This window comes from Rissa tridactyla, chromosome 20 (genome assembly GCF_028500815.1).
Source record: "Rissa tridactyla isolate bRisTri1 chromosome 20, bRisTri1.patW.cur.20221130, whole genome shotgun sequence".
In the NCBI taxonomy this organism is placed as follows: Eukaryota; Metazoa; Chordata; class Aves; order Charadriiformes; family Laridae; genus Rissa; species Rissa tridactyla.
In genome coordinates, this window is record NC_071485.1 from 6,875,933 (window position 1) to 8,029,365 (window position 1,153,433).

Consider the following 1,153,433-nt stretch of genomic DNA (forward strand, 5'->3'; position numbering starts at 1 on the left):
CCTCCGAAGGGCGGCTGCAGCCCGCCATGCCCCGGCCCGGCCCGGCGGGGGGCGGCGAGGGCCCCGCCTCTCGGTAGCGCCGCCCCGCCGGGTGACGTCACCCCCAGCTCGGCCGGCGCCATTTTGAAAGTGGAGCCTTTCGGGGGGGGCCGGAGCCAGGCGCGGAGCGGGGGCAGCCCCAGCAGCGGAGCCGGCCGCACCCCCGCCGCCATCCGCCGCCATCCGCCCCCCGCCGCCGCCCCCCGCCCGGCCCCGCCGGCCCCGCCGCGCAGCGCCCGGACCGCCCGACCCGCCGCGGCCGCTATCGCCAGCCCAACATGGCAGGTAAGGGGAGGCTGCCCCCGCGGGGCACCGGCCCCTGCCGCCGCCGGGCGGGGGGCGCCGCTGAGGCTGCGGCAGCGGCCTGCGGGGCGGCCGGCCGGGGGCAGCGGGCAGCGCCGCCTCCCTCCCTCCTTCCCTCCCTCCGCCGCTCGCCGGGGTCTGCTCCCCGGCCCGCTCCCTCCCGCCTCGCCTGGCCTTCCCCAGCCATTTATTCCCCCCCCCACTTCTGGGAAATCGTGCTTTCCTCCCTCCCACCCCTTCTTCCCTCCCTCTCTCCCTCCCTTCTTCCCTTCCCGAAAAAAAATAATAAATAAAGGCATGAAGGAAGCAAGGTGGAGGGGCTTCCATGGGGGAAGCGGTGTATTTGGAAGTTCAGCGTGCAGGAGGTTTGCAGACAGGGTGGGTCTCCTGCCTTTTTTCCTTTTTTTTTTTTTGTTGTTGTTATTCCCCCCCTGCCCCCCGCCCCCCCCCCCCCCCCCCCCACCGGCTTTTTGACTCCGCCAAGGCGCTTGTGTGTTGCATTTCTCTCTCGGGCGGAGTTGGGGCTGTGCAGAGGTGCTGCTGGGCACGGAGAGGTGTTCCAGACGTGCTTGTGTCAAAAGTACAATTGCACCCCTCTGTAGGGTGCACCTTTCAAGCATCTGCAAATGAGAGTAAAATTGGGCGCAGGATGTAATTAAATAATACAGGTCTTTCTGTGTTCTCTTTCTCATTCCTTCCTGTGCTTGCTCCCCATTTTGCATCCTAAAGTGCTCTTGGTCGGCTAGAAGTGTGTATGCATAAGGTATCTCTTCTTTCTTATTTTTTTCCTTGCGATTTCTTAATTTGGAAATACACTCATCCCCCTCCTCTGCAAATGAATTGTCTTTTCAGCGCTTTGCGTTTGGAGGAGCAAGCGTGAGAGGCTGAATTAGGTTTGTGCTTTGCTGCTTCCCCCTACACCATCCGCCCATGCTCCACCCTCCTCTTTTTGTTTTAGTCGGGGGTGGGGGGAAAATGCAAACTTGGTTCAAGTAAACTGTATGAAAAATAGAATTTTAGCCTTACATAGAAAGAGCAGTGATTTTTCTTACAAGCTGTCTCCTTTAAATGCTTCCATGATGCCAGCTGCTAAATGACAAATGAGGAGGTTGGAGAGAGGGAAGAAAATGGGTTGTTCGGGTTTTAGGGAATGGTGGAGACGTGTGTGGCAAACCTTTCCAGCCTGTCTGCAGAAAGCGTTTTGACATCTCTTGTGTCGATGGATTCTTGTGCTCGCCTTCACCTTGTCAGGTTCTGTAGCCTTCATGTCTGTAATCCTTCAGAAAAGAAATTAAGGCAAGGGAAAAAATGCAGACTGGGCCCTGACTGTAGACCAGCACTTCTCTTAACATTCTGAGACATTTGGTCTTTTTTGGAAAGATTATTTTGGGGCTTCTGATTTCTATGGCTTTTTTACTTTTTTCCCCCCCTTAGCGGAGAAGAGGGAAGAAGTCCCTTCTGTATTCTTTGTTATTCCAAAAGCGATACCAGACCTCTGGATTAATGTGTAAATGCCATCTGTTGCTCAGCCTGTTTGAATTGTGTTGAGGAAAAGTTCCATTTTGACAGTGGCTTTAAAAAAAAAAAAAAAAAAAAAAGGCAAGAGGCAAGCCCATTTCAGTCTCTTCCTGTATGTACTCAGCCCTGCAGTGATTTGCTCAGAACGAAATGCAAAAGAAATGGGTGGTGATTTTTTTGTGTGTTTTGGTGGCAGGGTTCAAATGAATCACTGCCTTCCGCCGAGGCAGTAATGTTCCTGAAGTTTTCTCTTCGATCCGTTTTCTATGGTAGTAGAACTTGTTAACATCAGATTGCTTGTTTGCTTTTCTGCTCGGATTTGCTGCTTTTTTTTTTTTTTTTAAAGGCTGATAATTGCTTTCATTACTTCTGCGAAGAGACTCTAAAATTGTGGTAAAATTTTTTTTCTTTAGCCTTTAGTATGTAGGTTGAGTTCGATGTTTTTTTGTGAAAGAAGGAAATGAAGAGCATGCTGGGTTTATATTGATCGAGAGATTGAAAATTTCCAAAAATGTACAGCTTTACTGTTTAAGTTGTGTGTGTGTGTGTGTGTGTGTGTGTGTTTGAGGGTTCTGGCTTCTAAAGTAGGAGGAAACTTTGTGTGAAATAAGATGTTGGCTCACTCTCATTTGAAATGCGCAGTTAAAGTTGGCACTGGCGATGTTACTTAGTCCAGTGAGCTTTTGGTGATAGAGGCTTTTATCGCTCTTCCTCTTTAGGCTTACGCTGTTTTTTGACAAATGTTGGGTTGAAACGCTGGCAAAAACCCGCTCCTGAGAAAAACAATATCTGTAAAGGAAAAAGGTGGGGAGGGGCAATGTGTAATTGTGCGCCAGCCTGGCTGAGGAAGTAGGCGTGTGCCGTGTTGTCTGAAATTTTCAATCGGTCACTATTGTCCGTGCTTTGTGTTGCTGTGGGGGGGGATGTCTCATTATTTTTTTCTTTTGCTTGTGTTTTTTAGGAGCTGGAGGAGGAAATGACATTCAGTGGTGTTTTTCTCAGGTGAAAGGCGCTGTAGACGATGATGTAGCAGAAGGTAAGAGCAGTTTTCTGACTTTTTTGCTGCTCCTTAGGTGGGGACATGTGAATGCCATCTTACTAAAATAGCTCAGTGCTGCTGTATGAACTTGAGCAAAGCAAATAACCATTTAATGTGCATTTAGGTACCCGGATTCAGCATTAAGCTATGGTTTGAGAGTACTGTTCTGCACATGGTTAAGAAGGGCTGAATTCAGGCTTCTTTAACTATTTTGCTGGAATTGTTTTCCAAGATTGTTAAGATTTTCCTATCGCTCGGCTTCTCATTTGTGTTTTTTTCCTAATCTGCAAAATGGGGAATGTGATACTTGCATTCCACAGGGAGGTGTTGTGAGAATTAATTAATGTTTGTACTCTTTGAAGATCTAAGTACTAGATAAAGATCAAGAGTTTTCCCAACCTTTCTAGCTTCTATTAACCAGAAGAGGAAGAAATGTGAAGATTTTTGCGTGCGCGCTTATTAAGTAAAGAGGGGGGGAGTGTTTGAAATAATACTGGAAATGGCCTAAAACTTGTCTAAGCTGGCAGTGACAAATGTCACCTTACACTAAGATGGCTTCCTCTGAGTATGACTGCAAAAAATGTACTTTGAAAACAAAAAATGTTTTCTTTGACTTGGATTGGGGCTCATTAGAGGAATCGCACTTTGTGCCTCTCCATTGCTGTGCTAGAGAGTAAAACTTTTGCTGTCATCTTTTTTGTCACAGTCCTGCTGACTTCTGCCTTTCTTTGGGGCCATGGAGTCCTGTTTGCACAACACAGTCTGTAAGATCATGAGTTAAAATTTTTCTTCTGCAAGCAGTTGGCCTTGTCACTTTTGTAATTCCTAGGGTTTTTTTCTCTTTTTACATATCTTGACTGCTCTTACTTACAAGTGAGATTAATGTTGTATTTAGAAGAGCAGTAACTACAGTTCCCGTTATTTTCCCATTTGACGTGTGGTTCAAATTAACTTCCAAGGGCCAAAAAAAAAATCAGTATAAACATAAGTGACTTGTTTTTATTTATTAGCTGCAACTTGTGCACTTTCAAAGACTCCTGTCATTTACAAGCTGAAAGATGACTCTTGGAAACAAGAAAGCTGGAAAAAATTTTTTAAAGTTTAATTTTAAATTCTTCAGGAAGTGTATTTTGAAGCTTGAACTCAGAACTACTGTTAAATGTAGTATAATTTATTCCCTGGCAGGCTTTAAATTCTGTAACCTTTATTTTAATTACATATCAAACTAAATCCTTAATTAAGTACAAAAACTGAAGAAGTTGCGGTTGTGTGGCAGGTGCTTGTAAATAATTCTCCATCAAAATAGACGTGTTGACGTGCACGTAAGGGTAATGAACTTTATATGTGTACGGTAAGGCGGCTTTTGCAGGGATCCGGAAATGCAGAAGTCAGGAAATAGTCGGTCCTTAACTTCCTTAGCTGTTCTGAAGTATTGTGCTTCGCGTTGCAAAAGACGGCTTGCCAGCCTTACGCTTCCTGACAGGTTCGCAGCTGTACTGGGTGTTGCTGGAGTCGCAGTGGGTGGAGTTCAGGGAAGTCTTCACTGCAAGTGAATTAAATAGCTTCAGTGGCAGCAAGCCAGTTTCCAAAAATTGTAAGAATGTCCATTTCTGATTTTACAGAGGATGGAGCCTTCCGATTTTGTGAGCCAAAGAGCAAAGGGGAGTTTGGTGTCATTGTCAGCTATAACTGGCTTAGGATGAGTCTTAAGGTGCAACCCCCTGCGCCTGGATATACTGCGAGACATCCTGAAATTTCAATGCCTAGATGCTGGAGTAACTTCCCAACGTTGGTGTTATACTTGGTTGTAATGAATGTGCTGAGCTGAAATTCTCTCCTTTTCCTGTATATTCTGTTCCCACAATTCAGGCTGGCAATCCTTGAAAGCCAGCTGGCTAATCAAAGGGCAAGTTTAGCTTCCGTGTGATGCTGCGGGTTCTTCTTGTGATTCGTAATGTCTCCCTGCAATAGTGTTGGAAGGGTTAATAATGTACCAAGCTGGTCACATTTTTTTTCTTTTATTAGCTATATTTCTGGCTTTAAGGTTCACTTTAATGAAACGGAGCCTTGTGTGGTTCTGGCAAAAATTGGAACAGCAGCTTTGCATGCTTCTGGTCCTCCCTCAAATACCCAAGGACAAGTTGGCAGTGGCTCTGCGTCTAGTCTGAGGACCTTTTCTACCTCCCTGCCTTTTTGTCTGCTTTCTTGTGGCAGGCACCATGGTGAAAGCTAAAGAAAACCTTGCTGTCTGAGACTTAAATGATTGTTTAACCGCTGTGGTCTGCAAGCTAACAAGTATGGGCTCTAATCACGGCTGTGACTGAGGACAGTGCCAATTCGTCCGCGGTGGTAACTAGGGTGTGGATTTCTGGGGTTTTTTTTCAATGGTTTTAGCTCAAATTTTTAAAACTTAACTTTTGTCGTGGAATGCCGAAACTTCACTAAAAACAAAGTGAAGGAAAGAAACCTGAAAGAAATGGGAGGTTTCACTTTCTGTTTTCTTCCTGTTCGTAATACAATGTTGCAATGTTTATATTGGGAAGCTTAAACTGAACTAATAAGAAGTGTTAACCAAGCAAACTGCAGCCATCTGATTGCAGTCATCAGTAGAACGCAACACCAGTGGTGTCTCTACAAGGCTGCCTATAGAACAGGCCAATGGAGAATAACATGGTTAATACAGGAAGGTGGCAGCAGCTTTAAAAAGCTTGCTAAGGCTAGTGTGTAGCTTCCAGTGTATTTGAGGTCAGATCTGACCTTGTAACCTTAACATAATATATATAATCTATCATTCTTTAGATACTTAGTCTAGAATGGCTGTCTATTACAAAGTCAATATTTGGTGGCTTTGATGGCTGAAACATGAACTCTGATACATAGAGTTTTTAATTTTCTGGCTTTGTAAGCGCTGTGTGATAGATGGATGTGACAGTGGTTCTTTTAGAGCTAATGAGGGTGGAAGGGAAAGACAGGGGAAAGCTGTTCCTAAAGCTTAAGGAAAGAAGGTGGCAGCGCATTTAATCTGGGGGCTGCCTGTGTCGTTTAATCTGGGGGCTGCCTGTGTCGTTCCGCTGTGGCAGGGCTTTTCCAACTGGAGCAATATGGATGTGTGAGGAGCAGAGCACTGGCCTCTCTTCTCTTGCTATGTATGGAATTTATCCTTGGTTGTAAGCTCTGGCCCTGGCTCTATCAGGTCACAAAGTTAAGCGTGGAAATCAGGTTATAAATTGAAATCTGAGTGTCAACTTCATTATAATTGGGGTCTTTAACAAAAGTTTGCCGTTTTGTGATTTAGCAGTTCATGGCATAAGGGCAAGGGTGTTGTAGCTTGTGCTGCCTCTGTTTCTGAAATAGCTGATTCTTTGCTCAACAGAAGTTTTCCTCCCTCCTTAGCTTTATATTTGTCTTGCTGGAGCCCAACCCTACAACATATCTGTCTTCAACTTGATCTGTGTACCCCGGAGAATCCAGAGCCAGAACACTTGATTAGACAGGACTTCTCCAGTGGAGAACACGGAGTTGTTGTCCTTGATAAGTTCAATGATCAGGTTATCAAAAGCATCTGTAATGCATGGGGTGGTTTGTTTTTTTTTTTTTTCTTTTGTGTCAGCACTGTTTCAGTGCAGGTAGGACTTCACTGTCCAGAAATACTTGAGAGCAGACATTACTGTGTCGTCTTAGTGGAAGTGGGAATGATTCTAGAAAAGGATTACAAAGATTTTCTGCAGCAGTTTCATTGTTTTGGGACTTGTTTTTACTCTTCTGTTGTTACAGTCTCCAAGATGTGGCATAATGGCAACTCCAGTTGGAAACAACTAAGAATTGTGAGTTTAAACTGTCTCTGAAAACTAGACGCTTGCTTAATGGAATGAGTTCGTACTTCAGAACAAATTAAGTCAAATTTGTTTAATTACTTGGCAGAAGGAAAAGAGTGAAGCTGCTGTATCTAAATGTTCTTTCAAGTGTAATCCAAAGATATGTAAAAGTCTGATAGTCTGGGTCCAAGGCTGAGCGCCAGGAACTTAAGTCCTAAGCTTTAACCCTGAGTGATTACTGTTCATCTTTGACAGTTTAACTGTTTCATGCCCGAATTGTCTCTGAAAGAAGTACTGGAATATCTGCTGTGGGTGCTGATTACTCACTTAGATTTGAAGTCTGATGCTTAACCATTCTGTGCTGCTTTGTTAATAATCTTTGACTTGTTTCATGTTTCCTCTTTTATAGCCACAATATTGCTGTAGTCTGTTTCAGTTTGTGCAGATGATGAACGGATCCCGAGCCAGTCCATATACGTGGTCAGAGATATAAACAAGATTTGGTGTTCTCTTGTTCAGGAATGCTCTCTGTATTTGATTCTAGGTGTGTTATATTTTTCAAGTGTAGTTTCATGTTTATTTTTGGCAGACTTAAAAATTGCAGGGCAGCAACGGGAACTGTTGTTGCTTCAGTAATGGTAGTTTGTCTTCAATGCATGAAAATAGTTATTTCAGAGTAAGGAACACTGGAGCTGGGAATGAGGACTGCTGTAAAAAGCAGTTTACCACCATCTGGATTTCACCATCTTCTCTTGCCTTACTAGAAATGTTTCTCTTTGTAGAGTAATATGTGTTTGTAATATTGTGTTAGAGCTGCTGAGCCTTCTTCAGAAAGCTGGTTAGCGTTGTCCTACCAAACTGTCACTGCTGGTGGCACCTCAGTTCTGTAGGCTCACCAACAACTGACTATAATAAAGGGCTGTACCTTGTAGATGGAAGGATGTTGCTGGGATCGGCTGGGAAGAGGGTTTCTACCAAGCTGTGTTTGCAGGCAGAGAAACAGTGGCATTACTATAGATGTCAGGGATGGTCTTCTTCAATGGAAATTGATGGAACAGGAGGGGAGGGAAAATTCTCAAGAGAAAAGTAGCAAAGGTGTGAGAAGCCGGGACGATAACGCTGAAGAAAGAGTGGGGCATAGTTGTGGGAGGGAGCTTAATTTGGGTTTTTGAGGGCTGTGGTTATGTTCTGTATGCTCATCAGGTAATATCAGTTAGAAGGAGCAAGGACTAGTAATAGATTTGTTTTTAAGGGGTAGCTTGAAATACGCTGCAGATAAATAAAAAGACTCATGGTTATAGTCCTATTCTGTATTCCTAAGTCTGCTTCTGCATTGTAGCTCTTTTATCTTCAGCCATTTGTAGAATGACTGTCTGTATCTAGAGAGAGAAATAGGCTACTGTCTTCTAGGAACTGCTGCTGGTCTAGATTGACTAAAGTGTGCATTTAAAGTGTGAAGTCCCCCAAAACAAAGAGCATTTAGCAAACAGCTAAATAGTGAGTGGCTGTTGAGCTCCCTAGAAGTTATTCAGTGCTCTGTTCACGTGCCTTTGGGAGCTGGGGCACTTCAGCCTGTCAGTCATGCTCACCAGTGTTGTTCTGTTACTTCTCTGCTCTTGGAATCTTTTTAGCCTAAATTAAAAATTAGTTCGAAAAAGGAGTGTTGTTTTCATGTCATAAATACGGCAGTTACAGCGATCAAGCCATTGGACTCCAGCAGTACAAACGAATGCAACCTGGCTATCAGTGGCCATCCTGGTGGATTACAGATCTTGAGCAGCTTTGTGAAACTTCATAGCTTTTGGTTTTAAAAGTGCTACCTAAATGATTCTGCTTTGGGTATTTCTACCCAAGAAATGGGTTTCTGTGGTAGCTGTAGCTTCATAGAACGTGCTGTGGGAGAACTAAAAAGAAGAATAAAACTCCTAGTGGATGCAATGCTGAAGTAAGAGTTAAGAGCTGGGTGTTCCTAGCTGTACTGTCTGCCTTTTTTTCTTTCTTTTTTTTTTTTTTTTCTTTCTGTTCTCTTCTGACTTGCCTATTTAGGCCATGGCTACATGTTTGGCAGCCTTTCTGCTTAAAGAGGCGCTCCTTCCCACTCTGCTGGCACAAGGGTTCATGTAACTGCACAATGAACTTGTTTGGGAAGCTGATCCAGCCGAAAAATCCTTCAAATAGTGGTTTTGACTGGATTATTTTTCAGCAGAATTGAACCTTGATCTGGTTCTCAGCGCTCTGCTTGTGCCAGCACAGAGTGGAGAGTGCTCGAGGAGCTCAAAGGAACCCAAGGAACTCTGGAAGAGGGTGGGTCGCTGTATAGGACTTTATGTACAGTCAACACAAGGTCCTGATCTCCAAGTGCTATGCTACTACAAATGGTAAAATCAGCTGATAAAAAGGACTTTAAACCTTTGCTGTTCAAGATATGTACTTTGAATGTGTGCTATCTGAAGGCCAGCAATAGAATATATCTAATACCAATACTGTAACAGTGACCTTAAGAGACTGAATAAAATACTGGCCCAGTAAAACTGTTGCAGCTTTGCTGTGGTGCACTAACGCTTGACAGAGATCCTGCATCACCCTTTTAAAGCCTGAAGTTGGCCCAGGTCTCTGCTGCTATTGAAAACAGATGGACCTGTAGATTTTTACTGGGCTGCACGGCAGTCGATCAGATCCCTGGACTGAAGGCTGTGTGGACCTGCAGACACCAGAGGTGTAAAGAAGGGGGGGTGCAAACACGTGCCTGAGGGCGGGTGGAGGATGCAGAACTACCTCGACTGGTAGCAGCACGGATTTAGGTGGGTATAAGGCAGTTGTCAAACTGCTGTGCAGTGTCACAGTTCTAGATTTTTTTAAATTAGGTATCATGTACACGTGTGCAAACACACACGCAGGGACACACACAGAGTGTCATTTATCACTGTGTTGTACGTAATCTTTTTGATGCTGTTCTGCAGCAAAACTAGTGCACGCGGGATAGGTTTTCTTCCTTCAAGCAGTATGTGGAAGTGGGCTTTGTTTAGCATTGTTACCAGCTCTGTTAGTAAAAAGAGCAGTGTTCGTATCAGTACAGTTTAGTTTCTTGGAAGTTGTTGTAGAAAAGAATACCAGTTAATTGGGAGATGGATTACCTACTGATTGCTTTACTGTAAAGCACTTTAAAAAGATAATCTGACAAACGATAATCTTCTCTTATCGTGTCTTATCACACTTAATATGATTTGGCCCAAACTAATATGTTGTCTTGCATTTAGATGCTGTAGAATTAGGCCTTCTTTGTTTTAGATGCTGTTTTAAGTGTGCATACGATTAAATCTGTGATGTGCTGTACCTCCTGTAGTAAAAACCTCAATTACTGATGGTACCAAATGAAGGCTACTATTCGTTCTTTCCTCTTCAGGAAACACTGTGCTCCCGAAAAGATTTCATTAGTACAAGATGCTTTCATAACTGCCTTAAGGGTATTTTCCAGACCTCTTTTCATATTTTTTCAGTGCTCTATAATATGCAGTACCATAACTATTGTCTACAATATTTTTAGTATGGAGCGAAAAGTTTTGCAGAGTGTCAGTGTTTGGTAATCATGCAAAACCGCGGTTTACCCTTTTAAAGAAATGGTTGAAATTAAAATGATTGAAATAAATGAAAAGCCCTGGCATAGGTAGGCCCTTATGTTGTGAATGACCATAGAAACAAGAGTTACCATGTTTCTATGATTGCAAAAGGAGAGAAATACAGGAAGTATGATACTTGATCTGAACTTATTTAGAATAATCTCTTTCAAGGAGCAGCAGTAGGTCTTATAGTCAAAATAACTCCATCTAGACAGTTTTCTAGATTTTTAAACTTGAGTGGGATATGTGTAGTTACAGCTTTGTTTATATTGCTTTATAGCTCACTTGTGCTCTTAAAGCATGCACTAGCTAAATGTGAGTTTTGTAGGGTTAGGATGCAAGTTAGCTGGAAATAGAAAGGATGTTGTTGTTCTTTTATGAGCCTTTGTGAAAATGGGGGAAGCCTAAAAAGATGCCTTGACCTGTAGGTAAAGTATTGATACTTTGTGTGTGTGTGCAGTCATTAATGATTTTCATCTAGCAGGACTTCCTTTATTGAGTACACTGTTGTACACTGTTGCTCGCTTTCTGGCTGCCCAGACAGAACCGCTTTCGGCCGTTGCTCTGGGCAGCAGGTCGTGATACCTAATGGTGCTCTTGCCTTTTTCTTTGCTGAAACTGGAAGGTTTTGGGTTGTGACATTTGTCTTTAAAATGAAGATGCTGGCTAACAAGATATCAGGTAGGCTGTTACTACGGTGAGTTGCTAATATTACGGAAAATAATTGTTTGAGGCTTCTGCGCATGACTGTAATTCAGTTACAGAGACAAAAGTGGCTGCAAGCTTCTCTCTTCTAACTTAGGCTTTTGTTAAGCACTGGAGGAGAAATTATTAATTTGGTCAGCCATTCTTTATAAAAATGTATTTTACTCTTGGCGATCCACAAGTGATAGCACCATTAAGAAAACCAGCATATTTAGGTCACATGTTAAACCCCTCAGGCAGTTACGCTTGCATCTAATTTTGGAAGAGAATTTTAGGCCCAGGAAAAGAGGGCTTAAAAGAGTTGTATTGTAAGAAAAATTGATTTCCCAGGTATATAGAACACATTTTGTGTGGAAATGTTTCTCTTTGCGTTTTCAATTGCAGTTCTTAAATTAGTGCTCCAAACTAACACAGTTGGCACTCTGTTTTTGAGAAGTTGAGAAGACATAATTGCATATATTCGGGAACAGTTAAGGTAATTGTGACTTCAGACTATAGCTACTTATTTAAAATTTGGAATAAAATCTAATATGTTCTTGTCTGTTAAAAGCTAATAGCTGTATTTTCGTTTTTCCCTGATGAATATGAAAAGTATGCCAGGGATCATTCTTTGATCCTTAAAAGTAGTGATTCCAGCTGGCCTTTCCCCTGTTGGTAGAAGGTTAGAAGCTGATGTGCAGAAATGATGACCTACGTGTGTTTGTGTATAGTGCTTATAAACGTAGTCTGAAAGACTTACTTTTTTTTCAAAGAGCTGAAATAAATCTGAAGCTTCAACTCTCACAAGTACATAATGACTCTCAAAGACACTTGTTGGAGATACAGCAATGGTTTTAAGGCGACATGTGTAACTATGGCGCTGTGAGCACTTCTCAGCATCTTCCTCAGCCTTTTTGTGCTTACAGTTGTGTGCATCTTCACAGACTGCCTTTCATAAGGGAAACCTTAACTTGCGGTGAATCGAGATTCGTGTTCCAAGACATCTCTTCTAAAAGATCAGTATGAACAAACAGCAACTGAAGGTGAAGCCCACAAACTTTTTCATTATATAGTCTAGCAGTGAGAAAATGGCATTGCTTTATAGAGGTAATAGCGAAACATTCATAAGCTATTTTTGTGGAATGCGGAACTGGAAGGAATGGCTTTGTGACCAAAATCATAAAACTTTCTCTAGAACTTAGTCCTTCTGCCTTTTCTCAGGCTGTTCTTACCACAGCTTCATGTTTTGTGTTTTGTTGTGTGTGGGTTTTTTTGTTATTTTGGGGTTTGGTTGTTGTTTTGTGTGTGTGTTGTAATTTTTTTTTTTTTTTTAGCTGAATCTTTCTTTCTTTTTGTTTTCAAGAAATATCTAGGATCTTTTATTTTACTCCAGACCCTTTTGGAAGTGATAACCCACTCTTGAAAGTGGTGGGAGCTGGTGACACATCAGTTGTGTTACTGGAACAGAACGCGTGCTGCGCTTAACCCAGCAATTCTGTCTCTGACAATATTTAGATGCCTCAGAGGAAAGTGCAGCAGGAAGACAGAGCATTTAAAACAAAACAAAACTGCTGGGGGGTTATGCACATCAGCTCGTTGGCTCCCTGGAGCTTGTGGGTTCCTTTCCTTGATTTGACCTGAAGCAGCTCATACCAAACCTGTGAATAACAGACATCTGCTTGTTTCCGTAGCGTTCGCATCTTCCTGCCGCTTCTGAAAATCAGGGGAGTATGTTCTGAATTGTCATCTACAACTGTGCTACTGGGTCAGCTGGCTGCTCTGTTGCTCAGTGCTCCTGCGCGAGGGTCATTAAGCATGTATGTTGTTAGAGGAAATGTCATGCCCGAGTTGATTGCATCCTGTGCAGGAGCACTTCTGGCTTAATCTTTCCTTCTTGCTGGTTGCTATCATTTTGAAGAAGTCATTGTGTACACAGCCGTCTTCGGTCTTGTAAGCTCATTTATATCCACACTGAAATTCTTTTTCTGGAAGTTTTAGAGTTATTCAACATTCAGCTGGAAGTTGTTTAGCACCTTCCAGTATTCTTTCTAACCAGTGTCTTCTGACTGAGGCCCAAGTTTTACTCTTTTACTTTTTACCAAGTTTAAAGTTTAGATTTAAACTTAATTATCAGGGGGAGAGATTGACAAAAAGGAAGACTACAAATGGAGATAACTGGAAGTGATCGTACAGAGTGGCTTCATCTGAAAGGTGACTAAGTCATTTGAACCCCGCCATGCTTTGTTTTCCCCATCTGTAAGACTGGTGTGCCTGTTTTCCGAAATGAAGATCCAGAACTTCCAAGCTGCTGCAAGGAATTCTGAGATTCTTGCAGGACAGTGATACTACTAAATGTCCTCTATCTTCTTCTTCCTGCCCAGGGCAGGGAGGTTGGAACTAGATGATCTTTAAGGTCCCTTCTAACCCGAACCGTTCTATGATTCTTTTCAGCTGTTGTACAACTCTTCCAAAATCCAAAGAAAAGGTCCTAATCTATAGATAGAGAAGATGACAGATGTAAAATAATTAACTTAAAAATAAAGGTCAGTATTTTGCTTAGATTAGTAGACTATATATATTTTTAAGATGTTGTAAATGTAAGTGGCTGCCTTACAGACTTGTCAAGATTTGTAGATTCCATTTTGCATCATTCCAAGAAGTGTGTTAAGAATCTCTGAAAGTCCAGGCCAGAAACTCGTATTGGCCTCTGTTTAATAATTTATTTTTTTTTTAAAGAAGCTGAGGTGTGTATGCTTGGGCCAGAATAGAAACACAGGAAAATACTTGCCAAGTGGGAAGGGGGGGGGGGGGGAAAGGAGGCAACTGGTAAAGGGAAGACTATTTTTTCAGGTTCCAAGTGCCACTAAAAATGCATTAAATATTAAAATGAACTGATAAAGCAGTGAATGCTCACAGTGAGTGAAGTTATCAGAAATTTTTATTCCGTGGTCACTTAATAGTCAGAACTGTGTATTCATCTCTGCTGGAAACTTCAGTCGTACTTGTGACCTTCAGAGGCGGCAAGCTGCCTGACGGGCATCCGGGAGCCGGCCTCCCTCCTCCTCTCCCTCCCTCCCTTATGGCAGGTACCAGTCATTTTTGCTTTCATTTTCCTGCCTTAGAAGGAGCCAATTTACACGTTGTCTGAGGTACAGCAGTCTCTTGCGTTCTACATATGAAGATTAAAAGCCTCAGAAATTTTTTGCCTTATTTTTTGTGCCCGACATAAAAGCTTTGGTCAAAGAATGTATGAGAAGAGGCTCAAACAGCATGATAGTTTCTGCGAGTTGTTTTTTATATCTACAACAGAAATGCACACAAGTCACAGAATTCTAGCAGCTGATTTTGAAAGGCATTGCCAAACTACGATATTTTTCTAAAATACTGCCACTAATTTTTAACTTGCAGTTAAAACATGGATAATGAGGAATCAACGACGTACACTTGCAATGTATGTTTTGGAATGGCTTCAGCAAAAAGAGAAAAATCAAGCTATTTCTGTGCTCTTGGTCTGTAGCATTCTCAGTGACAAGAAAGGCATTGCCTAAAGGCTGTTGTTATGTACAGGCAAAACAATAGCACAGTATGTTATTTCCAAATATATTGTTATTTGCAAACAGAAAACTAACCACTGGCTTTTCTGTGCTGTGCAGCCTATTGAAATTCTGGCTGTGATTCCAGCAGAGATTTTTCCATAAATAGCTCTGTACTACTTTGGAACACAAACAAGCCCTGGAAAGATCTAAAGTAAGATCTTCTGAAGGGACTGTTTAGCCTCTGTTATTAGCGTGCACTTTGTAGGTGCTGTGGTGGATGTGAGGAATGTTTCCATCGGTTGAGGTGGGGGGGCTGTCAGCAGGAATTGAGAAGTAAATAGTTGCTGATTCAAATTAATTTCAAGGAGTCATGAATCACCTGGCTTCAGCATGGGGTGAGGGGGGAAGGGATAATAAAAATGAACAAATCTAAGCAGAAGCAGGTATGTTTTCCTTTTAGTATTAAAATTTGGTTTTGCTTTTTTTAATAAAAACCATTAGGTAGTGACTTTAGGCATTAGGTAATGGTTCACTTAAATAGAATTTGAAATAGAAATGATTTATTCTTTCAATGAACAGACGTCCCAATTAAAGTATTCTTTTAACATTTTTACCGATTGGATGTTTGATGTGAATTAATACACAGCTAATTTTGTAGTGCAGGTTTTTCAGTGCTATGTAGCTGAACATCCTCTTGAGTAAGTAATACAGGGGCAACTTTTGTGTAGATACGTAGATAATTGGTGTAAGCTGTCTTCAGTAAGGTAATTTGTAGTCTTGAGAAGCTTGTAAACATTCTGTGAATTAGAAAAAGTAGTGAGTAAATGCTTCTGTGAATTGCTTAGTTCATAGGCGTGATTTTTCTGCTCGTGCTGATGCTATTAAATATTTTTTTTTAACAAAGCAGGAATCCCCTTTCAAAGGGAATCGAAGAGCATGAAAATAACTTTGGCATTTGTGAAATCCGTGCCCGGAGTGGCAGACTCTTCAGTGTCCTTCTCGGCCCCTGGTTATCAAGCAAACGTGTTTATCGGCTGTCACAACAGAAGGAGGGTGTATCACAGAGAATAGGGCTGACAGGACCTTGGGAGCTTGTTCGTGTCTTCTCCAAATGCAAATCTTTCAACTATACCTATTATTCCTGTTAGAAGTTTATTAAAGAAACCTTCATCTGTGGCGCTTGTACGTTCTCAGAAGCAGATACTGGAGAGCTGAGCTACCCATAGCCTTGAATGACTTCTTAATGTCTAAAATCACCTTTGGTGAAGGAGCACCTAGAATTTCTGTGTGGGGGTTGCACCCTGGTCTTGAATGGAAGTCAGCCCCCATACCCGTTCGAGGCAGTGACTGTGCTATTAACTGGATCTAACTTAGTGGGGAAAAACAGCTTAAGTGATGACACTTTTTTCTTTTTTAAGGTCTAGATGGTATTTCTGAACTTGTTAAGATTATTTTTTTTTTTTCCCCAAGAATAATCTTTTTCATTCCTCCTAGGCATATTGAGAAGAGTTTCCTGAGAAAATGAAGTATAAATAAACCAGCTAGGCTATACAGCAAAGCACTTCTGCTACCAAGGGGTAATTAGCCTGTTTTTGGAAAATAGATACATTACTAACGTGTTTATCACAGTGATAAGAAGTAAAGCTTGAATAAGACTTAGTCCAATTCTTTTAATGTGGTTTGGGGAATCCTCATACTGTGCATTAGCGGCATTTCATACCGTGTCTTAGGAGAATTATGGGGCGCTTCTGTAAGTATTACGTATAAATCGTGAAGGAGCCTGGTGAGCCTGGAGTTCTGAGGACACAGGGTTTGCGGAGAGCCATGGCTGGAGATGGAGTTCTGGGCTCCCGAAACGGGGTGTCCTTTACCCGCAGGTCAGCGGGAGGGTTTACAGAGGTCAGAAATGGCAGCGCTGTTCTCCTCTCAATACAGGCTGTTTAATTTCTCTGTTCCAGCAAAAAGTTTATTCTGGAAAATGAGTAAACTCGAGTTTTTATCCTCAGGAGTGCTAAAATTGAGATGTTACTTTCTTGGAAATTAAATATGCAGAAACGGTTTTGCTGTAGCTTTATTAATGATGCGTTGTAAAATAAAGTTCTGCAGGCAGAAAAATATGTTGGAAGAAGTCGTGTACCAGAGTACTAAGGCTAGACAAATGCTGCCGGGTTGGAGCAGAAATAATTAAATCTGTTATTTATAAGCCTTTTTGTCTCAGTTCTCCTTGTATTGCTCGGTAAGTCCCTCAGTTTTGTGAGTGATAGTGACAGAACATTCAGGCACCTAAGGGGGACCTTACATGAAGCAGTTGTGGGCATGAGGTTAGTTCCTGCTCGAGTTAATTTTGTTCCCCTATAATTAGATATTTATGATCTGTATGTGATTGTACAAAGGACAAAAATGATGAGTAACTCCCAACTAAATTCTGCACAATACAAATATAACTTAACCCTTCTGTCATCTTTGTGCAGGGAGCGCTCTCATAAATCAGCGCAGGTTTTGCTGGCTGAACAGCATTTCTGTGAGGGAAATATAACTCGGGTGGATTGTGTGTCGTGCTGCTTAGTACAGTTGCTTTATTTAAAGGGATAATGTATGGTTGAAAGGCACAATCCCTGTGACAGTGGACGTCTGAAGCAGGAAAATTCAAAGTGGAGGCAACTTGCTCTTTCTTGTGTCATTTAGTCAAGTTATCACTATGCAGTAATACTTGAAATACTTCCTCTACAGTATAAACTATAGAAGCAGAGAACACTGACGCTGCCAGATTCCCCCTTCAAGCCAGCCATAAACTTCATATTCTACAGGGCTTACATTTCAGCTAAGATTTCATTTGGGGTTAAAGAAAGTAAATTTGTTTTTAGAGAGTTTTATTGCTGCAGCACCAAAGAACATGTTTTGTTTTCAATTTTTTAGCGTATTTAAGCCACTCAAGGAAGGCTTGGTTATGCGACTGTTCTGGGCAGTTATAAACTACTTTGGTTGCCAGAATTCTGTGCACTTGATTGAAGCCTAAGGTTTTGGGCTTTTTTTATTTGAATCTAAACAGGAACACTTAATTTTACAGGTTAAGTGTAACTGATGCATGCTGTGACAAGAGTGGGGCACAAACGTTGGCCAGGTATCTAAAATGTCAGATGGCTTTTAATTTAGTAGATGAAGCTTTCAAAAGGACTAAATTAAGAATATTTTCTCTACCTCATGTTTCTATTCTTTTTGTTTATATTTCACATCAAAACCATCCTTTCTGATGGAGTGATAGATAGCGACTTAATTTAGGGGTGCGCAGCCTCTGAAGGCGATGTTATCCAGAGGGTGCAAACTACCGCTCACAATCTTGTTCTGATAATCCTGACCATGAGTGAAGAGGAGTTTTGGTTGCAATCGAAAGGGGATTGATGCAAAACTAGGTGTGACACATCCTCAGTAGGAAGGCTCTTCTCTTGCCTTTTCCCCCACCTGAAAATAGATTTAAACCTCACAGGCTGGAAGCTCTCAGCAGCTGAATGTTGTGATGTGCAGAAAACTGAACCCCGTGATAGCTTTCACATCGAACAGCTGGCCGGTATTTAAAAATCCCGAAATGTTGGATTTGCTGTTGATTACTTTTTTGTTTAAAAGTAGAGCAGTTCTGCTGGTTGGAGGGAGGAAAGCTTGTGGACACACTTGAGCTATTTTTTAATGTGGTTTTTTTTTTTTTTTATTCCATAGTATTGCAATGGCTGCAAAGAGCAGGCTGAAGGAGAAGCTGTGACCTTTAACTGCTTGTTCCTAGTTGTGAATAAATGTTGTAGTTCCACAACCTGTGAGATTATTCACCCGCCTTTCAAAGGTTATTTAAGATGGGTACCAGGAGTGGGTCTGGATTTCTGCCACTTATGCCTCTTATGTTTATGATATTAATAAACTGGTGTCAAATGTCCTGGGAACGGGTGATGCAGGTTGAAAGACCTTTGTTTCGGCCAACAATAGACCTGAATTAGTGTGAATAGGAAAAGCAAATAGGCACTTCCTGTCATATTTTAAGGGATACTTGAGTTTGGGGAAGCATGTGTATTAAGAGATTTAAACTAAATGCCCATCATTTGCTTTTTTTCCCTAGTAAAATGTTCCCTGTGTATTTATGGATATCTATTAATCTTTCTAAATACGCTTCCAGTACTAGTAAAATAAGGTAGAAACCTATTTGTTTGAATAGATGCTGTCGGGTATTCTTCAGGGAATAAACTCTAAACCTTCATAATGAAGATCTAGAGAAGGGCATTGTCTCAGTTGTTGCTTTCCTGCCCAGGTTTGTTCCTTGAGTTAAAACTTAGAGGCCTCTTGCAAAGACAAACTATTTGAATTACAAATATCTGGGTGGTGCTTGAGACCACCTTGAGGTTCAGTTGCCTCAGGGTATTGTAAAAGTGCAGAACAATATTTGCAGTTTCGAGGCAGAGGATGCCTTTAAGAGACTCAAGGGAATTCTTATCAGGTATTAAATAACCCCTTATTATCAAGTTGGAGGTGTTTTTCAGGCTGGTCTAGCTTGTGTTGAGTTGAAAAATGGCTCTGTCTTGAACTGGTAATGTCTCCACTCTGTGGTAACTTGCAGATTGAGTTATTGGGATAGTGATATTATTCCAGAGTTGTGGAGGACTCTTAAGAAGCTTCACCCGATTCCTCTGCCTCAATTCCAGGATGGGAAAGAACCTAGGATAGATCAGCTTAGGTGTATGTGTAAAATGTACCCTCGGAGACCCTAGTAACACGTGGGTGACGGCAGCCAGGTGGTGGGGGCAAGACAAGGTACTGGGAACTCTGGTTCGCAGCTTCTTGGGAACTGAAGATACTGCTGTGGTCGATTTGTTCTTTCACCTGCTGAAGAAGGGATTTGTCTTTTGGTTTCCCGTGCACGTGATCTGAAAGGAACTGCAGTAGTGTCTTGTCTTAATGTTTAAAAATAGAAAGTAATTAATCAGGATGATGGGCGTTAATGGTTTTCATGCAGAGACCAAACAGCTTTGTATTTGTTCATATGGGGAGAACATTCTTCTCTCTGCTGTTGTCATGAGTTTAATCTGAGAGGATTTTTTTTGTAGTAACTTTTGAAATGCTTATTAATAACAAAATTGTGATTTTAAAAAAAAAAACAAACCCAAAACTATCCTCTCATCAGATGAAGTGGCTTCAAGGCACCAGTTCAAAGTTGTTTCCAGCTAACGTGTACTACCTCTATAGTGGTTTTTTTTTTTCTCTGTAGGTTTACAATGAAGTTTGCATAAATGGAGTTATAGAATGCGGTGCCAGATTTGGTGAGCAGAAATAAAGCCTCTACAGTCAGGTATAGCCCGGTGGTTGCAGTAATTGGTACAGGTGTCATTTCCAGTTCCACGGTGGATCACAGTTTTAAATCGATTTAAGGTGTAAAAGTTCTTTCTCCAAGTTCATACTAATTTTTAATCGGAGTGCTTTAACTTCTTTCACAAAGATGAAACTTAAAAGCAATTTTATGTCATTTTAAGTGGTAGGAAGCATCAGTTCCCATTAGTGTATGGCACATCTGTTTTCAGAGTGCTTTGGCTTGCTGCTGTTTGTGGTCTCTGTTTTCTCTGTGCCACCACAGGTGTCTTGGAGTCCTGTATACTGGAGCCTTTGAATTTCCTACTATAGATGGCGACAGGAAGCCAGTGGTCTGAGGTTTAAATCAATTTCCTTTCTCTTCTAGCAGTGCCAAACTCTGACCTTGTTTGGGGAGCCGGTGTAAGTGTAAGCCTGTGGAGGCTGTGTACCTATAGACAGGAACGCACTTAATTGGCATTTTGGTCGTGGGCTCAGCAGCCTTTTGCAAACACGACCGTGCTGTCTGGAGATGGCACTGCTCCTGAGCATGTCCCTTGCCCCGCACCCCCTGGCAAATTGGCTGATATAATGCCTTCGGCTCAGTCCTGATGAACTCCGTTAGCGTAGCAAAAACCAAACCGCTTAATGTGACTGAATGGTGTTAGGGATCATTCACAAAGGTTGGAGGTGGTGGTAATGCCTATGGAAGGTGGTGATAGTAGTGTTCCCTGGGGTGATTTCTGCTACTTCTGAAAGTTGCTGCTGCTTTAGCACGCTGCTTCGTTGGCCCCTTGCCTTGGTCCAAAAATGGACCACGGGGGAAACTGGTGATAAATATGATGGTGGAAACTTGACCTGACTGGAGATGTTGAAGCTTACTAAGGTTGGCCCACGAACAGCGGTTGCCCAGTGAGGCACAGCAATTGTTTACCAAACACAAGAATGAAAACGTTTAGTGTGTTGTTCTCTATACAACCTAATTTGTAGTATTGAACACAGAGCGTGATTTCTTTGAATTCTGTTTAAATGAGGAACTTGCTTTGATATCACGGTTAAGATCGCTTAAAGATTTCTCAATGTCTGAGGAGCCACTTTTCCAGGTGAGCTGCACCGTATTTTGGGAGATGGTGATTCTGTTCCCTGCTGTATTGTTACCTTGCTAAATTACTTCATCTGCATATTCATTATTATTCCAACTTGTAAAGGGTTCTGAGAGTCACTCCTATTCCAGTTCTGGTCTCTGCACTTCTAATGCCATCTTCTCAGCATTGCTCTGCAGACAGCAGCAGCTTCTGTGGTGTAGGGCGGGTGGATTTGGAGTGTATTCTGCTCTGAGCACTGAGCCTAGTAAAGCTATTTAGGAGAATTATTAGCCTTACATAAAACCAGTGGCGGCAAGATTAAGGCTGGTGTCACTGTATTATTTCAGTGGGAGGGAATGGAAGTTTGCTGCTCAGGAACTCTTGGTTTTCTAAGAAGTCTCGAGGCTTAACAAAAATAGTTGCTTGCATAAATTTACAAAACCACAGAATAACATCGTTTTGAGCTTAGTACTTAAGTTGCATTATCTCTAGACTATCTAAGAACATGTTATAAACGCATCTGTAAATTCTAAGCCATCCTAATACGCATATATCCTATGAGATGGTTGTCTTACAGTACTGGTTCCTTCCCTTAGCTAATATTGTTCCTGCTTCCATTAAAAAAAGTGACTGAATTCCAGTTCCTATTACTGAAGGCTGGTGATAACAGAGTTCTTGCTGTCACACAGATGTAGATTTGACAGCATAACAAGCAATCTCAGAAGGACGAGTAATCTCAGAAGGACGTGGCGTACTTAAGGACTGAATGTGAGCCATGCTTTGCCACTGAAGAGTAGAGCCCTGCTTATTTATCAGCCCCCAGTGAACTGAATCAGAGTTGCAAGGTAGGCATCGGTCGTGTTAATGTAACTTAGGAAGCGACAGGAAAAAGCTTTATCAAGAGAGGTCCAAACTTTATTTTTAGGGAACTGAATAGGAAGTTAAAAATAAGATGTGTAATAATAATAATGAGTAAGTCACTCAGGCTTTCCAATCTAAAGTTGAACTAGTTGAACTAGGACTTGCCTGTTCTAGAAAGTGATACTTTTCCTCAAAAATTGGCAAAGTTGGGGGGGGGGGGGGGGGGGGGGGAGAGAGTGAATAAAAGAAAAGAAATGGGAATATAGGAAAGCCCAAGAAACTGAGGGAAAGTATGGGGTTTTAAGACTGCTTGGCAAGCTTTACATTTGGTTATTTTACTCGGGGTGAGTAGTTTATGCGGTGAACTACTGGTGTGAAGTACTAAATGTATCCAAATAAATATATTTGGAAGCTGGTATCTTGTGTGTGTATATTACACATAGATACATATGTAAATAGGACTGGGAGAGTCTCAACACTTAAATCCATCTTTATCAAACAGGAACGAATGCTCTCGGAATCAGTGGGGAAAATGACGAGATCACGATGATGGCATGTATTCTATTTTCAGCATCACAGGGCCTGGAGCACTCAGAATGAACGTGGATGCTAGAGAACACGCTGTAAATCTTTCCCCCTGTGTGTAGGCTTCCCACATTTGCCCAAGCCAACAAAACCAGCTTAATTACTGTCTGCTGCTTGAACTGCGTCTTGGGCTCCCGCATGTTTGTGTTCTAAGGCTGGCAGGGCCAGCAGCAGCGTGAAGCTAGCTGGCCATCACACAAATTCCACTCCCCTCCTGCTCGGGAGGAGAGCCGTGCCCGCTCTTTGTGTGCAGCGGTATTGCAGGGCTGGTACTTGGGAGAGAACGAGGAACCAGCCTGGCTCTTGCAGTGCTTTCCAGCACAGGAGAGAGAATTTTTGCCACAAGGGTAACCCCTTTCTTTACTTCTGTGTTGCATGTATTTCATCCCGTCCCCATATTTCTGAGGAATTAATATATTTTTAATGCCCTCTCCTGGTACAGAAGAGATCTATTTAAAGGATTACTGGAATGACTCTTAAGAAGTAAATTGAACAGTAGGAATGCCTTATCCAGCTGCCTTTGGTTTTGTTGCCTAGTCACTTCTGAGAGACGGAATGAATGCAGGGAATCACTCTTGAAAGTGAATGAAGAAAAGGGAAATGAAGTCAATAGTAAAACCGGTCATGGTAACTTTAAAGTATACAATCCTTGTGTTCCCTTCCCCCTCTCTACATACATAAATTAAGGACGAGGCTGGAATGCAGAAGGCATTTTCTTTTCCACCCTCAGTACTAAAGAGCGCTTGCAGTTTTGCACCCTTATTCTTTCCGCGGTGTGTGTAGTTGTGGTGTCCTCTGTTGGGAGCTCTCTTCTCTGCAAACACAAACGTATACTCACTCTGCCTTAATCTTATTTAAACAGTCCTCCTGTTCCCTTTGAGATTAACGCTTTGCTATCTGGCTTCAGAGACTAAATACACAATATATTAGGTCTCTTGATGAGTGTGGTAGATCAAAATCGTGCAAAGAGTGGGGTGATGTGGGGATGGCTCAGGCATTTGGAGTGCATCATGTAGCTTCTTAAAATATTTGAAGCCTTGGAGGAGCTTTTGTTTTCTCCCTTGTGTTTTTGCTTATTTTTTCCCTCCAACAATGAAGTACATAACTCCAAAACAAAAACATTACTGGAAACAAGAAAGTCACAATTTTCTGTCGCTAGCTGTGATGGGAGCTTGAGTTTGTGGAAGTTGCAGCTGTTTAGTAATCTGAAGCAGGAAGGTTTTGCTTCACCCTGGGTTAGAAAGGACCAAACAATTCACAAGTGATTTCCAGACGCTTAAGGTCTGCAAGTTCTCCTGGACAGATATTCTTGCTCAGTTGTGAGCGTGTTGACTTTATCTCTTGAGCTAATTGAGGAAGAATGGCTCAGGTATGCACAGTAATCGTGTGCTGAATTCAAATATTTCAGTCTTTATGCCTCATTATGTTTATCCATTCCTGTGCTGCTTCCTCAATTTTGAGGCTTTTTGAGCTTCCTTGGATTTCAGTAATAATCCTAAAAGTTGGTTTCCTGATGTTTCCTGTTCCAGACGGTGTCTGAAGTAGTGTTGGAATGATCAATTGATACTTAGTTTGATGAAAAAAGCTTCCTCTATACTTAACGCTGGCAAACTGAGGAAGCGGGTTCCACATTTGGTCATTGAACTGTCTTTTTACTCCTTAGGACAGAATTACCAAGCTGTAAGTAATCTGCTCGACATTATGGACGAGATTTGTTTGAGTTGCTCCTTTGGAAAATTCCAGAAATGGTATTTTGAGCCACTGGGAAGGTGTATAAACAATGAAGAAGTACCAAAATGCTTTTTAAATACTACAATTCTTTGTTCAGTCCTTGGAAACATCAGGAGATTGCTCCACTTGTGTAAACATACTGATTTACTTGCTCTCTGCTTAGGCAGCAGATCAACGTGATTCCAAAAACTTGCACAGAAACCTTTTAGGTCTGGTGAAATAAAGAATCTCTTTGTTCGCTGCCATGATTGACTTGCTGCTGTAGAGTAGGTGACATGTTTTGCCTACCAAGCATGTTTTATAAGCAGAGTTTATATAAAGTTCATGGTACATTAAAATAGATAGCCTCTTCTGTACTAATAAAATACCTTTTATTCTATTATTGGAAACAAACTTAATACAGAATTGCTTTTCAGGTTCATAATGGGCCTTCTGGAACTAAGTCATTGGATTACAGCTTTTTTTTTTTTGCTTGTTTGGACTGATAAAGCTTGCTTTATTCCCTTATTCCATAGACTTGTTGACAGTGGTAAGACTTCAGCATGACCCTTTCTCTAATATTTCAGAAAGCTTGCTGGTGATAATGCATGCGTGGTTCTTGTTCAGCGTTCACTGGGAAATGTGGAAGGCCCCCAAAGTGTGAAAATGATTTTGTTTTTTCAATATCAGTCATTGAGGTTTTCTTATTTCAAACATTTATTTCTTTTAAAAGGGGAAAAGGCATTTGAGATGTTGGATTCCTTTATTCATCTGTTTTTGAAAAGTCTAGCCTGCCTATTTTCATTTGAACTGCTCATCTTTCATAAATGCACTGGCCCAGAGCCTCAGTTTTTCAAACTGTCTGAATCCTGTCTGACATAACAGGTCAATTACTCAAAACAGCAAAAGTTGGTGTAATAAATACTGAGGAAAAATTCTGAAATCGTGATTATTATCTTCAGAAGCCCACTAGGAAGCAAGTTAAGTTTGCATTGAGTGGCTGTTCTGGTTAACAAGTGGCCACTGGTTAAGAATTGCTTGGGAGCTTCTGGTGTGTCTCCCTTTCACATGGTGAACTGTGAACACGTTACTTGAAGCATCATCAAAACTTGGTGATAAATGTCTTTCCCCCCCGTCTCGTTCCCTGTCCAAGCTGGACACCTTCTTTTGATTCCTTTGGTTCTTCAGATTCCTGTCTCTGTCTACCCTGGGAAAAGGTAGTCTTACTTGAACGTAGTGAAGATAAGCGTCCAGCCCTTGGGTGGCTTTGATTTCTATTGGAGCACTTAAAGTGAAGATGTATCATTAAAGCAATACGTAAAAAGCTTAAAGCAGGTTCTGAAAAATAAAGATCATGCGCAGAAGAAAAAGCAGTCTTGACAACAGCTGCAAGAAACTGGATTGTAGCTGCTGATGTGGGAGGACTGTCTGGAGGTTTTGAGGACTCCTGGGACAGCAGACTCTGCCCTGGTGGCCTGTGCTGATAGCCCAGGGACCAGAAGCTTCTCCTGACAGTTTGGTGGGATTTTTCAGATCCTTGGCTTGGTTTGGCTTTTGCGTGTTTTGTTTCTTTGAGGTAGGGATACAACTGTACAGTAGTTCTGTCTTTGACTCACAACATTTCACTCAACCTGCGGCAAAACACTTTCCCTTGGTGATGGCCGTGTGCAGTGACAGTAAGTGGACTTCAGGTTGTGGAGGTAACTTTCTAGGTTTGGGGTTTTTTCTGGTTGATCCCCCGACCCCTTTGCTTTCTGATCACTGAAAAACATTACTTGGAAGTATTCAGTGGTCTCAGAAGTGTTTCTACAGTGTTAACAATAACTATATATGAAGGGACATTGAAGTGGAACTAAAGGACAATCGTATATGGTAACCCTGAGCTGCCTATTGCAAGTTATGCAAGAGGGAGAAACTTAGTACAGGTATTGCAGGTACACTACAGGAATGCAGATACACGTTTCTGTCCTATTTTTTGCCTTTGTGAGAACGATGTCTTCATCTTGTGTGTTTGATGTTGCCCTGTAGCGTTTTAAAATCTCAGCACTTGAAATGTCACGTTTCATTTTGGTGTCAAAGACGTCTCAAAATGCTCAGGGTGAAGAGAGAGACAAATGTGGTCTCTCAAGGCACGGGTAACTTTGTGGCGGTGTATTATCAGATAATGCTATCTAACTGCATCCTGGGAGGGGTGTGGTTAGCAGATAAGGGTTTGGTGGTTATTTATCTCTGATACTGGTGCTTGAAGAGGAGGGCATTGAAGTGAGTTCAGTGGTAAACAACAGAACGCATCCTATTTCCAAAAGCTGTTGGTGACAATAGAGCACCTGTACATCTGCTTCTCCCGCAGGAATTCCTCGCTAGTGCCCTTTGCAGATAGACGGAATCATTTACAAGCTCCTGGGCAGTGAGAGCAGCCCTCCGTGTTTGCAAGACTCCCACCTAGAGACTCTAGCAAAAATAGCATGCAAAAAAGGGAGGAGGCAGGGAGAAGGCAGCGCCTTCTGTAGATGCTCTTTTGCTCGTTGCAGCGCTGAAGGACTAAAATAACCCTACGTGTAACTCTCACAGGAATTAGAGTTACCGTCTGAAAAGGAAAGGATAACACTGATTTTTATTTGGCAACGAGGGTGTTAATACAGATGAAAATACACAAGCGAATCAGTGCACTGCGGAAGATGAAATGCTTCCCCTGTCAATTCTCAAACACTATTAAATCCGCCCAGTTCAACACCAGTGCCTTCATGTCTGTCTCTTTCTTTGACCAAGGTATGGGAATACAGTATTCGTAACGGTGAGTTACTGGATTTAAAATGTGTGATTGGTTGCTTTGGTCTCCAGTACTGATTTTTGTATAAAATATGCCTCTCAGCCCTATTTTGGGACTAGTTAAGCAGAAATCATTTTTCCGCCTACTTTTTTAGCACGTTTGTTTTGTCCTTGGAAAGGGAACAGTCCAAGATTACAGTGTAGAAGGCACATCAGATTCTATAGACGTATCTCGAGTTGAGAAACTAATTAATAATTTTCTGTTGTGATTGCTGCTAAGGAATGTGTTTTGTTTCTAATTTAAAATTGATCCAAGTACCTGAAAAGATCTTCTGCATAGTGTTGATCAGGCGCTGGAGGGTTTGGAGTCCCTTGTCACCGCTGATGGGGCTGCAGGACTTTGTGGAGGTGTGGGGATGGTCGTGCTGAGAGTTCCTTCACCCGGTTGAGCCTAGAGACAAAGCAGGGCTCGCGTCAGCTTGGGGATCACTCATGTCAAGCTGGGATGATCCTGCAAGTTAAAATAAATCGCAAAAAGCGAGAATGTCAAGAACTGTTACAGAAAAGTGCTTAGCTTTCTGCTATACGTGAGACGTGTATAATTAATAAATACAATATATGCTACATCAGCAGACCTAAGAAAATGGAGGGTTTATCCCTGAATTTATGGCTTTTCTGGCTGTTGTTACTGCTTGTTCTAATCGTAAGGCTTCGAGTCTAAGGCTTTTGACCTTGTAAAACTTTTAAGTGACTTTCACCAAGTAACTACTGTGATGAATTTATCCATCTGTTCTTAGATGGATATATAAGATTTTTGAGGCAAATTTTTCTTTGCTGTTCTGCTTCCGCATATGTGCACACATTTAGATCTGCTGATAACTTGCTGTATCATCTTCTCTGGTTTAAGACTGGCTTAGCTTGCAGTGTTAAATCTCTCAATGTTTTTCAAAATAGTAATTATTCTGTATACCTCTCACTACTGAGAGGTGAGTTTACCTTGTTTTTCTTCAATTAATTGATGACTTTCTTAAGCTCTCCTCCTTTTAGAGGATTACAGCAACGTGGTTTGCATTGTATGGGATAACAACGTGATTTGCATTGTATAGAACAGTCAAAATTAGATTGCTTGGTTTGCACTTCACTCTTTCTGCATACTGGATTTGATTAATTGTATGTTACCTTTATGCCCTGTTCACCTGTGAAGAATATGGCATTCAATGTGTACCCTTATCTGAATGATATGCAGTGTTAAGTCTTGCAGACGTGAGATAAATCACTTCGTCTTGTTCACAAATATGCTAATGGATGGCTAAAGTAACCGTTACCTTCCAGGAAAAAAAAAAAAAATATAAAAATGACGTGCACTGAAATGAAGGTTTTTCTATGTGTGGTCTGGATCCTGGTTTATCTACATACCAGCTTACATCATATTTACGTCCTTAACGCTGTGTTCTTGAGACGTTTCAGCCTGTTTGTGTTTCGGCAGTGCCAGATAATCACGGCAGGGGAGGTCGATGGAGATAGGATAATCTTGCGTTTATCCTTTGTCATACGGCTGTTCGTGCTGCATATTAGAAAACACAGCTGGGCTGTACACACTTGTTCGTGCCAAGAGTCTGACTCGGCATCTTTTGCCTCTGGATGAGGATTTTGCAGCGGAGTTTGGCCTGTTTGTCAGGGCTGTCTCTGCACTGTGCAGGTTTCAGGCAGATGTTGCTGCATCTTGTAGCTGCTGTGTAATGCAGTTATTGGAGAACAGCTTGCCGATGTCCTCGGGGCCACCGCCCATGGGTTTGGGACAACCCGAGCATGATGTAAGTTTCATTTTGGCATTAAAATGAATAAGAGGAAAATCCTGCATGTTTCACTTCTTCAAAATGAAATACCCCTTGTGCTGTCTATGATAAGATAGCTTCCGTGATAGGCTGTACAATAGTGTCTGCTGAAATTTGGACCGAGTAGCTATTGTTTAGCGGTTGCTTTCAGTCTGTAAAGCAGGTACCAGACATTTTTTAACTCTAAAACAGAGGAAGAAGAAACCATCCAATAGAAAAGGAGGGTCCATTGTTTATCTGCATTAGACTGATGGGAAAGTGAACAGCCTAAAGACTTGCAAATGTAAAAAACTGTAGGTACTTCTGCAGAAAATTACGTTTATGTAGTGATATTTCAATTTGAAGTTGGCATTCAAAGAATTGTTTGGCTTCTGATTCTGCTATTTGAAAGTATGAGGGGCATGTGTGTGTTTGAAGTGAATTGGTGTGCTTGAGCTTAGGTCGGAATTTGTCATTTTTCTTTTTGCTGTGTAAACACATCAAGTTGATACAAGGTACGACAGGGTTTTTGTCAGTGTATGTTCACAACTTAATGTTAGCACTCCATATAAAAAATACTTGTGTTAATATAAACCTTCCTCAGCCAGAAGAGACACTCAGTTTTTTTAGAAACAGTCTGTAGAATTTATTTCCTATTTTCTGTAGCTGTTTTTGTTCCACATCCTTGCATTCCTTAGACACTGATGTCTGAACATCTCCACCCTAATACGTTTTGCCCTTAAGTTGTCAAATGTGTATGGAGTCCTTAATAAATAATATTAAAAAAAAGGCCTTGAGATCGTATAGGTAATGACTGTCTCTAAACCTTCTATCAGAAAGAACGGGGAAAATAAAGGTAGGAATATGCATGTACTTGGTCTCTGCTGTTAAGAGTACATACTGAAAATCCATTTCTATACTGACTAGAGTAGCACTCGTAACAGAAAGACACTTCTAAGAAGTGATGATATATAACCTTTAAAAACAATTTAGTGCACAACACTGAATTTGTAACTCTGGCACGGTGAACTAGTAACTGCTTTTCAATTGTATAGCTTCAAAAAAATACTTTTGTATTTTTAAGAAAATTCCTATTTGTATTTTATAACATAAATAAACTGAATGGAAGTACGATTTTCTTTTTTACTTACAATCATAGCTTTCTTGGTCGCTTAGTATTTAGAAGAATTATTAACTGGTGGGGTTTATTTTTGTTCCTATGCAGCGGATATAATTTCTACAGTAGAATTTAACCATTCTGGAGAGTTGTTAGCGACAGGAGACAAAGGAGGTAGAGTTGTCATCTTTCAACAGGAGCAGGAGGTGAGTGCGAACTACTACAAGTGTATTTCACGTTCTCTCTTCCTATTTGTTCTCTTCTTAAAGAAAAGGAGCATGCTTTCATAAAAACTTCACACAAAGTGCATGCCTGTGTAATAAGTGATTAAAATAATGACATTTAAGAGTGAAGAAATTATTGAGACCTTTGTGACACTGAAATTAATTTATCTTTAAAAGCTCTTTAGCTGTGGTCTAAAGAGTGTTTAAATGAAAATAAAAAAGTGGGGTAGGACACAAAAAGACAGTGGGGAAGCTGAAGTTGGTTGTTTTACAGTTACTCTGCTTGGCTATGATTATTATTTTAGATTTCACTGTAGTTTGGGAAATAAAAGTTTTCCCTTAAGTGAGTATGTAACTGTGACCTAAGATGTCCTTTTCCATCCTGATACCAATCAGGTAAAATCATAGAATCATAGCAGCAAAGGTATCTCTTAATTTTATACTTGTTCTTTTGGTCTTTTCAGAATTCTATAGCCAAATCTTCCAATGTCAGGCAAGTGCTCCTACTCCCACGTTCAAGGTGGGAAAGCTGAGATGCAGCGCTTGATTTTTAACTAAGGCCGCAGTTAGGAGTTAACTTGGTTAGAATTTATTTCAGGCGTTTCTGTCATCTCACTGCCTAGAAAAGTCACGCTGCTGCTTCTTTCCTTAGCCTTTCGTTCAATTGCAATTCTAAAACTCCTAAACCCTTAGAATTCCACAGTTCCCCTGAAGAAGTTGCTTTCTGCTGGTAGGCAGGCAATTTTGGTGCGGTACCTTCCCTTTATGAATAAATCACTGTGGTCAGTTGGTGCCATCTAGTGGGATATTCCCGACTGACTGGCCTCTTCCCAAGTTTCTTTGCCCAGAGTCTGACATGAACATAGCGTGTAGAGTATCCTCACTGTAATATTCCTGCAGTTTTGGGTGAGGTTTTTTGGTGTTCTTTTTTTCTTTAAAGTCTTTTTTTAGCTTGCATCCTTTAAGGATCCTTTACTTTAATGTAGCTTAAAGCTTAAATGGCTAATTGCCTGTTCTCAAGTGAGTTGTCCTTAAATGGCTACTTATGGTTTTCATGCATAACTCATGGCTCATATCCGTCCGATCCGTGAGTCTAACTACGGTGAGAATCACCTGGGTCATCAAATTAAATTGCACGGAATTATTTTTGGATAATTTGACTCCTTGGTGTTTCGGGAATGAACAATGGAGACTTGATTCCCTAATGCATTAGTAGTTAGTTACGCCATACGCACTACTGTCTAGAGCAAGCGTTATATGTAAGGGTATCTAAAAGACAGTTAAGTGTTTTAGTTGGGTTTATGTACCACCTTCTATCGCACTGCGTTCCGGAGTGTTTTACAGACTGTACGTACGGGAAGACAAACACTAAAACACAAGCGCCCTGTATGGAGCTACATGCGCTCCCGTAGCTTTTCCCACTGCCAGAAGGCTGCCGCCTCTGGGTGGGAACGCGCAGCCCTTCTGCAACCGGAGCAAGTGCCATTGCATAAGTACCAGGCAGGAAATGAGTACTGTGTCTAATTGAAACTGGAGGAGGAATTTGCGTAGGCAGCCTGTAATTACCTAAATTGGAATTTAACATAAGGCACTTGGGCCAACACCTCTTCTTGTTCTGATTTTTTTTTTTTTTTTTTTGCATGCCATGAGATGGTCTCATGGTTTAAATTTTGCTTTTATCCCAAGGATGGATTTCACATGTAATTGCTTTTATATATTATCCTTGTCCTGTAGAGTTTTACTAGAATACACAAGTATATTTAAGACTCAAACATTATGGAACTGAAGGAAAGTTCCCCGAATCATGACCAGCATTTCCTAAAGCACAATAGATTTACTTTAGCAGTCGCCTGTTGTATGGAGTGACCCTGCTTAACTTGTTAGACCTAAGTGAAACTTAGAACAAAGTTCCTTCCGTTCTGTAGGGTGGGGAAGCCAGTATAATTGAGAGGTGTGGTGCGATATTCTAGTGCCAAATTTTATTTCTAAGCATTTTTTCCACTTTTCCCTCCCTCCCAGCTTATTGTAAAATGTAAGAATTCCTGCCAGCTATTAATATAAGGGGGTGAAGCAAGAGAAAATGATGCAAGGAATGTGACAAATGTGGGCTAGCAAGGATCATATCAAGCAGCATGTTTTAGTGAGGTATTAAGGGATGAGATGAATGGATGGACGTGAGACACACAAGAGAAGGAAGGAGCAAAGTCCCTAGTCAAGAACGTATCACAGGAAAGGCATCTAATGGTGCAACCTCTTGAAATGGGTGCAACAGGAATATATCACAAAATTAAGCTTGAATTAATTTCAGGTACCACCTAGTGAGCACTGTTTTCTGCCACTGTACCTACTGGAGGGAATTTAAGGTTCAGCACATGCAGTGCAATGTTAGCGCTAGGAAGCCACTGCCTAAAACAGCTTGTAGAAAGTGGAATTATGCAAGTTTGGAGGTTTTTCGGTTCTCCAAACAGTTCCATCCTGAACAGGCTAACCGCAGGTGTGACTTTTGATGTCAAAGATGTATTCAGCAGAGGTGTCCAGAGTGAGGAAGAAAAAGCTGCTTAAGCAGTTTAGAAGGTCTCAGAGAATGTGAAGGTTATAAAGCAGAATAGCGGAGCTGCTTGTATAAATGTAGAGGCGATGTGGGATTCCCACGGTGTGCCTGGCAATCAGAATTTACCCACAGAGTAGATTTGCCGTCTGTGTGGCTCTGTATTTCTCTTGGGGAATACTCTCCTTATAAAATAAAGATGGAAAAACTAAAGATGAGGGAATGATGAAGCCTTTTGATTTTAAAACAAAACAAAAAAACCCCCAAAACTTAACACACCTAGGATGATTAGACAAAATGTTAGTTTTTAAGTTCAACTGCTCAGAATTAACCTGAGAACTTGCTGAAGGTATTATTCACGTGGCTGAGGGGAGTTTCTGGAGACTTCAGGAATCAAAAGCTGCTGCAATAACTGTCTCTTCTCTGATCCTTTCTTAGCCAAAATAGTAGAAATTCTAATAAAGTTGTTGCAAAAGAGATAATCCTCATTTTGTCCTACAGGCTCATTAAAATAAGGCGCGTTGTACACGAAAGGATACTCATGGCAAATCTGGCATAGGCAACAATAGAGTGTAGAAGTCTTAACCTATTCTTATGCTAATTAGCAGTTTGACTGTATATCTTGCTGCGTAAATACCTAGTTCTGGCTTCTGCCTGCAGCTTTGAAAAGCATTCTGTACACTGCATATGTATCTTGATCATTTAATTCTCTTTCTAGAACAAAACCCAGTCTCACAGTAGGGGAGAATACAATGTTTACAGTACCTTTCAAAGCCATGAACCAGAGTTTGACTACTTGAAAAGTTTAGAAATTGAAGAGAAGATCAACAAAATTAGGTGGTTACCCCAGAAAAATGCTGCTCAGTTTTTATTGTCTACAAATGGTAAGTTATGACTTAATATGACTTAATAGTTAATTCTGCATGGCGACTGATTGTTACATAGGTTTATTATTAGGAGTTTGTCTAATCCTCTCCACTTTGAAAAGGCTGGAAGCAAGTTGGCTTAAAATGCAAGTATCTAGGGATGTGGCTACGCAAGAGTTAAGCCGTTTAGCTGTGCTGGCTTGCCTGGATGCAGAGCCCCACAACATGGGCAGGTATATTAGTTGTTTCGGATTTGGTTGCTTTATAGCAAAGGGGCTTAGCTAAGCTGTCATTCACTACCTTCGTATGCGTGTAACTAACCGTGTGAGAGCTTATATTAGTCATTCATAACAATCCTGATTCTAACTGAAACTTGCTATAACTTTTATAAAAAGAACAAATTGTGGAGGAGGTATTTTTAATGCTTTTTATCTTGTCTTGTTTTCTCCAAGCAGTATTTTTGTCTTTTTTGGTACACGTAGGTGATCTTGTCTTGTTTGAAGGCTTCACATTAAAGTGCATCAACTGTGACGACTAGTATCTTTGCTAGAGCTTTGATTTTTAACTGTGGCTGCGTTATTTCAGATAAAACAATAAAATTATGGAAAATCAGTGAAAGGGACAAAAGACCAGAGGGCTATAATTTAAAGGAAGAAGATGGACGGTATAGGGATCCTACTACAGTTACAACACTACGGGTGAGTAGTTCCATCGCTGTGAATTAGCCACATTCAGGTGATTTCTCCTCTCCCTCCCCACCTGGAATACAGATTAGCCTGTGGCTCAGTAGCTGCCCCGTCAGATTATGAACTTTACATTTTCTGTGATGCCGCTTGGCAGATACATTTACTTCTGAGGTGTGATTTTTGAGATATTTTAATCAGCTTGGTGTACCGAAGGGCTGTGATTATGGCTGCCAGTGCATTTGTAGTACACGTGTGTCTCAAACCTCCATTGCTTTGTATTTTGCAGGTGCCAGTATTCAGGCCCATGGACCTCATGGTTGAAGCTAGTCCGCGAAGAATATTTGCCAATGCTCACACGTATCACATCAATTCCATCTCCATTAATAGCGATTATGAAACGTACTTATCTGCAGATGACTTGCGGATTAACCTGTGGCACCTAGAAATTACGGACAGAAGTTTTAGTATCTTTTTTTGCATGGTTTTGTATGATGGGAACAGTTAGGTTGTAACAAAACTGTTGGGTTTTATTTCCTTTCATGGGAAACGTTTTGTATAGGATGTTTCTCCCTATCCTGGTTATTTCTCCCTGGTGGTTGTAAAGGCTTTTACTTCTGGAGAGGTAGCTCAGCATGAGCAATATATGAGAAGCAGTCATTTGCCTGGTGAAAACCAAAAAAGCTTAAGGTTTCAAGCGAGATGAGCAATCGTGGAAGGCAGCATTACAGTAAACTACCTTGTGAAAATTTTTTTGACTTGCGGTAAGAAGCAAGTCAGAAGTACCATCCTTATCTCAACAGTGTTCATTTTTTTTTTTTTTACCTTCTAACCCAACCATCTGCCCCTCTCGCATGTGCACCTACAAATGTCGCAGGCAGCAGGATCCCAGAAATATGCATTCAGTCCTATTGTTGGGAGCACAGATTTGTGGGCAAATGAGCAGGATCCTGAGCAGAAATCACACATAAAGAAATCGCCTTCTTTATAGTGTAGCAGTGTAATTAGTATTTAAGCAAAATAAAGTTCTATGTGAAAAAACTTGGGTGACATCTATGTAGTGTCAAATTAATTACCGCTGAAGTGGAGCAAAAAATTAAGCAGGCTTGTGCTGTTACAAGAATTAACTTCAAACTCATAGAGAATGCAGTGTTACGGTCTTGCTTTCTAGACAAACTGTGGAACTTAAAATTAACCTTCATCCATTTTTTGACTGGTTTCCACAGTCTGGCGTGGAAGTCTAGCCCTGCTTCCAAATGTCAAGCATTATTTTGCTTTTATGGGCTTGTTTTAATTCTGTTTGGCTATTTCAGATGTACTTTGGTCAATGGAAGAAGCGTTGCTGAATACATTCAAAGCTGAAAAATATGTAATGAAAACTGGAGAAAATTTCTTAACAAAATGCTGTAGATATTGTAGATATTAAGCCTGCCAACATGGAAGAGCTCACAGAGGTGATAACAGCGGCAGAGTTCCACCCAAACAGCTGTAATACATTTGTGTACAGCAGCAGTAAAGGAACGATTCGTCTCTGTGATATGAGAGCATCAGCGCTCTGTGACAGACACTCAAAGTGTAAGTTCTGTCCTGCATTTATTGTCTCTTTGTGGAATATGGTGTCTTGCTGTTAGATGAAACCAAGCACTCAATAAGAATCTATTAAACACCAAAGCGTGCGTGTAGACGTTTGTATTGGATTTCTGTAGTATATAGAATAGATCTAAAACCTAAAATCTAAATGAATCTTAAGATTAGTAGTAAAAGTAGTGAATAAAATTATTAGCAACTTAAGCTGGGGAGCCTGCCTGGACAACAGGACTCGGAATGGCTTTCTGCAGACTTCAGGAGGTCAAACGCGAGTTGAGTTTGGTCTGTAATTGGTGCTTGATATCTTACGTGTGTGAATGAAGACTCTGAATATTAGCGAGTAGTTCTCTTATTTAGAAGCTGACCTTGACTTGCTATGGAAATAAAATATTTCAGAGTATGGCAATTGTGTTATAAGGCTTTCTTGCTGAAAGTCATTGTATAGAGTGTAGGCAGACTAGCCCGATGTGGCAAGTTTATTGAGAAAATGTTAACCTAATTTGGGTGTATCTTGTATTGGAAGAGGCATAAACTTACAGCTTGAAATGCCTGTCTTCTTTTTATACAGTGTTTGAAGAACCAGAAGACCCTAGCAACAGATCATTTTTCTCTGAAATCATCTCTTCCATATCTGATGTCAAATTTAGCCATAGTGGTCGATATATGATGACTAGAGATTACCTGTCAGTGAAGATCTGGGATTTAAATATGGAAAACAGACCTGTGGAAACATACCAGGTAAATAGTCTTGATGTGGCAGTTAAATTTTTGTCTATAGATCACTATGTCCAAAGCAAAGCATCAATGAGATTTGTGGGTTCCACACAAGTGCTAAAGGATCTTGCTGTTTGCAGAACCCAAAACCACATTTGGGTATGAAAAAGCCTCCCCCTTACACAATGGAAGTGTGGAAAGGTAATCTTCAGCCATGAGATAGCACATCTCTCTCTGAGTCTTCAGTTGGCTTTATATTCTCCTGTTTTCTCCTGGAGAGAATAGGAGGTAAAATATTTCCTTTGCAGAAAATGGTTTTAGCTGGCCCTGAAAATTGCTGTGGTGTTTTCTTCCTAAGAAAACTTGCAAAGGGATCCTCTTCATCATACGCAAGAGGAAGATCAGCCACAAAGGCATGATTTTTAGCAATAAGCAAAGTCTGATAAGTCTTTTCAGATATCTAAAAGGGTAGTGAGGGTATGACAACTGCTCAGAGAGAGCAAGCGTTCTGAAGAATGGCTGAGTTTGGGGAGATGTCTCTCTCCCCACCCCAAGTGACTTGCTGCTATTTGCATTCATTTGAAATCTCTGTAGAGCGGAATACGTTAATTTATGCATCTATTAATTTTGTTCTTTATCCATGCAGTCAGAGGAGGGAGCTGTGTGTGCTCCTGTGGGTAGGGTGTAAGCACTGTCACACACTTAATTACTTCAGGAACAGAATCTATGAAGGTTATTTTTCAGGTATGCGAATTCATTCAGTTTATCTAACTTATTTTTTTCCAGGTGCATGAATACCTCAGAAGTAAACTTTGCTCACTGTATGAGAACGATTGCATTTTTGACAAATTTGAATGCTGTTGGAATGGATCAGACAGGCAAGTTTAATTCTTCTCCTATATACACACTTAAGACCTTTTCCAAATTATTCTTAAAATGGGCAACTTGAAGCATGACCTCAAGTATCTGTCTGGTTTTATTCAGGGACTGGCTTGGGTAATATTTTAGTACTTCAGTAGACTTTAGCATATGTGTATTAGCTCTTAACCCTTGAAGTTGCAGCATAGGATCATAGAGAACTGCCTTAGGGTACCAAAGTGATGTAGAATTTGACTAGAAATTGACTTTTGTCACTTTGCCAGAGTGAAATATTAATGGAGAGATGGGCAAAGCAGTAAGATTAGAGATGGTTGTCTGCAAACTTTAACTGGTGAAATACTAGCAATACCTTAATCCACTACTAGGTTTATTATTCCCAGTGTTTATCTTTTTGGGTTTGTTCCCCCCCACACCCCGTGTCACCTGTGATGATCCAACTTTGGCATGATTCGTATGGGAATAATACCCGTGTACTCAAACCCTGTTGTCTGATGGATACTGTACCTGTAAGAAACCACACCAGGGCTGTTGGGGAGCCTCTGCGTGTGTTTTCTGTTTAAGTTGCTTTGTCACAAGGTAGAACACTTGGGGAAAAACCTTCTAGGGATTTTCTTTCTTACAATGAGTTGTCAAGTTTGCCTCAGTCGGGCATGGTTGACTAGCCAATAATACCGCTTAAGACAGCTACTGCTTTTGTGTTAATCATGTCATTAACTGCTTATTTGAGAGATCTAAATCAGCTCATTGTATCCCTATTAGCATTGTCAGGCATAGTTTTGGTTGTTTTGGTGGTTGGTTTTTTTTTTTTAACTCTGTATCTGTCTGCTCAAATTTTTTTTTTTTTGAGACGAAGTAAGGACAGGGAAACTTCTAAATGTACTTGTCTTACTGAAAAACTAATATAAGATAAGGACCTCCTATAAGGTATTATCACAAATGTTAGTTAGTACCTAAATTCATGCAGCCTGTGTGTAACTAAAATTACATGGCTAAAAATCCGATCTATTTGGCTTTCGGTAGATCACTTCCTCATGCGTGCACAAGCAAATTTGAATGATGACACTCGAATTGCTTAGGTAACAAAGTGTGTACCTTAAAAGGTCCAGTTAAGGAAAAAGATACTTTTTTTTTAATTGAATCTTTAAAACATTCGAATGCCGTAGTCTCGCTTTAGATTGTAGATGGCATGGGCGAGGCTGCCTGCTTTCTGCTTATATAATAAGGCATGATCTTAGTTGGGACCCTGAAGAGGGTCAAAAAAAGAGGTTATTTTCAACAGAACTGTTACTTTCTTCCTCCCCCCTCTCTGCAGCATTGTCATGACAGGATCTTACAACAACTTCTTCAGAATGTTTGACAGAAACACAAAGCGAGACATCACCTTAGAGGCGTCCCGGGAAAACAATAAACCCCGTACCGTTTTGAAGCCACGTAAAGTATGCGCAAGTGGTAAGCGAAAGAAGGATGAAATCAGTGTTGACAGCCTAGACTTCAACAAGAAGATTCTACACACAGCCTGGCATCCCAAGGAAAACATCATTGCTGTAGCTACTACAAACAACTTGTATATATTTCAAGACAAAATGAATTAGGGTTGGCATTCCTAACTGAAGAGTCCACTTCCTGCATAGTTGAAATAGTTGAATCTAGCATTTGTACCTGTAAACGAAAGAGAATGAGAGGTCCATTATGGCACCCCTTTCCAGTGTTTAAAAATGTGCCATATGACAACACACTTTTATAGCTACATGGAGAAAGCTCTGTTGATCTGTCACTGCGTTCTTCTCCATGTCTGCTAGCCATTTAGGTGAGGATAGGGCACTTTTTAATTTAAATGACTACTTGCACCATCTTGCCTAATGGACTAGATTGGACTGTATCAACATCGGTTTACTCCACTTTTTATGCCTTCCATTGTGATGACGTCAAACACAGGGAAAGCCTTCAATCATGCTATGGGATTTAATTGTGTAACTCATTACTGTATCATTCGTGGCCCCCTTTTTTTATTAAATACAGCTCATTCTTGCTGTGGCTTGTAGCATTCCTCCTCCTTCTGGCCTCCTGGACTCCCCCTTTCCCTTTCATCCCCCTCCACCTAGCCTTGGTGGTGGTGTATAGGAAAAAAAAAAACCAACAAAAAAACAAAAACAAAATAAAGCACATGAAATGGGTCCGTTTGGGGTCAGTGGTAAAGGGGGTCTGTGTTGCAACAAATGTTTTAATAAACAGTTGACTGTAATCACTCCTTGCCATGTCTGGCACCAAAAAGAGAAAATAAGGAAAAAAAACAAACAAACTACTGAATAAAAGTGACAAAGAATGGAGAATCTGTTTTCTTTTTTTTAATCTACCTCTTTATACAAATACTCTGTGTTTTACCTTAGATGCATGAAAATAAAATGATGTTTTTTGTAATGATTTTAACCAGTATTAATTATTTTTCACGGGAATGAAGAGAGGGAGGGATTTCACAAGTATCTGCATTCATTCATGAATGATGAGAATACCAGCCGTAGTATGCGCTGACCACTTCCACGTCAAAACCATGAACTGCTGTCAGATTTTGCCGTGATCTGAACAGGTCAGTTACTGTTCCAGTATCCTTGAAGGCTCTTTTTTAAAAACTATTGCTTAAATTGGAACGGGAATAGAATTTTCAGGTTTTAAAATCCATTTTACAGGACTACCGTCTTAATGTTTAGTTTTGTCCTGGTTTCTTTATTGCCTTGTTTTAGGATACAATACCTTTAATGCCTTGTTTAGAGTACGAAGTCCCCTGTGGCTTTTTAAAAAGTTGTCTGAATTCTTGTCTGGCAGTGTGATGTTATGTAGTACAAACTACCAAGTGATTACACAGATAATTACTACACTGCATTCTGAGATGCTCTATTTTCTGTATTTTATTGCTATCAGTAACTGAGTGGAAATGTAGTTTTACCATGCAAGTGTTTCTGGCTTTTGGCTTTGCAAAATTATTGCACTTACAGAAATGTTAAATGGTGCAACGATCAGAAAAATACGTGGAGTACAGAAGCTGCATGAAATAAGTGTTCATAGATATTTGAGAGATTTAAACTCTTCAGCAAATAAGGCTTATCCAAAGATGAACTAGATACTGATGCTTTATAAGGCTCATGAGTTTTTACCTCCGGATACTTTTGCTGATTGTGCATTTAGGTTTACTCTTCCTTCATGGAAATGTTCAGAATGAAGTTTAAAGTTGTAGTGAACTTACCTTGACTGGGAGAATTTTCACTTTTTTGGTTACCTATATTTAAATTACTTCTGTGGCTTAGTTATAGGTAGTTATTATAATGCCTCTATTATTTGATCAACTAAGATACTGTTTCTGCTGTAAAGTTATGGCTGGTTAGAGGTTGTTAACAAGACTACTATTGCAATCATACTTTAATTTCTTTAAGTCCTTGTGCAGTGGTTTGAAAATGTAAAAATTCTAATATTTATTAGATCTGGTTCTCTTAAATACAGTATTTGTCTTGTAACATGCATGCCTGACCATGAGCCTTTGTAAGGATTTTACTTTTTTTTCACCTGTTAGCCTTGTAAAAAAAAATTTAACTGCCCCAGGGACAGCAGCTGTTCTCCAATGGGTGAATAAACTAATAGGCCCTACTCCTCCTTACATAGCATGTGACTAATTTTACTCAAATGACTACACTTGCTAATAGTTAAGGAAACAGCGTGTTGAGTAACATTAATCATGTGTATAGGTGTTTACAGGATCAGGGCCAAAAGGTTTATTCTTTACCTTATCGCAAGGGCACAGAGGTAATTGGACGCTTCTTTTGCATCAGAGCTGGTACAATTCATCTCCATTTTGTGAAGAACGGAGTAGGTTTAATGACTGCTGTTTGGGGAAGACTGGGGGTCCTGGTGTCAAGACTGCTGCTCTTGTGTGTATCCGTATATCCCGAATGATGCACTGAATACCTGAGAAGTTGCTTAGCACAGACACAAAAGGAAGTGAGGATGTGAAGACGACACAGAACTGGACAGGTAGATTTCACATACAACAAAGCGCAGCCTTCTAGCAATACTACATTCAAGCGAAACTGCCTCTCGGACCTCAGCTGTGCATGTTGGGATGGAATCGGGGGTTTTGAAGATAGTTCGGGGGAAGATTTTTGGTTTTATCAGTAGTGGTGATCCCTAGCATGTCATCTGAGGTTTGATTTTTATCCTCACCAAAACCAGCTACTGACTTTGGTGTCATACTATTCAACTAGATAATTCTCTAAGCACACTGTCCATTGACATATGCTGTAAATCTTATATTTTATTAATAAAAGTATGCATAGAATATATTTTGTCAGGTTGCTTTTTATCCTCTTTCCTGTCCATCTCTCTTTCTCTATTTATGGCAATTTTTGCAATTACTGATCTCTTCCCCTGCTGCTTGTTGAACGGAAGCCCATTCTGCTAGCTTCTGCGTTGCTATTTCTGGGCCTTATCCTGGACAGCCTGCCAGGTGCTGGGGTAATGCTGCCCTCCACCAACACGCACAGTTACCGAAAAGCAGCCACTCCATTCTAGTGGTCTCTTCCGGTGCCCAGTGAAACCAATGCAAATTCTCAATTCTCAGTCCTTGAATACCAGATGACATACAGAAAAGGAGTTCTGTTCCCTTGTGTCTTACCTTGAAGCCAGTGATGCTACCTAAATGCCAACCACTACCGCTTCAGTGGTCAGTATCCGCAAAACTACAACCACGCTCTGAACCACAGTGACACTGTTGCTGACAACACTCAGCGTAAGTTGGTTATCGGGCTGGTACAATGCTGAGGTGTAGGCAAGTTCTCTGGCTGGAGTTCCTTCACTGTTTTCCCGCTGAGAAGCGTCTGCTGCCTTGAAAACATGTTGAATATGCAGCAACATTCTGCTTGCCCTTACTGTTGAGGCAGGGCTGTAACTTCCACTCCAGCATTTATTATTTGAATACGTATTCTTTTATTCTCAGACTGATTGGCAAAAGCTCAGTTAGTGCTGATAAGCAGAAAGCTGTACTTTTTCCCCCTCTTGCAGAGGGGCTGCTGGATGATGGAATACTAATATTTTGACTACTTTTTACTGGCAGCTCTGGAATTGGTTGTTCTTGGGCATGACATAGCTAGGAAGTGATTTCCTGCGCACTGGTCTTTAGCTCTTCATCTCGGGCTGTAGAAAGCAGTATGGCCTCCCCATTCACAATGTACACTTCTGACTAATCAAAAAAAAGATGTTTCCTTTTGCCCTTTCCCATGTAATCTGCTGTAAACCAAAGGATTGGTGTATGAAATTGGGGTGGGGAGAGGTGTGCTGGAAGTGAGGTGCTGTGTAATGGCTGTCGGTGTCTTGAGTGATTTGTATGTTTGCTAAGAGCAAACATCTTATTTCACCTGGTATAGAAAGGTTTGGGCATGTAAAAAAAAGCAGTGGAAAAAAGCGATAGCAGTGGCTGGAATAAAAACAGGAAGTGTTTCTTCCTACTGTGATACAGCTTGAGAGACTAAGAAACAGCGTGAATTCCCTTTCTCTACACAATTTACCCTTGAATTTTAATAATCCCAACCTTTTGCAAATAATTAATCTATTGTTTCTCTTTTACAAGAAAACAGCACTCAGTTATTTCTGATGCGGGTTTTTGTGTGTCTCTGTTCGCCACTAGGAGGCAAAATGTCACCAACGAGAGGTGGGTGCTTCAAAAATGCAAGGGCTCAAGGTTAGATGTTGGGACTATCCCTCGAACCCATCTTTGGAATGGCCAGTCGCCTACACGGACTGTATGTTTGATCAGTTGCTGCTAAATATAAAATACAAGAAAAGCATTTCCAGTACACATCATCACTGTCTCCAGCATAAAGAAACCAGCTAAGGTGTCCAGGGAAAAGACTGGCATCCATCGTGGCAACAGGTTAGCATTTTTTTAAAAATTTGGAGCACAGAAGTACTAAATGAAGAAATAAAAGTAAGCATAGCATGTTTAACACTTTAGATCATTCTTTAGTTAAACTGCTTCAAACTTTGACGCCACCTTGGAACCATGAGAATAAAACAATGGGGTTTGGCTCAGCTCTTTGAGATCCATCAGGTGTGTTGTTACTTCTTCAATTTCAGTCACCTTAAAGGCTTTCTATAACTTTCTAGAAGAAAAACCTTTTTATTGTACTTCAGTACAAAAGGCGTTTCCCAGAAGCTTATGGCCATTGTTTCTCTTCTATTAACGTGTGGTTTTTCTGTCCCTCCAACCTTGCTATTGTCATAGCCTTTTCCATCCAAGGATTCAAATTACTTTACAAACATTAATTACATCATTCAACTGCCTTAAGGAACCTGTGTAGTGGTTAGAGCACAGGGCTGAAAGTCAGGACTTGTGAATGCTATTTCTGGCTCTGCGTTGACTCACTCTATAATCTTGATCAATTTATTTCTGACTCAGAAGTTTTAATAGTCCCACTTTACTGATAAATATTCATGCCACAAGTATTATGGCAGATGCTTCCTGAATGATGGAGATGACAAATACTCATGATGCTAGCCTGTGATTGTTAGGGTTCCAAAGTAGGATAGGGCTACTTTTCTATTCAAAATCAGAAATAGCTCATTGTTCTGACTCCAGTCTAGAATGTATCTGCGGCCCTTCTACCTGTAAACAGCTGTTTTATTGAATTATTTAAATTACTGCTTTCTTTCTACTACATGTAGCTAATTCTGTTCCAGTGATATCCCTGGGACATCCAGATTTTCTACAAGATTAGACATTGGATAGTCACACAGGCTACGTAGTCAATTTGGTAAGAAAGGTCAGCGTTACAAAAGGTGGATTTCAAATGTCCACACTTCAGTATTTGGACACTTGTCAAAATAGCATAGATGAATAGAGGATGAAAAACATTTGAAACCGGTATTCTAGTATGGGACAATTGTGACAGTTGTACATACAGGCTTTTCTCTAGCTTGAAATAGTTCTGACACAAACAGAAAAAAAAAATGTTATTTCTTTGCATATGTAATGAGGAGATAACAAATAAAGAACACTACTGGAAATGTATCCGTGTGACTTCAGTCTCTGATGGTATTAGTTACTGAACTCCTACTGTGGGTACAGTAATATAAAAAGAAATAATTATATTCTCGTGGCTGCTGATGGGAGAGGTTTATGATGTAAAAGGCTCCTTTACTGCTGTTGGGAAGCAAAATGCTCATATATATATATATATATGTGTGTGTGTGAGATGGGACTTACATTATAAAGTTCCACCATAAAGACTAGGCCTCAAAATAAACCTTGAAGTTTAAGTGTTGTCAAATAGAATGAAGTTAGTAAAGATGATTTCTCAAGCTGTGAAGGTGAATTAAACAACCATCTGTGAGAAAGTTAGTCTCACTGGTTCTTTTTATTAGAGAATGTGAGTGAAAAATTAGATTAGTAACAGAAGAATCCTAGTAAAGGCTCTGCTAACCACCATACCAAACATCTATGAAAAGTCGCTCTGCCTTGAGGAACAGATTTACTTGATTTTCAAGATAAAACTGACTCTTATCTTGAAATTAATAATTTAATAGAACCTTATTTTCTATATATGTTCATTTCATGCAAGCAACTTAGAATAGATAATTGGTGCAGAAGCTACTCATGTTACGACTGAAGAAAACTCAGCAGGGTAATGCTGATGTTTGTATCTCTGCATTTGAAAGTCTCTCCCATGGAAATTGAGAGTTACTCCCATTCTCAGCACAGCAGTATGTGCATAAATAGCCTGAGGTTGCATCTTCATTTTCATACTGAAAGGCAACTCTGGCGCACACTAATAATTTCACTTTTTACAGCTATACTTTTGCGTACCAGTTAAGAACAAGTCCCATTTTGTTACACAGATGCCATCTTCTCTATCTTAACTGTCTGCCAGTAATTAAAAAAAACCTGCCATGCACGAGCTCGGTTTGTCTGCTAAACACTATAATTTCAGATGGGTATTACTTTTAATCTTAAAACCACTGGTTCTTTTAGGGTGTCTTAACTATATTTCACAGACCTACTACTTGGCTTAAAATTACCTAAGGCCAAAACAAGGCTGATGAGTGGGGAAAGAAGTGTTGGGAGCCTCATACCATTGCGGCGTGCAGGTCAGACAGGTTACCTCACGCCCGTTGCGCTCAGGAAGGACGATTTGCTCCAATCCCTCATGAGGAAACCTCTGAGCTGGAGGCCCAATGGGTATGGTGATACAGGTTGACAGCACAGAGCTGCGAAGGCTGATCCTGTCCTCTCTGGAAGCAGGACAGGATAGGTGATGTCCGATGAGATGCAAAGACCCGTGTGGGGAGGGCCAGGTGCCCTCTAGATGCCATCCAGAGGGACCTGGGCAGGCTTGAGTGGTGGGCCCATGCCAACCTCATGAAGTTCAACCGGGCCAAGTGCAAGGTCCTTCACATGGGTCGGGGCAATCCCAAGCACCAAGCCAGGTGGGGTGGAGAATGGACTGAGAGCAGCCCTGAGGAGAAGGACTTGGGGGTGTTGGTGGATGAGAAACTCAACATGCCTCAGCAACATGCACTGGCAGCCCAGAACCCCCCCTCAGCCTGGGCTGCATCCCCAGCAGTGTGGGCAGCAGGGCGAGGGGGGGATTCTGCCCCTCTGCTCTACTCTGTGAGACCCCCCTGCAGCACTGCCTCCAGCGCTGGGGCACCAACAGCAGAAGGACACGGAGCTGTTGGAGCGGGGCCAGGTGAGGCCCCGGAGATGCTGGGAGGGCTGGAGCCCCTCTGCTGTGGGGACAGGCTGAGAGAGTTGGGAGGGTTCAGCCTGGAGGAGAGAAGGCTCCAAGGAGGCCTCAGAGGCCCTTCCAGTCCCTAAAGGGGCTCCAGGAGATCATGGGGAGGGACTCTGGATCAGGGCGTGGAGTGACAGGATGAGGAAGAATGGTTCTAAATTGAAAGAGGGGAGCTTTAGAGTAGATATTATGAAGAAATTCTTTACCGTGTGGGTGGTGAGCCCCTGGCCCAGGCTGCCCAGAGAAGCTGTGGCTGCCCCATCCCTGGAGGTGTTGAAGCCAGGCTGGATGGGGCTTGGAGCAACCTGGTCTGGTGGGAGGTGTCTCTGCCCCAGCGCAGGGGGTGGCACTGGATAGGCTTTAAGGTCCCTTCCAACCCGAACCATTCTACGAGTCGATGCGGGGCCTCCGAAGCGCGTCCCGCCCCTGTCCCCTCACAGCCCCGCGCACGCGCGGCGGCAGCGGCGGGACGTGCTCCGGCACGGTGCGCTCCATGGTGCGCGGCACGCGCGGCGGGGTGGGCGGCGCATGCGCAGCCCCGCGAGGGCGGGAGCGGCGCGGCCCCGGCGCCTGCGCGCTGTGAGGAGAGGCGGGGTGGCCGGGCCCGGAGCGGAGTCCAGGTTTGTTGTTGTTGTCCCAAGCCCAGCGGCTCCTCAGTTGCCGCTCCTCGCCGCCGCCATGTCCAGCCCTCAGGAGCCGCCGCAGCAGCACAACAACAACAACAACCCGCCGGCTGAGGGGACGCACATCGAGCCGGGCCTCAACAGTGAGTGCGGCCGCTGTGGAGACGAGCGCGAATGGGGCTGGGGGGCCGTGAGGGCCGCGACCCCCTTCCCCCCTTTTCCGGGCCGCCATTGGCGGAGGACGGGGCCGCGCGAGCCGCCGGGGGCCAATCGGCGGCGTCTGGTGGGGGGGGATTTGTGAGGGAAGTGGGGGAGGCAGCGCTTCGGCGGGGGCCGCCTGAGGGGGAGAGGGGCGGGAAGATGGCGGGGGGTCCCCGGGGCAGGGAGAGCCCAGGGGGCTGTGGGGAAATGGCTGGGGGCTGCCCGCCCAAAGTGGCATGAGGGGCTGTGGTGAGGGGCAGGCCCTGGCCGGTGGGTTTCGGGGCCTCGCAGGAGGGCTGAGGCGGGTCGGCCTCGGCGGGCGCAGACGGAGGAACGAGGTAGCGCCGTGGAGCAGGAGCAGGTTTGTTCCGTGGTTACACGGAGTTTATTCGACGGCTGGTGTTACCAGCTAAGATGGGGATACAGCAGGGTAGGGGGAGGAGCGTGACTGTGGGAATGAGTTTATTCAGTGGCTGAGTCAATAGCACTGACGTGAGCTATTTTCCTCTATATCCGGCATCTCTGTCAGCTGCTCTGCTGCATCCTTTTGTTCCTAGGATAACACTAGTAAGACACGTCGGTGGGTTTTATGTAGGCTCTCATACTTGGCAGATGCTTTTCCTTCGTTTTAACTGGCTACTTCAATGTGTCCTTTTATTTGCTTGTAATTATTAAGGATACAGTAGTCGAAGAGGTGAATAAATGGCATTAATGATTAACTGTTACCTTCGTGGTTTACAATGAAGTTAACCTGACCACGAAATATAGTGGTTGGTTGATCTCCTGTAACTCAATGGGAATTGTATTAAAGAAGAATAAACTATGCCCATTTCATAACACTGCTATTGTGTTATGGTAACACTGCATCTTGTGATAACGATGGCAGTTTACAACAATGTTCACCTGCATCAAATAGGTGTTTTAGCAAATTATTCAGGGCTGTTAGCATACTTAAATAACAATTATACTGTCTTAAAGTTGCTACATACCTACCGCCTAACTCGATGCCTACTTCAGAAGTGGACATCTTTGATGCTTCTCTATGTTAATATTTCCTTTTTGTTTTCTGTTAGTATGGTAACTTTGTGGGACACGTTAATCTGCTGTAAGATAGGAGCAACAGGAGTTGAGCACGCTGTAAGCCTGTGCTGGATCTGCCCGTGTAGATCTTATTGCTGGATCAGCACATAAAGGCTTAGCAAAATCAATGTGATTACTGAAGGTGGTGAGCACAAGGTATGAGAGGAAATGTTTGATAGTCTGTGCTGCGTGAACAAAACAAATGCAACCAATCAGTTCCATGTAGGCTTAGTGCTGCTTTCAGATGTTCAGCCGCTCCACAATGCTTTGGTGTTGTAGGTACGTTTTCTGCCATTATATAAGCTTTTCAGTGAACCTTTTCAGACTAATGAGCTTAGACACTTATTCATTTTGTTCTGTATGTCATTTGTGCAGGTTTAGGGCCTTTCATTCAAAGATCCCTTAGCCCTTGAATCGAAGGTCAGAAGACCTGGGAATAAAACTGGTAACTGAACCAATGCTTTGTTGGGTTAAAAAAAAAAAAGCTTGCTTGCTCTGGGAATTCTAGATGCTTCCTATATTTTAATTATTATAAAGGTCTGTTACATATTGACAAAAAGAAATCCCCCACCTTAGGGAGGAGCCCATCTATCTCTGTCATGGAAAATCTGCTTAATAATTACCATTATGGGAATCTGAACAGCTTTCTTCACTCTCTTTTGATTTTTTTTTTTTTAATTGGTTAATGGTGTACTTCATTGTAAAAGTGATATTTCTTAGTTTATTCAAGTAGGCCATGGCTGGCTTCTTGGGAGCTGCTAGTTTGGTTTACTTTTATATACAAAAAATGTATATTTGTATATAACATATATTGTCCTTGGTACCTCCACTCCACACACCCAAGTGAAAATCACAGCGTGAATAAACAAAATGAGACCCCTCTTCCCCAACACATTTAGCTCATCTTGTTCCATAACTTCACCAGTTACGGAAAAACATGTAATTAAAGTATATCAGTTCATAGAGAAATAATTAGCCTTAGAGCATGGCCAAAATTCAAACAATTTCGGAGAAAAATACCATTCCTATAAACAGTTGTGGGTTGTTGGGTTTTTTTTTCCCCAAAGTGTGAGTTGCGTGATTTGTGAAGGGAGGAAAGTTCTATGGCATTTCTTGATTCTACCACTCTTAATTTTACCATATTTCTACTTGAGAGTAAAATGGGATGTAGAGATATGGTAAAATTAAGAGTTCTCATGTGGGTGATTAATGTAACTTCCTTAGTTTTGAAGGAAGCTTGGGGCAAAAACCACTCTCTGTTACTTGAGCAGTTTATTGTCAAAGATATTCCTGTGCATCTTTTAAAAGCAGAGAAGCAGAGATTTATGTTCCCTTTAATCAGAGTCTTCGAAACTACTGGGGCTTTATGGCTCCCTCTCCCAAACCGGTTGTGACTGCCAGTGGGAGTATGTAGCATGTTTTAGCTTGATGTCAGATTACGCTTCCTTGAATGTATTTTGACTCATTAAAAGTGAGGTCAGATGGAGAACGTGCTGCTTGTCATGTAAACTACTGCTCGACTCGCTGGGACTCTTTACTCACAGTTTAATTTGAGTGTTCTTGCTAGTATGGCCACAACACGTTTTAGATAAACGGCAAGTTTTGTCAGTCCCGGATAAACGTTAATAAGGATTTTGTTTGTGCATAATCTTAAGTGCTGCGGAGGTGTGTTTAGTAGCTGCATACTTGAGCAACCAGTTCTGATCATCTTCCGCTGGGCTTTTCTCTGCCTGCGCGTGGTGTCAGAGGAAGACCTCTCCTTGCATCTTTGCCTTCTGTTCTTTTCACATTGTTCGTCACTCACTGCTGATTTTTTAGTAATACATGTCTTTGCAGATCCTGACTATTATAATTCTCCCAATAGATGCTCTCTACTCCAGAATGGTTATTGGGGACCATACGGCTTTCTGGTCTGTCTTCTAATTGCATTTGCCACATGCCTTTTCTGCAGGCGTGGCCTCTTGCTGTAAAGGTGTTGCTACAAGGCAAGTCTACCTTCCTGATGTAGTTCTTACAATGTGGCCTTTTTATTTTGAAATTTAGACTTCAGCAATCATCATAAATCCGAAATAATACAGTCTCTGTGTCTCATGCTGACTAGTCTGAGCAAAGGCTGCCTTTTCCCAGTTAACTCTTCATTACCCGAGAAACCCAGTATGTAGTACAGAGTTGGTATACATTGTGTGATTGTGCACAAGAGCTCTGTGTACACCCTAAATTCCTTGTTTGTGAACACAGCTTGGGGAAACCAGACTGTAAACCACCAGGACTCTAACGAGTATGATGCTTCCATGGTCATCCGTGTAATGGCGTAGTTAATAATTGGTCCTGAGGATAAACCCCGTTTCAGCTTCACAAAATCAAGTTGAAAATAGGTGAACTCGTTATGACGTGTGTCCCTTCCTGTGTCGCTGATGCAGTTCACAGAGCCAAAACTTTGCTATAGAAATAAGTGCAGGCACACTAAGGTGCTTTTCAGAAATCAAGAAGTCAGTGTTAAAATTTAGAACCTGTACAAATAATGTTTAAAAAGTAGTTTCAGCTGTTGAATCTTTAGGCTCTTTTTTTTTCTTGACTATTTTTACCTCAGTGGTGAAGATGTCAACACCTTAAAAAGTGAACAATGAACCAAACGCAAAAAATCTGAAAGCGCTCACCTTCAAGTGCCATAAATTGAATTATGCATGAGCTGCGATGCTATAATATACATGTGTGAAATAGCTGTCTGACCGATAATGGGAAATTGCGTTGCATTGAAAACAGTATGCTTTTGAGAAACGGGAGATCTTTCCCTCCATAATCGTGGCTAATAAAGCGGCTGTATGGGTAAATGATTCTAGTTACATATCTTAATGAGAAGGCTGGAATTGCAGTTGGATAGGGAAAGTATTTAAATATTTGGAACAGATAAAACAGTAGAAGTCTGCTCTGTCTTAACCTGTCAGGACATTAGGTGGTATGTTTATGAATTAAGAATAATTCCCAAACCTATGAATTGAAACATGTCACTAATGAACAGTAAATACTGTTTTGTATTCTGTTACTTTGCATATTAAATGCATGTGAAGACATTTAAAAACAAAAATAAAAATACTCAGCCTAACTACAGAGTATATGAACTTTTTAGCAGATGCTTTTACCATTCGCGATACACTTTTGCACTTTTGTCAAATCTCAGTGCACCCATGGATATCCCAAAGCTAGAACTACAAAAAAAAAAAAAAAGGGAAAACCCAGTAAATCTCACCTTGTAGTCTGTACAGCATTCCCTGGCTAAGAAAAGAAAAAAAGGGAAGAAAGAAAAAGAAAAAAAGAGCCTGAAGGGATGGCATTGAAATTTTTAACTGTTATTACATGTGAGAATTCTGTATTTCTCATGCTACTCAGTTCCTTATTTTGTCTTCCTGGCAGTGAAATCTTTTAATCTACCTGCAATGACATGTATGTTAGTATGGTATTTTAGCTGTGTAAGGAAGCATAATGCCTACCTCAAACTTCCGATGGTTTGAATTGTGGTGTGACCCATTTATTAAGGTTATGGTAGGATCGGAGAGGTGGCAGATGGCATTGAATGGGAGATGTTTGTTAGAGGACGAGGGCAAAGGAAGCTGGATGAGGCCCGAAAATGGCAGTCTGCCTGATGTATGTAAAAATCAGGGTTTGATTCAGGGCCTTTGGAAGTAGAGGGAAGAAGGAAAATATAAAATTGCAGCTGGGGGAATGGTATAGAAGGGGGCTAGGGGATGAAAATTTTGTTTCAAAATGGAATGTAGAGGTAGAATAGGGAAGCGGGGTGGTTAGTGTAATTGAGTGATACGTAGAAAATTGAAGCTTCAGACTGCAGAGAGAAACATGAGCTATTAAAGTATTAATAGTTGAGGAGAGGGGGGACATTTTATTTGACTAGTTCCAGAGGTAGGCAGCAACAAAACATAACTTTTTAGGGTGGTGGTGTTGATGAAAGAGGAAGAAACATGTCACTCCTGCCTCCCGTACATGTTTATGAGCTTTTTCCCAGCAGCAGTGTATGTTATCTGAATTCGCCATGTTCGTGTTTTTTTCTGCGTGTAATTGATAAACTTGAGGTGGGTTTTAGTTCCACTGCTTTTAATGAAATGATGTCTGTCTGGCCCAACAGGTTCCTGGGTGGAGTTACAGATGAACGGCAATGGCAATAGCAACGACAATGGCAATGGGAAAAATGGAGGTCTGGAACATGTCCCTTCATCATCCTCCATCCACAACGGAGACATGGAAAAAATTCTCCTGGACGCCCAGCATGAATCAGGACAGAGCAGTTCAAGAGGTAGCTCCCACTGTGACAGGTAAAGAAGTGTTTGCTGTCCTGCATGCAGTTTATTGCAGTTTTTATCCTGTAGATGTTAATGGAGGGGTAAAGCTTTTTCTCAGGCTTAAGTTTGTCATGCTCCAGTGTTTGTAGTACTTGCTAGCTCCTGATAACGCTGTCAAATAAGACATCTGACTTGAAAAACGCATTGTTGCTACAGAAAGCTAAGGAATCCAGGAGCAGGAAAGGCGCATCAAGACCACAGTTAAATTTCACATTGTCATAAATCACATATGGTTTAAAAAATATCTAATTTTACTGGCTTTTTTTTACTAATTTTATTTAGCAAAGCATAATAAAATGTATCACCGGACTTAACAGAAAAAAAAATTCTAGAATTTGTACTCCGTGCTTTCAATATTCCACTTTTTTATCCTGTGAAGGCAAAATGTTTCCTACCTAACAATATAATCCTTTGAGACACATGTGAGCATTATGATATTCTTCTAGAAAGTTTTGGGGCAGTTTTGGAAATCCTTGAGTGGTCCCGTTATATAATTTTAGCTGTTCTTCTGCTCCTGCCTCCTTTGGTTTTGCTGGATGAAAGCTGTCTAACTGTCACATCTACTGTGTAGCTTATATAAAGTGGTTGATCAGATATAAAAGCTATTTAAAATTAGTTAGGCCTGATTTAATTACTGAATGTAGTAGACAGTTTTGAAAATAATCCATATGAGTATTTCAAGTAGAATGGTTACATTTATAGAAAATAAAGTTTGTTACATCTGTGGTGCTAAGAAACTAGCTATAAGTGGTTTAGTACTTTCCAGTCCAACCAGGAATGTTTGCTAGGTGATGGTTGTATAGTTTCTTTTACTAGCATAGCATTTTTTTCAATCATTGCCTGCATTTTCAGTGAATGAAGACAGAGCCCTTTCCCCCCCGCCCCATCTTAATTTTCCACTTGCTAACTTTTTGGTAATTCCTTTCCTGTTTTGACAGTTGAACTAACATACAAGAAAGGGGAGGTACTTTGACATTTTGCGTTGTTTTTTAAAAGTTCTAAACAGTAAGTTGCTCTTTAAGTGTGGTGTTTTGGGGTCTCTTTGAATATTTCTAAATGCGCCTTTTTCATGAAAGCTTAAGTCAGGTTAAAAAGCTACCTGTAGCATTTTAATGACAGAGACCTGCATTGGTGTATCACACAGTATTTCGTATTGTTCTTGGCTTAAATTCTCTAGCGTTTCCTTGGTTGAGGTGTAATAGGTGAGATTCATTTCTTGAGTAGATTACCAAATTTTTAATACTCAACCTGAGGCTAACAAGGGGAATACGTGTTCTTGCCAAACATTAAAAGGTGTTTTGATGTGTGGTGTTTCTGCATGTGATGATACAAAAAGAGGTATAATTCACAATACTGGCAGTGTCATCTAAAAGAAGGAAGGGATCTTCATCTTTTGTGTAGCAGTTGAAGTTTTGGGCAATGCTTCCTTTTCTTCGGTTGAGGGACGGTCAACCCTGTTGTGAAAGGTAGGATTATAAATGAAAAAAAAAATTAAAAGATGAGTGGTGTTGGAAGACTTTCTAATACTGATATATGTGATCTGAAGGGTAGCATAGTCTGTAACTCGTCCGAACAGTGTGCAGAAGTGGAAATGATTCGACTGAGATGCTATTTACAGTAGTGATTCTTTAGGTGACAGAATGTAGTATGACAAAATGACATAATGAAATCAATTTCTCTTTAGCCCTTCACCTCAAGAAGATGGACAGATAACTTTTGATGTGGAAATGCACACAAGTAAAGACAGTAGTTCTCAGGTATTGTCTTCATTAACTTTTAAAATACATTAACTTTTAAAAAATATTTTAAAGTTGTGGATATTGTATATATGTCATATATTTATATAGATCGGTATTGGAAGTACTTGAGGGGTAGAGCAAGCTCTCTGTCATGTTAAAAGGTCTAAAACATTACATATTTTACGTGTCAAAAGAAAGCATTAAGCTACTGCTTTATAGGATTTATTTTTTTTAAACTGTGAGGCCCTAAACTGGGCTGTTACCTGCAGTACACGCAAATGAATTAATAAACCTGATGTATTCAAAATTTGGAGGTGTCCCTTAGTCATTTAGGTAAGACAGTTTACTTGTCTCATACTTTGTTCTTGCAGGTTTTTATTCTTTTTTTTTAATTTTTATTAGAACTTTATATAGTACCTCTCTGTAAATAGATACAGTAAATACTTTTTGTGTACTCAAGCTTATGTCAGTTTAACTAAATTATCTTTTCTTTTAAGGGGCTGTTTTCGGAATAAAGTTTTATCAAATTAAAACACATTCCAGAACAATTATTTTTAACAACAAGGCAGGGTTAGTAACGTTTGGTTAGGCCTACGTTCTGTATTAATTGAAATTTGACTTGTAGAGATTAATAGCTTTGGAGTGAAGGGAAAAATGAGGCTCCTTCTCTAAAGCTGAGGAGTGCCCTGTTTAGTAGCAGTCATATTATTGATTAACACTCTGCTTAAACTGTGTGTGTCAAACCTGTTTTGTTTTTGAAATGTTTGTATTTCTGCACAAGATTGCAGGATGTTGCGTTTATTGCTCTACAGATAGTCAGCTCACATGATAGTGAGTAATCTCCACAGTACAAACTGAGAGGAGACTAATGCTGAACTCTTAGTTTGATCATTTAATAGAATTTGCTGTCTTCAGCAGTATAAATAAAAAACATTCCTGGAAGAATGAAACCTTGCATTTAATTTTGTGAAAGAGCTGGCGGAACAGTAGGACTGTTGCACTTCTGCCCTGTGGAGCCAGAACGATGTGAATGAAGTTGGTGGTTAGGTCTGCCATCTGACTTCTGTGACTCTCATATTTGATTGCTTCTGGTTTTGGTGTGGTTCCCACTTCGATGTTGTAAGTGGTTTGTCTTATTTTACTAAGGGTCACTCAGGAAATTGTTTTAGTACTAAAAGTTTGTGCCAAAGTCAGTGGTGTTCTCTAGTCTTTCTAATCTGTTTTTTTCCTGTATGGTAATGTTTGCATGTAATGGTGTAATGTTGAGTGTTAGGATCAAGGCAGTTGTACCGAGTGCTTGCTGCATCTGGGACGCACCCAGTAGAAGCTGCTAGTTGCAAGTAATATAAAATTTAAATGATTAATAACACCTTTAAAAAAGTAAAAATACTGTTTTTGAAACCTTTTTATGTAGCTGTGTTTCTGTGCTGTATCCGAGTTCTGTGCATTTGATTTAAATCAAATGCCATCAGCTTAAAGTTTTTGCCGTTTTTTGTTTAATAATTTTTGCATTATGCTGGTTTATTAAATTTAGGATTAAAATAATCCTTTTTAGTTAGTTTAAAAAACCAACCAACCAACTTGTTATGATGTTGAAATCCTGGATATGGTAATTAAATTTGTGGCGTGCTGATTTCTGCAGATCCTCCCCTTAGCATAATGAAATCTCTTCTGAATAATCAGTAGTCCAAGAACACTTGCTCGTTTATCAGGTGCCACCATTTGGTGCTTATCACTTTACCACTGTTGTTGTTGCTCTCAGTGTAACACCGAAAGGAGGAGCTAATTGAGTGTTAATAAGGCTTGTCCCATGTCTATTTTCAGTCTGAAGAAGAAGCCGTAGAAGGAGAGAAAGAGTTGGAAGTTTTGAAGAAGAGTGCAGACTGGGTGTCAGACTGGTCGAGTAGGCCTGAAAACATTCCTCCCAAGTGAGTTAAACTCTTTTTTTAATGAATATTCTTTTATATGAAGGAGAAAAGAATCATAGGTCACAATTGTATGGAATTACTCTGGCTCTCCAAATAAGATCATCTTTGAAAAAGATGGATTTCTCTTTGGTGAGGCTAGAAAAAAATCAAAACAATGAAGTATAAAAATCTTAATAGCAACAGAATTATCTTTTTATTGAAAGTAATATAGATCGACAGCAAGCTGATTACGAGGTTTCTTGACAAAATTATAATTATTGGGAGAGCTGAGTACTTGGAGCTGGGATTCATGGGATTTAGTTTTGGCTTATCGACTGGAATAGTGTTGAGCAAGTCTCCTAAATTCTCTGTACCTTTTTTTCGTTCTATGTAAAATATGTAATGTTCATCCACGGAAGGGGAAACGTTGAGATCCTTGAATGCAAAGCATTTTTATTCAAATAGAGGATGCTGTCTAAATCTGTCAGACTTCTGTATCTCTGTTTGGAACAAAAAATGAGGCTCTTGCTAACAAATCACATCCTGAAATTCCCTCTCTCCGACCTACCTCTCTCTTCAGCTTCTGCTCCCTTTGTCTCTGTACTGTCTGTGTAAGTGGTCTCTCCACAGTACCTCCTATTATTCTCTTTGATTCCTTACTCTGCGTAAGGGATCTCTTGCTTTGATCTCTAGCTCTTTGTACTCTTTAAAAAAATGTTCCTACAGAGATCTGTGCATTTGTGTGCAAAGAAAGAAAAAAAGGAAAAAAAAGGAAGGAAACAAAAAAATCTTGTTGAATTTTTTCCCCCCTCCCCCTCTTCTTTCAGGGAATTTCATTTCAGACATCCTAAACGTTCAGTGTCTTTAAGTATGAGAAAAAGTGGAGCAATGAAAAAAGGTGGCATTTTCTCTGCAGAATTTCTTAAGGTTTTCATTCCATCTCTGTTCATATCTCATGTTTTGGCTTTGGGACTAGGGTAAGTATTAACCTAATTCTCACTTCAACTTTTGCATCTGGCTTTGCTTTTTCACTTTACTTGTATGTCAGGTGCCTGCTGAAAAGGGCTTTATCTAGAATAACTATAGAGTATTGTTGCACCTTGCTCAAGGTAGGTTTGGTGCATTTTTTTGAAATGCAGGAAAACTTTGCAGCTGTTCCAATTTTACAGACATTAATATGTTTCATTTCTAGAGTAGATCAAGTTTCTTCTACTGAAAATGCATGGATTATCATGAATTTGCAAATAACCTTTGCAATTATAATCTGCCATTTGATTACCCACACCTTCCACTTATATGATTCAGGTTATGTAGGGAAAGTAAGAATAGAATAGGTGGAAAACTGCAGTAACTTTTACTAACCCTTACAAGAACAAATAACGATGCTGAAGTTCCGTGTGTATGGCACGTACTCTGTAATTTTCAATGTCTAATGCTGCAGTTGTGTGATGTTACTGAAAGTCAAGGTTTGGATATTTAAAGAAAGATACATGAAGTGTATCTACACTGGATGTGTCCTGCAAGATCAGCTATGACTCTGCTCAGCAATGTTTTCATTGCCTGCGTAATCCGACATAATCTCTGAGCTTCCTTAAATCCTTATGTTATGTTTATCCATTTTATGTTCTTTGTGATGGGGGCAAAGACATGTACTCAAAATATGTTTTTATTTAGCTTCATATTTATTTTTGGGGGTGTAGTTCAAGCATCATTTTAAATTCTTGTGCACTAACAAATAAGGAGGATAGAATACGTGGGAATATATTGTATGATATTTGTATGATAGAAAAATTGTATATTTCTGTGACGAATTAAATCTTGCCTGGATTTATTTGTTAGAGGTCAGCGTTTGCGTAGATCCTCAATGCTCAGTGTTTTAAACCTCACCCCCTCCCTTTATAGGCACTACTTTGTCTGTTTTACCGTAATAATCTGGGAGCGTGGCTCGGCTGTGCAAGAGCCCCCATGTCAGGTACTGGACAAACAACGCCAAAGCTATTGGACTGGGGTTTTCAAATGAGCTTGAGACTGGAAAAAATCCACTTTTACTGAATGTTGGTGGCATCGGTCCTTCTAGGCTCATCTGAAAATCTCACTCTTTAAGTAATTTTATAAAAGAGAAGTGAAGTCCTTGGAAGAATCTCATCAGACTTACTTGAAAGACAGACTAGAATAGCTGAGTGCGCGAGGACTGTTTGGAAAACAGGGAGTATTTCAGTGAAATACGATATGCCTTATACTTTTTATTTCAGCATCTACATTGGAAAACGACTGACCACACCTTCAGCCAGCACTTACTGAAAGATGGAGTGCAAAACCTGGAAATCCACGTGACCTGTGAAGGTGTTACTGTCTCATTTAGTACATTTGACTTGAGACCATTTTAAGCATGACCCTGACTTCACCCTTTCCTTACATATCCAGGTTTTCGCTAACTCTGGAATTCAGTATTGTGTTGGAACTCTGTTGAGGTGTTTCGCTATCCACATTCTTTCCCTCTCTCCTCCCATTCCCCTGCCTCTTGGCCTGCAAGACACGTCAGAGTTGCTGAACGGAGTTTACAACTGTCTATATGTTGCAAGGGCTTCTCTCAATGCAAAATGCCACCAGCAAGTTTTAATTTTATCAGTGATGCTGTTGCCTCCTTAGTGCAACCTGACTTAAATTGCAGTTGTGCATGGTATAAATGTTGGCTGTATTATGGTGATAAAATTAACAGTCTCTTTGGAAGAAAATTACTGATTGGAGTGAAAATGAATTTTTCTTTTGAAAAAACAAGCTGTTTGTGAAATAAATTAAGAAATCACTGGCAATAAAAAAACAGTTTAAATCGGCTTTGGGGGGGAATTTACTTGGCCCCTTGTATTGGCTAACGCCGTTTGATTTGCAGGAGGCAAAGACTGCATAAATTTTAAAGTAGGATAACTAAATCCATCAGCGTATTTTATTAATAGGTAATTGTTGTAATCTTGTCTTTTCTATGAAGTCATCTCCTTATTCCTTGTAGGAAAACCTGTCTGATGCCTAGAAAATGTTAGAAAAATTGCATTGTTTGCATGTGAAGAAGCTTTTCTTTTCCTTACCTGTTTTCTTAAGGGAAAATTTTAAATGTGAAATTTTCCTTTTAAAAGTAGTTTTAAATTAAGGAAAAACCCAACAGCTGTAGGTGTAGTTAGACTTTGTATAAAAGAATATGATTCTGTTTGTTGTGGAACCATTTACAATTATGATGATATGGCAGTTTCAGAAGGTAAAGCGTTTGACCTATCGTTAAGGGGGACAATCTTGCAGGTGCGTAGAGATTCAGAAGTTGTAAAGCTCTGAAATGTCTTCTGCAAATGAGTTTTCAATATTCCTATCTCACTGTTTACTGTACAATCTCCTCTGGGGATCCATGGAATCCGAAAGTCGTTCGTGATGTCTCATGTTAGCTAGACTTCTCACTAATGTTGTTGAACTTTTATCTTAGGGAACATTAAGCCTTGTCCTCCTTCAGTGACACTTCTTTTCAAAATGTGAAGCTTTAGTACCAAATTGTTACAAAGCGTTGGGACAGTCTTGTCCTTAAATAGATTTTATTGGATTTCAGAACATGTAGCATGACTCTGAAGGATAGAATACTCTTTTTTTATATATATATGAATATATAAAAAAAAATATGATATAGACTTTAATACTAAGTATTTAGGGAACCAATGCTAATTTTAAGACTAGCAAAAGTCTCATTTAAATAAAAACTTTAGTAGGCTGACCTGTAGAAAATGGTAAGAAAATATAGTCAGCCAGTTTGGAGAGAACAGCTACCTATAATTGTTTGCTTGCATCAGACTTTTTAAAGTTGATTATTTGGTATAGCAGTGATCGCTTGAAACAGTTGATGCAGAGAAGCTGAATCCCAATTGAAGTTTGATTTAAAAGAACTTACTTAGCTCCCGGGAAGTAAAAAAGTTAAGTATAAATCCACCGCTAAACTGTATTTATTTTTATTCTCTACTTCCGAATGCCGTTAGAGAATGCTTTCAGGGTGAAAGGGCAGTCTAACAAAAAGTTCTGTTGAAGACATCTGCTTTATTTTCTTTTAGTTGTGAATACTTGAGTTGCCTACAACTGCGTATTTGTTTGAAGCGTGGACATTGGGTTTCACCCAAAGGTGGGGGAGGGAAGGGGGAAGTGGTGAAGGGTGTTTTAGATGGTATCAAGTACATCATTTTACAGTCCTAAAAACTGAGGGGACAGGGGAAAGGCTGAAACACTTTCAGTTCTAATTACAGCACCTTGTTTTGTATGGAAATTGGAATAGTGGAAAAATAGATCTTTACTAAGTAGGGAGTACTTTTTTTCAAAAAAAGTAATAAAAATTACCCCTTTCTAAATTAAAAGGTAATTCTTCTTCAGAAGATCTGATAAATAATATTTCAAGCTTGTGGCTAGAGTATCAACACAGCTTATAATATTTGAAAGAGCTGTGAAGTAAAAATTGTGAAAACTAGAGATGAGGAATGGATACGTGATCACTGTAACACTTGGTAGGATACAATGCAGTATTTATTGATACCCTGCTATAAGCTTTGGATGAAAGTCTACAACTTCTTGTTTTACAATGAACAGAAACAGATTGTTGTATAATTTGAAAAGGGGTTTCAACTATTGATAGTTGAAGTTTTGTTAAGATAAATGTTGTTTAAAAAGCTTTATACCTGTTTACAGTTTTGGAAAAAAAAATGCAGGCTTCATTTTTCTCACATTCAGTGAAAACTGGCCTAGAATATTTGTAAATAGGATCAAGAAAAAAAAAATGCATAAACTCGCACATTAAAAATGCAGCAGGCTAACTTAACTGCAGCAAATGCATATTTACTTACTGTTTTAAAAAGTGAAAGCTGAAGATTGTTAGAAATTCAAATTTTTTAATTGACATTTGCTGAAATATTGGAGTTAACTGAGCCAAAGTGATTATGCATTCTTCATAAATTAGTTAGCACTTTGTAACGTTATATACAGTTTACAGTACATGTATAAGTTGTAGCTTATAAACATTTTGTGCCATTAAAGCTCTCACAAAACTGGTTGTCTGAAATTACTTCATGTTGCGTCTTTTTTCTCTTTCCTTCTTTTATTTTCTTTTTTTTTTTTTACAGGACTGCTTTGTATAATGTTTTATGAAACTATTGTGTTCTGAGTTATATGAACATTGAAGCTGCTGTTTATAGACTGGAATGATCTTTTTTTGAAAGATTGCTTGGGGTTTGTTTTGGGGTTTTTTTTTTTAGTGACTTGAGATCATCCGCTTCTTTTCCTGAAGCACTTAATAAAAATATTCCCATTTTCAGCGATGTATACCTGCGCTAAGTCCTCCAGGACCTTGTCAAGGAAAACTTTTAAAGCAAAATAATGTAGTGGCATATGAAATGTAAAGTAGAATTGATGAGATTTTGTATAATTGGTCAACTCTGTTGTACTCCTTGTATTTATCTTCTGTTTCCTAATTCTGTTAAATTTGCAGATTAAAGAATAAGGGACATAAACCCTAGTTGTTAATCTGCCTCCATATTCTTGGTTCAAGAGCACTGGTTATTTCTGGGAGTATCGTGTGAAGAGTTGTTCATTCTAAGTGTGAAATGTCATCCTTCTGATACTGTTCCTGCCCATTTTAGTTACCTGGTGATTGTTTTACATGTTTTTAATGTAAAAATCCAGAACTTTGTGAAAGCGGGATTTATTTATTTTTTTCTGAGGAATAAGATAAAATTATAAATCCAACTTGCAGAAAGTTTAGACGTCTGGGAATTACAGTGAAATTTGGACTTGAAGTTGTGAATTACTACTACTTTGAAACAGCTTTGGAGAGCAGGGTTGTAGGGCTTTTGAGCAGATTGTTTCTCTGCAGCCAACTGAGATAAACACATTTACTTAGTAGGTGTTGCAGGGAAAATAATTTCATTGTGTGTTTCGAAACCTTTTTAGTTGTATTGCAATGTTTTGCAAAGGAATAATAAGATAATATTGCATAAAGCAGCAGTATCTTTGCACTAATATTATTCTGGTATAAATCACATTTTGATAAGAGTTTGAGGACTGTCTTTTAAGTTGTTGGTTTTTGTTTTTTTTTTTTAATTCTAGTTCAAGAGTGTTTGAAGAGAAGGGATTTATTTGCATAGTTATTTTAGAGCAGCATAGTGATATTACTTATCTGTTCAACTAAACGCAATGTAGCTAGAGAAGTGAGCTGCATAGTGTCTGCTTTTCTCTGTAATCAGCACCAAAAAAGTGTGTTTTGTGTTAAATTCTAGGAAAGTTACCTTCTACCTTTAGTTAACTACAATGCACCTAGAGATTCAGCTAAGTTAGCTATTCACGTGAGACCAACACGGGATATTAAGTTCTACTTGGACTCTGTTTTCAAACTTAACTGTATATATATGAAAAGATGAGAATTTACTTTGAATTCTGTCTTTTATGAAAAAGTTCTATATAAAAATGTTACTTACACATTTGTGTGTGTGCATACATGTAAAAATCCTATCTAAAAAATGAAATCCTGATTCTGTGCAAGCGTCTGTACGATCTTTGCCTGGTAATTGGTTATATATGAGGACTCCGTTGTCTTTTGGGTCTTGAAAACCAAATAAAATGTTAGGACTCTTGAACTATGCTGCATAGTTCAATCATCACTTTAAAAATGAAACTAAAACCTTAAGATACTCCTGGAAGAATCTTGTGCTGCATACGGCATCCACATGAAAAAGAAAAAGCTAAATTAATTTCTGCTTCATTAAATCACTCTGTGTCCTGCACTGCATGTCAGCTTGGCGAAGCGCAGCTGACTCAGCCAAACTTCTGCTTGCAGCACTTAAAGCGTGATTCGCCTTGACATTAGGGGGAGAGCGAGTGGTGGTTTTGCATTAAGGAAAGTAAACATGACTTAACTTTTTGAGCTGCTGCCAGAAAATTGAGAGTATGGAAACCAGCATTGTCTATTTTCAACTGTTTCCTAATGCTTTTCTGATAAGATTGTGGAGTTTGTTTAGAGAGACTTTTTTTTTTTTCATTGGTACATTTTGTTTAACTTGCAGCTTGTTGTCTAAAGATGAATGAATTTTAATGCTTATTCTAGAGTATATAATGAAAGGGAAGAATAGTGAGTCCTACAACTGTTTACAAGTTGTTACAGTTAAGGTATATAATTTAGGTCACAGAAGGACACGTATATCCTTGCAGAGATTTGGGTGTATGGAGTTGTTCTGGACCTCCCACTTGATTCAGCTGTTACAGCCTTTAACTTACATCTTTCTTTGGACCAAAGTTTAAATTTCAGCCGCTGGATCCCAGAATGCCTTTCTGTGGTAGATGAAGGAGCCTTTGACCCTCAGGTGCATATTCTTTATAGACTGTGTCTCCTAAATTAATGTTTTAATGAAAATCTCTGTATTTTAAGACAAATCTTCTCTGGGAATTTTCCAACCTTTTACTACTGATGTGTAACATGCATCTAAATACGTGGTGGGAGACAGTCATTTATCTGTGACCAATAGAAGAATTATGTGTGCAAAATCTTCAGTGAAAGATACTTCTTACCCCTCCTTTCCTAAAAAAACCCAATAAATATTCGTCATTTACTTTAAAAATGTTACATGAGTTTTTGATCGTACAAAATGTAAAAGGTGCGTGTGTGGCACTTCAAATGGAAGCTACGCTCATCGTTCTTCCAGATTGTTTTGTGAACAGGAGCAAGTGATTTGCTTGTCCTTCAGGTACTGTGGAGAGCTTTTGTGGAACCTCTCTGACAGATCTGCAGCTGGAACAACATGCCTCCTCTGCAGCTTACTATTGGTTGAAAACCTCTTGCTTCTGCTTTTCTATTGTTAACTGTAAAGTTCATTGCTTGGATGCTTCTCATCTTGCTTCATTGCACTCCTCTGGTCTACCCAGTCTTCTCTGAGCGCTCCTTCCGTTTCCTTCGTTTGCTTGTATTTTCATGCTGCTTCTCATTTCTGCTCAAATAACACGAGTGAGCACAGTCTGAGAACCCACCTATTTCATGAAGAGTTTCAGTTATTGAGGCAAAATATTGCCTTGTTTTGTTGTGTATTTCCTGGTTCCATGAGCTCTGCAATTTCTTCAGGTAGGTATGTGGCCACTTACGCAGCTTCAGATCTCGCGCTCGTTAGAGTCTGAGGTTGATCTGTGTAATTGGATCTGGTGAAGCCCAGGAGGGTGTGTGTTCAAGAGTGTCTGTTTTGCTTTCACCTCAAAGGAAGTAGGTTATAAAGTAGTCTGTCGTCTTTCTAGGTAAAGAGGGTAATGCAGGCTTAATAAGTAAGCTAAATTGGGATTCGACTCCAAACTTGGCATCCTCTTCTGGATTTTTCTGTCTGAGAAGTCCCCTTGAAGGCCTGGAGGATGTGTTGTGACCAGTGTTCATTTCCAGTGGTGCTGGATAAAACCTAATTGCTACAGCTCTGAATTTCGTACAGAATGGAGCTTGCAGAAATTAATTGCTATTTCTGCCAGTGTTTTGCTTGTGGTTGGAGATGAGGTGAAGAAGAAGCTATAGCTGCCAATATTTGAGCTTCAGAAAGAGTAGCGAGGTGCTGGTGAGAAGGTAGTGAATCAAGCAGGCCCTGACAAAAGTCCTGGTTGTCTGCCTGGTACTCCAGTCTGGCTCAGATGGTTAGAAATCCATAATAATAGATTATTACCAGGGGAACAGCCAAGGTCTGAATGAAGTGGGGAGACTGGCCTGGGACAGCGGGGCAGGTTTGGCCTGGCGGTGCAGCCCCAGCACTGCGAAAGAACAGAGCGCTCCTTTTCCTGGGGTTATCTAGGCGGCTCCAGTTGCAGGATTCTGCTTTGTAAAAATACCGGTATTTTTGAAAGTACTGATAAGGTAGGAACAAATGTTCGTATCGGAGTCAATAAGAGCGGGATGGATACCAGAGTTAGATTTTTTTTTTTATTAGCCTGAACTTTGCAAACCCAGAAGTAAACCCTTGTAGTGCGTATGACTGTGCTGTTGGGAGTTGGAGCAGTGCTCAGATAATTTTGCAATGAGTGTGACATAAAAATCTATTTGTATTTATAGGCTTTTTAGGTGCTGCTGAGTTAGCTGGGTGTGAAGCTGTGTGCCTAGAGTGCAGCCTACAGTCTCCCTTGGAGGTTTTTTTTCCTCTCCCATCCTAGGCTGTACCAGTACCAGAAGACTACAGACTTGCTTACCTGATGGACCTGTTGTCATTTTATTTTTGAGTGAGAAGCAATTGACAATTACAGCTGCTTCTTTAAGAGCGCTGTCTGACAGACAGAATTGATCTCTGGGGTTCCTACCAATGATCTGAATAGCTTGCTTCATCCCGTGACAATATTATGTGCCCATTTCCTATTTCTCCTCCTAGACGGCAGCTGCAGTGAAGTACCTGGTGTAATCACAGCATGCGCTTGCAGGCCTCGGTTTGCAGCACTGCAGCTTCCCCTGGGCTGATGTTGGGCTTTGCTTCCGTGTGCGAAGAATTGGGTCTTGTTTAGTTTAAATTAACAGAGATAGCTGGGGAAAGTCAGAACAGAGTCCTAGCTTTAAACTCTCTGCTGTCTTTTCCCGGGGTTACAGGCATGATTGGGCTATCTGCGTGGAGGTGAATTGCCTTTAATATATTTGGGATAGAAATACAAAGACTGTTAGCTGCACAGTGTCATAACAATGAGTTAAAATTATCAGTGACAGAGGAAGCTTATTCCTCCTGCTGAAACTGCTGAAGAAAAATACGAATCTCCAGAACGAGCAGGAAGTTCTTGTGTGAATCGCTGCCAAAAGCCTAACACTCGGAAATGGATTTTTGCTATGCATGGTTGTTTTGCCTGCGCTGTGTTCTCTGTGCAAGTGCATGTGTGTGTGTGTATGCACGCTGGAGTGGGAAAAGGGAAGGAGAGGAGGAGTGGCAAGATAAGCATCAACAATAAGAGTGAGTCCTTTCCCAGTGCTGTAACATTTTCCTATAGGCTTCCCTGCTAGGTGAGAGATAGCGGCTGCAGGAGAAGCCTCCCCAATTGGCTGCTAAGGCAGTGGTATGATATGTGATGTCACCCCGGCAGCCCTATTCACAAGATTGTGTTCTGGCACTTTTCAGGCTTCGGTTTTTATTTCTCAGCAGAAATGTATGTGTGTGTGAGAGAGAGGATGGTGCTGGAAGATGCTGTGTTCCATTTCCTTCTGCAGAAGTGAGAGTCGCTTCTAAATCCTTAGTCTTCCACTTAGAAATGCAGTCAGAGCAAAGTTAATGTAAAATTAGTTGGGAGGGGGAATTAGATTTCAGTAGTTCTGCACAAGAGTTACGGGTTTCTGAAGAGTAGGCAAAGAGCTTCTGGAAATACTTAACGCTGCTGAATGCACGAGGAAGACAAATGCAGTGGCGCTTATTAACATAAGTATTATGTTAGTTGTGAGCATTTATGAATAGGTAATTGGATGAGTGTAACAAAAAAGAAGGAGAAAAGGCATACCAGAAGAGATTTTCTTCCCGCCTGTGTCTCTCTCAGCCCTCTGACTCAGGTTTTGTGATACTGAATTCTACAAACATGGGAAGATGTCTTCTTTTGCCCCAAAGCGCTTGTATGCTGTTCTTGATGTACACACCTAGTTGAGCATGCAAATTTGCATGCATAATTGACACACCCACTGAAAGCCAAATCAGCACAAGCTACACAACTTCACCGTTTATGCCTTTTTCTTACCAGTTTATTTTATAATTTACTCCTTCTGGTGAATTTGAGTTTGGTTTTGTTTCTAATATGTGCTTTACTTTGAATTTGTTCTCCAAGTGTTAAGGATTTTTTTGGTTTTTAATTCAGCTAGAAATGTGAATTGTGGCCTTGTTTTCCAGGATGAGTAAAGCAGCAGCCTTCTTTATGCCACTGACTTAATATTGACTCTAGGAAGCTCTTGGGGACTCGGTCCTCATCTGTAAAATGGAAATATTAACCTACCGTAGAAAGGTGTTAATGATGTCATTTAAAAGCAAAGGGTTTCTATAACGATCTCAAACACCAATGATGTTTTTTCCAGATTCTCAGCCAGTGTAGGTAATTTTAGTGTCAGCAAATTGTATCCTGGTATGTGCTCTTCTGACCTGTTCTGGTTTGATTAGTTTTTGAAGTAGATTATATGGTATGTCTGTCTCTGCTTAAAAGGCCAGATTTGATGACCCATGAAGCAATTACTAAATTTATATTCCTATAAAAGAATATTCCTATGAGACTCAAATTTGTGTGGAACTCAATTTTTGGTGAGGTGTTTTTGTGGGCCATATCTTAGTGAAGTAATGAGATGGTGGTCTTTAATCTTAAATTACTGAACTGGACTCGCATGTTAGCATGCTGAGTCAGTAATGGTATTTTTAATCTCTATTTTTGATAGATAAAGTGTAATGTGAATATTTCACATTCATATACAGTACAACATTGTATTTGTTCAGCGTGATCAGGCAATGTGATTGCTGTATGAACTGTACCATGAGGGTCAGGATCTGAAAACCTATTGCCTTGTTTCTGCAGTTAATTAATACCTGTGGAGCCTCACTGGAGAGCAGTGGGTCTGTGTTCGATGTCTGTGGGTATCGATTTATTTGTGTGAACCAAGCTGTGGGATTATGGCAGAATTCTGTCGTGCAGCATAGCTGAAGCCTATAGACATACTCGTGCATTAGAATGTAGATGATACAAAGTGGGATGACTGATGCTGTCATGTTAAGGTCCTTTCTCTTTCAGTGCATCCACAGAGCCTGTTATTTAATCTATTCCCTACCGTTTCTATCAGCAAGGAAATCTGCATTGTTCTCCAGGCAGAATCCAGCGGCCTTCCCAGACCTCCTATGGAGAGTGATGAAAACCTCATTGGTAAGCCTGAAATGCTTTTATCGCATGCAGTGGGGCGGTGAGCCAGAAACCTAATGATGATCTCTAGAGGTTAGGCACAGCGATTAGAATATTGGTTGGACAGAATAATTTAAACCTCCTGAAGGCTTTTCTCCAATGCACTACTAAAGATCTTCTTTTGACTTTAAGAGAAACGAGGCTTGATTAATGTTCAAATGTACTCTGCTGGCACCACTGGTTTCTTCCCTAGAACTGTGGTTGTATTCAATCATCAATCAGCTGCTTTTTCCTTTTCCTGAAGTTTCTATGTCTTTTTCGTCAAGCTTCTAAAAGCTGGCTTAAAAATATTTGATTTTTATCATCTCTGCCTGGAATAACAGCTTTCGGGTGGATGAACTGTCCCATGCAGGACTGCGTTGGCTGTAAGACCTTCTCTCTAGATTCTGAGACACCGTCATGGTGTCAGAGGGCTCTGTATGACAGATAGTGTGCTAGAGCTGGGTGACACCCCTGGGCTGCTGGGAGAAAGCTGTGGCAAGGAGAGTCAGGGTGGGGAAAGTTCCTGCGAGGGTCCTGGAGGAGCAATGGATGCTGTCCAGTGTCCACGCATCTGTCAAAAGAGGACTGGTCTACAGTGTCGGGAAGAGAGGGCAAAGCTGCTTGGCAAGTGGGCGCCGGATTAGAGTTACAGTAACCTAAGTTTGTGCTATGCCTCATCCTTCATTGGGAGTTGTAGGTTTCAGCAGGGTCAAGCAAAGGCTTATTTTCTGAAGAATGACTGTATGAAATACAAGCAGCTCTAACTCATCAGCTGTACTGATAAGAGACGTGGGTCAAGTTTCCCGTGTACAGGCCTTCTTTTGTGGGACATAAGTGCTGCCCAGGCCTTATGCCAGCTCTCTGCTCAGAAGCAAGCCTCACTCGGACCTCTTGTAAAGCAAATGCAAAGCTCTTCTGCAGCGTTGTGACCTCCCAAGCGATTCTGGGTTGCCATGGCCACGCAGCATATTAGTGGCAGAGAGCCTGATTTAAAGCCAGGGTGAGTCTGCCCACCGGCTTCTGCAGGCTTCAGAGTGAGGGACAGAGCACAGGGTTCTCAACTGACGGCTGTTCCTTCCATCGTCTTGTTAGTGATCTGCATTCCCCAGACCGAAGCAGAGATTTAGTTGTGGTCTGGCACTTGGGAGCCAGCGTGCTAACACAGCTTCTTCCTGTGAGCTCTTACGCTGTGTTGAGTTCAGATCTGTCTCCAGATGCTCCCCGCACAGCACTCGAACACGCTGTGCTGCAATTAGTCCAGCAGGTGCCCAGCACTGCGGTTTATTATTAGCCACCCCTAATGCCGTGCTGCAGATGCACATGGTGCTTTGCAAAGAGAGGGATGGAGATTCCTTGCCCCGAGCACCCGTTTGCCTTTTGTTCCCAAAACCTCTATCCCTGGCAACTCGGGTGCCTCACAATGATTTCTTCCGCACCCCATGTGTATTCTGAGAGATAATTAACCTTTCAGCAGCTCGATTAAACAAGAACTTCTGCAACCTACCCTTCCTGGTAATGCAGCAACTTCCCTAGAAAACCACGCTTTTCTTTCATCCCAGCTTGAATTTTTTTTGAAAAAATTAAATCAATGGCCATTGATGCTTTGTGAGGTGACCTTTGTGTGTGTTGGTTGTCTGTAACACATGAAGGAAACCCAACATCAGGCTTTTGACTGGAGCAGGTTATAATTTTGAAAAGTTTTTTTTTTTAAAAAAGTCACCTATAACCTAGGTAAAACTGACACTGTATTTTCTCACAACTGTGGAGTTATTTTACTATTTTGAATGTTTAAAAGGAAGTCTGCAGTCTTTTGTTTTGTTTTTTCCTCTTCAGTGGGCGGATGCTTCTTTGAGATAAAAGAAAAAGTTTCACTCAATGCATAGATTGTGTTTTGCTTTGAGCATTAAGTACAAGGAGATTTGGCCCAAGATGAAGGGGAATCAAGTGAGTAAAATCTTTATCTATTTGAGTGGTCATATGAGCAAAGAAGAAGGTGTGATGTACATCTGTAGTATTAGGATCAGCCAGGGAAATAAGGAATAGGATTTAGCCTAAAGATGCTTCTGTAAAGTGTTCAGTCACAGCAACCTGGATAGCCTTATGTTTTACTTATTATGTTGTATTTTTTGCCCTCTGTGCATATTTTTCCTTTCTAAACATATCAGAGTGGGATAATGCAAATTTTTATAAGGCCCTTTATACATAAGTTGAGTATAAAGCTTAACAGCTGTCTCTGCTGAGCTGTAGTCTCCGGTAGCTTACTGATAGATGCATAATTTTGGATTAATCTGATCAGAAAGCAATGGCCAGCCTAATTGCAGGCAGAAGCGAAGGTAGACTTTCTGTAGACGTCTGGATTGTGAGACGAATGGGATCCAGGCAGGTACCCAAAGCAGTCTGCAGAGGGAGGGTGAGCAGCTAGGAAGCGGCTGGTCTCTGGGTGCAGGTAATGGCTGGAAAAACCACAGTACAAATGCAGCTGAGCTTCCGTCGTGCTTGTCGGTCCACAGGGGAGCCTTTGTTTTCTTCCCTTCAGCCAGTTTCTTGGTAACCACTTAAGTACAGTGACATGTATTGCCACTGCCCTCCCTTTATTTTTCCTTGGCCAGGTAGCAATCAAGCAATGTGTTTGTATTGCAAAAGAAATCCCTGTTGTCTTCCCTGAGTTGCAGCTGTATTTATCCTCCCGCCCCCGTCACTCCAAGCACCTGCATTGTTCTGTCCCTTCCAGAGTTCCCCAGATTTAAGCAATGAGCAGCTTTTCATTTATGTGCTTTCACAGATGCTTGCAAACAACTCCAGACTGAGAGCATCTTGTAGCCATTCTGTGTCAATGAATGCCCTGGTCTTGCTGCAGGCGGTTCTTTTGCTGTCTGGTTGACTACTAAAATATCTCTGATTCAGAAAAGTAATGTTCCAAGAACTTTATAGGAAAATTCATAGATAGATTCCTATAGATTAGAACCTGCTATGCCCTAGCTAGTAATTTTAGGGCATGCTGGGATGACTGAAGAAGCTAAACTCTTTTAGAGTACTGTTGCAAAACTAAGCCATGTGCACTGCTACCACACTTGCTTCTCTCTGCTTTCTGTACCGGCAAGGCAATACAGACTCTCGCCACCATTTAAGGTTGTCTCCAGGGCTTTAAAGCTCCCTGCAGCTGAGGCCCCTGTTTAGTGGCTGCCTCCTAGCTCTTTTCAGGGTCTCTGTCTGACAAATGAGGAGGTTGGGGAAATAAATAAGTAAAAATGAAAAAGCAGTACCTTCTTCCTTGCCTGATTCTCATCTCCGTTTCCTTGTCATGGAACGGAGAGATGAGAACATCTCTCTGTTCCCCTGTGCCAGGAAATGTGATGCACAGTTTGCTGGAGGCAGGCACACTAATAGTCTAGGCCTCTGTAAGACGTCTCAAGTTGGGAATCTTAATTGCTAAGCACTTTTGAAATCCTTGCTGTAAACACTTCAGGGTTTTTCCTGTCAGGATGGGCGTCTGGCCAGTGGATTTCTATTCTGCACCCTCCCTTCAGCATCAGGATCTTCAGAAGAGCTGTTCATGTCAATGGTGTTGAGTGTTGGGCTGCTCCCAGCTGTTATTTCTGGGATCAGCTGCCTGACTTTCCTGATCCAGAAACTGTAAGAAAAACAAATGCCATGGGGGGAAGTTGCTGCCCTCCAGCGCTGCAGCCTGGCTGTCAGACCCAATATTTTGAGGTGTCGCAGTAGATCCACCCATGCTGGTATGTGGGTCTGTTTGCACTGGCTTGCTCGTTCTGCTGTGCACTCCTTGACCAGACTTGTGTCTGGTGCTGTGTCTGGTACTGTGCTCTTGTTGCATTTATTTGTGCTTATGTGTTAATTCAAGGGTAAAGGATTTTTTTTGTTGTTGTTCAGCTCTACACAGAACTCTATGGAATTATTAAGAACTGTAGGTTTCAGTGCCTCCCCATCTCATATGACAGGGATGAGCTGACAGAAGGATTGTCCAACTGAGAGCCTCTCCTTTGCCCGTGTCTGAGCGAGGGAAGGGAAGGAGGGCAGTACAGAATGAGTCATAGACTGGATGAATTGTTCTGGCAGGGCCTGACCCTGATGTATTCAGATGTATCCAGGCATAGCTGAATGAAATGTAATGGTCTGAAGTTCTGTGATGATCTTTGCCTAAATTAGGGTGCTTTTTTTTTTTTTCAGTGATGGTCTGATATTTAAGTCCCTTCTGTTTCTTTATCCAAGGTTTACTGCCCTCCTGCCCCCTGAGCTTTAAGGTTTGATGACCTTGCAGGTGGTGTATTGTCCTCCTGCAAAAAAAAGAAACCTGCATGTTTGCTAATCTTACCTTTTGTTTAGATCTCCCTGCTTACATCTAGAAAGACACCAGGCAAATCAGATGTACCCCGGAGCTATTCACTGTGGGAGTTCAGTAAAGGATTGCAACCCCAGAGTGTTTTGGAAATGTGTTGAGAGGAGTGTAGAGGCCTTAGGTGTTTTCAAAGGTTTGCTTTGGATTTCTTTTTAGGATTTCTTTTTTTTGTCTTCCCCCCCCGCCCCCTCCCCCCAACAAGTGAAACAACGTTTGTCACTATGGTGGAAGAAATCCTTTTTTCCCTCACAGATAGAGACTCCTGCAGGAGCACTAGTTCATTTTGTTAGTTCTAACATAAAGGAAGACACTTCTTTTTCTCAGCTCTGGGGCCATTTACAGTAGTTCCTCTTTCAGGATGACTTCCAAGTGTTTTGCTGATGCGATGCCATGGGGGCATCTTGAGTCAAAAAGGGAATGTGTAAGAAGGTCGGAAGCTTCAATGGGCTAAAGTAGGAGGGAGAGACTTGGCATCCATCAAGGTTGGCACAGCAGTAGGAGATAGTCTGAAGAAAGAGCCAAGAAGAAACAGCAAAAACATTGTGGAGCTCTGTCAGCAATGGCAATTTTATGTATTGAAACAACTGATAAGTTTTAGGCAGTGAGGAGTTTGGAGCAGGCTCAGTCTGACTGTCTAGCCACTCTGTGCAATAGGTTTGCACTTCACAACTGGAATACAAACAACTGCCATGGGAACCTTAATATCAAACTGGTAGTAGCACGGACAGCTCGGCAGAGTTCAGTTTTGGTACAGAAGATCTAGCCTTGATCACGGAGCGTAGATGTACAACTGCTTTCTCCAGCGTGGTCCTGGCTGGGACTTCTGAGCAGCAGTGCCCGCTTGAGAGCAGCATGGCAAGGGACAAGTGGCAGCACGGTCAAGTGTTTGTCCACACGACAGGAACAAAGCGTGGCCAGCAGCCATGTTGTGCCACCGGGCTGCAACTATCCCAGAGAAGAGAGGTCCCTCGTTGTGTCTAGGGGCCCGTCGTCAAAAGGGTGATTTGTGATGCTGGGGAGAGCGGGAGAAAGGAGTGTGATAAGTGCATAAGAACGATCATAAGCTCGGCCCTTTAGGATAATTGATTAATTACTCTCATTTTATTAAGCAATGTATTAAGTAAGGTTCAGTGCACTAAAAACTCATTAACTAGGGCAGTCAGGGACAAGCACAACAGGCACATGCAATTTGATTTTCACAAGGGTTGCAAAACACCCTCATGTCTACACAAAACCCCTTTGAAGTCCCAAGTCATCACATCCTGCACCTGGAAGAGCAACACAGCTAAACTGCTCCATGTAGGACTGTTTATCTTCCAGAAGGCCTTTGCTGTCAGGAGCCTGTCTTTGGAAGTTAGTGGGACTTTTGCTTTGACGTCTCTGTGGTCAAAACTAGAAGCCTCTTTTAAATGACTTTAAAACTGTAGTGAAAGGAAGGCGGCTCTGTATGTGAGGAGAGCTGTGGGAAGAGCCGAGAGGCCTCGGCAGCTGAGTGATGTAGCCTGCATCCTCCGTGTGAAGGAGCAGGTTGGTTGTTGGGGTGGATGTTGCAAATGGGTGTGAGTCCGTCGTGCCTGCCTGGCTTGGAATATAGTGCTGCCAAACTGAATTTGGGTTGGAGGTTCTGACAGGGTCCGGGCAATGGGTAACACTGGAGTCAGAATCACAGAATGGTTTGGGTTGGAAGGGACCTTAAAGATCATCTCGTTCCACCCCCCTGCCCTGTGCAGGGAATCCTTCCACTAGACCAGGTTGCTCCAAGCCCCATCCAGCCTGGCCTTGAACCCCTCCAGGGATGGGGCAGCCACGGCTTCTCTGGGCGAATAACTGAGTCTAACTCCCAAGAAAGCCACACCAACGCACTTCCTCCCAGCTCTTTAGTGTCCAGCAGAGCACTGCCTGATGCACCCGCCAGCCAAAGTGGGAGCTGGATCTTAAGTCCTCCTGGCAAATCTTTGGCTGTGTTGTCAGTAACTGGGTTGGCAGTCTGTTGTCAACCTTGAATATTTTGTGGAGATTGGGACCGCTTTTGTTATCATAATGGAAGTCATAATGAAAATGTAGCTTGCTTTAGTGTGTGGTATGGCTCAGTGAACCATTTACCATGGCCTCATAGACATAGCGCTTTGTAGTTGGAGAACCATTGACTTAATGCAGTGCTGAAAGGTAATTTTGCTGTTACAGTGATGGATACAGCACCATAACAAGGGTAGAAAATAGTGTCTATTTATAGGCCTCTCATCGAGATACATGAACTGTAGAATGAAGCATTTTCTCAGCGACAATCTGAAGAATCGTGTGAGAACTGCTGACAGCTTGGACTCCGGCCTGTGGTGGTGAGGCACAGAGAAGCAGGAAAGATGGATACAGTAATTACGATGAAGGCAAAGTCAGCTGACAAATTGGCTGTTTCCTTTTTTCCATACAGTTAGGAGTGACAAATGATTTAATTTATATTACTTCCTTACATTAAACTTCAGCATGGCCAACTGCCTGGAGATTAATACAGTCTATGGATCTTGCAGATCACATTTATTTTAATGTGTTTTCTTTTTAAAGGTTCATAATGAATTTTGCTTTTGGTTCTAGTCTGTTAGGTCCCTGAAATGTAGTGTTTGCAAGAAACCTAGCTGAAAGGATTACAGTGCAATTAAAATTCCTTGTCCTTTTTCTTTCTCCTTTCTGGCACTCCTGTGCGTAGAGTGGATTGTTTCTGTCTGGAAGATCTAATTAAGCTTGCAACGCTGAAAGAGACGGTAAAGAGTTAGAGGTGGCTTTTTCAATTCAATATAGGTGGGGCATGAGAGCCACACATCTTGCTTATTTCACATTCTTATATAATTTGTACATGACATAACAATAAACGTAGATGGGGATGATTGTTTAACGGAGTCACATTGATTTACAGTGCTGAGAATGTGGCCCGTACTTTCCAAAAATGGGATTAACCGGATCTAGCTTGCTCTCTATGCAAAAGAATGCAGAGGCCTTTCTCAGTGTGTATTAACATTTTAGCAGGCTCTGAATCAGTTCTCGCAGCCAGTGCTAAAAAATAAAATCTGATGTTATTTTTAACTCTGTAATAGTGGATATGGAAATAGCTAGCTTCCAGGAACAGGAGAATAGTTAACAGAAACAGTAAGCATTTTCATTGGATTTGGCTTCAGTTTCTTCTTGAAATTTATGCACTGACACATCAAAGTTTTTCCTCAACATGTTTATCAAGAGCAGCCACTGATTAATCTCTCTGTGTAAATTTTGGTTGTGCTGTGTTGATGGGTGTTCAGCGCTCTTAAGCTTCTGATCTTGTTTGAGTAGGTTGAAATAAGGCATAGGCCTAAAGTCAGCACCTCTTGAGGAAGAGGAGGCTCTTCACGGGGGGAGGCTGATCGTGCGGATCCGGTGCCGGGTGAGGACTGCGCAGATGCGGTTTCCAAAGGGGCTCAGGCTGCATGAAGTGACCAGGCGTGTGTCCCCGCTGAGGATCTCTAGTGGCGGCTGCAACCTTGTCACTTCCTGCCTTTGTCCTTGCCTTTGCAGACCCATCTGCTGCGCTCTTTAGAAAAACCTGCCTCTGAGCTTCCATTCTGCCTCTGTAAAATGGGTATAATGGGATTTCTTACCTCCCTTGCCCTCACTGCAGTAGGAAGGCTTGGGCTTTGTGCGGCGGGGACCGTGGAGGACTTGAGGCACACACGGCACCAGTGTTGCCCCAGTTTCAGTTCTGCCTGCTAACTGGCAGCAGAGTGAGTGCCAGTTCCTCAGGATGTAGGCTGAGCAATTTTTGCTGTAAAAGCTACTTGCATAGTCTCTGTGGCTAAATTAATCCAGCGGTGTGTCCTCTGCTGCCGTTTTTGTGATTTCTCACTGACCTCGTGATTTATACAAGACCTCACGAGTGATGCCCATCTGAGGGCATTTCCCTCAGGTTTCTTATTTAATTTATTCATTTAAGTCCAGCTTTCTGCTGCACTGTCCGAGAGCAGAAATCTCTCAGTAGCATGGAAAAAGGCACAAAACCAAGGCGAAGGTAGATCTCAACAAGAGCTTGCAAAGGCCTAGGCTTGATGATTGGTAACCAAGGCAACGAGGCCTCTTTTGAAAGAAGTGCTTGCTGTGGCCCCCCATTTTGTGCAGAGAACTGGTCAGCATTAAAAATTAGAGAAGGCAAGGTAAGATCTATTAGGCAAAGGCGTCAGACAGGCAATCAGAAGTGCGTGCCGTCTTGCTGACTGAATTAAAGCAGGCGCCACGTGGGGACGAATGTTCACTGCTGGTTTGATTATTGCCTTGCAAATGGCCGAAGGGGCTGTTACTGCTAAAGAAGAAATGAAAATATAGATAGCAAGGAAAAGTTTTTATCTAAGTGGCCACAGTCTCCTCTTTTTTTACACTGTAAATCTGTGGCAGAACTCAGACAGCAGCTATTGTAACAGAAGGTGCAAGTGTAGCCCAAAGCCTCCCTGAATGGGAAAATTCCTACAGGTCTGATTTTAATTGCTTGATTTGGCATGGGGATAAAGTGGAGGGAGACACAAGTGACTGTTTTAAACCACTTTTGTCTTCCCGTCATCTGTTAAAAGACCCGGGGGTTAACAGGTATTATGGCTGTTTTAATTTACATTCATAATGTAATGTTCTTCGGCTGACAGTCTCTTTCTTTTCGCTTAATAGCCCTTGAACGTGCCCTGCATCTCTCCTGGTCAATATTTAAGTTCTGATTTTAGTCTTTTAGAAAACGATCTGTGGTGTAGGGAGAGGATCTTGTGTGGATGCATCTGAACCAGACCTCTGTTGTGGGGCTGCATGCGGTTGCAGGGGGCTGCTCTCTCTCCCGGTCAGTCCTTCTGCTCCGCTATTCCCCAGGGCTTTTCCATATTTGTGTCTGGACAATTGGATCTGCTAGGAGATGAGCTTAGTTTTGCCTCAGCACGTATGGAAACTTCGATCCCTGGAGCTGAACCAACAGTATTGTATTCATTTCAGATGAGCCACATCCAGGGCTCGTTTGCTGCTTAAACCTTGGTTGTGTCGAATCCTGTTGTAGGGGTTAAGTCAGTCGCTGCGTCCAGCTCTGCAGGTAATCCTCTGGCAAGGTTCAAATCTGGTCCTGAACATCTGTGCTGCAAAATCCCTCGCAATGCACTTCTCGCACCGCTGGCCAGCGCGATCACATCCATCTACCAGGAAAACTTCAATGGGTTGGAAGTGGACAAATCCGTTCCAAAGCTAAATGTGTGATAAACAGTCTGAACAAAGGCATCAGTGGAGGGGTCTGTAGCCACAGATGTTTTTACTGCCCAGTGCTTTTGGTCATATAAAGTGGGCCCAGCATTTTTATTGTGCAGCCGTGGGTTACTTTTTGGCTGCTTCAGGGTAAGCGGAGGATGGTTGTCTTTTGTCTTCAGCTGGGCCTCATTTCAGTGTTGTTTAAGCTGTTGAAGCTAAAATTCAGTGATCTACAATAAGCATTATATAGAGAGGGGGGTGTATTGGCGAACTGGAGCTGATCTGTGTTTGGCAGCTCCAAAGGATGAAGAGAAACAGACCCCTGCGTTTCTCTGAGAGCTCTTCCTGCCCTCTGAAGAGCACCCGTTCTGCATTCTGCTGCCATTGCTATAGTAACTTTCTGCCTCCTGGTTTTGTTATGAATGGCAATGGGAAAAGCCTCCATGCAGGCTCCAGCTGATACCCTGCTGTTTCAGACATCCTCAAGGCTTGCTTTCATTTTTAACCCATGAATGGATGGTGCTTTTTAGCCAGGGGTTCCTTTGTGAGCCTGTGTTTTCTTCCTTTTGTCTCTGTGCATTCAACAGCGTGCCATATGTCCAGTGTACACAAAGAGGAGAAATTTGGAGCAAGCAGCTTTATACAGGCAGAGGTCTGGATCTTTGGAGGAGGGAGTGCTGGGTGTTTTTGGGAGATGGCGGTTTATAGTGGTGTTTTTGCGAGATGAACGGGAGCCAGTGGGGTTCAGCAGCTACCAGTGCTGTGCTCTGAAGGCTGACTTTGTCTTCCTTTATCACAATCCAGGCATCCCCTCTCCAGACACAATGCAGCTCTTTTCCTTCTGCCAGCACGCTCTCCCTCTGAGACCTGCTGCTGCCATGGAAAACAGCATAAAGCACGGGTGAATCTATTCTTTAACCAGTTGTGAGCAGCAGGTCAATGTTAGTGCTGCCATTTAACAAATATGTGGATGGATCCCACGAAAGGCAAGTGGCTTGCTCAAGTCAAGAGAATGAACACCAGATGTGGGAAAAGAGCTCAGGAATTTGAGGATGCTGTCACACTAACAATTTTTGTTTAGAAGAGCACTGAAATGATGTGACCTTGCAAATGACCTAGTGCTAGAGGCTATCCACATACAGGTAGCTACCAAAAAAAGGATGGTGGCGGAAACAGTCACAGGTGAGAGAGAGAGACACAATTATTTTCTCCAGTGAGGAGACAAGTTTCCAGAGACAGAGTTGCTTGTGTTCTCAAAGAGGAATCAAACCCAGCTTTCCAACTTTATTATTATTCTTAGAGATAGTGGTAACCTTTTCCTCGCAGCACCCTGTGATTTATCCTCAGTTAGAGCATCTTTTCGGCATGACCAGAAAAATTTATCTCCCTATGCTGCCCAAGGTGCTGTTGAAACATTTTTTCAAGATGTGCCTTAACTTGAATTTTGCTGCTGTTTGTTAAAGTTCTCGGGCATGAATATATTTTAGGCTCACAGAATCCTACCTTGAATTGAAAGAGAGATCGTTTGAAAAATGATGTGCTTTAAAATCCTGCTTCTCCCAACTGACTGGACGATTACAGATTTTCAGATGATGGGTATACTGTTTGTGCTAAGTCATGCACACGTTCTTATTAGAAAATAACTGCTTACCTTAACACTAACACTTCTCAAACCTGATTTTTGAGATGCGAATTAGTGTATAATGCTGTAGACCTGTTAAGTAGTTTCATTTTGTTACTGTGGTTTTTTGTTCTCTTATCTCCACATCTGAAATGATTTTGTGTTCGCTAAAGAATTAATGAATTTATCATCTTTGCAGACAATTAGTCGTATTGCCACTTAATAGACACAGGTGAGTGCAGTGACATACCGATGGTCACAAAGCGAGTCAGTGGCAGAGCCAGGCGGGGAGCCTGCGCTTTCATTCCCCCTCCGGTATTGCGAAATGATAATGCTGCTTCTCTTGACAGGTTTTGGTACGCGGTGTAGAACAGAGAAGTAAGCGTGCTAAAGTAGGCTGGTTTGCTTTTAAAGCCGCACTGAAGTATGTATATTTATTTCACTGCATACCTGCCAAAGAAGCTTGGCAGATTAGAGTCCGCTGCCTAACTCTTGCATTTGCACACATTAGCAAAGCAAAGGGAGAAACTGTAGAACAGCCAGTGCATATTTCCCACTGTGATGCTAATTTGTTGGCTTCTGTTTGGGAAAGAAAATGGTGAGTAATTTGAGGGAGGTTGTTTGTTTGTTTTTCCTCTGTAAGACTGGAAAAACTGATCCAGATTAAAAATTAATTGGGTGCTACTCGGCCTGGGGAGAATTCTGCCATATTCTGGGGCTCAGCCTTCAAAGTGTGGAGCACTGAATTCTGCAGGACAGAACACCTGAATGGTAGCTTAAATCTCAATGAGAGGGTTTATTTACCAATACTGCTGAGGCCATCATATATTTCTGAATCTGGTGCAAGGAGATGCACAGATCAGTCAGGAGATGTAAGTGCGATCCATTTTCTTTTGCGTATCAGTATTGCAGCTGCTGAAGAGGAGCGTGTGTCTTCCTTAGAGCTCTGTTGTCAGAGTTGGATACTGAAGCCAGGCTCATTGTTTGGAAATGTTCTTACACTTGCAGCGGGGCAGTGCTGGCAATGCTGGGATCCCTGGGGCGTTCCCTGACTCTGTGTGTCTTCCAAATGTCAGCTCAGCTCAACTGGCTTGGGCCTGGGCATCGTCCGTGCGAGGATTTTGTAGTGGTTACAGGGTGAGGCTTTTGTGAATATTCTGTATCTAAATATGTGAAGTGAATATTAAATCTGTCTATTGAGCCATGCTTAAAATGGATTTGAACACGTTGTCAAATGGTTTGCGAGAGAATTTCTTTCCTTTCTCTTTTCTTTTTAAAGGGTTAAAATGGTTGTTGGAAAACTGCAGTTCTTCATTTTGAAGTCAGAATGTCTTTCTATGCAAACGTTTCCTGTGATCCTACGAAAAGTACAACTCAACCTTAAAAAAAACAAACCCCAACTGTTTAGCCCCTAAATGAGATGTTTTGTATCAGATGGAAGGCAGGTCAGTCTGAAATTTTGCGTTTTGATTCACTGAAGTTTGTTTAACAAATTGTTTCATGTTGACCTCAGATCACTACAGCAAAATCCCAGCATAGGAGGGGGAGGAAAGGCTGTTTTACACAGAATGGAACACAGAGCCTGACCTCTTGGTACTGCTCTTCTGGAAGAGGTAGTAATACCCTGCATTTTCACTGAATTACAACAGGCTCTTTGGATGATTTTAAACAAATGTTTCCGCCCGTAGTGGAGGGTATGCAATTTGTACTCTTTTTGAAACACCAGTACCAAATTTATGGGGATGTTAAAAGAGTGTGTATTTCACTGGTGGGGGAAACAGTCGCCCTGTGTGTCACTCCTCACCCTGCTCAGGGAAAGAGGGCTGTGACACTGGCATATGTCTCTGGCTGTGCAGGGATACCCTGGCAGAGGAGGACGGGGGGTCTCCATGTGCTGGTGACACATTACTGTTCCTTTCAAAAGCAGCAGCTGGCAGCCCTCTGATTAGCATGCTACAGATGGCAGCGAGATGCAAAGGGCCTCTCCCGTCCCCTCACTGGAGCACCCTCCGTGCTGTCACCTCCCTCCCTGATTCAAGGGAACCCGTTGCTGCTTGCTGGGGTTTCCCATCCTGACAGTCGCAGCTGCAAAGCAACGAGCTGTGTGTAGGGCTTTGGCCTGGAACACATGCAAAGCGCTCCCAGCCTGCTCTGGTCCTCGGGAGTGATGCGACCGGCAGGGATGATGGTTTTGTCAGGAGTGCCTTCTGCAAGCTGAGGGGACGAAAGGCATAGTCCACTCAGGAGTTAATTCTCTGGCTGATGTGGGAGGCACACAAATTTATTAAATAAAAGCTTGTAATGCAGTTTAATAAGATTAGATTTATTTAATAAGTGCAACATGAGGACGTTGGTTCATGTTAGCAGCAACTGCAGTGCCCCCAGACTTAATGGGTTCTACAGAGCAGCACAAAGAGGTCTGGTTTTTGCATTGCTGTTACTGTTTTTAGTCCTTTTTTCTTACTACTACTGTTATTCCTGGGTTTTGCCTGCTTCTGCCCCTGCCTAGAAAGAAGGACTGAAAACTACGGAGGGCAGCGTGAGCAGAACAGTGGTGGTGGCTAGGAGGATCCCCAAATAGGGCTGACTTCAGACAAACAAGAGCCTGGACCAGTGTCTTGCTGTTGCTCCATGTGACAGGCTGCTTCTGCGGTTTTAGGTGGGTCATTTGAATTTCTATGCCTCATTTCCCATGTGTACAGTGAGGCTAATAATGCTGCCTTTGTCTGTCCTGTCTATTTAAAATGTAATGAGATGAGATTTTCAAAAATGACAAATGATTTTCAGTGCCTCGTGTGAGTGCTTAGCTGAAGGCGTCTTCAGAAGTGACTGAACTCTCTCCTGCTGGGCAGTATGGCCTGGTGAGGTTTTCAAGCTGTGTCAGCAAACTGAAGAAACTGAGCGGCACAGAGAGTGCAGGTTCCTGACTGAAGCTTTTTCTTCTTAGCTTAACTTTTAAACTCAGTAACACCCATGTGTCTTACCAGTTAGCATTGGTTCTCCCGGACATCACGCTTGGAGAGAAGGGAAACCTTTATAAAAACAAGGGAAAAAAGCGAAGTTTTTCTTTCTCTTGCATTCCGCATTGTGAGGTTTGATGACTTGACTTGATTTTTGCTTTGAAATTTCCAGCATGAAACTTTCACTTAACTATTTGTGCTTCGCATTCTTCTTTCTGCTATTGAACCAAATCCCAGTTCAGCATGTCCCTTGAAACACTGGTCATCGAGAAAATCTTAGCTTGACACTTTTTGAAAAGATTGCTTCTTTTGTGTATGTTTTTAACATTACAGAGCACATGACATGCTGCAATAGTAATATGGAGCATACTGGGAAGCTTTAGTTCTATCTGTTTCACTTGAAAGTGGAATTCTGTTTGCTTTAGTAGGGTTATTCCCTGGTGTTGCAGTTGGAAATGGTATCAACCTGGCACGATGGGCCAGCTTAGCCATAATGTTCATTAGCTTTCCATTGTAGTGATTCTCTCTTCTGTGTTATTGTCTCTGCTTGGCATTTTTATTGCAGAATAAAGCATGACAGTCCATTTCCCTTTATCAATGAACTCAAGATACTTTCCCTTTCTCTCCTCTTGGGTTCACCAAGTCAGTCATTGCGTGTGTGTCAACACGATTAACAGTGTATTCAGAGCTGTTTTCTAAATACCTACCTGTGCAGACTGGTGCAACGTGTTTAAAATAGGCTCTAAAGCCACTACCAAACACAGAGTCCGTGAGGTGAAGCTGCTTAATGCAGCTTAAGGGTAAGATGCTTTTGTGCTATGAGCCAGTAGAACTTTCATCCAGGGAAGCTGATAAACAGAACCATCAGCATACGTAACATCATCTTCTGAACCCACCTGGGCGCTTTCATCCATCATCCCTTCTTTACGTGGATGTGCCCTTCCTCTCTTTTCTTTTAATTTGTGTAGCTCAGATCTCTGCAGTGAAAAGTCTTGAGTGCCTGGTGAGGGATAGGGGAGATGTTTCTGTGCCCATGGATGCGTTTGTGTGCACGCATGTGTGATGAATATTCTAAGCACAGTTCTGATCCAAGTGCTGAGTACATTGCTGCCTGTGAGTGCAGAAAACTGGTTTCAGGGCCCAAGGAAGTCTTCTCTGAGACCGTCATCCTATATTATGGCCTGTCATCCTATAGTATGAGTGCAACATAGCAGACGACGTCCCAGGATATTCTGTAGAGTTAAGTATTTCCATTCCAATAAGTGGGGAGACAGTTCCACTTAGTGGGAAGTGCTGCAGGAGTTGCCATGAAATAGCAGGGACAGGAGAGCGCAATTCTAGAGTTGTTGAAAGGGAGGGTGAAGCTGGGCTGCATCTTCGATATGATAGCAGCATCTTAAGCCAAGTAGTATTTTTTTATCATGAGTCTGAGACACTTGTCAAGTTTACTGCTGGCTTATTTTTAGTGCTGTTGTGTCCTGTCTTGAAGGAAACCGGAGAGCTATAACACTCAAAGTCAAATGAGTGAATCATTCATAGAGCATGATATGCTTTATGACCCTTACTATTATTGTTGTCATCATTATTTATTAACATAGTGCTTAGAAGGTGTGTGAAGCCATGTGGATCACAGCTCTGGCACGCTCGCAATGGGAAGATCTTATCTGGGGAGATGGAGAGCGGTCAAGAGATCCCAGTGACAGGACATAAACAATAATATTCACCCATCCTTCTCCTTCACTTCTTGACCGGAGCTCCCTGACTTGGAGCTCCCTGACTTGGAAGGTCTTTATTTTAATCCATCTTGTGATAGTAAAGATTATCATTGTCCATTTTGGGTCCTTTTGGGAAAATGCTGGCAAAATTTTAAATATTTTCCAGTCCACAAATCAATAGCTATTTCCTGTTGAGTCCCAGTTCCATACAGATTTTAATGGTGGTAAGCCAGTAGCCGACATATTCTTAGAGAGGTGTTCAGAGGAAATGTTAATATTTAATGATGCCTTTTTGTGGTTAGACGGGTGAGTTCTCTTAATGATGCTGTCTGGAAGAAGCATACCTCAATCCTCAGCAGTAATCAATCCACAAGCCTTTTCCAAGGCTTCAAAATGTTGCAGGACATTTATGGACCTTAAGGAAATCAGCAGGTTTCCTGGAACTTTTGCCTTAAATGCTGAACACTTCAGAGAGATTCCTATTGCTTCTATCCATGATTATCATCCTGGGAATAGCTGAAAAGTGTCTGATTTCAGAGCAGGTGTTTCACATGCATTTATTTTATAAAGACTGAATTAGTAAGGGCAGATTTTGAAGGCAGTGAGGCTCTCCACTTCCCCTGGAAGTCAATGGGAGTTGTGTGCCTAATTTCCATTTGTGCCTTTGGAAAATCCCTTTCTAATTGACTAAATATTTGTACTATTGGCTGTGGGCACAATGTGGCTTTCAAACCATCTGTTTTCATGGACTAAAACCCACTGGCAACAAACCTTGATTGGCAGAAATTTGCCAGGGCTGGTTTACATTAGTTGAGGTTGCTGAGGACAAAACCATAAAGGAAAAGAGAGGCATAGGATAAGCAGAAATAAAAAGGACCATGGAAATAAGTGAGCTTTGTTTCAGCATTTGAATGGACTTTACTCATTTATCAAAAGACTTTCTTCTGGTCTTTAATGTTTCTGAAATAATGTGTCTCATCTTCGAGTGCTCACCGCCAAGAAAAGCTGTCAACCACTCCAGCAATTATCATATCCCGAAGGGAAGTTGGTTAATGATTTCTCTGTAGACAACTTGGTCTTTCAGTTTTTGTGCTATGCCAGAACAATTCCAACTCAGTGAAGCATTTTAGGATTTGGTTTGATTCTTAATGTTCGAGGAATATTCTGGAAACACAGTTGTTCACTGCCACCTCTTGATACTGAGCCTGCGCCTTAGAAAAATGAAAATCACAGGATCAGATGCAGGGCTCAGCCACAGGTAAGGCGAGAACCAGAGAGAGGGAAGATAGATTTCCCAGCTCCTGGTCAGGCAGGGAAATTCACAGGCTATTGCAGTGGCACATGCAACAAGTTGGTATTTTTAAGGGCTGCATAATTTTGTAAGCAGTGGTGGTTGCAGAGGTCAGCACAGGCTATCCCAAGCCCTTCCTCTGAGCATCCTTGAAATTTGGTTGTGGATTTATAGTCAAGCTTTGTTCAGCTTCTCTTTGAAACTCACTTGCTAGCGCGTGTAAGAGTGGTCATTGGATCTCTGCTTTTACCCCCATGCTCCCAGGCATCATGAAGATTTTCCTCTATGCTCAGTAAAAGGAATTAGCAAGCTTCACTGTGGAGTCTCCTCTCAGTGGACCCAGCTGAAAACACGGTATCAACTTGATTTAATTCTGAGGACGAAACTGTGTTCTTAAATTGTGACCCAATGAAACTTAATTGAAGGACTGTCATTAACTTAAAACTGTCTGGTATTTCACTTGAATTTGCTCCCAAGTGTGAACGTCACCTGTGCTTCAGCTAGCGTAAGCCCACGTTTTGGCACATACACCTGCTTCATTCGTATGGATTGCTGCAGCTTTCCCTGGTAAGGTTTTCACCTGGGCTCCTTAGGGCTGGTGTTCGGATGTTGGAGGCGTTGAGCACAGTACCTGTGCAGCCAGGGACAGGTAGATCTCCCCTGTGCGGAGGGGCCTGTTATGTTCACGATAATCTGCTAGAAATCTCTATGAATATCTGGTGGCCATGAAAACCCCGGCCCTGGCTAGGTCTTAGGGGCGCTGTCAGGGAGGGTCCAGGCTAGAGTTCCCTAAGCCATGCCTCAAGATGGCATGGTGGCTCACACCAGTCTCTTTCTTTGCTCATTTTCACTGAAGAATCTAGGTTTTGTGGAGTTCTGCTTTTGCAAATATCCAAATTTCAGTGGTATCCTGCCTTGCATGATAGATTTTGCACCCACTGGAAGTATTAATAATTAATTATTTGCAATAGGAAGAGCCCCAGATATGGAACTAGTTGCTGTCACTTATTTTAATAATGGCAATTTAATGGCAGAATATACTGCTGTAATTTCTCGCTGGGTTCTTAATCTTTAAATAATGAAGAAAATTCTGGATTTGCAGTGATTGTCTCACCTAAGGATGAGTAGGCAAATAAAGCACCACAGAACTTATGTCGCGTTGTTTCTAATTCAAATCAAGTTTGATTGTTCAGCCTTACCTTGCATGTGTAGGTAACTATTGCGATGAAATGAAATAAAGAATAATTTTCATTTTATGCATGAGAAGTAAGTTGGCACATCTCGGCCAGATGGAATAGGAAACCAGGAATCACTAGAACGACTGATGCAATGGAGGTTAGTGAAGGAGTCATTGAATCATAGAATTGTCTAGGTTGGAAGGGACCTTTCAGATTCCGTCCTGAGTTTTTCTAGGCAGGCCACAGATGCCAGAGCACCGTAGCACAGAGGCAGTGTTAGTATGTAAGTAGAGAGACCTAATTTTTCACTCGTTTGATGAGGAACCTGCCTATTTCATATCTTTGTGCTCACATTCCCCCCTCTATATCAATGTAAAACTTTTTTGCAAAAGGATCCTTGTGAAATCCTCGTGCTCTTCATGCTGTCCTTTTTTTCTTGTCTTTGCCAGGGCAAATCCGCAGGCAGGGGTTGTCTTTTGTGCTGTGGAACTGCAGTGCTTCAGGTACTGAGTACTTATGTCACTTAGGACTTTTGTGCACTGGCATAAAAGAATCTTAAATTAAGCCAGTTCTGCCATCGCTTTCCTCCGCAGTTTCAGGCAGGCTGTGCAAGCTCTCTGTTCATCACTGTCCTTATTTGTAGTGTTGAGTTGTAGTCACTTGCCCAGAAGTGTCCAGAGTGTTTTGATGTTAAGAAAACCCGTGATTCCGCTCAGTTTCCCTCTTTCATTCCTTTATTATATGGTATGTGGATAACATTAACTGATAAAATTAACTACTTTTTTGTGTATTACTAAATAGTTCATCTGCAAGTAAGTGTTCAAGTTAGTTACTCTGCTCTGCATACCTGTATCACTGCGTTATTTCAAGGACTAATTAATACTCATTATAGGATTGGAATATGAAACCTGCTGCATGGAGGCTGAAGGCTACCAGTGTGACTCCAGCTGGCCTGATGGGTTTCTCAGGTCCTGTTTATGCATCTTCAGTGTTTTTCCACCTTTGTTGTCAGTAGGGCTGAGTATGATCTGTTATCTGAGGAATTTTTCTTATTGATGCTGGATTTATGAAATTCAGATGAGGGTCAGTGTTATTTTCAAAGTAATTTATGTGGTTCAGAGTGAAAATAGATGCCCTATGGGATTACTAAGCACACGTGGATTATCAGCATCTGGTGACTTTTCAGCAAAAGTTGCTTATTTCCATGCTTAGAGCATGGGCATCTCCAGTTGCTGGTTTAGTATATTACCACTCAGGAGTTGTTCTATGCTAATTAGCTGTAAACAAACTCAAACTGAAATGTTAGTTGCATCAGCCTGTACTCTTTTTATGGTAACAAAGTTCATAAGGAATCTCCTATCTCTGGCTGGGAATTCTGGGATCAACAGAACCCATTGTCGAACATTATAGAGGCTCGACTGGACTCATGTAGACAGTTTCTATGGCGGGTCACAAAGTCAGAGTGATTTGGCGGGTCTAAGTTCCCAGTGCACTGGCTAGTTGAGCTTTACTCATGATAGAACTCTTCCTGTAGGAAAAATAATATCCTAGGAATAAAGCTGTGGAGTCATGTAGGTGTATCAAAACGTTTCAGTTCAAGTATAACTAAAAGAATGAGTAGAATTTGCTACAGCGTGGCCATTTCTCAGGATCTGATACCTGAGTTTCACAGGTGGGAATAAAATCTTTTGAAATTACCCCATTTTTTTTCCAGTGTCCATAAAAGGACCATAAATACATAGAGTACTGTACAAACACCCTGTGAAATACCCAAAAAGGAGAATACAGTCAAAGGAGGGTTCCTTTTAGTAGTTCAGTGGTTCTTTTGGAGCGCCTGAGTTTCCACATGGGTAATGGAAGTTGTCTTTGGCTTGATATGTGAGATCAGTCAGAGACTCAACACATCAGCCTGTGGTAAGGTGTCTTCGATAGACTTCCTGTGAGCCTACCTGGAAATACAAACACGAAATAACTGAAGACACTGCTAAATGTGTGCTCAAGTGCATGTGGAAAGGGGAAATACTTGGAGATGGCCGTTCAATACGTGATCATTGTCCCTGTTTTGAGGGTTTATTGGAAAAGAGTCAGATCTGTATGGTAGGAAACCTCATCTTTTGGGAGCGACCTTTATGAGGTCTGAAACATTGGAAGCTGCAGTCTTGTCTGCAGGATTTCGTTCTTGTCTCAGACACTTCACAGCCTCTAGGCTAGCGTGTACTGGCAGACCATTCTCTTCCCGTCCCTCCACAGAGGCCTGTGTCTGTGGCCATCTGAGCATCTTCCAAGGATGTGCCAAGTGATGAATGAGCTTTATTTAAGGCTATCCCTGAAAGCCACTGCGTGCATTTCAGCAAGCTGCAGAACGTGTCAACACAATCGCTTCAAGGCTTTTAGCTTGTTGGAGCCTCTGTCAGCACTCTCCACAGCTTCTGTGGACTGCCTGATCAGCAATGCTCTGACTATTAATATTTATAAACCTTAAATAATACAGGACTTCAGTGTACCTGAGAGGCCATATGTTGGCCTCCAATCCCCAGCAAAGCACCTGAGATCAGTGTGGCTACAGCCCTGGCTGATCAGCTCTTAACGGTCCCAGAAGGGGAAGGAGATGGAGCTTTTTCCCTGGAGGGCCTCTCTCTTTGGATGTCTCCCTCCTTCATTAGTTACCAGAGCACATCATCTTCATCCTTCAGGGCCAAGCTGCAGGCTTATTCCTTTCCTTTTAGTCTGGAGTCTTTTATCACTGTGCTGTGCATTTATTACAGGGCTTCACTTGGTTGTGACCTTGGTTTTGGCTTTTTTCCACCTTTTGGTACAAATGCATTGATTTGGGTGTGGTTTGCAGGCAGAGAGGGCTCTGAGATTTTTATTATTATTTATTTAATTTTTGCTTTGGTTTTTTTTGGCCTGAGTCTTATGAAGGTGCTTGGTAACCATTTGGTCACAGATGCCTCTAAATTAACATTTAATGTATGCATGTGCAAAGATGCATATCAATGAATAATGCATCGTAATAAACAGCTTGGTGATTGGGTTTGGTTCAGAGTGATATTGCATATGGATTAGCCTTAAGGACCCAGATCAGCGGTGTTAATGACATGTTATCAGGTGGAGACAGCCAAGCTAAACCTATTGTGTGCTGCACCACTTACCTTTGTGATAAAAATGTCTCTCCTCCCACATGCACAGCCTCAGCCGGACTTGCAGAGCCATTCCCTGTACTCTGCTGAAACAAGCCCTTGGGAAATGACTAAGGCAACCCTCCCTCCGCATTGCCAGCTGCCGGAGCCGTTTATTTAGGTACAAACCTCAGAGAATAAGTTTAAAAAAAAAAAAAAAAAAATCAAATCCTTGATACATGCAGCTGTACCAGCCACGAGGAGCAGGAGGGTGTGTTAGCCCAGCAGCTCATGCAGGGTGGAAATGGGGCTAGGGGTGGGGTGCGAGTGTCTGGACGTGGCTTTGAAACCCCCCCTCCGGGGCTGCGGCTTGCTGTGACCCCCTCGGGGCTGTCTGTAAGCCCCCCCGGGCTGGGGGTGGCCCTGACCCCCGGCTGGGTCTGGCCCTGACCCCCCCGCGCCCGGGCCGGCCGTCGGTGCCGGGCGGGCGGCGGGTGGTGCTGAAGGGACAGCGCCGGCGGCTCGCCCGGCCCGGGGGGGTGGCTCGCCCGGCGCCGGCTCCTCGCCCCCCTCGCTTTCTCGTTCTCTGCCGCCGTCTCCGAGCGCAGGGACGCTGTCGGCATGGGCAAGAGCCGGGAGGCGAGGGGCTGCTGCTCTGTCTCCTCCTCTAGAAACCTGCATTCAGCCGGAGCCGCCTTTGGCTGCCTCCCCTGATCCCCCGCAGGGAGGGACTGGGGGCTTCTGGCATTGCAGAGGCTTAATTGACTAGCAAGGTCACTAATTTCGGCTCCTGGAGGTAAGTCCTGGTTGACGGCTCATTTTCCTCTCTCCCTCGGTTCTCACACCCCTCTCCCATCTGTCTCCCTCTCTCATTCTCTCTCCAGTGCCATTAATCAGCCCTTTCGCCCCCCCTCCCCGAAGAGGGTCTACCCGAGTCACGGCACCAGCGATGCCCCAAACCCTAGAAAGCTGAGTCAGCACGTTGCCCCCCACTAACCCACCCGCGATCTCCTCTGCTCCCCTCCCTCCGGCGCCGCGGCGTTGGGAAAAGTGAGGAACAATAGGATTCCCGGAGCACTCCCCGACTCCATCATTGCGGGGCCAGGGGAGGAAGGGGAGAGGGTGGTGGGAGGAAGGAAGGAAGGGATCCTTTCTCCCCTGCCCTGGGAACACGCCTCCCGAGCCGCCGGGGGTGAGAGGTGTGCTCGGTCCCCATTAGTGACATGCAGCAATAGCAGCACTATAGCTGGGGAAGGGGAGGGGGGAGAGGGTGTGTGTGATGGGGGCTGTTGCTCCAACCTGATCGAGTCCATTTGCCAATTCACCGCTCGCATCACTTCCGGATCAGTCCTCAGTTTCTGCTGCAGAGTGAGGATTTTTTTTTATTTTTTTTTTTTTCCTCCTTTTCCCTCCCTCCCCATCTGGATGCTGGGAACTTGAAACCTCCTCCCTTGATTGCAGCAGGATCTGCCCCAACCTTCCCTCAACTTTGCACTGCATCAAAGAAAACAGAGCGAGCTACAGGCTATATTGTACCGATGGGGGCAGGGGATCTGCCAGGCACAGCCCTTTGCAATTGATGTTGCCGTATCTCTAGGACCCAGAGCGATCTCGCTCTTCTTTTTTTCTCTCCTCTTTTCGTGTGTGTGTGTGAGTGTGTGAAGGATCCTCCTGGTTACCGCTGTTACTATTTTCCCTTAGCAGGGAGACCACACAAGCCATGGCTGAGAAGAAGCAGTCTGGTCGGCAGGGCGAGGAAGAAGAAGTGCCAGCCTTCTTCAAAAACCTGGGCTCGGGCAGTCCCAAGCCCCGGCAGAAATTCTGTGGCATGTTCTGCCCGGTGGAAGGCTCCCTGGAGAACAAGACCATCGACTTCGACTCCCTCTCGGTGGGCCGCGGATCTAACAAAGTCGTGGCAAAGCAGAAGGATGTTGCCCACCTGGGTCCGGATGCTCCGTCCGTCTATTCCAGGCAAAGCGGGAAGGGAGGGGAACCATCTGTTGATTTCGGGAGAAAGGTGGAGATCAGGAGTGCCACTGGGAAGGAGGCGCTGCAGAACCTGAATGACAAGGTTGGTGCATATATATGTGTGTGTGTCAGTGTGAGAGATGCAACTTGAACCCACGATAGGCTGCAGAAGGGATGTATCCTTTCCACCCTGCAGTTTCTTGCTTTTATGTCACTTGCATGTATGTGGCAGTCGATGTTTTCCTCTAAGCAGCATCTCTACTAGAGCCTTCTTGCCAGATCTCTAATGTTATCCGTATGCTCTCTGCAGGTGTGTGTGTATGTGCACAGGGAGGAGGGCAGAAGAAGAAATGAGTCCCCTCGCACCCACAGACACCCTCCCTTTCCCCATTCTGCCTTCCTATTTGGTGGTATTTGATCCTATTTTTGTTTGTTAGGCGAATTCCCCCCAGCATAATGGTAGCAAAATGCCCCACCCAGCTAGTGAATGCAGCTCACGGGAACAGAAATGCAATTGTTAGCAAAAGAGCATCAATGAGCCTCCACCTACAGGGATGAAATCCCTGCAGGCTTCTTCCAGGGGAGACTCCTACCCGCTCCTCCCAGGGGACGACAGACCGGAGTGACCCCTGGGAGCTGTATTTCAATACCAATTTTGATCAAGGCCGCTGGCTACAGTGGGAGTTTTTGCCTTGGGAAGATCTGGGACTTTTGCAGGAATGTGGCGTTCTCTTAGAAACCCACTGAACTCCTCCCAGTCTGTTAAGTCTCCTGAAGCTCTTTTATCAGCCTATGTCATGGTGCAATACAGCCTGTCTTCTTCCTGAGGCAAAACCCATTCAACGCATAGGTCTAGCTGACCACGCACATTTGCTTTTCTCAATAAATAGATTTAAGCAAGCTTTATTCAGATCTGAGCCATGAAATGCTCTGTGTGTTCCTCTGACAATACTGGCTGCTGTGCATAGGCTGGAAGAGCAGAAATGAATGAAATGCCAACCAGCAAATTGATAAACTTCTAGCATACTGGGAGAGAGTTTCTGTGAGTAGTCCTCCAGTGAGTTTCCAGAGCACTCCTTCCTTCTGGAAGCTGTTTCTAGGATGCGCCTCTGGATTTTTGGTAGTGGTATGGATTGCATATATAGGGCAGAAGTCTGCCTGGAATTTATAATATGGGCTTGTTCGTCACTGTCTTCAACTTTCAGAAATGTGAAGTGTTACTAGGATTGTTACTGGGGGCTCATCCTCCCCAAATCCGACCCTACTCTGCTTCTTCCTACCACAGTAACCTAAGGGCTCCATCCAGCCATATTTGCATGCGTGAACGACTGTTGTTTACCGTGAGATCTCAAAGGTAGGCCCTGATTTTCAGAAGTGCTACACACCAGCCTTTGATTAGGAGTGGGACATGTCTCATGCTGCTTCAAACCTGATTTGCCAAACCCAAACAGAAGTTTGCCACTACAAATGCCTATGGTTTGATTTGACCGTGTTGAAGTGCCTACTAATTGAGTAAGTTTCCATGATTAATTAGTCTCGTTGGACTAAGCAAAGTGCATCTCAGGAGTAAAGGGTATGCACCTTTTCAGCTTTGTGAGTCAAAGGTTTTGCAGTTCGGGACATTTTCAGAACTAATTTCCGACAATTTGATTCAGTGATGTCCTGCAGAACATAAGCATAAGCAGGTGATTTATTAATTCTGAAAAGATTAATTATCTTGTGATTCAAGGGTACCAGTATAATAAAAAACCTAAGCACAATATGGTGAAAAATCAGAAGTTCACACAAAATATTAACCACATTTTTTTTAAAACGTGTGTTTTGGTTCTATTTTTAAAGATTGTTGTATTAATGTTAACTGAGGGTATGAAATAATGGGATAGTGTGAAACATTTGAGTTGTTTCTCATTAGCTTTACATAACACTGATGCCAGTGGATTGTGTTGTGAGGGGTTGTGAGCATTTGGGTAAGTGCGGCCTTTTCTTATAAATGTCTTGCTATGGATTGGCACTTTACTGCTTTTAGCTTTGATGGTTTTCCAGCTGACTGCATCTATAGCCTGAATCATTGGTTAGATCCTCACCAGGTAAAACTGGCCTTACTTCAGAGCAGTTAATAGAAATGTGTTTATGATGACGATCAAAGCTCAATGTATTAAAAAAAAGGTAAAGAAAAATAATGTTGCAGGAAGCGGCATTAAAGGAAACAGCGCATTGAAGTAATTTGAGATAGGAGTTAAAAGGCTTCTGAAGGTTTGCAACTGAATTTGGCCCATTATTTTCAAACCTCTGTCTTAAGCATTTAATAACACATCTGAAGCAGGTTCTCCCTGGATAGACTGTATACTATTTCCACGTGGTGGGAATCTAAATTATGGTGGAAAGGAAAAATATGCTAATTTATAGGCTCTTGAATTTATAACTTGCATAAATTATTTCACAGTAGGCTAGCAATCTTACTGCATCTTTTTCTTTAGCGTGAGATTGGCAATAGTTGCAATTTTTATCAATTCATGTGACAGTCAACATACAGGACGGTCCACGCTCTGTTTCAGCAATCAAAGAACCATATTGTGAGCTGATGGGAATGGGTGCCAATCAACTGGAGGCAATGGAGATAGGTGGAAGTATGTTAGCTAGTGACTGGATCCAAACTGGGTTTAAAACAGTCATCCTCTCTGTCACTGTATAGAAAGATCTTGTATTAATCTCCACTGAAATAATTAACAAAGCAAGATGTACAAGCTATTTCTTATTTTTCTGAGGTCTTAAGTGCCTAGAGGGTAAGAAAAGGAACGTAATTATTCTACATTAAATTGCAATATATTGTTCTGCAGGCAAAGATAAGGGTAATCAGATCTCTTTGTGTCTATCCTGTCTAGGGTATTCTATAGGCATCTATCACAGCCTTGCTTTATTGCCTCTGGGCCGTGCTGCCTCATAATTCAGGGTTAAGATCATCTCCAGAGGCCCCAGGAAGGCTCTCTGTCTTAGTTTAAGCAGCTCTTTACCGTGAGGCCTCTGGAGGCAGTGTGACCTATTCAACAGGTCTGCAACTCGGCACATCTGAGGCAAGCTCTGCTACTCGCCAGATGTCAGGCCGTGGAGAATTCACTGGGCTTCTATTTCCCATCTTAAACTTTGTCGTCTTCCCCGTTTAGACCGTTAATGCCCGGTCCTGCAGTTCCTAGTTCAACCTCTGGGCACTGCTTAGTGCTTTGAGGCCCTGACCTCAGCTGGGCCATCGCTGTGGTCTAACAAGAATGTCATGTTCAAACCCAGGACTTCTTGAATGAGACAATAAACACTTGGCCTGGCTTTCAGGAATTGCCGTGCACCTGCAAGCCCATTTTCTACAGTGGGATTTGGTGTTCAGATAGCATCAGGGCAGGGACCTGTGGAACTTACTCAGAACAAGGCTTTGTAGCAGTCAGTGCAGAAGCTCCAGGCTGCCTTGTCTCGGAGCAGGGGGACTGACGAAATGGCGCTATTCCTTTGTTCCTTAGATGAACAGTCTTGAGACACATGTGTTCCTCTGGGTTTTGAAAAACCTTAGCCATTGCTTGCTTGACCTGGGTCCTTCCTCTGTATGTATTTCCCAGATTTCCCATGTGTATAATTGGTATTCCTTCTATCTTGCTCATCTGTTGAGATTCTTCAGGGCAGAGATGGTCTTTTAGGGAACATAGAATCGTTTTGGTTGGAAGAGACCTTTAAGATCATCGAGTCCAACCATTAACTCCGCACTGCCAAGTTACCACTCAACCATATCCCTCAGCACCACACGTACCGTCTTTTAAATACCTCCAGGGCTGGTGACTCCGCCACTTCCCTGGGCCACATCTATAGGGAAAAGCAAGGTTTGATTGCAAGAGGGATCAGCAAGCCTGGGGCTTGCTTGAATCTAGTTTGCATAGGGAGCCTGAGTAGGTGCTAAGACACTTCAACACAAGAACAAGCCTGGGGACCACAGATCTTTTCTGAAGGTGCTAAAGCTCCCATTGCCATCCTGTCATTACTCCCGTGATTCAGGTGGTTCCCCTGTGCAACAAACAGTCACCCTTATATACCTTTTTTGTGTCCCTTAGAAACAGTTCATGGACGTTTGGGAAGTGCAGAGCACTGGGTGTAAACGACTGGGCCAAACCACCAAAGCTATGTCCTATTGTAATAAGATAAGTGTCAATAATGCATAAACAGAGACCAGGAAAAAACTTCTATTTTAGAATTGACAGGAGAGGAATTGCTTCCAAAACACAGTTTCACAGAGCTTTTGACACGACTGGACTTTTTTGCTAAAGTCTCAAAGCTCTCAGGATCATGGTTGTTCATTGCTGGAGAGAAATAACGAATAACAGGACGTTGTTGAGAGCTCAAATAATCATAGACTCTGGAACGTTAATGGAACTGTTGTGTAAAACAAAGAAGCTGTTCCAGACAGCTGGAAAGGCACTTCTGAGTTTAATTTGTTTTGATGCCTGTAATTTTTCTAGCCTTGTTTCGACAATCATTGCTTGCAAAATAATCATACAGGAGGATGACTTGCACGTTCTTCCAGTGGATCTTAATAGTTTGTCTGGCTACTGAAAAAAAGAAACCAACAATGGTGAGCACAAATGCCAAATTCCTCTTAACTTCTTAGATTCCTCTCAAAGCCATCAATGTGCAGAGCTGGCACGTGCCATACATGCAATGGGTGTCTTGTGGAGGGGTCTGTTGGTGTTACGTCAGGAATTCACCAATACCACACGCCCCCATGCAGAAACGAGCTAGAGGCTTTGATACAAAGCCAACTTAGTACTTGGGCTAAAGCTGGAGGGAAAACTTAAAACGCCTGGGGCCGTATTTCCCCACCCGGTTTGGAGCTGGGCCAATTCAGAGGTCTGGTCTTTCAGCAGCATCTTGCAATGCAGGCTTTATCTCGGGGGATAGATACGGTACCCGGCATGGTGAGACTGCCAGCTTTGCATTGCCACCCTTAGGCCCACGCTATGGCCGTCATTTGACATGAGCCATCAGTTTTTAGCAGGTGCTGAGCAGTCTTTTAGGTCTGCCTGAAATTTTGTACCTCCAGGACCATGTCTGACTCCCCATATTACTTGTCTGACTTGTGGCACATGAAATCTGAGTCTGTCTTCTGTGGTGGTGTTTAAAAGCTGGGAAATGGTGTGCAAAGCTCGCGTGAAGTTGATGTGTGTGTTCTGCCTGATCTCCCTTACCCTAGAAAGGGGCAGCATCTGGGAGCAGAGCTGTAGGAAATCTACCTAAACCAAACCTCTTTACTGTAAGATTCACACAGAAGCGCAATGTCCTGTTCTTTGGTCACCTCCCAGAGTCCTGGGATGAATCTCAGGGTGGGAGAATAGAGGTCAGAATTTCATTTTCTCATCGTCTGGAGTAATGGTTTTCCTGTACATCAGAGGTAGGCAAAGCTGGCTGACACAAACAATGACAGCGATTGCTGCGAGCCTGATGCTTTGCCCTGTAGGTTTTGGGGAAGGAGAAGTGATTATAATAATAATGACAACAGTGTAAGCTCTTTGGAGAGAAGAGCATATTTTCGCTAGGTATTGTACTAGCCATGACAGAGCGATCCCTCTCTAGAACCCTGAAGAGGGCTGTCTCTTTCCTGACAACATGACCTCATAGGAAATTAACTGTGGAGCACCGGCTCGGGCTTGTTTAAGGACAATTAAGATCGTAGTGCACCTGAAATGCTTGGGACATTTCCTCTAAGAAACGCACTATAACAGTAACAGTCGTCTTAAGGTTATTTCTGAACCTTCTCAAGGTTTCCTGGGATTTTAAATGAAACAAAATCAATTGGAAGGTTAATTTTAATTTGCAGATCAAACGTACATTTTTATCGACCTGTTTGTGCAGCTAGAAATTGAATCTCCCCCTCATAACCTAAGATAGTCTGTGTTCAAAAAAGAGTAGGCTGTTTCTCTGAGAAGTTGTATGATTTTTACCTCTTCATAGTAGCATGTTTGACCTCTATGGTCATTTCCTTATCCTGACACTCAATTTTAATTTTCTCCTGCAAGATAATAAAACAAACGAAAGATGCCCATTGGCAAGTAATTCCCCTCTACAATTTAATTTGTAGTGATTAATAATGGATGGTTCCTTCCTCACCTTTTGGGAAGGACAGGTGTACTCCTTCCGCCATGGATCAGCCTGTATTTAATCCTCCCAACGCTTCGTAAGATGCAGGGGGTTGCTGGATCCGTGGGAAACTTCTTTTCAAGTCATTGAGATTTGGAGCTGTGCAGCAATTGGCATGTGCAGAATCATAGCAGAAAATGAGGGTCTGATCGTTGAACCCATGAAAGCTCTTTTGGCCCAATCCAGCTGCAATAAGAAGAGCCTTGCTGACTTTGGCGGGGGGGCTGGGGGTGGGGGGGGTGTTCCCCATTAGGGAGTGGGGATTATGGGCATCTGACAAGCCTAAAGGGAAATGGAGAGCTTGCTGATGGTATACCACTGGAATTTCAGATACTTCCAGGAATGCTTTAACTCCATCTCTGATCCCTCTTTTCATTACGCTTTAAAATGTAGATTTCCATTTGCAGGTTTTAGAATTTCATAGCAAGATATCCTTGTGGATAAAGCTTTAAGAATTCAGTTGGAGTAAAAGCAATAGGGTGTTGCAGAAATTCTGTGGGGCTTATTGCAATTACACTAAAAATCCACAGAGAAAGAGACTGTTTTAATAGTTTTTTCCCCAACCATCCAGTACCTCCACAGTGGGAATAAAATTCCTTGCTAAGTGCCTTATGGTACTCCACGGAATCTGTAAAGTGAAGGTTCGGAGCTCATGTAAATGGATTCCCACTGATGCCTGTGATGGTTTATTTCAGCTGTACAGAGATTTTCATATTCTTGTGCTGTTTTCCCTCTAGACCTTTCCAGAAGACAAATTCAGATGGAGAGGTTCCTTTAACATGAAATGTGTTTCTGCTGCAAAGAGATGTCCTACTCCAGGTGACACCTGTGCGGAAATGGCTGGCAGTGATCGCGTGTATCCGCTGGCCAATACACCCCTAATATATGCCCCAGTATAAACCACAGTATACCCCTAATACACCTGCTATACCCAATATACGGCTAAGGATGGGTCAGAGACATTCACCCGGTGCAGAGCACAGCTCTGTTTGTGGCTGGGGTGAAGGCTGGCAGTGCAAACGTGGGCATAACGCTCAATTTTGTGCATTTCCTCCCCTGTTCTGCTCTTTGGTGAACATTGTTACAGCCCTCAGAAGTGCTGAGGTAGCGTAATTGAAGATATTTATGTGCACTTGCTGTTCCGCCACTGCTGATGTGACTTGGCTGCGGCAACCTTGCTGGTCCTGTTGCGGTGGCTGCAGTGGGGGCGCTGGGGTGGGCTGGCCAGCCATCCTTCATCGCTTTCCTTCATTAACCTTTGGCAAGGAAGATTTGGCAGTGCTGGTTCTCCGTAGCGTCTTCTAATTTTAGCCTGCCCAGCCTGTCGCGTGCATTAACAGACCTATGGAAGACAAAGTTCATCAACATTGTCTAGAAATCCCATCACTTCCCGCAATGCCTTGGCAGGTGACAGCACGGCTGTAAGACAGCTGGACTGGATACAAACCTGTGGGCATTTGAGAAGCGGGTTCCACTCTCCTCTTTTAACCGTGTCTCCTGCCCCTGACACTTCCTAAGTAGTTATCTATCTTCATTTAACTTAGAGGGAGAATTCATACATAACCTATAGGTTTACCAGGGGAATGAATCAGCTTTTGTTAAAAAAAAAATTACATTTATATATATAAAAAAAAAATGCAGGTATACATCTCAGTATTTTCTGACTCTGTTCCCGACTTCTTCTCATCCCAACCTTGTCCTTTAGCTGTAGCTCTTCTCCTTCCCTCCTGATCACCTCCCCTCGCGCGTGTTTATACAACAGATAATATCCATTCCTTGCCTTTGTTGAGCAAGGCTAAATAAGCCAGTTTGCAACTACATGAATAATTTTAAAATTATTTATTTTGACAACCTTTTCAGCTCATCGCTAAAAGGAAAGGAAATTGGGCCATGTCAGCAATTGGTATAACGGAGCTAGAAGATACACCTGGGAGCTCAGTTCTGGTTCTTTGGGTACACGCTGAATCATAGGGAAGTTCTTAAAATTTGGCACGGTGTAGGTGTTGAATATTGAACGAGCATGTTTTTCAGCCCTTTAATCTCTTCATTTATTTTATTCTGTACTACTTAGGTTCTTGCAACATGGTGATGGGGAAGGAAAAGCTGAGTGTCATCTGAAGATTCATTATTACTTTCTGAACCTAGTCACTGCTGGATTCAAGTTACGGAACGTATCCAAAGTTCAAGAACTGCCGTTCTGAATTAGGCCCATGTGCAGTAAGGATTGCCTTTTTAAAAAAAGTATTTTAAATAGCTATCTTTGAGCAGATGAGAACAGCTTTAGAAATATTCATGGGCTGATGACATTGTCGCCTTAAAGGTGCTTCTAATTTCTTCTGCCAGGGCGGCTGTTCCACAGCTTTTAGCGTAATGTGGAGAAACGGCCTGGCCAAGGTCAGGGAGGCGTGTTGGTGCTGGCGATGTGCGGTTTCCTGCGCCTGTGTTTGTGGCTGTTCCTCCGCGATCACCTTGCTGCTGCCAGGGCAGGATCTTGAAATGGTACCTGGACTTGGCATGTCTCAGATCAGCTGCCCAAGGGCCTTGATGCCATCTCCCAAACAGGGAGCCTCTTCGGTAGCTGAAGACACTCTTTTTCCTGGCAAGTAAAGGCAAGAAACCATTCAGATATAAAGTCGAGGCAGAAAGCTAGAATTAAAGAGAAAAAAGGAACAGTTGCGCTGTCTAATTTTAGAAAACCCCATGTAGATGCTTTCTTCCATGTTCTGAGCAAAAATATGCTGAGGTTTACAAACTTCTTCCAGCACAGATCAGAGAGGGGCAGGATAACTCATTTAATATTGTCTATTCTAATCATTAAATCAAAATAAAACCCTACAGGCTAACAAATTAATCATTTTGCTACTGTCATAATGAGCCACTTTTTCATTTGCTACTAATTGGGTATTAACTGATTGGCATATTATCTACTTAAAGGTTGCCTGATGCCCTACCTATACCCAGGAAAAGCTCTTTTACTCATTTCCTTATAGTCTCCTGTGAACTAATGGACATAAACGGTCCTGATATTCATCTGTTTGAGCAGATGTTGCCTTTATAATGATTTACTGCAGTAATATACTGAAGGTTTTAATTTCTTATGGGCTGTGCATGGTGTGTTTAATGGAACTATTTGGGTATGTAAAGATCACTACGTTTTGTGACAGGAGAAGCTTGGTGTGACGTGCAATTCACCTGTGATCGAGGAAGAAGGTAAGTCTTTGTCAGTCATTAATTGTCTGTTATAACCTTCAAGCAGAAGTGGATTTGTGCTATTTGTGAGTCTTCCAAAAAGTGTCTTTTACCTTCCCCCAGAGCAACTGATATAAGAGGAACTGGTGTAAAGAGATGTCTTTTGAATGGTTACCCCACACTCTGGCCATGAATCCCGTGTCTTGGGTCGAGTGCACAGCAAATAACAAGTAAATGTTTGTGCCATTTAACGCGTTTCTTTCCTTGAAGTACCAGCTTATGGAGCTCAGGGACTGAGGAAATCTAAGACTCTGAGTGTGAGTGAAGTGAGCAGGGAGTCTGCAGCACAGGAGCGGTGAGGAATAGCCAGAGTGATGGGGACCCCCCCTCGGGTGTGCTCTGACCCCAGACCCCAGCCACTGAAGCTCCAGGTCAGTGACTGCAGGAGGGGGGACTGCATTTTCTGGACGAGGAGGCAAATACGCTGGAAATCAAACGACCGGCAGTGCTTCCAAACCTTTTTTTTTTTTTTTTTTTTATTATTTTTCGCCCCCAATTTTTTACCGCACCCCACCGGCGTTCTGCTCCGGTAGCGCCGGGAAGGGCGGGGCGGGACAAAGAAGATGGAGGGCAGCGCCTTTTCCCAGCGCAGCCGGGCAGCTCGCAGCCCCGCCGGGGCGCGGGGGTGTGAAGGCGGAGGTCCGCAGCCTGCCCCCCCCGCCCCCCCCAGCCGCGCCTCCATCCGCGGCTGCCGCGTCCCCGCCTCCCGCCGTCCGTTAACCCGTCGGTTTGCGGTAGCCTGGGCGGGGGAACGGGCGGCGGCGGAGCGGCTGGGGGACGGGGCGGGGGGGTACCGCGGGAACCGGAGGAACCTCGGGGGGGATCCGGGGTACCGGGAGCGGCCCGGGGGCGGCGCCCGCTCCCCCCTTCCCGCGCTGCAGGACCCGCCGCACTGACGTCTCCACTGCGCCACTTTGCATATCACCCCTTTCTCCTCTCCCCATTGGGCGGCTGCCGCCTCTCGTTTGCATCCCCCCCGCCGCTCAGCCAATGGCGCCCCGAGCTGCGCCCCCCCCTCCCACCCTCTGGCTGGCCGCGGAAAGGGCGCGGCTGGGCTGGCGCATGCGCAGCTGCCCCCCGCTCCGGCGCCGCTGTTGTTGGTGGCGGCGCTCGCCCCCTCCCTGCGCGGCCGGGCCGGGCTGGGCTGGGCTGGGCTAGCGAAGCTGGGTTGGGCTAGCGGGGCTGGGCTAGGCTGGGCTGTGCCGGGCTGGGCTGGGCTCCGGGCAGAGGGAAGAAAGGGAGACGCTGAGGGTTGGCTGCTTCTCCCCTTCCTGCCATTGCGGAGAGCAGGGATCGCCCTCCCCGGCGGACCCGTCGCTCCCCTCCCTTGTGATCGCATTGATTTGGGCTTGAGGGATTTGTTTTTATTCTATTTTGTTAATTTTTTTTTATTTTTCTTTTTTTCCGGTGGAGGGGAGTTTGGGGAGCGGTTGCTGTACGGGAGACAATAGCGATACAGCAGCCACCCCTCTTCTCCAAAAAAAAAAAATCCTTTTATATATATATATATATATATACACACACACGTATAATATTAAATCAATAAATTGGGGAGCGATTTCCCAAGATGTCGTATCAGGGGAAGAAAAATATTCCGCGGATCACGGTGAGTTGGGGGCGCGGGGCTGGGGGCGGGGGAGGGGCGCGGGGATTAAGCCCTTTGTGTGCGCGGGGGGTTGTGGCAGGATAATGGGATCAGGGGCTAATGGCGCCGGGGGGTGTGTTTGTGCGTGTGTGGGGTGTGTGTGTGCCACCCCAATGGGAGCGCCCCGGGAGGGATGGAGACCCCCAGCCCGGCAAAGGGCGGCTCCGGGGCGAGGGGGGGGCGCTGGGAGCCGGGATGGGGATGGAGCCGGGGATGGAGCGGGATTTGCTTTTCTTCCCCAAGAAGCTTCTCGCAACGCGCAGGTTTGGGTCGGCTCCGCGGTGCGATCCCGGGGGGGAAAAAGGGAAGGAGCCGTTATACAACCCCCCCTCTCCCCCCCCCCACCCCCCCAGATTTCCTGAGGGTGGGAGCGATGTAGGGCAGGTATGGCGGGGCCGCGGATGGCAGCTCCCCGTTACGCAAGGCGAGGCAGCCGCCGCTAACGGACCGGTAACGGCCATTGCTGCGGGGGGGTTTGACACCGAGTTCTTCATCGCTGGCCCCCCCGACACACCCAGCCCGGGAGGGAGCCGGGCAGGGTGACGGTCACCTCCTGAACCATGGTTAGGAAATGCAGGGGATGCGCAGCACCGGTATGTGATAACCGCAGCGTCCTCTTTGAGGTTTTTATCTTTTTTTTTTTTTTTTGGGGGGGGGGGGGGGGATGGGGTGGGGTGGTGGGGTTAGGGGGTGTAGTTTACCTCCAAGAGTCCGCAGGCAGAGAGTTTAAAAAAAAAAAGATGCCAACGTTCAAATAGAATAACAACGAAGGTTACCGCTGAATCGCTGTCACGGGCCAAAAGTAGCGTGACGCATTTTCCTTCTGACTGAATGCTCTGATTTGTGGTGCGTGTGCCCGATGCAAGTCTCTTGTGAAGATAAGGGATAGAAAAAATACAATAATCAGATTCTGGTCGTCTTTGCTGTTACATAAACCCGGCATTGATCTACTGAGGGTGATGCTTGAAGAAAGAAGATAATGAATATCTAGCTGTCCCGTTTTGACTGCATCAGTGGGGTAAATACATACAGAGTATAAACAGGGGTAAATAGATCCAGAGTTAGTGGCAGGCCCTGGCAGGGCTGCAGACTGCCTGCGCTTTTGTCTCCAAGGTGGATTTGTGCTGATTTCCGAGCACCGTTCAGCTGCAGCAGGAGACCTGTTTATTAGCAGAAGCATTCACAGCATCATTAAAATGGTCCAGGCTGCGTTTTTATTGCTCACTATATATATATGTGTGTCTTATTTTTCTTCTTTCCTAATTGCTGCCCAGTGCATTAGAACTTGGGCTGCCGGTGACATCGATGGCCAAACTAACCTATTTCGATGGCCTTTTTAATTGCACAAGGCGTCTGCACTAGAGGTGGGCATAAATACCGCAGTGTTTCTGGAATCGGTAAACACGTAGGACAGTTTGCTGTAGAGGCTGGCATGGAAAGACAAGTGGGTTTTTCACGCCCCGCGTTAATTCATTCAGGCTTATTGGCATTCACAGCAGGTCCTAAATTTAAATCTTGGGGTTTTCTTTCTTTGTTGTTTTTAAATTGGTGGCGTTATTCAGGGAAACTCTCTATTGCAGGAAGGAGAAGGAAAAAAAAAAAAAAAAAGGGGAGGGGGAAGGAGGGGCGCTTCACGTCTCGTAGGTGTTTTAGCAGTTATACAATATAATGGTGCAAATCAGTAGCTGATGGAATTCACGTAGCCCTTTTGGCGTTGAAAGCGCCATGTCAGCTCGTGTCAGTTGAGAATCGGGTGTGCCAACTCTTCAGTTTTATTATACGCTTTTTGGGAAAATGCCTGATCCTTCTGGTGGAGCAGCGGAGTCCCAGCTCAAAGTGAGGGCCCTGAGCAGCGCTGTCGCTCTCCTGGAGGTGTTTGCTGGAAGTTCAAGGCCCCACCGAGTTAAAGTCCTGCTTTCTACCCCTTTCTACCCCTTCTTGAATTCCGTGTGTGGCTTCACCAGCCTGGCTCTGCTCTGCTGGTATGAGCTTTGTTCTCATACAAAGACCTTTTTGGGAGGAGAAAAGGGCGTCAGAGTAAGTACAAGATAAAAGGGCCAAGGTGTAGTTCAGATTCAACGCCACATAACGTCTGCGTGCTTTGCTTTAAATATATGTACATCTGTAACGTAGGGAATGAAGGAACCAGAGGAGCAGAGCGGTCGCTTGTAACTCTCCTCCCCATCTGCAGCTCTGCGGGCTGTGGTTCGCTCTTGCTTATTATGACTGCTGCAAACAAACAAACAAAAAAAAGATAAATTTCGTTTTGACCTAAAATCTCGCAAAAGCGAGGTGTAACCTGGGCTGCGATAAAAGCACATCACCTGATAGCTGCCGTGTTATAATTACCTTCCTCTTCCTGCCAAACTGTCTTCTAATGGGAGGGAATTTGAATAACTGTGTTTTAAATCCTTCCCTTAAGTGCGTATTAGCAAATTAAGGTTTTTTTCCATCTGATTATGCAGTAGTGCTCTGCAAAGGCAGTTGAAGTATCCGCTGCATCGAAACATCACGAAGTTGGACAAAATGAGTTTGTTTGTGTTGTGTAACCCCCGGCAACAGACTTTTGGTCCATTTCCCTGACAGCAGTTGACTCACAGTTGGCCAAGTTGTGACTCCGGTCTGTGGGTGAATATAGGAAATTTTGCATACGACCAAAAAATAGAGATGCGGCGATTACACATCCTTCAAAGTACTATTTAACGCTTTTGCTGTAGGTGATGGTGGCAGGCTGCAGGTGGGAGTGAAGCTGCCAAATAGACAAGCCCACTGGAACCCAAATCCTTTCCCATTCTGCCTTTTTTGGGGGGGGGGATCATTAGTGTGATGAAAGGACTTGCAGATGAAATAAAATATTTTATCTTTCCAGTTGAAAGTGCGGCGGTTGACTTGTGTTTTGACATGCGCTTCTGAATAATGCAGAGGTTGTTTCCGTCTCTTTTTATCTCTGAAGTGACACCGCAGACTGTCAGCTTTCTCACAGAATAATTATGTTCTGTTGTATGCTTCTTTGTTGCAGAGTGATCGTCTTTTGATCAAAGGTGGTAAAATAGTTAATGACGACCAGTCTTTCTATGCAGACATTTACATGGAAGATGGGTTGATAAAGTAAGTGAAGTTTGATACTGTTTTATGATTGGAAATGTACAGAAATGTACTGCAGACTTGCAAGGAATAACTTAGTCTCAGTGAGCTATATTAGATTGCAGCGAAAAATGAATATTTCACATATATCTTGGTGTTCGATGGAGGAACTTTCAAAACCAGGTGTGGAATTAAATAAACAAATGGCCCCAAACCCCACTCTTATTAAAGCGTGTGTCAAAGGAGGTACTTCCATGTGCTTAATTTTAGCCACGTGAATAGCCCCATGCTGAGATGACACATATGTTTGAAGTTATCCCTGTCGTAACATTTTCCTGAGTTATGACTTAAGGTATTATGAACCCAGAGTTCAGCATGCTAATGCAGTTAATTCTGCTTTAGGGTAGGAGGCTGGACTTAGGTGACCTCTCGAGGTCTCTTGCAGCGCTGTCTTCTGTGATTCCGTGATGCAGGGATCAGTCCAAACCCCCTTAAAGTTAAAAATGATCCTGCAGCTCAAGGACTGAGGTTCAGACCTCTTTCTGTGTTTTCAGACGTGAAACATGCATTTCTGGCACGTTAAATATATTACAGATTTCTTTGGAAAATGACTCTTAGGAAAAAATGGACGAGCCAGAGGTTACAAACAAGGAATTTTCCTGTTCTGGCTAAACGGTCAGCACATGTGCTTTGTTAATCAAGGTTAAAAGTTAAAGGAGCCAGCCAAAGAGAGCTAATTAATTGCAATATGTCATCCACTGTTGCACTTCTAAAAATACATCTATGAAGAGCTAGACTGGAGAGACCTTTGAGGGTCTCATCAGGAATTTGGTAACTGGTATCTGGAGGGGTTTCTATTTATGCAGGGGCTACATAGTATTTATGCGTGAGAGAGAAACAGACAATGTAGAGGCAAAAATTCCGCCAGTGCTCCCAAAACAATGCTAACGTCCCAGTTGCTGTTAGATAGCTGGAGTCAAGAGGGGAACTGCCACTTGGCAACCCCAGTCCTGTCCCAACAGAGCTGCTGTGTTTGCAGCAGCGATCATCTGATTATCCGCATGGTCCCTTCCCCAGCTGCCTGCTGGTGCGGCTCCCTCTTTTCCTCCCTCTTCGGTCTAATATTGCCCCGAGGTCCTGAAGTAATTGCGCACTTTGCTCTCAATTATGCAGCTGCTTCAGGGGGAGGAATCAAATATTACCAGCTACGTACGCTCATCCCGTACATGGCTTTATATGGCAAAAGAAAACACCAGCCAGGTTAAACAGCAGGAGGGTGTATGTTTACAGGCTGTTTGCCTTCTGTGTGTCTGACCTGCTGCTTGAAACCTGTTTTCCCAGGCAAATAGGAGAGAATCTCATTGTGCCCGGGGGAGTGAAAACTATTGAAGCCCATGGCAGGATGGTGATTCCTGGAGGGATTGACGTTCACACCCGCTTCCAGATGCCGGAACAGGGGATGACATCTGCTGATGACTTCTTCCAAGGGACCAAGGCTGCGCTGGCTGGGGGCACCACCATGATCAGTAAGCTGGCTGGTTTTTCTCTTCTGAGAAGGCTTTACTTTTCTCTTTCTCGGCTAAGTACAGAAACTGCGGGATGTATACCTCACGTGGTATTTTGGACCAGGTACCAGCAGTGGGGCACTTCCGATGTCTGTCCAGGCTGCTGAGAAAAGCCTGTGTAGGGGTGGGAAAAGGGGTGGAAAAGCAAGACACGAGGATTTCTGCATCTTGCGGCTGTCAGTCTTTTCACTCTTGTCTCCTCTGTTGTCAGGGTTTACCTTGCTGCTTGTGTGACTTTGCCAGATTTTTGGGTCTGCTCCTGCTGAAACCAGTGTCACTTTGACCTCTGGCTCCAGTATGCCTAGCAGATTCTCCACATTCCTGTGCCTCAGTTCCTTTCTCCGTGATAATCTGTGGATGGATGTCCATCATATGGTTCACACCCAGAAGCTTGGTGCCAGTGTAATATGTGTCTTTGAAAACTGGGCCACTTACTTATTTAAGGATCTGCACATGCCCACTTAAGTACGCGGCTTTAGCACCAGGAGTTTTGTTAGCGTTGTTCCTTTTTTGTTCATACCCTCTTTTGGAGGAAGAGAGAAATCGGGAAATGAAAGTATCTCAAAACAAGAGGACAGACAGACTGACTGTTGTGCAGACACCAGGGTGAGACACTCATGGTGTTCCCCCTCGGGCTCTAAAATGCCTCATGAGTGACTTTCAGGCTCTCTGTCCCCGCTTGCGTTGGCTACAGATGCTGGGCTTGTCAGAGCCAGGACCTTAAAACTCCGTAAGTGAGTCATTGCTGTTAACCTTGTTTGAGCTAGAGAAAAAAATGAAAACCTCTGTTGCAGTGCAGCCCATCACGTGTAAACTGTAACGTGGCGCCCTGGAGTCTGTTGCCACATATAGGATAAAAGATAAAGGTGTAAAGTGATACAATATCTGAGCATCTTGCATTCTTCCATGTTCTGTGAGGAGCTGCCATTTCACAGGAGGGGAGTTAAGGTACAGAGAAATAAAAGCGCGTGGTTCAGAACAGGTACTAGTGTCTATTGTCAGAGATAAAGAGATCTTAGGCACAGCCAGGAATCTGCCTAACCCTCCTCAGTTCAAACCTGGCTCCTTGCGGACTAGAACATCCTCATCTCTCAGAGGATGGTTGTGAGCCATCTTTGATGCCTGGCCTGGTGGGCAGGCTGGGATTGCTTGTCCTGGAGGTTGGGAGTGGGAGCCAGTGGTCCAAACACAGCTGGAATGTCTGTGTTTCATCCTCTGGGTCTGGACCTTGCAAAGAGGTAGCGTCTGGCCTATGAACTTGGTCTAATGCTTCAAATAAGTAACCTTAAAATAACCCGGGAAATTATTTTTCATAATGTTATCACTTTAGAGTATGAACTTTGTGTATGAAGATAACCTCACACATGCAGAGAATGTAAAGTGGGAGGGAGCGTAGCTGTGGATGGTCTCATTCTGCATGCTAACATCCAGTTTTTCTTCAAATCTTTGCTGTCAATTTAAATTAATAACACCAAAATGGTATTTTCTTTTCAGCTTCAGTTCATTGACTTTGTTTCATTGGCTGTTCCTTTGTTGCTAGTACACCTGGTTTACACTTGAATTATCATTTTGTTCTTCCTTGTTAAGTTGAATTAGATCAAAATAACGTTCTCTGTCATCTGCATCTGAGCTTTTAGCAGCATTATTTCCCCCTGTGGTACTTTTTAAAACACTTTAAGCAGAAATTGCTTCGGCAAAATTTTCTGAAGTAGCCCTTTTCTTTGGTTGCCCAATTTTACCTATGCAAAGCCTCAAACTTGAGAAATGTTTGGATCTTTCCGTATGTGTGTACGTGTATATTGCCTTTATGACTGTGGTATCTGAATATCTCACTAATGGTGTTTGTAACACATCCCTGAGTTAGGGAGGGTGGAGGAGAGTCCTCCATTTTACAGCTTCTCATTTTACAGCTGTGAAAAATTAGCACAATGTAGATTATGGCCATGGGCAAACCGTGTAGAGGAGGCTGGTGGCAGCCTTGACCTTACTGCCTTCCTGAGTGTCTCGGATTAGGGTACCAAAATCTAACCGTCATCTCTGAACGAAACCCCTCTTCCTGCAGCGTAGCGTCAAGGACTGCGTAGGATGATGGAGAGACCTTTCCGATGGGCAGGTATCAGCTGAAGAGTGGAAAAGAGGAGAAATAATCCAACTAGACTTCAAAGCTTTGGAGACTCTGCTCTGTGTCAGCTCAGCTCTTCTCTTCTCAGCAAAACTATACCATTTGCAGAAATGTTTTTCCCCAAGGAAGCAGGCAGGGCTGCCCTCCTCGGCGTGCTCTCGGTGGGTGGCCTCTGGTTTTTGCCAAAGCAGGTGGGAGTCGCGGTTGATGGCAGCATTTTTTCTTCTATGATGAATAGGGCAACGTTTAGTGAACTCGATTCCTCATATCGCGAACAAATTGCAGCCTGAAAATGACACGCTAATGTTTATGTCACTGTATATTTAAAATATCGTGCCTGGGGCTTTTCAAAAGAGAATGTGCTCCTCTCGTGGAAGTGTGTCCAGATGTGCGCCTCCGTTCTTCGGGCTTTTTTGGAAAAGCCTCATGGATGTGAGCTTTGTTGCAAAAAACACCCATCTTTCTTCATTTGCGGTTTAAGCAAACTTTGTATTATTTATTTACAAATACCTTTACTCCATCTGTTTTCCTCTTTTATACATAGCCCTCATTTTGTGCAAGAAAACAGGTTCGTCTGCTTCATGCTTCAGTTTGTTTCACATTTTCATGCAGGACGGCGCTTTAAGGCTGTTTAGTTTACAATCATTGTAGGGAAATGTTTTCTGGACATTTTTCAGTGAAATTAAAACAAGAAATCTTGGATAGGTTTCTACTGATTGTTGGTTTTATAAAAACTGCGGGTGAAATCCCGCCTTCGGCGAGGTAACGGAGAACTTTGGCCTCAGCAGTGCCAGGAATTCACCCCGAATGTCTGGGTTGGTTTCAGTGAACTTCATTTTCGGCTCGGATCAAATTCAGTGTTGTTCCCTTTAATTCCCTTGGCAAACACGTCCAAGGGTAGCACACAGGAGTTCAAGAATGTAACCTATTGTTTCCAAGCCCTGTTCTCATTGACTTCCGTTCCCCTTTAAAGTAAATTCATTACTGCAGCGTCAGAGATAGGAGAATCCGACTCTCAAATGGAGCAGCCCCGTTTTCTGTGGGGGATCGGTGGAGATTTATCCCGGTGGGAAGCAGATCTGGCTCCAACCTGGCGCTTCCCAACTCATCCCCTGGTCAGCTGGAATGAGGGAGAGTGGCTGGTGGTGATGATCCGAATTGGTGATGTGAATTAACCCTGTCTGCTCTCATCTCCTGCGTTCCTGCAGGGCTCCCCAGTCCGTGCTTTCACAGACTCCCAGAGTGGCCGGGGTGGGAAGGGACCTCTGGAGATCACCCAGTCCAACCCCCGGCCAGAGCAGGGTCACCCAGAGCAGGTGGCACAGGGACGCCTCCAGGCGGGTTTGGGATGTCTCCAGAGACGGAGACATTCCTGAGCCCTGCTCCAGGTTGCTTCACACAGGAGTTAGGGCCGATTTCTTTCTCTAGCCGCTCGTTCCGCGCAGCCCATCTGAGCAGGAATTCCAGCTATGATCCTTCTGTCTCTACCCTCTCCAGTGCCAAAGGCAAGGCTCCAGCTGACTTTGCTAACATACGGGAAAACATAGTTGGTTTTGCTGTGCAGAGCTGCTCAGAGGTGAAATGACCTATTGTGATACGATTTTCTGAAACGGCAATTTGCATGATCCTTTCACTGTCCCGGCCTTAAAACAGTATCAGTGTGGGTATGTATGTCAGCCAAGGGCGAGCAGCACTGCGCGTGTTCTAGGATAACGTTGCTCTGGAAAAAGCTTGGATTATCGCCCTTTTAAAATGTCAGAATGCAGTGTTTGGGTATTAAGTTGAAGGGAGGATTCCAGGATGATCCGTGGAAGACTTTGCTAGGAGAGAGGAGTATTAGGCTCCAGCTCGTTCAGGGTAGCTTCCCTAAGCTCCCTCATATTCCATGGAAAGAGAAGAGTCCTTCCAGAGGACTCATTTTGAAGTTGCCCTTTACAAGAGGCTCGCTCTTGTCCATCCGGCCACGGTTTTGTTGAGCTAAAGGTGCTGGTTTTGAGCCCTTATTGCCCCAATTTGAGATAGGCTGGTGCCCTGCGATATGAAACAGTGCCTGGAGCTATTAGGGCAAGAGGATATCGCTGCTCAGAACAGGGTGGCCTCTCCAAGTCTTGTGATGGTTTGGTCGCTTATTAATTGTGATGGGTGAAATCCCCGTCAAAATCGGTGGTAAAACTCCCCCTGATTTCAGTGGAGGCAGGATTGCCTTTCTCTGCGCCTAACCCTTCAGGAAGGATGAAGCTAAGCTGTGTATATTTACCGGCTCTCTGATCCTCTGGCCTGTTTAATGTCCTAATGAGAACGGCATCTATCCAGGGCAGCTCCCACACGCATTTCAGCCCCCCCTCCCGAAGACTCTGCATCTTCCCGGGTATCTGCTGCCCTTGAGTGAAATTGCTTGCTGACATCGCCTGTGTTGACTCAGTCAACCACTGTTATAATCATAGAGAGAAATTACAGTGAGAGAAATTATAGCTCTTTCTGGCTCGGTGACTTGGAAGCCAGCTGCCTTTTGAACTTGACTAGCAGTTATCCTAATGACATGGAGAACGTTCGCTGGGGATGTGAGCGTTTGTATCTTGGGAGGTTCAGAAAATGAAGGGGAACTTCACGTGGGCTGCAGGCTGCTTCCTAATGCTTTTACCCCGCTATTAAAGAGTGCTCGTGTGCAGGATGGCAGAGGGTTTCAGGAGTGTGTTGGCTGCTCAGCTACAATCAGATTTGTACTGAGTTGACACCAGGTCTCCTGGGTCATCCTGAAGATCACCGCCTTGCTGAAGGACATGCCTAGCATATCTTCCGCGCCTCTTGGTTTTTGAACTGAGCGTGACTTGAGAGAATGGAGCTGCCCCAAAGGTGGTCAGAGTCTAAATTGCAGCAGTGTCAGCTTAAAGTAAGGTTTAGTGTTGTGGGGCAAGGGCAACTTGGCGTGGGATGGGATTTAGACCCACCAGCAAAGACTAGATCATGTTCTGCCCTACTGTGTGCTGCTGGCTTCTATTGTCAGCATTACTCCTGTCCTGGAAGAGAGCAAGAGTCTAAATGGTGGGCAAAGGCGAGGGATGGAAACGGAGACGCAGGAGGAGGTGGCACAGCGGTGGTTGTGCAGTAACTTGTGGCTGAGCTGGAAGTATAAAACCAAGCGTTTCGAGTCCAAGGGCGGTGACCGCAGAGCTGCAGTGTCTCACCACGTCTCTGTGGCTGTGTGTACACAGCGCTGCATTGTTCCGCAGGCACCAGCCTGAACTCTGTTTCTTTTTGCACCCAGTAGCAGAGATAAAAGAGGAACTGTGCGACTGGGGAGTAGCGCTGGACGGGCTGCCTTGGGCTCGTTTCACTTTCCAGCAGCTGGCAGGCGTTCTTCTGCAGCAAAGAAATCTTTAATTCTCTAGAAATGCAGTGAAAATGTCCACTTGCTTGTATAAAAGATTATTGGTGATGTATATGGGCAGAGGCTTCCTTGAACTCTGTTGTTAAGATAACGACAGGAGCGCAGAGTCCCTCCAGCCCTTTCTCTCCTCTCCCCAGCTCCCCTCGGTGCTTTTTATCCCCCCAGACCCTCTGGCCTCCGCACTCATTCACGCTAAACCTCGTTCGCTTCGCTGACTCCCAGCCTCCCGCTGATGCGTGCGTGGCTTTCATTCAGAGCGGGCTTAAAACCGTTACTGAGAAAGTCGGTCCATACAGAGGGACGGGCACTCCCCCGTCGCGAGCTACTCTTCTCAAGCTTTTAAACCCCTCTAAGTCCATTAGGCGTCTCTGCCGGCAGCGGCGTGTGCGGCAGGGACGACGGCCTGCCCTGCCGGGGCTCCGCTTCCAGCCCTCCCAGCTGCGCTGCTTCTGCTGGATGGGATCCCCTCTATTGTCCTGGTGGGGCTTCCAAAGGGGTCTCGTTGGAAGCCAGTCTGCCAAGCCCTTGATGTCTCTTGCCAGTTAGCACAGAAGGAAACAGCTGTTCCGTCCTCAGCATGAATTGTGTGTTACTGTCTGCGTCTTATTTTTTATTTTTTTTCCCCTTTGGGCTGCAGCTATTGTTTGTCGTCTCTTTGCCCCTGAGACAATGGGCTCCTGTGAGGAACAAATGAGGGCTTTAGGAGCTGTGGAGCTTTGCCTGAGGTTATGCAGGAGGCTCGTGGTGTGGTAGTGCCTTTAACCCTGGCTGTTTTTATTCAGGCTGGTGGCTCTGGGTCCAGAGGAGGCCACGAAAATGATCAAAGGGCTGGAGCCCCTCTCCTATGAGGACAGGCTCAGAGAGTTGGGGGGGTTCAGCCCAGAGAAGGGAAGGCTCCGGGGAGACCTTGGAGTCCCTTCCAGTCCCTAAAGGGGGCCTACAAGAAAGCTGGGGAGGGGCTGTTGGCAAGGGCATGTAGCAACAGGACACGAGGGGCAATGGTTTAAACTAGAGCAGGGCAGGTTTAGATGAGCCATTGGGAAGAAGTTCTTTCCACTGAGGGTGGTGAGACACTGGCCCAGGTTGCCCAGAGAGGGGGTGGAGGCCCCATCCCTGGAGACATTCCAGGCCAGGCTGGATGAGGCTCTGAGCGACCTGATCGAGTTGTGGATGTCCCTGCTGACTGCAGGGGGGTTGGACTAGATGGCCTTTGGAGGTCCCTTCCAACCCAACACATCGTATGATTCCCTGCCTGCCAGCCGGGCCATCTTTCCTCCTTATTGCTGAAAGGTGAGATCAGCAGGGTCTGGTTTGGGGCTGGAGTCCTGTGGAACCACCACAGCCCAGCATGGCTGGTGTTGAAGTCAATCAGTAGACGTCAATCAGCTAGTGAGGGGTCTGGAGCACAAGTCTTGTGCTCAGGAGCGGCTGAGGGAGCTGGGGGTGTTCAGCCTGGAGAAGAGGAGGCTGAGGGGAGACCTTCTCGCTCTCTACAGCTCCCTGAAAGGAGGGGGTAGCCAGGGGGGGTCGGTCTCTTCTCCCAAGGAACAGGCGATGGGACAAGAGGAAAAGGCCTCAAGTTGCGCCAGGGGAGGTTTAGGATGGGTATTAGGAAAAATTTTTACACCGAAAGGGTTGTCAAGCATCCAGGGAGTCGCCATCCCTGGAGCAATTTAAAAGTCGGGTAGACATAGTGCTTAGAGATATGGTTTAGATTAGTGGTGGTTTTTGTCAGAGTTAAGTTGATGGTTGGACTCGATCTGAAAGGTCCCTTCCAACCTAGGCCATTCTATGATTCTATGTTTTCCCTATTTTTCCCCATCAGAATTCTGCCTTCCCCAGAGCTGCTCTGGATCCTGTCCCTCGCTCCTCTGCCCAGCCTTCTGCCTCTTTGGCAACACTGATTATTATTTTTAAAGAGCAGGTGAGCAGGGCTCTTGCTCCGCTCCTGTTTTGCTCCGTTCTGCTCTGGACCTGCTCCACCCCCTGGCTGCAGAGGAAGGAGTGGATGGAGACTGTCCCACACGTGCTGGAGCCTGGAGACTCTTGATGTAGTTATAAACAAATGAATGATGAAACGGCAACGCCGCTGTCAGTGCAGCCGTTTTCCTGCAGATGTGACTGACCTAGATTTTTCCATGCATCCAAACAGAGGGATTTGGCACTCGCTCGGGAGAAATAACCAGTGTTGTCTGTTTATGCAATAGTACTAATCCCTCTTATTCCATATAATGGTTGGGATCAGTAGAGCTGCTTTCCCACTGCATGGAGAAGAGTTCATGTTCTTTTGTTTGAAGAGCTGCTTTTAAATGCTTTTCATGCTTTCACGTGTCCCATATTCTCATGCCCGAGTCCCGTGCCTTATGGATGACACGCAGGAGAAGTAAAGAGCTAACGGGTATCACCAACGTTTCGTCTCTTACGCAGCTCTTTACATCGATGGAAGATGCATGTGAGACTGTGAAGGGTGCAGGCGTTAAAGTTGGGTCCCCCAGCTAAAACCTGTCTAGATGAAAAAACAATCTTAAAATAAAAAACAATTATCTGCCTCCATTAATGTAACGTCATTAGCTGTCTGTGATAGGTTTTCAAAGCGCGTGTGTTAAATCTTCCTAGATAACCTGTCTTAATCACCTTCAAGTTGAGACAAGGTCTTGAAAGAAACGGCAGGAAATGGCGCCTCCAGCTCTTTTCTTGGCACGTTTTTCTGGGCACGGATTTTTGTCTTCCTACCAGTGTTCAATCCCTTGGCTTTTACCTTCCCGTGGGCTTGACTCAGCAGAAACCATCCTTGTCAGACAGGAACTTTTAAACTTTCTGCATTGGGAATTAGCTTTGCGTGTCAGGGGAAGGAAGCAAGTGATGCTTGAAAGAAGCGATGGCTAGAACTAAATGCAGTGTTTCTCACTTGGGCTGGCTTCGGGCGAGTGCCGTCTGTAGAGTGGAATTTGACGTCTTGGGTCAGCGGAGTCTTTTTCCATTTTTCCTTCAGCCTCTGTGCCTTCCGTTCATAGATCCCATCTGTTTCTTAGAAACTGGATTTTTTTTTTTTTTAATCATTCTGGTGAGAGGGAGAAATGTTTAAGGAATACAAATTAGCTCCTCCTGTCTAGCATACTTTAATCATGTTTATAAATTGCCAGTTGTTGCGAAGTTGGTGCTGTGCCTGCATCTTTGCACAACCCTAACTCCCATGGAAGCCATGCGTGTTTAAAAGGAATGGGCACTGAAGAGTTACACCTTCTGGGAAAACTCTTTTCTTCCCTTGATACACTGTGGTTAGTGTTAGGATTACTTCTGTGACAATGGGTTTGTCATTTAATTTCTCCATGCTAGTTGCTAGCTGCCCATAACAGGAGGTGGCTTTGTTGCATAGGGGTTGTAAGCTTTAATTTAAATTAATTAAGTTCACCCAGACCCTCATGTTATAAGTACAAAGTGATTATTTTTATAGTAGAGCTGCTTGAGAGCCTGGCACGTGAAACACTGTATGCCACCTGGCAATGCCCCTGTCCCTCCCAGCTGAGATCCCTGAGATGGAGACACCGGGTCCCGCAGCTCGGGGTGCTCGGCTCTGGTTCCTGTCTGGATGTGAATAAAGGGAAAAACCCTGGGTGAGGGAGAGACGAGGTGAGCCCTCTGTGCGTAAAGTGCTTTTGGCTTCCTGCATCCTGAAAGCTTATTTTAAGTAGTAGGAGGAACCATTAGACTTTAACGTGCAAAAGTTAACTGGGAAATCTCTTGGGGAATTCTCAAAGCCCATCAAAAAGGGCTGTGCTTTTGGAAGTTCCTCTTCCTGACCACTTCTAGGGCATATTTTCACCAGATTGCTTTGTTCCTGAAAGCAGTTACATATGTGCAGCGTGTATATTTTTGGAATCTGGGGGACTCTGTGGTGTTTTACATATGAATGAAATTCTCTGGCACAGCCTACAGGCAACGTGAGCTGGTAAAGGAGCTCCTTGAGAACCATCCCGTCTTATTACACAGTGCTGCTTTTGTGCAAAGGAGGAGAAGGGGGGAAGTTCCCAAAGCACAGCAAGAGATAGAGTAACCCAATATTGCTTCCAAAATCTCATTCCAGAAACGCGTGGCAGTTAATGATACTTCCCACCAGACTTTTCTTTATTTCCGACACGATTTCTCAGGATTTGTATCCGTGTCCAACAAGAAGAGTTCAGCTACTGATGGGGCACGAAGTACTTTTCAGGCTGTTGTGCAGAGACTTTATCCACTGTGAACTGAAAAAGTTTTGTAAAGTCTTTGTAGCACAACGGTAGCTGGAGAAAAATGTAGATCATAGAATCATAGAATGTGTTGGGTTGGAAGGGACCTCTAAAGGCCATCTAGTCCAACCCCCCTGCAGTCAGCAGGGACATCCACAGCTAGATCAGGTTGCTCATCCAGCCTGGCCTTGAATGTCTCCAGGGATGGGGCCTCCACCCCCTCTCTGGGCAGCCTGGGCCAGTGTCTCACCACCCTCAGTGGAAAGAACTTCTTCCCAATGGCTCATCTAAACCTGCCCTGCTCTAGTTTAAACCGTTGCCCCTCATCCTATGGCTCCATGCCCTTGCCAACAGCCCCTCCCCAGCTTTCTTGTAGGCCCCCTTTAGGGACTGGAAGGGGCTCCAAGTTCTCCCCGGAGCCTTCTCTTCTCCAGGCTGAACCCCCCCAGCTCTCTTAGCCTGTCCTCACAGCAGAGGGGCTCCAGCCCTCTGATCATTTTTGTGGCCCTCCTCTGGACCTGCTCCAGCAGGTCCGTGTCCTCCTTGTGCTGAGGGTTCCAGAGCCATACACAGTACTGCAGATGTGCAGGATGTTCTTAGGTGAAGTAGAATTAGGCCACAGTACCAAGACCAGAGTTCGCTTCTGCTGCTTTGTGAAGCAATCAGTTCTTTTGCTGTGTGAGCACTCTAGAAAAGGGGGAAATGGCAGCTGTATAGAAACGGCTCCCACCGAGCTGTGCCGCAGCGTGGATCCAGGGGAATTCAGGCTATTGATCAGTCTGGCTCCCGTGTTTGAGACAGGAACTGAAGCTGAGGTCTAGAACGTGCGAGTTGCCTGTAAAAGCTTAGTGCATGGAAAAAATAAAAGGCAATGTCTTAGAATCATAGAATTGTCTAGGTTGGAAGGGACCTTTAAGATGATCAAGTCCAGCCATCAACGATGGTTCTTGTATGTGTGAGTTTTCCCAACCAGTTTGCTTTAGGGGTCCTGGGTTGGAAGAGCTGCAGGCTTAGTGTCCATCTTTGGGTTGGCCAGATCAGGTGATGCCCAGGAGCGCATCTTCTTCTACCTCAAAGATGGTGCTTTGTGCTCCTAAACCTGGGTGGTCTCCATGGACCTGGGAAGATAGCAGAGTGCTTCAGGGGCCAGACAGGGCTATTTCAGACCCGGAGGAAGGAAGTTCAGTTGGGGACTGTGTCACAGAATTCCTATTTAAACTAAGGATGGTCTAGTTAGTCCTACTCCTACGGGTTATTGTTACAGCGATCTCAGTAGCTGTTTTTGCAGGCAATGTTGTCCTTGCAGGGTTGACAGAAAACTAGCAGATGTCCAGGTGTGCTCAGAACATTGGCGTGTGCAGTGTGAATGTGCTGCTTCGTCTCTGTCCTACCATAGGATGGTTAGAAAATGGGTTCTGTTGCACCTCCACATCAGATCCCACCACAGTTTTCTCTGTGGGCACGTGGACATTGGGCTCTGCTTCAGTCCTCGCTTCCTTCTCTGTAGCTCCGTTTGACAGTCGTCAAAGTCAGTGGTTTAACCGAGGACAGGACAGGGACTGTTCGTGTCTTACAGTAGTGGAATTGGTATGATGGTGATTAAGGAAGAGGTTTTCATCAAAGTTCGATGTCATTTCATCACAGCCACGAGAAGTGTCTGGTCCTTGTCCAGCCAGGGGAGATGTTTATATGGCAAACACACAGAGGGAAAGGACAGGTTCACCAAGCAGATCCTTTTTTGTCCATTTCCCTCACAAGCTGTTTAAAAACAAAAAACAAAAAGTAATTCTGCAGAATCAGAACTCTTTGCATTTAATTTATTTCCTATTCCGGAAAACGTAAAGCCTCCCCAGAACCGTCACGAATTTCCATAGTGAAAATTCCGGTTCTGCGCCTGCGTTCCTCTTCGTCTCCGCCGTCCCCCTGAGACAACCACGGGCAACGAAATGAAGCTGAGAAGCCAAAATCTGATCTTGGCCACAATGATGCAAATCCAGAATTGTTCCAGCTTCCCGGCTAGTGGAAAAAGCCTGACGGGCAGGGTATATCTCCGCTGACCTGAGAGGGACAGGACTGGCTTACGGCACTCGATCTTTTGTCCTCTTGTTTCTGACCAAACACTTGCCCCTTGGATGTGTTGTGATGGCTGTGTTTTGCCTTGACTTGAAATCCATGGCTGCAAACAGAGGTTTTCTCCGTCCCGTTCCCTCAAGGTTTACTGACCAATTTATATGGAAGTCTTTGAAGTCCTCTGTGCTTGCTTTTTTTTTCATGGATTTCAAGTGTGGAGTTATGCCTAAAAGAAAGAATAAATCTTGGAGTGACTTAAATCTCTCTTTTGAACTTGGCTCCCTGCCTCCTCTCTCATGGTGACCTCCTGAGATAGAAGCGTGGCTTGGATGTGCAGTAAACCTGTGCTGTAAAGGGATGGAGCCTTTTTTGACCTGATCTAAATAGGTAGTCATTGCAGCTGTTGAAGGGGGTTATTAATTATTGTTTGGACACACAGCCCCCTATTCTTTACATTTGTGTCCAGCTGGCATTAAATTATTAATCATATTTTGGAACTAATCAGCTAAAAAGACAAGTGAAATATCTGTATGACATCAGTGAGGGAATAACAGAACATTGCAGGCTGAAAATGTAATCAGTGTAGCACAGATATGTCTTGAATTCTTCTGAGCCTGGTCCAGCTTCTGATTTCTCTGCACGGAGTCTAATAAAGTGGATCTGAACTGACAGAAAACAACATGCAATGTCATGTAGCCTGCCTGTTCTTCGGTTAGTTTGGCAGACACGTAGAAGCCAACAGCCCTGGAGTAGTTGCGTTAGCACAGTAAATGCCGTTCGGTGCAGAGCATCGTTACTCCTCACAGCAATCTCTTTATTTCAGCATCTTTTCCTGGGCGAACAAGCCCAACAACAAAATAATGTGGGAATAAAACTCCTCAAATACGCAAAGCTAAAGTCTGATCGCTGGATCCGGGATGTTGAGAAAAATTCTTCATTTGACTTCTCCTTGCCGTTCTGTGGTCAGGTGTGTCAGCTTAGGATACGTGGAATGGTAACCGTAAAAGCGATCTTCTTGCTATCCTTTCTTGTCCTAGATCAAAAACACGACCCAGAGCGTGGTTTGGAGGAAGAACTGGATGTGAAATCAGAACACAGGCGATGTGAGGCTCTTTTAGGTTACTCGTTTTGGGATTTTTGAGCTCAGAAGAAATGCTGAGGTGTCTCTAGCCTAAATTGGTGCAGAGGCTGGTGGTCGTGTTTCCGTATGTCAAGCAGAAGTCTTGCTGCTGGGAAGCTTGGCTTGTGAACAACTTTGTTTCTGGACAAGGCAGCTTTTGGTAGCTCCATTTCTTGACATGTAAAAGGGTCATAATGATACGTAACTAATAGCAGAAGGGATTGTGGTATTTTACTAGCTGAGAGTTTGAAGTCTCTGGATGAAATAAGGTCTGTGATTATGGGATAATCTTCTGTGAAGCTTCTCGGGTCAGACAAGGGCCTGACTTTCGGTTCGCAAGTGTTGATTTTATTCCACTCGCTTTCATAGCGTTAACTCCCAGTTCACACCAGTGCCGGGAGGAAAATACTGCAGCCATAGACTAGCAACAACTCCAGACTTCCAAGTAGGAAGCTGTGCAATTACCAGGGCTGAATTTAATTACAACCTCTCAATAAAATGGCTTGTGACAGAATGTACAACTCAATAAATTTCACCAGATTTCATCACATGCAGTTGCTGTGAAGATTAAGTAGTATTAAAAAGGCAGATGTGTTTATAGTGATCAAGCTGCTATTTAAAGTTTTGGGTAGGGGAAATCTGCCTGCTAACAGTTAAGCTTAAACGTTAAGGATTTTCACCTTATAAACTCCTCTTTAACAATAGGCACGTTTAATGCTAGTAGGAGCAGGAAATAATGTGTAAAACTGTAGTTTATAATAGCAACTGGGACCCTGCGTACACGGTTTTATTGCATACACAATTTTTGTAACATCTGACCCTAATTCACGTTTATATTGTCCGTATCAGATAGTTTTTCTTTTTCCTGGTGGTGGTGTTCATTAGCGGAAGATCGAGAAAAATTTCATGCATGCTTTAGATGACACATAATTAAACCAGTTGAAAAAAAAAAACCAAACCTTTACAGGGGAAAGCTGGAAGCGGCGGCTATTAATAGAAACTCCAGGAAAGGGCTGTTAGCAAGCCAAGGCCTGCTCCAATGAGGCAGGATGCAAAAAAAAGAAAAAAAATTGAACATGCCACAATACCAGGAAGCTATAAAACCCATTAATCCCCACCCATGAGGACATCCATCCAAAAAGTAAAGTTTTGTTTTCAAGGCAAGGCTGATCGCGGAGTTCAGCTCTCCCGCTGAAGCAATAATTTCTCTTGAGCTTTGCGAGGGGTCAAAAATATAAAGGCATGGCTCTTAAACTGCTTTTTTTATTATTATTATTATTTTTTGAGAGCTTCAAAGTGCCCGAGAGAGATTATATGGGATTTTTTATGGATTCAGCCTCAAAGCGTCCCTCCCGCAGGCTGTTGGTGATGTTCCCCAGTCGTGTGTGTGTGATCCCTGCAGAATAAGCCCGTGCAGGATGAGCAGGAGAACTCAATTCTCCCACTGGCCGCTTGTTTGGGGCCTGATCGGGAGCCGCAGTCATCCATCCCCCTGCCTCAGAAAAGCTCTTAAGCACCAGAAAGCCACGGTGTACCCGAGTTTGTAAGAGGAAGCCGAGAGGTGATGCAGCCCTTCACAAAGCCGCAGTCTGTAGCTGAGGTGGGCACCAGTTTCAGTGTGCCACGCGCGCTGGTGGGTTTTAAAGTCAGTGAGACGAATGAATGAAGAAGGAAGGTTTGCTTAAAGCCAACCCTTAATACCTGTGCTGAGCAGTGATGGGATTAGTAAATCCTAGTGCTTTATAAACTGATGCTCTCACTCCTGCCCTACTTAGATTTCATGCTTATGTTAAAACAATACTACTTTATCTTCCCCCATGCTTGTAAAGTTCCCTGTAAATCAATTCCTCTAAGTTTTTGCCTTCCCCTTTCTTTTAACACCGCATGCCCCATGCACTGGTGGTTGTTATCTCTCCCCCGCAGCGTCGAACCATTTCGGCTCATTGGACACGCAACATTTCAGCGCGGCTGAGGACCAGCTCTGCTATGTTAAAGCCCCGCAGATAAGCTAACAGCGGTTAGTGGTGTTGTCTCACTTCAGCTTATTGTCTGCCTTTAATCTTGAGCCGATTAATGTGTCCAAGGAGGAGCGAAGAAGGATGACGAGCGAGGCAGGCAGAAAACCAGCCATGGACGATGGGTGGGTGGGAGCTGAAATACTTGGAAGTAAGAGCAGATGCACCTTGTAAGCAGGGTGGAACTGTGTGTAACGACGGGAGAGCAAAACCAGGCCCATCGGAGAGGTTATTAAGAGTCTTAGTGATTGTGGCTGGAACAATTGTGGCATGTTGGGCACGCAGGTGCTCAGATCCCGCTGCCTTCTGAAGGGAGGTGAACACTTGGTTTGTCTGGGAAAAAGATAAACAGCCTATCCAGTAATTTTGGAATCTCATCAGTATTTTACCAAGGGAAAAATTAGATGATTTATAAAATACAAAATTCTTTTTTTTTTTTTTTTTTTTTTAAAGCTGTTACTTCGGTGATGTAAACCAGCTTGCTTGCTTCTAAGCCATAGGCTGTTGCATTTTGGATTCTGCATCTCGGAAGGTTAAAGGATAAATCTACAGAATGTTTTCTGTTCGTAGCTGAGAAACCACTGTCATCCTAACCTTGGCTTTGCCATTTAACTTGCAGAGAGAGTGTGTTAAAGAAAGAGAAATATTAGGATTAGATCTGAATTTCACTCTGGTTCAGGGAGCCACCACAAGCTATTTAATTCCTCCTTTGAAGGTTTCGGTACTGATGAAGTTACACTTAAATTATCTTTTCTCTTTTTTTCTTCCTTTTGTTTCTGCTTTTGGAGCAAGCTTTGAGTTTAAATTGAGCTGGCAACTTCCTTTTCAGACCTCAGCAGCTGACATCATTCGTACGGCAGTAATCAACAACAGGAAGAAAACATCTGGGTTTGGAAGCATGAAGAGATCAAGGCTGTAGTGGTCTAGAGAATAAAGGGGTGACAACAGTCTGCGTTGCCACAGTTTGTCTTGAGCGCGTCCTGCAGACGCGAGGCCACTCCAGCAGCTGCGGGAATTGAACATTCCCGGTTTCCGAGGTGAAGGAATGAAAGATGGGGCAGCGAGCTGTTGGGTTCCCTGGAGAGAAGTGGTTTGGTGAGGTCAGGACAGCACACTGCTTTTCTCATGGGAAGCCTCCAGGGTAATCTCCACGGCTGGGTCAGAAGACCTTGTGTCCGCGGTCCTGTGGCGGATCTTACCCAAGGGTCATCTTGGGAACCTGGGGCTGTGGGAACGCAGTGGATGGAGCTCTCATCAGCTGCTCTGTACTGTGCTGAAGCACAGGGGCCTTAAAGAAAAAGTGTTTTGTTTTACTCTGAGCTCTTGAGCTCTGCCTGAGGGCTGGAAGGAGAACTTCCTCTGAGCTGCGTGTGGGCGATCCCTAGCCATAGCGATAGGCAGAAGTAGCTGCAGTGCTCAGTTCTTTTAACAGCAGGCAAAGAATCAATGTTGGCTCTTCTTCTTTGAAGGATCCAGGCTCGTTCTTACTTATTTGGGCTCTAGCTGTTACGTTTTTACTTAAAAAACACCCGGTAACAACAAAAACCTCCCCCAAACCCCAGCTCTTTCACGAGCTCTAGCACATAGGGATGTTGGCCATGATCGTGCAATGTCGTTGGCCCCTTGCATTGTAACAAGGGATGATAAAATTGTGGAGACATTTGGATTTGTGTCTGAATTAGCTCTAGACTATCACTTAAGCTTACATCCACCTTCATGTCTTACGTTCAGCGTCTGCTGCTTCTGCTGCCTCACCTGCTCCAGGATGCTGTGTGTCAGACAGCCCATGGTATGCTCTGCCATGGTTGCTGAGTCTCTGTGGACTAGTTAAATCACAGGTTTTTGAAGACTCTTGGCTCACCTTGCACATTCAGGCTGTCTTCTTGCTGACTTCTTCCACGTGGATATAAGGAAGTGGTTGATCAGTGGTGTTTGCCTGGCAGAGAGCTGCTATGGAAACAAACTGTGTTCTGTTTCGATGGGGATGATGGGCGATTTGGCTATCGGTGAGCTCAGGGGAGCTGCTATGAGATGTGTCGGCAGCGCAGCTTCCATATGAGATATCCCTAATCCCCGGAGCTGGCTTTCATGCACACATGCACCACTACCTCCATCCCTTATCCTTATTGCAACCAGCTGTGGTTTGACTCTGTCAGAGATCTGATAGAGCTCCCTTACCCCCTCTCCCACTCCCTCCACACACTCCCATTAGTCATACTTGGGCAGTGCATGAAATAAGATGGTGATAAAGCTCTGATCCTAGACACCAGAGTCATTCCTAGGGGCTCCATGCTGGGCTGTGAAGACTCCGCTGTGTTAACCCCTTGGTGCCTCCCGGCAGAATTTCCTAATGCCCATAAGCCATGTATCATCTCGGGATTGATGGAGCTCTTAGGGCACCTCTCGTCTAAGTAGAGATGGATTTATTACTGTGGTGTGTTAGAGATTAAATGGGCTTTTTTGGCTTTTTGATTAGTCAGTGGGCTGAGGAAGACAGCTCTTGTGTTAAGGCACTGGCCATTTGTTAAAACTGGGGTTTTCTCTGTGTCCCACCGGTAATGCAGAGAGAATGTTATTTTCCTCCTTGTTGTTCATACTACTTAAGCTAAAGATTAACTTTGGCAGAGTGACAAGGGGCTACATACTGTCCAAGAAACAATTCAGTCTGGAAATTAGTGGAAGGTTTCTGACCATGGGGGAGGAGCAGCTTGTGGAACAGAAATTGCATTATTTTTTTTAAAAAAACAGGACAGTTTATCGGCTCATAATTATTTGGGTTGCGTTTCCTAAGGGTGGCAAAAAGCACATCCTTGGTCTGATGCCAGCCACCGGGCGAATTTCGGAGCTTTCACTCATAGCATAGATTTCTCTAATGGGTGCGATGCTGCTGTCTGAGCAGGCGAAGGCCACCAGCTGCACTGCCGAGGTACCAGCAAAGAACTCTGCATCGCATCCTTCCCTTTGCAGGCTAGCATGGTGCTTCAAGGGGCAAGCACAAGCCTTTTGGAAAAGCAGAAGTATTTTCACTGCCGTTTTGCTATCTGTCACGTAGCCACCTTTGCAGAACGGAGAGAGGGTGGGCAGAGCTTGGCGGGAAGGAGGGTTCTTTTGGGTCATCCTCTCGACTTTCTACAGTGGTTGCTCATCTCAGACGTTGGAGATGTCATTACCAACGTGGCCGAAGCTCCTGGGTTGTTCAGGAGTATTGCTTTTTCAGTGGGTCAAGAGCTCCCAGTGTAAATCCAGTTGTAAAGGCAGTGCAGGAGCAGTAAATCCAGGCTGACGTGTCTGCATGGGGGCGAAGCAGAGCTTTGTAGGGCCCAAGGACTTCGTCTCTTTGTTTCTTATCCTAGTTGTGATTTAGAGCTAACTGCAGAGCTGACGGCAGCCCAGATACTCGCCAGTAAAGTTAAAAATAAACTCCTTGAGGTTCTCTGCTTGATAATTGAAGCAACTTTTTATTTTTTTGTGTGATTCGTTGTGAAATCAAGCTGGGGATCTCTCCTCCCCCCCAACAGTGCCTGCCCAGTTTGTGACCCCTGAAGTCCCACTGGCTTTTCCTGCTCTCTCAGCAGCAGCGCAGTTTCTGAGATGCTGGCTTGCTTCTTCTATTTCACTGTGTCCAGAGAAGATCTTAGAGATCCCCTGAATGCTGTTCAAATTACTGGGAGGAACATTAAACCTTCAGATCCAAATCTCTCATGTTACCCTTTGAGGCTGCTCTGCGTCTGTAGCGCTGGTGGAGCGTCCTGTAGCTGCCTACAAACCCCGTTGCGGGTGGACCTGATGTGTTGGGCTAGAAGGAGGATCAGGCTGAGCAGATGGCCAGAGACAAGCAGGACCATCTTGTTGTCAGGAGGTGTCTCTCCAGCCGTGACAAACTGTTGGTCCCGCTTCTTGCAGTCCTCACTTGTATGCCGTCTCTGGAAGATGCTCTCATTTGGGATGTGGAGCACAAAGCAACGCTGGCCCATGCGTGGAGTCCTTGGTTGTCACTGCATACGTGCCAGCAGTAATAGGTCTTTGCGCTCTTTGGATGCCTCTTCTAGCGTGTCCAGAGGCACAAAGTCCCTGCTTGAACATGAGGTGCTGGGTACTGAAAGCTGCTGACTGATGCTCACGGGGGACCTTGCCCGTGTTGTTGTTTATTTGTCACCGAACGGGAGCAGTGTTTATAGAGCTCTCTGCAGCGGTTTGTGTTTGCTGCCCTAGAAATTCCATTTGCTCCATCCGCAAACAATGGCAGCAAGCAGGCTGTAGGAATTGAACTATTTCCTTCTGTTTTGGCTCCGTTATCAGCTTCCTGGCTGCATTCTCAGATGCTTTAGAAACCAGGTCTTTCAAACTCAAACATTTTAAGGCAAAGGGGATGTCTTGTTTTTGCAGCAGCCTCTGCAAACCATGCTTTTACTCTTGGACATCCAGGAAAGCTATCGCACCAGCCATTTACCAGTGCTTTGGTTGTCTTTCCCAGTCGATCACGTGGTTCCTGAGCCCGGGACCAGTTTGCTGACAGCCTTCGACCAGTGGCGAGAATGGGCAGACAGCAAATCCTGCTGCGACTACTCTCTGCACGTGGATATCACCGAGTGGCATAAAGGTGTCCAGGAGGAAATGGAAGCTCTGGTTAAAGATCACGGTAAGTTCAGTTGCTGAAAGCTCAGAGAAGCCTTTCCCTTCTTTATTTTTTAGGACTGGCTCTTGTGAAATATTTTACATCTTAGTAAAGCTGTTCTGGGCGCTGCCGTTAACTCGGCCCATTCTGGCTTCCTTTGGAGGTTTGAGCGGTCACTGTTGTAGAGGGGCACTGATTTTTGGAGAGGTCAATCTCTTGCTGCTGCCTTGCAGAGGAGCACCTTCGTTCAGGGGAGGTCCTTTGATATTTGTTAGTGCGGGTAGATGATAGGTTCGGCCATTAAACTGTTGTAAACAAGGGAAGAATCAGGCCCAGAAGGAACAATCCAGCACTGCTTGCTAAACATGGAGAAGAGCTGAATAAAGTGACCTCATAGGTTTTTCCCCTCCTTAATTTCCTTGACGTTTCATCCTTAGGCTAGAGTATTTTTCCATCCTGTTCGTAGTTTAAAAAAAACAACCTTTTACATCCTAATGAGTGCTTTCCCACACGTGTTGGGTAGAAGCTTTTCCTGGTGGAGAAGGCAGGAGAGGGGAAGCCGATGGAGCATTCCCCGTGTCTCGGTCAGGACAAACACGGTGGAGGGGAGCATCCTGATGGACGCACATTTCCCGTCGTTCTCGCAGGAGGGAGCGGGGGATCCGCCAGCCAGACCCAGTCTCCGCTTTTGTGTGTGATGCATTTTGCTTACGTTCTTACTCGGCCTCCTACGGTGCCGAATCCACAGAATTTTTCTTATTTCAATGTTAAGTGGAAGCCGAGGTGTTTAGCTGTCCCCGCGGCTGGAGCACGGGCTCCTCTGCTCCCACTAGTTGCTAATAGATGCCACGTGGCTGGGGAGATGCTGGGATGTGCTGGGAGCGCGTGTGCCTGTGCACACGCACACATCCGTATGCGTTTCACAGCAGATTAAAGCAATTTATTTGTCTGCCCGTCGTTACTGCTTGCGGGGGGGTGGACTGAGGGGGACGTCTCCTCTCTTACGAGGGACGGTGTGTTTCGTAGCTTTGTCTGCGCCTGCAATTTGTATGTCAAAGAGAATTCCTCTCCTTTCTCTCTACCAGGTGTGAACTCCTTCTTGGTTTACATGGCTTTCAAAGATCGCTTCCAGCTAACCGATTCTCAGGTAGGAAGGCTTAACGTTCACCTGCTTCAAGCTGTGCATTAATCTCTTATGAAGGTTTATTTTCAATACACTTGGATCTCACATTCTCTTTTGGTCTCGGTCTCTGTATGCTAACAGTACCTAAGATTTGCAACAGTACCCAAAGGTCTGGTTTGAAGATTATTTTTTTTTAATTAAAAAAAAAACACGACACATCAACAACAAACCCTGAAAGGCTTGGCTTGGGAAAGCAATGGCAAAACCCTCATTTTGAGAGATCTGAGGTTTTATTCCAGCTCCTTTGGTGTGGAAGCAGTGGCAGTTTTATAAATTGCTGCTTTATGGCCAGGCGCAGGGCAGGACAGTGAGATCTCTGGCGTAACTATCCTATGGGTTTAGAAGCCGAAACCGATCCTGGTCCAGAAGTGGGTTTCTGGCTTTAGCATTAGAATTGCTGGGACCTTAAAGAGGAATTGCCCTCCTGTTTGCCGTTCTAGTGGGTACGTTTGGGTACATTTAATTGTTGAGATGGGCAGTTTGTATTTCTGAATGTGGTGGGAGGAGAGGAATGCCTGGGAGTCATTTGGAACGGCGTAGGAGGCAGTGGTGTATGACAGTTATCTCTAATGACTCTGGTAAGCGTTTTAATGAGTGACCGTTGACGGAGCCGGCGTCAGTTGTGGGTTACTCAACCTGAGCGCTCTCAGGCCGTTGCAGGAGTGGGAAATCACAGTGCTGCAGTCCCAGGCGGGGAGAGGGCTGGGTGCAGGTTCTCCATGAAAATTAAGTGTAAGGGGTTTTTTTTCCATGCCACGCACCAGTAAACAAAGGCATGAAACAGGTACAACTCTGAGAGCTTTTTAGAATCACTCCAGGTAAAGCCCTGTACACTTCCTGTTTGTTCCTCCAGCATGGTAAATATACCCAAACCCGGCTTTTGAATAGTGCTGCTTTGCCACGTCAATAGCGTCTGACTGTACAGATTGGGAAATTTACTTGTAGGCAGGAAAATGGATCGATCTATCTATCTATCCAGCAAACCACATCTTGTATTTCTTAATGGTTCTCTTTCTCCTTTCCATTCTGCAAAATGCTCTATACTGAAGGAGTCTGGAGCATATACTATGTAATAGGTATATAGTAGTGTATACTCAGGGTGTATTGTACTGTATGTTTTCTCTCTTCCAGATATACGAAGTCCTGAGTGTAATCCGGGACATCGGTGCGACAGCTCAAGTGCACGCTGAGAATGGTGACATCATTGCTGAGGTATGTTGTGTTTATTTTGTGGATTATTAACTTCAAAATGCTGGGAGGGATTTAAATTCTAAAGCCGCCTTTGCAAACAGAAAATCACCAAGACTTTTAAAAGCACGGCGTAGCTGTATCAAGGGTGCAAGCAGAGCTGTGCATCAAATCTCATCCCCTTCGTTGTCACTGATAAAGCAGGTTTTCACGGCAACTTCCAGTTTTGTGGCTATCGGGCATTTCTGCCTTTCTCCCCATAAGTGAAAGACTGTGTCTGGGTGTGACTGTCACAGTGTACAACAAAATGCTCTGCGGTAACTGAGACTGGGGGAGTGGGAAGGGAAATGGCTTCATACAGTGCCTGGGATGCTGATGTCTGGGATCTCTTCGTCCTTTAAAGAACAACAAAGAAGAAATGTTAATAATGTGTTTGGATTTAATCTGATCTCCAGCTCATTTTATACATTATGTCTCAATGCAAAACTTGGTGTTGCAGAGGATTTCTGCGTTGACTGACTAGGGAAGAGCCCACCTGAGTCTTTGAGCCCAGTCACCCGCAGTTGCAGGATGATTTTTTGATAAGATACTGTTTTGCCACATCTGGGAGATTGTTTTATAGAGGCAAATGAGTAGTGAAAGTTGAGGGGCTATGAACCCAGGCTGAAGCAAATCAAAATAAAAGGTTTCCCTGACCTCCTCTGAACAAATCAGCAAGGGTTTTGCGAGCTCTGGTTATTCTCAGCAAGGGAAGTTGGCCAGGACTCTGGTTGTAAGGCCCTTATGTAAAGCCCCATGTGATTATTAGTTAGCACAGATGCCTAGGATCTCGCTTGTACCTCTTTCAGACAGCTGTGTTTGCTGCAAGAAAAAATACGTCTTGCTTTAAATCTTTTTCCTGCCCTTTTTTCTCTCTGCCTTAGGAGCAGCAAAGGATCCTGGAACTGGGGATCACAGGCCCTGAAGGGCATGTGTTGAGCAGACCTGAAGAGGTGAGGACTTTACTGCCTTTGCATTTATTCTCACAATTTATAACTCTTCTGCATTGCCATCAAGTACTTCATATTGGGATGAATGTGGCCGGAAACATGATTTCATCCTGGCTGTAAACATAATTGCTGCATGGCGTAAGGGAAGAGGCTAAAACACCTCTAGGGACTAAACTGGTAACGAGTCCCTTCTAGAAACTAACTACTACGGGTCCTTAGGAGGAATTGAGGAGCCTTCTCCTGTACTGGAGAAGGGGACATCTCCAGGGAGTAATTCGTCCAGCCTAAGATTTGGTTCACACTCAGGAAAAGCTCATCTCTTCCTGTTGATTATCGGAGATAGTCTGTAAAGGCTCTGCTCACCCATGACCTGTCTAAAGCGAGGTGAGATGTGTTTGAACCGCAGAGCCCGTCATAAGCACTGAAGACACAGAGCTGTTGGTAGTTGGCACATCTCCATTTCAGCCCTTTGATAGCCCGAACTGGAATCCTACGTTAAGAGGTGTAGAAAATGTTGAACCTGAAGCACAGGTAGAGCACAGTCCACCGGAGTCACCCACTCCTTGATCCAGCTGCTGCACAGCAACACTTAAGGATGGAGTCCCTGAAGAATTACATCTTCTATTGATGTTGGTCTTTACGGAGCTAGACCCTGAAGTTCTTGTAGTTTCCCATCGCTTTAAGTCGAGTTTTGCATGAGTAAAGACTTCAGAATTTGGGTGTATGTAGGCAGGACTCTGCCACTCTCTTTTCTAGATCCTCTTTCTTGCGCTTCTTTCTCAGTCCTTGTTTTATCAAGACTTCTCTGAATAAGCAGAAATTTTTAATATATGCCCAAATCCTGACATTCTGTTTTAGGCACTTGCAGACCTTCCATTACTGAAATATTTGATCGTTTGATGAACATTTAACTGGTGGTGGATTTTTACTGAAGGGGACTAAGTGGTTTGCTGAAGGCACAGAAAGTATGTACCAGGGAGGGGAGCTAGTTCTCAGATCCTAGTTTAATATAGTTATCCTCCATACTTCCCACTAGATTTCTCTAGAGTCAAGCACCCCAATCCCTCTCACTCCCTCTCAGTCTTTAAAATAAATCTCAAGAGTAAGAAAAAACCTTAAAACTTTGCTTTTCAGGTTGGTTCCCACTGTGTTCTTCTTTTCCAGTCTTTCGGTATCCCTAAGCCAGGCATCTCACCGTGGCGTTCTGGGTTTGTGAAGTCCATCCGTTACGTACAAGCCGTTCTTTTTGCTCCTCCAAGACACTGGGGCTTTGCTGCCTGCCAGATGTGGCAGCTGGAGGCTGGGTGTGTGAGATCATCCACACGTGCCCCTCAGGCTCCCCCTTTATTTCCTCCCCTTGGTTCAGACAAGCAGCATCCAGAGACGTTTCAGTAGGAATATAAATCATTCAGTTGCTTCACGCAGAAGGGGAAGAAAAAATGCTTGACTTGGGCAGTATGTGAACGCTCACGGAACTTGTCTTTGGCTGCGGGAGCTGGGATTTTTTTGCTTCCTGTAAGTTGTGAGCAAACACTTGCACTGAGCCTCCCACCCACCCACCCTTGCATTTTTATTTTTATTTTAACATATTTTTCGGCTTGCATCAGGAGAGCAGGAACAGATGCTGACGTGACACTTGGGGCTCATGTGTGGAGCACCCCTAAACTTTTATTGACTTCAAAGGAAGGAAGGCTGCTCCTTAACCCTAAAGGATCTGGACGTCAAACTGGCCGAGTTTTGTCTGGCTACTTTAAAGCTCATCCTTAGCGGAGCAGGGGCTTTAAAGCGTGAACCGTGCGGCTCCCTGGCTTGGTTGGTTTGTTACATCTGTCTCCTGCGCTTTGCCGCAGTGCGTTCTTTCTCAGTTTAGCCAGGAGGGCTGCCCGAGGACACGTGGCTGCCTCAAACGAGGGTCACTGCAGCCTCTGTCACCGGGCAGCCTCCGTGCAGCTGGAATCAGCTGTGCTGGCTGCCCGGTGTGGAAGCATTTGGTACAAAATTCTCCTCCTTGAAAGTCATAGGAAACAGAGCAGGAAACGATGTCATCTGGTTCCATCCCCGCCTTTTCTCCAACGCGGGAGTCGCTTTGTGTTTTTAAAAACATACAGCTCCCTTTAAGCTGGCTGATGACAAGGGCCAGATTCTGAGGACGGCAGCGGATCCGTAATTCCTGTTGACTTCAGTAGGAGCGGATGTTTCTTGGTACCTCGCTGGGGTGCTGTTAACGCTGGATTTGGCTTTTAACGCTGCCCCATATGGAGTGCAAGGTCTGCCCTAAGGACTTGATGGTGGTTGTCATCTTACTGAAGAGCTGCTTAATTCAGACCTCCATCTACAGCAACCTGGCAGGAGTTGTTGAACGAGTCTAAAATACATATTTAATCAAAACTCCCACTCGGTTCAGCGAGACTTAGGTCAGTGTGAAGCTTTCAAGGTCTGGCCATGTGCGTTTGTGTCTTACTTGGAGCGTATGCATCTTTTGAATGCCCAGGTTGAGCAGAAGGCATGAATTAAGGCTTAAATTTCGCTGCTGACTCAGGGGTTTAGCTTGCTCACCTCAGTAACCTGGGTTGAGCCAAGGTGATGGTATCCAGCACGTTGTTCCAGCCAGCAAAGGGAGCCTTAATTAGGGCATCACCATCCCAAGTCAGCATCGCCCATCGCTTTCTGCAGAACTCTCCCCCTCATAGCTCACATCATTCTGTGATGACTTTTCGGAGCGAGCCATCATTTTTTGTTTTTATTTCAGCCACAAAAACGCTGAAAGCACAAGCAGTCCAAGTGCTCCAGGAAATGTCTGTCTGTTTTTTTTCTTTTTTTTTTTTTTTTTTCCAAGCGAATTGCTGTGCTAGGGCTTCTAATGCATACTGGTAATTGCAAACATTCCCCTTTGGACTAGTCGTTGGGTTATTGTTATGTGCCTGTCACCATAGCATCTGGGCACAAGGCATGAATTTAGCAGCCCTGTTTCTCTTCTGTGCAGAAAATATTCTCCTCCTGTTTAGTGGTTGCTCAAGTGCCTTTTTGGTCAAAAAGTCTGGAGGTGCGCGTTGTTTTATCCGTGCTTTGCAAGTGGGGAAACTAAGGCACAGCGTGGAAACGTGATTTCTGCAGGGATGGAGTTGTGTGCGGGCAGTTTGCAAACTGATGCCATTGCCTGGAAGCACTGGCCCCTCTGGGTTCTCTCCTTGTCTCTCAAGAGGGACAAAGATGCTTTTCTTGGCTCTTCCATTCAGCCTCCGTCTTCCCTGCGAGTGCTGCTGGCTGTGGCACACTCGAGTCAAATGTCCTGAAATAAACACCCTTCCTTGCAGCCTTTTGCATTTGCGTGGGGCAGCCGGGCCAGAAAATGTCCCCTTCTGTCCATCACCCTGCCTGGGGAGGGTTGGTCACGGTCCTGGCATGGTGACAGGCCAGGGCTTTAACACTTTTGGCACTAGAGACCGACCTGCTGGTGCAGCGGGGCTGGATTTCTTTTAAAAACTGCTGGCTGTTGCTGTGTTGTGTTTCTTGAGCAGTCCAGCTGCAAACAGGGCAGTGTTAGAGGGGGTGGCTCCATCAGCATGAGCAGAGCTCTCCTGGGCGCTCAGATGTCAGTGTGGCAAGTACACCGTTCCCTAAGCTGATGGGTCCTTATTTCAGGTACTCCTTTCAGTCACGGTGCTGGGAGCCAGGAGTCGATGCATTCCGATTGCGGGACTGATGACAGTTCACAGCGCTCGGCCTGCAATAAATCACTGTGGAGCGGATTTTCAAAAGTGCTGAGCGTAGTTGGACTAATGGTTGGACCATCAGTTGGACCATTAGCCCAACTAATGGGTTGGACTCGATGATCAGGTTGCCCAGAGAAGCTGTGGCTGCCCCATCCCTGGAGGGGTTCAAGGCCAGGTTGGCCGGGGCTTGGAGCGACCTGGGCTGGTGGGAGGTGTCCCTGCCCAGGGCAGGGGGTGGCACTGGGTGGGCTTTAAGGTCCCTTCCAACCCAAACCATCTATGTTTCTATGATCTTAAATGTCTCTTCCAACCTAGATGATTCTATGATTCTATTCCATGTACCAGTCCCATGGGAGGTGCTGGTGGTGCCTCTTGCATTTGGGATTCAGGTGGCCGATTGCTCTGAGTTTCAGTTTCCTCTGTCTGTTCGCTTGGAAAATGTGGTGTTGCAGGCTGAGTTCTCTGTGGTAGTAGGCAGTACGAGCATTACCCTGTTGTTAAATCTGTCATCTGGGCTGCTTTGATTAGGATGTGTGATCTGTAAAATTCTGCAGAGTGATGACGTTCATTCTAAGGCTGTAGTTACAGAGTGACCCTCAGTCTCACTGAGGTTATCTCTCTACACATGCAAGAAAAAGTCGTTGATTTATGGGGTGGTTCACACTGTGTCAGATCCCAAGCCAGATATTGTAGTGGAGGGTGCAATTTAAGAGGCTTGTTTGCAAACGTGGCTTACCAGGGTATGTGGCTACAGCATCTCTCTTCCGCGTGGGCTGGAACATGAATAGTTCTGTTGAGTCAACACTTAGTTGCTTATTTTTGTCTAGGTTAAAGAAGGGGCTTAATCATTCTGACCTTGAGCACCTGGAGTGTTGTTTTAGGACTTAGTCTGCTTGCTGAGAAACTTTGAAGCAGCCTGGGAGAAAAGGTAGTAATGAGAGGGAACTACAGCTTGATGTCACTTTAATTATCGTGGTTACGCTGTAAATATTTCTGGCTCAGAATTGGAGAGGTGGAAAGTCTCTCATCTCGGTGCTGGGTACCCTGTTTTCCCGTGAAAGCAAGGCTGTGGGCCTCTGAAGGTGAAGGGGATGTGCTGCCGTGGGGGGATGCCTCTAACTTGCTGCTGCCTTTGGTTCTCAGGTGGAGGCGGAGGCTGTGAACCGGGCAATAACCATCGCCAACCAAACCAACTGCCCCCTTTATATCACCAAGGTGATGAGCAAAAGTGCCGCTGATGTCATTGCTCAAGCCAGGAAAAAGGGTAAGTTATTTCCCTTGGATGGAAGCACCCTATTAGGTCATGCAGTTCAACTCCTTGCCAATGTAAGCTTCATCCCTACAGGAGAGGTTACTTTTTCCAGTGTTACTGTCCAGGCTCTTTTTTAAAAGGTCCCAAGCAACTGCTTCTGTCTCATCTCCCATGACAAGTATTCAGTGGTGGTGTCAGCACCAGGAGCCGTTCCTTCTGTTCAGCCTAGAGCCTCTCCCTTCACACTCGTCCTATTGAGCCATGTGCCTTCATGTTATTGCAGAGTAATTCCATGCTGTCTCCATTTAGTGAATCCCCCTGGAGATTGCGAGCTGTGTCCTCCTTCCAGCTTCTGTGATCTTTCCTTGGTGCTTTCTGCTGAGCTGCTTCCTGGGGTCAGCAGTGATTCCAAGAGTCCTGGCAGAGGTCTCTGACTCACAAGCCCTGTTGGATTTAGTTGGAGTAGCCAAAGAGGTTACCGATTCCAGCGATCCGCTCTCCTCCTTGCTTGTGAAATAGATACTCCTCATGTGCCGGAACTCACGGCCTGGCATCCGAACAGGAATTGGGATCAGTAGCCTGGGTTGGGCTGGGAATTGCAATTGCCTCTGCCTGAGGATGCTGCGGGAACCAAGGCTCAGACCTGCGGTGGGGGCTGCTGCCTTGTGTCTCCTCTCTCCAGCCGAGGTCCGTGAGGGAGCTGTGCTGCTCCGAGTGATGCGGTAGCTTCTCCCAAGTCCTGACCCTGCTGTCTTGCCCCCAAAAGCAAGGGTTACAAAGCACAGTGAGTGCCTGTCTCCCCGCTTGATTCTGTGACTAAACCCTTCATGTCTATTTAAAGTGGCTCTGGGTGGGTGAGTAAGCAGGAGGGATGATTTTCCCCCTTCTTTCCTCAGAAGGGTTGGATTTAATTTTATGCAGTCTAAATAAGCCTGAATGGATATACAAATGACATCACTTTCCATCTGGGTGTTTGGTGCGAGAAGAGCTAATTTCCTACCGCAGCAAACAGATTTGTGTTTGTGTATTGGCTCAGAAGTATTTTGGTCCCATGATTCCTGTTAAATGAGTTCAGAGTTGGTGAGGAGGACTGATTTCCAAGGCATCTCTTTCTGTTGGTGGCGTGGAAGCAGCTGAAGCTGTTTGGGATAAACCACCCTGTCCTAGCTCCATTAGTGGAGATCACGCTGAAATGAGAAGATGTGTTGACATGCAAAAGTGGCTGCGTGTTGCATTACCCCAGAAAACAACTTGCCATCGTTGTGCAGCTCAGTCCTGTGAGCCAGGGAAGCATCCCTTCCTTTTTCTAGGTAAAGTGCTGGGGACGTAATGCATCACAGAGATGGGGCATCAATAAAAACACCTTCTTGCTACGCTTGCTGTCCCCTGTGACCACTGATGGGCAAGTAGAGGGATGAGGGACTATACGCTTGTATTGCAGAAGCCATAATACACAACCTGGCTTGGCTGGATGTTACCCTGCCTGTAAAAGGTGTTGGGATTGTCCCAGCTGAATGATCCACAGAACTCACTTCACTCAGCCTCCTCAGTGAACTAGCATACACAGTTCTCATTCAGATTGCGTTTTCTCCTTATAAGGAGAATTTGGGGTATAAATGGCACACCATTCTCTGCTCCTTTATTTAAATAATTCAATTTAAATGCTGCGCAGTTACCCAACTGGGTAACCCAGGAGGGCCACACACACTCGCCTTGCTCTCCCAAGCAACAGAGGAACCATAACTGAAGACAATCCAAGGCGAAAACAAAACAGAATTGATTTGCTAAATGGAAAAGAACGAATGTTATTTAAAGCCAGATGTTCCCAGTGGCATTTGTATGGAGGAGATTCCCTGCAGACTCTTGTCGTTGGCAGATCTGGGAGCTCAAAACATCGCTCCCTGCAGAACAATCCTCCCAATGTATTGGCCCACAACAGGCTCCCCATTAATAGCCAGCGTGTGTTTCGCCTTGTTCTGATTTTGTAACCCTATTTGTGGCAAGTGATGTCAGGCGGCCTCTTCCTCTGCTGGTGGATCCCCTCTGACAAAGGCTGTTCCTACACCTCCTCTTTCAGTGTGGTCCTGGAAGCAGCGTGAAGCCGGTTCACGCATTCTTCTGCCACAGCTAACGCGCTCTCTCCCAGCGAGCCTGAGAGCCCATAATGGTAGCTCAGGCAATATGGTTAAAGAAAGATCGTGGTTTTTTTAATCTGCATGGTGAGGTGTGTAAGACCCCGCTGACCACTTCTGTCGTTGCCTTTGCCAGTCTTTTCCAACTGACGTATTTAGGGTTAGGTGTATTAACTACTCGCATCTTTTGTAGGCAGATACAAACGCGTGAAGTGTCTGGGCTCAGAAGCCAGATGGATACAGAGATTTCAGGGAAGGTTGCGTTTGGTGAGCAGATCTGCGGGGCTACCGGCCTGCAGTGCTTTTGAAGTTGCAGCGTCTTGCATCTGCTTGGCGTGCAGATGTTACTGCTGCGTTCCAGCTCGCAAAGCGTCATGGCCTTAAGGACCCGCTGTTCCTTCATGTGGTTCCAAAAATGTTAATGAAGAGGAAGGATGCACTGGTGGTTAGTGCACTGGACAGAGAGTCGGAAGATCCAATTTAATTTCCTAGTTCTGCCACAGATTTACTGTGTACCCTTGGGGGAATCGCTCGGTTTCCCCGAGCTGCGTTTGTGAAGCAGAAACAGCGATATTTCCTCTGCGATGGGCTTTCTCTATAGGAGAAACTCTCTATAGGAGAGTTTTCTCTTATCTGATCTATGCTCAGAGCCTGCTCCGATAAACCCAACCTTGTTAGCTCTTTAATACCTCCACACTTACAAAAATATTGCAGGCACTATTTTTGTTCATTCTTTTTCTTCCGTGGATCAGACCTGGATCTCCTCATGTTCTTACAGTTCTTCTCAGGCTCTTCCGTAAGATTCTTGGCCCAGGATATAATACCATGGATCTTTACGGTAACCCGTTCAAGCACAATTAATCAACACTGACCTCAGTATTTGAGGGCATTGTGCACATTTTGCTGCTCCATGCTCTTATCAGTAACAGTATCTTTATTATTAACTCAGGTATTTATCTGTTTGGGTACTTATTCTGAGGGACCGATTTTTGGACAATGCTCAGTATTTCTTTAGAGACCTCAAGAGAGGCATATAAAATTAAGAGCTTGCTTGTGAAAAAAATGCCCTTAGTAAGATCACGTAGTTTCAGAGGGGCATTGAACAGGAGTTGAACGATGTCTGATTATCTGCTTGTGCAGGGCAGTGAATTCAATCCCGTGTTGTGTCTCTCTGATCCCATAACGAAAAGAAATACCAAGAAGTGCTGCAGCGTGTGATGCCGGCATAACTTACCCAGTTTGTCCTATTTCAGAAGGATGCTTTATGCCTGGAAGCCAGGCTGGAGATGCACGTTTGCTTGGTGCTCACAGTGGATTTGCCTGTATTCCTGTCCTGCAGGGACTGTGGTGTATGGAGAGCCCATCACAGCCAGCTTGGGTACCGATGGGTCTCATTACTGGAGCAAGAATTGGGCTAAGGCGGCAGCTTTTGTTACTTCCCCACCACTGAGTCCTGACCCAACCACTCCTGATTTTCTCAACTCGCTACTGTCCTGGTGAGTAGATCTCTTTGTGTTCCTACAGCATGTGCTCCATCGTCAGGCAACGACAGCTGTTGTTGCCAGCAAGCAAAAGGCTGGTTTACCTTTAGGAGTAAACCTGTGACAATTAAAATATCTTAAATATTTATCATTGTCTTTTCCAGTGGAGACCTCCAAGTTACTGGCAGCGCCCACTGCACCTTCAACACTGCTCAGAAAGCTGTTGGGAAGGACAACTTCACCCTGATCCCTGAAGGAACCAACGGGACTGAAGAGAGGATGTCCATCATCTGGGATAAGGCTGTGGTATGTCACACGTGTCATAGGCTTAGGCTACAACTAGACATTCCGAGCTGAAAGAGCTGCAGCGGTGTGTTATTATCTCCCCCCAGGCACTTGTTTTGGTCCTTCCGCTTGAGTTTTTTGCCCCTGTGGAGATCTTGGGGAACCTGCTGTGCTGTCTGCTGTTTGCTTTTTGGAGCGGTCCCCACCTGGCTAATGCAGTGACTCCTTTTGTCTTTCCCTAGGTGACTGGCAAGATGGATGAGAACCAGTTTGTTGCTGTGACCAGCACAAATGCAGCTAAAATCTTCAACCTGTACCCGCGGAAGGGCCGTATCGCAGTGGGCTCGGATGCTGACCTGGTTATCTGGGATCCTGACAGTGTCAAGACAATCTCCGCCAAGACTCACAACATAGTAAGGCTGTTTTCTACGATGTGAGCTCTGCTGCTCATTTCCTCCTCTCTTCCTTCAGAGCCAGACTGTGCTGCCAAGAACCAGAGCTCATGGCAACTCTAGGGCTTTGTTTTCTCGATGCCCCAAGCCCTCTCTGGTCTTAAACCCAGTAGAGCTCAGTTGTGCGAGCAGAAGGGAAATACGATTTTGAGTCCAAATCTGAAATCACATGAATGCTCAGAGATTCCCCTTGGAGCAAAGAGATTGTTTGCTCTTTCTGAGTGTTGGGTGCTTGGATCTGAGCACACAGAAAGCTCTTTAAATCTGCTAAATTATCAAAAGGCCTCTTATCACAATGTGTCATTTATGACCTTCTGGCTCACTACCGGTGGGAATGTTGGGGCTGGTGAAGCTTGTCAGCTCATGGACACCTTTGCTGGACATCTGATCCAGATCACTGAGTCTGAGTGGATTTACACCACATACTGGTCTGGCACCTGTATGTGGAGTCATACCTAGACGTGATTTTACTGGCAATCACCCCAAGGTTTGTAGGCACGGGGAGGCACGAGGCAGCACCCAGGGGGTAACCAGACCTTCCCCTTGTTTCTTGTGCGGCACTGTTAGAGGCGCTGGTTGCTTGTGTCCCACACTTGTGTCCCGTATCTTATACCTGGCTCCTGCAGAGAAAAGGCTGGCCCACCCCGTGGGAAACTGCAGGACAGCCCCAGTGCAAAGGGCTGGTTGGAGTCTCCCTGTGACATTGGAGCACTGTCTCGGAGAAAGCAACCACTGTTTGCATTTGTTGACGACTTGTTTCACTGCTGGCGATGAACCTATGGAATGTTTCCCTGGAAAAAAACTCCTTGTTCTTTTTTCCGTGAATGCTTTCATTCACTCTGGAGCTGAAGGAGCAAAATTTTCTTCCACACTTGGATCCCTGGGCATGTTCACAAAGAAACTTTTTTTTAAAGGTTTGGTTCACTTCCCTGTGACTTAACTCTGTGTCAGAATTGGTCACAGATGGCCTGGATTCATCCCGCCTGTGCTCAGACTTCTAACGGAGGCATCCAGACTCAGAAGTCTGGTCATTTCGGTCACCTTAGAGGTGCTTCCAGACTCATCACACCTCCGGTCTGGAGCAGAAAGACTTAGAGGAGGGAGCCCAGGGACAGACCACTATTAGGTGCCAAATTTAGTGGTCTGAACCCGGGTTTGTGCTTACGGGTGGCTCAGAGAGCTGGAAGTAGCTTGCTGGATGAAGCGTTCGAAAGTCATTGCTGTTTAATGGCTGTGGTCTTCAAGAAATGAATTAGACTCTTTAAATTTCCTAGCACAAAACTCAGAGACTTTATCTTTTGTGGATGTGGTCCAGTAGGTCGAGTGTTCCCCAGGGAAGAGGTTGAGGCACCACCCCTGGAGTGTTTTAAAAGATGGGTAGACAGAGTGCTTAGAGACATGGTTTAGTGATGGTTTCTGTCAGAGTCACGTTGATGGTTGGACTCGATGATCTAAAAGGTCCCTTCCAACCCAGGCCATTCTATGATTCCATGATTCCAGTACAATCAGGATTAGCTCCATGATCTTGCCATAGGTCTGGGCTAGGCTGAAGGAGACCCAGATCCGCCATGGGGTGACCAAGGCTTTATAGGCTAAGGACTGCGGATCCCCCTGAAACCCCTGCACCTCAGCACTCAATGACCAGCTGTTGCTGAAAGCTGCATCTCTACGTTCAAACTGGGTGCCGAGACTATGGAGGGTGAAGGGCGCTCATTTTGGAGTGGCTTGTTTAAAGCTTGAAGGGCTGTCTAAGAAATAGCAGGGTTTTTTTTTTCTTACAAGACCCGCTCTAACCTCCTCCCCTCTCCCGTTACATCCCCTGTTATACCTGGCATTACACCTGCTGGGGTTTTTTGTGTCTCACACCGCGTGCGTGCCTTGTGTTAGAGGAGAAATCGATACCGGCGATGCCTTTAGAGGCAAGGTGTCCTAGTTTGGTCAAGTATAAAACAAAAGCCTCTTTGAAAGGCAGGCAGAGCGGTTGCTGCGACACAAGGAGACGTAGTGATTATGTGGCATCAGATGATTGTTACTTTTTTAAATGCTAGAGCAACATACGGATATTTTCCAAGAATTCACACCGCTCTTGCCACCGCCTGGCAAGGAAACGAGGAGCCGGAGAGGGAGATAGTGTTGTTCTTGGACAGCCTAATTCATAAGCTTCTAACCAAGCCTCCTCCTTTGCCACCACAACTTTTTTTCAGCCTGGGCCTGGTTCAGTGTCGGTTTAACCGCCGTTCTGGCTAATTGTAAATCTGCAGTCAAGCCTACCCATACTTATAACACACTTCAAGAGCAAACTCCATTATTAACTCCGTAAAAAAGACCTGGGTTTGTCTCAGAGATGGTCACTGGAGTAACAGTCCCCAAATAACATGGTTGGAGCATCTCGTTCCAGGATGGTCCATGGGTGGGACGTTTACCAGGGATTCCTTCAAAACTTGTCTTTTTTCCGTGGTGTGATGTTTCCAATCCTGTTAATTGAGGATGAGGAATCCCATTAAGAGTAAAACAAGATTGTCCTGGTCCCTGACCCACAACCAAAACACTGGTTTGAAATACAGCTGTTCAAAATATCATCGTTTTTAGTATGAAACTCGGATAAAACTTTATTGGGCTCCTAAATCCCGTGCAGTTCAGAAGAGATAGGCGCTAAATGCATTTAAACAGGTGGGCTTTGAGACATTCTTACTTGTATTTCCTCTGTGTGAATCTTGTTGCAATGGAAATTTTGCATGAGTAAATCCTTGATAAATTTAGACTGATAATAAAGACCAGCCTTTCTGTTAAACCGCACTCAGGTAAATGCTGTTGAGTTCGCTTCCGTCTGTCCTTAAAATGCTGGCAATTAGCATGACTGGTGATTGCTAATTAAAGCACAGCAGGCTTTGCTGGGAAGAATACGCTTGACTCGTGTTCTCTTTTTGTTTGTTTTTTAGTCTCTGGAGTACAATATCTTTGAGGGCATGGAGTGCCGTGGGTCTCCCCTGGTGGTTATCAGCCAGGGGAAGATCGTGCTGGAGGATGGGAATCTCCATGTCACCGAGGGATCCGGACGGTATATCCCCAGGAAACCCTTCCCCGACTTCGTTTACAAGCGCATCAAAGCAAGGAGCAGGGTGAGTCTCAGGGGCTGGATGCGCATTTCTTCTCTCACTGGAACCCCTAAGTTAAAGTGGGTGGAAAACAGATGCTGTCCCCTGGCTCGCAGACACACACTTCTGCAACCCAAAATGTTCGCTGGACAGGAGCCATATTTATCTCATTCCTCTTTCATTTTTGCTATTCGCTTGAGTCATTACAGGAATATGCTTTGGCTTGAGCTTGGGTTTTCTGCAAATTTTATTTTTCCGCTCTTTAGTTCTCCTCTGTCTTGGGACACCTAGGCAGAGCATGCGGCCAGGAACCGTCCGGTTTGGACACGAGTCAATCTGCAAATAACCCGTCCGGCTTCTCCCGTCTCAGAAGTACCAAGAGAAGTTTATTGACAGCATTTATATATCAAACCTTTCAGCAACAATTTGGAATTCTAATTTATTGTTATAAATACGTTATGCTGCTTTCCCTTCTGTCAGATACGATCAGATGCTCGTGTCTGGTGACTGGTGAGTCACAGGCACAGCCTACTGACTGCTTAAAAGTGAGAATTTTCTATTTTTAAGAGGCTGAAATGGTTGGAAAAGTGTTTTTTGTAAAATACCCCCATTCAAAACAGAAGCTGCCTTTTGATATGCCTTTAGTTGGTAAAAACTGACAGAGGAGATGACACTGCGCTCAGCTGCAACTTAGTCGCTGAGAATTTAAGAAGTTTATTTCTGGATGAAGTCAGATTTCTGAGGAGAAAAGTCTTTTGATGTTCGAAGTGTTGCCCTCTCCTGGACAAAACTGGAGCTGTGTTAGTTCTGCTGACCCTGGGTAATTTTCACATTCCTTGCAAATGAGCTTTCCTTAATTGTTCTTTTGAAGAAGTTGCAAGTTATCAAAATTACAACCTCAAATAATGTAGCACCGCAGAGAACAGATCCGTGGTTTCTGGTGTGTGCTGCTCTCCCACAGAAATACGTGTCTGACCTATAAATCCAATTGCGCAGCATCTCAACTGGAATAATTGCATTTAACCCAATCTAAAGCTCCCAAGCCGGCTATGCGGAGGTGGCCTGGCTCCTCTTTATGCAGACCTGCCTCTGCCTCGGCAATGTTTTGCTTTTTGGGGATGAGTAACAAGGTTCATTTGAGAGTTGTCAGGAGCCTTTAATACAACAGTGGTTGGGTTGAGATCATTAAAGGGCAGAACTTGGCGGTGCAGGGGACGGGCTGGCTGGAAAGACAAATCTCAGAAGCGTGTGTCTTTGGCTTTGCAACATCTGGCCAGCTGTTCAGTTCCCTTTTGAAGGCTGTTTTGACCCTGAAGGCTGCCTGCCCCCGTGTTTTGCAGCTGGCGGAGCTGCGGGGTGTGCCCCGAGGCCTCTACGACGGACCCGTCTGCGAAGTGTCGGTGACGCCGAAGACGGTCACGCCAGCCTCCTCGGCTAAGACGTCTCCTGCCAAACAGCAGGCCCCACCCGTGAGGAACCTGCACCAGTCTGGATTCAGCTTGTCTGGTACATACTTTTACGGGGCTAAATTGCTTTGAAATCACGGCTTGTTTATACTCCCATCCTCTAAATTAATTCTGCTGAAATTGGAAGGCAATGAGAGAGGATGCGATGTGTTTTTTAGCTTGGAGGTTATCCCTTTAGGAAGGAAAAGATCAGTATAGGAGCTATCGTAAAGTCCCGCTTTATTTTCATGCCGTGGCATGAATGCTGAGCACCCCACGGCGCTCTGGGCTCGGTCCTCAGCCGGGTGTCTGAAGGGAGCAGATGGCACCAACTTCAGCGGAGCTTTGCCAGCTGAGACCAGCTGTGGCTCTGGCGTGCGGCAGATCTGATTTCTCAGTGTGAAATATTTCCCAGTAAGTGCAAAGTATAAAAAGGCTCGCTGAGGGGAAAACCATGTGGCCAATTCTTATTTGCGCAGGGCTGGGGGGCTCAGGTGTTCGGTGCGGAGATATTGGTGCAGAGCAAGGCGGGTTGGACTAGATGATCTCCGAAGGTCCCATCCAACCTCGACCATTCCGGGATTCATCAGAATTAAGGCACTGGAGGCCACTAAGGGCTTTTCCTCCAAAGATGATGCGTTTTGCTGTGTGTCATTGGAGCCCAAGAGGGCTTGACGGGTTTGAGTGTGGCTGCGCTCTCCCGACTCCCGATGATGAGGGGACTGGAACACCCCTCTGATGGGGAAAGGCTGAGGAATTTGGGTCTCTTCAGTCTGGAAAAGAGACGACTGAGGGGGGATCTTATCAACGCTGATCAATACTTCAAGGGGGGTGTCAGGAGGACGGGGCCAGGCTCTTCTCAGTGGTGCCCGGGGACAGGACAAGGGGCAACGGGCACAAACTTGACCGTGGGAAGTTCCATCTCAAGACGAGGAGGAGCTTCTCTGCTGTGAGGGTGGCAGAGCCCTGGCACAGGCTGCCCAGAGAGGTGGGGGAGTCTCCATCTCTGGAGACATCCCAACCCCGCCTGGAGGCGTCCCTGTGCCACCTGCTCTGGGTGACCCTGCTCTGGCCGGGGGTTGGACGGGGTGATCTCCAGAGGTCCCTTCCCACCCCGGCCACTCTGGGATTCTGTAACTCCCTCCTCCTGCAGCTCAGTCCCCTCCAGCCCTGGGCGAGGACCTGACGTGGCTTCTCTTCTCTCTCCCGCAGGGGCACAGATCGATGACAACATCCCCCGCCGCACGACTCAGCGCATCGTGGCACCGCCCGGCGGACGTGCCAACATCACCAGCTTGGGCTAAGGACCAACCCCTCGTGTGCCCCCCTGGGGGACCGGGGGATGGGGGCACCTGGGGACCCTTTTTTGATTCTTTTAGAGCCTGTGACAGTTACTGCGGGCAACCAGTGAGGGGGGGGCTGAAGTAAGGCGCCTCTTTCAGTCCCCTCAGATTCCCTCCTCATCTTCACCAACCCCTCTCACTTCCCCCCCCACCCCCCCCTCAGCTCCTACACATTTAAAGAAATAAACCCTGTTTTGACACCTCTGACATGCAAAAGTAAATGTAAAGAGGATGTTTGAGATATGTGGCCTCTGTCCCATTCAGCATCTTTCTTTTAATAAAGGAAGGATAAAGTGAATTTCCCGGGAGCTGCCTTTAAGACACACACAAAAAAGGAATAAATAAATAATAAATGTAAAAAATAGCTTTTTTTTTTTTTTTTTTTAAATGTCAAGCAGAAGAGTAGTTCAAGGGTTTTAAACTGGATATTCTGTAGGGTTCTGTGTTCCAGCAGAGTAGCTAGGCAAGCGCGGAGGGACGTGGATCCCAGCCTGTCTGTAACCGTTCCCCACCGCTGCCCGGGAGGTCGCTGAGTAACTGGCTGCTGCCAGGAGCGAGAGACGGGACCCAGCACTAGGAATTGACAAAGCGCATCGCACCCCGCCACTGGGTGAGCTAGAACCATTTGGGGACTTTGGTTCTGTCAGTTTGTTTTTTCATTATTTTTTTTTTTTTCCTTCTGGATTTTGCTGCAAATTAGGTCCTTGAGGAAACTTTTTTTTTATGTTTGTGTGTGTGTTTTTAATATGTTTGTATCATTGTGTTTACGAAGCCTTATCTGAGAACTGGGGTTCTCCCTGTTCTTCCCGGTCCTTCCCGAACCTCATTCAAGTTACAGACTCCCGCCGGTGTCACTGCCACTGCCACCCTGGTACTTCAGGAATTCCTAGGTTGCATCATTCCAGCCAATGCTTGCCACTTAGCTGCAGTAGGAGGTCGCAGAGCAGGTTCATAAGCTATAATCTTCACTTTGGTGTACTAGGTCTTGAGCTGATGCAGACAAAGGGGCTGAGCTGAGGAGCTCCAACGGAGCCTGTTGAGAAGTTGTTAGCAGTTAGTTGGTCTTCTGTTCCTGGAGGTGGAAATCGATAAGCCCTGGGCAAAGAGCAACATGTTGCTTGAAAGATTTCTGTAGCAGCCCCCTTCCCCCTTCCTGGGCACCGATGGGTGATTATTTAAAACTTTATGAGAGCTTATCTTTAGCTCTCATTGAAAGGCCGGCCAGTTGAGTGTGTGCCTGAGCATCTGTGGCAATTCCAGTTGGAGTCCAGATGCCCAGCTGTTGTAACTGGGAGCCTCAGAGCAGCTCGATGGGTCAACAGCAGCTGAGAATCTCTCACACGGGCTGCGAATTTCATCAGGAATCTGCCTTCGTGCAAATACTCACGAGAAAGCCTGGTGGCTCCCCACCCTTCCTCAGATGCCTGCTGCCTCAGATTTGAGAAACCAGAGGCCATCACTGGTCCTTGAATGAATTTAAGAGCCCCAGCTCCTAAATGGCAGCGGGATCTGGACATTTAACTTCGGGGATTGAAGGTCTTTTAGCCCTGGTATTGGAGGCTTATTATTTTCGGGACATGGAGAATAAATCTGTTAGATTCTCACTGTAACTTAGCTGGAGGGCTCGGCGGTCCCCAGGACTCGGCCTGTCTCTGGGCACGGGGAGCTCTTCTGCCCGCAGTTAGCCCCGCGGTACCTCCACCCTCTGTATGCCCTGGCTCCTGGCTGCGTCTTCTGCTTTGTCTTCTATTTGTACTTTGCCACGTACATAGATCTCGTTTTTTCCATCTTTGTGAGTATTTTCTTAAACGGTGTTTACAGGTTCTTTTAAGGAAAAAACTATATATATGAAGGCTTTCAAGAAACAAGCACCAAATTTAGTGTTGTTAAATATCAACGCTGGGATTTGCAAAGGATCTGGAAGCTGTGTAGGTCCCCAAACCCTCCCAGCTTCAGCACCTGATTCCTTTAGGCCCCTTTGAACACAAAAGTTAAGAAGAACCATTGCCATATTCATCCATGCATTTCGCATTTAGGTTTAACTCTTGGGTCTTTTAGTTTTGCATAAAAGAGTTTGCACTTTGTTTGTTAAGTAATCCGTGAACTTAATATATATTGCAGCTATTTTCATATTTTTTTTCACCTGTATGTTAAAATCAATTTGAACGAGTTGGGGAGAAAAAAAAAAAAGAATTGCAGATCCGTTTCAATTCTCCGAAACACTTGCGGCTCTTCAGTATTCACTTAAGTCTTCCTTTTTTTTTTCCTTCACTGACTCATGATGACTTTTTAGTTTTAATTTGTTCTTCAAAAGGAAAAAAAAAAATCACAAAAAAAGATTTTTGCAGGCTATGTAAGCATGTTTTTTCCTGTGAGAGCTCGTCCGCTTTGTGTCTGTTTAATGAATGTCATATGTAAATGCTTAAAGAAAAAAAAAAAGACGATGACTTAATTAATTAATTAACCGCAGTGACTTGAAGCTCTAAAAATAATAAAAAAAAAAAGTAGGATTTAATACTAGCTGGATTTAACCCTTGGATTTGTGATTGTGAACCATGAGTGGAGGAGCTGTAAGTGCTAAAGCTGACCATGTGTGTAGACAAAAAGAAGTACTGATATTTGACCATTGTCTCAATGGCAAAAAAAACCCCACCCCGACCCCAAGTCTTGTGTTTTATTCCTTAAGAACTCTGTGTTATATTACCATGGGAACTCCTAATAAAGACAAAATGTTGTTGTTTCACTAGGTGCATCTGTGTCTCAAGGCGATACGTGTTCTACGCAACCGCGTACCTTCAACAGATAAAAACGGACTGGGCTCCGAACTCAGTGCTAATGTAGGCTGATGTGTAGGAGTGCGATGCACAGTAGCAGAACTGGAGATAAGGTCCCGTGGTTCCTTGGAGATGGTGATGGTAAAGAGGAATCAATGGTCCATGGTGTAATTTCCTTGAGAGAAAAGCAGTATTTGGCAAAGCAGACATTTTTTGCCTGAAAACTGGCTCTGCGTTGCAGGGATCACTGCCGAAATGCGAGCAAAAGAAGCTGAAACTTGGCATAGCCCTCCAGTGTGTTTCTACTTGGACCCTCCTAACAGCGATGGAGGAGGGGAGAGAAAGTAGGGCCGTAAATAGAAGCCACACACAGATATAACTGAATGGGGAGTGTTAGAGCCGGCTGGAAAAATGCCAGCGGAACTTTCGGTGGTGGTGGTTGGGTTTTGCTGTCGCAGGGATGCTGTGAGTGGGATCACACCGGGCGGGGGGAAGGGCTCCGAAAGAGCCAGCGTCGCCGTCAGCCGCTCGGACCCGTGGCTGCTGCATCCCTACATCCACCAGAGCGACCCCCTCGGTGGTCTGTCCCCGAAGCCCAGCACAGCTGGAGTTTGCAGCTGGCTTTGCGATGATGTTTTGGTTTGGTTACGATGAGGAACAAGAGCTAATGTTGAAGCGCTCTGTGAAATGCAATTAGCTTTCTCCACACAGCTTTAAACCTGGCGCGCCTATCTAGTGGGGAGTTTTAGGAGGGTTTCCTTTCTAGCTGTTGAGAAGGGGCAATGGTCATCCACTAGTAAAATGACTTCTGGTTAATGTGGGGATCCTGGCTCTGCCACCAACGACGTGCAGTTATTTGGCTACTGGCAGCTGAAATTAGATATTAGCATACGTGCCATCAAATCCCATAGAACAGCGTTGGTGGGTAGCTGTGTATAAGATTTATTAGCTTGTCCCAACAATAATATCCCAGTGAAAGACACATTCAGCCTGAAGCACTGCTGTTGGGTTAACACACATCTGCACAGCCTCCCATTTGTTTTTATTCTATCATTATTTCTTCCTCCAGCGCCTAAATTAGACAGAAAGAAACCTCTTCCCCAGGAAATCAATTCCAGGGACTCGGTGAACCTGGTGCATGTTGGAACAGGCCAAAAGATACCAACTGCAGCGTACAGAAGTTTTTGAGGTCAGGAAGATCAACAGCCAGATCTAAACCTGACGTGTGTGAGCAACCAAGCTAGTGAGAAATCCCAGGAAGGTGTTCAGGTCGGTGGTGCAGGGCTGGTTTGCTGCTACAGAAGAGTATAAGAATAGTTGTATTTTGTCAACTCATTAATCCAGGTAATTCGAGGAGGCCCAGCTCATGGCTCGTTACGTGTGCGCTGATTTGGTTCTCTGCAGGCCTCCCATTGACCAGTCTCCGGCCACGCGTCTGAGCTTAACATTCATACAGAATTAGTGGCTAAAAGGAGGAGAAAGAAAGCAGATGATGAATTTGACTCGGTGACCTGGAACGCTGGCTGTGGGCTGGTGAGGAGATGGGGGCTGTCAGAGCTGAGGACAACGTGGCGTGATCTGTTCCTTAGTGGCAGGGTGTTGGGAGCAATAACTGTCACTGGCCCTTGGCTCTCAGCTGTCCTGCTTCAGCGTGGGCCGAGACCCAGCACAGGATTTTCAAAGCCAAGGCTTCTGTGACCTACGACTTATTTGTATACCCAGCTATATGCATAGTCTATATACAGAAGCATGTATATGTACCTCTCTCCAACCCAACCAGTTTTGCAGCAAAGTTAATTTGCGCGATTTTGCATTTCCCGCAGGCTAAAAGCAGTGTTGCTGCAGCTTAATACCTTCCCCCCAGAGTAATTTGGGGGTGTCTGAGTGCATCGGCCCCCAAGGCTCCTTGGCGATGTGGACCTCGGTCCTTTGCACTTCAAAAGAACCCGCTGTTGGGCAACCCTTCGTGTGGGCTACCACCATGGGCACCTTCCCATGGGCTGGGGACACGGTATCACGCCCCTAACTAAGGCACTATATATGTCCGGATAGCTTGTGCAGGACCAAAAAATCCTATTAATTAATACTAAGTTTAGTTAAATTTCCCAAGATTTTTAGGACTCTAAAAATTAAAGCACTTTAGCACTTTTAGCTGCTTGCTCTACAGAGCTTCTGGAAGCTTCAGGAGAGGGTTTCTCCCCCTTTTTTTTTTAGCACTAGAGGTGAAGGTTGAGCTCGCTGCCGTTAGGTGGCAGCAGGACACGCAAAAATCACGGTGACAAACTCCCTTGAGGCACACGGATCAACTGGAGAATGATATAGGATGTAATAAATGTAGATCACGCCCAGGACTTACGATTACTGCGACAGAAGGATGACATACACATATATCCTCTCTTTTATATTAATATATTGGGTAGTATTTCAGTGTTAAAAAGATATGAATCATCTGAGTGTATTCTGTTATAGTTTAAGCCTAACAAGACGCCCTCCTGTAATAGAATACAGAGAAAGCCATAAACTTTATCTATCAATGTAGTTACAGGAAAAAAACCCCAAACATTATTTTTAAAAAAAAAAACAAAACCGGTTTTGGCTTTTCTCCACAGAAGCATGATGTCCAAAACCAGAGGTAAAGGCAGATTTGAAGAAATAGCAGGGTTTTTCTTCCTCCGAACCGGTACTGGTTTTTTCCCTGCCTTTTCCTGCACCTCTTCTGTCATTAACAATTTTTTTGGCTTGGCCTTTGTGTGTAAGAAGCTACTGGGGTGGGGAGGGGGATAAGAGTGAAGCATTGTTTAGTTTATTGTATTAGTTGTTCCACTCATTTCTCATTAAGAAAATGGTAAAAAATAGAAGTACAAAAGAATCTCCTTTTCTCTCTAAACTGGAAAATACGCAGATTTTTTTCTCTGTTTTGTTTTTGCCAGTAGCAGGAAAAGTTCTCCCTTAAAAAAAACCAAACCAAAACACTCAGAGAAAACCAAATGATTTTCTTTCTTGAAAATAATAAAAACTAATTCTGCTCAGTACTAAGCTGTGGCACCATCTCTTTCCAAGAGCTAGGTGCTGGCTCCTATCTGCAGGGCATCGCTGCTGCTCCTCCTATTCCTCTTTCTTCTTGTAAAACTGCAAACTTTGACAACTGAGTGCTCTACAATTAGAGGATATTATCTATCTTTTTCTCCCATAAAACACAGGCCAGAGAAGTTGCCCTCTGCTCGCTCCGGTAAGTTGGGATCGACTTACAGCCTTGGCACGCTCACTGCGGATTTACCACTGTGGGCTTCGGCGTGGTGGCCTTTCCATGGGCGTTTTCTTCAGCCGTTGACCACTGGAGCTTGGCGGATGCGTTATAGCGAGCCTTGCAGCGCTGACTTGTGAAGCCTCAAATGGCAGAAAATCCCTCGGTTATTTATTCTATGGATTAATCATCTTCATGGTTAATTTTTTCCCCCCCCCCTGATGTGAATTGGCCTGCCTTTCATTTCTCGCCAGTAGTTTTCGTTATGCCTCCCCACAGTACAGGAAACATCCCTCCAAGCCCTCTGTGGGGCTCTTCTCTGGGGTGGTAGCGCTCTCTGAAACCCAACGGCGGGGCTCTGGCCGTCTTCCACCCCACATCCCACCACCTCCTGCTGCAGAGACGCAGCGTGTCCCACCGCTCGACGGCAGCAACAGATGTGCAGCCAGCATCACGCTCAATATTTATCAGCTCACGCAGCTCACGTGTGCTGATGGAGGCTGCCGTGCCTTCCCCTCGCTCAGCCTTTGCTATTTTATTCATCTGACTTACAGTCCGGGTAAGCCCAAATTGATGAAAGAGTGCGTTACTCCAGAGGATTCCTAACACCATCTAAAGCTGTGGGAAGATCTGACCCCAGGAGTCTGCATTCTTCAGGTTTTGGGTATGGATGCGGATCCCTGTTGCTGGTATATGTAAGTGCATATAGCAAATGAAGACCTTTTTTTTTTTTTTTTTTTTTTTACAGCTTCAGTCCTTTTTAAAAGTTGCCCCTTTTTTTTTTTTTACAGCAGTCCTTTTTAAAAGTTGCGAACAAGGCCAATATTTGCTCCCCCTAAGTGCAGTTTAAAAAGCAGTAACGCTTACTGGTCAAAAAAGTTTTAAATGGCTCATTTTCCCATTGGAAACTGTGAGTATAAGAGCGATCGCGTTTACCCAATTGTTAGGATTGGAATTAGAGGATGACAAGAAATTGATGCTTCGGTGGGCAAGACAGACACCCCCCCCCAGCAGTTGAGGGCGTTTATATTTAATGTCTGTCGTGCAAACCATTCCTCAGATATAAAGTAGTGCAAATGTGAGGATAAATAAAGTAGACCCCAAATCAGTGTTACCTGGACAGCTTTGTTGGATGATCGCTTGTTCTTCTTTCTGAATTTCTGTTCCAAAACTTGTTGATTACTACCCTTTTTTTCTGCGTTGGTTCATTCAGGTTGCAGAGGCATGTGTTCGGAAGCGTTACTTAAGCTCAGCACACTTAAATTTCAGTTTCGTTTGTGGAACAGCCCCATCTGCCAGTCCCTAAAATAGGAGCAGACAAAGCACAGCGTTCCAATACAAACTGTTTGCTAACGGTTAGGTGATACGGGGACGGGGTGGGATTATTACAGCTACCCAAAGAACGTGTAAAACTATCCCATTTGTTAGCCCAGAAAAATCTCACGGTAGTTTTTTTTGGAAAACAATTAGTTAAATTGCGAACTGAGCTCTGGTTTCTACCAGTCTTATTCTAAGTCCAAAAAATTAATCCCTACCCCAGAAATCTTTTCTGCTCATTAAAACGGCTGGGTGTTTGCTCCTTTCCTCCGAAGCGGCTCCTTTCCACAGGAGGGCACCAGATATACGCGGTGAAGCTGCTTTTCTGTTCCGTTTTTGAGGCTATTTCTCCCTGTTGGCATCATTTCCTCCGCAAACAGATAACACAAAGTACACAGGCCTCGGCATCTGTATATCTATTACGCTTTTCAACACCAAAACCTGCCAGATTTTACTTCGTCCTAGATCAGATAGATGGTGGTTCATACACAACCGAAATAATCTCTCTTTTTTTTTTTTCCAAGCCAAATTGGCTGTAAGTATAATAGGGAATCATCTGGGTTTGTTTCACTGCATTTTTTAATTCACACACAAAATTCTGCAGCAAAGCTGTAGTTTTACCAGTGATTTTCTAAGAGCCCCATCAGAGACACCCCATAGGGTTTTCCTACAGATTCTTGCAAGATTTTTGTTACGCGACACTCGCAGCGTGATGAAAACCGCTGCATCTCTCTCCCTTAGTGACATCAACTAAGCAGGAAAACGTCCTGTTTTATTTATGCATCTCTTTGGAGCTTTTCCCTCCCGTAGGACAAAGACAAACGTAGCACGGGAGAGGTTTGGAGGTGGATGTCACCTTGGTGGCACGATGCGTTTCTGGGACAGCGAAGGGGAAGCCAGTTGCCAAGTCAAACGGCAGCTGGGGGCTGGACTGGGACTAGATGACATTCAGATGTCACAGCTCGTCAGCGACACTCGGGCTTCTGGCTCCAAATGCTAGATAGTTCCCGGGAACGGCTTGCTTTGTGCGATACTTGACGGAGCAGGCACATCATGGGATTTAGTGTGGCCTTCCTTTCTGGGCCATTGCATGTCACCTCATGGTCAGAGAGAAACGTGAAGTCCCAGAGGACTCAGCCCAACTGGACATTTCAAGGCTGAGACCCAAATTCTCTGCGGATTGACCAAAGCTCTCCAGGAAACCCTGTGGTTTGCTCCCCTTTGCTCTCCTACCCTCTCTAAAGCTTGTCTGGTGATAGGACCGAACTTTCCCAGGCTCTGGGCCAATTCTGTAATGAACCACCATCCCACATTTTTGCTTTCTTTTGTCCTTTCCTCTAACAAACCTGCAGCAGCCGCGCTGCTGAGTGCAGGAAAGACCCTACAGAGTCTAAGGGAGCTTCTTTGTGACCGGGGCTTAGCAGTGGGTTTGAAGTCTCCTGAGACCTTACATTTTAAGAAACACAGTGAAAAAAACTCTCCCTCGCGTAGGATTTCAGGGTAGGCACAGAAACGAGCCCTTCCTGACTCTGCTAGCATGGAGGTTTGGAGGAACCAGCATCAATTTTCCAGCCTCCTGCAAACCTCACTCCTATAATTAGATCCACATATTGTGCCCACGTAGAGACGTAACTGGGACTGGAAGGTTTCTTTTGCCTCGTCTCCAGATGCGTCTCCTGCCTCAGCCGAGGTAAATGCTGGGATTTACAGCTCCTAACAGGCAAGGTCATTCGAAACAGCCGCTGCCCTGAACACCCACAGCAAAGGGCCACCAAGATGCTGAGGGGACTGGAACATCTCTCTGATGGGGAAAGGCTGAGGGATTTGGGGCTCTTCAGCCTGGAAAAGAGACGACTGAGGGGGGATCTTATCAACGCTGATCAATACTTCAAGGGGGGTGTCAGGAGGACGGGGCCAGGCTCTTCTCAGTGGTGCCCAGGGACAGGACAAGGGGTAACGGGCACAAACTTGACCGTGGGAAGTTCCATCTCAAGACGAGGAGGAACTTCTTTGCTGTGAGGGTGGCAGAGCCCTGGCCCAGGCTGCCCAGAGAGGTGGGGGAGTCTCCGTCTCTGGAGACATCCCAACCCCGCCTGGAGGCGTCCCTGTGCCACCTGCTCTGGGTGACCCTGCTCTGGCCGGGGGTTGGACAGGGTGATCTCCAGAGGTCCCTTCCCACCCCGGCCACTCTGGGATTCTGTAACTGCTTTGCCTCACTGGTGGGTGTCACTGAGGTTGTGTTCATGCAGACGATATTCCTTGTCCTTCCAGTATGCTAAGGAGGAATTTTTTGTTTGCAGTGGACTATTTTTACTGCACCTGAATTCATTAATCTCTCCAAAAATAACGCTGGAGGCACGTGCACAAAAGAGCATGCTTTCAGCTTGCCATGGACGGCACTAAGCACCCCCAGCGAGTGCTTTACTGACGGCGTTGATTTAGTATTTCTGCACGCATGCAAAGTCAACCACCAGAAAAGCACAAGCGAGTAAACTTTCCCTGGAAAGGGGGAGGGAAAGGACCTCTTTTCCCTGAGCTACCATTGATTTACTGTGATGAGAGTTTTAATCAAGCCCTTGTACCTTTAAGCCATAACTTATTAGAGGAGAGCAGGGACAGTCTTTCTGAGGACTTGCTGACACTCGGAGCTTTCAAGATTATTAATCAAAAATGTGGTATTGGAGGAGGGTTTTTTTCTTTGGGTTTGGGTTTGTTTTTTTTTTTTTTGCAGGCACCACTAAACTGCCAAATAATGTCAGATGGTGGGGAACAATGTGAATCCCCCATAGAGATCTATAAATAACAGCTGTAAATGTGCCTCATAAATTACTCAAAGGGTTATTTTCTCCTGCCTGCATTCCCTCCCTCACGTTCAAATTCAATTTTATTCATCCGGTTCCTCACCCTGCGCTGCCGTGTGGGAACCTTGGGTAGAAACCTCTACATGGACAAGGCTGGAGCTCTGCTGGGGAGATTTCCACCGTATCAGGCACAAACCAATGCTGCAGAGAGACTCCCAACCTAATGCCAGGGCTGGTCCCCTTGTCATATGTCCCCCAGAGATGCCCCACAGCCTCCCGGTTCACCCATGACTAGGTTTTGTACCTGAAATGAAACACAAACCATAATGGGCCTGAGTTGCGCTCCATGGAGAAAACCCATGGCGTGACAAGGTGGTTTTATCCCCCTCGACAACGTGTTGGTTTTGTGAACGTGCTGGAGGGAGGGAATAGTTCTGGTTCAGGCTTCTGAGAAGGACAGACAGGAGGTTTAAGACAAGCACAACACAAGCTAAACAGTGACAATGGAGGGGAAGGTCCTACCCAGCATCCCAAAATAACTCAGTGGGACAGCCAGAAATAGGGAGAGGCTGCCTTTGTTAAGCAGTGTTGTTTCAAGAGGCACAAACCGGTCCAATGGGAGGAGCAAGACACAGATGGTAGACGCTGCGTACGTCTGTGTGCAATTGTGTATGCATAAAACCTCAGAAAGGGCAATTATTGTCCACCCGTGCCTAAGTCAAGGTAACCACTGGCGTAGCCGACCGTGGTTCAAAGTGGTCTCTGCTTATATGTAAACATTGCCATGTATAAAAATGATTAATTGGCAGATTAGAAATGTGACCCCAAAAGGTATTGTTCTCCGTGATGAAAGACGAGCCTGGCCAAGGATTTACAGCCCAAGCGCCTTATTGCCATAGTAGGGCTGTGCTCGCAGGCGAGGTTATTATGGTGAATGCTAATGATGACTGCATCTGGGTAAAAGCCTCTCCATCACCTCTCGCTGTCGATGCCTCTTCCGTAGCTATGGAAATGGCACCTTCTGTTCAGCTGCTGCTTCTGATTAAAATTCAAGTGGAGAGGGACGGGGACAGAAAAGCCAGGGGACAAACACAGCTGATGGAGAAGAGGGAGGCTGCAATGTACCTGTTCCGCTCCTCAGAGAGAGAGAGAGGGAGGGTGCTGGGCTTAGTTGCTCTGATGGCAGCAATTTAGGATGAGAGCCACTGTCCCATTTTCCCATCGTGAAGTCGAGATTAGGGAAGAGTCCCTGCCATGAGGAACTTGCACTTGGAGTACCCATAGGAATGGCAAACACAAAGGAAAGATGCTTTGCCCCAGACAGCACCAACCCTCTCCCTGGCAGAGCCAGGCAAAGAGAGGGGGTTTCCTGGCTGCTGCGTCGCTTCCCATGGTTTTGGCTGCTGATGAAAACCCTTCAGTATTTTTTTTTTGTCTCTTTAAGTCTGTAAACACATTTGCAAGAACAAGAGCAGCTTAATGGCAGATTTCAAAGGTCTGTCGTACATCATCTTCTAATGCAGATTTTGTGCAACTGCCTCTGGCTTCAAAAATTGGAATAAAGAAAGACACTCCTGCAGTATGTGTAGGAAAAGAACCACAACTTGGTTATTATAAATTCATGCTATTATGACTGTGACATGGTGGTTAGTAGAGGAGCATCCAGCCAAAACTGGGGCTCTGCATTGTCTGAGGCAAACACGACCGTGTGGAGCATTAATAGGAAAGATGGCTAAAGGAGGTGTGCTATTGCCTATGATTTTTGCCTATTCTATTTTTAAGCTGAAGAACAGGGGCCCAGCGAGATAGAATCATAGAATGTGTTGGGTTGGAAGGGACCTCCAAAGGCCATCTAGTCCAACCCCCCTGCAGTCAGCAGGGACATCCACAACTAGATCAGGTTGCTCATCCAGCCTGGCCTTGAATGTCTCCAGGGATGGGGCCTCCACCCCCTCTCTGGGCAACCTGGGCCAGTGTCTCACCCCCCTCAGTGGAAAGAACTTCTTCCCAATGGCTCATCTAAACCTGCCCTGCTCTAGTTTAAACCCTTCCTCCTCGTCCCATGGCTCCCCTCCCTGCTCCAGAGTCCCTCCCCAGCTTTCTTGTAGGCGCCCTTTAGGGACTGGAAGGGGCTCCAAGGTCTCCCCGGAGCCTTCTCTTCTCCAGGCTGAACCCCCCCAGCTCTCTCAGCCTGTCCTCACAGCAGAGGGGCTCCAGCCCTCGGATCATCTTCGTGGCCTTCTCTGGCCCTGCTGCAACAGCTCCGTGTCCTTCCTGTGCTGAGGGCTCGAGAGCTGGACACAGGACTGCAGGTGGGGTCTCATGAGAGCAGAGTAGAGGGGCAGAATCACCTCTCTGGATCTGCTGGCCACAGTTCTTTTGATGCAGCCCGGGATGTGATTGGCCTTCTGAGATGAAGAGGGTCATCCCAGGTTATGCAGGAATCCTGTGGTCGAACCAGGAGATGAGTCAATCTGCTGATGCCAGCCCAGCGCTGGGCTGCGGAGCACAGGGGAAGTGGCTGTACAGCGTCTCGGGCTGAGTCCTCAGCCTGGCCCGGGCTCCTTTGCCCCATCCCCTGGAGCCTTCCTGAGCCACAAGGTCACAGGCACACTCGGCAGCCTGAGGTTGGAGCGCTACTGGGAGCTTTGGCATTATGAATGGGGCAGCATCTGCTCGCCGGGCGATTTACAGAGTCAACACCTCATTTTGACAAATTCGCCACAAAGAAATAGAATTTGGAGCTGTTCCATGGCCCTGCTGTGCCACCTTGGATCTCATCCCCCAAAAGCTTTTAAGGCCTAACAACATTCTTTTACTGTTGAAATCCTGTGTAAATATTGAATTATCTGCCTGCTCTCGGCACACGCCGGTTCCCTGCGTTTGAAAGCAGGATGCTGTCAGCGTTGTGCTGCCCTTGCCCTCCTCCAGCAGAGCACAGCCGCCGGGGGTCAAGAGTGCCGTCCCTGGAGGGCTGCTTTGCTGGCTTCCTTCTCATCTTATTGCTCGGGCACAGGTCTGGAGCAGGGTTTGAGCTCAGAGACACCTGGATCAACACACGCATTCAAAATCCGACCCTGTTAATTTGCAGATAATGGGATATGGCCTTGGCCTTAGCCACTGCAGGGCAACCGCGGCTCCCGGTGGACTAACTCAGGTTGGCGTGAATGATATTGCGGAAGCTCAGGGGCTCGTTCCCATTCGGTGAAAGCGGTAGGTAGAGGTGACGGAGCATCGGCGTTTTCTAGGAGACACCCCGCCGAGGCTGCGTACTGGGACTAGAAAAACATCTGTGCAGGAAACTGTCCTTTATAACTAATTAAAAGCATAACCTGTGTTCTGACCTGCCCCTTGCCAGCGTGATGCTGTGACACTTGTGGCTTGGTAACGCTGGGGGGGGCTGAGCTTACTGGAGAAGCCTCACCCACCTCCATCAGGCGTCTTCAGAGAAAGGTCAGGTTTGACTCTAGACGGACAGGATTTATCACTTCACTGTTCCCCAGAGTGCTATAATCAATGTTTCAGGGCGCACCCTTGCTGGCCAACCCCAAGCAGGCTTATCTTCCCTTTTTTTGGTGTGAATGCAGTACCGGGAACAGTTACTGGTATCGCATTCTGCAGTCCTTGGGGTGTCATGAGGGCATTTGTTTACCATCACTATATTGTAGACTCTGTGATCTGTGGATTTGACGAACTGTTTAGATGTGTAAGATTTTGTGTTGTAAGAAACTTTGGCCCGAAAGGCATACGTTCAGATCTACTTAATTTGTATAAATCTTTCTATTTTTTTTTTAGCAGAGCTGCTGTGGAGTCATAACAGACTTTGATCCCAGTTTTACAGTTGTGACTCTTACTGTTTTCACACCGTTCCTGCATATCCAGCCCGGGTTTGGGCCTGAGGTTAGAAGGTACAAATCATCCTTGGCATGGAAAGAGTTACGATGAGCTTCATAGGCTGGTAATTGAGATCAGATTCTGGCTTCTAGCATCTCCTACCTCCCTCCCTCCCTCCAGCTCTGGCTAAACAATTGTGCTGGGAACTTCAGCTAGAACAAATCAGCTCAAAATAATTCCGAACAGTTTGTTTTTTCAGTTAGACAGTGCAGACAGAGAGAGAGAGAGAGAGATCCCTGTGAATAATTGTGGATCTTTTCCCTGCTAAAATCATCACTTTCCCTCCTCCAGATTTCACTCATCTCCACATTAGCGCCCAGAACATCACCTGCTTTAGTGGACAGCAATGACTCACCCAGGCAAGGGAGTACGCGTTCCTGCCAGCCCCGCGGGTCGGAAGGCAAAGCAGGAGTTGATACAGAGGGAACATTGTGCCTTCCTGAGGACTGGATCCAGATGGGAGGTGAGGTATTATTAGCATCAGCGTAGGTGCTTTTAGAAACATGCCCGGCTGTGGCTACAAAATCAGGAGGGGAAACAACGTGCCACAGCGGTGGTGGCTCTGGTGGCTCTTGCAGGAGATGCTTTTCAGTTCATCCCACGTTGCAGCCCCTCATCTGGCTTGGGACCATTCCTCTGTTGTGCCTTGCTTTACATGCACTGGCTTTACCGTGCCCATAGGACCACTTCAGGTTCCATTTGTAGGAGTGGAAAGGATATATTCTGGCGTTCGCGTTATTGTACAAACAACTTACCCAGCATCTTGCCTTAATAGAAAGAATAAGGAAAACAGCCCCGAAGGTGCTACTTAGAGCTCAAATACAACCCTAGTGCCAGTTTGTGATTCCGCATGTTCAACCATCATTTAAAGCTTTTTTCCCCACCAAGGAAAAGCTTCTCTCCTGCAACATGCCTGAGAGTGCTGCTTTCCCTGTGCTGAGTAGCAAGAGCCTCTGCTCATCCAGCTCAGCTGGGGATGCCTGCACTGAAGATGCTTGAAATTGGTGCCATGCTTACGTCTGTTTCTGGTTTTGGGGCTGGCTTCGTGCCTCAGTTTACCGTCTGTAAAATAGAAATACAATTCTGACCACCTTTGGAAGCATCTTGGAATTCTCCTGATGAAAACTGATGGCATATTCTTATGCTAGAGCAATAAATCAGATTCTCAGAAGCAAAAAAACCAAACCCCTTGGGCTCAAATATTTTCAGCTCAGGTCCATGTTCCTCTCTCTTCTCACAGTCCTGTGTTGATTTCAACAGCAACGACTGTGTCCTTTGTGACCGAAGTGCTCTGCCTTTCACCACAATTAAAAAAAAATCAATGAGCCGAGCGATTTCCTGAGCCCTGACAAGGTCCAGCAAACGCTCAGAGCATCCCTGCCCAAACCCCAGGGCTGCAGCGGGAGGAACTCGGCTCCAACAGGGGCCTCGTGCTCTTTTGGGCAACCATCTTCGTGGTTTACTGGCAATTGGCCTTTGTTAAAGGCCTGCGGACGGACGGTGCTGAGTTTTATTGGGCAGCGCCTCCTGATCTGATGAACAACGGAGACCTCATTAGCACAGCTCTGAAAAATCCCCCTCCAGCCCCGCTCCGCGCGGCTGAACCGACCAAAATCTGGAAACGTCAGAGGGGAGAAAAAATAGAAAAAAAATCAGTTCTTCCCCTTTTTGCTCTTGTGGGGCTGCTCTGGTGTTAACAGGCAGTCATTCCCCGTTACTGCAGACTTCACCCTTCCCGGCACGGCGAGGGTTTTTTCCTAATTCCATTCTAAAGCAGTTTTTCCTTATAGTTTATTTCTAGTGTGAGCAACAGCCAGCAGAGGGCAAGAGTCCCCCATCCTGGGCTGGAGAAACCGCTCCCCTGCAGCCATCCCATAATAAAAACAGTCTGATCCAAACTCACTTAAATCAATGGGAGTATTCACATCCACTTCAGTGGTCTTTGGATTGGGTCCTAGAGTTCTTTTAATATTAAAAAAACCCCAACAAAGCCAGCAAGATGTTTTATATAAACTTAGAAACAAGGTTTTATAAACTGAAAAAAGCCCCTGGCATTTATACACTTTGAGTTTCGCTGTAACTTGTCACTTGGATGTTAAATGGTCCTTTTTATTTATAAGAAGTTTATTTTTTAAATACCCATGTTATGAACAAGCCACAGCGACAGAGGGGATGTAATCCAAAACCCTGCAAGTTTTCAGTCTTCTTTGAAAAGCTGTGTCTGCCTGGTGCTGTAATGGGGCTGGCGGTGCTCATTAACACTCATGTTCAAAGGTAAGTGCCTCTACGACAGTTTTAGGCCATAATTTAGCAGAGGGTGTTGGTGTGGGCTCGGCTACAGGCGTGGTACCAGCTCATCGACTGCAAGGGGAATTGGTGAAGCCTGAGGTTTGAAATCCTACTTTGCCTCCCAGAGGTGGGCAGGGACTCTGGATCAGGGAGGGGAGCCATGGGACAAGGGGGAATGGGTTTAAACCAAAAGAGAGGAGATTGAGATGAGATCTGGGGAAGAAATTGTTTGCTGTGAGGGTGGTGAGCCCCTGGCCCAGGTTGCCCAGAGAAGCTGTGGCTGCCCCATCCCTGGAGGGGTTCAAGGCCAGGTTGGCCGGGGCTTGGAGCAACCTGGGCTGGTGGGAGGTGTCCCTGCCCAGGCAGGGGGTGGAACGGGATGGTTTTTAAGTTCCCTTCCAGCCCAAACCATTCCATGATTCTATAACTCTACAAAATCCCCAGCCCCTAGCCCCAGTGCTCTCTGCAGATCTCCCGTAACCCCGCACAAAGACATGGAGACGGGAGCGATGGACATAACCCCAGCCAAAAATTCGCAGTTGGGGGGCAACGTGAGGAGAACTGGATTAAATTTTCTCTCTTCTGTCTGAGCACAGCTGAACCTATATCTTCCAGAAGTGTGAATATAAAGAGCTCCTGGGTACGACACACTAAATCCCTTGCTGACCCATTGTATGATTCAGGGCAAAGCCACATTTTCTAATTTTACAGCTGAAGAAATGGACATTAAAAACCTTTAATAAGACTTAGACAGCATCTCAGAAGCTGCCTAGCTCCTCAGGCTGCCCCAGGGAGGCACAGCAAGAATTGTATAGTGCCTTCAGCAGGAGAAGAGCTTTGGCCAATGCAAAATACTTGGAAAAAAAAATATCTCCCCAACAATGTTTATAAAAGCCCTGTCACGTTCTCTGATGAAAGATGCTATTGAGGTGCACAGTGTTTGCTGGAAGTTTTCCCTCCCACCTACTGCACTGTTTCTAGGCAAATATCTTGCCCTTTTGAATAATACGGTGTGGAGTGAAAAGATAAACTCCTGTAATTATCCCTTCCCTCAGTGTGGCTGTGCTGAAAAGACAAACTGCCTCCTTCAGCATTACTGCTCACTGAAAAATGGGACCTGAAGCGTACGTGGGAAGATTAGACTGGCTTTAAAACATTTTTTCCTCACACCCTGGTTCTTGAGGATGCTACGGCAGGGTGCAAAAATGGTTCAAAAAAGCCCTGGGGACCACCAAGACCTCATTTCCATGGGAAAGTCATCATCTCCGAGCTGTAGCAGAGGTGAGGAGGAGGCCGGGGATGGAGTCTGCTGCCAGTTTATCAAGAAAGCAGGAATGAGGAATGTGCCCAAACTGTAACACAAAGATCTGTGTTGAAGCCATTGCTTGAACAAGGTCCTCCTGAGGGCCCAGATGACCTCCCCGCTGCCTGATGCCCCTGGCCAACAAGCTATGGTGGTCACCAAAGGGAAAGGGTCGTAAACACGCTGGTTACCCCGGTCACCCTCTGTTTTGTGCTGAGATTATTTCAGTCTTCAGGGCTGCCAAAACTTACACTAGCGCTAAAACCACTTCATTTGAGCACCCAAAGAGCTTAGGAGAAAGCTCAGGAACATCTGAGAAGATAATATTAGCACGTCTCCCAGTTTGGAAGTGCAGTTTGCTACCCCATATCAGGGGAGAGTGGAAACTCCTATTTTGAGAAAAACCTCTTGGCATCAGGCCTGCCCTATGAGTTGGATTTAGAAATAAGGCGAACTGCAGATGCCATGGACATAGATCTGCGTTTGCTCCGGGCCAGAAATTATTCACCCACTGGCTTTGCGTTGCATGAAAGTATTCCCAGTGACAAGCACTCAGGATGGAAGGATGCAAGAATGATTTCAGCCTGACATCCAAAAGGAAGAGAAAATAGCCTAAAGCCCAGAGAGAGGAAGGCAAGTGCTTCCTTACTGGCTCGAACATGGGAGTTAATGAGCCAACGTGATATAGACCAAGGACATTTCACTGGAGAACCCTCACTAGAGACAGCGAGGACACAAGTGTCGGTCTGAAAGCATAAGGAGATCCTAGAAGGAAAGTGCCCTTCTTGTGCTGCCTTCCTTCTCCAGAGAGATTTAATTCGTTAGGTACAAGTAATGAGTTGTCAGGCTACGTCCAGTCCTGTGTATGCAGTTCTCTTGGTAACAATCTGCGCTTTAAGAATAAAGAGAAAAAATAAAATGCTTCTTCTCATTAGAAGAGAAAGTCTGGAATGATGAAATATCTGCCAGAAAAATGATCTGTGCCTCTGTGCACTTCAAAAGAAGACAAGCATTTGCAGTTTTGTAGCTGTCAAAGACGCTTAGATTCCTAAATATTAAGTTGTTTTTTAAACTACGGTTCTTTGGTTAATTCCCTGATTTGTTCCAAGCCCAAGCCCAAGAGTTTGAGGCTGAACTATCACATTCTTTAGACACTCATTTAGACTTATTGAAAGTCTTTCAGAGAGGGAGAATTTATCATGTTGCTTAGTAATGTCTTGATGGTGATTTGCTCTCACCAATTAAAAAAAAAAATGCACACAATTTCTAATTTTTCTCCCAGACACCAACTTTTCTAAATGAAGCAAAAAGAGAAAAATAGTCTCAGTTTCTTCAAAGAAATCTTAGTGTTCCCAAAGAGAATGGAAATCCCATTGCTGCATCATTCTGCTTATACTGAGCTCTTCTCAAGCTGCAGGGTTGGAAGCTGCTGGATCATATTACCAATACGGATCTGAAAGAGGCAGATTCCTTTTTCTTTGGTTGTCTTAAAAAATGACTTCTGATTTTTTGAAAATGTTAATTTTTGTCTGTTGCTTGATTCTTTTGTCTTTGAATAAGTCCAGCCTTGCCATTTACTGAGAAGTTCTCTCTTCTAAATTTAGATTAGAGTCTTATTCACTTTCATAAGAAGTGCTAATATCCCTTAGGTTAAGAATAATTAGATGTTAATTTTCAAAACCTGAAAGGAAATTATACCTCTAATTCATCATTTAGAGTAAAACAGCTGGTTTAAAAGGCATACATAGGTATATTAAACAAAGGTCTAGCCATTTTTTTCCTAAACAAAAATTAACCTCAATACAAATTAAGATGATGTGATTCCAGTTAGATTAATGACACCAATTAGGCTAACACATTTCTGAGGCCCCCCGAGTTCATGGGAGGAGAAGGCAGAAGATCAGCAACGGCAAACCAGCGTGACTCCTCCGGCTGCGTACTGCGTTACCGGGTCTCACATCTCCAGCGTTAACCCGTTTCCAGCAGCTGAACCCCACCGACAAGTTGCTCTTCCCCAAAAAAACCTTAGGAGATGGGTTTGCACTGTTGGAGTAGCAAAATTTATCCATAAGGAACTGCGGAACCTTGGCTGTATAAAACAAAGGTAAGACGACTACACTGTGAGCTCACTGCGGTGGTCACAACGTTTCATGTGAAGGGTTAATTTTGCCACATCACTCTTAACATTTCCTTGGCCTTCTCAGTTATTTGCAAGCATTTTCTGCAGATGTTTCTGAGGCTGAAGTTCTCCAAACCTGCCTCCCTGCTGACATCTGCCTGGCTTGCTCTGGATCTGGACAGGCTGGATCGATGGGCCGAGGCCAATGATATGAAATTCAGCAAGGCCAAGCGCTGGGTCCAGCACTTGGGTCACACCAACCCCATGAATGCTACAAGCTTGGGAAAGAGTGGCTGGAGAGCTGCCCGGCAGAAAAGGACCTGGGGGTGTTGGTCGACAGCCAGCTGAGTACGAGCCAGCAGTGTGCCCAGGTGGCCAAGAAGGCCACCAGCATCCTGGCCTGTATCAGGAGCAGTGTGGTGAGTAGGACTGGGGCAGCGATTGTCCCTCGTACTGGGCACTGGTGAGGCCCCACCTCAAGTGCTGTGTCCAGTTTTGGGCCTCTCACTACAAGAAGGACATTGAGGTGCTGGAGCGTGTCCAGAGAAGGGCAACGGAGCTGGTGAGGGGTCTGGAGCACGAGTCTGGTGAGGAGCGGCTGAGGGAGCTGGGGGTGTTCAGCCTGGAGAAGAGGAGGCTGAGGGGAGACCTTCTTGCTCTCTACAGCTCCCTGAAAGGAGGGGGTAGCCAGGGAGGGTCGGTCTCTTCTCCCAAGGAACAGGCGATGGGACAAGAGGAAACGGCCTCAAGTTACGCCAGGGGAGGTTTAGATTAGATATTAGGAATTTTTTTTCACACTGAAAGGGTTGTCAAGCATTGGAACAGGCTGCCCAGGGCAGTGGTTGAGTCACCATCCCTGGAGGGATTTAAAAGATGGGTAGATGTGGTGCTTAGAGAGATAGTTTAGATTAGTGATGGTTTTTGTCAGAGTTAGGTTGACGGTTGGACTCGATGATCTGAAAGGTCCCTTTCAACTCAGGCAATCCTATGATTCTATGGCTCTATCTCCCCAGCCTGCTGCGGACATTTGCAGAGTCACCCATCGCATATACCAGTGCAGGATGAGCCTATGGATGCCCAGATTAGCCTACACATGCCTCAAGCAGTAGGAAGGTGGATTTTCCTCCCTGTATGTTGCCATTGCTGCTAGTGGGATTAGAAATTAAACCTGGCAGCCAAGGTCATGGCTCTGAACTGCCAGAGTAAATCAGTTGTCCTAGTGCAGACATACATATATATATTTTTTTTTTTTTTTTAATATATATATATATTTTCATATATACTGATGTAAATTGGCAGGCAAACAGATTGGGGGCGATTCCCTGTCTCCCCTGACTTTTCCCCCACCTTCATGGGTTAGTGTAGCGTTGCCTTCTCTTCCCAACTGTGCCGTCAGATCCTCGTCTCGCCCCAACTTCGCTGTCAAACTTGCAGCCCCGAGCAGACCACAAGATGGCAAGGCTGCACAGAACATGCCCAAATCAGCTCCTGCGGATGCAGCAGGTGGTTATTGGCCAATTTGCTGTTTGCCACCTGCTTCCATAGATACTGAATTATATTTTTATACGTAGCTTCCAGCAAAACAAATGTCCCCAGTGATGTGAACGCTGGGTTCTGGACTATTTAGGCATGATCCCTTTGCAGCACCAGGAAGGGGAATATGATTCTTATGGGTCCTCTGGAGCCCTTCAATATGCATGGATCCATATGTAAATATAGCTTGAGATGAGATTTATATTCAGATATTTCCTGGTGAAGCCAGCAGACACTCCAGGCATGTTACAAATGAAACAACAACCCAACTAAGCCTTGTAATTTAATTTAACTGCCTCTTTTTGGGTATGTGTCATGCATTCAGAATTAGACAACTGAATTCCCAATCAAATGTTCTTTGGATATAACAACATGGTGAAAGGCATAAAAGTGCCTTAAAATAGCTCGCTAACAACCCCGTGGAACCTATTCTTTTGGCAAAAGGAGGCGGCAATTTTTGGGTCTGGATTCAGTGCTCATAAATAAATACATGTTCCTTTTTCTTTGCATTGGCACGTTTTTGGCTTTTCAGATTTGCCACGCACTTTATAAATTCTCATATAACTATTCAGTCAGTAGATGGGAATAAATAGGCTTTTTCTGGGGGGGACATGAATTTATCCCATTTTGAAATGTCTGACACGAGTTCTCTGCTAACCTTGCAAGGAAATTCCTTCTGGGCTGCTTATTTGAAATTTTCCTGCAAATCCTATTCTGCTTTAGCACCCTGAGACCAGACAAGCTGCTTGTTTTACTGAACCTGTTCTGAATATTCTTTTTCCTTCATGGCAGCAGCAGCGAGTTAAAGCAAACAGTAATTTCAGTTTGTTGCCTCCACGTTTTGGGATATTTGGTAGCAGCAAAATGCCTTTCTTGCAGGTAAGTAATAACTTTGAGCCTGGAGCGACGGAAAGCGGGGGCAGAACAGCAGGAACACAGAGTCTGGGGATTAAATGCAACCGTCTCAGCACAGGCCACCATGCAGTAGGGACTGAATTACGTACACAAAATATCCATACTGAAGGCATCTTTTTCACTGTGATTATGCTCCAAGCAGATTCTATATGGGAAATATAGAAACTGGAAAAGAGAGCCAGTTTTCTAAGAGTGTAGAGAAGTGCGAGGCAAATGGAATAGGAATAATAATAATAATAATAATAATAATAATAATAATAGTAATAATAATAATACCCAAAGTTAAACCCCATCCATCTCTGAAATGGATCTCTCTCTCTCAGGGTTTTTGAAAAAGCCTTATTTCTTCAGTTAACACACTAGGTAACATCGTATGTGATGAAAAGGCTGGTTTCTGTAGAAAATCCACAATGTGTTAAAAACTCCACGATGGGTGTGAGGACTTAAAAGCTTGAATACAAGCAAAAAGCTGTAGGTTTGATGCGTGTTTTGGGAAAGAGGTTGCTCTTTATAGTGGCGGCTCTCTCCTCCCCGTGTGCCAGAACATCTCTTTCAGAAATACCATTTTTCCGGAGGGGAAGCAGCTCTCCGTGAGGTCACCTTTGCATTAGCCCTTTGGAGCTCAGGGATGGGACATTGCTGGTCCAGGTGCCCTCTAAGTGGAAAAGCCACTGAAAGAAGTTCTTCCCTTTTCCAAAATAGGAGATTTTTCTCCAATTCTTCGGATTAAAGCTAAATAAATAAAATGTTAGGAGGGGTTTGGTGTCTCTAACTGTTGGGGGGGTAATTAGTGAGCCCTGGGTTTAACAATACTGCCTGTAACCACCAGATTTGGTTTGTTCTCCCTTTTACAAGTGCTCAAGGAAAGAAATGCCTTTAAAAGCTAAGACTCCCTGTAATGCCCCCTCCTCCACCGCATCTCTGGATATAGCACCATTAGTTTGAGATTTTTATGACTCTCAAGGGAAAGGCAGAACATTCCTGAACCTGAAGTAGCATTTTGGAGTCCCTGAGCCGGAGTTCAGATAGCATAGGCTCTCTCAAGGATAAATCATGGGAGCTGCCAACAGAGGGGATATTTGCTTTAAGAGACGCGGGGCCAATAAACATCGATACTGTGCTTGATTCACTAATAAACGGTAAATGCTTCATCTCGAAGTAGCCCCGTGCGATTTCCAGCAGCGGCTTGATGATAAAGAAGCCTCACGACTGAAGGCAGGTAGCGTTAGAGAACAGCTAACTTGTCACGAAGGCTTCGTTTGCTGCCAGCTGCCTCCGTCTCGGCAGCTAGAAGGAGGAAAAAAAGACCAGTAAAGGAACGGGCAGCAGCTCTTCAGCTTTGCGTCAGCACCCAACAACACAATGCGATTGTGAATGTTAATAAAAAAGATGATTTAATGGTAAAAAAACCCCAACCAGTGAAACAAAAAACTCTTGTGTAACAGAGCCTCAGGTGGGCTGAAATGCTGCTGTGGGTTTCACTGAGCGCAAGAGGAATTTCTCCAGTTCACCCCCGAGGAATTGGTGTGTTGTAGTTAAAAACTGGAGTATTTGAGACATTAGAGGGGGGGAGAAATACTGTGCTAGCCAGAGAACGCGTTGCTGTGTTCATCTACGCTTCGCTCCTCTAAATTAACGTTCCTGGGGAGGTTAACATGAAAACTGGACAGAAGCTGGGCTCAGCACTATCAAGACGGGCTTTTACTGCCCGGCTGTCAGCTCCCCTTTCCACCATATGTGTTGGGACCAATACTCTGTACGTTACATACAGCCAAACCTGCCCTCGGTGCTCTCCTGGCAAACCTCGTTTGCTCTGAGCTTAAGCATGTGTAACCGAGGAAGAAAAATGCCATGTGTAACTGCTGTCTCCTCCACGTTAGTCAGTAGAGGGCTTGTCGCTTGGTAAAGAAACGGGATGCAGCTGCAAAAAGCCCCTTTTTCCAAAGCCTTGGCCAGCTCCATCGGTAGCCATCAGCCGCTGAAAGGAAAATCAGGTGTGTGTTGGGGGAGGGAGGGAAAAATGCAGAGCCATGTGCTAATAGGAGTGTTTGGCTGCCCATAGTGAGGAAACAAGCAACAAATGAGCTATTTAATGAAGCCTCTGACACCATCTTCCATTTGCTTTGCAGTAGATACATGAAGGAGCGAAGAAACAAGGTTGGAATCTGCAAAATCAGGTATGTGCACTTACTCCTGGTCAACAAGTTCAGAGCAGGATTTTCTATTTGAAAATAAATCTCATGCAGAGCTCAAGTTTCTAAAATAAATCTTTAGATCAGCTGATAGATTTCTGCTCCCTGCAGACCGTATTTCTTCCCCCAGCATTTTCTATCGGGCTCAACTGTGAAAATGCCTACAGACATTGGATAGGGTGCTCTGGGCTAAGGTTAGACAGGACCTGCATGTGTATATGTATTAACACAAAGACATAGAAGCACATATATGTTAATGTGATACGGAGTTGGTCTCAGTCCGTCCACTATACCACTGAAATGGTGTGGTTTTCTTCTCTCTGGAGGCGCAGTCTGGAAAGCCAGGCTGAAAAGGGGGTGTGCTCCCTGTAGTCAGCATATCTGTGAATGGGAACTTCACTGTTATCCCAACATATTACCACGCAAAGGGAACTTAAATGCTGTCCTGCCACTACAGGTAACATCACAGACCTTTATTTCTGTGTTGCACATCAGCTGAGTGGAGAATCCCAGAGTGGCCGGGGTGGGGAGGGACCTCTGGAGATCCCCTCATCCAACCCCTCGCCAGAGCAGGGTCACCCAGAGCAGGTGGCACAGGGACGCCTCCAGGCGGGGTTGGGATGTCTCCAGAGATGGAGACTCCCCCACCTCTCTGGGCAGCCTGGGCCAGGGCTCTGCCACCCTCACAGCAAAGAAGTTCCTCCTCGTCTTGAGATGGAACTTCCCACGGTCAAGTTTGTGCCTGTTACCCCTTGTCCTGTCCCTGGGCACCACCGAAAAAGGACCGACCCCATTGAAAAAGGACTGGCCCTGTTCCATGAATAAAACATGTAGGTCTGGAGAATCATTTGCTTGTGCTAATTTAATTACTTGGCACGTCATCTAATTACGTGGTGGTGTCCCAGTGTTGCCAGAAGTCCCAAAAGTTAAGTGTTCCTGAGGTCTCAGGGCTTTGGTTAGATGTTACACCCCATATGAAGGGGGGAGTTTATACTGATAAATAACAGATAAGTAACAAAAGAGCTTTTCCCCCTCATGTTGCTGGGTGTGAAGACTGTCGGTTTGACTCTCTCAGCACTCTTGGAGCTGCAAGCATTTCTTGCTCATCCTTCTAACAACTAGTGTTGCTACTCCTTTGCCTACAGAGAGCAAATGAACAACTTTCAGCCTGTGACGTTAACAGCTGGTAATCGCTGGGGTGAGACTGGGTCAGCGTTAACCAGGCACCCTTCTGCTGAAGGTCCAGGAGCCAAAGGCAACCCACCGGTGAGCTGCCCTGCCTGGGCTTCCTTGGTGACAAGACTGCTCAATATGGGTAAGGAATTCTGGATCTGCTCCAATATATGTTTTTAATTGGGTTGAGAGGAAACAGGATCAGCTCTTCATTTTTGGGGGGTATGGGAGTATGGGAGGCATTAATTTTTGTCTGTGTGTTTTGTTTATTTTTTTTTCCTCTTTTCTGCCAAAATATGTCAGGAAGAAAATGCAAAAGAAAAAGAAAACATATCCAGAAAGCTTCTATCCATCACGCGCTGTTTTTGCTTGAAAACAAAACAGAGCACTTCAATTATAACAAACTGTAAAAGCTAAAAGATGTGCTCTGGTGTGGAAGCGTGTGTGGGTACGATCCTCAGCTGAAATCCTATCCTACTCCCCATTTGTTACATCCCTTCTCTTGTGTACACGCCCAAGCCGTGATTTCAGTTAAACTCTTAGAAATAATTATGCAGAGTTTATTACCCATCTCTCTGACTCATTTTGTGCAGGTTCTCCTTGCTTTGTGAGATAAACTGTTACATTAACAGGACCACTTCTAATTATATCTGGGAATCTGTCCCATCACAGTGATAAGCTAAGCCAGCAGCGACAGATCACTGGTAGCCTCTCCATATACCTGCTCCGAACCCCTTTGCTTCGTACAGAAGATAACGTCAACTGCACGCCTGGACTGACTCTGGAGAAAGGTCTTAAGTTTTTGAGGAGAAAAAAAGCCATTTCCCCAAAGTCTTTCAGTCAATTCTGCTGCTTTCGGATGAAGATCGGCATCTGGTAATTGCATTACGTGATCTAGTGGGTTTAAACAAGTATCTGTTGGGCTCACTGACCGCTTTAATGACCAGCAGAAGTTTACTGTAAGAATTACGATAGCGTTAGGCCAATAACAAGCTGGAAGAAAAACTGGATGTTTTCTGGCTCTCGCTTCTCCTGTAATTGCCAGCACAGTGTCACTTTTCGTTGTGAAAGTGTTTGAACCTCAATAAAGCTCCTGACTGCTTTGACCTTTGCCTGCGGCTCGATTACCAAAACAAAAGCCGCAGCACTAAGATTTTTCTCCTGTAGGGGACCGTGATTAAAACTGTCATAAAATTTCTTGCGGGGCCTGAATCTTCACGAAAAAAAAGCCAACCCCAATAGTTCTTGAGAGCACTAGCGGAATTTCTCAGGGAGATGAAGCAGTCCCATTAGCATCACCCGTCCCTGGGTTATTAAATATTGCATTCAGACAGAAAAATGCAGTTGTGTTGACTGCGTTGCTTTGGCCAAAGTCACCTTTAGGCAGTAACATTCTGCTACTTGCATTTCTCTTGAAGTTCTCCCTGGTGAAAGAAACGGCTGTTTCCTTATCAAAGCTTTAGAGTGATGTTAACGTAGATTAAATGTTAGAGTGATGTTAATGTAGACTAAACCAGATGCTTCCTTTCACACCAGAGTGGAGGGTGACTTTACATTTTCATCTAGTTAATTTAAAGCTACATTAAGTTAAAGTTTATGAAACGGGTTGGAAACCTTTAAGGGGATATGTATAATGGAGTTTCTGTATTGGGAAGGCTTAATTAAGAAGTGTTTCTAAAAGCCCTTGGAGATAATTGGCTGAAGTGTGCTGCATGAATTGTATTTAGGGTATTTTAACTACTGTGGCATCTATAACACCGTACCTTGTAAAGGCAAGAAAATCCAGAGCAACTCTGGGATTTGTTGGTGGATCACATATAAAACCGAGACTTGTTTTCTGTTATTTGTTTAAACCTTATTTGTAATGCTGAGCACAGACATTATTGTTGAAATTAAAGCGTGGAACAGCAGTAGGGAAAATGGAAATGTTGCTTTTTCTCTTGATTATGTAATTTTGGGGGAAATCAAGGACCTCCCGGAGCCTCCTGCATGTGTTATTTCACCCGGAGGGCTCAAGACAGAGAAATAATCCCTCGTAGCCTCAGAAGTGGCCCTGAGCAGAGCTTGGCAGTGAAACATTTAGCTATGGTGGCTCACGGTCAGGGTGTGCATGAAAACTGTACCTTTCGCCGTCACATTTAAGACAGGCAGAGGGAGCACCTTGTGGATCTTCTTCTCTGTGCCATTAGCATAGCAGCAGGAGCTCTGTCCTACCTTGGCCGTTAAAAAAACGATGCAAATAAAAAAAAGGATGCAAAAGGGCCAGTTTATTGGTGAAACTACGTGGACAGAAGCTGCTGAGAAACCAGCAAAGGCATCTGAGGGACCTGCAAAGGGGTAGGAAGTTTATCCCCAAAAAAGCACAGGCAGAATTTGCCGAATTCATGTATCTGTAACGAAATGAAACAAACGCACCAGTAGGTTTTCTTTTTTTTCCTATCATATGTCAGCTTTTCAAAATCATTGATGGTATTTTACGCGGCTCGGCATTCCTGGGGCAGTTGGGATATAGCACGCCCATTGCGCAGAGGGGAGTCGAGACACGGTGTAAACGCGTTGACTTGCCTAAGGTCAGAAAGCCATGACCCAGTTAGGAAAACAAAATTCTCATCCAATATGTCAGAAAAGGCAACTCCTTCCTCGCCTCACCTGGCAGGCTCACCGCAAGGGACTGTGTCCTGTAAGAGGGGAAGGACCTAGAGCCACTTCACTAAGTCAGACTGGCGTTGTCCTACGTAATCTTAACAGGATTTATTTCATAAAACCAAGCAAAAATGCACATTTTTCTGCACTATTTTCCTACCATTGATTAAAAATAACTCTACTTCTTCTATCTGGCAGTAAATGTAGTGATCACAAAAGGCATTCTGAGGCTCTAAGTTATTGCTTATAATTGCAACATTTTTCCTGCCCATCTGTAGGTTTAGAGGTTATTCTTTAGAGCAAGGTCTGTACCAGTTAAGGACCAAATCTTGGTCCTTAGCTGAAGGTCCTGGGCTCTACCGCAATACAAAACAATCCAGCACTTTGTAAGCCGCAGGAAGAACAGACCTGTAGAAGAAGCAGGAGGGCAACCGTTCTGTTGTGGGTTTTTTTGTTTGTTTGTTTGTTTTTTTGTTTAATTACAGTTTTTCTCCAGAATTTCCCTGGGAACTAGGATGACGTTTTCAAGGGTTTCACTGGTCACAGCTACAGCCAGGGCTCTCTAGGTTCCTCGTGCATCAGCTGGTTTGGAAATCTATCTTTCCTTCTCCGTGTCTCTTCTCTCCCTTTATAAATCATGGAAAGTAATAATTCAGCACACTTTCCCAAAGAGGATTTACATTCTTGGGTTGACAGGGAATTGTTCTCTTAGTGTCTGTTTACAAGGAATGTAGCAAAATGGGCTGGATTTCATCTGGGACACGATGTTTTACTGTAAGCAAACCGAACGCACATGGTAAGGATCTGAGGCCCAAACAAACTTTTCAATCTCCTTTCAAAATTTTTTAAGAACTTAACTGTAACTTTTTATAGGAGAAATACAAGTTTGATTCCTTTATTGTCCTTGTACCTCACTCCCACTAAAACCCACCGAGATCAGCACTACTGGGAGGAATCTCTGTCCGATCCTCTGCCTGAAATGTTTATTGAAAGGGAGAAGTCACATTGGTATAAACACTTTTTTTTTGGGGGGGAGGGGAACCAACCAAGCAAACAGACTCGTAGCTCACATGTCACAAAGTGCACATTCCCCCCAATAATTTATTTGTTCACCTAGCAATATTTCATATACATTCAGTTTTGTTCAAGAAAATGACCAGCATGACTGTTCGGACACGTCGCATGGTTAACAATGGGCCTTTAAAAACAGCACGTAGAAAATTCAATGACACGGGAATATCGTGTCCAGAAGACGCAGTGCCCATCTCAAGACACATCTTTGAAAACCACTGGCAGCCAAACTTGCACAACATGCAGGCAAAATGCTGCAGCAGGCAGAAGAAAAAATAAAACAGTTTTGCAACCGAAGACCGGCAAAGCGAAAAAAGCCCAAACCTTTGCATACGATTCCCGCAGTCGTAAGGCCAGTAAGGAGAACTGAGCGCTCAGTGGCATTCAGCCAAGGCTTTGTATCACTAGACAATGATGCTGTGACCATTAGCCGAGTGGAATTGCTTTTGAAGTGGAAACCGGCTGAAATGCTGGCTAGATTTGTGTTTTCTTACTTCAAGAAATGGTTTTCAAGGACTGAGCTTTTGCAGATCATAGAAGAAATTTGGATCGATGCAAGAAGGTCTTGTTATTCAGTCCGAGACAATGAGTACTGGAAAATCATTTTTGCTTTTCAGTATTAACGCTTGGACGTTTTTGACTCTGAAAAAGATCTTAATGTTATCGTGATGATGAAGGAGAGGATATTTCTCGGCCTGGGTTTGAGCTCCGTATACCAGACTGTAATCTGCATTAACCAGACCTTTGAATGTGTTGTGGAACTAAAAAAAAAACAACTTTATTTCTTATGTGATTGTTGCTTGCAATACATACCTCTCCTCTTTGGAAATTCATTTCCCCTTAGCGCACTCTTGCTGTTTTTCTCCTTCTCTGTCAGTATGAGAAATATGCAGCACGCTCTGTGGAGAAGGCATGACATTTTACTCGAATCCCCAATACAAATGCTTAATCTCCTCCTGGGAAATAAGTGATTCAATTACATTTATCACGCCGGGTGGGAGATCTTTATTTTAATGCACCACAAGCTACCTCCGTAGCGCCTTGGATTTTCATAATACTGTCATATATTAAACAATCTGCTTGGGAATACCTTCAAAAAGTAGTTGATTATGTTTACGGATTAGCTCCCTTTTGCAGGTGGAGAAGGCTTAGTTTACTTATGTGCACTGATAGGAAAAGACAGGATTAGTCTGGCCAGACAGTCTAACCTTCTCCCTGTGAGTCTCATTATAATTAGGCAAGAAACAGAATAAATATCGGACAGATTCATTCATAGAAAGCACTGGTTGGCTCTTGGGCTTCTTGGGAAACAATTTAAAGGCTGATACGGTGAGACTCAAAGGCTCTGGGCAGAAGGGGACTGGAGCAGGGATGAGGAACGCAGAAGCGGGTAGAGAGCAGGTAGACGAAGCTGTCTCGTTACGACGTCTCTCCTGTGAGCTATTAGATACCTTCTCCTTCTGGCAAATGATGACACTGCATGATGCAAGTCCCAAATATGCCTTGAGCTTAGGGCAACATCGTGAAGACGCACCGGCTTTTCTCCTTGGCTCTGTTGTTGGAAGCAATCATCCAGAAATAATTGGTGTCAGGAGCCTGTCCTATGGAGCTGCTTGTCAGCATTGTCTTGCTTATCCAAACATTAAGATGGGAAAGAGGATAAAGGTGTCTCTGAGTAGGATACGGAGTTAATTACCAAGCATGGATTCAACATGGGACAGCTGAAATCTTCCTTGAGCGAATCACTCTGCACCTCAGCAGCTTTATCTTAAAATGGAGCTCCTGATGAAAACCCATTCAAACATGAGCGTCAGTTAATGTGAGGCCAACAGGCATACCTAGAACTAAGCAATTCCCACTTCAGGAAAACAGTAAGAGCTTTTCTAACCAGCTTCAGTCGGTCTACTACACTCCAGTCTGTAACTGTTACCTTTCAGAAAATTGAAAAAGTCAGGCAGGGAAATTTTGCAAGTAAGACTGAAGAAGCTTTGTGAAATCCATTTGCTGACTCTGATGAGTAGAAAGGCAAGAAATACTCCTACCTTAATCTTTCCTCTTTTCAATGCCATGGATTTTTTAAGACATTAAAGCCCGGCAAAGGAAAACATGCTTTTACACAGTACATAATTTATCCTTGGATTTGGCAGAGCAATATTCCAAAAAAAAAAAAAAAAAAAAGAGGAGACATTTATTTGGATAATGAGCAGATCTTAAGTATTTGGGATTTGAATAATTCTACAGAGTACATGAAGCCTTAAAAACATAAGACAGTAAATCTCAATGAACATTGACAGTGGAAACTGGAATACTGAACTTTCCCTGCCCTGTGAGGAAAAGAGATTGGTGGTCTGCTTAGCCTCAACCCGTGTAAATTAAAAGTCATCTCTACGATGCTGGCAGCTCTCAACCCTTTGCAGCAGAGACTATCTGCTCTGCTTAAGATGGAAATCTTGGCTGTCTCTCTCAACTGAGAAGAGTTAAGGAGGGATGGTGGGATGTCATACCCAAACTTTGAGGTGTCCCTCAAAGGTGTCATTCAGGACACACCAATTGGCAGGTCAGCGTGGTCCACTGGACGTGGCTTTGAGGGGAAAAATCACGGCACTCCACTGTGTTCTTACTTCCCATCTGACCACCTTCTGCTCTCTGTTCTGAGCTCCTACAGCATTTCACACGATGGAATCCCGACTGTAGAATGATTTCACATGTGATGATAGATGGTAAGCCACTGGGAAATCTCGTGTACTGCTAGTGCTTTTTAGGTAGACAGATACATTTAGCCTCTGTGGCTGTAGCTCTTTCACCAGTGTCAAGTTCACTTTAAATAACAGAAAAATATGGGCTGCTTAAATCTGCACTCCCCCTTTTTTCTTTTTCTTTTTTTTTTCTTTTTTTTTTCCCCCCTAGAGCTCCTTCTATGGTTTTGAGACTTGTCAGTCCAAACGTCTATCAGGATGACAAGTGCCTATGACCCTGCTTGCAACAAGGGAACAGGGCGGTTTTCATGCAGAAATTCTCCGAGTGAGCCAAACAAATTGTGTGTTTGTTTTTGCTGGCAAACGTGAGAGCAGCAGAGGTGTGGCTGGGACCCGGCTCGCCTGACGCAGAGGTCTCAGTGCTTTTCAGAGTCACTGGACAGAGAGGTCCTTTAGCATCTGTTTGACGACTGGAAAAAAAAGGGCGCAGATGAGACCGGGACTTGATTATTCTAAGCTGTGTCTCTTACTGGCAGGAGCGCTGCGACACAAAGGCGACTATCCAGGCACTGCCACCAGCATGCTGACTTATTTATCGTCTTCTTACAGATTCAGATTATATTGCAGCTTCAGAATTGCTCTGGAATGAAATGACTAATCCCTTTGTGTCAGCCTTTGTGTAGCTCCACAACAACCCTTTGCCTGACACCGGGAAACCTCAACAAATCTAAAATTGCTGGAGAGGCCCTTTGTAGATCTCCCGGCTCCAAAGGGGAGATGGCACAAATGACCTTATTGGTTCAAGTTATCAAATAAGTATATGGAGAGGGTTGGGCAGCAAGTGTGTGCAGTGAAGATTTTAAATCTTGCTAGTCTCGCTCAATTTAATGGGTGTTTTTCAAGATGTTTCAGAGTTCAGGTTTTCTTCAAATAAACGTCCCACGTATTTGAACCCCGTGAGACTGAAAACCTCGGCCACGAGCCCCACGTGACTTTCTTATGAGATTTCCAGCTTTTCTGCTTCTGGTCTTGGCTTGAAGTACCATGAGAATATTATTTTTTTTCATGGTATTTCAACACTTCTTGTTTCAAATTCTAGACTATATTGAAAAACCCTAAGAAAAGTTTTAAGGGTGGGGTGGACTTCTTATTTAAAATAAACATGGGATAATGCTACAGATTTGCTGTCTGCGAGCATGTGCTTTTGGAAATAAATAAAGGTTTGGGTCCAGGGATCTGATTTGAATTCTCCTCCACTTTTAACCTGTTTGGGACATTCTGTATCTTTCTTATGCAGCATTCATGTGGGAGAACAAATAACTATTTGCTTCAGCTAATCAGCTAAGCTAGATATTTCGTTTTCCGAGTATAAGAGGTAGCCAGTGCCATTCACTGGCCCACCAAACACAATAAAAGCTTGATGGTCTTCCGAATTCAAGTGTCTTCTCAATGTCTTCAGGACCACTGCAGGCTGAGCTGAGAACTGTTGCCTTCGTTTTTTCCTATCCCTGCACCCTCATTTATTTGAAGGCTGGGAGAAGCAAGTCCTCTGCTTGAGGTGACATGTTAGCAGCTGAAAACATCTACAGGACATACATATCTGAGTCAGCAAGCGCTGCAAGGAAAATTTACCATCGCATACGGGACCCAAAATCTTCTTGGTTACGACACCAGAAAAAAGGTGCCAACTTTACCCGGTCTTTTACACCTTTCTTGTTCTCTGACACAGCTCCATCAGGCTGGCATTGTCTGAGTAAATACTGGCGAATCAGCCCAAAGACATGACTCTTGTTTGCACAGATTTTACTTTTGGTCCTGCAAGACTGGCAAGACCTGGGCACTTTGTAATAGATTTCCTGGGTGTGCTGATATTACGCAATAATTTTAATGCATTGAGAAAGGGGCCAAATGTAGGGGGAAAATTACCTGGCTTGTTCTGCCTCTGTGAACTGTCTATGCAAAACCCAATCTTAGGTCCTTCTACTCTCTTCTTTCGCTTTGAGCTGAACATTTATTTAGAGTGGCAGTGCTTTGATTCGCATCCTGGCCATCTAGTTACACTCTGAGGTTGCTTTCTCCTTCCAGGACTGTGCAAAACAAGAACCCCGAGGATGAGACTTTACTTTTGCAAATTGTCCAATAATGTTCTGTCTGCAAATATGTGTTCACAGGAGGAAAGAAATCTCATTCATGCATAAATAAAAGACGCAGAAGACTGAAATTCTCTTTACACTGGGGACTTAATACTGAATGAGAGATGAATAAACAATGATTCCTCATCAATAATGTCAAGGTGTCCTTTCAAGGCTATATCTTGTAAATGCTAACTTTATCTTAAGCTTTCCCTTTTCAAGCCAGTAGATATTCAGCACAGGAACTGACATTGAGACATGAGTAAAGGCTTATGTGTTGTTTCAAGAAGCCGCATTCTTACTTGGCAGGCTCAGGAGGAGTTATGTCAAGAGCTGCTTATTTCTAATATTGTACAGAGAATTCCTCCCACTATTTATTCCAGATGCTGAACAGCTCATTTATTTATTTATTTGGATTAGCTATATTAAAATATAACATGCTTCCACATGCTTTTCTCCCAAATTCCCAAAGGATGGCCCTTTCTCATGGGGATGTATGTCCTTAAGTCGTTTAACGTGCTTAACTCCCACTGCTCAGAACCAGGGTAAAGTTCCTGGCTCCAGGGTACCCGGGACCTCACGGAAAGCTTAGAGCGCTTGGTATTGAAGGAGCCAGAAGAGGAATGTGGCATAAGACGGCAGGGAGACAGCAAAATGTCTGCAGCTTTTCCAGTGACTGTGGCACTGATCTGACAAGCAAGCACCTGAGCAAGGAATTACTGAGTCTTTAAGCAGGTCCCTGCTGGACTCAGAACAAGAAAAACAAATGGATGAGTGAAAGCGATGTCTTTGAGCCTTATCTGATGATGACTTACCGAGCTTCGAATTTGATTAGACCTGCATCGAAGCGCAGAGAGCTTCCAAACAAGCCTAGGATGCATGCACATTTTCATTTGGTTTTGTTTGGAGATTTGGGAGGTTGGTTGTACGAAAAAGAAAAGTTCGGGTTGGTCTCTGGAGCTAGATGGAGTGCAGCCACTGGCACCATATTTCCCTTGGCCATGGAGTTTACCGAAATCCACAACACAAAGGGGAATTTAGAGTGACTCTAAGCAAGGCAAGAGCCAGGATTGTGTTTTTGCCGTGCCTTGCGAGCTGAAGTGACCGCTTTTCCAGACAGGTTGGGGACAAGCAGCCTTGTGGGCACTGCAGAAGACCAAATCCCCACCTGGGGCAGCCCAGGAACGAGGATGCCCAGCTGAAGATGCAAACCCAAAGAGCTGCCTGTTCTCCTCAAGGTGTGCAGGACCTCACCAAGCCAGGACCTGGACACGAACAAAAGAGGCAAAACACAGTAGGAAAAACATTCTTGTCCACAGTCCTGTAATGAAAAGTAAGCAGAGATCTGTAAACACTGTCCCAAGACCTGAGCCTCCCAACCTCAGTTCTGGCTGTTGAATCGAGGTTTAGCTTTGGAGCGGGGGGAAGGCAGAATCACAAAATGGGTCTAAATGTGGTGCTGTCTGAAAGTATCCATGCTGAAATCAGTGTGGGGTCTTTGGAGTTTGCTCTTTGTCCTCCATTGCACTTACATCAGAGCACCAGGAACTTTGAAACAGGGGAATACAGTGAAAAATAAAGCCTTTGAACGCCAGGCAAATGACTTGCAGAGGCCAGTCTCTCGGAAGACCGTAGGGTGCTCACCATCCGCTGAAGCCATTCACCGCCTTTAAGGGGTTTCGTTCTGGCTACCGACACTCAAAGACATCACGTCTCAAAGGCTTTCACCCTGTTTTACAGTATGGTATTTGTTTCACCCAGATCCCTTCAACTGTTGTAGCATCTACTTCTACTTCCCAATAAGAGCAACGTCCCACGAGCAGAGCCACGCGTTTGCCAGCCTGTGCTGCTTCCGTCCCTTAGACGTCCTCCCCGTTTTCACTGAGGGAGATGGTGTGTATTTTAATGGTTGGCACTTTGCAGTTTTCATGGACAAGGTTCCGTGAAGTGCCCGCACAGCAGCATTCCTGGAGGAAACCTTTACTTTTCACTTTGGCAGCAGTACAGTCTTTAGAAACGGCATGTTTTGCAGGCATGCTTTGCACCGCGGAGAATATCTTCCATTCGCAGACCCCATCCGACTTGGAAATCTTATAGAAGGTTTCTCCCGAGCCGACGGGGATACGGACCACGCCTTTGCCGCTCTCCATGCTTTGTCTAGTGGGATGGTTGAGGTTGAAACTTGGGGATTGCTTCTTTGCCGCTTGCTTCCTTGGGAGGCACTGTGCTCTCAGGACATTTTGGAACGCTTTCTTAAACTCTTGACTTGAGCACGGATAGATTATGGGGTTGATGCAGCTGTTTAAATATCCAAGCCAAAATGTTATTTTAAAAAGTGTGTCCGGGGGTTTGATTGCAGGAAAGAAAGAACCTAAAATGGAAAATACACAGAGTGTTAAGGCAGAGGCAGTGAGAAATTGCAGGTAACCAAAGAAACTTAAACACTGGAAAAAATAAATAAGATTCTGTTCTTTCTTGGAAAATCTATGACTCAAAGCCTAATACCTGCAGAAAAACATCTTTCAGAAGGTATGGTGTTGTAAAATTACATGCATCTTCTATCAGAGATCAATTCAAGACATCTACTTTATTATACAAGCATTGCATTCCCATTTGCAGACAGAGAGACAAGCAAGAGGCCTGGTATCAAGTGATAGAGGAAAATTGCTTCCTCAGGGACTTCTAATTCAAGATTAGTTAGCCAAATAACAGTCATATCCAGGAGGTCATCAGAAGGGGTTTCAAATGGCAAGAAAATCACACCATTTCAGAAGCCAGAGTAAGTAGGATTACTGAGTTGGCTGCATTCCAGCTAAAAGTCTTACAAATGATAACTACTGAGTGCTCATTTTCCCTTGAAACCTTTAGAAAATCTAACTATCCGCATTTTTCTGTCTCATACAATGCATTTAAAATTCAGAGAAGCTAAAGGAAAGGTTCCTTCTTAAGTCAATGAGCACTAGAGAGGGTCTCATGGGCAGCCAGGATATATATACTGATATATACTTGCAAGGTTACCTCCCACGGACGACTCAAAGAGCAAGAACTTGGACGGCTCCTTAGTAAGGAAAGTACTATGGGACATTTGATTCTATAGAAGGCAGGACAATATTCAAAAAATTTGAAATCTTCATGAAGCTTATTCAGCATTATCAGTGACAGAGCCCTAAATTGTGCACTCATGAGTCCTCACGGCCTTGGCACAACAGTCAGCTACAAGTGACCATGCAAATTGAAAAGTAAACGGCATTACTTTTTAAAAAATAGATAATGACATATGCTAACATAGGATTTACCTCTGAGTTATCTGCTGATTTAAAATCTCAGGAACATTTCTCCTAATGCCAAACCTTTGGTTTTTGTTTAAGTACAACTCGAGCTCCTTACCAAGTTGCATAAGCAAGTTTTTAACTTTAAGCAATTTGAACAAGGTGTCGGTAAATGCTTAAGAGATTTGCTCACGGAGAGGTGTTATTATAAAGCTCCAGAGCCATATTTAAGACATCAAAGAGTCAACACCGGGGCTTATGGAGAATTGTTTAGAAATTTGTTGCTTTTCTTGAATGAGGCTGGAAAGTGGCCGTTGGAACAAGATCCTGTAATTCTCTTATTTGGTACTTCTCTTTGCTTAGAGATAAAAACAATATTGTCTGAATGTGAATGAACCAGAAAACTAAACTCAGTGTGATGCTGGGGTGGGAGTAAGTGATAACAGCTCTTCTAAAACCAGTTTTGCAAAATGAATCTAGAACCAGAGAAAGTGAAAAATATTTGCCATATGCTGTCAAGGGGAAAGGCTGTTTCTTACTTGCCTCCTTTAAAAGAAAAAAAAGAAAAAAAAAGGAAGATGTTCTGTCTTACAAACGTCAGTAATTAGTTTGGGCACAGGAAGAAAAATAGTTTCCCAGAAAACATAATTGGCTTGTTTTGGACTTTATAGTCAAGTTTATAATAAACAGAACTTTTAGCGCTGACACATGCTTGTCTTCCTGCTTGCCCCTGGAAAAATTGTAAGCATGTGCATGTTGAAAGAAATACTGTGGAAGATTTAGGCATCAATACATTTGTCATCCTCTGCAGTTCAACTACGTCTGTGAGCAGCTCCGCAGATTTGCGGGGATCGATCTGTTCGTTGGACCACCCCTGCCTAAGGAAAAGCTAATAATGCACTTAGAGGGTGTTCTAATTTAGTTCTGAGAGCTGCTGAACTTCGGTTTGAACCTTTTTCTCCCCATCTTCGCCAAACAAAGCTTACAGCAAGCACGGCAAATGCTTTCAAGCAGCAAGAGCCCGAGAGGAATTCTCAGGGTGTTTTTTGCCTGTGTGAGAACGTATCAAAATATTGCCTGAACCAGGGACACAAATAGTGCAGGGTGATTAATGACTTGCTCCTTCTTGCTGAACGCGGCCTCCGCTGCGAAACGCAACGCGAGGTCTTCTTGCCGTGGCACCAGCTCCTCTGGTGGGCCCAGAGGACACGCTGCTGGCGGGGAAGGAGGAGGAGGAGGAGAGCAGCCCTCCAGTTATCCCTGGCCTGGGGGAGGTCCCCTGAGCCCCAGTCCTTCTGCTGTGTGGTGGAGCAGCAGAACACCCAAAGGCAGTGCAGAACATGCCGCAGGAGCTCGCTCCTCCTACCTTGAACCTCTGATTCCAACCCCAGTCACAACCCGGCCACCAAGCCCCAGTCTCGCTGGTGATGGCTCCCGCGTTGCTCCAAGCTAGCCAGGTAGAGAAGTTTCACTATCAGTTTCAATACAACCAGTTTTTAAGACCAAAAACGTTGTGCTAAAGAAAACAAACTCTTTTTAAAAAAAAAAAAAATTCAGCACGAGTGAGCAGGCATATCCATAGCCCAGAATTTTTCTCAGCAAATTAATGCCACTTTCCTTTAGTGAAAAAACAACTAAATAACATTCTCACAGAACGTTCTGGCTGAAGTCCTTGGGAGATGAAAAATAATGAAAGGCTTCTAAATGCTCAAATCATGCTCAATTTTTTCTTTATTTCCTCATTTAATTGCGGCATATCTACTGCTTTCCCATTTTGCGTTCGGACAAAAGGTGAAACAAATCTCGGTTTAGGAAATCCGCTGTGCGAGGCTGAGTGTAAAAATGGGTAAACAATAACAATTCCTGTTTGCTGCAACTTCTGGCTCACTCTAAATGGAATGCTAGTGCTTTGCCAAAGTCTGTTAAAAATAGAAAATAGCCAGTGTCAGAGTCTGTCTCTTGCTCTTTTTTTGGGGTTGGGATCTGCATGCTAATTTATTAATGTAACCTTTTTTGGTTCATCGGTGTAGAGACTTGTTGCCTTGGAACAACACACAGTGAAAAGAAAGCGAAGTAGTTTTAAAAGCATACAATTTTTGCTATCTGTAGACCCCAGCACATGCTGTCTTTAACTCTTTCTTTCCCGTGGTGGGTACAACCTGGTCTTGAGGACAGTGGCTTTGCTCCGCTGTGCGTTTGGTTGTGCTGGTCAGTGAAGGTTGATACAGAATCACAGAATGGTTCGGGCTGGAAGGGACCTTAAGGCCCACCCAGTGCCACCCCCTGCCCTGGGCAGGGACACCTCCCACCAGCCCAGGTCACTCCAAGCCCCGTCCAACCTGGCCTTGAACCCCTCCAGGGATGGGGCAGCCACAGCTTCTCTGGGCAATGTTTAGACCATGTTTATGTTTAGACCAGCTAAAGCTCTGCTGCGGGCTTCGTTATAACTGTGTATTGTCCTGTGAATGAAACAGGACAAACACCAACAGGAAGAAACCTCGTTAGTAGCATCTGGAAAGGGCTGAGGCTGGAATTGATAGTCAATGGACCCAATAAGTAACAGAGCTAGATGTAAAACCAAGGTAGAAATAATTTGGACCTTTTTCTTACTCATGCTGACAGCTTATTCAACTTCCAGAGCAAGATGAATCAAGATCAGCCTGTCTAAACCCCGAGCCACTGAATTATTGTGCAGGATGCAAAAAAATATTCCACCTCCTGTACCTTCTCTGTCTAATGAGCAAAATCCCGCTGTGTGTTGCAGACTGCTGTGAGGAAGTATTGACATTGCTCGCATTTGCTTAGTGCCTCTATAGAAGTGTGGTGTCCTATTCGAAAGGCCACAGAAAGCAATGCCCTTCTGTTGCGGGCACCTGGTTACCTCTGTACTTCAGAAACTTGCCCTAATCTTTTCTCTTGGCTACCTGCCTATCTGGCAAAAGGGGACAAATATCATCTTCTCCAAGCCGTTGGGCAACCACGTCCCTCCCCACAGAATACTAAGAATGTATTCTTTTCTTCCAGGCCTTTAATATTCAGTGATGTTGCTGTCATGATTAATACCAGTGGTTGATATATCTGGTAGCAAGCGGGAGTCATTTTCAAACAGTGCTGCTAATTCTGGTGATAAAGTGTCCAGTGGCCTGAAACATCGAACCGGGCAGTGGCTGGCAGCTCGAGTTGGCTGAGTTCAGACTAGAAATAAAACTTAGGCTTTGTGTTTTGGGTTGGGTTGTTTGTTTTGTGTTTTTTTTAAAGACAATGACCGTCATTAACCATGATTTTAAATGTGGTACAGAGAAACCACGTGGAGCTGGGGTGAGCAGTTCAGAGTCCATGCCCAGTCAATCCTTGACCATTTGGCGGCTGTCAGTTAGTGTCAGCTGGGGTTTGGACACTTGCCTACTATCAGCCAGGACTGAGAAAACAGAATTATTATTATAGCACTTAATTCTCCAGAGCAAGCTTTCCCAATTCTCTCACTCCAGGCCAGGTGTAATCAGAGATTAATCAAGTGCTGCCATCCAGGTATCCTCTAATAGAACTGGATAGTGTGCAGCCGCTGAGAAGTGAAAAGTTTTCTTTCTTAAAACTTATTCTCTATCCTATTTACATGCCTTAATGTCTTCCCTGATACACTGGCAGGAATAAAATGGTAAATAGTGGCAAAACTGATTACAGTTTAGAGGCTTCATCTTCCACTGTCTCCCTGCAGTCTGTGCTGGAAGAACAGTGAAGAAAACTTCAACTGATCTTTTACCGCCTTTGAATTGTGGATTGACTAAATGATGCTTGAATTCCTGCTCTGTTTTCAAAAGGTTGAGGGCTCTCGAGTGTCGGTAGCACAATTCAATTGCTTGTTGTCTGAAAATTAAATAAAATAAAATGTACTATTAGCCTCCTGAGATCCTTTCCCATTAAGCATTTCATCACTCACCCCTGAAAATGTCAGGATTGCATTCCCTTCCCTTGTCGTTTATTTTCCTGTTTGTCAACTCGAAGTTTCTTCAGATCTGAGAGAGAAGTTTTCCGTGTACCTCCTGGTGAGTAAGTGCCAATTCAGTCACAGAGATGTAATTTGTCAGAAGTTGCGGAGCTGCTTGATTATAGGTTGTTTAAGACGCGGTACTGATGTCGTGCTGTCGTTTCACTGATGGACAGCACAGAGGGATTGAGAAGCTACCAGACGACAGGAATTTGTGTTATTTGTTCACTCTGTATCATCTCTGTCAGCACCATGGGAATGAGATTCCACGTATTTTCATGACCCACAGACCCATAGTGGTGTTAAAATCCATCTCCGCTACTAAATCTTGCAGCTCTGTTTAGGTTCACTACATTTTCCCCCCTTTTGTGTTGTATGTTACAGATTCCACTCAGAAGATGACAGCAGTGCCCGTGCACCTTGTGAGCAGAGAAACCAAGCGGTATTTTTTAGCGTTATGTTATCATAGCTTGCAGTGTCCTAGGGAACCAGGAGAAGTACCTACGTAAACCTTGCAGAGAAATCAAACAAAAATCCTGGCACCTCTTGCCTCTGACGAATACGAAATACGCCTCTGGAACCACAGCGAACTGGAGACGGGGATAGTGGGAGGCAAAACTTAAAACTCAGGTCCTGGGATCTGCCCTAAGGGGGTCAAGCCAGAGGGCAGCAGCCATTCCAGAGCAATTGCCCTTAAAACCCAGAGGATGAAGCACGGAGGAGCACTGACGGCCCCACACAGATTAACTCTGTACCAGGGGCAGCCTAGGTCTCTCCGGAGGCAGCCTGCTCTACTAACACTGATAAATGCGTTCCATCTTGTGTTCCCAAGCTCCATGTTAGCACTGAACTTTATTCCATAAAGATGGCATTCTATACTGCATCTGGGGTCAAGACACAAACCACACTCTGGAAAGTATCTTTATATATATATGTTCTGCCGCGGACACGCAACAGCTGCGCTCTGTACATATATACTCTCCCAGCACGTCTCATCCTGCTGCTCCCTTATGGAAAGTATTTTCTGTGGGAACAAAACATGGGACCAAAGAACCCTTGAACAGTGGGAAACGCTTCTGGGGTTTGTACAATCAAATTAACACGACAAATGCAGAACAGAGGTTCATAGAGATGAGGAAGGGTAAGAGCCTGCACCTGGCAAGTCTTGCACCTTTACAGCTGTGCCTGTCCCGGGGTCTGGAGTTTTGTGGCTGATTCAGGTGGAAAATGAGGGTGACTTTGTGCCTAGATATCCCTGACCCATAATAAACAGATGTAGAAGGAGAAGCGAGAGTTTGTTTCTCTTCACAAGGGGCCGAATCCAGATCTCTGGGGCACCAGGAGGGTGCGGGAGTTTGGACACAGGTGAGGGGTGGGAAGGACAAGCAACGGGAATGGGTCAGTCTGGGAACGGTGCTCTGATTATTTGGATTTTTTCAGGCCTAATTTATGCTCTGTTTCATATTGTACCCACTTACGATGGATGATATTTCTGGCAAAGCGCAAACATCCCAGCAAGCAACTATTTCCAGATTCACTGTGGGCTGTTGCAGATTTAGAAAGCTGATAAAAAACCATGGGAAGGTAAACTGAGGTTTTGTTACCCGTGTAAACCCAAATAATCACATTGTTTTACAAATCAATTTCATTGTCGTTGGAATTCCAGCTCCCGTGCCGTTACTGCGGTGGAATGATTCTGGATCTTGTTGCTCACATTTTTAAGATATTTGATATTCGTCCCGAAGCCCTTGCTCTCAGAGACATGGACTTACAACAAAATCTTAGCTTTCCTTTAAAAATTAAAAGAACCCAAGCGGGTGGTTCAGAGAATAGTTCGAGAAGATGAGTCTATCTCAGCCTGTCTCAGGAGTTTGTCATTCTGTGGTTGTTGGTCGTGATTTTGGAATCCTTGGGGTTAGCAATACAGGAATAATTATCTTCAGCAGGAGCTGAGTGTCTCTCCCTTACGTATCCAAATTGCAAACAAATCCTGACATTTGCCGGGTGGGGTGGGAGAATCACTCATCGCCTTTCAATCACTAACAAATCCTAAATTGTGCCGTGACGTTTGAGAGTGAGGGAAAAATTACGTTCTTGGTTCATTTGCTCCAGGGACCTGAAAGTGGTGACTACACAAAGCAGGGACGTTTTGAAGGCAAGGAGAAGCCTTCTCTGACAGGTAGTGCGTGCAGGAGGGCCAGAGATGTGAATCACGAAACAGCACAACTGATTCCACTTTGTCTCTCTCGTTTTCAGCGTAAATGGCTATTAATATCACCAATTCCTTCCGCTGCTTTGCTGTTCTATGAGTCAGTGGGACACAACGTTTCAGGACTCGGTAACGGTGGAGAAATGTTGGCCACAGGGATGTCAGTGGGATCTTTGCCATAGGCTTCAGTGCAGCTGAGTTATCAGCCTGGACCAACAAAGCCTTTCCAGTCTGTGTTTATGAAAAATACCTTTTGTGATTAACAAAAAAAAACCAACTTGCCAAGGAAATTTCTTGGCTGTTTATCTTCATGGCTTATTTTCTCCCCATTCAGTGGCTTAACAGACACTCACGTTTGTGCTCCCTGACTCACGGACCGTAAACACCTTTCTTCTCCCTGACCTGTGCTCCGGAGAATGAGCTGGAGCTTTGTTTTGGGGCTTTTTCCCCTTAATTTCTTTTTTTTCTTTTTGCCGCTGAGGGAATGCACCGAAGTGCTAGTGTGGGGAACCTAGCGCGAATATTTCTTCCATGGCTGGAGTTCACTGTTTTCTGATATGAAAACTATATTGAGGGTTCAGTTGTCCCAGCTTTTATTCATTTTATTTTATTATATTATTATCAGCTGAACAACGAAAAGAAAGGGGGTTCAGATCCTCGTTTCTCTGAATACCTGGACAACCCAGCCATGATGATGACGAGGGAGTGTGTGGGCTGTTTGCCTTACTCTCTGCCCTCCAAGTAAAGCAGTAGAAGAGACAGGAGGATCCCATGCTTGTATTTACTGCTATGACACTATCTATCCAATTCTAAAGAAGAAAAGAGGTGATTCATGAAAAGGAGTTAAGCAGTTTACCTTCTGTATGGGGAAATGCCAGGATAGCGATTCCCTGGAAGGCTGGTGCAATTCTACACAGTTCTGCTTCCCAGGAAAACTTTTGATTTCTCTTCCTTGTTTTCCTCATCAGCAAACTTACTCACCCTCCCGTCATGTAAACACCTTCCCTTTAACACTGCCTTCACAGGATAAGACAATACAACCCATTCCTTCAGTATCATCAATCGAAATTGTCTCGATTCTACAGGAAATTGGTGACTTTCTGTCCAGCCCCCACAGTGAAGCTGTTCCCGAGGGATCCCAGCTCGCTGCTGCATCTTACACCCTGGTAGTTCCCATTATACCTCTGCGTAAACTATGGGGGACGGATGAATCACAAGCGCTGCGTTTTTGTGCCCCAAAAAGACCCTAAAACCCATGTTTAAATTGCTCTCAGTATCTCACACTGATGGATCCTGTATGTTACTTGGATTTTGCTCATTAAAACATTGCAGTCGGCAGGAGTCTGTAGGTAGGGAATAGAGTGAATTGCAGTGTATAACCTCCAGGACAGTAGCAGGTATTTGAACTCCTGCTGTGATAAGACATGGGTGAAGCAGAGACCCCGGCTTTGCTTCCCTGACCCATCCCTGTCATATTCTGGTTCACGTTGACAAAGGAACGTGGTCCGAAGCCCCGTTACTTTGACAGTAAGTGGGCAGGATGCAGGACGGCTTATCCAGAAACCGTGGGAGTTGATCTGAACATGTTCTGGCAGAAGAACACATTGAATCAAGACTCAGATGGTCTTGAAAAGAGCAAGAGCACAAGAAGGACATGGACCTGTTGGAGTGGGTCCAGAGGAGGCCACGAAGATGATCTGAGGGCTGGAGCCCCTCTGCTGTGAGGACAGGCTGAGAGAGTTGGGGCGGTTCAGCCTGGAGAAGAGAAGGCTCCGGGGAGACCTTATAGTGGCCTTCCAGTACCTGAAGCTGGGGAGGGGCTGTTGGCAAGGACATGTAGCCATGGGACGAGGAGGAAGGGTTTAAACTAGAGCAGGGCAGGTTTAGATGAGACATTAGGAAGTTCTTTCCACTGAGGGTGGTGAGACACTGACCCAGGTTGCCCAGAGACGGGGTGGAGGCCCCATCCCTGGAGACATTCAAGGCCAGGCTGGATGAGGCTCTGAGCAACCTGATCTAGTTGTGGATGTCCCTGCTGACTGCAGGGGGGTTGGACTAGATGGCCTTTGGAGGTCCCTTCCAACCCAACCCAACACATTCTAAGATTCTAAGCTACATCTGCTATGTTTTTCACTGGTACCAAAAATCAGATGGGTCCTTGAAGCACAGCCTTTTGGGAAATACTGTACCCCAACACACACAAAAAGTGCTTTGTGTTGTCTCAGCATTGCAACATAGAGGAGGACAAGTCAAGCGTGCCTTAGTGGCATGATTAAGGTAAATTCTGTATCTGATAACATACAAAGAACTGCAGCTTTTCTGTCATGTCCAGCCACCTTTGACTTCCAAAAATAAGTTTCCCATTTACAGCTGAGTGGACTGGCTATGAACTCAAGCCTCTGGCGCCTAAGCAAGGTGCCGTAGTTAAATCAGCCACCTTACTAAAACATGTAACAAGTGATCATATACACAACAAACGCAAACCTCACGGGAAAACACAGGCATGCGTGCACCGACCTCCAGACATTGGTGCGTGCTCCTACTCCTCACCTTCTGACCTCCTGAGATATTGCATCAACGGCAGAGCTAGAAAAATGCATTTTATTTTTCTGGTTTACCTCTAGCGAAAGTAAGGAGTCATTCTCTTTGACTCCATTTAAAACAACAACAACAAAATAGTAATTAGAAACCAGCTGCAGACAGGCACGTAGACAGGATTAGAGGATTCCCTTGACAGTGTTTGTGTCAGCTCACAAGACTAATTTACTACTCTACTACAAATATAAATACCCTCCAGCATATCCTCTTTTCTGCTCTCTTCATCATGAGAATGATTGACAAACGCTAAAAGCTTTCCTCTCCCTTGCCTGGTTTAGTAGTCTGGGTTGTTTTTTCCCCTGTGACATCCTGGCTCAGACTTTCCCTTTTTGCTTCTTTCTGCTTCTGAACTCAACATCTGGGACCAGATAGGTTTAAGCTAGCTTGCCACAGAAAGTGGACAACTAAGCCCTGTGAGTTTGTTTGCTTCTAAGGGTTTGTTAAGATGAACCATCAATCCCAACTTGGGACCATTTTTGTAATATCCCAGCCCCTTTTCTTTTTTCCATCAGTTCTGTGCATGTTTCACCTCAAAACAATCTGCAATCATTGTCATCTGTGTTGTTGAAAATGCACCTTTTGCAAAATTCCCAGAGCAACCCATAAGCGTCTTCCAGCTACAGGAAAAAGTCTGCTCTGTCAGCTGACACCACTTTGGTGCGATGTTGAGCATGAGGTTACATCACTATGGGCAAGCACTGAATTTCTGGACTCTTCTAGCTCTTGAGTATTTCTTTCTATATTTGTCCGTAGCCCTTTCTAGCAATTGCAAGGAGAAAAGAAAAAACAGAAATGGAAGAAAACATGCTGTTATTGTGGAATGCCAAAGTCCAACAAGCCTTAATTGGCCAGATGAGCCTCATCTGTGGGCTCTACCTACAGACCCTCTGCCCATTGGCCTTGGAGCTGCATATAAGGTCAGGCTCTTTTCTTTAACCCTCTTTGAGTGATGTAAGTAAGCTCAGGCTTGTTCTTTCCTGGCTCTGTTTTGTTGGTGTGTGTTTGTTGGGTGATTACTGGACCGTCAGCTGAACCTGTTATGGATGCCACCTCTGCCTTCTTCTGCTCAGGTATGGTGAGTACACGCTTTTGGGGAGGGCACAGGTCCCACCTGCCCTGTTGTCACCCTCTGCTCCTGGGTTGTTCTCCCTCATGGAGCAGCCCTGCTCTTGCTGCTCCTTTACATTCAGGATCCTCTAGGAGCCTGTTCTCAGGTTTCCAGTTCACCTTCAAGTCATCCCTATTTCCTGTTGCCTAGGAGAATATGGTTTCTCCAATAAGCAATTTTGCTTACTTTAGGGCACTTGGTTTCCCCCAAGATCTTAAAGAAATTTGGCAACATGTCAAACAAGATCTTAAAGAACTCTGGGAAGAGAAGTATGGTTTCAATTTATAGCTTATAGGAAAATAGAAACTTGGTGGTAAGAATGCTTTGGCTAATGTAGAATACAAAAATGCAGCTCTATCACCTGCTAGTCCTCCTAGCTTCAGTAAAGCAGTGTATTCTCGTTCGTGTAAGGAATGCATGGGCTGTAATCCTCGGCTTGCACTCCTCCTAGCTATTCAAATGGAGCGCTTCAGAGCAGTCACGTTTTGAGAAAGGAGCCAAGCATGGCGTAACCAAAGTGTAAGGTCAGCTCTAAAAGGTTTTTAAAGCTATTCTCGCTATGTAAATTAATACGAGGGCATGTTAGATGGGGAAGCTCAAGTCACTCATAAGTGGCTAGCGGTTGCGAATATGGTGATTAAGTGTTGCAGAAGAGAAATAAGAAATTAAGAAAATGATGCAACAGGTGTAGAAGATGATATGTGAGAGCAATAGCCCTAAAGTGGACAGGGAGACAGCTACCTCCTCTGAAGGGCTGAATAATAGACTACCTATGGGGTAGGATGCTCTCGCAGTCTGCTTGGAGCAAACATCAGCCTGTACTAATCAAGTGGCAGTCAGTGAAATTATTTAGAGCTCCGAACCAGGCAAGGAATCTATTCAGAAGACAAACGTTTCCTTCTGTCGAATATATCCCTTGTATACTTATAGAAAGGCGGATGCTTAGTGTAGGATGAGGAAAGTTTGATGGACATATCTGAAAATCTTCTGCTTGGGAAGCAATTGCAGAGAGCTGTAGGTGTACGTGGACATCAGTCTTTCTTCACAACCTATTACTAGGGCAAAAGTTGGACGTGATTGCTCTTAGGCAATGACACTTAAAGGAAGAGTCTGTGCAGAATTCCCCCAATAAAGTTAATTCAGCAATGGGTTTACAGTTCATTTTGTGTAATACCAGTTCAAAGGAAGGTCTGCAGACTAAAAAGCACTTTACACTGTCAGGGTTTCACTGCTGTGGAGCAGAGATGGAATTTGAGCTCACTAAGAGCAGGTGTTGTATAGAGGCCAATGGACATAGTCGAAGGACCTCACAGCTCCTGCTGGCTCTGTTTGAACTCCTGTTTAGGTGCTGATTGCTGCCTCTTACCCCGCATTTCAGTTGGTCTAAGCCTTCCCCAAACTATCATGGAAAAGGACCTCTCATTGCACTAGGAAAGCTGTGTGTCTACAGGGGAACCGAGATTTAATTAGGGGAACACAAACACTGCAGATCTAGTTGGATAGCACTTGAGCTGTGACTTGGAAGGTTTTGTTAAACAATATGTGAAGATATGTTGAGTTCGAGGAAGCTTTTACAGGAAATCTTTGAGACTAGAAGTGGATCCACTGGTGACCTCTAGAGAGGGAGAAAAGGAAGCCTGACTTCTTCCAGGGGAAATTAGCTGTTTCGGCACTCTTATTTCTACAGAAGTGTTGTGAAGGGTGGGTTTGCACTCCAGCATGCAGAGAAAGAACAAATTGTAGCCTCAGTTCTTTTCATGCCACAGGATGATTCCTTGGCTTATTCCACACACCTCAAAGCCAAATGAGAGGAAGGTGTTGGTCTGAAAGCTTTTGCACAGACCCTTTGCCTGGCATGAAACTCCGTCCATCTAAGAAGTTAAGAAAGACATTACTTGCACAGATTGCAACTGGCAGCTTTACATGCTGATTTCAATTAAGATATTGTCTTGTGGCGGGGACACTCAAGTTATTTTTCCAGTTATTTTCAGAAGCACTTGCTGATACGGATACCATGCCTTTATTCCCCTCTTCCCCTCTTGATCTCCTTCTATCGCTCTCGCCCTTTCCTGTACCTGCACTTCAAAAGTTTCTACCCCCATTTGTTAACCACTTTAACGAGCCTGGTGTTTCTTGTTTTAAAGTGGTTCTTGGTTGGTCGAGTTGATGTTAATAGATGGGGGGGATCTCGAAGATGCTGCAGATCACAGTAAAATAACCTGGTGTTTTGGGAACTTCTGCTGTATAGAGTGGTAAGAACCTGCCAGTTGTCTGAAGTGGTTTGTGTAGCACAGTTTAAGAATGTCCGTCTCATGGACAACCTTCACTGAGGGTAGCCTGCTTTTGAAAGGCTCTGACTTCTGCAAATGCCTGAAGTGACATGCAGCAGCCGATGGGACCGTTGATAGGTCTGTCCTGTGGCCACAAAGCTGCAGAGCTGGTCTTCTGCACAACAAAGCTGTTGTTGCCCAGCCAGCTGTGTTGTGGCCTCCCCAACTGCCAATGGTTTTGGCAAGGGAGTATTCTGCGTATCTGAAAAGTCTGACCACTGTCACTCATCTGCTGCATGGTCCTGGCCAAATCACTTCTCCTCCCTCTGCCTGCTTTCACCTGTCTGCACTGTAGGTCTGGAAAAGGTTACCATCTTTTCGAAAGGGTTCTGTGTGGGATAGGTGTCGAGCGCCATATGCAGTCGCCTCTGGGCGAGTCTCTGGCACAGTCTCAGGCTGGTGGGACAGTCTGCCTCAGACGCGTTTCCTTGGTATTTTTGAAGACGTGTTATTTTGTGCATTTTTGTCTGTATAATAGTGTTTTTTGTCTTTAAACAAAAGTAGCAAATAGGTTTTGAAAGACTTATTATATGCTTTAAAAATAACATAGTAACCCCACAAAGATAGCAAAGCTAACCTCAAGAAAGTTTCCTTATAAGGGATCAAAGTAAGATGCAAAGCCAGTCTTGAATCCATAAAATTTCTTAAATCCAAAGCAAATTAATTGACAACAGCTCTGTATGGGCAACCATGTTTACACATGAAAAGAAGTGTGTTTAATGTGTTCTTGCAAACCCTTTTTGGGTATGTTTCAGACATCTTGGCAACCAGCATTCCAAGGTGCTGACACCCCGGACAGCATGAGCCAGGTCTTTCGGGGCTCTTCCCCATGAAACATCTACATCTCGTACTCCAGCACTTCCCGGTAGTGACCAACAGAAAAGATTCTCTAGTTTTGGCTTTTTCACATGGCAACGTTAGCGCCAAGTTTTCATGAAACAACCTGGTAATCTTAGTAAATCCCATAGAGGTTAATTGAAAACGAACAGCTTTTTATAAGCTTTATAAAAAAAAAAAAATTAAAAAGAAAATCCTCAAATCTTCCTTCTCATGTTTAGGTAAGGCTGGTTTTTCTTTTCCTTAATTACACACATTGTTCTGTTACTAGCTGGAACTTCCACACAATCTTACTTTATTTTTCCTGTACAGCATAAGCCCTTTCCATAAGAAAAGCTACCGAAATTGAGCAACTCACAGATTTAAGGTTCAAAAACTAATATTTAGTACAGCTGCTGAAAAGCAAACTTCAGTGTGATGTGCCACATACGTTGCACTCAGATATAGGTGTGGGATTAGTATTCTGCTTTTAAATCCTGAAATCACATCAAAGGTGACAGAGCAAGGTTTAATTAAAATTCTAATTACTACTTTATATTTCAGTGATAGTAAAGCAGAACAAATCCCTGACTTTCCTCCCCTGCAGAATTACAACTGGGGAATAAATGTTCATGTTCAGCATGATGGTCGAAGCCGGTGTTTGGCCAGTGGGCTCAGTGGGTTTCCACAATAGATGCAAGCCAGAGAAGTATAAAATCAGTTTGAAGGATCCTCACTGCTGTCTTCTGACTGGTCATATGATAAATTAAGAATTACATTAATTTCATCTGGAGTATGATATCTCATAGTTTGAATTTCCTGATAGGAAGCTGATTTTTTTTCCTTACAGTGGGAAGCGTTAGGTGCTGAGCGCTCCAGGAGGTCTGGCCCCAAGGCTGTGAACAGTTACTTTGACCCTGAATGCATTTATAGCTTGACCTTTTACGTATTTATTTACACATCACCTGAAGAACTGGTTGCAAACTTAGATATAAACCCACACCCCTTTAAAGATATTGTTCCTGTGGCAGAGCTGGTCGGAAGTAACAGTCCTGGTTCTGAAAGAGTATTTTTCTGTACGGAAAAAGAATGCTAAATCCTTTCCATTATTTTCAGAATTTTATGCTTCTCTTTGAACCAGAGATGGTTTGTTTCATTTGAGACTCTCATTTTTTACATTCACTGCTTTCTGACGGTGAATGTTTTGGTTTTTGACAGCTTTCCAATAGAAAATTATTCCCTCAGAGATTTTCTGATCAACATTATTGGACACAGGCACAAACACAGCCCTCCCTCCAGGGAAGGTGCTGTAAAAGGGAGAGGGTTTTGCTTTACTTACCGAGAGGCATTACTACAAAAAATGGAAGCCAGCACAGAACGAAGCATCCCACAACTATTCCCAGGGTCTTGGCAGCTTTCTTTTCCCTGGAGAACTTGAGGAGACGCACTGAGAAATGATGCTTGCTCTTGGGGTTGGATGCTGAGCCGCTCGCTTCAGGAGCGTTTTTGCGATGGATCCGTAGGGTCACTTCTTCGGAACGAGATCTCTCGGTCTTCAGACCAGAGGTCAGACCTTTGTTTTCCCTTTTGGCCACTACATAGACTCGGCAATACATCACCAAGATAATAGTCAGGGGGAGGTAGAAGGAGCCTAGAGCGGAGAACAACACGTAGCCAGGCTCCTCGGTGATTTGGCAGATGGTCTCATCTTCTGGTGCTGGTTCCTTCCAGCCAAAAAGAGGTCCAATGGATATCACCAGAGACAATGCCCACACGCACAGTAGTGCCAGGAGACCTCTCTTCTCTGTCACTATGCTTGGGTATCTCAGTGGGTAACTCACCCCGATGTATCTGTCTATCGAGATGATGCAGAGGCTCATAATGGAAGCAGTGCAGCAAAGGACATCAACAGCTGCCCAGATGTTGCAGAAGATTCTCCCAAAGACCCAGTAGCCCAAAATCTCCATAGTGGCTGAGAAGGGCAGGACAGTGGAAGTCAAGAGGAGGTCGGCTACAGCCAGGTTAATTATATAGTAGTGGGTAACACTCTGAAGATGTCTGTGGCAGGCTACGGAGAGGATAACCAGAATGTTACCCAAAACCCCAAAAACTATCAGTCCCCCTAGAATAACACCTAGTAAAATGGCCTTTGAAATGTTCACAGGCCCCACAGAGTGGGTGCAGTTGGAGCAGTCGGAGGAGTTTCCAGGAAGGAAAGCCATGGTGAGGGTCTGATACTGTTCATGTGAGGCTGTTGTACTTCACTCCCTTTTCAGGTAGAAAGAGTGATGAGATCAATTCTCAGAAGGTCTTATAGGCCACATTTGCCTGGCTTTGCTGGGGAAAAGAGTTTTTAAGAACGTCTTAGAAGTGCAGCACCAGGAACAATGAGAAGGATCCAGAAACATATTAGAAAATCTACCTTTCTCCCCAAGTTTTTACCAGTATAGTACAGTTAATAGCTGCTATTTTCAAGCCAAATTTAACTCCTTTTGCATTTTTCTTGGGGTGCAGAAGTGAGGCTACACAAAGCAGAGGCTATTTGTCCTACTTTCCGGGAATACATGCTGAGAAATTTTGGAATTGCAGGTTAGAACCATTTCGGCCTTTTGGGGAAGATTCAATATTTAGGTAACATAAGTATTCCGATTTTAGGTTTCCCCCAAGAGGAAATCACTGATGCTTTTAATTACGTTGTGTTAGTCCTGATTCTGCCTTACAACTGGCTTAGAAACCTGACAAAGTGGAGGCTGCTGCCGTGTCTGCTCAACAGTGTCATTTGAGATATTTGCCACTACCCATCTTCAGGGTCTGAAGCATCAATCACAGCTTCTCCATGCTGTGGAGCTGTTGTCACTTGAGCTCCTGGACTGCAAATTAAAGTTCATCTACAGCGGCTTCTGGCTTGCTCTGAAGGGGAAAGTGAAGTTTGCTGTGTCAACGATGTACGCTGTTGTGCTCTTTGCAGATCGTCACCCCCCTGAAGGAGACAAAGACACAAACAATGTGATTCCAAAAGCAACGTTCACTTACTGCTGCGGTTCCCATATAAGAATAGAGCAGGAGGCTATTTTAGGGAGCCTTCCTCAGGCTGGCTCCGGTCAGTGGAACCAACCTTTTTTCAGCCCAGTATTGTTTCACAGCAACCAAGAGACCAACGTGGATTTTGTTGCCTGAATTTTTCTGACCACGTTCTCAGCAGCGGTTGGTTCGCCTTTAGGGATAACAATCAATCCTAATTATCGCTTCACCCGCAGAGACCAGTTCTAGGAGAGACAGAAACCTGTGGGACACAATTCAGGACTACAAACTGTGAAGTAGATTTGTAAGTCCAGAATTTAGTCTAAGAGTTATGAAGTGAGTCCTTTACCCACTGAACTGCTCGTTAGCCCAACTAAACCGCCCATTTTAGAAATCTATAGGAAAAAGCAATTCCTGCCAAGCAGATGATGTTGCAAGGAACAAGTTTCCTACTGAGTGACAAAATGTTTCAGAGTATCTGGAAGCCAAGCTCAGCCTTAGCTGACTAAATATGGAGAAAAGGTACATCAGATGGGAAAGTGAGGATAAGCCTGGGAACTGAGACCCGGGGGGCACGGAGGGGAAAGCTACAAGTGTGGGCTGGAAAGCCTTTCACAGCACCTAGATGTGGATATCGTGTTCCCACCCAAAATATTGATCAGACGTGAAAAACCACCACTAAGACTACTCCTGTTAAATCCGAGATAAGGTAAGACTCTGTAAGCGTCCTAAATTGGGTCTCAGATGAGTCCCTCGGATCACACTTTACGCAAACACTGAGCAGCAACAACTGTCACAGACCTGAATCTCAAAACTGAATTTTCCTGTAGGCAAAGGCATTAAAAACCCTGAACCCCCGAAATTCCCAGTTGTGACAAGCAGAGGGGAGGGGAGATGAAAAGGTATTGCACTGTGGGAATTTGCCTTCCGTGCACCAAAATGAAATTCAATCTTTGTATTTTCTTTCCTACAAGAGGGAACTAGTTGAGGTATAATTCCAAGAAAGAAAGGGACAGTTTTCACAAACCACATCAATAAAAAGTGTCTGTAGCGTCAAGCACCTCTAACCATCCTGACTGTGGTCGTTATAAGGTTGATGGTGGACTAGAAAATTAAGAAATGATCAGACTTGATTTATTTTTTTTTTAAAGCACATGAAGCAAAACTTCCCAGTAAGTCAAGGAGGCGCAGCAGAAAGGACTGACAGATATTCATGCTCAAACCCAACCAGATAACGCCCAACCTGGGGAGAGAGAAGGTTTTGGGGAGAGCATACCCTGGACCCTTGTGCCTGCCCCGACCCACACTCACCTCGTTGGTCTCTAGAAGGCAGCACAGCTCCTCTGAGCATCCGGAAAGGAGATTCACAGCACAACACAGCAGGCTCCTCTCTTCATGCCCGGGTGGGACTCTGTGCCTGAAAATCCATTGCTTTTCTCCCTTTATTTCCCCACTGGTAGTTTGAGGGCTGCCGGCTGCGCTGATTCCCTGTGTCCCAAGGCTTGCGAGGGGCTTGGCTCCAGCATCCCTGGAGGGATCCCTCCCCAGTTGCAGTGCTCAGCTCCACACTGTCAAGGAGCAGCAGTAACTTTACTGCTCTGCTGATGTAGCAGGCAGTATCCTTGCCATTACCGTAATCCCCTGCCATTCCCGTATTGCTCAGAAAGAAAGAGCACTTAATCTGATGACAAATGGTGTTTAAAATATCTTTCTTTTCTTCCCCCCCCATGCAAACTACCAGCTCCTGCAGAGATCAGAAAGTGGAAGCCTGCTAACAAGCCCCTGTTTATAGGCTAACGAGTAATCCCTGTGATGTAGAAAGAGAATTGCCTGCCAGGCAAACTGAGCATGAAGAAAATAACAAGGAGAGACAGACACACTGACCATGCGATCTTCATCCTGGGACAAATTACTGGGCTAGGCAGCACAGCTCACTGGAGATGGGGGGGGGGTTGAGTATGAAATGCCTTGAGCAGAACGCGCTGTTGAGGTGAGGTTGCTCTTTCACGTAGCTCTTTTAACCGCTTTTTGTTTTTTGAAGTGCTCTGGGTCAATGCTGATGAACAGATAGATATAGAAATGGTGTCCTGAAGTGAAAGGAAAGGAGCGGAGCAGAGAGTGGGATTTTACAGCCAAAGGAAAGCAATTCCTATAGCCCAGGGAAGCGGATGAACCATGTGCCTGTTCTTGCAGGACAGTCTCTCCACCTCCTGTTCCAACAACTTTCCAAGGGGCGGGAGGGTGGGGAGGATGGAATTCAAAGTAATTTTGAGAACCTTGCAAACCGCAAAACCAAGAGGCCGTTTGTAAATGCTCAGCTGCCATTTCTCCATAGTTTTCCACCTCCTGCTCCTGGGCAGTAACTTTGAGGGGGAAAGTTTGTTTGTTGGATTCACGCGTTTCCTGAACTGAGGCAAGTTTAAAAGTGATGCTCAGGTTGCCCCAGGAGAGCATCGACCGCAGAGCTGGGCTTCTCAGCAGCCTTAGTCGCTGTTCCAACAACTCTGCAAGGGGAGGGGGGCTGGAATTCAAAGTAATTTTGAGAACCTTGCAAACTGCAAAACCAGGAGGTGATTTGTAAACGCTCAGCTACCATTTCTCCGTAGTTTTCTTGGCACCCGTGCTGCTTGCTCTGTAGATGTAACGTTTGTTTTTGAAGGCTGTTGAGAAGCCTTAGGCTAAGACGGAGCCCCTGCACAGCTGTGAGTGTCAGGCTGCACCGCCGTCCTTCCCTGGGTAACAAGGGATGTTGGGAGAGAGTGAAGTCTAAACGAATAAAGACCCTCCAAGACCATGATTCAGCAGACCGACTTTAGATGCCTATTTTAGGATGAGGCAACTCTATTTCAATCAATCAATTGGCAAATGAGTCTAAATGACTCAGGGGAGGGAAGAGAGAGGAACCCCACCCAGGGGTTTTTTTCTACTGATACATACGACCTCTTCATACTGGTGGCTTATTCCAAGCTCTTAAACGCACAATGGAAATAAATTTATATTCACAGCTTCAATCATTAACGCTGTACTCAAAGTATCAGCTCATCTATGAGTAATACCCTTGTTAGAGGACATCTTTCTGAAGTGGAGGGAAGCAGCAAGAAGTGCCAGGCAGGAGGTTTTTCTTTCCTAGAATCCTCAGAGAAAAATTAAAGCATTGCAGTGAAGAACTCCTACACCCGGAGACCGCTAACAGTCCAAGGTCAGAAGGGTCACTGAACAAAGTACAGTGTGCTCTCAGGGAGAGATGGACAGGGCAGGAGTACTGTCACATCGAAGTTTTATGAAGCAATCTTTGTACCTATATGCAGTACTCTGTACTCTGGTAAGACATGCTGGAGTTGTACGTGTCCAGTTTAAGTCTTGGACTAATCAGGAAGTTCAGGAGAAAGCAGTGGGAATGATACAAGTCTGGAAAATGTGACCTGTGGAGCTGGGGAAGGGGGAGCTGGTTAATTTCAAACTTTGTGTCTCCAAAGACAGGTGAAAGTCTCCCTGTAGAGGTTATGAATATCCATCACTGGAAGCTTTTAGGAACAGATTAGGCAGAGATCCATCACGGTGCTTTACTTAGCTTTCATTCTCTACTGAGAGAGGATTAAATAACCTACAGGGTCCCGCCCAACATGGCTTTCTACAATTAAGATCTGTAGAGAAAGGCAGAGTTCATGCAGTGGAAGGAACAAAAGTCCTGGACCTGGTCCTTGTTTCTATTGCAACCTTCTTTGGTGATCTTTGGCGAGTCTATTTCCAAGTGTACCTTCCCTACCTGTGAAGTAGAGGAAATAATGTTTCTCTCTCCCTTCTCTTATTCGTGTGGACTGTAATCCTTCTGGAGCAGAGGTTTTATCTACTCTGTCTAGATTGGACACAAACAAGATCCTATGCTTTCTGCCTTGTAAATGATGCTCATTAGTGTGAGAGGGTTCCCAAGGGAGGGCTCCAGGCAACGCAGCTGTTCAGCCCTTTCTAAGCCTCTGGCCATTTCTTATCAGCTGGCTTTGTTAAAATCAGAGCCTTAAATCCTGGCTTTTGGCCAGCATTGTCTTTTCTTTACAAGTATGTCATACAAAGGCCCAGCATCCCATTGCTTGTGTGTCTGATGCCATTTAATAAAGTACCGTTGTTTATCTGCTTAGCTCAGAGTCCAGACCATGTAGGCAACCTGTGTCCGGGACCAGGAGCAGAATAACTTCTCTGAGGTGCTGTAGGCTTTGACGTGATTAGAGTTATTCACCTATTCAGCAAGTAGTGGAAAGTACTGCTTTGAGAAGTCAGCCCTCAGGGTTTAGTAAGGGTTTAGCTTCTGCTCGGGTAAGAAAGAAAACCCACCCAAAGGCAAGAGAGATTAAATGTTGTCTATTAAACTTGAAGCTGGAAGTAGACTCATTCCTCTGTCTTTTAAGATTTGGACAGCCTGAAGCTTATAGCACAGCTGAGTTGAAGATAAATTACAAACTTCTGAGTATTTAAAAAGGAAAAAAAAAAAAAAAGAGAAAATCAACCAGCATGTTTGCTGTTGGGCTGCAGCTGCTTATACATTGAAGACAATCAGCGTGCATTGAGAATAGGGACCTTGGAGGACACTGCTCCCTGTGGTCTGAGGCTTGGAAGAGAGCAGTGTGTATTCCGTGCTGGTGCTTGTGCTTGCTTCACCTGAACAGCCGCATTTGCAAATGCAAAGATGTCTAAATCTAGGGGTGACGTATTGATGGGAAGATCTTACCCCCTCCCCCCCCGTACAAGATAAATGAAGTAAAGATGAAAATTACCCGAGACATTTGGAGAACTCAAAGTGAGCATTCAAACCGTGAGTTAATAGAAGTGTTGGGCAAATAGGGCTGAAATCTTCAAATGAGATAGGTCTGCCTGGTGATTTCATACTCCCTTTACCAGTGAGAAGTCCAGGTTTTAGAAGTGCCTAAAATTTTCTATCTTGGTATTCACAGGGACTCTTTCACCGTGTTCCGAAATCACTGAAGCGTAGGCTAATGCTTGGTAAACAAGATCCGTGCTTTCGCATAAATCAAGACAGCTTCATTAAAGCTAAGGGTACTTTCTTAATTCACAACAGATGAAGATTTGGGCCACTGGATTTTGTGCGCAGCTGTGGGTCTGAAGGCTGCCTAATTACATAGAGAGGCTGTTAAAGGTTTATTTCGATGTAACTCATGAAGAATTTCCTGGTTTGATTTATTACCTGGCTGATTTGATAAAGTCTAACCACATACAGAGGACAGTGCTATTTTGTAGCCTCGGGAAGATTGATTTTTACCTACTGCTGAAACAAATCTATCCAGAGAGGAGTGCCTACTTCAGTTTTTGTCCCTCCTGTGTCTTTCTTGTTTACCTCCTGGGTCGGGCTGGGTCATTTCCCATGATGTTACTGCTGCTTCCCTCTAGTGAGAGTTTATGCTGCTTTTCTCTGCTTTAGCTTGACATTAATCTTTAATATGTGAAATAGTTTGGGGGAATTGAAGGTGTGTCTAAAACATACCTATCTTGGACTGTCTTGTTTAAATGCTTCATTCAGTTTTTACCTGCTGCCTGCCCACACGTGAGAAGCAACGAGATCCAACACACTGAAACACCTGCCTTCATGACACTGACTTAATTTTTCTCCCCGAAGCATCTCACTTCATCTCCTTTTCTCCTTCTGACTTTTGCCTGGCAAGACAGGACTCTCCTCGGGGCCAGGGCCCTGCACCTCCAGTGTGGTCCATCCAGCTTGTTGTACAACAGTCCTGATTGCAATCCGTATAACATCACCGTGACAGAAATAAAACCAGTGTGCTGCTTTATCTTGCCCAGATCTGAGCTAGATTTAGGTCCGGTCTTGTGCCTCAGCATTCACTACAGGCCTGCGAGCTTTCTTTTCCATCCAAAGCACGCTGTGCAGCAAATTCCTTGACTGCTTTAGAGAAGCACGGCTCTGAAAAATCCTGGGGAAGAAATTCTGTCTTTATTCAGAAATGTTCTCTTATTCCAGGGGGGGCTGGAAGTCACTGTGAGCTTTATTTGTCCCCTTGTTTTGCTGTGAGTGGTGGCTGATTGCCCAAGGTATCTTGCACGGCCATGCTAGATCCCTCTTCCTTTGTGATGTTGTACACAATTCTGTCACCTCTGCTAAGCCTCCACCTCCCTTATTGTGCTCGAACAGCAGCTTTGGTCCCGGTAACTTTCTGAGCAGCTCAGAGCACAGCGACGAGTTACATTTGATATATGGAGCCTCTCATCTACAAGGAGCCTGTGGTACTTTGGGACAGCAAATGCAAAGCTTGTGTCACCCACTGCCATGTCCATGCAGCAACTGTTTGCTGGAGAAAATTGCTTAGGGAAAGGATGGGAAAGGATATACTATGTTAGTGATGTGTTGGTATTTCCATAGGCATATGTTTACCATTGCATCTTGTCTGGGAACCCCTTGAAATGGAAGGGGCCCAAGCTGATGACAGCAGAAGTCAGCAGCTTTGAAAGAAATGTGTCAGCAGCGAGTGGTTTCGGCAGCGCGTTGCAGGGAGCAGCTTTCCGGTGGTAGCACCGGCACAGACAGGGGTGAGATCCGAAGCCCCCTGAATTCAAAATCAACAGCTGGAGCTCCAGAAACCTGTCTGCTGAGGTTACTGGGCCCTTTCTCTTAGGGATAGAAAGTACCACGCAAGAACAAACCAGCGCTCCATCTAATCTAGGAGCCTGTCATCCAGTGGCCAGCACAGGATGTTCCAGAGGAAGAGACGTTTGTAGTGTAAGTCTGCACATCTGCAGATGATCAGGCAATCAGTGTCATACCTATGCATGATCACTGCAGCCACTACTTTAACCTTTTCCAAGGCAACCTGTTGCCCTGCCAGCCTTCCTCCTCAGCCGATGGTGTTGGCCAGGCAGAGGGTGAGCCACGTCGTCTTTTGCCTGCGCCAAGCTCAGTCCCTGCTCCTGATGCACCCCTTGCTCCTTTACCCATCTGCTGCGTTGTGTCTTAAGCACCGTGGCGTTGGAGCTGCCTTTTCGTTCAGACCTGAACAGAACAGAGCACGCTGTGTTCCGAATTAAGATATCCAGGTATTGCTGTAAGGCCAACAACAAAGAACCGTGCTTTATTTTTTCTCTCCTGATGGGTCTTTCTCTTAAGAACCTCAAATCACAGGAGGAGTTAACAGCTTCCATGCGCCTAGTACTACAACAAAAAAATCACTGCCCGTTTCTTCTCTTATTTCCATTAATTGCCTCAAATTAATTCTGTCTGTAGAAATGTATACAGTTTATATCTTGATGGCGTGCCGATAAATAGGTGTTTGAGAGATACTAGACAGATTTTTAGTCCCTTAAAGCAACAAGCTGTGGCTTTCTTCCTAAGTACGTGAGCGTTTTAGTAATATGTTCTTTCTCCTGTCTCTCTTTTTTTTTTTTTTTACTGGCTCTCTAATTGTTATTACTAAAATACACACACCAATAATTCCCTTCCTCTGAGCCAGGCTCTTAACGACTGCATAACACAATTACCACAAATTAGCATCTCATGAAAAATAAAGAAACAACACAAAGCCCAAAAACCCAAACAAACCCTCCCAACTGCCTGACATTTTAAAACTCTACTTAAAACACCAACAGGCAAGAATGGTAATTAGATTTGCAAAGCAAAATGTTTTTATATATTAAGGACTTTAATTCATCAGTACTGTACACTTTATTTGTGCTTGGAGCCTGTCCCTGGAAGACTTGTATGGGAAGTAGAAATGCCTTTGCTATCATATGGCCTAAGCCTGTAGGGGAAGGAAAGGTGGACTGTGAGATTTATTGCTCTCCAGCCCCCTGGAGATGAGGCAGGTGAGGAATGAGGACTTGGCCTTAACTTTGAGGGCAGCCACAGAAAGCTGTGGTGGTGGAACATCGGCTTGGAGGTGGCTGTGGCGGTGGAACGTCAGCTTGGAGGTGGCTGCCCCTGCTCACTGGAAGATCAAAAGCATCCTGAATCCCCTTCCATGAATCTGCAACCCTCCTGACGGCAGAGCACGGATACTGTTCCTGTGCCTTGGGCCCTTTAAAAGAGAAAACTCTCAAAATAGTTAGAGGACAAAGGAGCATCTTAGTGTCCAGAAGTCTAATTTTCTATTAGACTTCCCCCACTTCTCTAAAAGTGAGTTCAAATCAAACCTCTTGTGCCCAGATATAAAGCTGCTAGCATAAATTCTCCATCTTAACATTGGAGAGAGCAAGAACTCTAGCTGTCGATGCGGCTGAACTTTTGCTCAAACCCAGCTTTGCTTACTGTTTGTTAAAATACTCCTGGGTCAACAATGGGGAAGAAAAAATGAAAACCCATAAATGAAAATATTTATATTCTAAAAATGCTTTTTTTCCCCTACAATTCAATGTTCATTTTAATGTGGGAGGATAGCAGGAAAATTGTCCTAGGCTCATTTAGCAGAAATCTGAGCTTTTAGTGAGAATTTCTGGATGGTACGTGATCAGCAATTGTGTAACAAAACATGAACCCAAATGCATGATTTGCAAGGTTCTCTACATCTGTTTTTAACATCATATGGGTTAGAAAGGGAGTTAGAAACACACAGGACCAATTACTGAATTAGTCTCAGAAGCTCTTCAATGTTCATGCAAGGAATATTCTTACATGGAGGAGGTGATGGAGCAGGAATTAAAGAACTTGCTCCTAATTTGTTACACACTGTTTGAGCCTTCCGGAGTACAAGTTCGTAAAGCCGGCTATGGCAAAAGTCCCCCAACTATTTTTTCTGTACTGAAGAATTAAAGTTCAAAAGAGGAGATACTTATTTCTGGCTTTGTTCACTGTAGTGGAAGTTACTAAATAACTTAAATGTGAAACGACAAAGTATTTTGGTGAAAGCAGAATAAAAAGAAATGGGTTGTTTATTACACTGTAAAGACATTTTACAGAGAAGAAATGATGTCTTGCGCGGTTCATTGTTCTCCAGACCCAAGCATAACTGCACGCAGTAGGTTTTCTAAGAAACTAAGAGTTTAACTACAAGAAAATGTGGTTTTTTTTCTTGCTGTCGCTTACCAGGGAATAATCTGGCTACATATTAAACACCAATTAAGAATGTGAAAGGAATCGGAGACTATTCCACTTGTATGGACGGGTTGTTATCTAGAGGTACGGAGTGTTTTGTGGTTAGGGCGGCAGAATAGGATCTGATTTGCTTTGTGCGCTTGTGCCTACTGGTGTCGTGGAAATGGTGTGAAAGGAGCAGTGCTGCTCCCGCAAGGATGCTCTATAATCGCATTCAGATGCCTGGCAATGCAGAGTCAGGAGTTGGCTTCTGGATTATGTTCTTAATTCTTCTTCAACTTATTATGTTCTTAGTTCTTCTTCAGCTGACACGTTGCCTGCATAGTCAAAAGTAATCGTTACCAAAACCACAGTTTTTTAGCGTTACACGGTTGTTATCACCTAATAATTGCCGTCTTATTTCAGAGACGTAAGACACTAGCAATTCCGTTATATCTTTTACCCTCTCCCTGTGACATATTGAATTTATCATAGCCCTTAGGTTTTCATTATTTTTTCTTTTTAATAAAGTAGCCTCTGAGTTTTAGTGCAGCGCGTGGAATTGGTTTTGGCCTGTGGCAAAGTGATGTGTAGAGATGTTCTGTGGTCCTTTCTGAGCTGACACGGGGTTCTTGGTGTTCACACAGGACTGGGCTTTGGCTTAGGGAATGGCTCTTGGTCGCTCTTGGGAAGATGACCAAAATATCGATGGCTTTTGTACTTTCTCAGTTGTAGCAGTTGCCCTAATCTACATTGGTCACGAGGGAGGACCAGTTCAAAGGCAGGCATGTTCCTAATCATATCCATGTGTTAGAAAATCCTCATTCCCTAAAGCTTCGGAACTCAAGTGTGTGAAGATGTGAATATCTCGGGCTGCTGTCTTACCTTGAACCCAGGCCCCAGTGAACGCGCACAGATTTTCCCAGGCTGGCTGGCGTCAGAGAGCCGGTGCACGCTGCTTTTTGGCAGAAAGATGGGGCACAATGTTCTTTATATACCGAAGAATGGACCCAAACCAAAGCGATTTTCCCTTCCAACATTTTCCATACACAAACAATACACAGAATTCCTGGGACTCAACGTCAGAGAAGCCAGTCTCGAGTGCTGGATTTTGCAATGAAACTTTGTCCTAAATTTAATAGGGTGTGGGGAGGTGGAGGAAGTAGTTGCATCACTTATTTTTAGGTGCCGAACTCTGTTTCTAGGCAATAGAGACAAGTGCTTCATAGTCCTAAGCACCTAGAGTGAGAGACTAACTGCTGACTGATTTCAGTTCTCATCCCATAGTCTGGAAAATCCCATGCAAAGAACAACGATCCAGGAGAGATTTGAGTTTAGAAAGTATATGTGTGGTTTTGTGAGTGTGTATAGGGAGTGTTGCTCCTTTCGTTGCTTATTTGGCTGTTAGTTTAGCAGACTCTGGGGCAGGGGAGGGGGAATGTCCCTCTTACCTAATGCCTAATACTTGAGCCTGGTTTGCTCAGGAGAATAATAATAATAATAGACTTCCCAGTATCTGGGGGCACACTGTTGTTGAACCTTATCTTCACCGCATGCTGGGGCTCAAACAGTGACTCATTTTAGCAAAGAGATGAAGGTGAGAGAGGAGGAGCAGTTAAACAGAAGAAAAAAAAAAAAATCTGTTCATTAATTCAGCTAATCAGATAAAGAATCAGTAATATCTCATCATGTGCTTTTCTGCAGATGAACTTCCTTACAAAACCAATACTCAGGATAATAAAAGACGACCACGCTGATTCCCCAGTGTTAACACTAACCAAGTGGTATTACCTTGGAATACGTAAAGAATCATGTTAAATAATCCACCTCTCGAGGCTGGAGCAGTGCTCCTTTGCTCGTATCAGCTGAGGTTGATTGCTTCCTGCAGGAGGTTCTTATTCTACCACAGTAAAAATGCACCTTAAAAATTAGTTGTGAAAGCTGCATTTTCTTTTAAATGAAAAGAGCTGTATAACTGGATTTTTCCTCCTTTTGTTCAGCATGATGTGGGAGACTGTCTTAGTGAACTGAGCTACAAACGTTTTGGTGATGGAGAACCCAGAAGTGAATTGTTGTTCCTTGCAATTTTTTCCTCCCACTCTCTCCGGCACACCAGAACACAAAACTCTCGAGTCATCAGAATTGGCCAGAAAAGCAGCAGTTCTCTCAGAAATTGAGTGTCTGGAGTGATGCACGGTCTTTTAAAGAAAAAGAAAATATAAAAAAATTGAATACTAGGCGGCAAATACAAGTTTTTTTGCACGATGCCAGTTCCAAACCCGTATAAGGGCTATTTTAAGATGCTTCACAGACAAGCAGGAGAAGCAGGAAGCCCTTAAGGATAGGAACTGGTCAATGAACTGGAAAGATGTGCAGCATCCATAAGTTACACCAAGGGAGATTCAGGCAGAAAGGCTCTCGCTAGAGCGAGTTAATGCTTCAGTGAGTCAGTATCAGAGAAACCTCAGTAACTCCAGGGCCATTTGTGCAGTGACCTCTCGCGCAGGAGGAAAGCTATCGACTACCTCTGCTAACTTCCAGCAGCTTCTTTTGTCCAAAAAGTATGTTCTGAATTATTGAAGGCTTTGCGTTGGGACCTGGCAGTCCCTAACGAATAGCAGAAGAAGCAGGAATCCTCTCTTTAAAGATTTCAAATGGACCTGTGGGCATATGTAATCCCCTTCCTGACCTCCGTCCAAAAATAGCCTTATTAGAGCCAAGTCGGGGAGGATAAATCCACTTTGTTATAATCACTGAACTTTCATATTTCCTTGTCATCCCATATTAGAACAGAAGCAAAATCTCTCTCCAGAAAAGAAGGACATCAGTCCGTCTGCTTCGGGCTTACAAAACACGAGTGTTTTCACTCGGTCTGTCCTTGCTCTTCCCCTTTGATGCGGGTCCATCAGCTTGCTCGGAAATAGCAAACAACCAAAAAGCTCTGGAGAAAAGCTTCTGCTTGACAAAAACTGTTTAAAACTAGCGCATTGCTGCAGGAGAATTCACTTTCAAAATTTCATTGAGCTGAGAATGTTGGGATCAGCTGTAATTCACACCCCCCGCTCTCATTCTTTTGTGCATTACTGCTGCGCAGCGGATTGCATAAACTCAGAAGCTAATTCTAAGCAGATGGACCTGATTTGAGTTGCTTTTTTTTGCCAGCCCCTCCATTTCTGTGCCAGCAAGAAATCCAGCCACATTGGGAAACATCCTCTTTTTACTTCTATACAAGGCAAACCAAAGCGCTTCTGCTGTAGCATTTACTTTTTGGCCCCTGCGAGCTAAATGGATGCTTTCAACCAAGAGCCACAGCTTTCACTTTAGGTCAGTGTTCAAACGGTTCCCAAGCTTTTATGCCTTCTCTCATTGAGCAAACAGTGGATTCCTATTTTCATGCTGTAAAACTTTTCCTGTTTACTGGCACTCAATACGCCCGTAGTATTGAGCTCTTAAGGGCAGACCAGTCTGTACTGGTCGGCTGGGAAGTACCTAATGGATTGAGCTGCGAGGTTGAAGTACAGACAGCACGGACCCAAACGTTTGTGCTGGAAAGGACGTTTTCTATGGAAATGGCCAGGTTTGACACATTAAAATAAGAATAACGTTAGCAAAATGAATAGAATATAATTTCAAAATGGAGGAAAACCTGGTTATTTCAAACTACTTGGACGCAGAATTTATTTAAAATGCTGAAGTAGTTAATATCGTTTAAAAAAACAAAACAAAACTTTATGGGATAATGAAGGAAATGTTTCAGCTTATACCAAGTGGTTATTTTCCTCCACAATTGATTCCCCAAAGCTCTTGAAATTTGGTCTTTTTGTCCATCTAGTTCTGGGATTTGAGCACATTTCTGTGGCCTATAAGATGTCCAAATTTCACATACTGTAAGACCAAATATCTCCTACCGTTCTCTCCGTTGAAGCTCGAAGGCCGTACCTGCACTTGTTACCAAAGCATCACTCTTCACATTTCTCTTTGCTCCCTGAGATTTCTGTAATACGCTGCAGTGAGGGCATGTCTGCTGTGTCATTGTTTTAATGAAACATAGAAATCAGCTCCTTTAGCCCAGCAAAGTATGTTCTGTTGTTGGATCTGTGACCTTCCAGTTGTGCTCTAGCACCAGGACAGGAGTTAACTTCATCGCGTAATTACCGGCCATTCACTGCTTGCATACTTATACTCAGATACTCTTGACAGTTCTTTGTTCTTCTCCTTTAAAGTAATGGCAATCTGGAATAAAATCTTGGAAGCCACCGGCTTACGAGCAGGGGTCCAACTTAAGGGGTTAAAAGATAGAGGGAACTGGTGCTGCAATACATGGCCATCCACAGCTGCCTTCATTCCCGTTCACGTTTCGAAAGAGTAAGTGTCACCCCCATCATTCAGCTGCGCGGTGCCTTGCAGGGAAGTAAAATATGTCATCACAACACTCGAGGCAGCTCCAACGTTGCAATATTAGAGACCCTCCCGAGTATTAAGCAAAACAGCCCCCGTGAAATAGGAGGGTGTTATTTTACCGGGGAGGGGGGAACCTGAGACAGAGATTAAATCACGTCTTCTGGGAGCATGGAATTGATCCCAGGCATCCCAAATAACCTTCTGCTCTACCCTTGTGGCTTTTTCTTTCTTCTTGGTGCCGCATGTCTGCGGCCATCTATAAAACTGCCTTGGGTTCTCGGCAAGACTTACGGCAGCCGGTCCCGGCAGACTGATGACCCTGTCACAGTCAAGCGTAGCGTCTTTAAATTCAGTGCCAAGGTACAAGGGACACTTGCTGCCAGACTTATTCTTTGGATATGTACTTGTATTTATTTCTCCCCATATGCTATAACATATTTCAACAAACATGGCATTTATTAGACATCAAGATGAAAAATAGTATAGCAGCATAGGAAGAAGAAGATTTATGGTTTAGGTACAGGGCTGGGGGTGGGGAGAGCAAAGCTCTCTATTTTGAGTAAGTTCTTTACTTTGGCTGTAAAATGGAGATAAAATTATCTTTCTTTAGGGCTATTCTTAAACCAGACTAAGTATCGGTGTGGCATTATTATCATAATAAAGCTGACAATGTAATACTCTGAACTACTTGGTTATTTTTATTTATATCACCCATTTCTTGTTGCCGCCTTCATCCCCGCATCCCAGCAGCCGCTGTTATAGCTCCTGCCACAGAGGAGGGGCTGCTGCCCGGATCCGCGCTCAGGAGGTCAGACAGGCCGTTTCTCGAAGCTCGCGCAGGCTGAGGTTTGGGACTCGCTTACGGTGCAGAGAGCAGGAGCAAGGGATAAAGGAGCTGTAATTCTGAAATGTCTGTGTTTTTAGGAAGCTGACTTGGTATATGCAAAGCGAAGTGTTGGGAATCTCTTTGCTTTAAACAAAGTTAGGTTCTCTTGCCTTTAGCTGGCAGGCCATTCCAAGGATTTAATATTAAAAAAGCTGGTCATTTGCGGTTAGATAAAATTTCACTGTAACTCCATTAAGAAAAGAACAAAATGGAAAAGGAGAAATAATTAAAATACTTCTAACGTGTTGAAGGCGAAGGGGGTGTGTGTGTGTGTGTGGAAATACCAATGAAAGCTCTTTCAGGTTTACAGATTCACTTCAGTTTTTATTATTTGATACAAATGAGGATAAGTCTGTCTTGAAAAAAATTCGTTAGGTGGTTCCTGAATTCTCTCATGCGGCGTTCGTGTGACCAGATGACCGTGGTGCCCGGCTGTGGGCAGCAGGGAGGTGTCTGACCCCGCAGGCGTTCCCCACTGGCTGCAAACCATCAAACACCTGCTGAAAATGGCAATCGGTCCTTTTGCCCAAAGAGCAATCCTGGCGGCTACATCATCAAAAAGATTACAGCCGCTGGTTTGTTCACGAAAAAGCACAGATGGAGAACACCAACACCATCTCCCAGCTCTGCTTGCAGCATTATTCCCTCCGGTTTATTCTCTATTTTGTTGATGTTTGAAAAGCATCACAAGAGGCGGGGGTTCAATGACTCCCAGGGGGAGTCCAAATCTCACCATCTAAAATAGGACATTTCTCTTTATTCTCAACTAGGACGTTAGCCATCCCGGGCATGCAGCCTGCCACAACAAGGTAGTGTGTCTGACTACAAATCTCCTTCTTAGGAAGTCTGCCTCCTTCCCTGGTGCTCCAGAAGATTGCATTTCATCTGTAGGGATGTTCCTTGTCTGCTTCGAAACAGTATTTGGATATTAGAGTAAATGTCTCTTTAGGTGAAAAACAATCAAAGCAGGGAGCTGAGCAAAATTATTAACGCTCTGCAGTCAAGCGGGGGCTGGATCCATTCATTTACTTTGAATTCCTCCGGTTCAGTAATGCAGGTTGCACTGTAGGAAATGGATTAAACGATATCCATGAGGCATATAAGAGAGAAAAGCAATGCGTCCATTTTCATGAATTTATTGCTACTTTAAAGATGCGCTCAGGGCACTGGTATATTTGGGAATGATGGTTTTGTTGGTTAGCAGCCAGACGCAGCAGTAAACTCGGATCAGCCTGGCTTACCAGAAAAGCGGTGGTGTAGAGGTATCCCAATTTTTTGTTCTACATTCAAAGATATTTCCCGACATTGACTCATCTGCCTCGGAGTCTGCCCGTGATTCAAAACATCAAGGTCAGGAAAGCACATGATGAAGATGCTTATCAAGACCTCCTGCCTGGGCTGAATTTGGCCAGAACCCCCGTGAAGCAAGCAACGAGATCGCTTGTGAAACGAGGGTAATTCCTACCAGCTTAGGACTGGCTCACACATTGGGTGATCCATGCCTTGGAGGCAAAATGGGGTTTTGAAGTCAAAACGGGGAGGGTGGAGAGTCAAAGCAAAATGCAGTCAACTGTGGTTATCTATTTTTAGACCTGAGGGAAAATAACTGGTTTCAGAGTTTAGCTGAGACATACGTTACTGGCCTGACTTTCATTTACCCTGCAGACTCCCACCTTGGATGGAGCAGGGAGTGCTTTGGCTTTTATTAACTGCGGGACGGTGACAAAGGATAATAAGTCACAGGATCAGCAAGGGCGGTTTAGTTGCCAACTAGAAGAGTTTTGAAAAGCCTGTGGCTTAACTCTGGGTGAATTAAGTTTTTCTGCGTATTCTTCAAAAGCAAACCTCCTTGCGAAGCAGCAGCGGTGCTCGCAAATCCCGTGCTCACCCGCCAGATTCCTATCAGTGACTGCTGACCAGCTGTGCCTCCAGCCACATCCTACCAGCCTACCCCAAGGCAAGGAGGAGAGCCTTTGTTTTCTTTAAGCAAACGTGAAAATCCAGTCTTATAAATGCTGGGGGGGAAAGCGTCAGGCTTTATTGCAAAGAAAGAGGAAATTTACAAAAAAAAAAAAAAGAAAGAAAAATCAATTTCTAAAGCAGCACTACTCATCACTCGATTGTTTCTCTGGTTCAAATTCATGTTTTTAGAAGTTTTTCTTAAGGGGATTAGGGTTGTGAAAACCTGAAGCTTTTCTGCCTACGGTGTGATTTGTAGCAAATTTGTGTAGTAGGTACGTTATATCTAAGGATCCTTTCTTTAGTCCGTTTGTTGGCAAAGTACGCAAACGCAGCTTCAGCAGCGCTGGGCTTTTGTCCTCTGTAAAATAACTTGGCTAGTGTGTCAACCTGTCGCCCCGTGAAAGCGTTCCTGCCATCCCCCGAAGTATTAGAAACAGGAGGATATTGGATTGTGCTGCTAGAGCGGGGTCCAACAAAAAGCTCCAAACCCGAGTAATATTTATCTGAGCTCTCAAGTGAAAGTCTGGCTGGGTCATGTCTCGGATCTTTAAATCTTCCTGGGACTGATCGGATTTTTTCCCTGGCGTTCTAGGCGCTCTGAGCGCCACGCGCACATGCTGCTGACCACGTTTCAGTGCGTGGCGCTGCATTATCGGTTCTAGACCCCTGGTGAGGGGAGGTTTTACTGTAAGGCCAAACACACCCCCCATTTTTTTTTTTTTTACACAATTTTCCCTTGGGAAGAAAAAAGCTTCCTCTATGAGGTTTGGGAAATGGCCATTCAATAAGGCAGACCAAGCCCGAGCTCTCAAAATAACAAAACCATGCTGCGTTAGCATGAATTGTCAGTATTTTTAAGAGGAGGGCAGGAAAGATATGCTGAATTATTTATGTTGATGGACAGTGGATAAAAATACTTTCAGAAAGGGGGAAAGTGTTTAATTCTATGTGTAATGTGTGTAACTGGGTATGACATCAGAAATATGGTGGAGAAACTGTACATACTTGAAATTTGTATGAATCTCGCTGTTACATCTTCCCTGATCCACTGAAAAACAGAGAGGAGGGGGTACTCGGAGAGGCGCAGAAGAGAGCAATGCCCACTAAAGGTCTCCATTACTGGTTTCCTACATGCTCTGAAACGCATTAACGGATCAACTGGGCCTTCATTCAGAAAAGGGCTTGAACTGATAGTGATGGAAAACAAACCCAGTGATTTTTGTATTTTCCTCAATGACAGGATTTCTGGAATGGGCATCCTTGGAAGGGGGTGGGGGTTAGGAACCTGCTCCCACGTAATTAAGTTGCAAAACATCGCTTTGTGGAGGACTGAAGGGACATCCCTTTTGAATCCTCTCGCACTAAGCTGCAGTAAGATCTTCCGTAGCCCATTCCTGCTCTCGGCATCCCTCCCTTTCCTATTCTGTTGTGATCGGATTCCAGATTCCTATTTGCTGGTGGTGCTTCCTTTGCATCCTAATTGCTGCGCTGCCAAACAAGCATATTAATTAGTGTTCTTCACCGTTCTACCCCTGTGTGTCTGGCAGATTTCCACAGATACTTTTAGCCTGGTCTCCCTTTTTTCTTTAGCTCATTGCGTAGCTAAGTAAAAAATGCGGCTTTGAGATAGAGAACAAGTTCTGTGGTGCGCATAATTATAATTATGGCAGCTTTTTCTTTCCCGAGGTGTCAGATATCAGCAGTCTGCTCATATTCTGGTTCTAATTAACGGTACAGCTTAGAAGAGGTCTTTAAATGGCTGTGTGGTGATTTCAGCCAATCTATCTGTTTAAGGTTGGATTCAGACTCCTAGGAGGTACAGCAGGGGCAAATTGGCCCACGTTCCTAATAACTTCTAATAACTTTTTCCTTTGTGAAAGCAAAGAGAACTATTTTTCTTCTAGGCTCTTTCCATCAATAGATATTGATCACTTAACAAAGCCAGTCTTTCAGCTAGGAAAGGCCTTTGATTAAAATTTCCCTTGGCAGCCTCTTGGATTAGATATTTTATCATCGTTGCGAACACCAGAGCCCCATAATATGAAAAAGGAAATGAAATGAGGAGGCAGTAACCTGAAGTAAGAAGTAATTATGTATTAAATGCCAGACACATACTCACAGCTACTACTGCGCCGCTTTACATATCGTACAGCCAATTAGGTTCCATAGGGACGGGGGTAATCACTGCAGAAGAATCTCAGGGGCTAAAAAGATTCTATTTAATGTAAGCATTCTGAATAGCACCTATACATCTAACTGGTTTTGGTAAGAGGCTGTAGATTTTCTGCTAGGTTCTTTTGGTAATCGGAATTTTCTCTGTCTTAGAAAACTGAGTTTGTTTTGAATGGGAAACAAACTGTCCACTACAAAATCTGCTCTGATCTAGCTGAAGTTTCAGCTTTCTCTTTGTTTTTTTTTTTTTTTTTTTACCAGAAAACTCCATACCGCATAGGGAGATAGCTGGCAGTGTGAATAAATGCTACTGGGGATGAGTCAGCTGCAGAGGAGGAGAGGACTGTTCAAGTAACTTTCTGTAGAAAGAAAAATATCTTTCAAGATTCAATAAAAAGGAAGACGACAGCACTTTATTTAGCAGCAGTGATGATCAGAGTTGACAAAGGAAGATTATTTTTTTCAAATGCAAGAACCAGGAAAAAATGAATCTATTGCAAATGGTCCATTCTTGTGCTTAGAGGCTACTGATAATGTCTAGGTGGGTGCTTTAACCCTTTCTTAGGTGGTTTTTAAGTTATTTCAGCGAGGAACTGTTTAGGGGACAAAAGAGCTAATGTCGCATTGAGCTGAACAATGAATTTGGTTAAGCGTGTTTATCCAATACAACATCCGTTTTTAAGTGCATAGTAAATAGTTGCCAGCACAGTTATTCAGAGAGAATGAAATCTTAAAATCAGGCGATAGAAGACTTACAGGCCTTCTGCCTTTTCCTGCGGGCATAGCACTGATTTGGGGACCTCCAATGTCAAAGCTCTACAGGCTTGAAAGTTACTCCGGAGAGATGCGATCTCTCACGACACAACCAAGCTGGTGTTGAGGAGGACACGAAAGAAAGCAGACGCACTATAGAATGTACGTGAAGTTGTTATTATTAACTGTAAATTATTTGGTTTCCCATGCCACTTCCAAGTGCTAACACATTAAGTCAGCAAACCCACGGGAAAGTCCTGGTTCAACGAAAGGTAATAAGTGCCACTCTTTAGTTATTCTTTCCCAGGCAGGTAAATGCTAATTAGTATATTAATCTAAGCCACTGTGCCTATCTCTGACCTAGTTACTTTAGTAGCCTTTATAATCAACAGACAAAGATACACACATACACAGACAAAAAGTGAAGAACTCTAATTTTTATCAACAAATCACAGGTCCTACAGCTTATATTGTCTCTTCCGCTCTGTGGGAAGATAATAAAGCAAAAACAACAGTTTCCTGACAGGGGAATCTCTTATGGCCTCAATTAGAGCATGGGAAAGTCGGAAACATTTTTGTTCTATTTTAACCTGGTTGTCTCACCAGGTCTCTTCTTCAAAGGCCACAGATCAATTTTTATTTTTTCGCTTTGAATGGTTATTAGATCTTTATCTGTGAGTAAGAAAAATAGCAGAGCATCTGCAAAGGTTAATGCTGACTTGACCAGTCCCCCCTTTTAAAAGGCAAAGCTGTATTTCTGTGACCTGGAGCTGCCAGTACGGCAGATACGGTGCAGTTACAGGACACAGAAACCATCTCACAGAGGCAGGATTCTGGGGAGAGAACCACCAGGACAGGAGAGCAAATGGTGTTAAGGGGAGGAGAAGCTCTCACAAGTCACAGTTCTCGCATTTGAGGTTTTGTGGCTGCTGAAACTGAATTTAAATTGGTCTTTAAAACCTCTGCGGCCACCCTAACACCCCTTAGGTAACAGAATTAGATAAAAGGGAAACACATTTGCTGATCCCTTGAAATGTATAAATAACAGAGAGTTCTCGTAATCCAGGCAAGAAAGTGCCAAGTGGTGTATCACCTTCTTCTTTGTCTTATGATGTTATAAAATCCAGATGTCTCTAGGACCAGAAAAAGACAGCTTCAAAGATCACCATTACCAAATATATTGCAATATAGGTTTTCTGTTTGAAGCCTTTTACGGCACAGTGCTGAGGATCCGATCTCAGCCTTTCTGCGACCTGGATGTGGTGGGCTGGAATATTTTCTTCCCGAATTTTCTCATCCAGCCACCATTTGCAATCAGTTCCTGTAAATGACATTTTTTCTTGCTCAGCAGTACTAGAAGCTAATAAGTTCGAGGAAAACTTTTTGATAAAAACAAATCAACGCTCATTGATTTTAGTTTTTCACCTCGAGTCTTTTGTCTGTCATTCTGCTATATTAATGAGCTCATTAGTAGTTCTGGAGAAGACTAAAAGTTATGGCCACTCAACTCAATCCATCACTCACAAACCTGCTGCTATCAACGTAAAATGGTAATATACCACCAGAATAGGGTATTAAACTATTGCTGTAATGGAGAGAGCAGCGTGGGTCAGTCTGCTATTCGCACTGAAATATATTTAGGTCTTAATAGCTGTACTCTGCATTGATTCATGGCTGCATGATATACATATTAATGAGTTACACTTCACTAACAACACAAGTATGACGTTTTTCAGGCAACTGCGTCTTTACAAGTATTTCTGGTGGATGTGTCACTGTTCCATGTCATCAGCCTATATCAGCCTAACAAATCATGACACATCAGCCTTATCGTGGCAGCCTATCATGCACGCTTACCTAAACGCAAGATATTTGCTATTGTGGTTTAGAACAAATAAGTTGCATTGCCTTGATGCTGTTGTGACAACAGGAATCCTCCTTTGTTCTTCTTTGCTATTGCTGCACATAAGCCAGAAAATGTTTTTTTTATATATATACATATATATACACACCCTGGGCATATGTACAGGCATGAAGTACTTCTGCACCTTGGGGTGATGTCTCTAACCTCAGCTGTCTGAATTAGGAGCACTGCCACCCCAGAGTCCCTCTGCAGGCACTGGGGACACGGCCATCTCCAGATTTGGTGGGATGTCTCTGCCCGGAAGCAGCCAGCTCTCCATTGCCCGAGAAGGAAGCCTTTGGTTGACTGCTTCCAGCCTGAGTGACTTCAGGAGGTGACATGAATCTGTGATCTTGTAATTAGATCATAAGCCTCAGACTCCTCTGTTCTCTAAGTTAATTCTACTAATCAAGGCGAATGGTTTTATGGCTAGAAGGCAGATTACGCTACATATGTAACTAAGTCGGAAATCACACAAAATAGCTCATAAACCAGACAGGCTTAAGGCCTTCTGTATCACTAAGGTGTTTTTTTTTTTCTATCAGATAGGAATGAAATTAATTTCTTTTACCAGCATAAAACCCAAGGCTCTGGTAGAGGGCTACAGCGACTATGTTTGGACTAATGGCCGAAATGCATCTATTCCAGCCCTCTGCACTCATTCACCGAGGCTGTCACAGGCACTGTGTTTTATAGCCTTGCTTCCAGTCTCTTCCTGCCATGGCATGGTCCCAATCATCCAATTATCCCCAATGCCAATCTCTCTGATAGCCTCTGCTAATAACCTTCGGCATCAATAGATGTAGTGGCACTCGAGTATGAGTGTGCTGGTATTCTTCCTGCATAAAATCGTCTTGACAAACTCAAGATTATCAAGGTTTAATAATCAAAGGTTTCAGGTTGGACTACCTCAAAATATGTATTAATAATATGTATTAAAGTAGGCCACCTACTTTGGCAGAATAGACTGTAGGTGGGTCGTATTTGATTTACAAAGGCCAGAGGACAATATTAACTCAGTGTATCACACCTTCTTATCAGCTTTAAATTCCCTTGTATTAGGCATACCCCTTTTGGGTTTTAGCACTCCAGAATAAATCATCCCATTTTCGTTGCTACTCCCAAATTCCAGTCTAAAGTAAACCTCAGTGAAGAACCTCAAGCAGCCAAGCAAGAAGGAAGATATTGGATAAGGGACAAAAGTCTAGACTCACCAAGGCTAACAAGTAATAAATAACAATTCAGATTCTTAAACCTGGATCCCAAAGCTGATTGTTTGTATTCAGCCCCAAACCATAACAGATTGAAATGAATTTAGTCTATAATATTTTTCCCTTTGTTGCCTTATTAGTTTGGAAACAAGGATATTACTGTTGGATGGCTACTCAAAACCCTGAACAGTTCTCCCTCTGGGCTTTAATAATTAAACTCGTTCAATGAAGTGAATTCATTGCAGTGCTAAGACAAGGTGGCTTCAAAACCACCAGATTTAATGTTGATTAAAATATTTCCCTAGGCGGTTATAAACAGCCAACAGCTGGCTCAGAGTTTCTTGTTCAATAGGATTTGAGTGTTTAATTCTCCTATCTGTGGAAAAACCCATTGTCATAAAGGAAGAGGTCAAAGGACCCACAAGCCAGAATCCACTATTTAATTCCACCTTAAGGCGAGCTTTAATTATAGTTGTGTCTGCAAAATGGTTATAGTTAGGGGCAGGATATTTTTGAAACCCAAAGTGCCCACTCTTAGCAAAATCACTCTCATTGAGTTTTGAAGACAGGTGGATGAAGAAATAGGCTGACAGAATTATACCCCCGAAAGGTCAAACCTGTCAGAAACCGACCTGAAACACTCTGCATTAACTTTGCCCTTTATTGAGGCAAATATTTATTGGCCACTGAAACAGAAACGTGCGCATTCATTGCAAGGTACTCCCAAATTCATGCAAAAGACTCTGGAAGAAGCAACACGTACAGAAGCAGAAGCTGCCCAAACTTTCATTTGTTTCTCTCCCCATTTCGATTCACAGCTTACAAAGTCTTTATGATAGCACAGCTACAAATAAGTTGGCTGTTCATCCACCGTGAAATGATTTTTTAAATTTGTATATCCATTATCTGAGTAGGAAGAGGCACTGATCCTCTTGTTTATTTTGCTCGCAAAAGAGCTACCGGTAACAGAAAGATTATTGAAAAGGATAGCTGGATGTCTTCTTGTTTTGCTAACTCTGTTGAGTTAGTTTGCAACATCAGTGCCAACTTCTTAAGGAAGTTTTTTGGCCTCATCTTCTTTCGGCTAATTAGTTGGATATAATGGTCTTGCCCAAAGCATCAGATAAGAGGGTATAGACTTTGTTAACGACTGGCATTCAATTTGATTCTGATTCCCTAGCAAGAAAACTTGAGATGCTATAGGAAACCAACTAGAATTTTCTTCCGTGCTTTCCAAACTTTTGCTTCAATATTTTATGAGACAGCACATGATACAATTCCTCCAGCCCCGTTCAAACTGATGTCAAAACTGGCAGATCCTCGCATGTTTTACCAAGCTTGTGTCTCCAGTGTATCTTCTGTGTGTCACAGGACGGAGCCTGGGCGATGAAGTCATGCCAGTGGTGTTCATCCAGTAAAAAGGAGTTATTTCTTAGCCTGTCCTACTCACACGAGTAGTTCCAATCTATGCTTGTAATAAAGGCAGCTCTTCTATTTCCGACTGCCGCTCATGGAAAGTATTTAGAAAGTTTTTAGTGCCTGTCACAGCATCTTTACAATATCCGAGTGTGAATTTCCAGTCCTATCTATAAATCTGGTATATGTGAGTAAGTTATAAATTTAGCTTCCAGTAAAAACATGCTTTACCAAATAATATAGTTAGTTAAATAAAAATATGCTTTTAAATGCCAACAATACTGTATAGTATCACGCAGTGCTGCACTATTTCTTAGTAACTGGAAAGTAAGCATATCTGGAAGCAGATGTAAATTGTTCAGCCTACCGCAATTATTTGCACCCAGTGAAAGGTTGGAAGTAAAGATCATAAAGCGAACATTTAAATTCTTTCAAATTTAATCATAAAAGAAGTCTTTAGCAAATGATTTGACCTTTAACAAAAGTTTTTTCAGTATTTCTGAAAAATGTAATGGTATTCTCTTCCATTTAATTGCTACTTGCACATAGATGAGCCTTTGCTTTATTCTTAGGACTTGAATAACTGTCCTCCATTGGTGTGTGCATGTAGACATTGAAGTTAAAGCAAATCAGTTAGGCAACTATAATTCTACATTAGTGGTCATTTCAAAGTGCAAAAAAAAACCCCCTCTCCTTGATAATTTCCTTAATTGCAAGCTGTACACTCACTCATATACGATGTAAATAAAAATAACAAAAGTCTGATTTCATTCACTGAAAAATATTGTTCTAAAAATTGCATTTTAACCTCATTTTAAAATATGTGCCTTGATCCCGCAATGAATTCCTCTTACCAACTTGAGAAGAAGTAGATATGTTAGTGTTGATTTGTTATAGGCGGGTAAACACCGGGCAGTGCAAGACGTTTGTGAAGCTGCAAGCATAAGAAAGGATTATCAGCCGTTAATAACAGAAATGAGAGAGGCTGATGGTTGAGCGATGAAACCGATGGCTTTCTGAAAATGGGGAAATAGCTCAGAAACTTGTGTACAACCACAGGCCTTCTGCAGCAAAGCAGGAAGGAAATTCAACTTCCACCCCCAGTGCCACGTTTTAATTTCCGCACTCTGTCGTTCCCCAGGATCCTCCGGAGTACTTTGGGACCTCCCAGTTCTCCTGATGCTAAAACCCAGATGGAGCTGTTCATTTATTTCGCTGCCGCTAACGAGATTTAACAATGCTTGTCTACATTATTTATAGGCAGAGCTTTCACAACGGTGCGTATGGGACCAGCAGACGCTTCCACCCAGTGCGTAAAGAGCTGAATGCCCACAGCTCTCCTGGGTCGCTCGATATTGATCAGCTAATGCCACGCTGCGAACAGCTGGTTGTGCTAGATTAGAAGTGTGACCTGCGAGGGTTAGATTCTAATAAACTAGCGGAGCCACAAGCTGTAGAGGCCAAATGATTCATATCCTCTGAGCTTTCACAGAACAAACACTGTCAGCCTTAAGAGCACGCAAAACCAACAAAGAGGTTTTCTTTGGAGGCAAAGAGGCATCTGCTGTAATTAGAGTGGGACACAGATGGGATGCATTATATCCAGGTTGACTGTCCCTTATTGCAATATACGTTGTTCTCTTTAAATCTAGGTAGGCTGTCTTTTGGTGCTAAATATTCAAGGCCTCATCCAAAGCGTCCACTCTCTTACATGGTCCCACGAGCATGCAGTGCGAAAATAAGCAGTACTCACCCTTCCAGTGTGTGGCCAGAGAGGCTATAGTTGTCTTGTGGTGTGAGATGAAGCAGTGAAAGACGTTTCGGAGAGAGCCAGTCTTGACAGCACAGTGACCAATAGAGACTGGCAATATACCGTTATTTGAGAGGTACTGTCTCTGCGTTAGGTATTTCAAGAACAAATGATAAAGACCTAAACCAGACAAGACAGTAGAAGAGAGACATTAATGCAGATTCCCATTGTATTGACAAGTCTTCTGGACAGTCTGCACTGCTGGGAGTTACACCCTCTTTTTTTTTTTTTTCCCCTATGTGTTTTTAGCAATATCTGTAAATGTGGGAAAAACTGTCGATGTAACTCACTTAACCATTTCCATCTGTATCTCTACACAGCTCTTTAAGAATATGTAAACTAACTATTCCATCCCCCCCGGGGCATATGCAATGTTTCTTCTACAAATTATTTGGCAAGGCTGAATGTAAACATATGAAGATGCTTTAATCATCTTCTCTGAGACATCCTACAGTTTGTCCTATTCTAGAGAGATGTAGGAAGCCCATTTCAAGAACCATAATAGAACCAATTAATTCACATTTTTTCCTGTTGATCTTTGGGAACTGCAGTGTCTGGAAAATGCACTGCCTCATACAGAAAACTGGCAGGGAAATTTGTCTGGTTATTTAGAAGAAATTGTCAACAGATGCATCTGAAGGCTTGAGAAATCCACTAAAAGGTTCAAACCTAGTTGGTTTTCTCACTTCATTCTTCTACCTCTGCACTTTGGCATGAGACTAAGAGATTTCTGTCATCTTTTAAGAGTCGGGGCTTAAACGGAGGAAGACTGAACTTGAAAATGGAACCATGTATCTCCAGATTGAAATTTAACAATGTTGAGAAATCCCTCTAGTTGCAAAGGAAAAAAATGGAAGCTCTTCTCTCTGCAAAAAATGCAAACTTTACAGACATTAGTAGAGAGGCAGCAGTAATATATTCCAATAGTATTTGAGGAAGCATACGTTTATGAAAAAGTAGCTTCAAGGCATCACAAAAGATAATCACAGGAGCTATTCTAGTCTCTAATATTTCACAATCTACATCACAGCATGACCCATTAATATATCTAAGTTGTAAACTGTTCTTGGAGTTCCTCGCACTCCGTTTCTCTCAACTCCCTGAGCAGAACGGCTTTAATGAAATAGAGTTAGGAGTCTACTGTTGGGGACTGAATGAGATGAAAGAATGGAATAGATCTTTATTTGAAAGAGCTATTGAAGAGATGTTTGTGTTATGCTAAAGCTTTTTAAGTAGGAAGAAGTTTAAGTAAACATAAATGCACTTTGTGGTTCTTTAATACTGCCAGCATGAGAACCAGATCCTCTTCATTGTACAGTGGCTTAAAAAGTTGTAATGTAAGAATTGGAAGAGCTGCATGGAGAGATGGGGCACATTTGAACAGATAGAAAAATAAGCCAACTCCTTTTTTCCCTACTCCTTCAAACAAAGGTCGCTTATCCATTCTTATCTAATTTCCCATTTTGTTCTGCCTCAGACTGCAGCGTATTGCTTCTCCAGCCATCTCCAACCCCCCTTCCAGGCAGGCCTAATTTGCTTTTTTTGAGTCTGACCTGAAACATGCCAAAGCTAACAAACATCTTTTCCCATTGACTTCAGCAACTGCTATGTGAGATCCTTAAAATACAGTTCTGAGCTCAGTTCTGCCGGCGTTGCACTGATGTAAATTCATTGACTGCCGTAGAGTTTTGATAATTACGCTGTTGTAGAATAAGAACTAAATCAAGGCAGCAGTGACAAATGATGGAACTGGAAAAATAAACTTTGGTGTCAAAGTCCACTTCAGCTGGGGGCTGTGCAAATATTCTCACAAAAAGCAAAGCATAAAGGGAACAAGGAAAATAAACTATCTCGCGGTTGTCCCAGTGCTTTCGGGCACCAGTTCCTGTGAATCCATGAACAGCAGAGAAATGAAAACGTTTATTAATCCTTTTTTGAATTATTTAACCACAGTCATCTGTGATTCTTAAGGAGAATACTCACTGTCATGTAATTTCTCATGTGGAGGAAATCTACTCTCTGTGTCACCAACAGGTATTTTATTTTACTTCCACGAGCTCTGTGTCAGCAGCATGAAGGCATTTCTTATCTGTAGAAATTCCCAGGAGAAGTTAGTGACACAAACAGCGGGGGTTTGAGCAGCAGCAAGAGCAGGGGAGCGGCGTGCTCTTCCCATGTTCTCTTGGTGGTTCTGATGACAAGTCTTTGGCATCATAGGATGCTGGCTGGAGCCAAGAGACCATGGGCAAACTTCGCTGTTTCTATTTTTGTGATTTGTAAGGTTTTTTAACAATTTCATGCTCCCTTTTCTGATAGAGCAAAGCTGCGGCGCCTTTGTAGTCAGACCTTTCCTTGGCTTTCCAGAATACTGCATTACTTGGCCAGATCTATCTAAGTGCTTGCAAGGATGTGAGCTACATTATTTACCATAAAACAAGGTGCAAAGTATACCTAACACCCCCATTCCCCTGGCTGTTTTGGCATCAAGGGAACCGTGGATTAATTATGAGTCCTGCTGGCTGCTTGACAGTAAAATCCTCAAGAATTAACAACTTCAATAAATTACTGAAATGTGAAAATAATTCGGTACAATCTAGGAATGCCTTGGCGTTGGAATATAAGATTTAATAGTAATTCCTTGCACTTTCTGTTCTCTGGATGAGAGGTGCTTTATAAATATAAGAGGACGTTTATTTCAAAAGAGCTCAACTTAATGGGTGCAAAGCACCTCTAAGACTGGCTGCACGTTTCTTTTCCTTCTGTGGCAAATACGTTTTCAGAGATTCCCCTGTTCCCGCTTGCATGATTATTGCTATTTCCATAAAGCTCTTTAGGTTGCCTTGATTCATCCGATTGTATAGCCACGCTCTAAACCTGATTTTGCGAGCGGCTCTGTTTTAAATATTCAGATCCACTTCACAGTGGGGGCACCACATAGCTGGAGCAGCGTCGCTGTGGGAAGAGCATTTTGTCTCCAAGGGGAGGGGATGGCAGGCAGGAGAGAGAGTGGAAAGCAGATCTCCTTCCCGAGGAGACGCGGGATGCAAAAACAGCCAAGGAGGGCAACCAGGTGCGCTGTGTGCTCAGTCCAGCTTGTGTTTAGACACTTCACTGGCAATAAAGAGACGGAGGCTTTTGAAGATGTGGATCAGCATCTCAGGGATTTTGCCGAGCATCTTGGCACGTGGGGTGCCGAATTCCTGCTCCTCTCAAGGCATTAAACACCCCTGATGACCCTTCTCTTTTGCAAGTACACACCCCCAGGTTCCAAATGTATCCCCCCACTCTATTTGCCTTATTAGTTTTAGTGATTTTTTTTTTTTTCCCCCTGTATATTCCTACCACCTCTGTCTCAACCTGTGGTACCTAGGTGCGTGCTGTTTTGGGGGAGCCTAGTTGTGACATGAATGCTTAGCAACATGAATGCTAAAGAAAATTAATGCATTAACAACAACTGACAGAGAAAAATACCGGAATGCTGGATGGCACGGGTAGTAGCTTTTGTTTGCTTTCCAAACATATTCGCACCAAAGTGTTTTGCCAATAAAAACGGTAAAAAGGAAAAAGAAAGAGAGGCTGTTAAATATAGAATGTATTTCTACAGTGTGCTATTGTCATCATGAGGACGTGGGTCATCCAGGCAACAGAAAGAATCCGTGAAGATCTCTGAGCTGAAGCACGTGATAGGAATAGCGAGGCCTTAAAGCGATGGCTGCCGTAAATGGATTGCGACCGGCCAATTGCCAGGGCTGACGTATTCAAGGAATGGGTTATGAATATATAATTGCAAAGCGGCTACATTCCTGAAAATCAAAACCTGTACGTGGCCGTTGAAAAAGAGATCAGGGAGCTACATTGACCCACTTGTCCCGCACAAGCAGCTCGCTCAGTGCTCGAGGTGTGTAGCCCTCTCCATGTTGTACAGCTGGACAAAGGCAGAGCGTGGTGATTAAAGGATTTGTCCTTGTTATGTATGCAGAGGACTGAGAAAAGCACACCAAGGACATGTTAAAGCAACGTGTCCGTCTACCAATGTAGAATTTTGTCCCTGTGATAGATTTCCCCATTCAATTCCAGGTAATTTGAGCAATAGGACACTTGAATCCCTTAGGAATGGTGAATACAAGGCGCCTTACAACCGCACTATTTACTTATGCTGGAAGAGATCTGCTGTTCTTTTAATACATGTAACATTTCCTATGAGTCTGTGCAGCAGGTTTTTTTTGTGTCGGGGATTTAACCTTGGGTGTTTTAATTTAAAGAACAAGGTTTTGTCTACAGTAAAAGATTGAGCTGTTAGTTTATAGCATCTCAAAGATTTCAGTCACTAGAGGGTGACAGAATTGTGTGAGGGAAGCACAGGCTGCCCACTTAACAGCACTCTTTGTCCTAACTCATAGCTATTGAGTTAGCAGTAGGTTGTGAAAAATTTTCGCATCATTGCATTAACGAAACAATTTCGTTGACAGTGATTGAGCCAATCTGTTCAGCCCTGACAGTGAGAAATCTCTCCTCTGCCTGCAAGAGCAATTTCTGTAATTATATACGTGTCAGTGTAATGAGGTAAGGAATAAATCAGTGTCAGTGTACTAAACCACGGCCTGTTTCTTCCATCAACATGAAGCGAAGTATCTTCCTGTATCAACATGCTTTACATTTATTCAGCTTGATATCTTTTAGTCCTCAAATCTCCTGCCTTGTCCATAGAGGGTTAAAATTCTCGGTTTTCTAAAACCCCCCCATTTTTCCATCTGTTACAGAAAAATAACCCCTCTGTCCCGTCTGAGAATATCATTGCCTAATGCAGCGTTGCCAGGCTCCAGGACAGCAGTAGGATGGAGAGATGAGAACCGTTGCAGCACCCTTAACCCCCTTCTACCAAAGCACGTGATAGCGGTCGGCTGTTTGTGTGCTCAAACATCCTTATTGTTCTTATTTCTGCAGGCAAAGAGCCAGTGGCCCCAAGACAATTGTTATTCTTAAACTTAACCAGTGTGCAAGGTTTAAAGTACTTGGAATAAGCGAATACTGTAAAACGCGGGTTTATTGAGACTGCATCTTAGAGAAACCTTTGTAAATAGCCATCTTCTACTCACCTTCCTCTAGATATCTCTGCCATACTGATAATGTGGATTGCCAAGACTGAAAAGCCCTTTTAGGTACAAACTCTTGGGCAGGATTCTTGTGTTTTTCTTTTAAGACCTAGCAACGGACCCTGATTTAATTTGGTGGCTGTGGTTTATAGTATAACGAAAATAACTGCTTAACCACCATAACAATTGCAATAGCAATGCTCCAGTTACTGTAGAGCTCTAAACAATCATCACTGCAGGGTTTTAGAAGCAGATCTGGTACAGTCAATAATAATTTTTAAGACATAGTCTTTGATTCTCTGCATACAATAGTCAATGGAAAGCTTCCCAAGTGTTTTCATGAGGTCTGATCAAGTCTTTTTCCATCACCATTTGAACACTGCTTTTAAAAATATATTGAGGAAACACTGCAGTTTACACCTTGTGCTTAGTTCCAGGCAAGTGCAGGGTTTCACATCTATCTAACTTGCCTGCAATTAAAATTGCTGGTGCGATTCTTCTACATATCACCACAAATTAAGTGCTTCTCTAAAACTGACTTTGCACAGGAGAATATTTTATTTTTAGCAAGGTCGGGATAAGTCCAAAGTGCAAATAAATCCAATTTCTCTAGCTCTGATAAATGAAATAGGTATCTTGCAAAGGCCAGTGCCTTCTTTCCATGAACCAAGTGATAGTGGCTGAAGACAAGGTGCTCTCATCCATCTTTGATTAAAACATTAACCCACGGGCTGCTTCCTATGCAGCTTTAGATGGAGGACGCATAATTTCCCCCGCTGGCTAATAAAGATATTGGTTGCTCCTGGAAACTTCATCACTATTTGTGGGAAAAGGTAAAACATTATTAGCAGAATTAGGGGAAGTAGAAGAACGTAAAAAACAGAAAAAGGGATAGCCAGTATTAAAAACTAAAATAAAACTAGGTTGGATGGTTTAAATCATTTAACTTGGTGATTCAGCAGCAGATGTAGAAGAGGAGAGGAAAATCCAGTCTACAAAACTGGTGAGGAGTGACATTGAAATGCAGCTGAGAATTTTCTACCATTCCCTTTCCTGTACTCTCACATGGGAGGGCAGCGCACGCATGGTAATGGCCCGCTTTTTGCAGTGCTAGAGCTCCAACAGCTGAATAATCAAGCAAGCCATCTAAGAAGTGGCATGTAAGAGAATGATAAGAATGCAGTAGCTATTTCTAGTCTAGGAAGGAGAAAAAAGTATTCGTGACCTATTGCGGGACTTCAGAGGACAGTTTTATGCCTCATCAGAAAAGATCACCAAGGCCATTTCGGGGGATTGAGGGAAAAGAAGCAAGCATTTTGAGAAAAAACATTCTGTATTATAATCATGATAGTTTGTTTGTTTGGGCTTTTTTTTCCCCAAATAAACAAAACAATCAATTGAAGTTCAAACCTCGAGAGCTTAGGAAAAGACTTGTTCCATAACTGATGGCTGCTGCTCCTTTGCCTTTCCCCGTGGTACACGTTTTAGCTGCGGCAGGTTTGGGCAGTGTTCTGACTTGCTGACATGGCATTTTGTAAGATCCTCATTACTTGCTGGACATTAAATTCGCCACTAAAGACCAGCAAAAGTGCCCTGTGCTTTACTCTTCCAAGTCAGTCCTTGGACTTGCCTTTACCGCTGCGTAGTCTGTCGGCATCAAGGGTAAATTCTACCCTGAGGAGACAGCGCACAAAGGGTGGGCAACGAATTCCTCTGGGTTTCAATTTTAACGTATTCATACCTAGAAACAGGATTTGTGCAGCTTTTGTTGGATCTGTTCCTGATCAGCTGCTGTGAGAGCTTGTGCGTGGCCTGACCAGATGCCACCTCATGCCAGAAAACAACTCAGAAACACCAAACACAGTGTCCTCCAAGGTTTCCTAGTATCCTCCTAACAACTGTGTCCTAAACTAGGGTGTTTAATGTTTGTAGTGAAAACATTTTCAAACAAATCTATGATTTCCTCATTTATCTCTTATTCTGTTTGTACTGTTGTAATATGTGTGAAGAAGAGCTGTGTTGGCAGAATTTTGAGACTGGAAATGCTCTGGTTGTCTATGAATGAGGTACAGTGTGGCACTCGCAAGACTTAAATAAAATTCTTTGATAGCGACACGGGGAGCATTTGACCAACAGTCAGAAATAGCTCAAAAGCCTCCAAGGAGTCAAGCGTTGGTATTTGTACCTCAAAATCTACCCAAATTCAGGAACCTAACTCTTTTAATGAGTGGTGCCCAAGTGTGTAGCGTATTCCACCCCTTTCAACGTCTGCATCTCTCCTTAGCAAGTTCAAAATGGGTGAAATAAAACTCTATTCTGGCTGGTACATTATGGAAACCCCTTAGATCTGACATAGAAAAGTAACCCCATCCGGCTTTACTAAATGTAGCCTCAGACTTTTGCAGCTGATGTGATGAAACTTGCTAAAAGAAAGCAGAAATCTTTGGAATTGCTGGAAAGGCAACCTTGCTTAATGAAACAAAAGAAATATAGAGGTTAGCAAACAAAAGAAATATAGAATTTGGCCTTAAAGGAGGCCAAATTCTCAAGAACCTGAATTTATCGAAATGTATGCGATTGATTTCAGTGGGAGCAGAAGTTGGCTCAAAACAGACTTGATTAATTAACAATAATGATATTTTGGCAGACTCCTCCTAAGCCACAGAGGAGCAATCTGTGCAATTACCGTTACAACATCATCATAAATATTTGGCTGCATTTGCTATATTAAATAAAAAGTCTATAGAAAGCTAATGGATTGAGTGAACTCTCTATGCAGAAGAGAGCCCGTGATTAAGCACCAGAGTGCCACGGAGAAGAAACATGACTTCACAGAAGTCCATGGCAAAATTCCCACAGGCTTCAGTGGGATGGGATTTCAGTTAGCGTGACTGTCTGTGAAGGTGGGAACATTCGCCTAACGCGAGCTTTGTGCCAGCTCTGTGAACAAACTGGCATCTCTTCCAGCTTGCCCAGACCTTTAGCTGAAAGCATCTGCTACCTTACGAACTGAATTCCCAAATCCCTCCTGTCCCGGGTCTGATTGAAATTCTGTGAGTGCCTGACCCAGAGCTTTAACTTGCAGCCTGGGGAAACAACAAAATACAAGAGAAAACAAAACGGAGTACTGGATTTGAGGCGAGGGAAGAGGGCAAAATTTCTGGATACTCTACGGAAGTTTTTGGTTTCCTTTGTTCAACAGCTTGCTAAGTTGTTGATCACTCAAGACTATTAACTGCAGGTGGGAAGAAAAGGGCTTGAGGAGCAGCTGAGGAAGCTGAGGGTGTTCAGCCTGGAGAAGAGGAGGCTGAGGGGAGACCTTCTCGCTCTCCACAGCTCCCTGAAAGGAGGGGGTAGCCAGGGGGGGTTGGTCTCTTCTCCCAAGGAACAGGCGATGGGACAAGAGCAAACGGCCTCAAGTTGCGCCAGGGAAGGCTTGGATTGGATATTAGGAAAAATTTCTACACTGAAAGGGTTATCAAGCGTTGGAACAGGCTGCCCAGGGCAGTGGTGGAGTGGCCATCCCTGGAGGGATTTAAAAGCCGGGCAGACGTGGTTCTGAGGGACGTGGGTTAGTGGTGGTTTGGGCAGTGTTGGGTTGATGGTTGGACTCGATGATCTAAAACGTCCCTTCCAACCTGGATGATTCTACGATTCTTTGATTCTTAACAATATAAACCATTTCTAGGCTTAGAATCAAACACATATTTACGACTAGTTAATTAGGTGTGTATCCTGTGATCTCCTGTGCTTCCTAGAATGAACATACTGATGTTGTTTCATTGAATGGGTCAAGATCGATATTTTTTAACCTGGATAAAGCAGAACTTCTCACCTTACTGCCCTTAACCCAGCTAAATCTGGGAGAATGAGAGCCCAAACATCCTAGACGCATGTAGTAGTTACAGAGGAATGGCCAGGAACACCTCACTCTGCTGTTTCCCGAAATCCAGGTTAGGTCCCCTGCCAGAGTCTTGTACCGTTCAGCGTCTGGCTCATCTTTTGCAGCATTAATTTCAGTGGGATGGATGATGCTGTTACTCTGCATCGCTAAAAGAAAGTCTCATTTATTTCCTATCTCATTGGCACGGAGGGATAATTGAAACACAGTCTTACAGTTTGGCTCTTTATAAATAACAGTCAGTAAAGAGTGGAGAATTTTGTCTTTTGAATTATAATTGTGCTCATCTCTGAACTGTATTTTATTAACCACATTTTATTATCCTCCCAGCGTATTGTAACTGCACTAGCGGGGAACTGCCAACTGTATTGTTTGCTGATTGACATGTGATTTTCTACTGTGTGATTAAATCAGGGAAAACGAGAGCGAGTCCAATATTCCCAAGACTGGCACCTTCAAAATGCTCCTGGAGTTCCTTTCAGCTAACCATAACCTGCTGACCGCTGTGTTTCTCGCTGATATTTTATCTGACTTTCAGGAACAATGCAATATTAATTAATATTTTCTCTAAAGCATTTGCAGATGCGATGGCATGACTTGCTTGCTGCTAGATCACGGCAAAAAGTAAGGAAAAGAACCCCGTGACAAGACAAAATTCCTCATCATACCACTCAGGGGGGTAAGAAAAAAGCAAGGGGTTAAGAAATCAAAGAAATTTAGGGGCTGCTAATGAAGAAAACCATGCAGCCTTTTTGGAGACTGTAAAGAGAAGGAAAGATATTGGAGGCTGCCTAAGAGAAGGAAGGATATTGGTGTGGTGGCCATTGATATTATTTTCAGTCGGCATTTGGAGACAGCAATGCCTTGATCCCGGTTGTTGCTGTGCTGTGTAATAAAAGAACTCTTCGTATCATCCTTCAGCACAGGTTTACTGTCCGATACAATGCTGAGACAGACAGCAGAGGAGAAGGAGGGAAAGAATATTATAAAATATTATAAAAAAGCTGTTTGTTAGAAGTGGTATTGATTCTCTCTCTCTCAATTTCTACACATAACTTGCTCAAACTCCCACTGAAATTGTTTATCCCATTAATATATCTTCCTGTAATATATATTACCAGTTTATGACAGCTTGAGACAATGAAAATCTATGAACAAAGTAGCGTGGGCTGAGACATTACAGCAAACTAATCAGTTGTGACTGCAGCGCACGCAGTGGTGTCAACTACCTCCAGCATTCTTTTTTTGACCTCTGTTGTCTGGAAGATTGCAATAAGCCCCGTTCTGACCTTGCTGTCTTTGACTGAAGAGGAAAGGCTTTTTGAGACTCAATTCTTCAGCAGCAGACAAAACTCTTTGAGTGCCTCATGCGTTGAAACGCCCTCGCTCATATGCACTGAACTAAAGGACATCTCACCCAACTGGCCTCTGGCTGTTAGGAATGAAGAGTGGGGTAGGCCACGCTTTTCAGTAGTTTTGGGGGAATTTCCAGGACTGCACAAGGAAGCGCAGCTCCAAAGGCAGAAATGCTGCACTCTGAAATCTTCTAACGAGATTCTCAGACGTGACCACATACGAGGTGCATGGAGCCAAGCTGCTCAGAAGCGTATGACAACTGCGTGGCTTTACTCACTGCCATTAATGGATGTTCTCCCTCGCTGCCAGATCCCTCAAGAAGCCATGAAAGCACGAGCAGACAGCAATGAGGTTACAAAACCAGTCCGTAAGTTTATGAACCCCTCATGTACTACTCCAACGGGCTCTATGAAAGTAAGCCCATAGTTTAGAAGGAAGAATTGATTAAATCTTGCTAACAGTACTCTGAGATTTCACAAAAATGCATGTTGAGGAGGATAACATCGTCAAGTCTTGGTTGCTACCGTCATTCTGTTATGTCTGTCTAAGGATGATGAAGAATTCCTAGCAAGTGCTGCTGGGATGGTAAGGGCTTGATCTGGCATTTATATAGCTAAGCCATTCTCTCAGCATTTAGACCTATGTGTGTGTGCTCGTCTTGGTGATATGTCTTGCTTTTGGATTCTAAAAAGGGTGAGATCCTATTAGCAGTGGGAACTGAGTGTGATTGGCTAGAGAATTGGAGATGTTCCAGTTGTGCTAATAATACTTTTTGCTTGGAGACAATAACAATCCAGTTTTGTTAAATTTTTGCCTGGCACATACAGTGTGTGATGTACAATAACGTCCATAAGCCATAAGTGTTTTTATGAGTGCTTAACGCACACACTTAAATTTTGCAAAGCAGCTGTCAGAATTAAATGCCTAACAAATCAGATGGTTAATCAGCAAGTGAATACGTAAGGAAATGTGCCTGCGAATGAGGCATGCTATTTTTAAAACCCTGGGGAGCTCTGCCACCAGATGGCCTTTTTTGAGCTATGAGTATTCCTCAAAATACTTTGGTTTTGGTGTTATACAGTATCTAGTAACTTTTAAATACCTTTCTGAAATTGCTCGTTCTGTCTCCTGGATGCAGCTGACATGGGCATCCTCACCTCCCTAAGAGGGGCCCTTGTTTCAGGCAATTTAAGCCTTGTTGTCCTGTGAAATTAATGGCTGACGGTGATTACGTGTGGATGTTCTTGTATATATACCCGTGTTCTTTTCATTCCTATTCCACATTGCATGTGTTGTAATCAAGTCACCTAATATTTTAGGTAAGGATTAATCGAGACTAAGGAAGCTAAGTCCAAACCTGTGAGTATTTAAAGATACAAAGTCTACTGATTTTAGGAGTTAAACACCAGGATAGCAATTGAGTTCCTACATACCTTTGTGGCCCTGGGCATTTAGCATCCAGTTAATTCATGGAAGCCAGCGTAAATAAACCACTTCACCTCCTCAGGCCATTTGGAATACCCTAAGTGGGGTTTTGTCACATATAATCCAAACTTGATCAAACCATGTCCAGACTCGAGAGCTAGGATTTTACAAGAAAGTCGAAGTGCTGTAGATGGTAGCAGTTGTTATTTAGTTTGGGGTATTTTCTATGTCACTAATGTGTTAATTCTCCTTCCAGCTCCTAAATAAGCAGGGGAGCCAGATTTCAGTAGAAGAGGCGTGAAGTGGATGAGCGAGAACACAGAGGGTTTTCTGCTCTTAAAAGTTCTTTAGTCTCCGAGATCACCGTCGTGGTGCTCAGTTGTATCACGTTCCACCTTCATGACAGCATTATCTGCTAAAACTCATGTCTGCAATGACTTTGCTTTTAATGGGCAACAACACGATATGCCTCTAGAAACCTTACCCTGCATTTCAGGCTCTAGTATGAACAAGACTATAATATTTACTCTTACTAAAACAATCTTGTCAGGAATTTTGAAGTTTATTATGACCATTAATTAAGCTTCACAAATACATCCTGGTACTACTATTACCACCTCATGCCTGGCTAAAACCATGCAGAAAGAGGTGAAGGGAGCAGACTGATATGCTTGGGGAAAAAAAAGTGCAACGCGCCGGGAGGGAAAACCGTGGCTTGTTGTCACACTCTCTGGGAACTGCTTTCATCACCCCACAAGCCCTGGGGCGCTGGGCTTTCCTACCCACATCAGCCTCAAACCCACCACGTCCGTTAGCCGCAGGCTGGGCACAAAAATGGCAAACGTCCGGGGATTGCTCCCACAGCGAAGGTGCGAGGAGGGAAAACCCTGGCTTGTTCTCAGGCTCTCTGGGAACCGCTTTCATTGCCCCACAAGCCTTGGGGCACCGGGCTTTCCTACCCACATCAGCCTCTCAACCGTTTGGAACACCACATGTTGTGCACTATGTATATTTACCCATTAAAAATGTCTGTAGATTCCTTTTTTTCTCTGACATGAAAAATGTTGATGGAAGCACTAAAGGATTAGAGTGTCTCTGTGATGTGCTTGCTAAAGCAAACATGAGCCAATACAGTAACCAGATCACATATTTATGGTGAAGTGACTAATTTAATTTTCGGCCACACTGAGAAGCAGCAGAAAGTGCAGCAGGAAATGGACTGAGCTTTCTTCAGCGTGGGAATGAAAACACACGTGGGACAAAGGGGCCTGGTGGGGATTTTTTGGCCTCAGTTTACCTGTCTTGGGCCTTGAAACACATCACGAAGAATAGTTCAGAATGAGACACTAAGGATTCTGCAGACAAGTAATAAAATGGATTTCTATTTCTTCCTCGTAGAGCAGCACAAGGAAAGTCAAGTCACCAAATAACTGTAGGAGTGTTACACTGGGGGTGGGTTTGGTTCAGTTTCCAGGCTTTCCCTGTAGTCACTGTGGTTGATTCGATTCTCTACTCTCAGACTCTGATTTCAACAAAGAAAGGGAATGAATCATTGAACTGCAGTGCTATTGAGAGGCTGGCTCCAGCCTCCCAACTAATCTACCCAGGGAATCAATTATTTATCAGCTGTGACTTACCCATCTCCTCTTCTGTTTGCAGCAAGGCGTATAGGATTTTCTGGGCTTGCTCTTATCATCAATCCAATGTTGGGATCTAGCTTTGACTCAGCTGCCAGGGATGGGAGAAAGGTGATGAGTCAGGAGGCTTCCAAGTCATCCTACATCATATTCGTACCGGGCTCCAGTAACAGGACAATCCGGTGCCGGGACAGGCTGGAGCAGGAGGGTCCCACAGCCTTTCCACACAAGAAGTGCCATTTCAGAGCACAATCCCATTCCAATAAATGATTCACAGCATTTTAGCAAAATACGCAGTAACTTTGATCCTGCTGACCGGAGAAGCGACAAGTAGTCTTGAAAGACATCACTTGCTTAACATGATTAGAAGTCAGCAGTAAACACTAATGCTGTGCTTTAAGTCCTGTTTTACAATGCAAATGGCTTCTTCATGGGTCTGTGAGCAGCAAATTGGATTTTGAGGGGTGTTTTTTTGGCAAGGTTGTGGTCCGATTTTACAAACTAATCTCCAATAATTTCCATTTAAAATGACTGTCGCTATCTATTTTTTTGCTATAGTCGCATCTGGGCAACCAAAATAGCCCCCCACCCTGCCATCGCATGAAGCACTGAGCAAAAATCACTATATGTACTAGAAGAGCACGACCTGCATTTAGTTTAGGAAAGGATGTTTCGATGCCAAAGCATTGTGCCGTGGTCACACAAAAAAATCCTTTCTGTCCTTGGATCCAGTTGTGCCATACAGCAAGGGTCTGGGGGAATGGATAGCGTTTATCTGGGAAGACTCCTTAGAGTGGATATTGTAAAACAATTGGAGACGCTCTTACCAACCTGAAATATTCGTGCTACTCACGGAGTTTGTTGCAGCCTGAGGCCAGGTTTGGGGGGAATGCAATCTGTCTGTTTACCAGTCCTGAAATTCGGCCCGTTGCCGTCAGGAGGATGCTTCAGAAGGAATTTTTTTCTAAAAAAAAAAAATATTTCAGGCACTCAACATAAAGACATTTGACAACAAAGACCTCAGTTTTCATCTCCCGGCTATAAGCAGGAAAAGAGAACCTTGTGCCTAAAGAGAAGTCATGTTTTCTGGGTGCAGCTAGATGCAATGCATATAGGTGAGTTGAAGAAAAAGAGCAGCACTGTCCTGCAGCGACAATCGATCTTTGCAACCCTCTCTTTGCTAAGAATGTGTATTGTGGCACTGCCGGGCAGGACCGGGGCCCCGCTGCTGTGCAAACACACGGCAGGAGACCCCGCCACTCCAAAAAACCTTCAACAGTTCAAGTGCAGGAAGGGAGAAGGACGGTTCTGTCAGTCCCGTTGCACTGGCTGAAGTGTGAAGAGCAGAAATGTCACATATCTTGGCTAAGGTCATCCAGGCAGCTTTCAGCAGACCCGTCCCTTGAGTCCAAGCATTTTTCCTTCGAAGTCACAGGAGTTCAAGTTATAAAACATGTTCTTTTCCTCACCAGCAGTCCATTCCTTCCTTCAAGCATGTTTCAGTGCATACGCTAAAGTGGATTTAACTGTAAAAGGCAGAAAAGTTCAACAGGCATGAGAAATGCAAGCTGAAAATGGCACTTACGAGCTTAACCTGTGTAAAGACAAGCATAACCACGAGTAAATGGGCTAAAAAATAAATGCTCAGAGCACACAACGGATTTAAGGCAGGCAGAAGATGAAGTAGTCTTCTTTTTAAAGGAATAAAAATAACACGTTAATGAACACTTCCTGCCCTCCCACGGGGACATGTTTTGCTGCCTACTTTACTTTGTTCTCCCTCCGTCACAGAGATGGCACAGGGAGGTCAGATATCTTTCCTGAAGAGAATCAACAAGAGAATCCAAACTCAGTCTGGCAACCTTTATTATATGACTCAGACCAGCAAAATACTAGCTAGGAAAATAAGGAACTTGAAAACATATACACACAGTTCAAGTCTTATTTGCTGGCTAGTAAGCGAGATGGGACCTTCCACACTGGGAAAGTTCTGATTTGATCTTTTCTTTGGAAGGTCGGGGGAAACACCCAAACCTTCTCACTGCAACTTCTTTTTTGCAGCTTCTCTTTTTATAGTAACTGACGACAAAACCAATCGAAAGTTCCAAAATACTTTGGATCGAAAATATAATAATGGGATGCTGCTGCTTCATCGGAACTCCCCCCCACACCAAGTGACGTTCTACCGAAATCAGTTCGTTGTTCTGCCATGTTGTGATGAAGAAAGTACTGTCGCGGGCGGAGTGAATAACTTCACTTGTAAGAGAGCAGTGAAATGTTTATTAACATAAAACAGTGATTTAACAAAGTTAGTAGTGAATGCGACAGTGTTTTACGAGGTTCGATGCCAGGGTACACTTGATTATTTACTGCATAGAGGCCGGGGTCAGACAAGCTCTCAGGGAGACCCTCCCGTTGAGTCACGAGGTTCAGAAAGGACACCCAGCTTTCTAAACTCCTTCTCAGAGAGGAGTCTGGCTGCGGCTGGATCCAATCCTAGTCCCAGACTTGGTCAACGGTTTATGTCTAAAGGATTCTATATGCGCAATCAATCCTTAGATCCCTTAGCTAAGATTTCAAAGTTTAGCATGCTATTAGTCACTTACCGAGAATCTGTTGCGGCAAGGAATCTCTCAACCTCGAGGAGGAGAAACTTAAGCCAGCGTCCCCACTCAAGAGGAGATCCTGTCGTGCATCCCCCTGCCGTGCAGGAGAGCTCAAAGGGCTCTTGGGCTGTCCACTATTTAAGGAGTAAGAGAATTGACCTATCGTCATATTCTCATGGGAACAAGATACCCAGGTTCCCACTCCAGACAGGGTTTTGGTTATGTTGCCAGCCATCTCCCACAGTTCAAGTGCAACTCATAACAGCTCCCGCTGATGGCCATGGCTTGAGCAGGAGCCAGGGGGGGAAAAAGGGAAGAGCACACCGCCACAAGTACATAGTGGAAAGTACAATGGAAGATGGTTCCACCTGTGTTTCTCCAAGAAGCCGTACTAGTCACTTTTGAACATCCTACTGTTTTTACAGTGTAAAATTCTACAGACACTGCGTGGCCACTAAATGAGTCACCCCATTTTTGCCGCAATTTTAGTACCCTGTTATTTTAATGTCCAAGCCTACTGACAAATTAGAAGAGCCTTCAAATCACAGGTGCTCTTCTGGAGCAATGCTTACAAAACAACTCCGCTGAACAAACAGAAAGTTGGGGTGCGGAGCTACTTTATTTGACTGCCTGTGCAGAGCCAGCATTGTGCTGTATCCAGACGGTGACAGGAGAGAAGGAACCAAATTAATCTGGCTTGTATGGGTCCCTGGATTTTTTTTTTATGTGAATTTCTATTTTAATGTATTGCTTAACAGCAGTGTCTTTTTGGGGAAATGTTCTGCTTTCCAAATAAGCAAGCTTTAATATAAATAATAATAAAGATAATAAAATCACGCAGTTTGCACTGATGTCTTATCGTTTTCCCACAGGGCTTCCAAAGAAGCCGAACAGAAGATATTCTCTAGAAGAAAAACAGCTTCTACCCAGCCAAGCAGATCCCCCCTGCTGCAAAAAGGTGTAACTCCACCGACTTCAGCATAGCTCCATGACTTAGAGAAAGCAGTCAGAATTGATGCTAGAGAGGAAGGCACATTACTCTGGCTTATATAAAGAAACAGCACATTCTGTACCAGAACAGGTTATGTGCCCCAGCCGAGCTGAATTTCCCCTGGATAATTTCTTTACGTCTTGGAATTCAACCTCTGGAGATAAAGCCAGCCCAAGGCTTTACGTGCTGCTTAAATTCAATGGAAACATTGGTTTGGGGGCTCTGGTAATGCGCTGTGCTGCGTGCTTGTCTACGTGCACACACAAAAATAAATTTATACTACAAGCTCAGCGTTTTGATTTTATTTTTTGAAAGTTCTTAAGGCTTACTCGAGTTTTGGGTCACGTTAGAGAGACTGAAGAGGCGGCGCACGTATTTGCTGCTCCAGCAGTCATAAACGACTACATACATTTATATTTATTATTATTTAGCATACAGCTCCTGTGCACCATCTAGTAATCAGTTGTGTGCCCCTCTCCCCACCTGCCTTCATACCAGTTGCCTCTACTCTGGTCAGAGCACGGGGATTTGTAGTTTCTCCCTCTATGTTTGTGACCCATCTACCCCATGCAGAGAGAGGGCTTTTGCACCATATTTTGAGCGGCTTTTATTACTACTTTTCTTTTTCTTTGCTGCTAACAATTTCTTCGGTGCGTCTTTGGCTCAGTTTTGTTACCCGTGTTTTGCACTAATACAACTTTATTTCTGGTATAAAGGAGTTCTTGATTTTCGATACATCTCGTGTTCCTTTGTCACATTATTAAAGAAAGTTTGTTTCGCTGAGTTGCCTCGATAATTCAGCTCTTGACAGCTGATAATTTACATTTTTGCTTAAGAAACTGAAACTTATAATGGCAGTTTGAAGTAAAACCAGACTGTCTGTGATCTGAAACGAGCCAGGGCTAAATTTAGATTTCTGGATAAATTAAAGTTAAAGCTTGTCCACCGAGCCCTTGAGTTTGAGATGCCAATGTGTGGGAGGGTTTGTGCTCAACCAGTTGGGTAAGGATGGGTTTGGACTTAAGCAGTAGTTAAATGCAGGAGAGATGTTCTCTGTGGTTACTTGCTGGCTGTAGTCCCCATCACTTTCAATTAAGTTTTAAGAGACCTTGGCTCTCATTCTTGAGATGTATCTGGGCACCTAATTTCTGTTGATTTTGAGCGTCCGAGTGTTAGCCCCTTTCGGAACCATCATAAATTCTCATTATATCTTGCATTAATACATAATGAAGCCCTTTATTGTAGAGTATTTAAATGTCAAGTGGCAAAGTATGAGCCACACAAGAAACTGGACAGTCTGCTCTAAGCACCAAGTGAAAAATTCCTTCCAGTAATGGCATACTGGGCTCTGCATACTATATTCCTTGTTTGTTTTACGATGAATAAAACAATCCAGAATCTCCGGTGCCTTTTCTCAGACAAGGAGACTGCTCTCTGTGCTCCTTTAATGACTTCCCAGGGGTGGCGTCAGCCGTTACGTTCTGATCTCCTAAAGCATAGAGGCTTCCCTCTGAAAGAATTATCTAGTTTAATTGGCTTTAAATTAATGAAAGGAAAGCTTGCTTATTGCAGTCACATCAACTTAAGACTTGGAAGAAATTAACTGCAGAAGTGGGAAACAAAGCAAAAGAAAAACTAATATTCTTCCTGTGAAAACATCAGTTTGTGTTTCCAAATGTAAGCTGGATTTTCAAAAGGATGCTTTTCTGTTCCAAGCGAAGGAAAAGCTGGATGGTGTAAATCAAATTTTCATCATGAGTGGCAAGCTGACATACATCAAGGAAGGGCAGGACCTCTGATCTCAGGGACTTTAGACACAGTCAGCAACGTTAGGTGTGAGAGTTTGAGTTTTCTCAAAAAAAAAAAAAAAAAAAAAAAAACATTGCAAGTGCAGGTTATTTATTTGTGTCTGATCTGAATTGCCTTTGTTTCATTTCTACTGGCCTTTAAAATAAAATGGGGAAAACAGGAGTATATTTTAGAAAAGGAATATATTTTAGAAAAGAAGAATGATGCATAAAAAAAATGAGGTGCAAACCATGGGCCAAATCCCATGGAAACTCACCAAGTCTAACATGAGCTGCAAATGATGAGCATGTCTGTACCTTAAACCATTTTTGTTTAGCTGTCTAAGAACACAAACAAAAGACATCCACGGATTTAAGTTGAATCCTGCAACGTCTGTCCTCCCATAACCAGGGGGGAGCTGTCTGACACTACCCAGGATCCAATAAAATGCCTCAAGCCTCCAACATATGGAGATCTCTGCACGTTTTATGGAGTCCTCCCCTTGGTAGCTGATAGAGATCCCTTCACTGATGGATTTTATGGAGTCCTCCCCTGATTACCCACCACAGCAAATTTATCCTTGCTGGAAGATAGCACAGAACCAACGCCTTCATTACACAGTCAGGGAGTTGTGCGCTGGGAGGCGAAGTGGCACGCGCAAGTTCCCTTCATCACAAAACTAGACATTTTGGGACCTGTTAGAAAAGGTGAATCAACTCCCAGGTTCACTGAGAAGCACCAATTTATAGAGCAAGCCATCCGGAGCGCATATTCAAGCTGCTAGAGAAAATGACTTTAGAGGCACACAGATGTAAATCATTTTAACAAAAAGGGCTATGGCTTGTTGAACTCCAAAGAGAAGGATGGCTTTTGGCAGGACACGTGGATTTGGAACCATAATATCCAAACTCACATGGCGCCTGCCTACTTGGGAGATTGAACTGTTTTTTCACAGCCGGAATTTTAAATGCAGTCTGGACAACAGTCAGAAGCTTCCAGGAAACATCATGTGAATTCTGAAAAAATTTAAGTTTTAGATATCTATCAGCTCAGTTATTCTTTAGTAAAGGTGATGAGTTATGCAGAGGCCCTTGCTGTCAACTAGAAGGTTTTGTGACAAGACAGAGAAGTGACTCATGAGCCTATGAGTCAAAAGGGCAAAAAATACTGTGTTCTGAGGCTGCTCACTTCCCCAGTGTCTCCAAATTGTTTTCCCAGGTGGCTTGCCTGAGACTTAATTCTGTCTTTCTCCTACCAGAGCCCTCCTTGCTAAATTATTGTCAGCTTTTCATGATTTACGACAAATGACAGGAAGCGCTCTGCCAAGTCACAGTAAAATGACTTGGTGAGTAAGGAGCCTGCTTCTGACATTGCTGATAGCAGGTGTTTTAGGAGACGGAATGTGAAATTCAGAGTGTGGGTAATCAAAGATGTGGGAGATGAGGAAGAGGATTTTTTCCCCTTTACCTCTCACACTAACAAGGTAAAAATAACTGGAAGGGCTTAATCAGGTATGTGGGTATGAAATTGCCTGCAGGTCAAAACTTCGGAGCTGCTGAGTGTTCGGTTCATCCCAGGGGCCGCCCTGGGCCCATCCCGGGGAGTCTGCCACTGATGTGGGAAGGGTTAGGATTCTGCCTTCCCGGAGAAAAGAGGTAATCCTGTGACAGTGCCAGGGATTTCCCTCGTGGACTGGAATCCCACTGTGGTAGGGCTCTACAAACACTGAACAAAAAGCGAACTAGACTGAACCACTGAGATTTAAAGATAAAAGTGTTCTTCAGGGTGCAGGGAATCTTGTTTTTTCAGTCAAACGTTTTAAAAAACAGACCATATATTTATTTTCAGAACTGGAAGGTATTGCAGGCAGTCTTTGACTGAACGCTCATTTGGCTGGTTTTAATGCTGTGTTAACGAAGCTTTGCAGTTGAGGATGGGAACTCTTCCGTGTCTGGCCAGCTCAGAGCTTGGGTTTCTCCTCAGCTACCCGTGATCCAACTTCTCTCTTTCTCTGTGCGCCTCTGCCTCCCTCGTGTCCGGCTCACAAGGTGGAAAGGAGGGATTCTAGACAGATCTAATTGTGAAGTTTAGAGATTCTTAGGTTTAAAAACTTGTTTTCTCCTAGCTAAATCTGCTAAGACGCCGACTGCAAGGCATTAACGGCGAACAAATTTGCCCAGTCATCAGACCAGGAGTTTCTATTTCTACTCTTAACTGCATAAACTGCTATTTGTTACAGGTTTGAAGTAATGCTGAGCAGCTTCACATCTGATTTGACTTGAAAATGCTATTAGCTATTCTGAAAGCAAAATCAACCACTCTCCTGAGAGCTGTATGACTATAAATCAAAGCCTGTGGATGCTGTTGCAGCAACAGTGACAGAAACAAAATAGACATCTGGTGTGTTTCACCATCATAACTTCCAAATTCAGGAGAACTTTGAAGTGCTTCAAGAACTCCTACCCGTAGTTGCCTCACAACAGGTAAGAATTAGCTTTTTAGAACTAACATTTTTCCACCTGGCATAAATTTGAAAAGTACTGCTGAGTTCTAGAAGGGTTGCATTTTTGTTTGGCTGTTTCGGCTGTTAAATCACAACAAGTTGCAGAAAATTGGATTAAATTAAAAGGAAAACTATGTCCCTATAATTGGGAAATTAGCATCAGTCAGAGTCTTATTTGAACTGCAAATGCATGAGTCAGGAATAACACCACTGAAACTAATGACATTTTGGAGGCAAGAGATTTTTTTCTATCTAAAACTTTTTTAAAAAGTAAAAAAATAATCTCCCAAACCAAGCCTAAAAGAAAATCCGAATGACGAAAACACTCAGATGGTTCTAGGATAACTGAGAAACTAGAAAGTGAACAGAGGAAAACTAGCGTCAAACTGAAAAACAAAGCAGCATCCCTCTTTCCACCCCCACCAGCACACAAAACCACAGCCCTGAGAAAAACGTGGATAAACAACCCCGGGTTTATTGATTCCCACAGCGGGCATGGCGAAGGGAAGCCTCAGTCCATTCTGCGCGTCCAACACCAAGCGTTATTATTACACTAGACCTGGTCTTTCTGGCTGTTATCTCTCTCTCTCTTTTTTTTTTTTCTTTTTTTTTTTTTTTTTTTTTTTTGGTGGAAAATGTAGCATCTTTACGAGACTGAAGGGGCTGTAATATAAAATGGTCGATATTACGTGTTTTCTGACTATTATTAATAAAGTATATTATAAAATTATATATAATATAAAACTCTAAATATATTTATAGATATAAGTACGTTTATAAATTATCTCTATAACGTACGACCCCGAGCGGTGAGCGAGCCCGGCGGGAGCTGCGGGTTCGATCCCGGGCGCTGACAGCAGTTTCGGGGCTCCCTCTTGTGGCTCTGCCTTTCCATCGCCCTTTCAGGTTCCTGCTTTGCTCCTTCGCGGCTTTTCTGGCTCATCTGCGGGCCCTGGTCCCCGCAGGGTGTAATTCCCCACCACCCTGGCAGAGCTACATTCAAATACTGCTCCCCTGCAGCCGGCGGCTTTGTGAGAGCGGAGCCACGGCCCCGCCGCCCGCTTTGCTGCAGGCTGGCTGCGGCCGCGCGCCCTCAAACCCACGAAATTCCCACCCCCCGCCCCGATATTCCTTACCTATTCTATTTATTTTTTTAAATTTTTTTTTTTTTTTTTTTTTAAGATCTCTGTGCTTTATAAAGGGGCAGTAAAGAGAAACCAGAAGCTTTTTAGCTTCTAAAGCAGCTCTCAAAACTCTTGATTCTGACTTGGAAGAAGTCATCTAGAAGGAGAAGTTGACTGTCCCAGGTTTCCACCATTACTGACCTGCTGGAACTGCCTCACCCTCTCACTACGCTCTTTGGTTGCACAGCACTTAACCCCAAGAAGTCCATAACTGTGATACCTGCTACCTTTTTTCTAGCTGTGTGGAGTATAAACCACTTCTTCACATTCTATGTCGTCTTCACAAAGGCACCCTGATTACACAAAAATACTGGAGGGTGAAAAAAGTCAGGCGTTAAACACTTGGTGTTTTCTCTGTTTCATTTTCGATAAGAAATCTTCCCCCAAAGGTACAAGGCAATACCTGAAATGCTCTGTAGTTTTTCTCTTAGCATCTGAATTTAAAAAGTCCCCATAAACACAACATATTCTGGCCTAAAAAAAAAAAGAAAAGGGACATTCCTATTTGCAAGCAGTATGTAGTGCTCCCCTCCGCACCCTGAACTAATTAATTGGCGTATGTTTTACTGTCCTGAGGTTTTATTAATGAACAATATTTCATTCAAAGCTAATTAAAATCCCTAGGCAGGCCACGCTTAGCAATAAAGATGCCAAATAGGAAAGCAGAGAACAGGTGAGCAGCCAGCCTAATAACTGTAATTGTTTTGTTGGGAAGGAGGAAGACGGGGCAATAAAGCCCACACATTAGAGACTCATAAATACAAACCACTTAAGAAAGTTGTCAGGCATGTTGGGCCACCGTAAGGAATTCACTCACGCTGCTTTAAAAACCTTGTTTTGAAGATGTTATTCTGCAAAAGACATTTAGATTCCGTTCTTGGGATGTTTCTACTCTGCAGAGGCAGAAGAATCTTACACCAGGAGCCTTCTGCTGGGATGAAAAGTCCCTCGCAGAGAGGGCACTCTTTGGAGAATGAGGGGCATGACACGCATTTTTGCTATCTGTCAGTTAGAATATGCTGCTGAGGAGCAGAAGGCACGGACCAAAAACCTGCTGTTTAGCCATTCCTGAGCATTCTTGGTGGCTGTAAGAGCTCATAGGGATTTACAGCAGCTCTGGAACTTCTTAGAGTTTTTCTTTGACTGCATAGGGAAAGGGGAAATATAAAATGCATCGTAACATCTGGCATGGGTCATCTCACCCCGGAGGAAGGCGGTGAGGTGTCTAAGAAGCCAGGAGGGCTGGGGTGGGAGCACCGTCTGCGCTCTGCCTTTGACAGAGGGCACCAGCCTACTTTGTGGCCTCCGCACTTCCCCGGCCTCAGCTTGGAAACCACGTTTTGCTTTATTGATTTATTTCTCAGCTTTCTTGCGAGAGGTTCCTCCTCTCTCATTTCCCCTCGGGCGTTTCTATCATGTGGAATTTGATTTCCTCCGAGCTGCTCCTTACCTGCTGCTGGATTCAACCCCTGCCTTACTGCCTGGCGTTTGTAAAGCCCATCTCAATCACATCTACAACAAATCAAATCCCAACTGTTCCTCCAGCTTGGTGCATTTCATGGCTCTAACTACCTTCCTCAGACACATGAGAACTCTTACACCTATAGCAGCTCATGAGGAACGGGGCAAAAAAAATAAAATCTTTCTTCTTTACTTCTACAACAAGAAGAAAAACTGGAGAAATGTGGATTTTTGGAGTCCAGCCTGTGAAAAAGTTTCAGGTAGTGTTGACTGGGACATCTGAAGCGCCTTATCTGCAGTCAGGCACTCAGAGCAGCGGGAAGTCACCTGAACCTGCAACCCGGAGACGAGAACGCAGTCCAACTCAAAATATTCAGAGAACTTTGTCCTCTGTTGTAGTCCAAAACTACCTACTCTTGCTGCCCTGAAACCAGAGCGGTGTTATTCCATGAGCTAGAGAGATCAAGAGATGTCTGCTTCCTGAAGAGCATAAATATAAGAGGGAAAAGACAAGAAAGAAAACAAAATAACAGACAAAACAATGAAATGTCTGAATACCTTTAAGGATCTGAAGCTAACTGTTCACCAAGGAACCACGAAGGAAATTTCCATGTCGTCTCCCCAATATATCTCTTTTTCCCCAATATATTTCTTTCTGAGGTCCCCTGTGCTGGGCGTATTCCATATGGGCAGGCTCTGGGCACCAGCCTGAGGAAGGATGCTGAGCTTGAATATCCACCGTGCCGGCTGAGCAAAGGAGGACGTCCGCTGCCTTCCGCTGCTACATTTTCTGACACATCCTTGTTTGAACTTCAGATAAAAGAGGACAGGGATAGAAAGGGAAATGTACTGAGACTTGAGCAAAGATTTCTCCATTTCGCTTTTGCCATTGTAAAATCTTGCATTAGCAGCTGTAATTAGTCGGTACCAGACCATCAACCGCTGTTGAAGTGTCTGCGACTGATTTGACACAAGGTTTTTATAGGAATGAGCCCATTAACCTAAGAATTTACGCTGACTGTTCTTCTGAAATGACGAGCACGCTGCTCATTGCACTGGCATTTCTGCTCTCAGAAATGGTTTTAACACCAGCCATAGCCATCAGTGTTAGAATAATTTCTTGTGCTTTTTTTTTTTTTTTTTTAACCAGTGAGAGACAGGAATCCGTGATAGCAGGTCAGTTTATGAAGATCTCTCTGAACCCATCACTGGAATTTGGGAAAGGAATCTGAATTTGCCCTTAAATCCCACCTCTTACGTTTATCTTTACCCACTGCAAGTAAAGGCAGATACACCGAGTATATTGTGCTGAGTATTCTCTATACACACCGACATTGCGTACAGGCGATGGAAAGCTAGAGCTCAGCCTGCTTTGACAGACACATCTGCCCTTTTTAGGGCTTATTTCCAGAAGCAATATTGCTCTTTCATTGCCAAATGAAACTTGAGGGCCTGCTCTGTCAAGCAGCTGGCAGATGTTTAGTATTACACAGGACTGAATTGCACTGTCCGTGGGCTAGGATTTCGCGTGCTCTGTCTGCATATATTTTCATCATTTAACATGTGTAAGGACCAAACCTCTCAATGTTAGGCAGTAGTTATATTCTCAAACCAGGCAGGAAGGTTATAATAATAGATAAATCCGTTTAGAAAGAAAATGCCAATCCTGGTCAAAATCTTGGCTGTTTGCAAAACTGATCCTTTTTGGAAAGCACTTGAATTTTCACTCCTACCATATCTTAGTGTTTGAGTGTCCAGTCAAAACACCAGGAAACCTCCAGAACGCTCTTGACACCCACTAGAATACAAGATGAATCCACTAATCAGCAGACGCTCTGTCACGACAGTCCCCAAAACTCGTGATGAGGATATGAGAGATGGAGCCTTCTGTGTCCCCAGGGAGCTGGCTTGCCCCATAGCTCGGGGGTTGGCAGGTCCCTGGCATCCCTAGCCTTAAGGTCTCCGTCCAGTGGGCTGAGCCCTATCTAGAGCAGGGCGAAGGGTCTCTGGCCATGGCCTTTAATGCCCACCAAAATGTGCCCAATATGTCTTTTTTTTTTCTTCTCAAACCCCTGTTTCATCTTGGATGATTTCTCTGCGCTACAGTCTGGTTAGCTATGAAAGCAAGGAGGCATCCTGAATTAGAATAAAAGCGACATTTTGGTGCCTGAAGCTGTAGGAACACACCTTCTGGTACTTAAAGTCCACATGTGTAGACACACGACTATTTCTGTGTTTGGTAAATTCCACTCGGTACCAACTGCATTTTAAATACCTATATAACTTTAAGTAATGTTTTCTGGGCACCTCTGGGATGAATTAATGTATGACGCTTGTCACAGCAATGAGCTGGTTGTCCTGCGATAGTAGTAAATAAACCCCAGCATGCACCTAACTGCAGGTAAAGGCATTGGTTTGTCTTGGTCTCACTCATACTACGTCCCTATTTATGCTGTTTGCAAGGGCATGGAGCGATAGGGGTAATGGTTTAAACTAGAGCAGGGCAGGTTTAGATGAGCCATTGGGAAGAAGTTCTTTCCACTGAGGGTGGTGAGACACTGGCCCAGGTTGCCCAGAGAGGGGGTGGAGGCCCCATCCCTGGAGACATTCAAGGCCAGGCTGGATGAGGCTCTGAGCGACCTGATCTAGTTGTGGATGTCCCTGCTGACTGCAGGGGGGTTGCACTAGATGGCCTTTGGAGGTCCCTTCCAACCCAACGCATCCTGTGATGCTATCATTCTATGTATAGGCCTCGTTTGTGTTTTGAACTTTTTGAAAGTGGGGAATTGCTTGCTTTCCACATTGCGCAGCCTGAGATAATAAAGTTTCTGAGACGCCTTGCTCCGTGCTGGCTGTTTGCCTCAAGAAGCTTGCCATCAGGGATTCCGTCTGTGCAACGCAGTCCCAGTGACAACGGAGGATCTGGAGGATCGGAGACGAGGATGATGGGCAAGCATCTGAACAGCCAGGTGGATGGAAGGGGAAATGAGTGCTAGTTACCGTGGGGTTTCTTCCGATTCTATTTAAAGAACCAACGCTTATTGACATTTGTGCCAATGTATTACAAAATTGTTGGTATTTTTTTTTCTTGACCAGTTTGTGAGGGTTTGTCCAAATGCAATTGAATTTTACTGAAAGAAAACAAGACAGCTTTAGCAATTAACTTTCTCCATGTTGATTGACTTCCAATTAACCTGCCGGAAATGTCTTTAATGTCAGTGTCATGTATAAAAATACAGCTTGTTGCTTTAATCGATTGTGTAATCACAGTCTTCATAATCAGCTTTACCTTTGTGCTTATTACACTAAGACCCAAATTGTCGCCCAGAATTATTAAATATAAAAACTTCTCCCTTTAACGGTAATTAACATTTAACCAATTCATTTTAAATATGTGCACTGAGATATGATTAAAATGCTATTAACTCTTGCTTTTGTAATGCAAAATGCATAAAAAAAAATTAAAGCCTTGTTTTTCAGATGGAAGGCGTTCCCACCAGGAAATGGGTTGCCTTAGAGCCATGCCTTTGGTTTGTTCTCGGTGCATGGGGACATTTCACAGCTCTAGTGGCCCAGGGGAGGCCCCGGAGATGCTGGGAGGGCTGGAGCCCCTCTGCTGTGAGGACAGGCTGAGAGAGCTGGGGAGGTTCAGCCTGGAGAAGAGAAGGCTCCAGAGAGACCTTGGTGCCCCTTCCAGTCCCTAAAGGGGCTCCAGGAAAGCTGGGGAGGGACTCTGGAGCAGGGAGGGGAGCCATGGGACAAGGGGGAATGGGTTTACACTGAAAGAGGGGAGATTGAGATGAAATACGGGGAAGAAATTGTTTGCTGTGAGGGTGGTGAGCCCCTGGCCCAGGTTGCCCAGAGAAGCTGTGGCTGCCCCATCCCTGGAGGGGTTCAAGGCCAGGTTGGTCGGGGCTTGGAGCAACCTGGGCTGGTGGGAGGTGTCCCTGCCCAGGGCAGGGGGTGGCACTGGCTGGGCTTTAAGGTCCCTTCCAACCCAAACCATTCTGTGATTTTTGTGGGTGCCACAGTCTCACAGAGCAGTGGTATTGGCAGGAGACAACGTACACATGCGTGGGACTCCAGTGCTCACAGCTGCCAAAATGTGTGCGGCCATGGATGTCATCCCTCTGACAAATGGTGGTGGCTGTCTGCTCTGTTCTTCAGGAAAGCAGCTTATTCATGGAACAGAAAAGCCAGGTTTTGCGGATTTGCCTCCACTGTTTATGTAGGCGTCTTAATCTTTGGGAGAGAGAGTAATTTTTGTTGACAGATCTTTGAAATGTGTCTCGGGACGAAGACTTTCGGGGTGTGAATTGCATTAACTTGTTTGTGCTAGCTAGCGTAGAGTTGGTGTAGGACTAAATGCTATGGTAGCTGACTATCTATATATGTAGATTTCTTTTAATAAGATGTTAGTGGCAGAAGTATTACAATTATCCAGGGGACCATATTTAAAATATGTAGATGCCTAACTCTGATGGTCTAGTGCGCTAAATTGTAGCTTGTATAGATCTTCAGATGCCTAAGCACAGAGCCTTCAGTGGCCTGCAGCTGATCGTTTCATCCCTGATTTAAGTCTTATCCCCATGTCACAGATAAGGTTAAGTCCGCCTCCTTTAAAGGGTATATCATCTTTTCACAAGCAGGTATGGAGAACACATATGTGAGCGACTGTAGGTACTAAAGAACTGGAGGATGACACGGTGAAGAGATGTGGACGTCAAGCCTGCCAATCTCTGGAGAGGGCCTTCCTCCTGCAGCTTACAGATAACTGTCTATTTGCAGTTTTACTCTTTTTTTTTTTTTTTTTTGTGGTAAATATTTGCATAGCTTATACTGTGGTATTAAAGTTTATCACCTTGGATTTTTACATTCAAATTTTGGAAAGTAGTCTCGGAATCACTCTAGCTGTGTTATCTGAATGTCAGGTGACAAAAAATGGGCAAAAAAAATCTGTTTGCCTTTTAAAACTGAGGTTTATAGCCAGATTTGCCCCTATGGGTGTGTATATATATATCTAAACGTATGCGTGTGTGTATGTGTGTGTACATATATGTATAAAAGTCCAGGTATAAGCAGACTTGTTCAAAGACAATTGTGAGAAATCCCAGACCATTTTATATCGAGGGAAAACTTTAATCAAAATGCCCCAAACTCAGTTTCTTTTGCCACGGTGGGACTTTTTGGCACCCGTTGTGGTGGACGGCTGTGACACACAGGGTGGTCAGGACGGGTAAGTATAGGGCAGTCAGAGAGAGACCACTGCTGGGGTGTCTCAGTCCTGTATGGAGCCCACCATAAAGACATCTGGAAGCGGTTTGGCGATGCGATGCGGGTTTCATTACCAGGTCCCTACACACGCCAAGCTTAGACCTACCTCGGGCAGAGGTGACGCCATCCCTGCCTCCATGGCCTGTTCCCACCAAGGCCCTCACTTCTAAGGGTGAGGCAACGTTTGCTTTCCAAAGGTGACCTTGGAAACGCACCTTCTGGAATGTGCTCCTGGAATTTCCATCATTCTTCACAGAAGTAGTAAAACAAAGCAGCATTCCAGCTGTTCCTGTATTTCTGCAGATTACAGATATTATTCTATTATGCTTATTTGAACATTGACTTGATTTTTAATTAGGCTCCTGTGCCTAATTGCCCGGGAAATACACCTCCCGGTAAAAAATGTTGTTCCTTGCTACTTATAAGCAGCTAAATACCTCATCACAAAAACACGTTGCATTCTGTAAATGTCTATGTTATAGCTCATTAGGCTGATATTTTTAAGTCATTTTAAATAATGTGGTTTTCTCTTTAAAGCTGAACAGAATAAAGTATTTGCTTTAAAAGGGAAAATTAAATCATGGAAACTAATAATTTATTACTCTTTCTCTGACAGGCTAGACATCAATTTGATGTTGTTCAGCTAGTGCCACGATGGCGTTAAAAGTTGCCTTTCCGTCCCAAAACAACAAATGAGTTTTGATTTCTCTTCATTAAATGCATCATTAATTCCTCCTCCTAGTTTCTGTTTGTTTTCCCTTCCATACTCTCTTGTTCCTGTAAATTTAATTCAGGCAGCGCATTCATCACATTCTTGTAATTAGCGCTTGGAAATATGAAGTCTTCCAGGCATTATCACTCCTGCACGAGTGCTGAGAGATGGACAGGTCTATTTGCCTCGGAACTTTGCACTGATTCTCAAAGAGCCGTAATAATTTGGAGCTTGAATTTGGACTGAGCAGGAAGGCCATGGGTGCTTTCTTCAAGTTCTAGCCACAAACCAGGCGTTTCCCACTTTTATCACTTGAAGTTTCCGTTTTGCTTCTCTTTTCAGCGATGGAAATAAATGCAGCATTACAAGGACTTGTCTTAGAAGAGCTATTGCTTTGTTGGGATTGCTGGGATTAAGTGGGACCCAGGACCGAACCGGGTTTAGCTCTTTGGAATTTCAGCCTTTGAAGAAATGAATGGAATTTCAGCCTGTCCCTCTGCTGGTGGTGGAGCAGCCAACTTGTGCCTGGGTTAGAGGACGCAAGGCTTTCTCCCTATGGCTTTGCAACTTCAGAGAATCTCTATTCAAAGTACAATATTGTACCCTGATTCCTGTTGACGAGGGTGTGCCCAGCCGTAAATTAGTTTCTGTGGAAACAAACACTTGTTGAATGCAATGCCGGTTGAATTGTGGCCCTTATCTGTAAGGACATTACTGCTGAAGACCTTTGACTAATTTTTTTACTGTAAAGATAAATAAATAATCAAGTTCAAAACAGCATACTTGGTGTTTGTTGTTGTTGGTTTTTTTTACTCTCCTTGGTCTGTCATATTTGGAAGGAGTCACAGTTTCTTTTAACCCAAGAATATGTTGTGATTGAACTGGACATTATCACAAGGCGTCATGTTTGTACATCGTATTTGGGCCATCCAAGGTGGCACTTTACTGAGGAGGAAACTAAAAGGCTGATGAGGGTCAAATGGGACAGACCCTGCACAGGCAAAACCCTTATTGTTTTAAATGGGAACTTGCCTGATGCAGGACCCTGTGAGCTTGTGTAGGCTTTCATTACTCTTTCACATATTTTGCTTTTTCTCCCAGCTCTGAAGATGGCTTTCTGTCTCAGGGCACGAGCACTAAATACCCTCCCGGATGTAATTGTTTCTAAAGGTGAATAAATAAATAAATGGCAGCGTATTGAGGACTATGGTACGGAGTAATGAGGCCATTGTCTGCCTCCATTTATTCCTAGGAGCTTGGGTGAATTTAGGTTCTTGATTTAAGAAGCTGCGTCCTGTGGCTACATCTGGGTATTGCTGGATAAATAACAAACAACTGCTCTTCGCCAAGCCACAGTTTATCTGTCCAGCTGGGGTAATGATGCTTATCTCCTTTAGAAAATCCTTTGAGACGTACATTTGTGAAGCTTTATGTAATAAGTGGGTTTGATAAATTATATCACTATTTTATACTTGGGACTGAGATTCTATCCGACCGCATCACGCAAGGTCAAACAGCGTGTTTGGTGGTTGCAGCAGAGTCCTTAGCTGTCACCTTAGCCATGGGGATTTTTCTTTATGTACTCTGTACTCCGCTGTCTGTGCTGACCGTGGAACAAGCCTTTTCTTCTGCTTCCCTCTCAGATTGCTTTAATGGTTGCCCTCATTCTCTTTAATGATTTTAAATCACCGCTTTTGATGTCCAGTTTATCTTCCCCAAAGGTAGCGCCCCTGACTGCATCAGATTCACTCCTTAATCCCCTTAGCCTCCTCTGATCACTCAGGACCAGAGTTAGATAAACTATCTCAGGTAGCCTTTGACGTCTTTCAAGAAGCAGCTGAATGCCATAAAAGATCCATCATGCTTTCCTTGGTGTCAAAAAGGTTTTGCTATTAAAGATTAGGGAGGCTGGAGGTCACTCCAAATCACAATATTGTTCACTTTATAAGCCCATTTTATCCTGTCATCTGGTATTACGCTTTCAAGTTGTTTCTGAGGAGTCCGTGGCATATATCAATTTCTTGCCCTTCAGTCCTTTTAAACACTAGGGTTTAAGCACTGATTGATTCATTAAATGTCTCCAAAGTCAAGCGATTTATCTTTTCCACTGTATTTTATTGTCTCTACTTCCCTGACTTAGAAACCTCCAGCACAACGTTGAGTTATTCTGTTCACTTTGAGAATCTTTGTAAATACAGGGTATTTTTACATACATGAAAAGAGGCACCTGCGCGTGCTTTTATCCAGTATTCAGAATTGCAGTGTGCCTTACGGGAATTCTACTGGCTTTTCGCTTTGCTTTTGTAGTATAATTTATCTCCAGTTCAGCTCTTTTCACCCCTGTTCTTTTATTCAGCCCTACTTTCATTGTTTCGCTTCAGGTTTTTAACTCAGTTAAAATATGGGATATGTCTGTGTGTATTTAGGTAGTCAATGTGCTAGAAACAAGAATATAAGAATACACGGTTCTGTCTACATGTGAGTAAGAATCGGCAAAGTTGCTCAATGCTTTGAAAATTGGCTTTAGTGCACAGCTCTTGTCATTGCCTACCCACCGTCTGACCCTTTCTGCATCCACTCAGAGAGACCGCCCCAGGCTTGTGAACGTCATAAATACCAATACACAGAATAGGTTGAATTTATATGGTTTGTGAATGGCATCAACACCAATTTACAGCACAGGTTGGATTTACATGGGGCATGAGCCTTTCCTGTGGGTTTGAATTCAGTCTTTGAGCTTTCTTTTTGCAGATAGTTGATGTCCTTCGAGCGGGCATTCGGGTATTATGAGACGTGAAGGTGGTGCCGCAGCCTGCAACGGGAAAACAGGTTGCCTGGTGTCCTGAAAAAGAAAAAGCCTTGGTTGAAGGTTTTCTCTGCTGTTCTTGATGCTGACTTCAACAACTGCTTAAAACAGCATTTTTATTACCCTTAGGAAGCTTGCTTACCTTGATGTCCTTTTTCTTGACATACTCTGGCACTTACTCACACGTACGCTCGTCTCCTTTCCTGCTAACAGCTATTACCATTTTTAAGCTTCGCTGTGGAAACGCTGGTTCTCTTTGTTGAAAACTTCACTGTCAGATTTAACATATTAGCTCACTATAACAGAGACCATAGAAGTTGATTTTGCATTAAGTATTATTAAATATTAACATGTTTACACTACAAAGTTAGCCTACAGTTATACGCAACCCTGGAGTATTCCTTAACTGTCGTCTGTTGTTTCTAAGCAGGTTCCCAGCCTGGGTTAATCGGGTTTCTTATGGCTTCTCCCAGCACAGAGGCATTTTTTGACTGGAAATGCTCCTGGTCCGTTCCAGCGCTCTGTCAAACACGTTCTTTCAAGCCATACTGCAGATGCTTTGAGTAATTTTGTGCTGAAACAATGCCACAGCCCTCCCATGGGCAGCAGCCCTGTCTTGGTGGAGCGCTGAAGATCCACTACAGATGCTGCCAGGTGTTGCACAGCGCGGCTGCCAAGATGTGCCTGGGTTTTAGAACAAAAATCTGCGAGTAGGTAACTACTCCTGGCTGGGGTCTACTCTGGGGAAAATTTGGGCAAACAAAGCTGAATGCAAACTTGACCATGGGAAGTTCCATCTCAAGACGAGGAGGAACTTCTTTGCTGTGAGGGTGGCAGAGCCCTGGCACAGGCTGCCCAGAGAGGTGGGGGAGTCTCCGTCTCTGGAGACATCCCAAACCCCCCCCGGAGGCGTCCCTGTGCCACCTGCTCTGGGTGACCCTGCTCTGGCCAGGGGTTGGACGGGGTGATCTCCAGAGGTCCCTTCCCACCCCGGCCACTCTGGGATTCTGTGTGAATAGAATTTGGCTGGTTTCACATTAATCCTTAAATCTGTATGTGTTCACGTGGTAAATCTCAAGCTCTGTTTTGGAGTGAACGCTGTGGCAGTGCCAGCTTTTGTGGGCCACGGATCCGCGTACAAGGCTTGATCAGACATGTTGTGATTACACCCCTAAACTTGTGGCAAACATAAGCTGGAAAGTACCAAAAAATGAAGCTTCAGCTTGCCCAGTAACCATGTTTTTTTTTTCCACAGGGCAGTTCTCAAAATGAATCTTATGTCTTATTTACTGTAAGCAGAGTGATAAATGCCAAACTGATCATCTAAACTACTGGCAGATTTTCTCCATGGCGCTCTGCACAAAGAATCTTGTCAGCCCCAAACCCATTTGGGTCAGAATCACCTACATTAGCATAAGGAGTTAATGAATTAATCTGACTCTGCCTGGAGAAGATTAGGAGCAATCACACCAGTCATTCTACTGGCGGCAGGGGGGTGGTGATAGCTTTTAAATAGAGGGTGTGGAGGGGAAGCTTGATCTTTTAGCGGCTTGGCCTGCCAGGATCCAAAGGTTGTACTGTGACTCCAGTAGAAAGGTAGGGGTTTAATCATAAGAAAATACTCTTTATGCAATTTACGTTTGGTCTAATCTAATTTTCCAGTAGTGTTGCCCTTGATCGTCTTCTCTGAACCTTTCTTTCTGAGTTCAGCATTATATTAATGATAGTTGTGGGCAGCACGCTACCGAGTATCTGTCCTTCCTTCTCGTGTTTATCTGCCCTTGATCAGTTTGAAAGGATTCATTCGTTCAGTTAGAAAATGAACGAATTCATCTGATAAAATTCAAGTTGTTTTAGGTGTACTTACTCCCTGGGCAGCGTGGTCCTTTCTCTTGTGTTGAATAAGGTAATACACAATATTGTACCGCTATCATGTTCCTAAGTGAGCGTGTGGTGAAGTGCCTGTTCTTAGGGGATGCTTCTTGCACTGGGTAAATATTTAAGAATCACGATAAAAATCCATTTTGTTTAATTAATGCTTGAATTACTCTGGGAGTTATCCAGTGCGTTTGTTTCCACAGTGAGTAATTGCAAGTCAGTGTGGATATGAAGACTCTGGTGTAATAACGGAGTAAGATGCCCAAAGGTCTGTAAGGCTCAAAGTACAGTTTATTTAGAGTGTAAATGCCAAGTAAGGACCCCCCCCAACTCCCCAGATGAAAAGCCCGAATTCACGTGTTGGGAATGTAAATCACAGAGGACTTTTTCCTGCGTTCCCTTGCCTGCTTTGCTGCAGCGGATATTTGCTACAGAAGACTTGACAAATCTGTGTAGCCGCAGAGGTTGATAATAGATGACCTAATCTAGCGCTCATGGCAGGAAAATAAAAATCAGGGCTGTTGTAAGGTCGAAAGCAAGCCTTTCTCTTCTTGCGCTACTCATTGCTCAGTAGCATTTTAGCAAATGTTAGAAAATAAATTTAGTTTTTGATCCCAGCTTAATACAATTTAAATGCAATGTATCCATCCTCTTGATCTTTCTTTATTAGCGTTTAAGGAAAAGCGATGGGAAAGAGAACAGAAGCTCTGACTTCTAAAAAGCATTATTTTTCAAATTTTCCATTGAGAAAATAACATTTCCACCAAAAGAGACTTTTACTAGGGGTGGCAGGGGAAGGGGTGGTGGGAGAGAGCACAGGTTTTTCCTCCACCACAATTATCAGTGGAGACTTGAAAAATGCAATACTTCCAGGAAATGTGTTTAAGCGTTCAAGGACATCTTATATGTTGTAAGTTTTGGAGAAGGCAGAATTAGGCACGTGTTTATGTAGGATTGCCAGATAGTGTTTACTAAACCCGTTTGCCACTAGAAAATAGCTCAGGAAACTCTAAGAAAAGCTATTCATTGTGAAGTATAGTTTCAAACGCTTCTTTAAAAATCATATGTTTCAGAGAGGATCTCCAGGGCGGTTTTGAGACAGAAATGTTTGGAAATGTTGAAATCGCTGTCAAAAGGGAATAATGAATTTTGATCGTATCTTGGTATAATAGCTTTAAAAGCCCAAGGTAGTACCCTCTGCTTATCCCACTGAAAATCGAGCACAGAAAAAGAAGGCAAGCTACAAGAATCAGGCTTTTGTTATGGGAAATATTTTCACCTCATTACGGTTTGTCCTTCCACAATGTGGGTATTGTTCAAAGACTGGCTTTCTAAATCTTCCTGCCTGGACGACACCTGATAATGGTGTTTTGTCTAACACAAGGCTGCAAAACCTTTTTGGCTGGGGCGTTGGTGTAACAGAAATCCCTCTGCAGAGACACAGGAGTCACAGAATTCATCCTGAAGCAAAGGAGGCGTGCTCTGGTTTGGACTTCGAAGACTAGTTTTAGGCTGATGAAAGAAAAAGGCTTTTTATTTCGCTTTGGCACTAGATGGGGCTAAGGGACTAAAGAAGTGAAAAAGCAATGTCAGAGCCCCGGAATGTGAAAACGTCCAGGAAAACAAGAGGGCAACGCCTGCAGAGGCAGTCGATGCTGTTGAAGTCGGCTCACTCGTTCAGCTTTGTGATAGACAAGAAGAGAAAACGGAGTCTGACTCTTAAGGTATTGGTTTGTCAGCACTTCTGAAAGGGCAGTGACATGTTTGAAGATGGGGTGAGGTGCGGACGATGTGCTGGATGCGTTGGGCAGTGGCACTCAGGCGCGTAACTCGCTTTCCCACAACTCTTTGGACAAGGAGCAACATCCAACGCAACGCTCCTCAACCAACGCAATGCTCCTCAACCTCCAGCATAGGAATGGCACCAAGACACAGCAGTGGAGTTAATTATTATAGACTGTGAAAGAGATTGCTGGGCCCTATGATTTCAGTGTTTTACTGGGTGCCTTTTTTTTAAATGTTGTTGCTTATATCTATAAGAGAAAACTGGCTTTTAAAATACACAAGAAATCTTCTCCTATTTAGATTGTTATTCACTGGACATTCACTTAATGTCCAGGTAAAAGACCTGTTGGTTATCAGATAAAACGGGGAAATAGCATACTTTATTCTGAAACACAATATCCCCTGACTGTCACAGTTAAGGATCTTAACTATTCTTATCAATCGTATTGTAAAGATCTGCTGTTGTACCAGCTTTTGCCCATATTAACGTGGGTGTCAGGAACTTTTTCTGTGTGCAAGCAGAGATTTCAGTAAAACTGAGCAACCAGCTGTTTTCTCATTTGCTCTACAAGTGTAGAAACACTTAATGAAATTGCTTAAGGTCTAATGATTTGTATGACACAAAGGATATTTTCCTGCTGTCAGTCCTGGGCCAATCTCAAATCGCTTGAGGATGTAAACAGGAGGAAACACACCCAAACAATTTAATTTGAAATGCCTAATGTACCTGGTGAGAGATTATCTGCTCCGGTTGCATCATTTTTTGTATTTTAAATCTTCTAGCAGCAGGAGTTCCTGTTTGTTGCTCACTTGTTTATTGCACAAATGCTGAAGTGTCAAATAATAGCACAGGGGTGAGGGAATGTTTTTGGTTTTTTTGGAAGCAGGTTGGAACAAGCTTTGAGAGAGAAGGCAGCACTGTGGGACATGGGCAACAACCAGCAAGGACAGACTTGCTCTACAACCGCAACTTTGGGGCAAGGAACTCTATTTAGTACACAATCATAATTTCATTCAGGGTGGTGCTGAGGCAGTTCAGCTTCTATGTTCTTGACTTTGCAGCTTTGATCTAGGGGTCGTTTTTGGCATGTGGTTTTTTTTTTTTTACCTTCCTACTTTTGTCCGTTTTGAGTGTAAACGGGATTGAGCTGTTTGTGTGGATCAGGAACTGCCTTTCTCTCGTTTGTGCAAAAGCTCCAGCCTTTACTTCTCTTTATCCCTTTATTTGCAGACTTTAAGGACTTGAAACCTTTATAAATGGGTAGCAAGCGTTGATTCTTTGCATCCAGAAAAAAAAGAAAGGAGGAAACTTGGGATGCTGTCAACCATACCGAATCCTGAAACTCCCTGCTTCGTTGCAAATGAAGCACGTGGTAGCAAGGCGTCCAACCATTCCCTCTGGGTGTGCAAATCTGACCTGTCAGATTTATAGCGTAAACACCATTTTGGCTATCATTAGGGTAGTAATCAAATTTCCGCTTGGTACATGCGATTTTGAGGAAGGAGGTTGATCCCCAATTTAAAAGGCGAGGGGTGGGCAGGCGAAGGAGCACGCTGTTGGAGCCGCACACCGGCTTTGCCATTAGCCAGGCAGGAGTGATGTATTAAAGCGAGCGGCAGGAAGTCTGATGCCACCCACCTTCCTTCCATGCAAGCTTTAATTATAGCTTTGGACTTGGCTGAGATGTGTCATTGGGCCTTGCATTAAGACAGCTTCTTTATAACTAAAATTGGCTTCCAAGGAAGAAGCATGTGGAGCAAGACGTTAGAACTCAAATATATTTTGTCGAAGTAGTTCTGGGTAGAGTAAGCTAGACCTCATAGCGGGGCAAAGAAATTAAGCCAACTAGCAATGTTGTTTTATGTATTTCTCTAGTTTTTCCTGGCTTCTGAGGAAAGCTGGGAGGCAACTCAATTCCTGCAATGAACTTGTGACTGCGAGAGCTTTATGGTTTTCACCAAGAGATGGGCTGGACTTGATTTCCCTGCACTGGGAAAAGTTATGTTTTGGAGACAGTGCGTTACTTGCTGCTGATGTAAAGGAAATTTTAAACTGGAGGCCTTTGGCATTGGTGGAAAGTTATAATTTGATCAAGCAAGGGGTGAGACTTTGCAGTGCTCCACCTGGATGTGGCTGTACAAAGGCTTTCTTGGTCTTAAGGCATTCACATGGAAGAAGTGTGTAAGAACAATTTTTCTATCTTTTTTTAGATGTGAAACTTACCTTAGCCCTTCCGTTCTCTCATGACAAGTCACTGCTTGAGCCCACTGGGTGACTAGAGATGATGTGGCTAGTGACAGAGCTGGAAATAGAGCCTGGGAGTCCCTAGTATCTTATTCCCCTTCTTTCCTAAGCCTTGTTGTGATGAAGCATAGACACACAGCTGGAATGGAAACAGAAAACTGCAGCTGCAGTTAAACCTCTCTTGCCAAAAACTTTGCAGGTTATATTTTTACTGTCCCAGGATGATGTCTTTTAGTCTGGGGAGGCCAAAAGAGTGGAGATGCACAAGCTTTATTTTAAAGACATTGTGGTTTTTGCTTGAAACATCAGCTTTAAAAATCGTCTGTTTTCAAACTTCTGAAACTTTCTCTCTGTTGGGCCTAAATTCTCTGTCATCCTAAATCCCTTTCCATGTGTTCTTGTAAAATAAAGCTGCTCCAATATGGGCAGAAACGGCCACGCTGAAAGCTGTATGAAAGCTGTACGCTGGCACAGCTCCCAGCATTAAGATGTTTTAGAGGCAATGTCAGAGTATGCTTTGCAGTACTTATTTCTGGGGATCATGTAAGGAAATGGGAAGCAGAGTGTAAAACCGAGCTGCCTGAAGAGTTAGGTCATAGCCTGGATCAGTTCTTGGAACGAGATGTGTGGATAAAGCCTGCAGAGAAGTCTCATATCTTTTTCAACCTTCTTTTCCACAGTGGATAGTTTTAGCTCTTTGCCCTTCTCCTACTTTCCTGTGCTACTTCAGGAATAAACTTTTTCTATTAACTTTTGATGGAAAAAATAGAGCTTGAACAACTCCTGAAAGGTTGTTTTGAGGTCTAATCTGTCCTTTGAAACTTCTGAATAGCCCCCCAGGTCTCGGAGGCAGACCTTTGTTGTTGCTTTACACCTACTGAAACTCCAGTCTTTCTGTCTGTGTCCACCTGAAGTCTGTCTTGGTTTGGTTTTCAGCTCCGGGTGGTTGAACTGGTGTTAAAGCACAGAAGGCTTTGTTTCTGCCTTGAGTCGGAGCGATCCCATGTAGGGATATAAGAAAAACTGCCTCTATGAAACATAACCTGTGGGAGGATAGAAATGCCATCAATTGATTGACTCTGCCAACATCACCCTCTAGTCCAAGAGTAGTTGAATACAGTATGTTGAGTGTTTTGGTAATTTCCCATTAAGCAAGTCTTATTTTGTCATTTTTTTTTTACAATTTTTTTGTTTTACCATGTGCTTGGAGACAAAGTGTCTTGCTCAAGGTGACACAAATGCCGTGGCAAAGAGGGAAACTAAACACTGCCAGCGAAGGGCTTCCAATTAATGGAGCACCTTTTTCTCTGAAAAAAACCCAAACCCATTCCTAGATGACTTACTGATACCCACCTGGGTGCCATTAAGATTGCTGGATGTGAGTGTCAGTTCACGTTGTGGGTATGGAAGTAGATGTGAATTTGGCTGTCAAAGCAGAGTATATATTTGTGTAGCCTTAATGCAAGACCAGTTTTAAAAGACAGAGGTTTTCTAAAAGAAATGAGTCTTGACGTCTAAGTGTTGCTGGGTAACTAACCCAAATAACACGTTACACTATTTAGGTTGTATGCAATAAAAAATATTCTTGCTCACAATGGAAAGATTTCTCCATATATACTTGTTTCCACTGTAAGGTTGATAGATCTGTAATGTACTGCATAATTAAACATCGCAGAGGTATTACTTTGGAGGGAAAGCAAGTAATGAAGGGGATATAGTAAATTTTGGTGATTACAGATACAATTGTTTAGCCCAAGTATAGGATGGTCTGCTTTGCTGACTAAAAAAAGTCATCCGAAAGAACACAATTTTGATTAAGCTCTGCATTGCTCTGCTAGCAATGGATTGGATTATTAAGCTATATTTTTCCATTAATAAAACAAACGTTAATGCACTGTTTGATGCTAATAATGAAACCTTTGTCAGTAGCACAGCTACTTCCATTAACATTTATCACCTCTTTCACTACACTTTGTCAAGGCTAGGGATGCATTTAATACTTTTTTTTTTTTAATATAAAGGTGAATTAGGAAGGTACAGCACCGCAGGAGCTGTGCTGCCTGCTTGGTCTGCTTCGTGTTTGCTGTGTTCTCATGGAGAAAGCTGAACCAAGGGCTGAACTTTAAATACAACCCATTGAACCGTCTGCTACACCACATCACTGGCTTCATTAAATTGTATTAATTCATAGTAGAGCGAGTCAAGGAAAAAAAAAAACAAAACAACAAACCTGCTAACCTCTTCCTGTTTCTAGAATCTGTTAGCAGGCTGTAAAATGCTCCACCGGCTATCGTGTTGCTGCACAGATGAAGATCTGCTTGTGCCTACAATTTTTGCAGTGCAGCTTCTATTCAGCACCGCAATAAACCTTGCTTTTGAATTGACCCTCTCCAGCATGGTTAGATCGGCTGGTCTTGCACGTGCCGCAAGGTAGGCATCTATGCGTTGATCCAGGGATGGAGATTTTTAATACTCTGTCCGGTTTAATAGCTTGGTTTTTAATACCTTGCCCAGGTACTCAGGAGAAAGTCCTCCGAGCTCAGGAGGAAGACTTCTGGTGTCTTCAGTGGACCTCAAATGGGGTATTGCTCACTGCAGTAGAGGACCTGAGTCTTTTTCCCATCTCTTTACGTCAGAGGTAGTTGTGGATTAATCCTTTTATCCTTGGCAGTATTGTCAGATAGCTGGGGAGAGAACAGGAGATAAAGCACCTGCATGCCGTTTATTCTCGCTGTTGTAAAGCTTTGTGTGGATACTTAAATGGTAGATGTTATAATGCAAACAACTATAGCTGCAGATAAAATCTGAAAATGTCAGCTTAAGAGAATGGCTGGAGTCTCCCCCTCGGTGATTTTTGGTAATGCTGCACATGAAATTTCCTCTACAAGTGAGTTGCAGAGGGCACGAACAGCTTTCTGAAGCTGTTAGCGCTGGTGTTCACTGCGAGATACTTTCAAGGTCTGCTGGAGCTTTTAGACCTGGGACACACTATACACAGGTGTCTGCCACAAATAGGATGTCAGCAGCTTCAATCAGAAATAAATGAAGTTGAAGTCAAAATATGTTCCAAGGTATCTGAGGGCTGCAGCCCACAGCTGTGCCCTCTTTATCCAGAGCAGCAATTTAATTTATTTTAAAGGACTGTAAGGGAAGCGCAGTCGGTGAGTCAAAGGCATAAATACCCGTAACCAAGCAAGTTCAAAGAAATGCTGCTGTGCTATTAAGGAGAATATTTCTGAATTCTCTAGCAGCATGACTGTATCAATTCTAAAATACAGCCGTTTACAAACGTGGCTCAAAAAGTAAACGGAGTCATTTACTGTGATGCTTCAGAAGTCTGTACAGACCGTAATTTGTCTTATCAAAGAATAATCTGTTGTGTCAAGACTTGGAAGAAGACTTGATTAAAAAAGCAATTGAAGTGTGAACGTTGCCATCTGATAATGTGCAAGAAGGATTTATTTAAATAATGAGTGAATTTGGTAATGTGGCCCATGTTTAGAGTTGCATCAATGACTCTTCTTTCAGCTGGCATAGACACAAGTTGTTGCTGGTTATCTTTTCCTCCCAAGATGATTTCTCTGCTTTAGGGCAATCTCCAGGCTCATGGTGCTGGATGTTGGACAAAACCAATAGTTTCAGCACCCTGAGGCTTTCAGTGAGAGCAGGGAAGAGCAGCAGCCCTGGGGTTTTGGGCTTCGAAGCACTGCTCTACCCTCGTGTGCTCTTGTGGCGTGTCGTTTGGTCTTGCTGTGCCTGGTTGGGCCATCAGCAGGACGTGAGGAACCAGGCTGCCTTGCCTTGTGTCAGCTCCTACCACCCAGGGCACAGTATGGGCGAGTACAGCTTCAATTCTGCCAGTGCTAACGGTTTTTATAGGAAGTATTTCAATTAAAATGACTTGATCTCAAAGCTTTGCTTCAATAACAAACGCAACCTTCTCCAACTCACGTGGAAATAAACTATTTTATATTGGCATGAATAAAACTTTCCATTAGGCTGCAAACAGTTATTCCTAGTGGAAAAGAAAAAAAAAAAACCCATTCCTGTCTAGAGCTCCATTTTTGATACCTTCAATACGTAGTCCTGCCCTTCTGGAGTTACACCATACACAGACATAATGGTTACCCGTTTATACCTGCAAATCTTCTTTATGATCACCCATGGCTGCTATTCATGCAGAGTCATGGTAAAACACCGTTGTCGTTTGGAATAATACCGTAGCAGGGGACTCCTAATCTCTTTTCTCCCGATAACACTGTTTTGTGTGTTGGGCCGCCTTGAAGTTATATAGTATTAAGTGAAGCAAATACAGTGTATTTGAATCTCTACTCTATAATTATGTGCGACACAGTTCAGTAGCTAGAAATAAACTAAGTTTAGACTAAAATATGAGTGTTTCTGCTAACGCTAACTGTAGCGCTTGGGTTTATAATTTCCCTCTTGAGCAGAATCTTTTTCTTGGGTTTATAATTTTCCTGTTGAGCCAAATCTTTATATTTTTTTAAAACACTTAAGTGGTACTGCTTTAGGTTTTATTAGTCTTTTTTGGTTTACCTATATTCTCCAAAGCGTTCAAAGTATCCCCTGTTCAAGCCGTGTAACTTTGATTAAATTCAGTAGAACGTTTCTCCTTTCTGTATTAATAGATCTGTATTGGTTCTTGTAACACTGTCCCAAATATTGTGATTTTTTTTTTAAATTCAGCTCTTTCATAAAATAGAGGAACATAACGAGAATACAGCTGTTGAAACCAACTGTTGGAGCAGCACACTGATGAATATAGCCTCCTGCTCAGGTACAGAGCATAAAATTCTGCTCTACAGGCAATTTCTTTCACGATGAATGAGACCCGAAAGCTAATTAAATGTTGAGGAGATTCCATATTTTTAAAAACACTCTATAGGGGAGGGTTGTGCCTTCCTACGAGGCGCACAGATGAAGTTAGCATTGTCCATGTTACATTGCTGATGGACAAGATGGTAAGACTTGCCAAAGGGCACGTTAAGACCTTGAGCAGCACTTGGTCTATTCAAAATCCACACTGGATCAAGCCTGTAAGAGCAGGTGCTAGAAGTGACAATGGATTTCTCACCCACGCTGACATCTTGTGCTGTAAAAAAAGTCTTGGATTTTCTCTAAATGTGAGTGAATTTCATAGTAGAAAGCATGGGAAAAGCACCTTTTCTGTGGGATCTGGGGTGAATACGTCATTACTTGTGTTACTCTTGGAATGAGGTCCGTGAAATTGGATGTACAAACCACGTGTGGGTGGTGGCGGCATTCATTGTCCTTGAATGTTTGCAGCAGAATTCACAGTGCTGGCTGTGGATACTGTGGGCTAGACAGGTTGCTCTGCCACTTCTCAGTGTTGGTGGAGTTGCTGGTTGGTTGCCTGGGGGAGGGGACGGATGGAGAAGGATGGATCACCAGCTGATGGCTTATGTCAACTCATTAGAGCAGCCTTTCTGCTACTGTAGCCAGAAAAGGGATGACCTTGGTTACTGCTCGTGCGAAAACACCTTTTAAAATAAGACGTTCTTGGTCTGCATACTTCTAGTTGTGGTTGGCTCGTTGGTCCTGAGCTCCCTGGAACTGCATTTCAGCCGTTGCTTCCCATATGCTCGCTTGGCTTGTCCGACTGTTTTATAAAGCTTTTGGAAAGGCTTGATGGGCAGCCATCCAAGAGGAGCCATATCTTTCTTTGGAGATAATGTTGTCTCTGTTAACAGCAGAAAATAATCAAATATTTAAGGAGGGTTGGATAAAGGCCTTGCAAAGAACAATTAATTTGGTGCACTGAGGGTTTGCAGATCGATTTTCAGCCTTGGGCAGCCTTACTTGACAAGCTTAAGTGATTGTCACAAAAAGGCCTGGACTAGGATGTCTGTGTGACATGCAAATCTTCTGATCGTTCCTTGCTTGCTGTCTGTGCACTGGTATGGGAGATTCCTCTATCACCAAACATCCAGATGATCTTTTGAAGCATGCTGATAAACCAACCTGACGCATTCCCCCCAGCATTCGGTTCCCACCTCTTCACCAGTTTGCTTTTTGTGGGGTGTAATATCGACATGTTATCCATCATGCTGTAATTGTTCCTCCGTGCTTGATGCTTCCTATGATTGCTCCAGCCTTTGGCACATCATGGCCTGGATCTTTCTTCTACCTTGACAGCCAGCATTGTTTTTCACTCCCTTTGTCTGGTGAGCACAGACCATTTGATTTTGTTCTCCTGCTCGAATAGCTGTGTTGAGCAGCCTTGTGTGATGGGTGAGGAAATGATGCAGCATCTGAGCTGAGTTTTAATCAGGCCCAAAAGATGTGCTGATTTTTTATTTTTTTTTTTTAAAGAAAAGTAGAACGATTCTTTGCCCCTGTCTGCGTTACCTTCAGCTCTGTAGCGCTCGCTTGGTGGTGAATCAGGAGTGAAATAGTGTTTCTGGTCATAGAATCACAGAATGTGTTGGGTTGGAAGGGACCTCTAAAGGCCACCTAGTCCAACCCCCCTGCAGTCAGCAGGGACATCCACAACTAGATCAGGTTGCTCAGAGCCTCATCAAGGCTGGTCCTTAAATACCGTCTCAGTTGTTATACTCTGCTGGTACCCATGTACTCTCTCCAACAGCTCCTGCAAACCCCGTGCCAAAGGTGGCTGGAAACACGTCTCGTGTATGTACCCAATGTTACCTGGCTACATCTCCACTCTCCTAACTCACATTTTATCATAAAAACCAAGATGAGCCTCAAGATGCACTGTGTAGAATAGAGGAAGCTGCCAATGATTACACCTCCACTGGAAAATAGCAAATACCTTTTAACAAACAAGTACTGAAAATAACGCTAAATCCTTTTAAGAACTGTTTGTTGTTGTTTTTTTTTTAATTCAGTATTCTAAACTGAATTTTTTTGACGCTTAAAAACTTGTAGTCTTATCTTTCTATTCTTTTTGCCTCTAGATAAAACAAATTTGCCTAGGAATGCTCACCATAGCTGTCACGGGGACTTCAATGTGATTGCGAAAGACAAAGTAGTTGTAAACCAGACCTGAACTCTTAGAGATGCCCATGTGACAAGCAAGCTCGTGAAGACTGCAGACAGTGGTTAGGAGTTGCTTCGTGTCGCTAAATAACTGCCTTTTTAGGTCTGTTGAAGTCTTTTAGTCAGTTATGGTGCTTAAGGGTATAATGGTCCCAATTCAGCATTTCAAAAAAATTCTGCTGAATCTGGAGCCTCTATTAACGGAAAACTTTCAAGCTTTGTGTCGTGACAACAAAAAAACCCAAGTCCTCAGGTGTGGTATTTCCATGAAACTTTCGTGCTTGCTCCCTGAAAACCTGGGGAGTACGGTTTTCTTGATCTCTGCTGCTGTTCATGAAATTGTCCGGAATAATGGAATTAAAAACACACAGTGTGGTGCCATAGCATTCCTGGGACATCCTGGTCCTCTCTGCTGTGTTCTTTAGTGCCTAAGCCAGGCCGGCTCTCTTTGAGCAAATATTGTCCCCAGTTTGGTGGTTGAGTTTATGACTTCGTAGTACGAGTAGGGGCTAAAACCAGATGTGGCCATTCTGTGCAGTGGTCCTACAGGCTTCTAAGCCAAGAGCAGATGTTCAAGAGAAAATATTTACTTGCTTTACTGCTGGAAACAGTGTTTTGGGGAGCACGTATCTGGTAGAGCCGGCCACCAAAGCTGCCATGTCTCCTACCTTCCATTCCCTGCCTGTACGACTGGATCATCTTTTCCTGTCCCTCTAATATTCTATTTTGTCTAGCACTGTGGCAAAACCAGCTGGGTTGATATGCGGAGTGGAGCTGTGAACCTAGCAAAAAAGGCATTTGTGGCCCATCCTCTCATCAGTTATTTTTCTTCCAGGCTCCGAAGGCATAGTTAAGCCTGTTCACATAATCGCTGCAGTATTTGCCTTTTATTTTCCGAGTGCTTCTTCACTACAAGTTCCTCTACCCTGTCCAGCAGGACAAAGTCCTAACTTTGCATTGTTTTCACACTTGATAGAGAAAAATGCTCTCATATTCTGCGTGCGCTCACTCCACTTTTCTGTAAGAAACTCGATTTGGGCAGTTTGCATCCAAACAGTGCAGTTGCTGTCTTAGAGGTCACTTTGCCTGTTATTGCAGAAACCTCCAGAACGAAAGTAGAACACAGTGATTTATTTCTTGTAGTTAGGATTGTATATCTATATATAAGTTGATGAAGTTGTTTGCAGCTCGGCTGTTTCCATGTGGTTGCCTTCTGTTTGTTCTTTAAGAGTATATAGGGAAGGAAGATACAATGTCTTTCTTCTCCTTTAAATCTGTATTCCACTGCTGTCTCATCTGTTTAATACATTTCCTTTACAAATCTAGACTTATGTTTTAGCTTAATGCCAGCAAGAGCTCTGGAAGGATTTATTCTTCTGGACCCTAATGTAAAATGAGTAATGCTAGAACTGGCTCCCTTGGTAGCAGCAACACATTTTACTACTGATTGTCAGAAACAATAAAAAAGAGAATATGTTGGTAGTTTCTGTGCTATTTGCTTCCTGGGATTTTTGTCCTGAATTAACCTCCACAAATATATTGCATGAGTAACTTTGGAGAAGTTCTTGGTGCGTCTGTAGGAGAGGAACAGGGAAAAGAACTCAAGCTGTTGCTACTGTTTTCAGTAATAAATAGCGAGAAAATGAGCCATTTGGCCCAAGACTGTATGTGACCCGTTGCCCAGGGAGTGTCAGGCATCCCACTGCATTCTTCAGAGGACAGGAGTCATCTGTTCTGTGGAGCTTAAAGAAGATGTCACCTCAGAATGGAAAGCAACCTTTTTATTAAGAAATGGTTATGTTCTTTCTTTAGAGGTTTGAATGCATTTGGAAACTTGCTGGAGAATAATGGAGGTGTAGATGGTGAAAAAATCAAGCACTGTGGTCATGAAAACTGTTAATAGTTTGAATGATCTTCCTTCTGTTCTCCCTTTTGTTTAATAATTAAAAGAATCAAAAGTTATAACATCTTGCTCAGCTATAAAGGAGATTATCCAATAAAAATTAGAGGTAAATGTCCCGAATCTTTCGAGAAGGAGCCTTAGCAAGGGTCTAGCCCACCCCATTTTGTCGTTATTCAAAATACCTTAATTACCTGTGATTCACTAAAGGAGTAAACTGAAGCCGATGTGAGAAGAGGGTCTAGGAAAGGGCTCTTTCCTCTTCTTTAAGGACGCTAAAATGAGGGAAACATCACTTTTCTCCTTGGCCAAAAGAGATTTTTCCAGACTTTTAAGGTAAGGACCTGTCGCCTTCTGATTGCGGTAGGGTGATGTCTAATTTAATGCTGGTCCATGTTGTCCTTAATGGTCTAATGAGACATCTAAGGTGTACCTTCCTTCTGCCTCCACCTCTCTGCTTCCATTTGGGTCTTGGTGGTGAATATTCTTCTCCCACGGCAACATCTATTGTTTTATCCTTTGCTGTTCCCTGTCTTACGCTATGGCATTTAGTGATAAATGCGTTAAGCTACACAAACGAGTTGGTTTTTTTTTAGAGCAGTTTTTTTTAGCTCATGTTTTACAACAGTGCAAGCAGTCAAGGCTTGGGAAGCAGAATTGAGCTGACCGTGGTGTCATTTCAATGGGTTTTGGACAAAACTGTCCCATTAGAAGTTTTCCTCTTGGCCTTGTGTTTGTGAAGTTGCTCTTCAACACTCTCACTGTGCTGCAAAGGACACGGTAAGGATTTTACATTTGTTTTATGTTTGTTGGACTAAACTTCCAGAGGTTTAAGATCTAATATTCCACCTGTCCTTTCTATCCTTTGCTTGAGAAGGATGAAAGGCAATTAAAATCACCAGCAGTGTCAGGAACATGACAAGAGCTGACGTTTTTAGGTTGTTGAGTGTTCCTTGCGACGGATGGTTCTGCAGTAATTGTCACATCTCATCTTCCTCTCCTGCAATGAAGCTTCTTGAAAATGCTGTTGGGCTTTCCAAATTGTAGTACTTTAGAAACAACTACCTTTTTTTTTTTTTAAATTTTTATTTTCATCTGGGCAGAGGCACAACTGCAGTGCTCATCAAAACAGTTGGCCACCAGTGCAACGCAGGAAGAAGGTAAAGGAGTGTGTGTTTCAGCTCAGAGTCACTGTCAACAGTGATTGTGTGTTTACAGAGTTAGAGCCCAAAAGGAAAAACATGCATTTTCAATTTGCTGTGATTGGAAAGCAAACTTTGTACTGCAATTCAACAACTCGTCCAAGGCAGCCACCACCATGATGAGAAGTTGGCTGTAATGAGACGCACAGGATGAAATGTAATTTTTTTTTCCCTACTACTTAGCCATTTTGCTTTAGTAGAATCCACATGTTTATCACATCTGGGCACAGCTGAATAAATGATTTTAAAAGGCAGGATGGCTTTTGCCTCAGAGTTTAAACCTAAATAAATAGTTCACACCACAGGGAGTTTTGGGTAGAAATGTACAGCTTAAAACTATCCAGGAAACAGTGATGCAGAGATACCTGGGCAAGCTGGGTACCAAAATCAGCCCATTCATAGATGGGAGTTTGTGGCACGGAGTAAATATTAAGTGCAATATGAATGAAGTCCCTTAGGCTTTTTTTCCCTGGCTCACGTTCATTCCTGGCCTACCACTTTAAAACCTTGGTTTTGGAGAACTTTAGTGAGGTCTTGTGATCGGGTTTGCAGCTGTGAGTGTCAGCTCCAAAAAGGAGAAATAAACACTGGGTTTGAACACCTGTGAGTTTGGGATTTGGCTCTAAGCTCTGCGCTGCTTCCTCATCTCTTGTTGGTGTATGTATAACCGTGCTTATGATCTGTAAGAGAAATGTTTAAAATACAATTTAGGAGAAGTGTGACTCTTCATTTGGTAAATAACAGAAGGAAATACAGAGGAGGGAAAGGAAGGCTGAGATTTTTCACTAATACAGATGGGACGTTGGGGCTGGATGTCCAAGTCTAATTTGTTTAAAGCTTTCGTTTATTTTTTTTGAAAAACTGAGCTGCAAACTTTTAAAAAATGACTTCCTAAATTGGACTAATTTTGTGCTCAAGATCAGCTGAAGAATGGAGCTTGTAACAGTAAATGATGCCTCTGGGAAACCTGATATTGCTTTTAGCAAAAGAGATTTATAGAGAGAACAATGAGTGGAGATAGATGCAGTGAACTTAGTCTTTGGGAACTAAGACTGATTTATAAGTTTTGTTTCTGCAGTTTGTGCTACCATCAGTACCCAAAGGTTGATTTATAGTTTCCTATAGTATATTCATCATCATTTAGAAAGAATTTCTTTCTCTTTTTTTGAGGAGGTTTAGATCCCGCTGAAAAATCAAGCAACCTCTTTGACTCGTATTTTTTCCCCCTTAAATAATTGAAACAGAGAAGGGAACCCCACTTATACGTGTTTGCAGGCCAGCATGGTCGACTTGTAGCAAATGACCTCCTCTTGTCGAGGAGTGTTTCTGCTTGAGTGGCTGGGCCAGAAGCCCCAGATGATCCTCTTCACTGGGCAGGGAGACCCCATGTGAATGTCCAGGTCCCAGCGTGACACCCTCAGGCCTGTCCCACTTACCCGTAATTACCAGTGAAGGGTGGAAGTTCAGCCGGTGCAGCAGGAGGAACAAGCTCAGCTCCTCTGAAATCTGATACTTTATGCTGCTCTTCAGCAGTTTTGATAATAATCTTTACCACTGATTTGAACGCTTGCGAAGCAGCTTTCAAATTTATTAATGGGTTTAGACTAGAAGGTGCTGAATGACTGACTTGGATGCTAACAAGAGTAGTGGCGAGAGCTTTTCTGTATGCATCCCTGTGCCATACCTTGACACATGTAAGAGCTCTTGAAATTTTATTTTAGAGAGTAGGAAGTCAAAGGCCTAGTAAAGAATTGATTTCAGATCCAGCTTTTGAAAATTTAAATCCAAGTTGGTCACGGTACAGTCAGAGTTTATATGTTTGACTTTTGGAGCTAAGGTCTAGCTTAGGGGCTTTGAAACCTGTGGCAGATGCGAAGGGATGTAATACTATAGACGAGCCTTAAAGTTGTTTTATTTCGCGTAGTGAGGAAAGTTACATAAAAAACAGAGCATGAATTTTTACTCTTTTATTGGCTTAATGTAATTAGAAATATCTAGGGGAGTTGCTACTAATACAATATTGTACTGCAGGGAATGTGGGTTGATGATTAAACTCCTCACTCTGCCACCCTCGTGCCGAGTACCTTGCCACTCTCTGAGCAGTGCCAGGGAAATCTATTTGCTGTAACTGGCCTGGAGTTTCTCAGTGGCACAATGTTATCCCAAGACAGGCAAACAGAAGTCTGACCTCTCAAACTTTTGTTCACCTTTGTCACGGGTATGAGATGGATCCATCCACGTTGCCATGTCTGAGCTTCTTCCAGCACACAAAGACAAATACCTGCCTGAAGGACCTTTAAGAGCCTTAATGAGCGCATTAAGCACTCTGAATTTCTGCTGCAAGGTGCTACTCAAATGGGCACAATCGTTATCCTCCTCCAGGCGTTATATCGATGGCTCAGAAATTCCAGATGAATTCCAGTTCATACAACTTGTGAAAGCTGCTTCTCGTAGTCAGCTGTCGGTGCAGCCACCTTCCTGCATGGCATTTCTCGCTCGAGCTTGAAGCCCCAGCACAAGTTTTTGTGCACGTGTTGGATGGTGCTGTGTAGTAAGAACCAACTCTTGCCAATTAAACTGGAGGTGAGATGTGAGCCAGCAGCACAAAGATGAAGTAGCTCTCTGAATTTGCCAGTGACAAAGCGACGTGCAGGACTTTATTCCTTGTATAGTGCCCTGCTCGCTGGACTGCTGCTTAGGTCAAACTGGCAGGAGTATGGTAAAGTTCAGCCTGCGTAACTTGCTGTATGCTGCCTGACATGCTTACTGTAAAATAATTGATAGGGTCTGTTACATAAAACCATTAATTTTTATTTTGTTAGCTCATTAATGGGCTTGCTTCATCTTTTGCCTTTGCTGTACAAACCAGCATTACATTTAATTAGCACTGGCGGACCTTCTTTTTTTTTTTATTTAGCTGGTAATAAGGTTATTTAAGTCCTTAAGAAGAATTACTATGTCTATAGCTGACCTGATAATTGGTATATTGTTGCTGGGGTTAATTGTACTGGCTGACATTCAGGCTCGTGAAGTCCATCTGTGTGCGCGTGAACCTTGCATGACGTACAGGTATGTAGGGCACACAGAGAAGTCAGCAGGTATCAACTAGCATCATTCTCGAGCAAGGGTCAAGACATGAAGGAAGGAAATCATAAAAGCGGTGACAAACTACCTAACGGCTGGTAGGTGCTTAGGAGAGAGATGGGCTCCGTTAAAGGCATGTCCTTTGCAACTTCCTCAGCAAACAGTCGGGTTTTTCTTCCAAACACAATTAAGGATGTTGTATAGTGCGTACTCCAGCTTCCTCCTGGTGGTGTCTGGCTAAGTAATTGCAGTGATGAACGGGGAAAATACCAGCAAGCCTGACTGTTTAAAAAAACTGATGTCACTTTGGGTACAATTATTTCCTGTAGAGGTAAAAACAAGAGTCTTTGCAGAAGCTAACGGAGATAGCAGCAGGCAACTGTGTTTTCTCTACCTGTGTCAGTTTAATCATGTCTATTCATTCTTATATGGCAAGTTCGTTTTTTTCTTATCTTCGGTTTGCATCTCTTAAAAACAAATACTGATGTATGCTGCACTTGGAATTGCCTGCGGTCCCCAAAGCCTCGCAGAGCCTGCTCTGAAAAATGGGAATAACAGACATTCATTAAAACTTGATTCAGAGACACGTTCGTACGCTGAGCTTGCGTTTTGCAAGTTTCCTTGTTGAAAGCCAGGGGAAAACACTTGCTTAAAAGGCTTCTTGAATCAAGGGCTTCGATTTCTTATTGTTTTCTTTTGCACCAGCCTACAGGCAATGGAGGTATCTTATTGCTTTGTCCTGTTGAAAAAAACTTTCTGAATTCTTTGGAGGCACGTATAGGCACCGTCCGTTAGCCCGTGTTCTGTAGAGATTCAGCAGGTTGCCTATATGTTACCTTGCTGGACCCCCATATATCTGATAAACTTACCAGAAACTTGAATTGTAATTATGTAAAAACCTCCAATTATAATTATCTGAAACATACCTTCTGAATTACTCTAATAAAGACTAAGTATTATCACTCTGCCCTTTAGGGTTAAGTGTGCTCAGCCTATCAATCCGTTTTACTGATCGCAGCCTTTAACCTGACCAAGCGTCTGTATTTGCAGCGGCATAAATCTGCCAGCGGTTATGTTCAGGTCTCCACCTACGCGGGGAGTTAATAGCCTTTTATGTTAGACATCCTCAAGGATACAGCGATAACGGGGTTCGAGAGAGCCGTTGAGAATCTGTGGAGCAAAATGGATGTGAACCGGCTGCTTCTATGTTGATAAATTTCTCTTCATTATTCCACTCGCTGGTGATAGACTGGCATGGAAAAGGTACATAACCTCCTCAACTTCCTGGAATTAAAAGCAGCTCCCCCAGCCTGGCCCCTGCGCCTTAATGTTCATTAGCTAACGTGTTCGTTAGCTAACACCTTTGCTGAGGTTTGTCTCGGTTGGGAAAATCGAGGTGGGGGGTTAAATCCCCCTCACTTTCTTTCTTCCCTTCTCCTCACGCATCCTCACTGGCCCATTAATTCCCTTGCCATTCCAGAAAGTTACTTCCACTGGGCTTTGACAACAAGGATATAAATGTCACCTTACATATGAGCTGGCCGCAGTTGTGCTACTAAGAGCAGGTGACTTTTATAAATGCTTTCTTTAGCAATTTGAAGGAGGATTTCTGGCAGTGCAGGCAACCAAGGGAGCTCAATTAGTTTGTCTGTTAAACGTAACAAACAAACACTAGGAGTTTATTTAAAACCCAAAACCAAAACAAACCCGAACAGAGGAATTAATGGCTTTTGGTTGATGGTACCCGGGAAATTGTCTGCCATGTACTGACAGCGTTTCTAATTACTGACAATACACTGGCGAGCAGTGGGGGGGTTTCCAGCATCTTCTGAAGTTCCAGTACGGGCTGCTGGCAGAGCGTGGTCTCGGTGCGGGAAGGATGGGTGGCCGCGTAGGTTGGTTTGTGTAGGATGCGTTATGGGGATATTTCCCAGCTCGTTTCCCAGTAAAATTGTGTGGTAGGCGCAGATGATACAAACTTGTCTCATGCTCGTTACGTTCGTTTACATGGCAGAAGCAGCAACAGCTACGGGTGTTGTATTTGTGTTATGGGGTGGGATGGGATATTTAACAGGGCTGCTCATGAAGAAAGCAAGTTGCTTTTTAAATTTTAAAGCAAAGTACTAGGCTGGCTGGAGCGGAAGCTAGCCAGGAAAATTACCATTCCTGTTAACAGATGCTTTCTTTGAATGATCCAGGCATCTGTGAATGTTGAGTGTGCTGCTAATTCAGGGCACTGGCTTTTAGTTTCATTTCAGCTGTTTATGGAGAAACAAAATCTATACACTGTGGATACACCAGCTGAAGGTAACAAAAATCCAGAGGCAGAACTCCCCTAGTTTGCCAAGGCACATGCATATTTGACATCCTTTTTGTCTGAAGATTTAATCTTGAGAAAGAAACTTGGTCCAATCAATTCTTAAAATCTCTGCAAGGCAAAAAATATTGCAATGGAAAATACATTTTCCTGTCCGCGGTGTTTGGTTCAGCATAATTAACATGAATAATGCAAGACAATTTTCTGATAGTTATTATATTAGAGAGCTTAGCTGACTCATAACTGCCCCCATGACATAGCCAGAATGCAAATTACTTGGATAGAAATAGCACAGAGCTCGTTTGATTAAAATGTGATACGTATTTTGAATTAAAAATATTCAAGGTCTTACCAAATGACCTTAATGTCATTTCCCCGCCTCCCTCCAAGCCACCAAGGAAATTTGCATAATCATTTTGAGACAGCTTTCTTTTTTTTTTTTCTTCTCCCTCTGTGAATTGACAGGACCTGCCGTTCATGGCAAAAACAGGGTGTCTTGTTTTATTCCTTTGCTGAGCTCAACTACAGTAGAATAATGATGCAGCATTTTGCCATCATGCTCTTTGAGATTCTGGCTTCTTTATGGTAATTGCAAAGATAATGCGTCTCGGGCAGGAATCTGACAAGAAACCATAGGACTGTAATCCCCGTTAAGAACCAGACCCATCTCCACATCTTTCTCCCTGTAGCCCCTCAAATCTGCATTGAGTCACTCCCAAGTTCCCGCACACGGCTGTGACGAGACGCAGAATGAAAGGTTTGAACTGGTTTCAAAGATTTTGAGTGCTCTTAAATTTGGTTAAAGAGTCTGTAAACTTTGGGCACTTGGGAATCTCTCTGAAAACCCTCTCCTAGGGGTGTTTTCCTTATGCAGCCATCAAACATCGCATGTAACAGAGGAGCGAGCTTGGGAATGAGCAGAGCACTGCACAGAAATGACAGCTGGTAATTAGAGGAGCAGTTATTACACAGACTCGCCCCAATTTACGTGATCTTAAAGTCAGCTTTCACTTGGCATGTCTCTTCAAAAATAAAATGAAATGGTGCCATGAGATTCCATGTTACCCACTGTAGCGCATTTGATCTGGAGGTCAGGCAGGTTTACAGGTAAAAGGATTATTTTGCCCATTAGCTGGCAGCCCTGCAAATTCCTCTCACAGCTCGGAGCGAAGCAGCTGGTTTTGCGTGAATTCTTAGGGGCAGAGTTTAGGTAGGGTACAACCCATGTGTGGTGGGCACCTGAGGCTGTTTCGCGCTTCTATGGCGTAAGTAACAATTTGTATGGATTTAAAGTTGTCTAAACCCCAAAGCCCATTCTGTTTTCAACAAAGCTGGATCCAGGTTGACTCAGATTTCAAACCCAGTTTGAAGGACTTAAGGTCCAACCTTAGCGGACCTCCTAGCAAACTTCTTTAGGGGTTATCTATTTGAAAACACATCAGATGAGATAACTTACCCCTTACATCTGACTTACGCAGCCAGAGCCTATTACAAATTTCTAGCATGGTTTAGCTCCTGCTCCCACACCCTCTTCCTCCGCTGTAAGAGGTTGTTTTGATGCAGTATGGGGAGCAGACACGCGATAGAAGCTCTTCTACCAAGACTTTTTCCATTTTATGGCCCAGAGACTTTTTTGCCTTCCTATTCCCCACCATTCATTCATTACACGCATTTTTCTTTTGACCCTTTTCTTTGTTTCTCCATTTTTGTGATACCTGGAGATGTGTGTGATGAGGGCTTATCAGTTATCACTAATCCACATTTATCTGCAGGTGTGCTGCCTCGCTCGTCTATTAATCTGTGCACCGGAGTCTGACTATTATTCTTTCAGCTGCCACTCTTTGGTATTACTCATCTCTTCTATGGTTTTCTGCAAAAATTAGCTGAAAATTAACATCAATATTTCTTAAAATATTTTTCAGGCTAAGAAGATTAAAATGGGGAAAATTTACAGCTTTGGGCTAAATTAAAAAAATGAAGGGAGGAGGGGGAGGCCTGGCTTTGAATATTTCAACAGCAACATGACTGTTGATGAATAAAGAGGCAGTTTCCCCACAAGATCATCCATGGAGTTGTTAGCAGGACGGGGACTGAGGTGGCCCTTGTGCCCAGGAACTGTGTCCCCTCGGGACGGTGCCACATGCCTTCGGAGCAGTGGCCGTCTGAGAACTGCTCACTCCGGTTCAGTCCTTTTGGTTGTCATTGCTACTGCGCTGCTTGCAGTGAACTCCTTGTTTAGTTTTCTCATGGTTGTAATATGTAACTCCATCTGAATTTCATTATGCGTTGGAATTAATGTCTTCATTTACGTGCCACTGCTGCTGTTCTTTGCGCCTCGGGCACACAGATTTGTTTTCAGTACCAGCAGACACGGTAATTGAGCTGTTCCCTGGCTTTACCACCACTGTTTGTAAAGGTTTGGAGTTTCTCTCGTAGGGAATGAACGACTTCTGAAGACCCTGCTTTTTCCTCTGGTAACCTACCAAAGCTCACTCGCTAGAATATTCAGTATTGGAAATTGCAATCAGTAGCACTGAGGGAGTAGATGATTACACTGAGGGTGGTGAGATACTGGCGCAGGTTGCCCAGAGAGGGGGTGGAGGCCCCATCCCTGGAGACATTCAAGGCCAGGCTGGATGAGGCTCTGAGCAACCTGATCTAGTTGTGGATGTCCCTGCTGACTGCAGGGGGGTTGGACTAGATGGCCTTTAGAGGTCCCTTCCAACCCAACACGTTCTGTGATTCTAGATCACCAATTTGCCTGAAGGTGTCATAGAACCATAGAATGGTTTGGGTGGGAAGGGACCTTAAAGATCACACAGTGCCACCCCCTGCCCTGGGCAGGGACACCTCCCACCAGCCCAGGTTGCTCCAAGCCCCGGCCAACCTGGCCTTGAACCCCTCCAGGGATGGGGCAGCCACAGCTTCTCTGGGCAACCTGGGCCAGGGGCTCACCCCCCTCACAGCAAACAATTTCTTCCCTGGATCTCATCTCAATCTCCCCTCTTTCAGTTTGAGGCCGTTACCCCTCATCCTACTGCCCTGTTCGGCAGTGGGAAGCATGGCCTTCACTCTTGTCAAAATGTTGAATAATTTGTCGATCTTGTTACCATTTTATTAATTAAATTGGTTGAAGACATCTGAGGAAGGACAGTTCGTTTCTGTCTTTAACTTGGGTTACTGCAATCGAGAGTTCCTGTCTATATTGCAGCTTCTGCTTTCTGTATGACTGAAATCACCGAACTTGCCTCAATTTCCTGTATTGTATTTGGCTGCAGACCCTCAAGACGTGAAGAAGTTGCTAACTAAATTCATGATTCTTGTATGATTTTTAACTGTGCAGAATGATTTTTCCACGTCAAGGTTCCCCAAAGCAGTCTTCAGACCATGCAAGGCACTTCCCAGCTGTTTCAAATCATCACACACATAATTATTTGTTCTATTCATGCCCTTTATTTCTTTCCTTGTTTGTCAGTTGATGCGCAATTGCAGTTATTCATAGTTGGGAGAAATCTGTTTGCGAGGTCTCAACAGCCATGATGTCCAGTTACCCCCATACTATACTGTTTTGGTTACTGTCCTGCTGATTTTATAGCACATCGTGTGGTTTGGTTTTTTTTTAACATAAATGCGTTCCAGTGCTTAATACAGGTCGTGCGTTTACAGGTGCTTCAAAGCACCAAAATACTTTCCCTATGGCTTGCTTCAGCCACAAGCAGTGCCAGCTAAATTTGTCGTGACGTTTGCTGTCACGAGGAGGCCAGGTTGGTGTTCCCGCTGACCCGTGCCGCCTCTGACTCGTGTCTGCAGCCGTGGGTGTTAGATCCTGGCTCCTCGGTGTGGTACCGCTGAGCTGTCCATCCCTGCCAGAGCTGCTCCCGACCGGAGGATGTGCCAAACACTCTGCAAGCTCAGGCGAAACATTTTGGCTTGTATAATGAAACCAAAATGTTTAGTTTCCCAGTTACCAATTGATTGGACAGAGTCTAAACCATTGACTGTTTATGTATGCAAGAGCTGCATCTTGAGCTAAATCTACTAAACAAATTACACCAAACAGATAGTGAAAGCCAGAATTTCATGTGTCATAAAACTGTGGGGTTTTTTTTCCCATGGTTTTGTCTGAGGAGATATTTTTTCCTATAATGGATGTTCATTAAAAAAATTTCAGCTCCAGGATTCATAGCGGGTGATTTACTGTAATTGTTAAGATTTCTCATGTAACATTAACAAATACAAGAGTGTAATTGGGTACATGAGGAAGCATTAGCCGGGCGGCATGCTGAGCTAGGGCTGGTACACGCTGTATCAGCCAACCAGTCCTGAAATTGAGAATGCTCATTACGCAGCCTGACCCGCTCTGGAGCGATTCTGCTGAGAGGTGCTTTGGCTGAATTTTTAGTGCTGCTGAAAGGTGGCTGATTGATGGCTATGAATAATAATAATAATATACTTAACACGTTTCACTCGCAGAACTCGGGGCGCTTTTAGGTTCCTCTGTTTTATGAATAGGAGAATTACGACCGATTTTCTGCAAAGTCCTGAAAATGTGGTTCACGGCTCCTTCGCCACCTGTGGTTATCTGACCCATATGCTTTTTCCAAGAGTGAGCCTATTTCTGCTCCAGGATACCACTCCCCCAGTGCATTTCACTTTTTCAGTCTAGTTTAGTTGCAGCCCAGAACATGGGAAGAGGTCCCCTCTGTCCTGATCAGCAGCAATTCGATTGACCCACAGCCTGCCCCACGAGTCATTTTCAAGTTAAAGACTGAGAGAACATATTTTGAGTAGAATCATGGAATCGTTTGGGTTGGAAGGTACCTTAAAGCCCACCCAGTGCCACCCCCTGCCCTGGGCAGGGACACCTCCCACCAGCCCAGGTTGCTCCAAGCCCCGGCCAACCTGGCCTTGAACCCCTCCAGGGATGGGGCAGCCACAGCTTCTCTGGGCAACCTGGGCCAGGGGCTCACCCCCCTCACAGCAAACAATTTCTTCCTAATATCTAATTAAATCTCCCCTCTGTCAGTGTAAAACCCTTCCCCCTCGTCCCATGGCTCCCCTCCCTGCTCCAGAGTCCCTCCCCAGCTTTCCTGGAGCCCCTTTAGGGACTGGAAGGGGCTCCAAGGTCTCCGCGGAGCCTTCTCTTCTCCAGGCTGAACCCCCCCAGCTCTCTCAGCCTGTCCCCCCAGCAGAGGGGCTCCAGCCCTCCCAGCATCTCAGGGGCCTCCTCTGGCCCCGCTCCAACAGCTCCGTGTCCTTCTGATATTGGTGGCCCCAGGGCTGGATGCGGTAATTAAAGTCTTAGGCCAATTTAGAACTTGGTTAATTGTCGCAGAGCATCTGTCAAGGGAAAGTGTTGAAACTGTCTTCTGCCTCTTGCAGGGCAATGAACAGACTTGGTGCAAGTGCCGTTTTTTTTTCAACGTGCGAGGCTGTTTTCTTAGCAATGCGTGTTTTAATTGCTCTCATGCTTAATCTGGGGCTTCTCTACACATCTCTTCTGTGTCAGGACAGATCCGTGTGGTGGAGAAGAACTCATGTTCCACTCACGGTGCAATGGAAGCCAGGAGACACTGACCTTCCTTTTGCCTGTGCTCACTCGGGGGGCACGGGATGGTGCTGTGCAGAGAGATTTTTCTGAGGCCCGAAAGCAACGCAGCGTCCCAGGTTATTAGCTGCAGCAAAACGCTGTGCTGACATAGCTCTGCAATTTGTTTCTGGATCTAAAGTGAGCGAGACAATGGTAATCTGTCTCTTTGCTCATGTATCCTGCTACATCTTCAAAGGTGGTTGATTTCCTTTCTTAATTTCATTGGATTCTTTTTTTTTTTTCCAAGATGGTAAAATTGTTTTAGGAGTTGTCATCCACTCGCAGAAGGGCAGATAAGTTCAAATTAAAATAAATAACTTTGCAGGAAGCAGTGTTATAGCTTGAAATATGAGGTTGTTTGGTGTTTTCTTTTCCTCCGCCACGTTTCAATACCTGGAAGATAGCTGTACGCTTCTTTGTGTCCTCCTCAGCAGAATTAGAATGTCTCCCTGCCCTTTGGGATTTTGCAGATAAATGCCGGAAGGGCTGCAGGGCACTTAAAAACTACATTATTGTTATCAGTATAAATACCGAACTGAGACTGTCAGCCGTCTGAGTCCTGCAGGAGCGGCATGCTTGGCGCGTCTGGAAAAAGATGATGAAAAATGTATTGTTTCAGCCTACGTGACGAGTGTTAGACTTCTTTAAATGTTACAGGAAGACTTCCCTTACCTTGGCTTATTCCTTAGATATTGCGGTGATGAATATTTATGGATAGGTTGGCTCCCTTCATGAGAAGGATCCTCCTGGAAACTGCTACTCTAGGTTCCCTCTGGACCGTTATATTCTTTCCCAAGTGATCCAAAGGGAATTCTTCACATGAAGGCGTAATAAAATTGAGTGAGTGAAAATAGGGGGGAAAAAAAAAGGCATTTATTGAAGCGGAATGGAAAATAAGAGGTCTGGAAAACTGAGCTGCCTCTGAAAGTGATTGAGTCAAATGCCTGCAGATGCAGGCACAATAGATTATGGAAATTAGTCAGAATAAATAGGCCTGGATGGCCTCCGCAGCACTTGTTGTGTCAACGGGTCTCATTGAATATGCTCGGAAGCATGTAACTGTTTGTTTCTCTGCCACATACATTTTTCCACAAGATGAGGAATGAGCTTGAAAATGGTACCTGAATTAATTCGTAGTTTCCCCTAGACTCTTGGTGTCCTGTGGAAACAGAGCATTGGTAAAGCAGATCACATCACCCTGCTGTTCTGCTTTAAATGGCTCCTCGATGGTGAGGCTTTTCTGCTTGTGACCTGTGTTTTACTGATGATTTGCCATTGGACTACAGTAAGAAGTTGGTTTTTTTAAAAAAAAAAAAAAAAGCCAAATGGCAGAAATCTGTCATTTGTAGAGATGCTATCAAAGGTTGGATGTCCGAAATTTGATTAAGGAAATGAAACTCTCAAACTCAGCGTAGGATCAAATGCTACGCCGTTTTGACCTTCATCGTGTTTGCCATCGCTTTGTACTCGTTTTATATTCATGTTTCATGGTTATGAACTTCTTGGTTACAAATGTTTGATAATATTTTCGGCTGTTTGCTTTGGCAGAAAAGTTAGGCTTAATGCGGGAGAGAAAAAAGATGCTTCAGACTGAAAATAAACACTTTAAACTTCCTCCTCTGGTTCCTACACGTGCACTGTAGCTCAGTTACTTTTTGGATTCTCCTCTGATGGCCCAGTTCTCTGGCCAAGCGCTGCAACTCGTGATGTATCACACTGTCCTTCTCGCTGAGCTGCTGTGGTGTAATGCTGTTATATTTTGCCACAGTGAATTGAGAGAGAGTTAATTTGGAAATTTAGTTTAGACATGCCTTAGGGGATAGAAGTCTGGAGATGCCGCAGTGATGCTTTTGAATGTGTGTGTAGACATATGTATCTTCCAACTTCTTTCTTTCTCCCCCAGTGAAAATTTGAATTCCTTTGCCAAATGTAGACTCTGTTTTTTTGGTTTTTGGGGTTTTTTTTTGGGAATAGAAGCCCAATATTTTTGTTGAAAAACAGTGCTTCAACAATAACGCAAATGGACGTGCATGGTGCAGAGCAGAGGAAGGGCCAGGCCCCACGTCTCTTTTGCAGGAACTCTTGTTCTTCGCTGGAATTTACTTGCTGGGAGGGATATAATACAAGAAGACCATGACTAAGGTATTTCTTTAGCTATTGTTCAAGCTAATGTCTTTTAGCTGCTGGCAAATGCGGGTTTTTTTGCATTATTTAAGTTTGCATTCTTTGTGGGAAGAAAAACACTAATAATGGATGTGTGCAGGTTCAATAGCAACAGTCAGTAAATACGGAGCTCTGCTCTTAATCTTAAAGACAAATGCATAACACGGTTAAATGGCGGAAAAGTGAAAGGTAGATAAACTCATATTGAAAATATGATGCAAATCTTGGTAGCCCGTGTATTTAACCTTACCTGAAGAAGAGTGAGCTGCTTAAACCAAGAGTAATTCCCTTCTAATGAACTTGTGCCAATTGAAGAGACAGCCATGGCAGTCAGAAATATGTGTATTTGGGGGTAAATCAGATGTGTCCTTTACCTCCGTGACTTCGATGCCTTGTGTTCCTGTGGCTTGTGAAAATTAGCGTTATATCTGAGGGTTGCATCCAAATGTTGGGCTGGGGCTGGCCTTCTTTTACGCTACGGATGGAGGGGATGGTTCTGATGTAGCTTGTATGTGTGCACGGCCATGTCAGTGGCACGGCAGACTGGCTCTGCTCTTCGTTCAGATCTGATTTATTTGGAAAATTTAAAATTACAGTTAGAACTTAATGATCAATAGACCATGCGTAAGTCTTGAAATGCTGCTTTAGAAGAAAAAATGGTTTCTCTTTTAAAGACTTAGAGCCCGTCGCCTTTGAAAATCCAGGAGTTCTGCAGGGGTAGAAAACAACTCAAAAATTGAATTGCTCTTATTGGGTTGGAAAAAACCAAATGGCCAGCTCTCAGTGGTGTAAATCAGCTTGCCCATGGACTTCAGTGACCTGCTGGAGACTTGCATGGATTCTGGCCTTGTCCCCACAATATTTAAGCTCCCTTTAAAGAGGCTGCAGTCGGGCTGCTGGTTCAGATGACAATTAGCTAAGACAGCTGTAGGAATATATTTAGTTTTTGTCAGAGTGAGCTGTCGGAAACAGGAAGTCTCTTTCTGTGGACACAGTGTGATACGAACCTGTAGATCTGCACACTCCTTTGGAATAGCGTTATATTTCGGGAGGGTGTCTTATTTGGTCTTTTTTGTTAGTTGATTTCTTTGCTTAATCGTAAAGTAACTGCTCAAGTAGGAAGAACAAGGTAGCTCCATGGTTCTCTTGAAAGCACTAGAGCAGGGGCGTAGTAAATTTGCTTAATGAGCACACATTAACACTTAACGCCGCTGTCGATATCATCAACTCATGTCAGGCATGCAGCTGGGGTAATAGGGCAGGGACAGAAATCAGCCTTTTTAAAAAGCAGAGAACTTCTCTGCGGCACCTGGTTGAAGTTATTGCTCACCTCTGGGGAGGAAAATCCCACCGTACTTACAAGGCTCCAAGTCTCCTTTTCAAAAGACCCCTAGTAATTTGGGGTTCTGAAGAGTTCCTACCGTGTTCCACAGGGAATTGGAAAAAAATGAACCGATGGGAACTTCAGAAACATTTACTCGACTTTGAAAGACTCTTTGCCTCCTGCAAGACTGTGTCGTTTAAGATTTTACACGAGGTAACTAGAAGAAATAAGTTCAGAGTGACTTTAAGCAGTTTAGGGGGTTGAGGGGTGGGGAAAGCAGCTGGGGGGGAAAAAAACCTGTTGCATGCGGATAAAAGGATTTAGATCGATGTTGTTTGTATACTGCCCACGGAAACATTATGTAAATCTGGGTTATATAGCTCTTGACTATTTTCCTGGTTCTGCCAGTGGGCAGCTGTTAAAAAAAAAAAAAAGGGGGGGGGGGATGGGGGGAGGTAATATGTAAAATCAATGTTGTTGTACTGTCCTCATTTGTGCAGTATCTTGGAATTTATTACTATTAAAAACTACCTGTGGTTTGTTTGGGGTTTTTTTGCAATTTTACTGCCATTTGCATGGGTAGTAACAGGCAGGCATCCATAAAATGCTTGAGCTGTAGCTTAATCTTCAGACAAGCTTCGGAGGAGAAGAAAACATGTTTCCTTCTATGTTCCTCTGTCTGGTCTTAGGTTTGCTAGCGAGACCAGCTTGAAGTGCGGACATCAGCCATGAACTTCTGCTATATTAAGGAGGCGTCCACTTGGGAACTTACTCTGGTTTTCAGTTACTCTGAATTTTAGCTGATTTTTAAAGTGATTAGGGCAAGGAGTAAGCCTGGGGTCTAGAAACGGAGCTGTACTCAGAAGCTACAACCCACTACGAGGCACTAATAGTGGAACAAATGTGTTGTGGGGAAGTGAAGAGGTAGACTTTCCTATCGGTTTAAATAAAACGATGAAACTCCCGGGATTAGTAGAGGGTTCCATAAAATGCTGTGGAGTAGGCATAGGAAATCGGTGACTGGTTTGAAAACACCGTTGCAAAGGACTTTTTACACTAATGATTTCTAAATTTTGTTCTCTAAATGGCAATCTAAACTCTGAATTTCTCAATCTGTTTCTGACATCTGTAGAGCTATAATAATTTGATAATCCTGGTAAAAAACTCCGTTGTTTGACCTCGGGTTTAATATGCAGAGTCTGACTTGGCTGTGGTAATTTGTCCTCAGGTTTCATAATTTGAAGAACAAAGCAAAATGTTTTGATTTGACATTAAGTAGGTGATGAGCATGTCAGGTGAGATTTGACTGATGTTTCCTCTTGTTCCTCCAATGGAATTTAAATGATTTATTGTTCCGTTACAGTGCAGGCTAAAAACAAAACCCCTCCAAGAATTATTAATTTTTTTTCTTGTTGCTGTGGTTGGATGAGGTTTTATGAAGAACTATGGAGCTGCAGGGCACAATCTCACCAGTGTCAAACAGCAGCGAGTGGAGGTTTACTCTGCACATGAAACTCCTGCTTTGTATTCAGTGTGAATATACAAGTATTTTCAATGGGGATATGATTAATTTTTACTTTTTTGGAACTGAACTAATCGTTCTGGTATTGGCACAGACGTATAAACGGTGTCACCACAAAACCGAGACCCAGAAAATAAGCCTCGTTGAGAAACAAGTTGTTTTACTGCGAAGGTGGATGTTGTCGGTGCAGCTCACTCGCCACCCTGTGCGGGAACAGAGCCAGGTCTGCAAGTCAAACTTTTGCTGAGGGAAGCCATATGTATACAAGGTGCTTGCTATCACGGTAAAAAAAATAATCTTCTAGAATATCTTTGCTCAGAGGAACGCTGAGGTTGGGTTACTCTAGGGGAGCGCGCTGCATCTATACTTGTAAGCGTTGCTAACGTGGTATGATGGCATATGTCACTGCAGCTGCTGAAAGATAAAGGAATCCAGCAACATTTTTTTATGATTTCTCCTCTACCTACAAGAAGCAGTTGAGAAGAAACCGAGCATTGTTGAAAACCGTAGTTTTAATTCCTTTTTGGGTAATGAAGCTTTTCAGTTCTTAAACTACAGATATTTCTTTTTTTCCCCTGTAATGAATCCTCTTTCTTTTCAGTTTCATGTCCTTTGGGTACTGGGACTAAACAATTAATTTTTTACAAACCTCTTCAGAGATCTGTACATCAGAGTATGGTCAGGGCGAACCCTTCTACCTCAGAGAACCTGTAATCCAAAAAAGAAACCTAAAATCTGATAAACTGGGGTTTTTCTCCTGCCAGCCATGAAGTCTTTGGTGGTACCTACCCATCCTTTTTGCCGAGGAACATGCAGTGAAGGGACGGCCCATGCCCTGGTTTTTTTCCCCATTAGACTAAACTGCCACTTTTCCCGTTTAGGTAAGAGCTGCAGCAGTTAAGAGTAAATCTACTGGTATGTCTGTGTCTGCTCTAGAGGCAGGATTTTTTTCTTTCTTGCCTTTATTCTGTTGTTGTAAAACATCAGATGTTTGCTTTTTAGAAAAACTGACTGTTTTTCTGTTTGTATTATTAGTTAGTAGGCTTAGTTTCCTTCGTCAGCCCCTGTAGCGAGATGTTTCTATCAGGAAAGTACATCTCTCTGCCAGTGTTTTTCTCTTCAAGGCCATATTTTCAGTTTCAGAAGTTGAAGCTGAGGATTGTTACGAATTGCAGTCAATGCTGAGCTACCTTCGCCTTTGATGGGAGGGAGTGTGAGATGATGTGGGAATCTCTGTTGCTTCTAGTGAAGATCAGCATCCTCTTGCATCTCACCTGGAGTCTATTATGCACCCATGTATGCCTTTGCAAACCTGGCCCTTCTTCTGTTCTGAGCCATGATAATTCCTGAATTTTTTACTGTAAATAATAGTCTTCATCTGTGTTTAAATGAAAGAGGTTTAGCAATTAGTCTTGCTCCCTTCATTTTAGCGCAAGGAAGTTGCTGAGTGAATAACGCTTCCAAGAAGTTTTACATATGTCATTTCTCATCGTGATACTTGAAGGGTATAGTAATTAGTTGGAACACCTTAATTATCTTGAAAACAGGGCAGCACAGCTACTGTGTGCCTCCTCGCTTCAGTCAAAGCATGTGAGAGGTTGAGAAATCCTTACGGCGGTGCGAGTTGTCCCTTCCTAGCCAAAATTTAAAGCCGGGCGTATTTTTGGTGGTGCTCCTTAGAAATGTGCTGGAAGTCTTAACGTGACAGGATATGTTAAAATCAAGTGTGAGTTGTGTATAGGAAATGACTGACTCTTTGTCCTTGTCAGTCAGAGCTCTTGGAAGGAGCTTGATGGGAGGGTATCGACTTGCTGTCTCGGGGTTTGTCAGTTCAGGAATAATGTTGACCAATGCAGGTCCTGTGTACATTTCGAATCTATTTTAGAACCAAATTGCAGTTTTTGGAGGGCACAGGTTCATAGAGAAGCAGCATTGAGCCGCTGCTCTGGATGCAAATCTGCCCCGGTGCAGCCGCGGCTGTGGAAATACTCCAGAAGTAAAACACCGTGCAAGTGACTGACACCTTCTCATACAGTCCCTGGAAGTGGAGAGTATTCCAAAAGAGTATATATTTTTCTTATTTTTTATTCTACAAGGATACATATATGCGTATGTACTTCTGAAAGAGTTTTTTGTACAGTTCTTTGGCTTGCCTGGAGATGGCAATGTGGCAGTGTAATTGTTACACCACGGCCTCCTCCCAGGAATACATAGAAATTACATTAAATTAATAATAAAAAATAAAGCTTAGCTTGAGCCAGCTCTGCAAAAATATAGGGAATAAATACGTTAGAAACATACAGATAATGTAGCTGAAACACAGCTGATTTAACTAAATGAGAAGCTTTGTGAATGGTAAATTAATTTTTTATTGCACCCGGACACCCAACATACTTTTAATGTCGTGTAACATCCATTTTGGTGAATGACTTACAATAAACATAAGCAATGGCCCTTTGCTGCCGCTCATGGGCTGTGTAACGCGGGCCAGCACCGGCGGCTGCCGCAGCAATAAAGACGGTGAGTTACCTGAGCTCTCAAGGTAGTCGTTGCCTTTCTGCTCCTGTGCCCAAGTCAGGCAACCGACGTTTCTACTTTATCAACATAAGCCTGGAAACTTAAATAAGTTTTTCAGAACATTTTGCTTGCTTGTAGCGGAGAGAATTTTTTTTTTTGTGAAAAGGGGAAATGAAAAGGTCTTGTGCTTAATTACAGCGCTAACTGTAAGAGTAATGCCTGCTCTAGTAGAAAATGTTTCACTTTGACTTGTTTCTAAGAGTTCTGCTATGAGTATTGGGGTTATCCTGGATTCGCAAATGGAGAGACTGATGTGCAGGGAGATGGACTCAGTGGTTAGCCAAATAGACCCATTTGGCTAGTGCCAAATCTGGGGGAGATAACCCAGGTCTATCGAACCCCTGTTTATCGGGCGATGCTCTTGGCAAAAGGAACTCAGACAAGATCTCCCACGTCTGCACCTGAGCAGACTTCGCTGCAGGAAATCCCCTTGGGTTCTTCAGATCATTAAGAATACAAGGGAAACGGCAGATGATATAACTTGGGAACCCACTTTTATATGAAGCTCTAGGGATATTAGAAATCTGCAAAGTTTTTTTTCAGGGCAGACAATGTCTGCAAACTAAACACAGCGGGTTTGTTCAATAAAATGTTCTGGCTCAAAGTATTTCCTTAAATTCCCCCTTGGTGTCAAGACATCTGAGCTTGGTAAACTGTTTTCTTTGCTGTTCCAGGCTGGAGATCTCTTCCCCTGCGTTATTTCTGTTGCTCAAGCGCCCACCGTTGTATTCTAATACCTTTGCTGACTGGAGGTAAATACAGTATAAATTGTCACTTTGACATGTTACACTCTGTAGTGTGTTGAATAATGCATTTAACACGCTGTCATGATGTACCTGCACCTTGCCAAACGTTTGCAATCGTGTCTGCTCGTTTTGTACTTTAAGATGTGGCTATTTGTTTACGAAGCACTTCTTGCTCCAAGAAATCTTGTTTTATGCAGTTGCCACCGCTGCAGATACTCAGGGAGCGGACGGAGGAGACGTCCTAGCAAATGGGTTGAACGGCCCCGCAAAACGAAGGAGGATGGCTTTTCTCTTTTGAGTGTGTTAATTTTTTGTGGCATTCCTCTGGCATGTTATTTTCTTAGCTTGGAAGCCGTTTGGAGAGGGAAGGAAGATTAGCTCTGATCCTCACAAGCTCTGCGCTGTATTTTTCATTCTGTCACAGATGCTTTATGTTACCTGGTGTGCCACCCCGTCACACTCGGTTCCCCAACTCCCCAGAAGGTGGCTCCAATACCTCAAGCCCCTTCCCCATCCAGCTGCACTTTTCCAGACCTAACTGTGTCATTTGAAGACGTTACGGTCCCAGGCTTGCGTGGAATACACCCAATCTCTAGCATTATCTCGCTGATGTGATTTCAGATACAATATGAAAGAAGCAGAGTTTGTTGCATAGAAATGCTTTAAAAAGACTTGATGTCTCATAAAACTTGGCCCCATAAAGTCAGGTTCAGAAGGACCCTTTCCCTTTTCTTTCCCAAATATAAACCGAGCATTTGTGACTAGCATTCATCCACAGGGAGGCAAAAAAAAAATCAAGTTCTTCCAAAATGTGGCTCTGCAGGGCTGTATGGGAAAAGGAAAACTGGTATTCAGTTATCAAGTGTCTCATTTGGACACACTTAGTTAATTTGAAAAGCAAATGAAGGAAGGACCTCAACCATCTGCCTAACACTGTGCTTCTCTTCCGGAGTCTTTTTTTTTTGATTATAATATTCTGGCAGCGCTGTGGCATCCACGGCTACGCTCCAGACAGAGCACAGAATACAGAGAGCGTAGGAGCAATTAAGCTGCTGTCGGAACTGGGCTGCGTGTCGCTGGAGGTGTCGGTAGAATTAACCGTAGTCAGTCATAGGAGAATAAAAGCTGGATAAACTGTTGTTAATCTTTTTACACTTGGATTAATTGCAGCAACTGTAATCTCCCAGTTGACTTCCAAATGCTTAGTTCGGGACGTGAGTCAACTCTTAGCTTGGACAAGTGCTAAACTGAAGGTGCAAATGTGGGTTCCTGGAGCTGTGGCTTGGCCACTTGTGCCATGCTCCGCTTGGTATTCCTTACCCCAGACTATCAAGAAAGCAAGTGCAGGATGAGAAGGATGATCGGAGGCAAGGCTTTCAGTTCAGGCTAAATGATAGAAATTAAAAAAAAAATCAAGATGGATAAGGAGAGGGAACGATTACTGTGGGATGCTGTTTTTCTCAATGGAAGAAGCAGAGAGGCACTAGAAATTAGAAGGCCGTGGGTTTCAAATATAAAATGGAAGTAATGTTTAAGAAAACAAGGGATTAAATTGTGGGGGCCTTGCAGCTGATGTTGCAGCACCATGAAATATAGATTAATTCAAAAAAAGGGGAAAGGGATTTCCTGGAGGATGTATTCCCCAGCGTTCCAGGTGCCACTTTCAGCTCTGAAAAAAACGCACCTCTCTGATGGTTTGGAGGCTGGCGGAGAAACCATTGCACGCTTGCCTTTGATCACGCTGTTCTTTAAGTGTCCGCTACCAGTAAAACTCTGTTAGGCGGACTATTGGATTGACCTTCAGCTGGACTTGCATTTTTATGGGGAGAAGCGGTTGATAACTGTATTGTTCTTGTCTTCTTGGGGAGTTGATAGCTCTATCTGCGTGGAACAGAGAGGTTTTTTTACATCGCCTGTGAAGTTTGAAAAGCTCTTGAATCCTTGCACAGCATTTGATACAAGGGGGCTTTTAAAACGCAGGTCATTATTGTTCTATGTTGGGCTCTGGGTAGTGAATGCGGATGTATTTCCTCTTCAGAAAGTTCTGTTTATGCTGCAATGATGCTGCAGGCCAATTTCTGTATCGTTTCTGTGCATTTATCTCTGTTGATGACGGTTTATTGAAGAGGTCTGTCTTTATGTTGTCAGTGACTTAATGATGAGAATCAGAGCTTTAGGATTTGCAGGGGAAAGGAAGTGCTTGACAGGCACTGCTGAAACGGTTTAGCCAATCTTTCATTTTAACAATAGCGAAATAAAATAACCCAAGTGCAGAAATAGATATTCTTGAAGCCGAACGTAATGCTCATCAGCATAGATAAACACATAAAGGATTGATGCGTTTTAAAACTATGTCAAAGATTCCTGTTCAACAGCCATGTTAAAAACAATTGGAGGGGGCTCGTTCTGCACCTCTTATGTTCCAGAATGGATTAAAAGGGATTTGAGAGGAAAAGGAGTATTGCCTGGAGGTAGGAGTCCAGAATGGCTTCTCACTGCTGCTTCCCTTCTCTGCCAACTGCGTGCTCTGACCCTTTGGTGTTACGACTCCTGTGAATGAAGATGATTTGTTAGTTGCAATAAATTTTGCTTCTAAGGTCTGAAATGGTGGGAGTATCAGGAAACAGGAGTTTCTCTGCCAAATCGGTGCTCCCAGACTCCGGGATAAGTAACGTTGCACTGAACGAAGCCTCGTTTCTCTGGGGCAAACTACAGCTTTAGGGGAAATTCCTGGTGAGGATCACAAAGGTGAAAAGCCTGTCTTTACTTCAGTTTTCCTGGCCGATTACAATGAATATTATGTCATTTCCAGGTGTATTGCTTCATGGACTAACAGGTACATTGCTGCCTTATGAGCTCCTCCAGGAGCACCAGCAAAGGCATAAGAAGGATGTTTAACATCAACCTGTTCAAGTGCCTTAACAAAACGGAGCGTAAAAGCATTGATTTCAATGCGGTGATTCCTTTTTTCCGCCCTCACAACAGAGCAAATATTGCCAGCCTTGCGTGTGAAGGAAGTGTTACTGCCCAACGCTGCCTGCAGCTGCCATTGCTGTACCACGGCGTTGTTTCTTCCTTACGAGCCTTGTGCTGGGGACTCTCACGGAAAGGTGTTGAATTCACATGAATACCCTCTGGAGTCCCAGGCCTGGGCGCGTGTTCTGTGGTGAGGATTTCTAAGGAATTTTCCCTGGTAAACATAGTCCTTTCCTACGTTAATGAGAACCTAGCTGCTGCGGCACCAGCCAAAGTTTTTACAGCTTCAGTAATAGTGTGACGTTCAAATACGTCGAGTCACTAAACAACATCTTGCCCTAAATTAGGCTGTCCCTGTTTGCAGCCAGTAGCAAGAGCCTTTCTAGGGCTGCTCTGCCAGCTTAAATATCCATGGCAAAGTCGTGACTTAACCGTTCGCGACCTTGTGTTAAGCTTTCCAGGATGCTCACGGTGAATTTGGAAACCTCTTCTTCTGCAGGAGAACTGTCCATGTTTAAGCTACGCCTCCTGAGTCAACTTCTAAGTGTTGCTGTCTTGGTCTTGAAGTTCTGATGTTACTTCTGATGGAAGGTCAAGAGTCCCCAAGAGAAAATTCATCATCAAAAAACCAAATGTGACTTTTCTGCCCCCAGATTGCGTTGGAAATGACTGGCCGAGTTCAGCAGGTGAGGTTGTGCGAATGGGCAGTGTTCAAGATCAGCTGCTTCTGTAGGATATTCAACAGGAGTTGGGTTCTCTTATTCTTACAATGTGGACTTGACCAAGATCTCTTTGTAGCCAGGCATTTGAAGGGCTGTTCGGTTGCACTGGTGGAAGAAATTAGGAATTCTATGGTTGCGTTCCACAGCAGCTCTCCTAAAGATAATTAGTTGGTTGCATGATTGCACAATTGTTCCTGTTGGGTTCTGGAGTGTTTTCCTTCCTCCTTTTCTCCCTCTGCGGTTAATTAAACACACAAAATTACAGTTTAAAAAATTAGTTTTAAGGCAAAAGAGACTCAGCCCTGATAAACGTGGGCTTCAACCTCATCTGAGGTCCACAGAAATTAAGCAGATGTTCTGATATGGTTGTGGACAGATATCGCTACAGAGTTTACACGCTACGTCCTATAGGAACCAATGAAACCTTTTTTCTTTTTTTTTTTGGTGAACCTCGGTAGGAAACTATAGAAAATATGGGTGCTTTTGAAAATGAGATTACAGATGGTGTTAACACTGACCTACTCAAAAAGCAGCCTGTCTAGCTCTAAGTATTTCAGGAATATCTGTCATTAAGAGACGCTTTTGGTAATGGTACAGAGCTGTAGCTGAGCGCTTTCTAAGACAGCAGTTTTCCCTTGGAAAATACACATCTACTGAAATATTTCCCATGGTGATTTGCCAGTTCTTTTTTTTAAAATGAGATGTTTTGATAAGGCCAGAAAATGTAATTGAAACTTTTGTTATATAAATTAATGGGGAAGATGTGAGGTTGATTTGCTGTGTCTGAAGTAAAGTACTTCAGGGTTATTTGTTTTGCTTGTCTGGTGGAGAATGTTTTTGTTTGCTTTGTGCTTGGTAAGAGAGAGGATGTTTTGAAGTCTGGATGTTTTGCTGTTTCCAGTGGAATGGCAACTTCTGGTTTTAAAACAAACAAATAAAATGCCTCTGCTTGGAGGAGGTGAGTTTGCTTGTTCTTTGCCTTTGTGCTCCACACTTGCAACAGAAAAAGAAATGAAACGCTGTTATTGTTCATGGGTCCTGTCACGCCACAAAGTCTCAATGTTTTTAGAGGAAGAGCAAGGGAAAATCTTGGCTGGATTTGTCCAGCTTTCAGAAACTGTTCAGAAAACAGCTTTGTGATGTGGTAAACTGAAAGACATGAGTCTGTAGTAATACTTCTTAAAATGAAAGTTTTCTTGAAGAGTGGAAGTTCTCTCAATATAAAATAGCTTTGAGTGATAAAGTCCAGATGATACTTGCCAAGTCTCTCAATAGCTGCGGCAGGAGAAATTAGCCAGAATTTGAAAAGTAGTTATAATGACCAGCGAGAAATTCTTCAAAAAGAAAACTGGCATTTAGGTGTTTGACTTAAAGGGAACTGAAAGGGGACTAAAGGCCATCTGTTCTCCTGCAGATCTCCCAAATAAAAAATGGAAGTCCTGATCTTTCACCGCTTAGATTAAGTTTGTCTGGCAACTTAAATTTGGCATGCTTCAATCAAAGTGCCGTCCCAGTGCAATCAGCCCGGCAGAGAGGATTTTACCTGGCCATATGGGTTAGGTCACGTTCATCTCCACAAAAAAGTGCTGTAAGTAACAGTCTGAAGTGTTTTGTACTAATGCAGTTACACACATGGCCGAAATATACCCCCGGATAATAATTGTAATAGATATTTCCAAGAACTGCCGGTGACTTCTGGAGTCTTGAGCATCGAATCCTGCGAAGATATTTGCAGCTGGGTTCCCCAAATCCCCGGTCATGCAGTTCTGTCACTTCCTAGAGAAATCCATCCTTACATGACGTGCATATTTATGTTCTCTGCCAAGAAAAGTAGCTTCCACAAAGCTCTCTTGGTGTTTAAAAATAAAAAAATCTGCTAAGTTGCTGAAGGTCAATGTGTAATGGCGTGACATCGGATGTGACACCACTGCTAATCTAATAAGAGGAAAACAGATGTGGGAAGCTCCTATGATTTCCTGCTTATTAAGATCAGATTTGTCCTGTGATTATGAGTCTTTTTTGCCTGCTGGAGATGTGGCCGTTTAGACAATGCTCTTAAAGACGCCTAAGAGCTGGTTTGGCATAGCGTCTTCCCTATCTGCTGTTGGCACTAGTTTAGTAATAAGGTAAATGTTATCCCCTTCAGAAGTAATCAGGACAACTGTTTTATGTGTATGCGCATCTCAGACAACTATGAAAATGCTACAGATTTCATAATCTTTGCCATTTTTTCTAAAGACAATTATCTGGGTTAAGCAAACTCTTCCTGGCTCAGTGGCCAGACTTTCGAACAATGCCTGCCTGGTTTTATTCATTATTTACTACTTAGCATCAGTTACGTGTTTCTATTTCCAGTGTCCTATTTTTCACACTTGATTGGATTTTTGTTTGAATATTTACCGGTGCCAAATGCCTACTTATACCTCTTGCAGTTAGGAGAGCTGATATTTCTTGTGGTGTGAGTCTGCAGAGACGGGTTTAATTAGTATTTGTGGGGTGGCTATAAGCCCTAAAACTCAGTTACATGATGGGTGGGAGAATGGACTGTAAATCTCTCTTACTTTTCCTGTAAATTTATGTTACGCAATCATACATTTTTTCCCTAAAGTTACAAGAGGCAGCATGTTTATCCTTTCTTGGTGTCTAATAGCGTTGCCAATTATCATGAACCTGTAAACAAGAAATGCCAAAGGTTCGTTAACTTTAAAACCAAAGAGAAAATGGGGTCTGAGGCAACGCTCTAAAGGATGCCGTAAGGGCGGCCAGGTGAGCGTGAAAGCACATCAGGGGTTATTAGCTGAATCCCCATAACTCCAATCTGCCCAAATGAGTACACCGCAAGCAGATGTTTTACTGCTGCGGTGCAGCTGCCATCCAAGCCTTGGAAATACCGGCTCCTTAGATTAACAAAGAAACCCAAGGTTGAAGGTAATGATGTCTGAAAATAAACTAGAAATGGCAGGCTGGTGAAAATTAGGCAGGGTTGATTAAAGCGAACGCAAGGATCTCTAGCAGAGTTTAAATACACCTGTGGCCGTGAGATCATTTGATACCTGTGTTCGTTTGATCGTGTGCCCGCTTGGACGTGTCCCAGATCCTTCCCTGAGTGACGTGGGGTGGAGCGGGGAGGGATGTAAAGTCATTTGTAAGAATTGGAGCCTAAATCCCCATTGTCTTTGTAGTTCTCTTGTGAACCTGCTCCAATGGTCCACCAAATTGATGAAAAGACTGCTCTTCACGGAGTTGGGGTTGGAACCCCCAAGAACAGAGCTGTTCAAGGTTTGTCTGGACAATCACGAGTCAAGAATCGAAGGATGCTATTGTAGTACCAGAGCTTGCCTTTGGCTGCAGCGTCTCTGTGTTCATGGAAATGGCAGCACAAAGCGCTCCTTCAGGCTTTGACGCTTTTCATGGGAGACTGATGGGGCACAGATGGCGAATACCGCAGTCCTTGCTGGTTCCAGTGGCTGCGGCGAAACTGTTCTTGTGAAGAAGGGCTGCGGGGTCAGACCCATGCACTTGTGTAAGATTGAATCCTCAGCTGGAATTGCATCTGCTGCACTCCATTGGTTTTACTTTTGCTTAACAGACCATAAACAATTTGTTTACATAGACAGCTTTTCATCTTCCACAGTGAATCATAAGTGAGTTCTCCAGGGATCAATCCCTGGTCTGGTTGTTGCTTTTCATTTATATACCAGGCTTGGATGATTTAGATCATCAGTGTTTCCATCTGAATTCAAAGGCAGCTGGTTTATGTCCTTTTCCTTGCACAAAGGATCTTACTAAAAATCTACATTATGGATCTGGCAGATTAAGGTTTGCTTTGAAATACTTTGCTATAAAGCAGAAAAGAGATGTTACGACCCATTTGCCCACAGAGAAGAGGACCCCAGTCCATCAGTGTTAAAAACGCAGGTCCCTCTCTCCAAGTAGTCGTACTGTAATGGTCCTCTGGCAACAATGATGAGCTCTTACTCTGGATGTGCTTTTGAGTAAGGCAAAGAGAACGTGTGTTACAGGGGACGGCGTCTTACAGACAGAGCTAGGAAAGGATCTGAAATGATGAAAAGGGTTGAGGTGATGCCCTAAAGGTGACCAGGTGGGCATGGAAGTATATCCAAGAGTTCTTAGCTAATAGCTGGACCTTTTGTAACCGAGTGAACATCTGTGCTGTGGTGCCACGACTGTACGAGCTACAGTTGTAAGCCTCCTGAGAAGGGCAGCCTGGGGCTTAGGAGTATCTGGAACCACAAAGAATTGAAGAGACTCTCTCTTCTACCCGCAGAGATTCATGTCCAAGGCATGACCCATTTTTAGTCACCTGCATAGTAACCTACAGAGCAAACGTGGCACACGATTCCCATGAGTCAGGTCATTTGCTGGCTGTGTTTTGAAGAGTTTGAATTTAATTTGTGTATATATCTTTTAAACTTTTTTTTTACAATTTTACATATCTGATTCAATGTACTTGTCTTTGTACAGTTATTCCCCAAATGGCTGAAGGTTTCCAAAATGACTACCAGCTGTCTGTGTTTCACATATCATTAGTTATTTAAAAACTAACGTCTTGTGGAGCCCTGATAACATATGAATCTTGATTAAAAACATTTCCCCTGAAATGTCAGTGTTGGGGTGATTTCCCTCGCTCAGTTGCAGAGAGGTAACGCAGATTAATAGACCACCGTGTTAGTATTAACCTTAGAAGAAAACAGATGCCGCAGCTACTGTTGTGAAAATACCAGATAAAATAGTGCGATTATTCTTTGCAACTGCACCCCATGTACTCAATTCAAATTAAGTCTTAGAAGGTACTGCTTTTTCCTGTCAAGTTGTTTATTTAAAAAATTACTCTGGAGCAAATAATTCATTACCTTCAAACCTTGCGTTTGGTGATTGCTTATAATAAGAGTCCACTTTGAGAAGGAGTTGGCTTTTTCCTTCATTACCTATACATAGACCCAAAGAATTTTTTATACTCCAGTAAACATAATTTGTATTTCACGACATGTTATGAGTTTCTGATTGTATGAATGTCTTAAAATGAATTTATAAATAATTTTTATGGTTCAGCGAGAAAAGCCATTAAGGTGTTTAAAATGTTTGGAAGTGCAGGAGTCGAAAGAGTAGTTTGATATATACGCTGCAATGGGAGCTGGGAGCTGTAAAGGCATGTTGTAGTTTAGCAAAGAAATCTAGAGGGCTTCAACTACAAATTACTAAAATTACTAGTTCTAGAAATAGTATAGGAGGGAATTTAAAGATGAAAGAACGTGATCACCGTTTAGTAATAGTAGCACGGTGTTCGGATACTTATTGTAATCTATTTAGATCAAGGTAGTTGTTAAATATGTTTTAAAATGTTTAAATAAATATGTGTAGCTATGCAAATAATCTAGCTGGTAAGGCATTATCAACAACTCCTGCCTTCCCATCCCCGGAAACTCTTTAGTCTAAGAAATGCCACTTGTGGTCCTGCAAAAATCGGATATTGGGACTCCAGGCTGTCCTGGCAACTCTTAATTCCGCTGGACAACACAGCATCGATGAAAACTACTGCATTATATGGATCCTGGAATCTCAGAGAAGAATTTTTCGTCACCCATTACCTTTTTCTCCTCTAACACGAAGAACGTAGTGCTAAATTCATGGGTAATATGTGTAAGTTTAGCGAAGTACTGAGTCTGTGCTGAACCATATAAACTTTCCTCGATGAATTGCTCAATCTCCTTTGTTTGGAAGAAGAACAATTAATATCAGATCTAATTGGCTTACATGTCCCAGGGTAAAGTTTCTTAACTCTCTTTTTTGTATGGCATTTTTAATTATCTTAGAATGAGCATTTGCGCATAGAAATATCAATGCAAACATGTGCAAGCATTTTTATACATGCATCCAGCTGCCACGCTCTTCAGAAAGGGATTTTGTTTCATTCTGGTTGCTCTTGCCAACTTTTCCTGGGGAATGTGCCGGCATCAGCCAACAATCAGGAGAGGGACCAGGGCTGCAGCGCCTACACAAATGCCCAGATTCAAAATGATCCCAACCCATTGAATCCCCCGATAATAGATTATATTTTTAGGTTGGGTTATTTTTTGGTGTGTTTTTTTTTTTTTTAAACTCAGCTCAATCTCCTAACATTATTCTAGCCAATAACTAAATGATTACATTGCTAATTAGCAGCCTCGGAGTATCATCTAGTTTTAAGGCAACTAGTTTTGATAAAGTATGAGCGTTGAGGCTGGCCAGAGAGGTGCTGTCACCAAGCACAATGCTATTTATTCTCAGCAAAGGTGTGTTTCAGCACATGGATTTATACAGTGTATTTATACTGTGTCTAGGTTTGCCTCATGGTCTTGGAAGACAAGACCTTCTGCATTTAAAAAAAGTAAATAAGGCATAAAACCTCGTTATTTATTATTCCAAATGCTGGTTGCGTAGGAAGTCTGTGACGGATAGAAAATAAACTGGATGTTTCTAGGCTACTGCTAATAAACTGATAGGGGAGCTTTAATCCTCTTGGGGATTAAAATGTCAGAGTTGATAAGGAATTTTCTTTATGTGACTGTGTAAGTCAAGCTGTTAATTTAAATAAACAAACAAAACCCCCAAACACACAGAAAACCAATAACCTAAAACCAAAAGCGTTTTCCGCAGAATATTTCTCCACTAGAAAATGATGCAAGAAATACATCAGTTCTGTCGGTTTTGTGGTAAAGCAGAGAATCCAAAAGTGGCTAATGGTTCTGGTCTGGGCTCTTGACCCCCTGCTTTTCAAATCTCAGGTTTTGAGATGACTCGAGCGTGCAGACCTTTAGAAGGACAGGTTAGCTTATGGTCTCTCCTTGGGTGTCTGCGTCAGCTTTTTCTTTAAGGAGACACTTCACTAAAGAATATATCTTACATAGCATGTAGGCATTGCCATGGCAACCGTTCATTTTGAATTACAAAACAATCAGCTATTAAACCCCCACAGAATCTATTGCCATGTAAATTACCACCAAGAGGCAGGTAGTGACTTAAACCTCTTCATTTCAGGGGGTTAAAAAAGAATTAATTGCTTAATCTTGAATCGTTTCTTTCCGGTTTTCTTCTGAAACTGCATCACTTACAGAAGAAGAGGATGGAGCAATGGCTCCAGGAGATGTCTCCTGCCCAGGGAGGAGATATGATGACAAGTACTGGAATGGATATTTGGTTGCTAATCCATCATTATCAACTGGCTGGCTGGATTCAAACCAGGCGACTGCATTTGGATGAGCATAAATTCTTTGTTTCCCTGATGAAATCAGTAACTTGACTTCGTGAGAATGAAGGTTTTTGCCCTTTTCAAGTTAAGGCAACACTTGAGTTCTAGATCCATGTGAATTTTTGAATTTTTTCATCATCTTTGTAGCCCTTTCCCCAAAGAACTGGTTGGTGTCATCTAGGGGAATAAGATTTCTCTTGATTCAATGACACTCCTTAATTTTAATCCCGGGGGGGAGCCTAACGACTTCTGAGACTTAAAGCACATGTTTATCGCTTTATATTTAAATGCTATGTTAAGTAGCCGAAAGAAAGATCGTCTACTAAAAAGACGGGGCTGGCTGCAATGGGTGGCCAGCCATTACGTCTAAAGCCTTAAAATCCTGCAAAAGGTGCCTTGCTCTAAGGTTCTTCTATCGTGCTGCGCTGTAGGCTGAATACAGTCAGTAAATGACTATATTTGGGACTGGAAATAATTGCTTTTGGATTTGCGAGTGGCAACCACAAATTATTTCCTGCACCCCCATTGTCAGAAGAAACTCCGCTCTGGTTTCCAGCTGAGACCCTTTGTGTAGCTGGTGCTGTCTGCCATGATTAGATGGAGTATTGCGCTAAAAAGCTCCTTCAAGTCTTATTTAGGCAGAAATATCCACTTTCCTTTTGATTGAACCAACATTCTGTAATAATAGTGGCTCTATTTTAATTAAACACACACACACACCCCTAACCAATGTATTGTTAGTGACAAACATTTAGTAGGAGACGATCGCTTTGTCTTTCAAAAACTTTCACTTGTCAGCTTCTCAAACATTTTATTTTCATTAATTAAAACACTCTGGTGTTTTCGTGTAGGAAGTCAGTTGGTTTTGCAAATTCCTTGCAGGGGTTGAAAGCTTCTACCTCATTTTCTAGGACATTTGTCCGTGAGCAAGGCTTGAAATTGAGAGGTTTTCTTGATGGCTGGAATTCCACAGTAAATGTCAGTATGAATAGAATTAGAATTTTTATATATCACCACCCCTCTCTTCTGCTGTAGGTAGGCAGCAAAATACATGTGCTGGCCAACGGTAAAATGTCACTGCTCTGTTGTAAGCACTAGTGGGTCTAATCCAGATGTGGGGGTGATATTTTGTCTGCTAGAGGTCAGTTTAGAAAAGGGCATGGAGGAAGGAAGGGGAAAGAAAAGGGCATTCTGTGAGCTGGGAATGACGTTTTGTCGGCACTGGAAAAACAGCTGTTTAAGCAGTGTTGGTGTAATTGAACAGCACCTTTCCACTTCAGAATTAAATAAATTGGTATAGAAATGCTTTTTACACTGGTAGCGTGTCCCTGTGGGAACAGGGGCTGCTGCCTTGGGAGAAGACATCTTCACGACGTGAAGTGCAAGTGCGTCAAAGCTCTGTTTTTACAGATAAAGGTTAATAAAGGTTAATAGTGGCCCGGTTAATAAATAAAAGGTTAATAATGGCACGAACCCAGCATAACAGCACACCCACTTCTGGTTTTTATTAGAAGGCAGCACAGAGGCAATTTACGTATGGAAAATTCTCTCTCCTCCCGTGGCGGGAGGCACTTGCCACCTGTCACTGTCGCATCCTTGAGAGAGGGTCCCTTCTGTTGGGCAGCGGTTGGATCGCAGCGGCACCTCTACTGGCCTTGTTGCAAGGCTGGAGAAGTCGTAACTAAGCTGAAGCTGGTGGTGGTGACATTAAACATGAGGGGGTGTGCTGCTGCCTGTGGTCTGTGTAAAGATCTAAAGATACTCCCACCTCTCCCTCAAAATTCATATCGATAAGTATAATGAAAGGTCATCCATTAAATCTGATGTTCCTTAAACCAAAAGTTTCCATTTGCAGTGAAAAAAACCCCTCGCTAAATGTGTAACTGCTGTATTTTGACTGGTGGTGCTGTGTTTTGTTGTTGGTTTTTTGGTTTGTTTGTGTCTTTTTTTTTTTAAGAGACAAGAAATATGGAAGTAGCATTATTGATTAAGTTTCCTACATCTCTTATTCTCCTCTCTTCTCCTCCACCCAGTGTCTGGTAGCAGTGCTTGCCAAATTAGGTTTCCATCTTAATTATTCCTGACATTTTCTCCAGGATGCTATGATCTACTTCAGGGATTTGCAGTTTAACATGCTAGTCATTTTTATTGCATGGAAATGTGAACTGAATAAATTGAGATGGGCTATTTTTGTTGTGAACTGTTTAATTTTGGATGATTGCATCAAAGTGCAGGAAAGTTTTACCAAGTTAATAAAGTTTAAATTGAATTCTCCTATAAACACTGCACTCGAAGGATGTCAGCAAGCGCGGTAGGCTGACGGTCTGTTTTTCTTAATTGGGATAGCCTGATAAGGAAAAAATTGTATTCCAAGTATTGATTTAAAAAGATACTCTTGGTGAAATGGAGAAACTCAAATTATGTCAGGAGGCAATCCGAAAGAGTACAACAAGATTTTTACCCTCAAGTCAGCCTTTTTTGTTCCAAAGTATAGATAAAAATCTATAAATAATAATACGAGATTAGGTTGCTGGCTAATGCAATTATTATTTTTTTTTTTTTAGGTCGGTTCCTGCACAAATGATGCTTAGGACTGTATTCTGCATTCTTAAAAAATATCTTAAGAATAACGGTATATCCACTTTAAGGAAATTCTGCTATGCAAGACGTATTTGAGTCAGTATTAAACAGTCAAGTTGGATTGGACACTCTACTGTAGTTTTTCAGAAAAATTTAAATGATGCTATTAAATGTTGATGTTCCTACACGTGAAGTTAATAAGTAAATGAATTGAGTTGTTAGGTTTCAAAAGTCTAACGTGTTTGGAATGTAACGAAGCAAAATGTTCCCTTTTCATTTAAAAAAATAAAGCAATGAACAATGGGATGATGGAAACCAAGCTCGTAATCCTGCTTGTGTCATGCTGCCCCGCACTTCAGCTGTGGATTTCTGGGAATATCTGTGCTGCTCGACTGTACGTGAGACAATGTTGGCTGGCCCGGTGATTTAAAAATTCAGGTTTTGGGATTGTTTAAAAACAGGTTTGGTTTTGGTTTTGTGGTTTTTTGTTTGTTTGTTTTTTTGGTTTTGTTTGTTTGGTTTGTTTGGGTTTTTTTGGTTTTTTTATGAGCTGCTAGCATAAATCAATGGCTATAGACGCAATATAATTGGGGAATAGAAATAATATCACTTGCTTGATATAGTGAAGCAACAAAATACACATGTTGAAGAATAGATATAGAAATTTTATAGCGTACTGAAAAAGGGGGGGGGGAGCCTAAAGCCTTCAGGAATATTACAATTGCCTCATGTACAAAGAATGTGCAATTAAATAAGCAATTAGTTATGGATTATTCACTCAGCTTGAGTGTTGGATATTTGAGTAGCACGTTAACCTTGAAATGACTGCTTTTATAGCCCTTATTGTTTGCCAATAAATTAGAGCTCCATTTAAAAAAAACACCCTTCTTGGGCTTGATCTTGCGAAGAAATTAAGATATTTCGCTGCTGCTTATTGTATCGCAGCTGGGAGACTGAGGCAGCACAGTGGTACGGCTGGATGCACATAGGGAAGATGATCTTCCCTGCCTCAAATACTTTTAAATAACCAGGAGGAGGGGAGAAGAGGCAGGGCACTTTTCACACGTTCAGCTTGTGTGGATTTTCGGTGGCACGCTACCCTGGTTGTAGGTCTGTTCCCAAACCAGCACCCTATGGCTGTGTAAATTGGTAAATAACCAGAAGGTATTTTATAAAATGAGTGTAATTAATCAGAATTGAGCTAAGTTTTTTTTCTGAACGGTGTACGTACTCCACCTGCTTTCTGTTGTCCAACAGCAAAAGTGATGTTCAGCTTCAGTGTGTTGGCACCTCATTTTTCTTCCAGTCTTGTCTAATCAGTTAATGCATTTTTTTTTGTTTCTCGTTCTCCACAACCTTTCACTGACTGATACATATCTCCTCGGTCTCCTTTTTCTCTTTTCAAGTGAAATAAATAGGAAAAGAAGGAGATAGTTCAGAGATATTGGTTGCTGTCACGAACGCACACGTGTCTGTGCCCTGTTGCCTAAATCCATTATTGTGTTACCCTGGTAGAGACCAGTATGTTTCTATGTGACTGTACAAGCTAAGCAATCTAACGTGATTGCTATTAAATGCCTCCTTACATTTCTCAATGCAGTCCATTACCAAATAAATTCCAGATGCAGTCAAACAAAATCTCAAGCGAGCACATCTGAAGGCAATGAACTGTGCAAAACTAACTGATACGACACGTACCTAAAAACCCCAGAACCTTCCTTGTGAGACTGGCTCACGACAAGATGTCTGAAGGGAAGCTGATGGAAACGGTGGTGTTTGATGTTGTCACCGTTGGCCTTGGCACCGCCATCCTGTCCTCCTCAGCAGCTGATAGAACTTCTGCGTGTGCTTGTTCTTCTTGTCTTACCAGGTGCGATCCCAGTGGTAGCAGTCGTGTCTCTTTTGCATTATTCGTTGATAGAAAGAAGGAACAAGACAGACCAAAACATCCCTTCTTTGGAAGACTCGTCATTGTTTGAAGTGCTGATGGAACTATATTCTTCATTATTGTATTTGTTACTACATCAAAACAAGACGAGAGAAGAAGCTAAACAAAACCCAGAAGAATGACGATTTTTTTTCCTGGTTTCACCTTCACATTCTTTTTCAGCGTAACGAAACAGAGCTGGTGAGGGGTCTGGAGCATGAGTCTGGTGAGGAGCGGCTGAGGGAGCTGGGGGTGTTCAGCCTGGAGAAGAGGAGGCTGAGGGGAGACCTTCTCGCTCTCCACAGCTCCCTGAAAGGAGGGGGTAGCCAGGGGGGGTTGGTCTCTTCTCCCAAGGAACAGGCGATGGGACAAGAGGAAACGGCCTCAAGTTGTGCCAGGGGAGCTTTAGGATGGATATTAGGAGAAATTTCTACACTGAAAAAGTTATTAAGCATTGAAACAGGCTGCCCAGGGAAGGGGTTGAAGCACCATCCCTGGAGGGATTTAAAAGATAGGTAAATATAGTGCTTAAAGATGTTTTTTGTGAGACTTAGGTTGATGGTTGTACTCGATCTGACTGAAAGGTCCCTTCCAACCCAGGCGATTCTATGATTCTATGACACAGGGTAGTGCACTACATCAAGCAGTAGAAACAGAAGAAGATGGTCACTGAGCAGGCAGAAAAGCTGAAGAAAACCCCAACCTAATTGTGAAAAAGAGTTGGTTTCATCTTCCCATTATCATGCTTATAAAAGCAAGTCGTTTCTCATCAGACACCACGTTCTCTTCAGGGATCTGATACAGGGGCAAACACTTTTCTTGGCAATACTTAAGCCCCAGGACAAGCTCCTGGTCTGTTGCGCATTGGCAAAATGTTTTTTTCTCCTGGGGATTAATGAAGTGATATTAGTTTGTTCAGAGATCGATCCATAGTGACTATGTGGATGTTCAGTTGAAATATACGGTGCATTTCAAGTTTAGGAACATTTAGGGATAGAGGACACATCAGGAATTCTCCTGCTACCTTTTTTTTTTTTTAATGTCATCATAAAAAGAGAGCAGGCCTGTGATTAAATTTAGCAATTTCCATGCTTTAATAAAGAGAAGCAGGGCTAGGCAGACAAATTCCCTGTGTATACCATCAACTGATCCCATTAGAAATGTAGAGTGAAGTTTTCATTGCTTAAAGGGGGAAAGCTGGTATTTGAATTGAAAATAAATCAGAAATATTAATGTATTCAAGAAATGAGTTTAATGATGTATTTAAAAACTATTAAATTAATGTTTCTCATTAGCGGCACAGCCTAATCATTCTTTGCAAGCAAGGGGAAGAAAGTAAAGCAATATCGCAAAAGATCAAACAGTGATTCAAAATTAATTAATCCAGCATTATATAAATCAGGTAGCTTCAATAAAAATACTAGTTCAGTGTTCAGTTCTTATGGGCAAAATTAAAAATAAAAAATGCCTTAATTAGTGCATTTTCATTCAATTCAGCTGACCTATTTATTTTTAATTGAGCTACAGGGTCCTAAACATTCTGTGAAAATGATAATTGCAGCAGTAAACTTTTTAACGTTTCCCTCTGGATTTAATACCTTGTTTTCTGGAGAATCTCTCAGAATAGTAGTGCAAATTGGAACCTTGCTGTGCTGGGAGCTGCTGTTCTGGTTCTTCTCCGGTTGCTGACCTGCTTCACGTTGTGTAAATACCTCCTGGCTCTTCCTACCACATCTTTGCTTTGAATATGCTAACATTTACTTTGCAGGACATGGTAATATGAGCTAGTTAAAAGAATTTTTTTGAATGGACAGCAGTGTAATAGATGGTGTTGGTAACTCGCATAATTTGTAAAATTAAAAACGTGGTATGCTTGACAACTCTTTTAATGTACTATTACTTTTATATTATATTTATACCAATATACCTCTGTGCACTGAAGTTTTCTTGCAATCCTAGAAGTAGACGTGTTGTCCTGAAACAGTTTCATTCGTAATAGATAAATGAGAGAGGAAACCTAGATCAGAGGCAGAGTGAAGAAGGGACCAAGATCTTTTCACGAACCTCAGCATATGTACTGAGTAACGTTATCGTGGCCATTGAAGTGAACTGGAGCTGAACGACCGGTATTGTTGTTAAACTGGTATTGCCCATTGCTGTTTTACTAACCTTTCTTCTGGAGATTCAGATTTGACTGAATTTTCCAAACACTAATCCCCAGAAATGATTTTCAGCTTTGCAGCCTGAAGAATAGCTCCCTCAAAATAGGCTCTTCTCAAGCTTTCCCATGAAGAATTAAAGCTAATCTGAGTGCCCAACGCTGAGGCCTTGAGTATTAGCATCACTTTCGCAGCTCTTAGGTGAGGTTGTGAAAGCAGCTTTGTTACAGACTGTCTGAGAAAATATTAAAAGCCCTGATAAGATTTATGCACAGTGGTTTTTAACGAAGATAATTTAGGCGTCTGAGCCCACGTTGATTCTGATTCTGGGGAAGGCAAGAACATCCTGGGCCTGCCCGACTCCCCCAGTGCTTAAGCATGTGTTTAGCTGCCGGCGCGCAAGAAGTTAGTTTGTATTATTCACTCGATTTAAAGGCTTGGCATCTTACGGAATTGAACCCATAGATCTAGTTCCTTCTGCGACAGATATTTACTGCTGGGTCATAAATGTGATTCCATCTGGCTGACAACATTTGTAGGCTCCCTGAAATGCCTCTATGCTCATACACATGACAAACAACTTCTGCAGGTAGAATGACCTGTAACAGGAAAAATAAAACCAGCAAACAAACGTGAATTGGATTTGGGATTCTGTCTGCTTATTGCCCTTTCTGACTAGGATGGGTTACACCAGCTGATGCGGTGAGGAGAAATGTTATAAAAGGCCAAGGTCTGGAAATCTTCATGTCAGCCTCATGTTAGACTTTCAAATTTGTACCTTGAGCACCTAAATGTCCATTACCAGTCCCCAGTATTCAAAAATCACGACCCAGGAGCTCTCGAAATCATAAGAGAGAAACTATTTATGAAATACGTAAGTAATTGTCTTCTGCTTCATCAGTGTTAAACACACACTGGTGTCATATTTTCAAGTTTTGGCCACTGTCTTAAAATGTCTTTTAATTGAACTAAGCTTATATTCTCACACATTCCAACAGCAATGGCTTGAGGATCACTTTCAAATGGTCTAAATCACAAAAGCTGGCGCTATGAGGGTTGACTTTCCCGAATACACAGAGGAACCCCAATGTGTCTGTCACACATTAAGGCAGATGTAATGCACACACATTTTGTAGACCAAGTGTCCAAAATGAGACCTAGGCTTACATATTACCTAAGTTTCGATAAAAGCAGTGGAAACACGTAGTGAATATAAATCCCCTGGAGACTTAGGATGGAGCTGCTGTTGTCCTGAAATTGTTGTGCACAATCGGTAGGAAGGACACAGCGCGCTGAGTCACTGGTCTCTGAAAAGTAATTTGGTCCCCTGCAGAAGACAACAACTGTTGAACTGTCTCACGGGCATGTGCAGAACAAGTCCTGCTCTCCTCCCGATCATCCTTTTCACCTCTCAGACTGTCCCACAAAGCTGCTGGTTGCCTGTAAAGCAAACTCAGACCGTTGAGCTCTGAAGTCAGCATTCCTTGCCAGTTTTTCTTTATGCAAAGCATCATTAATAAGTTATTCAGACAGCTGCAGTGGAGGTAATTTTCCTGTAGCTGAAGGAGCTATGGACTACCAGAGTGCTCCAAGCTCCACCAGTCTTTAGTTCATAAATGATATACAGTGAGACGGGTTAGATGCATCTAGAACAGCAGTGTACAGTACACTCGGGGATGGAAACAAATGAGTACAAACAAGAAACAGCTTGAATAGAAGAAGTTGCAGATCTCGGTTCTGAGATCTTGGCGAACCCTGCATACTAGAAGATGATCCAATGCTGAAGAAGGTTAAAGCTCAGCACGTCCTCATTCGGCCTTGGCTTGTGCAGAGCATTCAGTTCAGGTTTGTGTGGGATTCCTGGTATTGTCCATGGGCACCTAACAGGGACAACTGGGAAGTTCAAAATTAAGTTCAGCTGCAATCAGAAGTCGGCAGCTATGTTTCAGCCCGACTTGAGAGGAGGCTGTTTAATTCTTGCCATGCCAATTGAATTTGCAATAAAAAAACGTCGTTGTGTAATGATTTTAGAGATGGATGTGGACATAAATACTGCCCTAATTGTTTTAAATTTCCAGAATTGCATCTAAGTTTCAAAAGCAACCCAAGACCTCTGAAAGCCTTATACTCACCACCGTGAACCTGAACATGACTCCAAACTTAACAGCGAGGACCTGTCTCAGTTGGAATGGCCAGGCTTTGCTCTTGAAACCCCTCCACTGCTTGTAATGCTTAATAAGCAGTGGATTAAGTGAACTCACACTAGATATTGAGGAACTGCGATGGAGACAGCTCACATTGTGGGCTGTGTGATCCTCCAGACCTTATTCGGGGTAGCACCTTTGAAGTGGATGGAGACAATCCAGCTCTTCATCAGTGTAACACAGATCAACATGTCTGTCTGTCCATCGTCCAGCACACTATAATCCGAGGTCCTTCTCCTCGGCACCAGTTGCTTCTGGACTAGAGACCTTATAATTTGCTTTACAAAGGTAACATAAAGGAATTTAGATATGGATTCAATTTTCAAATGCTCCCAAGCTTTGAGTGTCCGCTGTAGGATTTTGGCTGGACTTCTTATAGTCTGCCTGAAAAGCCCCATCGAACGTGATTAATTTTTTTCCACCATTTAAAAATGGAAAAGAACAGATAATTGCATCTTCCTTAAAGAAACCTATATGATGAGTTAAATCTGCATGTTTGGCATGATTTCTGTGAAGCCCTGAAAACCCCCCACTAATTCTTTCTCATGGTATAGATGTCTCCTACCGAAGTAGCTGAATATATTTTCAGTGTTGAGGTATTTTCCTTCCCAACGCCCCTGGGAGGTAAGGGCTGAAGGAACCAAGTGGGTCACACGGATTTCTGCTTTTGCTTTTCCAAAAGTGTCCTAAGTCCATGGGAAGCAGATGCCCAAGTGCTTTCAAAAAATCTCTACTCGCTTGGCTTGCCCGGTGACATTTTGGGGCTTTGTGGGAGAGCTGAGAAGGGGGGTCCTGATTCCTTAGGGCCCCCACCCTTAGATACAGGACTGAGCTCCCAGACCTATCAGACTTTGCCATAATGTTATTCATCTTCCAAGACTACTTTAAAAACCATGGGAAGACTTCCCTTCCTGCAGACATGCTTCTAATTTAAATAAAAGGAATAAATCATCCAAGAATGAAATGCTGTGAAAGTTTAAGAGAGTATCGCCTGTCTCCGTTATTTCTCCTGTGTAATTTCTGTATTTCCGGAGTTTCTGTAAATTTCTTTCATTCTTCTCTGCTGAGAGATTTCTTACAAAGCTTCAGTCTTAGCAGTGGGTTATTTATGATGCTCTAAAGGTATTTTTGTTGTGGACAGCTCGTTCTTAAATGATAATGCAAATAAATTGAAATCTCTGGTTGCAAGGGCTCCGTACTGGAGGTTTGCTATAACAGGTCATAAAAACCTAATTTCCAAAGCCCTCCTGAATGTGTAAATAAACAAGGGGACAGTTTAGCCAACAGGTCTGAGAAGTTTGCCCTCTATCCGGAGCGTGTAATTACTAACGAGAGAAAGATGATTTGACGCCGGGACTCGGAGTGTGGCTTCAGGCTGGCACCCGTCAGCCTTCGGCTCGGCTCTGCCAGGCAGAACACCCCTCTCTCACTCTGAGCTTAATTACGGGCTGTGGCCACGCTCGTTATCCAGGGAATTCTAAGAAATGGCTTTTGAAGGGTTCAGATATGGTTTCAGTGTGTTAATAAAGAGCTAATCACCTGTTTAGGATTAGTGATTAAAGAAAGTGTATTAAACTAAATAAAGCTCTTTTATTCTAGAATAGCTGTCTCTGTACGGTTATTAAAGAATATCTATTTCTCTTTAAGTTCATGGCTGGCTGTAACCTTGAATTAACTTTCAAGTGTAGATAAACCCCTAGAATACGGTGTTTTCCACCTGGAAGGGGTGGAGGGAAGAGAACGAGATACACAGATAGGGATGAGGAACTGCCACTAATATAGTCTTCCCCTTATGTTAAACTGGAGGGAGACTGGAGCCTGGCCAGAGGAGTGGGAATACTGGGACAGCTCAGCATCTAGAAACCATGAGCCAGCAATGGGTCCTTGTGGCCAAGAAGGCCAATGGTCTCCTGGGGGGCATCCAGAAGAGCGTGGCCAGCAGGTGGAGGGAGGTCATCCTCCCCCTCTGCTCTGCCCCGGGGAGGCCCCATCTGGAGCACTGGGTCCAGTTCTGGGCTCCCCGGTTCCAGAAGGACGGGGAACTGCTGGAGAGGGGACAGCAAAGGGCCACCAAGAGGACGAGGGGACTGGAACATCTCTCTGATGGGGAAAGGCTGAGGGATTTGGGGCTCTTCAGTCTGGAAAAAAGATGACTGAGGGGTGGACCTTATCAATGCTGATAAATACTTCAAGGGGGGGTGTCAGGAGGATGGGGCCAGGCTCTTCTCAGTGGTGCCCAGGGACAGGACGAGGGGTAATGGGCACAAACTTGACTATGGGAAGTTCCATCTCAACATGAGAAGGAACTTCTCTGCTGTGAGGGTGGCAGAGCCCTGGCACAGGCTGCCCGGAGAGGTGGGGGAGTCTCCGTCTCTGGAGACATCCCAACCCCGCCTGGAGGCGTCCCTGTGCCACCTGCTCTGGGTGACCCTGCTCTGGCCGGGGGTTGGACGAGGGAATCTCCAGAGGTCCCTTCCCACCCCTGCCAGTCTGTGATCCTGTGAAATCCCCCATGACAGTATTGCAGGTACAACAGCTTCCATGGTGGTTTGAAACCAGTTTTGTGTCTCGTGTCACTCTGAAGCTTCAAGGAGCTGCAGATTTGCAGCAGCATGATGCACGACTATATGTTATTATATTAGATAGAGAACTGTACCAATATACAGGCTGTTTGGTCCAGGCACAGTTAAGGATTAATGAGTGGCCAGGCAATCTGTCATTTTGATGAATATCAAAACTGTGTGCCCACAACTAAAGTGGACCCCAAAGGCTGGTGGGAAATGGCTGGTGTCTCCCATAACCCATTACTGGACTTTCTCGCCCCACTCCAAAATAAGAAATGAATTGCATTTCATTTCTAGCACTCACACATCGTTTCACGTCAAACAACGTGCCAGATTTTTAATAACATAATTACGGGGTATGCAAAATATCAATCACTGTCTAAGTCGATTTGATTACACACCTACTGCTTTAAGTGATAGGGCCCAGCCATGGGTGCCCACCTGGAGGCCGTAAAGTGAAAGTCAAGCTTAATTTGATTGCTGTTCAAAATGAATGTAAATCGTAGTAGAAGTAGATATGGGGATTTAGTGTTTTCAGCACTGGAATTTAACCAGAGCCTAGACAGGAATTATCAGGTGTTTGGCTGTGGACATGAGCACAGGCAGAGCAGGAGTAGGCAGAATATAAGATTTAGGACCAGCTGCCGAGGGCAATCTGACCCAGATGACCCCATGAAATTGGTTGATCCCCACCGGTTTCATCCAAAGGTGACTGCGTGGGGTGGGTTTGCTGCTTGGGGGGAACCAGGAGCTGAAGGTCTGTGCAGCTCAGTGGTGCAGCAAGGCTTCAGGATGGATCTGCTATGACAACAAATGGGTGGGGGGGAGCCTTGCCTGATTTTCCTTTATTCCAATTAGCCTTTCCTTTTTTTTTTTTTTCTTTTCTTTTACCCCACCAGCATTGCTCTGAGCAGTTCTGGTGTTGAAACTGATGCTGAAACTCCCTCTTACTCCTTCTTACTCTTACCACGGGCAAATATTTCTGGGGCATCAGCAGCTTTTGCAGAGCCTGCAGCAAAGGGTGAGATGGGACTACATGGGAGAGAGCGTGAGGGTGACCATGGAGGTGATCGGAGCGGATGAAGGCTGATGGATTTAGCTCGGGGTCCTAGTTAATGAGGCAGGGGTGGGAAAATGATGTTCAATTTGCTAGCATAATTCGTTACTCCTAGAGGGTAGAAAGCTTTTCTACACTGACTTCAGGCCTTTGAAATCTCCATGTGAAGGGTCCCAAGAATAAAAGGCCTGTTGTAAATATGTCCCTTTTGATGTTGTGATGAAAGTAAAGCTCTCTGAGGAAAAAAACTGGTTTGGTGCCCTCGTAAACATTCTGGTTTGGTCTTGGGGAGTAAACAAATAGACAAGTTGCAAAGTGTGAAACTGTCATTGAAAAAAAACCCAAAATGCATCTCTGAGTGGGCCATAATCATCTCGGAGGTAACTCTGTGTTAAAAGCTTGCGTCAGGATAAGCCTGGCCTATTATTCTTGCCTTTCTTTGCTTTAATATTTACAGGTCAACAGGTGCCACTTAGGATGTGGCGCTTTCAGGCTCCTGTTTGCTTTTTTTCCCTGTTAAGAGTAGAGCCCAGCCAGCCAGAAACTGCTGGGTAAATAGAGAGAAAAGCAGAGCCACTTGTGAGGTTACAAACTGAACAGTTTACTTGATTTCCATTTGCGCGGGGAACTGCTTCAAGTACAGATCATGTCAAGTAATAATACAGTTTCTGAAGGGGCTCTTTGGTTAATTCTGCTGCTGGCTCTGGCTGTTGTGTTCTGTGCTGACCTGGAGTCAAACACGCTGTAGCAGTATTTGCAAGTGCAGGTTTTAATTTTACCTGCAATTCAGATTTTACGAGGCAGTTACGTGTTAGTTAAAGGGCCCTTTGTAGCAACTAAAAAGATCAGGTGAATTTTAAAATGTTGGACATTTAAACCCTCATTGCTATTTTAATTAAACTGAATTTTTAATATCTGAATGACATTTTTGTTAATACGTTAAAGATGTTTAGTGCTATTAATTGGTATGTAACTGCGTCGCAGTGAATTTATTATGCGGCTTAAAATACTGACTGGTGTGTTAAAGCTATTTCTGCTTTGCAGTTCTATCAAATGCCAACTATAATTTGCTATACAGACTGCTGGAGACCTTAATATTGATTAACTTACCTACCAGTGTGGGCTCAATATCTGTCAGGGAACATTTATTATAAAATGTGTATGGAATACCTTGTTTGGGAGCATCAGCAACGCAAAGGCTCTGAACTGGAATCTGGGAGACAAGTGAGATGAGGAGGAGTATGGTATTGGACACCCAGTTGTCGGTTGTTTGTGCAAGGACAGGGATGCTGGCTCATCAAGTGGCAGTTCGAACACTGATTTGGCTGATATATAAAATAATGTCAGTGATGAAGCTTGAAAAAATAACGCTGCAAGAAGAAAGGGTTGCTGTTAACCTAGTTCTGTTTTTTTAGGTTTTTTAATTTATTTATTTATTTAATTCTGACCACCATACAGCCTCACAAGCAGTTGGGTTCTGCCTGGCTGAAAAGGCTGGGCCAGGAGGTAAGAGGGTTAGTGGAAGTGATGAGGGTTAGATGGAGATCTCAGCTGTGGGCCGTTCTGTAAAATTAAGGGAATTAGCCTTCTCTTGCCTTTCCTTTTGCCTGTCTTGCTTGTTTAAATACAAGCTTTTCAAGGAAAGTTATATAAAAGTCCTGACAGAGCCTTATGGCAGTTCAATGTTACGTGAAGATCAAACATTCTCAAGCTTTTTCCTATTTCCTATGCTGTCTTAAGAGCTGGAGTTTGTATTTCTTCCAGCAAATGATTTGCTTCTCAGGCCTGTGCTATGGAAATGCACTTAGGGTGGTCTAAGCGGCGCGTTTACAGTGAAAAAAAATCTAGTTAGAGTGTGGAAAAATGTGTGAACATTTTCAGAAAGGGTGTTTGCTTGCTTACTTGTATCTCATTAATGTATGGATGTTGCGACAGAGACAAGGGCTCATTCTGCTAATCTGTATTCAGAGGCATATCAAGAAGCAGATTGCACTCCAAAGAACATACAGTCAAGGCAATGAGTGGTAAAATGGAAGTTTTATTTAGTCTTTTTTTTTCTTTTCTTTTTTTTTTTTCCCCTAGGATGGGGGACAAAAAAAAAGGTTTGTTAGAATCACATAGGGAATCTGGGAAAGGTTGAGGAAACAAACTTTTTCTTGTTTAAAAGCATTTATCAAGACAGTACAATCACCTTTCCACCTCTTGAAATCTGGTTTTATTTTGTTCTTATTCAGCTTTGTATCAACTTTGGATGCAAAGACATCGTTTCGATGGGGAACAACATGATGTTAACAATGACTCTCTCAGGAGACGACCTTGCAGCCACCTTCTTTTTGGAGCACTGTAAATGTGTTGGGTTTTTATGATCTCTTGCAATTAACATTTGTAGAAGTGAGCTACGATGCCTTGCTGGGGACAATTAGCCCTCATGGATATGTAGTCTTACAACGTTTTGCTTTGGCTGAAAGTTGTCACTGGTGTAGTTTGTTGGAGTTGGAGGAGAAGCTCGTTAACGTTGGGATTTTAGTTGAGTTTTTGGGGAGGATTTTGAGAAGATTCATAACTCCACACAGCAGAAATGTTCCCTCTCTTTGCCTGTACACTTGTTTAGGCCTTATCCAATTTATGGGCCCCATCATTGTTCTCCTTTCAAGATGCCACAGCCATCAGAAAGGAATGTGAGGAGTTGTTAAAGTTTCGCTAAGTCATCAAACCATTCCCTCAGTGTGGGGCACCTTTGCTGATGTAATGATATTCATGAAAGAGCCAAAGCACAAAGGAAGGGAATCTAATAAATATCTGAACTTCAGAAGGCGTTATATCACCGTAGGTCTTTTTTCTAAATTATTTAAGCACAGTGTTTGCTATGCACTACTACCATTTCTCAGGTGGGGATTTATTACCTTTTAATTCACTTAAATATCTAAAATTTATTCGATTTGGGAGGAGAAAGCAGACAGGAAGGTAAGAAAAACGGCTTTGCTCCCTTTATGGAAAATTTAAGTGATGCTGCTGGTATTCACTTTCAACCAGAGGACTCGAGTAAGATGTATGTAGATCATTTATTGTGTCTTTTACACTACTTTGGCATAACAAAGACTCCTATGTGACAATATTCCATAGTGCAATAGGAATTGGAATAATATCTATGCATTTTGCCCCACAGTAAAAATACTCTGAAGTTTAATATGTATTAATACGGTCCTGTGAGATACATCGACAAAAAACAAGCTTAGAGTACACTATATGCATAAAAGGGTCTTTTTTTTAAATAAACAAAATCAATCATAGATAAAAATTATAAATCTAGGTGTGGCCTGAACCAGAAAATTTCACTTGTGTATTTTTATGACAGAAAATAAGCGAGATGGCTTTTCAATTCTGTGTTTAGAAATATAAATTACTTTTGTGGATTTGATTTATAACTTCATGCCTCTTTAACGATGTTAGTTAGGTTCAAGAGGCAACACTAGGTTCTGTCCAAAACTTGAGGACCCAATTTGCACCAAATTCTGAACCACCTCCAAGACGCAATGGGTTGTCTGATGACAATGTAGAATGAAGTCAGTCTCAAAGTAGATATTCTCAAATATGTAAGGGATTTAGGAGCCAGCTCCCACTGAGTTTCATGACTGCCACATTGCAGACAAACTTCCAAAGTCTTTAAAAAAAATAAATATATATTTTGAATTACCAGAAATTTTTAACCTGGAGTAGTGGATTAATTAGACCACATTTTTAATTCTCATCCAGATTCAGAGTAACCGTAGGTTAATTTATAGTATTCCATTTATGAAGGATATTAAACTGCACTGAACAAATAGTCTTCATGGGGATTTAATACAGTTTAATAAATCCATTTTAGGACTTGATACATATTAGTTTTATTGTGTTCTTTTGTAAAGATAGAGATTTTTAAGCGTGGGGGGAGGAATGTTCAGAAAACTAGTTTCAAGGTTAAAAAAAAAAAAGACTTTTTCGTGTGTGTGTGTGTTAAGGGGGTAGTTTACAACCCTTTACCACCCTAGGAAACAATATATTATGCAGAATTTAACCAGTTAATCTGTCCATTATTTGTCAAGCAGTATGGTAAGGCCGAAATACATTCTGCAGAGGATAACTTATTCAGCAGAGCTTAATCCTCCCCATCTATCACCAAATGACTTTATACTTGCATAAATTTTTCCATTATTTGACCAGCTTTTACGGTGCTGGAAATGTAATGCTTGGGCTGTTAAGCCTCTTTTCCTCTATGCTGCTAGAAACTAGCTTTACTGCTTATAATATTTCGTGCCAAGTGAGGTTTTTCCCAACGATTTAGCCCCTGTTTGCTTCAAAGCACCGTCAGCCTGCCTCATTGATTTGCTGTAAAATTATTTTTTTGGGGGGGGGGGGGGCACAATAGCATTTTCTCGCATTGAAAGTAACTTTGGAGAGTTTGGTTAGGAGCAGGAATTAGGGAAGGAGCTTTCCAGATGAAGTTCGAGGGAATGTGAATTAATCCATGGCTAATAAATTACAACAATAGCAGCAGCATGTTTGTGACTGAAATGAGAAGACAGAAGAGATGTTGTTCCCCAGTCCCATCAGCTGGGAGCTCTTTGCCAGCCCATTTGCATCTCTTCTCCATCCAGGAAATCTGCTGCATGGAACTAATAGGTGCTTGCTGAGCCGAAAGTAGGTAGAGAGAGGAGGTAGCTCTTCATCATCTTACGGCGTCGTTCTGTGACCCTGCCCAACGCCCACAGTGTGATTCACTGGAAGGATGAAAGGACACTTAAAAATTTAGAGGCACACATTCTTGGTTTTTCCTCTCCGCTTCTCTCTTTCATTAAGCTTAGGTAATCGCTCAGGTGAGAGGTGTCTCCTTCCCTAGAGAATTCGGGAGTAAAAATGATGCTAGCTATCTGTAGAGGTCCACTTTGAAATATTTAGTCTGTTAAGCTGTTTCCAGCTACTGGTAATACAGATCTTTGCTCTCTGAACCAAGCACATTTGAGAGCAAGCTAGTGAAGCTTCCATACAAGAGGATTGCTGCCACCTCTTATTGTATCTCCTTTTGATAAAGCCGCCGTGAGGGCAGGCAGGCTTCGGATAAAGACAGTTTCTCATTCACCTGTGAGTTACTCATCAGAGTTTAATGGAGTCACATCAGACTAAAAGGAGAATTGGGCCCACTCAGCTCTTCCCTAAATAATTTCAGTTCAAGCTTTCCCGCTGACTTCACGGGGAGTTAAGACTTTTTTGGTATTGCACTTGGTTTTGAATTGTTTTGAGGTTAATAACATGAACCCTCAAGAAAACGGCCTTGACTTGAACATAAGCTTCCCTGTTGAGGATACCTGGCCACTGTCTTATCTTCTGTCTTGATGGGTAAATTTCCAAAGGCGCTTGGCACAATCAGACATCTCTTCCCCAGAGCTGATGGTATCTGGCTACTCTAGTTGTCTGCCCCTTGCAGAGCAGCGACATTTTCAGCAACCAATTTCTTTGTATTTCTTTCTGAAAACCACAGCCGTGTGCCACGCCAAATAATTCCTCTGCAGGGAGGAGCATTCTCTATTGGTAAAACATTGGCATGTGAATCAGCCTGGAATGTTCTACACGCGGTTTTGTCTCTGATTGTCTGCGTGTGCACAATGATGGGACTCCGTGGGGCGAGGAGGGGAGGACGGGGGATGCCTGGACATGCGGCGGCAGCAGAAGCTCCATTTCCCCCTCTCACTTCTGCAGGGTGCAGCTCAGAAATATGCTGTTCTGGCACAAATGCAACAGGTTTAAAAATTACCTTAGGATGTAAAATAAAAGTTTGGTGCTTCAGTGCTGAGCGTACTTTTCTTGCACTTCTTCCAGGATGGGGGCGTTACTGCTAGGGACTTCAGAGAGGGCAAAAGTGATGGGAGGGTCTTTGAAGGCCGAAATCATCTCTCAAATTTACTGATGCCTTGGGAACTGGAGTGGAGTCAGCTTAGGTACTGCTTCTGTTGTGTTTAAATTAAAGGGCTTTTAATTTAGTGCCTAACAAGCGATGCCAAAATGCATTTAATAGAAAGCAGTGACAATTTCAAAGCTGTGGTTTAGGATCCCAATTAATGGATGAATTTATGCCACCGAATCCCTCCTCCAGGAGAGCATTACAGACACAGTGTTTTATTTCCAGAAAGCAAAGAGCGTCACAGAGCTTTTTTTTTTTTCTTTTCCCCAGGAAAGGGCTGTTTGTTTGACTAAGCTGAGATGATTCAGAACTCTGAATAAATGCTGTGGATTTTGCAGGGGCACACAATATCCTTTGCCCTTGTGGAGAAAGCTTCCATGAATTATATACCTGCTGCTTCTATTTTTTAAATTGCTAGGATTAAAGGCTAAGAGTGATTCCTTTGGTTTCTTATCTGGATGTTTTATATTTGAGTTCACTTCTAATCGGACTCTATTCCACCCAGCCCTCCTGCAAATGCCTAGGACAAATCACATGGCTGATTCTCTAATGGCAGCTCCGATATTATTGAGAGGCAGTTTTTCAAGAAAGCATCAATGGAAAAACAAAGGCAACAGGCAGCAGGAGCAAAGTAACCATTAGTACATATGATGGTGGAGGGGGCCATTTGGTGTCGGCTTGATAAATACCATCACTACAAGGGCATGATAAAATACCCAAAAAAATGAGATGTGTAAGACCCTGCCTAATCTCCAGTTTCATATAATTGTACCGTGACAAATGGAGGCATTAGACCTGATAAGGTTTTAATAAAAATGCAAATACAGAAATCCCGCACTAGAAATGCACAGGCACCGAGTTTGAGCTAGAAGTAAGTCCTTAAAAATAAAATAATCTACTTGTTCTGGCCATGATGATGATGAATATGAATACACTGTTTTGTGGGGCTTTTTGTTCGAAATATTGTGGAAATACGGTCATGGGGGAACTGCGGGTGTGCTCTGAAGGCTGCTATAGTCCAGAGGGGCACCAAGTGAAATGACGACTCCATTATAGAGGTTGCTGTGCGTGCACATTGCTGACCTGGAAAAATGTACAGTCCATGTATTTAATATGTCATAAAGCATGGGAGAGTAAACACTAGCTACAGGGAAATAAAAGGGCTTTCCAAAGTAACAGCAGGACAGTGATTGAACTGAGGTTTCTTGGCTCATGGCCTAGTGTCTTATCTTGCAGTCAACCATTTCCAATGTCTTTTCAATCCCAGCATTTCAGTAATGATTCAAGAGGTATCAGAGTCTACCTGGGGCTTGACCGTAGGATAGAAGTCCAATGTCAACCAATTGCTCACTGGGAAAATAAAAATTCTCCTTTCCTCTGGTGCTACTCAAATCACAGAATCACAGAACGGTTCAGGTTGGAAGGGACCTTAAAGATCATCTAGTTCCAACCCCCCTGCCCTGGGCAGGGACACCTCCCACCAGCCCAGGTTGCTCCAAGCCCCATCCAACCTGGCCTTGAACCCCTCCAGGGATGGGGCAGCCACAGCTTCTCTGGGCAACCTGGGCCAGGGGCTCACCACCCTCACAGCAAACAATTTCTTCCCCAGATCTCATCTCCATCTCCCCTCTTTCAGTTTGAGGCCGTTACCCCATGTCCTATCATTACACTCCCTGATCCAGGGTCCCTCTCCATCCTTCCTGTAGGCCCCCTTTAGGGACTGGAAGGCCGCTATAAGGTCTCCCCGGAGCCTTCTCTTCTCCAGGCTGAACAACCCCAGCTCATAAAGTAAAACTGTGTCACTCAACAGAGAACTGAACCCCTGATTCCTGTTAGCGATGGAGGGAACAAGCCTGGAGTTCCCCAGAGGCACCACGAACAAAGAGTGCTGCAGGGTGCCAAAAGCCAAGGATGCGTTTGCTTTGCCCTCCATCAGGAAAGCCCCCATCAGGGAAAGGCTGGACAAGGGTTCTGTGGGTCGTTTCCTTGCCGTGGGGGTGTGCTCTCCCCTTTTCCCCCTTTCCCCCTCCTCTCACCCCGCTCCCGCCATAACTGTCAGGGAGCTGTTGTGAGTTGCACCTGGACTTTGGGGGCCGGCTGGCAGCACAGTCAAAACACTGTCTGGAGTGGGGACCTAGATGTTTTGTTTCGCATGCGAATGTGATTATAGGTCAATTCTCGTACTTTATAAATAGTGGATAGCCCAGGAGCCCTTGGAGCCCTCCTGCACGGCGGCGGCTGCACCCCAGGGCCTCCCCTTGAGTGGGGACCTCGCTTAAGGTTCTGCTCCTGGAGGCCGAGAGATTCCTTGCCACAACAGCTTCTCGGTAAGTGACTGACAGCATGCTAAACTTCGAAACCTTAGCCAAGTGAGATAAAGGATTGATTGTGCATATATAATCCTTTAGACATAAACCGTTGACCAAGTCTGGGAATAGGATTGGATCCAGCCGCTCCTAGACTCCTCTCTGAGGAGGAGTTTGGAAAGCTGGGTGTCCTTTCTGGGCCTCGGGACTCCCTGACAGCATGTCTGACCCTCTCCTCTATGCAGTAAATAATCAAGTGTGCCCTGGCATCGAATCTCGTAAAACACTGTCGCATTCACTACTAACTTTGTTAAATCACTGGTTTATGTTCATAAATATTTCACTACTTCTCTCTTAGGAGTGAAGTTAATCACTCCGCCCACGACACTTGCGTATGATGGAAGTGATGTCTCTTCAGAACCGAGCAGAGTTTTAAACTCCCTGTGCCAGACACCTATTAGAAAAGCGGCCTAAGGAAAATGAAGTTTGACTGATTTGGAATTAGGTGGGGTGAGATCCAGTAGTGTGGGGAGCTCATGAATGAGACGGTGTGTTTGTACTAAAAGCAAACAAACGCACAGTTGGACTGTCTAAATGCCTGTCCCTGCGGAGCTGGGTTATCCGGCTAATCAAGGTTTCAATTAGTACCTTGTTCAATTAGTAAACTGTCTGATGCTGGACTGTCCTAGCCACCCTTTCACCACTCCCCAGAGCGGAAAACTGTGACTGTTTTCTGTGCTGTCACAGAAATTAGTCTCTGCAGGGTATACCCCTGGAATTATTTGCTTGTTTTTAGAAATGATGGTATATGTAGATGGTATAGATTAGATGATGGTGTATGTATATACATATTTGTGTGTGTGTGTGTATACACATGGATGTACACAGCTCCCGATGTTTTTTTGTCTGGCCCTGATGCTGAACTGTGAGAGCGATAGCTCATCGTTGTGCTTTGCATCACTACTGATTTTTGGTTTTTCCTTTTGGTTCGTGTTGTCGATGGGACTGATGGATAGCTTTGACTGCACCAAATAAGCCTCGTATTCCTGGTAGCCAGGGCAGCTCCGCTGTTCCTGAAGCTGTTTGATCTGAGTGATGTCCCTTGTTAACAAGTTATAGAGGACGAGTGAATCTGCGTACAGAAGAATTTAATAAGAGAGAGTAGCAGTCATTCTGCAAAGCTGTCAATGGATTAGTGCTTGTGTGACCCAGATGAGAACTTGGCAGGCAAAGAAGCCATTTATTTTGATCAGATGAAGATAACATTTCTGCAGCGGTATGAATTTCTGCGCAGGTAATTAATAGATGATCCCTGTCCCGAATAACTTAGTCCTGTTATTGATGAGGGTGCAGCACCCCATTTCCAGGGGTCACAATGCAAGATCCAAGCCCTCTATTAATAGGAAAAATAGATACCTGCTGCTATTGTTTATATCTATTTGTCAAGGGTTATGAAACAGAGACAGGAAAGTGCCTGTCAAATGATCTGAAGTTGTAAATGATCAAGGCGAGTGGTGTAATTAAGGGTCCAGAAGACAGTATGCCTATTAAACAAAATTTTAAAAACTTAGAAAGCCAAAGCAACTACATTAATAAATCATTAAACACTTAAGACTATTTTGTAGGTGCAAAAATCCCATTGTGGAATTCCCCGTGGAGATCATGTTATTATTCTGTTTTGTGTGATTAAAATGAATCCTTTGGCTTCACAATAGATCCCAAACTAGTGCAGTTCAAAAGGCTGATAATTAGCATAGACCGTATGGAGGAAGGGAAAGCTCCTTTTAATAAGAGGCTGAAGCCAATTTTAAAGTAGCAGGATTTTCACCTGAAATAGAGAAATGCTGAAGAAATTGAGTTCATTTGATGACGCAAGCCTTTCCTTAAGTGGGAGTGATCTATGTGCCACCTTGTTGCTCAAGATGAATTTCTAATTGAGTATGCAGTACTCAAAAGCATCTTTCACAACACCAGCCTTTCTTTTGATTGGTTCTTGCATCAGGAGTTGAGACAGATGAAGATACAGAATTAAACCTGCTTTGTAATGGCCCCTGGATTATATATTTCCGTATTCTGTTTAGTTACTGAAAAAGATATGGTTTGTTAGATTTTTATCTGCCTTTGATTATTAAATGTCTTCCATCTCCTCTCTCACCTTCCCCCGCTTAAGGTCATTCCAATGTTATCAACTCCAAAAATTAAAAAATGACACAGTTGGTTTAAGTCATGTGACTGTGTAGTCAAGTAATGTTTAAAAAAATTCTTTTACTTTTCATGTTTAAGGCTTTAGGGTCCACAAGGGCTAATCTTCCCTTACACACTAGAGAAACAAACATCTCATTTTTAAACAAACTTGAGATTTTCATTCTCTTTTACAATTACTGCATGAGCTGGGGTTCGAAAGGAAAAAAAATATAACGCTTATTAAGAAAGTCATTATAAAAATAAATTAATGAGCCATTTTTCTTCCAGGATACAGCTTCTAATGTGCCTAAAAATAAACTATCCTGCCAAAAATTCCAACTTCAATGTTATATGATACCCCTTCAAGCACTCATGACCGCGCTCTGTCCTTCGCATTACGTGCATATAACACAATGCAGGGCCATACTCAAAAAAAAAAAAAAAAAAAAGAAAAAAAAGTGAAAATAATTTTTTAAAAAGTGATTGATTTTGGATGCCCGACCTGAGATTATTAAAAGAGGCCATCTTTTCTGAAAGCTGGCATATGGCTTACGCTTTAGGAAAATCAGGCTCTCTTGCAGCATCTCAAGGTAGGCACCCAAAGCCACTGCACCTTTTTAAAAATCCTATCTCCCTTTTATTATAGGATAACAATCAATCTTTATTGACTTAGGGCTTGAAATGAAAACTACTACTAATATTCACAACACACTTTTGAGAGAGCGAATGAGCAGGGAGACCAGCCTTTTTTGCAAGCAAAGGAGTTGGAGCTATCAAACTTTAATATCTGCAATCTTGCTTTGAGACTATTTTAATAAATTTTGGAAATGAATGTTATATTATTGAGAGGTGAAAGGGGGAAGAAAATGAGGAGCAAAACCACAGTGCCATATGAATCAGTCCTCTGGGGGAACACAGGAATGATTGTGTGTTGTAATTGTTCCTGTAGATGCAAAGTTATAATTACATGTTAACTTGTGTGCATGTACACAGAGACGTGATTGAAACCTATCTGTGGGTCCTTTTAAACTCTATATGTTTATTTTTCTGCTTATGGGTCTATGATCTTAGAAGGCTCCAACTACACTGAAGCTTCCTACAAAAGGCTCTTTTGCTGCCCTGTTTTTATCTTAGTCCAAAGGATGTCCTCTGCCCTTCACAGGGGACACAGAAAGCCACCGCAAGCCGAGGCACAGATAGGGAATGATGTGATTGACTAACAGTTGGATCAGCCCGTTTAATTTGCAAGTTCTAATTAAAGCACGAAGGACAGGATGGAGCCACAATTCAATTTTGATTACGTTTCTACCACTGAGATTTTCTGTCAGCGAGAGAAACCAGCTTTCTGGGTCTCAGTCTTCTATGAACTTTTGTAATTTGCCTACTGAGTCTTTGAGTTTTCTTGATAAATGCACATTCAGTATCCAGCATCTCTGGGATCTAGATGTTCAATTCAGTTCTGAGGTTGGGGGGGAGTAGAAACTTCAGGCTTCAGCCTGGGCAATTCCATAGCTTGATCACATCCCAATCACACCACGAAATAGTAACGCATTATTGAATTTTCCCAATTGTTTTCATTTACATATGCTAAATCGATGGATACCTTTTCTTATTTTCACCTGAAAATACGGACGGTTAACTGTGGGGTTTGGTTTTGTTTTTCATACACTAACAACCGAGATTTTACTCCTGATGTTGACAGAAGAGATTGAGTTATTTTCCTTCTGAATGGATTTTGTTGACAGGATGGATTTAGGCTGTTGACAAAACACATTCTGTTAGCATGGTGGCCTAAAGCTTTGGTGAAATATGTTTTATTGGCAGGATGGATTGAGATTGTGGTGACAAAATGCAAACAGCCTAATCCATTGCGTTGATAAAACACATTTATCTAACTATCAAATCCATCCAGTTGACAAACCCATTTTGCTTTGAAACTGAAAAGCATCTTTTTGAGGGGAAGAAATAAATTCCCACAGAGCTGCAGGAAGCAGCTCAGCTTATTGAGAAGCTGGGCTAGAGCTTCTCTCGCGTGCTGCGGAAAATAGAGATGTGGACCTCTGCAACCACAGTATTAGAAATGGCAGCGAAGACGACTGCAAATGGAAATATCTCCCGTTTCCGCAGCACACTGCAGCCCTGCACTGAGTCGGCTTCATGGACACTTTGCAAGTTCTCTACATCTTACAGCATCCTAATAGATTTTCAAGGGAGATCTACAGGTTGTGTTCGACTTTGACCCCGAAAATCAAAATTAATCTCTTAATACTAAAAGTCATAGTGTTGATAGCTCTGTTGGGGTTTGGTACCTACAGTCTTTCTGCCAGTTGAACCAGCTGGGTTTCGCCAGCAATACCTGACTGTTGTTGGCCTGCTTCCGTCTACCCAAAGGCCGTAAGGACTTGGTTCTCTTCCCTTGTTAACATTTCTGTCCATCTGCGAGGACTAACATTCCTTTCTCTTCGGGTTGTCCCATTGCTTAATCCAATTTAGTTCTGAGTTTGTCCATTCTCTGCTTCAATCTCAATTTCTTTCTCCTGAAGGACTTTTGCTCTGAGTTCAGCCTCATCTCTTAAAGGCTGACAGGCAGCAAAACAAATGACAGCAAAATTCAGAGCTGTCTCTTCTGGCTGTCATGTTTCAGATGTTTTCCTTCAACTGCATGGTCTCAAAAGCAGGTATTCCCCTCCCCTACGTACGTACAATCTGTTTCTGATGCATAGGCAGGGAATATCGTGTCTTTCCTTGATGTGATATCAGCCATAGCATTTTGACCGTATTGACATTTAAAGCAATCAGAAATGTACTTTTCCACTCCATCAATAGAATCGTGTTCTGCATGTGTCAGAGGACATAAGAATCAATATATTAATATCACGAAGCAAACATTTTGACATTTGAAGTTGTTTAGTTTACAGTTTCTATTTAAAAATATTAGATTTGATCAGGCATGTGAGAGATCCAGAAATTAGCATTCCTCCCCCAAACTTTGTCTTATATAAGAAAGAAATTTTTGAAACCTGAAATTTCCATTTCTTTCCCCTCCCCCCCCCGCCCCGGCCCCATACATTGAGAGTGATTTTTCCTTCCCTCTGTGGGGAAAAAAGAAAATAATGTCCATGCTGGGGAGATGGTTTTGGCCCTTGAAATGTAACTGTGTGCTCCTACTGCTGCAAGGTAGAGGGAAATGTGCGTTGCTTATAACCTTCCATTCAAAACCAGTTATTCTTTGGCACCGTATGTTTTGGGCTAATGCACCGAGGCAAAGAGCATCTGTACTGCTGCCAAATTAAAAGCATTTTACATCAGCTGTGCTCAAACATAAATGGTTTCACAAATGGTGAGGAAACACCGAGGTGAGCATGTCTGGAGTGGTGAGGCAGTTTTCCTCGTTAAATGTTTTACTCTTCGTCCCAGCGATTGCCTGTTTTGACACCCAGATCGAGTGAGGCGTGGAGTCCTGGGGAAGATCTGCTTTAATTAAGCTTAACCGTGCAGTAAGGACAAGCTAATGGCGTGGCTGGATAGATGCTGGGAAAGGTTTTTTGTGCAACAACGTGGCTCCAAATCCTCCCATCAGGGCAACTATCTGGCTGCCAGGGTGACTTCTGACTTAGAGGAGCGTTTCCTTGTATTTGGAAGCCCAAAATACAGCAGCGGCAGGTCTCATAGGCACCCATGTTAACTGAGGAGGGATCCTGGCATCTCAGCATGACTAACATCTTGTAAGCAGGGAGAGCGTTTTGCTTCTGTTTGTCAGAACTAATATGCTTTTTGCCCCCGAGGTTGTAGCCTCAGTGGCGTGGTATTAATCCCGGAGGTGGTCGCATGTGTGAGGTCGGGCTTGAGGAGCACAATTGGCTCACTGAAGATGCAAAAGAAATCTGTACTATACTAATAATACTAATCTGTATTATTTCTAATGACCTTTTTGCAATATGGGTGCATGCATATGTGTAAAAGGATGAAGAGAAACAAATTGATTCTTCGCGTTAACTGAGTCCCCAGGAAAGAGTTTGCAGGCAATGGCGTGGTCTAGTTGCAATCAGACCAGTAGGAAAATATTTCAATGCCAATCTTGCTGACAGTCAGCAAGACAGAAGGAAAAGGGAAAATGAGCCGTAAATGCTATCGTACGCTACTCTGTGCTCACATTGTGCCTAAGGGCAAGGTCTAAATCTGTCTATGGAGAGCTTCAAAACTCCAGTGAGTCTGGTTTCCAGCATCTTCCCCGGGAGGTGACTCCACAGTATAATATATTTCCAGCGATAGGCAGGCTGTATTTCTGTCTGTTTCATCCCATTACTTCCATCTGTTATATTTACCGAGTCCTGGCAATGTGTTTAGGTCCTTTGCGTCGTTCTGTCGTGTCTCCTCTTCCTTTGGTGTCAAAATGGGTTTACCTGACCTGTGTGAGATGGTGTTTGTTCTCCCATCCTAATTAATTATGCTGACAGGACTGGTGAAGAGGATGCCAAGCACTGTGGCATTAGCATTCAGCAGCGTTTTCTCGGGATGAAAAAGGGCAGAGCAGAGAAACAAAAGAAAGCGAAGGGATAATGAGGGAGTCTGTGACCTTTCCGAGGTCTCATTCCCAGAGACTCACGCATTATTTCGGTGACTGTGCAATTAACTTGTGTCATTACTGTACCCATGTGCAAACCCTGCCAGGGAGGTCCTGCGGAACCGAAGGGAGAATGACAACTTTTTTGTAGGTTGAAAAAAAGAAAGCTGGGGTTGAATTTTGCACATAACGCTATTTGTCCTGAGGGCTTTGTTGTTCAGATATTAGCACTCAACCATGTGCAACAGCTCATTCCAAGGAAGTGGAAGCAACCTAATAGTTCCCTATGCAATATTTATTGTCATATGCTCTAAGAAAAATTCATTTGCATATGAGAGTCAACGGAGGCCGTAAAATAGCATGCATTGACTGTAACCATCATTGTTGAATAAGTTAAAGTACCAAATGATTTATGAATGTTATTTTCCTTGATTAAAAGAGATGACGTTGCTTCCAGAGGGTGCGGCTGTGCGACAGCTTTCCTTCCTCAAACTTGATGCCACGGTATAAATTTTGCTGAACGAGAGCAGGCATGATTATTAAATGCTTCTAGACTTGCTTCTAGGTCCGATTTGAAAATTTCAAAGAGGACAGCTCTGCCTGTCATCATTCCAGTCTTCCTGCCAATTCACCCCTCTCCCTTTCACCTCTGCCCAGAGCGTACCGAGAAACAATCAATAGTCCTTGGAGAAATGATATTTCTTGATATTTCCTTTAATTTGGAAAGTCTGGGTAAATATTGGCTTCACTGAATGTGACGGAAAACCCCTCAACTCACTTTGATGAGGCCAGGAGTTTGTCCTACCTTGTGTGGTGTTTTGAGACTTGGGAATAAAAATATAGAACAAACGCAAAGCGGAGTATTTTTACATGAAAATGAGCCAGAGAAAATTAATCTGCAGTGGATATACTTTCCTTAGAGCAAGGATATACTTTCCTTAGAGAGGATATGCTTTCCTTAGAGCAAAGTAGTATCAAAAATCATTCAGCTGAGATAGATCACTAATCTGATAGTTTGTGGTTGTGAAATTCTTTGGTTGAAAGAAGTTAGGGTCTCTGAACATCAAAAAATAAGTGATGATTTCAAAAACACAAACAGCAGCTCTTAACACCACCCTAATAAAAATCAAAGGGAAGAGAAGCAGTTGATGCTGGACTGTGAATTGAAAGGCTGAGTTTTAATTTTGGATTTCCAACTGCTAGTGCTGTTGAATTTTAATTAATACATGTTTCTAGCACTGCTTTTTCCTCGTTTAGATAATAAAGAAAACTTGGCTATGGGTTTTACATAGCAATTGCATTTATTCTGTGGTTACCTTTTTTAACTGGTACTGTAGTTACCACAGCAACAGTAAAATGGATTAGTTATAATATGAAAACTTTCTGTACAGAAGCAAATCTGATAAAATGTCACAAACCATCTTGCAGAAATATGTATGTTCCAATAAAAATCACTCAATGTTTCTGGGGTTACTGTAGCAATGCATTAACAATTCTATAGTTAAGATCTCGTCGGTATCTCCTGTATAAATCTGCCGTATTTAGTCCTGAAACCAGCCTGAAATGTTGCGTCGCCAGCTCTGAACTGGGGAATGATTAAAAAACGGCACTCCAAAAAGAATTGATTTGGTTGAATGCAAAAGAAGTAGTTCCTGTTACTTCCCCCCTCAACATATATAGAAACACCTGAGGATCAATGATAAAATGAAGGTTTGAGAAGGGTATTTTGAAAATTCATGTTTCAGAAGCATCATTTAGTCAGCAGTAAAGAAGGCAGCTGGTAAGATAGACCAGGCCAGTGCTGGCCACCCCCTTTGTCCATGAAACCCATCAATAACCATTGACTACCATGGGTATCTATATGGCCCCCATTGCAATGTCTGATACTCTCAAGGCTGTCGGTGTGTTTACCCTTTTAATACTAAACTGCGTAGAGCAGTGGTGCTCCTGTTTCTGTTATACGGATGAGATGTGGGCAAATTACCTGCAGATTTTTTCTTTTTATCTCCCAATAATTGGTTCACACTGTGAATGTGGGGAGTTTATATCCCCCCTAGTTTTCTCAACCCATCACCTTCCCAAAGGAAACAACACACAGTTTTATAGCTAAATCGTCGGTAGGAGAGGGAGGAAGGTTGAGGTTATTCTGCCACTGAGGTATAGTGTTCAGAGTATTATACTGTGCTCGGAAGTTGCTGAGTTTTTCTGCCCCCTGTTCCCAGGAGGTGATTCACAGCTCTGCCATAAGTACAGGAAATTAATCTATATATTTCCATCCAAAGATGAGAACTAGGGAATGAAATTCAATTAAAAATCTGGTTGCTGAGAGCCACGGCAGAGAAGCACAAGAGCTGCCCTGACTGTAAAGAAATCCCTACGGACCCAGCAAAGCCACCTCTGACACCTCTGGATACCAGGTTCATGGAAATAAACACCAAACTCTCGTATTCTGTATTTCCAGGCAGAATTCTCATCACCAGTCTTTTCACTTGATAGTGAGGTGTGTTGGGATTGATTTTTAATAAAGTTCCTAGTTAGCAAGACATGGTTTTACATCAACAGTGTACCGATCAGTAGGACTGGTGCAGAGTTTAACCAAAATTTAAGTTTAATGGGAGTGTTTTTTGAACAAGACCTCTGTGACAACACAACGCACAGCTGCTGCTAAGGTTTTGAAAACCTCCTCAAAAATCTCTTGCCTGTTAGAGTGTAATTAAAAATGTGGAGCATTAAAGCAAGCACTAGGAAGAAATGTAGTTCTAAGGAAAAAATGGAGAAATTCTTATCAAACAGTACACTAGAGCGGCTGGATGTCTTTATATGGGGAAAAAATACAGTCCTCTTAGATAATCAGTTATGTGGAGACCTGAATGTCTCTAAATTCAGGAGCCTAGAATCATAGAATCACAGAATGGTTTGGGTTGGAAGGGACCTTAAAGCCCACCCAGTGCCACCCCCTGCCCTGGGCAGGGACACCTCCCACCAGCTCAGGTTGCTCCAAGCCCCGGCCAACCTGGCCTTGAACCCCTCCAGGGATGGGGCAGCCACAGCTTCTCTGGGCAACCTGGGCCAGGGGCTCACCACCCTCACGGTAAGTGGATAGATGGGAACAGAGAGGCCATTCCACGGGGCATAATCACACATTTTGGCAGATGCAGGAAACTTAAACCATCAAACCCTTTAATCACTGATGGCAGATGCCGTCCCCTGTGTAGCTCAGCCCAGATGAGCGGTAGCGTGAGAGCAGGAGCAGAGTTATTACAGGCTGATCCGACGACAGCCCACGCGGTGATGCCTGCGGACGTAGACTCAAGGAGAGACCCTGCCCAGTGGCAGACGACGAAACACGGATCCGATATATTTGGTGACCCTCGTAAGGTGTTTTTGAGGTCTGAGCTGCGGATAAGGGGTAATTCATCAGAATAGCTGTGCTCCTTGACAGCTACAATAGGGACTCTGTCAAGGTGGATACCTGCTTACAGTATCATATCGATAACATGTATTTATTCAAGGGCACATCAGTTTGGATCTTCTTGTTGCGCTACAGCGTATGATTGCAGAGTTGTGAATGGGTAACCGCACGCGTTATATCAGCCTTTCTATCTAGATATATTTTTCAGTGTCTGGCTAGATTATAACTGATGAATATCTATCTAACCTACAAAAATTATCTATAGTCCAGTCTTTTTACACTAGCTGTTACAATCTAATTTGATCTGGTTACTGGTGAGGGATCTTAATTCAATATGTAATGTATTTTTACTTCTTTTCTGTTTCAAAATGCAAAGCTCAAGATGAACAGTTTGAGATTTTTTTTCACTGTACTTTTCCTTCAGGCATGGACTCGACATTTTTCAAGCAACCTCGGAATAGCTTTTTGTTTAGGGACTTGTTTGAATACTTAAAATGAAAAATGATTTATTTCATTTGGTTAGTGTGAATGGAGTGTACTCTTTCAATGCCAGCTGGCAGAATTAGGTAGCTGGAGAAGAGACTGTGTACTGCAGTGCCTAAAAGGAAGATGAAGATTTCTTTGATTTCTACAGCAGGGATATAATTCAACTATTCAATTTGATCAAAGAAAACTAGATCAACTAAATTTGCTAGGTCTTTTTAGAGTAATTTTTATGAATCTTTGGTTTTACATTTGGTAGGTACATTTTTATTCTTGGGGGATCTGCTTTTGAGACTGAACTTTGGTAGCATCAGTCTGACTAAAATTGGATTTCAAGGCATGCTGCTGTCAAAATGCCCTCTTTCTTTGGTGGACTTACACACAGTGATCAAAAAAAGAAATTTTCAGCGCAGCCTGAATGTGACACCTGAAGTAATTACCAGCTGTGCAGGTCTGAGGTTCAGGATGGTTCATTAGATATGCAGAGCAACGCATACAAGCAGCAAGAAGAATGAAATATCTAAAAAACCCACAGTTCCTGGGCTCTGCTGTATCTTTTAAAATCAACAAGTTCCTATCCTAGTATGTTTTAAAATCAATGAGCTCCTACCCTAGTCTCCCAGTATGGGGGATGTTAAAATAGAGCTATGTATGCAGGTCATTGGAGAAAGGCTTGAGCACCAGATCTGGGCGGTTGGGTTGTACTAACAACTCTTGTTGTGCCCCGATGTGTCAGACACAGGTGGGCGGGTTCCGCCAAGCACCTCCTATGAGTGGTCCTCTTGCGTATTGCTCGCCAAATATCTCCCCCTCCTCCCTCCCACCTTCCGACGTGAACGCAGTTTCATTGTGAACAACATTACACGCGCTGGCGGGTAGACAAAGATCTCGCGAAGGCTGGTTCCCCTGCTGTGGAGCGTGGGCGGCAGCACGCGTCTCCCTCGGCAACTCTCCTGTCCCTGATTATTCCTGAGTTTTGGGGTTACTTTGCTCTTCGCACTTTTCCCGTGTTGCAGTTTTAATAGCCATGTGTGGTACGTTAGTGATGTTGTGCAGACTCTTTGTGTGGTCTTTGCCATCCTTCATCTCCTTGCTGAACAAACCCGGCGCACGTGCTTAAAATTTATTTCCAGTGTTTCGGTGTCATGTCGCGTGCAGGAAAGAAAAGAATTAAAAAATAACATTTCCCCAAGCCTGCAGGTGGTGTGTGAAGATTCGCTCATGAGCAGCCTTGGATAGAAGGATGTATATGAATGTATTTTCATTATCATAGGCATGGCATACGCTAACCTCTTAACAAAAACAAGAGTTAACATCTCTGTCCCTCCAAGGACAATAAAGCTGTGTGCAGTGCAACTGGAAGGCTTTTGGAGGGGACGTCACCAGCTCTCTGTGTAAAGTCCTTTTGCATGAAAGAGAATTTGGAGGGGATGTGAAGGGCAGTTGGTTCCCCATAGAGCAGAGAGTTTATTTTCAGAGGCAGGGCTCAGAAGCGTGGCCCCTCTCAGAGCTCCCTCACCTGCATCTGAGACACTAAACACAAATGTAACGGCCTTTGGAAAAGCAGATTTTCCAAATAAGGGTTTCTCCAGAGATTGTACATTGTCCTCAGCAGCAGGAAAAGCAGCAAACATTCTGAAGAACTAGTAAAATCCTGGGATGGGATTTGAAGGGAAGGATTCTTTTTGTTCTCTTTTTATTTCCTGGGAGAGGCTGACCTCCCTGACTGAACCGCTGATGGCTGCTGTCAGTGCTACCTCTAAGGTTCTTATTCGTTATGAAAGTAGCCCTTGAATTAACTCAGCTCTTTGTGGTGTACATACTAAACCCAGATATTTTCTAAACTTTATCTGGCCCTGTTATTCTTTCTTAATCACATAGCACAGTCACAAATCGCAACTGACTTCAACCTCAGCTGTTTGAAGTCATGTTGATTTTACCTGTAATTCATCTGTGGGCTTTTGTCAATTATCACTTTGTCTTCACTAGCTGCACCTCCCAGAAGGTGTATCAGCACCTTTAAAAGCACCATCGGTGATCACTGCTAGCTCTGTTTGCCATTTCTTATGTATGTGGCTAGTTTGGAGAAAGAAGGATGGGGGAAATACCACTGGAGGAAAAAGTGACCAAGGTGGCTCTTCTTAATTTAGTGTTTTCTGCCATTTGGCAGAAAATAGCAACTTGAATTGCTTAAATGTAGTAAGTTTGCTTGTGGAGCGTGCTAGTGCTGTCTCTGGAGTAATATTACAAGACTGGAAATCCTTTCAGCTTCTCCTGAAGTTGCTGGTCCTCGTGCTCAGAGTCTCAATGGACAAGGTAAGGATTGGGAATAGTGTTGTCCTTGCTGTTTGACGTAAAGAGGAGCATAAAAGGGGATTATGAAACAGTCAGACCGGTGCAGAACTGCTTAAACCCGGCTGTTGCCGCATTTTTTATGTCCTCCCATTATCTCTAAAGCTGATGGAATAAAAGAAATAAAATAATTCCTAAAAGGTAATTGCATCTTACTGAGGTATTCGAAAGGCCACCTAATTCATTAGGCCTTAGACCAAAGCATTTCAAACTGCATTAAAAAAATCCTATCCAGTGTTCTGGCTGAGTAGGATTCACGTGAATGTTTCCGATGTCTCTCATCTGTCCCGAGTGCCTTGGTGATGTGCTGTTTTGCGTCCGTCATTTCTAAGGCAGAGTTGACATAAAACCTTAACCAGTATGTATTTATCCATTTGACAGTAGGCATTGTCTCGCTTAGCCCAACATCCCCTTAAAAAAAAATAATAATAATCTCTATTTTTAATCCAGTTTGGGGAGAAATAATACCTTTCATAGCATTTACTTTTTCACCAGGCAAAACTGTTTTCCCAGCAGCTCTATTCCTGAGGTGCATCTGTAATATCATGTGGAAGCCGTTTAGGCTATGTGAATTGAAAATTCAAGTGTTTAATTATTTTGGTGAAGCATGCTAATTACAGATATTTGTGGTCTGGCCCATTGCGCAGCAGAATTTCTTTTATTAAGAGCAGCTGCAACTTAGAGAAACTCCACTTATTTTCTCTGAGGGCTTAGAGGACATTTTCAAACAGAAATGTAGATAGTAACTGAATGTGTTATAATACAAATGTTTTGAGGTAAATAGCCTGTTTTCTTAAATGTCATCAAAGCATTTGTTGCATCAACAAATCCTCAAGAGTTTTCATTTTTCATATACATTTTAATACATATAAAACAAGCATAAATTCGCAGTTAAGACACACTCCCACAGCACTGGGGCTCTCTGGCTCTGTAATTGTCTCTCCTAAATGACAAGTGTGGAATATGTAACGCTCACCTAAATTATAGTGTGCAGATTATTCTGTCAATTTGCTCACATATTTGTAGTCCTTTTTATTATTATTTTTTTTAAAAAGAGTCTTTTTCCTTCATCTTCACAATCTCTCTGGGTCAAACGCAATGTCTCCCTTTCTAGTGCTCTACATCTGCTTGGAAAAAGCAAGTATCATACCGGGTGAAATAGATCTATTTTAAAGAAAATATTCAATAAGGTAGAAACAAGTTGGACATTATTAGTTATTTTAAGTTGATTTGAATCAATAGTGATTTTTAAGACTAGTGATTTAATTATGTCTAAAACCAGGTTTTTTCAACAACGAAACATAGCCTGTCATCATGGCTTGGCAACCTGCATGTTTAAGCTGGGCCAGAATTTGCTGAATGAAAATAAGCAGTTAATTAATTTAGATTTGTGTCACAGGTGTAGCTGTTTGCTTTGGTAGCTTTTCAGTCAGATTATTTTCATTTCTACAAATAACTCTGTCCTTTTAACCAACATCCCTCTTCTTAGTATTCATTTTCATTCAAACTGTGACAGTGTTGGATTCTTTGATACCTCGGTTAAGACACGCAGATAATATAGATGTTACCATGTCCATCAGTCACTCTCCCTTAAAGGGCTGGGGATATGACGAATTGCACCTTTCCATTGTTGTTTATTGTTCGGCTTCTCGCTTTCTGCCAGCTCCTCTATGCTCTTGATTCATATTCGTTTGGATTTCTGTGTCTTGTGCACCTGCGAGTAATGGCTTCACCAGGCAGTTATCTTCATAAGCCAGGTGACTAAAATCTTAATTTTCATATTTTCAATTTTCTCTGGTCCCTTACGTTTCCTTTCTCTTAGAACTACTTGTACACTTTCACTGGTATAAAGCATGGGCATGAGTGACTGGAGAATGCTCTTTTTGGCTTATATCTTGTTTGGATTGTTGGATTTTTTTGCTTTATTTAATTCTTCTGTCACTTTGGGACCATGGTGGCCCCTAGGGAATACTCTGGACTCCTTAGTGTTGCTTGGCTGATTGCCTTATCTTAAAGGTGGAGTGAGAAACAGTAGAGCATGAGCCCTTTGGGGGATCACTGAATGCCTTCCCACGTGCTAATTTATTGTTAACAGCACATCATTACTCAACTTGGGTATTTGTCTATGCTAATTCTTTTAAATGAAGCATTACTATCATGGTGGTATAGCTAAAAGGAGGCACTAGAGCAATTTTATTCTCCTCATCCTGATTCTTGCCAATTGTGCTAAGATATTGCTTTAGAATTAAGAGAACCCAGTTTCAATACCCAGATGAGAATATGAGACCCAAAGTGCTTTTTTTCTTTAGCACGTATATTCTTGGGACACGCTTCTTTGGTCTCTGCAAGGCCATGAGGCTGCTTGTGTACCCTCATTTGTGGTCAAATACCTAATCTTTCCTGGCTATTCACTCGAAGGTGTCGTAGATCAGAAATCTTTAAAAAGACCCCGCTAAGAGACTTTGCAAGAAAGCTAAAATGCATCGTCTGAGTCTGTTCAAAGGACCGGGTGAAGGTTTTGGGCAAGCATCCTTTGAAAAGAATGAGTGGCCAGAATCTTGAATGTAAGATCAGAGTCTTTCATGACATTAAAAAGGCCACCTGGCTCGTGTATCCAGACAGCTGGGGCTTTAAGTTGTGCTCTTAATTGCCTTTCACTAATATCTGTTTCCCTTCCTTGCAATGACTTCTTGCCTGACCTTGGAGTGGTCCAAAGGGTTAGATCCAAATGAGTTTGTCCAACACGTACCTGGTGGGCTCAGAGTGAAACCCATCACACCATGAACTGATGGAAACACGTTCTGCTTTTGTGAGCTGAGAAGCCTGAGTGGCTGCAATCAGAGACCAAAGCCCTGTTTAGATGTGACACAAGAGAACGCTTAACACGCGCTTCCTGCGGATTGCAAAGATGACTTGAACAGCAGCAATTTTTGCTATTAAAATGAACAGTCTGTAATGGCATTATTACTGTCCAAATAGAGATATGAAAATAATTGCAGGCCAGTTAAAACGACTTTATTTATTGAAAATGAGAAGAAATGGGGAATAGCACTGTGAACACGAGCAAGGGGAGGTGGAATAGATGGCTCTGCAAGAAAGTTCTGTGTTGAGTTTCCTGCCTGTGACAGAATCTCTGTGTGAGCTTGGAGAAGTCACTTCTGCTCCTTATGTCTCTTTTCTTGCTGTAAATCTAAGATGACTCTCATTTAATGGACAGGATAAACTGCAAATTCAGAAATGTTTGAGTGTCAAAGCCAGATTTTTCTTCTCCGTATTTTCAAATAACTGATTGTAACGGTTGCATTTGATTAATAGATTTCCTTTCCCCTCCCTGGCAACAACTTGCATACAAACTTGTCTTTTGCTTTTAGAGAGCTCTGCAGCCTTGGAAATCTTTGTGGCAGGGAAGGTCTTCAGGAAAGTCTCTTCAGGGTAAATAAAAATAAGTGTTGGGCTAGGCATGCAAGCTTAATTAGATTCAGTCACCTTGTAGTGTGTCTTCTCCTCTTCACGCTGCTCTGTATTTAAGATTGATGTATGTTTTGGTAGCATGAACCCAATTACAGCTGCATTTTAAAAAACAGCAACAGTTGACTTTCTCCAGGTGAGCCTTGTGGGGTGGGTTGTTTTTTTTTCTCATCAGGGTCTAATTTCAGCCAAACAGCCCAGAGCAGCTCCACCATAGGCCAAGATGCTCTGCCATTACCTATATTTCATGGTGTCAGTACAGTGACAGCCACAGTCTGCAGAGCTGTCACTCGAGTCAGCACTGTCAGCCTGCATTCTGCAAGGTTATGCTCTGTCTTAAATTAACATTAGTTTCTGTTGGTGCCCAGCACTCAGAAATTCCTTATTATCAAAGCTATCACTGCAAGGGGATTTTTCCTCATCCATCACACTGTCACTACATCACTCTCCCTTTTGCCATAGTTTCCTCTATTCTGATTTTTTTTTTTACATGAAACTTCTTCTGTCAAGTCCATTTTTCTGTAGTAATTTGGTCGCCTCTCCAGATTTATGGTTTATTGGGATCCACAGCTGCTAATAATTTAATTTCTATAAATTGAGGGAGAACAGATTCAGTGGCTGGGTGAAGGTGTGTCAGGTTTTTGGTTCTGTGAAGCACCAGCACCTCCTTTCACAACTCTTCTAATCTCTCACAAAACCTCCATGTGAGCACTGGCAAATTTGTGTGTTTTTTTTTTTCAAAAACAAACAAACAAACCCACCCCCCCCCCCAAACAGTTGAGTTAAGGTATGGATAAACCTGTCAAAAGGCAAGTTTTGCATAAACACTGGCAAATTTGGTTTAAAAAAAAAAAACAAACCAACAACAACAAAACCACAGTTGAGTTAAGGTACAGATAAACCTGTGGGAAGGCAAGTTTTGTGTAAATCTGACTAAACCCGCAGGCTGCATTTCAGCCATCTCTTGGCGCAAGTGAGTTATATAAAGCAAATTGCAACAAATCCTTATTAATAATAGCTGTTCTCCAAAGAAGCAGTTAGCTTTCCACTGATGCACCCTGGTGCTTAGTGCTGAGAAGCCGTCATACTAATCAGGATGAGCTGAGTGTGTATAATGAATGCAGTTTTGTTAAGGACTTGCTGTGAAAGTATGAGAATAAGGACGCGGGGGGGGGAGGCAAGGATGGCAAAACCAGTGAGGATGTGTTTCTTCTGAGGAGAACAACAGGATCATCTTTCAGCTGAGTGTTCAATGCCAAGGGGGAAAATGGAGTAGGGAAAAACAGGTCGCAGTAAAGATACTCTGCCCTGGGGAGGCCGCATCTGGAGCACTGGGTCCAGTTCTGGGCTCCCCGGTTCCAGAAGGACAGGGAACTGCTGGAGAGGGGACAGCAAAGGGCCACCAAGATGCCGAGGGGACTGGAACATCCCTCTGATGGGGAAACGCTGAGGGACTTGGGTCTCTTCAGTCTGGAAAAGAGACGACTGAGGGGGGATCTTATCAATGCTGATAAATACTTCAAGGAGGGGTGTCAGGAGGATGGGGCCAGGCTCTTCTCAGTGGTGCCCAGGGACAGGACAAGGGGTAACGGGCACAAACTTGACCGTGGGAAGTTCCATCTCAAGACGAGGAGGAACTTCTTTGCTGTGAGGGTGGCAGAGCCCTGGCACAGGCTGCCCAGAGAGGCGGGGGAGTCTCCGTCTCTGGAGACATCCCAAACCCGCCTGGACGCGTCCCTGTGCCACCTGCTCTGGGTGACCCTGCTCTGGCGAGGGGTTGGATGAGGGGATCTCCAGAGGTCCCTTCACACCCCCGCCAGTCTGTGATACACTGAATGACATTTTGTGGAGTAAAAGGCGCAGGACTGATTTGTAACTGTTATAGATCAGCTAAAGCTGCATTGGGAACGTGCAGAGTGGCATGTCTCACTCCTGCTGTGGCTTTGATCGTCAACCAGCTTGGGGATGCATGTCCTTCCTTTGGCAAGGGTCACGTAGCTGAGAAGGGAGGCAGAAGGATGTGGCTGGGAAGTTAGAGATCCATAGGTTCAGGTGAGCTGACAAGTGAGGCAGAAAGCCCTGTTGGTGTAGAACTATCTCAAAGTACTCATGAAATCAGACACAGCCATCCATCTGCCTGCGACATCAAGACAGTAGATCTTTCTGAGATCAAGCTGCTCCTGGTGTTACGCTGTGTGACACTGCGGGCAAATATTTCCTCCCTGCGGCAGCGTTTGTTCAGGCCGCAGCTCTGTAAGCACTTGCTTATCGGCTTTGTCTGAGAGCTGGCTGAAATTAAGGGAATTACTCAAAGCAAAACACATATGCAGGAGCCTGATGGTGTAGAAACCTGTAGGTTGGCAATGATGTTTTTCCATTTCCAGTTTGCCAAACCATGTGGTTTATAATCAAAGTGATTAAGAAAATGATAGCTAAATAATGCGCAAGGGTGGCTTTTCCCCTTTTTAGGCTTATTTTAAGAAATACGTATGTGGTGGAGCTGGTGATACTACTTTTTTAACTTCAAAATGCCCCAGGTTTAGCAGTATTATGTTGATTAACCTAGTCATACATGTTCAGCTTCAATTTTACTATTTGCTTCAGAAGTGAAAAGAATTTATCTGCCCCAACCCTTGCTTGCTTTTTTGACCTGGTTCTATGTTGTTAACACTTCCTCTAGTAGACAGAATCTGGTTGTACAGTTACAGACCTAATTTGTGATGGCTTTGTTTATCTACTTGGTCACCCTCTTGATGGGTATGAATTGTTATCGTTCCTTTTTTCCTGAATTTTCTCCTGCTGAGGCTCTGGCCCTGTTGGCTTACTGGGTGTGTTTGCATCGGGCATTTTGGTTTGTACTGGACCCTGGGGAAATGTTCAAGCCAGATATTTCAGCGTGTGGCAAATGTGATGGGACAGACATCACACATGGAAGCTTGAAGTACAAATGTTTAAGGGAAGTCTTATATTCTGGATTCAGCAAGAAATACAAATACGTATTTAATTTCCCACCGAAACTGAGATTGAGTGTTTTGTCCAAATGCCCTGCAGGTAGGAGGCCAGTGGGATGTGGTTGTGCTACCTCTGGGGTTGCACAGTCAGCAGTGGGAGATGTGCCCTTCAGCATCTTCTCCGGTTCCAAGGGCTGCAGCAGAAGACTGGGGTGGGTTTTGGAGATGGCGAGTTCAACATCCTAATAGTGGGGCCTACGAGAAAGCCCGGGAGGGGCTGTTTGCAAGGGCATGTAGCCATAGGATGAGGGCCAATGTTTTAAACTAGAGCAGGGCAGGCTTAGATGAGCCATTGGGAAGAAGTTCTTTCCACTGAGGGTGGTGAGACACTGGCCCAGGTTGCCCAGAGAGGGGGTGGAGGCCCCAGCCCTGGAGACATTCAAGGCCAGGCTGGATGAGGCTCTGAGCGACCTGATCGAGTTGTGGATGTCCCTGCTGACTGCAGGGGGGTTGCACTAGATGGCCTTTAGAGGTCCCTTCCAACCCAACAGAGTCTGAGTCTGTGGGTGAGTCTGTGGGTGAGTCTGTGGGTGAGTCTGTGGGTGAGTCTGTGGGTGAGTCTGTGGGTGAGTCTGTGGGTGAGTCTGTGGGTGAGTCTGTGGGTGAGTCTGTGATTCTCTAGGAGGAAAGAATCAAAGTAGAGTACCACCTAAGAGTTACTCTTGGTGTTGCTGGGGGGGGGGGGAGGGGGGGGAAGCTGTCTTGCAAGTTTATTATTGCTATTGATCACATTTATTAAGATGACATGAAGTTGCAAACTGTTATAATACGAAAAAAAGGCAGTTCCAGCAATGCAAAGTGGTCTATCACATAGTGTGCGTGACAACTTTATTACCGCAATGGTCTAATATTGCAGTAGGGAAATACAATAGCTGTAAGTTATGTTGAAACAAAACACAGTGGCCAATGTGTTACTCTATAAAATTTATTTATTTATGAGCCTCAATAATTACAGTGAGCGGTTACCAAAATGTACAGACCAAAGGGAATAAAGTGAGAATGTCACAGCCAGAGCAGCTCCTCTTTGTTTCATCTCTTACAATAATTTTGTGCATCTGTTAGCACTTGAGTTCATAGGGACTGATCCAGCACCAGCTGATGCTGATGGAAGGAGATCTATTACCTTTAGGGGCTTCTGGATTAACACCAGATTTATTAAAACTTTCAGCCTGGGCCCAGTTGGTAGTTTGGAAGGTGAAAGCATCTTGTTTCCGTGAGTGTCTTAAACATAAATTATCTAGGATGTCTGTCACATATTCAGTATTTCCCCAGGTTTGAGGACTCTGTTAGTGCTTTAGTAGGTAAAAATGCGTATAATATTGAAATGGACTTTCAGACACGTGTGTGTAATGGTCTACTTTGCAACTGAGGAAAATGCTTGATGTATTTTTATTCTCTTATAATGCCTTTATCGGGGGCTTTTAAGCCTAAGTGTGTAGAATAAGAGTTGCTCATATAAAAAGAGAAGAGCTCTGGACACACAGGCTCAGGTCCTGACTCTGGCTTCACTTGACTAAGTCAGAAAATCTAGACTCTATCCTTGTCTATAAAGTTATATTAATACTTATACAGGAGAAAGGTTATAAAACCGTTGACAATTTTGAGATCTTTCTAGTAAATGTGCTATTGAAAGGGTGGGTGGAAAATGGAAATATATCAGACATTCCTTAACTTTTTCAAAACCTGCTTTGCCGAATATAACCTAGAGTTTAACTCACCATGAAATTTATTATTCATTTAAATACCGCATTGCTATATTGTGTTCCAACTGAACAACGTTTCCTACTGCTCGCTATCAGAGGGAACAGTCTGCTGCAACTACTCCGTAATTGTTCTACTAATGTATACTTTATTAAACTCCTGCTGTTCTCTTGACTGGTTTATCTACCAAAAATAGCCTGATTAATAAAATGGATGTCAGATGGATACATCTTTACATATTTTTCCCTTGGAATTAGAGAGTGCTAAACAGGCGTTTGATTTTTTTTTTTTTTCTTTTTCTTTTAGTGTTAAGCAATGGCAGTTATGCTCTGCAGAGGTGCTAGTGGATTGCTGGTAGGATATTATAAATTTGAATTCGATTCAGGTTGACAGTGATGAGAATTCAGGTGTTAACTGGTCTTTTGTGTCATGGCAACCACAGAACAAATTATGATGCCACTAGCTGAAGTGAACTGAGTCTGGATGAAGGCCCTTTTCTTGGAGTTTAAACTTACAAAATCTGATAATAAACATGGTTGGGAAGGCCTCGTTAAAATCACATCTGCATAATTACATGCTATGTATTTGAAATTCCCTCTGTAGTTTCAAATGGATACGGTACAGGTTTGTGAGTCTGTCCTTTGCCTGCTTCTCTCCAAATCATAACAATTGCAATGGCATTTCTCTGGCTATTTTCAGGCTGCACAGACATTTGAACGCAGCTCTGGTGAGTGTTGTTCTGCAGATGTAAAGCAGTATTTCATTCTTCATTTGTGTTGTATATTCAGATGTTAATGATGTATTGTTGGGAAACTACAATTGTCACAGGATATCAGTGAAAGAGGCTCTTTACTAAATAGTTCAGTGACACAATACACCACACGTCACAATATTTGTCCGTGCCATTTGAGACTCTTACATGTTCCCTATAGGGTTTTGGAAGGAGAAGTGGGACATTGCAGAGGGCTTGATTATCCTCTCGCCAGCAGCCGTATCACTTTGTTGATTTGATGGCATCCCCCCAGTCTATAAATAAAAGGAGGATCAAGTATTATGCTTAGAGAAACAATGTGTTAAATTAATGCATTAAAATAATGCTATCAGCTTCACTGGGATTACCCTCCGGGATGAACTTGTTTCTCCAGTGGTATGTGGCAGGCATTCTCTACTCTGAACAATCACAGAGTAGGTGTCACACAATCCCTCTGCATTTCTCATGTGAACAGCAACCTTCTACTTCAAAAAAAACCCCTTAAATGTGAAAACGAAAAGCATGCTTTGTAGACATATGCAGTTTTCTGGGCAGGCTGTGAGGTGCCGCTCTGAAGCGTGGCGTATCTTCCTCTGCTGTCTTCCCGGGCATTTGATGGAGGCCAGCAGAACACTAAAGAGAATAAGGTTTTTCTCTTGAAGCATCCATCACCTGAAATGGGAATGCAAGTCAACATCAATTAGGGTTTGGCATCGCCTTAGCTGTATTCCTGTGCTGTGCAACATAGAGACTGTGAGCATCCTCGCTGTATTCAAACCAGCTTCCTTGCTCAGAAGGACCAACGACTTCAAAGCCAGGCCAATAATTCTTGCAGTGGAAGCCATGCTCTGATATGACCAAGCTTCCCACATCAAGCTAAAATCTCAAAGGTTTTAGAACTTGATACTTCCAGTGGTATCTCTCCCTGCCAAGCCGGAGGGCACATGGATGGTGTATACTCTAAATACTTTAGACTATTTCACTCTTCTAACGCATTTGTCTGCACAGAGCCTTTCTGAGAAAAGGGCAGGCAAAGAAAAGAACCTCCTCTGCCTTGCTTAACTTCAGCGAGTACAGTAGAGGGTTTCACATGAGTCTTGTTGGAACACGCAAAAACCGTGAAAAGTGTTTTCTTTTAATGGGAGTGCATTGATCCTGTGGATCTCTGCCATTCTTTTAATTGTGTTTCCTTTTCAGTGTGACTAATCAATAGCAGTTAAGTGAATTTTTTTTCTCTCCCAAACAACAAAAATCTTCAGCTAGAATTGCAGCTAAATTGTCATGCAGAAAAACACAGCAAATAAAGGGTTTGGAAGCAGTGTATTATACACATGTGACAGACCGCGCATATTGCATTTAAAGTCTGGAGAAATGAGGTTGGTCCATCTTCGTGCAACAAAAAAGGTTGATGAGTGCAGTCAAATAGGAGGCTCAGCAATCGTCCTCTAGCTAGGAGTCGCTTTCTACTCAATAATTTTAATCTTTTCTTCAAATGGAAGGTTGCAGCCCGCTCTTCAGTGGCTGATATGCTTAATTCACTCCAAGTGTCCCCAGGGATATCATATTTCTTACTGGCTTTTGACATTTTATATTTTAATTAAGCTTACCCTCTAGGAAATAAGATGCTAACAACTAGGCTTACCTCCCCGACACAACATGATGCCTGGAATGAAATCTGTTGCCCGTGCCCCTTCCAAAGCCTGCGCTATTGTCGTGTATAACATCTCCAGAGGGACCAGGGAGACTGTGTGCGGCATCCAAGCCTGCCATCATTCAAACAGGCGTGCTTAATTTCTAGCTTGCTATTATTACCCCTTCATCGGGGTGGGAACACTTACCCGGTTATACCATCACATTGTGCCTGGGGAGAGAACAAGAAATGAACATAGATTGTTTATTTTAGAGGTGGTGGTGGTGGGGGGGAACTGAAGGGGGACTTTGGGAATACAAAGAACTTTCTTGCTTTACAGGAAGAGTGCTTTGGAGAGAGCAGGGGTCTCATTTAATTTGACAGCACCACTCAGTTTGGCACCATCCTAGAGTCGAGAATAACATATAGTAAGGTTTTCGCCTACTTTCCCACTTTTAGCACTGGAATCCGCTAAGAGGGAACAGTATTTGGCCACTTGGTGTAGTGGAAGGGGCCTTGAATACCTTTCAGACTGAAAGCACAGGTCAAAATCCCAAAGGGTAAGAACTTACTGTGCATCAACTGGTACGTGGTGTCATGATCCCATTCATGTGGAGTGTAGAGTGATTCGGGTCAATTTAATCTTCTTTCAGTAGTGGTTAAACCAGTTAAAATCACTTCATGTTTGCCGTGGGAAGTGTGTGTTGATGTGGGCTGGAAGAGCATAGTTCATAGCTCTGAAATTACCAAATTTACCAAATACAGTGCTAAATCCCTGCTCCGTGTACAGTACTGCCTTCTGCTGGGTGGGAAGATTTTGATAATTTTCAGACTTGTATACTTCTTTAACTGAAGTACCCAGTCTTTTTTTTTTTTCCTGGGCTAGCCACTGAAAATGCAGAAGAAACAGCTAAAAAATTTCTAGCCTTAAAGAGCTCACAGGCAAGCTGTAAAAACAAAAGATGAGACAGAAGAGAAGCCCAAAGGAACAGTGTGAGAGGGACTCGTTTCAGCCTAGCTTTCTAAAAAAGAAAAGGAGGTGGAAGAGTTTTGCGTTAGACCCTTGTATTTGATCTCCTGCTCGCTGCGGTGACATTGAAATTTGTCCTGTCGTAAGTCCTGGAGCGGGAAAGCTGGTTAAGGAGTAGTTTATCTGCATGTGGTTTGCAATGTTTACCCTCTTTTAATCCAAAGATATTTGTTTCTTTTTCTTTTGAAAAAGTTTTGAAAAAGAAAAAGAATAAAATGTAGTGGCAGTGAGGAATGACTCTAGCGAGGCTTGAATAAAACTGCAGTGTGATTATGTGCTTTTCTTCATTTGCATTACAGCGGAAGAGCAATCTTCTGTTCCAGGAATATAACTAAATCACAGGTGGCCTCAAAACAATTTTCAGCTTTGCCAAATATTTTTATGTATCAGCTACATTGATTTAAATGTTTTTCTTTGCCTCCATTCTCCATTTGCAGTGTATGCAAATACTTCCTTGCAACATATAGATGTTGGAAACATGAATGCATTAATATTTTACAGAAGGGAGTGTTTGGATTTGGTACGAGACCAGGGGAGCAATGCAGATATTTAAGCTACTGAGTGGGCTAAAATGACCTTCAAGATTGGCCAGAAAAGCAGAGCTCTAACAGTTAAGTGCCTCCCAGTGCTGCTATGATCAAGGAAAGAAGGAATGTGACTATTTGGGTGACTGTTGTTTTTTTTTTTCCTGTTTTTACTCAGGCTTGGCTTTAATTGCAAACCGAATTACAGCTCTTTTGCAAACTACTAGTAGAACTAGTGGGGATATACAGGTTTGTGACACCTTTATGTTACTCTGGGCTCGCTTGAACTGACTGTGGTCTCTCGAGATCCTGTGCTTCACGTAGGACATCTGAAAGGATGGCATGGGATGGCCGTTTACAAAAGCTGTTTCTGCCAGTTTGAGTAGTAGCCTCAAAATGATGGCTTTAGTGTGAAGACTGAGTTGCTGAGAGCTGCATCGTTTCCCTGCCCTCTTGAACTTGTTTTTCTGGTGCTGAACTACTTTGTCTTTCATTTCTCTGACCTGAAACGCTCGGGTCACAGATGTTTGGAAAGTGATGAACACGAGTTGCCCAAATGCACAGTCCTATTTCCAGCACCATACAGTGTGACAAGCTGATTTAGATGTCCAGGTCAAACGATTCTTCTCAGTTGACTGCATCAACCTCCTGGGCGCAGTTGTTATCTGCTGTATTAAGGCTTCGTCCTGCGAGGTGCTAGGTGCTTTTTGTTATTTTGACTGGCCTGGAAAATGCAGTTAGGACATGGCTTCACCAGCCCGTGACTAATGCGGGTCACACGTTTGTTGTCAGATTGGGACGCCAAGGCGCCAGCTTCCCTCTGCCTTGCCCAGACCTTTCCAATTCAATGTGTTTAATACAGCCAGATGTGATGTGATGTGCCCTGGAAAAAAGACTGCAGGACAAATCACCCTGTGTAGGTGCTTTGGAAGAAGAGAGACTCAGAAAATGCTTTGAAAGCTTAACAAAAAAAACAACAAAGAAATGAATATAAGTATGTTAACAGGAGAGCAAAGTAAGGGATCTGATCCCTTCTGGGCTTAAAGTGATAGAACTAGTATTTGAACAGCCTGGTATTGACCGAGTACCTGAATGGCAAATATGTATAATACTTGCTTTATTAGTGTGAAAAACAGAAAAAACGGTTACTTTTGTTTCCATAGTACCTCAATATAAATAGCATCCAGTGGTTTCTATGCAACAGCAGTTAGCAAACTTAATGATGTACTTTGTTGTTATTAAAGATGGTGATCCTTGAGCTTTAGCAAGCTGGGCTAAATTCAAACTTCATAAGAAAAACACAGAGGAAGAAAAGCAATGAATCACAATGGTTTTCCTTTTCCTTGATGAAATTTAAAGTCTGCACACAACTGGATCATTACAAGTTTTCTCACTTATGTTGGGACTCACGAAAGGTCCAGGAGGGATGATCTCATTGCCTTTCTCCTGACTGCTGCTGTCTGAAGCCTCAGTTGACTCCCCTGGCGATTAAAAAGGGAATATCTAGATGTTTCTTGTCATGTCGTAGGTTTCTTTTCTATCATAGGTCATTTCTTCTTTTGAATGGATGCAGACAGGCAGTAGGCTGCCTGCAGATCTGGGAATAGATGCTGAGTTTGAATCCCAGGTTAATTCTTTGGCTGCTAGCCTGTACTTGTAATAGATACTTGGAAATTCCTGTGTAGGTCCCATTGTTGCTCTTGAGCCTGCACGGTCTTTTTAACAAACGGAGCAAAGCAGATATGTATGGCAACAGTCTTGCTGGCTGCCTTCCCAAGTGTGTGCTTTGCTGACTTTTTCTGAAAAAATAAGCCAACATCCGAACCTCTTGAATGCTAGCAGAAGCTTGTTTTACAATCCCATTAACAGGTTTGGACTTAATGAAGAGCCAAGGTTTCTGCTGCCTCTCGGTCACAAGTAGACTTGAGTATCCTTCTGGCTTTTCTGATTGATGAAGCAGTCTAATGGGGAGGTGGGTTTTTGTTTGCTTCGTGTGTTTTGTACAGTCTTGCTGGTCATGTTAAGCCTGTGAAGAAGTGGGAAGGTCTTTACGTTGGAGTATTGGCTTTTTCTTTCCTGGCTTAACCCAGTTGTGCCTTGGCCCTGCATTTCCGTAGCTCTACACAGAGGGGACTGAGCCAAGGCTCCCTCCACCTGAATCAGTATGCAAAGTAGTTCTAATATTGGTCTCAATTCTGTAAACGTTTCTGTGTTTACATATTTGTGTCGTTAACTTGAGTGGTCTCCTTTCCTTCAGACATAAAATTAGGCATGTGTGGTGTTGCTGCTTCTGAGCCTCAGCTTTTTATCAGGCCTTGGTTATGAGCACCTCTCATACAAATGGTGTTGAAAAGTTAAATTACAGTTTTCCATGACTGCATTGGCAATTGCTAAATTTAAATCTAGAATAAAGTACTGTTCAATTCCCAAAGCTCTGCACAGTCTGTTGCTCTCTGCTGTGTTAATATTCATTTACTAAATAGCATTTACCAAGAAGGTCATTGGTGATCCATCTCTGTGCCGTTGCACTAGTGGTAAAGTCACCTAGGATGCCGCAAGTTTTCACTAGCGTTCATAAGTTCTCTTCTACTGTATGTACAGTTCTAAGATACAATCCCGAGGACTGTAAACCCTTTGAGTGATGGCCTTGCATTAGAGCATGTTTTATACAGGCATTGCTGAAAGCAATGATGCAGAGTGTTTTGTTGACCCCAAGCATGCCATAAATAACGCAGCGTAATTTTCACAGGGACATGTCTATATATACAGTCCCCGTGCAGATGAACTACATCACTGTACAGATAAGCTATATTACAGTAAGTAATTGCTCCCAAAAGTTTGGAAGCAGCGATATTTTGGGGGCTTCCACGAAACAACAGAATGTGCTCTCTGTTTCCTGCTCAAAGAGCTAGGCTTGGTTAAATGAAAGGACTGCAATCCTGACATGTGAAACCAGCTTGGGAGGACAAGGAGCTTTTTCTAACCTCTGGTGCACCAAAAATCAAGGGTTTAGAGCCTTTGGTTGAATTGGCCAGCTCTTCTTCACTTTGTCTTTGGGGAACTCAGCATCTGTGCAGGTAGTACAGATAGGGAAAATAGGGCAGATGGACACTGAGGACCACATGGACTTGGCCCTGGGTTGTTTTGGGAGGAATGAAGCCACTTGGGTACAGAGAGTGTCTCTGAGAACACATGATTAACTCATTCTTTTGCTTTACACCTGACTCAGTGAAGTTAAAATGTCGTTTTCTGGGTCAATGGCACGAGCTGCAAGGATTTCGGTATCCCAGTGGGTAAGTGGTTGGACATGGGCATGAACTGTGGGAAATGATAACTAACATATCTCTAAATACCTAAATCAGATGTCTACCATGCTAGAAACTGTACAAAACTGGAGAGCGATGTTGTTCCTGTCCCAGATACTGCAGTTTCTAAAAGCGGGAAAAATTGGGCTGTATATGGAAGAAATAAAGTATTACCTTCACCGTTTTAGAAGAGCACGTAGAAAATGGATCTGGGGCCGCCCAGGTGCTCAATACTCAGCAGCTCTCATTAGGAACTTCACATGATGATTTAATCAAACTTGAGATCTAATATAAAATATCTGGCCAATTTCTTTTTAGCTTCTGTATTTGACAAAATTTATGTATGTGAGTAATTTCAACATTCTTCTTGAACATTAATTCCCCAAAAGGAAAAGACCTTTTGCAAGCACACAAAAAAGCAAATTGAATAATAGCTTATAATGAAAGTTTAAAAAGGGGAAGGGAGGAAGAGGGAAAAAAAACTAGGTTACAAAATTGAAAGTGTTTTGTATAAAAATGTATTTAAAAATAATTAGAGTAGACGAAATCGCTTTAGCATTGTGCCTTTATTAAAGCCCGTGAAGTGATTTGCGATTACTTGGGGGATGGAACTCTGCAAGTGAAACTTGTCATTGCATAGTGGAAATAAATCCCCCCTTTTTTTTTTTTTTTTTAAATCTGAAACCAACACGCAATGCTGAGGATTTTTCATCTCAGCTGCTTAAATGCCAGGAATTACTTTTTATCTGAGCGACCTGTTTATCAGAAAAAATCCAGAAGTTCAAAGGAAGATAACGGAAGGCAATGGAAGAGTTGAAACAGGCTCGTAAATACATTTCTGTCATGGCTTTATTCTCTGGAAGTAAGTAGTACTGCTGCTCTTAGCTATGCATGAATAAAAAGTCAGGCATGCCCTGAAGCAAGCAGAAAAAGATCAGTTTAACACTGTCGTTAATACTTTGACCAGCGGCCAGGTGACAGACTCCAAATCTGCATTACAGGTCTGCACAATTCCAGAGCCCACATTCCCAGCCACCCTGTTTTCTGTAACCTTGTTTCTCGGGGGAGCTAAATGGAGACCAAAATTACTGATTTCCACATTAATTTCTTTTCTACTTGTAATACTCTGGGGTTTTTCCCCCAAAAAAACCCTGTGAGCAGAAGTCAGAAAGCCTCAGTTTGCTCTCTAAGTACAGTGTCCTGGATGTTTTATTTTCTCTTCATGTTAGTCATAGACAACTTGAGCCAATCCTGATTATACGTGTTCTGTTCCTCCCCTGGAGTATCGGCAGAAAAGCTAGCTTGGTGAACTCTGACCTTTGTGCTTTCTAAAGGCTGACAGCAGAGCCTCCAAAATTGCACGTTTCAGGGGAAAGTTGAGAGTGAAGTATCAGAGGCCGCCATAGAGAAAGTCACCCAAGAAAACCAGGGCAGCTGGGTGGTCAGGAGCAGAATTGATGCAGCAACAGTAAGAAAACATGAGTGCAGATACCTGATAAAACCATGGGCCTGTGCACGGAGATAATGCTGTTCAGATAGGAAAGAGTAAATACATCATTATAACAGTTAGCAAAAGAATGGAAGTCTGCATGGGAAGGAAAAAAATGCCCGAAATATGGCACTAGAAAAATTAGAAACAAAGCAAGCCCTCTCCCCATGCATGGTGTTTAAAAAGGGCCAGTGAAGGACCTGAATTCATACCCTGTGTGGTGCGAATGGTTGGTTGCCATCTGTAGCGGGCTTAGACGTGATGCCTGCTTGCCTCTGATGTACTCTATTTCTCTACATGATCTCACAGCTATTCTTTAAAGAAAAGACATTTTTAGATACCCGATACTGTTGTAATTTAGTGCTGAAACAATAAGCACGTGTACAGTGGCAGTTCAGTTGTTGTTGAAATTATCAATCCCCCTCCCAACAAATATACAACATAAGAGAAATTAATAGGCAGAAGGCAGCCTTGTGTGCAAGAATGGGGAATTTACATTATACTTCTAAAAAATTTATTTCAATTCTATAGTGGCTCCATGCAGTGTCCAGAGTGGATTTGAGGACATGGGAAGTTTATGGCTGAGCTGTGCCAAGTTGTTTGGTTTTTTTTTTCCAAGAAATATTTTTTTTAACCCAAGACTAAACTGAACTGTAAGGTTGAGAGTGTTAAAAATCAGAAGAAAGATTATTTTTTTTTTAAAGATAAGAATATATAAAAGGCTAACTTTCATTTCTTTGCAATTTTTCCTTCAGTTTACTCAATGCAAGTGGTTTGCAAAATCTGTTTGAGTTTTAAAAACACTTTGGTGTTGCCAATTCTACGGCCATGCTTGCCTGTCTTGCATTTCTTTTTTTTCCAGTGGAGAAAATATTTGAAATGTAAAGTTTCACTGTGCTCTAGTCTAGCATACCAAGGAGGAAATGGGCTTTGCTCACAAAGAAGGATCCTATCCAACATTATAACGATATTTATAGCGTACAGCAATTTTTCCTGAAGAAATGCCTGTTGCTTGAGGGAATGTGAAGGAATCGAACAGGAAAGCCTCAGGGTCTGTGGTGTGCAGGTGGCTGGAAATCCACCAGTTTTCATTACTTTTACTGGGTGTCTCGGTTTATACAACACACACTTTCCTAATTGTGTTGGGATCTGAGGTTCTGAAGCGAGAACGTGGTCATGCGGCGTTGCCACTTAAATGGCAGTGGTTGTGTGGAGGTAGAAGAGGAGTTGAAATCGGTGAATTTTCCTCACTGCAGTATTATAAATGTTATAAATGACAGGATTAATCACGGTCTTAATTACAGTGATGTAATTCTGGAAAAAGAGATTACGGCGTTAAAGTTAGACAAATGTAGCAGCTATTAAATGATTAAGATAAGAATCAGGCTATCATTTTATCTCTCTCTATGTGTGCATGTAATCTGAAGGCTTCTGTAGCTTTAACCAACAGATTTGGATATTAGTTTATTCCAGATATTTTTTAAAAAAACAGACAGAAATAGTAAGCTGATAAACTTCAAGTGGATGTCGCTGGTGAATGAGCAATATTATCTCTTAGCGCCCAGGCACGGAGCAACGGTGATGTATTTTCCAAGCAAACAGACATTGTAATTTTATTACTGCGTTACGTACAGTAATTGTTTGGTGTGCTATAACTACATTCCTTTTCCGCTCTGAGCTTGTTCCCACATCGCAAAATTAATCCTTGTTTTGACCAAAGTGTAACTCCCATGGCCTGTAATATTCCCGCTCTAATAGCGCTGTGGCACTCTGTCATCAGGCTACCGTCATTTGGGTAATCCGTGGCTGTAATACATCATTTATGTGCTATTGTTTTGATGATGTATGAAAGTAATGCATCATTACAGGGTACCAGCAGAAATATCCCACGAGCTGTCATGCTTTGCAAGGGGGGGGGGGGGGGAGGGAATAAATCTTTATAAATGTGAAAAAGAGATTAGTTATTTATGGGAGTTGAAAAGGAGGGAGGTTAAAAGGGAAGTAGAGTTGAGGAGGGAGACTATAATATAGGGATGTTTTGATTTCCAGAGTTACCTAAATCAATGGGAGGTGCAGGTGTTTATTAAACCCTAAAATTAGGAAAGGGAATTTCTGTATTTCCAGTTGCGTGGTTTAAGCGTAGTGCCCTTTCCCCCTCTTTGTAGCTGCTGAAAGAGTGACTAAGGCACTATTTGGAGCCAGGAGACATGAACTCAATGCTGGGCTCTGCTAACGCACGCCTTTCTCGTGTCAGGTCGTACGTATAGAATAGACACGATGTTCTGATCTGTCTGTGCTGCTTTGTGCCCACCACTAATGTCATTGTTAGTTAGATGGGTAATCATTAAAATTACAGTGTTAAGAGAGGCTCCTTTTACTAATACTGTACGTTCACATACTGGAAGGCTACCATAAAGAAATTCAAGGCTAAAGCCCTGATGGAGCTTAAATAACACATCATTCAGGCATTTGGAGTCACTGTCAGGCTCTCCAGGATTAAGGTCCTTATTGGACCTCATCCCGATAAGTGCAGATGACACACTAAAATTATTTTAATAACTTGGCACAAGAGGTGCTTTTTGTTCTACTGTACAAATACAGTGTGTGTAAAGATGGGCTGCCTCTGGGTATCTCAGTGGTTACCCTTTTTCTTAAAGGAAGCTGTGTGCAGAAACCTTTGGTTTTGTACCGTATCTTTCACATTTTAGATTTCTTGTTGCTTTTCAGCTCAAGGCCAGCAATCTGGCTGGTCTGGTGACATCTACTCATTTTGCCTCAGTTTACTGTCCCAAAGCACCCAGGTTTAGGAGCCTTTCTGCAGTCCAAAGTTGTACCTCACTTCTCCTCTTATATCTAACAGGCTGCAGCTTCTTGCCCCTGCTCATCCAAGTGTCTCTCCTCTTCTCACTTTTCATTTCGAACCAGAAAGTGAAAAAACCTTTCACACTGAGTCTGTCTCCATTTCAGGCGATTACAAAGTCGATTGTCCTCAGGTTTCTTTTCAACCTGCCTCAGAAGTCCTGGATTCTATTTCCAGCTTTGATCACTGATTCTTTCTTTGGTGAAATGCCTGTCTGTGGTGCAGCCCCTCTGATTAATATGGTTTGCAGTAACCGTAGAATCATAAAATGGTTCGGGTTGGAAGGGACCTTAAAGATCCTGTCGTTCCAATGCCCCTGCCCTGGGCAGGGACATCACCCACTAGAACCAGTACCTAGGTGACAGGACACAGACATCCTAATGTGATGGGCAATACCTTCAACGCAGGCTTAGGCATCTGGGAGTGGTTTTGTGAGGAGAAAAGCTGGCCAGAAAACTGTCTGGAAAATTATTAGAGCATCTCGAAATTCTGTTCGGGTAGCCCTCTGAGGCTTGATCTTACTTTGGGGGTCAAGAAACATCTCTTTATGGTTAAATAGGTTTTAAGGCTTGGAAGTCAGTTTTTATACTTGTTCCATATAACTTCAACTGATGTGCTGCTCTTACCGAAATTTGCTTCTGACTGATATGAAAAATGTGGGGAAAAAAATGAAAATGAAGAATGAATGTACATTTGGACAAGGTTTCCATAGAGCTCAGCTCTGCTTCAGGATTGGAATAAAAGAGCTGGAGTCTATGGATAACAGGCTGTGAAAAATCTCATCTGTGAGTATGATGCACCAAAAGTTTGGACCAGGATGTTGTTTGTTTGGTTAAGGCTTTTTTTTTAAAAAAAAGAGTAAATTTGGCTTTTTCCTTTTAATTCTCTCATCACCCCATTGACATTGGGTGAATTTTGAGTGCAGGGTTGGGTAGGAAAGACTTGTTAGCAACAAGGAATACCATTTCTCTGAGGAACAGGTTGCCAGTGGTGCGTCTGTGTCTTCTGCTGCCTCGTCCCAACTTTTATTTTTATACAGTGTGAACTAAAATAACCCACCTTGGAGAGGGATGATAGCACTTACAACTTTTCACCCAGAGTGCTATGCATATTTTTATTTCATTGCCACAAACTTGGGGAGCTTTTTATTTTACTGTCAGGAAGCGATACACGGGAGCTGAAGGTATTTGCTGCCCTGGTTTGCACTTTGAGCCACCATCTGTGCGGGGTGTGTGTTCTCCAGCTGCTGTGGAGCGTGGCTGCGTGGTTGGCTTACTTCACTGGCATCAGAATATTCACCCAAAAATCATAGTTATTTCCATTGTAGCTTATGAATGGGCTCTGATAATTGTTAGGGCAAAGATTGTCGTTTAATGCACTTGTGCAATGCCTTCCTTCTCCCCTTGGAGGTCTAAGGGTGCTGCTCTAACAAAAAAAAATATTCTCTCTGATTGTTTCCTCTCTGCCCTCAGCTGCCTTCATCTCCTTGTTGATCTCATCTCACCTGCTGCTTTCCTTTGTCTTCCTTGTTTTCTCTTTTCTCTTCAAACAGTATAAACATGAAAGCAACATAAGCTAATCCTCACCTCGCACGTACACCCTCCAAACAAATCCCATTTGGAACAAGCAAAGCGGTCCCTTCCTGAATGTTATCTCAGGGCTTCAGTCACTCAGTTTGGCTCCTGTACGTGATGCCAGCGCAGGTTTTGGCAGCCCAGCGAGTATAGATTTCTGCTTACGATGATCCCTGCAAGGAAGCAGTGGCTGGCGTATAGACATGCAGAGCAGAAATAACTTCTCTGGCACCCATCTTTCCGATACGTTTGGTGACACCAGGAGCCCTCATGGGTCCTGGAGAGTGTTAGTGCTAGAAGATGCAGGCTTACAGGCATAAGGGCGAATTTTGGATGCTGTTCAATAATTGCGGCTTAATTCTCCTGCGGATATGGAATATGATTGCACAAAATAAACCTAAGGTATGTGGAGTTTGATAAAGGTGATGGCCCAGTGAAACCTTAAACTCTCTGAATGCAGGAACTCGCACCAAGAAGGGAGTGACTAAGCAGGAACTCTCTGAACCTGCCGTACTTAATGTCTCTCTGCATTGTCTACGGAAGAAAATGAATCCATTTGAGTTTGTTTGGATTGTTGTGTTTGTGTTTGTTTGGTTTTTTTTTTAAACAAAACAGTGATGAAAGACTTAAGAAACATCTTTAGATCAAAACATTAAACTGAACTACAATCAAGCTCTTCTAGTTGGATTCATCTGGAATAATATTTACTGCTGCTAATGCGGTACAGTGAAATTGTAGACTCTAAAAGAGCAAATTGTGTTGTGAGGTTTGACCAGGAAAGTGTAGTTTGGGATGATTCAGAGTCAGAAATTCTGCATATGCCCACGAGCTCAGCTGGGCTGACCTGAGCACGTTTCGGGTGTTCCTGCAGCAGCCATCCCTTTTACACCCCGGAGGTGATTGATGCCCAAGTGTCCGGTTTGAGCCATTGGTGAGATAAATACGCAAAGTTGCTTGGGATTGTGCAATAATAAAGCAGTAGATAAACCCCCAACCAGTCCCGTTTCAGGCCCATCTTGAGGTTTTGACGGAATTGAACTGGTTCATAGTATTTGTCCCAACTCACTGCGTTGCACTGCACTGAGTTGCACTGAGAGGTAACAAATATTAAATGCTCAGACTGCAAATAGTCTTCCAGTTACCAACCCGAGACTTAGCACTGAAGAAAAAAGAGGAAATAAGGAAGAGTGGGGAAAAAAATGAATCCATTGTTTTCAGTGAAAAGATATTTAGTAGTTTATCATTTACAGTCTTTTTCTCTCTCAGGATCAAAACTTGATCCCTTGTTCTGTTTTTACAGGGATCTCTAACTTCTGCTTTCCTCTTGATTCAATTTACTAGATGTAAATGATTGCTGGTTGAAATACACGTGTACGGTATTCTGTGTATTAGTTGTCTGAGTGCTGTCTAATAAAGAAAGAAATGCATAAAGAGAGGCTTTAATTCTATATAAAGGTTTATCTGATAGGAGCATACCTTCCTTTTAAAATACTGGATATTTCCAAAGTAATTTTTAGACAAAGTGGCTTAGATTTTTTTACCTTCCTGTCTGTTCAGCAAAGTACAGTTGAAGATTTTAAATGGCATGTAATTTCCACCCCACCACCCCCACCCCCGTTGCACTACTGGGAATGGACACAAGGCTAATTAACACTGCATGAATATGTTTATCCAGAAGAATCACATCATGGAAATGAGGTTAAAACCTGAGAGATTTGCTTTATTTTTAATATTTTACAGAAAGTCATGCTAACTGTTCTAAGTTGTTTCTGACAACTATCATCAGAGAGATTATTTCGCTTAAAAAGATATTTTTATTGGAAGTGGAAAGTTGGAGCTTCCAGGTTATTTAGAATATCTTTAAACTGAGAAGTCAGGTCATATATTTTTAACCCAGGAAGTTATTTTGTGAGCAATTGCCTTAGCACACTCCTGGTCTGTAGGATTTTTTTTTTTTTTTTTTTTTCTATAAATCATCCTATGAAGTGTTTTGGATGGATGAGACAAAGGCAGGTGTGAATACGTGGTGATCCAGGCCAAGCCTGGCTCAGGATGTGCTGAATTTAACTGGGTTCACGTGCAGGTATAGATGGAAAATATGCGGTCGCCGAGTTTTCATATGCTTGACTTCTTTCATTTGTTCTTCAAATGGTTATGTAGGTCCAGCAAGGGAAAATAAGGTACTTCTATAAGCTCTAAGTTCATGGCTATGACCTGTACGTGGTAAATGATGGTTGAAGGGACAGGAGTAGCGAGCGTTGCTCGTGTTTCATGTGTCAGAGGAGCTGTCTGGTTACAGCAGATGGCCAGTGCACCAGTTGGCGTTTCTCCTTCTCCCCCCCTCGGTTTCACCAGAATTTTCATTCTTAACAAAATTGGAGTCTGCTGGTGTGGTTGTCATTTCATGTGCACCGAGATGAACTTTCTCGCAATAGCACTTTCTATTTCAATTTTATGGGAAGTGAGTTGAAGGCTCTACTCATTTGTAGAATATGAACTAAAGTCCATAAAAAGGCTATGTAACAGTTGGACCTCCCACGCGGCACGGGTCAGAAGATTACAGCTATTAACTTCATCCTGCAAGTGTTAATTACCATACACACAATGTGCTTAATTCTCTTTTCATAGATGTTATTGTTTAGTATAATGTACAAGTTTATTTTTGTCACCTAGAGTGGAGTTATTCTTATCTCACTCAAATGCATTTAGGCAAAGATATTGTGGCAAACCATCATTTTTAGATATACTAATAAACTTGCAGATATGTACGGGTGATGGAAACACCAAAGGTGAAGTGAAATGGAGTAATTTACTTTTTTGTGAAGGGAACCTATGGCAGAGAGACATACAATGAAGCTGTCTTTATTCTCTCCCTTTGAGGAAATTCAGATTCTGTCAGAAAACATTATTTTCCTCTAAGTTTGATCGGTTTCTAGTGATACCATTCAAAATCGGAAGCAGTGCAATTTAAATGCGTATGGTTACAGTCCTGTAAAATTGATGAAGCCCACTGGAGGGGGGAGGGGGGTTGTTTGCATCCCCGCAAACGGTCTGGCAGCTACTCTTAAGTGCATTTCATTCTTTGGCAAGTGATAACAGTTTTAATTTTCTGCTACTTTCAAATGACTTTATATTGAGGCTTTATTCAAATTTCAGCTTTTCCACACAAAAAGAGCAAGAGTTTTATCTTCTGTGAAGCAAGCATGGGTGCACACCTCTCACTTTGTAATTAGAAGTAGGAAAAGAGGGATAAATTTCAGGGAGGATGTTGCATGTTTTCTAACAGGAACTAAATATATAAAGTGTTGGATAGCGCAAAAGTTCTAAGAAAGGGAAAAACATTTTCGGCACTTTCAGCACTTTGTGTGATTGTCCCTTTGGCATTTTCTGACAGACTCAGATGGAAATCAAGTCGATGTAGCAAAGGTTCTATCAAAGTGCAATGATTGGAACTTTCCTATAGAAATAAAACATTTTTGCAGGTTTTATGAAAAGTCCGGGTTAGCTCATCTATTAATGCTTGAACTTTATGCTTTGCTGTAAATTCCACATATCAAGAAAATGCAAGGGGTCCTTTTTTGACTTTCTGCACACATTTTATTTCTTCTGGTGGTCCCACTTCATTAAACATACATATCTTCTCATTTCAGCTGGTTTAGCTTGTACTTGAAATGCGGGGCCTCTGTATTCACGATTCACAAAGCATCCTTCCCGGCAGCCTATGCAGAAAACCTCAATTGCCACATGCCATGTTAAGAAGAGCGGAGCTAGGGGAAGAAGGGTTGGGAATCTGCATGTCCTTGGAGTTGAGCATCTCAATCCAACAAAGAAAACTGTTTATGGATTTAAGGCAACCATCAGGAACTTGAGAGCAAAACATTCAGTTCTCGGCTCAGCCACGGTACCCAGCTTCACCCCAGACAAGGCTTTTGCCTTCTGAATTTTGTGGTCAGCAGGTCGAAGGAAGTGATTCTCCCTCTCTGCTCTGCTCTGGTGAGATCCCACCTGGACTATTGTGTCCAGCTCTGGAGTCCCCAGCACAAGAAGGACACGGACCTGTTAGAACGGGTCCAGCAGAGGGCCACGAAGATGATCAGGGGGCTGGAGCTCCTCTGCTGTGGGGACAGGCTGAGAGAGTTTGGGGGGGTTCAGCCTGGAGAAGAGAAGGCTCCGGGGAGACCTTGGAGGCCCTTCCAGTCCCTAAAGGGGCTCCAGGAAAGCTGGGGAGGGACTCTGGAGCAGGGAGGGGAGCCATGGGACGAGGGGGAAGGGTTTTACACTGACAGAGGGGAGATTGAGATGAGATCTGGGGAAGAAATTGTTTGCTGTGAGGGGGGTGAGCCCCTGGCCCAGGTTGCCCAGAGAAGCTGTGGCTGCCCCATCCCTGGAGGGGTTCAAGGCCAGGTTGGCCGGGGCTTGGAGCGACCTGGGCTGGTGGGAGGTGTCCCTGCCCAGGGCAGGGGGTGGCACTGGGTGGGCTTTAAGGTCCCTTCCCACCCAAACCATTCTATGATTTCAGTTCCCTCCATATCGTCATTTTTCCCAGTGCAGCGTTAGTGTCAGGTTAAATTCATTGCCGTCCATGATGTCCTCAGATACTACTCATAGCCTAATGAGTTCCAAGGTGTAGTGGAACAGTGCAGAACAAAAAGCAGATGGTGGCGATGAAGAGAGAAGCTCAGCAGTATTATTGTATTTAATTTCTAAGCAGTTTAATGATATAGGCCAGATACCACTAAGAAATACTCCCAGAAGAAACTGTATGCTACTTTGCAGTGTGTGCATGGAGGACTGGGTTGCTTCGTTTCTAGCTATTTGGTAGGAATTATAATTGCCTTTTTAAGGTAAGCTTTGGGTTCGTAAGTCAGAAGCATATGTCACGGCGAATACTTTTAGGCCTTTCATCAATCGTTCTCCTCTCAAGATAAAGGATTTGCAAGCAAATTGTCGTGTGACTTGTAATTGAATTGCGCTCTTGAATGTTTTGTCAGGGACTAGGAAGGAGAGCTGTCTTCAAAACATTGTTAATTAAATAAATTTAGATGAAGTGTTAAACAATTTTGGTGTTTCTTGACAATTACATTTTTTAAGCAGTTCATTATGTGTTACCCAAAGGTCTTTTAACCAGCACGTTAACTGACCCAGTGCACAGGCTGTGTGAAAGCCGAGGGATCATGTTCGCTGCGTTTACTAAGCCTGAAGTCAGATTGTTTTAGGCAAATACAGCATTTTTTTCAGTTGGGTTTTTGACCCCAAAGTTCATACTGCATAGTGCTAACATGCTGGAATATTCCTATTGCACAAATACTATTAACTTGTTTTGTGTGAGGAGCAACGTGGCGCACGTGATTTACCACTTTTAAGTACTATACTCTTACAAAATCCGGAGTACCTGGATGTACAGTTCTGACTTTGGGGAAAATTGTTCCAAATACGAATATGATCATCGCAGTTTACACGCATCACTTAGTCAGTTGGGAGCACTAGTGCCATGTATGTTATTAGGTGGTGCCTCTCTGGAAAGGACCATCCTCGTTTTGAGAAGCCCTGGATGGCAGATGAATAAACTCAATATCCAGTTGTGAGCTGCCTGATGGAGGTATGCACTGACCCCTCATCCAGGCAAGCACGCCTCCGCGCACGTTTGCCATGCTGTGTGAAGGATGAGGTGTTCAATTAAAGGGACCAGAGATGTATAGGACAGAAAGGGGTATATTGTCACTGGTTCCAAGTGATGGATTGAATACTTAGCTTCAGTTTTTCTGAATTTTTAATAGGTACCTGGCAGAATATTGGCTAGGCTCCGCTGAAAAGCAGAATCTTGCTGAATGCATCTCTCCAGACTCCTGTGCTGCGTGTCTGTCAGGTTTTGAACACTCTCCCGCGTTGTTTTGCAGAGAACGGAACGCTTGGGGCAGCTGCCTGAGCTGGTATTGTGACACCGCGCTGTTGTAACCTGTCACATGTGGCGTTCCGCGAATGCGTGTGTTTAGCAGTTTCCCCTTCTTCCATCTTCCACTGAGCTTGGTCCAGAAAGAGCACAACATCTGAAGCAAACAAGCTGTCAGCAGTGTGCTGTTTCTGTGAAAGCTGAAACCAACTGGGCAAGGAGGAAATGCGGGAACCGCTTTGGGTGAGCTCAGACTCATTCATTTTCATAGAATCATAGAATGGCTCAAGTTGGAAGGGACCTTAAAGATCATCTAGTTCCAAGCCCCCTGCCCTGGGCAGGGACACCTCCCACCAGCCCAGGTTGCTCCAAGCCCCGGCCAACCTGGCCTTGAACCCCTCCAGGGATGGGGCAGCCACAGCTTCTCTGGGCAACCTGGGCCAGGGGCTCACCACCCTCACAGCAAACAATTTCTTCCCCGGATCTCATCTCCATCTCCCCTCTTTCAGTTTGAGGCCGTTACCCCATGTCCTATCATTACACTCCCTGATCCAGAGTCTCTCCCCATCCTCCCTGTAGGCCCCCTTTAGGGACTGGAAGGCCGCTATAAGGTCTCCTCTGAACAACCCCAACTCTCTCAGCCTGTCCTCATAGCATAGGTGCTCCAGCCCTCTGATCATTTGATCATTTTGCTCCTAAAAGTACCACCAACAGTTTGGCTCGTGGTCTAAACCAGCCCTCTCTGGGTACCCACGCGACCACCTTCCCTGCAGTACCCTCATACTGGTTGGAATGGTCCCCCCATCCCTCCACTGAAGTTCAGTCATCCCAAAGTGAGATCGGGGTGTCTGAGAGTTAAAGAAAATTAAGGTCTTTTTAGGCATGAAGGGGAATGAAGCTTTGTCACAGGGAAATCTGAGCCAGCTCCTTAGAAATCAGACAAAATTTGCATTGAACCGAGGCAGGATGTTTCAGTGACATGTGAATTTTAATCTCAAGTGAGAAGAGAGTCAAGGGCTTTTGGATTCATGTCAAAAAGGCAAACAAACTGTTACATAATGATTTCTTCTCCCATTAAGAAAACATTGCTTTAAATATGAGGGTTCTTTAATGACTGTGTTCGATTGCTTGAGAGAACCTGCGCATAATGAAATCTTCTTAATATACAGTATGAATGGTTCTGTTATCATACGTATTTCCAATTTGTAATTAAGCACCTTTAAAAAAAAAAAACCTGCTCACAATTAAAGTGTCAGTGCTTTCTTGAATAGTCTTAATTTCAGTAAGCTTTTGATGCTGTATTCATGGAGGCTATTAAAAGGCACTTAGTCATCTGTGAAAATATATGCGTGGTATATAAGGCCGGAGTCAAAAGGATGGATGAGGAATAGCAGTCAGAGGTGCCAGTTCTCATGGAAGAAGAGATTTAACAATTTCCAAGAGTTACTTCAAAAGCAGCAAAATACGTGTATGTTAATACAATTTCAGATAATTATCTTCCATTAGCTAATTTGGGGCTCGGTAATTAGATGGCTAAAAACTCCAGAACCCTGCACATATTTTATGTGGGCCAACCTTATCAGCAAATTATTTTTATATGCCTTTTCTTTGTGCCAAGTCAAGTATTCTCTTTCTCCTTGGAGGAACCTGGCTGTCTGCTTTGGCTTTTTGCTAGGTGTGCGTTTGTGGGGAGGGGGGGTTCTGTATTTTTAGTTCATTCTTATGTAAATGTTAAACAGATGCTGATTTGAATGGTAGTCTGGTATATTAATTACTGCACGTAATAAATCTCAGAAAATGTAATAAAGGACTAATTGGTGTCAATAAAAGTAACACTGACAAATGCCGCCTTCTATGATGCAAGCAATGTTCAGTATCGCATAAGCAAGAGAAAATCCACCTCCCATGGGGAATACTCTGCCATTTGATTTGTCTCTGGAAGAAAGGCTGGATGCTAAGTAAGACAGTGAACATATGAAGTGCAGGTGTTCGTCAGCCTTGTTGGCTGTTTGGTTTTATTGATTTCTGCTCAGGAGTATTGGTTTTAAGCTCGGGAGAATTTGAGCTGTGATAGCGTGATATTGAAATGAAAGGTGATGGCACCTTGGCTATTTAATTTCTTTCCTGCTGTAAAAGAAATGTATCCTGGGGTGGTGTTCTGGTTCACATTCCCTAAACAGACACAATGCTCAGGGCATTCCCATGGCCTCTGGAGATGCTGGATGTGTTCAGGCACACCAGGTGCTCAACCCAAACCCAAGGGTGGTCTGGAGTGTTGTCTGGGCCTCGTCACCTGCCCAGCTGGAGCCTTCCTGCTGACTTTCCTAGGTTCGATTTCAAATTATGTGAAAAGGGATAAACTTGATGGCTGGTGCCGCAAGATGCCAAGAGCTCGCCTCCTGGTGAAGTCACGATGTTCAACAGAAACGGCTCATCAGGCAACTGTTTCGTATCATACCGTTCCCTTTCTCCAAAGCTCAGGGCTTCTGTCAAGCATGGGGAAGGCAGCAATGGCTTAGAAGGAGGTGCCAAGAGTGAGGAAAGGAGGAAAAAACATAGCTTTTTGAGCTTTTTATTCTGCTTTCCTCTTTCCCGCACTCCAAATCCTAGTGTGTTGACATGTTCTATTTTCGTTACTTTGCCAAAAAGTCTTTTCTCCAAATGTATTAGCACCCAGCTGTCTAGGCTTTCTTACACCAGTCTCTTTTGCTCATCAGGCTCTTGTCATGGGATTTGCTAATAGCTTAAGCATGAGTTATCAAGGTCAATGTAAAAATAATGTTGCGCTCCGAAGTGGAATTTCTTGTTTTTCCTAGCGGCACTAATAAAGGCTCAGTTACAGTAACACTGCCTTATCTGCCTTTTGCTGACATTATATATTTCACAGTTTAGGGTAATGTTTTTGACATGTTCTGTATTTCCCTTTACTTAAGGCTCTCTGGGTAAATTTCTTTCTTGTTCCATTTTTGGCAAGTTTCTCTTGATTCATTAGCCCCGATGCCCGTCCCTTCTCTGCTCCTTGGTCCTTAAGCCCATTTCCACTTCAGCCTTCTGTTTGCTCGCCTGCTCCTGCCCTTAAATAAAACCCCACCACCTCGATGAGATTTCAAACGAGATTTGCAAAGAAACAGAGCATCAGAGACATGCAGGAAAGCTCTGGGTGCAAAGAGTGAATTTAGCAAGCCGGGTGGTTTACTCTTTATCCGCCAGCCTAATTTAAATGTCAACATTAATTAAATTTTCCCTAAAATTAATCCAAAGCTTACTCAAAAGTTGGGGGTTATACGGTTCTTTCTTTTGCCTTTTCTCCATCATCTTCTCTTCCTCTTCCCTTCTCCCCCGACCCAGTCCCTCCTAGTGGAAGCCTAAAGGTCTCAAACAGACTTATTTCAGGTTCATGAGTTCCCCTACTGTCCATTAGACAGAAATTCACAGCACTTCTATTCCCACCTTCTGCCACCGACCTGCTCTATAACTTCCCCTTTACTACTTCTGCTTAATTATAGCTGTGACGGATTCAGGGCAGACATGGTCCCATGGCATGTGTGTCTGTACCACACCAGGGATCCGGAGCTGTGGTTGAAATTTTTATTGCTTTTGGTAATTTGTATCCAAGTAGTAATTGGCTGAGGAATGGAGATTGGGAACAGGTTTAAAAAAAAAAAATTCACATGCTTAGTCCTTTCTTTTTTTTTTTTTTGTTCTCTCCTGGAACAGTTTTCCAAAAGAAATAAGTGCTTGCACTTAAATAAGGACCCATTCTTGTGTTTGTGCAGATATTTTTTTTTAGATTTTCATATTCATACCCTTGCTCAATGATGCAGATAACTAATTTAGCAAAAAGCATCATATCTAGAAATGGTTATTTAGTATCCTTACATATGTGCAAAATGCTCGGTATTTGGGTCTCTAATTCTGTCTGTAGCCTTTAGCTACAGAAGTATTATTAATAAGCTCCATGTTGTGTATCTGCAGATGTTCCAGGATCGCTTTTCATGGGGAGTTATATAGCATACTAAATTTTCATGCAAGCAGTCTCTCCACCGCAAAGGTATAAAATCAGAAAACTTGGATAAATCCACCAAGGCAACTGAAGGAATATGGTTATTTTAGGCAATAACTTTAATAGAATGGGCATATACAGAGCAATAAACGTCCCCTCAACTTTACAAAGAGCCTGGCAAGGGTCACAGCACAAGGTGTTTATTACAGTAAGAGTCATTAGTGCTGAAAAGACAGATTTCAAGGCATTTGGATTGTCACTATCAAATGTCATCTTTGATATAAAAATGTAAATTTCACAAGTAGCTGTCGACTCTTTGTTATAATTTAATTATCAGAACAAGCACTTTTTCATCTCGTGGATGCTGCTCTCAGCAAATTGAAAAGGGAGGCAATTAGCAACTGCCGGTTTCCCAACTGTATGGGACTGTTGCAGCTTCTTGTTGTTTTAACAGGTACTCGAAGTGATGTTCCCTTATGGGATCAGCCAAAAAACCTACGCGGTACTGGGGTTCTTCCGCTTCAGGCTTAACCAGTGATTTAGTGACTTGCCCAGCCTTGTAAATTATGGGCAGCGTTGGAAAGTGAGAGGCAAAAATAGGTACAGGAGGGACTTTGACTTCTTTACCAAATCAGTCTGAGAGCATCCTGCAGACTTAGGGCTCGATTCAGCTTTGTTTGTAACTCTGAGCTGGCTGGACTTATTCTTCACTTTGGCAGAGGTTCTTTTTCTGCCTCCATATAAAACCTGTGTGCATCAAGTATTTCAGAAAGCTGCTGTGAAACTTGCTTTGATACGTTTTCAGAGCCAGCTACTTCATCAAGGCTCCTAATGCGCGTCTTTATCACATCTTTTAAATCTTGGGAGTACTCATCAGTCATTCACTTCTTGATTCGTATTTCCCAGGTAGGGAATTAATTAAGAATTGACTTTGGAACCAGGAAACATGTAACCACTTATTTAATAAATAAATAAAATGCACATTATTGAACCCAATCATGCAGGTGAAGCTTGTCAAGGATTAGCAACGTAACTGATTTGTAGCCTGAATGCTGTCACTAGCTTTAGAGAACCAACCACTTTATGAACAAAGTAATTGACTCCCGCGTGACAATCATGCCTTGTAATAGTTAGCTTTTTATAGTGCCTATACATTATTTCATCAGATGTGGGGGTTGCATTTTAAAGGCTAAATTCTGCTTTAATTAACTCCAGTAAAAATTGAAGGTCCCCACTCTCTGAGATTAAAAACACCACCAAAGAAAACCCCCAGACCCTCAGAACCCACCCATTGCACAATAGGAAACCTGGGTCACTCCAGTCGATCCGTCTGTACAGCGTTACGTTATCCAACGCTTTCCAACAGAAATAAGAAAATAGCGCCTATTTTATATCAAAGTATAGCTATAGCTGCACTCTTTGTCATTTTCCTTTTTTAGTCACTTGCAAGAGCCAAAGGGTGATGCTTGATGTTTACAGGATCAAAGTCTGATGTGCTTTTTCTTGCTAATACGGTCTTAAGATGTAGTGATTTAAAGCGCGGGGAGGTTTCTGAAGCTCAAGTATTTGTCAGGCAGGTATGTGAGGAAGAAGAAAATCTTTTATAATTTGTATTTGTGTTTCTCTGACATATGCAGTAGATCATGCTGACCGAATGGTTTACAGAAATGGAGCCAAATAACTGGCAATAAAAGTGTTACGCACGGAAGTGCGTAAGTGGCACCTGGCAGAAGGTGACTGGCAAAGCATAATAAATACTTGATATGTCCTGTAAATATGTGACACTCGGTCAAAATCCGTTTGAGTCGCAGAGCACCTAGGGTATAATAAAGTTTAACAGCACCATTTCAACTTCACCCATTTGCTTATGATGTTTTATTATTGGGATCATTCAGCTATAGATTTTTGAGCTCTAAATTCACAATTTAAAGCACAGGGCTTCGAAAAGTATCAAAGGGCTGACTCCCTTAGATGTGAAAGATAGATTTAATCTCCCAGTACTTCTAATTTTCCATCCTTTTGGCACAGCTACAACTTGTGCTGAAAGCTTTCCAATGAATCAGCGTCCCCTGGAATGGAAGGAGAAGTTGTTAAGGCTGCGGCCGCATTTGAGCATTGTGTGAAATACTGAGCAGGGTGTGCAAGTGAAAGGGAGAAAAACAAAACAGAGGGCACCCAGAAAGGAAAGAAATGGAGAGGACAAACCTAAAGGGAGGGACCGTTGTTGTGTTGCATTGCACTAGATGAAAGTTGGGGGAAACCAGTGATTTGTGCAATACAATCGGTGATCAAACAAAGCAGCAATAGCTGATTTTGTAGTAACTTGCCTTCAGGAAAAGGCTTCTTAGCCCTCATCGTTAAGGTTGGGTCATACGGTAGTTCTTTAGAGGAGGGGAATGCTGCGATTAATCAGCTGCTGCTCTCCTGGAGAAAGCTGCAATCAGCTCCCAGGGCAGAGAGATGCTTGGGGAAGCTCTTGCAGGAACAGCGGGGGGAAAGTGCGGTTGAGAAAATAGAAATCAAGAAGCAGGAGCTGCTTTAACTTTTTTGAGCAGAAAGTTGATTGATGTTGAAACAATAAATGCACCCCTGGAGCCAGGGACTGAAATACAGGTATCGATGTGCTGCTCTGTAGATAAAATAGCTTATGAGGGGAAAAGTGGAGGCTGCAGCGATTCTAGTGCCATCTAAGTGTTGCTCTGCAACAAAATTCTTGTTTATTTTTGGAGGTCTCTCATACTGTAAGAAAATATTCCCCGTAAGTCTGTCTGCCCTACGCATGCGAACAGGTTCCACAGAGTAAGAAGAGCGCTGTCTTAAATCTTATGCTGGCTCCTTTTGGATTAATTTTGAATGTCTTTTCCTGTTGCTTTCTTCAGTTAAGTAGTTGCTGCTGTAAAACATGAACCATGCTCCCCATCCTGGGTGGCTTATTTTTGGAGGTTTGCAATAAAGTGCAGGTAATGTTGAGAAGGACAGTTTCAAAGGTGTGTGCGGTTTTTATCCCGTTTCAAACGTCTAGAGGCCCGTTTCATCTGAAAATTAGTGTGAAGGCAGGCAGGAGTCCCACATATGGACATCACCTGGAAGGATCACAAATGTAACGCAGCATTTGTTAGTGGCCTAGAGGGAAACTTCGCTTGCTTGCTTTTAGCAGCGCAGTTATTCTCCTCCTCTTCTGGGTCGATTATTCACACAGTAATAATAAAAATCTTCTTTAGATTAGCAGTGAAAATAAGCAGGAGGAAAATCTGGTATACAAGCTGGTCACACCGCCAGGGTGGGGCTGAAGCTAGTGGAATATTATAGGGACAGAAGCTGGGTCAATGCTATTTAATCTGAACTCATAAAAGCTGGCTGGTGATTCTGGGCGTGCATGTATCCCTGCACAATTAGATATATGTTTGCCCTTGTTCTGTTTGTGAAATAGCCGAGCGAGGTTTAAATTCTTTCTGCTACAGCAGCTTGTTGCCAATGTAACTAAGCCTGAATTCAAGGAATAGTCTTTAATGAAGTTCATGGACCTGATTATTTGTAGTTGACCGTTAGGAGCTTTGTCCCAGTTCAGTTCCCAGTGGATGGTTGTTCAAGTTATGAAACCTGCCGTTACAGTTGGCACTAATATGGGTCGCAGTCATAACACTGTTTCCGATAATTCAGTGGCCTGGGCGTTCGAAGCCCTCTCTAGGCAAATGCTCATTAGCCTCCAATGGTATTTGCTCTGAGAGTAGAGACTCCTTCGGCAGAGAAACTTAGATGAATGGTTAAGTAGTGCAGTGGAAAGCAATGGGAGGTATTTGTGTAATCTCCCTCCTTGGAAAGCTAAATGACAGTGGCACCGCCTTTAACGACATTTCTACAAATATTGAGCTTGTGTGTCAACATGAAGGGACATTTTCCTGGCAATATCTCAGCTGTTTTACCGCTCTTTGTTGTGAAGCAGCTGGGAATCTGTATGATCAGGGAAACTGTTAGTGTAACATGATGATCATTTCTCTTCCATCATCCAGTCTCACCCTCTTCCCCTTTCCCAGAGGCAGGAGAACCTGGTCCTCTCCTCACTGCTCAGCCCTTGGGGTCATGATGAAGTTCTCGGCAGCATCTTGGCCGAGTCTGGAGGTCCACCTAAGGCTGATCTTCAAGGGCGATCAATCTTGGATGCTACTGGGATGTGTATACTAATTAGCTAAAGGATAGGCTGTGTAGAGGTTTTCTGTCTATACCTGAAGCTGAACACTTCAAATCTAGGCTCATTCTATTTTATGCTATTTTCTTATTACCCCTCAAGCAGCTTTTGCAGGCTCTACCATGCAGAAAAGCGAGCCAATAAGGGCTAAGTTTGGCAATTCGTTTTCAGTGCATGCAGAATTAAGCACACGCTGTGTTGTGTGGTGAAATCTTGTCCTCATTCAAAGCAGTGGAATTACAACAGTGGACATGAATATGATATTCCTTAGCACATTGAATCCAGGTCTGCTATCTTCTTAGTAGAAAGACTGTAGAGTAAATATTTCCCTCCAAGTTTTCATCTTCTTTCACCTTCTTTCTCAAATTTATTATTTCTGTTGATGCCTTACTTCTGTTAATTCCTGCTTACTTTATTCCAAAAGATTTTCCATATGTAGGGAAAAATTTTCCTACTGCATGGCTCTCAGTTGTAACTCAAGGGCAGATTTATTGATGTTTTCCAACCGTATGTTACATATACTTTTATTTATATTTGTGATCAAATACTGGCCAGGTACCTGGTAACTTGAAAGGATATTTAAGCAAATAAATGTCACCCTTACCTAGAAAGAGAAATAGTACTGGAAAGAGGCTAGATTTATTCAAATTTGTGGATGATACATAGAGGATCCTCATGGTTTTTTTTATCTTCTTTGCAGTCTGTAGACTTAAAATTGACAAAAGATATGCAAGATACTATTTGTAAAAAAAAAAAATTGGCCCATGTTTCTAGGGCTTGGTGATTAATAAGTCATGAATCGCATCACAGGTGGTTTTACATTGCGTATTAAGTAGTTTCCAGCCATTCATTTAAAACAAGTGTCAGTAATTTATAAATAGGAATGGGTGATGGGCAGGGAAATATCGGCTAACTTATTTCCAAGCGAATGAACAGTTTTGAAAAATCCCATCCCAAAAGTGATTTAATCTTTAGAGTGTATGTAACTTTCATTAAGGGAAAAGGCAGAAGTACGGGCAGACCTGCAAGCTGTCAGCGCAGCTGAGTTTGTACTTCTGAATGAGATTCCCCAGGGACAGGCTGTACAAGAAAGAGAAAAGGACATCAGGAGCGGTTCCTCTCTGTGCAGACAGTTGATGTGGGAGGGCAGAAACAATGAAATAATCTGTATGAATGTAGAAAAGGAACGGAGATGAGGCATTAGTGGAGAAACAAGTGTCATCAGGTTTTTTTCTGATTATTTTTTATTTGAGAGAATAAAATACTTCTAGGGAGGGAAGCAGGTGTATGGGATCAAGGGGAAGAGTGGGCCAAGGGAGGAGAAGGGAGATCAGGAGGTAGGGTGAAATTACTGCGGAGGCAAAGGAGAAGAGGGGAGGATATTCCCCAGACTGTGCCGGGGAGCAGGAGAAAAGCTACAGGACGGAAAGAGAGTCCAAGGAGGAAAAACAAGTTGAGTCACTGGCAGTCAGTTTTCTTCTGGGGAAAAAACCCCAAACCCCATGGCATGTTGCGCGCGAGAGAGACGGAGACCAGAACGGGGGAAGGTTTGCAGAGTAACTGACGGTGTGACTGCTCTCGGTAATTTATTGAGAAGTTGTTTATTCTAAAGCCCCCCAGGGCAACACGGAGAAGGTTAATTAAAGAGCTGTGCTAGGCACTATTCAAGGTGGGACTGTACTTTAAACAGGCTCAAGTAATACAAGCTTTGCTTTAGGAGAGCTCTCAAATAGCTGGTTTTCTTTTTCCGCTTAGCTCTTTCCTCATTCTGTTTTCCTGTTGCTTGCTTTTCTGACTGCGCCTTCCTCCTATCCTACCTTTAAGTCTGAGCCCAATTAATACTGTGATGTGTTTACAAACACAAAATCTCCTAGCCTGTTTCCCAGTAATCCCACAGGGCGCGCGCTTCGTGGGCTGTGGCCGTGCTGGCACCGGGATGTCTTGCTGTGTGGTGCATTGCCATGGAGATGGGGATTGCCATGGCAACTCGCACCTTTTTGAAGGCGGCAGGGAAGGCTGAATAAAAGGAGCTTTGCAGAAGTGAAATAGCAAAATCTCAGGATCCGATATTTCAACATCAAAAAGAAGCCAAAAATTTTCCTGGTCTGGCATACTCCTCCTTTGCTCTGAGAATAACCAAAGCATTAAATGCTTAAGTAAATGGAGTTTTCTTAGTTTAAGTATTAGTAAATAAAGAATCTTTTGAGCAGGGCTGGCATTCGTACAGGGCTTAACAAAAAAGGCATATATGTGGAAAAGCCACTGCAGAACAGCAGTTGCTGTCCGCCTTTCTGCTGCCGGTGAATTTAAGGGCAATCACCTCAATAGATATTATTGCCTCAGTTTCCACAACCATAAAATGGGCATGCAAAGCGGGTGAAAGGAAGATGATGTTGTGGGAGGGGGCTTTAGGCAATGGGTTGGGGAAGAAATAGCATCATCATCCTCCTTCTTGTAGGAGGGACCTAAGAAGCGCCCGCTGGGCTGTCCTCACCTCTGTCCTCTCGCTGATGGATGGTGGGTAACGAATGGTGAGGAATCCTTAGAGGAGACCTAGTCTTGTGTGTAGGCAACGCAGTAGCGTGCGACATCGGCGTACGTGGCTTTGCCCCCTTCCCTTTGGATGAGGAAATCCTCATCTCCCTGCTAGCACTGACAGGTACTGCTTAGCCTTGCTTCCAAAACTGGAGGATCTCTGGGCTCTGCCAACGAAGCACTTGGACATATCAGGGATTTAACGTATTGCTGAGGAAAACCAAAATTAAAATAAAGCCCACTTAGTGTATGTGCCAGTCACTGTTTTAAGCTCTGTTAGTTATGAGAAAATAACAGTAGATCATCAAAATTATTTTTTTGTTTTATTTAGGTTAACTTTCTCCAGAATAGAAAAGGTGTTTTCATGTATTTTCCATATGTGTTTTGCAAGTTCTGAATGCCATTTTAAAATATCAATAAGATTCAGGCTTTAGGCAAAATTACTTTTCAACCACTACCCGGTGTTTGAGACTTTTTAAGATGTTAATTTGTGCCTTTATTTTTTTTTAAATAAAAATCCATATGGAGAACATAGCCGATAGTGTTCCAAGCCATACGATCATGAAACTATGTGTAGCCTTTTTTCTTACCTTAAGTTAAAAATAAATAAATAAATAAAAACCCTATACATCTATCTATATATAAATGGTTCCAGCACTAGCCTATCTTTGTGAGAGGTGGACACATGCTATGAAGGAAGATTTCTTTTGTGCAGTGGTAGATATAGGTATTTTTTTTTTTGTGGACGTGGAGAGAAAAAAGAAAGGAAAATGCTTTTATGGCCGCCTGTTTTCAGCGAGGAGGGGGTCCTGTCTGAAAGCGTTTTAACTGACAGACTAGCAAGCTGAAGTGTACCACATCTAATTGCAGCCCATCTCAAATATATAATCATCGCTACAGTGGATGGAACAACACGTTTAGTGGGGGCGGATGAGTCTACTGAGACATGAGGAATTGAATCTTGAGGAAGATCTATAACATTTCAAAGGAAAATAATTTCAGTAATGGAAAAGTCAAGGTGACTTGGCCTGCTGGGGTTAATGGTCATGCTTAACTCTTTAGGCATGTTTACACGTTGACGTTAGGACACAACTGGGCAGAAGAGGTGCCTTGGCTTTGCGTCTCATCGGCATCGTACGAGGCACACTTTCTGTCTTTGCCCTCCTGACTATTGCTATTCTCTTGCTTTTTCTTCCTCACTTATCCTTGGCTCATACAGTAGAATAACATCTTCCCAACTCCTTCCGTACCTGCCTCTGGTCCTTTACTGAGTTATACAAAACGATAAAATTCGCTTAAAAGCCTGCTCTTTGGGAGGAGTTCCTCCGGAGCGTAGTCTGGATGTTTAAAGGAGTTTGCTGTGTACTGGGGCTTGCTGCAGTCATTTCAATTCAACAAGTTCAGGCTGACGGTGACTGATAAAAGCATACACAATTTAGAAATCTTTAGCACTTAATTCTTAGGAATTGCGGTTGCTCAGCAAATGTTACGGTGTGCCCTTTATTCAGCAATCATGAGTGAGCAGTGAATTGCCAGAAACAAGTTCAACTGGGGGAAAAAAAAAAGGCAAAGAAAGGAGGACCCCCCCCAAGTCTAGAAATTACTCTACACAAAAACACATATTTCATTTCACTGTAGAGATGTATTTCAAACCAATTCAGAAAGATTAAAGTTGGCAACTTTGCAATAAAATGATTTTTTCCATCTTTTAAGTTAATAGCATGACAGATATAACTTTCATCTCTGAGAAGTCGAGCTCTTTTCTCTTTCCCTTTCAAGTGGTATTTTTTTGAAAGGTACAATCAGTTGCTTTTGTTGCAGGCATCTCAACATGTTCTTTCTTGTGTGAGTTAAAATCAATGTCTGATATAATCTCTGCTGGAAGTCAGAAATGGAGCTGCTGGTTGCAGCTACTAAGGGAAATTTTGTGAAGATTCACTCTGGCAGCGTTCCTTTCCAGATGTCTGAACGTCTGAAGTTTTACCCCTAAAACGACCGTGGAAAATAAGTTTTAAGGGCCTGGAGTTGCTACTGGAAAGTTTTCATTTTGGTGCCTTATTTTGATGTCAGTCTCTGGCTTCCGTCTCTGCGTGTTAAAAATACTACAGTGGTGACTACTGAGACTTCTGCAGACAAGAAGTTACAGGCCTTCCACATGGGAAGCTGCTCGGTTGTGTTTATTTGTGTTGGCGGGAGAACTTTTGCGGGTTTGGAAAGCCAAGATTCAGGAGATGATGATTGTGTTCACTTTAAAATAAATAAGTAAATAAGAATCTGGAAAGAAGATTCTTTCAAGTGGCGTGGATAGAGTACGTGAATAATTTAAGATGGTTCCCAGGAGGTCTTTCAGACGAGCAGACTCCCAAGCTGCTTATTAAAGAAGAAATAATTCTGTGCCGTCTGCTCGTGGGATGTGCACAGATAGATCAGGATTTTAATGGTCAGGTCCTCCAGCTACTGCTCTGCTAGACACTCTTCAACACATAAAGTTGCATCTCTCTTGGATTGTAAAAGGGATTTGGATTAAGCTCGCGAGGAGAGCTTGGCAGGCTGTGGGTTATTCATACTGCAAGGTGTCTAACCAACAGCAAAATATCATGTCTAATGTTCCACAGCCTGTTCTGCTGCGGAATTAATGGAGGGGCAAAGGGTCATCGTGGTTGCCTGGGAGAAAAATGGAGCTTGCTTTCTTAAAGGCAGTGTGGGACCCTGTGGGAAGGGCCGTCTTCTAAGTGTTGTCACTCAAATCTTTGCTGAGCCTACTTTGAATGTAGCTCAATTTTATTAGCTGCCTTTAAAAACCAAAAAAAACCCCAAACAAAAAAAACAACAAAAAGAAAAAAAAAAAAAAAAAGAAAAACCCAAAACACCTGTCCGGGTATTTTAAGGACACTTGTGAGAGAAAAATGAAAAATTGCAGCTGGTCAGATCCTTAATTTTTACCTACAGCCTTGGCCCTAGAAACTGCAATGGTAAAATTAGCTGGACCAGAAAGAGCAAACAAAATAAATGGATATTTTACAATATGTAAACAATTACTGAATGACATTTGGCTTTAGGTTAATTTCTCTGCCTACTCTGGAAAATTGCCATCTGTAAGCAAACATATTGACTGAATTATTTTCAATGATAAAGAAAAAAGGGCTAAAGTACTAGCATTTCAGATAATGACATCAGCATTATTATGGAGTTATGTTAACTTAAATGGCAGGTGGAGAAGTAAAATTAATTTGCTATGGTAAGCTGTACTGCCTAAATAAAGAATTCATTTTTTTGATATATTGATTCTCTGTGGATTGCTTGCCAAGAAGATGCTAACATCAGCTTATCTGAATTAATGCATGGTATTAGAGGAGGAAACCAACATCAATATTCCAGCGCTTTGCAAACCACAACGTGCATTTAGTCATGATTCAGATTCATCGTTACGTACTTTCCATTCAGGAGAGACCTTGCACCCCTCAGGCAATGGATATTAAACCTGGAATGTTTAAATATAAGCCCGTAGGACATTTAAAGACAATCTCTTTCTCTTGGTGCTAGGGTCTGGCTTGTGCAAAGTGGAAGCAGCTCTCTTCTCCAGCTCTTGGGGCCATGTTTCGTGGATTACGTTTGGCCATGGGTCTTTTTTTCCGGGTTGCAGAACTGAAAGGGACCACATTTGGAATCGGCTGAAATCAATCACGTCGTCTTTCCTTCCTGTATGAACTGAAGTACCTACAACGCTGTTACCATTCATGGCATATAGGAAGGATGGTTTTATGGCTGAGATGGAGAAGTGGGGCTTGAAATACTTACTAACATCAGTATTTAACTGCATGACCCTGGAAAAAACAAATCAGAAACACCCTTTTTGATCTGTTTTGTATTTGTACAGCTCCTGGCACAATGCAGCCACAAACTGAAAAGGCGTATGTGTCCAAGTAACAATCCAGAATTCAATAGTGTTAAAATACGATGTAAGTCAAATATTCCAATCATGCAAAATCCTTAATTTATAGAGGGTGAATAGTCCCATTTTACTACAGGAAGACTACTTCAAAGCCTAAAGTTAAGAACAGAATTTTTTTGTTAAGTCTAGACAGTAACAGAGTTAACTCATGAAGATAAAGATCTAAAGATGAAGATAAATATTTTATTATATTTTAGCTCTGTGCTGATCAGGATGGCTAAGCATTAACCATGATAAGCAGGGCTTTGTATTTAAGTGAAAACCCATGAGGAAGAATAGATTTACAGGTAGCTTCCGTAGTTATACTGTAACTATCATTTAGATATTGTCTATGACTTCTTGCTCCATTTCATTTTCAGTATGTAATTTTTAAAGAAAAGCAAAGCAAATTGCCATTTTTGGCTCATCAGCAACGAAGCACTGAATTTTTTAATGCAAGAAAAAAAAAAAGAAGCTGCTGGAGAGCAGCGCTGAGTTGCAGCCTGCTCACTGATGCTTGGTAAATTAGACAATGGTTTTCAGCTTCCCTTCATTGCTACAGCTGCTGGCTTCAGTCTGGTTTTGTGGTTTGATTAAAATAACATTTTATTTTTTTTTATGACTTGTCAATTGTCCAGTGTTGGATAACATAAAGGAACTCAGCCTTTCTTCTAAGCAGAGTCAAGGTATCTACTTAGGAATAAATCACCGAAATACCTAGATAACTGATACAGGAGGAAAACACAGTAAAATCTAGCACTTGGGAAAACTTGGCGTAGAAAATCAGTGGAGAAGAAAAACCTGTGGGGGTTTTGTACTGTGCCGAACCCATTTAGCTAACCTGACCTCTTTTGAATGTTTAAGTCTTGTCCCATTGAAAGGGAGGACAATTTGCCACGGTGCCGTCCTCACCAGACACAGTTTAGAAATGTCAAGCCCTTTTGTCTTGTGGAATTATCTGAGAATTGTTTATAAAAGCTCTAAAGACAGACTGACAGTAAACTGAGGTAAACGATCACATGTTAATTGCTAGAAGAAACTAACGAGTATTTCATAGGAAATGCAAATAAAGATGCAAAATTCTTCTCCAAAGACTGGGATATCTTTCTATTGTCTTCGTGGAAAGCAGCAGTCTTTTTTTGGGTTGGGTGTCAGGTTTAAATAGGCCGGAGAAATGAAAGTTGGGCAAAGAAAGAAATATTGTTCCCATTTTACGGCTGGGGAGTTTTAGCGCAGGCAGTTGAAAGAACTTACACAATCTCGTATAGGAGCAGTCAGAATCTGAATTCAGATTTAGTTCCAATAAGCAGCTTTTATCACAAGATTGTTTTTCTTCCTTTTATAACTTGTAGTTAGAGCATGTGCATAAATAACCAACAGCCCTTTAAAAATGGAATCCCTCCGCTGCTTCTATTCCATTTCTAATTCTAATCCTAGTTACATTGGCCAGTTTATTATCTCAAATATTTACTTTCCACTATAAATGGAAATCACTTCTTTCCCTTCTTCATGTTTCATGGTCATAATATCCTCTAGCGTTTCATTATCTCTTGGTACCTATGATAGATCAAAATCCTATGACGTTGGTCTTTTTGAAATAAATTAAATTGGCTATAATAGGAAACTTAAGTATCTGTAATGTTTTTTTTATAAGTAATGGATAAACTGGACTTTCCGTAGCTGAAATTGATTTCTAAATCATTTATCATGTTATGCAAATTGGTGCAAGAATGCACAGTGTAAGAGTTGGAAAATAACCATCCAGTGTCATTCTGAATAGATCGTATATTTATAGGGACATTGTTCATTAATTTTTGAGAACGGAGTCTGAACTACTATTTATCAGACACATTCTTGGTTCGATGCTAGTTATACTGCCATTACTTAGGTCCTCTAAAACCTTGCTGGAAAAGGGGGAAACGTCAGGGAAATTTGGATCAAATTGATGCTTTAAGTGTCAACAGAGATAAAAAGCTCTTTTAAATTATTGCAATTGTCGCAGAGAAAATAGGTTTACCTATAGTATGAATACCCTTCTAAAATATTCCAAGCAAGCGGGAAGCTTCTGTTGGAGTTCTGTAGCTTCAATTACAGTTCCAACATCAGTTTTTGTTGCTCTCATATTTCACCAAAGCAGAAGTATTGATCAAAACACAGAAAGTATTGGTGATTCATCTTGAGTCACGGTTTCATACATCTGTTTTGTGCTAAAGTTTTATAACAAACATTTTGACACCGAGCCGTTGAGTTGACTGATAAATATCTAACAGCTTCTCTGTATGCTAAATGTCATAAACTTGATGCACATTATAATTCACTGCTTACATGTTGCTTTGCTGCAAAAACAGCAGAGTGGAATGGGTCGTGGTTTGTTTGCTGCTCCTGAGAACGTGATGAAACGGGACCTCTGAAGTACAGGAAAATGATGGAGAATGGGTTTTTTGGTGAGAGACAGGAGTTGCTTGCTGCTTTGCAGGCAGGGTGGTTTGTATGCACTGATTGCTGTGAATTCTGGTTGAGGCTCGGAATTAAGGTGAAATATTGCGGTGGAAGTTTATATCTTAACTACAGACCTATGCGCTATTGCTTTCAACCCCGGTTCTCAGTTGCATTTATCAATGCATGTCTGGTACGTTTAAGGCGTGACATTACCAATGGAATTGACCTTCAGAGGACACTTTCTGCCTAAAAGCGGCAGAGATTTAATGGAGTTACTTTACTCTGACCCCTTTTGTGGCTTGCAGCGGGCATGTTGGTGCAGAACAGGAGCTCTGGGTGTGCGGTGCAGTGCTAAACTTGAGCACTCCTGCAATCGCCCTGACTCGTGCTGGGGGCTGGCAGAGGGCAACAGTCTTGCAAGGGCAGTCAAATTTATTATTTTTACCTTTTTTTCCTATTCTGTTTTTCCTGTTCATTCTCCTGTACTGACTTTCCTATTCCCTTTCCTCTCACAAAGAGTGCGTTGGCAGGATTTTCTATATACGTACGCGCTGCTGTGCGCTGGTGTTTCAGAAGATGGCTTGGCTCAGTGTGGCGAGGCTGGTGCCAGGTTGCTTTACTCTTCCTTGTCCGTTCTGAGCCTCTGACCGCTTCCCCCGGTGCCCTGACTTCAGGAGGGATGAACTTCGTCCTTATGCCAGAAAGTCACCTTGTGCTTGAGGAGTGGACCTGTCAAACACCGTCCTGGCGACAGAGCTTTAGATGATCTTCTAGGTATTCAGATGGTCAACACTGCCCAAGGCAAGTGACAACCTTAATATCTGTGAGAGGAACAGGCTCAGATCCATCATTCAACACAGATCATCTGTCGCAGCAGCTGGCCGCTGTGGGAAATCCTTAAATCCATTATTGTGACGGGTTTATGCTCATCCTACGTGGATAAGAACCTTTCTTGTAGGTGCAGAAAAATCTGGGCAGCATAAAGACCCAAAGGAAAACCACCAGAAGCGCTTGGCAAGCCAAAAACCCTGTGCTTTTAATGCTTTAAATTTATAGGCCTTCGGAGGAAGGGTGTCTTTTGGTGCGCTAATGTAGACACCTTTCAAAACAAAACTAAGTAGTACCAATAGAGAAGTAATCAGTTCACTGAAAGCAATCAATGTCTAAAACTTTAATGCACGCAACAAGTAACACAGAATATGTAGGATATGGAATGAGCAGCAAGTTTAAATGTGATTTTTTTTTTCAAAAGCATTTCATTAACTTGATGTTATAGCGTTGTTTTATGCTGGGTTCATTAAGTTACATACAAATTAGCTTTTCGCTTCATATAGACAGTGTGCTTAATGAATATTCTAAAATAGTGTTTTATTAATGTGCCGCCTTAATTAGTGGATAAAAAAGGCTCCAAACACCTTTAAATTGTGTTATTTCCAAGGCAGCATGAGAGAAGCAGAAGGTAACAGTGAATTTCTAATTCCCTTCAGAAAATAAAAATCCAAAGTAATGGCTGCAGCTATTTGTGTCAGACATAAAAATTGATATAACATGTGGTAAACCTCCTATTGGGTATTATTACAAATGATTGATTTCTCTCTCCCCCTACAGTTTAGATGGTGCAGTGCTTACTGTACAAACAACTCATGAAAAGTCAACATGTTTTACAAGTAAATAATTTACAGCCACTCTGCGGAATACAGAATAATATTTTACATTAAGTGACATTAATTAGGGGAGAAATATTCAAACGGTGAAGAACTGGAAGATGACTGTTGCAAAGAATCTTTTTTTACTTGCAGTCTAAATGCAAATCAGAAGCTCGGAGAGTCACGAACACATTGCTCTTGAGGGAGAAATAATTCCCATTAAGTACCCAGCTCTGAAATTATTGCAGGATTTTGGGAATGCGAGCCAAATTCAAGTCAGTGACAGCCTCAACCATGGCTGTCATTGAAGGTTTTAGACGCATTTTAGTTCTGTTTTAATTAGAGGTGACATATAGCTCATAGTCTTGGGTCTTAATCCCGCAAACACGAAAGCGCGTGGTCATCCTCACCCTCAGCAGCAAACCCAGCGATCAGCAGGAACAGTTTCATAGACCTGGGTTTTTAAGGTTGGTACAGACTATGGTGGTTTAGTCTTCCTCATAAAATGTGTGCTGGAATCGCACTCAGCAATTCCTCAGTGGATCCTGATGATAACTTCTGAGTGTGTTTTTTCAGGAAGACTTAGTGATCGATTATTTACCGCTTCCCATCCACCGTTGAAAAGCTGTAGCGTTATAGTTTTAGCAAAGACATCTTGTGTGTCCCCTCATCGTCTAAATTTATCTAATTTGCACCCCCCCACTTTGTACAATTCAAAAGTCATTTGATATTAAAAATCTCATTTGTGAATAGATAGATGTAGTTTGTTAATATTGAAAATTCGCAGAGGTTTGGGGTTTTTTTCAGTTTAAGCCTTGCTGTAGAACAAGGAATTTATTCTGCTAAGCAATGTCTGTGCACACGCAGTAAAATCAAAGACCAAACACGTGAGTCAAGTCCTTCACGTACATAAGGGTACAGCAAAGGGCCACCAAGAGGATGAGGGGACTGGAACATCTCTCCGATGGGGAAAGGCTGAGGGATTTGGGGCTCTCCAGTCTGGAAAAAAGACAACTGAGGGGGGATCTTATCAACGCTGATCAATACTTCAAGGGGGGGTGTCAGGAGGACGGGGCCAGGCTCTTCTCAGTGGTGCCCAGGGACAGGACGAGGGGTAACGGGCACAAACTTGACCATGGGAAGTTCCATCTCAAGACGAGGAGGAACTTCTCTGCTGTGAGGGTGGCAGAGCCCTGGCACAGGCTGCCCAGAGAGGTGGGGGAGTCTCCGTCTCTGGAGACATCCCAACCCCGCCTGGAGGCGTCCCTGTGCCACCTGCTCTGGGTGACCCTGCTCTGGCCGGGGGTGGGACGAGGGGATCTCCAGAGGTCCCTTCCCCCCCCAGCCATTCTGGGATTCTGTGAATTCCGTTGACTATAGAGGGCTGCATAGGCTTGTGTTGTAGCGGCTTTGACCACGTGTTGTATGTATTCTGACCTACATAGAGCCTGAAATGAGCACGCCATTTGTCTGCTAGACTGAGTTAAAAATCAGATATTCAATGAAAGTCTTTCTCCTTTGATTTTAAATCAGCTTCATACAATTGCTCTACTTTACCAGTATGAATCTGACGAGACCTATTTACTGCAATTGGCTATTGCAACTGGCTATAAAAATAAAAGGAGGTGAGGAAGGGAAACAAAGCCTGTTGACCAGACTTTGTGCACCAAATGTTGATGCATGTCCATAAAAAAAATTCCAGCTGATATCCTGAGGAGAGCTGTTGTGTCTCTGCTCAGCTCTTCTGCTCTAGGAACCTTCGTTGGTTTAAGCCACCTCCTGCAACCTTAACTGGATGAAAGAGAGTGGGAGAAGGTATTTTACCTTCTGAGTGTGTGTGTGTGTGTGTGTATATATATATATATATATATATATATATATATATATATATATATATATATATATGGCCTTTAGAGATCCCTTCCGGGCCAATACATTCTATGATTCTATGATATATATGACCCTGTATAAAAAAAGCCTATGGCTCTGAGCAACCTGGTCTAGTGGGAGGTGTCCCTGCCCAGGGCAGGGGGGTTGGAACTGGGTGATCTTAAGGTGTCTTCCAACCCGAACCATTCTATGATTCTGTGGTATGTGTAAAGGTTGAAACAACAAAGGGCAGTGACCATCAAAAATAGTTAGAAACTTAAAGGGAAAAATGAAGGTGTGATGGTGGGGAAGAGATCTGAACACTGGTTTGGGGAGGGGAGAAACAAGCCTTTTGAGACTCTTGGTTTCACAGTATGTGCCATGAAAAATACCCAGCTGGGGTTTGAGTTGATGATAGAAAGCCCTGGACACCACATTTTAGATGCAAAGGGATTCTGTTTGGTTGCACCGGATAAATGCTTTCTAAGAAGTTAATAGCATGTGTACATAAGATCTACTGAACTTCCTGAATTTAGTTTTTACAAACTTCAAATTTCAATATCCAGAGTAGAATAAAAATGAATTTATGCTTTTCCTTTCTTTTTATGTGGAGATTTGTTCTATTCTGGAGTTAACTGTAAATCTAATCAAGCAGTATTATGCTCTAAATCATCGCTTACAAAAAAATTGGGGAAAAAAAAAGAGCTTTTTCAAGATTTTTTTTTTCACCCCCACTTTCACCAACTTGTTAGTAATTAGAACAAATAAACACAATTACCTCCAATAAAACTAATGTGCCATTGATGTAGAACAGAAGACTTCTTTATGTTGGAAATGGGAGGCATGTTGATGACACATAATTTTCTTACAAGCATTGTGACTTATCTGGATGATTTACTTTGGGATTTCCTAGCTCTCTCAACTTCACTCAAAAACAGATTTCGCACATTAGACATAAATTAAGCACTAATATCTTAAAAATAAACACGAACTAAGAAAAAAACCTAATATGGCTGCTGCTAATTGCAGTTAAGTAGCCTCCTACATTTGCACTTAATAGTTGGGAACTGATGATGTTTGTACGTTGTGATATTTTAAACGGAATGTTCGTGCTCCCTGTAGAAGTAATTCATATTATGAATGATTGTATCAAATATCTGCTAAAACTGGAAGGATAATTAAGTAACTGTTGTGTTGCCTGACGTGCTACAGAAACCTCTCTGCTCTGCATTGGGCTGATGGATCTCCAACGTGCGGTAAGAGGCTGCTTATTGCTTGGGTAACTGGGGAAAGGGTCTCTGGGCAAGGGAGGGAAATGTTTTGGGATGATGGAAATGGTGGAAATTTGATTGAGGCCCCTTTCTGCCAGTTCTCCAGATTCTTCCGTGATGCCTGATTTATTGAGGTCAGTGGCAAGGTGCCGAATAAAACACAAAGATTGAAATCTCAACCTTTTAACTTGGAAGTTTGAAACAAGTCTCTTGAAAATATCGTAGTTTTTATATTCTGAAAATTTGCTACGTACAAGGCAATTGGCCTTAAGTGCCTTAAAGTTTGCAGATGGTATGTGGTCTTTAATGAGCTGATCCACCATTACATTCTTAAAAATATTTATACTATATATAGCGTACTTGTTACCCAATATAGCTACTTCTCTCTTTTGCAATGCTGCCATAAACTGAAGCCATACTTATTGATGCAATTTCAGCTCTGCTAAGAATTTGCTAGCTGCCTTTCTGCCTAAGAAAGTTGTATAAAAGCAGTAAGTTAATGTTAATTAGCGGTCAATGGGAAAAAAAAAATTGAAATCACTGTTTAAATAATGGATAGAAAGAAAAGTTGAGGGGTCCTAAGCTTTGTACAGTTACGCAGATTAGTGAAAAGCCATTGCAGTATAATATCAGATCAGAATAAAAATGATGTATACCCTTTTTATGGCTATAAATAATTTCACAAGGTTTAAGGCAGTGAAGAATGTTATGAAAAAAACCTTCTGTAATCTCCTGAAGTGTGAAAATTAATCACTCACAAGCATTTGACAGCATGGGCTCCGTACTTATAGCTGGAATCTTTACCTAGCAGTAAAACTCTTATTAATTTTCAATTTACAATTTATATTTTGCTAATGCTCATTTTTTTGTTTTTTTTTAGTGGTGAGCTTATTTGAAATTTTCATTGACAACATCAAAATCGGACTGGTTATGTTGAATCTTTTAGAGGCTGTTAAGAACCCCTTATGGGCCTCTGATTTTCGGTCCAGCCCAAATAGGTTTGTGGTTTTATTTCTTCCGCTGGCTGCGCAGCATCTGCTGGCCTCTGCACAGCATCGGGTTGAAGTGCTGTGGGAGAGGAGCACTTCACGCAGCACCCAGCATTGTGCAGAGTTAAAATAAGTCTTGCCAATTAACTGTAAAAACACTCTCGCTAATTATCTTCTAACTATCCATTCCACTTTATTATCCACTAACAGCAACAAAAAAGAATTGTACAGAATCTTGCTTATAAAACAGTACCGTTTCACAGGAAATTAAACTACGTGGTTCTCAGTTTGCCTGTACATCTCAGCGCTGTTTATCTGACTTTTTAAACATTTCTGCGCAGTCCTGGGCTTCTCCTCCCAGCACCTTCAGCACACTTGGCCTTGCAGAAACTGGTGCAATTTTAACTTTTCTCATCTTGAGTGCTCTTTGTTTCGCTTATCCTGCCAGCCTTCAGAGGCAGTTCGTTTTTCTCGAGGCATCACCTTGAATTTTCATCAACCTTTGCCAGCTGTGGAGGAGGGATGTTGGCATTTACAGTACGGGCCCGGCAGAGCCCACTGCTCCTTTTTTCAAGGGAATGTGTGATCCGTTTGCCAGTTCATGACACATATTGCACTATACTACTGCCAGTGTCCATAGATGACAATCACTGCAGTCTACCTACTTCAGTAAAACTAATAATCATACTACAGCCTTTTTTTTTTTTTTACCCATTCCAATCTTTCAGGGCAAAAATTATGCTTAAAATATTGCTGATTTTGCTTGGATAGGTTGGATCAGTTCCTTTTTTTTGAGCTCTCCTTTTGGAGAGTTTTTAGTTGCATCCATTTGTGCCCTTTTGCCCGTTTGCTAGATTTTTTGATCCTCAAGTTTCATGAACTGCACGAACTCCAGAGGACAGTTATTTGTGTGTTCTCCGTCCTCTGGAGCTTGCCTGTAATAAAGGTGGAAAACGCTGCAAGTCTGATTTTGCACAGTGCTAAAAGAAGAGTTGGTTTTATGATTTAGGCACTAAATTGGCATTTGATTTCTGAGAGGAAAGCCAGAGCCCTCCTACAGGGTTTCTATGGGATATCAACAAGCCAACTAGACTAAGATTTTAAAATAACTTAAAAGCTGTGAAAATTGCAGTGAAATTCATCCCTCTGGGTTTCTTAAATGCAGTTATAATTGCATATACTTCTTAAATATAAATTCTTGAAAGAAAAAAAGTACCTAGCCTTAATTTCTTGGTGTCTCAGACATTTTTCTGCCCACTGTTCTGAAATCATATACATGCAGCAATACCCTGGTTATATCTATGTGTGTGTTCATTGATCCACTGAGTAAGCGGAAATTACGAGTATTTTTTAAGTTTATAAGCATTTCTTCTGCTAGATATCAAAGCTGTCCTGTGAAGATGAAAAGCCATTGTAGCTCTGCTATGTCAAATATATATGAATTTATCTTTATATTTTCTAAAACTTTCTTGAATTAGCACTTTTGGGGTACTATCGTGTCTTATGGAAGAGAAAACCGTGGCTGAGGTAGAGGGACTTAAAGGCACAACATCAGCAATTAGGTGGTGGATATTTTTTATTTTTATTTTTTAATGAGAAGGTCTAATTGAACAGCTCTAGAGGTCACTGTGACCTTTTGAAAAGCATTGGTCATGTACCCACCTGAGTGCTGCTCAAAACTAGCTGCAGTACTGCTTGGAGTGACAAATGGCAGAGAGAAAAACAGGTTCTGTATATTCATAACACAATAACAATGTTTTAAATGCTTTTAATTGCAGACCACATATAGGGAGTTTAAGACTGTGTGTGGGTATGGGTGTCATCTATGCATTCTTCTAGAAGCAAACCATCCTACCCCAGAAAAGCAAAGTCTAAACGTTTCTTCCATTCATTTAGCACACACAGAATCAGGACCTCTGGAGATCACCTCGTCCAACCCCCGGCCAGAGCAGGGTCACCCAGAGCAGGTGGCACAGGGACGCCTCCAGGCGGGTTTGGGATGTCTCCAGAGACGGAGACTCCCCCACCTCTCTGGGCAGCCTGTGCCAGGGCTCTGCCACCCTCACAGCAAAGAAGTTCCTCCTCGTCTTGAGACGGAACTTCCCATGGTCAAGTTTGTGCCCGTTACCCCTTGTCCCGTCCCCGGGCACCACTGAGAAGAGCCTGGCCCCATCCTCCTGACACCCCCCCTTGAAGCATTTATCAGCATTGATAAGGTCCACCCCTCAGTTGTCTTTTTTCCAGACTGAAGAGCCCCAAATCCCTCAGCCTTTCCCCATCGGAGAGATGTTCCAGTCCCCTTATCCTCTTGGTGGCCCTTTGCTGTCCCCTCTCCACTACGTAGTGTTGATCTACATATAGCCTTACGCCAAACGTTAAACCTCACATGAGAATCTTTTCGGTATTTTCGATTTTTTTAATGTATGTTACGGTTCTTCCTCTTGCATCTTTGGAGATGGGTAAAAAGAGATGGATGCATTTCTATAAACATTGTTGTGGAACAGAAGTTCAGTCCCTATCATATGACACTGCATTCTGTACTTTTTAATTGGTGCTCCATAAAAGCAGATGGTGTAGAAGCCTTGAAAATTCGTTTTTAAATTTCACTTCTTCAGATCCATGTGGTTGATCTGAGGTCTCATGTGTTTTCCCAGAGCTCTGAAAGGAAAGACAAAGAAAACAGCCTGTTGAGGAGACCTGTCTCCATAGGAAACAAACAATGAAAAGGTAACCTGTAGAAACGAAAAAGACCACCCTTAATCTACTTTACATTCAATGTAGCTAGGAGAAAGTATGTTCTCATACCTATTTTATTAGCAGAATTAGGGAAATGACAGCAGTTACAAATCGGAACGCTCCCAGTGTTTTGCCTAGTTCTGATTTGCAAGAATGGAAGCCTAGAATAGCTTGATGTTTTTAACACTGTAATTAGGTTACGAAATTGGGCCTGGGATGCTAATGAGTCCAGGTTTCAAACCACAAGTCTTCCAGTAAGGAAACTGAGTAGCTGAGGAAAATAAGAAAAAAAACCAAAACTGCCCAAGCGTTGCTCAGCCTTATCTATCTAAATTGTAATGGTTTTGAGATCCTGGGTGTTATTTTTTTTAACTAGCATTTTGGTTTATGTTCCGAAAGGTAATAGGTAGACATGCTTCATGTCATGATGCACCTCTGTATACATGTTCTATCTTTTCCCAGCATAGATAGAAATAGGTTTAACATCTGTGAGAATTAGCCACTTATCAAATAAACGAGACAAAGGGGAATTTAGGTGTACTCCAAAGTCACAGTCAGACCTGATATATGGCAGAAAGGTTTCTATCTGTTTTTAACCCTGCTTTTTGGCTAGGGATGTGACAGTGGGGATTTTGTTTCAGGATCTGTGACCTTGAACAAGGGAGTTTGTTAAAGGAGTCCGAACTGTATCATTAGCAGAGTTTCCACACAAGTTTTCATGTTTATAAAAGACCTGTATGCATTTAACTGGCACTAGAGTGAGTGGAAGCTGCTCACGCAGGCCCAATTGTGTAAAAGCTCCCAGCACTGCACACGTTTTGGACTCAGAAAGCTAGGTTGCTGGGTTTTGCAGAGTTAAAGCCTGATCTAAGCTTTAATATTTTAACAGTCCCCAAACTTTAAGGGAGGCTGGTTGCAGGTCTGAATTTCATAGCCATGCCAAGCCAAAACCCAGAGTCTGAGGCACCTCAGTTTCACAAAATTGGATTCTCCTTTGAGCTCATACCTGTGAAATTCCAGTCCCAGGGACACAATGTGGCTTTTGCTACTAATGTGGGTGTGAGAATTATCCTATAATCACTCAGGAATGCAATCTAACCGGAGGTCTTCAACCCATGCGATGGTTTGAAAGGCCATTATAGAGAGGTTGGTGCTGGTCTCTTCTCACAGGTAATTAGTGATAGAACAAGAGGGCATGGCTTCAAGCTGCAGCAGGGTAGGTTTAGGCTGGACATTAGGAAAAAATTCTTCCCAGAAAGAGTGGTCAGACACCGGAACAGGCTGCCCAGGGAGGTGGTGGAGTCCCCATCCCTGAATGTGTTTAAGACTCATTTAGATGTGGTGTTAAGGGATATGGTGTAGGGGAGAACTTTGTAGAGCGGGGTTGATGGTTGGACTCGATGATCCCAAGGGTCTTTTCCAACCTAAACGATTCTATGATGTATTTTGTTGTCTCTCTTCTGTCTTTGTCCTTCACCCAAGTTTGTCGTCACCTCTTTAGGTCCTGTCTCTGCTATAAAAAGGACCATCTGTGTTATCGTTCCTCTTCAACACCCACTTCATACAGGTTACACAGAGACTCTCTTCCTACTCATCCTTTTTAAGTCTAAGATCCACTGGGAATGCGGTTTCTTGCTGAGATACGATGCATAATATATTAGTCAACAAGTGTGTGTGAAGCGCACACTGTGGCGTAGCCGTTATGGTACCCAAGGGAGCAGCCTTGCCACACAGCCACTCTAGAATTGATGGGTTGGAGCTATACCTATTATAATAAACTGATTATTCCTATTAAATTAGCTTGAACATCCCTGGGAAAATCCATAATGCTCCAACATTCAGCCTGTCTTTGGAAGCGCAAGAGGCATGGGGAATGTCAAAGGCAATTTATTAATCTGTAATATGTTTCTGAAGGTTGTGTCTTGGATTCTTTATGTCCACAGTGTCTGGCTGCACAAAGTAATATAATGACGCGGCTGCTGCACGCTGTCAGGGAGAAAGTCTTTAGTTATAGTACACCAAGGCATGCACAAGAGAGCGGCGAAAAGGCTTTGCTCTTTATGGAGCTGTTTGGGAGGCTCTGCCTAGTGTGAGGTGAAACATTCAATTCAACATCCAATGGCGGAGTTGGCTGGCAGCAGAAACTTTTGATTTATTCCAAAAGGATAAAGATATGAACATGTTGCTAAAGCTATGGGCAGCTTGGTTACTGTACAGGGAGAATAAGATATGGGTCGGTATTCGGGCCTTCAATAACATTTCAGATCTCCATGTTATCTCTGTCCATGCTACCGTGGGGAAACTATTTAGGCTTGGTTTACATGACAAAGTCTTTGCCTGAACACCTGGTAAAGTCTTAGTAAAATATGGAACACATCTGAGTGCTTCTGTATCCTTCCAGTGTCCTTTTTATATAGTATCTCCCATCCAGGAGACTTCTTCTACCTGTGAATACAGAGATAATATTATTGTAAAATATTAACTTTTAGGCCAAAAGCAGGTGCAGCTTATACCTTTAGATCTTTCCCTTTCCATCCTATCAAAGCCTTAGCGTTTTGACAACAGCTTCTGAAAGGAATCAAAGCAGCATTTTTAGAGCGTGGAGAAAAATAGGAGAGAGAACGTCTGATTTTTCTCCTCTTCCTGCCAGCACGAAAATCTGTTCCTCAGCTTTTTATTTCCTTGCCCTCACTAATGACCTTTCTTTCACTGCTGGTTTCAAAATCTTGACAGCTCATTAGAATCAGGAGAGACTTTGCATGATCAGAGTGATAATTTTCACATCACTTTGTGGCTGAAAGTAAGTTTAGGAGCCTTATTTATTCAAATTACAAGCATGAAGGACCACATGGGAAATATGGAGGAGTGCCTTCTGTAAATGACAGCTTAGGGAGAAGTTTCAATTGCATGAGACAGCTGTATCCCAAAACTTAATCTAATTACTATAGTGTAGTGAAAAATGTCACCCTGAATAAAAAGTGATACCATCATACGTGTTCGTGGGAAATTTTGACTTACATGTGGCTGTGTTCGGGATAACCTTTACGTTCTAAATCCAACTTGGGGCTGATGTAAGGCTTTTGGAATTAGAGGAATTTGAGCATGTGGAATCTTGTCCTTGCTCTGAGCAGATCAGCTCTGCCCGCAGCTGTACAAAGTTCAGAATAGCCCTTCCCTGGAACTTCCTCCTTAACATGCGTAAGAGCACCAGTGGTATATAAACCTTTTGTTTTGTTTCCTTTTTCAAAACCCATATTTCAAAACGTTTTCCAGTTGCGTTTCAGCAATGTGAAAAGCGAGGGGAAATTAGTCAGAGTGCTGGTGTGCCGCCCCCATATGCTTTTTTCTGTTTTGTTGCACATGAACAATTGTACGATGACTTGAAAAGTTGAGTTTCTGGAAGGCCTTCATTTTCAGCTGCTGGTGTATGCCAACGAATCTGAATATTAAATCAGATGGAAACCAGCAGCTTGAAAACATGCAATCTGCTCTGTGCTGAAATGCACATCTGTCTGATGTGTACTGCGGATCTTTGGCTCCCACTAAGGTTGTTTGAGATAACAAAAGAGCGTGTTTTGAAAGCGCTGAACGTTTTTTTCCATTTTGGCTTTTTCTTATTTTCATGTGTAAAATGCTGAATTGACTGTGCGGGAGCCAACAGCTTCTTGATTTTCCACAAAACCAGATTTAACAGACTATAGAAATGCCGGTTCCCCTTACCCTGTTGAACCAACGTGCTCCCAACCTCGTGGTACTGACAGCACCTTTCCTCCTGGAACGTTGATGGAGAGAAATACAAATATCATTGACTTCCTGCATTTGCTTATTTCGCAGTGAATTCGGGAGAGTGAAGGACATGCTCAGCACCTCAAGGACTGATCTCGAAGAGAGCCATCAAGCAGGCACTGCGTACGTCGGTGGGCGAAGAACTTGGGAACTGATTTCTGCTAACAACAGGTAAAAGCTGCCAGGGTCTGTTGCTTCCCTGGGAGAATCCACATCCAGCTTCTTGGTGATAAACAGTTTAAGAATAGCGTTTGCGTGCAGCAAGGAGGGAGCAGACCTGCATTTCGAACTGCTGGGGAGGCCTGTAGGCCAGCCTGGTATTTTTAGTCAAAGCATCCTTGAAAAATGGAATCGGTAGAGATGCGTGTGTGCTTAGACTGCATCCAGTGCTGATGATTTTGGGGGGTTTGCTGCTGTACAGCTCACATGGCTGTTGCAGGTACCTCTTGCATAACCAAATTTTCCACATGGAAGTGTACCGAGAAAAAGAAACTGCAGAAAGACCTTGTATTTTGATTTTATTTTTAAAATAATATCTGGATTTCTACAAAGTTCGTAACAGCTAGTCCAAGGACCCCTGAGCGGACAGATGAATATCATGTAGGGAGGCTGGATGGCATTGCTGAATCAAGGCTTCCTGTGTTTATAATTTCTGCTGTATAATGGCAGGTTTATGCAAATTGCTAGCAAGTGGGGATGTGCTTTTGTTGACGTGAATCTATATCAATGACTGAGGGCTCAAGCAAAGCTGAGTCTTGAAAGTGGCAGTCTGGAGACCGGATTCTTTTTTCTTTTTACCTCTGTGAATTAACTTTATTAGAGGCAGACACTGCAAATATATATGTGAGAGGGAACATGGAAGCTATCTAATAATTTTCAGCCCAACCCATAAGATCTGAGGGGGTTTGCCCAGCTAAGTGTTTTGCTCTTGGACTTCACCCTCCCAGGCATTGAGCAAAGGAGAGGAGGACTTGAAGGAGCTCAAAGTTTCCAAAAGTAAGACTTGCTTCTGCTCCTGCTCATGCCAACAGCAGAACTTGCCTTGTTTCGGAGGCCAGCTGTAGCAGAAGCCAAAAGCGAATGGGTGCACATCTGTGGCAGCGTCACGCTCTGCAGATTGCATCAACATCCAGAGCCGTGCCGCAAAAGATCGCTGTGGGGGAAGGAAGACGATGAGAACTGAGCTGCTGGCTCCAAGACCTGAGCTAAAAAGTCCCTTTGGCTGCGGACAGTTTATCTGCTCAAATGCCATCCAGCCCTGATGCCAGCAGTGGTATTTCAGTATCTCAGTGCCCTGCGCCAGGTGCTGAGGGACAACACCGCTCCTGGTACCAGGACCACCTTCCAACTAGCCTGTTCCCATTTTTGCCTTCAAGTTGTGGTTTCATTCTCGTTTGCGTCTGGCAAATCATTAGCATAGAATCACAGGGTTGGAAGAGACCTCTGGAGATCATCTCCTCCAACCCCCTGCCAGAGCAGGGTCACCCAGAGCAGGTGGCACAGGAACGCGTCCAGGCAGGTTTGGAACGTCTCCAGAGACGGAGACTCCACCATCCAGCCTGTGCTGGGCACCACTGAAAAGATCCTGGCCCCATCCTCCTGACACCCCCCCTTGAAGTATTTATCAGCGTTGATAATGTCCCCCCTCAGCTGTCTTTTTTCCAGACTGAAGAGACCCAAATCCCTCAGCCTTTCCCCATCAGAGAGGTGTTCCAGTCCCCTCACCATCAAGATTTTATCTGTGTTAGAGTTTGGCCAAAGCTTGAAAGTGGTTTTTTCTTTTCTTTTTTTTTTTTAAACATATAGTAGAAAAATGTTGCCTTTCTTGGTGAAGAGCTGTGAGCTCTCACATCCAACGTGGATGACACACCACGTGCTTCATATATAGTCAACTATCACCTTCTCAGGGTTAAATCCTGTCTCTATTCTGGTCTCAGTGCAGCACTCCAAGTTCAGAAATTCTGATTGAAAGCAGTGAGATGTGGTCTGTTTAGTGTTGTATACGGAATAGGTATTAAGCCTTATGTTTTTGTAAAATATACGTATGTGTAGGTGAGTACAAAGGCACATTTTGTACGTGTGTGTGTGTACTCACATGCACACTTCCTCTAGTTTTAAGTCACGCTTCTGGTAAGAAATGCAACAAATGATGTTGGTGATTCACTGGGTAACGTGGCTCTCCTCTTGTTGTTACAGATACTCCTTCTGTATGGGTGGATGTACAGAAAATAAAAAGTACATTTCTAATTTGCAAAAACTCAAAGGCTCGGCCATAAATTCTCTTGTTCCAGCAAACTAAACTACTCTATTACATGCACACAGCTGTAACTGCACTCTGGTGTGGTTGTGTCTCTGTTCCACAGCGACTATTTTGTAAGAATAGCTTTATTTGCCATTGCTAATGGCCAGCACGGATATTTACCAGATATAGGCATTTTAATTTCTGCTCTATTACTCGCAGCTTCCCTGCACACTAAAAATTCCTTTATTTATGTTGCAGAAAATGTGGTTGAGGACTTCTCCCATGGCTCTTCTGTAGATGTCAAGCCTCGGACTACACCAACATTGTATCAAAGGTATATGTTAAGCATTACTTCATGTTTCCAAAGCCTGCATGAGCGTATTCTGATGATGAAGTTAAGCCATATGAAATGCTAAGTTTACTTGAGGGGAAGTACTGCTGTTTTGGCTAACGACCAGTGTGTGTAGCTCCTCTGCAAGCCGCTTGACTGGGTAATTGTCTCCAGCTCTCCTGTTTCTGATAATATATGTACAACATAAGGTAGTTGATTTGGAGCGGTCTGTAGATTGGAGGAAAGGTCTGCGTAACATAGCTGGTGTTACCACCAGTGAGACCAGTGACAGTCTTTCTGTTGTCTCCAGTAAGCTTGGGAGCATGTCCCCTGTAAGAAATGCAGAAAATAATACTGGTGATTCAATAGGTACCACGACTTTGATGTTGCAGAACTGCCAGAGCCATTCCAATTGCTGGATAATTAGGTGTCCCAAGGCACAGTCAGAAATCATTATGTAGGCTTTGATAACAGAAAGCCTCAGACGTAACCATGTGGAGCTGGGACGTGTAGAGATGTGTGTGTGTGGCTAAACATTCAGGTGTGTTAGTGGGATCTTCAGGAGCACGTGATTGGGTGAGATGCCGAACTCCATAGAAATCAGTCCTGGATTAAACATAGTCTTTGAACATCAGAGACATTCAGGTTCCTAATTCCTACTAGGCATAAAAGTGTCTTACTAGTTAGGGTCTCATGGAGAGTTATGCATGCGATCTTTGGGAATATAGGTCTGTTCGTGTATTTTTTTTTCAGGAAGTCCACAATGTGCCCTTCTGCATCTTTCAGAGTTTAAATAATTTCTGAAACCTAAGTGAAACCTATCTCCAAGAACACCACCTCGTATGGCATTTATACTCCCACTTATAAAACCTTTGGGGTAAAATGTACTCAATACATGTAGTAGTCGTTGTATTTTGTTTGGGTTTTTTTTTTTTTAAACTGAGTGTACTGTGAAGTTGTATAGGTATATCCATAGCAAATTTCCCAGAGCATAGCTAACAGTAATGATTTGTTTTGTAAGGGACCCTGAGTATGGTTTGGGAAGTTAATTCTTTCATTTAAAGATGAGCAACACTGTGGACTGTTGCTGTTTAAAGTGTCCGATGCGCCGAAGATCAGACCCTAATTATTAGTCTCTAAGCTCCACTGACTTCTGAGTTATCCGCTCCAGGCGTCGTTCATTTGGTACATCTCTGACCTTGGTTCATTTGACTGATAACAAAACTTGGGGGGAAAAAAAAAAAGAAAAGCCCAGTGAATATAATTAATATCTGCTTATTAACAAAATTATTTATGGGAGAGCTGACTCGAATTCAGTTAATGGCTGGAATAAGAGAGAGAACCTTGCCTAATGGTTGAGGTGCAGCTACTCCAACCTGTTTCCAGGGCTCGCTGCCTGCCGTGGTTTTGGGGCTAAAATGCTGAGTTGATGCCGGCGGGTTCCAAGCCACGGGGCTGTGCTCATCTGCCTCCACTCTCCTGTCAACTCTCAACCTGAATTTACACCTGCAGGACAGGTTCATCCATAGCGTTGCTTGGTGCAGCTCCCCTTGCAGTGTTAATCATGCAATTCTCCCAGAGCATGAATCCGTGGTGACTCTGAAGATAAATTAGTTACCCTTGCACTTGCCTTTGGCCTTCCTCTGTCGGTTAAGGATTTTCTTGTTCCCCCCTCTTCTCTTCGTGGATCAGAAAGTCAATTGACTTGCTCCCCATCAGACTTGAAATCTATAGGAGGAAAAAAAATAATCAACATTTGGAAAGCTCAGACTGGAGTTTAACCAAATTTCTTTCTTGTAACTTTGCAGCTCAAGGCGAGTGTTTAGTTTCCCTGTCATGTTGAGAATCCTTTGTTCAGTCTGGACTATCAGCTGAAGCTGGTTTATTTCCCAGACTCTCACTTATTTTGTGTGGGTTTGGGTTGAAAGAAAGTTTTTATTGTTTCTCTGTTTTTGTTTTGTCTTGGATAAAGATACATTTATGTGAGTGAAAATACTAATGTGACTAATATACTAAATATATGACTAAAATATTAATATAACTATAGGCCAACCTATACATATTGCTGTACAGGTCTTTCATTTCCATACAAGAACAAAAAAAAACAGTAGGAAGGACCTTTGTACTGACTTTATCTTATCTTTATTAATGCAGCGTTGTTATTGTGCACAGATAACTCCCAAGCGGCTAGAGACAGCTTATGTGGTAGGACGAAAGCATCAGAGGGGTGGCTGGTAGGAGAAAAGATCTAGTTGTACTGGTTCTTCTGGCTCTTTTCTGGAGAGCTGGGTTGTAGACCCTTAAAACACAGGAAAACTTTTGCAAGATTGGGTCCAGTCCTCTGAAATGTTGACCTTTCCCAGATCCTCCCAGTTGCCTTTCGGGGTACGGAGCACAGCAAACCCCATGACACCTCAACAGAGGCATTAAAGTTATTCATTTAATTCTGGATCTGAAATTACAGAAGGGTTTAGCACAGCTTCCCAGCTTAGCGAGCTCTGCCTTGAAAACTCCTTGCCTAATGACCGTCTCCCCCTTGCAGCTGGTGGGATGGCATGAGACAAGCAGTGTCTGATTTGAGTTGGAAAGGTGTAAATTTTCTTGGCTTTGACGAAATGGTCTCTCTCACAGCTGTGTTGCTGTGCACTACAACTGCTGCACCTGCTGCAGCACAAGTCCCCGAGGTCCGTGAAGCATCGCCTGTTTCTCAACTGCATTGAAAATAACCCAAGCCCTTGGGTCCTTCAATCCAGAATGATTGGGAATGTTTTTGCAAGAACACAAGAGTTGCGCATCCTTGTAAGCAGGTTGTATTTCTGAAGGGATTAAAAAGGATTATGATGAGTTACTAAGATCTCTGCATCTTTACCGGGCCTCTTGCTGGCGTAGGTTTTATTGGTTTAGAAAAGTCTTCATGAAAATAGCAGATTTTCCCAGAGACAGCAGGGAAATTAGTATTCCTTTTGCAAACATCAAACTAGCCTACTTTGTTACAATTTCATTGTAAAAAGTCTGCTTATGGCTCTCTAATGAACACTGGTTCTGTTCCCACAAAGTGACACTTGCTGAATAATGTGTTACAGCTCTCGGTGACTCCTTCCCAGAGACTTAGCATGAAATCTGCAGAGATAATTACCGCAGTAGGAAACGAACACAAACAAATGCAGTTTTCTCTTTGTTTTAGCAACTTTCTGAGATTGCAAGATTGCAATTGCTTCCCTCTCTGTTGCCAAGTACATTTTTCCTATTCTTTTTTTTTGTAGTATTGTTAAAACAATTTGATTTTGATTCATATGATCTATCCACCTACTTAAAGATGATGGCAACAGTCCCACTGAGTTAAACTGGAGCTACAGCTTCATCCACAAGGCAATTGTTGTATGGGTTGAATTGTAACCAATTTCTCAAATCACTAAAATTGGTTGTCCCAGACAAGCACTAGGATTAAATTCATCCCGTCTGATATTAGACGTTAATGTAGTCAGCCTTGCTTAACACACTCCTACATCAGGTCTGACTTGCCTGGGAATTGCCTCTCTCGTCATCTGCTGTTGAGTGAATTTATCATGTGCAGCTTCCTAATTCACGTGACTTGAGTCCAGGAGCAAGTGTGAATGTAACATGAAAAACTCACCTGCTGCACTTCTTTCAGTTCCTAAAAAAAACCCCCCAGAGATATATAGGATGATGCTAACATGGCTGGTGTGTTTCTAAAGCTGCAAAGACTTCTGTTCTCTAAGGTTTCTCTTTGGAGGAGTGGGTTCACCTTCTTGCCGTGCTTTTTTGGTCTTTTAGTTACGGTTATTTTCGGGTTCTCTGTCTTGGAGCGACTGTTTATCTCTTTCCTTTGCAAAAAGAAAAATATTCAAGGCCTTACTACATTGTGTTCTGGTTTTTATTATTTCTTCTAACAAGTTAATTGAATATGTTTAAAAACAACAACAACAAAAAAGAAACCAACAAGGCTTTAAATCTTTAGATTCAGTTTTCTATCCCTAAAACTTTCCATGTATTAGGATACTGGGGAAAAAAAGCTGGCAAGTAGGACATCACAGGAGGTTGTAGTCTCAATGTAAATAAGATTGGCTTATATTTCTTCTCCCTCTTATATACGATGTGATTTAAGCAACGTTGCAATTATTTCCCACTACATGATGTTTGTAGCTTTGCAATCAATGAAGTATAATGGATTGGCCATAGCAGTTTCAGGGGAAAAAAGACACACACAAAAAAAACCCTAGAAGAGGAAACCTTTGAATTTGATTCTGATATAAATAACGCTATAAAGATGGTGCAAAAATAAATGTTACTATTCCGTTTAATACTATGGTATTAAACATGTTCTCTTTACTGCAGTTTGTAAGTCTTTTGTATAGTCTTTATTTAATGATCTCTTCTGCCATCTTTTTATTTGTTTTGGATTACGTTTTCAGGTGCTAGTTGTTGATGATCACCCCATCATTAGAAAGCTAAACTCCTCTGCAGTTGCTGTTCTGGGATCAGGCAGCTTCTCTGCTGCTGCAAACTGACACCGTAAAGACCAGCGTTTGGCCTGTGGTTACGGGGGCTTCATGAAGACCTGGCAGGTCTCTTTGCACTCTTACACAGAGTGAAATTGGAAGAGCTTCATTTTTGTTTATCTGCTTTCATAGGCAGGTCCCATATTTGCAATACTCGTACAGATATCAGTGGAAGTTCTCTAGGAATGTATTTGTAAGAAAACACTGAGGAATAGCTTTGAGTTGAATACGAAGGTGTTTTGCTGCAGTGGAATTGCAGAACGGACTTTGAGTCATTTCCCTGTGCAGTCTGTAACACGACCAGGAACCCAAATCCCATCTCCTGAACCCCAGTGCAGCGTTTTAGCCCAAAGGATTGGCCTTATCACTGTTTCCCGTTGGCCTTTGTCTTTTCGGTGGATTGAACCGAATTTTGGATCCATACTTTCTGCTCTAAACTTCGATTGTCACCTGGGCTTTGTGGGCCAGCTGGATCTCTGCTACAGCTAAGCTGTGGATAAGCTGCTTAGCCCTCAGCAGTAATTGAATCAAAGCCAAATTCCCAGGCCCAAAAGGTTCATCCCTATTTAAACAAAGAGAAAAGGCAACGCGTGTGGATCTGCTACTGAGGAGGAGGAAATTACTCCTTTGAAATTGAATCCAACGGGGAGGTTGTATGTCTTTACAATTCGTGAGTTTTCCAATAAACGTGTTTTCGGCGTGTTAGTTGGCTCATAAAAGTGCTTTACACGAGTCGGTCTGAAAGACTTTAGGAGAATAAATCCCTTGTCATCAACTCAGCAGGGCAAGTTTTTTGCCTTCAGTGGCCACTTTTAGGTTATCCTAATTTTCCAGCAGAATTCAATTTATCTATTAAGTAGATAACAATCTGGATTGAGCTCAGCACCCATCCCCATGGAAAATATTGACCTCAATGCCTTGGTGTAGAGGTGAAAGCTATGCACAGAGCACAAGCAAGGAAACAGGAATAATTAAGGTATTTCATGTCCCAGCAAACAGAGACTATCTAGTCCCTCCATTCCTTGCTGCGCCTCTGAGATGTGTGGGACAGATAAATGTGCAGAAATTCTAAGAGAACTGTAGGCAGCTAAAATAGAAAGGCTCTACAAATTTTTATTGACTTTACTACAACGTTAAAAAAAACCCACACCAAAAAACCAAGATTGCTAAACACTGACTTATCTTATTTGAAAGTTTAACCTATGAAATACTACTACTATTCCTTTATTTGCAATCACTGCTTGCTAAAAATGTTTGGGTTTTTTTTTTTTTCCCCTGAACTGTTAATGAGAAATGAAGCTTGTTTTCCTGGATTCTGGCAGTGAACTAATTTGGTTTGCAGCTCCTGGAGCAGAGCTGACGCTGTCCGACCAGGGACGCCAGCAGCCGGGGCGCGCTCGAACGTGCCTACAGCTCTACGCACAATCCCGCACCACGTGGTCCAGGGGATGCTATGGGTTGTCCTCGGTTATATTCATCCTTCTCTAATCTGGTTGCTGCAAGATCCACCAGACTGGATGACCTCTCACATCACTTCCTATTTTTTGAATTTATTTTTCAGTTTTATGTTTAATTTTACAGCGCTGTGTAAAGGTGGAGCACTTGGTCGCGTGCAGCAGGCACACAGCAGTCAATTGTACTCGCTGTTTCTCCAAACTATCTGTTTTTAATCATCTGTAATTATTAAAATGTTATGCTTTTTGATTGTATATCTGTTCAGGAAAGCCGAGATGAAAGTCAAATATGGTAACATTTTTCTTTCAGTTTATTCATAAGGCCTCAGGAAACTAATGAGATTTATTCTGTGAATTAGTTTATAATTGTGCTTTAACTGCACTGTGACATTTAATAATGTCAGAAGGATTTTGCTTTAGGCAGAGTGATTTCAGCCTCTGTAGAAAATTAATTACCACTTTCTGAATAAACTACTTTTTTTTTCTTTTGAGCTAAGCGGTATTTTCAAGGTTAAGCTGCTTTCTGATATTTTGAGGAGAGTGGAAAAAAAAAAAAGCATTGAAGATGTAGATCTAGCTTCCTGGTTGACATAAAGAAGCTGACTGCGTTAAGTAATCAGAGCCTATTGTTATTATATGATTTTTATTTTTTTTTTTCAAATGCAGCCTTTTGGTTTTCTCCAGTGCCCAGACCTCGTGTGTCCGATGTGGGGAGCTGAGGAACCTGTAGTGCTGTGCAGGTCCATCCTGTACAAACACCACCTTATACTAATGTACTTAACTATTTTATCTTATTTCATTGGACCTGAAAACCTCAGCAGCAAAACAAGCCTGAATTATATTTTCATACGGGCCCTAGAGAAAAAAACAGCTACTGAATTTACATGGTTTATTTCACGGCTTCATGAAATATTTCATTGTTTGCAAAGTGTGAATCAAGCTAAATATTCATAAGGCTTTCTTAATCCTGATTATATGAAGAAAAATAGCAAGAAAGATGCTGAGGAAAAACTAAAAGCGCGATACATAGGATAATTTCAAGTGTGCTTATATGCATGCATTACGTCATGAAATTAAATCGATGGAGTTGTTTGGAAAAAAATGTTTTGAGGTTCACACATGGCTGTAAGCTTGCAAGTTGCATTTATCAAGGCATCTCTCGATAATAGGAACTGAAAATTGATGTAATTGTTGCTTTGCTGTGGTGCCAGGAAGAGATACTTACACTGGCCTGCGTGGGCTTTGCAAGGGTACAGCAGCAAGGCAAATTAATTTAAGCTGCCCAAATGGCAAATCAGATGGATTAAGGGTTTTCAAAATGACAGCTGCGTTTACATGCCTTTTAGCCAGATCACTTTATATCAGACCCAGTGCTTATTGAAGTCAACGGAAAAAGTGGCCTTTGCTTTATATGGGGTGAAAATAGTACCTATGGACAAATACTTGCCTACAGCTGTATGGACTCCAGGCCCTGACGTGACTGCAAAGTTTCAGAAACTTTCGGTATTAATGGTGTGCCTGCTCGCTTTTCCTGTGCTTGGTATTTCCACTGACAGCTTCCAAAATCCTTTTGCTGCTGCTGATGTAATGAATAACTCCTTGATGACCTAATCCAGGCCACTACCAATTTAAAACTTATTCTAGGGCCTTGGCACACTAATTATCATTGCCCCACATTCTGTAACAGATCTGTTTAAAAGAAAGCTCAGTAGGAAATGGTTATTGTCTAAAAATAAATGACTGAGAGTAAGGCGGTGATGAGCAGGGAGATCTCCTCGGTGCATTTTTCAGGAGGATTTCCCACCCTTCACAAGTTGGCAGGACACTAGCTCCGATCTTTTGGCGTTGCACTATGGGCACCAGTCATGGCCCTGTTGGGGGAGTTGGCTTTTTGCGTTCGCTGTCCCCCAAAGCTTTGGGGAAAAGCCACAAGGGAATCCCCTGAATAGATTTGTCTCTCAAAGAGCTGGTATTGAAGAAAAAGGATGGTGGAATGACACTGGCTAGAGGTTCATTGATGCTTTGGGAACCAAAGGTGAGCAAAGCCAAGACGAAGCAAGCCAAGCCTGCATGTCAAAGGGTGAGTTTATCTTATTTACCCTGTTTTTTACATCCGTTGTTCTCCATTCTGCTGGTTTCCAGAGTGTATTCCTGCCCTGCAGGTGGGATTTTTATTGTTTCATTGTCCTTGCGGCCTTACGGAAGGGGGTTCAAATGATGTCTCCCCAAAACCCTTGCACACAAAAAAAATGGGCCACAGCCCATCATCCTGCTTGTTCTGAGTGTTACACAGTAAGTCAGACGAAAATAATCCACTCATCTGCACGGCTTTACTTTTGTTCTGGCTTAGAGCTGGCTGCCCGCGTGGGGCAATGGGGAGATGCACTACCCAGGGGATGGATTTAGGTGCTGGTTCATAGGAGCACAAAGGGGACTGTTACAGTTTCCTCAGACCTCTGTTATTGCAGTGTAAATTTGTCTCCAAGCATCTCCCTGCACCAGGGATCCTCATGCCGTGGGCTGTCATTGAAAGAGCCTCCATCCTGCTGATGATAAAATATGAGTTAGTCCCTGAAATTCATGCCGCAATCAATAGAAATTCTTTTTTTTTCATTGACTGTTATTGAGCTAAATTTCAATCCATTTTTGCCTTTGGAGGCTCACAGATCAATCTGATATTGGGATCTCTGTTTTGATACAGCTCAGTAGTTGCTGCAGCTTCTCCTGTGCTTGGAGTGATGTGCCATGGCTATGACCCCTCCCAGCCAGAGGTTTTGCAAACATTCACCAATTTCCATGCAAAGGAGGGTGCTCGCTGGTCTTCGGCGGTTTCCTGTTTGCCTCTGAGTTGGGGACTTTGTGGGAGTTGTGCAAATTAGATGATTGCGTTGGCTGGATCAAACAGTGTGGTGAAACGGAGTGGCACCGGCAAGGGACAAGGATGGACCGATCCGCGGCGCTAGGAACTGCAGGTGTTCCCAACCAGAAGTGATCTCTAAATGTTTTACGCCCTTGGTGGTGTTCAAGGTAGGAAGAAAGAATGACAGATGACTAATGAGCGTGTATAGCAACTTGGCAAAATGATTTGGAGCCATTCCATGTCAATTATGTGCATTTCTGGTCTCGGAATGAGTCAGGCACAACCACTTTCCTTCGGTGCTAGAACTCATCTAGAACAGTAGTGTTGCCCAAACTCCTCCGTTTCTCATTAAAAAACGCACACTTTAACAGATGATTTCTCCCAAATATTTAATCATTAGAAGTTTCATTATAATAACAACTTCAGGGTGCTTCCAATTAGTTTAACAATAACTGTATCTTGGGCTAATAAATGTTCAGCTGCAGGCCTTGAATTTATTAGCCCAGGAAAATGGTTATTGCCTCATAAAGAGGAAGAACCTTCAGGTGATTTAATGACTCATGTTTCTCTCACCCTTCTTAAATTTAATCTAATAAACAGCTGAGATGAGAAAGATATTAAAAGTAAAAAAAAAGCCAACAACAAACTTTCCACTGGCAATTATTTAATGACAAAATTGTGTTAATACATATTTGAAAAGTCAGGGCACAACATTCAGAATAATCTGAAGTTGTCTCTCAAGTAATTCACACACTGTTAGATAACTTCTATTTTATTTTATTATGTGAAGAGTTGAATGAGTAATTGTTATGGTAATGCACTGCCTTTGCCATTAACATGGTGTCCTACATCAGTGTTCAAGGACTGCACCTGAAGACATGCAAATGAATGGCGTGTTCTTAATGAGGATAACAAGCTGCTCGTTTCATCAGGCAAAATTTGATGTCAAGGTTGTGGGCTGCTGATTTTCTGTCTCATTTCTAAAACGCTGGGTAGTATGTTACCACAAAAAAAAAAAAAAAACCAAACCAAACTTACTCTGTTTTTTCATATATATCCTAGCGAACTTTTTCCTCTTTGGTAATGCCTAAGCAGCAGCGTTTGGGGCAGGGTGCAGCTGGCCGTGGCTGTAAAGGCAGACTGATTAGGATATTTTGGTAGTCCGTTATGCATCTCGGTTTTATGATTATTTCCGTGTGGTCCTATTCTGGCCTGTCTGCAGCCTCTCTTCACGTTTGTTTAGTTGTCCTTATTATCCATTGCTTTCTTGTAGCAAAACAGGATATTTTTTTTTTTTTCGTTTTGTAAAACTGTGAGCCAGGGACATCTAGCATCCTATTATTAAAATCTAAGCATGGCTCACCTTAAATGGTTTAACCTCTCCCTGTAAGAAAGTTTAGGAGTCTGAATCCAACATAAAATAGCTCTATGAACCATTCTACACTGGGTTCTAAGATGTTTTAACTCTAACATGCTTTTATTTCAGCATGGTCATTGTTTTTCACAACCTGATTTGAGAATCTGGCTGTCCCTTCTTTGTTTTTCTGGACTTTGTTGTGTCTTACTGTGCACAAGTAGCATTCTCGGTGCTGAAGGCCACTTCTGTGAGGTTGTTTGTGCATTCGCAGTGTGGATAGGTGAGTGGGATTTTCAGAAAACTCGTAGTTTTAAAATGGAACTTAGGCTTCTAAATCTCTTGGACGCCGTTGTGAATCTTTCCCTAATCGCTTCTGTTCCTCGGGAAACCCTAACTTACAAGACTTATTTCCAATTAATATCTGTTCTGTCCATGAAGAATAAATGATACATTTCAGAACGTTTCATTAATATTGATGAGCTTTACATATGGCTAGTTAGTATTCAAAGTACTTCAATTTGTTAAACAGAAAGAGTTTCAACCATTAATTATGTTCTGGTCATTCAATTTTCATCAAATTGACTAAAGTAATGTGTTGGAACAGAATGTTGTGTTTGGACCAAAAATATCTTCGCTGTTTCTACCTAGAAGCAGAGCACAAAAGTCTTGCTCAGCGTTTTTTCCTACATTTCATGGCCTACATTTCATGCATTTATTTTGATATATCTCCAACAGGAATACAGGTACTCCTTTGTCCTGGATATATTATTCCTGCTTGCTTACAGATGCAGAACTGAGGCAGGAAGGGGCTCAGGTTTACGTAAATATTTCACTTAACTGAGATAAGAGCCAAGTATAGTTTCATGGAGGGAAGAGTCACACAGACCTCTCAAGTTAGGGTAAAATTTTAATTCAGGATAATGTCATTCCCTTTGGATCAGAACTGCTACACGTTTTTCCACTTTCTCTTAAAATGTTATAGGATTGTCCTTGTAAGAGGGAAGGAACTGAAGAAGGCAAACTTGCATTTTTCATGGCTGCTTGCAGAATCTGAAGTTTTGGTTTTCATACAGGGAAATATTTTTCTGTAGAATGGAAATGATTGTTTTGACATGCGTTTGTGCATGCCTGAACATGTATGTCCCAAGGAAGCTTTGCCTTTATTATCCCAGATAACAGAAATGAACTGAAAGAGTATTTTCTGGGTTTTTTTTTAAAACCAAAATTTGAATTTTTGAATTCCCTGTTGTTTTGGCAGAGTAAGGATGCTTACCGTTTCAACAGCCGAAAATACAGTGAAGCGCTTTGACAGTGAGCTACACAGAACATCTAACAGGTACAAAAAAAAGCAAAGACACAGAGGGGAATCTTCTTTGCCAGTCATCTTCTGCAGCATTGCAGCCAATTTGGAAGCATCTTATCTGTGCTTATTTGAATGTTTCAATTACACACTTGAAAAAATACTTCAGTGTCATATGATGCCACCACACAGTAAATTAATCCAACCCATGCTTTACATTTTAGCAATTAAACCAAGTATGAAATAATATTTTAATTAAAATCAAGCGGTTTTGCTTGTTTTTTCGGTTGTTAATGAACGATTGGTTGAAGTTCAACCTTAGCTTACTACGGGCCAAAGAAATGGGTATTTAAGGTGCTAAAAAGACAGTTGTGTTCAGACTTGTGGATCATTTAAGCACTTCTAGAAAGGTTATCCTAAATTATCTTTTTATGGTGCTTACTGCAACTATGGAGAAAACGATTCTGTCAATTTTTTTTCTTTCCCTAAGAAGATGTGATTTTAGCGACTCGGTAAATTCCTTAAAATAAGTCTTCTGTAGTTACTGTAAAAGTACTTCTGAACTGTCAGAAATGCTCTGTGATTGGCCTCACGTAAAAATCTAGACCCTTTCCATAGTGTGTCTCAAAGTACACCTTGTGGGCCTCAAGAATCGCTTTCTGAATGATTTTTATTGGGGAAGGAGGGTGAGATGGAGAATGAATCTTAGATTTGAGAAAGGCTTTTCTCCTTTCAGCGTTTCCCTGAATAGCCCAAATGCTGGCATTCACCATAGGAATCATTAGTGCTGTTAACTCAAAGTCACTCTGACATTAAAAAAGTGGTGTAGAATTGACTGCTGATTGCTCTACCAGTGCACAAATGGCAGAATATAATGGGTTTTCCCTGTTAAATTATCTCAATACACTTGCGTTACCAGCTACTGAGTACTCTTTTCTTCCCCCCCCACCAATTTATGTGCTCTCTGTGCATGGGTCTTTAGACTGACACTGCAGTTGACTGCAGCTCACTATAAGAAAAGGGGCTATAAAAAGACGGTTATTACTATTTGGAAAGCAAAGAACTGGAAATAACTGGTTATGCCCGCTTTGAACAGGCGGTTGGATCGGATGACCACCACGAGTCCCTGCCAGCCTTAAATACTCCGTGATGAAATGGAAAAGCATGTGATGTTAGACGGTCACAAAATTGCTTGAAGTGGAAGGAGTATTTTTTTTTACTTGTTTACAGTTTGTGAAATGTAGTTCTGCTGAACAAGAAAAAGCTGAAAAGGCTTGTTGTTGATATCAGAAAAGCCATTTTTTTCCCCACATTTTGTGTAGGTTGCCGTTGTCAGAACAAAGTTAATGCAATTAGCAGGACTCGGTTTCCTTTACTGTATCATGGGCAACAATTCAGATTCTTTTGTTTCAGAAGTGGTGTCAGCAGACTTCAGCGTATGAGAATATTCTCTGGTTTTTATGCTTTTATGTTTTTGCTGCTTTCAAGAATGGCTTGAAATCAATCAAGTCTCATAGACTTTGAGACTTTTTCATTCGTTCTTGTTTCCTGCAGTCAAGTACCTCTGAAACACTGCTATGGTCAAGTAGCCAGGTACGATTACTACTTCAGAGGAACAGATAATGAATTTGAAGGGTATAGATCCGAGATAGTTGTCTGCCCATGCTGCTGTTTTGGAGGCAAGAAAGAATTAAATTCTATGGAAAGGCTGTGGTTGTGTTTTGGTTCCTCAAACCTTACAGGTGAGGCTGTCAGTGGGTGGTCCGCAGCAAGAGATGCCAAGTTGGAAGCCTTCTCTACAAGATGCCATTTTCAATCCCAACTCCTCTTCATCTGAGGTTCAGGTTTGGAGACTAAAATTGCCATCTAAAACTTGTTTTGTGATAGGAAGGTGATGCCTGCAGCTAGCAGGAGCAGGCTACATGAGCAGCAACATTGTTGAGCTGCAATGGTCCAGGGCTCAATCCAGTGTTTAGGAGGTCATCGGGAAAGTTCTCATTGGCTTTAAATAGCACTGGATCTGGTCTGTGTCAGGATTCTGTGAAAACCTGAAATTGTCTTTGCATTTCCATATCGATTGCACTTCCAGTTGCAGTGTTGCTTTCCAAATCAGAGCCTTGTCCCATAGCTGGGTGAACTCAGGAGAATGCTTTATTCTACCAGTCCTTCAACTACCCAATCTTGCCTCACCGTGCAGCTGCAGTTTTGTTAAATTCCTCTTGATAATTAATGTGTTATGGCAACAGATGCCATTATATGAGTAACGTTTTCGTAGCTCGGATCTAGCTGATGTGACATTCTGCAGTGAGGAAAGGCAAGTGTCGAAAAACACGTGCCTCTTAGGCATGCCCATAACAAAACCATTTATCTTCTTTAAGGATTCTAATGAAGTAATTGAAGACGTGAAGGACTGCATTTTATTACTATTAAAATTAAGTACTATTGAGACAGCTTTGGCTAAACCTGGGTCTTCAGACAAAGTAGGCGGCCTGTCACGAACCGTTTGGGGAATGTGCAGGGAATGTTTTCAAACAGAAGAAAAGGCTGTAGAATCACTCGCATTCATAAAGCAGGATAATCCCTCGGCTTTATTACCGAGTAACTTTGATGTAGCATTAAAACAAATTTGCATTTTAATACCTAATTCTCTGTATTTCCTCTTTGGGGTAATCCTCTATTTTGGAGAATTTTTTTGAACCATGCTTTGGTTGCTGGTAAGTGTTCCTCTAATGAGAGATGGAATCTGTACCGAATGGAATACAGTACAGATGGAATCAGTTACCGAAAAGCTCATGCACAGAGAGATCTCAGGAAGATGGTGCTTGGTGATACGAGACGTTTAACTACCTGCATCCTGACTCTAAGTATTCTTCTTTATCCAGACACTCCCAAATAGAGGGTTTTCCTGGAGAATGATAAACAGCGTGATCAAAAGGAAGTCTCTTAGTATCTCTGCATCTTTGCTGCACAGTTAATGATGGAGTATTTACAGGGCTGTTGTGAGCGAAGACGAGCTGAAGGTCACGTACAGCGATGCCCAAAGGCATCACCGCTGGGTTTGACCACACCTGCAGAGGGGGAGGTCGAGGCAATTCCAGGCTGGGAGCTTGTATTTCCCCCGAGGGAAAGGGCAATTTCAGATCATATCCAGTAAACTTCTGCCACCGCTCGATTGACAAAGTCAGTGCACTTCCAGGTCTGAGGATGCTTTGTGGGGTTTGTTCTTTATTTATTTTTATCGTCAGTTTTCCCCGCTGTGTACCTCTGTGCAAACCTTTAGTAATGTCCCTCTGGTGGTGTGCATGTATAAAATGATGCTACTGATAGCTTCCTTAAATGACTGTGATTCAGAAACATGAAGCACTACACGGAAACAAGAATGCTTACTTTTTTTTGTTAATAATGCGATTTTTGTTTTTTTGTTCCAAAGAATTTCTAACTTCCATTCCACCAGAACATATTCCCAATGCTTCCAATGGTATCCAAAGCAAACGGCAACTTTAAGTTGACCACATTTGTCAAATTATGTAATTTTTGTTTAATATGTAAAGTGTCCTATAAGTCATACTGAAATACAAGATGTATTCCTACAAGTTCCTATGTTTCCTCCATACATATCCACCCTTGTGTCAACTGGGAACACTTCTAGCCTTGTCGGTGACATTCAGTACCATGGAAACTATATATTTTTATTCTTTAGGGTCAGGTCTTCCTGAGGGTAGAGTTTGGACCAACAAATTTGTCACTCTATTAATGGACCATAAACTAAACTTCAGTGCCTCAGTTCTGCCAAATCTCCACTAAGCGTTGTGCAGGAATCAATACCTTGGTTTTATATTAGAGAAAGCTCTTTAAATCTTAAAGAACATGAAGAACAAGGAAGCACTGGAAAATGACATGTACAATGAGAAAATTTAGAGCTAAAATAGTGCCAGTGATTAGGTGTTCTGAAATATCAAAGGTCGGGGTGTAATTCTTCTGGAGTGCTTCGTGTAGCGGCTCCTGTGCTTTCCCCTGGAGCATCTGCTACAGCTGGGCTGTTTCTGACAGCAATGTGGATCGGAGGGATCAAGAACCCAACCTGGACAGGCAATTCCCAATTTATTAGAATCTTCCCTAAAGCTGTTGTTAGACTTTTAAATATCTCTTCAGTTCTGTTACCAGGTAGCCCAAGACAAGGATTATTCAAGGGCATAGGAGAAAATATATGATTTTATTTCTTTTTATCATGCATATTGAAAAGTGATTTTTTTTTTCCTTTCTTTTCTTCCTGTGAAGGCAAGTAGTTAACACCTTCTAAGAGAATTAAAGTGGGAAATATCTTTGAGCAAGAATTACAGAGGTGTATAATAATTGCTTGGCATTTCCATACGCTCTGAAAGCAGTTTGAAGCTTTAAAGCAAGCATATTGTCCAATTCATCATCTTCCATGCATCATTTTTACTTTTAGCAAGGGACATACATCATAAGGCTCAGCAAGTTTTCGAAATGGATTCTCAACATGGACAGATGGTGTTTAAGATGCCTGATGAGAGGACTGACTTTCTCTGAGTGTGGCAATGTCAGAAGAGAAGACAGCTTCTTGGGTTGTTGTCTCATTTTCCACAAGTGACCAGCGTTTGAAGTACGGCACACTCAGCTGCAGCAGTACTGAGCCCAGCAAAAATTCTTCAATAGACTTGAGGCAGCATTGATGGGAAGCAAACAACTGCCATCCGCGGATGTGCTGGCATCCTGGAAAAAGCTGCAAACTTTACGAATTTGAGATTACAGCCTTACAGAGTTGAGGGGCTCTTGACCACCTGAAGTGATAGATTTGTGAAGCGTTTTTTTGCTCCCTACTGCAATTGGGAAAGATATCCTGAAGGAAGGGCTCCATTGTGTGTTCCACACCAGAGATTAATTAATAGTGCGACTTGCACCATGAGCGATCTCAAATAACTTGTAAGATTTTTGTGCATTGAAACCAGCCAGGTACTTGCAAAGGTCCTTCTGATCTCAACTTCTCTTCTTTCATTACAGAATCACAGAATGGCCGGGCTGGGAAGGGACCCAGTCCAACCCCCGGCCAGAGCAGGGTCACCCAGAGCAGGTGGCACAGGGACGCCTCCAGGCGGGTTTGGGATGTCTCCAGAGACGGAGACTCCCCCACCTCTCTGGGCAGCCTGTGCCAGGGCTCTGCCACCCTCACAGCAAAGAAGTTCCTCCTCGTCTTGAGATGGAACTTCCCACGGTCAAGTTTGTGCCCGTTACCCCTTGTCCTGAAAAGTAGAACACCATTTTTCATCAGCTTGCGTGTGCACTGAGCGTGCCAAGCTTATGCAGTTGCAGTATCTTCCCAAGCAGTATTCCACACCAGGCAGCTGTTAGATGTGCTGCTCACAAAATAAAATCACCCACATCCTAGCACATTTTTTTCCAACATAGAACTGGAGCTGGGAGAATCTAAGCGTTGCTTCTGGTGCAATAGCAAGGAGAAAGGGAAAGTACTCCACCTCTCCGTTTCATACAAGAGAAGCCTACAGTATATTTGGGAGCATCCACAACTCGTAGGCATTGATTAGGATCCTTCTCTACCACATATTAAGCCAGCAGGGAACAGAAAGACCATAAGAAATCTTTCAGTAGAATTTTAATATCTGTCTATGTGCTGCTTCCATATCTCAATATCATTTTGTCCGAGAATGGTTTGAATATTGTATGCGCTTGAATACTGAGCAGCCTTCAATGATGAGGAAGCTGAAAGCTTAAGTTATGCCTTTCACTCCACAGAAATTTTATGTTTTCTTTAGTATCTTGGCTGAGAAAAACTCTAATAGCTGAAGATATTTTTGACCTGTTTTGCAAGAGCTTTATACAGTTTAAATTTTGATATTTTTTTTTTCCTAACATCCTGTAAACACGTAACACGCATGTAGCTGACAGCTTGCTACTAAAGAAGCCTTATAAATTGTTCTTTAATGGGACCGCCAGTTGCCTTTAACTGAAGGTGCTTGTTTTGCAAGCCTGGTTAAATATCTTAATTTTAATGCCTTAAAAATATTCAGAAAGCAATTACGTAATTTCTGGGTATATCTGTGTATTAACATTATTAAGTACCTTTTTTCTTTCCCCCTTCTTCACAGATACACGTAATTAGCTCTCAGATGGTTAACTAAGTCAGGGTTAACCTCATACCATGTCCCTAAAGCCTAGGGAGAGCTACTCATTTTCTGCTCCTGAAAGGAAGATAAACCATTACTGTAACTTCGTCAAGGTCTTTCATACAAGCATAAGCAATTAACATTAATTGTTTGAGATCATTCTTGTTCAAGATCACTCTGGCATTATTTTTCACTAATGAAAGTAGAGAGTTAATTAGTTCTTTCTTACAAAATGTTTTAGTCCAATATCCTTCACCTCAAATGTGAGTGGGCATTTGGGTTACAGGACTCGCCACTGAACCTTGAAAAAGTGTGGGAGACACGTTGCAAATTTTGCCACGTGGTGGTAATATGTACTTGGGGGTGTTTTGTCTAGGAAGCCTTTATTTTAAATTTCTGCAAAATTTTCTTTCACCTTAGCTTATCTCGTGTTAATGATCATTTTAGAGTAAGTGGCTGGCCTTGGTGCATTGCACTTCATTAAGATGGAAAACTTTGTGCTGGAATACTTTCAAATTAACCAACCGACTCCCAGAAGCTGCTGTTATTTGTGACAACCAGAGGACAGCAGGGTTGTGCTTCTGCTTTGCCTTAGATTTGATGTTAGCATCATATGATTGCCAGTATGCGTAACTCACGCCGGCAGCTGTGGATCGTGACTTTTGGTAGTGGCCCACAGTTTGTTTCCATCTTGTCTGAAAATGAAACTTTTTTTATGAAACAAAAGTGATATTTTTTGGAAATCGGAACCATAGAATGGGTTGGGTTGGAAGGGACCTTAAAGCCCATCTTGTTCCAACCCCCTGCCCTGGGCAGGGACACCTCCCACCAGCCCAGGTTGCTCCAAGCCCTGGCCAACCTGGCCTTGGACCCCTCCAGGGATGGGGCAGCCACAGCTTCTCTGGGCAACCTGGGCCAGGGGCTCACCACCTTCACAGCAAACAATTTCTTCCTAACATCCAATCTAAATCTCCCCTCTTTCAGTTTGAAGCCATTCCCCCTCGTCCTATCACTACATGTCTACGTAAAAAGTCCCTCTTTGCTTTCTCCTAGGCCCCCTTCAGATACTGGAAAGCTGCTGTAAGGCCTCTCCGGAGCCTTCTCTTCTCCAGAAAGATTCAAGCCTGTTTTTGCGGGGGCCTCCCTGATGTGTTGTGATAAGATTTATAGTTTTTAGATGGTCCCTCGTTCCTCACATGTGTGCTGACATGGAATTAGATATTCATTACCAGCAAATAAAACTGAGTGAAACTGACTGGGGTTTCCAAGGAGCTGCCTCTTCAAGGTGTTGAGTCTTCAGGCTGAGATACAAAGAGCAGCTTTTTTTATAATGCGGATCACAATATAGCTCTTAATTTTCCATCTGAGATGCTTAGATGCTTCCTGCTTAGTCATTAATAAAATAAATTAACTTCAGCTGTAAATAAATTTAAAAGTTGAAATCTTAATGAGGTCATAGAGATGGGAACAAAGGAGCTGTATGTATCAGTGAAACTGGGGGACTTTGTTCGGTCACGGCAATGCATAAGAACCATCTGTTACCTCTGATAGTTAAAGTATAGGACTAGAATTGTCTACTCAAATCTACTAACAGTGGTCTGACTGTTAGTTATCAAGTGGATGTTGAAATTTCAGACATTGTCAAAAAAGTGGGTGTGAGAATCCAACATCACTGTGCTTGAGAGATGACTGTAGAAGACCCATTTTTTTGGAAGCTATTGCCTTGCTTTAGAAGTGAACCTCCTGCCCACCTGAAGTCGATGTTTCTTCTAAAAATAAAAGACTTAAAGTATCTTTGAACTTAACCTTCTTCCAGAAAGGCAAAGCAGCCCATCGAAAACCGAGTTTCTGTTGAGTCATTTCTCTGTTGCAGGTTTGTCCATCTGCCCTGAGCTATGGTAGAATAGAGCTCACACTGCTATTCACTTTATTACAGATGTTCCTAAGGGTAGGAAGGTTTTGTTTTTAAAGACAACTTGTGCCCCCAGCCACTCTCCCCCAAGTAAACAACCCCTCTTCATTAAATTGCCTTTCACGCAACATCAGCCAGTAACAGCAGAAGCAAGCAAAGCCTGGTCGCTTCTCTTCCTCTGCGGACTTGTAAAAAGGTTAAACATCTGCATGTCCTCGATGTAATTAAGATGTGATGGGACAGTCTCTTCTTCCCACCAGCTGCCAGCGAGCCTGCTCGCGTGGCTCAGGCAGTCCTGAAACACTAAGAAGGGTCAAAATTTGTGTGAATCCTATTAAAAACCATATGTATAAATGAAAGCTTTCTGCCCTGTGCTCAGTCCCAAGGACATATTGCAAATCTCAGCTGGTCAGAATTGGACACGGTTCATCTGGTTTGTGCGTTTAGTGCCAGGGACTAAAGAATGTGAGCTGAGCCGGGGCGGCTCAATGCCCATGTGAAGTGCAGAGGGAAGAGTTGGGTAGATTAAGGGCAACTGCATCAGCGTGACCAGGCCACTGAGATGGCACAGCGGTCCAGATGGCAAGGTCTTAGAGTGGAAAAGAGGCAATGAAAATATTTCTAGCAATATCAGCTGGGTGTTTTGTCTTAGAGGAGAGTCCCAGAGTGGCTGAAAATGGAGATCTCGGACTGAACCCCTTGTCGTGTTGAGGACACAAGGGTTTCATAGAATGTGTTGGGTTGGGAGGGACCTCTAAAGGCCATCTAGTCCAACCCCCTGCAGTCAGCAGGGACATCCACAACTAGATCAGGTTGCTCAGAGCCTCATCCAGCCTGGCCTTGAATGCCTCCAGGGATGGGGCCTCCACCCCCTCTCTGGGCAACCTGGGCCAGTGTCTCACCACCCTCAGCGGAAAGAACTTCTTCCCAATGGCTCATCTAAACCTGCCCTGCTCCAGTTTAAACCATTGCCCCTCGGCCTATTGCTACATCACTGTTTGGTGCAGTTGTATCAGCCAACCGGTTACTTTAATTGGAATTTGGTTTAAGAAAAATTCAGGAAGCAAGAGAAGCCACTTGATGCGCGAATAAAAATAATATTGGACCACATTTTTCATTTTGCTGGAGGCTGCCACAAATTTCATGCCAGAGTTAGGGACCAGGGAGAACTACGCAATGCTGCAAAGTTAAATGAACAAACAAAAACCTCCGTCACCACTGGGACGGCAGAGGCATCTCAATCCCATTTTGTCTCTGTAATGTGTTTACGATCCAGCTTTGCTCAGTGAAACACAGGGATCAATTTCACTTCTTCTTTGTATTCCATTATTCTTTCTGATTTTCCTGTGTCAACACTGGAATATTATTCTTCAGCTTTGTAAAACAGAAATTACTTTCTTCCTCACGAAGCGCTGTTAAGCCCAGAGATGGGAGTCAGGCAGTATGGGATCTATCCCTTTTTTAGCAAATTTAATTTAAAAATATAATCAACTGTCGACCTAGTTTGTTCACGTTAAGTTTTAAGAAACCATTTGACAGGCTAAATGCATTGCTGTTTAGAGATCATGTACGTGCTAACGGTTGTTGAATGGAGGTTTGGATTTCTGATATAAATGTTGCACTAAAACTAATGTTTGGCTGAGATTCAGGCTCAGATAGGGGTTTTGAGGGTGTATTTTGTGGCAACCAGGTTTTGAGAAATGTGAAATGGGGGGGTTTTTTGTTATATTTCTCCAGTCAGTCTCCTGGGTGAGTCGTTTTGATGAAACTTGGCAGATACATAAAACTTGCAGAGATCCCATCCTTGATTCGTTTTTTTTTATCATGGGGCCTTGTCATCATGTCAGAGAAGAGCAGAACTTGTAGAGGCAACAAATATGAAAAAGGGATTTTTTTCTTTTTTTAAATATAAAGCTGCCAACTGTAAAAAGAGTTGTACTGGTTGGCAGAAAAATATGCAAAAGGCTGTAAATTTTGCTTTTCTTCATTCTGACCTGTACTTAAAAATGCCTTGCTCTTCATGTGGGTACTTCTGTCTTGACAAAAGTTGAGGAACATCACATTCCTGATGACTCTGGTGTCCTTGCACACCTAATTTTTGAGAACTTTGTTTTTTAAAATGAAATTGCTTGTCTTTGTGGCTTTAATGTAAAGAGATTATAATCTGTTTGTAAACCCGTTCTCCTTTGTTCACTTGGGGGCATAAGAGCGTGAGGATGCTGGACAACGTACCCTGCACCCTCTTACAGCGCACGGGAGTATATATAAGGCTGATTGTTAGAGGTTGCAGGGCCAAAGACCACCAAAATGTCACAATTGTGCAGCCATTGTCAAACTCAGGCTTCGAATTTGTCCCTGGCGTGTTTCTGGAGAAATCCAGGCTTCTCATTTCGCCTCCTCGTTGACCAGGACAGAGTTCACACACCAAGTAAATGCAACAACACAAGCAAAGCCCTGGGACCTTTCAGCTGCAAAGTACTGTGGTGGGTAGGCATGGATCTACATGTCTAATTCATTATCTGAAGTTTAATTAGCGGTAATTGAACTGACCTACAATTTTCTATTACTTGACTGGAGTATACTAACAGATGCCCTTTGCCTGCCCACTTCTGACTCCCTTTCCCTTAAAAAAAGGTGCTGTTGCCAATATGAGATGATGGAGATGGCAGAAAATTAGCAGTCACTTCTAATTCTGTTTCATTTTATGAAGAACATGGAGACCCTTTGACTTAGAGGATGCCCAAAGCAGCCCAGGTTCTGGTCCTCCTGTTCAGAGATGCATCTAATTAGTGCTAACAAATGGAGTGACTCGTGGTGAACTGTTATGAAAGATGGCCTTCAGCTCTGCCCCGTGGCGACAAAACGCCATGTGAGTTCTCCACCAGCTTCCTCCACTTCATGACAAAACTGTTCATTTTTTCTCTATACAGGATAATAAGCTTTCCTAGTAGGAATACTCTGTCCTTATTTTTAATCATATAATCCTCATAGGGCTGCTGTAAATACGCAGTTGTGGTAACAGCACACCTATACAGCATGTGTGTGTGGACTCTTCTTTTAATAGTCCATCTGGCCAAGGCAAAATAACTTTTTGCTACCCAGATTTAGGAAGCATTCAAACACGGTTAAGGAACTGATTTTCTTCATTGCTCTGTCCCATCATTCTTCCTGCCTTCTGGTGATAAATTATGCAATGGCCACTCACAGCATCTGAGACTCTCTTCTGTTTAATTTGCTCCGAGGATATCACCATGGCAGTCACACCAAGAGCCTCTTCTGGGAGCTGGGCTGCAATTTGATATATTTAATAGAGCCACACTGACAATATATTCTATGATATAATTGATTGGAAAAGTAGCAATGTTCCCAGTGTGGTCCAGCAGGTAAACATGCAATAAATTAAAAAAAAAAAAAAGGGGGGGGGGAGAAATCGTTGTTCAAAGGATAATAAACTAAGGTGATACACAAAGCACTAAAACCCCAAGGGCTTATGCAGCTGCAACCATTCAAAAGGCACTTACCAAATTACAGACACTAAACAGGATTTGGCTGAATTAGCAGTGAGGTAGGAGACCTCTAGGGAAAACCCAGGTGCTGCAGATGCTTTGTTTCAGCAGGTGCTGCTCATTCTCTAAATAGGTATTTAATCAGTGCCCCAGGAGGAGCTGGAAAGGAAGTGGAGCTGAGGGTTGCTCCTGCCCTGTGACTTTGTGAGAGTAGTTGCAGTGTTTCTGCCCCCTATCCATTTGAAGGTAATGTTTATTCAGATTTTTTAAATGTACTAATACTTCAATTGAAATTATTTCTGCTGTACGCTTGGAGATGTTGGTGTCTGAAAGCATTCGGTGAACCAAGTGGTTCCTCCTTCTTAGGAGCAGCCTGTGAAGTTCTGTCGGTGTTTTGGAAAGTATGTTTGGGATGAAAGGAAGGAGATCCTTGATATTTGTGCTAGAAAAGCCTGTGCTGTGTTAGAATATGAGCATGTTGATAGTCTTTTCTGATATGTACGTGACGGGTCCCTGTTGCTTATTTAGGAACTACTATAATAAAAGTGGCTGGCAGTGGTGACGCACAATGTGAGTCTTCCCCTTGATTTTGGCGTTTATCATCTTAAGATCCTTTTTTCTTCCCTTACTAAGCATAAAGTCTATAGGAAATGTCTCTTAAAAATAGCAGGAGTGTTCCGGGACTGCTCCTAATTTATCTCAAGCCTCCTTTACACCACCTTTTACAGTACTAAAAAGACTAGAGGACCTTTTACATGTCTATAATCGCATTAGAATACATGAGAAGAAAATCCAGTTCTTCAAATGAGAAGGTTCATATCCTGAACTAATCCAAACCTGCTAATCCTCCAGCTGCTAGCAGACAGAGAGGATTGCATCCTATGCTCTTGTGTCCATTTTAGGATCACAGATGATGTCCTGCTGGCCAGGAGCTCAGTTTTCAGTGGCATCTGCCATCCTGCTCTTCTGTTGATATCTCCTTTTAAACTCCTGAGAAATGTGGCGGGTCACAGAGCATCTTGTTATCAACCAGGGGATGAGGAAAGTATTCCTTCCCCTCCCCCACCAGTGGCATTCAGGAGCTTCTCTGGGTATGTTTTGTAATATTTTGCCATGCAGAAGTGCTGTTGTTTTTCTGTTTCTGAGTGCAACTCAACCTTTCTCAACTTCCATCCAGCAAAACCCTGTCACTTTGTAGAATCTGCTTATGACAAATGATACTAATAATTTTTTTTTGCCACCCAGACTGATTCGTGACCATGCTGGTCTTGGAGATCAGACAGGGTCGACACCTCTATTTCACAAACCCATGTGATGCTGAGGTTGAGTGAAAGCTCTCCAACCCCTTTCCTCCACGAGAGGGAAACTGTTGTTTTGAAACAGCAGTTCTAACAGTCTCAGAGAGACTTCGTACCCTGGTTCGGGTTTTTTTTTTTTCTTGTTTTATATCTAGTACTGAGAAGAGAACACTAGCAGTCTCAAATGTATGTGATTATACAAGTCCTCTCCTTTCATCTCATGTGCTTTAAGTAAACTTCATCTTGTGTAGTATTTGGTCCTTTTTCAAATGCGTTAATTCCTATAGAGATAAGTAGTTACAGAATAGACTAAAATCTAATTCTGAAATCCCCCTCCATTGTGAAGGTGTTTGCAGAGGAGAGCAGCAGCAATAGTATCTCATCTGAATCGATCGCAGGCGACGGCAGGAATACAAATGGTGCAGAAAGCAGGGAGTCCTGCAGCCTACTGGCAGCTCAATAGAGAGGGAATACGAGCTACTAGGCTTCTATTTGTGAAGTAGGATGTTTTGGGTAATCACGGGGAAATAGTGCCTCTTTCAAATTCGTCCTCTTTTTTTCTGTACTCCATTTCTTGTGTGTGTTATGAACCTTCCCTATGCAGTACAGTACAGCCAAGTTTAAAAGACTGTTTCAGAGGTCCCCTTTGGGCTATCGGGTTTTATGTAGACAGGACACCGAGGAACACTGAACTGCCTATTACTTTGGAGCAGAAACGGTGCTGCGGTGAGATTGATAGCAGCCATGTGCCTCCATACACAATGCGAGCTGCATAAATTACAGCCTCTTAACGATAAGGCATAGCTAAATTTCAGCGGAAGCGTAGTTGTGCCTCTGTCGTTTCAGTGCTCTCTAATACACGAGTGTGTAAATATGTATGCCAGGGAATGTAATCCGTATCTGAGATTGGGGGTGAGAGTGGGAAGGGAGTGAAGCTGGAGTACAAACAAATGAAAATTGCAGTCAAATCTACAGGATTCACCGTATTTGAACCACACTGGATCTCGAACAGCTTGGCATTTGTAACGTAGCAGGATGTTTTATTGCGGTTCATTCCCACAAGGTGAATTAAAATAAGGATTAAAAAGCCCCTATAAATCAGATTTTTATAGTTGCCTAAACCACCTGCAAACTGTTGGTACTTGTTTTCAAAATCCACCATCATTCTGCTGTCAAATTGATTTTGGTTTCATTAGCAGAGCTGGCATTGCCTGTGCTGGCATAATCTACCAGCTGCATAAATTACTAGGAGTGTAATTGTAAGCAATGTCTTAATTTTGTCAACAGCATTCCAGAGCGCCAGCGATACCCTTTATGCACTATCTTTAATTGTCTCGGCTGGATGTTTTTTCAGCAAATTTTACCTCAATGGGAAATAACAGAAAGAATTATGTGAGCCTGTAGTAGTTAGTACAGGCTGGAAGATGCTCTTCATGAAACCAAATAAGATTTACCAAGGGACTCTCCAGTATTTCTAAAGAGTTTCTAATTCAAGTGGTAACTTCTTGAGCACTGAGGGTAAGTGAAGGAGCATGTTTTGATGGCCCTGTGTAGCGTAGAGGCACCAGAAATTATTGCAGATGAAAGCTGATAGCATGAGCTTTGCTCTGCTTTGGTTCACATTCATAATTGTGTGAGCGCTACAGGCAATGGGGACTCTCTGCTTTGTGGATGGAGAGCTTAGGTCCCTCCAGCCATTGTACCATCAGGAGATTGGTTGCTCAGATCAGTGTTTTGCACCCTGGCACAAAGTCTACGAAATCTGGATGAGCCTCCAGCACGTTGTATGTCACCAAAATTAACATCCAGGAGTCTTATGCTTCACATCTCCTTAAGTCTTCACCAATGTTAGCTGCATTAGACACAGGGAAGAGGATAATGGGCTGCGTGGTCTGTGTCTTCCATCTGGTGAATTGTCTTAAAATCATGCTGTATGAATGAGGTGTCTATAAATATGTAATTAATGAACACGAGAGAAGCTAACAGCCAGCAATCAAGTCTATGTACTATAAATCCTGGGTAGGGTGTGCTCAGTAAGTTACTCTGTGCCACAACTGATTTTTTACAGTTGAAGACTTCAGGTAGAAGAGATCTTTTTCTATTTGGTTGTGAGTAAATGTAGGCAATGCAGCAAGATTCATATTACGACGGGAGGGAACGCATTTGCCCTGTAAACGTGGAGAGTTGATGTTGTGGGGTATCTCTGCATGAAATAAGTCTCGGTAAGGTAGTTGATAGGTTTGCTCCCTTCCTCATTCAAAAGCATTTGTTATTAGCAATGCCCTGTATATTAAATGGAATAACAATGCATTTGTTAAATGTGAAAGTGAGCATCCTTCTGGTTCAACTTAAAACCTGTAGCAGATTTTGCTAATGCATGTTTTGTAAGTAACCATTTAGTTCTCTGAAAAACCAAAGGTAGAGCCGGGGAACTCTCAAAAGCTCTCCGAGGCTGCCTGCTGTGCCGTGCCCCAGCCTCTCTCTCTTCCTTTATTCCTTTAAAACTCTGGAAGGAGATGACCATTGCAGGAAGAGCTTTTCCCATCAATCAGGACTGGATTCTGGTTGCCAATACGCGGAGAGCCAATTTAGCTGTCTACTCGAGTATGTGATCTAAGTCACGCTGAGGTTAAAGCCTTATCTAAATCCTATTAAAGCCAATGCTAAGACCCCATAAACTTAATGGGGTTTAGTGTAGATCTACTTTATGGATTTCTTTTTGTATCTTAGCATGTTTGTATTTTTTGATCAGCGAGTAGCTTTTGATAAGCTGTAGTTAAACTTCAGCTGGGACAGTACCGTGTTTCCTTACCTTCGTTCTTTCAAATTAGAGTGGCATGGGTAGTGTGTAATCTGGGAAGACAACTAATGCGTCTATATTCAAGAAAAACTATCCACAAGAAGTGAGCCTGATCTTTCTTTTGCCATTAAAAACAATCTCTGTCAATTTTGGTAATGGGGTAGTTGTGTTTTAGGTTAGGTACTTTGGGTAGGGGTCAGTCCTGCTCCTATTTACAGGTTTTGGAATTTATTTTAATGTGCGAAAGGCTAAACCGATGAAAATTAATGCCTTTTTGATATTTGTTATGTGAGCTCATTAGATATTGTACTACAGAAATTCGGCAAAAGTAAAGCTGAAATTCTGTGTACAGAGAGGGCGAGGCGTTAACCTCCTTCAGAGGGGAGATATTTTCTATCATTCAGCATCCCTAAGGTTAAGCAAGTTCTTTTCCATGACATTCCTGTATTTCCACTTGCTGCGGTAAACCTAGTCTCCCTCACAAAAAAGTGGCTGTGATAAAGGTTTTATTTGCACTTTACTTGCATCTTTATTCATTTAAGTAGGTTTATTGAGATTAAGGTAGAAAACAACATTTGTGCCTTGAGTAGATGCTATCTTCTGCACTCCAAATGATGTCTCAAATACTCAGTTTTGAGAGTGGGCCAAGCTGTAGGCACCCTCTTGTTGGCAATTCCTTGATCGAATGAATAATCTTACCAAGTTGGATACAGGTAATCTTAACAACTAAGTGCTGACCAACATGATGGGAGTTTTGCTTTTCAGTCCTGATGATTGATCTGTAGACTGGAGAAGAAATGCAACGCAACGTTATTAGCATCCTTGATAAGTTAGCAGAACTGTTGACTTGTTTTTGGCTTACCTGTGATTTAGGGTTACGGTCCCAGTTCAGTGGGGTTTTCGGGTGTATTAACGTAGTATGACGAATACTCCATGGGAAGCAAGAGTTGGTTATACGTTTCTTGCCCAACTCAGTGAGAGATTTCACGTTGACTTCCCAGAGACCAGCCTTCTATGAACATGTTTTATTCATTAGTCTAAAACTCTTGTGGAGAAATAATTGACGGCAATTATTAAACATTTGCTGCATTTAACTTATTCCTCTGAAACTCTTCTGTGGCTTAATAGCTAAGGAAAAAAGTTTACAAGGTGATAGTGCAAGACTCCATCTGTTCAGACAGATTAAAGGAACCAGAGGACAACTTTTAAAGGATGAATACTGAAGGTATTGTTATTGCTCTTGCTGAGTTTAATTACAGAGAATAGGGACCGATAAATATGTCTACAGGACATATTGATTGCTCTGTGAATGTACACATCCATTTACAGGCAAAGTCAAAGATGTTTCAACTGGATACGACCTATCAAGACGAGCATAAAGCTGAAGGTTCCACAGTCCAGGGGAAAATCTTTACCACAGATCAGTTACTCTGTTAAATTACCCTCAACCCATATTCCCAAGAAGTTCTGCCTTTGAGGATACAAGTAAATTCATATCCAGGACAAGTGATTTAAAAAAAAAAAAATAAAATAGTAGTCAGTAAACTTCTGAACAAAACAGTCTTTAGTCACTTAGATACTTCCAAAATTTCTGCCAAACTTGCAATAAACTCTCAGTTAATCTATAAAGAGTGAATTTAGCACAAATAACAAATCTCCCTAGTGAGACCAATAATTAGAGATTGTGAAGTGTTCTACAATCACTTTGAATAGGGCAGTAAGTACATATATTTTAGTAGCAGTCATTTCATCCTTTACCTTAAAAAAAACTTAAAGTTGCAAATGTGTTTTTTATTTTCCTCAAAGGTTACCTGGGTTTTTTTCTCCCCTGTAGGAACAAAACGCCCTAAAGACACACTGGATTGCTTATCCAATTATGGCTGCTTCCCTAAGTAATAGTTTTTAGATATTCATTTTTAATGATTTTTATGCCTCTTGAAAATGCCAGCAATATTGCTCATAAATCATTGTCCTTTCCTTTAGCTCCCCTGGATTAATATAAATGCACTTTAATTACAATTCTAGTTGGATCGACTGCATTTAATCCTACCTGCATTTTGAGGTAGGTATTTAGTTCAGTACAGCTCATTAAATAGCAGTGGTATGGGTTAATGTCATGATTAGATGTCGAATGAGATACTGGGGCGACGGGAATTTATATGCTGCCAGAGATATTGCAGCCTGCCTGAAGCAGCATTATTCTTCAGTGAGGCGGTTATGCTGTATGTTTTTCTTCTGGTATTTTCTGCTTAGTACCGTGTCGTCGTGTGCCAGCTTTGTACACAAAGCTTATATATCGCTGAAATAACTGCATGCGTTTTAATGGTGATAGTAACTAAGACAGGCACTACTCCTTGGGGTGTCCACCGATAGAGGTATGACAGTGAACACGTTCTGTTTTAAATACGTCGTTATTTTCATTTGGAGATCAGCAGTTGTTGGTGGAAAGAACGAAGATCCACGATGGTTTGTAAGTGTGAGGTTGAGTCGGCGGTGTTCGGTGTTACCGATTCCATGTCTCTCTGGCCAGCCATGATGTGTGGAGGTCTACTGAACCCTGTCCCTCGCGTGAAGGGAGCTCCTCTCCCACCTCGGATATCCACTGGAGTATAAACGCTATCATTTCATATCCGTGCTGCACTAGAACAAACGCAGGGAAAAACTCAGCCGCAACTAAGCTGTATTGAATATGATAAAACTGCTTTTGATTTATATTCATGGGGAGTGGAATCCAAATTGAGCCCAAAGGTGAAAAACTGAGGTGTAAAACATTATGTAGCCCACTGCCTCTTTAAGAAAACATCTATTTCTTTTGCTAAGTATCAATCCAGGGAAAAAGACCTGCGTGTGTTTCATTTTTCTTTGCTGACATTTTGATGTGATTAAATTCATGGTGCTGCAAAGAAATATTGCCAAGCAAACCTCACAGCCGAAGAAATAGTGCGGCGTTCTTCCGAAGCCAGCAAACGCGCAGCAGCTTTCTCTTTAGTATAATTAGTAAAAGCACGGTTCCACTCTAACCTGTAAATCACTCTTTTCTCTGCACGGGGCGCTTCTGTTAAATGCTGACTATCTTCTTTCTATCATCTGGCACAGGTAAACAGGGGAAACTGTAAACGCCTTAACGCTCGGTGAGACATCTGGGGAGTCTCATGCAGATGTCTAATCAACAGAGGAAAAACTCTGCTTACATTGAGCAACGTCATTTCTCTAACCATTCGCTTCTGGGCTACTGATGAGCTCATAATTTAGGAGGCTGATGTGATATTTACAGTGATTGTGGTTTTTATTTGTTTAAAGAAAAGATATTGTTGTGACTTACATCTCTTTACATGTCCCAGTTCCCTGGGGAAGTGTTGCTTCTGGCATTTGACTAGGCACTAAAGCACTTTCTTCTCAATTCTTTCGGAGCGGAAATACATTTCTGTGAAAGACCAGTCCTACTGGTTTGAGAAGACAGGTAGTGTTATGGCTGAAGCACTGTCTAAGCCTCTGGCTTCATTTTTTTAGCTCCCTTTAAATTTTTCTGACACTTGGAATCACCGGAGGGGAATTTTTGATCTGAAGGAAAAATAACTGACTCGCACCGATTTTGTACTTGAACCAATTTCAAGAAGAAAACCACCTTCCAACCAGCCTTCCAATTTATCTTTAATGGCATGATGGTCTGGCCCCAGTCCATTATTGTCCTTTTTTTCTTTCTTTAAAGGCGGTACACAAATGCTTCCCTCTGTGTCCTGTGTTGGTCTGTTGGCTGTGCCACAGGAGTGATGGTCCCCGAGTACGACCACGTATGGCTCCTAGCACGTCCCAGCCCTAACCTTAGCTGCCAGGTCTTCTTTTCTAAGCATTTGTTGGCTTTCTGTAAGCATTTAAGATACCAAGGTGACTGATTCCATGTGTAATTTTAGCCTCTTTTCCATAAAACCAGTTAGCTATTCCACCATGGCAGAATATGGTTTCTTCGAAGAAATTCAGAGCTCTTCCGAAACAGTCGGCGGCCAGCCTTCCCAATGCTTGGGTGTAGGTAGATCACACTGGTTGTGCCCGGTTTTGTGTTGAAAGGCTGAGTAGTTATTTTCAGGGTCACAAAGCGAGAAAATGAATGAGCTGGAAATAGGAGCCGAGAGCCTTCGTTCCCATCTCGTGCTCATAAATACCCTCCCTTCCGTTGTCACCTTTACAGTCATCCTTTGCAAAGGGACTCAGTTGAACAGAGCATGAATGCACAGGAAGATTAAGCGCAAGACTCATAAATTTTGAAAGTCAAGAGCAAAACATGGGTTTCTTGGTGTTGATCCGGCCACTCTTCCACCAAACCCCGGTGTCCTTTTCCCCAGGACTGGGCAGACATCTCCTGGTGCCTGCATCTTTGCTCCTGGGAAGGTGAGTGTTTGGGAAAATGTGTGGTTTACGAGATGTGGAAGGCTCTGTGTTTTGATCTTTCTCCTTTTCTGACATTGGAAGAAGCCACTTACTTTTTCAGTACATCACATAAAATGCAAAGTGTATTTGATGAGGAGCCACTTACACAGTTCTTTACAACGTGTAGACAGAGTTACGAGGTTGGGCAGCAGCTTCGTTGATGAAAGAATAAAGATGATGATTTTTTTTTTCCTACCCTTTGAAATGGGCAGAATAAAAATTTTAATTACTTGTTTGTCTATAAATAATGCAGAGAAGCTATAGGTTGTGCTATACACGTGCCCACACCAGTGAGATACGCATTTAGTGCCAGAAAATTGCTTGAGCCTCTCATAGGTAGTAAATTCTCCGTGTATTTATGGCCAATAGTAGATGCGCCCACGTGTGCTGACAGAGAAATCCTATGTCAAGGTGATCAGGAAAGAGTCCTTTCTCTTCTGTAAAGGCAGCCAGGTGTCAGGCTTTCTCTAGGTAGTTTTTCCTTCAGAGAGATTGACTTTACCTTATGGACAGAAAAAAAAAAAAGTCTCATCTCCACAGGTTAAAGAGCTGATCGCGTGTCAGGTTCCTCTGTTATCTATAGTCTTGCAGCCACTCATCACCATCCTGTGTTAGCCCACAGTTCCTTCCTTCCTGATGGTTTGTTACATCTTTAAGAACGTCCCGTACTCTGCATTTAGAGTCATAGAATCACAGAATGTGTTGGGTTGGAAGGGACCTCTAAAGGCCATCTAGTGCAACCCCCCTGCAGTCAGCAGGGACATCCACAACTAGATCAGGTCGCTCAGAGCCTCATCCAGCCTGGCCTTGAATGTCTCCAGGGATGGGGCCTCCACCCCCTCTCTGGGCAACCTGGGCCAGTGTCTCACCACCCTCAGTGGAAAGAACTTCTTCCCAATGTCTCATCTAAACCTGCCCTGCTCTAGTTTAAACCCTTCCCCCTCGTCCTATGGCTACATGTCCTTGCAAACAGCCCTTGCATTTATGTTTGTCCCTGTCAACACTGCCTGTCTCTGGTGTCCGATATGACAGGAAAGTCTTGACATGTGCATTTGTGGTGTGCAGGTGATGCTGGACCTTGCATTGAGTACCTATCTACGGCCATTCCCTTCTGCGCGTCTCTGTCCCGTCCTTCCCTTCTCCCCACGGATTCTTGAATAATTCTTTGTGAGATGAAGTGTGAAGGAATTTGCAGGTGAAATCAGGCGATTCTTGAATACACCAGGGTTGATAATAGAACATGGGAGGGAGGAGGAGCTGTGAATGAGGACAGGTAATTGTCTATAGAAATCGGTGAATAGGAGCTAGCTACCTATCAGTATAGAATGCGTGTTGCTTTATTTCTTTGGGAAGAAATGAGATTGAGTCATATATCAATTAACCTTAAGCCAGATAAGTGGCTGAGGATTAATTTACTAGATAATACTGGAATCTGGGAGGTTGTGGAGGATTTGTTGGAAACTATTTAAAGTATAATTAATCTTTCTTTTAAATATACAGGGAGATAACAGAATTAGTTGAAAAATCTTTTTTTATTGGGAAATGGAACATTTTCAAAGGAAAACAAGTGTTTAAGCACCAGTTCCTAGCTGCTGGGAGGTGATGTGGTTTTGTGCAAGAAAAAGTAGCTTTCCAGAGTTACAGGGTGGAGGATCATGTCCAGGTATCAAAAGGACAGAATTCAAATGCCGCGTTGCTGAGCACTTTTGCAGGCTGCCCACTAGGATGCTGAGAATGGTAATTGGAGCTCTTTTGCCTGGCACGGGGCCGCTCCGCTTGCGTTTGGAACAGGATTTGCCTTGTGCCCCTTGCGGCGATGCGCTGAGTAGCTCTTCCCGGGGTCCTGAGCTGCTTCGGTTTCCGCTTTTCTTCTTCCAGGGATGAGGAACCAGGAGAAATTGTCAGCAGCTCTCTCTGTTTACCCTTTGGGGCAAAGTGCATCTTCAAAAACTGTAAATATTTCGATTGCTAATTTATACCCTTGGCATTCAGGGTGACTTTTTCAAGTGAGTGACGTGCTGCGTGATTAGTTGCTCGTAGCCTCATAATTAGCTGAAATGTCATTTACGTTGCGTCGCCTTGTTGCATGTTTTGCAATGTGTGTAATCACAGGGAAGGAAAGCACTCGAACGGATACCACGGCGGAGAGGTTTCGCTGGGGGACAGAGTTTCTCTTTTAGATTAGCAACCTGCTAAAAAAAAAAAAAGATAGCAATTATGTGCCACCTTTACTTCAGTTATAGCACCATGAAAACTGAATCTGTGTCTAATTTGTGTGCCCTTTGGGAGCCTGAGAGGACCTGACCTAGAAGGATTACACCTATGGAGAGTCTTTCCTCTGCGCATACACTGATTGGTTTGGGGTTTTTTCTCCCCCTTTGATGCATTTTTTTTCATTTGAAGATCTCAAAACCCTTCGAAATTTCCTGTCGAGTTGTTCACCTGCGACTCCAAAAAGTTTGGAGGTGTTTTTTTCTGTTTCTGCTATGGTTAATATCTTTCAGAAAGCCAATGCTTTATGCTGCGGAGCTAAAATAGTGTTAATATGTACCTTTCCACTGAGTTTTTGATTTTGTGCCTCGTTGTCCGGCACGTTTGGCACCCAGGTTCTGCAGCGTCCCGCTGACGTATTTCAAGACGCTTTGTTGAAGAGACGTTACATTTATGGGTAAGGGTCAGGTTTTTAAAAGGAATTAAGCACCTCAGCGCCTCTCAAACCTCGCCTGCATGTGACTGGAGGCACCGTGTTGGGATCTATTGTCCGCTCCATTGTGTCTGGGATACTTTTCCTTGCTCGGTGTTGTTATGCCTCAGCTTCTATTGTATCGGCACCGGGTTTAATGCGTTCCTGGGCACAAGGTGCTGGTAGAGAAATAAAGTGTGAGCCAGCCGCTACTAATGGGTACATAGGAGAATCCATCAAATCCCTTTGCTATCCCTCTAGCGCTGCGGGTAAGTGGTTCTGTTTAGCTGGAGAAGCCAAATGATGAGAGATGTTCTTTTATCGTCCCTTTTACATCAGAAAGAGCGCGATAGTATTTTTACCCATCAGTAGGATGCAAAAGCGCCTCTTCCTTCTGATTCCTGTATAAACGGATTTCACGTTACTCGATACAATGCACTTTAGTGATTGGAAATGTCAAAGTGATTAGGGAAAGCTGGCATTTTGAAAGCGCTGGAGTGTGTCTATGGCTACACGGTCTGGCAAGAAGTTTCAAATTATCTTAAGCTGCTAAAACACAGACTTTTTAACCCACAAATGTGACGTTAATTTCTCTTGTGGTGCAGATTATGGAGGAAAATGACCCTGGTCAGCTTCCCCTGGTTATGTTATGCGTTCACAGCAGTTTCTGAGAGAACCAAGTCCAGGTGATTTATTTTGGGTATGAAAAATCTGTCTTACAGTAGCTGTAGCTCAGTATTTGCTTGCGTTTAGCCAATGTGCTGAGATCATAATATTGATGATCATTTCATTTTACCGTGAAAGGTGATGTTTCCTGATCCAGCCTGCAGCTCACACAGTCCAAACAACTGTTACTCAGAGCTTTGCAAGATTTTTTCCTGTTAGGAACAGGTTGAGCGTAGCCTGGCTTATTTAGAAAGTCTATGCACAGGCCAAATTCGGAGGGACTCGAGGCCAAGTTAAATACCCGAGCACCTGAACGCAGCTTTCGGGCGCTTTAGAAAGCATGGGTTAGACATCAGGCTCCTTTTACAGTGAACAAAAAGACGCGCGACCCCGGTACCAACAGAAGATGATCCACACTCCTGCAGAAGCACTTTTAAAACAAAAGGAAACAAAAATCTTTATTGAACCTCGGATGAGTATGAAGTGAGCCAAGCAGATTTACAGAAAATTAAGATATTAAAAGTGTTTCTTGCACCCAGCTGGTAGTTTTATGATGATGGCTCTTGGCGTGCATCTGCACCAGTTAAAAATAATTCTGAAATAGCAAGGTTCTTGGCCCTGCTGGAGCTTTTGTTTTTGTTTTTTTTTTTTTTCCTTTTCAAATAAGGTTTTACTAAGAAGAAGGTTTTCTCTTATTATGATTCATGATGACTTGCCCTTTATCAGAGTACTTGTTTCAGGTTGAAGTCTTTGTAATAGCACAGCTGATGGAGGAGTCCGGGCATGAAGAAGTTATCAATATTAAAAATATCCTTTCCTGACAGCAGCACCTTTGTTAAAGAAAAACTTTCATTATTTGCTAAAAATGGTCAGACCCTATACTCCATGTGTCTGTTCTGTTGCCAGGCTGCTTTTATTGAGGATTATTTTTTTTTCCCCCTTTCTTGCACGTTAGCTTCTGTGATGAACAAAATGAGAAAGGATATGTCGTAATGAAAAATAGATACCTGAAGTCGGGTCCAGAAAGGTAAATGGGGCATGGGGTGGGGAAGAGGTAGTTCACATTCAGTTAAAGTCACTAACGGCTGCAAAATCTCTCCCCTTCAACTCCAGCTCTGCCTTTTGAGTCTTCTTGCCCCAGCAGTGACTGAAGTCTGCCTGAGGGGCAGTCGGGGCAGTAAGAGATCTCGGAATGGATCATTACTGCTTAAGTAAGCATAAAACATCCCTGTATTTTCCCAGAGTTCTGCTATGGGAAAATAAAAACTCTCTGTTTCTCCCTATTTACTGTAGTGGGTTAGTGGTAATCACCGTTTATGAAGTCACTCATAAGAAAGTAATAGCCTGAGTGGTGCTTTGGGATTAAAGCACATCTTTAAATGATACTGTAAGGAATCATTTATGTAATGCAACACTGATCTGTAGCCCTGCGATGGGTTTACATCCCATGATTGACCAAACATTGCTGGTTTTATTGCCCATGATGATATGTAGCGTTCTCGTATTTCTCTTTCTGTGCAAAAGTAGTTTTTGTGGCTGGTGATATTTAGCACGGGTGAAACGTGCGGGACAGATTGCGACTGGAGCTCTTCCAGTGGCTTTACCCAGGTGATGGAGAGTGATGTTTGCACCAGTTCCAGATCAATACTGGGTTTCGTTCGTGCCAAGTGACTGCATTTGCCAAAGGGGGAAGGGAGCTGAGAAGTGACGAAGGTTAAGAGCTGGGTAGGTGAGTAACTGGAAAATAGCCAATCGCCATTTTTCTTTTTAATGAACACACAGGACCAAATTCAGTGGCAGTATTACGCCGAGTACTTGCATTAGAAATCATGGTGACAGTTTATTTGCATCCTGGGAATGCAGAGAACCAAGCTGTATAGCCTAGGGCCCTCTTGAATAAATGCAGTACAAGATTAATGAAAAAATAATAAAATGGTTCCTTAGCCAGTTTATATGATGGTAATTGTGAAAATGTCAGCATACAGGATCGATTTTCTAGAAGAACCTTCTCAAAACATACACACGGAGTCAGAGTGTTCTGTGCTGGGTCTCACTGTGGTGATGTTCGATGTGTTGAAACTTTTGTAGAAGGAAGGTTTGGAGCAGATTCCAAAATATTTCACAAATGTGTTTCAGCGTTAACATCCACAGGCGGACACAAGCACTCCTCCTTTCTCCTTAAACAATTTCTACGCTGTTTTGTCGAGAGATGCAATCATGTTTCGGTTTTGCATATTAGAAATGTATAGCGACACTTTAGAAATTTAGGAGTTGAGATTGGAGAGCCGCGACTCTCGCAGTGCCCTGAACACTTGACATCTCTTCCCGGTGCCTTGTTAGGAAAACCACAGCCTCTAGGAGCATGCACGTCAGCCTCCCTCGCCATCACCACAGGGCTTCCAGGCAGGTTATCCTTGCCTTTGACCCAGGGTTTTGTGGGCTTTTCTCTAAAAATCTTATTCACCCTTGCAGATCTGGAACAGCTTCCCTGATGGCCTTCTGAATACTTGGTAAAAGCCATTAATTTGGAGCAAGGATGGCAATTATGTTCATAAGAGAGCTAGAGAGACTGTTTTGCTGCTTTGGTTTATTGGATGACTGAGCTAATTCATTATTTGTACAGGAATCTTATTTTTTACTGCTGGATGGTCATCCATTCAGGACTGTAAATCTAATTAATTTGAATACATGAGATTTGCAAGAGGGTGTTTCTATTTTGGTTTGAATATAAGAAGCAATTAGGTAGGAAAAACTTACTGCTTTGTAACTAACTTTTTGGCAGTCCTGCAGTTAAAGCTATAGGCAGTATATTAAGTCCAAGAAGAGAATATGGTGATTAAAAATGAATTCCTTACTACTTGGCCTGGATCAACAGCTTAGCTTGTGTTTGTTAGGAGAGGGCATCTGTCTCCCTGCCTTATTAGATGAGGAGAAGGCAAATATAAACACAAGAAAGAGCCAATCTATCCCCTACATGGCTTCCACTTTGCCAAAAGCCGCGGTGCTGCCTGTTCCAGCGGGCTGCTGCAGCTGCGAATACATCTGCTGCCACTGTGCCCCTCGCTGCGGGGGTTGTCCCTCTAGGTTTGCCCTCAAATGGCAATCTGTCAATACAAATATTGACACGTGCCACCTCGCTGCTGTGTATTTTTAACCAGATTAGGCTTCCCAAAAGGAACGGCGTGCGCAGAGGTGCTGAACAGGAGCCGTGTGGTTTTTGTTCGGATAATAACTGGTGGAGAGAGGGTGATGCAGGGGAAAAAGCAATGTGCTGTCAGCCTTACAATTATCTGTAGATAAATGGATGTGATCAAGTGTTGTTATGTACTTAGCACCAGGTTGACACTGCCTAAAAAAAAAAAAAAAATACATGTATAATAATAACAATAAAAATTCCTTGACTTTTCATCATTTTTTTTTGGAGGATCCTTATTCTGAGGTATGCTGGAAGTTATATCACCAAAGGGCTGGCATGTAGAGGAACGTCCGCAATGCCAGGGTTCAGGCGGCGCTGCCAAGACGCAGTGGTAGGACGGGGGTGGAGAAGTCGATTTGCAGCACGGTTCCAAGAGAAGCTGGTAAACATATGGAAAGGACACACATTACAAAGGGTACTTCTGAGACGGAAGACCTGGACAGAGCTGGGAAAATCTGTGTTCAGTTCCTTATGTTGGCACGAGCTGCCTGTAAATCTCTTTTTTTTTTTTTTTTTTTTTTTTTTTTTCCTTTGAATGGATTCCTGTATTTTTTGGTACTCGGTGTCCGAGTGGTCATGTCCCAGGGCAATAAAAATAGATGTTAAAGAGTAAAGCGGGGCACCGCAAATGCTTCTCGGCTATAGGCATCCTAATATATGCTGATGGCAGCCACGGAAGCCGATACTTTGAGTGCTAAAACAGCTTAAGCAGCTCCCCATCAGGGACTGCTTACTGGGGAGACGGGAGCGGGGACGGTGGCAGGATGTGGCTGCGTCTGCTCCAAGGGTTCGCGCGGCTCTGTCCGTCCCTGTTCTCGTACGGAGTCTGGGCGGGTATCAATGGAAGCAGCATTTGAATCGCCTTGAGTAAAAATTTAGTTCCTATAATACATTTCAATGAATGTAATGGCCCTGTTGGCGTTCTATATAAACCTTAGTGAAATTTGGAATGGCTGCTTTAAAAGGAGAAATTTGCGTGTTTTGGATAAGAGTGCTCTCAAGTATTTTATTTTTTTTACGGGGCTGGTGGAGATGTAGCAAGGTTGGACAGGTCAAAGCCTGGGTCTGGCTTAATTTTTGATGGAAATGTGGTTCTTACGCTGGCGAGTGTCTGGGTATTTTGGTGAGATTCTAGTGATGCTAACTGGGAAATTTGGATGGGAGAGGAATAGGGAGGGTCTGCGGGGCTGAAATCAGTCCAGATGATCTATGTGTTACCATCTCTTACTGCTGGTGGTGCCTGGCAGCTTGGAAGTGGACACTGGGGTGTTTTACAACCCTGATTCCAGAGCTGGGCACCTTATTGTGTCAGCAGAGCCTAAATGTTCTTTGCTCAGGTCCCATCTCTGCTGCAGCGAACCACTGAGAACGGCAGTTCGGTTTTTTTCAGCATTTTGATGCTAGAAATCTCTGCTAAATACTTTTTTTTATGGTCCCTTTTACTTGAAAAGTAACATTAAGAGGATTTTCAAAGAGAACAACTGTGGGACAGTTATAGTTTCTTCTGCTCAGCTTTGATTAAAGCCTCTTCATACTTATTTTTAAGAGAATCACAAGGCATTTGCTTGTCGCTAAATATAAGCTGGATGACTCAAAGAGAATGCTGAGGTCCAGATTTTGGGAAATGAATCAGGGAGATGCTCTAAGGACTATTAAATCCCACTTCACATTTTCCAAGTTGCCAACAAATGTAAACAGCAAAAATTAAGATAACAGGTTGTTTTGGTCTGTATTTTTAGGCTGACATATGCTGCCGAGTCTTGGAGAGCACCTCGCAGACAGGCGAGAGCTTTAATACTGGGCTCCAGAATGATTCATGTATATGTGACTTTTCTTTCCAAATTTGGACTGCTGTTATCCTTCTGAAGGAGCCTGACTTGCCGTCTTTCCCGTCTTGAATCGGACGCTGCACCTTGCTTGACCAGCCCTGCCCATTTTTGAGTCTTTTTAAGGTATTTAGGCGTCGAAATAAGGATATTGTTTGTTTTGGTGGGGTTTTTCTGCGCTTAAGGCATCTGCTTTCTGGTTTACATGCTGAGGTGTTTTTGAAAATCCTGAAGCAAATTTTACATATTTTAAGCAGGTTGGCACCTTCAGGAAGCTTGTCCACAGAGAATCTGCCACTTATTACAGCTTTTAAGATTTTAAAAAACCAAAGATTTTAAGAGAGATTTTTAAAAAAACCAAAACAAAACCACCTCAGTCTAGTTTCTAGAATAAATGGGATAAAGCCTCATAGATCATTTCTAAGAGTGCTCATTCTAAATTTGAATTTTAAGCCATATTTCATCCAAGGACTTCGTTCTTTTTGCGAAGATCTTGTAGCTTTTGGTCCGTCTTCAGTTGCATTTCAAAAGGTCCCTTCACATGCCGTAAATAATTCAAGTCCAGATTAAAGGAGGGAGCATCAGTGCCAGCACCCAGCTTCACAAACTAATCTATTTCTGCTTTTGGACGTGATAAAGAGCTGTTTCGCTGCGCCTGAAATGCATCTGCTTAAGCTTTAAAATGTTCTAATTCCTGTCTGTGACTGCGTGATCGCAGTTGACCACACGTGCTCAATGGAGAGAAAGTCAGTTCCGTAGTCGGAGCCTGAGGATCCGGCCGAGCGTGTGAGGGAATTCACAAGATGTATATGCCTAACTCGGCTGTATCCTTTTAAAAACAAACAAAATTGCAAATGCTGATGCATATATAACTCTTAAGGAAAGAAATCACATGTTGACTTTTTTGTTAGATCTCTTTCACAGTGCTACTTAATTAAGGTGTAATTTTTTTCCATATTGTTCCATCACAAGGAAAATATCCCTTTATGAAGAGGCTGTGGAATATTAGCATGAAGCTTATGCTATGAGGAGAGAAGGATCCGAGATATCATTGAAGTAACAAGAATCATTGTTCTATAGGCCTGAATTTCCCATTTATTGCCTATTTACAGAGTGTGATTCCCACTTGTCCTAAGAGGTTTTCCGATAGCCCCGACAGGCACGAGGTGCCCTTCTGCTCACAAAGTGGATTTTTGAAGTGCCGTGTTTCTGCTTTTCCAATATTGGGACTAAGACAATTCATACCCCATCTCGGATGGGAACAGAGGAAATCCAACTGCTTTACATCACATATGAAAACCTGTATCGACTCTGGGTTTGAGGCTGGAAATCCTAATCAGCTAGAGTGCATTCTCAAGTCTGATAAATCTTAACAGACCTTTTAATCAATATGTCTTGGAGTTTGTGCCAGAGCACCTAGCCAGCTGTAATACATACGACTTTCGGTAAAGTTACAGAATTCCTGCACGTTTGTTTAGGACAAGTATCTCTCTAAGACGTTGTAATGTTGCTTTATGAAAGGGCTTTAAGCTGACTCTGAGCTTAAATTTCTGCCTTTTTCTTCCCAATTTAGAACTTGGGGTCTAAATCTAGGGCTACTCACAATCTAGTGGAACTCTTATAAACGAAAAGCAGGCCCATTGACTGGTTCTGCTAATTTTATAGGTGTGTACGCATGTGTAGATATACTTGCGCTCAACTATGCACCATTTCTCGCTTTTCAAGTGCCCCTTTCAGTCATTTACGTGACCTTTCCAAGTGATTGAATATCACTTTTGGACAGGGCCTAAAGGCCAGCGATGTCACTTTGTCGCTCGGTTCAGTAAGCTTTGGGATGAGCTTAACAACAGACTTTTTCTGTATTTGCAGTCCTGATGTTTTTGGCAATCTGCTTGCTCCCGCTGCTGCTTACATGCAAGAGCAGATTTACCACCTCCAGGTACCTTGGAACGGGTGCCGGCGGAGCTGGCCGAGTTGGGCTATATTCACAGGGGTTTGTGCTGCAGAGGAGTGCGCAAATTGGCACCCACCGCCCGTGCCTGTGACAACAGCCGTTCCATGGAAGACATGTAGTGGGAGCAGACTAACCTGAGCTGCTCGCCATCTCCCTCTGGGCATACATAGCCCCTGTTCCAGGAGGCCGTGTAGGGCATTTGGTTTTCTTGCCAGCTCCCTATGGGAATGATCCTTGTGGAAGCAAACTCTAGTCTCCCTGCAGCGGTTTCTGCTGTAGGAAGACACCGTTCTGCCCGTGTTGTGTGTCTTCATGTGCCATGGAGGAGATCAGTGTAGCCCTTACTCAACATCTCTCTCTTGGGTGGCTGCAATAAGAGCCGTACCCAACGATTGAAAGCGGGACAGAGTGGGGGAAAAACTCTTTTCACTTTTCTTGACTGTACGCTTAGTAGATTTTAAACTTGAAAAGCTCTCCCCCTGCCAGGATTTCGCTAAAGAAAAAAGATAACCTTGGCGTGCTACTGTAATTGTCGCTCGCTGTTTCCCTTGGCGCTGTTAGGACAAGTGTTGCTTGTACCCTGAAGGCAGACAGCAGTGCTAAATTCTATCCGACTGTGACTGCTGCTTTATTGCCATGAGGACGCAGGACTGAGCAGACACTGCAGAGGAAGATATTTCAAACTCCTCTTATACCTTCAGTTTGGGAAATTACATTTTGCCATGTAGTTTTTAATCTGTCTGTATAGACCATACAAAATGACAAGTGAGCATGATTTAATTTTATGATAGCACTGCATTAGATGACCACTTTATGTTGCTGTAAAAGAGGGATTTGAAGTGGTGGTGTGCTTTGCTCTTCCTTCCACGTTTGAGATTCTTGTTTCTTGAAGTCTGACAATAAAATCTTAAGAATGTTAAGAACAGCTTTACTGTTGTCTCCTGGGGCCTGGTTACCCATGCGGAGTCATATTTGGCAAAACAGGTATCACATAGGCACTGAGCGTTTTGTATCATTTTATATCAGGACTTGTCAAAATGCTTTATAGAGGAGATCAAGCCCGATCTCTCATTTCACAGTTGGGGAAAAAAAACAGGGCCAGGGAGTGTAAGCAATAAGCAGATGGCCAGAACCCAAATCTGGTTTGGTTATCTGTCCATGCTTGCATATATCATAGAATCATACAATGGTTCGGGTTGGGAGGGACCTTAAAGCCCACCCAGTGCCACCCCCTGCCCTGGGCAGGGACACCTCCCACCAGCCCAGGTTGCTCCAAGCCCCGGCCAACCTGGCCTTGAACCCCTCCAGGGATGGGGCAGCCACAGCTTCTCTGGGCAACCTGGGCCAGGGGCTCACCCCCCTCACAGCAAACAATTTCTTCCTAATATCTAATTAAATCTCCCCTCTGTCAGTGTAAAACCCTTCCCCCTCGTCCCATGGCTCCCCTCCCTGCTCCAGAGTCCCTCCCCAGCTTTCCTGGAGCCCCTTTAGGGCCTGGAAGGGGCTCCAAGGTCTCCCCGGAGCCTTCTCTTCTCCAGGCTGAACCCCCGCAACTCTCAGCCTGTCCTCACAGTGGAGGGGCTCCAGCCCTCCCAGCACCTCCAGGGCCTCCTCTGGCCCTGCTTAAACAGGTCCAGCGTTGATATGAGCTTGTTTGTGTTGCTCTGTGGAGGGTGTAAAAGAGCTACTGGACTTAATGCATCCATGTGCCGTGGCCAAGTTCTGCCCACCAGCACGAGCCAGACTCCCGAAGGCTCGGGAGCGGTGGCTGAGTCCCAGCCCCACCTGAACACAAGGTGTGTGGCTCCTGATCCTGGAGCCATAAGAGCATCAGTGTGGGCACCTCTGCTCCGAGCACGCTTGTGCTGGAGAGATGTGCTCTGGCTCCAGAGCGCAGAAACAACAGCGGCTAACTGCTGGATCAGGCTGCTCCGCCTCTTGGCTTGGTGAGCAGTACTTGCGTGCCAGGGGACGGGATGAAGTGGTGGCCGGTCTTGGTTGTTATTCATAAGGTTACACATCTTGCACTTGCCGTGAGCAGCTGGGTCCCGATTGTCTGTTGGTCTCTGTTGTTTTTTTTTGTTTTTTTTTTTGTTTATACTGCTACAAATTCAGTGCAAGTAGGCAGTGGAAGTTTCTTACATCAGCACTGCAGCTGTGCAAGAGCGAACAGAATGAGAATTGTATTGGGCAGGTGTGTATGAAGAAAAAACAAAAGAAAATAGGTTTTGTTTCTGACCCTTCAGTAGAAAGGAGAAGAAGATATTTTCTTGTGTAAATCAAGAGTGATGCAGTTGGTGTCACTGAATTTTTACCTTGATAAAATTGAGATAGGGAAGAACTAGTACTGCTGTAAAGGTAAAACCTTGTCTAGAAAGTTGTTTACAATTCCAGGCACTTGTATTCAAAGATGATAAACTGACACAGATGCAGAGCAGGGGTTTTAGGGTGATTGAGGAAATGATTAACAAGAAGAGATTAGAATAGTCATGCTTCATTAGCTTATCAGAGAAAACTGTGATACAGCATCATGTGGATATACACCAGGGAAGAGGAGGAATATGCAAAATTAAGGCTGAGGTTGACGTGAGCAGAAGTGGTCGAATCTGGACCTGAGAAGAAGTTTCCTCGTCAGAACAAGCTCTGTATTCGTTTCAAAGGGCTTCCTAACGGGAAGGGTGCAAGTAAAAATTCACTTCTTTTGAGGATGGTGGTCTATTAAAATAAAAGGAAAAAAAAAAACAACCAAAAAAACCCCAAACCTAAAACCCACCACCTAAACAACGAAAGCGATAACATTAGGATCGTAATCTTATCTTGATGTTCTTTATTTTAATTAATGAGCAAATTGCTTCGGTCTCTTTCCAGTCTCTGACACTAGAACAGTTTATAGAGAATCTGATCCCGTATTTTCACAGGCAAATTAATCCACTTTATCTGCAGCATCATGGTGGGAAGAGATGTATGTTCCTGTGCAAGGGAAAATTTAAGTGCCGCTCCCCAGCGTCGCAGCCGATGAAAACCCCCGCAATTGCAGAAGGACATGTAAATGTTGGGCTTCTGGTTTGGGCACTCAGGGAGGGCATTTAAAACAATGACAAATACCTAGCAGGTCTGTGTAATCATCATGCTATCTATTCTATTGAACCATGGAAATGAAATAAAATCCAAGGTGAGCATCCACTTAAGAGTTCCTAAAGGGTTTCTTGAGCACGTGCCAAATTCAATACGTCTTCAGGTGCCTTAAAGTTCATGCAGAGAAAACACACTCTGCTGCCAAAATTTATTAGAATGGGCTATTATTGGAGCTCTGAGGACAATTGCTTAGAAGGCACTTGTTTCATCGTTCTGTATCTTAATTATTGAAGTGATGGAAGTCAACAAGGCTAATCTGATTTGTGGGAGTAATTGAGGTCAGCGTGCAGGGAAGAGGGAGAGAAAGGAGGCTTGCCACTTCATACAAATGAAATGATAACTTTCCCTTTGATAAGCAGAGAGCAACCTAGAAATGAGTAAATTTTTTTCTCTAAAAACTTGTAGGGCTTTGAAGATTTTTTTTATTTTTTTTTTTTAAAAAGCTGGGAGGGGGGAGGCAGATTTCATAACACTCTGTAACACTTTATAGGAGACCAGGCGGACAGGAAAAAATCACCACTGTGCAAAACAATCTACTTCACTTTAATTATTTCACATGTGCCATAATTAAAGGAATCTTAATAAATTAAGGCAGACCATTATAGAGGGGACAAAAGAAAAATAAATACATTTCAAACCTCCTAGGAGTTGCAGCGTTGGGAGTCCTAATGAGAGATGTAGCTGTGGGCTGTTTTACTTCCCCTCTAATCTCATACCCTACCTCATCTGCGACGCGGATATCACAAAGTTGTTCGCTGGTTTTTAACTGAACTATGTAACATAAACCCAGGCACAGCTAACGCACCTGAATTTCTTATTCCGTTAGGTTTCCAATTGGAAGATGTATCATGCTCTTAAGTCAGGCCGCACTTTGCGGTGAATGCTAAATGTTTCCCCTCTCTTTATTTTATTTTTCTCTGCAGGATGAAGTGATAGGCTTTCCAGCACAGATGTGTACTATTTTAAGATGAGTCTATTCCTGCCCACTCCATCCCACTCACATAAAACACATTTAATTCTTCTGCAACTTTGCATCTTAATTATTGAATCCAGACCTTTTTAGATAACACTGTGTTCTCATTTACCAGCAGATGAAACTGATGATTTGAAAAAATGGGAAGAAAGAGGGCACAATTATTGCTATGAATCTGCTTATTTCTTGGCGTTACAAATCAGGGATTGGACATCTCCAGCCCAGTTGATGTTTTCATTGCATTCCAAAATCAGAACCTCTTCAGATTATTTAATTGTGAATTGAGAGCTATTTCCAGTTTAATAGTAGTAGCTCTAATGCGAAGAAATTAAGGGCATAGATTGTAAAAGAGTAATAATAAATGTAACAAATGACAGCTTGGGCCCCCCAGATATGGCATTCCCGTTAAATAATATGTGTGTATCGGATCCATGTGCCTCGTCAGCATGTGGGATGAGCAAAATATTCCCCCAAATAGTTCCTATTTACCTGTGCAGAATAAAAATCATCCTAGAGGCTTATTAGTATGTGTTCACATTGTAAATAGTGCTGGTAGGGTGCTAATTGGGATGATACCTCAACATCTAAGCGTGGTTACAGCTTTCAAACTTGCCTCTGACAGGGCAATTACCGCTTTCGACACCATTGGCGCAGGGGAGACGATCTGCACCGTGTTGAGCCCCAGCCACGTTTGAAGCAGGCATTTTTTCCCTCAGGTATGCAGGACTTGAGGGTTAAATTGCCCCAAAGTTGTTAATGGTCAAATCTTATGATAGATATTTCTACTGCTGAGTGTGAAGGGGCAACAGCATTTTTTTCTTTTCTCTAAACCCAAACCCATGAGACATGCTTTAAAGAGCTGATTATTTGTAAAGGAAAATCAGTTTCCTTTAAAACAAAGCAAATTAAGAGCTGCTTTTAATAATGGTTCACTTTAATCCATGGTTTGGGAATAGCAGCCTCCGAATGCATTCCTCCTTGTTCACAGCTCCTTGTGTTGTAACCTGTGGAAGAACAAAGGCTGGGCAAAAAGTTTTCCTGGTTTAAGGAGCAAGAGTGGTTGGTTACGGTGAAGTGGGACATTGCAGGAAAGGGAACCATCCCTCCTCTTGGGAAGGAGAGGTGCGATGGCTTCTTGGGCAAGAGACTTTGAGACATGCAGGACACTTCAATCCCAACGCTTCAGTCAGTTCTGCAGGGAATTTATTCTTTTTTTGGTTCGTTGCTCCTCCTCCATGGATCCAATGATGTGATCAATGTGTCTGTTGGTCAGTTGAAAGAGAAGGCTTGATGCAATGTGCCTGAGTCTGCGTGTAGCACTGCCAGGTCATGGAATCATAGAATATTTCGGGTTAGAAGGGACCTTAAAGCCCATCCAGTGCCACCCCTTCCCCTGGGCAGGGACACCTCCCACCAGCCCAGGTTGCTCCAAGCCCCGGCCAACCTGGCCTTGAACCCCTCCAGGGATGGGGCAGCCACAGCTTCTCTGGGCAGCCTGGGCCAGGGGCTCACCACCCTCACAGCAAACAATTTCTTCCCCAGATCTCATCTCAATCTCCCCTTTTTCAGCGTAAGACCATTCCCCCTCGTCCTACCATTACACACCCTGACAAAGTCTCTCCCCATCTCTCCTGTAGGCCCCCGTTAGGGACTGGAAGTCATGTTTCTCGGCAGTGATTACAAGAGCTCAGGCAAAGCCAGGCTTTAAATATCTGCAGACACCAGGGAGGTTTGGGATTCTGCATAGTTTTCGGTTTGGAAGTTGTGTTCTTTTTGTAGCTAATTGATCTAAATAGCTACGTACCTAAGAAGGAATTAAATTGATTAGCCAAACCTTGTAGCTAAGCCTTCCCAGATGAGAGGGCTGCGGCATTAAAGAAATCCTGTAACAGACTGGACAATTAAGATGGAAGAACAGGTATTAGGCATGCACTGTGTTCGGTATTGGCATGAGCAACTAACTGCAAGTTATGGCAGTACAGTCAAAACCTCTTGGCTACTCTGCTCCTTCCACCCCTTTGAGTGTGTCCCCTCCTTCCTCAGCTTTCTGGAAAGCCGATCTGAGGTTCAGAAATGAAACTAAATAGCTTCATGTTGAAATTCTTATTGCTTTTGGTCACTTTTACGGTCAGGTTTTTAATGGAGCCCTTGGTAAACTTAGTGTCTTGTGTTTTGTACTGCTGCTCTGAAAACGCACTCGCCTCGGTGCCGGTTGACTGGCAAAAATGCTGGCACGTACGTCATCATACCACTGCCAAAGCGTGTTGGATTTCTGCTTTGCTTTGAATATAAATGGAAACTTGATAAGCTGATAAGGACACTTGTGTTCATGTAGAATTCATGAATGCATGTTAAAAACTGCTATAAAAGGACACTTCTTGTCTTCAGCTAAATTGATAGCCGCTTTCAATATACACTACTCGTGCTTGAAAAATCAAGACATACGATTGTCTCTCTTTCAGCTAAGAAAAAGGATTTCTTTTTAATGTCTGTATGAGTGAAAATCTATGCAATTTGCTAAGTTGTTTCCTTTCAAGAGGTACTGCTTTGTTTTGGTATGTCACCATTGCGTTTCCCTTTGCTTGTCTGTCGTAGAACACAAATTCCAGCGGGTATACACATCTGTGATTAACCTCCCTTCCTTCCACTTGCAGTCAGAGCCTTCTCAGTAAAAGAGTTTAGAGTTTAAAAATTATGATACTGAGAAGTTGCCCAAAGAAGAAATGTGATGGCAATATGTTGCAGTGAGTGGGATTCTTTTTTTTTTTTTTTTCTTTTTCCTTTTTTCCTTATGAATAACATCGGGCTTTGTATACCTGATTGCAACATGCAGTAAATCAAGAAGTTGATTAAGTGGGACAAAATGGGGCTAAAGGAAAAATGAAGGAAGGGGAAATCATCTGCTTTTCATCAGCAGATTATTATTTTTTTTCCTCTCTTCAATAACGGAGTTTTCCTTGTAGTACCACTTAATGTCTAAACAGATGGACATTGACTGGAAATAATCAGACGTTTTCTGCCGGACCAGACTGTGCAAATGGATATCCCGCCCTTAGATAGTCATCTCTGCGCACACTGAGCCGCGGTCCCAGGGCTGTGCTCCTTGCAGGGATCACGCAAACTGGCTTTAATCAGCTTTGAGTGAAGCCAGCCAGCTTCCCTCACAAAACCGTCCGCAGTTATTAAGCTAACTTGATTGATTTTGCTTAAGGCAGATTAAGGAGCGTAAACTGCCCTACCTGTAGATCTTTGAAGCAGGTAACCTTCCGGCCCCAGGGTCACGCTGCAAGGCAGCAACGTGTTACCCAACCTGGCTATTTACAGAACAGATGTCTTTCCATCGCCGTAGTAGCAGAAGTGTTGAGACCAGTGGAAAGATTTAGAAAGAATTTGTTATATTATTAGCAGGTTTTTTTCATTAGTGGCATGAAAAAAAAAAAGAAAAAAGCACATCTTGGATCTTCACCACAGTAAAGTACTTATCTAGAGATTAACCTAAAAATCAGGATAGGCTAATTTCATGTGTCTTTTAATTCCCCGTCCTCTAGTTCCTACTGCTATTTCCCGCAGCTGTAAGACTGTCTTTAAAACTACAACAGTCTCACATTTCCGGTACTGAGATTTGAAGAAAAATACTGCTTAGAAATATTGCAGGACTGGTGACAGGACGAGCGATGGCCAAGCTCCGCGTAAACTCTGACAGGCGAGCCCTGCAGCGCCTTGTGGAGTGGTTTGAGATGCCCAGGCTCTGAACCCCCCCATTGCTGCGCGGACACGAGCCCCCGCAGAGCACAGCGTTAGCACCACAGGTACGGGCATGTGCCTTCACCCACCTTCCCCGTACAGGGCCGGACATCTTTGCTTAAACTGCTGAAAAGAGGAGGGAGGGAAGAAGAATGGTGGCAGACAAATCAAAACTCTAAGTGGCATCCTGAGGTCAGGACAAACTTCTAAACTCCTTCAGCTTCCCAGGACGGTGTGTATTGAGATTCAAAGATCCAGTATTAGGATCAAGGTTTATTTTGCACTCATTTAAGCTGAACTGACACTCCTGCCATGGATTGCATTTTCTCAAATGCATCTCCTTCAAAAGTAGATTGAATTTCTTCCAGTGGCACCTTGAAGTTGATGGGAATACTCTGTCTCTTAATCTGTTGCACAAAAATAGGAAAACGCTCTCTATATACTTAAATCAGAAACCTGGGGTTATACAATCAGGCTGGAGGTATGCCATAAGAACATCTGTCTGCCTGAGCCCTGTGGCATGATACCAGGTCAGACAAAACCTCTTCTCCTTCAATATCCCCAATGAAGTTGCAAAGAATGCTCTGGGCAAACACAATTTGGCAAGGCTCATCTTATCTAGGTCACGTGCGGGAGGAAGGATATTCAAAAGGAAATCTTGAAAGGCACTCTGATTTGCCTAGGTATTAGAGTCTGTAACTGAAAAATATTTGTGTCCCTGGATTTAAAAAAATGTGTTGTAATACCTACATACCACAGGATGGAGTTACAGACTTAACTTTAGATTTTGTTGCCTTCTAGCCAAACTATTAATGTTTGTTGTAATGTGGGGGTTTTTTAATACTCTGTACTTGCAACAGATGTGTACAACTGTATTGGAGAAGATTCTTCCCAATTGCAAAGGGCAGAATAAGGTTATACCAAGCACAAATGCTGCCTTCGTTACGGGTGCACGTTGTACATGGTGCTTGTGTGGTTACTCTACGTGCTTTAGTCTGCTATAATTCAGGATTCGAGGAAGATACAATTTTCCAGAAGGCCGGAGGACTCTGTTGGGAGTTCTGTTCAGCATACCGCTCCTGCCTGGGAGAATACGCTGAGAAAAGCAGTCCCTGGGGGGCAGGGACCTGGTGTCAGTGTATGGGATGGTGCAGCAGCATCACATGGACAGCCCAGTGTTACTAAAATCGGGGGCTGGAGGCAAGAGTGAGCTGAAGCCTGGAGCAGCAATAGAAAATCTGCCAGGAAGGATTGCTGCTAGGAGTGAAAAGAAAGCGTAGAGGCATCTTCTGGGGGGTTTTTTGCAGTGTTTTTGTTTGCTTATTTGGTTTTGTTTTCCTGCTGAAGGAAGAGGCTGTGCTCTGAAAGCAGGTGCTCTTGAAATTCTCTCTCTGAAAGGAGACCTAGTGCAACGCAGCTGAAATATAGTGGGTCCTGGAGCTGGCACTGCAGAACAGCCAGGAACCGCGGCTGGGAGAGGCATTCCCAGAGGTTTCGTTTCCAGGCAGCCAAGCTAACCTTTAGCAAAATTAGTATTCTTCAGCTTCTACATCTGTAGAAAGGTGATAGGATTTAATTACATGCTACAAAGAATTATGAAACTGAATCTACTCATGTTTGCAAAACACTCGGAAACGTTCTGATTGTAGAATTGGCAGTATTAATAATTACTATCTACATCATCCTTGCAGTTTTCTGCCTATCAATCAAGACACAGGAGTACTTTCTCTTGGAAACTTCAGAAATGTCCTTTGTCGTTAGCGGAGCCGCTTCAAGAGGTGGTTGCCCATTTGTGAAAGTCTGCAAAGCTGCCTTCACGGGCAACGATGTAAACAGTCTTGCTTCTCATTTCTCAATCACTTCACAAACACAATTGAAATTTTGCATTTGCCAAAAAAGCTCGTCTCCAATTTTAAGTACTTCAAAATCTAAAATTATAATTCAAGTTTTAGTAAATGCACTTAATTAAAAGCTAATGAAAACCTTGTTTACTGTTTTATCGCTTTTTAAGGCTTTTTTATCACCAAAGATTAATTTGAAAAAATATGCCTGTGTGTATTTATAAGACGGGTTAATCTTGAAGGCAAAAGGCGTTATGGCATTCAAGCTCTGCTTTCCCCTCTCGAGGTGTCTGTCTATTATTTTTTTTTTTTTCCTCTTCAGTATATTAATAAAATATTAATCAAAGTCTTGGATGCTATGCCCTATGCTAGAGAGTTAACATGGAAATCTTGATTTTTTTTTTTTTTTTTTTTTTTTGTAAGGTTCTGGACTTCTGTATCCTCATAAAACAATTAAATACAGGGAATCTTTATTACTTGGAACCGTTTCTCCTTGGTCTCTTGCCTTGTCAATTCTCATAAAGTGAGGCAAAGTCAGATTGGGTCAATACCTGGATGAGAAATCGGAAAGAAAAGGAATTGGCATTAGTGAGTCGCTGGTGAGCGCTTCTCTCTGACTCAGTGCCTCGCAGCGTGGAAGTAACCCAATTATCATCCCTTGGATGACACGTAAGACAAAGGTCTCTGAGAAGTGATCCAATCTGCGAGGATCTTGTAATGAAAAGAGAAACACAGAGCTCTAACAACTTAAATACTAGATGTTATACTGGTTTTGTCTATTTCATAATATTGTAAGTGTTCTTCTCAAACGACTCTCCGTTTCTATCAGCTCTCACCAGGAGGTATCTCAATTCAATAGCAATAATGTAATGTCTGAGGCAATTTTCTCCCACTGATTTTATTTTCTCACATCATCTTGTATTAACCACGTGTCACTTCAATATTTATTCTGTCTGCGCATGGACTTCAGATCACTTTCGACTATTGACTCCTGGCTATCGGGTAGGAGCCTAAAAACCCCTTTATTGTGTACATGTATGGGCTTCACAGCATGCTTAGTCATAGCCTGAATTTAGGGATATGGCTCTAGGATCAGTTTCAAGAGGATATCCCTTAAGATTAAGGTATTGCACACTTCAATTTATAAAAGTCCAGGTGTGTACCCTGCTCTAAGCGGAGATAAGGACTTGATCATCTGTTCTTTTAATTGGAGTGTATCTGTATTAGAGCTTTAGATTTTATCTGATGTGGGTTCTTTTGGAAGGAAATTGCTTGGAGGTTTGGTTGGTTGGTTTTTACCCCCCCCTCCTATTTACCATTCTTGATATCCATTGTGAGGTTTGAGCTGGATTCCTTTAGGAAAACACTTTTGTGGATTGCCGTTCTCATCCCTTCCTGTGTTGCCTCTTGAGGCAACCGTTGCCCCCGTGTTTGTTGGCGGGGACGCGAGTGACCGTGGTATGTTGTGTGGTGGTTGTTTACCTGCAGAGGGCTGGGGAAAAGCAGCAGACTTCAACTGAGCTACACTCCCAAACAGCAGCTGGGTATTACTACCCATATGGGTTTGACTGGAAACTACCAAGGATCTGAAAACCAAATTTAATTGTAGAGATTTGAAAGAAACAATGAATTGTGTTCAGTCTAGAGCAGAACTGGGCTCGTGTCCTGGTCCCGTGCTTCATCAGCCGGACTTTACTTTCTCGTAAAATTCCTTTCTGGCTTCTCCTGCTTGTTCCTGAGCTACTTCCAGAATAAACAAATGACAGCTCCTTGTTTGCAGGGGCTTAGTTTGCTTTAGGGACGTTTTCCAAGCCCTGTGTTTCTTTTTTCACAGTGTTGTCAGCTTGTCTGTTCCCACCTGCTACACTGTCCACCATGCTGCTGGGAGGACTGTAAGAATAGTATTGACATTTTAGCTAGCTTTCAAAATTACTTTTGGCTGAGTAACATTTTCACAGCGTTATTGTCATCCAGAAACCTTAAATTGATAATATTCCTGCATTGAAAGGAATGTAAGGGAAAAAATGCTGGAATTATTCTAGTGGGAAGTTGGTACAAATAAGAGCAAAACCTCTCCACAAATAACGTGATTACATGGATATTAGTGTTAGAATATTATATTGCTTCTAAGCCATGCATACCCAAAGATATCCAAAACTTTAAATAACGCTGAAAGGTACTCTGAGCAAATCAATGACTACAGTTGGCTGCCTCAGGTAATGCGCATGTAACACACCGTTATTGTGGTGGTGTGAAATCTTTTGGCATCCAAACTATGAATTTCTTAACTTCTGTGGCCAGCGAGCAGAAAGAAAAACAGGACTTTAGCACTAGAGTGCGTTACTGTTTGGATGTAGCTTAACACCAAATAGTCAAAATAGCTTCCTGGGTCTGAGCAGTCAATCAGGGCAATATATAAGACATCATCCCAGCAGCCACCCATTTGACAGTCAGGCGTTGGATATTTGCAGCCCCAGGGAGGATGAGATTTTAAGTATTTACAGGTTTCAAGGCAGGAAAAAGCAGCGATGGTCACTCACTCAGCGCTTCCTATACACACAGCCCATTGAATCTCACCCAGCCATCTGTGTGCCAAGCCTGTAACTTGTTTGTTATAGGTGGTGGGTGTTACACATATATCCAGTCCTTCTCTAAAGCCTGAGAACGCTGGCAAATTCACCGCATCCTTGGGCAAGTTGTTCGCTCAGGCAATTTTCCCATGAAAAAAAAATTGTCTGACTTTGGTTAGGATTTGTCTAGCTTCATCTAAAGTGCCTTCCCCACCCCCCACCCCATTAGCAGGATATCTATAAAAAAATCCCTTTCTTCCATAGGTACCTTCTAGATCATCATATGCTAATAATTGTCTATATCCTCTTCCTGCAGTAGATGACTATAAAGCTGTCAACAGTCACTTGGGTTTATAGCAATAGCAATTATACTAGATTTTTTGGATTAAATTTGGAATGTTACATGAGTAGTAGAGAAGAAATTACCCTTAGTCAGAATTATACTGGCTATATATTTCATTCATATTTGGGATGATGAAGCATTTATAACAGAACTGCATCCGCTCTAGGGATGCGGAAGAATTGCTCTTAGTATGGCAGAATAGATTCGCTGCCCTACTAAAGCTTGCTCACATCGATGCAGAGTAGCTGTTCAAGAGAACGTCTTTAAAGCAATTAAAAATGTGCTGAGTCTGAGATAATACGGTGAAGAAGCCTTTCGCGCATATGGACAGAACGCCGGGGGAGATCTAGAAGTTTGCTGAAGGAGCAGTGTCTGGCCGCAGTCTGTGCTCTGTAAATAGTCCTGATTCCACCAAAGGCCTGGGCAAGCGGACACCTTTACCCGTACCTTTGCCTCAATTTACTGCTATTAGTAGCTCTCCAAACAGAGCGATGTAAAGTTCCCGATTTTATGCTGATTTCTAATTGCTACACTATTAAGAAATAGGAAAGGGTATTTCTTTATATGAAGCCTTTAAAAGAACATGCCAGTTTTGGACAGTAATGAGAATCTGCTTTCTTAATAGTAGTTTTGCAGCCTGGTCTGCTGCTGTTGGCCCGAGAAGTATTCTAAATGCAAAATGAGAAATTGCAAAATCTAGTTTGTGTTGATCAGTGTTAAATCAGATTCAATGCAAACAAAGCATGCGATCAGAAATAACACGCGCTTAGACTTAAGCGGGTTTCAAAGAAACTTAAACACATGCTTGCCTTAAACAATATACCTAAAAGCTGTTTCTAAAAGGGACGTTTTCCTGAGTAGGCTAGGATACAGAATTGAAAAATCTCTTTGAAGCTGAGTTTTTTAATAACGGAGAACAAATAACACCCAATAAAAGAAACGAATGTAGTGATATTTCCAGGAACCCTCCTATAATGTGTATCTGTTCTACAGAGTGAATATACAAAGGAAACGTATAGCTGTGGCATGACACAATAATGCAGTCATCTATCGCTTAGGCTGGAGCAGAAGAAAGTGGACTAGCAAGATATAAGGAAATAGGAGGATTAGGTGTTAAAAGCAGGATGGTGCTTTCTTTTTTTTTTTTCTTTGAAGCTGTTCTGTAATGGTCACTGTGTATTACCCATTTGCCTGAATAACCCGAAGTAAGTGGTAAAATTCCTATCACTGGATTTACTTAAAATTAGGCCGGACAAAAAGTTTTCAGTTCAATCTCCTGAGCAATATTTTTATGATAGGACATGGCAAGTAAAGCTGAATACCTGTCTAAAGTCTGTCGAGATGATTGAAGCGGGAGAGGAAATTTCCATGTGGTGGTTGATAGAAAAATCTCTTTGGGACGTGTTCTCAGCAAAAGCGTATCTGGAGAGGTTTATGTTCAGCTGCACAGGAGACAGGGTGACAAGGATCCTTGTTCTTAGTGCCTAGTCATGTCACAAGTAAAACCTGGTATTACGTTTTCATTCAGTGAAATAGTCTGTGTTTGTATATTTTGCTGACTTATGTTATACGCAGTGGCTTGTGTTGTCCTAGCATGAAACAGAATCGCGTAAATAGCACTGAAAAAAAGCTGTGTTTATACAGCAAACACTAAACCCCACTGACTTTCTCAAACTTCCCGATGCAAATTTCATGTAGCTCTGTGTGCAGAAGTGCTACGGTAGCGTAATAGAGAACAATTGCCTCCCCAAAGAAAGAGCTGAACCTCATCAGCTGAACAGGTGGTTAACTCGTGCTTGGTTGAGTTCGACAGCAGTTGCGTTAGATTCCCTCAAATGACAATTAAATAAAATCTATGCTTTGAGTCAAACTCTCCACTGGTGCAAGCTGGTATAGCCACATCCCAAGTCCGCTGAAACTGCCTTGGCTCAAGTCAAGGATCTGGCTCTCCATCAGCAGATGGAGACTCGGAAACACATCCGCTTCTACCACCCGTCTGACGATCCAGCTTAACATTGGAGGAAAAAAAAGCAAAAGTGGATAGATAGGACGCAAAAACCAACACGGCTTTATTAACAGCTAGCAGTTTCTTTGTATCATTTCAATTATGCTCCCCCGTAATGAGTTCAATATACTTTTGTAACGTTACTATAAAGCTGCCTATGGGATGACAAGAATATATGGTACGATGTTACAGTCCTTTCATAACATTCCGGAGTAATTAGGACATAAAATTGAACTGAAACTTTAAAACACATTTCAACTCTGTCCTATATATATTACTCTTCAGCCGGCAAGGACAGTAATTTAATATTGACTTCTGGCTGCAAGATTACCATATAATCTAAATGCTAATAACAATTAAAGCACAGTGTGGTGATTAAAGTGTCTATTGGAATATTGAAAATACAGGTAATAAATGGTGTACGGATGGGAAGGAGAGCTGGAATTTAAGAACCTGTTCTGAAGGTCTGTGCTGAGAAAAATAGGCTGAGCTGAAGAAAAGTTTTCTGCGCAGTCTGTGTACTTCTTTCACGCTGACCCCTCAAAAACACACTTTTGTTTGATATATTTTTATTCCAGGCTCTCTCATATGGAAAGCAGACCTTTGGAACCCAGCTCTGTACTCTTTTTTTTTTTTTTTTTTTTTTCTTTTCTCCTCCCTTCTCCCTTTTCTATAAGCAATAGTTTGTCTCAGGAGATGTTAAAGTAGTGGCTTCCCTCACAAATTGAGGGGAATATTTTCTTTTGAAAGTTAGTTCTTATTAATGAAATCCGCACTTCAGAGTTGTCTAGGAGGCAGAAGAACTATGAAAGGCAACTGAAACAAGAAAGAAGTGCAACGCTTAAACCCTTTAAAAATACACAGCCATATGTGTAAATGCATGAGATGTATTAAGCAAGATGTATGCTGTGATAAATGTGCAGCACAAAAGGTCTCTTGGCTCAGCTGTTAGTTCTTCCAAAACTCTGTTTGTGTTTAGCTTTGCTGGTGGCTTAAAGCAGTAGTATACTTGTTCCCCTGACTAACATGCTAAATTTCATGGATTTTTAGTGGGTTTATTCACAGCAGTATAATGGATCTGCAATATAAGTGTTGGAGCGATCGGGATGTAGATTCTGGGTTGGTACCTGCCTTGTTGGCTGCCTGGGAGGGGATTTTGGAGGGCCCCTGGTGACATGGCTGATGCCACGGATCCAGGATCTGACCTGAGGTCTTCAGTTAATCCAATCATCTCTGCCTATGTAACAACATAGCGGGGGAAAACTGCCTGTGTGGCTTCTGGTGTCATACCGCCATGTCCACAAGAGCACCAAAGCTTCAGAAACCCTTTGAAGATGTTCATTGACATGTTTGTGCAAAAGGCAGGTTCAAAAGCCTCTGCAAATTTCTTTGTGTTTGCAGTCAACAGCTTCATTCCAGCTTCTGAATTCATTCTCTTATGAGAACTGAACTTTTTTTTTAAGTAATTAAAAAAAAGCTTTGCAAGATCATTGATTTTTTTTTTTTTTTCTCGGTTTCTAAATTTCTCCATCTGCTTCCACAGATGCAGAGTGACCTAGCAGTGCACGAAACAGTTGTCATAAGCCATGCAGCGACTGTCCAAGGATCATTCCCCAGCCAGTGGCTTCTTGTGGTTTTTTCAGCCTGGTTTAATTTTCTAGAGGGGAGATTGAGATGAGATGTTAGGAGGAAATTGTTTGCTGTGAGGGGGGTGAGCCCCTGGCCCAGGTTGCCCAGAGAAGCTGTGGCTGCCCCATCCCTGGAGGGGTTCAAGGCCAGGTTGGCCGGGGCTTGGAGCAACCTGGGCTGGTGGGAGGTGTCCCTGCCCAGGGCAGGGGGTGGCACTGGGTGGGCTTTAAGGTCCCTTCTGACCCAAACCATTCTATGATTCTATATTGTAGAACTCACAAGGATGACAGACTTACATCGCTCTTCTCTTTATACTTTTTCCTTTGTATATTTTTGGGTGAGGAAAGGGGCAAATCAAGGCTATACAAAGATATCAGTTACCAACTCTTCCATGAAGCTGTTGCAGCAGTTTCCCCCCTGCCGTGCTCCTCTCTCCGGCTGAATTGCACGCTCCGAGCTGCAAACACGCAGGTGGCAGGGTGTGCTGTCCCTTGGCACTATAGATCTTCATGCAATTAGCCCTTGAGTAATGGGCCCTCGACACTTCATCGGTTTTAAAGAACCGGGGACCTGTGTTGCTAGTGGATAAACTAAACTATACTTTTGGTGCAATGTTTTATATTGGAGAAAGCATTTAAAAGAAACATGATGGGGAAGTGTTATGTTCCACAATAAAATATATAACGAATGACTTGACTTTCTGTTCCCCTTAGTGTTCAGAGAAAGGCAGACAGAAGAGAAATAGTTGAAATGGTTTTGGTTTATATTTTTCGCTTCCTTTGCTGTTCAAATGTCTTTGAAATGTCAGGATTTATATAGGTAGACGTGCTGTTTTGTTTTTCTGTTCTTTGTCTCTTCCACTTCTCTTTTTCCAGTCCCATATTTCAGGATTTCTGTAGTGGATCCAGGTCAGTGCAAGAAATCAACCATCAAGCTGCAGCAGGGTAGGTTTAGGCTGGACATTAGGAAAAAATTCTTCCCAGAAAGAGTGGTCAGACACTGGAATAGGCTGCCCAGGGAGGTGGTGGAGTCCCCATCCCTGAATGTGTTTAAGACTCATTTAGATGTGGTGTTAAGGGATATGGTGTAAGGGAGAACTTTGTAGAGTGGAGTTGATGGTTGGACTCGATGATCCCAAGGGTCTTTTCCAACCTAAATGATTCTATGATTCTATCGCTGTTTCTAGCAGATTTCCCTACAGACTCCTTTTGCAGGAATGTAGCTAAAAGGCCCTGGCACCGTACAGCAAATAGTGCCTCTTGAGCACAACCTGCTCGATGCTTTAAAGGGAGCCAAGTTGTTCAGTAGCTTGTTGTGAGGAGGCGCTTCCCCGCTCTTCTACTCCTGGTTCCAAAGGCAAACGACAGGTCGTAGATCTTCATGAGTGTATATGGGAGGAGATACTTGAAAATATTTCTCAACTTAGCACTTCAACACTGAGGGTGTTGCTATGATGGGGATTGCAGGGAAGTGAAACAGTTTAAAAAATAAAAAATCCTCACGCTCCTATAAAAGTTTGTTGGTGGTAGAGCCTGAGTGACTACTGTTCATCTCTAACCAAAATGTCTAAGTTTGCCTATTCTCTTTGGCATCTTGGGCAAGTCCGTTGAGTTTGAATGTAGACCTGCTGTTTTGTTGTGTCTCTATGTCAAAAGATAAGTAGGATGGGAACGAGGAGAATTGTGGCCCCCAACTCTTAGAAACGTTCCTTGCTCAGATCTGTATGTGAAGGACACAATATAACCCTGTGATTTGATAAGGAGCCGTCTCTGAAGATAGTGTGTTTCCTAACTCCCAGATTGCTCACAGATAGTGTAGGGAGAGGAGAAAAGGAGTCTCGCCATCACCGCACTCCATCTCGCTTTTTTCTTTCTTATTTTTCCTTTTTTTAACTCTGTTGTGAGGCCATGCAGCAGGCTGCATGCGTGCCAACATCTAGAACAAGAAGCAGAAAGGCATCTCTGCAGGCAAAGAATAACCGAATGAAGTAGCTGGGTCACTTTGTTTCGTCTTGCTGTAGCTGATTGAACAGGGACAAAGATCCCTGCGTTGCTGTGACTTGGGAATCAACGGCATTGAGTTGTCTCTGTGAAAGACTGTGAAAAACAAACACAACACTGGTAACCACTTGAACAAATGCAAATAAAATGGAAAAGACTTTAGTGTCTCTTGGTGTGTTTGTGAGCTGGGATTTACAGTGCACATACATTGTTCTTGATGAAAACGTTTTTGACTGCTGTTTGTCAAAGCCCTTCTGTGCTGTAACTGCTTCTCTTCATCATAATGGGTTTTCCTGATAGATATCCCTGCCTGAACCATCTTAACCAAAACGATTCCAAGCTTTATTTCTTTAGAATTTAAGAATGTGTTTTTTATGATAATGCTTTTACTGTGGATGTTGAGCAGTACCCAGAGGGTTGAAGCATTTATTATTGTTAATAATACATGTTTAATAGATCTGCTTTCTTCTGGAGATTGCAAAGAACTTGATTAATTCTGCAAATGGGGATTATTTCACCTGATAATGAAATGTCCTCGTCTCGTGGGCAAGAAGAGAAATAGGATGGGACACAGCAGTTCAGCAGAAGAAAAACAGAATAGTTTATGCAGCTGTAGCAGAAGAGGAGAATCCGATGGGGGAACAGAGCCCCAGCCTCCTTCCCCTGCGATCTCAAAACCATTGCCTCTTGGCTTAGACTGGTGAGGAAAAGTATAAGCATCCTCCTCTTGCTCAGGGATGAAAGGAAGGAGTTGAGTTGGGAGCGAGGAGCGCTGGTGAGCTCAAGTAAACCCCAGTCTCCTGGAGATCTTGTCCTGGCATAGCTACAGCGGTACCCGCTGCCTGCCCAGAGTCGTGTCACGGGAGCATGGGCATCACGGGAGCTTTGACAACCAGATCCAGGTTGGCTACAAGTAAGAAGTCCCTCTGTGAGATGTTGCACTTTGGTAAATCCTGATCTAACATAGCCAAACCAATTAAATGAATAAGAGATTATAATCTATATCCACAAAGACATTTACATACTTAGCTCTCATTGATATTTTTTTTTTTTTCTTCCTTTGAGCATCTGGGTTGTAATATTTTGTTCAGGTAATTGTTATGGGCACTTCTGTCTTATTACTTAAACTCTCAAGTGGAATTCTGCTAATAGACGGATAAAATGGTCAGGTTTTTGTTCAGGGCGTATTCTGCCTCCTAGAGTTCAGAGCCCTAAAAACTCCTGGCAGATATTTGGGAGGGTGTGTAGTTCCAGAGTCTTCATTTGGTATATCTTTGGACAATTCTGAACTGCAGAAAATCACAGATGCTGAGGGGGGCAGCGGAGAACTTGGTGGTGGTAGGGGGTAAAATTTTGTCAAGAAACGTGGACAAGAAGCTGCCTAATTAATGCAGGAAAGAGGGGAAGGAAAGCCCAAGAATTTCCCATTGGGGAAGGGAGGGGAGTAATCTCAATACTGTCCGAAGTATTTCTGCCTGCTCTTTCTGCGTGAGCTCTTCCTTCCTTGAATAACTTCTGAGTGAGTGAATCAGGAAGGCTAAAGGTAAAAATTTCAAACATAAAAAACAATTTTCATGTCGCTCAAACGTGGATATCCAAATAGCCTTTGTTATCTTTTGTTTACTTCATTTCAAGCAGGCAACAGACACCAAATTTAAGTGTGGTGCAGGTGGAGATTAAAGTCATGGGGAGATGAGGAAGGGTTATTTGCATGAAATAATGGAATCTGTGCAAGCATGAGGATCTCTAGTTTTTATGTTGTCTATCAAAAATATATTGGGCAGAGCATCTGCTTGGGCCCACAGGAGAGAACAGGTCAATCTGTGCAGAGGATTTGCTGTGAAGGCATTATTAATTTTCAGCTGTGTTTGATTTTTCACTGTGCTGTTTGAAAGGTGTACTGCTGGCCATTCCCCTGCCCTGGGGTAGGACACAGAGTTCATGTTTAGCCTCAGAACACTGATGTTTGATAGGGCGCTGACTTTGTCTTTATGCTTATCTGTGAATACATCTTGTGTAAGATAGCGATAGAGAATTACAATATTTGAGTCTGGCAAGGGGTTTTTGTAAGACAGACTGGAAAATTTAGTTGATTTGTATTTCTGCAAATTACAGACGTTTTAGCAAAAGCAACAGGAGTTACTGGTAGAAAATGGTCCCCAAAAATCCTTTGCCATAATAGCAACAAACTGACCGAACCTGTAATACGCAAGCTTCTAGGTACGCGTTCTTCTAAAACATCCTTAGCAACGATGTGGGCTCTGAGCACACGGATGAGATTGCGATTGTCACAGTCGATGCAGAGTTTAAGACTCTCTCAATTGTCAAAGAATCGGAGCGTTGTCAGGCTCCAATTTTCTAAACCATACATTGCTTGGGTGGCGCTATTCCAATGTACATGGGAAAAATAGGAAGTGGGCTCCAGGCTCGATAGTGAGGTGGATAATAGTTAAGATCTAAGGTGAAGTGATGGCGACTATGTTTCTTTAGCTTTGTTGGGAGATGCCTGTGATCCCAACAGCCCTGTGCATAATTGCTGTATGGTCCTGAAGAGAAGGGCTGTGGATTGTGCAAATCCGCGCTGACCCTTATCGTTGCTAACGGAAAGACTCTGAACCCTTAATTTTTTGTCTTAAAGACATTTCCAGTCCAGTAGGTTTCGAGCTTTACCGTTGCAGCTTAGTTCTGTTCTCCTTGTGGGGTTTGTATCAGTCTAACCTTTTGCCTGTTGTGAATTCTTCCAGAAAGTGGTTATAAATTTGACTTGGGAAATTTTGCATTGTTCGAAATGTTACAGTAAACCACAGGGACTGATCGCCTATGTCAATTCTCACCTTATTAGGAGTGTTTATGGCAGAATAAAGGAATTTTAAGGATAAGAAATGCTTGCCTAGTTTGTCAAGTGATATTGCTGTTTATTACTGTATTTTTTTTTCTGCTGCCTATTCCATGAGCTAATTGTAAAATATATTTTTCTTAATTTAAGGTTAACAGTTATGTTAAATTCACCTAGGAACTCATTTGGGCTCACTAAATTTGTACCTGGCAATTGCATCCCTTTAGCTTATTATGCCTATTAATTTCCTTTGCATTATATTTCCTTTCATAGACTGATCTTGACTGGCTTGACATGACTTTCCTTTTTCAAACTGTTTTAGTGTTTTATTTTCTAATTAGCACTTCATTTTTCATCTTGCTTAACCCTGTGGCATGACAATATTCTTAAGAGGTGTAGCAGGATGGATTTTTCAGCTACTTAAGCTCGGTAAAGTCCAAAGTTTAAAGCACCAGCAATTGTACCTGCTCCTCAATTATTAGTTTTAATCGACTTTAAGAGCATCCCTCCACTTTTAGGACTCTGATCTTAGAAACTTCTGCACGTGAGCGGATTTATTGATGCGCAGTCTCCCAGCTGGCCCTGAAATACCGCAGGTGAATGGCAGACCCAAGAAAGGCGGTCCTGACTCCCAGCTGAGTGCACTTTATTACAGGCTCCAACAATTCAATATTCAGAACAAAGCAATATTTTAAAACATTCTGCAAAGCAGTGGAGACTTTGTACTAAAAATAACAAAGGCTTTCCCATTTAGCTGCTCCAGCTGAGGACTATTGTTTGTTCTCTGAGATAATTAGCAGCCATCCTCAGAGCTTTCTGAACGGCTTTGTACACGGAACTGACAGTTTAAAAACACGGAAGAAACACAGCGAGGCTACTTAGAACATAACACAAAATAGCGGATTAATGAGTCATCTCCCAGGCTGATGGAAGAGTAAGAAAAGTCTTGAATAACAAGAAAAGCCACTCGTTCAGTAATACACATCATCAGTCTTTTGAGCTTGTTTACCATCAGACCATGGCTCCCCCCTGTAGGATTTCCTTCTCATTACGACGCAAATCCTGAATCTTTCTGTTTGGAGCCGAACACTTTGAAGTTGAGACCTGTTTTTTGGGGAGCAGAAGAGAAATTTGCCCCTTCATAAGACTAATATGAGAGTTCTAAAACCCATACATATAGCGAAGTGTTAGATACCATGATTAAAACTTAGAAGAAATAGAAGTACAACTCAGAGAATTCGTCTTGTTTATTTTTAGTTCTGAATTCTGTAAGTGCTGTGCTTTATTAAAAATAACAATTCCCATCTGTAACAACTGATAGGCAGTTAATGTGAGTATGATCCGTATACGTGAGGCCAGATCCGCAAATATTTGCACCTCCAGGTGGTCACGGCCGTAAGCTCCGTGACAGCTCAGCTACATTCACTTGGAGCATCACTCTTCTGGGACTGATTGTTTCCAATTTGTCAATCTGCCAAGTGAATTTCTCTTCTCTTTATTTATGCTTTTTTTTTTTCCAAATCGTTCAGCAAAGTTGGAATATTGTTTCTTTACTGATTCGTTGCGCTTAGTCCTTGGACGTACCTCTCCAGTTGTTTTTGACCTATCTAATGTAAGGCAGTCAATGACTGATAAGTAAAAGGGAAAATTCCCTTTCTCCGAATGAACAGTTTCCTGGTTCTTAGAAGTTCAGTACCCTCCCAGCCACGGGATTTGGACACTATATATGTCATTGGTTGACGATGTTGGGGTTTACGTTTTGTTTCATCTGCAGTTGTTTAAATACTTGCCGTGATTTTTCTCTCGGGGATAGCACAGGCTGAGAGCCGCAGGCTGGCCAATATTGATTTGCTGCCGCAGCCTTTTGGTTGTGCTAATTTCTGGGTGACCTGCGGTGTGGTCTAGAGCAGACAGTTGAGAAAAGTAAGTGCTGGAGTGCGCTATCCACATCCTTGCACGTGTGTGGCTCAGAACTATATTTTATGATCCCCGTGTCAGGGAATAGTGGGCGTTTTCTGCCACGTTTCCACAGTGACATCAGTGTTTAAAGATTGGGCTACAGACAAGAATATGGCTTCTTAGATCAAAATTACTATGAACCATGTGAAAGGTTTTGATCATCAAAGGAATGCACAGGTGAAGTACCTGTGGCTTTGATTTCTCTCGTACATCCACTACTTTCTTTTTTTTTTTTAAAAAAAAAAAAAAAAAGCTGCCAAAGGCCATCATTTTGAAGATACCTGCATGCACCTCTTCTAGTGTGGAATGTGCACGATAAATTGGATTGTTTCCTGTTACAGATTTTGTCCATCGCATTGCTTGTAAACGTTTTCTTTATCTACTAGATGTGCTTTTATGACAGTCTTGCAGTATTTAATATGATTTCAGTCTCTGTTATAGGCATCTGCATATGAAATGCAGACGAATGTCTCTGTGGCAGAGGATAATGTGACCTCAGGATGTGCCATATGATTACAAATGATATGAAATTTGTCTTCTGAATAAACTTTTATGACATATGTAAGGACGACTTAAAAGCAGTGGTGTTACACATGGGGTTATTTAGAACTAGAGAATTCAGTTCCTGGAAAACTCCTGTTAGGAAAAGCCAAAATTTCCACAAAATTTACATATGAAATATTATTATTTCCTTTTTAATTTGTAACAACCAAAATCATTATTTCTAGCACCATCAAGGCAATAGTCTTTCTAATCTCACTTGGACAGTATTTGTATTTAGTATTTTAAAATTGCAAACACCAAAGGCTCATCGGTCTCCACGCAGGCTCACTTGAGACTATGCTGAGATTTTTCACTTTGCTCAAAAAGCGTTTATAGGGTGCAGATATTACAAACAGAGTTAGTTCTTAAAACGATTAGTAACCAAATGGTTAAACTCTATAGAAACAAATGCTGATGGTCCTTAACATGTCTTTGAAATTGTTTTAATTGTTGTCCTTTTGAAGCATGATAGGAAAGAAAATAACCTTGTTACGCTTTGCTGGCTGACTTACTATTTGCATCCTCCCCTAATGCAGAGTGCAAGATCTGGGGGGATTTTGGGCTATAATGCAGCTGCACCTGGGCCTGCTCTGGGTTCTCTTGTTGTTCTGACTCCTGCACCAGGTTAAAGATTCTCAGTAATAGTTATATTTTTCTGCAAATGAGTTTTCGGTAGTCTCAGAGGAAACAAATCTTTGAACACCTCTGCTTTGTGACAGAACTTTGACGTTCTTTTAAATATAGGAAACATCGGTACGTCTTACGCTTTTAACAAATTAATCTTTAAACTTTGAAATCTTTAAACTTTAAACTGCATTTGTTCAGCATCATTTACACCCAATACAATTGATACAACCTTCATACCATTTGCTCAGCTGAATTACTCCTCTGTTATTGAGGCTTGTCCTTTTTGGGCCTGTTCACAATACTAGACATGATCTAAACCAGACCTTCTATCCCAAAGAAAATTCTTATACTTGAAAGCAAAAACCTCAGTTGATTCAAGCTTTCATGAACTTAGGTATTCCAAAGCACTTTTACTGAGAAATGTGAAAGGATTGTGTTTTGATAATACTGACTGAAAATGGTTGATTTTTATTTTTTTTCCCTGATAGAAACTGCCACAGAAAACGTTACAAAATTGATCATCGCAGAGCTTTTTAATTTGCCCGAAGCACATTTTCAGACATAGATCACTTTCCTTTGCGATGTTACACCATCCTTTAAATAATAGAATAATGCCAAGGAAATAACTCAGCAATCCTGTCCTGAAACCCCAGCTCTAATTGCTAAAGAATGCAGTCTTTGGAAGAAACCGGTGATGAATGTAGAGCTCTATAGTTGCTCCATATTCCTTGTGACATATATGGATGTCACAGTCCTTTCCATTCCCCATTTTTAATTCCTTTCTGTGGTTACTCTTGCAAAAACTGAGATGTGCTGAGACTGAAACGCAACCTCAGCGTGTAAGAGGGCTCTGTAATGCTGTTGATTCACCTCGCTTTTTCCACCAGCAGATGCACTACTGGTAAAAACATCAGCGAGCCCCCAGTGGAGCCCGTCTCCTCTCTAGTGATTTAAGCGGAATTCAGGGAAATGACTGGTTTTGTCAGCAGGTGTGCCAGCTGAGCTAAAGCAGCCTCCGATCCGAGCACCCGGAGGTCAACCTTATGAATCTTTTGGGATGTGGCCAGCTGTGGCACTCGCACATAACAGCTATTAGCTCTTACTGAGGTATGGGGAGACTTCATTAACGCTGAAATGGCTGTTCCCATGTATACCCTTGCGTAACCTCTGGCTTTACAGTGGAGTTGAAACAGAAGATTTCCCCATGGCAGGGTGATCCCATCCAAGCATTCTGCAAGTCTTGCAGTTGTTTTTAGTTTGGAATAATGAGCAAAACTGGATTTGCTAACACTGCGCTGGAGCAGTGGCCCCACTTGTCTAGGTTTTGTCCCTTCTATTGACCAGTGCCAGCCTCTTCCAAGAAGCCTGTGGTTTTATGTGCGCAGCCTACAGGCCATGGTACAGCTCAAAGAGCAGCGACTGCAGAAACTGAGCAGCGAGGTTCTTGTCTGTGCTCCGTACACAGAGACAAGAAGAAAAAGGTCCTTCGCACAGGGCTCACAAGCTAAGTGTACATAGCTTGGAGTCTTTGGAGTAATTCATAAACTCCAAAATGAATATCCCCTATTGTTTGTTAGTTTATTACGGTAGCGCCTGCTGATTCTGACCAAGATCAGTGAGAGAGATGCTGTAAAAACATACACTGAATGACAGCTCCTGTCGTGCTGCACTTATCTAACTGGAGCTATAAAGCATGGGAGAAAAGCACCTCAGAGAGCTGCTCACGCAGCTGGTCAGCAGCAAAGCCCGAAGGATGATGCTCACTGCGGTGTACCACTTGCCAGCCTAGATTCCTCAATCTTTTTTCCCCGCCCTCCCAGAGCTCCGAAATACAGAAGTGTAGAAATATCAGAGAATTGAGACCCAGGAGGTATTAAACAGCAGTGGCACAACACAATAACAGGCAGAAACAAACAAAGCATCTGCTTGGCAGTATGTGGAAAATACTAAGGCTCCTTACTTTAAACATAGACAAAAAGGCAAAAGAATTCAACTTGATCCTTTGATGTAAAAAGCTTCCTTCTGTTAGGACTTGCCCAATATGTGGACTTGGGAACACTTCTGAGCTCTGTAATCTGGGTATCCTTCATGATCACACCATGACTTTGGGCTGGGATGAGACCAAAGTCTACCCTCTCTCCTATTCACCTTTGACTCAGTGGGGAATAAACCTGTGTTCGCAGTGGGGATGAAGCCACGGGGTTAAGTCCCTGTAGGTCACCGTGATGCCCATCTGACATGATTTAAATGCTGACCCAGTGATTTCTACCGAACCAATGGAGGAGTCTGCATGGCTTATTATAAACAACATCTGGTGTGCCTAAAAAGTGTCAACTCTTATTTAATTTTGGTTTTTCCTTTTTACTATTTCTGTCTCCAAATTTTGGGCATGGAGTACTACAAGTAGATTTACTACCTATAATTTTCTAATATGTTCCTGTGGAGTAATACGATATTCTAATGAATTGCATGCTCTCTGTATGTGCGCAGTGAGATAGTGCTACGCTTTCCACGTTGCTCCCTATCAGTGCCTGCAGTTTAGTGGCTAGTGAGGAGCTTCTCAGGCAATACGCAATTCAAATCAGTACAGTTGGTGTCAAACTATATTAAATTTCAGAGTGATTTCATTACACTAAAACTCGTTGCCCTTTGTCTTGTTGCTTAAATAAAACGAATAATCTTTACTTGTGTAAGACCTCTGTGGAGACAGAGAAGTCATGATGTTTGGAATTCTAAAGCAAGATCAAACTAGTTGTTCAAGTACAGAAAAACTACTTTTTTTTTTTTTTTTTTTTTTTTTTTTTCCCTAGAGAGACACGAATGACTGAAGAGGGTAGATTTCATTTAAAGAGGAGGCTAGGGAGAAGACTTCCTCACCAGAGTCTGAATTTCTGGCAAACATGTCATTCCTCTGCTTATTTATCATCTACCCTTCATAAATGTCAAGTGTAATAACAAAAGGTTTTAATAAACCTGTCAGAATTGTTTCATGTCAGATTGAGTGAAAAGGTTATGTATAATAATAAAAACAAGACCTAAAACAATACTAAATTCAGCTTCAGGAGGAGCCCTGGTCTGTCTCTTTCTCCTGAGAACTTAGTGCTTCACTGCTGCATTGGTTAGAAAAATAAATTCTTTTGGTAACATGTATTAAAACCTACATCAGAATCACATACGTGCACACAGTACCTAGTGAAAAAAAGAAGTACTTTAAGCTAGTCATTTCAGTACTGATGACTCAATCTGGGGAACTGATGACAAGCTCCCTTTCTGAGATATGTCAGATAACGAGAAATATCCTGGCACCTTCGTGCTCTCTGAATTTTTTTTTAATTTTTTTTTTTTTTTTTGGAAGCCAACAAGGATGAGAATAGTTTTTTGGACCTGGTTCAGGCAAGTCAAGTACTTGCCTTACTGCTTGACTTTAACTGGATACATGCAATTTGTTGCTATTTATTAAAAGCATAGAGTACATCTTATCACGGAGTGAGCTGCTGTCCTCCCACGCTTCCTCCAATGCATTTAATTCTCTCCTTCCTACCCGCCTGCATAATCATTCTATTACAATTGCTTGGGAAAGAAGTAATTGGTTTCAAATGTTCCTGGTTGACCAATTTATATTTGAATACTCAGTTGGGGACCGCATGTTCTCAACGGAGTGCTTGATGTTGCCTATATTACTGATGGTTCCCTGAGTGCTCATCTTAAAGCTTTCCTTCTCACCATGCTACTATTTTTGCTTGACCTTGCATAGGCATATTCATAAGAGGATGTTGTTGTTAAGATGTTCTGAACTGAATGACTGTAATAATGTATACGGACTGCCCAGCTCAGATCAGCCATTAGCTGGTATAATTGCTGCTCTTGTCCATTTTACTGCTATTTAATGATTTGTATTATGTTCGTTCCCAGAAACGCAAGATGAGCGGGCCCCAACGCACTGCACGCTGAATGTGCGTCTCCGCAAGGTCTGTGGAGGCAAGATACTTCTATTAACTAAACAGACAAAAGAAACAATAGGTCAAAGGGATGAATGCGGTAGCCACGTATCTGAGACTCCACCATTTGGCCGTGGCAGAGCTGGGAATATTCAGCTTATGATTCAGGATGGTGAGATTCTTCCATTGGGAGTAGAATTCCTTTACTCTGCCGAGTGGTCGCAGATCGTGGGATGGCTTAGGAGTATGTGTGAAGTACACGTACATGCGCAGCACGTAGAAATGTGATCTGTAGAGCCTTTCAGATACGGGGAATTTCTAAGCCTCTTTCATCATCGAGAAATAAGTTGCCGCCTGTGCCATCTTGCTGTGCTGTTTTCTCAGATTTCCATTCATATTCTCACGTCCCACTCCTCAGAAAAAGAAACGTGTGTGTATTTCGGGCAGCTGACCTATTCCACGTGGCAGCGTCCCCCTTGCAGCGGCACATATTAAAGCATACCAAAATGTGAAGTGAAACTCTGAAGTCGCCAACCTGCGGATGGTGACTGCTTTCACGTCAGTAGTTTTGGTTTTCTGTGTGATATACGTGTGTTTGATTCCTGTGCTTGTTAGAGAATGATGTAAAGGTGGGGTTTTATTCCACTGAAAAGGGAAGAAATGTTTATTTAAAAAAAAAAAAATCTGCTGATTTTTATTAATAAGTTATTCTCTAATTACTAAATAGTTCCAAACGAGCTTCTTTTTTTTTTTTTCCCAGGGCCCTAGTGGAAAAGTTGGAAGCCCAACAGTCCAACTAGCAGAGACTGATGTATTGTTATCTATTCCTTCCTCTCCTTTCTTTACAGCTGCTTAACACGGGCTCTTCATGTTTGATCAGAGTCGTGTACAACTCGGGCTATTCTACTTTGCAGTCTAGTGATCAGCAACAGCCTTCTGGGACAACCGAATTCAAACATGTCCTGCATACTAGCAGTGTGTTGATAACTTCCCAATGTCGGGATTCATGAAATATTTAATAAGCAAAATGTTTTAGGTCAGGAATACACTGACAGTAACTAGTTACTGCGCTCTAAATTGGAAGAACGATTATGGTACCAATCAAAGGCAACAAACATCTTCATGTAGGCTGCAAATTGTTTTCTGCCCCAAGTCTCTGCATCTCTACGTTAGATGTCTCTGCATCTAATTTTGGTGTTTTGATTCTTGAATACAACCCTAGCTGCATAGGGTTGTATCATTGGATTGTAATCATTGGATTAAACATTACTCGAGCTGAAGTTCACAGTTGCTCATTCAGGAACCGTAGCAGGCTTTTCCTTCCACTGATGTATCTTGGATTTGCGGTGCAAGCTGTGTGACAGCTTTAATTAGTACAAATGCTCCTCATTTGTGAACTCTGATGATGGAGGTCAGTGTAAAACGTCCCATACAGATCCTCTGTAATCTAACTTTCTCCCTATACCTACAAAATTAAATGGAACTTTGTTGCATAGTAGCTACCTTGCCCTCTGGTTAAGAGACAAGTATGCACGTGAGTCTATCTGCAAATAAGAAACAAAGATCAATTTTTTAATATCCAAAATATAGCTGATAGGTTAAACTGTGAGGTGTAAAACTTGAGTAGAAGGTTGGAATCTGGCTCCGGAACAGATGCAGCACAGCAACAAAATAAGAGGCTTTAATAATGACATGGGTTTGAAATGAAAGGATTAGTTTGTTCTGCAACAAAAGCTAAGGGAAAGAAGTAACATGAAGCAAAACAAAATAATTTGAGGTGGGGGGAGCCCAGCAAGGCTGGAGGAGTTCAGCAAGGGCAGTAAAGATTCAGGTGGCAGCTCGAATACTGTGAACTATATTGAGGGATAGAGAACTGATTCTGTACTGTTTACTTATATGGCCTTCATTTTCTTGATGTACCGGACGAAAGACAGGCATGAAAAAGAAGTATGAAAACAAAACAAAAATAATAAGGGAAATAATGGGGAATAAATGAAAAATGTTTCAGAAATTCTTTTGCTCCCCTTGTTTATTGCTGAATACTTAAGGGTTCCCATGACAGCTCAAGGATTTAGATTCCTGACGCAAACTGTAAATGTTTTACTTCCTTAAGTCACAATGTTAAAGGAGTTTTACCTGGGGCTTTGTCTCTTTTGCTCGGGGTATGTTGGCTACTGTTGGCATTACTTAGGGAATGGGCAAAGATTTTTCTTTGTTGACGAAGATTATGCTGGGACTGTTCTCGCTGTCGTTTAATTCATGATGAGGGACTCCTTGGATTTTAACCTGGTCAAGACGTATTCTACAGCTGTCGCTCAGCGCAGTTCTGGTGCCTCTTTACAGGGCAGAGTCGCAGCAGAAGCATGCAGCCAGCCATTGTTTTGTAGTCTCTCCAATTTTGAACTTTGCAGAGTTTTTCAGTGATTTATGCTCAGACATTTTTCATCTGGGAACTCTTGAGAATTGTTTTAGCACCATCACACCTCTCTGATTCATTTTTCTCTGGGAAGTCATTTTTGGAAGGCCAAATTGCTGGGCAGAGACATATTAGGAGAAAGCTCGGGGGGGGGGGGGGGCAGTGAGTGATGAAAGAAATAGTAACATTTGTTTCCAGATATTTCCTATGCTTTAAATGTAATTCTTAATGGTAGACAAATTTCACATTCTGGTATTTTCTAATTCTCTAGGGGATGAGGGATCCCCTTGTAAAAATAATCAAGTATGTGGTATCTTTATTGTGTGTCATTTAGTTTTTCTCCCGTGCTCTAGGACTTCAATGAATTGTGGTTTTAAGTTTTTCAGTTGGGTTTACGTCTATGTACTACATTAGAACGCAACAGACAAGCTGTGTTTGTGTGCCAAAAGAATGCTTGGTGGTTTAGACACAAGACAGGAATTTTATTGCTGAAATTTGTTTTCCAGGATGCACGTCCAGAAAAGAATTTGCTAGAGCGAGAAGGTGCCATGTCTACTCCATTCGTAGCCTGACCAAAAATTATTAAATATGCAGGGCCCTATTGTGTATTGAACTCATCTTGATGGAGAAAGTGCTCAAAGAAGAAATAGACTTATATAATGTAATTATTTCTGTTTGACCCTGGTGTTCCGAAGATCACTGGCTTCATCCTTGTTTAATTTAGTTGTGGCAAAAAGAGATCTCATAGACCTGATTCCCATTTTTATCAAGGCTATTATTCTGATAGAGAACCTTACTGACTTTTTGTAATGCTGAAATGGAATAAAGGAGTCTCAGTAGAAATGAATGTTAAATCTTTGGCAATGTATGTTTCTGCTATACATTGCAAGGAAGGTATACGTATTGTTTAGAATTCCTTTTATTAGCAATAAAGTTTATACACAAGCAGTAGTTGAGTGGAAAACAGGAAGCATGGATATTAGACACAACTTAATACTCAGTGTGAACACTTGAGGTGCAACAATCTTCGGCTGGCTTTTTTATGACTTGAAATTAATCATTTGTCACTACAAGTATTGGCAACTTGTACACAGTAAGAGCTAATGATTCCTGAATATTAAAATATAGGTGATAAATAGGAGATTTTCTTGCTGTGGTTTAAATTCTAGCCCATGCCCGAGTCATTATTGACATGGAGAGTGACACTGTTGTTAGGTAATTGGCATACCTTCGATATTTTGTCTTGGTGCCAGTTCTCTTGAAAATGTGGGTGCTCAATCAGGTCCTTGAATAGAAAATCTACTGAATATTTAGAAAAATCTGGTTTTATCATTAACAGAAATGGTATAGTTAAAACACGCTTTTAAAATTCTAATAGATCTTTAGTCTCTTACCTTCTTTTGACCTCCTAGGAAAACTGATCAAGGGATTTTACAGTAATACCATTGCAGCTAATAATTTAAGAGAACGTCTTTATTTTCTGTGGAGCCTACTACTGACAATATTCAGAACGGATGGCCCGGATGGCCCTGTGGTTCAGATCAATAGATATTTTCTTTTAGTGCTGATTTAGCTTTGACTGGAAAGGAAAGCAATTAAGTCAGGCGTGGAGAATTTGTAAGTGTGCATATATGTATTCATGGAGATGGCAGTTAGATGACCCACTTTTCATGATAGTATTGAAATAGTAACGTTTCAAGTAAATATCAAATGCCATCCAAACAGTTACCATAGTAATGATAAAAGAAATTTAATTTCAGTCAATCAAATGAATATTCAGTCGATCCAGTTAACTTCCACAAAGGTATTGTACGCTCATTTCATACCAGTATTTGATGATATTCAAGCACAGATTTTCCTACAGTTGGCCAAACATTTTTTCTTTCTTCTTTAAAGCATGCTTTTGTGAGAATGCCACTGTTGAACATTGGCCAATTGTGCTGTTACTTCAAGACAGTGTTCAATATTTATTAGTTTTCTCTATCTTTATGAAGACAGATATCCAAGTCAGTGGGAAGAGAAGTCTCTAAGAATCCTGCTTAGGGAAGAGTTATAGCCTGACCTCATTTCTTTGGAGGAAAGCAAGGGCACTGGACTCAATTTGCAGTTGAGCATCTCTTGTTTTCTAGTGTTTGAGAATACTGTCATGGACAAATTCTCATTGATTTGTTCAAGATTGCCCTGGAAATTTCCTGTATAATCTTGGTTAGGCTTCTATTCTTAAGCTTGCATATTCATCTTCCTTGTGAAATGTATAGCTTGCGCATGTTTTATGGATTTAAATATCCTCTGTTAAGGGTAAAGACAGTGCCTGCAAGCATAATGTGTTAGAGATGGGAAGAAGACGGATCTGCCATCTATGGAGTTTTTTCTCCCCCTGCTCACCCAAATCTTCCCTGGCCGTTATTACAGGATGATAATGAACAAAGTATTTGGCCAGTAATTGTGTTATTCCACACTGCTGCTGTCTAACAGTGATATATCTGCTTTTTTTCTCCTGACTTATTTAAAGATTTTAAGCATCCAAAATTGTTAACCCAACCAGCATCTATTCCCAAGGCTTCACAGAAAACTGACTGAAATGGAGTGGCTGTGTTCATGTGTTCAAATATATGTTTCTTTCAGAAGAGAAAAAAAAAGGAAAAGGAAAGAAAAAAAAAAAAAAGGATGGTGCTTCCAGTATAGTTTTAAACACAATTTGTCCAAACCCATGGTGCTCTTTTGTACTGGTTGCTCTTCTCTGTTGTCTTGATTATTCTGGTCTATGTAAAAGGATGAACTTAGAACTTAAAAGAAAATAAGATCCAAGTCTAATGTCAGCCAGTGTCCGGTAGTCATTAGACTCTTCATAAAGCTCTTTTGTAACAATGAATAATGTATACATTTTTAAGGGCAAAGGGGTTGTATTTGTGGAATTAAAGCAGTAGGCTAAAACTATTGCAATTTTAAGTCAAGGTCTTGCTCTTGTTTTTTCCAGGTTCTGAGGAAGTATTGAGTAGTTCAGAGTTATGTAAATCATCACTGGGTCTTGGCTTGCATTTACATTAAGCTAGTAGAAAATAGAAATAAGAATGGGATTTGATTCAGTTTTGGGGTTGGATTTTTTTTTTTGTTGTCTGGTTTTTAATAGAAAAGTTTACAGAGCTTTAGAGCAAGAAGCTGTGTTATACTGAAACCCATTTGGCAGCGCTTCAGTTTCCTCTTATGTACTTCCAGATGCCTAAAAGGGCCAAGTGCATCATGGTACAGCACCAGTTCCGTGATGGTCTCATATGATGGTGAATCCATCCCTGTAAAGTTGATGATTACATTCCCTCTGAATTACTTCGCTTCTTAAATGTTGCTTATGTTTATAAGCACCAAGCAATTGCTGAGTAGCCCTGTCTCGCCTGAAAGACCACATATGTGGGTTTTAATGAAATATAAAGAAAAATAATTCATGAACTCCAGCAGACTGCAGGATCTTTCCTTGAGAAGTGACAGCTGGAATGCAGGATCACTTAGAGGGATGTCCTTGAAGACACAACTAGAGATAAAGAGGTGCTGTTAACTGGGGAAAGTAGCAAGGTTTTTTTTTTTTTCTTTTTTCTTTTTCTTTTTTTTTTTCACTTTGAGGTGCCTGAGTGTTGAGCAAGGCAGAGGCTTGCTGAAGTATCACTATGTGTTACTATACTCCTTTAAAAATAGTGCATTTTGTTAATGGTTGCTGCTAATGATAAATATTTATTTCCACTTTAAAAAGGAATGCCATTGCCGCTGTCTTCAGAATGTCCTTGAGTACATTTTTAGTGTGACTTTAATCAAATGTCATTTTAACTCTAGTCCTATTCTGCAAATCTCTAGTGAAATTCTATTAATTTTCAATTAAACTTCAAGTAAACCAATTAGCATTTTCATTTCTATAGAGCAACAAAGGCAGAATCTGTAATGAGTCTATCCAGTTGTTCACAGAGGAATAAATGGTCTGGATAGATTTCTCCAGTGTATCTTTCTGGGAAACTTTGTCAAGTATATTACCTTTATCATTCTCTCCTCTGCTTTAGGCTCCAAATTGGATTTCTTGTGGTATACAAAACTCTATTCAGCCACTTCTTTCCCTAAGCTATATTCCAGTATTCTTTCTGTCTTCGTTGCAAATCTTTAATATTGCACTAATATGTCTTTTACCAAAGTCAAAATGGTGTCTAGCTGAGGCAGGCATTGTAAAACCCTTCTTGTCCTGAACAACTTCAGGACCTCAGTTTGACAGAGGGCAGCAGAAGGAATTTTACCTTTTCATTCTAAATATGCGAATGGAAGTGTCTGAATTATCGCAGCTGGAAACAGACTTAGACCCAGATCACTTCTGTCTCCATCCAGTATTTCATCCTCTCTTCCGCTTTCTCTTATTGCTCCCTCCTTTTCACAGACAGACGTGTTCCCTGCCCTGAAGAGCTTCATTATAAAGAAAATATAGTCCCCGAGAGGGAATCCTGGAGTTCTTCCAGGGTGGGTATGGTTATCATAAACTTTTATCATTACTTCAAGCCTGCAGCTGTCTCTAGTGGTCTGCCTCTCCTTTAATGTTGTGCTAATCTAATTGCTGGGTGCTGCAGTCCCCTACCCTTGCTTGTGCCAGCTCCGGTGCTTCTCTGACCCTGTGTAGAGCTGTCGTAGGTCAGTAAGCTTAGCAGAAAGCTAATTACTTTTTTTTGGTTGGGTTAGTTTTGTGCCAGGTTAGCTGTATGAAATAGATCCACTTAAGCTGCCCTGGAACTGCAGCTCAAATCAGCGTTGTAGCCAAGCTGTGGTTATGCTCGTCTCTTCCAATATCCTTTAAACTTGAGAGTGTGAGAGAGACTCACCCTGGCTAAGTTTAATACCGAACATAAACACTTGAGTCGGGAAGCTGGTCTGCTGAGGTTCCATCAGTAGTTGAGAGAGGACTGGGCTCTACAGGGGGATAATTAGAGCACCTCAGGTAGCACCTACTGTGAAATCCTAATGACAGAGCTAGCCTCACTGAGTGAAGAGGATATCCAGGGGGCCCAGCCACCTAATTCAAATAATAAAAGTTATACCTGCTTACAGCAAAGAGATTTAGCTCAACCAAATATGAAGTGGACAGCCCTGGGCTTGCAGAAGCATGAGCAGCCCTGACCACGAGCCGTGACCACAAAAGAGGAGCCCGTCTCCCACATAGCAGGTAGTAGTTAAAGCCAGTGATATGCCAAGCACATTAATTTCTGGCCCTGTCTTCAAGGATGCTTTATTTTTTAAAGGAAAGGGATCAAAGGTCGTGCTTTTAACCAAAATCAGCTTCAATCTCTGTTAAATCTCGCCTTTGGTGATGTCTTGTTTCCTCCCGTATTCCTGCTGCAGCCACAGCACTGCCCCAGAGGACCCTTCAAGCACAAGACCCTGCTCTTTTTCAGGGGCCCACTCACAGACACGGTTTTTGGTTTGGTTTTTTGTTGTTGTTGTTTTTTTAATTCCCCTTGCTGACTCTGCAGGAATAACACTTTCCATGCTGTCATCCTCTTTGCCAGACCATAGTGCCTGCTGGTTGCCCTCCCCTCAGAGAGCCAGTATTGGCTTGTAAACACGTTCCTCTGTTGTTTTTGTATTATTTTCCTGGTAATATGAACAAAGTGGGTTTTCTCAGCTGTCAGAAAACTGTGAGTATACAACATAGGCTTTAGTAATAAAGCTGTTATCTCCAGCAGAAGCTGACACAGAACATGTTTGCCTCAGTAATTCGGATGCTTCAAGGCGGTGTGCAGTGTTCAGAAGCAGCTGTGCCTCAAGACAAATCCCTAATTAAGGATCCCCTGACTGTTTTCCAAAAGCATTCATGAGTTGGGAAGGGGAGTAGGAATAATGTTTGGTATGTTTTGACAAGCTTTACAAGTACACGGCGAGAGCACCTCTGCTGTATATCTTGCTTCGGTGTGTCAGACCACCTGCAGTGAGACTTTTGCATCCACTGCTAGATGTAATGCCTGACAGCGTTGTGTATCTAATGTGTGAATTAGGCTTGTTCACCTGAAAAGCGGATAAAGGGTTAAGTTACCACACTAAAAATTGGGAAGCCTTGCAGCTGGAGCTGGTTGTACTGCTTGTGAAAGGAGCTCCCACAGCAGCTGTGTGGGAGGCAGGCTCCTTCCCTGTGGTAAAGACTAGTGGCTAAGGCATCTCTCGCTTCATTCGGCTGTCTGGTTTATATTTGGTGAGGCTAAATCTCTTTTCTGTGAGGAGTCGCTGTTTTCTGCTCTCGCTCTGGCTGTGGGAGCTGAGGAGCCGCTGCGCCGCGCGGGGCCTTCGCCGGGTGTTGCTCCGACCTCGGCGGGACAGTTGGTGGCAGCACCTGAACAGGAGAGAGGAGACCTGCAAACGGTATTTCCTGAAGCCCGAGGCCGGAGCATTGGATTTCGGTACTCTGTACGGGGTGTGATTTAGCGGGGCTTTGGTGGGGGCGGGGGGCTGCCGGGGTGGCCTGTGTGGGAGGCCTGGGCCCGTCGCAGGGGGCCCAGGAGCAGACAAAATGGCGCCGCAGTCTGAGGCCTGAGGCTTCGGCTACCGGCAGAGCGCATGGCGGCTCGGCTAAAGGAGGTTTGAGACATGGCAGGCGACACACGAGGTGAAACTGGAGGAGAGGAGGAGGAGGCAGAAGTGGAGGCAGCAAGGGTGAGGTGCTGAGAGTGAAGCTGAGGTGTTTTCTCTAGGCGCTGGCTTAGTTCTTGGTTGTCTTTATTTCTCAATACTACAGCCAGTAATTAAAAGTTTTTGCTAGTTGGCAGTAAATTAAGTGAAATTCCCTGGCTTGGGACAGTTTTTGCCTGTGACACTAGACATAGATCCAAAGATGAAAAAAAAGAAAGGGGTGCCAAATCTCTCTGTGAGATTTCACTCTTTGCAGGGGTAAAGATAAAGTTTTCAAAAGCTCCTAAACAAGTCTCATTGGGATGTGCAGGTTCTTAAGGCACTCAGTGTTTTAAAATTTTATTTGTCTATTCTACCAAGAACCTAAATACTCATAATAGCAAAATGTTTGTGTCTCAGGAGAAGTCCTGACTGTGTTTTGTTGAGCCAGGCTGTAGCTGAAAGAAATGGCATTTTACTGGTACAGTATTTGGCCCTTTCTCATTACAGCCCATGCAGACCAGCAGGGTAGTTAAAAGTGGCCATAACTTGTAGAAACAGGGGAAATTACAGAAAAGTAAATAGAACAAAGAATGTGCGTGTTTGGGCAAGAGCGGACTCCTACAATATTGCTTTCCTATTTAAGAGCAGTGGGGAGGAGAAAATTCAGGCTTCCTGTTACTATTCTTAATAACATACTGAGAAATAAAATGCAGCAAAGATGTAATCCAGCCAAGAGGTTATGCAGGTTGCCAGAGGAAGTCCAGCAATTGGTTGGCCACATGTTTGTCTTGAAGCTTGAAAAGCAAAACCAGTGATTAATGCAAACACTTGTTTCAGCCTTTCTGATATCCAAGGCAAAAGGATGCACCAAAATGTAAAGCAGCGTGTGGCAGTGGCACATGGGCTGTGGTGTTGCGGAGATGTGACTGATTGCTAATGAGCCAACAGTCACTGCGTTATTCCACATGCTGCAAGTGAAAATCTTCCTGCTCAGCACCTATGCCTTGGGGCAGGCATCCAAATGACATGCGAGTGGGCAACATGACAATTAGTGAGCTATTCTAGGTAGGTAATACATGCTGAGCATAATAAAATTGAATTCACATCTTGGAGGTTATGTGGGTCTTTCTGATGACTCCATTCCTTAGGTGGTATTTCAGTTTTAAGATATCAATCAAATCACTTAAATATTTGTTTATACTGTTAAGTATAAACTATTAAGTAACCTGATGAGACAAAAGGTAGAACGAGTTGAGCTAAAGGTTGAGGTTTTAAGGCACACAGTTCTGTATTTCATGTTACTTTTGCCCACATAACTGTGTTTGTCTGAGTTCAGTCTTGCTGAAGTGAAGGACTCCTGAGTTATGCAGCTGTGAATGAGAACAGCATCCTTTTTTAAGAAAGTTCTATGCAAATCCTTTTTCATTTTCTTTTGACGTTTTTTTCAGCAAAAAGGCCTATGCAGGCTTATTAATGCTACAGGTTATAGGATTGACCTTATGTTTGACAGAAAGCCATTCTCAATTCCAATTACTCTGGGTCACATTTTTTTGTATGGTACTAATTAGGCTTGAAAGAAACTGGGTTTGTTTTTGTTTCTTTTTGTTTACTTAGGATTTCTAAGCACTTAGCTCATGGCTGCCTGACAAATCTGTTTGTGAAGAATAGAATGCTATTTTCTGTGAACCTAAAGAATTTTTCGAAGTCTTAATATGAATAAGTTTCCATTATTTTAATAATAATATAATATGTGATATTATGTTGCATGATATGAAAATAGGGAGACTGAGCATTATGGGGGAAAATCATGGCAATCCTAAGGTGTTCTCTTATACTTTTGGGGTTATATTCTAAGGGTTTGGATGTGAGACATATCTTTGGTTTAGCTTTTAAGTAAGCAGTTATCGCATCTAGATGCATTTCAGTGCTGGCCCTGAGATCTTGATTCTCCTGACTTGTCTCTAGTCCGCTCATTTTTATTAGAGCGGAGTCGGTGCAGGATGCAGTACTTTGGCTGTAGTAACAATTCATGCTCATTTTGTCCTGCAGTAGGCGTTGACAGAAGGTGCATCACAGGAGAGGACTGGGCTCTGGGTGGCATTTGTATTTTAGCAGCTGAGCCAATGTGCCTTATGTTTTAGATTATCTATATAGTGAAGCATTTTAAAAATGATGGCCTTGAGCAGATTCACAGCATTGCGGTGACCTCTGGTATTTGGAACTATTGATAATAATAATAATTTGGGAGTCATTTTGTGGTCCCCTGATGAAAGTGAATGTGTAATTAGACATTTGAATTAATTATGTTGCACTTGAGTTAACTGAGATGCCAAAAGGCTAAATGAGTCCCCCAGGGGCTCATGACAAGTTGGTGGCAGAACTGAAAATAAAACATAAATGTCTTCACCTCCATGCCTTCCCTTAGCCATAGACAAAACTGGTAATTTCTCTTGCTTTACTTTTTTTTAAGGAGATGCCATGTGTCCCAAAATACAGGCTAGGCAAAATGCCAGGCATTGAAGAAAGAACAGCTTTGCATAAGCAGTATTTGCCTTAGGTTGTCCTCAGTGTTTTTCTGTCTGTCTCCCACAGACTGAGACGGGATGCTTTTCAATAGAAAATGTACGGTGCGGTCAAAGATCTGAAGAGCCTACTGAGAGCTTCGTTTGCAAATTCTTCATTGAAGGTAAGTTATATAAACACGCTTCTGTAAATCAATTTAATTTATATAATTGTGGTGACAAATTAGAGAAAACAACCTAGCGACAAACTATTGTAATTATAGAAAATCAGCCAGTCAACTAATTGAAGTAACAATCTATCAACAAAATTTATGTACTTAAACAGCATGATTCGTGCAGTAAGTACAAGGGTAAAACCGGTGAAATGTCATCTTCCCCTTTACAAGGGGAAAAAATAAGTGGACGCCCAAACTTTTTAAGGCTCTGGTTTTGGGTTTGTGTAAAGGTAAGTTTGTGTCATTCTTTTGTTGATGTTTAAAGCAGGCAGCTGTAGGCAGAAACTCTTTGAATATTGGGCGAGATCTTAGAACCACTGAATTCTTTGGAAAGAAGTTTTTGTTTGGTTTGTGGTCCAGTAAGAATTGTCATGACGTGGTTTTAATAGGTTGTGACAAGTGTATCTTATGTTGATGTACAGTGTTTTTCACCATATGTGCTTGGAATGCTATTTGCTTAGCAGCAATAATCATAATTATTATTAAAACTGGTCTGTTATTAATTATTACTGTAATTTATCATTTTGAATAAATAAGCTCTTAATTTGCATTTATGCAGACTTCTTGTGTGCTTATCTCTTACACACAGGGAAAAATGAGTGGGAGCAGAGGTAGTTCTGCTTAGCTACAGTTATTTTTGACATAGTGTATAATTAGGTCTATAATTCCATTAAGTACAGTGCAAATGCAGTAAATGAGACTAAGTATAAGCATGACTTTCCCTGTACAAGTATCCCAACCTTCTGACACAGTCATGGTAACTGGAATGTAAGAGATGGAGGTTTCACTCTTCCAGGCGTGTGCCCTACTTTGGCAAGTAGGCCCATCAAGAACATTAAGCCCATTTGCACAATAAAACAGCATTACTGATTTAAATGAGGGTGGAAAAGTGAAAGAAGAGCACTGCTACTTTTACTTTTGGACTGCAAAGCATTTCTCCATGGGAATGCTAGGGGAGAAATACCCCTTGCTGCAATGTTAACAGAAACTGTGCCGCTAATAATGCCTCTATGTAAACACTTTGCAAAAAGCTGATGGTATAAACAGCAGAGAAGTAAAAAAAGCATGTGGGGACTTGTTCAGGTTCCCAGCAGCTAGAATTTTTATTATCTTTACAACACAAACCAAGTCAGTATCAAAGACAATGCCAAGACACAGTCACCATGATAAAGCATTTACACACATGTTCTTTTCTTGAAAAACAGTAAGAAAGAGAGAAGAGATTATGAACTTCAAAGAGCTGCCTTTAAGCTAGGAATATTTATACACAAGCTGTCAGAAAACTATTCGTGCCTTGCTAAAACAGGAGCAACCTTCACTTGAGCCAAGTCTCTAAATGAAAGCCAGAGTGAGTGCCAGCCTTGAAACTTTGGATTGAGTTTTGGCAATTAGATGTTTGGGATGGCACTAATGTCAGCCATCATTAATGCAGTAAATGTATGCATGTGTGCAACAGTTGTTTCAGATTCTGTTGGTACACTTGCTTTGCTGTCTAGGTACATGTGTCACGGCTACAAGGGGTGGAGGTGATTTGTTTTTAGTCACTGAATGCCTGATTGAATGTGCTAGAAGATGTCGGTTTTGGATAGGGTTTTGTGTAATTCTGCAAACATTTGTGCAAAGCAAAAAGTATCAAAATGTAATCCTCTAAAAAACTGAAAACCAAAGTAAAACATGGGATTCTTTGATTAACTCTTTCAATGGAAGCAAAATTAGGCCACGGCCCAACACTTTTGCGTATGCTTTTATTATTCAATATCTTATTTCATAACCAGTTCCATTTAAATCAATAGTAGAGTATGGGTGTCTAAAATTTTTTCTGATGTATTTCTTAGTCTTGAAACAGTCACGTCATAATTCTTGATGTCCTTGTATTTAGTACATGCAAAGTTGTCATGAAAATATATCGGACCGTTTGAGTGATTCTTTGCTTTACCATTCTCCTCACATTCCCTGGCACAATTTGGCTTGCTCTCTTCTATGCGATAAGATAGATAGTTGGAAAGTTTTTGTGGTCTATGTGTTTATTTTACCCTCACTATTTTTGATATGTATCTGCAGAGAGAAATGGGCAATGTGTAGCCATTCAGTAAAGGCTGAATCTTATTTTAGTAAGAGTTATGCAAACACATTTAACTTGTTTACTGAACAAACATATATTCACAAAGCTTTGAGTTACACTGTTGACTTCTACGACAATGTAAAGTGGAAATGAACACAGGGATAAAAGTGGGAGAATAAAAAACGGAGGGATGATAAAAGTGCCATTTTTTTTCTCTTAAGAACAAAGCTGTTTTACACTTGGCCACAAACTCCTTCTTTCTTGGTAATATATATTTAGAATGATTTAAGAATACTTTAGCATTTCAGATGCATATTGCAGGATTTCTGAAGCTGTGCACTTTTTGTGGGCTTTGAATAAATTAAATACTATCTTAGGTATTGTCCTCCATTACTGCGCTATCTGGGCAACTCTTAATCTTTAATGTACTTACTCTGACAACACCCCTGTGAGTTAGGGAAGTTCTATTATCCTTTTCAAAAGTGAAGAACTAAGGAACAAAGGGGTTTAGAGTGAGATTTTCTTTTTAGGCTCCTTGCCTTGATTTGAGTGAGAACTACATTATCTAAGTGTCTTCTCTGCTTGCATGTAGGCTTGTTAATGGGGTAGTACTAATTGAGGCAATGTCTAAATTCCTTTTTAAAAAAAAACTAGGAAGGTCAGTGAGCAAGGAATGTTTTGGGTAAAGTCAGTGAAAGTTAAATGACTTGTTTTTAACACATGGTATGAATTAATTCTTTTTGCAAAAGGTAAATAGAGTCTGAACTGCTTTTTAGAGGAACTAATTGGGAGTTAGGGGGAATATATGATATGATGCCTGGGATAGCACACCGACACCTTTTCCTTCAAAATCTAAAGTCATTTAAAGTGTTTTTTCTAAATATAGAAATGGGGAATTGAAAAACTTCTCCGTAGAGAGCAGCTATCACTTTGAGTTGTCATTTTACTAGGGGAAAAAAAAATCTGACATGCTCCTTTAGTACCCAGACGTAGTACTCCAATATGTGATTGACTTAGGCTACCTAAAGTTTGCTGAGATTTGTTGGGCTGGTGAACAAAATTGAGTTTCCATTTCTGTAGTTATTCCCTAGAAGCGGAACCTGCACGGTTTGGGTTGCTGTCCTGCAGACATGGTTTACAAAGCTGCCAGGATGCAAGTGTAGCCACCACCCTTCCCTCTCCCCCAGCGAAGCTGGCACCTGTTTAAAACACCTGTACAAATATATTAATTTTTTTCTCCTACCTTTGGCTGTCATATAATTTGATTGTACATTCCCGATGGAGCCCTGATTTCAAGTGTGATTTCTTATAACTAATAAACCGTATAACTGGCTTATGGTTTTCATTATATATAGTTTGAACTTTATGATTTTTTTGACCCAGAAACAAGAAAGCTTATAGCAGTGCCTGAAGCCTTAGAGCAGTGTATTACTTCAGAGTCCCAGGAAGACATTTTTTTTCTCAGGTCAGCAAATGCTTGTAGGTTTTGATAGATATTCTCAATTATGTCTCCAAAAATGAATTATGAGTTGTGAAAGGAACAGAATACATACAGTCGTAAGTCTTCGGGGGATTCAACTGTGTAGTCCCAGAGCTGTTTCTGAAAGGAGGAGGCTGTAAGAATCAGGGAAAGAAAAGAAAAAAAAAATCGTTATTACTTGGCGCTAGAAGTACTGATGAAGGCTGATGTGGAGTGCATATTGCATGTACCTGTAGGTGTATGCATGTTGACTGAAAATGTTTTATCAGCGTGTATTTTCTTAAAAACCAGGTTTTCATCAAAATGTGAATTCTCAAGGGAAATGACTTCTTATAAACATGCTTTGGTTTTCTTCAATATGAAGAAAAATTCCGTATTTACAACAGACGCTATCCCTACTGTGCCATTTTTGTGTCATCTTGCATGTGTCCAGTGAGTGTGGGACTGACTGAGACGCTAGAACTCAGATTTCTACTGCAACCTGTGCTAGGGGTCTACTTTCAAGATGCCGATCAGGTCAAATAACTTGTTTTTGTTTTCATATATATTCAGTGGTAAAAATGAAATTGATTTCTTTAGTTGCTTTCAGATTCACTAATATATGTTGCATCCACATGTGCAGGTAGTACAGGATAAGTTATGCTGTGATTATTTGTTAAGACTGAGTGTTTTTCAAGGCATTCTGAGAAGACTAAGCATCAGATTGCCCTGCAGTTTTTGTCATGATTGGATGCTTTATCTTTCATTAGAAACCTGCATCGTCATGCACAAAACTTCATTTCTTGTAGAGATGACATGTTATGGAAAAGGTTTCTTGTAGGTCATTCAAACTGTATGGGATGACTTAATTCTTTTTTGGTAGTGAGACTGTTTTGTATATGCATACCTTATATGCATATATGCATTTTTGAATGTTAAGTAAGTAATGTAACATCCTAGTTAGCAGTCAGAGAGAGATGCCAATACTGAACGACTTGTCTTATTTTGTGGGGCTTTCTTTGAATTTTAGATCAATCTACTGCTGGGAGGGAGGGGAAACCAAGCTGCTTGTGCCTGAAAAAAGGAAAAATGCTAGTGATGTCAACTGTTCTTTATCAGTGGAGATAAGAGGATTGTCTTCACTATCGTCTGTTTACTTTCTGTCTAATTTGCAGCCCTTTTCCTGGTGTTGGAAACCAGCCTTCTCCTTTAGAGCCTATGGAAAAAAAACCAAAACCAGTTCTCTTTTTCCTCTCCCTGTTTTTGTTACTGCTACTTTCCTCTAGACTTTTTTCAGTTGATGTGCATCTTTTATTAGTTTGTATTTGTTCAGGGCAAATGCAGTTCTGTAGCCAAATTCTTACTGGCGTTGGACAGAGTTGTGTGTCTTCAGCTTTTGTGGATGGAATCTTCCAACATGGAAGAATTTTAAAGAAAAAGTCCTTGATCTGTGAAGCATAAGACGCTATAAGTGAATCTGAGCTTCCAAGAGCCTTTTTTCTTTTTAATATTTTGGCTCTGTGTGTTCATGAACATTACTTTTTTTCCCTATACTTTTAATGCAGCAGGAGGAAAAAATAAAATAAAATATGGTCCTTCTAAATAAAATGGGAGCAATTGAACCGAAATTATTTGTGCAAGCCACAGTCTGAAGTTGAAGTGCGCTATTGGTTTTAAACCAGCCCGTGTCTTATGCAAAGATTAAGAGAACTTAAATGGAAGTAGAGCAGCACGGTTAAGGAATACAGTTTTAACAGCAAAAGATGATTTTTATGAGGATTTATTTTACATTCCTAACACTTATTATACTGCTCAGTAGTGCAGATCATTTTGGCACTTTGCAGTTCCATTAAAGGTACAGATTTTCAGACACAGGAGTGTGTAGTGTGTGTGACAGTAGGCTGCAATTAAACCTTAGATATTGAATAGTATATGAGAAGAGTTGGTTTGTGGCATCAAAAGAAAGAATGCACTAAGTGTATACCTAATACTTAAAGCTCTATAGTGCTTTTTGCTATATTCACCGATTAGATCGAAAAGAGCTGTACAACATAATCGCTAAGCAAGCAGCCTCTTTGGTACTTCAACTAGAGTTTTCTAAATGAAGTTACTTCTAGGCTATTCATGGTCCATGGAACAATTACCTCCCAAGGAGAAAATAAAACATCTTGAGTGGTTCAGACAGCATCTTTGACACTACTGCAGCCAGGAAGTCTCATAATAAAATGTTTTACCTAAAACAGGAGAGGGGGGGGAAACACCCGGAGACTAAGCCATCACCATAGGATCTTTCTTTGAGAAAGTGCACCATATTTTAGATTGGTTGCAACTTGCAACTGTATTTCTGTTCACAGGGTCACTCTTAGGTTTAACAGGAGCTGCAAATGCTCAATGTTGAGAAGAGAGTTTGGCAAGCATTTGAAATACATAGGAGCAAATGTATCAAGCCCGGTAACATACCAGTATGGCTGTTACTGATTTTTGAAACGTTTTCAGTGGGGTGAAACTTCCCAAAAGTACCTGGCAGAGAGTAATGAGCAGAACTAATAGAGTGTTTTGCCCAAGCTTCTGTATGCAGCACCTGAATGTGAAGTTGCATTGTAATAAGCTTGGAGGCATATTTTGGGAAGTAATACTGACTATGGAAAAATAGTAAAGCTTTTAAGCTCTGGGAGTTCATAAGTTTTCCTCTTGTCTCTCTATTCTGGCAGTAGCCATTTACAACTGCTTTTTTTAGCCACAGGAAATCCCTTCTCTTGAACTGCAGAGGTATGTGAAATGTATTCCCTCTAAAGGCAACATCTGTGCTTCTTTGTGAATCATCAGCCAGAAAGGGTGCTGTATATGCTAATCAGCTTAACCATGTTAATGGTAAGAATGATAATTATTTTCAGGTGGGAGTAGATGCTGTTTGACACCTAGGGAAGTAAGATTGAGACCATAAATTATTGCAGACATCTGCGAAGATGTACTGCTGCAAGTTGTCTTTTTCTTTCTGTTTTAGCTGCTTGCCTGAGTGTGCTTAGATTTAAAAAAAGGGGAAAAACCATGCATATCAGTAAAGTCTTCAGTTATCAGAATCTGATTACAATGAGAACTCAGAAATCATCATACAGTTTTGTTAATTATTAGAAAGATGATATTGTATGTTGAAGTAGTTGGAGTGAACAGCCCAGCTGCAAAAAAATTGTTCAGACTCTCAGTCACTAAACTGTATACTTTGAGCTTTTTTCTATCCCTGTCTATTAATTGCGTCATTGTAAATTTATTTCTTACTTTGTATTGCATTGTTGGAACTACATGATCTTTAAGGTCCCTTTCAACTCGAACCATTCTGTAATTCTGTGATGGTATGTAAACACCTGATGTTTACCAACTAAATAAGTATGTCGTTGTCCTAGGAATTTTTTACACACATGAGAAAGCACTGTTCTCTGAAAGACTTCCTAAATTTCTGTGCCTTGTTTGTGTAGTTAATAATATCCTTTGTATGCCTTGGCTATTGAAGGTGCTATTTTCTTTCTGGCCCATCTCTGTTACAGATGAAATCAATTTGCCCTGGCCACACACTGGGTTAATGGTAGAGCCAGCAAATGACTCCCTGATCCTGTGAGTGTCTGTTAAGAGCTTTTTGAAAAACCCATTTCTTTCAGAAATCTTTGGGCACAGTCATTGTTGCGGCTCCTTAAACTCAGTCTTCCCTACGCTTGCCTTTGGTTCAGGATCGCTGGACGTCAAGATAACTGAAAATACTATTTACGTATTAATCTTTTCCGCTTCAGTAAGTAACAAAGTTCCTCTAATGGATTATAAATTTCTGCCTCATTTTACTAGTACCTCAAGTGTATAAGCCTCTGACATCAAAGCGAAACTATAATGTTCAGGCTGAAATTTTACAGCCCTCCTGAATTTTGACATAAACATGATCTGCCAGGAGTGAGAAATTGATACAATTGTTTATTTTATAACTTCCTGCATGATCACTTTCACCTTAGGAGAGATAACTGAATGGAGTTTAAGTCCATTGAGAGAGAAACTGATTCACACCAGCTATGAGGTATGGGTTTATGCATCCAGCATTGTGAAGGGTCTCCTGATAAATACGAATTTGTTGTGGTAACACAGTGGTCTGGGAAAGTCTTCCCATTTTCTAATTTGAGCTCTTGAAAGTTGTTCTTAAGCCTGTTGTTCCCTTGCCAGGGGTTTGTATTGCAAATAAAAAATATGGATGGGGTGTGGGATGCTAGCAAGAAATTCAAAGGACAAAGATTTAATTCTTCATGACTTTGTGCATTTTGCAAATTTTGCAAACTGTGGCTATTCTGGAAGCTGTTTTAGAGATACTTTATTGCAGTGTGAGGATATGGACCTTTTATCTTTGATTCTGGATGCAGTACAGTTGTACTTTTAGCTGCGTTGCCTGATGGACCCCTCTGAGTCTGTGTAGTCTGTTTGCTTCAGCGAAGTGTCATGGTAATGTGAACATTCAACACCTGGTGCTTGAACAACATCAATTATGTCTGTGTGGCACCGTGACACACCTGAAATCAGTGGTGAGACTTGGGTAGAAGAAGTATTATCCTTTTTCACCATTGTGACGCGGAATCCTCTTCATGTTAAGTAATAGATGGTGCCATAAAATATTGAATCTGCTCATCTTTTATGACTTGGCAATAATAAAAGATCCCCTCTGCATAACGTTAGAATGTTGAAATATACATTCAATATATCTCATAAATTAGTTAGTGGATTTTTGCAGGTATTGAGTTTCAGTTTGAAAAAATAGAAGAAAAAATGAATTGGTTTTTTGAACCTTAAAATTTGATGGTCCATGTAAATGTTAAATCCATGTATGCGTATGTAACTTGGCTCAATAATTTAAGTAGTCCATTTCTAATATCAAAATGACATAGCCATCATTTTAAGAAATAGAATGGTATTGATTTACGCAGTAAGTACAGTTAAAAAAACCCAACAAATAATTCAAATTTTGTAGGGGTCTATTTGAGCTGTTTTGAACGTGCGTCCTCTTGGGTTACAAGGAATGAAAGTATAAGTGATCATTGACGTGATAGTTCGTGTATTCGTGTGTGCTGCTAAAAATCAACTGAAACTTTTTGCTTTGAAAAGAAATTGTTCTACATGATAAAATGCTTTTAAGAGTTGCAGTACATTCCATCAGGGATGGAGTAGTGAAACAAATTATTAATTGCATTTAGAGCTGGACAAAAGCTTAGCATGCTTTATGTTGAATATTGGTAGTGGCCAAATCTTAAATATGAGATTGTATGGCCTCATCGGTAGCGCTGTGAACTGTAGCCTTTGGATTTGGTTTCCAGCTCTTCCACAGAACTGCTGGGTGACCTAAGGGAAGCCATTCCCAAAATCTGTCCAAAAAGGAATTAAATGTTTCATAACTGTTGCAATGACTCTGAGCTTGAGCTAAGGAAGAAATTAACCCATTTAGTGAAATCTTTAAGATCTTTCCAGAGTCGGTCCCAAAGAGGGCTGAAATTTGTCACTACTTGAGTAAAACTTTGAAGACGTGCAGTCTTCCCACACAGGTATTTCTTAAATTATAGCTATATTCTTTCATTGCAAGAGGAGTTCTTATGGGAGAATTTCATCTTAGATTATAATTGACCAACAGAGAGCTCCTTGTTTGATCTAAATTTAAAACTTACCTAGAGATAAAATTAGAGAGGTAAATTGGCCTTCCTAAATATTGAGAGCAATGTAATGACTTGAAATAGATAGCATGATGATGCGACTCTTTCTTTATTATTAAAGTAGACATGTTTTCATTAACTGTAGGCATAGAAACAAAATACTTCAGCTTTTGGTTAATAGGTTGAAATTGTAAAAGGGGCAATTGTGTGTGGCACAGTGCCTTTTATATGGTAAAATATCCATTTTTGCAACTACAGATCTGTGACCATAGGGAGAAAAAACAAGGTTTGGAGGGGTTGTCTGTATACTGTTATTATTCTACTAATCCATCCAGTTCCTCATACCTACCTATCCATTTATCCTACCTGTATCTTGAGGGCACTTAAACTTTTGTTGTAATCCATATGCATAGCCATAAACTCATAAATTATAATTTTGCAGTAAGAGAAGTACTAGAAAAATATCCATCAGCCTGCCAGATCCTTAGCTTCAGGTCTGAACCTGGGTTTTATTTTTTTTGGTGAAACAGAACTTTATTAATAATGTCCTGTTTCTCACTCTGCATGTTAAGCTGTGGAGGGTAAACACAATCGTACTTTTAAGTTACAGACACTTAAAAGTCACACAAAATGACAAGCAGATATTTTGGAAACTGGCATCACTGCTTTAATATGAAAAATGTTCATAGGCTATAAAGAAAGTAATTCCAGTTCAGATATAATCTGTGAAGGGTCTATTAGTTTTTTTGATTGCTAGGCCCATAGTAGGATTACACAGCAAAGCAAAGAGATTGTATTTGTCAAAAATGACAGAGTTTTCCAAGAAACGCGTAGTGCAGGAGCTATAGAATCAACCTAGTTTTCCATTATTGGAAAAACAGATTTATTAAGCATTTAGAGAAGTACTTATGTTACAAGATAAGGTTGGGAAGGACAGACCAATAGGTCGAACTGAAAGGTAGCTGAAAATGCATCTTTCTTTGAAAAGGGCAACAAAGGCTTGCTACGTATGCAAATGCTGTACGAGAAAATATTAGCACCCTTTGAGGCTAATCTGCAGCATTGATCTAAGACTCAAAGATGTTAAGAAGAAAGCTGCAGTGTTCCGTGGGCTTTGGGTGGAAATGCTGAATTTCCCAGTTGGGTGTTCCCAAAGTCCTATGGTGCAAACATAAGACCTAGCAGATTATTCTGTAAAATCGGAGAGGACAAATGACAACCTAGAAGGATGATAGCGGGGGTTGGTTTTGGTTTTGTGGTTGGTTTTATTTAAACAGGAGTTTGTCCTGTTGGAGGCGGAATTGCATTCCAGAGGGGAGAGCTCAGATCAGAAATGAAATGCAAAATCTCTCAACTCTGCTCTGTGCATTAGGGACGTGCCTCAGCTGTGAGAATAGGTTTTATGAGAGATAAAAGATGGGACTCGCAGATAGGACAGTGAAATGTTGGTAAAGTCTGGGTTCAGGGGATTTTTTTTTTTTGTTTTTTTTTGCTTCTGTCACAGTGACTCCCCATGTTTCTGGTAAACCACTTGGTTCCTATAGGAGCCCCTGTGGTATGTATTTTTTTGGCCCTTGTCCTATGTTTTCAGATGATAGGCTTCCAGAATATTTGCTCAGTATCTTACACGGCTAATTCAGTCTCTAGGAGAGACAGAAATACAGGAAGTAAACTTGTTGAATGGATGAAGATGGCTTCAAGGATCACAAAGTGGGAATTAATAGAATAAAGATTTCATATAGTGAGCACGTACTGGTTAAAGTTGCTGTTTATCTGGATACCAAATGGTGATAATAAATTGCTAGAAATGGAGAGACAAAATGGAGGAAAGACCGGCTTCTTAGGCATAAGAGTAACTCAGGAGGTGCCTGAGATCCTGATCCTGAGAGGTACTGAGGATACTCAGCTCTTACAGGCTTTTCATCTCTCTCGAGTGTCTGTAGTAGTGTTAGGACTCCATGACTATGAGTACAGTGCACTTGTTCGGGGAAGAAGTGGGGAGTTTTAACATAAGCTGTTTAAACTGCTGAGGAGATTCTGGATAGGAATTGTGCAGCAAGGATAGAAAATGATGAAAACTTCTAACAGATGAGAGCCATCAGAATTTTAAAGTGTTTTCAGTAGGAGATGAGGAATGAAAGGGGAATTCTTGGATAACTCAGTGTAGGAATAAACTAGTTTGGGGTTTGACTCATAGTGTAATCACAGCCAAGCCAAGACCAAGATGTTTGTACTGGTCATCTTCTGTCTAAATCTTTATAATGCCCAACCGGTGAATTATGATTGTTTTATAACATTATATTCCCTGAGAAAAATAAACTTGGGCTGAATTATCTTAATAAATAAGCCTTTTCAAAGGGAAAGTAAGTGTAAATTCTAACGCATGCAGTTTGAGCTGTGTGCCTGTGTTTGCCTAAACCTCACATCGTCTTTTCAGTATCTTCTTATCACCAGGATAAGAGGAAAGACAACGTATTCTTACAGGAAATCTTGTGTATGTATATTTTTTTTCCTCTCCTGAGAAAAACAGTAATTACATGGTGAGGAACACTTGCTGAATGCACATACCTGTATTACAGATGTCATAAATGACAGTTATGAAATGAACATTTGAGATGAGCGTTTCACCCATTTTTACGAACTTCCGCATGGAACAGAAAAAGCACAGGCAATATTTGGGAACTCAAATAAGATACGTGGAAGAAGGAAACATTGGTCAAAGTGTCCCAAATAGCCTCTTTGAGCTTAATGGGGGAATACCAACCTGTGTACAGAGCCAGCCGAATGCATCTAATCACTTTATTCAGACTTAAGCTGATGGTATGCGGACCCAAGCCAGGATAAATTCTGCCCTACAGGGTGACCTTCATATTTTTTCGCTGGATTAAACTGCAGAAAATTGATTGTTTATTTTGCAGGAAACTAAGTCATCTTACCTTTTTGGTAAATGAAACAAAATTTAGCATTAATACCTTTGCTAGAAAAGTGAGAACATAGAAAAGTGTTTAGGTACAGTCTGCATATTGTTCATCAGTTATGTCTCTATAGGTGGCAAGGTCATCAGACATGGTCTCTTGGCTGGAGGTAGAGTGGAAGATGCTATGAACTTAAAACATGCCCCTGTGCTCCCCACAAAAAAAACCCCAATCCCACACGTGACAAACTACAGAAATCCTACCAGGTTTGCTTATCCCTTTGAGAAAAATGGGTTTATTAAATCATAGATTAAAGATAGGGAATTGTTGATTTTATCTGTCTCACAGACAAGATCCAATTTAGCTGATAGAGAGCTGAACCTGAATAGCATTCTGTAAGTTGTTTATTTTTTTCACAGATACGTAGCTAATATTAAATTTGCAAAACATGTCCTCTGTTATGTTGCTTTTCAAACCTTTTATCTGTGATGAAGATTATGGAAAAATGTTGAGATAACTTGTTGCATTTTATTGAGCTTCTGGAAGCAACCTCGGCTTTCTAAGGCCAGCAAATAGCTACAGATGTCTAATTCCAGAAACTTAAAATAGGTTCTGAATGCTCAAACCCTCCTGGCGCTGCTGGAGATTTTGCATCGAGTATATAATTTTCCTGTTTTTTTTAAAAAGGTCTCTTAGGAGCTTGCTTGTTTAACAGAGTTTGCAAAGGACAGTTGTAATCTCCAAACTCTTGACGGTTTTCATGGGACTCCCAAAGACACTGCTGTTGCAGCAAAGATGGACAGGAAGAGGAGACCTTGGTGTTGCTTATAGACGATAAGAGCCTGAGATGAGAAACTTAGTACAAATTATCCAAATAAAAAAATTATTAAAAATTATTCCTTCTGTCTCAGCAGTGGGAACCCAAATTTTCCAATGCAATTTTCCTCTTTTATCAAGATGTTGGTAATATTTTACCATATTTGGTATTTGTCGAACGGTTGAAGACTCACAGAAATAACTCATTGTATAAGCTCAGAAGACAGAGTAACTATATGAATTCAGCAGACTGATTTATATAAGCATTTCTGTTTCCCTCATCATTGCACTAGCGAAGTGCTTTGCAAATGCTGAAGAACCCTGTGAGGTCGGAAAATCATTACTTCTACATGATAGATACATAGTGAGATAGGAGGAAATTAGTGGCTTGTTGGAATATAGCAGGTAACATTAGGTAATGAACTTGCATTGAAATTTCATGGTTAACTCTGATGACGACCTTTGAATTTCCCTGTCTAAAATGAAGACTCTAGAATGGAAGCACTCTCCCTTAGTTCATTAGTGTGAGCAGTGTGTGTGGATGCTTGTTCTGCGTTAGCATATAGTCTGTGGAGTTATTGTCTCACACTACTTACAATACTCTGGTTTCCCTAAATGATGAATACACTGGAACGGGGAGCAAATTGAAGCATAATGGCACGTCAGTTAGAAATGAAGCAAAGTGAAATTAAATACAAATAGAAATACCATTTATTTTAAATAAAAAATAAAAAGGGCTAACTATCTCCATGAGGACGTGTTCGGTAAGATGTTTCAATTTAGCTTGGTGTTCGTCTTGTATAAATAATAGCCTGTTCCTCCCCCCAACCACCCTGTCTTACAGAAAGTGCTGTCAGATACTGCGATCAGATATGTGTAAAAGAGCTGGTTTTAATTTTCTGTCAATTACTCAGTTGACTGAATCTGTTGTTTGTGATTTGCTATCTGGGTGTCTACAGATCAGCAATAATGCAGGTTAGATGTTTGCCTGCCCAAATGAGAGTACATGCCTTGATGTGGGGAAATGGGACATGCGTTGGATGTTGATTGGTGTTTCATGTTTGCCATACTTGTGCTTCTCAAAGCTAATGCTGCAGTGTAGCATAGATTTTGCTATTCTGACAGTGATTTTTTTGCTTGTATGTGAAGCAAACCATCTGGGACACCGAACACTTACCGTTTGTTGTATTATTGTGTGGTTTTGTTTGGTTTTTTGGTTTCAGTTTTTTTTTTTTTCCCACCTCCTTGGAAAATCGGCCTGCTTGCTGCTGTTTGGGTTATTGTTTTTATTTGCTGCAGCATCTACTTCAAAGAGATGGGAAAACTGATTGCTAATGCAGTATAAATTTAAAACAGTATAATAATAGTACTGTGGTGAATAGTTGTGGGTACCGATCCATCTTTCACGCAATGTTTCTTGCAATACTGGTCCCATGCATCCCAGAATGTAATTCTACCAGTGTCTTTGGGATAACAGAGTTGTGGGAAAGGTGGATGGTGTGAATCAAAGTCTGCATGGTAAATCACATTTTTGGGTCCTTGTGGGATTGAGATCTTGATTTGCAAATCCTTTGCAGCACGGGTGAACTCTGCTGATGTACATATCCAAATCTGTATGCAAAGGCAGCCAGATCTCAGCTGGGACTTGTGTGTGCTTCTGGAAATGAATAATCACAACCTTCTAACCATTCTTCTCCTACGTATGCTTATGCAGCCCCTTGTACTGCTGCAGCTTTTGTACAGGCTATTAAAAGAGGAATTTTCAGAGCCTTGAGAATTAAAGCCCCTTACACTGATGTGATTGATGGTCCTTTTATCAAGTGCTGTGCTGGTACTTGTGCATACAACATACAAAGTATCGCACACATTTTCCAATTGAATGACTCTTCTCAGTGAACAAAATCCATATTCTCTGCTCTAAACAATGTAGACTAAAAGTCGAATAAACAGTAAAAAACGAACGGAGTAACCAGGGATTAGCAGACAGTGCATTATGTTGATTACCCACATTGTCTTCAGCTTAATAAATTCTATTTTGCCGTAAGTCAGTTCAATTGTGTGTGAAAATAGAGAAGGTGGAAAATGAGAGTGAACAAGAGGGTTAAATGACAGTGTGCCATTCCAGAAGCAATTAAAAAAAAACCCACAAAACCAACCCTTGAGGAAAAGAAAAAAAGGAGGTTTTGAAGTGTAAAATATAATACGCAATTCTGTTTTAATGTGGGAAGCTAAAATAAGTCTGTCCAATCCTCATCATTAAGCCCATACCAAAGCAGTTGACAAAGTAATTTTTCATGCATCATGTGGCAATTGCAATACTGCAACATTGACTTGCGCTACTGAGTAATCACTAAAAATGGGCAAAGAGGAAGTAACAGTAATTCTAAGTCATAGTTTTGGCATCCCATTCACGGCATCCAGATTAAGATCCCTGAGACTTGCTATGATTCAATACATGCTCTGGCAGATCCTGTTCCAGAATAAGGACCTTTAATTTTCTGTCGTAAGTGAATACCTCCTGAACATGCGTCCTGACTCATAAGAATAACCTTGCATCCAGGAATTTCTGAAGAGCTGTTTGGAAGGCTCAGTTAATATTAGCCCTTACTTATTTATCTGCTTTGGTATGTCTTGGTAATTGTGGAATTCTCAGTAGAATGCAAGAAAACTGAAAATGCACAAAGCATCTAAATGGAACAGCCTGGTTGGGCTGGGAAGAGTCGAGCACAAAGGAAAGGAAAGCATATGCTGTTTATCTTTTAGTCTGTTAATTATTCTGTTTTTTGTGTTGAAGTTAGGAATTGATACCCAGAACTCGGGTGCATCCTGAGCTCTAGGGGGCCAAGAAGAGGTGGAAGTGCTCAGAAACCTTGGAAAAGTGGGCTGGTATATAAGGAAGTAGTGTCATCTAGTGGTTAAAGAAAAAGACCAGGAAATCAGGACTCCTAGGTTATATTTTAAAATTTACTGCCTGCTTGCTGGTTGATGAATGTACTTGAAAATCTCAATATCCCATTTCTCTGGGGGAAGAGAAGAGGAGGACAGATTAGGCAGCTTTTGGCTGACTGAAAGTCAGAAGACAAAATCTGGAAGACGTGTGTGCCACCATCAGAACTCTTTTGTACAAAGACAAATTGGAGCAAACTGAGTTCTGTTTCAGGAAATGCAGGGAGGATGCCTCTGGTGCATTTCTATTTAAATGTGACCAGAACAGTTTAGAATTTGGCAGTTTTATATTCCATACAGTGCCAAATCCAGGCACGGGGTAAGGAATGTGCTTGTCAGTCTGCTTGTGGATAATGGAGGAGAGCATGAGCTGTTTAGTGTGTATATATTCGCTAGCAGGCAGCTTAAAAGCAGTTTATGGTGGTTCAGTAGTAGTTTTGCTCATTGCTAATGATCGCTTCCACTGTCAGCAGTTTATGGAGGACTCCCAGCTGTACCTTTTGTTTCTATCAACTATAATCAGTATTATCTCCTGCTCTTGTTGGCAGCAAACGGGCTGGGATGGAGGATAGAGTAGTAGAGCTGAATCCAAGGAAGCTTGAACGTGTTGCAGTTGGGGGAAGAGAAATGCTGTCATGGATTTCTCCTTTCCACAATAGCCCTTTCTGAGAAGGCTCTCAGCCTCAGCAGGGCAAACGTGCAGCCTTGTAGTCGGTGTGGATCTTTATGGCATTTGAGGTACCTGGAGTTGTGGTGAATACTTGCCCAGCTGGGAAGATTCTGTCCCATAGGCCAGTTGGATGTAGAAAAATGGCAGGACAAGGGTGGAAGACTATTGTGTATATTTTAGAATTGTTAACTTCTCTCTTTGAGTTTTGAAGGTTTCCACTGCCCAATTATGGTGTAGCTAAGCCTGCCTGCTGTAAACTGTTGGCACCAAGGAATGAGTTTGCATGAGGTGCCCTCCAGCTAACAGAGTACAGCAGCCTTAAAACAAAATGACACAGGGCTGTTGCTCCCTGTGTTTTTGCATTCGGGGTTGACTCTCATTGCTACCGTGGCACTGGAGTGTATCGCGCTTCTTTATCAGAGATGGCACCTGTATGGTTTAGGAAAGAGTGATTGATTTCCTATCTGTACAGTAGAAATAACTACAGAGGGGACTAAGGCAGGGGTTTTCTTAAGCATTTGTGTATGTGATTCCTATTGAAATCAGTGGAAGTTATGCAACAGGAGTATCTTTGAAAGAGGTTTGCTCAAGCGCCCTGATGGCACAAGAAGCTGAATCCTCATCTCTTGTGTTGCATGCTAGTGTGGTTTGCTTCTGTAAATTCAATCAGAGGCCTGTCCTTACACTCAAGTCTTTTCTGACATTCAGATTGGCTCTAGCTATGGCAGGTACTCTGTCTTTCTTTGGTTTGTTGACTTGCCATGCTAGCAATATTTCATTGGCTCAGCGATCCCATCAGTAAACAGCCTATGTGATTCCCCACAGAGAGGGACCTGCAAATAAATGGTATGAGCTGGGGACATCTTCATATCTAGTCTTCAGGTGCTGCATATGGGTTTTTTTATGTGGATAGAGTCTCCGCAGCTCTAAATGTGGGACTGCTTCAGTAGTCCTCTCATGCTGGTCAGCGTGCTTTTACCATGGCCAAGAGCACATGGACATTTTTTGGCGTAAGGCTCCAAGGATTCTAGGATGTGTTCCTATACCTCCTGCTTTGTGGAAGCTTTTCTTTACCTGACACTCTTGTTACAAAACAGCATAGACATTTTCATGTTGGCAGTAAAAATGCTGGGTTGCCTGACCCCTCTGAGCAAACTTTTCTCACCAAGCTGGCGTGGAGAAGCCTTGTCTTCGTTGCTGCGTGAGCCTGAGGAACACGGCAGCGTCTGGATCTGCAGCCTGGGCACCGCGATTGAACAAGGGGAGCAACATAAAGGGCAGCTGACTGCAAAGCTGTTAGCATTCTGCACGGCACACAACTTCAGCTCACTGTTAGATCTACTATTATAATTCTCTGTTAATTACATAGCGTTGGTTATATAACTACTTAGCAGTTCCTCCTCCTTTAATGAGCACAGCTGTTTTCTGTCCAGCTTCAACAGGGAAAATTTCCCATCTCTAATTTAAAAGTAAAACACTCAAAGAAAACTCCAGAGGGCTCTTGGGTTCGTGCTGTTTAATGTATTTCAGTGCTCATGGTGCCTACAGGCTTCCTTCAGCCTGGAGAGCACTTACAGCCATTCCCCTTACCCTCTTAAATGAATCTTTATAACTAATGAACTTTTTTAATAGTGTTAAAATACTAACAAAGCCCTCACCTCGTTGTGAAGAAAACTATTTTATTTAGGTGGACTGATAGAAGCTGTCACGTAACGATGCTAATTTGGATCCATGCACTGTATTCACTTTTCTGACCAAGCGCTTTCTACAGAGTGGGCCAACGGGCAGTTTTCTGCCCAAAACTCTCCAAAGAGTGAGTGATACAAACATTATTTGCTTACTCTAAGGTAGCTGTGAGTTACAGCTTTCCAGGAGACGTAAGTATTAACATCTGCTGGAGACCAGAGAGGCTGAAGTGCTGGAGCATTGAAGGAGAGTAACGTGTAGGCAGAGAGCGATATGCTGAACAAAGACCTGCAGGTCATTGCTTGTCCCCAGGTTCATGCCAGACGCGCTGCATCAGTGACATAACCTCTTAAAGAGCTTGCTGAGAGCTCAGTCCAATTTTATGCGCTGCACCAGCAGTGCAAACATTTTGGGCATGGACAGTTTTTCTTTGGAAAACATGTTTTTGTCAGAATTGAAACATTTCCCAGGAAGATGTAGGCTTCGATAAAGTTTTAGGTGGAAGAATTGTCAAAACAAATCACTTCAACTTTCTAGCTTGGTTTTCACAAAGTCAAATTCATTTCACCAAGATTTTTATAACTTTTAATTTTTCAGGTATATGATAATATGCTGGCATGTTTTGACACTGTCAGAATACAGTCATTGTGGCCTGAACAGAATGTGCAAAAATGCTCAATTTTTTTATGTTTTTTTTTTTTTTTTTAAAAAAAACTTTTGGTCTAGAAGCAATTTTGAAGGTGTGGCGCAGGAGGAATTGGCTGAAGCAGGTCTGTAGCGGAGGCAGGAAGCGTGCAGCAAGAGTTGAGCTTTATTTCCTAACTGGAGGCCCATTATTTCTGCTTTGTGGTTCTCTGTTCTAATCTCTAACAAGGTCTGGGGCTTTCTTGATCTGGTGACTTGACCCTACTAACAATATTTAAAGAGTTCAATAACTGATAAATATTTGAGAAAATGAATGAACACACTGTGGACCTTCAAGTTGATGGTAGCCACCTACAATAAATTTTGTTGGTGTGCTTTTAAAGCACTATTCTCATGCGTAACATCTGTTAATAATTTATTAGTCTGTGTACCCTTTATAGGTGTAACATTCACATAAATTGAGACTGCTCGATCTGTTATTGAGAGCAAAAGACTGTATTCATAGAAAGATGGTGATTTATCTGGAAGTTGCTCTTCGCCATTTTTAAATACTGCGGAGATAAATATGTCTCTTTAGCTAGAGTGTCCCTTTGTTTCCCTGGTATGCTTGATTGTAAACATATATCAAGTTGTTTCCCTCAGGGGGCCCCGTTCAAATGCAGCTTGAGTTACATTATGGTAATAATGTTCATTCTTTGCATTAATAATTACATTGAATGCCTCCTGTTCAGCAAAGCATTGTATTTCTTTGATGTTTTCCTTGCTATTATGAACTGCTGTGCTGTTACTGTGTATTTTATGCTGACAATTCAGGTTGCCTGTTCTCCCTGTTTTTTCCTTTTCTCCATTACTTGTGGCTCTGTATAGTAACATATATTGGGTAAAACAGAGTTGGGGCACCTAATCCACTCAGTTCCTAGATCTGACAGGTAAGGACAAACTGAGCGTTGGTATTGACTACCGTGCTGCTGTAGTGAACTTCTGTAACAAAACCAGGAATTTCCACACTTGGTTGCTTCAGGCAACGAATGGTAAGAGTCTAAGGTAAAGTAGCTAGTGAAAGTACAATGTTTATAAGATTAAAAATAATTTGCAAGTCTTGAAAAAAAAAAAAAAAAGGCAGGTTATTGTGGGAGTTGCACGATGGCAATTTGGTGTTCTGAGTTTTTTTGGTATGGGTTTGTTGTTTCGGGGTTTTTTTTGGTTTTTTTTTTTTTAATTTAATAGCTCTCTACATAATTCCATTGATTTTTCCTGGGAAGGTACTAAGACTGAATTTGGCTCGCAGTGACTGATATACGCAAATTGATTTGTAATATTATTCAATATTTGCATTCAGTAATGCACAGACAAACAGGGGTTTCCGTGTTTCATATGTAACATCCTCCTGTGCCTTCTTTGGGGCCTGAATGATCAAGTATTTTTTCGCTCTGTAAGTTGTTCCCATTTTGAGAACAAAAATAGAGAGAAGTCATGTGTTTCTTGTGTAAGCCTGTTGGTTTACAAAGGTGTTCAAGTTTCCCTAAAGAAAACAGTAGTTAAACGTTAGAACATATATTATTAATGATTCATAACCTCTTTTTTTTTTTTTAAATCGGCAGTGTGCAACAAGTTATTTTAATCTTTTTCTTGTCTTTTCAATGTTATGCAGTGACCGTGTCCTTTGCTTTTCTTCCCCCTCATCTCTTTTCCTCTCTCACACACCTGCAGTGTCTGGATTAGCTATATTAACCCAAGTAAAATGGACCTAGTCAAAATTTGCAATCTGATTATGTTTTGTTGCTCACTTCTTTTGGTTCTCTTAACCAGTTAGAATGGGGAAATTTCTTTTTAATTTTCAAACTATGCAGGAAAACACTGAAACAACCAGCATGAATGAATATAAACTTGGTTGAAACCAGAATGTTCAATGTGCCTTGAACCTTTACAGCTGATCTGGGTAGGAGCTGGGAGGAAAGAGATTATCCACTTTTGCAAAAGAGGAAAGAAACTCAGATATTGCCCTAAGATCAGATGGACTTTGTTTCAGTTCTATGAAATTCAGACACATATGGATTTCTAACCTAATGCCTTTTCTGTACATTATTTTTCTTTGCTTTGAGAAGCAATTATTCAGCACGGATTTTGCATTCCTGGCTAACTTGAATTCATCCCATGCTCTTCTCTTGCTTTACAAATGAAGGATGTAGATGAGGAAGGTGCACAGCATCTTTTTTTTTTTTTTTTTATTTGTAACTGGTACATACCTTCACCTGGAGTCCACAACGATAGTAACAAAGCCACCTGTGAAGACTACATACAACAAACCTTCATGGAGATTTTTTTTTAAATTGGCAGGATGAATTGGTTTAGATTTGTTCACGTATTTAATGTCTTGCTGACTACCGCGACTAGCTTCCAGGGTGGTGTATTGAGACTGTGTGTGAGTTTGTTTGACAGGAGGAGGCAGTAAAAGGTGAAAACATTCACACTAGTGACACCTGAGCATCCTCCTCCCAGGAGGAAACCAATCTAGTGTAAAAAGACAAAGCCCTGCAGCAGTGAAGAGGATAATAGCGGCATTTATAGAACCTGCTCGCTAGATTTCCTGGGCAGAAAATATATAGTCTGTGACTGAAGATCATCTTTTAACCTGGTTAACCTAGATATAGACATGGAAATGGTAGTACTGGGAAAGGTTATTTAGCTCTTGCGTATTGCAGCTTCCAGTTTGTTGGTCAACTTGAAAACCAGTCCAGAAAATAAAGGACAGAACTTTTCTTTCTCCTGGACCAGATTAGGGTGCAGGATTGCAGAGGAGAATCTTCTTTCCACTGTGAACAGTGGAAGGGATAGGTAAGGCTAAGAAGATGCCCACAGATGAAACCCTTTGCTGGTTTAGAAAGCCAGGGGCTTTGTTAAAAGCTGTGACCTCTTTAGCTCTGAAGCCAGCCACAGAAAGAAAAGGTCCTTTGGATCTTTTTGTCCCTTTCTCCAATCCTTTGTCTCTCCCTCTTTCCTTTAAAGCGGCAATTTTTCTTTGTGCCTTTTTTTTTTTTCCCTTCTCCTTAGCAAAGACTCTCCAGGGAGCCAGTGTAGAGTTGAACTTGGCACAAACAGCCAGGAAAACGGCTTGAGCTTAGTGTCTGTACAAATGTCCAGGATAAACTCCTGTATTAATATTTCAAATGATTTCCTAATACAGTATGCATTGTGGCAGGGATCCAGGGAACAAGGTTTTCCTGGTGAAATCTGCCTTCTCTTTTTAATATGCAGCTACAAACAGTTTGTTTTTAAAACTGTTATGTGGAAAGACCAATGTTTTCATTAATGGAAAATCCTGACACCCTTCTTTAGGCCTTACACCAGTTTTGTTTCTACTTCTGTGGAATTATACAGACTTTTCTTTGGTGTAATGCTGGAGAATCTAACCCTGTTGTTTTACAGCTATCCTACTGTAAATCTCTTCAGAGTGGGAATGTCTTCATTAGTTAGAACTTCATTGTAATAAACTGTCATATCAGACAGATTTAATTTAAGTTTACAAAGCGCGCTTTGGTGATATTGCCCTAATGGCCTGTCCAACGTGAGACCTCTAGGCTCTTGTTTACCTCAACACAGATGTTGGATTTTTTTGCCCCCCTCAGTCAGCGTTGTGTGGGGTATAAGTGAGAACTTACCCTATTCTGAAAAAGTGGTTAAAAATGTTTTGTTGAAATGTTTTTGCATGCACAATTTCCATAGGAAATAACTGCAATTTAAAAAAGGGAAAACAAAAATTTCTGAAATCAAAATGTTGTGTAGTCAAAGAGGATCCTTTTTGAAATCGCTGGGTTTAGAGTGTCATTTCACAGTGGCTGTTAGAGGTTTTTGTTTGGTTGAAGTGTGGAATTTAATGCAGTGTTCCAGCTGACATGAAACAATTTAAAATTTTGCCTTGTGAAAAATTAATTCCTTTTTTTTGTTTCAAGTCACAATGAGGAGAAATGCTAATATTTTTTCTGGAACAGAAATGCAAAATATTAAGTCAGGTGAACTACGCTTTTTTAATATATATTCTGCTAAAGGTAGTATTAAAAGAAAATTTACAGCACAGAATGGTTGAGGCTGGAAGATCGTCTATTGTCCTACTCAAAGCAGGGTCAACTAGAGCAGCTAGTTCCGAGTTGTGTCCCATTGGGTTTGGAGTATCTCCAGGGATGCAGATTCCACTGTCTGTCTGGGCAACATCTTCGTGTGTGTGGCACACTCAGAGCAAAAAAAGTTTTCTCTTGTATTTAAATAGAATTTCTTGTGTTTCAGTTTGCATCTGTTGCCTCTCGACCTGTCGCTGCACAGAGAAGAGCCTGGTTTGGTCTTCCATGGTCCCTATCCTCAGACATTTATTCAGTTGATAATATTTCCCCTTCCCCACCTAGAGGGCAATAATCACAGCTCTCTGGGCCTCTGCTTGTGTGTATGTTAATGCCTTTCCAGCGCTTGAATATCATGCACATTCCTCTTAAATCTTGGATTTGTGAGTAGAGATAATGAATATAGAGCCCTTGGAAGACCAGGACACAGATGCTGATACAAGAAGAAATATGAGAGTAAGAAAGTATCATGTGAACAGTGCCTACTACTTCTTATGAGTTTTCCACTGTTAAAGCATTCGTTTTCTGCAGACGAGTTCTATTTCTAGAGTGGGAGGTAATGCTCTAACAAGAATAAATTTGCCAAAACTCATAGAACTGCCTTCTTTTCTCACGCGAAGAGCAGGGAATGCTGACATTAAGTGTGTTTGAAGACCACTGACAGCTACCTTAAGGTCTAACTCAATAGCTGTTTAACTTGGCAAAGTCTTTACTTTGACTCTGGCTTCTGGAAGCATTGAAAAAATGTTTACTGGTTTGTACACATAACTAGATGACTCACTTCATAAAAATGTGTGATGAGGTAGGCCTCGCAAAAGCATTTATTACCGTTTTACCAAAAGGATAGGTTTTTGTTTTTTTTTTTTTCCATTACTGTAGGAGTTGTCTGTTTCAAGTGATTATGAACCTCGATATTTAATTTATTCTGGGGCTTCGGTTTTATCTTGCCTCTTGGGACAGATGAGTTGATTCTGAGTTGCCCACTGTAAGTTCCTTCAGGTTCAGATCCTGGCTGTGAAATGTCCTATTTATATCATTACCACCAGAATTCACGAAGACAATTGAATAGGATTGTTGTGACAGCTCTGAATTTGCTTTTGTTGCAGAATATTCCTACTTACATACATTCATAGGCAGATGTTTACATAATATACGTTTTGCATTATGCTGTTAATCCCTCAGGGGGATGAATTTTCTTAACCCTTTTAAGTATATAGAGGCAAAAAGCAGGGGTGTGACTTCCATTTGTGCCAGTTTGAGTCTGGCCAACTGTATTGGAGTCAGTGAAATGAACTGTTAGGAGCATGCGCGTGGTGGAATTCAAACTGAATTCTGCCAGCTAAGAGTCACAGTTTCTTAGGATGCACCATTTCCAAAAGCCCTAAAATATCTCAGCTGAACCATGGAAAACTGAGTCCCACCCTGGGTGGGATCAGGAGTCCCACATGCTGATAGATGCGGTGCACACGTTAAAAGACACTGCCCTGTGCGAATCCAGCCTAACCCAAATGGATGAGAGGAGAGGGGAGAGGTTGTACTTGCCTTTCAGAAAAGGCTAGGATAGAGGCAGGAGTAGAAGCCAGATCTTCTGACTTGGATTTAAATGATTCTCAGCTAGACAATTCTGCCTGTGAGGAATATAGCTTGCAGACTTGTGGACTGATTCGGGGATTTGGGATGGGCTTGAAATGAAGTAATGGTGACAGGCTTTTTGCTGGAGTGTCTAGGGGGGAAATGAGAAATGTTGTGTGCTTAGCGGATGCTCAGAGAGATGATTCCTTTTAAAAGGATATGTGGTCACATCAGGGAGGCGGCAGGAGAGAGACTTCAGTGATTGGTAAGCAGCCGCATCACAATCCTAGAAGATGACTTTGTTAGAAATTCCCCCCTCCCAGTAACGAACCACACATAAAAAAGCTGAGGGATGAGCTGTGCTGGGACATGCCTTTTCTTGAGTGAAATCAAAAGCTGAAGCTGTCCTTAGGAAGTTGTGGTTCTGAGATCTGCAGCACTTATGATCTGGATCCCGAGTCTGAAAATTGTGGTGATCGAACTAGTGGCTTGTTTGTCAATCCTGAACGCCAGCCCTACTTCCTTTAGCAGCCCTTGTAAGCTTTTGGGGACCTTTTTTCAAGACTCCTAGAGGCCCTCAAGTTGCTTTTGAAGTTTCTTTCAGCTGGCAGAGGAAGATTTGACCAAGTATTATCAGTAGCCTGATGTGAAAAGAAGGCGGCTTTTGACCCAGCCCTGAACAATGGCTAAAAATCAGCGCTAAGCCACTCTTGAATCCCCATCTCCTTGATTACTCCATGTTGCAGACTAGATAGTTTCTAGCCACCAGAACCTTGACACTTTTCTGTACTACTTTAAACTGTATTCAGGAGCTGAATAGGCATGGGATGTGTGTTGTGATGTTTACACTGCTAGAGCTTGGACACTGGAGGGCTCATGCAGCAACACAAAAGCATGTACTGGTTGTTTCCTAATTTGATGAAAGGAGAGCACATTCTGAGCCACAGTATTGCCCAAATGAGCAAAATCAAGAAAGGTTGTCTGCAAATAGAAACAAAGCATTTCCCCTGCCTCCTAAACATTAGTGTTTCTCATCCATTTGATTTAACAAGGGCAATCACCCTGCCACTCTAATTATCTCTGTCAGCCCCACAGTGCACATAAAGTAGACCTCTGATTTTTAAGGGGAAGAGAGTACCCTGGTGCCTGCGTGCCTGTTAGTCCGTAGTGATGCACATCTTATCAGAGGAAAGCATTTGGACGTTGCCTTGATAACACAAGCAGATTCCTGGCATACGGCAAATGGCTATTTTTTATTATTTACACAATTAATGAAAAGGAAACATTGAGTGTCTTTGATTAGAATTAATGGTTCATTAGCCTGGGCTGCCATCGCGTGCTGGCGCTGTGGATCTGGATGGTGAAGTTGATGAATTATTCTGGTTAGAAGAACAATAGTGGGGATGGGGCTTCACAGAGAAATACCGGGTAGGAGTGGGACAGCACAGCCCCGGGGCATGGTTTCCGATGGCAAGGAGCCCAAAGGCCTGACTCTGCACTGACTCCGGTGCAGATAAATGTGCATTTCCCAGCCAGCTGTGCCTGTGGCAGATGTTAGTGCCTACTGCTGCCTGTCTGCAGCGCTGAATGCCTGTTACAGCTCCACTGGTGGAGCTTCCCAATTCCTAAATCTGCTGGCAGAGCTACTTGTGTGTTGTCATTTATTTGTTTCCGTCAAAATGGGCGCAAAATTAACAAACAAGTTATTGAAACTGTTTCAGCAGGTGATTTTTTTTCTTCCCCCCCTGTCCCTGAAGCGGTATGGGTGGTACTCAGCCAGGGTTGTGGAAGACAGGAGCGTTCAGGAGAGTAAAAAAACTCTTGGATCTAGAAGACTTCCCTCTTGAAAACCAGTTGCAGGGGACCGAGATGCATTTGGACAATGCTTTCCCATTGACTCAACTGAAATTCTGACTCAAAACCTCAGTGTTTGAAGACTGGATGTGCTGTGTTTTCTGCAGTGGGCATTGACTTTGGAGCAGCCACCAGTGCGTTGTTCACCAGTGCATTGTTAATGTAAGGAGGAGAAGATGGTACCTCAACACAAGTCCAGAGGGATTTTTACCTAACACGTACTTCTCACAATGCTGTTGGCTGGTTTTGTAGCTTAGTGACTCTCCGTCACAATTTACCACGTGTAAGAGAGGATTCGGAGCATGTATTTTATCAAGCTACTTTTGTGAACCTGGAGACCTGTTGTCAGTCTTCTCTGCTTTGAAGCAGGAACTGTCTTTTCACAGCGCACTATAATAAAAGCTGTGGGTCCCAGTGTGGAGAACAGGAGGACCGAGGAGGTTCACAGGCTCTGTTGACATGGAGCAGGGTAAGGTGTTAAACCTGAAATCAGATGGGTATTGAGGAATTTGTTTCACAAACAACCCAAACCTTAGGCTATTCTAACGAGAGGTTTAGAGTTGGCTGTTATTTCTGACCTGGGAAAGTAGCAGGGGTGGAAAAAACAACCCTAAGGGTTTTCAGGGACATTAGAGAGAAAAATAAAACTCTCCTGGACAAGCAGATCGGTCAGCAGCACTTGGAGCACTCAATTTTAGCAGAGATGGCTTTTCCCTTCTACATTGGAACTGCTGTGCGAGTGGGTAGAGAGTTAATGTAACATCGATAGCTGGCCCCCACAATTATGCAAATGTAGTAATTTTCTCTCTAATACATATTCTCAGTATTAATAGCAAAGAAGCCAACAAACAAAAAGTAATCCATCACTTTCTGTAAAATTGCCTGTATAGACAAAAAAAAAACCCCACTGCTTCCTGTGCTGCTGTTCTTATTTCTGTTTTATTGTTTCTATTTAATGAACTGGCAAATAAATTACAAAAATCTGTTTTATAAGCCAGTTACTTATTAATTCCATATTTTCTGCAACAGGTTCCTAGATTAATGAATCAAGGAGATGGAAAAGCCTGCTAATTTAATTACACAATTACCATTGCTGTAACATTTATTTTAAGGACATGACACAGCTAATGGATGTTTTATTTATTTATTTAAAGCAAGGGATCTTAAAATTGATGTCTGCAAAATGTTTTTACTTCTGGGTTTTTGTTATTTCTTCCCTTCTTTTTTTTCTTTTTTTCTTTTTCTGAATTTAGTGAAAAGTATTAAAAAAGAAGAATTCTTGGCATGGCTAAAATATAGCTACCTTTTTGTGCAGATCCCACTATGATACAAGCTACAGACTAGTTCTTGCTCTAAAAAAGTCTTCATTTAATGATGAGTAGGAAAAAAAAAAGTGAAGTAATGTTTCTGAACTAATACTGAACTCCATGTGGTTAAATACAACACTTCTCTATTAAAGACGCTTGTGTGCCACCTCCAGATTCTACTGTTTGTAATTACCATCCTTTAGGTGTAACCTTAAGTTTAAAAAAAATAAATAAATCCAGTTCAGCCAAGGCAGTAGGAGTCTCATCCAGTCTGTAGTTGAGGACTCTGCCAGAAGACGGAGATGCTGTGTAGGTTATACTGAAGGATCTGCCTAAAAAAAAAAAGAGTTATTTTTGGTAAAACACAAACGTGTCTTTGAGAAACAGTTGATTGTGAAGGAGGTAGGGATTTTTGCTGCTGTAGTTGTCTGTGAAAAGGTGGAAAATTAAGAGCTATATTTTTGCATTTGTATGGTTAAATGCTGTTCCAGGTGATACTGCTGGGAGGTTTGGCAGACACAGGAACAGGCATTTAGTTCCAGATCCAGCCTGCAGGTGTCTGCCTGGTGGTTGGGGCATCCCACCAGGATGGGCCCAGAGAGCTGCATTTCCCCCAGTTAAAGGCGGCATCACATTTGAATATTACAAACATGCAAGAAACTTGTCTTTCTTCTACTGTAATTGTATTCATGTGTTTAACCAGAAAGGAGACAGATTATTTCTCTATATTTATATCCATTATGTTAGATATAAATATTTAACACTTGGTTCATTTCATACCTGTTTGAAGCTTCCCTGATGAAACGAATTCTTAAAATGGGGCTTTGAGTAACTGTTTCCTGCTGGAAAAAGTACACACCAAGAAAGGAAACATCTCCCATTAATCTTGGGAGTGTAGGATATATTATTACTATTAATTCCAGTAATTAGAAGGAAAACATAACAAATTACTCTTAATAAGCCTTTCAGACAGGATTTTCTTTTAATCTACAGGCTCATTTGTATCTATTTATTTTCATTTTTTTTACCAGATGAAATTAGCATTCTCTGCACACTCTGAAATGACCTTTATTTGTTTACTGATGGATACAACACATAGCTTAGAATCAAAGGGATTTTTTTTTTTTTAATAGCCAGGGCAAGATACGGGGTGAGGGTACTTTATTTTTTCAGCATGTGGAAGGACTTCTAATCTCTCCATACATTCCTTCCTTAATTCTCTTAATATGGGAATATCCGTGGTAAAAGACAAAGATCCTTCTTTGGGGGGGTGTGTGTGTCATATTCCCAGTAGTCCAGGAAAATGTAGACATTCGTCTGGCTTTTCAGCTTAAGCAAAATGCTTCGTATTCTCTCATTGATCTAAATATTTTGACTTGCATGATTTTAGCTGTTTATTTAGGTGATAGAAGAGTAAGGACTGAGTTCTTAAAGTCCTGTTTGCTATGAAGATTGGACAGAACTTTATTGTTTCAGTTGCTAAGAGTTTTTCTCACTTTCCGAGCTATGTATTTTCATATGCGGTTGTTCAAGGTACGGCAGAAGATGAAATAGTGCCGCAGGACTTTCCACTTACTTGTTATCCTCCCTTTTGAAGGCAGTAGTTACTATGACAGTGTCTGCAGAGATGTTTGTAGTTCATTTATTTACACAATATACAGTCTAAACCACTAACCCAGGCTTGGAAAACAGCTGTATTTTTACTTCTGTGACATCATAGTCCTTGAGTTAAGGGACAGAGCAGTGGGATCCTTCCTTAAGCCCTGAAGCATCGAAAATTTAAACTATAAAGTAACTCTCTGCAAGTTTACCAGAACTGTCAGTCACCTTCAGATTTTCTTAAGAAAATAACTTCTAGATGCTGAGATCCGTAGTTTTCAAAGTACTTACTTTCACTTAAAGAAAGACAAGTGCTGAGATATTACAAAAATGAGGCCCTTTAAATTGTGTTCGGGTTCCTTCAAGTTAATGTTATGGTTGTTTATGAAAACATGGTATTTTTGAGACCCAGATATCTGTTCTCAAGAAACTGGGTGATAGATTATTTTTTTTATTATTTTTTTTAGAAGTTTCTGTTTTCAAGAGAAGGTAACTTTTTACTAGTCCTTTTTAGTAACCTTGTAATCTCAAACTCACCGTATCTAAGTTTAAACTAAAGTTGTTGCTCAAATCTTTGAGGGTTCTCCTCCTGGTTATTGTTCCAGAAGCATTTAGGATGATAGAAAATACTTGAGAAACAGGACAAGTTCTAAAGCAGTCAGTTCAGGCGTTGTTTTAACGCAACTTAAATACATGACTGCTTCATTTTACATGGTTAGTAATAGCTAGAGCTCTCAGTAATCTGCCTCCCTAAGAGGATTTTCATGTGTAAATCTTTGTTTATCAAAGCTGTGCTGGTATTTAATTTTTTTTAATTTTTTTAAGAGGGAGAGAAAACTTGAGGCAGTTGTAGAAGACCTTTGAAAGAGAAAATGCATTTTGAAAATGCCCTGATTTTGCGGAGTATGGAGTATGCAGATTTTTGTCTTGTGGGACTTAAATACTACTTTTGAAAACAGCACATGACCTCCTCCATTATTTCAGAGCTCTTTTAGCAGTCTCCATTCAGTCTTTAAGGCTTGTGAGTGTAAGCGTAACAAGCAGTTGTTTCCTTTTTTTGATTTAAATCCTGTTTGGAGTAGATAGTTGTCTGGCAATCTTTTGTAAAAGTTGAAACAAGTGCACCCCACAGCAGGAAAAAGAACCTAGGACTCCAGGTTTCTAGTTCTTGCCTTTATTAACAATTACTCTTTTAAATCCCTTTCCTCTAACTTAGTAACATTTTTCAGTTGGTTTTTTTTTTTTTCAGTGTGAAATGCATAGCTGCAAAAGTTTCTTGTACAGTTGGCCATGTCTGTCTTCGTAACTGAATATGAAACATAGTTGCTGCTGATAACTTAGATTTTCCATGGGTTAAATTCTATCAGTTTTAACTCAAGATCTGACCATAAGTTTTTGCTGTGCATTATAGAAGAAAAGAGAACGTTTTTCGCCCAGTTCTATTGAAAAAGTTGTTCGAGAGTTGACACGGAATATATAAAGCATAAACTTCACCAGGAACTCCACAACTGTGAGCTGATCAGCCTGTTTCTTACAATATGAATGTTATCTCTGTTTTTTTCCCTTTGTTATTTGTTTATGAGGCAGAATTTAACATTTTCTATTGTTCCGCTTGCTTAATCTCTTCCTTTTCTTCTCTGAGCTCTGCCAAAGCTCTTCTAAGCTAAGAAGTTTGTTTCAGAATCTCTGCAGCTGCCTCATTACTGTATTCCATTTTGTGTTACCTGACCATCTCGTACTTCTTTTTTTTTTTTTGTTCACGTACATGTGGGAGAACTAGTTCTGCAACGTACAGTGTGGTTAGAAAACACCAAAGGTGTTTAGTGTGGTGAGAAACTTGGAAAGAGTTAATCTGGTGTTACAGATGACAAAGCTACTAGCCATCTGGTCCAACCAAAGTTAATAAGTAACACTGCTTTTAAATTAATAAATACTGTGTTAGAAGAGTAATTGAAAGTTGCATAAAATATGCATTTGGGACTTTGGGTATATATTTGATAAGAGCTTTAAAATATTTCCAAGAAAAGTTCCACTTTTGTGATTACTGCAGTATTAAAATCGGTAATGTTTGTCATCTAATCCCATCTGGTGATGAGGATTAATAGAATGGCATTATTTTCTGAACTGCCACGTCAAAGTTTCAACATTATTAAAAACTGTATTAGGGATTTGTCCTTTAGAAGTAGAGTTCAAATCCCCATGAAATGCAGGTTACCTTATGTTTGTTTCCCTGTTGTCCACAGCTTTAGGAAGGATTGCCCTAATTCCAGCAGTACAACAGGTAGTCAGAGGAAATGAACAGTCGTAGGGATAAAAAGGTACAACCGGAGATCATCAGCTGCGGTTCCTTTCTTAGTTGCTTCCTAGCACTTCTCTGTCGAGGCTTTCTTAATGAAGAGCATCTGCTACCGCTTTTATGTCTAAGGTGGAGGTGAAGAGTGAAAATGTTGTAAATAATTGAGGAAAGCCTCCCTCTCCTGCGCCATTCCCTCATGCGGAAATAGGGTAGGTCGCTCACAACCTCTTTTTGTGCAATCCTGATAAAAGGAAGTACCTTCAGTGGTGGGAGGAGGCTGTAAAGAGCTACTGCCCTAGTAAATTAACTTGCATATAATTCTTTGCTCTTCCCCTTTTGAAGTGGCGCAACCATCCACCTTTAGCATGATATATCAGCACTATACTAAACTAATATAGTTTGCATTCCTCCTTGGTATTCATCCTCGATACATATTAAACCTTGTTACCATGCATTTAATCATAGCTGCTGTGATTTAAGCGTACTTGGTTTTCCAATAAAACCTGGTATGAAACAAAAGGGAGGGGGAGGCAAAGGAAAGCTCAGTTTTCAAATTGAATTGATAAAACCTCCCACCAGCTGTGTTAACTACTGAGAAACAATAACTCCAAAAGGGAGTTGACACAGCATTACTATTCCTTTACTATTCTCCTTTTTTTTTTTTTCTGTCAAACCCTGTGAGGGATTTGAAGAAAAAAACATTTTACTACATGTGAATTGGTAGACAAGTCCAATCGCGTGTAAATTCATGCGTCCTCTGAAAATCTGAGTTTCTGAAAATTCGATTCTCTAATTAGGGTCCTGTACTAATCATGCTCATAGGCTCGCAAGCCCCAGCTGCTAAAGTTCATGAACTGCCTTGTGGCAGTGGTAACTTAAGCTTGTGGTGACTTAAAACGTGCTTCTCTATATTTGGCTTTAATTTAGAGGACTTCATACTGCAACCTGCAAATACCTAGCATGTTTGATATCATGTGATAATTTTGCCGAAGTCTGAGATGGCTTCAAAAGATGGTCCAGAGCTGGTTTGCAAATATTTGTGTTCCTGTAAAATGTAGCAGCACGGCAAAAGCTGAAAGAAAATAACAGGATAGGGTAGAAAAGAATCCAATCGGATAACCACCGTAAATTGTATTTATGAAGTTTTTTAAGGCATTTTTCTTTTTCATTCTGCTGTCTGTATTTCAGAATATGTCCAGGCAAAGAGTTGATATTTGGGCAGTGGAATATGCTTTCCACTTTAAGCAAATGACTTTAAAACGTGGTTAAGGCTACTGTAACCTGCACTAGCACTCAGAGGTTTCAAGATCTCTAGCAATAAATGCTTTCTTGGGGATGTTCCTTCACCAGCTGTGAGAGGACATTGGCTCTTGTTCTGCACCTTACTGTTCTCAGCCGTGGCTGGGCGCTGCCCCACTCTCCGTGGGCCCTGTTTGCATTGTAGGAGTGGGAGCTGGAGATCTAATGCCATCTGGGGCTAATGGGGCTAATGAGACTTTTTAGTGTCCCTACTAAATATAAGTCACTTTAAGATCTTTCTTTCCAGATTAAATTCTCCCAAGGTGAAATACGATACACTGAGAAATAAATTCTGTTGTTACATTCCCTCAAAGTGGCAAGAAATTATGAGGCTTAGGACTGTTTACCCTTCTTTTGTTTCTTAATTAGATGGAGCAATGTTCACTTTGGCTTTTTTTTCCTTTATTCATTGTGGACAGTTATAACTATTTGGGGGGTGTAAAGATGGATTTTTTTTTTTTGGGCAGCTTTTTAGGAGTGGAGGAGGAATGTGATGTGTCCAGCAAGTGGGTGGGTGCTTGCGTTTCAAGTGAAAAGCTTATTCCATTTGTCGTGGGGGTGAATTTATGTTACATGAGCAAGGTTTTGTTCTGTTATCTCTGCCTGGCACTCCTATGAACTTTCAGAGTAGCTCCAAACACAGGCAGTAGCTTTGCCAAAGTATAATGGTGTGCTGTGCTGCGGGTTCTTCCGCTTAGGATGCATCACAGGCGGTGCAGGAGATGTGCCGGGAGCTTTAAAGAAGCCAGTTTAAAGCCCTTGCAAGTTCTTCATGGCTTATGATCAGAGGCTTCTACTTCTTAGGAACATGTTGCAGTATTTATGGACAGGAATAGAGTGAACATAACCATGTTGTTAGCTCCTTTTTAGCCGTTTAACTTAACACACAAAGAAATTACCAGGCTTTGTTAATTGGTATTGAAATTTGATCTAAGTAAATTTGTTTGTAACTTAAGATTAAATTAATTCAAATAACTTTTGACAGAGTACTCTTTTGAAAGGCTTTGCCTTGTAAGTTTCCCACCAAAGTAAATCACTTTCATTGAATTATTTACGAGACAATTTCATAGGGAGAGCTTCAAAAACCCTCCAGGCAATAATAAAATGATCTTCACTGTTACAGTCACAATTTGTTCTGGATAATTGGCTGCCTTTTCCCATTGGGGAATAGTGTGGTTTTACGTGCTAGATAGGTGCCTCTTCCTGTCAAGAGGACAAAGTGGTGCCAATCATGTGGACTAAGTCTGTGTCTGAATTTTCATTAAAAAAAAAAAAAAAAAAAAAAAAGAAGCCAAAACCCATAGTTTATACCACAAACATGCCATTTGGATTTGCAGTGCATTGCAGAAACAAACTTTCCTGGTTTGTTTGCTTGTTTATTTTTAATTATTTTATGTCCCAAATGGGTAACTCACCAATAAAGGAACAGCACTTACCAGACCATTTTATTCTCTCACGTAGGTGTTTAAATGCAGGCTGTGTGTTTGCAAATGGCTGTTTACAAAGCTTAATGGAAAATAGGTTTCTTTCTGTGGAGCTAGGAAAAAAAAAAGTTAAATGTAAATTTCATAATTCCATTGAAGTACTTCAGGGGAGCTGAGTCAGTCGATGCTTTTACCCTGTCCTTTTCACGTGCAGTGGTCACCTATTGCAGATGCAACACTGAGTGAAGGGGACGGTTGATTTGAACTCGTAGGGGCGCTCTGATGATGTTTGCTCCCTCTTACTCTTTTGCTCCTCTGAGTTGAGCTTTTTTGATGAGATTTCTGCAGGTTATTGGCTGTGGTCTCTCATAGCAATTCTGTTAATCTGCTGCAATGAGGAAGACCAAAGAGCACTTGCACCTTAAAGAAGAGGAAAAAAATTGAAGCATTATGGCAACGCATAGTCAAAATCTCTGATCTTTAGATCAAAATCTTTAGACTAAGCATTATGCTTTTCAACCATCTAGTGACAAATTAGAGTTTTCTAGAACAAGCAGGCTTTCACTTTTGGAAAGTCAACCAGAAAATTGTAATTCCTTTTGATTAATTAAAAAAACCCCACGACCACAATTCAATTTCTAAACTGCGGGCAGCCTATGGTTGGATTTTGGCAATGTCTCTTCAGATAATTTGAGTCCTTTAGTGGGTTGTCTCCCTTTCTTTAATGGTGGCCACCAGATTCTATCAGAGCAATAGCCAGAATATGAAACACATGTTTGTCCCTCATATGTATTGTTTTCTTCAGTTCCCTGGAGTGTTTGCCCAAAAGCCTCTCCTTTCCTAGATGACTTTATTGCTTTAATTCCCCACATAACTTTGGAAGGGATTTTTTTTTCTACCAGAGTTCAAACTGTAACGGAAAGTGTTACCTCCTCGTTCCCTGTGTGATGTTCAGAACCATTCTTTACATTAATAGAAATTCTCTTCTGACCAGTTTGTGGCTTTTGAAAGGACCAAGGCTCAGATGCACTGGCAAAAGAGTAATTGCTCTGGTGGAAATTCTGTGCCTTTCTCAACTAACAGTTGCAAGCCTGACGGGATTTCCTTCGCTGAGAAGGAAAAATGGAAGAAGAGCAGATTTTGGATATTTTTCTCTTTGAGTCTGAATGATGTCCTGATATTTTGTAGGAACGTATCTGATAAGATTTGATGAAAGTTGTGATGTCAGAAATTGCTCATCCCTTAAAGGATTTTTCTGTTACATTTTAATTTTAAATAAGGTTTTTACTCAGAATGGAATTCCTCCTTAAAACCAGCAATAACCTTTTCAGAGTGCCTGGTATTCCAATTCGAAAGGTATTGACGTTCCTTTTGTGCTGGGAGCAGTAGAAATCCCTCTCCAACCCAGGGGACAGTGTGGATTAACAGTTGATGGTCTTTTAAAGTGCAGGTGGGTGTTACATCTTCAGCTATCTATATAAAATGTAGAGTTCTCCTTTCTAGCTTTTATCAGTGTTTGTTCTTTCCCGTGTTTTCTTTGTAATTTTTTCGTTTCTTAATAGATAGTAAAATAAAACCAAAACTTTTTTGTTTTTAAAAGACACTTAAAAATCAGCCTAATATTAGAAAGCAAAGAGGAAAAGGACTGGGAAATGACCATGCTGCGCCTTTTTCATTACTGTTGTATGCTGTGGCAAGTATGATAATTATTTTGTCTTATAGTTATTACTTTAAAAGTCTTTTATTCTTTTCAGAACTGCTCATGATACATGCAGTAATGTTAACTTGGGCTGTCTTTCCTGACAGTCACGGTGTTTCATAAAAAACGTAACAAAGCACAATGAATAAAATACCTGTTCTCTCATAGCTCATGAAAAGTCCTCCAGAAGATGATTGATTTAGACTGGGATTCTTAAAAGATCCCGTGAACTGGGTGCCTAATTCTCCTGAACTACTTGAGTGTATCCTGTTCTTGTTTCAATAATTCAACCTAAACATTTGCTCAAAACTGCCAAAACCTCTACATGATTCTATGTGTTATATGCATGCAAATATTAGATCTAATATTTCAAATAATATTTTACATTAATTTGATTAAACTCTCTGGCAATGCTTATAACTGGTACGAGAATCCATCTTTCATACAGATTTCTCATTGTAATTTATCATTATTTAATGAAAGCTTAAAAGAAAGTGTCCAAACTTATGTCACATCCCCTCCAATGCTTTGAATATTTCATCTTCCCCGAATGAGCTGCATAGCAATTTGAGCACACCCTTTAGACAGATATCAGACCTTCCTGATGAGTTTTTTTTCTGCCAGTATTCGCTGCCTGCCTTCTGGCTCTGGCCACTGTTGATAAAATTACGGAAAGGATTATAGTGTTTCATTCTATTAAATGTCAGGGTGGAGAACATAAAATACGTCTGCTTATGAGTGGCGCTCATCAAGGACAACCTTGATTATTCAGGCTTGTTTGAGCAACAATTCCCAGTCTTCAGACCACATTAGTGGATGTGTTTGTTTTCCTCTCCATGTTCAGTTGATTTGTTGTCTTTTTTGGGAGGTGGAGTTTTAGGTGGGGGAGTGAAGGTCACCTAGGTAGTGCTTTGCCCGTAACTTGGGACGCAGAATCTCTCCTGTTGTGTAAATGTGAATGGTTCTGAAGGGTTTTCTGTTGTTACTGAATATTGCCTAATTTGAAGTTGTCATTTATGATTTGGAGGGTAACAAAGCCATTTCTCAGAATGCCTAGCATATTGCATTGGACATAAAATACAGTGACCTTGCGTGCCTGCTTTCTCCTGAGAGCTGGCTGCAGCCGGAACTATCAGCTTTCTGGGAGTTTGGAAGTAAAGAGGATGTTATTTTAGTATAATTACTGTGACTTCCTGCATTGGTGTGGGTAAACTGCTGGGTTTAATTCCCAGGAGTAGCTGTATACTTGTGTACGCATGGAACTAGATGATATTTAACGTCCTTTCCGACCTAAACCATTTTGTGATTCTATGATACATGCATTTTTGTGCAGAGATTTGTGAATCCTGGTAAATATAGTAAGAGGTGGCCTTTATGGGTGAGATTGTATGTGCTGGTAAGCTGCAGCCTGAAACTTCAGGGTCTGTAAGAAGTACCTGCAGTAATTCATAGCACACTGACCATTCTTTGTTTATTTTAACATCTAAGTTACCTTGGATAGATGCATTTTCTGTTCCTTGCATACTGGTTCTCAGAAGGAATCTTGCAAATGCCTAAATGTGTGTGTTCATTTTCTAACACCCGGTGGAATTCTGAGCGTGCACACAGAAATGTAGAAACCATGTTATGGCTATATTGATGCCTTTAGGAAAATACCTTTTTTTTTTTTTTTTTTTTTTTTTTTAAGGGGAGAGGAGGATACTTGGGAATAATAAGAAAGTCTGAACAAAGAAGTTCAACTTGTTGTAGAATTGTATCATTCTGAGTGAGTGGAGAATCAAGCCAGATGTGTCCTGGGAGAGAACTCAGATTCACTTTAAACAAGCTCCTTTGGTTCTGTTAAAGTGCTCATGAGATGAAGCTCTCGCATCAGAGACACTAAAAATATTCCAGATAAGAAGATGCAGGCTGGGAACTAAGAGTTATATTGCTGTTTACAAAGATGTTTACGGTTAGATAGACAAGAGAAAGAAAAATAATTCCCGAGAGCTTTGTTGTGTGTCAGCTGGTAACTTTTGCCGGCAAAAGATTTTTAAACTTGTAATATATGTCTTGTTCATAGACATATATATTCATATACAGAAATATGATTGAAAAAGCGTTTTCTTTGGTTCTTTATTTTGATCTGGGGCAAATGAAAATGTTTCAAAAAAAATGATGTTGAGACAGAATCCCAGGTAAGTAATGGGGCATTTGAAGGTGAAATCTAGTTGTCCCTGAGAAATGTGTTACTTTTGGTAATCTGGAATGTAACTCAGCGTGCAGTGCTTTTGAACTAACTATGACCTTTTGAAAGAGGAATTGGGGAAAGAAGAGAAAACCTATGCGTTTGAATGTGAGTTTCAACATCTGTTAGGATGGGGAAGAAAGTTAGTTGGTGGCATTTAGCTTCCTTCTCTTCTGCAGGCTTAAAAGGGCTTGTTCAAATGCAGCTGATGGGAAGAACAGTTTAATTTGCAGATCAGGCCCATTTTTTGGACATAAAAGGGTAAACAACAAACAGCTTTTTTCCTCTGTTCCCATCCCTTTTAAGTAGAAAGCTGTCAACCTTTTCAATTATTCCCACTTAGGAACAATTGCCCCGTTGCTTACAACTTGGCTCATCCTTTGTCATTTTGCTTTTATGTGAGTAAACAGTAGCTCCATGCCTGTGAGAGCTCCTGAAACCCGCTTTCCAGCGGCTCTGTGTCTTGTGGCTTAACATTTCTATCGTGTGTCTTATTTGAAGGTTGTATTGTGAATTTCCTAATTTTTAAATAATGAGGAGTCTACACAGGAAAGAGGTGGTATAAAAAAAATCATGTTCCTTGTTAAACAAACAAGAAATCACGTAAGTTAAAGTTGATGTGTTTGGTATCTAAAAAGTCATAATTTACCACGGGTAGCATAGGTAATGCCTGCTGTGTATGGATTCTTCTGTGTCTTAGGGGTATTCTGAATTTCTGGGTGGGGTGGGATGGGGAGAAGGCGTTAGCAGAGACTCCCTGCTCTTCTGTGATCTCTTTCCCTTTGTTTAATTTGATTGAGACTGGTTATCAGTCGCTCCCCCTCTTGAAGGGAGATAAGATGCACGTGTGCACCCACAAATCATGGTTGCTTCAGCTTCTTCAGTCTAAAAACAACTACTTGAACGCCTCTTGAAATATGCTTTTTATAAGAGTGAACGGAAGGCGTTGTGTTGAGTTTCCCAAGAATTGGGTTCGGTTCCTGAGCCTGTCATGTGAAATATCTTTGCGGGTTGAGGCAAAGCATAGCTCATTTTTTCAGATGCGTTCAATATGGCTAGGTTCCCACTGACATCAGGTAGTCTTGGAAGTGCGTGGTGTCTCTGCTTGGTTTGACTCTGGACTCCATCTCCATCTGCCTGAAAAGCAGCAGCTTTCTGCCCATCCTGGACACTAATCACACATCATGGCCAGGGTCTAGAAGCATCAGGACACAACAAACAGTAGTTTACTATTATGTTATCTTTCAGCCATTTAAAACAACTGTTTTTAAAAGTATTGGGCATTGCAGTATGTTACTGGCAAAGTATTGTTAATGCCCTTAAAGCCAAGTTTAGTTCCACACTTTGAACACATTTGTCTTGTAGAATATAAATGGTTGTCTTTCCATTTCCTTTCTTCTTCAGTTTAAGACATAAATTGATAGTTTTTCATTCCCCTATTGTGACAAGTATGTGCTCAAAATGCGTTCGTCTCACTGTGAACAGACCTGGAAATATTCTCTGCCTTGAGAAGAATTGAATGTGAGACTTCCGAATCTAAATGTGTAAGTCCTCGCCACTACAGTTCTAAAGGTTCAATTGCAGTAGAATAAAGGCATTAATAGCTTCATACCTCTGGAGGGGAAAATGGTGCTACCCGAGGCCAGTCTGTGTTACAGCCTGTTGCACAGACATAATCCTTCCCAGAAACAGTATAGTTTCTTTGCCTTACGTGTGAATCAAGCATACCCGTGTACTTGATTCTCCAGTGCATTTCTTGCTGTGCATTTCACATCTGATGGAGTGGCATTAATTTACTATGCACTAAAGGTATTCTCGTTCTTTTAGAAAAAAGAAAAAATAATCTTTTTCAGGCATATGCTTTTGGTGAACTTTCTTAGGGTCTTCTAGATGGAAAAAAAATAATGGCACTTTTGTTCATAGTTTGCTGCTATTGTGCAATAATTATAGCGTCAGCCAGTTGTTTCCTTAGCTTTTAGTTAGATGCTGGCTCCGGTCAAATGTTTGGATGGTTACAACACAAGAAACATCTTTCTCCATCTGAGAGGTTTTGGACGCTACCCTAATACAAACAATAACATAATATTTAAGAAATGAATGCTTCCAGGAATTCCTCTTACCCTTAGTGGGTATATAGTGAATATAGCAGGCTGGGTGTTTTCTTCAAGGCTGCAAGGAGTTCATGTGGAAATACTTTTAGGGATGTAATTTGAGGGAGAGATCTTGCCTGATCCCAAATGACAAACAGAAGGGGCACTTAGGGCAGGAGGCAAACATTTGGGACCTTGCTCTGCCTGGTTCTTTCTCCAGGTTTACTGACTGATCAGTGTCAGGCATTCTCTTTTTAATTCCAAAACAAAGCTCAGTCACGAGAACTCTTCCAGCACAAGAAATAGGCTTCTCATCCCATAATGCTCTGACAGATAGGAGAATGTCACCTCTCAACTTGGCATTGCATAACAGCATTGGTCAAACATTTTGGAACTTACTTTAAGTAATTTAATCCAATTAACATGCAGCTAATTTAGCATGACATGAACTCTAGCTGTGCGACTCCCGCTTTGTTCGTTAAATTTAACATGAAGTTGTTGTCTTGAGTCCTAAAAGATGTATAATCAGTCACCAATTAATTAGCATCAGTATGTCAGGTACTCATTAGAATAATTGACTAAAGTCTGTCTTGTTGAAAATGGCTTTTTGCTTAATTTTATGCACTTAGTGAAATGGAAAACACAGTCCTAAAAGACGTAGACAGATCTCATAGGTCATCTGCATAATTTGTTTGCCGGGTTAATTTAGGCACATCCTCGAGTGCTTTCTGTAGCCTGGCTGACATAGCTTACGCAGTAAGTTTTCTCCACTTTTTTTCGGAAAACATATTTTGTATTGTCGTTAGGTGACTGTAAAAACCGAGTGTTAACTAAACTGAAATATAAAAATAGTTTGGTTAGCCAACTTCAGAAAGAACGTGTAAGGAGAATAGTCTGCACAAGTCCTCCCCAGCCTGTCCTTGACAGCAACTGCTTTTGAGACAGGCTTTTGCGAAGACAGATTTTCCTTCTGTGTTTCATGCTCTCATCCTTCTTCATTATGAGATAGTTTTTGCTGTGGCTGTGTCGTGTGCGACTGTGGAGCCAGACTCGAGACACAGGGGATGCGCACAAGCATAGACAAAAGGCAAAAGGTGAAATAGCAGCATGCAGAGGAGAGTGTTGTGCCAGAAGACGTACCGTGTGACAGATTGGGCACTTGAACTCAATATTACATATTATTTATATAGTATAGAAGTTCATGGGTATTTAAATTGGTTTTATTTATGTGAAGGAGCTTTTATGAGAGTTCTTAGCTTGAGTGTAGAGCCAGCCGTGTAAGGCGCTGAGAGATCTGCGTGGTTGTGTACTACTTCGTAGTTCTCTTGGCACTGGTTAACTGGGGATCACGTCTGACTGGTGGGAGTCGGTAGCTGCATCAAGGTTTGGAACTAGTGCGTGTTTTCCTGCGTTGCTGCGCTCTGGTAGATGTTTTTCTCTCTTCTCTATTCCTATGGACCTTGAATTTTTGCATCAAGCATGATTGTCCAGGTCAAATGTCTACATCTGGCATTCCGCATCTGCAGTGAGAAGGGGGAACTGTGCCAAATCTTCCGTACCCAGATGGGCTGGTGGCTGCCTCTGCTCGTCACCCGTCACAGAACGCACTGTTTGCTTGACTGTGGGCAGCAGGAAGACCAGCAGTGTTTGCCCATTCCCTGTCCCCTCTGGTCACAAGTGCTCCCGGGGCCGCGCAGCTCAGTTCTGAGCACTGATGGGATGCAGCAGACGTGTCGCAGCAGCGCTGAGCAGCACAGGCTGCAAATAATCCCTTTTTTCTTATTTAAATGCTTCAGGGGCTTCTCTCTGAAATGAATAGTGTGTGTTTTGTTTCTTTTTTGGCTAGCAACATGCTGTCAACTTTAGTTTTAATCTATGTTAGAGGAATTAGTGCTTGGTTTGTTGGTTTAACTCATTAAAGAAATGAGTTCTGTAGCTTTGCTCTGGTTCGAGCAACATCTATCACTGAAGATGATTTTATTTAACACTGTGAGACACAATAGAAATGTTTTTATTTATAACCATCCACTGTGATGTATGTTTTCAAGGTGAATACCAATCATGCAAATGCCCATGTTTATTTTTCCTGAATTCCCCATAAGGAAGGCAGAGGATTGTCTGACAGGATCAGATGAACAACCTATTTAAGAATACTAATACCACCTTATTTTCATTCATAGACCTCAAAAAACTTTTCAAAGGAAGTTAATAGCATTTTATATTTAACATGCATATAGTAAATAAATAAAACAGTGAGAAAAGGAGGGGAAAGTGACCTTCCCGGAGGCTGCCCAATAAATAACTTTGCAGCCTGGAGAAGAACTCCTGTCACTTGAGCTCTTTGCCAGAGATACAAGATCGGAAATGGCAGAATTTGGAATAGAAGCCTCAGTTCAGCGCTTTATCCAGCAAGCAACACGGGAGTCTCATTTCCAAGAGTGGAATTAAAAACATGCTCTGAGAGATAATCTAAATACTAACTATCAGTTTTCCTAAACTCTGAATTAATGGGTTTGAAAAAAGCTGGTTGAAAGCTTTTGAGGTGATGGACTGCTAGTGTGCGCTGCGCTGCCTGGCAGACCCTTTAGGGAAAAGGGTAAATAAATTGCTAATTTACTGGGAAGTGGATCTGAAGAAGAAGTAGGTGTCAGGCAAGGCTGGAAAAAGGCACTGTGAGAAAAACCACTCAAGGGAGAATATTGAGATGACCTTTCTTACTCTGGGTTCCTTTGTTAATGAAGGCAAAGTCTCTTGAAAGGGCAGCAGGGCTGAACTTCTGTGGTTGGGGTTTGTCAGTCTGGGAATTGGTTTGTGTCTTCTGTTACATGAGCCTCTCTATGAATTGTAACCTTTAAACATTAAATACACTTCAGGTCAAGATAGCTAGTTTATGAGGCGGTGGGTACAGTGGGGGAAGAGTAAATACCTGCATTTTATGAGTGTAATTTCGATCCAAATTCCAGGTTTGTTACTCATGCCAAAGATGTGCATAAAATCACTATAACAATCAAAACATGAATCAAGGCTCATAAAGCAAACTTGAATTGTTAATGAAATTTCTTTCAAGGGGTTGTTGCCACTAACAAATCGGCATCGTCTGCTTTTTTACAGCCTAGAGGACAGACCGCTGTAACAAAGAGCAGTTGCCAGTTTTAGTTCTACAAAGGTGAATCACAGTAACTCTGAAAGCCTTTTCAGGAGTTACGATATTCAGTGGAATACCTTTCCTGGGCGTTCCTAAATTAGGAATTTTGCATTTAGGAATATTGGAACATGCATAAATAGAATGGGAACTTTCTGCGACTAAATCAGTGCTACATTTTATTTGGGCCCAGCAGAAATTCAAAAATGCGAAAAGAGCGTGATAGGAACAGCTTTGCAAAATGTTTTGAACGCATATGATTTGTAACTTCAAAATATGTTCTTTGGTCTAATCAAACGTTTTTATAAATTTGATTACAATTCACCAAATGGCTACCAGATTAGTGGAAATGCTTTGGTGGGAAATAAGATTTCTGTTTTCTTTCCTGAAGGGCTGTTGAGAAGTTAAATTTAGTTGAAAAAGGGGAAATAATTAAAATCGAGATACTTAGTTTTATTCTGTGTGCTGTTATTTCAAGTTTTGTTTAATTAAGTTTTACTGACCAAATTACTTGTCCTTCAGATACTCACTAAAAAAAAAAGAAGCGATTATTTGCACTGACTTGATACTGCCTGTAAGAGGAACAGAGGTACGCTCGATCATAGTTTCCCAGCTTCAGGAAACTGGATTTTATGTTTGTTAAAAGACATTGTTAAAAGTGCCCGATTCTAAATGCTTTAATGGGACTAAGGGCGTAACCTGGCAAATGGAGGGGGTTAGAGAAAACTGCTGGAACTAATTGTACCAAAAGAAAACTGCAGAAAACCGTGGTCCGCTTTTGGAAGTCTGTTCGTGAAGTCTGTATATGAATGTGTGCATGGCAAACTAACTCACCAGATTCTCTTAAGGGAAAACATTTTAAAAAGATACAAATAGAATTTGAAAATATTTGCTGGGAAAGGAGAGATAAATAGGTGATGTGGGAGAAGAGGTGGGCTACCATTATTAAGCTTTTGATACATCTTGTGTTTTAACCATTATGCTTCCACTTCAGGGGAAATACAAGTTTACAGAAGCTGGAGTCTTTTCTTACTGTTCTGTCTCCAAGGTAGTGATTATCCAGTAAGGTTTTGTAAAATGGCCATGGAAGTCCTTAAATTTTCTGGCACTTACAGGGTGTCTTACAGAGCTGTGCAGTCAAATGAACAAAGCGTTTTGGTGAAATCTGTATTTACGTTACTTAATGCTTTTGAGCTAAGCAGAGTCCGTTAAATTTTGCTTTTAATAGAAAACCAAAGAAAAAAAAAATAATTGTGCAGTTCCCTGGCAGAAAGTAAACGTACTTTTTTTTTTTTTTTGACTGCTATACAGGGCATGAGTCACGTAAATCTGAAAGTGTTGTTCTTGGTGGGAAAAAAGTCCTCAGAACACTTGATTCAACACTAATATTCCTTGTTTAGACCTGGTGATGAGGATGATGTTGGCATACAGAACAGTCGTTGTTTTCTGTGAAGATCGCGTAAAGGTCTATTAAATGGCTTGACAGCTGGAACAGAAGCAATTGCCTGATTTGCATTTTGAGGGAGCTGTAGAGATGTGCTATCGGAATGCGCTTCCTCTGCTATATTCCTGATTGATAGATGAATAAAGACTCGATGTGACTGGAAATATCCAAACTTCAGTTGTGCACAATTAGGTCTTCTTCAAAATCTCAAAGAAATCTTAGAATTCAACGAGGGTAATATTAGCTGTTTATTTAATGCGTCTGTCTTTTAACACTTTCAACAAACTGCCATTTTTCTCATCTTTGAGATTGTTTTTATTTGTTCCAAATATTTAAAAATAGAAATTTTTCTAGTTTTCCATGACTGGTGTTTTTTCACAGCTGCCTCTTTGTTTGTGGGACTCTGGAAGTTGAGCAATCCAAAGGAACTGTCGCTTATGCCAGTGATGAAGAAAGCATTGCTTTGGTTAGCAGCAAATATCCAGATGGATGTGCTTAAAGAGAATTCATTTGTTGTGGTACCTACAAAAAACCCCGTCCATGGAAGACACATTGGGAGCCACTTTCATGACAGTCAGTGTTGTCTTAAGGTTTTTTCGTATTGCCTTTATCTGTCTCTTGCCTCTTGTCCGATTAGATTATAAACTCTTGGAGTGAACAGTATCTTTCTGGTCATATGATAAGCATGGAAAGGTACTGGTTTAGTTTATGACAAATGTTTTACAGTCGTGTAAGATACTAAACTTCAGGCTGGAAAGTTTATGCTGTGAGACAATATGCGATCCCAGGTTTGGCCCCCTGCAATACTTCCTAAATTCCTGGTGTCTGATATGGTAACATAGGGCATTGTGTTAGAATGAGCTATTTAAAAAGTGTCAGATTTTTTTTCCCTAGTAATCCAAATTAAAAATGAAAAGACACAATTTCAGGGTATCTCCAGTTACCGATTTGCTTTGTTTCACTGTGGGCAAAACAAGTTGACTTTGGCATTTTAATGGCAGCATATGCTTAACTTTTAAGAGTGAAAATAATGTTGTAGAAACAAAGCAACTTTCTAAGGCTTTGCAGACTGCTCTTCTGTAATCTTCAGAAAGGAAAAATCAGTGAGTTTCTCACATGGTGTCACACCATATGTTAATGTCATCCATAATTTTGTATCAAAATTCTTGCAGCTACTATTCATGTAGGGCGAAGACTCAAGTTTCTAGATGTAAACGGGTTTATATTTCGTTGAATAGAAGTTAATCAAGTGGGCGACGATGCTGTGGAAGCACCACAGAAACATAGATGTGCATTGTTTAAAAAAAAAAAAAGTGACAAGAAAGCTTTTGTCAAAGAATTAGAGGAAATAAATACTGTGTTTAGTGTATAGAGAAAACCAGCAAATGCATGGTGAGCTGAGTGAGTGTGTCTGGCTGGCTGCTCCAGCCGAGGGGTGGCACGCGCAAGTCTTTCACCACTCCTGATGTTTTATGGCAGTTTAAGCCAGGAGAGTCCTGAGTGTCACGGTCACCGATGGAGATGACCCAGCTGAAAAATAACCTTTTTTCTGATTTTGGTTTTTGCAGTTAGGCTAGCCCTCAGCTGTTTTGCTGTGCTGTCACGGGAGTGTTTATACCAGTGCCAGGCTACGCATGGCAAAGGTCTGGCAAACAGGAGGTGGACCAGTATCAGCCCAGGCTTAAAAGTGCTGGAATGGCTTTGAAATTGCAGTCAAAGGTTCAGCCAGGTGTGACAGGCTGAAACTTTCTGCTTTGAGTGGTGTCTGTTGCTGTGAGTGAAGGTGAATTTTTAATGCGTATTTTCTTTGGTCTCAGTTGCAGTGATGTCCAGGCATATCCTCAGGATAAAAACAAAAATCCTCTTAAGATTTCTGGGAGGCACAGAAATATTCTGAGCATCACTTCAGAGACTGACTGACTGCATTCCAGAAGGATCATGTGGCTTTTTTTTAAAAGTTACACTGAACTGAGGGATGGGAAATCTCCCAGTTTACATTCCTGTGATTTAACTGCTGTTGCCTCCGTCTTGCAAACGTGTGGGAATCGCGTCAGTATGCAAAATCATTGATCTTTCAGTGGTAGCTGTTCTTGGGAAGTATCCTGTCCTGGACAGACCTTATCTTTGTGGTTTGTGGCGTTTTTTATTTAAAAAGTCACTCACAGTCATATTTTTATTGCAGAAAGCTGTAAACTGGTGTTTGGTCAATTATACCCAGTTCAGTTCAATCACGACGCCTATTTTGTCAGTGGCTGCAAATGAAGCCCACAGTGAGAATGCCACTTGAACTGTGATTCAACAAATGCTGCTTAGTGTTATTCTGCTTAATAAAAAGTATTAATGGCTCACTCAGAAAAATGTAGCTGTAGATTTGGTTTACTGAAAATCTTTTATGTGATGCTGATTTATGGGAAAACTTAGACTCTCTGTGTATATAAAATAACTCAAAATGAATGAACGCAAAGGTAATTGTGGATTTTATTATTTCTCCTCCACTACAGTGTAAATTCCGTTTGATCACGCTGAATTCTTATAATTCTCTACCTGTGTTAGCTGATGGAAGTGTTGAGTTTCAGGGTGGTAACCAAGCTTGGTGCTTTAGCTAGCCTCATCGTCACATGGTGTTTAATCATCATTACAATCACATCGCAGTCTTCATTTTGTGTTTGATCATTTTCATCTAGGAGCTTGAATGACGTTACACACGTATGACTTGATTCTTATTTGCTGTAACTCCTCTGCTCACACACCTGAAGGGGGAGTAAATTATTTACATTGGCTTTAAGTCTTCTTTTTAGCCAGGTGATGTAAAAGAAACTTAATATAAATAAGCCTGACTACATGTGTCATGCCCCAGACTGATGAGTCTGTGGTACAAAGCTCAGGAAATGAGTCCCGAAGTCTGGACTTAGTCTCTAGTTCATCCACTGCTATTCTCGTGATAAAAGGTTGGTTTTTATAACATATTCAGTACCTGGCAGAAACACACGTTAGCGTAGGGGCAGGCAGCAGGGTAGTCCTGGTAGGAATGTTGTTACAAATCCATGCAGAAGCAGAGCCTACAAGTGTGGGACAGTGACCACTGCCATGCTTTGGTGGTTTTGTGTGGTTCTGCGTGCTCTGCTGTGTAGAGATACCCAAAGTGTCTTCTGGGGCTGCTGATGGGCTCAGGTTTAAAAAAATGGTGACCTGCTTGAGAATGTTGTCAGTGCAAGAAAAAGAGACCATTTGATACGCGCTCTGCAGGCTGAGTAGGGGTTTGAGGTGTTTGTCTGTGAATCTTGTATCCTTCAGGTTTTATGACCAGATCCTTTTATTCTTTTTAATCTTCACAGGTAAGGAGAAGAGAAAAGAGAGGAAATGATCTTATTACAACTTTAGAAACTATCTTTGTAACTGGGAATAAGAAGCTCCAATGAAATGGGAATGAGACAATAAATTGTCTCTGCTTATATGTTACTAATTTACCGTTAGTTTCATTAAACATTCACAGGCACAATTTCAGTTACTTAAATCAACATGCTGACCTACTTTGGAAGAAAATACACCTTCAATTATATTCAGTGATGGCTTTATAAACTTTACAGAGTACATAAATGTATTAATGGGCGCTAAGGCTCCCATATCAGCAAAAAGGCCAGCAGAGTGGTGAGGGGTGTCTGTAGTCTGTGTATCCTTTTTGTGTAGCTGGCTTAAAAATACCTTTGCATCCAAGTTACAGTTTAGGGAAACAAAAAGAAGTCCCTACATCAAGGGTACTTAGGTATAATGTTTGTTTAAACAATACACTTTGGGGAAATCACGTCCCCGCCAAAGCTGGTGATACAATTCTCTTGTTTTTGGTGGGGCCAAGATTTCAGATGTAGTTCTGTCTCTGAGAAATTTCCAGGTAAAAATTCAGTACCTGCAGTATCTTCAGCAGTCATTGGGAATAATCCTTCTAGTACTTTTTCTTTCAAAAGACTGAGCAGTGTAGTTCTAATCCAGAAAAGTATTTGGGTCAGGTAATTAACTTCAATTGTGTGATTACTGTAATTTAATTGATTCAGAGAATCCAAGTATTGTTTTATTATTTGCGTTCACTTGCTTAGGATGGTAGAATAGGAATGTATCGAATCAGTTCTCGTTTCTGGTAATACTGAACCGGCTGCTTCACTAAAGGCAAACAAACGAGCAAGCAAATGACTAACGCGGTTTGTCCGGTGATGAGGTAGTGGGTAAGCTCAGGTCTATCATAACATCTTGTATCTATGCTGAAGTTCAGAAATTGGCTAGAGCACATTCTCACTTTCATTTTTATTTCATTTCGGCTTACAGGCGGGCTGATTTCATTATGACAACTGCTATTATATAGAAGTGTTAATAATCCGTGTTTCCTATGTGACAACATAAATTTCATCAGTTACCAGTAACAAGCATCATAAAAATAGTCTGCAGTAGTTCTTTCTTGGCAGCTTGATAATCCACACTGCAGAAATAAGACGTTCTCTGGGGCTCCTTTTCATCGCTAATGTAGCACATGAATGGAGAGCTTTTATTTTTAGTGTATCTTAGAATTGGGCAAAGATATTATTTGGCATTATCACAGTACAAGTGCCTTTTGTTCGGGTCTGCTTTGGTTCTTGTGAAACACTAAATCTCACCTTACTAATGCCTGATCATACCCTGCTGTAATAAATGTTAAAAACAAATGAAGAAGAAAAAGTATACCATAGTGGAACTCCTGAGATGTATTGCAACAGCACTTTAACTTGCGCTTCAATTTGGCACAAATAGCTTTCCATTTTAGGAGCTTTGCATTTATGAAAAAAACACCCCAAAGTGCCATTTATATTGAAGATGCAAGACGACCGATGTGCAGCCAGATTAGTTACTGTCATCTATTTTTTCATACTGCAAGCCCTGTTGGCAATCCATGTCAGTTACAAATTAAGTTGCATGGAGGTATAGTTCTCAATAGAAATCAATTTTCAGCACAAAATGCCTTATTTGCAGTTTTATGGCTTAAAACTACTTATATGAAGTGATTTATTGTTTGCAGTTGGGGGAGAAGGCTGTTGAGGGGATGACTGTCTGATTTTGACTTTTTTAGTCTTTATTGGCTGTGTTTGCTTTCAAATATTAAATGTAAAATAATAAACTATTAAATATAAAATTCGTCTCAATCATGTCAGTATACTAATCTGGTATCGTGTGGGAATTTGCATAATATGCAAGATTTTGCCCAGTGAATGGCATAGAATCACAGAGTGTGTTGGGTTGGAAGGGACCTCTAAAGGCCATCTAGTGCAACTCCCCTGCAGTCAGCAGGGACATCCACAGCTAGATCAGGTCGCTCAGAGCCTCATCCAGCCTGGCCTTGAATGTCTCCAGGGATGGGGCCTCCACCCCCTCTCTGGGCAACCTGGGCCAGTGTCTCACCACCCTCAGTGGAAAGAACTTCTTCCCAATGGCTCATCTAAACCTGCTCTAGTTTAAACCGTTGCCCCTCGGCCTGTTGCTCCATGCCCTTGCCAACAGCCCCTCCCCAGCTTTCTTGTAGGCCTTCTCCAGATACTGGAAGGGGCTCCAAGTTCTCCCCAGAGCCTTCTCTTCTCTAGGCTGAACCCTCCCAACTCTCTCAGCCTGTCCTCATAGGAGAGATGCTCCAGCCCTCGGATCATCTTTGTGGCCCTCCGCTGGACCCGCTCCAACAGGTCCATGCCCTTCTTGTCATTTGTCTTCAAGTTCACATAAACTGTCTACCTTACTTGGGGCTCGGTTCTGATACAGCCGTATTTGTAGCCTGAAGTAAGAATATATCTAAGAGAGACAGTGTGACAGAATGTTGAAATGAAAATCTGTTTCTGCACTTTGAATTAACCTCTTGTTTATGTTATTAGTGGGGATTTAATCCAAATTTCACTTGCAGAAACAGAAGTCCTCTTTCTTATTCCTTACACACAGAGTAACAGCAACAGGCATGTAGGGCTGCGCAGAGTTGGAACGCTGCTGCATTTTGCAGCGTTGGACACGCTCTTGTTTGGAATGGAATAATGTCCCTTCAGCAACCACTTCTGAAATTTGACTTCATATTGATGATTCCAGTGTTTTGCTGGTGAGGTTTGGGCTACAATCAGGCTATTTGCGTTTTATGTTTGCCTTTTTGGCAATGCTTAGTTCTCTTTGTGTTTCCAGTTTTGTAGAGTGAATGTCTGGTTGCATTACACATCGCCGAATTGTGAGATGCAACATGAGGAGCTGAAAATAATGGGGAAAATGTACCAAATGAGAGGCATACTGTCCTAAAGTGACTGCATAGCCTCAAAAAATGAAGTGCTCTGATGGAAGGCAAACAGCTGTCTGCAGCCATACACTTCCCGTTTGTCATAGGCTGGTATTTGACTGCTTCTCATACACCACGAGACTATTTCACTGTCGTGTGGTCACTCACAATCAGTACAACAGAAAAGATTTTTCTACTTTTTTGTGCTTTTAATTTCAAGGCTATTCATTACTGCCTAATATCCACCCGTTCATCCTCATTCAAGTGCCTTTTCTTCTTAAAAGATGGAAACGAGAGACACCTCCATATCTTGATTAAAATCTCCCCTTTTTTTCTTTTTAACTACCACTCTGTATTTAATAATCCTTGCTCTGAAGCATTGATTCCTTAACATTGTGGAAACATACTTTAAAAATTACTTCTTCATCATTCTTCTTGTTCTAGTGTATAAAATAATTTCTGAGCAGCCGATGAGGACTTCATCGTACGTGTAATGTAGCTGGATGACTCTAGTGTGGTAGGTGAATTTACTGTAATAGCGTCCCCTGCAGTGATTCCTTTATTTCCTGTTAGAAGAAACCGGAGGGTTTTGCCTTAAGACGAAGCATGTTAAGCTCAAGCTGAACTTTAAGTGTAGGAGTAACATATGTTGAAAAGAGCGGTGTCGCGCAGGGAAAATTTAAGGCATTAAACAAAAGGCTACTCGGTAAGATAGACTGTTGTCAGGCTTGTGTGACTGTGGATTGATGCAGCTGGGACGTCTGTGTGGGAAGGGAGGAAGCTGAGGAGGGAGAGAAGAAATTTAAGATCATTTTAGGACAAGTGTATCAAGTTGCTCGTTCTGTCAGTGTGTGCTGTCTTGCCTCTCCCGTCCTTCATGGTGAAGGCATGTGAGTGCCTACGTGGGAAGGAATGCTGAACCCCAAGGTAGTATGCAAAACTGGCAGGCACTCAGCTTTTTCTTACACTTTAGTTAAGTTTGTCAGCCTGTGAGATTCGCTTTGAGTTGTTTACGGGCTCTGTTTTTCTCTCTTTCATTACTTGCACTTTATTTTCTGCAAAGATAATGTGCCTCAAAGTCAAACACAAAAGGAGGCTGGTGATAGACAAGCTGCTTTTTATCATCTTCAGGGAATTACTGTCATTTGCTAAATATGTGACCCGCTCTCTTTGCATCTCGGAGAGGCATATGTAGTGCAGCTGGGAATCAAAAAAAAGTTGCCTTGACGAAACAAGCTGGTATGGTGGCCACAAGCTCTGTGATTGCCCAGCTATATTCCTCCATCAAAACGGGCACAACTTGTGCCTTGATGATTATCGGGAATGTGTGACAACTGCCACTAAGTGCATTTGATGTGCTAGGTCTTCACTATTTTACAGGTATCTTTGAATATGCTGTGTTCTTCTATTTTTTTTATCAGTTAGGAATCTGGCACCTATGGCTTCTTTCTTTTCCATGTATTTATCCATGGAGTCAGGAACTATTTCTTGAAGGAACCGTGTGTTGTCTTAAAAGCCTCTTGCATATGGAAGACACAGGCACTAGCAGCTCTTTGCTGCAAGTTCTAGCAGAACGTAGGGTTTTTGGATCCTTGTTCTCTCTTTATGGTGTTTATTGCTGGCAAGACATTCATAAATGTGTTGCTGAGGCTGATAGAGGCTGTGTCAGCATTCCCTGTGATGCTGCAGACAGGGAGCTGTAACAGCATAACCCTTGTAAAATAGGATAAAGCTAGTCAGAAAGTGGCAAGAGGTTTGGGGCTGGATTTGCAAAGGTATTTTGGTGACCGTGTGGTGATCTGAAGTATTGTTTATCCCCTAGTGTGCCAGGCACAAAACAGGGTAGTCTGTTTTTCAAAGCATTAATAATCTGAACAGAAACCAGAAGGAAGCAGATGGGTGTAGACAGATGGAGTTGAAGGAAGCCGTGGAACAGCATTGGTCACTGTGACAGACAGTGGTCTCGGGACAGGGACATGTGTCACAATTTATTATTTTTTTTTCATTGCAACAAAAAAGGAATGTTAGAAGAGAGTTTGAAGGGAAATGGTAGGATGGGTTCTAACAAGAGCTGAGGTACCATGTCTCAGATTTCATGGAGGCAGCTGGAAAACTTGGCCAGTTGGCAATGAAGGATGCCGCTGTGAGAGAAGGCAGGAATTGACTTCTCAGCACTGGAGGAATAAAGATTGCAATACATGCATAGTGTGTGTCTGCTGACATGATGCAGGCTCATGCAGACACGCAGATTTTATATAGAAATACCAAGCTCTTCTGTAAATATTTTAGGGAAAATAAAATCAGATGGCAAAAGAGAAAGACTTAGACATCAGACGCTCTTGCTTTCTGCCAATACATAATAACCTCAAAAGTCTTGTCTCATTGAGATAGCAGAGTCACTGCCCGAGGATGTGACGGTAATTGTGATGGCACTTACTATACAAGGGGAACTTGCTGTTGAATCTGAGCTGACACTTCAGGGAGAGCTGGCACTACTGGTCCCCCCAATATATTAAACGCAAAACCATAAGGATGGGTGGCGTATGCACGGACAGTTGGTCTCTGCCTAAAAGAGCTTCGCCACAGGTAGCAAAATAAGTACTTTCTTTATATGGCAGGTATGGAACAGACGTAAAGAGGTGAAATGACTTGTCTCAGCTCACAGATTAATTCTACAAGGGAGTCCAGACCTCTTGAGTCCTCACCCCCTTTCGCAGACACCACACACTGGTTTTTGTCTCAATTACTCGATAGTTTCCTCATTCTCTCATGTATCCCTGGATAAACAAATCAGCTTGTCTTCATCAAAAAGGAAATATGATCATTTTCCCTTAGCAGTTCACTACATGCACAAAAGTAACTGTGGCATTTGGATTTGTTGCAGTCTCTCCTGGTAGATTATCATCTCTTCTGAACTGGCAGAATGTTGAGCCCAATGCAAAGGGAAAGGCCACCTGAAAGTCATTGTTATTTCCTCCTCCAAACTTGCCCCTTTAAATCTACTTTACATTTGATATTTCCTCGGGTTGCTTCTGGGAATTACAGAGGTCATTAGTGACAGAAGGTGGAAGGAGGAATTTAAATCCTTTTATGCTCCAGCAAGAATTCCCTGGGGTTTCGAAGCGTATAAAAGCCCTCTGGAGTCCATATCCTTAAGGAACAAGTGAGCCTGAGCTGTTGTATCTTGAGCTGGGCTCCTCAATAAATAAATGTACACTCTATGTACAGGGTTGAGGGAGAGGATCATTTAATCCTTGGCTTTAAAATCTGATTTCATTTAATCTTTTTCAGAATGGTTAACTTTTGGCTTGCTGAGCTTTGTTTCTTGTCAATACATTGATGTTACTTCCTGGTCATGAAGTTAAGTGTGATGCTGGAGGAGTCCTTTCGGATGGTGATGTTCCCTATACTTCTCAGCTGTCCTTTCACTGAGCAGGGAAGGCATCAGAAGATGCCTTTTCAATTTCCCTGACTAAAGGGAGAGAGTTGGGTTTATTGTCCAAAGACGTTGTGAAGATTCTTTCTCTGTTCCCAGCTCATGTGCTAAAATTACTCTGCTTCAGCCGTCTTACCCTGAGGATTACTTAACTTTATTCTCTTGCCAAAATAGCAAACTGAATGTCATTTTCCTCAGCCTTATTTACAGTAAGCTCCCTTTATTCAACACAGAGGCAGGAAGGAATTCTTAAAGTGGATATAGATCACATTTATGTTCACTTAATTCCCCTTTACGCTGCCAGAATGATGTAAATCAACCTTAGAATAGACCACAATCAGACACTCTCTATCAATGGTCTTGCAGTGGGAACTGCAGTAAAGCTAATTCATTTAGCCTTCCTTAATAGTAGGTCACTCATTATTTACACAGTTTACAAGTCATTTGAAGTTATGCTTTATTAACACCAGAGCCAGAAAGACGATGCCAGGAGGAACATTTTCCGTCTATTTAGATGTGCCCCAGTTTACTCAAGGCAACATTAATATCCTTCATTTTCACTATCTGTCCCTGCTATGTTTGAGCTAAATTCTGGGGGTGGGAGAGGTCGCGTGAAGTTACTAGGAAGCTCCTATTGACCTAAATGAAATGGCTTTGAGACATCTGGGTGAATAATATTCCGTCTACATTCATTGAGTATATTGACTGTTATAGGAAGAGGACGGGAAAAAGGACAGAAGGAGACGTGCTCTCATCAGGACTATGCAGTGTACCTTCTGCTGTACATCACTTCTGAAAAAGTCAGGATCATTAACTAGAATTTTTCCCCAAACCTCATACTGTTAGCAATTCTATTAATAATAATAATCACTCTCCTATGAAGCAAACTACCAAATTATTAATCCATTAGCAATTCTATTGCAGAAAAATTCATTACAATGTCTATTCAAAAGGCATATTCTTGACAGACTTTTTTCTGGGGGGGGGGGAGCGGAGGGGGAAGTATTGTCTAATTATGATTTAAAAGCTTGGCTTCCTAAACTTAATGAAGAATTAATGAGTTGCGTTATTGCATAGTACTGTAGCAAAATCTGCTCACAAATGAAGTGTACCTCCTGTTCTCTGTGCCTCGAAGACTTCTCATGGCATGCTCAGGCTTTCTGCCGGTTGCTCTCCTTTTTTGTTAGGAGCAGCAAGATTATGTAAGAAAATGGCAGCAATTATGATATTAACATAATGGGAACAATTAGTACAGCAAAATCCGCGTTTTCATTGAAATACGCTCGTGTCTTTTTGGAAGGTCTTTGTCATATCTTGATTTACCTCCTGGTTGTTATAATGATCTGCTTTCTGTCAGTGGGGGTGAAAGCCAAGCGAAAGCGTTCAGGGATATGAGACTGGGGGAAAATGCGGAAAAGCAGCCTTTTGTAGCCATGACATCTGAGAAGGGCTCGGTTCCCGTGCTCATCGATAACCTTCCCTTGAGTCCTTTTGGAAAGAAGCGTTAAGTGTTCAAAAAAGGACATCATGGAACCTGTATTTAGTTTTGGGAAGAAACCCTTAGAAAACCAAAAGTTTGATGATTGAAACTTGGGTGCGTGGGAAATTTTCCGAGTCAAAAATAAAACCAAAACTGTTTTCACATCAGCTCGGCCGAGAGAAATAGAGATCATGTTCCCCACTCTCTCTCCCTGTTTGCTTTTTTTGAACTTCAGACAAGGCAATTTATGTCTTAGTAACACTGTTTTCCACACAGAAAGGGACGATAAATATTTCCTTAGAACTCGGAGGCACGGGGCTATCTGTTTATCCGTATAAATGTTCTCCTTCGCCCCCTCCTCAGGCACCTGAGCGAGGGCAGCGCTCCCTCCCCGCTCTGTTCTTCTGTCTCTTATATCGCTAAATGTCAGGAGCTCTGACAAACAGTATTAAGTATTAAGTACAGTATTAACTTGATGATGCTTAAAAAAAGTCCAACAGTGTCCCATGTTTTGGAATTCCCCTAGTTAAAGGATGCTGAAAGGGATTGCTTAGGTCCAGACACGTTCAGTCCTTCATGACTTACCTTCTGTCATGTGTTACTGGCACATAGATTTCTTTACAGGTAGAGCTAGGAGTACAGTTTTCAGAGGAGTATAATTCCCATTTTTATACTTGGTGTAAGTACTTAGCACCCTCTGTGCAAGTCGGTAACATTTCTGGAGAATGAATGTGACTTAGGTAGTTCTGTACTGTAATTAAAAACCCAAAAATTTTCTTCTGTGAATCAGTGCCCTACTGAGCAGAACAGCGTTTGAAAAATCCATGGCAAGTTGGTTTATAAGCCTTTTTCTTCCTATCCCCTAGGGAAATTTTTCCTTCTTTGTTCTGGTTTCACTGCTGGATCGTTCTGGGAGGCCTGGGGATATTCTGCATCAGAAGAATTTGGCTAACTTCAATAATGTTTAAGAGTGTTTAAGGTACCATGAGTAGCCTTCAGTGAAAGACACTGAGATACAAAGATTATGATCGTTAGATGCATGTTCTACAATTACAACTTACCTCCTGAATTCTTAAAGAAACTGCAGTAGAACAGATGACAAGCGTTTTCTCTGTAGCTCTAGATTTTGATTAACCAAGCAAACTATGTTTTTTTTATCTTATTCTAAGTGTTAAGATTAGTAGATTGTTCTGCACTTAAATGACACTCTGACTCATTCAGGAGGTGAAGTGCACTGGTATGTCCTTCGTTTTACTGTCTCAAGTCCTTTTTTTTTTTTTTTTTTCTTCTTTGAAGAGACATAATTGTTTTCAAGGGATTTCATTTCCTAGTGTTATTAGTCACAGGTAAATGGAATTAACGCCCGTATCATCTTTAATAATGTGCAAAGAACAATTGCGCTAAAGCTTTGTCACCAACCAAGAGGACATCCCTGTTTGCTGCCATATCTTACTAGTTGACCTTTCTCACTAGGCAGGTTAGCTCTCACTCTGGAACTAAGCTGTTGCTGTTGTGCTTTGTAGAAGGTTCATGGTTTACGAATGTATGCATCTGTAGCTAAAATCTGGGCGTGAGTGGTCACAATCCAAACAAATCAATCCCTAATCAGGCAGCATTTGCTGAGCCATTGGTAGTTTCTCAGTAGAAGACTCCAAATGTCCCACAAAAAAAAAAGCCCGTGGAGAGTGATGGAAGATGAAATTGTCCCGTGAAAATGAACTCACCCTGTGCCTGTGCAGCACAGCAGAAAGGGGACGACGACATGTTTAGATATTTGTCACTGCCTCTCCAATATGCACAATTTTGCAGGGCAATTATAGGATTTTAACAGATTATAGTTACTCCATTATAAAACTAATAAAAGTAGAATTATTTTCCAGTTTATGCAACAAACCCAAGTTAGCATAAAGAAATTAATCCTCACCTGTGGTAATAACAAAGCTCTCTTTCCGCTGAAAATTTGACTTTATAATTGCATAAAACTTAATTTTTAAAAGTGACTTATTCCTGTCTCTCTTTCCTTACCTTTACTGCAGCCTTTTTACTAGCGGTATGGTAATTGCATATGGTTTTCTAAATAAAGAGTTGGAAGAAGAAACTCCATTTTTTTTATCTATATGCTGCAATTCCTGTATACCTAACAGCCTTTCATATGCTTGTGTTACCTTATCTCAGGACGTTAGACTGGCAGGGGCTTTTGGCAGCACAAATTAACTGTGTACCTTCTTTCGCTGGGAAACTTGCTGTTAGTGCCTAAGAGAGGATGTCCTAAATGCATGAGCAAACATAATCTTGAACCATCACATGTCTAACAAGAACTTGCATTCTCTGAAAGCTGGCAGTGTAGGTCTAGACAAGAAAAATACCTCATGCGTATACTACGACCTGCTCCCAAGGAAATGGGCGGCACCAAAGTACCGGGTCTGTATTTCACATTGGGGTTTTGACACCTTTGCATCTCTGTGCGTTAGCCGCATAGTGCAGGCTGGTTTCCCTCACCTCAGAAATCGTTGTAGACCCTGTGTTCTGTAAGCTATTTGTGTGATGCTTTCAGTGCTAGAAAGTGGTACGAGGCACGTGAGAGCATGGCTCATCACCAGGAGAAGCATAGCTTTGAATTGGGCAACGACCAAGGTCTGTGGCCTTGCATGAGGACAAGAAATACCTGCTCCCCAAGAGCGTGGCTCCCCCCCATAGATTCCTGACAAAGCGGTGGATTGAGCTGCAGCACAAATTGGAATTGATGGCAAGAAGTTGCTATCAAGGAGCAGAATTTTAGCGCTGTGTGTAGCGGAGGCTCCTGTGTCTGAGATGGCCCAAAATCCCTGTGGGACTTCGGAGAGAGCAGGAGCTTTGCCAGGGAAGCCCTTGAGCTAAATTCTCTCTGATGTCTGATGCTCCACTGTCTGCTGTCATTCCAGGTATAGTTTCTTTGCCTAAAAAAACCTGAGGATGTGCGAAACTGTTAAAAATGGCAGCACAGCAAACTCCTGCTGCAATTTACTTTGATTAATGGATAGCTGAAGGAAAGTATTTTGCAGAAAATTTACAAATTGAAAAATGTTTCTTTCAGAATATCAGCAACGCTTCAAAAATGCATTACAGCAGCGTCATGAATTGATGCGTTCCATTGATCTCATCCCCTTCTGGACAGAAAATGAAATAATAAAAAAAAAACAAAACCCAAGCCATTTCTTCAGTCACAAATGGGTATAATAATGAGCGTGTTTCATTTTCAGGATGTTTGGCTTCTCACGTTTCAGAGAGAAAATGTCACGTACAGAACTTAGAAATTGTAGCTGGTGTGGGAGCTAGGATTCGACAGTTGCTGACTCCAAACATTTAGTCAAGGCAGAAAAGTAATAATTTATCAGTATTATAAAAAGATTTGTCTTATAGTTAGAGGCATTTAGGAGTCAAAGATCCTAACCTTGCTGAATAAAAAGGGGCTTGGCTTAGTGATCACTGATTCAACATCATTTAAATGTTCGGCTGAAAAAAATATAATGGAATGTAATGGTACATAAATTCTCCAAGGAGAAAATAAAGTCTATATGTATGTCTGTATCCTGAGTGTTCTGCAGTTTGACAAGGACATGGATGAAGTTATCTTATGCCGGTGGCAGTAGAATGTTGATTAAGAGCCCAGTAGCAATTATGAATTGGCTGGTGCCAGCGAAATGTTAGAGCCCACTAGTCTCGTGTGGATGCGCTCCCCACATCTGTAATGCACTGGTCAGCTTCCAGGGAGGAGAGCTTTCGGCTCCTCAGCCGAATATCGCAGCTCTATTAATTGCATGCCAAAGGAGAGTCCCAGTCTTTTTGTTTTCTTTTTCTTTTTTTCCAGTGTTGATGTTATAGATATATAGACTGTAAATATTTTCTTTATTTCAAAAGCTATTCAGTGCTCTAATCTCATGGTTGAATGAAGAGTTGGAATTGGGGAGGGGGAAGGAGTCTTGGCTGTTGGCACTATTTTGGCAACAATTTCTTGGTGACATTGCAAAGCTGTTTCCTTTAACCTAGTGTATACGCTCCAGAGTTACCACCTCTGCTCTTGGAAATAAACTTCAATAGGCCTTTATTTTATAGTGTCTACGCTTACACCTTGTCTCATGATTTTGAGATGGTAGAGGTGATTGCAGCATGTCATACCAGCAAAATAATTAATTAGAGCCTCTCCAAAATGCATCTTCTTTCAGAGATAATTCTCAAAATGGTTATCCATCATTTGGAATTTTTTGGCCTTATCAAACAGTTTTGTTATGGTAAGATGAAATGAGTGCCTTTTGACTCCAATGTTCTGATGTGTTAAATGATTTAAAATGTTATTTTTCTGCTGCAGTTACTAATTTCCCATATGGTTTCAATGAAAGCAATGTGTTTGTATAGATTGTCTTTGCTTTTATTGATATTCTGTAGAAGAAAGCTGTTCTGTCAGAAAAATACTGGCCGCCAGCTCCATTGACCACAAGAACACTTCTCTGAATCCTAACCTTATTATTTATACTTAATTTCAATTTAAAAATGCTTAGTTCTCTAATTAAGGTTAGTGATCTGCTGTGTCTTCAGGAGAAATAATCACCTCCTGGAAGCATCTGTTATCCAAGTAAGTGGAATGGGGAAAGGATGAAGGGTGGGAAGCAGCGTTTTTAGAGACTCTGAGGAATAGGATGAGCCCTCGTCTGTGCCATGTGCGGGCTCACAAAGGCAGCGTGAGGCAGAGACTGACCGTACCCGTCTTGTAAGACCAAATCCTGAGCCAAATTCCAAGTTTCAAGTGACCAGAATTCTGCTTGATGTAATACTGAGTGTTAGTATGAAGCAAACCTCCACCAAGGTGTTCAACAAAAGATTTTTTTTTTTTTTTTTTTTTTTTTTTTTTTTCTCCCCATCTTATGTGATTAATTCCAGACTTACTCAATTTTCTTCTGTTCCCTGATTTGGCTGTGAGATCACAACGAAGGCAACAAATTGCGTCTTGCTGCTGCTCAAAGTAACGGCGGCAACAAATAATTATGAGCACTTGGTGATCAGAGATACATGTAATAAATCATGTTGAGCAATTTTAAATCACAGAAAATGCTTAAAAATCGAATATTGATATGGGTAATTTATTCATAAAGGACAGAATTAGTAAAATTAGGCCGGAATTTCTGAGGATACCTAAATTGGTATTTAGATCCTGCTGAAATGCAATACAAGATCAACACCTTTTTCCTTTAAGAAGATCCCGTTCCTTACATTTGTGCTATTTATGCTTAGTCTGTGTCTGCTTTTAGCACTGATGCCATAAATAAACTGTTGGCTACAAGAGATTACCCTTCAAAATGTTTAAATTCTCAGAAACCATCAATCAGGCGTTTCGACAGACATGAGGAGACAGTGGTATACTCGCACCAGAATTTGCTAAATGAATTATGAAGCTTAACTTACTTGGAGCACTTTGATTCTTCACGAAAGAGCATACGGATGCAAAACCAGAGCGTTATTTTTAATATCCCACATCTCTCTTGCTAAAGCAGTTAAACGACTCTTACACAAGTGCCCTATGACGATTAGAAACATTTTTTTCTACAGTTACTGTAGTCATTTGATCTGCTGCCGTGGTCAGTAGTTTTCTATTGATTCTTCTGCAGGATGAGGAATCTGGAGGCTGAACTGTAAAACAATTCAAAATTTTTCTGACAATCTTTCTTTGCTGTAAATCAGCTAATGCACCTTGTCGCTTAGAGAAGCTGCGCAAGGAACTTTTCTTTGGTGGAATTTTTGCTGTTCCTCTAAAATGCTGCAGAATCAGGCCTGGGAGGAGTGATCTCTTAAAGTTAAGCATGTGCTTAAGTGCTTTGCTGGATCACTGCCTTGATCTATTGATGTTCTCAGTGTAATTTGCAGGAGCTATAATTGCCTTCCCATGTTTTCAGTGGCTGCACAGCATTAAATCTCCGTGGACTGTCCTCCTCTTGGAGCTGGTGCATCACCGCTACCCCTCAGAAATGCTCCCTAATGCTTTGAAGGTTACTGCAGAATAAGATGTCTTGTTTGACGAGGAGTCAAATGCCTCGGAAATTCTTCTGTCGCTGCTGCTACCTCAGGTGGCAAAGGAATGGGTGAAAAGTTTTGTGGATTAGTCTTACAGTGTCCTTTTCAGGATGAATCCACACAGCCTTTTACTGGGGAAGCTGTAGAGAGCACAGGTAATGAAGCTAAGTCTCTTTAGCTTAGTTTCTTGAAGGGTTGCGCGTTGGGATTTTTTTTCCTCCTTTTTTTTTTTTTTTTTTTTTTAAACTTGAGTTCATTTCAGTGCAGCTATTAATAAGCAGAACATTCAGACTCTTGCCTGGGGACGGAGCAGGTGATGAATCACTGCTCAACAAGTTTGAGATGGTGATCAAAGAGCAAGAACTGTAAGGATGCGCCCAGCGTTGGTCAGGCACCAGCTCCCGAGGATAGAGAGCCCTGGGCGAGGAAGGACCCCTGAATTAGTCCCACACACAGCGCTGGCTTCTCCTGACAACAGCAGAAAACCGGCCCAGCTCTGGAGCATCACCAGGCTCAAAGCTGTGCAGCATTCCATTCATAGAAAGGCCGCAGTTCTGCATTCTTTTGCATTTCACGTAGATATTTGTGCCATTGCACAGTGCAATAAAAACTGCACTATTTTCAAAGGGTAAAGTGTGACACTACCATTGAAATTTGGTAGCTGCAGAGATACTGATATGTAGCCCAGCAGCTGCCTTTTCTTTCATACAGGAGCCCTAGTAATCTAATGATACCATTAAAGCTTTAAATTACCTTTAACTGAGGGAAGTGAATGGCGGCTTAAGCAAATGTTATTGGAGTCAGTTGAATCAATCTCGGGTGAAATACAAGAAGAATCGGTTGTTCTGTAACTTTGGTATTTCATCTACCGCTTTGGTATTAGCATCTAGTGGTGAAGGGAGGTACGGCGCTAGGTAAATAAACTGGGTGCTGGTGTCCTGTTAGCAAATAAATAACATGCTAGACAAATTATTAGCATTTTATGAAGGAAACATAGTTAAATTTTGAATGGTTGCAACGCTATTACAGGCAGCAGTGTGATAAATTAAACAGATGTTAGCCTCCGCTCTTCTGCTTTGTCTGTATTCTGTACAGAAACCAGGCTTTCAGACGGTTTGTGCTTCTTGGCAAAGCATAATTATTAGGAGAATTTTCATTACCAAATGAAATTGTAATCAATCATCCTGGCAGAGTGGTATTTTCCTTTAATCTGTACCCAGAGTAAGAGCCGTAAGAGAGTTGAGTATTTCTATACAGCTTTTATTGTCCTTCTCGTTGCAGTATTTGAGTGCATTTCGATGGTAGATTAATTAGGATCCCTGACAGCTCTGTTGTGCGGCGGCTTCTCCCTAAAAGCAGTGATGTATACAGCAAAGTGTTTGCTGTTCGTGGTTTTATGTCATTGTTTTATTGTTTTGCTTTTGGGTTTTGTCTTCTTTTTTTTTTTTTTTTTTTTTTTTTTTAAAAAAAAAAGCAAGGTCAGAGAAATGTACTTTTTTCTTGGAGCAACAGATGCTGAGGTTATTGCAGTCCTCAGCTCCCGGGGGATTTGGTGAACAAACTGTTTGAAATTCATTCCCAAACCAGCCCCAGCGAAACGCTCTTTGCTGTGCGGGGGAGCTGCGAGCCGTGTTGAGATGCTAGAGCAGGAAGAGCTATCTGCAGCTTAAAGTGAGAGATGGCCCGGCTGGAATGCAAACAGGAAATGTACAGCGGGATATTTTTCTCTACACGTTGAGATTTTCCTCCACTAATGAAACCAATCATAACTATGAAGGAGGAAGGAAAGAAGAATCTGCTAGTCGTAACCATATAATCTCTGAATATAGTGATCTAATAGATAAGTAACCATTATTTTCTCTTTCATATAGAGGTAGACGGCTGTTAAGTTTAATTTCAGAATTCACCGTGCTTTTTAAATATTAAGCGTATTTCACAGCGGTATAGGCTAAGGAAGGGGTTGAAAAAAATCTCAGCAAAAAAAAGCAAGTATCCTATTAAAAAAAAAGGAAGGTCAGGAAAATAATGGAGTGCATTTGATGTTTCATGGAATGAAAAGAAAATGCAGCAGGAACTGGATGAAGCAATTTTAGCTTTGGTTTGGAGATTAAGGAGCCCATATGGGTAACCCGTTACGTTCAACTGCGGCTGCTGTGTCAGCCAGTTTTCTGCTTGCTGTGCCTGAGTAGAGGTTTCCCATTCAAAGAAATATACTCGCAACTCTCCTTGCGATTTCTTGGAATTAAGAGCCAACTTAGTAAATCTTTTGTAGGAGCCCAGTATGTACAGCTGGGCTTCAGGTAATCCATTCCTATGCTGTAATTTTTGTCATTTTTGTTTGCTTGGTTTTGGTGTTTGTTTTTAATGGAAAGGAGGAAGCTCTTCATTTTAAAAAGGGGAAGTAATACTTCCTTGTGGGAGGCAGCTTCCTTGAGAACGAATATTTATAACATGCTTTATAAATAGAAACTTGGAAGTGGGAGAATCTTTTATTTATGAAGCCTTCCCAATAGCAGTTAATATAGAAAGGAGGAGCTTAGATGTTAGACTGTTTTGACTTTCTTTTGGTGCTTGAACCCTGATTGGGAAGCATGGAAATTAATTCCATGGTTATCGCCTTGAATCCATAATGTTTGGTGTACGCGTTGGATGGTTGGCGGAGTGGCTGGACTCCCAGACCAGGGAGGCAGGTGCATAAGTGGCTGGGCTATATCAGATTGGCAGTCAGGAGACTTGGATGTATCCCTGCTTCCATCAGCTGCTTTTTGTCTGACCTTGGCATGTTAATTCCTCTGTTTCTCCAGCCTATCTGTTAAAATATCAATGTATATATTAGACCAATAACAGCTGCTCATGTGAGGGTGTACAATGTTTGCTGAACTGGGGCTTAGATTTTACACGGACTGCAGCCACCACTGCTAGGAGACAATTTCCAGCGATATTTCCAACACTGATTTCTGCCCTCAGCTCCTGCTGGAAAAGACAAAATGTGTACTTTTGTGCTATAAGACAAAATCTCAAGTAACTCAAAGTGCCACTCTTCCTTATGTGAGGGTTGCACCTGGGCAACTCAGAGTTTTCCAAATGCTCAAACTGATTCGTTGCCCAGTGAAGTCTCTGGAAACTACATCAGTTTACGCCAGCTCATGCTTTGGCCCAGCACTTGTTCTTCTGAGACTGAGAAGCTGAAAACGCATGGGTATGGACAGGCTTTATAACTCTACTTCCCAGCTTCTTATTTCTGTCCCCTTCAACTGCCAATAAATTAGTAAATGTTCCCCCAGCCTGAGGTGGTTGGAAGGTCATGCTCGGCCATATTTCTCTTATTTTGTTTATTGTGGGATGAGGAGGCAGAAAAATGAATAGGTTTGGTAATGTCATTTCCCCTCACTGTCTCTGAAAAGGGAGGAGAGGGCCATTCTCTGCTTAATGAAACTGAAGACAAATACTCGGGTTTCTTTTCTGATCTGGAGCTTGGTTTGTATATAGTCAACTAGTAACATTTAATGCAAAAAAGGTTTGAAGAGGAGAATGTTAGAAGGTAAAAATTCGTCCAATGTTAGGGATATACTACAGATTTGATGAGTGTAACAACCTTTATGTGTGTTTTAGAGGTTTGGAAATCTTTTGGACATTCAGAATGAGAGAAGCTGTAAACAATACTATCTACAATTCCCCTGCATCAAATTTTTAGTTGGACAGTTAAAAAAAAAATATTCAAAATCGACTTATTGTTCCCATCTGATGAAGAGAAATAATGCCAGGAAATCTGTTTCCCATTCAGCCCTGTTTCCAGAGGAGTTGTCTGTGTTGTTTGTGTCCCTTTAGCAGCCCTGCAGCTCCTCTGTGGCATCCTGTGCTCTCAGCAGTGTACCTTGGCAAAGCTCGACTGATTTCAGTGCTGAAGATGCTCGCCCTAGGAAGCCACTAGGCAGAAGTACATATTTTACAGCTCATAAACTGAGGGGATTGTATGGCTCCAAGGACTGATAATAGGATGCAGCCCCATTCATTCTCCCATCCTGGCTGGAATTTAGCCCAGGTGTGGATGAGGTACAGTACGCTGGCAGGGGCAGCATGAGAAAGCTGGGACCGGCGATGCTCGTGCTGTACCTGCTTTGCAAATAAACAACACATATATTTCCCCACTCTGCCAGCTCAACACCTTCAACAGCTGCACGCGGGAAATAATCTGGAAATTATTTGCAATTTATAGGCATAGTAGGCCTACAGTAAGAGCCAGAAGTTTGGATCCAGCCCTGTATTTTGAGCAAGCGCGCATTTGCGGCATAGTTTGGGGAGAGGATGCTGCCTTTCTGGAAGATCTTTCTGTGTATGTGGGAGAGAGCTGACTTAGTCACAAGTTCCCCTTTGTCATACAAAGTGCTGCAGTTAAACTGATGCTTGTGAGAGGATTCTGTACCAATGGACTGATGCGAATGTCTATTAGCAGAGGACAAAAGCAGGAATGGTAGCTTTATTCACACTGTTTTCTCTAGCTGCAGATGTGTTGGCTGAAGAGATTAAGGCCCCTTATGTACCTCCAGGATCTCTTACCGTTTTCCTACCTGAGGTGTTTGTTCAAGTGCCTGTTGTTTTACAGCTCTTTCTTTAAACCCATTCCAGTCTAAATGAGCCGAATTACTTGAAAGAGATTTAAATACCAGGTTTGTTAGTCCAGATACTTGACTGAAAAAGGCTGTGTTACACAAATGTAGCAAAACACAGTGGGATTTGGTAAGCGGGAAGGAAAGGATGGCTGGAGGAGGCCGGGATCAATAACCACTGAGTCACCATTTCAGCCCAGCTGTGCTGCTGGGAGGGAGCAAACACCCAGCTGTTCTGCAGCATCCCAGATGTTTCTTACAAGATGAAGAGAAATTGCTCCTTTTGATGCCAAAGGACACTAAGGGCTCTGTTAACCCGGGGCTTGTACAAATCACTCATACCAGGGCAAACTGGGTGCGGGGTGCTTGCGGCTATTTCATGTTCCTTGCGTGGACGCTTTCACTCCAAACAAGGCAAAGGCACAAATGGTGTCGAGTTGACCAATACATTTTTTGTGTCCAGCTGAGAAGCAAGGTGGCAGCAGCAGCTAAATGTTCATTTGTCAGCGGATAAAGGTTGGAATTTGTTCTCTCTTGTGTGCCTGCAGAACTTCCAACCAACCATAAAAAGTTCAGGGGTGTCAGAGTAAAGATCTATGCGCTAATCAAGAGGGATGTCTCCTCTGAGCTCTATTAGTTGCCAAGAAACTACTTTTGCAAAAGTGGAAATCTCTAACCACTCCTAAAATAATTGACTGGATGGACACAGAGTGACCTAGCTGTGCTCAGAAAGATTTCCTGGAACAGATGCTGAGATACCACAGTGTGATGTAAATACACAGACAGACATTGCCAACAAAATGGGGAGGCTAATTGGATTTAAATCCTTCTTGTATAGGAAAAGTAGCATAGATGCCTGGCTAACTGAATAGCTATTGAGGAGTACGGGTCCAGCGACTTCGGCTTTTCTACTTTGGCTCTAGGCTGTAATATTAGCAATTAATTCTCCTCACTTTTCAAGAGGAGAGTCTCACACTGTATCGATCTTGTCTGTTTGGGCCATAAATTCTTCAGTGCCTGTCTTTTATTAGGCATTTACAAGGCAGGGTGGACCTATTTCACTTCATGTCATACAAATCACGCTGACGTGTATCAGAACTCGCGATTTGAAGAACTTCTGTTCACACTGTGCGTCCTTTCACAATCGCAGGTGGTTAGCCTGCTCTTCTGCAGCGTGCTTGGCTGCCTACAGTAGTTGGGTTGATGGGTGGCACTTCATGTGCAGGGATGGCGTGTGCACATGTACTGCAGAACGGTGTACGCGGAGATCCTGTCTAGAGTAGTTCTCGGATCAACAGACGAGAACAGAAATTAGTGCTAGACTTTGCTATTTGGATGTTTCTGTATGTATTTGCGTAGTCTGGCAAACCGGCTCATTGTAGCTCTTTTGAACCCACTCTGATACTCCGTGGAGTTACATCAGCTGAGAGTCTCATCTCTTGTGAGGGTCTCATAAGCAGCTGCAGTCTTGGGACTTGAAATAGAAAAATATTTGGGAGAGAATTCTCTGGGGAAACGTTTTGATCTAGGTCTTGGACAAACGAATTCCACCTTTCCAGATAGTTGGCACTCATTTTGAGTGAAGGATTTGTTTATTTCTGAAGGATGTAGCTGCATTTGAGGGAGTCTTCAATTCTGTATTGACTTCATAAACCTAGAGCTGGAAAGCACCGACACGCTGATGGTTAATATTTCTTGTCTTTCCTGTGTGCAACTACTTCTTTACTATTTGTATATAGAGAAGTTTACAATGTATCAGATCTCTATCAAAACAGACGAACAGATCATTCAAAATCCTTTCAGTCCTGTGATTTTTGAGAAGCTGGAGTTTGGAGAGTTAATAGTTTTTATCTCGAGCATCTCTAGTCATCCCTCAGCTGCTGCTGCTGCCGTGCTGATCTCTTGCCCTCGACTATGTAGTGTATGAGGCCCCATTTTTTAAAAAGCAAAAGCAATTTTACTGTAGTCTCCATGATTTAAAGCTTTGTTCCATGCTAAAACACAAAAAACTTGTGAAGATTTAGATGCTGTACCAGCTTTTACAACAAGGAGAATTTAGGCTTGTCTTTCCCCTAGACTTTTGCTGTTCTTGTTGGCCAAAGTTGCGTGAGAAGTTTCCTTCGGTGAAGAAACGTGCTTGGGTGGGAATGGCCAGAGCTATTGTGTCCAGTATCATTCTCCATCATCGTGTCCAGTATCATTAACTCCAGCTGCTGAGCCAGACACAGCACATAACATGGCATAAAGCTTCAGTCCAAGGTCTTTGGTGTCTGGCCAAGGCGTCTACTTGTAGTCAAATCCTCTTCTGTGATATATTTCAGTGCCACAGAAAAAGCGGTCAGAAATGATCTAAAACTCTAGCAATCTAAATGTGAACACAAATAACCTGCCCCTGTACTACTGAAAGTTTTGCATGGTAATAAAAATTAGCTTAGGAGAATTACTAAGTAATTTCAAGTACCATAAAGTAGCTGTTGGGAATAAAAAGTGTCGTAACTGCTAAGCTTCAGCCCAGTTTCTGCAGGAATGAGTTATTATCATTAATTATCACCCTATTTTATAGTTATTGCCTGTAATTTCAGACTTTAAATACTCTAAAGCATAAACAATGCTAATTTAATTACAGTGTGAGAGTTGTTGAAATTTGCATGCAGAGGAAGAAACCATTAATAAAGTTTATTCAGAGAGAAACTTAAAATAATAATTAGCATTTTTCTGCATTTCTGGTGTAGTGGAATTAACCGTCCTTTCTTAGCTTGAGCCAATTGTTTACAGAAAGCAGGCAGCACAAGCTGTATTAATCATTTAGAGATACAGAAGGCTGGAGAGATCCGCAGGATCTGTCTGTGCTGAGCAGCCACAAAAAACACTCCCCCAGTATAAATTCCTTCCATCAGGTTCACTCCCCTGTTTGCCTCTAAGAGGTGTCGGAAGAACCATTTAGAGCTTTGGGAAAATCCAGGTCTCGATCCTGTTGTTGGAGGTATTTTCACGTAAATAAAAGTGAAACGTTCCCCCAAGTCACAAGCAGGAAACTAAAATCACATTTCCTTTGATTTATTCCATTGTTTTCCTTAATTTCATCCTCATCTCCTGTCCTCTGTCAGGAACCACTTCTCTAATTCTTGTTTCATTGTCAGCATAATGGTCACTTATGTCTATTCTAAGCCATTAATAATGCAGTTAACTAGCACAGGACAGTGAGCAAATCACAGTATTCTGCTGGAAACACAAACTTTTGACAAGAATTTCTTATTTGCACATCTCCGTTACAGTGTGAGGCCTGTCGTTTAAATACAAAAAGTCTATTTAATATGCGCCTTTCTAATTTAACATTATTCTAACTTATAAAGTGGTCATGCAGTGCCGAATTTATTACAAATGTCTGCATAGATTATATCAACATTTTGCTTTTGTCATCCATTCATATAATCCTGTAAAAACAGCAGATTGATGAGGTCTTTATTCCATGGCTGGATATGACTGACGTTTAGAATATTACCTTTTTTAACCAAATCCCTTATTACCTATTCTAATAGCTATTGCCCAGAGTGACAAGATCATCCCACTTAACCTTTTTAAAGATATTGCGATGATACTATTTCTTTACGTTCTCTGGACTTCTTTGATTTCACAGGGTATGCTAAAAGCTACTATTGGGCATCTAGTAAGATTCTGGACCAGCTCTCTTAACTCTTGCATACACATTATCTAGGTCTTTTGATTTTAAAACGTTTAATTTTTGAGGCTGCTTTTCATATTATCCCTGTTTTCTGCTGGAACAGAATGTCATTAAAGCTTCTCCCAGACTAGTTTGGAAGTGTCCTAAAGGCGTTTCCTGTGCATGTACAACGGAGCACGCGCACCTCCGCTTGCCTGATCCTTTAACCCAAGAAAAGTGCTCTGTTTCATGCCCGAGACCTCCAAAAATCATCGTCTTCCAAACAGCCCTGTTCCTGGAATGGAACAAAGGAATTTGCTGCAACATTGTGTGAGTGGGAGCTGGTTCCTTAAGTCATAGATTGTCTTATACATGTAACTGTATCTCAGACAGTAAAAGGCTTTTATCAGTACAACAGGAGGTAGAATGTGGTCTGGCAATAACCAGCAGTTTAAACCCAAAGTGGATGGGAGCATGGAAGTTCAAGGGAACTCACAGGTTTATGTAACTAGCTTTTACATCCTTATTTTTATTTCTTTTTATATTTTTTTCTTTCTTTTTGCTTTAACCTAGTTCTCAAAGCACATTGAAATAGAACAATGTCATTGCCCACAGGTAAGTAAAACTGCGGGGACTAGAATCCCAAATTCCGAAATCTGCCCCTCTGTACAGTAGACCACACTCATAATGATTTGCATTGCCGCCTTTTGGGAGGAGTACAAATCACAGCTCTAGCAAATGACTTCTGGATCCCTACTGATACTGCCTGGTCACTCTGCCATCACACTGAAGTCTAATGGATCTAAACACAGAGTATACATGTGCTTTCGTCCTGCCGTCAGTGTGACTGCCATTCTTTACAGCTGAGGATTTCTGCCATCCTGATTTTCATAATGATTTTTTGTATGGCTAAAAATAAATCAACATATGGCAAATAGGTTTCTCTCAGAACAGATTACAGCCCCAATGGCAGATTAGACAGAGCTTCTGATTTTGTGTTTCTTAAGTCTGACAGAAGTCAGCGTGCATCTTGGACTTCATCAGGCATGCTTTCTTCCCTAACGAAAGTTATCTGCTTAGCATTCCAGAACGTTTCACGTAGGGAATAAGAAGACACTTCGTATTGAATTTTACAACCATTGGTTGTCCAGGAGAGGCAAACACAGTAACGATCACTTCTAATAATTCAGTATGATTTAGCATTGCCTTGTGTGCATATAATGTTTAAATATATAATAATATATTATAATGTTTAAATTTTTGATATAGATAAAACATTATACAATAATGTTTAATTTAATAAAACAATCCGTAGTAGTTTTCATTTATTTTCCTCTCCGTAGCATCTAAAGAATCTTGTTAGACAGCAGTCTTTACCCAGAAGATGATAAAGTTGGGTCATAGCTTGAATTACCTGCTTATGAACTATGTAGTGTCAGTCTTTTTCTTGTAGATATTTCCAAGATAATTTCCACCGCTTAAACTAATTTTGTGTCAAAGCTTGTACATGCGTATGATACCTAATGGCTTTTGAATAGAAATGAACTTTAAGTTCATTTTAACTAACAGAAATTGGCTTTGAACTTATCTGTGGATAAAAGACCCCTTGAGCTGTCCAGGTCTTACCGGCAGACTTTTTTCTGCATACAGAGATAGAGAGTTATAACCTTTAAAGTACAGTTATTAACCTTATTTTTCTTTCATTCTTGTTTATACCTTCTGTTTCTGGGCTTGTGCGGCTGGCTGATTTCGCTTCCTGTAAAGCAGTTTGATGGGAATATGGTGAGGAGCCCTCCCTGGCTACAGGCCGTTAGAGTGGAGCTTTGATTTCCGCTCGGGAACTGCGCAGAGGTTTTCTGTGCAGCTTCCCACCTCACGGGGAACAGTCAATGTTGAAGAGAAAACAGCTGTTTCAGTGACATCGGTGTCTGGTTGGGAAGCCACCAAGCAGGCTCTTCTTCTCTTCTCCAAGTGCCTCTTCCCAGCCTTGTTTCAAGAAGGGTTTTTGTGTTGTATGGCCCCATAACCAACTCCTGCAGCATTTCCACTGGAAACCGCGCTGCTGTCTTGGGGTTTTCTTTCTGCTCATCCCTTTCTGTCCAGCTGCACCTGGGGTCAGCCATGGCTTGGCTCTGAATGTTGCCAGCATGACAATTCAGGCTCAAGACTGCAAAGAACGTACTAAGCAACTCTGCAAAGCAGATGAAAATATTGAAGATGCATCCTTAAATCCCTGCCGGGGTGTTTCTCTGGTTCGGGTTGCTTTTTGTACTGCAAAACCAGGAGCCTGAGGATGTCATTCTGGATTCATTTATGCCAACAACAAACTTCCATTGATTTTTTTGTTGGTGCCCAGCTAGGTCCTGACGGTGGAAATCACCCTTGTGCAGAGCTGATTCAGTTTAGTCTGAGAGATGAACTGTTGTAGAGGCTTTTATGTTCTGACCCCTCAGCCCAGGGCAGGAGCCTCACCCTACACCAGATCATTTATTCCTACAAATATATGTTGAGCATCTGTTTATAAATATGCTGTAAGGCTTAATTTGAAAACAAAAGGACATCTGTGTGCTTGTAAGCATTTAGCCACTGCTGAACCGACTGTGGAGACCCCATCCCGCTACGGCTGGCTGTGCCCGCGGCGCGGTGGGGCAGGGGGGGCTGGCCATGCAGCAGGAGCCCCAGCTCTCTTCTTGCTCCTCTGCGAAAATACACATTCCTTAATTCCACTTGGCTGGAGGGGACCTGTAGGTGGCCTTCTTTAGAAAGTAATATTGATCTTTACTAATCACGTGTGGCTAAATCATCTTCCTGGTAGCTGGGGCACATAGGCCTGGGTTGCTGACATGCATTTCTGGCAGAGCTGCGAGGCTGACAAATGAGGGGAGGTTGCTGGTGTCACAGCAGCTGACAAGATCAACTGTCATTTTCTTGCCAAATGGGTTTTTTTTTTGTTCTACTGGGTTTTTTTGGTTTGTTGGGTTTTTGTTGTTTTTTTGTTGTTTTTGTTTTTTTTTTTTTGAGAGAGGCAGGATGATTGCAAAGAAAGATCAAGCATTATTTATATGCCTCTGTAGTAAAAACTGACCTCCCAACTTCAAGTGACAGAATTGCCCTGGAAATTAATATAGAAATTGTTTGTTGGATGTCTAGTTTTGTCTCATATTTTTTTCATATTTTTTTCCATTATTCATAGTGTCACACAATCCTTACGTGTGTAGCTAGTGCTTGGTAGGTAGGCAGGGTTATGTAGTAGTGTTACATAGAATCTCTGGTCACAACAACCGTTAACGTGATGATGGGCCAATATTTGTATATCGATGTTCAGTATATTTTAAGAAAAAATGCGTACCTGCTTTTTTTACTACTCTGGTACTATGTCGGGGATCCCTTATTCATACTTCAGGTCTTCTATTAATCTGGTTTGATTTCCCGTCCTTTTGACATAAGCAGAAATACTGCCTTGCTTACGGGGTAATGCCTTCCCGTGGTGACCTGTGTGGTGCTGCACCTGCAAATCGAGACTGTTCGAAACTACTCATGCCCTGTCAGGCTTTGCTGACATGACAGAAATGAGATTTATTCAGTCTAGTACTTCCAGAAGTAGCCAGATCAAATAGTATTAGACTTGTCATGAGAAAAAAATAGTAATCTACAATTCATGGGTACTTTACCCTGAATGGGGGAGAGGAGGTGTGCCTGGGTATGACACTGTGCAATTTCCAGTACTACGTACTAGCTCAAGCAAAATGCATAGAACAGATGCTTTAGGATGTGAATTCTTTAATAGGCATTTCACTATCCTTTGTTTATTCTTCCTGCTTTCTTTTAGCATGTTATTTAGTGATTAGGACTCGGTTTTTAGCGTGTTCACTTCTTATTGTGGTTGATAGGGGGTGTAACCTCTTAGATGCATTTAAGAACAAACAAAAGATGGTAAATGGAATATAGATATCTTTGTGCCTTGTTGATACTCCAGGGCCAAATCCAGTATGGGATTTAGTTATCTGCATGTGGGCTATTTGTAACTTCCTTTAAGGAATGAGAAGGGTTTCAGCAAGGAGAAGCTCTCTACAGCTATGGGAAATAATGACAACAAAATTCCTGTGCTTTTCAAGCACTTCAGGGTGTGAGTTGAGGCTGTAGCGAGGTCTGTAGTTGTATGGGATGTAGGACCGTACGGGTGCACCGGAGCCTGACAGGAGAGACTGGGGAGAAAAGCAGAGAGAATGGGAACTTCTTAAAATGACTTGGCTGACAAAGGCAACCCCCTGCGTAACAGAATCCTGTAGGAATTTGCCCAAGGTTAACTAGACAGGCTAAAGTACGCCGAGGGAACTGAGCTTCCATCTTAATTTCAAATCGCTAAGCAGGCTTTAAGTGCAAAACCATATTTTTAGTCTCGAATAGTATGAAAAAATCAACTGAGTGGTTTTAATCACTGGGATGAATACACTGAAATTCTGTACTTGGAGGCATTAGTCAAAAATTACTATTACCTAGCAGAAAGCGAGCTTGACAGAAACACGGGCCAGCTCTCTACTTTGTCACGTCTGTCATCGATCATTTTACCAGGTCCTTCACACGCGACACAATGTCAGTGGAACCATTACAATGTAAATGTGGCTATGCAAATTCCCCAGACCCTTATTATCAAACTCATTAGAGCTCTCCAGCCACTGTGGAAGTGATCCTCTCTGATCTTCAGGTACTCTCACATAGTTGCGTAAATTTTTCTACTTAGAAATACTGCAAAATCCAACCTTGTCCCCAGAACGTGGCCTGGTTTTCTTTTATCTGCGGTATGCAATATTTCATGCTGTTTTCCCAAAATTAATGGTTTCTTACCTTAGCAAAAAAAAAAAAAGAGAAATCAATGCAAGAGCCCACAATAGACAAACCGCTGGCAATAAAGCAGAATATACACATTTTGGAGAGAGAGGACTGTCAATGAGAAAATTGATTTTTGTTTCAGATTTGCAACAACCACAACAAATTACAAAATTATGAATAGCCCATTAGTTATTTTTTTTTTCCCCTCCTTCCTTTCTCATGACATCTTCTCTTGACTCTGTCTCCCTCAAACTAATTGCGTGAGGAAGTGTGTGAAAGGAGCATGGAAAGTGTAGGGTATAAAGTAAGGAAAAATTTTCCGATTTAAACATGTACGTTCTTACTTTTGTGCTTTAAACATCTAAAAAGAGAATTTTTTTGTTCAAAACTGCCAAATATATGCAGTTTTTTGGTATGCGTCTCTTATGGGGGAGGAATCTTTACCAAAGGCTAACTCGGGCAAGCAGTCTAGTTTCTTTCACATTTTATGAAATATTACCCATTAGTAATTTTAATCCAAAGTTGATTAAAGGCACCAAAAAGAGTGCTGTTGAAAACATCTGCAGAAAAATCTCCCCATAAAATTTTTGAATTGCTTCTTCAGAGCCTTGTTAAATTAACGAAAGATCCTTTGGTTTTGTTTTATTGCTTTTTTAATATTTTAAATGCTGTAGAACTCATCCACCTGGGGCAGAACAGAGACCGTGACACCTGCACACGGAGAAATCCCGAAAGCTCTTAGAGAAGAGTTCCCAGCCTAACACTAATTCCCCTTATCAATAAAGACAATAAAAATAAGAAACAGAGGGAGTTAATATCCTCCATTTCCTTTTATTTTTTTTCCAATTGCCACAAGCCTGGGTACTTGGAACATAAATACCTGGCTCTTGGTTTTTAGGAGGCAGTTTAAGCCTGGGTAGCAAATCATTGTGCTTGCTCAAAACCTGTGACAGTGGCAGAAGTTCCCGCGTCTGCCCCAGCTTGGACGTGGAGCAGTGATGGAACAAAAGCTCTGGATACTGGCGTCTTTTAAAACAACAATATTGCTTCCCTGGGTTAGAAGCCTGTGTCCACTCTCTTTCAGGAGAAATAATCCTTTTTTTTCAGCTCTTTTATTTTTTCCCAAAAGTGAAAAGCCCTTGCTTAAAGCCATTTCCACCCCTGTTGTATTATTACTGTTACTTTTAGTTATGCAGAAGGGTTTCGTTGTGCTCAGTGCTGTACGAACACAGAGGGAAGACAAAGTACCACCCCAAAGAGCCCTACACAGACCATCCAAACAAAAAAATGCAGTTGACATAGAGAATTATTTATGTCTATGGCTACTTCTTCTGCATATTTTAGACTTTCTCTTTTTTAATAGGGAAATGAGTGGGAAGAGGATGCAGACAGAAGAGTTTGTTTACATGGCCCTCAAGAAACTTCTGGAGTGGGAAAGGAATAACTTCTGTGTTAAATCGCTCAGTTAGGGAATTGCCTGGTTTTCTGTTTTGCCCCAGTGTTTCCCTAAGGCTGTGACTGTCCCTCCAGGGCTGGCACCGCGGGTGTGTGGGGACACGGCCAGCTCTGCTGCTTCCTTAGAGTTCACAACCCTCATCTTTACTGGGTACCGAGGCTTCCTCTCATCAACGTAAAATTCAAATTTTGGGGCTGGTCAGCATTTAAATCTTGCTTGAGGAGTCAGGGTTTGTCAGGGCATGTTCCTTGTGTCCTGTGTGACTTTGAACCCGTCGTATGCCTGAATTAGCAATGGGAAGGGACAAACGGGAAGCGGTTCTGCCGTATGCCGCAGGACGGTTCCCGTTTGTGCTTTGGGCTCAGATGGTGGCTCTGCTGCTGCTTTACTCCCCCTAAACTGGGGTGATCCCACAGGTGACATGGGACACGCCTGAGTGCAGTGGTTCCTCGTCCAACAGAGAGGTCACACCTGCAAACCTGATCTGTGTTTAGCTTTCTCTTTTGAGCAGTTTTTTCTCCTTTGTATCTGGAACAAAGGGCTGGTTGTCTGGTGTATTTGAAGATGAAGAAGAGTTTCTAGTTTTTAAAAAACCCTATATATTCCATCTAACCTTCTGTTTCTCGGAGAAGCAGCCTTCCCTGTGCTCTAGTTTTTATTTTGGCCTACGTCCTGGGTGTAAAACTAAAGGCTCTTGCTCAAAGGGATTTTGCTTGAGTTTTTGTTTAGACCATTTTCCCGTTTTTCCCTGTATTCTGCTAACGCATCCCGTGTGGAGCACAGTGACCCGTCTTCATGCAATGTTGAGCCTGGGTATAGTAGCAAAGAAGTTTCTGCAGTTCCAGTTTTCAAGCTGTAAGAGGGCGTTCGAAGCTGCAACGAGCTTTTATTGAAAGACTCCATAAAATGGAGCCCAGCATGCTGAACGTACCAAAATATTAGTTTAACTGCCTGTTTACAGTCCCACCATAAAAGAAAAAATATAGTCTATAAAAAGACCTCCTGAAGCAACATTTAGAATAGTGGAGGAAGGAAAGTATTGTTTAAACAGATGCCGTAAATTTAATATGGTAGCGTTATTGCCACCCAGGATTTTATTGATTATATCTTTTCAAGTTACTTATCTAGAAATTTATTGTGTCTGTTTCTACTCTTATTTAACCGTGATTTGCAAAACGAAATTATTAATGACCTATTATGTGAGAAGTGAAGGGGAAAGTGATTTAAGTAAAATGAAGCATCAAAGGCAAACACAAATCATGATAATGTTGTCTTTTTGTCTTTTTAAAATAGTCTAATGATGAAAAATTTAGAGAAGAACCAGCTTTTGGGACAAAACTGTGTTATTTTTTTTCCGTTGCAGCACAATGGTTTCAGTTTTCTCCGGGGTGATATATGCCCTCCAGCTTCCCTTTCCCCTTTCTCCCTCTGCTTCCCAGTCCTCCTGGTCCCCTTGACGAATCTTTGCCTTGGAGGAAGAGCGCAGTATTCCCAGGCAGAGCAATGCTGGGATTACTGTCCCTTCTTCAGCTGGCAGGAGAGCGTTAATTTGCCTTAGTTTGCACCTCCAGTGCATTGCTGGATGCATCCTCCGCTCCAGTAATTGCTAGAAAGCAACATGTGCGGAAATTGCTGAAAAACTGGTCTGTGCTTGTGGTTCTGGCGTTCACTGAGAGCGCTCAGCGTCGTGGCAGAGGTCCAGAAAGGAGAGAGAAAGAATCTGGGAGTGCTCTGTCGTCAGGAGGGAGGAAGGTCAGGAAAGCCGCAGCAGGGGCCTCAGCTGCCCGCGCGCCCCTGCTCTGCACTTGAGGAAGGGCCCAAGAAGGGTTTGACCTTAGGCTGGGACTGCCGGCACAGATTTTGGTCAGCTGCCTGGTTTTTGTGGCGTGGAATAGTAAAGAAGCAGAGACTATGCTGCCCAACATTAAGTGCCAGAGGGGCCAACCCCCTAGATATGAGTTCTGTTGGACCCATTTATGTCATCTGAATATATTCTTCCTCACTTCTTTTAGCCTTTCTTCTACCGGTGCCATCTGTGCTAGACGTTCTACTGATGATGATGTGTAGGATAATAGAATGTGTTGGGTTGGAAGGGACCTTTAAAGGTCATCTAGTCCAACCCCCCCCGTACGTTTAAAAAAACCCCACTTAGTAACTACCCATTGCTATAATATGTTTTAAAAAAAATATTTTAAACTGGTAATTAATAGAAAATCTAAGTAATTCTCTAGACACTGGATTTGGATGCTGTTATTTGGCATTGACTCAGGAAAAAGAAATTCAAGTATATTCTTCCAACTTAAGACAGACGCATAAGGGAAATAAAACATATGGCAGCACCTCTTATTCCATATTCACTTAGGTAATGATAATCTCACGTGCTATGTCAATATTTCTGAATATCATAAGTACTTGTTTCACCTGGTAATTGTCCTATCAGGTGTCTACCAGGATGACAGCAGTATCTGGCATAAATTCTTTTTTATGTGCTTTAACGTAGTAAGTGAGGTCTGTTTGTCTTATCAAGGGTAGCTGTTCGGTTCCTCAGAGCTTGAAGTAAGTTTCTTGATAGGCTCCCAAGTGATGCTTTTTTTTTTTACATATACCCTAAAAGAGAAAACAAATTCTTCTGTCAGTTATCCAGAGGGAGTTTGGCCCAGAGCAATGTACAGAGAAGGAGGAGAAGCTCAGGGAAGACTGCAGCTTGCCCGCGGTTAAATAGGAAGTGTGTGGCAGAATATAAATGGAGCTGAAATGTCCTTTCTGTTACATGCTGTCATTCTGGTACTCGCTCACAAATTGTAAACATAAATAATTTCCATGATGCTTTGAGTGAACTGCTCACACATTGGTTTTGGACCTAAAAATAATTGCAAAAGATATTTGGTGAGTCCCTTTGAATGACAAGTAAACTCTAAAAAGTCTTCAGCTTCTCAAGTGCCAAAAATGCTGAATACATCATTTTCTGTGATGACTTTCTATTTGCTCAGCATTGATATCAATACTAGTGTGAGAAGAGAAAGTTTCCCGGTTCAGAGAAGCATCCTGTGTTCCACTTAGTGAGTTGTCTTAGGCTGGCACTTTCCAAGGATCCTGTGGTATGTCTACATGCGAGCTGGCACCCTCTGAGAACTAGCAATAGATAAATACCGAGCTCATCAAACACTTAAGTTGGGTCTGTAAACAATACGCTCACGTTCCCGTGGTGCCGTTTCAGAGCAGCCCCTGAGGGGCAGGAATTATTACACCAGCTCTGACCCACAGGAACAAGGGCTGTACAACATCACAGACCCAAGCCTGTAAGTCCAAATTGCGTTTTGTTGTTTGGTATTGGTATGAAATAAAAGCTAATACCTGACTTGTGATAGCTTCGGGGAACTGAGAGAGTCAGTTCTTAGCAGGGAGCACTCCTTTTTTTATTTCCTAGCCTGCATTTTGGGCGATGGCTGTATTAACCTTTGCTGATGTGTTTGAAAAGGACAGCTAAAATCCTAGGCTGAACGTTAGAGAGCCAAACTTCAGCCAAGTGTGTTCTTTGTTCATATTGTAACGTAGTGACCTCTCTTTTCTTACAGAAATAGATGCCTTCTCCTGTGAAGGATGGATTGTTGGGCAAGAAAGCGGCAGTCTCTCCAGCTTGCAGAAGGCTTCTCCAGATCCTCATTCTCAACTGTAAGTTTGCTCCACTTTATTTATTTCCTGTGCTTGGCATTAAACACTCCCTTGGATATTCATTACACTACTATGAAAAATGAGTTTAATTGATGAATGAAGTCCTGGTTTGCTGCCACTGCCTTTCCATCTTCCAGTTCAAAGCTTTCAGTCTCTAACAGCTGCATAGCTAAAGGACTAAATTCATCCTCATTCAACAGTTCCCTTGTAGCCCGATAGCTGTCACTTACCCTGCCAACCCACATAAATGTAGTTAAAACTTAGTGTTTGTATCATTTTTGACCTTGTAAACATTGTAAAGAAGGGGCCGGGCCGTAAAGAGAGACATGTATGTACCACATATGCTCTTATACCCCCTTTGCAGCAGCACACATAAACCAGAATCTGTTCCATTGAATGAAACATTAATTTCTTTTTACTTAGAACTTGTCATCCAAAAAGCTGTGGATAAATTCTGTTCTGTAAATATCTTTAAAATGGACTTTGTGTGTTTCAACAGCTAAAATATATATTCTTTTCACTGGAACAAAAATACGACATAACAGAAAGCTGTAATTGCAAAACTCTGAAATATTTTGAGATTTCCTCTCTTGATGTTTGTACACTTCAACACTTTTATAACAGTGGCAAGTCGGCAAAAGAGATTTCTGTTTTTTATTATGGAAATGCTGTAACTTTTATTCCCTTCGAAAAAACTAGAAAAGCAACATTAGATGCACTTTTCGTGGAGAACTTCAGTTTTGCCACTGTCTTAGCTGAAGGCGTGGTGTTACGTGATCCAACATTAATCCAACATGATTCCCAATACTGACTGATTTCTAGAAATGCTGATTTTTTTCATTCAGACATTATTTAATGGAAATGCAACTACTGTGTACGTGCTGTTGAAACTCTCTGCAGGATTTTCAGCAACTTTGTAGTCCTTGTTCCTGAGCATAAATAACAAAGCGTCTTCCACCATTGATTGCCCTGTCTATTGCAACTGAAAACCTCTGTGAGAAAGGTCATTTCTTCCCGTGTCTCATTTTGGTGTACATACCGTCATCATATAAGCAGCACTAACGCTATCAGGATATTAAGGAAGCAAAGGTTGGAGTAAATACTTCAGTTATTTGTAGCAGAGTCTTCCAACTCATTCTATTCCAGGCCGGACTTTCTTCCCTATTTCGGATCTTTTTGAAAGGTTGCTTTATTCCGAATATTTAGCTCAGAGCAGGTAAGGGGAAATCTATTTCCTTAGGAAAAAAACCAAATCAAAACGTTAGGTAGTTCAGAATGTGTTTTTTCTTCTTTCATTGCAGTCTCTGACACTTGAATGGATTAATGCTCCATCCTTTGCTCTTTTTCTCTCTTGCTGTCTTCTCAGAAGCGTGAGATACAACAATTTTCATACATAATACATTGTAGTAGCTCAGGTGTTGTACAGTATTATGATGACCTTTTTAGTATTCAGTATTTTAATTATCTGGTTATCCTTTCCCTGCTGAAAGGTTAGTGAGATTTTAAGCAAAAGAGTGCAGTCAACAGGCAAAGTAAACAACACAGTGGGTCAGAATAGTACACCAAAGCTGCTACTACAATTTGCAAAATGTAGGACACGCTCAAATATTTGATATCTTCTTTTCTCAACTTGCCCAAGAGAACAGAAATTAAGGAATAGACTGCTGTGGAAGGACAGCAAAAATGATGAAGATCGAGGGTTGGATTTATAAGGGGAGATTAAAGTGACAAAGTATGAATGGCTTCACTAAACAATTTTTAAAATTGGACTATAAAAGTTATGTAAGAGCAGTTGAAAGGTATGTGCACCCATGGGGAAGGGGTGGTTTAGGGTGCTCTAAGGAAATGTAACTTTCAGTAGGGGATAAAACAGCACAAAGAAAAATTGAAGAGGAGTAATTCAGCCAAGAAGTGAGAGGTTAGGCTGCGCGATTCACTAATTGTCCCTGTCTTGGAGCGAGGGGGGTGTTAAGATCTGCTCTTGATGAGATACCGCACCCTATGTTCTGGCTTGGGAGCTGCGGGTATCGGCTGACTGCCTGCAGGAAACAAGGAGGTGGGGGACGGGGACGTCGAGCTGGTTCATCTCACTCTCTCTTATAGTTCAGAGCAGTAAATGCAAGCCATAAATTATTGCTTCTCTCTAGAACAAGGAGGGTTTTTTCCTTTTGGAGAAAATAGCGTAGACAACACAATGTGTAAAATCACAGGCCAGTAGAACAGGTTTTAGCATGAAATATTCACTGGCCTGGGCTTTGTGTATCTAGTTTTGAAGTTCCGTGGTGTCATTACATAGCCTGCTGCCTTTTGGCACAGCACCGTGACTGCCGTGTCATACACAACGCGCCCGAGTCAGTGACGGAACCCAACGGCAGACCCGGACAGGGAATGCGTTGGGAGTTTCAGACAGCCACGGGAAGTCCTCCAGCAGCACGTGGTGCATGAGCCCACCTGCGCTGTGCAGCCCTAGGAATTCAAGTTGTTCCTTCCAACCGAAACGCTGTGAATGCGGCGTAGGAGACGTGAATCTGGGCAGTTAGCACAGAGGCAGGTCTCTACCCATTTCCCGTTCACACCAGTAACACCAGTGCTGATGGGAGCAGCTGACTAAGCCCACTGGCGCCCACCTTCAATAGAGGTAAAGCTGAACGCTGATAAAAGAGGCGATTTTCTGCTTTGCACAGGTATGCAGCTGCACATTCTGTAGCTAGCCTTTTCTTAGCTCCATTCAGGGCGAAAAGCTGGGTAATTGTATTAAAAGACATACTATTCAGAATAATGGTAGTTCAACTGTTTGCATGGGGGATAAGTAAGCTGTTTATTGTGCTCTCCACAAGCCTGCAATTTAGGTATGGAAAATTGCGTTGGATGTGCTGGATTCACTGCTGGTTGATCCTGATGCAAATGGTTGAGAGGATCGTGCTCCAGAATACTGTGGAATTCTCTTGCTCTCTGTCTCTCCTCTTTAGCGAGATTGTTGTGTGCCAAGGACGTATCCTGCAAGCGTAGGAGAGCTTCTGGTGAAACTAAAGTCTTGAATGTGGCTATGTTTCTTTAAACATTAAAAAAACCCCCAAACATTCTTTTTTTCTGTTCGAGAAGATTGTCCTCAGAAACTGTCAGGGAAGAAGGTAATTCTCTTCTGTGGGTTTATAATAATGTTTGGTGTGGCTTGTTGAATTACCTGCATGGAATTAAGAGGTTTGCTTTGTGTAGAATTGGGGCATGAGCCTGGCAGCATTTTGTCATGGAAGTAAAACTATGAAATGTACCTGCAGTTGAGAGAAGTTTTAAAATTTTATTTTATTTGTTTCTCCCCTTGAAAACACCTTCCTAAAATGAGGCACAATTTATAGGATTGCTTTTGGGATTCTGCCTGAAAGAAGCTCGGCTGTATTTATGTTTGGACCTCAGGGGGCAAGACACTTTGTTCAGTTAAAATAAATCACTTTATGCCAGCACCTGATCTCAGACCCACAGATTGACTATCACCACGTTGGACTTGACACGCAGCTATTGTGGGTCTTAGCCTTCGTATTTCATCTGCCAACCTCCCGCTGGGCGTGCGGCCTCTCTCGCTTTATTCCTCCATTTTCTTCCCCAGCTCATGGACTGGCAGCTTGTGGCAACTACAGTTTGTGTTCCCATGTCTTGGGGTCTTTTTGCGTCTGTCGAAGATGCTGGTAACTCGTACTGTATTACAACAAAAACATTAGCGCTCGTGCAGCATTTAAAATATGTCCGAGCTGTTTACATGACGTTAGCGTGAAGTAACATGTTGTATGAGTTCAGAGCTAACCTCTCAGGTAGTTGCTTTTCTTGCGCATCAAAAGCCATCTCTTTATGACACAGGCTACTTAAAAGTTCTTCTTCAAATTTTTAATATGTAGCCTTGATAATTAATATTAACTGTGCTATCACTGTACAGTGATCGCGTGTAATATACATGCTCATTTTACTTACTGATTTGACTTTCTTTTTAAAGAAAGCTGTCTAGCATGGAGTTGCTTCAGATTATTGATGTAGGAAATTACTGGGGAGTCGCGCGTGCTGGAAATACATGCCTTAGTTGGCTGAGCACTAACTTCTCCAAGCAGAAAAGTCCTTAAGCAGCAACTGTTAAAGGGCATGCTAATCTTGTAAGACTTTTATTTCTGTCTGTAGTCTCCCGTCGAATTTTCCTGTCACTGTGCCACTTTCCATTAAAATGTCATCTTTTACAAGGGTCGGTTCTGTATGTTTTCAGATTCCTTCTCTGCCTTATTCATATGTTGGTTTTTAGGACCTATTTACCTGTGCTGGGCAAAAAGCCCCGTTTGCGTTGCCTAGCTGGGGTTTGCAAAGCTTGATTGCATTAGGGCACGATTTTATTGCTGGTTTTATATACCTTTGCTTGTAGTACAGAAGGTGTTTTCTGGATACTGAAGAAAGAACAGTATATGGAGGGAAATCAAGAAACGTAGCTCTAAAACGTTCCCTGCAAATTGCCTTTAAGTTTGTAGTGTGTACCAGCATGAATTTTGAGACACAGGTAATGCCAGAGCCCGAGTAGCTACTGGTGGTGTGGTATCTCCAGTGCACCCAGTGCAACCATCTAATTGGGTCTGGAGAAGAGGAGGTTTGGGGCGAGATGGGTTCTCAGCTTGGGCTGCGATTTTGCTCTAGTGTAAATTATAGTCCTGAGACCAAAAAAAAAAAAAAAAAAAGTCAAAACTTGCTGATCTGCGTATTCCATGCTTAGATAGGTTTTTTTAAACAGCAATATCCTTTCGAACAACAGTATTAAGTAAAGGCAGCCAGTCAGCACTGAGTTATCTTCCTTTAGTTTTACACCTGCAAGAGCCACCTGTGCGTGAAATCCAATCTTACTAGGACTCGGTAATTTCATTTGAGCTGAAGGTTTTGTCCACATGAGTGTGTTTTAGCCCTTTTCCCTGAAAGGGAGGGGAGGCGGAAGAGGGGACGGCTGGGAAAGTACTTCTGCGGCAATTAACACGTACAGCTTAAAATGCCTGGCTTGCAATACATGATTCTGGGCTCCAGGCAAGACTTGGGGATTTCAATATTTAATAAGTTCATCTTCACAACTGGGTGATGGAGTGTGAAGAGACGTAAAAGGCCATCCTGGTTTTGTTATGGCCCTGTCTGAAGTGCAGGATCTTATTAAACACGGGGAGCAAAGTTTTCAGAAATGCCTTGCTGCAGTCGTGTTTGAGTGGAATCATCCTAAATTGCTTTGGACTTTATGAAACGGGTTTTGTTTTATGTTTATTCTTGCTTTTGTTTGGAACTGTTACTGCATAACACGCCAACTCAGTGACTTGTTGCCGAAATGACAGTTGTAAAAGCATCCTTTAAGTCCAAGAATCGCAAACTGCTTTAACAATAATCATGGTAAGACGTGGAAAAGGAGGGATCAAATGGCTGCTCTAACGGGGTTAGTGAAAAAGCTCCCAAGTTCTGTATGTCACGTTCCCATTTTTGGCCACTAACAACACATCGTCACGCGTCCTGAAGCATCCTTACTGCAACACCATGGAAGGTGACGGGTCCTGAGGTGAATTTGCGTGTTTGAAATTTAAATCTTGGCAGAGGGGTAGGCATGTCGCCCTGATAAATAGTTAATTAACAATGTTCCATCTGTGGTATAGAGAGGTGAATAACACCATTTCATTAAATTGTTTATTCACAGAAAGGGCTGTTTAACAGATCAGCAAAACAATTTATTAATTCTCTTGAAATACCTTTAAATGAAATTAAAAATGTTTGGGAGAAATCAAATTATATCAGCTGATTATCTTCATAATATAATGCTCTTAGTGCCATTGCATCGTGGAAACTGCCAAAATACATATTGTCTATTTTTAAAGGGATTAGAAGTTTAAAACTTAAACCATTTTGTTTAACATTAAAAAATCCTCCAATATTTGTGTAATACTGGAAAAAATAGAGGTTAAGTTGACAATTGAGGGGTGTGGTTTTAGTTATTCAGCAAATAAAAGGTATTAATTGATATAATCTTGAATGACAGCCACTTCTGTATTTTGCCTCCATTATATCCCATGGTGATGATCCCACAGTTTAATTATTCTGAATGTTGAAATTCTGTTTCTGTGCTCTAACTTTTCTACCTCTGAAGCTTGTCAGATCCCTCTTATTTTTAGTACTGTGGGAATCAGTGAACACTTTTTTGCCGTTTGCCACCTCCACTGCTCCTGACACCGGCTTCTGTGATCCCCTGGCCAGGTCACGTCCTTCCCAACCGTGCGAATTCTGGTCTGAATTATCACACCTGATATTTCAGCTTTTTTCAGTCTTCCAAGGCTGGGTAAAATGCGTTCAGGTAACTGGATGGGTTTTATAGGACTGTGAACTGGAGAACTGCTCTAATTACAAAGGAGAATCAAGCCAAGACTCCACTTAGGAGAGCACTATTTGTTCAGTGGCATCTAATGGAAAAATAACTAGTGTAATGGGCTTTCCTTCCTATTATCCACTCCAGCAGTAGCCGTACTGGGTGACCTTTGCCATTTGGGGTCATTTACTTGGCTCGTGTTAGAAACGAGTTTGAAACATGAAGAGGATAAAAAGTCACTAGAAGTTAGAGAGCAAATCTCGAGAGGATTTTATTTTAGAGCCTAGCACTTCCCTTTGCCCCAGGAGCAGAATGGAGGTACGAGCGCAGTTGAACTCAAATCAGCGAGTATCAAATAGAGTGTTATTAATGAAAGCAAAAGCAACTTTTCCCAAGGCCTATGGACAATAAAAACATGGCAGAAGCTTTTGATCCAGTTATAATGCTGGTGACTGTGATGTTTAAATAACCCCGTTGTTTGCTTTATTGCAAAGCCTTTCGAGGAGATTCCTTTCCTTTTAGCAATTTTGCCAGTTATTAATTTGAAGTGGTGGTGTTAGAGAGATGTTTTGTGGTTGTTTTTTTTTTTCAGTACTGAGTTATAAGCATATAGCTAAATTTTAGTTGTGTTTGTGTAATCGTTAGATTTTTACTAAAATGTAGTTCTTAAAACCCGGTGCCTCTGCCAGCCCTTCTGGACACCGATTGCACCTTTATGTGGGGCAGCCGACGGAAAATACGGGGCCACGCGGTACTTTTGAGTTGATTGTGGGGGCTGTTTTAAATGCTCCAAATTATTCATTAGGGTAAAATGCTTTGCCAACTGACCATGTCAAGTTGTAGAACAGATTGGACAGAATAAATGGCGAGATACTAGTTGGTTTGGTGGGTTGTTTGTGGTTTTGCAAAAGCTTGAGGCACCCTGTGTTTTTTGGGATGCTACCCTCACCAAAATCTGTCGTCGTATTGGAAGTTTGTTTTATGTTTAATAAAATAAGTTATAGAAAAAACATGACCGAAAAGAAAACAAATCTGCAGTCATAGAATTGTCTAGGTTGGAAGGGACCTCTCAGATCATCGAGTCCAACCGTGAGGCTAACACAGACAAAACCCGTCCATCTACGCTCCAGCGTTAGAGCTGGTCAGGAACGGTTCTGTGGGAATACCAATATCTCAAAATGAAATTAAAAGCTTGGAAAAACTTAATTGACAATCCAAGGCTCGTCCAAAATTAAAGCTTGCCTGGATTTTCAGTTAGAATGAAATTCATCTCTGTTAATATGAGCAGGGTAGGCAAGTTTAAGGGCCTATTTTTTGAGTGTTCTTATGGCTCCTTTAATGCTAAGGTATAAAAGCAATTTATCTGGCCTGTATTGGAGTGGGATGAATCAGCCTGTGAAGTGCCTATTTCTTTCTTTTCTTAAAACTAATTATATAGCCTAATGACTAAGTAACCTGGATGAAATTCCTCCTTCTTTTATACAACTAATGTTAGAGGAAAATTGAGATTTTTGTATTTTTATCCTGATTTAGCTGAGGAAGTATGTCATTTGCTGAATGTTTTGTAGGATGATAAAACAGCTTGTGATTTGTGTCTATCTAGTGCTGAGTACATTCAATTCCCGGAGTGCTGCAGATTTATACTGACAATATTACTTGGGACTAAGCTTTAAGAGCAGTGGTAATTATTGTCATCATCGTTACTTCACTGATGGGGAATTGAGGCAGAGAACTGAGGCAGCTTGTCCTAGACTGCACAGTGAATCCGTGTTCGAAGCTAAGATTAGATCTTCCCAAAACGTTGTTTAGAGTAATATTGAAGTACGTCCCTTGTCAATCCTTAAGCAAGCCCAGGCATTTATCGAGCGTACAGTAGTGCTGTGTGTGGGCCAGCTAATGTGAGGAAGAAGAAGAAACTTCTAAATGCCGAGGGGTCAGGATTAAACCTTCCTTTCCGGGGAACAAAGCGGAGCTTGGAAAGGGCTGTGCTTTCCTCCATGGTCCTTGGCGAGCAGGAGTGTTATGGAAACCCTGAGAGGGTGGATTGTTGGCAGCTCCCCAAGCAAGCTTGGTGTTAGCTCAGATTCATGCTCCCTGTTAATCAGGATTTAATTCAAAGTCATGGTCTGTCCCTTTATTTGGGTATGCATGCCATTTTCTCTACTAATGAGATACCTAATTCTGTGTAAAATTGCCTACATTAAAGCTGCTCTGAAAATTCAGCTGCTTTTTACGTATCTGTCTTCCTCCCTAAAACAGGCTGTGGACCTGTCTCAGGAATATAGTGTAAAGATATTTTTCTGAGCTCATGCAAAGTAAAGTACTGCTCTTGAGGGTCTGGCTGATGAAATGAGCTAATATGGTCCCAACAGAATAGAAAATCTCCTCCCTTACAGTTTCTTATTCCCACACGATTCTTATTTACTGCTCTATTTCTATATTAGTGTATTTAGTAGGCATATTAGTAACAAAAGCATGCCGTTTTCAGGGAAGCTGCCCCTTGGGACAGTCTTTCTCTTCTTGCCTGCGTACCCCTGCCCTCTGCTCGCACCTCTGGTGGGTTCTCTCTTGTTGTATTCTGTTTCTGTGCTTGGCTGCTCACCCACATGTCTCCGATAATTCATTCCAGTCTATGTAGAGAACTGACTGCAGAGCCGAGGAGGTGGAGAGGAGGGAGCCCTTAGGGGACTGAAGGAATCCAGTGCTCCTGGCACAATTTTTTTTTAGAACCAGTGGCTTCCTGAGAGTCCTGCTGGTTTGCCATGGCTCATGGGCGGCCAAAGTGAAGTTCTCAGCACGGATGCTGTGGAGAACAGTCCATAGAAAATTGTTTGCAGCTGAAGCAGAAAGACCATAGATTCAGTGGCATATAAAGATTTGTCCTGAGACGTATATATTAGGAGAAATGTAGCAGGAAACCAATTCCTGTAATTCCTCTTCACAATTCACGTGCCAATGGGTACAGCGCTCTTCACCCTCGCACACTTCAGTCAATAGTGTTTGCACCAGGGATGGATTTGGGTAATGACACCTGCAAGTGTTGGTTTAATTTGCATCAACTAAAGGGTTCAGCATACATTTTGGCTCAAATTCTCCAACCGGGATAGATTTTTGCTTCCTTTCCTTAGCTGGTGTTTATATGAGGGGTAATTTGTAGAATGACTCATTCTGCTCAGGAGGTGGTGTACTTTGTGGCTGTGACTCTCCCCGCAATGCTTTTGAACAAACGAAGGAGGAAGTTACTACCGCTCTTGCACAACTTCCCTTTAGAGACAGCTTTACAGGCGATCCTTCAGAGGATGGTGGGGAATGGCGTGCAAAGTCCCCCAAAGGCAAACGGCAGCGAGAGCGTTCAGGGAAGGCAAGAGGTGCCAGCTGAGGTCCTCTGCTGATTTGCCAGGCGTGACTGGGCAGCCGCAGACGTGCCTCCCCTCCTGCTGAGGGTCACCCGCGTTCCGCACCTGCTGCTTCCCTCGCAGAAAAGGTCTGTCGGAGTTACTTACGCTGGCAAATGTCGGCACAGCTCCTGTGCAGAAAGGAAGTCTGCTTTACTGCCTGCTGTCCTGATGGCGCTTTGCTGATCCGGTCTAGAGATTGGATTTTTTTCAGCATCTTATTTTCAGGAATGCCTTCCAGCGCGCCCCTGCAGGTGACTGCGTACGATGTGCAGCACCCGTGTGTCTTGTGCCTCTGAGCTCTGGCGACAGCTCCTCTGCCGTGCACCCAGCTTCCCACGCGCTCATGGAGCTTCTGGTCCTACAACCTTGGAGCGCTTGAGCGCTTGGAGCACTGGAACACGGTTCAGATCTTACAGACTTTATTCTTAGAAGAGATTTGCTTTGACACCTGTGCGATTAGTGGAAGCAGCCCTTCACTGCAAACGGGTTTCAAACCAGCCCTATTTCTGGTTTCATATTCGAGTGCGTTTTTCAGTTGTTTATGCTTAAGGAAGAACTTTGCTTTAGACTCATTTTACAGTTGGCGTGCAAACTTTTAGAGCGAGAAGAGGGAAAAGCTATTGAGTCCCATATTTTTCCTGTATCTGAACATCCAGTGCCACTGGTAAGAATCCTGTGTGGCAGATAAAATATCATTCAGAAGACCATCTGTATCAGGGGCTGGCTGTGACATACACTATTATTTTTCAGTATTGGTGCTCCAAGGCTGGGTACCAGCCCTCAAAGTAAAAAGTAAAGCACATCAAATGTCTGACTCTGTTCAGTGCTGCTCTAGACGATTGTGAAATAATTGCTTGTGCAGAAAATAATAATGATTATAGCAAAAGCTGTGGGTTTTTTTGAGGTTAGGAAAATGCATTAATGACCCTCGTACAATTGTTTTAGATACCCACTGTACTCAGATTTTCATCATCGAAATCCCTGAGCGCCACTCAGGTCTGTAGGAGTTTGCATTTATATTGCCAACATGGTTATAAAAACAACATTTACAGTTCTATTTAAAGGACTATTTGGTTAGGAATGTTTCGAAGAAATACCTGCTATCATTTTTTCCTAGCTTGATCATTAATGTCATTGGTTGCAATAATAACGTGTCCTCGCATTTCAGCTCTGTCTCACAGCTTGTGTGCGTTCAGAAGTTGAGGTTAATCTGCTTTTCCAACTCTAGAGAAATGAGTTGTTAACATGTTTTCTTTTCCAGCGTGATTTCAGGATGATGGTTTGCTGTGAACAAGCTAAGTTTTGAAATGCTTGGGGCAATATTCAAGTTCATCGCTTATCTAGGATATCACCTTCTTTAGCCGTGAGTCTATTTCTTTCAAATTCAGCTTTTTCAAACCTTATGATGGAATTATCTTGCTCTCTATTGTAAATCCTGTAGTAGGCTATAATATAAATCAGAGTAACTCCTCGTGTTCAGGATTTTTGTCAGCACTGTGCTTTACCTGGAGGGGCCACTTTCAGAACCGGAAAAAAACCAGTATCGTCTGAAGAGTTTTTTGAAGTGTCAAACAAATAGACGTGGTCATGCACAAAGGTCCTGATTTCTTCAGGATGACCTGAGAATTCCTAAAATACGTGGAGCTCTAGAGAATTCTTCTGTCCAGCTTTTAATAGAAAAATCTTCACTTTTTTAATTTTAATATCGTGTAAGATGTTTGCTAGAAATCTGCTGACTAGACTCAGTTGTGCAGGTCTCGTAAGCGTTTGTAGCCCAGAACTGGGGGTTACGTCAAGGGACAGTATATCACTGCTCCTCTCAGTCTTGGGCTTTTCCTGCCTCGTTCTCTCTCTCGATCATTAGCAGGAGAAAAAGGAAAAGAATGATCAGCAGGAACAGAGTTGGTGTAAACGGGGAGTGGGGCTGTGGGGGTCTGTGTGGGAAGGTGCGCGCTGCGCCGTGCTGCACAGCGGTGGGAAAGGAGCAGCGATTCTTCCTTCTGCTTGTCCTGGGGAAACTGGAAACAATTAATGTCACCGAAGCTTCATTAATGACTGCAACACTGAAAGTGGTCAACTAACGCAGCTTGAACAAACCTCTACAAGAAGCCTGCAGCTTGTTATAGCCGCCACTTACTTTTATCTAGCTAAAGGAATTCTGATGATTATTTAAATTGATGTAAGTTTGCCTACCATCCTCTTTTATCCAACATTTTGCCCTAAGAAAAGATATTTCGGTAGGAAGGTTCCGCTCATATAGCGGTTTCAGTTTTGTGCTTTCAGTAGAACTACTGTTTTGTGAAGACATTTGTCTTTTTTTTTTTTTTTATATGCTGATTTACGTAGGGTTATTCACATGAGTGAGATGGCCTAAAGTCTTTCATGCACGCTTGCTAGAGAGTGACATTTCACTGGGGAAATGGTTAACCACATACTCGTTTTATTTCCACTTTAAGTTATACATACCAGGTATCCTCTTAAAATTTCAAAACCAGTATTATTTTATAAGTTAATAGCATGTCTTGCTTTGTGTATATATTTTAAAAGTCAGATGATAGAACAGGTTCCATCATCTCAAAGTGACAATAGATCTTGTTGGAGACAAATTCATAGCTATTACATTTTTGTGCTTGTGTCAGCTAACCTTGGCAAACAGAATCCTACTTGCTATTGGGATGAAACTTATAAATCTCTTCTTTTCCACTTTTTCTTCCTCCTGCTTTTGAAACCTTGTCTTAGACCTTGTCGCCTCCTTTATTCATGGCAGCAAAGAGTATCCTGTGGGTTGAAATTTCTTCAAGGACTAGGGTGTAATATTTCACCCCTTTTTTATCCCCCCCCCCCCTTTTTTTTATTTCTCCCTCTCTTGCCTTCATGCATAAAAAAGTTTAGGCACCTTTGCGCTTCTGAGATCGCTCTTTAAGATATTTGTTTATAGCCGGTAATTTTTAGAAACTGAAAGTAATCTTCAGATGCCTTCCATTCCAATGAATTGTATGATCAGTAACAGTCCTTGATTCATTTTATTTTCTACCATAATCCTGTTGTTCAGTGTCTGAGTAATACAGTTTTTCTCTATGCAATCCTTGCAATAACTACTTCAACACACGCTGAGAAGTGTTCTCTGTCGGGACCCCGTTTGCTTTCTTTTCCCCATGTCTCCAAAATTTAAAGTAGATCTTTTAAGACATGTCAAATGTTATTGCGTTTATTGAAAGATCTGTAATAAAGCAAACATCTCTCTAGAGCCAAGTGAAAGCTTCCTGCCAAAACTTTGTGTGAAATTATTTCGTAGTGAAACCTAAGAAAAAAATCAGAAGTACTGAGTGCATTTTGTTAAAATATTTTTCTATTTTCATACTTTCAATTCTTTCCTTAAATTATGGATTGAAATAGTAGGTTACGTTTTTCAAGGCAAAATGAAGTAGCTACTGACTTTTATTTCTGAAACAATTCCAAGTTTCCGTGTTTGCTCCGTGTGGATCGCTAATGTTTGTGGTTTTGCCTTTGGAAGTGGGATGCCCGTTGCATCCCCCTCAGCTCTGGCCTCCAGTTCCATTTCTTAATAACGACAAAACAACTGTGGCCTCTTCAGCACACTCAGACCTTTGACAAGAGTCAAGTGTTGGAGATGAATTTTAAATGCATCTATCCTTTTTTTTTTTTTTTTTAAAAAAAAAAAAGGCTTGTGTTTTAAAGCCTTTAGCTTTAATTGCAACAGTGCTGGACTTGCTCTGTCTTGACCATTAGGGTTTTACTGCTCATCATCTCCGCGAACAAACAACATCCCCGCCTCCTTCAGCCCGCCCCAGCCTCTGCCTCTTCGTCCAGAAATGCCTGTGCAGTTGGCTCTCATTAATTCCAAAATTTTTACACAAAACCTGACCTGCTTACACTACAACTCCTGAGATTCATAAAGTCAAATGGCAGATTTATACAAGCAGGCAGCTGTCTGCAGGCAGAGTTACGGGTGTATGGAAGAAATATGCAGATGTCAAATACAACCATGCAGTTGGCAAATCGACTTTGGGTATTTACATATAATAATTACCAGTGTGGGGAATTTGAGCATAATCCTATTCAGAGAGGGCATGCAATGCATATGGAGCAGCCCAAATACAGACTTTTAACTCTTTGTCTGGCAACAAGGATAAGTTTCTCCCAATAATTCAGTGTTATTTGCTGTACTTTAGTTATGGGATTGCTGGAATTTTTACAGGATAGAGCTGTTTATCTCTTTCAGAGGTATTTTGGGTCCAAGAATGTAGAATTACATATAAATGAACTCCTTCAGTGCTGCAAGAAGCAACTTACTGCATCCAGTGCTGGTTGTGGAATTATGTTCTTAATAGTCAAAAAGAGAAGAAAGTACAAAGAGATGGAGGTGCATCTATATATGTAGTATTCATTTTATGGCAGAGGCTTTAGCTCGGATATTAAAGAGCAAGCACTGAACTTTCAAAACTGAGCCGTGTGGGTATCCAGCCTCCCAAACTGGGTCAGCGAACTGGCACCTTGGGACAGCTGACGTTTTTAACAATTACCAGTTTTGGTGTGTAAAATGAATGGGGCCGGTGGAAGTAGGTTCAGATCCCCTGGACTGAGTTTGGAGCTGAACACGTCCCGGATTAGAGTGCCAAAATAAGCATGTAGGGCTGTGTTTGACGTCTGCTGGATTGCATGAGGTTGTTCTACTTTTTCCCATTCTTTTCTCAGCCACAATCTAGCAGTGTTTTCACCTCCTTTTACTGTGAGCATATCACTTCTGTGTAAGGCGCGGAACTTCTTCATTATGCATAGACCTGTGTTAGAAATGGTAAATGTGTTCTATGTTTGGACTAAAGCTTTCAGTTTCAGTGCTTTACATCTTGGGATGGATGCTGTGGCACAAGGAGACAAAGCTGTTCTTGTTCATTATTGATCTGTAGCTATAGCTCAGCTTCTCAAAATGTGAGTGAGGTATCTCCTGCCTAATATTCTTCTAGAAAACAAGGGAGACAGCACATATTTCTCTGACTCATTTCATCATTTCACACTATTAATGCTTTTTAAAGATACAACCCTAGATGAAGATACATTTACTTTTCTTCCTCTGACAAGGCTTTACCAAAGACCTCCAAATACCAGCTCAGTTCAGAGGTTTGGTCTAAGTTTCTCTCCAGGGCAATACAAAAATGGGGAAATCAAAGTTTCCAAGTGGTAAAAAAGCAAAAAGGAGGGAAATTGCCTGGGTTTTTCCATTCTGAAAATGAAATCTAGCATTTGAATGTTGCACCTACCAACAGCAGGTGATGATTTTCTGTGGTTTTCTTCCCCGATGTATTCCAAGTATCATAATTATTGTAATTTTCAACAAAATTATGGTTTGAATATGGTTCAGTACCTGTTACAAATTTGCACGGTAAATATTTCCAAATTCATAAATAGCACTGTCCACATCTCTCTGAATTTTCTAGTTCTAAGTGGGATAGGAGGTGGCTTTATGAAAACGGAATTGTTTTGCATCAACACTAGCATAACGGCTCACCCTTTTGAAGTCGTGTTGGTTGGGTCAGGAAAGCGGTGTTTTGGAGGATTTGATCAGGGAGTTAGATGGCAGTAAAAAGTTCTACAAACCATTGGCATCTCGCACGATTAAGCTTACGTACATACACGCTAGCTGTGGATGAGGTTTTCCTTTGCTGATTTTCTTAATTTGGATCAGAACTATTAATAGAAATAACAGTAGGATCATCTTGAATGGAGCTCCCTGTCTCTTTTCTTATTTTGTTTAGAGTTTTTTTTTGTTCTCAACTTTTGCTGACAACAGGCATTTGAAGTTGCTTCCGAGTGGAGTTAAAACAGTGCTTGACATCTCTATACAGAATATAGAACCTGACAAGCATAAAATCATTGCCAGAGGTCCTTATTTATGTGAAATGCAGGACCAACAAACCTGCTGGGATGAAAAGAGGTCTGTTTTTGAAAAGTGATAAGAAACTTTCTAAAGGTTCATGGTTTATATTATCCTCCCTTGGCACAGACTCACGCATTTCTACTAAGGTCAGCAGAGCTGCATGCTGTCTACACCCACTGGAAGATCCGGTCACCCAGTGCTGGGATTCACCTGCCTCTCGTACGCTCTGTTGCCATTGAATGGAACGAGTTGGAGGTGTAAACGCTCTTCCCTCCCTGCACCCCCAAAGAGGCATGGAAGGCACTGGCTGCATCTTACTGCTAAGAAATGGAGAATCTTTCCTCCATGCCCAGCATGGTGCAGAAGGTTTGTACTGGGGCAGACTGGGGTTCTCCAAGTCTTGAGCTATCGTGCCCAGTCCCCGCTCTAGGCACTGTGCGTTGTTAGTGCTGGCCCCAAGCCCCCTGAAGCGCACATAACAAGTCTTAATTCTCTCTCTGCTCAGCATCGATTGATTCTTTGCCTTTTAAACTTCCCCTTTCAGGCTCCACAAATCTGTTTTCCATTACTGTATAAAGTCACCTTAAGAGGATACGGATGTGAAAGAGAACAACAGGCAGATTATTACATGGCACTGTGTTTTTGCCATCCATCCTGGAAGTATGTTCGTTGTGATTCTCACATAATGAACAAAAAGCAAGGTGATGACTTGTGCAGATGAAAAACATATTAAAAGTTTCTTGTTATATTATTATTGCTGGAGAATCATTTTCTCTTCTGGGAATTAAATACTGTGAAGCTAGGTTATCAAATAATCTCCATATATCCCGATGAAATCTCCAGGGGCTTTGTGTCTTGATAAGCACAGAAATAGTAATTGGAGAGCAGGGATAAAAAGAAAAAAGTGGATACTTTTTTTTTTTTTGCTAGATTTAAAATTTTTTCAGCTTAGTTATGCAAATATTTTAAAGTTAATGATGTCTACAGTGACAGTAATAACAACATTTCCAAATCTGACCATTAAGTCCTTGGTTTTGTTCCATTCACTTGTGCCTAGATAATAAATGTCTACTAAAAACTAAGCATAGACTCACCCATGACCCTCTGTTCACTATATGTGTGTGTTAATTTTATTTTAAAATGTCATGCAGTCTTTGTTTTATCCTAGAGATTAATTAGTTACTTGGATGAAAAATCATAACCTTGCAGGGAATTAAAATACTGAGGATGCAGTAGATTATTTTTTTAAAAAAACCCCTCGTTTATGTATGTGAGTTAGCTTAATTTTTATCACCGAATGCAGGCTGTGCAGAATTCTAACCAGACGAAGCACAGTTCTCTATCATTTCTGCATGGATGCAGTGCTGCATATTCTAATAATAGCAAGCATTTTGAAACATGAGATAGTAAATTCCTAGATGAAAGAGGGAGTTTAGCTTGTTATTGTCAGCCCAAATTCCAGCCATTCTGCTGAGCAGTTAATAATAAATAAAGACCAAGGGGCATGTATCACATCATGGTTTTGATCCTACAGTTGCTCCCTGGAGATCTTTGCTTGTCTGAGGATGGCAGGATCAGGATCTTACTTTGAATATAAAGGATTCAAAATACCAGCGGGCTGAGGAGACAAGGTGGGATTGAGGATACGCGTGCTTGGTGCTTGATTTCTTGTGCAGATTCCGTAGATTCCCAGCTACAGGGGAAAACAAACCAAAACAAACCCATACCAGGAAGGGGCTGGAGTGAAGATTTGGATTCAAATAAACACAGAAGCGTATATACGTTCATATAAATACATAAACACATGTGCAGTATGGCAAGTCCTGAAGGACCCAGTGAATTCCTGAGACCCTCCTGTGCAGGCTGAGACTTAACAGGAATTTAACATTTCATGAGCTTAAATCGGTGAAGAACGGCAGAAGGGAAGAGCTGAGAAGCGGTGGCACTCCAGCAGTGGTATTCCTGCGGCTGCTTTTCCTTCTGACCCGTGCACCATCCTGTTTTAGTCTCTTTGCCTCTATTAGATGTTTGGATTGTGAGCTTTTAGGGCAGGGACTGTCTCGCAGACAGCTGTGTGCAGAATGCAGCACAACGTGGCCTCTCTCTGCTTTCAGAAGATGTCCTGAGGCCACCTGTCTGATAGATTAAGATGCTTCCACTGAATAAAATGCTGTTTAAAAATGCTGGTGTTTAAATCGGGTGGATGCTAGACCACGCGACTGTGGGCAGCCTGTGTGCAATGGCTGATACGCCCCTGCAGCACAGAGCTCGGTGCAGGATGCGGCATTTTTCTCAGACCCTCAGACCCTGAACTGATGAAGTGTTGGCAATCCCGTGCCACTGCCGCATTGCCGTCATTGCTTTACCTGCACTCGCTGCGGTCTCGCCTGTGACTTAATTGTACACGCACCCCATCGAAGTGTTTGTAGGGCAGATATAACCTATAAGTAAAATAGAAAAAGAATGTGAAAAAGGAAATTTTACTGAGGATTTGCTTTAATGAGCTTTCTGGTGGATAGAATTAAGAGAAAAAGCAAGCCATGTTTCCCTTCCTATTTTAATAATTTTTGTGGCATACGCAGTCCACGAGCAGCATCGCTTCCCAGAGCCATTGCGCTGTCAGTCTCTTCACTTCTGGGCAATTAACACCGAGAAGACGCCGTCTAACACATGCCTCCTCACACAGAACAAAACTCCGGGTATGATTATTTCATCACAAAAAAAAAAAAAAAAAATTAATGCTGCCCTGTTTGACAACTTGGAGTTTAATACAGCCTGACATCCTGTTCTTGTGTTTCTCTGCTAAGTACACATCTAGTTACTGCTGTTCGTCCCCCATGCAACAAGCTGACAAGAAAGAGCATATTCACGGGGAAACTGGGGTAGGAGCCGAGATACATCTTTTGAAGCGGATATATTTAGATGTATTGTGGTGGCATATGACATCTTTTACCCCAAATTTAAAGCTGGAGGGTTTTTCTGGGCTTGGGGGTTTTCAGGTTTTTAGCTGCTTTTTGCCACCTCAAAAAGGAGAGGGAGGTGGAACACAGACCAGATCTCACGACAAAACAATGCCAAAAATAATATCCCAAATCCCAACCTTCAGATTTCTGGTAAGAAAATTGGCGTTTAACAAAGTACTTTTTTAGTTTTTAATTTATTTATTTTTTTTAAGCATCAGTTCCATCTCTGTTTAGCCAACATCCTGGATAATTCAGTGTTTGCTGATTGATAAAGCTTCTCCCCAACCTCCTATTTCGGTGGAGGACCTCCATGAGAGCACGCAGGCCCCGAGCAGTTCCTGGGGGGTGACACACAGAATAATCCCATTTTTCACCACTGCTGCCGTGGCTGGATTCCCCTCCCTACTGAGATTCCTGCCGCCCCTTCTGTGCTGGTGTAGTGACCTTTTCATATTAGTGCTGATGTCCTCCCATTTCTAATTCCTGGCGAGGACATTCTCAAGAGGAGCGGTATAACAAAAAGAAAGGCTGTTGCAACGCTGTGCTATGTTTAAGAAGCCATAAATGCTGAGATAGGATTTAAAGAGTTCTGCCCATGTCAGACAGTTGTGTACATGTGATGTAGAGGAGGAGAAGCCCAGTACTGCCTGGCTTTACTTTTTAATTTGGGTTTCTCTCTGATCAGAACTGTCCAGAGGCCCCTCTCCATAACACCAAGCTGCCTACTTGAGCTAGGCATGAGGACAAGTGTGTCTCCACTAACTGCAGCACGACTGTCAGCACAAATATATTTTACATTTAAGTTTGCCTCTGATTATTGATGCAGCTCTTCTTTCCTTCTGCTGTCATATGGTAGCTTCACTCTGAATATCATTTAATATAGCTTGCAAGCTCTTAGGGCTCATACAAAAAGCTTCTTTTTCTCCAGCAATGGATGCAGTGTATTTTCCTACTTGTTAAACGGGCTTAATTTCATATTGGTGTTTTCCAAGAGGACCTGGAGTCCTGAGAAAGTCCGGTTTCCAGCTGTGCTGAAGCTTTAGTCCCTGACAGTATGGTCACACTACAGGCCCAGGAGCAAGCTGAAGCGCTGGACTCGTTCAGTTAACGCTCTCCAAGCCAAACGAGCTGTGGGGCAGGAGGGCTGGGAGGAGCGGGACTGGGGGCCTGCTCATGGCCAGTGGTTGCACCCTGGCTCGTCTTTATTTAACGATACGACACAGCCTGAGCTCCTGAGAAACATTTGCAAACCCTGCAGAAGTTTGTTAGCGTATAATGCTTCTTAGGAACTTCTGACTATTTTAACTTTTGGTTTTCAGGTGTGTCTTGGATTCCGTTGGTATTCAGTGAGGAGCCGGCCCCGAACCTGCCTTTTGCACCCTTTGAGAACGCTGTTCCCTGTGGAGCAACCTCTCTGTAGCCAGCACATCTGAAAGACCTGTGGAAGGTTACGCTTTTCCCACACAGGTGAGATGAAACATCCTCTTAGCAGATCACGTAGGAAGAGAATAGCTGAAGAAAAGCTTCAAATAACACTTTAACATGTTTTCAACAGAGGTACTGTTTATGTGCGTGCTCTAAACGTTATATACCAGTATTTTTCTGATTGAATTTATTTCTGCGCTTTCATTCTAATATTAAATTAGTCAGTTAAAATGGATTTATGCGAATCAGGCCCCGTTGTATTTACCAGGAGAGAGTTGGTTGCCGGAAGTGGATCTGTCTTTCTCAACTGATTCTTTGAACTAGTGAAGGTAGAACGGACGCAATGTGGTGAGTGAAAATGGGAGAGAATTTCAAAGTACTAGCGGCTGCTTTGTTTGTATAGCACACAGTCTTTATCACAGGGTAATAAATGATATTGCGCTGTCTGTATGCTCTCTGTGGAATGGACAAGGGTTTCTCATTTCATGCTTCATTCACAGCCAGCAATGCTGATTTCACAGAGTCAGCACCTATGCTTAGCACAGAGGGAAGAACAACAATATATTTATGGCCTATAAGAGACAAATACTTCCATTTCCAGTACACGGCAGAACAGGATCGCATTGCCTCGAAAGAGAGAAACAGTGGAGAGGAGAGGCCTTGTGTATGCGGCCAGAAGTTGAAAATTTTTACAGAAGATCCAAATTCCGTTGAGGACATGCAGTGCCTTTTGCCGACTCACATGGAAAAGGCACCAGCGGCTTCCATAAGGATGTATGATTTTGGAGGAAAAGAAAAAGATGTTCATTTTAGAGAAGGGAAGCCAGCTCCTCCACAAATACAAGGGGATGAATAGTCTTGTCATGGGATATTGTTGTGATGGACTAAGCATCCACCTTCTTTTTGCCTCTGAGGAGGTGTTTTCTAAGCTAACCCTTCTCAGTCCTCCTGTTTTCTCATTCTTATGACCTGTAATTGTTTAGTATCTACCCTCCAATTTCCAAGAGCAATTGAGTTTCTTTCTACACAACGTCAACGGTATTCAAAGAATTAAATTAAAAGGTCTGGAGGCATTTATATTTTTTGTATCCTTGCAACCCATCCCACTCAATTAGGAGGTGAAATTCAAGCTCAAACCCCAGGTAACTTTTTCTTTTCTTATCAGAACTGTTTTGCAGTGTAAGGTGCTTTCTTTTACTTTTACTGGAATGTGAATAGATTTTGGTGGAATAGGGACAATTATCTAGAAAGATCTGTTAGTGAATTAGCCAAGGAAAGGCAAAGAACCAAGTATCTTCCATCTCATACAAATAAATGAGCTACGTCTGAAGATTTAAGCAATCAGATTTGCATAATGAACGTGTTTATGCCACATTATAGTCACCTGGTTTACAAATTCAGTGAGCATTTCACCACTATTATCGGCTGTCATAGTAGAAAAATGAAACATTTGGGCAAAAATAGTTTTAAGGCAATGCGAATGTATTTTACTTTGCTTTTTAACATCTGATCTTCAAGAAGTTTTTCTTATGTGAGGAGTAAACTCACATTGGTGGTTGAAAATGTAGGATTAGTGCATCTAGCTTTTAGTGATTTGGGCAGGGGATTCTTTGTCTGAATTCTATTCCAGGTTACTTAAACTGAGCAGCTGGCTGTCTTTTGTATCTTCTATTTAATTTTCTATTTTCTGTTATAAGCTTTTCCACACAGTTTTGGTTTTGTTTTTTTTTTTTTTTTTTACAGCATGATCTAGTGCAATGGTGGTTTGATTTAAGCACGGTCCCTTCGGCCTCATTTTAGGCATGATTTTCAAGAGCAGAAAGAAGAGTTTATCCACTTGTGTATCTGAAAATCCTCCAAATACTATTTGCATTATTTGGGCAACCTGTCCAAATATAGTGTTTTCATTAATTACTGTATGGATGTTTTTCCCTTGTAGGCCTAATTAATTTCTCTCTGACCTCTACAAAATGAGTTCACAAAATGTGAACTGTCTCTCTTATCTTCTTTCCATGCTTAGTTCACTGGCTGAGGGGGAGGTTTAGCATTACCTATCTCTTGCCATCCATTTTGCTCCAAAAATCCATAGATGCGACAGGGTTGCATCCTGTTAGTTCTGTGCTGTTTTACGTTTTTTCCTATGTCACATTTACTGCTGTGCTTCATGGTTTTTCCTCCCTCAGACTTCAAATCAGGGTGTCAGTAAAAACCTAATTTATAAGGGGTGAGGCAAAAGAGTTTTGGATGTTTAATTTCCAAACAATGCATTTGTTTTACTTGAGATTTGAGCAAGAAAGGCAGCTTCCCGCCAAGGAATGAGTTCCTGAAGAGATGCGTATTTCCAGAAACGACAGTTTACTTAAGATGCCTCAGTTTCTTTGCTTGCCCAAGTTCACACATCTTTAATGAGGTCTGATTTTTTTCCTCTGTCTAAAACTTGCTTAGTCTCCCAGTCTTGACATCCCAAGCTATTTGTCACTTTAGAAAAACTGTGGCTGCTGCCTCAGCAGGTGCGAAGCTGCAAGCATGGATTCGGCTGTGCAGTGCGCTTACCTCATCTGCTCTCACAAAACCTGTGTATCTTATCATTTTTAACATTTAGAAGCACTGTGGCATTTTTTTAGAGCACTAGTTTTATATGCTGCAGTGCCGTACTCCATGGAGTGGGAATTGTAGTGGTTTAGTTCACGTTAGGACTGCTTCTGAGATCATGTCCACCTGCGCAGCAGACCTTGCTTTTTGGACTGCCTTCCTTTTACCGTCTGCAAAATCCTACATCACAGGCACAACTCCTTGTGAGAAACTGCTTCTAAGTCTACACCGAGAGCAGCGCAGGGTCTGAGACCCGTCCTGCGTGGCACCAGTACAGGAGAACCTCTTGTGGCACTGTGTGCCAGCTGTACGCGGCTGTTCTTCTGGAACGTGGGTCTCGAAGTACCGTGAAGTGGGTGGTTTATGATCTTTCTTGTTTCCCTCTGTGGAAACGGGGCTTAGCTTGCAATGAATACAATGGATTTATTTTTAATTAAGGCAGCTGGGATATGACTTACAGCGGTTCCTCAACACCTAGAAGACCTGAAGCACAGACTCTGTTGTTCAGACTCAGAGCGGTGGCCTGGGAAAGGGCCCGAGCCACAGAGGTGTTAGTGGTGCCTGTGGAGCAGCGGGGTCTGGTATTTATCGGGCAGGTACAGGTTTTTGTGCTTATACAAAATATTTTCTGAAAAATTGAAAGTGGATCACAAAGAAACTACTCTCAAATTCAGGTCACATGTATTAGTTTTGGCTCAGGTATTTGTATTTCTCTTCACAGCAAACAAAGAGGAGAATTTTATCCTGTTTACCCAGCAGGTGAGGGATCTGTTACCTCCAAGGCATGAGGCTTGGGTTTGAATCCATCCTCGCTGCAGGAGTTTTTGAACACAGGAGCTCTTAGAGCAGGCTCTCGTATCACGTGTACCTCTGCCTGAAGATGTTCCATCATTTTTTAAAAATACATGTTTTAACAGTATGGCTTAAATACATCCAGTTGTATCAGAAGATATGACGCCAAGATGCTTCTTGTTAGCCTGCCGGTGACCTCCAGCCGTGCAAGCAGAGGTTGTGTTCTTAGAAGAAGCAGCCTTAGTAAGGAACGGGATTTGCTAGTCAAATATCTCCTTGCGAAAGGTAGCTGTTTTTCAATTATAAGACTGCACACACATATATTTTTATGACCAGATTCTCGGTAAGGTAATGCACCTTTAATTCATTGGAAATTAATGAAGCTGTAGGAGCAACTGAGAGTAAATAGTGGCTTCTGTGGGTTAGTGACTGAAATGAAAAATCAAATAACTTCATTTCATGTCGAGGTATTGGATCCCCTTCTGCTTCCAATATTTAATTTTTTTATTCCTTTGGTTGTTTTAGAAAAAGAAACCCAAACACACAAAAAAACCCCCCCACCCCACAATTAAAAACCCAGAGAGAGAGACAGCAAAAGGAAAAAACACATCAAACAAAAATCGAAATCACTTAGATATGCAGGTGGTTGAATTTCACCCCCTAGATATTTACCCTTGCTTTCAATCACATTTGAAGCAAATTTTGCTATTCATCTTTTTCCTCCTTCTTATTTTTTTCTGCACTGCACTTTCCAGAGGATTTGCTAAAAATATTTTTCCAATTCAAGTGCTGGGTACCTGAGGGTCAGGCTACTTTATTTTTTCGCTTACCTGTTGTCGCTCTGGCTGGAGGTAGAAATATCAGTGGAAAAGCCAGTCATGCCGCCTTTTCCACGCTCCTTGGCTAACTGTGCACAATAGTGAAGACCGCACAAAAAGCCTGCTCCTAGAGGAATACATCTTAATATTAACATTTAGTATCTAACCTATTATCTGTAATACAGAATGCTTGTAGTGTGAGGGACCAAAGTTGTCTGATTCGTTCCAAATTTATGAAGTTATAATCTTCAGGCTCTAAACGAAGGACAAATTTAGCATCCAAATTCTTACTCTCTTACGTACAGTCTATAATACAGAATGCCTGTAGTCTAAGGGACTGAAGTTGACTGATTTATTCCAAATTTATGATGTTACAATTTTCAGACTCTAAATAAAGGGCAAATTTAGCATCCAAATTCTCTTTTCTATCTCCCTTTTGTAGACTTAAGGTGACAGAGTCAGGTTTTTTGAAGTGCAGCTTTCTTGCAGACTAGAATAAATGTACCTGGTTTTGTAGTGATTCATACGGCTTTATTTTCTTTCAAAGATCTTTGGATGCATCTCCCCCTTTTATTTTTTTTCCCCTTTTAGCATGAAGCCAATTCTTGCACTGATGATACATTTTCTTGTACAGTGGCTTATAATAAAATAAAATGTCGTTAAAAAGTAAGAATATAGATAAGACTACGTGTGCACCCGAGGTATTGGTATGATTTGGTTCTTATCCAGTGGTAAGGTGTCAAACCCATGACACAAATTTTAATTTATCAGAGACCTCCTGTGATAGACAAGCCCTTGATTTAGAAAACAATCTCATAAAAGAATCCTGCTTCTATAGCATAATTTTTTCCAGGCCTGCAAGGAGACTCTGTCTCTGCCGGAGGTAAGGTGGAAGTATACGCATCGTTTTGTGATCACTAATATTCAGAAGTCACAATCTGTGGAAAAATGTGTACCCTGTGTGGGGGAAATATGTCTCTCTGAATTCATACACCCCTAAATCTACCCAGCTGTCTGCCTGTTCTCTGATGTCATACAAAATAGTTGGCTAAACTGGCTGAATTATTGCTTGGCGGGCTGCTGGCTAAATCAGTGGAATGGGCAATCCAGCAACAGCATTTACCTTTCGGTAGCTCCCCACCCCAAAACAGATTTATTGTCTTGAATTTGGACTGGCACCAATTCAGATGAAGAAGGGATTTTTAATTTAGACAAAATGAAGACCTGTGTGTGGAGGTGGATATTTGGGGGTGCTAAAAGTTGCATGGAAAGTCGATGACAGGACTGGAAGGAGATGCCGTATCTCATAGACCTTCATTCAGGGGGTTGTTTTCTGTGCTATTGTCCTTGATGTGTCACAGGGAGAGTTCTGCCATGCACTTCTGAATAAGCTTGGTCATCATGCCTGCTGCATCTGATCCTGCTTTTTAAACCTCGATGCATGATGTTCTTCTGGAGTGACTGTGCCTCCTGGTGTTTGGATAACATCTAATGCCAGAGCCTGACCTGCGTTTGGCCATGACGTTATGTTAGAGAGAGCTAAATAATAGGGAAGAGATTGTTTCTCAAACCAATTTTGACCTTATGAGGTCAGAAAGATTCTTGAGACAACATTTTACACCAGCCTTCCAAGCTATTTATCGAATCATCTGTCCCACCCTTGTGACTCTCCAGGTTTTAGGTTGGTAGTTCCTTTTCATAAAACTTTCGAGGTTAAATCACCCAGTTGAACTTAAAGAAGCTTAGGCTTGGCTACCGGCCAAAAAGCTCTCAAAGTGAAGCATCCCAGAAGGATAATGTTTTCCACCTTTCAAATCTCAAATGGTTCACTGCCATTCTAATTGCGGTCTCCGTCAGAATAGCCTCCCATAGGGAGAAGTGGGGGAAAAAAAAAGACAAAAAGCATAGTTTCTCTATATAAAGATAAGACAATTGATTGCAACCTATAAAGCTACCAATTATACAAGATTTGCTTGTTGTGTATTTTAAGTGTTACCATAGACTAAAATTCAGGTTTCCAAGCACTATCGCAGTCATCTAGTGTGACTGAACAAATGGGATGCTTTAAAAAACGTGCAATCACTGAGCCTCCGAGAGCCCCAACTGTAAGCATTTAATTGCCATTGACAGTTCTGGCCAATTAAGTCTCTGCAGTAATGATCGCATCAGCAAAAATTACGGGATCTTTTATGTTCAGATAACCACAGTTCCTAATTGGAAGACGGTTTCAATGAAATCTTTTCTCTCCATTACCAAAACTAACATTAGGGATCAGAGGGATCAGTGTTGCGATCAGCGGGTTGCGAACTTTGCCAGGGGTGAGAAAGGCAATCGGGATTCTTGCAGAGCCGTGAAAATGTGAGTGTAGTATAAAGTGAAGAAAATGTTGCTGCTCCTCTCCTTTTGCCCCTCCAGATCAGTTGTTCTCTGGTTGTGTTTGCCCCGTGTAGTGTGGGGTTCATGAGACAGAGCTGAGCCTGAGCTACTTCTTTCAAAGGGAATTATTGACCCGACGTTTCCCTGCTGCGGAACGTGAGTTCTGCTTAGAAAGATACTCTTCGCAGTGTAAATTGTGCTCGCTCATAGTTACCAATGCTGTACTTTGTAGACAAACCTTCTATTAATATCTAAAGCTTGTACATACTTCAGTGCATTTAGCTGTAGATTCATGTTTATGTAAACATGACAATTAGAGCATTATTCTTGTACTTCAACTGATGCAAGGAAGTCATAGCAGTATGGTGCCCAAAATAAGGCATCTTCTACATGGAAGTACTAACAAAAACTCTTAGAATCATAGAATTGCCCAGGTTGGAAGGGACCTTTCAGATCATCCGGTCCAACCACCAACCTTACTCTGACAAAAAAACATCATTAACCCATATCTCTAAGCACTACATCTACCCGTCTTTTAAATCCCTCCAGGGATGGTGCCTCAACCCCTTCCCTGGGCAGCCTGTTCCAATGCTTAATAACCCTTTCAATGTAAGAATTTTTCCTAATTTCCAGTTATCTTGACTGGCCTTGGGTTCTAGCTTTATTGTCTTGCAGTAGCTATCAATCATTTTTCAAGCGTTAGCTAGAGAAAGGCCTTGTTGGAAATGTTAGCTCAGCCCACCAGTCTGTCGGCTCTTCCTCGCACGTACTGCAATCTGCAAAGCAGAGTAAGCCTCCCTGGTATTTCACCTGCCCGTTAAGTGTGGGACTTCAGCGACTGATCATCTAAAAATCACCTAGTCCAATTAACAAGGTAACCCGAGGGAGAAAACGAGCTGGAATGTTCCGGCCAATCTACAAGTCGTCAGGACACCGGGCTCTTAGTTAAGGACTGGGACTCCCCCGTAGCAGCGGCTGAACGCAGTCCCAGTGGGGCAGAGCACGAGCCCGCTGACTTGTTCCTGCTCTGGCTGGACTGACACATACTCTTGCGTGATGGGATTACATGATGTTTGTTGTTATGGGCAATATTGTGTTTTTTCACTTATATGCATCCGTGTTAGGTTTTTATTCTTTGAATTTCAATTTTAATCTCTTTTTCTTTAGAATTCATATCTCATTCCTTTTAAAGTGATATAGGCTAATTTAATTGAGCAGCCTCTAGAATAATAGGAAAGTTATGCTAATTTTTGGAGATTGAATTGTGTCTCTCTTTTTTTGCTCGTGAAAGAATGTGCTCTTGCTTTATGGGAAACTTGCTCTCTTTTTTTATGGAGAGTTGGAATTGTTTCTTTAATACATTACAAGCTCATCAGGAAAGGATCACAGGGACTGAATCCTGCGGGCAAAGGTATTTGACACTGCAGCCTTTTATGCCTTTCAGGAAAAGCCTGTGTGGGAATGTGTTTTAACAGAAGTTAAAGCAAGCCTAATATCTGAATTCAGAAGTAAATCCTGTTATGGCTATTTAAGAATGCTCGTTATTTAAAGGTCCCAAAGTTGTTATTGCTGGTGCTATGGATGTTTTTATTTATAGGCCGTGGGCTACAGCGCTCGACTGAACCTTGCAGGAGCCATCTTTGCCGTTGCTTTCTGAACAGTCTTCATCCCTCACTTCGCTGCTTTATCACCAGGTATGAACTGGAGATAATAGTACTGGTCTAAGTTTAAGCGCTTTGCAAACAGTTGTTACAAAGAAATAATACAAAACCTATTGGTGTGGTACGGCTGTGGTTTGCCAAGGCTACAGAGTTCCTTAGAGATTCACGTGTGCATTTTTCCCGCCCCGGTATGTGGGATTTCTGTTCGCAAAAGGAGGTTTCCTCAGCCAGATTTCAAACCCTACCAAGTGCCAGTTAAAAAACACTGCTTTGTAGCATTAGCCGCAATGTACGCTGATTTTTGCATGGTAAAAATGACCGTGTAAGGGCAAGGCACTAGAGAATAGTACCTTCTAACAGTACCTTAAAATAACTTGTAGCTCCTGAGCCCCACGGGCACTGTGGTTTTAGCTTTATTTTGCTATACGGCATTAGGACCGAGTCCCTGATTGGGTAGCATAGAAGCCATGGTCTCCTGTCAAATGAGGTAATGTCTGTAGTTCTACTCTGGTCCCATATTATTAATTCTGTAACTAAAGAGAGCTTGTCGCTGTGACGCTTATAGGGCTGTAGTAACACTTGTACCTTTTAATAAACAAACATTCATAGGAGTGCTCAGGAAGACATCGAGTTAGATTCCTGTGATAAACAATACGAAGAAGCCCTTAATAACACTTGACTTGGAGCAGAATTCATTGTAAAGCCAAATGAATTTCTTTGCCTGGGGTGGAACACTGAGAGAAAATTATGAGAACAAGGACACTAATTTTTATGGTTTCCGATGTGCTTTTTTTCTGTGAAATGCCTTTTAGGTCTGTGGTAAGAATTAAACTGGGGATGAGACTAGCCGGCAAGCCCGGATTTGCTGAACAAACACAAAGTTTGAAGTATGAGCACATGCGTGGAGTCAGCGTTCAGACCTCAATGTGTGAGCATCCCAGGGGTGGCTGGGCTGGGGGATGGGACGTGAGTCCTAGTCAGACCTCTGGTGTAGATCTGGTGTGTTCCTTGTTCAAAGGCAGGTCTCTCCCAGTGTCTTTTTTTTTTTTTTTTTTTTTTTTACTCTTTTACCCCATTTTGTTTCTCTGCAGACTATGAAAATCCACAGGGATTCTTTCATTGCCCAAGTGTCTAGACGCATCCTGTAGGTAATCTGTAAGCAATATGATAACGGCAACAACAGACGTTAGTTCAAGTCCTAATGTAATTTCTGATGGAAACTCATATCTGTTCAGGTTTTTTGGCTTTATGAGGAGGGTGAATAGATGCCAGTAATTTCCCTTTAGTGACCACCGTCGCTTTCTGCTCTTTTCACAACGTGGCATCGACTTCATTTCTTGTTTCGCTCTGCTGCGGACGCAGGGTCAGCTCCCGGTGCCCCCTCTCTCGCTGCTACCCCCATATCTTCCCAGGAATAGGGCAGTTTCCCTTCTTGTGTGGGGGAAGCAAGGATGCTGGTCAGCCAGTGTTGGTGCTGCTGCTTTCCCTGACCTCTTTTCCCTGCGGCACGAATGAAATAGAGATCATCTGTTACGTTACACCGTCTCAATTCCTACTCAGCAGCGCAGGGGCCAGATAATGGAGTCGGAGTTTCTACCTCTGGGTCGGGAAATGGAATTGGGCTCACGGTGGTGATGATCAAAACTTGCTGCAATTGAATGGCTCTTTCAGTGTCCTGCGAGAAAAGAGTGTATTGGTTCAGCTGGGTCTAAGCCTGGTTCTTTTTTTAGCATTTCAGTCTCAGGTGTCTCTTCTGCTTCAGTTAACTAAACTGGAGCTGAATTAGCTGTAAGGCTCATCAGTTTTGTACCTTCCACGGGAATTCAGCTTGGTAATGAGAGAAAAGAAAATACAGTGTAAATTCAAAATTCAGATATTTGATTCTTGAAAATCAAGCGCAGTATTATACTGCATGTTAGGGCCATAATTGCCTATATGTGGCAATTCCTGTGCATGCTCTTGAGTTTATCGTGGGATTTTTATAAATGGGTGTACATTTATGCGTGCTTCAGATCTGTTTTGCATTGCTAGAGTGGTATAAAGGAGCATTGGCACAAATGGTAATCTTGCCCATTTTTCTTCTTCTGAATTTTCACCTTTTGCAAATTTGTCCGTACATGTTAAGTAATTACGGATCAGAAGATGTCCGTTATAGATGACTCACTTCGGTTAATAAATGTCATGGTCTGTTTTAGTCCTTAATTACTTGAGTTGACCTACTCCAGTCAAATCATCTTTGAGCATCAGGAAATACGTTAGGAAAGTTTGACATTCCAAATTGCTAAAAAAATTTTAAAAAATTTCAAAATCAATTGTAACAGAGGAGCCTCATAGACAAGGGATTCACTAACTCACTGCAAGCACCTGTGACTGCTTTACATGGCACAGGTCGAAAAAATAGTGTGAGAAAATGAGACTGTTTGCGGCCAACTGATCACATTTTAGATTAAAAGTAGAACAGTTGCAAAATTAAAAGTATTCTGAAGTTTAGGATTCATTGGAATGCAAACAGGTCACTCTAAAGCCTTCTACAATGAGTGAGGAGACATCAACAAACACAAGTTGTTCAAACAACGTGAAATCAGATGCTTCGCAGAAGGGTGGCTCACGTTGCTGTTTATATCTTCTGGCAGTGTCACCGCGATGTAAAAGGGCACTATGTAATGGGAAAACATGTCCAGGATATTAGGAATTTTGGACACACCAAAGTGACTCCTGTAGTAGTAAGTTTTCACTTGGGTCAAGCAAAACACTTGATTTATAAAGCTGTCAAGATGTTTTGGGCCACTGACTTTTGTGTTTTGTTGGAGAGTAGTGTTAACTAATTTTTCAGTTAAAACCAGTAATTTCATCTGGTTGATGATCTGAGGGCCGGAGCCCCTCTGCTGTGAGGACAGGCTGAGAGAGTTGGGGGGGTTCAGCCTGGAGAAGAGAAGGCTCCGGGGAGACCTTGGAGCCCCTTCCAGGCCCTAAAGGGGCTCCAGGAAAGCTGGGGAGGGACTCTGGAGCAGGGAGGGGAGCCACGGGACGAGGGGGAAGGGTTTTGAACTGAAAGAGGGGAGATTGAGATGAGATCTGGGGAAGAAATTGTTTGTTGTGAGGGTGGTGAGCCCCTGGCCCAGGTTGCCCAGAGAAGCTGTGGCTGCCCCATCCCTGGAGGGGTTCAAGGCCAGGTTGGCCGGGGCTTGGAGCAACCCGGGCTGGTGGGAGGTGTCCCTGCCCAGGGCAGGGGTTGGCACTGGGTGGTCTTTAAGGTCCCTTCCAACCCGAACCATTCTGTGATCTCATGGGAAGTGGAATTATTGGTGATACTGTGTTGATGACTATGACTACTTGGTTTTTCCTTGAAAGCCAGTTTTGCCTGTAAACGTTTTCCAGCTCAAATCCAAGTTCAGGTTCCTGTGTGGCTTCTATAAGACTGACTTAGAGGACCCAACATATCAATGTTAAGCTAAGTTTTTTGAGTAGAGTATATAGTCGCTTAGCCTTATATTTATCTTACCGTTTACACTGGAAGGCCCAACTGTTTTTCCATCCAGTTGCTTATGAATAAATAATATGACATGCTGTCTCCTCAACAGCTGCTTTTCTTGCCTTCCTTCTGCCAGTGATGCAGAAAGTCACCGCACATTTGCATATGAAATACCTGCTCCAAATCACATTTGTGTGTCCTGGACCAATGCACAGGAGAATAATGAGCCCCCAGGCAGCGCTCTTAGATCTCTGTGGGCCAGGTAACTTATCTGAATGTGGCTCAGGTGGTGGCCTCTGGAAAGTTTATTCTCTTATTCAGACTTAGGGTAAATTTAAGCATCCACCACGCCCCTGCCCTTTGGAACTATCCGTTTGAGCGTCATCAGCGTTTTATAGCTTGCCCGTCGCAATGGAAACAGTTGGGGTCTAAACTGCTGGAAGATGATCGCACTTAAAACTGAGCACGTCTTGTGAATGGGAGGCATTGTACAGAATGAAGAGGGCTGAGGGATAAATTTCTATATCGTAATTGTCTGTGTTATAGAAAGAATGCGTTTCAAATGTGTCTTTTCCAAATTCCTCTTATTGTTGTTTCTTCGGGGCATAAAGATCTTTGATGAAAGAAAGAGGAAAAAATAACAGCGAAACCGTTTGTACTGGTAGAAAATAGTTACATAAAATATGGGAGTCTGAGAAATGCAGAAAACCAAAACCCCAAAACAAACCCAAAAAACCTCAACAGAAACTCTAGAATAATAATAATAATAAAAAAGTCTTTAGCCTACCAGAATATATGCACGTTCTGAATGCCTGTGTGTCTGGTGCTCATGCCCTACACCGTGGTGTCTCAGAAGCTGTCCGGTGTATGCCACAGCTGCGCGTTGACTCTAGTGCCCATCACTCCTCTTCTTTCTGTTGGGAACACCCAAGTCTGAGAGCCAGAAAGGGGCTGAATTTCTCGGAAAAGGGCTTCTGCGACTTGTGGGACCCAGCGTGATCCCCATCTGCCTTGCGGTGTAGAGGCTAAATAACTGCTCTGGCAGTGCAATTATAATACAGAGTTGTGCAAGGCTGCACGTTTTTAAAAAAACAAAAATTAGGGCTTTAAATATCAGGGATGTACATAATGTATAACAGTCCATTAGAAAAATACAGGAAGCACTGGGATAAAATTAGGAAACACAAGCAAAAGAAAAAATAGTCTTATTGGGCAACTGTGATATAAAGAAGGTAGAACTATAGTTAGGAGGGAAGGGCTTGCAAGAGAGAAGGCTCCAGCAACCAAATGGTTTGTGTATTTAAGTGCTCGTACCCCAGTATGTGTATTTTTATGCGAGAACAGAGTTCAGATTGTTAGTACAGTGTAGAAATGGTAGATAGGCAGGAGAAGTAAGTCTGTAAGAACTGTAGGTGGGCATGAATGATGAAGGTTAAACCAGAGCAACGGACTAGAACAGTGGATGAAAGCGGTATCTTTTTTGCGTGCAGCATGTTGGCGTGTCCACTTGTGAAATCTGGGTCTGTGCCTGGTTTTGAAATTCAAGATGGCAGAGTCACAGCTACGGCTAAGGGCAAGTTGGGATTTTTTGTTGTTGGAATTTTTTTTCCGTTCTTGCTAGAGACATACATTTGCTAACATGTAGGAACCAGTGGCAAATCCTGAAATATCGGCTCTGTCCATGGAAAGCACAGCTCATTATGGACAAGACAGCAAGAACTGGAAAATCATTAAGCACACTTACTGTACTGTAGAAATTCTTAATTTTGCTGGTTTAATTTTCAGTTGATTTTAGATGTGAAATTTGGAGTGATTTATTGCCATTGTTCTTCTGACTGGATGCAATCCAGTGCCCAAAGTCTTCCAAGTAGGGCAAGGTGTTAAACGGCTTGATAGAATCAATGCATTCTTCTGATTGCCGTAATTTGTAAGTCAATTAACTAAATCAAAAGATAAAAAGCTGAATTGGCAACAAGGGCAAGTTGGGGTTTTTTGTTGTTGAAATTTTTTTTTCAGTTCGTGCTAGAGACATACATTTGCTAACATGTAGGAACCAGTGGCAAATCCTGAAATATCAGCTCTGTCCATGGAAAGCACAGCTCATTATGGACAAGACAGCAAGAACTGGAAAATCAAACTTGCGTTGACTAATATGTTTTAGGAGAGTCCTAACAAATGAGAGAACTTGTTCAAGAAAAATAAATAATAATAATAATAAAAAAATCTTTAATCGGGTATCCACAAGTGAAAGAAGGCATCTCTCTCATGGAAGAACACATTAAAATTTTCTGAAGATGTCGAAAAGTAAGAGTCAAAAGCAGAAAGTCAGAATTATGCTTCTTACTCTCTGAAGAAGCTTTTTTACAATTCCACCTTGAAATGTGAGCACTTCCCAAAGTGTTGGTTTTGTTTGCTGCCTAAAATCCTGGCCATGTATCCCAGTAGCAGCTGCTAAGTGGGAGCCATTTAGGAACTGGAAAAATGCGACAATGAAACTAACACATACGGAACATGACAAAATATTTAAAAGAAATAAAGAAGTAAGAATTTTGATGCTGCAGTACTACTGAAATGACAATATGTGGACAGGTTTCCATGATCATGAGGAGGAAATAATCCATTAACTTATTTCCTGCAGGCTATTGAAAGTTCCCGTATTGCATGCGGTCAGCTGTGACATTGTAGATGATGTAGTTTGGGAAGAAGACTTTATCCCAATAGTAAGTGTATGAATCTGAAAAGTGAAGTCTGAGCCTCCATTTATTTTTTTTTTTTTTTTCTTTTAGGTGCCCTTAAAATATGAACTCTTCTGCTGTAATACTCTCCTTTATTGTATTTTGTAGTTAGAATGCTGCTTGTGTGGTTGCTTCTATTTTCCGTCCTTTCCGCGTCTGTCATCTTTGCTTCATCTTTCCCTGTAGAGTTCCTTTTGCCTTGCTCACGTGGAAGTAGGGGTCAGTGAGACCCCAGTGCTTTCTGCTACTAATTTGGGCAACTCTATAAGCAAATCCATGTTGAATGAAGCATTTTACAAAACCAGCTGAAACCCAGACAATAGAAGCCTAAAAAGTGCATATTTTTCTTCAGTTGCTAATTAAAGGGAACACCACATCAAATATTTGTTTTGCTCTCAACCTGTGATTTACACCTGTTGGTAAGAGCAATTAAACTTTTAATTCAGTAAAACATACTCTGCTTTATCTATGCACAGATTTGATGCTTATCTGTTAGCATAAGTCCATCCAGATGAACGAAGCCCAAATGGTAAGGGGGGGATCCAATTTCTTTTGTCTCAGCCAACGAACATGCTGCTCTAATTAAAAGTCTGCATGGAATATTTATAAGCAAGGAGAAAAAGAGTAACTCCCACCAGTAAGTCTGCCAAAAACAATGAGTGCAGAGTGGAAATCCTCTGAGTAAGGGAATCATAAACTTTTCTGTGATATTTGTCTTTGTTTTCCCATCTCGGAGGGCCTGCATGACAGTTTGGATAAAATATATATGGTGTTATTAAAAAATAAATTGTCGAGTTGACTGCAGAAGTTACTAGATGAAATTGTGTCGCTTGTATTATGCAGGAGGTCAAAAAATGATTAAGAATGTTACTTACTGGTCTTAAAAAGTGCAGAAATGCTTAATAGATAGAGGTGTGAGTCCGTTCAGAGAACCTGGCTGCAGATGAGCAGCTGATCCCAGACCTGGAATAAAGTTTCTTTTTCCTCAGTAATCTCCAAATGCCTCTTAGAGTACTTTTCATCAGCGGATTTTGAAGGACTTGGCATCATTGCTCCCATGCTACAGATTTGTGGGGAGACAGAAGAATGAACTGCCGAATGTAAGGGTCACCTACAGCGAGTGCCAGCGCCGGAGAGAAAGACGAGTCTCTGGATCACTGCTCTCCTCCCTTCCCTGCCTTACCTTCCCCGCACTTGGGCTTTTTCGGAGCTTTTATGCACCCTGCTGGCATTCACAAATATCCTTCGTAATGGCCCTTTTTCGTGAGGGTGTGAGTTTAGCATGCTAAGCAGCACTGAGGCGAGCAGTTCCTCAGCCCTGTGCTGCACACAGCAGCATATGGATTAATAATACTCCTCAAAGCGCGATCTGTAAAAGCTGAGGGTGATGAGCAGCTTTTGAGAAGGGTCCCTGTTGTCTCCCTGGATGGGAAGATGAAGCACTAGGTGTCTGGTTCCAAAAAATGGAAATTCAAAATTTTATACACCGTGACATATATTTTAATATTTTTTTTTCCACCAACGATGATCCTAATTTTGTATTATACAAATCTTACTATTGCGGTGATTGTTTTATTTTATTCTCCCCTACCTTCTTCCCGGAGTACTGACAATAACACTGTACATCCTCTTACGGCGGGGGGGGGACGCCCGCCTGGGTGGCGTGTGCCCTACAAATCATCTTTCTGTTGAGTGGGAAAGGGATGGGAGCAGTTGGGGCAGATAGCAATATTATGCTTCATTTACATAATCTTTATCTGAATGAAGTTCACCTTCTAATTCCAGTGAAGCCTTCTGCAGAGCTCCTCCCGGCATCCAGGAGAGCCGCTGCGGGAACTCAGGTGCTTTCGTGCCACTGGGGCTTTCGAATTAATCCCTGCTCTGGAAATGGCTACCCGGTCTCTCAAAGTCCGAGCCTGTCTCTCCCTTATCTGTGGAATGCTATTGGAAAGGCTTTTATTTTAGTAATCCACGTGTAGCTATTTAAGAACTCATTCCTACAGAATGAATTTTATGCAGAACCTTGTTGATTTTTATCTTGGCAAAAAGTTCCGGTCAGTCCAGTAGAGCTTTTCTTTCCTTGATTTTTTGGTAGTCTTTGGTTGAGAGAAGCATGCTAATTGTTGGAGGCAGCTTCAAATCTCCTGACCTCAGAGAAATTTGTTTATCGTTAAATATATGTATATGCGATACGTGATATGTTTATATATATGTATTTAAGCCAGGGTTTAGAGCAGCATCTGCCGCAATAGCCTGCATTGCACAGTTCTGCAGTAAGTGTAACCTTCTGATATTTTTAGTATCTCAGCTAATCTGTCCACTCTGCTGTCCGCCGGTGTAATTGTAGCAATCATCATCTTATTCCAAAAAAATAAATAAATAGGGAAATAACCAAACTTACCTTACTCACGGGGAGTTTTGAACGGCTTCCCTGTGCTCAAGGGCTTCATTTGAGTGGAGTGTCCGGTGGGAAGTGGTCCAGCGCTGATGGAGCGAACGAGGGCTCAGGCTCAGGCAGGCGTCAGGCTCGTGGATGGGGACTCTCTTTAGAGATTCTGGATTGTTTGCAACAGGCTTGATACTCTGCCTGATATGGAGGAAGGCAAGTTTGGAGTTTAATTCCTCAAAGGTTGGAAGAGTAACAACCTCAGTAGGAATGTAGGTGGGTTTTTTTTTTTTTTTGTTGCTTCAGATTTCCAGAATTTTCTTTTGATTTTGCGTATGTGTTTTTAGTATGTTGATCTGAAAAAAAAAAAATAAAAAAAAAAATCCCAGAATTGAATATTACACGAAGTATCTGACTATCTTTTTCCTTAATGATTCCGAACAATTGGATATTTTTTTTTAATTATTGTGAGGACTTAATAATGTACTATAATTTTCAATGTATGTTTTGCAAAGTAACACTGATGTTGCTGTCAGTGCTCCATTTTGTGATTTTTTTGAGCATCCCTCTTAGTGGTTTCTTCTTCTCCTGTTGGAGACCTAATTCAACAGAATATAGAAATGCTTTTCCTTTTAACAAAGACTTAAAAAAATACCCAAAACCAAAGAAAGGGCACTAGGGAAACAGTCTTGTTCTGCAGTGTAAAAAATGTGGTTTTATTACCGAGGGGAGTGGCTTGGCAGAAGCAGAAGAAATTTTGCTTTGGAAAAAACTAAAGCAAAAGCTTTAAAATATTTTTTTCATAGTAATTTTAAGGAGCTAAGATTTCTGAACTGGGTACAAGAAGTCATTAAGCTGGAATTTGGATTTGCATCATGAAACGCACATAATAGAATTTGTACGTGTGACACAAATTTCTCCATCGCTAATGAAAGTTCGTTATGGAACTTTGCATATTCTCCTCAACAAGGCCAACTCATTCTGCCCCAGTAGATCAATTAACTTTTCTTCGCCATCTGTTCGGCCAGCCATTAGTTCTGTCAACATTGCATCTTCTGGTGGCTTTCAACAACAGCAGGGCTTTGGGAAGCTGGAGAGGAGGCGGGTGCCGGTAGTGCGCTGGAGTGTGCTCGCTGGACGCTGTGTTAGCAGCCGGAAAGTCCTTGAAAAGAGGCTTGAAAAGAGGATTTGCCGATGGATGGTGGACAGTGATTCTATCTGTAGCTTATTCTTCATTCAGCTAAATAAATGTTGGGTTTGGTGCTCCTCATGGTTTCCAGAATCACGTGAGCAAATCTGACTTTGAGTGTAGCCCTAACCAGAAGCGTGATTCTACTTTTGGTAAAAATTGATGAAATCTCTCCCTGGCCTTCAGCGATATTAGGATCAGCCCATAGGAGACCAAGGCATATGGGCCTACTGAATTATGGAAGGACTTTGAACAGTGTACTGTGCTCAGAAGCTCCCACTCAGAATGTCATGTCTTTGTTAGGAAAGGACGAAAAGTTGAAGACTGTTGAGAACAAGGACACTGATAGCTACTGCGTCCCTTTGAACGTCTGTCTGCTGAGAGCTCTGCCTCAAGATACACCCTGTACTTATGTAGCTCTGAAAGTATTTCTCATCTCCTGGTGCTCCTGTAGAATGGAACGTAGGAATATAGCTACAAAGGGTATGCTGTAGATTATACGTGCCAGTGTTAGACGACGCTTGCAAATCTTTGGGTAGAAAAAGGGAGTTTCAACAAATGGGATGGTTTTTTGGGGCCAGTGCCACTGTGGAACATCACCTCTCCGGGGCTGTGCGAGGCTAAACATTCCTTTTTCTTTTTGAAGAGTACCAGCGTTGCTTTTTACTTAGCAGCTATCCTGCATTCAGAAATAGTATTGTTCAGTGCTCAGAACTGCCGGTCATCCGTGCAGTAACAAAGTGGTATGAGCACAAAGAGGAGAATACAAAGAAGCTTTAGGAAAGAAATCGATTTACTGTTTGAGAGGATTTTGCCATACAGAAAAGCAAAGAGGAGAGTTTTATTTTTAAATCATAAAAAAACTGTCAGGCGTCTCTTAAAACATGGAATCATCCTTGCTACATTATCTGCCGTGCCAAGTAATTGAGCTTCGACTTTAAGCACCCTGCAGATATTTCGCTTTCTATCGTTATATGTGAAACACAAATACCGAAGCTGTAGTCTGTAGGGTTTCTTCCTTATTTGTTGCCTAAGTTGGAAGGCAAGTGCAGTGGGGGAAGCAGGGAAAGTACAACTTTCTGATTAAAGTATCCGAATGCCACCCTGGGAGAGGAGATGATGTCCCTGGACTGACAGAGGGTTCAGCTCGATGGTACGTCAGTTAGGTTAACTCAAAATGCCACAGATCACCTCTGAAAATAACGATAATGCTGACATAGCTGTTCATATAACAGCAAGGCAACTTACGGAACTCATCCAACTGAAAAAAAAAAAAAGCCTATTTAACTTTCTTGAAGTGCTTTTAAGCTGGATTCGTTACCCAAATCAATTCACCACGCAAACAAACGTTATGCCGTCCCACGGGAAAGGACGTTGTGAGAGCGTGAGTGAGTGGTCAGGACAGAACTGGAGATATTTTTGAAAAGAGTCTTGTCTAATCGGATTGTAACGACGTGTAGTGACCTTCCTCTGGCCACACAATCCATGAATTCACGTAAGATTTTTTTAATGAGAAAACTCTGTGTACATAGCATTAAAGGCGGGGGGAGAGAAAAGATTGTTTCTTACTTTCTTCCTCTGTGATGAGAATGACAGCAACCCATATTAGGAACTAAATGGTCTGGAAAATTATAATTAAGGAAAACCCAAACATTTTGTTGTGAAAATACAAAACCGAAATGAAGCTTTTAAGAAAGGAGGCAAAGTAATTCATGCCTACCAATGAAACATCAGGAGTTGTTTCCTTAAGAAGGATTTGGTTTTTTAGGAGAACTCAGAATTCCAGGAAAGAAATCTAATGTAATTCACTCTGCATCTCTTTTATTGTTGTGTTATTTTCTTTTGAAAAATGTTGTTTTAATCGGAGTCTTTTCAATGTAAGCAAGCATCCAAATGACTCTGGTAATGACTGGCTGTGATAGGGTCTTTCTGGAGTTTGGGTCTTTTTAAAAACCTCAAAAGGGTTTCATCCAGTGCAAAATGAGATTGCTGCAGGTAACTGGTGGAAATTTTCTTTAGATACCTAAATTTTCTTTTGTTGTTTTGGTTTAATATTCTTATTCTGTGGATGGAAATTCTCGAGCTGGACATAGTCGTTTGCAGAATCGGGTGCTCTGTACAGGTCTGGCAGCATAGGGAGACACCTGCTAAGACAAACCCATTCCATACATTCCAAAATATTCCATATTTTCTTAAGTGAATAAAAGGCACGTGTCCCTGGCTTTTGACAGATTTGAAGCTAGAAATTCTCTCCCTCATAGAAATGCTTATAGGTATAGCACTTCTCCTGTTCTTTGCCTGTTGTCAGTGCTGAAAGCCACATGCGATATGAATGGCTCTGAAATAGGCTCCGCGCAGGGAACGTGCCAAAAAGTGCCATTGATTTTCTAGTGTCAGGAGTTTGTTTGTAGGGGGGGCAACCAGAAAATGGAATAGATCCTGTGTTACCTCTAGATGTCATGCCTTTTGGAAAACCTGGAGATTTGTGGGGGTATTTAATGCGTCATGAAGAATATTCACAGCTTTATGCTTTTCAGTTTCTATTATGTTGAATATTCATATGAGAAAAATATTACTAGCCAGCTTTTAAGTTACTCGGTCTTATCTAAACCCCCTTTAGAACTGTACCCTACAGAGCCCAGATGTTGTCCAGCTCTCCTTAGTCTGTATAAGGATTAAAACCCCATTTATGCCGGGCCATAGGTCAGAGCTCGGTGTGTTTGTGTGGGCTGAGAGATCGGTGTTTGTCTGCTGAAAGAGCCGGGTGCCGAGTCTATTATTACCCCCGGCCTCTCCCTGCTTCTATCATAATGCCATTAATGAAGAATTAATAATAGCAGAAAATCAAAAGAGCCTAGAGCAGATATCTTCCTCGAAAAACAACTTGAACAAATAAAACAGCAAAATTATATCTTTGTGTGTGTGTATGTGTGTTAATGTTACCTAACTTGCTATTGCTCAGTAGCGTTGCAGTGTTACAGACCTCTGGCTTTCAGAGTTTTTCTTTCATCTCGGCAGAAATGGATCAATATTAACAACATTCTGCTTTAAAATAGTAATAATCTCTACCGAGTTCCTGTTTCCGTCGAGATAGATTACTTTTCTACACAAATGGTTACTCTGGGCCCTTTCTCACTTGCCATTTCACCCTCCGCACCTGGGAACTTCAGTAAATCCTTCCTTAGATCAGATTTTACCGTATTTGTCAATATTGTCACCAGCTGTTTGTGTCTCTGGGGTTAATGTCTTGTTGATGCTTCCCTCATTTTCCCACTTCCTAAGACTTAGAAATAAACTTTTAAAAAAAAAAAAAAAAAAAAAAAAAGAAACCAAACCAGAAACCTCCAGCTGAAAATTCAGACTATTCAGAAATTCAAGTGCTTTACAGATCTGTTAAGCCGTGTCATAGACTCTCAAGGGAAGAGACAGGAGCCCTTTTTCCTGAAATCTTTAAATGTAGCTCAGAACAAGTTCTCTGCTACGTACTGCACGGAACAATCCGCCGTTGGCAGAGGGACCGCTTTGGATTTTATGTATATAGTAACAGGAGCGAGCAGTGAGCAAACAAGAAATAGCATCAAATAACAAGTTAACAAGCATTTATTGTGTGTGTAAATTAAATGTTTGATATGTAGAATTGGGTGACCTAGTTAAAGCTTTTCACCTCTGTCTTAGAGGAACATCTGAAGATAGCCATGTAACTTAAAAGACTTGGAATATAATAAAAATTGTTTGAGGTCAAGGAGATAAGTTATACCTGTAGCTTGGGCTTATCTATCAAAAAATTTCACAGAAGCTACTTGTGCATAAACACTGTGCTTTTTTTCATTCCTGAAGGAGATGATGGTTCTTTCAGAAATAGTTTTCGTGTCCGCTGCTTCTTATCTGAAACGCGAGTGCATCCGTTAACCTGAAGTGCAAGCTCCTCAATTACAGCGATGGTTGGAAACTAATTAAGGATCAGAGGTGCCGCAGCGTTGGGAGCTTTGTGGTGGCACGGTGGCTTCCTTCCACGCAGCGGCAGGTACGGCACTGGGATTCTCATTCCTTGTAGAGGAGTTTGGACTGAATTTCTCTCAAGGGGCTGGGGGAAAGAGTTTTAGGAGCGCTCGTATCACCATCAGCTGCGCAAACACTATCTCCTTGGCCTCCTGGCTGGGAAAGGAGTAGCTGCTACTGTAGGGTAAAGGATTTACATTTAAACAATTTCTGTATTCATCTCCTCTCTGCTTTTCGCCAAATTTTTGTTTTAAACCTGTAAAGTTGCGTGTTTTTCTGTGAGAAAACATGCCTGGTCTTTCTAAAAAACAACGCAAGCAAAAACAAAAGGTGCGTGCTTCTGCTTGAAAAGAACTCAATGTTCAGATTAGGGGGTAAGGATGTTATTTGTTTTGGTTAATACAAAATTAAGGAGTTCAGTTTTCAACGTCTTCTAAATTTGTGTTTAAGTGGATAACGCTGCTGGAGCCCTGGAGGACACTGTTCCCCAGTAGGTCCATGGCTGGAGTGGGCTGTGAGTGGCCTCCGGTCCTGGTTCTCGCGCGCGCGTTTCTTTGGTGACAGTGACACCTCCAGTGCGCTCCTGGAGCCCTTCCTTGGCATCCTGTCGCCAGGGGAACGATGTGCAGACTCTTTTACAAAATGATTTTGAGACGTGCGTGTGGATGAAAAGAGTTAGATACAGGCTTTTGGTGTTATGATAAATGTTTCATAGTTGGGTAAATGCCAATCTGATAAGGTGTTTAGTGAATTTAAATGCTATTGTTGATGTTAATCCTTGAAGGAGGATTAAACTGCAGTGAACAGAAGATAATTCACTTCTGAATGGCAATGCTCACGTTTCTTTTATGTTCATGAACTTGACCATTTTAATTAATGCATCTTAAATTTCCTGAATAGGATGAGTGCGAGTCTATAGATGAGTGACGATGTCTGTAGAGGGGTTTCTGGCTACTTTTTCAAATTGGGCCTTTGTTTTCCAGAGCTTTCTTAAATGAATGCCGAGACAATGCACAACAGAAAAACAGGCTCTTGTACAAACAGAATTAACATCAAAAAGATACTGCTGATTCTAGTTCCCTCGGTTTGATCAGGGGAATGAATAGATTATTAAGACACAATATCCTTATATCATCTCCTGCCATCAGTACAGAGAGGAAATAAGTATACAAATCACTAAATTGCTTCAAAGCTGCTTGGCAACTGCAAATTACAAAACTGATCATCTGACTCATTTATATTTCTTTCAAAGAAGAGAAGAAGGAAAAAAAAACAGTTCAGGTTTCTCACAAGGAGTAAATCCTGTTGCAGGCTGTACTGTAACAGCATCAGGGCTTTGTCAGAAAAATCACAATATGCAAAACATGCAGTAGTTAATAATAATAACAAAAAACGGCTGTGCTTCCCTTTGGCTTTGTCCTTTCACTCCCTATCATCCCCAGAGCAAGCCTAAACATGAATATAGCTTAAACTTGGTTGCTTTTATCCATGAGTACGTCTATATGCCAACACGTTACATTGACGGTGCTTTTTTTGTCTAGTCCTTCTTTCTTCTGACTGGTTTTAGTAACCTGGAACCGTAATAGAGGAAAACAAGTCTCACATGTAGGGAGAATTTGTGGGTCATGCATATAAAACACTAGCTCTGGGATTTGGGAGTGCTACATGTCCTCTCTCTGCCACGGACTTTGTGACGGTCCTTAGGTGAATCATTTATCCTCAGTTTATTCCCATTCTCCGAGTTCTACTTGAAAGGACGGAAAAAGGAAGGAAAATCTCAAATTGGCACTCTGTTTCTTACAGGTAGCAAAGTGGGACATGGAGAGATTGGCTTTTTCAAGACAGCAAAAAATGGGGGGTGAACTTTTGCTTCTTATGTCTCTTTTCTGTAACCAGGGAATCAGCTGTTTCTGAAATGTGCCAGATGTTTTATTCATCATGCAGGTGTCTCAAATCTTCGTGTGGTGCTAGCTTTCCGTTTTTAAGAGCTCTTGAAATCACTTGTTGGAGGTATGTTGTCCTTCCTGTGCGAACCACTGCAACCCAACAGAGGAGCGCCGCACCCCAGCTCCGCCTGCCATCTCATCGCCTGCCTTGCTGCTGCTTGGCCCAAACAATTATTTCTCTGGTGACGTTGAAGTTAAACATTCTGGGTTCATAGAAGGATCTTTTGGTGCAGCAGGTAAGCACCATCTACAGGCTATTAATGGTTTTCCAAATAAACCATTTGTCCAGGCAGTCAGCTCTTAGAGCTTCTGTGTTTCTGGTTGGGGTATTTCCCCCCCCCTATTTCTTTCCACTTTGTTCTTCTTTATTGAGAAACTTTTTGCTTCTTAGTTGTGAACAAGGGATAATGGAACAACCAGTATTTTTCACAATCGGTAAATAATGTAGACCTCGAAGGGAGGAAATAGGAAAGCTATTGAGAGAAGTAAATGAAAATGGAATTACGTTGCTTTACAAGATGCAGATATACCGAAAGCAGTTTTAGACGTAAGAGGCAATACTTTCTGTCATTTGTATTTAGGTCTTAGCATGGGTTGATGCTTTTTGCTTTGTTTCAGTATTAACTCTTTATTAAGATCTCCATCTGTCACGGATTTCACCGTTTTATGTTTGCTAAACGTATCTGTACAATGCAAAGAGCTTTTTATTAGTTTTTAAAATGAGCTGTCCTTTCACAGTGATGAGAAGAGGCAGAGCACAGAACGGATGAGAAACACAATTAAAAGGCACAGATTGTGCATCCTTGAAACGGCGCTAAGCTGACACATCCTGGCTGTGCGGTACGCTCTAGGTGAGGAGTAGAATGTAAAGATCTTCCCCAGCTTGCTTTCAGGCGCTTATCTAGGGACTCCTTCACTGGTAGTGAATGATGCCTCCTTAGAGGCTCTGGTCATCAACAAACCACTTAGGGAGAATTGTATCATCTCCCGTTTGCAGAGGTTTAAAAATGAGGACAAAACAATGGTGTAGCTTGCCTGGAAGTGCTCTGGAAATGAACAGCAGAGGTAGTGTCCCGAGTTGCCAAATAGAGAAGGCTGTGGAGCGTGCAGGTTAAATGACTGCTTAACATGGAGCGTAGAAGTGTGAAACAGCCACCTAAAAGACCCAGTCCTTTACCTCAAAACCTGCATGTTCTTGCTGAAGACCCAAAGTTCACCTTGTGTCTTGGGAGAAGAGATTTAGCCTTCGGAGAAGTGTCAGCAAAGGAAAAGCTTCTGTAACCTTGGCTGTTGTTAACGCCTCTGCTATTGCTTCCGAGAAGAGCACAACAAAGACCCAGAATTTGCCGCTTATTGAGAGGGGTTTAAATAGTCAACTCCTGTTTATGTTTTCTCAGAAATAGCTCTGAACAGAAACACTCCCAGGGAAATGGAATTTGCTCTGGGCTTATCTTTTTATTGTGACTTATAGGAATTGTGCCAGGTAAATGTTTGTGGACTCACACAGGTCTGAAGATTGCTGCTATCATCCTGATGACAAAAATATGGGACTTTTATTCGTGCCTTCTGGGAGCCATGAGGTTAAGAAAATTACTTAGATTTTTTTTTTTCCCCTTCATTTCCCAGAGTGTCTTTTGAAGTGAGAAATACACACATCAGTCCTAAAAGCACTGATCGGAGCCCTGCCCTATCTCACCCCTCCAAATATAACGGCTAGAAAAATTGCCAGCCAAGCTAAAAGCGGGGGAAAGAAAAACTAGTGGGGTGAGCGAAGGACGCTGTTAGCTCCTCAAAATTCAACCCGTGCAACAGGAATGGTTAGGGACTCAGTTAATCTGTATTTTATTGCCAGTTCTCTTCCTTGTCTGCCAGATCACCACGTGTTCCTAAGCCTCTTGGGTGTTTCTGACCATCACTTCCATTATTCTATGTTTTTGAAGTATGCAAGGATTGAGGACCCATCCATTTATAGCAGTCCAGGTCCGAGTCATTTGTAAGGAGTCAGATTTCTTCCTGGTGGGTAAGTCATTAAAAATTCAGGATTACTGAAGATGATTCCTGTTTGGGAATCCCATTTGGGAAAACATGGGTCATGTAGGAGGGTGTCAGTCCTGGAAAATTACATGACAGTCATGGCAACAGTCACCATCTCTGTTGGTAAAAGTGTAATGTGTACCCTGCATCCTAAATATCTGCAAAATTTTGTATTTTTTCTTGTATGTGAATCTCAGATTTGTTCTGCCTTGGGATTTTAAAGGTCATGTAATAATGCTAAAGCATCTATAGAATAGCTGCAACCTAGCTAGATTTCATAACATTTTTAATTTGTATTGGCTGGGCTTTTCATCTTTTAATCTTGCTTAAGTATAAGTGGCAAAATCAGTCAGAATAATTCTCTGTGTACTATTAATACTTGTCACTAGTTGGCAGTGACAATTCACTTTGAGCTCCAGTGAATGGGAGAAAGGACACTGTTCTGACAGGTAACAAATAATCTTTTTGGAAAAAAAAAAAACCCCAAACATAAATAATAGAAAACAGCTTGATTTATTTATGCTTTTCCATATCACAAAAGTAGCAAACAGCAACGCACGGAATCCCAGAGTGGCCGGGGTGGGAAGGGACCTCTGGAGATCACCCCGTCCAACCCCCTGCCAGAGCAGGGTCACCCAGAACAGGAGGCACAGGGACGCCTCCAGGCGGGGTTGGGATGTCTCCAGAGACGGAGACTCCCCCACCTCTCTGGGCAGCCTGTGCCAGGGCTCTGCCACCCTCACAGCAAAGAAGTTCCTCCTCGTCTTGAGATGGAACTTCCCATGGTCAAGTTTGTGCCCGTTACCCCTTGTCCTGTCCCCGGGCACCACTGAGAAGAGCCCGGCCCCGTCCTCCTGACACCCCCCCTTGAAGTATTTGTCAGCGTTGATAAGATCCCCCCTCAGTCATCTTTTTTCCAGACTGAAGAGCCCCAAATCCCTCAGCCTTTCCCCATCAGAGAGATGGTCCAGTCCCCTCATCCTCTTGGTGGCCCTTTGCTGTCCCCTCTCCAGCCGTTCCCTGTCCTTCTGGAACCGGGCAGCCCAGAACTGGACCCAGTGCTCCAGATGGGGCCTCCCCAGGGCAGGGCAGAGCAGAGGGGGAGGATGACCTCCCTCCACCTGCTGGCCACGCTCTTCTGGATGCCCCCCAGGATGCCATTGGCCTTCTTGGCCACCAGGGCCCATCGCTGGCTCGTGGTCATCCCGTTGTCCCCCAGGACTCCCAGGTCTCTCTCCACAGAGCTGCTCTCCAGCAGGTCACCCCCAACCTGTCCTGGTGCAGGGGGTTCTTCCTCCCCAGGTGCAGCACCCTACACTTGCTCTTGTTGAATTCCATAAGGTTTCTCTCCACCCAACTCTCCAGCCTGCCCAGGTCTTGCTGGATGGTGGCACAGCAATCCTAGACCCTGGGCTGAGCATGCAGCCAGTGGTCCCCAGGCCCCAAGAGGAGGAATTCTGCTGAGATTTGAGATGTTTCTCGCACAGCAGTTGGCAGCATTGACCAAGCCTTTTGGGAAGAGAGTAGGAATCATCAGTGTGTTCTGTGCACGTCTGCAGCTAATGACGGGGTGGGTCTAGGTTCCTTAACTGAATCTACTAATAGCAATGTGGACATGGGGACATTTAGTCTTTTTAGAGGATTTTATTTTTTTTTAAATGCATTTTACATACCTGATGAAGAGATACATTGTTCTTTAAATTGTTGTCTGAAGTGTGACTGTTTGGAAATTTTAAAAAAATTTTTTAATTGATATAGTATTGAAAAACCTTAGAACAATGGAGGTATGCGTTGGCCGTTGCTTATCAAATGTTTAGTATTTTTGATGCAAAAAAGACCAAAAAGTGGTCATTTTAATGAAATTATAGAGAGCGGGAAGTGGTTTTGGTTTTTTGGTCTTCATTGTCTTGAAGTTTATTTGGAGCTGGAGCCAGAGTAGTTGTGCAGTGAAAAAATAAAAAACACTTGGGAAGAGGGTAATTACAGTTATTAAGCAGTTGGCTAGTCTCCGCGCTTCTGCTGTGAGGCTTTTGTCTTTGCAGCGTCTACCTGTCTCACTGGTAATTAGTTGTTTAAGGCCTGAACCCAGGTCTCCCATTTAAAATCAGTGGAAATACTTTCCCTGAATCTTGCTATAAAGGTTTGATCCTTTAAAAGCCTTTGATTTATGGGGCTGCTGCTGGTTTCGGTGAGCATTCTGCCACCATAAAGCTTCCAAGGCGGGTCTCAAACTGTGGCAGATAGATTGCATGTTAATTCAGCAGCGGGTTTTGCCTTGTTTGTTTGGCTTTGTTTGGGGTTTTTTCCAGTGAATAGCTGGAGTGTTACTGTGCTTGTATTAAAGATAAGTACTGGAGTTCCAAAACAGAAAACAAGTCACTATCTCAAGAGCGACTAACCGCTCCTGCCTGGCCGATTTTGCAATATATTTAAAGAAACCTGATTTTCAAGAGAATAATGCATTGCAACCGTACATTTGCGGCAATAGGAGAGGCGTTCGATTCCCACCTTGGGTGCTTACAGAACACTTCAGGTTCATGAACTGGGTATTCTGGTTTACTCACCTCTCAGAAGAGGAGGGTTGTGTTCTTCATTTGAATATTATGAGAAATTTTCCTTCTTAAACATCAGGAAAGATGTTTTACAAGCTCATAGAATTCTTCAAAAGTCCTGACTAGCATAGCAGTAAATGCCCAGCCCTTAGACTGTGCAGAAAACAATGCTATGAATATAAAATTTACAGGGGGTCAGGAACAGGATTTTCAAATAGGTCGAATAGGAATTTCACTGAAAGCAGTGAAACCCTGTTTTCCAAGGCAGGTTCCTGCTGAATCGTTGAAAAATAGTTTCATTTAGGGTTTTTATTTTTTCAGTTAATGTTGGTTTCAGAAATCTGTAGTTCATTGCTGCAACTTTCCCAGATTTGTCTTTTAATTAATTTGCCTGCGTGATCTCTCACGTTCTAGACATCAGAGATTTTTCCTGGAATAAGGAAATATTAAAAAGTTATTTGCAGCCACTCAGTGTTTCCTCCCGTAATGGATTCTATGGCACTTAGCGTGCACTTACCTCGGTTTTTATCTCACTGTCCATCGCCCTAGTATCTGAGTTCTTCCCATCAAAAGTAAAATCTCTTTCCCTGAAATACTGATGATGAGAATGGACAAGTTGTTTGCTTTTGAAAAGCAATAAAGAGAAATCCAAAAAGGCAAAGCTTAATGAAGAGAAAGCAGTTGCATTTAGGAGAATTAGTGCTCACAAACCAAGCTGAAAAGATGGGAGTCGGATTTTAGATCTGCAAGAGATAAGGACTTTTTAATTCATTCATTTTCTAGTGTCATGGATTTTAAAGGGGAGAGCCTGTTTTTCCATTTGGTGATGTAACACAGCTGCTGGGATTTCTTCCAGGCAAATTGGTTATGGTGGGAATTACCATTGGAGCAGTGCAGGTCCCACAGAAGTTCCTCTCTCGCTAACACAACTTTCTTTTCATTTACTTTTCTGTAAGAAACCAGGCTTCTGGAGGGGCCCCGCTTGTAGCAGCAGATGGCCATTCCCTAGGTTACTGGGAGCGATGGTTACACTTGGTGTATCTGTGTGATGACTTTGAGGTTTTAAAGACCTCTGTTTTCGTTGCCTTTGGACCACGTTCTCTTATACCTGAGGAACTATAGGCTCCTGTGGAATTTATGGAGCATTTCAAAACCACGGTTTAAAAGAGAAGTGCCAAATACCGCTTTGAAGACACCTATCAATCTTTTTCCTTGTGAGCCCGGCGTTTCCAGTATCTCCGTATTTCTTCTGATAATTGGTGAGCTCGTCCTTTCAGCAGGTCCTGTAGGCTAAACCTGTCCTATCGTCCATCCTTTTCAGTTGGGAGGAGACTAAGGCACAGAGATACCGAGTTGCTTCTCTGAGAAGAGCACCCATGATACAAATGGCACTTGAACTCAGGTCTCCCGTTCCTTAGTCCTTTGAATTTAACCAAAGCTGCTGCTTTAAGCCAAGCCCTCTCTGACCTTTTCAAGAGATCTCAAAAGTTTACTTACCCCTAGGGGTGTTGTGAAGCTTAATTAACGTTTGTAAAGTGCCTTGAGTTCTTTGGATGAAAGGGCTTTGGATTATTAATATTAATAATAACAGATGAGCCCCTGAAACGTTCTAGTACAGTGGAATGAATTAACATGAAGCAAGCAATCAACAACAACAAACCGAACCCGTAATGCCGACATAGCCCTGGGCAGTGTGTCCGGCTGGTGGTCTGATAGATGTGACAGATGAATCCGCTGATACGCTCTTCAATCATTTCCATTGTAAATTAAACTGTCTCCCATGTCCTCAGAACAACGGCGTTTTAGCCAAAAGTAACCTGCAGCATTAATTTGCTTTTTTCAGTTGAGGTTGGCTTTTTTTAAAAAATCATCTCCTACAGGTCATATTCAGACGTGACGTGAGCCGATACATAACTTTTTGGGTACTTTTCAGGGACTTACATAAAAGGTGGCAGATGGGGCACCGTTCCCACAGTCACATTGGCTCATGTGCCCCAAGAGAGACTTATTCCATCTGCAGGGCTTTCACCACTGTTACCTGGTGCGTGTACTCACACGGGGGTGTTGCTCCTTCTGCACAAGTGTCACCAGGCAAAATGGACAAGAAAAAGAAGAGAAATGAAAGCACAGAGACCAGATGACTCCGCCAGTGCCTTTCAGTGGATCAGAGGAAAGGTAGGCTACAGGGTCCCAGTCCATGTTGAATATTCTAGGTATTTAACTATGGTATTTCAGCTGTTGTCACCTCCTTTTTTGCACAGGAGTGTAAAAGAATAATAGAATTATAGGATTGCATAAGTTGGAAGGGACCTTTGAGATCATCTAGTCCAACCATCGACCTAACTCTGACAAAAACCATCACTAAACTATATCTCTAAGCATACATATATCTCTAAGAACCCAAACATAACAGAGTGAAATCCATAGTGCCCTTTTCATATAAGTAGATATCAAACTAGTGCCCTTTTTGTATAAACAGATAAGCAAACTAGTAGAAAGAAAGCTCCTTCAGAGTTGCACAATCTTATTTTTTCTTTCAGTCCTCTCTTCCTTCTATCATCAAAATGCAGCGACACAATATAAATTTTTTGTATGTACATTACAAGCTGAAAAGCTGCCATAACCTCAGTAGATCATAGTAAAAATCTGTTATGTAGAAAAATAAATGAGGAAGCCGTAGGGCAGTTTTCCTCAGAAGAAGTATGGTAAGGAATGTGTATTTTCTTGGACCATTGAATTGAGTTGGATTATTAAGAAAAGCGTGTTAATGATTTATGCAAGGTTTTTGGAAGAGGCACTGCTGCTAAGATGCATGTTTTGCATAGTTTTGCATAGTACCTGTACCAAAGAGCAATCGGTACCGCTGTAACTGCCATTGGTCATAATGGAGAGTTTCACTCCATGGAAAATGCTGAAATTTCCGGAGAAAAAACTCTATTTGTTGTTGGAACAAGTTGAAATGTGTAACTGAATACAAACACCAAAATGTTCTTACACAGGATTTGCATGGGTGTGTGAAAGAAAAAGGGAACGGGGAAGGAAGGGACGTATGTATTTTATTTTCCAAGTAAATACAGTATTCTTCCTGAATTTCTGAGAGACCTGTTCTCCGGGGTTATACAAAACAGATAGGAATTCAGCAACCTCATTGAGAACTATTTTAGTCTTTCACCCTGGCAACTTTTGCTTCCCTGTGCGCAAATCCTTTTTGGGTTAGCATGTTTGGCATTTTGGAGGAGCCAACCTTGAATTGTACTGTTTAATTGAGGCAACGTGGATCTGGAGTGAAGATCTAACAATGGATGAACAATTACTTTTAACCTTCATGCCTCTTCTCTTCCCAACAATATCTGTATCAGCTCTGAGTATATAGTTAGCAGTATGCCTTTTTATCTTTTTTTAGGGCTGATTACTTATCCCATTGGCTCATTCTCATGTGTTTTTTCCAGTGCGATCGTGCAAAATCCATCATTCGCCTCGGTACGTTCACCTGTCCGTGTATCATTGAGCTCCGTCTCTCTGTGTGTCCTGGCCCTGACTCTGTGCTGAATAAGCTCAATGAGCTTCTTAGAATGTGATAGAGCAACACCAAAAATCATGTTTGCATGGGTAATATTTGGAAGAGGCTGAAGGTAGGGACACTATCTCCTTTGGTTCAAATAACACTAATTCTAGTGAAGGAGCGGTAAACGCTGCAACGTGGCATAAGCAACTGAAAAAGCTCTGCTTTGTATATTTGGGAAGGATTTATTTATTTTTTAGAGGACATGTTTATATCTCTGCTATTCTTATTGCCCAAGGATTGTTCTTGTTCATCGTGACTGCGGCCGGCAGCTCACTCTGAGGTGTGGAGAATGCAGCCCCCTTCTCCTCCCCTGCCCGTCGCTCCCGCTGTCAGGTACTCTGGAAGTTGGGGTAAATGTCCTACAACTTAACACCCATTCCTGTGCTTCGGAAATTTCTCGTTTCAGCCCTTCTGCCCAGCTCTTAACGGCAGAGCTTCACACCACGAAGCATAAATTCTTCCGTACAGTGTTTTCTGTGGTGAAATAATTTGCTTGTTGATGTGTTAGGCCATTTATTTAATGAGACAGGGCAAGCCCTCTGCTGAGGCATTCCACCACAAACTGATTGGAAATAAAGTCACTAAAGTGGTGTGGCAAAGTATTAAACCTATAATTATGGTAGCGGCCAGCTTTTCACCCAAGACACCGCTGGCAAACTTGTGGATTTCTTCACTCAATATAATTTCCAATATTTTTCTGAAGACCAGCTTTGATACAATGCACTGTTGTGCGTTATCTGTTTCCACAGCCTGATTTCATCTCCTCTTTGCATATGCAACAATACGTATGGTGTTTCTTTTCATATTATTTATTCCTTTTTTGCTATATTAAGGTTTGGAGCAAGTAGTCCAATTACTTGGTTAGGTTCCTGTTTTTGTAGGTTCTAATTCCTGCTGATAACGTCTTGAGATCTTCGATATTTCTTTTTTTCTTCCCCCCAAGTAAATATCACACTAGCTAGAGAATTCTTTTCCTTCAGCTGTTCTGTTAGAAACTAACCCCATTCTTCCTGCCTTTTAGCACCTAAAAATAAGAAATTTCATAAGGAAATTAAAAATGAATGCTGATTAGTTGTGATCATTTTAACTCATATTGCAGATTCCTTTGCTATTTTGCTATTTAGTTGACTTTGGCATATGTGTCTTTGAATTTTAATTTAGGCAAACATATGCCTGTTGATGAAATTGCAAATATGTGGCACCTCTTATTTGAAGATAACAGTGTCACTTTTTGCTTGGTTTTGCAATACCCTTTTCTGTCTGCTGTGATTGAGATGTAAAGAGCGCAGCATGGAGAGACCGAGCGTTCTGCCGAAAGTCAAGTAGCGTGTCTGGAGGGAAAGCCAACGGTCAGTGAGGAGGCCTCAAGGTAATCATGATCTTTGTGTAGGCAGAAATGCGAGGCTTCATCTGTATTAGGTGCGTTAGATACATAGATGCATTAGATGGATGCTTCCGTCCCACTCCTCCTTCTCTGACTTACCCTGCTGGTCTTCGGAACGGCTTTCTGCTCTTCCCATGGCCTCAACCGTCCAGGTACGACCATTTCCCTGTGCCCACAGTTACCCTGCCGTAGATGCACTCAAAAACTCCTCGGTTTGCTACTGATTTGCTCAATCTTTTTTATTCTTACATTAGCTAACATGTCAGCTTTTTTTTTCTTTTTATTTATCAAGTTTGTGATTTAAGGAACTTTTTTCCTAATGTATCTTAAATAATGCATATCAACATTTAACTTTTTTCTTTTCTTCTACTGCTGTACGAATTGCTACTGTAGAGCGACTGAGATTCCCTATAGTTTGATTTTATCCTGTCACAGTATGCAAACGCGCTTTTTCCTTCGAGGTCATGCCAATCTCCTTTATGAATTTCTATTTTTAATATGAAGCTGTAAATAAGTTGAACACATGCTAGAAAAAATGCTGGAAGTCACTTCAGTTATTATCCAGCGTATAAGCAAACTGCGGCAACTGATGTATCCAAAGATGCTTAAGATATGGGTTTATTTTCTACTGATTTGTAAGAATTATTTCATGTGTATCCATTAAGTGCCCAGCTCGGGACTTTAAGAAAAAGCTGGTCCTTGAGTTCAGCATTTTCTGAAGATCAAATCCAGCCACTTTTGTTGTTTGAAAGAATTCAGAAGTCATGGGCCCCCCTAAATAAACCCAAAACTCAGGCTGCTTTTAAATCGTCTTTTGACACCGATCCTAACTTCAGGCACTCAAGTGTTTACTAGTTTTTAAAAAATAATTATGGTTTGGAAAGACATTACTGTTATTTTAAACGATCCTGGCCAAGACAGATTGGATTTTAGCAACATCATGTTCAGAACAATCAGGATGATTACATGAATATCCAGTGTTCTCTATTTGAATATTAAATAGCCTCAGATTCAGCAAAGGATCTGCCATTGCGTTATTGGTAAACTGTTTTGTTTTTTTTTTTTCTTCACTTCTTACTATTCGAAGTGCGGTTGAAAAAAGAAAGTGGGCTAGGAGGTGTCTGAAGGCAGAAACGCATCCCTGTCCTTCAATTTTGTGGCAAATAATTGGGCCCTGAAGGAGTTGGCTGTTGCGTTGTTCTCGGGGCTGGAGCGTGTGTACGTTGGCTCCGTTTCTTAGAGCTGCCTCCCAGCGATGCGTTTTGGCAGGAGCCCGAAGGACTGAAGGATGCTCCAAGTTGAGGCGTCAAGTTAATGTGATCCAGAGCCCCAGTCAATGGAGATACCCGCAAGGGAAAAAAACTCCAAACACTTTAGTAAAATTCGTTTTACTCTTAGGAAGGTAAATTCACTGACAGGTTTTTGTCGTTCACCCTATCCAGCGTTGGCTACATGTCGCTCTTATTAGCCTTTAAACCTTTTAGACAAGCTGTTCCGCTCTACTAGTGTTATACACATACTAGTGTAATGCTATATCTACGTAAGCAGTATGCATTGGGTTTGTCGGGTTTTTTTGGTTTACTAGGGTGTTGCTGATTAAAATTTAGCTGGAGTACAAGGAAATCTTTCTAATTACTAATTTAGGAGTATATGTCTAATTTACGACAGTGATGGTGACGCTCAGGAGACCGGAGGGGTTGGATGGTCCATGCGGAGGTCAAAGTAGTTGTGAACAACTGAAGAGATACCCGCCGCTTTCAGGGGCGATGGACGGTACTTGGCTACTTTGGGCTAAATGGTTAAAGGTGTGGTAACATTTGCATTCTGTTCCTTGCCCTTAAACTCTGCTGCTCTAGAACTCAGTTTCCCTGTTTGTAAAATGATAGGAATTATTTTACTACTGTTAGACCATAGTAACCGCGTCCCTCCCCTGCGCAGCTGTTGTGGATCCTGGTGGAGAGACGTGCGGATCCTCGGTACAAATGGATTACAGTTTCCTGGAGCCTCAGGAGAATTCGGTTTTACTGCTCAAGTTGTGTTTGAAAACCGTGGCTCTAGACAAACATCTGTATGTAGCCAAAAGCAGAAAATGCTTGATCCTGTTAGAGTCATCCATTTTCTTCAGCGAGTCTTAGCCCCGCATGAGGATCCACTAGATAGATTCAAAATGTAGGCCCGTTTTAATGCTGAGACTTATAATAAATGGTGAACGTTATTATACATTCAGGTACTTTTACAAGCCTCTTTTCATGCAGTTCTTCCATATTTTCAAATAACAACACCCAATTAAGCACTTGAATCAGTGCTGCCCTCAGCAGAGATGTAATTAAGCAGGTGTTTAAATCCCTTGTTAAATTAGTCTCTTATATTTTTCTTTCCTAATCTACCATTACTATTCCTGTCCAGAAAAATAATGGGAAAACAAATGAATCCTGAAATCCTAGCTTTGGGCTTGTAGGGGTCAAACTATATCAGCCATGCAGAGTAGATCTATGGAATCTAATCAAATTTAAGTGAAACAAAGCAGATTTAAATAGAGGCTGCTGGATAACAGCAGTGAAAGGCAAAACATCGCTTCTCCAGGAAGGAAAAAAGTTAAATGGAATAAAAATCCACTTCCAAAAGGGCATTATGTGGCACTTTTCCCGACTAATGGCTTGAATGCTGTAATTCAGAATGCTCACAAAATGCATACATGGCCTGGCCATAAAGAGAATAGGGAAACAAAGAGGTTGCTAATTCAATTACGAATGTTATAGATCAAGCTCTTTACTATTCATCCAAATGGAAATTTACACTAAATAACATTATCATGAATTGGCTCAGCAACTTAATGGACTAAGACTCTCGCATCTAACAGATTGCCTGGTCCCTACTAGGTCTTGAAAATTGTCTCTCTTGTGGGTACCTTTAACCAACCCCAATATACTCTTGTTATGGAATAAACGGAATAAAGTCACATCATCATTTTCGTTATGTTCACTTAGCTAATAGATGCAGTAAATAGTTTCTGTGTAAAGTTTGATCCTGTCATGTTTATGGCTGGGGCAAGAGGTCTTTCAGAGGTCCTTACTTTTGGACAACTTTCCAGTGATGCTTGGTAAGCCAGGCATGCAAATTGGAGACCAGTATTTATTTTATTATATATTATATATTATTATTCTACAAACTGTCTCATCTGGGACCCTTGCAAAACCTTCTGGACCATTCTGGTCATAGAATCTGTTAGGTTGGAAGGGACCTTTAAAGGTCATCTAGTCCAACCCCAAGCTGATTCTTTTGGATTTCAGTACCATGTCTGTTATTTGAAATACTTCTGTTTTTATTTTCTTTGGTCCCAAGGCTGCTAGGAATTCCAGACCATTACATTAACATTCATTAATGGGGGTGTGTGTGTGTGTGCACTATGTATCCTGCAATCTGTCTATCAGAATTTGCTAATACTGTTTTTGACCAGAATGGTGATGAATGCACAGCAAGATTGACCTTAAGACTACTCAGGACTTAGTAAGGAGGAGCTTATAGCCTTAAGAACATCATCTATTGTGAAGGCTTATCTAAAGTAAAAACAGATGGGAGGGAAAGAGTGTATATTCATGCAGATGAATACGTAGATGGGCTGTACCGGTACTGGTTTATGTTGTAGCAGCTCTGCTGGTGCTGTGAAGTAACCTAAAGTTGAGCAAAGATGACATTTTCGTGTTTTAAATATGCTGTTTCTCTTGTGCTGGTTAACCATATTTATTCAGCTTGATTTGGTGGAGCGAAATGAATGGTTTGGTTTGCAAAGAGGCTCAGATTTCAAACTAGTATGAAAATTATATCCTGCGTGATGTTGGTTCACCCAAAAAATGAGGCTCGTCCACGGTTACTGCACCGACACTGAACTTCACTGTATTTCTAGGATAATTTGGATGGAATAAATTTCTCAGTGGGTTTCTCTGTTCCCACGATGTGTGATGCCCGTGGACAGCTAAACTACTTTCAAAAATCTGCTTTTGGATTTTGGTGTCTTCTGCTTTGGGAATCGACAAGGACTAGCTCTCTGAAGGCAGCTGGGACTCTTTAGCCTTGAGGAGAGAAAGCTTAGGGGGCTCTTACCAGCACGTTACCTGATGGGATGTGGTAAAAACCAGACTCTTCTGAGTGGTGCTCAGTCACAAGACAAGAGGTATTGGGTAAAAACTGAAACTGCCAGCAGTGTGCCCAGGTGGCCAAGAAGGCCAACAGCATTCTGGCTTGTATCAGGAATAGCGTGGCCAGCAGGAGCAGGGAAGTGATGGTGCCTCCGTACTCGGCGCTGGTGAGGCCTCACCTCGAGTGCTGTGTTCAGTTCTGGGCCCCTCTGTACAAGAGGGACATTGAGGTGCTGGAGCGTGTCCAGAGGAGAGCGACCAGGCTGGGGAGGGGTCTGGAGACCAGGGCATATGAGGAGAGGCTGAGGGAGCTGGGCATGTTTAGCTTGGAGAAGGGGAGGCTGAGGGGAGACCTCATTGTCCTCTACAACTCCCTGAAAGGAGGGTGTAGAGAGGTGGGTGTTGGCCTCTTCTCCCAGGGGAATAATGACAGGACCAGAGGAAATGGTCTGAAGTTGCGGCAGGGGAGGTTTAGGTTAGATATCAGGAGGAATTACTTTACTGCAAGAGTGGTCAGGCACTGGAACAGCCTGCCCAGGGAAGGGGTTGAGTCACCATCCCTGGAGGTGTTTAAGAAAGGTCTAGATGTGGCACTTCAGGGCATGCTCTGGTGGCAGAGATTGTAGGTTGTTGGGTTGGACTCGATGATCTCAAAGGTCCTTTCCAACCATGAAGATTCTATGATTCTATGAAATACAGGAAATTCCATTGAAATGTAAGAAAAAACTCTTTATTGGGAGAGTGGCCAAACACTGGAATGTATTTCCCAGAGGGGCTGTGGAGTCTCCATCCTTGGAGATACTCAGTTCCTCCCTGGACGTAGTCACGGGCGCTCTGCTCTACCTCATCCTGCCTCCAGCAGGGGTTTGGACTTGGAAGATTTCCAGAGGTCACTTCCAAACCACAGCTATTCTGTGGTTCTGAGATTTAAGAACCTAATCCATATTGAAAGGCAATGAAGATAAGCGGCCTAGGCTTTTAAATGGCTTTTAAAAATGAGACTCAAGCTCGTTAATCAGTTGCAATGCTGAGTGGAGGAGTAATGTAATACCCTGAAAAAAAACGTGTTCAAGTTCTGCGCACCCTTCAAAAAGCTTACACGTAAATGTTCTGGTGCTTGATGTGAAACACTTCAAAACTTTTTTTAGGATGCTTTTAAATCCCCCAAATACTTCCATTTGTACAACTATTACTTAACACTTATAAAATAGCCTTAATTTTTTTGTTAAATTTTGAATCCTAGATGAAGTAGGAAAATAACACATTTCTGCTTAGTTCCTTGATTATTAAATACAGCCTGTGAAATACTATTGATGAAGAGTTCATCGCTTTAAAAGGTTACTGTCCTAAAAATAAAAAGGAACCAAGCATGTGTGCTGTGCCAAGGCTCATTTCTTCTGCCTACCAGGGACAATAAACATGCGATTTGAAAGGTCATTGGTTCTTTTGTATGCTAATAAACAATTAGTATGGCTGGGGGGGAAGATGTGGCATCAGCTTCTTTAGAATGTATTTCTGAAGAAATTAGCCATTCATGACAAGTTAAGAATACTGAGGCTAACATCTCCTGGATGATTTCTTAGCCATCATTTCATTCCCTGAAAATATTGCTGTTTAATCAGCTCTGGCTAACAATTATTTTTCTCCTTGACAAGCACCTTCTGGGACTTCGGTTCCCCCCTGAGATTATTATTTTTTTTTTTATTGTAACATTTTATAGCTGATAAGGAAAAAGGATTTAGAAAAAGAAAATAACTGACTTTTCCTTCCAGGCAGTTATGATGTTGTATGCATACGAAATATATGTGCAGAGAATCTAAATTTGATGTTACTCCAGTCATTTTATTGCAGTGGTAGCGGTGGAGTTTCACACATTCTCGTAATTACAATCTTTCCCCGCCACCCCCTCACACACGCGCTGCTGCCACACAAAAACTGACCATCTGGGCAACATTTAGAAAGCAAAATAACTGTGATTGTGGATGGAAGCACCTAACTTGCTGAATGCCAGATACCGCACTTTAAATAGGACCCACAAAAGACTTGCTCTTCCTATTTCTGAATTGCTCAGGAACATCTGCAGGCTAGCAATCAATTTTTTTATTTTCCTAATCATTGGAAAACACATTTTAGACTTTCTGCAATGACTTTCACCTGTCCTGTTCCTTCACTTGGCTTTCATATTAGTTTCTGCCTGCCGTTTTTTGGATGCCAAGGGATATTCTCTTATTAAGTTTCCAGAATACAGGAACATTGAGTCAGAATATTTTTTTTTTTTTTCTGAACGGCAGAAAAGCTGCTGCTGCACGAACAAGCGTGACTAAGTCTGGTGGCTGGGAAAGCCGAGCGTGGTGGGCAGGTCGCTCTGAGCACGCTGGCTGCCTGCCGTCAGGATTCTTGTCAGAGTTATGTTGGGGTTGGAAGCCCATGGAAATCTGCAGCTCTTCTTACTCTCCAGAGCATCTGGCTGACCGTGTCCTTCTTGCTCTGTCCCCAGGCTTTTCCCGGCATCCCGCAGAGTCCAGCCTTCGCAGCCCCGCAGTCCCAGGAGGATTACCCAGCACAACCTTTCTCCTGGGCTCTGAGCATGGGGGCAAACAGGGTATGTATGCGGTGTGTTTTTTTCCTGGCTGTGAGGAGAGTTTTGTGTATCCTAATCCCAAATGGAGGAACAAGCTGTGTGTGTACTAGAGCTGGCCAGAGTGGGATGACTTCTACTGTGCCTGAGAAATCTCGGACAAATATTGATGAAAAGTTAGCAAACCCGCCTGGTGAAATGATAGGGCAGAAAACTTGCACGTATTCAGATGAACGTGCACACCTAGTTAAAGATGTCCCTGCTCACTGCAGGGGGGTTGGACTAGATGGCCTTTAAAGGGCCCTTCCAACCCAACACATTCTATGATAGGCGTGTTCAGTTGCATCATGGTTGTGATTAGTTGCATTTAGGGTCGTGATTAGGGGCACAGAGTCTAGTTGGAGATCAATGACAAGTGGTGCTCCCCAGGGGTCCTTACTGGGTCCAGTCCTCTTCGATATATTCATCAATGACCTGGATGAGGGGATAGAGTGCACCCTCAGCAAAGTTCGCTGATGATACAAAGCTGGGGGGGGTGGCTGACACCCCGGAAGGCTGTGCCACCATCCAGAGAGACCTGGACAGGCTGGAGAGTTGGGCGGAGAGAAACCTTATGGAATTCAACAAGAGCAAGTGTAGGGTGCTGCACCTGGGGAGGAATAACCCCCTGCACCAGGACAGGTTGGGGGTGACCTGCTGGAGAGCAGCTCTGTGGAGAGAGACCTGGGAGTCCTGGGGGACAACGGGATGGCCACGAGCCAGCGATGGGCCCTGGTGGCCAAGAAGGCCAGTGGCATCGTGGGGGGCATCCAGAAGAGCGTGGCCAGCAGGTGGAGGGAGGTCATCCTCCCCCTCTGCTCTGCCCTGCCCTGGGGAGGCCCCATCTGGAGCACTGGGTCCAGTTCTGGGCTCCCCGGTTCCAGCAGGACAGGGAACGGCTGGAGAGGGGACAGCAAAGGGCCACCAAGAGGACGAGGGGACTGGAACATCTCTCTGATGGGGAAAGGCTGAGGGATTTGGGGCTCTTCAGCCTGGAAAAAAGATGACTGAGAGGGGGATCTTATCAACGCTGACAAATACTTCAAGGGGGGGTGTCAGGAGGACGGGGCCAGGCTCTTCTCAGTGGTGCCCGGGGACAGGACAAGGGGTAACGGGCACAAACTTGACCGTGGGAAGTTCCATCTCAAGACGAGGAGGAACTTCTTTGCTGTGAGGGTGGCAGAGCCCCGGCACAGGCTGCCCAGAGAGGTGGGGGAGTCTCCGTCTCTGGAGACATCCCAAACCCGCCTGGAGGCGTCCCTGTGCCACCTGCTCTGGGTGACCCTGCTCCGGCCGGGGGTTGGACGGGGTGATCTCCAGAGGTCCCTTCCAACCCTATGGTTCTATGATTCCATGGTACAAATAGGAAGTCCCAAGTTAGCAATAGCTTTGTCAAAAGTACAACATTGACTAGAGTCAAGGGGAGGAATACTGCCAGTCTGGCACATTATCTTCTGCAATTACTACAACTACTGCTCAAGACAAACATTGGAAATAATGATCATTATCTTTTGAATAGTTTCGCGTCTCCTTCATTATGCAGCTCCTTTAGTCCACAAAAATATTTAGGTACTTGAGTTAAGTAGACTTCACCTTTTGTTTGTGGGAGATGCTTGTTTAGGATCAAAACAGCATCTAAAATATCTTTAGCTGATTCTGTTACATTGAAGCTTTCAGTTTACAATTGTATGTCGATAGTACAGGGGTCTAACTTCTCTTGCTTTTCTTTGTTTATTTTTAATTAACTTTTTTACTGTTTTCAGCACACAAAGTAATCAAATTATGGCAGTTAGAGAACATTAGTGAACAGAGATACAATCCTCCATAAAGAGTAAACAAGGGAACATTTCTTAGGCAGGGTTTGCCCACTCGCTGCCATACGTGAAAGCACGACATTGCACGAAGGGCATGACTGATGGCCCATAAGCCACCAAAAAGAGGTAAATGACTGGGAGGAAGAGTCCCTCATTAAACAGCATTTTGTAAGTGAATTGATTTGGTAAATGTGATGTGCAAGAGATGCAAAGAAATCGTTCTAAGTGCCAGAACTTACCCAAATCTTCATAATAAAATTTGAATTTAGATTTCATTTATAAATAGATTTTAAAGGATTAATACAAAAATGAACAGGCTGTTGATTTTCCATCCTAGGAGCATTTTTGAGATTGCTGAAAGTTTGTGCATGAAGACAAAGCAGATTTTCAAACTTCTTTTAAAGCTGGAGGGTGTGTGGGAGGGCAGAGACCTACACATGGAGGCTTGACCAGTTTCCATCCCCTGAAGATCCTGTTGATCCAGGCGCTCCTCTGGCAGCAGGAGGCTGAACTGAAGCCCTTCTTGAACTTGATTTGGGCTGCTTGGCTTCTACGCTCAGTCTCGCTAATACATGCTTATTAGCTACCTTAATAAATTGTTATTTATAGGTTTGAAGACTAGAAGAGACTATTCAATCATTTTGTCTGACCCCTTTACAAAGGGGGTCACAGAATTGGCATATTAATGTCAATTGATTGCTGTAATTAAGGGATCGAATCAGTGAAGACATTGCTTAGAACTATGGGTTATAGTCACAGCTAATAACTTTTTGAGATGGACTACTCCTGATGCTGCCAGTATGCTAATAAAATCTGTTTATCATTGGTAAACTAGTCCTAGAACCTCTTTTTAATGAATAATTCTTAAAGCGAATTCAGAGATGGTCGAAGGTGGCCTTTAATTTGGATTACTCTATGTGCAGTTTAAGATAGCCTAGGCCTTATTTTAAATGAATTACTCCCAAATCTAAGTGAAATCAGTAAGTGCTCATGACCTGCAGAGCCTCCAAAGACTAGGCACAGGGTGCTTTGTGCTGTACAAGCACTAAAGAGTGACCTGAACATCTAGAAATAGAGATGGAAAATAGAGAGAATTTTCATCCTGAGATTTTGAAATTTTAGTTAGGGGAGATACTTAGGATTGTATATGACACAAAATAGTTTGCAGTGTGTTGATTTGTCTATTATAATAATAACAGACAATATATTATAATAATATAATAATTAGGATGAAAGTTTTGAATTGTCCAGAAACAACTTGATCCATTGGATCGTTCTTTCTATTGAAAAGTCGAGTTAAAAACTTTTCCTGCTGCTCTGGCTAGAGGCAGCCTGTGAAAATGGATTTATGCTGTTCTCATATATATTTCCTCAGCATTTATGACGCTGGCAAGGGTCAAGCGTGCATGGGAGTGCGGTGCCGGACAATGCGTCTCAACCTTGGACATCTGAGGGAGCTGTTTCGACGTTGAGAGGTCAGTTCCACCTCAGCACTTGGTTTAATTCTGGGTTCCTTGGCTGAGAATGACAAGAGCTGCTTAAAGTGACGAGATGTTCTGGGGCTTTTTTTATATATGTCAACTGGGAAATCGCCCGAAACTACCGTGTCTGATATAGGACATGTAAAAGCTCTCTTCCCTTTAACTTTCTGCCTGACCCAGATTTGAACTGATGAGCTAGTATTTAAAACACTCGGTAATAATGACCAACCTCCACATTATCTAGAAATTATAATTGAAAGACAACTACTTTGGGTGCTTACTCACAAGCCTTTTTTAATGGGGATTTGTCTCCTGATCATGTGTCTGTAGAATTTAGTTGAAAACCAAATGCTGTGGAAAATTTACATTACACCCCTGAGTTTCACGGAGCAGAGAGAGCACTTTTCAATTCAAGAGTGAGCTGCAAATCTTAAATAAGGCAAAGAATTCATTATTTTAATGATAATAATTTACACTTGCATGGGAGCTTTCATCCAAGAAAATATCATGTTAGAATGTTCCATTCGTAGTCTCTCAAAGATGGAGTAATTTCACCTTGGTAAGTAAGTGCATTATATTTTCCTCCGCTTTTTGGGAAGATAAAAATGAAGATTATTATAATTATGCAGTTGAGTGTTTATTATAGAAAGATTTTGCATTTATATTGTAGTTTTCTTAAAATCTGAATGTGGTTTTGAAACTCTGGTTTAAACCTGTCAATGCCCCTATTATGTGAAATTGGTCTACTGCTGTACACTTGGGGAAACTGAGGTAATAACCTCCTGGGTCTGTTCTGTTTCTTGGGGTTTTTTTTGGTTTTGGTTTTTTTTTTTTTTTTTTCTATTTGAAGTAAATCGAAGCAGTAAGTGGTTTGCAACTCTGGAAATCAGGTGTCGTTACCGAGAGCAAATCTAGTGGTCCAGCTCAGCTGCGTCCTCAAATATAAGATCTTTTCTCGGGAAAGGGACTTCTCATCTGCTTAAAATGAAGCATCTGCGGCAGCGATGAGTTGAATGCAGAGGGTATGACAAACGCTTTGTGGAGTTGGAGGGCAAGTCTCTGGCAAAACTGGGGATGGGTGGATGGAACTGGGCACCTTTTATTCTTAGGGCCTGATCCAACACACTGCATCATCCGTGGATATTTTTTCCATTATTTCAGTCAAGCCCTTGAGATATTCTACTATATGCAATGCAGCACATCTTTCTTTTCTTCCCATACATGGTAAATAGAGTCAATTTTGGCTCTTTTGATGTGTAATAAATTCCCTATACAGAAGCTCTGTTTTCTTTCAGTTATTGTCTTTTTGGAGGCGCCACATAAATATACAGAAGCCTGTTTCTAATTTTATCTTTTTTTTCTTATGCAATTCTCTATGCACTATTTACTTGTTTAAAAAATGAAATTGCTTGCTTTTCTTTTTTCCTTTCCCAAAAAAGCTGTGGGGGACCTTTCCCTTAAACATGTGCAAGCAGCATAAGGCAGACCAATAACACAAAGTCAAAGCCATTTCATAGAAAGTGTTTCAGAAATGCTAATTAATCTAAACGAGCTTAGAAAGCATTTTACAGAGAAAGTATCCAAAATACAGGACGGATTGCAGGATACATTCCCTAAGTAATGTATTACTGCAGTGTTTTGTTGCTGGATTTGTGCATCGGTTTTAACTACTAGTCTTGATTATGTCATAAAAAATTCATAGATTATTATTGGTGGTTTTTTTTCTCTGCCAGTAATCTACTTTATTAACTGGTGGTTGAGTGACAAATTTTGATCAAAAGTAAACTTCTAATGTATTCCAATTAGTGGATGGTTATGTCATTATTATGTCTCAGTTTGTCATTCTCCGCAGCTTTAAAAAAACCCCAACATTTTGGCTCTGCAAAGCTTAGAAAACACTCTAATGTCACCACTAAAGATAAAACTGTTAAAGCAATTTATCATTTCAGTCCCATTCTACTTGGCAAAGAAAGAAATAATGTTTTCATTATTTATTTTCACATGCACATTGAGTAAATACATTTAAAAAACGCCAAACTGATAATGTGGGACTACGTAGAGGAATTCATTCAGCACAGTAGTATTTAATGGACTGGGTTAATGGATTTGGGTTTGCTACATCTGGAGAAACAGGGAGTAGTTTTTGTTCATATTTTCATGAGGGCAACTGAGGTACAGCAGTGATTAAAGGCAGTATTTATTTATTAAAGACGGTGGTTACTCAGCAGTGTGTAGCCACTGGCGCAGGGAATCGGCTCTCCAGTAGACAATTTGGATTGTCTAATGCAGTGGGATTCTGTTCCTTGATGAGAACTACAATATTCCACCGATTGTCCAGAGGTATTCCAAAATGCACGTCACCCAGGAAATCCCAGTGTTGTACGCTCAGGCAGATTTTCCCTCTTTGGAAGAACCAATTTTACATCTGAATGTTTAAACCACTGTCGCAGGAAGATGGCCGATTGCCACCTCAGAATTCTTCCGCCAAGTAACTAGGGAGGAGAGCCTTAACAGTTCGAGGAGGATATTGTATCTCTTTGTCAGCAAGCAGCGTCTGTCAGAGAAACCAGTCTGTTGAATTCCAGCAAATATCCTCAGTAATATTAATCCAGAGGCCGAGGTTCAAGAGGGACTTAAAACAAATATGTGGACATAACATTAACTAAAGCTCTTCATTACTTGCAAGATAAGTTTATTTCTCCCTATCCCCACTTCTTTCCTTGCTTTCTTTCCACCAGTGCCCTTATTAATGAACTGTGAAAGCTGACATTTCCAATAAGGAACAATTAAATCTGAAACCAAATTAAATGAAATCATTCATTTACAAAATAATAGCTAACTAGCATGAGGATGGTGAAAAATGATTGCAAGTCATGGGGAAGAAAAAAGGAGTAAATTAAGTCTGACTACATTAATGTTCTTTAAATACTTTTGCTGCTCAGAAAATTAAATGGGAAACATCTTATTAGCTATCTTACAGGTGAGGTAGCAATGTATATATTCAGCATGACAAGTATTACAGAACAGAAATCCTTCATAGATGTCAGTGTAAGTATATTCTTAAATTCTTAACTTTCAGCATCCTTTTCTTGCAAAGGTACTACAGCAGCTCTGGAGCAAGGAATGTGATGTGGTAAGCGCATTTAACCTTATAATGGTAATGAAAGGCAGTGATGATGGCCCTTCCAGCCTTCGAAGTGTTTCAGCAGCACTCTAAGGCTTTTTGATCTAGGTAGTAGGCACTGTCTTTGCATGTTAGAGTTGAATGTACTTAATGCCATCGTATTTTCTCAGCCCCAGTGAAAGGAATTTGCTGGGTCCTTCTCTATTTCAATAGTGTGGACAGTGCTGACAGAATAAGGGTAGAAGCAAGAACTCACCCCGGGGGAGTTGATTCAGCAAATTCTGTGGACCGTCCTCCAGATAGTCCACAGCCTTTTTTCCTGTTATACTCTATAAGGACAGAATTCACTTGAAACCTCAGTGTTCAAGGCTTCAATACGTCTGCCTCATTTTCAGGGTTCTGATGGCTTTACGTGGATGTCGAAATTTTTTTCTTATTTGAGAAACTTCAGCAAAAGAGATAAATTTTTGAGCTAGTAATCCGCAGCTGATGCTAGGTTATATCACATAAAATCCAGCCGCTCGCGCTTGTTGCTCTTGCAGTTGGATTTTTCAGGCTGTCCGTCCAACATACACCCAACACGCTGATCCCTTTAAAACCAAACCCAAACAAGATATGCAAACACTGTAGGAACACAATGGAGAAAACCCCACATGTTGCGTGATTTTAAGGGGATGCTGATTTGCTGTGACCAATGCCAGCTTAAGGTTTCCCGTGCTACTTAACACATTTTTATTTTTAAATGCTTTTTTTTATATCTGTGAATCTCTGCAGGCTCCGGTTTTGCAATCAATTATTCTTTAGGGAGCTTTTTAGAATTCTCAGCTCTTCCATAAGAATTTGAGTTTTACTTGAATTAAGCTAAAAAAACTCTAACTTTCTTGCATACATTCTCCACACCACACCCCCCTTTTTGTGTGTGTGTGTTTTCTTTTAGTTTCGTTTTTGTTTTGTTTTCCCTAGGATGAGGAATATTTGAAAAAGAGAATTGGAAAGAGATTGGACCCAGGCTGAAAAAAGCATTGATTTCCTCAGTTATACTTAAGGCCCTTTCCTTTTGTAAAACAAATAACCTGAATAAATACGTCAGGGAAGATTAAAACCTCATTAAAAAGTGTAAACAGAGTGCAAAGAAGAAGAGAGAAAAAAAAAAAAGCCTGGCTGAATTGAATAATGGTAATAATAAAATCACTAAACAATATTGCTAGTTAAGTCCTGTTAAAGTGAATGTACCGTTGAGATGGGAAGCAGAGCCGCTGTTATCTAATGCTCAGGACGGAGATTTCTTTTCAATAATTTGATAACATTTTAATGAATAAATTAATAACATTATCCAGGAAATGGAGTTCATAGATAAAGTCAATTCCTCGCCAGTTCCCAAATCTAATCAGAGGAGTTCTGTTCGGGGATGGTCAGCAATGATGCATGTGTTCAGCAATATTTTTCCCTGCCCACCTAGAAGGAGACACAACTGCTGAGGCCACCACTATGGCACTGCATGCATAAGAGGTTTACTTCATAATATTAATGCAAATTATGGCTTTAAGGCTGGCAATTATGCATTTTTATTTTACTGAGGTGAGCAGGATCATTGCATATATGCTTTAAAAATGCTGAAGAAAACAACTCTATCTTCTTTTTCAGTGACGTACTTTTAAAGACAAATTCACAGAAAAGGAGAAATATTACTTGTTACAGGGGAAGCACTTTAGCAGATTTTGAGAACAGGATGAAGTTGTGTTAACGTATTGCCAATGCATAAGATGTGTTCTCAAGATATTTAATTTAAATGTGTAAGGGAGGGGAAAGGGAGTGGAGGGAAGAAGTTAATGAAGGACAGGGCAAAACGAGTGCAGAGAAGCAACGTTTCCATAGCAAATGGAAGAATCAGGAGCAGGATTTATATTTTTGAATTTAAGGTAAGATTTAATACAAGAGAAGGACTGGAATCTGACTTAGCGCAAGTTCCTTGTGATTATCACCTTTGTTTCACTTTCACGGAAGACTGCAACAGTAAATACTGTAATTGTCTGCCTGGCCTTTCAGTCAAGATCAAGCCCTGGAATTTTAATAATAAGACCTTTATTCAAGGCTCCAGAGATACCTGAGATAGTGATGAATGAGCTTGTGTGCCTTCACAGCAGAGTTCTGTGTATGTGAAGGTGCTAGCTTGAGTGCCAGAAAGAGGATAGCTGTTAATAGTTCACTTGCACTTGAGCTAATTAGCCCTCGTTCTTTCTTTTAGCTTATGAAAGCATTGTGTGATTCAGACAATCTCTTGATGCCACAACATGATTTATAAGACAGTGCCCCAACAGCACTCATCATTTCAACAGCCCACCTGACATCTGCAGAAAAACCCTCTGTATCCTTTTGTAATAACAGGATGTAATCCTCATCCTCTCCAAAATATTTGTCAGATAGCTGCTCTTTGTCTAATAATCATCCACATGCTGTCAGACTTCTCCTATTTTTTTCTCTTCACCAGGTCTCCCTTAATAATACTTGACAGACCAAACCCAGGCAGTGCATCCAGGGGTGTCAGTGAAATAGCAGGGCAGAAAAGATGGGTCTTGCCATGGGACAACTGGAGCAAGGACCCTGCTCCAGTGCAGGAGGAACCTGTCGCCGCGGATGCAATCCTTGTGACCGATGGCTCTTGCGTGGTTTGCTCTTCGTGAATGCGCTCCCTCATGCCATTCCCTCAATTCCTTCATGCACAATTGTGATTCTTAAGCTGTAATGCTTAATACAGAGCATTACTTCAGTCGATCCTGAAATTTCCGTAGTATTTCTGCCCTGATTGAGGAAGGTGTTTTCCACTTAGTTTCGGTGCTTGAGAAAGCCACCTGGAGCCTCTCTGTTTAGAGCACCTCACAAAGGCGGGTAGCTGCATTTCATACAAAACCCAGGGAGGTGTTCCCACAGAACTTGCCCAGGATTACAAAGATAACATGCTTGAAGAGAAGTCAAACGCAGGTTTAGGTGTTCCTCTTCCAGAGCTTCATCTACTCAATCACATCTCCCAGACCTTTTACATACGATGCCCTCAATCCTCCTGATAAAGCAGTCCACTGCAAAATGCAGTCATCTTGTATAATATGACGTATAGCTCTTCACTGGGAGTATTGTTTTCTTATTCCAGAGCTTAGAAAAGTTTGCTTTTTGTTCCTTCAAATGTGTTTAGTGTGAAAGGACATCCGAAGTCACTCTTTCCAAGCTGGGCGATCTGTACTTGCCTAATCATATTGTCAAGTATAGCAAGTTCCCTGCCTCGGGGTGAGGGTTCTGTTTATAAATAAAAGATATTTATTTTCCAGCCCTGGTTAAGTATATTAACATAAATGCTGTTGTTATACTTGTGCCCTGTAGATATGACTAGTTCTCTAGGGAGACCAAGAGAGAGAAAGGCGCATCTAATAATTTGTTTTTCACTAATGACAGCAATAGATTCACCTTGATCTGCTTAACGGTATTCATTTCCTGCTAATAAATCACTATATTTAAGTTTATTCCAGGGGTTTATATAGATTGCAAGCTGCTCAGATTAGATTAGCAAGACGTCTCACATACGATCCTGCAAATGGATCAGTCTGTGTTTGAATGATTTTCAGTCTCCTCTAGGTTAAATTTTATTAAAATTATTACTCTGCAGTAAAGTGCATTTAAGCAAAAGCTCAAAGTCTTGCCAGCATTTGAAAAAGTATTGCAAAACAGAAAGTTAGTTGATGTCTTTCTTTCTGGGGCTGACTGGGTAACTAAATTTTGAGACCAGCACGGCCTGCTCTGATTTACTTCACCTGTTGGAGCCTGCCAGGTGGTTTTGTAATTGCCAGGGCCTGCCAGGAGAGGGGCTGCGTGAGTGCACAGGCGCCATCTTCCCTTCACCGCCTTCAGCTGCGCCTTGGGGCTGCAGAATACACCACATTCCTCTTCTCTGCATTCGCAGGTTGAGCCTGCAGAAAGAAAATGGAGCCGGGTACCAGAGCCGCTGAGCCTGACCGGTGGGTGTTTCCTCATGGCTCCGAGGGGAGAGGAGAGGGGTTGGGGCTCGGCGTTGTGTGGGAGCCATTCTGGAAGAGGAGAGTGTGCTGCTGGGGGGGCAGTGAACGCCCTGAGGGGGAGGCGGCAGGCAGGAGCATGTGTGTGTTTCATTTTGTGACAGAAAGGAAAACTTCTGTAAATTACTGAAAAAAACCTGTCACAAAGAGGGAGGGAGAACCCTCTTGGAGTGAAAAGTACGAGGCTGAGTGTGGAGATCTGGGTTGGGAAAGGTTTTGAGTGGTAACTTCATACAGTGGAGGAAGCTTGTGTTTTGGAAATGCTGGACAAAATGGCGGCATGGAGGAAAGGCCGAAGGCTTCCTTGCTGCCTGAATTCATCCTCCCTTTGGAGTTTGGAAGCCTTATACCAGCCAAGAGCTCAGCCAGAGCTCAGTTTGGGCAAAGCCATTGTCATTTAATGAGAAACAGGGTCAGACTGCTTCACCGTGGATTTGTCTGAAAACAGTAAATACCAGCACTGTGAAAGGTAATGAAAGTGGCTGTTTTTCATACAGGCCCTGTGCAGCAAAATAGTGGCTCTTCTCTGTCCTATTGCTGCCTTGGACTTCTTCTGTTAAATGTTTCTGTAACTGAAAATCCTGGTCAGCGTTACTAGTTTCTTACAACTCTTGACATAAACTTAACATGCTTTTTGTGTTAAATATTTTATAGTTCATTAGCGAGGAAGTTTGTTTTCATTTTAAAGTAAGTCCTTAATCCTGGTGCTAAGGAAACCTCAAATACTTGAGGTAGAAGTCGTTTCCTGGAACAAGAAGGCAAAGCAACACCAAACACTTTATGTTAGTAATAGAACAAAAACTAGCATTAAACTCATGAGAAGTTCAGGGCATAGCGCCGGTGGGTAAATGAGATGGATAGAAGGTACTGCCAGCACAAACTATTTTGGAGGAAGTCGTTCTGTGTCTTATATGTAAAGTGGCAGTGAAACACTGGATGGGAAGAATCATCCCCTGTACTAAAAACTAGTAAAATATTTAGGAGGGGAACAAAAACCCTGTTCTGATCTTTCATAAGAGCTAATTAGGAAAGAAAGTGATTGTACCATTTCGAGTTGCTTGCACAAACTGAGTAATTCATGTTACTTAAATTATGGTAATGTTCCAGCTTATACTGGGGATATGTGATAATAATAGTAAAAACCCTACAAAAAGTAGCAATTCACTGATGGGAAATTTTTTTCAGCTTGTCTTCGCAATGCGGAAAAGGAAGATGGTTTTGAGCCAGAGGTGATGTAGAATGATGCTACTTGATAAGGTAAGACCCTCTTTGTGCAGAAGAAAACAAATGAGTTTATGCCTTCCGGAGTCTAGAAATTAGGTGGCGTTTCATGTTGCTTTTTAAAAATAGATGTGGTCTGCAGGACCCAAAGAGAAGTATTTATTTGACTGCAATTAAGAGAGGTCATTCTAGTTTATGAAAGAATGAGATATACCAGCTTTTGTAGTTATGAGGTTTATTTATGCACACTTAAAATCATTTTCGCATGTTAATGCTATTTTGTGACTTCTGTGAACATGTCCTCAGCCAGAGAAGTTCTGTGGGATGTCTGAAGAATGGATCTGCTGTTAATTATAATGAAGTGTATCTGAAGTAGTTCAAACTTGAGAATGGCCTACTAAAAGGGTTGTGCATTTTGACGGGTGTTGGCAAGATTTGGCTTTCAGACTTTGTCTGGATTGATAAGAAGAGCAATTTTTCAATGCTAACTTTTACTTATCTTCTTGCTTCAACTTAACAGAGATGTATTTTATCAATGCATGGCTGGAAATTGTGGCTAAAATTGAGATAGCACTGAGTGGACCATGTAATGACTGCAACTGTTTCTGCTTGTCTTTTCCTTAGAATTAGAATGAATACAAAATACAAACCAATGCACCTAATTTTACCCAATTGTGTGTTGTACAAGAAAAGGAAAAAGAAGTTAAGTCTTCCCAAAAGATTGTCTTTGTTATTATTCTTTTTAATATTGAAAATGGGCTTACTTTTCAATTGTTCCTTTTTTAATCAAATACTGCAGTGTTCTGCTAGAAAGAGCAGTACTGCAATAATCTGTGTGAGTCTTGAAAGAACAGCCTTACGTAATGTTGAAGCCGCATTCTCTCTAGTGGTCTGCAGTAGGGAATCCTGAAGGGCTGAAAATTGAAACTGCAGGTGTGTTGAAAATTGTTTTTTGGAGTTTGTATCTTGTAGCCTGGCGTGGCTGAGTCAGTTGTGGACAGTGAAAGCCTAATTACTGGCTTAGAAAACGTGTTGATAATGATGCAAAAATCGTAGTGATGTAGCATCCAAATGAAAATAATTAACATATTCGCCTTGCTACTTAAGTAATTCCCTAATCAGCTGTCCCAGAACCTCCTTTTCCCATAGATGTATAAATTTACCCAAGGATTTCGGGTATTAGTATTAGCAGCATTAATATTGCTGTTGATTAAGTTTGACAGGACTCATGAACTGGAGACTGGAAGTATGGCACAGAAAGATGGGAAAAAAAAAAAGTGATACAAGGGAATGCTGCTGCCTATTTGGATCCATTTGTAAACTTATGTGCATGTCAGCTTCTTGTTTGCTTTGTATTCTCTTAGAAAAAAGTACTATAGTGCAATAATTATTTAAAAGCCTTGTTATTTTTAAAAGTGCCTGTTAGCCCAAGTTCAATTAAAAACATAGAACCAAAGGCCAGAGTTACTTTGCCTCTCTTTCTGGCCTTTAGCATTGAAGTAATGGTGGTCAGGGCTAGACATGAAATGCCACAGAATCCACATTTGGAAACCGATTTTAATGAGCAGCTAGTACTCAGTGTTGTTGGGAACACTGTGGGTAGACACGCTGATGTGAAAGTCTGGTTACGTGGGTCTTAGTGTTAATTTTGAAATATCGGTAGAGGACAGACCCGTTACTTACCTACCTCTATGGGAGATTGAAAGCTTAGGTTTCATGTTTGTATTAATTTCCGTATATGAACATCAGGCTCTGTTGTGAGCACAAATAAAAAATTCAGCATTCTCTGTTAAATATTTCAGAACAACAGTAAACTTTTATCAGTCACTTTAATTGACAGGCTCCTTTAGTTCTTTTTTGCTTTGAATAATTAAATCTCTGTCTTCCTAAAAAAAACCCCAAAACCCCTCAAAACCTGTGAATATTCTTACTGTGTTCTGTCCCTTGGCAGTTGCCTGCTCTCAGAGTTTCTCTTTCCCTTATGGCCTCAAGAAAAAATTTCATTGACTACGTTCCTGATGTTTTTAGGTCTTGCAAGAACTCATGTCCCCCAGTGGTCCTTCTCCTATAGGCATTTCACACTTCAAACCAGGGAGACGGGAGTGCTCTTACTTCAGCGTTAGACTTCAGTCTTTGCATAGTACCTACTGTTCTGTGAGAATAATTAGCAGTAACGTTTGAAGTCCTGGATCCCTCATGCTCTGCAGGGGGTTGGCAAAGCATCAAGCTCATCTGCTTGGTATAATGATTTGGGTTTCAGAAAATCTAAACAAAACTCTGGTCTTGCAAGCAGATCCGTGAGCATAATTCTTTGTGCCTCTAGAGGATTCCTGTTGGTTTCATTGAGCATCCCCCGTCTGCTCAAAGAACAACTGCCTCGGTTTGCAGCTTACTGCTTGAGATGCAAACAAGTGAGATTTTGCAACAAGTCCAGTGTTGCAGTGACCTTCTACCTTCTATCAGAGACCTTCTCTTTTGGTTTTGTCTTATGTTTTCTGGTACAACTGTTGAATAATGCAGTTGTCTTTCTGGTCCTTTAAGAATAAAAAAATCTATGCTAGGAGATAATAAATAATTAACCACGTATTACATTCCTAAAGATAGTTTGACATGTTGACTGACGTAGTAAGCTCAGGTCAGTATCTTCCCTCTATTTCCAGATGCTTAAGAGGAAATTAAATATTGCTGTCTTACTACTTGTTGAAGGCTTTGGCTCCTTGTCAGGGTGCTTGGTCTCGGTGAAGTTGTGAGACGAGGTTGAAGCAACCAACCTGCAACGCTTTCTCACTGTGATTCTCCTTGAAGAGGAAGTTTTAGAAGAAGGCCTTGCTTTGAGGTAGGAAATAACCCTTGATTATCCTATCAGAAGTGCAGCTCTGTAAATAATTACTAGATACAGAATACTACACAACAATGCTTATTTCCTTGAGTACTGTGAAATTTAAAGAACACATAACAGGAATGTGGGCTGTAAGGAGTGAAAATGCAGCAGCAATGGGAGCCATGGTAACACCGACGAGAGGAAGGTCGGAGAAGAGTCTAGGGTTTTGGCAATGGCACCAGTAGTTCTGGAGACAGACTGCAGGCGCTTTCACACTGGCACCCCGGGTTGAGAGTAGGGAAAGAGCATCCTCTTCTGCACCTATCATTCATGTGGAAGTAATGCTGAACGGCTAATGCAGAATTCAGGTTTGCTATAGCTTTGGCTGCTCTTTGAGACACACTGGCATACAGTTAACACCAGTGACATCACTCTGGCTTGTCTAAACATGTACATTTGTTTTCCTTCATCTACTTAGTGATCTGTCTTGCTTTCGCAGAGAAATGATGTTTAAAAAAAAATCCTAAAAATAGGCAACTTGTGGACACTTGAATAAAACTTAAGATTTAATAGTACTTGAAGTAAATTATCTCATTTGAGTCTACCTCAAACTGAAGCATGGTAATCCTTGGGCTGGCCAAGAGGTACAATTTTGTATGATCAGCTTTGTGTATGACGAAGTAAGGGCCTTTTTTTTTTTTGGCTTTTTTTGTGTTTTGTGTCCCCTTATTCCAAACACATCTGAAGAAAGCCTAGGGTTCCTGAATTAGATTTTAGTGCTTATTCTTCAGTCCAATGTTTGCTTTGTATAGTACAGGGAAAAAAAGCTTCTTTTGCTGTAATATAAAGAGTAATCTTGGTTTTGGTGTAAATAAATAATAGCAGCATAGTATTTAGTGACTCAGTTCCTCCGCAAATAAACCTCTAGTCTCAATTCTGTGCCTGGTAGCCATGAGAGATTCTGGCTGCAAAAACATCCACTGCACCTTACTCTCTACAGGTCATGACACTAAATCAGGCCTTCAAAAGTAATTAGGGGTTTTCTGATTTTTGTATGCGTGCGATGACTTGGAACTGTTTGACTCCATTTGTGCATTTATACCACAGTGGGCTGCTAAACATTTTGTCATGTGTTTTGTAAACACAGGTAACGTGTGTCTGTAGTATTTAGTATTCTCTGTACGAAATTACATCCAGTGTCCAATTGCGGGGAATTTCCTTGTTTCTTTTCTGTTGTAGTTTGGGGAGACAGAAATTCTTCAGGGCGTTTTCTGTATGTGAGAGTCTGCCTTGGTGAGACCCTGCCCCTTCCGACCGCTGCTTTTTTTCCGGACTTAAAGCAAACAAACAAAATGACAAAAAGAAAACCTTATTTATTAGCAGGAAACGGGATCCTGGGCAATAAAGAGGAAAGAAGGAAAAATGTTAAAATCACCTATAAGTGCAAATATAATTCAATGCGTATCAACTATGCAGCAAATACTGTGTTACTGAGACTTAGTTCAGATGCCATCCAAAATCAGAAATACCCAAAAGGATGTATAGGCACTGCACAATGACATAATTCTGGGCCAACGATAATTAAAGAACTTTGGTTATTCTTGTTTCATTATGCAAACAGTAATATCCAGCTTATTTTTTCAGATGTATTGGGTAATTTGGACCACCTTGATGTATAGTTCTTTCCTGTATATTCAGGAAAGAGTTTAACTTAATCAGTTTTTCTTTCAGACTTGGATTCTCAGCTTCTCCTTCCTTCCCGCTCTAGTTCTTGTATTGACTTTATTCTTGTGGTATCTGAGTGGCTGCAAGCTTGGAGTAAAATCTCGACTCTGTTCAAGTCGATGAGAGTTTTGTCATTGGCTGAAAAAAAAGATAGGATTTAATGTATAATGATTATTAAAGCATCAGACTCGATTCCTGTTGAGAAAAACGCTTCTTATCCCTGCTGGTTCCAATGTCAGTGACCTTCCTTCCTGTCCTCAAAATCCCATCATCCACAAAAATAAGTACATAAATACATTAGTTGAGGGAAGTTGGGAAATAAGCGCATCCTCTAGTGGATCTCGAAGTGTTTGTCTTTCCTTATCAGCCCCATAATGATAGTGCAGTGATGGCAGCTTAATGATAGCAGCCCCAATGACGCCATTCAGTGCCAAAGAGGTGAAGATTGCACATTTTATTTTGGAAAATAATTATGCAGCTAATTACAGCACTTGACTTTCGTCCTTCCCTTCCCCTGTGTTCTTGGGGAGGCTGGTTTGCTCAGCTTGCAAAAGACTGCATCAGTTATTCTAAAGGTCAAAAGACTCTTGTATTATGATTTGTAATTGCTAGTAATAGTGAATAAAATAAATACAGCATCATTTTGGATCATTTAACTCATTGCTTAACTTCTATGTTACTGTTCTATTGTGTGACCGTAAGTACATACTTAGCCAAGTGGTTGAAAGAGGGTAAATAAACCAGAGGTTGAGATCTGAAACTCGTCTGAAATTCTTCTGAGAAACCTGGCATCTGAATTCCAATAGTGATAGTGATCGCTATAGTGATATAGTGCCAGTGAATAGTGATCCTTTATCCTCTGGTCTTCCCAGGTTGTGTAATTGCTCTGGCTTCAGGATGCAGCGTGTTCCCTCACACTTCAGGTCAGCTCTAAGTCTTGATTCAGTCTGATTCATTTCAATTTGCATAATCTCTTCAGCCCTCTATATTTCATTTAGACACCAAAGATTTAGTTCAGTTACAGTCTTGTGTCATTTATCATTTACTTGTCTTCTTTCAGAGTTTGATTTAATCCCTTTGGTTTACTTTAAAAGACTGATTTCTTATCCGCACAGTGCTTTATTCCATTGTGATCTTTCAAGCCTTTGTATTTTCTGTCTGGATCTTCCTTATTGTGATGTTTATTTTATACTTAGAGATAAGCCACCTTCATCTATGATCTTAAAGAAAGTCATAAATTTAACAAGCAGCGTCTAGGCCAGAAACCTATACAGGGACATTTGTGTACTGATGATGTTTTTGCCGGTACTTTTTCTGATAATTGCCATGTTAATGTTTCGTTGTAGGTAGTCAGTATGAACTTGTTGTTTGGGATCTAGGATTTATGTCTGACCCAGTCACTGAGTAGCTTCATGACCAGAGGCGTGTCAGTTTGCATTTGTCTCTCATGCTTTGTCTAATTTTTTTGAAGGTACTTGCGTCTTGAGTGTAGCACACTGCAGTTGTACGTTTAGTTTACAGCATACAGCAAAGTTGTACTCAAGTATCCGATAATGCCAAAGTGCTTGAACAACCAGTGACTTGTAGCATTTGCGCAAGATATTTGTCTCTGGGTAAATTTTCTGGATCTGATTTTCTTTATCACTGCCTGGCAAATCTGACAAACTGTTTTACTAATAATTTTCTTTTTAATGGGCAAATGTATGCATGGTACTGATTTGTAGAAGTTTTTTTATTGATAATATGAACCTTCCGCTTAAGTACTTCACCTTAGCTGAGCAAGGTTTGTTTGTACTTTTTTGGCTTTAAAAAAAAGTATTCCGGGGTAGGAAGAACAATATTAGAGAAGCAATGGTCACAATTCCTTCCTCCCTAAGTAATGGATTTTTCTGTGCAATATGTGATCTAAAATGAAAATCTAACTGTTGCACTGTACCTTGCATATACACCTTTAAGAACATGACTGATCAGCTGAGATCATACATAAAGGTCTGTCTTTGTCAGCAGTCCCGCTTGTGACAGCGACTAATACTTGAAGCTAAGAAAAAAAATATGAGACTAGGGCAAAAAGAGAATTGCGAATGATCCTTTTCCTGAAACTTCTCCCAAAGTTCTTTGAAATAGCAGTTTAGAAACTTCAGGAGGTGAAGGGAGGCATCTAGACAATTGTAGTTTTATTATCTTGCAGTTGATGCTGTGAGTGAATCTGTCCTTTAGGAATTTGTCCAATCTCTTTTTAAATCCCATACCATCTTCTATTTATTTTAAAATTGCTGTTTGGTAATTTCTCTGCGTGGCTCAAATATTTGCAAGGCTACATTAAAAATCATGGAAATTATCTGCTTTATGGTCTTTGGAGGTTTGTGATTCAAATCCTTTTTTTGTAGTTATGAGGACTGAAAGTGTCCTCTTTTCTACCTCCTATTCGAAGAACTCTGGAGTTTGGGCTTTAATAATATATTAAGTCACGTGGCAATGGAATCACAAGAGATTCAGTAACACTACAGAAGAAGAAGAAGAAGAAGGAAAAAAAGAGGAGTACCTTTATAGCGCTTTTATATAATTCTGTTGTAAATCGCAGCATCAAAAATGCCTACCATATTCTTAAAACAACTAGTAGACTGCCTCTCCTCGTGACGGCTCAATCTCATGCTCCCTCTTATGTATCCGTGGTAAATATTTGTATTGTAAAACACTATTTTATTGGAGGAAGACAAGCCTGGCTGGCTTGGCATGGGGGATCGAGGGTAGCTCATTTCAGTCCTCAAAAAAGTAAAAGGCTTCTGTGGTAAGGGAGGCAATAGTCCATTTTCCATGCTTATAAGAAATCAGACCAGAAGTATCGGGTCTGAACTACCTGAAGGGAGGCTCGGTGCCGAGGTCAGAAGCAGCTCTGTCCCTGTAAGACTAGCTAGATGCCAGTCGGGCTGGATCAGACTGTAATTCTGCACACACATGATGCACGTACACTTTTTTCATACGATTTTATGTGGAAAACAGTCCACTGGAGGAGGGGAAGGTGTTGTTTCTTTAAGATCAGTAGTCAAGCAGGCAAGTTTATAATATTTTGTTGCTAATAATTCAGCATTTCCTGGTGTGTGTAAGGCCTGGATGCTTTCCATTTTGAATTGACAGAGCAACTTGTTTTTGCAGAATGTCTTAGGCTGGTGAGCATTTAGAGGTGTGAACGTTTCAAAAGCAGACTCCTGCTTTGTCTTTGTCGGCGTATACAAGTGCCCTGTAAGAAGCTGACAGTGTAGTTACAATTTCTCCCACCTAATTGGTACAGCATGCTCAGACTGTCAGGTACTTGCCTGCTTTATCTTTGACAGTGTTTTTCAGCTTCTGCTGTGAACAAATCAGTTGCGTTCCTTCATGTGGATGGATTGAGCAATTTTGTAGGCATGGAATGCTGTTGTCTCTAGTGCCTTTTGATACTGTGTTTTTCCAGGGTACCTCATCTTATTGGGTTGGGATACAAGTGGAAAGCTTGCTGTTAACAATTCATCCATTCCATAGTGCTGATATGTATCTAGATAATCCCACCGGAGTGGGCATCACCAGATGTAACTGTGGGAAAGCGTTCTTCTTCAGTTACTGAGGTTTTAGTGTTGTACTCTTGACTTCTCTGTGTGAGTTATTCACGTATTAGAATCACTATGTTGGCAAGGTACTACACGTAGGAACGAAGCTTGTATAGAAGCTTAATACGTATATACACCCACAAGCAAGAATTCTATATGAAGAAGTGGGATGCTCTCAGTATTGCCATGTTTACTCTGGGGGCCTCTGTTAGTCAAGTGATGACAGCTCTTCATAGGCCTGACCAGAGTAACTAGCTAAAGCGTTGCAAAAATGTGATGAAACTGAAATCACTCCCTTTCTGGAGGAAGAGTACAAAGCCTGTTTGCTTCCACACAGTATTTGTTTTATCAAAATCTAGTTCCTTTGTTACCAGAGTAGTGTGTGACTGTTGTGCTGGTCCTTTGCTGAGGGTGAATTTCAGAATGAGTAACTGCAAAGCAAATGCGTGGGTCGGAACACTCTGAAGTTCAAACCTTTTTCATGATGATTTTGGACAGCCACATTGGGAATTTTTTTGAAGTCTGTTCTTTAGTTTATCGAATTCCAGTAGGAAGAAGATGAATATTGGGTAGCATTGAAAAGATCAGTTCGTTCTTCCTAGTGAACTTATATTAAAACACCTTACTTAAGAGAATAAATGAGGTGTCATAACCTGAGCCCATGCAGAGCTTGGCCAGAATGTTAACGATCCAGCATTGTTTTTCACTTGTGTTGTATGAGCACAAAGTACTTATTAGCTCTCTGCTTCCACTGGCTCCTGGATAAAAATGAGATCTAACACTCTGAAGTCTCACTCCCAGTGCTAACCTTCTTCACTGGCCTGCCGCTCTCCCCACCACTTAGTCAGAGATGTGGAGAAAGGGGATAAACTCCTCTGTTTCGTTTGTTATCGGGAGGTGTCTGGGCTCAGCGCTGCCCCGGGAAGGGGGTGTTTCTCCGGGCTGTGCCTGTGGAATGCTGCCTTGGGGGTGATTCGTGACACGGGACTGCCTTTCATCACTTGTTCCGACAGAAGGCAAAACTGTTCTATGTGCTTTTGCACATCGTTTAGAAACAATTAAAGAAATTAAAGAGTTTAAATGGCAGAAGTTGTAGGTTGTTGCTGAAACTCCTGCAAATAAAATGAAGTTTTCCATATTGCTCAAATGCAGCATCTTTAGTGGGTTAAAACTGCCATTAACAGCTTCGTCCAAGCTCTTTCTCCTGGCAAATTTTGTCCATCTCAGACTTTATTTTTTTTTTTTATTTAATTTACAATCATCTGGTGAAAGTCTGCACTAGCATTCTATCTAGACTCTATTTAATATGCACCAGAATTATTGTATTTGATATATATCAATTTTAAATCTGTTTCAACACAACCTTGAATGCCTTTCTGGCAGTATATCACTTCATCAGTCTAGCTTAACTAGAGCTGCTTTTTCATTTTTTATTGCCCCCATAAAATCTAGGAATGGAACACTTCGATTTTTCTAGCAGTAATTTTTATTACTTTTAGCCTTTTTTTTTAAGTACTTGTCAGTGAGATACAGTACTTTGTACAGAGTATATTTTTCAGCTATGCATTATATTTTTATTTCAATTTATTTTAGAGAGAATGTATAGCATACATCTAAATAATACCTGTGGTAGCTCAAATGAGTGTATTATGAATGTAATTAGAATGGATATAAACTCGGTTCATCCACCAGGATTGGTGTATTTCAGTTGCCTGCCTCTAGTCATAGTCACTTTCAAGTGAGGCTTGAAAGGATAACTCATGTTGTAGTTTTAATGCTGCACATAAAATCATATTGCAACACAGGAGGGGAAAATGAATTTATTGCAATTTTTATGTTTTTATTTTAATTTTTAGGTTTTTCTGGATTTTTCCCTGGAGTGTGTTATTGCACTACTTTTTATTTTTTCCCCCCTAAGAACATAGAAATTGCCATATTAGATCAGACTAGTGATCTGTCTTGCCAGATACTCTGTCTTAACAGGAATGTGTGCCAAATGCATTAAAGAGAAATGTAAAGGCTTACAATAGGCCTCTGCAGAAACAATCGTTAGAGAAAAATCTCCCGATGGAAAAGCCTGTTCTAATCACCATTAATTCAACATGACTCTGAGCTCCAAAGTATTTGAGTTCGTATCCTGTTGTCTAAAAAGCAGGGGTTAGTTTGTTGTTCCCTTCTGCGCCATGTCTGATCATGGTGGCTGCAAGGAACAGGACACGGAGCAGCGTCTGTCCTTTGCTCTGGCACTGTTCAGGACATCTCGTGGGCAAATTATTTCACCCTTCTGAGCCTTGGTTGTGTCTTTTATAAAATTAGGTAAATAATATGGATTATCTCTCTGTAAAAAGGTTTTGAGGCATATACATGAAAAATGCCATGGAAGTTCTAGTAATGCTATTAGATTTAAGATACAGTTACATTCTTAGCACAATTCAGATACTGTATGCATTTGTGTGTTTCTTAGAAGTTTTGTCCTAGTCTGATGATACCGTAATATATTCCACAGCCAACTGGTGTACACTCTTGGGAATTTTTCTTTGGTGGAAGTTCTTATTTCCTGAAAGTTTAGGAGGGAGGAGTACAAAGGAAAGCAGAAAAATATTTTTCTCTTCAGTTGCTTGAAATTATATATGTAGCAGCTAGCATTCATTTTAGAACATGCTTTTGTGCTGTTTCCATTAATAATGCTAAGCAAGAAGCTATGTAACACGAGTTTAATGTTTCTGTAAGAAAAGAAAACCATGACCAGGTATGTCTAAACAGCATTCCTCAACTATATGCTAAGTGTTCCCTCATTATTCTCATTCTGCTTAATGAATAAGAATAATACATTTTAAATAATACCTATAATAATAGAATGTGAGGGAGAACAGGAACACTTTTCTAATTAGGGCTTTTGAATGACATTGGAAAAGGGTTCTGGGTTCAATCATCTTTCCTTGCTCTGGGTTGAATTAGCATAGATTTAATGCCAGTGATAATTTTATGCAATTGTGAGATCAGTAGTTTAATGCATCTGGCAGTGAGACAGGGATTTTCTTTCTCTGACGGCACTGAATAAACCCCTGTAATCCTTTTCCTTTAGCTCTCACACCCATCCAGACTTCAGCTTAATGAAAGGCCAAAGAAATCAGGAGTCTGCTGAGCATCTCTGACTCAAGCAGAGGCAGAATGAGATGCTATCTTAGCATATTTTGTGGTTCAGAAGCATAAAAAAGACTGATGGCTGGACTGGAGGGCTAAGTTTACATTTCCACCTCCCGAGTCTTGCAGAAGGCTCCCATCATTGTAAAGTGCATGTATTGACTTACACCCTAACAGCCTGCTACAGCAAAATTGAAAATAAACCAAGATAATCTGGACCAGTTGTGATTTTGGTGTTTTACTTGAAATATATTCCTACCGCTACATTGTAGCTGGACCACAAGCTATGAACCCCAATGCAGATGCTGTTTAATTTTAAGGAGCATGAGATAGGATGTGTTAAAACTGTCTTTGAAGGGAAGCTGTTTACAGTGTAAGTCCACAGGTTTTAGTGATTGTACAAAACCTAAGAACTGTGCCGTATACGGCACTTTTGAGTACAGTTTTACTGTCACGATATTTGTTAGCTCTTTATGTGCCTATAAAGGTAGGTGTACCTCTGTTGAGCATCATACAATCTGTATGGATCAGTCGGTGTGAAAGTCCAGATAAGGTGTTACTGCTGGTTCAGGTCATGATCCAATTAAATAACATTAGAGAAGAACCCACAATCTCTGGTCAAATCTCAATTTGGCTTTGAACCTAAACTAGATTCCAAAAAAAGGCATGACACAGAAGGACTCGCGAGTTCAGAACTCTGCGTGTGTGCCACAGACTTTGTTTCAAACCAGAGTGTGCTCGCTTCTGCCATTGTTCCCAGCCCAAATGAATTCAGCGTTGTCGTCACTTTGCAAAGGCAAGTGTGGGCATATGGTGACCTTTCCACTTAGTTTTTCCTGAAACTATGAGAAATGGGGCAGGTAGGATCAATTTTTTGCTTGTGTTTAGGAAAGGGATTGTTCCTTCACGAGTCTAGTGGTTTGACTACTGTAAAAAGACAAGTGTGTGTTCCCAGGACTTCGCAAGCCAAGTAGTACTATATACCTGACTTTGATTTTAGACTCCTTTGAGGAGGATTTGCCCTGAAGGTCCAGTCTCAGCTGAATTATTAATCTAATGAAAAATTGCCCATAAGTGCCGTTTTGGACATGATTGTCCAATCTTTTCTCCGAATTATTGTCATCGCTAATTGTATGTTTCTTTTCTGACCTTAAATTCTTGTCCTCAGAAGAGTTTCACGACAGCATGTTTCACAGCTCGCTTCTGTTTTATGAAAATGTATTACTCTTTATCTGAAAAATTTAATAAGATATTTCATCTTATCCATGTCATCTTAGAGCCTGAACAGCTATCTTTTTCCTCCAAATTTATCACTTGAATAACACCAAAACACTGCATGTGTTATGAGCGTTAGGCCAGCCTTATACCTGAAGAGTAGTACGTTTAGTCACCGTAGGAATCGTGCATACGTTTATACAGAAAATTTTAGACTTTTAATGTCTGTGACTTTATGGTGGGGAGTTTGGATATTGTACTTACCTTGACCATATCAACAAGCTTAAGGCTACTGTCTTGATCTCTTAACAGTTAGTCAATTAATGTGATTTCACTCTATTCCTGTTAAGTTATAATCTCATGATAACACTGACCAAACCCAGAAAAAGGTATGTCAGAAATGAGTCAGGTTTCATGAAGTTAATTCTAGAACTGTTTTTTGTTAATAAATGGTGAATTTGAATCAGAGTGATTGGGGGGTGAGTTTTGAGTGGGGATAGCTATGAGAGTTTGTATGCAAATGGGCTAGAATAGTTTATTTTCTGTTTGGTCTATAGAAAATGTGCTATGGTGCATGTCAAGTATAACAGCTGCTGCTGAAAGTTCACATAACCTAAATACAACGTGCAGCCGGTCTTAAGGCTTGTAAAGCATAGTAAGCACGTAACTAAGTCCATGAGATCAGACTAGCAAAATCCTGGTCTTTAGATGGCGAAGGCTCAGTTTATTGATGATGTGCTGTGAAGTAATACTTAAACCGCAGTAGGTTGATTCTAGTACTTTTAATCTGAGGATTCTAGTACTTTTAATCTGAGTGAAAATCAGGCAGAATAAGGGGAGCTCTCCACAACTCAGAGGAAAGTTGTGAATTCCTGTGTGACGAGTGGTAGATAGAGACTTCAGACGTGCACAATAAAGCTTGATCTCCCCAATTTTAAATAAAATACTGTATTTTAATAAAGAATTCAAGAGTAAAAGCCGTTTGGGAGGTGCACTGAAGCTGCTGTTAGCTGCCAGCTCAGAAGCAGCATAGAAGACATGCTTTGATTAATACTTCAGATGTTTCTCATTGCTTGTTTAGCCTTATTCTTAAGTAGCAGAAGAGCCTGTTCACACAAGGGTTTATTTGTTTATGAGGATTATACTTGTTAACTGACAGTTTAAAAGGAATTAAATAGGCCTCCAACATTGATAGTCTAGCATTGAAAAGAGTATTAAATGCTGACCTTAGATTCAGATAAAGGCCGCCTTTTCCCTTCCCTCCTATCCACTAGTCTGGAGAAGGGATGGAAGTTTAAATATGCCCGAGTTGATAATCATTATGCAATTAGATGGATGATTGAAATAAAATTTCCACTGCAAATGAGTATAGATGTTTTCAGGGATGACTGTAGACCACTGCAATCCCAGGGAGATTTGCCACCGGTGCTCATAGCGGAGCAGCAGGATGAAAGCTCTTGGACACAAAGTGTTTACATGAATCTTTTCTGGATTTGATATTCAGCACCCAAAAACATTGACACGAGCTCTTCCACTCACCTAAAAATAAGTGGAATGAGGGACAACTTCAGGCAGGAAGGGTCTTTTAAAATAGTCCTAGTAGAAAAACTTTCATGTGAAAAGAAGAAAAAGAAGAGTCTCATAAGGGATGTGATTGAGGTCACAGCATAACATAAAACACCGCACTGAGCAGGGCAAAGTTGGGGAAGAACATTGTACCCAGGGGTTGCTAAGGGGAATAAGGACAGCTACTGTTAGCTGAGCATCTCCGAAAAGCACAGGCTATAGAAAAGCAGCTAAAATGGAAAATGACTTGTTTAATATAAGAAAACAGTTAAAAATGTGCTGGCTTCTCTTATTCTGGTCAGTATTTTGGGTTTCTTTTTTGATGGAACAGTTTTACAGGGAAAAAATTTTTGATACTGAAGTACCTCAGAATATCTTAGTGTTGTTTTTTCAGTGCAGACCCTTATATTTCAAATATAATATGATGTACTGTACCATATTTTAATGTAGTAGGATTTATCGGTATAAAGAAACTGATATGTTTCCACAAGATTTTTTGATGCGAGTTGAAATACTTCAATTTTTTTTTGTCCAGCATTTTTTCAAGTTTCAACATTTTGCCCTAATTAGGATGAAAATCTGTTTTGACGTGACTGTAAATGAAAATCATATTTGACCGTGACTTCCAACCAGCTTCCTGTAGTACCTTCTTACTGCAATACAGCTGTGTGAAAAGGTCACATTGGAGACGTCTTCTGTGATGAAACAATATGTGAAGGAGAACTCCTCAGGGGAGCGGGTGACATTAATGGGAAATGTAAAATGCTACATTAATATGCTGGACTTTGCGGGGGTGTGGGTGTGTTTCTTGTTTGTTTTTTTAGGTATAAAGGACAGCATAGTACCCCTTAAAGCAAGTTCTTGAATAAGTATGTTTTTAGCTGACAAAATAAAGGGGGAGAGGAGAGGAAATCTTAACATTAATAGAAACTTTTCACAACTTCTTAATTAAAAACAAGTAAGGCACATTTGCAAATCAGTGAGTACCTTTGGAAATCTCAATTTTTGGTCTGTGTTCCTCTCGGCTACAAAGTATTATCTCGGTTCCACTACATTTTCCTCCTTGCACGTGTTGCATATTTGAGGAATATCTTTATGAAATTCTGTGGTGTATTTTCAGATCTCAGTTCTATTTCCATGTAGTGAAAGGCTTCCCCATACTGCCACCCAGTCTAAAACCTGGATTTTTCAAGGCAAAGCATTTACTATAGCAATGTATTATTTTTAGTTTGTTTTTTTTTTTTTTAAATAAAAAAGTAATGGGGTTCTGATAGTAGAACATAATACAAAGAAGTCTAGAAAAAAATGTATAGTGAGCATTGTGGTGCATTATGACTGTCATCACCTCTTTCTTATATGACTGCTTCAGATGCCTTGAAGCTCCAGTTAGGAAAGAAAATTCCCTTGTGCTTGGCACTGCACCTACACTGCATCCCCCCACACCCCCCCTTCCGATTTGCAGCTCCAGGCGCTGTATGACCTTGGCTGGTCTTTTACTTTTTCTCCCCGTTTTCAGTATTTCCAGATAGAGATGAAAGCACTGTATGCTGTAACAGCCTAAAAATAAGAAACATTCTGAAAGCCTTTCTAAAGTAGTAATTTCTCTTTTTTTCACAGTATGGTGGTATATTTTAGTATTTTTATGTGGGCTTGACTACAATATTTGGATGCATGATGCTGACTGTTCTGTACCTAACTATTCAAATGGTATTAATAGCTATATGATGAGGATTTGAGACACCTCAATTCTATTCCTGGTTCAGCTGTTGTCCTGCTGTGTGACAGCACTCAGAACAGCAGTCCTGTAGATAAAATGATGATAATTGTAGAATCATTTATGTTGGAAAAGATCTTTAAGATCATCGGGTCCAACCTAACACTGGCAAGTCCACCACTAAGCCATGTCCCGAAGTGCCACATCTACGCTAATGTTGTTTACTTTCTTCATGAGGCCCTCAGATCTCTAGGTGAGAAGCGCAGCGCTCAGTCATGTTTATGATAGTCACGACACTGAACAAGAATAGAGGAAGATGCGCTTGCGGAGGTGGGCAGACTCTGGTTAGAACCTGTTACAGACACATAAACACAAAGCCGTCTCATGCATTGGGTCATGTGGAATCTTTCTAGAGATGAGAAGTTTTGCCAGATGTCAACCAAATACGAAGTTTGTTACGAAGACTATTTTTTTTTTTTTTCCTTCTTAAATTGCTCCACTGTTTTCCACTGTAGCATTGCTACAAACTGTATTAGTGAGCTTCAGAATAGTTCTGAGGTGGGCTATGGTGTCGAATCCTGCATTTTAAGAGCAATTAGGATGTTAAAAAAAAATTATAACGGACTCTCTTCCCACTGGTATACCTTGAACTTTGTCTCCTGTCTGTCAGTCTTGGGCATATTGTTCATCAAATAGTTGTAATGCATTAATTAGACAGCCAGGGCCATTTTATCTGGGAAGGATTTTTCCTGGTATATACAGGAAGAAAAGCCTCTAATGTTCTTAAAACTTTCAAAAATGATGCATAGCTGAAGGAAGGGAGAAAAAGACCTACCTGTGTGTATATATATGTATATACATGCTTTTCTAGAGACCTTTAAGTGAAAGGATTCTGTGAAGTAACATGCAATTTGTATAGTACAACACTACCTAATTATTTTTAAGTTGACGAGACTGACCTTTCTCATATAAAAATGTCACTTTCTCAAGACCTAAAATAAGCCACAAATGAAAACTGCACTCTAACTTATTCTTGAGCGGAAAAATTCATCCTTTTAATCCTTCCATTGTATTTCCTTGCATCTGGTAAAGTACAATCAGTATGACCATTTCAGGGGACTATAATTTGTATAGTTACCATGCAAGTATGAAGCTGTTAAATTCCTTTTTTCCCCTGCTCCAGTGTAATACTTGAGGATCATTTTGTTTGTTTTCCTCACCCTACACAGAGGGAGACATGCAAGTCCGACAGGAGAAATGTATTCCGATTGTCAGGGTGTCAGCACAAGGCTGGGTGACCGGGGTGCAATTTTTAACGCTGTGACATAATTCCAGGATGATCCCGGACAAGCCTTTCTCTACAGATTTGTTGATTAATAATATTGCAGTATACTACAATTCAATGTATGGGAATGAATACGAGATACAAAATGCCTAATGTTCTCTGGCAGAGCAAAGCAGAACAGCAAATAATGGCCGAATATTTGCTTGCTAGATAAAGAAAAGTTTTGGATTTCTTAGAGGACAGAAGAAAGGGAATGCTAGCTGAAAAAATGCAGTAGTTTAATTGCAGTTTGACAGCATGAATCAAACTGATCTTTTGTTTTTGTTTTTTTCTATGTTTAAAGGGCTTTTTTAAATCATTGTATATAAATTTTCCCTGGAACAGATGCTTACAAAGAGAAAGGTGGTTTTTTTTTCATTTTGAAATTTGTAAATGAAACATTTTAGCAATTTAAAATGCTTTTTGGGTTTTTTTTTGGCTGACAACACTTGCCCACATTTCTCGTTTGACAAGTAGAAGAGATTTCAATCTTTGTGAAATAGGGTTTTTGTTTTATGTAAAAAACCAAACCTGTCCCTCTGGTAGATAATTCTCAAATCTGATAAAAGACCTAATGGTGTTTCATGAATTAAATGCTAGTCCATTCTTCTGTCAAAAATGTGAATCCTGAAAGGTCATAAGCAGTGATAAGCCCCAAAATATGCTTTTGTCCTTTACCCGGGTATGTGGATGGTACATTGGTACATTGCTCTAAGGACCAGCCACGTAACTTTTCAGCGGAGGAAATTCTAATAGAGTATGACCTGGCTGGCAAGACAGATTAAATTGATATCACTCAAGTTCTACCTGAGTTTGGAAAGACACTGTTAAACTCTACTACAGTGGGCGTCTTGGAATTGTGTGAAACTGGTTGACATTCAGCATTCACTGACCGATAAAGACTGCAGTTCAGGTGACTAAACAGTGAGGTTGTTACCCAAATGATGGGGTTAGGTTTCATTAAATAGAAGTTCTTTTTCAATTAGTCATCTTTAATCTGTGTTTTGAATGTAGTAAGTTGTTCTGTTGAGTACATAAAGTTAATGCTGAAACCGTTATAAATGAATTTCAACAAAATTTCTTCCTCCCTTAGCTCCTGCATAGGGTGAAGTGCTAATTTCAGCAAATCCCAGCCTTAGATGGTGAAAGTTTTCTTGGAGAGCCATATATTAATGCAGATGTTTTTCTATCTCTGTAAATTATTACGCTAGTATCGTATCACTTAACTTGGGTTATCCCTTCTGTTTGCCTAATGCGTTATTGCCAAAATGATGCCAACGTGTGTTCACGACCCGATTTGCTGTTTGTTTTCACATGGGGAAGTTTTTATGGCAGAGGGACATGCTTTACTACATCAGGGTTATTGCTAGCTTAATAACAGTTTTTAAATGCTAATTTTTATAGATAAGTTTCTCCAAGTCATTCCATTCTGAGTGTAATTGGTAGTGATGTCCCTATTCGGAGCTTTTAAAATACCCGAATAGTAGTCTCAAGCTATCGGGAGTATCGAGGGATGTTTCGCTGGCATTAGAATTCCCACTTATTTAAATTGGGACTATTGAGCTGATCCAGCACAAGGATTCTTGGCTTTAGTAGTGAAAGAAAACTGCAAACATATAAATGTGCTTAAGAAAGAAAGTTAATGGAAATACAAAAACACTTTCAGGATTAAAAACAGAGCTGTTTCTTTGATGTTAGGACATGCGGCTTCTGCCACATTGAGAGCTTGACTTCTGCACGGGTCTCCGTCTGATACCGCAATATGGACCATATTTACAAATAACCCTTTTATCTGGCAACTACAAACTGTGAGCTTTAAATAACGAATTAAGAGATGTGAAGATATTTGAAATCAGTGAAGCTAGTCTCTCAACTGAGAAGCAGAACTCTATGCAGGGACTGACATGAAGCCTGTTAGAATAGCTGGAGTTTTCCTGTTGACTTCAGCAGTCTTTCAGTTAGGCCCATGGTTAATTAATTAAGCTGGCTTCCAAACAGCTGGACATCTCCAGGCACCTTACAAGTTATTCTAATCTGAGAGCTGTCAGCACAGGGATGGATGGGATAGTTTGAATAACGTACGTCTGTTGGCTCTGTAACAATACGGTTGCGAGAAGTTGTCTGGCTGCCTTATACCTACTAGGGCAAGGGTAATTGTCGTGAGTGTGATGTTTAGGTAGTATGCTTTTGGGGAAAAGGGTGAAAAGCAAGAATTTTTTTTCCTGTTCATCCTCATATAGGAACTCCTAGAGCATTCGTATTTTGCTAAGTGCAGTTCAAATAGGTGTTTCATATTGTGCACATAAACCAAAACCATGACAATCTCCCCTCTCTAACAGATGTTCTTTCTGGAGCCTTCAGATTTCAGTTCCATGTAAGATTGTATAGGACCAACAATTTAGGCTTTTGGCTATTCTTTAGGGAGAGGGCTTCATCTGACAATAGTAGTGACCCTCTTATCTCTGCGGGCAAGGGCTGTAGGTCAACATCTTTCATTTACAGGGCAAATTTTAGTCTGTGAAAATACCAATTGTGGGAATAAACCAAGAGAAGTCTTTCCCTAAGTTTGTATGTTTGTGGGTTAGACTGTTCTGGATATTGTTGTGTTATCTATAATATTGAAAGATACGTTAAACTTGATCTTAATTATAATTATTTTTCTAAAGCAACATGGGAACCATTCCTGATGAGCCGTACTAGCTCCAGCTCTGATGCTCAGAACGAACTTCTCTGTGACTTTGTCATTCTTGCTGCGTATTTGAACTAAACAGAGATCCTAGCCTTGGCATGATAGAAAGGGTTTATCATTTCTACAGTGCTGCTTCTGTGTGAAAATCTCATTATGGATTTCAAAAAGAATGCAAGCAGTATGATTTTCAGGAAGTGTAATTACATTTGGAGCTGAAAGGTAGCTGTCTTGCAACATTTGACCTTCCTAATAGGCTGGGCAGAACATGTAATGGATACTTAAGCTTTAATGGTCTTGGAGGACTGAGTAAAGGTGCTCTTTAAATAGGGATCCTATTTAGTGATTGTACCAAGGATGTATTTCTGTAGGCAAATTCATAATGGGGAACCAGTGTCCCCTCTCCCCCTGAATAAAGATTTGTAATAAAAAAGGAGTACTGAAATACACAGCGTGACGGTTGCTGGGTTTTGCCGGAGTGGTTTTAGAGGGAAACCCAGGCCCATGGGAATGAGCACCTGAGGTTTGAACCAAAACCCCCTATAAAATCAAAGGGCTTCCAACTACTTAAAGTAAAGATTTGTGGGGGTGAGGAATCAGGCCTCACCATATCAAATCTTTCTCTCATCGTCCTTGCCTGTAGAAACTTATAGTTTGAACAAAGCCATGTTTATGTGTGTTTGTTATTTCAATAATACTTTCAGAGCTGGTATCTATATTTAAGTTGTCAATGTTAAACACACAGTTGTTATTATCTGTTCATTGCAAGAGGAATATATCACAAGTTATAATGCATTTTTGAAAAACAAACGTAATATTTTTTATATCTGGAAATCTGGATTCACAGTTTTAGTGTAGCGAGCTTTTCTTTTTGGAATTGTTATTGCGTTGGGCATTTTGTTCTTTAGGGAACGTACGTGTGTATACAAATACTAATGTTGAAAGTATCGAATTCATCAGGTGAATGAATTCACCCTTGATTACTGGACTCAGCAAGTGAATATCTCAGGTGAGGGACATCTCAGCTATCTTGAAAGGGAGGAATTTGACTGTCGCAAGAGGGTGGTGCAGTGACATGACGGCAGTACCCCATTCCTTTCTCTTCTGTCCTTTCCTCTCCTACAGTCCTTTCTGTCATAACTCATGTGATTTCCAGCGAGCTGCTTAACGTCTGTAAGTGATATTTATAATGGCTAATGTTTGTCACTGGAGACTGGCCTTCTCAGGCTCCTTTAATAGGCAGTGGGGAATGTTCCCTGCGTTGAGCACTTAGATTGTAAGGGGAAACCGAGGAGATGATCTTCACAGGGCTAACGTTAGCCTTTGTGAAATCCACTCGTGTTTGTCTGCTTTTTATGTGCAGAAGGGTGATTATAGGGCTAGTCTGCTTCGCGTGGATCTACTTAAGGGTTGTCGCATCTCTGTAGTATGAAACTGAAGGCCAAGAGCATCACAAATGTTATATGTAAAAGCTCTATGTTAAGTAGTACTCTGTATACTCCGACCGTATAAAAAACTGTAAGCTGAATGGATCGGTGTTCATTTTTGTTACCTTTACTGCTGAAGCAGCGAATAATGTCCAGTATTATTTATTTAAAACTTCTCTGGAATGTTAACAACCATCAACAATCAAAGGCTTGAGCTTTACTATAATCAGCAAACCTTCCGCATATGGGAAGTACAAGCGCTTGGAGATGTATTGTATGCCACATGACAGAGAGACTACTTGACATGTATTTTATTTCTAAAATGTCACTAGCTGGAAATTAATCAGACCTGTAATGCATGTTTGAATTAATTTATATTGCTGTTGGAAGCAATATCTCAAGAGCCTTAGACAGATCTGTGAATGCTGTAAGCAGGCAGTGTTCTCAATGGATTAGAAAATGCTTCAAAACACCACCCCCAGCTCTCCCAATTCCTCTCTACCTTCGCCTGCCTGACCTTTTGGTACAAACTGAAGGTTTTAACACGAGGAAAGAAAAACACCCCACCATACCCAAACTTGTGCCTTCTGCTACCCTCTGGACCTTCTCTAGCTTAGCACCATTTGGAGTTGTTCCTGCAGATACTGCCAGTGACCTGTACCTGTTTGGGTAGCCTGCGTGACCTCTTGTTGCAGCCCTACCTTAAGTAGATGTGGAGTGTAATTGCGTTTTCTGCCTGGTGAAATCCTGAGATGGTCCCATCTGTTAATAGTGCATAATACTAGGAACTGCCATTTGTTGAAGCCCTAGAGTTCATGCTTTTCAGAGCTCTGAGCAGAGCAGCTGAATCGGGCACGATCATACACAGAGCAAGATTACAGCAAATCGCTCCTTTGGACCCTTTCCAGCGTTGCGGGGTCAGTCTGCACATGATTTCCCTGTGCTTCTCAAAGGTGAGGGTGGAGGAATAGCTCCCCTCCTAGGGGCTGTGTTTTTTAAATCATCAAGAAGTCATATGTGTGCTCTTTAATTTGTAGCCTTGCTTAAATTATCTGGAGTCCTTCAAAAGATAAAAAAAAAAAAAAATCAATTTGACTTTGGCAGCTGTCTCTACAATGCCTGCCAGTCACCATAGTATCTTGGCTATTTTTAAGTCTCCTGAAATCAGTCTGCATTAAGGCAATAGCTATGCCTGGATTTAAGCCCAGGACTCTATCAATATAAAATGATTTGTTGCAAGTTTAAAGATGCTTCATCCCTATTCTCTCTCTTTTCATTTACATTTTAAGCTTTCATCAAAATGTGGATCAACAGAACTAATAGAGCCTTTTTTTTTTCCTCTATCCTACTTCATGCTTTCTACAAAGAATCCCTGAGACTGTCCGTTCTGGACCTCTGTCTGATGTGAGGGACTTTTTCCTTCTGTTGAAATAAGAAGGACCAGTTTGTTCACTGAAAGAACCTGCTGTGAGTCTTGCAACCTTGTCCGTTTGAATGTTTTCCACTGAAGTTCTGAGGGACATGATACACATGTATAAGAGAGTGATTGGCAGCAAAAAGATGATCCTTCATGCAATAGGTAATGTAAATAATCATTAAATTAGAGATTTTGTTATCCATATTTAAGACTCAAGTTTTTAAAGTGCTAAGTACGTTTGACCAGCCCTTCTTGGTCCTACTGACAGACCAGCTATAGATGATTTCAGGACACTCGTCTGTTTCCTGCAGTTGGGATGGTGCTTGTGTTTTGTTCTCCATAATCTGGGAGGAGTCAGGCCCACAAGGGGAATAGTTGTGGGTTGATTATTTTTTTTCAGTAATCAAGTTTCTCATCACTGTCTTGCTCGTCACTTCTGTCGTTTCAAGCTTGCACGCAATCTTTGTGTCCATCCACACAGGCTTTGTTGTTCCTTTCCCCTGGGGGAAACCCATACCCGCTATTACAGTCCCTGCTGTGGAGAATTGCAGACCATTAAGTACTCTAAATCATTTTGTTGAGATTGAGTAGAAAAATGTTGTTAGATTCAAGCTTGTTTTAATAATAATAATAAAAATCAAGATCATATTCATTGCTTCAGCTTCTCTTTAGTAGAAGTATAATTTCCCTGTAGTTTTTTCCAAGATTTCGGGGTATTTCTGTGGCAGCCACCATCATACAGAAGAAAGGAGGCATTTGTGTTCTGTGACATAAAGCCAATGATTCTGTCAATCTCAGCAGCATAATGTTTTTATATGCTATTAGAAAGTATTAGCTCCCTTTACTCACAGCCCTCAAAGCAATGGTGTTGTCAGAATGGTTAACAGAAAAGGGTATTCAATTAAATATGGACCATCCCTTTACAAATACATTTTAAATGTATTTTCATGACTAAAATTATGATTTATTTGTAAATAGCGACAATATTGCCCAGTGTTCCCAATCACCCCATAAATGTGGGTGATTCAAAAGAAACCTTTCTCCTTAATACTGTCTCCTTAAAACCTGTTACTCAATCTGTGACAAAAAGATTGGGTAGTATTTTTCTTGAAGCTGCAGTTCTGCTGGAAATATTTCGTAAGGACAGCAGCATTTATGTATTCTAGCTGAATCTGATTTCTTATGTGTGTATGTAACTTAAAGCAGAACTGTTCGCTAGTCTCTGGGTGAGGAAGTGTCTAAAAAAAAACCCCAAAATTAGTTTTCTTGCCTGGCCTGTCTCAATACCTGCACTAGATATTATATAAGTAAAAATTCTTGTTTGTTGTTAAGCTCTCTTTTACCTTCTAGCCATGCTGCAGGAGCATTAACGCTTCTGGGGGAAAAAATAGTTAATTCTTATTCATTGTTTAATTCTTTAAAGTTTCACAATTTCACGAGGTGCCTAGCTTGTCTAATTTCTGTACTTTTTGTGTGAAAACCTCTTCAGGCTGTATCACTATTTTCACTTGTGGCTTAGCATTTTGAGCTCTTTAGTTTATCAGCAGTATAAGGAAAATCTTCCTGGAGACTTTCCATCAAACCCATTTGTTGATGAAGGAGGGAACATCTTTTCTAATGCTTTAAAACGGGAGCCATAAATTCTGAAGTGAACTTCCAGTGCCCCTGTTAATAGAGAAGTAATTTTTTTAGCATCCCCCTGACCTGAGTAGGTAGAAGGGGACACGTTGGGAAGGTGAATGCTGAGAATGGGAGATGTTGACGTGATTTAGAGAAAGTGGTTTTGCTTTGCCGTTTGGTACTTTCTGTGGGGGTGTGAGAGGGAAAACGAGCCATTAAAACTCTGTGGTTTGGGTACGGATGAATAGTTCAGTGGCAGATGGAAGAGGAAGGTGTGAGTTCCTCGTCTGTGGGGTCTGAAAGTTAAATTCTGGATGATCTGTGTCACAGAATCACAGAATGGCCGGGGTGGGAAGGGACCTCTGGAGATCACCCCGTCCAGCCCCCTGCCAGAGCAGGGTCACCCAGAGCAGGTGGCACAGGGACGCCTCCAGGCGGGTTTGGGATGTCTCCAGAGACGGAGACTCCCCCACCTCTCTGGGCAGCCTGTGCCAGGGCTCTGCCACCCTCACAGCAGAGAAGTTCCTCCTCGTCTTGAGATGGAACTTCCCATGGTCAAGTTTGTGCCCATTAGCCCTTGTCCTGTCCTGTCAAACATTGGGAAGCTGGTGCAGTGTGAGTCTGCCACTTCATAGTGTCATTTGGGCAGGAGGTGAGGCGTGTGGTGCCTCTGCTATCCTGGAAACTCTTTCTTTGGTTCCACGGTGTTTCTCTAAGCCTAAAATACAGCTATTCCAAAAGCCTGAGGCTTCCTCCAAACCCAAGGCATTTCCTTGGAATTCAGTACATTATATGTAGAAGAATGTAATGATATTTTTTCAACAGGCACTGCGAAGGAGGTTGCCTGGTGTGCTCTGGCTGATGTCTGGTAACTTCATTCAGGGCCATAATGCTGCTGCTGTCGTTCTCTGTAGTTGTGTGAAGCCAGTTTAGAAATGTTGACTTCTCCCAGCAGAGGTACTGTTTCACAGGGTGGTTACCACTGAAATAACTATTGTAAAATGTTTTGTAGGGAGAAAAAAGATTGCGTTTTTCAAAGCTCCCTGGGAGTGGCCGCTTTGAAAACAGCACTGTTCTATTCCATTCTTATTTGACTTTAAAAAAAATAGCCTTGAATTAATACGATGTAAATAGAAGGGGGAGGAAAAACAGGTACCCACCAGTTGTTGTCATGAAAATAACCAAAAGAATCAGTGTGATCATAAAAGTGTCCAATTACGATGTTGTGCTGCAGAACTAATAAAAAAAGATATAAACAGAATATAACCTTGAAATGAAATAAATACACTCAAATGTCAGACCTTAGCATAAGACGAAATAGTCATTTGGGCTTTATTCCAGACAATTAAATGTTGGGTTCTAATTGCCAGGAGTGTATCTAAGAGCCAAATCCAAATCCAGCTGTTCCTCTAACCCCATGCTGCTCCAGGTGACAACCAACGGGTGTCCTTTTATTTATTGTGACGTTATTTACTAACAATATAGATCCCTATGTGCATCCTTAAAGGACTATCCTTTATATCAGGGGAACTTAGTTGCAGTAAGAAAGACCATTCGCGTTCAAGGACTTTTTCCTTTGCCTTGCTGTATGTCTTAGAAACGCTCCGTTATTAGGAGGGAGCTGGTGCTGGAATTTGTACTCGGTGCTGTGAACTCCCCCTTGTCGCAAAGTCGGCAAGTATAAGATTGCCTGTCTCCAGAGAAAGAAGTGCTGCTAATCGTTTGCCACCCAAAATCTAGTTTTAACACTTGCCCGATACTGAAGTAAACATTTTTAAAAAAATATCTTTTTTTTGTCAATGTGAAGTTTAATAAAGCATTTACTGTGTAAATACCTGAAAACTCTGCTCTTGATATTTAAGACTGTTTTGTGTTTTTTCTAAGATCGATTGCACTTCTGTGGGCAGTCAAGGCAAACAGTCTTAAAAGACTTCACCCGCTCCTTAACCGAGGAGATACTCCTTTAATAAGAACAATTATGTTCAGCTTTTCCTTTCCTAAATGTGGGGATGGAGGGCAAGTTTATTCATTTTATCCGAGAATAAAGTTTAGATTGAAACTCCAGGACTTCTATATAATTCTGAAGTTTTATCTGTAATCAAACAATTAGTTTTAAACACTTCTGATGGGGGATTATTGGTCTCTTAGAGATGCTTTAGCTGTCTCTCTCTGATTCTGGTAAGCAGATAGTTTATGTTAATGTCTCAATGTCCTTGTGTCACCTGGTTAGAAAATAAACTATTTACCAAAAGTGAGTGCAACTTTTAAGGATCACCTCAATACTGAGTTTTGCTATAAATACAAAGTGTTGCCACGCAGGCCGTCAGTGCAGAGCTCTTCCAGCAAACTGGAAACTATCTCTTACCCAAGCAGCAGGGAATGCAGCGGGCTCTAGGTCTCGCTTTGGGAAGACAGGATATAGGATAGGTGATTCCCAAACACAACTTGCCTAGAAGTGGCATATCAGGACAACATATGGATATTTTGCTTCTGTGAAGGTTTGATCTGTCAGTGAAATGTGTTTGTTTCTGATGTAGAATTTGGCAGATGCTTCCCAGATTGTGCCATAAACTATGAGTAAATTAGCTAAACGGAGATGCAGTTGATTCTTATAGAAAGCATCATGAAATCTTTTAAAATAACACTGTTGCTTTGGTCAGGGAGAAATCTTGATTCTTTTACAGCTGCACAAATGCAACTCAGTGTCTCTTTGGCAAAAAACTTGGGTTCCACACTTTTTTCAGTACAGTGAGAGATCTCAGACTCTGCCTTTTCCGCTGACTTACCAGGTCATTGCTGACCGTCCACAAAGCTTCAGGCTGAGTCTAACACACCTGTTGTACGTTGATGGACCTTATTTATGAGAACTACGGTTAGCTGAATTCTCATACATATGTCTGATCGTATGAAGATAACAAATCTCACTAGCCTATCATACACCATAATCAGTATAACTCTAGTGAATTGGAAGTATGTTAACAAAACATGAAATAGAAACTCTTGCCTCCCCCCAATGTGTTCAAAATTGTTTTTTCCAAACATAGGAAATTAACACAAAGGGAAGAATGAGGATTAAAGTAGACAGTGACTGACTTTTATTTTCAGGCAGTGTTGGAGCATAAGTGTATTTAGGTGAGCTTCTGGACTGACTGCAGGCTGTTATGTATTTTATTATTGAACTGAATCTGAGCGAGGGAAATGAAGGTAAGTTATCCGGGAAAGACAAGTTAAGAGAAGTTGGATTGGGACAGTGCAAATGAAAACAGATGGAAAGCAGTAGAGAACTTGCTGTATTGATTTTAGGATCATTTGAATTTCATACACATAATGAGATAGAAGATGTGAATGAGAAGGACAGAAAAAAGGGATCTAGAAGATGAGAATACTTAAATGCAGAGCAATAACTTCTTAAGGAGCAATTGAATCTTAATGTCTAGCATTGCTTTTTCTTTGAAAGATGAAGTCCGTGCCTAACCTAAGAGCAAATCTCACTGAAATTACAGTCCTTGTAACCCATTTCTGCTCCTATGAAGCTTTACCAGCACTGAGGAGGTAGATCATGAATTCCTCAGGACAGCGAGGAACTTAAATTTAATAAAATGCACAAGGAAGAAGATTAAATAAAATAAGTTTGCACATTTGTAAGGCAGTGATTATTCTATTTTGGCCGTGGAGATTAATGACCTGACTCATTGTGACTACAGGGCACATAGGAAACCTTTGAACTAACTTTTTTCTGAATGCAGTAATGCGAATTTTAGTAATTGTGTCCATACATATGTTACTGACTATTCTGCTTAGTTTCATTTTCTTGATGCTTTCACATTTCATTGCTGAAGCTGTGTATTTTTCAGATAAGCTTGTACCTTTTACTGATAACAATTTGTTACTAGACTAACAGTCAGTAGCAGTATATGTTTAAATGTGTGTGTTTCACTCGGAGTTATTGCATATCCCAATTGACATGTGTTATGTTCTGTCAGTCTGGTATTTTGATAGTCTAAAAGGATTACTGTGGAAATGAAGTTTTGATGTATTGGCAGTTAAGCTGAATAATCATCTGTCTGGTTATGTATTTTAGACTTGCAAGTGTAAAACTAAAACCATGTAAAGTTACGTGCAGCACTGCTCAGGGCGTACCTGGCGTTTGGCAGAGGCTTCTGGATGTGCAGGGCTGGAATCTGTCTGTAACTTTGCCATAATGAGTTTTGGGTTAAACATACTTTGCTTATTATACCACTACTTTTTGTCTTACTATATTATATTATCATTACTTCTACGAAAGGCTATTCTGTGCAACAGCTATGTTTTTATGTGAATTCACAGTGCTTTCTGTGACAGAACTTTGCTTTTGATTTAAGCCTTGGGCTCTACTGTAATATAAATATTTAATAGCAGTGTTAAAAGGACAGTGCAAAGGTGAGCAAAAGGGTAGATGCTTTGGAAAATTGAAGTAGAAGGTCAGGGAGAAGATGAAAGGAATGCAGCTTTTAAGTTTAAAATATTTTTTTCAAATTTTAAAAATCTGATGTAGTTGTTATTGCCTGCTATGGTCACGGCAGCCCAAATGCTGTGGTTTTTCTAATTAAACTGCATGCTACATATGGCAGCTCAGGTTTTGATGAACTTCAAACTCAGCTTTTTCTTCCTCAGCGCCGTACATAAAATAAACCCAGTATGTATTGATATAGTTGTGTCTCTTTTTATGTTTACAGTGGCAATAGCAGACTTTTTTGTCTTTGAAGTTAGCAACAGCTTGCAGATCCTGTACTTCTTGTTTACCAGATCAAATGATTATCAGCAGCGATAACTGCCAGTCTTCTGGTACCTGCAGCGCGCTGGTCACTGCGACGGAGCCTTTTCAGAGCAGCAAAGCAATGTCTGTATACCATAAATAAGTCACTGCTGTAAAAATGGCTGGAATTTGGAAAGCTTCAGCTTTTTAAGCCTTTGAAAATTTCGGTCTATAAAATCTCTGTTCTTGCATTGTCTTTTGAGGCTTGTTTTTGTTTAGCTGTAGTTGAAGTTAATTTTTCCGTTAAATAAATTATTCCCTAAAATACAGTTTTAGAGGGATGAAAACATTCATCAAGTTCAGCCATGCTCACTAAAGAGAGTCAAACAAAAATGAATGAAACTGTACTGGCTTTTGATAGCTGGAATATACAAGCATCACTTTTTAAAACAGAAAGGGAGTAAAATAAAGAGGGAGTGTTCTAGAAATCAAAATGGAAATAATGATAAAATAGGAAAAAACAGTATTACTTTTCCCTCACACTTTCCATTCTGTATTTTTATTCTAAACAAGAGGTTTTGTTTGCAAAGAATTGGCAGAATATTTTTTTTTTAACTTCCTTATTTTTCAAATGTTGTTCTTTAATATTTCTGCTCCTGTTGTATGTATTTCTTAGGCCAGGTGACACTGGCATTGTAAGTGCTTTAGGCCATGGTCTGTTATTCTGTTGCATATAGTGCCCAGTGTAGTTTGGTTTCCAGTTCTTAGTCAGACCGTTAGAGTTTCTCAAAATACAAGCGCTATTTAAAAGAATAGCAAGTCCAAGATTATAAAAAACCCAGTTATACGGTCAGTAAAGACCTGGGGAAGTTTCAGTGTCTGGTTGCCAGATAGCCTTAAAAATGTCCACAGCTTTAGTTTTTAGAATTCATCTCCTCACTGTTAGTGAGCATCAGATCTCGCCTGTGAAAAAGAAAATAAGGCTTAATTACCTGTTGATAGTGCTTAATAATAGGGTAAATTTGTAGTATGAATCTGTCCAGTAGTGTAGCAGCCAGGTTTCTTGTTCTGTGTAAAGCCCCTGGAAATTAGAATTATTTTCAGGGCGTCCCCGTGTTTTGCCTATTCTTTCTGCCAGCCTGACACAAAGGAGGTGTAGGTGGCTTTCTGTGGTGGGCCAGGCTGTATGATTGTGCACTCCCAAGTCTACAAAAAGAAGAAAAGCCAGGCATCAGACTCAGTACTGAACTTGCAATGTCCTGCTGAAGTCTTGAGTCTACGATGAAGCTATATTCTTCTGTTTTTTCCAATAGTCAAGTGTTACGAGCCGACAAGGTAATAGATCCTCCAGCCGTTTGTTGCATATTCACAGTATTTCCCATTAGCATTGGAGGGGTGATAGATAGTCTGAGAATTCACTGAGGCAAGGAAACGAGAGAGTGAAAATCCCAGGTCTTGATTTTTAGCTGCCCAAAAGATACAGTATAATTCACATGCGATTACATGCCATTTCCCGAGCATAGTTCTGTATTTGTACCAGAAGCAAGCTGCAAGTATGTATGCGGAATTTTTGATTTTATTTTTTTATTTTAGTCCATTTCTGAGGGATATTGATAGTTAAACAGTAGTAAAGATCCTCTTTAGTTGCTAATTACCATCCACTTAAAGGTCTCACAATACAGGGAGGCCACTGGTATTTTCTGCGCTCCTGTTCTCATTCTGCCACTCTGTAACTGTCAGCCTCATTAGTATTTAAATCAGTTCATAAGTATTTTGGCTTAAATAAGCTTTATTTCTGATCAATGTAATGCCATGATTTTATGTCTTTTTTAGAGTCTTTAGCTTAAAGCAGACGAGCTTATGATAAATACTGCAGATGTGTTAGAAGTTGATTAAATTAGTAGTAGAAATGGACAGTAGGCGAACAGGAGGAAAAATGCACAGATGAGCAAATTCTGGATCTTTCAGCTCTGTTCTCAATCTTTGTTAATGGATTCACTCTGCAGTTAAAAAAACCAGAAATATTAAAAGACTCTTTTTTAAAATGAGGATTAGCAGGGAAAAAAAAAAGGCTTTTTCTCCTACTGTAAGAAGTGAGTGCTCTGTGAGCAATTTCCCATGTCTTCTAATATAATATATTTTTGATGTTAATTAGAAAAAAAGGTGTAGGAGAAGAATTAAATTCAAAATTCCTCCCCATATCCCCCCAAAGAATAAAAAATAAAATAAAAAAACCACGAAACCCAAAAGCCTTTAAGACCCTTTCTTAATAAGACTACTTAAAAATGCATGTGGCTTATTTTAGCAATGGGTGAGATGAAATTATGATGTAGAAGTGCATAAATTGCTTTGCTTTAAATACTTAAACTTTGCTCAAAATGGCTTTTTGAAGTTCAAAATAAATTTGGTTGCCCATCTGCTATCAAATCCCCATGTTTCTTGAGAGTACTGATACCAGAAAATACAAATACCTCTTTATAGCCAACCTCCTCTTAAAAATTAGTAGGTCTTTTTGCAGAATGGCTGATCTGTGGCCACATTTCCATCATCCTGTACAGAAACGGAAGATGACCTTGATGGAGGTCAAGAGAGCAGAACAATATACCCCAGGAATGAATTGAACTTAGAAGCTCCACTAAAAGGAACGTGTCACCTGGAGGAATAGGAATTTATTATCGAAACAGATTTACAATAAGCAAGTGCCCAGCAATTAAATATTATGATCATGCATTATTTCACTGTACTGGCTTTAAATAAGAAAGTGAGGATTTTGGAAAAGAGGACAGATGTTATATCATCATCTCCATTATTTGTATCTGAGATACTTTGGTACAAATTCTGTTCTATCAATATAAATCTAGAAAACTTCTCTAAATATAGCAGAGTCAATCAATCTGTTGCCTTCTGATGGGAGAGAAGAATTTGAACCGCTTTTGTCCTTGTTCTGTCTGCGTTGTAAATGGTTTACCTGAAAAGGCCCTTCCCTTGAAGAAAATTGTTCTGTCTTTCAATTATTGCTGCGGTGATGTAGGCTCCATTAAGCAAGGCCATGTGCGCACATACTCATTACCCTAAAATACTTGCTCTTTAGTGTCAGCGTCTCACCCGGGGTATTTTTCAAAAGCGAGACAGGCTGTAGTAACTGAGATGAGCTGAAATAACTCAGTCATCCTGCACGTGAGCCTCTTGAGCAGCGACTGATGGCAAAAGCAGTGGGGTGGATTCTCTGTGGTGGGTGAACATTGACATGAGTCTGAGCTTTACAGAGATCACTTAACTTGGAACTTAAGCCAGTCTTAAATCTGATTTCAATTGAATTGGTCAAATATATAATACGTAAGGATCTGTTCCTGTCCTGTTTTACAAAAGCTCTAAAACAGACCTTTCGAACATTTATCAGCTTTGAGAAGAGAACATTTTGAGGGGGCATCCGGTAGATGTATATGAAATCATAATAGGGAGTGACTCTTCACAGTTGCTCATGAGCTCTGGATTGTCAAAGGAAACTGCGAAGTGGAAGGTTCAAAACAAACAATGCTGCCATGAGATGCTATGGATGCCGAAATAAAGGAATGGGAAGAACGTTTTGGAAGAAAAAAGCCATTAGATGCTTTTCAACTCAAAGGTAGAATACCTGTTCAGAAAGTCCCTCAAATGCAAATCACTGCAGGATATATGGGTACACATGTAGTATTCTTAGCTGTTATATAAATATAGAAAGCTGAAATACATATAAAATAAATTTCAAAATACATTATATTCTTCTGTAGGTGATTGTTAGTGAGAACTAGGTGAAGCTGTGGTACCAAACTAGATGTATATTTGTTTTATCCAGTACAGCCGCTTTTGTTTGGGACCCCAAACTCTTTGAATTCAGTGTGCTACAGTGACATTCCCTGCCTACAGCTCACAAGGACTTTGAGTTTTTGTCTTTCAGAAATTTCTTGAGAGTGTCTTGAGAATTTCCACAGAAATTCTGCATGGAGACTAATATGAATTATTAGCATGTGTATATATGGTACGTAAAAATATATATTTTTATATACGCATATTGTATACAGAAAATATTGTAGATGTAATCTATAAAATATACTTCATATATTTAGCAGGCTTTGTAGGCTTGATAAAAATTAATTAATATGTGCTGGAAATGGCCTTTTATGTGTAATTCTCAGTATCTCCCTTTCCTAGTCCATGCTAAATATAGGAGCAAGGATCTTATTTGGTGTTCGGTGAACAGTTCAAGTATCTAAATTGGGTGAGAAGTCTAAAACGCTAGAGAAACACCTACATGCACATGTAAATAGGTTATGAAACTGTCAAAGGCAAAATATAACCAGTTTCAAGGTAGCTTCACAAATAAATGTAATGGGCTGGATGAGGTTGTCGCTTAGAGCCTCCCGAGAGACCTGTCCCCTCAAATACCACATGCAAAAACAAAACCAAAAAAAAAAAAGAGGAAAAAAGAAAAGCAAAAGAGAAGGAAAAAAAGAGAGGAAAGAGAAACCCTTTCACATTGCAAAGAATCCCACTCACCACAGTGGGAGGAGTTATGGAGTTAGATATTTATTTAAAAGAATAAAGGTGGCGGAATCTGTTCTAAAATTATTTACATATGTCTTCCCTTAATGAAAATTAATTACTTGTATTTTGTGTAGATGTGCATAAAACACTTCATATATCAAAATCCACATTGAACAGTCTTGTAAAGTAAGAAAAGATATAAGTTATTACCCCAACAATGGGTTATATATGCCTGGCTCTGTAACAGTAATAGAAGCCCATCAATCATTGGACAGGCTCTAGGACTGTGTCTGAGGTACGCTGGGTGACGCAGACCCGGGAAAGCAGCTCTAACTCTAGTAGCTGCTTCGCTAAATCTTTCCCTTTGTCAGAAGGAGCTGGTCATAAATGATGGATTTTTTCCTGTGTCATTCTACTTACCAATATTTTACTGATTCCTGTATACCGAAGGTTGTCATCTGGTTCCGTCTTCAATCAGGTTGTTACTCAAGAGTGCATGCTGTGGTCGTAATTTGCATTTTATTAACAGTGAAACTCTCTAATGAACAGCCTTGACTGGATTGTTACAGCCCAGTTTGATTTTTAGGAGACTTTTATAATGGAAAAAACTTTTCAATTCTTCACATTCAAGAGAAATTGCGAGTACAGCCTATATTTATAGCAGGGTTTCTTGCATGTGTACATACACGTATTGAATTTTACAAGAGCTGTATGCAGGAAAAGAAACTTTGATTGAGTCACAAGAAGTCTAAAGAAATTGCCAGCGTTGTACATCCGAAGTGTCACAGGCAAACCTGAAAATACATCTTGTTGGTGACTGAGCCAGATGGAAGTGGTCACCTTGGTCACCTGGCGGGGAAAATACCATGGAAGGGAGCTACAGGCAAGCGGTCTGCTCTCTTCTGGGGTGCTTGCGGCTGAGGAGCGAGCCACAGCTTGGGTTTCATTTCTCGCACATCTCTCTGTCTTTTTCGGATCCGGGAATTTAAAAGAAATATCTACCCAGCAGCTCTTGGATTAGGCTGAAATAATATTGAAGGACAAGATACTACATCGTTGCACTTGCAGTTAATCAATACTAACGATGTGCCTGGAGTCATGGAGGAAAATGAAATTTTAGAACCAATTCCAAATGTACTCATGGCAGCCAGTGGGAATCCCGGAGTCAGGCTGGGCTCTCTCAGCTGCTTGCATTATTTAGTGGAGTGAGTGCTGTCAGTACGGCTTTAGGAAGAAGATAAACCCATTTTAAATGTGGGAGTTTCAGGAGTCTCTTGAATATATGGACACCTACACCTGTGACATTCAAAAGTTCAATTCTCTAGGGAAGGCTTTTTTCCCTTTTTAAAATCGATTGTAAACAATCCAAGTCCATAACAGGGAATCATAAAAGACAATTCTTTGATAGTCTGATATGGTGGAAGAACAACTGAAAAAACTTAAGAGTTTGAGATGTTTGATCTTCAGTTAATGGTTTAAAACCTACTTCAATGCCTGTTTATTATAAAATTGCTGTAGGAGAAATAGGTTCTTAAATGTAGGTTGCTATGGAATTTTTATAAGAAACAAACAGATTGAAGTGACAAAGAGTGCAGCAAATACATGCTACACATAGGACCAAACATGCAACAAACTGAATCTAATGTGTTCCTGCATTGGAAAAAAAAATTAGACAGGAATAAAAATAGCTTTAGCTGCTTTACAGAACTCGTCACCAATCTAGCAGAATATCGCATTTCCATATTTTTTTGTTGTTCGGGGTTTTGTTCTAGTAAAGCTGATTACAAAATACTGCTTATTATTCACCTGTTATTTGGAGTGCCTTTATAAACATTTTATAGCACAGGATGTAAGTATTACCAAAACAGATCATCCTTGGCCAGAAGTCTGAATTGGATCTGTGAAGACAGAAACAGCAGATTAAACACAAGTGAGGTACAGAAGGGGGAAAGACGGCAATTCTTGCTGTCTTCAGCAACTTAGTTTTAGTGGAATTAGAAGCAGTAGAAAACCTGGTGAGTGCATACAGAAGTAGAGGAAGGAAACGAGTAAGAATTTATCATTGATTCTGAGTTTGCTATTTTCAAAAATCAAGTAATTTAATAACTTGGGGAGAAATTTGCCCAAGGTGTTTACATATGGGTTGGTTTACATTAAACAGAGAATAATTCTGGCCTGATTCTACGAAAGTTCCTATTGAATAGGTTGAGTTTTTTATCCATTGGAATAGCTCAGCTGGTTGATACGAGACTCTTCAGACATAAGCAGCGCTTATGAGATTGTTATACTTAATTAGTTTATAAATTTGTCTCCAATAGCTGCATATGAAAATTTAGTATGCCAACCTCAGAATGACATGGTGCTTTTTTACTTTGCTATGAGGCAATATTCTAGAATAAACCAAAGATGGAAGCAATAAAGATTAAAAACCTTTAAAAATAGTACAGATGTTCCAGAGTTACTTTCACAGCCATAGCAAGAAAGGAGTGATACTAAGATACTAACGATGACAGGCAGGTTTGGAATCCCTTGATGAACTTCTCGGTAAGCTGTATCAACAGTTATTCATCCCTCCCCAACCCCGTCCCCTAATACTGGCTACTGGGTAAAAATTGCAATATAATTACATGTTCTGTTGGTTTTGCACCACCCCCCACCCCCCTAATTCTTCATCTTTGATGTTTGCAATAGTCAAGACTTTTTGGGTAAAGACTCTTTTTTTCCTTTCTATTTTTGAGCTGTGCTGATCAATACCATGTGCCCTTCAGTTTAGTGGAGGCAGTTAGGTGTATATTATCTATGTTTTTATGTGTTTTGGAATAGAATCCTTTTTGCAAGTTGTGCTTCTGTTTTAAGGACTACCCATGGATGGTCTTGCTCATACTATGGATGGGTAATGCTTTTTTTGTGTTTGTTAAACTGAATGCGTAAATACAGTAATTGTTGCTACTCCTCACCCAACGCCTGGGAGGCCATCACAAGAATTTAGATAGAATAATATCCTGTTCGTGGAGCTCTCCATAATACATGCTCCACATCTCACAGGTGATAAGAGCTTAAACAGTAATTCATCTGAGAGCATTATGTGATAGAAAAGTACACAGAGTTAATTAAGCCTTGGAGGCATGCAGGATTGATGCTTAGTTGCTATAAATTGGCTTAGCTTCATTGACTTTCAAGGAATCATCCTTATTTACACCATGGGAGGATTAAGCCTCTCTATTTTAAGATGTCTTAGCTCTGAATATCTTAAATTAACGTATACAAATTCTTTATTAAAAGACTGATATTAATCATTGAATATATAATAGGGTGTGTTTCAAAGAGTAGATGTTAAATAGTTTTAAGGTGATAGATAGAACAGTAACCCATTTACGAATTCACAAAGGTTTGTAATGGTTTAACTTTTTTTTCCTAACTGTGCCTTGGACTGCGCCTATTCTCCATACAAACCAGCTGAACACGTAGTGTGGCCCATGTCAGAATAAAGTTGACATCTCTGATTACTGTTGAGAAGCAGCTGCTTGCTTTCTTCAGTAAAGTGTTTCTTCCCCATTCTGAATCAAAATAAAATTAATTTTCCCAAGTTCTGCAGTAAAAAAGGAGAAAGATCTATTTTATCTATTCCGTCACCAGCCAGCTCAGGGCTTTGCCCAGCGGGTTCCGAGAAGGTCTAACCCCTCCTATGAATCAGGCCAAGCTGAAGCTTGAAGCCTGAAGTTAGGTAAATAATATAAAAAATAGACATGTTGAGCACAGTTTTGAGCCTTTATATATAGCAAGTGGTCTGAACACGTAGGTTATTGCTGATAATTCTCTCTCACATTTTGACCAGAAATTTTCAGGTGTGAATAAACTTTCATGTTGACTGTTTCTTGCTAATGGGTGCATTCCTCTGAGAAGTGGCAGCTTCAACAATCAATATTTTGGGACAAAAATTTGCACTGGAAAATTCACAGTTAGCTCTGTTTCTGGATCGTAGTTGCTAACCAAGGTGTACTTCGTTGTGGGATTGTGTGTCTGCCTAGCACAGTGCAGCATCGTGAATACGGAGTTTCTCAATGTTAGGGATTTTTTTTGAGGTATTCAGATAGAGATATTTTTTTTGTTAGGCCTGATACCTCAAGCTCACTGTATCCTGTTCTGCCCTGCTTTAACTCTACCACATTTCCTTGAGCTGTGACCCAGACTAGTGTTTGACTCAAAAACTCCTCCCAGCAGGTGGATTTGGTTCTTCTGTGTGATCTGTATTTGTATGAATGCATATATGTGTACATAAAAACCATACATATCGTTGGTTTACATATATATGTATATGTAATACATATATATGGTTACATATATATGTATATGTAATAACATATATATGGTTACATATATATGTATATGTAATAACATATATATGGTTACATATATATGTATATGTAATAACATATATATGGTTACATATATATGTATATATATGGTTACATATATATCTCACTATATATGTAAGAGTATGTTTTACATCTGTTTCTTGCATGTGTTTGTTTTTTTTTTTTTGCACAGGTACTTTGTGTGAAACTAGTTTCTCATGTCCAAATAATTCCTTTTAGTTTAAAGAAAATGTTTTTTTTATGAGCAGGATATACTGAGGGATTCAGACTATTGATTCCTTTCAAATAGCCTGAGACGCTAGCAGCTTTATCCTTTTTGTTCATTTTTTATGGGTAATGAAAAACAGTTTAATATCATTACGCTCATCAGATAAGGCTTAAAAACTCACTAAGGTTCAAAAGAAAGTCCTAAATAGATTGTGAGGCTTAGCTCTGGGGATGAATCTGTCTCAGGAGAGCCGTCTGTTTTCCAGACTTCTAAATCCTGACACATACATCCCTCCCCTCGGTGTTTATTTAATACTATCCGAGGATACTTCTGGGCCATGCTTTACTATGTCAAGGGAGAATTTGGTTGGAGGAAGAACATTACAGGCTTAGTTATTCTATGCTATTTTCTACTCCCGCAGATACCGGCCATACCACCTACTAAATAATCTAGCAATAATTTAGTTCCTCTTATTTGTCTTCTCTGCTTCCAGGGCGTTTGTTTTACTGTATGGTAAGCAGAGGTAGCTTTTTAAGTGTAACTGCAGCTCGCTGCCTCCTAGAAGGTGGTGGAGAATTCATTGCTTGAGCAGGGATCTGACCCTAGTGTAGAGAAGGACTGGTACGGGGGGAAAACCACATTCTCCGTGCACATCCTTGTTGTTCTTCTGTATAGGCAAAAAATACTGTACTTTCTCAGCACATGACTCTTTCAGCTAGTCTTATGAACCTTAGTCATTGCTGAAGTTCAGTCTGCCCGGTCATGGTGGAAGAGTTAAATCAATAAAAATTGTCGTCTTCCAACTCCGCCTTGTAAACTCTTGCTCAGAGGAAGCCAGCAGGTAGCCTTGCATATGAACACCACCCCGTGCGTAACCTCAAAAAGGTTATTGCCTATTTTTATGCATTTTGTATTCTATTTATGTAATATCTGGTGTGCGGATGTGTTCTTTTATAATAAAGAGCTTACAATTTACAACCATGTAAATGTATTGCCATATTAACAATCTAATTTTGGGGAATTACTTGGGGTTTTGGCAATGTTTGTTACTAATGCACATAATGTTATTGGCGTTTTCTAAACTGCCAGGAAGGGAAGCTCCTCACAGTCAAATGAAAGACGATACATGAAATATTGTCCATGGTGCCCAGATAGCCGGAATAAATTCTTAAGTGTTTGTAGGTTTTCTTGTCTAAGGTTAAGATGTATTGATACTACGCGCAGGTCTTCAGCGTCTTCCAAAGCAGTAGGAGTTGCCTGTGCTATAGCAAGTGCAAATGTCAGCACTTTAATGAACCGTTATCCCACAACGTCAAGGAAATGGAAAAGAGTGTCAGAGAGGCATCTCAAACTTGTTTCTATTGTCATTTGAGTGTCATTTTTTAAATATGTCGCATGCATCACTGTGGAGTAGCATTGTTACATGGTCAATGGAGTATATACTATGATGAGGGAAAATTCAGGGTTGGCTTTCATAGTTCAAATTATTAATGGAGCTTAAGAAAGGGTGCCATGTTGCAGAAGGACCCTAAGTCTTCTCTCAACAAAATCTTCATTGGAGCTGTGCAATAGCTAATGCTGGTGCAACTTTGCCTGCTTTTCTTGAACATAGGCCTCAGTCACTTAAAGGAAAAGATGATAGGTTATTTACCGTCTTCATTCGCAATGTAGACTAACCATTGGTGTTCATCTTCAGGGAAATTATGCAGATTGCATGATTGCAAAGTCATGGAAAATAGAACTGGTGGGATGTGAAATTATTCAACCCAGCACTTGCCCCGAGGCAAGAGTGATGTGCATGTGCTATTCCTAACACTTCTTTTGTGTGTGTTCCTGAAAACCTCCGATGGTGGGAACGCCTTGTCTTCTTAGCATTTAATTTAGGTGCTATTTCAGTGCCAGTGTCATAGCAAAAGTTTTTCCCAATGCCTAATGTACATCTCCCTTACTTCAATATAAGCCCATTACTACTTATGCTATTCCACCGTGGACATAGAGAATAGGTTCTCTTTCTACTTGCAGAAAATTTTTTTGTTTTTAAAGGGGATTGTTATGTCTCACTTCAGTCATCTTCCCCCTAAATTAGTAACTACTAATAATTTCAGCATTTCCTTGTTGTCAGGGTTCCAAACATATTCATGCATATTCTGCATTTCTCTTACTGCATCTCTTCACTGAAATCTGGTGCTGAGAATTGAATCCTGTGTTTCGTATTGTTTAATGCGATGGTCTTTCAGAGCTCTGATCTGGGCAGATGCAAATTTGTGATGATTTTCTGGGACACACAAGCCTAAGTACAGAAGTAAGGGTACAAAGATGCACTTTTTTTTTTGTAAGAAAACATCTTAAGTAACGGATGCCACTGGGGTGCCTCTCTGGGGAGAGAAAAGAGAATTTCACTGTACATTTACTCCATGATATTTCGGGTTTGTGCAAGGCTAAAAAGGTCCTGCTCTGCCTTGTTTCGTGATGGATTTCAATCTGGATTTTTCTAAGCCTGGCCCGACCCCTCTCTGTTGGGTTGGAACTGCCCTGTTTTTGATTCTGAATAAGGAATTTTACCCTGAAGTTGAGTGAATTTCAGCAAGATGTTTTCATTGCAATGAATTGCCATTTCTTCCCCGTGAAAGAGCGCTTCCTCTTCAAAAATTTCTGCTCAATTGTGTTGTGGGGTGGTGGTACACAGGAGGGAACTGCTTGGTGAATGCAGAAAGGGCATTTGGCTCCTGCTCTTTCCCTGCTTGGGAAAAAGGTTGGCCAGCAGCTCGGGTAATACGGTGTAAAAATGGAACAGTGGGGAGAGGCACCAGGAGCTTTTCTACCTCTGGGGAGAAACGTCTTTTGGAAGGCAGCTCTGCAGTGTGAATAGCAAGCGTGTACAGTGCTAGCATCAGATGGACTAGCAGTGAAAGCCAGAAAAAAGACCTTGCGAACAGAATGGTGTCTGTAAATTCACTATAAAGGACATAAAGAAGCCATGTATATCCTTGTCCCTGTTCCCCACAGACGTTTCATACCATATTCACTGCGTGTATTTTTAGTCCACAAATAATAAGTCAAGTTTGCTCTGCCCTTTCTTCCCCAGGAATTTGCATGAATTTGAGAAAATGAGACTTTACATGTGCAAGAGTCATTGGAGAAGAAAAGACTTCCTTACGTTTATTAGTGGGAAAGGCAGGCTGGCAATTATGTGTTTTAACTACTACTACTTTTTCTTCCACTTCAACCTATAGTGGTCATCTTTTGGTAATAATTAACTTTTTCACCCGTACTCCAACTGGAAAGATTACTCGCAGTAATTAGATGAAGAGTATTCTAAATGCATGGCTTGATCTCTCAGGCTGACTTTTGGATGCCTTACAGCAATTTGCACATTAGTCGAATGAATGGCACAAAACCCCCCCGTACATGGACAAGCCCTTCGGAAAATATGAGCTAAATGAAACATTTCAACATGAAAATGTTTGGTGTGGAGTTATTGTCAAGGACTCAAGCATTGATTTCAGACTTGAGCTTCAGGGAAGAGGAGACGGGTTCTTATTCCTGCTTGTGGTATTTGTCTGTGTCCCTCAGCCACAGTGTGAGACATAAAAGACCACATGTGTCTTCTGCCTGGAAGAGCTTATAAGGAAACAGGGTAAGTTCAGGTAAATTAAAGATCATCCAGTTTATTCCAAACTCTGTGAGAGTGAGGAGCTGAACTGAGGACTCTTGACCCTTAAGACTGAAGCACAAAATAATATTTGTGCCATAGAATAATATTTGTGACTCTGAGTCTGTCCTATGCACATTATTTAATTTTAGGGATATCTTGGGTAACTGTCGTTCTGTGCGTTCCCAGATTACAAAATCAGAAGGGATGGTTCTGATGCTCTGGTTCACAACCCCGTAGTCAGTCAGCTCGGGGACTCTCTGAACGAAACACATGCAAAAAGTCTTTTCAGGCAGGGGTTTGAGAGGTGTGTGAGCTGAGCCTCAAATTAATAGTCCTGATGAATGGTCAACTTGACTTAATCACTAGTGGCAACCAGTCTTTAAGGGAAGTGAATTTTCTTTGGAGGTTAATGTTTTCAATTGATATAGGTCTTTAAAAGCAATGCACAGCTGACACAAATTGTCTGAAGAACTATTCAACAGGAAAAAAAAATCCAGAACAGCTATTATTGTCATGAAATTTCATGAATCATCGAGTAGTACTAATTAAAACAAAGAGAGTTTTAATACCACAGATAAATCTGAGAAACAGGGAGCTCTTTAATGATAAAGTGAGAAGTAGTATTTCTCTTTTTTGACAGTGCTGTGTAGTTTGAGATAGATCAACTTTTGTGCAGTAGTGTGGAAGTGCTGTATAGTATATAGTGCTAAAATGGATGGGAGATACGCTTGCATTGTGTGATAGCAAGGAATACGCGGCATTAAGAGCAAAGTGGTTTTTGTATGCTAGTGGCAAAAGTAACGGACTCTGATGTAAAGATTATAGTCAAAGTAGCTGGAATTTTGAGATCATCTTAAGAACCCAGAAGTTTGCGGTGTTTTTCATTTGTTGGCTCTTACGTGCCTAAAAACGTGAGGCTGTGGCAGCCCAGTGTTCAGTGGGAGCTGGTCCAGCAGCAGCTGCGGGCAGTTCAGATCAGACCCGCATGTGCAGATACTCTTGCTGGTTATTTAATGCAATGGTCTAGTGGCCACCTGGGGCTCAGGAGGTCCCTAAAACAGTAATTAGTTGAAATCACTAGGCTGTAGCAGAAAGAGTACGTTTTCTGTGTGCCCTGTTCTCATACTCTCCTAATTACTTGGGTTTTTGCTTGCTGTTAGAGACAGGATGGGGGAAACTGTTGGAAAGAATGAGATAGAATGAGCTCTTCTCTTACCAGGTTTAATAATTTTCAGTAGTTGTCAAAAAGTTATTTCAGAGTTAGCTGGGCAAAAATATACTGAGAGGTCAGTCCTTTGGAATTGTTATTTACAAAAAAATACATCTTCATAGCTCAGTAAAGAATGCATATAACCTTTGTGGATTATTACCTTTCTGTATCTGTACCTTCAATGTTTTATTCAGATTAACAGAATAAAATTGATCCAGATTGCTGAGCCAGATAGTGCTTTTCATGTTTATTATAATGTTTCCGTAATAAGTCCAGCAATAAAGCAACATCTGTAGCTTTCTTGGGGAGAAAAAAGCAGCTTGTGAGAAGCAGTGTAACCTCAGGCAAATCAGTTTGTGCCTCGTTTCTTTCCCCAAACAGACTTTTTGGTTTACATTTTTTTTTGTTGTTGTTCAGGTTTCATGACTTGGAGCGAGAGCTGCTTTTGATCTGCAGACACGTACCCACAGTATCGAATGCAGAGACCCCCGTTGCAGTTATGGACCTGCCATAATAAAATCAGTTCTTGCAGGGTAGTGCAGGTCTGCAGCTTGTGCAGTGTTAAGTGCTGGTCCTCCATCAGAATTCGAATTTTTTGATGCATTTGATGTGTTTGTCATCCTTTTCTTGGAAAAGGAGGGCTAAAGCCATGATGAACTAATGTGATGAAAGGTATGTGTCATGCCCGTTGCCACTGAAGAACATTAAACCATTTTTTCCGAGCTCTTTGGGAGGGTGGGGGAAGTGCCGCAAAAATCTGCGCAGTAGCTAAGAAAGAGCTCAAGCTCAGAAGGGTTAAAAACACTGGGTTACCTTTCCCTTTTGCTTCACTGTTGGTTAAGGAATATGGAAGTTCACAACGTTTTCAGCATTGTTGGAAGGACACGTGGGCACAGGCAGGAGAGCTTTTGCCAAAGCCACTATCTGGGGACAAATCTCAAACTGGAAGGTTGAGTTGGTGGATTAGGTCTAGAAAATGATAAATGCAGGTAGTAAAATATATTTTCTTCTGGGTTATTTGCATGTATTGTATGTTAACATTAATTTGTGCTTTTCTTAAAAAGTGGAATATAATGTCTGAATTCTTACTTTCACAACGCATTTAAGACATCTTTCTAGCTTTTTTTTTTCCCTGTGTGTAACACTCGGACAGAAGTTCTGCTTCTGTATTATCCTTTTCGGCAATCAGTGTTGCCCTCAGGAGGAGCGTTTGTGCGTGCGTATGCATCTGTGTGTACTTGATAGTCCTTTTGAATCTTCAGCCAGTCCTAATATGAAAATCAATGGGTCCCAAGGCATGTTTGTCTTTAGCAATAGATCTGTTCCATCTATAACCTCTGCACAAAATATCTTGACGTGTGAGCGCTCCCGCGGCATATGGAACAGCATTTGCTTGTTATACAGCATTTGTAGCAGCAGTATTATTTTTTTCATTCTGGTTCTTTTAACCTTACATTTCAGTCAATTTATATGGTTTTCTTTTTTAAATTGAAATTCTCAGTCGTTAACATAAAGCAAAATATTAACAAAGGGACCTTTCGAAAAACCTTTCCTGTAGGCTCATTGTAACTGAACAGAGACACATTCTCCTGGCTCATCAGTGCGTTCTCCAGGCAGTGAGAGGAAAGCAAATGATCCAGGTTGTTCTAATATCCTGAATTGGAAGGCTGAAGAATGTATACTTTATAGGATTCATAGGAGAAAACCAATCCTGGATGACTTTAGGCATCATGGTTTAACCCTGGTAGGCAGTAGAAAGTTAAGTCTGTCCCAACTAAAACTAGTACGCTGGCGACTTCTTGGTAGATTTTAAGAGACCACAACTCTCCCAGATAGTTTGACAAGCCACTTCTAAAATAAGAAAAAGGACCACTATGTAAGACAGTTTAGTCTCTGTTCAGGCTTTTTGCTGTGCTGTAACTTACCCTGGATCTTGTTTATGCTTGTATTATCAAGCGTTCAGTGGGAGCTTAGATAACTAAGTTAAATTGAAACTTAATGGGAGCTGAGTGCCTAAGTCCCCTGGGCACCACTAAAACTGGCAGTTCAAATTTCTAATGATTCGTAATGACTCAACCCCATGGACTTTGAGAACAAATGTGCTCAAGGACTCCACTGAGCTTTGGAAAAGGCCTTGAATTTGCAGTATCTTAAATTTTTATAGCAATATGTATGCGCTTGTTATAACTGGGACCAGAATTTGTTCATGTTGAACACACGTAGGTCAATATGAAAGCCATTACAGCAGACTAGTGCTAAATATAATTTAGCATAGTCTGTAACATGGCAGTGTTACACTTGCACTTTATGCAAATACATTTTATTTCCCATTATGTGGGATTAATTGTATCTGTTTAATTATTTCACTGCAGAGTAGCCACAGCTGTACGGCTTTGACCATTATCACTTTGTATTGTTGGCAAATCTTAAGACTTCAGCGCACTAATGAAAATTGCATTATTGTTCTCTATCATTACTCTTTAATACTACATTGTTTTACAAGTGAATTCTTCAATGCAGTGAATTCCATGCATAGATTTTTCCCATTTGTCTTTGTTTTCTTCCTAGACAGACAGGCAAATTCCCTAACTCTTAAGCTTTGTAGTGAGAGATGCCTACCTCCACCCATCTGCCATCCCAGTTACTTTGCTTCCAGAGAGTGGCATCATAAAATAGGAGACATAGAGAAACAGGAGATGTGATAGTACTGCATCGTGCTGCTTGAAACTGGGGCTCTTTACATCTGAAGTGCAACCCCTGTCGAGGATGGATATTCTGAGTGCGTCGCAGAGGTGGATGAGGAGCGTGCGGAGCTCCTCGCCTTGGGAGGGGACCCATGGTGTCCTGCTGAGGACACGGCTGAACCGAGAGGGACAAGGCTTTGGTGTTCTTCAGAGGTAATAGTCAGTATGTGGGGTTTTTTTCTTTGCTATATTTTTTTTTTTTTTGATTAGTTAAGTTGGTCTCATGAGCAACTATGTGTGGGAGCTGAGATACGGGATTTTCTATTTCAGTGATGCCTTGATAAATCTTAGGAGCCATCTGGGATTTTTTTTTTATTAAACAGTACTTAAGCAGAAAAGGTTGATTGATGAAAATCAAGAAGGGTGTGAATCAAAAACCATCCGCCCTTTTTTTTAACACGAAGATTGAAATTCATTTTGTATAGTTCAATGGAGATTAATATGCAAGTTAAATAGGCAAAAAAAATTAGCTTTTCCAGAAATGAGCACACATTAGCAGAGAGAAATGAAGAGTTGCCTGAAGCTCAACAGAGAGATCCAGGTCTTTGCTATGCTTTGCCATTCAATACCACAGTAATAGAGGTATTACAGGAATGTGACTAGGAGAGTTTGCTAGAAATGGAACAAATGATGTTGATGCTTAATCTTTCTGTCTGCAACTGTTGGACAATAGTCTCTTATAGTGACATTTGGCATAATACTGGCATAAAATTTCAAGTGTTCCTGCTTCCAGGCAGCTGAGTCAGATTAATCTGAAAGCTGAATCATCTGTGGAAGATGGGGAGTTTCAGAGAGATGAAGTCACAAGGCAATTTTTTTTTCCCTCTACCAGACACTAAATGATACTTGTTTCCCTTATTTGAAAGAGTTTGGCCTACATTAGTCATCGCTATTTCTTAATCTCCAATAAGAAATATTGTGTATCAAAACAGCAAGACTCAGTTATACCAGATCCTTGCTTTATTTCCCTTTTTTATTATCAAAGGGACTGATAGTACTTTTTAAAATATTCAAACTCGAGAAAGCAAACAGTCAAAAACGCGGAGAACATATTGTAGGGACTGTAAGAGAAATTATATGTGGAATGGAGAGTAGGTGCTTTTGGTTTGCTTTAGCTGTTTCTGATTCTTCAGATTTGTTTCCATTATGGAATTGATATTTGCTCTCTTTAGAAGTATGGATCTTTTCTTCTCTGTGATCAGCATTTATTCTGATCCTTCACCCCCTAATGCCTGCAAATCCTGACATGATCTGAAAGCGTCCAAAAATAAATAAGACTGGAAAGATGGAAAAGGTCACATGCAATATGAGTTTGAATAGCGTGAGCCAATTTTACCTGAGGTAGAGTTGTGTGGCTAATGCTTGTCTTAACAGTTTCAACACAGAAGGGCCTCATTTAATAAAATGACATTGAGGTGATCTTCGAAAATTGAGAGTTAGACAAAAGCAGGAAAACAGATTTATGCATTGAATATGATATGAAATAGCTTATGTTCATTAGAAGCTTTTGTTTAAGAGACATCCTCAAGACAGCCTGAAAAAATGAACAATTTTCAATTCTTTACCACAAGAGCACATTCATTATGTAACTGGGTCTTGGTTGTTTGAACAATAGTTTAAGAAGGGTTTTGCTAAAACTTGTCAAATCAAATTTATCATGTTCATACACGTGGACATGCAATGTCTTCCCTTTATTTCAGTCAAGTGCATTTTTACACTCTGGCTGAAACACGTGCCTAATCTGTTTGCTGGCTATCCAGTAGAGCATGTAGCATATGGATGTGTCAGAGTGTGACTTTCGGTGTTTTCATAAAATAATACTAAATTGTGATTCCTCTATTTAGTTGAGAAAATAGAAAGTTTTCTGTATCTCTGCAATTTAATGTTTTTCTATAAAGTCCACAAGCTTTTGAGTTTAGATTTTGGAAATTAGTTTTAAATTATTATATTTTCTTCCTGTAATGTTTACATGCTAAAACCCCAATCTAAAAACAGTATGTAATTGTAATTAAGTATATTGAAATTATAATGAAAAGGTTTTCCTTTTATTGACATGAAATAGTGTTGCTGTTAGGTTTTACCTTCATTGCCCAGAACAACGTGCAGAAAATATCAGAGGGTGGACTGAGTAAGATGGGTTCCGGAAGGGGTAGCGACATGAGCTGCTGTTGGACGGGTGAGGTACCTGCTGATGTCACAGTACAGGGTTCTGCCGCTTTTGGCACCTTGAAGCAGGTCGGGTGTCTCTGTGTCCGTGTCCCGTTTCATCACTGTATGTGAAGGAGTGATATCGATGGTCTGTTCTGTGCTCATACCCCACTCAGCTGTTCCCATGTATTTAGACGGTGGAATTTCACGTTACGTGTTCACTTCTACTTGTGTGCTTAGAGGTTGGCTGGGTACCTGTGACTGTATTCAAAGTGCACTTTTATTTTTGATTCTTATTATGCGAAAGTCATCTTTCTGCCTCTGTTGAAGGTAGTGGGACCAGCAAGTCGGTCGTAGTCTTTTATGAACATTCAATTATTTTATGTACTGTCTTTATACCAGGCCCTTATATAAGAGCCTCAAGCTCCATAATGATGAATATAATGGGATTCCATCGTTGCTCATCTGATCTTTTTTGGACTTCCTGCATTTAGAGACATGCCCCGCAAACACAAACTTTCCAGAGCTGCCTGTTAGGCTCTCCTGCGTAACCTGCCTACTGTTGCAGTACCTGCAGATCAAATAAAACCCAGGCTTTGACGTGGGTAGTGTATAATGCAAATGATCACGGGCTCTTACATCTTTGTGACACATACAGGCTCTTTAAGATTTATTCTGCATTAGTTCTTTGCTTCTGAGTTGAGAAATGGTTTTGCAAAGGAATGAACTTTCTAATCTAGTAAGATCATAATTTTGCAATTAAGAAATTGACTAAATAACCAGATTTTTCTTTGTCAAAAAGAAAATAAATAACTGTTCGAACCACATATAAATTTGCTTAAAATAGAGAGCATTAGATGAGTTAGGGACCCAGGAGAGACATGATTAAATCCTGTGGTGATACGGCTTTTCCAATCACTTGTGTTCCAAGGGCTGGTGGCACAATGAATCTCAGCAAGCTTATTTTGAAATCCTTTTCATGGTGGACAAGGATGACTGCCACTTTCTTTTTGTCTCTGTGTGAGTTTAAAGATCACTGTCTTAGCTGACCTGCCAGTGATAAGCAAAGCTTGTTAGTTCTAACTCGTCATTGCAGTTTTTCTTCTCCTGTGTAAAACTTGTTAACAAGATCTTTTTCTGCATTATATGACAGAATTTCATTGAAATGGGATTTCTCATATCTACGAACTTGATTATAAACAGAGGCTGATGTCCGTATTGCTCAAATCTCCCTAAAAGAATACTTTGAAATACATTCTTCCTGCTAATTGTTCCTTAAGTAGAACTGATGCTTGAACAGTTTCACCTTTACGTATAAAATACAATTTAGGGTGCTGACTTTGATCCTGAGTCACATCCTTTTAAGATGATCTAAATCAGACAAATCTCTGGTTTCTGAAACTACAGTTTTGGTGGTGGTGCTTACTTTATCAAAATTGTAAAATATTAGGAGAAGGGTCTGACAGGTAGGAATCTTATTGTTGCTCACAGAAACCACGTGGAATTAGGTCTCAGTAAAGAAAGCAAGTACAACAGCTCTTTTCTCTGCTCTGTGCTAGGGATGTTTGCAGTGTCCGTGCAGAAATAGAAAACATCCCAGTTAAATATGGGTGCTGCTATGGAAGACTCCAGGAAGAATATACCGTACGTTGTGGACCTGAGCTGGGAGAGTTTCAGTTAAGAACAGCATTTACTGAAAAAAGGTAGTTAACTCCTCAGCACAGGAAGGACATGGACTTGTTGGAGTGGGTCCAGAGGAGGCCACGAAGGTGCTGGGAGGGCTGAGGGAGTTGGGGGGGGTTCAGCCTGGAGAAGAGAAGGCTCTGGGGAGACCTTGGAGCCCCTACCAGTACTTAAAGGGGGCCTACAAGAAAGCCGGGGAGGGACTCTGGATCAGGGAGGGGAGCCGTAGGACAAAGGGGAACGGTTTTACACTGGAAGAGGGGAGATTGAGATGAGATGTGAGGAAGAAATTGTTTGCTGTGAGGGTGGTGAGCCCCTGGCCCAGGTTGCCCAGAGAAGCTGTGGCTGCCCCATCCCTGGAGAGGTTCAAGGCCAGGCTGGATGAGACTTTGAGCAACCTGGGCTGGTGGGAGGTGTCCCTGCCCCGGGCAGTGGGGTTGGAACGAGATGAGCTTTAAGGTGCTTTCCAACTCTAACCATTCTATGGTTCTGTGAACTCATTGTCTTCTCCATTGGTAGATACCACCTTACGATCTGTGTCCAGTAAGATGCTGGACTGCTGTGCAGGGAATCTGGTGACTTCTTGGTTAGGACACCAAGTTTTGGCACCTAGATTAGGAGGGCATTAGAATGAATGCAAGTCTTTCAGTTCCCCTTCTGCAAAGTGATAACATTTTCCCACCACTCAAAAGAATCTTGTAATGAGAAATGCTATTTACAGGGTGATTTACTCATGTTTTTATTGCAAATCTACTTTTCCGAAAGTGCTAGTGTCTGGAGCCAAGCAGTTATGAGGGGTTTGTCGTCTTCTTTCCTCTGAAGGACCTTTCTCCAAAGGACAGTTCTGCTTCACGTTTATGGACCAGTCCTGCTTGCTTCAAAAGCTCCAAGAATTATGGTGTTCATATTCCTTTAGTTTGCTAGATTATTCCCTCGAATTAACTTCTTGTTGCTGTAAAATTTCATTAATTTCCAGGAGTCATGATTTATGAGGTTAATAATGAAGATTAGAAGTCTTCAAAAATGCTTTCTTTTCCATCCCAAAGCATACTTCTTCCCAGAAAGGCTCCTTCTTTATTTAGAAGCAAGACTCTAAAAACATAGATGATTTGTCTTCATTTTGTCAGCAGCCTACAATAAAAACTGCTTGTAAGATCTTTCCCAAGCTGGCTGCAGATTTTTAATGTGCATTTAACATCAGGTTTCTAAAGAACAAACTTGAAATAAGAACCGACTTCCAAGGGCGGTGATGGAGGCAAGTCGACCACAGCCTGTTACTTGCTATTCATAACACGCACAAACACAGTCCTTGTCTCAAGCAATCTGTTACCCAAATAAATGATGTGTGGGATTTGAGAGCTTGGCAAGGCCTGATGGAGAGTGTTGGGACTGCGACAGTTCCTCAAACTGGTGAATCTGATGCATTTGGCGAGTTGGATTTGGCTGCTTTCAGAGCTGACTTGTTTCCATCAGCCAGTGCTTCTCCCCAGCCACCTCTCCGTTCAGTACAGAGTGATTCCAGTTTAAATGCTGAGCAGTAGATGACACGCATATGACTAATTAGCAAAAGTTCCGTGTTACCTACAGTGCTGGGGGGCCATCTTGTAACATGCTCAAATGCACAGTCCTTGCACGCAGTTCAGGTAACTCCTAGTGTGTTTCTGGTCCAAAGCTTTAGATCTTTGGATCTAAAACCTCCAGGGGAATGACTTAAGGATTCTTTGTCTATGAGGGTAATAAGCCTTTGATACCAAAGGAGAGTCTGGGATATAATAGCCTGAAAAAGTTAGCTCAGTGATTGGAAATCAAGTACCTAATTTCTAGCACTTGAGATCAGTGATGCTGGAGTGCTTTACTGTTGTAATGCTGGTTTTGTCTCATAGTGTAGTGGTTTTCAGAACTGTATTGGAGGCCCCTGTGAAAGGTAACTAAGAAAAACAAACTTATTAGTAGCAAACATAGTTTTGTAGCCAGCAGTCCACACCAGCTAGCTGAAAATCAGTGGTGTAAAATCATAGGCACAGTGCATCAGAGGCTATGGATCTGAAGTGACTCCTTGACTGTCCTCCTGCGGGGCTTTCCACTTAAATGAGTCAGCTCGGTAGGGGAGGATAGTGTGTAAAACCAGAAAATTTAAAATACTTGTGTATGGCTGAGGGGAAGGAACGTGTCCAGTCCTGTGAAGATAGGTCGGTATGGTAGTGAAGCAATTGATCTTCAAATCTTTATTCTTTGAGAGGTGACTGTTACATTGTTCCTGAAATTAATAACTTCAGTAGTAATGAATGAAGGTCCATGCCCTTTGTTCTCTGGGGTGCCGGGTATAACAATTGCCTCTTGTCGTCGTAGGGGCCCCTCAATTGAGGGCATGGACAAATAAAGAGGTCCTTGAATGAGAGGGATGGCTGAGAACTTCCTCTCCCATAAGCTGACAGGTTGGATAGCCTTTGCTTGCTGGGGTCAATGTCAGTGTACAACCTAATATCCATTACTGCTTCCATTTCCTCTCCTGGTCAGTCTTCTATGACGAAGGATAATTAACACTCTGGGCTGGGATCGATGAGCTCTGGGTCAGCTGCTTACTCTGTTCAGGTGAGGATTCGCGGGGGCTTCAGCTCTTCCCTCACCTGAACTCCGGCGGTGCGCAGTGTGCTCTCCTCTGGCACACCGGAGCTGACGGGCTGCTTTCTCCTTCCACACCACCAGTTACATCCAGTCTTTTTCCTTCCTCGCTCTGCCCCAGGCTACCAAAGTGATCTTGAGCTTTAACTCTTAATATCTCTGTCTCTGAAAGAGGAGAGAGAAATGAGCATACTAATCATCCGGCAGTATGTTAAAAATATTGACTTTGTAGAGCTGTGATACTGTGAGGATGCAAAGCCACAGGCTGCGTCGTCTGTAAAGCAAACCCAGCTGAGTTCCTGCGTTTCTCGGTTGCTGTTGTAGTAAGCCATTATGATCCCTCTCCTAATAATCTGCTGTACAAGTAGCTAGAAACCCATTAGGAATTTCAGCTCTGCAGCAGACTGGTTGTTAGAAAGATAATTTCATTACTGTATCAGAAAGCTGTTTCCAGTTTTGACTGGATGTTACTAGATAGGTTCAGATCAAAACCACATAGAATTCCATTGTAGGAAAACTTCCTATTTTAAAATACTTGTTTTCTGTCTCTGAGACAAGGGGAAATAACTTGTTTGTTAGAGGGATTATGAGACACAGTTAAGAAATTACTGTCTGAAGGTTCAGGCACGACAGCCAATTGATTTCAGTGTGGTTTGGATGAATGGCATCGTCTTCATTCTTCCTTCTTGTAGCAGAAGAAAAAGCCTTATTTTTAGCTTTTCTATTTCTGGCTTCAGTTTTTGGAGCCAGTAGAAATGTACCTCCATCATTTGAATATAATGAGGTTTAGAGGCGCTTTAGCAGATCAACACTGTTAAAGGCTGGGGCAATTTCATGTGTATTGTTTGAGTCTTACATTTGCAAGGCAGCATATGAAGAATTCTGTTGACTACAAATAGATTTAGATTTCCCAGAAGAAAAAACCCAAATGTCTAGGACCAGTCACATCTGAAATAGGAGGATTGTAAAAATAGAGTTGAGTATCTTTTTATACCTGTCTCCTCCCTATCAATTTCATTCATCTCTTCAGCAAGGATTTTCAGTAACCTTGGCAACTCTCTATTTGTTTTCTCTTTTCTCCTCTGCTCTTCTGTCAACTGAAAATGCCTTTTTTTCCACTTTTTTTTTTTCTTTTTAAGCTGTAAAAACTAGAATCCCAACCAAATCTCATTAAAGGAGGAAGAGGGAGGACTGAGAGGAAAAGGTTTAGAATGCTTTTCTAATGCAGATTTTATATACCTATAGAGGAAAGCTTAGGAGTAGTTGAGAGAGCTTAGATGTGATTGTAATGTTTTAAACAGGGTTGTTTTGTCAATATATCTTGCTGTGTGGGAATTTTTTAATTCCATCTAAAATGCAATTGAAATAAATTCTTGTGCTAAAATGCCTGATCAGGTAGGACGTTGATCTTGGCTACCAGAGTGTTCCTTCCATCCAAAGCGAAATGGAAAGAGAAGTGAGCGATGAATCAGGTGAAGCTGAGGGCTTCAGCGTGGTGGTTCTTCAGCTAAAGCCAGTTCTCTTGTAAGTGGGCTACAAAATCTTCCCAGCTCATCCCTTCAGTGTAAAGTTCAGATGTTCTTCAGAAGACATGAAAGGCTTGAAATCTCTTAAGTTGTCTTCTGGACAGTTTCTACGTCAGGTAAAGTGCATTTGCTAGCGTATTTGTATATATCTTCAGGACTCTTAGTGGCACCGCTATGTTGATTGCAGATCACAGCCCTTACTGACTACGCTAATCTAAGGTGGGAGAAATGTGTCATAAATCTGGCCATAATGCTGTGTCCTACCCAAATACCAGCTCAAGTGCATCTCTGAACCGCTTGTACCGAGTATTTCCATTCAGGTCATGCTTTTGACCTTGTTTTAAGCTCCACCCCACCCCCCCCTTGTTTATGAAAAATGATACAATAGATGAGAAGCCGTTTTGCCTCTTAGCAAGTTGCAGTTCAAGGCCAGATTCTGAGAGGAAATACTGTCCATAAATTTTTAACTTGCACGACTTGCCAAGATGGGGTTTTTTTGAGCATTCTTCTGGATATACCCAGATTTTTACAGAGCTCACACGATTCACGTCTCATACAAAGACTGAGGGAACATGAGGAATTCATTACATGCACGTTCATTTTCCAGGATTTAGGTATTACATCGGATGGCCAAGTGTGCCATATTCAGCTTTTTTATAAGCACCTAGTACTTGCTTTTTAAACTGGGATGCTATACTTTGAAATGGAAGATTCTCTGCTATGTTGTTCTGCAGTTATGATACATTATTTAACTTTAAAAGTTGTACACTGTTGAAGGACTCTGATAGAAAGTCAAGTTTGTTGATTAGGAAAAAGTAATTGAAATTTGTTTTATTGGGGCAGGGGAAGGAAGGGAAGATGATTTCTATGTATCTGATAATAGAAAACATTATGGTCATTTATTTTAGTTTCTGTAATTGAATTTCAAAGCCTTCAAGTTTAGGTGTATGCACTGTGGATACATCCAATGCAGAAACTTTCTGTAATTCCCTTGTCCACTCTTGATCAATTTTAGTGATTGTATAGATTTGTCTTTCAAAAGTTGATTCCCAGACCGTAGTTGAAGAGCAATCTCCGAACTAGTTACAGTATTGACAAAAAGCTAACATAGGTCATGCTTCTAATTGATGCTGACGGTGCCTGCAGAACAGAACTCTTTTGGAAGGCAAATAGAACATCATTTCCTCCTTCCTGCACAGGCTGGGAAGGGAAACAAGCACGTTCTTGAATTTGGAATTCATCCTTTTCTTTTTAACCTCTTCCTAATCTGGGTATATTTACTGAAACTCAGGAAACGTAAAACCGATCAACAGAACTAAATTCAAAACATGAAAGGTTTGTCAATTTGTGACTTTATATTCGGTGCAATCTGCAGTACTTCATTTTGCATTCGCGTTCAGATGTAGCCTACGGCTGCCTCCCCCGGTGAAACAACAGAGCGTTGTGGTGATGCAGTCAGGAAAGGAAAAGCACCTTTGGGTTCTCACCTCGCGAAGACTTACCTCTGTTTGTTTTATAACTTTGTCGATGTCCCAGACAGCAGAAAGCCGGGGAGATGATTGCAGGACCCGCGTTGATGAAGGCATCGTCTGAGGTAATTGTGTTTCTGAGGACCTGAACAGTCCCTGAGTTGGCAGAGTTGCTGCAGGGGGCATCTGCCTGCGTGTAAATCCAGGGCACCTGTTAGAAATGTTGTCCTTCCATTTGACAGAACTGCTTTTGCATTGATAATCTTTAAGTAGTTAGGAATGTTGAAACTGGCAATGTCTGACTAGTTTTCCCTCTCTTAAAACAAACCAATTATCCATCCATGACAAGAATAGAAACGGAAGGTGGTAATTTCTTGCACTCTTTAATTGCCTCCCAAAGAGGATAAAACAGTTACTTAAAAAGAGTGTGTCTTCATCTGCAGTGTTGAAATAAAGTCTTTTGAGGATAACTTAAAAGGACAGATGACGATTCTTGGTTTGTTAAGGAAAGCCAGATCTAAATTAGCTACTGGCTTCGACAAAACTTGCCTATCATTAGGTATTCTCTCTGTCATATGAAATAGTGCAAATAGCATGGGAATTAATGCATGGGTTCCAAAAAAGAAAAACAGAATTTAGGTAGCTGGCATTTCATAAGCCATTAACAGGTTCTGCAATAGAAAAGGATGGTTCAGTAGTTGGGGAGCAGGCCTGGGACGTGGATTACTTTGCAGGTACCCTGCAATCTTCCTGTGTGATCACAGGTCAAGAATTTTGGATGTACAGGAATTCAGTCCTCAGTTCTCCTTGTCAAAGTGTGCCGTTATCCGAGACCTATACTGGAGACTGATTTCTTTAGGTTAGCACTGTAGTCGAGAATATCTCCGTGCATCATTCCAGTAGGCAGTACAGGACAGAGGCATAACTTAACTATCCTGAATGGTACTTTGGGTAAGTTCGTCCTACTCCACGGACATCAGAGGGGCCAAGGGGAGATGTTCCCATTTAGGGTTGTTCAGACTGGGTGTTACCTCACTGGTCTTCCCTCTGGGAAGCAAATGAGCAGTCAAAATACGTTTCACATGTGCTTACAATATTGCTCTCCACATGAAAAACAGTACAGGTACAACTGCACACAGACAAGCCAGTGATACTACAGATATTGTAGCATCCAGCAGTCTTGAAATCTGAGCACAAACGCTAGTTGCGTTATTCTGCTTCTGAAGAACTCGGATCTGAATTTCTGCCCTACCCACCCAACCATAGGCCTGAATACTCTCCAGCTCCTGGTGTCATTCCCCGCAAGAGTTCAGCGTCTGAAAATGCAGTAAGAGTGTGCTGTGATTGTTACCTCCAAGAGCTGCCAGTGGTTGTGATGGTGGTACGGAAATATCTACAGTTAATGAAAGTTTCTACAAGCACACTATACTTAGAAACTTCAGTTGTGCCGGTGGTATGTCTTTAAAATGTATAGCAGGAAAATACTTTTTGTTATGCTGGCTCCAAACAATCACTTGCATTAGTTTCCCACCTGTGCTCCTATTTGCTTCTGTCTGAAGGGACGAAGATCCTATTTTTCTGTAAATAAACCTGTCCTCCTGGGAACTGGCCATTCACTTGATTAGATCTTGGTTAATCCTGGTTCCTGCTTGTGTAGTGTCTCCTTCCTTTGTCATATCTCCCTTATCTCCTGTGGCCACTATGTGGGTTGTCTTTTTCTTTGTGTTAGGTGCATGCCTTGAAAAATTTAAGGCTGTGAATATTTTGAAAAATCTATTTGATATATTGCACAGGTGTTTTTAAACTTAAAAATAATTTTCAACCAAAATGGAAAATAAAAGTTTTAGCCAGCTCTAATGAGAACCTGCAAAGAATAGTCTGTAGGGGCTGTATCCTAGAGGATGTTTAGTAATGCCTCCTTTTTAATAATGCGGAACATACGCTAGAAAAAAGACTGTGTTGGAAACGCTTCTGCTGCAGACAGAACACACACTAGCGAGGGAGCTGAGGGAAGAAGCATAAAGTAGACCAGTGAAAACATGTTTCGCTGGTATAATTGCATTTCTGCAAGGAATTTTTCCAGCATAGAAATGCCTAAAAAAGATTCACCCCATCTAGCTATCGCTGTTAAGGCAACCTCCTGCAGCTGCCACTCAGACTGATGGGATTTCTCAAATGAATGGGATGGGCACAAACTGAAAATCTCTGTAGATCCCCAAACCTCCCTCATATAACTCACTCAGTGTAGGCAATTTGTGTTCCTCATTAAGAAAAATCCCATACTATTTCTTTACTGTTAAATTTATCAGATTTATCACCAGTTCTGGTAGCATTTATTCAGTTTTCCATCTTTTTCTGAGCAAGTTGCATGCAGTTTGTTTAAGAAGAAGGGCTAGCAGAGACGATACAACCAGGAATTGCTGATTGGCAAAGTGGGCTGTTGGGTGAATTTCTCGCAGGTTGTATTTTCTTGCTGCCAAGGAGCATTCAGTAGAACCTTTGTGCTTTCGGCTTTTTTTTCCTGGTGCACCGGATTGACATAGGAACGGTGAGGCAGCCAAATTTGAACAATCACACTGAAACGTAAAAACGTAATGAACGTTTTCTACCTTCGGCCTTTGTGTAGAAACATTTTGGTGTAATTACTGTGTCAAATTGTACTGATATGTAGTGTTTAATCATTGTACAAACAGAGGGAGAAAATGCCTTTTTGTGAATATTTGGGTTTTCTCTTTTCTTCATTCTATGTTTTTTGGTTACCTATACGTTATATAAAATACCAAATACCACTGAATGTTTTGAAGCATGGCAGGCTTTACTCAACACATGTCAAAACAAAACAATTTCCATTTTATTATTCTCTCTGGTAACAACTAGCAGAAAGTATGTTTTGGGAATGAAATCATATAAAAAAGCTAGTTATTTATGGCTTGTCAGGCATGTCATTGCAGAATCTAGCCCTGCATTGCTGGATGCCCAGCTAATGGCGCCTGGTGGAGCTGGGCTTTGAGAAGTTTTGTGCCCCTGCGTAGAAATCTTAGCCCTTTAAAGATATTTCTCATTGGACTCTGAGAATGACTTTTCCCTATTCCCTTGGATATGGATTCTTTATATTTGATCTCATCACTGTTTTCTCGCTGCAGAAGCTGCTCTCTGGTTGAATTCTGAGAGTGGTGAGGTTGGACTTTTCCCCAAAAAAGCTTTCAGCAAAGATGTAGTTGGTATAAATTGCTGGTGTAAGGGTACGCATCTTGCAGTTAGTGTGTAAGGTGGAGAGCTCGGCAGTTCTCAACCCAATGGCAATTATTTCATTTACTGAAATCAGGTGCCTTGAGAAAGGTCTCCTGTGTTTCAATATCACGAATGTATCGGACTGCTCTGAAGATAGCGATTCAGGCTCCTAAACTGAATTGAGAGCCAACTTGCCGTTGCAGATCAGTGTGGCCAAACTCAATGTCATTATCGCTGTCGCGCCACCTTCATATCAGGAGAATGGCGAACGCTGGTCTGTACTGGGAGGCAGCCGGTGTGAAATGTCAGACTGTCCCAAGTTGGGATTTATTTGGTACATCTAGTTCTCATGCACAGGGATCCCTAGTAAGCATCGATGTCAGGTGCTAGGAACCAGTTGCAGGGAAAATCCAAACAGCCTCCGTGTATGAATTTTCTTTGCATTAACCTTGAAATTCAACTCCAATTTGATCATTATGCATAGCCTGTACTTGCATTACTACTGATAAAAGAGACTGTGTAAATGTCAGCTTTGGGATGTCTTAATTTACAGAGCTACAATTGTTTGATCCTTGGAAAGGCCAACATGACATCTCATTTTTACTTTAAATATGCCTGATTTTGCCCTGGGAGGGGCTACAGACTGCAGATTAAATCTCCAGTTCATCAAATCCTGTAAGGATTGTCCATTACTTTGAGAGCAGTTTTCGCATACGGAAAGCTGAACACGTGCCAGGCTGCTCGCTGCTCTGCCGCCACAAACTCAAGGGAAGTACGGGAATTGAATACCCTGTGAGGGTGTTTTAATTCCACAGAGCAGGCATGGTCCTGCGGAGCTTTCCCGGGAGTCACACGAGAGGGACGCAGGGTTAGAGACTGCAGAACTGGCTGCTCTGAGGTTTGTGTCTCGGGTTTTTTTTACTCTGGACAACTGGGAGGACAATTCCGCTGAAAGTGGGGGACTAAGGGAAACCTTTCTTAACCTGAAGGATGAAAACAGAGACAAAGTTACTGTTGAAGAAGAAAGGAACCACCCTGTCTAGGGACTGGAAGAGTTTTTGAGATACTCTGCAACAGAGAGAAATCTTTTAAGTATTTAAGCTGTGGCGGTAAATACTTGCATTGGAATATGGGTAAGATTACAAGTCCTTAAGCTTTTTTTCTTTCTTTTGTGGACCTACTGCTTAAATTTATCTCTGTCTCCTCTCTAAATTGAGCATGAAGCTCGAAGCTCAGGATATCTGTTCCATTGGAACCTGGTGTTTTGAAATGTTTCTCGCCCCAAATGATTGTGAATAATATAATTCTCTGTAATGTAGCGGGGAGGGAGGGAGGAGGAAAAATTAAATCATTGCGCTGAAACAATTTCAGTAGCACTAAAAAACATGCACAGCCATTCATTGAACTGATGGAAAAGTTGATCCATTGGAGTGAAAAATTCTAATTTTGTTCTTGTTCTAACATTATACAGCAGATTCCAGTGCAATTGGTATTTTTTTTTTGTCAGTGGAAATACTGCAAAAAAAATTATTAAGCAGTGGTTCATTATGTGCCCTGAGATCCTGGGCTCATTTTTAGTGAGTAGAGTGCATATTCTTTGTGCCTCTGCAAATATCCAGGGGGTTTTGTTTCTTGAGCTTCTGTTTGAGCAGGGAATTGTAAGCACTAGGAAGGTACAGCAGACTGTCAGCGTTGAGAACGTGTCTGTGAAAAGTGTCTTCTATTTTGAAAAAAAACCCAAAAACCCAAAAAAAGTGTTATGATGGACAAACAGCTGTTATTTCCTGGGGAAACTATGACTTCTGCTAAATGGGCAGTGCTTGCCAGGGCCAGTTTGAGTTGCGTGCGAGCCCCCCGTTGCCGGCAGCGGTTTGTGACCAGCGGTGAAGGCAAGGCAGAAGGGGGAGCTCTCAGAGCAGCGATGGGAGGGGAGCTGGGGGCTCTGCAGTGCAGCCAGTTGTAGCAGAACTCCACTTTGCTTTTAGATTAGGAGGGAAAATCTGTTTCTAGTCTGTCCCCGTTATTGCTTAAAGCCACTAATGACCTGGATTTGAACTGGTCTCCTAAAGGGTACAAGGCTCTGTCTCTCATTGCCAATCCCCAGAGCATGCCGTTGCTCCCAGCACAGATTTGAAACAAATCCTGACCTGAAGTCATCAGCCTTAGGTTTGGGTTACTCTGATGATAGATGGCAATTTGAAGCTTTTTGCTGTCCTCCCCACTCTTCCTGTACCCATCGCATCCTATTCTTCCTTCAGCCTTATAAATCCAACTAAATCTTCTGAAAGGAGATTATGAACTGGTAGATTTTTTTAAACAGTGCAGAGCTGTAAGAGGAGAAAACAAGGTGGATGTTCACGTGCCAAGTCTTCTGCACCACCGTTGCACAACAGGCAGAAACGTCCTGAGCTTAATCTGCCTCTTCAAAGGAAGATTCCAAACGCAGTCTCTCTTGAGCAGGATATTTTCTTCTTTTTGATACTAACACTGACTAACGTCTGTGGCTGCTGTTGTATCAGCCGCTTACTGCTGTACTCTTCCTGGCATTTACTGCTGTGTTATACCTTCAGTTTTGTTACAAAATCCGTATTGACTTCACTGGGCTTTGTATCAAAGCTATCAACCGCTATTTTCTACCCTTTGGCCTGAATTCTGTTGAATTCACAGCCACTCCGTATTCCTGGGATAAAGAAGGTACAGGATAGCCGAGCACAGGCCCTGATCTCTCTGTGGAATTCCTGCTGAAGTTTTTGGATTCTGCAGCAGGCGTTTGTTGTTTGCTCAGTGTTCTCCTGGACTGCAGTAGGAGTTGTGCATGAACGAGTGCAGAATATGGCCGTAGTGCCTAGTGAGGTCTTACCATCTGGTTCTGGTTAGCTGGCAATTTCTGATGACAATTGAAAAAGGAAAAAAAGACAAACACCAACAAAACGCTGAATATTTGACTATTAATTAAAGTAAATGCATGTGTTTCTGCTATCACTTTGTCTTCCAAGACCCCTCCAATTTCTTGTATAACTCTCCCATTGCGTGTCCTCCAAATGCTGCTTTATGACCTCCTAAGAGCAAGCATTCTTTAAAACAGTACTTAAACCGATATAATACCTTTGTCTTTTATTTTCCTAAATGTTGTTATTGTAAAAAAAAAAAATCAAAAATAATAGCAAAAGCTGTGATCATATTAGGAAACTCCTAGAGATTTCTTTTGTAGGGCTGAGATCGAGCGGGTATCACAATGTGTGCAAAGACTCTCTGTCATTGTCCTATTGATTTTACATTGTTTGCAATATTAGTGAGGCTGAGGTGTGGTGGATGAGGCTTTCAGAAGGAGCTGCTGATCTAAGGTCTTCATTTTGGTTTTGGGCAACCTGCTTTGGAATAATTTACGAGAGACTGATTTTTAAACTTTGAGCTGTCCTTACTTTCTATACATGGCATTTACTTGTGGGTGTCTGAAACCAGGTAAGTGGACTCCTGATCCCCCCTCTCCCCCCACTAAAGATCACTCTAATTAACTTAGATTGTACTCTGGCGGTGTGCTGTCTCCTTTTCTTCGTGTGCTTTGCTGCCTTGGGGCCAGCACGGGGAAGCAGCCAAGTGCTAGTAAGAAAGTCTTCAACAGCCTCCGACTCACAGACGGTTTCTGCCGAGCTGATCTCTCTCTTACCTTAGCTGCCCCATCCCTCTGCCGAAAATTCAGTATGGGGAACGTTCTTGGAGACAATAGAAACTTTCTCCTCTCTAGTTTAAAAAAATGAAAAATCTTTTCTTGAGATCAATAAGGTTCCCTCCTACCTTGCTCGTAGGCTTTCACCTCAAAGCCTTGTTTATGCAGGGGTGGGGAATGTCTTCCCTTGTTCTCACCTGTTTCGGATCGATACAGCGACCTTCACTGGAGCTATAATTACATTGGTCAGGGATGCATCAAACCTCAGAATATTTGATTTGTCCTCAACCTGAGGTGAGCGCTCTGAATGTATTGTTTTTCTTCCTGACCCTTTGCAACTGTAATTCAGTTTAAATCTGCAGGGATTGCTTTAAGATTACACTAATAAAGGAGGTAGGTTAATATCCCTTCTGTCCTTGGCTTTACTGCAGACAGTAGCAACAAGGGGCCTAATTAGTGTTTGGGTTTGTTGGTTATGGAGGTTGCTCCAAGAGAAACTGGACTGACACCATGAAACTCATTAGACTTAGGTCTTCCAACATGGTGTGTTTATATTGAAGAGAAAAGAAATCTAGCAAGAGGGAAATCGAGGGAGTGCAAAGTACAATTCTCATTAGAGTAATTAGCCTAAGTCATTATTTCCTAGAAGTCTCAAATGGCCACATTTATTCTAAAGAGATGCCAAGGGTATGGCTGAATGTAGCTCTGACATCTGCCTTTGGGAGAGGAGGAAGGGAGAGCGTTGTTTGCTGCCCATGTTTGCTTACATTTTCTGGCTTAGGTGATATGTGATCCTATTAAGCTCGGTATAGCTAATCCTCTTTCATGGTACTAATTTCTTGCCATTATCTTTATTTGGCTGCTAATTTCCCTTATGGTATTTTTCTACAATCCTAATGTTACTGAGTAGCTTGAAATATTTCTCGAGTATCTGGTAGGAAGAATTCTGCCTGGTCTGTATCAGTGTCCCTGGAAGGAAAAGGAATCGCTGGTAGGGCTCAGAAGTGTCTCCTAATGAAACCTGTTGATGTCGATGGCGTCTCTTATGACTATCTACCGTGTTTGCATTTCAGAAATCCATCTCGTGCTGTCCTGCTGAAGCTGAGTTATGTTGCCTCGGTGAATATTAACTCGTAGCTTTGCCAGCAAACTTCTTGCACCTTGAGTGGCTGAAGGAGGAAAGGAGGTAACGGAATAGAGAAGTGAAGCGATGTGCCCATGTCCTGGAACACATTCCTGGTCTTTCAATGGCAATTCAAGTGTTGTGTGTGTGTGCTGCGTCACCCTTTGCGTCACTTCTGCTCTTTCAAATTGTGGAGACACCCTTCAGGCTAACGCATAACCTCTTGCTCTTGTCTCAGGCCAAAATTCCTTGTGGATAGACCTTTTATGTGTCCGGGATATTGTTAGAAAGAAGTTGGTTTTTTGGTGTTTTGCTTTTTTGGGGGGTTTCTTTTTTAATAATAAAGGATCTTAATTGTATTTGCACTGGTGCTGGAGCAGCCCTTATCTAATGATTTTTCAGCCACTATATGCCATTCCGACCAGCATTCTGTGCCAATCTAAAGGTGATGTATAAATGGGGAACGTGGCCAGGCACAACTGCTAGACGGTTGCTCTGAACTACAACAAAGGTTTATAGATTACATTTCTTTCTACCTGTCTTTTAAGCATCCTTTAGGAAGGATATGAGGTAGATTAAATTCTGTGTTATGAATCTAGGAGTTACTTTATAAAGCTAAATGTTTGCGTGAAGCTTTTTATTAAATTATCTGGCCTCACCACTATTTATTATGTTCTTGGCCTGTATCTAAGAGAGAGCCTGGCTGAGCCCAGTATGTTACAGTTGTCTGCTCGGGTCGTCAAAGAGCTGTGACTTAAAAATGTCCAATAAGTGAAAGGATTGAGTACTTTCCTCATTTAAAAGTGGAGAAATACCATGCGACAGCTTTGGAATCAGGCAGGGTGTCTGCGGCTGGCTGTGGGCATTCTGCAGCTCAGCGTGGATGGAGCCTTCAGGTTCTGCCCGTGGAAGCTCCTGGCCAGGACACACTCATGTGGCTGAAACTGCTTTCCCGTCCACTACTCTGCTTCTTTTAATCTGGATTTGTTGATTTCCAAACAAAGCAAATAAAAATCTTCCCTACGACTTTCTTAAACGCTCTCTCCTCATGAATGATTTCTCTTTCCCAAAGGGTGAGGCATTAAATGGGTCCCATAGGTCCAAAGGATTTAGGGAAGGTGGACAGGTTCAACTGCTCCTGGAAATGAAATAGAATGCTTGAAAGGATTACTAAACTGTAAGGGCACTGGGAAATTATTTATGAACGATATGTTTTATTCTTCATAGCGAAAAAAAAAGTTATTTCTCATATGTATAGTTCTTAAAACTGAATATTTTATTTTTAAAATAGAGACATGCTTAAATGTTTTACGTAGATACTTAGAACTTTGCTGCTACATCTGCCTAGAAAGAGCTGTTATTTGAAAGATCTAAAAAATGCATAAAATATTTGTCCCATCCTTTGGCTGCAGATTACAGATTGACTGCTTGTATTCCTTTTTCTTGTAAGAGTTCCTGTTTTCTAGCCAGAAACTTTTGGCTAGACAAAACCAGGAATATCACAGCAAGGAGCGAGGCAAGCGTTGTCTTTAAGCGAAAGTTTTCCTTTGGGATAAGCGTCTCTATTTTTCTTGCTGCCAGCAATGAAAAGAGAACGCTTACCACTTTACTGAGTGGAATCAGTCGTTGGCGTTACCACAGATAGTGTGAGAGAGTGATTTTCTCCATCTTCTTCTGGGTTTCAGGTGGAGCGAGGGCCCTTTCTCTTTCCTCATTATGGTGGAAAGATGTTACGCACCTCACATCCCAGGTTATCCCTACGGCTCCTCGATGTATGCAGTGCAAAAGAGAGCTGCAAAACTTTCCGTATAACATACTGTAGTCTCTTATTAAAGCCAAAGATTCTGGGAGTTTTTTTGCCGTAATTCTTTTAAAGTAGTTTGTTGTTCTTCAGCGTTCTTTGATGATTTACTTAATCATGTTTCAATCACTCTATAGCATCCTTCTTTATAAATCAAGAGGGTAATAGTTCCATTGTGGAAAGTGGGTTTTGTTCTGTTTTTTTTTTTTTTTTAACTTGCTTGCTGTGAAACTGCAGAGTACCCAGCACAGTGGCTGCAGCGCGCATTGCAAGTAATTGATAAAGTGGTATCAGCAGAGGGAGAAACAAATAACCGAAGCGATGCTAGGGGGATAATGACTGTTTTTAAACCTAATTTGTTAGGCAGTATTTTCCCCTGCGTTATCCTCTTGAAATCTTCCTTTGTTATGGAGAGAACAGATACTGTAAATGCAATATGATCGAAGTGCTGCGTTTTGACCTGGAGATAAAATGTGTCAAATGAGACCTTTCAGCGTCGAGATGCTGTGTGGTTTTAATAAAATCTGTCAGACAGATATGAATAGTTAACCTACCTTTCATTTTCACAGCTTATTAAAATCATTAAAATACAGCAACAATTACGATACTTTCTGACTGGTGTATTTATATCAACCCCAGGGTTCTCAGCGTACCTAAAGAAGGATTATGCCATGACGTGAACTATTGTAGAAGGTTAGTGGTCCTTCTTCCTAACATCAGAACATGAAACTAGAGTTTTGTCATCTTTGCTGTACGTCTGTTGGGTTTTTTTAAGTGTCGGATCTGACCTATGGAACCCCAAAAGGTGATATTTTTCTTAAATATTCTTAATTTTTCACTTAGAAATTGAAAATTAAGTCAGCTTATATTCAAAGCTGCACAGCTTCTCATGAGAATTGATCCTCTGTCACTTGAGACAAAGCGAAGAGCACGTTTGTCCCTCTGGATCTCCACACGTCTAAAATGAAGATGATGGGCTAGAATATTACCTGCGGGAAGACCTAATCTTTTAAATCAATGCCCATGCGTCCTTGCAATGACATTATGTTATTTATTCTCTATTATTTGGCCAGTAGATATTTTTATGTGCATTTTCTCTGTGTTTTTTTTAGCAAGCCTGAAGATTCCTGATAAGCGGGAACAGAGCTCTGACTTGTGATTCAGGCTGTCTGTATTCTGACAGGGTTTTTCAGAAGTCTTGGTATCAGCTTTGGTTGTGGTCGTGAATTCTGTGGGGTTTGCTGCTGGTAGTTGGCAGAATTGTTTACTAATTGTGCTACATTTTGGGGATCTATTTCAAAGGCCTGAAGTTTCAGAAAGGTCTTTTGTTAGTGCTAATTGAAACAGGATTATAATGAAGGACATTTCTGCAGTGGCAAAATGATTTTTCAGACTTAGTACTTAAGGCATTTTTCTACTCAGCTGGTGTAGATCATAGAAATGAGCATAACAGGGCTAATTTCTGAAAGCTGAAAATATACAGATTTTCATGGAAATCAGTAGAAAGATTCCTATTTGCTTCATATCAAGCCTGAAGAATGCTTTTGTTCCAGCGTTGCTGTTTAATCTTGTCCTTGCCAGACAGTCTGATGTCGAAGAATTTAACTATCAGATCTGTGTGTCTTCAAGACTTTGGAGGGGAGGGAGGGGAATTCCTCCATGTGAAGAGCTCTGGCCGGCTCTGTGTCAGGATTTTTGAGCACTGGCAAAATAATCAGTATAATTCTTCATCAGCACAGATTATGCTGTAAAAGCAAAAAAACCTAGCATCATTGATTTGGGTTTGTAATAAGATGACAACTTTGTAATGATCACCATTTTCGGAGATTAAAGAAATGTACTTTTCACTTTTCTGACATTATGTCAATATCTTTCTCCAACTGTTTTGAACACCTTAATGATTTTTCTCTTAAAATCTGGTTTTGAGAAAGATAACTAAGGGAAAAGCTAGATCTGCCATTGAAACAGCATCACTTCTGTCTCTGTTCTAAATTATTTTGTGTTTGATAGAACAGCAGTATAAAATGGTCTTCTAAAATCCGAGCAGGTCAGGGAAGGACCTCATGCTCCACTTCGGATCGCTTGCCTGATCCGTCATTGTTTGTGGGTTTGATTTCCGGCATTTGGTCAGTATATGTCATTAATGTTTTAGGTTGTTAGATGGATTATTCTAGTATCATTGCCTTGCCAGAATTTTTGTAATGTTCTTGAAAGGTAAATAAAAAAAAAAAGCACATTTTTACAATGAGAACTGAGGCGCAGTGAGGCTGATGTGACTTGGTCACAGCCAAATTCATTCAGCGTGAGTAAACTACAAACAGTCTGAGAAAAGGCAATGGGGTCATGAGAGACATGGAATGATTTCTATTCAGGTAGTGCTAAACAGACAAGGACTCTTCCTCTGAGAAAGAGATGACTTGCAGGGTATGACAAAGATCTGTAAAATCATGAATAACGTGGAGAAACTGAATAGAGAGCAAAAGTTGAGTCTGTCTTACAATATAGGAAAGAAGGGCCCTCAAATGAGAGTAGCACGGGGAAAGTTCAGAACAATTGAAAGGGCATATTTGTCTTCTTCACATAATTTAACACTGGATTTCTCTGCCACAGAGATATTGCGAATACCAAACTTCTCCATAAGTTGAAAAAGCAATTAATCACTGCGGGGAAGAGGAAAAGTCTGTCAACGGTTGTTTAGGCTGAAATGTATTGCTCAGCTTAGCGCTGAGCACTGCCCCCTGCAACCTCTAAGTGTGTAACACAGAAGCCGCGTCGAATGCTTGCCTTGCCTCTTTCCTTAAGCCAGTGCCAGAGGTGGACTTTCTTCTACTTCAGTAAAGCCATTTTTAATTTCTTATGCTTAATATAACCGAAGAATTGAAACCTCGAGTGGGGGAGAAGCGTATGCAGGGGCTGCAACTTCTTGTCCCAGCAGCGTCCTCCACCCCAGTCTGTTTCCAAACAGGATCAATCCTTTCCAATTTAATCCTTCAGTCTGCTATGACAAAGCTGTAGGGAAAGCTTAAAGATGGAGCAGTTGGAATCTCTGCAAACTGCGAGACTCATCCTCCCAGAAGCACAGCTTTTCACCATTCATTTTTGAAATAGCAGGATTTATAAAGTGATGTTGAAGGGATACATACCTTTAATTGGCTCAGCACGAATCTTGAAGCTGATGTGACAGTGAAATATCAGAGTTCCTGGGTGTGGGTTCCAGCAAAGCTGCTGAAACGTGATATTGTCATTGCCTTCAGCAGAATGAAGTTAAGTAATAATGATCAGTTTTGAACAATCTCTTAGCAATACCTCAAAAAGCCTAATGAAGTCTACATGGGGATTCCTTAACCACTGTCCGCAGGCGTCATGTTATCATATGAGATTTAGCCTTTTAAAAATAGGTTTCTTCTTGAGAATTGCAGTCCCTTAAATTTCAATAAGTAAGGCAAACAGAAAGAAGCCAATATTTATTATCTTCTAAGATATTTTGGTGTTTAAGGTCATCACATACTTTTTTGAGTGGTAGGAAAAACACAGGATTCAATTTTGCCTGTTGTGAAACAGCTGCACTCAAAAATGGTTTCAAGCAAGTGCACAGGAGGGTAAGAGTAGGAGAGACCAAGAACACCCTGGATACAGGAGTCGAACACAATGCTCTGCTGAAGCCGCTACAGAAAGTTCCTTCATTAACAGTGCCTACACTAAAACGGTTATGTGTCTTTTGAAGAAATGCAACAGCAAGAAAGGTGAAGCTGACAAAGAATATTTTATTTTTCACAGAATGGAAGCATCAGGCACTTGTTTTCCCCCCAGGCTTGATGGACAGGAGTGTGAAAAAGTAGCTGTTTAAAAATACGTACTTGCACACGTTAAGAACAGCACAAAGATGAAGCAATGTTTTGTACATCGGCTGTTCTACAGGATTTTGCTTGCTTTAGGGATACTGAGATCAAAACAGTTAGGGACTGATGCAAAAAGAAACCCTACCGGAGAATAACCTCCTTATGTTTAAGATATTCAAGCTATTAAGAACTTTGTAGCAGTGTGATGTAATGCGTAAAGTAGAATACTGCCGTGTCATTTACGACTGTCACTGAATGACCTTGAGTGTGTCCCTTACCTTCTATTTCAATTTCTTCTGCAAAGAAAGGTCATTCTTGAGCCTTGCTTCCATTATGGAAAGTACCAGGTGTTGCCTAACCCTGATTGATAGCAGAGTGGAAACTACTCGGGACAAGAACAGCCATGATTAGAATTGTTAGCTGCTCAGAAAGAACTCTGCCCTTTTTAGCTGGCATACAAAATAAGAAATATCAGCCAGCATGTTGACTAGTTGAGATGAATCTTGTTGTGGTGGTGGGATATGATACCAAGTGCGATTCTGATAGCTTTTCTCTGGTGTAATGATACCCGGCTCTGCCAGGACACTGCAGAGAATTCATCTTCTGCTGAAGTTAAGCAACCTTCAGCTTCATCATACTTTACTGAGGAAACGGTCTACCGAAGTGTCTCAATTAAGGCAGCTTCCCAAACTGGGGTCATCTGGCTCTGAAAAGCCTGAGCTCCTCGGTCTTCCTTTTCATGTTCGGTTCTTCTCGTGGCTCTGTGTAAATCAAAGCTTCCTTTCCTTGGTGGAGAGCAGGTAGGGGATGTGTTACTACATCCAAACTTGAAAACGAAGTTTTTCATCAATTGTTGCAAAACATTGTGAAACGACACTTTGATGCACTCTGCTCAGTTTTGTTTTCCCACCTGTTCACAGCCTGAAGCACTTTGATAGTGTACATTATTTATAAAGTTTTTAGTAATAATAATTGTCTGTAAATGGTGTTTTTACACCATAGTGTGTGCCAGAGGGTTCTGTAGTAAGCCGGTTGGAATTTTCAAACTTATTGGGCATGTAAATGCTAGCAATGCTTGCAGAATTAGATAATCTTTAGACCTTTTCAGGGGTGAAAACAATCGTTTGCGTTATTTGTTCCTGTTTTTCAGCGTATGTGCTTTCACTAATGCAGACTTGCCTGTTTGTTTCTTTGGGTTTGCTTCTGGTTTCACACTCACAATTGCACTGTCAGTGGATTTACTCTGCATACGCATTTATGGAAGTGAACTCTGGACTGGATTCACTACACAAACCTCTGCTGAAAATGCTGGAGCTGTGATCTATTGGGTTTTTTTTTATTCTATCCGCAGAGGACACAAACCTTTCTTCTCCTTTCCTATCGCTCTTTCTATATTCTGCAATAAAGTTCTGTGAATTTACTTGAAATTCAGGCATTTGTTTTGTGTTCATGTCACACGTTGTTTCTGCCACAGTTGCTCTCCTTCCCCCCCTCAGTGAGTAGCAAACTAAATAAAAGGAGCTTGTGTGAGATTTGGCTCCGTCGACTCCGCTGGCTCTCGGTGCCAAACAGTTTAAAGCTGCAGGAACCCGCTGGGGAGCTCCTGGCTCCGGCTGCTCTGCCTTTGGGGACTCTGCGCTTCAGCCCTGCTCTTTGTCTCCCGCAGCACTTCTGACTGTTAGGGATTCTGTTACAGAGCGGGAGACGAGGAGGGTCTGATCAGAGCCACTCTTTGTCCACCTGGTAATGGATTAGACAACATTGCACTGGTCGGACTGGGGTGTTGCAATGAGCAGGCAGGTAAGATGGTGGTGGAAAAGCAGCTATATCTTGAAGACTCCTGGCTGATTAAACCTATGTGGGGTGCTTTTTCTGTGCTTGCACCTTCTACCGGTCTCTGTCCCTGTGGTTCTTTCTCATGGATACTGAACACATCAATGTCAGGGAGGTTTTGCTTTGCACAGCGTGTGTTGTCAGAACATGATAACAAGGGTCAGTTGTTCAAGAATTATCTACGCTGGGGTTTAGTGCCTGTGTTTAACTTAAACTCCCTTCAGCATCTCCAGAAACTCCAGCGTCAATCAGGTTATTTACAAAATGTCCCATAGTACCATCGTTCTCTTCCCATGGCCTCCCGGGCCCCGGCTGGAGGCTGCAGCCCGCACAGGGAGCCCAGGCCCAGGTGATGCCTGTCGCGTTCTGGTCCTGCTGGGCCGCCCATTGTCCAGCACTTGGGCAAACTATCAGATTGTTCCATGTCTCATCTTTTGCGATGCGCCCTGGCTCAGCAGGCATGTGAAGGAGTGCCGAAATCAATGTTAACATCTCATGGTACTGAAAGGAATTGCCCTTTGCTGGTCAAAAATATAAAGAGAAATAGGCTCGTACTAAAATTTTTCAAGGTGCCAAAAATGAACTGTTGTCTCCTTATAGGAAACCAACTTGATTGCCAGCATCTACCAAAAGATCTTTCTGCATAACAACGTCGTAATCCATCTCATCATTCTTCTTAAAGGAAAGAGTCCTTTCTTTCTCTTTCCTTTAATAACTAAATTTGGCTTTGCAAGGAGAGGGGCCTTGTAGCAATGGCGAAAGATACAGCAGGGCTGGCACCAATTTCTGGCTTTCCTACAGAATTTGTAGCCTTGGGCAAATCAATTGGTGCTTGTGCTTTTTATAATTTATATATAAAACAAGCACAAACAGCCTTCATAATGCCTGATACTGGCTGTGGATTTTCATAATTGCTTGGCGAACAGCAGGTCGGGCACAGATTTTCACGATCCCTCCCGGAACCCTCCTCGCCCAGCAAATGGAGTAGAACCCCACCAGAAGGGAGAGGAAAACACTCCTGAACTCTGTGCTGGAACCTGAACCTGTGATATTTAGAGCACTTTGCTTTGTTTTAAGCTTAGTGTGAGTAATGACTGTGATGTTATCATCTGGGGTTGGAGATTAAATATTTTCATTATGTCTGGATTCCTTTCCACTCCTAAGAGCATTTCTGTATTACTGTTTACTAAGCACAATCACTTGGCTGTTGATGTTTATCAAAAAAAATATGAAGATCTTCCTTTTCTAATGGTGCTAACTCGCATTACCATTTTGCTCCTGCAATGACAATGGAGAGAACTGCATTTAATTAAAATAATGCAAAGCAGGGAAAATTTCTGTGGTTTTGCTCAGTAAAGAGAAAGATTCGGAAGAGAGTAGATGGTTGGGGAGCAGGAGAATAAATAGTAGGGGAAGAAAAAGCCTGATCTTTTTGCATATTCTTTTATACGCTGTAACGAACTATTTGGTAACAGGCGTGTTGACAGCAGTTCTACTGTTTGGTAAGGCTTTAAAGGAAACGACACTTCAAATCGATCCTTCTTGCATATGCTGCATTAGTATTCTATACCCACATCAACCCGGTCATCGTCAGTGTGGCATGCTAATTAGTACCGTCCCTCTTTTTCTGTTCCTTCCCCGCCCCCCCCCACCATCTCTTCCCTTCCCCTTTGCTTTCCAGTCCGGCCATCCACTTCTATCAGTGATATATGGGTTAGATCTTCCCAGCCATTATGCTGATGACCCAGGGCAGTGCCTGCCACTTTTGATAAACTGTCAGATTATTTTTGGAACGTCCACATATGCTTTTCTGGAGGTACAATTTAGCGCTATGATAATCTACCAAATTGCTTTCTGTGCTATGCCAGCTCGCGCTTCTGCTGCTCTTTTTAGGGTTTACGTTGCCAGAGAAAAAGCGCGCCGAGCAAATTTCAGGGGACGCTGCACCCCAAAAATGGGACACATGTATTCTCTACTAGACTGTTTATGAAATGCAGGACTAAACAATGTTTCCGTTTTCCTTATATTTGCAGAAAAGAAAATTTTAAGTAAAAAGTCTGTAACGTTGAGATCCCTTTAATTAATTTTACAACATAATAAATTGACAGCATTACAGCATCAGAAAGACTACGTAGCATAACTTTTATGTGAATAATTAGTAAATCTACTGCTCGTAAAATTTTAAAGAAAAACCGTGGTTAAAAGTTGAGTTAACTGCATATTGACATGGCCTGTGTTCAAAATGGAAAAATATACTTGTAAAAGGTATCCACTACGCCCTGTTTTTTCAGGACTTTATGCCGTAGTATGCAAAAGGAGTAAGTTGAGCAGGTGCTCTGGGTGGGCAGGAGGGAAGTGATGCAGGGAGATGTTGGTGGACTTCAGAATCTTCATTTTCCAAGGGCTTTGTTATGCAACGGTCTGGTTTGTAGATCTGCAAACTATTTAGTTGCCAAAATAATACTGGTTTTACTGGATTCCTGCACAGACACCGGGCTCCCAGCACCACAGGTGATCTGGGCCTGGGTAATCGCAAGGGTCAGGTCGCTATGCCCGCACGGGTGTGAAATGGTTCAAACTAAGGGCAAAACTGAGTCCCTGCCTTTTCAGATAACCCACCGCTGAAGGACCAACTGTGCTGGGTTTAATGGGAAGTCAGGTTGGCTCTGGGGGCAACACTATTTGAGAAGAATACTGCCAACTGGAAGTAGTACTCCCAACTGGAGTGTACTGCATGCAGCTCTGGAGTCCTCAGCACGGGAAGGACACGGAGCTGTTGGAGTGGGGACGGAGGAGGCCCTGGAGATGCTGGGAGGGCTGGAGCCCCTCTGCTGTGGGGACAGGCTGAGAGAGCTGGGGGGGTTCAGCCTGGAGAAGAGAAGGCTCCGGGGAGACCTTGGAGCCCCTTCCAGGCCTTAAAGGGGCTCCAGGAAAGCTGGGGAGGGACTCTGGAACAGGGAAGGGAGCCATGGGACGAGGGGGAAGGGTTTTACACTGAAAGAGAGGAGACTGAGATGAGATGTGAGGAAGAACTTGTTTGCTGTGAGGGGGGTGAGCCCCTGGCCCAGGTTGCCCAGAGAAGCTGTGGCTGCCCCATCCCTGGAGGGGTTCAAGGCCAGGTTGGCCGGGGCTTGGAGCAACCTGGGCTGGTGGGAGGTGTCCCTGCCCAGGGCAGGGGAGTTGGAACTAGATGATCTTTAAGGTCCCTTCCAACCCGAACCATTCCGTGATTCTGTAAGAAAAACTCAGTTGAAACCTCTGCCGCTTTTGGATGATGTTGATAGAATTCGATGGAGTTGGAGCTGTGATACCTGCTGAGGCAGGGAGGCAAAGCATTCTTCTGATGACTCTTCAGGGAGAGGACCCACAAGGCAGGATGAGTAGAGGTGTGAAGGGGAACTCAGGCAAGGTTTATCAAACGGTATTTGCTTCTCAATAAGACAGCAAATACAGGCTGACACTCGATTGCATTAATAGAGCAGATTCAAGGTAACATCTGTGAACCTGTGTCTGTTTTGCTTTGAGGTTATGCCTTGTTGGCATGGCTCTTATTCCAGCAAACTTTGTAATAATTTTTTTTTTCCTACTAAGTTTTTTCTTATGGAGCATGCAAATGTCTTGAAAGACTTTTTTTTTTTTTAATTATTATTTTTAAATAGCACTGTGCATAAACTTTCATTTGGTTCATTTTGGGAAAACTATGGTTGACCTAAATAGAAAAACTATCTTTGATCTTGCAGAGATTGAACTGTTAGCAAAAATTAATAACTGAAAAATGAACACGTGTGGCATCCCTCCAGAGAATAAAATATATCTTTGAATCAAAGAATCCCAATGTGTAAGAAGCCAACTTCCCACAAAGCTCATGCTTTTAAACAAAGTGATTAGAATTTTAAAAAGGGATATATATGAGATGAATGACCAGGCTTTGCCAATATTTTTGTAAATGAAAACTCTCTGTTGTATATTGTGCTGTTCCTCATTTTGTGTTGGTAAGTAAATTTGAAGTGGGTCATCGCTTCCTCGCAGATGGTACCTGTGAATGGCTTCGTGCTGTTGAAAGCCCTGAAACGGAGGCATTTGTCTTTGAAAGCGGTCTGTAATGGCAGGTGATGTTGAGAAGTCATTATCTGTCACTCAGAAAACTTTCTGATGGGCAGACTGCCGTGCTTCTGACATCGCACTTAGGGGAAGAAGATAGAAAAATAGAAGCTTACATAGGAAGCCTGAAATACATGGCCTAATTTTTCTAAATTGGCAAGTGCTTGGCATTTATTGAATTTGGTGTTTGCTCAGCGCTTTTGAAAAATATAAGTTAGTTACTACAATCCTAAATGGTAAGTTAGAAATTCAAATTTATATTCATTGTGTTAAAATATTATCTTTTTTTTTTTTTCAGAATCTTACCCTCTATCGCTGCATGTCAGTACTCCATCTGTAAATAAAGGCAATGTATTATTTTCTCTCCTGTCTCTATCTATCTGTCTGTTTATCTACTATATTTAAATTTGAGTTTCTTCAGAGGTCTGTCATTTATTACCATAGGTATAGTCCTTATTGCAATGGACTTGGGTTTCAAATAGGTCCTCTATGAGGTTCTTTAATGTAATTAGCAATGGTCAATCTGATTTAAGTCATAAAATATGTGTAATACTCTGCCCATGGAAGGCTTAATTAATTAAAATTCATTTAATGTATCACAGAGCTCATTCAGTGAGGAGCATGCTGGAAATACCAAGTATTATTTATTACTTCTTTAGTGAAAACGCGGATAATAACTTGAGATTGTGGTTCCAACTTACAGAATTTGTATATGAACTCAAATTCCCTAAGAGATAACTTGACCTCAATTTCCATTTATTGACAGTGTGTCTGGCTGGCTCACGCTCCTAAGGCATTGTGGTGTGAAATGGGAGATTAAATTAAAGAAAGAATCAAAATGATTGCTTCTTTCTGTACCCTGTACCTGGCTTACAACAAAACCGAAAGGTTATTTTATATTAGAATGTGGATTATCCAAAAGAAGCACCTCTTCCAGCTCCACGCTCCTTCCTTTTATTGGTTTGTTGTTTTTTTTTTTTAGTACACACATGGCACATTAAGATCAACTTTTATTTCTCTTATATTTATAATAGTAGTTTTTCGTCCAGAAGCTAAACCAGACAGGGTACGTTAGGACCTGACACAGCAAACATGAGCCTGGCACTGCTGGGCTTTGCTTCTTTATTTACTACACGTAAAGGTAATTATAGCATCACCTCTACACTTAACAATATATTTGAGAGGTAGATTTTCTCTACCAGAGGAAGTCTATAAATCTGGTTTACGAAGTGAAACCATTCCAAACTCACTGAATTAGGGAATTGGGCCCATGGATTTTTGTTACGGTGTAGAAGAGAACATCTTGCTATTGCTGCTGTTAGCTGCGTACTGTGGACGTAGCGTCAAGATTGTTGGGTACCTGTCGGCTATAAAGCGAAGGAAAAGCTCTGTGTGCAGTCAGTCTGAAACCAGTTCATGCTTTGGTCCTGCCAAATTGCCTAATTAAAGACATAGTGTCGATTTTCTGCTATCAAGCAGCACAGTCATGTTTATCATGTGAAAAGAATGGAACGATAATTAAATCAATAGCATGCTCATGTGAGAAATGTAGTTTTTGTAAGGTGAAATCTGGGCACTTCTCTTGATTTGCGTTGACTGTATGTTAGGCAAAAATTGAAATCTCTGAAAATTATGATTTCTTTCCATTGTGATTTTAGTTTCTTGGACACACATTAGTTAAGTCTACTGGTCAACAATTTCTTATAGAACAGGAGAGGAGAATTTTAGAGAGCAGACTGCAACCAAGAGTGACATAAGTATTATAGTTATATATACTTTAATGGAAATGTCATTTCAAGATGTGGTGTTTTTTAAGCAGCCTGAAGATAGTCACTAGCAAGGGTATTATTATCTGCAGTATCACAGTCCAAAAATACCTTAACAAAGGACTTTCTTTTTTAAAAAAAGAAGCATTTCTTATGGAACACTTTAGTCTTCTGCTTCTGCCATTGTAACGTGATAATGACTGCGTCTACTTTGTGCCCGTAGAGCTGGCGTTATGTCTCCGGTGAATGTGCTCAGACCAGAGTGCATGCCGGAATTGTTGCGTGTTTTCATTGTGCTTGAGGTAACTACAGGCATTAATTTACCTTTTCTGTTACTGTTAGAATAACCATTCTGCAGAGTTTTGTATCTGGAAGAAACGCGCCGTGAATTACTCTGCATCTGTTCTTGATGCTAATCCCATTACCAGCATCGGGATTAGCTCATAAGCAAAAGAGCCGTACTCGGCTGCTCTCTATGCCCTGCTATGAACATTGAACAGGGCTTACATGCAGTGCACCGCTTCTCTACTCTTACACTTAACACCACATCCAAGGCTTGCAGCTGCTGAAATTCACTGTACTGAGATGTAAATTTGTATGATTTCTGAAAAAACAATATAAAAATATAAGGATCGCCATATCCTGTTAGGTTTTGAGGGCTATACATGGTTAAATGTAGTGCCAGAATTTATTTCAAAATTCATGTTGCTGTTTGTGACTAATGTAATCACATAATTAAAATCAGGCCGTGTTACCTTAATTTGAAATTACCCTCTTGTATGTAAGCTAGGTTTTTTTAGAATCCTCTTTTACCTGTGCAAACAACCAGCTTCCAGAGTCAGTTCTGCTGAAGTTCATGGTAGCTGGCAGATTCAGACAAACAACGTGGAACTTGTCCACTTCCTTGGGGATCCTTTGCCCTGACAATGAGACTCGAGCAGTGCAGGCACGTGCTGCAGGGCCGACGCTCTGTTGTGCCTCCTGGGGTGCCGCAACATCCCTCCCACCCGGGTACCACTGGCCAGGCGTGGCGGAGGCAGGATGTGGCGGATGCAGGGGTGCGGAAGTTTTCCTGATAGCTTAAAGCGAGCAGACTCTTTAATCAATCCCACCTTGCTAACTGACACGGGAGCGTTTCACAACTGCCGTTCCTCTCTTCTAGACTCTGTCTTGAGTCTATTTAAACAGACTTGGGGGGGTGGAACATTATTAATTATGTGTTGGCTGTCACTCTGATATGAGGGTACTGTGCTGTACGCCACTGCCTCACTGTGCAGACCAGTGTGTTGGAAAGGACCCGGATTTCTTTGTGCTTCAAGTTACTCATCTGAAAATGGCTCTAATGATGCTGAATTATTACTGGAGATTGGGAGATGCTTGGGATTATTTCATTGCTATGTAATTCCTGGGCATTGTTGCTAAATCTAATTTGCAGCCAGTAATCAGATGAGAACACTCAACTTCCTTCAATTTGTCATAGTTCTCTTTCCTTGTTCCAGGATTGTGTTTGGAGTAATAGAGAAAGGAGTAGGGATAATATATGTGAGCTCTCAGATTCAGGAGCTGAAGGGTAGCAAAGACACGTCTTTGCTTTTATAATTATTTCTGCAAAACTGTGTTGGCAGATTCTCCCTGTAGAACTACAGCATACGCCAACAAAACTTTTTCTGTTGGCATTGCTACACGAGTTCCTCAGATGATGTGAACTAAGTTGACAAAAGCCGTATTTTGTCAGTGGTGCTACATCTCTCAGATTCAATATTTCAGGACCAGACAGCGTATATAATTTTTTTTTCCTCCCTCACCTCCTTCCTTGCTGCTCTTCCTCTCTTTACCTGATGTCTTTCCTCATCATCTTCTCTGCTCAAGAGAAGAAAGGACAGACAAACCAGAACCAAATCCTTCCCAATGCAACAACACTGGCAATATGATCCAACTCACTAGAGATACTTAATTTCAACTGTGTATAAAGGGCACAGAAATATTTTATCATTTTCTGCAGCTTGTCTGATCCATGCTGCTTCCACATGTGATCCAGATCTTTTTGAAACTGGTGATCTTTGCTTTCCAAAAGAGAGAAATACCTTACCAAAAGAGAGCGCTTGACATTTTCAGCCTTGGGATTCACAGTGTATCTGACTTGGCCAGACAGGTCTGGGGAAGAAGAAAAGTCCCAGCAGGTGGATTTATGAAAAGAGCTCAGTGGCAGATGGTGCCTACAGACATTTACTGACATGTCCTCGGTCTGAACGGGTGTGGATTTCCCCTTTTAGCAGCACTGACAGTGCATTAATATTTGTGTGTGTGCGTTATAAAGATACGCTGACAGATAAGGGACTGCATTATTATCATCAGAAGAAGAAATTTGGGGACCTCTACGATTTAGTTTGAGTACTTCAGAGTTTATCTTTGCTCGTGGTTTAACCCAATGGCAAGCAACATCAATAGGAATCTTTTCAGTCTCCTTCATCCCATTTGATCAAATCTGTAAATTCTTGAATCACCCTTTTTCTGGAATCGGTTCATCTTCAACATATGGGATTTGTTTCTTCCGATAATCATTGTCACTTATGCATTCAAAATAAACTCAGAGCCTTCTGGCCATACCTATATGATTGGAAACAGTTGCATAATTTTTAATGTTCACTAGTTCCATCATTTTTTGAAAAGATGCTTGAGATGGACTTAACCAAAGCCCAGAGCATTCTTAGCGTTAAGCGTATGAGCAGGCTTAGAGAATCCAGCTTGCAGCTAAGCAGTCTATTAAGCACAGTGTTGGATCTGCAAACCGCTAACACAGACTCAACGTACAGACGCGGTATTTCCTGTGAAAAAACGTATATGTTTTGTATATGTTACAAACTGCTATGGAAGCTGCCTTCTGGTACAGAAATGCTGTCCTAAATCCATTCCAGTTTACTTGACATTATGATCTTTTGCTTGTCCTTCAAAGTTTTTCCCTATATGTGTAATTTAGGATTTGTTCACAGAGAACTGGTACTTCACAGAAACCAGATCTTCGATCTACTTACCCCTCCTAGGAATCTGTCTTCACACAGATGCAGCTGAGTATCTGGTGAACTTCTTTGCTAGAAGCCTCAGAGAGAATGTCCACAAAAGAGGTGACAGCAGCACTGAAGGAGAGGTGATGGGCTTGATTTGTTTTTCAGTTCATCCATCTCAGCAATTCATAGAATCACAGGATGTGTTGGGTTGGAAGGGACCTCCAAAGGCCATCTAGCCCAACCCCCTGCAGTCAGCAGGGACATCCACAACTAGATCAGGTCGCTCAGAGCCTCATCCAGCCTGGCCTTGAATGTCTCCAGGGATGGGGCCTCCACCCCCTCTCTGGGCAACCTGGGCCAGTGTCTCACCACCCTCAGTGGAAAGAACTTCTTCCCAATGGCTCATCTAAACCTGCCCTGCTCTAGTTTAAACCGTTGCCTCTCGGCCTATGGCTCCATGTCCTTGCCAACAGCCCCTCCCCAGCTTTCTTGTAGGCCGGCCCCCTTCAGGGACTGGAATTCCTATCGGCAAGGTTTCCCCTACAGATGGAACTTGAGCTGCCCTAACCCTCTCCCACAAGCTGAAAATCTGCTCTTTGAAATCTTTTCTTTAGAGCAATTTATGCTTCCCTGACTTAGCAGAAGGAGATGTACCCAGTGACATACTCAATCCTAGGCTAAATCCTGGGTTTGCCTAATCAGTCTTTATGGGGTTGCTTTCAGTCTCTCCTTGCTACATCTCGTTAATTTTTTATTGGCTGTAAAGAAGGATTGTCTTCTGGAGTCCAAGGAGAAAGGTGAATTAAAAATGAGGAGCAAGTGTAGTTAGGTTATAATAGGCCAAGTTACTGCTTTGGATTTTTGTTTGTATAGAAATGTGGATGGCTGTGAAATACCAACAGAATATTTGGCTGGAGACAGGCTGGGGACACCCCCCTGAATCTAAAGATCTCTGAACCCTGGTGTTGCACAGGGATGGTGCCATCTCTGTGAGAAAATCTCAGGAGAATGCCTCCGAGAAAAATTTCTGAGGTAAAATGTTGTTTTAACTTAAGTCAAGAGCAAATTAGGGCAGAATGTTGCTCGGGATAAAATTGTCACTCCCAGACTAAAAAAAAGGTTAGATGTTTGTATTTTGCCTTTCGGTGCCTTTCTGTTACTTTCAGTACATTGCACCTACTGACTGTACATTTCAACGCTGTGACCCAGTGATGTTCCTCCTCTTGTCAAATTTTTCTTTTTTTATTTTTTTCCTAATGTTAGAACAGTCTTACAAATTCTGAGTTTCCTTTGGAGGGGTCTGTCCTTCGAAATCTCACGAAATTTAGTGTCTCGAGGACTGCGTTGCTTCACTGGAAGTAATTTTCTCACTTGGAGAAATCCAGATAGATGCATGGATTGGAAGACGCCTACAACGAGTCAGACATTTGGAGAAAGTGGAGTGAGAACGTAGCAGAAAAGATGAGTGCTTTTTATTCTTTAAAGGCAGGTTAGAGAGGGAACAAACAGTTAACTTGGAGGCAAAAAGTATATTGAGGAAAAAAGTAATAAGTGATGCAGTTCAGTGTTACTGAAATCTGAATAATATTGAATTCAAACACTCTTTGATCTCACACACCCGTGGAATTTGGAATTGAGGCAACTGGAGTCGCATGAAAAATCAGCATCTGGCAAATGTGCAGGTCGGCTGTGGAGGGACTGAGGTCTGGGGCTCCACAGACCGGAATTTTGCTGGTTCTACCAGCGTCCTGCTAGACTACTTAAAAAAGTAATTTTGGGGGGCACTGGCATCACTTAATTTCAGGCATCCTCAACTGGAGATGGGAAACTTGGTCTGTAATTCACTGCCTCTGCAGAAGGAGTGAATTTTGAATTGCCTCTGGAGTAGCCCATCGTTCCTGTCACTGACCGTGCCGTGTTGGACTTGTTCCTCATTTATGTCTCTAAAGTTAGGGCTTGTGACTACCCTTCCACTAATGCTTCAGTTTTTGTACTTGGATAATGGAGATAATGGTGCTGGACTTGTTAATGAAAAGAGCTGAGATTCACAATTTAGAATGTTTCTATATATGAACTAGATATAGTTAATTTCTTTCTGTTGTTACATGCAAAATTCTGTAACAGATGGACGAGTATCATTTGGCAAATAATTCATCTGACACTTCCCTCATCAATCATGAAACAATTGGTACATTTCTTCATTGTGCACTCAGCTTTAAATCCTGTTTGCGAGATGTTGTGCAGCATACTGGTGGGATTGGTGTAGACCCATTGGAGTCAACGAGGACTTGGAACGGGCTGTGCATCAGGGCTTGGATTTTTATGCCTGATAATCTCAAAAGGTACCATCGTAATTAGTGAATGGGGAAAGTCTAGGTTCATTATAAGTTAGCAGTGTGTCGCTTTGAGGTGTTTTTCTGGAGGTGTCCCTCTGCCCAAAGCATAGACGCCAACGGAAGAGAAGGATTATTTTACCTGTGGTTGTAGGAGCCTGTGTTTGAGGGTCCCTTCCTGCATGTGATACCAGCAGAAGATTTGTGACGAGTACAGGATTGTGGTCTTCCTGCCGATGTCCACTTGAACCATTCCCTTCCCTCTCCTTTGGTAGTTGCGTGCTGACAATTTCCAATGTTTTGGAGTAATTCCATGATACTCAGTAGTTTTCTTAATGTCCAGACTACTTGATGTACATTAACATCCCTCCACCCCAGGACAGTGATTTTTTTTTTTTTTTTCTATGTAATTGTAGGACAAAAGTTTGAAAAAGCTGACCTAAATGAATCCTACCGGCTCATTAAACAGCAGCAACCGATAAATCTTTTTTTAATAGTCTCTTGAATTTTTAAATCTGGGAGTTGGTAATGCCCATACTGTAGATGTATGGAAATGGATGTTTCAAAACTGGGCCCTAACTTTAAGAAGGGCGATTTGGATAAATGATTTCACTTTTCTTCCACCTTTTAATTAAAACTACTGTGGCATAGACTAGGTACTTCAACAGATTTCTTTTAATAAATTGCATTAGGTGCTATTAGCTTTCAGGGTATTACTCCAGTTTAACTCTCTCCTTTCTAGGATGTCCTCAACTCTTCGCTGTATCATTCATAATGAAAATAGCCGGCTTTCTTTTCCCTCTTCCCCTCTCTTTATTGCATCAGTATGCATTGCAAACCCAGTGGCTTGTACATCCTAAGCTGAGATAATGAGACCAATATTAATTCCACTACAGCTGCTACAGGCATGTAAATGAACCTTTCATCTGTCCAGCAGAGCCGCTCTGAGCCGTGTGAGGAGCACCTGGGCTGAGCCGCAGTCGGGGAGATGGCAGAGTTGAGGGTGAGAGAAGAGGCTGGGCTAAAAATGGCAGAAATTCAAATGTCTTGAATTAATATTTCCTACTCGAATCAATGCTGTTATTATCCACTGCATTAATTATTGCAGGGACGTTCTTTTTCCTGTTTGTCCCTACTGATAGGGATGTCACAATCCAAAAAGGGACACTACGTCACCCGCCTTGTACAGTTTTCTTACCACGTTCGCTTCAGTCTCTGCTGGGGGCCGTGTCTTCTGGGTTGTGTCTGCATTGTGCAAAGCAGGCGAGAGCAGGCCGATGGGTCTAAAAGCAGTATAGCGGTAGTAGGGCAGCGCACGGGCTAATTAGCTCTGCCTCTCAGCAAAGCTGATTAATCTGGACACAGTGTTGTGCTGACGCGACTCTGCTGCTTTGAGTTGTGGCAGGGGTTAGGTTGTGGCTGATGTGGCTCAAGCGTCTCTGCTACGGTTTTATTTCGCGCATGGATCAGCCATGCCCTAAGAAAACTCCGGCACTAGCAGTGGCATGGGGTGGGAGGAAAATGTTGACCCTCATCCGTGTATTGTCTCTTGTAATACGTTTATATTTTACTAACGAACAGAGGCTTGCCAGAGCTCTAAAAAGTAAAGAATTATATATTTTTTTTAAAAATCAGATTTCCTCTATGTAGTAGTTCAGTAAGGAATTGTCTGTGGTTATCATAACAGGAGGCGGAATAGCCCCGCATTGTTGTAGAAAGCTAGACCCATTGAATACATACCTGCTATTTCTACTTTTCAAACGTGCTTTCAGACTTGCAGTCCGCCTCAGTGCCGCACTTAAGCGTGTGTGAATGGCTTCAGTGGGCTTTAACCATATGTTAAAGGGAAGCGGATTTTAAATGCTTTGCTGAATTGAGGCCTCCAAGAAAGCAATATGCAGACCCTTTTGACAAACACCTTATTTCTCTGAACTCAAGTGGTCCATTATTACAGGTTTGAAATCTGCAGGGAGGCAGACGATGTGTGTAGAGTAAATTACAGCGTGATCTGATTGTTGTAACGTATTCATTTTGCTGTGAGATGGCTCAAAGGCCCCTATGCAGGATCTCACTTTTGGCTACGTTTTGTGCTAGTGGCAACAACAAGGAGATGAACTTCGGTATGTTTTTATCAGTATCTTTTCAAATAAAAAGCACATTCAGAATGTGTATGCCCCTGTTTAATATAGCTAAGCCAGAAAGAAGCAGGGACTCAATTTGGCAAGTACTCCTAATCTGCGATGAAGTTGGAATCCAGATACCCATTTTCTTCAGATCTCTCATAGCCATTAGGACGATACAGCTGTTCGATGGGCTCTTCTTGTTGTTAATCCTTTAGGAAACAGTGCATTTTAGTGGCTTACAATGTGAAGGGATGCAAGGCATAGCCTTGGAGTTTTGGGGGATTGATCTGAGACTATGAAGAAAATGGAATATACATAGAATAGAGAATAAGAGCTGAAGCAAATTTTGCCAAAACAGTTGTGATGCAATTTGGCGATTTTATGGAGCGCATCACAGAGGATGTTCCAATTCTCCAGAGCTCCAAACCGGAGGAATTTCCTGCCTCGTTCAACTGGTTGTTCATCAGTTGAACCGACCTCTGTTCCTGGATCCTCAGTGATCCAAGATGTACACTGTCATTTTCCATGTTCAGTGGGATGCTTGGAGCCAGGAGACCCTGGAAGTGACTGGTGCTTTGAAGCCCAGCCTTATCATCACGTTTGCCCTGGGAAAGTCCGGCAGGGGAGGGACCCCAACACTGGCAGGCTGTGTTTGGGATTGGATTTTTTAACTGGGAGAGAAAGAGCTTTGCTGTCTCTCGGACTTTTTCTATTTCCATTTAAAATTTTGCTTTCGCTTTTAGTCTCTTTCAAGACAATAACTAATTTTGACAACTGGTTTATTTTAGCTGCTGTGCTGGCGTGTGCTGTGCCCTGCTGTGTAAACAGCGCGGCACAAACTCGCCCCAACCCTGAGGGGGAGAAAAACGTGTGTCCCTGGAACAATTTCTACTGAATATAGGGCTCACCAAAGCAGCTCCCGAGGAACTATTTAAGTGTGTTGACTAGACGATGAGTCTAAAGACAAAGTTTTATATTTGATTTTATTAAAAACCTGTAAAACCCAACACAGTGGTGGGGGGCACTTCCAACCTCTTGGGTAAATAAATGTGTTAACAGAAGATACAAGATACTTCCTTCTGCATTGCCTTTGGGGCATCTGTAATCTCAATTTAAATAATAGACTAAAGCAGCCTTTTCAGAAGCATTTTGCCCTTGGTAAATAAAAATTTTTTTAAGTGTGAGAAAACATTATTTACTTCTTAGATTTTGTTCACTGTGGAAGAGCTTTCCCAGGTGCTTGTGTGATTCTGTGTTTAGCTCCCTGGTGAACATACACTTACTGAGAAACCAGCGTGGAGAAGAGTCGTGTTAAACAGTTCCCAGCACGAAACTGCGCTTGCTTTGCTTAAATTCAAGGACTTTATTGCTAAGGCAGCATTAAGAGAGGCCAGCCAAGATCCTAGGTCTCTTGTGCCGCTTTCTTCTGAGTAGGGAACATCTCTCGAGGTTCTCTGGACGCAGTCTGTGGTTTTTACACTCTCGGATGCCAGCACAGCATAAATCATACCTAAGTAGTTGCAAGAGAAGAACCTTGTCCCGGTAGGAGGAAAGGTGAGAACAGAGAGGGGAGGTAACTTGTCAAAACATAGCCAGAAATAGAAACCGAATTTCCAGGTTCATCCCACGCTGTCTGCTGAATGATGTGTTTTGCTGTGTGTTTTTCCCTACTTTATTTCCTGATCTGTTTTTTTTTCAGATTAGTGTAGGTCAGCAATTTTTAGGGCATTCATAATCACAATTGAATGTTGACTCAAATAGTTATAGATCACATAATTCCCTATAGTGGATTCTTGCTTCCCCCCCCCTCCCCCCGGAGGCATTTGTTGCTGAGCATTATGTTGAATCACTCTCATGCTATGGGAGAATTTAACCCCAAATGATGGGCTTCTGTAGCCTGACAAACAGCTGCAGGGATGGGAACTAGCATTGAAAGCCACGAGTGAGATTTTCAGAGGCATCTGTGGTAGCTGAAGATGCATTCCAACTGAATAAAATACCCTTTTATCAGCAGGGAAAAAATAGACTATTTTTGTTCAATTCAGGAGATGATTTTGGAATCCTCCACTCCAGTTTGTTCTTTCAGGTTCCAAGTGCAAACCCACATTGCATTATTTAGATAAGTAAGTAATTCCTATGGTATTTACCTAGGTATGTAATATAGCTTACTGTTTCTGTACTGAAATAATGCAGAGTTTGATCTGTATGCTGCTTTGACTTTTCTTAATTTGAGTTTTTTTGATTTTTTTTCCCCCAGAAGATTGTATTTTCCAGGAAATGGATAGTCTGTAATCTATCTATGCTGAAAGAGCTGAGTATTTCTATATAATGGAAGAGTTCTGAAGATAAATAAGAAAATACATTGATTTATTAAGTTAAAGTAAGACTCACTGCCTTAAAACTGGGTGCTTCCTGACAATGCACATGTTTTACAACTGTCTGACAAATTTTTTACGTGTTAAAATACTCCCAGGCATTTTGTGCAGACTATCTAAAGGATCTCAGTAAAGATAACCCCTCGCAAATTGCCCTAGTCTTATAAAGCAGAAACTAGGATAAAAAAAATGAATAAAGAATGAATAATTGGCCTCTTGAGTATAATGATACTGTCTGTTTCTAAAGGACATTTGCTTGTGTTAAAACCAACCTTTTTTCTCAGCAAAAAATACACGATTCTGTGGCACTGAAGAAGAAGTAATTGCCAAAGTTATTTGTGTCACAATAACATGAATGTGGAAGGCTGAAGACACTACCCAGGGGTCATGTATGACCCAATAATGAGACCATCAAGCATCACCATAAATAATTAAACCAAGACACATTACTTGAGAACTTTTTCTTTTCTCCTTCCTCAGGCACCTTGAAGTTCCTTCATTATCTATATAATTTGTATTACGGGCGGATTACCAACATCCAGAGCTGCAATTTTAACCCTTCTCGGAGAATGACAGAAGAGTTGTGAGTGGAAGGGGTCTCTGGAGATGGACCAGCCCAAGCCCCGGCTCAAAGCAGGGTCACCTGGAGAGCAGGTTGCCCAGGTTGTGTCCTCTCTGAGTTCTGAATATGGCCAGAAATGGAGTCTCCATAACCTCTTTGGGCAACCTCTTTCAGGGTTTGAGCCACCCTCACAGTAAAAAGCTTTTTCTTATGTGTAAATGCAATTTCCCATGTTTCAGGCTGTGCCTGTTGCCTCCCACCCTGTCTCTGGGCAGCACAAGGGCTCTGGCTCTCGTGGTTGCTCCTTCCCCTCAGGTGCTTGACACAGAGATCAGATCCTCTGAGGCTAAATAGTCCTGGCTCTCCTTGGCCAACAGGGGCTTCTGATTTGATCTGCTTTTCTTTTTGCGTTTCTAGTGCCAAGCAGTCCATTAAAACTGACGTGACGTGTAACTAAAACTTGAGCAATGGTGTATGTGATTTACCCCCCACCCCTCCCTAAGAATGAGCAGCTCTTAGGAAAACATCGGTGGGATCTGCAGGACAGAGCAGGAATTGCCAATTTTGTGTATCCAGTCGTCGGAGGACGTTTGTTATAAATGGGAAGGGGAATGATTTGGGCTTTTTAGAACACTAACGAGGCCTTGTCGGGGTGAGAAGCAGTTGATTCAATACCTCATGATGCAGTGCCTCGTGTTAGCCAAGATGACAGTCCTCATGTTTACCTGAGAGGCATAATTAATCTGAAGTTAATTGAGTAATTCTGTATTTAATCTGTTATAACAGAGAATTCAATTGACTTCCTGAACCAATCAATTTCTCTCTCTCTCTTATTGTTTTTCAGGAGGGATAGGGTCTTTGTGGTTGGTTTTGTCCGTATCCATTTTTGTTTCACCTGCAGCAGATGGAGACACCCCCCTCCATTGCCACTCTGGGTGGGACAGTGGGTACGTTGCTAAAAAAGTTCCGAAGGGGTTTACTCAGTCTGTCCCTTCGTTCTCTTGGGATTAAAAAAAAAAACATGTTGTAAAAGTCCAGCAAATATCTTTTCACCACCATTTAATGTGCTTGGCTCCTAAACAATTGCAATTGATTTTGTTTGCTCTTGCAAACACGAATTATCCCGTAATCATCTTAGCCTTCCAGCCATGCTTACATTGACTTGTTTGTGTTTTAAAGTGAGAAAATGCAGACATTGTCATGACAATAAGAAAGGTTAGAGGCAAATAAAAAGCGGGTGGGGGTTTCCTGGTTGGCAGGATGTGCATCCACTTCAATTAATTGTCACCCTCATAGCTTATTTAATACAGTGCAAGGAAATCTCAAAATTAAATAAATGACCTTTATTTTTTGCTTTTGCTTGTGGTTTCTGCTAAGTGGCTATTTCGGGGTTCATCAGTGACAGGCTCTTAGACTGTGTGATTGCTTGCTTTTCCTCAAAATGAGTATATGTGGCAGAATACTAAAAGGGACAGTATTTTCAGCTACAATACATTTCTTTCCCAGCCAGGTTTTGCGGCGTAATGCAGTCCAAGACCTGGAGGATGAAATTGTACGGGCAATTACCCACTATTTTTGAATAACAGAGCATTTCCTCTGACAACCACGTAGATATCGGGGGAAGCATTGCTGGTACTTTGACTCCCTTTGCTGGCTAATATGTTTTATTTTTTAAATGGCTTTCCCCCTCTTTTTCTGTACTCTTTAGCTTTTTATATGGCTTGGATTTCTACTGTTTAGTGATTAAGCAGTTACTTTTGATAATTTGCCGTTCTTTATTCTTCTGTCCTACAGTTGTATATCTACGTATGCCTATTTTATATGAATTTATTGAAAGAGTCATACGAAATGCATTAGCCTGAAGTCAAATTGTCTGATCTGTAGCTCCCTATTTTGCAGGAAATACAGGGCTCGTTCTTGGAGGGGGATGAACCCCCAGTGTCTTGTTACGAGGAGTGATGAAGCGCAGGGTGAATGGAAGGGAGAGGGATGCAGGGTCTGCCTTGCAGGAGTCATCCTTCAGTGTCCTGTCCCGGAGCAGTTTGATGAAGATGTTGGTGTGCATGGACCTTCTAATAGCAAACGTTGTAAAAATCTACCACCTAGTGAAAGCCTGCCAGCAGCCCTTGATGTTTTAAGGGGGCTCCCGTGTCCAGGCAGCTGTCCCAACCCAGCTTGCCCAACGTAGGAAAAATGGATAGAGTCAATCAATAGGTGGATTGCTGCGAGCTCCAGGTAAATGCTTGCAGCGCATACCCTAGTATTTGTTTTGTACAGCTACAGATCTCTAAGGCGGCTTTACCAGAAAGCACTTGCTGCCATGGGGCGATGGTTATGACTCCCACAATCGTAACGCCAGGTGGGGAATTAGCAGCACGAGCAGGTGAGCTTCTTTATGCCAATGCCCTTAGCGATGAGAGTGGGAAATGCCGCAAAGCCTGTGGTGAAATGGGGAGAGTTATTTCTAAACAGAGTGAGTTTTTCCACTGCTTTTTTTGAAGACGTGGGGGAGAGAAGGGGGGGCTCTTGATTTACTCCTTGATAATTCAAGTTAGAATTTGGCCTGAGTGGTCTTGGAGTGTGTTTCATACGCGAGAGCAGCATTCAGAAATGCAGATCAGCGGTTCTGTAAATCAGCCTTAGGTTGTATTTTCATTTTTGTTCTGAAAACATTCAAGGCCCCATGTATTACTGTAGCATTGTAAATTATCTTGAAGTTGAAAAACTGCTGCATTAAGTATCTTTCCTATACAGCGTGTTCAGTTGTTTGTTCCAAGTGCTTGTACAAGAGGCTTCTTTGGTAACTACTCTGAGGAACGTAAGCTTGATTTTGTGAGGTGCTGAGCGCCCTTGATGTCAATCGGTTTTAAGGATGCTCAGCCTCTGGAGAGCACGCTCTGGACAAGGCTTTAACCTCACTGATAATAGCTGGAATAATGAGAAGTGGCAAGGCAAAATTTTCCTGTTGGCGCGCTTGGTATTTCTCTCTCGTTTCATGCCTCCTGTGGGAACTTTCTCAGCTTTTTTTCATGTTCCTCTTCATAATGACTTACGTGTTCAACCAAAGTAAGTGTTTCATAGGAACATTTGGGAGAGGCTTTGTCTTTTAGGACTTGCTTGTCGTATAAGGTCCTTAGGTTAAGCTTGTTTATATTGAACTAGCTTAGGGTAGGGCAGTCTTTTGGAAGAATATTGGAGGTGGAAATTAGAGCCTCATTAACATAATGCTCCGGAACGGCGTCAAATAGTATTTGCCTAACCCAAATGGCCCAGTTGTTTCTATATCCTCTTCTCCAGCAGACAGTAGTAGTAATGCCTTTAGGACATGATGTAATAGATAAAGGATAATTCTCTCCACTAGGAAATATTCCTTCTAGCACCCATTAATAAGAGGCCGATGTACATAAGAAGATTTAGCCCCCCTTTTCAAAACAGTTGGATGTTGTTTTGCTCCTTATTAATTAGAAGGCATTGATAATCGTGATAAAGTTCCATAACTTTCGCAGGTTAATAAGATCCTGTGGCAGTCAATTTTATGAATAGTTTTAAAAAAGGAAGAACATGAAAGACACATTTCCAAAATCTGCTGAGTTTTATTTTCCTGGGTGAATCCCTGAGTTGAGACAGGATTCTGTGGGTTGTTTGCTGACAGAATGATGCCTTTTTCTCTGAAACGTCTTTCTTTTTTCTCCTTCTGGAAAATGTATAGAGTTAAATATTTTAACTTACCTTGATGCTACTGTGTATTGAACTGATGAGATCTGTTTCCTGCTTCTCTCTGGTAGGAACAAGTTTGTCTATTTGTATCAACCTCTTGATTTTTTAATTCTGTTCATGTTATTAGCTCCTTGAACAATGCTATCTTTTAATCTACCTGCGCAGCAACTGGTACTCTTGTCCATGATGGGGATTTCTAAATGCCATTGCAATGCAAACAATAAATAATATTATACTTAAATAATAATCATACAAATAGCAATGTATAGGGAAAGTCCTCTGGAGCCTGGTAGGCTTTCATATCCTCAGTGAGGTTTTGCTTTGGGTTGAAGCCTCTAGGTTGCACTGCAGTCTGTGGGGAAAATCAATGAACAGCACCGTTCTTCTGTGGCCAGAAAAATTTCTAGAAGGACACCTACAGGTGCTGTGAACACATGGAAATTAGCGATGTTAAGGCTGCATGCTTGTTGACTTTGATCAGCAGGTATGCCTGCCACGACGGCATCACTGGGTACAGAGCAAGCAGGATCAGAAAGTTTTCATACCACAAATCCTTCAGCTGTAATTCCACTTCACTGGACAAGAAGGGAAGAGGAGTTAATGATGCAGGAAAAATGACCAGCAGCAGTAGCAGCTGGATCACAGTGGCTTCTAGTAATATTTTCAGAAGGGGAACAGCTACAGGCTGCCATTTTTAGTCTTTCCTGTGGAAATCAAGGAATGAAAAGAGATTTCCTTTGCACAGATTCCAGATGCTTACAAGAAACAGATTTCATACTAGGGGTGGTGCTTGGAGGTGCAGTTGTGGGAGGATGCTAGTAGAAGCCTTCATTGGCTTATGGTTGCATTCAATCATCTTAAAGGTCTTTTCCAACCTAAACGATTCTATGATTGGGGTCCCTGCACCCACACGAGGACTTGAGCAGGGGTAAGCTCGTAGGAATAGGTCTGTCTTTAGCAAATCATCCGTAGTACCCTGCCTTTCTGCCTTGTCTTTTAAGCACAGCTCCACCAACTGCCGCAGTGTGAATGTACTCTGCTGGTGCTTACATACAATTTCAATATACAGATAGAGGCCAGTATTTTCCTACTCCTATTCATCTTAGCAACAAAACAGCCTCGTGGTAATGTCAGTGGAGCTTATAGTCAGTCCAAGTCCTTGCAGTAGGTGCCTACACTCTCGGTTGTCTGGGTCATGAATCTGCCTAGTAGACCGGAAACTTCCTACGAACAGGGTTTGAGACGCGCAAGAAGTAGGGTGACAAGGGGAAAAAATTAAGACAGGCTTTCTGAATTCCAGAAAAAATCAAAACCATACCAAGGTTTAATGCTTATGGTATTCCAGGTTGTGTATGTCCGATGGAATAAACACTGATTAAAAAATTCTTGTTTTCAGGATACCTCCTGTTTTGAATACATTCGCATAGAGATCGAATTAAATAACAAATTATAGTCAGTTGGAATCTTTCACTTAAATGAGAATTAACTGTTGCCAGTGTCTGAAGAGTTTGTTTGTTGTTTATTCACTCATCTGGTCATTCAGAGTTCTGGAAGAATGGAACTTACTGAGTTCTGAGCATTTTTCTTTTTCCATTTCAGGTTCCAGTTGTGGGTACTTCACCCTTGAAAACCTGTCCTTTCCTGTGAGAGCGTCGCATGAGGAACTTCCGTCCTCATTTACAGAGCTGTTTACTTGCTGAACGTGCTGACTGGTGCCTGATAGAATCACACAAAAGCACTAAGGTATATATTTAACCCACGCTAAAAGTTCCAGGTGCTTAAGTTTTCTTTTATAGAGTAACTGATGCTGGAAGGGACTTTTGGACATCTGTTGTCCAGCCCCTCCTGCTCAAAGCAGTTCAGTTACATCAGGTTACGTCAGCCCGTGTCCAGTCTGGTTTTGAATATTTCCGAGGGTAGAGATACCGGAACCTGTTCTGGTACGTGACCATCCCATGATGAAAACACCTTCCCTCCATCTAGTTGCCGTTTCCCGTGCTGTGACTTGTATTCCTTGCCTCTTGTCCTGTCGCTCTGCAACTCCTTTTTCTGTGGCTCATGGTTAGTGTGTCTTCTAACCTACAGTATTTAACGTAGTCCAGCATTAGGGAACTTGACTATATTCTGCAGGGATTTTTTTTTGTTTGGTCACAACTTGAGTGCTTGGTTGGACTACAGAAAGGATAGTCACAGTTAAACCATGGATGGAATCTGCAAAGGTGCCGGCTCAGGTCAAAGTCTGGTACAGATATTTTGTGACGCTTTGGGCATGTCAATTCTTTGACGTTTCAGTTCTTTATCCATCAGCTGGGGAGACAGTTATGTTCCCTCTGCATCTTTGTTTAGCTGCATCTCTGTTAACGGCGTATATGACACCGTGCCTACAGGTAGGGGAACAGTATTGTTGATTGTATTTGCTTGCATTAAAATCAAAGATACTTCAATAGTGCACAAACGCATTCAGGAATCCAGAAAGGGTTTTATCATACGCTGGTTTTAATGTACCAGCCAAATGGCAGTGGTCATGTTGGCAATTAAACACTTAGCATACGAAGAGTTGGAGATGAGAGCTTGGATGTAGACATTTCCATCAATAGTTCACAGGACATTAGAGCCTCAATGTCAGAAGCTGTACGTCAGCACGGGATGACAGTGTATTAATGAAGTTGCTCCAGCCATTACACTCCAATTGCTAATTTATTCATAGTTTTCTAGCAGTGGGGAGAGAGGGGGAAAGGAAAACCCAAGGTCCGAGTTCAGTAGCCCTTGAAACAAAGATGCGTGCTGGCTTTATTTGCAGCATTTCTGAGTCATGTATCTATTTCAGCCTTGGTGAATGAGACCAGATTAAAAGGAAGCGAGTGAATACAGCCCAGATAAATTGACTCGAAGTAGGCCTTATCGCCAAATCATTCTACTGGAGCTGAATGCTAACAAAAGTAAGGCAATCATGTGTTCAAGATGATATGGTGAAACATGTTCTCATTTCCCTAAAAACCCACCCTGAGTTTGTAGCGTTTAATCCTGTGACTTGAGTTGTTATTGTTGGCTGGTTCACATATCTCTGTGTGGAAGACTCTTACCCTACAAAATGCTCACCATGAGTTAAAATGTATTAATGAGATAAAGACATGCCGAAATACTGGCCCGGTATATACGGTAGCTGCTATATATAAGCAGAGGAGAGAGGCATGCTCACTTCTTGAGTGCCTTTATTAACCAGTGTATTCTGGTTTTAAGTTTTACTAGTTATGAAACTTGGGTGAAGGACGCGATTTTTTAAAATCAGTTTAGCTGTGCTACTGCACCTCTTACAGGGGATGGCTCTGTCACTGAAGAGGCCGGGTGTCACGTTTACAGGATTGTGACAACCCTTCATAGCAGAAAAACCCAGAAGGTTTCAGAGTCTTTGTGGGTCAGAAACTGCAGAAGCAGATTTTGGATGGATTTGGCTCATGCTGTCACTCAAGTACGAAGGAGTCGATTACTTTGGAGAACCGAAATGCATGTGTGCACCCTCCTGCTGTCTGTCCCTGCTCTCCCCCACTGCTTGGGTTTCCGGGGAACTCTCCTAAAACAATTTAGGGAGGCAGGGTCCACTTCCCCCTTTGTTCTTAACTGGCACTCATTTGCAGATGCATTTCAAAACTCAATAGAGATACCTTAGAAATCACGAAATTGTGCCCTCCTAATTATTGTTTTGCCTGTAAATCGCATTGAAGGGAAGTCATGTTATGAAAGGCTTGCCAATTAACTTTATACAGATGTCTGCAGTCCCTCTCATTTCAGCGGCATTGTGCAAAGCACATGTGCAAAGCAAAATCTGATGTGCAAGCTAGTTCGTGAAATACATACGCCCATTTACATACATAAAGACTCCTGTTTCCCTGGGCATGTACATTACTGGTGCACATCAAATGTGGACACATCTGTTTCATTCAAAATGTGCCAGATTAGCTTGGAGAATTTATATACGTTTTTAGCCTATAGAATTTGCAAGCTCATTTTGAATGCAGTGACTTGAAGATCTTTACTTGGAAGCTAAACAGCCTAATTGGAGGTGTCGATAGCTTCCATTGGGAATAATGCTGAGTAGTTGGAAAGAGTGAGTGATGGGGGAGTGTGTAGCTGAGGCTAAAGAGGGCAAAGCATGGGGCATTACAGGAGAAGAACAAGATCCCGGATGTCCATGCAAGATCTTACACACTGTGGAGTGGGATTGCCTTTAACGAGTGGGCAATTCCAACAGCCCCTGCCCGATAACCAGCACCTCCTCACCCTGAATCCCGGAACCGGGAAGAAATTTGCTTAAAGGGGCCGTTCCAGATAACGTGGACATGACTTATACCTCTGACAGTCTCTTAGTTAAGTGCATGTTCAGTCCTGTGTTGAATAAGTGTCCAGCTGGAATGGTCTCTTCTTGTTATTTTAATTAAATATCTCTCTGTCTCTTGGGCACTTGGGCATGACGTTGATGCAGCCTCTCACAGGAGGTCACTGGTTTGAGTCCAGGCCGTTCTCATTCCAGCTGGGGTTGGGTAGTGGCAGGCTGATGATTGGCATGGAAATTAGTTGGTCATCCTCCTTCAGGGTCTACTGGGCAAACGCACATGTTGCAAAACCACCACCACAACTGGCACTACTAAACCATCTCATTGGCCTTTTCATTGCTCGGCCAAAGCTTTGATTTGTGCAATGGAGATGAAAGAGTCTTCCCAGCTCTTAATTCCTGAAATGAAGCACGTTGGTGGGACAACATGGAAGTTTATGTTGCACCTACTTAATTGTGACACTGTTGGGTGGAGGAAAATAAGTCCTTTTTTTTAAAACAAACAAACAAACGAACTGGTTAATTTGGCATTTTTTCAATACTAAAAAGAGGAGACAAAGAGTAAACACATCCTGTTTCCTTGTAGTCTCTTCTTACCTTTAGGAAAACTGCAAAGAGACGATCAAGAAGCTTCTTTCCTTATTTCCAGTGTTCCCACTCCCTCTCTGATCTTGTCCGTGAGCAGTTCCTCTGAATTTACACTTCCTCAGATTCACAGGGATATGTAAGCTTTCTTCCTGCTATGCCAAAGCACTTTGCTGTGCTTAAGCACTTTCCATGGATTATGCATAGGAGGAGAATGTAGAATGAAAATTACACTTTTAGAGTGAAGCTGATCATATTTCATATTAGGACTATAGTTATATGTAATTTATGCAGGGCTAACAAATGCTAAATAGCGATTGCATGCATGGTTTGTAGATGTTAAAGATGGTTAAGACGTCATTATAAATCATATGTTAGAACTGCAACTGCCAATTAGGAGAGTATTAACACATGTAGTGACATTCTATTAACCCTTCATGAACTATTCCCAAAGTACTGTTTTTCTAGGTGATACTCATTTTTGGACTGAGCTTAGAAATAGGAGTGCAAAATAAACTAGATGAAGAAGGGAAAGTTTATTCAGTTTGTAGTAAGGAGTTTTGGTGAGATTTTTTTTCCACAGATGAAAAATTATTTCATTTGAATAGATAAAAAAACCCAAACAAACCCACAAAAAACCCCAAAACAAACAGGAAAAAAATACTAGGTAAAGAGAAAGAAAATCCATAGATACATTAAGACTTTATTGGAAGTAGAATAAATTCTGAGACTGGTAATTAATGGCAAGGAAGTCTTGTTGGCAGTGTGCAGATGGCTCAAAGGCTTTGAAGGTGCAGGCTGAAGGAGGTGTTCCATTCCCACTACACTCCACCGCCCCCAGAGTCATCCCACCATGGACCGTGTTCATCCAAGCTGTGAATGTAGGAACATCAGGACCTTGGATTTTCAACATTCCTGTCATCCTCTGGACCCCCTTCTCCCTCCCCACCGAAACAAACGAGTTTCAAAACAAAATCCCTCTGAAAGGTGATCATCTGAATTGCTCTTGATTAACATTCTTGGATTAATCATCCGGAGGAGTGTGAAAATATTCCCTTCGTGGGATGACATGGGTTCTGCTGCAGAGTTAGGGACATGTTTAGTAAATCTTGTCTCCATTTAAAAAAAATCACAGTTGCTGTTCCTGAAGGCCAACACTCCCATTTTTCACATTGAAACATAAATGACTGTACATTAATGCAGCAACCTGATAGTGCAAAGCTGAGATGTCTCCATCTTTAATAACATTAGTGGTAAAGACAAGTGACTTCTTAGCCTCTCGATGGTTCCAAGGATTAACCAAATTGTAGGACTTCAAATTCATTAACAATCGCCAGATTTGAATGACTTTTATTCAATTAACTAACTCAAGGATGGTTTTCAATGTAAATGATGACCTTAAACACAATCACTGTGGAAAGGAGAAGTGAGATGTGGGTAAATGGCATATTATTACGTGCTTCAGCATCATGAATTTTAAGTGAGGGAGAGAAATGTGTTACTAGCAAAAGTTGGGGTTTTTTTCTTGTTATTTTCAGCTATAACACGTGCTGCTTCTCTGACAAATGTATTTGACTGGGATGGGGTGATGGCTTCTGCAGTAGCTGGTCCAGCTGTGACCCACGTCATCCTTCAGGGACCTGCTTGTATTTAAATATTTCTGACTTTATTGAGGGGTTAGAAGGTGAGATACCTTCAAAGATTTGGGCCCTTGGGCTCTCTCTCCCCCGGTCCCTTCCTGTAGGGAGGCAGGGTTCTTTCCAGAATGAAAACTCAAGATTGGAAGGTGCCAAATGATGGGGATGGGGAGGGATTATAAATGCCAAAGATTATCCATCTGATAGAAAAAGCCTCAGGATTTAGCTAAATAGAAATTTACTTTGGTACATAACAGATGTCCAGATGTCCTTTGGGATGAATTCATTTATTTAAATCCTATCTGTTTTAATGAAACACTTTTAAAAAGCTGGAATGAAACCTGACTTAAATGCCCCCTGAAATGTTTGCCAAAAGCCGGCTGCTTGACAAGGCGCGGGGGGGGTGTGTCTAACAAAGGCACTTCCAGGTTCTACCCAGTGGTTGATCAGTACTTTGGGGCTCTCTTTAGTAGACGAGAGTTTAGCAATTGTGGGTTCCTCCCTCGCCCTCGTGCTGCTCTGTTTTCTGTAGCCACTGGGTATCTTCACAGCTGGGCTGGTGGGAGGTGTCCCTGCCCAGGGCAGGGGGTTGGAACTAGGTGATCTTTAAGGTCCCTTCCGACCCGAACCGTTCTGTGATCCTGTGATCTTCAATCAGTTCACTGTCACTCAAGCGGCTGCGATTCTGAGAAGCTGTAGGAAGAAACTTAAACGCGCTTAACTGGGTTGCAATGCATTATGAAGAAATAGGAAAAGATGACTAAAAGTTGTTTTTCACAAGTGAGATTATTCCTGGCTTCTTATACCAAAATTATCGTAGTGGTACAGCAACAGTGACAGTGGCACAGTCGGTTTGCCAGCACTCTCACAAAGTTAGAGTAGGAAGGATTTTAATTTTTTTTTTTTTAATTTATTTAACATGCTTGCTATTTCCTGTTGATTGTGTTCAAGAAATATTATGGCTAAAAAATGAAAACCTGGCTAGCTTAAAAACATAACCGCTTTCCAGCCAAGTGCGAAAACGAAAGAGAACTTCATAGTGTTTGAAACATGTCATCTTTGGCATCCCAGCTTTTGGGCGTTTTCCAGCTGCTGCAGGAGTTGGTTTTCAAAAGCAGGATTTTTGTTGATGAGTGGCTTGGGTTTTGTTTGCTTGTTTTCCTTTGGAAATGCTTTAACCATCTCTCTTAGCGAAGAAAAGGAGTCGGATGCCCTCCGATGAATGTTCTGCAACGGTCTTTTGAAGTCACTCTGCATTTTTGTGACGCTGGAATAGGAGAGACAGAAGGGAAAACGGTTTAAGGTGACTCTGTGTGTCTGTAGTTGTCGTCACACGGGTGTGACTCGGTGAGCGCTGGTGGCACCAAGACAAAGCTGGAAGCTTTCACACGTGGCCCGAGCTTGCAAACTGGAAGACCCTGTGTCGAGGAGAGAGTCAGGAGAAATCGGGGTGCTCACACGCCGGTCCCAGACTGCTCTGACAAACCCTGCTCAAAAGCAGAGCCTTGGTTCCTTGGCTGTATTTAGAGATTAATTATACCCCAAATATAGCATTTTCAGAAGCTGTAGGAGTTTTCAAAGAAGGCTGCACAGACTCGTAATCACGTAGCTACAGTTGAGGGGTGGGGGTATTTTATTTAACTTAATTTCTTCGGGTTTACTGAAGATGAAATGCGTCTCTCATTACCTGATGTAGACTTGTCTGTCACTGAAAGAAGACAAAGATGTTAAAGGCTGTATTTTCAGAAGCCCCTAGCAGTATGCATAGCTGGAGGCAGAAGGAATTTAATTTTATTTTTTAAGACCTTTATAAAATATGAATGTAAGGGTTCGCTTAAGTAGATGGTTTAGATTGTCCAGACTATTCCCCAGCACAGAAGGTAAAAGAGATTCTTTTTTTTTATTTATTTATTAGTATCCCTACAAAACTGTGACCAAATATCTTTCCTTGTATGGGGGCAATATTGTCAATGACTGTTGAGGAAGAGAAGAAGCTAATGAAATGCTGATAGAAGAGAAATCCATTGCTGATTTTTTGGGAGATCAGTACACACCACACAGTGATTTCAAATGCAAACGTTCAGACAGCAAAGGAGAGAAAGGGGGGAGAATGATCACTGGCAAAACCTGTGATAAAAGACAAAATGCTAATTCTAAAATTATTTGGTTGGCTACTATAGATCTAAAGTAGGTCCTAAAATATGAAGACATAGGAGGCCTTTTGACCATAGCCACTGTGACACCAGAAGATAATTACATTAGCAAATTTGCTGTTGTGTCCCATGGGATGTAATAAATTCAGCTTTAGGCTGGGTCTTCATAACGAATTAGTGCTCCACTGCTGCAGATTTTGCCTTAATCTGCCCCTTTACCCGGAGCAGAGAGCCCCTGCCCCGGCTCTGGGCTTTCCCCAGCCTGGGTCGCCCGTGCAGCCCTGGACTGGAGTTTGGCTCCAGCCTGGGTGGCAACTGGCCTGCTTGGTAGCGGGGGTGCCGGCCGGTGGAGCCGGGGGGCTGGCATAGAGACGATCACCTCCAGTGCTGCGTTCTTCTTCAACGGCATCCTCTGCCTGTACTGAGAGTTGTTGGCTCAGCCTTTTAGTCCTGCCTTTTCTTGCTGCATTTCCCAACATTTGAATGGTCTTAAAAATCCTCCTTCCAGCTGCCTGGAACCGCTGGGACTGTTGTTATTGCTGGTGTGTCGTGCCGTCGACGGAGCCGCCGCTTGCTGTAGCACACACGGGGGAATATACATTCTGCTATAAGTACAGCATAGGGCAGGAGTTTCCCTTTTTATTGCAGCCAAATACAACAAAGAAGCAGAAGTTGTTTAATCTTGAGCTCATCGGTGCAGTTTCGCGTTGCATTTAGTTACTCGGTGTGTTTGCACGTGTGTGCCTGTGTTATCTTTGGGGTAGGCGAGTTTTTCTTCTGTTTGTTGGCAGTTGCAATGAGAGTTGATATCGTACCTATGATACTGCTCATTGATTACCTTCTCACTGCTCAATCAATTCCTTGATGTGTTGTTATTTGGTAAATAACAGTGATGAGAATTTAAAAAAAAAGAAAAAAGAAAAAAGGCAAAAAGCTTTTGTAATCTCAGATGAAACTTATCTAGAGGACTGCTATCTGGGCAGCGTCCCCCCCCCCCCCCGCCACTATTTCCCACCAAGGTGTGCTGATAGGACACTCCAGTGCCGCAATCACGCTGTGAGAATGTTTCATCCAGCTAAAATTTTATAGCACGTAAGTCATTGTGATAATTCCTCTGAAAAGGCAGGATGTGAGCACGTACATCTACTTAATTTCCTTTGCTTCCCTGAAATCAGACGAATTACTAATGGGCCATGTTCTAGTTTCCTGCTGTCTGCCAAGGACAAGCTTCTACCTACCCCAGCAAAACATTGTCAGCATTTTGTGTTTTCCAGTTTGCCCAGTGCACCTCCCAGCCAGCCAAGGTGGAGGGTGACCGGACTGTCGTGGTTGCAACCACCTTTTCATTTCAGTCTCCCAAAAGCTGACAGCAGTGAAACATCTCAAGTATCTTTTGGCTCCATCGTGCTGCCAGCAGGTTCTGATATATGATCCTGCAGACTGTTTGTTAGAGGTATAAACGAAGAAATTGGCATTTGGGTAGAAAAGCAGGGCTTGCATTTGAGGAGGAGTTATGCTCTAGTTAATCTTAGGCTATGCAATATCTGTATTGTTGGGCTGCCTGTTTATTTTTGGATTGGGTTTGCTAAGGCTGTTAGATGCTTTAAAAGCAATTAGGGCTGAGATTAGACATTTGTCACTAAGCAGATAGATTTATAGATAAAAATAGTTATTAGATGTCTGAGAAAGAATTTAAATAAAACCTTAATTAAATGAAGAGGAAATGCATCTTGGTGAAGATGATATGCTTGGGAGAATAATGGTTTGAAAAAAAGCTGGAGAACATCTAAAGCCAGTATTTGGGCTAGTGCAGAGTCCAGCTTGTCCTGGAGTGTGCTCGGCCACCTTGGGTGAGGTGCAGAGACTGAAGCTGGGACCACCACAGCTCAGCCCATCTGCTTCTACGCTTTGAGTCATATCAACCTTTGTAGTTACACTAGGGAGCAAAATTTCTTTAGTTAGGGGCTGTAACGAGGTTGTGTCTTTGGTTGCACATCGGCAGGTTGCATTAGCACCCGATAAAGATGGAGCTGTTGGGAGCAAAGGCTTATGTGGGACTCCTGGGACTGCTGGGAGATTGGAGCTGGTGAGGGGAAGACCCCGATGCAGGGCTCCTGCTGAACACAGGCTCGTTTAGAGAGCTCAGACTCTTAAAACCCTTTAGTGGTGCAGATTGTTACACACAGCAGCAACTCGCACAGGAATCGGGAGGCTCTTCCACCCTTTGTGGATTTCAAATCAAGGCCGCTCATCTTTATGTCATGGCAGAACTCATGGGTCTGTTGCGGCGATATTTTGGGGAGGATTCCTGTTTTATATTCTGTCTGGATGGCTGTGACTGTTCTTTTCGTGCCTGAAACCTCCACATCTATCCAAGAAGTCTAAATGATTTTGTAAAGCCTTGAAAATGCAACCCAAACGCAACGTAATGGCTGAGTACATCAAGGGGAAACAGAAAGTGCTGTTTGCTGCCTGAGTCACGAGCTTTGTAAACTTGGATCTGGCAATACCGTGGACAGACCCAAGCACCTCCGAAGTTGCCTTATTTTTCTCATGTCTTTCTCACTAAGGAGTATTTTGAAGAGACTGTGCAGGAGCAGCGCAAACCTCAGTGGTCTCCATAGGCAGAAAATAAGAAATTGGCCAAAGAGCATTAGCTCTTTCCCTTCCAGCAGTAGTTCTACCGCTGATGCTACCAGAAGTTACTCAGGGACATAAATCTCCAGTAACTGAAGAGCTGGTACTGCAGGAAAGCGTAGATAGCTTCTCTTCCTTACAGGCGGGCTGTGAGGGCTCTTGCTGTCAGTACATTTTGCAAAGTCAGTGTACCATGTAAATATTAGTTATTGTTGCTGTTAATTTTTTAAATATTTGCACATAGAAGCAAGCTGGTAGGCTGAAAGGCTCAAGGTTACAATTCCAAGCATACTTGACTAGGTGTATATATATACTTGACGTATATATATAAAATAATCACAACTGTTAGTATTGATAAAAAACTTAGACATGTACGGATGCATTGTCCTGGAAGAGAAACTATAGATCCCATGACACAAACTTATTAATATGGCTAATTTTTCTGGGTACCTCTTGGTCAGGTGGCAGGAGACTTGGCCAGTTGGACGAGGATCAGCCGAGCACTTAGAGCATTTCAGGTTGCTCTCAGCTGGGTTAGAGATCTGGTACCTCGCGCCGCTCTAGAGAAACGGAACAAACCCACAAACAGGTTTTTCATCCTCCTGTCTTCTATGAGATTTTTCTACCTTTTAGAGTCATTTATTTAGGCTGATTAAAACTTTCCCATTTCTTCTTCTTTAGCAAATGTTCAAATGGTTTTGTTTCCTATTTTATCAGAAAAAATTTTTAAAAACAGAGTGGGTGTGTGGCATGTATGCTGTTGAGCGAAAACTCGCTTGGTTTTAGCTCAGGTACCAAAGTTTTCTGGTTGGAATTTGAGAAATTTTCCATTACAGTATCACAGGATTTTTATGAAAACAAAATTATTTAAATCTTTGTAGGGATACGGGGGTGTGAGTCTCAATAAGTAAATGGCAGTAGGAGAGCTTGTGAGAACGCTGCTTCAGCTCTCGTGGGGTCAAAGGATGCTGGAGAAGACATCCCCTGAAAATGGGGACTGTTTCTTTAGACGTCGCTCTCCGCAGTTCACTCTCAGGTCTGGCAGAGTTTCAAATGGACTCTTCCTGGAGAATTAGCAATACAAGGTATAATAACTGCACACTTTAGCTTTTACCTTTATTAGGAAATTATATCATGAATAAATATGAACATTAGCTGGAATTATACTGACTGTAATGCAGATGCGGTTAATAGAGATATGGAAAAAAGCACTTTTAACATCATTTATGATAATTAAGTTTTGAATCTTGTATGAGGGAGGTGTGTATTGCTGGCCGATTCAGAGTAAAAATACTGATTAATTACAATATTTTTTCTTATGCAAATCCATCTCTGATCTATAGATAGCAACAAATTCTTACAACAGGATAAACAAAACCAGGGTTTTTATTCAGAAGCTTTGAGATGTTGCAGTCTGGATGCAGGTATAGGGGATGAAAAGTTGGCTTCTGTGGATTGCTTTGTGGAATTTCTGTATGTATTTATTTTTAAAGCAGAGTTGAACTGCTTTGCCCGTTCTGTGTCCCAACCTTTTTGCTCCGATGGAGATCCTGGAGGGGAGCAGGCACAGGGGAAAGGGTTTGGAAAGGGCCTTTGGAAAGGGATGCAGGGACAAGCAATGGTCTTTTTATCTGGGCCAGGAATAAGGAAGTAAAATAGCTCAGAATCTGGCCTTAAGTTTCATCCAATTTTAATTTTTGTTGTAGCGTGGAATTAGGAGTACATGGAAAGCTCAAGAGATACGGGCTGTAAAATGCTGAGCAGGGTGCTGTTTAGTCATAAAGGGAAATATTTTAAAAATATTAAAAAAAATAAATAACACATCATGGTTAGCTCATGACAGACTTTTTATAAAGTACTTCTGCTATTTTGGCATCTAAACTGAAGATTTGGGCAGGGAGTTGTTTTCGTAATACCTGATGTCTGTGCAGCAGGGGGAGAGGAGGCGCAGCTGAACAGACAGCACAGATAAATAAGCTCTGGGAACCCGGGTTACAAATGTTAAGGTACAGCACAGTGCTGCCCTCTGAGAAGCCTGAGTTTGCTCCGAGACCAAAAATAGCACATGTGTGTGTGGGGGGCTCCACCGAGCTCAAATTCTCTGCTGTGTCTGGTTAATAGGGCGAACAAGAAGTAATTCAGAGGGGCTCATGCGGTACTGCCCTCGCGCCAGATCCCCTCGACATCTCCGGTTGAACTGGGTGAGAATTAATTGAAGCCGTAGTAGCCAGCCAGGCACACAGGAGGAGGAGAAACACCGTAGGGGTGTCATACCCTGGGTCCCCCTGCAAGGTCTGAGGCTGAACTCTGCTGAAATCCAGAGCAGAGCTTTTGGCTTCCAAATGGGGGAGAGCTGGGGGAAAAAGAGGGGTTTAGAAGAAAATTAGGAGAAAAAAAGGTGTCACTAGTTCTGCAGCTTCAGTCCTGCATTGTTTATCACACTCAGTATTTTTCTGATGAAAAGGCACTTCGGTTAAAAAGGAAAAAACAAGCTGTTTTCAGTATGTTCTCATTTGGATTTGGTGCATGCAATTAAATGCTTTTGGCGTGGATGATCAGTTTGTACGTTCCCCCCCCGACCCTTTCACACGACTTTCTCTTTTAATCTGCAAACATTCCTTTTCCTGTTCTCACCCTGTAAATACGGGAAAATAAAAACAGTTTAGAATTTGCCCAAGGAAAAAATATACAGGTCAGGGGGATCAGAAAAAGATCAAGCTGCCAAATTCCCAGGGAACAGGTGTTTTATTTAGTGCTTTACACCGGCTGCCAGAAAATCCACAATATAAACATTTAATAATCTAGGGAAGGCAAAGGGGTCCGGGGAGGGATGACGGTGGGGAAGGCAATACTGTGTCTTTAATTTTCTTTTCTGAAGGAAGAAAGTCTGCATAGCAATGACAGGATCGCTTGTTCGTGCCTTTAATGTGTGATCTGTTTTCTCCAGTGGAGGGCACTCAGTGTATCACAAACTAGAACATTAGCACCAACAAGCTCCAAAGCATCATCACTCTCTGGAAAGCCTTCTGAATTAGACAAGAGCTGCCTCTCAGCACAGCTACAAAACACTTTAAACCTGACCAGCTAAATGGATAAACCTAGCCTGCGTAGCTTTTAAACTGGGCTCTTGCCCAGCAGAGGAGGCCTGCCTGCTTCGGGAGCTGGGAAGCCTGAGGATGAAGCGCTGGGGCTGGGAATGGCAAAAGGCAGCAGAATGAGAAACGCTGGGTACCGGCAGAGCTCCTTTTATTGCTCCCAGAGAAGTTGGTTTACCTCCGTGGTCTGCTATAGCTTTTACTTGCTGATTGCCACTTAATGCTGATGGTTCTCTGATGACTTACACAACGGCTCTCCCAGCTTAGAGTCCCTCCCTACCCCCCCCACACGCTCCCCCCCATCCTTCGTCCTGTCTTCCCCACCCCCAACCCCTTCCCTATCCTTTCCCTTCCTCATCCCCCAAATTCTTGCTTGTCCTCTCTAGGGAACTTTGTGGGGGTTACTGGCATGCACGCTGGATGGCGGCGATGTGAGTGGCAACCGTGCTGTGACATGAAGATGCTGATGGTTTAAAGAGAAGAGACCAGTTTTAAAAAGAGAGAGAGAGAGAGGCAAAGGGAAAGCAAGAAAAAAAAAAAAAAAGGGGAAGAGAGAGAAGACCACAGCTGGAGAAAGGAAAAGGAGGACGTTTGTGGATGACAAAAGGATGGGTAAGTGAACTTTTCTTGTTTGTTTGTCAGCACAGCTGCATGGTATATTTTTCAGTTGGATTATTAGCTGTTCAAGAGGGGGGAAACAGTCTAAACAGCAGCAGCAGCGCATTCCTTTGCCAGGTGACTCACTGTACTTGCTATTGTATTTTTAGATCATGTATCCCCCCCCCCAACACGCACATACACACCTTTCCTCCTGCAGTGGTTTTATATGTAATTAATCTGTAAATGCATGCAGCGAGTTGAGGACTGTGGCGAGTACGTCCGCTGTCTGTACAACCCACCCACACACCTGCACAGGGACAGATAAGTACATGGATGCAGGAGGCACGCTCAGACAGAATTTCTTCGGGGCTTATATCATATTCACTGAGCCCGTAGTGGTATTATTTAGGCTGTCAGAAAGGGCTGTTAACACTTTGCAGTATGTGGGAAGCAAAGCGGGGGGGGAGGGATTTTCTTGTATAGGTGCTTTTGAACAGGCTCATTGGGGTTTTTTGCAAAGATACCCCTAATACTGCTGCGAGATTTCCAGCAGGCATTTGCCAGTCTTATTTTTTCAAGTGTGACAGGTTTATTTCCCTCCCTCCTTCCCCCCAACCCCTGAGTCTGTAACAGCCAGAACATATTTCTAGCTGGCTGCTGCTGGTACATAGGCAGTAGCAAAAGAGGAGGATTTAAATTAAAAAATCAAACCATTAAAGTGAAAGACGGAGTCACATATTCAGGGGCATTTTAGATTAGGAATTATTTTGCTGATTGCCCCTTGTTCTTAAAATTGGATTAGATAACTGCAGCACAGGGCTGGTTTTGTGCGTGTGACAAATAATAAAGTAATTATTTATGGAGGAGATACCAGCCTTTAAAATATTCCCTGTTGGAAGAATGCATTTTAATTCTTAGCAAGATTGCAACTCTGGACAGAGGCATCAGTCCTAAAATTATTACAGGCTAAGGGAAGCGTGCGTATGTATGTTGGGTTTTCTGACAACCCCTCCGCCCCCTTTCAGAATTATTCAAGGAATGTGGAAAATGTGCCCGTTCTCCCATAACAGCATTGCTGCTGTATGGTAAATTTGACATCTCAAATGGAAAATCTTAAAATCAGGAGATCTGTGGGAGAGAGAGGGGAGTTGAAATCCAAATATACCCCTTTAAACTTTCTGTGTTTTGCTGCTCCTAAGGCAATGTTTATAAGTAAGTACTTGTGTATATATGTTCAGAGTGTATATAACGTATATACAAGGTAATAAATGCTTAGGTATTCATAGCTACACCTAGATAACTTGAAATGAATATGTGCTAAGACTATGATGCATTTGAAAGAAATATGTCCTCTACCATTATCTTGGTATGGGGGTCCCATCCTAGCATTATATGGTATGCTTCTCTGTATGGCTGAACTTCGTTTCTGTGCATCTATTTATGGATTTTAGGGACAGAAAAATCATGAGTAAACCTACTGGAACGTATTCTTGAAAACCAATCACTCGATGCAAAAAGTAAAGCCTTTATTTAATGTCTAATTTTACAATAAATACATGGCTTAAAGATGGATCAAACTTTATGATAAGTACATTTCTCATGTTTTTGCAGTCATTTTTGGAGGAATTGGACTTGCAATTGCTTTTATTAAGGGAACACGTTTAGCAGCACGTAAATACCAGAAGCTTTGGCTCATTTCCTTTCCAGCACTATGGAGTATTCAGCACAGTGACTTGACAAATATGTTTATTGTTAAAACCTCAGCATCTAGCGATAAGGATATACCAGCTACATTGAGAGATGAGGTACAGGAGAAAAGCGAATAGGGAACAGGCTCTTGGCCCTTCTAAGGGATCATAAATCACACGGAAGTAATTGAATAACAAGAGTGGTACTGGTGATGGTGCGGGTAGGAGAGATGGCGAGCCAGAAACTCAAAGGACAAGAATTTACACAACAAAAAGTGCAAGACAGGAGGCAAACAGGTTGTCTTCAAAATCCGCTGCTTCACTAATGCTCTATTAGAAACCCCATTGACCTTAGCAATCTGTTGGCCGTTTATTTTACTAGCTTTACAATGCACATTTGTTTTCTTTTTAATATTGTAGGTTTCCATTTAATTAAGCAGCTGAGAGGCATGAGTGTGGTGTTAGTGCTACTTCCTATGGTGCTGTTTGTTATGCTTGCGGGGGCTCAGCGAGCTTGCCCCAAGAACTGCAGATGCGATGGCAAGATTGTGTACTGCGAATCTCATGCATTCAGAGACATCCCTCAGAATATTTCTGGAGGGTCTCAAGGCTTATCGTTACGGTACAACAGCATTCAGAAGCTTAAATCAAATCAGTTTGCGGGCCTGAATCAGCTCATATGGCTTTATCTTGACCATAATTACATCAGCTCCGTGGATGAGGATGCATTTCAGGGGATCCGCAGGCTGAAGGAATTAATTCTAAGCTCCAACAAAATTACCCATCTGCACAACAAAACGTTTCACCCGGTCCCCAACCTCCGCAATCTGGACCTCTCGTACAACAAGTTGCAGGTGCTGCAGTCCGAGCAGTTCAAGGGCCTTCGTAAACTCTTGATCTTGCATTTGCGGTCTAACTCGCTGAAAACCGTGCCCATCCGAGTTTTCCAAGACTGCCGAAACCTTGACTTTCTGGATTTGGGCTACAACCGCCTGCGAAGCTTATCCCGTAATGCTTTCGCTGGCCTTTTGAAGTTAACAGAGCTCCACTTGGAGCACAACCAGTTTTCTAAGATCAATTTTGCCCACTTTCCACGCCTCTTCAACCTTCGCTCGATTTATTTGCAGTGGAATAGGATCCGGTCTATTAGCCAAGGGTTAACGTGGACTTGGAGTTCCTTGCACAACTTGGATTTATCAGGAAATGACATTACAGGGGTAGAGCCTGGGACCTTCCAGTGCCTCCCCAACCTGCAAAAGCTGAACCTGGATTCCAACAAACTCACCAACATCTCTCAGGAGACCATCAATACCTGGATCTCGCTCATCTCCATCACTCTGTCCGGAAATATGTGGGAATGTACTCGAAGCATTTGCCCTCTGTTTACTTGGCTAAAGAATTTCAAGGGAAATAAAGAAAGCACTATGATATGTGCAGGCCCTAAACACATCCAGGGTGAAAAGGTGAGCGATGCTGTGGAAACATATAATATCTGTGCTGAAATCCAGGTGGTGGTTACCGAAAGGTCGTACCAGACACCCAAAACCCCCCAGAGACCTGTCTTCGTTCCTAAACCTACCGTTTCCAAACTGGAGAGCAATCAGCCGACATCTGTGATGCCGAGCCCTTCTGCAGACCTCCCGACACCCGGAGTGGAACCAGAGTACGAGCACGTTTCCTTTCACAAAATAATTGCGGGAAGCGTGGCCCTCTTTCTTTCGGTGGCCATGATTTTGTTGGTTATCTACGTGTCGTGGAAGCGCTACCCAGCCAGCATGAAGCAGCTCCAGCAGCACTCTCTCATGAAGAGGCGCAGGAAAAAGGCCCGAGAGTCTGAAAGGCAAATGAACTCCCCTTTACAGGAGTATTACGTGGACTACAAGCCAACAAACTCTGAGACCATGGATGTATCGGTTAATGGATCTGGGCCCTGCACGTATACCATCTCTGGCTCCAGGGAATGCGAGGTATGAACCATGATCCTCCTAAAACCATTTCAGCTGCTGGGAAGGAGAGGTAAATGTTCGAAGCTCTTGAGGTGTCTCTAAACGCTAGAAAGATTCGTGAGATTGTTTTTTGCTTTTGGGTTTGCTCGGTATGAAGGGTTATCTCATCAAATAACAGTCAGGGAAGTGATGGTGATTACTTTGAATAATTCAGACTTATAAAACGGATAGGTTAAGTTGAAGTAAATAACAACGATAAAGGCATCTGGAGTGTTATTCTCCATTTTATTAGCAGTGGCTACGAGAGTCCCATTTTTAATGTATTGGTAGAAACAGAGGAGTTGAAGAACATTTTCTGTTTAAAAAATAAATATGGAAACCTCTTTATTCCAGACCTCACGACAAATCTTGAGGGGTTTATGGCCTATATAAAGATAATGCCAAAGATTTTCTGCATTTTCTGTCTGGTTCAGGAGTAAACCAGGGGACGAGAGGACTGCAGCACAGCCTTAGAGTTAGGCACTTAATTTGTTTTCCTGCAGAAGCAGGAACAGACAGGCTGCCTTGGTAGCTCTTCTGAACTCGAGTCCTGGAAAGCCCCAGGTCAAACAGGACATTTACAAGTTCTGGGTTGGGACAGGGGGATTCTTGAGGGTTTTTTAATTTCATTTTAGTGATCTTTCGCTTGAGAGACAACTCTAGTTAAGTTTCACGCATTTAAGCCATCTTACGATCTTGACTCAGCAACATGGGAAATACAAATAGCAAAAGCTCTCAGCACTTCTTTTGTCTGTTGTTCAGCTTTGGCAAGAAAATACTGTATTTTTTCATTGCTGTATTGTCAATGACTGTATTAATGAGTATGTAAGAACTGCTTTTACTTTGAATGCCACTGCTTATTTATACCTGGTAAGGGGGATTTGGGTGATTGCATTTCAGTACTTGTTACTTAATCCTGCCCGTGCTGCGCTATTAGGGGACCATGGTTGATTTTGCTTCCTTGGTTGTGGAAGTCCTACCTGAGAGTGCTTAATGCGCCTGTTGAAATCTGTTCATATCCATTTATGCAAATTGGGTTTGACGATGGTAGATTGTTGCCAGTGTCTTTGGCAGCCAGGTAGTACGGAAGGTGTGTTAATGGCGAGCAGTGCTGAGCAGACTGCAGTTCTAGGATCCTGATTTTTTTAAAAGTGGATATTTTCACTTTCTGACAATAGGCGATCTTTAAGATGTTTCACATGTGGCAACCAGCTGATTTTGGACCAGGAGATAAGGGTAAGGAAAAAAAAAAGTGTATGTTTTGGGGTTGCTTTGTCCAGACAAAGCAGCGTTGTCTTCAAAAAAAGAAAACCAGCTGTCATACCCTTGTCATTTCCACCACTATCACGTGAACGAAGGTGTGGGGTGTTTTTCCTGTTAGCAGTGCAAGTAGAGAGTAAGTGATGCTAACAAAGTTATTTTGGATTTTCACTGGCTGTCACAGGAGCATTAATTTGACCTGAAGAGCTGTCTCCTCTCCATGCTCAAGTTTAACACCTCTGAAGTTTCATTAGCTTGAATAAAATGCTGATTAATTTACACCAAGATGATTTGGAAGACAGCTGAATCTGCATGTCATAACTGAAAGTCCATGTAATGAAACCATAATCTGTAACGGAATTTGGATGTGATTGTAGTACATAGAAGAATAGGCAGTATGTGATGTTGTTTGGGAGACTGAAATTCGGATAGTTTGGATTATGGCAGATAAAAAGTTGAAGAGTCCTACCAGGTCTAGTTAACAGGAGGTCAACGTGGCATAATTTCTTCAAATTGGTGTCGGTTGTCACACGCAGCATTAAACACGGGGGGACCCCAGTTCACCTGGTTTCCAGGTGCTATCGCAGCACCAGAACAATTTCATTCTGCTGTTCTGTTCAGGGTAAGTTGCGCTGGCGCACAACGTCGCGGAACTCAAGATGTTTATCGTGTTGTCTGCTGGATTCGTGGTTATGGTGTAAATCAGTAAGACTGTACTGAACACGACAGTGCTGTCCCAGGGTGGCACTGGTCGAAAGGATGCTCTGTCTTAGCATGGTGATTTAGTGAGCGTTGGCTGCTGGTACAGAAGACTTCAGGAGGCTGAAACCAGCAGATCGTTGAAGGCACATGTAGCAACCATAAGCCCCCACTGAAATACTATCTTCGGCTTGGATTTAACATTCTTTGTCTCCATAGCTACAAGGTTCCACTTGTAAAAGGATAGATATGCACTGTATGGTACTTAAAAATGGTAAGAAAAAAAAATATCCTTGTAGTGTCTTCAGCAGTGGAAAGGTTTTATGTTTGGGGAAAAAAAAGAAAATGGCATATCTCATTATTTACTCATTTACCTAGATGTACATACTTGTAGGAAAACTATTATTTGGTACAAGTGAGACATAGCTCAGGCCCATCCTCCTCTGACTTGCTTATTCCTTGTGCTCAGACTGAGGTTTCTCCCATGAAAGGGCCACTGAGAGGGGAGAAGAGTGTCTGGATATCAAAATGAAGGCAGGCAGGCTTTCAGAATTCGTTGCTAATGACTTTATTGATTTTTTTTTTTTTTTAGTACTATTTTTCAAATGATTGTTTTCACACGTCTACACCACCACCACCCACCCCCCCCCCCTACACCTGCAGGCAGCTGAGGTGTCCAAAAATGGTGTCTTTCAGGAAAGAAGTAATGTCTTAGTTCCATTGTAACCTGGGAAGGATACTCTCTTGCTGGTAGTTGGTACCAAGGAACGGTTTCTGAGCGTGGCCTAAGGTCGTGTGAGCAGCCCTGTTACGTTCACAGGGATGATTTTGTTTTGAGACGTGTCCAGCTCATCTCATCCATAAACACGTGTTTTCCATGGCAGAACTGGCCTTGAAACATCATGCTTAGGTATTTATGCAGGTTCTTTTTTTCACCGCAGCTATGCACAGCGAGGTGGTGGTTGTTCTTGTTTCAAGATTTCTAACCTACAGCAAAGCAAGAGGCGTACGAGAGCTGCCCTGCGTCGGGTCCGTATGCTGGAAGCAGGGGAGTTGCAGGTATGGGTTGTCAGGCTGCTTTTTCCAGTCCAGGCTTTATGAATTATTTCTTGTATTACAGAGAGAGCGCCAAAGTCAGGCTTGCTGTAAATGGGAGCAACTTTTTTGGCATCGGTGGGATTGTAATCACTGACACCTGGCCTATGGTATTCTATTTAGTCTATTGGCAAGGGTTTCTAAAAAAACTGGATGCTTATGGTTTTGGCTCTCGCCATCCAGTTAGCAGACTGCTGCTATCTCATTTCGGTATTTGCTTTGCTTTGTGCATGTGCATCTTATTCCCTCTCTCTTTCATATTTATTTGTACATTTGCTGAAGATCTAGGCGCCATAAAAAGCAATTTCATAAACCAATGCTATATAGCACACTGTGAAGGTGTATGGGCAGAAGGAACAAAAATGTTTCCTCCTTTCTCCTGGAAGCTTAATCATCTCCCGTTTCTCAGGCTGGCAGTCACAAAACAAACAACAACCAGCCACACAAGTGAACATCTTTTCTGTGTTAACTGAGCGGGGTTGATGTGAAGCCCTTTGAGAGACGGTTGACACAGACCCTGTGAGGTTACTTTTTACACTTTCGTTTCTCAATGTCTAACCGTACCCCGGCGCTTGACAAACAAGTCCACCTGTTCACATGCAAGAACACCTCTGCCGCGATGCGCCCTGTTTTCCATTGGAGTGAAAACCAGGGCAGTTGTCACTTGTATTCGTACATGCTAAATCAGTCACACAAAATTATGTTCACTTTGAATTCTGCTTCCTCCCCTCTTGCCAGTGGGAAGGAATAGATTGATAAAGGAATGCAGCATATGCAGACGTGGTGGGCCGCTCTTGACCTCCTCCTTTTGAGCCTAATTTAAAAGGAAATGTTGACACGCCACCGTTGTTTATTATTTATTTATTAAACACCATTACTGTGTTGTTTTGAACAAGATGCAAAAAGGAAAAAACAAAAGAGTCTCCATGGCCCAGATACTGTTCAATCGAGGTTGCAGTTCCGCGAGAGTGTCCACGGTTCTGTAACCCACCTTTGGAAGGGCTGCCCAGGGGCTGAGCATGAGCTCCTGGGGTATTGCGACCTCAACGATTGGCAAATTTTCTTTTTTTCCTTTCTTTTTTTTTTTTTTTCCTTTTTTTTTTCTTTTTTTTTTTTTTAGATCAGTGATCATTTTTCCTTTGTTCATCAGCCTTATGTTTTGATAAGGAATGCGCAGCAAGGACTTTGTGGCTGAGCTGTGAGTTTGTCATAGTTTGGGGGAATGCAAAAGAAGGTGATTCCACAGGAATTATGTTACAAAGAGAAGAATTTGGGAGGTGGTGAGTGAGGAGTATGGGTAACTGTTAATTGGATAGCCTGCTGTTGTCATTTTAGGGCCAAAGTGGTGTGGTTATCCTTCCAGTGAGCCTGTTCTGGAACACTGTAGGGTGGGCATCATTCATTCAGCTTTCTCGTGTCCTTCTGTGCTACGGCTCCTCCTCTGCCTCTCTTCCTCCGCCTCTCTGTGATTGTAGATGGACCTTAAATTCTTGTTTGAGTTGCAAACAGAAGGGTGAATCAATCTAATGAAACTCTGTCATAAGCTCTGTGTTTGTATTCGGAGAGTAAGCAAAGGCTAAGCTGATAGCACTTTTCCTCAGTGCAGGATATCTGGAATAAATATGTCAGAAGCGGCTCAGAGGTGAAATCTTTTGGGCACAGGGCCAGCGAGAGGTTTGAGGAGAAAGGAGATTTCAGAAATGTCTTCAGGATTAGGACCAAAGGTAGAAATTTGTGTTTGTCACCATTCGGAGGCTTCGTTAGCATTGCCTACTTGCAAATAACAAGTGTAATGTCAGCATACGGAAAGTTGGGCTATAGAAGTACTGGTGATGTAGCAATAAATGCACAGGGGCAAATTTTCCTGGGCTCAGCACTTGTAAAGTGTGAGATTTCCCAAAGATATCAACAAAATGACCGACCGTATTTCCGGAAGAGCTCAGCCAGCTGTGCGGCAGCAATTGAGACACTGTAAATTTGAAGAGGGAGCTGCAGAGGATGCTGAACGCTTCTGAAAGCCTTGCTCAGTCCTTACGCGGGTGCCTGGGTGAGAGATCAGCTTGGCTGAACTTTGGTCTCACAGTACAGGTGTTGGGAGACCTTGCAAGGGACTTCCTCTGGGACGATGCAGATAATCTGTGGCAAAGGAAGAAGCTGAACCCTCGTCTCCCAGATTTTAATTTAGGCTTGGGAACTTTCCTACCGGCATTTCAGACGTTATGTTTGCTCCGCCGGACCTCATCCATAGCCTGACAGTTAATTGACAGAACTCTGAAATTGAGCTGTGAGGATTCATAGTCTTATGCATAACATCCCGCTGGGAGGGTGACTGATGGACCATCATCCTCCTTGCCTTCCCTTCACTGCTTTTTCTACTTCCCCTAATTCTGCCACTTTCTAGAAACTTCATGGTTTGAATTTTGCACCGTGAGGACTGCTCAAACGGAGAGGATGCTGCATTGTAAAAGCTTTGTACAAGAGGAGGAAATAATTGTATTCCTATTACAATTGTTGCTCAGGTCCTCCGAAGGATTCCTGCGTTGCTGGAATTGTGACAGATGCAGTTTGCCCTCTCCAGCTCTCTTTTCCTTTCTCTCACCCCTTCTTCTGCTTTTGCTCAAACTCTGTGATGTGCTGCCAGTATTTTAAGGAGGAGAAAAAAAATTTATTTTAGTCCATTATGTACCTCATGCCAGGAGAGAGAACGCTAACAGAAATAGTGAAGAAATCTTGTTGAACCTACTCATTTCTGTGTTTTTTTTTCTTTTTAAACACACACCAAAAAAAAAAAACAAAACCAACCAACCTACAATCTAAAAGGGGCAAACAGAACAGTCTTATTAGTAAGTATCCTGCTGCTGGAAATGTTTCTCAAACTCTTCTCCAGAATAATAGAGTTGACCTGATTCTTGGTGTTAAGAGTGTTCCCTAAACTCCAGGGGCTGTTAGAGCCCAGAGCTGGCTGAGCTGGGCTGGGTGCTGGAAATGATGCTTCTCTGCGGTGATGCTCACGTCCTCCTTTTCCCTGGGAGGAGAGACCTGCGCGTTCCAAAGCCCTTGGGACACCAGTCCAGGTCTCCACCGTGTTACATCCATGGAGATGCTCTCCCTGCTCTGTCAGGTTGCGCTTTTCTACAGGAGCTGCCTGGCACACAGGAGCGTGCAGCCCTCTATTGTGCAGTAAACATTTTGATACGAAAAATTCCTGTGTGATTTGTGTTTATAGCACCACTAACATCCTGGTATTTGGTCATTTCAAGTCAGGTATTTTAGGACGGAGCACAGATGGGCTGCAGCAGTAAACATTTTTGACACTAATCAGCTTTTATCACATCTGCCTGTTGTGCAGCCAAATAAGCTCAGATTGCGCATGGATCTCTCCATCTACACAAAAAGATGACTGGATCAGTTCTGAGGGATTGCCAGGGAGTTATTGTCTCAGTTCCTTGCTGCAAAATTCCAATTGTGATAGAAGCTAGAGTATGTGGCGAAGGGACGGCGTGAGAGGGTGTTACTTGAGGGGAGTATTGGTTTCTTAGCCTAATGAATTTGTTCTGTCGTTGCCTTTTTAAGTCAGAGGGAAATAAAAAGCTCTTCCTGGTAGCTGTATGGGTCACGCTGCTGCCATGGGCTCTCGAATGGGGATTTTCCACCCGCAAGAATGGGGAAGGCAGGAAGGGCCAGAAGATGCTGCTCGTCTGTAATCTCTCACCGTCTGGGGTACGTTCCAGCAAAACCTCCACTGTTGTTTCTTGGTTCAAGTAGAGATTTATTTTTGTGGGTCTTTAGATACATTTAACTATAATTGGCTGGAATATGAGACGGATTCATGGAAGCTAGCAAGCCAGAAAGTCTTTCCTAAAAGCTCTGTGGTTCCCAGGCTGTGTCTCTGTCAGCGGGCGACTTCCTACAGAGAGTGACAGGGCTGCGCGAGGATGCTTCAGCTTCTCTCCTTTGTGGACAAAGCAGCAGGGACTTTTTTGCATAGTACTTTTTATCTGAAGTTCTTAAAACTCATCAGTTAAGTAACATTATCCTATTTTTTACTCCCTCTATCATGTAGATCATGATCATATGCAACAGCTCTTTGCTGTGAAGGTTCCATTTTTCTTCTGTTCTTTCACCATCACCATATTATTCGGTTTCCTCTGAAATATGCAACAATAAAAAGAAAAATAATATTTCTGGGTTTAGCCTGTGGGGAAAACTAGAATGGTCAGTTTGTTTATGACCAAAGGCAGACTGTTGAGGTTTTGTTTTTCTATAGGTATGTGTTTTGTTTATTCAGAGACCTAAATGGGGAAGACTGACCTTTATGTTGATTTTGATACTAAGTTTTGTAAGTTCTTGTGTCATATAAAAAGTACTTAGTATTTTCTGTCCGAACATTTCAGCTGCGCTGCTGAAGTGTTACATCAGGAGAAAAATTAGATGGTTGTTAAGTCACTTTGTATTAGATGTATTGTGGAATGTGGCGCGTCCTTCGTCGCAACAGGCAGAGCTTGGTAATTATGTAGTGTACAAAGATCTTTTGATACGTTCAGCGTTGGGTGTGCGCGCAATGCTTCCAACTGCATACTGATAGAAATATAAATTGTAGAAAAAGCAATCTCAATCTCCAATTTTCAACAGACAATGAAAGAACCAGTTTTAAAGCAGAAGGTTCATTGTATTTTTTTCTGTGTTAACTCTGGTCTAGATTTTTTGTTACTTGTACGTTACTTGTATTTTAATCCAATTAAGAAGCAGGCAGTAGAAAGCAAAAGAAAGTAAGGGCAGTGTAAGGGTAGTGTTATTACTAGTGGTGTTTGGTAGCAGCTGACAACTCCCAAGTTTAATGGCTGTATGAAAATATCGAAGGAATCATTTTTTGTCTGGGAGAACAGGACGCAGTGGGTAATCTAAACGAGTAGGGCGTAGAAAGAGGAAACGCAGACATGAAGAGTGATTTCCTTGCGGGGGAGGAGTTGACCAGTGAGTACTGCAGTCCAGGTTTTAAGAAACCTTTGACAATATTCTGTTTATTGGATAACTCCAAGTCTCAGCCTTGCGCAGGGGAAGGGCCACCCCGTGTTCTGCGATTGCACTGTGCACAGGTTAAAACACGCTCCTGGGCATCAGGCCAAGGACAGACCTGTTTGGCACCGAGTACAAGCTTCAAGCTCTCCATGGGAAGGTCAGTCTCACCCTTAGTGCCTTGCACTCTCGTACGCCTTAACTTAATTTTTTTTTCCAGACTTTTCCACTGCATAGAGTGTCTTTGATGAATAGACTTGAGTTGTGTGTTTTTGCTCATTTTCAAACTCAGTTCTCATTAAAAATCATCTTCCCCTTCTGTGTGATGGCCTCTGAAACCCCAGATGATTCTTCACTGCTCTCATCTTTCACTAACACATCCATTTGGATTATCTTTGTGCCGTGATGGATGCTTTAAAAGGAACCAACAAGGCCATCAAATTCTTGCCCTGGTTCAACTAGCATTTGTTAATGTTCTAAATCATCTTGGGCCTGAAATGTGCTACTTCTTAAATTTAGATGATGTGATTGCCTGAAGCCTCTCCATGTGTTAATTAAATCATCATAATTGTGGTTTCTTGAGAATGACAGGTTATAAATAGTTTTTCTTTCCCCCCTCCTGCAGTAATTTGGTGTGAATGACAGGCAAAACAGCTATTGTTTAAACTGTACATCTGACACTGTCCTTCCCATTCAGACTCTATTCCTCTGCCTTTATTTGATTGTCCTGAAATAATGGACAGTGTCATTCTTACAGGGTAGTTAATTACCGTGCTCTTCTCACATTATGTGAAGATGAGAGAAATGATTTTTCTGGGTCATCATTATCCGTTTAATTTAACAGAATGTGGATTAAGGAGTACTGAAGGTCGGGGCAGATGTTGAGTGTCTGTATGTATATACACACGCACACAGGTCAGAACACACAGAACAAGTCCTAAGACTAATACATTGTAGTAAGAATTTTATTTCCATCTATAATGTCATGTCTCATCCAGATTTTGGGGGAAATAGACGCCGCAGTGTTCTTGACATTGTTTTCCTCCATTGCTCCCATGTGTAGGCCTTCACCTGGGACGGTGTGTCCTTGCTGGGCTGGAACTGGCAAAAAGCAGGACAACTTGATAACGTTCCACATTGCTTGGAAACAAACTGATTACAGTTCTTTTCATTCTTAATATTGAAAAAGAAAAAAGGCTGCAAATACTGAAGTTGACCAAGAATTTGTACAAAGTTTCTACTGGACTTTTGATCTTGCCTAGCTTCAGAGCCGCTCTGTCCCATGTCTGTGAGAGAACGAGGTAGAAGTGATGCTGGTGGGAACATCCTCAGGCTTGCATCCTGCATAATCCCATTAGGCAGTTAGGCATTGCTCCCCTTTAATGTGGGTCTGCGCACTGTTTGCAGCTCTAATTTGTGGAAGAACCTAAGGCTAGATCTTAGTCTGCTACTCTGGATCCTCCTTACTCTTCCAATTATACAGAGAAACCGCACCACTTCCTTACTTGAACTTTGAGCACAGAGATGTGTCGTGCTGACTGGCATAATTCAGAGTTAAATAAGATTCAAGAATGTATAGGAGAGAGCTCAACCTTTCTTTCTAAGATTGGGGGATGTCCTTCCTCCTCGTGAATTTGGCAAGCAAGGTGATCCACCAGTCAGCTGCGGCTGGAGGCCACAAGGTTCAGGAACTGGTCTAAACTCTGCTGTTAATTTATTGTGTGAGCTGGGAGACAACATTTCAGTGCCAACTCTCAGACTGTCAAAAGGAAAAAGGAAAGCAAGGTCACGTTGACTTTCATTAGAATTTGAGGATTGAAATCAATCCGTAAACCTTTGAAAATGTCTCCTGTCGTCTCTTAGTCTTTGCCCTCCCCTCTGCTTACGCCGGGCTCGGCTGGGGAGAATCGCCTTCCGCTCTGCTCCGGCAGGGTGGCACGGAGCAGGGCCGGGGCTTTAGCTACTGCTTTAACGTGAAAGCCGAAAGTATTGTCTGGGGCCTTAAGGGACTCCTACTGAGTCTGTTTTGTTCCTCGCATAAAAGCCAGTCTGAAGTGGTCTGCTTTGTCTTGGCGTGGTGTTAGCACATGCCTATTTAGTTCTTTTCAACTGTCTATACTATATTCAGATGCAACAGAGACTGACTTACAGCTACTCAGGTGCTCCCGTCTCCCAGTAGTTTTCTGCAGCGCAGGGAAATTGCATGATTTTAATGTAAATTTCTGATCCATTTCTTTCCCCAACGTTACCATTTTCTTTTCCAGAGCCTCTAAATCATATGTTAGGCTTCTGGCTTAAAAAGCCCCATCAATGTCACATGCAAAGCGAAATGGGGAAATGAAGGCAGTTCGTGTGTTTTTTGCAGCTGGAACACAAATTGTACAAATCAAAAAAGGAAGCAACCCACTGGCGATTTTGAATTATTAGAAATTTGTATATGAAAACAAAAGCTATGGGTATTTACTTTGCTGCCTTTTCTTTGTTGAATATATTAAGAGTCCCAGAGCGCACAAAGCTTTGACAACCTGAGGAATCGATTAACCTTGTTCTATTCATGATTAGCTCCCAAACATTTATGACATTAGCTTTTGAGATGGAGGTCTGTACTTCTTCGTTTTTCTGTAATAGACAAGGGATGGGAATTAACGTTGCTCCCGTGAGTTTTCCACGTGGGTTGTAAGTAAAAGGAGGCGTAACATTTTGTATTTCATTACCTCTTGTGTCTAATGAAGATTGGAGGGGGGGGATCTTTTACCCTGATACACATAAAAAATTTGAAGTGGAGAAGAGGCAGTTAGCCGCCTGCTTTGTCTTCTTTTATATCAAGGGCCACAAAACTTCCCAAAGTTACGCTGTTTATAAACCCAATAATTTATTTTGACTAAGAAGTGCCTCCAGAGAGTCGCTTGAGGACTTAGAGAGAAAACTCCACTTCTCTGATAATTTGTTCCAAAGGTTAATAACCTTCACAGTGAAAAATAACTTGTCCAGCTGTTAAAATCATCCCTTTCTCCACAGTGACATTAAGCTAATCTGAGAGGACGACGTATCTGATATTCAGGACGTGGCTGAGGAGATGTGTGTGTGTTATCCAGCTCAGGGAAGTGCGGTTACAAACAAAACCACAGGAGATCACGTGGAGGCTTGCGCACGGAAATAGCCCCACTCCTTTTAAGCTTTCAAGAAAATTACATTTTAATTGAATTGTTATAGGAAAATATATTTATCCAAACTGCTGAAGTAAGCAATTTTCCGCACATCTCTCCTTCTCTTGTTCCTTTCACCGTGTTTTTGGCTAGTCCTCCAGCTGCTGGTCTTGCTCTGTGGTGGAGCTCTCTCCACGGGGCTGCCGTGCAGGGACTCGCTGCTCCTCCAGGCCGAGACCTAGAGCAGAAAACCAGAGACCTTGACATCTGTCACAAGCTCTGCATTTTTTTCCATGGGACAATTTTAACAAACTCAAGGTAATGACATTAAAAATGGTAGCGGTTTCTCATACTACGAAATACCATTTAAGGCAGGTCAGTGGCGTAGCGTAGGATGAGTTTGCTAACTTGGAGATCACCACAAGGCTTATGTATGCAAAAGTCACTGTTTGTAAACAAAGCTCAATATTCTGTTACTATATTTTAAGATTGGTGTGAATTCTGAGAGTTGTGTTTCCTTTATTATTCAGTGCCATTTAACAAGTTCTTATGTATATATTTATATGTGTGTATATATATGTTATAGCAATCTTCCAGTCCCTAAAGGGGCTCCAGGAAAGCTGGGGAGGGACTCTGGAGCAGGGAGGGGAGCCATGGGACGAGGGGGAAGGGTTTTCCACTGACAGAGGGGAGATTGAGATGAGATCTGGGGAAGAAATTGTTTGCTGTGAGGGGGGTGAGCCCCTGGCCCAGGTTGCCCAGAGAAGCTGTGGCTGCCCCATCCCTGGAGGGGTTCAAGGCCAGGTTGGCCGGGGCTTGGAGCAACCTGGGCTGGTGGGAGGTGTCCCTGCCCAGGGCAGGGGGTGGCACTGGGTGGCCTTTAAGGTCCCTTCCAACCCAAACCATTCATGATTCTACGATGCCTGCTGTCCCAACTCTAAAGGGCCTTTTTAGCTTGCTTCCTTTAAAACAACCTGAAGAAAAGGCTCTTTCACCCGCGACTCCCCAAATGTGGTGGGTTGTTGGCCTCAACTACATGGAATTTTATTGTTTTGCTTTTAATAAACTGCTACAATGAGGATATGATTGCTAAGGATTTCTTCAGTTAGCTTTATACCCATAAGAAAACAGGCTCTTTGAAGGACAGGTATTATTCTAGAATAACCATATTCAAGAGCTTCAGTAAATTACATGATTTTGGTATCCTGAGGAAAAAAATGAAGCATTTTTCAGTAATCCCAAGTCTGTCTTGTTCTGCAGAATTAACAAATGTTCCGGTTATAGGTAATTAATTAAAAATCATTGATGAGTCCAGGAATTGTACCAGTTTTATTTCTCCCATTAATTTGACATGATAAACTGCTGAAGATGGATTCAAAGTTGATGTCAGAAGAGTGTGGTAATGTACAAAACACTTACTGGAGCCAGCTCAGCTCGCACTTAACTTCGGCAGTCAAGAATCGCTGAAACGCAGTGCAGGATCAAGCTCCGTTTAAAAGCATCTTGTAGTGCTTCTGAGCTGCTTCTGTGCCCAGATCTTTCTCCCTGCCTCAATTCATCACGCTGTTCTCTCCTTAAAGCACGCATCTTCTACCTGGCTCTGCCTAAATTATACCTTCAGCTTTGTGTGATGCTTCACAGCAGTATGTTCTTGTCTTGGTTTGGAAAGGCGGACTTCGCACCCAGCTTACTTGGGCGGCTTTTAGCCTGGTTTACTGTTTCCACTTGCTATAATCTTCATAGGATTCCCTGTTACTTTTTCATTAACCATTCCTCTATTTTGAAGAGCTACAGATAAAGAATTTGCATTATTTATCAGCTATTTACATATCTGTCCTTGGGATTGTGTGCATTTGAGTGCATGTATTATACTTAGTGGCGTAATTTTTAGGCACTTTTTTCTTTTTTTTTTTTTTTTTTTCTTGCGTGCAACTCCCACAGTGTTTCTGACACAATTGATCGTAATATCTTATCACTTGAAAAACTGGCATTTTGAAGGGAAAGTGGCAGTTGCCATCTTCTGGAAGCACGTGCCGTTGATGCAGTTCGTGACCTTCCTTCATCAGCCAGCGTCCAGCCACTGGGCGTATTGTAGCGACACCACGTTGGGCATCTCTCCTGTAGATCACCCACTCATTCAGGTCAGTCATTCGGAGTGTGTGCGGTTTTTGAGCACGTACCTTTTTGCTGGGAAGCTGACAATTAAAATGGATCCCCATAGTGCAAGTCCACTGGCCGTGTGAATCATAATCAAGTAATTGGGTCTTCAGTCGAGTGGCTGAAGTGAGACTGGGGAAGGGGGAGCGAGCGGGGTGGAAGGGGCTGTGGAAGGTCGAGGGATGGAGCAGAGGTCGACAGTTACATTCTGAGCATAAGATTTCCTGTGCTCTCCCTAACTACCAAAGCGTTGTAAGGGAAGATGATGTTAGAATCATAGACTCGTTTATGTTGGAAGGGACCTTCAAGATCATCAAGTCCAACCGTCACCCCAACACTGCCCAAACCCCCACTACCCCACGTCCCTCAGCACCGCATCTGCCCGGCTTTTAAATCCCTCCAGGGATGGCCACTCCACCACTGCCCTGGGCAGCCTCTTCCAATGCTTGACAACCCTTTCTGCGAAGAAATTTTTCCCAATATCCATCCTAAACGTCTCCTCCTGCAACTTGAGGCCTTTTCCTCTTGTCCTATTGCCTTTTCCTTGGGAGAAGAGACCGACCCCCCCTGGCTACCCCCTCCTTTCAGGGAGCTGTGGAGAGCGAGAAGGTCTCCCCTCAGCCTCCTCTTCTCCAGGCTGAACACCCCCAGCTCCCTCAGCCGCTCCTCACCAGACTCGTGCTCCAGAGCCCTCACCAGCTCCGTTGCCCTTCTCTGGACACGCTCCAGCACCTCAAGGTCTTTCCTGTAGTGAGGGGCCCAAAACTGGACACAGCACTTGAGGTGGGGCCTCACCAGTGCTGAGGACGGGGTTTTTGTTGAGAATTGCATTTCAAGTTTTATTTTCTTATATTTTTTATGATGAGTTTAATTGCAGGTCATAACCTGGACAGTAGAGCTTGGAGGAAATGATTGCAAGACAACAAAAAGACAGTTTTTGTGATCATTTTTTCCAGAAGTGTATTGGGTTCTTGATATCCTCATTAAAACTTGAACCTGCAAAATTGAAAGTATTTGTTTTCAGGAAAAAAACCCAACCAGCCAGTGATATCCCAAAGCTGAGAATTTTCTTTTTTTTTTTTTTTTTTTTAAAGTAATTATCTCTAGAGTTTTACCATGAATGGATGTTTCATACGGATGCTTTCATGTCTGAATAGAAAATGCTTTTTTTCACTTAAAAAAAGTATCAGTGACAACTTTAGTCAGGGCTGCTAAACGTAGGAGTTAAACATGCTGACTTCTTTCAACCTCTTTTCGTTACAGCTGTAGTTCGAATTCCTGTTCATGGTCAAGGTCCTGCTTTGTGAGGTATCTTATAGACACAGAACGTTGTTATAAAATAAATCCTCACCTGAAGAGGCTTGCAGTCTATCTCTGTTAGATCTTCGCTAAGCAGAAATATCAGGACCTGAAAAAGAAAAAAAATATTATTGCCTTTGAAAATGTGTCAGGTGAAAAAATTGAAATGATTTCTCTTCGTTCCTAGCAAGTGTTAACTCCCTTCCTTCAGCGAGGGATTCGCAGAACATTTTTAATCTTGCCTGCTGTTTCAAAAAAAAAATAATATATGCCTGTGAGTGATTTAACTGTTTCATGTTCACTGTCTTAAGTGATGATTAATCAAAACTAGCAGCATAGAACTGAATTCAGCTCAGAGGAAATAGGCTTTTCTCTCATTCATTCCCATATATATGTCTGTATAAAATAGCAATATCTTCATTTATAATTTGGAGTTGCGGTGTTGCCTGTTGGTTTAATGGCATCGCTTTGACTGTTAGCAGCGAGGTGGTTATGGCTGTGGCCAGGTTGGGGTCCCTCTGCAGCCCCTGCCTCCGGAGCCCTGCTGCCACCGCGCTGCCTGGGCCGCAGCTCCGATGGCTGCCAGCCCTCGGGAAGGGAGGAAAGACGGCTGTTAAAAGCGAGCTGGGTCAAATAGTGCTCCTTGCTATGGTAAAGCTCCTTTCTCAGGCAGGCAGAGCTCTTCTGGCATCTCGCTGAGTAAATGCGCAGATCCAAGGTTTGGAAGCATCGTTGGTAAAACGTAACGCTGTGGTTAAAGCAGGGTGGTAGCAGTGGGAGATATTTAGATATTTTATGCTATATATACTCGGGGCGGGGGGCGTGTGTATGTGTGCACGTCTTAACAAAAAGCAGCAGAAGAGAAAGCTGCCTGAAATACATTCTGAATGTCTAATTCAAGATCAGGAATGCAATAAAGGCAATTTCTTTAAGGCAAACTGTTCGTCAGTGTGACAAATCTGGCATTTAGTTTTATAATTTTGCACCGAAAGTATCTCCTTAAGAATGAAGATGTCCTAGCGACTTCACAAGTCTTGCTCTGGCCTTCAAATATTGATCCAGCAATCGAATGGGCAAATGGGTTGTGGGGATGGGCACGGTAGAACTTCCTTCAGAGAAACAGAGTAAGAGGAGTAAACCAAAGTGTGTTCACCGAAATTTCTGAGCGAGAAGAATGGCACTCGCACAGCTGTGTTACCTCCTAATTCAAGAAATAATATTGTTCAGGAACTCTGGCAGGACTGGGATAAGCACAAATGGTCACTTGTGAGAAAGCCGCATAAGCAAAGGAAGTAAGGAGGTAAAATCTGCACGTGGAGAAGGTGACCGTGCTGACCGCAGGGTCTCCATGGCGGAGTATCACGAACGGGAACAGCCATACAAAAATAAACGGAAAAAACACAGGGAAGATTGTAAGGAGGCAGTAAGCGGAGAGGGCTGGAGCGACTTCCAGCAACTTTCAGAGATTGGAGGACTGTCGTGGGCCAGTTAGTAAATCTATAGTCGTCTCTGTTCAGGCAGAGATTTTTTTCCTTTGTTTTCTTAGTTCTATCTACAAAATATTCAGTAGCAAGGTTCTGGAGAAGCTTCTCAATGGTTCTGCATGACTGTAGTAGTAAAAGAATATACATTTCTTAAACCGTTTTTTATACATTTTTAAGTACCTTGTCGATAACGTGAGTTTTTGTCACCTGTGAAAACGACTGATGCACAGTGGTTTGTGCGTTTGGGTGTATTCCTTTGAGTTTCTAAGCAAATGTTTTCCAAACCCGGCTGTTCTGGAGGAAGGTGGTGCGCGTTATCCTGGAGATGTGCGGAGCCTGCTGGTTTGCACGCAGGTTTTGTGGGAGGGTTAAATGCAGATACAACAAATATCTACGCCAGCTTTCTATGTTTTGAACATACAACGTTGCTTTTCAAAATTATTTTCGTCCTCTTATCAGCTTTTATCTCCAAAACTAATGCTCTTGTGCTTGTGGAATGTTATGATAGGAAATAATTTTGGTGATACTTTTAAAAAGCTTTTAATGTCATGCACACAAATAGTTTATCCTTATTTTAAAGAGCTGAGGAACAGAGAGAATAAGTGGCGTGAAGTTTGTTCCATTTAAGAAGTGAAATCAGTAGGTTTCCTGCCTGGTTCTCCAGCCTGTAAACCATGTTTATTAGTAGCATAATAGCAGTAATGTTTGAGTTTTGTTGTGTGCTTGTTATCAAGGATGTGAAGTTAAATTAGCACATGAATATGTTCTTTCACTGGCGTTCTTGAAATCACACTGCTAAATTCCTGTTCGGTTACATCAAGGCCTCAACTGAAAACTGTTTTTATCTTTCTTTTTTTTTTTTTTAAATATATTGTTATTTTGAATCTCCCCTGGGTGGGCAGGTAAGACAGGGCATGGGTTAGCCAGATTTCAAACTTAACATAGCAATTAATTAGTCGCTATGTCTACACTTTGTAAGAGGTTTAAAAAGTACTAGTTAATCATTGATGAATTTTAAAACAGGATAAGCACATAAATAAGAGGGCACATGTGATTTCTGATAGCTTCTTACAGCATGTATTAATTATTTATTAATTCTTGATAAGCTATTTACAAATGCATGCCAGATCTGAAACGTCCTCAAATGAGCGGTAATCATAAAGCAAATAAAATCCTCAGAAAACCAATGTCTGCTTCACAGAAAGAGCAGTTCAGTGATTCAGGGAGGCTGGGTTGAAACATTCAGCAAACAAAATATACTTTAGAATTGTTAGCATTTGATGCTGAGATTAAAAATAAAGGCACATCCAGTCTCTACTGGACGAGGGACCCATCCAGTCGGTTCCCAGTCTGGGAGAGCACACAAACCCCGGTGACTTCTGGAAATGTTTGCCTGCACGTTTCATTTTCTGCTTTGCATCCAGCTGTGGTGGAGCTCCACTTCATCCATCGGAGCCAGACGGAGTTGTCCGGAAAACACACGTCTTGCAACGAGACTTGATTTCCCTATGGTTAGGACTTGAACCCACAAAACCAGTGCACCTGCAAGACCATCGTTCCTCTCCAAAATAGAAGAGACGCTGACACTGCAGTGACAGAAATGATCCAAATGAAGCAGTTCTTGTCCAAAAATGCCCCACTTGTGAGTAGCTGTGTTTACAGAAAAGCAAAGTGCCTGGCGTTGTGGGTGTTGGTTACGTATGGGTATGGTACTTACAGATAACACGCACAATTTGTTCTTTGAATTCCCGAGTCTTTACAGACCTTTCAAAACCAGGAAAAGAAAAAAAATCAGCTTTTCTCTCTGCTTATGGTTACTGAATCAATATTTATATAGTGTGATCTCATTGAAAGCCAAGGTTTATGGCTACTTTTCCTTGCGTGTCAGGCGGTGGCTTTGTTTCAGAGCGCTGCAATATTCTTTTTCTTTCAGGTGGGCACTTAAATATTTTTCCTCTCTCCTCGTGTTGATTGGTAATTATGTGGATGCAAGGCTTGCTTTGTTTCCTTTTAAAAGTGTTTGCTTGGAACTATTTCATCATCATCTTTGAATCAGACAACAGCATGAATATCAAACAGAGAGCTCGTAGGAGCTTTGCTTGCCACCTGTCTCCCTTCCAATGAGTCGGTTCTGACTTTTTTTTATTTTATTTTATTTCAACTTCTTCATCCATTTGATGTTATATCATCTGAAGAGTTTCTTTGCTTCCTTACCCCCCCTTTTTTTTTTATTTGGCATGTCTTTTACCTACCTCTCAGCCTCAGCTGATTTCTTCAAGGAAGGTCCTTGAACTTGCCAGATCTCTTTATGGTGAGGATCCTTAGAAAAAGCGGCTGCTGCTCTATTGCTGTCCATTTTTATCTTTTTAAAAGGCAGCTTGAAGTGGTATTTCCCTCCTCATGTTTTATGAGGCTATCTTAAATTTTCTAGCAAAGAAAATGACTTTATCCATGGAAAGTTTGATCGTGGTTTTCCTCCCATTTTTGCTTATCGTTGCAATAACTTATATTTATTGCAGTGCAGCGTCCTGAAGGCTCTGCTGAGTTCGACCCCCCCTACTCCAGATGCTGTGTACGCTCTTAGACGGCTTCTGCTACAGCGAACTGGTCGTCTAAACAGCCTGTAAAAATACTTACAAATTATAATCAAATTGTCCCTCAGTTTTGTTAAGTGCAGGTCTATACAGGCGAGTGGAGACAGAGCTGAGCTCGCTGCGTGTGCTCTGAGAAAGCGTGGCGTGGGGCACTTCCAGGCCGATTAAAAATAGTGCTGTGTTGGTGTGACCTTGTGCCTGGGCTCGCCTGCCTTCCCGCAGTCCCGGCAGACAGCGAGAAGGACCCATCGGTCTCACTGCTCTTTTCTCCTTCCCTCCTTTCACTGTTAAAGTCTGTCCCTGCTCAGCTTGTACCCGCCGTACAAAGCATTCTTTTGGCGAGAGGTGGGTTTATCCCCCTGCTCCCAGCAATGACATGTAATATTTGTCTCGCAGCCAGACGGGTCCCCCTCTGCAGGGTAACTCTCCGCTTTGGTTTCTTAATCTGGTGATTTAGGCTATGAGGTTTCTGTGTCTTCCTACAACTTTTTCCTCTTGTGCTATTAAGCAGACCTTTGGCCTGTAAATTTGATATTCATAATTTCCTTTCTCCTGTGCAGAGAAATTTCCTTTCTCTCTCTGGGAGACAAAATACCATGTAGTGGCTCTAACCATGGAGACAGACAACAGGATCAGGACTTGGCAGGTTTAAACTAAGTTTTCTCTTTAAGCCATCCAGACGTCCAGTGTCTCTAGTCTGATTCCCATTTTTGAACTCGCATTCACGGGGCCTTACAAGAAAGTGGAGAGGGACTTTCTACAAGGGCATGTAGTGATAGGATGAGGGGTAATGGCTTCAAACAGAGAGAGGGGAGATTTAGATTGGATCTGGGGAAGAAATTGTTTGCTGTGAGGGTGGTGAGCCCCTGGCCCAGGTTGCCCAGAGAAGCTGTGGCTGCCCCATCCCTGGAGGGGTTCAAGGCCAGGTTGGCCGGGGCTTGGAGCAACCTGGGCTGGTGGGAGGTGTCCCTGCCCAGGGCAGGGGGTGGCACTGGGTGGGCTTTAAGGTCCCTTCCAAACCAAACCATTCTATTATTATAGAAAATTTACCAGAAAATAACTTTGTTCTCTGGAATATAATCTCTTCCGGGACACTTACAGAGCCACACTGAGAAGTACTGCTGTCTTCCTTCAGAAGTGTTTGAGAAATTCAGGTTTACCACCGCTCGTTTTAGCGCACCGTTTGTATTCATTATCCAAACAGTGTGGTTCCTGCCTTTGTCATGTGGGAGCCGTTTAGCGGCCAGTTGAAGTAATGAGTGGAAGCGTTTGGAGCCTGCAGTCTGGTAGGCATCTGGGATAGGTGTGAAACTCCATCGTGTCTGTCCAGTCTTCTTTGGAGAGTCCGTTAACCACGGGGATGACGGAAGGCTTCAGACCCCCCCCCCCAGCTCCCTCTAATTAAAACATAGGAATGTGCCTGGGCTTGGCTGACCTTTGGTGCACAGCCAGGTCTGGCCCGCCCCGCCGTTCTTCAGGTACCTGTGCAGTGGGGTGTGCAGGAGAGTCCTCTTAATGAGCACACCCCGGTGGCAAGTGAAACGTGCCAATTGGGTAATTATCTGCATACTCTCAAGATCTGAGGAATAAGCTATTTGGGAGAGACAAACTCTTCCCCTTCACTTGAACTGCTTTAGAACAGGCTTTTCACAAAATTGGAGTTTTTACGTGTATGTGCAATAGCAGAAATGGGACAAAAGAAGTATTTATGGAAACAAAGCCTAGAAATGAAAATTGGGGTGTGTCATTCCTCCATTCCAAAATTACAGAAAGACCTTGAAAACCTCTTTATAACGCCGGCAGGGAGCACTGCTGTGTGCTGACCCATTTTTTGCCACGCTGTGTGTGTGGTGCTGAGCGTTGTATGATCAACTCATGGAACAGTCATTGCAAAACAGAAAAACAGCTTAACCGGAGCAAAGGATCAGGCAGAGAGGAGTGGTATCCGTTTGAATTGTCACTGACCTCTTGCAGCATGTTGAGTCATCACTGCTTTCTAGGAAAAAACTGTAGGATTTGAGAGAACGCAGAGCCGGGTGGAAAGCACCCTGTCGGAATTGGAGTGGGTGTGTCGGGGTCATCCGCTCCCCGGTTAGGAGCGGTGTGGGTGGCATGCCCAGGATGTGGTTTGGGTTGATAAAACCATTTATCAGCAGGACTGTTTGGCCCAGCCGGAGCATCTCTCCCACGCCAGCACCCCGGCTCTTCCTGGGGAAGGTTGGAGGGAAGGATGGGTGCCAAGCACATCTCTGAATGTGATCGGAAAGGCAGGAGGCTCTGCCACTGGGCAGTCTTTATCAGAGCTTACCTCCAGTCCGTCAGTCTAAATCCAGCTATATCAACTACAGATGAAAAGGTTCAGTGCTCTGTGTAGTGGTCTGGCCTACGTGGAAGGCACTTACTAATTCTCAGGTAGTTTCTTAAAGGCTGAATGGAAATATTTTTCTGCGTTTGTGTGGCACCCAGAACACTGGGTTCTGGAGCCACGGGATCACGGCAACAAAAAGAAATAACACTTGCAGAAATAGCCCAGTGCAGAAGCAGCACTTTAGTAGCTTTGAAAGATGTACCTGGAATTAGAGACTCAATTATTCCTTCCTGTTATTCCAGCTGCGGTACCTGTCTGGTGGAGAGGGCTCCTGGCTCTGGAGCTGATGCTCTGGACCGCTCCGTTCCCCCACACAAAGCATCCATCTGCCGTAATGCACGGCCCGACCGTGTATGTGGTTTATTTCAATCTCAACTAAATTACATGCAAATGAACAAACAAAATAACACAGCCTGTCCCAAGCTGTTGATAGTTCTTTCAACGTATACAAGCAGATGATAGCTGTTTTCTCTTAAATACCCCTTAATCATCAAGAAAGTTAAGAGAAATTTATGTTCCAAAGTCTGTCTGTGCTCCCTGCACTGAGGTCTAGCCTCTTCTTTCAAACCAAAACGAAAATGTGGGGGGTTGGGGGGTTTTTTTGGTACGTAAACATGAGGAACATAGCATCGGGAAGCAGCATTGTTCCTTTGGAGAGCGCTGCCTTGGGGGCCATGGGGTTTGGGTCCAATTCTCACGTTCCTGTTCATGTCTGAACTAATTGCTCCCTTTGCTGTAACTCACCCTTCCCTTTCACCGTTCGTCAGTTGGGTCAGGCAGCTGCTTTGGGACACGGCTGTGCAGAGCGTTCTCTTCCCAGGTCTGTGAGCCTGGGTCTCCGCTGGGGCCTCTGAAGGCTACGGCAATAAAAATAATAATAAATTTGCCCTTTTCGCATTAGTCTTCAGCTTTTGCTGCCATTTAGAAAAGCAGGCGGCACATAACCGTATGAAAATGTCATTTGCAAGCATTTACCTCTCCAGTGCTCGCCATGGTTTCACAGGATGCTTGCTGCAATCGCATAGCTGAGAAATAGGAATCATTTAGTGCTTTCCGATGCTGGGACTGCCTGAACGGGATTGGAAAAAGGCACAAGGGAAACCAAACTAACAAGCTCTTGAACAAGGGGGCCATCAAAGTTGTTTAATGGAAAATTAGGGAGGAAAAAAGAGACACTTAAAAAGACTTCCTTATCAACATTCCCCTCTTTTATTTTCTTTTTTCCCGTGACTCCTATGGGCCTGAGATGTTTTTTTCTTTTTTTAATTGTGTGATGGGCTTTGGCCTTTCTTCTTCTAGGTAATGGCCAATACAGTTTAATTGAACAAATCTCATTTTCCTTAATGCTTAATAAAAAGATTTAAAGACAATCTAAAAATAAAAGTGGTGTTTATGTGGATTTTAAATAATTAACATGAATGTTCCCTCGAGTATTTTAGAAGGTACAATGCATACCTTGTAGGAAGCTGAATCTGGTTTTCCGAATGCTTTGAGACTTGCTTGAGACACTGGAGCTTCCAGGGCTTGGACCCGAAGTTTGTGTTGAAGGTTGTTCCTGGCCTTTGGCCGTGCTATGTGAGCAAGAGGTGGCAAAATCTTTGTCTGCCAGTTGTTTTCTGAGCTCTGCGTGGGTTCTGTTTCACTTCATATACAGGCTAAATGAATATGTTTCTCCCTATCACGTACTGAGTCAACTGCAGTTGGCAGAGGGTTGAGCTGAAGTGAGCTGCCTTTTGTGCAAGGGAAACGTTAAGTGTGGACGTTTGGGATTTCAGCTGAGTGTGATCAGGCCTTTGCAGGAATTTTATCCTTTGAATCATAGAATGGTTTGGGTTGGAAGGGACCTTAAAGCTCATCTAGTTCCATCCCCCCTGCCCGGGGCAGGGACACCTCCCACCAGCCCAGGTTGCTCCAAGCCCCGGCCAACCTGGCCTTGGACCCCTCCAGGGATGGGGCAGCCACAGCTTCTCTGGGCAACCTGGGCCAGGGGCTCACCCCCCTCACAGCAAACAATTCCTTCCCCAGATCTCATCTCAATCTCCCCTCTGTCAGTGGAAAACCCTTCCCCCTCGTCCCATGGCTCCCCTCCCTGCTCCAGAGTCCCTCCCCAGCTTTCCTGGAGCCCCTTTAGGGCCTGGAAGGGGCTCCAAGGTCTCCCCGGAGCCTTCTCTTCTCCAGGCTGAACCCCCCCCAGCTCTCTCAGCCTGTCCCCACAGCAGAGGGGCTCCAGCCCTCCCAGCATCTTCATGGCCATTAAGAATTAGACCTTACAGCCCCACTGTGGGTAAGATGGCCAGAGTGCCCCCAGACCCCCCGCTGCCCAGTCCGGAGGGATCCCTTCCCAGCAGGATGCTCTGGGAGGTGGGTTTGGTGTTTGCAGCAGGGGCTGTGTGTCTGTTCCGCAGGTGCTGGGCCCTGTCTGTGGTGGGCAGTGCAGTGACGGCGCTGCTGAGTCTCTAATTCCTTGTTACGCTGCTCTTACTGTTGTTTTTATTATTGCCGCGGTAGGTAGCTCAAGAGGAATTAAGAAAAAGGGTATTTTTTTTGTCTCTATATAAAATTCATTCTGTTTATTCTTATTATTATTATTTTTGTAAAATACTAAACTCAATTGCAGGATAGAATAAGCCATCTGGTTCCTGTCACAGCTACTGTATATTACATACGTATGGGGAAATTGCTTATTGATTTAGCCAAGTGTGAACAAGTGCTACTAGGAAACCACAAAAGTATTCGTAATACTAATAGATACTATCAGAAGTGACATGCTGCACTTGATTCTTGGCTAGAGGGCATCAACTTTTAACCAAGGATTTAAAAAAAAAAAATAAATCAGTTACTTCTATATGGATGACTGCACTATTAAAGCTTTAATGAAAAATTTCTTGGAGAAAGAAAGGCAATACACTTAAAGACAATCATGTGTGTACGTTCTGTTGACCTTCCTGTACTTTATGTGCTAGAATTAGGTCCAGCTCCTGCAAAATCTTTAAGTTATTTACGTCAGCTGAATCATCAAGAGAGTGTCAGTGTTGACTGCGTACTGTTGTTACAGCATCTGCATACATATATTTAACCAATTACTTGCATGACCTGGATGTTATTTTTAAGAAATTTGACAGATGAAGCCACTGCAAGAAAGTGGTACGGGGCAACCTCAAAATTGGTGTATTCCAGCCGCGATGAAAGCGTCTCGGCTTTCAAATGAACTGCTCTCCTAGTCAAAGAATAACAGTACTTTTGGGGAGGAAAATTGGAATAGAGGCTAACTCGGAAGAGACTGATTAGTTGTGAGACCATTTGAATCAGAGAGTGAAAAGAAGGTACAGAGTCTGTAAAAATGGCCAGAAAACAGAACCCCTCTGGTTTTGCTGTGTGGAGGCCCTTAGGCGTTCACAGCAATGACCTTCCTGGAGGAATCTTGTCTTTGGACTTCTGTGTTCGGCACTTGTTTCGGCATTTATGCCACGACTCTGCTCATCACACAGATGTTTATGTGCACTGTGTTCTCCCAACGTTCGTATTTTAGAAATTGTCGTCTCATCTTGAAGTAATGGTCCTGTCTGTCTGTTGCCACTGTAGCCGAGAGGGAAGTAATGCTCGCTTATAAACAATGATGGCATTTTGGCTTGGTTTCCAAATGCTGTCTATTAACACTTCCTTGAGTGTGAATCATTATTAGTAGAATTGCCTATATATCCATATATTTTTCTATATTTTAACAAAGTTTGCAAATAAAAAGGCCAAATAAAGATCGGAAACATCATTTGTTTGGATGCCATGAGGGACAGTCTTTCATTTCAGCAAGGAGGAATTGCTCAGCACAACGCTGTCAGTATTTATTGTGCTGCCTTCGCCACCTTTTTTTAGAAGAGCAGAGATTCTCTATCCCTTTTTCTCATTCTTCATTTTGTTTTGCATTGTCGGCTTTTTACTTCAGAACTACCTTCAGCCTCCTCACTGTTTATGTCTGGGGGACATTTTCTTGGTTTGAAGGTGGGTGCTTCTGGCTGAAGTGTCCAGAGATCTTTTCACGAGGCCGCTATGAGAAACCTGCTTACAGATGCTCTGGATTTTTCATATTTAATTTAGGAAGCAGGTAGCTGTGGCTCACAGTGGCTATCATCTGATCAACTCTTTGCAGAATTAAATCTGTATGTTTCTGTAGGATTCTGTAGTGATTTTGCTCCTAAAATAATAAGTAATTAAACAGCTAATTAGTTTTGTGTTATATTTTTTGATAGAGATTACTCATTTTAGCCTTGTTATATGCGTGTAGAGAAGGAGGATCAAGTTTTCAGTGAAATTGTTCAGGACTTTTGGGGTCTGCTCTGGTCTCTGCTCTCCCACACAGCTTCCGTGCGATCTCTGCACACTTACCGTTATCTCCTCCCCAGTCGGGGTGGTGGCACTGGTTTTCTTCAAAAGGCTTGTTTTGAGGGGTGGCGGGGAACGCAAGGTTGTCTGCTACACTCTTAAATGATGCACATTGATGAAAGAGATTGCGATAGATTGTAATGCCAATGTGGCCAAGTACGGATGAATTTATAAAGGAATTTGTATGCAGGCGCTGGGCTGGGCTGCGCAGTCAGTCCATCTGATTTTTACAAAGTGGAGTCTGCTCACAGATGGACCTAAATAAGGTAAAGGAATTGTTCAAGGTAGAGGAGTAATTTTGAGTCCAAAGTTAATACCGGTGGCCTATGACCTGTTATCTAAAATGAACAGGGGGGTTTGAGCACAGAGCTGTCGATCCCGGCCCTTGGCATACAGGGATATCAGCTCAGATCCGATGCCCCATTTGCATTTTCCATCCCTGCGTTGTCGTGTTGTGGCTGACCCTTCCTGGGAAGGCCTGGCCCCCGGAGCGCAGTGCGGCAGCCTCACCGCGGTCACGGCAGCGGCTGCTTCTTTTGTGGCTTCTCCCCCTGGCTGGGAACGTGCTCTGGGCTGAGGTTGGTATTTCCAGCACCGCTCGCCCAAGGACATCTGTGGGTGCCACCGAGCGCACTCCCTTCTGAACGGGAGGCTCTAATAATTGTCCTGTGGCTCTCAAACTGGATCAGCTGGTGTTGCTGAGAAGCAGGGGTAGTTAGCCTGGCAACAATTCCGTGTTAACATGGTCATATTCCTTTTTGGAGCTCATCTGGGGCTTGTGCTGGCTGGTTAAGTTTGTTTAGGGCTCTTGATTAAGTTGCCGCACTGCAGGGTGTCCTTAATTGTCCAAATGGCGAGCTCGAGATAAAAACAGAATGTGTCCAGAGTATGTTAGTGCACTGGGTAACCTGGTGGAAGTAAAGGGGACCAAGGGGCACCCTACCTGCAGAACAAGGCAGTCATCAAGAGTAACCCTTGGAAAAAAATCCAACTTGTTTCCGTGTCGGCAATGTCTGGTCTTTTGACTGAGCCCGGGGGTGAGAGAGAAGCAAAGTTAGGTATGGAGGAGCCTGTTGAGATGAAGATGTGAGAGTTTGCTGATAGTTACGTCCTGGTGAGAATGTGATGTCCCTGGAGGTATTTAAAAGACGGGCAGACACAGTGCTTAGAGATATGGTTTAGTGATGGTTTCTGTCAGAGTCAGGTTGATGGTTGGACTCGATGATCTGAAAGGTCCCTTCCAACCCAGGCAATCGTATGATCCTTGAATCACTAAAATGACATTTTATGTTCATCAGCACATTTTAGCTCAGCTAAGGTACTACACCACTGAATTCAGCATGTAGTGGCTGTGGTGCTTTTGGATTAATAGAAGCTGCACCAACGGCTATAACATCCGGATGAAAAATCTAGGGGAAAAAATGAGTGCGTTTGCAGCAAATGTATGCAAGCGCAATTTTCTGAATTCTTAATTCGGCCTTGAAAATGTGCCAACTCATCTCTTTCTTCAGGCAAAAGCTCTTTAGCCATTACTCATTGTTTCCATAGTTTAAACGGAGCAGCTCCACACCAAGGGTGTGAACGCATCCCTTAGCTGTCAGTTGGACCAAACTTGCCCGTGGTCGTGTGTCGGCATCTAAACGTACCTCACCAGGGGAGATGTGAAATAGCACAACCCACCACTCAATTACGGGAGCTTCACAGAGCATTAAAAGAAATATAGTGGGATAAGATTGTGGAGCTAGACTCCCAGAAGAATCCAGATACAGGAGATTAATAGCAATGACTCATCTAAACATAAAATATTTGATTTTCATTTTCACACTGCACTTGATTTAGGAGGCATTCATTTTAGCATCTGTCAAGAGTAATGTATGTACACAAATAGACTGTCAGGAACTGAATGTGATTGCGAGTCGTGTAATGAATCTCCTCTCTGACTTCATTAAATGGAGGCCAGAACCCTTTATGAAGCCGCGCAAGGTAGTTTTAACAAAGAGAGTGTAATAACTGTCTTTATTGAACATTTCCTTGAGCCGGGAATAGCTACTCACAAGTGGCAAAGAGCCCTGGGGGCTCCAGACTCCTCGCTCCCAGAACTGTAGTGTGGGATGCTCCCGGAGACGCTCCGGAGCCCAAAGCCAAGTGTTTGGCCTTTGCAGATCCAAACTGACACGCGTTTTCTGTGGATCTTGCATAAAAGGGATGTGCGCTCTGTCCTCTTTCATGGGTCCTTTACCTAGGGCCCAGAACTATTTAAAAAACGCAGATGTTGAAAGTTGTGCAAGAGAGCTGGATGATTTTTGATGAAACTCCTCATGAAAAATAATCCTCTTTTAGCATAAAAATGCAGGCGTGTTTGCTTGCATTAGTGTCCTTTGGACTGAGTTTGACAGCTATAAATACCAATATACTGTCTTCCAAATGATAGTGGGCTTCTCTGACATTGAAAATTTCCGCTAGCTTGCTTCTTGTCTCTGGAACTGGGGGAAAAGTAAAAGCAATGCGCTATCTGGCGTGCTTGTTCGGAGCATATTAACCTGCGATGCTTATGGATAAGTTACATTTGTCTTGTGTATAGTGGAGATTTTATTAAATTAAAAGCCTTTCTTAATGGTAATGCTGCGATTCCTCAGACTTCTTTCTTTCTGAGTCCTAGAAGCAGGTAGTAAAGCTTTTAATATCAAATAGGTTTTTGGCTTTGGTTTGGTTTGGTTTTTTTCTCCTTTCTGCAGTAATTGAGCAGTGAGTTGATCAGGTTTGGACAAGCACAGATATATTTAGTGCCTTTTGATTTTTCTAATCTAAGTAAGATCAATGTAAGGCCTGTATGGCCTCATTGCTTCAGGAGCCCGTGACCGGAGGTACCCAGCATCCGCTGTAACACTCCGAGGCCCACGGAAGCTTCTGGAATTCTCTCAAACCAAGAATCCATCTTATCTCCCCCCGATCACCTTCAGCTGGTGCGATCTCGTGTGTGGCAGATAAAATCACGCCTCTGTTTCAAAGGAGGAGCCTTTAAAATGGCAATAAATCATCTCGCTTTTAATCTGCTCAGCAACGAGGGAGCTGTTGATGCGCCTCCCTGGTACCTAATTTGTGCTGCGAGTTTTACTTTGTGACAAAGGATCAGCCGATACCCCGTTCGACTGATCACAGCTCTTTGCAAGAGTGTAGGTGATATTGCTCGGAGTTATGGTAAAAATAATTTAAAACTGAATGCTCCGCTTAGTTAATAACAATGCTTAAGCACATTACATCTTCAAGAAGCTGTACAAACATTAACTAATTAGTACCCCCAACTAATACATAATACTCCATCATGGTATGTAATTATGTATTACTATTAGAGCTGGAGGAATTATTCGTTGTGAATAAATTATCCCACAAATTTTGCTTTTTTTCCTTCGCTGTTGTGAATTCCCTTGCAAAAATATTCCCAGGTGTTGTGGTTGCTGTTGATCTCACCTTTGCCCCAATGATAGTCAAAGGTATCCTTTATATTCGGTGTAATCAGTCCCTTTGCTCATTTGGTGCTGGTTTGCGACTGTTATTTACGCTGTAGCAGCAGCTCCGGGCCCAGCTGAGTGCAAGGAGCTGTACGTTTGTGCTCACCGCCTGAGTGGGAATTGCGGCGAAGGGGAGGAACAAAATGGTGAGAAGGGAAATGGACACGGAGGGAAGGAATAAATGATTGGCCCACGATCATGGAGCGTGTCGAGTAAATCCATTCTGTGTGATTGTATTGGGATTAAATGCAGGTTTCTTGGAATCCGTTCCCTTAGTCAATGCCTTTTCTCTTAATTAGGTCATAACAATTCATCGCAATGTCACTGTAGCTGCTTAAGTCCCCAAAATATCAGTTTCCTTATCTCTAAACTAGGTCAGCGTTTACTGCCTTGACGTGGGGGTGTTACGAGGCGTGAAGGCACATGGCTTTTGGAACAGAGGGGACATTCAGATAGTGCCCCTGTGCTTCCCGGGCCCCGAGTCGCTATTATGCGCGGAGATGGCTCGCCTCTGGCTTTACAAGCTGTTTGCAAAGAGCCGACGTGGCAACGTGCCTGGACGTCCCAAAGCAGCTCTGCGTACCCGTTTCTGAAGTGCTGCCTCGAGAAACCTTACCATGTAGCAGTATGCAGTGATACACGCACACACACACACATATACCACGAGCAAAGTATTATCTGCCAGCACTTCTTTTCCAAATGTCTCTGTATTCATATTTGCTATTTAATTGTTGTTGCTTTCCCAGCGTTTTTCGGAGCATGACTGAGATTGGAAGCGTTTAATCTTAGAAAAGAGAATGACTAAGATGAAGCATGATTAAAGTATTCTCAATAATGACTGATTTGGAGAATGGTTATTTGGAGCTTCTCTGCTGTCTCATTACTCAAAAAGTAGAAGATAGTGAAACTGAAATATTTGAAACTAGAAAAAAAAAAAAGAGAAGAAATAGGTTTTTTTCACTGAAAGAAAGAAATCTGTGGAAGTCATTGTCATGAGATGTCCATAGATTGAGATTCCCTTGCTTTAAAGAGGATTGAACAAGAAAAATTAAGTGCGTTATAGGTAATGTTTTAAAAATATGCACAGATATAAAATTTCATTCTTCACATTTAAGCCAGTTTCAGATCATAAGGAAAAAGATGACTTTCCTGTTTAGTAAATTATTTTTCATCTTCTTGTTAAAGAGTTTTTTGTGGCCTCAGCTGCTCTCTCTACGTTTGTATGATGGAGCTGAAAGTCCCTGGCTCTGAAATACCACAGTAGTTCTTTCGTGTCAAGCAAGGTTGTCCCTTTATGGAAAATGCCACTATATATGTATTTCGTATGGCACCTCCTCCTCTGTCTGCCATATTCACACTTTTTGTTAACAGTTGCTCTGATTTTGGTCTGCTTTTCAAAGCCTTACACTAAAAATTACCGCTTGAATTTTCTCTGTGTTGAATGCAGATGGAACGGAGGGTAATGGATCTGCAAGGACGTCTCTCCTTCCTCCCTCTTGTGTTTTTTTGTACTCTATTTTAAGGAAGAGGAGAAATATGGTCCAAACGCAGTATGTCAGTCTGTGAAAGCTCCGGGGATTGTTATGGTGGGCACAGGAGCATCGCTAGGGTAACCACAGCAACTAGGTGGTTTTTGTGTTCTTTGCAGTGAGTACCAGAAAATGTCACTTTCTTCTCAAACGCAGTGAATTTATAAATATCTGCCTGGAACGTACTTTCCAGAATTGTTCCTTGTAGTTTGACACTGGCTGATCTTAATGGCGTTCCACTGAAGAAAAAAAAAAAAAGTGTAAAGAGATTTTATTGGGAAAATAAAAGGAAAGTGCGTACATGCCTCAGAAATAAACGTGTCTGATCTGATTGCAGAATTCCTGTTCCCTCCACACAGGTGTAGTTAGCTGTCTGAGCTTCAAAGAGTTTCAAAGAAAAAGGCATTAATTAATCCTCAAAGTAGCTCTCATGCATGGATCTCGTCAAGAAGTAAACTACTCTGTTAAGTGGCGATGGGTCAGAAGTCTCTGTGCCTGGGTAGTTTCCTTTCCTGAGTCAAAGGAATTGCATCTGGAATCACATAATTAGAAGCCAGAACATCTTTTGGCCGCCACCGGTTTCTCTGAGGGTTGTGGGTGGAAAACGTGCTGTTTTCGTGGACAAAGAGTGGGATTTGGCTACCGTGAACGAGCGCTCAGATACAGACATCAACCCTGCGCCTTTGGGGAGCAAGAACTGGTAAACCAGAAGCCCTGGCTGAAAACGGTGTATCCCGTAGGGAGGGGAGCGGGCTCTGTCGAGGGAGATTCCCCCGAAACCCCGAGTGGTCCCTGGGCAGGTGCCACCCCGGGGTAGCAGCGAAAGTCGTGGTGTTGCTGCTCTGCCCCAAGGTGCGTGCGAGGCAGGTGAAGAAATGCTCTCCTGCAGTTCCGTTGGAGTTGTTTTGGCTCCGTGTGTCTGAAAAAGATCTTCATAAATGCCTGTTGCCTTGACAACCAAAGACTATCAGATGATTGGTCAACTGATAAATATTTTTAGGATTAAGCACAATTTTTAGCCTGTTGCCAAATTTCCCAGGGAATAGGATATTCAAGAAGATCTCAGACCTGTTCCTAGCTTTTGCATAGACTATCTAGACTTGTCTAAACCTTAATTTGTTTTATCGTAGTTTTGTACTCCTTACTGGTTCTTGAAGCTATCAAATCCAAGTGCCTTCTAATTAGTAACAAGAAAAAACCTCCACGTATTCTTGCGTACGCATGTATGCATAGGCACGCGTTGGCTCTTCCACTTACAGAAGGACTCCCAAAATTATCATGGGAACATTACAAAGGGCTTACTCTGACAAAGTTAAATTAAAGAAATGGATGCTTTTTAATTTCCCTGGCTATGAGATGAGAGCAATCATGCTTATTTCTTTTTGTCCGTATGGAAATTCACTATTATATGTATCTGTCGTGGATACTAATGAGGGCTACTTAAAAACTCACGCTTTTGATGAAAATTTGTGGTAACACTCTGAATTTCGTGGGAAAAAGGGGCAAAGGTAATAATTTGTGCTTTTTTTTCTATCCTGTCCTACTCAAATATTAAGTTCATAATATCTCTAAAATAGATGAAAATTTGGGATCCTCGCAGTTCCTGGATTTAGGGAGTTCTTTGACTCTGCTGCTCTTCTAATAATTTAACCCTTAGTGTTAAAAAAATAAAGTTAGCAAGGACAAAAAAAAAATCCACACTAAATTCTCTCTCCTTATTTTCTCCCTGCCTTGTTTTGATTATTAGCTTATAAGTTACTTGGAAACAGAAAAACTCTTGCTGTTTGAGTGGCATAAAGGGGAGTCCTCATCTTGTTCAGCAATTGAAATCTGCCTTAGTTAAGATGATGTTTGACGAATCTTTGCCCATTGTGCTTTTTTCTTTTGGTTGTTTTTTTTTATTTGGTTTGTTTGTGTGGCTCTGATCATGAACCTGCAGCGGTGTCTTGATATCTAAGTTCTGATTGGTTTCGATGGGCTGATGAGGGCCAAATAAACGCGGGTTATTTGCCCAAAGCAGTTTTGGGGCTCGGCACAGAATTGAACAGCAATCTTTGAAGTCAAGGCTTGTTCCCAAATGAGTGGGCCATCCTTTTTTTCAAGGCACCCATGCAATAAAGAATTTTAAAAAACTTAATAGAGTAGAAGGTGAAGGGGTAGGCAGCTGAAAGCAGGAAGAGCTGTAATTTTACATTCCTTTTAACAGGTGCATCACTTTTTCTAACAGAGTGCTTTGGCACAAGGAAAGGACTATATTTTTCCTAAGAGCACAGCGCCATTGATGTTATTGTGGCACTTCATATACTGGGTCAAGCTGCTCTAACACCTGGCTCAAAATTCAGCGTAGTTGAGAGAATACAGTCACATTTTTTCTTGCATGAGTCAACAAATAGATTTCATTAAGTAGGCTGAAGAAATGTGCAAAAAATCCCTCCTGCACAAGGCAAAGGAAGGCGTAGTTTAAACCATCTTCTCTGCTTTGAAGGGCGTATTTAATTGAGTCTCACTTCTTTTGGCTTTTAAACTTTTATTTGATGTGTTTTGGTTTCTTTAACTATCCTAAAGATCTTCGTTGGTCATAAGTTCATAAAAGTGGTCCGTGTTGGCCAAGTGGAAGTGTAGCTGCACAGCAGCACTGAAAGGTCATATTAATTAGGGGATGGAACTCGGCAAAGCTATCTTAAATGGTTTCAAGCTAATAGAGTCATTGTCATAACAAATTAAGGCATATTTCTGTTTTTCCGTACCAAGCTATCATTTGTGGAAAGTTCAGTGTTAACGGGGAGTTGTGAAAATAAGACTCCTTTATTTGCTTTGTTATCTTATTGCAGATTATGATTGGGGGATTTCTTAAGGACAGGTTTACAAATTTTGCGTTGAGCAATTACAGAAAAATAAAATAAAAGCGTGTTCTATGTGCTGGCTGCCAAGCACTTGGAATTCAAGCTTCAAGACTGCAGATTTAATTGACTTTCATAACCTAATTTTGTAATAGTTTGAAATAATTCAGTCACTGTTTTAATTTAATATTTTATTTTTACATTGAAAAATAAGTCTAGCTAGGGAGAAATCTATACTGGGTCTTGTCTTGCTTCTTCCAATTTGTCTATAAGTTGATGGCCTTAAATAGTCTTGCAGGGTTTTCTCTTCCCTCAGGCTCTCTTACAGCGTGGAATTGATACAAGAGTTAGAGAGGGATGCTTCAGTTCCCTGGAATCAGCCTGCATACCAGCTCTTCTCACCAGATCGCCAAGAGTGGCTGGTGGAAGTTGGAAGCTCCAAAGGAGGCCAAGGTAGCGGTGAACGTTGGCCTGCGTGGGCTGGTTTCCTTGATGGTCAGGTGTAGCAAAGCTCACCAGCTTCTGTCCTCAGAGAAAACTTACTCACTTCAACAATGAAAAGGCAAACACAAGCATCAGAGTTGTGTCTTTTCAGTTTCCTTATTAGGCTCATAATTATGTAAATTAGATGACACCTTTGGGCTTAAGGAGCATTTATAAGGAAGTCTTAATTGGAGGAGTATGCACATTTTCAGGGTACTGTGACAAGATCTTCAGAAGACTTTATGTGACTTTGGAGTACAAGTCCTTTTATTATAATCATCAAGAATTTCTAGCACTTTTTAATTTTGTTTATCTGCAGTTTACTGGCAGATAAGGCAGTCGGGAGTTTCATAATTAAGCAAGACTCCTGTGTACCTGTTAATTGTGACGCTCGGTGGCCTTGCTGCCCTGCGTTTGGGTGGGTGGCTGAAGCAGGATCTCGGCTCCAGAGGAAAGGTCAGTTCCTGCAGATTCCCCTTCCATCCCATAAACAGCTTTTTTAAAGCTGTTTTGTTCCCTTCCCCTCTCAAGGAGGCTTGGGTAATGAAATGCAAGTGCATAAAAACATACAGTGACAAGTAGGAGAGAAAAAGCAAATCTAAGAAGACGGTGTGAGAAAAATCTGCCTTGGAAGAGCACGACGCATCGCAGCTGGGTGTGGGAGCCCTCATCCGCCCTGCCACACCGCAGGGAGAAATTCTGAGGGTTATTAAGCACTGAGGCCTCACAGTGCATGAGCACAAAGTTATTTAGCCCAGTGCTTTGTATAATTGGGATGCATTTAGAATAAGCACGATGTTCCATGGTCCTCGCATTTCTGCCAGCATCTGTGCTGGGGTCTCATCCTAACAGCATTGGCAGTACTGTCAAACATACCGCGGGAGAAGATGGCGCAGCTAAAGGCAGAAAAAAACATTCATTATTATGATCCACTTGGTAATTATAGAATAGAGAGTCCATTTCAGAAAATATAAGAACAAGGAGTGGTGAAAAAAATTCAGATGAGACACACCTTTTTTTTTTTTTTTCTTTTTTCTTTTTTCCCCTCTAAGGGAAATGAAAATTTTAGGGTTCTGAAGTATGAATAAAATGTTTCATTTCAGAATGAGCCATGAAGTTCTCGAGACCTGCTGCCTGGCAAGTGTGTGATTTGTCAGAGTCTACCGGGACTCCTGGGGGTCGGTGGGGTGACCGCCGTCATGGTTGGGCTAAAGTCCAGCTGCAGAACGGGGCCCGCAGAAGAAGTGGAGGTGCAGAGTTTCCTCAGCTACAGACTCCAGAAGGGACTGACTTGACCTGAAATACTTCTGGCGTTTTTCAATAGATTTTTGCTGAACTTTTCATTCTAGTGAATGTTTTCTTTCTTTGGTTTGGATCAATAACAAATGCAAAAAAATTCGAATTCTTTACGCAGCAAAAATTCTATTTTTCAATCAGCCATAATTACAATAGATTTTCATTTTAGCTGGTGCTTTAGGAGGTAGAGTTTGAAGTTGTACTGATATAAATTGAATACTGTGATGGGGGAGACAGGAAGCAAAGCAGGAGTTTCATTCCGTTTAAAACTGTAGAGGATCAACAGTATCATATTGGGTAAGATTGATTTCTGTTCAATTTCAGAACCTGAAAACTACACTTTATATTAAGTCTTTCCCTTCTGTAAATATTATTTAAGGACACGGAGATGTGTTCAGAGTAAGTACTCCTTTATGTTACTAAAAAGGGGCAATAACTCGCATAGATGGGATGGTTTCATAAAGCTGGATTTACCTAAATAGAGCCACGGCCATTCTTGCTAAGTGCGACCTTGACCTGGAGCCTCTGTGGGTTTCTGGCTGGTGCGGGGCTCGTTCTCCGTTTAGTTCTGTGCTTCTCTTTGCCTCCGTCCGCAGCATCTCCCCTGGTGGAGGCAGCCTATAGTCCTGCCGACCGCCTGGCATGGCGTGATGGCGTCCTACAGCACTGGGATTCTGAGATCAGAAAGGATGGCCTTATTTCCAGTTAAACTTCAGGGGGTGGGTTTGACCTCTAAAGTCTTGAATGGCCTGAAATTTGCCTGTGAGATCACCTCTCCCACAGCTGCAATCGATGGAGGAACTCGAGCTCGAACCCTCCTGATGTAAATAGGAGGGAGCCGCTGGCAAGAGCCCATTTTCTCAGAGAGGCAGTTATTGTTAGAATGTGTTCTGTTTTCATCTAAGGCAGGCAGAGTTTATGAGGAATTGGAATACGCTGCGAGATCTATTTATTTCGCTTGTGCAGAAAGAGGGGCAGGAGCGAGGCTAAATGCTTGTGTTGCTCAAATTGGTTTTGATGGTCTTAATTCTGAATAATTATTTCCTGGATATAATGGAACAGATATTTTCCTTCTAGCTGCTCTGGCTGACCCTGCTTGAGTAGGGGGTTGGTCTGGGTGATCTCAAGGCAGCTCTTCAAACCCAAACGATTTTGTGATTCTGTGATCTCACCTCTCTCCTAGATCTAGTACGTTATTTTGGGAGTCTGTTTGAATAAGTCTTGCTCATTCTGTTATCTTGGCACTTTCGCATATGTGTGTGCACACACGCGTTTGTGTTTGGCTACTGATTCATTCATGTATTTTTGCCTTTATGTTTGCTGACACGAGGCCAGTGATTTCCCCAGACTGATGGCTGCGCTAGTCCTAGCCTGGCAGAGAAACGTTAGAGCCTTGTCCAGGCTAAGGTGACGAGGAGGTTGTACTGATGAGGACCTCGATCCCTTCCCCATCCCCTTCCCCATCCCCATCCCCATCCCCATCCCCATCCCATCATGCTGGAGCCGAGATTTTGCTTTTCCGTGATGGTTGTTTACCTCCTCCATCATACTTTCCTCCTACTTCTATGTCGGGATACTGAAGAGAAGCTTCTTTTCCTGTGAAAGTGTTCTCCACCTGGGTATGGAGAAGATGAAAATGAAATCGTGTGTCCAAGAAGTTTTGTTGTTGGCTTTAATGGAACCAATATTCCATTTGAAGTGAGTAGAGGAACAATAATAGTCCAGTAGGGAGTTCCGTGAGAGGAATTTACGTGGAAGGGAATCGATTACCTGCCTGTCCTTGCTTCAGAGAGAGCGCTTGCTCATTTCCAAGCTGGAGCCAATACCGGTTGGGTGGTTTTAGCTGTGTTTGCCTCCTTTGATGAAGAGATACAAAACTTTATTTCCCTAGTAGCCACCCTTAAACTGGTGCTTCGGTGTTACAGCAGCTCCTCTTTGCTGAAGGTAAATCATCATTTGCATGGGGTGTCCCAGGTGTATGAAGGAGAAAATTCTTATGCCGTTAAAATGATAACCAAGTGACATCTCAGAAGGTAGAGAAGCGAGTTAACACGTTTACCAACTGAAATGCATTACGGATATTGTTCTTCACTGCTGACTGTAGATACTGGTTAGACCATCATTTTTGCACCTACCTGTATCTCTTGCAGCTCGTGTTCTGTTAACTTCATTGCGTATTCTTTTTTTTGTTCTGTCATTCTGTTATCAGGAGAATATCACTGAAAGGATGAACATTTACAAAATCAGAGTACAAAACAGCACAAAAGCATCGATCTTAAGTAGAATATAGTAGAATATGTATGACAACAACAACAAAAATAGATATTTATTTTACTGAAATCATTATTTTACTGGGCATCATTTATTGGGGGGTGTGTGTGAAATTATTGCTGGTGTTACATTAGCATTTCGGGGCTCAACCTCAAATTGAATCACAGAGCATAAAAATAACCCATGCCCTGAGATTGCTTACTGACAGCAAAAATGAGAGGACTTGAGCGTACAGAGAGTGCCCAGGCATGATTTTTAAAGTTATTTGAGCAGGAATTGGGGTATCTTGCAATCAGTCCTTAAAGGAGTGTGATGCTCTGCCTCCAAGCAGCACCTGTAGCCAGGCAGGCAGTTAGACCAGAGTGTTCCTCCTCCACAGCAGGTTCGTTATTTAGCTATGGACCAGTTAGCTTTTAATTATAATTAAGACTAGCTCCTGACTCAGATTTCTCTTTAATCCTTATCGAAAACCGAACACAGTTCAAAACTTGGTCTGAAGCAATTTATTTAGATTTAACAAGAGTGTGGGGCTACACAAGAAACATTTTTTAGGACTAAGGGCTGAGTTTCTGCTTCTCCTGTCTTTGTTCCTGCTCGTTGGCCAGAATTTGTCACCCCTCTTACGGGTCTCTGCAGTGCAAGAATTGAAGGGGCTGGTGGTTGCTCTGTCCATAAAGGCCACCTTGTAGTCGAAGCCACTTCAACTCAACTAGTAGAGGACATACACTTTGTTTTCCCTTGCTTGATGTGAAGTCCTTTATACAAGGAAGGAAAAAAAAAAAAAAAAGTGTGAAATTTGCGTTCTGTCAGAAAGATAATGATTAACATCCTGTTTTCACAGCTCTAAAACAGAGCTCAGAGTCTAGGGGCAATGAATAACATGAATAAAATAAAGAAATAAGATGTTATCTCAACTGCTGCTCTTCGATGGCAGAAGTGACTACAGCTAACGCCTTACCTTGCAGTGACGTGCAGAGGCCAAAATCCACCAGTATTTGGGGAGAGAGACTGTAGGATTTAGGTCTCAGATATTTTAATTCTTTTAGTTGCTAATTAAAAAATAAATCTGGAGCGCACCACCAAATGGTGGCCGTACGGAGCTGTGAATGACAAGGATCCCTTGATGTCCCTTGTGGTCACGTTTCTTCTGCATTGGGGTTCTCTGTGTGCCATTTGGTAACTGGCTTAGTGTTACAGGTAGTTTGGTTCTAAGCTAGGCTTGCATTATACCAGACGCCTTTAAAAAACAAATAAAGGAAAAAAAAAACCCCAATGCAACCGTATCATTCATAGATAAGCCAGAGAAAGAAATAATGGAGTCAGTCGGGGTCAACTTTCATTCAAATCTCTCAACCCTTTATGTCTCTGAGAATCTCGCGGTGATACCCTGTGCCTCCGTGCTCTATGTTTAAAATAGAAAGAGCAGCACATAATGGTCCAAAAATGGGGACTATTGATAGTGCGAGACTCTTAGTTGATGGAGAGCATAAAAGTGCCGTGTCTTTAGAAACAGGCAAGTAGAATGGAATTAAATAAAGGAAAAGGCAAAAGGCATTTGAAAGCTTGCATGTGTAAATTCAGACTCTTTTTGGATTTAGTTACTTCTCCAAGGCTGGGGGAGGATAGCTGTTAAAAGAATATGAATTGTAGATTCCTTTAAAGAACACTTAGAATTCTTTGTCCTCTTTAAGAAACGGGAACAGAAAGGGCCCCTCTATAAATCTGATATAATGGGCAAGAGACGTTCCAGAAAATGCAGATGTACTGTTCCGTGCCTCGGGATGGCATTGGAAACACTGTAATCATTACCAGTGCTTTTCGTTTTTTCTACTTACTGTTCTGTTAGAGAAAAGACAACCCTCAGACAGGTTTTTTGTAAAAATCTGTTAAGTACCATCCTCCAGTTACATGGGCTGGTTTTTCCATATGTTCTGACTCAGGCAGGCTTTGGAAACGGGAAGGGACTCTTACAGGGGATTTATCACAGTTAATTAGGAACATCAAACATTATGGCAAAACACTGGAAGTTTTGGGTGTTGCCCCTGAATCTTCCTTAGGTTCAGTATGACTTGGGTTTCTTTCAATAGGCTCCCTCTTCTGTGTCCCCGGATGTTCAGAAAGAGGCATCGCTGTTACGGAAGTGATTTATATAACGATATTTAGCGCTGCTAGGATTGCAAAGGAATTATTTTTTCCATGGGGTCTTTAGGTACTTTTGAAACATTACGTGTATCAAATGAGCTTTCAGAAATACCTTTTCCTCTTCATCCCCGGCGAAATTACTCTGAAGAGCAGAAAAGCAGGTTTCTCTTCCAACATACAGCTGACTTCTGGCTCATAGGAAGAAAAAGATCTGATGTTCGATGTGTTCCCTAGAAAGCTCTGCAGAACTGGTATCCCATGGTGCTGATGTACTGGAGGATCAAAGACATTATCAACATGTATCAAAGTAGAAGGAAGTCTTGACCGTACAATATAGTTTCAGATTTTAAGCCGTCCTTAATTAATGATTGAGATAAAACATGGGTTGGGAGATCCAGTTAAGCAAGAGGAGGTAATTCAGCCGAAGCCACAGACAAAAAGGTGTTGCTGCAGCTTGAGCTCCGGTTCATGGAGGATCGTTCTCGAGCAGTTGAAAAACAGGTTGGTAAAGAAAATTTGGAATTTCGGTGAATGTTCATAATGAAGTGTGGCGATTCAGAGAATGTCTTCCAGCTCTGAGACAGCACTCAGAGATATCTAGTAGGTCAGCAATGAACTTACAAGTAAACTTAGTAAGAGAAGCTGGGGGGTGTTACCGGGGGACTGCCCGTATATTGGGACTATCAATGCTGGACACATGTGACCTCCTGTTCTCCTTACTACAATTGCATGCAGGGGCTGGCTCCATAAGACCTAAAAAAGTTTAAGTCCATTGAAAGTTTTGCTGAGCTGACTGTACCGTCAGCTGCCATCGGTGACGGGCTCTCTGTGGTGCTGGGGGTTGGTGGTTGGGTATTCTGAATGCGAAGGTCATCTCCCGTTCCCTCCCCTACACATCAGGAGTTGGCATTTTCAAGACAGAGTAGAGGAATTAGGCAGGTGACAAAAGAATGGCTAAAGTGTCGCTGTTGGCCATAAGAAAACCTCGCATACAGAGAATTTGAGGGTTTCAAGTAGAAGGAATGGAGAAGTTTCTGGTCTCCGAAGCAAAAAGTGATGCTGTTAGACATCAGTCCTTTTCTTATCAATGCCATGGGTTAGTTTTATTTTTAACCCTGGAAGGGAAGTGTGTAACGGCGTATGTACAGACTCCTGATATTCGGTCCTCAGGGAAAAAAGTCACCTAGACTTTTCCAGATACTAATTCTTATCCCTGGCCACATCTGCCCTTCTCTTACAAGCTCCTGTCGTTTTCTGTGTTGTCTTCTTTGAGCTGTTCAGAATCTCTTTAGCAGAAATCCCGAGATCAAAATGTATGTTTTTTGCAAGTAGTTGCACTGTTGCAGTACAAGCATGAAAATAGATCTGCTGAACAATGACTTCACACACCATTCATAAGAGAAAGCAGTTTCCACTCATCCGTCTTTCCTTGTCACTGCTTTTCAATACTAAGGCTTATTTTATTTTTCCAGAAGGTACTGTATTTATGGTTTTTATGCATGCATTAAACAATACGGCCTTTTAAAAGTGAGGTGATAAATTTGTTAGCTTCCCAGTTAGTGGAGAACTGGGCATCCCGCTTGACAGAGTTCCCAGGCAGCGACCACAAAACGCAGCAGTTGGAAAGGCTGGAGATGGAATGACATCAGACTCGCTAATTTGGAAGTCTCTCGTGGAGGTGAATATTTACTTAGGTGCTGGCTGTTTATCATTAATTTTGCAGTCGTGACTTGAAAGCATACAAGAGTTAGAGGACAATATGAGAAAAATACTCGTCAGTAAATGAGAGGGCTGGGAATGTTTGGTTTCCCTGCTTGAAAAATAGGGACTAGTGGTTTAGGAAATGGAGAAATCCCTTTCCTGAGGGGGGAGCTGCTCTGTGCTATGCATAAAAACTGCAGGCATTAAGTAAGGATGATGCAATCTGTTGATCTGTACCAAATTTCATAGAATCGTAGAATGTGTTGGGTTGGAAGGGACCTTTAAAAGCCACGTTAGTCCCACCCCCTGCAGTGAGCAGGGCCATCTCTAACTAGATCAGGTTGCTCAGAGCCTGCCTGAGAAGCTCCCAAAGGAGTTCTGTGTTCCCCACAGAGGCGAGGGCAAGCGTGTCTCCTATACATGTTCTGCACAGCTGCCTTGGGGTTTGGGGGAGGAATGTCAGTGATGCGGCCACTGATGGAACAGGGACCCTTGAGGGGAATGCGGTCAACGAAGAGTAGGTTTTGGGTGTTTCTTCCAAAGAGAGTTAGGGAGGACCTTTGTTTCTCCCTCGTCTCCAGCACCAGTCTTCTCTTGGTGCTTCAGAACCAGATTTTATCATTCGCTTCTTCCCTTCCATTTGGGCTAGCAGTCAGGATGGCATGTAGGAGGTCTCCAAGGAGTTAGATGTAGAACAGACTGGAGAAGGGCAGTTTTACAACAGGATCCTGAGGGTTTTTTTAAGATTTATAATTTTGTGAAAATTTCTTTCCAGAACAGGAGAATTCCTGGAGAGAAGTAATTAAGCTCTGGATATAAGCCCTTAGACGATACCTAATGCATTGGTATTATGAGATATTTTGTCAGAGAAGTAGGTTTGTGTCTCTCTGCCCCACATTTGCATGGTACTGATCCCATCCCTTGGGGTTTTTGTTGGTTGCCTGCAGAGACCAGGAGGAAAATACCTTCTCCCCTTTCCTTGATGTGTGGCAGCTTCTGCAGGGAGCTCCATTTCCTTCTTCTGAAGTACTTACCATCAGCAAGGGCCACAAATTGAATTTAGGGTAAAATTTCTCAGGTGTCTGTTTGGTACACATCGTACCTGGGCTCAGGATTAAGCCAGTTGTCGTATTGAGAGTGGAGGAGGAATATTTCCTTGAGGGTCAGGTACCAGCAATATTCTACCCTCCTTTGTAGCGTGGTGCGAGGCTGGAACGTTTCATTCCTCATCGGCAAATCCCCTGCTCTCACAAGGATCCTGGATATCTTTTGCCCCTTGTACATTTTTTTTCTCTTACTACAAGACTTAGGTTTTGTTCTAGTGTGTTGGCTGTGGCATTTGTGTGAGCGGAATGGTTGAGAGGCTTTGTCCGATACAGGTTTCTGTTGGGTGACTGGCCTCAGGGTGTGAGGGACGAGACTTTCTCACCTCCAGTCTCATGTTGCGAGTATGAGCATCCCTACTGCTAGAAATCTTTGGGATTCAGGGCTTTTTGAAGTCAGGTTTATCAATACTATAATGAGTGAAAAAAAACCAACCCAGGAATGAACCTACACCTACATACCATTGGGCTTCCAGAACTGGAAACTTTTCTGTTACTTGTGCGCGCAGACGTAGCGCCGGTGGTTTTAGAACAAGAACCCCTCGTTCCGGTCATGGTCCTACCCACCGCTCTGGAGTCAGGGCAGCAATGACAGGTCTGGGGATGCCGAGGGCACATGGTCCTTGGTGTTGGGACTGCTCCAAAACCTTAACCAAATACCAGTCCCGGCATTCCTTTGCATAGAGTGGAAAAATAAAACCAGAGAGTGCGTAAGGTAAAGCCACCGTTTTCTGTAGCCCTGTTACTGCCACATACACAATGTCTTGTGAAAGAAAAGTGATCCCAACTGTTCTGTTTAATTTGTTCTGTTTCATAACTGCGTTCATGTTCCCCATTTCAATAAAAGCCATTTGCTGGCGGTGCAGAAAAGTGAGGGGAGGAGGGAAGAGAAGAGAGAGAGCAAGCAAAGTGGCTCCATAGAGTTAGAATTAGCATAATCAGGCAAAGCATAATAAAATGCTTTGCAGTGACGGCTCTTTTGCATAATGCCGTCTCAGTGAGGTGTTGAGAGGACGGGCTGCGGGGAAGGGAAGGAGAGGACCCACTGAAGAGGGGGAGTTTGCCATGGGAACTAGGTCTGTTGGCATTCTGATCTCAGCCCTGTTTTCAGGCGTGTAACGTGGCAGGGAACAACAGCATCGAGATGAAGCTTGACGTGAAACGTCTTGCTCTTGGATGAAGTGGTGGGTTTGTTTTTAACAGCTTGTGTGTATACGTGAGAAGGAAAGAAAAAGCTGTTTTGAGGGACAGTAGCCTTCACAATAATTAAAGTGATTAGGTCTCATAGACCAAACTGGATACAGAACCATGGAATCTCATGGCCTGAAAAGTTCAGAACTTTTAGGTGAAAGAGAAATTGGTGCAACTCTGTAATACTGTTTTCTTTAGAGAACAGACTAACAAGAGAGAGTTCCGGTGCTCGCCGCTTCCAAGGCTGCATTTTCAGCAGGTCTTTGCTTCCCTTCTGCACACATCCATGCCCCAGCCGGCATTAATACTCATTTGGCTTCTTGGAGTCAGTACGTTATGTATGCTGTTAGTCCCTGAGGAAATCCCATTCATGTAGCAAAGCTTCTGGTTAGCCTTTGCCAGCTTGCCTGGGGCCCCCGTCCCTAAAGGGGCTCCACGAAAGCTGGGGAGGGACTCTTGGTCAGGGAGGGGAGTGGTAGAACGAAGGGTGACGGTTTTAAACTGAAAGAAGGGAGATTTAGATGAGATATGGGGAAGGAATTTTTCATTCTGAGGGTGGTGAGCCCCTGGCCCAGGTTGGCCAGAGAAGCTGTGGCTGCCCCATCCCTGGAGGGATTCAAGGCCAGGTTGGCTGGGGCTTGGAGCAACCTGGGCTGGTGGGAGGTGTCCCTGCCCAGGGCAGGGGGTGGCACTGGGTGGCCTTCAAGGTCCCTTCCAACCTAAACCATTCTGTGATTCTACGATCTTGACAGTGATTTGGGTATTGGCATTCAGTATTTTGCCTCTCACATGACCAAAGAGTATTTAATCAATCCATGATTTAATCAGGAGCTTCATTTACCAATATACTTTAACCAGATTGGTGATTAACAGCAGCCATTAACCCTCTTGCAAAACCATCGGCCTGATGTGGTGGGGGTGCAGATGTCTGAATAAGCCGATTCAAATCAAACGCTTTTCCCACAGAAACCTCAGCGTCACCCACCATTTACCTGGCGCGTCCTGCGCAGCGCTCCGGCTCCCGGGCGCAGCTACGGAAAGCCTGTCTTTTGTCTCCTGACAGTGTTGCTGTGCCTAGTTTTTGGGAACATCCTCTGAATTAGAAAATTTTAGTGAAAGTGCAAAAGAGGGTTGAGAAAAACTAAACAAGCAATTTGGTTTCGTAAGGAAAAAAAAAATTGTCGCAGGCAAAGCTTTCTGTTTCAAAATACTGTATTTAACTTATACACCGCTTGCCAGGAAGTCAAAACAGCAGAAAAAAAATCCCATTTTTTAATCTGCACTTAATAATAAAATATTTTCCACATGAAAGGATGTTTATTATTTTACATGAATGTTTTGATTAAAAAAAAAATGAGCTCAGCATCTACAGCTTAAAGATTTTTTTACTTCATGAAATTCTGCAGTTGCTATTCCAATATTGGAACAGAGAATAATTATGAAAAATCAAATCCCATCAAGAAAAAAATAACTCCTCAGAAAATTCTACTTAGAATTGGGAAACTTAGGCTCAATTTTGTATCTAGACCTGTTTTACCTCGTAACCACATGTACACCACAATACCCACTCCTTTGTGGGATGAGGGGTTAGATTTGTTTGCTGGTTAATGGTGTTTGGGGCTGTTAAAGACAGTTTTTAAAAATGGGGCCATTATCTTCATACCTTCTTCTAAGGACTATTTCTAAAGATGTTACAGGGAAAAACGCCCCAGTTGATATAAAGAGCCCCTGGGGAATAATGGCATTTAGAGCACAAGGAGCGGCTGAGGGAGCTGGGGGTGTTCAGCCTGGAGAAGAGGAGGCTGAGGGGAGACCTTCTCGCTCTCCACAGCTCCCTGAAAGGAGGGGGTAGCCAGGGGGGGTCGGTCTCTTCTCCCAAGGAAAAGGCAATGGGACAAGAGGAAACGGCCTCCAGTTGCCCCAGGGGAGGTTTAGGATGGATATTGAGGAAAATTCCTTCACAGAAAGGGTTGTCAAGCATTGGAAGAGGCTGCCCAGGGCGGTGGTGGAGTCGCCATCCCTGGAGGGATTTAAAAGCCAGGCAGATGCGGTGCTGGGGGACAAGGGGTAGTGATGGACTTGGCAGTGTTGGGTTGGACTTGATGATCTTAAAGGTCTTTTCCAATCTAGACCGTTCTATGATTCCGTAATTGGCATAGGATTAACAGGTAAATTTTGCACTTACAAACTTGTGAGCGTGACAGGCGTCAAACAAATTCAGTGCATTATTTTTTTTCTTCTCTGGGAGTGTCCCATTCTGATCATCCTCACGTGACCAAAACAACTTATTAAACTCTGTTGGAATGTCTCTTAAGTAAGCTGAGGCGGGGTCAAATGTTCTGCTGAAAGATCCATAAGTGAGTGGTGGTGTGCGGATGGAGCCCAGCTCTGTCGTTACTACCAGGTGGCCCATCGCCAGAGCGTGTTCATCGGTTAATTCACACCGCTGGAGGTGATTAACAGTGCCGCGGTTTGTGACGCTTGCATCAAATCTATTCCATGCACGTTACCATAATTAGGTCAGATACAATGCACAGGCAGAACACAGCTGTTTTACAAATTAATCATGGTTGAAAAGAGTCTTTCTTGTGAAAGACGTTGCGTACTGCATTTTTTAATAGCGGAGATTTTAATATATATGATGGCAGGTTCTCAACCGTTCTTTTTGGGGCAGTGTCCCACTGGTGGGGTCAGCAGCAGCGCAGCCAGTCACATCTCCTCTTCCCATCCCATGCAGCCCCTCGGGATCCAGCTCGGTCCTGACAAATCCAGGTTGAGGAAAGCAGGAGTTGGACGTGGTGTGGGGGCGTGTGTCGTGCATTTACTGAGTTTTTCAGCTGATACTGACTTAGACAGAAATATGTCACCGCATCCAAATGTCATGGATAGATTTTGTTCCGAGGGGCACGTAACTGGAATTATTGGCACTGAGATTGGTGAAGACAAATGTAGATGGGCTATCCAGGAAATTTTTAATGGTAATGGGTTACACTTAAAAAAACCCAATTGTTTTTAGAGGTTAAGCGCCACTAAATGTCAATGGAAGTTATGCTCCTAGCCCACGTACATGCTTGATTTTTTAACCCAAAGTAAACGTAAATTGCCTATGCCATGTTCCTTTGTCAAAGCTTGTTTGTTCACTGTGCAGATCTAGTATTTAATTATAATTTTACCAGTTGGAACGACCCTTGGATCTTAGGAGAGAGACGTGTTCTAGGGAACTTCATTGCTCGTTGTCAACAAGTGTGTTTAAGTCGGCACATTCGTTCCAGATTGGAAATGTTGCTCAATAGAAGCACAGTGCTTTACTCTTACATAAGTTACCCATTAATTTACTGTAGGGAGTATTTTGACTTGCATCTTTTACAAACACTGATGTAAGAACATGGTGTTTTAGATGAATGCTTTAAGTTACAGTGAACATAGCACTGCTAAGTGAAATGAATGGGAAATGCTGAAGCAGCGCTGAAATGTTTCGAATCTGGAGGCTTTGACTGCGGAACGCACGTGTTACAGCCAGCCCGAGCTCTGTGTGCGAGCACGGTGGGTATAGGCCCTCGTAGGAACTGAAGATCAGTATGGTTCATCCCAAAATTCAAAGTTTATGTGTTTAACTGTATTCTGTAACACCACCACCCCACCCCCCGGAGGTAGTTGAAATGGCCAGAACTCAGAAGCACGCAGTCCTGAATCTGAAGCTGCCACTGTTTGCTTTCGTGTTCGGAGCGTTTGGAGGACTCTCCATTGATATTCTCAGCATTGTCTCTGTGTCTGTAAAGGTTAGACCCAGAGGAAAGTATGTGATGAGGTGGAATAAGAGTTTGGGTTTTTTTGAGGCAGCATTAACCTTTTGTATAGGCCTCACTTGTAAAGAGTAGATAAAATGTGGGCACAGATTCATTGCAATTTCATTGCGTGGTTTGAACATGCAGATTCTAGCCTGAGCAAAAAAAAAAAAAAAGGCTGCAATTTTCCTTGAAAGTGATATTGCCACCATGACTTTTGAATTAAATTGGTTAAGCAGAAATGAGATGAGTTTCAGTGCGTAGCAGGTGTAAACTTGATTTATATTATTCTCATAATGAATTTAAAAGCTCTGTTATAAACACTCCGGTTCCACAGATGTTAGAGTTGAAAGCTTAGATTTATCAACCTCAAGCTAATTAAAAGCAAATTAATACAATTGACTTTTTATATGGAAAAAGAAAGAGAATTGAAATAAAAGATAGGGTTGACATCAGCAGAACAGGGTGGCTTAAATAGTGTCAAGCCATTTCCAGAAGCGAAACGGATCCCAAACTGGTCTGTGGTAGCAAAACCTCCGCTGGCATCGCATTGGGGTCTCAGCTGGTGACTCGGGTAGTCAAACAGATCATTTTTATTAGAGTCTCTTCATGACTTCCACTGGTGAATCGGATCAGGTTAATAAATTCCAAGATCTAGCCCTAAGCTGTCTACAGTGCCAGTATCCCAGCAGGGTGAAGGCTGGCATTGCACTGGTCAGCACTCTAGGAACAAAGCAGGAAATGCCAAAAAGTACAGTTACGGCAAAGCCGGGCAGATTTGACTGGAATTAAGTCCGTTCTGTGCTCAACTGCAGAGGAAAGACGAAAAAAAAAAAAGAAAAATCTCTCGTCTTCCCAGTTTGAAATATAATGTAATGCATGTATGAAAATGTAATTTATAGAGACATAAATTTCAAAATGCTTGGAGGTAGATGTTATCTAATTTGCATTGATGGGACTACAGCAAGACATTCTTGTCCAAATTGGAATATTGCTGTTTGGTCGTTACTCGAATCTGGGGTAATCTAAGTAGTGTTGTATAAAATGATACAGCAAAAAAGATTGTTTCCCAAGCTATGTTTGGGTTAGTATTTTTCAATGTCAGCTATTACATTTTCTTAAGGGCAAATAAGTTGCTTTTATTTGGAAGGAAAATATTTTTTAGAAATAATGTTTTTATCCATTCTCAGATGCTCCTGATGAGCCCGTGATTTCCCATTTGATCACAATGGTACTCATTTCTGAAAAATACACAGAAAATTGTTGGGTTGGACCAGTTCCCTGATCCAGTTCACCATGCAGCTGCACCGTCATCTGTGCCAGCGCGTCGAGAGGGACAAGGGAGAGGTGGGACGAGTGTCCGGGGGTCCGGGAGAAGCCACTTACGCCAGCCCCGCTCTGGTCTCAGCCTCCTACGGGAGGTCTGGCCTTTCTCCCTGATCCGTCCCCTTACCCCGGCTTTTGAAAAATAATAGTACCGTGCTGCGGCATCCCTGGTTTGCTTGCTGTAGTTTTCAAGTGCCGTATATTCATGAGGTATGCCTGGCTGGGAAATACCGGCTTCCAGGTGCAGGATTGCATGTCTGAAGACAGCTCTTGGTACTCTTGTTGCATCAAGTTCATGCCGGGCGTTGAGAGATAGAGCTCAGAAGTTCGTAATTCAGCCGCTGTTCGAGCCAACCACACCAGGCTGAAAAACCTTCGAGTAAGTTCTCTTCTAGGATTTCTGCTGTTGCCTGCTTTTCACCCCAAACAGAAATATCTTCACAGCTTATTTTCATCTTCTTGGCTTCAATTCCCACTGGACTAACATAGCCTTTGGCAAAACAGTATTTTTTAAAGAGGCCCCATATAACCATTTTGGACTTTGAAGGGAGGGAGAGGGAACCAAACCCAACTCTGTTTTAAGTTTGCCTCTTTAAAGTGTAAGGACATTGACGGTATTTCTTGTGATGGAATCTTTGTTATAGAATTCGCTAACAGTGGGAGCCAGAGGTTTTTCTCAGGCAAAATAGCCGGAGGTTCATGGCAATGGTTGCCTTCGTAGGACAGAATGCACTGGGCCAATTATTTGCATTTAGGAGTTAAGTGCAAAATTACAGTAACGGTATTCTTATGCGAGCTGGCTTTTTAAGGTGTGGATGTAGATAGGTCGTGCTTACCACCCTTCTTTCTGTTGGGAGACACGGAAGTGCTTAGGCTGCATGTGCAGGGACTTGCACTTAGGACGGATTTCCTTGCGGTTGGTCTGTGGTTGAGTGAGCTCTAGGTAACAAGAACTTGAAATCTGAAGGGTCTTTCTACTTTTTTTGGTGTCGCCCAGTGAAAATCTGAGCTATCAAGGAATTGATTGCAATAGTGCTAATTTTTCAGAGGCTGCTGAAGAAGCAGAGGACATCATTCCCCGTGAATGATCGTAGAATCAAAGTGCATAAATATTTTTTGCTTCTTAAAAATCCTTTGTCAAAGAGACACTTTTTTTTCCCCCGTTAAATTCTTTAAATAAACTGTATCCTTTTGCTCAGTTCACTTCTTGGATGCATTCTGACCAAGGTTTAGTCTGGTTTAAAAGAGAGATAGACTCCCCCTTATGCTTGGGGTCAAATCATCTGATTATAGAACTCCATTCTTTCTGCTCCGTTGATCCAGTTTATTTTCATTTCTGTCTGTGCTGAATGGCCTGAATCCATTAGTCACTTCAGGGAAGGCTGTAAATGTTCTGTTATCATCTGCGTGGAACTGCCGGGTTGGATATTGTACACAAAAATCAGAAGGCGAGGAATAGAAAATGTCTGTAGGTAAAGATCAGCCATTGCTTCTGAAAAAAAATGGAAGCTATTCTGTGTGACTTGAGTTCAGAGGTGTATTTGGAATTACCTAATTTGATCGTTTCCAGTTCAGCACACAAATTCATTCCTATTCAACAATAAATAAAATATGAGGTTTTGCTGTACCTTCATCTATCACTTAGCCTTACTGCACATGAAAAGATCCTGCTTTCAGCCAGCATAATATTTAACAAATACCACGTGTTAATGATGATAAATCATTTATAAAATAACATAGAAAGGGTATAAAGTCCAGATAGGCTATATAAAGGTTTTGCGGGATCTAATTTGCATTAAAAATTACAACGCGCTAGATCTTACATCAAAATGTACATCAGTTCGGCATCTGGCATACAGTTTGTGATGCTCTGAATAAGGGCGAGTCTCTGCTCATCAAGGAGGGCAGTTAAAGCATTGTGTAGAACTTGAGTTTCGCTTAAAAGCCCAAAGAATAATGGAACCTTTTGAGAAGCTGACAAGAAGCGTTTAAAACAAAAAGCTTTTTGGTGTATTTTTTTCATGTTATGTTACATAAAGTCATTCTTTGGAACTCATGACTATGAGATGGCTTTGAAATCAAGAGAGCAACAAGGTGTAAAAATAATGTATTTTCAAAAGACAGGTATGTGATTAATGAGGGTATTCAGGATTAAAATTATTATGCAAAGGAGTCATGATTTTTGGTAGGGATGCCAAGTCTAATGTTCAAGGACATAAACGAAATAACAAGGGCTGAAGTCTGGAAGGTCATGGAGTATGATAAAAGAATAATAGCCAGGAAACTTTAACAGGTACCAGTTGGCAACCAACTTCACGATAGGCCACACGTGTTTTGTGCTAAATGCAGTTTGTCAGCCGTGGTTTGGCGAAGTACAGCCTTGGCCTAAGTTTCAGTTCTGTTTTCCACCTGATCTCTTCTTGCCTCCGTTCCCTTTCCTGGTGGTGTGGTTTGAGGCTGAATTGATGATGTGGAGATAAATGGGCTGGTAACAAAGCATTTTTGATTATGGGTGGATTTAACGTCAACGAGTGACACAACACCCTTTTTCAGTGGAAGCGATGGTGCAATCAAGAATGGTTTGGGTTGGAAGGGACCTTAAAGACCGTCTAGTTCCGACCCCCCTGCCCTGGGTAGGGACACCTCCCACCAGCCCAGGTTGCTCCAAGCCCCGTCCAGCCTGGCCTTGAACCCCTCCAGGGATGGGGTAGCCCCAAAATAATAATAATAGTAGTAATAATAATTTTTTAAAATGTTATAAAAAATTAAGTGCTCTAAGTGACCTAGGACAGACTGTCCGAAAGGGAGCTCTCAAAAGCGTCGTGTCCCAGAACACAGTGGTGTTTCTGAGTGTCCCCCCTCTCCGAGAGGCAGAAGCTCTGCCCGTGTTCTCCTCGAAGGGACTCCAGTTCTTCCTGACCTGGTGTCGGCCTCTTGGAGCAGAGTTTCTTTGAGTCTGTTTGGAGCAGGAAGAAAGTGCTTTGCTTGATTAACTCTTCAGCTCCCTGCTCCTCTGTGAGCTGGGTAAGTAGGTTTTTTTCCCGGTGTAAACAGAAGTAAACGCTGCGGTGCAATGGCTGTAAATTTAATTCTAAACTGCTCCCAGATGAAGACAAAAAGTAAGTGTAAAAGAATGCTCATGTAAATGCATGAGCTCCAAACAGCAAGGTCACCAGAATGAGCCACTCAAATAATCATCTTAACCATGACATGGGTTTTGCTTAGTTCTCATCTTCCCCACAAACACTTGTGGCCGCTTTCTCCGGATCTGGTAATTGCCAGCCAAACTGCACCCACCTTCTACCAATCTTTGCCCAACGCTGACTCTGCTCGTGGAAGAGGACGGCCTGAAATACTTCCCATCCCTTCTGAAGCCGCGGTGGCATTAAACTTTCTAGAACAAATTGTGCCAAAGGGTAAGTGGGCAAGCCAGATACTGAAAAAAAAAAAAAAAAAAAAAAAAAAGCATCTGGCTGGGACTGAGCACAATCTTCTTCTTCTCTGCCAGTAAATCAAAGAGCTTCTGACAATAATTGTGCAGTATTGCGTGTGGAATAAAATAAGTACGTTTTTGCAGTTTTAGTTGTTTATGACAATGCTGTTGTAAAGAAAAAGGCTTAATTTGGATAGCCCAGTAGACGAAAAAATGCTACTGAAGTGACCACATTGTCTTTACTTTGGGCTGCGGAACAAGGCTGAGTAGTAGCGTGACGGTACTTGTATGAGAATAGCATCCAGCCGAGAGCGTGCGAATGGGATTCAGGGCGTAGAAGACGGATCCTCTTCCACAGAACTTAAAACCAGCAGGAGCCATACACAAAAGTCTGTTATGCCCATTTTATAGGTTAAGAAGTGAGGAACATAAATAGAGAGAGTCATACTCATGGAGTGAAGAGTAAAACTATCTCTGTCCTTCAGGGCCCTAGCACTCTTCAGTGGGTGTTTCGGGTAATGTCTCAAACATTTTGGGTAGCCGCTGCTGTGGCTCTGCCCGCTGCCTGCTGGTGTATCCAGGACTCTCTTAAACTGGGCAGAAAGCCTCAGACTGAAGCGGGTGAGTGGTGGAAATAATGAGGAGCTGGTTTTGCTGTTCTCTTCCTCCACTGAACCGTCCAGTCCTGGGTGCAGCCAGAAAGCAGGTACTGCGCAGGATAGACTTACAGATCCTGGAATTCCTGTTATCCTATTTATTGCTATTTTTCAAACATAACATGAGGTTCTCGCTAAAATTTTAATCAGAGTATTATCTCAGAGAAAATCACAGGGTTTAATTTTTGAATCACCACTGCAGACAGACCAAGCCATTTTGAACAGAGGCCAGTATTTAAACTGGGTTTTGGCATTTACCTTTAATTTAATATGCGTGGACAGGAGGCGTAGAGTGACAGAAACTTTACAGCCGAGACAAACGCCTAAGCACTGCCTTGTTTTGTGTTGTTTGAAGGTTTCAGGTGCGATGCTGTCTGTATGCTTTCGGTCCTTGGCCGGGAGGCTGGACTGCCGGTCCCGGGAGCAGTAGCCAGTCCTGCCCTGCAGCCCAGGGAGCTGCCAGCCCTGGGAGCGGAGCTGGTGTGTGCTGCCAGCCTCCATGGTGAGAGTCCCAATTAGTACTTACCTGAGGTGGCTACCTAGTTAGTAAGAAAGGGCAAGCTAACCCTTCTCCCATTTCCTTCCCAAACTGACGTGACATCAGACACTGGGAAGACAACAGTCTTCAGTTCCATTTCCATTCTCTCTCCAGCTCCCAAGCGGTGACCTACAGGCTCTCTTCATTGCCAGCGCTTTCCCATTGTCTTCTCCCTCCCCCTGGGTTTTTCCTTCTGCAACTCAGTCCTACAACACGCTGCCGAGTAGCTTGGCTTCCCTCTCTTCTTTATTTCACGTTGACTGCTCGCTTCTGCAGGAATAGGTGAAGTCCGATTTGGATTGCTAGACATAGCGTGACACTCTTCGCTGAGACCTGTGTCAGTTGGATCTATTATTTAATTTCTGCAGGGTAAGTGGTGCATGCCAACCTTGCAGCAGGCGGGTTTTTTTAATTTTTTTTGAAGTTCTGCTGTGAACCGGTGAAAAAACTGGCATTACAATTCCACTGAATCCTAAGGGCTGCCAAAACTGTGTCACACAATGCCTCTGTGCTCTATATTCATATTAATTTGCACTGAGACTAATTGGCTATGAAGACTTGATCCTTGTAACGCACTTGAGGACTCTTCTCTCGATTCTAAAAATGCTTCTGTGTAAAGTTGATCAGTATTAAGGCAAACGTGTTCTGAGGGCCAGCTCCGCCACGTTGTACATTAATTCCTCTGGGGAAACAAGTAACTATCACAAATCTGGCCATTTTCCTGTCAGGATGGCAGAGACCATTCTTTGATTATTTTTTTTTTTCTTTTTCTTCTTCCTTTCCTTTTTTCCCCCTTCTTTTACGCAGTGCAGTATGTGTTCTACAGACACGGAGGAACTGCCTCACAGAACTTACTTTCGAAATATATTACTGAGGCAATAGATAGATTCTAATAAGAACGTAAGTCAGAGCATTTGTGTTACCGGTATTAGAGGGAGACAGAGCTACCCATCTTGGCTACTGTTGAAATAGTTTAATATCTGCTGGAAGAAGTTCAGAGATTACTCTGATGGGAAATACAAGGAGCTGTATAGACGTTAAACACTTAAGCATGTGAGTTATTCTCACTGATGCTGTGCGCTAGAAAATACAATAGCGGTGAGCGTATCACTTTGCAACAGACCATAAAAAGAAAAGCGAGTTTGCTTTCTTTCTAATACACTGTGAATCTGAAGGCGATTACTGCAAAGTGTGAAGTTTTCCTTGAAATAGTTGAATGTAAGACCAGCCTGGGTTTCACTTGGGCAGTAATGGGAACATGTTGTCGGGGAGCCTGTCCTGTGCAGACGGGAACAGACGCCCGACCTCGTTTGAGAAGTCGTGACAGTGATGGGAAGAGAAATGAATTTAAAAAGCTCAACGTGACTAGGTCGCATATTCATTATTAGTTTTATAAGTGGCGAAACAGGGTGCTTCGAGAATAATTAAGCACCTTAATACATACCATAGAATAAAAGGAAAATGTTGGTTCCCGTCCCAGTGCTCTGTGCCATCTCTTTTTGGGGAGGGCGCGAGTTGAGTGTGAGGTAGAAGGGCCTTCCTGGATCTCCGTAAAAACAACAACGTCCTTCCTTATGTGATGGAAACAAGCGGTGCTGCTTGCAACGGGTTTATCTGCAGATTTCAGAGCACTTGATCGGAATAATTATTAGTGATGCTCAGTCTCAGAGCACTTTGGAGAGAAGAATTAGATATTTTTCTTGTTTTATGAAGAATCCAAGACACAGAAAGGTTATGGCCAAAATTTGATTGCTGCCCTCTTACAGCTAGAAACACAACCAGAATATTTAAAGATTTAGTTTCTGCTTATTGCACTTAAGGAAATGACTGGAAGTAAAAACATCGGTTACCTTTTGGAGCTCTTTTCAAAATCTAACTGTTGTGTGCAGGTATTTAAACAGGGACCAGTGGTCACTTTTGCATGTTGAATATTTGAAAATACAGTTCTTGAGGTTGCCGAGAAGCTCTCCCAGATAATTTCAAAGGTGACAAAGATTGTCACTGTTCCAGGTCAGACCAAACAGATCCAGTAAACACACAGGTGTTACCAGTTAGCTCTATGGCCAGTTAATTATCCGGTACAGTGCTTAATTTTGTGTATGTGGGGTTGGTTTTAAGACCAGTTCTACCCTTGGGCTACGTGGGTGCAGACAGAGGATGAATAGAGCAGAAATCAACCCACTGGGTTTTGGGTGTTTATGCCGTGGCTGTTTGTCTCCTTACACCTTCGTACATCTATGGGTGACAGTGTCTTCAGGTGCGTCAGGAGCAATGTGGCTGGTCCCAAAGGAGGACAATTGCTAACTTAATTCCAAAGGCTTCTGGAAAATGTCTGTATATTGAAACCTTAACGGAAAATTTGTTGTGAACTTCTTGGAAAGTCAGTGAGGAGACGTAAGTGAACAGATCTACTGACTGGAAATCTTAGATAGTGCTCTCTTATTAATAACTCCCATATTAATAACACCTGTCTTCTGAGATTTATACCTGTACTGCCTCAGTGTTCCTGTGATCTTACATTGTTTGTTGTATTCAGTGCTCACTTCTCCGGATCTGATCCAAGACCCCAAAGTCATGGTCCAAGAGCCTGAAGTCAGTCCTTTCTTGGATTTGTTTGGGCAAGAATCCATTCCAGGTAGTGCTAGGCGATTAAGTGAGGCATCTTAATATCACTCCCGTAAATATGGTGTACCGTTAGAAGAGATACCCATTCCTCTAGTGGAAACACAGATTTTTAGCAATTGCTGAACTGTTCTCTGGAGCTGAAGGGCCTGGAGTAACGCACTCCTGGTGCGTGTGCCTTCAGCCTCGCTCAGCATGGAACTGGAGTCGTATCCGGACTCAAGTTCTGCTGATCCTGTTCATTAGTTTGCAGGGGCTCTGGGTCAAGACCATTTGATGTATATGTGATAATACAATGATAATTTGTACTCATGGTAATTCTGGTAATAAAAATGTAGTGATTAAAATACCTAAACCAAAAGAAGGTTCTTGGGACATAATAATAATCAGCATTGGCTTATCAAGTGCGATGCCGGTTGCGTAAAATCCGCTAGCAAAAATAACAGCCAAATGTACGCTGAAGCTAAGCAGTAAGCTGCTCACTTATTATAGAACCATTAGTCATTTCATCACACCTCCAACCTTTCTTTTTTGTTCTTTTAATTTCTTCTGCATAGACTTATTTTTAGAGGAACTTGCTGCACTTGGATTCATGCACAGCAACACAGCCTAAAATATCATCCTTTGAATTAATTCTATTTTTTTCCTTCTACATCAAAACAACTAAAATTATACTGCATGGCCTATCCCAAGCATTACTTCTACCCACCCTCTGCTTTTTATGTATGAAAAATATATGCAGTCAATGTGCAGTGGCTTGACTGGGCTAATTCTAGTTAATGGTGTTGAAAAATACTTTGTAGCTCTCATTTATACTGTGCTTTCAAGTTTTAGAACAATTCCTCTAGATGAACTGCTGGAGACGTGAGGAGGATCTGAAGTGGTTCAGTTCCCTGAGACTGGCAGGGATCCCTTCTGGTGGCTCCAGCAGTCGGGCAGATCTTTGTGTACCAACGCGTGGGGGGTTTCGTGGACCCGTTGAGTATTCTTCGCTTACGCGGCCCTTTGGAAACTATCTTGAGTTCCTTAAAGTTGAAATATGTAATTAGATGTGGTGCTAAATCAGTTATTAGTCAAGCAAATTATGCTTAAGTTCTAACCTATGAAACGCAAAGAACACAAGCAATAGGACAAGAGTAGCAGCATATGGTTTTCAGCAGTGAAATATTAATTGACATAGCTCTTAATATTAATTTAGATTACAGTAGTGTTCAGTTTCCAGCTGATCTGACTGCAGTCTCTTGAGCACTGTGCAAATATGAAAGGACAGTCTTATTTTTTTTTTCTGAAGTAATTTGTATGCTGAAAACACTTTGTGCTCCCAACCTGGTAACAGCAAAACAAAGTACTTAACCTCGAATATTTCTGAAAGAACATCTTTACAAGAGACACTCTTTGTCCTGGGAGCATTTTTTTTAGACGTATCATCTCACTTTTGCACTTATATATAAAACTATAACAAATCTTTTGTCCAACGTTTTTCTAGCCGCCGCTGCAACATAAACCATATACTTTGAGGCAGTCAAGTGCACCGTGTAGCAACAGCGGGATTCTCAGATGTTGAAAAGCATCCAGATAGTCACCAAATGGGGATTATTGGTTATCCATCACCTCTGACATCACCTAAGTTCCTGCAGTCTGTAGTATGTCTCTCTTTGTATGTCATAACAGGCTAAAACTAGTTTCCTGCTCAGATCACAGCTTCGCTTTTAGAAGTTGTCCAGGTGAACTTATGGCCTGATCTGAGGAAATTCTCTTTGTTGCCTCCTCACATGCACCTTCCTCTCCCCAGTTCTGTGCAGGATCATTTTTCTTTGTCATAGTCTGTTGTGCCATATTAGAGTTTTCCCCTATCATTGGTTCTACAGGTTCAGTAATCCGTCATTTCTTTGTCTCTGAGTTTAATCATTGATCGTTTAATACCTTGCTTGGCCAGCTGTCACTATCCTGCTTTTCCATCCTTCATTCTTGACTGATTGGATTGACCTTGATAAGCCTCATGCATTTGAGGTAGATGATGACAACAAGGCAAGCGGCAGCAAGAACGTTTGCACTGAAAGATTTGTTGGGCGCTCATTGAGCAAGATCACGGGGTCGTTCCAAGAGGGGATCTTACAAAGAGATCTGCTGATCAAAATCTCCGGTCAGTAAGCAGTCATCTCTTGGTTTTCATTTTAAGAAGTAGCCACCATCTCCAGCTGCCCACAAGCCAGCTTTGAAAATCCAGCATCTCCTCCGCCTCTCCTGTGGATGTTCAGTTGGCAGTTGACAATTCTGATGATTTGCTCCTGCCTCTCCCTCCTCCATGTCCTATGTACCATCCCCGTGTATTTAAATTGAGTATTTATGTCCCTGCGTGCACCCACTCTCAAGTAATTAATACCTGCAGAAAAAATTACTTAGGTATCCATCTAACTGCTGATTGTTACAAGTTTCAAGAGCACATCCTCGAGAGTGCGCGGTGTACGCCTGACCAGTTTCTACCTGTAGGTTATTCCGAATGGCTACTCACTGAGAGGTTTGCAAATGCTGACGACACTGGGCACGCTGAGATGATGAGGGTGCATCTTGCAATAGTGAAAGCCTTCCTTTGGCAGTAAGGTTTGTTGCTTAGGCCAATGGTCTGAGGCAGAATTCACGTCCCCCACTTCCTTCCCCCCTTGGTTTTTCCCCCAGAGTGGGCTCTGCGTGTCTGTGTCTATTGGGATGGCTGTGGTGGTTTTCCTAGGGAGTTGCTCTGGTATTGCACAGTGGCTGTATATGTTTACTGTATGTGTTTGCTCAAGAGAAGTTGATTTATATCCTTTGTTTATCTATTTATCTTCCTTTTTCAGCTACATAATAATTTCAGCAGGTACTGTAAAGTGCAATCAACTAACACCTGTGAAAACAGGAGATACCCAAACGGAGAGATACTCTGGAAGAGATGGTGGTGGTTGCTCTTAATTTCCTACTGAGATGTCTCGTTGCTGTAAGATTCTGTACGCACGTGGAATGCTGTGCAAGGCTCTGGTCCCGGTTTGTAACAGTAAAAGCAGGTCACTGTCATAGATAGAAGCCAGAGACCATTGGAAAAGTTTTTCGGTGTCGAAAGAAGCAAACAGGCTCACCACAATATTCATGAAAGTGGCGAAGCAGGGTATTTGCCTGACTGTCCCTGGCATCCCCCTGTGCTGCTGCCTGCGCTGGCTTGAGGCTCGGGGAGTTACAGCTGAAGCAAAACACGGCCAAGTGATAAAAACCTGAGACTTCAAGTAAAGCCAGTTTGCTTACGTTCAGTATCAAAATCAGCCAGGCCAAATTTGCTGCAGCTGATAGCTGAATTGCACACACGGAACTTCCTCAGTGAATTAAGGACTGGTAGTTAGTGGAGCATGACCGTACTTCTCACGCTGATCAGCTCTCCACCGGCAAGCCCTGCTACCTGCAATCAGAAACGGCCGGGAAAGACCCATTAATCACGGAGTGTTCTAACAGCCTGTTTATGCCCACTGCTAAATAGAGGCAGGAGCCCTCTGTTCCACTACATGCTTTACTTGTCAACGGAAAACGCGTGCTGCAAATCAGGACTCTGTCTCCTGGTGGGCAGGGAGAGGCGGCCGCGCTAAACCTCCTTCAGAGTTCCTCAGGCTGTTTATTTGTAGAATTGTAGAACGGTTCGGGTTAGAAGGGACCTTAAAGATCATCTAGTTCCAACCCATTCATCCAAGTCCATTCATGGATGCACTTTTCTTACCTCTCATGTCATGAATCATAGAATCACAGAATGTGTTGGGTTGGAAGGGACCTCTAAAGGCCATCTAGTGCAACCCCCCTGCAGTCAGCAGGGACATCCACAACTCGATCAGGTCGCTCAGAGCCTCATCCAGCCTGGCCTTGAATGTCTCCAGGGCTGGGGCCTCCACCCCCTCTCTGGGCAACCTGGGCCAGTGTCTCACCACCCTCAGTGGAAAGAACTTCTTCCCAATGTCTCATCTAAACTTGCCCTGCTCTAGTTTAAAACCATTGGCCCTCGGCCTATGGCTCCATGTCCTTGCAAACAGCCCCTCCCCAGCTTTCCTGTAGGCCCCCTTTAGGGACTGGAAGGGGCTCCAAGGTCTCCCCGGAGCCTTCTCTTCTCCAGGCTGAACCCTCCCAACTCTCTCAGCCTGTCTTCCAACGTTTCCTGTGTGCTCATTATTGCAGTAGGGAAATAAGCCTGAATCGGTCTTAAATATAGTGCAGTTGTGCAGAATCTTTACAAGGGCAGTGGTTTATTTTCCTTATAAATCCCTGGGCTAAAAAGTAGAACTGCACCCAACGTAGAACGCTTCTGTGGCTTCCAGCTAAATAACTGGAGGGAGAAAGCACCCCAGCTTGTAAGCCCGTTCCACCCTGCGTGTAGAAAACTGTCACCTGTGAATACCTGCTGTCTGTGCTAATGAGGAATGTGAAGGAGTAGGTAGAGCGATCTGTCTGTGCTCTTTCTCTGGCACAACTGAGGCATGAGCCAGACAGTTCTGGGCTCCATTTCCATTCCCCTTTGCCAGAATTAGGCTGGAGAGCAATTGACTTCTGGTATAAGCTAACAAAGAAGAATTACCCAAAGATGTCAGTTAGAGAAAGTGCTTCTGAATCTCTCTGTTGTTTCTGACATAATGCATCTTGTACATACCACCTTTTTCTTCCTCTCCACTCGTAACTCCCGGAGACAAAGCCTGGTTCTGTATGGAAGTAGGGTATAGCGTTATTGGCAGTGATGACAGACGCAGTGTTGCCCGGAATCAATGGCAAACGCGATCAGTAGTGACTGGAGGATGTGCACTGGGCACCATCTTTTTTGATGTTGCAGCGTCAGGAAGCCCACGAATGAATGACTGGGATTCAAGAATCCGGGGTTTCACGTCTGTCTCGTCCACTGACCTGCAGCGAGTAATTACGTTCCTTCAGATATTGGTTTCCCCGCTTGTAAATTGGGCATAATAATAATGATTTTCACCACGAAGTGCTTGAGACCTGCTAATGCGGACTCTGTCTGACAGTGATGTGTGCTCCTTACGACTTGGAGCCTGAAAAAAATTCCCCCCCCATCTCCTGGAGGGCAGCGTGTGGGTGGCTTTGGAGCAGGCGGAGCACAAGCAGAGCGGCAGCTGAACTTTAAGAAAAGAGGCATTTCATCGCCCCGCATGGCAGATGACGGCAGATGCAGGTGGTCAATTAGCTGGATGTGCCAGGGATCAGGAAATCAGACAGATCTGAGGACATGATAAGATGTAATTGTGGTGCAGAGGAAAAAGAGCACACAATTAGAAGTGGATTCTCAAATTAAAGCACAGCATGTGATGTGAAATCCTGTTCATGCTCTAAAAGACTATCATATGCCAGTGGGCTATAGCATGTGTTCTTTTTTATATATTTTTTTCCTTTCCTTTTTTTTCCTCTCTTTCCTAAACCCTGCTGCTTGGTAACGGCAGTATTTTTGGGACTGATTCTTTTGCTAATTGCTAACCAGAAATAGCACCTAAGTTTGGCAGAGCTTTCAGGAGAAGAAGAATGAAAGCTTTTTGGGGGAGAAAATTCAGATACGCGTAAAACTTGCATAAAAACCTGTTTTATTCGTCTCGCTGAAAATTCATCACTCGGCCATATGCAGAATGAATGCGGTTATGACAAGTGGGAGAAGGTCCAAAAAAGCTGGACTGCTTTAAAGAGGTTAAAGTTCTGGCTGTTCTCTTTTCGGCATTCAGATTGGAATGGGATTTGCATCTTCCATGTTCTCTCAGGAAGAGAGGAAGCCTCAGCGTGAGCTTATGGCCATCAGCGCGCTGGTGGCTCATGCCTGGCTGGGCTGCGAGCTCCCAGGGCCAGTGTGTGTCCTGCCGGGCAACGCAGTCCTGCCCTCTTGGGTGATAAAGAATGAAATGAGGGAGAAAAAGAGGGTGGAAGTCTCGGAATCTCTCTCCTCTTCTTAAAAAGTGCTGTGCGGGGTTGTGAGGAACAAGGCGGAGAACTGCTTGGCCCGTACGAGCATCCTCGTTTTATCCAGCAGCTGGAGCGGGTGACTCAGAAAAAGGAATTCTGTGATTTGGGTGGTTTCTGGATCTGCCAAGGGGCTGCAGGTCCGTCAGCTTTTGCTGGGATTTGGGATGCTTCTGGCCTTTAAGTCTTGGTTACAGCATGTCGTGGTTTGGGATGAAATATGGAAGCTGGAGAGCAGCGGCCCCTTCATAAATTGTTGGCCTGCATCTGTTTTGTTCTGCTTCTGTGTGAAAAACAAAAGCAATAAACTATTCAGGGACCAAATTATAGACGTTTTACTGGTACTAGTGAGCATTTACTCATGTGAGTAGCCTCATTGACTTCAGTAGTTAAATGAGCTGCGTCGTTAAGCTTTTAATGCTAATATCCCTCTGTGATGACGGAACTGAGCAGTATCCTTCCCGACGGCACGGCGGTGCGGGTGCGGAGTTTCTTGGAGTATTAAGTCGGACACAACGGCACCTGTTGTTCGAAAGCTAATAGAAATACATGCGATTAAATATACAGGCTGTGAGGCTTTTATCTGAGCCCATCACTCGGTAGGGAATGCTATAATTATTTTGTACCGTAGGGTGATATAATATATATCCATTTTTATTTTTTCTGAGTCACATATTTTTTATGGCAAGTGCAGAAAAAGAAACCAGATAATGTACATAAAGGGGAAGCTGGAAATGAACCAGCTTTGAGCCGTAGCATCTGAAGATGTACGTTTAAAGTAAAAGTAGGGACGAAAAAGAATAAATGGAGTTATTTTCGTATAACATGATGTCTGAGAACAAATCAAAAGGCCGCGCTCCTTTCTTGTCCTAATTAACGGCAGATCGGGCCGTTTGATTTCTGCAAACTTTTCTCGCGTTAAATTTTTTTTTCTGAAAGTATTTTTTTTTCATTTCTGACTGGATGATGGCAAGGAAACGGGGATTATACGGAGCATGTCTCTTCGTGTTACTTACCTGTTGGCAGCTAACGGTGCTAATCCACCTCAGCAGGTGCCCTGTATTTCAGGCTGCTTTGAGTGTTACGTTTTCTCGTTCATTTGTTGCTGTTGTTATTAGTTGGACACTTTAAGTCTCCAATCAGAGCATGAGAACTCCTGGAAGTACATTTTATACGCAAATGAAGAGAGTCCCTGTTTGTGAGGATTTGGAATTGCAGCCAGTCAGGAAATAGCTTGGTTTTTTGGTTTGGTGGTTTTTTGGTTTTTTTTTTTTTTTTTTTTCTGTCTCCAAGAAAAATAATGAGAAAAGCAGGGGAGATTTTTCTGATGTCTACCCTTTATTCCCCACCCTGCATTTACGTCCCTAATCCTCAAAGGGAAAAAAAAAGAAAAAAAGAGGCTTTGTGGAGCAAAGGGAAAAAAAACAAACAACCCAAACCCAAGCAAATCCTGATGGTTTTTTGTACTGCAAAGCAAAGGTAATTATTTTTTATTTTTTAGTGAACTTCTTTCACTTCTGAGGTCTTGATGAAAATTCTCTTGGATTTTTTTTTGGTGATTTATGATTTTTAATTAAAAGCTTTTAAAATTTCTATTAATTGACTTTTTTTTTTTTTTTTGTATCTGGGAAGGTAAAAAAACAAATCAGACCAAAAAAACCCAGGGAGGGAGGTTTTTTATTGTTTTTTTTTTTCTCAGTTCCAGCTCCACATTGCCTGGTTTCCCAAAGCCAGCCTGTGCCACCCTGGTGGTTTCAAAGCTGCTGGGACCAGAAGTGTCCCCTTCAGTACAACGCCGTGCAAGGGCCCCAGCACCCAGCGGTGCCCCATCACTAGAAGGTCCGACGGGGATGCCGTGGTGAGATGCATTTGACCATCTCAACAGTGCTCAAATGGTTGACGGTTTGAAGGACAAGGTCTGTGCAGAGACAAAGTACCTGGGAGTGTTTCTGTTTTTCTGGCCATGTCCCCAGCTGCACCACATCCCATGGTGGTCGTGAGAGCAAACCTGACTGTGTGACCAAATGACAGCCCCCGTGTCACCCCAAAAGGTTCTCTGTGTGGACTCTCAGGAGATTAAATGAACAAAATGTTTATGATACTGCTAGAGTTCCTGGGAAAAGAGCATAACCAAGTGTCACTAAGATTATGCCCAAAAATTCCAAACATCTTCAGGAGATGGTGATTTTTAAAAACCTAGAGATGGGAGAGAGTGAGGTCATCAGGTCCTCCCTCCAGAGGGCCAACAGCCGGATTCTTAACAACACAAACAAACGCTGCACGTTAATTATAAGATTGTCTTCTATACACGTTCTCTGTTAGCTGACTAACTGATATTAGTTTGATTTGAAACATTATGCTGTAGATTAGCCGTTGAAACTTCTGGGGCTTTTCAGCAGATGAAGGTTCCCTCCAATCATCTGGTTCGTAATGTTCTCATTATACGTTCATTGTCCGGCAAATGAGTTATTTGCAAATGTGTGTGTAACTGGGATGAAAAATCGTTGAACCCAGTTCTTGCTGATAGAAGAGCCCCTTTATATTGCTGTGGTTTGTGGAAGGGCCATCCTGTGGCTAGCGCACTAATTTAAGAGAGTCTCCATGTAAGGGGATTTTGGAATTAGGTTGTATACTTGTCCATCTTTTAATAATTCGCGTAAGCTTGACTCTTAAGTCTTAATTTTTCTTTAAAGATCTACTATAATTGAAAGCTTTGTTCATGTACAAAAAATCAATTTCTCCCAAAAGGCAACTGCCTCTTGAATTAATGTTAGCATTCTGATAATCTTGATTCAGCGTAACTGCGTTGACTCGCGTGTCCGACTCCCATTGCAGCACGGCTGTGAGTTCGTACAGGAGAGAAAGGGAGTTTTTGTTGGGTCAATGCAGGGACTCAGTGCAGGGTTCAGCCACTCAGTGCAGGGGACTTCAGTGCCTGAGACTTACTTTAAAAACGCATTTGGAAGCCCGATGGCTCAATGGCATTGAACACGCTAAAATATTCAGATCACATGCCTGATGGAATTTCTGAAAATACCTGAGTATCTGGACTGTATAATGCAGAGGGCTTCTTATATGTCAAACAGAGGCGTGGGGTGACACGCTACATACACCGAATGAAGGATGAACGGAGCCCGTTGTACTTGGATCTCCTTCCCTTTTGGGGCTGTTGGGGCGGAGGGTTGTCCACATAGTATGTTTAGTTAAAATTCCAGAGTTCTCAGTGTTCCTGTCTGCTGGATAGCAGGGGGTAAATGTTGTATGTTATGCTCAGCTGCTGCTGAGGTCTGTGCATAAGGGATGCAATTGTTTATGGTAAATTTTCCCCTTTTAATGAGGACATGCTCTTTAATGAGACAGTGTTTTGGAGAAGGGTTCATTAGTCATTTACTATTCTTGTCGCAGCTCAGAGTTAAGCTGGAATGGTTGGCTTGGCATAAATGCGCACTATTGTGCCTCCACGGCGGAACGTCTTGGGAGACATTGTGACACAGGGCAGGTAGGTCTGTTGGCTGGGAAGAGAAAGCTAATTCCCCATTGCTGTGGGTATTTCTGCTCGGCAAATTAATAGGGAACTGGTATGCGGGTAGTCATATGTGCATTCATCTTTCATCTAGGTAGTTATGGATTGCAGTTTTAAGAGAGGATTGTCTTGCGCTGGGCTTTGGTCTAGATTGGATGACCTTGCTGGGGTCTCTGGGTCCTTACCCCAATTGCTGACTTTAGAGCAAATGGGAAAAATCTATTTGTAGGAGCCATGTGCACACTGGTTTTAATCTAGTTAGCGTGGAGGACAATAGCAGTGAATCCATAGCGATGGGATTTGGGGTGTAAACCAGTAATCTGAGTATCTACCCGCAGCATTACTGTGCTTCCGTATCCTGCAGTTGTGTTGTGAGGATAGGTCCAGTGAAAACTGTGATGTGTTCAGTTACCGTGGTAATGGAAGCTATATAAGTAAATTAGAAGGGTCCTTTGGAGATTAAAAACATGGAAGAAATAGGCTGATCAAAACCACTGTCTTCGTACAGCAACTCTCGGCTTATTGTTTCGAAAGGCTCTGGTATATTGTTCATTTTTTATTATCACGATTATGGTGGCGCTCAAAGGTAGCACCTGATCCTAAGCCCACTGCAGTAGAAGCTCTACAGAGATCAAAGAGATGGCCCTGGCCCCAAAAGCTCGTGGTGGACGTACTTTGTCCACCTCTGCACAAATACCTACTTGACTCAAATTATTCTGCCGGCTTATCGTGCCCATCCAAGCGAGTACGAACAAGCATGTCTACAGAGGAACAAGCTAAGGATAAACCAACGGCTGCCTCAGAGATGTGTGGAAACGCATCGTGGAGGATTTTTCTCATCACTCTTCTGGCAGGTCCCACACAGGAGAGGGAGGAGGTGCCAGTCGGGGAGCCCAGTGTGTTCTCAGTGTCCCCGCGTGCTGAGGCGGGTGGAGCAGATCATCATTACGGTGACCTGGGACACAGTGAAGGATGACAAACTTAACAGATTTTTACCCAAATAGAGAATGAGGGAAAGAGAAGAATCATTCAGCTCCTCTGATATGAATCATTAACGTATTGTTTAGACGATTTGAGGTGCCGCACTGAGTAATGAGCAAAGCCCCTCCAAGTTGCTCTGGTGGAGCAGATGCAACAGAACTTACCGTAGCTCTTACCAAAGGGAGTAAATTGCTGTGGACCGATCTTTTCTGTAGACACAGGAGCTTGCTGGGACGGCCTGGAACCTCACTGGGGCTTTCTAGGTTTTGAAAATGATGTTTTCATTCATTTCTTTTGGGAGCTGTCAGGGCAGGGGAGGAATTCCGGAAAAAACTTGCCCTTTGCTTCACTAAATTTTATTGAAAACAAAACCCAGTACCCTCTAGATTTTTGTTTGTTGACATAATGTGGTGGTGTAAATCAGCAATCCCCACGGAAAAGGGAAGTGCCACAGAATATTTTCAGAAAACCTGAGCATTTTATATGCATCCTGCAGCGTTCATCACTCTCATAACAACTTCTTAATTTTTGTAGCCCTTTGTTAATTCGCCTCTTTTAAAGTGCAGATTCCAGTTGCGTTGTTACTTTAAAAGGTACCTTGATACCTAATAACGAAAATACTTTTTCATCTTGCAAATGTTTTAATGACAGAACCTATGACTTAGCGGTTTGCTAAAAGCAATCCTGTGTTCACTGGTGTTGCAAGAGAATAGCAACCTCCACAGCCATGAAATAGGTTTCTATTAAGATATCTGCGTTGTATAGATTGGTGAAATGAGAAAGCTCAACGAGCAAAGAGCTGATTTGAGATGCAAAATTAGAAGCTATTTTCTGGTTCACAGTTGGCGATTGTATCGCTCCGGCTAATGTCGTCCCACATGGGACAGCTTAAAGATTACCATGTGAATGGGCTTGTGCCGGTGTTCATGCATTTGTAAGGAAAAAAATGTTTACCTCTAATACAAAGGTGTTTCTGTGGAGGCGCATGTTCCTCTTGACTTCCTTTTTGTATGTAGAAAGTAGAAATTGTCATGGAAGGGAAAAAAGCGTCACCGATTTAGAGTTGAGAATATCTTATCTTGCAGGAGGACGCTGACGATTCCACTGAAAACCGCTGAACTGGCAACCTGAGAGCAGAGTGGATGAAGTACTCGCTACAAATCTGTTTTCTTAACAAATGAATGACATGTGAATGTTTAATGAATAGGTTATAGGTTGTTTCTATTGCTTCGAGATGTTTTACCTTTGAATCAGTTGGGTAAAGCAAACACTTGTGAACTGAGAGTGCTGACACAGCAGTTGAAACGAGGACTTAACTTCCACGCTCTTATCAATGGAAATAGAAACGGTATCTGTTACCTAGGATTTGCATTGCAGTACTTCAAAGGGTGTTTATTGTTGTGGACTCTACAAGCCTGGAGTAAATGGTATTCCGTGTAAGCAAGAAGCTTACGTACCTTAGTGATGGAAACAAACGTGCGGCAGGAGGAGGGCTAAGAGAGGGAGAGGTGAATTTTCCAGGTCTCAAAGATCATCAGCACTGAAGAAAACAGACCTGTGAAACCTCAGTCTGGTGACCTGTGGACTGGGCACACCACCTCCAAAATGCAAGGTATTGTACAAAACCTAGTGCTCAGGTAGCCTTGGGGTAAGTGTTACTGCAGCGATAGAAAAATCTGATACGTGTACTTGGGTTTGTGCAAACTGCGCTCCCTTTCTTTCTCTCTTTTCCCAATGTTGTTGCTGTTGTGGCATTATTGACAGAAGCTTCCCAAAAAGTCTGGTTTAGCAGGTGGTATGTGCTGGTGAACATAGGAACGTAGAGGTGAAAGGAGCCGTGGGGTCTTAGAACCCCACCCCATAATTACAAACGGAACGAGTCACAGGACCATCTGCTGCTTCCCTGGGAGCCTGAACTGTAGGTAGAGGTCTGATTAAACCAGTTGATTGTTTTAATAAGATTACAAGTTTGATAAATGCAAGAACATCAATAATGTCAATGTAATGTAATATGATTATGAGCTCAGGGTGCGATGTCAGCCTTGAAGGGAGCAGCTGTTGAGGGCAACTGGTTGACTTTATGCAAGGAGAACAGGAGTCGTCCTGACCTCGCTCATCCGCGCCTCTTAGGTGGGCTTCCTAAGTTCTGACCTGTGCTCTGTGCCTACCATATCTTGTTATATCTCCGTTATAATGCGAACACCTGGAACTGCCAGTGCTTTGGAAATCACCGTCCTTTCCAAATAATTTAACACGACAGTGCGCATTGTAAATAAGGTGGGTCATGCAGAAAACTAATTGCATTTCCAGTGGTTTTACGAAACGTTGTAGAGGTGACAGAGATCATACATTAATTGCCGCAGTAATCTCACTCCTCTGTGCTAGGTCATTGAGGGAAATCTTAAATTTACTCGTCATTGCAGTCAAATATTGGAATCTAGCTGGCATCCCCCAGCCATCTGGCATGCTATAAATCTAGCCAGTAACGTGGCTTTCCATCATGAAACTCTAATTATTATCCAAACCTCTATGATGAGGCCTAAACAAATCGCTCCAAGCAGGTACAAATCTCAAGGGAAGGTTAGGCGCAGTATCAAAAGCACACCAGGTCCATTCCTTGGAAAGATAAACAGAACAAAGATATTTTACCCAGCAATAATTTAATCTTCCTTGATTGCTGATTGATTCGATGGACGCCATTAAAAATATGACACATTCACAGCACCTTCGCCTCTCATCAGCCATGTTAATTTGCGCTCTCATGTATTTGAAAGATGTTCTCAAGGTGACTCCATGTAATTTTTTTCTTTTCCTCTTCACAAATTACATCTAGAAGAATGACGGGAGGACTGAAATTCAAAAAGCGCTTAACAGATTGGGATTATTTTCTTTTTAAGCCATAGTAGAGAAATGTTGTTAGGGAAAAAATGAAACGCTTTAAGTTTTAGGAATTTGGACAGGAAAGTACACTTTGATCAGGATTTCGGTTTAACGCTTGAGCTAGAAGAGGTGTCCTTACCAAAATACTAGAGAAACAGTCAGCTCAAGGGGAGCAACTTCCATAAAAATAGTAAAAATACCAATTTGGGGTAGATTTAAGACCAGAATTAAGTCTGTGTCTTGAGTGTGGATGGTGACACTCAACTAAACAATCAACAGTGTTTTAGTGGTGCAAGTCGAGGCGGATCGAGGGAGTGCAGCATAATGCAGAACAGAAAACCACAACTTTCGGAAGCCGTAACATGGCTGTAGCACGGGAGGTGTCAGTAGACAGCACGAAATAGGTATCGAAGTTTTTGCATTTTGTAGGACTCTCATAACTTGTATCATGTGTCTTCCTCAGGCAACTCCTGACTGGAATATTGTAGCTTGGGGAGGCTGGAAAGTCGTTTTCATTATTTTCTGACTGATGTTTCCGTGCTAAATACATACGTTTTTTGCACAGGTGATACAGTTGTGGAGAACTGCAGCCAGACAGAATTGGTCTGGAATGCAGATATCGGCACAGCATTCAAAATTGTGGAGTTGGAGAACCTGATAGGTGATAGGAAAATAATACCACGTTTTACAGAGGAAGTAATTTGATTTGCTCTGAGGATGCGTGTTTGCCTGGACCAGGAATCGAACACAGCAGAGACCTACACTAGGACTTGAGAAATTCGGTTTCTGTCTTCAGCTTATCAGTATGAGTGAGCCTGATCTCGTTGCAATGTCTCAATTTCCCCGTTTATAAATGGCGATGATGTTACAGAGCTCCTTTGTACAGCGCTTGGAGACGGCCAGACTGATTGAATTGTAAAAATGTCATTATTACCGTTTATTTCCCAAGTTACAAGTGCTTCAGTCACCTGCCAGCACCATTCTTCCTGAAAAGACTTACAGAAATAAGTTATAATTTTCATTCTAACAAAATTCCCGACGTAAATATCACAAGGTCTTTAGTATTTGCCTCTACTTACTAAAAGAGCAAGGTAAATAAAATTAGATTAATAAGTTTTGGTATTGAAAAGGAAACCTTTTCTTTTCTTTTCTTGGTATGCACGATGTATTCGTTACGCCGGAAAGAGGTAATTACCGTTTAATGGCCAGCCCAGGGCACGGCCGGGTGCTGGTGGGGAGCTCTGACCTGTATCGATCAGCAGGTGATTTTAATGTCTGAAGGAGTTTCTTTTTTCTTTCCGTCGTTTCTCTTGTTTCTCAGACATGGGTGTTTTTGAAGCTTTGAAATTCTGAAGCCCGTGCAGCCCGCCAGACTTTCAAGTTCTGACATAAACTAGCAAAGAATTTGGTGGAAGATGCAGGATTTTACCTTTTTGCATCTCCTAAGAACCCATTTTTGAATTTTTTCATCAGAGGTTCTTTAATTTTTGAAAATTCAGTGTCTTTTTTATCTTCTCTTTTTTAATGAGTGATAGATCTAGATCATCCATGGTGGATATAAACAATCTCTACATAATATGCTTTTTGGGCCGTGGGGCTGGAGCTAGGCTTGAACAATGGGTACATTCTGGGCCAGGACAGGGAAAATAGTGACGACGCGTCAGTCGGGTTCCGGGCACTAAAACTTGAGGACATCCTCCTGTTTTCCAGCACCGTCTCAACAGGTGTCTTGCGTATCCAGTTCAAAGGATTGTGAATTACACAGTTACTTGTTTCACGACATAAAGTTACATCTTAAAATCACCCTTTCACCGTAACCTACACACTGGATCAGGAAACAGCGTGGTCTTTTACATTGGTTAGAACTCTCGACTCGGAGTTTGCGCAAACAAGTGTCTCATTCTTGTGAACACTTAGCTCCAACCCGGCTAATGAGAAACAAGGGCTTCTCTCCCTGCTGTAAAAAGGAAAACAAAGAACGGGGATTATAGTCTTTGGCCCTCATTCAGGAAGACGTTTCTGATTATACTCGCCTTAGAGCTTTGGTAAACGTGCTCGTAAGTATTCATGTGCGATAGAGCCTGTGAGAATTTGAAGGAGTCTTCGTGGGCAACTTTGATCATCTTCAAACTGTAATATTTTTTTTTTCCATGCTTCAAGACTCGTGAGAAGTCATGCCGGATTTCTTTTAAAGAAACAAACTGTAGAATCAGGAAAGTCTGGACAAGTTGTAGAGTAACGGACAGATGTTCTGAAACTCCAGAAGTGCAGCTTTATCGAGCTCACGATCGCTGCTGTGTTGTAATGCTTTGAATACTTCCTTTATCTACTCTAGGGCAAGGCATGAAGGAAGTCAAGTAAATTAGAGGGTTTCTTCAACCTTTTTTGCCTGGAGAGCCCGTCTGTGGCTCTGCGGTCATTTACACTTCATCTGCGCGCTGCCAGCAGTACCAATTTAATCTTGATCAGATGTAGGTAAGGGATTGCATTTCTTTCAAGCGAGAGAAAAAAGTAACGAATGAACTTATTCCAGCCTTGCCAGTGGATGTAGCTGCTGGCTGCAGAAGGATGGGCAGAACCCGATCTGGCCTAAATTCGGAGCAGCACGGGTAGGTAAGACAAACAGGATCCGATCTAGCGTAAAGCCTGTAAGACTCGCGTGGTTAAAACATCAGGTTTTTTGTAATCGAATTATCCTCACAAGACTGAGTTTCTCCCACATCATTGCTTTGCATCATGTGGCCACCGCGGTTTTCATCTGCTTCTAGAAGCCCTACAGCTAGATTTGCTGTATCATTGAGCTGGGACCTCAATGTCAGCCCTTTTTCTTTCTCTACCAAACCACAGATTGTCTCCTACAGGTCCTGTGAAAGCATTTATGCTGCCTGAGACATGATTTTAGCTGGGAGGGAGAGAGGGAGAAGATGTTTGAGATGCAGAAGTTTTAGAATTGTAGGTACAACCTTCCAAAATTTGGTTTTAATTTGCTTATCATATGTTAGTGTATGAGAGGAACATGTTGTGATTCTAAACAGGCTTCGGAAATCTGTTGTAGTTCATGCTGGTCAAACAAATATGCGTGCTTTCAGGACTTAACAATAAAAAACCTCAACAAAGCACTAAGGAAATCTAGTGAATAGTAGAAGGAGAGCAGGAGATTCGTACCCAGCTCTGCTGCTGATCTGTCATACGTGCCTGGAAAAAACCCTTCATAAACGTGTTCATCTGGTTCTTTTTAGATTACAAGCACTCTGGAGTAAAAATTCTCCTTTACTAAAAATTTGCGCGGTAGCTCTCATGATACATGGGCTTTTGCTCTTTAGGTATTAGTATTATTTATAAATAATAAATGAAAATGATGTTTTCTACGGTTTGCATTTGTTTCAATGAATGTTCCTTTTCCCCCTTGTACGACAAGAACAAGTAAATAGCAGTATCTGATTTATATGGCTTCTATGTAACGATACATCTGACATCTCTCTCCGGCAGTTGTATGCGGAGCCTTGGTTTCCCAGCACTGTAAATGAATAATGCCATTCTTTATTAATTATTCCTTAAAATGCAGATGATTTTCAAGGTGCCTCATTGGCTTCCGGTGTTTTATTCCTTTCCTGATTTTTTCCATTGAAGTTTTAACTGTGTTGATCATTCTGGGGATATATGACAGCCTTGCGAAAGTCGCTGGGAAGCAGAAAAATGGATAAGAGGTGTGTTAATAGAGCTTTGAAAGCCAGCACAGAAGTGTTGTAAAGGAAAGCGTGTTGACTAATGAGAAGCGTGTGGATTGATCAGGCAGGAGTTTTAGTTTTTGCCTTGCTCCCTGGCTCCTTGTGTGACCTTGAATAAATAATCTCACGCGTTCACGTCTCGGTAGCTGCATCTTTAAAGCAAGTGTAAATAGAAGGCAGAAAGGGAGTGACAATGTAATTACTGCCAGTAAAACGCATGGCGATATTGCGGAGAGAGGTGCTGAAGGAACACAAAATACTCGGTGTGTTCCGTCAGTCAGAGTGAGAAGTTGAAAGGAGTTTGGAAGTGTCCTCCGCGGTGGATTGATCTGCAGGTGACCCTCACGATGCGTGGCACACGTGTGTCCTTCGTAGGTTCTCGAGGCCAAAGCTGAGCCCGTTCGGCTGTGGGAGTTTCCCATGACTCAAAATGGTTCACAAAGCGCTAGAAGGAAACTCAGAGTCTTGAGAGTCTTCCACAGAATACTCCAAATTTTAGCCCAAATCCCACGTGAGGCCACTGCCAAAACCCAGTCATTATCAGCAACGTATAGGACAGGGGACTTGCGGGGTGTTTTTACAGTCACTAGAGAAGTGCTGTTCTGAGTAGTAGTAATTTATTAAATCGAGTTATTTCTGCAAACAAACGTGTATTTAGTCTCACTACGCACAGAACATTTTTCCCTCCTGGAGCTGTACCTATGCCTCTCTTTTTTTCTTTTTTTTTTTTTTTCTTCACTATTTTCACCCTGTGAATGCTCTAGTGCATTAATACATTTAGCGGCTAAATAATATATGTAAAATAAGCAAAGCAAGACAACAATTACCATGATGAAAAGGCAGTAAGAAACCTCTGAGCAGTGAATAATGAGTAAAGTATTCAACATTGAATTTAAGTGTTCTGCTTCAGAATTCTGAGTTATTTGAAACTTGGGTAAGACGCTGGTTTTGCATCTGCTGCGTTCCTGTGTCGCTGGTGGTATAAAGCCATCTATGCCCCGGGGTGGTTGTCTCCGGAGTCTGGAATTCAAACAGGAGTTTATATTGGGCGCGTGTTTTAAACCTGGTAGAGAAAAAGCTATGAGCATAATCTTACAGTCTTTAAAATTTACTCTTCTTTTTTAATGTTGTCAGAAGGCATGTGTGTATACGAAATTTACAGCTCACTCAAGTTTTCCCTTGACAATTTACAAACTACGTACGCGACGTTTTACCAGTGAGAGTAGCTTACAGGAGCCTGGGGACACATTGAGGAAAATCTGAAGTAACAAGAATTAAATCATGTTCTGACATCATTTATGAACTGCTGGTAGAACGGACGTTGATGTTTCTGAGTTTAGTACTTGTTCATAACCAGTAGATGGAGCTTTTGGTAACAGAGTTTCTAGGTGTTCCTCAATGATGAAGACTTCTTGAAGCACTTTTTAAATAGATAAAAGGATATTAAGTATATACAGCTATAGAGAAGAGAATGTTACTTGTAGGACAGGCATCTTCTGCTGAGTCCACGTTATGTTGAGAAGGAACTTCCATGCAGACGTGTTGGTGGAAACACTGAAAAGCGTTTATACCCAAGTTTCTGGGTAGCAAATACACCCGGGGAGTTCGGAAGAGCTGAGCATTCCTGGGAGCTCCTAAGCCGGAGCTTGTACAATGGTCACGTTTCCAGAGAGCGTTCCGATAGTTGGAAAATTTGCCAGGCAATTGCAAGGCAATCCGAATTTAAAAACTACTCAGCGTTCAACCACTTGTAGAAAAAACAAACACTGTGATTACATTTTATGGCTTTGTTTAGATGTGGAAACAGGAACTGACTGCTTTTAAAACTCTGCCTATAGTTGTGTGTATAGAGGTCTTTATTGTGAAGAGGAAGTTTACACTAAGTTAAATTTCTATCCAGTATAATTCTGTCGGTATCATTAGGTTGGTAAGCCCAAGCCATTGCTTCTATGTGGAATAAATACTTTTTTTAGACATAGTGTATGGCACGGAAGATAGAATTATTTCAGTAGCTCAGTTTCAGTGCAGCATCTGATGACCAGACATTTCTAGCAGTGATCATATTCTGCTTTGCCATGCTTTTTATGACTGTAGAATTTATGATGTCGCATCCTGACAGTGAAACGTTCTTGTGATTACCCAGTCATCTTCGACGTAAGCAAATTCCAGAGACTACAAGTGCGTACTTCAGTGGAAGGATTTTTAAGACCATCCGGACCATGCAGATGGCCTTTCTTTGCTAATTTAATTTAACATGTTCTCTAGCCTCAGTCTAACACATCCCTGTTTTTCGAGTTTCTAGGCGGTGGTGAGTGTTGTAGATTCTGTAAACTTTCTGTTTAAAGCAAACCAACAATCCCCATAACAAAACCAGCTTTAACCTAAATGACCTCAAGGTGTAAGCCCTGACCTCCTCTTCTCATGGTTTGACCTGTCTCCAGCCTGTTGAAGCTCAGGAGATGCTTCCCCATTGCTCTGCTCATATAATTGCTTTTTGAATGAATGAATGGCGAATTCTGCTGTTTATAATTCTTTATGGATAGGAATTATGTGATCCGATGCATATGATTTTTCTAGATTAAATTGTATCAGCTAGTTTTCTCGTATGTTATATGACAAACGTGGCTACTGTGACTGCCCAAGTACTGAAGGACACCACCATTTCTGCTGTGCATCCTTTCGAAGGGGGCTAATTTATTACAAGTGAGCGATAAAAGACATCCCCCTGGATTTTATGCTCTGCTTTTTTAGGCTTCAGGACAGATCGTTCAGTTCAGGTCACGGCAGAAGTTCCCATCGGGAGCTGGCGTGTCTTGTTTCTGTTTCAGCTGAAGCCAGTGTCAATGCTGGCACCCGTTCAGGTTAGGATTTGGCTCCTGTGGCTTGGATCGGGGCTAGACAGATCAAAGAGGTGTTGCCTTCACAACCACCAGCGCTGGAAAAACTAGTAGCTCATTTTAAGGAGTTACACGGAGATCTGGGAAATATTGGTTCCTTTTTATGAATACAAAAGTCCATGTACATCCTGGTGTAGGGAATGGAAAGAGTCAGGGGAGAGTAGTACAAAATAGATGCGATTTTGTGGTCTTGAAAGGGAGCAGGCAGAAGGATAGGAAGGACCTGAGGGTATTAAAGAGCCAAACAGCAGAGAAGGAAGATCATTTTTAGTCATTATGCACCAGATTTTCCAAAGAGAAAAGTATCTTCTGGATAAAGGCGACTGAAAGCAAATGGGACTTGAGTATTTTGAGTCGCATAATTCCTCTTTGGATTTCCAAAAGAGTTTGCTATATGGGATGTTGATTAGAGCCTTATCAGAAAATGAAAGGAGGTGGGAAAAAGGAAATTATTTTCCTCTGTCGAAAGTTCTGATGAAAATGAAAAGCATTTTGCTTTCAGATTTGATTTGCTTAAATTTAGGAAAAACAGGAAGGAACAGGTTTTTTTAGGAATGATGTACAAGCAATATAAAAAGCACCAGACATTAGACAGAGTACATTTTTTGAAAAGCATGGAAAGTCAATCAAATTGAGTAAACTTTTTTCCCCGCCCGGGTGATCAGATAACACCGTGGTGCCGTTGTTTGACGTTGGAGCACCTCAGCCATGAAGCAACACGTAGCTGCACAAGGACGTTTTCAAACAGTGCTCTTCATTTAGAAAAATGCTGAAATACGTAACACCTGAAATTTCTAGCTCTAGGACCAGTGTTTCACATACTGTAGAGTATCTGTCTTTTATTTTTTCTTCAGGAGCAGTATTAATGATGTGAGAGCCAAGCTTTAGAACAGTATTAACGTATTCTTTAATTCCTGTGTCATCTCCCGGCCTGTCTGCCAGCAGCCGATGACAAGGGCTGGGCGAGTCTGGGCTGTGGGGTAGAACTTTCATAGGCTGCACGATTTATAGATCTGCAGAGATTTATAGTACCATTGGCTCAAATCCTCTCTCCGGGGAGCATTTTCCAGAGCCAGGTAATTACCTGAGTTCTGAAAGCAATGTGCCATCATCAAATACATCCTGATGTTCTCCTTCCCCTTATTCTTTTTACTGTAACTATCTCTACTTTGGAAGCCAGTTTCTTTTTTTTGTGCACCTCGAATAGCTTCCCTGCAGTGTTTGTCTTGGGTTGTGAAAAAATTCCAAATGCCGGCGCAGAGCATTGCTGACAAGAATTTACCTGTATGGCTCAACGAACAGAACCGTCCCGCAACCATATGATCATGTAATTACTGCTGTCGTATATAACAAAATACGGGCATGAAACACCAAGTGTTCATTTCTTGATCCATGTAAGCAGCTCCGAGGGCAGCCAAATCGATGGACTTGGGGCTTGCAGTCTAGTAGACGGGCTGCGTGCGTGTCCGGCAGAAAAAAAGCCAATTATTCTCAAGTTGTTTTGGTGGGCTTTTTTCATCCTTGGCAGAACGTTCACTTTGTTACTTGAGTGTTGTGAAGTGTGGTTTTGAAGTTTATCAGGTATGTCTTCGTACTTGCTTTTATACTCGAGAATGTTCTCAGGACTCTGACATGTCCTGTTTTATTACCTAGAAAATGACCACACGCAGTAAAAACAGTATTTGACACAGTTTGAATTGAAAGGCGTGTATTCTGTAAGCTAAAAATCGGGTCCGATTACTAAAAGCCCCTGGCAAAGAAGGTATACAATGCATACTTGATGTCAATATGTCTTTTGCTGTGTGTGCGTAACGGTCTTTATGTTGTCCCTGGTGTGTCCAAGAAAGAGTATGGAGGTGCTTTTTCATAGTCCTTCCCATCCTTTGCTGCTGCTGAAGTGAGCGTGTGGGCAGATCAGAAAGGTCATGAGATCATTTTAGTGAAGTCCTCCCAATAGAGGGCTACCGTGTATGTTCATGGAGAAATTTCACCAACTGAAGATTCTCAAAATCTAATTTGGAGTATAAATTCCGTTTTCCAAAAGGACTTCTGTGCAAATGTACTATTTTCTATGCTTGTAACCTGCAAATAAAATCGATGGGAAATTAGCAGTCCCTATGGAATCTGGCCCAGAGGAGGCAGAGCCTCACCGGGAATTCCCCGGATACATGGCCATTACAAAAAGAGGTTGTTGTCTCGTGCATGTGCAAGAATTCCCCAAGCGGGGAAATCTCTGTCATCCGTTTACAGTCTTTCAGAGCCACCCGGTCACCTTGGATGCACCACGCTGGCCCTTTGGTCTTTATTTCCACTGCAGCCATTAGGCAAGCTAATAGAAATAAAACTTGTCCTTTTTGCCCTCTGTTTAGCATCGTGCCTCGAGCACAAGAGTCATTGAGCATAATGTTCATCCAGTAAAAACAAGTGAAAAGGATACTATTCATTTGCGGTTCTATTAGTGGAAGCTACGGTTAACAATTCAAATCTAGGGAGAAAGATAATTGCAGGAGCTGATTGCCAGCCATCCTCCGATGTTGACTCACAGGGCAAAACGACTGAGAGTGAGAAAGAGGAGCTAAAATTATAGTACAAGTCTCTGAGGAATATTAATGTAATAGTTTTAACATGATCCTGCTCACATTTTATCAAGTAATGTTAATAAAAAGGATGGCTCTGGTAATTTTTGCAATATTACATTTTCCTTGGAATAATTGTGACTCGACACTCACTTTGCAAACTAATGAAACTTTTACATTTCTGAATGCTTTTATAATTTTTGTTATTTAGGTGAAGATTATACCTTTGGGCTCAGAAAGCGCATTCTGGAATTTTAATCTTGTTTGCTAAAATATTTATGTGCAATCCTCCAAAGATACTGTACAGTGAAGGATCGTTCTTTGTTGGGAACATGTCGTTATGAAATCTCTGGGATTGCTTTGAGAAGCTCGTTAGCTATGCAAAGTAGGTTCATTTTGGGTTAAGGCAAATATAAATTTTTCATTAGAGCCCCAGTCAAGAATCTGGGCCCCAGCGTGCCTGGCATTGCCCTTGCTTTGTGACAAACATATAGCCACTTCCCCGGAGAACTAGCCGTCTGCGCACCGGAGAGATGGCTGCAAGCAGATGAAACACACGAGGAGGGAACAACAGAACCAGTGGGGCTTGGCTAAAAAGCAGAATTAACAGTTCACTGCCTGCACGGCCAATTGTTGAATGGTTTGTAGGCACTGAAGGGGAAGAGAAGTCTTAGCTTACTGGTAGACGCGATCTGCATGCCCTGTGCAACGTTAATATTCCGGCTGTGCTAGGAGAGGAATGGAGCCAAGATGCAGCAAAGTGGCTGATTTCGGGACCTGAGCCACTTTCTCAGTTGCCTTAGAGGTGGGTCACATACTAACTCCGTGAGCGCCCACGAGGCTCCTAAAGAAATGAGAACCGTCTGGAAGTCTGATTTGAGAACAAGCAAGTGAATAACAAAGGGCAGTGTTCCAGCTGTGTCCAACCTGATGGATTACCGGTAGTTTGGGGCTGCTCGGCCGGCGCTCCGGAGCCTCTCTGCTTCCTCTGGTGCGGTGTGTTGTGTTCTGCGTGGTTTATTCCTTCGGCTGGAGGGCCTACCTGGAGCTATGATGTTGTTGGCCAGGCATCCGGCACTTGAGCTAAAGAAGCGCCACCATCCAGCGAGCAACTCATAATAAGCTGCTGTTCTCTCAGCTGAGTTACCTACAAACCACACACCCTGTGTGTCTACGACATTAACCCTTTCCTACAGCGGGTCAAAACGGGCTTTTTTATGCTGTCATTGCTAAGTCAGACTATACTTTTCTCCATTCCCATTTTCTAGCTAGGTGAGCTCATTTTTAGCTCTCCTGCTTTGCCCCTTATCTTAAACCCAACTTATTATTTGCTCGTATTTGCTAATGCTTCTCTCCTACACAGCCAATGCGTTTTGTACACAAAACAGAAATAAAGATTTCTGTTAGGTTTACTTTCTCCTCCTATGGTAGGCAGCTTAATGAGGCCAGTCTGGGATAAAAAATATTAGCATCTGCCGTGTGGAGCAGCACAGAAAGCTAATGCGATGCAGTCAGGTAAGTGTTATGTATTCCATCAAAAGAAAGTACCTCCTGGGTGTTCATTCCTGCAAATGAGATATAAAATAGTTTCACATTTCCCTGGGGTATCGGCACTGTTCACTCCATCAGACTGTGGTGGACATAGATCCATTAAAAGTTTTAAAACTAATCATCTGCTCGGTTATGATAGCCTCGCCCTGCTCGGCAAGGTATTGTCAGCTTTCCATCACTCTGTCACCAGTGCTGGTGTGCCGTGGTTGGGAATGTAGCTATTTTTTGCAGCTATTAACAACCTAATTCCTCCGGTCTTGGTTCCTACCTGCCGCCTTCTGAGATTCTGTTTTGTAACGTGTGCAGTACCAAGAAGAAGAAGGTCAAGAAAGGATTATTATTTTTTTTTTCTTTTCCAACATATATCTTCAATATATAGAGGTAACCAGCCAGCAAGGTTGAGTCGTTTTCGTTCTCCAGTTGCTGGAGTGGTACCTGCTGAAAAGCTGGTGTGGTTGTACATTCTGTGTTGTAAATTATACACAGCTCATTAGACCGCCCTGAAGAGATCTGAGTTCTTTTCACAGGGTGCTGAATGCCTTCCAACTCTCGTTGAAGGAAATAGAAAGGATATCTTGTAGGATCTGGGTTACTGGGATTTACCGTGTCTGTTGCTGGCCCACGTGCAGGGTGCTGTGCGACACAGAACAGATCCCAGTGGAGAAAAATCGGATGTTGACGGAAGATCAGATCATAAGATAGGCATGAAAAGTGCAGTATTTTCAAGATAATAAGTTGGAAGATAATAAGACTTTGAAAGCTGACTGATACCTCTAAACAGCTGATATTTTTACCATGTAGGAGCAGCCCTTTGACACTTTTAAGGTCTGAAAGGTTTCCTGTGTCGCTTTTGCCTTTTGCCAAGACATTAATTTCTTTCTCGTGTGCTCAGCGCCACTGAGTCTCGGCTTTAAAAGTCTGCACATCATATGCTAAAAACTGTACACAACACAAGTGACAATGGTGTCCCTAGGAATCTGCAACTCCCAGTGAGACTTTTAGTAAGAAATGAAAGAGAGTCTCATTTAAAACAAAGGGAAAAGATGCCTCAATACAGTGTGTATTTCAAGTGCTGCTTTCCGTATTAGCAGTCTTTGAAGTGAATGTACTGATTCCGCTCAGGACAGCAAAACATTTTTTAAAGAGGAGATTATTTGGCTGTTATAGAAAGGGATATTTTTAGTTTGTGAGGAAATTACTGTTTTCTCAGTGTGTGCGTGTGCATGCACAGGGAAAGGAGGGTAGGAAGCCTTGTTACCCTGATTCCCTGTGAATCTTCCCAGTTGGGATGCAGCCGTGTAATCCAACGTATCATTCAGACAGCATCATTGCGGAGAGTGCAGTTCTTGGCTGTGTGGGAAAGACAAGCGCGTTCTAAACATACACATATTATATGTACATATATGTCTATACGAGAAGCATTTGCATCCCGGTCATATAAGATTTCCTCGGACTGCAGTTTTAAAACATCTGTTACCAAACGTATTGCAGAGTCAAGACGCTCTGAGAATTACCAAGGGAAACCATTATCATAATAGCTAGCAGTAGTTCTTACCGCAATACAGAAATATCCCCAGTGATTTACACCTATATTTCATCAGTTGTATCATAATTGAGCTTTTTTTCAGTATGAAGCCTGTATTCAGAGGGTGGGGGAGCTAAGCTGAATTTGGAATTGTTTGTTAAAATGCACAAAGGGAGAGGAAGGCACAACATATTGTTACAATGATTAACACCGTGCACTCAATTAATACATTCTAAGGCCAGAAGGGACCATTAGAGCATCTAGTCCCGCTTCCTGAATCTGCAGACTCTACATTTCACCTGGGGCTATCGAACCCAATAACTTGTGTTCGATTAATGCATACTGCCCGGGCAGTCGTTCACTCTTGATTTGAACACTCCAAAAGAAAAGAGATGCCTCCGCTTCCCTTGGCAGTTTGTTCCGGTGGTTAACCACCTTCAGCGGATAAATAACTGAATAAATCCTGACTTCTGGTTCGTATGAGTCTGGCAGTTCACGTCCAGCTACTGTTTGGGTTGATGTCTTTCAACAGGAGATTTTAAAAATCTCTTTGTTGCTCTCTGTTTGTTTTCTCGAAAGGTATGTGTACATGATAAACTAGTCACTCTTCTTTTTTTAATGGGATAAATAGATTGAGGTCTTAAGGTCTCTTGCTGAAGGATGCTTTCTCAAGCCTACCAGTCATTTTTGCCTGTCTTTACTGTACTTTTCCAATTATCCAAAATCCTCTGCAAATTGCAGTACCAAAACGGACACGGTAGGACGAGGGGTAATGGTTTTAAACTGAAAGAAGGGAGATTTAGATGGGATCTCGGGAAGAAACTCTCTGTTGTGAGGGTGGTGAGGCCCTGGCCCAGGTTGCCCAGAGAAGCTGTGGCTGCCCCATCCCTGGAGGGGTTCAAGGCCAGGTTGGCTGGGGCTTGGAGCAACCTGGGCTGGTGGGAGGTGTCCCTGCCCAGGGCAGGGGGTGGCACTGGATGGTCTCTAACGCCCCTTGCAACCCAAACCGTTCTGTGATTCTATAAACCCATTCGCTGCTGCTGCTCGTGCCATTTCACACCCCATCTGCTTTTCCAGAAAGCCAGCGTGTGGATTACTGATGAAATAGCCTAATACTGACCTTTTCCAGTGCTTTGACTGGCATTTGCAAAGGAATTTCCCCCTGTGGACCTTACAGGGTCTCAGGGATCTGTATTACTTACGGAGCCAATTTGTCTCTAATAAGAGCTTTGCCTTTCAGTTTAGTAAGGACCCCAAATGAGCCCAAAGATCTGGATATTGGCAGCAGCGAGTCAAGACAGGCATTGATTTCAAATATGCTCTCAACATCCAAGAATGTTTATTTTTGTAAGAGGATGAGTCAATGCGATCATCTGGTGCCCAGTAATATTAAGGAGGGAAAAAGAAAAGCGAAACGAGTAGGCCAAATGTCTGCGTGGGTAATGGACTTTCTGCTTGAGTGATAATGATTTTAAACCATCCCTGACCCAAGTGGCTAGAATTTATTCTCCGTAGCTGCCAGCAAAAAGCCTGTTTTCTAAGAAGTTGAACAATATTCATTCCAAGCTCTATCCGCTTTGTGTCAGCACCATGCGAGTCCAGTTTTGGGCCCTAATCTGAAGTGTTCCCATGGGACCTGTGGACCTGACAAACCCTCTTAACCTTCCCTTTCCTTCTCCCTTTTGTTCCTTCCCCTCTCTGTGGTGAAATTCAGTCGTCCAGCTGAAGCTTTAGAGACTTAATTTCTTTGGACTGGAGAATTACACCGTAATAAGAGTGATGGTCGCTGTGTAAGTCATTTAGCACACACAAATAGTCCCCAAAGGGTTTGGTCAGAATAAGGTATTCTGAATGAGGCGGGTAGGGCAAGCAGATGCTGGAAACGGGCACCTTTTTTGATTCTCTCTATTCATTCAGGCCAAAAGGAACGTTTTGCAGGCAAGTGGCGTTGGAACAGTGAAAGCCTGAGGGTCCTGTCGCGGTTCGGAAAGTTCATCTGTGTTGTTTTCTGTATTAAAAAAAGTGTATTACTTTTACCTTCGGTTGCTCTGATCTACAGGTTTTCAGCCAGCGAAGTGAGAGTGAAGGTTGGATAGAGTCAGTGGTGATGGAGAGGGGTGTTCTGCTTCCATTAGAGACAGAGACCGAGGAAAACAGTCAGGAAAGGTCCCACTGGGTGCCGTGCGGTGTCAGAGTCCAGGGCTGGTTTCTCAGTGCTCAGGATTTGCCAACCTGCTGTATCAGCTGTTAACAGTTCAGCAGAGGACTTGGGTTTCATCCCTTATGATTTTTTTCTCTTCATCTTGTCATGTGTGTGATGATGTGTGTGAAACAGTGAAATCAGGGACATTCAGCAACATTTAGGAAGGTTACAGTATTTTTACTTTTGTAAGGTGAGGTGCTTTTAAAACGTAACGTCCCTCTGGCATAAGCGTGTTGTTTTTGTCTAGCTCTTTGCAGGAACCCAGAGACCAAAAGTTTCACACGTGACCCCGAGTTCTGGAATCTGTTTCTCAGCTCAAACTGTTTTTGTCTTGACATCCAGGTGGAACGAGTCTTTGGGGCTCTTGGGATGAGTTGGCACGGTGGGTGCTTTGTGTTTAAAATACTGAATTTGCACCAAAGTTGGGCACCCCAGAATTTCAGAGAAGCGATACCTTTGCAGAGAATTTAAGTAATTATGGTAATTTGGTTCAAGGAATGTGGAATCCTGCCTGAAAACACAAAAAGCAGGTGTGCAGCAGTTGAGCATCTCCTTGTTTTGATGGGCTTCCAGCTCGGAGCACGTTCTGGCCAGGACAAGAAACGTAAGGAAGAATAGCACCTACCTCTGGTTATAAAGACTGAGGATAGAAAGGAAAAAGGGGTTTATGGGAGAGAAGTTTGCAGAAGAGACTTTGAAAATAACCAGTTCAGCTGCAAGAAAAAATTAGAGTATGGGGAAGGGGGTGGAAGCCCTACAAAACAAGCTGCTTTATGCATTCAGAGGCAAGAGTCTTCATGCTCAAGAGCTGAGGCTAAAAAGAGCTTAATCAAAGTCAATGGACAATTATAATGTTGGAACAAATGATGATGAAATACTGGATCTTGAAATTGGTCCAAGGGAAGACAGAGGAGCCTAATGTTTTCCATAATTGATTTCAAGGCTCAGATGGGGAATACTGTGTATTATAGAAACATCAATTGTTCCGTTTTCTTAATAATTTAGACTGGCTGTTTCTTTGATAATGATGTTCTCGGCAGCTGTGAAAATAACATTCTGGGTAAACACAGAGTAAAGGCGAATGTAAGCACTTGACATCAGAAACAGTTAAGAAAGGTTGCACTTTTTGCAGCAGTGTCAGGAGGAAATAAAAGAAAATACAAGCATTTGGAGTCCATTATTTGGTAATTTGTATGCGGACGGTTTCTCAATTACTTTATGACTGCCTGGGACTGCAGGAGACACACAGGGCTTTCGTGTTCAAACTGGGTATTGCCAATAATACCTAAGCTTTTTTTGATAGATCTCAAGGTATTTTACAAAGGAGACCAGTATGGTTACCTGCATTTACAAAAGGGGAAAGTGAGGTACAGAGGCAGATATTGATTTCTTGACTGACTTTAGCCATGTATTGCCTATGAGCATAGAATGGCACTTTATTTGGTCAAATAACTATATACTAATAATTTCTGGAGGTTGTTTTAATTTGTCTCTTAAAAGTAGCACAACAATGACTGTTTCCCCCTGTAAAGTGACAATTTCAGGTGACAACATCCTAAGAACGTGTAAGCAGGTGATACCAAGGACGCTGTTGATCGAAACATATTGGTGCCAGAAGTCGGATATTTCAAATACGTAGCAAGAACCTTGAGAGCTGGAACCTTGAGGGCCAATGGTGAAATCACAGATTCTCACAAAAGTTCAGAATGTGAGGTTTGGGGTGTGTCAGTTGCAGCTTTTTTTTCTGTTTGTTTTGTTTTTAAATAAAACAGCTCTGAGAAACACAGGGAGAAAAATCTTTGGTTTTTGCTAGGCAGCATTGCAGAATATGAAACCCATCCATATTGAATAAATACATGGACAGCAGTCTAATTGCCCCAGATTTTCCAGTAAATTATTTTCGAAGTTAACAAAAAAAAAAAAAATCCTTTGTATATTATGCTATGCAGCCCAGCTCAATATTGGCTTGCTTGTTGCCATAGCTGCAGCTCAGGAAAATGTGTTTTTCTTGAAGATTTATAAACAGAGATTGCAATGTTTTAGCTCTGTGTAGCAACACACAACATCCAGTGTCCCCAAGTTGTGTATAAATTTGAACACGAGGGAGTCGTTCGGGTCACATTTGAGCCTCGGCCGTACACGCAACACAAGAATAGCGTGACACTGGTTATCCATTAGTGTGTCTTGTACTGTCCACTCAGAAGATGCATTTCACCAAGGTAGATTTCTGGGAACAGAAGAAACAGTTCCATCATTTGAAACTTTAGGGATTATACCATTTTGCTGGGGCGTAGCCAGGACGCACTAAGCTGATTTTCCTTGGGTTTTTCGTGGTTTTTTTCTCCCTGCTCAGCAGCTCTGCACTTTCTGTTCTAACCTCAGTTTTGGACAACCCATATACACTAGTGAAGATCATCGTTAGGGAGGCTTGATTCCCTAATGCCACCATAACATGCTTTGAGGTCCAGGGTGATATAGTTTCAGAAAGCAAAGCACATTATTTCAATTGTTTATATAAATATATGCATCTTCTAGTACTTCTCTGAAGCGTGTATGAACAAACATTCTCCCTGGTTTGGGTTGTACGATAATAAAGAAGAATTAATAACTCAGCAGTGCCAGCCCCACGTTCTCCCAGGAGGCTGAATCCCCGATCGCCCGCGTCTCCCGGGCGCGGGGAGCAGCTCCAGTGCCCGTGGGACGTGGGGGCTGGACCTGCGGGGGACACGCCACAGCCACGCTGACATTCCACTGAATTTCTTGTGAAATTCTGGCTCTTCAGGCTGAAACGTCCAGGAGCTCTGCTCCTGTATTAGCTTCATTCCTATGGAAGTAAATGGGTGGAATGCTGTGTCGCTAATGGAAGTGGACTTCAGTGTTTGAAAGCTTTTGAAAAATCTTTCCAAAGTGTTTCATTTTTGGAGTTATCTCAGGAGAAGTGAGATGGGTATTTTAAAGGAGCCAACCCCAGTAAAAGTATGTAAAAAGTGCGTTGTTCCCACTTTTGCAAATGCAAATTTCTTCCTATTCTCATACCCCATTTTTAATACCGGTAGCCCTTTGTTTCAACACAAAATTCTCTTTTTTTTTTTTTTTTTTTTTTTTTTTTGAAAAAAGGGATTCAGCTTGGTCAAATCACAGTTTATTGCTTGTGTCTTGTTTTATGAGTCTGAATCCCTACTGTAAGATGGGAATAAGGCGGAGGTTGGAGTAGGAAGGACAAACAGAGACACTATACAGAAGGAACCCTGGTTCGCTGTTACATACGTCAGACCCCACTGATGAGTCTTAAGTGCTTCCTCCATTTCTTCCCCCCCTTTTTAAAAAGTTAATGAGCCATAAAGAAAAGGCTGCTAATGAGATATTTATTGCCAGGATCACAGGCTGAGGGTATAGTCTGCTGATGTGTTGTCAGAGAGAAACACTTATGTTCTGGAGTATCATAAAATGTTGGTTTTGAACAACAGCTTTTGTATGGTCAGGGACGGAGTTATTAACAGGCTGAACGCTTAGACCTTTTCTGTATCTTCTTAACAACAGTTTGATTTATGTAGCCGTAGACTTGGTACATTTTTAATCTTGCCTTTTGCTTTATTTTTGGGAAAGCTCGGAAAAAAATGGTATGTGTTTTTCCCAGGAGCTGGGGATTTTTGATTTAACTCTTCAGTGGCTTCTGATTTCACCTGTTCAGGATTAGTTTCTGTTTATAATAAATACATCATCAGGTGAAGTGGATGCAACAGTTACTTCTGGCATTAAGCGCTGGGAATCGGGGCGAGGGGGGAGTAACCTCAATCAAGCACAGAAATGACAAATTAAGAGCAGACGTAACTCCTGATGTATGCACTGCAGCTCTTATTTAAATTCTAGTGCGAATCTGATGTTAGAATCCAGAATCGTGTTATTTATGTAAAGAAGCAGGGCTTTCTTTCATGTGTCTGCAGTTGCACGGGAAGGTTAGAATTGCGTTTCTTGAGCCCCAGGTCTTTCTTTAAACGTCTCGGTGCCCAGCTCATGGTGGTGGTTCTGTTTGCAGTGGGACCACTCCGTGAGCTCCGGCCCTTTCCAGTTCTCCACTTCTCACACGTCTGCATTGCACGGCCTTGACATGAGATTTATACCACCGGTACCCGTCAATCCTGAATTGACAGCCTAAAGAATTGACAAAATCCATGGAAGTTACAGAATAAAGACATTTTCTTCTTTATGTAAACGTGAAATAATACCAGATTTAAATAATAGAACATTTCAGGCTGGGAGGACTCTATGACGTATGTCCGTAGGAGGCTTTTGGGCAGCTATTACCTTTTTCCAGAGAATGATGGGGTTTTGAGCCGTATCATCAGAGTTTGATAACAATTTTCCAAAAATTATATTTGAACAAAATAATAGTGTGCCTTCCAATATATTAATATATTGCCAGACCTTGTCATTTCTCCTCCTTTGGCTGGTAAGTGGAAGCTATTTGTATTATCTGGTGGATACTATAATGGGTATAGAGAGGAAGGGTAAAGCAGCAATTTCTAATTTCAATTCTTGTGTCTCAATGTTAACTATAAACCCGCATTAAGTACAGAAATTACACAGAAAGGAGCTACTTTCATTAGTCTATCATATTTTCAAGAACTAAGTGTTGCTGATTCATAAGCGTAATTATATTGTTCTTTCAGCCTTTTGTACGGAAGGGAGAGAACAGAAAGCAGCTCTGCTCTTAGGAAGTGCCTGAAATAACCCCCGCGCCAGCTCTGTGCTTCGAGGGCCGCCGGGGGTTGCTCTGAATCTGTCTGCCTGTGCCCTGAAGACAAGCTGGCACCTCCAGACACGCACAGAGGACAGCATGTGCTGGCTGCACACCCTCTCACCCACGGGATAAGGATTTCTTCCCTACAGCATGAATCACAGTTCTCTCTTATTTCAGAAGGAGCCCGGTTCGTATCGGTAGCAGATTGTCTTCTTTTCCAAGTCGGCACAGACAAGGTCAGTCGGCACCGACGAACCAAGGGCCAACAAGTGCAAATCTTGCATATGCTTTTCATGATGCCACCTTTACTGTCAGTCTGCAAATTATCTCGAGCTGTGTTTACATTCTTCTGGTACCAGTGAGTAGAGGTAGGCGGTGCAAAGTAAGACACTGATTAGAAATAGCTTTGTGAGTTGTTGCCTGCCGTCCTCTGTGGTTGTATCAGGGAAGGGAGCACAGGTGACTCACAGGGACTGCTAAGCAGTCCTAAGTAGAAAAAAGAAGAGCAAAAAGAGAAAAGAAAGAGTTTCTTTTTTTTTTTTGAAGGACTTACCTGATTGAGGAGAGGGAGTAGCACGCCAAGACCGCATACTCTGACTCCCTGACACAGACCCGCTCAGAGCCGTCTGTATTCACCTTAGACTGAGAAGCTTTTCTTCTTCAAATTCCATGTGAAAGGGACGTTGGAGTGGTCTGCTGGAACAGCACGTACAGCCTGATCTGGCTGGGGGCTTCCCTGGAGGTAGGAGCTGTTAGGAGAGGCAGTAAGTGCTGTTTGTTAGGTTCCCACTAGATGATGGGGACAATGGCTGGTTGTTTTATTTCCTCATCTCTGTGTATGTACAGAGGAGGGGCAGCGGTGCCTAGTAGCTGAGCATCAACTTGCTCCAGGAGACGTTTAGGATGTGTATTAGGAAAAATTTCTTCACCGAAAGGGCTGTCAAGCATTGGAACAGGCTGCCCAGGGAAGGGGTTGAATCACCATCCCTGGAGGGATTTAGAAGATGAATAGATGTGGCGCTGAGGGCTGTGGTTTAGTGGTGGACATGGCAGTGCTGGGTTAACGGTTGGACTTGGTGATCTTAAAGGTCTCTTCCAACGAAAATGATTCCATGATCAATTCCTGGCTTTGCCACCTGTAACTCAGTGTGTCCCTGGATATGTCAGTTCCTCCTCCACGTTTCACGTTGGGTCTGATGTAAAGCTTTTGATTTCTGTGTGTGAGTGGGCAGTGAGAGGTGGCAGCCACAGCTAGCCCGACCTCTTGCTAACCAGATATGTTTGCAATATATTAAACTCACTGTGGTGGCATTCTGTAAAAGAAATTAATGACAAAGACACAGGGTCTTTAGGAAGTGATGAAGTGTTTTCCATCTGGTATTTGTATTCTGGTGACAATCGGAGAATTGCAGTGAAGTGGTACAGATGGTTTGCAGTCAAATGACCATTGTGGCTCTTACTGAACACATGCGCTGGTCTATTTGTGTTTGGGAGGGGAAGCCAAACTCTCGCCTAGGTACAGACTGTACCTACAGAGATCAGCTTCCCTCACTTAGGGAAGAAAGAGAGTTGGGGTTGTTCAGACTGGAGAAGAGAAGGCTCCAAGGAGACCTTACAGCGGCCTTCCAGTCCCTAAAGGGGGCCTACGGGAAGCATGGGGAGGGACTCTGGATCAGGGAGGGGAATCATAGGATGAGGGGGAATGGATTCAAACTGAAAGAGGGGAGATTGAGATGAGATCTGGGGAAGGAATTGTTTGCTGTGAGGGTGGTGAGCCCCTGGCCCAGGTTGCCCAGAGAAGCTGTGGCTGCCCCATCCCTGGAGGGGTTCAAGGCCAGGTTGGCCGGGGCTTGGAGCAAGCTGGGCTGGTGGGAGGTGTCCCTGCCCAGGGCAGGGGGGTTGGAACTAGATGATCTTTAAGGTCCCTTCCAACCCAAATCATTCTATCATTCTTCCTTCTCTTCATATATGACGAGAATAAGGTGTCTTTTAGGAAGCACAAACCTAAAGTTAGAAAAGAAATTGTGGAATGAAACCCCAGATGGTGCAAGCTTCAATCCAGCAGTTGGACAAAAAGCTAGTTGGGAGTCTAAAGAATATTTAAAAGACTAGTTAGAAATAAAATAACTAAAAAAACCCCATTGCCTGACCCATTCTTGTTGCTGAGCAGGTACAAAAAGAGAAGGAGCTTTATGAGTATTGCAGTGAATAAATCCTCGTTTCCAATATGCTGCTCCATGGATTTTCTGGTTGATTGTACAGCACTTGTTTTTAACTTTTGACAGCCCAGTCTCCACAGGAACCCAAAAGGCAAAACCCCAAAAGACCCAACCCCCAAACCATTTTGATATTTCTGAGAATAAATCATTTTGTGTTGAAAATGTCAAAAATAGAATGTGTTTCTCTTTTCGAAAACATTGTGTCCATTTTTGATGAGGAAGGTTCTATTTGAGTTCTATATGGCTTCGAAGCAGCTTCCTTTAAAATTCCCCTCTCCCCTTTAGTTAGTTAGTGATTCACCTCCTGTAGAAATCTTTATTAACTTTATAATATTTGAAGTTATCTCAACATTTAGGAGTAGGACTCATTCCTTGCATTTGCCTGTCAGTGTTTCATACTTTCTAAATTTTAAGTAATTTTTGCATAATTATGGCAATAGAATCGTATTTGGTGACACGAGCAGTGATGTATGTACCATTCGTTTCTTCTGAGGACTTCAGATTGCTTCAAATTGAGATGCATATGTGTGAGTGTGTGTTTATATGTACAGAAACTGAACCCTAGCGAGAGCACGTATTGTAATCTACAGGACCTGGATTTAATTCCATGTACTCGACAAGCCCTGATACATTTTTTTTTTTATGTTTCCTGACTGTGCATTCTGTATCTTAGTAATCATTCTCTTACAGGTGGGATGAATTTCATCTCCACTTCTTCCCATGGTAGCTATTATTTTACCTTTTATCCTTAACTGCTTGAGTTTAGTGGGACATCCACAATTTTTCCCCCCTTTTTGCATTAAGCTGCTAAAAGGTTTCACTTTAGCTTGTCTGAAATTAATGTTCCATTGAAAATAAATTGTCCTGTTCTCGGGTTGATGAAGGTGACGGATCCTGGAGTATAATTGCCACTGCCGTTCAGCTGTTCTGAGCAGGAATAACCAACATTTACCAGCTGCAGACAGGAAGTTTGCAAATTACCCGACTCGGCGGCTGGTTCTGGCAGTGCCACCTTGGCCTCGGCTGCCAGTGGTCGGGCACAACAGCTTTCCTTCCAGGGATGGAGGAGATTTAAGGTAATCCAGGAGCCGCATCAATTTTGAGATAATTTTTTTTTTTTTTTGGTGTGTAGAGTAATTATCATAGAATCATGGAATGGTTTGGGTTGGAAGGAACCTTAGAGACCACCTCATTCCATCCCCCTGCCCTGGGCAGGGACACCTCCCACCAGCCCAGGTTGCTCCAAGCCCCGGCCAACCTGGCCTTGAACCCCTCCAGGGATGGGGCAGCCACAGCTTCTCTGGGCAACCCGGGCCAGGGGCTCACCCCCCTCACAGCAAACAATTTCTCCCCCAGATCTCATCTCAATCTCCTCTCTTTTGGTTTAAACCCATTCCCCCTGGTCCCATGGCTCCCCTCCCTGATCCAGAGTCCCTCCCCACGTCTCCTGGAGCCCCTTTAGGGACTGGAAGGGGCTCCAAGGTCTCCCCGGAGCCTTCTCTTCTCCAGGCTGAACCCCCCCAGCTCTCCCAGCCTGTCCCCACAGCAGAGGGGCTCCAGCCCTCCCAGCATCTCCGGGGCCGCCTCTGGCCCTGCTCCAACAGCTCTGTGTCCTTCCCATGCTGAGGACTGGGAAGCTGGACACAGTACTCCAGGTGAGGTCTCACCAGAGCAGAGTGTAGGGGGTGCGTGTCTAATTGATGTCTCAGTTTCTCAGAGAGGAAGAATTTCTCTCCTGTTTCCTTCAGAGACCAAGCCCTCTCTCTCCCTGACACATTGCCGTTGGGGTAGCCATGACCTGAGGAAGGACGCCTGCTCACTGGAAGCCTGTCTGTCATGGGGGTATCACCCTTCCCTGTTGAGGGGGGGTGCAGGGACCTCCCCGCCCTTCCCACCCAACCACATCCATGGGTGAGCTTGTGGAAGGCCCTCGCTTGAGGAGGAGTGGAGGCATGTGTGTTCATGGGCGGGGAGCCCTTGGCAGTGGACTCTGGGAAGCCCCTTCTTTCCTCACACCTCTTTTCCGACACTTCCTGTCTCCGCATGGGAGTACATTGTTACGGAATCAAATTCTTCCCTGAAATTTCTGGGACCTGTGTGATCCTTGGATGGAAGGTATTGTGTATGGCAGATACGGTTCTTTAGCAGCCTTTGCTTCTACGGTATACTGCCTATTAAGATGAGTAGTAGTTTAAAGGGTAGTCACAGCAATATCTAAGATGGTTTAAATTGAAATGTCAATGTATTTTAATGATATGCTAAGGAATAGTCATAGGAAATCATGTGTTTTATGTAACGCAGATAATAACTTTTCTGTCAAAACCTATTGACACACCTTAATTTTGACTTATTAGTGTCATGTCGAAACTCCTGATTGACTTTTTAAATTCCAAGCTTGGAACCGACTTGATAACAATCCGTAAGTCAGAGCAAGTCATTCAGCGTCAAACTTGAGGCTTTGAGCTCATTTGGAAATGTTTGCATGCAATCACCCGTGGTGTTACCAGGGTAGAGACAGACGGGAAGATGGTTGTGTCCCTTCCATGGTTGATTATTGCCTTGTTGGTTTAGGAGCTGAAAGAAAAAAAAATAATAATTCATTGTCAGGATGATCTTTCGTTTCTGTTTGTGTTTGCGTGCTGCTTGCAGAAGGATTGGGGTTTCTAGGCAAATAGGCACTGTGCAAAGCTGGCTGCCATCTAGCTTTGTTAAACAATTCTCAGTCTTCACCTCTTTGAGAGACATTTGAAGTCCGAGCCATGCTGCGCGGAGCGTAGGGCCCATTTAGGGTTGATGCTGACAACTGCTTGAGTGAAGGTTGATTTTGGAATCCAGTTCTGATAGCTCATAAGTGTGGCTGTGAATTCAACAGTTCTTTGCCACTGAGTAGTTCCCGTAAAACACTTGATATGTTTTTGAACTACTTGGGTTTTTTTTCATAGTGCAAATGGGTTCACCAAGAAAGATTGCCGAGTGGAGAAGGGCAGCCTCAGCACTCGGGTTCCTCTGAAAGTCATTAGGAGATGAGGCAAAATGTAATGCTTTGTCTTCCCCAAGCATTCGCTACAGAATAACACATAGAGGCTGCCTAAATTGAGCTCTTGGGGCCACAGGAATTGTGCAGTTTTCATAATAACCTAATGTGCAAAAAAAAAATAAATAAAATCCTTTCATATTTTTAACTTGTTGCCCAGTTTAACTTTCTCCCAGTTACCCAGACATGAGGAGTGAATGGGAAGAGGCCCGTTGAGACCCGTCTGCTAGGGCTTGCTATCGGTAAGAATATCATCCTTTAACAGTGGCTTAAAAATAGGTCTTTTTTTCACTTTCTCCTCTGCCTGCTGGGTTAACTTGCAGAAGGATGCCTGTAGGTGCTACACACTCGTTATTGTAGAATTCCAAGTCTCTGACGTGGGACTGGATTCTGCCTGAGCACAACACGAACAGCTCTGGATCGGGAAGTCACTTTGCCGTGAGAAGATAGCGTATGCTTGCCGTGTCCTTATGCTCCTCGACAGCGCGTAGTTCTTCCGACAGAGACAGGATATTGACTGAATTGGCTTTGGGCTTGATTCAGGAGGTCTGTTCTTATCCTGGTGCTCTTCCTCAGGCAGGAAGTTTTCGTTCTGGCCGTACAGCAGAGCAGGGGGAAAAGCTGCATTTATGACTCTGCGTTCCCCTCCTTACAGAGTAGTAACAGTTAGGCAGGTCAAATATAGTATACGACCCTCTTCGAGCTATCCTTGAGCAAGTGGGGAGATGATTTACGTCTTTTGATCGCTTGTGTGCTGGAGACTTGAGGGAATCTAAGTCCCGGTGCTGCTTACTGAATTGTACTCTGAGATTTTCCCGCTCATGCTTGTCTAAATTTAATTAGCACCACAGACACGTAGCAAAGGTACTCAGCGTATAGCGTTGGTAATGTGACAGCTGCAAGAGACCAAAACGAAGCTCTTGATTTTTTTTTAAGAAAACAATTACATTATTGTTCCTAGGCTTTCATTTTTAACATGTGAAAGAGGACAAAATATTTTTATTCACGGGTTCAGAAAACGAGCTTCCAGAAGAACCTGGACATATCTCTGGCAGCATTTGCTAATGATGGTCAAATGGTTCTCTCTGACAAAGGCCTCCATTCAGAATGACCCTTTATATCACTATTTTGTATTCTCTGTGTCTTTTTTTACTTTCAGAACAGTGCCAAACCCTGTTAAGTAGCAATGCCCAAATAAGAAGGCTCCATGAAACCTCACGTTAACCTTGTTGTTACCTCTGTGATACACAAGAAAGTCCTGAGCTGGTGTAGTGATGGCCAACAATGCAGACTTGTAGGTTGGAGAAGACTTTCCAAACCACTTAGCAACATCTGCTACACCACAATTGCATTAACAGGAAATAGACATTATGACTAACGAGGCTCTCCTAAAATCCTGTTTTCTGAGGGGCTGCGGAGACGCATAATGCTGCAAAATATGAAGTACTGAAGGGCAGCACTGCTGGCTTGTCACTCTTTCAACCTGCTTTTACCAGAGACGCTTGACAGCTTAAAAAAATGTGCCATAATCCCCACTAAAAGCTGAAAGTGTGCCTTCTGCTTACTCTGGGCCAAATAGCCTGCTATGCGTGCTCCAAAGCTCTATTAATTTCAAGAGGATTGCATGGGATGTAAATACAGGCGGCCCATGATTTCCAGTCTCCAGTGTACTAAATTTTAAGTGTAGCTGAAATCTGGAATGGAGGTCACTGGCATTACATGCCTTCATTAGCAGTAAATGTGTGTGCCAAAGACTAGGGCATAAGGCATTTGTTTTAAATGCTGGGTCTTAACATGAGCAATCCCATAAATAATTCACGTGTTGTGATGTCTGGACCTAAGTTTGATGTTTGAAACTACAGTTCAGCCCTGGAATGGAGTGCCTCTTTAACATAACTTTGCTATGTTCCTGTCCCGCTTAAGAGATATTATCCGAAACTGGAGTTCCAGCGTATTTAGACGAACGTTGCGAGGACAATATTTGATCCCAAAGCCCTGAGAAGCTGAATAGACCAGATGTGCCTGTCAGATTTTCATTCCACCCCCACTTTGCCATTCCTGCCCGACTGGTGGTACGGGGGATATCGATCGCTCAGCGCACAGCAAAGCGGTGCAGCGCAAAGGCTGTAGCCTTTGAAACTCCAGGTAAATCCGTGTGTTGCAGTTGCATTTCTTAAAGCTAGGCCAGCGCCGGGATGGTGCTGAGCTGAAGATGTCCTTTCTTTTAGTGGGGGCGAATACATTGCAGGTACCACTGTGCTGGGGTCACCTTCCTGGAGCTTGTCCGTGAAAGCAGGGATTCTGCATGTTGAAGGTGGTTTTATACCCTGTTACTTGTGCCTCTGAGGTAAGGGAGATAAAACCCAAACAACTGCTTACCCCTGCAGTGCCTTTTGAAAGCAAACGTTGCGAGTCTGGCTAATACTAGCTTTTTAAACTTAGTGTAAAAAAAAAAAAATTACAGTGCGTTCCCCCAAGTTTTCAGAGAACAGTGGTTCATGTTCTTGAGCATCTTTCAGCTTCAGGTTCTACCAGTTTTTCAGTGAAGACCAAAACCAGAGTACGCAGCTGTTGAAAAACGTCATTTCCTGTTGTATCCATCCTGAATTCTGCCCCAAGGCATTTTTCATTATTTCTGTTCTGTATGTGAGTAACTCGGTGTGATAAACCCCTCTTTGCCCATATGAATTTCCTAACCATCCGGGATGGCTTGCCCTGGTTTGCAGCTGATCCTGCTGGGGTTCATCTTCCCAGGAGGGGATGGCAGAGCTGCTCCTGCAGCAGGACTGAAGTTTGTGGTGCTTCGGCAACTGCTGCCCCTGCGGTTGAGCCATCCCTGCCGCGGGAGGGGAACAGGTGCCCTGGGATAGGAACTGGTGGGAAACTACTGCATCCGTGAATCCGAGTCGTGAGTATTTTAGAAAAGACTCTTTTATAACCCTTTCATGAGGGGCTGACTGTATTTTGCCAAGACTTGGTTCTTCAGAACCTGTTTGTCCAAATAAACGCAATACTCCTAACGTTCTGGAAAAGCAAATTAGATTTATATGAAAGAGTTCAATGAACAGCGTTTTGAATGGGATCCATAATGGGCTTTTTAATTAAATGAATATAGTCATTTCATAGAGGCAGTTCTCATTAGTGTGGCAATATTGAGATGACCATTTCCTTCTAATTGCATTGTGTATTTATATAAGAGGCTCTGGTTTAGGTTTGATTTGAATAGATTGATATGTGATTGTGTCCTGACACCTAATGCACATATAAAAGGTAAAATAGCTCTGCTTTCTAAATGAGGCTGTTAAATATTCAGTAAAACAAATGACAGTTGTTTACTGCAGCATGCCTTAGTTGGTGCGTGCACACGCTGCAGTGCGTACCTGTTGCGATATACGTGACTCCAGCTATTTAAAATTCCTTTGCCCAGTAGAGTGACTTTTATTAAATCCCACTGAGTTCCCACTCGAAAGGAGATGGGGCACATTTTTCTGTTGCATGCGAGACGCTTTAAGGGACTGTAAATTTCCACCACAATTCAGAAAAAATGTTTTTCCTCGCAGCCTTTTCTTTCTTTCCCCTACTTTTCCATGTAGAACACTGTCGTGGTTTAACCCCAGAGAGCAACTAGGACCGTGCAGCGGTTCACTCACTGCCCCCCGGCCCCAGTACGGTAGGGAGAGGAGGGAGAAAAAGGAAAAAAAAAAAGTATGCGTTGAGATAAAGACAGTTTAATAGAACAGTGATGGAAGAGAAAATAATAATACTAATAATACTGGTAAAAGAATATATAAAAAAAGGGATGCAATCCGCTTGCTCCCCACCCGATAATCGGTTGCCCAGCCGGATTCCTGCCCCCCAGCCAACCCCATTTATATACTGAGCGTGGTGTCTGGTACAGAATATTCCTTTGGGCAGCTTGTCCTGGCTCTGCTCCCTCCCAGCTTCCGTGGGAAGCCAAAAAAGTCCTTGACTTAATGTAAGCATTACTCAGCAACAGCTAAGACAGTATGTGTTATCAACATCGTTCTCATACTAAATCCAAAGCACGGCAGCTACTAGGAAGAAAATTAACTCCATCGCAGCTGAACAGAGTTATCTTTTTAGAGGAAAATCTTTTCCTTTACTGGTTTAACAGAATCATAATTCTGTCTTCAGAAAATGAAATTTCTTTCTTTTCCAGTGTGTATGTCTTTCTATTCTATTTTTTAATACTCAAAGAAAGAAGATTACTAAAGAGAAGTATTGACCTTCCTTGGATCAAAACCTGAGAAACATTCAAGAAGTGACCTGTAAAAGAGGGCAAACTGTTGGACACTAGGAATGCACGAGGAACTCTGTCTTCAGCACAGATTTGTTGATTTTGATCAACATTAAATATAGTTCTGAGTTTCATACTGCAGCAGCCGTGCACAATTTCTACAGAAATCCACAGAAAGCTCCACTGCAGATGCATAAACTTAGGTCAAAGGCTGAACATTTTGGGTGGTACATGGGAGCTCGTGAGTCAGCAAGAAAAAAACATGCTTGGTTGTTCATTTCTGCTTGTCCCATGGGATTGTTCCTAAGGCTCCTGCCTACAAGAGTGTGCACTGAATTGGGTGTTACTGGCAGCAGGGAGGAGAACAAGAGTTAATTGCAGGCCCTGCCCTTTCACAGGGAGAAGAAACACCGATGTCCCATTCCTCCATCTTCTTTGGTCCTTCTCTGTAATGGGGAAGCTTGCTTTTGAAATGTAGCGGGAGTGATGCACAAAAAGTTCTTGGAGAAGCTTCAGTTCCTTTTCCTTACATGTGTTATCGATTCACCAAGGCCAAGCTTACTATACTTCAACATTGAAAGATATAATTTGAACCAAAACTCTTTTATCAAAGTTAATACCACATTTCGTATGTGATTTAATGCGGTTTCAGAAGGAGGGGCCCAGTACTGGTGACTGAATTACCTCGGTAGCTTGTAGCAAGTTCTTGAAATGCTGATGTACGTTGCTGATGTTCAGAGATTTACATCTGGATTCAAAGTGTTCTTCTGTTGTCAGAACTCATAAAACCACAGTCAGCCTCCAGTGGGTGAGTGGTTCAAACAGTTAAAGTTGTGAAGCTTCTCTGTTTTAATGACACAGCTGCACAAGTGCTTTTATAGGAAGAGCTAAAAATGTCAAAGCACAATTTAGAAATGTTAATTAAGTTTCAATCTTTGTGGACAACATTGTTAATCACAGTAACTGAGTCAAACAGCAACCCTTGGTGTTCTCCGTGTCACATCTTATTGAACAACAATTCATTCCCACTCCTATGTGTCACTTCAACTTACTCTATTCAATCTTTCCATGAAAAAATAATCACTTAATATCGGTTCTTCAGTCGGAAACTTTTGTAAAACATCCAGCATTAGTTGATAAATTTAATCTTCTTCATTTTTCCTCTTTCTTTTCCAACTTTTAATTGTTACTATTGCTTTGATGATCTCCCAAAGGCTCTATGCTTTTTAAGCATGAAGGTTCAATGTTTTAAATAATAAAGTACTCTGGAAGAGATGTCACGCTCCAGGAGACATCTGGCAGTGTCTGATCCGTATGTGTCATGCTGCTTGGTGGGAAAAGTTGAAGAGCTAATTCCATTTGGGACGCGAGCGGGCACTGATTTCACTGATTCACTTCCCAGAGTAGAGTCGTTCTATTTGGGCTGAGCAACAAGAACCAGGACGAGACATTCTTCGATCTTGGGCAGCCGTGTACTTTGTTCATCTCATTCCAACCTTCGGTGCCTTGGGAACACACAGCCTGTGGGAACGGTGAAAGGTGGAGGGAAATATAGAGCAGTGTAACCTTATCCCCTCTTGCATCGCCAAAACCAGGCAAGATGTGCTTTATTCCAGATATCCTCAAGAAACTCTAGGCTAATTAGTAGGAGATCCACAAAATGAAGAGTGAAAATCATGTACATCATCCGTGGCTTCTTCATAGTAATGAAGAAATAGTTGTTCACACGGTGGTTTCTGCACTTCTTTGGCTTAGGCACCACCAGCTTAGAGACGACTCCTGTACAACGTGACGATAACGGCAGCAGACTCTGGCAGAGAGAGGTGTGGGGCTGCGTACAGACCCGGCTCGGTGTGCATACAAGCGAAGACAGTCAGCTGTTCCCTGTCTTCAGGAAAAGCAGAGTGTGATTTCACACCGCCTTCCTCCACGTGTTTGTCGGTGTCTCGGTTTGGGAACGCTTTCTCTTTGTCTGTACTATCTCGGTGATCCGCAGAGACGGGAGAGGAGGCAGACAGAGAAGAGGGCTGCAGGAGAGTGTTCTGTTTGCCTCTTCCCTTCCATTTCGGTCCTCCTCATCCTTTTACTGCACTTCCAGCGCCACTCGATGTGCCCTGGCATCTCTGCACACAGAATGTGGTACCACACGCTGAGGCTGTCGCTACTCTGTCCCTTTCTGTGACCTCACCTTTCATCACCAGTCACATTTTGGGTACGCCTGGGTTTTTTTCAGGCTGCTGGCCTTGATAATGATGCTTAATGTAATGCAGACCTTTACACTGTGCTAACGATTCTTAAATTACTTTGAATATTTTTCACTTTGTTCATTGTATCACCTCCATGAGCTCTGAGCTGCGCCTGGATGAGCCTTTTGACATACACAGCAGTTTACTGACGCATCCGCTCCGTTTTACTTACAGCAGTATTGCCTGCTAATGTTTTCCCCCTTTAATTATTTCCATTACTCTGAGCCAACGTACATTATTTCTCTCAGCTGTCAAGCCCTTGCAGAGGGTTTTATCCCGCTAACTGTAATAACATTTCTTTCTTTTATTTTTATTGAAGTTGCAGCTTAAATCACACTTGCTTTGTTCTCACCAAATAAAGGCGGATGCTAACAAGGCTTCCAGAGTGTGCATATGTATCCTAAATACATTTTGCATGTATGCTTTTAAGCTGTCTAAAGGGTAAGCGGAAGCAGTTTTGGGGAGCACTGCACTTTGTTGAAAAAACCTACAAAACCACCACCAACAAAAACTGCCCAACAACACCCCCCCACACCTTGAATTGTCTTTTAGTATTTATCAGGCTTTGATTTATTTGTGTGTAAAAAGGTAAGTGGCATTCATGTTAGGAATTTTCAGCCCAAAGTAGGGCAAGAATTGCCTTTGCAGGAAAGCGTCTGCCTCTCCAAAGCAGCGTGCATTTCTTTCTAAAGGCAGTGTTTGAAGGATTTAGATGTAGGGAGGCAACAGGACCGAAGCTGTAGAGCAGAAGAGGAACGTGCTGCTCCTGCAGGATGCCTGGGGCCACCAGGAGGAGTCAGGGGCAGGAGTGGAGGCTGGAGGAGGAGCGTGTGTGACTAAATAATAGTTAGTCATAGAATCACAGAATGGTTTGGGTTGGAAGGGACCTTTAAAGACCATCTCGTTCCACCCCCTGCCCTGGGCAGGGACACCTCCCACCAGCCCAGCTTGCTCCAAGCCCCGGCCAACCTGGCCTTGAACCCCTCCAGGGATGGGGCAGCCACAGCTTCTCTGGGCAACCTGGGCCAGGGGCTCACCGCCCTCACAGCAAACAATTTCTCCCCCAGATCTCATCTCAATCTCCCCTCTTTCAGTTTGAAGCCATTGCCCCTCGTCCTATCACTACATGCCCTTTCTTGTATGCCCCCTTTAGGGACTGGAAGGCCGCTATAAGGTCTCCCCGGAGCCTTCTCTTCTCCAGGCTGAACCCCCCCAGCTCTCTCAGCCTGTCCTCACAGCAGAGGGGCTCCAGCCCTCAGATCATCTTCGTGGCCCTCCGCTGGACCCGTTCCAACAGGTCCATGTCCTTCTGGTGCTGAGGACTCCAGAGCTGGACACAGTACTCCACGTGGGGTCTAACCAGAGCGGAGCAGAGGGGCAGAATCACCTCCCTCAACCTGCTGGCCATGCTTCTTTTGATGCAGCCCAGGATGTGGTTAAGCCCTGTATCCTGGCCTGCTGATTTAGGAATTGCACAGCAGCCACAGGCTTTCTGCCCCTTCAGCAGCTGATCTAAGGTCTGCCTGTCTTATCTGGCTTCTTTCTAAATATTTATTTACTTTCTATGGTACTTATCACTGTGACACTCAGACCGTAAAAGTGCTTCAGCAGAGAGTTTGCAAAACCTTCTGCACCTGCACAAATTTATTCAACACTACAAATTAACTGCTTTTGAAATACCATGACACCCAGAGTATGAGCTGCAGTATTTTTCTTGCTGGTAAACGCTGTTAGACAAGCCATTTCTATTCCATTTCTTTGAGTGAAATACAAAAGGATAGATGTTTACCAAGAATTCAAACTGCTGTTTAGCAAATGTCCTTATAGTGCCCAGAAGCAGAAACACTTCTGCTTGCGCTGCTGGTCGCTGTGGGCAGCGCCTGAATCTCTCACAGAGAATTATAGAGGGCCTCATGAAGAATTAGATGTGCTGATTCAGTGTTGCTACTATGATAATCCATGTCACCGTTTTCTTTCAGTTAATAAGACGGAGATGATCGCTGCTGGGGTTTTATTCCCCTTCTGGTTTTTTGGTTGTTGTTTTTTCCCCATTTTTCCCCTCTGTGCCAGAAGGTGTTTCCCAGAGCTGGGGCCTTACCTCCCGTAAGTTCACTGTGGCCATAGTTCGTGCGTTTCACTGCGTGGCTTTGTCGTCCTGTCTGGCAAATTAAACAAACATCTATAAGCTTTTGTTTGGGAAGGGTTCAATCTTTGGAAAGAATGAAGTGTTTAAAGATTGATAGTCAAACGGAGCCATTTCAAATCAACGTGTGACTTTGAAACTTTGCTTTTGGTATCAAAGCCTCCATATAACCTTTTTTGACACACATGTACCAGCCTTCGTGCTTCAAGGAAAACAAAAATCACAGAATCCCAGAATGGCCGGGTTTGGAAGGGACCTCTGGAGATCATCTCCTGCAACTCTCTGCCAGAGCAGGGTCACCCAGAGCAGGTGGCACAGGGACACCTCCAGGCGGGTTTGGGATGTCTCCAGAGACGGAGACTCCCCCACCTCTCTGGGCAGCCTGTGCCAGGGCTCTGCCACCCTCACAGCAAAGAAGTTCCTTCTCAGCCACAAATGGTTGCCAGTCCTGTCCCTGCTCACTGCTACCCAGTGACTTCAGTGGGGTTTCGGTACTGGGGTGCTGTAGGGTAAGTTTCTATGAATATCTCTATCCTCAAGAGAACAATAGCAGAGGAAAGATGATACGTTAAACATTCTGTGTAATTTTAGCAGAGGATGTTGTATCGCTTAAAATCTGTCTTTCATTCAGGTCCTGTTGGGGTTGTTTAGCCTGGAGAAGGGAACGCTCCAGCGAGACCTTATAGCGGCCTTCCAGCATCTGAAGGGGCCCTACAAGAAAGCTGGAGAGGGACTTTTTACCAGGGCACGTAGTGATAGGATGAGGGGTAATGGCTTCAAACTGAAAGAGGGGAGATTGAGATGAGATCTGGGGAAGAAATTGTTTGCTGTGAGGGGGGTGAGCCCCTGGCCCAGGTTGCCCAGAGAAGCTGTGGCTGCCCCATCCCTGGAGGGGTTCAAGGCCAGGTTGGCCGGGGCTTGGAGCAACCTGGGCTGGTGGGAGGTGTCCCTGCCCAGGGCAGGGGGTGGCACTGGGTGGGCTTTAATGTCCCTTCCAACCCAAACCGTTCTGTGGTTCTGTGATTGTGGGGCTTGTTTCTGTACTTTTTATTGTTTTGACACACACCCCCCCCACTAACTTAGAGTGGAATTCAAGTGCTGCAGCCGTATGGAAAAGCGTCTCTGTTACCTTGTGTCTGTAAAGGGCCTGTGAACCTGTTTTTTGCTAGAGATTTCCATGTCCTGTTATAAAACTAGGGCTGCTGTAAAACTAGGATGCTTCCGGCATCACGTTTGAATTTCACACATGCCTTTTTGATAGTCTTTGCTTATCACTCACCTTGTGAGGTGATCATAGGTCTGTCACTGCAGTGGAGACCTCATCAAGATTGCAGCCGTAGGTCTTTGAAGGTTAGTTGCAGTTAACTTGCTTACTGAGCTGGTGAAAAGCGTATAGTCTTTGTTTGAGGAAGTTAAAACCTCTCGGCATATTTATCCCCTGCTCAGGAGACTGGCTGCTTCCTCCCCTGTGTGATCGACACAAATTACACAAAGTGAGAGGGGCGAAAAAGGCGTTGTTAAACTTTGAGATTTCCCACAGCTCTGCCCGCGTGGAGCTGACTCTTACAGCGCGCTGCAGAGCACTTGACCACTCTCGTCAAACTCGGCCCAGGCTATTTGCTGTGAAAAATAGTCTGTGAAAAAGCATTTCTTGTTTTGCCACTGCGTTCAAAATTTTACCCTTGCTAATGTGTTCGGTTTTTTATGGTCCGTAGATCCTTTATAATGTGTTTATCTGTGTTGATGTAAGAATCTAAGAGTCAATTATATTTCAGGAAAAAAACGGAAAATGCTAGTACAGGTAAAGAACTTCATAGCAGTTAACTGATAAAATTTGTTACAAAAAGGTTTTTTTGCAACTTTTTGTTTGTTGTCCCCTTTTGAGGACAAATTTTTGTAAGCTATCTAAGTAGAAGGCCTTTAATTAACAAATTTTTGCCTCAATCTACTGCCGTTCACAACTGGGACCTCAGACTTGTATCACCTTTAATTAAATGTTCTCAACACTTCCATAAGATGGCAAGGCAAGATAGTGAATATATTGAATATGGGATTTCCAAAATCCCACTTTGTTGATCTAGCTCTCCTCTGACTGAAGTTGACAATTACCATTCTCAGTGACTTGAATTCGAGCAGATGGAAGTCAGAACTGAATGTTTTTTGCAAATCTTGCTCTAAACGAAGCCTTTAGCTCACGTGGTGCAGAGGCGATGGTCAGGGGTGGAACTCAAGAATCCAGATTCTGCTCCTTCTGTTCTTACCCGCTTTCTTCTCTTTGTGCGACCGTTATTCAGCGGAATTGAAAGAAAAGAAAGCACAGACCCAGTGAGAGCAAACAGGGAATTCCTTCCGTGTTTGGAAGTACAGAATTAAGAAAAATACAAAATACAGTGCTGAGAAGTTCTGAGCCAGAAGCCAGAGGCTTCATGCAAATGCTACGAGAAAGGTAAATGGATCTTTTGGATGGAACCAAATGGAACCGGTTTTAGTAACGTGTTTATATTTACCAGTGAGAGGGTTGCCTTTTGCCCTGTCCTTTCCTATCTCTGTATAAAGATAAAGATAGTAAATCAGCTGCATTTGCGGCCTAACCAGAATTCTTAATCACAGTAAGTGCTTAGGAAAGTTGGATTTCATCCATCTGGGGAAAATGTAGCACTTCAGGATCGTACGAGGCATGCTGAAGACCACAAAGTTGTAGTCTTGTATTGGGCCGTACATGGCAGAGGATCGTACTCTCTAAGGCTGAAGTCAGTAGGAAAGACTGGAATTCTGCGGGATGGCAGCTTGCTGGGTGGATCCCTCTATGCCATGGTTTTCTCGCTATAATCTGTTTCCTGGTGGTTTTCTGCTCATTTTAAGGACTCTCAACTTAACCTTTCCACACCCTAGTTACTAGTGCTGTGTTTACAGTGCTATAAATAATCTGTGGCAACAATAGTTCTGTTTTTGAACAAAGAAAATTAAGAAATTCTTCTTTAATAGTTTTTCAGCTCCTATCGGGTAGTTTCTGCTACAGACTTACAGCCTGGTCTGTCTGTTCCCAGGAGGTGAGCGCCCGTCGAGTGAGGGGCTGTTGTTCTACGGAGGGAGATGGGGTCTGGCTTAACTCGTTAGCTGATTATAAGGCAAATTTTTCCATTGCTTGCAATGCAAAAATGACAAATTCTGAAATGATGTAATTGCAGCATCATCTGTGATTTTTAATATTTTTTTTTCTTTTTCAGCTGGAACAAAGCATTCAGTGGTAAATGGCTTTACAGTGCTTAGCATCAGTGGTTTTCAGATAAGTGCTGAAGTGGACTTAGATACTAACGAAATAATCTTGGACAGCTAGGAAATTGAGGGGGAAAAACAGATTAAGGATTTCTCTAAGCCCACTCTTGTTTTAAGTGTGGAACGCTACTTTTTGGGCCTGTGATCTGACTGGTAGGATGCGAAACTGTTGTCAAGATTCTGAGCCAGCGATGCCGGTCGTGGAGCTTGTGATGTTTGGCATTAAAATAAGTAAATAAATAAATCTGTTTGTTTTGTGCGTCTGATTGGATAGAAATACAACTAAAGTGATGCTGAAGACCCTTTAAAAGTTGAATTTAAATGAAGTTATTTGTTATGAAATGCTGAAATTGGGGAGAATGAAATGCTAAATATTTGGTTATGGTGCTATAAAAGCAATAAGGGAAGGAGTACCAGAATAAAATCAAGAGATGAAGCATCAAATCTGTGCTGGAGTAGGTGATGTGCTCTAGCCTGGGATGTAGGGCTGCTCCAGGAGGCTCTGTGTGGAACCTGGTGGTCTCGATGACCTCATTGGAGAGAGAATGGAACGGCAAAAGCAGTGCTGAGGGCAAGCTGGTCTTCCTTAGTCAGGTAGAAATGCACAAAGCTACAGTGGAGGGAGCCCAGTCTGTGTCTGGGGGAAATTGAAAGAATTGTGTCTGAGGTGTGATGCTTATCACTGCTCCTCCGTGCCCGCTGCGGTGTTTCTTCATGGAAGGTGTGTATCCTTGTAGCAGGTCTGTGTCTTCCCGTTGCTGGAGCAGCAGGAGGGAGTGAGATGCTCAGGGGAGATCAGATCTGCTCTTCTTCTCTAGGTTGGGAGTTCTAGAGATGAGAACTGAGGCCAAGGGCAGTGGCCTCTTGGAATCTGCTCTAAACCACAGCTAGCAGCCGGGAGGAAGAAGGGGGATTGCTTTGCAAAACTGGCACTTGTATTATTTCCTTCTAGTTTTCTCAGTGGGGAGGATTTCAACTCCCATCAGTTTTTCAATCATCTGAAATACTGGCATGTGTGCAGAGGGCTTTTTATTTGGTTTTCCCCGCCTTAAATTGCTTGTTCTGATGTATAATGATGCTGTAAAATGAATAGTAGCAATATTGCTTTCTTGACAGATTCTGTAAGCCTGGCTTTATTTAGAATGCATCCATCACGGGGGACATTAGCATTCTCCGGCTCTGTCTGCAACATAGAAAAATCTGCTGTGCAACAGCCCCAAGTTATCGGTATCATTATGGGATGAAATACAGGCATCGCCCTTTTTTGTACTCTTTACAACGCGGAGCGTCCTAAATTGCGACTTGCAGGTCAGAGATGGTTCATGGAGAGCTAGCTGTTCCTGTAAGATCAGCTCCTCCTCCTTATTTTCAGCAACAATACTGCATACCTAGACCTGTATTTATCTTAGATACTTTCTTAACATCACTACACAAGCCACTGCTATATATGTAGCACTGTCATCTGATCATCCCTAAGAGGAGATACTGAAGGACTGTGAAAGAAGAAAAGGAACAGAATTGTTTCTAACGATGCAACAGCTGGGTCCAGAAGGGGAAGCTTTCCTCTAAAAACGTGTACCGTGCTTAGACAAAAATGCTAAAAGCATTATTCTGATCCTAGTCAATGATCAATTTTGTAATCTTTTTGACAGTGGAACCTGACTAATCATCTGAATAATATTTAAAACCACCGAACGGCTGGCAAGAGTAAGAACTGGGTATAATTTGGAGGGGCTGTGTTCGCTTTGGCGATTCTCGACTGTCCAGAAAAGCTTCCTCTTCCCCTTTTTCTTAATTAATGATTTCTTCCCCTAGAACTAGAAATTAAAAGAACAATTGCAAGAGGTTATTCTGGTGTTAATTACAACTGCAACAGCTGGAAAACTGTTTGGGAGATAAAAGTCATGCAAGACTTCATGGTCTTCGAGGTCTGTTTTTTAGGGCAGTTTTGCATAACAAATAGGAGTCTGAAATCTTGGGCTAGGAGCCTGTGCTCTGGTCTGTCTGCATTTGGGGAAAGAGATTCCTGCTTGTATAATTTTTAGTTTGTTTTTTAGGAGATTATGAATTTTGAATTGGCGTTATCTTCCCCCCTGTCCTTAGCCGAGCTGCCTTTGATCTGGGCTATGGCATAGGGATGCTTTGGGTGGAAACCCTGTGTTCTGCTGCAGCCTGGTCGCATCGCAGGTGGACTCGTGTGAGCTAGCTCATACGGTGAGGGCACGGTGTCACCGATTTCGGAGAGTTTCTGAAACGCCCTTGAGTCCTGATGAATTTGTGCAGGGCGTCTGATTTGTTTCTTCACGACTCTGGTCCCTTAGTTCAGGTGCGCTGCGCACAGGTCCTGTCTGCAGCAGGGGTGCAGCCTCTGAGGCTCATTAAAACGGCTGCTTAATGGCAGAAGCTTTATTTTCTGCTTTGGGGTTTAGGGACTATTTGGTTGGCCTTGTTGCCTCGCGTAGCAAAGGCATGTTTGTATATAGGAGTTCATGGTAAGTTTAAATATAACTGTCACGTGACTATCACGAAGGCACGTTATCAAGAGATAAAGAGGAGGCATGATTTACTTGCTAAAAATTATGTTGTAGATTAAGCACAACTTTATAAGCATCAATCTTAAAGTGATTCTGGGAGCCGCATAAAATCTCACCAGCCTCGTCATCTATTTAACATTAATGGCACCATTAGGTAGTGAGAGGAGCTGGTTCCAGTGTTTGGTAAGAAGGTGAAGGAAGCGCTGGAGCGTTCCCAGCTGCGGGCTGTGCTGGGCAGCGTGCTCTGGGCTGGCGGACAGTCTTGGTAAATGATCGTCCTATTCAGTACTAGCTATAGGGAGAAACAAAACTGAAATTCAAGCCTGCTCTGAAAGTTTTCTGAACTCAGAATCATTTTTCAGAAGATTTATGAGAGTTCTGGTCCAGGAAGGAGGATGTGTTGCAGATATCTTAAGGGAATGGCTAACGGCTTGTAACAAATCTCTCTGCAGAGGGAGTGCTCGTTTGACCTACGCGATAGAAAAAGCCTACAGACAACTTTAGGGTATTCATTAACCGTTTTGCTTTCAAAGACTGGGTGATGCATTTCTTTTGGAGCTGAATCCACATAACTCTTGAGTCCGTCTACAGTTGCAGCCATCGAGTTTTAAAATATGGCTGTATGAGGAAGAGATGAAGATGAACCCACCTAAGTCTGTAAGTGTCCAACCTCTCCTTAGCCCCAAGACCTGAAGTATTGATTAACCTCTCGTACCCGTAGGAAACAAGTAAAGAGTGCCTACTTCTGCAAGGATGTGCAGAGCATAGAATTTATGTCCTTACAGAGCCTGAAATCCTATTTCCACATAAGTAGATGAGTCTGCTGAGACATGGATAACGGAGCATGGAATTAGCAGGAGCACAGGTGAGCAGAGATGCTCTGAAATCTCATGCAATTACAGCCAGCAAGACTTGTTTCTTTAGAGAGTAGGAAGATGATGACTACGATTACTGAGGGAGATCGTATCCCTTCATAGTTAATTTAATGTTTCTGATAGCTCATGTACAAGTATCACAGTGTCTGTTGTAATTGAGAATAGATGGTGCAAGTTGTAATGGATTTAGATAGCGCTCTATTCCGGCTGGTGTACAGTAATGATATTATTTTATCTTATTCCAGACTGACTTAATGCATTTCAGTTTAAACGAACCCCAGTTTTTCAAAGAGCCACATCCCCCTTGGATTATGTATGTCTTTTTTGACTGCTAGGAACCAGAAATCTATTAACAGCATGTGGCAAACACTCTATCAGTTACAACAGACATTTTGCATTTGAAATGTCCTAGCAAGCGTCAGGCCTAGAGTACTGCTGAGTCTCCCAGGAAGAGCAGAAAGTAGTTGTTGATACCTCCTTCATGTTCACCTATTCCAGAAGGAAGCTGGAGATAGAAGAGTAGATGGTGGAGAGTAAGTTCTCCGGTTTTTGCTACTGCTTGTCATCCTTTGTACCTGCAGAATTTGTGGAAAGAGCAGATGGAAAATCTTGAATGGGAATAGTAGGCGTTCGCTAAGCATAAACCACGCACATTGCAGTGCTGAGAAGTCTTGGGTTTGTGTTTGTTTTCCTCTTTTTCATTCAAAGGAGTAGAAGGATGAAATTGCAATGTATTCCTCTCTGTCCATCTCCAAAATGGATCGATCTCAAAGTGTGTTTTACAAAGGTGGACCTCTAGCTCTCCTGTTGGGCAGAGAAGAAATGGCAAAGTATATATGGTGAGTCCCCTTCATAATATGAAATAGTGGAAACAGGTTTCAAAAAAATGCAGGTAGGTATCTAATGGAGCTTTTCAGATTACTTGAAAAAATACCTAAGGTAACTCCAGATCTCCCATTGAACGTACACAGGAGTTGGGCGATTTAAATTGCAGGCTGTCCTTGTAAATGGTGTAAAGATGTGCAATTACAGACATCAGAATATCTTTGTAAACTTGGCTGTGGGTCTCTCAAACTTTATTACTGATGTGATTTAATTTTATGTCGCTCTTTTCTTGCCAAAGGAAATAGCTTCCCAGGTTTTTGGAAGGAGACTAGAAAATAGCTTGAGTTGAGTACTTCTAAGGTGTCTTAGGGAATTTACTACATCTTTCCTTAGATACCGGGAACCTTTTTCTTTTCTCCACTGCTAAGGCCCTTTTTACAGTTACTGTCAGCATTCCCAGTTGAACTGAATAATTTACCCTTTTAAACTGACAGCAGCTGTCATTATGAAAATTGCAGGGCCAAGTTTGACAGTATTCACACAATGGGGGAACTTAAACTTTTAACAGGCTTCGAGAAAGCCCAGACTTTTCAGCACATCTTGTCAGTCAGTACATGAGCTCATCTCTTCCTTGTGAAAAGTTGGCAGATTAGAAGATTATATCTGACAGATCTGAAACAGCACTGATGACATCCTCCAACAATAATATCTCTGTGAGGTGTGGGGGGGAAGGAAGAGGGGAGAACGGTATAATGAAAAAATTGTTTTTAAAAATCGGGTAAGCGCTTTACAAATTGAAGGATGCTCGCTGTTCCTGGCTATCTGTTTATAATTCATTCCTCTTGTGTGGGCTAAATATTCACAGTTCTTAATTATTCAGAGATGTACTGCTTTCTCTCTGCAAAAGAACGTGTCTCAGGTTTGAAGGCTTCTCGTAGTTGAAGAAGTTGTGGCCTTTCATGTTGATGAGTAGCTAGTATTTTGACATTAAGGATTAATGGTGGCACGTGTCTAAGGCAAGCGTAACACAGCGGTGGGTACGGCTGGCATTTTCGAATTGGCTGACGCTGCAAAGAGTCTCTCAGCAAGCGAGTTGCATGGGCAGAGGACGCGCGACTGCAGGGCCTGGCCGGCCCAGGGCTTGTTCTTTGGGCTTTTCCCCTTTTGGTGAGGTTAGTGCCACAAATATGCTTTTCTGCTGGGTTTCCTGAAGATTATGGAGCTTTTTTGTTTCTATCTACCATGAGGGTGGGATGGGGAAGAGGACCAAAAGCCACAGAAGGTTTCTGCTCTCCGTTCTTGCGTTTCCCAGTCTAAAATACAAAACAAGGCCCGAACTGAGGAACGCAGTGCAAGTGAAAATAAGAGGCACAAATTGCTTTAGCATTCTTGTCAGCATCTTTAAAGTTTATCCTTTGCCGTGTCATCTTGTTTCTTTTAGTCTATCTTTAGCCATGCTTCCCTTTCTGAGCCAGAAGTACTTTTGTTATCACTCCTTACTGAGTAAGAGCACGTCGGGGGAAAAAAGAAACAAAACGCTTTTTCTGCCCATGTTCATTGGGGGAATGAGGAGGAGAGAAAAACCCCTCACTTTTCCTGACCATGTTCACGCCGGGGAATGTAGAGACTACCATTTAGAAACATGACAAGTATTTGTGCCTTCTCTTGCAATATTCCGGTAGTAATTCCCTTTCTAACAAATCCGGTACTGCCTCTCATCGTTTTACTGCCATGCCCAGTTTCACCCCTCGCAAACTCAACAGTGATATACGAAATCATTAAGGGATGTTAATGTTAATGATGTTCCATGTTGGATTCCCTTTTTGTTATTTCAGAGCTTAAAGAAAAAGAGAGATTGTAGGGGTTCTAAGTTGTGTAAGCCATATTTGAAAGCACAGAACGCTACGTCCTGGCCTGTATCAGGGACAGTGTGGCCAGCAGGCCTGGGGCAGTGATTGTCCCCTGTGCTCGGCACTGGTGAGACCCCACCTCGAATGTTGTGTTCAGTTTTGGGTCCCTCACCACAAAAAAAAGGCCTGGATGTGCTGGAGCGTGTCCAGAGAAGGGCAACGGAGCTGGTGAGGGCTCTGGAGCACGAGTGTGGTGAGGAGCGGCTGAGGGAGCTGGGGGTGTTCAGCCTGGAGAAGAGGAGGCTGAGGGGAGACCTTCTCGCTCTCCACAGCTCCCTGAAAGGAGGGGGTAGCCAGGGGGGGTCGGTCTCTTCTCCCAAGGAACAGGCCATGGGACAAGAGGGAACTGCCTCAAGTTGTGCCGGGGGAGGTTTAAGATGGATATTGGGAAATAGTTCTTCGCAGAAATGGTTGTCAAGCATTGGAAGAGGCTGCCCAGGGCAGTGGTGGAGTCACCATCCCTGGAGGGATTTAGAAGCCGGGCAGACGCGGTGCTGAGGGACTTGGGTTAGTGATGGTTGTTGTCAGAGTTCAGTTGATGGTTGGACTCGATGATCTGAAAGGTTCCTTCCAACCCGGGCAATCCTATGATTCTATACTGGGCGCACACTAAGAAGTGCACTCGAGCACCGTTTGTGCAAGCCTCTGTTAATTCTCGGTTTCACTCTGTACCGAGCACACCAGAGACTGACCTAAATCCACACCTCCACCCCCATGAACTCTGCCGTGTACTCCAACAGCTGGCGTTCTGCGCAGGCTGGGAGCGCTTGTTGCAAGGACAGGTTAGAACTAGGTGGTTTGTTTGCTTTGCTTGTGAAATAAATTTGTCCCTTTCGAGTGAACATAAACCAAGTACGGTTTATTTTTATGGGGCAGACTTTCAAAAAAACCCAAACAAGCCCACCTAATCAGACTGATACTCTCATAAATATAAATCCTGAAATGAATGGATTGGAAATGCTAAAACCAAGTTATTTCATCTCAACCAAACCAAATATCCAGATATTCTCAGAATGAAACAGGAAACCTCAAACAAAACATTTTGGCTTAGGAAGCTGCTCTGCCAGTACAGACGTGTTTCCATGAAATGTTTTCGATTTTAATGAAATTGTACATTCTGACAAGAAACTGTTTCCTGGAACATGTGTTCTCATCCTCCCTCAGTAGTGAAGGCTCTTAAGAGCCAGGATTGGACTATTTTTAATATTTTTCTTTCAAGTGCGTGGTGTGAAACCCAAGCTGCCACCTTCAGTTTAGCGGTTGCAGATAAAAGCAAGGCCTTTTCAATCATTAAGAGAAGGAAAAAGGCTGCAGAATCTGCCCAAGGTCTGCGTGCGCTGTATCAGGCAGTAATGAAACCAGTTATGCTGATGATGTTGCTGACTATCTCCATAGTTACCTTTTTCCCACGAGGGAGAAGAAACTGCCTGATCATATCACGGCTGCTTCCCACAACCATCAGCCTTCATCTCATTGCGGGGAATGGATGAGGAAAGTTTCTCGTCCTCCAAAACGTTATTAGTGTATCGGTTGGTTTTCTCAGATTTTATTCTTTTAAAAAAAAAAAAAAAATCGATATTTTCAGTGCAGAATGGTTATAAAGTGCCAAACCCATCAAGTATTTTAAAGTCAGAGACATTATGTGGCTTGCTTTCCTTTAAGAGAAATTGAAAAGAGAATTAGGATGAGTAGAACGTCCTGCTGAGGTTGGGGTGTAGGTTGTTTGGGTTTGTTGGGTGTGTTTTCCCCCACCCCCCTTTATTGATGTCAACAGTGGGGTGACCCGTTACAAAAAGGCAAATCTATTAGAGGACTGAAACCTGGGATTTAGACCGTCTCCCTGTATCTGATGGGTGACCCAGTGGGCAGAGCACAAAACTGGGACTCGGTAGATACCAATTGTATTCCCAGCTCCATTTGGATTTTGCTTGATCAAATGATTTCATCTTCTCCTATTTCTCTCTTTGCAAACTGATAAGACGACTTCCCTTTTCTAAAGGTGTTAAGGGAGTAACGAACGCTGATGCCGTGTGCTCGGGTACAATATTGATGAGGCCAAACAGTTCCCTCCTCTGGTAGACTCTGCTTTTCAGTTGTGTGCCCAGAGAGCTGCATTGTGCAGGGCATCAGCCCTTGCTGGGGTCGTTGTGGTAATCGTCTATATTTCTGTCTTCTATATTTCGTACATTCAAATGAGAAGCATCCTGATTTCAGATCCTATAAAACCCTATAAAAGATTGTCCTCAAACCAGGACAATCCCCCTAAGGAGAGTAGCCAGAAGGGTGATTTCAGCGTCCTGAAAGACTGTAGAGGAAGGATTTGTAACGAGGACAGTTGTTTTGGTGTTCACATCTATTTGGGATTCACTGTACCCAGAAAAGATGGCTATCATGGGGGTATGTGGGCAGACCAGTAGCTGGAGTCTGCCTGGGGACGGGCTGAGCAAGCGTGCCTCCAGTAAATCAATTAGTATGGGCAGAATTGGAAGGGGATAACTCTTACCAACTACCCACGCTGTAAATTGGCGGCTGTTAGGATCAACTCGTGGTTCTATCAGGAATCCATGAAGGTGCTCAGCACATTGCAGGAGGTATTCGTTACCCAACTGCGCTGGACTTGAAGTGATTAAGGTCATGTCGTGTATTTTAGAAGTACTGTAGCAATTCGAATGGCTCTGTCTTGGATAATTGTGTTTGTTTCTTTATGTTAAATTTACGAGCACTTTTATGCCTTCTCCCCATGTGCTTGCAGATTTTACATGGTAATTTGCAAAATAACCCTGATTGCTCTTTCAAAACTCCTTTCAGCATGCTGTCTGTAAAAAACAGCATGGACAGTGCTGGGAGCTGACAGCGCATCGTGCAGACTGCTGCTGCTGCTTCACCAGTGTCGTGTTTTGTGGCGTCTTCAGTCTAATCATGAGCTTGAAAAGAATCTCTTTATCAGGAACGTTCATTTCTGTTGGTGCACTACCAAAAGGTACCTTGATATCTGGGGAGGGGCTGTTGGCAAGGGCATGGAGCCATAGGCCGAGGGGCAACGGTTTAAACTAGAGCAGGGCAGGTTTAGATGAGCCATTGGGAAGAAGTTCTTTCCACTGAGGGTGGTGAGACACTGGCCCAGGTTGCCCAGAGAGGGGGTGGAGGCCCCATCCCTGGAGACATTCAAGGCCAGGCTGGATGAGGCTCTGAGCGACCTGATCTAGTTGTGGATGTCCCTGCTGACTGCAGGGGGGTTGCACTAGGTGGCCTTTAGAGGTCCCTTCCAACCCAACACACTCTGTGATTCTGTGATGTTGACGGCTGCTGTTGCAGTGTACGTGGTCATTTGCTAAATGCTGCAAGATTGTCCATATTATTTTGTAAATAATCCCCGAAATCTCTGTCCCATCTATTTTTGTAGGTCAAGTCAAGTGACGGCTGCACCCTCTCTTGTTGCTGTAACCACTGCATTACGGTCTCCCTGTCCATCCCGAGTTACAGAGAGAAAATGTTCTCTGCAGAACGCTACCAGTGTGTCGTACGATATGACAGTCCCCTTGGCCCTCTGAGTGATGAATGGCTCTACTTAGGCTGTATTGTATTTGCTTTAATTTCAGCGGACACACATGATTCATTCTATTCCATGCCGCAGAGTCCCTGCGGCACATAAGGTATCCGCGAGTTTCATTTTGGCAAGTTGGTAATTGCCTGCCCTCGGTATGTTTATTGTAATATTGGTGCGTGTCGGTTTGCGGGGAGAGGGGAGGAAATCGGGAGCGTGACTGAAATGGGAATGTCGGATGGAAAAAAAAAAAAAATGGCGCCAGAGTTTTACATAATTCACACCTTTGATGAGGGCAGCAAGGAGCTCCAGAAACTAGCCATCACCCACCATTGCTGGCTGTAGTGCTGGGTGCTAGGTTTAAAAATCTAGCCTACTTTGCTGGAGGTATTTCGTATGAATGTTTAGCGGTTTCTTCTGGGTTTTTTACTTTGTGTGTGTGTTTTGGGGGGGTTTTGTTGTTGTTTTTAAACCAGGTGACCCAGAAGTATTACTTCCCCTGCCACCCTTCTTCCGTCCCTCCCCTCTCCTTCCAAAGACCCCGATTTGTTTTATTTTTCTCCCCTTGTTGTTTAGTAGGCTGACTCCAGATGCTTGTATTTCCACTTCTGCTTGGCTGACGGGGTAAACCCAAATAGGTAGTTGTTTACATGTATAAAGCGAATATGGTGACAAGAAATCAATCTCGGTAGGAAAATTAGCTGGGTCTTTCACTTCCTCTTTTGCTCATCTGAAGACGGAATCATCTGCAGTAAGGCAGTTTTACAGCCGAATTTTTTAGCAGAGTGTAAACCAGCATTAGTCGTGTGGGGAGGGGTAGAGATATCAAGCATAAATCCCCCAAACCTCGAACGACTGGCTGTGCATCTAACCACATAGAGATTATGAAACGCTGACAAATTAAAAGAAATTTTGTACTGGATGTCGTACTTGTGGGTCAGCTCAAGGAACAATTGCTGATACTCTCCTTGCTTTATTCAGTAAAAATGTCATGAAGGAGAAGAGTTAAAGGTCTGAAGTCTACTGGCTCAGCACCCCTGTAAAGAACATTGATATGATTGGGAGACACTTTGGGGCACATCTGCTAATCACATCTCCTCTAAGACTGTGCTAGTTGGGTTTTTTGGTGTTGTTTTTAATACAATGTGCCTTGCTTGCATGTCACAGTCATCACTTGATGACTTTACAGTATTAAGGGCTTGAGCGGAATTACAGGCGGGGAATCTGGTGTAGAGTTGTCTGTAGTGTCAGAATGCTGACCTGTACTGGCCGTCAGACTCACGCGGATAAGGCAGAAGGAGCGGTGATGATTGGCTTGTTAGATTAGGAATTTAAAAGATCTGAAAAGGAAAAGAATACTACTGGGCTGCCTTTCCCTGATGTTATTGGCAAGCCGCCCTTTACTTGAATGGGTTTAAAGTTGGACGCATTTATTCATCCTGCTGTGATTTATGGGATACAGTAAACTGTGCGATGGCCTCACTTCACTACTGACTCATCTGCTGACGTTGAGAAATCTTCTTCCGCACTTAAAACATAGGTGATAATTCTTTCCTATTTCCTAAAGTAATCCGGTGTGTGTCCAGTTATGGCTGGACAGTGCTGCTGAAGAGTGGTTTCGTATGTAGAGGAAGGTAGAAAAAGATGTTTTAATGAGTTTTCCATTATTTGCAATCTCAAATGGACAAGGCTTTTGCAGTGTTTTGAAATTTTCTGTTGTTAGTGTGTGCGTTTGATCTTTGTTTGTATTTTTTACAGTTTCTCCTACATATACTTTACAGTTTCTCCTCTTTTGTGGTTGCTGCCACGTGTCATGGGGGTTGATGATTGAACAACAAAATTCTCTTTCTTTTTATTCTACCTTGGACATACTTCAAGGTTTTGTGTGCGTGTGTATGCGTGGTTTGTATTTGTTTTCTCTCTGAGTATCCAGGTTTGCTTAGGCTAACTCTAGGAGGAAAAAGAAAAATTACATTCCAAAATAGACTATGACCCATTTTTCTCATTAAAATCAAAAAAGCATTTAATTTCAGGGGCCCTGTTTCATCTCGTGTTTGCACACTCTGTTTAAGCCTGTTCAATGTCTCGCATTAGAACTTATTACTCATTGGGCTCCCTTTTCATGATCAACTTAATGGACACAAGTGGATAGTGTGGAAGGAAGTGAGCCGTGATTTTTCTGTTTGTTAGAGTTTAGCTACCAGGGTAGACAGCTTACTTCTCAGCCAGGGCATGAAGAGCGTGTGTTCTGGGGCCAGTTAAGGATTTTCCATCTAATGTGGGGATTTTTGTTAATTTTTGAAGTGTCCTATTTTCACAGAAAACTAAGGTTAAAAATAACTCCTCCGAGGAAGTAAAATGATGAATTGAAGAACTTCTTGACAAATCTTTCTGTGTAACTGTAGGGTTTACTGTTAGGGACATTTTGACAAAACTCAAAACAATACACAGAACGGGTAAAGAACAAGGTGCCTGGGGGATCTCTGTTTTGAATATCCTATATTTCGCCTTTGGCTATGTTATGAATTCCATGTCAGTTGTCGACCAATATAAGCTTTTAATAGTTAAATGCTGCCTTTGTCTTTGGGGACAAAAGCGAACTCCTTAAATCAAGAGGGTAATTAATTTTCCTGACAAGCTTTCAAAATGCTCGATTGAGATTTTAGCCCTCATATATATGACTTGACAGTTTGCATTTGCCTTCTCCCACCGCCTCGTAAAAACTGCATGCCTTTGCTGAATCATATTGTTAACATGTACGAATCTCCATAACACCCAGAAATGAGATTGTGGGTTTATGTGTAACAAAAACTTTGGAAACTACTCCTTCAAATGCTTCCAGAGCTTGGAAATGCATCTATGTATGTATCTGCTTTATGCATGAAGTTTCAAAATCTCACTGGAAAAGGTCCTTTATTCTAAAACCTGTAATTCATAGAATCGTAGAATCGTTAGAGTTGGAAGGGACCTTTAGAGGACATCTCATTCCCACCCCCTGCCCTGGGCAGGGACACCTCCCACCAGCCCAGGTTGCTCCAAGCCCCGGCCAACCTGGCCTTGAACCCCTCCAGGGATGGGGCAGCCACAGCTTCTCTGGGCAACCTGGGCCAGGGGCTCACCACCCTCACAGCAAACAATTTCTTCCCCGTATTTCATCTCAATCTCCCCTCTTTCAGTGTAAAACCGTTCCCCTTTGTCCTACGGCTCCCCTCCCTGATCAGAGTCCCTCCCCATCTCTCCTATAGGCCCCCTTTAGGGACTGGAAGAGGCTGGAAGGTCTCTCTGGAGCCTTCTCTTCTCCAGGCTGAACCCCCCCAGCTCTCTCAGCTTGTCCTCACAGCAGAGGGGCTCCAGCCGTCCCAGCATCTCTGGGGCCTCCTCTGGCCCCGCTCCAACAGCTCCGTGTCCTTCTGATTTTGGGGGCCCTATTATGTTCTAAAACCAAGGAAACTGCATGATGTTTTTGATGCGCTGGTGACAATGTTTGCAGTCGGAAGCAGTGGGAGACAGGGAGGCCCTGGCCAGTAACTGCAGTGTTGGCCCTTTGCTGCTCCCATCTGCTTGCTGGATGACTTTGTAGCTCGATGTCTCTGCTCTTTCCTGTAATAACTCCTAAATCACAACTTCAGTGATGGTTCCTCTGCAGCTCCCCCAGCCCTGGCGCAGGCTACGTGTCTCTATAACCCTGCAGTCCTCAAGAATGGCTGTGTGTTTGGGGGTGAACTTGGAAGAGCCAGTAAAACAGTGCTATTGTGTGTCAGCGGAAAATCTGGCCTTGAAGTTTTTTTGGCTGAATGCTTCTGTTTTGTCACATTTAGTTCCCCTTCAGCCAAATTAATTCACTGAGTAACAAATGTATGTGAAAATCGAGATTGAGAAATCAGTTTTGTTGTTTCTAGTTCTGCCGTTGCCCTTCTGTGTTAACTTCTAGGAAATTACTTACCTTCTGTGTGCAAAATATATCCATTTAGAAAAAGTCAAAAGTCGGTGGTCGGCAGATCACCCTCTGCCTCAGTTTATCCGTTTCTCTGTTAAAGGTCTGGGATTGTTTAGCCAGACTTACTGTTAAATATCCGTGTTGATTTCCATTCTTGCAACCTGTCTTTATTATAAAACTATTCTCAGGAGCCAGGAGTATAATGGCATAATATGGGCTGAATGCAATAAAGATGGTGCCGTCTTTTTATAATTGGGTTCAGAGTAGTTGGGAGCCAAGTTACATTAGGTATATTGTAAAATAGCCTAATAAAAGTGACTTATTTAATGAGAGTGGGGAGTAGTTAGGTTGATTAATTTAGGGAGGGAAATCTCACTACAAATGAATTGTTATTTTTATGTTTAATTATTCATTAAACATACGACAACAGTTTTTCATGAAGAAAGAAAAAAAAGGGTGTCAAAATATGCTATGCGGGAGTACGGGGGAAAAGCGATCCGGATGTTAGAATAAAATAGGGAGTTTTGTGAAGTAGAAACTGTCTGAGTCCTATAGCAGATGTCAAGTGGTTCCTACAGAAATCTGATTCCAGTGCTGCTTTCCCACAAGGCTCATGACGACTCTAGCTTTGATTTTAGGAAAGTAGCGTTTGAGTTGTGAATGCAGTCGGGCAAGTGTCTTGGTTATGGATATGAGCTGTGACACGGGGACATCAGCTTTAGATACGGCATGTGCTCTGCCGTGACAGGTAGCGCAGTATCCCGCCTGCCTCAGTAAGGAGGGTGATGGGAGCGGGTGGGAGCATGTCGTGGGTCATTGAAGTAGATGATCTTTTCGATTACAGGTATTTTACAGCGTGCGTATGCCTCTTGAAATATCAGCACAGAGAAAGGATTTTTGTGTTGGACTGCGCTAGTACCCTCTGAATGGTGGCTTTTCTATCGGGGGAATGACTTAAGGTTTATGGTCAGTGGCTTCAGGCGGGTTCGGTCCTGTCTGTTAGCCTGTACGGATACCTGTCACAGCCTTTGCTGTGGTTTAGCTGCTGTAAAACCATGAGAGTCAATGTCCTGTCACCTGTGCCAGCCGCCGAGGTTCACATCTGGCTATCCAGAGCAATTGCATCACTGAGCACGTGGGCCTTTGTCAAGGCAGGGCTCTTTGATCCATCCGAGAGCATTGCTGAAGGAGCCAGAGCAGCCCAGTGACCAGAATTGTAAACCAGACTCGGGGCTTTGATCAGTGACTCGCCGTGTAATTGTGTCACTTATCTCCCTTCTGCTAAAGGTGCCTGCTTTTGAAAGCCAAGAACTGCTATTCACAATTGCCAGGCAGAATGGTAAGTCTAAACAAAACTAGAAGTCGCTAGAACGTAACTGCTGCCTTCTGCACATTAAAAATGCAATTGAGTGCTGCAAGGAGCAGCTAATATGGTTTATCTGTAGTCTCAAATGAAGACCTCAGCTCCGAAGAGCACGTGGCATAGCAGTGGTTTAAATTCTAAAACTAAGCCAACCCGGCTTAGCACACACCGGCACACGGATGGCACTGTACAGCGCTCCAAATATGCTGCTATGAACCGGTTAATTTATTTCCTTTCTCCAGAGGGCTCCTGCTTCAATGTCCCATGAAGTGACCAAAGCTACATTGCCAGTATTTGAGTTTGGTGAAAGTGGAATCTCGGATTTAATCAGAGTGGCCAGATCGGATTCCCAGAGTACCGAGGTTTGGTTTTGTTGCCTTCTCTTGCCTTTCCCAATAGCGGTGGGAGCTCACATTATTGCTGGCGATGAGATCACTTGGTGAAGTGATTCTGCTGTCAGCTAATCGGTAGGTCTGTGAATTAAGTTAGTTTATCATTTGTGATCGAGTGCTTGCACCGGGTGCTGTTTCCATCCACCCGGCAGAAGAAGTGCAGCTGATAGCGTCTTACGGCCACACCGCATATACCCCCAGGGACGTTTTCTTCATAACTGTTGGAAAGAAGCTCTGTTCTGAGGGAGGATTTGATGGGCCAGCATGAGGCAAATGAGGTTGAAATTAATTATCGCCAAGTGTTGTTGCTGTTGGTATGTTTTACCCCTGCCCACTCCTGCGCAGGGGTGCTTGCGGGTCGTGCTCGGAATGGCTCCCGGTGACTCCCCAGGTGGGTTTTAATGGCCTGTTCGGCGCAGTAAATGTCAGTAACATAGATCAAACCCACCATTATAGTAAAGTAAATACGGAAGAGAAATGTATGACTTCTCCCCTTCAGTTCCACGAGCTGATACCTCAGAATTATCTATGCCTTCATTGTCAGTTTTCATTATCTTTCCTTCCTCCCCCATACAGTAAATAATAGTGTAGTCATCATAACAAAATGACTCGGGTTAATTTCATATTAATATTAGCATTTTACTGCCTAGGACACTTTCCATATGTAGACTACATACCTTGCTTTTATTTATTCCTCTTCTGTCCGTTTTCATTCTAAGCCAGTGGCTGTTTAATCTCTCAGATTTTTAAGGAAATAAATTGTATGTGACAGTCCCCGCGTACTGCATTTGGTAGCAAGGAGCTACGTTTTCAGTGAGGGACTCTAGAACTTATTGTTAAACTAACAGATAAAACGAGATAATTTTGAAAGAGTAGTTGAGTCTTGGTGCTCCCGGAGCACGTTGCTAAGAATGTCTTGGGAGTGGGCAGGATGAGTCAATCTCTGCTAAGGGTACGGTATATTTAGGGGTCATGTGCCTTCTTAGTAACATGTGAGTCGTCACAATCAAGATGATTTGGATCCTACGTATCTAATTAAAGGAAACTTATCACCCATGTGACGTTCAGTAAACCGATGGTTTGAAAAGATTGGGTCTAGCTTTTTTACTCTGGAATTTCGCTGCTGTGCGTGTTGCTGATACCGGGAATACCATACTCCTGTTGTTTGAAGGGCTGCTGGAATTCCACCAGAAGTAGATTTAGTTGTTGAGGATTAAAGATTAAGAGGGTTGAGTTAGGGCCACGGAGATGCTGGGAGGGCTGGAGCCCCCCTGCTGTGGGGACAGGCTGAGAGAGTTGCGGGGGTTCAGCCCGGAGAAGAGAAGGCTCCGGGGAGACCTTGGAGCCCCTTCCAGTCCCTAAAGGGGCTCCAGGAAAGCCGGGGAGGGACTCTGGAGCAGGGAGGGGGAGCCATGGGACGAGGGGGAAGAGTTTTACACTGACAGAGGGGAGATTGAGATGAGATCTGGGGAAGGAATTGTTTGCTGTGAGGGGGGTGAGCCCCTGGCCCAGGTTGCCCAGAGAAGCTGTGGCTGCCCCATCCCTGGAGGGGTTCAAGGCCAGGTTGGCCGGGGCTTGGAGCAACCTGGGCTGGTGGGAGGTGTCCCTGCCCAGGGCAGGGGGTGGCACTGGATGGACTTTAAAGGTCCCTTCCAACCCAAACCATTCTGTGATTCTACGAAGTCTCAGGGAAATTAATGGATACATTTTCCATACCAAGAGCCATTCTAGCACAGGGGACATTCCCACACCGTTGACGGGAGGTTTTATTTCAGTCCCACGTGATGCTGAGCAGTGCTCCACGCCTGAGCCTGCCACCCGGGCGCCAGCCTGAAGGGCAGAGGGGGAGGACTAGAACCGAGCGGTGTCAATTCTCACTTTTTGGTGTCAAAGCAGCACTCTGTTCCTAAGAGACACTTCTGCCTGGAATCTCAGACTTGATGCTTCTCTTTTTTGGCCTTCTCTCTGCTTCACATCTCCGTATGATCAGTCGGTGCAGTGCCTCTCCTGTGGAATGGTATTTCAACTCACTGTAAGGAGATGGGTTTTTTACACAAGATAGCAAGGTTCTGTAGGTGATTGGGAGTATATTGTCAAAATACCCTTGAGGTTCCTCTCTCAGGCCAAAGAACACAGGGAGCTCAGGTCGCTCCCTCGGAATACAGCGAATGAGATGAGGTGTAGAGTATTATTTTCTTGTCCTGGTGATGAATTCTTACCACGTCCTGTGAAGCAAATGATGCATGTGTTTTTCTATGAATTCCAGATATATCCTTACCTGTGCCATAGTTCTGACGCTTGCCATTGTGCAGGGGCGGAAAGACATGATTTATAATTGGCCATACATGTGGACACCTGCTGGAATATAAAGACCTTTAGGAGAAACACCATTACATTCATAGTTTACTTTAATGCAGGCTGCAGATTAATCAGTATAAATTGCTTAGATTTACATGGGATTTGTGAATATCAGGGTGCTATGTATATAAAACTGGAATATGTGGTGGTGTTCTTAGTTTTTGTGTTACTTGTTCTTAGAAACACTGAAAACCTTTTGTCTACAAGGGCTGAAACAAGTTCAGATCTTTTTTGCTGAAAGTAGCAGGTGTTTTCTTGTTCCTCTGTTAGAGGAAAATTAAATTTGAAACAGCAGAATTTCCCTGGGAGGGAAATTCCGTCTTCTGGGGGCAGCTCTAATACTGGCTGGTGTATGCTTTTGTATATTCTCTGGTCTGTTTTTCACCTCCTGACTCATGTCTTGTATCTCGAATATGGCTGTTCTGGGCCGAGGAAGCAGCTTTCTGATCTGTCCGTCTGATGTCTGTAGGTCCTGATGTGCAAATGGAGGCTGAGACGCTGACGAAATGTAACTGCTAAATAAGCAGCGTGAGCGTTGTAAGTGCTGAGCCAGACCCACACGAAATGAGTGCTGCAAACAAACTGGACTGGCTTCTGGCTGAAGAAAGACTTCGCTCTAAAATTTTGATTATTCAAAGTGGTTTTGATACCCAGTGAGGCAAAACGGCGAGCAGATTATTCGTAAGATAAATATAAAGTCTGTAGACGTAAACCTCTGCAGATGTAAACCAGAAAAGTTCCTCATACCAGGTAGATTTGACGTTTTTCGGTGCGCAGATGGATGGAGTTTGATCGAAAGGTCAGTTGTCAGGATTTTGTATGATTCCGAAGTGAGCAGTTATTCTGTCCCCACGATGTGTTACTCGGGATTTACGTTGTTAATGTTGTCGGGAAAGCAGGAGTGGTCAAGCTGTGAAGAGAGGCAGCTGGTGGGCTGGGGAGAAGCAGTGAGAAAAAAAGTAATAAAAGAGTTAGGTGGGAAAGAAGAGACGGATGACCATGCAGATTTAAAGAAGTTGTGTCAGCTCTGTTAAATTTTGAGTTATACCCAATTCTGGTCCATCCTGTCACAGAAACACAGAATGGCCAGGGTGGGAAGGGACCTCTGGAGATCACCCAGTCCAACCCCCGGCCAGGGCAGGGTCACCCAGAGCAGGTGGCACAGGGACGCCTCCAGGCGGGGTTGGGATGTCTCCAGAGACGGAGACTCCCCCACCTCTCTGGGCAGCCTGTGCCAGGGCTCTGCCACCCTCACAGCAGAGAAGTTCCTCCTCGTCTTGAGATGGAACTTCCCATGGTCAAGTTTGTGCCCGTTACCCCTTGTCCTGTCCTCGGGCACCACTGAGAAGAGCCTGGCCCCGTCCTCCTGACACCCCCCTTGAAGTATTGATCAGCGTTGATAAGATCCCCCCTCAGTCATCTTTTTTCCAGACTGAAAAGCCCCAAATCCCTCAGCCTTTCCCCATCAGAGAGATGTTCCAGTCCCCTTGTCATCTTGGTAGCCCTCGTGCTTTTGTGATTAGGGAGCCAAAGGAAAATCTGGGAGTGGGGAGTGAGGCTTTTGCCTTCTCTCCTGTTGTTCTGGAGCTTTTACGACAGGCTTCTGAGCAGCTTGAGTTTCCGACTTTGCCTCCTTCCTTTATCAAAGATCATGACTTCCCTGGAATCTCTACAAGGAGCAGGCTTTAAGGGGGCAGCATTGCCAAACAGGCTGTGGATTCCGTGCCCCTTTAAAAGAAATCTCTTCTTTTTGTATGCAAAGGCGTACCTAGAGCATGGTGTGCAAATCTTTTCTAACCAGTTCTCTCAAGTGTCCATTTAGCGAATCAAGGCATGGCTGAGCCCTGCTGTTCTCACACACTCTATTCCCCAGCCACCTCTCATGTTTTCCTCAGCATACAATAGCAGCAGTACCATCTTTCCTACCGGTATCTCCATTTCTTCCGATAAGTATCCTCCAAAAGTATTCCCACTTCTGTGGATTGTTACTATTCCCCAGCGGCAGGCTCCCTCTGCACAGTTTTTAATGTAAAGAATCGGATGATTAAATATTTGACAAGAGCATTCAGCACTGAAATACTAATAAATTGCATTATCTCATGGGGCGGAGGGTTATTTTTTTGTCATTTTAACAGCAGAATAGAGTAATGATGCTTTTGGAGGTGTGTGGGCAGAAAAGGTTACAGTTTTGCTGCATGTAAATGCAAGCAAGTCCTCCTTTCTTTGCAGTAAGGCTTTAATATAATTTGCAACCATTGTTAATTTATCATAATCCCTCCTCCCTGCTCCCCCCAAAACCCCCCAGTTGTTTAAAAATTCAGTGTGTGTGTATATTAGCCTCATGCTTTTAAAATTCACATTTTTATCATGGAGCAAACTTGAATTCCAGGTTCATTGTGGCAAGAAAAATAAATCTTAAAATTGATACTAAAAGAATCTCTGCTCCTGCTCTCTAGGTTCTCATAGGAATTAATTTAATTCGGAATTCGAAGTATAAATCTCCTTTTTCCACTCCCGTTTTTCCAGTGTGACAGCTGTGTCTGTGGTTCTGGTCTGGTTTTGTGCTACTCCCATCGCTGTGGTTATCCAAGCACCCGATGTGTGGCGCAGAAGGGAATTAGCTATTTCTTACTTAACTGATGCAACCCAGCAGAACTAAGGCAGCTATGTAGGCATGTGTGATTCCAGGAGAATAATAATAATATTCTGATTATGAAGCAGCCGTGCTTCCATGGATTTTACTCTTTAGAGACTGGATTAGCTGTTGCCCCGTACCTGTCCCTGTTTCTACCAGGGCAAAGTGAAATTAAAATGTAATCGTTTGACTTGGAAGCCTCAGTCCACCTTCGCGCCGCTGTGAGTGAGTCAAAGTGCAAATTAATGGTCAGTCTGTCATTAAGGTGTCAGTCTGCTGGCTTCTGTTTGAAATTGCTATCGACTCCTTCGGTGACCTTGAGAAATTCATTTGGTTTATCGGGTTTTTGCGTTTGCGAAGCCGAGCAGTACTTCATTAGGATGCCAAGTTAGCTACTCTGTATGAATGCGAGTGCTTTGTCCTTTAGTGGATCGCAGCGATGCTCTCCGGTGTGCTGTCGTACAGGACTCCACTGAAGCTTCGGAACTGTGAGCCGAACTGTCCCTTTGTGAGGGCACGCGGGTCAGACTGTGCAGAATCAGATGCAGAGTCAGAGTCTAAAGATAGGAACGCGAGAGGGCCAGAAGTGAGTGTGCGTTATTGATGGGATGGTGTCGGTGTCATCGTGGCAGGCGTGATACACTGAACAGGGCTCTCCGGTTGCATCTCTGAGCAGTGGTGCATTAGCTCGCAGCAGAGTTGTTTCTGGCAAAACGCTGTTGCTTGTGTCCCCAAGCCTGACGCTGCAGGGGAAGGATGTCATCCTGGGCAGGCTTGAGAGGTGGGTCCGTGCCAACCTCATGAAATTCAACCAGGCCAAGTGCAAGGTCCTGCACGTGGGTCAGGCAATCCCAAGAACAAATCCAGGATGGGCAGGATGGGTGGAGAATACCTGGAGAGGAGCCCCGAGGAGAAGGACTTGGGGGTGTTGGTGGATGAGAAGCTCAACGCAGCCATCAATGTGCGCTGGCAGCCCAGAAACCCCCTGGAGCCTGGGCTGCATCCCCAGCAGCATGAGCGGCGGGGCGAGGGGGGGGATTCTGCCTCTCTGCTCTGCTCCGGGAGACCCCCCTGCAGTGCTGCCTCCAGCGCTGGGGCACCAACAGCAGAAGGACACGGAGCTGTTGGAGCAGGGCCAGGGGAGGCCCCGGAGATGCTGGGAGGGCTGGAGCCCCTCTGCTGTGGGGACAGGCTGAGAGAGCTGGGGGGGTTCAGCCTGGAGAAGAGAAGGCTCCGGGGAGACCTCAGAGCCCCTTCCAGGCCCTAAAGGGGCTCCAGGAAAGCTGGGGAGGGACTCTGGAGCAGGGAGGGGAGCCATGGGACGAGGGGGAAGGGTTTTACACTGACAGAGCGGAGATTGAGATGAGATATTAGGAAGGAATTTTTCCCTCTGAGGGTGGTGAGCCCCTGGCCCAGGTTGGCCAGAGAAGCTGTGGCTGCCCCATCCCTGGAGGGGTTCAAGGCCAGGTTGGCCGGGGCTTGGAGCAACCTGGGCTGGTGGGAGGTGTCCCTGCCCAGGGCAGGGGGTGGCACTGGGTGGGCTTTAAGGTCCCTTCCAACCTGAACCATTCTATGATTCTCTCACACTCATGCCCTCCGATCTGTTAACAGTCTGAGCTCGTTGCAGAGTTACAGCAGCCACGAGAAGGCTTCTCGATCTGGGACGTCTTTGCTGCACAGCAAAGCCTGGGAAATCGCCCAACTTAACTTGCTTCTAAGATCCAGCAGAATAGAAGGGATTCCTTCCAATAGCCCGCTTCTCTAATGTTATTGAGAACTGGAAAAAAAATGGTCATCCAGGTAGTGTTTCATGGCTGCAAAGTAGCCAAGAGCGAGATGAGAATTACTTAATGGGGGCAGTACTTTTAAAGTTGAGAAAAAAATGCGAAGATTTTTCTAATATTCCTGGGGATGAATAGTTTAGCTTCATTTTAAATGAAAATGGGCTCCACATTTCTTAGAATCTCCCTGACAGAACTTCTAGACGAATGCTGGGGAGGCTTGAGACAGCGCTGTCACTCGGCATTTTTAGGTGTCCGTGGCAGTAGATATCCCTGTCCACTTAAAGGATCCAACTTTTTTCATGTCCAAGCAATACTCAAAGCATCAAACGCTTTTCTGGTAGGTTTTTTGTGTTTGAGGTGAGTCCGTTACTCCCCCGTTTTTGAGCAAAACAAAGAATAAGAGGCCTGAACTGGAAATCGCTTTTGCAAAATTATTCTCACCTGCTGCGCTTGAAGTGAAATACAGCCCGTATTCTTTATGAAGAAAATAGCTCCTCATTGCTCACCTAAACCGTTTTAACAAGTGAGAATGACAGCTCTTCACTGGTTTATGACCCTTGTATATCAGAGTTGAATTATTTTAAAATAATGGTTTATGTCTCCAGATAGACTTCTCTGTATATCCTGCTGAAATGTAGATTATACCTGATGGGAAGCTTTTATTTTTTTTTAAAAGAGACAGTATCTTGAGCAACCTAAGAGGTGGTTTTCTTTACAGCGACGGAAGAGTTAATTTGAAAATTTAAGCTTCAAGTTGAAAGTTTCTCCTTTTTTCTTTTTGTAGCAGACTACGTTAGGACTATTAGGACAAGAGGAAACGGGTTCAAGTTATGTCAGGGGAGGTTTAGATTGGATATCAGGAAACATTTTTTCACTGAAAGGGTTATTAAACATCGGAATAGGCTGCCCAGGGAGGTGGTGGATTCACCATCCCTGGAGGTGTTTAAAAAAAGGGTGGATGGGGCACTTAGGGACATGGTTTAGAAGTGGCTTTTGTCAGGGTAGGTTAGAGGTTGGACTTGATGATCTTAAAGGTCCCTTCCAACCTCAGCAATTCTATGATTCTAATTCTATGATTCTATGTTTTTTTGAGATGCACATACGCATCGGGGACAGGAATTCGGCCCTGCTGATTATGCGTTATCCTGACCTGTTTCATGGGGCGAGTAACATTCACAGCAGCAGGAAACCTTTGGATGATTTAGGAACTTGGTACCTCCTGAAAGTCCCTCCGCTGTGTATTTTTCACGTTAGCTAATCAGTTTGGTATGGGGAGGTAATATTTAAACTAGCAGAAAATCATTAGATGATTTACAAAATGGGGAAAACACACGGTGAGACCGTGAGGCTTCTTTTGGAATAGAAAATGATTTAATTATTCTTCGCCGTTCGAAACATTCGTCTTGGTAAAAATTAAAATGATTGTGTCAGGCAGAAAATTGTGTTCCATGTTAATATTTGCTGTAAATGAACAAATGGCAGAGTGTCAGTTGGTTTCTTTGCCGGACTGAAAAAATGAAATAGGTTCTGTGGTCTTTTTAATACACAGTAGTTTTTCAAAGCTAATAAGGGAATTCTGTAAGCCCGGTTGTGCTTTATATTTTAATTCCAGGAAGTCTGTATCTTTGTCTAGTGGAATTATTCTCTCTTTCCTTTCTCCCTCAGTGCTAGAATTCTTGCTTGGAAGTATTTGCATCTGTGTAAGGTAATTGTTGCCGCAGCGTCTTATCGTACCGCACACTGTACACGGTCATGGGATTTCTGCGCAGAACTGGGGACCTGAGTGGGTTTTCCTGCCTGTTGTCCTGGGTTTTTCCTGTACTGGATTTGGCAGCCTGCCCCCACGCCCCAGGGATGTAAAATGTTAAAAAAAAACCCCAACCTGTCTTGGTTTGCCAGCATTTTGTACTTGTTCCATGTAGCACCGAAACAATGGAGGGCAATAATAAAACTCCGGCTTCCTAAAAACTTGAAATACTAGGTGGATATGCATAAAGGATTATTTTTTTTAAAGAAAAATTAGCTAAAAATCAGTAGAATCTGATCATGTCAGTCATAGGTGGACGCACCGTGGATTCTGCTCTTAGCGAAACCTGTGGGACTTAATTTTGCCGCCGTGCAGCTGGCCATGGGATGGAGAGCAAGGGGAATGTCTAGCACACCGAAGGACACAATTTGTCCGGCAGCGGTAAAAATGAATAATTAGAAGCCTTTTGCATACTGCTCTATTTCCATTTTGTTCTTGCATAAACTGCTGTTTTGAAATTGTTTCTTCAGTAGCCCGGCGTTCAGGCTTAGGATACTGAGCCAGATAATCAGCTGTCTCTCACAGATTTCTATATGTATTTTTTCAAAGCCAGAAGGAACCTTTAGATAATCCACTTTAGCCTCCTCTCTAACTGCAATATTTCACTTGTTAACCCTAGATGGAGCCCAGAGATCTTTTTCAAGCCCGTTCTGCCTTCGCGCACCTGAGGACACAGTCAGTTGTTTCTTCTCTCCTCAAAAAGGAACTAAAACCAGAGGCTGAAGTTAAAACCCAGCCAAAGTGGGACCCCCCCGAAAATAACATGCTGCTGTGCAGAGCATTTCTGTATTTCTTCCCTCCTCCCGCGCGGTGGGTGGAAGCAGGGGGAGAGGAGGGGGGTTTCCAGCTGCCTGCACTGCTTTAATCTCACCATTTGGGGTAATCCATGGGAATGGGGAGGGAGCGGAATGGTTATATTCCGTTTGACCTCAGCTCTGAGGCATTTTTGAACACGACAAATGAAGCCTGGGCAGGGGGAGGGGGCGAGGAGGGCAGAGAAGGCAAACTAGATTAATGGTTGTGCGGTCCCATATGGCTTTCAGACCTTTATTTGGAATCCCCTTAAGGTGATCAAACTACTCCAGCATAAAAGGGATGGGGATTAAAATGGTTCCCGCTCATTTTGACCTTGTTACTTTAAAAAATATTATAATATAACATAAATAAAAATATCATGTGCTGCGGTACAGCCTGCTGAACTCTAGTTTTCAGGGTAAATCTGATGACACCTGAAGAAAAAGATGGATACCAGCCCTTCCCCTGGTAATATGAGGGAAATTTTAACCTTTTGCATGTTACCAGGCGCCCAGTTTTAAACTAGGAGTCTAAATTACAACACTCGATAGGTAAATATTCTTTTGGGGAAAGCACGGCCCAGTTATGGGATACTGGGGTTAATGGCAACTCAGAGCCGGAGTACAGGCGTAGAACCACCTGACAGTGTTGTTGTCACTCTAGTTATCTTTGTTTCAAACCTTTACTTACAATAACTTTTTTTTAATCAGGAGAGAGTACTTGCTTAATCACAGATCTGATATACTAGGCAGCCAGGAATAATGGTATTAATTAAATTTAACCAACAAAGCAATTTAACTAGCGCGCCACACCTGTTCCTCAGTGTTCATTTAATTGTAGAGACAAATGTCTGGTCTTACTCATTCTCTTTCATTTTTTAAAATCCCTCTGTGCTGGGGTAGCCTCAAACTTGCCTCCATATGGCACCACAGAAAGAGGGCTCTAACTGTGATTGAAGGATTGGAGGGTTTTTAGCTTTGAACTTTAATTTTCCTCCCCGACTACGCTACTGTATCACGTCAGGCTCTTCCCTGACATTTGAAGCACCTTTCTATAACCACGTCGCGTGTCCTATGGGGAATCTTTTTAGCCTGGCAGATCCTAGGGACGCTACTGTAATATTGCTTTAATTCTATTATTAGCAAGTTGGTTAAAAGTAGAAAAAACGGAGAGTCCTCTTGTATCCAAGTAGTCAAATGTGTGGTATGAGCAACTACGTATGTGCTTGCTGTCCTTTCTGTTCAGATTTTCACTGGGATGTACATACACATGGAAAGGCTTATGTATGTATGCATATAAGACAAAGACATACTGAGGAGTATATTATGTACATTTTAAGGCAGGGGTTTCACAGTAAGTGGGAGGAGGCTTAATTATGTGAGGCCAGCCCTGATTTCAAGCACTAAGCCTGTAGCCTGTGCTCAACCACAAAAACGGAGATTCCTGATGGTGGTGTAATCTAAATCCATTACTGTTACGCGGAGACAATATCCCCCTCAGCAGATTTGTTTAAAACTGGTAATACATTAAAAGCTTTTATATAATGAGAAGGAGCTGAGCACAGAGCTTTTCCATATATTCTTTACAAAGTGTTTTATTTGTCGTACAAGTTCTGTAAGCAGAGCTGCGTTTGCAGTGGAAGGTCAGAGCGGTGCTAAAGCCCCTTCCAATAGGCAGCTCCAGAACACTGCAGCTGCCGTTCCCCCGCGACAGAGCTCATTTAGGAATCACTGCAGTGATCAATATGAAGAATTGTTGATTGCTAAGATAAGAGGTGTTTTCTGTAATAAAGATTTTTATTACACTATATGAAGATTAAATATAGTCGGTTGACAGATGGGTTTTCCTCCATCCTTTCCTAGGGCTAATTTTCTGATAATTTCCTAACCACAGAAGCCGTGTGTTATTTCCACTTCAGAAACACCTTTGGCTGCAACCTGCTTTAGGCAATGGAAGAGAAAATGAGTCAACAGTAACAAGCAACTGCTGTGATACTGTTATTCCAGACCCAGGTAGATACTTTACAGCAGATAAAGATGGATATAAAAATAGGCCACTGGAGTTGATTTCCTTTCCCCTTTAAAAACAAAAAATGGCGAGCCATTCCTGTCCTGGGGCTTAAGTAGTGTAGAACACGCAGACATTTGTATCGCTAAGAGCGGGACCAAAAACCACCTGTGGTTCACCCACCATTAAGTTATCCCCAAGAGCTTTCGCTGGAACTAGAGAAATATTTTTTTAGGTGCCCTTCAGTAACAACATCTCAATTACAATGGGGAAAAAAGTTCCCAACCTATTCTTTTTTAATTTCTGTCTTAATCATAGTAACATCTGTTGGCTAGTAGTTCTCAGAATTAAGCCATTAACATTCCCTTCGTTGAGAATATCTGGTTATTTACAAATTTGCAAGGCCTTAAAATGAGAGATATGTCTTTTTTTGAAGTGTGGCTGGCGATTATAATTAATTCTCTGTCCAGGCTTGTTTGTGCTGCCTGCAGATTGTTCACAGTGTTTAGAATTTTTAATTATATTCTTATAAACTTAGGGGAATGAATAGGTGTTTAGTTTAATTTTTGCATAGGCCGGGAATGCGTTTTCCCCTTTTATTTGCCCTGTTAGTTTTTAGCTCAGCAGTAAAGATATTCTGATACAGTGCTACAAAGTTTGAAACCAGATAGGTACTTTTTTCAGTCCGGTTCCTAATGCATTCAGCCCAAAGTGTTTTTTTTTTTCACAGCTAGGAATATTAAACACATAACATCAACGCTTGTAACGGAACAATTCGGTGTTAGCTGTAGCAACGCTGCTTACGCACACTACAGTCTGTAAGGTTTGCCACTCATCTGATTAATTCCACAAATACGGTGCAGAGAGTTTTCTGTGAGACTTTTTAAAGAGAACATATGGATTTTGCTCCTCACTCCCATCTGTCTGCGTATCCTGCATTTTAAAGGAAGAGTACAATAGTGAGATAATGAATTTGGGTTGGCTCGTCTGTTTTCTCAGTGTTTCTTCGCTCTGCCAGGTTTTGTTTCTTTAGACTGTAAACAGCGTAGCTCCGAAATAGCCTCCTTTCTGCCTTTGTGCAGGCAAATCTACAGGTGTATTCACCTGCTTGTATAGAATTCATCCAAGTCAGGTATTTGAGGAACTCCTGTTGTGTTAAAAGTTAAACTGCATTAGCAGCGCGCTGCCCTCTGCGTTTATAAATGATTGCTGCGCGCTGCCCCACAGTTATTTCTGTTCCGATTTCCTGTACCAATAATTCCCCATTTCCTGGAACTGTGGGATTGTTTCTGCCGTTGCGTGCCCGTTGAACCCACAAGCCCGTGGAGACACCGTTACGTTATCGAGATGTGCTAAGTGGAAGAGAGAGAACGGGGGTCTGTGGAGAGCTTGCCAAACTCGCCGCAGACTCTCTCTTGGCAAAACAAGAAGCGATGGCAGGTTCTATCACCGCTGCAGGAGCAAACTGAGCTGAACACGTACAACAACGACAGACTTGGAGAAGGGAAATTTCATCCAGAAACTTTCACGGCAAGGCCCTGTGCTCTGGAATGTCCTTCACCTCTAGGGTCACCAGTGACCCCTCTCTTGTTGGGGTCTGCTGACCCTTGGGCCGACCTTCTTCTAAAGGCAATAAATAAGGGTAGTAGGGACAGATCTTCTGCGAGCTGTTTATCGGATCAAAGCCGAAGCTGTCCGTTGGGGAGTCAAAGCGTATTTCTCCGAGATGCTTGCAGGTGAAGTGCTTACGTGCCATAGTTTAACTCGCATGTGGAGAGCCTGCAGCTGGATTTAGCTCCAGTGTGAAGGGCCTGGGGCACATGTATGGCCCTGCCACCTGTATGTCATGGACACAAGAAGGAATTCTGTCATATGGGTGTGGTTTTGTGTTACCAGACACAAATTGTTGGCCTAAAGACTTATGGCGTGTATAAGCTGGAGCCTTTATAGTGCCGTGAAGTTCAGGCTGACACTTAGAGCTGCCACACTCTTCCATGAGCTTGAAAATCTGGGAGCTGAACTAAACCAGGTACGATGCGTTTGCGATGGAAGATGGGAAGTCTCTTGGCACTGCCGAGTCAAGAACAGTGTGTTTGACTCGAAGGAGGTGCCATGTCCGAACTAGTTTGCCTACTTAATATTTTTATTCTGTGTTTTTGAGATTTTTGTGGGGAAACTGGTAGATCACCAAGCCTGGCTCCTTTGAATATTTACCTGTATATTCAAATCATACCAAGTCCAGCTACCTTGACCTGCAGCTTGACTGTTCTGAACTCGGTCGTTCAAACCAGATGCATACGTAAAGCATCCAAGAACTTGGGAAAACTGAAAATCCAAATGTGACTCGGAACTGAGTGACTCTGTCCCATCCCCAGTCCATAACGCGGTGGGGACAGCAGTTCTGTGCTGCTGATTTGACCTTTCCATTGCTTACGGTAGGAGCTCTTGAGCGGGCAGCCGTTCTGTCTGTATGTATTCAGAGCGTATATGTCCTTTTCAAAGTTACTGGGTTGTTTATTTTGTTTCCTTGTCAGAATGATCACAGATAGTGCATCTGCTTGAGTTGTAACAGCGAGGGTCAGGACTGATAACAGACTATTTTAAGCTACGCTTAACAACAGCCTGTGAAACTGCAAGGTTGTGTGAAAGATAGCGATGGAGGTTTATGGAACTGTGGAGTGAATTATTAACTGACGCTTCTAGCCCAACATGACAAATAAAATTCTATTGCAAAAAGATACTCAATTGTGTCAAGCATTGATTTTTGAAGATGTCTAACAAATGGCTTTGGGGTAAGCACGCTATCTTTCTTAATTTGTCGTGTCTGGTCAGTGAAGTTGGATGGAGAGAGAGCCACCAAATAAAATTAGCGCTTTCTTGCAGTCATTATCTGCACTTTCTTAATCAAAGACTTGGAAGCCCCACCGATTTAAATGTATAATATAGACATATGCAAATTTCAGATATATTTATTTCAGTTTCCTGATAAAATCACTGAAGGACTATGAATCAACTCCAGACACGGCAAAACATATTTTCATCTCAGTGGCGTTGGGTTTTAGTTGGATTTTTGTTTTGTTTTGTTGTGTTTTTAATTGAGATGTATCTGCTTGGCACACTGTTGCCCATTACCATGTCGTTTCATCTGGCAAACAGCCTTTGTTTTGTCCACCCGTAGTAATTAGCCACGATGATATGAAAAGGGGAGGGGAGACTAATTGGAAACTACAATAGCGGAGTTTCTCTTTTGCAAGGCTTGATCCCTGGCTGTGGATCAAAACCAGGAGAGAAGGAAGAGGAGGCACCAAGTCAGCCAAAGAGCATTGCTGCTCCGTGAGGTAGATAATCCTCAAGGATCCAGCTGCCTCCACGAATATCTTCGTGCCGATGGGTAAGATGCGTCATGCATGCTTCTTGCTGATACCGCGGCGTAGGTCGGCTCCTGGAGTCGTGTGATTTTTCACACCCAGCGCGTCTTCTGGTAAGACGGGAGAGCGCTCTCGGAACGCTTCCTTCCAAGCCAAGTTTCCCTCTGCGCGTTCCTTGCCTCGGTCTGCAGCTCCGTGGGGTATTTAAATGCTGGGTCACTTGATGGGTCCATCCACCTGCTGCTTTTTGGCAGCAGGAAAATGGCAGTGCCTTTAATGTATTTACAGTATTTGTACTAAGTGTATTTACTTCAGCAGAGGGAAGGGGGAAGCCTTGCTGCTCTTGGCAGTTTTTAACCCTCTACTACGGAGCGTAAGGGTACAACCCCACTTTTCTGCGAACACAGATATGTCATCTGTATTGCACATGATGATACAGATACAGTCTGTGAGGGGTGGAGGAGTGCTTTTATCAGGCAGAGAGATTTATTTCACAAAGGAAATCATTAGAAGCTTTAAACTTGGAGTCATCTTATCCTACAGAGGTACAAGGCATCTCATCATTAACGCTCAATCTGCAGATAATTCAGGAGTAATATCTTACTACAGAAACAGGATGCACGAGAATTTTTCACAATAGTTTGGTAGATGAGAGACTGAGAGAAGTAAGAAGATTAATTACTTTCCAGATAGCATTGTGGTACTTGCCGTCTGCGGTGGTGTAAGTGAGGGAGGGTACGCAGAAAGTCTGCTGGGGTGAAATGTAGAGGTAAAGGCTGGCTTTCCATCACAGTCACATCTCATTGTTCATTCTTATTGCCGTGCTCAGAGTGTGAGAGAGAAGGTGATTCACTGTTCTGCAGCGTTGGTATTGTTTGTAACTCCTGGAATGAATTAAAAATGGAGTGTGTCTTACTTTGGCTTTTCATGTTCAAAGAGGGTACTGTCACAACCTCCTTAATCGTGGTGGCTTGAAATCTGTTTTAAACTTTATTCTCCTCTGTGTTTGAGTGTCAGAATAATACTGTATACAGGTGTTAGTTACTGGGTGAGCATTGACATTTACAATGCTACTTTTTATATTCAATATTCTGAATTTCTGATTTGATCTAATGGGCAGATAGGGATTGGGGGAAAGATAATATTTTCAGTTGCGACTTATGGACAGGTTTGTAAACACTGAAGTATCCAGTGTTGAGCAAGATAGGTATAAAATTAATTTCTGATGTAGATCAGCTGCTTACAGAGCTGCCTGTGTTTTTCTAGCAATCTGTGTTGTTCAGAGCAGCTCAATCTGATGATGCATCCTGAGACGTCTCTGTCAGCCATGCCACACAGCGTGGTGCCGAGGGCAGGTACCTGGCATGGGACTGGGACCAGTCTGGTCACACTGGCAGAGCCCACCACCCGCGAGGCTGGGGCTGGGCACGGCGCTGAGCTGGCTGGTGTTGCACCAAGTAGCTCAAAGTGCCTTTGAAGCCTGACTCGTTCAGGTTCTGGTTTGCAACCTGCAGTGGCAGAAGCCGTCCCCAGCAGTCTCTTAGCATAGAATCGTAGAATCCTCTAGATTGGAAGGGACCTTTAACATCATCACGTCCAACCATCAACCCAACACTGCCCAAACCACCACTAACCCACGTCCCTCAGCACCACGTCTGCCCGGCTTTTAAATCCCTCCAGGGATGGCGACTCCACCACTGCCCTGGGCAGCCTGTTCCGATGCTTGACAACCCTTTCCCTGAAGAAATTTTTCCTAATATCCATCCTACACCTCCCCTGGCACAACTCGAGGCCGTTTCCTCTTGTCCCATCGCCTGTTCCTTGGGAGAAGAGACCGACCCCCCCTGGCTACCCCCTCCTTTCAGGGAGCTGTGGAGAGTGAGAAGGTCTCCCCTCAGCCTCCTCTTCACCTGTGGAAGGAGTGCCTGAACATCAGCTCAGCATCTCTCAGCTTGCTATGGGGTGTATTAACGTGGCTGGAGATCAATGTGTTGTACCGGAATGGTTGAGTTGATGAGCTGAGGAGACACACCATGCTCAGGTGACTTTCTGGTGAGTGCAGGAACCTGTTGCTACAGAGTGGTTGCAAGGCTCAGTTGACTTGTAGATATGACTCAGTGACCATAGGAGACATAAATGGACAAAACACAGGCTCCTAAGTGCCTAAAATGTTCTTTACAATGACTTTCAGGAGCTAAAGCCAGGTAAGTCCTTTCAGCAGTTCCATCTGATTTAATGAGATTCTGAGCTAAGGCCATCAGTCAAGAAAGTGCTTGTGAACATTCTGTTTCAAAGAAGCACTTAACTGTATTTTGCTTAATCTACTGTGTTGCTTTTTCCCTGTTCTGTTTTATGCGTTGTAATGGCCAATATCTGAGATCTTTTGTCACAGAAAAAAGCACGTGACCTCTGCATGCTAAGAATTATTATTATGGAAGCTGTAGAGAAGTGCACGTACTCAGCAACACAGGATTTAGAGAGAAAAAAAGAATCATGAACAATTTCATTACAAGTTTCATTATTATGCGTCGTAGGAAGGCGTTCATGTGATCTAGTGTTAGTGCTAATCATTCCTGTCCCTTAAAGCAAACCATTTGTCAGATACAGTTCTTCTCTGCTTGGTTTTTCAAGTTTTTGAGGGTGCTACGTCAGTTGTGGCATCCTTTTTATGTAAGCTTTTCTTACAGAAAAGTTGCAAAACACTGTATTAGATGAGCAGAAGTATGGGCAATTTCAGAGGAACATGGGAATTTACCTTTTCGGTCTTCTAGAGTGCCCCAAAATGCCAAGGTGAACTCCGTGAACTCCGCAGCATTGTAGAGCCAAATCACCTAAAATTTCTGACTGCTTTCACTTAAATTTTCTTTGCAAGCTACTATTCCTGTCCAGCAGCAGCTATGAGAAAAGGTATCACACAGATGGGAATTAAACCTCTGGGAATTGCAACCAAAAGAGAATTGACAGCCCTGGGACCTCACTTTAGGCAGTGGCAGTAATTGGCGTAAGCCGGGTTTCCCTGCGTGTGAACCCTCTCTCTGTTGAACCACGTTCATTAGAACTGGAAGCTCTCGCTACTTTCTGCAAAGCTTTTCCGTGCAGTCAGGGCTCTGTGTGTTTAGGGTCAGGATTACAGTCCTGGAATCATTGAATGGTTAGGGTTGGAAGGGACCTTAAGGATTATCCCGTCCCACCCCCTGCCCTGGGCAGGGACACCTCCCACCAGCCCAGGTTGCTCCAAGCCCCGGCCAACCTGGCCTTGAACCCCTCCAGGGATGGGGCAGCCACAGCTTCTCTGGGCAACCTGGGCCAGGGGCTCACCCCCCTCACAGCAAACAATTTCTTCCCCAGATCTCATCTCAATCTCCCCTCTTTCAGTTTGAAGCCATTCCCCCTTGTCCTATCACTACATGCCCTTGTAAAACGTCCCTCCCCGGCTTTCTTGTAGGCCCCCTTCACATACTGGAAGGCTGCTATAAGGCCTTCCTGGAGCCTTCTCTTTATCTTCAGTCTCTACTTCTGGCTGTTCATTCCATGAAAAAGAGAAATTATGATGACGGAAGGAAGAGAATTAAAAAGCGAACACCAACACACAAAAAAAAAGAAAAAAGAGTTGTCTTTAAAAAGCGTGAAAACTGGTAAAATCTGAAACTCACTTACCTTTTTCTCCCCTAACAAACAAACAGAAATATCAACGCTGATAAATACTTCAAGGGGGGTGTCAGGAGGACGGGGCCAGGCTCTTCTCAGTGGTGCCCGGGGACAGGACAAGGGGTAACGGGCACAAACTTGACCGTGGGAAGTTCCATCTCAAGACGAGGAGGAACTTCTGTGCTGTGAGGGTGGCAGAGCCCTGGCCCAGGCTGCCCAGAGAGGTGGGGGAGTCTCCGTCTCTGGAGACATCCCAAACCCGCCTGGAGGCGTCCCTGTGCCACCTGCTCTGGGTGACCCTGCTCTGGCCGGGGGTTGGACGGGGTGATCTCCAGAGGTCCCTTCCCACCCCGGCCACTCTGGGATTCTGTGAAACACCAGGTCTTGGTTTTGCTGTAGTGCCAAAAATGAGAGATCTCAGTCTACAAGAGATCTCAGTCTTTCCTACAAAGGAAAGCTCTAACTGCGATACTGCTGGCCATATCCTCTAGAAAGCTGTTGTTGCTGCACCAACTTCTCTTGAAATCCCGTCCCCAAGTCTCTCTAAGTAGTTCGGGTCAAGATGTTGTAGTTCTTATACAAACGGGTGAATGCCTACTGAAGACACCTAAACGTTGTTACTGCCCAAAGATTACATCTTGTATTGAATGTTAACAGCCGATATATTCCTTGGTATTTATATTCATTTCTATTCTTGGTTGCCTTTACATAATCTCATGAAGCCTTTTTATTTTTATGTAAAAGGAGATTACTGTGGTTAGCAACAACTGACGCCAGCACAGATAAAAAGGCTTAAAATAGTCGATAGAAAGGACGAGAAAGACAGTAGCTTGTATAGTACATGTAGAAAGTTTCTCTGCATTTACAACTGATTTTTAACAGTGGATAATCTGACTTGCCCCTGTCCCTAGGTGTTTTGGTTTAAGACCTCGTGATTTGGAAATTTTTTTTTCCAGATTTCCCATTGCTTTCAAACACTAAACGAAGGCCCTTACATTGTAAAATGTCTTCACGATGTATTTCAAAAATGTGATGTGACACAGTCCTTTGTAAGAAATTTCACGTCGAGATAGGAGCAAGAAGGGAAGTTTAAGAGTAGAATTGTGAAGTGAATAGCCTAATTTTGATGGTTTCTTACCTACCCTTCTGAAGCAGCTTGAAGACGCTGTTACCCTCAACAAGACAGTAAGCTCGGTGGGCCACTGCTAAACCCAGGAATTTTCATATTCCTCTGAAATTGCACCCCTGAAACTCGCTGTATCAATCAAGTATGAGTTCTCAGGGCTTTGCGAGAATGGTGGAAGGGCTGGGCAGTCCTGCAGGATCTAACCTTAAACAAGGAGCAGCGTTGCGGACCCAGAGATACATTCTCCAGTACAGGCTTTAGCTCCACTAAAATGAATGGAATTCTCCATTGTTATATTAGCATCGCCGGGAGGACCGACACAAGCGTTTGATGGGATTAAAGCATTTACCTGTTAAACTAAACCAAATCCAGCTCTTTTGAGATCCCCGATTGAGCCTGCTGCCCACAGAATCACGTGAAATGTGTCTTGAGTCATGAATTTTCAGAGCTTGTTTACAGGTAACTTTTTGGCTGTAAGAGAAGAGGAGAGAAGCGCTTCTAGGTTTATATTTCACAGTGCTCGTCACGATTTTTAGGTGAAAACTCCTGGATGCTTCCCCTGCTGTTGCATCCGTATGAGGGACAGGGTAAAATGGAGTTGACGATGATTGCAATGTATGTTTGCAGGTACTTTTTTCTTCTTGTTGCAGCGGGGCTGACTGAATAAATTGGAGCAATGCCAGAAGGTGCTTCTCTCGTGACAGGGGTTTGTAGTCCTGAAGGAGGTATTTATGTTGTAAAATGTAAAGCGTTCATCATTTTGCAGTGTTCTGTCTCGGTGTGGGCCAGCCTGCCTGCTGCAATGAATTAAATTAATGTGTGCCCCACTGAAATGGTTTACACTATAGTAATTGTCACTGGCAACACAATGTTGTTTTTAAGTTGTTATTATGCAGGCACGAGCCCATATGTCATACAAAATTGATATGCTGCATTATGTATACCACCTTCAAATTAACTTGGTATAATATTTGTCTTGTTAAGAACCAGCTATTCTGTGGACGTCGTAAACAAATGTGTCTCCTCAATTTTCCCTATTCAAAAGAGAACGAAAACCCCAAAACACTCCCCCCCCCAAGAGCTGAGGTCTGATTTAATTTAGAACAAATACCTGCACTTTACTTGTTAGCATTCATCCACAGCATTGCAGAGTAGGTCCTAATAATTGAAAGAGAATGAGTTAAAAATTAATAAAGGGAAACATGGAAGGACATAGCAGGCTTTTTTTCCCATGCAATTAATAAATCTCCTTTGAATAATCTAAAAGAGGAGAATAATTAGCTCAGCCCGGTAACTGCCCGTGATTGCTGAGCCTTTGGGGTGGTTCGGGTCCCGTGTTGCAGCCTGTGCCTGGCTCCCCTTTACGCTTCCTCTCCATCACGGAAACAGGCTCCGGAGGGCTGAGCAAAATCGATGATGATTTATTGTTGAGTCACGTACTGTTTCATTGTATTCTTCTTCTGGTGTCTGTTTGCTGTTTTAATGAATATTCAGTTCTGAGAAAGCACGGATCTCTCTAATGCGGGCCGGGTAAGCGGAGTTCGGGTGCAGGCGTCTGACCAAGCCCCGCTGAAATCAGAGCGTCTCTGTCTGCGGCTGTCGGGGAGCTTTGCATCGGGCCAGGCTGCAAGGAGAATTGAGCCCTGAAAATTTAAATTTCAGGCACAAATTCCTCCTCTCAGTGCCTTTTCTGTTTTTCCGGGAGATCGTTCCAGCTAAGACGCTTTCCTCATCCTGACCATTCCCAATTACCTGCTTTAGACACAGATAATTTACAGATCATTTACATTGCGGCACTTTCTCTCTAAGCGAGGTGATGTGCAAAGGCTGTAGGTTATAGCGGGATCTGAAACAGTGAGATGGTTTACAAGCCTCACATGGCTCTTTTTCATTAACTTTGCTCATTTACAGTGAGGCTTTTATGTGTTTCTTCTTGGTGATAATACTGAAAATGATGGAGTAAGAGAGAGTCCTGTGTTTAATCAAGAGAGCAGCTCATTCTAGCTCACTAAAAGATTTAAGGCTAAGAAATATGGCTGAAGGAGGATTTCTGCTGTCTCTCGCTTGAAGAAAGCGACAGCGGCAACGAAGCAAAGCCCAGTGAGAGCAGGGGCTCTGCGTGCTGAGCAGATGAGTCGCAGGAGCAGCAGGACAGCGGGTACCAACCAGCGTCCCAGCATCGCCCCGACGGCGCGTGGCTGATGCCGCTTCGTATGCCAGGACATTGCAAAATCATTAACCGGCCTCTATGCATTTTACAAATATTGCTTCCAATTAGTTTAGTTGCTGTAAGACCCACGTTATTTTATCTTTTAAATATGAACTCCAGGGTCAGAGGAGTGTTATTGGGGGTTTTCTTTTCAATTTCAGGTTTTTCCGTGTCCTTGCAGCAGAAGTTCAGATCCTGTTCTGTGATTTTTTTACCGCATCCAACTACCCGTAAGCAGTGAAAAGGCTCCTTCACTGCGTGGCTTTGCTTCTTTGACACCTTTTATTTTTTAGTTTAGTGGCAGTGTGTGCATCTGAAAGAGGGGGTAGCTGGGCCTTGCTGTAACTTGATTAATTCCCACTGAATCAGGTAATTCCTGCGGGATTGTTCTAGGGGTATAATGTAAAGACCAAGGACCCGTAGGTGACTGTGGTATGGAAGAGTGAACACCTCGGGCTCAGACTAACGGAGGAGTCTGCGGAACACCTTTTGCCACACCAGATGGGTCCGGTACGGCACAGTTGGAGGGCACTGGGTGACCTGTTGATTTCAGTACAGAATACACTTTCTACAAGAAAAGATCTGCCACGGGGCTAAATCACCTGCAACCCCCTGATCATTTTAGTGACCAAAGCTCGTATCAAAGAGGTTACTTTATTTCCTTTCTCTCTAGTAACTCTTCTTCATTTATTCAGTTGTCTAGAAAATACGTAACCATCGTATTTTCACTGCAGCAGTGAATTCCAGAGGTTGACAGCGCTCCCTGCCAAAAATTCCAGATTGCAGGTGTAATTATATTGTTTCAAGGGAGGTGTGCTAAAGAGCTCTTAAAATGATCAAAGACGATGACTTTTAAGATTAAACTCTGACTTTTTCCATTATGTGTGTGAGCCGTTTTAACATATTCATTTTATCTTTGATGTTTTCCATATAATTTTACACACCTGCAATACCGTGTGTGTTCTGGTGACAGTCAAGCCTTTCTGCTATTAAAGGCACCTGTGAGCTGGTGGCTATTAGGGCTGTTAATCCAATCAATTAAAACAACCGCCACCTGTGTCATCACTAGGGTTGAATTAACCAAGTGAGGAGGGGCAGTTCCTGGTGGGTTTTGGCAAAGCCAGCTTTGCTTAATGCGGGGCAGAACGTGGTTTAGCGTTTAGAGCAGAGGAACCTCTGTTTCTCTTGCAGGCTCTGCCAGGCGGCGGGGAGATCATACACAAAGGCTTTGAACTCTCTGCTCCGGCTTTTCTCCACCCGGCAAAGGTGAGTGCTCATCTCAACGCTCAGCAAATCGCTAACGAACGTGCAAAGTGTTTGAGCTTGTTTCTTTGGGTACAGGACAAAGTTCTGTTCCAGCTTTGTTGTCTTGGAAAAGTTTTGAAGCTTACAGCAGAGTCTGGTCCCTCTAGGGAGGTTTTCCTCAGCTGAAATGTTGCATCGTCCCGACTGATGCAAATAATGGTATGGTCTTTAGTGAGAACAAAGCTTAAGCTTTCAGGACATAGTTTTGACACAATGTACACTTGATGAAAGTTCTGATTGCTAAAAATTCAGCAGTGTTGTTCAGTGAAAGGTGTGATTTTAAGTGCAGGCTCAGAAGTTTGCTTTATGCTGAGCCAATTAAACTATAGCTGTTCTATTCCTTAGTTTACAACAGATACAGTAGTCAGCAGTGGAATATACCAAAATGAAACAAAGCTATGACAATAATTAAATCATTTTTGCTTTGTCTTTAAAACGTACGATCAAATGCAAAATGCAAAGCCGGTTTCAGATCTGTTGTATGCTCACTGTAAAAAGCGAAGCCATTTTCCGTACCTGTCCTCTGTTGTGTGGAGCCGAAGCAGAACCCTTCCTTCTTCCCCCCTTTGGCCCGGGATACTGAATTAAGGCCTGTGTAGGGCCACCGTGGGCAATCCCATCTGCAGAAGGAATGCTGTGACATGCTCATTGGTTTGTAAGATGAAAACTCGAGCATTTGTCGTGTTCTCTACTCCAGTACAAGGATATTCTGGTGGCTTGGGCCACCAGAATGGTCTCCCCCCTGCATCTGGTAGTGGCATGCAAGGCAAATTGCCCTCAGCAAGAATTTTGAGCGTTGGCAACTTGAAAGTCTTTATTTTTGTATAGAATATGTTCTTTCAGATTGGATAGTTAGGCATAGGAAAAGCTTTTACTACTATATTTTCTGAGGCTTTTTCCTCCTGGTTTAGCAGAGCAGAGCCCTAAATATGCAGCTCTTCATGGCAAATGAATTTTGATCTGCCACTCGGTGTACGGAAAGCTTATTGTTACTGCTTTTGGCGTTCTTTGGGAGTTGCTGTTTGTTTTGATGAGCAGAATTCTGGCAAATTGTTTGTATCTCCAGGTGTTGGGGTGGTTTTTTTTTAAACTAAATAAAAATCAAACCTTTGCCACATAGTACCTTTCAGCTGTAGAACTGTATGTGAGATGAGTGCTGTTATTCCTAATTAATGTATTGAGAAACAACATGAAGTGGCTTGTCTGTGATTGTTCGTTAAGTCACTGGTAAAAGCTTGGAATAAAATCAGGAGATCTTGAATTTGCATCCGTTGCCCTTCCAGCAGCTTGTTCTTTTTATTTATTTCTTTATTTTTAAAGGTGTCTGCTCCCAGCATCTCTGACAGATCAGTTCACTTTCAATTTAGTGGTGCTGACGTTAGGGCTATGGCTGGCATCTGAGTACCTAAGATAATACACTTGTAAATAAATGTTTGCATACTTTAGGAGTTAAATCTGCATGAGTTACCGGTGGGGATCAAAGATGTGCTGTTCCTTGAGCAGACGTGTTGATGAGTTCTCCCCTTCATTTCAAATTACAGGAACGCCGGGTCTTGCACCATTTGGGTTCCCGTTCAGGGGAATGCTTTAGTTATAGCAGTGAACAAATTGGAAGATCTTTTGGCAGCTCGCGTATTTTCATGTGCCAGGAATTATTTCCCTAGAACATACAACTGTACTTTTAATGTTTACTGGATTTATTTGGAGAAACAAGTGGAATAGTATGATCTGGGCTAGAAAGCTTCGACTTGGCTACCTGTAAAGTTGCTGTAGTTAACAGATAGCCAGTGTAATCTAGCATTGAAACGTTGTTGGCAGTGAAGTATTTCTATAGAGGAGTAAAAGAATAAAGTAAGAGCATAATAGGTGAGGAAACATACAGCTTACTTAAATCAGAACAGTATTTACATATGTATTTTATAGCTGCAAAGATGACACAGCCTGGATTTAAGTGCCGTAGCATCTCGATATCCCTATGTGTATGTGCGGAGTACAGTGCCTGCAAGACGGGGGGTAAGGGAGGCTAAAATGACGATTGGAAGGAGGACAGCATGGGTGTAGGCTGGTGGACTAGAGTGGAAGGCGATGGAGCTGGCTTCATTCTTGTGCTCGTAGTCCACTTTATATCACTGTGATGCATTATCCCCTCCATTTGGGAACAGTTTAAAAAGTGCCTTGAGATCTACCAAGCTGTATTAGAGTTAAGGTATTGTTGTCATCTTTCTTGGCTTATCAAGTAGCTAAAAGACTGATGTTAATAGCTTTAATTTCACTGCAGACTGTAAATCTCCCATCAAGTGGAGTGCTTTGTGTGCCGCAGCTCTCTCTCACAGCGCGCTGCCTTGGCTTTCCTTACGTGATTTCAAAGCCAGAATTACTCATTCTCAGTACTTGCTCCTGAGTCTCTACATATATATATATATATACACACACACTGTATATATGCATATGTAAAAATTGTATTTCCATTGGCCGTAACACGGCATAAAGGAAACTTGGCATCACTGGCAGTCGCAGATCAATAGATTCGTTCAATAGCACTAATTATTGAAATCATAAGGATGGTGAATACCTCTCAGCTGTAAAGAGTTTTGAAGTGAGATCTTGGGAGTCTGTTGTGTTTTCAAAACGCAAGAAGCCTGTGTGGAATTAAGATCATTATTACTAATTTTAGGCCATGTAAGCTGTCAGTCCCTGCTCTGTGTGGGACTGAGAAATTTAAGCTGCATTAGAGCAGTGCAGCACCGCTTGGAGCCGAAAACATCCATTTTTTGAGATATACAACTTTGTAGACAAAAAGCGATGTTCTAGGAGGCAGACCTTTGGCGTCCTCGCGGTCCCTGTGTTTTGCCCGGTTTTATTCACGGGCACTCTCACATTTAACATTCGCCCTCTGGTGCGGGCAGTCCTGTAGACCGTCGCAGTGGAGGCGCGTGAGTGTCTTCCACCTTCTCTGCTGAAGGAGGGGCCGAACCAGAGCTGCTCATTTAGGAACGCTTGAAAATGTTTAGAACTGGAAAGATAGGTTGAATGAATGAGAACGCTGCCCAAAAAGCCTTGCACGGGGAACATATTGTTACTCATTGCTTTGGGATGATAAAACATGTTTAGAGCTACACAGCCCTTGACTGTGTTAGAGGGGAGAGCACATGGCACTGAACAAAGTAGAGGTAACGGAGTGTTTCCTTGCGTGCGGTAGGGCTGGACCTGGGGTTAAAGTTGAGCGAGTCGCGAGGCGTGTGGCTTTACACAAGTGAATGTTTCAGGGGTTTCACTTTTCCTCTTGCCCAGCCAGATTATGACAGTGTTTAGCAATCTAAAAGGAATCGTTTGTTTAATGGGTCCCTGGGATGTATCCCCAGGCTCAGAAAGGACTTTGAAACCTTTGGGTAAAAGGAAGCGTTATGTTAGTTGTCAGTCAGTGGATGTATGATTCTGCGCAGATTGGGTTACTGCCGTACGATAGGAGTGAGCAGCGCTCCTTGCTTTCACGGTCAGTCCCAAACCAGAAGAGGCACTGAAGTTCGACAACGTTTGAGCAGTGGAATCAGACTTTATTTTTGTAGTTTTATGCAGATATTGTGGTGCTTTGGAGCACTGATCTCGAGGGGGTAGGCAGACACGCAGTTCAAGACAGTCCCATGCCTGGAAAGAGCTTGCGGCTCCTCATTATTAGTATTAATCTGCTGTTTTGATAATTCATCTTTGGGTTATGCTTAGCAGCAGCACTGATTTTAATAGATTACGAATTACTCTGTGGAGAAGTTCTCAGCAGTGTGGATTTTAAAAGGAGGCAGGAAGGAAAAAAGAGAGAGCAGTGGAAAAAAACAGAATAGAAATTTCCCTCTGTCCTTTTCCAGCTGACTGGGAACGGGTTGACAGTATTCCCAAGGCATGACATAGCATCTATTAATTCTGGGAGCAACGCTCCACGCATGGCTAATGATCCACTGTATGGATTCATTTCCTTTGGTTTCAACAGCTTCGTTCTGAGCATTAGAATGATGGATTTGGCTTGATCCTGAAGGCTTCCATTTGAAAGTCAAAACTTCTCGTGGAAGAATGCTTAACCCTGTTAGCTCCCGCGGTAATGTTCTCCCACCCCAAGGGCAGGAGAGCAGGGGGCTCCGAAGGTAGTGAGCCCACGGAAATCGTTACTTGGGTGCAAGTAAAAATGGCAAATTTATTGCGGTAGGAGTCCTAGAAAGGTGAGAGCACATAAAGAGGATGAGAATTTGCATGGGCTGTCCTAGTGTTTGTGTTCGGTTCCGCTTGGCCCCGTTCAGAACTGACGTAGGGAACTGGTTAAGGGCAGAGTATTAAAATAAAAGCCACAGAGTCATATTCTGTGGTATAAAATAACTTTGGTAATGCTAGTATAGCTGCTCAAGCTTTAAATTAAATATTACATTAAGATAGCGCTGTCTATGTGAATGCCTAGTGTTCCGTTTGTTTGAAGTAAATATATTTACTATTTTCCTATTTTTTTCTTGTTCACTTAGTCTCTCAGTGATGCATGTACACAGAGTTGACAATTTGCAGTGGTTAGATATGAAATATGTGCTGCTTTCCCCCTGCAAATTATGGGCTTGCATGCACTGTATCAAGTTTATTGAGCGTCCTAGAATGCTTTGCAGATTCCAGATGATTGTTCTCATTATCCATTGTGTACCATTGAAGGGGAAAGCGGCTTTATTAATTTAAAAGTCTAACAAGTTGAAAAGCACAAAGAGTTTAATACGAAAGCCCTCAGCGTGTTAGTGCTGCGAACTCGCCAGGACGGCCAGTTGGGTATGTGGGCGGGCAGACGAGCCACGGTCCCCAAGGTGACCACGGTCACCTGCAGGTCTCTGCCGTGGCCACGCTTCCTCCATACGCACCGTGGTACCGTCCTCTCCAAGAAAGAGACCGCCTACAACTCACCGTAGGAGAAACGCACACGCATGGGCAGTTACCGTTATGTACAAGAAGTTTAAAACTTAATCTGTGATCAGGATTCATGAATTAAATCCGTTGCTCTGCAAATTGCCTTTCAAAGTAACTGTGGGAAAACCAGGTAGGTCTTGTCTGTGAGGTTTTTAAGGGATGAGTTTGTGTTTATTTCATATTTTTTCTCAGTGCAATGGTGCTTGAATTCAATATACTTTTGTTCTCCTTTTTATAAAGGCAGACACGGTAAAGAACATTCTCATACTCTAAATCCATGCTTGTTCTGAAAAGGGCTGTCCTGATTTAACTGTACGGGGGCACTCGGAACAGTTCATTTATTTAGACAAAATCTTGATCTGCCGGTGTCTGTCTTTCCCCTCTTTAAGATGAACAGTTAAAATGTATGCGTGACACAGTACCATGCATTTCAGTGATTGTTTTAACCAGGTCAGGATCTGTCTCAAAGCTAAAAGCTAGATAGAAGCAGAAGCAGCATGTTTTGGGGGAGCTGAAGCTGTGGTTCTGATTTTCTCTTTGCTCATTTTGCTCATTGCCTGGTTACAGATACAAGTTCTTTTTTCTTTTTTTCTTTTTTTTTTTTTTTTCCTCTAATGGGGAAAGCAGGCTGTGAATAGATGACTCATTTTATTGATGTTAAATTGAATATACTTCATTGAAGACAGTGGACCAGGCACTGACCTGGTGGGAGAACCTTCCACATGTGGAGATCTGGATTCAACTGTCGATAGCAGCAGAGTGAGGTCCGTGTATAAAGTAGAACATAAGTCCTGGTGTTTAAGGTTGAAGATCTGGAAGTTGTGCTGGGAAAAAATGGAAATCTTATCAAAAGCATCCGAATTTTCAGCTTGACATGGAGATGAGATTCCTCAATATAAATGTTTCTCTCCCGATTTATGATGTCGTGGCCAGCTGCTGCATGGAGGATTTTCTTGTTTCTTATTTTTTCTTTTTTTAGAGGGCTTTTGTTTTGGGGTTTTTTGGGGTTTGTGTTTTGCTTGTGTATGGGGTTTTTTTTGTGTTTTGTTTTTTTTTTTTTTTTTTTTTTAACGGAGTGACTGAAGCAGCTGCTGTCTAGCTGGGAAGAAAATGGATAACTCCTCCCTGCAGCCATCAGGGCGCTTGCACTGCAGTCATTGATTTCCTTCCCTGCCAGGCGGCGCCTGCTCCGCGCTCTCTGCAGAAGGCAGCCTGCATCCTTGACGGACTTCATTATCGGGGCAGTCGTGCAGAGACTCCGCCGATAGACTGTAATGGCATTATTCTGGAAAGGGTAGTGTTTGATGGAGCCACTTGGTTTAGAGACCCTGAAGACCACTTCTGTTGTTCCCTTGCAGTGGCAGCGTTGGAGGGAGGCGAAGAAGCTGCCTCGCTAATGGGAAGGTTTCTGCCGCTTTCAGGATGGAGCCTTCGGATGCTTTTCTTCTCTTTCTAATTTTTCTCGCGTACTTATCAAGAAGTCAAGAAGCTGGTTGCAGCTGTGGCTGTGGAAACTGAGCTGCAAAGCTTAGATGAGCTCTTTTAAAAACATGCCTTTTGATTTGGACATAAAGGAGCGGATTCTGATAGATACTTGACCCCACAGGATCCAAATAGCCCTGGTTATTGCTCTTGTTCTGGCAACACACAATTGACACTAAAACCATTAAATTCTTAAATCCCAAATCCGTATTTGCTTGAAAAAAAAAAAATTACATGCTTTGATTTTTGTCATGAAACAGAGGTAATTAAAAAACACTGCCATTTTGACTTAATTTGACCTCAGCAGAACCAAATGCTTTGCAGTGATCTTGCGAATATTTTGACATAACATGTTGCTGCAAGGTGCTTTTACGGAGTCAGGGCAGCGCGTTTTGATACACAGAAAAAGGTTTTGTAGGAATGTTTTTGACGAGCTGAATTTTCGTCTGGGTGATTCGGTGTGTAAATATTGGCATGAAGACCTCCTTTTGCATGCCTGAACTGAACCAACCTCCTAGCGCCGTGGAAAGACATGGAAAATGTTCTGTGAATAAAAATTTTTGGCAGGCTCCTTTAGAAACAAGGTGTGCAGATGGAATACAAGGCATTAAATCCTTGGAGTGTTAAAAAAACAAAAATAGTTGTTTTTCAAGGGAATGATTTTTCTAAAATGCAAGAGGGAATTTGATGCCTTATTTCATTCTCCTTCAGTTGTGCATCAAAACCTTTTGCAGCTCTGTTTATTTCTTAAGAATAAAAATGAATAATGTGTTCAAATACCAGATGGGGACATAAAGTATACTATTAATTAGAAACATCTGTATTAATTGAATAATATCAATGATTAATAACTGTCCGGCTTTGAAAAATAGAATTCCTATTCCAGCTCATTGATTTTTGCGTTGTTTTGTTTTTAAATACCTACCTTGTATCAGTTAAAATTAAAATTAACGTTGTCATTATTAACTTCTAGCTATTAGAGCTGATGGTAACGCTTGTTTTTTATATTCCTTGAAAATACTTCAGGCATAGTTGCTGTCTAGACACTATCATTTTCTATTCAATCCCAAATTGTTCCCAGTGTGGTTTCTGGTTGTAACATCACGGTGGAAGAAGTACCATGAAATGAAACAGAATGCTATCTATAGGATCTTTGTCATAGGAGAATTCACTTAGACTGGCAAACACGGTTCAGATTTTCCTCTAAATTAAGTTTTGTGTGTTACTTGTTTACGATCAGAGAGCTACAAGATGTCCAACATTGCCAGGATTCAAAGCATTCAGGTTCTTTTGGTTTTTAGAGGGGAAAAGACAAATAAAAAAAAAAAAAAAATCTCGACGCAATCAATCTGCCGAAACATTGTGACGAGTGCTTACCATGCTAATCGATATTACTTCAGTCTGTCTTTTTATGTGCTCTGAACTCTCTTGTCCTTGAGTGTAAGCTTGCCGAGGAGGGGACTCCTTCGGTTCTGTGCCCACGTAGCGCGTTGGTGTCCTGGCCACCGCTGGGCTCCTTTAGCCTCGAAGGAAGCCAGTAACGCACCCCGGGGAAAAAAAAATAATCTGCAAACAGAGTTTTGAGCTGTGCCAGCAACAAAGTCTGGCTCTTGGGGGGGTTGGGACAGTTGGGTGTCTTGTTTTGGTGGTTTGCGTTTGGTTGGGTTTTTAAATAACGTGTGGCCATCGCTGAATGTCGTGGTGCTTTGCCACGTCAACGGGGGCTTGAAGGAGTGGAAGGAAGGAATGAAGAAGGGAGGAGGGGGCAGGTTGCTCCTACTTGGTTTCAGACTGTGCCTAGATTCTTACCGTTGTACCTTAAATCCGCTGAGTCCATGGAGAGGAGTAGGTGCTTTCAGAGGTTAGTTTAACCTTGAACTGGGCTTCCTGGTTCTCTGCAGCTGTTTGTGTCTTCTCTAGTTTAGGCCTCATTCCAACTAATGGAGAAGTTTGTGGTGACAAAGCAGAATTTTGAGAGTTTAAGACACATGGCTTCAAATCCCACCTCGGGGCAATAAGGATCATGCTGTGCTCTACCTGGGACATGCTGTGGCCATCGGGACAGCCTCGGCACTTGGGGACAAGCAGGATCAAGTGTCCCTTGGCTCTTGAGACGGAAGTTGGTCCTAGAACACTGTAAAAACACACAAAGAAATTTCTCTGATTTATTTGAATTGTGAATAGGTCGGAATTTAAGCACCCCTTTAAACATACAAACAAGCAAGAAAACAAGCAGAGCCCAATTTCAGGTAGATTTAACGTGCCTGCGGACAAGTGAATTTTTAATAGCTAATCTTACCCTGACAGCTCATGGGAAATATCAATCTATTAGGCAGGATTCGAGTGTTGAATTTTTAATGCGCTTTTAGTGATTAAAGTGCTCTCTTTCTCCACTGCTTGAAAGAGAACACAGTGGCTTTAAGGAACAGTTTAAAGCCATAACAACAATGGAGAATTAATAATTGCAGTTGACCATATTTCTCTCTGGGAGAGAAGGGCTGTGCCTATTTGCATACAAGCGTTGCGTTTGGGACATTAGAGACAAAAGGAAATCGCTCATTTTGAGAGTAGCAAATGAGCCAGATCCGCTTGAAAAGGATCCTGTGATTTTGTTGTCTCCGTCAGCAAGTGATGGGGGACCGTTGTGGGCCTCTGGTGAGGAGAAGTGAGGCCTGAAGAACAGAAACAAGCATAACACTAAGGATTTCAGCCAAGGATTTAGGCTTGGCATTCAGCTGGGGATTGTTCGTGCAAACGGACACGTGAGGACAGAATCTCAGCGTTGTTGAGGTGAAGATGTGCTGGGCCATGGATGTTAGCGAAACCAGAATTTACAGGGAGATCGCCCAAATCTGCAGAGGTAGCTGATTCCTTGCTGCTCTTGCAGCTGGAGCAGAAAGGCGTCACAGCGTGAAGGGTGTTAGATCCCTCTGTAAGAGGAAATATAATACTTCACCTTCCTGTTAGGGAGGGAAGGGGGGAAAAAAAAAATGCTTGGCCCCTAAGCTGTTTGCAAGGCTGCGATGTGCGAAGCAGAGCGTGGCTTTCCAACGCCGCAGCATGTGCGTTCCTGGTAAAAGGAAGGAAAATAACGCTCTCAGTCTAGACCGTTCCGCTTGAGTTCTGCAAGCAAAGGTGCAATTGCTGGAGTTCGTTCCCTCTGCACACGTGCACCGTTAATACCCCAAAGCGCTCTCGACCGTGCAGTATGCACGCCAGCTTACATGCCCACTTCTAAATTAGTATATGATAACTCTAAATTCCTATTGAAAAAGTGCTTTCAGAGACTCTTTGCTCAGAATCGCCCCATCCGCCCCAAATTTGTCTTTTAAAGAAGCTTCAAAATAAGCCATTGCTGGAACTTTTCTTCTCTCACTCTTTCTTCTTGTTTTGCTATTGCTAATGGATGTGTTATTGTAATAATGAATTACCGAATTTAATTGTGAAACTTGGTCTGGGATTTATGTTGCTGTGCTGTATGTGACGAATCGATAGCAGGCTGGGAGTCCTGTAATCAGAGGAAAGATGCTCCAAGCAGGAACACTTACATTGTGTCTTGGGTTTACAGCTGACAAGTTGAAGGAGTGTTGGCAAACCCCTTCTCCTCCCCTCTGCTTGCATCAGTTATGTGTGAAAAGACCAGAACGTGAACTGGGAGAGAGGGGTGCTTGGGTTAACGGAACATTTTATTAGTACTTTGCCTCTGGAAAACTTGCAAAGACTCAATTGCGTTCCTTATCTGTTGGCCTCTCGATGAGAAGAGGATTCTCAAGCACGAACTTCTCCCTCCGCCTGCTTCAGTTCAGTAGTTAGGATAAAACACAGGGTGCCAGCATGAATTGTCAGATATTTGAACTGACAGAAGTTAAAATATGACCCACTTCCCAGTCAGAATGTTCAGCTAATCCTTTATCTCTCTCTGCCTTCAAGTGACGCTTCCACCAGGCCGTCTTGAATAATCTGATCCGACCTGATCCAGCTGGAGTACGCATGGATGAAGGGAATGTTCGCGTATATTGAATCAATAGTGTGATTTAACAGATGAATTAAGGTATATCTAGCTTCATTTGGGATCTGCTTCATAAACCCTTTGAAATTGGTAGGGAAATTCTGTTTGCTTTGGAGTTTAATGAATTAGATAAAGGGAAGAAAAAGACACTTATCGTCCAAAGAGAAGAAAGTGTCTGATACTGTAAAATATAATGATGGTGATTCGCAGTGGTGGTTTTGCATTCACTATTAAAATACATATTGCGTGACAGCAGCTCGTTCACCTACGGAAAATAAACGTGAATTACATACCAGTAGCCTTTGTTGGGAGGTTGGTATATTAGGGCTGTCCTGTGGGCAGCAGGCGAGGGACCTGGCCTGAAGAGTGCTCATATTGAAATATGTATCTGTACGGCTTCCTCTGGTGTTACCTGATGGTCTGTCTCACACCAGAAGCATTTAAATGTGTTGGATCTTTGGCTGTTGTAATGGCAATAGGGAGAGATAAATCAGTGTACAGCAGCTTTGGCTGCGACCATCATACTTTTTGGATGTTAGGTACGTGAGCAGTGCACAGCCCATGGTGTTTGTAAAAAAAAAAAAAAAAAAAAAAAAAAAAAAAAAAAAAAAGAAACCAAAATGTAGCAGATGATGGTATATATTGATATGAGGCTGTTGACTTCAGTGGCTCCGTTTTGCGTTGTGTCGTATGCTTTGGCTTACTCTGTTCAGCACAACCTTCAGACCCATCGGAAAATGCAGTGATGAAGCGGGGTCTGCCAGCCCTAGGATTCCTTCTCGTTTCAAATAGTCACTCACGGCGTCGTCCTCTGGCACACGGTGGTGCGAGGAGGGAGCTGCAGGGCGGTGAGGGACGGGGACTAGCTGGGCGGCCCTCGGTGTTGGGGGTTTCTCTGTTTCTCCGTTATATGGAGGTAGCTTCAGTCAGAATTGGGAACGAGGAGCCGATTCGCAGGCCCAGAGCTCAACAACAAAAATGGTGACACGACTAGCTGCAGTTTATAAAGCTGCTTTCGCCATTTAGGGCTTTAAAATAAGCAAATACAAAGCAAGGAGAACTTAAGTCAGAGCATTTTTCTAGACTCCGTCAGTATTAGTGTAAAACCTCCAGTTATCTAGTAATTAAAAAGCCACGTTGGGTTCTTGCGTTTTCAGTGTCAGTACAAACTGTAAATTGTACTCAAACAGGTAGCTCCAGTTAATTTATGGAGAGATTTTTCTATTTAAAAAAAAAAAAAAAAAACAAAACAAACCAACAACAAAAAGATTTACTGTGATAGTAGCAGAGCAGAGGCGGGCAGCTGGGCTCTGGTGGATGTCTGGCATCTGGGAGGAATGAGAACAGCACTGCTGGGACTGGAGAGGGAGAAAATGATGATTTTTCAACCTAAAAGAGTGCCTTCACTGCTGGGGGGTTCCCCGTGGCCCACAGGGGAAGCAAGATGACATCTGGGAATGTTTGTTTATCCTAAGTATTTCTGTGATTCCTCACACTCTTCTACTTTAAAGATGTAGAACATTATAGTGTTCCTCTTCACAAAGTGCCCAAAACCCAGGGCCAAGCTCCCACAGGGGACACTGAGTCGATGATTTGCCCGAGGTTACACTGGAATTTTGTGGCAGAGCACGGAATCGGACGTTTGCATTCTCCCACCGCTGTGTTTTGGAGCACTGTTGCCAAATCTTGAAAAAAGATGGGTAAAGCCATTATCTAGAGATGTTACTTATTACAGGATTTCTTATCGATTGAAATATAACACGTTTCTGTAAAACACATTGAAATTACTCTCGCACAGGGTGGGTATGAACCTCATCGGTTCAGAGTGTTAGCTAAGCAATAAACCACTGGAGTTAAACTGTTTTACAAATTCCCACAGTTTATTTTACTCAGTGTTTGAAAGCTACTTTCATCCTCTGTCCTCCAAACAGTTTTCCTCAGAGCTTTCCTTGACAGCACAGAAGCAAGCCATGATGTTTTTCAAGATATTAACCATTAACTTTGTTTCTTTGTTTTTAACTCGTTTGACCTTTATGTCTGTAAAATTTGCTTTGAGATATTTGGAGAGTGGTATTTCTTGCGGTGTTTCCCTGTCTCTGTCCTGCCTGGGGATGATGAGAATGCAATACAAAATCCCAGTCGTTCTGTAATGGGGGTGTTTTAAACCGGGATTGAGGGATATTTGGTGAGCAGACTTGTGGTGCACATTGCGTGTGTTTAGTCTGGGAGCTAGGCAGCAGGAATCCCAGAGCGTTTTTGAGATATTACCAGGTATCAGTCCAAAAAAACCCCATACTAAGTACAGCTCCCTCCTTGGTGCGGCCTAATCCCTGTTTCTCGGTCACTGCGCTCGGAACTGGGGGGATTCCAGTGCTGTGGCCTGAGGAGAGGAACAGGAAAAAAAATCCTGTGTCCTCAACGAAAGTCTGGGATAAACTACTGTCTCAAAGACGTGCTGTAGGATACCAGAAAAAGATATCCCGATTTTCTGCGTTGTCCTTGCCAATTTGCGACGCAGCTAAAAATCCCAAGAACTGTGGATCTTTTAACATGGAAGTCAAATGTCAACAAATATTTCAAGGCCTGCAGCAGCAGATTTAAGTGGAACACCTTATCTTAAAGACTTTCAGGTGGAAGTCTGGTGTATACATCTGTTCTATCGTGGTTTATGTTGTCCTACTTCAGCTGACTCACGCTGATAGAAACAGAAATTAGTAAATTAGTGCAGTTTATAATTTCCTGGTCTGGCCTATGCAGAGATGCAGTAAATACTTGCAAATGCAAACTGGGTTCTTCATGCGTGTGCACTACATGAGAATAAACCCTCCGGGGTGTACATTCATCACTTAGATTGGTGCCTCCTTGTGACACTGGTTTTTCTGGGAAGCAGACCTGCCTCCAGCCGGAGGAAGTGTTTTTCGGGAGCGGGAAGCGCAGCAGGAGGCAGGCAGCCCAGCCGGCGTGGCTACGAATGGCACTGGACATCTCCCCTGGTGTCAAGAGAGAGGTAATGTTTTGCTTACTCCATCCTGACACTCGAAAAACAGGGTAATTGTTAGCTCTTTCACTGCGCCAAAGTCTTTGGAATGCCGCTGGTGCGATACTCTTTTCCAGCCCGACTTTGCTGTCAATGGTACAGTCCCAGTCGCACATCTGCAAGAGGCTGGCTTGCGTGAGAACCGCAGAATCGGGCAGACTTCCTAAATTCCTCCATTATGCATTTTGCTGTTAATTTGTCCATCCCTACAGTGTTGTCGTCTCTTGTCCTCTAGCAACTCGAGTGTACTTTATGCTGGCTTTATGAGAAAAGAGAAGCAAACTATGTAAGAAGGTGCTGTTTTCACTGCCTAGACCACAGGACACCCCTCACTGCCTGTGTTTTGTTCTTTTTCCTGTGAATTTCTGCTATTAAAGCAGCTGAAAGAATCCTACATATGGATAAGTAGATGTAATACATGTGTAGCGCTCTCTCTGTATGTGTTTTCTGCTGATATGTGAGATTCCTACTCCTACCGTGGGTTATGTTATATAGCAAGATGATTTCAGTTAATTCTTAACATAGCTCAGCTTCCAGATACAGTTTTCCAGAACAAAATAACAGGATAGGTGAAAACTGATTTTTTTGAAAATGACTTTGGCATATAGCATACGCTTTCATTGAGATTTATCTTCTGGACTAGCTACTGGGGGAGTCTCTGAAAGTGAAACTTCAGCTCTTTACTTCCATTAGTATTCTTTGGAATTGTTACTACTGGCTGGAATTGGTAGCTGTTTCATTAATTTTCCTCGTTACAGAGGGATTTCCTTTCAGAAAATGTACTAAGTCCATCTTCTCTTTGATCCCATTTTTCTTTTATTTGTACCTACTCTCTCTCATATTTCCCCAGCTGGCATTTTTTTGAATTTTTATGTGCCCTCTTTTTCTCCAACCCCTTGCCATGTTATTCCATATGTTTATTATCTCTTCCGTCACCAAGCTGTGGATAATTTTGTGGGAAATGATGCAGCTGCATGGCAATCGGCTCTTTGGCACAAGTGCTGCGCTGCCTTGCTGGAGAAGTCCCTGGGTTAACAGACAATTGCTGCTGAAGTATTTTGGAGAGCACAGAGAAACAGCCTTTACCAGTGGTGCCAATCTCAAGCTTGTAATAATTGTGAGTTATTATTGGATTGACTGAAAAATAGTGAGCTTTTAAAAAAAAATTCCCACCATTCTCTGTGTTTATTTGCTTTTTGTTTCTCTTAGAGCTGCAAAGCACTGGTTTTAACTCCAGGATGAGCTAAATGTTACATATTTAATGAAATTATGGATTCTTACTTAATGAAAGGCTTAAAATTAGAAGTGGAGTCACTTTAGTCTGCAGAGTTTTTCAGTGGATGGATCAGATTTGCTTTGTGAGCATGTATTAGGAGTAAGGAAGCTCCTAAACTAGGAACAGAGTTAGGTGAAACAAATCCGAGTTGTATCCCTGTTTGTGCTCCTGCTATTCACCTGCCTCTCCGGGTGCTTAGTTCCTGTCAAAAGTTTTATTATTCCTGTTGGCCCGGGGCTAATTAGCAGCCCGCTGCCAATACACCCATTCCGTTGCATAGATGATCCATCGCGAGCGAGACAGAATTCCAGCTGACAGTGACTGGCGTTTTTTCTCTTTAAGGAGCTGCGAGAGCTAATTGTTTTATTGAACAAAATCAAAGCACGAATTCGGTGCAGTTTGTTTCTTCAGTCTTTCAAAGGCGTCAGATGAGGGAAACTGTACGGGCACGGAAATAATTGGTTTTGATTTTTTGCCTGATCACCCAATGGTTCAAATCGGCAGCAATCAAAGCAAAGCTCTTTCTGTCTGTAAATAATACTTTAAAGGTTCTGATGGAAGTATATAGCATGAAGGGTTATCATTAGCTAGCTTTAATATCTGCGAGATCAGTGAATTATAAAAATTGTATGTGAAACTAGAGGAAAGTAAAGAAGCTTTCATGTTTGATATTGCTTTATCAGAGGCAGTGGATTTCTTAAGGCTATTGAGATGTTCCCAGTGTGTATTGACAGCTTCTTGTTTTTCTGAAAGCACTAGTAGTCTCCAGGCACCCATTATTTGAAATCAGGTTAATTTTTCTAACTTGGTACCATATTAACTTGTTTATATTGCCATAGGACGTGTCATTTTTGGGGGCGTTTTTTCATGGCAACATTAGGATTTAACAGGATTGAAGAATTTAGAGTCATAGAATTGAAGAAAGAGTTGTTTTGGAAGCAGCCTCTGGAAGTCACCTAACCCAAGGCCCTGCTCATCAGGGCTAATTTCAAAGCTAGATTAGGTTGCACAGGGCCTCGTCCAGGCCAGGTCTGAAAATCTACAGGGATACACCAACCTTCCTGGGCCATACTCTAACAGCTCTCTTGGTAATTGTTTTTTTTTTAATATGTACAATCAGAATTTCACAGAATCACAAACTGGCTGGGGTGGGAAGGGCCCTCTGGAGATCACCCCGTCCAACCCCCGGCCAGAGCAGGGTCACCCAGAGCAGGTGGCACAGGGACGCCTCCAGGTGGGTTTGGGATGTCTCCAGAGACGGAGACTCCCCCACCTCTCTGGGCAGCCTGTGCCAGGGCTCTGCCACCCTCACGGCAAAGAAGTTCCTCCTCGTCTTGAGATGGAACTTCCCACGGTCAAGTTTGTGCCCGTTACCCCTTGTCCTGTCCCCGGGCACCACTGAGAAGAGCCTGGCCCCGTCCTCCTGACACCCCCCCTTGAAGTATTGATCAGCGTTGATAAGATCCCCCCTCAGTCGTATTTTTTCCAGACTGAAGAGCCCCAAATCCCTCAGCCTTTCCCCATCAGAGAGATGTTCCAGTCCCCTCGTCCTCTTGGTGGCCCTTTGCTGTCCCCTCTCCAGCAGTTCCCTGTCCTTCTGGAACCGGGGAGCCCAGATCTGGACCCAGTTCCCTCCTTGCAACTTGTGACCGTTGCCTCTTTGTCTCCTCATTGTATATCCCTGAAACGAGTCTGACTCCACCTTCTGTAGACCTTTTACCGTAGACTTGCACCCCTCGTCCCCATTACTGCCCCCTCTTCCAGCCAAACAATCCAAATACCCTCCGCCTTCTCATGTGCCACGGACTCCGGTGGGCGAGCTGGGTCCAGTTCTGCCTGATGGCTTTGGGCGTGTTGTCTGGGCCAGAGCTGGAAGCTCTCGATATGTATTAATTCCCTCTCTTTTCTCTGCTCCCCCCCCGCAGTTTCATTGCTCGCAGTCAGCCAGTCTTCTGTATTGTGCTGTCTCTCTCCGTAGTGTTACGGCAGCATCAGAAAAGGTTGTCAGAGAGGACTCTGAAGTGGTTTTCCGCTACTTGTTGTTTGTGTTTCTAATAGTCCCCTCCATTAATCCCCACTGGAGAGAAAACACACTTGTTATAACGGTCTTGGAGAGCAACACAATCTCCTCCACTTTCTCTTTTTTTTTTTTTTTTCAGTTTTATACACTTAGTTTAGAGCAACTCCACATTACTTCAGCTCACAAGAGATTTGAATGATAAAGTAGTTCCGACAGCCCTATTATAAAGCAGAAGAAGCTGAGAACTGTGGTATTTGCTGGAAGACTACAATTTGTAAAAGGAGCTCTAGATAACCTATTCACCTTCCCCCATAGAGCTGTAATCCGTGAGTTTGACCATATGGAAGCTGGTATTCACACAGAGTGAATGTAAATAAAGCTTTTCAATGCCTTTGATATCAAAGCTATTTATGCCTCTCTCCCAGCAAGTATTTCCATTCTATCCCAGACATAGTTAGCATAAAAGAGCAACCTGCTGTTTAGAATGCATTTAGACTAAAAAAAAAAAAAAAAATAAAAAAAAAAATAAAAATCAAAAACCACTAAACCAAACAAACACAAAAAACCCCACCTCCCAAGCCCCCAGACTTTTAATTTCTTCTCCCCTGACTTTGGAAGATCATCCCAAAGTTTTGTCCTACAGTTATTATTTGTCGGGCAGAGGATTTGGCAAACAGCGGAAAGATTGAGGCAGCCAAAGGCCACAGTCCATCACTAAGAAAATCCCGATTTGGTCTTCCAAAATTATATTAGTGAATATTTTTAAAGGCTGATTTTAGACGCTTAGCCAAACGTACATACACGTGTGCATCCATACAGGTATCTGTGTTAAAAAATTGTGTGAGGTTATTCTTGCCCTTAATTACTGATAGTCTGAGTTCTGCACGCTGTGTTTTGAGATGAGAAATTCTCGAAGTGTTCTTTCATGTAAAAAGAAAAAAAAAAAGTTTGTTTGTACCAATTAGCTTTATTTTTAACTGTAAAAATCTCTACCGTCCCTCTTGAATGGAATGAGCCGCTCAGCTGAGTTATTGTGAGAGGATTCTAAAGCCTTGAATAATTCTTACAGCATGTTGAGAACCCTTTGCAATTTCTTCCCTATTATGAAGCTTCCATGCGTATTAAATAGTCCTATATTTAGATACAAATATATTCATTAAAGATTTGTTTTGCTGGAAAAAAAATTATCAATCCACATTCTGTCAAAGCATATGAACATTTACATAAAAATGCAACAAGGAAAATACCCAAGTGTAGCAGTGCAACACTCTGCGCTATAAAAAGAAGTAATTTGGAAATTGTTTCTTCCCTGAGCCTGCACAGGAATGAATTCTCCAATCCCGCCACTGCACAAATTTCCTTGGGTGCTGGGAACTGTAGTGATGGGTAAACTAATAAGTGCTATAGGCAAACGGGACAAAAAATGGCCAGGCATCTCCTAAACAAGTACAATTTAGCACCGCTCTAGAGCAATACTGAGGTTTTGGCAAGGCAAGGAGCCAGCACTTGGTTTCGTGAGCTTAAAAAAGAAGTGTGAGTTAGCGGTGAGAAGCAATGTCACATTTCATTGTGCTAAAGGTAGGAAATATCTAACACCGAATGGGCCTGTGTTTGCATGGCACATCTGTGAGCAACTTTAGCATCCCGTAACTGCTCGTGATTTTCATTGCGCTTGTACCTCTGGCAGTTTGAAGTTTCTGGAGAAACATCAGAGATAAACACACAAACCTGAAGTTTGATGAAGCGCATGAGAAACTGTTGTTAAATTGGGCCTCTAGCTTTCCTTATAAATCCATTGCCCCCCCCCCCTTGCTGCTTCTTTCATTTCCTTTTTCTTTTTTCAACTCAACATGAAGCTCTTCTGCACAGTGAATGTAGCTTGTGGATGATCATAAGAAATGCCGTGGGCTGCTTCAAACCTCCCTGTTGGAGAGTGGACGACTTCTCTGTCTTTTGAGGATGAGTATCACCCCCGACGCTTTGTCAAGGACAATTCGTTAAGATCCTTAAGCCAGGATCATCTCAACAGGTGTAATGGGTTTGAGGGAGTTGGATCTCTTATATGCTTTGGACATGATGGATGATACCTTTGCAATATATATATATTTATATTTACTTTATAAGGGTGAAAAAGAAAAAAGACCTTAGTGAACTTAAAGGGTTTTCTATGGATATATCTGAGGCATACAGGTACAACTAAACTGATGGAAAATTATCTGAAATGACGTGTGCTGCTCCACTTATTGCTGGGCTGTGACTCGGGAACAAGTGTTATGAACATGAGTCAAAGGGAAAGGATCAGAAAACTTCAAAGGGAGTCCGCATACAGAGATCAAATTCACCGCCGGGGCAGCTCAAAGGCATCTCAGAGCTCTCAGAGCAGGAGATTCACTGCTAGGGTTCTGTAAAACGTGTTTATCTAATCTTTTCGCTCTATCAGCATATATAATTAAGCATATTATTATTTATATTAGAGGAATGCTGAGGTGTTCTGTGATTAGGGCCCGGTTGTGCTTAGCGATGTACGGGTGCTTCAGGAGAATGCAGTCCCTGCTCTGAGCAGACGGGTTAGATAAAGAGGGGAACGGTACGCACCGTGCGGTGATGGATCCCACAAGAAATAAGTGGCAAAACCAGGTTTGGCATTTTAATGAGATGCCCTGTCCCCTTGTCTACGCTGCTTCAGCAAGCTTCTGGCCCCTCCTGTGTTTTGGAACGTTACCTCCTGGTTATCAGGAAGAGAGGAGACGCAAGCAGTGACTGTGCACACCTGGAGATGTGCTCCTTTGCTTGCCAGGGGCTGGGTTGTCCACATTTGTCCCGTGTGTGTGTGTCTGCTTTCCCTCTGTCACCTTGCCTCCCCTTTCCAACGCTTGTGCTGGCGACTTGTTGTAGACCCGTGCTCCTTCACAGCTCTTGAGATGGTCCCCTTGGTCTTTGCACAGTGAATCCGTTGCAGCCGCTTCTCACAGTAGCGAAGGTCAGCGAGATGCAGAAAAAGAAGAGTGTCCCCATATCTACTTGGCCAGAGTTTCCAACAGCTGTGGCTGCGGGCAGGGTTTGGGGTTTTTTAATCAAAAGCACTCTGTGCCAACCAGCAAACCCCAGAAGACTTTTGCGGGAGCTGTGGAGTTGCGAGTGGTTTTGAAAAGCTGACTGGCCCCGGAGGTGAGGTATGGAGTTCTGCTCAAATCTGGGCTGTAATGAGCAGGATTCCCGTCCAGCATCGGTTACTGAAGCAGCTGGTCCCTTCATTTCTGCTAACTGGAAAGGCAGATATTCTTCCTGACGGATCCTTCCACCGCAGCGTCTGCTGCTATTATTTCTAGAGCCGTCTGAGTGGGAGGTTTTAGGGGAGCAGAGAGGGAGGGCAACGCTACAAGCAATAGCTTTTATCTCTGCTAATAGTAATCTAATGGACAGAAGAGTGGGCCTGTAATTGGATTTTGCTTCAGATCATGATTAGGAAGATTGCTTTGCGAAGTGTATAGGAACTGCCGGCAAGAGTTACATACATCTTTCTGTGATGCTGAGCAAGAGTGATAGAAGAAAATAAAGCTATGATTCTCACGCGGGTCTGAGTTTGAGTCGTGGAGGGTAAAGGCAAAGGAGAGGCTTCCGCTCTTCCGAAGTTCAAGCACAGAGAAGCAGATGGAGGCCTTAAAGTATGAAATGTCTGTCAGCAGTAAATTATAGCTCAGTTTATGCCCCAGTGTATGCTCTGTCATGGCCATCTTGCACAGAACGATGTTTGTTGGAGAAAAGGGGGCAAACCCAATATAATCTTCATTAAAATCCTGCCCCAAGAGACAGTTTCATTCCCTTTGACATGCGGTAAGGGGGATGTGCGGGGGCAGTACCAGCCTCTTCTGTCTTTTGGAAACTTCTTCATCCAGTGTGCTTAGCTTTAAAGTGCCTTGCAAAATCCCAGAGTCGCTGAGGCTGGGAGGGACCTCTGGAGATCATCTGCTCCACCTCTGCAGCTCAGGGCAGGGCCACCTGGGGTTGGGTTTTGAATATCTCCAAGGATAGAGACTCTGAAGCCTCTCTGGGCAGCCTGCCCAGGTGCTTGAGCACCCTCCCTGTAAAAAACGCTCTTTCTCATGTTCAAGTGAAATTTTCTGTATTTCAGTTTATGCCCATTGTCATTTCACTACATACCAGAGTGTCTGGCTCCGGACTTTGTCTTTACCCGCTCCTTCTGCACCACCCTTGTCAGATAAGCGTACTTATTGATAGGCTCTCTTCCCCAGGCTGGTCAGCCTCTCGTACGGCAGGTTCTCCAGTCCCTTAATCATCTCTGTGACTGTACGCTGCACTCCAGTGTGTTCATGTCTAAGTTGTCCCGGGGAGCCCAAAGCTGGACACAGGACTGTTTCATACAGGTCCACGTGGTCTCACTGGTGCCGAGTAGAGGGAAGATGCTCTACTGAATGCTGCTGGCCTTCCGTGCTGCAAGGACGTCTTACTGGCATGTGCCCACTTCAGCTAGATCATAGAATCATACAATGGTTCGGGTTGGAAGGGACCTTAAGGATCACCTAGTTCCAACCCCCCTGCCCGGGGCAGGGACACCTCCCACCAGCCCAGCTTGCTCCAAGCCCCGGCCAACCTGGCCTTGAACCCCTCCAGGGATGGGGCAGCCACAGCTTCTCTGGGCAACCTGGGCCAGGGGCTCACCACCCTCACAGCAAACAATTTCTTCCCCAGATCTCATCTCAATCTCCCCTCTGTCAGTGTAAAACCCTTCCCCCTCGTCCCATGGCTCCCCTCCCTGATCCAGAGTCCCTCCCCATCCTTCCTGTAGGCCCCCTTTAGGGACTGGAAGGCCGCTATAAGGTCTCCCTGGAGCCTTCTCTTCTCCAGGCATGGAATTGTTTTGGTTGGAAAAGACCTTTAAGATCATCAAGTCCAACCATTAACCCAGCACTGCCAAGTCACCACTAAACCATGTCCCTCAGCACCACGTCTGCACATCTTTTAAACACCTCCCAGGAGGAGGGCTCCAAGAGGGGACACAAATCAGCTGTCCGTCCCCTCATGGGAGGAGCTGGGACAGCGGCAGTGGGTCAGTCACAACCATAAGGCACGTGTCAGATCTCTCAAGCTTGGACTTGTCATTAATCACTTCCCTGTAAAACTTCTTAGGCAGCGCAGTCTTGGAAGGTCACCTGAAATAAATCAGTCGTGATTCGCAGCAGATCTGATTAATTATCGCTCAAGGTCGCAGAGATAAATTCCAGTGTGTGTCTGATTGTTTTTCAGGGTAATGTGCGACTGTTTAAAAAGCCGTCCTGTGTGTAAACTGGGTTTTGTTTGTTTGTGCATGTTGCATAATTAATAAATCACAACAGGAAGATGGAAATTCATAAACTAGGGACTCGGCCAGATCTGCAGGGGACTTTTTTCCAAAACTAGAGAAAGGTGAGATGATTTCTGGTATGACAGAGGTAAAGCAAGTTTGTCTTTCACACCTTTTTAGTATGGCTTTTATTGCCCCGCTGGTAGCAGTCCAGAGGAGTCCTGGTTTTAAACCCTGGTGTTTCTCTCCTAGTGGGAGGGGAGAAATGAGATCAACAGAATGAAGCCTGTAGTAAAGTTGTGGAAAATACGGCTTCCTTTCTCTCTTTAAAGAGAAAAGGGGTTGAACTGAACCATTCAAATGGATTGAACTGAAAGTTTTAGCATAGAAGACGTAGGCTAAGTTTCATCCACATTTTCTATATTATTTGCATTATCTGTATATAATTTGCACATTATCTATATTATAACATCTGAGGTATCTACTTAGATACCTCGCATGTTATAATTAATTCTGCAAAATAAATGTGTAGAAATTTCATTGTGCACCAAACTACTTGGGTTATTTCAGGCTGGTTGACTTCCACGAACCTACCCCAAGGTTTAACGTAGGTCTAAGTGCTTTCCTCATGCAGCAGAAGTTAAAGAATATTTTCAGGCGGTTGACTTACTTTTTAGAGCACTGGGCTTCGTACGGGCGAAATAATAAATGTGAGAGAATGGGTTTTAGGTAGCCAAGGCAGATGCGTAGCCTGCATTGCCTTCAGGCATCTTGAGCCGTAACATTTCACGTAGGGTCACTGTGTAGAGAAATTTGTGCCTGATAAATAAGGAAAATGAACAAAAAAATGCATCTCGGGTGCTATTCTGGTGTTCCTGCAACTTGATAGAAGACTGCACGGGTATCATTCCGGTCCACTTGCTGTCAGAGTGAATTCAATTAACTTCAAAAAGCAAAATCTATGGATAACTGCAAAGTGATGGTTCCAATGTCACCTTCGAATTAGGGAAGTCTTGGCTTCTTTGTAACTTTGGCAAACTGAAGAGAGGGTAAAAATTCATTAAATAGTTCTCTAGCATTGTTGGGTATCCAGATTCCCCCGTCCCCTTCAGACAAACAGAGATTATGTTCAGGTTTTGGGGTTTTTTTCCCCACATTGTCTTTAGATTAAACTTTGTGAAAGTGATGGATATTGCCGGACTCTTAATTCTAAGTGAGATGTCCCGTAGCACTAACCGTAGTTACTTGGCGCTGATAAATTGTGTGAAACGTAAGGGAAGAAAAACCATGGCTTTACCTTTTCACCTTCAGGAACAAGTGAAATGGAAGGAAATTGGTGGCATAGGTTACCTGAAAGGGAAGTGTTGAGTTTGGCAAAATAATATTTGGCCTAAACAAAGGGAAGGTGAGAAGAATCTGCTGGTGGTTGTAGGTGCAACTAATGGGTGTCTGTTATGGCCACCACCACTAGTCGTCGTTCACAAAGGATGGGTTTGTGTTGAGCTTTGTGCCTTGGTGACCTGTTGCTTAGAACAAAGACGTGCGGTATCAAAAGTCTTAGGCAATTTCACTGGGCTCCATGGGAACCTCTGGGCTGGTCAGAAGACTTAAGGTGAGCTAGCTAAAATGTGTTTCCCAGGCTGGAAAGCGTGCGTATATTAAATGGTTATTTTTTTTCTCATGGAGTTTTGGTATCTGTCTCCAAGTGCTAAGTACTTCTCAGCTCTTGCTCTACCTGCATCCCGAGGTGCGTTGTAGTTGCCTCGGTTCCTTTCCGACCCGTGTATGTGTTTAGCTCCCAGTTGTGCTGTATCGCTTCCCTGACTTCTTTCTCACTGGACCCTTTGTACGATGAAACCTCCATGAGCCCTTTCGTGACATAAATATACTACATGTAACTAGCCACTGAAGAAAATCCATTTTCTGATCCTATTGAAATAAGGAAAGAATTTTTTTGTCTGTTCAAGTGGAAAGTCTTGGCGTCATCTGAATAGCGAAGAAGAAAGTCTGTCTTGTGGAGTGGTCCCGTTTATTTAAGAAGAACCCGGCTCTGCAGCTCTCGGCCGGAGCCCCGGAGCTGCGGCGGATCAAAAGGCGGAGTTCCTGTTCTGGTGAGGAGGTGTTTGGGGCTGAATTAAAAAAGAAAAAAGGAAGTTCATGAATTAAGGACTTAAAAATTTATACTACTTTTTGTATAAAAGCTATTTGAATCCTTTTCATATTAATTGCAGCGGCAGGATCAATTAATAGAAAATAAGGTCTTTGTTTATAACGCTCTGATTCCTTCACACCCAGAATTGTTAATAATACAGACTTTATTTTTAAACCTGCGATTTTTCAAAGGAGCCTGACACTTGTCAGTCTCAGCTAGATTAAAATTATCCCAACACCTCATGATTTCTAGCGTGCTCATCCTTCATTATCTTGATGAATTTAGGACTCACTACCATGAATTTTAAAGACGATGAAAGTAAGGTACAGAGGGAAAGAAAGTTCCAGGCTCAGATGTTTGAATGATTATAGTTACGTATGTCTTGACACTTTCAGAAGGGAAATACCTGCGAACATAAGGGCCTGCGTGAGCTTCGGGAATCAAAATTTTGGGCCAAGACCGAAGCCAACCTGGGTCTCCTGCGCCTTCGGTGGGTGAGGGAACGACTGAGCCGCTTGTCGCATTGAAATGCCATTTTAATGCCATTTAAATGCATTTTGAAATTGCCAGCATAAATTTATGCCTTTAAAACAGCAAAGAAAAAAACGTGTGCGTGTACGTATGCGAAGTAACTTACGTTAACATTAGAAGCTGGGGAGGCTATTAATAGAGCTAGTCGGTGATGCGCAACACAGCGATCGGTGTGTCGCGAATTCAAGCTAGTGCTTTTAAGTGGAAAAAGCAAGTATGGAAAAATAAATCCTAGATTTCCACCAGGGCGCTGTTCAGATTAGCCTTAATCTTTCGAAATGAGAAGGGGGTGGGGGGAAGAAAATCCTTTTTGTAGGTTAAAATAAACGCACGGGAGAAAGCCCGCTACACGCAGCGTGACTGCGAAAGCCTGTCCCCAGTAATGGACAGTGTTGCAAAGGGAGAAATGCTCCCGTGACGTAAGATGGAAATACTGACCCAAGGAGCCGCCGCTGCGCAGACGGTCACCGCGTGCACGTGGGATGCCGCCGTGTCGGTGCTGCGGAGGCTTCGCGATGCGACGGGCCCTTTCCTTTTCGAACATTGCATTCCGTGCAGGAGAGCTCTTCCAAATTGCACGCACGTTGATTAACCGTGGTGCATAATTTATGCTTCTACTTATTTAATCACTCTGGAGTTTTGGTATTCGCTGGCAGTTGCTAGATTGCTTTATTAAATTTAGGCTGTGTTGAAGGAAATTTATTTTTGTGTATTCCTCCTTCATAATTTTTTTTTCTTAAATGTTGTCACATAAATTACCGCGTTATCGATGAATCTGCATGCAGAGCCTTACTATTTAATTCTTATGCCAGAATCCTCTAAATCATATATGGCATCTGTATTATATCTTACTTCATGCAATCCTTCTCAATGATGGATTTACTTTCTTTGCTTTCTTCTCTTTTATATCAGATGAAGGCATTCAAACTTGCAAGCAACGGAGGAAAAAAAAAAAACCCAACTAGATTTTGTCTCTTTACTCAGAAAATCATAGGACCTTGACGTGAAAAATATCTGTTAAATAACATCATAACATGAAATACAGTCATCTTACTACTTCTTCCCTCTCCCAGAGGAGCGTTAGGGTCAGGGGAGCAAAAAAGGGTCTGGTTAGAGGGGGTTAAGTCGAGGAGCAGTTTAACATTAGCTGCTTTCCGTAAGAAGGAGGAAGCTTTAATTGTCAAAACGTTAATAAAGAACTCGGAAAATACAGATTCTTTGCTCTCTTTGGAGTTATTTAGGCTCAGATGTCATTTAGTCACGTGGCATAAAGAATACGGTGAGGTCAATACGATGAATCTTGGAGAAATGATGTCAGGTGCGTGACTGCCCATAAAACTTCCTTTGGTTAAAGGAAGTCTGCCTTAGCTGTGATTTCTTCTAGCTCAACGTTGTAACCTCCTCTCTAGATGCGTTGGGTTTCAGTTTTGGAAAGTTCCTGCTTATGCCGTTACTTGTCATACATACTTTGCCCGGCATTTTATCTAATTAAACCAGTAAGGCGTTAGCAGAGCTACGTTTGTGACTGCATGAATTGGAGTTAAAACAACCCAGCAGCAACAGTCTTACGTGGGCGGGCATCTTAGAGTATCTGAAGAGTTACCTATTTTTGATTTTTAAGGACAAATCGCCCTACACAAAGTTAAGTATTTTTTAGAAAATAACATGCCTTCCTTAAATTAGAATAGATGCAACCAGATTTTGATGCAACCAGAAAATATTTTTCTCAGAAGTTCTTAGAAGAAGCAAAATATTTACGGAGTCGGTGTATATTTATCAATACATGCTGATGTGTCTGTAATGTGGGTTTGGGTTTGATTTCGTACTTGTTATTTGTCTGAACGTACTTGATTGATGAATGTATGCATGCGTTATATGTAGATATCTTTCAGCTGGTTGAGAACTACCCCATGGAACTGTTTTTAAGGGAAAATTGTTTTTCCAGTTATTCATCTCATTGCTAGTATCTGCTTCCAGTGGTAAAATTAAGTTTCCACCAATAATTTTTTCAGACAGCTATCAACATCATCCTGATTCTGCATTTCTCTGCCAAATTTACATTCTTCCTTAGCGAAATAAATCTCCCACGAGTTACAGGCTTTTTTTGTAATCTATAAAGCAATCCCTTGGATATATATGAGCACATAGCTATATCGCTGTAAATCCTACAAAAGGGAAAAAAGGCATTTGAAATAATAGCGTTTTAATGAGAAAATTAACTTTACAGTGGTTACTTTGGGTTTTGAAGGATTCTCAACCGCAAAAATTGCATTTAAGGTTTTTTCATCTGTTTTGTTAACCGTCTGAAGTGGAATAGACCTAATCTTCCTAGATTAAAGTTCCACAGATTTGAGGGCCGTAGCGTACGCAGATATTCTTTTGTAGTCTTTACTAAAATACTCTAATCATCAGAAAAAGTGGGCATTAGACTTCGAATGTGGAGATTGTGTGCCATGCCGTGGTTTATAGAGAAACTCTGCGTGTGAACTCTCCAAGAACTGGGGATTGGAGTCAGAACTTCCCAGAGCTGATGAGAAATGTGCTGTTGAGGATGCTTAATCTCAGGTAAATGATTTGTGTATTTGTTTTGAAAACTGAAGTTTAATGATGTATCAATCATATACTTGGAATAGTTATTTGTAGGAAATGTGCTTATATTCATGTCTCTTAAGAAATTAAAATAACCCAAATCCTGGTTGTTATCTTCTAACATAACTTTGTGACTGAAGTTACGGACCAAAATTCATTAGGAGTCGTGGAAACCATTGGCCCTTAACTTTCTCTCGAGGTAATCAATGCTTTGCATACGAAAAGGAATGTCAAGGGGAGCTTTGGCTGGCTGCAAGGCAGCAATAAACAATTTCATGGGTGAGCAGCAGGGCGATTGCTCGGCCTCTCCTGCCCTGGGTCCAGCTGTGAGGACAGGCTGAGAGAGCTGGGGGGGGTCAGCCTGGAGAAGAGAAGGCTCCGGGGAGACCTTCCAGTCCCTAAAGGGGGCCTACAGGAAGGATGGGGAGGGACTCTGGATCAGGGAGGGGAGCCATGGGACGAGGGGGAAGGGTTTGACACTGGAAGAGGGGAGATTGAGATGAGATCTGGGGAAGGAATTGTTTGCTGTGAGGGGGGTGAGCCCCTGGCCCAGGTTGCCCAGAGAAGCTGTGGCTGCCCCATCCCTGGAGGGGTTCAAGGCCAGGTTGGCCGGGGCTTGGAGCAACCTGGGCTGGTGGGAGGTGTCCCTGCCCAGGGTAGGGGATGGGACAGGATGACCTTTAACGTCCCTTCCAACCCGTACTAGTCTATGACTCGTTGATGTTTTCCACCATTCCTCCTAAGGGGTGGCTCTAAAAGCATAGTTCTTCTTGCACATTGTTTTTGAGAGGAGCAATTGAAGTGCAAGGTGCTAAGCCTTTTCTGTTCTCTCTATCCTGGTATTTCAGCAGAGCCTTCTCAATGCCCTTTCACCAGGCCAGAGTTCAGTAGGTGGCAGGATTAGGGCTTTCTCTGAAAAGAAAATTATGGGAATCTCTGTAATTTTGGTATTGCTTTAGTGAATATGAAAGCAAATTGGGCTGTCCATCCGGGGGGTTTTTCGGCGGGAACTGCAAACAGCTTCTGTGTTGTTGAGGGTCTTGCATGGACCTCATCCACATCCTTCCCTCTGTACTGACTTCTGGTATAAAACTTGAAACCCAACTGTCCTATATACCCTCCTGACAAAATTTGCTTCCAAATTACGGCAGCAGTGTCATGGAAAATTTCATTTCTGAATTGTGCTAATTCGGAGACGAACAAAACATGTCAGATCCCATTACATTTCTTCAGCAGGCTGTTCTCTAGCCGGGGCTCTGTCTGCAGCTCGCATGGTGTAGCTCACAAAACACTGAGAGTGACAGTTCCATTCTGACACTTTAATACTGCATTATAAATCACTGTCACCTGGTCCCAGTCGCACCATGCATTTGATATACCGGGTTTTGCTCTTGTCCTTTTCTCTTCTCTCTTATTTTTCTCCCCGGCATTACCTTTCTCGTACAGGTTTATACCCAGTCAGCTGAAACTAAGCACGATACGGTGGTGCAATATTTTCCCAATGAATTTCCCCTGCGCACTAAGCAAGTGCTGTCCACTAATACAAATATATTAGGCTGGACTTAATTTTCTAGTAAAGAGAACGCGGTAATTTGGAAAATGCCACGTCTTTCTCTCTTTCCTTATGGTGGGATGCTCTGCGTCTCAGCCTGGACCTTGCAGGGCCAACAACTGCACTCTTAGGAGCACAATGTCCTTGGAGAGGAGCTAAGGCGTTTCTTCTTCTGCAGCCAGGAAAATGATGTCCGTAGCATTTTTGCTGTGCCTGGCTGGTTGGGCAGGTGCACGGCATTCCAAGTGCTGCACTCTCCTCGGGATCCCGATGAAATCTCCCCTTCTGCTCTGCTCTTGTGAGACCCCACCTGCAGTCCTGCGTCCAGCTCTGGAGCCCTCAGCGCAAGAAGGACAAGGAGCTGTTGGAGCGGGGCCAGAGGAGGCCACAGAGATGATCCGAGGGCTGGAGCCCCTCTGCTGTGAGGACAGGCTGAGAGAGCTGGGGGGGTTCAGCCTGGAGAAGAGAAGGCTCCGGGGAGACCTTGGAGCCCCTTCCAGTCCCTAAAGGGGCTCCAGGAAAGCTGGGGAGGGACTCTGGAGCAGGGAAGGGGAGCCATGGGACGAGGAGGAAGGGTTTAAACTAGAGCAGGGCAGGTTTAGATGAGCCATTGGGAAGAAGTTCTTTCCACTGAGGGTGGTGAGACACTGGCCCAGGTTGCCCAGAGAGGGGGTGGAGGCCCCATCCCTGGAGACGTTCAAGGCCAGGCTGGATGAGGCTCTGAGCGACCTGATCTAGTTGTGGATGTCCCTGCTGACTGCAGGGGGGTTGCACTAGCTGGCCTTTGGAGGTCCCTTCCAACCCAACACATCCTGTGACTCTATGAGATGTCACACAGTATAAGGGTCTTGGTTTAACGTCAGAGATGGGTTCTGTCACATCCATGGCGATTTGCTTGCGCACCTATCCTAACAATCAAATTGGCAACCCATTAACAGGGAACCGCAGGAAGATGTCTCCAATTAAGGAGCTAGTAAGATCCAGTGGGAAGCACTGGACTTGTGTTCTGGTGTGGATTGCTCCCCTCTTTAATGCCTTTGTTTTTCTATGGAAAACATGAAGTAGTGCTATTTTCAAAGCCTCCCAGGTTTTGATAATTGTAGCATCTATTCAGCTGAGGTTGTCTCAAGGTGCTCCCTAAATATTTTAAATTTAAAAAATCAAGAAAAATTTCTTTGTCCTTAAGAGTTTGCAGTCTGAATATTCATGATAACAAAAGTAGTAAAAGAAAGTTGTTTTCTTTTAACAGACTAAGATGGAATGATGAAGCTCGTTTTTGCATAGGAGGAACTGTGCTGTCTTAACTGAGAATAGAATCCAGATCTCTGGAATTAATTAATATTAATTCATTATTTATGTAATATAAATCATGTAATTACCATGTGCAATTTCCGTTTCAAACTTGGTTAATTTATCATTTTATGTCCTTGTAAACTATGGCTGAATGCGGCATTTCAGTTTTATCTTTATGTAGCTTTGGTTAATTAATTTTTCTCGAACATGACTTTGAACTTGTTTTCTAGCTGCTGTACGTATAGTCATGCTTGTAGACCTAGTCTGTGGTACCAAAAAGGACCATTAAGGGACTATTAATCCGTGGATTACTGGCTGACTCGATGGTTCCTCTAAAGGAACTGTGAGCATCTGTTTGGTCAGTGCAGGTTTAGGTACCTTTGATCTGGGCATGAAGCACTAACACCATGAATTAGTGTAACGCAGCTACAGTGTTTGTACTGCAGCTGCTTAAGAAAGTCTCATTATTGTGAGTACATTTTTTTTTTTTTTTTTTTTTAAAAGCAGAGCTGCACATCCTGCTGGAGGCAGAAAGTATGCTCAGTCTGAGATACTTCGGTGACTTCCACAACCGGGAACGCGAGCTCCTCGCTATACAGCGTCCTTGTATAGAACAGGGCATCGCTGCATCTCTCACGCCACGGGCTCACTGTGTCTCTGTGTGCATGGATTCATGCGCGCTGCTTAATATACCAATATCGTAGTGTTACTCTGATGTACAGTATGGTGCCTGGTAATAATTCGGGTGACTTTTCCGTGCTCACTCTTTCTTCAAAGGACAGTTGATTGCTTTGAAATGAAACTGAAGTGAGTGATAAAGGTGGTGAATGATAAGGAAAAAGGGCCCTGTCTCAGTATGGTAGGGTCAGAGATGCCGAGGCCAGAGGTACCACTCAGTGTTCTCATTCAGCCCCACCTGCAGGGCACGGCATTCTGTTAGTCTAAATATACCAAGACTGAGCCCAGGAACCAGACAATTCCCTGAAGGAGTCTTTTAGCAGCCCTGGAGTTTTCGTTTTCAAAACACGTTTCAGTTTGTTGTTGTTGATGGTGCGGCTGCTATGAGCTGTTTTCTGAGCGACCGGTGGTTTTCTCAGCGTCTTCCTTCCCCAGCCTCCTCCCCAAAGGCTCCTTCTCTCCCATTCCTCCTGCAGTGAGGTGAGGAACCCATGAACTTAACGGTGCTCTGAGTGCGTGGCGCAGGTCAGCTTGGGTTTGATTTCCATGGAGATGCAGAGCCACTGATAATTTATTTCATCCTAAACTCACATTTTCAATTCGCTGTCTACTAAGAGCAATATATTGTTACGCCGTGCATTGACAGTTAGACAGTCAAAGCTGTATTTTTAGTTCTTGCACTCCAGTTTTCCCTCTAGATGCTCATACTCTTTTTTTTTTCATAATGTAAAAAATATTAATTAATGAGAGACTATCATTCATGCAGTGACATTGGCTGTCAGTAACTAACGAATGTGATTTAAAAAAAAAAAGCTAAATAACAAAACTGTGAGCGCACAGCAGAGATGGCAGTATGATAAGGGAGATGAGAGAAGTTAATTGCTGGACTTTAAAATATCTTGGGAAGGGAGGTGTTGAAAAAGTTTACAGCGAAAATTAATGATGTATAGCAAATCAATTAGAAAGGCTAAAGCTAGAAATGAAATCCTGATTATAAAAGAAGCAAAGATGCGGACTGGAGTCTTGGTGAAAATGGTTGTCGTACCCTAACATTAATGGGACATCACCAGGCTATTTGAGGACTCTTGTCGCAGGGCATTTGGGGGTGCGGAGGAGTGGAAGGGTGCTCCTCATCTTCTGCTTCACCGGAGCAGGAGGGGCTGCGGTGCGGCACGGCGAGGGGAGGTTAAAGCGTTAACTCAGCCCTGCTGAGAGGCGGTGAATGGTTTGGCCGTCAGAGCTGATCTTGTTGATGGGGTGAGTTGTGTTTGGGCGTCCCAGGGGATGGAAGGGCACGGGTATCGTCTGCGTGGCAGAGGGCGCAGATAGGACCACTTTTTCCTCTATTTTTGCCTGCGGTTTCCTCTCCCTGGGGTGGTACAACAGTGAGAACAAGGCAACACATAGCTAAAAGAGAGAAAATTTAGACACGGGGAAATAAAATTATGAGATCAAGCACTGAGGTGCTGTTAGGGGGTATAGGAAATAACTATGTCGTCCTTAAAATCTGGTATTCTAGGTCTGCTAGAAATAGAGTTCCTCTTTTCTGTTGTGTGCAGTCAAACCCCTCTCGATGGCGTTGTTATGCCCCTCTTGATGAGGTCACACGGGGACAATCTCGCTCGAGACATTTCCTCCTTCCTGTATTGGCCTTTGGACTTTGCTCGAGTGCAGCAGCAATTGAACACATAAGTTCCCTATCACAGGGTTATCTCCGTCCCTGAAAAAAGGGAGATCTGAGGAGTATAATGTCTTTTTCATCTCTGAGCATGATAATGTTCTCCATCAACCTTTCCTTCAACCCTCTTGGTACCAAAGAGAATCAAAAAATGCCCCCTTGATTTCCTCAGTGAGCTCTGGATCGAGCCTGTACTTTTTACAATATTTTGGATGTGAGGAGAGAAAAATGAACAGAATAATAACAGAGAACTGTGAGACAGTGTTGTATCAAAGTCCTCAAGGTATTTCTTCTCTAGGTTTTTGGATCATGTGCTCTCTTAAGAGGTCATCTATTAATAGGTTATGAAAGATTAGTTGGTGATCGTTAGATGTTTTCAATAAATTACAAGTCATTTGTTTGAGGTAGATACTGTGTTCAACAGGTCAATAATCAAAGCAGTGCTGTTTCTGTATTAATGTTTTATCTATACATACAGCTGTTTAGTCAATTCACAGTAGAGATCCTTTCCTAACGCACTCTCAAAACCTAAATGGCCCTTAAAAGTTTTTGGTAAACACCTTCTAGTGATGTTTAGATTTTTTTACAGGTACATCCTGTTGACATGTGATGAGTATTTTAATGTGTCTTTGTGATGTGTTAAGCAGGTACTTTTTAACATCACCTGCACCTGATGGTCTGTTCGATTACACATTGGTTCATCCTCTCATCTTCCTTGTTGAGCATCCCCTACGGAAAGACTTTTGGAAGTTTACTTTAGATTTGACTTTCTAAATTTTACATATTACCTTGTCTAGCAGGTTGCTCCACGCGACCTTTTCAAATGGTTTCAGAACTGAGCCTGCGGTTCTGAGAATATCTAAATGCAGATCTTGCTTAGACAATAACAGTATTCCCTATTCAAAAAATAAGTGGTAGGGGGCATCAGCCATTCACTTATAGCCTACTTCTTACTGCATTGCAATGTAAATACGTGGAGGAAGGTATGAAATTGCTTGTGCTGCAGTATAACAAGCTGCACGTGTACACGTAGATCCTTTTTCCAATATCACTTTCCAAACCCCAAACCATCCCAGAGTGCTTTACCAAGTCAAATTACTTATTTATGGACTCCTGCAAAATGTCTGCTGTACAGCACTGCCTGTGTAGCTTTCATCACTGTAATTGTCTTAGCGTGTCTGCTAAGTAGTTACAAATATGATACCCCATTCATTTCTTTCAGCTTGTTCGGCATTTCCTAGCAGTGAGCACGCTAGGATTTAATTTACTCGAATTGCTACCCTATGATCTTTCCCTGGGTGTTTTGGCCAAGGTGCCGACTGCCGTGGCTGGCGTGCTCCGGACGGTGCGCCGAGGAGTGGGATGCACTCCCAGAGCTCACCCGCCAGGTTCTTCGGCACTGACAAGGCTGAAAGGACGGAGCCCCAGCAAAGCTGGCATAGAAGCTTTTGCAGAGAAGGGTACAAATTTTTTTTCCTCCTGTGATATTTGGTTTATCTCTGCTCATGCATTTTCTCCGTTGACTTTTGTGAAGTTTCAAATAACAGTCTTTGAGCTCGGCGGCAGTCCCTGGGTAGTTGGAGAATGGCAGAGAGCTCATGTCATGTGTCAGTGTAGTTTAAATCAGAATGATAAAATCATAGAACCATTTTGGTTGGAAGGGACCTTTCAGATCATCAAGTCCAACCATCACCCCAACACTGCCCAAACCCCCACTACCCCACGTCCCTCAGCACCGCGTCTGCCCGGCTTTTAAATCCCTCCAGGGATGGCGACTCCACCACTGCCCTGGGCAGCCTCTTCCAATGCTTGACAACCCTTTCCATGAAGAAATTTTTCCTAATATCCATCCTACACCTCCCCTGGTGCAACTTGAGGCCGTTTCCTCTTGTCCTTGGGAGAAGAGACTGACCCCCCCTGGCTACACCTTCCTTTTAGGTAGCTGTAGGGAGCGATAAGAAGGTCTTGCCTTTCTAATCAAATCTTTTCCTTTCATATACCAACCAACTGATATAATAGATCACTGTTTTAGTTTAGGCCTCACTTTTTTTTTTTTTTTTGACGCCCTGGTTTACTAGTAAAAGCTTACTGCAATGAGGTGGCCACCTCGCCCCGAGGAGTGAAGTTCTCCAAATCTCTCTGGGCTGTTCCATCGTGCCAATGGAATGGACTCTTCCAGTTTACAGACATGTGCTAAATGGTGTTACAGATATTTTATTAAAACTAGCAAAATTTGTGCCCCGGTGTTTTTCATCTTGAAAGCTGATGTTACTGCAGTTTCATTATTCAACCCATCAGGTAGCAACGGTTTCATAAATGAATGCGATGGCATGCCAGGGTGGTAGCATTACTGAATAAACTCGATTTTCATCCAGCCATGACCGTTTGGATTATAACATTTAGAATCCATCGCTTCAGTAACTTCTCTTAAGCAAAGATCATAGCACAACTTGAGCTTTTAAAACCACAGGAGGGACGGAGGAAACGTTTTAAAGGGCTTCGAATTGCATGTACAGATTAAGGGAAATCCAAGTGGGAGAGGTTAATAGAGTAATGCCTTTGTTAGCAATGGCTGGGAACAGGAAAACAATCCTTCGTGTTTCTTAGATCCCACTTGTATCCCAAAGCTCCTGATGCAAGATTTCTTCTCAGTGCTATTAACAGCCGAACCCAAAGAGGTTCAGAATGCAGCAAAGTGTGCAGATGCTTGATTTCAAACCAAAACTTAGGGTTTGAGCTTAGGTTGTTCAAGAGATTGGTATTTTTGGGATGGATATTATTACTTTGAACTAAAGCAGAAACTCTTCTGATGAAATAATGTGGCGTCCACAGTCCTGCTGTTATCGATTAATGATTCGCGTGGTGGCTATCGGAATGGTTGAAGGAACCTTAAAAGATTCTCCATGAAAATACCCCTTTTTCTTTCTTTTCACTGCAGATAGGAATGCCCTTTTCTAACTTTCCGATGTAGCTGGCAGGGTAAATAAGTTTGTCTCTTTTCTTTTGTCTCTTCTTTGTCTCAATTATATTTGATTTGAGTCTGAATGGAGAATGTTTAGTTACAGTATTTGCTAGTTCTCTGACAGAAACCGGGATAATTTGGGGCAATTTACTGAACCTTTTTGTGCATCAGGTGCCTATTTTTAAGCGAAGATAATGAGAGTTCTGTTCTACCTGTCTGTTTCTGATGTCTCCTAATACATGTTCCTGACCTCGCCTGGGGCTCCTATTTATATAACATTTACGTTCCAGTATAAAGAATTATGTTCTATTGTATTTATGTTTACCCGTCAGGCTTATGAGGACTTTTTTTTTTTTTTTTTTTATTCGTAACCCTTTTACCTGTGTTTGTTCAGATAGATGTTTATGTATACCATGGCACGCAGGTGAGAGTTTTCTTCTACTATTTTTCTTTATCGGACTAAAAGAAAAGGCGAGACAGACAGAAGCACCAAAGCATTGCTACAGCTGCCTCTCACCTTGAAACCAGGTGGAAGGCATAAATTTTAAATATTGGATTTAAGGTTTTGAAGATTCTTGATAGAAATACTACCAATGGAGAGGCACCCTTGGGATTTACACCATACTTTGATTTAATTATTCTGAGAAAAGCATTATGTCCTGTCGAGGCATTTGTCCTTTGCTGTCAAGGCTGCAAGCACCAATTTCGCTTTTCCAAAGAGGACCCGTAATAGTCTGAAAATCAGTAAGTGCAAAAAATTGTGGATATAATTATTATAATTTTTGGTGTCATGAAATGATAATCCTTTTAAGTATGCTCCAAACAGTATATTCATGCATAATTGCACATACTCAGACTTTCCTGTGCGGTATTTTATTTGCCTTTGTGTCAGTATCAATATCAGTAGAAAAAAAAGCGATACTGTTCATGAAATGCATCGAGCTATTTGCATGAAAATGGTGGAGAAATGACACAGGTGGAAAGAGGGCAGTTATTTTCTTGCTGTTCAGAGGAAACATCGTTTACTATCTTGAAACACATGTTTTGCGTGTGCTGTTCAATCGTAGAATCACAGGATGGTTTGGGTTGGAAGGGACCTTAAAGGCCACCCAGTGCCACCCCCTGCCCTGGGCAGGGACACCTCCCACCAGCCCAGGTTGCTCCAAGCCCCGGCCAACCTGGCCTTGAACCCCTCCAGGGATGGGGCAGCCACAGCTTCTCTGGGCAACCTGGGCCAGGGGCTCACCACCCTCACAGCAAACAATTTCTTAGAATCATAGAATCTTCATGGTTGGAAAGGACCTTTAAGATCATCGAGTCCAACCCAACAACCTACAATCTCTGCCACTAGAGTATGCCCTGAAGTGCCACATCTAGACCTTTCTTAAACACCTCCAGGGATGGTGACTCAACCCCTTCCCTGGGCAGGCTGTTCCAGTGCCTGACCACTCTTGCAGTAAAGTAATTCCTCCTGATATCTAACCTAAACCTCCCCTGCCGCAACTTCAGACCATTTCCTCTGGTCCTGTCGTTATTCCCCTGGGAGAAGAGGCCAACACCCACCTCTCTACAACCTCCTTTCAGGGAGTTGTAGAGGACAATGAGGTCTCCCCTCAGCCTCCCCTTCTCCAAGCTAAACATGCCCAGCTCCCTCGGCCTCTCCTCATATGCCCTGGTCTCCAGACCCCTCCCCAGCCTGGTCGCTCTCCTCTGGACACGCTCCAGCACCTCAATGTCCCTCTTGTACAGAGGGGCCCAGAACTGAACACAGCACTCGAGGTGAGGCCTCACCAGCGCCGAGTACGGAGGCACCATCACTTCCCTGCTCCTGCTGGCCACGCTATTCCTGATACAAGCCAGAATGCTGTTGGCCTTCTTGGCCACCTGGGCACGCTGCTGGCTCATGTTAAGCTGGTCGTCCACCAGCACCCCAGGTCCTTTTCTGCCAGGCAGCTTTCCATCTGCTCTGCCCCCAGCCTGTAGCGCTGCTTGGGGTTGTCGTGACCGAAATGCAGGACCCGGCACTTGACCTTATTAAACCTCCTACAGTTGGCCTTGGCCCATGGATCCAGCCTGTCCCGGGCCCTCTGGAGAGCCTTCCTACCCTCCAGCAGATCAACGCTCCCACCTAGTTTGGTGTCATCTGCAAACTTACTGAGGGTGCATTCTTCCCCATATCTCATCTAAATCTCCCCCTTTTCAGTCTAGAACCATTCCTCCTTGTCCTGTCACTCCCCTCCCTGCTCCAGAGTCCCTCCCCAGCTTTCCTGGAGCCCCTTTAGGGACTGGAAGGGGCTCCAAGGTCTCCTGGGAGCCTTCTCTTCTCCAGACTGAACCCCCCCAGCTCTCTCAGCCTGTCCCCACAGCAGAGGGGCTCCAGCCCTCCTGGCATCTCCGGGGCCTCCTCCGGCCCTGCTCCAACAGCTCCGTGTCCTTCCGCTGTTGGTGCCCCAGCGCTGGAGGCAGCGCTGCAGGGGGTTCTCATGAGATCTTTATGCCAAAAGAGCCTTTGAATTAGGAGAGCAGCTGAGAGTTGCAGGTGGCCACTGTTGTAGTGCAGGCTATATGAACGTTTATTCCTAAGGCCACCGCCTGCCCCGTGGTGTTGCCAGTCAATCTCCCAGTCGAGGGTTACATTAGACCAAGTGTAAAAGCTGAGCTCCTGACCGCTCTGGAGCCTTTGTACATCACTCAAAACACTTTTGTGAACCCCTATAGTTAATTCTGATGCTCTGGCAATTCCAGCTTGGTACCAGGTCGGATTGACGAAGAGGAGGGGAAGGCCGTAGCACGCTCCTTTGCGGCAGCAGCACTCCCCTGTGCAGCAGGCGTACTTCTGCACAAGGTTGAAACTGGAGCTGCCTGTCTCCTTCAAGCACCTACCTCGCCTTCCCAGGTCTTCCTGAACTTTCGCTTGGCTGTGTTGTCGCTTCGATTTCATAGCATCCAAGGCCGGAAGGGACCATTAGATCACCTACTCTGAACTCCTGTATATCACAGACCATTAAGTTTCACCCAGTTACCCCTGGGTATTCTTTGCTTCCAGACTTTAAGCTTTTATGTGGTGTTCCTATGCCATGTTTCATCACAGAGGTAGCTACATTTCTGTGAAATGTATTCTGTATAGAACCGGTAATGCTTGTAAAGTGCATTAGGAACCTTCACAATGCATAGAACTTGTATATATTTGGTCTGAGATTTTCAAAGGTGCTTAGGGAATTAGGAGGCTTGGTTGTCGTTAATTTTTATGAGAATTTAGCATCTAAATGCCCCGGGTAGCTTTGAAAAATCTTCTCTTTTAGTGGGAGGCATAAAAGTAACCATTTAGAATTAGTTGAATTGTGTACGTAGTTCGTTAGTCTTAGATGCTTCAGAATAAAATGATAAAAAAAAATCCTGTTATAGACAATTATATAGTGACCTGCTCTGGAGGTGACATTTTCTTCCTGACTCTAAGCACTCTGTTGTCAGCTTGAAGCTTGGGAGTTTTTACTCCTTTTTAACTCCTTAGCCCCCTTGATATAACTCAGGAAGTTCTTAGCAGCCGTAAAAATGTCTAATGGTATTTTAGGTTCTACTACTTTATCAATATTGGTATTTATGAAGTAGGACAAAAGTCCTAATTGTTTCACTGGGTGCTGACATGTGAACTGCAGTTCTCATTAGCACCAGCTTTCACTCGTAGGGGAACTTGTTTAACAGAGGAATGAATTTTCTCCAAGTGCTGAATGTTTATTACTGTCAGTAATAACTGTTCTTTGACTGATGTTTTTCTGAGGGTTATCAGGTATCAGAATTTCAAGAGGCTTCACCGGTGGTAGATGTGATCCTCGTGTTCAGGATTTTCTATTCAGAGTCAGAAAGATGTAGAAAAACTCAACTTTGCTTTCCGCGACAATAACTTGTAAGACATGATGACGTTTTGGAAATGTGCTCGAATATGCTGTATATGAGCTGGAACACGATACACATGTATTGTAATAGCTTTTCTGGAGGTCGTTCTCCATTTTCAGGGTGCCTAATTGCATTAGGGTGCCTTACGCTTGAAAAATACCTTGGATAGGATGATTCCCTATTACATTTCAGAAAGCTACTCCATAAGTCCCGTGACGTTGTCCCACGGGGTCAGTTATCCATCTCTTCTCCACTGGGAGCGTGTGTTACGGTCCCGTAGTCTTTGGCAGGGAGATTTTCCCCACTTACGCACTTCCAGTTCCTCTCAGTCACTTCATGTTGCTCTTAATCATACCCACCATAAATAATTTTTCTCCAACCTCTATTTTGTATCCTTGGGGTATTTGTAAGCAGTTACGTTCTGTCTCTGTGATCACTTAACCGAGGATGGGCTAATGTAAGGCAACAGCTAGTAAGAAATGTTGTAGTATGTATCGAGTACACCTGCCTTCCTAATTATTACATGCCAGGTTTAATTGTATGACTGCAAATACCGGATCAGACTACTTCCCATGACATGTTGTGACTAAAACAGCCCACATTCATTCTGAAGGTGCATGTTGCCCGAAATTGAAATATTTGTCTTCTTTGACACAAATTATAATTATCCTAAAGAACCTGAAGGTTCTTCCTCCTCCCCTCCCCCTTTTTTTGTCTTCCTAATTATCACTGTAGCTCCCCATGAAAATGGTTGGTATCGCTGCTCATTAGCCAAATAATTTCTTTAGCAATTATGAGAAATTTAGGCAGCCAACGTGGAAAAAATACTGTAGTGCAAAGCAGAGCTACTGCCTTTAGAGAATTCCCAGACGCAGATCAGGTTCTCTGTTGGTGTAAAGGCAAGAAACTACACTGAAGGGTAACACAGCTGCATTCCCTTGAAGAAGAGACAAATTTAGCTCTCCTATTTAAAACCGAGACTCCACGTTTTATTGATTGATATTGAAACTATAAATTGAGCCTGACTTTAGCAGGCATAAGTTTATAAAGCACCAAGGGCTTCCGTGGAGAGACAAGATTTATTCTGGCCGAGTATCTTGATTGAAATCCTGTGACCTTTCATTATTTTGTGGTGAAGTAATTTAAGCGCAGTGCTGACAACCTTGGACATTCCAACGCCAGCCTCCAACCCCAATCAAAAGACCACGACACACTGCTTTCTTTGGAGTCCTTCATTTCTTTGGAGCTTTTGAGGGTTTGCCTCATGGTCATGTTTTAGGTGAAAGGTCTTGAAACATTTTGTTTGGGGTTTCTTCAGTGAAAATTGTGGTGATCTCATAATTTCATGGTATCAGAAACTGAAGAATGAAGAACATAAATATTATGAGACATGATAAACTGTAAGTCCTCCGCACTGTGAGCAGACCAAGGCTTGTCACAGGTTGGGATGTCGTTGCTCACGGGGATGACCAATTTCAGATAGTTTTAGTCAGTTTTTAGTCAACCTTTTCACATCTCAGATGGCCCAAGGTGCCACCTCTGGTTAGAGGGTGGACAGCTAACACAGGACCTGGGCACCCAAAAGCCAAAGAAATCCTTAATGCATGAGTAAAGATTGAACAAAAAGATGGGGTTTGGTTTCGTTCGGGTGAGTGGAACTCTGTTGTGACCAAGTATCTCAGTTTGCGGCTTTGGTCTCAGCACGAGTGTTTCAGAAGAAGGGCTGCCATTTCACAGCTGTATAAAACTGCTAATGATGGGCCAGTGGCTGTTATAATTACAACCCTGGAAGGAAAGAGGGAAGGCAGACCCTGGAAACCAAGGGCGAAGGGTGTCTGAGGAGTTAAGTTCGTGATCTGGGGTGTTGGCTTCGTTCCCGGCTCTGTCACAGTTTTTCTGTGTGACCTTGGACAAGTCGCGTAATCTTTCTTTACCTGAGTGCCGCGTGTGGGAGTAATGATGTCTCCCTGGGCAAAAAGACAGCTTTCCTGCTGCATTTTGATGCCGAAGTGTCTGGGATCACAGGTGTTTCTCAAAATTCAGGACATTACTATATAGATTGTTCTATCCTGCGTGTGGATGGAGTGCTCGGTAGGCACATAGCTATATAAATACAGATATAATCACACAAAAGCCTGCTGTATTCCTTTATTCACACTGCAGTCCTGGCAGATGTGTTCTCAGCAAGATTCCACCATATTCCACAGTTGAGCGGAGACCGTATGCTATTGAAACAAAAGAAGAAGATTAATTAGGCTGTCATTGTGTGAAATTGGGTTTGTGGATGGCAGGCACGCTCAGAAGCCAGCACGGAGGTTGTCCATTTTTTTAATTATAGGAACAGGGAGAGGGAGAGAGAAACCAGGATGCTGACCCGAGTGGCCGTGCCCGGTTTGCTCGGCAGCGGCGACACGGGGAAAGGTTCGGTCTCTGCTCCGCAACCCACGGAGGGTGCGCTGGAGTTGAACAAATAAACCTCATCCCTGTTTGCTTCTGCAAATGAATCCGCTCACTTCTAGAAGACACTGGTCCGTGAAAAGCTAAAATTTCTCGCATGTCAAGTCATACTCTCTGGGGTCCCCCAGCGTAGGGAAGGTTTGACTTATCTCACCATAAGCTTGGAGCCCGTTTGCCAGCAGAAGCAGGTGCAGCGCAAGGAGGCGTACCCCTCTGGAAGGGCAGATGGTGTCTGCGGAACCTCTGAGCCCCTGGGCAGGGGCTGCGGTGCCAGAATGAGCTCGGAGCTCCAGCTGTGGCCGCCTGGGTGCTGGCTGTGTGGGAGCCGGGGTGGCCAGGGCCCTCCCGGGGTCTCCAGCCCACGAGTTCCTGCTCTCTCCTGGACCATCTCCCGCCGGCAGCTCCGTAGGTTCCAGGTTTGACTTACACTCAACAGCAGCTTTTTTTCCCAGCCTGAACTCAAGCTTATTTATCTGAGGGCTGAATTGTGCCTGCAGGCAAATGAATTTCTTGGTATCAATTCATGAAAATTAGACAGCGTCTAGGTAGCAGGCTGGAATGCGGTTCCGCTGTTTAAACAACAGCAGCCACCTGCAGCAGGGGAAATATCTGCCCGTGTGCAGTTTGAGACCTGTTGTACGCTTCTAAAGATTCCGGAGATGAACATTGTATTCAAATTCTTTCTCATTTAGTTCTGCTCCATTATATGCATCTCAGAAACGAGCACCTGTTTTATTCTTTCCTTCCTTTAAAGAGAAGGGAGGAAACTGCTTTTGGGCATATTCCAACCCAGGTAATAATGTTCCAACTCCCCCTCCTCTGCTCGCGGTTTCAATTGGAAAAGAAAATGTTATTGTGTGCCTTCGGTTGCTAGGGGCAGAGTTAAAGTGTTTGCGGTCGGAGATGAGGGCTTTGTGTAGGGGCAGTCTCCCCTTCTCTGCAAAAATAAAGCCGGCTTCCAGACTGAGTGAGAGCAGAACCAAACCAAGAGCAAACCCAGGCTTTTCTGTGCAGGTGAACGAAAGGCCGGCGGAGAAGAAGCGTCTTGGACAGGAGTGGCAGAGCTTGCAGGCAGGGTAGGGCTTTGCTGTCTCTTGTGCCATGGTGGCATTAAGCCCTACCGTTGCAGCCCATCATCATCTCCTGGTCCGTTGCGGTGGCCAGACTGTAAGGAATTGCACCGGGGCTGTGTCAAGGTGCTTCACAGAATGGTTTCTCTCTGTCCCTGCAGAACGCGCTGGCTGTTGATGCTGCTGGCCTAGAAGGAGGGAAACGTACAATAAATCCTTGTCTTCTTGCTGGATTGTCATATATACGAGTGACAGGATTTTGAACGCTTTTCCGTGCTCCATGTGATGTTCACTGCCAGGCTTCACCGATGGCTGCTCCAGCTGGACCGCTGCCCCGGGATTGTCCCGAGGACGGCCCGTCCCTTGGGGCCAAGCAGCTGAAGGCTGCCCTGAAATCCCAGCGGGTTTGCAGGTGTTCAGGATCCCGGAAGGGAGACCCTCGGAACCGAAGAATGTTGTATGAGTTGCCAGGATCCCACAGCTTTCGTTGGAATTAAGGAGAATTGGGGGACGTTTTGCTCAGGCTGGTGTCAGGCGGCCGGTTGTGTGTCGTTACAAGGTGCGATGTTGGGTTCCTGGGAGCGAGTTTGGGCTCTTTGTGCTTGGCAGGGCTTGGATAAAGAAAACGTAGAACGATGCTACAATTAACTGAATCAGCACTCTGGTACAACTGCGAGAAAGGATTCTTTGTTTACTGTTAATTAACATTTGCAGAGCGATTAGCGTGACAGTTAGAAATACATATTATGTGACCTTTTTAAAAAGCCTGACAAGACAAATGAACTGGGGGTGTCGAAGATCTGGATTCTCGTGCTCGATGGCTGAACAGCACTTTGCCTGAGCCGTGGCACGGAATTCCCAAATTCCCAAACCCAAATTACCCAAAGGTATACGAATTTGCTGTCCCCACCCAGGAGATGGATTTTTTTTACCTGTCCTCTAGCTTCTTAAAACTGGCGGATACTCCTTTCATCTCTAGAGTTTTTAGCTCGGAGAACACCTTTGCTCGTCACGTGGAAGCAATATATTCTTTATTATCCCTATGAAGAGATTCTCATGAATACTTCAGGAGACATTCATAAATAGAGCCTTAATTATTTAAAACCGGTTTTCCCCTTACTTTACTTAAGGATGTTGCCTTTCATCCAGCCAAGCTGAATTTATTGCAATGAATAATAATTTTAGTTTCAATTAAGTTTTGTATGTACACATCTCTGAATCTTGTATCCATCTGTTTGCCATCTGCTGATTGGTTTGCTATTTCTATAAAGCTGGTTTGTTTTGGGTTTTTTTTTTGATTGTAGATGGTCATGTACTCATTACCAGTTTCATCATTCAGCTCATCTTGGAGACAACACAGAACTGTATTAGCCTCTGTGTATAATTAGATTGCCAAGACAGCGAAAATCATCAGATTGTTTTAATTCAGCCACTTTTCTGAGCATGCGCTTCTTTTGAAGGTGCTTGAACTTCTTTTTGAAAGGGATGGATTTTAGTGGGCTCTAGAGGCTGTGTGTTGGTTTGGAATTCGCTCTCGATCGGCTGTAATTATGATTGTGCTGAGCTGCTTCATGGGACTCTGTCACGGTTCATTTTGTGGGTCGCTGGACAAACGCAGTCAACTAATGGGGATAACTTACAGGTACAGGAGACACCCGGTATTTCCTAACAGGAGGATACAACTTGCTGTAGCCGCGAGCTGTACTGCCTCAGAGCTCACCCGGACAGAGCCTGGTAATAATCTGGGCCAAAATTCTTCCAATTCACTGCTTGATCCCATTTTTCTGTGTGGAAAGGATCTGGTAGGTCTGAGGATGGACGATGTGAGTCACTGGATTCTGCACACATGCGTTGTTCCCATGTAGTGGTCCAATTTGTTGGTCTCAACACAGCTCCCAGGAAAAAGACGTTCGTACAGGACGCGTATGAGCTCACCCCTTTTCCCCGGCGGAGGCTTTGCAGGTCGGCTGAGGGACTTCAGTCGTTGGATAAACTTAGGTTTATGACGGTGAGGTTGGGTGGGACCTGAAGAGAGGGAGAAACACCCAAACGAAACAAAACAGAGAACTGCCGGCACGCTCAGTATATATTAAATCAGATTATGTCTTCTCCATAGTAACCAGCCTGAGCTTACCGTTTCTCTTTTCATTGTTCGCTGCTCGCACACGGTCCTGGCTTGGGAACATTTCCCATAGTCGAGAATATGGTTTAATAGCTGACCTCGCGATCCTTGGCGGGCCTTTCTGTAACACCAAACCCTCGGGGCTCCTCCGTCTCCTGCTCCGTTGAACAAACAGTGAGGGGGAAAAAAAAAATGTAATAAAGATAAAACCTACACCAAAATCGGCAGCTGTTCTGGAGGCAGGAAGAACTAATTAACTTGTAGCAGGTGCTGCTACAGGTTTCCATCTGATTGCAGTCGGACAATCTGCTGCCCTGCTGCAAAACCGAGGTGATCTGAAAGGTCCCTTCCAACCTGGGAAATTCCGTGATTCTATGAAAACCGCCTGGCACGGTGTCGGGGAAGGCCCGGCGGGAGAAAGCCTTCCCTTGACGCAACCAGAGCCCCTAGTAGTGGAAGTATTTTTTTTTTTTTTTTTTTTTTTTTTTGTAGCTGTTACCATGACTCAGTGTTTTGGGTGGCTGTGGATAACTTGCTCTTCGCTTCCTACACCCGAAACGTTATTCAGCCGGAGGCAACTGTCACATTGATGGGCAGAGGACAGGACTTGGAGAGAGCAGGTCTGAGGAAAGCGCCCCTGGCTTGCTGCAGTTCCGCATGGGGCTCGGCACCATTCAGTCCTCACCGTTGGACCTACAGACCCCAATTAGCATCAGGGCTCACTGTGCCAGCTACTATCGAAACACCAAAAGAAGAACAGTTAACCTGAGGCGTAATGGCAGGCCGTTGTTTGAACGTCCTACATTTTTTCCCTGGAGTATTCTTACCTGCCTATTTTAGAGAAGTCAGAGCTTTTGCGAAAAAAAAAAAAAAAAAAGCTCTGGAGCTTTTGGAAAACTCGCTTTAGAATAGAATTTCTAAGTGTTCAGGATTACAAAGGTCCCTTTTCAGAGGTGCTGTAGGCAGTTAGTAGCCTCTCTTGTAAGAAACAACCAACTGAAAAAAAAAAACAAACCCTCTGAGCTCCCAAACCCTAAAAATCTCAGCTGCTTTCATGCACCTAGGCACTCAAAATTTAAACTGAAATTTGAGCGTTTAAGGCAGGTCTGACAACCTTTTAAGCCACAGAGCTGCTTTTTGAAACATCCCTATTTTGACTCCCAGTAAATAAGTTGTTTTAAAGATGAAATCTTACAATCACTAGGGCTTTCTGTGGCTGCTTCTGATTTTTTTTTCTTTTTTTTTTTTTCCCTCTCTCTCTCCCCGGCCATAAAGCCAAATTATAGCAGGGTATATCCCATGTAATTCCCTTTCTGGCCCTATCTTATCTCCAGCTCTTAGCTGATGTGATTGAAAAACTCTGCCATTCCGTGACATAAATCCAAATAGCGAGAGCTAAAGGCCGTCACTGTTCTTCCAGGAGCAGGTCCAGTCACTTCGAAATGGTGTGTATATTATCTATTTATTCTTTTTAAAAGGAAAAAATACAGCTGCACCTTCTAATGCTGGAACAGCAGTATGGGAAATGGGCTGAGGTGAGGAGAAAAGACCGGTGTTGGTGACAACGATTGGATGCACTGGGAGATGGAGCTGTTCTGTTTTGCAGTTACCAAATTACCACAATTGATCTCTTCATTTATCGCTATTTTCAGGGTTTACTTTACACGTATAGTCCGAGGTAGCTGCAAATCTCGTGTGTGCCTGGCAGCAAAGCGGAGCTACGATACATTCAGATTGGAGATGTTGAGGATGGAAAGGACTGGGGGAATGAATCTGTAGAGGGACATACCAGGTATTAAAGCGGTTCTGATTTATTTAATGCACTTAGGATTATAGCTCTCTGAAACCACGTTTTGAGAACTGCTTTCTCTCGTCAAGTGACCTAGGAGGGTTCAAGTGATGCAGCTCAAGTTGCTCATACGGATTCTCTCGCTCTGATGTTGAAGTGCTTGTTGAAAGCTACTCAGGGCATCGGATGAAATTCTCCTCTCTAGAACCGAGCTATCAATCTCTCAAACTCCACGTACAGAGTTTGCAGATTCATGCAGATGTAACAGAGAGACGAATCTTCCCCACCGTATTTAACAAGAATGTTTCTGAGACAGAATTTACTTGATGTGAGCCAGATATAATTTCTGCTGGCATGACAACGTAAGATAGAGATGGCATGCCATGGGCAGGATTTAGTGCTTCATCTCTTTGTATTCACCTCACTCAATAAGGCAGGAAATTTATTTACTATCCAGAGGCAGTTAACTGTCTTACAGAGCATTGTTCCAGCAGTCGAAAATGGCAATACGTCCATATATCTATTTTTAAATGAATGACTTTCGATACCCAAGGAGAAGGATGAGAAACCCTGTTTGTTCTGGTATTGACAGAGAAATGAATTTCTCCACCAAGTTGAATCTCAGACATAGGTTTGATGGTTTTTCTGAAGGAATTTTTCTGTTGTGATTGTTAAGTTTCTACTGTTCATCCTGGAAAAAGCAATTTAGAAGAATTATTCTAGATCCATTTCTTTAGCATGAGCGTGGCATGGGGGTTATCTCTGTGTCATTAATAGCCAGAATGTAACCGTCACTTAAGGGGAAAAGTTGTTCCCAAGTGCAAGATTTGAGGAGATCTGGTTTGGGGGTGGGGGGGTAGGAAAGGAGGGGGTGGGCAGTGGGAAGATGTCCAAGCGGGATAATCCTTCTCACCAGGTGAGGGGAGCAAAGCGCCCTTCTGTTTACCAGCGTCGGGTTTTCCGTGCTGCTCTCCTCGCAGGCGCCCTGACCTGATAAAACGCTTGCATCCCGCTCCATCACTCTGTGTCCACTCCATCTGTTAGACTCAGCGCAGATTTGAAACGAGAAAATAATCTCGTGCAAACAGTGGGCCCTGTCTCCTATCTCTTGGAGGTGCTCCTAGCTCTTGGAGAAGCCGTGGCCGGGAATTAGTTTATCCATGTGCTTCATCTCTCTGGTCCGTTCCAGGCCCTCTTTGAAGCCCATGGGGAAGGTACAACTTAAAGTCTTAATTGGAGCGGTTTAGATCATACAGTATAGTGTATAATATATTAATTAATATATAAGAGAATCATAATTTAATACATAAACTTAAAAACAAGCAGGTTAATTAAGGAAGAGTAATGGGCTATTTAGAGCAGAAAATGGATATCATTGGGAACTTTGTCTAGAGCTGTTGGTGCGTTACATTGCAGTCAGGTATCTTGACATTTTAAGCGTGTTTGTGATGTAGAGAAAATAGATATTGTGCCCTATTTCGACTAGTTTTCAGTGCTGATTGTCCACTTGGGTTTTTTTAGAAAAAATAAAGAAAAAGGACAGAGAAAGGAAGACAACTTCTACCATATACGTTGTCGTGTCGTCCCATCCTGCCCCAATTCCCTTCCTCCTTGCCCCAGTACAAGCATTTCTGAGCACTGGCATAGCAAGGAGGGGTTTTTTTCATGGGGGGCCCAAACAATAGGAATGGTCGGTCGGAATGGACAACTCGCGGCCACCAAGACCATCTTTCTAAATGATTTGTGGCATCATAGAGGTAGCAAAGCTTCCAAACTGAGCTGAGATGTTGTAGGTGTTGCCCAGTGGTGCATCAGGGTTGATGGCAGCCAAGTTGAAAAAGCTTGAAAAGCGCTGTTTGGGAATACAGCTTGTGTCTTCGGTGACTATTGGCTTTGCTGGTCCACTCCCTAGAGCTAGTAAGGCTAAAGAATCATGTTCCATAAAGGCATAATTGACATTACGTTTTATTTTATGAAGCATCTTTTCAAATAATTATCCTCAGAAGTGAATGCAGTTAATTTTGTCTGGTTTATTGCATTTGACTGTACTGTATATGTGATGTATCAGTACCCAGCTGGGTAATTTTCCAGTCCTGTTCTCCCAGCTCCAGTCTGACTTTAACCACCTTGCCCGATGAGGAAATCTCATGTGCTCTGACATGTTAGGTTTGCAGAGACTTTTGCAAGAAAGGATGCAGGATACTCATTTTTAACAGTCAAGACTGTGAAATGTGGACGGGATTTCCAGTTCTCCTGAAGCGGAGTAGTGCCAAGGACTTCGATGGAGCTGTGCAAGTTTCCGCCATCTGAGAATGTCTCGGTATTTTTTATTTTCTTTTTTTTAGTTAGCGCCGCCGAACTTTACATATCAGCCTGTATCGATTTGCAGATGTGATGCCAGATGAGTTTAATTGCCGATTGCGCTAGTTACCCCGTGCTGCTGTGTTTAATCCTGCACTGTGGTGAATGCAACAGCATAGCTTCAGGGATTATTAGGGATGTAAAAGCGTTACTGGCTTTATAGTTTTTTCACTAATGCAAAAGATAAGCACTTCATGCTTTCTAGCACTCAGGTACTCTACCTGTGTGGAATCATGTGTACATCTTCATGTGTTAGTAAGCTGCGGTTTGACAAAAATAACAACTACTCTTTCTGCTCCACTGAAGCCCCGATTCCCCGTGAAGTTTGAGAGACTTTTTCCTTTGCTTAAAAAAAATAAAGGCAAAATTAATTGGAAATGACAAGAGGAAAATGATCCAGCTGAATGCTTTGATAAGCAATCAAGGCTTAATAGATTAGAAAATATAATTAATTACTTAATTATACTCAAAGTGGTTGTTGTTGGTAGACTGTTCATTGAAAAGCCATTGTTGTATGGGAGGATACGCCCGTTGCATGAGTATCAGTCTCCAGGAAGCCACTGCTGCTAGCGGGGATGCTGGGTGACAGATGAGTTGTTCTGGTTGGTGAGAACCGCTGCACCCTTATATTACGCGTCTTCCTTACGCTTTACAAGCGTTTATCGGTTATTTGCCCTCACGGTTAGCTGGAGCGTGATGCCAGTGACCGCCGTATTCCTAGAGTTACCATCATTCAGATGGGCGCCGAAACTAAGGTCTCACTTCCTTTAAATTGCCGCTGTGCTTCTTGAAACAGAAATGTACGTTCTATAAACGCGTATAAATGTCTAGTGTACTGCCAACACTCCTGCGGGCATAACGGCGTCTGTCCAGTGACCCAGTGGTGCCAGGCTTTGCAATAATTGGTGCCTGGGCTTTACCTGCTAGGCTCACGGGAATATGATGCCAACCTCGTTTTTGCAGGTCAATAAGGTTTCTCGATTCAGTGGCTGCAGAAGAAACCAGGAGTGATGGCGTGGATGGACCCTAAAGCTGTCCCACTCTCCCCTCGCCATCCTGATAGGACGGGAAGTGAGCGAAATAAAAATAATTGGGTTTAAAAATGGTAGTTTTCCCAGGCCAATGCGATGCATTTGGGAGGGCCCAGTTCATTATTTCATTGTCTTTGAGCCCAGCAGTACCTGTTTTTCATTTGAAAAATCACATATTAGTATAAAACTTATTAAGTGCCGTTGTCGCAGTCCGTGAAATAAAGGGAATGAAATGGAGCACGGACTGCGTAGCTGAGTTACGTTGTGTGTCGTGTGTGTGAGCACAATGCGAGGAGCCAATCCCCCGGGTTCCACGGTGCGGGCCAGCGCTGCTGCCGCCTCCCCAGGCGCTCGCACGTGGGTTCCTCTCGTGTAGTCCGGGGTCGCTGCTTTGATGCTGGGCTGTGCCTGATACCATCGAATCACAGGATGTGCTGGGTTGGAAGGGCCCTCTAAAGGCCATCTAGTGCAACCCCCCTGCAGTCAGCAGGGACATCCACAACTAGATCAGGTTGCTCAGAGCCTCATCCAGCCTGGCCTTGAATGTCTCCAGGGCTGGGGCCTCCACCCCCTCTCTGGGCAACCTGGGCCAGTGTCTCACCACCCTCAGTGGAAAGAACTTCTTCCCAATGGCTCATCTAAACCTGCCCTGCTCTAGTTTAAACCGTTGCCCCTCGGCCTATCGCTCCATGTCCTTGCAAACAGCCCCTCCCCAGCTTTCTACCAGGACGATCGCAGGCAGGCTCTCCCAGTCGGCATCTGCTGGGGCTGGCAGAGCTGAAACATCAACCGAAGGAGGCTGCGGGGTGTCCATAGAAAAAACAGAGATAAACAATGAGGTTATTTGATGATGCTTTTTTTTTTTTTTTTTTCAGATTGACTAAGAATGATCACAGTATCTAGCTCTTTTCAGCACTCATAAAAAGCTCTGCTGTTTTGAAAATTTCACAACTGGAGAAGCGATGAGAGAACTTACCCCTCCAAAGATACCCAGCAGGGTTGAGACACAAGGCAGGTCTCTTGAGTCCCAGTCCTGATTTCTAGCTACGGGTGCCATTAGAAACTATTTCTTCAGAGCAGGAAAGCAGAGGGTTTCAAATAGAAACCTTAAAATGTACTTATTATTTAAGGAATTCCATATTCGAAAAGGGTGTATTTTAAATAAGAAGCTCTCAGATCAGCATTCCGTTTTAATCGGTCTAGGTTGTTTTTGTTCTAGGAATTATTTTCTTTCACAAATTTTGCAAGACTGCTGAGGAGCTCTGTAAGTCGCTGGCGAGCTGCTTCTTCCCAGTAAAAAGTTCATGGGTTAAATTTTTGGCAGTGATCAGAGAATTGGGGTCTCCGGTTAGCAGCTGTACAACAGAAGCGTGGCTGGCTGAGAGAAATGAATTTCAATTTTCTAAAAATTAAATCCCTTTTTAAACGTCTCCAGTTGGGCACTCACAGTCAGCAGTTCCTGTAGAGGACGCTGGTCTTTTTGTCTTTACTGGTTTTTAATTTTCTATTTATTTTTTTTCCCAAGTTTGCGACAGCCCTGGGAGATAAAAACTAGGGAGCAGACGAATGTAAGAGGGTTCACTTGATAATAGAAGAGCTGTGTGTTTGTTCTTTCAAGTGCCGTGTAGTTAGATGTCGCAGTCGCAAGCAGTGATGGAATGGCACAGATGGAGCTGAAATCCGCTGGGAAAAGTCCTATTGCCTCCCCGTGCTGCGGCATTACCGGGAGAAGACCGCGGAGCCCATTGCGCCGCGTTGGTGTAGCAGAGCGGCAGCAACCTGCGACGGCAAGAGAAAACTTGTCCCGATGGTCTCCATTTGACTCCGTTAGCTCCTACGGTGCCTGGGAGTGGAATGGATTTATATCTCCCGGGAGGCACCCGCGCACGCCGCGCAGGGCAGGAGGCTTGTGCGCTCGGTGGCATTTTGCCTTCCTGGGAACAGAATGAAATTAGCTCGCTAACAGATTGTCCGATACTTCTCGCTGTACTCTACCCTGTGTTTCTCTTCGGCAGCTGCTGTTTCACTTAGCAATGCTTTCCATAAGTTAAGGTCTCACGCTGGTTTCTTTAATTGTGCTTGGGTTTTGTTCCTCGCGTACACGTCTCTGTAAGTGCATTATTTGCTCCTATTGGCGTAAACCTGAATGTGGAAACACTTTCCGCAGGAGTTGGTCTGGAGCGGAGCAGCATTTTTTTACATTTGTTGCCTTTGTAACATCACTGATCCGGCAGTTGTTAAACAGGCATCAAAAGTCTGATGGCTCCGTAGTAGGGATGTAGCACTTTGACTCAACTGCTGAAAGAAATCAAAGATGCAGAACAGTTGAAGATAACAGTTTGCGTCTTTATCTGGCTGTTTATGCACTGCGGAATATTCTTGGCGGGGTACAAAGGAAAGACTTCACATCACTCTCTTTTCGAGAGTACAATCGCAAATCAGCTAATCCCAGCGAGAGACTTTGTGTAGGAGAGGGGGTTGAGCACCTGCGTGTAGGAAACCCTACGGATGAGACCGTCCTCAACTGGAGACAGGAGCTTATCGTCCGTGTTAATATACCCTGGAGAACAATTCCTCATTGATACGAGAATGTCGTGGTTTCTTATCTTTGATTCCGGGTTCTGTGATGTGGTCCTGACATCTGTGAGACAGTTGTAGTAATCCCTTTGGTGCCTGATACTTAGGACGGCTCATTGTGCTGCTCCCAGAGCAGGCGTCGAGTCTCAGACAGTTCCAGATTTAGGCAGGAATTGCGATCACTTTAACGGGTTTGAGCACAAATTCCAACTCAAAATGCCTTTTGAATTTTCAAGCCATTTCCTGAGAACTTTCAGCGTGCTGACTTTAATTGAACAGGAGTTCTCAAAAAGTCATTCGGCAATTCCAAATGTAATTTTACTGCAAGGTTTCCTGTACTGGTCGTATCTGCTTTGAAGAGACTGTGAGTTACTGATGGTAAGGAGCTAAGGGTGAGGTTACTAATGGTCAGGAGCTTTTCCATGGGTTGTAATGGGGGACTAGTTTGTTTTTATTTCCTGAAAAAACGTACATATAAACATCTATATATTAAAATTAACGATAGATATAAGGAACGGTTTACTTTCCAGGCTTTTGCTACAGAAAAGGAGAAATTACTTGGAAATGTACAGTAAAACTTTGACGGCGCCTAATTAGCAGTCTTTTGCCTCACTCATTTACATGGTGTATTTTCCAGCCAAAGTTGGGTGTTTTTGTGGAGGGAGGTTTCCTTGCCTGGCGCTCTGGTTGAATCTCCATCAGAGTGAGTAACCGGTTGGTGCAGCCTCTGAAATTCCTTCCCCCCTCCTCATGGCTTCGCAGGAAGGCAAGGGCTCTCTTTCCTCCGAGCGTTGTTGAGGCTGTGAGCCATGTCAGAGAGACAGCAGAAATCTCAGCGACAAAAAGATAAGAAAATACGGTGCCAGGGGAGTTGCAGTGTCTTGGTTTCGGTGAGTTGAGATGAAATCTTGGGAGATGCCTTCGTCCTTACCGCAGACAGCTCTTCTGGTGGTGTCAGCAAGAAGAGGGTTTCTCAGAGTGAGCTTCCCGTCGCTGTCAGGAACAGGTTTGCTTTTCCCTCTGCTCTGCTGGGGCTATTGCTGGATGCGGCATATTGAAAAGTGCAGTATTCATGAATATCAAATTTTGGAAAGCCTTCAAATTAATTCTGTTCCACTTGCGTTGAATTCTGCCTGTCTACATCAGTGTCTCCAACCTAAAAGCTCTTCCCAGGGTTGTTTTAGGGGACTGGGACTGGAGTTACATTGCTTATTTTGTTTTGTTCTTGAGTTTGGATGAAGCCCTGGCTGAGGATTGGAAGGAATTTAGACAAAAGTAGAAACCTTTCTCCCAAGTTCTGGATTCAAGGCATTCCAAAAGACGGTTGTGGGGCAGAAGGGTACTCATCTGGGGATACAGACCATGGGAAGGGGACACAAGAAGGCCACGGGGACATATAGGTTACAGATGATTAAAGGCAGCTGGGTATTTTGGGTTCGGTATGTGATTTGATAACATCAAAAGAACACAAATTAATGGGAAGCAGATTTTCGTAGGAGGCCAACAGTCGGTGGAAATGAGCTAAACTCAGTAGGGTCAAACTTGCTTTTGAAGATAATGGCTGAGTTACGTGCAACTGTGCTCCAGCCCCTCCTTAAACATCGGTTTATGTTAGATTCAGTGAGGCACAGCACACTTAAAAATAGTCTAAGGTACAAAATTGCAAATTCTGTATTAAATTGCGTGATCCTGTTTACAAATACTTGGGTATGGTGATGATAGTGCTAGTACCCACCAATCCTTTTATTACTTAAACAGCCTCCTATTTTAACACACAATCTGCAAGGAAATGTATCTAGCATTCTGACATAAAGTACTGTTTTTCAGGATGATCAACCTTTCAACAGGTTTTTGCATTTAATAAACAACGTTAAAAATCAGCTCTGCAAAACCGATACCACGTTACCATGGCAAAGAACAAAGAAATGCCATGAGGCTGGTTGTAGTTAGTAAAAAGAGATTGTAGAGCTGTGGGGAACGTGCCAGACCTCTATTTTTACTGGATTTTTAGAGACATCAGATTTTCGTAATGGAAATGGTAATGCTCTTTGCAGTTTTCCCTGCATCATGATCCTCTCGTTAGTTATACCGGTATAAATCAGGAGTAAATCTACTGGCATCAGCAGAACTCTCTCAACTACACTAAAAGGAGTATAAGCCCCACATCCTTACTTCTACTTGGGTGCGTAGAGAGCGGTATGCATACATTTTATGTATTTATATGGAAACAGGCTCGGTTATTTGTTTCTGGTTTCGTAGGCTCAGTACAGGCAAAGGATTTAAGGGTGTTGTTGCTGCTTCTGATGCAATTAAGTACTGATGAGTTATGATGAGATCCCAGCTAAACTGAACAACCTCGCTGAGAATTAAAAAAACCAGACATGTTTGTGCCGAAGCTCTAAACCAGGCGTTTCTGATGCTCGAGTAAATGGCTATACATCCCCAAGCTGTTAAGGTGGGCTTGATGGAATCATTAAAGATGCTTCTTGTTCAAAGAAATTCCTGTTAAGCAAACACCTCGGGGGAAGCGTAGAAGAGTTGCAGTTAATTTTGTGCTGGTGTTTGAGCGGGGTTTGGCGCGCGGTTGCCATCATTGAGTCTGTATCTGCAAAAGCGAGCCCTGCTCTCAGGGCATTGTCGCTGGGTGGGTGTCAGTGTGGCCCCCCTCAGGAAGAAACCTGCCCCCAATGAAGCTTAATCTCTCATTTGGTTTTCTCAGAAGCGCTGGAGACATCTTGCTAATCTAGAAGGGGTCCGGCTTCTCCTTCTGCAGTGGGCTCTGCTACAGAGTGGAAGAACAGCAGGGCAGAACCTCATTTCTACTAAGTTTTAAGTAGTTTAAATAAGTTTTAAAACATTAGTCTGAACTGCCTTCCCTCTTTAAGCGTACGTACCATTGGACCCAGACTTCCAAAGGCTTTCAGGTGGCTTAAAGATCTTAGAAAAGTGATTTCTGGGATTTACAGAAGCGTTTCAGAAAGCTAGGCCCCAACTTCCTTAACTTTCAAAATTTTTCGTCTCTGAAAACAATTCTGAAGGTTACTGGATGAATCAGTTTCCATCTTTAGACGGCTGAACATCTTGGTTCTCCATGTTTTATGATTAAAAAGTTCAGCAAAAGTAAAAACAACCAACCTTGGGAAGCAGCCTGAGATGATAGTAGGGAACCCCAGTGTTGTTTCCGGACAGTGCTTTTGCTGGTATTATCTATCAGCACCGAAGTCCGTAAAGCGCTTTTTCAAATGTTTTCCCCCTGAAACAATAAGTTTGGAAAAGTTGGAAATGGTAGGATTTTATACAAGGGGCCCAAACCTGCAGATGCGTTAAGATATTTTTGCTCTCTCTGATCTCGTTGAATCCAACCTATCTGGAAAGTTCTGTGATACAAAGCTCAGTTATATAGGGATAAGGTAGTTTTAAAACAAACAAACAAACCAACAGATAAATCAACAAAGAAGAAAACTTCCTGAGGTTTATTACTGCTTTATCCCAGGCTGCTAAATTAAAAAGGGGAAAAAGATAATAACTTCAAAATAGGGGAAAGCTTTCGAAGCCTTCTGTATGGTTGGAAAATAGGGAAGTGGGACACGGGAAATAAAAAGACGTTCACCTTCACCCAAAAAAATGTGAAGCCAGTACTACCTTTAGGGACAAATTTAATGGATTTTCCTTAAAGGGAACAAATAACTAGTTTGCGATTAAATGACGCTGAGTTTTTTGAAGGACGGGGACTTCGCTCACCTTCTTTCAACAGCTCTGAGAAGTGGCGTTACCAGTAGCCATCGCTTTGTGGTGACAGTGAGTGAAAAGGATTCCTGTTAATGCAACCCAGAGTGCAAAAAACCCTTGTTTCCCTTGTTTCCCGTGTTCAGGAGACAAATGCCCTTCATTACACTATGCCAAGGAGTTGCTGCTCTTATGTGGATTGGATTATGTTTTTCAGTGCAAAAGACTGTACTGTCAAAGCTTGTTTTGTGTTAATTAGTAAACGCACGCTTAATTTTACATGTGGAAATAGGTCCGTGTGTGCGTCAAGGAGCGATATCTCAATTTACTTTAGCGATGCTGCTTCCCTTGATTTAAAGATAAACAGATTACCTAACGCCAAGCGGGATGAAATATGTCAAAACGAATTGCTGTATCCAGTCCAAGCTGGAAATCAGTAATGATGCTGGATGGAGACGGCGAGCCAGAATTCTCCACTCCCTGCAGCAACGGCAAAACTTCGCGTTGATCAAACCAAAGTTGTTCTGCACTGGGGCCTGGGGGATCAGTGGCAGAGATTTTAGGACAAATCAATACCGTGAATGGCAACAAATTACTGGGACTGCGATGGTGGTCACCCCAGACTTCTACGGACTGTTGTAATATGAAATTGCTGAGCTAACAACTCTATTGTGTCTGTTGCTTGTATCAGTCACTGAATAATTAAAGTAGCAAATATAAGATTTTAATTTTTTTTTTTTTTAATAGGGCTCTTAAAAACTGCCTAGAAGTCAGAGCTGCCACTCAAGGAGATGTTGGAATCACTGTGCGTAGTTCCCTGAGGACAGCTCAGTGGTGATCGGAAGGGCAAATATCTAGAGAAGAAGTTGAGAACAAACCAGAAAACATCCCTATTCCATCCCACCCACGGCACGAGAGTGTTCCCTGGCGTTCTGGGCACCTCACCTCACCTCAGAGCAGATTTAGCAGGACTAGAAAACAGAGAGAGAAAAGCAGTAGGAAGACCAGAGGCACGAAAAGGCTGATGGAGATGGTAAATGAGCGACATCCCAGACCTCGGAAGGGAGATGGGCTGAAGTCCATAACGTTATAAAAAGCTATTGCAACAGTAGCCGAAGAAGGATTACATGCTGTTTCTCGCAGTGTAGGAAAGGGTAACATAATTTTATCCAGATCAGTTCTTTTAATTGATCTGTAAAATATAAAACAAATCCTGTAAAATATAAAACAAGTGGAGCAGAAATGTCTGAAAACAAATTTCAACTGGTTACAGTTCTCTAAAAGAAGGGCCTTACTGTCATAGTGTCTCGGTTCATTGGTCTCTCAAAATCACAAGAATCTTACCGTACCTTTTTAGCGTGTCACCTCTTTGGGGACAGAAGTGTGTTTTCTATAGGGTTTAAGGAAATGGAGTCGTAATATTGCTATGCACTCTACATACTTAGATGCAGGTGATTTATTTAGTCAAAATAATCCAGCGCAGGCCAAAATAGCAATGGAGTTAGTTTGCTAGACAACAGAATAATGATTCCATAACTGTACGAATTATATGAGCATATCTGCGCGCTCGGGCTTGGGTAAACACAGACACAACGGGAGAGTCAGGGACAGGAGAGATTTGCAGTAGTTTGTTTTCACAGTCGGACGAGATTTTCCCTGCGTGAGTTCTGTGGCTGTTGTGTTTATACAAAATGTATTTACAATTAATACTCGCTTCTGAGAGCGCGTGCATGGGTGGGAGGAAGAGGACTTTCTGTTGTTGTCCCATCGTTAAGGTGGGTGTACGATCAATGAGTGGGTGTACTCATCAAATGAGTATTCCCGTTCAGGAAAGCATGAAGGTTGCAGCGTTGCAGAACGAGGACCTTGCCTCACACCTGGCGTGGGTAAAGTACAACTTGTCAGAACAGAAAAGATACTGCGGCTTGATAATTGCATTTTACCGCTGCTTGAAAGGTCTGATTTCCGTAAAAAGGAAAGGAAAAAGTAATTGGTTCTTCTTTCTTGCTGGAGAGGGCGTCCTGCAGCCAGGCACATCCATTGCAAAGGTCCTATTAGTCTTCAGGAGGACCAGAACAAATTGTTTGGTGTTACCCGAGCTCCTCGAGGTGTCAAGCTGGGATCAGAGCTCCAACGTGGCAGCTTCTGGGCTGGGCACCAGATCTGGCATCTTTTCGGAGCTTGATCTAAGCGGTGTTTCCTACCTAAGCAGCCACAACTCCAACAGGCTAGGCAATTCCATGGATATACGTGAGTACGCGGTGGTTAGTTGTTACCTGTCCCTTCCCTCCCTTGGTGTACAGCCAAAAAAGAGCCAAACATGCTCTGCATTTATTTGTCTTCCTGCGGTTTCTCCCTGATACGCTCGTATATGAGAAGGTTTGTGTAGTATTTAGTAATAGAGTCTGAGGCTGCTTGGAAGACCAGGCAGATGTTTTCTGTGTGCGGGTCCTTGGGTTCTCTTCTGTCCTAAATTTGCGTCAGCTTCTCTGACATCTTTGTTATTCTGTCGTGTTGTAAACCTTTCTCCCAAAAATTCATAAAGTTCTAGCAATAGTGTATATCACAAAGGGAACATAAATTATTAATATTTCATTCTGTTTTTAAAAAGTTGGCTTAGGCTGCAGTACAATTTGGGTACTTCTTTTTTTTTTTCCCCCAGACTATCTTGGGTGACGCCTGTAGAAAAAAAAAAAAAAAAAGAAGTTGGAACGTTAATATAGATACATATAATAATAATAATATGTATATATATACATATAATGTACAGGTGGAGTGTGCTGTTGCAGAATTGTGTAGAACTGACCTGGAAACCAAGGGTTTTGGAATGAAATATCCGGTAGCTTGATATTGAAGGAAGAGGATGAAGAAAGTAAGTTCTTAAAGAACACGGAAGGATTGAAGGGCCTGAATATGGGTCTTTCAGCAGAGTCTGAGTGCAAGGACTGTCATCGCGGCATTAGTGCACCAATTCCCACCGCATCGGGAATGCTGAGAGAACTGTCCTTTATGGCAAGAGTGGCAGCAGAGCCCTCAATGAAAGGATGTTTTGTGAGGAGAGATGTACTTTATGATTTTTTCTTTTTGATTTTTTTTTATGATTTTTTTCTTTAGTATTGTGATACCTAGGCCCCACTTGCAGGGAGGGGATATTATTTAAGGTAGTCCCCTGGTTTGTCAGACAAAAACCATATGGCCAAGGCTACAATTGAGCCATGATTGATCACACTCCCCTCTAATCCGCAGCTGTTTTCTTTCTGATAGATAAATATGTGTTTAAATAATGCATCCTGCCTAACTCGGTCAATTTTTTTTTAATGTTCCCTTTGACAACCGAATGTTTCCATTACGCCCAATAAACATCTTGGAGACTGACCCGTTCCTGCTTTAAATGCACATTAAGGCTGCATTTCCTTCGTTTCACCTTCCAAAGGAAACAGCGCAGCTGTTCATTATTTGCAGCACTTACTACAAGAGACTCATTTTCAGGAGATAATTTTTTTTCCCTTAGAACTTCATAAAAATGTTTTAGTTCCTGACCACAAAGACGCCGTTGAATGACTATTGCGGAGGAGTGCTGCGAGCTTTGATGTCAGAGCTGTTCTGCTGTAAAAGGGCACCGGAGTCTGTCAATGGCACATTCTTTTCTTCCATGGTAATGGGAAGCGACTGCGTTGCATTGTGCTGTATTGTAGTCGGGTTTTGAAGCTGAACTTACACTCATACCTGTAGCACAAAAAGGAAAAGGGTAACCATGTCAACCATTGTCCGGCTGGCACCCAGTACATGGCACTACTATCGTTGCCCGTCCCTCGTCATACCTTGGTAGCTTGTTTATAACGGGGAGCCGAGGGCTCTGCGGCTCTTCCTCGGAGCAGCGAGTAGCGTGTCGAGGCGGTGAATAGCTGGTTATAATGGCTGTTTGTGTTGGTCTTTGCTTTTGTGTTTTGATGCAAGTCCAGGTACTTTATTCCAGGGGAAAGAATAGGGAGGGGAGCAACATAATTATTGGGGAACTAATGGATACTTAAACGACCATCCCCTGGTTTTGTTTATAGGAGTGGGAGAGCAAACAGGCCGAAGAAAAAGGCTGTATTTATTATTTAAACAGAGGTGCCACCCAGAGTACTCAATTTGTCCCAAGGACCCCGTTGTTTGTGTCCCTTCTGTTGAGTGTTGTGTTTATTTTGGGATTATGGCGGATGCTGCAGGCCTCACCGTGCCCCCAGCCCCGCTCTGCTGGGCGCTGCGGGGGGCTGCAGGGAAGGAGTGATCGCCGGAACACCTATAGCGCCTCGTAGGGAAGTCCTATGGATTTGATAAAGGATAAAACCACTTGAATTTGATGGAGAGGAAATAAAAAAGGCTCTCTGTTGGGCTGCGGAAACAATGTAAGTGTTTCACTTTCCTGAGTGGGAAGACCGTCTCTAATTGATTTAGTGGCCCTTGATCTGCAATGCCGGAGCCAGGTTTTAAGATTCTGAGGCTTCTAAAGCCGCTTTTAGTGTGCCCCTCTACCCTCCCAACGCCTTTTGTCCATCTGGTCCTTATGATTGACTGTATCTGGGCCATATCACACAATAGAGCCATGGATCTAAGTCCTAAATGAGCCATTCAGGACTTAGCCAAAAAGTCCAGTGGAAAATTGATGGGTTAAGGAAATACGCAAATATTAAGTATACGAAAAAATTATTCAGGAACATGGTAACATCTCTATCAGATGTGCTGGATGAGCAGCAAGGCGGGTTCTCCTGCTGCCGGGTCCTGGGAACCGGCACAGGCAGCCAAGAGACCAGCCGGAGCTGCCGGGGGTGGATGGGTCGTACCAGGCAGACCGTCAGGAGCCTGCCCTTCTGGGCCGAGGCCATGGGCAAGGGGCAGCAGGGCAGAAAAAGGCTGGAAAGAATATGCTCACAGAAGGGAGGCACCGGGCAAACAGTGCCAGAAAATAGTGAGAAACTGTGACCAGAAACTCCATCTAAATATTTAATTGACGTAGGAAACAATCACTTGCTTTGTTGGAAGAATATAACTATCAGGAAGCCGCAGGAGGGCATTAAGGAGCGGTAAATTTGCTTCTAGATGTATCTGATAGTAATTGTTAAATTGGGAGACAAGGCTCAGGTGGGGTTATCTTGGAGGCAGAAGATCCAGAGCCAATTATCTGATGTTGGGCCAACAGCTTCAGCTCCTCTTGTTTCCGTTTCCTTGTCTGCTTGCTAGGAATAGTTCTATCAGTCTCTGTTAAACCCTTTGGTGTAGGTATTTAACTCTCTGGATTGCCTTGGGGGAGTTCTTTGACCTCCGTTTATTTATCTATTAAGCGAGGGTAATGATACCGCTCATCTCAAAGCAGCAACACAAGACTTATCTGAATAATGATTGCAGAGCCCTCGGATGAAAGGTGCAGCACAAGGGCAAACAACTGATGTTTGTTCTTGTTACTACCACGATTTGACTTACAAAATCATGGGTTTCAGTGGCAGGCTGAAAACACACTCTGTATAAAATTTTGCAAAGCCCTGATGGGTGAACTCTGATGGGTCTTTCTGCGAATTGTGGCTTATTAGTATTATTATCCGTGTTTTACTTTGTGGAAGGTGCATATGGAGTAGATCTCGTATCGTGCAACTCTGAATTATTTCTGATTGCCAAATGTAAACGGTTCTACCAGTGCGACGAGGATGGGTGATCATTTGGCTCCCGAAACACCCAGTAATCTCATGAACCCGTTCTGTTAGTGTCTGAAAAACACTATTATGTATGTCGTTAAAGGGTATGGAGAAATGGCCAGTGCTTACTGCTCTTTTTTTACAGGGCTCAGATCATTGAGATAAATTGCCTTTCTTGTGTTCCGCGTTCATCTTCATAAACCTATTGCTACCCCTCATTTGCTCCATCCTTGTTTCGGGGCAGGGGGAAGATAAAGAGTGTATCTGTAGGCAGTGTGCTCTGTGTTTCAGGAAGCCTCTCCAGTCCCCCTGGTGAGAATGGAAACATTCTCGGAGAGATTTTTATTTGCTTTGCTTTCCAGAGACCCCGTGGGCGGTACACGTCTGATCTGACCCCTTCTGCTTATTGGAGGCTTTCACGCTGCTCACCGCTGGCGGTGAAGACCCTCGGTGTAGAGCGTGTTCTCAAGAGCGTGCTCTTGAGAGGGGAACCTCGGTGCAAGAGCAATCCAATGTCTTTTCCACAATCTTTTATCTGTTTCCTGCTGCGATTACTGTGGGATCGTTTTTTTTTTCCCCAGCCTTCCTCTTTCTGTCTCTTCACCAGAGAAGTGCCCAGACTCTGGCCTGGAGTCACAATGTCCCCTTTGTTCCCTTTTCAGTTTGGAGGGAAGAAAGGAACAAGGAGCCAGAGGGGTCTGAATGACCCTTGGGGCGATGGCAGCCACGGGGAGATGCCTGCAGGACTCTGCTCTGTAGATTATCTCCAGCACCTACCCAGTTTTTTGGGCGGCAGCTCCGATTCAGAAGGGTTCTGCAAAGAGCTGTTCTCCTGGTGTTCTGGGGTGCGCTGTGATCGCTGGGTGCTGCCTCTGGAAGGAAGCCCGGCGTGACCTGCTGAAGCATCCATCTTTGCAAGTGCTGAGTTCTGTGAAGGCTTTGTTGATCTTGGATTAACTGCGCGAAAGTCAAGAGGGCTCTTAAAAGTAGCAGTAGGTGAAGTCCTTCCACAGGTTGGTAGCATCACCTTAAACTACAGTGTCGAAGCCAAAAACATCTTTAAACTGGGAGGTTTGAGTTCTGTTGCGCTGTCTTGGGACACCAGAGAGCTGAATCGCTTCCCCGGCCCCCAGAGGGTGTATTTACGTTGGTGGTTTAGTTCCGATCAGGATCGTGCTTTTGACACGGGTCTTTTGATTGTTCTGCCTTACTGTGCTTCAGTTAACATCCCAGAGCAGTCAGAGAGAACAGAGACTGAATCTTTTTTGGGATGAAGCTAAACTGGATCCGCTTTGAGCGTTTATGGGTCCAGGCTAGAGCTGGTTTGATGTCGGTCCTCTGCAGTGTGTATGTTGTGGACACTGTGTACTCAACGGCAGCTCTTGTGCTCTGCAGATTTGCTCATGCTGGGCTGTATCGCTTACAAACATATACACAGGCACGGTGGCCACGTGATGAGGGAAGTCATTTAGGGATAAAAGATCTGTATTCATGTATTTAGCTCGTGGAAAAATCTGTCCCTCAATCTGTGCATCAGTTTAGAGATCTTTTTTCTTGTTTGCTATTTTCCTTTCTCCCACCCTTCATCTGTTGTGCCTGTCTGGAGTACAAGCTCTGCAGGGCAAGGACTCTTACTAAACGCACGAGCATTGGTTACCACCGTGCAGTTTCAGTTTTGGTCGAGGCCTCCAGGCACTGCAAATAAACAACAGATTTTGGATGACGAGAGGCTTATTTATCTCTTTATAGTTCTTCGCCCAATCTGTTTCCCCCTTGTGTAATTAGGGGGGATCAGGTAATGATATTGCGTGGGTCTCACAGATGAACTAGACATTGGGTATTTATTTTGGGTGGCTGCAACTGGTAGAGACCTGTCAAAGGGAAAGATCCCGTGCCGGAGGTTGGTAACGGTTACAGCCCCATGTTCCTCCACGTCAGTAATGCATCAAAGGAATACTACACTCTGAAAAAGCTGTATTACTTACCTTTCGCTGATCCCTTCCGACACACCGGCGTTACCTTTCCCAAACAGAACAAGTTTAAAAAACATGAGAGTAGCTGGAAACCATTTGGCTCATGCTTGGCCGGTTGAGAGATTGTTCAAGCATGCCGTCTCTTGTTGACGTGAGCCGCAGATATTTCCAACAGCAGCTCCTTTGGTTTTCAAAGTCTAGCTCCCGGGGCAGATTTTATTTTCCAGCAGGATTCTTTGAACCTGGTTCTTCCCTTTTTACACTCCGTCGCTACTGCTGTGCTCAAGCTTAAAACGGGCCAAGTGGGCAACAACGATTTTTTGCTTATTAATGTTCATTGCGTCAGAAGAGGTAGGAGCCCGCTTTGTTTGGCTTTCCTGAAATGCCAGAGTCTGTACAGCGCAACCCGCCAGCCGGCACCGAAGTCCATGTACTCTACAGCCCTCTCCTGGCTGGATTCTATAGTGCTCACCTCAATAGGCAAGGCGCTTGGTTTCTGTTTGGCTGAATGTGTCTGAACACTTTTTTTTTTTTTTAATTATTTTTTTCAGAGCCCAGGTTTCTGGTCTGACTTTACACATCGCGATCTGTTGGCCGGTAATTACAGCTTTGGCTCTTGCCAGCCGTTGGAGAAGGGGAGAGCGGCGATGGTGACCCAGAGCCGTCCCGAAGCCGCTCCGTCCTGCCCCTCTCTCCGCAGCCGCTCTCGGCTGGTGCTTAGACATGGGACTAAATTAAGGCGACTTGCTGCTTTCCGTCTCCGCAGAGAAAAGGCAGCTTGGAGCATCTGTCCTTTCCTCTGCTTTTTAACCATCTTGACCATGTAGTTTCCCTGCCAGTTCTCATTGGGTTGACCACTAAACCTTCGTTTCTGGCATTTCAGTGGTTTTATTTCTGTGTAGTTGCTGCACTCTCCTCTTATGTTTTCCACTGGCTGTTTTCAGGATTTAATACGCGGTTTGTTTGGATTGTTTGTTTGTTGGTTGTTGGTTTTTTTTTTTCTTTGAATGTCATCCAGACGTTCCTCTCTGCTTTAAAAGTGTCACTAAACTACTGTTGCTCAATAATTATTCCCATTGTTTTTGCCTTCACGCAGTAATTGAATTGATCCGCTTGGTTTTGTAGCAGCAAACATTGCTAAGCCAAGAATATTTTCTAACCCATCTTTCTTCCAGTTTTCTCAGGGATTCTGAGTATGTCTTTAGTGATGATTTCCCTGCATATTATACAACTTGCCCAGAGGAATGAGAAAGTCATTTGTTTTCTGTGGAGTATTAAAAAAATAATGCTATCATTGTGAAATGTCCTTGCCTGCAATGCCGGACAGTCTTGCATTAATTTTCCGCTTGCTTGATCTCTGATATACAAAGATTCTATAGAACATGACTGAAGCATGAACCCACGTTTGTTATTGATTTTCTAATGCTGTGTACTGTGCGCGCCCCTGCCCTGCCTTCGCTGCTCCTCCTGTTTGCCATTTCAGGAGGCTGTTGAGCAAAGCGGGAGCGCTGCTGCTGCTGCATCCCTCCCCTGCACGTCTCCGGCTCCGAGATGAGCAATGCCAGAATACACTTGCCCTCTCACAGCAGAGGGAGGCTTTAGGAATACAATTCATATCCGAGCTTTTTATGAGCTTTAATTGAAGTCCTGGTATTACTCTGTAGTGTCTTGTTTTGACAGAGGTAGGTGGAGGGTGAACTCCGTAGCACTAATATATTTAGAGCTTGATAGAATGGTGGCCTCTGAGGTTCAGGTAGATTTTTTTATTTTTTTTTTTCCCCCTGGAGCTGAAGGGCTGAGCAGCATCACCCCTTTAGCACCCTAGTTATGGAGCTGAACGTGCTGTCCCATCACAGTTTGTGCGTTCAGCGGGTTTGGCTAAGGAGCTGGGACAAGACTTTATTCCCCATCCCTTCTAAGCTGGGCTGTCTCCAGGGTCAGGGCACCCTCCACCCTCTCTGTTGACCTAAAGCCACCACCTTCAAGGAGCCCTGCCACCAGGTCCTTCATGGCGTGTCACCTGCAACTAGGCAACCGCCTGCCGATTCTTCATCCTCACCGCTGAATTATTTTCTCTCAACCTAAAATAACCATTTCCCTCCAGCTCTGCCTTAACTTCTGGTGCTGCAGGATGCAGAGACTGCTCCGTAACCTTTCAGCGAAGATGGTGATTATATAAATCCTCACCCCAATATGAGTCATGTATCAGTACCTTTTGGAAACTGGGGGGCTGCAGTTTCCTCACGGCGTGGGCACGCTGCTCCCATCAGCGCTAATGGAAGTGACACACGCACATCAGGAGGAGAAGCCGTCCCTTCTGCTACTGGATTAATGTTCTTGCCAGTACGCTTGTGCCACCATACACACTGATTTCTCTGCTAGGAGACAGTGGAGGCAATTAAAATCTTGTAATTTCTCATGAATAGAATCCTGCTGAGACATTCAATATAATAGGAGCTCCCTCCCGTGTCCAAGAGGGTCTGGAGTGCCAGCGGTTTCTTTCTTCTCTCCCACCAGAGTGAATTTATCTCACTGTTTTCTCAGGAGACATGAATAATTCCTTGGACCTGTGCTCCGTTTACGGTCGTGATGCGTTGCTTGCTTCTCTTCTTTTAGTTTAAGGCATTCCTGGCCAACAGCTCTGGATGTTGATAGCCTGATGTAGACTATCTGATCCCCACGTCAGGTGGAACAACAGTAGCTTGAGCATCTTTTTCTTTATTTTTTCTACCAGTTATTCTTTTCTTTGGCACCCATTTTCCGTAAAGAAGGAGCCCTTCAAATTGTCTTGAGATGACTGAAAAAAACCCCAAATGATCTACTGTCTTAGGTCAACGCCATAATGTAGAGCGTTGAATTTGAAATGATGACGGAGGAAGAGGACTCTGTCATGTTATAGCTTGGTGGCTGGGTTGGATACTGGGCTGGATACCAGTACCCAGCGCAGGGGCTGGATACTATCTGTATATTTAATATTTCCATATTAAATGGAGTGAGTGCCAATTATAAATGTGGCTCTAAGCATATTTTTTTTTTTTTTAATCAAAAATGGGTTGAGACTCTCATCTGACTCCAGCCAAAACCTTTTGGGTATAGGATAACCAGATAACGTAGAAGGAAAAATTTCCATTTCTTTTCTCAGTCTGAGAAGGCACCCAGCATCCCTTCCTTCTAGCGCTGGTGTGGGTTTTAATCATAAGCCATCACGTTGCCTTGTTTATACCTACTCATGTCTTCAGGACAAAATATTGTGCAATTGGAGTCACGTTTCTCCAGCTTTAGAAAGTACATTTTGGGTCTCCTGATGTACAGAATCCATGCGCAACTTTAAATAGTATTTAAAAATCTTTAAAGAAACCATCAATTTCTGGATAGCTCTTTTGCGCTCTATAAATCCTAGGCAGATCTAATGAAAAGGCAGTATTTTAATATGAGACAAAGACTTATTTCACTCATTCTCCAGTGCCTTCATTTGTCACCGTGGCAGCAGCATTATCAGATGTTCATATTAAATACTGTACTTATTTATTGTGAGTAATGGATGGAGCAGGTTGCCATCTTTGTGATCGCTGCATGGAAAAACAGCTCTACCTTTTCCCTTATTGTCATAATTCTTTTTCGACAGACGCAATGTGCTCGGTTTCCCAAATGCTGCACCGGACCTAGGGCCTGTGAGGATGCTTCAGGCTCTGAAATCCCTTGGAAGGTCCAGGCCCAGAGCATTTCTGGCCTGAAACGCCAGCAATTTAGAGAAGCGAGCTGAAGCGCTGGGAGTGCTGGAGGTCAGGAAAATGCTCTGTGGAAGTTATTAGCGGATTGTTGACCTGTGCTCTGCTCTTTCTTCTTGATCCCTTGGAGCAGTGGCTAGATGGACCTTTGACTTGTCCTCATAGGTTACGTACAAACGATCTACGCTTTGCAGCTCTTAATGCAATGCATAGGGGGCAGAAATTCCTGGTGAAAAAATGGCTTTTTAAAGTGTCTAAATGAAAGCTGAGGTGCCTTGAAAGAGACTACATGTTTGACAGTGTGTGTATTTAGGCACCCAGAGATATGTAGCTGTACCCAAAGGGATTCTTTTGCATCTAGGTAGGTAACTTCTACACCGTTCTGCATCGCTTTTGAAAATCTAATCTATCCCTAAAAGCCTTTTTGAACCACCAGGCTTCCATTCGTATTGAATTCTATAGGAAATTATCCTAATAGCACTGAAAGCAATATTAATGGCTTTTCAATTAGAATATCTAGATAGTTTGTTTATTTTATCGGCCAACCACGGCGGAAAATCGAAGTTTACTGTGAATCTCACTTTAAGTTTTTCATCGGCAGGCCTTTTTGTCAGGAGCCAGATACTCAGTTTAAAAAAAAAAAAAAAAAAAGCAAAAAAAAAACCAAAAAACCCAAACAGATAAAGCGATTTGAAAGAAATATTTTGCCCAAGGAACAATAACAAGGCTTAGAAGACTTTCTTCTTTCTGGGAGTTTCCTTTAGGGAAACCTTTTCATTTACTGATTGAAAGATCACATCGGCCCACAGAGGGAGCAGTGGGGTGTGCATGATTTTTCTCCTGATCTCCAGAAAAGCGCACTTAGTTAGAGAGTCCATCGAGAGGTTGGGTTTTAAAGGGAAAGGCGTCTGTGTGATTGGATAGAAGGATTAGGACGTTATCTGTAGGGAAGGGAAGGAAAGCTTAAAATCCAGTTCACAGTGTCAGTAGAACTGACAAGGTCATGTTATGTAGGGCTTTAAGCCATGAAATACGCTCTGCAAGGATGACTCGATAAATCCTAAAATTCTGTCTTTATGGTATACCCTGTGTAGCTTCTAGGTGGTTTAAAAAGTTGGTGAATATTTTAATGCCACGTAAGAAAATAATAGATATGTTTTAATTAACTTTGTTTTATACAAAAATCAATCAATTTTGTAGAGTATTGCATAGTCCCATAGATCCAGAAGCTGCTTATTAACATGACATACAATTTATTAGGTTAATATGCTTATAATAATATCTAATACAATGGTGTGTAATTCCTCTAGTTATTACTTATCAGTTAACTTGTTATGAACTATGAACAGACCGTTAACAGGACATGCAGAAGTAGCTGATGGCAGCACTGTCTTCTGCCCTGTGTCTCCTGTCTCTTGTTTCTCTTTTTTCATACTAAGACCTGGCTTCTCGCAGCCTCTGCCAGTTTGGGGATCCCATTTTCCCTACCCAGAAATACAAGAATTGAGTAGGGTTAATGACCCACCTGTCAGTCGTTTGTAGTATTTAGGCTCCAAATTTCCACTGATGCCAACTTTTTATACTAGGACATGATCTGAGACCTCCCAACCACAACCTTTTATCTCCAGGTTAATTTTTGATAAAGAAAAGGCTTCCATTTCACATGTTGAAGAAACCATCCTGTGCCCAACCCCTACAGCCTTCAAAAGATTTCGGGCTTGCTTCTAAAGACCTTGATTTAATCCTCGGATCTGGTTGGCAGAGCAGTCTTTGTCCTGGACGCTCTCTGCTTGTTCTGACAAGGAGCTTGCGGTCTGTGAAACGCCCTGTTGGCGTAGCTCAAAGCGGATTCAGCAGCTGGAGTTCGGTGGCTGGCAGGACACGATTCCATCTGGACCGAGGGGATCCTGGTCTAAATGGATGGTAGGATGCTCATAAGATCGGTTTGTAGGACCATTGTGGTCTACAAAGACTGCAGAGAAGTGAATCAAAGGAGATATTGTGCTTTATTTAGAAGAAAAGCTCTCTTGGTACAGCACCGTGAGTTAAGAACATACATGAAGGTTTGTATGTGTGTGTATAAGCATGTAAGAGATTAGGAGCTGACAATATTACCCGTCGCCATGGGATGGGGGAGCATCCCCTCTGCGGATGTTTAGCAGTATGTCCTCGATTTCTCGGGGAAAACTGGGAGATAGAGTTGGTTCTTGTGGCGATGCTAATGATTTCGGGGCAGCGGGCTCAGTGCCACGTCGCGTGGGACCTTGAGCTACCGCACGAGACTTCCTCCTACTCCCTCTCCTCTCCCAGGGCGAGCTGCAGAGAGCATTAGTCTGATTTGGTTAGATAGAGGAGGCAAAGAAGTGGGTTCTGTCTGGAGCAGGAAGGAAATTGAACATGAAATTGCAGGAAATTGGTCGTGGGACTAGCACCTACAATTCAAGCTACCAAAAGGCTCTTGCTCAATGCTTCATGCCGAATGTAGGCACGCCAACCTCAGGCAAAGTTCCCAGTGGGAGCTGTACCTCGTAGAAAACCTGGGCTAATTAAAGGTTTTGATAACCTTCACATAAACATCAAGTTGGCAGTTTTTCTGAAATGCTCAGATGTCACACAGACAACCTCAGTAAAAACAGTGCTCATAAAAACCTCAGTCTGCCTCATAACCGAGCGCTCAGACTTCTGAGCTCTGAATTTTTTTAATAAACGAGATTTTGGGGTTTTTTGTCAATACGAGAATTACCTTAGGAAACATGAATTTCAGAACAAAAGGCTTATTTTTAAAAACCAGCCGGGCACTTTTGTGTTTGTTCCAACTGGGAACAGAAGAGGACACGTACCCATTCATATTTCGGAACTGACTTTGATGTCTGCGTTTGTCCCCTTTAACGGGTTTGATAGGAAGCGTATGATTGTGCAGTTTCCTGAGTAGGAATGTTTTTCTGAGCTGACTCCAAAGGGATGTTCCAGGGTTGTTAACTGTGATTTTTCAGCAGCGTGAAATCCCCTGAAATTGTTTATACCAGCTATATCTGCTTAACGTGCCTAATCAATCTGTCTCTGAGGTGAAGCTGTGTGCTTCACTGATCGTAGCGCTATGATAGTATATCTTGCTTATTTTTACTCTAAATTATGATAGGGTTTGAAATGAACCCTGAATTTGATTTATCAACAGCCATGATGCTAATTCAGCAATGAAGTCATGGTGTTCTGAGACTAAATATTAGCACTAATGAGAAAACACAGCTTCCATATTTTGTAATTTTGAGTTTCCACTACATATGGACAGCTTCTAAAGTTGCGTGTAATTTAATCATGTAATCATTAAGTAGGCGAGTATTTACACATAAATCAGTTTACCTGGATTATAGAGTTACCGGCAAATGTGAAACCAGATGACGTTCAACTGCCGGAGAATATTCGTTCTTCGGTTTGGTTTTGTAGAAGGAAAATGCATCTAATGCAAGCCAGCGGTGGTTGCCCCATCGCATTTTCCATCGGGATGAATGGAGCATGTCTCTAGTTTTAAAAAAACAGTGTGTTCCTCCTCTTTGAAAACAGAAACAGCAGAGGTGAAGACATACAAACTGCAGTGTCTCAACAGTGAAAGGCCACGGTACCCAAGCCGAGAGCGCTGAAACAGCCTGGTTCTCAGAAAGTGAATCACTTCTGTCCACATCACCTCTGTCTACATCACTTCTGTCTCCGAGCTCCAGGTTTTAGGTTCTTGCCAAAGCAGTTACTTGTCTGAGGATTCTGTGACAGTTCTTGCCCTTATACCGTTCTCCTTTCAAGGAAAAAGACAAAGCGCGCTCCATCCCACCACGGACTTTGCCCCGGGAACTGTGCTGGGACTGTCAGTCCTTCCTTATGTTACACTTCTGTCCCCTCGCCGATAATTCTGCTACCAAGAGTCCCTTAGACATCCACGGCCTTTCATGTTTCTCAAGATAGAATTTCCTTCTCTGCAGGATAACGAATGGTGGGAGATCTTTCTTCGAAATTGAGCATCAAGAAAAAACTCACAATATTTCCAACATGAAATAGATCCGTTCTGAAAACCTGTGTTTCCAAAATTTGATTTAACAGTTTACCGGGAAATTATTTCAACCCAGGCCTGGTCCTGGTTCAGCATTAGATCTTGCTGAACTGCAAGTGGTCCTGAGTGAGAGTTAATCTCTGCCTGATCCTCAGCTAGTCTTGACCGCAATAAGTCTGTTGCCGTGAGCACAGGAGAAAATAATTCAGCAGGAATATGAAGAACTGGCTATTCTGGTAAACTCTCCTGGCATTACCTGATGGTGTCATACTTTAGAGTTCATATCGGGCCTGAATTTCAGGTTGTCTGAAGCCCCCTGTTAGGAGGCAGTGCAAGCAATTAAGAGTGTATGAGGGTGTTTAATGTACTGTGAGAGACAGCAGAGAGAGAAAAGTATTTTAGAAATAAAGTCACTTGATATTCACTTAGGCCCCAATCCGATATTCCTTAAACCTCACTAGGTTCGGTTGCTACGCGGTAAGGCTTCACCTCCATTGATATACTTCTTCAAGTTCCAGAATAAGGATTTTTGTTGATATTTTGGTAAAAATCTAGGTTTTAACAGCTGCACGCATGAGAAGCAGAAGTCCGACCTGAATTCTTATAATTTAATTTTTTTAGTAGAACTTTCTTTGGGTAATCATCGTCAGAAACGTGTAGAACAAGTTAGCTAATTTACCTCCCAGTATTTCTGCTGACAAAATTCAGTGCAGTGTAAAAAAAAAATTAAGAAGTCAAACTCCCTGAATTGGAATGTGGATGTGTGTATTTGCATGTTAGAATGGCTGAGGGTTTAACTGAACACCATTGCTGAACGTCAAAGGAAAAGTCGGCAGGGAATGCTGAGAAATACCTTTTTAATGCAGGCCAGAATTCCACAGAATTTCAGGTAAACTCAAGTTAGTCCAGCTTGTTTTGAAGGGAGATGTTATTCGGCAGCAAAGGCTGGTGAGCTGGCAACCTCTCCAGTTCAATTGGTCTGCGAAAGGGAAGATTTGCATTCTTAAATTCCCACCGCTAAATCTTTTATCTTCCTCCTGTAGCTGGGGATTTATGTAAATTTTGCTTGTAATAGAACCTTTGTGTGAAGTGTGTGCCTGCTAAGATGCAATGTTTATTATGTTTAGAGTGAAGATCTACAGAGGCGCGGGCTTCAGAAGCCGAGGCTAGCTAACTAATCCAACTCATTAGCCCAAAACCCATGTGAACCCTTACAGTGCTTGTAAGACAATAAGCTCATTGCATAACAGAGTCATTGCTTTCTTCAGAGCACGGATTCATTCATTGACACTAATCAACTGGCTGCAACACTGGATAGGCAGGATCCTCTCTTATTGTAAGGCATTAGAGCAGAAGACAGTTCTACTTGGTGCCGTACGTGGGCTAAAACCAAAATGTCCACCACGTGTACATCTGCGACTTCAGAATGCTGGGCCCCCAACAGCAGAAGGACAAGGAGCTGTTGGAGCGGGGCCAGAGCGGGGCATGGAGATGCTGGGAGGGCTGGAGCCCCTCTGCTGTGAGGACAGGCTGAGAGAACTGGGGGGGTTCAGCCTGGAGAAGAGAAGGCTCCGGGGAGACCTTGGAGCCCCTTCCAGTCCCTAAAGGGGCTCCAGGAAAGCTGGGGAGGGACTCTGGAGCAGGGAGGGGAGCCATGGGACGAGGGGGAAGGGTTTTACACTGACAGAGGGGAGATTGAGATGAGATCTGGGGAAGAAATTGTTTGCTGTGAGGGTGGTGAGCCCCTGGCCCAGGTTGCCCAGAGAAGCTGTGGCTGCCCCGTCCCTGGAGGGGTTCAAGGCCAGGTTGGCCGGGGCTTGGAGCAAGCTGGGCTGGTGGGAGGTGTCCCTGCCCAGGGCAGGGGGGATGGAACTAGATGATCTTTAAGGTCCCTGGTTCTTTTAGGTTGCTGGTCTTTCAGGTTCCTGGTTGGAACCTAAACCATTCTGTGATTCTATAATCCTCCTGTTGATTTATTTTTTTCCCACTGCAAAAGGTTTTAATCCTTCAAGTAAGTAGTAGGCAGTGTCATTCTTAGAAATTAAAATAGAAATTATCCAGAAAATGCGGCAAACAGACACATCCGTCATCTCCTGTTAAACATCTTGGCATTCTGTGTCCCACCCCTGAGCTCCACGAGCTGCGCCAGACCGTGCTGATGTGGAGCGTCACCAGGAGTGAGCACACAAAGCCAAGAACTGAATCAGATGTTATGACAGATTATATGAAAGAAAGAGCTTTATTTTGTATCTGTTTTGTTTCCATGTGAGCAGTCTTTATCTTCATTTACAATTGAACCTCTTCCAAGACTAAATTTACAGAGTTCTGTAGCACAAACGGCTGTGGTTAGTGGCAGCGGAGTGGCACGGAGGAGGCAGCGAAGGACACTGTGGTAGAGGAGCCCAGTTCTGTTCTTGGTTCTACCTTTGATTTGCTGGCAGGCAAATTCTCAGCCCAACTCCCACATTCCAGCTGGTGAAAAAGGTGTCTTCCATGGAAAAAGCCTGGAGATAGAGATGAAAAAATAAGTCCCAGAGTGTGTATTTAATTACTGAGGTATTTGGTGACCTCTTTGGATTTTTTTCGCTCCTGTCATCTGCTTTCCATCTTTCGGAGCCCCATGGCAGCTGAAGGGTCCCAGCCTAGGTTAGAGTTGAATTGGTTTAGTCCCTGCAGAAACAGTCTTTGCCTCAAAGAGCTCTGGTCTCCAAGGGCAAGCAGGGGCAGGACTTAATCTTCTCATTTTCCAGCTCATAAAATGACTTGTCCAAGGTCACATCTCTCAGTATCTCAGATATTAGTTCCATGCCAATATTGAAACAAAATAGAAGTTACTTCAGAACCTGAAGGAAAAATACTTACAAGATTAATTTTCAACAACTTAGATATTCTTGAATATGTTTTATCTATCTCCGAATGAGAAAAAATATGATAGTATCACTTTGCCATCAGTATTTTCCATCCTTTTGACTTGCATCGAGCTGAGTGGTGGTACAATTGCCCGCATTGGCCATAGTTCCTACAGGCAAGACCGTGTCCTGACAAAGCTTTGGTGGGGTTGGGTTTCATGTACCGTCATTTCACTGTAAATGAAAACGGATCCCTTGTGTCTTTCTGAAAATGCCACGTTATGTATAAGAGTAGTTTCAGGCAAGGAAAGGACACCCCATTTTGGGGGGACAGACCTCTGGAGGCTTTCACGTTGATCAGGGAGGTTCTTTTTTAGTTGTTCATATGGTTGTTACCTCAATTCTAGTGGCATCACAGGAACTAAATCGGGGAGGGGGGTGGGATTGTTGGTATTTTTTCATTCAGTCTTTGCATGGAAGTACCTCAGTGTTAATGCTTCTGACAGTCATTTGACATTATTTATTTTATTTTTAAAAAAAAAAAAAACCACCCTTGATGGGATTTGGGACCCGAAAGAGGGAGAGAAAGAGGAATACAAAAGTCTGGCCTGAGAACAGGGAGGTGCAAATCCACTGTTGGGCTTCATTATCCCAGAAATATTTTCTACGAATTACTTCCTTAATCCCATGGGTTGCCTGGCATACCTATTTTATTTTCTTTTTTACACTGATAAGGAACATTCATCTTCCCTCCCCACACAATGGCACAGTGACCCTTATTAATATCATTTCAGACATAATGCCAACCTGACTTTTACGTGAAAACGAGCGAGAGCTTCCATAAAACAGCTGAGAAACAGTCGCAAAGGAAGCGTGTTTATCCACCATTCAGGGATGTTGTTGAGATCCTGATCCTTTTGACTCCGGTTTGGAGAAGGGGAGAAAACAAGCAAATGAAGCTGCCCCCAGGACGCGGGTGGTTAATGTACTGAGTATTATTGCCGTAAAGCCGGGACCTCAATCTCTCAACTCTCCAGAACACAAACAGTCCTTGGCTTTTATAGAATCATAAAGAGCCGCCTTAAAGGCTGAGGACAAATTCAAGCCCTGATACGAATTGGCACAGATATTACTGAATCCGAAGGGAGTTATAGTTTCTTGCACTGTGGCTGAATTTGATCCACAAGTGAACACAGTTGTCCCATCAAATTCTACCGAGCAGCTTGTCGCCTGCGTTCCTGCCATTCAACTGTCACGTAAAATGACGTTTTCAGCTGAATTCCAGCTATTGGAAGAGTTTTGGAATCCCTCCAGCGTTCTGCAGAGAAGCAGGGGGAGGAATCTAACCGCTGAGGAGATCCAAATGCAGGAGGAACTCTAACCCTGCAAAACTTATAATTAGTCTTAATGCCTTTGCTTTTTTCATACCTTTTTGAATGAAGTTTGCTATGCAATGGAAATTTGTGATAGATTTGCTCCGTAGTCTTCACTTCAAGTTCGGCACAGAAAATAAAAAGGCATTTGTTACAAGATTGAATTTAATGTAGGCTATTTCCAGCTATAATGAGCTCAGGTTTTCTAGCAGCATCTCTTGCCTGTGTCTCCTGCAGCGTGTGGGGTTTTTTTTCCCGAAGAGCATATTTCTTTCTACTTGATCCGCTCATCTCTTGCAGATGATAAAATTATCTGCAAAGATTTGTATCTGATGTTGTGCCGTAAATCATATTTTGTTGTAGGATTAACATTTGCAAGCATAGAACATTTATTGGCGGGGGGGGGGGGGGAAGAAGGTGGAGAGCTGGCCGTTTCTGAGTATTTACATGAAGGAGAGAGGTGGGATTCAGGAAAGATCTTGCAGACTTTTCAAATATGTGAAGATTTTTACAAGGTGTGGATCTGCTCCAGTCCAGCGAGCCATCAGTTGAGGCTCTTTGATGGTGTTTCTCTTGCTAAGATAAAGAACCCAGGAAATCGTGACCTTGGGCAAGCTGCTTTGTTGCAGAAAAAATAAACAGGCGTTCCAGCTGTGCTGAAAGCTCCCCATGCTGGCACTCAGGTTTTCCAGTCCTTTGACATGCTCAGGCTGGTCTCAGCTTTGTAGAAATGATCAGCGCTGGAAGAAGGGCCAGTTTTTAAGAGGTTTGTATTAATCAGTAGCTTCCAGTTCCGCCTTCATAGCCAGATTGTCCAAAAGAGGTCAAAACTCATCACGAGAAACCATTTTGAAAATGTGCACCTAAACATAGTCGCCCAAATGGATAGTAGCCCCTTCTAATCCGGCTTCACCACGCTGCAAAGGGCAGAGCGAGGCAGCGGTTAGGTAGGCTTTCTGCAGATGTAACGTCCATCCACAAGCAGGAACCCACTGGTTAACATGAGTGTAGGCAGTCCTCTTCAACATCTCCACGTGCTACAGACAACCTAGAAGCATCAAAGGTTTGTCTTGCCGCAAGAACTGTGTGGAGTAGAGCAATAGGACGAGGGGGAACAGTTTGACACTGACAGAGGGGAGATTGAGATGAGATATTGGGAAGAACTTGTTTGCTGTGAGGGCGGTGAGCCCCTGGCCCAGGCTGCCCAGAGAAGCTGTGGCTGCCCCATCCCTGGAGGGGTTCAAGGCCAGGTTGGCCGGGGCTTGGAGCAACCTGGGCTGGTGGGAAGTGTCCCTGCCCAGGGCAGGGGGGTTGGAACTAGATGATCTTGAAGGTCCCTTCCAACTCTAACCGTTCTATGATTCTATGAATGTGAGCACCCAATGGGTTTGAGGCTGCGTTGCGACAGATGGTGTACGTGGTGTGTACAAGGTGATGTACAAGATGCATGACTAAGCCCATTATTTACATGTTTTTCTCTCTTGATCTCTTTCTCTGGTGCAGGTTCCTCACCACATGAAGACTTTACCCTACTACAGTTACGACCAACCAGTGATCGGATACTGCCAAGCTCATAAGCCTCTCCATGTAAATAAGGGGTACGATACCATGTCCCGGGAGCAGGCTGAGACGACCAACCTGGAACTCAGTCGAGACCACAGCTTCATAGCTACAATCGCGCGTTCGGCTGCTCCAGCCATTTACATTGAGAGAATACCAAACTAACGATGGCGACAGCTTCTTCAGGGGCGGAGTGGGGAGTTCTTCTGAGGGACCTTTCATCTCGGAAGAGACCAAGGCAAGAAACTAAAATCTGCCATTCCAGTTGCAAATGTTCCAACACAGACAAAGGGAAGGGGATTAAGCAAACTCCGCAGACTGTGGAAATGAGAACTTCAGGATTTTCTTTGCTTTAAACTTTCAAACAAATTCCTCAATGTAAATATTAAAGAGAGATTGTCAAGTTCTTATTAAAAAAAAAAAAAATAGATTTCACTCTAGCTACATAAAGGGATGGATTAAGAGTTTTGTTTGTATATTTGATTTTTCTACATTGCACGGTTCCAGGGAAGGAGAACCACAGGTAAAAAATAAAAGGGGTAGGGGAGGGGAAGGGTTTGGGTGGGGTGGGTCAGCCATGTTTCCTTATTGAGTGTTTATTACTCTTCAAAGATTTGTTTAATATTTTTGTTCTTTTTAAAGAAACAAAAGATAGATATATTTTTTCTTTTTTCTTTTTTTTTGTTGGTTTTTTGTTTTGTTTTGTTTTTTAGTGGTCAAGCGCTAATATTTCAAACTTCAGACATGGGCATTAAAGCTTATGTTGAACCAAAAGGACATTGGCAATTGATGCAGCAGAAACAAAGAAACTTGGGTGCATGTACATTTAAGACACAGGCTGTACACTACGGAGGGTGCTTTTGATTTTTACTATCTTCATTGTGCTTCATTGTTGACACTATAATTACTTTTCGGGCTCTAAAAAAAACGGGGAAAACATGCAACGGAGTTAAACGACTCTCGTATTTACAGTCCAGCGGTGCTTGTTAAGCAAAATTAATGGACGTTGGGGAACCAAAATGGAAGTGCTGTGCTTGAAATGGATCAGAAGGAAAATCTTTTAAAGCAAGAGTATTTGGTGAAACTCACTGGCTGACACAATTTCTAAAACACAGGAGAATGTGTAACATTGGTTTTTTGTTTTTTTAATTAATTATTATGATCAGTTAGTTTTTGTGTAGTTTTTATCAATAAAATGACGACAACAACAAAAAAAAGTGGTGGAAAAAATAAACATATTATTTTGTGGTTGGGACACCACAGACAAGTTACTGTTTGAATGATTTCTCTGGCTGTGTGACACGGTGACTCGATGGACTAAGGGACGAAGCTTTGTCCTCTTTCACCTCTATCTCGCCCCTTAGAAGGAGCTCAAGGAATTGTTTTGAGGTTTAAGAAACCAGAGTCTCGAGAAGTTCATTTTATTTGGCTTGTCTAAGAAAAGGTTACGAGGCGATTTAATCAGAACACCTATATGGGCCGGGGCGGGGGGGACGAGGGGGAAGAAACCTTCTTTTTTCCCTAAAATTTTTCTTTTTTTCTTCTGTCAGAAGAAGCATTGTCAGATGCAAACCGTGAGCTGAAGATAAACCAGTTCAGATTAGAACATAAGGTATAAATTTTTAACAACAATAATACAGCAAGGGGGTTTAGGACGTAATGAATTTCACGATTGTTTCAAGTATCTATATGGGGTGTTTTTATGACATTTACACATGGCCACAAAGTAGGGGCTTAATGAATTTCTAGAAGTGCTGAGTCTTGTATCAGATGTATGACATTATATTTTCCTCTGTGTTTCTCGCCTGAAAAACTGATGTATTTTTCTCTGAAAGGAAAGGAGGAATGTGGATGTACGCGTTCTGTGCGCTAGGCAGCTTGCAGGGAAACATGGACGTGCAAAGTCAACTTGATGCCTCGAAGGTAACGTATTTAGAATTAAGCGTTAGGAAATGAAAGGAAAATGGAGCGAAGGCTAGGGGATGAGTTTACAGCCAGCTCTATTAGACATCTTGATATCTGTCAGCTTTAGCACGCTACAGGCAGAGGGAGAAAGCTGCTCGAAACACCACTTTCCTTCAAATTGAGTTTCAAACATTGACCCACAGTCTATTGAGCCGAAAATGGAAGAACTCCCATTGATTCCGGTGGGCTCTGTATCAGCGGTAGAACACATTGCAATAGGCATGAGAAGTGTAACGGCATTCCCGTGCTCTTAAAAGATGAGGATGGTCGCGTTTTTGTGATAAGGTTCGTTAAAGACAGTTGTGTAATTCTGGTTCGGTTTTTAAGAGGGCGGTTACGGATCTGCCAACCTGATACTAACAAAAGCAGAGAGGGAAATGTCGAGCGGGAATACGTATTGTCTTTTTATATGTTTTTTTTCCTTAAGCCCCCAGCTGCTGGGCTCACGTGAATATTGGAGAAGAGCTGTTTATTTTTTTAATTCTATTTATAGTCTTCATCAATGCCGTTTCCCCACACGCCCTGGGAGAAGCAACTTTGTAAGTACTGTAAGATCAAACAAACTGCCTTTTTTAATTTCCCGATTTCAAAATCTCTTTAAGTTTAGCAGTGTTTTGAGGGACGTTTGGAACTGGCATTAGACTCAGATTGCAGGTTTTCTTTGCAATTGTTGGGAATTGTGCTGCCCAAGATGAACAAAATATACTACCGTGTGCGCGATCTGCTGGATAAATTCATGCTTTTCTGCCTGAAATGTGCTGGGTTTCTGCTGTTTATACGCTGATGCCAGTTTGGGCAAGAACCCCATAACTTTTCTTTGTATTCTTGACAATTAAAGAGGTCATGTTCCGAGAATGTTTTGAAGACATGAAGTTATACCTCGCTTAAGTGCTGAAGGTCGTGAAGAGCTAAATATTTCTGTCGTGGATGCTGCAGATCAAAGCAGAAGTCATTGCGGTATGTACTGAGCTACCTGGAACAGTGTCGGTTGCGGTGAGCAAACAAAAAGGGCTCGATTCCAGCCTCTCTGGGACTCTAGATGTAACAGAAATTGAAACTTCAACTACCGTGGCTGCAATTAAAGGCAAAGAAATCCAATAAAAAAACTTGCTCTTCAACTGTGATATAAAAAATACAGAACTGTAATACTTCCATTTCCAGTCTTTTGTTATTTCCTATTTGGTTTTTTTTTGTTTTTCAAGTGTCAGTTCCTGGAATCATGTGATTCTATTCTTCAGCTTAAAAATATGCCCAAACTCTTCTTAGGGAAGGTCTTTCTACTCCTCTTCATGCGGTTCTTGTGAGGGAAGTGACTGCTCTGGAAGGGAGGATGGAGCGACCCACCGGGTGTCCAGGTAAGACCCAAGAAATACAAACTAATGATTCCCTAATGATTCCTCCCTTAATAAAAAGGCCCTGAACATTTGGTTGTGATGGCATCTTTACGGGCCTTGCGCAGTGTCCGAGTGCCACCAAGCTCCCAAAGAAGGAGCCATCTTGCTGCGAGGGCTCACGGTTGTGCAGAATACAGACAAACAAGGAAAAAAAAAAAACCAAACCTGTCTGACCTTCAGACCGAAGCTGTTGAACTTTGTGCTCCGCAAAAGACGACAACTGATGTGACCAAATAACAGGTTCTGGAAGACTTTGGGAAAAATTGACTGCTGCCTGTCTCTCTAGCTAATAATTGTCTTGCAAATGTCAGTAGGGCACTGAAATTATACTGTGCTGATAACGCTGTGGGTAGGATCTGCAACCGGGGAAAAAGAGTCTGTAAAAGCCCTCCGCCACTCGGAATTATTTCCAAGGCTGGCAATGTTTTGCTCTGAGATTTAGAAATCTTTTGGAATAAGCTGCCCTTTTCCATAATGAATTGGAAGTGTTCTGAAGATTGATAAACACAATTTTATCTTCAATCCCCATTGGAAAAAGTCCCTGAAGGATTTTGGCACGTTGTACGTGGGAAATTGAGATATTTTTAAGCTGCGTGAAGATTTAAGGGTCTAATGTACGACATAGTGAAGGGAATTAATTTTTAGGTGGTTTCAGCAATTGGGCTCCTTCAAATGTCACTACTCGCTTTTTTTAAAGCTATACAAAGGAAAAAGGGGGTTTGATACAGCTATAGGTGCATCAAGCTGGAACCGCGCCTTAAATTAAGAAAAAGAAATTACCTGTCTGATATTATTGCCCCTGCGCAATTGGAATGCCTTCCTCATAACGTTGATTGCAATAAAGAAGGCTCTGACAGAGTTTGTTAAGTTGGGGCTTATGAGAAGGCAAGAATTATCATCTCCCCTTGCTCCCCAGAAAAGAGGAGGCAAGACAGATTTCAGGGACACACAACGTGTTCCCCAGTGCCCTGCGAGAGCAGAAAGTGTTGTTCTTGATCACCATAGTCCTGCTCATCCGTGGAAAGATGAGATTTGATTATCCTTATTTTAGCAAGTGTAATTGTCAATGGCAAATGAGCATAAACCAGCCCTTTCCTTAAGCATCCAACCAACCTAGCGCCATACCAGTAAAAGAGTTAAAGAGAAGGGCGTAAGTAGATAGGCCAAATGCAGAATAAGGAAACCCAAAAGCGCAGCAGTTTGGGGTCCTAAATGGAACAGCAGAACCAAATATACCTTCGTTTGTTTCTCCTGCAGTTACTCCACTAGTACTTAATGCCCGTTATTTGCTTTGATGCCCTGGTGACTGGCGCTTTAATAATATGTAGGCAGGTTAAAGTAAATTACTCTACAGAAGAGAATTATATCAGTCATTACTGGAGTCAAGGGATACATTATACCTTTGTCGTTACTGTGCTGAGACGCGTTCTAGTACGGCAAAAATAAAACTACATGTGAGGCAGGCAGATCCCAGGGTTCTCTCCGACAAAGTCGGTGCCAAGCAGCCCTCCAGTGCTAGCTCAGCACTTCTGAGGTCTTCAGTGAGCTGCAGAGACGGATGGGAACATTACCTGCTCGCTCCGAAGACATGATGAGCTTCAGTGGCTGTAAGGTACATCACCCTAGGCCATTGTTTAGGTGACTTTAAAAATTAAGTGAGAAATATATACGTAATTTCTTGTTTGTTTTTGTTGCATGATTGAATTATAGGTAAGACAGGTTTTCTAAAGAGCAACAGATGAGCTGCTAAATGCATTCACGCTTCTTTTAGTAATTTTTGGACTTTTTTTCTCTAGGAAGTATCCAAAGTTGGGCAGCAAAGGAAGAGAGTCGTTCCAAACTCAGTAGCAGCTGAAAAGTTGTGCATCTGCGAGGCAGCCTTGAGTAACTCAGGAGTTAGTGCCCCTCAGGGAGACAAGGTGCCGGTGATCAGCTGCCACCTGGCCAGGTAGTAGATCTTATTCCTGTTGTGTTCCTGTGGACATGATGGCGAAAGGGCTTGTGGTTGGTGAAGCAATGGCCTTTAAGACGGCTCATTGCATTAGTGACTGTAGGAGCTCCAGAGAGACCCGCTGTCCCAGCGGTGTGGAGTTGGGTCGTTCTGACTCTGCTCCTGCTTTACGATATGAATCACGGAATCGTACGGTGGGAAGGGACCTCTGGAGATCATCCCCTCCAACACCCTGCCAGCGCAGGGTCACCCAGAGCAGGTGGCACAGGGACGCCTCCAGGCGGGTTTGGGATGTCTTCAGAGACAGAGACTCCCCCACCTCTCTGGGCAGACTGTTTCCTTCCTAACTGTTAGTACGTCTCGTTTAAATTGGGAATTTTTCAGGATAGAGCCTGCATCTTATGCCCAGCATTTAGCACCAGGTTGGTGCAACTTGCACTGTTGGTGCGAGTGGAACAGAAATAAATAATAAAGTCAAAAAAGCCCTCTGTGTCGTCCCCCTTCCCTGCCACCCCCCCCGGTGATATTTTGTGTATTAAAAAGGCAAGCAAAAATCAATTTGATAACGCAAAAACTATGGTAGCTTGTGACTTTCAATCAGTGCTTTGGACTCCCCAGTGATCTGAAGCACTCTTGTTTGCTAAAAGTGTGTTCTTGGAACAGCAGGAATTCAGGGATCTTTGATAGGCTGATGAAGAAGGAAAAAGAAAGCATTTTCCTCCAAAGTCCTCCTGGGATTTAGAGTTGAAAAAGAGAGCAGGGTAGCATATACAGTGATGTTAGTGTTCTGCTGGAAAAAAAGATACGTGTCCCAAGAATTTAGAGCAAAATAAGTCACCATCGTATGACTTGCTTTATTCAGGCTGGATTTTCAGGGAAAGATTGAACTTAACTGCATTTGGACGCTGCATTCATTAAAAACAAGAGGGCTGGCCAAATTAAATCATAGAATTGTAGGAAAACATGGGTTGGGAAGGTCCTCTGAAGGTCGTCTGGATCAGCTTCCTGCTGAACACAGAGTTAACTTCAGAGTGAAATGGGGTTGCTCCCCGCATGCCTTTTCTGGCTGCCCGGCGCCTTACGTGAGAAATTCCTGTGGTTTCAGTGGCCACCGGCTCGCAGGCTGGGCGAGCTCTGCTGGCCTGCCTTCTGCAGGAGGCTCCGCAAGCTGAGCACAGAAGCGTTTCTCATCTTAAAACCTTGGGATTTGTGATTTCATCTAGATATGTGTGTACCTACAGGACATTTTTGAGGTTATGGCAGACACGAAGAAAGCTTGACTGATTTAGGTGTATTTCTCATGTATTCTCTGAAGCTGGACAAGTTGGGCATTTAAGAGACGTAGCAAGAAAATGAATCACACCTTGTTTAATATTTGTGTTTACCCGACACGTGACCCCAGACCTGGATCCAGGGTCCATAGTTCTAGCAAAGAATGTAAAAAAAGAAAAAAAAGGTAATCTTTGCCTGAAGAACTTTTTATCTGAGGATCATTCAAGGGAAAGCAGCTGGATGCAGACATACAGAGCGCGTGAACAGGATATTCCCTGTAAGAAGTGTTAGAAATAGGAATGTTTGGTACTTAGCGGTTCGTTAAAAAGAAGATAGTGCAAACCCCAAGCACTCTGAACGATATCAAGAAGGTTTTTTTCCTCTTAAAGTCAGGTGGAGGAGCCTATAGATAATGTGTGTTTATGGGGACCTCCAAAGCTTCAAGGCAGGCAGGGCAGGAAGAACAAACATTCTTGGCTGATAATAAGAAGAGAGATGGAGTAGAGACTAGAATCAAGGAATAATCAGAGGCAAGGCTTGTATTTCCTACTGCTACACCCCAAGCGTGGGGCCAAATTCCCTTTACATTTCCTTGTATTGGGCAAAGGAATTGACGTTTCTATTAGCGGTAGTTGACAGTGCGCAGGTTGTAATTTATAAACAGCGTACTCAAACATTGCAGTATTTGCGATGTATTTATATCATATTATGTAGGATAAATTGTTGGCAAACATTCATAAAGTATTTATTGGACATGCCACTGTTTGTTCAATGATTTATAAATCAATGCTGTAAAGTGTAAAGTGGTGGCAGAGTTTGAGATAAATTCTTTGCAAAATATTTGCTGTGCATCAATAATTCCGATATTAATTAGTTTACAGTTTATCTGCAAGTGCCTTGGGAACGATTTACAGGTCACTAGCCCAAGTGGCAGAGGGCTTGCAGCCAGGTTACGTGCCCGACCTGGTGGTTGTTCACATTTGGAGCTCAGTCTAGAACTGAATCTGGCCCTGTTTTGTGCAGCTTCACTGAAAGACCACCGTAGGAGGGTTTGGGGAGCAACAGCAAATGGAAGCAGCTGGAGATGCTGGGGAAGACGGCATAACCCTGAGTGCCTTCATCAACAATTAGCTTAAGTTCAGCAGCCTGCTTGCAGCAGTGACCAACCCCGTCTCTGCCATAAGTGTTTTCTGTCTTTCCAGTTGAACCTGCCACGTTCTCCACCTTCAAATTCGAGACGATGTCTTCCTCTCTATCATCCTGTGGTTGTCAGTCTGTTCCCTTTCCGTGCAGACTGACTTCTTAGAAACTTTGTTAAGGTGATGCGTTTCTCATTATTTGGCTAGTGTTTGAGACCGTAAAGATTTACAAGTTTTCCGGCACTTTTCACTTAAGGGGGGGAAAAAGAAATAGATATTTCAGCAGAAACTGGGATTCTCACTTCACTGACAAGGTCCTAATAGCCAAGGTGACTACTCTGTCCCCTCCTCTGCTCTCCCTGCAAAGCATTAAATGACTTGAAAGAGCTGGAAAGACTTAGGATGAATCCCTCAAGGTTAAAATAACAGAGGTGCTAAGCCTCCGAGGCTTTTTTTAAGCCTGTCCTGTGCTTTCTAGAGCACCTAAGCGGTCTTAGAAAATATTCTGTAAAAACAGTGGATTATTAATACACGTTTGAAAGACAGCCTGCAGTTAACTTGTTGCCTTTGCAAAGGGTTTTCACGTTGATTAAAGCCCCCCAGGCACATTTGCAGCAGCCGGAAGGTGACACAGCTGCGGGGAGGGCTGGGGTAGTTTTAGTGGTTGAATCCCTTCACCTGGAGGCCGTCCCACGCTCCTCGCTCTGCCTGGGGCTTTGGTTACCCCAGTCTCGTTCAGTTCCTCTGTGGGGTTTCAGAAGAGCAGATCGCAGCCACGAGCTTCTTTCCGCACACTTAGAAGTGAGTACCCAAAGCGTTTTACTCTTAAAATACACCAAAATAAGGAGGCCTTAGTCTTTGAAGAACTGAAATTGCACCTGTTGAGATGCAAATATGTGCTGGTTTATATTTATCTATGCAAATAAGTTTTGAAGTAGTGCTTGAAATTCATTCCGGTCCAGTAGATCAGCGTGTCGTCGTCTTTTTGCTTAAACTCACTGAGGTTGAAAATGTAGTTGGTTTTAGAACTGTCGAAATTAAAATAACTTGTGTTAATAGAGTGTTTGTGCATGTCTATCTGTGTGCTTGTTTACGTGGATAAAGCAGCCTTCTTAAGGTGTGAGAAGTTATTGTTTAAATAAGGGTGGAGTTAGCTTTTTTTGATGGGTGACCTCTCTGAGGTGGTAGACATGTTTAGATACATGTTAATGCCCCAGTGAAGATGGATAAATGGAATAGAACCTTAACTGCTATCAACAAGAAGATACTAGAGTACATAGCTACATACCTAGATGCTCTAATATCTTTTCATTGATGGCGGTTAATTGATATGTTTTATTCAGAATCTCTAGAGTTTTTGGTGAATAATTGCAGCACGCTGACGTGGCTCTGAGTAAAGGCAACCTAGTTGGGAAATTTCAGGTCGGATTTGCGTAGCTCTGTTTTGTTCCGACTTTCCCTTTGAAAACAGACTTCTGGAGAACGGCTCTGTAGAGGTAAAAGTGCGTTTGAGCTAAATGGGGCCATCTAAATGCATTACGGCTTATTGTGCTTGCGCTTCCTTCGCTACATTACTACTAAGAACAACCTTTAGGCGACTGAATGAAGTGGGGAGAGCAGCCTGCGAGACCGGTGTGATTGGTGTGCATTACCAGGCTCCTGCTGGCAATAACCATCGAAAGAAAATGTTGAGTGATAGCCCTGGATAGCGTGCCCGGGAAATGTCAGGTATTTCAGGCAAGGAAAATGAGTTTGAAATCTGGATGCAGTAAGAGGTGAAGCCTCAGGAAGCGCCGCAGGGAGCCGTCCCTTTATTGTGAGCATCCCTGACCTCTCCGCAGGTCTTAGATTATTAGTATAATACCTTTAGGCTTATCGATTGAAAAGCAGTGTCCGCTACCTTTTGACAGATGTTCTGTGGCACATCTGGCTTTCCTCTCGCGTTGTCTCTTGTATCTGTTAGGTGATAAGCTCAGCTGGGCAAAGCCTGGCTGTTTCAGCGTATGTTTTTGGTGGAGCGCTGTGTGTGCTGTCAGACTTTGATAAATAATGTAGATGACAGAGGGTTAAGACAGGTCGATAGAGATGTAGATGAGCTGGTAGAAGTCTGTGCTGTGGCGTCTGGAAGTTCAGAGTTAATTTAACTGATGTACGTGATAGAAAGGGGTGCTTGTTAGAGCTGCACAGAACAGAGTCTGTGTGAGCTTCTTGGTAAGGTTTTGGTTGCGCAGTTCCAGAGGCCTTGCATTCAGATTGCTACGCACAGTAAATTTCTATCTGTAGTTTAATAAGGACATGAAAATATACGAAAGGCCTGAACTTGGCAAGAAGATGTGGCATGCATCAGGTTATTATGGCTGTTACGGAGAAGAAAGCAATGCTCCGCTGGTGCCCGAGAAGAAATCTCTCCCTGGCTCTTTCTGCAGGCTGTTTTGGGAGTAAAGTCAAAGGAGGGATGTGAGATTTCACCCCAGCAGGAACCTTATGTGGTGCTTCTGCTCCTCTTTCATGGACAAAGCTGATTTTAGGTAGCAGGCAAGGCAGAGCTTGCTGTGCGGGGCAGGAACGGGCCTGGGGCTGTGGGGCTGTTGGGGGGTGGGGGAGTGTTTAAATGTGAAGTCATGTTTTCAACAGTTATTATGCTTGCCAGGTGAGTAAAATCCTGGTACAGAGACCAGCAGGTGTTTTGTATTAGCCTTCCACAGATGCGTGTGATTCCACAGGTAACAACGCAGGTGGGTCTTGAAACTTAATCATGTCAATCTTTACCAGTGGCTAAAATACCCTTTTTTGTTAGTAGCTGGGATGGATTATGTGATGTGAAAAGGTAGAAAGCAACTGTGATCCGTGCTATCAGGTAAACTCTTATCCTCCCCCTTTTTCTGCTATAGACTGAATCCATCAAGTCTGTAAGTGCTTTTTTTTTTTTTTTTTTTTTTCCCCCCCTCTGCAGTTCTGCCTTTGGGGCTGCCTCTTCAGCACTCTCTGCCTCAGTTTCCCTTAGGTAACTGCCACCCTGCGTTAAATCCCCGTGGAAAGCATACATGGAAAACATCAAAAGCTTTTACCTCCTGCTGGCGTTAACAGAGCACGCAGGATTTAGGATATTTTCAGCGCTAGCCGCAGTCTCAAACTGTGTGCAGAAAAGCCTTTAAGAAATGCAGGTTGGTTACACCAGTGGGCAGAGATTGTCTTTAAATTCAAATTCGTTATATTTTAATAAACTGAGCAGGGGCTCGGGAGTGCTTTGAGGGAGGCTGGGGTGGCACAGGGAACCCCAGGAGAGCTTGTGAGCTCCTCGCCCTGGCGCTCTGGTCTCTATTTGTCATCTCTCCCGCGAATCTCGGCCGTGTAACGATTTGGTGGTTGGCTGGGAGGGTAGGGAAGACTGGCACGCGGGCGATGAATATTTATGTTGAAATATTAGTGGTGGTTATCGTGTAAATAACAACAGCACGGTTGAATTCTTCCCAACAAAACCCATCTATATTCCTGTTAAGGTTTGTAAATATTATAAAAGCCTTTTCGACTGCATCGGGTAAGCTGACTGCTTAATCCGTGAAGATTATCCAATACTTGTTTATACCAAATTTTCTTGGTGTATTCTTTGAAGTCATTGATTTTTTTTGGCCGTAGTAGGAGCGGTGTTACTAAATTAAAAAGGCTGCCGGCCCACTGAGAAAGTTTCTGAACTGGCAAGAAATGAAGTTTTGGAAAAGAGAACAAGTCCCTTTTTGAACAAGGAAAAGAAAAAAGTAGTTTATTGGGGTTTTTTTTGGGGTTTTTTTGTTTTTTTTTTTTTTTTTTGTAGAGAGAAGTGGAAGATGATGAGCATCGGCTTTTAAAAACCGTAAACAGCACCTTGTCAATTAAGAAAAATAGTTTTTGCTTTTGTATAGATTAAGCTGCAGTATTTTAGGCTTCGTATGTGGAATTGAGGTTTTCAGTAGAGGTTTCAGCCTTCTAAAAGATATCAATATTTCAAAAGCTCAAGGAAGTTGGTTTACAAACTGTTCAGTTGTATTAAATAATGTATATATACTTGTGAAGAAAACAAAAAATCAATAGCTATTGCAGGTTTAGCTCTGAAAGAATCCTAAGGAAATGTCAACAGTGTTTTTCTGTGCTATTTTGACGGTGCCCTTCAAATGGTTTGGGCTTTCTTTTGGAATGATTTTCCAGTATCAGCTTTTACTTTGCGGCAAGCTTTATGCTGAACATTCTTGGAGGCGCCTGAACTCTTGTATTTTTATCCTCAGTGATGAGTTTACAGAGACCTTTAAACGTTTCTCAGAAAAGTGGCAAAGAAGTGATGGGTAATGAAATGTATTGCCCTCTTCGTGCAACGGGGAGCCAAAATCCCTGCAGTTCCCTTATGTTGTCTTTGTTTGAACGAGGGATGCTGGTTCCCCATAAATGCGTGTGCCAGGGACTGGTTCCGCATGGTCCCTGGTGCTTAGGATGGGTGTGCTAATACAGTATTTCCTCTACTTGGCTACTTATTTCCATTGTAGAACAAAAATGCTCCTTTCCTGTTTGACTTCTAAAGTGGATTCCAAGTAGGAAGAGAGAACTTAGGTACGCGCTTAGCCTGGGAATGTTTGGTGTATGTGGGCGGCGCAGGCAGGTAGTGTTTGTAGCTCGTGCTTCTCTAACTTCATGCCAGACTATCCAAAAGGTTAAGCGATAGGTTTAAACAGGTTTACAAACTCGCCTTTGTACAAACCTACATCGTTTGGTTGGACAGCTAGTGAGGTCTTAGGCTGCAGGACAGTGGAGCCTGTGGTGACTGCTTCGCTTCGGGATTACAGTGTTTACAGATGCATTTGCCTCTACGAAAACAGAGATTATTTCAGAAAGAATGGCTAACATTGAATATGTTATTCAATAATCTATTCAATAAACTCGTTAAAGGTCCTCTGACCTTTTGAGTTTGAAGGGCAGCTGTAACTTTTCACACTGATCCATAATAGATGCATTTTTTAGAAAAATGAGTTTATAAATGAGCAAGGGTTTCACCTGTGACCGTCTGTAGTCTACGTTAAGGTTATATCTGTATGCCTGAAAGTTTTACGTGGAAGCTATCAAATTCCAGATTGCAATGCAGATACTGGTGCTGAATATCAGGAGTGCTCTTGGCGAAATTAGTTGGAGCGTGTAAAAAGTCAAGCACTACTTGTGGTGAGCAAGGGCATCCTCACCTTACTCCAGGGGGGGATAGATATGGTATCCCTAAAAGTAACGTCTTTGCAGGCTCTTCGGCGGCTTTGTTGGTACTTTAAATTGCTTCCTTCTGGCATCAGTGTGATGAATACAGACCTACAAGTTTCAAAAGCCGTGTCTTGTTTGATGTAGGCCATCAGTTGAAGTATATGGGTTAATAAAGACAGGACAGCTGATGGCTCATGTGTTTGGGCGTAGCATGGCAGCTTCTTGGTGGCAGTATTCATGTTAGTAGCCCCTTGCCTCTCGGTTTATTGCCTCACCATACGTGTTTGTGTGGCTAGTTGGTAAATCCATCTACAAATAGATCGGATGGCAAAATGGTCGTGAATGGGAGGGAGCAGATGCTGTTTGAGGGGGAATAGAAAACAGGGGCAGCGTAACCTGGCATAACTAACACCACAGCTGAATAATTCAGCTTTAATATCGATAACTGCCTTCCTGCCGTGTGAATTCAGACAAGAAAATGATGGGGAGTTTCAGCTGCTTTCCTGCCCGTTAATGCCTAATATCACTGGATGAAAAATGAAGTTGACATAAACCGGTAGTTTCCAAATGATTTGTAAGTATCTAGTTTAATGACTGAGTTAGAGCTTTGTAAATATTTGCAAATAGGGAGGTGGAATTAGCTTGTGTAATGCATGCAAGCAATGTAATTTTCAAGTTACTTATCAATGTAAACATTAATTTAAACCTGATGCTGACGCTGGTTTACATAACTTCACTTTCTGGGAAGGCGGCGAGATGTACAATGTCCATGCGTCTTCAGTGAGGTCTGAGCACAGGCATCGCCGTCACAGTTTGAGGCTTAAGATTTTCCGTCCGCCTTTGTGGAACCCCCCCTGACTCGCGTGAGCCTGGGTGTGGGAATAATACATCCATAGGTTGCTCAAAAGTGATTGGAACCACGGCGGTGTAACCTGTCGGAGAGTGCTTTAAACAAGAGATGGAGAAACCTGGGTTCTCTTCTCCGTCCGCTTTGATCTGTGTGCGCTCCCTAGTTCTCTGTGCTTTATCTGCGCTGTGAAGAGTTCGCAGTTCAACCACACAAGAAAGGCAAGGACCTCTTCTGGTTTGTACGTATAGTGCCTCACGTAGTTCACCGCGTTGCTTGGAGTCTTTAGGCATTGCTGTCGTACAAATAACATTAACCGTTTTATCTTAATAGTTTGTTTTGCTAGGCAGAACTCCGTTCTTTCAGAAATACTAAATCAGACTCTCGCATCCCAGTGGAAAAAGGCTTGACACGTTATTCCAAATATTTTTTTTTTTTCCTTGTATAGCGTGTGCTTTTTCTCTGAGTACAGAAAGAAATCTTTCGCAAAGCAAATCTTTTTGTCGCTTTCTGTTTTTCTCCGTTATTGTTTAGCAGATCACAATCTTATACATAATGTATATGTGACTGAAATATTCAAGGTAGTTAACATTTACCATTGTTGCCAAGGGAAGTAATTCTCTTCCGAAGATACAACTTTAATATAAAAGAGTAATAGCTGATATTACAGTGCTCAGATACAAAAACTGATAATGGAACCCTGTTGATATTTAATATCAGCTGGATTCAATGAATCTTGCATTACGATACTTTTTGAAGGTTGGATTTGTGGTTCTGTGATGAATAGCTAGAATAATTACATCCATATAAAATATAGTGCCCGAGAACGGCATGTCATGAAAATACACCTCAGATAGGCTGCTTTTCATTTTTAATAAAATCGAAGAAATTTTATATTTCTGGAATGTGACTTAAATTTAACTTAATCTGGCAGAGAAGTTCAGTTTATCCAGAAGTTATTAATGCAGAAGAACAGAAGGGGTTTTTTTGGATAGCTGCTTAAATCAACGTTCCTTTTTTGTATCTCAGTTAATATCCTCCAGGGAAAGAGGAAAAAATTGTTCCCATCAAAATACGTTATCGTTTGGATACCAGAATTTGAAGTCTTTCTGATTGAGCCTTACAGGGAGAGGTGAATTATCTCGTGTTGCTGTACACCGTAGACACCACCACACCATTTCTCCCCTTATTCCTTGCTAAGTTCCCCGTAGCTTTTGTTTTATGGAAGTAACTGGCGTACCGGTGTTATGCTGAATCTCAGCCCTGATTAAACTTTACTCAATGCGAGTGCATCAAAACCTGCGGAAGGTGTTCTCCCCAGCCCTCGCCACGTGGGTGGACTTCGTGGTGTTCACACAGCAACCAGGTATGAGGTGAAGGCTTTGATGTCCTTCTGGTTGGGACAGGAGCGGGCTTGGGCAAAAAGAAAAACAGAGCCAGGGAAGGGAGGAAAATAACCTTCATTTTCAAGGTTTTTGCAGTTAACGTGAGAAGCGGAGGGCTTTAGCGTTCCCACATGAGAAGGCAGGAGGGCAGGAAGGCATCCGTCTGCCTGTGACAGAAGGGAGAGCCGGGGGAAGAAAGCCCATCTCAGGGGACCAGCTGCTGCAGGAAGGCTCTTGAGAAAGAAAGCAGGCATCGGCGTTAAACATCTGTGCCGCGTATAAACCAGGGTGGGAAGGGGGAAAGGGACTGGCAGTGAAGCAAGATGAAGCCACCACTCTGGGATAAACAACTGTCCCTTTTTGTGCCCCCTTTTATGTCCGTTTCTTAGTACAAGTGAACGAAGCAGCAGGGGCAGCGGTGAAGGAGGGATGCGAGCGAGCTGAGCATCAGGTGGTAGAACGTGCTGGCGAAAGAAATGTTTCTGAGAGCAACAGGGCTGCAGCAGAAGATTGCTTGCAGGCTGCCAGCCGGTGTGTTGTTGAAGGCTGAAGTTCTTGCCACAGGCTTTGCAGCAGGTTTCTGAAAACATTCTGGAAATGAGCTCTGCAACATGCTTTTCTGCTTGTCTGATCTAAGAAATCTATTCCTTCTCAGGACCGTATGTTTTTTTCCCCCTTCCAAACAGCCAAGGATGTTTCCCTTTTGCTATTTCATCAAAGCTGGAAGAGGTCATTTGTCCCCATCTTCAGATGTGAGACCGTTCCTTGATCTTCAAGGAATCTCCCTTGAGTTGATGCTCATAAAGGTGTATGAGAGAGGTTCTCAGCAGGATTTTAGGAGCAGAGCAGTGGACTGCTCCCCGTTGCTGTTTGATCAGCAAGTCTCCATCTATTTCCCTAAAGTATTGGGGCAACAAGTGGTTGGGTCTTTGTAGTTTTAACAGCACCTTTTGTCTAGGGACATTGAACTTACTCAGAGCTTTGAAGTGCCTCTCCATAGTCCAGCTCCATTGAGGTGAAACTGAGAAGGGCCCAATACCCTCTAAAATTGCCTCTACTGAGACCTTCAGGTATGATGTCCCCTCACGCCCAGTTCTCTGTGTAAACTCAATGCCGTGAGTCTTCGCTGCTGAGATGGTTTCTGCCCAGGATATATTGAGTACCCCACGTTTTTTTGGAGCAGAGATGAGTGTGTTGGTTGCTCAAGTCGTGTTGCCTGTAGGGCAGGTCTGTTCGAACGGCTGCACGTGCCTCTCCCCCACCCAACTCCTATTTTGCTTCCTCCTGGCACACAGTGATCTCCTTGTAAGGTGATGAATGCATCCAAGTGCTTGTTTATTCTGGCAGATTCTTTCCCAGGCCCTTGCAAGATCAGCACGGGATGACCAGGCAGGATTTTTTGTTTTCTTTCCCTAGTCAGGTTTGCTTTTCACATTGAGGAGCTGGTTATATCTTTTATTTTTGTTTCCTGTGTTCGACAGAGAGACAGGAGGGAAAAATCTTTTTTGTCACTCCCCTGGTCTCACACTTCTCCAGATGAGATGTTTGGCTTGCATCACACCGGTGTCAGAGCCTCAGTGGAGTAGATGCTGTAGCAAAAACATTGCGGAGTGGAGCTGGGTGCTCTTTCCGGAGGAGGGAAACTGTGCTCATCACAGATTACTGCAGTGGCAGTTTGATTCCTCCTGGATTGTCACAATGACTCCTTCTTTTGCTCTCCTGGATGAGTCAAACAGAAATGGAAAGACCTGACTTGTTGCAGAGCATCCATAGCCTACCCTGGCTTGCTGCATCGGCTGCTCCGTGTTAAGCTGGTGGTTTCCCACTAGCACTAGTGAATGTTGAATTCACATTCCGTAAATTCATGGGCTGAGAAGCAGGGCATGGGACTCTCACAAAGCGTCAGCCACGCTTCTTGTGACAGTATTATCCCAATGAAAAAGCCTAAATTATTTTTCAGAAATCATTACAGCACTTGGGAGCTTTACCAGGGAGCTACACATACTGAAACTCCGCTGTATTTTGCAAATTGAAAGTGGCTTCTAAGCCACATAGGTGGGCTTGGAAACTATTGTTCTTTGGTTTTTGGGGTGTTTTTTGTTTGTTTTGTTGTTTTTTGTTGTTTTTTTTTTTTATTAAAGTCTGTAGCTGTGTCTGCAGGTACAGATGGTCGTTTACCAGGAGGCGAAGGGTCATGTGCTTTGTCCAGCTGGTACTCGCTACAAGATGTGCGCTGAAGTTGTGTGATGCGGTAGCAGGTCCGCAAACATGTGCGCTTCCCAGTCGGAAGGAATTTAGCGAATCATCCATCTGTGATAAGAGCAGAGGATGAACCCTTACCTCACCATACCATCAGTTTTCCAACTGGGAAAACCAGCCACCGTTTCTGGGTGTGCGTAGCCCCATTTTGTCTGAGCTTTTATGGAGCCGCTGCACAGCCCCGAAGGTGGTCTCAAATCCTTTAATTGGAGAGGGGGTGCTGCTTCTCTTTCTTTTCTGTCTCCTGTAGAAGTTTTGGAGATTCTTCAGCACTTCTTAAGAGAGAAAACCTTGAAGTTTTCTCCCATTGCTAATTGTATGGGCAAGAGGGGAATAAGAAATTAGCTATTTCAGATTTGTCAATTTTAAAATGCTATTAAGCTGCTCCAGTTTAATTTTGGTTAAGAGCCGTTTCATTATTAATGCAGAGAGGAAGTCATGCCTAACGACCCTTGGGACATGCCAAAGTGCTTTAAGATCAGTTTGGGTAGTCAGAGATGTGTGAGTAATAAAACGTCTGCTCTGTGAAGGGCCTTTGCCCACCCTTGGCAAGGGAAGCTGGCAAGGTGGTCCCTGCCATGTCCCTTCCTGATCGCTCCCAGCCTGGTGCCTCTTTGAAGAGCCCCCTCCCGCTTTCCCTTTTCATCTCTCCTGTCGCTTCTCTGATTTATTTATTTTTTTTCTTTCCCAGCACAGAAACCTCAAAAGTTAAGGCACCACAAGATGCAATATGACATAATCGATACAGTAACTTTTCAAGCTTGCCAAGGCTTGGAATTTTTTTTTTTAAGTGTCTTGCTATCTGTCAGCATGTGCTAATTGAGCCTACGTACCCATATGGCATCTGCTCTCTGGAGGAAAGTGTTTCAATAGTCCTGTAGAGCACAGCAAATAGTGGCTGATGTGTAGGGAAGCATTTGCCTGTGAATATTGTATTCTTGTAGTACAAACTTGGATTAGTATCCGCAAAGCGTATACCTGAGTTCAAGCCAGAGCTTGCTTTAGAGCCTTTGCTGTCATGGCTGTGTTACAGAAGAGCCTTAGGGCGCTGATATTGGGTGGGTTGTGTGAGGTATCGCGCAAACTTAGAAATAACTGAAGATCTTCCTCCTGAGGAGGGTGAGGCGGATGACAGTGGGTGATCGCTAACAACCACAAACGCGCGGCCCGTGGAAATGAGGCAGCAGCTCCGTTAAACATGAGGAATGGTGGTGGGACTTTAGCCGTCACCCCCGAGCGAGGGAACGCTCTTCTCGTGGCTCCGTAACAGATGCATCTGCTTCACTTGACTTAAGAAGTAGACCGGGATTTCACATTCATAACCTCTCCGTGTGCTGCTACACGCGCACTGCTTTCGTTTCACTGAAATCCTCGAAATAGGGTGCGAGTGCTTGCTGGGTCCTGCGCTGGCTGTCTGCAAAGGGGTGAGTTTCACCCGTCGAATTAATTAAGCATCTGTCACTGTGGGGAAGGTAGGTGCTCTCTCACATTCACAGATGGATAAACAGAAGGAGAATGGGTTGCCTGAAGCCGCGCACTGAGAGGAAGCATAAAAAAAAATAATCGTGTCTTTTGCTTTCCTGAGGAAACCAGACATACGCAATCCCGTTATGTGTGTCTGTGTGGAACCAGAGCGCCTTTGAACCTGCTGACCAGTTCCAGTCAGATATGACAAGAGTCCTGAAAGGTATGAAATCCCGACAAATTCGTGAAAATGGGCGATGTGGAGCAGAAGGGTGCCTCGTGACAAGCGCTGAGCTCGCGGCACTGCGGGCTGGGAGCCGAAGGTTTGGAATCTGTGGCGTTGACAAGCGGTTGTTCTCCATGTCCTGAAGGCCCTGCAGGCCTCAGCGGGCGCTTGCAGCCTCTCAGCACCGGGGGATGCAGGCACAGCTTCCATCGTAGCCCTGTCTGTGGTGGGCAAATGGCTGGAAATGGGGATTGAGTTTTTGTGCCACTCACGATGTGTGACATTGCATAAATCATGGGCTGTTGCGGTACCTGTTTGCTTTGCAGGCCTAATTGACTTACTTGAAATCAATATGGCTGGGGAGGTGAGGGAGAAGAGTTTGTCCTGCCGGCCTAAGGATGAGGGCAGTGACTGTCCCCTGGACTCCACACTGGTGAGGCCTCACCTCAAGTGATGTGTCCACTTTTGGGCCCCTCGTTCCAAGAAGGACGTTGAGGTGCTGGAGCGTGTCCAGAGAAGGGCAACGGAGCTGGTGAGGGCTCTGGAGCACGAGTGTGGTGAGGAGCGGCTGAGGGAGCTGGGGGTGTTCAGCCTGGAGAAGAGGAGGCTGAGGGGAGACCTTCTCGCTCTCCACAGCTCCCTGAAAGGAGGGGGTAGCCAGGGGGGGTCGGTCTCTTCTCCCAAGGAACAGGCGATGGGACAAGAGGACACAGCCTCAAGTTGCACCAGGGGAGGTTTAGGATGGATATTGGGGAAAAATTTCTTCCCGGAAAGGGTTGTCAAGCATTGGAAGAGGCTGCCCAGGGCAGTGGTGGAGTCGCCATCCCTGGAGGGGTTTAAAAGCCGGGCAGACGTGGTGCTGAGGGACGTGGGTTAGTGGTGGTTTGGGCAGTGTTGGGTTGATGGTTGGACTTGATGATCTGAAAGGTCTTTTCCAACCTAAATGATTCTATGACTCAATTCAGGCCTGAGCAAAGGCGCTGAAACCTGTCTCCTTGCTCTGCGTCATTCCACGCTCTCTATATGCAACCATGTCAAGAGGAAAAAATTAGTATCTGTGACTTAAAAAACGAAAAACATGGCGTGTCCATTGACAAATCCAGGAGGAAAGGGATGGTAGCTGCTCCATTTTGTCTGGTAAGGTTCATGATTATCTCAGTATTTTATACATCATATCCCAACATCCAGACACTCCGCAAAGTTGGGGGGTTTTGTGGGTGGGTTTGTGTTTGGTTTTTTTTTTTTCCTTCGTGCCAGGTCTGTTGCTGACGTATTTTTACGTCACTGGATGCTGTATTAAAGAGTATGGAACATTGGTTATTTTTTGTGTGTACAGGGAAGCTATTTGTGAGTCCAGGGCCTTCAAACTGACTTTTGAGGAATATTGATGACATAACCGTACAGATTTGACTCGTAAAATCAAGGGGTTACTCTAAAAAGGAGGGATCGGAGTGGACCTAGGTCTTTACTTCTTCCTTATACTGTACTGGGTAGTGGTGCTTATTGAGTGATACACATAAATTACATGGATGTGTCAAAAGCAACATGTTTGTGTAAGAATTGCTGTACTTCCAGTAAATCAAGCTGTGCCTTCAGTCCTTGAGGTCTGTTTTGCTGAAGAAATGGCACTTACTGAAGTTTGTATAACGATGTGCTTATGTTTGATGCTGTAACTTGAAAGAGTAAGGATTATCGCTGGCTTGTGTTGCCTAAAAAGCTCAGGCTTTTTGTTTGCTAAGCACAATGGAGACCTGTGTGTGAACAGCAGCGTGTACGAACCACCGTGTTTGCTGAGATCCGACATCCGTCTGATCTTTGATGTTGACCGGGGCCAATGCACAAACCTGCAAGAGGCAGGTGAAATGAAATAATCCATCCCACACAGCAGAGCTCGCTGTGACCAGCCTGAGAATAGCTTAACCTCTGAAGGCTAAGGCTTAATAATGTTATTTTATGATAACTTCAGATCTACTCAAAATCCATTTAGTTTTCCTGTGTCCCATTATATTTTTTGCCTTGCCGATTTCTATAAAGGTGAGGTCTGCGCTTGTAGGTATTGTTCAAAATGAATGTACAGGCCTGTTAGTTTTCAGTGTCTTGCAACTGTTAGAGTGGACTGCTGTGGTTTTTAGATGAGGTTTCTGACAGAAGTTGTGGGTTTACCGTAATCCAATATCTTGTGAAGTGTTTGTATCGTTTGCTGCAAAAATTGAGACAAAAAAAAAAAACAAACCAGCTGATGGAAAGTACCAGCACATACACATGTAAAATGCACCTAGCAATCTGTTTAACAGATTGTCGTCTGAAAATCTGTTGATCCTCATCTTGGACTAATGAAATCTTTTGACATTCCTGTGATGTAAATGCTGATCTCCCTCAGTCACTTGGAGGGGAGGGTGGAAATAGTCTGTCCACGTGTACGTTTGTACGGTTAGGACCATGCATCCGTATAAAGAGTCTTTGTTTCCCTCCAGGGCTCAATCCTTCTAAAAGGCACTTAACGCTGGTGCTTGCTCGGTGGAGGGCGTTCAGTGCAGCCTTATCCTTTCAGCTTCATCAAGAATATTGATGCCAGGAGGTGCGAGGTCCTCGATTCAAGCCATGCTCTGACTCATGGGACCATGTTGCTGTGATGTGATGACTGTGTTGTGGACTTGGAGGCTGTTGGTCTGCCTGCTGCTCTTTCTTTGTCCTGCCACGTTCTGGGATGTACAACGCGCTGCAGTTAAGTTTTCATTTTAGAATCATAGAATCGTTTAAGTTGGAAAAGACCTTTAAGGTCATCAAGACCAACCGTTGGGTGAGCTGCAGCTGTGATGGGACCTAGATGCGTGGCCTTTCCAAAAAAGGAGGTTTGTGTAGAAAAGAGCGAATCTCTTACTGCGGCCAATGGGGCTTTTGTTTAAGGACTATTATTCACACAAGCACAAGGAGCAATCACTGCTTGCTTCCGCAAAGTTGACTCCTCTTCCGTCTTCCATAACACTCAAGCTTTTCTCCCTCCCCTGTCTGAATAGCAGAGGAGTTTGCCGAAGCCCTGCCGCTGGCTTCTTCCCCAGCCTGTTTTCTCATGCACGCATGCAATCTCTCTTACATCTGACTTGGGTGCCCTTGACATGGTTTAATCTATATAAATTCTCCCCAGAAAGGCAGCCTGATTTGAATACTGTTTCCTGTCTCCTTGCCTTAGCTCTCCTGTGTGCTTTGTAGTAAGCGAAGCCTCACATACCCCAGAAACAACTGTCAGGTTAATTAAGTTATCAGGGACCTGTGTTTTGTCTGCAGGGGATGAGATATGCAGTGTGCTGCATGATTGTTTTCCAATTGTGTAATAAGTAGGCTTGTTTAAAGTTGTCAATTAACTCATTCGGTAGGGCAGGTTTGAACAGACTGGGGTGCAGAAGCACAATTGACCATCTTTCCATGGAAAGGAGCTGCCTGAGACCTGGTGGTGATTTGAAGTGATGCTTCCAGCTGGTGGTGATGGAGGGAAAAACCCCCAGGGCGAACCAGGCACCACTATTGGCACTGGCGGCTTCCTTCTGCTTGAAACTGAGCTAAGTTTCATCTGTGCAGTTTGCTCTTTTTAAGCGTTACAGCATTTTGCCCAGTTCATGCAACAGGATTGCACTTTTCAGCGGCTGCTGGCTTTAACTGGGGTAAATCTCCGAGGGAGGAGGGAGGCTCTCATGCATCAAGGTGAGCCATGCATTATGGGACTAAGTAAAGAGCCAGGATGAGCATGTAAGGACCAAGATTTCCTTTGTGTTTGGATGTAGGAAAAGCCCTGATCCTCTAAGGGCTGCACACACGAGAACTACCACTGGAGTCAAAGTGGTGAATCATTTGAGTTGACGTTTACTGCCTTAGGCTTGTTGTGTGTATCCTTCAGTGCAAAACAGAGGGGCTGAACACTGCTTATCTCCTCTGTAGCATTTGCTACACCTGACAGGGCATATCCAGATGTGGAACAGCCACGCTTAATGGGATATAGGCAGCTGAAGTGCAGAGATGATAGGGGGAAAAAAAAAAAAAAAGCTCAAGCCCTAGAAACTTTGCTTTGCTCTCTGAAGTTTATTTAGGAAGGAAAATGATCATGACCAGATGTGTGTGGGTACAGGGAGGAGATGCTGTAGGTTTGCAGAACTGATGGCAAATAGAGAGTGGGCCTAATCAGATTAGAGTAACTTGGATGCCTCTGTGCAAAAGTGGGTGTTTGCTTGCAGATAAAGCTTCACAGTGCTGCCTTGGAAATATCCTGGGACTTCGCATAGGAGCATCCTGACTGCCTTCAATGTGTTGCAGAAAGTTCAGCGGTATCCGCTCGGAGTCTAACATGCTTCGGTTTGGGCACGTCTCCGTTATACAACGGGCTGAACGGCACTTTGATTGAAGCATAGATGTTTGCCTGCCGCTCCGTGTGGGTGGAACGTGGTAGACAGCGATCCCCAGGTGGGGAAGGGGGAGCAAGTGCCTGGGGCAAAGTGAATGTGTTAAACTCGGGTACTAATGTGGAACCGTGGCCTCAGCCTGGCTATAAATTACCACCTTGTAAAGCAATTTCAAATTTTACTGTGTTCTCACTTGTGATATATTTGCTAGGAGCTGTAGGTGTTTCGCCTATGATTACTTGCGCTGTTCTTTGAGTCTTTTCCAGGGTTTGGAGAGGGTATTTGTCTGTCTTCTGTGCGCATGTACGCTGCACGTCGCAGACTTGGAGACCCAAGGAGGTAATTTTCCCAGGAAAGTTGTCTTGTCTTTTGGAAACAAAGCTTTTTTGGGGAAGCCTATTTATGACTTAGAAACTTTTCTTGATAAAAATTTACAGCCTAGTGCAGGAGTCAGGCAGACTCGCTGCAAACCAGCCAGTAGTTGTTGGAGTATTCCCCTGGAACTGGGAAGAGGTACCCAGTTCCTGCTCTGCTCGCTTCCCACATCCCAGAGAAGAGTTTTAAGTACCAAACTGTCAGATCAGACACGCGGTTGTTCTGACTAAGCTTGTTCTGTATGGTATATGGATAGGTTTACAAAGGCAGATCCCGCAGCTTTAGGATCAGGGCATTCCCTTGGGAGAGTGGTGATTCAGCTTCACTGTCTTGCACCGTATCAGATAGAAGAGAATTTGAACTTCAATCTCCTATCATTTCAGGTGGCTTCACTAACCACTTAGAGGCTGCATCTTCTGGGTTGGCTGCTTGTTTTTTTTTAAAAAAACTCTTTCATAAGGTCTTGTTTTGTTCTGCTGTGCTGTGAAAACAAGTTGCAAACCATGCTTTTTTTTTTTTTTTATGAGATGTGACTTGTTTTTTTCCAGCCAGCCCACAGGGAAGAGGTTCAGCACCCCGAGGAGTTGAACTGACATCCTTGCTGCCGGAAAGGCAGGCTATCAGTTTCAGTGACAGCTTTGTTTTGCATTTTAGCATCTCTCCAAGGATGACTGACTATCCTAGGGAGAAAGTGTCACCTCATTTGAAGCTCCTTGTGTGTGGATGCAGGTAGGCGAAAGGTGATATCTGAGCTAGCTATGAAGACGTACCCTTCGGAAGAAAAATATCTGTTTTAGTCTGTAATCGAGCGTGCTGTTTTCCTTTGCTGATGAATTAGGTTACTTAAATATATATATTTTGAAGGGTCTTGCTATTTATTTTGTTTTGGCAAAATCCCTCGTGTTAGGGACTGACTGCATTTGCAGTTGGACTGAAAAATTTTGGAAGGGGAATAGTAACAATAAACAGTCACGGACAGGCCAGGAGAATCAGCCATTTCATGCAGCTTTTCTACTGCAGTTGTTACTGGGACGGCACATCTCATCGCAGCTTTAGAGCAGCCTCATCTAGTCCCACTAGTCATGTCCCGTCATTAATGGCCCTGAAAAACTTCCGAGTTGAATAATGGGAACACAAAAAAAACAGTTTAAACTTTTGCTGTTGAATTTACCATGGCGGACACGTCCCTTAGCTGATTCGGGCCCATATTGCAGTATACTGTGAAGATGTTAGAGTCCCCAGCCATCTACCCTGTCGTCATATTCTGGCTTACTTTAATATGCTAAGCTGAAAAATGGTTGTTTAGGAACTGATTCAGGAGGAGATGAGATGCCCCGGCTCTTCTGAGCTAAAGACTTTAATCCAGCGCCACATGGTGCGGGCAGTGATACAGCTTTAAGCTAGTAAACTGAAAGTTGATTATAGCGTCAGCTGGAGTGTATTTTCTGCCTGCTGTATCTTGGCAATTTGGTGAATCCAAAGGAATAAAGTAGGGCTCAATTCTATGTTGCTTTTTCTGCTATCTAGTGGGTGACGACAGTGCTGCGTGGGTGTTTAAGACCACTGTTGAACTGGGGTAGTCTGGTGCTAAGGGAGAGGTGCAAGGCAGTGGATTGGGCATACAGTATGAGATATCGCCGTCTGGTCACGGGCGTCTTCCCATCCAGTTTGTTTCTGGGTTTGACAACAAGATTTCTGTCTCTGAGCAGTACACTTGAGCAAGCAGCTCTATCTTTATATTTCATTTCTCGCTCAGTATCTTTCTCCAAGTGCTCTTTGTAACATTTGGGCATAAAAGTAGGAAAAAGTCTTTTTGAAGGTATCTGAAAATGGCCGGAGAGATGGAACCAGTGGAAGTGATGAACTGATGCAGCAGTAACCCTTGCTGTAACAGCTCCTTATAGTATTTATTCAACAAAAAACTTAAAAATTCCACTTTAACGTCAGGGATCTGACCCAGTTGCCACTGAAACCAGTAGATTTTCTTGCTGAGTTTAATAGAGGTTGGGTTAGGATCCAAGTACGTAGGTTCTGCTTAGGAACCCACAATTAGTAGGTAGAACAGAGGGAGCTGGGAAACCAAAGGTTTTAAAGCATATTGGTACGTAAATGAAAGCATTAATAACATTGTATGGTTTGAATTTATTTATTTTTTTTTTCCCTAAATGTCACTGGGTTTGAAAAAAAGCTTAAGAAATAAGACAGGATCTTTGTTTGGAAATGTGCTGTTGGCTTGAATCCCCAGCTGGATTAAGAGGCCATAGAGACACTGGCGCCAGTAAAGAGAAGCCAGATGCCTGCAAACACTTGAATACGTTCAACAGAGGGTGGTCAAAGCAAACGCCTGCATCCACCACAAAATCTTGCAGCGAGAGGTATCAGTAAAGAATTTTAATCAACAAAATAGCAGCAGCAAAAAACTAAAAGGGCTTGTTAGGTTCACCTGAAGCCCAGAAGAGGTGAGGACCCCCCATTCTGGAGTCGTCTGAAAGAAGAGGTAAATCTAATGACTCGGCTCACCAAGCTCCTGCAGCTCAGAATGGCTGGTGCCAGGAGAAGCAGATGGTTTTATGCTTAATTGTGGCTCAAATTACGCACTTGTGTCCATGATTCAGGCTAAGATTAGGATGGGGTTCAGGGTTTGGCTTATAGAAATCAGAGAGGAACTGGGAGCAAACAATTTCCCTTCCGTTCTCAGATTCACATCACCATCTTCATCTATCTCTGTGCTTTCCAGCTGCTGTGACAGGTTTGTTTGACAGAAAGTATCCTTCAAATCCCAAAGCACATAAAAGCAACTTGTGAGGCAGCAGCAGATGCCTAGATGTTAGTAGCATCTGCTGAAGGCAGGGCAGGGAAGAGGAGCTGGGTAGAGCATGTGTGATGTGGGTGCTCCCAAGATTAGCACGCCCTGCCAAGCATATGGAGAGCTTGAATAGCTTTTCTTGAGCGCTTAGCAAGTGGAGTTCAGATTTGTCCAGATAAATGTGGTGATTCTCCATGCTAAAACAGCAGGTTTTTTGGTTTGGGTTTGTTGGTGGTGGTGTGGTTTTTTTTTTTTCCCATGAGGCTAACAGGTCTTGATGGAAGAAGAGTGAGCAGATTTGATCTTGGCTTTCAGTGGTAGGAAGAAAAAAAATGTAACTTAAATGCTTGGCTGCTTGGTTTTGCGTTTTCTGGGGGAAGGGTAGAATCTGTTTAGAAACTACATAGGAAGCCTCAAAGTAAGGATGGCAGATTGATAAAATATTTTAGTTTCTAGGACTTGTTTGAGACCGAGAAGTTCATAAATCTGGGGATTGGTGCCCAGTTCTCCATTGAGGTTCCTCATAGCGTGTCTGGAACCTCTGCTTAAGTAGTGGCAAATACTTTCTCAGTGAATTTTGGGAGGAAACTTGAGAAACATGTGGTTTTATTTATTTTTTTTTTTCTTGCATTGTTCAATGTAGTTTTTGAAAGCATTTGCCTGTCTATACTTTGGTGTTAGAAAGTCCTTTATATAATCCAAGCAACGTAGATGAAACCCTCTGAAATAGAGGCTGTGCGCAAGTTGATTAGCTTGGTCTCCAAAATCCCGTCTGAAGTCAATAAGATATTAATCAGCAGTAGAACTGTAGGAGTGAAAAGATAAACACACACTTCTTCCTGTTTTGCCAGTAGTTTCAGAAGAGGCGCACAGTTGCTTTGGTTCAAAAAGTTTATTTCATTTTAACATAGATTGAAATATTTTTAGCTTTCTTAATGCTCTTTTTTACATTACAACAACAACAAAAAAAATTGAATAATTAAAATTGAAATGTATAATTTTGAAATATCAAAATAAGATATCGTACAGTTATGTTTCTTTGAATGTCCCAGCCCATTATAGAAATCAAGTTACTGAGATCAGAGTCTCTTTAACCACTGAAATGTGTTTTTCAGTCCCCATTTGGTTCTTCTTCCCATCCGCCTTCTGCACCCAAGAGGATTGAAGGTAAATTTTGCTGGAGTCCTTCAGCATGGATAAGATACCATGATTCTTAAAATATTTTCTTTTTTTAAAGGAGGAAAAATATCCTTCTCTCACAGAAGGGAGTAGGAGACTTCCACGCCGTTCCCATCTAATTGAAGTTGTCGCTTCAGCCTTGTGCTGGGCTAGGGGAGAACTCACCTTTGTGGATGCCGCTAACATCTGAGGGCTGCCCTGCACCGGGCTCTGTATCACCCACTGAAGTCACCTCCTGCTAATTGGCACTCTTATTACTGTAATGGATAGAAAAGAAATGAACGTGTCACAGGGAATTGCCCCGGGGACAGGTGCCTGCAGAATAGGGGCGTTGGGAGAAGGTGCTGCGTCGCCTCCTTACCTCTTCTGTGAACACAGAGGACTTCTTCCTTCCGTGCTCCGTTCCTACAGCTGTCACTCTGGGATGTAGCGGCAGCACCGGATTCACCAATGCAAGAAGACAGCTCACACTGAAAGCAAATGCTCTGGAATGGCACCAGCTAAAAGTCAATTTTAGTTTTCCAGCGGAACTAACAAACAGGGTCCTTGGCTACCCAGAAATGCACAGAGCATTACTTGGAAACCTTCTCTGCTTTTTCTCGGCTTCCCTGCCCTGGCTTAACAGAAAAGGTTGAAAACAAATTTAAAATCTTTCCCTTCTGTTTCTGTAGGAAGTGCGTGGAGGGGAGGGGTACGCGGGACGATCAGCAGCATGTGTCGCACAAGGCTTTGCATTGCTGCTTTTTAGTAATATCCTGAGAAATTGCAGAGCGTGGGGTCTGAACCACCGATGTCTCCCTGCCTGTATCCGAGAAACTGCCTGGCACTGGAGGTACTTGCTGAGTTCTTGCTGCTGAAGGCGGTGCCTCTCCCCAGGATCCCGGGGAGAGCTTTGCGAGCTCCCATGAAGCCAATACTATCAAGGGCTTGTGAGCCCTTTCCTTCCATCTAAACCGTGGCCTGAGAGATTAAGTGATTTTTTCCAGAGTCATGGGGTGACAGGGGAAGTAATGGCAAACGTGTCTCTTTCTAGAACAAACTCCTCCCATATTCTACAGATTTGTCGCTGTATCTCTTGTGTATACTGACAGCGTATGAAGGGGTTGGTGTCTCCATGTCGTATGGAAATTAAACCTGGGTTTTGAAATGTCTTCCTGAGCTGAAAGTGCCCTGTTAGATCCCGTACCTGCTACAATCAGAGTTCGTCTTGACCCAGTGGGAGATTTGTTTCATGTGGCTTCCCAAATAAGCTACAGATCTCTGCACCCAATACTGATAAATAACACTTTTGTGATGGATTAATTTTACCCTGACAGAGAAATAGGCTTTTGCTAAAGTGGTAGCCGGTGATGGCAACACAGCCCTTATTTCCTTCTTTGCTTAAACCCTTGGGACATGGGTTTTTTTCTTTAAAGTTATGTCATGTTTGCAGAAAGTTTCTACTCCAGCCAGCACACTCTTGGCTGCTTCACGCTGTGCTCTTCAGAGGTAATGCAAGCCCACAGAAAGTATCGCGTGTGCTCAAACAATATTGGTAATGTTGTCAAGTCCGCTTCTGTCATCTAGCTGCCTCCACCTACGGGAATGCTTCAGTAAGCAGGCAGAAGCAATCTATTAATACACAGCGTGGAAAATTGGTGCCTGTTAACATATCATCTAAATTTAACTCCGAGAGCCGTGTTCGTCTTTGGTATGTAAGTTGGTTGACGTCAGCGGTCTCCTATAAATTAGGAATCAATTTGTCTGGTTTCAGGCCCGGTTTAGGTTTGTACAAATTCAGAGTACTTGTTGAGTATCTGTGTGTGTAATGGACTAAATTAAATAGCAGGTAATACGCTCTTCTGTTGGCCTGCGAGTTGTCTGCTCCTACAAATAGTGGAGTGAGCTGAGCTGAAAACGGAGAGGGGAAGTGTCACGGTTTGTGTTGGGATGAACTGCCGAGGCCTTTCGTGTTTGGAGACTGTGTGCTCTATAGTTATCAACTAAAGCTGAGTGTCTGCAGACGTCTTCAATTTGAGAATGAATATGTACCCTGTTCCTTTCTTCTATTTTGAATTGAGATTCTGTTGCAAACCACTCTGGTTCTTACAGAGCTGCGTATTTCAACAGAATGATATTTTCCAGCAACAGAAATTGTTTCCTGAATGTTGTTGACTTGCTCTTAGTGTTTTATGTCTTCTGTCTGTGTCTGTGGAAATGTAAAGACCTCAGAGCCGTGACAAGCCATCCGGCAAGCAGATATGAGATGCTGACCAAATTTCAATTTCCGTATGGTCGGTTATCTTTACTTTTTCCATTAAAATGTGAATACCAAGTAAGGGTTTGTTCATCTCAAAGTGTTCAAGGCCAGGTTGGACTTTGACTTCAGGGGCTTTGAGCAACCTGGTCCAGCGGGAGGTGTCCCTGCAGGGGGTTGGAACGAGATGATCTTTAACGTTCCTTTTAACTATAACCATTCTGTGATTCTATGATTTTCTATATGTATCTGCCTTGCTAGTAGTTGTAAATGGCTGCAGTCACTGGGCTATGTGTTCCTAACTGGGGGTCAATATAATTTTAAAGCCACGTTGTCCTTTCAGTCTTAAGGGCTTGATTTGCCAAATAGCTCAGCACGTTGCTAGCACTTTGCGTTTTGTCCGTGAACAGTGTTGTCAAAAGCATTTGGTGTCAACGTGCTGAGCTCCGCTGAAAATCTGTTCTTCCACTGGTTGTGGTTACACATTTTTGGAAACAACTATTAGAAAAAATATGTTCCCTGTATTCCAGCAGCCCTAAAACTCCTGCTATCGTAGAGGATGGACACGTTTTCCATTTCCTAGGAGCTTAGTGAAGCTGTTCTTGTTTTGGTTTTGACGTAGCAGTAAAAGGCTCTTTGTGGCACCATTGATTCTTTCCTCTCTAAAGAGGCCATTTCTGACCTTTTTTTCCCCCCACACGTGCAAATATTTACAGGACTAACAGGATGCTGCTGATGATACTTAATCATTATTTTTTTCTTTATATATGAAAAGTGATGGGAGCTATAGCAGCCTTTGAAACTTAATTCCATTTGAGAGGAATGAGAGGAACCACTGAATTTGTAAGTTACTGAGCAACTTCAGGTAAAATTAACAAACACTGTAAATAATTTATCCTGGTTACCTACCCTCTGGCCAAGTATCTATTCATTTTAATGTTGTTTTATGATAGTCCAGAGCTAAGGAGTACAAAAATATACAAGGAATGCATGTTTAGCACATTGGGGGGTTTTCTATGCAGCTTGAGATTCTGAAATGGCCCATTGTGTTTAAGACTATACTTTGTTGAGTTGCAGAGATCCAAGGACCTGAGCTGAGGCTGGAGAGCTGACTGTCATAAGCAGGACAGAAATGCCCGGTGTGAGATGTGTCCCCTCTCTTAGGGCTGTCTGTAATGCCGGACATGCAGAAAAGAGGAAGAGAAGGGTGGAAAATAGAGAGCAGGGATGTGACTTGCACAGGGCTACCCCACTGACCGCGAGTAAACAGGAATAAGACAAAGGACTTCTGGTTTCCACACTTAGCTGTGGTTCATGCGATGGTGCTATTTTTTTTTTTTTTCCCAATTTTTTTGTAAGCTAGGAGAGCAGAGTAAGCAAAATACCTCCATCCACCGTTTTCCTGGACACTCTCCTACCTGCTGTAGCTTTTCCCCTATTTGCTTCCCTTCCGGAGCCCAGGCCCCTTCCTTCTCCCAGTCTGTGCTCCATCTCTGCCCTGATATTGCTTCTCTTCCACCGTGCAGCTGTCGAAAGCAGCAAGCCCTCGCTTCTACCTCACTAACAAATCAGGCTCTCTACGGGCTCCAAATTCACTTTGCCCTCTTCTCATCCTGGGGATGAAAAGCTTTAACGAGAGGGAAGGAGCTCGATGACCTCTATGTGGTGGTTAAGATGGCAAACAGAATCTGCCTATTTAAAGTGCTTTCTCTAATGATCTACAAGTTTTCTACAAGTGTGTTTAAAAAAATCCCAACCAACAAACCCCCCAAAACCGAACAACTTGTCAGTTGCTGCACAGTTTTAGCATAGATTTTTAAATGCCTTTAAAACCACCTCAAAACTCAGCTTTATTAATTGTGTTGTACATAGGGTTTGTGGGTTGGGAGCTTAACTTTAGGCTGGTCTTATTTAAAGACTGTAGCTTTCACGAAAGAGCTTTTGACAAAGTGGAATTTTTCCCTTTCCCGCGCTTTATAAATACACAGTGTAATATATTGTAGATGTAGGGTAACACTTTCAAAACCATTTTGAAGTTTCTTAAATGTTAATATTTTATTATCTTTAAGGGGACTTCAGACAGTTTTGAATACCCCTTTTATATTCTCCTTTTATACAGTGTGTATTTGCATCTGTAGAGAGAAAAGTCATCTTCTGAGGTGGGAGCTACTAAATCATAGCTGCAGAGTGCTCAGGGCACTCACGGGTCTAGCTGAAGTAGTGGTCTTAAGGAATTTTGGGTAGTCTGCTGTGAAAGCCTGCTCTGTTCTGTGTTGAATCCTAGCTTGTGCCTGAACATCCTTGGACCAAGCAGTTGTGTAAATACGGCCAAACATCACGTACGTGACTGTAGTTAGACATGAGTGAATCGAGTTCTCCGATTCTGATTCCCTGACATTCAAGGCCAGGCTGGATGAGGCTCTGAGCGACCTGATCTAGTTGTGGATGTCCCTGCTGACTGCAGGGGGGTTGCACTAGATGGCCTTTAGAGGTCCCTTCCAACCCAACACATTCTATGATTCTTCGACCTTCTGGAAGTTTAATTCTGACAACCCCATGTCACCTTCTCTGCTGCCTCTGTGGATGCCGTTGTTCACCCGTGTTACACAGTGATTTTTGGGTTTGGGTATAGCCATCTCATACTGCAGTTGGTAATGTTTCACCTGGCCATTTCCTACCAGCAACTATTAGAAGCTGGTTAATCCTCAATCCCTGCTTATCTCGGAATCCTTATAACTAAATTCAACCTAATAAGGTTTTTCTAGTTTAGATAGTGGAGGATCTGCTAATATGTACATCTATATTCCTTTTCATGCTTTTGCATCCTTTGCCAAACCCTTGGTGTTCTTCAGGCTTGTCGTTGATATGATAACATACATACCTAGTTCCAATATGATCAGTCCAACTGTCTCCCTGACGACCCTTGAATTGAGCACTTGTAACACAAGGAGAAGTTAAAAATAGAGCTGTGGCATGGCTACTGCTGCAGATGGTTTCACTCTTGGACGCTGCTAGAAGTGAACGGGTTTTTATCCCCTCCTGTGCTAGTCGTGGAGAGAACTTCTGTTAGAGCACAGACAGCAAAGGTAGCAGCAGATGGACGGACTGTAACTCCTATTTATGAATGAACCTTTCTCCTGCCTCCCTGCTTTCACTATCACTGACCATGGGGAGAGGAGCAAATGCCTCACTATCGCCAAGATTAAAGTTAAACCTCTAAGTAGGATCTTTTTGGTCAAATCTGTATTTCTATACCGGTATAGAATTTTTTTTTCCTCCCCCATTGCCTACTTATTCCCCTCCTGTACTTGTATCTAACATTTTTAAATCCATCCCTATTGTGCATGTGATCTCCATATCGTGTTGCAAATACAAGCGGTTTTCCACGTTAGAAATCAGTGCCTCGGGTTGTAGTCCCTGCTGTGTCAACCTGGGTTCCTTGTCACTTCCAGAGTAGGAGCTCTTGATCCTTCTCATTCGGAGTCTCACTGAAGCTTGCGAGAAGCAAGCGTCTGTGGGCATTAACATTCAACAGAGATGCTGCAGTGACATGAAAAGAATAAAATGACCTCTTGCCTTCCACAAAACCCTGATAAGAGGGGATTCTTTCAGGGGCAGTAAAACCAGTCCCAACACGGAAAAGCTCTGGCTCTCTGGAGGAGATTAATTCATCTTGATGCTTGAGCCCTTTAACAGTGGTCCTCTCGCTGTGTAACCTGTTCTGAATTTTCAGTCTTTACAGGTTTGACACTCCCATGACCTGATTTCCGTAAATGCTGCCCATTTACAATGCAACCGGAGTTTAATAGAAGTATGGGACAGCCTGTGCCTCAAAGGCCGTGTTCAGGCAATGTAAATTCTGCCTGATCTTTTCCAAGTGACAGGGCCTCGGGCTTTGGCAAAGCCTTGAGAAATGTGTTGGTGCTTAAAGAAGGCACCAAGCAGAGAGCTGCCTAGCATGAACTAATAGGAAAGAAGAGGCTGCACTTGGCTTCTAGTGGTTTTTTAGGTGCCTGAATTAATAGCGTGCAAGCATAAAGAGAGATAGGGAAGTTTTTTAGAGGTGGGGGGCAATGTTCATTCCATTACTGCTATGGACTTCAAATCTGATTAGGCACCGTGGACAATTAGTATGCTTTTTGCTACGTCCCAACATGTAGCATCTTTGGATTTGTTTACAAGATTTTTCTTATTTATAGTTTTTGTGCAAAGCTTTGTTGTTGGAGGTCATGTTTGTGGGTTGCGCTAACTTTTAGTTCTACCTTTCACTATTTATACGACAAAGGTTTGTCTTTTCTTCTGGTTGTGGAGTGATAATTCAGTTGCAGATAGTTTCAGTGGGCCTTTACTAAAAGGAGTCACTGCAACCCCTGAAAGAAGCGTAGCCAGTTTTATCCTAGAATATTTCTTTCCGCCACGCATCTTTGTGAGCACTAATTTCTATCTCAGGGAGGTTCGGTTTTTTTCTTGGAGCTTTTTCTTAACCTCCTGACCTGCCTCACAAAACTGGGTGCTGTGCAGCTGTTAAAGCCACAATAAATGAAACAGAGCTGAGGTCCAGAACAACCGAGCTTTTCCTTCTGTTACAAGAGTATGTTCAAAGCTACCCAAGAAAGAAGATGTGACTGTCTGACTTGGATGAAAAGACTTGGCAAGGGGCCTTGAAGAGGCCGCTACAGAGAGAACCTAAAAGTCAAGGTTATGAAAGGTAGTCACAGCTCAGAAGTTGGCGCTTCAGAGAGCGAGTGTGTGACACGCCCATCGGTAGACTTTCTATGGTTTTGTACTCGTCCTCAGACTGATCCAGAGAAACTGTGGAGATCCACAACAAGGAGAACCTGGCTGACCTTGGGAGCCTTGGAGGGCAGAAGATGCACGTGGTGCATACGCTAATGAGACTCACCCTATTGTCAGATCCTTCTCATCAACAGCAGGTGGCATGTGCTCTCAGGGCCCTTGACTAAGGATCAGGTAGCAAAAGAGCAAAGGTTGGTGAGACCATTGTAACTTTGTAGAACTTCTTTTTTTCTTCATCCAAAGTTGCACAGTGAGCTCAAAGCTTTTTGATACCGTAGAGGCTGGATGTTGGATCTGATGCATCGGAAGCAACTTGCTGCCGAGCTAGTTGAAACACTTGGACAACTTGTCTTTAATCCAAAAAACTACAGCTTTCGCTTAAACCTGCATCAGGATGGAATTTCAGATCAAAAACGAGACCAGCAGTGTCCTCCAGCTGAATTAATGTAGAATTAGGACGTTACAGGGCAGTGGTGTTAATGTAAGGCTTAATTATCTTGTAGGTATTGCCTGCTACTGGTCACTGCAACAGCATCCTCTCCAGAAAGACCATAGTCATGCCTTAATGAGAGAGAAAAGGAGCAAGGTACAAGATGTTTATCTCATAGGACAGGTTCACCTTGACTTGGTTTTGCTTTGTGCGTTTTGGTGGAAACACAGCTGTTAAGCATTAATTTTATATTTCGTGTTTGTGCACTCCATTTGTTTGTGCAGCCAGTTGCGCTTTAGCGCAGGTTTTACTTCTCACTGATGTGTTCCTTGAAGTTCAAGTCTGAGCTTTAGAATTTTTATGAGGTTGTCATGTCACAGCCACTACAGCAACAACTGGAGGAGGAACGGCCTTTGGAGGAAGTGCTGAGATCAGTCCTAAGCACTTGACCAAGGCACTGACAAAGGACGGTGTCAGCAGAAGGTAATATTTTACTAAAATACTTCTTACGACCTCTGTAACAGTCATTATATTTTGTGGCAGAATTGCCACTAAAATGACTTTTTAAGTCTGAGAGCCATCATACCTCCCTGGTGATGTCTTTTGGATATAAATAGGCTCAGTGAACTCTTAAATGAATAAGGCTGATGATCCCCATAGATGCTTTGCACTTCTCCTGGGTGTAAGATGCTCAGGGGCATAGATTCACACTTGGTTCCTCTTGATTTGCAGGAGCGAGGGGGGCTCAGTTCTAGTTTCATTTTTATCTGAGCGGTTGATATCGTGCCCTTTGCAAAGGAACGACCACAGACCAGGGGTGAACCTAAGTGCAGGGAAGCATCTGTATGTTAAAATCGCTCAAGGGAATTAGCGATGGTCAAAAATCTCACGAAGTCTTGAAACTTGATTCGTGGGAACAGGTATGTAAGGTAGTTTTGTTTCTTTTCTTGTGCGTCTCCTGGAAACAACGCGTTTAGGAGTCCTTTAGTTAAAAGGCAGCAAAAAACTATGTGACGGTGTTCAGTTTCTTTAAAATTCCTCTGTATTTTCAGTGGCATAGGAGCCCGGTCTGCCAGTGACCATCAGCAGTAAACTTGGAAGGGGGGTATTTAACAGGCTAGTTTCAGTTTACCTAGGCTATTATTCTAACTTCCTTTACACCGTAAAGTTTGGAGAGGTGTCCATGTTTCAGTGGTGGGTTACGTGGTGTGTAGCTGTGGATATGTAGTCTGGTCTATAAAACAGTAGATGCACTTAGTACATTGTTATGTAAAACTTGGAAGGAAAAAAATTAGTGAGTTGCTAGGCAAAATTCTGCTTTTAGTAAAACCAGTGCTTCGTTAAATTTATGGTTTAAAAAAGTAGATGAAATTGTTCTGGATTTACATTGATGTAACGGTGTAAATTGGTCCATTATTGGTTCTTCCTCATGGACATGGTACTTAAGGAAAAATGACGTAGGTGCAGTTCATGATAACACTGGCGGAAACAAAGTCTGAGCTGCAGCAGCTCAAATTCAGCCTACAGGTAGGAATGATGATTTGCCACTTAGTTCTCTTTCAAACTTAAAAGCATCTGCAGGGTATCCTGCAGTGGTCTTTTAAAACTCATCAGCAGGTTTAAAAAAAAAATAAAGGGAGTTTTGGTGGGTTTTTTTCCCCACAGCATGTTATCCCAATAGTGGAACTTGTCGCCGCGGGGTGTTTTGGAGGACAAAATTTCAAGTGAGTTCAGAGAGAAAATAAGATATACTTACAAAAGAACAGCCCCTAGGGACCAATAAACAAAGCCGATAATGTGAGGTGGAAAATTTACAAATCGCTATTTCTGTGGAAATTGGAAGAGGATATGAAAAGAAGGGATCATTAGTTGTCTGTGTTGTCTAGTTGTCTACGTGCATTTATTAAGCATCTGCCAAGATCGGAGGAGTGATCTTGGGATGTCTGGACCGACGGCCCTTCTTCCATTCTGCTGCCGTGAGTAGGGGAAGCAAAATGTTTCATGAAGAACAGAAGACAGAGATTGAGCAAAATCCGTGTTTAGGTAATGCTAAATATTTCTCAGGCAAGGGGAAAGGTGCAAGGAAGTAATTTTTTAATATTTTTTTTTATCTGTTGAAGCCAGTGTTAAGTTTTGACTGGGTGAAATGCTGTAGTATCTTGGAGCTGAAATGTTCTCATTTTGGGGAATGGAGGTGACTGATCTTTACTTTTTTTTTTTTTCTCCAAAACTTTGAGTAAAACCCTTTTTTGTGTATCCTTGAGCTTTCAGTGAGCTGGGAGGGGGAGAAGAGGGTGTGGGAGGGTTTTTTTGCTCTTTGCCCTTTTTTTTTTTTTTTTTTTTTTTTTATTAGGACTCCCTCAGTCCTAATACTGTAGCTCCCTTAATCTTGAGACAGTAGCGGGATCAGAAGATGAGCATAACTATAACACAGCTTCATAAAAAACATGAGCTGGAATGGAGATTTGATTTATTAATTTCTGTGAGAGTTGCAAGACTGATCTCTCGAGTTCCAAAGTTCCTGGCGTTGTTCCCTCCTACAGCCATCAGCTTTTCACTGTTGCTGAACCAACGTATTTATTTTTATACTTAACGATATCGATGATAATGGAGAATCTATGTCCTTGGAAAATAAGGAGCAAACAGCAAGATTTTGGTTTGCAGGTTTTCCTGGTGGTATTGTTCTGTGCTCCCCTCGTTGCCCGTGCAATTGAATAGTCTTTTAAGCTGACAAGTAGGTTCTGGAAGGATGAAATGATTCCTTTCATAATAACTTTAATGTGTCCTAATTAGAAATGGAAGTGATACGCCTGTTTTAAAGTGACTTTTCTGCAAAAGATTTACATTAAAAATTAAGGTATTTCATTGTGACGATTTCTTGCTCTTTCTGTCCCTGGTATACTCTGAACGGTGAGATTAAAGCATGGGGATCATCAGAAGGGTCTCCACTTAGTCACCTTCTATGAGGACTGATTTAACTTAATAACTCTCATGTAGCCAACTTGGGTAACGCGATAAATATCTGCTTTACTGAACTACTGTTATTTCAGGCCATTTCTTTTCATTTACCCATCACTCACTTTTACGTTTCAGCTCCTACCAATGTTGCCCTGGAAATGAATTCCCGTTTTGCAGGTCGCTTGCTGCTATTGAAATCATCAGCAAAACTGCTGTTACACCAGGCAGTACAGGATGGGCTCCTCTCGGCGCCCTTCTGATTGTCATTATTCCATCCCTCTTTTCATTACAGCATCTCCACACAGCTTTTTAGTTCCCTTGTAAATAATGAAATTGGAAAAATCTGTGAATTGCTGAGTGCCTTCACCTCCCAGGGAAGCTTCTCAGCGCTATGTAGGATGGGGCCAAGTCTTATCTTAGGGACTGATGTGAATCTGATTCCTGTAGTCTGAGCAATCCCAAAAAAATCACAAAATGTAACTAAGAAAGTGTTGTTGGCGTTGTCATCCTCCTTTACTCCCGTCCCTCCTGTACTGATGTTACACAAGGACATAACAAAAGAAATCAACCCTGGCGAGTTTCCATGTTTCACAAGTCTTGCTATTGTTGGCATCTTTTCCCCTTAAATTTGCTGCTGCTAAAATCCATTGACTGTTGGAGGCAGCCTGAAGTCGTCGTCACTAGGGAAGGCGCTGCTTCAAGTTAAAGAATCGAAAGTAGGGAAATGTATAAAAATGCTTCGTTATCATTTTGGCAATTTTGTGACCTTAAAAATGAGAAAGGAAAGACAGTTGCATACGGCATTCTTGCATTTTCTGAAAAGGACAGCTGTTTTTACCAAGATTTTACCAGAATTGACAGGTTTCCCAAAACAATTCCATGAAATGACATTTTTCTAGAGCAAAAATATTCTATCAAAAGTATTCTGATAGAGATTACTCCTCCTTGGAGCTCACGTGCTCTTCATATGTTAGCCCATTAGTTGTGTATTACATTTGTACTGTCAGAGGACATCACCTGTGGCGTGGTGAGGCTCTGCGGATTAGGTAAAGCTCAAAAGGCAAGAGATAATTTTATAGTCTTTTGTGAGCTTGGGCGATGGAAAGAGGAATTAGTTGGGAATTTCTTTTTATATTTTACAGTCCTCATTTAGAAATCATATTCTTGGCTGGTATAAATATGTTGTGGCTTTATCGATTTCAGTAGAGGAACTCCATGGCCTTCTACCTGAGATGTGGTCGACCTGCTCCTATTTCTGAAACTTTGACGTAATTATTCCCTGTCGTAGTTGAATGAGCAATTCTGTTTAAATTGAAGAATTGCCATCTGTTTGAGGAACAAGTGAATTCTTCAACAGGTGGAGTCTGATGGGAAGCGGATCCCTGCCAATAGGCTCAACTGAGTCGGGTGGATGAAACATTTATTGCATGGGACAGAACCAGCTTTTGAGGTTTGAACATCCTTCTGAGCATTCTGTTTCCTAGTTCAGCCCAGCAATCTGTTCAAAACATGCTAATTTTAGTTCCTATGTGATGGAAGTGAGCCATTTTGTTCATCTTAATTCCAAATTTCACACTTGTGTTATGTGGAAGTTTGGGATTGACCTGTCAAAAATTTCACAGTATGGAAAATACACGAATTGGTAAGATGCTTTTGGGGGTTGTGAGCTTGGCCTTTCTTTAGTGGTAACTGGGTGGACGTGCACAGCGGTATGTTTTGGTCTATTTTAACGCACATTGGAACAGAAGGATTGGGATTGGCTTTTAAAGAAGTGCAGAATTGTTTGCATCGACTGCGCTATTTGACAGCAATGGGAATAACTGGGTGACTCGATGGGAATGGCTGTATCATCCTTGAAAGGATCTTTTTTTCTCTCATTAGCTGTAGGTGGAGTGAGTAGATGAACTTCACTATGCTGGAGCTGGTGTCTGTGAATACCTCTTACGACGGTGCAGGGGATGCTGTGAAAGCTTAAATGAGCTCGTTGTGAAGAGGTGGGGATGCTCATGAAGCAGTTTGCTGTGTCATCTGAAATGTAGCATGTCCACTGGACAGATATTTCTGTGGGCAGTGGCGAGGAACGTGGGAGGCTGATGGTTTTTTTCAGGTGCAGGCATTTCACGAGGACGCAGTGCATCCTATCGCCTGCCTCCTGCTTCGTCCTGGCATTGACCATGGGCAGCTGTTTGCTGACCTGCTTTTGAGGTGTGACGAGTCTTACTGCTGAAGAGGACTGTGATCACAGGTCTAGCATTTCAGTAGAAAGCGATTCCTAACCAGTAATGATTTCAAAAGGGAAAAAAAAAAAGTCCCCCCAAAATACACGTACCTTTTTCCTTCCTCCTCTGCCCACGTGCACGCATTTCCATGCCTGCTGCTGCAGAAGGTGGCACGCATTTCAGTTGCCATGGAGGGGTCATCACGTCAAAGCCCATTTTGCATCTGTTCCCCTCTCAGCTAAATAGCATCAGGCTGGAAAGGTAAAATATAAAGGCGGGGGGGGGAGGAAGTTTGATTTGTATCAAATTGATGCTTCTTGGACCTCTTTGAAATTCCACTGAGGTATAATGGACACCTTTGTGCAAGATAGTCAGAAGGCTCTTCTGACTTGTTGATGGAAGAAACGCTATAATTAGTAAGCCAAAAATTTTAGAAGGCTCAGAAATTTTGAGCAGTGTTTTTTTTTTTTTTTTCCAGAGCATATGTCTTTCCTTTCCGTTTCTGTGTTGCGTTTTTCCCTCTAACAGCTTTAGCAATGGATTTCGCAGATGGATCTGGAATTTGCCACAGGAGCTAGGTCGCTTGAAGCTGTTGGGTTCATTCTTTTATAATCAATGGGACATGACTCATGAAAGGTGGGGGGGATTGTTTTGCCAGGGCATTGCGTTGAAACGTTGAAACCTGGCTTAAGAACTTTTCTTCAGTGTGGTGCCTAATTAGATTCCCTGAAGATGACTTCAAGTGGCAGGTGACCCAGTAAAGGTCAAATCAATTGAGTAATGAATGAACAGGCTGATAAATTCTTTGAGAGGTACACTGCTCTTCGTAAGATCAAACTTGTTACCCTGACAGCAATTGAACAAATTGAAAATAAATTGAAAATAGAAAAATATGGCAAAATAAGGCTTTCGTTTTAATCGATGGAACAAGTTCTGTAGGAATATAATTTATTCTTGATTAGTGAAAGTCTATATGGTATTTGAAGCTTTGTAAAATGTTGTATTCCAGGCTGGTGTAAATTTGATGGAAGAATGGCTGAACGCTCTGACCTGCGTGATGTGGTTACTTCGTAATTCTTTCTGGTCTAAAAAAAATAATTTGTCGATTGCTTAGGATCAAGTGTCCTTAAGAACAACAAAAGGTTGTGCATAAGGAAACATTTCATGAATTATTACCTGAAATATTTTTATACCTTATTCCCCAGGAACTGAAACACTATGTATGGCTCAGGTGGCAGTGCAGGGGAATTCCGGTGTAGTTGTTTGCAGCAGGCTTTTTGGGAAGCTCAGTTTACAACCCCTTAAAAAAGGGGTACCTGTTTTGAGGATAGGAATAGAGTATTTTTGGGAAACTGAGTAGAATGAAAGCATTTCAGACTGGGTGCTCAAACGTGGAGGCCTCTGAAGTCTTCTGTTTCTGGGATCTTCAGAAAAATTCACCTGTACCTGGAAAGTTAAATGAACTTTTTGGTGAACACTTAATTAATGGACTTTTTCTGGTCGGTGTCCCATTTTGGTATGTTGAGCGTTAACCTATATGGAGTCTGGATCCACGTTGGAGCACTGGTTCTCTTTCAAAAAAGTCGTCTTTTAGGTGTGTGGGCTGGGATTCAGCAACTTTTCCAGTCCTTAGGCAAAGATGAGTCTTTCCTTGCATATTTTATACCATGTTCATTTGTTGCTTGTCAGGATTCTTGGGGAAGTTGGCTCTTTCGCTGAAGTGTTGCTGGGTAGTTGGAATCATGACTTTTCAACTTTATTATGTTTCAGGGGGAAAAAGCAGGGTGGATGCAGAGAGATGAGATTTATTTGGCTCTTCAAGAGGTTCTGCTGGCTGTGATGGTCAGCATCTGGCTGTGATGGTCAGCATCTGGCTGTGATGGTCAGCATCTGGCTGTGATGGTCGGTCAAGTGTCTATTTTGAAAAGTGTGTCTTTTTTAGTGAACGTGCTTTGTGATCAAAATTGGGATGAGTTATTTTCTTTTCTGAGACCTGACCCTACTGTCACTTGTGTTGGGAACTAAACCCAACTGATTCTGCAGGTGCGGCAGCAGATTTTAACGAGGGCATTTTATGTCTTGCAGGTCACACAGAAATGCCGGGGGGTGTGTTATGACTTTCTTTCTTGCTGTTTCGAAGTGGAGGGGTGAGGTGCAGGGAGCCCCCATGAAGCCTTCAGCATTTATCAGTTGCAGCAGAATCTAGGGTCAAAAATGACTGAGAACGGCTGATTTGGATTAGAGCTGATGGATGAAAAAGTTTGTCTTTGGGTTAACCTGCCACCCCCCTGGGCCAACAGAAATAACCTGTGATAACTGTATTTCTTGAGCCTGCCTTCATGCCCTCTGCAGCAGCCATGGGGCTGGTGCCGTCCAGACAATTTCCAGGAATACCTGGCACCGCCTGCAGTGCCCAGGTCTCTTCGGGATCTGATGCTCGTTATCCATCACCCTTTGTTCTGTCTCCTTTCTCTTCCTTTCTTTCCTTGCCCTGTTTTTCTCTGTGTATGGCACTTCTCTGAGCCACGGCTCTTCTGCACCTTTATCACAAGCTGGGGCTGAGAAGAGCCGGGGCAGAGGGGAGGGAGTGCAGAGAGGAGGAGGCTGTGAGTCATCTCAGAACTTAAAGAAAAAGCTGGAATCTGTCCTGGTGATTTGCATGAAACTCTTATTTTTCCACCACATATACAGAAAGACCTGCTTCTTCTTTTGCCAGTCAGCCGCTTGTAAAAATAGTAGTGAGGGAATCCCGCTGATTCCACCTAAACCTTTGTAATTCATTTGTAGGATTGTGATACGATGCTGTTCCTAATAGCGGCTGAACCCAGAAGAATATATAGCATTTAATCTTTGTTAAAAGCAACAAAATTCTCTGAGAATTTTTTCCCCTCTGTGGTATGCGTTAAGCTACATTAGATCAAAACTTCTTTTAAATGTTTGCTGTAGTAGAGCTAGCAGTTTTCCTTTCATCCCAGCTGAGGCTTTTGTTATTCTGGGCACTGTCTAAACCTGCTCCTGCCCTTAGGAACTTAATTTAATTTTTTTCTTTTTGTCGTCGTAAATATGCAAACAGTATTTTGCCCGTGTTAAAAGCAGAAAATGAAGTAGCGACCGACAAAATGATTTGTCGCGTGTCAAGCGACAGCCGTGGCACCTGGTCCTTTAAGCACAACGAGAGACCGGAGTCCTGGGGAGAGCAGCAGCGTGGAGGAGAGAGGAGGTCACGTCAAGGTTTTCTTCTCTGGGTATTTATCAAAGGAGATTTTAAATTTGGAGTTTTATTTCGGTCAGTGGTGTTTTCTGTACAGACATCTACTAAATGGTTTCTTGTATTCTATCAGGAAAATACATTGTTGTCATTGTCCAAATGATTCTCAACAATCAATATTATCTTTTCTGGGGGGAATAATAATAACACTTTGTGAATGTCTGGAGTTAAAGTGATTTTCAGCGCTTATCTACACTTTGTTTTCTCTCATCCTGAAGTAAATTCATTCACTCTTTACTAGTGTACCAAATTGATCCATAAACATTTCATTACCAGTAAACGTGTTGCTACTTCCATCAAGCAGTTTATTTCAATGATGTTAATTGCATCCAAAGCCGAACGTGGGGATGGCAGATAATGAAACCAAAGCTGCTATTAACAGACAAAAATTGGAAACTGCATTTTCTTCCTGCTTTTTTTTTTTCTTTAAGTAGTTTTTCCACATATCGTAGCAATCTGCTGTGTCACTTTTCAACCCAATGAATCTTGTGTAATTTTTTCTGCTAAAACAGCACAGGTCAGCCATAGGAAGGGGGGAGTACTTCCATCCCGAGGAGCTTGGTTTTATGGATTTCCCTCTGGCAGACAAGGAAGAGGAGCTTTGATCTTCCACCTCGCAGGCATGTGTCCTTACTACAAAGGCTTGTATAAAGAGGAGCAATCACCACCACTTCTGCCATATCTTCAAAAGCAAATTATGTCCACTGTGGCGTTGCAAGGAGAGAGCGTGTCTCCGTAGATGCGTGATGGGTTTGCTGTAGGAACTCCCAGGTGGAGAAATGCTTCCTTGTTAAACTTGTTTAAACTTGAACGTCCCTCTCAGACCTGCAGCTCAGAGGGCCTGTGGAGTTGGAAACCTGTCACGACAGCATTACCTGCTCCACGGAGGAGCTGAGCAGGGGTTGGAGGTTCATGGTTGTGGTTTAGAAAACCCATCCTGGTTCTAAATGTGCTGGAGTGACATAGTGGAGGTGCCACCTTAAGGTAGGAAGGAAGGAGGTTGGATAATGCTCAGCCTGCCCTTGAGCTCCACTCTTTTTAGGTGCAGCATTCAGAATTAATCTATGTGGACACTGAGGGTTTGGTCAGGGTCTGAAGACCGCCATAGCAAAAGGTGTTGGGTAGTGCAGCAGATAATTTGCTCGTGGACAGAGTTCCAGGGGGACCTGGTGTAGCAGAGGACTGGGAAGAAGCTCGGCTGTGGCCTGGGGGCAGCAGGTCTGGGCGGGAGCGTGCGATGCAGCAGGCTGCGATGGGATTCGTGGGGAACTGGGCCTGCTAATGGCTTTGTAGATTGGAACCAGGGCTCTGCACTGAAGGAGAACAACTAGGGAGCTGTGAAGGTACTGGAGCCTTGAGCCAGGAATCAATAACTACCTTTAGAAAGCAGGGTGTTTTTTTTTTTTAAGGATGGGGAGGGGGCGAGTGTTGCATTCAGCTGGAGTAAATTGTGATAAATTACCCTGGAAGTAACTGCTGTATTAGGTATGACATTATTATTAAGGATATGTCTGGATCGGCCAGTTCCCCTTTCTGTTCAAGAGGTAAAGGACAATGTGCATCCTTTTTAGCTGCGTTTTGTATATGCTTATCATTAACGTTCTGCTCCCTTTTATTGTAGGTACTTGGCATTGTCCACATAAGAAATGGCAATTTGCATTATAGAACAGCAATGTCTGTTTTGATTAAGAACAACACTTTCCCCTTCTCTCCTGTTTCCATGAATATTTAAATTAATTAAGCCCAGCAAAGATTTTATTTCAGCTTAATGACTTATAAATGTGACTTCTTATGTCTGTGGAAATGAGTGAAACGCAACAGACACAGCTCTTAATACACCTAATTACTGAATGGATGCATTCCAAGAAGATGGGGCAGCAGGCTTTTCTCCTTAGAAGATGTTACGTCTCTGAGCTTGCGGTGATGGCCTGTAGCTGCACGCGTGTGTTTTCCGTCTGCTTCGCTATTAAATTTAAGATTTAAGATTCTGCTTTGGTATTAAAAGCTCTCATTTTAGAGAGACTAGTCCTAAGGAAGCAACGCGGCCTGTGACAAAAGGTGTTTGACATATTGTGCAGTGCTAATGTAATCCTGAGAGCAGCCAGGGTTGGTTTTGATGCACTAAATATCACCTTGGTTAGCCGAATGTCAGCTCCTTTGTGCTTTAGGAGACCTGAAGAGATCAGAGATGCTCTAGAGATATTCTTATATTTCAGTAATTTCTGGGAGGGTGGTTGCAGGTGACGATATCAGAGAGAGATTCTGGTTTGTAGCAAATAGGTGGAATTGGATTTGCTCTGGCTTTTGTTGTCAGATAATTAAACATCTAGACCAACTTTCAAAAGGGACCGTGCATCAGAATTGGAGCAAGAGCCTGGGTTGGGAAATTGTTGGATATGCTTGAAAAATCAGACTCTTGAGGCTTCTGTGTTGGGGCACTTTATTTTTAAAAAAGAACATAGACATAATTATTGTCTGCGTTTGAAGATCTTATTCCTACTTTCTTAGGCATATCTGAACCTCAGATACCAGTATTTTAGAGAAGCTGGTATAAATGGTTGGTAATGTGGATTAAATACTCGGTCTATATAGTCTCTATAAAGTGGTCACACTGGCATCAAAAGAACTGTACCTAAAATCACTGCTTTTAGGAGTAACGCAGTAATCCCATTAGTGAGACTGGGCAATCTTTGTGCCGGATACTGCAAACAAGAGACTTACCTGCCCTGAGGCGTTCACACATGCGCAAGACAACATGGGGAAAATGGTGATGGTGGCTGGTGTCAGAGCTCCTACGGAGCTAAAGAAAGGAAAGTGTGGAGAGGAGGAACTTGAGAGTAGTATTGAGTGCCTCTTCACGTGTTTTTCAATCGCTCCGTACAAATTCCTGCTGCTGTTCTTCCCAGGGAAGACCTGAGCAATACCTGGTGGTCACCACCGCGCTGCCATGGTGGGACAGCAAGCAAGAAGAGGTCATGTACCTCTTATTCCTTGGCTGCTATTTGAAAAGCTCGGACAGTTTGTGTTTAGAAAGATGGGTTTGAAAAGAACAGCCTGGAATGATAGAAGTGTTTGTCGTTTGGTGAGAAACTTGTTTCTGTGGAGCAGGTTCAAGGAGCGGGGAGTTCAGGGGAATAGCTTTGAGCCTTTCCTAGAGAAGCTCTTGGGCAGGAGGGTGTACCAGCAGCTGAGACTTCCAGCGTTAAAAAAAGGCACTCAAATTTGGTGAATGAGGCAGGGGAACGAACCTATTGTGCTCTGAATTCTTGAATGTTCCAGACTGTAGTAATGTTTGACTTTTTCACCCTAATCCTTTAAAGTGTTGGTGGGGAAGATGCAGATTCTGTCTTAAGCGGATCGGTCTTGACTCAATTTAAACCCAGCTAAGAGTGCTAAATTGACATGTAAGTAGGTGAGTCAAGTGCTAACAGTCTCTTTCAGAACAAGCTGTAGATGTGTTGTGATTCTAATTTATTTCTTTATAACTCTCCTAATGGAATAAAACGTACAAGAGGGATATAAATACTTGGATGACTAACAAGAAGGCGATGGGATATAGCGTTAAGTGAAGTCTGCATCCCCAGAGGTAAATGACAGTTGAAATTAAGGAAGCTGATGAGATGTTCTCACCTGGTGGAAGGTGGTCTCTAGGGGACCACACCGAAGGGAATCGAGAGCGGTGCTCAGCCTCTGAGCTGCTCACGTTTTGATTCTCTCCCCATTTCCGCTACCCATTCTGCTGTGCGTTTTTAGGAACGTTATTTATTGCCTTTTCTTTCCCGTCTTCTGCCCCCCCTTGAACTCTGTTCCTGTGGACGCCAAGAATTCCCTCCCTGGATGAAGCACTACCCAGTCTGGGAAGAGAGATGTCGTTTCAGATAGTTCACAGGCAGAAACCTCGGGGCTGCTTCCCAGGGACAGACAGACATCCAGAGCGTGAAGCAAAAAGTAAACTCGGTGCTCTCTGCCACCTGCTCTCTGAAAAGTATAATTCCATAATGAAGTGAGCAATTTGAAACCTAAGAATTTGCCTTGACACCAAGCAGAAAAACGATGGGCTTGGCACGAGCATTGGCGTTTGCCGTGATGAAGGGTCTGATGGACCTTTGGGATTAACTGATGCGTGTAAAATAATGGAACACCTAAGTATCATTTTTAGAGATGATGAAAAAAACATAGATAACCACCCAAAATTGTTCTTTGGGTAAAATAGATTTTTTATTTCTTTGTGGATGGATGGATTAGGAAATAATTCTTCTGAAGCATTTTCAGTATAAAAAAGTAGAACTTGATATTTTGCCCATATAAAAATCTTCTCAAGAGTCTGACTTTTTATTCAGCTGCTGGTTCTTAAAAATTCTTTATGGTCTCTGTAAGTCGTATGTGCAAAATCCTGTCGTGTCACTGTGAATAGCTGAAATGCTTCCCCCCCTTTTTTTTTTTTTAATAAGGTATATCTCTTTTTTTGGCTTAAAGGCATGAGGAAGATGAAAAATTGAAATATTATAAGCTTTTGTATGGAGAACTGTCTAATGAGGCAGCTTTATCTACAGCGTTGAGAAGATCGGTCTGCGAATATAGGTTGAAAAAGCCTAAAATATGTCATTATTGCTCATATAGTGTATTTGATCTAGCCAAGAATCTTAATCTTCAGATATCTTACAAGGACTGAGACTGATATATCAGATTGTCTAGCCATAACTTTGTCTGTTACGCTAGTATAGTGATGGTCTCTGAGCCATCACTAAGTAAGTTCAATTAACTTATTGAAGTTGTATTCCAGAAATTCAGCAGAAAGTGGGTTTAGGCTGCTCTAGATTTTGTGCTAATCTTAAAGGAGTGCCTTAGATTATGATGAAACAAATGAAGGCTCTTACAATCTTTTTCGTATTTTAAATTTGTTTTATTGCCAGTGGGGAATACCACGTCTGAGACTTTATAGACTTTCTCCTAAGATTATCTTGACATGTTTTTAATTGCATTTTGTAATATGTTTTCTATAATAATGGGTGGAGGAAAGGTGAGCAGATGAGATTTTGAGCAGCTATCAGTGAGATTTATGCAGGGGGGGTAGTTGTCATTTAGAGTGCTGTTGTTTGTTTAGAGAATAAAGGAGAAGATAAGAGGGACATTAAAAAGAAAAAAGAAAAAAGTGAGTTGGGTTAGAGGGGACAGGAACGTGTTTGTTATTTTCAGCCAATGGTCTGTACCATTTCAGCATCCTTCGAGGTCCCATTGAGTCTGCAGTCAGGGAGTTATGCCTACAAACCCCTTTGCCCTTTCATGGCAGCAAACCCAGGGCTGTTGAGGGCAGTGCCCTGCGGAAAGGGTTGGGAGCTGGGAGGTCAGGACACCTGGGCTCTGCTCAAGGCTCTTCCCTTGGCTGGGCTCTGGAAGTGCCATGGCCTCTCTGCGCCCATTTACATGTCTCTTCCCGTGATTGAGCAACTGCAAATTAATGTGAACTACATGGAAGTATTGTGAAGATTCGGATGAGATATCAGGAAGAAATTTTTCAGTACGAGGGTGGTGAGCCCCTGGCCCAGGTTGCCCAGAGAAGCTGTGGCTGCCCCATCCCTGGAGGGGTTCAAGGGCAGGTTGGCCAGGGCTTGGAGCAACCTGGGCTGGTGGGAGGTGTCCCTGCCCAGGGCAGGGGGTTGGAACTAGATGCTCTTTAAGGTCGCTCCCAACTCTAACCATTCTGTGATTCTGTGAAGTAGGGCAATGTGAAAAGCATCCCTTACAGAAGAGAGGCGGTGTGGCTGAAGCTTCACTGGAGCTGCCCACATAGGTAAACGAGCTCGGTTCCCGTCTTTATATCCGTGCAGCAAGCACAGGCGGCAATATTTCCTTTCCTTGGCACAGCACGGCAGATCATGATGACATTTGCTCTTCCCTTCTCCCAGCTGCAGCGTGGTATTTCCAGGGCTTGGGTTGTGCTGGGACTGAGCGACGAGAAGGTCTTTCCTCTTCCACTCTACAGACATACTGAACTTGAAGGTGGAAAGCAATGGTCATGGGAACTGCTATTAAAAAGCAAGTCCAGTATCTATTGAAGTGGGAAGATTTTTATTTAGCTGAAGTCAACTGAAGTTAAATCAGGCCTTATCAGTATCGAGGCTTTTTATTTATACCTAGTTGGATGCTCGGAGAACTTCTGTCTGAAACTTCCTTGGCTTTTTATTATGAAATGTGATTTCTGTGTCCTTTAGTACTCCGTATCAATGTGAATAGTAGATTTTTTTTTTCTGTTGTTTGGAGGACCTAAAAATACAGCAAAATGTGTTGTTTGGGGTTGACAAAACCCGAATTTATTTATTTTGGGATGTTTCAGTAGTTGTGTTCACAGGCTTGTTTGGCTGTCGGAGCTGTCTTTTAATAGCTTTTAAAGTAGCTATATCTTAGTCCCTCTGTTTGCTCCCCAAGTGCGAGGTATTTGCTCCATATTAGAGAAAACGCATATTCCCTAGAGCAAAGCACTGTGCAAACTCATCAGCTTTGCTATTTAGATTATTGCCGCCTTACACGAATTCTTTACAAGAAACTTGTCTATTATCAGAAGCTCTTGTTCTGTTAGTTAGCACTGTCAAAGGAGAGTGGATGGGCATAATTACCAAGTAGTTCTGGACTGGTGAAGTGGATAATGAAAAGTGCTACTGACATAGTCTTTGCATGCCATTAAAAAAAATTAGGATAATGATTCAACGTCCAGAGTTTCACCTGTACTGTCGGTAGCAGGTCTTTGTTCTGCGATCTTCCTGAATATACGTAGCACTGCCCTGAGCCAGACTTGTTTCAATATCCTCTTTTTGACAGCGATCAGTGCCTGCAAAAATACCCTCTGCTATGCAGCCGTAGAGTAATGTGCCCTCAAAAGATTTCCTCCTGGCATCAATTACAGAATCACAATCACAGAGTGGCCGGGGTGGGAAGGCACCTCTGGAGATCTCCCCGTCCAACCCCCTGCCAGAGCAGGGTCACCCAGCGCAGGTGGCACAGGGACGCCTCCAGGCGGGGTTGGGATGTCTCCAGAGACGGAGACTCCCCCGCCTCTCTGGGCAGCCTGTGCCAGGGCTCTGCCACCCTCACAGCAGAGAAGCTCCTCCTCATCTTGAGATGGAACTTCCCACGGTCAAGTTTGTGCCCGTTACCCCTTGTCCCATCCCCGGGCACCACTGAGAAGAGCCTGGCCCCGTCCTCCTGACACCCCCCCTTGAAGTATTGATCAGCGTTGATAAGATCCCCCCTCAGTCGTCTTTTTTCCAGACTGAAGAGCCCCAAATCCCTCAGCCTTTCCCCATCAGAGAGATGTTCCAGTCCCCTCGTCCTCTTGGTGGCCCTTTGCTGTCCCCTCTCCAGCAGTTCCCTGTCCTTCTGGAACCGGGGAGCCCAGAACTGGACCCAGGGCTCCAGATGGGGCCTCCCCAGGGCAGGGCAGAGCAGAGGGGGAGGATGACCTCCCTCCACCTGCTGGCCACGCTCTTCTGGATGCCCCCCAGGATGCCATTGGCCTTCTTGGCCACCAGGGCCCATCGCTGGCTCGTGGTCATCCCATTGTCCACCAGGACTGGCTTGTTCCTTGAAGTGACAAGGGAGTTTATGATTTCTGAAAGCCTTGCTAGGTTGTTTGGGGGTGGTGGGTTTATATGCAACAGTTCTGGGTGGTTTTGTTAGCCCTATAAATGCCCACTTCTTGGGTAACTTTGGCTGAACTCGTGTCCTCAAATGCAGTGGTATTTGCTGTAGTTGACTAAGTGTCGTGTGCTAGTGCCCAGGATATTTTAAAGCAAATCACATTCATCAAAGGGTAAAGGCTATTTCTCAGCCACTTCATAAAGGTCTTAACAGTCTGGACCTGCTGCACTTACCGGGGAAGGTATGACACACTTGATACCTGCTCTCAATTTTGCCTGTTAACTGAAAGAAAACGAAAGGGTTTATTTCAGAAGCAAGCTACTCGCTGCTTTATGCATTTATTTTTTAATGATGCTAAAAATTTCCAGCTTATGTAGTAGCCAGTGGATAGCTTCCACTCTTGGAACATTAAAAATTGAATGAGTATTTGTAAGTGATTTGGTCTGGAGTTAATGAACACCTTTGCTGTTGACTTTTGCGGAAATGGATGCCATCAGGTAGGCAATAAAAAAATCGCAAAGTCCAGTAAGAAATCAAGGGTTGCCTCGGAATTGCCTTTAGATAGGACAAGATCTCTCATGTTAATCAACTTTAATGAATACCAAGAACTTGATTTATAGACTAGGTGAGACTTTTTTCCCTACACCTTTAAAAACTCAACAGAATTCTTCATTAAATCCTACAAGGAGGTTCAAAACACTTAAAAATGCATGATTAATTTCTCTCCTGTTCTGTAGGGCTTTTACTGAATTGTTCATCCTTGACTAGGATGTCCTGGGAGACTTGTGACAGAATTATTCAGAAAATTTCATATTCAGGGAGTTTTTAGGCTGCATATCTTCTTGCTATGAAACGCCGCTCAGAGAATGATGATAAGGAGGAAAAATTGCACGGGGAGTGTTACGCCGCAAACATCTCTTCCCTGCTAATGGGATTAAATGCATTTTGTAATAGCTGATGAAGATCCATTGCAACCTACCAAGTTCTGAAAATTAGCAAGTGGGTGGATTAATATGACCAAAATATTAAAATCCAGAATAGTGCCTTGTGAAACGTCCATTGTTTCAACTACCGTAGCTTAGCTGTCCTTATTGAAGCTGCAAATAGATGAGGCTCTGGACCGATCCTTCTTCCCCTGAAATAAGTGTTGGGTTTGAGTAATTGCACAGATGATCCGTTTAGCTTAGCGAGCAGGTATTTGCCTGATAATTCCTGTAGCTTCTGTGTTTAGTGGTTTCCAGTGATGGTAATGAATGCAAGCACTAAGCACGTTACTGCTGTGGTCCCATGTGGACACCATACGGGCTCGGATGAGGAAAGGCTGCGTCCTTCCCGTCGCTTCCTAGTGTCGGCACCACGGTGAGCAAGGGGGGGAGAGGTTTGCTTTACAGAAAGGGGCTCTCACCGTGGGGTCAGCTAAATCAGACAGGAGCTTGGAGCCTTTTCTTGTTCACGTATCAAAAGCTGCGTTTAACTAGGACCCAAAAAACAACCCTCAAAAGATAAGTATCTACATGGTGAACTCTTACGGAGACAAAACTCATTCTCTTTCTTCCCAATCGCTAAATCTTGTTGTTGTCCATCTCCGCAGAGCTGCATCCAATGTTCCGCCTGAAGAGCAGATTTATCTCCTAGCGGGTTAGTAATGCTTGTTCTGTCCCTACCGGTCCTCTCCCTATTTTCAGTTCACGGCAGAAAGGAGAGATGAAGTGTTTTCAGTCGGGCTGGCCTCTTACAGCTCCCTTGCTTTTTCATAAATCCCAGCTTCTCTCTGTCGCGGTCACTTAAACGCACCCAATATGCACCTGCTTGAAGCGAGTCCACTTTATAAACTGATACACAAGTAGTATGAAAGAATGTATCGGGGAGGCAGTAATCGTCTGCTATTTAATAAAATAGCTTATTTTATTTTTTGGAAGATCTCCTATGTGGTTTCATCACAGTGTTCACCAGTGAGTCCCTTGGATAGGAGGGAAAGGGGGTGATGTTGAGTAGGTCTCCTGGCAGAGGAGAGAGAGATATACGAGTCATTCAAGGGGGCAGTGCAAGCAAGGCATGCCAAATTTTAGCAGCCAGTCAGTCCACTTTGGGAACGGAGGACATTTTTTTTTTTTTTTTTTTCTTCCCCTCTCTAATGAGAAAGCAATATATAATATTATGCATAATGACAAGGGCCAAATAAGTATCTGCAGTCGAGCCTAATAAGATTAAAGACTGCAGCAAGAAAGAGCTGTTGTACATGGAGTTCACGTCCATAGCCAAGTACCACAGCATCTATAAAAGATGATGCTTTGTTCATGCAAAACAGTTTGACACTCTGTTATTGAATTTTTATACAGAAAACACTTTGGTCAGGTTTGAATTCTCCAAGGAGGCTTGCAACGTGGTGTTGTGGTGGTGCAGCTGTTCCGAACAGAAAAATCTGCAGAAGGAGAAGCAGCACTGCTTCCACCTTCCCTGCTTTTCTGTCCTTTCCCCGCTCACGCTATTTCTTGTGCGTATCGTAGAGATCTGGCGTTTAGTAAACACCACCAGGTCTTTATCAGCATTGAGAGATTTACTGGCCTCCCGTGTAACTGCGTCTGCATACGCTCTTTCCTAACATCTGGAGCTGGCATGCCGTACTCTCTTCAAAGCGGCTGATTTACTTTTATCGGAGAATTATGTATGTATTGTACTTGTACTCCGTTGTAGCAAAAGTAACTTATCTGCTGCGCGCAGATCAGAATGTGATGCTGTTATCTGGACTCTGAATACCTCTTTAACTTCCTCTTGTAGAAAAGTTCTCACATAAACCTCTTTTTCTCAGCACGTACAGTGAGTAAAGTTTACAAGGGAGCCGGTGGCATTTTTCCTTCAGCTTAAAGTCTTGGACTAAATTTGGATCTTGTTTGGAGCAAGGGCTGAATGTCAGAGTAAAGTACTTGGCCAGTTTTAAAAGGCCCAGCCTGCTCACGTGGCTTTCCTTTGTGTCGCGGAGAGGAACAGGAGCAGAAAAAGGTTAGAGAGTAAATTAGACTGACAAGACGGAGATGGTGAGCTTCCTTGATGTATTCATTGCGGATGTTTAAAATACGTTCCCTGTGTAAAACGCAGCGCAAGACGCCACTTGCCAAGCTGAGAGCAAGATGAGCGTGTGCCGCTCTGGCGTCTGCTTGGAACCGTGATGTCGAAGCCGCTACACGATAGTGTCAGCCTCCTGAAGTGGAGTATTCGTTCCTCTCAGGTTATGGTGATCTTGAACAACACGCGTGTGGAGATGGAGGTGGTACAAGCCTTCAGGCTTCATCTGAACACGCGTGCAATTACTTATCAGCTTGTTTGTTGGGTTTCTGTTTTGGTTTTTGACAGCTTCAGCATCTGCAGTAATTTGCTTCTGTGGCTCAGATCAAACATTTTAGAAACAGACAGGTCTCGCAAATAGAAGACATCTGCATATCGCGGTGTCAGCACTTTAAAGATCCTTTCTATTCTTTTTGCTAGAAGTCTGTAACAGATTCTGCGACCTGATAAAGGCGGCGAGCTCACGTGCTTACTGTAAGCTTTGCACACTTCACTCTGCAAACTTTATTCATTTTCTGGCTTTTATTAGCGGGTTTCCACTGGCTTGCATACACAAGGCTTTATGAAAGGTTATCTCGGTTTCTGTAAATGAAATTCTGGCTTGGATGGGAAGACTTGAGCCAAAAGAGTTGGTGACTGATCTATAAGCATTTTCATCTCAGTATGAATGCTCCAATCTCTCCTTTAGGCAGACCCTAATCTCATGGATCTTCCAGAAGGGCTGAAGATCTTCACGTTTCTGTGGAGTCCTTAGGGGCTGCAGGTACTCGGTATCTCTGAAAATCAGCCTGTTTCCACTGAGATTTCTAGCCGCAAACTCGGGCGCCAAATTCGCCAGGGATTTTTTTGCATGTACTGGCCTTTGCTAGCGGCTCCTTGGCTCTATCCCCTAGATCATGTACCGCTCCTGATAAGTCGTATTTGTCTGCTGTGCTCCAGTGGAGCAAACAGCGCTCTGGATGCTAGTGGAGTGTCTTCTCAAAGTGCTGTAGCTCAGAGGGCTGTCACTTGAATGGCTCTTAAAATTATGTCTGTCTGGGGGAGAATCGTTTAAATTCCACAGTTAAACCCCCTGGTGATTGAGAACAAATGAAACTGCTCTGAAGGCTTCAGAAACTTGCTAATGGCTGGAAAGAAGAGGGTCAGGGTCTTGTTGGGAATCGTTTAAAATTCTTCCCTCCCCATTACTCACTCTTTAAGTGACACCTTGGTAGTTGCGCTAGGGTAGTTAAACATATATTGTTAATACCACAAGCTTTTGTAGGTAGGGCTTTTTGCTCCGAAATGAAACAGATTCATTTTCATGCTGGTTAACACCAGTTGTCCAGGCTACTAAATATTCTTAATTCCATAGAAATGGATTCACATAATAGAATCATGGTAATTCACAGTGATCTAGAAGATGTATTGTTGGGGTATCACTCGGCAATCACTCAGAATGATGAGCCTGAAGTCACCCAGCCTGGCTTGGTCCCTGACTTGTGACAGAGCGGCGCTGAGTGACACGTCATTCTGCGGCCTGGCTCGTGCCATAATCTCCTAAAGGCGCAATTCCACACTCAGCTGAAGAGCTCACCAGCAGTATTTCTGTGCGTGCTCGTAGTTTATTTGAAGAAACCCACTTGGGGACCTCTAGGATTAGAGATTGGAGCAGTCTTTTAGCTGTGGATGACCCAATATTCTGGCTGCTTTGAAGACTTGGGCTGAGATCTTGGCTGCCAGGCCCCTGGGGTACCTGTGAGGTGGGCAGCGCCCTGGAAATGTCAGTAGTGGCTATAAATGTGGCTAATTCAGATGGCATTTACATCTTTTTGTGACGTTCTAGGGACCCTTAGGTGACTGCAGGGGTGTTTTTACAGCTGTGTGTTGTGGGCAGCCCCTTGCAGACACATCTGCTTGGGTTCCCACTCCACTCTCGCCTTAGCATGGGGCGTGCCAGGTTTGCAGATCCCCATTTCTCACCTGAAAGGCTCTCCCCTTCCCCTTCCAGGTGCACAAGAGGCAGGGTGGCTGGGTGCTGCCTGGGGGGGGTTTGTGGCACGTGGCAGGCGGGAGCTGTGTTCTCCGGAGCGAGTAAATAGGAAGAGGAGGGGGAGGAGATTAGTTCAGGATAAACCCTTGTCTCGGTGATTCCTTGCAAGCTGCGGCTATTGACGTCAGCGGAGCAGTACCGGTTTCCATCTGCCGAGGATCCAGCCCATTAGGAGTGCAGCAAGCCCAATTCTCTGGGTAAAAATAAATTCTGACAGAGAAGCCAGAATCCTCTGCAAATGTGTGTGGATGGAGCCTGGGGAATTCTCACACAAAGCAGGATAGTAACACCTTCGAACAAGCCTGCGCTGTGTTACATCCCTCCAGACCGTGTGCAGCAATCTGTAGGCCTGTGCAGTCTCCTCCTTTCCCCCGCTCTCCTCTTAAACTGGATCTTGTTTTCTTTTTTCCTGGAATGCTGTAGGCGCTTCCCCATCACTTATTATGCAGCTTTGGTCCAGTAATTAGAGGCGCACTGTGTGCTTTAGAATAATCCTCAGAAAACCTGGGGTTAAAGGGGATGGGGGAAGGACATGAGATTACACATGATCATCTCCACTATTCTTTTTTTTCCTTTCCCATTTGGGGGCCCAACCAACTGACGTAAAGCAGCACATAAAGCACTGGGAAGGGCGCAGTTTGGAAATGTTATTAATGGCAGGGCAGCCGCATTCAGGGAAAGATCGCCCCGGGACAGTGGGCAGCCCAGACCTGTGGTTCCCTGGTGTAAATCCAGGAGAAGATTTCATTAAAGGAGACTCATGAGCTGCGAAGGTATCCGTTATCGTTGATGGGGTGGGTACACGCACACACGTGTTTCATTGTTGGATGTAAAGCTGGTCTCGCAGCCTGGTTGGAGTGGGAAAGCCGGCTGGGATGGAGCGTGTGTTCTACCCCGGCGGGCTAGAAGGAAATTTCTTACCCAAGTTCACCCACCAAAGTTCACATTAGGTTGGTGTGACGGGTGAGCAAGTGTTTCCCTCTTGCCCATCCTTGAATATCGTTGCCTCCTTTTCTAATGGAGGATATGGGGATTATTTTTCTCTCTGGAGCTCAACGAGCCATCCAAAGCCTTTCTCTCTGGAGCTGTTACCAGCCATCCAAAGCCTTCCAAGCAGACTGCGGCGGCCAGTCCAGTGCTTCAGTACGGGTTTTCTTCTTCCCCTTCTGGACCTGGACTTTATGTGAAGTCAGGTGTAAAGCATTTAGACCAATGTCTGTGTTCTCCCATTGGAGGAGATCATTTTGTGATCCTTTATACCCTGCTGTGGTACTTCAGGTGTATTTCTGTACAATGACTGATATTGTTAAGCTATCAAACAAGAATTTGGTACCCAAAATGAGGTTAAAAACACAGTTTAAATTATTGAAAACAAAAGCATTTGTCTTTGGGATTCGTATAAATCCTTTCTACCTTTTTTTTTCCTTTTTTAAAAAAATGTGTTTGCTCTCAAATTCATGCCAAGTCTAGTTCTTTTAAATAAAATGAAAATTTTGGCCACACCACCACCTTCCCCTGGGTCTGAGCGTAGCGCTGGTGGCCTCCAGCAATAGTGGTTTATGCTGCCGAGCTGGGTCATAGGAAGGAGCATTTGGAAATTGGATGGGAGACCTCCAGGGGACTTCCCAGGGTACGTTGGTAGTTCAGTAAATGCTACTTCTCCAAACTGTTGTTAATCACCTTTATTGCAGCCACAAAGAACAGGTCTCTGTTATGCTAGCTGCTGTAGAAGGAAGAATATGCTGCAGGTACATAGTGAATTCCTTCCAGGTAGGCTCCAGAAAGCTTTTAGAAGCAGGGAAAAGCTACGGCGTGACATAGCACTGCTGTTCAGAGCAGCTCCAAGACGCTGCCAGAACCTACAGGAAAAACGGATTATTGAATTGCTGACAAAAGAGTAAAGGAGCAAGGAAAACTCTCCTATGCAAAATCTAAAAGAGTTTATTTTACCTTTTCTGATATCAAAAAAAAAAAAAAAAAGCTGCATTAACTGCACACATCATATTCCAATTAGATTATGATATTTGGGCTTCCTGAGAGTGCAGCAATGTCCGTAAGATGATCCTTTGACCAAATGATCCTTTGACCAAAGGCTGTAAAACAGCCCGATTAACAGGAGGAGCCGCGGTTCTCCTGTCCTGCAGCCCCGAGACGGGTGAGCTCGTGGGGGCTGCTAGAGCCTTTAGGTCGAGCACTGGTCAGTAATGGTACCTGGCACTTGGCCTTCTGGACCTGCAGAGGAATCCCACAGGAAGGGCACGGGCTTAGCTAAGGAAAACATACGACTCGTCTGTGTGTGTGTGTGCGCGTCTCAAACTCAGAATCATCTTTAGACAGTTTTTAATCATAAGTTGCATTTTGCGACAGTATCTCTTGATCTCATCCTGTGACTTGCATCTCTCGGTGTTAGCTGTCTGATGGCATGATGCATCTTCCTTTGTTTAGATTGCCGTGGACTAGTTCCACAGCGTCAGGTGGAAAAGAATGCCTTGATTGTGCTGCTTAACTTTTGTTCCTAATGACTGATGTTCGCTCTTGGCAGAGATGACTGATTTGATTTCCATTTAAATTTGTACGTGCGGCTGAGGACCCAATCATAAAGAATAGCTTTTTAGCTGGTTGGGTTTCTGGGTTTGATCGAAATCAAGATTAAAATTGAGGTGTATGTACGGTAGCGTTAAAATTCTGAAAACTTGTTTTCAAGAGAAGTTTGCTTAAAGTGGTAAAACTGCTTCTGAGACCTGCCGATCGTCAAAGATCTTCATGTAGTCTAAATGGCTTGTGGGTTTTTTGGGCTGGCTCCTTGTTTCAGAACAGGACACGCTGGGAACACGTTTCTGGTTTATCTGTGCATGTCTTTACATCGCGTGGGGCTCAGGAATCTGGCTTAGATCTGCCAGTGGGATCTGACAGATTCCACCCATGTATTATGTTAACTATAAGTATATATTTGTGGTATATTTTTATCCAATGCGTATGCATGTGCATGTATGTTGAGAGTTGGCATCTTAAGCAGTAGATTTAACTTCATTTATCTTCATCTATCCATTTTGTTGTTAGATACATTTTGCGTGGAAAACCGTACATATTTTTGAATGGAGGGTTATGAATTTATTCAGAATGGGATTAGGGTTTGAATCCTTTGCTGATTTCTCACTTATTCCCCAAATTCCCTGAGCTATTAGTTTATTTACAAGGCTAATGAATGCCCTATTTTTTTTTTATCCTATGTCAACAGCGTAGCATTAGTCTCTTTTTTTAAAAATTAACAATTTGCCTAAAAATCTTTGAATAGCGTCTTGCTCTTCGAATCAGTAAATAATTGGAATAATAACTCAGAGTCGGGGCTGTTACTGTAATCACCATCATCTCGCTGCTGTGACTTTTGTCCGTGTCCCACCTAGAGCAGCGCTAAGGCAATACAGTGGCCAGCAGCATTTCTGCAGTGTTTGCAGCGTGTTCCAAACCAGGGAGGACGCTGGCAGACGATATGGAAAAAAACCTGTGCTGATAAAGCTTTCCTGGCCAGTTGGCAGGAACGGGAGGTCTGTTTAGATAAAAACGCTGCTGGAAGCATAGGCATTTCAGGGCATTTATCTAAACTGGGCCAAAAAGTCTGACACTTTTTGTTTTGTGGCGCGTTTCGCGTTTTGATTCAAGTTCCTATTTTGAAGCCATAGCACACAGCATGGATCAGAACAGGGATTTGTGTTGGGCCAATACTTTAGCCATCAGACAACTGTTAAAATACTGCTCTGAATGTTCAGTTTAAAACAATTAGGCAGCAGGAACAGACCTGGTTTTCGTTTTTTTTCTTTGCAGAGTTGAGAGGAGCTGTTGGGGGTTATTTTAAGCTTTTATTTGTGCACGGTCGCAGACCTACTGCTTGTCTTCAACGCTGTAGACATGCGGAGCAGATACTGGGGTTCAGGAAAGTTTGTCAACTTCGAAAGAAATGTCTTTCCCTTGAGAATGGTTTGAGGGATTGTGCAATGTGCATTTAACGTTCTTATTTTCAAATAATTGGAGCAAGATATACTTGACATCCAAAGTCTAAGAGAATAAAAAGGAATTTCGATTAATGTGACATAGCACTTTTACTGCCTGGAAGCTAGTGGAAACAATAAAGAACTTCAGAGATTTTAATCTTGTTTGTCAAGTAATTTATCACAGTTGTTTTCCTAAATCTCGGAGATAATCAGCATCCATAGCAAATGGAGACTGGATTAAACATGAGCTAGTGTGTTGTTCCTTTAAACTGTCTCTTGTATCACAACATGTCAGGTTTTCACTGGGCACAAGGCAAAGCGACGCGATTTCAGTAGCGTGATGCGATGCAGCGTATCAAACGTTGAAGAACGTGTTTGGAAGTGCGGTGTCTTCTAATAATTCTATTAACGAGCGTGTTTGCATTTGCTTCTGCTCGCTCCTGGGTTACTGGGTAGCTGAATCGAGAAATAAGCGCTTGCCTTGACATCTGAATGCTGATGGGAGCTGCTGCAAAGCTCTGGATGCAGGTGATTCTAATTCGGGTGGTCATTATAGAGCAATCACTGCCTTTCTGTAATAGAAATGGCAACTGATTTCCATTATTAAGCATTGCTCAGAAAACTTATGATTTTGCTTGAGAGGTTCTTTTAGCCTGAAAATTGTTACCCTTTTCACTAATTTGAGAAAGATTTGTGGAACTGATCTTTGCGTTTGAAGTTCTTTGGAGCAAAACCTCTTCATGACTTGTTAATACCAGGCACAATTCTGAAGCCACCTGAAGACTCATATCTCACCACCGTTACCAGCTGTTGCCGTAAGTTCTAAAGGCTCATTGCCCTCCTAATGTGGTGCTTGAAACCTGAACCGAAGGCAAACACCCTTCTGCGTGCAGCCCTGGAGATGAGACTGCAAGGAATGTAGCTGTTTTTATGTGCAGATCCAAGAAATCAAGCCTTTAGACGGTGTAATCTTCAATAAATGAGGAGGTCTAGATCATCAAACAGGTATTTGGGCTTCAGAAGTGTCACTGCTTGGTGCGTGTGGGGCTCCCTGGTTGAATTGGTGGCATGTTGAACAGCTTGGAAAGGTGTGTAGGAATCTGGATGAACACCTGGACTTAAGTGCAAACACTCATGCATAAGTTAAAACTGGCAGGAATGAATTTTCAATCAGTACTTGAAGTGCTTGCTTCCTTGAATCGGGACCAGATATTGGATTTGGTGGAAAGCACTCATGCTTGGCTGAAGCAGGGAGATCTGTCTCTATTAGTGTGTTCTCCGGTTTTCAGTTCAGGGTGCCTTTGGCTTCTGCGTCAGCTGTATTTTATCACTTTAAAATGCTGTGTAATGCTGCATCAATAAATTCTGTATTAGTGAAATCTGCAAAGAAGCAACAGCCTTATCTTAATTAAGCAAAATATATGACTCCTGCCACAAACCTTACCAGGAGCCAGTCAACCTTGTAACAATCACTTTTTTTTTTTTTTTCTTGATACTCCTTTAGGCTTTGGGGTTTTTGCTGTAGAAATTGGTTTTAGGGAAGAAAAGCATGCATCATAGAAGTATGACAAGTGGCAGTGACAGCAGGGAAGCAAGCTGTATTGCTTGATGAAGCAGTAGCTCCTGTGGTCCCTCCTCTTTTAGCCCCTTCTGTACCTTTGAAATATGGACTGTTCCTCATGATCTAACCCTGGTGCCTTCCATCTGCCTCCTTCCAGGGCTGACATCTTGAAGCTAAAAGGGATCTGCTCCTGGGTTTGACTCTTAAATTTTCTGGAGAAGTTTAAGTGACTTAGATCAAATAGATCTATTATCCTACAAATGGTTCTATTATCCTATGAAGATGATCAGAGGGCTGGAGCCCCTCTGCTATGAGGACAGGCTGAGAGAGCTGGGGTTGTTCAGCCTGGAGAAGAGAAGGCTCCGAGGACACGTTAGAGCCCCTTCCAGTCCCTAAAGGGGGCCTACAGGAAGGATGCGGAGGGGCTCTGGAGCAGGGAGTGTAATGATAGGACACAGGGTAACGGCTTCAAACTGAAGGAGGGGAGATTTAGATTGGATCTCAGGAAGAAACTCTTTGCTGTGAGGGTGGTGAGCCCCTGGCCCAGGTTGCCCAGAGAAGCTGTGGCTGCCCCATCCCTGGAGGGGTTCAAGGCCAGGTTGGCCGGGGCTTGGAGCAACCTGAGCTGGTGGGAGGTGTCCCTGCCCAGGGCAGGGGGGATGGAACGAGATGATCTTTAAGGTCCCTTCCAACCTAAACCGTGGTACACATTCTTTTTGTTTGGAGTTTGGTTTGGTTTTCTCAACCCAGAAAATGCAGGCAGCTGCCTGATAGTGTATGAAGCAGCAGTGGGGACCCTGAAAATGAGGGATATAAAACCACGTTCCTCCCTGACCCTTGCTGTGTCCCTTGAACTACTTTGGCTGCTTCTTAGGAGTAGTGATCATACTGTCTTAGCTAAATGTTTGCCAAGCTGGTGTTACTCTGCATCGCCCAAACATGAAGAGATGTATTTTTCAGAGGATTTATTCTTTGCTTTCCCTTTTCAGAAGCTGTTGGCTCGCTTTGCAGGGAGCTGCTGCCATGTTCTGCTACGTCAGTGGCTGGGTTTATTTGGAGGTGAATGACCTCTGTCTGTATATAATCAGGAAAGCACTTTTCTGTTTTTACCAAATGAAAGGCAATGTATAAACACAAGCTATTACTCAACATAGCGATCTGGGATCATAACTCTCCAGAGAGCGCCTACATCCGCAGTGGTTTTGTGTGGCTGAGGAGCTCCATGCTCCGCCTGGGTTCCTTCACTCGCTTCACACTTGATTTACAGCAGCTGCTTTGCCTCTACCTCTTTCTCTTTAACTTCTTGATTTATATGGGAAGGTTAAATGACTCTGGGTTTAGGTAGGTAAGTGAACACTCTTCTAAATCAGCTGCAGTGCTTGATTTCTGCACTGACCATTTAAAGTCCACTTAGCTCTCTTTGATTGCTTCCTTGCTTAAAGGCAAAGGGGAGGTGGCAGCTGACTCTCCAGTTCCGCTCGGTGAATTTTACTCTTTTAGGTGAATTCCTTGCGTCCTGCCCAGCTAGCTATTTCTATGTCCCCTAAGCACGCTGTAAGATAGGTGACTAAAAGTCAGCCTTCCAGTACCTGAAGGAGGCTGACAGGAGAGATGGGGAGGGGCTGTTGGCAAGGGCATGGAGCGACAGGCTGAGGGGCAACGGTTTAAACTAGAGCAGGGCAGGTTTAGATGAGACATTGGGAAGAAGTTCTTTCTACTGAGGGTGGTGAGACACTGGCCCAGGTTGCCCAGAGAGGGGGTGGAGGCCCCATCCCTGGAGACATTCAAGGCCAGGCTGGATGAGGCTCTGAGCGACCTGATCTAGTTGTGGATGTCCCTGCCCGGGGCAGGGGCTGGCACTGGGTGGCCTTTAGAGGTCCCTTCCAACCCAAAACACTCTGTGATTCTATGACTGAATCAGCCAGAGCCTCCCAGCAAGCCTGGCTGACTTCTCATAGAATGTGTTGGGTTGGAAGGGACCTCTAAAGGCCAACCCCAATGCCCTGGGCAGGGACACCTCCCACCAGCCCAGGTTGCTCCAAGCCCCGGCCAACCTGGCCTTGAACCCCTCCAGGGATGGGGCAGCCACAGCTTCTCTGGGCAACCTGGGCCAGGGGCTCACCCCCCTCACAGCAAACAATTCCTTCCTCACATCTCATCTCAATCTCCCCTCTCTCAGGCACTGATTGCTGTTTACTGTGGGTAGGACGGAGCCTCTTCTCTGCCTGTGAAGTGGGAGCGCTTCCCTTCTGCAACGGGGGTGTCTCTTACCCAAATGCTTGTTGCAAAGACCATCTGTTTCCAGCTCTTTTTTGATCCTTTTGCTCCTGCTTTGAGTAGTGTGCAGGTGTTGTAGTTGGCATGTGGCGTGCTCCCAAAAGAATGGGATGCATCACTACATCGCTTTGTCTTGCTTTTCTGCCCAGGCTCTGCTCCTGGTTCTCTCCTGGGGATTGATGCTGCTTAGTGACAAAAGGCGAGAGGCGACAAGGAATAGGAATGGTTTATTAGCTGATTGAGAAAGAATTCTAGGGCTAGATAGTTATCGCTGAAGATAAAGTTCTTGAACAACAAGCTGGTATTAATGAAAGTGGTGTTAGCTGAATGCATAAGGGAGGACTGAGGAGCTAGAAAGCCTTGTAGCTGGTGGAAGGAAATGGAATAAATAGAAGAGATGTTTTACTTCCAAGTTTCATTCAAGGTTTTTGAAGATGTATTACTAGCAAATCTACAATGAGGATTTTCTCGTGATGCATGGGGTGATGAGTTTTCAAGGATCTACGAGACTTGAGTCAGGAAGGCCTGACCCGGGCTAGGGGAAAAGGCGCTCTCTGTTCTCGATGAAAATATAGATCAACTCTTACAACAGAGCCCAACAGGGTGGATACTCAGCTCTTGTGTATCCACAGCAGCTCGATTCACAGTAGAGCTTCTACTGGGGGGTCAGTTTATACTGGTGTGCAAGTAGGAACAGAATGAGGCTCCTGGATTTTTATAAAACAATGAGTTTCGTGGTGGAATAGTGTTCAGTCCTCCTCCTCCTCCCAACTCCCACAGACAATCAAATGCTATTACTCACTGCTGCTTTCTGAAATCGGAAAAGTACAGATGGTATCACATTGTTGGGAGGCTACCCCAGATAAACTGTGAAGAAAATTCTTTGTTACTAGTGATTTCTAGCTTAGTTCTTCTACTTTTAAATATGTTTATTCAGTGAAGGAGAAAGAAACCATGGGGCTTTTTCATTTTAATTTAGAAACCTCACTGGCTCTCTGCTGTTGCCATTTAAAACGTAGTTATGGTCAGAAAAATGATGCTATGAAAAATAAATGACCTGGGGAACGCCATAAATTTTGCTTGCTTCTCTCCAAGACTCCCAGATCAAATTTTCTCTGCTTACAGATCCAAAAGACATCCGTGCGGGTTGCCAGCACTGCAGACTATGTGAAAATTGCATTGGAAACTGTTCTTTCAGCCTTTCTTTGGATCTGTGCTGTGCCTGACTTTCCGCAGTCGGGACCAGCCAGGTTGCTATGGCAGTCAGACCCGAACGTTGGTGGACCGTAGTCTTGCATCCTATTTCTGATAGCAACAAGCATCAGATACTTTTAAAAAGTGTCCAGGAAAGCTGCTCAAAAAGCAACCGTGTGGTACCTTTTGATGTAAGTGGTCTTGTGTAGCTAGAAGAGTCTTTTTGACCTGGAAGCAGCCTGGTTTTCCATCTTCATTGGACTTTGCAAGGAGCTGCCTGTGCTGTTAATTTTATTGAAAAAAAGGTTAACTGAAATGTGCCCATGAGCCTCTCCCACAGGCTGTGTGCGTTCCTGAGAACGCAAACCAGTTGAGCAAAATGGTATGACACGCTTGCAACTACTGTGGGTCCGGCTGATTTAGAGAGAGGTGGTTAAGTGCTTTGCTGGAGCAGGAGTTGTGAATGCAGTGCGTAACCATTCCTGGGGACGGCTGAGAGCCGTGCGCGGTCTGGGTTAACTGGAACTGGAGATGTCTGTTCCTTGTGTGGCTCTCCTGCCCAGACCTCCCACGCCAGCTCTGCAGGGACCCTGTCTGGGTGATTCCTTTTCCGATTGCTGCTTCAGTTTTACATTGGCGTGGACTTTCGGCAGGAAATCCTAAGGGCACTGCCCCATTGACCTTACAATAGCAACGGGAAAGTCCCTGCCGTCTTCTGTGGCCAGTGCTGTTCTTTAACTGCGTTTGGCTGATATCATAAAGGGACAGACTGCAACAGGTTTGCCCTCTTTGCGGGGATTTTCCCTTTTTTCATTGCTCAGACTTGACTTTATTGCTGCCAGAGACAATAGACAGTATTAAAGTGAGGAAGCAGGTTTAATGAAGCAGATTTAATGAAAAGCTGGAGGGACGATGTTGCTGCGGCTTGTATGTTGTGACTTTAGTCCAAATAAATAGCCCAAGTAGTGCTTTGTGCCCAGCTAAGAAAGGTATGGTCGGGAAGCCCTGCTAAATGGGCATCTCTGCTTTTACTGAGCTTCTGGCTGACTCAGCATGAAAAAAGCGGCAGCTTTGTCTGCTTTTTATATACCAAACCTCCCCCGTGATACCCCTTCTGCCCCACTCCCAACAGATACAGGATTTAGGGTGAGTTTAATGGTTATGGTCTACTCTGAAAAGAAAATTGTTACGGCTTTCAGCGTGAAAGCAAGGAATGAATGTGCAAGAGAGCTGCCATCGCTAGCCAGTTGCACAGGCAGATACAGGGAGAATATAATTCACCAAAGTGACACGAGAAGCCGAGTTATTTTTCCAGAGCAGATCTGCTTTGCCACCAGAGGCCAGGAACTCAGCTGGAGGAAACTGTAATGGCTTCACTTTTTTTTCTTTTTTCCTTTTTTAATTGTGTTCTGGAGTGTTGTGCCCGGTGACAGGCTGGTGCCCAAAATACACAGGCTTGGTCCTCCCCCTTGACGTGACAAAAGAATACTGACAGTCAGGTCGGAACACCTCAAATGTTTGGGAGAAGTTTTTTGGTTCCTTTTCCGAGGCTGTCTCCTTGTATTATATAGTAGAACATGAAAATTCTTGTTCTATTCATGCGTTAAGAATGGATCGCTCTATTTTGTTACCAAATAACAGAGGAGAGTGAAGCAGCTGTGACAACTTAAGCATTGAAAAATCATAAATCATCTTCCCGTTCCCCTGTCCCCCAGAAATTATGAAAAATAAATGTGCAGCCCTTCAGGAGACATTTTTACGCTTTTCATTCTTTATAGCTGGGAGGCCTAAAAATGTGGGGCTTTTGACGTCGTCATGTGACTTCAGAATTGGAGATTTTAATAAATAATAAATGCAATTAAAATGGCAAGAGATAACACTAAAGAAGCTTTAAAAATAAAATACTCTCTCAATCTTGTCGCTGCATAGATAGACACAAATACTCATAAGCATCTACTCAATTTGTGATAGAGGTGGCAATAATATGTGGGCTTCAGCTGATAAACGTATCAGGTTTTTACAAGAACTGTACTTATTTAATAGTTGGACAGGCAAAAATACCTTTATTTTGTTTAGCTTATTCTGTTCTTCAGTTGCGGGTGTTCTGGGTTAATTAGTATTGGAGCCACAGTATTTGAAAGCTCCTATCTACTAATTTTCTCTTCCAGCAGATAAATCGTATCTTTCTAATTTCTTTCTGTTTTTTTTCATCCTGTGAACCGTGCTGCAACCGTAAAGGATATTCTTGGCCGCAGAGATTTTCTTAATATTGATTTCACTGCTTGCAGGTGGTGCGAAGGCTCCTACGTTCGTGGCTCCTCAAAGCTCAGCTTCCATTACAGGAGGGATGGTTGCTGCTTCTGGGCGATGCGGTTTACTTTTGCTTTGCTGTTTATTTTCCTCTGGGGGAAAACTCAGTTATGTCGTGTACCAAGAAAACCTCCTGGAGTCTTTCTTGCCACTTCTGGTATGTCAAACACAGGATACTTGGCTCAGTGAAGACGAGGTCTGACCTACTGCTGTATTTCATCCTTTGCCCCCGCCCAGCTGATGTTTTCAAAACAGCCGTCTGGTTGACTTAGCTCGTGCACACAAACGGACTCATTCAGATGAAGGTATGGGCTGAATTAGAGGTGGAATTATGTTGATTTGCTCCGTTCAGAATTCCCTGAACAACCGTGAACAACCGTTTCAGGATAGCAGCTGTTGTAGACGCCTAAGTTTCACTGCGAGGTGTTACGGAACGGATGTTGGCTCTCTTTGTCTGACCTCTTTATGAAACACAGGGACTCTCCCCGCACAAGCTTTTTACTTAATATACCCTCCTTCACCAACCCTTAGAAGTTAACCGTCTTTATCATTTCCACATCACTGCAGAATGTAAGAAAAATAGCTTGCGCGTTTTGGTTTGAAGAGATTTTTAACCTTTTTCCTTCAGGTTAGGCCCATTAGCAGGAGTTAATTAGAGTAATTAGGTTAGTTAGCATATTCTCCTTAGTCTTTGCTAAAACTGGGAATTTAAGGACCACAGTAAATAGGTTGAGATTAATGAGAGAGTTCTGCGATTGTTTATTCCCCTATATTCTGGCAAGGTGATCAGTGCCCCATCAGTTCTCCCCTGAATGATTCTTTCTGAGATGACTTTATCATAAATATTGTAAGTAGACACAGACTGTTCTTTGCTGACTTACTTAATGCATTAAACTTTTATCCTTTTCATTATGCCCTCTCTTTGAGACCTTGTGCCCTTAAGGACGTGTTGGTGAAAATAGAAGTATTTTTTCCCCCCTGAGGGAATTACATTGCGCTCGGTCCAAGGAAGATGTTTAAAGATCTTCTATGCCATTGCTTCTGTTTAGTCTTACAGCTTGTCTTTAGCTATTCTGACATCTGCTTTTTGAGCTGTTATGTTTTGGCTACTAGCTATTTTCTCATCTACTCATACTTCAGCCTCTGACACCACTGGACAGCCAGACTGGATGCACTTCAGCTCATATCTTGTCTCAGATAAGGGAGTGTATGCTGGAAAAACTAGATTTTTCTTTTATGCTTTTTTCTGTAGACAATAAGACCTTATTTCACAGAGTCACAGAGTGGCAGGGGTTGGAAGGAACCTCTGGAGATCACCCAGTCCAACCCCCGGCCAGAGCAGGGTCACCCAGAGCAGGTGGCACAGGGACGCCTCCAGGCGGGGTTGGGATGTCTCCAGAGACGGAGACTCCCCCACCTCTCTGGGCAGCCTGTGCCGGGGCTCTGCCACCCTCACAGCAAAGAAGTTCCTCCTCGTCTTGAGATGGAACTTCTCATGGTCAAGTTTGTGCCTGTTACCCCTTGTCCTGTCCCCGGGCACCACTGAGAAGAGCCTGGCCCCGTCCTCCTGACACCCCCCCTTGAAGTATTGATCAGCGTTGACAAGGTCCCCCCTCAGTCGTCTTTTTTCCAGACTGAAGAGCCCCAAATCCCTCAGCCTTTCCCCATCAGAGAGATGTTCCAGTCCCCTCATCCTCTTGGTGGCCCTTTGCTGTCCCCTCTCCAGCAGTTCCCTGTCCTTCTGGAACCGGGGAGCCCAGAACTGGACCCAGGGCTCCAGATGGGGCCTCCCCAGGGCAGGGCAGGGCAGAGCAGAGGGGGAGGATGACCTCCCTCCACCTGCTGGCCACGCTCTTCTGGATGCCCCCCAGGATGCCATTGGCCTTCTTGGCCACCAGGGCCCATCGCTGGCTCATGGGCATCCCGTTGTCCCCCAGGACTCCCAGGTCTCTCTCCACAGAGCTGCTCTCCAGCAGGTCACCCCCAACCTGTGCTGGTGCGGGGGGTTATTCCTCCCCAGGTACAGACCCTACACTCGCCCTTATGTCCCAGCTGCTGTTTCCATATCCAGTATAGCAAGGGGACAGGAAACATTCCCATACCTTCTCTCTAAAGGCTTTTTTTCTTAGTCTGACCTTGAAACGTCTCCCACCTCACTTCTGCGTTAGCTCCCTGAGTCTACTTTGCAGTGATACTTGGTGAGACTTCCAGAGCTTACATTCTGCTGATGAGAAAGCCACTGGCCTTCAGCTATCTGTCGATATCTGGCCGGTGGCCATAATCTGGGTTTACTTGGAGTTTGTCAGGATAGTAGCAAGTCACTGAATAACTCCTTTTTGGCAGATTTTTTTTTCCCTATTTTTTCCATAGCCTGCCTCTCTATAAGTGATTAAGTACTGGGGGGTTATACGCTTTGTCTGCGTCTTGTCTGGCTCTAGGCAGGGTCTGAGCCAAACACCAAAGTTGGCGTATTCAGATGATCAGTCTTTCATTCCCTAAAAAGCTCTACTTTTAGTATCTGAGCACGTAATTTCTTCTCTTTTTCTTTGCCCCATCCAGAAAGGTGTCACTGTGGGGTGAAAGGTAATTTAAAAAGTGCAGATACTTTTTTTTTTAAAAAAAAAAAAAGATGTGAAAAACACCTCTGGTTAAATCTCCAGAGAAATTCGTGATGTGGGAGGCTAGGGTTACTTGAAGTGAATTGGAAAAAGATGCAAAGCTGTGGCTGATAACACTTGCTGATGTGCAGCTCATGCATACCAAAATATGCCCTTAACTACTTTACCTGGTGTTGCTTCGCTGCCCCCAAGTTCATGGCAGCAGGCAAGTGAAACCTGATAATTTAAATTTGCATTGCAGTACGTAGGGAAGGAGTCTGTTCCTTCTTGAAAGATCTTCAGAGTCTAAATGGAAAACCTAGACAAAGCACTAGCTGAAAATGGGATACTGCTTCCATTTTGTAGATCAGTTAAATCATGGGCAAGCTGCAGAGACCTTTTCAAGGCTTAAAGCTGGTAGGTTGCCATCCAGTTTTCAAACTGTCTCCAATTAGCTTACTGCTTATCAGTCTAGAAATCTCTGCCTTGAATAGAAATCGAATGTGCGTCTCCTGATGGCGATTGCGTATTTGAGCTTCTGGACCAGCGTCTTCCACCTTTTACCTGGGTTTTCCCCTACTTAGGTGAGGAATAATCACTTTTGCGTGCTGTAAAAAGACTGCTGATAAATTTGGTGTGCTTGCATACAGACCTGCCGTCCGTCAAGCCTGGCTCCCGAGATGCTACAGGCACAAGGCTACGATTTGAGAAATCAGCCTCAGAAAGAGGGGACAGACGAGGCAGTAGACTTTATATGTCCTCTCTTTCTTTCCTAACGGACAACTTTGAAAGGGTATCCAGGAAACGCACTACAAAATGCTGGATGTTGTTAATAGGATATTCGTTTACTGACTTTAATCATGACTTTTTGCTTCCCTTTAATCCACTGTTGGCTGCGTGGGAGACTTAACAGTGACAAGACATGGCACAAGGACAGTAAGTGTGGGGACGGGGGTAGTGGATGAAGACGTGTGCGTGTGTACAGCTCTCTGTCGAGACCTGAAATGAAATGTCTTTGGAATAGTCTGGTTGAATGACGTTTTGTGCGAGAGTTGGGCATGGGCAGCCCGACTGCTCATGGGAAGCGCAGAGACGAAGCTTTCGAGTCCCACTTCCCTCTGTTCACTACTCTACCTGTTAAAGACTCACTTTTTTTTTATGTAAATCTCTAATCTGGTTTCTCATTAACTGCTGTATTAGAACATCTGCCAGCTTGCACTGTAGATAGTCTGCCGTATTTATTACTTCCATCACAGAAACGTATAAAGATCTCTATTCTGGAAAGACCCTGTGCCGGGTAACGTACAGACGTCAGTTCCACACAGCAAAACCCTGGTCTAAGTTTTTCCTCAGAAAGAAATGCCAGCCTAGATCTTGGGAATGTAACTTCAAAGGCTCTCAGAGGAGGAGTAACTGGGTGAAATTTGATGGCTTACGCTGTATAGGAGTTCAGAGGTGATGTTCTTCCCTGGTCTTAAAATTTTGAAACTTCCTGCAGCTCTGCCCCTCGCTACAGCTTGAGTTACTGAAATACAGTCTTAATAGCAAAAATTCTCATGTGTATTTATTTATATAAAACGACGTCGATTACACAGTGCTTTACGATGCAAAGCAAGTTGGTGGTATTCCCACTTCTAATTGCAGGAAAAATAAGAACAAATGGGGGGATAGCGGACCTTGCTCAAGGTCATGTGGAGGGTAGAGAACTAAATCCAAGTATTTGAGTCCAGGTTTGCATCTTCCATTGAACCCTTTTTCATCTCCAGAGAAAGCTCAGCTTGATAAAAGATGGAGAGCTGAGGTCATCCCATCGGTAGCCTTTGAAACCATAAGAGAGTGGTGAAACTTTCCCCAAAACTATACAAATATTCAGTGAAAGTGCCAGGAGTTAAATCCAGAAGGAATAATAATTGAGTCAAGGATAAAGGGACAAAGTTAGCAAATCGCAATCGTTATTCAGGGATAATATTTCTTACTGTCCAAAGAGAATATTAAACTACTGCCTAGGAAAAAAAAAAAATCACTAAGCAGAAAAAAGTTATTCAGAAAAGATAATGGAAGGAAGGGAATATTATGCTGATTCTCCAAACAGTTATGAATGAATATAGATACACTGCCTGCGATAAAAGAAATACATTTCCCCAAAGAGAACTGGAAAAAAACAGTCATTGCTAAACACTGATCTGTCTTTCACATACCGAGTACCAAAATAACCCACCTTTTCAAGTTTTCTGTTGATAACTCCTAATGAGAATTTTTGAGTCATGAAAACATTTAGAGATTTCAATCTTGTCGTATAAGAGCAATAAATCAAAAAGATGGGACAGACAGCCGCTTCATGAGAAGTCCCTGAATCAGTCATTTAGCACATTAAAAAAAAAAAAAAAAAGTGCAAAAGAAAAACCTGTCTTCTGTACAGTGTTTATAATAGATCAAATGTTTCTATTTTATAACAGTAATCAACAAAATTGTAGAAGCAGCTCCTTTGCAAAAAGCTCTGGAATTAGAAAATCAAATGGTCTCTTAAGACCGCAGTCTGTTTGCCGTAAGTCAATTGACTTGCATTACCGGAATGAATTTTTAAAAAAACAAAAGGACCCTCCAAAAAACCACAATTCTCCTTGCAAGTTCAACAGCCCCGCCTTGAAGCCTAGGCACGTAGCGTGTTGCATCTGGTTGACTGTCATGTGTGAAACTCGGGTGACAGCTGGGCTACGGTCCCTTAAACCAAGTAACTGTTTTATGGTGGCAACTGCTGAAAAATAAGCAATGGGAGCACTGAGCTCCTCGGCTGCCTGTCTGCATTTCTGTTGTTCCTCTGGGTCCCCGCCGCGATTGATGTCCACGCGCTGCGTGTAGCGCTAAAAACAGATGGACAGAGACGTAAAGAGTTGATAATGTTGGGGAGAGTTTGGAAGAGGGAACAGGGCTGTAAAGAGCACTGGGAAAAGGTCATAAGAAAGTCAGGAGGAAGAGTCTTCAGTTGTGGTAGATGCTCCTGTCTGCGGCCTGGATCGCGCTGCCGTCCTCAGAAAGCTTCCTGGTACAAAGTAAGGGTGAAGTTGATCCTCCCAGACATGCCATGGAGCTCCTTGGCGTCTTCCCGACAAGGGACAGCCGCCATTCCTACGAAAGATGTGTGCACAGATGGGAGAAACGTCATGTCGGGGGCGGGGGGAGCGTCGCTCAGATTTTAACCTCTATGGGAAGGTGGGGAAGACCATTCCTCTGCTTCTGCTGAGGTTTGCCAGAACAAAGGAGGGAATAATTTGAGTCTCTTTGCTGCATCTTTGTGATGAGGGAAGATTGGTTGCTGGAGGGTTTGTTTATATGGAAAGAAGGACTCTTCTAATATCCCATCTCAATTATTACCCGCTTTGTTTTGAGATTTGATTAAAAACGAATGGCTTTTGGGGGGATTTGCTGTCTGTTTCTAGCAGATCGACATTGGTTTAGATGCGCCGGCTCGTTGATTTTTTGGAAGGCTTAAAAGTAACTGAGGAGTGCAGAACTCTTCCGAAATTGGTGTCTGTAGCTTAAATATGCGGCTGTGTATGTGCAACTTAAATATTGGATGTGTATGAATGGGCTAGCCCCCTGCAGAATCATGTGAAAACGCGTCTCCTTGCTTCTGCACCAAGATACTCGTGCAAATACAGTGCACGCGTACAGCTCCATAGGTATTAGGCTCGGGGAGGAAGCCACTATATAAAATTCTTCTAAAATAGCGTTGTATTTTAGATTATCTCTGTTCTGCTGTCAGTCTGACACCTGGCTGAGAACAACCACTTCTTAATTTCAGTTTAGGATTAAATCTAGACTCTTATACCAGTGAGTGATGGTAATAAATCATGCCTTGGCTCTAGGGCAGCGCTGTAATGACTTAGACTTGGGGAGTAACAGCAGCTGCTCATCTGTTCTGCCCTCAGGGAATTGCGTGTCACTAGGAAAAAGGCAAAAAGGTGTCTGTAATCTCTTTTCCTGACCCCTTTGGACCAACTGGGTAGCTAATTAGCTGGTTCATAGGGTATGGCCCTCAACAGGGTGTAGTAACTGATAGGAAGCTTTCTCTGTTCCCCTGTATTATCTATATAGCTCCGAGCTCTCACTTTCCTTTCTCTTATTTTATTCAGGAAATGTAAAAACTGGTAGTGTCCTGTGGATGAAAACCTTGTATAAAAGAAGAATTACCTTTTTTATTAATTGGTGTAATTCCGATGCAAAGCTCACGTTGATTTTTTCTAATTAATTATTACTTTGGGGGCAATGCTTCTTTACCGTTGAATTCTTGTGGCGAAGCAGGGATCTCTTTCCAAAGATGCCAGCTCAAATGACAGCATTCCCACTGCTTCCCATTAAATGGGGTTGCACAGATTGCTTGCTGCAGGACCATTCGCAAATTTTAGGTTGCAAGGCCAAATGCAGACACTTTGGATGTTGTTATGCTGCTTGTGCAAAGGGTTTTGGATTGCTCAGATAACATTTTGGGATGTGTACTGATAGACTGATTCCTCAAATACTTCAGAATTCCAATTTAGTTGTTTATTTTCTGGCACCTGAGCTAGTTTTTCATCTGCGTTTTATGATTTGCATGTTGGTTTTAGTTCAACATAATGTGGTTTTAAGTGTCCTGATGGATGCAAATGAGAGCGTAGGGAAGGGTTAACTGGGAAATGTTTAACTCTCAGCCTGTTGAAAGCACCGGGATGATTTACAGGACATGTGAATTTTAAAATTGGCACCACTCTCTCAGCCTGGTGGGTGAGCTAATCTTCAGCCTGTCGAACAGGCCAGTCATCGAGGCCAAATTTCCTCGGTTTCCAAGTGAGAATGCCATGGCCCAGGACTCCGTATGGTCTTTTTCCTTCTCCGTCTCCTTGATCTCTGCTGGTACGACAGCAAAAACCGTTCCAGGTGGCAGCATTTTTGTATGGGAAACTTCCAACTTCTAACTTAACTAGATGTGTCATAGGTATAATATATTCGTTACTTGCAAAGCCTGATTGACGTGATTTCCACCGCTATCACATCCCCATCCATCCTTCAGTGGAGCTATACCAGGAGCGGTGACTTACAGTGATGTGTTGACGTAAGATTGGGAAATGGTTACCTAGGACAATTTCCTCTCCAGCTATTTTTACCTGTACTCTTTTCTGCCTATTTAAAAATTTAGGCTATGCTAACTGCCATAAAAAAGAAATCTGGCAGTTAAAGAAACACGCAGGTCTTCGTTGCGGTAAGAATGAAGGGAGCTCGGTAACTTTGGCTGAGTTTGAATTACGCTTCTTTGTATTGCTTTAAATGAACGTGTGCTGTGGATGGACGTGCAGAAAAAAAATAAAGCGACGGCGTTTAAAAAAGGAAAGGCTTAAAATTCCTATGTGCCGGAGTTGCCTCTTTGGCACAGTCTGTAGTAACTTGTGTTTTGAATGCCCCAAGGCAAAATATGGTGTGGTTGGTCTTGTGTTTGTGTCAGAGATCCCACAAAGGAGGATTATTGTATGACTCAACTGTCTCTCCGTATATTGATGAGCCGCTGTTGGGTTAGGTGTTTAATTAGCATTCACCATCACAGACTTGTGCAAGCAGAAAGATGCCTTGATGTTGGTTGACGCGTGGCAGGAATTTGATGCTTTGGTTAGTAATGACCTTTTTCAGTACGCTCCACCTAAAGAAATATCAAAACATAATAAAGCAGATGCTTGGCTGTATAAATGGGATCTAACTTAGCATTAGTTGAGCATCTGGCGCGTTTCCTCCCTGCAACCTGTTGAGAAGCAAACGTTAGGGAGCAATTTATGCTAATCCCTCCTGCTGCCTGCCATAGGCATTTCTAGCCATTCTGTTGGCAAACGAGATGCGCGGGGCGAAGTGTCCAGTCGAATTGGCCCGACAGCGAGCGGTAAAACAGGGATCTTGACTTCATCAGCCGGGATCAGAGTGATCAAAGATGACACTGATGTATGTTGGAAACTCGGTACTGGACCAGGATGGTCTTGGACCAGTGCACAGCAGAATTACTTCAGTGCAGACCTGCGCTCTGGGGTCTCCGTTCTTGTATCGCCTAAATATTGATGAGTGTCGGCGACCTCAGGTTTCACCCGACCCTCTCGTGGGGCATCGTTTGCGGCGATCTTTTCTTTTGCTTTTTTGGATGTGTTGGTAAAGGAGCTTGGGGCAGGGTGGCATTGCAACCCAACCCAAAGCGGTCGGTGGTATGTCTCGATACTAAATGTGCAAATGGGGATTTCGTTCTACTGGTTATCTGGCAGATGCAGAGGGTTGTTATTGCTTTCAGGAATTAAGTAATCCTAAAGGTTAAGCCTGCGGGGTGTTCTCAGCCCTGCAGGAATTAATACGGTGACATTTAACTGCTATTAAAAAAAAGTTTTTTCTTTTTTTCCCTCCCACCCCACGCCCCGCCTTGCTTTTTACTGGATAAACTGAGGAGTTTGCTTTGCGTGCTGGCGCAGCAGTGGCTATTAAAAATAAATCAGCAGCTCCCACAACTGTCACTGTCATGTCTTAGGCTAATGCGGAGACAGATTACGGTTATCTCTGTGACCACAGCATGGCAACAGTTGGCACACGCTGACTTTTTAATGGCCGCTATATTAACTCTTCTGTATAGAGTCCTTTCCCCTCCAATACAGAGAGGTGGGACCCTCAGCAGATGCCAACTGGCAGATCTCCACCGAGGATGTTAGTTTTGTATTTTTCACTAATTTAGGATTTTTCACTAGCTTAGATCCCTTGCTCATGGGGAAGTCTCTGCTTGATTCCTCGAACAAAACTGGACCCTGCTGGCAGCTTTGTGCATAAAAACTGGATGCAGTTTCATTGATTGATTGTGTTTCCTAACGTACAGAAGGGAGGGGAAGAATGGAATATAATCAATGGCTATTTTAGAGGGGTGTCCAGACACAGGCATCGTTTTGCTACTCCAGTTAGAGCTGGTTCTGTGCTTTCTGTTAGTTTATTGGACAAGAATGACTTTTTACATGTTTGGCTTTTAAAAAAAAAAAAAAAGTCTCTACCTGGTTCATTTGCTTCCTCTTCAAAGTGCTTCATTCAAGTGGGTTTTAAAGAAGTTTCTTTCCTGCCTTTTCTGCAATCCAACTGGCTGAAGTAGAATGCAGCTACCGGGTCAATGCAAGAACATTAGAAATGAGAGAACAACCCTGGGTCTGGGCTTGTTCCAAAGCCCGGTGAAATCTTTTCCCATTGGCTCTACTGGGCTTTGGATGATGACTTTTCTTTTTCTCCGTCTTTTTTCCTCTCTTTTTTCTCCAGAACCATTACATACACATCCTATTAATGTTATTTGTACTTTCTATAAAAATAAGTCCATCCATCAGAGTAAGTAACCACTCTCTCAAATGATGATAACAAAAAATAGCTGAGTTAACACACATTTTCCTCCCATGTAAGTGGATGACCGTTGTAAGACAGCATAAAAACAGATTAATAGACTTTGCTTACCGTAGTTTTCTTACGAACTCCAAAAGATTAATTTTTTAAAATTAAATATTGGGAGCATACAGCCATTTTGAACCCAAGTTATGATCTACTTGTGCAGATTTCCATAGCTAACAATTTTATATCATATTAAAGAGGGTCGGTCTTCCGTTTAAATTAATCTTAAACAGTTTCAATTCTATCAAGTCGTATGTAAAATAAACAAGCTATACAGAACTTAAGGTGGAAATCTGGTGACACTATGCAGTTGCCTTCTTTTGTGGAAGTGCATGTAAGACGTGCAGTTTACCTCTGCGAAAAGATCCAGTCCAACAAAGTGACTCAAACATATGGCTACGTTTTAAAAGAACGAAAAATACCATTGATTTCAGGCCCACCAGCTCTGCAAGGACAATTAAGATTTGAGATGGATCGCTGTTGGCAGTGGGGTACCAGAAGGGAAAGTATTAGCAATGTCTTTGTCAGCCCCTTTTTGGCAAATATCTATCTTGCTTTTCTACCATTATTTTTTTTTAAATTGTCATAGCTTATTTCATCTTATTATCTAAATCAAGTCTCTGGAGAGTAGCTTATCCCAGCTTTGATCCATTATGTTGTTTACTCTTGTTTCACAAACCATTAGGGATGCTCGAGGATGTAAAATAAGATATCCATCAGGCTAAATCTTCGGAGCCATTTGCTGCAGATGCAGTCTTGTCCTGGGCACAGCGGCAGGTTTGCTGTGTCCTAATGGAGTCCTTGTTGTGCTGAGAGAGCTCTGCTCTCTGGCCGCCGGCTACTGGGACGTGCTTGATGTGTGAAGCCCATAGCGATCAACGACGTAAGAGCCAGATGTAGCTACGGCGACTGGAAAGAAGTCCTTCATCCTTCAGAAAGGCAACCCTTTGCTATTAACTATTCTGTGTTCCTTCTGACTTCTCGTGGCATCCACTATATCCATCTCCGCGTAAGAAGCACATCTGCCTTTGGTGCCTACAGTTGACAGGTTGAGGGGGAAGGATTTTACACTGAAAGAGAGGAGACTGAGATGAGATGTGAGGAAGCAATTCTTTGCGGCGAGGGTGGTGAGCCCCTGGCCCAGGTTGCCCAGAGAAGCTGTGGCTGCCCCATCCCTGGAGGGGTTCAAGGCCAGGTTGGCCGGGGCTTGGAGCAACCTGGGCTGGTGGGAGGTGTCCCTGTCCAGGGCAGGGGGTGGCACTGGGTGATCTTTAAGGTCCCTTCCAACCCGAACCATTCTATGAAGCAATAGCCACAAAGCATAATCTAATAATTCAAATGTTGTGAGCAAATGTATGAAATGGGGTTGTCTTGGTTGCTTTTGGAGAGATACATCAGACACAAAAAATGCCAATAATGATTTGTGGCTACAACATCAGCTGGATGGAAATATTTTTACTTAATTTGTAATAGCAATAGCTGATAAACGTTTGTTTTGCTTAAAAAGTAAGCATCTTTTTCACTGGGAGCTTGGGTTTATCTCACAAACGGGAAGAAAATAAAGTGTTGATGTGTCCGTTCCTGTTAAATATACACAAGCTGTTATTTGTTCTTGTTTTCCAAGCATCGAGACAGGTTAAGAAATACACAGGAATTAATTTTTTAGTCTTTGTATTTTGTGCGTTCAGGTGAGTTTACTCTTCAGTTGCCTTGAAATGACCGAAGGATCAGGGGGCTGGAGAAGATGCGTACTTTCGAATCTGTGCAAGTGAAAGACAAGCTGAAGTGTTCATCCTTAGCATAGACAAAGAGGGCTCTCAAGGAATTTTCTGTGCCTGGTATTTTTTGAGGGTCGAGAAGGATTTTGACCCCAGCTCAGCAATCTCTACCGCGTTACTCCTGGCCTCATTGAGTATAAGGGGTGGCATCTTTGCCTTGCTCTCTCAAAGCTCTCCGTGAGCCCTCTTCCTCCGCAGCAGTTTTGCCTCCTGAGCAATTCCTCTGAGCTTTGCCAAATCTCTGCTTCAGGCTCTGTGGCTTGATTCGGGCCGTCCTTCGGACATATTGGGACACCACTGATAGGTAGCAGCTCCAAATTTGAGTTCTTTCGTGCAAGCTTATTCAGAATATACTAAGAAGCAGAAACTATCACAAATACACCTTTATGGGAGGGGTGTGCTTATTAGGTATCTTTTTGTATTCTTTTCCCCTTCTAAAAGCAGAGCGTTATTTAAAGTGTAAGCCCACAAAGCTCTCGTAAGTAACTCGTAATTGTTGTGAACCAGGGAAGGCCACGGGCTTTAGCTGTTGTGAGAATTTATACGGCATTCGCTAAGCTCCCAAAGTCCTAAGCCAGCTCTTTCCCAAAACATTTGCAACCAAACTGCTCCCTACAGCACTCGTGAATTCAATGACATAAATTGTTAGAAGTGCTATAATGTTATTTGTAAATGATGTTGATTTACTCATTCCAAAGCCTTTTGAAGTAAATAGATTGTGTTAATTTTCTCCAACTAGCTGTACATTCAGAATAACCATTGAAACACTCCATTTAAATATATATTCAATTAAACTAATGATGTTTTAGAACATCCTAAATAACAACACATCGCGAGGACAGCTGTCCATATCCTTTATTTAGGTTTACATATTCCGCACTGCTACACATTTTGCTGGTTTATTTTTCTTAGAAATATTAGGATAAATTATCGACTTTTCTGCATCGCAAACAGCAGCTGCTGCCCCCAGCTCCAGACTGGCAATTAAAGGAGGAGAAAGGCAAGGAAGCAAAGGCCGTAGTTAAAATGAAAAGCTGTTCAGGTGTGACGCTTGGGTGTAAAGCTTCATGCTATCGAGATGGTGTAAAGAGACTCCAGGGTGTAAAGGAGAACTGGGCCCTGTAATATCCAATGTAATTATGCAAATTGATGTACAAAAAAAAAAGGCTTTTAATTGGGAATGCTAAACAACATTTTAATAATTCCAGATCATTAATCTGTGTGGGAGTCAAGTTCTATCAGAAGACTTATTACGGACTAAGAAAAAGAAACGTGCCAGGACCTTTGCTGAACAGTGTTTGCAGGTGTTAACCTTGTTTCGTATTAAGTATTTTCCAGGAAGGGATTTCCCCACGCAGCCTTGCCATCACGAGTTTTCTTTCTCTGCACTGAAATCAGTTTCTAACGAGTTGTCTTCCCAGTAAATAAATCTCCGAGTAAAACTTAACTTCCAAGGTAATGATTTCTGTTTTGAACCCACTGTGAACTCGCATAAACTCCCAACATCGTTGTCACCTCTTAATTTTAATAATTACTGCTTCTGTTTGCCACTAAGCCTTCTGAGGTTCTTCCATTCAGCGTAGCAATCCACTAATGTTCAGCTTGTTAGGATACGAGACCCCTCATTAACTCAGAGTATTAAATGAAACAGTTGAGTTAGTAACCAAATCGACAAAGAAACAGCTGACTCTCTCTCTGATTAGGGACTTTGTCATCTCGTTCATGGATTAATTATATGGTCCATTATACCGAAATGTGGTTTTGATATTGAGACTAGTTTTGTTCTTGAGTTTTTGTACTTGCCAGCTGCTTTAATGTTCTTTATCTTTCTGTGAGCAAGCTCCAAATTGTAGATTTCTTAACTTGAAGGACAAATTTAGACCGTCGTTTTGAATGTATGTTACTCAAAACGAGTTCAAGGATAAATGTAGACAGAACAATCTTCAGAAGGGTAAGTCTGGTACAGCTCTTCTCTGCTGTGATATGTCCGCGAAAGCAAACAAACAAACAAGACTACCCAGGAAAATGGGTTTCAATGCTCCGCACACTTCCTAGGAACCAGATGTTCTTCTGCAAAGAAAAGCCATGGAGAGAAAGTAATGATTAACTCTCTTGTAACTGCTCAGGCGGTTAGCCTGCTATATTGAACACGATCCCCAGTCGTTTGCGTTATTTGTGTTCTGAAAATTAATTGGGTTGTCATTTTGAAACCCTTATTTCAAACAAACATCTCGATGTGTTGGCATTGTAGAGACGTGGTGAGAAACAGCCCTTGGCACAGGAACGTTATAATCAAAATAGGTAAAAGATAAGAAAGAATCACAGAAAATTCATGCGTGTTCTGCAGAGGGAAGGGATCCAGAATGTGGAATTAAATGTCTTGGAGGTGAAATCAGAAATTACTGGCAGATTGTGGTTGTAAACCAACGGGGCTGATGGAGAGTTGAGCCAAAGAGGTGAATTCCGTTCCAGGAGCGCGAATTGTAAATGTAAATGCATGGCAGTGTGGTTTGCAGCTCCCTGCATGACGACAGCTTTGAAGAGCAGAATTAGGGGTGACAGTACTGAAGAAAAAAAAGGGAAGTAAATATTTTGACACTAAAAGGAAGATATTGGGAAATTACTGGTTTCAAGGCCTCTGTTTTTACTAACAATTGATTTTGACTAGAGGAAATGGGCAACCCTGTACAGGATGAAATTTGCTCTGAGTGAGGAAACCACTTGGAGTCTCTTTGTGTTCATCTCATTAATTCTCTTTCTGCCTGTGAACTTATAAGCAACGCTTTCTAGAGAGGGTGGAAGAGTCAGCAGAGAGGGGGGAAAAGTAAAATTCAATAGACTCTGAAAGCCTGCGGGTAAAGAAATTAATTGGGTAGCAGCAAGAGGGATGTTTGAAGGCTTTTCTTCTAGCGGGTAGCAGCCAACAGAGTTCTGGGCTGAAAGCCTCATCCGGCTTTTAATCCAGGAAATTAATGGCAAAACTCTTTGGCTTGAGATGAGAGAATGGAGTTCTGCAAGGGAAAATGCTAGAGATGGATTACATGATCAAGCTGTGCAGCAACTTCTTTCCTTCAAGATTCTTCTGGGTTATAAACGATGTTTTAAAAACCCTCCAGATACAAGTCCCTGGGATGTGTTAAGTAAGCAAAAGACCCAAATACAGCAAGTCCTCTGTGCTCTTCTTGAGTTGACTAGAATGGGGTGGTCCTGGTTTACTGTCCTGGCAGACGGAGGTATGTGGACCCTCGTAATTGCATGTTTTCCTGTTGTATCGCTCTTGGTCTGACTCTGGTTTGGGCTCACAGGCTGTATTGGCAGATAAGTTGTTGCAGTAAGAGCAGATCGGGAGGTTGGAATAGTTGGTGCCGAAGCTCCGTAACTGCATTATATGCGATTCGGGGGAAGGTCACCTGAGAGAACGTCTAGTCTGGTCTCTTGGGCCAGCCTTTTCACAACCGACAGGATTTGAGGTTTTGCGGAGTGAAAAGAGTTTGATACTTGCTGGAAGGCATCAGGGCAGTGCTTGCAAGCAAGCTTGGAAGGTCACAGCCCCCTTAAGTGCTGCAAAGTCTTTGAACAGAGCTTCCAGAGCTAAACAGGAAGAAAGCTACTTTGCTTGTGCCAAAACTGCTCTGTGGACTGAACCAACATGCTGTAAATGAAAACAATTGGGAATTGCTTCAAAATCCATTCTGCTGCTCCGAACGAAACTGCTGATGTTGATACAATCAAAAATGTTCTACAGCTTAGGGAAAGCAAAGCGTGATTTGTTTGTTTGCTGTGGGAAGAAAGCCGTGGCGTGCCCTGCCCATCTAGACTCGGAGGTAGGATCATGTCAGGGTTGGGTGAATTGTTCTGTTTCCCCTCTCGGGAGGGCCTGTTGTGTCACTGGGCTCCACTGAAAAGAATCTGGCCCCATCCTCTTGCCACCCACCCTTTAGCTATTGATGAGCGCCCCTCTCAGCCCGCTCTCCTCCAGGCTGAACAGCCCCAGGGCTCTCAGCCTTCCCTCAGCACAGAGATGTTCCAGTCCCCTCAGCATCTCCGTAGCCCTTTGCTGTCCCCTCTCCAGCAGTTCCCCGTCCTTCTGGAACCGGGGAGCCCAGAACTGGACCCAGGGCTCCAGATGGGGCCTCCCCAGGGCAGGGCAGAGCAGAGGGGGAGGATGACCTCCCTCCACCCGCTGGCCACGCTCTTCTGGATGCCCCCCAGGATGCCATTGGCCGCCTTGGCCACCAGGGCCCATCGCTGGGTCATGGTTATCCCGTTGTCCCCCAGGACTCCCAGGTCTCTCTCCACAGAGCTGCTCTCCAGCAGGTCACCCCCAACCTGTGCTGGTGCGGGTGGTTATTCCTCCCCAGGCGCAGGACCCTACGCTTGCCCTTGTAGAACTTCATGAGGTTCCTCTCCGCCCAACTCTCCGGCCAGCCCAGGTCTCTCTGGATGGTTTACAGTGTGTCAGCCACATACTGGGGCTCAAGACAGCGCTGGACATCGGTGCTGCGGTCTCCTGCCTAGTGCTAGGAAACGAGCAGGAGCAGCCCTCTGTTTTAGAGAGGGGCTTTTTGGGCTAACAGTCTCCCAGGCTATACAGTACTACAGTAACACTAATGACAGGAGTTGTGTAAGTACCTAGATAAACTCGGCTGGATTTGGGCAGCGAATGAAAACTCGGTTTTTGATGAGGGTTGTGACACTTCAAAGACAGCGATAAGGAACAAGCACTTGAAAATGAGGTATGTGTTTATCTACAGCAGCTGCCTAACTAAGGGAACGGGAAAATTAAATTTGTCCCATAATTATCTTTTATACAAACAGGCAGTGTCCCTCCAGCCAGGCAGCTTCTAAAAAGCCTATAATTATTGCATATAATAACTACCAACATTAATCTTAGCTGTTGCTTGTACGAAAATTATAAATTACTGCACCAAATCCTATTACTGCAAATATTAAAAGTTACTAGACGTTTATTTGAACCTTGATTTTTTTTTTTCCTTGTAACTTTGTGTTAATTTTCTCCGTATTTCAAAACTGCAGCAATCGCTATAATAGAGGTTTGATAGTTTAAAAAAATTGGGCTAAGATTGGACTAACATGAAAAAAGAAAAGGTCTCGAAGCCAGGGGGGAATGTGAATATATTACTCAGATTTGGCCAGCTCCGGGACTGAGCATTTTTACATATAGGGTGTTTCCCAGCAGTTATTTAGTCTCGCTGCTGTTAGCGAAATACTTGCAGGAGAACATTGGAGCCCATAAACCATCCCATTCTTCCCTTTCGATAGAGCTCAATCCTGCAGGAGTACTTGCTGCTCCCTTGGGAGGCATTTAAACCGGAGGGTAAATGCACTTTAGAGCTTTGCTGGAGCTGTACTGGAGTGCTGAATGCTTGTGGGACTGGGAAGGAGGCAGAATTACGCTCGTAGTTATTATTTGGTCTTACATATACGGGTGTAATTTCCAAGGCTTCTATTCAAATACTGCTGGAGCAAGGCTGAAACGAGCATTTATCACTTTTATTATTCTCAGATCCCGAGGTGCTTGTGAAGACTTGAACTTTTTGAGGTTCTCACGTGCAAGAGGACCCAGTTATTTCTTGAGGACTTCACAAGACCATCTTTCGCATGCTCGCAGATTGAAGCAGTGACAGACAGGTTAGATAGCCATTGAAGGAAAAATAATATACATTGCGCCCTATTTTCAGATCTTTGCCAAGGAACCAAGATACCTTTTTCCCTTTTGCTATTGTGCTGAAAGCCTGGAGAAAAGTTTGGGTATCCAGTCGCTTAAGTCATTAAGAATTTAAAACGTAAGACAATATTCTTTTTTAGGCTGCGCTGGTAGAGAAATAGACATTTTTGAAATCTTTCTCTAAGGTACTTATAGTATTCTCTCTGTTCTTCCTAAATAATCTCCTACTACCTGTTTTTCCTCTCTAGTTCTCAATTTTTGAAGGCCTCTTTGGGTATATTTTTTATTTTATTTTTTAATTTAAGTTCAGGTTTTAGCTATTCAGATGCCTCTAATACGTCACACGCAATATAATGAGCCAGCCACCTCCTGCCCTCGCAGTGGGACATGGACGGCAAAGGCTTTAAAATGCTGCAGGACTGTGATGGCCAAGCAGATGCACGAGGCACTTGAAGGAAAGTGAAAACAAAATAACTGTCTATGAGCAGTTGATGTGGAGTATAAGTTGAGCCAACATCTTTAAAAAGAGCATCTTTAAAAACAGAGCAGCATCTTTAAAAACAGATTACCTTTGAACGTGTACAGAGTGAACCCAGCCCCGTAGGTATGAATATCCTGGTGGTGTAAAACCAGAATATGGGTCACGCAACACTGCTGTGAAGGGAGCGGAAGGCGGTGGCTTTGTCAGTTTTGCCCGTACACACATTTTCCTCAGACTCAAGGCTTTACGTTGCTTTGTACCGTTGTCTCCGCGCGTCTCCTGTGTGTGAGCAATCCCAATAGCTGTAAGGCCTCTGCAAAGCTTGTGGTGTGTTTCTGTTTCAGGGTGGCAACTCTGTTTTGGAACTTTGTTTTGTGTTCTGGGTGAGTGCTGTTCGTGTGATGTTATGGGAAAAGCGGGGGGGACGCTTCTCGGTGACGTTCAGGTCTCTGTGTCTGGGATCAGTCATCTGTGATGCCACTGTTCCTTGCAAGATCCGTTTGTTTGGTGAATGTGCATTCTTTCAAATATTTTTATGCCTTATTATGGAGGGAGAAGCCAAGACATGAAGCGCTCAAGTAGCTGACTTGGGATCACGCGGCAAGAGCTTGGGGACACAAGTGTGGGCCCTGCCCTGCCTCTTCTGGGACAGGGATTTTGTATCCCATACAAACATGCCCTTCTGTATTCTTACTCCCACTTACGTTAGCTGCCGGTTGTTTTCGCAGCGGCTTTTTATAGCATTTTATCCAGTTTTGCCAATAGGGAGAGCACCAAGAGGGAGGGTGTGTGTGTCTAACGGCATTGCCACGCGCGGGACGGTCTGCCTGTGCGCAGGCTCGGGGACGGGCTGCCGACAGGTTGCCTTCGCTGCTGCTTTGGCTTCAGGAGGCTTTTTCTCCCTGAAAGTACATTGCGAGAGTAAGCGATTCGGAATTCTCTCAGAGCCAGTGGAAAGCCTGATTTTAAAACAGCAAGTGATGTTATTCCAGATGTCCCTTTTTAGAACTCAGCAATAGCATCTTTCTTCTCTGTGCAGCAACTTCCGTGTCCACTCTGGTTTTCCCTTTGAAAAGAATGATGGTGGTTCAGTTTAGAGCTCTTCCCCTGGATTGTCAGTCATCAATTTATCTGTATCGATGCGTAAGGAATTTCTGTTGGGACTGAACCCTGCTAACCGTGTCGCATCTTCTGAGCAGTTATGACTAATTCTTTTCTTAAAATGGAATCATTTGGACTACATCAAAGGCACCGTATATCTTCTTATATTTAATAATAATCAACTGCTTAAGGCAAAAATTTTTTGCCACTTAGATTGGTTTTAAAGTAAATATGCTCTGTTCCATCCAACGCCAGATTCTGGTCTTGCACAGCTGTGCCGTTGGTGGAACTGCTTATTTCAGTGTAGTTAGTCCAAATTATCTGAAATAATGGCTATCTGGCTAGTGATTTCTGTAGTCCGCAGCTCAGGGTGATTGCAGGCAGGATTCCCAAGTCCTGTAGACCTACAGAAATCATTAGTGAAACGGTCACTGAAGCAGTTAATGTGTATAACTGCAGAAGGAGAGTCATTTTGATGGGACGAGGGGATATTTCATGTCCCTGAAAAGCAGATACCCACAGCTCTCTTAGAAAGGTGTTCTGTATTTAATTTTCTACATACTTTGTTTTGTTGCGTCACAGCTTTCTGTGCTCTTGATTCAACCCAGAGAAAATGAAGAGTCAAATTCTTTCCTCTTTATTTGCATTCTGTGCTTAAAAAGGATGATGATACTCCAGGATATCTCATACCCACAGCAGAGCTGCATCTTTTGCCTTCCTGGAGAGTAATATTCATCCATTAGAACAAAAAGCCACCATGCTGACTTGGTAGTGTTCAGCATGCTTTTTGCTTTAACATGAATTACTCCATAAAGTGCAGCGAAGAATGGGGGTCGTAAGTTTAAACTTTATTCAGAGCCGTAACTCTTTTCCTGCAATGCTATATAACTTCACTAGTCAAGATTAGTCCCTTCTCTGGATGCGGGAGCTGTATGCGTCTGCACGCTTCTCATTTGGGTTTGCAGCCGCTCCCCAGAACACCGTGTCTCACAAAAAACATTAACATGCACCCCCAACCCAGAATATCCAGGCTAGGATGAACTCCTTTCACCTCCTCCGTGCGTTTTTGCGCAGCATTAGGAGACGGGGAACTCCTGACTTTATTTGCTTCAGGGCAGCAACAGCTAAGTGGCTCGGGTTGACTAAGATCTCATTCATGTTTTATGGACTTGGTTTTGCCAGGCCACAGAAAGTGGAAGGTTGCAGCGTCCCTTGAGATGTCAGAGGGGGTTTGTTGTATTTTACTGTTGTAGCATCCTTTGGAAGGATGGGATCTCACCATTGCATGTAACCTCCCTTTTCCTTGGCTGATACAAACGATGGCTTTCTCTCAGATTCAATTATTCAATGGGGAGGGGGGGGGAAACCCCAACAATTATTTGTTGGATGAAGATCCGCACTTATTGCTAAGGAAACATGTCTAATACCGATCAGGATTTATTCCTGGATAGTGTTTTCCCATAGTTCCCTGCCTCCAAGTGTTCGAAAGGGATAGATGGGAAGCTAGGAATAGTTCTGCCATGTAAGCAAAGAGACTGCACTCTTATTCGGACCAAACTTAATCCTCTTTTGGGTCAGAAATAACTGAATTAAGTTCAACGTGGTTGATCTTTTTTTCCTGCCTCGTACCTAGCGTAGTCATTTAAGCCCGTGCAAAGTTAGTGCTAAGTGAATGTAAAATGCTGCCAAATCACAGGAATAGCTTTTCATCCACTTAGGTGTTACTTCGGACGTGCCTTACTATGTGTGGCTGTAAGTGATGGAAAATGGGGCCCATTAGGGTTAGTAGGATATATTTCAAACTCTGGAAAGTTTGCAAAGTTTTCAGTCTTAAGGACTTGCGTGAGGCTGAAGGTGCAGTCCATATCCAGTTGTACACAGGGATACTTTTGACTGGAGAAAAGGCAAGCTGAGCTTTGTTTTCAGGTATGATTTACAGTTGCCTTTGAGATCATTCGGCAAGTAACTGGAGCTGGGTTTGAAGCATGCGTTTTGTGGGTGTGTTCATCAGAGAGAGGCCTATAATCCACCTGCCACCTTTAAAGAGGCCATTTTTAATGCATTGGTGAGGCCTCACCTCGAGTGCCGTGTCCAGTTTTGGGCCCCTCGCTCCAAGAAGGACCTCGAGGGGCTGGAGCGTGTCCAGAGAAGGGCAACGGAGCTGGTGAGGGCTCTGGAGCGCGAGTCTGGTGAGGAGCGGCTGAGGGAGCTGGGGGTGTTCAGCCTGGAGAAGAGGAGGCTGAGGGGAGACCTTCTCGCTCTCCACAGCTCCCTGAAAGGAGAGGGTAGCCGGGGGGGTCGGTCTCTTCTCCCAAGGAACAGGCGATGGGACAAGAGGAAACGGCCTCAAGTTGCCCCAGGGGAGGTTTAGGATGGATATTGGGGAAAATTTCTTTGCGGAAAGGGTTGTCAAGCATTGGAAGAGGCTGCCCAGGGCAGTGGTGGAGTGGCCATCCCTGGAGGGGTTTAAAAGCCGGGCAGACGTAGTGCTGAGGGACGTGGGGTGGTGGGGGTTTGGGCAGTGTTGGGTTGACGGTTGGACTTGACAATTTTATGATTTAATATTGGGGAGCACTCGTTTTGCTCTTTGTGCAACTACCCAAATCTCTGTAGCCCTTATTCATAAAGGTCATAGTGTTGCACTCTATGCTTCTTTCCTGCATTGAGAATGGATTTTGGAAGTGGAGAGGAAAATTAATCTGGTTGTTGTTGCCTTGTAAATAGAGCAGGCCAGGCCGACGGGTTGGAAGAGCACAGCTCTGCTGAAATGGGCAGGGCTGAGGTCAGCTAGAGATCCATGAGCAATACACGGTATTGGATGAATAAAGGGTCATGTGTAATCACTAAAGGTTTATTGGATGAATAAGGGGATAATGGTTGTTATTAGACAAGCCTCTCTCGGTAGGAGGCTGGGACCCCGTATGAATTATTGCAGTAATATTTGCATTTCTCCAAAGCCTCAGGTACTGTCTTATGTGGAACTGGGAAACACGTTCAGATTGATTTAGAAAGGACTGTGGTGTAAACCAAAGACTGGCTGGAATACAATAAATAACATCTTATCTAACCTCTTTAGCAATGATTTGGACGAGAAATTGCTGTTTCTGAGGAGTCCAAACACGCAGCCTTAATGCAAGACCCTGCACTGAGGATTTTGCTGTCATCCTGAATCTATCTCGTAGCAGGATTTTAGCAAAAGATCTATAGATAATTCTTATCCTGCAGCCAAACAGAGGACCTGTTTATTTTGTTAATGGCACCAGTTGCACAGTGTAAGTATCATTTATACCTCGGCCCCGGCGCTTGGGTCAATGGATCAATGTACCTGCAACTATGCGGACATGGGAGATGGAACGTGTTTTCCTGAATTTTTAGGTACCAGCTGAAAAGGCATGGCTTGTTTTTCATCTTGAGGTGGCATCATCCAGGCCCTTAATTTTCGTCTGGTTTACTCCCCTTTGAAATTTTTAAAGGATGATATATTTCACTGATATTTCTCAGCTTTAGCAGCAAAATTTGAAGGAAATTATGAAAAACTTTCGATGAAGTAGGGCAGTCCAATATGGATGTCCGTCTTCAAAAGAACGAAAATGTTAATGTTTGGAGGACTGGAGAAACTTTTTACTTGATGATAAATCGGTGTTTACAGTTAGATTTTGTCAAAACCAGCCCTTGCTCCGGGGGCAGGGGTGCGCACGCAGTCCCTACAGTTACATCCCCGGATGCAATTCCCAGTCTGACCCCCCCCCCCTTATCCCTTCACCAAGAGTTCTTGTTGATTTCAGGTGTGATTAAGTGGCTGCTAATTATAAAATAATACTAATAATCTGTCCTTAAGGCTTCTTCTGATCTTACTGATATTCGTGGACTTTTTTGTCTTAATCCTGGCTTTCTTGTACTGATTTGTTTCTGAGTTGACTGCTTGCAGTTCATCATAAATAGTCTTTCTGCTCCGTAAACTCAATTGCTTGTCTAAATTATCTTCCTGGAGCCCCAGTATCTCGTTAAAGACATTAATGTCTTTTAGAAGGCCTTCCAGTGGTTCCATATGGAAACCACAGAGCAGTTGTTACCATCTGACTCGCTTCACCGCGTCTGTCCCGCATTGATCTGCGATGTCTATATGCTGTCAGGGATATGACTTAGTTTTCCTGCCCTCCTGGCCACTGGGGCGTGCGAGCGCATTAGGCAATGTGATTAACCTTTGGGAGCCATGGCCGCCGCCTCCTCCTCCTCGCTTACCCTCCCCGGAGACTGTGTACAGGGCATTGGAGTTGTGTGTGTTGTTTAATTAAGTTATATAGGGACGGCTGATGTGGCAATTTCTACCTTTGGTTGCCTCATAAAACCATCTGGTGAACATTTTCTCAATTAGTTGAAGTAAGGTCAGAATTAGTCTCTCCCTTTAATGTTGTTTCAGTCCTAACATTAGTACTATTCAGGTGCAAGGGCATGTTTTTAGTGTCTTTTAAAGTAGTATTTGGTTCAGCCTTTTAATTATCTGATGAAATTGCAGTGTCATCTCCAAGGCCAAATATTATATCGTAAAGGTTTCTGCATAATGTATCCAAATGCCTTCTTCAATGAGACTGAATCTGTTCTCATCTTAACTTCACTGACTTTGGTATAATTGTGCTCTTATTCCTGGTTTATGCTGGTGTGAATGAGGTCCTTGTTCTCCTCCGTCAGCTTCTCTGTCGCTTTGGTAATGAGGGATGTTGATGGTGCCTGAGGGCTGGCGGCGAGGCTAGTTCTAACTCCGTAATAGTATGCTAGATGTCCTACATCTTTTCGCCCTGTACTGTCAGCGGAGGGGCTTTAATGGACCTTATGTTGTTGCAGCGTAGTCCCAAAGGTGCTCTCACATCTATTCTTTACTCTGCCCTTGGACGTTCCCAGCCTATTTCTTATTCCTGCTTCAGAGATCCAGTGACTGGAGTAGACGCAAAAGTATTTCATGCAGGTGTCTCGCTCGCTCCCTGGTCCTTTTGCACCTTCTCCCCATCCTCCTGCTTGTGGAAAAGGAGTTGGTCCGTTACGGAAGCACGTTGCCGGCTGTTCCAACAATTAATCTGAGGCTTTTGATCTGGACCTTCCTGCCTTTTATCCCTTGAGCCATGTAGAAGGAGATTGAGGCAAAGCATTTTTCTTAGCTGGATCTGGCAGAACTCTGACACCTGCGAGAAAAAATTAGTTATGCACACGACGTGTTTCCAGGAAAGGGGACAGGCCTATTAAAGGTTTGTACCCTTTGGGAGATTAGCTCCTCGTTTTATTTAATATCGGCTTGTTATACGCTGCACAGTGCCACACAGATTAATGGTTATAACAGGTATGTAGATACAGTTAATATCCTCTTGGTTTGTTAATCCGCTTAATACTTGAAGTAAATAAGAAAGTGGCATGGAGTACGCTGTGCTCTTAAGGCAGCTCTGGGCCTGGGGTGTTTGTTATTACAAAGGAAAGGAGGAATATCCAAAACAGGGGGATTTTTCCTCCATTCTTTTTGCGGGAGCAGCCATAAGGCGCTCTGGAGTTTTGAAAGCAAAGATCTCTTCCAAGGGCTGAATGAGAAGAGCGGGATCCCTGAAAAGCAGAGAGGGAAGCACCCATTACTGTGGTCATTGGGAATTTGGGTTGGTTTTGGATGGCAACGTCAAGTCTTTCATTACAAGCTCCAGAACTGAGCCAGGAGCCTCCTGGTTGCAGGTGCAAACGATAACTGAGCAGCGTTGAACTGGGTGGGATAAATGCCAACCCTTTTCACGGTCTGACCTCGCTCGGGTTCGGTCTGTGCAGCTGCAGGCCGGTGTTCGCAGATGACAATGACGATAACTGACGCTGTTTCTCTCTCTAGCTGCATGGCGCATTTTTTCTGTGAAGCGTATCAGCTAATAAACAGACTCCTAATGTTGTTGAGACTGCTGTTGCTGCAGGACCTGATAAACAAGGAAGTGTTCCGATATCGGATTCTGCTGCTGTCTCCTTTTTGGACAGGTTTCCAATTCTGTTATTGACCTTAAACTGGCCACTTGGGCAAATGCTATTCTCAGAGTCTTCAGCACCTGCTTTTTGGATTTTCTTCCTAACTCAGGGGAGGGAAACATTGGGATACTGTTGGCTTCATGAAGTTTTAATAAATTTCCAGGTACAATGGCTTGAACCTGCTCTGGCAGGGGATTGGACTAGATGATCTCCAGAGGTGCCTTCCAACCCCTGTCATTCTGTGTGATATGTTCACATTGTTATGAAACGTTTTCTGATACATTCTGGTTTTTAATTGACCAAAATATGTTTGAGACCACCCAAAGAAAGTCCGATTAGCTTGTCAGTAATATTTTATATCCATTGTTAATTTTGAAATTCATCCTCAGAATCTTGAATTAAAATATCTTCATTGTTTCCAAAGAAAATCAGTGTTACATTCCAGCTCTTGACGGGCTCTGAGGATTGCATTATTCAGCAACCTAAAGACTGGACCTTGGCTGAAGAAATGTATTCCCAGCACTTATTTTGTATGCTAAGTAATAACTATCTGCCAAGAACGTTACATTTAAGCAAATGAACAGGATCTGGTTTTATGCACCTTTGTCCAGATGCATAAGCATCTACTGAAAAATTAGCAGTGCTTTGAGATGGGAAGGATCATATATTTGGTTTTCCATTGTAGAATTCAATCTGTTGAATACGTACTACTTGAAAAAGCTGCTATTGAGAGTTGGTCACTTTTATTTACTACTGAGAAATTCCAGCAGCGGTCTGCCTGTGTTCAGCGGGTAGTTTCGCATTAAGCATTGCATGGGAGGGCTGTGCAGAAGAGCACGGACGCGGGCAGAGCGGCTTCTCAGCTCTATGTCCTGCAATCGTTCTTCTGAGCTTAGCAATTCCATCCGGCCACCAGGAGATGAGCGGAGCTTCCCGAAGCGTGATTCAGTGCCTCTAAACAACAGACGAGTTTTATGCTGTTAGCTTTAAGCCAGCATAACCAAGTACCAAATTCTGCTATTTTTGGCTACTTTCAGTGATGTCAAATGCAGCTGACTGCTTGTTCCGCTACTGAGATTCCATTGGCTTCAGCTGATTTCAGATTTATACCACCGAGACAGGCGATCATAGCCAATGAATCTACAGAAGACTACACTGGGTTGTAAAAATTTGTGGTTAAGATGCCGACTTGAGAAGCCTGGTTTTAATTCTCTGTCCTGCCATGCATTTCCTGGGTGACTAGCTGTGCAAAACTTCCACGGATGGACCACATCTCATTTTAGGCACTAAAATTGCCCTATGGGGCATCTCCGGCTGGCAGAGACAGGCAGTTCCCGAGACCGATTCATCCCACTGGAATCCAGCCGTTGCCGGGGACTGCCTCTCTGGGTTCTCTCCGCAGGTTTTCCATACAAAATGCGGGACAACTGCATTTCCACCTAGGATGCCTCGGCTAAGTTTCACATTGAAACTCTGCTCTTGAGTTCGCTGTCTCGAAAAACGGCGTAATAACTATTCTTTATCTTGCTGCAGGCACTTGTGGAAGAAATCTATTATGGTTATTAATTTCGCAGTGCACTTTCTGATTTACTTTATTCGTTTAAAGGGAAACAAGTAAACAAGAGAACTCATTAAATAGTTGGAATGTTGAAACTTTGCAGCCAAACCTGACGCTTAACAAGTACATTATGAGTGTTGCATGAGGACTTCATCTTTTATATGGCACCTTGTTTTGAGTGATAATGTAGTGGTATCATTTGATTAAATGTTACTTTCCCTTTTTTCTCCTGGAATGTGCTGCTCCATTTTCTCTAATAAAGGTGTTTTCCGCTAAGGCTGCCCTAGCTTTCACACAGGCTGAAATAGTTTCCCTTTCCCAAGGGAAAGAATGTAATTAAGCATTTTGGTTATGTTAGGCTTCATATCAGGGCTGTGCTTTTGCAGGAAAATAATAAACAGATTAGTAACATTGCCAAGAAGAGATTTAGAGTATCATCTCTGATTAAGCTTTTCAAAACCAGCCAGGCAACAATGGAGAGAGGTTAAAGCTGTAGAAAAGCACAGTGGGGAAAAAAAAATGACACAGTTAGTTAGTTTGGTTCGGCTTATTCTCTCGCAAAGCGATTGTTGAAGGCAGCGTCGCAGAAGAGACTGAGGGCTGGGGGTGAGGCCTGCTGGGGTGTGTTCCTTGCTTTGTTACTGGGTTCTGTAAACACTCGGGGAAATGTATTTCCTCTTCTGTCACCTGAAATTTTGGGGAGTACAGGTGATCTTTTTGGTTGTTCTTTTTATAGCATCTCCTGTAAGAATCTCGGCTGTCCTCTCTAGGCGGTGCTGTAATATTAATATATCTAGGAGAGCTTGTAGAATCCTACAAAGCAGCCTCAAGACTCTTGCCCCTTCTTGCTGACGTTGCTCCGGTTGGGCTTAAGGCCCTTCGGCGATCACCTTGGGTCGGCTTCGTCCCAAAGCAGGGACTGAGCGCTCAGTGTGGCTTTAAGTAGAATTATGGCTGCAGTGAGGCTTATTTCCTCTCTTGCAGAAAAAAAACCACTGTAAACCAAAGCAAAGCAGATTCTTCCATGTGGGTTTGTGTTCTGCTTCAGCTGGTCTTCCTGTGCATTTTTTTCCCAACGGTGCAGACTGTGTCACCTCCGGGCAGGATTACTGCAACGCGCACCCCTCCAGGCTCTCTTTGGAGAAGACTTGGATGCTTTGGCTGGTGCAATGTGTGTTTTCCTGGCCACCTCTGAGTTTGCCTTTTTTTCTTGGACTAAGGTGTGTCCTTGCTTTGTGTCACTAGGAAAGACTATCTGTTACCCAGGTTTTGTTGAGGACTCTCTTCTGATGGGCTGTGGGCAGCTTGCAGCACGGTACCTTCAGCAGATCTGGGAACCTTTTAATGCCCTGACGCTTCCGCGGTGCGCTGCTTTATATCCCACAGGTGCGCAGGCTTTCTCTCTCTTCCTAGCAAATTCCAAATACAACTCATGTAGACCCTGAGACATCTCGTTGCCCACTGGAGACTCCTTGCTCTTCCATTCCAGGGTCAGAAGAGGGTCTGGAGAATGGCCCTGTCTGTCTCGTTGCTGAAGAGCAGCAGAGTTGTATCTCCGTGTCAGCCGTGTGAGTACAGGACTTGCCAAATGATCTCAGGGAAGAATTTGGGCCCGTATATGGAATTTTTTAGGTCTGTATGGAAATCTTAGGTGGTTTGTCATCATATTTTACCAGACTCTTCTATAAGATAAATCTCATTAACTGCAGAATTCTTCCTCTCCTACATCAGGAGGCGCGACTTACCTGCAGGTCTCGTTTTGACTAGTTTGCCTAGTAGCAAATTTCAGTCCAGTTCCCGGCATTTAGGCAAATCCAACAATGGTTTCTTTGATACTGGTATTACTGGAGGAAAAAGGAAAAAAAAAAAAAAAAAGCAGCCCTTAAAGAAATACTCTGGCCTCTTTCTCCCCCAGTTCCCTGCCCTCTCATCTCAAAAGGAATTTCTTGATTGTTCTTTCCAACACAGTTATAAACTTAGCTTAAAGGGAAGGGGAAAAGAGCTTTCTTTCTGCCTTTCTGTGTCTGCTCCCCTGAGTGCTTCTGTTTTCAGTCATTCAGCCTGATCTCTGTGCAGCAGGGCTTCTTGGATGCTGACCACAAAGAAAGGAAAGAAACGCTTTGAGTTGAAGTTACTTGCTAACTTTTTTTTTCCCGTTGCCTCCGAAAATTTCCTAATGGCGGGGGAACATCAGGAGTCCAAGGTTGCAAGTGTGCAGCTTTGACTGTTTCTCGAGGCTTTGAAATCTTGTTTGAAATCACGCAGACTTGTCCACGCGGACCTACTAGTAATTCTAAACCATTTACTGCCAAAGATGACTCCCCTCGAGGAAGACAGCAGCACCAAGCATGTGCCATAGGGAAGCTGTAAAGGCCTTTAAGTGGCATTCATGTAGAGGTCATCAGGCTGTATTGTTTTCCACAAACAGAGAAGCCCGTTTGTCCCCACGCCGTGTTAGTGTGTGGGGCTGCCCAGGCAGTGGACGTGGTGGTGGTTGTAGGTGAAAACTGTTCCTTCCCCAAGTGCTCTTTGATACGGGCCTTGCGTTGCACGGGGAATGGTGTGGCAGGGAAGAATTGAATTAATCATATTCATTCCTCATATCCATTCCTCATATCCATTGCTGTCTTTTTTTTTTTTTTTTTCCTCCCATCTCCATTTCTTTTTTTTCAGTTCTCCTCACTTCCGTAATACTTTCACCTTGCCTTCCTCAGTCTCTTCATTTCCCGGTTTACAAAGCAACAGGGATAATGCAGCCAGGATCAAAATGTCAGACACGGCGCTCTGACTGGATGTAAAATCAAACACAAAGATAGTTCTTAGTCTTCCTGTAAGCAAGTTCTTGCAAACAGCCCCTCCCCAGCTTTCTTGTAGGACCCCTTCGGGTACATATGGGCAGATTCAAGGTTTGATATTTCAGGGTGGAGTGCGGGCAGAAGTGAACATTGGGTTGGTGCAATGCTCTAACCTGGTTTTTTTATGTCATCCGTGCTTTAATGGAAGGAGGAAGCGTGTGCATCTGTGAATGACAAAATAGCTTTGGAACATTTGAGGTCACCTCAGCAGAGAATAACTTACAGGAAGACTATATGAGATAATACACCGAACATGTACTGCCGCTGCTATGACTATGTAAGTGAAGATACATAGTCCAATTTTATGTGTGTGCACCGTTTGTCTTCTATTCGAGTTTATAAGCCAGACAGTGAGTTAAATGCTAGACTTGTCTCCACGTTTCCCAGCAGCCTGGCTTTATAAAGAAGATCATCCTCAACGCCCCTCCACCTACCTCACATTTTAGATCTCGCACAGTCCAGGTCAGATATCTGAAAAAGTTGACTTTTTCTCTGGCTTCTTGACAAGCGCTGAGGTAAGGAGTGCGAAATTAGCAATGACTTAATGGTGCTTTGTGACCACTGTTATGTCTTTAGAATTTTAACTCATGGGCTTGTAGGAAGTTTCAGATTAGACCTGTGGATCGGTTAATCCAGCTTCCTCCTCAAACCAGAGCTCATCTTTAAGTTCACTTGGCTTGTCAAAGGTCTCTTCTGGCTGTCTGAAAAATCTTGAAGGACACAGATGCAGTAACTGCGGTGCAGAACCTGTTCTAGAGTTTACCAGCTGGAAATGGTAGAGGAGTCCTTATGATTCAGAGTGCGTTACCTGCCTGCCCTGTGCGGGGGTGTATGTATATACCCAGTTTCACAGTGTCGTGCCCTGAGTAACAGTAATAAAATCCGTGGTTTTGCTATTTGCTTTTGGTGTGCGCTGGCGTCGCTGAGATGGCAATCTGTCCCGACTATTACAGAGGATCAGATTATTGCAAATGTTCTTTTCGTTCCTCTCTCTTCTTTATTTGCTTGCTGACGTTGCCATTTGGCTTCTGTCTTGCTCGAGGATATTCTGGTATAAACCCCCTGTTTCTGCTGCTGGATTGGGGTCAGAAGGTGGTCTGAAGGAACGATTAACTGCAAAGGTGCAGAAGCTGATAAACCCTCATAAAAACCACTTGTAAGAATGAAGCCAAGAACATATATTTAGAAATCCATTTAGGTCTCACCATCTTGCTTAAAATGGAATTGGATAATAATACCTGGCTGGGCAATGCAGTTAATGAAAAGCACCAAATGTAAAAGTTACCAAATGTAAAAGTTGAATTTTTTATGTGAGCTTTGCTTTTCCAGTAAGCTTTTAAAACCCTATTCTCATTTTAAGCAATCTACTGATACATTTAACAAATGTCAAGATGAAATGCTTCAGCAGAGATCAAAAAGACCGGGGGTTTTATTGTACTACTCTTAGAGCACTGATAGCCTGTATTGAACTTTCATGCTAAGGATCAATAGCTTTATTTGATCAAATATGGTGAACTATCAAAGCCATCAGGCTCTACCTAAAGGACACTTCAGATTGAGCTGTCTCCCTTGAGAGCGCTCGGACTCTTGAATTTGTGCTTTGATATTTGCTCACGTCCCTGCTTATTTTGAAATTGTTTTTTCATTTTTTTCTTTTTTTTTTTTTTTTTCCAAATACTTGTATTGTTGTATATTCATGAGTGTTCTCCGTGCCCTGGCCCGGCATGTGGAGATCAAAGCCGCTGCTTGCGACCGCGAGGTCAGTGCTGGTCCTGGCAAAGTGTTTGGGTTTATCTCAATGGCGTATTTTGAGCTAATCTCTCGAAACCAAAACTCGGTGGTGTTAGAGGACTTGAAATCGCAAGAAGGGACACAGCAGGGCTGGGAAGTTCAAAGGGACCTGTCTGTTGGGGGTGAGGGGGACAGGTGCCCAGGGTGAGCTCTTGGTGCCCATGGGGGTGGAGGAGGAGGGGGAAAAGGGTGCTTCTCCTCAGGCTGTGAGCTGAACAATTTGCCCCACAAACTCCCCAGTCTTCCCCCTCCCTCCCACCTCCGTGATGAGTGGTTAAAAGCTCTCAGCTGGTGAACTTCGAATAAACATTTGGTGTTTGTCAGTCGAGCTGCTGAAAGAGGAAAGTGGTGGGAGATGGGTGGAGGTGGCTGGGGGAGAGGAGGAGAATGAGGACTGGAAGGATGCAGGGAAGGAGAACTAAAAAATACTAGAATTGAGCTTTCAACCATGTTTTGGACCAGCTTGGCTAAAGCAGCATTTTAGTCTGAAGAAAAGGAATGGGAAAAGTTGTAGGAAGCTGAGATGCCGCAGGGAGGGCTGTGGTGCGGGTTCTGGTGGGTGGAGGGGGGTCTGTGAAGCCCTCGGAGCCGCATGTTTCGCTCTGACCATGTGTCCCGAGTCACGTACCTTAAGGCTGCTTCTAGGGGCAAAAACATGCTTTAGCTTCTCTGCTAAGCCAGCTGGCAGGCTGATCTTGTGGAGAACACGTGTGTGCATCCCTGTGGGATGAAGGAGCGGGTGAGTAAAGCTCCTCTGTAGCGATGCAGGGGTCAGAGTAAACAGGCGTCCTTGTGGTGACAGCCTGTAACGTTAATAAAGAAGAAATACCAGAACCTACTCGGCACATGAGACTGAAAGCGGGGTTTTGCTCTGAGAGGGGAATTACAGCTCAAGAGAGGAGGAGAACATTCCTAAGAGTGGTGTTACAAGGAGGAATGTGGCTTTCTTTTCTCCTCCTTGCTGCTTTCTCAGCGGGCGGAATTGTATCAGTGTAATGATATAATGCATTATATGCGGGAGGTTGGGAGCATCGCAGGCTGGGCAGGAAAAATCTCTCCATTAGAGAGTCTTGGGGGTCCGACAGTCTGAAGATTTGAGGAGATATTTCAGTAGTTCATTAAATTACTCTGTGGTGAACCCAATTTTATTTCACCCGTTGCAGCAGAGCTTGTTCATTTTTGTACCAAACAGAAATTGGCAACCAAATCCCTGGCCTGCTAGCCAGACCTTTGCTGGTGTGAAAAGGTCTTGAATTTGAAGTAGATGCAATACAACGTGAGAAATGCAGCTGTCCTCGCAACAAGTGTGGAGCAGTCCGGCTTTCCCCAAACACCACCGTGAAGTGACTGCTGTTCTCCAGGCCGTTTTTAAGCCATTCCCGCAATACCATGAACGGAGACATTCATGCGGTTTTCCAAACATGTGCAGAGCTAAATATTTCTGAGCTGTGGGTTCCGGCTGTGCTGTGCTCTCAGATCTGAGGAAGCTTGGGGAGCAGAGGTTAACCTCCTCATCTGAGCCACAGACCAGCCTCTTCCTTCTGGTTAGGTGGTTCAGAGAAAGAACAAGCCTGAAGCATGGCTCCATCTTGACTTTTTCTTTTATTTGTGAGTGCTGATGATCCCGGTTACGATTCCTGGCTCGCTGCTTTCTTCATGCTGTTTTGTACTGAAAGACGGGATGGGGGAATGCCACCGTGTGAACAATTTGGATAAGGATCAGTCTGTGGATCTGTGAAAGTCTTCTCAGCGGTCCCCTTACCAGAAAGCGGCAAGAGGAAAAGGTCTGTGCCTGCTTCTAGTGGAGGAAAAAAATGCTGCCAGTCCTGTTGCCGAGGAGCTGGCTGTTTAAATTAAAGGATAACTTAATCCTCCTTGTTCTTCCTCCCGTCTTTACAACACAGCTGAGTGTGAAAGTTGGGCGGTTGGTCTGCAGTTCTAACGCCCCGGTCGTAAGGCTGGGCTGACTGCTCCGGTGGCCAACGTGGTGCCCTGCCCAGCCAAGAAGTCTCTTCACTTGGTTCCCACATGGGTAAGATCTCACTTTATTGTGCAAGGTACTCCTGCGTGAAGCGCAGGAAGGGGTATGAGAACTCTGCTAGAGCCCCGGAGACAACGCCACCTCCTTGAAGGCTGGTGAGGGTATTGATTTCTGAGGACACTGGGTGAGTAGGGTGCTGTTTCTTACTGTATCATACTGGTGGGCCTATAAATTGGAAGGGAAAAAGGCTCTAAATAACTGGATTCCTGCTTAGGGTGGAGAGTGCATAAGAAATGGAGAGAGAAGTGCTTCCTGGTTATAGCTCAATGGAGCACTAGATTGCAAAAGTGAGTCTCATACACATCTGAATAAACTCCATATTTATGACCAGATACGGAAAATTGTAGAAAATCCTGTGAAGGGAGACGATTTCACAGGGGAAAAAAAAAAAAGAACAAAAACCTGTTTAGTAGTGGAACTCAGGGCTGCTATTCTCTCTTCTGCTGGTTCTTTGGAATTAGGATGTGTGCGAACAGTAATCTTAAACTGTACAAAAAGTGAGTTTCCTACAGATAACTCTTCCCTGCTGTCAGTCTGCAAAGATGTGCTCGGTGCAATAGAAATCCGTGCTGGTTGAGCTCTATCGGTCAGTATTTCCCAATGAGACTTTTTCTCCAGTGTTTTCTACTCCGCAGTGTTGATAGTTCTACCGCGATAAAGTCGCGTGTGAAGTGCTCCGGTGGGTTCCCGTACAACCGGGCTGAAAGGTGAAAAGGAATAGTGTAGTTAAAGGGTCTGAAACTTGACCTCTGCCACGCACTCCCTTGTAATTCTGGGCAAGTTATTCAGTCTTTCAGTCACTTCTCCACAAAATAGGGCCATCTCTCTCTCTGCCGGTCTCGGTTCAGGTAAGTGTATGCTGTTTTGCACGGGAGCTTGTACCTGCTTTGTGCGTACGTGTGATCTCGTACGATGGGACCCGGCTTTTGGGGGATGCTGCTGTGGCTGCGGGAACGACGGGGCGCTGGAAACGGCCTTTGTCTTGCCTCGGTAGCATGTGTGCCGTGGTTCTTGAATGCAGAATCCTCGGGTGGCGATAATATATTGAGTAAAACAGAAAGGCGAAGGATTGTTCTATGCCAGCTGCCCTGGGAATGGCAATAGTTATTTTCTTAAGCAGACTTGCTAATTGTGTGGGGTTATTAAAGCGACTGGATAACGGCTCCTTGCGTTCTCCAGGCTCTTTAGATTTCTGGTCGGTACCTGCTGGTCGGTTTTAGTGCTTTTCTTCGCTTTTAGATGCGGTATAATCTTTATACCTGCATTTGGAGATGCAAGTTGGTCTTACCTGATTACATCCACTGGGAGGGCAAACAATTCAGTAGGTTATTGGTTAAATGTGCCCTAAAATTAGCAACCGTTTAAGAGCGTTCTCGTTTTGTATTGAGAGACAACAGGAAACATGGTAATGTGGAATGGAAAATAGCATAATAGAGCGCACAAGCTGAAATTCACTGTCTTAACTGTCATCACATGGTCTAGGTACCATTTAAAGCCTCAAAATGGGATCTAAATTGCTTATAGGAGCTAGTCTTGTATCTCTTTATAGGGGATAAATTTCATCTTACAGCAATGCCCTTACTGATTGAAATAAATTGCTTTGGGGAGTTGATGTGCCTGGAAGCAAACGTGCTGGTTGGGGGATAACTAATATAACAGAAGATTTCTCTCCTGGTGTATATAGTTTCATTCATACGCTCACAACTACTACAGTAAAAATGTTACGAGTTTGCATATTCAAGCACAGAAGTGCTGAGCAGCCAGAGCTGTGCTTGAAAGTGATGGAAAACCCTGATCCCAACATGTATTACTGTCTATATCACATTCTAGGGCACTGGAAATTAAACACCTGAAGTTAGTGGTCTCCCTTGACCATAAAGGCCCTCTTTCCCTCAGTTTGCTCTTTGTCATTGGGACATTATGTCTTTTATCTCTTAGAGATGCTGTGAAAAATAAATTGTTTCTGAAAAACTCAAAAATAGAGTGCTGAGAGCAATAAAAAACCCAGTGAGGAGCTTAATTGTATCTTCAGGGAAGGTTTAGAGTAATATGCTGTAAATAAGGTGTAGGACCTCTCACTGAACAATAAAGGACATGACAAAGTATCGAATAGCTGTTGGTTAAGTGAGGAGAACCTGCTTTGTACATCATGGACCCTACGTCTGGGGAGAGTAGGGAAGAGATGAAAGAAGGGATGTGATTGTGAAAGATGGAACCGATCTGCATTAGGGCAATGCAGCTAACTTCAGGATGTACTGGGCGACGGCAAAGCTAATATTTCCCAGCTTTCAGCTCTTTGTCTCCAAAATTGACTTTTGGGGAGTGTAATCTGTCATAACAACTGTAGCCTTACAGAGTCATAGAATCACAGAGCAGTTTGGGTTGAAGGGACCTTAAAGATCACCCAGTACCACCCCCTGCCCTGGGCAGGGACACCTCCCACCAGCCCAGCTTGCTCCAAGCCCCGTCCTACCTGGCCTTGAACCCCTCCAGGGATGGGGCAGCCACAGCTTCTCTGGGCAACTTGGGCCAGGGGCTCACCACCCTCACAGCAAACAATTTCTTCCCCAGATCTCATCTCAATCTCCCCTTTTTCAGTTTAAAACCATTCCCCCTTGTCCTATCACTACCCTTCCACATAAAGAGTCCCTCCCCATCTCTCCTGTAGGCCCCCTTTAGGTTCTGACAGGCTGCTCTAAGGTCTCTCCGGAGCCTTCTCCAGGCTGAACCCCCCCAGCTCTCTCAGCCTGTCCTCACAGCAGAGGGGCTCCAGCCCTCGGATCATCTTCATGGCTCTCCGCTGGACCCATTCCAACAGGTCCATGTCCTTCTTATGTTGAGGGCTCCAAAGCATCGGTTCCTTGGGCGAGGATCTCCTTGAGTGTTTTGCTACTCGTTTTTAACCCTGCCCCTTCCAAACCCATAGGTGTAAAGGGGGATCCACTGGTTGGCGGTAGCATGTCATTATCTGATAAGTCGAGCAGGCACTAGAGGGAGATAGAGTTCTCTTCAGGTTTGAAACTCAAAGCATGGGGTTAACATGGACTGTGAGAACCTACCACACTTGTCGTTAGCTGACTAAGCTGCTTGATGTACTTTGGTGTGTACAGTAAGAATGTAATCCATCAAGAAATAGGAGATAATGACGTAAATGACACTGTGTGGATAGCTTGTTGTTGTGTGTTGCAAATGGAAGACGATGGCATTTCTTTGAGAAGTGTTGTGAAGAGGAGAAATAGTGCTGGAAGGTCCAAATCTTGCATCTGTCTTACAACAACTGTATTAAGGCGTTTTCCCACAAAAGGCTTTCCCCTGTACAGCTGAATGTGACAAAGTTATACTCAAAGGTGACAAATAGATTTTGACTAGTGAAGGCTCTTTACTGCCTTTCCTGATTGACGTTATCATCCCCTTGTAAATAAGTGGGAATGTTTTAATGGACTGCCAGTTGCAGTAATGTTCTGAATTTCTTCCTTGGTCTCTGTTTTTCAGGAGCTGTGCGGCAAGATCGTCCAAGCAATTTTAACATATGTGGCTTCTCCATTACCAGGAAGACACAGTGCCGCGAACTTGGGGGAACTGGTAGAGGTTGCTTCACGCTATGATACAGGCTTTTCTTACTCAAGCATAATTACCTCTATCTCGATAAGGAATGAGAAGAGCCCAGTAAGAACTTCTGCCCAGTTCAGTGTTGTCACTCTCTTTTGACCGAGCCTATGAAAAGGATCTGTCTTCCTGACTGATCTCACACTGTCACATCTTCATGCTCCTGACCAGTTCTGTTAAGCGATGGAATGTATAAGCCCTCAGTAGCCACAGAGACGTGTTTCAGTGTTGACTGTTGCGGTACCTGCTCTGTTCCTAGTCAGTACCTTGACAACCAACTCTTACTAAGAAGAAGAAGCCTGAAAGATGTGTAAAGGCCAGCTTGCAGGTTCCCCTTCCCAGCAGATGAACTGGTTTGTTGGCTGGAAGATGTCGTTTCCTTATTTATGAGGGGAAGTGGCCACTATTGCACCAAACAAAGGGGCAAACTGGAGCCCGCAAGCATTATTTTCTTTAAATAGGACTAGATTCGGTCTTCTGACAATGGGGCAGTCCAGATGCCTCTGAAAATCTCCTTATTTTGCTCTGAGGGTGCTGAAGGTGGCAGGAGCATCATTGCCTCAGCTGGAATGGAAGCTCCAGAACTCTTGCAGAGATACCATGAGGTTACAACTGGCAAGACGCCTTGGTGGCTATAGCATTGCCTCCTCCATCGGACATCCGGCAGTCGCTCTGCAATGTCCTGCCTGTGTCCTGAATGATTCTGGGCCAGCTGAGCTTACGAGAAGGACAACTCACGGCAGTAAGTGTATGGCTTTACAGTTATTTGTGACTATGTTGTTGTTGTTTTTTTCCTGTGTGAAATTATGCCTACATGGATATGTCTCTTTAATGAGAAGAAAAAAGATACTTAGTTGATGTTTAATGAATGAATGTCCGTACATATGTAGATTTAAAGTGTGATGGAAGTGCTCAGCGATACGGTGAGATCCCTCTACGTCTTGAGTCAAGAAAGTCCCGTACTGATCTCATTGGTGCCTATTTAACTCCCAAAGTTTGCTTTGACTTAGCACATTTAAAGAGGCATTTAATGTGGAGCGTTTAGCTTGTGTATGGAAACATCATTTTTGGATCCAGTGCTTACTAAGATAAAATAGTAATACCTGGTGAAAAAAATGAAGGTTTTAGCTGCTTGTTTGGTCTTGTCCAGTTTCCACCATAACTGAATTACAGAATCACAGAAATGTTGAGATTGGAAAGGACCTCTCGAGATGACCTAGCTCAGCCCCCCTTGCTCAAGCAGGGTCAGCTACACCAGTTTGCCTGGGAATGTGTCCAGTCGATATGTCCCTGGATGGAGATTTCACAACCACGCTGGACAACCTATTTCAATGTTCAACCACCCTCACGGTAAAAAAGTGTTTTCTTATGTTGAGATGGATTTAATCATCATCATTTGAGAATGCAGAGGAGACATTGGACTCTGTGTAGAGTTGAGACCACAGATAGCTTAACTGTGCACTTGCAGTAGCTTAGACTAGAGTGACCTTTGCCTTTGGGAAAATTATTTTTGCCAGTTAATTCAGGATAGATTTGATCTTCTGTCCTGTTTTGAGGGCCCAAACCGTATCTTTCATCTTCGGCCGCATCTCTCAGGTAGTGAGGACCTGGTGTGGACACTTAATTCTGGACAGATCTGCAGCTGGGTGTGGGATTTCTCTTACAGAAGATTTTTGGACACTATGTTGTAAACATAAAATTATAATGGACCTTCACTGTAGCAATGTAGAGTAACGTTGTCCTGGTAAGGATGACAGTGTGAGGTAGAGGACAAAGTAAATTAAACTGGTTTATAGCTGTGATAAACTACGGGTTTGGCAGAGTAAAATTTTGTTTGATAACGTGGGCATTTACTGACTTAGTTGACGTGTTGACTGTGGTGCTTTTGCTCTGTTATTCTACTGGCCTGCACGTTTTACTAAATTCAAAATACACTCATGGTTTTAGTGACAACTGGATTGAACAAACTGGTCCCTACAAATGTCCCGGTCATTGCTGCTAGTCTTGATGCGTGTGGTGAATTCTTTCCGTGAGCTGAAGGCACCCTGTTGGCCCTTGGAAGGTTTGTTGATGGATTTTTGGTTATTTGTGTTCATCAATCCCCCCCTTCAGAGAAGGGGACAATGATAGTATCCAGCTAATGGCAAGGGCATACAAACCTGAAGAGAATTAGATCGTGTATTGGGGATGGAAGACGTGCTAATGCGAAAATAAATACCAAAGCTGGGGTGTGTAGTTGCAGATTATGCGCACACATGTATGTTGTTGGTTGGTTGTTTTTTAAGGGAGTGTAAATCACAACATTCAATGCCTTTATAGGTACTTTCATGGACCGAGAACACAAAAATGTCATTTCCAAAATTTCATCTAGCTCCTACTTCTGAAAAATTTAATATCCTAAAGCTCGCTTGCTTGCTTTAGTCCCTGAAACTGTGGTAGCTCTACTGGTAATATTTTTTTCCCCCACTTAACTGAGCAGGAGGGCTGATTTCGGGATATTTAATAAAAAGAAAATGGCATTTCAGTCTTTCATAATGTAACACTGCATAGAGTTATCACTTATCTGTTAACTGAAAACAACCTGGTATAAACCACACAGAATATAGAAGCTGCAAATGGAAAATTCTTCTTGCTTCAACCCACTTCCTTTTGTTGCATCAGCAAGAGAAGTATTTATATAGAAGATACAGTTCTCGCGGTGAGTGACAGATTACCATCTTTGCCCATGCACGTGACTCTTAATATATCTTCAGATATATTCTATTGAGTATGTGGGTGTCAAAATACAGCAAAATAATACATAGTTCTTCCAAGCAGCTCTACTTTGAGAAAGCTTATTGGTGTTGTCAGTTGTTACATGATGAGATGCACAAACTGCAGAGTGTGTATCCACTCTTCTTGAAACTAGAAGGGAACCGATATTCAATATTCCATGTGAGTTACAGTCATGATTGTCAGATGAAAGTAACATCCTGTCAGTTCTAATTTGCTGCTATTTTCCTGAATTTTTAAAGGGATGAATCCTTCAACATTCCTATTCAGGTGTCAGGCTTGCATCATGATGCGTTCAACCTGTTCCCTTTTGACATCCATCCGGGTAAGTGTAGCCCAAAAATACGCATTATTAAATGTTATGGAACATTCCTAATACATACCAGTAAAACCGGCAAATGGAAAGGATCGTAACTCCTAGAACTATTGAGCTGATTCTGTTCTTTGTTTGGCTTCACTTCTGTGTTTCTGTCAGAATACACGATAAATAAAAAGCCGAACTTGAGGTTGACAGTCTCAGTTACTTTTAATTAGGTTTAAATTCTGCATGATTGAAGTCAATAGTTGAAAATTGTCTTCATGCCTGTGGTAGACCGTCATGAATTTGATTACTGGAAGACAATTTTACTAAATACAGGCTAGGTTGTTGTTTGCTGTGAATTATAGGTCTCTACTGAAGTAAATGGAGTTGGCGTATAGACACTGGAGGTGATTCTTCCATTTTGAGTATTTTTGGGGGGGTGTGTATCTTTTTTCATACATTGGTCCAAGCAAGTTAGCGATTTGGAAGCTGACATGCTAAATACAATAACTGAAGAGGGTGTGCAGAAGTTCCAAAAAGATGAAAAGTGTGTTAGCTCAGAAACTGGAGTAGGGTTAATTTTGCCATTCTTGCATGTATTTAATATTAAAAATGAAATGCAAGTAAGTTAAACTTTGCAAAGTGAGTTCAAAACATCAGTGTGGTGATATAGTGATCAAACACTTTGATTTTTCTGGTCTCTACTATCAAGTCCTTATCCTGGCCATCTTTTCTGAAAAGTAACTTCTGCAATTCCCATTTTAATGCGTGAACTCTACTGGCACAGAACTTGCCTATCGGTTGCCCATCGTAGGTCTCTTCTTGATCTCTGACTAGGAATTTCTCAGACCAAGGATGCTGCTTTCAGCAGGATCTAATTAGCCTTTGGCAGTGGTCGGTATCTATGAATATGTAACAGCACCAGTTCTTGGGTTTGGTCCTCAGACCTGCGAAACCTCATACGTTGGCCCCACCAAAATCAGTGGAAGTTCAATGCTGGGTCACCTGCATTTGTGTCTGTCCTGAAGTGTCAAAGGCTGTTTGTGGTTACAGGGGTTACTGCAGTTTGAGATGTCCCAACCTCCAGAGGCTTGCGAAGACCCTGTAATAGAATCATAGAATCGTTGAGGTTGGAAGGGACCTTTAAGATCACCAAGTCCAACTATCAGCCCAACACTGCTAAGTCCACCACTAACCCATGTCCCTCAGCACCACGTCTACGCATCTTTTAAATCCCTCCGGGGATGGCGATTCTACCACTGCCCTGGGCAGCCTCTTCCAATGCTGGATAAAAGCAGTTGTGTGAGGACACGTCCTCAGCATAAGAAGGACACGGACCTGCTGGAATGGGTCCAGCGGAGGGCCACGGAGATGATCCGAGGGCTGGAGCCCCTCTGCTGTGAGGACAGGCTGAGAGAGCTGGGGGGGTTCAGCCTGGAGAAGAGAAGGCTCCGGGGAGACCTTGGAGCCCCTTCCAGGCCCTAAAGGGGCTCCAGGAGACGTGGGGAAGGACTCTGGAGCAGGGAGGGGAGCCATGGGACGAGGGGGAAAGGTTTTACACTGAAAGAGGGGAGATTGAGATGAGATCTGGGGAAGAAATTGTTTGCTGTGAGGGGGGTGAGCCCCTGGCCCAGGTTGCCCAGAGAAGCTGTGGCTGCCCCATCCCTGGAGGGGTTCAAGGCCAGGTTGGCCGGGGCTTGGAGCAACCTGGGCTGGTGGGAGGTGTCCCTGCCCAGGGCAGGGGGTGGCACTGGGTGATCTTTAAGGTCCCTTCCAACCGAAACCATTCTGTGATTCTCTGCCTCAGTACACGGTTAGGCAACTTAAATAGATTTATTGTTTTTTACCGAAGTTAAGTGCCTTCTCACTAAACTGTTTAAGTAGCACTTTGAGGACACCGCTGCTGTCGCGGTGTGCAATGGCAATAAGCAACAGGGGACAGGAACAGCATAAGCTGCTCCAGGAGTATTTTTCAAGATGCTCTCTCTCAAAACAAATCTTGATGTAGGCACCAAAGCACCATTGTATTGCTTCTGAAGTGGCCTGGATTACTACGGGCGTATATTTGGCTGCTTACATTCCCTCCAATTTATTTCCTTGCAAGTTGCAAAACTACAGAACAGATGTTTCAAATAGAATACTAAGATCTGAAAAGAATAACAACATAAGCAGAAGGCGCTCACTGATGCCAGTAAATTCTTCATCGCTGTGGCTTATTCATAAACATGAGCAGATAAGTATTCAAGGGGAAGAAAGGACTAATTTTTAAGTGATTGAGGCAAAATTTCTTCACACAAAATATCTTACACGGCGCTGCTAGGCAAATCGAGTGATAAAGGTAAAGTGTTGTTTGAGAGAGGAGTTGACACAAATTTAATGGAAATAGAGAGATCCCAAACACCCAGCCAACATTTTTGTTATTTAAACAGAGAGGCATTTAGGCTGATCCGTACAGCATTTCCTAGGGTTAATAATGGTAAGTCACGGTTTCCTTCAGCTCTCCGCCAGGTTTGTGCATAAGACAGGGCTCCAGTTCCAGAAACTCGTTAAATGGCTGCTGCCCTCCTCCCGCCCCAACGCGGCAGGAGGAGTAAGGCAAAAAAAGCCATCGGGAAGCAGGAAGGATGTGGATGGCAGAAAACAGTAGCGGATGTGGGCATGGATTTGGGATTATAACTAATGGGAATCATCCAAGTGTGAGGCCTGATGCCACTTTCGAGTGGAATTCGCTGTAAATCGGGCAGCATGGTTATATTGGGTTAATTTCAGATTATTAAGCTTCTATCAGAAGGGTCCTTTTTTTTTTTTTACCTCCTCTTCTGAAGATGATGTAGGAAGGCAGGCTGTGCAGTAGTACGTAAAGGAACCAGATCTTTATAGGGGGGCATATTTACTGTTAAAGCCTTTTTAACGTGGGGATTTGTGTGCTGTAATGTCTGAGGGCAGAGCAAAGGGTTGTCAAACACTGGAAGAGGCTGCCCAGGGCAGTGGTGGAGTCGCCATCCCTGGAGGGATTTAAAAGCCGGGCAGACGCGGTGCTGAGGGACGTGGGGTAGTGGGGGTTTGGGCGGTGTTGGGTTGATGGTTGGACTCGATGATCTGAAAGGTCCCTTCCAACCTAGACAATTCTACAATTCTATGAAATATGTGTCAGAAGGGTTTTGCTGGGTGGAGCAGCCATGGCATCAAAGACGTTGCCCCCAGAATGCTCCAGCAGAGGTAAAAGGAAGCATTGCCGATCTCCGTTTTTACGGAGGGGCAGTATGGATCCGCAGCAAGTGACTTGGCCGTGGTGTTGTCTTGATGTCTCTGGCAGAGCTGGGAGTTGGGAAAACTAGTTTCAGGTGCCACCCCGGTGTGTGAAACAAGAATGTTCTTCCTCGCTCCTAATCAGATGGCAATTACAAGAGTAGAGCAGGAAAAGGCAAACTGGAACAGCGTGCCAAACCTATGCATAGATTTGTTAGCAATTTCCTTTCTTATTTAACGGCATAAATAATCAAACGTGAATATTGGAAAAGCTGAGATATTTCCCTTGGGATCTAGACCTGCCTTGCGTGTTTAAAATATTTACGTATTTGAGCTGTCAATTTTTCTAACTCTATCAAGGCTGGAACAACTATAGGATCTACAGATGAAAGATGGTACTTGAAAAGGAAAAGAAAGCAGTGTGTTAGGCCCATTTAATTTAAACGTGCTATATTAAATCTAAAGTGCTGTCTCCGCTGTGTCCATGCAGTTTGGCTCCTTATTAGTATTACTAAGAAAGAAAAGATATTTGAAAGCAGGCATGGTTTGAGATTAAGGTAATTTAAGCGAGCGCGGTGGTTTAGAATACCAAGGCACTTTTGTGCTGAACTCATTGTACTTGGAGGCGAGGAGGGAGGCTGGAGATGTGACAGCTTTGAAATGGTGGCTGAGCCGCCCCGACTCCCGTCTCTCCCGGGAACAGGGGGGAGAGGAGGTACCTGGTGGCGCGGGGAGGAAGGGAGGATGAAGAGGATGAAGGGCAGCACAGAGGGTTTGCCCTGAGACGGCCGTAAGTAGGTCAGCCCAGCGCAGTCCCGCTCCCGGTGTTTGCCCCAGGCGCGTTGGCGGAGCGCTGCTGAGCTCTACGAGTCGCAAACTCGGTTCTTGTCCCCGTGAAAAGCCGAGGGGCTGCCGCCAGAGCTGTCGGGGGCTTACGCACGTTGCACAACAGCTCTGAAAAACTCATCAGGGAGGAGAATCTTTTTTTACTTTTATCGGCAGATAACAGGGGAAGATGCAATTGTGTGAAGGGTTTTGAAGTCACCTCCTTCTGGCAGAAAACAGCACTGCTGTATTAACCCTGATGACAGAGGGTCCTTGTTAAAGGACTCTGGCCTTTGTTAAAGGCTAGGATTAAAAAAACACCCTGAGATAGCCTTTGGTTTTGTTTCTTGGGGGAGGTTTTTCTTTGTTTTTGTGTTTGTGGAGGACCTTTCATTATGGGATACTGGCCTGTGATTGCAATTTTGACGTGACAGTTTAATAAAAGCAACAAGAGCTCATTTGGTGATTTAATAAAATCTCAGAGCCTGGGTGTTATGAAGATGAGAGTACAGAATAATCCACCCAGCTGCTGAGGGCTGGGAGAGCGTTTCTCCTCTGTTCCTCCAACCTTACTGAGATTTTACAGTGACTCCTGGGCTTAATGTTTCCCTCAGGCAGAAGAAAGGGAGCCTAAACGTGAATATAATTGAATCTTTTAGATCTTTATGTATTTGATTACTGAGGGAAAACCAAGTAGATTTGGGTAATACGATGCCCCCGCGCAGGGATCTTTGCCATTCTTACAGGCACTTTGTTTATTTTGTTTCCTTTTTCATTTAAGGCATTTTCTGAGCAGGCTAACGAGAAGTTGACGACAGCCGAGTGAGGATCTTGCTCGTTTTTAGCCGGGCCTTGCTGTAGCAGCAATGTCACGGGGAAGAAAACAACCCTGTATTTGCAGTCGTATTTCTATTTGGATTCTAAAATGGATGCTGAACAAGCCGCAGCATTTGTTCCCATCGTATTTGCAATCCCTGTAGAAAACCTCAGGGAGCTCAGCAGCTCCTTTTCTCTGCCGCTGCTCTCGTCTGTCATTTGAGCTGTACCGAGGGGAAGAGACCATGGAGAAGACGAATTTAATCAGCGAAGCTTCCAGAGACCGGTATTAGCAACACCACCATTCTCGATTGGTTATTGTTTCTTCAGGTGGAAATATACCCAGCATTAGATAATGCTCTTTCAATAATTGCCTATTACAGAGGTGTTTTAAGTTAATGAAGAACTAGTTTGGGGTTCATTTTCAGAAGGGTTTGGTTTTCTTTCTCTGCTAGCGTCTGAGTGCTGCCCATTAAGTGCATCTACGGAGCACTTCATGGCAAGAAAATTGTTTGATGGGACCATCCTGTGTAATGAGGTCTTTCAGCAATTTATTCCGTAAAAGATGTTAGCACCAAAAATTAGAACTCTGGGCAGGCTCGTGGGCAGGTGTGAAAACCTGTCGAGTCTCCCCCCGTAGACAAAAACCTATTTCCCATGGAAAATTTTCCTTGAGGATATGTTTTTGTGACTGTATGAAATGGAAACCAAATGATGCACATTCAGAAAAGGTCATTGAAGTGTAAGTTATTTGACAAGATAAATTAAAATTTACCCTTACCCTGCTTGACACAAGCTAAAAACTGGGATTTGAGGTCTAGTGGGTTATTTTAATTCAGAGAACAAACTGGTTCTGAGGTCAGATACCCTAGTTTGTTACAGTATTCCCTGAACTCCTGTTTCCCTCGGCGCGGGAGGAATCACACAGCAGGGGATGGTTTCTTTGTTCACTTCTCCAGGCCTTTTTTTAGCCAGGATTTTACCTTAAAACAGCTTCTTCCTCCTCTTCTCCCCAGAAAACAGTCTCTTTGATTGACACTGACGGGGTTTTCCTAGGGCCATGGGCTTTCTTACTGTTAGCCTAAAATGAATTCCATTGTTCGCATACGTCTGATGTTCCATTTGGGATTGTGTTCCCTGGTGTTTTAACTGCCCAAAACAAAAGACGGGGCTTGGTCCCATCTCGTCTGAATGGAAAACAACCCTGAAAACTTTCCGGTCAGTGGAGTTTTTTCTGTGCTCCAGCCCAATAAAGATCTATCCCCCCCTGTTCGGACAATATGGCAACGCTGTGTATTTCTGCCGTGCTCCTTGTGCTTGAGTCGTAATGCTTAATTCGCATTATTTTATCTTATTTTTTTTTATTTATTTTTATTTTACTTCTTTTTTTAATTTTTTATTGTATTATTTTATTTTATTGTTTTAATTTATTGTTTTAATTTATTATTTATTTTATTGTTTTTATATTTTGCTTTATTCTTTTTACATTTTATTTTATTTTATCTTTTCAATTCTTATCCTCTTTTCCCCTCTCAGATCATCTCTCTCTCTCCACCTGGTCGGCCCTGAAAAGCGGAAACTAAAAGTTAAGTCCCTGCCTCAAGATTGTTCTGTATTCACACCAATCCAGCAGCTGGAGAATAAAGGCAGCGAATCCCGCAGAACCAGCAGCGCTGATTGCAGCCGCCTTTGTTGCCTTTAAGCGCGGTTCAAAGCGGTGGGAGGACAAGGTAGAAGCAAACGTAGGACATTTCTGGGAGTTAATGGTTACGCTGGACTGTCTTGAGAGATGCCTAGGCGGTATCCTTGAGAGAAGCTGTTAAAGAAATGTCTGGCGATACCTTGTTGATGTGACACGATGCAGAGCAAAAGCAAAAATGTGCCTGTTTTGTAGAAAAGGCAGACTGAGAGAGACCGACCGCTCTCAGTTTTGAAGGACACGACACTTCAAGTTTCTTTATTCTTGTTAGACAAAAGAGGGCATAATTAGACTCCCGGCAGGCTTCTGTCTTAACGAAATCAAGGGGGAGTTTCTTTATATGTCAGGTTAGCGACAGTGTCTCCTGTAGCTATAAACCTACTCAAGTGTTTCCAAGACCTGGCTGGCGCACGAGCTTGCTGCGAGCTTTGTGTATCCACAGCGAGAGGCCCGTCGCGCGCACGGTAACATCCATTTGCTGTTATTATGCCGTTGTCATCTGGGGTTTTTTTTGTCTATTATCGCTCCAGCCATGTTTTGAAATAAGCACTCCCCTCCCACGGATCTGCTGCTTTGCGATGCGCGTTTGGAGATTGCTGGGGCTGCATATCAATGGGCGTTAGGAGGAAACCAGAGAAGTCCTGGGATTTTTGTGAGCCAATCCCATCATCTGGCTTTTTGTGAGCTTGGAAAGTTGTCAGTCAGCGCAGAAAAAATGTTGGCGAGCCCGGCTGTTCCCTTGCTGCTGAAGGGGTTTCTGGAAGGACAGCTGAAGTCATGCGGTGAATCCTTAAACAAGTCGATAATGTGGAGGAAAATGGTGCAGTCAAGGGGAGGTTCCTCCTCGTTTTTTGGGGGGACAACTTTGTTTTGTGGGCTGCTGCTTTTAGGACAAGGGGCAAAGCAGTGAAGGATGCCAAAACCCACTTTCTAGGAATCCAGGCAGCGTTTTCATCAGGTTAATACCCTCAGCACTCCTTTAAGATGGTGCAGAGAAGCACGTGTCTACCGTCTTACCAACCCTGGCAGTTAAATAACCTGAATAAGTAAAGTTCAGTGAGGAAGATGTAATTTTGAGGTCAACTGTTAGGTACGAGGTCTGTTGGGCGGGAAGGTCAGGTATTGCCTGCAGGAGGTGGGGCAGCATCACTTCTGGATCTGGGTGGTTGAAGGTTTTGAGGTTCTGTTGAGGCCACTGGTAGGGTTTCTGTGTCTGGGGTACGAAATTAGACTCGTAAGCGACGTTCGTCAGAAATACTGGTGCACTGTTCTGCTATAAGGTGGCATGTCTAAACAGCAAGACGGCAGTTACGTTGGCAATGCTACGCAGGATCAGCATGAACCTGTGGCAAAAGAAAGAAAAATGGTGCTTTCTGTTACGCGCTACGTTAATAAACTGTCTTCAGGAGAGACCTGGGGTATCTCCTTCTTGGTGGGAGCCCAGGACCTCGCCAAAGCACGGCTGAGAGCTGGAGGCAGCGCAGAGAATCTGCGGGAGCTTTAGTGCCTCCAGTCATTCTGCTCCGCCATAAACCCACTTTCGAATGGTTTAATGCACAATTTGTAAAATAGTCTGGTGAACTAATTGAAGTGAACTTGCCACAAATTCTAGCTGCAGACAGGTCGTAGAAGGCAGATGGAATGTGGAGCTTTGTTCCGAACCTGACATAATGGCCACAGTGCTAATGATTTCATGGGTCTGTATCCACAGGAGACTTCTTTGGAGAAGAACGCTTGATCACTTCTACAATACGAACAAAATGGATGTAGAAAAGGAGGTTCTTATTTTTCTTTTTTTTTTTTTTTTTTTGTTTTTGTTTTGCTACTTTTTGGGATTATGTTTTCTTTGTCAGGGAATTTTTTAGACAGAAAGAAAGAAATCAAAACCTAACAGAAAAATAAAATACCAAGGAGAGTGTGACTTGCAGCTGAACAAACAAATCTGACACTGATGATAAGCGTTGTTGTTCAGAAGTCACATAAATGTGAGGAAGACACGGCCATGCATTTTGAGACAGAAACCTCTGGTGTTGGGTACTAAGGAACGCAGGATGGAAAGCTCAGAGTCGTTGCAGAAGAGCAGGTGCAGCAGTTCTTTGAGCTCACCTTTTACTTCTGTAGTGTTAGGGATGGTAGAATCCTAGAATCACAGAACGGTTTGGATTGGAAGAGACCTTAAAGATCATCCTGTCCCACACCCTGCCCTGGGCAGGGACACCTCCCACCAGCCCAGGTTGCTCCAAGCCCTGGCCAACCTGGCCTTGAACCCCTCCAGGGATGGGGCAGCCACAGCTTCTCTGGGCAACCTGGGCCAGGGGCTCACCGCCCTCACAGCAAACAATTTCTTCCCCAGATCTCATCTCAATCTCCCCTCTTTCAGTGTAAAACCCTTCCCCCTCGTCCCATGGCTCCCCTCCCTGCTCCAGAGTCCCTCCCCAGCTTTCCTGGAGCCCCTTTAGGGCCTGGAAGGGGCTCCAAGGTCTCCGCGGAGCCTTCTCTTCTCCAGGCTGAACCCCCCCAGCTCTCTCAGCCTGTCCTCCCAGCAGAGGGGCTCCAGCCCTCTAATCGTCTTCGTGGCCTCCTCTGGCCCCGCTCCAACAGGTCCATGTCCTTCTTGTGCCTTCTTTTTTGTAATCGTTTCTGCTGATTTTGAGATGTTTCGTGCAGCCCAGAATCTGGGCCAGCGCATTCCAGCAACTTCGGTGTCTTCACTTTATTGCAGGAGCGTTTCAAGCCTTCGGCTGAAGTCAAAGCCCTGCGCTAATGAGGTGTTGACAGCTCTTATCGTTATATTGTCTTTTTCAAAGTCTCTTCTGCTAAGATAAGCAGCCTTACACAAGGATCCCTGTTTTTACATAGACTGTACTTTTGCCTGCAGTGTCTAGACCTGAGAGGGGGGAAAAAAGCCTGAAAAGCTTAAATGTTAGAAGGCAAATTTAAGAATATATGGCAATATATCTTCTGATGTTGTCTTGTGTTTTAACTTTATCCCTTATTAAAGGGGAGTTAGGGCTGGTAATAACATGGGAGGCCAGTCTTTCCTGGAAGGTCTTGGAAATACGCAGGACACAGAAACGAGGGAGTGGGACTGTCCTGGCTTAGTGCCAGGACTTTTCCTCCCCTCTGCGTCAGGGTTACAAGTTTTTGGGTTTTAGAGGTCTGTTTCGGTCACAGGTTCATCAGAATTCTTCCCTTTGGAGTCACATGTATTCCTGTTGACTACTATGCATGATAGTGGGAGCTCGGGGAGCAAATCTTCCCCGTACCTCCTATCTTGGTAGCTTTTCTCTTCCTACCACTCTGATTATAGCAAGAATTTAGGGAGCAGTATCTGGAGGGTGGCATTATTGCGTGGGCAATTGCCATGCACCTTTGAGGTTAAAAAGTTTGACTTGCATCCTAAAGACAAGGGTAAAAGAGATTAGCTAATATATGTTAGATTAGGTAATGTATGTGACTGTGCTAATGTCAGAGAGGACCCTCGGAAGCGACGAAATACGTCTGCAGAGGCACTACATCAAGTATGTGTTAAAATACATTTTACAGGATATTTTTCTTCAGTTTCCACAGTGGATTGTTCTAATTTTCTTCCTTCTGCTAAAAAATAATATGGGCCAAAACCTTAGTTGACGTTAAATGGTGCAGATCTGGTAAATGCATTGGAACAATTGACCTCTTTGACTTGAGTGTTTTGGAAGATAAAGCAGTGTGAAATTAATTGAAAAATAAGAGAAGGAGAAAATGAGAGGAAGGACAGGGCATTTCTTGGAATCTTTTAAGCAGATTCAATCCCGGCAGTGACAATTCAGGCCGGTCAAACCAGTTCCTCTAAATTGGTCCTGTCCTGTTTACAGGAGAGTATGGTTTACGCTGATATTTTCCAGTGTGTTATCCTTTGCTTTTTGTTTAAAATGGTCGTATTGTTGTGTAGAACGTGAAATTTATCTCTGCAGCTGCACCGGGTTAAATCCTAGTCTAAATCTTTAAGTGCTACCTTGACCACCGATTATGCGGTATGGAAGTGGTATCAACATAGACGGTGGGTGTAAAGTAGTGCCCACATAAAATAAAACCGAAAAGTAGCTTTGCGTCGTGTTCCAATGTTTAAGACATTAATTTCCATAGTGAGTAGTTCTAGAGAGCACCCATCTGAGATGCCTGCAAGCGAGTGGGGTGTCTTCAACATCGTGTTGATGCAAAAATGAGGCTAATGTAATGTGTGTTGTTAGGTATCGGAATCGCTAGTTCTGTCCATCTTGTTGGCCTCAGCTAGATGTTTATATCGGGTACCTGGCAAATGTTTTGGCACAATCGGCTTGAAATGTTTCAGTGGTTCTTATTTGGAGATTTCTGCTATTGACTCCTTCCCTGAAAATTGTCTTTTGTAAGAGGAACCAAAAAAATCGTACTCTCGTCCCATTCGTGAGTATATTGTTATAATAGTTTTCTTTCAGTAAGGTGTTTGGCATGGAAAATTCTTAACTTTCTGATTCCAGCGCTCTGAGGTCTCTGAGAAATTTGAATTCTAGCCTCGCGTCCTTTCTTATTTACCATGGATCACGCTGATGATTGATGAATTGCAAACACTGAATAGCGTATGTTCTCTGGGACTCATTAAAACTTGGGACCAAGGTCCTGTTTTTATTTACCTTGTCTCTAAAATCGACAGTGCTTTAAATAAAATCTGATGAGAGGATTGCCAGCACCATTGAGCGTTCTGTCATCCCAAATGAACGGAAATTGCGATTGTTGTGTTATTTTCCATCGAAGAAAAATTAGGTCCGTGTCCTAAATGAAACTTCATACTTGATGCACCTTTTTTTTTTTAACTTGTGCCCCCTCTCTGATGTTGTGTCTGTCGCACGTTAACGTCGCCGAGATACGCTACGCCGTTACAGCAGTTTGCAATCAGTTCATTTTTCAAAGTCTTGTCAGACTTTTAGCTCATTAGTATTCATGTAGGTGTAATCGCACCTGCAAAATTTGAATTACCACGTTGATAAGTCTGTGACAGAAATGGACTGTGACTGAATCTGGTACAAAATTGATAAGCCCCGGTGGGGAAGAATTGGATAAAAGGGAGACACCTGCTCATACACACTTGTTTTGAACCGGGCAGATATAAAACATGTCTCCTTGACATCCCCGTTCCTGAGGCATCATTCAGAGACCATTTACATCAAGAAAGGGACCCTCTGGGTGTCTAGTTATGGACCAAATTGTTGCCTCCATCACCCTGATGAGGTTTGGCCTCTGCCAAGAGGTTTTTGGGGATGATTTAGGGGCTTCGAGGCACCGGCAAGGACATCACTGGTTATGTGTGAAGATAGCTTGGATTTTCCCTTAGGAAAATCTTCCCTTCTTTAGACTGCTGCTTTAAATAAATGAAGAGTCTCAGCAATCCTGAGCAATGTGCAACCTCACTGATAAGTATAGGATTTATTTTGTGAGCTCATTGAAACACGTGGAAATACAGAGCCTTTCCGTTACTTCAAATGCATACTGCGAAGTCTCACAGTTATAACTGCATCAATTATTAAAAAAACCTTTCGACCTACACAAGTTGTTTAAGGACATAAAATATATGTAGCTCTGACCTAAGCTGTTAGCTGTTTGCAACAGGGGTTATTTTTTTCATTGTTGTGAATGTTTAAGCCTAAAGAAATGAAGATTAGTACCATTATAAAAAAAGGTTGTAATTTTTAATGCCCTGGTGTCTTCCAGCTCCCAATGATGGGCGCAAATAGTGTTTTCCTGTTGCATCTCAAACACAATGAACTATGCACAAAGGACCCCCAGGTATACCTATTATTGCTAATTATATACTTTGTGTTTAATGAAAGGGTCCTGTCTCCTGTCAGAGGGTTTAATGAAATGTTAATTTTTGCTACTAATCAACTTGAAACATAATAGCAGCAGCTCGCTAACGAATCAGTGAACTTTGTGTTTGCCCTGTGCCGTTCTGGAAGATTTCCAGGTTCTTCCTAGTACAATTCATCTCCCTTGCAGGCTGCAGGAAAGGAGCGGCTCAGCCGAACGCGTGTAAATCCATCACAATTCAAACAGCGTGTAACCAATTAAATACTTACCCTCGTTTTATTTTAGCCTTAGAAATGCGTTTTATCATCGCGGGTTTTCTTCTAACCAGCCCTGCGAAGGTTATGACGTACTCTTGAATTCTCTCCTGATAAATAAAGATGATTAAACGCTCTGCCAAATATCACAACTCACCTACCTAAATCCCGCCTCTCACAAGTCACACCATCTTTCTGAACACTACTTAATACTCGGAGTTCTTGTGGTCCCCAGAATCTTAGAATCGCAGAATGCGTTGGGTTGGAAGGGACCTCTAAAGGCCATCTAGTGCAACCCCCCTGCAGTCAGCAGGGACATCCACAACTAGATCAGGTCGCTCAGAGCCTCATCCAGCCTGGCCTTGAATGTCTGCAGGGATGGGGCCTCCACCCCCTCTCTGGGCAACCTCTTCCCGGTTGAGATCTTTGAAAATATTAATGCAAAAATCTGTGTGTTTCAAGGAAGCTGCAGTACCTTTTGCAGTCCGTATAAAACCCCCTTGCGATTTAGTGAACAAAAAAAAACGTTTGCTTAGAAGCAGAGTGGCTGTGTTCATGCGTTTCAGCCTAATTCAGACACATTACCTTCGAGTTAATACTTGTTTTCAGGACCCTTTGAAACCACTGAAGTAGAATCAATGTTATTTGGGGAGGGAAGGGTGGAGGAAGAAAAAGAATTGTTCGGTTGCGTTGGTTTCTTTCCTCCATAACTTCGGATGTTACATTTCTTTTTGGATTGCTGAAGCGGCTTAGGCATTTTTTCTTAACTAAACATTTTGTAAGTCTGTCTAATTGAAGGTTTTCTGCATGCTTATGGGTCAAACTTGAAGCATCAGCCAGTTGATTTTTTTAATCTTTCATAAGCTGGGTGGTTCAGGGTTTCCTAAAGATGTTGTGTTTGGATGCTGTAGACGCTGTCTGGAGCTCTGACTGTACGCAGGATCCCCACAGCCCCCTGCTGTATGTGAAAGGAGAGGCAGGCTTCAATTCTACACCGGATTTACACCAAGAAATCACGCGGTAACCCTGTATCAGATTAGTGCTTATTTCTCAGCAGAGCTGCAGATTGCTTTTTGCGCCGTACGCAAGAAGAGTTCCCTGCTCCAAGGAACTCGTCAGCAAGTGACGTAGTCGTTCCCCGGTGACAAGTAAGCAATAGCGAGCAGCTAGGCTGGGAATTATGCTACCAGGCAAAAATTCTAGCATCGTGGGACGTACATCACGTGAAATAATTGTTGATTATGGGAGAAAGCCAGATGAGTTGGAAGCACAGATACACCAAAAGCCTGTAAATATTAACGATGTACGGGTTAACTATCCCAGATACCGCTAAACAGCAGTTTCTTGCCATTGGTGTTTCCAGCCAATTATTCTTTGTTTCCAACAATGTGTTCCGTTTAACATGTTTTTCATTGATTATACATACTGCTTTTCAAAATCTGAATGGCTAAATGGAATTTTCAGCAGGCAGACCTGGCTTGCTCTCTATTGACTGACATTTCAACTGATCTCTGGTGGAAGACTGAAATAAAAAGGATGGAAGACTAAAATAAAATCTTGCCCGTGCAGCCCTTCAAAATGTAGTGCATGCACAGGTTGGTCGGTTTTTCAAAGCTTATTTTTCCGAATAACGTGCACATTCCTGTACCTTTGAGGTGCAAACTCTTGCAGTGTGTTGCTCAGTACCCTTTTTTCTAGAGTCAGAATCTCACCCGCTCGTGTTCAGGGGTTTTTTTTGTCTTGTTTGAGCGGATGCTGAGATTTGCGTCCTTCTGGCAGCCGAGAGAAGCTCGAAAATACAGCCCCTCGTATCCTGAGAGCTCAGAGGGATTGCACGTAGGCATGTCTTCATAGTTGAAGTCTTTGGTGAGCGTGTTTCCCAGGGGCTTTGAAAATTTGTCCATGTAGTCTGGAGGAGTCTTTCTTTGAAGTACTTTCAAGCTTGTAGGCGAGAGCTGAGTTTGACCGAGTCCTACACTTGAAGCATGGTGGAATTTAAGGCGTTTTTTGAAGCTGTGGCTTCTCCCTTTCGCCGCGCTTCAAGTTTGTGAATGGAGTATGTCTATTTGTTTTGAAAGCAACTATTACTTTTAGTACTTTTTTTTTTTTTCTCTTGGACCCTTAATAAGTCATTAGACTTGGAAACAGAGTGCCCAGAAATACAGGTGAGGTTTATTTAATCCAGTCCTCTATGTCTGCATGTGTGTTATCTCTGCCAACCAAGCACACAGAGAGAGAATAAAATTGTGAAGGTGACAGCAGAAGATATCGCGTAGCTGAAGTAGGTGAATTTAAGGCAAGGAGTCAGGAAGGGGGACGGAAAACTCGGGTTAAAAGGAAAATTGAAGCCCTAGAGATAATGATTGACTGACCTGACGTTATTTGAGAGAGTACCAAAAACTGTAAGAAGTTGAGAAATTGAATTGATGACCTGGAAAATAAGCTCAGATTAAGAAATATCATGGTGATGGGGTTGCTGTAGGCCCGAAGATGAGTGAAGCCGAGGTACTGCTTGTTTTTTTTCCATCTGTCCTCCTTTTCTGCGAGCGCGTTATGAAGGAGGCTCAAGGTTGGCTAATTCTGAACTCTCTGATGTGTCGAGCTGCCTTCTATCTCTGTAGGAGGACATGGGGTGATAAAGGAACATCGGCATGAGTGTTGCTGGTGGCATGTGTGATTGAAAACAAAAATTGCATTGTTTTATTTATTGTTTCCTAATTAGCATGTAAATACAAGGCTGTTGTCTATGGGGAAGATATGATTGTGCTGTAGAAACCAGGCCTGTCCTTCAGTGTTAGGAAATCATGTTTATTCAGGCAAAGCTGAAAAATATATGCCAGACATCTGCTCCACGATGTATTTCCTGGCTGTTTGTTGGGAGGCTGGTGTCTTAGCTGGCATCGCGTTTGGCCCGATCTTCACCTACTGTTCTAACGCTTGTTTGGAAAGAGGGAGTAGGAAGCAAACAGGTTTTTGAGACATCTTTTGCTTCGCGTCGTCCATGACCCGTCCAGGGTCATGGAATTTTTTTATGAACTCGGTGCGGTGTTGGCCTCAGGAGCCAACGGAGGCACGTACCATGCTTTATCATCAGTTTCTCAACATCTCCTTGGTTTGCTCCTCACTTCACCTTGAAAGTGAGAATGGTACCAAGAGGCAAGTCCTACATTAGCTGTAGAGGTAACAGTCTCTGCAAAAAATAAATCATCGAGGCCTATTTTCCTGTCATTTTAAGGCTGAGTGTTACAGGGACATCTTGGTGTAAATGGAAAACAACCTCATTATCAGTTATCATGCTCATCCTTTTCATACTCTGTCCCATTTCTAATATTCTCTGGGTTCAAATAATTGGACAAACAAGAATTTGCCCCCTTGATGTGAGCTTTGAGCTTTTTGTCTTGTCCTCACTTTTCTCTCTCCGGCTGCTTCAGTCATTTCACTTTCAAGTTTGGAGTGCAGTAGAGTGTTTGCCGGGGAAAATTGAGGCTCGACTCTTCGGTTCTTTATCATTTCTTGCGGATCTCGCATTGATTCGCTGAATGTCTTTGAGCATCTCACAGAGTCTGTTTTCGGTAATGCTCCTGTGACCATAAAAACCAGACCAGTCGTTCTGCCCTAGAAAGCAATTTAAGATTTAATTAATACTTGAGGGCCACACTGCTTCAGTGAAATTAACAGTAAGGTCTGCTAATTTCGGTAGGTAAGTGTCCTACATTTGCTACTGATTAAAACACCAATTTGATATTAAAAAAAAAAAAAAAAAAAAGGAAGAAAGAAAAGAAGGAATCCAGAGCTAAACTGGTGACTAAACAGCCTTTCGTATTCCTTGGATCTCTTTTATAGTTAGCATTAAATGCAAATTGGCGGAGCCACAGAAACAGAAATAGGTAATGAGAAACGGGATATATTTTCTTCCCTCTCACCTAAAAATACCTGGAGGGGGGGGAGGGTTTTCTGTGGAATGATTAAATGTGTTCAACAAGGTAATAATAGTTAAGGAAAGATGGGGAAAACGGTGCCGGAATGAAACGGGTGTCAGTATTTGTGTGGCTTCTGTGTGAAAGCAGTATTTATTACCAGTTGTTTTTTTTTTTTCCTTTTAAGTTTATTTGATTTTCAGAACACATTTAAAAATCACAACTGGATGTTTGCCCCTGCCATGCTGCTTGTGTTCGGAAGTTCTGTGTTCTTGCTAAATAGATTTCACAGTGCCGAATTTGCTTCTGTGAAAGGGGTTTTTTTCGCTTTTTGGAGAATCCCACCCTCTCCCCGCTCCACGCCCCGAGGGCAGCTGGACGGTGTGTGGTGCGGGAGGGCTGCGGCTCGTCACGGGGGACCGAGAGCGCGTCTCTAGCGCTGAGGTTTTATGAGGTTTTGATTACAAGCCTATACTCGTAATGGATTTTTCCAAAATCGGTCCTCGAAAATTCCCACTGCGATATCCATGGCCGCGTTTTCAGGTTGCTGGATTTCGGCTTGGGCTGAGTTTCATCTTTATTTGTTTTTTAATTTGGCCATTTTAATGCCTGACCGGGGGAATTGGCTTCTTTAATTATGCATTACTCAAAATGTACAAGACGGGCTATTTCTAATTGTCTCATTTCTCCTGAATAACCCGCTTATCTTGTTCTGACCCAGTTTCGTGGTTGCTGTGTGGAATCAAGGCTGAAGCATCGGGAGAAGAAATGTCGCCGCCTTTTCCCTTTGGCACTTACGGCCACCTCCGCACCGCGTTTTCTCCCTGGCCATAAATCAGGATGTGAACTTCCTATAAAGATTACTTTAAAAACAATCTGAAATATGACATATTTATGGGATCATGACCATATTGCGCTGATATGAGAAGGAGTTAGTTTCCTTCGTAAATGAGAGTGGGTTCTCCTTTCAGTAGAGTATGCTCCATGATGTATGGAATAAAGCAGGCCGGTAATTTGGTTAAGATGATTTATACGAGCCGTACGTATAACTATTTTTCCCCTTTGTCTTATGGTGCGGTGCCAGGAAGGCTGTAAACAAATCGTTGACCTTTCTATGAGTGTGTAACCACTGACCTGAGGGCTCCTGGCTGCGATTGATCCTGTGTTTTCCTGGCAGCGCGGAGGATGCGTGGAGGGGAGGAGGAGGCGAGTGCCTTTGTGCCCGTACTGTTCTCTGCGTACGTGGGGGCTGTTTGCATCTTGTTCCTCCCATTCAGCCCTCTCCACTGCTGGTGAGACCCGCCTGTCCTTTTCAAGTGAATGGCCTGGGTGTTATTAAGGGCAAGTCAACTTCCAATTCAGAGAGAAAAGCTTTATTGCCTAAAAGAGGTGGTTACTGTCTCGTTAATAACACTTCTCATTTCATGTGTGGCCTTGAAGCACTTTACAAAGTAATATGAATATCGTAATTGCCAGATTGCGTAAAGTGACTTGTCTACGGTGACCCAGCAAATCCAATCATGGAACAAACCCAAGGTTCTGCCTACGGCAGCGGGGACTCGGTCGTTCTCGCGGGCTGGCCGGTAGCAGATTGTCCTCATCCGGCAGTGCGGCGAGGTGCCGGGGCTGGTGCTGTCGGTGATGTTGGCGTGTAAAAGCAGAATGGAAATCTGTTTGTGACCCTGAAATGAAAAGGTGGAGTGGCAACAAATACCCAGCCTCTGTTTTCAGAGGGACTCAAAGCACGGCCTGAACTCAGTGGGAATTTCAAGTGCTCAGGAGCTATGAAAGTGAGCCTGCTGCGTCGCAGAGGTGCCATAAACATATTTGAGCACAATATTGGAAAATAATATTGGGAGGGGGGTGCTTTTCTCCCTCTTTCTTCACGCTTGCCGTCTCTTTAATTAAATCACCCACAAGCAGAGCAGATTCGCTCAGCCCAGGAGAGTCACATGGAGAACAGCCGGGAAGAGATGTCCGTGTGTGCTGCTGCCTCTCTCTGCGTGACCCTTCACGCGGCTCTGCCTTTGAAACTGGGCCGTGTACCTCTGCAGGGTCATGAGCATTGTCCCCACTGTAGTGAAGAATCGAGGACTTCTAATCTTTTAATTTTTTTAGGCTTATCCTGCTGCTAAGAAAGGGCCGTGAGGGAACCACGGAGAGCTAAGAATCTTCTGACAACTTCTGTGTGATCGCTTTTGTGGACTCCGTGCAGTCTGTCCTTTGTAGTGTCCACAGCACAGACGCTGTCGTGTGTCTGTTTTGAAGGAATAAAACTTATTCCGTGGTGGTCACAAGCGGTTGCTGATTGTACGAGCGGTGGCGGGGAGAGACCAAGCAGCTCTAGGACATGCGCTTGGTGTGTTGGCCGCACCAAGAAGGTTGTCACCGGCAGCTCTCTTCTGCTTGGTTGGTCGCCTGCGATAAACTGATCCCTGTGATGATATAAGTTCTTTTTCTCTTTGCTTGAACTCTCATGTGGCATTCTCTCCCCTCGCCCTATGCGTTTCCCTTAGTGCCACTGCAGCAGGGTGGATGTTACTGGCATAATCCCACTGCCGATGGCACCGGTCTAGGTCACACCGGGCGTATGTTCAGCTGGGATTAATTAGCGAAACTCCTTTGAACGATAAAGCCATTGATTAGTCCACCATCTTAAATTGAGTACTGCGACCTACCCCGTGTGATAATCTGGCCCGTCTAGTTTGTGAAATCGTTCGTATGTGTTTACGTTCGTTCTCCAAGTCGGAGTCTTACACATGTATTTCAAATACTACGAGACTTGTAGACACATCGCCAGCTCATTTCAAAAACCTCCTTGTAGCTTTCTCCTCACCCATCGTATTTCTAAATTACTTGCACATAATTTATTTAATACCTATACATTTTTTTCCCATAATTAAAGCGTGTAACGTGAGTTATCTACTTTCAGGAATTATTTATCTCTTTTATTCATAACCATTCACAAAAACCTTCCTCCTTAGCCTAGTTTCTCCTTCAGTCTTAAAGGTTAACTGCAATTATGAATTTGTTTCCAACCCACTGTATCGGGAAATTAATTCTAAAACATATATTATCTTCCTAATAGACATTGACCACTGCAAGTTTGTGGGATAAATGATTTTCTCGACTTTCTTTGCTGTAATTAATCTCGGTTTAGGTGTCGGAGTGGGGTGCGTGGAGGGTGAGGAGACCTGTAAACACCCAAATCCCACTTCTTTGGGCTGGGCAGGAGGCTGGAAGCTCCACGGCTGACGGGGGAGCGCTTTCGTGGGGTTTGGCTGCCCAGCCATCGCCTCTCGGAACCGAAAAGGATGCAGGAGACTTGTTGGAACTGGCTCAGACGTTCCGTACCTCTGAGAACGGTTGACTTCTGAGTGATTGGTCAATTTTATTGGACGGGATTGACAGAGAGCGAGATTGCATGAGCCTTTTTCTATTAATAGATCAGTCTAAACAAATTAACTATTAAAGATACTGATTGAATATCCTATTGGCAGGAAAGGCTGGAAAAATCCGGGAGTTAAGGCGTTCAGTGACCACTTTTGCCGCTGGCTGCCTGTGAGACCATGTGCAATTAAATATATTTTTTAAGAATGTGGGACTTAACTGTGTGGAGTCACCAAGAGTCTGAGAGTACGTCTTAACAGTGTTCTGAAAACCTTCCTTGCAACATCCTCCAGATCCCAGAAAACTGAAGTGCCCAGGCTTCGAAAGACATGTGTGATTCTGTGCTATTTGGGAAACCTTGCCTTCTGCACCGTAGTGATTCCTCAGGCAGCGGCGAAGGCTAAATGTGTAAAAATCTGTCCTTAAAACGGCGAGCTAACTTTTAACTTAACTTTTAGTTACGGTGCTTCCTGGTTGTTGGTGTGTTTCTTTTTCCTAGGAGACTGTTTTTTGTTGTTTGTCTTGCATCGAGAAGCATGCATTAGAAAGAGCAATAAGGGCAAATGCCGTGTTGAAATCAGAAAGGGCAAGGTACTGAAGACGTTTCTGCATTGAAATCAGCGGAAGTAAATGTAGTCCTGTCAAGATAATTAGTATGATGAGTAAAAGTGACCTTTATAGCAGGGAACATAATTGCATTGTCATGGCCCATTATTTGACCTTCTATAAACCATCCTTCAATACTGCTAATGAGTACTTCTGTGTATGCGTGTTGACAGCCGGGGCATTGTTGGGAAATAAGCGGCACCTAGAAACCAAGCAAAATATTAAGTACGCGGTACGCTTATTATTTACAAAAGATCCCTATTAATGCAGTTCCTCCACGGTGTAGTAATTGGTGAGAGAGTTCCAGGGCTTGTTCCCCCAGTCTCGCTTGCGGGCCCGAAGGTTTCTTCCTCGTAACATCCTGAAGCCGGTTATTTTAGTATGTGCTACTGAGATCTTAAAAAAAGCAAGAAAGAGGAAAAAAAAGCAAGCCCTTAGCCTTCATGTTTTTCAAATTAAAAGGAAGCCAGTGAGACTTAGCCGCACACTCCTGCCTGAAGGATTGGCATTGTGATCTTATTTTTTTCGAGCGTATGAGTTAATGGTTTGTTCATGGACTTTGAGTAATGGTTGTAATTTACCTCAAGCCATGAATGTTGATGCCTTCTTTCTCAAATTCATGAAAGAAGCCTCTCATCTGAGTTTTTTTTTGGTTTTTTTTTTTTTCTGATGCTTCTTGTTCGGAGATACTCCTTTATTCAGACCAGAAGGAACCATTTTGATAATTTGATAATCACTTCTGCATCCCGTGAAACAGGGACTGGCAAACCCTCTCTCCCGAACATCTGCCTTACACGTACTTAATGTCACTGAGAGCTCGCGAATGTATTTTAGAAAGAAATAAAGCCTTGATTTAGGACTCCGAGCGACAGAGGATTTACCATTTTCCTAACTACGCTATATGAGTCGTTGATTGCTTTCGGAAACCTTGTGTCTTTTAGCTAAATTTATGTAGCGTGGTCTTCCAGGCTTTGGCTTTTCTTCTATTTAACTGGGGGGTCTCGACGATTGTGGTAGATCTCTCATCAGAGATTCTGCTACCTCAGAAGCGGCAGCTATTTCGGTGTCTCCTCAACTGTAAGAACTTTTGCCGCTCTAACTTGCGTGTATTTCGGTATAAAATAAGCTCTATCTATAGGTCTGGAAAACATCTTTTTTTGGGGGGTGGCGTTTTTTAATATTTATATTCGTATTTTTGTGTCTATATATTTGAAGGCTGTTTTGCTGCATCCCTTCACACACAGCTGTGTTCAACTTTTCCGTATGAATCGCGTTTTCAGTCCTTTTAATGATTCTTGTGGCCTTCTCCGAATCTAGTCAGCTGGCCAATAACTTTTTCCACCTGGTGCCGAAAGATTAACGCACTGCTCCCAAGTCTTGTGAAAGGTGAGGCAAATGTCTTCCTTTAAATAAGTCCTTATAAACGATGATCAAGTCACCAATTAGACTCTTCCTGAATAAAGATTGAGCTTCTCATCTGTCTGTAGGAAAATGGTTAGATGGTCAAGCCCTGAGCTTTCCATAGGCACAGCTGGCAGTGGCTGCCTCGATGTCAAAAATCGTTCCCGATTCTGAATTTTGGTGTCAAAAAACATGTAATTGGAAACAACCCTCTCCATCTCCGATTTTAGGCACGACCATGTTAGGTGGCGTACGTTTCGTTATGAACTAAGAAGCAAAATAATACTGCCGGTATAAGCACTTGCCAAACATTGTATTTATCCTGTAAAGCATTAAAATTCAGTGGCTGTTAGATCTGTCTTGCCAGTGCAGTTATGGCTGTTGTATGTACCAGCCTTCTGTTCTCAAAACCTGCTGAATCCAATTATTGTCAGCAGTTGTCTTCTGTCTTGACTGTGTGTCACAAGCACCGCTCTTTCTGCGTGGTCACTCGAAGGGACTGAGAAGGGGAAATCAGAGGAGTAATTAGAATATGTTGAACAGAGGTTGCTGGAATTCCTACCCGTCTGTTGGCAGGTTGTCTTGGTTTTATTCAGGCAGTTTTCATAACTCTGACGCTTCTGATTTACTTCATGCGTTTCAAAATTAGTTGATGACTGTGCTGTTGATGAAAAGATCTGCATAGCCTTTGTGCCTACAGATGAAGCCAACCCTTACTCTCATTATAGGGGTTAACAAGACAAAAAATGTTGTGTTAAGATACCCAACAGAAATTCAGGAGATGTGACTTTGGTCCCCGACTCTGCCGCAAGGTCAATGGCTGTATTGCTGAATTTTTTTGTGCTTTATGCAACCCCTGGAGGACCTGGAGAAGTGGTCCTCTCGCTTGCCTGTCTTGTCTAGGATCGCTCCTAGATTGCAGTTGCTTTTGGTCTTTCCACCTGTAGAAAACCTGAACATCTTAATACTGTTTCTAGTTATCCAAATCTTGATGACTTTGAATAATACTGAATTAATTCCCAACCATTTCCAACTGGGTTTGTATCTTTCTTTGTCGAGAGCGCCTCTTATTTATTTGTCGGCATGTTCGTAGAGCAACCATTCCACCTCTGTCATTGTTCTAACAAACTGAAACATTTTAAGCATTCCAATTATGAAGCGTTTTCTTCGATTTCCTCTTTTTTCTTCCCCTCAAGCAGTGGGAGTGCGTTTGACTGATTTCATAACTTCGAGTTTTCCAGTATATTATACTGCTATAGAGAGCTTTGCGTTTTTCCTGGCTACCACCATTGGGAAGAAAGTTTTGTGCTCAGTATTTCAGCATTTGCAGAATTTACGTGGTGGAGGACATCACGTAGGGGATACAAAAAAAATGCAAGTTCTCCCAAGTCTTTACGTGTGTTTTATAGCTCCTAAAATGGAGGATTCTGGTATGGTGCTAAGCATTTTTGCAGAGCACAGAAGGCTGTTTCCACCGAGGAGGCAGATAGAGGATGCTGGAATATCTAACTTTCATTGAGGTCGATGGCACCTGGGATTCTTAAAATCTTTGTGGGTTTGGGGTTAGGTAATTTACGCGGGGGAGGAGTAAGGTAGGGCTCAATATTGACGACTTATTTCCTGCATTACATCTGTTTCTTGTATTACACTCTTTATTGACTCCTTTTTAAGGACTTTGCATACGAGCCTAATTATACCCTTCTTGTTGACTGCATCCCCACAGGAGGAGAAACTCTCTCTGCTTCTGCAGAGTCTACCAGTGCTCAATCCTAAACGGAATGTCTGGATAGGACCACAATAGGAATGTTTACAGCCCATGCTACCCCCAAAGTTGTGGTTTTCTAGTCCTGCTCATTTATAGCAAGCCTGTTCCATCTGAAAAAGACAATAACGTGGGTGTCGAAAACCTGTCTGTGTTCTTTTTTAGCATCAGGTGGCCTGGAAAAGTCATTAATTTTTTAGTGGTACCTGGGATTGTGTGGGTGGTGTACTGGGAATTTCAGTTTTCTCGCCTTGCATTGAAAGTGAAAGCTGGCATTTAAAATGTATTCTAACACATTCAACAGTTTTCCCTGTGCAATCAGAGTTATTAATTATTGAGCCTATTTTCAGAAAAGTGGTTTTTAATGGCAATTTATAGGGATGGTAAATGATTTTGATTTCCTAGCTGTAGAGGATGCCAAAAGATAGGTTGCTCAAGGCGGTGAATATTCAGGGTAATGAGGCCCTAGGGGATAAAGAGCAACAGTCCGAGCACCCTCGCTATGAATTGGAAAACACAGAGGACATGCCTGTCGAGAGAGGGGCCAATTTTGATTTATTTGCCGTCTTGCGGCTACTCTGCTGACAGAGCAGCAGCAATATTCTGCATTGATCATATGGAAGTTACCGAGAAACAGTCAGGAAAACTCATTCCTCGCGCTCAGTGAACTCTAGCTGTCTATAAACGTTGCCTTTCTGGCGTTCGGGCTTCTGTCAATCGCTGTATTGATGCCATTTTACTAACAAAGTTCCTGTAAAATGTGCTGCAACTCTGACAGATTGGAAGGGATTAGATCCTCTGCCATCGCCAATTTAATGTGTAACCAGCACTTTCAGTGAGGTTTCCATACTAACAAACTAACATGAATGCATAATGGCTTATTTTTTACCTGTTTGGTGTTTTTATTTGTATTGGGCGATTATTGCTTCACGAGGCAATGAATTCGAACAGGAAAATCAATGTATGTGCCTTTGCAGGAAGGTGCAGGGGTGTCCGGAGGAGAATAACAAGGGCCAACAGCACCGTTTGATCTGGTGCCCTTGGACAAAAAGACTCTCCTGTGCAGGAGGAGTAGGCTCAGTCTGGAGGCACAACTGAAAATACCCGTCCTGTGTTACAGGAGGAAGCTGTTACAGAAGGGGTATAAGCCCTGTGGTTTATCTGAACCACTGACATTAGCAGGCTGCAGCTAAGAATTATTTTAAATTGCCTAGCGTGAGGATATGGGAGTTCTCCCCACGGTTAGCGCTAGCCCTGAGGGAGGAGAGGATGGATTCTCGCCCCAGTCACCAACTGGTGTTGCTGAAAATCATACACCCTTAGACTGAAAGTTGTTTTGAAACAAGGAGTCTTTTTTTTTTTTTCTAGAGTTCTCAGCCCAGCAGGGCCTCTATTATTGCAATAATAATGTCAGCAGTTCCTTGTTCGGTTTGATATCATTCTAGTGACGTGAGAGTCCTGCCATGCTCATTTGCCTTCTACGTTTATATGCCTTTTCTTTGCAGATTAAAAATTTCCCGGATTCCTTGGCTACGTTGGTGAGCCTGTATTGCTTAAGTGACTTGTGAAGCACAAGTGAATACAACCCAGTGCAATCTGAGTGGTTTCCCGAGTCAGCTAAAGGAAATAAACTGCTAAACCCAAGAAAAAAGAAGAAGAAGAAAAAAAAAAAAAACATTTAAATTGTCAAGCAGGACGTGTCGTGAGAAACTTGCTCATCCAAAGAGGGGAAGATAACATTGAAGCGAAGCTGAAGACTGGTTTAGGTAGAATTAGAAGTCCTTGATTCCAGTTATGTTCATATCATTAACGTGTGGCGACTTTGAGCGTCATGATTTCTAATAATTGCTGTCCTCTTCCCAGTCACGGTGATAGCAAGAGAGATCGCTGCTGAGACCGTGCAGGATCACTCCGCTGGATAAACTGGATTAGTGGCTCTGGGACTAGCTGTGGTGTAGGGATCAAAAATAAAACCCCCCAAAAAATCCTTGGAGGTCTCCAGGCTGCATCCCATTATTAAAATGACTCCGGAGCTGGGATGGCACCGGAAGTCAAGGAGATGGAGTTTGTTGATCGAAATAAAAGGCAGAAAGGCAAGACATACCCCTCGCAGGCTTTGCTCTTGGGTTCTGCGAGGAAGAACGTTGAGTGTCAGCACTCGGCGCTCTGCTCCGCACCGCGGGCTCTCACGCCGGCGGTGCTTCGTTAGGGACCGCAACATGAGACTTCTCGTTAGTGGTGAGAGGCTCCTGGTGCTGCCGCTTCAAAGGGTCTGAGGGTTGTGTGATACCTCGGGGAATTGAATTTGTGGCATCTGGATCATATAGAGAGAAGCCTCTATTTTGTAGCACAAAATGCCCCTGCTAACAAAATTTTTGTTTGCTTGGGGTTTTTTTTGGGTTTTGTGGTTTGTTTTTTTTTTTATGGAGCAGCTCGGGTTTGGAAATCATCTTTTTCTACTGGCAGCTGCAGGTTTTGTGTTTCTCTCTTTCTCCAGGTAAAATGTGCAACACTGATAATAACGGGTTTTCCTTTGTCATCAGACTTCCAGGATTGAAAGCAAAACAGGCTTTTATTCTTCAGGGATATTGCTATTTCTGAAGATCGGGTGGAGAGAAAAGGAGTGGAAATACCCCTTGCAACAAAAGTATTAAGGAGTTTAATTTATTAAGTTAATCAACATACTGCTAAAGGAAACTTGATCGCAGTCCATCCCCACAGGGAGAAGCTATGTGATTATAAAGGGCTTCTTATTCCGAGAGATAATGAAATAACAATTTCTGATAGCTGGCAGTTGTCTAGGAAGAAGTCCCATCTTGTGGTAGAAATCAGGTGCAAACTTACAAGCCAGTGAGTATTTGGAGGAATTGCTATGGTTGGAGTTTATCCATCGCATGAAAGATGCAACAAAAACCTGTGCCCAGGCTGTAGCCAATTTGTTTCCTATTTTGGCAAAAATCTTCATGTACTGACGAGAGCAGAGGGAACCCGGAGATGTTCTTGGGGAGAGACTCTTGATCAGGGAGTGCAATGAGAGGACGAGGGGGAATGCTTTCAAACTGGAACAGGGGAGATTGAATGAGATGTGAGGAAGAAATTCTTGGCTGTGAGGGTGGTGAGCCCCTGGCCCAGGTTGCCCAGAGAAGCTGTGGCTGCCTCATCCCTGGAGGGGTTCAAGGCCAGGTTGGCCGGGGCTTGGAGCAACCTGGGCTGGTGGGAGGTGTCCTTGCCCAGGGCAGGGGGTGGCACTGGGTGGGCTTTAAGGTCCCTTCTGACCCAAACCGTTCTGTGATTCTATGTATGTGCTGTTGCTGTCTCTGTCACTGACCTGCTGAGTGACCTTCTGCCTTTGCTGCACTCCCCTGCCTCAGTTTCCCCATTTTACACTGACATTTGTAAGAGTGTTACGGTCTGTTGATGCACTATATGTCCTGTTACACGCACTAATACATTCTGCACTATCTGCAAGATCGTTGTTATTGTCATATCTGGGATCATTGACTTGCGTGCTTGCTTTCAAGCTGTGTTTTCGACAGTTTAGCAGCGAAGTTCTGCTACCGCATTTCCTCCTGGACTTATCAGGGATGCCTCATTACCATGAATCTTGAACTCTCACCGCTGCCGAGTTTCGCTATGTACATTGCCACTGTGACCCACTTTCCTTTCTTAGATAAAAGCTGCCCACAAAGCATCATCGTTTTCATTCTCCTCTCCACCCTCACATATTCTCCTTCCAAAACACTTTATTCCTCTCAATGAATTCTTGTGTGTGATTGTTGCCATAACTTACTGATCTGCTTTAAAAAAATTTTCTAAAAGCCTTCAATTGAGATTTCAGAAGAATGAAAGTCGTAATGAGAAAAAAAGAAACCATAAAGCAGAAGTTAATGGATGCAGACACACAACCCCAGGTCTCTCTGCAGGTTCTGGAACATTAACTAATGCGGAGATAAAGAGGCGTGCTGTTGCTGTTTTCTTTTTTAAAGCTGCTGTTCTACTGAGTTTCGCTTGGGAACCGGCCATGAAGGGAAGCCCAGGCTGCCTGGGTTTGGAAATCCAAGCACTAGCAGCAAGGTTTAGAAATCCAGGAGCTCTGGGTGGCTGAAGAACTTGCTTCAACTTCGGTGCTCGTCTCCCTTCTTAGCTAATTAACCTGCCCATAGCCCCGGCGAGAGGAGAGGGGACGAGAAGTGCTGTCCCCCACCTTCTCCTCCCCTTTCAGCAGGGCTCAGACGCCCCCACACAAACTGGTCCTACCCATCGCAGCAAACTGCTGCGTCTACACAGCGCTATTAGCTTGAGTCCCAGAAGCAGCATCATTATGGTACTTTGCCTGGGATAATTATCGTCTTAACATGGGTAATTAGGCTGGTTGCCACACTGTGCTGACTCAGCTATGCTGTGCTTGCCGGTGGATCATGCTCAGCTCGGAGCTAACGTGAGTATCCGTGCTGCAGAGAGGCATCGCGGGGTAAAGCGTTTGATGGCTTGGAGCAGGCTGATGAGTAGGTCACCGTTAGGAAATGCCACCCAGAGGACTCCTGCCGTGGAGGCAGCTTGTACTGTATTGTCCTGTTTAGGTTGTCCCTAAAATTAGGATAATCTGGGCAGACCTTATGGGTACTGAATTATTTTTCGTGTTTATAACATTAATTGCAGGTGGCTACTTCTGTGGCTAAGGCGACCGATTCTGAACATCTGGGTCCGTTTCTGATGCCTACCGTGGATTTTGTAGCCTTGACAAAAATACCAGAATCTCTTTATCTCAGTCTCTGTTTCACTGATTTTGGAGAGCAGTAACTCTGCCTTGTCTATATTTTTTTCTTACCATGTTGTTGGAGACTGGGGTTTCCCTGGTATCGGTTCATTTTATTTTTCTGAGAACGGTCCAGAGTCTGCGAAACTTTGCGGTTAGGATTTTGCTTGGCCTCATGTCAAAACCCATACACTGATTTTACACGGGAAGATTCTCGTTAGGCAGGAGGTGATAAAGCAAATTGGAGTTTGGCAAGGGTTCTGGGGCTGTTAAATGCCATCGGATCTCTTAATGATCGCGAGTGCTCAGACGGCCCGTGTTGCACCCCATCCAAAAACGAAACGGCGGTAGGGGTTGTGCGTGCAGATTGGAGGACATCTGGTACTAACTATCGGGTACTAACTTCCTCAAGAGTCAACGAAAATCTTCCTGCCACCTAAATACACACACATACACATTTCGGCCCCAACCCTTCTGTACGTGTGGATGTCTCTGGGCCTTTCTAGAGGTTCCTTCAAGCTCGCGGTTTGCAGCCCACGTCCAGTTAGGCATGGTAGGAATTTCAGCATTTAGCGGTGTTTGGGAGACAGTCGAGTAGCTGGTACCTCTGTACCTATTAACCTCTTTCCTTTCACAGCTGGAGGCCCCCTTTCCTTTCTGGTTAAGAACTTACTCATGGTCAGAAATGCTTGTGTTCTGCAGAGGTGACCTGGTTCTACCCGTCATTAATAAGAGTTCAGAGTTACCAGCTTTTGGCTGCATGTGTCGGACAATGACAAGGAATTAATCGCAGCTAGAGGAAGTAGACAGCTGGCACCATCAGCTGGAAGGGGAACATTTTCTGAATGGTTCATTTAGATTTCACCTCTGCGCCCCGCACTCGGGTTGGATTCTCGGCTGGTGTCAGTGAATTCAGTTCTGCCCATCTAAGGGGACGATGTGGGGAGCATCCGGCCCTCCGTTACTGTCTCTCCAGTGAAATGCAGTCAGCATTCCAGCTAGATTTTTGTGTCTGTTTCATCCTGATTTTTTTTCTTTTTCCCCGGCCTCACAGTAGGAAGAGCTCTCTTGGACTTGACAAAGTCTCACCAAAGGGAAAGAATAACAAAGGGAAGTGACTGGGGACGCTGGGTCCACTGGGATTGAGCAAGTGCAGTTTGCTCAGGAGCTCAGCTCGTATCTCACGGACCTGCCAGCAAAGAAAAGTGCCCTTCACAGAATGATGGAATCGCTTAGGTTGGAAAAGACCTTTGAAATCATTGAGTCCAGCCGTTAGCCCAGCACTGCCAAGTCCACCACTAAACCATGTCCCTCAGCCACCACGTCTACACGTCTTACAGCTGATCTCGTGAGGTTTTAAAGTTACATCCTTTAATAAACCTGCTATTACAAAGTCACCTCCTTGATATCTAAATTAATCAATGGGTTGGTTTATGTGGGACGCTCAGGAAAATGTGAATTTAAGTTGACCTACTTTAGCTTGACCAAAGTTAAATTATATTAAACTTCTATGTAGACCCCCTAACTCAGAATTAAGTACTCTTAATTTCCTTGTGGAATTGTTTTGATTTTCAAATGCTTTGTTGCTGGTTGTAGCTGCAGTACTTTCTGTGCTTGCACAGGCACATGCCCCCCTACCCTTTAGCCCCAAAGTCCAGCTCCATCGGAGGTGAGAACACGCAGGGCAGCCTGAACGGAGATTTTACGGGCTGCAGGTACCTGTGCGTGTGGAAGGAGACTTGCTTTGGCCTTCATTTTTCCTCAGGCAGAGACAGCACTACGAGAAAGCAAATTCCTAGGCTTTATAGAGAGTTTAAGGAAGCTTTTCCCCTCTTCTGCCCGCCTGAATCTTGCGAATAGGAAGGAAACTGGGCTGGGGGCCTCCTGCTTCGTAACATTTCTGCCAGTGATGCCAGAGTTGAAACTACAAACTGCCAGGCTGGCTCTCCACCGCTTTCACAAGGTTGGGCACTCGTTTTGCACATGAAATCTCTACCTGAGGTGAAAAGCAGGGAGAAACGGGATGCACAACACACCTCTGAAATCTTGCCGTTCCTTAATCCTCTAACCTAATTTGCTGCCGCTTTTAATATAAGCTCCGCGTTGGCAGCCATGCGAGCAAGGCTGAATGCTAGAGGAAAAACTCCCTTCTGAGTGCAATGCTTTTCTAGATTTCCTGCTTTTGAAAACTCAATAGAAAAGCGAAGGGCTAAGAAGATTTCTTTAATGTAGGGGAGACTTTTCCAACAGAGAGATAAACGGGTCTCACTTCTCCCGTTCTCTGCCACAAATCAGAAACAACTGCCCCGGAGCTAATGATGTGCTAGCAATATACCAGTACGAAAGGGGGATTTTGGCGCTTGGGGTTTTTTTGCCCTTTTTTTTTTTTTAATGCATGCAAATGTTTTAGGCTCTGGCAGGTTTTAACCCTCTCAGTTCAGCTGTGTTTGAGGTGCGTCGTGGCAGGTTTGCGTGTGAAACCTGTATGTGGAGAACGTTCTGGGATCACAGACCTGCTTTTTAAATACTAAGGATAAAATCTGGACGTGGTGTGAGAGAGTCAGTCCTTTGGTGGTGGATGGGTGCTGATTTACACCAGGCTCACCTCGCAGCTGGCAGGGAGAAATTATGGGCGCTCCTTCTCATTTTCTGACAAAGCACCTTTGTATTCCTTTGGCGAAATAGGGAGGTGTTTGCCTGCCGTTTATCTCCAGCGGGAGACTGCTGTGAAGTACCTTTGTAGAAATGAGAGTTGGAAAGAGCCAGTCGCTTGCTTTCTCCTACCATGAAGTAACGATTTCTGCTTGTTAATTTTGTCTTTGATTGTGGGGAGTGGCTGCTGGTGCCGTTTCCTGACCAATTCTGTTAAATAAATTAATGACAAAATACTCATTTGTATTGTGTCCCCAAAGTCCAAATCTGGAAACACCCGCAGGTGCTACCGAGGTCTCGGAAATCCGGGTTCCTCTAGAGCTTTCACTCAATAACTGGAGTCCCTGTTCTTGTCCTAAAGAAAGGCGAGAGAGAGGATTTACTCTGTTGCTGACATTAGTCGGTGGCATCTATTTAAAAGAAAGTATAATAAAAGTGTGGGATTTTGTGATGCGGGAAGCTACTATGGGATATTAGATTTCCTTACCCAATGGATTAGACGGAGGACACATGGCGGTTTCTGCCCCTTTGAAGGACGCCCAGTGTTCGTGTTTTGGAACCCTCATCCTGTAACTCCACATGTTCTCTACTCTGAATAATTTTTCTAACATTGGTTGTGCTCCTGTGTTTTGTGATATCTGAAAGAAACTATTTTTGCCTTAATACTTTATTAAGGGATATAGAGGAATTTTCATTCTGTTTTCTCTAGGGTTTATTTTATCATGCTTTTCCTCTGTTACTAGATATTTTCCTCCGTTCTAAGATAAACAGTAGCAATCTTTTCAATATCTGCAGCGTTGGCGTTAAAAAAAAAAAAAAAAAGACTTTAAATCATCCTATAAAATGTAATAGAAAACGTTGACTGTGCTATATAATTCTGCTGGAGAGCTTCTAAAACCCTATAGAAAGGTTATCATTTTCTATAACAAATACAGACTTTTAATGTACTTTCTACAAAATCCTATTGGGCTTCGCTCCTATTAAATTCTATAGGACTGAAGATGCCCCTACGGATTATTTTGATAACAGCAAGAGACCATTTTGCTGGGTCATGTATCTTTAGCTGGGCTGTTTTCAAGCTTGCTTTTTTGCAATTATCCGGTAAAACTTTATCACCCTTCTTTAATTTCTCAGCTGTCTTTCCCATTCTGAAAAATGCTGATGAGATCTCTCTTTCTGAATTTCAGATTATAAGGCTGTCAGAAGTGTAAATCTTTTATAGGTGATGATTTGGCTTTCCAATAAATCAGCACTTTTTGAAGTCCCCTAGAACCTTTTGGGCCAGGTTGATAAAACGTTGTCGGTTTTGTACCAGTGCGTCGCTTCTGCATTGGCTGCTCTTGTCTTTCTGCTGCGGAAATGGGCAAAAAACCCCACAAACATCTGCCGGCAATTTGTTTTCTTTTGTATCCCTGTGTGGTGGCCTGAAGGATCCCTATCATGGGGAGGTGTTGTAGGTGGGGAAGGAAATGCTATGGATTGATGCTTGTTATTTCTCCCTGCTGTGGTGCAAGTGCTGGTTAGTCCCTTCTCTTCTGGTAGCGAAGGGCTTGGTCTACCCTTCTTCTCAAGCTCCAAAGTGCCCCAAGCTGTGGAAATGGGGGCAAGATCCATTTAGAGCCCTTTAGATCCACCTTAAACGCTCTTGGCTCATTCCTTTAACAGTATCGCCCTCTTCCTCTATAAAGGGAGCTAAGGTTCTTTGCTCAAATTCACCGAGTTTCACCTAAATTAGGTGCCTGAAGTATCCAGGACGTGCAAACCTTCTGCAGTGATCGCGGCTCAGAGGGAGCGGCGGCTCTGCCTAGGCTCACGCGGCACGACATCTTTTCAAATGAACCGAACATCAGGACATAATGGGCCTCGCTGGCAGTCCTCTGTGTGCCATATGTTGAGTGCAGCTGGTGTGTGGCACCATCGCTGAAGCAGGTAATTTACTGCAGGAAGAAGAAACAGACTGCGCGTGCCAATTTATCAAGGTTAAAAACAGCGGCGATGGAGACACCATGGAAAAGGATGGCGTAGAAGGATCTGGACAATTTCTTCTGAGAGGGAATAATTCTATAGCAATTCCTCCCGTCGTTCTGCGGGGCCCTGATTTCTCCCCTCAAGGAGGAAGGCGATGACTGCACTACACAAGCCTGTAGGATTCCAGTACATCTACCGGAGATGGGAACTCCATCTGATGCTCCAGCCCTTGGCATCGCCACCGGTTGTTTGTTTTTATTTTGCAGGGACCTGTGCATAAAAGAGATGAGAGATATCTGAATGTGTGAACTTGAAAGGGAGGAGGCAGGTTTGGATCGGATCATAGTCTTACCTTGGGAAACAAAAGTGTGATGCGCCGATAAGATGCAGCACTGTGAGGCTGGGAAGACTCATGTTCCTTCTGTAATTCCTCATGTTAATGTTTCCCTTATTTACCCAGTGGATTTAGTTTGCAGGTTCATTCGAGCGGGGACTGTCTCTTTCCATGTGGGTGTGTTTAGCCCAGGGGGGCCCCGGTCTTTCCTGCGACGTCTATGCTCCATTGAAGACCAGATTTTATTACAATTGCGTGAAATAATGGATTTCATCAAACATCCAGCTTTGCGAGGATGCTCTTTATTCTCTAATTTCCACAGCAGTCAGTCCTGCTTTTTATCCTCATGTTGCCTTGTTGAAGTCGAAAAGCAGCAGTTGACCTGGATGTAAAATATAAGAAGCAGCGACAGATTCCCTGAATGAGCATGTCTGACACCTTTCGAGAAGTGAACACGTCTGACGCATGCTTACCTTTTGTTCCCTGGGTAGTCTGAAATATTCGGAACACCTCACGTTGCTATTAAGGCGCCAGCAATAATGTTGAGCAACGTCGCATAATTAGTATAAATCTGAGTGGAGTACGTTAGGGGAGAGGAATCATCATTTCTCAGAAATATCATTAAAAAAAATCTTATTTCATGCAATATTCTCATCCACAGTAGCATGCCTAGCTCATTTTGGCACGTTGGAAATGAATCATTGGCTCTGATTGTCTAGTCTGGGAATTCCCATACATCAACATCCTTCGAAGGAATTGCAAGAAACACAAGAAAGCAAAATGAACTTTCAGACACCCGTATTCAACGCTCCGCGGCTAACTCAGATGAGATGAGGGATTTTGTTTCCCTGGCCAGACCCTGGGATTTTTTCCTATTATTAAAGATAACCGAACAACAGCCTCGCACAATATATGTCAGGAACTTTCATAAAGCCTGATTTTTATCTTCCCAGATAATCTGACTTCTTCATTAGGAGCTATGTGGCTATTTGGGGCTGGTGCCCAAAGGGGGAACATTCACCACTGAAAAGAACAAACCCGCGTGGTCTGAAACAGAAAGTTTGTTAGTTAGTCCTTTTATTGGCTTATCTACACTGATGGCAACAAAGTGTTTTTCAGAGACAGGACTCCCTTTCCACCCCCACCCCCCCTCCCCGCTTTAAGTCAAGCAAAAGCACAGCGTCTGTGAGCTAATATCCTGAATTGATGTAAAATTGATTCCATAACCCTTAGGGGGAAAACAAAAAAATGACTTTCACAAGGGTAAGAGGAAGCAACTTAACAAGAACAGGTAGACAACAGTACCGTGCCTTCCCTCCCCAAACAGAACTGCTGGGTTCTCTGGGTTCAATTTAATATGATTAACTTCATCTAGGAGAATGTGCATCGTTTGACAACTAAGATGAGAGGCCCCGTAATGGCTCTTCTAATCTAAAAACAAAGATGGAGCTCAAAGTTGAGGCCTCCGGCAGAGATTAGCTACCAAAGGCATCAGGACGGAGCCCACAGCGAGTTGTTTAATTCCACCCCCGACGCTCATCCCCTTTATCCCAATGGTTCGAGCTTCCTTCTGAAACAGCCATTTTGTTCCTTCCTTCAAGACAGTTTGGGTTCTTTTATTCCCCTTTTCTCCCCCACTAACTAAATCATATTGGACATTTCACGCTGAACACACTGTGATAGTCTCTAAAATATCAAATGCTTTATCCCGAGGAGCCCCCTAGGAGTTGCTTTTTTTAATGGATTAACTATGACAGGGACTGCACTCCCACAGTTTTTAAAATATACAATAAGTATATTACATACTTTTAAAGCTATAAATAAGATTTATACACAACCCATGGGGATTTTCCATTAAAACTTCATAAATCACATTGTACATTATCCTTTTTAATCCTCAGCCTTGCAGTGTTAGTCACCAGAAAATATATTTAACCCTGTATAAAATTCATGATAAGCATGTATAAAGAATGTTAACGAGAGCTTTTACGCACTCTGTATTTTCTTACCCGAATGCTTGCTTTTTTTTTTTTTTTTTTTTTTTTTTTTTTTCCCCCCTGGCAATTGTTTGCAATAGTGGCGGTTATCTCTTGGCCCCGCTTTAAAAATTGAAAGCCCAGGTGTTCTGCCTAGAATAGGCCCAGGTCAGCTCAGCAGAATAAGCTTTTCCGGCGTTTTCTTCTCTTTAGCTGGAGGGATCCCCGGTGGTTGGTGCGAGGAGAAGGTGACTTCTGGATTCCACGTCTCGTTCCCTCTCGCCCTGTTGATGAAGCTCTTCCTTTCTAGTGAACGGCAGAAGACGAGGACACTAACCTAACGGTGTCCTGTTGAACTGCCTTCGGCTATTTGGCCTGACTAATGTGTCCCAGAATTCAGAAAAAGGAAGACTGCCCTTGTCTCTGCCCCCTCGGTGGTGGTGTTCCATAAGGGCTATTTAATTTGCTTTTATACCTTCTTAATATGTCGGCAACAGAAGAAAAAGGAGGCTTTATGCAGTAGGATCTTGTCACTTGAACCAAAAAAGCTCTGGTATCTCCATGTCCTCCTCTTTTTGGTTCCAGAGAAGGGAAGGCGTATACGTGTGTATGAAAGGCTGCTCCTACCCCTAAAGCTTTCGTTACATTGCAGATTCTCCAAAGTTGTGGTGCCGACACCGAGAAAGCGTGTCTGCGTAAGAACCAAATCATGCTTGGGATTTTCAGTTTATATAGGTGATTGTCGGCTTAAAGCTGTAAAGGACTCAGTTAGATGAGGAGTCATTAAGATGCAGCTGTTAGTACGTGGAGGGTTTTTTTTTAACTGACGTATGTGGGTTTTCCTCTGTTGACTAGAAGTTGAAGGGGATGTGTTTATTCCCATCATATATACACATAATTTTAAATTCACAGCAATTTCTCTCAGATAAAACTGGAATTGCCTGTGCCCTGGTGTCGCTTTCATCAGACAAACTGAAAGCAATGGATCCTAATGAGGTGCTCTAAGAGATCTGTTGTTATCTCTATGATTATGGAGACATTAAGTGAACCTGGGTTTTGTCTTTTCAACAGCTGAGCAGATGTATTTTGCCATTACTGACATAAAACAGAACAGAATGATCGAGCTTTCACTCTGGACCGTGGATACCCTGTGAAGGGAGCTATTTGTCCTTATTTTAAAAGGTCTTCACAGCTTGGTCCTGCTTATGCTGTCATCTCTTATGCTCTGCCCAGTCATCCATCCACGCCCTTCCCAACCCACAGGCCAGCCTTTCTCCGCAGCCCGGTTTCTCCATAAATGCTTTTGCCATCTCTGCAAAGACAAGTTGGAGTGATCTAAAAATCCTCTCTACCGTCTTGGCCCAGAAACGCTCACAGCAGTCCCTCTGCTCCGCGCTGGGGAGACCCCCCTGCAGCGCTGCCTCCAGCGCTGGGGCACCAACAGCAGAAGGACACGGAGCTGTTGGAGCGGGGCCAGAGGAGGCCCCAGAGATGCTGGGAGGGCTGGAGCCCCTCTGCTGTGAGGACAGGCTGAGAGAGCTGGGGGGGTTCAGCCTGGAGAAGAGAAGGCTCCGGGGAGACCTTGGAGCCCCTTCTGGTCCCTAAAGGGGCTACAGGGGAGATGGGCAGGGAGTCTGGATCGGTGTGTGTAGTGACAGGACGAGGAGGAATGGTTCTAAACTGAAAGAGGGGAGATGTAGAGTAGATATTATGAAGAAATTCTTTACCGTGTGGGTGGTGAGCCCCTGGCCCAGGTTGCCCAGAGAAGCTGTGGCTGCCCCATCCCTGGAGGGGTTCAAGGCCACGTTGGCCGGGGCTTGGAGGAACCTGGGCTGGTGGGAGGTGTCCCTGCCCAGGGCAGGGGGATGGAACTAGATGAGCTTTAAGGTTCCTTCCAGCTCTAACCTGGATTCTTCCTTCTGATCTCTCTCGATGGCTCTGTGACCCTGCCTGGTTCATTGTTCTCACATCCGTAATCCCACAGCGGGCAAGGAAGAATCTGGCCCAACTTTGCACCACTCTGATGTCAAGCGGCTCAGAAAACGCCGAGAGATCGGCACGCACAGCTGTAGCCGTAGCTTGCGTTGGCCTGCCCGAGCTCGCTTTGAACTCCCTACCCACGACACCGATAACAGCACATCCTGAGCTCATACAGGAGTCCTTATCGGAGCTCTCAGCTCCTTGATGCCTACCACGCTTGCTTTGAACAAGTCTGGCTGAGACGCCGGTACGCTCTAGATAGCTGTACTTGCTCAGCCAGAGGATGAGAAGTAAAATTAGGCCCCTTCAGGCTTTGCTGCTTTGAAGTGTGGTATTGCAGTCCATGATTCTCACCACAGAACTACAAAGCCTGGCCAGAACTGGGAAATCTATTTCTTCACACGGTGTGTCGCTATTTTCCTCAATGACACTGGCAACCATTCTTCTACGGCTAGAGCTGGTGGCTTGAGGGCCTTTTTTTGGGTTGACCTTTTTGTGCGTCGGTAAAGGGGATGAAGCTGTAGTGAGAATCTAAGCGGGTCTGATGGCAGAGCCGCTGGCTGGCTGCGTCTGCTTGGAACACTGAAAACCGTTCTCTGTTGGTACCTTGTCCTTCTCACCCCAACTATCTGTCGATTGGGTTTAGCTGTTGGCTCCTGTTCTCGTGCGTTTAGGCTGTAAGCTCTTTAGATGCAGGACCATCTCTTCCCATGTGGAAGGTTGTGTCCAAAGTAGATGCGGTCGTAGTCTTTCAGTGAAACCTGGTCACCTGCAACGTGATAGAGGAGCAAATGCGCCGCTTCGGTGTGTTTAATGGTGTTCGGGAGGATGCCGTACAGAAAATAATGACAATGTTCTTGAACACCAGGATGCTTTTAAAACACTGGAACATGCAGTGCAGCTGCCTCCCCACCAGGAGCCACTGGCAATCTGACTTAATTAACAGATCCCTCCACGTTTTACAGCAGGGAGGTTGTTTTGTAGAAAAGCATCCTCTGTAGTGCTGGGAAGAGTGGTGCCTCAGCACCGCGGAGACAAGCGGCAATCTGGATTTTGCTTTAGAGGCTTTTAGAAACAAGCGGCTCTGATTAGCTTATTGCCGGCCCAGCCAAAATAGTAATTCATCAGGCTTGGAAAGCTCCGTTAAGGAGGAAGACAGGAGGAGCTGCTTGTTTTCCAGGTGTGCTGGAGGACAGGCAGTTATCTCATAGCAGAGTATGGGCAGCCTAGATGCCCCGGTGATGGGTGGGGTAGCTCCTGCCCTGATTTAGATGGCAGGGATGGACTTGCATGATTATCCGCAGCTGAATGGCAACTCCTGTTTTGACTGGTTCTGTTGGGAAAGCACGCCTCTATCTGATCATGTAAATGAATTTTTTTTTTTCTCACCACCTGCAAATGAGATCGAGATTATAAGAGTGAAGTTCATTAAGAACTAAAGAGTAGAACGATGCTAATAAGGACTATGCCAATACCTGTCCGAGGCAACCTGCAGTCTGAGATGAAAGAAGCAGCAGAGTTGTTGAGCGATGGGGTTTTTTTACTTGAAAGTGGGAAACTAAGCTAGGTATAGAACCTGTTTGTGCCTTTGTTTTAGGTAGGAACTCTTATGCACCAATCTACAGCGCTTGCTTAATCAACGTGACAGTAGTCTGGGGATGGGTATCCAAAATTACAGCACGAGAAGTTCCTGGCGGGGCAGGGGGGGCTTGTTGAGTGTCTGATTGTGCTCCCGTCATAGGGTGAGGGATGGGATTCCAGTGCAAGGTAGGAGACAGCAGAGCAAAAGAGAAGGTGACACTGGGAGATGTTGGGCTACAACTCAGTGCCTATTAACCCAGAAGACATCTGGGTTTATTGAAGAAAAAAGTGACCGCTCTTCCTTACCGTTACGGAGCTGTATGTCAGTTCTTGCTCAAAGGTGAGAAGGTCGCATAGAAGAATCGTTGGCAGCTGGGAGTGTCATGGGAAGGTAGCCAGTTGATATCACCCTGGGTGAACCACTTGAGAAGTACTGGCATGCGTGCGATGGCATCTGCTTATGCAGCCCATCAAAAGGTGCCAGATGCTGTCTGTGCAATAATAGCTTCTCTGGTTTGGCATTTGTGTCCTACAATTTACAGCTCTGCCTCATAAATGTTGGGAGGGGACAATCCCATGCTGCTGAGCAGAAACTCAGCTCGGCTAGGTGATCTCTCTCTGATCCCAGGTAAACCCTCTCCCCATCTGCGGTGCAACTTGAGATCTCTGGAGCTTCCTGACATCGCTTCCACATCTTCAGGATTGTCATGACCTCAGTGCATTGGACCAATTTGTTTAAGTTTTGGGGGAATTATCTTTTGTAGATCTTGCACGTAGGAAAGTGGGTTGATTTACAGGACAGCTTGGGTGAACTCTGCCCTTGTCGTCTCCTTCTGCCTCTGTCATCTTTGGGTTTAGTGGCAAGTTTGAAGAGATCCATCACTGGTTAAAGAGGAACAAACATCGCAATGCTGTGTAATGGGACCTGACGTGGGGGTTTGGTTCCCTTTGCGAAGGGCGAGTCAGTGATTTGCCCGCTCTTTTCTTTCCTGCACTTCAAGAGTAAATACAGCTGAAAAATATAAATGTGCATAAGATGAAAAAGAACAGGGCCCACATCAAAATGCTTCATTAAGCATCCATTTTAAAGACCAGGAGGACAGAGGTACAGGGATAGATCCATGAGGATAAAATAGGTTGTTCATCGTGGACTTTTTTTTTGGTTTACCCTATGAAAGAAAAAGGGTATTTGCCATACATAAAATGTGTGGGTGTTGTTTCCTCTCAAAGAGTGTAGGGCAAAACCACTTGGTTTTATATACCAACATTCCAAAGGTCAGAAAGTTCAGGAGTGAGGGTAATATTTGAATGTACTGGTCAGATATTTGTGACGCGCGGTGCAACAGTAATATTTTCCCTTTGGGATCTGATGCAGGAAACTAATATGGCTAATGAAGGACTTAGAAGGCTAATAAGACCTAAATCAGGCTTCCCAGCCTTTTAATTACACTGCATAATTATTGGAGATTTGCCATCATCTTTTTAATCTGGTTGATTAATAGGTAGCTTCGCCAATCCACACAGCAACCTATTTACACTTCACTGGTGATTGCCTATCAGTTGAAAAATTAGAGAGGCATTGGCTAAGGAGAAAAAGAATCTCGGTCGCTTGTTCGTGTGAAGCCCATTTATCGTGTGTGTCAAACCGCGGCAGAGGTTGAGTTTGGCTTCTTGCTTTTAAGAGCTCAGGAGGTGATCGGTCTGTCCTCCCCGGCTCTTCAGAGGGGATCCAAGACAAGACAGAAGGGGCAAGAGGTCAGAGGGAGAGGCAGTAGTTGTCCTGGGCATGGGGAATGGAGCTACTGCCCCCATTTAGGAACGACGCTCAAAGGCAGATGGATGCTGGTTGGGTGGGATGAGAGGAAGGAGGACGGGAGCGCTGCTGCCTCTCCGAGTGTATTGGTGGTGCTAAGGGAGGAACTGCTGGCCCTTTCGCTTCTCTGCCTGTCTTCTCCCCGCCTTCAAATCCATGCCTGCCCCACTGAAGACCCTACGTTTCAGGCTTTTGCAGGTCTGGGGTTTAGCTGGCATTTAGGCAAGTCACTTAGGGGGCACGTGAGCTTGTCCGTAGTGCTAAGGACGGCGAAGGACTTCCTTTAAACGAGCCTCTGCAGAGCATCCTGCTGCTCTGGGTGGATGTCTGGGGGGTCCTAGCGGGTCCCTCCCCTGCTCCTTGCCCACAGCATACACGTGACTGAAAAATGAATTGGAAATTTTTTTTTTTTTTTTACTCTTTCCAATGACCGATTTTTCCTATTATTTTTACATAAATGTATACGTCGTTCGGAAGAATTCAGAGCGGGTATTGAACAAACCTGCTTTTTTATGATTCAAGTGGTTATGAGTGGTAGGAGGAGAGAATGCTTTTGTTTTCCTATGAGAGTTCCGATGTGTTATTAGATGCAAAGCCCATTTAAAATCTGTATCTTGCCAGCAGTAGAACTCGCTACTACTTGTGCCTGGTCCTTGGCTAATACATGCTTTGATATTTCTGCTGAATTCGTGTGAGCTAGGCTGCTCTGAGCACATCTGACCCATCTTTTTTTAATGGTACTGCCTGATTTCTTATTTGTATATATATTGCATTCCACTTTGAAGTCACACGTGTTTTAAATGGTTATGTATGCCGTTTAGGGATTGCGAGAGACTAGCGCATTGTGATCAAAGAGATTAGGATTTTAATACCTTCTCCACCTGTATCCCTCTTTGAACAAAGCGTGCCAAGGTAATTACATCTTGGAAACATATTTTTGTGCTGAATAATTCAGTTGAAGCGGAACGTTTTCTCCGTGCAATGTGCTGAGCCTGGATCTCGGTGGGACTGGAGTGACGCTTTTGGCCTTGGGTTGGCCTTTGCATGTGAACAGAATTCAGCCTCTCCGCTGCAAGGAGCAGCCGCGTTTCGTGAGCGCGTTTCGTTTTTCTCCAGTGGATTAGTCTCTTCCATCTTTCTTCTTCACTCTGGGAGCTGGAAGTCTGCGACACAAGCTCCGCCTTCCGTTCTGCGATAAGCCTGGTAAACCACTCAGCATTATTTTTGACGACTTGTTCATGCAAGCTGTTCTGGAGCAAGAACTTCAGCGCGGATATGTTTTAAAACATTGCCGCTATGCATATTCACATATGCCATTTTAAAATTCCCCTCCCCGAGACGTTTTTGGCAGCCAAAAGCCAACCACTGACATGTTTGTAGGAAGCAAACACAAGATGTGGGCACACGGGCAGGAGCGAAATGGCAGTGTGGAAGGATGAAAAGTTCCTTTTGCGTTTTCTTATTAGAGCTGGCCATGTCTAGAGCAGCTCTAGATACCTCCAGAGCTCTAGAGATCAACAGCTAACGATCTTGGTCGCCAATAAGACCAAAGGTTTCACGTAGTCGTTTCATGGTCATTTTAACTGCTTCTTTGGGATATTTTCAGGGATTTTTGTTTGTGTCTCATCTTCTGACACTCGTCAGGGTGCACGTCCTCCACTAATTGTATATTTAGTTAGTGCCATGTAGTTCAGCTCGGTGATGCTGGTTGACGTTAGTTGGGTGATAGACAGGGTAGAGGCGGTGGCGCCCTGATCCGCAGAGCTCCCTATCAAGCAAGGCGTTTATTTTTTTTTTTTTTTTTTTCCAAGAGTGGTTTAGATTTGCGGTTCTGGGTCCTGGCTCAATCCCTAGTTTTAACAGCACTTTGGATAACAGGTAAGACTTGAGATGCTCTGTTCAAATGGAACCAAAATTCCAAATAAATATAATTGGCCTCCATAATAAAAATGCCTATCAAGTGTCAGCCAGAAATTATTTTCTTTTTTTTTTTTTCTCATGTCTGGATTATAAACCTTGGACATAAGAGGTTGTAGCAGAACTGCTGACAGGCTCTTAGCTGTAGTGGCGCAAGAACAGCAGCGTAATATAGTGTGACAGAGAAATAGATTTTTCCATGTGCAGGATGCGTATGTTGGTAGAATAGGTTGGACCAAAATTACCACACAAAATTGATTAGATCATCACGTAATGAGAACCATAATTTTAGCGGCGGCTTTTTGACATGATCTTGACAACATAATTAACCTGGGAGATGTTGAGGCAATGAAAATAGAAAAGAAACCGATGTAATTATTGGCAATAAAATATAAAAAATGTTACAGAATAATAAAAAGCTTAATCTTTTGACTTTCCTTGCCTATTATTGTAATTGCACCTTTTAGACCATTGCCCCAAACCCCATTGCTCTCCTAAATTTGAAACCTTTTTTGAAGAAGCATATTCTGTATATTGCTTTGCATGTTCAGAATTGCAGGCAGGCTAATCAGTGGATTTTTACCACGCCTAGTTAAATTACACAGCTGTTTGGAGAATTAAGTAATGTATATTATTAAGGAAAAGGTGAAATTAGGTAAGCAGTGCTCAGTGAAGAGGAAATTATATCACTCGTAACCGATGGTCTTAATGGAAATGTGTCCGTAAAGTTGCGGTATGACTTGAATTACCACTTCTGGCATCTGAAATATGTAGCTTTTAATTACCCTGATTTAAGTCAGATAACGGATTCACGCATATTGTATTTTTATTATTGTTATTTATCTTTGCCCAACATTGTAATTTTAGAGAGTGTTTTCATAAGCCTGCCTTCTGTCTGAATGAATACCTATTAATGGTTTCTAAACATACTATGCATAGGGTGTTTGTTGTACAGAAAGTTGGACAAATGACTGTGCCAAATGTCTGGTTTCACCTTCCTTCCCTCCACGTGGGCATTTTCTCCTCTGGGACAGCTTTTAGCCCTGAAGGGACTCCATGGGGAGGGACAGATACTACTGATGTTTCTCTGTTAGCGCTACAACCTCTTAAGTCATTGACGCCAAGCAAAGAAGGGAATTAGCAACGCCCTCCATCTGTTCTGGGCAGCTCTGATGGAAAAGAATGCAGAAGGTACAGATGAGTAGCACAGGATTGTTGTGTGGTCCATGCAAAGTTCTGGATTCAGAGAGGTTTGGCATCAGTTTTTCAAAGGCTTTCCCAAGGGACCTGAGTTCTTTGGCATTTTCAGCTCTCAGATGTGGAGTAAACACTAAGACAGCATTGAGATCTACCACGTCCATGGTAGGTAGACCTACCATCCATGGATAAGCCCCATCACTTTAGCCTATAGAAGGGATGAATTGCATTTCAGTCCTACAAATTCCTCCTTTTGTACACAAAAAGGGACACAAAAAACCAAACCTCTTTGTGCCATGCTGACTCATCCTTAAAATCACAGCCCTTGCACTGGTTAGGAACTTCACTGGGGATAGACACCTCTGGAGTAGGGACAATGAAACCTCCTCCTTAGCCTTTAGCAGCTGGGAGGAGCTTGGATGACATGAGCCTGGATCGGTGAGGTAGATTCGTGGTGGATCTCCTGACCTGTTCCCGTATATCACATTGATTATAGAGGATCTTCCTCTCTTTCCGATCCCACCCCAGCTCCCTGGTGTTCTCGATGGCCTTTGGGGAAGGAGGCAGGAAGGTCTAATGCGGTTCTGGCTGTGATTTGGTAGAGAATATCGTGTTTAACCTGTAAGAACAACCAGCTGTCAGCAGACCTCGCTGTACCTGAAGTTGTAACGCAGACTTAATCAGCCTGAAAAGTGCTGCTAGCACAATGTATGCCACCTCTGCAGCCTATAAATAATTGTGAATGACGAGGGAGGCTAGCTATGTTTTAATCATAAGGGCGAAGTTAACCCCTGCATGGAGGAACCGGCATAAGGGTGAATTGCAGAAGAGGGTTTCTTAGGTTGCCTTTGCTCTGGTTCTTTTCACGGTGGCAGGATGCTCTAAACACCCTTTTCGCACCTCTCTCTGCCTTTTGTCTGAGCACCTCAAAGCTCTCCACAGTAGGAATCGCTTAGGGCTCAGAACATCCCCAGCGGGTGGACAAGGGACATCAATTTGGTTGCTGCTGGGTGGAGAAAGCCCAGCTGCCCAGAAGAACTCTGTGGGCAGCAGTTGGAAGGACCAGGGGCCGGGATACTGCCGCAGGAGCATTTTGGCTAACGAATGCTCTGTGCGGTTGGTCTCGGTCGTGGCAGTCAGGCAGGAGGATGCAGGGGCGAGTGTGAATGGGGGGGTGAGTACGTGGATTTACGTGGTTGAATTTGTGGGGGTTGTGGTGAGCCCCCGGCTCTGTACCAGGGCAATGCCAGGCCGTGTCCCCTGTCCAGGAGCATCAAGAGTGTAATAGAAAATAGCTAAATGGGTGGGCAAAGCTGTGATTAGCGCTAATGACTGACAAAAATAGTGTCTGTATCTACTTTATGCGTATTTTTTTAACCATCTCGTTGCTTCCCATGCTCTGCCACCTGCAAAAGGCGGTTGCTCAGGTTGAGAACGTTTGGTGGAAAAGGCTGCTCCGTGGCCAGAGCGTTTTAGAGCATCTCACACAACAGGACCCAACTTCTTGCTACCATTGGGCTTGCTTAATAAAAATCGGTGGGTGATGAGGCGGCGTGTGATGCCATTGGCAGATGACGTGCTTTGGCTGTGAAAGATAAGGAATCGTTGGCTTTTAAAGACATGAAATTGGGAAAAGAAAACGAAGCTGTTGTGAAACGTGCTCTTCTGTGTGTCCTTCCATTTTGCCATGAAGGATCTGACCTTCCTCCTTTTCTTCCAGTGTTTGTTGTATGAGTCCAGAAGGAAAAGCAGGGCTTTTCCTTTTGATTTCTAAGGAAAGCTATGTGCCCCCATGGTTCCGTTTAATCTCCAGTCTTTTTCTAGCCGAGTGGGGGGAAGTAAGCTTGGTGGGGACAGAGGACAACAGAAGCCATCCCACACCCTCGCCGAAGGGATGGGATGAAGGATCCAATTACTCTCCCTGTTTTTGCAATCCTGCGACTTCAGTCTCTTGTGCTGGGATCCAGCCTCTCCGCCTTTGACAGCGGCAGCAGGAGAAATAGGCACCTGGGGAGCTGGAAATAGAGCTTAAAGCTGAATTTTATACGCGTTAGCAGGAATGATAAGGTGAGGGGGTGGAAGGAAGACATCACAGAGCCTCTCACTCTGTATTGACATTGTACCTGATCTTACCATCCAAAAGGTGGATATGGAGAGAAGGATTTAATATAAATATGTGAGAAATATACACATATATGGATTTCCACGTGGGTATGAATACGTGCATATCTTTTGGGTGGGTGAGCTGCATATATTATTATTAGGGGGAGTGATCTATAAATATTTTTTGTAGTCTATCTGCATCCATTTTGCAGTCCATAAATCAGATTTTCGGCGATGTGCAATACAGCTGAATATTCGAGATAAATGCAACTTTCGGGCAATGATTTCTAAATCAAAACGAAGCATTTAAAATTCACTGGCAGCTTTTATAAATCAGTGACCCAAGATGTAAAACCCCAAGCACCGGGATGTGTGTATTTTTAATTTCACCTTGTAAATCACAGTGGTAGGAAGCGACAGAGGGAGAAAGATTGTGTTTCTTAAATGTTTATTTGTAGAGGTGCCCTGTGCAGAGAAACACAAGGAGAAAGGCTGCATCGTTCCATCAGCTGAGCTTGAATTTAACTGGGAGAAGCTTTGCGACGACGCTGTGATACCCGAGCCTGCTTAAATTGTTTTATTTTTACTTTTTCTATGCTGTTTCCAGCTTGCAAAATACGGCTCAGTAGTGGTTCAACACGCCCAGTGTTTTTGTGTTTGAAAAGGGAAAATGTTCATGAGATCCCAGGTCTGCTTGGGTTCAGCGCAGACGCCTGTGGAGAGAAACGCAGCCCCAGCTCTTCGCTCGCCCAATTAACGCCACTAAGGCGCAGCTTTCCCTGGGCTGCGGGAGCTCATGGGGCACAGGGAGTTGTTTTGCGAAAAAGCAATCATTCATCCCTGTGTCTGGGATTAGCACAAGGTTTTAGGTGTACCTGTGCGCCACAGGAGGTCTTAAGGCCAAAAACCTATCGGGACTTGTGGGGTTTCTTTCTCATCCCAAAGATAAATGACTTGGCTGGCATCATGCGTTGGTTTTTCCGTGGCAAAACTTCATCATTTCCGTGGCAAAACTGTGTCCAGTTCTGGGCTCCCCGGTTCCAGCAGGACAGGGAACGGCTGGAGAGGGGACAGCAAAGGGCCACCAAGAGGATGAGGGGACTGGAACATCTCTCTGATGGGGAAAGGCTGAGGGATTTGGGGCTCTTCAGCCTGGAAAAAAGCCGACTGAGGGGGGATCTTATCAACGCTGATCAATACTTCAAGGGGGGGTGTCAGGAGGACGGGGCCAGGCTCTTCTCAGTGGTGCCCGGGGACAGGACAAGGGGTAACGGGCACAAACTTGACCGTGGGAAGTTCCATCTTAACATGAGGAGGAACTTCTTTGCTGTGAGGGTGGCAGAGCCCTGGCACAGGCTGCCCAGAGAGGTGGGGGAGTCTCCGTCTCTGGAGACATCCCAACCCCGCCTGGAGGCGTCCCTGTGCCACCTGCTCTGGGTGACCTTGCTCTGGCCGGGGGTTGGACGGGGTGATCTTCAGAGGTCCCTTCCCACCCCGGCCACTCTGGGATTGTGTGATCCCACCAGTCTACATGGGAGCAGGATTAGGTACTTTTCAAACACACTTTACCTTCTGCAAGCAATATTCCAAATCGATGTTTAGCAGTTTAAACAGATGAGATGAGCAAACAAAAGACAAACCGGTGTCACTACGAGGAATCGAGCAAATAGATGCCATGATCAGCATTGGAAGAACTGGGCCAAAATTCTTCTTGTGTAACCAATATTTAGGCATAGATTATGGAAATTTAAGCTTAAGTTGAATCATAGCAAAGCTCTGTTATAAAATAGTTACTATATATTTCTGAATAGCAGCCTAACTAGATGTATACTGAGATTGGCAGCTGCCTGCCTTGCATATGCTGGGGAAAATTCAAAAGGTTTTGGAGGTTCATTTCAGATATTCGAGTTTGTCCTTGGCTTATTTGAAGTGTGAGAACTTTTGAGGTGTATAAAACTGAGCTGTAAATTTAACAGCAGACAGATTTTGTCAGAAGATGCTGCAGTTTCCACCTCTTCCTTCGTTTGGAACTAATTGGCACAAAGAAATGACCAAAGGTGAAAAGAAGGCATTTTACACAAACACAAAGATAACGTTAAAAGTCCATTTCAGTTTTGGTTTGACTTCTGAGCCTGGGAATGGATTCATTTAGCTTGGCCTTAATACTGAGCAACTCCACAGCATGTCACTCTAGGGGAGCTAATAACTCCTTTTTATCCTAAATTCTATTAATTTGGCATGAGCCAGAGTCCAGCTGACGTTGGGCAGGGGCTTTTGTCTTGAAATATGTTAGGCTCAATTATCCTTGAATAAAAACAACAGGGATGGGACACAACCAGCCTGTTACCCCACATTGGCCTCTAACTTTGGGTGGTGACTTTATTTTAGCATGTCTGGCTCCATAGAGAAGTAGCTGGTGGACTTTTTTTGGTTCAGGTTGCCTCCTGGAAATAACGTAGGTTCCCAGAACGTTAGCAGAAGGGTGAAAGCAAATGGTCTTTTATGCACGGGGGTCTTTATAAGAGCTTCAGAGTAGTTGCTTATTAAGTGGGATATCTAATAAGAAAGAGTGATGCAATCCTTGTAAGCCCCGTTGCTGGTGGCTAGGAGGTGACCAGGAGAGTCTACGTGGAGACGCTTAGTTCATGTGCGGTGTCTTGTCCCAGCGTGCCGTGATAATATGGGGCTGGATGGGCCCTTTGACCCAATATAGCCGGTTTAATAGCTCACTAAAGCACTAAACTTAAAGTAGCTGTGGCTACTTTAGGGTAGGGTAGTAATATTACCACTTCAACGTTGTCTATCCTAATTTTGAGCAAGTCCGCCCCGTGATGGGGGATATCCAGATGGTGTCTTTTACACCTCCTCTTCACCAGCTTGGGTGTATCTTAGCACATTCTCCCTCGTCGGCTTCCCTGCCTTCGACGAGACTCAAACCCTGTTTTTTCTGTGTTTAGGTCTTGCCAGTGCAGATGGGTGAGATGTGCTCTGAAAGGCCAAAAGATGGCAATTAGTACTATTTAAAATTCATGACCATGGTGATTAAGTGGAGCAAAGGAGGCAACGGGAGAGGGGAAAAATATCCGCTGCCTAAATAATCGGGTTGGGTTTTAACCATCTCTGATTAAGTATATTTCGTTTTTAATGTTGTCAAGAGGCAGATAAAGGTCAAGGTGGAAAACGAGGGGACTTATTTATTGTGTTGTAGTCCACATACATTAGTGGCTAATAAAGGATACTGGAAAATTGGGAAGTGAAATTTCTTGCTGATTACGGGCCCTGGCATTACTGTTAAAAGCAATGAACTTCAGGTTATGAAATCCGAATGGTTGCGTTTCCTGGTTTGTTCGCCGTTAGCAACGAGCTCTGTTGCTGCTGTCAGAGCTGTGATATCCTGAGGCCCTAAGCAACAAGTAGCGCTGACCGAACCCTGGGCCGGAGGCACCACTGACGAGCTCATGATGGAAAACTACTTCTGTCTCTTGCACTAGTGAGAATATCGCGTCTCGAAAGGTGGTGGGATTTCTTCCAAGTCATGAGAGAGTATCTGTGGAAGAAATGGAGATTCAATTTATGTTCCCTAAGCTTTTCTCGAGTTCTTTCTTTTACACAAGGCCATTTTGTCATCTTAAACTTCCCTGCTGAGAGCCTTCCAGACTCCCTCGTTTCAGGGTGAATTCAAACGGGGACTGAATTAGCGAGGGAAGAACTGGAAACCTCAGTCAACTTGAGCTCCTGAAGGGGAACATGTTCAACAAATGTCCATCTCTCTGCCCAGCCTTATGTGACAAGGAGAGCTGCTGGCTGTCTCTGGAGAGCACGAAATAGTGCGTTTTGTAACACATATGCTAGAGGAGGAGGTGTATATAAAACCTTTGTGCAGCTCACTGGTGTTGGTGTGGCCAGAGGAATGTCCTGCAGGCAGATGCACCTACGGGGTAGATCAAATTGACAGAAAGCAGAGCCAGAGATTTTGAATTCTCTCTTACTGCACTGACAGGCCAACCGCATCCCGGGCTGCATCAAAAGAAGCGCGGCCAGCAGATCCAGAGAGGGGATTCTGCCCCTCTACTCCGCTCTCGTGAGACCCCACCTGCAGTGCTGTGTCCAGCTCTGGAACCCTCAGCACAAGAAGGACACGGAGCTGTTGGAGCGGGGCCAGAGGAGGCCACGAAGATGATCCGAGGGCTGGAGCCCCTCTGCTGGGAGGACAGGCTGAGAGAGCTGGGGGGGGTTCAGCCTGGAGGAGAGAAGGCTCCGGGGAGACCTTGCAGCCCCTTCCAGTATCCAGAGCAGGCCTACAAGAAAGCTGGGGAGGGACTGTTTGCAAGGGCATGGAGCCATAGGATGAGAGGTAACAGTTTAAACTAGAGCAGGGCAGGTTTAGATGAGCCATTGGGAAGAAGTTCTTTCCACTGAGGGTGGTGAGACACTGGCCCAGGTTGCCCAGAGAGGGGGTGGAGGCCCCATCCCTGGAGATGTTCAAGGCCAGGCTGGATGAGGCTCTGAGCGACCTGATCTAGTTGTGGATGTCCCTGCTGACTGCAGGGGGGTTGGACTAGATGGCCTTTGGAGGTCCCTTCCAACCCAACACTTTCCGTGATTCTACGACATTAGTGCCGACTGACGTACACATGAGGAAAACAAAACGCAAGCAGTCCCAGAAGGCAGGGATCCTGTATTTGCCGGGTCCCCAGGGCTCTGCAGGTGTTTCGCAGCAAGCTGGCTCCGTCGACTGCTCTCTGCAGCAGCCAGGCATGAGCAGAGTGCTCCGCGGTGCCTGCGGATGCCCAACTAAATCCAGGAGGTGCTGCCTGGCCGGCTGTTTCTCATGGGCTGTTTCTTCCCTCTGCGCGTGGCCTTTGGCCCCTGCTGAGGTCCTGCAGGCGCAGACGTGGCCAGTTGTTCGTAAAATCTAGTAGGAAGGTGCCAACCCTGTTACCTTACGCTGAAAACCATCCGACAGCGTTATCAGACCTGAATGCTCACAAATCTGGAATGGGGTATGCTGAAACAAAAGGCAGCAAAGGAAGAGGAATGCCCTCTTTTTTGAGTTTTTAGGGCAGGTTATGTTTTCAGCCTTTTTTCTGCAGACTTAGTGGCTATCAGTTATCTAAAAGCAAAAAGAGGGGGTGGGATCCTCAACGATACTTTGTTAGGCATCAAAGCATGGCCGTGTTGAATTGGCAAAGCTACTGAATTTTAGGAGGTCTCAGGAGGCAATCAAGAATAGCGTGGTGGCCTTTGCCCCCTGACAGCTCAGTACGCCTTCAGAGTCTCCGCAGCCAGGGCTGAAGTTGTACAGCAACTGAGAAAGCTTCTCCCAGGGGTCCATCTCTGATCCCTTTGCTTGTCCTTTGTCCTGTTCTAAAGCTGCACCACTGAAGTTTCCTCTCTTCAACAAAGAAATGCCGAATTAGGAAGAAAGATTTGCAAAAGCCGTTAATCAAACTGAAGGTCAAGGGGCTGAGGGTCACGCACCCTTTCGGTGGGTGGGAGGGAGAGCCCTGTTGTAAGGGCTGGATGGGGGTTTGCCGGCTCTGGGCAGCTGACAAACGCGGCACTTTGTACGGCTGAGGCAGCCAAAAGACACCGCTCTTTGCACAACGGCTCCTGGAGAAGGGCACACGGAAAGGGAACAGGAACTTTTCTGAGGACAGCATCCGTGTGCTCAGCAGTGGTGGTGGAGCATGGTCTGGAGCAGCTGTTCCTCATCATCAGAGACCTTGATGCAGACTGGGTTCAGTTTTGGGCCCCTCACTCCAAGAAGGACCTCGAGGGGCTGGAGCGTGTCCAGAGAAGGGCAATGGAGCTGGTGAGGGCTCTGGAGCACGAGTCTGGTGAGGAGCGGCTGAGGGAGCTGGGGGTGTTCAGCCTGGAGAAGAGGAGGCTGAGGGGAGACCTTCTCGCTCTCCACAGCTCCCTGAAAGGAGGGGGTAGCCAGGGGGGGTCGCTCTCTTCTCCCAAGGAACAGGCGATGGGACAAGAGGAAACGGCCTCAAGTCGTGCCAGGGGAGGTTTAGGATGGATATTCGGAAAATTTTTTACACTGAAAGGGTTGTCAAGCATCAGGAGAGGCTGCCCAGGGCAGTGGTGGAGTCGCCATCCCTGGAGGGATTTAAAAGCCGGGCAGACGTGGTGCTGAGGGACGTGGGGTAGTGCTGGTTTGGGCAGTGTTGGGTTGGTGATTGGACTTGATGATCTGAAAGGTCCCTTCCAACCTCGACAATTCTATGATTCTTGGGTTGTGGGGAGTGCCTGGTGCCCCGCACTGAGGCGGGGACAGGGCAGAGATGACGTCCATGCCGGCAGGAGGTGCACAGTAGTGGAGGGTCTGTTTTGCCATGTAAAGGAGCTGCAGGAGGAACTCAGCAGGCTGTGCGGCATCAGAGGTGATGGCAAGGAGAGTGATCAGATCTTTGAGACCTTGCACTTTGCGACTTGCCTGAAGGCCTGGCTGTACTGGAGGCCGTGCAGGCAGAATCCGCACCTCGCCAGTAGGGAAATGGAGATGATGACAACTGGAAGCTTGTGACTTCGAGCAGCAGAAGCTTTTTTTTATTCTTTACTGTGTGGGTGGTTGAATACTGCAAGACGTTGCCCAGGTAGGTTTTGTGGAATCTCCATCCTTGGAGATACTCAGAACCGAGTCAGACAAGATGGTGAGCACCCGCCTGTAGCTGGCCCTGCTTTGAGTAGGGGGTTGAATTTAGATGGTCTCTGATGGTGCCTTTCCAACCTCAGCCGTTCTGCGTGATTCTGTGTGTGAAACGGTGAAGTTACTGCAGGGTTCAGTGATATTAGCCAATTAAAGATGGCTCAGAACTCTTTTATGCATTATACGTCACGGATTAGATTATCGGAGGCAGGTTGCCCTGCTATGCTAAAAGAGTACAGGCATTGAGGAGAAAGCAAATAATTTTTATCAGCTTCATTTCTGCAATAAATTTCCTGTGATTTTTTTTTTTTTTTTTTCTTGCTGGCAGGGTGGGGGCTTCGTTTGAAGCAGAGGTCGACTTGGAATGGTGAGTAATGCTTGTCCTTTGTGGATTTTGTTTTTTATACAGATTACAAAGGAGGAGGAAAGAAAGAAATGCATCTGGGCTTATATCCAATTGGATTACTGTCAACCACATCCAGCTGAGAAGGGAAGAGACAGATGTATTGATGGTCACTGAAATGAGATGGAACAAAAGACGACAACCTGAGCAGGGAAGAAAAGGTACTCTTTTAAAATGGTTGTGTTTGGATGGTGCATTATTCTGGTCTTTCAGAACTTCCTGTACGCCAAGTAATCCCCCTCCTTTTTTTTTTTTTTTTTCCCCCTTTTGCCTCAAGGACTTTCATTATTTATTTTTTTTTTAATCAAAATTCAGCTGTACTCCTTTCTTCTTGCTGTTCTTCATCACAAGAAAGTGGCACATTTTTAGACCTTTGCAACCAGCAAAAGCCTGCTGCTCTCCCCCTTTCTGTGATCTGGAAGCCGGGGGTTTTCGGTTGTGTTGAAGAAAAGGCCTCTCGGTTATTTCCATTTGTCTGTTGCGTTACGTTTTCTGTGTGTACTTTGCCTTTTGGATATTTTTTCTGCCGTTGTGCAGTCTGAGCTCACATACTAGAGCGAAAACGCAATTTTTCCTCCCCGCAGCGTGCTCAATGGGTCACCAATCACAGGAAATTTTGACTGTTGGCTGACTTAGCTGCCTAGACGCAAACGGAGGTAGGTCCAGCTGGCAACGTGGTGCCTGAGGGTCTTCATACAGCCCAAGCCTACCTGTATGACGTTCAGTTAAAATCACTTTGGTCCAGACGATCACAGGTATTTTGGTACCTAATTTCCATCGTGATAGCAGGAACCAGTTGACTAAAAACCTTTAGGATCTGTCAGAAGTCCTTCCTTGTTTTGCTGTAGAGATCTTCCAGAAGAGTATGTCTTCTGGGATGAGACGGACTTGATTTTTCCAACTATCTATTCGTATTTTTCTCTGTCCCTTCGTGGAACAACCACCCATCCCAGTACAGCGAAAACACATCTCCCAAACTCCAACCATGTAGGTACAGGCTTGATTTTAGCTCTAATCTGATGTCCCTTTGATTTGAGTGGATCGTGAGGACACATCAAAGTACTTCAGTCAATAAGGGTCTTAGTCTACTGTGGTTTTAACTGTTGGCTGGATATTAGTCTTTGCCTTGATTTACCTAATTTTGTGTAACGAAGGAATTGATGCCTTCCTTCCCGATTAAGGCTCAGGGTTTTACTTATGGAAGTCTCTCGACTGCAAGGTGCTGTACGGAAGTGTAAAGTATTATTATCGTTTCTCTAAAGCATGTTGTCCATAACTCACAGAAAATATAGTTTATGAAACATGTTAGCTATGCAGTTTTCATTTTTCATCCTTATTTATTAATGCCTTTTCAGAGCACTTTAGATAAGTATTTGGAAACCTAGTTATAGGAAAGTCGTATTTTGCACATTTCACTTTAACTGGGAAGAACATTGTTTTCTGATTTTAATCATAAAAATGAAATGCTCCTAATAGAGCGGAGAAACCCAATTTCCTCAAGAAGCATTTGCAGGCTGATCTGGCTCAGATATTCCCGCGATCACAGGAGAGTAATATCTTGGGCATGAGAAAATGTTCTGCAGTATACCTGAAACAAATACAGCTGTACTGGACAATTATGCGTTTAGCATCATTGACTTTCAACTAGATGGCCCAGATACTCTTTACTGTCCATTGTCAATTATTAACCTTCACAGCTACAGTGCTTTTTAATTCCGAGCGTGGGGTATGCGGCAGATGGAGCGCAGCCAAAGGCGGCAGCTGAAAAACGTACCACGTAGAGCACTGTGGCACCTACAGGATTTCGCCACGACTCTGCCTTCAATTCAGTATTCGCAACTTGCTCCTTGCCTCCTCTTCCTCCCCCTAGTTATTTACCCGCGTGAGCAGTCTCGTGACTCGGAGGGGACAAACGGCGTTAGCGCTGTTGAGAGGCAGAGCTTGGTGATGAACTTACGCCGTAGCACCGTAACGAAGTCTTACCGCTTCAGTCCTTGGCTAGGACCGCTCCTAAATATACAATAAGCACCGCTGGGTGCAGCGGGGTGCTCAGTCTGGGTTTACAGTGCAGCAGAACTGCTGAGACCGGAATTTATTCTCCACCGCTCTGGAAGGATGAGCTGGTGGAGGCAAGCAGTGCTCGTAATGAAGAGCACCGGTTTCTCATTTTTTCTCCTGGATTCAATTCTTTTGTTCTCCTCGGCGTTTGTCATTCCTGGCCTCGTGTTGTGATGTTTGCGCCAGACCCTGGGTTGGCATCGTCCCGCACGAGTCAGCGTAGCTACGCTGATTTACACCAGCAGTCGCCTGAGCCCTTTGTGTATGAAAACACGCTGCAAATAGAGGGGATGCCGTTTAATGAAGGGTCAGGCACGAGAGCGTCCGCTTCTTGCGTGTTTCTTAGGGGTTTAGACTGAAATTCAGCGATACCCCTCATTACGTTTCTTTGACCTATTCTCTGACCATTATGTTTGTACCTGCAATCAACTTGCCACTGCATTAACTCAAAGTTAACCTCGCTTTACTGGATATTGCTATGTGAACCATAAATAGATACGAGGTACGGAGACAGCACAAGAGCCCCCTGTGGCGCTAAGCAGCGGGTTGTTCCGTTTATAGATTGTCGGCAGCGGAGATTTTTTTTTTTATTTTATTTTTTTCCCTTTTCTCTCCCCCCACCCCTTCTTCACAAATCTCAACTAACATCGCTTGATTTTTCAATATATATGCAAACAAATCACAGCAAGTGATTTCATGGTCAGTGCTAACGGAGTTCATTGGGAGCTGCGCGGCAGCACGTTTGGAGAGCAGGGGGATCAAACATAAAATTATATTGGCAACTCGTAGCCGTGACTGCTAAAGGATTAGGAAGCTCCCGTGAGGCCTGGGAGCTGGCATTCTGGGATCAGAAGCAAACAGAAAGCACCGCAGGCAATGCTTCCAAAAAGGCCTAAGTCACTTCAGGAGCCTTTGACTTTCAATTAGAGCTGGGGAAGGTTTTCCACCTGTGATTTTTTTTATTTTTTTCTGGGAAAGAACGCAAGTTTGCAGGCACTGAGATACCTCTGAATTCATCTCCGCGTGACTGAATTTTTCTGGTGGGGTTGTTTTGAGGTGGGTGTTTTATCTGGGTGACAATCTAACTGCTCGTGAAAACTTTCCACTGATGTCCTTTTCAATTGCCCGGCCTCATTCTTTTTTTCTGTTTGCTTTTCTCACCTTGGGAGGGTCCAGTTCCTCCACGTGCATTCGGAGCCCTCCTGTATTGGGGTTTTTTTCCTGATAAATTTGCTATGGTTTGGGATGCCCCAGTGTTCTGTTGGTGGACTTTGTGTTACCGAGCAGAAGTCGTCATGTCTCTTCCCAAATGTTTAGCTTTGAAAACAGGAGCATTTTCTAAGTTGCCGGGGTTTTTTTTATTCCTTTCCAGAAGTCTCACTGCAGGATACTAGGCAGGGTCCATCTGGCTCCAGTTTGGGACTGTTTTTCCCTATTTTTAGGTTCTACTTTTGCATCTGTCATTGACATTTTCATACTTGGCTCGTGAGCTCTTTAAGATGGGAATTGGCCACTGCCACTGGTTTGTTTGTATGCTGCCTACCGTGAGGGTTTCTTATCGATCAGTCTTAACACATTCTTCCAACAAAATTATTATTACCAATTATGATGATTAGATCCACGTGCGCCCGGGTATCTTTCGCAAAAAATTGGATTATTTCAATCTATCGTAAAGAACTCTGAGATTAAAATAAAACGGTGATTTGTCACTGCAGGGTATTAGTATTTCCATCTATATTGGCATACATCTTTTGCAATGTTCACAGAAATTGCATTCAATCTCTCTCCCATGCAAGCGTAAGTGCTAATGAAGCAAGCATATGTTCAACTATGGGATGGGATCTTGTTGGAGTACTATACTGAGAAGATGAAATTTGGCTAAAAGTAGCACAGAGCATAGTCATTTTGTGCGCATTTAGCACAGTAAATATTTATCCTCTGCATTTAAAGGAACAAAATCCCAAAGAAAGGGAAGATGCACATCCTCGATATGTGCTGGGATGGCATTTTGATGCTGGCTTTGGTTCCATCGCATGCTGATCCCTCCTGCCTTTTGTATCTGCTTGTAAAATAGCCATTTTGTGTGGCTTCAGTTACGCAATTCCATGTTGGTGCTCCTTTTTCATGCTGCTATTTTTCCCTCAAACCTTCCCAATCACAATTAGACTGCAGTTTGTGTTTGTGTCATACAAACTCCAGTCCGTTGGGTTTCATTTTTCTGCCCGAAAATAATATCAGAAGCAATAGTTCACTTTTAAAATGCTTGCGGGGTATTTGTCTTATTGCATACGATTAAAAGAAAGCAGCATAGTTGACTTGGCGAAGTGAATCTGCTCATGCCCGAGCTCTTTATAGACAACTAAAGTTATGTATCGAGTTGACAGCAAGTCATCTTAAAATCTCCATATGCAGGGTGCAACTTCAGCACTATATAAAATGAGGAGATTGATTTAAACCAGCCGATAATTCCTTACTCCGAGGGCAGTGATTTTTCTGGCGTTTTTCTCTTCCAGGAGGCTGTGGAGGCAAACAGTATTGCGGGTTCGGACGGGGATCACACAAATTCATAGACAGTGGGTGCACAAACGAGGGCTGGAAGAGCAGCTCTTGGATGCTCTGGAAATGGGAGAGGAACAGACCAAAGAAGTGGCTTGATTTGGAATTCCTGCCTGAATAGCATCTTATTGCCACTCAGAGGCGGAACTGGTCACTTCTACAGGATCAGGACTCAGAGCCTGGAGGGTGTTTTGGAAGCTTTTATATATCTCAGTGTAAATAATTTGGTAGATCTCCGTAAATGGTTTTTTTGAAAAAAATGCACATATGAAATTGTTGGAAAAATTGTCATAGAAGCAAATACTCACTTGAATGAAACGGTGGTGATTTATTTGGGAGGGGGTGATTTGATTCTAAAGTGAAAATAATGTACTCGCTTCTCCCCAAAACGGCCATTTAAGGTATGTGTTACGATAGCTATTGTGCTCTGTAAAGCCATTGAAGTGATGACTTTCAGATTGTAAAAGTTTCCAATGTCGTACATAGCAGCAGACAGCGAAGATGATGGTGTAAGGCAGAACGCACACCACACGGGGAAGGAGGGTCCCGGAAAAATAAAAAAGGGAGGGCGGCACTGGGACCCCTAAAAAAGGCAGATGTTTAAAATGGCGAAGAGAAAGGCGATAGTGATCCTGTGATATTCTCGCCCAGGAATTACTGAAAACGCTGGGTTGGGTTCTCTTTCCAGCTTGGAAAGACCCGAACTCCCAAGTTGGGTGTCGGTGGGCAGCGGAGGCCGAAGGAGCAGGAGGAAGAGGAGGCGTTCGCGCTGTGGCCGGGACACCCTGCCGGGGAGGGACAATCCCTGGTTCCGGCGCGTTCTTCACTTTATTTCTGCTTTCTGTCACTCGACAGCTTGCACAGAAGGCTGAGTCATGCTTCCTCTCGCAGCTTCTTTTTCCCTGGCAGGATATAAAAAACACCAAACACATTACCATAAACTAGTCGTGGGAACCAGTACGGCAATTCTTACGTATCCAGCGCTGGGTAATGCACATTTTCCAGCTGAACGTCACTCACTGCTAATGCACCTGAGATGGAGAAGGCTAATTTGACATAATCATGACTTTTTGAAGATCTCATTGATATTATTTAATACACAAGCTAAATATATTATTTTTTTGTCTTTACCAGCGTTCAAAGAATAATAAAAAGGGGTAAGTTCTAGGTGTGTTACAGAAGGAATTATTTACTATGCCATGGTGACATGCATTAAATGTTAACAGACAATATCTTGCAAGATTTACTGTAGGAATCTCGCTGCTTCTCCATTTTGAGCTGGTGAGTAAAAATGAGAATTATTGCTAGGTATGATGAACAGCAACGGTATCTTGTGATAAGTTTGGCCATAACTCAACTTTTACTGCAGGTCACCACCGCAATGATAATGCGGAGGAAATTAATCTCTGGCCCTGGTTAAATGAATGCAAGCATGAAAAGACTAGCACAAAGGTGCCCAGCACTCACATGAGGATCGACCATTAATAAACGTATTTAAAAGGAGATTCTATAGCCAAGAAATGCTGTGCACATCATCTTTAGCTCAGGTACAAGCAGAAGGTGCAGAACTTAACTCCTGCGTAAGACCCCAATAGTCTAATCCCCAGAAAATTTGCGTTGATCACGGAGGGGACGGAGAAGACCCCAAAGTCCCACGAAGTCTCGGCTCTGGGTGAAGTCAAGCCATGGAAATCTGTAGAAAATCCCAGGAAATTGTCAGCTTAGACAATGAAGTCAACATGGTGGAAGAAGGGGTTATAGCGCTCCTTGAGAGATGGGGGATTAGTCTTAGGCGCGTATTTTAGTGAGTCAGGCTCCTGCTCCGAAGGGCGTCTCTCTTTTCCCTGAATGTAAGGAATTACAGAGGGTCTGGGTGGCTGTTTGCCTGACTGTGTTAGGCTTTTAAAGCGGAGTGGTACGAGCGGTCTGTTAAGTGATATGTCTGAGTTTGCCAAAAAATATGCCATGTCCAGGTTCTGAGTCCAATTCTTGTGAATAATCGTCCGATAACTTCAGACCATCCTCCTCTTCCCACGTGTTACCTCTGGACCGAATCGAGGAGATTGGCTCCCCTAAACAAATACGACCAAGGCTTATCTAAGACTTGCGAGATTGGGTTGCTGCTCCGGTTTGGAAAACTTTACTGCAACATCCTGTTTTTTTCAGGTTTTACAGCACAACCCACTGAGATAAAGTGACTCTCATTCCATGTTCCGCCACCGGGCCAAATTCCTTTTCTGTTTATTCATGCCCGCGGATAGGATGCAAAATTAATTTTTATATGTGCTCATCTCCTCGATATTCTCTGTTCTTTTTTTTTTTGTGTTTGTCTTCTGTGTTTGTAATGTTTCTGAATGAGCAGCAAAATCAACCAGGGCATCATTTAATCTTTTTTTTTTCCTTTTTTTTCGAAAACAGAAATTAGCATGCTTCTCCACGTTTGCAGGCAGGCATTCCGCCACTTGAAATTTGTTTTGAAAGAAATAGTTCCGGGGATCGTGTATAATGAGGTTCTCAAACATGCCCATCTTCTGCAAACCAAGGAACCATGATACTGTGATTGGCATATCATCAGCTAGCGACGATGCAGTTTTTATCAGCCAAGTGTGCAGGAGATGGTTCCTTAGGTGGAAATGTACTTGTTCGCCTGAGACAGATTTTATGGACCATGAAAAATCCAAGTTAGGTTTTTCAGGAGAAGGTGGAGGGGAGAAAGAGAAAGCAACCGTCAATAATTCTCGTCATAGTCTTTTTTTGTATAGCTCTAAATACCGCCTGTGAAATGTCAAAAAGAGAACTTGGCCATAAAATGGACTGTTGTTTGTGGAGAATAATTTTTTTTTCTGGCCCTTCATGGGAGCTCAGAAGTGGTTTCATTTCAAGCTTTGCCACTGAGTAAATTCAGGACTGGGAGTAAATCTTGGTCTCTCTTGGCTCCATCTGTACAATGCAAATCATGGCGGGTTTGGGGGTGTTATGGATGTATTAAATTACCACGTTGCGTGGAGCAAGGACTTCCTCTTATTTCACAGATGATTCAGTTCAGAAAGAAAGGGGGAGTCCTGATCTGACTTGGAAGGGGTGAACTTTGTGGAGGAGGGGTCTTCTGAGTGGTGTTCTGAAGAACAGATTTTTTTTTGAAGGCAGAGGATATGTTGAATACGTTAGAGAATCACCATCATGTTTTTTCCCCCTAGTAAATATTATAAATTGAAATAGTTAATCCAGACCAAAAGGATCTCAGATACTAAGGAATTATCAAGTTTTCCCTGCTACAAATATTCTCTCTGAAACCTGTCGTCTTTAAAGTCTTGGATAAATTTAGCAAGGAAGAACTGTGCCTGAGATGATGTTCTTCTCTTTTTCCCGTACATCAAGAAGCACAAATATAACTGTAGCTGCTTACAGGCGATCAAATATAGTAATAATTAGTGTTTAAGTGCTAATTTACATTTATAGACAGTCATTATGTAGGTCTGTTCCTGAAAGTGGGGCAAGAAGCGTGGGAGGGGAGTACAGCTGAGGCAAATCGAGCCTGGTGGATTCCGCAGGAGTTGCACAAGGTCACGCTGCCTGAAATGGGTGTGAAATGCCCCCCTGAAATCGGATATTCCCAGAAATCCCCGCTGGTTGGGAATAGGGCCGAGGGCTGGGTTTTGGCGAGCGCTGAGCACGGTGTAGCTGCCGCTGGGGGATGCTCAGAGGCGCGATCCCAAGCGCTGGAGCCAGGCTTTTCACCTTACCGGGGTTAAGAAATATTCGGAAACTTCTCTGATTCAGCCTAGAGGAAATTAAAATCTCGATTCATCCGATGTAGCCTATTTCCTTTGAAGTTCAGGGTCTTTATTTGCTTCTAAGCTGTTTTCAGAGTGCAGTTCTGTACCCGGTTCTTCCCTATACCAACTTTTGGGGGCTGCCAGGTGTCGGGTGGTCAGCCGACATTTCCATTTAAATTAAACACTATGAACTCGCTCATTTGAGGTTTCTGTCCCTCGAGTGACTGTTGGTTTGCTTTACCTGTTCCGCTTGGAGCCCTCACAGGGGTTTGCAGTGAATTGATGGAGACCAGTGGGGTCTGAGCTCTACCTTGGCGCTGTCACACGACTCTTCGCGACTTCACCTGCGCCTCTCCATCCCCCTTTGAGTCCTGTCAAGCGAGGAGAATCCTTTTTCACACTATTTAGCTCTCTTATTTATTTTTTGGAATAGGGACTATTAGTTTGTGCGTTATCCCAGCTGAGGTTTCTAACTCCAGTAATGCACGGACTGACAGCGAAAGCAGCCTGGAGTTGCCAAGTGCTCAAAATGAAGCTATAAAAAAGCCCTAAGGTCCTTTTCCGTGTCCCGTGGGAAGCGACAGCACAGTGGGTGACCGAGACCGTTGTTGTAATACGGTCTCTCGGCGCTCCAACAATCGGGGTGAGCAGCGCAGTGACAGCGTGTCCGACTGAGAGCAAAGAGCAAGTGGGGTCAGGACCAACGCGAGGTGATTTTCCAGCGTTGCGGCCAGCATGGCTCTCCATGGAAAGGGCAAGCTGAGGTCGGCATGGTCAGACTGCACTTTGAACAAATCACAAGCCAGTAAAAGGCTCTGAGAATGGAAAGCTGGGTTTCAGGCACGTTGGTAAAGACAGCCACTCATGTCCTCTTTAATGGGCTTCTCGAGACTACCCATCTCGTAAAGATCACCTGTGAAATGTCTTCTTTAGCTTATTGCTTTATTTTCTGCCTGTGATACTCATTTTTCCTGGCACCGAGTCTTTCCTGAGAGTTATTATCTGAATTACTGTGGGTCGCAGCTGTAAACCAGCCGTCTGTCTGGATGCTCTCGGGGTAAAAGGGCCCCTGTCCCACCAACAGGGCCTCCATCACAGGAGGCTCCACACAGCTGGATCCTGGCGGGCCCTCAGCAGTCATTAGGTGAGAACAGAAACAGCTGAGCGCTTAAAGAAGGAAAATAAGAGCAGGGATGATTTTCTGGCCGCTAATGCAGGAGGCTCTCCTGGCCCAGAGGACCCGTGAGCTCCTGTGCAAAACTCAGCGGAGTCCAAGCTCATCAGAAAGCGTCCTTGGACTCAAGTGGGACAAAAGAGGTTCTCAGCTACTGTGGAGGTACCCCTAGGCACTCCCAGAGGCAGAAGGTATTAAAAGTTTCTTAGCTTATTTCCTTTTTTCTTGGTTTTCTGCATTCATGTGTTGCAAAGCAAAAGTGTTCAGGGGACTAACCTAAATCCGAGACGCCGTTGCGAGCTTTCCTCCAGGTTTCTTCCATGATGGTGGGTAAGTCATTTAGTTCTTTTCTTGCAAGTCCTAAACGAGGGATGAAAATACTCCCCTTTTCGCAGGAGGAGTTGCATCTTGTGGTTGTGATGACCCAGAGGAGTATCTTAAAGTCTTACTTGTTCGTTAGGAGCAATCCAGGACAGATATAACGGATGCAGATATAACTGATGATATATAACGATACCATGTCCTTCCCTTCCCTCCTCCATTTGAGGGACTGTACATAATGAAGGCACGAGAAAACGGGAGGTAGTCTTGCACCTAAAACCTGAGGAGCTGTTAATATACTTGAAACGAAATGGGTGGCCTCAAGTAAGAGATAGGTAACGGCTGCCTCGGAAATGCTTTACGGCATTGTATGAATACTTTAAGAGCTCTTCAGAACATAATCAGCGTGACAGGGCTTTCTGGAGATCTCTTTTTCAGAGGCATTTGTCATGAACCTCGGAATAATGCATGATGCACTCGAAGAACAAAAGGAGTTATCTCCTGAGCTTCAAAGGGAGAGGGTTTTACAATTACAGGGGCTCGTGGGGCAGTCCATAGGCAGATTGCAGCGTCCGTGAGTGCCTGATTGACTCTTCTCTCCCAGGTTTCTTGTTCAAGAACCTGTTGAGAAAAGAAGAATTGTATAGAGAGCCACGCTGAGACTCCGACGAGGACTGAGATGAGTTAGGTTCCCCCCTTTCCTTTTCGGTGCACGCTCTCCCCCTTTGCAAACCTGCTGGCTTTTACTGCCTCCTCCTCCGATGAAAATTTCAGCAGCCCTGGGCAAGGGGGAGTAGCAGGGGATAAATATTACAAAGGGATCGTTTGAGCTCTTGTACGGATTGTGATGCCCTGATGAAACAAGACTTGAGGATTAGTCCAGGAGACTCCTAAACATGCTTTTTTTTTCTTAATTAAGTTTGTACACTATGGGCTAATGCACGCGTAGGCAGACATTGCAGGCAATGTTACAGCAGAAGCAGAGACATAAATGGGGACGTTTTAAAAGGAAATTGAGAGATTTGTGTTTAAATTTTTTAAAAGCTCGGGTCCCACATTTGTAGGCGCCTTGTGCCCAGGTGCAGATAGGTACTGGTGGTTCTTACAAGCCCCGAAACCCATCTTCTGCTGATTTCACCATCTGCAGTCGTGCAGGTGAAGCTGTACTGAACATCAAACGGCTCCCAGCTGGATACCTGGTGCTCGCTGCCGTTGGTTTCAGGCCAGATCGCCTCTACCCGAGCTGTGTAGGGCGACCACAATCCAGCAGGGACAGCGAGAGCCGAATAGAAGGCTTGCACCCTGAAATATGGGGCCAGAGCCTCGGCACGCAAGGCTTGGCAGAGGCACCGTTGACTACGGTCATCATCCTCTGAAGCCTGGTTGAAGTCGATGCAGCTACTACCGACGAGCGCGATCCAGTGTTTGGCCAGTCAGAGCAAACCTGTTTGCTTTGCAGTGAGCCAGCGCAGGGGCTGTGCCGGGAGAGCCCTTGCACCAGCTTCTGTAGCTTTGGAAAAGGAAACGACATCAGTACTTACAGGGGAAATCTATGGGAAACGGCTGAGGATCTTAGGAAAGGGACGCTCTAGAGACTTTTTAATTTCTTTAATTTTACTAAGGGAAAATGTTGAACTGATTTTTCTTGCAGATTCTTTTTAAAATCATGTTTGTTTTCCGCATTCAAAGATAAGCCCAACCGGCTACCAAAAATTGCTCTATTTCTCTTCTGGACTAGCAATAAACCCAGCTATTATCACCCTGACTTTCCCCATTTGGCACCAATACAAACCATGTCATTATCTAAATACCTCTCCTCTCCCTTTTCCTCTCTGTCCTGTTTGTATCTATACTTTGTTAAAGACTTTATTTTTTTTTTCTTCATGCTAATAGCTTTGCAGAGTCCTCTGGAGGTCAACCTTCCCAGCTGTGCTCAGGAAGAGCAGTGGCTCTCCTTGCACCGCAGAAAAATGACCTCGGTAAAAGCCATTCATCCAGGAACAAAAAGTGGTGAATCTGGGAAACTGTGTAGTCTCTTTTGTAGTGTTTTCCTTAGAGCATGGAGGGAGTTTTAATTTGCTTGACACCGTTATCTTTGTGATGTGTCATTTGAACTTAAATAAGGGGGGGGGGGGAAATGATAAAATGATCCAGAAATTCTAGTTCGGAACCTGGGGAGAGGCAGAAGGAGATGAGGAATCCTTTGTCAAGGCGACTCGGAGGCAAGGCTGTCTCAGTGCGGGGAGAAAGCTGGTGGAAGTAAGTGCTGGAGCTGGAAATGGTGCCCAGATCCTCTCGCTCCCCCATCAACATCCCGCTCTCTGGGCTGTGTTGGCTTTTCAGGGCCAAGGCCAACGGTGTGAGGTTCAACAAGGGCAAGGGCCGGGTCCTGCACTTGGGTCACACCAACCCCATGAACGCTACAGGGGGAAGAGTGGCTGGAGAGCTGACAAGGACCTGGGGGTGTTGGTCAACAGCCATCTGGATATGAGCCAGCAGTGTGCCCAGGTGGCCAAGAAGGCCCACAGCATCCTGGCCTGTGTCAGGAACAGTGTGGCCAGCAGGACTGGGGCAGTGATTGTCCCCCTGTACTCGGCACTGGTGAGGTCCCACCTCGAGTGCTGTGTCCAGTTTTGGGCCCCTCACTCCAAGAAGGACATTGAGGTGCTGGAGCGTGTCCAGAGAAGGGCAACGGAGCTGGTGAGGGCTCTGGAGCACGAGTCTGGTGAGGAGCGGCTGAGGGAGCTGGGGGTGTTCAGCCTGGAGAAGAGGAGGCTGAGGGGAGACCTTCTCGCTCTCCACAGCTCCCTGAAAGGAGGGGGTAGTCAGGGGGGGTCGCTCTCTTCTCCCAAGGAACAGGCGGTGGGACAAGAGGAAACGGCCTCAAGTTGCGCCAGGGGAGGTTTAGGGTGGATATTGGGAAAAATTTCTTCCCGGAAAGGGTTGTCAAGCATTGGAAGAGGCTGCCCAGGGCAGTGGTGGAGTGGCCATCCCTGGAGGGATTTAAAAGCCGGGCAGACGTGGTGCTGAGGGACGTGGGGTAGTGGGGGTTTGGGCGGTGTTGGGTTGACGGTTGGACTTGATGATCTGAAAGGTCCCTTCCAACCTCGACCGTTCTATGATTCGGTATTCACAAGCTGCGGCTCAGTCCACGCCATACCTGACCAGCGATGGGAGTCACGGTCCCGTTTCTCTATCAGCCTCGCCCGTGTCTGCATAAAACCTTACGACGTGAAATAAAGCGAACCGAGGCCCTGCGTAGCCCCGGGAAGGCTATTTATTAACCATCGCACTGTGTGCGCCATCCATGTATAGCGTACACACTGTATGTAATTAAAAGTCTCGGAGCTGTAGCGCTGGGTGATTAATGCCTTAGGTAGGCCCTTCGCTCCTACTACTAATAGGAAGCGACTTGCTGGAAACCACGGGTGGGGCTCGCGTACCTCAGGAGTAATAAAGGTTGCTCTAGGCATATTGCATGATTCCTTGACTCATTAATTATAGCTGCCCAAAGTGGAAAGTTTGTAATTAAACATATAGTTTACTCTTCTACTTTTGGATGAAGTAAATTAAGGTAATTAGATTTCTTTTCGATTGAGCGTGTGGAGCCGTTTGACAAAGTGCACAGGTGCGTGGGACAAGGCGGTTACTCTGCGAGGGATTTTGTCTCGGGCTCATCCGAGATCCAGCATGGAATGATATCATGCTTATAATCAAACTCATTCTGTTTAATTACCTTTAGAGGTGGGTTTTGACTCTTAAAAAGGAGAGGTATAGAGCGAATAGGCAGCTTCGCTTGTTCGGCAGGCCCTTCTGTTGGGACGAAGCCAGCCCCATTTCCTTTACCCATAAATTGAGCTGTAGGTAAGAGTTTTTCAACTGAAAATGTCAGAACACGCCATTAAAAAAAAAAAAAAAAATCCATTCAGGCGTTCCAGTGCCGGCGTGTGTAGTTGAAAGACCAAGCAGTATATGTTATTATCGTCTGTTCCCCGCTCGCAGCCCCTGTGGTGATATCTGAACGTTCGCCATCTCTGCGTACGGCAGGAAAGCTTTAGCTCAGCTTTACGGGGAAACTGAGGCACACGGGCTTCAGTCGTGTCAAGTTTGCACAGGAAATTTTAGCGAGGAATTGATCCTGAATCCTAGGCTAGTGCCCTTAACTTCGGGCAACTCTTTGTACCCGCCGAGATGAGCGTTTGTTGATTTGAATAAAACAAGAACAGAGCGAGTAACTGGAAATCCCGTGAATTGCAACCCCCTCCTTTTCATTGTGGCTTTTCCCATTGCTTTTGTACGCGTGAACCTGCAGCAAACAAGGCCGCGCCGCCGGCGGCTTGGCTGGGTGGGTTTGCTTTGGAATTGGCGTCATGAAATGAACAAGCGCTTTTGTGTCCCTTTCCCTCATCGACACGGAGTCCCCCTTTCTTTCACGTGCATTTAATTCAGCACAGACTGATAACAGAGACACGGGTATTTTTGTGCTTTTTTTTTTTTTTTGTTTACCCACACGCACACGTGTCGAGGTCCCTCCGCGTGGAATTGTGTGGCTCGTCCTTCTGTGAATTGTTCTGAGCCGCAGAACGAAAGCACAGAGCTGTTTGCGCAGGGTCGCGCCGGCTGGCGAAGGACAGAAATAAACCCTGGGGCCCTCGGTAGCTCCCGTCTCCTGGTGGGTCTGGGCCTCCCTGCCATCGCCAAGAGCTTTTATGCGTGCGTTGTCTGGGCCTCGGAAGGCTCCAGCGTTTCTGCTCTGGGCGCGATGGAGTCGATAGAAGTCAGACTCATTAATCCTGGCCTGCGGCAAGTCTTCGTGGCTGAGAACAGTACGGAATGTCTCCTAATGACTCGAGTAGGGATAGTATGGAAATCAAGGAGTCGGAGTACTTAGACTTCATGAACGTGTGTGGTGGTTTATTTAGTCTCGCCTCCGCCCCCAGCCCCCCCATCGGTTTTTGTTCCCTGTTGTAGGCAGATATGAGGTGTGTATTGATTACGCAGAGAGCACTAATGGCATTTGTTTCTTTGCAGAATTAAACTTGACATATACATAATAATGAGATTGCCAGGCTCTGCCTTTAGTGAGCTTTTCCAGGCCCTGTTTGCAACTCTGTGAGGGTCTTTTTTTTTTTCCAGGGAGACCTTTGAGTCCCTTCCAGTCCCTAAAGGGGCTCCAGGAAAGCTGGGGAGGGACTCTGGAGCAGGGAGGGGAGCCACGGGACGAGGGGGAAGGGTTTTACACTGAAAGAGGGGAGATTGAGATGAGATCTGGGGAAGAAATTGTTTGCTGTGAGGGGGGTGAGCCCCTGGCCCAGGTTGCCCAGAGAAGCTGTGGCTGCCCCATCCCTGGAGGGGTTCAAGGCCAGGTTGGGTGGGATTTAAGGTCCCTTCCAACCTAAACCATTCCATGATTCTTTTCTGCGCCTTATTTTCATGAACACCAAAGATAAAGCCCATTGAGCAGGATTATCCAAGTGGTGCTTCAGAGCGTGCGTTGCTCCACACCCGTCTCTGGGAGCCCCCCCAAATGGGGCCAAGAGGAGCTGGTGCAGTCGTCTCCCATTGTGACGAGGATTTTAACTCTGCCAGTGCCAACCATCGCTCCTACAGCACAGTCGCAATGCCCCGAGGTGCCTACACTGGTGGCTGCCTCTCCGCCGCTGGAAGGGTGACAGATTCCTCCCCGCTTCCAGGCCTTCGTGACTCCAGCGTTCCCCGGCTTTGGCTAACACAAGCAGTCATCATCTACTTTGTGAGAGCGCATTTCGCTCTTCCTCCCACTGCATCTGCCCTAAGCGCCTTCTGGTAGTTGGCTGGTACAGGAGGCCAGAGCCGAAAACATCGCATTTGTCCTCGGGATGGTGCCAGCAAAGCCCCACTGTTGCGGTACAAAGGCGCAGGCAGTGACGTGGGCTGGAGCATCCATCAAAAGCGCTGTTCCGATACCTGTCCTCGCGGAGTGGAAATCAAAGGCACTCTCTTTATCTGAAGGTCTCTGAAAGGGCTCTGAAACATCGATTTCTGTTTGAAAGCGAAGCGGGAGTGTCACTTTGGCTTTGTGCATGAACCTTATCTCAGTTTCCTCGTTGAGCAGAAAAAAAAAAACCAAAACCCAGCTCCCTATATTTTATTTTATTTCCTTCAGGCAGGGAAGGAGAGCAGGTTTGTTGCAGTTGGTTTGTCTCGGAGCATTGGAGCTAGACAAGGAGTCCCTTATGTTGTTTTGCCCCATATCGCTAGCACTGAGTTTTTTTCCATTTCATATCTTGGCACACACGGTCCGCTGTCACCATCCTCCTGCTGTCCCCTCCTGTGTGCTCCTCTTTGCTGCTCCGGCTCCCGCCTCTCTCCTTTACTGGCCAGCCCGGGCATTCCTCTTATTTCAGGGATTCTCTTGAACCAAGAGCTGGCATCGGTGTTTATTCTTTATTTAGTCTTTACTCCCAGCCAGTAGCTGGGCTGGGAATTGTGGATTTTGAACCGCTCTCAACTTTCTTGCCTCTAGGCCAGGTTATTTCATTGCAAACACTCAGACACTGGCTGGAGATGCTAAAATAAGACCTGGTTCAAGAAACACTGAATCAGCAAAAGGGATCCCACTGATTTCAACGAGGTTTCTTTGCATGGCATAGGCAATGTTGCTCCTCCATGAGTTTGTATTTTCTTTCTGACGTAATTCAAGACACGGTCTTTAATCTGCGAAGTCCTGTGTGCTGGCAGTCTTGGAAGGGTATTTGGATTCTTCCACTTGGTCCCGACGATGGTCAATCTGAGAGTGATGCCTGTTGGAATCAGCATTCAGTCTGAGAGGCGTAATTAGCTTAATTGATCTTAGTTGGTGTTGAAAGGTGGTAAGCAGGAAATGGGAAGATTTTCCTAGCGGTGTATTTGCGCAGGCAGGTTAGGAGCGACAAACACCTTATGAACTCAAATACCTCACTGGGTCGCGTGCAGAAGGAGAATTGAAAGGAGCGGGAGAAAGTGTTTGAGCTTTGGGAAGAAAGAAGTAGGTTTTCAGATCACATCTAGGAGGAGAACGGAGAAATCCCCCCAGCAGCCGAAGGACAGACCTTTGCCGGCACACTGAGATCCCGATTTGCTGCAAAACCCATGGCAAACCTTGCAGCAAATGTGCGACCATCAGACGAGCTACGTGATCACGCTTCGTCCCGCTACGGCAGAGAGATGATTAAATGGGTTTTTTCAGCCTGGCTTTTGAGAGAAGCCTTGTACAGCTGACTGCTGTGTCAAGCTGTCAGGCGAACTGTGGCTTTTGAAGGTGTCTGCGCAAGGGCTGCCATCCACCCTGCAAAAACCAGAGGGGTTTTTTTTTTTGTAACTGTGGCCTGTGCGGGAAATGATGGTCGAACAGTCAATTACTGCGTAGGTCCGTAGCACTTTCAGTTTTACTAGCAGAATCGCAGAATGGTTTGGGTTGGAAGGGACCTTAAAGATCATTTAGTTCCACCCCTCCCTGCCCTGGGCAGGGACACCTCCCACCAGCCCAGCTTGCTCCAAGCCCCGGCCAACCTGGCCTTGAACCCCTCCAGGGATGGGGCAGCCACAGCTTCTCTGGGCAACCTGGGCCAGGGGCTCACCCCCCTCACAGCAAACAATTTCTTCTTCGTATTTCCCCTCCTTCAGCTCTCTGCAGCTTCTCTAACACGAGGGAGTTGTGCGGAATGAGGGAGCACAGGGCTGTTGTCTGTGTGTCAGTGTGTTACGAGATTTCGGTACCAAATAGAAGCAAGGCTGCTTGCCTAGCCCAAGAAAAGATTGACTGTCGTTGGCCATTTGCCTTCCAGCTTCCTATCAGGCTCTGTATGCGGATGCACCGAGTAGCTTCTTTATTTAAAGGACATCTGGAAGTGAAACTGAAGTAGAGCAGGACGAAAAATTTTCCAAATATGAAGGGAAGGTCGTCGCATGAAAAGCTAAATGTCACATTTGTTGCTCAACTTAGTAGTATTACATTGGGAAAAAATGTAGCCCTTCAGTTCTGCCGCTGGAAATCAGCTGAAGTCAAACAGAAGTCCTTGAGTGCAAACATACAGATCAGAATTAAATTTCCTTCTAACTCCTGGGTAATAGAGTTCTGTCAGAGCCAGGAGTCAATTAAGTGGATAAATACGCACATAGTTCGCTAACACTTAGCATTTCAGTGGTATTTTGCTGAAGTAAGCACTTAATGTGATTATTGTGTTTCAGCCTGATTTAAGATGACAAGCTTTGCATTCCCTAAATATTAATTAGCCCTGAATTTCTATTTATTTAAACTCTGAGGCAGCAAGTGGGTAGTTGTGTGATTTACCTCTACCTCCTGGCACTTATCTCATCTGGGACGGTGGAAATGCAATTCTAAACAATTAGCCTTCGTGCCTGTCAGCATAAAGGATGAAGAATAAAGCTTGGTTTGTTTGTTTGGGGGAGCGATCGTCCTACAGAGCCCATCTACAAGCGAGTGCAGGGATCTGCTTGTTTGGTTGAGGTCTTTTGATACCTAATCAGGGAAAAGCAATAGATTTTTAATGGATTTTTTCGTTTGTTTGGTTCCCTGCCCCAGGCCTAGGCTGTTTCCCCAGGGCTGGCCTTTAGGGACGACACCAAAGGCAGACCGTGCCGTGTTGCTTGTGTTGTGCGACTGGTGTCTCCAGCAGTAAATACCTTCGCTGAGTATATTACCTGGAAGGTTTTTAATAATATTACAGGAACGGGAATGAGAGAGAGGGATCCGCAGCAGTCCACTGCTGCTGGGATGAGCGCTGCCTGCCTTGCACGGGCGGATTGCAGAAGAAATCGGTTTCCACAAGAGGAGACTATAGAGACGGAACGTTTTCCACATCAGACCCTTTCAGAGCACCTTGGGGTTGTCTGAATTCCTTTGACATCTCTGAAATCCTCGCCCTGCAGTACCCAAGAACTCCCAGGCCAGCTGTGAAAACATGTCATCCAGCTCACCGGTGGCACAGAGGAAAGATGGGTATTTAAAACTTCAAATGGGCTGAGATTAAAAGACTCCGGGCACCCAAAGCTCTTTTTGGATCTCCTGGGAATTTGTGTACTCAGCAGCAAAAATAGAGATATTTTTATCGAGCGGCAGCGACCGGAGCCTTGCGAATCTCCCTCCGGGACTCCTGCTCCATTTCTCCAGTCCAATTATGGCCCTCGTTGCGCTCTCTTTGCTATTACTCTATCTGTAATGAGGGGATGGTTGAAGTATTTCAGCTGTAATGGACGAATGGCCACTAATTTGCCTTGCAACGTGCCTTTCCCTTTTAAATGCTTCCTCTCTTTTAGACCTTGAGAAGCTGAAATCCTTGTATTTCCACGGAAGAAGTTGTTTGTAATCCTAGCAAAAGTATGTCACCAAGTGGTCGTCCGTCTTGCCGCCGCGCATCGGATCATCTTCTGTTTTGGAGCCTTATTTTTAGATCTGTACTTTTTGAATGTGTTATTGGCCACCAGTCAGAGAACAGCGGGGTTAATGTAGCGCTTGGTGGAGCTCGCCCATCTGTTCCAGTTCCCATCCAGCCATGGAGTTTTACGAGAGCTCTCTAGGAGGGTTTTGAGTTATCCAATTTGTAGTATTCTCTAATATAATCAGCTTGGTAGCACTTGAAAAGCTCGCCCTGCCAAACAGGAGGGTATAAAATTTGCTACGAGACAAAAGCGCTTGGAAATCTGAGATGGTTTTTTGCATTTTCAGGAATTATGTTTATTTCAATTCATATTGAAATCAGAGACTGGAACAGATGGAGTGATCGTACAGTAAGATGAGATTAGCCGAGGCTTTGACGCTCTATCTAATGAGGAATTAGAAGGCAGACGCTACTGATTGGGTTTTTCTTTGGGGTCTATTTATGTTTTATTTGCCCTGTTATTTCTGTCAACAGTGACACATCCATAAACAGTCGGACCCAGTCTATGGACAAGACAGATCATCGAGACTTACTAAATTGTATATATGCCATCTCCTGAAATTCACAGGCCAAATACACCCTCTATTTTATGGAGCTGTGTGAGTGTTGGTAGAAAGCAGATATTTTATGTTGATAGGCTTTGGGAGACGCGTTGGGGTGGGGGTTGGAAGTCAAGAATGAGAGGAGGCCACAAGCTTTTTTGGCTGAGCTTTTCCTTAGTCTGCAGTCGAAGTGATCTTAACCGATCTCTGCATCAGGATCCTCCTTCCTTCAGGGTTGCCTTTCTAAGGGTGGGCTTGATCCAGCAGCATTGGCAGTGATGTGAATATTTGCACTGATTCCACGTGGACCGAGGTTTTTGCACGTGGCTGCAAAGCGTGAACTGCTCGAACGGATGTTATGCAGGATCTGTGGGCAAAGAGTTTCCGTTTTAGTTCATGATGTCAGTCTTTTCTCAGTTTCCATCAGCGTTGAAGTCGCAGAATTAAAGGAAATACAGTAATTGAGACCATTCCACACTAATACATATGGGCAGCCATTTGGAAATGGAGATGTTATTACAGAAACCTAATTAAATCATTGTTCACCACTTTACCCCCCCGGCTATGAAATAGCCATGAAGCGTGGTGACTTTTCTCCAAGCAGCCACCATGAAATTGGCACAAATTTTCCATCAAAAATGGACAACTGTGAAGATTAAACCAAAGGGCGCTGGAGGCGTTAGATCTGTGCTGCCTAATTAAGTGTATTTGTCTTGTGGAGTGGGAGGTTTGGGGTTTTTTTCCCTCCGTTAAGCAGCACCCGGCCTGGACCTTAGACATCCTATGGAGGAAAAAAAAGTAGAAGGAAAGGGTTCCTCTTCTCATTAAAGTTGTAGGGAGTTAAAGCCATTCAGGTACTGGACTTTTCCTTGGAGAGGAGCAAAGCTGGTTTTGAAAAGTTCACATTTGCTTTCATCCTAACACACCCCTGTTTGAGGTCAGCTAACAAAAACTAAAGAGGTATGAGGAACATCTGGAAAGGGATACAGTCACAGGTATAAATAAAAGAGAGAGAGAGACGGGGTTAGAAAGCTTCTGAGAAATGGCATCAAACACAGAATCCCAGAGTGGCCGGGGTGGGAAGGGACCTCTGGAGATCACCCAGTCCAACCCCCGGCCAGAGCAGGGTCACCCAGAGCAGGTGGCACAGGGACGCCTCCAGGCGGGGTTGGGATGTCTCCAGAGACGGAGACTCCCCCACCTCTCTGGGCAGCCTGTGCCAGGGCTCTGCCACCCTCACGGCAAAGAAGTTCCTCCTCGTCTTGAGATGGAACTACCCATGGTCAAGTTTGTGCCTGTTACCCCTTGTCCTGTTGCCTGGCAGGAGATGATGTGAAGGGTCCCTTTCAACCTAGACGATTCTGTGATTCTGTGAAGGGGCCTTAGCGAAATGTGTGGTTATGCTTGTCTGCGTATCTCTACAGAAATTGCCATCAAAGCCCTGAGCAAATGCCAGTTAACTGAAAGAAATTTAAATACAAGTTCCATCTTAGGTAATTCCGAGATTCCTATTTTCTGGTCTTAAAATTAAGAAAAAGCTCTTTTAGTCAATGGTATAAATGGGAATCGTGTCAACCCAAGGCTGTAGAAGGCGAATTCCCCACGTTGCCACTAGCTGGTGTCTCCTTGGCTTCCTTCCTCACCACGACGCCTGCTGGCAGAGTCCGGTCCTGGGCTGGGCTGCGTGTTCCAAAGCCTTCTCTTGAGTTGAAGGTTTCGCATTTGCAGCATGGAAAAATATTGAAGGCACTTTCCTTAGGAATGTGTGTAACGACATGAGTCCCGCTGCAATTAATGAATATACTGATGGGACTGAGTGAACGAGACGCATCCAGAAAGACTTAAAATGCACCTGAGCGCGTAGGGCTCTCACGGCAGCGAAGCAGTCTCCCCTGCCGCCTCTAAAATCTGATTTGGTTTTGTTTTGTGCACCTGCCGTCTATCATTTTCATTGTTTCCTGGATTTTTTTCTGCGACGCCTGCTGCTCCTCTGCAGGTTTGGTTAGGAACCGTCGGTCCCTGGCAGCTGGCCCCTGGGAATAGCTGGTGCAGGGGAGAGACCGGTTGCGTTCTCTTCTCCGCCTCCCTTCCTCTCTGTCAAGTGTCTTCGCTGCTGGATGACTAATGGGCCCAGAGATCCAGTAAAACAGACTGCTCTGCGCCCTGCCAAACATTGCTGAAGAGCTCAGGGTCTCCTGTTTTCCCCCCTTTTTCCCCCTTCCCCTTTCTCCGACTTCCTTGCTGAGCAGTTTTCTACCTGGTAGAGGCTGATGGGAATCGCTCAGCGGAGGGAAGAACTGTCCTGGCATAATAGAAGGGAACGGAAAAGGATGATTTTGTGTTTCTTTTCTTTCTAATTTACTGACAACCGTGGCAGCTAGGGCTGGTAGTTGAATCACCTCCCTGAGACTCTGTGTTTAAATTATATTTGTATTCTTTTCCATTAATGCTGTCCAAGACAGGGGAGGAGACTTTCAAAGTTCGACAAATGGAGTAAGAGACCCAGGAGCCCCTGATTTGCAGTGGGAAATGAGCATTTAAATGGTCCTTTGTGCCTTTGAAAAGCTTCTCTGTTAAGGTTAGCTTCATGGTGGAAGAAGCCGTAGCGTGGTTTAGTCCCCGCTACCTTTATTAGAAGAAGAAAATCCTTCTAAAGGTAACTTGATGGTGGTTTATCGCTGTCCGTGCGGGGAGGATGTTTCTGATCATAGCAGACTATTTAATCTGTCTGACAAAAGCATAGCAAGACCCAAGAGTGGGAACCTGAAAGCAGCCAAGTTCAGGCTAGACGTGAAATTTATATTTTAAACAGTCGGAGTGTGGTTAACCCTGGAAATAACTTGACGGATTCTCTGTCGCTGAGCTGTATTGATGCTGGCTGATGCAGCTTGCACGGGGATACCAGATCCCGCAAACGGCATCGCACTGATTATTCCAAACCGATGCTGGAGTCTGGTGGCTATGGGGCTACTGGGACAGAGGCTGGATCTTCCACACGGATACGTGCTGTCCTTTTGGACGTATCGGCTTTTTTAGAGCTAATTAAGCTGTGTCCGAGACAGCGCTTCATTGCTCCATGCAGCTGGTTAAAGCTGAGGTCCGGAGCTGGAGATCAAAAAGAAGTTGTAGGCACGACTTGAGAGTTTCTTGCTGGGGTTCTGTGCTGGCTGTTATAAACACTAGAAAAGGGGGTATTATGACCTCACTAGAAAAGGGGGTATTATGACCTGATGATTTTTTTTTACATTTCTATGTGCCTCTTTAAAACCCACGTTGTTCTTTTTTGATGCCCTAAAGAAGCAGCTAAATTTCCTTGAAATCCCTCCCGTGCTGAAGTCTCCACGTGGCAGTTCAAATCCACCCGTGCGTGTTACTCTCTGCGCGTCGAGGGCGTAATGCCGTCCTAATCTCTTCCCTCTGCCTGCGGCCTTTCTCTGGGGACCTCTGTTCTGAAAAGTCACCTTATTTGGCTGCACATGATACTTGAAGCTTGCAACCGCCGTGGCCCAATCGGTAGCACTGTGTTATTTCAAGGACGAGGGGCAGCCGAAGCTGGCCCTTTGACTTGTTTGAGACACTCTGCTGGCGTTTCACCGACGTCCTTGTTCTTCAGTAGAAACTTATCACCGAGCGACTCGAGTTTAATTGAATTCACGTCAAAGCAATAGTAGTGGCTGGCTCAGCCTGTCCCAGCATTGCCACCAAGGGTTTATTTATTTATTTTCATTTTCACAGCTACCAAAGCCTTAACTACGGCTTATCTGATACTGCATCAATGGGGAAGATGATAGGGTCTTCTGAAAGAGAAACTGAAGTCAGGTGCCCACAAGGAAATTCTTGCTACAGTCACCTGCTCGTTGGCAGCCTCAGCAGAAAGCTGCGAACGTCATAAGCAGAATTCAAATAAAACATATACAGAGCTTGGTTCTTGCTTCTAGCAGCAAATCAGAGTAGTCTTCCGCGTGGGCTTCTCCCAGATGGTGAAAACTGCCACTAAAGCTAACGAAGCTACACTAGAGTCTTCCACTTGAGTCGGCGTGGAGTTACCTGTTGGAGGTTTTGTAGATTGGGCTCCTCCAGGAACCTTAGAGAGGATGGCTACCGTATCAGTCCCGTTGTAGGCTGTAGCCATGGTTGGGCGGCTCTGCTCTCTGCCTTCTGCCTCCCATACCCCTGCTCATTAGTCTGTCCTCTTTTTTTTATTCCCATCCGTTTGAGGACAAACATGTTCCTGAGCCCTTCCGCTCACTGGAGCCAACGGTTGAGGCCCTTTACCTAAGGTTTCCGTCTGCTTTTCAGTGATGCTGGCATCACTGATGGTTCCAGAGTGGTGCCACCTTGATGCAGATGCTACAAGAGGAGCAGCTGAGAGGTGCTAGAGAGGTGAGAATAGGTGGAAGGAGTGATAATGAAAAAAAAAAAAAAAAAAAAAAAAAAGAAGATTAGGACATTGTAAGCCTGAAAGTGAGTTCCTGACCTGCTCTGTGGAGTCATGAAGACAGAGTCCCTCCCTGGCTGCACGTTCAGGAGCCTGAACTGAGAGGGTGGACTTTTTGAAAATGCAAGGGGTCGTATCGAAACCGGATCTCACTGCTCTCTCTGTCTCCATTTATCACTGTAATGTTGGCAAGAGATAGTGGACAATCTCTTAATTTCTGAGATCACGGTTCATGCCAGCGCTTGGCTCCTGACCACCGACATCCCTAAGCCATTATCATTCTCCTTGAGGCCCTGAATGAAGTACTTGAGGACGCATTTCGCTTTAACCACATGAATACTCCCATTGAAATGACTCAGAACCATGTCCTTCAAGTTAAGAGCAGTAAATCAGTGCTACCAGAGATCATTTTTTTTCTTAATGTTTCATACTTTTCTCAAATATTGACCAAACTCAACAAATTCTATGTCTTAAAGTGCAATGCTATGGAGCACCCCTGAAAAGAAATAATGTTTGGCTCTTTTCCTGGTTTTCTTCAAGTATTGTTTGCTTCAGATGTTTTTATCGCTCTGTGTTTTGTTGGGTTGGTTTGTGGGGTTTTTTTGGTGTAGCCGTATAAAATTGTCAGCGTCTATTAATGCATTTTGCGTGGCTGGCCTCAGGCCAGCAAATGTAGAGGAACAAGGTTCTGGTCCCTCCCAGGTTCACATCTTTAAATTTGCGAGGAGGAACAAACCCTCCAAGGAAACAGTGCGGAATCAACACAAGAGGTCCTTGGGTGCAACAGATTGCCTTGGGCTGTTTACTGTAGCAAATATATTTGTACAAGCACATCCTGGCGGTCGGTTCTCTGTGGACACGGCAGCAGCAAAAGGGGAAGAAACCATTTGCAAGTCCTCAAATGCGCCCTGCTCAAGCACCTGGTTTTCTTTTGAAAGACAAAGGGGCACGATAGGTCATTGGGCTGCTGCAGGTAAGTAGAAGGCATGTTACCAGTTGATCAAGGCTATGTTTCGTATCTCCACCATCAAGACGGCTCACAGGCAGCAGGTAGACAGGAAAGTCAGGGAGAAGCTGGATGTCGGTAGCCCTAATGCTTTGGGAATGTTTGCAGGATCAGGGCCGCCATTTGGCTGTTCGTTGGGTAGCGTTGGAAAGGATGAATTTCCTAAGGAGTGAGGACCCTTGTGATCCTGAGCCGTGAAATGTTGAAGATGAGCTTATCTTAAGGTAGCTGAGCAGCTTGGTTCAGAAAAGTCACCTTCAAAATCAAGACAGTGTAAGGGAAATGAAGGCAGGGAGCTCAGGGAAGGGACAATTCTGCTGTCATGCTTGGTGTGTGGTGTCAAGACGTGACACCTTGACAGAGCACCAGAAGAGGCTGCCCAGACAGGGTGTGGAGTTTCCTTCGCTGGAGATACTCAAAACCCGCCTGGACGCATTCCTGTCCAACTGCTCTGGGTGACCCTGCTCTGGCAGGGGGTTGGACGAGATGATCTGCAGAGGTCCCTTCTTCCAACCCCTGCCATTCTGGGATTCTGTGCCCATTCTGTGATCTTTGTGGTGACGTAGGTGCGGTGCGTCTTTCCTCCTTTCAGAACTTTCTCTCCCAGCTTGGTCATCTAAACCCCTCCGAACTCTGCCAGACTTTGAGGGTTGAGCGAGAAGCTGGTGTTCCATGAAACCCGCGTGAAACTTAGTGGGGTGCCAAGAGAGAAAGCAAGACCCAGCATCAGTTGCGTTTGCCTGACAGAAGATTCTCGGTGGCCTTTTATTAATAATACTACTTTGTACTACTTGATATCTTTCATCCAAGGATATGCAAATATTAATTGATTGAGAAACTCCCTGCACTCAACTTGATGGCATTTCCTTGTTTGTTTTGGTATAATGCAGTAACTTCTGAATGTCACATCTCATCAGTACAAAACCCGGGGTGGGGGGGGGATGTTCTATCCAGCAATAAGCAGAGCCCTGATGTTTTGAAGACAGAAATGTTGGCCTGGAAATGCCAAAACGGAGAGAACAGAAGGGAATGGAGCACCCAGAGTAACAGTGGGGAAGGAATAAAATTCAACAAGGGCGAGTGTAGGGTGCTGCACCTGGGGAGGAATAACCCCCTGCACCAGCACAGGTTGGGGGTGACCTGCTGGAGAGCAGCTCTGTGGAGAGAGACCTGGGAGTCCTGGGGGACAACGGGATGACCACGAGCCAGCGATGGGCCCTGGTGGCCAAGAAGGCCAATGGCATCGTGGGGGGCATCCAGAAGAGCGTGGCCAGCAGGTGGAGGGAGGTCATCCTCCCCCTCTGCTCTGCCCTGCCCTGGGGAGGCCCCATCTGGAGCCCTGGGTCCAGTTCTGGGCTCCCCGGTTCCAGAAGGACAGGGAACTGCTGGAGAGGGGACAGCAAAGGGCCACCAAGATGATGAGGGGACTGGAACATCTCTCTGATGGGGAAAGGCTGAGGGATTTGGGGCTCTTCAGTCTGGAAAAAAGCCAACTGAGGGGGGATCTTATTAACACTGATAAATACTTCAAGGGGGGGTGTCAGGAGGACGGGGCCAGGCTCTTCTCAGTGGTGCCCAGGGACAGGACAAGGGGTAACGGGCACAAACTTGACCGTGGGAAGTTCCATCTCAAGACGAGGAGGAACTTCTTTGCTGTGAGGGTGGCAGAGCCCTGGCACAGGCTGCCCAGAGAGGTGGGGGAGTCTCCGTCTCTGGAGACATCCCAAACCCACCTGGAGGCGTCCCTGTGCCACCTGCTCTGGGTGACCCTGCTCTGGCCGGGGGTTGGATGAGGGGATCTCCAGAGGTCCCTTCCCACCCCTGCCACTGTGTAATAGTCACAAGGGTAGAGAGAAGCCAGGGGAAGCTGTTATACTGAGGATGATGAAGGAACAGACAGATCCCTTGGTATGGGGTGGCAACTGTGCTGACAAAAGCAACGCAAGCAGGTAAAATGATGGGAAAAAAAAAAAAAATTGAAGATTTTATGGAAAGCCCATGGCAGCACTGGGAACAGAGCTGAAATGTTCTCATCTAGGTCCCCCATATTTTAAGCAGAAGACCAGCCTTTTTGGACCGCTCACAGCTGGTCTGAGCTGGCATCGTGCAGGAAGCTATGTCAACTTACGCTAACTGCGGATCTAGCCTTGGATATCTTGATTGGAATCTATGGTGGTAATTATTCATGCTCACCATTTGTATTTTGGGACTAATTAACTATTCCAGGTTCCTATAAAGAATATTGTCAACTATTTAATGGCTCATTGAGTTTAGCAGGATTTCTAGCTTCCCTTTTTACAATTTCAACAGAATAGTTATTGTGATTTGTGTCTTGGAGTAACAGCTAGTGAGCTGTGAGCAGACCGTGCGTATTATGATGTTAGTTCTACCCTTTGACAAATAGGTTTTAATTGGCTTTACATGTATTCTGCTTGATGATACGAGGCATCCGGAGATAGGAGATGCGATACTAGAGTTTGTCTCAAAAGATATAAAAGCAGTGCCTTGGCGCTAACGCGAGTTCCACAGACACTTTTCAGCTTTAGACGATGAGGATGAATATTTAAAATTAACTCCTGTAGGTGTTAGTCCGTTGGTCTTGCATCCGTCTTCGTAAAGGCGTTTGAGCCTAATTCTGAAGCCCGGGTCTTTCAGCCTAATTTTGCACTAACGAAAGAACTTTAGGTTTCTGACTAGCTCAGCGCGTTGGCTGTTGAATACTTCTGAAAATGGCTGTTTGTCCAGTGAAAATTGTGTACTGTTCTGAACACGTAGTCCTGATTTTGCTTGCAAGGTTTTTAAAAACGTGGCCTGGAGTACTCCTGAAATTATGCCTTTGTAATATGCCTTTGTATGTCCGAGTAAGCCTTTGTAACCCACTTCTCTGCATTTTCATACGGAAATGCATTTGTTGTGATCTCCAAACCGCATTTCTCAAGGCAACAGCTTGAGCATAGCACCCTACTAGAGAGAATCCCCGAGTCCTTAATTGCCACCTCTGGTTTAGTCGATGGAGAAGGCAGCTTCATCTTCTGGGCTGGGGCTTTTTAGATTGAACCCGTGCCCTTGCATTTCCTCAGGAAGAACGCGGGAGACGGGCGCGCCTGAGAAGCAAGAGCAGCGTTTTGCTGGGCTTATGTCCTTGTCCTTACTCACGCTTTCATGTACTTCTGGGGTGTGGATCCAGAGATGCTCATAGCTGAGGCTGACCGGGACAAGAGGAAGAAGCAACAAGTGACTGTTTGGAGATTCATTCTCTTTACAGAAGGTTTTAGACATGTTGCCACCCGCACATAGTTAAGAGGGCAAATTTTGACACCTTGCCAAAGGTGGAGCTCCATCCTCGCGTGGCTCCGTTACCACCATTTCCTTGCCCGCGTAGCTTCATGTTGTGCCATGTGATAATCAAACCATCCAGGAATGGGGGCGATGGGACAGTCCCTATTTGCGTTTTGCGTAGACGCTGTTGTCGTGGTTTTCATCTGCCCGAAGAATGGATGGGGAGGATCTCAAGCGTTTGTAAAATACCGGAGTTAAAACCAACTGAACCTTTAGCTCAACTTTAATTTAGTATTTCAAGAGCCCGTGGACAAAGACTGCAAGCTCCTCTCACGTGGAGCTGACGTGGGATGGTGACCATTTGAGGTTGTTTTCAGGCTGAAAGGAATGAAGGCTAATTACCCACGGGCAAAGTTCTGTCTCAAATTCTCTGAATCATCCGCTCACCTGAACAAGGGGAGAAAATAGAGCCCTTTTGTTTGCTTTGGAGATAACCATATCGTCTGTTATTCTTGCAAAAGAAGTAAACACCAAAACACATGAGGACTTGAGCAGGAACAATATTGAGGACACCAGTCAGGGAATTGAAAGCTTGCACGTCTGCAGATTGTCAGTGTTACCAGGGGACAGCAAAGGCTGGGAATCAGGTGTGTGAGAGGCAGAGAAGGGCTGTCAAAAGGAATTCATACTAATTTTTCCTAATACATGATTCCCGGAATATTTTCTAGCGCCTGTCTCATCACCGTGTATTGCGTATAAAGAAGCTGCACCCAACTGAAAGAAACATTTTCTTTGGCTCTGCGAGATTTCATCTAAGATAGGTGTGTAGCCTTAAATAATTCAGTGTCATCCGCGTCCGTGATGTCTGTTAACCGCATTCAAATGAGTCTTTATGGAAAACAGACTCGATCAAATAAAAAAAAAAAAAAAAAAAAGAAACCAAACAATCTCCCAAAGTAGTCTTTTGGCAATAGGTCTCCTAAATCTTTAACAGCCTTCTCTCATGCTAAATAGAGAAGCCAATTTGCAAATTCCGAAGCGAAGGGCGGCCTGTGCTGGCTTGTAGGCCACAGGGGTATGACCCAGCTTGTCAGCAGTTTCCTTGTTGCACAATCTGCACCTATCACCTATGAGATAATAAAGAAATCCTGCTGGGAGGGGGGAAAAAAAAAAAAACCAAACCCAACCCTAATGGAAATATTTTTATTGATGTTTTGGCTTTGCTGAAGGGAAAGATCAGCCAAGGTGGAGGTGGGCAGTTTATTTGACTGAAGAGGCAGGGAGGGATGCCCCGATCACGTTTTACAAGTTTGTATTCTGCGCGGGGATTGGAGTCGCTCTTCTGCAATTCAAAAATTGTAGAACCAAGACTTTGAATCGGGATTTACTTTTGGCTGTGTGCTCTCTCTTACGCCCACAATAACGGTATCCCCGTGCTTCACTTAAACACCAGAGGAGTTCAGATAATTCAACAAGTAAGCACAATAGCTTAAAAACAGGAGATATACCTATTATTCTGCTGATAAAGGGTTAACACTTATTTTCCGTATCTACCAAAAAAATGCCCAAATCCTCAAGCAAAAGTGTGTCCCGTGCAATCTGTATTGCAGATCCCTTGTCCAGGCTGCAGATTTACTGCCTGTCTTAAACCAGTGCCGGGGTTTATTCCACAGAAGGACCTCCTGGGCGTAAGGACAATCTCACCCTCTTTTCAGTCCCCGCCAGGAATAGGCAGGTTTCAGGTTTAGTTTTATTTATTTTTCCTGTTCTGTTCTTTTTCTTTTTTATTTCCTTCCTTTCTTATTTTCGCCCGCCTCCCCTGCTGCCCATTGTGAAGCTGTCGAGTCAGATCCTCGGCAGAGGCGTTCCTTTGGTAGGAGCTGCGCTGACTCGCTTTCTGCTGTGCCACTAGAGGATGTAAAAAGCTAATAAAGACCGGTTTCCCCAGAATATTTAAAAGCCTCTCCACCCCAAAGGCATAGAACCCTGGGGTGGGGACCTTTCTGGCCCCTTCCAGCTGGCCAGAACTTGACCCTTCACGTCTTTCCTTGTCTTCTTTTCATCTGCTGCCACGTCCTTTGCTTTCTTTCAGCGAGTGAGCAGGTCTGGATCCCCAAAAACTCAATAATTTGGGTTGTGTGATGGCTTATATTTGAACTAAGCTTTTCAGTTTTGGCTTCGTTGATAAGTCTCAGTGTGTATTTGCTTTAAAAGCTCTCCCAAATATTAACCACCGTTATTAGAAAATCACAGCTCTCACCCATGGAGATTGTATTCGTTCCCTTCCCCTTGCCCCAGGTGTGCAGTTTGACTCTAATAATGTCAGAATCATGAGTTTTTAAAGCACAGTAAGTTTTTTTTTTTCTGGTTGAATTCAATGGACATCACAGAGCTGAGAGAAGAAAATACAATCCATCTTCTGTGAAATGAACTCAGTCATCCTTCAGTTTATTGAGTGAGAGGGAATACGAAACAAATCCACAAATGTCAAAAGCAGTCTACGAGGGATCATTCCATTTCTTTTTCCATTTGTTTCCTTGATTAAAATGATTTTTAACCG

At 43.0% G+C, this 1,153,433-nt stretch overlaps 5 protein-coding genes across 23 annotated transcripts; 4 read left to right on the forward strand and 1 right to left on the reverse strand.

Moving 5' to 3' along the window:
- Nucleotides 1-207: 207 nt before the first annotated feature.
- PPP2R2A (protein phosphatase 2 regulatory subunit Balpha) lies at nt 208-39,532 on the forward strand. Of its 2 annotated transcripts, none has more exons than XM_054224963.1 (10): nt 208-324; nt 2,822-2,896; nt 29,923-30,020; nt 33,305-33,470; nt 34,038-34,150; nt 34,425-34,602; nt 35,546-35,710; nt 36,291-36,460; nt 37,223-37,314; nt 38,628-39,532. In XM_054224963.1, the coding sequence occupies exons 1-10, from the start codon at nt 318-320 to the stop codon at nt 38,905-38,907; spliced, it is 1,344 nt and encodes a 447-aa protein (XP_054080938.1). In that variant the 5' UTR covers nt 208-317; the 3' UTR covers nt 38,908-39,532. The 2 variants fall into 2 exon arrangements, with proteins under 2 accessions (XP_054080938.1, XP_054080937.1); XM_054224962.1 differs by lacking the exon at nt 208-324 and adding an exon at nt 2,078-2,129.
- A 7,132-nt stretch (nt 39,533-46,664) lies between these two features.
- On the forward strand, nt 46,665-61,068 carry BNIP3L (BCL2 interacting protein 3 like). The gene is made up of 6 exons (XM_054224824.1): nt 46,665-46,855; nt 52,132-52,318; nt 54,030-54,102; nt 55,909-56,012; nt 56,819-56,968; nt 58,244-61,068. Exons 1-6 carry the CDS (start codon nt 46,768-46,770, stop codon nt 58,290-58,292), a joined length of 651 nt encoding a protein of 216 aa, XP_054080799.1. The 5' UTR covers nt 46,665-46,767; the 3' UTR covers nt 58,293-61,068.
- Nucleotides 61,069-67,526: 6,458 nt separating this feature from the next.
- DPYSL2 (dihydropyrimidinase like 2) lies at nt 67,527-147,901 on the forward strand. 3 transcript variants are annotated; one of them, XM_054224821.1, is made up of 16 exons: nt 67,527-67,877; nt 69,729-69,839; nt 91,067-91,436; nt 105,415-105,503; nt 106,821-107,005; nt 126,460-126,624; nt 127,686-127,747; nt 128,915-128,995; nt 129,895-129,963; nt 134,817-134,937; nt 138,397-138,553; nt 138,703-138,844; nt 139,066-139,236; nt 142,215-142,394; nt 143,711-143,876; nt 145,028-147,901. In XM_054224821.1, exons 3-16 carry the CDS (start codon nt 91,086-91,088, stop codon nt 145,117-145,119), a joined length of 2,031 nt encoding a protein of 676 aa, XP_054080796.1. In that variant the 5' UTR covers nt 67,527-67,877; nt 69,729-69,839; nt 91,067-91,085; the 3' UTR covers nt 145,120-147,901. The 3 variants fall into 3 exon arrangements, with proteins under 3 accessions (XP_054080796.1, XP_054080798.1, XP_054080797.1); XM_054224823.1 differs by lacking the exons at nt 67,527-67,877; nt 69,729-69,839; nt 91,067-91,436 and adding exons at nt 99,567-99,718; nt 100,666-100,711; XM_054224822.1 differs by lacking the exons at nt 67,527-67,877; nt 69,729-69,839; nt 91,067-91,436 and adding an exon at nt 101,927-102,356.
- Nucleotides 147,902-174,494: 26,593 nt separating this feature from the next.
- On the reverse strand, nt 174,495-200,138 carry ADRA1A (adrenoceptor alpha 1A). Of its 2 annotated transcripts, XR_008463208.1 has the most exons (4): nt 199,902-200,138; nt 196,909-198,549; nt 180,070-181,625; nt 174,495-176,208 (listed from the first exon to the last, which is right to left on the reverse strand). XR_008463208.1 is itself a non-coding variant. In XM_054180904.1 (3 exons), exons 2-3 carry the CDS (start codon nt 197,789-197,791, stop codon nt 181,114-181,116), a joined length of 1,395 nt encoding a protein of 464 aa, XP_054036879.1. In that variant the 5' UTR covers nt 197,792-198,549; nt 199,902-200,138; the 3' UTR covers nt 178,273-181,113. The 2 variants fall into 2 exon arrangements, 1 of the variants encoding a protein (XP_054036879.1); XM_054180904.1 differs by lacking the exon at nt 174,495-176,208 and having other exon boundaries at nt 178,273-181,625.
- Nucleotides 200,139-474,808: 274,670 nt separating this feature from the next.
- Nucleotides 474,809-961,957, forward strand: LRRTM4 (leucine rich repeat transmembrane neuronal 4). Of its 15 annotated transcripts, XM_054180794.1 has the most exons (15): nt 474,809-474,945; nt 477,787-477,880; nt 558,217-558,313; nt 578,245-578,392; nt 586,526-586,622; nt 618,485-618,589; nt 621,794-621,893; nt 628,973-629,027; nt 630,270-630,341; nt 693,420-693,532; nt 722,524-722,667; nt 735,748-735,973; nt 738,070-739,616; nt 883,602-883,676; nt 961,367-961,957. In XM_054180794.1, exons 12-15 carry the CDS (start codon nt 735,970-735,972, stop codon nt 961,586-961,588), a joined length of 1,848 nt encoding a protein of 615 aa, XP_054036769.1. In that variant the 5' UTR covers nt 474,809-474,945; nt 477,787-477,880; nt 558,217-558,313; nt 578,245-578,392; nt 586,526-586,622; nt 618,485-618,589; nt 621,794-621,893; nt 628,973-629,027; nt 630,270-630,341; nt 693,420-693,532; nt 722,524-722,667; nt 735,748-735,969; the 3' UTR covers nt 961,589-961,957. The 15 variants fall into 15 exon arrangements, with proteins under 15 accessions (XP_054036769.1, XP_054036767.1, XP_054036780.1 ...); XM_054180792.1 differs by lacking the exon at nt 693,420-693,532; XM_054180805.1 differs by lacking the exons at nt 693,420-693,532; nt 883,602-883,676.
- Nucleotides 961,958-1,153,433: the final 191,476 nt, after the last annotated feature.

Bases quoted from the DNA above. Each gene is read 5' to 3' on its own strand.
- PPP2R2A (XM_054224962.1), top strand. From the start codon at position 2,093: ATGTTCCTGAAGTTTTCTCTTCGATCCGTTTTCTATG. The intron at 34,151-34,424 runs GTGAGTAGTTCC...TGTATTTTGCAG, and splicing joins CTACAGTTACAACACTACGG to GTGCCAGTATTCAGGCCCAT. The intron at 36,461-37,222 runs GTAAATAGTCTT...ATTTTTTTCCAG, and splicing joins GACCTGTGGAAACATACCAG to GTGCATGAATACCTCAGAAG.
- BNIP3L (XM_054224824.1), top strand. From the start codon at position 46,768: ATGTCCAGCCCTCAGGAGCCGCCGCAGCAGCACAACAACAACAACAAC. The intron at 54,103-55,908 runs GTATTGTCTTCA...GTCTATTTTCAG, and splicing joins GTAAAGACAGTAGTTCTCAG to TCTGAAGAAGAAGCCGTAGA. The intron at 56,013-56,818 runs GTGAGTTAAACT...CTCTTCTTTCAG, and splicing joins CCTGAAAACATTCCTCCCAA to GGAATTTCATTTCAGACATC.
- DPYSL2 (XM_054224821.1), top strand. From the start codon at position 91,086: ATGGCTGAGAAGAAGCAGTCTGGTCGGCAGGGCGAGGAAGAAGAAGTG. The intron at 126,625-127,685 runs GTAAGTTCAGTT...TCTCTCTACCAG, and splicing joins AGCTCTGGTTAAAGATCACG to GTGTGAACTCCTTCTTGGTT. The intron at 138,845-139,065 runs GTATGTCACACG...GTCTTTCCCTAG, and splicing joins TCATCTGGGATAAGGCTGTG to GTGACTGGCAAGATGGATGA.
- ADRA1A (XM_054180904.1), bottom strand. From the start codon at position 197,791: ATGGCTTTCCTTCCTGGAAACTCCTCCGACTGCTCCAACTGCACCCAC. The intron at 181,626-196,908 runs GTAAGTAAAGCA...TTTCCATTTTAG, and splicing joins TTTTGTAGTAATGCCTCTCG to GTTCTTTCTTTCCTGCAATC.
- LRRTM4 (XM_054180794.1), top strand. The intron at 739,617-883,601 runs GTATGAACCATG...TTTCTCTTGCAG, and splicing joins CTGGCTCCAGGGAATGCGAG to GCTCTGCCAGGCGGCGGGGA. The intron at 883,677-961,366 runs GTGAGTGCTCAT...TCTCTGGTGCAG, and splicing joins CTTTTCTCCACCCGGCAAAG to GTTCCTCACCACATGAAGAC.